We start from the raw sequence: 957,311 nt of genomic DNA, 5'->3' as shown, positions 1-957,311 counted from the left end.
TACACAAAGTCATGAAGCTAAGTTAGTCTATTTGATTTGAGATTAAAAATATAGTGTCTAAGCTATCAATTAAGTTGTAACTTTCTTCCTGGCTGGTGATCCTCATCTGATTGCAAATTGGAGTCTCGACTGGTACTTCGACCAGACATGAATGTAGGAATTAAACTCAGTGGGAGGTGCCTTTTAGGAAATGTAATTTTCAATGGATGAACCCATATCTTGGATTATCTTGCTGTACATATCTTGAATTATCTCGAGGGGTGAGGTAACCCCTCCCCCTCGATGGTCCAGCCCCCTCCCTCCGAAACAACAAAAAAACATTAAGGATGTTTTATTCCAAAGCTTATGAGAGCTGACCCTTGACCCTCCATGGCCTGTTCAAGACGCATACATAAAAACTGTTCGTGGCAGCAAACTGTAAGCAACAAGTGACAAGACTCAACATTAACCGAAGCTCTAAAAACCACAATGGGGTGGTGTGAATTTTACCCCTCAATACCTGCCTGATGTTTTCTCATGTCGGCTTATGACACTAATTTTGGTGGTGTGAATTTTGGCCCTCAATACCTGTCTGATGTTTTCTCATGTCGGCTTATGACACTAATTTTGACAAGGTACCTGGCTCTAGCTGCTAAACATTTTCTTACAGGCTATTTTACACATGTAACAACTTTGGCTGAGGTGAGAGAACAAGTACTCAAATATATCCCTGTATTGGCCAGGCCAATGGTTTTATATCAGAATCATCATCCAGTTGTATGGAGCCACGTCTATGCAGATTTGACGGTAAACTGCCCATATTCAAGCATGCCTTTAATACGCTACTTTTGTGTGTCCTCTTGACAAACTTGAGATTTAAACAACTTGATACTAAAACATCGTAAATACTAAAGTGGAAATCAAAATAATTTTTTGATGAGGGACTCAATTAAAAAAGACAAATCTTTCAATGCTCTTTGATTAAGGAAGTATATTTTTTTAAAGTTTCAGAAAAATATTTATAATTCTTTAGAATTTATAGATTTTCAGGTATCCTATGAGCATTAAGGCAGTGATTAGTAAATCACCTACAGCGCCTATTACACTGCTTTTCAAAATTGACCTACAGGATGTTTCTGTCTTATATTCATGTAGTTCATGAGATTCCATCAATTTGTTGAGAATGCTTTTGTTACCAAAAAGCGATCTCACTACTAAGGAATAATTACAACTGTAAGTTTAATAAGTTTTGTATTAAAGTTGCTAACAATCTAAAAAAAAGACTGCGGTTTAATCGTATCCGATGAAAGGATATATCCAACAGTGCTTAATGAAGCCTAGAAATTGTCTATCTAGATTTTGTTATCAAAGTGAAGCTTGATTTTATTCACCATAAAAGCTGACTTAAACTAAAATATTAATAAGACGAAAATTGAATGTGTTTGGAATTAAAGTTATTTTTTTAAAGCTTTGGTCAGACAGAGTTTCAGCCCATCAGTGATTCTTTTTTTTCCTTTCACTTTTATGATGAACGTCTTTTGAAAGCTGGTTCGTTTTAATTAAAAAAAAACCCCTGTTAAGGGATGCAAATCATTATAATAAAGTAGGTGTCAAACTTAACTTATATCTAAGACATAATCAAATAATAAAAATAATAAATTTCCACGGTTCTCTCCTAAGCAATAAGAACGAAAGTCACAGAAAAAATTAATCCCAAAACTCATTGTCCTTTATGTGTCTAATTTGTAACAGCCTGTATTTTCTAGAAATATCCTTTTAAATAATTACAGGATCTCCCGAAAAAAAAATTGTGTGGTCTCTATTAATATTTCTAATTTACCCACCCTTGTAGTTTCTTTTAAATATATTTTGTTGTGAGTTTTATACTAATAGCATGGTTCCCTTGACCAGGACCCCAAACTTTCTGATTGGCTATGGGAGCTCCGAGAACGAAGGCGCCAGAGAGACCGTACAACCAACTTTCGTCAGTTGCACAAAATACAGGCTGAAAACGGGAGCTACTATGTATATTTTGACCCCACTCAGGTAGAACGATTCTTGCAATACGGGCAATGGCAGTTAACACAGAGACAGCTTGATGTCATCGAAGCAAGCAAACGGAAAGTCAATACCGCCCTAGTTAGTTTAAATTTCGGAAAGCTAAATGGTGTATACTTTGTCGTACGATAAATAGACGTCACCAATCATGGCAAATCTTCATTCTGTCTCTTGGACAATTAGGGTTTTAAAATCATTGGTGCATCATACTAAGTTCTCCAACATTTTTTTCTGTTGAACCAATTAGTCATTTCATAGCACCTTTACCAGATTCGAAATAGCTTCATAATAAAACGGTCGTATTTTGCCGAGAGCTTGAAACATCTTTGGGTACTAGTCTATTATTCAGAACACATTCAATAAGTGAAGTTAGGTTCTTTCGTGAAATAAAATACGATGCAGGTGCATTTTTTGAGAAAATCCGGTTTCATAGCCACAAAGATAAAACTCAATTTAGTTTGCTACGCATAGTGATAGAAGATAGTGTCTGAGCACAGATTTGAAATGAAGATTTAGGATTTGCCAAAGACTGAAAAAGAGGTAATTATATTTTTCCAGGATAAGGGGTTGTTGTCCAGGATAAGGGGTGTTGTGCGTCAATGGACACAACATGACTTTATACGTATAGGCTAGGTTAGGTACCTAATTAAAAGGTACCTGCACCGTAGTTTGTTTCACGAAAGAACCCAACTTCACTTATTGAGTGTGTTCTGAATACTACACAAGTACCAATCTTTGGGCTCATTGATGCAGCAACATGTAGGCTAATGTAATTCTTATTTAAATATCTTGTTATTCTCTTAAAAGTAGAGTAACTATGGTACAGTTATCTCTTTGCTCTTCCGTTTTGAAAACGCAAATTTTTTAATGCTTGATTTATTCAATTGATACTAAAACCACAATGGTACTCTGCGCTTACCCGTTTCCTTTTTTGATGGACTGTTTTTCTTTAAATGGATTATTGCTACTAATTAATTTCTCTTTTTTCAAGAATTTAAGACTCCGTGTCATAAAGGAAAGTATAAATGTTCTAAATAATCGATAACTAAAAAATTGGGGACTCCTTTGAATTGCGTATGGAAAATCTGCATTCTAAATTTAAAAATCATACTGCTAGTTTTAAGACCCTGTCCAACACAAAATTTTCATGGAATTTTATTTATTAGTTGTTTTTTTTTTGTAATATCCAGTCAGCTTCGTTTTTATGCTTAGCCTTTCTTTGCAGTTTCTAAGACCTTCGTTTTCAAAATATATCGGACAAACTGCTAAGGTTTCCCATTAAAATTTCTAATATTGTTCATTAGCTTACCATTAAAATTTGTTATTAAAATATAGTATGTTATATTTTAGTATAACACGTTCTATACTCTCGGCGAAGAATAGACAGGGAAATTAGAAATCGTTATTCAATATATGTATACTCAATGTAGTAAATAATAGCAAGGGGTGACGAAACATTAGTAACAAGAAACCTTTAGTCTTTTAAAACCAGAGTCGTTTAACCAATGCTGACACAGATACAGTATTTCATTCCATCATTATTGTAGAATACTTTTTGCTAGTTTTAGTTTCCTGTAGTTGTTAATTTGTATAAAATGCAGTTCTAGGTCATTTTAAAAAGAATTAATTTATTTTACAGCTTTTAAATGGAATTAAGAAATTTCTTCTTATATAAGTAATTTCTATTTGAGATTGGATAAGTTTCGCTTTGCTGTAACCCTTAATGTATCTAAATTGACGTATTCTTATGTCATTTATGAAAACTTCCATTTTGGTGCTGTTAGAAAAAAAAAATCTATGGATGATTTCTTTAAATTATGTATTTCATAAGAAATACATAATTCAGACCGAATTTGATAGTTTCAGACCAAGGTTCAATGGTTTGTTGCTTGGTAAATGCCCGACTTTTAAAACTGTGAAGTCTCTTATTGCCACATTGGCAAAAGGCCAAAGGAATAGAACTTGTCGGGGAAATTCAACCCTTCTGTAGACCAATTTCTTCAGAAACTTTCTGCAGTAAAGAGGCTGCTCGAAAACATTATGCCTCAAAGTCATGTTCACTTGACTTAAATCCTTCCATAATTTTGACTGAAACCAAATGCACTATGTCTACATTTCAGATAAAATTGAGCGGTGGGGTGAGGGATTGGGAGCACTAAAGGGGTAACTGGCCCGTTTTTGTGCTTTATCCATATATATATATATATATATATATATATATATATATATATATATATAATATATATATATATAATATATATATATATATATATATATATATATATATATATATATATATATATATATATATATATATATATATATATACATTTAAAATAAAGAAAAAATCCTGAAAATCAAATATTGCATATTTGTCTGATTGTTGATACAGTCTTCTCAAATCCAACGAATAAAACATGATAATCATGTTTTTGCCTTTGCCCTAAAAAGTGCGATTAAAGATCAAAGGTATTTAATGAAGTTTGGAGGCACTAACATGAGAAAATAAGTGGTTATGGTGACTGGCCAAATTCATGAAATTAACATTTCACGATGTGAATCAAATCAATGTAAACAAATATTGATTTTAGAGCATAATAAAAAATAGGTCTAAAAACATAGCTTGTCTCGAAAAATAATTTAAAAAATTGTAAGCAAAAAGTAATATAACTATAAAATATAAAATAAATTATAAAACAGTCTCTGGTTTTGTTTTTGTTTTTCTGGATAATTTTTATGACAAAGCAGCTAAAATTTATATTCATGCTCATGAAGGACTCTGTAATGTACACAAATTTAGAAGGCTCTGCACTAAGAGTGTAAGGGGTATGAAACAGTCATAAATTCGACCTGGTGGAAGTCAGTTAATTATTTTCCCAATTTACGTTTGCCTGATCGTCCGTGCCATTAACTTCGTCTTAAAACCCAATTCATCACCATGTATTTAAAAAAAATTCCGGATGACAATGAAAGTTTTTGCCATGAAAGGTTGTCTATTATTCTGTGCATGAAATCTGGCATCAAGCAAATGCACAGAAGTTATGCACATATGTATTGTCTCGTCTAAGCGCACCGTCCGGTCTAAGTCTCGATTGTAACTGTCTCTTTTTATAGGATAGTATATTTTGAAGAAAGATATAATTTTTGAGTTTTTCTTGTCCACGTTTTGTGAATGTATGCTTTGTTTTTACCTTTGTATGTATCAGTGAATGTGAATGGTATCATGTGAGCAAGAGGTTTTTGTGAACCAGATATGTTTTAGATCAAATTTGATAGTTCTTATATGATATTATTTAAGGAAAATTGAGGGAATTGCTATATCGTAATAAATTAGCCGCCGTGTCGCATCTAGCTGAAATGGCGAATGTATGCCAAAGTCCCAAAAATTCTTCTATTTGCTTAAGCAAATACAATAACGACAGCAAATCTTTTCGTGGTAGGTTTCACCATTCCATAGGTCTCATGTGTATACAATTGGTTCCATTAACATATTTTATTAACTTTTCGTAGTGAAAGATGTATCTTTTCAAAAATATAACAAATATTAAAGGCAATATTCCACAAATAGAAGTTTATCTCCAAATGTGATAAAACATTTGTTTTTTTCTTCTGCCTGAAAAACAAATCTACATTTCTGTACTAAAAATGAAAGGGTAGGGCGGTCATAATGTATTTTTCAATAATTCGAGGACATTATTTACACCACCTACTTTAATGCTAGCTTAAGAGCCGCATCACCATAATTATCACGTAGTGCAAGTGAACACTCAATGTTCTCATTTTTAGTCTTAGATTGTTTAATAAAATCAGTTTATTTAAAATCAGTTTGTTTAAATCACGTTTGTTCAAAATCACATCCGAAAAAAAATTATGATGTTTTTGTTTACTATTTACATTTTGATAAGCTTTGCAATCAGATTTCACAATTTTTACTTACAATAATGATGAGCAATGATCATCTGATGCAATATAATCAAATAATAATCAATGAGCAATAATGATGAGCAAGATCATCTTGCTCATCAGATCAATCTTCAAATGGAAGTGTTCCTACAAAATATGGCTCAGGCTTATGCGCTATGCTCTCTACAGTTCACAAGTAAAGTAAATCTTAAAAAAATAAAAAAATATTAAAGAAATAGTTGTAGCACAAATTCAGTTCTTGCGAAATAACAGGAGAGCTTAGGGTTCCCCCAAGCTTTGGGGAACCCTGTTCTTAGGGATCCCAATCAAGATATTACTTTAGCTAGTGGAACTATAGACTAACATACTAGCAAACTAGTTTTATTTCAACTATTGATGCCATAAAAACCTTTTTATTGCTTTTGTTGCATGTGCATGTCTTACTGTGCTTTTTGAATGTAGAAAAAGAAGAAAAAGCTTGCTGAAAAAAAGCGCTTTGGAAGATCAATGGAGAGTATTGGTGAGCCATCAGCCCTTCCGCTCACAAGATTAAGCACTCTTAAGCTACTTCTTCAGAGACTGGAGGTTTGGCATTTTATTGATTTGTTAATTACTTTTTCTGAATATCTACTCCTTACCAGAATATCTTGAAAATAATGTGCAAGTGAGCTATTAACATTCATGCGTATTATACACAGAGGTGTGCTGTTGAAATTTCTGATTTCTATAGCCCGGCTTTTTCTCAAATGGTCAAATAGTAAATCTAGTATAATAAGCCTACATTAATTAGCAGTTGAACATCTGAAGTTCCTCTTTTATTCAATTTACATTTTAGACTTGTTGATTTTGCGAATTTATAAGTCCTCTTTAATTGGCCACATTCGTGAAACCTAAATCCAGCAGCAGTTTTGAATTTGAAAAAAATATTTGATGGAGTAGGAAGTTTTGAATTACTTTTGTGGGTCTAAGGTAACAAAATGTGCCTTAAGGTAAAGGATTTAAGGGGAAAGCTTTGATTTATCAATCATGGATATTCTTGTCTAATGTTGATTGATTGGTACCTTCATTGGGTTTTCTTACTTGTATTTTTTATCACGGGTTGGAAGCTAATTAGTGAAAATTCAAACATAATGAGTATTAGGGGACAGTATCGTTGCTGTTTTTGGCTAAAACAGATACGTTAAGAAACGACAATTAAAAAACTGAAAAGAAACAGAAACAAATGAAAATCAGTTTCTGTTTTTCCGATTTTTTACTAAAAATAGAATGATCTATTTTTACCAAAAAATGGGTGTTTAACGAATATTTCTGTTTTTTATAGTTTGTAAGATTTATGAAAATAAAGTTTATATTTACTAGTATAGATTAATAAAAATGTCAAATACAAAAAATACCAAATCTACAAATGACTGAATATACAAAAAGATTAAACATGCTCCAAGTCAAATCGTGCCAAAGTCAAATTTCCAGTGACTTTGCAGTCCATCGTGATTCACTCTTACTGGGTCCCAAAGTTGCTGGCATTGCAAGACGCAAGTATGTAATTTCACTTAACTCTGGGGTAACTGTAGAAGCAGTCAGTCCTTAATTCTATCTGACCAGATTTGTTTTCTTCTGATCTTTGTTTCTTGCTCGAGAAGACCGGAGCTCTTTCCTCATATGCCCAAAAAATGTTTGCTACTACGTGGGCAATGCTGATATTGTTAGCATTTTGATTTGAAGAGTTAATCAGTTAATAGCATTGTGACTTAAAGAGTTAATCCGAAGCCCTGCTGTGTCGAGAAACTTAGCAAACAAGTTATCATCTTGATCTGGAATCGGTAATACATTTTGGATGGTCCCTGCCATGGTAGAAGCGATGTCAAACGGGAATGATACAGAGTTCAAATGGATTTGCCTGAGTTCTTCTGTACTTTTCTGCTGAGAACTGAATTGTTGGAGAAGTAAGGAGATGGATTAACGAGCTGAATCTCTGTCTGTATCGTTAGTTTTCTTGTAAATTGCAGGGCCCAAGAAGCCCGCTTTTGTGATGAGAAGCATACCAAACTTAGGACCGGCTGAAAAAAGCCGGTATGCTAAGACAGAACTATTCCTTAGTTGGCAAATATGGCGAAAAAGTATTTTTAATACTTTACGTTATTTTTTTCAATATTTGAAAGTTAGAATGAAATTCTTAATGTTAATTTAAAAAAAAGCTAAGCAGCTTCCAATAAAAGTTTTCAGACGTAACTTAATTCATTTTCATTGTAGGTTGTAAATAAGTAGAGGTGCTGTGTCATATTTTGAAGTTGATTCCTTTACCTCTGAATGGGACTGTATCCCCTAAATTTATATAGAGTTATCTTGAATCTATCCTGGGGTTTTATCTTGAAATTATTGAGGATTAACGTAAAACTGTCAAGGTTTTAACTTGTAAAATTTAAGTTTGTCAGACTCCATTGCTAACTCACTTCAAGGTCTGACACCGTGTAACTTTCAATAATTGTAATTTCTGTATAAAGAAATAGACTTACAGACAAAACCAGCTTCTATTACAATGCGGATTTCTTTAACCTATGACCTTAACCTTTATAAAACCTATGATCTTTAAACCTACTATCTTAAAACGTATGAGGTTGCCATTTGAAGGTTTGCTCTTGAAAAGGGGGGGGGGAACAGGTGACCCAGAAGATAAAGTAATTTTCTTTCCCTTACAGCTAATAAACAGATGCTTTTATATTAAATCTAAAAAAGTTTGTCTTTGCAAGTATCATTGTCAAGAAGAAAAAAAGAAAACATACTTTACATATTAAATCAAATATTCCTAATTAAGTACGTATTTATTCTTGAACTATGAAGAAAAGAGAAAGAATAAATATCATGTTTTTAAATAATTTTTGTTCTAGCTATAGTGTATATTCAAGTTTAATGTAAATAGTGGGTTTAGGAGGTAAAACTTCCGTACATTTGCGTTAATTTTCTTTAATTTTAAGTTTTAAAATTGTTTATTAGCTTTCATGCATTGAAAATCTTTTTTCTTGCAAAATAAAATATAAAAAAATAATACCCTGGATTATTCAGTTTCTGAACAGAGGTTATCTGTTATGATAGTTCAAAACAGGGATCCCTCCTTCCAAGACTAAAGATAAAATAGGTAACAAAGAGAAAAATTTTCTTGCTGTTCGCTCAAATACTGAAATACTGGATTTAGTTAAGTGTGAAGCCGTGCACTTTGAGATCAAGGTGTTAGATCAATGAATACTTATGTAGTATCTGGCAAATTTTTATTCTTCCTTCTTTTTTCTACTATATTTAATATTAGTGGTAAGATTCATTTAGTTTCATTAGATGGGCTTTCTTAAAATTGTGTGATTTTAGTTAATAATAGGCCTGTTTACTATTATTTCTTATCGGTTTTAGCTTTTCTTACCGTAGCAATAATTTCTGACCTGGGATATCAATTTTTGATCAACAATCTGTTTTTAACTTTTTATAGTATTTTCTTTATTTTTTTGGGTTCCATTTTCTGGTCTGGACTGAATTTCTTCCTCACTTTAGCTTTTGAGTTTTGTTCATCTTTTGCATTTTACGTCATATTTTTGTTTCTAAACACCTTTATTATTAAACAGCTGACTACCTAGCTCTTCCTTTTTTAATTTAAAAATGAGCAGATAAATTTTTTATTATCTATATTTTAGATTTTTCTTTCGTTCATTTCTTGAGTTTAAATCTGTATGGTCAAAGTTTTGCTGACATATTGTTTGTCAGCTCACTCTTTTGCTCACTTGTTTGTTATGTAGAATGTTTTCTATGAATCATAATAACATTTCGATGTAGAATACTCATGCTAAATTAGTTATAATAAATATTATTTTACGTCTTGGAATAAAAAGAAAATGATATTTAACTTGTTAGGATTAAATAGAAAACTTTTTATACGCATTAACATTTTCGTCCGTTCGGTATTTAAAAAATGGAAAAGAGTTTAGAAATGGAAAATTGTATTATATTGTCCAAACCGTTTTCTGGATGCTTTTCTTTTATCAAAGATTACTTTTGGTTACAAAGTGTAAATTATACTATCTTTTCAACACATTGTATCTTTAACATTTGTGCCAGTAAATCCATAAAAATTCTCCACTAAGTACTCACAGGGGGCTTGTATTTTTTCATTTTTTTTCGAAGAGGAGTCTACTTATGATGATCATTTGATTTGGTGTGGTGTATTTTAATCTCCAGAGCACACCTTTAAAGGTCTAAAATTCTTATCTTATCAAGAGCACACTGTAGCTGGCAATATTGATATGTAACACCAGAAACCGTAAGAGTACTCAGAAATTGCACATCCTCATCCCTTATTGTGTCATGCAATCCCTTAGTTAGAGTATTTAACCCAGTCAGTGTAACCCTCAGCTTTTAGGTGTTTGAAGTGAACCAGTTGAGGTTCAACATATGTTCTAATTGACACTATTTCAGGGAAAAACGGCAAATTCAAATCCGAGATACAGGTTAATGACAACTTTGGCAACGCCAGTTTACGATAGAAGAAATTTTTCGGTAAGCAGCAGTTCAATTTATTGGCTACATCATAAATTAAATATTATGAGGAAAACTAACACAATCCTCTTGTTTTGTCGAGTCACTATTTAAACTGTAATGAAAAAGAAGATGCAGATAAAATACGATATTAACACGAAAAACAAATCACTATGCGTGCATTGATTTGAATTTTAGCCCTGGGGTAGTTAAGTTTTCTTAGTTCAGTTGAGACAAACACAAAGGAAACTTATTACACAACGTAAATTCCGTTACTCATCTGAGAGTTCATTTTGATAGAATTTAAACTCTCTTTCCATTGTCTTCTGAGTTGGGGATACTAAATTTTGAATAAAAAACTAAATATTTTTCATCTTAAACGCATAAACTGTCTACAAAATAGTAGGGAGGAATGTAATTATCAGAAACAATAGATACAACTGCTTAACTATTAACTATTTTTAAAGATTCTGTTTTTATTTTTTTGCTTGTAAGACAACACAAATTCGGTCTCTACTTTTCATATTGTTTCAATATAAATATAAATTCAATATATGGTTATACTCAATATGGTTATACTCAATATAAATAATGTAATGTGAAATTGAAATAAATAGTTGAAAAAACGACATCAAATCAGGTGATAAAGGATAAAAGGAATAATGACCTTAATAAAAGAGATTTGTTTGAATATTAAACTATATTTTCACTTAAACAAATCCAGACTACTGCCAACATAATGTATGTGAAAAAAATGATTTTATTGTGACATAAGAATCCCTTTTGTTTGCTGAACTCAAAACAGGGTTGTGAAGAAACTGATGATTTAATATTGTTTTACTTATTAACAGCTAATGCTAGAAGTTAGACAATAACTTAAAATAAAAGTATCGATAGAAGTTACTTGATGTCCTATTATCATAAAGCGTAAACATGTTAAAAATGGGTTTACAATGTATTCTTTTAAATCTCATAGCTTTTGTACCTTTACTAATTACTATTTTATATTTAGAATATCACGGAATACATTCTTGTGAACGATGCAGTTTGGGTTGAAAGGATCAAAACGGTAATATTCCAGTAGCTAGTTTAGTTGCTGCCGAGTTTGTAGATGGAATTAGTAGTTTGTAAGGTAGATGCCTAGATATGATTTAACCCAAAATTTTTCTCTGGTTATAGCTGTAGTTGTTTTGACAGTTGTGATTTTTTGCTTCATTTAAACTAACTTGTGCGTGTTTTTTTCAGTTTCTGGAAATTATCAAAAATGGTAAAACGTGTGTTGACATAGAAAGAAACATTTGAATTTCATGATATGTGATCCAACTAATAAAAGTTTCTTCTGTCAGCTCTCCTGTCAGAGAAAAAGAAAGTCTGCCAACCCTTCTACAGACAATTTCTCCAGAAACTTTCTGGAGTAAAGTGGACCGTAGAAGGTAGTGCTGGAGAGGCTGCTCAAAAACTTTATGCCTCAAGTCATGCTGACCTGACTCAAACCCTTCCATAATTTTGACTGAAACAAGACGCACCCTGCCTAAATATCAGATAAAATTGAACGGTGGGGTGAGGAATTGGGAGCACTGAAGGAGTAACTGGCCCATTTTTGTACTCTATCCATATATATATATATATATATATATATATATATATATATATATATATATATATATATATATATATATATATATATATATATATATATATATATATATATATATATATATATATATATATATATATATATATATATATATATTTATATATATATATATTTATATATGCATTTATATATATATATATATATGTATATATATATATATATATATATATATATATATATATATATATATATATATATATATATATATATATATATATATATATAATATGAAAAAACTTCGTTTTCTTAAAGAGTTAAAGAGGCTGCGTCCCAAAGTCGAACCTTAAAACGTACAGGAATTAGAAAAGGCAGTTGGGGGGCTGCCGCCCCCCAAACCCCCCACTTTTAAAGACTCTTTTGGACAGGTTTTTTTTGTGGGGGGACTTCATTGTTACTAATTACTAGTTTCGGCGCAATGGTTCTCCTGTCCTCTTGTGTTTAACATTTTTCGAAGTTATTCCATTATTCATTCATTTCAATTATTTTTTAATTAAAAGAGGGCCTTTCCGAAGCCAAGAGCGGGGGGTTAGCAAAAAAACAAAAAACCTGTACAAAAGAGTCTTTAAAAGCGGGGGGTTTGGGGGGCGGCAGCCCCCCAACTGCCTTTTCTAATTCCTGTACGTTTTAAGGTTCGACTTTGGGATGCAGCCTCTTTAACTCTTTAAGAAAACGAAGTTTTTTTCATATTATTTCTGTACGTTTTTCTACAATCCATGGTGGATGTAATTTAATAATTCCTGTACTCCTCGTACAGGAATTAGGAGAGGAACCCCCCCCGCTTTTAAATCATTGTATAAAATAGAAAAAAAATAGATAGAATGACCGAAATATTTCTTTTGCTCATAAGAAGCTAATATTCTGTTATCTCTCAAATGATAAGCTGTCCAGGTGTTATCAAAATTTTTTTGATGTTGTGAAAAAAAACCGCCCGTAAGGGACTTGAACCCTTGACCCGAGGATTAAAAGTCTCACGCTCTACCAACTGAGCTAATAACTTGCATGTGTGTAAATATAACTTCTTAATAGCTTTTAAAAATTTCAAATTAACATGGGCTCTTATGAAGAGAAATCCGTTAATTAAATAGCTAATGGGTGGTTTCTGGAAAACAGGGAAGGAGTTATCGGATCGAGCTGAAATTTCGCGGATAAGCTCCTGGGCCGTAGAGGACCTTAACTTGTGAATTTCAGCCCGATCGGACAACGTTAAAAGGGGTGGGGGGGGGGGGGGGGGTTGGAGGGTCGAAACTTTCGGGGGGTTAAGATTTTCCTACGAAACTTTCATGGGCACTTACTCGGAGAATTCCGCATCGAATGAGTCTTCGTACACCCAGATCCGATGTCGGATGTAACCTGTAGGCGTCTAGGAAAAAAAAGTAAATGAATTTTAAGTGGCTATGCGTGGTTTCTGGAAAACAGGGAAGGAGTTATCGGATCAAGCTGAAATTTCGCGGATAAGCTCCTGGGCCCTAGGGGACCTTAACTTGTGAATTTCAGCCCGATCGGACAACGTTAAAGGGGGGCTTGGGTTGACAGGTCGAAACTTTCGGCCAGATTTTCCCCATGAAGAAAAAGTTGGAGGGGGATGAAATTTTGCAGGTTTCTTAGTTGGAGCTCGGGCTACGAAATGCATCCCTCCCCATCCGTCTGCGACCACTGGAATCGAAGATCGCTTAACATTGTCGTGTGTCGCCTCTTTATAGAGGCACGAGTGTGCCTCCTTGATATATATATATATATATATATATATATATATATATATATATATATATATATATATATATGTATATATATATATATATATATACATATATATATATATATATATATATATATATATATATATATATATATATATATATATATATATATATATATATATAAGTAATTAAAATCATTGAGTGATTACATTTACTGTAAGGTGCAACATGACTACCTTACTGCTAGAAATTTAATGAGGGTCAGGTGTTTGACAGGCCATTAGCTTTCTTGGGCCCTCTGATCATATATATTGGGAATCCAATGATTTCAAAGCAAACATGGTGTAATACACTGAAGTTTCTGCTAAGAATATGGTCCTGGGACGAGGAATTGGGATATATAGCAGGGACTACTGGCCCATTTTGGTCGTTCAATCATGCAGATTAAAGGTCCATGCATATCACGGAATATATTTTTTTGAACGGTGGAGTTTGGGCTGATAAGAACAAAATGGTAATATTTCATTGGCTAGTTTAGTTGATGCAGAGTTTGTAGATGGAATTAGTAGTTTGTAAGGTAGAAATTTAGATATGATTTAACCCAAAATTTTATTCTGGTTATAGCTATAGTTGTTTTGACAGCTGTGTTTGTTTTTTGCTTCATTTAAACTAACTTATGCGTGTTTTTTCTCAGTTTCTGGAAATTTTCAAAAATGGTAAAAGGTGTGCTGACACATAAAGAATAATTTTCAATTTCATGACATGTGAGACTACTAATAAAAGTTTCTTCTGTCAGTTAGAGTGTTTTGTATTGCATTTGTGTTGCAATATGCAAATATCTGTTGCATACTGAGTGTAATATTCACCATTTTAACGGATAAACTTTTTTCAGTCTATGTTCCAAAAGAGGGAATAACAATTTTTCAAAAGATATCCTAATTTTGTCATCAGGGATAAAGGAAATTGTCTAGCATAAGTAATATCATATCTTATGTGAAATATCTTGAAATATGAAATATCATATCTTTGATGCAAAGAGCATTTTAATACATAAATTAACGGAGCCAAATTTTTTTCAATAGTGACCCCATTTAATCCAATTGGGTAGCATAACAATGTTTAAATCCTGTATTCTAATATTATATTTATGCGCCATTAAAGCTTTAATTCCCATTTGATTGGTTTAAAATACTTGTTAGCCATAATCCATAACTTATATTACCTTTTTAAGCCAGTATTTTTCCAGAAGCTTCTGAACTTCTTTTTTTGCTAATTAATTTTACTAATTAAGGACAAATGTATAGATGAAAATTGAAATGACAATTGATCTGCATCTTAAATTAGAGCTCCAGGGAGCATTTATAGTCTCCAAATTCATCCCCCTTCCTACCCATTAGGCTATAGAGATTCTGCCAAGAATGATCTTCCCGTCTTCACATTGAAAACAAAAAGTTGAAATCTTCTTGGAGCCTGCTTCTCTTCGATTTTAAGGTATTAAGAATGTCTTTAGTTACAAGCTCAGGCAAAATTTGGGAGATGCTCTGACAATATGGTTGTAACTGTTGTGTAAGCATAAACCCACATTACTCGAATCTTTCAAGCTTTCCAAATAGAGAAGGTCATAAAACACTAAACTGGGTCCTATTTTAGTAAGGAGAATCTTTTGCTAAAATTTTGTCGACTTAACATAAAATTCGTGAGAAATCATGGTTAAGGAGAGAAAAGGGGTATAATTATGGATTTGACAAATTTTCTCTGGAGGTAATTTTGGCTGTAGATCTATTTTTGAGTATTCCACTCACATAGCACCACAATTTTTTTAATAAGTGAAAAACCTTGCTATTTCACTTTTGCAGAAATCCTTTTATGCTCTTGATTAGTTCCAGAATAAACTAAAACAGGCGGAATTTTTGTAAGAATTTAGTAGAAAGTTTTAAAGTAGTGTATTTGATGATAGTTTTCTGGTTTTGTTACTAGATTCTGTTTTCCAAAAACTATTCAGCTGTTATTGTATCTTACTTTAATTAATGAGAGACTTACCATTTAATTTAGCTATTGTTAGCTTTCATTTCATAGTTTCAGGGTTTTACTAGTTGTACAATTAGAAGGTCCAGAGAAAAAAGTCTGTGTTGCGAATGAATTGTTTGATAGTTAGTGAAAAGAAATCTCTGTGAACCAAATATAAAAAATATTTTTGAGACGAGAGTATTACGTTGTGGAAACACGAAAAAAAAGAAGCTCGGAACGTTCTGGAAAAATGCTGGCATCAAAAGATAATATGAGTTTTGGACTATTGATGACAAGTATTTTGAACCAATTAAATGGGAAACATGGCACATAGTTTAATGATTCCTTATATCATTGACTTAAAATCAATGAAAACAAAAATAATAACTGTCATGTTTTATAATGTCCTAGAAAAAGGTTTTACCTGTGGTTTTACAGAGCAGGATTATTTTTTGCTTCTATATTAAACAAAAAACTTTGTAATTTCATCAGTTATATTTTATATACACAGCTACGGCATTTAATTTTCCTAATCGCTTGTAGTTTGAATGCGTGACTTTATTTAATTACTGATATTTTCACTTATAAGGAAACAAAAAAACTAGACTGAAGAAGACTGGAGTATTCATGACTGCAGACTACAGTCCATGTGATCTACACAAAAATAAAAACAAAATTTTATCCAGATTAAAGCGAACAGGTAGACTATAACTCAGAATTAACCGATATCACCGGGTACATGACAAATCGCCATCCTGCCCATAACTGGAGATATTTTAGAGCGCAAACAACCAGTCTGTGATTGCTAGTGTTTATTTACCGATGACTTTTCAGACTGTTTTAATTGAAAGTTGCCTCGTTTAAAGTAAATGTGGATAAGAAAAGCCCTTTCGTACACGAGTTATTGGATTTCTATCCACGCTTCTGTTGCATTCTTTTTTTAAGCATTCAAGAAGAGTCTATGTTCAGTCTCAAGCGTGAGGGGTTGAAAGAGGCGGTAGCCCTGTTAAATATGGGATATTTTCGTTTTGCGTTTTGTGTTTTGCTTTTTAACGGTCCTCTCTACTTTCATTTGAAGAAAAAACTTATTTTTCCAACTAATGTCCTGGTCGTTTTAATGTTATTTGGCTATCCTAATATATGGCGGCTACTGCATCACTCTTTATGAGCTTTAATTTTAATACAAGAATATTTTGTTAAAATAATATACTTATGTGTGTTTCTTTCCAAAATATAATAATTTTTACAAAACAAGAGGGAGACTGAACCATTGTTCTTTCACTTGGGTTCAATTTTTGCACAACAAGCTACGATGCTTAAAAATTATCATTTTCGCAAAAAGAGATTCATCTTTTTTTTAAGGGGTTTATATATACTTAGGGACAAATGCGCCATTGTGCATCAGTTTGACCTATGAAACTGGGATAATAAATTGACATTTCAATATTTCAATGGGATTCTTTATCTCATTTTTACTTGATAACATTATAGCCCTGTTTGTGCCAAAATCGGTGAAGCAGAAGTCGGCAGGTATTACACAGCGGTGTAGCCTCTTTTTAATTCTGAAGCATACTAGAACTCTCAATTACCGTTAAAATGAATCTGTCGATAATTTTTGACAAATAGTGGTTTGGTGCAATTACCCATGAAAAACCAAACAAATACAAATCCCTGACCATCCTTCTCTGGAAAACTACGAGATTTCATGTTTTTGCAGACATGGGTGTTTGGCCTCTACTCCAGGATTCTCAAACGTATTGAACTGGATTGTATAATTTTGGTCAATATCTCCACCTACTTCCTTTTTAAAATAATCCAATTTTTTTTCCCCAATCACCTTAAGCTATTGAAGAGGGGACTAAAACTCAAAGTTTCCACTGGAATGAACCCCTGCCCCCAAAATGTTACGTGTACTGGCTCCAAGCGATAACTCCTTGAGAAACTAAAGCTCAATTACACACTTGTAACATCCAAAATGCGAAGTTATGCATTTTTATGTTTAGAGGCATAAAATTTTGTTAGATGGCTCTTAGATATCCAGAATCTGAAGATGCAAGTTTCACAAGCTTTCCCTTACGAAACTTGACTCTGAGAAAATTGTCTGGAAAAACCTGCCGCCAAAATATCCCCCCTTGGATATACAAAAAGATTACTCCAAGAAAACCTCCCAATTCTTTTTTCTGTGTAAATATAAAAAAAAAACTTCGATATCAGTACTTGTTCTTTATATATATATATATATATATATATATATATATATATATATATATATATATATATATATATATATATATATATATATATATATATATATATACAAAAGCGCAAACTTAAAACATTAGGTCTGTATTATGGAAGCTGAGAAACTTAACAAAGTGAAATACTCAGCCTGATATAAACTTTTCAGAATGTGATCCTTTTTCATTTAATTTAAGCTCGGCAAAACTGATTGTTCTTTCTTTGAGTATTGACATTGTTAGAATCATAGAATATGTTTTCTTTCTCAGTGATTTTTTCTTATATTTTTCCAGGATAGTATTCCAACAAGATTAATAATCTTCTCTTTTTATTTGAAGATTGAAATTTTTCCAGGTGCGCACTGCGAATATCCTTGGAGTTGCTGGAACTGATGTACCAGTAAAAGACTTCCAGAAATTGATTCCAGCTTATAAGGTAGGCCCCTTTGGAAAGAATATTGACTAAAATATTGAATTAAGAATCTCTGATATTAAAAAGAGCCAAATTACTGTAAAAAGATGTGGATTACTGTAAAAGGTGAAATTGGCCTAGTAGTCATTTTTTAAGGAAGATTGTTTATACCAGGAAGTCCTGGTTGGACTTTATTGAAGCAGTAATTCTAGGACTGTTTTTCTTTTCCAGTTTTAGTTTTAAAGACTCCATTTATCGTAAATTTATTCTATTTATATACGTATCTTGCTGAGGACACTAGATGTAGAGCCGAAATATTCCTATGGTCTTAGGTGGATTCCTTGTTGTTTTTACTTGTTGTTGTTTTTGCAAATAATTATAAATATTTACATTTTGAATGCAAAACATATTTAAAAGTACGTATATCGTCGGATATTATTTCTTTAATTAGCTTTAAAGGTACTCTCCTAGTCCCCCCCCCCCCTATACAAAAAAAGGGAGCTCTTCTATGAAAGAGAATAGTCAAATCCCTCCAAATTAATGGGAGAAAATACATTAGAAGAAATATCTGATATAGACTTCATTTGATTGCAGTAAACAACTGCAAAAAACGTGTAGGCAACTAAACTAATCATGAAACAACAATAATAGTCTGTGCTCTCCCCCCCCGTACTGATCTTTGATACTTTTCTCCATTTTTTCAGATGCAATCATTTACATTTCTTGTGTGATTGCCGATCTTTCTGGTTTTTTCTTCCTCTGTTACTATTTTCAAATTGATTGGTTAGTACCTGGGTATTAAGAAAGCTGTTTTTAACCATCATGCGATTAGGAAACTATAGTAGACTTCCAATGCAACAATTATTTTGTGATGAAACTAAAGCTGATTCTTTTGTCGTTGTATTTCAGGCCCTCTATGCGAAAGAAGAATTCAATTTCACACTTCGCATAATGTTGCCTATTTGAAGCTGTACAAATATCATTGCTTTTATGCTTGAAAGTAGTTACTAACATCGTTTTGAAAATCACACTTTCAGATTTTAGACATCACAGTATAGACTCATTAACTAAAATTCATATTTGGATCAACCATTAACACTCTTGAGAGTTGTGCATATTTATTTTTATCGAAACTGCCTTTCTTCGTCTCCGCTGAGAGTCGCAACTATGTTTCTATTTTAATTTTGGAGCTTTCTTGAACATAGTAGTTTTCATGCATATGGGATATCGAGACCGTACTACTCTGTCTTTATTGTTTAATTTTGTTGACTTGCTGTTTGTTGACTTACTGTTAATCTTTACTGTTTAATTTTGTTGACTTACTGTTTTTTATTAATTTTGTTACATATTTACTGTTTAATTTTGTTGTTAATTTATCATTTTTTTTTCAGCTTGGTGTCAATGGTTATTCGTTCATAACTACGAACAACGGATATGTTCTTTTCCATCCTGATTATAGACCAATTGTAAGTCTCATTCATTAAAGTAAAAATTCTTGACTTTAACGGGGGGATTTTAACGTTTTGCCAGAAAATCATTCAAATTCAAGTGAGTTGATAAGTCCCAAAGTTTCTGTACCCAAAAAGTGTGTGCCTATGATTGACAAATTTTTTAACTTCGGTATTCACGTCGTCAGAGGATGTCTCCTCATCATTTTGTTTTTGGAGATGAGATATTTGAAATATGTCTTGTCTCTCAAGATTAAACCCAAAATTTGTGTCTACAAAAATTTACTATACACGGCTTTTACTATGTGGTGTGTAATTTGTGTTCAATTAGACTTTAGAAAAGTGCATAAAATGAAACACGTGAGAAAGAAAAAACTCTGCCTCGACATTGAAAAATGGTGTCGATAGAAGGTGTTAAATAACATTACTGTTTTTCCTAAGACCAAACTCCCTGCATTTTATTTAAGAAAAAAAAATTGCTATTAAAAGTCACAGACAGCATCCTTTCGTAGTAGATGGGAAAAACCAAATAGGTTTTTCCGATAGGATGGGAAGTAAATATAAATTTTAAGATAATATTTCGAAAGTCTTATATTTTCACCACCTTGCACCTAGTGTAAAAGTTTTCTCGATACTAGAATTGATTCTAATCCATGGATCGACACGGCTAGCAATTTCGACCATAGATAATATATCAATAATACTTGGTTCTTCAATTTTTCACTCTTTTTATGTAACTCACAAAACAATAAATTAATTAACTTACTATTCATCTCCACTAGTCTTAAAAGCTATTTTGCGATTTCAATGATTCTAACGTATTCAACCGTTAATCGTTTTTCTGGGTAAAAGACGTTCACTGCGGTACATTCGTAGAAAGTAGAAAAAGATGGAATAAAAATACAATAACAAAGAACTGAAGAAAAAACACATTAATTGAACTTACTTAATAGTGCCTATAAATTTCGCTTTCTCTTCACTTTTTTTTTAGCAGGATGAATAAACAAAGTTCTGTCTATCACAAAAAATGACTTTGCTGTAGGAATGAGGCTAACTTGAGATGTTTTCAAAAGAAGCCTAAGAGACCACATAAAAAAGGGTTTGAAGAAAAACATTTCTAGAAATCGGATTTTTCCTTAAAACTTCCCCAAAGATTCGGTTTCTATTCAAATATTTGGCAAAATCTGACAACCAGACTTTAGTTCCACCGTCGCTTTCAGAAATTCGTCAATGTTGACGATGAGAATATAGGTTAGGTTACGGTGCCAAGGATTAAAAGAAAGTATAAAACTGTATATTGAAAATTAGCTTCAACTTAAACGGTAAAATCTGAACTTTTTTAGTAATGCCAAACATCTTTCTATGAGCAATTTTTCAACTCAGCATTCTCTATTTTAGATTTTTTTTTTTTTTTTTTTTTTTTTTTTTTTAAGGATAGATGTCTGTGTAAAGAAAAATGTGTAAAGTATAAAAGCGGTCTAAAGAGGGTATTTTGGCATCTGAAAGTAATTCTCAGGTAAATATTTAGTCTAGCACTGCACATATATCTAGCAGGTGCCTTATGATCGAATAAGCTTCTTTTCTCTTTGTGATTTCACCGAAACTTGCTTAGCTTTCCTCGGGTGATGTTAAAATTGAATTCTACAGTTGTGAAACTCCACTGATAGTCTTACAGAACCAATTTAATTGCTTCTAAATTGTTTGAGATGGCAAATACGTTTGTTTTCTTCCATTAATTGCTTAACACCGCCAGTTATTTCACTATTTCTATTTGGAAATTTTTAATTGTGGAGATACGAATAGCTCGTCGTAATCTCGGTTATGCTCATTCCCTTACCGAAAACCTTGCAAATAGATATATTTATAAAATCTGGGACACAGTTGCCGCGCGAAACGGTGTTCCCAAAAGGCAAAATTTATACTATCTACCTTTTAAAATTATTAAGGCATTGGTGCATCTCTTGCATAGCAAATATATATTCTCAAAACAATACCATTATTCGTCATATGGAAGAAAATAGAAGTATGGTTCCGAAAACCGTAACTGGGTAGGAGGAATAATTTCAACCCAACTGTAAGGAACATGTTTGTACGCATAATAATTCTCCTTACTTGACTATCTGCTGTCTGCTGTGCCACTACTATGATTAGGAGAAACTAAAGTATTTCTGAAGCTTAATTTATAGCCGAATATAACCAATTACAGTATTTATTTGAATAAAAAGAGCGAAAACACTGTTTTTCTATTTTAGTACCAAGACATATTGAAGCCGAATTTTAATGCTGTTGACATGAGCGAAGTTGAATTAGTTGACACTGACGATGAGCCTCGAAATAACGATACTGTTCTTATGCAAGTAAGTTAAATTTGCCTTCCTCCACTGGATTGACAGCAACCTTTGAAGATGAATGTTTGATCCTGATACTGATTAAATAAAAAAAAACTAGTTTTTTTAACTGAAAGTAAGGAGCGACATTAAAACTTAAAACGAACAGAAATTACTCCGTATATGAAATGGGTTGTCCCCTCCGCAGTCCCTCGCTCTTTACGCTAAAGTTTTTAATTGTTTTAAAAAGTAGAATTGTGGCAAAGAGTCAAACTTTAGCGTAAAGAGCGAGGGACTGCGGAGGGGACAACCCATTTCATATACGGAGTAATTTCTGTTCGTTTTAAGTTTTAATGTCGCTCCTTACTTTCAGTTAAAAAAACTAGTTTTTTTTATTTAATTTCTGAACGTTTTTGAATTAATGCATGTTTGATTTTGGCTCTCCGCACATAAATTATTGAACTGAAATTAGTCTATTAATTTTTTTTGGCTAAAACGTCTGTACACTTCCCAATAACCATTACTATATGTAAACACTGGTCAAAGTTTGTAACTTGCAGCCCCTCCCCCAGGAATTGTGGGGGAGTAAGTCATTCCCAAAGACATAACTATTATGGTTTTCGACTATGCGGAACAAAATGGCTATCTTAAAATTTTAATCTGTTGACTTTTGGAAAAAAATTAGCGTGGGAGGGGGCCTATTTGCCCTCCAATTTTTTTATCACTGAAAAGGGCACTAGAACTTTTCATTTCCGTAAGAATGAGCCCTCTTGCGACACTCTAAGACCACCTTGTCGATACGATGACCCCTGGGGAAAAGAAAAAAACAACAACAAACAAACAAATAAACACGCACCCGTGATTTGTCTTCTGGCAAAAAATATGAAATTCCACATTTTTTTAGATAGGAGCTTGAAATTTTTGCTATAGAGTTCTCTGATATGCCGAATGCGATAGTGTGATTTTCGTTAAGATTCTATGACTTTTAGGGGATGTTTCCCCCTTTTTTCCAAAATAGGGCAAATTTTCTCAGGCTCGTAACTTTTGATGACAAAGACTAAATTAATTGGAACTTATATATTTAGAATCAGCGTGAAAATTCGATTCATATGATGTATCTTTTAGCATCAAAATTCCGTTTTTTAGAGTTCCGTTTACTATTGAGCCGGGTCGCCCCTTACTACAGTTCTTTACCACGAACTGTTTGAAAAGAAAATAATTCGGTATTTCGGGGCTTCTGACATTATTACTCCTTTGCGGAAGTTAGGCTCAAAATTGAAAAATGATTATATTTTTTCTCTGGGCCCCTTCCACCTCTTAGTTCGTTTATTTTCCCGTTAGTTTTCACCTGTTTTCACTTTATAGTTGTGTTATCTCTTAGCAGTTCTTTCGTTAGTTGAGTTATGGTTGTGGTATATATGTTTTATCGCTCGTATAGTTGTGTTATTTTCAAATTATACTCCATAATAGAGAGGCTCCGAACACCCAGCATTGTATATTAAGCTCTGAATTTGACGTTTTTTCTAACGTGACCAGATTCGTCCTGCGCCCTTTTCATTGAATTTTTTCCCCCATGGCATATTTCTCCAAGGAAAGATCCTCCCACATAGCCCCCTCCCTCAACCCTACCCCCAAAACCAAAAAAATCCCCCTGAAAACGTCTGTACACTTCCCAATAACCATTATTATATGTAAAAACTGGTTAAAGTTTGTAACTTGCAGCCCCTCCCCCAGGAACTGTGGGGGAGTAAGTCACCCCCAAATACATAGTTATTATGATTTTCGACTATGCTGAACAAAATGGCTATCTCAAAATTTTGATCTGTTGACTTTGGGAAAATAATGAGCGTGGGAGGGGGCCTAGATGCCCTCCAATTTTTTTGGTCACTTAAAAAGGGCACTAGAAATTTTCATTTCCGTTAGAATGAGACCTCTTGCGACATTCTAGGACCACTTGGTCGATACGATGACCCCTGGGAAAAAAAAAAAAAAAAACAAAAAACAAAAACAAATAAACACGCACCCGTGATTTGTCTTCTGGCAAAAAATGCAAAATTCCACATTTTTGTAGATAGGAGCTTGAAACTTCTACAGTAGGGTTCTCTGATACGCTGAATCTGATGGTGTCATTTTCGTTAAGATCCTACGACTTTTGGGGGGTGTTTCCCCCTATTTTCCTAAATAAGGCAAATTTTCCCAGGCTCGTAACTTTTGATGGGTAAGACTAAACTTGATGAAACGTATATATTTAAAATCAACATTAAAATGCGATTCTTTTGATGTAGCTATTGATATCAAAATTCATTTTTTTAGAGTTTTGGTTACTATTGAATCGGATCGCTCCTTACTACAGTTCGTTACCACGAACTGTTTGATTTATGCCCATTCCGGCTCTTATGTAGACCCCATTGGGCCTTAGGAAACGCTCTCCCATTCAAGTTTCTTCGTGTATAGGTCAAAAATTTAGCAGGTCTTCCAGCTTTGTGGTTGGGACTCGAGAACCGTGTTATCTTTTAGAGTTTTTCTCAACTTTTTTTCTTTTTTACTTAATAACGATACTGTTCTTATGCAAGTAAGTTAAATTTGCCTTCCTCCACTGGATTGACAGCAATCTTTGAAGATGAATGTTTGATCCTGATACTGATTTATACCCAAGCCGGCTCTTATGTAGACCCCATTGGGCCTTAGGAAACACTCTCCCATTCAAGTTTCTTCGTGTATAGGCCAAAAATTTAGTAGGTCTTCCAGCTTTGTGGTTGGGACTCGAGAACCGTGTTATCTTTTAGAGTTTTTCTCAACTTTTTTTTCTTTTTTACTTTTTACTGTGATCATTGAAGAAAGTCAATTTACAAAAAAAAAAATGTTTCCGGCCAAAAGAATTATTTGAAAGGAAAGTGAAGTGCCATATTGAAACCCAAGACGAGCACAAATTAATTTCTATAATTATTAAAACTTAAAATGGATAGAACTTACTGTCAATGAATAAATGACACAAAAACCAAAATAAAAATAATCATTTCCAACATAAATATACCCAATATGACTACAGATGAATAAATGAATCTTAAAATCAACCAAAATTAAAACGAGTAATCGATTCAAACTTGAACGAAAAGAAATTACCAGAACAGCGCTTGAACGGCCTCGGGGTCATTGGCGTTTTATTGAAAACGGTCGGTATCTTAAATAGTTTGGTGCTTATATGTCATATTTTAATAAAAAAAAGACCAAAATCAGAATAATTATCAAGATAATAGGATAGATGTAATAAGAGTAAATTGTTTGCTTGTAAGTATACTGATTGTTTACTGTATGTAACTAATTAAAAAAAAAAACTTTTTTCCACAAATAAGCTTTTCAAAGAAAAGTAAAGAGCTTTATTAAACCAAAAATGAGCAGAAATAATGTCAGATAGCTTTCCAAACATAAACACACCACAAATAACCGTCAATAAATAAATCAAACCCAAAACAAATGGAAATTACAATAAATAACCGAGTAAAATTCAAAACAAGCAAAAATTAATATGAGTAATGCTGACAACCCCCATGGCTTCTCAAGACCAAAACTTAATTTCTACTTTACTGTAAACAAAATATTCGTTAAATTTTTTCACTTTTTTTACTCTAATAAATAAAATATTCTTGAAACTTTCAGAAATAAATGTCAGTATACATACATATATTTTTGAAAAACTTATTTTGTGGAAATATCTTTTTCAATTAATTTCTGTTCTTTTTATTTTACTACTACTACTACTAGCAGCTCACCGCAGCACCAAGCCGCCTGTGGCCAACACAGCTACGCAGGCTCCCCTTCCATCCCAATCTATTGAAAGCCTCACTCTTTACAGCCTAAAAGAAAGTTCACATTTCCTTCAAATATTTTCTTATGACATTCTTCCACCCCAGACATATTTTCCAGTGCCATATTTGACCATTGCCATCACTGTATCTTCCAATATTCTAATCTTGGCAGGCAGACTTATCTTCCTATCCTTCTGATCTTTTGTTAACTGTGAAAAAAAACATCCGTCTTTACTAATAATACTACCAAGGTAACTGGAGCTGCCCACACGATCAATCTTTTCGTAGCCCAACGCCAACTTTTCATCTTCACTAATTCCTAGCCCTAGTGACTTAATCTTCTTAACATTAATTTTCAAATCTATTTTAGTACCTTGAACCCCCAAAAATCACTAAAAGTTCATTCAGTTTGTTCACACTTTCATCTAGGATGCTTAAATCATCAGCATAATCTAAGTCCAGGAGAATTTTTCTTGTCCATTTGGTTCCGTGGTCTCCCATTGCCTTTCCTGTGCTCCTTAAGACAAAGTCCATCCAAATGATCCATATAAATGGGAATTGAACACAACTCTGCTTAACTCCTGATTTAATACAAAAAAAGCTGCTAACACCTTGCCACATTTGTCCTCCTATAGAGGATCTTCCCACAATGGTTTTCTACGCCACCATGCAATTTAACCCATTACTGGGAGAAGGTTTGTAACTCATGGGACGTCTGGATATGCCGCTGTGTCCTGTTGAGTGTACATTTGAGAGGTCTACTTCCTCCTCCACCTGTGTCTATTGCCCTGGGTGAGGGTGCTCAAGTTTTTATTATAGACCCCCCCCAGGGGCAAGATCCCCCCTTGGACCGAGCCTCCTATGGAGGTACCCTATACGTCTGCAGGGCGTTCCCCTATCGTCACCTAGGGACATGCTGAGTATTTGGGAGATACTCCTAAATAGCAGTAGACTCATACAGCTTTTTTGGGGAGGGGCGGGGGGATAAAGAAAAATTGGATTAAATATCTTAGATTAAGTTTGGAAAAACCTTATGTGACGAATTCCTCTGCATTGTGTGGGGTTAAAATTACATATGAAAGAATGGGCTGTTAAAAATGACAAGTGATTTGACAAAAAAATATACCCATAAAATGGGAACCTGACGAAAGAAAAATTATTACGAAAAGAGACAATTTCAACAGTAGTATATATATAAAATAAGACAACACAGGTGACCAACAACTTTATAATGCACACGTGCGCTTAAAATTTTAGGTAGACATTCTTTTTATCTCAACATTTTCGATAGTACAAAATGTATCTGAGCTATTTTTTTTTAGTTTTTAGAATTTGGAATCTGCCGATGATCTAAAGATTTAGCAAATGCATGTTCCTGAGTGTGGAATTTTTCTTTATTCTTGTGGCTAATATGTTGTCACTCATTTACTAATGTCAACATAGGACTAGTAAAATAGCAAATTAGGAATTTACTATTTTGGTCATACAGATTATGTATTATCCAAAGTCCATAATTAGCTGTTCCTACCTGATTTAGTGACAATTGATCTAAAAGTAGATGCAAGTAGAATTTAAATATCCACCTGATGAAAACCCCCAAAAGCAAATAATTAGCCTCTGAAGGGTTAATGATTGATCTTCCCATCCCCTACAACTGGTCTTGGGTGTGGGAGTTAATAAGCAACCCCCTCAAAAAAATTGTCTAATCAATACTATTGTTATATAACGGCTATTATTATTGAAATTGCAGCGCACAATAGGAGAAAATGGGACATAACCATAAATGTTGGAACTGAAGTCGCAAGATGTATGTCTTTTTATGCTGGGCCTGTATTAGTTCCGTGTTACACAAAAAATTTTACCCATCTGTAGAAGGGTTTAGGGCTAATTTTTCAGTATTTTGATTAATTCTTAAAACAAGGTGACCTAATGATAAAAGCGAGAACTTACGACTCAATGCAATTGATGTGGTTTAATCAAACAAATGAAACTGAGTAAAAAAACAAAAATTATAACATGAAACATAGCTTACAAGAACTAAAAATTACATATGGGTGCATTGATGCGAATAGGATACAGGATTATTGCCTCAACCCCATCCTATATTTTGGAATTATTAAAAAAAAATGGAGTTTTTTCTGTTAGCTAAAGTGTATTTTATATATTTTATTTTTGTTCACTGCTTTATAGAAATTAAACCCGTTTTTTCTTCAATCTAATTTCGTAAATGAAAAAGCAGTGTGGTCTAAGAAATTATTTACGGAAATACCATTTATGGTAATTTCAATAAAATAATACCTTTGGAGAAAAGTAGAGAAACTTCAATATTCTTTCACTGAGAGATCTCATCATAATAAAGATCATAATAAAATCATAATAAGATCATCATCATAATAAGATCTCATCAAAGATCTTATCATAATAAATCCATGCAGTTGCACCTGTGGACTGTAGAACATCAACTTAGCATTCGATTTTGAATTGTATGGCAGATTTTTATCTTACTTCTACCATATATCAAGGGGAATTGGAATAAAAGAACTTTTATCTGTAATAATTAAATATTTTTAAATGTTTGTTCCCAGTCTACAGTTACAGCAGTTATTAAGGAAACCTTTCGATCACAGAAAAGAGCAACATTTAGTTCCTTAATATAAAGTCCCTCGTATAATCCCATATATAGCCCTAATGATATATTTCATTATTTTTGAACACTATTATATGTGAAAGCCTCTTTGTTCAAATGAGATTTATGTAGTTTTGGTGATGCATTTGATGATTGATGGTTGATGTAGTTTGATGATTGATTTGATGCATTGATTTGATGATTTGATTGCTTAATTAAATTTTGCACCTCTTAAAATTCACCTGAAAATTAAAATATAATGACACTATCAAAAAGTTATTTCTATGCTCTTTGACAACTTAGATACATTTATACTCTTTTGATTTATTTAAATTTTAAGAGCAAAAGCAGTAATAGCAGTAGCCCCGCAAGTTTCAACTTGATACTCCCATTCGATCTAGATATATTGCTTACGTTTCTCATTGGCAATCATACATTAGATTTAGTTGTAAAGCAACGTTTAGTTTTAAAGCATAATGGACAGATTACATAATTGTTGGGGGGTGACATACGCAATATCCCTAGAGACATAGTTACGGGACCGTTCTACTATGCTGGACAAAGTAACTGTCTAAAAATTATGACTGGATGTGTTTGGAAAATGAATGACTTTGGAGGAGGGCTGCTTGCCCTCCAGTCTCTTTTGAATCTTAAAAATGGCACTAAAACCTTTTGAATTAGTAACACCTCCGCCTAAAAATTTCTAGAAAGCTTACCCTTAATACTCTTAATAAAAAATAGTTGTAGCAGCATTAGTACTATGCGCATAGCACCTTTGGTTTCATTAACATCCCCTTCAACACACGCAGAAAGTTTAACCTTAATACCATGAACCCTTCCTCAAGTATTTTTGATACGTCCTCTAAACAACCTACCTGGGCATAGTGTGTTTGGATTTAGTTCCAAACAGGTTTAATGTTCCCCTAAATATTTCGCCTTAATACCCCTGGTTTTAGTAGCAGCAGTAGTAGTACTAAAATCAAAATTAATAGTAGTAGCCTTAGATTTAGTGGCAGTAGTCGTAGCAGAAGTGGCAATAATTGTAGCAGTCGCAGTAGTATCAGTGGAAGCAGAAAGAAGAGGATGCAAATATTTCCTTTTTGATTAGTTCAAAATCCCCCACAAGAAGTTCGTTTCAACTTCAAACACCAAAATGTTCCTAACATATTACAGTTACATCCTTTTGACAATCTACATATTGACGGCTTGTTATGATTAAATTCATCCCCCTCCACTAAAAAAAGATTCTCGAAATTTTCCCTTCAAACCCTTAGGCATAATTGTAATAGTAGTCGTAGCAGTAGTCTTTTTAATTAGCATTAATAGTAATAGCGTTAGTGCTAGTATTAGCAACATTATTACATGTAGTTGCAGAACTACAGGTAGTAGTAAAATACTTTACATGTATTTGCAATAAACGTAGTAGTTGAAGAAGTAGTGGTAGTGAATGTCGCACTGATAGAAGTATTAGTAGTGGCGTGTACCTATTGGCTTTTGGTCAGAACTTTTTCGTCAATTTTTGGTCAAGAAATTTTTCGAGAGAATTCTCAGTTAGAATAGGGGTGTCTGGGAGGCATTTTCTTTGCAGAGGGAGGGATATTTTCAGTGGTAATAAATTTTCATGGAGGGTTATTTTATGGAGGGAAGAAATTTTCCATGGAGGGGGAGCCGGATTTCTCATAATTATTTAAAAAGGATCAGAACTTAAATAAAAGCAACAATTTAATAAACTGAAAGTAAGGAGCAACCTCAAAACTTAAAACGAACAGAAATTATTACGTATAGGAGGGGAGATTCCCCTTCTCAATACCTCGCTCTTGACGCTAAAGTTTGAGTTTTTGCCCCAAGTCTTTTAGAAGGACTCCTGAAACATAAGGGCCGTTTAATTAGAATAAGAAGATCCCTCCCTCTTTCATGGAAATTCCCCCAGAAAATTCCATTCTAGCTTAAAATTACCCCTGTGAAAATTCTTGCGGACGATTCTGGGTGAAACATTATTCTTAGCGCACTTTTTTTTTTGGAAAAAACTGTAATGTCTGATTATTTTTAAAATCATGACAAAAATCGCTTCGCCGTGGAAAAGTTTTCGCACAGATATCGCGCCCCCTTGTAGAAAGTTGCTCCCACAGAATCTTTCCCCTGGAGAGTTTATCCCGTCAAAAACTCTCCCATAGAGAACTTCTCTCATTGAAAATCCCCCCTCCTACAGAAAGATAGTCTAGACAATTCCAAGCCGTTAAAATCTCTCCCCAGATAATCCCCTTTACATCTCTACATGTAAAACTGAGCCGACATAAAGAAAGTTAGGCAAATAAAAAGAATTTCGTATAAGAATTCTTGCAAATTCCCCCAGTGTAAAATTTTCCCTGAAAAGTTCACCCACTGGAACTTCCATCTTCACAGAAAATTCTCCCTGTTGAGAATCCCCCAAGAAGAAACTTCACCTCTCCCCTCGAAAAATGTCTGTATACTTCTCAGTAAGAAATACTATATATAAACAATGGGCAAATTTCATGAATTACAAACCTTTAACCGGGGATTGGGGGGGGGGGGGGTCAATTTGTCTCCACAGGCATAGTTACTGGACTTCTCAACTACTTTGAACAAAATGGATGTCTCAAAACTTTGTTCGGACGACTTTGAGGATAAGGGGGTGGGAGCTAGTTGCCCTCCAATCTTTTCAGTCGCTTAAAAAGGGTACTATCACTTTTAATTTCCTTTCAAAAGAGCCCTTTCGTTATATTTTAGGATTATTGGTTTGATGCGATCACCCATGGGGAAAACAAAGAACAAAGAAAAAAAAATAACCACCCATCCGTGAACTTTGTTGTGGCAAAAAAAAATACAAAAGTCCACATTTTTCCAGATGGGGCCTTAAAACCTACTGTAGAGTCTTCGGATACGCTGAATTTGATGATGTGGTTTTCATTAGGATTCCTTGATTTTTGAGGGGTGTTTTTCCAAACATTCTCAGGTTCTTAGCCTACGACGGATAACGCTAAACCTAAGGAATTTTACATTTGGAATAAGCATAATAAGAGGATTCTTTTGATATATATATTGATATCAAATTCTGTCTTTTAGAGTTTTGGTTACTATTGAAGTGCATCGCTCCTTATTCACAGTTTGTTACCAAGCACTGTTCGGTTTATGTTATTTTTTATTTCATTTATCGCGACCCTGAAGCTTGAGCATCAGGCGATCCCGACCCTGATGCTTTAGCAACCTTTGAATGTACACATTTTTAATCCACTATTTTATTGAAATAGTCTTTTTATGTTATGTTTTGTTGCAGTTTTTATTTATTTGTTTTAATGCGCGTCAACGTCTTTTATTAAAAAGAGTTATGCTTTATTCTTAATAAAAAAGAGATTCAGATATCAAGAATCAATACAACCAGGCTTGTTCCTTAACTGTTTATCTTAATTAGGGTTTCTTTGGTCCTGGAATTTTGATTGAATTTTCTACAAGATTTTAATGAATTTAGTGGGGCAAAAAAAAATAATTGGAAACGACATATTTTTAAATGGAAGCAAATAGATTGAAGTGGCTGATAATATTACAGAATTTTGTAGCAAGAAGAAATGGGAGCCGTCGAGACAAATATTTATGTTAATATTTACAAAGAATAGTTGAAAGACTTGGGATTGAGTTCAGTTTTCTTGTTTTTTTTTTGGGGGGGGGGGTTGCCTTTACCTTTGTAGTCTATTTCTGTAAGGATTAAAACTAAATATATAACATTATCTTCATGATTTCCAAAAAAGTTCCAGCTCTGGAAATGAGTGACTAAACTTAGACAAAGACTGTCATTCAATTATTATAGATTCTAAGCAAATAAAATATTCTGAATTTCAGATGCGTCGTGAAATGATTGAAAAAAGAGATGGTGAAATGAATATGAGGGTTAGAGTTCACATTGACTCCATGGTAAGTAAAATAAAATTATGATATTGTTTTCAATTTTTTTTCTATTGTTTTCTCTATTTTGGTGATCAAGTGGCAGCTAAGGTATCTAGAGGGCTTGGTCTGATTCGGTGTCTGAGAAATCAGTTACCTCGTTCTGCTCTTTTAGCTCTTTATCATTCTATTGCCATGCCTTAAATTTCTTATGATTGTGTGATATGGAGTAATGGATTTTATACAAAATTTAATTGTGTTCAGGTTTTACAAAATAAAGTTATTAGACTATTAGGAAATTATGTCCACGGTGAAAATGATACAGTTAATTGTTAAAGGGAACTCATGGTTCTGTTAGCCAACTTCATGATTATCAACTTTCTATTTTTGTATTTCATAGTATTTATGGTTTGTCCCCTAAAAGTTTTCGTCAAATTTTTACAAGGAGTTCTTCGTATTACAGTTATGAGACTAGAGATCTGGGTGATTTGGTATATGAGTGTCGCAGCTCTCGGAGAACAAGTTTTAGTCCCAGGTTTGCTGGACCAGTAGTATAGAATTCTACCAAGGAGTATAAGGTTATCAGAAAATGTTAGCCATACTGAAGAACCATCTTCTGGGAAGAGATTAAGTAAATAATATAAATGGGATGGCTTATTGTCTTGTTCTTTAAGTAGGATTTGTTCTTCTTCTTCTTCTTTCTCTCTCTCTCTCGCTCTCTCTCTCTCTTTCTCTCTCTCTCTCTCTCTCTTCTTTATTTTCCTTTTTTCCCACTTTTTGTCTCATTTCATTTATTTTTTTTTGTTAATGTTTTTGGTATTGTTGTTTATTCAATGTTTATCAGCCACTGCTAACAAGTCTTTAACTTTCTAAAGTGGCTGATGTGGTTCTTTTGTAAATTGATGATATGTATAATAAAAGTCGCTCTCTCTCTCTCTCTCTCTCTCTCCCCCCCCTCTCTCTCTCTCTTTTCTTTTTTCTCTTAGTTTTATTTATATTTGGGGCTTTAATTGTACTGTAAGACATCTGTGCAAACCGAAGACATAAAAAGAAATGAATTGGGTATTTTCCAAAATAAGGGAAGAAAGTTTTCTTTCTATTTAGCACTGCCTATAAATTAAGCGACTTATTGTCAACATTAAAGCATCTCGCTGTCGCTTGTCCTCTAACCGCAGACTTTTTTGTGCTTCATTTTCGTTTGCGATTCGTCCTGATTCTCGTTGTCGAATGTCTTTGAAGTGTTCGTGGGATTGAGATTTCTTCAATATCATCATAACCTCAGATTTGTTGCTTCAGTCATTTGGATTGATCTTGCCGCGTTGGAGGGTCCAGATTTTTGAATGAAATATCTTCTATTGGATTTTGTATATTGACATTGAATTTGAAATTGATTGCTCTGGAATTGTGTCACATCAAATTCTGGACAATTGATTATACAGGTTGTCGTTCTTCCACTCACGCATCATTTTCAACGATTGTGAATATCGGGTTTTTAGTTCATTCTGTTGGCATATTTGAATTTCACGCATTTAACACATTAATCAATCCAAAACTAATTACAAAGATGACAATTTTTCTTTCTATTTCTATTCATTTCAATTAATTGACGCCCTGTAGTTTAATCTAAATCGATTGACTGAAAAAAAAAAATCCTTTTCCACTTTCTATTAAGTTATCGTGATTTATGTAAATGAGGCATTTTTATTACTCCAGAGCCCTGTGAATTATGACGTCATCCAATGAAATAAGCCCTTTCCCCGTCTTATCCAATCATAGGTCCGGTAAGATTATCCTTGGAAAAAAAAATTAATTTTTTTCCTAAGGAAAAAAGAAAAAAGAAAAAAAGAAGAAAAGTTGTGAGCCATCTAGATCTTTTTTTTTCAGGCCGTAAAATGTAACTGTGCCGAATCTTCAAACCGCAAATTTTGTTGTCCTTCATTTTTTGCAATCCCTCATAATGCTCGTTGTTGCATGTCTTTAAAGTTTTTTTGGATTGATATTGACTAAGTTTCATCATTACCTTAGACATTTTTCCGATTGCTTTTGCTTTAGTTGTTCTGACTGGTCTTGCCGCGCTGGATGATCCAGGTCATTTAACAAATATCCCTTCTAGATTTACACTAAATTCTATATTGTTTGACCGGAAACTCTGTCCCATTGAATTCTGGACATTTGACTGTCCAGGTTGTTGTTCTTTCTACGACGCATAATTTTCAATAATTGTGAATTTATGTTTCTTGGGTCGTCTTCTACGTAAAATTCAAATCACACTTTCAACAGATGAAGCAATCGAAAAGTGACTACAATATCTATGGAGGTACATAGATAATGTTTAGGGAGTGCATAGAACTGTGTCAACCCTGTTACTAGGATCACAATTGTACATTTTTTGGAGGGGGGGGGGGGGTTAACTTAAACGCTTAACTTAAAAAAATTCTTTAGTATTTCCCTAGTTTTTTCTGATTTCTACAAATTAGCCATTTGTATCGGTACCAAACCCTGCAAAGAATAACGTAATTGGTTAAGATGAGCCCCTCTCCTGAACTTAGACTATAGGGTTGATACAATCAACCCTTGGAAAAAGCGAATTTTCTCTAAGTCGTGGACGTTTTTCAGAACGTTTTTCAAGCCCGAAATTGTTAGTATGCTAATTTAAAAAAAAAAAATTATGTTTTCACCAAAAAATAAGACTACACTAATTTAGTTAGAATTTTGAATATTAAGAAGAATAAGTAAATTTGGAACCACGAGAAAGAATCTAGGATATAAAATTAAAAAGATGTAATAAAAATAAAGAAACATGAATATGTGTCGTCTTGAAACAAATATGAGAGAGTCAAAACCCTTAGCACTGAGTAAATCAAGAACCCGTTGTTGAAGGCCAAAGGCACAGGCAACGGGAGAAACATGTGAAGAAGTGAAATATCTTTGAAAATATGGACCTAAAAATCAACTTTTTGAGTGCTTAGGTACTCTCCCTACTCCTTGTTTTCTTAAAAAAAATCCAATTACCTCCGTCATAGTAGCTGTATTTGTAATAATATTCTATTATTGTTAGTTTTATTAGATAAACGGTCGGCAATAATGGTTTGGGTTTTAAGGGTTAGATACATTTTATTTAAGACAGACTTGCCACAGCCTACCAGTATGTCTCTTAAGACTGAAATACTATACAAAATAGGCATCAATTATTATCTCCGAGCTTGAGCTTGATAACAATCCGGCCCTTTTTTGGCCTGCAATTATTGTTTTGTAGAGGAAAATAACAGAAAGCGGAACTTTGCTCTGATGTGTCTTTTATGTTACTTCAAAAGGAAACCATAAATTTTAGAGTTGAATTTTCTATTTTGGATATAATAGTTTTACTGTTCTCAGACATGTTCAATCTTATTGTATTGCTTTAATGAATGTTGCATACTTTTCTACAAAGTATGTTTAACCCTTTTTCTAAGATTATTTACATGTTTTATGGTAGAATCTTTACAAACAAACTAAATTTAATGACTTTTACATATTTATAATTAGCAAAATTTCAGACTCTGTTGATATATATATTGTATATTTTTTCTAAGTTTTAAAATCTAACGGTTTCAAAATTTTGTCTTTTAGAGCTCTGGATTCCAGTCGGAAGGCTCAATCTTTTTGTTGCAGTTCATTACCATGATCTGTTTGATGATAAAGGATAAATTAAATAAATTATAAATTTACCTTTTATCCATTATAATTTCATAAATGATTTTTAAAGTAATTTTAATTTATAACAAGCCTCATCTGATGTTTCTTAGCTTTGCTAAGTTCGTCTGACTCATACAAAATTAAGCTTTTGTTAAACTTGTTTTTTTTTCACAATTTAGTTTAAATCCCACCCCTTATCGAGTAAATCCCGAAATCACAATTGAATATCGTACCCTTTTTATCGTAGAGAAGAGCTTCTATTCGCCAGAACAGATATTTCTACAAAGGAATAAAAGAAACACCTTTTAGTTTAGCCATTGTTCAGCCTGAAGGATATGGGGCAGTACCGAGTTGAAGGTCAAAAAGAAATAAAACATTACAGACTTGGAAATGGTGCGTTTTGTTTTTCTTTATTTTCTTAATATCTTTCTCTTTTTAGTACTTGTAGTAAATCATTACTGAAGGCGTAATGCTGTAGGATACTGAAAGGAAATATAAAGGTTTGGGGTACTTCATAAATTTCTTCTCATAAATACAACAATGCAAGGTATTATCATAAGATGTGCAAGCTATTATCAGTGGGGTCATCTAAGACCTCCATCAACTTTAACGTCGATTGATACCCTGTGCTCTTTCCAGCAACTTTGACGTCGATGTTCTGGAGAATCTTCAGCTTTTTTTTTATTACTTAAAATCTTGTTAATTTGTTTCAACGATCTAAAAAATTCTTCAAGTATTATAAAAGAGTTTGGTGACGAACTGTAAGTAAGGAGCGACCCTTCTCAGCAGTAGCCACAACTCTAGAAAACGGAGTTTTGATACCATTAAATACATCAAAAGAATCGGATTTTTATGTTGATTTCAAATATATAAGTTTCATTAACTTTACCCGCGAAAGGTTAAGAGCCTGCAAGATTTTGCAAGATTCTCGAAAAAAGGAAGAAACACGCCCTAAAAGTCACAGAATTTTAATGAAAATCTCACCATAAGATTCAACGTACCAGAGAACCCTACTGTAGCGGTTTCAAGCTCATATATGTAAAAATGTGGAATTTTGTACTTTTTGCCTGAAGAAACATCACGGTCGCGTGTTTATTTCTTTGTTTTTTAGTTTGTTTTTTTTCCCTAGGAGTGATTGTATCGAACCATTTGTTCCAGAACGTTGGGAGAGGGATCATTCTAACCATAATTAAAAGTTAAAGTGCCCGTTTTTTAAGTGACAGAAAAATTAGAGGGAAACTAAGCCCCCCCCACGCAAATTTTTTTTCAAAATCGTCCGAAGAAAATTTTAGATATCCATTTTGTTCAGCATAGCTAAAAGGCCAAGTAACTATGTATTTTGAAATAGTAAGATCCCCATATTCCCTAGAAAAGGTCTTTAAGTTATAAAATTTCTCAATTTTATACGTATAGTGTTTGTTATTTGGAAGTAAGTATTGATACTATATGCATCCCTGATTCTACAACCTTATTTGGGCTCTAAAGACTGCTTATACTAAACTAGAGCCTAATTAAATTACTGTTGGCCTAATTACATTACTTACTACATTGGATCATTAGTATAATCCAGTCGACATGTCATTTAATATTCTTGTATGGGTATGATTAACAAGATAAATCCAATGGCAGTTATAAGAATAATTTTCTTATTTGGATTGTACGAAACCGGTTCACTTTTTTATAGGAATCCTGCATTAATTGAATATAAAGCGGGATTTTAAATGTATTACATTAAAAGGCATCGAGAAAAGAATTTTAATAACACTAAAATAAAAAAAAAATAAAAGAATAAAAATAAGCAAAAAAATGTCATTACAAACATTGTTTTTCAAAAACCAAAAAATTACGAGTAAAATATGTACACCATTTTCATTTTCTATTTCAAAAATATCACAATTGAATTTCTTTTGCTATTTGCTTGAAAAAATCCGCTTGTGACATTATATTTGAATGTGCACTTTCAAAAAATTTTTGTACTCTATTTTCCCCAAGGCTCGATGAAAATACATTTCTTAGAAACAAATGTGTGGTTCAAAATATTTTTGCTCTGTTTTGCACAAAACTCGATGAAGATACACCGCTTTGAATCAAATGTATGGTTTTGTACTCTGTAGGTTTTTTTCAATCAAATGTGTGGTTCAAAATGTTTTTTAAGCTATTTTGCACAAAGCTCGATGAACATACAATTCTTTGAATCAAATTTATTGTTCAAATTTGCTCTCTTTTGCACAAAGCTCGATGAAGATACGTTTACTTTTAATCAAATGTGGGATTCAAAATGTTTTGTTCTCTGTTTTGCCCAAAACTCGATGAAGATACGTTCCTTTGAATCAAATGTGTGGTTCAAAATGTTTTTTCAGCTGTTTTGCACAAAGCTCGATGAGCATACGTTTGTTTGAATCAAATTTATTGTTCAAAATATTTTGTTCTCTCTTTTGCACAAATCTCGATGAAAATACGTTTACTTTGAATCAAATGTGAGATTCAAAATTTTTCGTGCTTTGTTTCACCCAAAGGTCGATGAAGATAGGCTTCTTTGAATCAAATGTGCGGTTCAGAATTTTTTGTACTCAATTTTGCACAAAGCTCGACGAAGATACGCTTCTTTGAATCTAATATGAGAGAGAGACAAGAAAACAGCCGCTCAGACACACAGGCGCCGAGAGAGAGACAGGGATTAAAAACATTAACAAACAAACAGAGTCAGATATACAAACACACAAAGACAGACACGGATTCAGGCAAACACCCACTCAGACACAGAGACACAGTGAGAGAGGTAAGCAACAACAGCCAGTCAAACACACAGGCACAGAGAGAGAGAGAGAGAGAGAGAGAGAGAGAGAGAGAGAGAGAGAGAGAGAGAGAGAGAGAGAGAGAGAGAGAGAGAGAGAGAGAGAGAGAGAGAGAGAGAGGAGAGAGAGAGGAGAGAGAGAGAGAGAGAGAGAGAGAGAGAGAGAGAGAGAGAGAGAGAGAGAGAGAGAGAGAGAGAGAGAGAGAGAGAGAGAGAGAGAGAGAGGAGAGAGAGAGAGAGAGAGAGAGAAGAGAGAGAGAGAGAGAGAGAGAGAGAGAGAGAGAGAGAGAGAAGCATAGTCCTTCAAACACACATAGTCCGATACACAATTGCATTGTTCGACGTAAAAATTCCTTATATTCAGGGAAGCATTCGGAATACGCCATCGAAGAGATTCAATACATTGTCTAACTATCATATTGCATCCTACTCTCTTAAAAATTCTGTTTCGGCCAACCCCTCGTAATTTCAACAATTGCATTGAGTATATTTAAAACCGAATTAAAAAGTCTGATTTCTTTTATTTATTGCAGTATCTGAGCTATTTAAGAAGAAAAACTGGAAAGTGCATCCCGACTGGTAAGATATTCTCATCATTCTTTTTATTGTATTCTTCTCTATAGCTAAGCTCCCGTTCAGATTTAATTGCTCCAAAACGTTCGTTTTTGCTTACTTCCTAATGACATTTTGTCCATTGTCGCTTCTGTTTTGGACGAGTCTCATATCAAAATCATTTTATTTTTGGATACTTGTAATTTCGTAATTTGACAGCCAGTTTTATACCATGACTGCTGTCAATTTTAACGTTTGTATGAGCTTACACCAAGTGTAATGGGGTAAAAATTAAACACAACAAGATGGGAAGCTCAATGAATAAAAAAAAAACCTGGTCTACTAGCTACTGGCCTAAGATGAATTAGATGGTATTTAGCTTATACAAGGAAAAATCATTGTGAAATAAAGTAATGTTAAGATTGTGAAGTATGGAAATTACGAAATGATAGTTAAGAGTTATAGTGAATTGTGATGTTTAACAACTACACACTAATCACTAGCATTGCTAAAAGAGGTAGCAATAAGACCTATGAATCACTCAACTCTGTTATGTGGATTCGTATGTTTTGGCAGCCAGTAGGGTATTTAGTTTCTGGTTTCAGCATACACCGTTTTCCCATAAGGCATGGGCAAAGTTCAAAAAGAGAGGGTTTTCTAGGAAAATGCCGCACTTTTACCAAATTTTTTTTTTATTTGAACACTTTTATATTTTCGTTTTCATTTGATGAAAAATTATAAAATACTGCCCCCTCCCTCTCCTTCCTTGAGGGCTACCCATTAATTTACTACGTATTTTTTTCCATTTCCGTATTTTCTAGCTATTTAGCAGAATGGTTCGAGTAAATATCTCAGCTTCTCAGCCTGGTCAAAATGCATCACTCCAGTAAGCAGAATATGCTTGCCAGCCTCAGACATTAATCATATTGTCTACAAAAGAGCACAAGACTTCCTCCGACTGTGGGGTCGCCCAGGAGAAAAAAAAAATTAGAATTATACTGGCAGGGAATACGCGATTTTCTTATAATTAAGAAAATTGGAAATAATCAGTTTAGAGGGCTTCGAGCAATATATCAAACGGCTCTACTAGCAGCTGATTTTGCCATTGCCATTTAGGATTTCGACAAGATCGTGCACTTCTTCTTCTATATCTCTTATTGCACTATTTTGCAGTTTCTGCGATTTTTCCAATGCAAGCTACTTTTTATGAGCCCCTTTGTTCCAGATAAAAACTTTTGCTTCAGATACTACTGCTGCAACTTAAAACTCAAAGAGCAACAAGCTGCTTGAGGTAAACGCAGCTGCGTACACTCCTCCCCACTTCAGTATATTCAAAACTTTTCTTTCCCTCCTCTCATGAAGTTCCAATTTTCTATAAATCTTTCCTTGCGACTTCTTCTCGCTTCATTTTGGGACAACCTGCTTTTCATTTGGCCCTAGATGGATGGCCAAAAGGAGTGATGTTTGGCAGTCTTTCATCCTTTCTTCAAAAAACGTATCCTAGCTATTTTGACTTTTCTCTTATTATAGCCCTAAAAACTAGGATAAAACCACATTTTTCATACGGTTCGTGTCCTCTAATATTATCTGTCAGGAAATTCTTATAATCAGGATAAACGTTAAAATATCCTTTGATGTTAGGTCTTCTCTGTTTTTTTTTTTTTTTTGTTTTTTTTTTTTTTTCAGCTTTGAAAACTCACATGAGAATTTGCGTGCATTTTATAGCTTCTGTTTTTGCACTATCTTATAACAAAGCTCACATTAAAGTGTAATCTCTACTCTTTTTTTTCAGGATATATTGTCAGTACATGTATGATACCCCGGATCATGCCTTGCTCACGCCTGAGGCTGAAGTGTTTCACTTTATGGAACGCTCTCAAAGGCCCGCGTGGAAGTGGCGATCCAGGTACGGAGCCCAGTCTTCTAAAGATTCCAGTAAAGGTAGGCAGTTGACGAATAAAGCTCAATGGAGAAATTCTTGCTCATACTATGGCTTTTTACAAAAACCTTGCTTGTAAAAGCTAATAAAGTTCTAAATAGAAACATGGCCTCGAGCTTATTGATTGTTAAACTGTGAGTCAAACTACTTGAGCATCTTGCATGGTAGTTAAAATTTTAAAGAATATCTTTGTAGCAATATAATTCATCTAAAACAAAAATAGAGGCAACATTCAGATTTCTAACTCTTACAAACAACCAATTTTCTGCAATATAATATAATAAAAATAACAAGATGTATATGTCAATGGGAAAAAAACTTATGTAAACAAATTAATCAGTTCTCTCACTTCTGGCTTAAATAATTGACCAAACACTGAAAACAGTAAAAAGGTTAGCTTTAGTCAGAAAATCAAGTCAAGCAAACTTTTAAAATATTATTTTGAGCAATATGAATTAAGCTCAAGAAATAAGTTTGTTTTGGGGCTTTTTTAGGATTTTTTATGTATAAGGTTGACCACTGCACTAAATAAATTCCTTAAAATCACCAAATTTTTGATAAAACGGAACATCTACCAATACTAAATCGATATCTTCATACTAATTAGTATATTTAGTGGAATATATAATTTAGTGTTCTTATAGAGTTGGATTTAGCGTTCTTCTCAATAAGACGGCTATAATTAAAACTTGTAAAATAGTCTTTTATAAACCAAAAATTATCCGCCTATATTTGACGAGTGCCTACTTTTCTAAAACAATACAAGAATTTGAAAGAACCAATTAGCAGAGTAATACACTAATTGACCAGAAGATTAAATAGGAACAAGTTAATTTTTTGAATTTTCAGGTCCTATATGAAATGTTAAGATATACAAAAAATTAATTATGTTTTTCGCGACTATAATCTTGATGCCAGGAGGAGCTCCTCCTGGGAGCTCATTCGACATTAAATATTTCTAAAAGTAAATATTTTACGGTAACTTCCTGCAATTGCTTGTGCTTTTTTTCTATAACACTTTTTTTCCCTTCAAACTTTATTTTAACAAAAAACTGAAAATAGCGGGTAAGACTTGGCTATTAATTATTTTCTTATTCGGCTTCTTTTCCTTTTTTCAATTTAATGGCATAAATCTTTATTAAATTTTAAATTAAAGTTTAAAATGCTTAGATAGGGCCTATTGAAGCAACTAAGTAACGAGGAAATAAACACAAATAGGAAGAAGCATAGCTGAGAATACAAATATAAAAGAACATTAGTGACAATTTATGGGTTATAGTTCGATTCAAACCGTCACACACGTGGGCTATTTTTGGGGGGAGGGGGAGGGTTAGGAGGGCTATTATCTTTAGACAGTGAGACCAAAGAATTATAATCAGATGAAAGCCATGAGTAAAGTCCTAAAAAATGTTTTGAGGAGACATTGGCCTGGAAGTCCCTCATGTGTACGTGGATGACCTGTATGACGAAAGTAAAACAGTTCAAAATAGGGATGATACCTTTTTATTGACAGTGAAATATAAAATTATACTGCTGAGCAGTTTTACTGCTGATGATGAACACTGTATATGTGTTCGAAATATCCAGTTAAATAATTTTATATTTCACTGTCAATAAAAAAGGTATCATCCCTATTTTGAACTGTTTTACTTTCGTCATGGAAAGGCAGTGTGGTCTTCGAAGTTATCTACGACCTGTATGACATTCTAAAAATATGGTTTAGGAAGCTATGTACAGTTTTGAAGAGCAACAGACATATGTCATGCTAGCTAAAGTCAATTCCTAATAATTGTTACAACAAGTGCAAAGCTTTGCTAATCACTTTTGTTGTGAAATTTAATTAGAGAAAAATATTCATATTCACAGTAAAAACGTGTGTATTTAGTCACTCGTCAAACCAAATGAAACTGCTCATGCACGTCAAACTGTGTATTTTTACGTTGTATGGCTCTCATATGTTATACGAATTAAAAATTTGATTTCTTCTATTTCAGGTGGCATCTATTCAAAGCGGCAGAATAAGGATGACTATTTTTGTAAGTGCTTGTGCTTTTTTAAATTATATCCAAGACTAAAAAGATTAGCTTAGGGGGATAAAAAGAAAGAAACCCTGAAAGTTTGGGGCCAAACATAGATGTGACCAAGCATTACAAAGAGGCTTTCGAGATATATAAATACCGAAATTTAGATCCGGCTTTGAATAGAAATATTGGTAACATAAAAATAAGGGGATTCATATTTAAATTTTCTTTACAAATGATAGAATTTCATTCGTTGGTTTAACAACTGAAAGAATTTTACCAATCAGTCATTTCCTAGAATCGAACGAGAATTATGGATTTTACTAGTCGTAGGTATTGGTAAATGGCTCGCTCTTGGGACTCGGTTTTTGGGTTTTAAACTTAACTCTGCTAATGTTGGGTTTTATTTGCTTGTCGTTTCTGTTGATTTTCCGTGCTGTTTGGCTTTTAGGTTTTTATAATTATTCCAATTTTCGTCTTTGTTTATCTCTTCTGTTGGCTTTCCGCTTTTGTTTTGTTTTATCCGAGTTGCCTCGCTCATATTTTTTTTTCTTCAAATTACTCTGATAAATTTAAAGAAGAGAGACCGTTATCTCCTGAAATATTTGCGTTGTTCGTTTAGTATTTTCGTTGACTTAAGAAAACCTTATTCTCAATCTTTATTATATTATTTTTTTTACGCCAAGCCACTGTAGTTTACGAGATTACCTTATATTAATACAAGTTATTATTGAAAGATGCTTTAATACTGAAATTAATATATATATATATATATATATATATATATATATATATATATATATATATATATATATATATATATATAAACAAATTTGAAAAAAAACTAAATTATTCTCAAAAAATCCTGTATTGTCAGCGCTTCCAAATTCAGTTTCAAACTTTCTTCTAACCCACACTAAAAACCATCATTTTTGCTTTTTTGGCAATTATAAACAAAAAAAGACAATTCCTTCGTTACATCAGTTTTAACGGGAGAAGTCATTGACTTGCGGAGGGGGAGACTTTTTGATAACGTATGCACATCAGAATAAGACCATTATGTTTTTATTCTTTTACCTAAGATTGATATACATGTCAATTTTGCGAAAGATGGATTCAACAAATTTACATAAAAAAATAAGCTATTCTTTTTTTTCTAATTATAAAAAAGGAATTTAAAATAAGCCAAGTTAGAAAATACCTTGACCCAAGAAAAGTGCAAAAACAGAAGTCTTATGTTGCAAACTCAATAACTTTCACACACAGTAGAAACATGGGAAGAGTATTTTTTCTTTTCTCCTTTTCCTTAACCTAACCTAGAAAGGAAGGAAGAGCTTCTCCTTTTCTTCAGATCTTTGATCTTTTTTCACCTAGTCTTCAATTTAAGTCTATCTTTTCTGCAGGTGATAAGGATCTGTTCCAGTCCCTTGTTTTTGATGCGATTGCTACGCAACCATTTGACGAAAAAGGTTTGATAAAATACAGCAAAAGTGATGGGTAAGTTTTCCAAAAAGTTATCATGAACATAGGCTATGAAAACATATTAATACAGCAAGAAAGAAACTAAACTGAAACACTGGAAACGAAACTGGAAGATAGCATGTACGTGAGTACCATTGGCCCGGGAACCGCCTCCCCCCCAGCCAATAAAGACTACGCCCATTAGACGGAATCCTATAGACCCATTCAAAAGACGGAAGGATTGAACCACTCAAACTTAGCGGTTAAAGGGAGCTGATATATGTCTATTTTTGTGACGGCCAAAGAATTGAACCTTTCATTTAAGGATAGCAAGAGCTCAATTCTGTTTCGCCTTTGAAAAAGTGCAATATACCCACCCTTTCTGCTAATTTGTATTTATTAAATAGGCTAATTAATATTTTGGGATCCTTACCCCTAGAGGTATTTGGGTAATGTAATTCCTTACGGACATTTTTGGACCTTTCACACATGCTGATTCAAATGGTTACCTCAAAGTTTAATCCAATTCCATAACGGGGACTGGAGTTATAGGTACAAAATAAGGGCATAAAAGATAACTAGGAGTTACAATTTTCGATCAAATAAGCCCATTCTTCATTTTCTATCACAACCCCCTCTATGTGAAGCTGTCATTGAAAATGGAAGTCCTGGAAACGAGCTAAATCCAAGCTAAGGACTGAATTGGTGGATGTAAAATGGTGGGTATTTGGCACATTATTTGAACCGTGGCCATGAAAGGATTTTTGATCTGTGCTATTGTAATACAAAAATGGCCCAGAACCTCCCCACCCTCCACAATATTTTTGTAAAAGCGCACACCTTTTTGTGTCTGAACCAAACATAGACAAGAATTTTCAAAATACATTATCGGACAGTAATTGCTGGTCTGTGGCCTCTCCGGAAACCCCTCCCACCACCAAATTGACAGAAAAAAGACTCGGTAAGTTTTTTTTCGCCGATTGGCTCAAAACTTGTAACACAAGCATTTTGGTCCTTTCTCTGGCCTTTACGTGAAAGTGGTATGTGTCTGAAATTTTAGGAAAAATTTTGGGCATAAAGACACAGGGGAGGAAATATCATAGTCCTGGCTATCTTCCCCCTGAATGTACCCGGAACCGTAGACTAGCAAGTAGCTATAGTCAAGCAACCCATTCTCAAAAGAAGTTTTTACCACTGACTTTATTCGGTCAGGGCTCTAGAAGACTTCAAAATCTTAGAAGTTGAAGGCCCTCGAAAAAATGAAAGTTTGAAGTTAGATAGTGCCTGAACTGTAAGTTTCCGTGGCTTAAAAATTATTGGAGGCACTTTGCATATAGCAAGCTGAAAGAAATTTTAAGTTTTAGATTTCCTCCCTGGCAAGCTACCATAGAGATTACCAATCTCAAATGATATATCATAGACAAATTAGTCGTAGTAATGTTTAAGCCCAATCTCTTATCTACCATGATGTGGTTGCATTATAGTGTTCATTGGCTGGGCTGCTTCGCCGCCTCTATTCCTCAACCGAGTTTTAGCAAAGATTAATTCCCTTGGTTAATACACTTTAGTGATTTTAATCGAAGAATGCATCCTTAAAAAAAAAAAAAAAAAAAAAAAAAAAAAAAATCATAAACTTGATTTTGCTTAAAAACACCGATAAAAACTCGTGTAAGTGATCCTAAGCCGAGGGTCTTGAACCCCAAGAACCCCAAGAGGGTCATGCGAGGGAAGAGTTCACTAGTGAAATTGAATTCAGGGATAATTTTATCAAAGGCATTGCGCTGCCTAAGTAAAGAACGATGTTGGCACAATGTATTATTATTATTTTTATTTTTTTGTTTAGACCAGAGCACTTCGTATCGAAGAAGTTTTCTTGAAAACTTACAAAAGGGTTCATTCAATTAAAAATTGAAAAGGCTAATGCCTTTTTTAGTAGTTAAGAGCGGTTGGAGGGCAACTAACCCCCCTCCCACGCCCACCATTTCCCCTAACACACTCAATTAAAATTTTGAGATAGCCATTTTGTTCAATGTAGTTGAAAGCTCTGGATATTTTGTCTTTGAGGATGACAACCCTCCCCCACAGCCCTCAAAGCAAAGGTTTTAATTTATGCCATGGAGGCATATAAGGTTTTTATAGAAAACCCTGTCTTACAAACTTCAAAAAGGACTCATTCGATTGGAAATTGAGACCACTTGTTCTCTTATTAATAGTCTAAGGCAGGGCTTCTTAAACTATGGGTCGCGACCCCAAAATTTGGGGACGCGTAGCAAAATTATGGGGTCGCGAGTGATAAAAAAACAATTTAACAAAAAATGTTTTTTAGCTTGTAAAATTATTGTTATAAAGAAAAATAACAATCATCGTAGATAAATGTATCATAAAATCTTCTGGTTCGGAAAGACTGTTTAAACCAGCATTTCTCTTCCGATCATTATAATATCTTGTATAAATTTACTATGAATCAGAAGATGTTATAGAAATTTATAAAAAATGTCGATTTATTTTTGTCAATCTCTTAAAACCGAAATAATCCTGATAAATATTATGAACAAGATTTCTAAGTGTTATTTTGAAGAAACTATATAAACATTTGGTGTTATTTTCATTTAGCCATTGTATGATTGTGAACGAAGTGCATTTTATTTCGAATTAGTCAGTTTAATCCTTTCGCGACCGACGGGACCTTACAGTCCCGGCATATAAAGATCCTATGGGCGCTTCTTAATTGATTAATAGCACCAGAATTGAACGATGTGCTTCAGGATGCTGTTAAGGTCATAAATTTTGATTAAGAACCATGCCCTTAACAGTCGCTTATTTTCAAATCTCTGTAAGGATACGAATTCCAACTACACAACTTTGTTATTACATGCAGAAGTAAGATGGTTGTCAAGAGGTCAAAGTTTAAAAAGATTATTGTTATCGAAGGACGAGATCGAAATATTTTTAACTGAACGAAAATGTGAATTTGCTGCTTTTTTTCAAAATGACTTGTGGCTACCCAAGCTGTGTTATTGGTCAGATATTTTTGCGAAGTTAAACGATCTTAACTTGTCTCTTCAAGGAAAAAATTGCGATATATTTACTTCAAACGACAAAATTGAAAGTTTTATTAAAAAGATCAGCATTTGGATAAGTAGGGTCGAAAAATATTCGTTCGAAATGTTTTCCGGTGTCGACAATTTTGTAATTGAGAAAATTCATCGTAAAACTTTTATTGCAAAAACTATTGTAGATCACTTAAAAGCGCTAGAAATACAGTTCCGGACATATTTTATATTAAATATTGATTTACAAAAAATAGCTTGGATTCAAAAGCCGTTTTAGATTGGCTTAAGTGAGTTTGATCACCTGCCACTTAAAGCTCAAGAGGAATTTGCTGAGCTTTCGTGTGACTCAAACTTAAAACTACAATTCCAAAAAAAGCCCTTGACTGAATTCTGGATCTGAACTAGAACTGAATTTACCACAATCGCTGATATGGCGTTAAATATACTTCTGCCATTTAACACCACATATTTATGGGAAGTTACTTTCTCAGCTTTAACACACATTTAATCCCAATATCGTTCAGCGACAAAAATGTTGAAGAGGTCTTACATCCAGCAGTTTCAAATATTACACCAAGGTTTGATTTCTTATCCAATAAAAATATGCACATCCATCTCATTAAATTTTTAACGTAAACTTTAATTTAATATTTACCACGCAACTACTTGGATATATTCGAGAGAATTAAACAAACAAAAAACAAGTTTTTTTAAATGAAAATAAGGAGCGACATTAAAACTTAAAACGAACAGAAATTACTCCGTATTTGAAAGGGACTTCTCCTCCTCAACACCCCGCTCTTTACGCTAAAGTTTGACTCTTTTCCTTAACTCTACATTTTAAAACAGCAAAAAACTTTAGTGTAAAGAGCGGGGTGTTGAGGAGGAAAAGCCCCTCGGTTAGTTTGGTAGATTATTTTATTCTATTTTGCTCATTTTTGGTTTAATGGAGTTCTTTACTTTTGTTTGAAAAACTTATTTTGTTGCAATTTTTTAATTAAAAAGGGTCAATGTTTATTATTACTATTTATTTGCTGTGTTTCTCTTTTCGAATATTGTTTTCTATCTATTGACAGAACGTTTATGATCAAAGCTCCAAGTAACATTCAGCAACATGGAATAACAAAATAATTTACATGTTCAATGTATATCATTGAGAATATTCTCATCCCGTCCAGCCTGGACTTCTCATAAAAATATTGTTTTAAAAGGTTATACATAGCCACGGTTAATTATAAATTTGCGTTAAATATTCAACTTTTCCTTTAAATTTAAATTTTCATCCTTTATTCTATTAATTAAGCAGAAAAGCTTTAAAAAAATCTTATATACATCCCCAGATTCAACACACTGTAAAAATAAGTCAACTAACGAATGATTTTCTTTTCAAAAAAAAGTTTTTAAGAAGGTTAGAGTATTATTTGCTCGCTTTAGTAAACAAAATCTGTTTTGCAATCTTGTTTCATTCTAAAATTAAAACACTAAAGACTACTGAGACTTCCATGAATTCTTATTTTAGTATCAGTGGTTCCGAACCAATCAGTTTAATTTTATTGGCTTAATAAGCAACAGAATTTTTTCAATGTCTTCTTCCTTTTGAATCCATTTCTTTCAATTGCATTAGAATGCTTTCAAATGAATCATTTCTCAGACTGTTAAAGTTTTGTTTAGGCGTTAATTTTTTATACCCTTGAGTCCGAATAAAATTGTATTAAAAAATAGTTTTGATCATAAGTGTCACTTGAAATACCAATGCCTTTCAAATGCAAAGAAAATTCATTGTTGAATCATATATTGGTTTTTGATTTATATTACATATACATAATTCCAGTATCAGTATTTCTTAATCAATCAGTTATTTTCGATTGGTCTCATACACAACAAAATTTTTTCAATGTTCTCTTCCTCTTGAATCCATCTCTTTCAGACGCATTAGAATGTTTTCGAATGAATCATTTTGCAAGCTCTTAAAGTTTTCTTTATGGATTAATATTCCATACCCTTGAGTCCGACTAAAATGCGATCAAAAAGAATAGTTTCGATTATTATAGCTCTATAAGATATTTTTTTTTCCTGTAAACTGGACTATTATTTTGATTTTTGATTTGTATTACATATTTATAATTTTAGTATCAATATTTCTTAACCAATCGGCGTAATTCCATTGGTCTAATATGCAACAGAATTTTTTCAATGTTTTCTTCCTTTTGAACCCATCTCTTTCAAACGTATTAGAATACTTTCAAACGTATCATTTATCATACTCTTAAAGTTTTGTTTAGGCTTTAATTTTCTATACCCTTGAGTCCGACTAAAATGGGATAAAAAAGAATAGTTTCGATCATAGGTGTCATTTAAAATAACAATTCCTTTCGAACCCAAAGAAAATCCATTGTTGAATCATATTCTGATTCTCTTATAAGGGTTCAAAAATATTTATTTACTCATCCATTTTCTATGCTTCAAAAAGAAACGGAATGAAAAGGAACATATGTGAAATAGACGTCCTTTCAAATATTAAAATTGAATTGAAAGCCGTAAATACATTTATTATAAGAAATATTTCTTTCGTTCCTGTAAACTTAACTAGTATTTGAGTTTATTTTATAATAACACCTGTAAAAATAACTCTGTTTCCCAAAAACTGGGCCTGGAAAAAGGTCAATTTTTAAATATTTTTTCTATTTGAAAAAAGAGCAAACATTTTTGATTAGGCCGACAAAAGGAGGGAATATTTATGACACCCAAACATTTTGAAATCTATTTGGTCTTTGTTTGGACCAGTTATGACTGCAATGGGCCTTGCAGACGGAAATAAGGGAGGTTGCCTAATTGTTCTCTGATCCTTAGCAGCTCTTGAACTAGGAACTAGAACTTTCAGTTTCCATAAGAATTAGACCTTCTAGAAATTTAACCACAATCGGTTCAGTATGGAGCACATTTGGTACAAAAAAAAGAAGAAACAGAAAAAAAATTCTAACCTGTGACAGGAAAAGCATTAAAATTTGCAATTTTGAAGTAAGGGGCTTGAAAAACCATATTTTTACTCCCAAAATTTTTTAATACAGTTTTCACTCAGACAAGATTATTTTTTGAAGATATCCCCCCTCCCTTTTTCTGAGGATATACAAATATATACAGAAATATAAATTTTGATGGGTGGTTGCGAGGCTACTGAATTTTAGTTGGTTGGAATCAGCATATAATGGACACTCTTTTGGGCACATTTTAGACACTCATGGTGTATTTATTGTTATTCATTTTAGTTTCTGTTTGTTTTGGGGCTCTTCTATTTATTTATAGCATTTTCTATACAATATCTTTGACTGAGTTTAAAAGTGTGACTGAATTAGACTTGGAAAACTGACGGTATCAAAAGGTATTAACACACTCCCTAGAAAATCAATGAATGGCGAAAAACACGCTCTCCAAAATGCACATTGTTTTCACTAAAGCGCAAATGCCACTCTAGCCTTTGGGAGTTAAAGGGGTGGTAATCCCTATCTTGTTTGTGGTAATTTTTATTTGTTTTAATTTTGACTTGATTATTCAGTATAATTGTGTTCAATTCAGTTTAATTTATTCATTCTTGATAATTGTGTTTGAAACTTGTGTTTGTTTTCGGTTCCAGTTATTAATTCTTAGTGCTTATTCGTTTTTAGTTTGATCTTTTGATATGACTTATTTTGGTCTTTCATATTTCTACTCGCTTCAATTATGGCTCTTAAATTATGGCTCGTTTCTCTTATGGTTTAACTTAGTAACTCTAAAGAATAAGGTTTCCAGTACCTGAGAAGTGTAGGAGGGTTTTGAAAATTGCAAACCTCTCCGTTTAAAATTTTGAGACTTTAAGTTATGTTGAAATGCATACAGCTTTAATTAATTGAAAAATAAGGTCCTATATTGTAAATATAAAATTTAGATTGCAAATTCCCACAGAAAAAAAGAGATCATGCATTCGAGTCACCGATTTCATTGAACTTTGCTTACATTAAAACTTGACATTTTGTTGACATTTTTTTTTGCCAAAATAATATCTGCTCCGAGGTACAGCTTTTTCTTAAACCAGTTTCTCACATGCAGTTTTGGACAAAGGTTAAAACTGGTTCATCTGGGGAACGGTTCCTAATCTCTCTTTTTCTATCAGCTTCATATTAAGTTGCTAAAGCCGCATCTTTGTTTTATTGCGGATTTTATAGGTAAAGCTCTCAAAGTGACATCAAATAGTATATCAGGATGCGTCCAAACGGGGTACTGTTGTTTTCCCCCTGTCAAGCTGCGCAATAACTGACAGTCCCTGAAAAAGGCAAATGAAGATAGGGCGTCACCTTGCCTGAAAAAGGCAAATGAAGATAGGGTTTAAAGATATAATGCACCGTTCTAGGACTTTATGCCAAATTCCTTTTGCTCTTGCCTTCAGAAGTATTTTTCAAATGTTCAATTTATTTTCCTCAAAACAAGCAATCCCAAAAACCCTACTTTCTTTTGATCTATTATCATTATTTTATGATGCTACCCTATTTTAAAAAGACACATTTTGAAACGGAAGATGTTATTTTATGTCGAAAACTGTTGTCATAGGCATAAATTAAAATGTAAAAACCAAAAATCTGGAGCAGTTCCAGCGATAGAGTAGTTTCAATATTATTTCAAGATCATATGTGAGAAATGGTGCCTAAGGAGCGATTTTAACTGACTGTATCTTGAATTACAGCAAATATTTATCTCCTCTGAATTTGAGTGTGTTGTTGGTCCGAAGGCCAAACCTCCTGTGTGTATGCTCGAAATATAATTGCCGGGTATAAATAGTCACCATGTTAAACTGTGTTCTATAGCGAGTAACAAGACTTGTTTGAAGATATAAGGATTTGTTTTTGTTCTATAATAGTTTAGATTAATTTTCTACCTATTGGTCTTAATTTTTTTTTCTTGGCTTGATGGTTTCTGGACAACTATGTCGTGGTTGTTTTACGTTTCCTTTCTTATTATTTAGGGTATGTAACTAATAATTTTTTTTTCTAATCCATTTATCTTGCTGCTGGATATCTCAAATCCAACTAATTATCATTAATCAATTGTCTTCTTTTTTCTTAAGACCGCTAGGCTATCTCGTGGCTGTCATTCCAAGGTACAGTACCCAGAGTGATTGCAGTGACCCAATCTTTTTACCGAGTTTAGATGGGATCTCTCGTGTGCTTTTGCCTATGGCGTCAACTGTTATTTAGTTTTAAAAAAAGTGGAAATGAATGTCCATGTCAGACAAGTATGCTGTTGGATCTAATTTCATATGGGAATTTATTACATGCAATATGGGAATTTATAGTGATAGGTAGTCAACTACCTAAGAATTTTATAATGTTAAAAAGGATTGCTTTTTTTCTCTATCAATTTTCATCTTGCATTTCGATTGAGCTATTCGAACAAGAATAACCACTTTCGATGTCCAAAGTCTATAATTATGTTCAAACGGTAAATTCTGATTTACAGTTTCATGAAACAGGCATTTTGTTTTTGCAAACTCTTTCTGTTATAGATTGTCAGTTCTTTGTTTTTTGTTTTTTTTTTATATACAGCACTGTCATAAAGCTACTTAGCCTAATGAATTTCCAAATACCAGTTATGGTAATCAAATCTATTTTTAGATATTTTAATTAATAGTCAAATACGCTAATTAAGTAACTAGAAAACATTCACACGGTTTTCGGGCTCCAAGTCTCTTTGTTTTGTGTTATTTTTAACTGAATCTCTATGCAAGCTATTAAAACTTGGAAAAATAAAGTCACCACTCAATAATTTGGTCTACGAAAGAAAAGTAATAAATATGGTCTTCATTCACCGATAGTACCTTAAGAGCCTGTAAAAATGTATAACAAAACTCTGTTTTTGTTTGCTTGCAAATTTTCAGAAGAGCAGTTAAGAAACTACACATCAACTGGGGAAAAAATTCTTGACTCCAGAGTCGAGCAAGTCCATAGTCACGTTGCTCTATAAATGCCAAATTTCCTTTGTGCTAATTTGTTTTTGTTGGTAGTTTGTGTAGTATCCCTCAGAAGCTTGTTTTGACGGTCATATAATGAGTTTATTTGTGATTATATTATTTTCCTCAGAGACTCTAACGAAAATTTTACTGGTGAATAAAAAGACAAAAGTAAAATTAAAAAAAGACCCTAGTACCTACCTATACGAACCCTCAAAGATGTCAGAGACTCTGGGTCAAACGGTACTCCTAATTGTCGCACTAAAGAGATTTTTTATCATTGATATTTTTTCTACGATATGTGTATGATGTCTCTAAATATTGTATGGTATAGAGCCGAGAACTCAGTCTGGAGTCACATTTGATGCACCAGCCAATTGTTTTTGATCAGTGTTGACACATCTGCGAAACAGAACGGGAAAAAATATTTAAAATAAACTGTTATTTCAGCAAAAGATCCAAACAAATAAATTGGCCTACTAAAATTCCGTTTTTAGTGTGGAATAAATTCAAAAAGATACAAGGATCACATTTCACCAGTGAATATGATAATTCTGCTATGATAAACTTGTACAGAGAACTTACTTTCTCCAGTTTGTTTCTTCTTCCCTTTCGTTGTCATATCAAACGCTATGATTTACAGTTAATTGTCATAAATAACTGCATAATGGCATGCATATAGAGTAAGAGCACTTGTCGCAGCCTCAAACCCTGAACAATCATAACCATTCAATGATATTCCTATAGATATTCATAAATAACATATTATTCATGAATTCACCTGTTTTGCAATCTCAGGATCTTTACCCCACTTTCATACTTGCTCAAAGTTGTACCTGGTTTCCCTACGCTGAAAAAAACCTCCCAATTGTCCTTTTCAAAAATTAATTTCTATAAAAATATGAGACCTCAGCTCTTGGGCTCTCAAACACCTTGAATTGAATATTTTACCGTTCGCTCCAACCCTTTTCTTGATACCCCCTCTTCTTTGATTAAATTAAAAGGCTTAGAATCTGCTTTTTGCATTCCATTTCTGATGTTTAACCTTGACCTTCTGCTCTTTCCCCGAGCCACATAACCTTTACCCAAACCTTCTGCCCTAAAAACACATGTATATATAATCGATCTACTTACAATAAATGACCATCACAAAAATTTCAAATATAAGGCGTATTTTCAACCTTCCAGTCATTACCGACATCTTTCTTTTTAGCTTGGGAAAAATGAATGTTTACTAGCGAATAATCGTTACGACGATTCGTTGAAACGTGTGAATGGTCATATAGGTAAAAAAAAAAAAATCCAGTACTGCACACATAAATACTAATTTGAAAGAGTAAAAACAGTAAGGAAATGCAATACAAAATTCTTTGAACATAAAATTTGCCCACATTTTAATCTGATGAAATATACAAATCTCTTATCTAATATTCCAGCCTTTCATGAGCCCTGAAGTTGCAAAAGAGCACAAGTTACTTCAGATTTCATTGTTTCATTCATTTAATCATTTTATTTGCTGACTTTAAATTTCAAATTTTCAGAGGGTGCTACTTTCTTTTTATAGAAGGATGTGGTTTGTAGTTATCCACAGCTTTTCTTGGGCTTTTGATATCCCACAGAAGAAAAGCTATTCAAGGATTATTGGACTTTGTTTGTATCGCTACTATCCTTCTTCCATCTATTTTTTTTTTTTATATATAAACCTAATCTTAAGACTTCTTGAAATGTAAGATGTGGTGATATATCCGGCCCATCTCTGCAATAACTGATTAGGCTATTTGAGATGAATTGGCTATGTTGGTCCTCTTAAAAGTAAGGATCGGTCTATCCTTTTCTATCTATCCTACCAAGCAAACTAAACTGAACATTAATCCTTTAGGCTTGGAATTCTGAAGATGTTCGGAGTCTCTATTATTTTTGTGGCTACGAGATCTGGATTACTGAAATGGCATGACGAAGTCACTTTAGCAGAAAGGGAAGATGGGGTATATCACCCATATGGAGAAGGATATGAAAATAGGTAAAATAAATTCATTTAATTTTCTTAAATATTGCATGATCGTATGTAAGCAGTGGTATCACCGATAATGCTCCACGTTTTTAGTTTTCACCTGGTTCTTTAAATATATTGTACTTTTTTGCCCTTTCGAAGACCATTGACCGTAATTTCCCCTTGCATTAAATTTCAAGGTAGTTTAAAAATAGACTTTGACAACCCTCTGGGAAATATAGTCTTTGATATGATCTCAAATGGTATGATGAGGTATATTCCAACACAGGAGTCATATGTTTTAAGTTTTGCTAAAAGAACAACAAAGTGAAAACTTGAAAAAAAATCACAAAAACAATGAAACAACAACATCACCTATATTGCACAAATAATTATTTTTTTAGGCTTGTCTTTTCCTCATCCTACTGACCCTCATTTCTCCAAACAAATTTTGCGGTGCATGTACACTATATTTCCTATTATTTAGTTTACACTTACTCTTAACAACTTCACATCCATACCCTCACTCTAAATCTCTATTCCAATTTTTCAACTCCTTGCAGTTATACCCGCTGTCTCTAATTCCAAATCGTTTCTACTAATTGGACAACAATTTGGACCACTCTTTGACCTAAATTTCCCAAAATTTTGCTTCGTTCTTAAAGCGAAATAAAGCTACCCCTTACTGGATTTTTTCACCTTATGTCCTCTTAGTGGTCTCTCACCTCAGACAAAATTCCTCTCCCCATCGCAGTACGACCTCGATGCTTTACGTGGAGAGATACCGCAATGGTCCAACCTGTCTTATATACCTATATCTTCTCATCGTTCTGCGCTATCTTATTTCTCTAGCCACATACAGCACTTCTCCTCCCATCCGTATCAACTGATTCAAAACTGCTGGCATGCCACCGCTATTCAATATTTTCGTAGGTGTTTAGACCAAAAATGGTTTCTTATTATCATGTATCATCTCACAATAGTACATAAACAGTAACAATTGTAGATATTTACGTCTTTCCTCCAATTATAAGCTTGCTAGCTGCGAGAACAGCTTGCAAGAACTTGAGGAGATTTTATAGAGCAATTCAAAAAAAGTGCATTGCTCTTGGGGGTTGATTCTTTTTTAAAATGAACGTTCTAATATCTGTTCTACAGGCTGTTGGTAATTGAAGAGCTCCAATGTTTGGTTTGCCCAGGAGCAGCTTAATAACGCCTACTAATATTAAATTAAAATTTTGGGAAATCTATTTCAGTCGCAAATACAGAAAGGTCCATAAAATATTTTTCTATTGAGGACATACACATGCACCATGCACCCAAGATAGGGGTAGATCAACCATTTGGTCCTTCTTCTCTTGCAGAGTTTGGTTGAAAATGCAGACATTTTCCTTCATATTGTAACTGAGATAATGCGAAGAATACAGAGCTATCTGACTGCTGGTACAAATTGTTCCATGACGCTCGAAATGCACTTCCAACTTTTTATCATGAAGCTAGACATATTTCATCTTGCTTAAACCGGAATCATGCTGTTTTTAATAACACAAATTATCGAAAATATTAACTGAAAGATTTAGTTGACACGATCCCCCTTTTTTACGGAAATATTTCTGGATAGAGCAAGCTCAAAGTCAATCGAAAGAACGCACGTAGTTCACCTAGATCTTCTTTCACAAAAAAAGTAATTCCGTAGAAATTTCGAGCAATAGGCAGGAAATAAAAATATATTGGAAAGATGGGAGTAAACCATAAAGGGCTAGGCTTCGAACCTTCCTCTTGCGTTGCTGTGCTACTGAATGTGAGCTGACGAATAGCCAGTGTTTTCCCTGCCAAAAATTTTCCCTGGAAAATTCCCCTTGAAAATTCTCCCGGAAAATTCCCACTTCTTACCTCTGGTCACAGAGATTGAAAATCCTTATATGGATCATATTCAGACTAGGCGCCAGATAGTATCCTTCCTGATGAAACATTGGCGTTTTAGAGGCGTTTTACAGGATTTAAGTGATATTTGAAGGGCTATAGGCTTATGTGGCGCTGAAATCCTGTTGGTTTATAATCCTTGCATGATTTCATCTCAAACAAGATGCAAATTGCCTTCCCCTCTGCTAAAAATTTGACTTCGAGAGGGGGATTTGAGGAATGTTGGAGGGGCTACTGTGCAGAATCGTATGTCCAACCATAGAGATTTAAATTCCTTGTGATGTGTAGGAAGAGCTAATCTGCTCGCTTTGGCCCTCAAGTTCTGCTGATTGAAAATCCTTGCATGATTCCGGATCAAACAAAATACAGCATGCCTACCTTTTGCTAAAAATTGGCCATGAGACAAGAGTTTAGGAGATGTAAGAGGGGATGATGGCCCAAATTGGACGTATAATTATATAGGTTGAAATTCGTTGCATTGTATTTGAAGGGATATACGCTCACTTTGACCTTCAAATCCTCCTAATTTAAAAACACATGCATGACTCTGGATCAAACAAGGTGCAAAATGCCTTGCTTTGGCTAAAATTCAGGCATTGGATGGGGAACTTAAGGGATATACGAAGATTTGCTTGCCCAAAGTCGATCATACAATAACCTGGATTGAAATAAATTGCAGGACGAGGTTTTTAGCATGAAAGCTGAAGTGGCAAATGGCCCATCATCTGCCTCCAATCTCACAGCCTTAAAATCTGTACGTGATTCAGGTTTAATCAATCAATCATTTATTACTTCTACAAAAACAGCTACAGATGTAAAACAGTTACTTGGCCCAAGAGGCCACACAAAGAATAATAAGACACTGAACTTTTATAAAACACCAAAACATATGCTATAGTAAAAGAAATGAATAAGATAAGGGCTTTTAACAGATAGGAACGTTCTGAAAATGATTTTAAAATAAGAGAAGAGATACATATAAAGTGGGATAGAATTCAAAGTAACAATAATAGAAAAAAGAAGAGGGAGAAAAGTTACTGGACTTGAAAGACCCCCCGAAAAACTGCCTTTGCAAAGAGAGCTAGGACATTAGAAGGGATGGAGTTCCATTGTATGATGAATTGATAAATAGCAGACCTCTGAGCTGCTTTTGATAATCGCTTAGGTAAAGTAAATCTACGAGAAAAACTACGCCAAAAAAATGAGTATCTACCTGAGACTGTCCCTAAGAAAAGCCGCTGCAGAGATGGTGGAAGTATACCTAGAAAAGCAGAATGCGTTGAATAAAGATTACTTTTACCCACAATACGATCCAGCGGAGCTATTCCAGTGTTTCTATAAAGATTAGACGAAGGGTATTACCAAGGGAGAAGAGAAGTAGCCTTCACTGCCCTATTTTGGGCTCTTTGTAGTGAGTACAAAAGAGACTTGTTATTTCCACCCCAGACAGAGCAGCAACAAGAAAGGTAAGGAAAATTGAAAGCATAATAAACAGAAAGCATAACATCTCGGTGAAGAAATGAGTTAACCCAGCGCAACATTGAAGACTGGCGGAAGATGAGGGAACAGATGTGAGATATATTAAACTCACGTTATATTAAAATAAAGAAACAAGATTCTTACCAAGAAATTTCACCATAGTAGCTTGCGGAATAAAATTGTTCCAATAATTACCATCATTGCACCTTTCTGCAAAAGCTGGTAACGTGGGAGAATTATGTGAAGCTTGAACATAGCTACTTTTTACATCAAAAACTAAACTCGTTTTGCACAAAATAAAGACTTATCTTGTTGTTCACACATTTGCACTTAGTTTGTTTTTCACTGAATGAGAACCTAGCTGGTGTTTGCATCAATTCAGTCTGCAGCTTAGGCCTAGTTTGTTATTGCAGTGAGTCAAGACTTAGCTTCTTTTCTGCACCGAGTAAGGAATTTCCTCGTTAGTTTTACCAAGTCAGTTGATAGCAACACTGTGAAATTCTACAGATTTGACAGATTTCTTTTGCATCATATCAGTTTACAGTTTAGATTTTCTTTGTTTTAGCAACAGACTTCTATTGGCCACCATTTTTCCCTCCAATTATTGGAATGCAAATTCTTGCACCATTCTGGTTAGAGTAAGGCACAGAGCGCCCACGTTTCTGCGGAAATTTTGAAGTGACTTTGGGAGAGGGGGTAAGAGGGGATGAGTCCAATTTTGGCTAATCATGGAAATTTTAATGTCTTTCACAAGTCCAATTTTCACAGGATGAAACAAGCTCAAATTTTCTACTAAAATGCAACTGTGAATAATAGGTTATTTTAACCATTGGGTAATGAGCTATTAATACATGGTGTTAGAATTGTAAGTATTTTTCCTCCCTGAAGGCATGTTTTTAGACCCTTGGGCCATTCTGAGTTAAATGACCATTTTGAAACTTTGATTCCATACGACAAGGGCTACGCGGTGTCCAATGATAAGGAATATGTTAAAGGGGGGTGAATGAGTTTTGAATCTTAAACAGACATTGGAGCTAATAATTTGCAGCCAAACTATTGCAACAAACTTTCGATAATAAATTTTATTTAATGACATCTGGAGGAAAAGCAACTAAATATAGTAATACACGGAAGACGCTGGACTCTTTTCTGAGTCAACGCTATTGTGTTGCAGGTCCGCACGAGGAGGTCCTAATGTAGGAAACCATCATTGAATGTTCATTAAACATGTCCTACTGCACCACGCTATCATTTCTAGTATGAAAAACTCTGATTGTTTCAGAGATAAAAAAAAAAGAAGGAGAAAACACCTATTTAGTACATTTGGAGATTAAAATATCCTTAAATTACTCTTTATGTACTCTTTTGGGAATTTGATTAATATTCTAGGACATTAAAGTAAATATTTATATTTTCCTTCCATGTGATTTGTATTCATACTTGGTACTAACAAATCATACTGATAAAACTTCATGCCGGGATCATATCCCCTTCTATTTCCAGCACTCTCTCTTTCAACTATGTCTCTTCAAAACAGTAATGGATGCTTGTAAATGCAGTGTTTCCACTTCTACCAATTTTCGGCAGATCAGCCGAATTCCCAATCAATGTCTTGAAAAAAAGAGAAGATTCTGTATTTATTTTCAGTAGAAAATCGTTCGATTTCTCTCAGCCGGACAGCCATCTACCAATTTTCTACTGAAAGTTTCCAAGGTTTTGCAAACTGTTTAAAAACGAAATTCGAAAAAATGACTGTATGATCAAAGCCGCGCCCGGAAACGGATTTTCTATTTTTCCTAAAATTTGATCCTCTAAACAGGAGACTTCTCTTAAAAAAAGATCTCCCATATGTAATTTTGCTACGCTCTTCGTAAAATCAGCTTAAAAATGGTTTATATGTTAATGCCTTTAAATAGTAAAAAAAAAAGTAAACTAAGCAGTTAGTCAAATGTTATTAAGATAGTGATTAATATTTACAACCTGAAAATAGCCCTTTCAAAATAACCTAAACAAAAAATCAGTACGTTTTAAGAATTATTGTACTAATATGTCATTAAGTTTCTTTTTTTTATTTTATTAATACAAAATATATAGCCTAATCTTATTCTGTTATAATAGCACCCATTTATCTATTTTTAACCTGGAGTCTAAAGTAATCTTTCAGTGGAGATGAGTTGCAGATTTTTGGCCATGTTCCTTAGGGCTTAATGCCTTTAACCGCACAATTAAATTGCTTCATTGCAGACAAATTCGACGAGTCACTTAAAAGGAAGAAGATTTTATTTGAATTTGAGACTGATCGGATGTGTTAATTTCCGTGGGATGGTAAAAAAGAGTTTTACTTCTCAGTTTAGACGGCAATCCTTACAATATTTTTTCCCATTAATAATCAATTTGTTGAAGGTAGTAAAAATTTATCCTTGGTTGTTTGAATAATATCTGGTAACTTTCTTTCCGTTTTGTAACTAATTGACATTAATTGTAGTAAGCACTATTGAACGCGGACTTGGTTCATATTTATGCATAGTGTAGCTTTCTCAACCTTTTTCTGTATCTTAGTGATGTCATGTTTTATTGATGTTGCATGTGCATGCAGAAACCCTTACCGTAAACATCATGGCAAATCGAGGCACACGAGGTCACAGCGTTTCAAGGCCAGGCGAGGTTCACCATTTTTACGGCCCGTGAAAAGACGTCAAAGAAATTCAAGGTTTGTTTGTTTTTTGTTTTTTTCTTCAGAACAAATCTTTCCTCGAAAATAAGCAGAAACATCCCTCGAGAACTATACGCGAAAGTCCTAAACTCCATAAGAGATTTTTTTTATAATGAGTGCATAACAGTTTATACCATGAGTGTGTATTCCTTCAAATATCACTTGAATGATAGATGTCATTTAAAACGTTGTTGTTCCGACTATATAGGAGTATTGAATATAATACATATATACTAACTACTAACAACTCACCGCAGCACCAAGCCGCCTGAAGCCAACACAGCTACGCGCGCTTCCCCTCCATCCAAACCTATTCAGAACCTCCCTCTTAGGACTCTCCCAGAAAGTTCTCATTTCCTTGAAATCTCTCTTTATGACATTCTCCCACCTCGACCACGGACGATCTGCTATCTGTTTAACCCTAGATGGTTTGCCCAAAAGGACAATCTTTGGCAATCTATCATCCTTCATCCGCAGAAAGTGCCCTAGCCATCTCAACCCTTCTCTCATTATAGCCTTAGAAAGCAAGATTGAACCACACTTTTCACAAAGCCTACTGTTTGCATTACGGTTAGTCAGTTGGGTGTCCAGAACAATCCGTCAGCAATTTCTCCGGAAAACATCTAGCAAATCTTCATCTGCCTATCTATGCGCCCATGCTTCAGAGTCATTCTTGACAACTGTCATCACTGCAGCTTCCAGTATTCTAATCTTGGGTTGCACACTTATTTTCCTATTCTTCCAAACTATTTCTAAATATGAAAATAACACCCTGAGTCTTGGCTATTCTACTTTCAACATCTTCACTGCTCCCACCGTCTTTACTAATAATATTACCAAAGTTAGTGAATCTATCCACCTGATCAATCATTTCGCTGTCCATCTTTACCTTTTCATTTCTCTTATTTCCAACCTTAGTGACTTAGTTTTCCTTAAATGTTTTTTTAAACATGTTCTAGGTCCCTGAACTCGCAAAATTTCTATAAGTCCATTTATTTTGCTCACACTTTCATCTAGGATGATTTAATCGTCAGCATAATCTAAGTCCAGGAGATTTTTTCCTCAACATTTGATCCCGTGGTCTCCCATTGCCTTTCCTGTGCTTCCTAAGAAAAAATCCATCTAGAAGTTCCATATGAAGGACAATAAAACACAACTGTAATTAACTCCTGATTTAATAAGAAACCAGCTGCTCACCTCATTTCCTACCCTAACCACAGAAATGTTATTGTAATATATAGCACTAATCGCTTTAATGTAATTGTCTGGTATACCATACAAGTATAAAACCTTTGCTGTGGCTCTTCTATCTACAGAATCGAACGCTTGCTCATAATCTATAAACTGAGGACCAAAGGTGTTTGATAACTCAGGCACTTCTCAATTATTAACGTAAGAGTGAAAATTTAGTCGACACATCCTCTGCCTTTTCTAAAACCACACTGTTCTTCTATTAAAATTTTTGTCTGCAGCATCTCTCAGTCTAAAAAGTATCATATCACTAAGTAATTTGCTACCTACAGAGATCAGACTAATGCCTCTATAATTACCACACTCACTTTTATCACCTTTCTTATATAGTGGTTCAATTAACGTTTTTCTAATATCGGTAGGTACTTCCCGTTTTTAAAAGGCTATTCATAATCTTCAGTAACTTATTTCTAAACTCAGAGCCGCCATATTTAAGTAACTCATTTACCACACTATTAGCACCTGGAGCCTTATTATTTTTTAATCCTGTTAGTACTGTCACTAAATCTCACTAAAAAAAAAAAAAAAAAAAAAAAAAAAAAAAATTCCTTCACATCCATGGTATCACAAACGTTTTCATTTTCCTCTAGATTTTTTCCTGTAACTCTCTCTCGGTTAACACATTCTCAAAATGTTTTGCCTATCTCTCCTTATCCCTTTCCTTATCACTAATTGTGGCCCGTTCCTATATTTAACTGGGACAAGACCAGATGAGCTTTTGGAAAATTCAAGACTGTACTTTTCGATCTTGGGGCACAGAATATCTTTTATTTAATTTTTTTTAATTTGAGATGTTTGTAGTTGGATATAGCGCTCAAAAATATAGAAGTAAAAGAAATGTTCACCTAAGAAGGAATAGAAAAAGGGACAAAATATTTCCTGAACTGGTTGAAACTTACATCCACTGCTCCATGGGTTTTTTAGAACCTTAAATTTTGGCAGGCGAGGAAAAAACTTTAGGTTGCCCGAAAAATAACACAAAACTATGTATCGTTCTGATCGATCTAAAGCATTTCTATGAAAAATCAGAGGGTCAAGAGAACCCTAATACACAAATAAAATTAGATTAAAGGCATGATCCTTCAATAATGAGGCCGGAAAAAGAACCAAACACCATGTTTTTCTGATCGACTTCAAATCGGTATCAGTGAGTCCGTGAAGAAGGGAATTCCAAAGCAAAAACAAATTTGGTTCATCCAGAAATGGGGTCTAAAAGGGGTCAATTTTTTTCAAAGGTTTGAAATCTACATCAAAAAGTGCCTGGGCCATTGAGACCCCAATTTAAAACAAATTTTAATGTCGGGAGAATATTCCCTCCGTTCAAGAATAATGGGCCAAAAACTTTATTAGCTTGAAACTTTTATGTGTCTTTTCTTGGGCCAAAAAACCTCATGTTTTCATGGGAGAGGAAAGGTTTTCAAATATCCGAAAACAGACTGCTGCCTCAAACAATCACATCGTCTCTGATCAGTCGGAAACTTACATTTGTAAGTTTCAAGGTCAAGAGGAACCTCAACTGTAAAACATAGGTTGAGGGCACGGCCCTCTGAAAGTAACGTCCAAAAGGTCAAAACTTTTTGACGACAAGTTTGAAATTTGAATCTCTGAGTTCTTTGGCTAAAGGTACTCTAATGCACAACCAAGTAGAAAAGATAACTTCATATGAGTAGTGGTGCATAAATGGGTCCTCATATTACAGCCTGAGAATCTAAAGATACCCTAAAATTCATTAGCATATTACAGACGAAACATAATTTTCATACCTACATTTCAACAGACACATAACCAATTCGTGCCACTTAAGAGAGCGGATGATAAGAATTTTGAAATATACGTTCTATTGACATTCGCTAATCACTTTGGGTTTGTGTCCCAAAGAATTTTGGGAGGGGACGTGACCAATGCTGGCGAAATAGGTGCACAGAAAGACAGACAAAAAGATACACAGAGACAGATAAAAAATGGCTTGTTTTAAGGAAAAGTTTGGTGTTAAATGCTAGAAACAAACTTGAATCAAGGAATTTACCCTGAAAAACCTTAAAACATTTTTTCAGCAACAATGAAAACATCACTGCTATTACCAAGATCTTATATGAAGCTATCAAAATCATGTTACCTATTAACGTAATTTTACATAGTGCTGTTACAATCGTGTCTGCTATTCTCAAGATTATCAAAATCTTTTTCAAAATGTTACATAATATTATCAAAGTCTGGTATGATATAGCCGAATCCTAGCTAAATATTACAAAATCCGGTCTAGTATTACCAAAGTCTTGTGAGATATTATAAGAATTATTTTGGTCATTACTTAAATTTTGCAAGTAACTATCAAAAAGCTAGAATGGTTCTAGCAAAATAATGCCTGTTACCATCAAAGTATTGTAAGGTATTACCAAAATCCCACGGGAGTTTATCAAATCGGGTCTGATATTATCAAACATCTTGCACTACATTACAAAAATACCACCTAATATAACGACAATCCTTTATTGCATTATCAAAACCTGAAGTGGTATTATCAAAATCATGCAAGCTATTAACAAAATCTTACATGGTATTATCAAAATCTTACCTATCATTAACAAAACACTTTCAGCTACAATACCAAAATTAAATATGAGGCTATCGAAATCATTTTCACTATTGACAAAATTTAACATAGTGCTATGTGATTGTTTTGGTTGTAGCTGAAAACATTTTGTTAATGACAGGTAAGATTTGATATTACCTTGAAAGTTTTTGTTAATAACATGCAAGATTGTGATAATATAATTTAAAGTTTTGATAATACCCTAGAGAATCCTCATTATACAAGTCGTGATTTTGATAATGTTGTGCAAGATGCTTGATAAGATCAGGTAAGGATTTTGAAAGTACCAAACATAATTTTGGTAATGCTTGCCAAGATCTTGATAATCTTTACCAAAATCCAAAATCTTGCATTACCGAAATCTTGTGTGATATTTTAAAAACCTTGTCTGATATTATCAAACATCTTGTACAGTACTATCAAAATCTCGCATGATATAACAGACATTCTGTATTCCATTAGTACTATCAAAATCATGCAATTTATTAACAAAATCTTGCATAATGTCATCAAAATCATATCTTGCATTAACGCAATATTTTCCGGTACTATCAAAACGTGTCTGATTTTGTCCAAATCTAAAATGCTCTGATCAAAATCACGTCTGCTATTACCAGAATTTAACACAGTACTATGGAATCGTGTCTGCTGTTATCAAGATTATCCAAATCTTGCCAAGTATTACCAAAATGTTGTGTAGTATTATAAATATCCTATCTGATACTAGCAAACATCTTGCACTGTATTATCGACGTCTCGTTTGATATAATGCGTTTTATCAAAAGATCACATGATATCATCAAAATCTTGTAAGCTATTAACAAAATCATGCGTGGTATTATCAAAATCTTCAATGTCATTAACAAAACTTAACAAAAAAAGTTGCAACCTAGAAAGCAGCGAAACACGGACGGATTATAATCGAAAGGCACGAGATATGTTTTGAAAAACGAATTGTTTATGCTTCTTTATTTTATTTTTTTCAACACAAAAGTATAGTAAAGCCCCAAAAACTCATTGAGACACCCTGCGAAGTCTTACATTCTTTTTAGTGTTCGGCCCTCCTCGTGCATTTTTCAAGCACGAATTATAGTGTATGTGCAGTGAATAGTACTTTCAGACATAATATTGCACCTTTTTGAGTAAAATTGTCAAACCTGAAGACGGATTTCTTCTTTCTAGGCATTTCAGTGAATCAAACAATGGGGCCATCGACGAAATATGGTATAAAAGGGCTGTTGAGCAAAATAGTGTTGAGCCAGATTCTTTTGTTTATTCACTTCCCTTTGATGCAGGTGGGTATTATATTTTAACTTTAAAAGTAAAAACGCATAAACACAAAATAAAGTGATCTCAAATCATGCATCTCAAAATAAAGAAAAAAGTACCAACAGCTTTCCACATACAAAAATTGGGATAAGATATTGAAACCACCAGACCAAGATTTTTATTCAATAAACATAGGCTGTAATCTAGTTACCCTGCTAATATACAAACGAATTGTAGTGACGTACTCTTTAAAACGTCTCAAACAGCGTTGCTAAAATTTTGAAAAAAAAACTTTACCAGTTTTTTCACTAAAACTTTATCACAAGAGTAGTTTGCATCACCTGAACCGAAGGTTGAAAGTCTGCTGTAACAAAATAAAAACTTCGATGAACTAAAACTTGAACGAAGGTCTGAGTTAGAAAGGAGTAAGTAAAACCAAGATGAACAAGAAAATCTGTATTGTGCCAAAAATCTGCAAAATGTAACGCTTAGTACCAGGACCTCTAATTTGTACTAGAAAGGTGCGATTGCACTACGCTGTCACGGTTCATCAGACAGCTACAGCTCAATATTTAATACAAAAGGAAACAATGACAATGAGCCGTAAGAGTCCATAAAATTTGCCTGGTAGGAATAGGTGGACCAATGGCAGGAGTTTGTAAAAAGAAAAAAAGTTTTCAATGTTGAAAAGTCGAATAACATAAATGAAATACAATGCAATAGGTAATTTGAATTTTGTTTCGTTTGATTAGACAAAATGTCTGCTAAAAGGCTCATGCTTAAATTGAACCAACATAAATATTTAGATAGTCCTAATATTCCAGGTAATAGCTATTCCATTCATAATAAAACTTAGTTAATACTCAAGGAAATTAATAATTCCTGAGCCTATAGTTAAGGAATATCTATTAGAGTACGATTTGTCTTATCAACGAGATCACTCTCTTATTGCGGAAGGGCTGTAGCCAAGGGTGTTAATTAGAAGGATTCATCCAGCCCTCCCCTCCCCCATCATAGATTTTGGACTCTGCTATGAGTTTTGTCCCCTCCCACAAGACTCCAAAAAATACTTTTGATGTATGCTCTTTGAAAAATACATTTTTTTTTGGTTTTCATCGAAGAAACCAAAAAAGGAAAAAAAAACAACTATATTATACCCCTCAGTAGAAATTGAAAACATACTTTGTTCAGCCCCTAGATTTCCTTGAATTAGTACCACTGACTGTGGACCCTTTGAGTTAGTAACGGTTTTAGTTTATTTATTATTCCTACCATACGATCTGGAATAGATAGACTATATGGTGATAGTCTCAATTTTTGTAAGAAAAGGTCTGGATTCTTCCCTAGTTAAGCATTCTTACTTCTTCCTTAGTATCCAAGTTTTTTATGTAGTTCAGATGTTTACCTACATGCTCACTGACTAGATTAAATCTCGCTTGTCTGCAGATATCATCAGCAGTTAGCAGATTTATCAAGCTTAAAAATTTGTGTACATTACCGGAGTCATAAATTTTAATCTGAGTGATATTTCTGTTACCATGAATGTCCGCTTCCACGGTTACCGCAAAATCGGGTTAAAGTCGACATTCGCTGGTGAATGTCCAAAATTCTTTCTTCTCTACTTTGATTCAATTAGCTTTGCGAGTCAGCCTTTTCAGTCTTATGCAATCTATCATGGTAAAAATTAAAATTAGGTTAGGTAAGATTGTGATAGTTTAGGTTAGGTTAAATTTGGTTATAAATATCAGAAATAGGTTAATAATCTAAGCTAACAAAACCTAATCAAATCGAACCTAATCTAACATATTATCATCAAATCTTGCATTATATTGAAAAATTTTACTGACAACGCTGACTACATCCACAGTATTTCGGACATTCCTCGGGGAATTTCAATCCTCACGAATTTCAAACATTCACGGTAACATAGGCCTATCTATTTTGCAGACTTGGATGTAACTAGCTTCATGTAAGAGTGAGTAGTATCCCTTCTCTAAGTCCGATGACAGCCTTATCTCGGTGTACTATTGGAATTCCTAACCCCTAGTGTCCCGTCTTTCCGTCCGATGACAGCCCTATTTCAGTGTACTATTGGAGTCACCAAGCTCTCATATCCTCTTCAACGAATACAATGGTAGCCTTACCCAATGTACGCATATATGCACATACACATACATTCACACATAAGATAGAATATAAATTGAACATTTCCTACATTTTTATTGTAGGAGTTGGTCAATTCCTTGGGATTTACAAAAAATTATAGGGTTAAAAAATAACAAATCAATAATCTACAGTCGATAATGAATAATCGATAATCAATAATGAACAATTGATGATTAATAATCAATAATCATTATCGATAATCAACAATCAATAATAATCTATAATCGGTAATCAATATCGATGATCAATAATCAATAATCGATGATCTGTAATCGATAATCCATAATCAAATATCAATTATCAATTACAAATAATCAATATCGATAATCAATAATCAATTATCAGTTATCAATTATCAATGATCGATAATCTGTAATCAGTATTAGTTATCAATTTCAATGATCAAAAAATGTAAAATAATTCATGGATTGAATTCAATAGCTTAAGAATGGCTAGTAGGGAGGGATGATTATAAAACTAGAGGTAATATACATACAATTAGGTAACAAAAGTGGATTGTAAATGACGTTTGATAAAGCGAAATTGTATGGAGAAGAGTCCATGTCCAATAAACGTACAAGAAAAAATACACATAGATTACGAAATTCTTGTTTAATAGAGTCCTTGTTAGACTTGTTAGCGACATGGCGTTTTCAGGCATTTTCCTGAAAACATCCGTTCAAACTAAAATCGATCGTTGTAACTTAATAAAAAAATCCCCAGTAGCGTTTTCTCTGATGACCCCTGGTAACTGAGGCCGCTGTGGCACAATGTAACAAACAGGTGACTCCCTCTGATGCACATTATCATACCTAAGGGTTTTTCAACCTTCTCCCCACAAAAATAACTTTTTAAACTAAAATCAAAATTGTTGTTTTTATTTGAGCAGCAGAAACTTGCCATATCATTGTTAGATTGCGATTTCCTGGGGAAATTCCCAGTCTTTGTCACTCAATGGCTGACACACGGTGCCCTCTGGCAAGCATTTACACTCATATCGTATTATTCGGACATTTTCCTGCAAAAGAAAATCTGCCAAAAAAATACGCTACAATCGGCCGTTTAAATTAATAAAAAAACCAATAGTGTTTTTTGTAATGACTCTTAAAAATTGAGGTCAGCGTGGCATAATGCACCGGCCCGATGGCACCCTCTGGCGCACATTATCATACCTAAGGGTTTTTCAACCTTTTTCCCACAAAAATAACTTTATAAACTAGAACTAACAATGATTTTTATTTGAACAGCGGAACCGTGCTATTTCATTATAAGATTCAAGGGGGATCAGGAAATGTGACATAATTCTATATTTTGTTCATTTCTCGTTGGTATTATTGTCTGGTGATTCTCAGCCTGTGTGACTCAATTGCTGACAGACGGCCCCCGTGGCAAGAATAATCAGACATGTGATATTCTTCTGACATTTTCTTGCATGGAAATACTCGTTTCCACTAAAATTGAGCGTTAGTATTAAAGGAAAATCCCTTATAGGGTTTTTTCTGATGACACCTGGCCACCGTGACACAATGTACCAACCCGATGGTACAAACTATCACATCCAAGGGTTTTCAACTTTTTTTTCCATAATAATAGCCTTATAAACTAAGAATGCACATTGTTTTTATTTGAAAAGCAGAAACTTCCCACTTCACTGTTAGATTGCAGTGTTCCATGGCAATTCCAAGCCTGTGACACTAAATGACTGACACACAGCACCTTTTGACTAGCATTAAGACACATGTTACATATTTTGGGCATTTTCATACAAAATATCCATTTACACTAGAATCGATCGTTCAAACCTAATGAAAATCCCCAATAGCGTTTTTTTTTACTTCTGGCAATTGAGGCCAGTGTAGCACAATGGATCAGCCTAATAACACCTCCTGGTTTACATTATCACACATAAGCCTTTTTCAACCGTTTTCCTAAAGAAATAACTATAAACTAAAAATGACCATTGTTCTTATTTGAACAGCGGAAATTTACCATTTTATTGTTATATTGCAATTTCGCATGGCACATCACGGTACCTTGAAAATATTTGGGAGGCCGATGGGTCCCAGTGATGCATATTTTCATTCCTAAGGCATTTTGCCGTAACTTTCTTGATAAACAGTTTGCTTTAAATCCAATGGTTCGTTTTTTTTCTCATGCCACTCTTAGTGATACACCATGTCAGTCCATGCCAACGTGGCAAAATGTTCCTGCCACATGACATCCCTATGATACATATTATCATTCCTATGACATTCTCAGCCTTTCACTGATTTCAAGATTTTGCGTGCAGTGGCCCCATGGTAATCTATGACTGGTCGTCGACAATAGCTAGTTTATTTTATGTTTTTAGCAGTTTTATTTGTACCGTGGATGGAAAAACACTCTGAAGATGAAATATTACAAGAAAGCATGAGTACATAAAAATGCTATTGTAGCATTGAATGTTCATAAGAAGAATTATTTGAACTATGAAACAAGCATTAATAGGGATCTTATTGGAAATTTGTGCGTGCTTTGTCATGACAGTGAGGTGTCAAATTCCTTTAGAATACCGAAACACTTTATCATAGGTGATGGTGGATATGTGAGAATAACATTTCCAGAGATGATACTGCTCAAAAACAATTAAAGTATAAAACGTTTAGTTGATGGTGAAGGCAAACTTCTTGCTACTGTTGCTGGTAGCACATTAACCATTGAAAGATCCTGTCACTATCTTTCTGGCATTAGCATTCGGATGAAGACGTGAAGAATACATGTCTACTACAGCACCAAAGTCATAATGAACATCTTATCCAGGTGCCGAAACTGCAACTTATGTAAAAATAATGTTGTAATAGAAGGTAAGCCGCAAGTAAAATAAAATTGACATTGACAAACAACATCACCAAGGAATGAAAAGTTGAATTGAGGAAAACAAAGCACCGGCGTACGTTAATAGTACCATGAATGGGTTACCAGCAGACACACACCATGAACCCCATAATATCAGTGATAAAATGCATGACGAGGTTGTTAAAAGCTATGTATGATCCCAAAATGGAATATGTTACATCTCAAGAGAAAACATAATGAACTATTTTACGAGATGGATTCAAAGTTATTGTACTTATAATCATATTCAACATCCCATTATTTCAATAAAAATATTTTATTGTATTACTTCGTTATATTTGCATTATTTTTAAGATAGGCTATCATCTCCAGCGTTTAGAATGTATATTTAAAAGTCAGTGACGCAAGAAAAAGAAGTTTCAAAGACATAGGCACCAGTACCGGGCTCATAGGGGGTCTTCAAGAGTCTGAGATAGGTTAGCAGGTTTGTTACCGAGGTCAGAGACCTATTTTTTCCATAATATATATTCACACACATACACAAACACACACACACACATTTACTTTCATTTGACCTCCATTTATAGCTTCGTCCTTAGCATCTGGTCAAATGCTATAGTGTCACTCAATTTTTTACCTCTTACATGGGCTCTTGGATAATTTTTGCCCGATTTTGAAAGGTTAGATTCACTAAAGCCTTCGCTGCTTTTTTCTGTCTTTTTTGGTAGAAGGAGCAAAAGTTTAGGTCTTCAGGTTTCTAATGCATTTTTATTTATCTGATACCTTCTCAGGTACCCATTCTGAGAAACATCGAGCTTCATCTTCAGGATGATGAATTGAATTTTGGTATTTTTCACATTTGAAGTCCTCTAAGTTGAATAATAGAATGTGTTTATCAAATTTCACTAATAAGAGTTTTTCTGTTGGGACGTTACCCTTAACATACAGCCGCATATTTTTCGAAAATCCTCTTGTACTTTTTTTTTATTTCGCGACCTTTTTTATTACTTGGTCTTATGATTATATCTTAAAAGCCCGGCTTAGCAAACCATCCCTTTTTATTACTTTTAATCATATTCTTTTTGAGATTCCATTTATAACTATAAACTTCACAACATTGTTCATTTATCAATAGGAATACTACTCCAAAAATGACATCACACGAGGCAGACCGATATTATATGAGTCAATCCCACCAAACCTTACCATAACTGTTCAAAATAAAATCAATGTTGACAAACTGCGCTCTTTTTCAATACTGAGGCATGTGGATTGTAAGATCTGTCAAGTCACATGTCATTGACCTTCAAAACCTGATTTTGCTGGATTAGAAAAGTCCCCCCAGAACTAAAACAAGCCACTCGAGATTACGTTTTCTTGACACGTAAATATTGGACCAAGATCAATTTTACGCAACCGGGACTCTTAAGATTTATTAAGTCACGTGTTGTTTACCTTCGAAACCAGTTGACCTTCAACCTGATGGTATATACTTTCAACCTGATAACCGTTGACCTTCAAACCTGATAATATGTATCACAGGGATGCCACGGGGAAGGCACAAATTGACATGGTGGTGTGAATTGACAAGCTGTATCACAGATGGCTTGAGAAAACACGAACCAATGGATTTAAGGCATAATTTTTTATCAAGAAAACATCTGAGAATACCTTGGCAATGGTAATATATGTCACAGGAATGCTGTGGGCGAGCCACATATTGCCAGGGTGGCGTGAATTGACATGGAACATCCCAATCTAACAATAAAATGGTAAGTTTTCGCTGTTCAAATAAAAACGATGGTCATTTTTATTTTATAAATTTGTTTTTGTGGTAAAAAGGTTTAAAAAACCTTAGGTGTGATAATGAGCGCAAGAGGGTGTCATCAGGTTTGTATATTGTACCAAGCTTGTCTCAATTGCCAGGAGGCAACAGAAGCAACGCTATTGGAGATGTTTCATTAAGTTTAAACGATTGATTCTAGTGTAGACGGCTATTTTTTGCAAGATATTGCCAAAAAATGCCATATTTGTGATAATGCTTTTCAGAGGGGGCCGTGTGTCAGCTATTGAGTCATAGGCTGAGAATCTCCAGAAAACAATTCCAGCAACAAATTAACAAAATATAGAACTAAGCCACATGATCTGTGCCCCCTCGATCCTAACAGTGTAATGGCAAGTTTCTGTTGTTCAAACTGAAACAATTGTCATTTTTAGTTTATAACGTTTTTTCGTGGGGAAAAGGTTGAAAAAGCCTTAGGCGATTGGATGGAAGCTGTTGCTTTTGTGTTATAGGCTATTCAAGTGTTATAGATGTCTATATATATATATATATATATATATATATATATATATATATATATATATATATATATATATATATATATATATATATATATATATATATATATTTGTCTTTCTTTTTGTTCTTGTACTGTGAGATATAACTACTGTTGTATAAGTTGGAAATATAACCGTTCATCTATTTATTAAAATGTAAACTAATCAATATTTAATACATTTCAAGTTTATATTTTCAATTCCACATATTTCATTTTTGTATTAATTCGTGCTAATTTAAAAACTCGCTTCTAATAGACCACAAACTATTTCTTTCTTTGGCTTGTTTTTTTATGTTCAGGTAAGCAAATTAAAAGTGATACTCTTGAAATGGTTATCCCCAAAATACTAATTGCATATTTTTATAGGAATGAAAAACGACAGCTTAGTCACTGCATCACATGCTATTTTTGTCGATAAAGAAGGGCACAAGGCTCCAGCTGCAGTTGTTGGACTCCAGTTTAAGCATTCCCTTTTTGTTGAAACTTTTTTCAATATTACTCACACGGTATGTATACCCTTATCTTGAACTGTGATAGTGAATGTTAGTGCACTCTAATTTTCCATTTAGTCTCTAAAAGTAACATTAAGAAGTAAACCTAGAAAGTTCTTAAAACAAACCATGGAGGAAAGTCACAAATAAGATTAAGTACTGGCTTTGATCTAACGCACTATACAGGAGTTACAAAATAGGAATATCCATTTAGAAAATAAAAGCATAACACTATTAAATGGGAAAAACAGAAAAGTAAATAAGTGAGTAACTATATTCCTAACCCGTAATATTGCAAAAATGAATTCGGTGTAAAGAAAAAAGAATAAAAACACAACCTGCAAGGCATGCAAGCAAAGGCACAAAATAAGCGTTGCCATGTATACCCTATGTCCAAACGATGTCCAAATCAATAATTCGGAGAAAAATAACCAAGAGGATCACTGATATTTGTCTTTTTCAGAGCATCAGCCCTCAGATTTTAAAGCATATCATCAATCAGCACTAGTGGGCCGGTAGGTCCAAAACGAAAAATAAACTGTTGGGCTTCTCTACCATGTTTGTAGGTATAATAAAAATTTGCAGTATTTAAAATAACTTCTCCTTAACTGAAGAATATCTTTATTCCGCAAAGCCATGAAAAAACAGAATTGAGGGAGAGAAAACTTTTGTCAAATTTATACAGACATTGACGACTATAATTATCTTCCTCCGTTTGGCAAGATTTTATCGAACGAGATACGGATATACTCTAAAGCACTAGCAACCAGAGACGAGCATATAGACGAAAGAGTAACAGAAAAATTAATGCCATTTCATCCTTGAAATGTACTTGAATAGTGTTGTACCTACACGTAAAAGAGGATCAGGATTAAAAATATTAAAACAAACAAACTTGCAATTGGAAGCATTTACAGAAAGTCCAACGTTGTCCAGAGCATCAGCTAGAAGGTGAAGGTTCTTAGCGAGGTAAGACCTAATACGGCTAACTAATAAAACGTCACCAGCATAAGTATGTGGCAAACACCAGCATTTTAAAAAACATAGTAGGAGACAACTTTTGCAGACAATTAGCAAGCAAACTTTTAAAAATATATGGAGACAAACACCACCTTGCCTGACTCCCATGATTACTGTGATTGACTCACATATATCAGGTACCCTAAGAAACAAATTACAGAGCCAGGGTTGGAGAATTGAATTAGACATTGATCCTGCTTGAACTAGGCAATGAAGCTCTTGCAAATGTATGACATTGTCAATAGCGCCCGAAATGCCCACCTTGCAAAACTAGTGTGGTCTTTTATGCATTTTGCTGAAACCAACAAATGGCCAAGTATATGATGGGCTTGAGAACATTCAAAGCCTGCTGTGAACCCAAATTAATAATCAAAAATCAGGTGATAATCACCACCAGATAATGACAGTAAATGGGCTTTCTGAAGAGCTTGCTCAAATAATGGTTGTACGAGGGATGACTCATTCCAAAGAGTACCAGAGATGTAGTGCCTGTCATGCTACAAGTTGGTCATGGAAAACTTTGATAGTATTGTGTAGATTTAATGTCAGTCTATTGAAACGAAAAATAAAATATAAACATGCAAAAAAACGCAATTTTGTAAAAATCATTAAGCTTGCAAACTGGAAAACTGAAAAAAAAATATAGCCAACATAAAATAATTCGAGGATAAACAATAATTTGAGGATAAGTATCGTTTCTGACACAGCTTTTCGCTGCTGTTCAAGCAGCGATATATATATATATATATATATATATATATATATATATATATATATATATATATATATATATATATATATATATATATATATATATATATATATATATATACATATATATGCCCAGCATGGCACAAGGCAGGCTTCTATATATGGATTCTCATTGTCCCTTGTGTTCTATTGCAGTTTTTTCAAAGATATTTGATTATTAAAGCAAGTCCAATCTCAAACAATGATTCTTTTTTTTTTTTTTTTTTTTTTAGTTTCTTTTCTTTTTTTCTATTAGTTTTTTTAGTTGTTTACCTTTTTATAGTTTTTTTTATAGTTTTTTCTTCTTTTTTTCATTTATTCTTCCTCTTTATTTTTTCTTTTTTGACCGGAACGTGCCCCAGCGTGCCACACGTGTGCAAGGTGCTAACTTTTAACTGCTTAAAAATTGTGGATATACAACTGGTAATTCCTCTGATATACTCTGGTAATTGCTAGACACGCATTCTTTTTTTTACTTTCTCTTTCAGCCACAAGCCAGGTTTCGCGTTGCTCTTGTAATACATCGACACGATTTCTTTTGGTATTTCCCTCTGAGCCGGAAGCCTACAATCCCCCCCCGCTAAAGCAACACGTATGCAAGGTGCTAATTTTTAACTGCGTAAAACTTGTGGATACACAACATTCTTCGCAGTCCCATTGTCTGTGCATATAAATAGGTCGTCAGGTTTACTGACTCTAGAACATGCAACATATAATTGTCCATGGGAAACACAATCAAACAGTTCTTGGTAACGAACTTTAGTAAGGAACGACCCGGCTCAATAGTAACCAAAACTCCAACAGATGGAATTTTGATACCAATAGCTACATCAAAAGAATCGCATTTTTATGCTGATCTTAAACATAAAAAGTCATCAAGTTTAGTTTTACCCATCAAAAGTTACGAGCCTGAGAAAATTTGCGTTATTTTAGAAAATATGGGGAAACACCCCCTAAAAGTCATTACACCATCAGATTCAGCATATCAGAGAACCCTACTGTAGAAGTTTCAAGCTCCCATCTACAAAAATGTGGAATTTTGCATTTTTTGCCAGACGGCAGATCACGGATAGTGTTTATTTGTTTGTTTGTTTGTTTTTTCCAGGGGTGATCGTATAGACCCAGTTGTCCTAGAATGTTGCGAGAGGGCTCATTCTAACGGAAATGAAAAGTTCTAGTGCCCTTTTTAAGTGACCAAAAAAATCGGAGGGCACCTAGGCCCCCTCCCACGCTAATTATTTTCCCAAAGTCAACGGATCAAAATTCTGAGATAATCATTTTATTCAGCGTAGTCGTAAAACCTTATAGCTATGTCTTTGGGGACGACTTACTCCCCCACAGTCCCCGTGGGAGGGGCTACAAGTTACAAACTTTGACCAGTGCTTACATATAGTAATGGTTATTGGGAAGTGTACAGGCGTTTTCAGGAGGATTTTCTTGGTTGGGGCGAGGGGTTGAGAAGAGGGGGATATTCTTAAGGAACTTTCCATCGTGGAATTTGTCATGGGGGAAGAAAATTTCCATGAAGGGAGCGCAGGATTTACTAGCATTACTTAAAAAAACAATGAAAAAACAAATATGAAAAAGTTTTTTTCAGCTGGGAGTAAGGAGCAGCATTAAAACTTAAAACGAACAGAAATTATTACCCATATGAGGGGCTCACCTCCTCCTAATACCTCGCTCTTTATGCTAAAGTATTTTCAGTAATTTCAACTATTTTTTCTACGGCTTTTGTGATTCGGGGGCATTCTTAATGAATTGGGACAAAACTTAAGCTTTAGTGTAAAGAGCGAGGTACTGACGAGGGGGCAAACCCCCTCACATATGTAATAAAAACATGAGAATACAAAATTTCTTTACGTAAGCTAATTTATAAGTTACTTATATCTTTTACTAATAAAAAGATTCGTAAAAAATTAAAAGTTCTAGTTGCCTTTTTAATTAACCAAAAATCGGAGGGCAACTATGCTTTCTCCTCCGCTCTTTTTTTCTCAAAATCATTCGATCAAAATTATGAGAAAGCCATTTAGCAAAAAAAAAATGCAAATTTTGTTTTAATTATTCCTCTGCGGAGAGCCAAAGTCAAAACATGCATTGATTAAAAAACGTTTAGAAATTAAATAAAAAAAACAAGTTTTTGTTAACTGAAAGTAAGGAGCGACATTAAAACTTAAACGAACAGAAATTACTTCGTATATGAAAGGGGCTGCTTCCTCATCAACGCCCCGCTCTTTACGCTAAAGTTTTTTACTGTTTTAAAAAGAAGAGTTGAGAGAAAGAGTCAAACATGTTATATATATATATATATATATATATATATATATATACTAATATTACTCTATTGCTCGATACTAATATTACTATATTACAGTGTATGGCTGGCATGAAGTGTAACAGTACATGTGCTTCTGAAGAGTTAGAGTGCTATGTTTTGGACAACAATGGTTTTATTATTATATCGGAGAAGCGAGAGAATTCTGGAAAATTCTTCGGTGAAGTCGACGGAACAATAATGGACTCCCTAGTTCATTATGAAATTTATCAGAAAATTCGTATTTATGATTATCAATCGGTTTGCTTTGACAAAACGGAAAAGAAGAGTAGCGCGTCACTTTTGCTAACGGTAAGTTTACTTGGCCTAAACGTAGCGTAGGTATAAAAATAAATTGTTTACTGACAGCATACAAAAGATAACTAAGTGAACAAGTAAATTGCATAAAACAAAAATAAAGGGTAAAGGATAAGCTAAAGAATAAATAAACAAGGCATATACTAATATGCATTGGAAGTGTATACATTACAAGCAGCATTCAATTGCATGCGTGCAAGTATATGTTTCAGAGGCAACGATACAGTGTTGCCTATAGTAGAGGCCATAAGCCTCCGATGTCTTATTACTTTTTCCCAAAGGCATTTCATATGGAAGGGATGGTCACATAGACTTCAGAGGGGGCTCATTCAATTGGAAATCTTAAATTCTAGTGCTCTTTTTAAAAGTTAGAAGTAATCAGAGGTTAACTAGTGCCCCACGCCTTTTTTCCCCAAAATGCATCTGATAAAAATTTTGAGATAGCCATTTGGTTAAATATAGTTCAAAGATCAGATGACGAATACTTCAGGATCGACAGAACCTCCCAGGACCCAGGGGCAAGTGTCGTAAGTTATGCCTGGAGGCAAATATGGTTTTTATGGAAGGGATGATCGTATAAACTTCATAGGGGGTTTATCCAATTGCAAATCGCAATTTCTAGTGCCCTTTTTAAGAGTCAAAAGTGATTGGAGGGCAACTAGTCCTCCCCCTTTAAAGCCTTTTCCCCCTAAATGCATCCCATCAAAATTTTGAGATAGCCATTTTGTTCAAGATAGGTTAAAGATTAAATAACGAGAATTCAGAGGTCAACACGTCAACCTCCCCCCCCCCCAAGGCCGGTGGCAAGTATTGTAAGCTACACCCCGTGGATATATAAAGGTCTTATTTAATGCGCAGTGGTATAAACTTCTGAGAAGGCTCATTTGTTTGGAAATGGAAAGTTGTAGTTTGAAAAGAACTGAATTTCTTCAAATAAGAATTTCAAATTACGAATAATAAATAATAAAATATAAAAAAATAAAATAAAATAAATAAGAATAATTCGAATTAAAGAACTGAATTTCATTTCTTGAAAAGAAATGAAAAGACTGAAAGTGATTGATTGGCATATATTCGATCAAAATTGTTAAGATAGCCATTTTTTTAAAAAATCTGACGATCAGATAACAAAAAACTTTGGGATCAACTTACCCCCTTCCGGAGCCCGAAGGTATATAAGGTTTTTATGGAAAAAAGGGGACATAAACGTCTGAGGGTACTTAAATAATTAGAAATAGAAAGTTTTAGGTTTTTTTTTAGGATTCAAAAGTGGTCCGATGGCATCTAGGCCCCCCTCCGTCTTCCCTCTTTTCTCCATACGCATTCGATTCAATTTTGGAGATAATCATTTTGTTTAAATAGAAAAAAGATCATATAAAAAAATTCAGGGTTTACACAACCCCCATATCCCTGGGGTAAGTGTTTTTAAATTATTCTCCTAGGGCATGTAAGGTTTTCATGGAAGGGATGGTCGTGAAAACATTGAAGGGGGCCTATTCGATCGAAATTGTAAATTCTAGTTCCTTTTTTAAGAGTCAAAAGGAACTGGAGGGCAACTACCCCCTGGTCTTTTTTCCCAAATCCATCTGATCGAATTTTGAGATAGCCTATTTCTTAAAATAAGTCCGAAAACAGTATAACAAAAACTCTGGGGCCAACACAACACCCCAGAGCCCCGGGGAGAGTGTTGTATGTTATGCCTGGGGACATATAAGGTTCTTATGCGAGGGTTTTCAAAATAGCCGAAACATCAAATAAGCTAGACCCCACTCAAAAACAACTTATGAGAACTCACTCTTAAGAGTCAATGGTGATGGGAGGGCCACTACCCCCACACCCTTATTCCCAAATGCATATGACAAAAATTTTTAGATAGCCATTTTGTTAAAAATCGTTCATAAATCAAATAACAAAAGCTTTGGGGTCGGCCAAGTCTTCCAGGATCTGGGGAAAATGTTGTTAGTTGTGCCCTGGGGGGATATGTGGTTCTTGTAGAAGGGATGATCGTAAAAACTTCAGAGAGAGCTCATCCAATTGTCAATCGAAATTTCTTGTATCCTTTTTAAGAGTCAAAATAATTCCAAACAACATTTAGTAAGAGAAACAGTAAAATCATTGATTAATATGCAAAGTAAAACAGTACCTAAACAAATTTTTGGAGAAACACTAATTGTACTAAGAGGTGATGATATGGTACCATCCTCCATCGTTCATTTCAATCTATCTCATACAAGTCAGAAATTATATTAATACGTCTTAATCTTGTCAATAAAAAACGAGATAGGTAGCTTGTCGAGTAGTCAATGAATTTCTACACCTTATTCGCGCTATTGTTAGAAACCTGTTGTAACTCTCACAATCTAAGCCTTGCAAGATCTACATATTTTAGAAAGAGTGCTGTATAGGCCATATTTAAGTATGCTATAGACCAATACTAACGATGTTATCTTATGATTTTTTAAAAAGCAATCAGAACTAAGCAATAGTTAGAAAGCACTAGTTTTGAAGTAATTTTGCGTAGTGATATTGCTTTTGTGAAAATTTAAATTTGATAATTTGTATGATTTAATTTAACAGAAATAGTAATAGCGTTCGGTATTTATGTCTATGTATCTAGCAAACATAGCTTTGCATGACAGGCTACTCTTTTTGTCAAATCTTCAAGGTTGTGTCATATTGTATTCATTATATAGCACTAAATCTGTCAATTATGTAGACTCTATATTTTAAAAATCATAAAAGAATATCAAATTTCCTATGGTAATAAAAGTGAAGCGACATTTTTTACGAGTATAAGTTTTCTCCTTATTATATAGGCTCCCTAGTCCAAATGGAAATTACATTTGTCAATCAAACCCTCTCATTTTTAACTTAATCAGTTGCTCTCAATTTTGTCTGAATGGTGTTCGAGTAAATGGTAAATATAAACCGGGATTTCAAACCTAAAGTAAGAAATAAATTTAAACCAGAGCCGTGAGGCTTGAGAATTGACCGCAGTCAAAATTTTAAGGCTAACAAATCAAACAGATTATGTATACACTTTAATCAATGGTATCATTTTAGTCTGTTTCTTAAAAAAGTAACATCCTAAATATTTCATAGGTGGTTTATTTCAGTTTGAATGTTTTAAATTTTTTAATTTCCATTAATTTTTTAAATTCTAGCCATTGAAGACAATAAAATTGGCTGCTAGTTGGGCAGTTGGTCGTTTATCATGGCTAGTGCTGCAAACTCAGCTATCACAATTCTTAAGTGAAAGCTGGGTAGGGGCAATATCACAACTAGCAGAAGAAGTAAGAGAAGAGGTGGATGACTTTGGTAAGAGCTATTTTTAAGATTAATTTTTAATTTAAACAACTTTCTAAAGATTCAAAATTGTCAATAAAACAAAGAATTTTCAAACACCGTTTTATATAAGAAGATTTTCAAATTACAAAATTTGGAAACAAAAATCATGAATCTACAACTCAAGACACAGGAGTCAGCAAAATATCAATTCAAACCCTCAAAACCCGTTCCTTTTTTTTAGAAAAGTTGTCAATCCACGATCTAGATCATAAGCTAGTGATTCCAATTGACAGCTTTTGCATGTTCTAGATTGTTGGTGGTATAGTAACAATCCAGATAATGATTTTACAATCCTGTTTTTAGTGGGAAAGACCTTATATGCCAAGGTAGGTCTAGGCTATGTTCATTCTCGTTGGTTTTCCCAAGACTAACTATGAAGTAACTAATACAGAAGTTTGTGAAAGATGCTCAAACTTTAAGAATGTGTGATAATAAAAATTGTACAAGGAATGTTAAATAGGCATTATTAGTGCTATATACGAGGAAATTAATTTTATGGTAATCAAACATCTAACAATGGGGAGCATTAGTAACCCCTCCAAACTTTTCATCTCTCTTTTTCCTTTTCCTCCACCAGGTTTTTGTAGAAATTTGTCACGCTACACCTCGTTCAAACCGGAATAATTAAAAAGATTTTCCATCAGTGTGACTGAAGGTCTAAACGATGACCCCGTCAAACTTGGCACAAAAACGAAACAAGTCCGGACTACTTGACTTAAGAAGGTATGACCTAGCTTTGGTATGACTCGGTTCAAAAATGAAAAGTGTCCAAATTGTAAAATTTTACAGGCTCAGTGAAAAAACGGGTAAAGCCTAAGCTATAGTTTAACTTGGTGCAAAATCTTGATACACCCTAACTAGGTGCTAAAATGGGCTAACGCTTAGCTGGAGAATGCATCAATTCAAGCTCAAATTTAGTCAAAACCATTACATTTTGCAGAATATTTATAATTTAAGTCCTTGCGAAAAATTCATAAATTGGTGTGACAACAGACTTGACTGAATGCAAAACCATGCAAAGTTCTGACTTGATGTAGAGCTATCCAAAGTCTAAACTCAGTGTACCCAAGCCCTCAGTATCAGTTTAAAAATCGATACAAAATGACCACTCCAAGTTGAACTTGCTTCTCTCCCACTGTCAACTTCTTAGCAGTATGGTAGGCAAATAATCCTTAGTTTAAATCTGAAACATCTAACCGTTTTTGATCTCTATATTTTAGGACCATACTTGGACCGTGGTTCAGTCCAACCCCCAACCTCCTACCACCCCCACTAACACTATAGACTTTTTTTACAAGGTTGGAAAGTGGTACACTCTTTGAACAGAAATGAGAAACAGGTTTTCGATCTATATGATTGAGAGCCTCTCCTAAATAATGTAAGTGAATGGCCTCTCCTAAATTACACCCCATTGCTAGATTATTCGGCATTAATTGTGAAACTTATAGCCTCCCAACCTCTGGCCAAGGTGATAGAGGAAACGGATTATCAGGGACATACGCTACTTCCAAGACTCGCCGATATTCCGTAGGAAAGAGCATGGATCACTTGATGTTTTATGGGTAAATAATTAGAGACTTCCGTAAAAAAAAATAGAGGTCTCAGGCTCTTTTCAGTTTAGGTGCTAATAGGCTTAAAAAAAGAAAAGGACTTAAAATTAATGGGGCATCCTGAACTTTGAAAGTTTGAAGACTGATAGTGTCTGAATTTTACGGTTAAACGGTCTAATGTTCCTTAGAGGAGTTTCCTTGGTTAACTACTTATCAACTTCAAATGAATCTACGCACTTTTGGTTTGTAGGTTACTTCCTCTGTAATCTACTGTAGAGATTGTCGATACTAAGTTATCAGTCCCAGCTAAATCAATCAAAAATCTCTCAGTTCCCAAGATTTTCCATGCTACGCTATAGTCTACCACCCCAATCGCTGACTAATTTGCTTATTAGCCCAACGCTGTCCCAGGTTACTTGCGTGTATCCTTATGATTGGAACTTCTCGTGACTTCTCTGTATGACTGGAGACCGAAAAAGAGTCCTTTTTATCTCCCAACTTTCTTCCCTCCCCTACCAGCAAAAAAAAACAGTTCTTTGGTCGATTTGGAAGATTTTTTTTTAACGGTTAATGGGGTACTACAATATAATAAGAATAAGGCCTGGTCCATAGCGACTAAAACATAAAAAAATAATATTTTAGAAAGAAAACAACTACCTATTGAAAAAAATGCAATTGATACGGATGCAACAATGAAAAAAAAATTTGACCGAAATTTTGTTACGACAAAATTTTGAGTACTGGTAAAGCGAAATTAAAAGTGCATTATTGGAAGACAATGCAAGCCTAGAACCCATTATTAGGATGTTTACGGTCACTAATTTTGACATCCAAAGTAAATTATATTTACTTTTCCAAGGAACAATGTTCCTTGTTCCTTGTTTTTCTTCTTTATTTTGATAGCGCTTACGAGTTACTCTCGGCATCTAGTACCCTTATTAATCAAACAGTTATTGGTAACGAACCTGGGGGAGCGGCTCAGCCCAATAGTGACCAAAACTTTAAAAACAAAATTTTGATATCAACAGATAAATCAAAAGAATTGGAAATTTATGCTACCCATCAAAGGCTAAGAGCTCGAGAAAAAGTGTCTGATTGTCGAAAAGGCAGAAAGCAACCCCAAAAAGTCTAAGAACCTCAATGAATCTTAACTACACCATCAGATTCAGCATGTCAGAGAACACTACTGTACAGGTTTAAAGCTCTCATCAGTAAAAATGTGGAAATTTGTATTGTTTTGACAGAAGAAAGACTACGGATTTGTTTTTTCCCAGGGGTGGTCGTATCGAACCAACCGTCCAAGAAAGTCGAGAAAATGCACATTCGAACAAAATACAAAGTTATAGTGCTCTTTTTAAGTGGCTAATAAAATTGGAGGTCACTTAGCCCCCTCCCACGCCTCTTCCTCCAAACAAAGTCGTTTCATCAAATTTGTGAGATGGTCATTTTGTTCAGCCTAGTTGAAAATATGCCTTTTTTTTTTATCAAATAACTATGGCTTTGGTGGTAACATGACCTCTATCAGCCCTTAGGGAAAGGTCTGCAAGTTATGAAATTTGTCTATTGTTTACATACAATATTCGTTATTGGAAAGTATACAGACATTTTACGAAGGAGAATTTCTGCTGGGATTGGGTTTCAAAGATGGTAATTTTCCATATGAAGGAAAGTTTGTGGGGGGAGGGTGAACATTCCAGGAGTAATTTTACACTGGGTGATTTAACAAAATTTTTATGCGTAATTCTTTTTAGTTGTATTATTTTTATTTTTCCGACTCAATTTTGCATTTGGAGATGTTCCGGGGGAAATGTTTGAAGAAAGAGGAAATTTTCAGCGGGTTTGGAGTTGTCTGGATAATTTTTTAATGGTAGGAGGGAGGAGATTTTCCAGAGGACGAATTTTCCATAAGGAAATTTTCCAGATAAGCAACTTCCAAAGGATGGTGGATTTATGAGGAAAATTTTCCACAAAAGAGGGATTATGGAAGTAATTGGAAATTAAAGGGAGAATTTTGTGAGGGGGGGATTTTATATGGAAGGAACTTTTTACAGAAGAGTAGCCAGTAAGGTGAGGCAATTTTTATCGGAGAGGGAGCCAGATTTACCGGTATTATTTGAAGGACAATCAAAAATTAAATAAAAAAAAAGAGTTTTTTTATATGAAAGTAAGGAGTAGCATTAAAACTCAAAACGAACAGAAATTATTCCGTATATGAGAGGGTTGCCCTTCTCCTCGGTGTTCTGCGCTTTATGCTAAATTTTGACTGTTTGTCCTAGTTCGTTAAGAACAACTCCTGACACACAATAATCTTTTAATTAGAATATTTTTTTTTAAGCGCCGCAAAAATTGGCATGACGAGCAAGGTATTGAAAGGGGAGCGACCCCCTCATATACGGAATAAATTCACTTCGTTTTGAGTTTAATGTTGTCCCTTACTTTCAGTTGATAAAACTACCTTCTTATTATTAGCAAAAGAGATAATGCCACGATTAAAACTGTTTTTTCGCCATTTTGTGCTACTACTTTTGTTTTAACCCCTACTATTTGTGATAATTTTATTTGGTCCTCAAGTTTGACTTGATTATTCATCTTAATTTCTGCTTTTTTTTTTATTTACAATTATTATTTTACAACAGCACCATTTCAGTTTTTCTGGTTTCCTTTTTTCTTTTTTTCCCTTGTGCTTCTACTTAAACTTATTGTAAAAAAGTGGTAAGGGTCTAACCTCCGTGGTTCATGGAACTAAGACTTGACTGGTGAATAGAAAATAACACTTCAGAAAGCTGCTAATAAGTCTTATGTGGTACCAAAATAAATAGTGTTCGCTAGTCTTTCAGCCAAAGCCAAGAATGTGTGAGTTTTATAGTTTTAAAGTAAAGTTTTATAGTTTAGGCTGCAGAGGACTAACTGAGGTTATGCAACTAAGCTTTTATTTTATTAAAACATATTTTTGCTTTTGACTGGAAAAAATCGTTCTAGCAGTTAAGTGCCACTTTCAAATTTAAGTTGGACTAAAATCGAAAGGTACTTAAGATATGCAATGGTTATTTAGCCCAGTCTCCAAGGACACTGGAACTTTACCTTTGCTCCTTTCTAAACAGTGATTAGTAAGTTGGCTTGTGGCAAGAAGCTCTCTTTCCCTCGGAGTTCTGTTCTCTCAAATTTTAGGAGGCAGCCTTTCTTATGCTCGGACACAAATATTTATTGTAAAAAATAAAAGAAGCTTGTTTTAAACCAAATTTTACATGCCCCCCTCTAATTTCATTTGACCAATTGAAACACGCTGATGCTTGGAAGTTCACAGGAGATAATGATGGGCTCTCTCCTCCAAATCTTTTACTCACGAGTAACTTTCATCCTTATAGGTAAAATGTATTCAAACTGTATCTTTATGAACATTGATAACTTGGAATTTAGTCGGATTGCAATAGCTTTGAGCTCACAAGTAATTTGATTTGTGGAAGCTGTAAATCTCCATGACCCAATAAACAAAAGGAAAAATGCATTCGACAGAATTTGAGTTTCTTCAACGTAGCATTATCTTTAATTTTGTTTTCTACCTTTCTTCTTCGGCTGTTTATTTTGAAATTATAACTAGCTGGACATATAAAGAATTAGCCATTTTAATGCTACTTTTAAAAGCCATTTTTTGAGCGTCATTGACCATCTTCAGAAAGTTTTTGTCACTCCAATTTAGAAGGGCTTTCTATTCGTAAACCACCCTTTGCTGTGTGCTACTATTTTAGATAAAGTTGCCAGAAATATTGCTTAAATACCTTCGAAAACCGGTTAAGAATCGCAGCTTTTGTGCTTTCATGAATTTTATCCAAACTGCAGAAGAATCTCGTAATTACATAATGATATTTGTTGAATATAATTGATTGGATGTCTTTGCAGTTTCTCTGCAAAGTGGCATTAAAATCTCTAAACAACTAATCAATAACTCGGGCGAGTTTGACTAACTCAATCTTTTGTGAGACACCTTGGTTGGTTTCAAGTTTTTTCGTCATCAGGTCAACTTGTCCTAAAAAAAAAACGTAAAATAGTACTTTCGGCAACTCATCAACAAATTTGGCTATCTATTGCAAGTAATATAGGAGTCGGTAAAATGATGGCCTTTGAAAATATTAAAAAAAAATAGACCGCATAGTTTCTTGCACAATACCAGAGGGTATATAAGAAATTCAATAAGATTTTAGACTATACTGCTTTTAAGAATCCGCCAGTAAGTCTTTATTACGGGGTCTGCTCTGAAAAAAATCCATACACATCGTCACGGAAACCTAGGGGAGAACAAAATATATTTTTCATAGTCTAGGGAGAGGCAAACCCATCATTTTGTTAGTTTTTCCAATGAAAATTCGAAAAAAGGGCATTATTTTAGCGTAACTACCCCTCCCCCTTCATGCCTCAGCATGTAATGGGAGAAAAATGAATCTATGGGGCACCTGCCTTGCTCTGTCTCTTTTCCTCTAATTAATGCACTAAAGCTGATATTTGGACAAAAAAAAGTTTCAGTGGCTTTAACTCAAGGACTTTCTAGCTTAATTTTGTAAAGGTAGAAAGACAAACACTTAATCTTACAAACAACTTAGTCTGGTTATCCTAAGAAGAAGTCAATTAGGAAATCGCAATTGAAAATAAGTTGTTTTGAGCTCTGTATATCAATCTAGCATCAATTTCCTAGGGGGCTATTGTATCAAGGTCTTTGGGTGATTCCTTTAACTGAAGGTTTTGAAGGTTTATCAGCTATAGTGATTCAACTGTGTAAAGAACCGGCGTTATTTTCTAAGCCTAGTGTTTCCCTTATCAAGTGCATATATTTGACTCTTACGTAGAAAAAAACGAAAAGAGGAAGTATAGCATCAGTTGCAGCATAATCAATAAGAAGTTCATTTCTTATAACGTAATTATCAATTCTAGTGGAAGCTACGGATCCAAATCAAGATTTTCCTCCTGACCCAAAATATTCTGATCCTCCTGTTATAGAAGTTGGGAATCCTAACATTGAAGCGGCACGCATAAATAAAACACGGGTTCGGCCATGTGACAGAGAAGTAGACTTGTACGCTTTACAGCAAGAGAAACTGTATGATTCTGAAAAACAGCAAAACAAACCGCTTAAGGGCCGTCTAGCCAGCTGTAGTCAATCTACTTTTGGAAACCAGTGCGGAAGGTAAGAGTGACTGCCGAATTTCCTAGACTAATAAATTTTCTACTATTTATATTATTATTATAAATTTTGCCTGTTTCTAAAATATACCTAATCTTAACCTAACCTGTAACTGCGCTTATTTTTCATCTTGAAATTGCTACCCGTATTTCTTGCATGAATAATTTTTTTAAATGACATTTTACCTCACTTATTGCGTAACAATTTTTAGATGTAGCTATTACATTGTACTACTTGGTACGTTTTAATTATATTATTATTCTTGTGAGAATGAAAATAACAAGTCAATGGATCTAATTGGAGTTAGTTCTGGCACAAATCTAATTTTTAATACCTTTTAAAACACCTACGGTAACGAACGGTAAGTATACAGTTACCCTTAATAATGGTAACCACGACTACATAAAACAGTTGTCTGAAAACAATTTATACTGCTTCCAAATATGTAAAATTTATTAACTTTGCATGCAAAAAGTTATTAGCTTAAGAAAATTTGTATCAGTTTAAAAAGAAGGATATCACTCGCGTGAAGGGATGTCATCTTGGTGAAACAAATCCAGTTCTTCCAATTACAAAGAAGTTAATAAAATGAAAACAGTTTTGCTGGTTTTGATTGGGCAGACCAGGACTACCATCTAGATTTAAATGATATTCTAAATTCACTTCCAAAAGTTTTCAAGACTAAGAAAAAATCGAAGATATTAAATGTAAAAATAAGTACTGTTTTAGAGTTATGTTCAGTACACATACTTCTTCCGAGATTCCATCCTCTAGACTGAAATCCCAGGGTTTTGGGGAAAATCCCAGGAAGCGATGATCTTAGTGTAAATTAATGACAAAAAACTAGTTCATTTAAATTAGGAATAAACGAGTATGAAGTGGTGATATAAGGTAACGAAAAGATCAGCCAAGCTTCACTAAGTCTTGTTAAGGATGACAGAGGCCGTAAACATATAAAAAGCAGAATGGCCATGGTACAGGGTGTTTGTTTTCACTTGAAACGTTTTTGAAATAATAGGGAAATCAGTCATCAAGCTAAGATTAGGTTGCTAGAAGCCACTGTAATGAAAGTGGTCCATCATGGCCCCAAAACAATGGAGCTTGAAAAAGTTGAGGAATATACGCCAGACGTTTCCCACAGGATGTGTCTAAAGATATCTGTAGGCAGTCGTCTGAGATGTCACATACCAAACAGAAAGCTGTGCAAAAATGCGGTTCATTCCTACTTTCTAGTACTATTATGAGGGGAGACTTGAGAGGATCAGAATAGGTCTGAAGGAGGAATCATGAACGGTTACCAAAATTAGTGCTTCTTTAAATCTGTGTTATGCAAAATGAAAAGCAGGACATCCTCGAATAGAGTACAAGTTCACAAGAAAGGTTTTAAATGAAATTAGAGCTTTTGAGGAGGGAGCAACGAGAGAAGCCCTAAAAGGATTGGGGTGGACAAGGAGTTTGCTCAGATGTGTGGGTCACTTTTGGTGGTGTTCTGAGTTTTCCGTAGGAGTTGGAGCAGCTGTATAATGTAGTTAGGTAAAACAGTGTAAACCAATATAGAAAGGTTGCAAATGCTCTTCCAAAAATTTGCCACCAAACTGCAAAACTGCTAAACTGTTTTTATTTAAACACATGCTTCAGCATTGGCTGGTCATGTATCTTAAAAAAAACTAAGTATTATCTACTAACATGGGTAGGTCGTTGAATTCGTGTTCGAAGTGCTTTTCATGAAAACTGACATGATTGTCAGATAGAAAATAAGAGTTTTGTTTAAATTTTGATTGGATATACCCAGATCCATACCTAGGGGGTGACCAGGGCAGTTACCCTGGGCACTGTGGCTTGGGATGCCACAGCTGGAGCATTGCCTATTTTGATTCAATTTTTCACTTTGATTTTGCTTTTTTGCTTATATTTAAGTCGGGAGGGAGGCACTGTAATTAATTTTTTCCCCAGATACCATCAAACCTAGGAGCGGCTTTGCATACCGTGAAATAATCTATAAAATAATTTTAAGTTTACTAACGGAGCATATGTTACTATGTAGTTATAGTGGTACATTTACATGAATCCAGAGCTCTCCCTAGATCTATGGCTGAAGGTCATATCACCTTTTTTAGAACAATTTTTTTAGAAAATTATCACCTTTTTTCAGAAGAATTTGATCGTTGTTTCATTTTAGTTATTCGGTAGGAAACTGCTAGAAAGTAATCTCTAAGCTTGTACAACGTAATCTGCCTTTATCTAGTATATAATCTTTAATTAACAGTTAATATTTTTGATTTACTTATATTTTTTGCTTGATTTACTTTAAGTTAGTTATTCATTCGCTTTCTTTCAACTTTGTTTACTTGAATCAATACTTAGCTTGCTGTGAATAGCAACGGAATCATTGCCGATTTTATATAAAAAAAATGGAAATAGTTAGACTCTAACTTTTAAGCATAATTAGCTGTAAGAAACTTATCAATATTTTGATTATATATGAACAACAGCCATAATCAGTGGATATGCAACTATCAAAAGAATGTTGTTACATAATATTAAAATATATACAATTCTGGGCTAATTTTTTATTTGACAAACCCAAAGAAATTGAAGATCAGGCACTAAATTATAAACATTTCCAAATATTTAACTCTTTTAATGGTTTGGCTTCGTCACCACCAATGTTGATTATTGCCCGTACAATCAAAATATTTGGAATACTTTTTTTGTATCCACTGTCTTAGAAAGCTTAGCCTTTTGTTTGTTTCTTTCCTTTGTTAGCCTTTCCTCTATCCCAAGTAAAAATTAAATTAATTCGACCACATCTTTCAGATCTTTCACAGCTCATCGAATTCCACACTCAAACCTAATATTGGTGGTTGTTGATACTCTTTGTCCATGCGATTCTCGGAAAATGTCAATAGAACCGACGGAAGTTTATTATAATGAAACTGAGCGGTGTGACAGACTATCACAGCCTCTTTACAGGCAAAGACCCACTGAGTGTATTTCGTACCATCCAGAAGTAAGTGTTCTTTTCTTTCCTAAGAGACCTCTCACCAGAAAGGTTTTAATGACTGCATAGACGTCATGTAAAAATTTCAAAGCTGTACTGAAAATAGTTGAGAAGTGCCTAAAATTTTACTTTTAAATATCATAATCAGATAACTTTAAAGATCGAACATTCTTAGCTTATTTTTTATATTTCAATTTCCAGAAAATGAAATAAAAAAATAAAGAACCTAGGCTATATGCAGTTCTATATGTTGTACAATAAAATGAACTAAGTTTCAAAAAAGTGACATTTATTTGCTTTCTCAAAAAGTTGAAAATGAAGAGTTTAGTTGATTGAGTCCTCAAGAGTTTCGAAACTTTATTTATATAGACTTGTTATGTTAATGATCCTTAACGTGTTTCCTCCAAGGAAATTTCCTCCAATGTTGATGATACGGTGCTCGTGTTAAGCTTCTAAAGATCAACAATCCTCCTTCATGACATTTTCTTCAGATAACTGACTTGACTAACTCCTAAGAGATCACCTGTAATTGGGATCTAATCACAATTACATCATATTTTGGATCACAATGTGATCTAAAAGTGTAATCTAATCTCTGCCAAAAATAGAGTATCCGACTTTTTTTCATTGTCTCTCTTATTAGTGTAATCTCAAATGCACGAAGTTTCTGACCTAATACGGAATTTGGGCTTATTTTTATCTCATATTCTCATTTCTTATGTTGACAGATTCTTGGTGCCTTATTCTTGGTGCTCTGTTGTTTGCTATTTTACTTCTTGTAGGCTCAATCTTTAGCTGTAACTCAAACCAAAGAAACCAAAGAAAATCCAGTCCAAAGAAACCAAAGAAAATCCAGTCCAAAAAAAACTCGTTTGTTTTTTCAAGTCTTTTATCGTCTTCCGTAACAGTTTGAGGAATATCTGTTATAATACTTCGTTTCTTCTGCAATTACCTTTTTTGAGAGAGAAAGATGGGTTTATTAATATAAATAACAAAACAAAACAAGCAAATGGCCCGAAGCAAAGCTTGTTTGGGCTTAAAACCCCAATACACATACAAATAAAACAATATGTTAAAGAAGAAAAAATAAAAAGAAAAGAAAAGGAAAAGAAAAAAGAAAGAAAGAAGAAGAAAAAAAAATCAATTACCCTGCATTTCAATCGAAATGGATTTACACTTCAAAAGAGACAAAACAAAAAGAAACTAAAACCACTTTACCAGTATTGCCAAAATCAAAACCAACATCTTGGCTCCACTTGAGGTCCACTCAACTATCAAAACCATAAATATTAAGGCAAAATAGCTTTAATTCCCGCCGAAATTCAAGAAAACTATCCATGTTTCTCAAAGTCGTAGGTAAACGATTCCATGCATGGGGTCCTAGATGCCGAATAGAAAATTGAGATCTACGGGTAATAGCAAGCGGACGACGAATTATATCGGACTGTCTCGTAGAATGTGTATGAATATCACTTCCTAATTCAAACATACTTTTAAAACATATTGGTAAACAATTTTGAAAATATTTATATATAAACAGGCTTCGATAAAAAATAATAAGTCCTGCTAAAGGCAAGATTTTGCATTCTATATACCTCTTTTGTACCGAGTCTTTAAAACCTACACCACATAGCACTCGAAGCGCTTTATTCTGCAAAACTCGAACACGATCGAGATGAGTGGGAAATGTACTACCCCAAACATTGCAACAATATAGCAGATAAGGATGAATTAAGGAATAATACATTGTTCTTAAAATATCTCTTGGGAAAATATACTGCAACTTTCTTAAAATGCCAACATTCCTAGCGACTTTAAGACTAATATAATCTATATGGTCTCTAAAGCTGAGACATTCATCAATTAAAACTCCTAGATATTTTGTACAATTCATTCTTAAAATACCCATATCAGCAATATTAAGTCTGTCTATCTAAGGGTAATAATTTGAGCTCCTACCATACAATAAAAAGCAAGATTTACTTTAATTCAAATTTAACTTATTAAGCTTCATCCAATTTTGTACAAACTCCAGACGAGAACTAATACGAATCAACAGCTGAATTCCTGTTCGTGCAGCCACAGTTATATGAGTGTCATCCACAAAGCTGGGAACAATTACTTTTTCCCCGTCACATCCAATGTCAAGATCATACGAAATCATATTAAAAGCTCTACATAAATCATTTATAAAAATTAGAAATAACAGGGGACCAAGAACAGATCCTTGAGGTACTCCAAATTTAACACTACTGACTGAAGAAACATTATCTCCTAGTTGTACATATTGAGTTCTTTCTTTTAAAAACGAGGACAGTAATTCAAGAAATGGTCCTCTAAAACCGTAATTTTCTAATTTGGCAATGAGTATAAAATGGTCAACGCAGTCAAAAGCTTTTACAATATCAAGAAAAACAGAAGTGACTTTCATACCATTATCCAACGCATCATTCACAAAAGTTGTCAAAAATTAAACAGCATGCTCAGTAGATAAACCCTTCCGAAAACCAAATTGATTTGGATTAAAAAATGATTTACTCTCCAAAAATTCAACCATTCTTTTAACTATCAATTTCTCAAACAATCTAGATACTACTGGTAATAAAGAAATGGGCCTATAATTTCCTAGTACATTTTTATCTCCACCTTTATAGACAGGAATAACTTTTGCAATTTTAAAACAACTTGGAAACACTCCAGTCCTTAAACATTCATTAAATAAATATACTAAATGACCGGAAATAACAGGGTAAATATACTTTAAAGTTTTAACTGTTACAAAATCAGAGCCTGAAGCTCCAATTTTTAATTTTTTCAATGTTTCAGACAGCTCAGAAGCGTTGATTGGCTTCAAATATGCTGAAACATCACTTGCATTCGATAAATATTTCTAAAAACTACCTTCATGCTTTAGATGTAAGCATGTACCGAATTTGTCAAGAAAATAATGAACAAAATTATGTGTCTCTCCCCTCTTTCCAAATAATCTGATTTTATTAGGTACAATCAGTAATTTCTTGTGTTGCGTCTGAGCAAGAGGAATAAAATAGGTGAAACCAAATGAAATTTTATCCTGGAAGAAAATGAGAGTGCTCTATATGTCTACCATTCAAAAACCGTTATTTCTCAGCATATCCTTCCCAATTTCCGTCTAGTATCCTTTTAAAAGACTCACCTGCTTTTATTAACTAAATATTAAATAAAGTTTTAAAGTGTAAAAATCCTATTTATTAAATCGGGTATATTAATTGCATGTTAACAGAGGTTGCTGGAAGATAGCCAAGGTTAAAAAAAAAGTTTATACTCGACCATCTTGATGTCCCATTCCTTTGTTAGACGGGAACAGTAGAACGATCCTGCTCATTTTCCGCTAGTAAGGGATTTAAATAGCCACTGACTGGAGAGCTGATAGAGAATGCACAGGGAGGATTTCAAAATCTTATAATCTTTCAGATTTCTTAATTACAATTTCAAAAGACTTAGTATTTGGTACAAAGCCCAATATTTGTAACCAACGCCATAATGTTTGTTACCAAAAATATTAGATCACCAAAATTTACTATAAATATTGTAGAGAGCGAGAGAGAGAGAGAGAGAGAGAGAGAGAGAGAGAGAGAGAGAGAGAGAGAGAGAGAGAGAGAGAGAGAGAGAGAGAGAGAGAGAGAGAGAGAGAGAGAGAGAGAGAGAGAGAGAGAGAGAGAGAGAGAGAGAGAGAGAGAGAGAGAGAGAGAGAGAGAGAGAGAGAGAGAGAGAGAGAGAGAGAGAGAGAGACTTGTCAGATTAAAAAAAAAGTAAACAATCATCAACTAAGAAGCTGAGCCAATACAGCAAATTCACTGATTAATTTTATTTACAAATGGACGTAAAACTGCTTCTGTTCTGCATTGATATTGGCAACAAACGGAAAGGTGCTAGACTAATACATAAGAGCTAGTGAGAATTTATTAGAATTGGAAACCGAAGCCTCGTAGCCGCCAATGAGAAGTTTTCTAGCTAGATTTTTTAGTCCTTCACTCAATTTGTTAACCTCATTAGTTAAGAAATAAAACCTTCCATTCACTTGTTTTTGCCACTTTAATTAATAAATTGAGTATCAATAAATAGTAAATCCAGTATCAATAAGTGAGCCCACAAATGGCTCTTGCAGATAGTACAACATAATTCACTTGAAGTTTAAATTTCAATTTCAATGAGCCATTTATATTAAAGGGTTTGGGTTCTACGTTCTATTAGGTATTACGTTATATTATTTAGGTATTTTATTGATAATTATAGCATCTACATATTGCAATGATAACCATGAAATATTCTAGCATACATATATACTTTTTTCGTAAATCATTTGTGATGTAGCTTTTGTTTATTTCTTATTCAAGAAAACGAAAGATTTTAACGATCCTGATGTGACATAAAGTACTACCTATTCAACTATTTATTTTTCCAGGAAGAAGAAATAAAGATGTGTGGCACTTGTAGCAAGTCCAACTTTTCCCTGTTTGGGCTTCTTTTGCCATTGTATGTGATACTTCGAAGCATCTTATCATCTTGACAGTGCTGCCAAATAAGTACATTCAAATTTGAACATATTCAATAGCCAAAACTTGTGTCCAAATTTGTATTTCTATTACTTCAATGACAGACGAAAACTAGTTATTCATGTCTTGGGTTTAAGATACTACTAGCCATGAAGAATGAAGCTGTGATTAACTGATTTGTTTAATGACTATTTTATCTTGACTATGTTTTTCTACCTTTTTTTGTCGGTGTTTCCCTTTAATTACGATATGATACACCCACATAAGTATAATTATTTAAAGTCTAGTTTTTTAATATCTCATGGTTTCTTCCTCTGAATACCTCGTATGAGTTCCCACAATACCTATAAATAACACTAATTTATTTTAGTAGTGGGATTAGTGGTTTTTTTTATGGACAAACTTGCAAGGAAGCTGAAGCAAGCTCATAAGAAAACCATCGAAATTTTTGACAGTACTTGGAGAAATTTTGAAGAAAATCTCTTAAATACCTTCAAAAAGTTCATTTGTTTGGGACACTGAAATTAAGGCTTTACTTACAGGGTGACCCAAAAAGATCCGTACCCATATTTTATTTGATAAAAAATCCATTTTTTTTTTTACAAATATCCTTTCTGTTGCAGGACATGAAAGGTGAAACTTTGGATGATCGTTTGCAGCTATAGTTACCCCAAAAATGTCTTGGACCAATCAGCAGGAGATGTTCTCCCTGGAGATCTATTTTGCGACAAAATCATACCAGAGTGTACAAATTCAGTTTCGAAAACTTCCATTGTCGCAACTTTCCACCAAAATCGCGATTGTTATTTGGGTTACGAAATTCAGTGAGCATGGGACGGTAGTGGACTTATTTCTAAAGCCACAGGGGGAACTTATTCAGGCAGGAAAGAGAGTGCAAGGAAAGAAGAAAACATTGCTGTAGTGAGGGACTACACTGTCCAGTTAAATGTGAGAACACGCCACAGTGACTCCCTTGTCATTCCAAGTTCTTGGCTGTGTCTACGTACTGATTTTCTCGGGCTGCGTCCTACTGAGTCCTATACTGCAGCAATTTTTTCTTCTGTTCTTGCATTCCTTGCATGTCTTTGCACTCCTTTGTCATTCCGAGTTCTTGGCTGCGTCTATGCACTGATTTCCTAGGGTTGCATCCTAGTGAGTCCCTCACTGCAGCAATATTTTCCTCTTTTTCCAGCCTGAATAAGTTCCCCCTGTGGCTTTAGAACATAAGTCCACAACTATTTTGGAAAAATTCGTCCAAAATAGGTCGCAAAATAAGTTGCGACAATTGAAAATTTCTCGAAACTGAATTTGTACACTCTGGTATGATTTTGTCACAAAATAGGTCTCCAGGGAGAATATCTTCTGCTGATTGGTCCAAGACATGTTTGGGGCAACTATAGCTGCAAACGATCATCCAAAGGTTCACCTGTTATGTCCTGCAACAGAAAGGATATTTGTTAAAAAATGGATTTTTTATCGAATAAAATATGGGCACGAATCTTTTTGGGTCACCCTGTATCTAGAAATTGGGTATGTTATGGAAGTAGTGTCTAACTTGAATTATCACTACCATCCTCATTAGTCTTTCGTTAGTTATAATTATAAATAAAAGAACAAATAGCTCTGGTACAAAACCAGAGTTTGCATCAGACATCTTCTAAGAAAATCAACTACTTACTCTTAAATTCTCACTAGACGGTTTTATCATCGGGCATATTTTCAAAAAGTATATTTACTTCATAAAAGTTGGGGAAACCATCAATGACTTTGGCCTTGGCTGAATAGCTTGCAAGCCAAACTCACAAGCAAAGGCTCACTGACTCGACTTTCGATGGTGGCTATTGTTTGGTTCGAAGAGAGGGTTAATGGTGTTTCTGAGTAAAATAAGTCAAAATTTCACTCAGTTTCAAATGGATATATAGAGGGATCCAGGGGAAAACACGAGAAGCGTCGGATGATTTGCTCCCCACCAAATATTGCTCTACTGGAGGAGGCCAGAGCATCAGGGATCGACACTTCTACACAAACCTCGTTGGGATGCAAGCGAAAGTTTTTTATTTATTTATCACCCATTATTGACACGAAGGAAAGTGCCAGTGCCTGTAAATCAAGAACTTTCTTAAACAATCTTAGGCTCTTAAATAATCTTAAGTTATATATACAAAAATAGAAACGTATTATTCAGCTGCAGACTGTATTGTACAGTTTTTTTTTTACCATCAAAAAAGCGTATTTTGTTATTATTTTGTCTCTATAGTAAAACTATAAAACTCGAAAATGTACTCTTCTGTTTTTGGTACAATACGATTTGCTTCCTTAAGCCTTAAATTATTTCTGACGAAATTACAAGCAAGCTATTCATTTGTTTGTAAATAAGCTAAGCCATTGAAACTTGTTACTTGTGATCTTAAGATCAAACATGGGTTCTCTTTATTTTAAGAAAAAGTGGTGCTATAATTTTCTACTTTTAAGCAAGTTTAAGTGACTATACAATTTTTAAAATGAATTTTTCTTGTAAACTTTTATTTCAAACGCAGATAAACTGTAGATTATACCTAGAAATAACCACTGAGTTTATACATTTTTGAATGTTTATGTTCAAATATTGCGAATGACCGTAAAATTTACTTTAGCTTGTATTTTTGTGTTTTAGCTAGCTTCAAGCTTTTTTATTTTGTGGGTTTTAGTAGAGTACTTCAAGCTGTTGTATTTTACTTGTTTTCAACTACTTGAATGATTAAAGATATTTTTCCTTTTTTTTGCTTGGTGCTTTAAAAAAATTAATCAATGTCAAACATATCTTGCTACAGATAAGCACACCGACAAATTGTTCCATCAGATTGTTTCATCAAATTTCAGCATATATATATATATATATATATATATATATATATATATATATATATATATATATATATATATATATATATATTGAATAAGAGCTTCAAAAATTGATGCCTTGCCGACTTCTCGTAAACGGTAGCTCTTTTTCTTCTTTAAAGTTTACTAAAATTGTGTGCATTTTGCATCTAAATTCTATCAGAACTTTTACATTGGACGTTAAGGTCATAGCATATCAAACTTTTAGAAATTCTAGTATGCAGAATTTGTCTTTTCTTGGTTATATGAACAGAAATTAATTTTTTAATTTCTTTATTTTCTTGGACGTTTTTCCAAGATTTTTTTTTTCTTGGACGTATTTATGAAAGCTCATTGCTGTTGCTACGGTTTGCCTAGTGTGTGTGTATTTGTGACTCTGGTGTGCTTTTCATTTTTCTGCCGTTGTGCCAGAATCTGGTTTAAATCTTATTTACGTAAGTTGCTACTATTAATAAATATCATTGTTAAATTTTATTAGCGGTTGTTTGAGTTGTTTACTTTCATTGATAATTATCCTGCTCGCACTTAGTATTAGGAACTTTAAATGGTAATGGAGCAGATTGGTTTCCCTTTAGTGTACGGTGCAGAAACCCTAGCAATAGAATGAGGAAGAACTAACAAGTTATCAATCAATAACACTAAGAAGTTATTTGTTCTATGCCCTGCTCTACTGGACAGCATCTGCGCAACTTTCCAGTCTTATTGACGAAATAATGTACAGTAAGAAAAGAGTTAATTTATCAGGTGGAGCTAAGCTGCACCTTAATATTTCAAATTCTAGTATAAGATTTTTGTGCATAAGTTTTATTGTAATTGGGAGCTTCTAAAAAATTTAAGTTCCAAAATGATGTTTCATACATGTTCTTTTTTGCTCATTGCAATGGCAAGATGCCTTGAATTCTAAAGGCAATAAGTTCTTATTACAATAAAGATATCAATTAGAGAGGGTTCTCAAAAAATTTACCTCCTGATTGCCTACCTGTAGACTTTTCAGGGAAGTGTTGGATGTAATTTTTAGTAGTACTTCCGACTTAGCACAGGTATGCATTTTCGTCTAACAAATAGGAAGGTAAATATTATCATTTGAAAGTAGCCAAGCCTATAGCTCTCCGATAACTCCATACCGTAGGCTATCCAGAACCAGTTAAGAGGTGGGTATTTCTACTATACAATTCTATTATGTCCATATGGATAGAAATTCAAAATGACTTCTGATATTCTATCTGGCTGAACCCATCGAGACCCTTACAACAGGGTTCTCCAATATTTAAATACATTGTGCACATATGTTTAAATGCATTGAAACATTTTAAATAAATAGGATTTTTTTTTTTTTTACAGTTTACCATCTTCTGGGGACAGTCTCGCCTTGGCCAAACTCAAGTTTGGACGCACGTTCAACTCTGTAAATTAGACAGTGATGGTTCTGAAAGATGGTAATCGTAGATTTAATCTAGGCGTCATTCGCTTTCTTCGGAATCAATGTTTTAGATTATGGATTCAATTGGAGCTACCTACTGACAAAAGTTTGTTTCCGTTCCACGCACAGAACCTATTGCAGTCAAGTAAGGAGCTTGTCATGAAGCAGTTGCCTCTGCCGTCTTTTTCCATAAATTTGTACTTGATTCTCCAGATTTCTGTGTCTATCTTTGCTGATTCTATCTTCTGTTAACCCATCTTTGATATATTTTAAAGACATCATCCTGAGGCTTAGCCAAGGTCTGCAGTGGCTAACCGGAATTTTAGAGATCTTAGAAGTTAATTATCAGAAATTTTCGACTTTAAGTCAACTCTTGGAATTCCGATTTTGTTCTATTAATGGAAAATATTGGCTCCTGTGTTCGTATCATCACCTTTCGTGAACTTCTCGATCAGCTTAAACGATGAATTTCAGCGTTTAACGCTTCTAAAGGATGTAATCTAGCTGTCAATCGCATTTGAAGTTACCTCCTGACAAAGTTTAATTTCTTATTCAACGCTATTGACCTATTACATTCAAGAAATGAGCTCAATAATTATGTACTGATGCTTTGCAACTATGTTCATCTTTGCTGTGTTTGTCTTCTGTTAACCGGTCTTCGGCTTAATATACAGATGATATACTGAACCTTAGCCAAACTCTTCAGCGGATAACAGGAATTTGGAAGATCCTAAAAGCTGAATATTAGAAATTTTAGACTTCAACTCGATTCTGCGGAATTAGATATTGCTTTATTAATGGAAAAATAGACTCATGTAATCGTATCATCAAACATCGTTAACTTTTCGACCATCTTAAATGAAGAATAGCAGCGTCTCTTCTATACTATCGTACACACTCTGATTCAACCAGCCGCTTCTAGCAAGCCTGTGTGACTCTGTCGCTCTTCCCCACATACTACATACTGTAATGTTGTCTATTGAATAGGTTTATTGACCCAGGCTACCTACAAAAAAAACATAACATGAAACTTCCATACAACATAATATAAAAATACTACATCTTCCTTCTCATAATAAAAAAGCAACATACTAAACTTCCAAAACACTTTAACTTCAAGAGTGGTCCACTAAAGTCTTGGCTTGGTTCACTTCACTGAGTCCTTGGCCGCGTTAAGGCCGCAGCTTTTCATACTTCTTTTCACTTCACTCTTTTTTTTTTTACAGGTTTAGCTTCAGGGGTCCTCTTACTATTCGACCATAACGCGTGCGTAGCTGCAATGGTGTTTCGCTGGTACCCTGGGGCTGAGATACGGTGGCCGTCTCGTTGGGGCTCGGGCTGGCCTGCTGACCGTCCCGCAGTGGCAATGGGGACATGAACAGGTCTGGCTGTGAAGCTGAGGGTGGTGACTCAATAGCCGTTTCTGTTGTTGGTGGTGCTGCTTCACCGCTTGTCTCACTGACACGGCTCAAACCTTGCTGGCTTTGATGTGGACGGGCTGTGAGATGTTTACGGTTTCTCCTTAGCACGGAACCTTCGTTGGTACGCACCCGGTAGGATCGTGGCTGTCCTGCATGGGATAGCACAACAGCCTGACTCCATGGTCCGTCGGGTGTCTTCTGTACGTAAACTGCGTCTCCAGGGGTGAGTTGTTTCAGTGATCTAGCTGATTTGTCATGATACAGCTTTTGGCGTTTCTGCATTTCAGTTCTTCGTCGGGTAAACTGTGTGGTCGGAATGACTTTCTTCTTGAGGTGTTGTGCGGTGCACGGCAGGATGGATCTTAGCTGACGCGACATTAGGAGCTGGGCTGGGGACGCGAACCCGTCGACTGGTGTATTCCTATACTCTAGTATACCCAGGAAGGGGTCTTCTCCGTTTTCTGTCGCTTTCGTCATGATGTTTTTTGAGATTTGTACCGCCTTCTCGATCAGTCCGTTGGATTTTGGGTATCCTGGGCTGGACGTGGTTAGTGAGATTCCCCACGTCTTGGCAAAATCGGTGAATTCTCTCGATGTGAACTGAGGTCCGTTGTCTGACATTAGCTGAGACGGTATGCCGTGTCGGGCGAAATGGGCCTTGAGTTTCGTGATGACTGCACTGGATGAGGTCGTCGGAAGCTTGTCGATTTCGAAAAAACGGCTGTGGTAGTCGACGGTTACCAAGAAACTGGCGCTTTTCCATTCGAAGAGATCGGTCGCAACCTTTTGCCACGGCAGCGTCTCGATGTTGTGGTTTATCATCGGTTCCTTTGAATTGCTTGGCATGTTGTTGGCGCATGTTTGGCACTTCGTTATGTACCGCTCGACGTCTGCGTTGAGTCCTGGCCAATATACCAGCATTCTGGCTCGTTGTTTCGTTTTCTCGATTCCGAGATGGGCTGCGTGTAACTGCTGCAGTGTAGCTGCCTGCATATTCTTGGGGATGATCAGCCTTTCTCCTTTGAGTAGGATGCCTTTTTCGAAGGAGAGTTCATGCTGCAAGTTCCAGTATGCTAGGATGTTGGTTGGGCAGTCTTTTCTTGCACTCGGCCACCCCGCTTGGACCGTTTTGATCAGGGTACTCAGTTCTGAATCCTTTGTTGTTTCCACCCGGATCTCTTCAAGCTTCTGGTCACTGGCAGGTAGGTTTCGTACAACTTGGTGTACGTAGACATCTAGACTTTCTTCCAGTGTTGGATCTGCATCGCCCAGGTGTAGGCGGGATAGAGCATCGGCTACAGGAATTTCTGAGCCCGGTCGGAACTTCAGGCTAAGGTCATAAGGCTGGAGCTGGAGCATTAATCTCTGTACTCGGGGTGGGGCCTTGTGGATAGGGTTTGCCACCACCGTTTCGAGTGGGCGGTGGTCAGTAGTAACTTCGACATGCCGGCCATAGAGATAATGGTGGAAATGTTTGCAGCCAAATACGATGGCGTACAGCTCTTTTTCTAGCTGGGAATATTTCTGCTCTGTTTTGCTGAGCGATCTCGATGCATAAGCTGTGACTTTCCCCTCCGAGACAAGGTGTGCACCAAGTCCGTGGCTAGAGGCGTCAACTATGAGTTCCACGTTGTTACTCTTGTGGTTGAAGAACGGGGTGTTGGATACTATGGAGCTCTTCAAGTCTTCTAGGATCTGCGTGTGTTCCTCTTCCCAGATGAACGGGTCTGCTTTAGTCAGGTCACGGAGTTTTTTGTTCTTTGTTGAGAGACTTGGAATGTACTTGGCTAAGTAATTGATCATCCCAAGAAGTGTTTGGAGTTCTTCTCGGCATGATGGGCTTGGCATGTTGTTTATGGCACGGATCTTATCGGGGTCTGGCTGCATTCCTTCGGAGCTTATGACGTGTCCGAAGTACTTTACTCTGGATACTGAGAACTCGCACTTCTCTTCGTTGAATCGGATGCCCTTGACAAGGGCGCGTTCCAATATTGCTGCTAGACGTTCGTCGTGTTCTTCTTGGGTGTTGCCATACACGATCATGTCGTCAATGATGATTTCGAATCCTTCTAGGCCTTCGAAAGCGTCTTCCATTCGCCGCTGAAATTCATCTTGGGCTGAGATGATTCCGAAGGGCATTCGCTTGAAACGGTATCTCCCATAGATCGTGCTGAATGTCATGAGATAAGAAGAGTCGTCAGACAGCAGAATGGACCAGTAACCGGATCGGGCATCAAGTTTGGTGAATACTTTGGCTCCGTGTAGCTTCGAGGTGACATCGTCCAGAGTGGGAATCGGGTAGTGCGGTCGCTTGATGGACTTATTTAGATCAACTGGATCTATGCACAGTCTTATGGAGCCGTCCTTCTTTTCTACCATTACCATTGAGTTAACCCATTCGGTCGGGGTCACTACTTTTTCTATTATACCTAGGCTTTCTAGGCGACTGAGCTCTGTCTTGAGCTTATCCTGCATAGCGGCGGGGACTCGTCGGGCTGGGTAGACGGTTGGCGTAGCGTTATCCTTTAGGTGTATGTTGCATTCTCCGTCCAGCTTCCCAATTCCTCTGAATACTTCTTTGTACCTTTCCTTCAGGTGCGGTACTTGGGAGGTTGCTACGTCTATGTTTAGGACTAGCTTGATCAGGTCCAGGTTGAGGCTAGAACGGTAGCCAATGATTGGGGAGGATGAGGTCTCGACTACATAGAACTGCTGCGTGCTGCTCACGTTGTCTTTGTACCTACAGGATAGTTCACAGACTCCTGTTACTGGGATCCGTGCTCCACAATAGCTTGTGAGGTGCTTATTGGTGGGTTTCATGGTGGGCTTTGGCGTGATGAGGTCAAAATACTTCTTTGGGATGATATTCACCTGGGCTCCTGTGTCGATCTTAAATTGTACAGGGAACTGGTTGTTGATAGTCAGTGGAATAACTGCTTCGTCTTTGTTCTTACTTTGCTCGATGGAGTAAAGGAAAACAGTTTCGTCGCTGGGGTTTGTATCTGCAGCGTCTTCATCAACTGCACTGACTGTCTTACTTCGACAGCCCCTTGCAAAGTGGTTGGTCTTTTTGCATATGGAGCAGGTTTTCCCCTTTGCAGGACAGATGTGTGAGGGGGAGTATGTTCCGCCACAGAAGTAGCATGCTTTACTCTTGGAGCCGCTTGCTTCTGTTTGTTTGTTTCTACCACTGTTCCGGTTTTGGTAGCGGAATATAGCGTCGATCTCTTGTTTGATGGGGGCTGGTCTCGTTCCGTTGAATGTCTTGAGTTGAGCCTGGGTCGCTTCGTGGCTTCTGCACATAAAGGTTGCTTTATCCAGTGTGAGTTCATCACCTTCAGCCAAGAGCTATTCACGCATGTTTTGGTTTTGGATTCCACATACAATTCGGTCCCGAACCATTTCATCTGGGTCGTAGTAGGAGCATGGTTTCACTAATGTCTTTAGATCTGTGATGTATTTTTCCACAGTCTCTGTGTCGTTTTGGTCTCGCTTCTGGAACAGGTATCGTGCAAAAACTGTGTTCTTCTGAGGTGAAGCATATGCTTTGAATTTAGCGAGGTAAGGTTCAATTTTGTGCAGCTCTTCAGGCGCGATGCTGAAGGTGTTGAATATTTCCCTACCTTTTGCTCCAGCCCAGATGAGTAGGTAGGCACACTGTACTTTTTCTGTTTTGCCTGAAAGTGGCCCTGCAAACATCAGCTTAGCGTGTTCTTCAAAGCGGTCCCATTCTTCTGAAAGGGAGTTGACCTCCCAGTTTATTGATGGCTGAAGGACGTCCATTGTTATTTTGATCCCACTCCTGACACCATGTAATGTTGTCTATTGAATAGGTTTATTGACCCAGGCTACCTACAAAAAAAACATAACATGAAACTTCCATACAACATAATATAAAAATACTACACATACTACTCCCTTGTGGATACTTTCAACTAAAACTGACCAGAACAAAATTAGATCAATGTATCTTCGGTTTTTACTATATCAAGCTCATTTCATTCATATTCTTGTTTGTATAGAGAAGGAATCATTCTCTAATAAATTAAGAGAAGCTTTCCAAATTCTTTTTAGAAAGTTAACAATAATCATTTAATAAAACGGAGAAAGCAGGGATTGAACTAGAACGAGGCCTTCTTAATAAAAACCGGCATTAACATGAAGAACGAGAAGAATTGAAGTTTTAATCCTCTATGCAGTTTCAAAAAAGAGGCAAGGAAAAGGTATTCCAATCACTGTTGATCTATAGAAGTGCCCACCTCCAATCCTTCCCCCTCTAGAGGGCCCTGAAGTTCACCTACATTCCAGGTCTATTTCTATTGAAATTTTGACAAAACAACATTTTCATATCAGTCATATCAATGTTTTTTTTTCAAAATTTAGGAAATGTATTTGCATATCTTTAAAACCTTATAAATTGGGATTGAGCAAAGTTGTGAAGTGGAAAACAATTTTGTTGTACTTCATTCAAGCAGAAGATCTAGTTTGCAAGGTTTCACTTTTATAATACACATATTTTAAAGGTCAAGACCCTCTAGAGGGAGAGAGAGTAGAGGTAGGTACTTCAAAATACCTTTCTGTGACATACTTTAGCCTTTAGACCCATCCCTGAAAGTTTCATTTTCCTAATCTAACCTAACCCCTTTCCAAGATAGTCAAAAGTCACTAAACTAGAATTTTACCCCTCAAAGATAATAATCTCTGCTGCAAATTTTTCTAGAATTATTAAAATCTGTGTTGCAGCTACAAACATATATCTTTTGCACTTTGCTGGAAATTGTATTCCTATCATCTAATCCACCCAAATAGGAAAACTGCAAACACCTTTTTTCTGTCTGAGACCTGGGCATGCAATGGCCTGATCATGCCTAGCATTATATCATTGTTCAGATAGCAAGTCATGCCCTTTCTCTAGGTGTGTAAATATTTACAAGACAATTGATTCCATTCTCTCAGAATGTCCTTGTTTCACAGTTGAGAGAAATATTCTAATAAGAAACAATTAATCATTAGGCCTGAAGATGTCCAACCTTCTGGTTTTAGGTTTTACCCATGTTAGTAAAGATACAGAGATAGAAATAGTAGAGACATTGGGAGTTTTTGTGTCTTCAGCAAATATTTTCAATTGGTTGTAATTTTATTTATCAATAGGATGCTTGCTTTTTACCAGTCACAAGAGGGAAAGGGGTGAGAAGAGAAGAAGATTTGATTTGTATTCTAATTTAAATTTGTATTCTTTTTCTATTCTAATTTTATTTGATTTATAATAAGTGGATTTTTGATAATTGTTTAATTTTTGTTTTTTGACACAGAGGACAAAAGCCAAGCATATTTTCTCTACAACAACAGAAAAAATAACTAAGCCTACAGCTTATCATTAGAAGGTGAAGCTCTAATATTCTTATCTTCCTATTACTAGACTAGTTTTCATGTTGGTAACATCCTGGATGTTAGAGTTCATGTAAAGGAAACACTAATAACAAAAGAGCAGGCTTAGTAGTTCCATTCCCCAGAAAATACTTTCCATAGACAATATTTATGCACTAGTATAAAATACCTCTTTTCAGGAAAGACCTCTTTTCTTTTGCATTCTGAAAAAAATAGAGACAGGTTTTTGTACAGCTCCTATTTTACTACTCCATGACACAATGTGAGTATAGCAACAAGATCCTTGCCTTTTTGGTGAAATTTTCACAAATTTGCCATCATATATTCAAAATATAGTCTCTGTTTTGACAGCAGTTGAAAAGAAAAAGAAATATTCACACTATTTTAGAGTAGTATGACCCTTTTTTCTGCCAGTTGATTAGTGTTCACTGTAAATAATAAAGTAAAAAGAGTTGGTATTTTGAGAAATATAGCTAGATATATAAAGTGGACTATATATTTATCCATTATTAATGGTGATGCTAAATCTTTTGTAGTCCTGTGCAGTATCCATTTGCAAGGCCCCAATGATTATTTCTGAAAACTAGGAAATTGTAATGGAGGTAATACTTCAAGTTTTGTTTTTGTTCTCATGACAGATAGAAGTGTCTTAAATGTTATGCTTTATCCTAATGTTTGGCTATATTCATATTAGCTAACAACAAAGATCAAACTGAATTTTCTGTACTTGGGTCTATTTTATTTATGAGGTTCTAAATCTTTTTGAATAATGTGTCTTAAACTTGAAAAAAATTAAAGTCCTACTGACTAAAACCCTGTACTGACTTTCAAGCCCATGTGATCTCCCCAAGTAACCACATTATCAAGCATAGTTTGAGTTTTCTCTAGGTTCAAGGGGATTCTGATGTCATCAATGTATTCAAGGTCTCCAAGTGAAGGTTCTATCCAGTCTGAACTGCTGGATGAGAAGACAGTGCATTTTCAAGTCCAAATTCAGTGCAGAGACAGGACACATCCTTGTTTAAATCAAAACTCAACTGGGAATTCTCTAGTCTCTTCTCCATAACCTCAATATCAGCTGACTGATCCCTTGTAGTATGCTTTAAGCAGTTGAACAAATTTCAAGGGAATTCTGTCCTTTTCTAGAATTTTCAGAAGTTTTTGACAAGTGATTAATTCAAAGGCTGAAATGAAGTCCAGAAATATCAGAATCAGGGGCAAATTATACCTTTCAAATTGTTGCATAATGGGGTGGACTGCAAAGTATTGTCAGTGCAGTCTCTACCAGGATGGAATCCAGCTTGGTTTGTCATGGGTTTTCTTCTCACTTGCCCCTTGAAGTGGTCAAGGAGAACAATCCTAAGAAAAATTCACCACAATGTCAATTAGACTTATTCCCTGGTAGTTTTTGCACTCAATTGTATCAGCTTTCTTGCATATTGGGAGAGTAACTGATGTCTTCCAATCCCTTGGGAAAGTCATGGTCCTCCATAATTCTTCAAGGATCCCATGGAGCTGTTCTGAAGTGATCTGGGGGTACTGTTTGTATATTTTCGAAGAAAGATCATCTTGGCCTGGGGCTTTGTTGTTCTTCAGAGCCTTTATTGCCTTGAGTATTTCCAGTCTTGTTGGTGTGGCCAGCTTAACATTATAAGGTTTTTTTGAACACTCTTTGTTTTCCCTTGCTCTTTGACTATTGACAGGGTTCTGGTGGCAATTCAATCCTGTTGTTCCACTTTCGTTCAGTCTAGGATCTCTTCAGTGGTCTCTCTTATCATTGTTTTGAAGGTCTCCCATCATTGCTCAGGGTCATGGTTATCCTCCTCATTCAAGTTTAGGGCATTAAAATTGTTCCTTAGCTCCATGATTAGAGTTTATTATGTCCATATGAATAGAAATTCAAAATGACTTCTAATATTTTATCTGGCTGAACCCATCGAGACCCTTAGAACAGGGTTCTCCAATATTTAAATACATTGTGCACATATGTTTAAATGCATTGAAACATTTTAAATAAATAGGATTTTTTTTTTTACAGTTTACCATCTTCTGGGGACAGTCTCGCCTTGGCCAAACTCAAGTTTGGACGCGCGTTCAACTCTGTAAATTAGACAGTGATGGTTCTGAAAGATGGTAATCGTAGATTTAATCTAGGCGTCATTCGCTTTCTTCGGAATCAATGTTTTAGATTATGGATTCAATTGGAGCTACCTACTGACAAAAGTTTGTTTCCGTTCCACGCACAGAACCTATTGCAGTCAAGTAAGGAGCTTGTCATGAAGCAGTTGCCTCTGCTGTCTTTTTCCATAAATTTGTACTTGATTCTCCAGATTTCTGTGTCTATCTTTGCTGATTCTATCTTCTGTTAACCCATCTTTGATATATTTTAAAGACATCATCCTGAGGCTTAGCCAAGGTCTGCAGTGGCTAACCGGAATTTTAGAGATCTTAGAAGTTAATTATCAGAAATTTTCGACTTTAAGTCAACTCTTGGAATTCCGATTTTGTTCTATTATGGAAAATATTGGCTCCTGTGTTCGTATCATCACCTTTCGTGAACTTCTCGATCAGCTTAAACGATGAATTTCAGCGTTTAACGCTTCTAAAGGATGTAATCTAGCTGTCAATCGCATTTGAAGTTACCTCCTGACAAAGTTTAATTTCTTATTCAACGCTATTGACCTATTACATTCAAGAAATGAGCTCAATAATTATGTATTGATGCTTTGCAACTATGTTCATCTTTGGTGTGTTTGTCTTCTGTTAACCGGTATTCGGCTTAATATACAGATGATATACTGAACCTTAGCCAAACTCTTCAGCAGATAACAGGAATTTGGAAGATCCTAAAAGCTGAATATTAGAAATTTTAGACTTCAACTCGATTCTGCGGAATTAGATATTGCTTTATTAATGGAAAAATAGACTCATGTAATCGTATCATCAAACATCGTTAACTTTTCAACCATCTTAATTGAAGAATAGCAGCGTCTTTCTCTTCTATACTATCGTACACACTCTGATTCAACCAGCCGCTTCTAGCAAGCCTGTGTGACTCTGTCGCTCTTCCCCACATACTACATACTGTAATGTTGTCTATTGAATAGGTTTATTGACCCAGGCTACCTACAAAAAAAACATAACATGAAACTTCCATACAACATAATATAAAAATACTACATCTTCCTTCTCATAATAAAAAAGCAACATACTAAACTTCCAAAACACTTTAACTTCAAGAGTGGTCCACTAAAGTCTTGGCTTGGTTCACTTCACTGAGTCCTTGGCCGCGTTAAGGCCGCAGCTTTTCATACTTCTTTTCACTTCACTCTTTTTTTTTTTACAGGTTTAGCTTCAGGGGTCCTCTTACTATTCGACCATAACGCGTGCGTAGCTGCAATGGTGTTTCGCTGGTACCCTGGGGCTGAGATACGGTGGCCGTCTCGTTGGGGCTCGGGCTGGCCTGCTGACCGTCCCGCAGTGGCAATGGGGACATGAACAGGTCTGGCTGTGAAGCTGAGGGTGGTGACTCAATAGCCGTTTCTGTTGTTGGTGGTGCTGCTTCACCGCTTGTCTCACTGACACGGCTCAAACCTTGCTGGCTTTGATGTGGACGGGCTGTGAGATGTTTACGGTTTCTCCTTAGCACGGAACCTTCGTTGGTACGCACCCGGTAGGATCGTGGCTGTCCTGCATGGGATAGCACAACAGCCTGACTCCATGGTCCGTCGGGTGTCTTCTGTACGTAAACTGCGTCTCCAGGGGTGAGTTGTTTCAGTGATCTAGCTGATTTGTCATGATACAGCTTTTGGCGTTTCTGCATTTCAGTTCTTCGTCGGGTAAACTGTGTGGTCGGAATGACTTTCTTCTTGAGGTGTTGTGCGGTGCACGGCAGGATGGATCTTAGCTGACGCGACATTAGGAGCTGGGCTGGGGACGCGAACCCGTCGACTGGTGTATTCCTATACTCTAGTATACCCAGGAAGGGGTCTTCTCCGTTTTCTGTCGCTTTCGTCATGATGTTTTTTGAGATTTGTACCGCCTTCTCGATCAGTCCGTTGGATTTTGGGTATCCTGGGCTGGACGTGGTTAGTGAGATTCCCCACGTCTTGGCAAAATCGGTGAATTCTCTCGATGTGAACTGAGGTCCGTTGTCTGACATTAGCTGAGACGGTATGCCGTGTCGGGCGAAATGGGCCTTGAGTTTCGTGATGACTGCACTGGATGAGGTCGTCGGAAGCTTGTCGATTTCGAAAAAACGGCTGTGGTAGTCGACGGTTACCAAGAAACTGGCGCTTTTCCATTCGAAGAGATCGGTCGCAACCTTTTGCCACGGCAGCGTCTCGATGTTGTGGTTTATCATCGGTTCCTTTGAATTGCTTGGCATGTTGTTGGCGCATGTTTGGCACTTCGTTATGTACCGCTCGACGTCTGCGTTGAGTCCTGGCCAATATACCAGCATTCTGGCTCGTTGTTTCGTTTTCTCGATTCCGAGATGGGCTGCGTGTAACTGCTGCAGTGTAGCTGCCTGCATATTCTTGGGGATGATCAGCCTTTCTCCTTTGAGTAGGATGCCTTTTTCGAAGGAGAGTTCATGCTGCAAGTTCCAGTATGCTAGGATGTTGGTTGGGCAGTCTTTTCTTGCACTCGGCCACCCCGCTTGGACCGTTTTGATCAGGGTACTCAGTTCTGAATCCTTTGTTGTTTCCACCCGGATCTCTTCAAGCTTCTGGTCACTGGCAGGTAGGTTTCGTACAACTTGGTGTACGTAGACATCTAGACTTTCTTCCAGTGTTGGATCTGCATCGCCCAGGTGTAGGCGGGATAGAGCATCGGCTACAGGAATTTCTGAGCCCGGTCGGAACTTCAGGCTAAGGTCATAAGGCTGGAGCTGGAGCATTAATCTCTGTACTCGGGGTGGGGCCTTGTGGATAGGGTTTGCCACCACCGTTTCGAGTGGGCGGTGGTCAGTAGTAACTTCGACATGCCGGCCATAGAGATAATGGTGGAAATGTTTGCAGCCAAATACGATGGCGTACAGCTCTTTTTCTAGCTGGGAATATTTCTGCTCTGTTTTGCTGAGCGATCTCGATGCATAAGCTGTGACTTTCCCCTCCGAGACAAGGTGTGCACCAAGTCCGTGGCTAGAGGCGTCAACTATGAGTTCCACGTTGTTACTCTTGTGGTTGAAGAACGGGGTGTTGGATACTATGGAGCTCTTCAAGTCTTCTAGGATCTGCGTGTGTTCCTCTTCCCAGATGAACGGGTCTGCTTTAGTCAGGTCACGGAGTTTTTTGTTCTTTGTTGAGAGACTTGGAATGTACTTGGCTAAGTAATTGATCATCCCAAGAAGTGTTTGGAGTTCTTCTCGGCATGATGGGCTTGGCATGTTGTTTATGGCACGGATCTTATCGGGGTCTGGCTGCATTCCTTCGGAGCTTATGACGTGTCCGAAGTACTTTACTCTGGATACTGAGAACTCGCACTTCTCTTCGTTGAATCGGATGCCCTTGACAAGGGCGCGTTCCAATATTGCTGCTAGACGTTCGTCGTGTTCTTCTTGGGTGTTGCCATACACGATCATGTCGTCAATGATGATTTCGAATCCTTCTAGGCCTTCGAAAGCGTCTTCCATTCGCCGCTGAAATTCATCTTGGGCTGAGATGATTCCGAAGGGCATTCGCTTGAAACGGTATCTCCCATAGATCGTGCTGAATGTCATGAGATAAGAAGAGTCGTCAGACAGCAGAATGGACCAGTAACCGGATCGGGCATCAAGTTTGGTGAATACTTTGGCTCCGTGTAGCTTCGAGGTGACATCGTCCAGAGTGGGAATCGGGTAGTGCGGTCGCTTGATGGACTTATTTAGATCAACTGGATCTATGCACAGTCTTATGGAGCCGTCCTTCTTTTCTACCATTACCATTGAGTTAACCCATTCGGTCGGGGTCACTACTTTTTCTATTATACCTAGGCTTTCTAGGCGACTGAGCTCTGTCTTGAGCTTATCCTGCATAGCGGCGGGGACTCGTCGGGCTGGGTAGACGGTTGGCGTAGCGTTATCCTTTAGGTGTATGTTGCATTCTCCGTCCAGCTTCCCAATTCCTCTGAATACTTCTTTGTACCTTTCCTTCAGGTGCGGTACTTGGGAGGTTGCTACGTCTATGTTTAGGACTAGCTTGATCAGGTCCAGGTTGAGGCTAGAACGGTAGCCAATGATTGGGGAGGATGAGGTCTCGACTACATAGAACTGCTGCGTGCTGCTCACGTTGTCTTTGTACCTACAGGATAGTTCACAGACTCCTGTTACTGGGATCCGTGCTCCACAATAGCTTGTGAGGTGCTTATTGGTGGGTTTCATGGTGGGCTTTGGCGTGATGAGGTCAAAATACTTCTTTGGGATGATATTCACCTGGGCTCCTGTGTCGATCTTAAATTGTACAGGGAACTGGTTGTTGATAGTCAGTGGAATAACTGCTTCGTCTTTGTTCTTACTTTGCTCGATGGAGTAAAGGAAAACAGTTTCGTCGCTGGGGTTTGTATCTGCAGCGTCTTCATCAACTGCACTGACTGTCTTACTTCGACAGCCCCTTGCAAAGTGGTTGGTCTTTTTGCATATGGAGCAGGTTTTCCCCTTTGCAGGACAGATGTGTGAGGGGGAGTATGTTCCGCCACAGAAGTAGCATGCTTTACTCTTGGAGCCGCTTGCTTCTGTTTGTTTGTTTCTACCACTGTTCCGGTTTTGGTAGCGGAATATAGCGTCGATCTCTTGTTTGATGGGGGCTGGTCTCGTTCCGTTGAATGTCTTGAGTTGAGCCTGGGTCGCTTCGTGGCTTCTGCACATAAAGGTTGCTTTATCCAGTGTGAGTTCATCACCTTCAGCCAAGAGCTATTCACGCATGTTTTGGTTTTGGATTCCACATACAATTCGGTCCCGAACCATTTCATCTGGGTCGTAGTAGGAGCATGGTTTCACTAATGTCTTTAGATCTGTGATGTATTTTTCCACAGTCTCTGTGTCGTTTTGGTCTCGCTTCTGGAACAGGTATCGTGCAAAAACTGTGTTCTTCTGAGGTGAAGCATATGCTTTGAATTTAGCGAGGTAAGGTTCAATTTTGTGCAGCTCTTCAGGCGCGATGCTGAAGGTGTTGAATATTTCCCTACCTTTTGCTCCAGCCCAGATGAGTAGGTAGGCACACTGTACTTTTTCTGTTTTGCCTGAAAGTGGCCCTGCAAACATCAGCTTAGCGTGTTCTTCAAAGCGGTCCCATTCTTCTGAAAGGGAGTTGACCTCCCAGTTTATTGATGGCTGAAGGACGTCCATTGTTATTTTGATCCCACTCCTGACACCATGTAATGTTGTCTATTGAATAGGTTTATTGACCCAGGCTACCTACAAAAAAAACATAACATGAAACTTCCATACAACATAATATAAAAATACTACACATACTACTCCCTTGTGGATACTTTCAACTAAAACTGACCAGAACAAAATTAGATCAATGTATCTTCGGTTTTTACTATATCAAGCTCATTTCATTCATATTCTTGTTTGTATTGAGAAGGAATCATTCTCTAATAAATTAAGAGAAGCTTTCCAAATTCTTTTTAGTTAAAGAAAGTTAACAATAATCATTTAATAAAACGGAGAAAGCAGGGATTGAACTAGAACGAGGCCTTCTTAATAAAAACCGGCATTAACATGAAGAACGAGAAGAATTGAAGTTTTAATCCTCTATGCAGTTTCAAAAAAGAGGCAAGGAAAAGGTATTCCAATCACTGTTGATCTATAGAAGTGCCCACCTCCAATCCTTCCCCCTCTAGAGGGCCCTGAAGTTCACCTACATTCCAGGTCTATTTCTATTGAAATTTTGACAAAACAACATTTTCATATCAGTCATATCAATGTTTTTTTTTCAAAATTTAGGAAATGTATTTGCATATCTTTAAAACCTTATAAATTGGGATTGAGCAAAGTTGTGAAGTGGAAAACAATTTTGTTGTACTTCATTCAAGCAGAAGATCTAGTTTGCAAGGTTTCACTTTTATAATACACATATTTTAAAGGTCAAGACCCTCTAGAGGGAGAGAGAGTAGAGGTAGGTACTTCAAAATACCTTTCTGTGACATACTTTAGCCTTTAGACCCATCCCTGAAAGTTTCATTTTCCTAATCTAACCTAACCCCTTTCCAAGATAGTCAAAAGTCACTAAACTAGAATTTTACCCCTCAAAGATAATAATCTCTGCTGCAAATTTTTCTAGAATTATTAAAATCTGTGTTGCAGCTACAAACATATATCTTTTGCACTTTGCTGGAAATTGTATTCCTATCATCTAATCCACCCAAATAGGAAAACTGCAAACACCTTTTTTCTGTCTGAGACCTGGGCATGCAATGGCCTGATCATGCCTAGCATTATATCATTGTTCAGATAGCAAGTCATGCCCTTTCTCTAGGTGTGTAAATATTTACAAGACAATTGATTCCATTCTCTCAGAATGTCCTTGTTTCACAGTTGAGAAAAATATTCTAATAAGAAACAATTAATCATTAAGCCTGAAGATGTCCAACCTTCTGGTCATAGGTTTTACCCATGTTAGTAAAGATACAGAGATAGAAATAGTAGAGACATTGGGAGTTTTTGTGTCTTCAGCAAATATTTTCAATTGGTTGTAATTTTATTTATCAATAGGATGCTTGCTTTTTACCAGTCACAAGAGGGAGAGGGGTGAGAAGAGAAGAAGATTTGATTTGTATTCTAATTTAAATTTGTATTCTTTTTCTATTCTAATTTTATTTGATTTATAATAAGTGGATTTTTGATAATTGTTTAATTTTTGTTTTTTGACACAGAGGACAAAAGCCAAGCATATTTTCTCTACAACAACAGAAAAAATAACTAAGCCTACAGCTTATCATTAGAAGGTGAAGCTCTAATATTCTTATCTTCCTATTACTAGACTAGTTTTCATGTTGGTAACATCCTGGATGTTAGAGTTCATGTAAAGGAAACACTAATAACAAAAGAGCAGGCTTAGTAGTTCCATTCCCCAGAAAATACTTTCTATAGACAATATTTATGCACTAGTATAAAATACCTCTTTTCAGGAAAGACCTCTTTTCTTTTGCATTCTGAAAAAAATAGAGACAGGTTTTTGTACAGCTCCTATTTTACTACTCCATGACACAATGTGAGTATAGCAACAAGATCCTTGCCTTTTTGGTGAAATTTTCACAAATTTGCCATCATATATTCAAAATATAGTCTCTGTTTTGACAGCAGTTGAAAAGAAAAAGAAATATTCACACTATTTTAGAGTAGTATGACCTTTTTTTCTGCCAGTTGATTAGTGTTCACTGTAAATAATAAAGTAAAAAGAGTTGGTATTTTGAGAAATATAGCTAGATATATAAAGTGGACTATATATTTATCCATTATTAATGGTGATGCTAAATCTTTTGTAGTCCTGTGCAGTATCCATTTGCAAGGCCCCAATGATTATTTCTGAAAACTAGGAAATTGTAATGGAGGTAATACTTCAAGTTTTGTTTTTGTTCTCATGACAGATAGAAGTGTCTTAAATGTTATGCTTTATCCTAATGTTTGGCTATATTCATATTAGCTAACAACAAAGATCAAACTGAATTTTCTGTACTTGGGTCTATTTTATTTATGAGGTTCTAAATCTTTTTGAATAATGTGTCTTAAACTTGAAAAAAATTAAAGTCCTACTGACTAAAACCCTGTACTGACTTTCAAGCCCATGTGATCTCCCCAAGTAACCACATTATCAAGCATAGTTTGAGTTTTCTCTAGGTTCAAGGGGATTCTGATGTCATCAATGTATTCAAGGTCTCCAAGTGAAGGTTCTATCCAGTCTGAACTGCTGGATGAGAAGACAGTGCATTTTCAAGTCCAAATTCAGTGCAGAGACAGGACACATCCTTGTTTAAATCAAAACTCAACTGGGAATTCTCTAGTCTCTTCTCCATAACCTCAATATCAGCTGACTGATCCCTTGTAGTATGCTTTAAGCAGTTGAACAAATTTCAAGGGAATTCTGTCCTTTTCTAGAATTTTCAGAAGTTTTTGACAAGTGATTAATTCAAAGGCTCAAATGAAGTCCAGAAATATCAGAATCAGGGGCAAATTATACCTTTCAAATTGTTGCATAATGGGGTGGACTGCAAAGTATTGTCAGTGCAGTCTCTACCAGGATGGAATCCAGCTTGGTTTGTCATGGGTTTTCTTCTCACTTGCCCCTTGAAGTGGTCAAGGAGAACAATCCTAAGAAAAATTCACCACAATGTCAATTAGACTTATTCCCTGGTAGTTTTTGCACTCAATTGTATCAGCTTTCTTGCATATTGGGAGAGTAACTGATGTCTTCCAATCCCTTGGGAAAGTCATGGTCCTCCATAATTCTTCAAGGATCCCATGGAGCTGTTCTGAAGTGATCTGGGGGTACTGTTTGTATATTTTCGAAGAAAGATCATCTTGGCCTGGGGCTTTGTTGTTCTTCAGAGCCTTTATTGCCTTGAGTATTTCCAGTCTTGTTGGTGTGGCCAGCTTAACATTATAAGGTTTTTTTGAACACTCTTTGTTTTCCCTTGCTCTTTGACTATTGACAGGGTTCTGGTGGCAATTCAATCCTGTTGTTCTACTTTCGTTCAGTCTAGGATCTCTTCAGTGGTCTCTCTTATCATTGTTTTGAAGGTCTCCCATCATTGCTCAGGGTCATGGTTATCCTCCTCATTCAAGTTTAGGGCATTAAAATTGTTCCTTAGCTCCATGATTAGAGTTTATTATGTCCATATGAATAGAAATTCAAAATGACTTCTAATATTTTATCTGGCTGAACCCATCGAGACCCTTAGAACAGGGTTCTCCAATATTTAAATACATTGTGCACATATGTTTAAATGCATTGAAACATTTTAAATAAATAGGATTTTTTTTTTTACAGTTTACCATCTTCTGGGGACAGTCTCGCCTTGGCCAAACTCAAGTTTGGACGCGCGTTCAACTCTGTAAATTAGACAGTGATGGTTCTGAAAGATGGTAATCGTAGATTTAATCTAGGCGTCATTCGCTTTCTTCGGAATCAATGTTTTAGATTATGGATTCAATTGGAGCTACCTACTGACAAAAGTTTGTTTCCGTTCCACGCACAGAACCTATTGCAGTCAAGTAAGGAGCTTGTCATGAAGCAGTTGCCTCTGCTGTCTTTTTCCATAAATTTGTACTTGATTCTCCAGATTTCTGTGTCTATCTTTGCTGATTCTATCTTCTGTTAACCCATCTTTGATATATTTTAAAGACATCATCCTGAGGCTTAGCCAAGGTCTGCAGTGGCTAACCGGAATTTTAGAGATCTTAGAAGTTAATTATCAGAAATTTTCGACTTTAAGTCAACTCTTGGAATTCCGATTTTGTTCTATTAATGGAAAACATTGGCTCCTGTGTTTCGTATCATCACCTTTCGTGAACTTCTCGATCAGCTTAAACGATGAATTTCAGCGTTTAACGCTTCTAAAGGATGTAATCTAGCTGTCAATCGCATTTGAAGTTACCTCCTGACAAAGTTTAATTTCTTATTCAACGCTATTGACCTATTACATTCAAGAAATGAGCTCAATAATTATGTACTGATGCTTTGCAACTATGTTCATCTTTGCTGTGTTTGTCTTCTGTTAACCGGTCTTCGGCTTAATATACAGATGATATACTGAACCTTAGCCAAACTCTTCAGCGGATAACAGGAATTTGGAAGATCCTAAAAGCTGAATATTAGAAATTTTAGACTTCAACTCGATTCTGCGGAATTAGATATTGCTTTATTAATGGAAAAATAGACTCATGTAATCGTATCATCAAACATCGTTAACTTTTCAACCATCTTAATTGAAGAATAGCAGCGTCTTTCTCTTCTATACTATCGTACACACTCTGATTCAACCAGCCGCTTCTAGCAAGCCTGTGTGACTCTGTCGCTCTTCCCCACATACTACATACTGTAATGTTGTCTATTGAATAGGTTTATTGACCCAGGCTACCTACAAAAAAAACATAACATGAAACTTCCATACAACATAATATAAAAATACTACATCTTCCTTCTCATAATAAAAAAGCAACATACTAAACTTCCAAAACACTTTAACTTCAAGAGTGGTCCACTAAAGTCTTGGCTTGGTTCACTTCACTGAGTCCTTGGCCGCGTTAAGGCCGCAGCTTTTCATACTTCTTTTCACTTCACTCTTTTTTTTTTTACAGGTTTAGCTTCAGGGGTCCTCTTACTATTCGACCATAACGCGTGCGTAGCTGCAATGGTGTTTCGCTGGTACCCTGGGGCTGAGATACGGTGGCCGTCTCGTTGGGGCTCGGGCTGGCCTGCTGACCGTCCCGCAGTGGCAATGGGGACATGAACAGGTCTGGCTGTGAAGCTGAGGGTGGTGACTCAATAGCCGTTTCTGTTGTTGGTGGTGCTGCTTCACCGCTTGTCTCACTGACACGGCTCAAACCTTGCTGGCTTTGATGTGGACGGGCTGTGAGATGTTTACGGTTTCTCCTTAGCACGGAACCTTCGTTGGTACGCACCCGGTAGGATCGTGGCTGTCCTGCATGGGATAGCACAACAGCCTGACTCCATGGTCCGTCGGGTGTCTTCTGTACGTAAACTGCGTCTCCAGGGGTGAGTTGTTTCAGTGATCTAGCTGATTTGTCATGATACAGCTTTTGGCGTTTCTGCATTTCAGTTCTTCGTCGGGTAAACTGTGTGGTCGGAATGACTTTCTTCTTGAGGTGTTGTGCGGTGCACGGCAGGATGGATCTTAGCTGACGCGACATTAGGAGCTGGGCTGGGGACGCGAACCCGTCGACTGGTGTATTCCTATACTCTAGTATACCCAGGAAGGGGTCTTCTCCGTTTTCTGTCGCTTTCGTCATGATGTTTTTTGAGATTTGTACCGCCTTCTCGATCAGTCCGTTGGATTTTGGGTATCCTGGGCTGGACGTGGTTAGTGAGATTCCCCACGTCTTGGCAAAATCGGTGAATTCTCTCGATGTGAACTGAGGTCCGTTGTCTGACATTAGCTGAGACGGTATGCCGTGTCGGGCGAAATGGGCCTTGAGTTTCGTGATGACTGCACTGGATGAGGTCGTCGGAAGCTTGTCGATTTCGAAAAAACGGCTGTGGTAGTCGACGGTTACCAAGAAACTGGCGCTTTTCCATTCGAAGAGATCGGTCGCAACCTTTTGCCACGGCAGCGTCTCGATGTTGTGGTTTATCATCGGTTCCTTTGAATTGCTTGGCATGTTGTTGGCGCATGTTTGGCACTTCGTTATGTACCGCTCGACGTCTGCGTTGAGTCCTGGCCAATATACCAGCATTCTGGCTCGTTGTTTCGTTTTCTCGATTCCGAGATGGGCTGCGTGTAACTGCTGCAGTGTAGCTGCCTGCATATTCTTGGGGATGATCAGCCTTTCTCCTTTGAGTAGGATGCCTTTTTCGAAGGAGAGTTCATGCTGCAAGTTCCAGTATGCTAGGATGTTGGTTGGGCAGTCTTTTCTTGCACTCGGCCACCCCGCTTGGACCGTTTTGATCAGGGTACTCAGTTCTGAATCCTTTGTTGTTTCCACCCGGATCTCTTCAAGCTTCTGGTCACTGGCAGGTAGGTTTCGTACAACTTGGTGTACGTAGACATCTAGACTTTCTTCCAGTGTTGGATCTGCATCGCCCAGGTGTAGGCGGGATAGAGCATCGGCTACAGGAATTTCTGAGCCCGGTCGTAACTTCAGGCTAAGGTCATAAGGCTGGAGCTGGAGCATTAATCTCTGTACTCGGGGTGGGGCCTTGTGGATAGGGTTTGCCACCACCGTTTCGAGTGGGCGGTGGTCAGTAGTAACTTCGACATGCCGGCCATAGAGATAATGGTGGAAATGTTTGCAGCCAAATACGATGGCGTACAGCTCTTTTTCTAGCTGGGAATATTTCTGCTCTGTTTTGCTGAGCGATCTCGATGCATAAGCTGTGACTTTCCCCTCCGAGACAAGGTGTGCACCAAGTCCGTGGCTAGAGGCGTCAACTATGAGTTCCACGTTGTTACTCTTGTGGTTGAAGAACGGGGTGTTGGATACTATGGAGCTCTTCAAGTCTTCTAGGATCTGCGTGTGTTCCTCTTCCCAGATGAACGGGTCTGCTTTAGTCAGGTCACGGAGTTTTTTGTTCTTTGTTGAGAGACTTGGAATGTACTTGGCTAAGTAATTGATCATCCCAAGAAGTGTTTGGAGTTCTTCTCGGCATGATGGGCTTGGCATGTTGTTTATGGCACGGATCTTATCGGGGTCTGGCTGCATTCCTTCGGAGCTTATGACGTGTCCGAAGTACTTTACTCTGGATACTGAGAACTCGCACTTCTCTTCGTTGAATCGGATGCCCTTGACAAGGGCGCGTTCCAATATTGCTGCTAGACGTTCGTCGTGTTCTTCTTGGGTGTTGCCATACACGATCATGTCGTCAATGATGATTTCGAATCCTTCTAGGCCTTCGAAAGCGTCTTCCATTCGCCGCTGAAATTCATCTTGGGCTGAGATGATTCCGAAGGGCATTCGCTTGAAACGGTATCTCCCATAGATCGTGCTGAATGTCATGAGATAAGAAGAGTCGTCAGACAGCAGAATGGACCAGTAACCGGATCGGGCATCAAGTTTGGTGAATACTTTGGCTCCGTGTAGCTTCGAGGTGACATCGTCCAGAGTGGGAATCGGGTAGTGCGGTCGCTTGATGGACTTATTTAGATCAACTGGATCTATGCACAGTCTTATGGAGCCGTCCTTCTTTTCTACCATTACCATTGAGTTAACCCATTCGGTCGGGGTCACTACTTTTTCTATTATACCTAGGCTTTCTAGGCGACTGAGCTCTGTCTTGAGCTTATCCTGCATAGCGGCGGGGACTCGTCGGGCTGGGTAGACGGTTGGCGTAGCGTTATCCTTTAGGTGTATGTTGCATTCTCCGTCCAGCTTCCCAATTCCTCTGAATACTTCTTTGTACCTTTCCTTCAGGTGCGGTACTTGGGAGGTTGCTACGTCTATGTTTAGGACTAGCTTGATCAGGTCCAGGTTGAGGCTAGAACGGTAGCCAATGATTGGGGAGGATGAGGTCTCGACTACATAGAACTGCTGCGTGCTGCTCACGTTGTCTTTGTACCTACAGGATAGTTCACAGACTCCTGTTACTGGGATCCGTGCTCCACAATAGCTTGTGAGGTGCTTATTGGTGGGTTTCATGGTGGGCTTTGGCGTGATGAGGTCAAAATACTTCTTTGGGATGATATTCACCTGGGCTCCTGTGTCGATCTTAAATTGTACAGGGAACTGGTTGTTGATAGTCAGTGGAATAACTGCTTCGTCTTTGTTCTTACTTTGCTCGATGGAGTAAAGGAAAACAGTTTCGTCGCTGGGGTTTGTATCTGCAGCGTCTTCATCAACTGCACTGACTGTCTTACTTCGACAGACCCTGGCAAAGTGGTTGGTCTTTTTGCATATGGAGCAGGTTTTCCCCTTTGCAGGACAGATGTGTGAGGGGGAGTATGTTCCGCCACAGAAGTAGCATGCTTTACTCTTGGAGCCGCTTGCTTCTGTTTGTTTGTTTCTACCACTGTTCCGGTTTTGGTAGCGGAATATAGCGTCGATCTCTTGTTTGATGGGGGCTGGTCTCGTTCCGTTGAATGTCTTGAGTTGAGCCTGGGTCGCTTCGTGGCTTCTGCACATAAAGGTTGCTTTATCCAGTGTGAGTTCATCACCTTCAGCCAAGAGCTTTTCACGCATGTTTTGGTTTTGGATTCCACATACAATTCGGTCCCGAACCATTTCATCTGGGTCGTAGTAGGAGCATGGTTTCACTAATGTCTTTAGATCTGTGATGTATTTTTCCACAGTCTCTGTGTCGTTTTGGTCTCGCTTCTGGAACAGGTATCGTGCAAAAACTGTGTTCTTCTGAGGTGAAGCATATGCTTTGAATTTAGCGAGGTAAGGTTCAATTTTGTGCAGCTCTTCAGGCGCGATGCTGAAGGTGTTGAATATTTCCCGACCTTTTGCTCCAGCCCAGATGAGTAGGTAGGCACACTGTACTTTTTCTGTTTTGCCTGAAAGTGGCCCTGCAAACATCAGCTTAGCGTGTTCTTCAAAGCGGTCCCATTCTTCTGAAAGGGAGTTGACCTCCCAGTTTATTGATGGCTGAAGGACGTCCATTGTTATTTTGATCCCACTCCTGACACCATGTAATGTTGTCTATTGAATAGGTTTATTGACCCAGGCTACCTACAAAAAAAACATAACATGAAACTTCCATACAACATAATATAAAAATACTACACATACTACTCCCTTGTGGATACTTTCAACTAAAACTGACCAGAACAAAATTAGATCAATGTATCTTCGGTTTTTACTATATCAAGCTCATTTCATTCATATTCTTGTTTGTATAGAGAAGGAATCATTCTCTAATAAATTAAGAGAAGCTTTCCAAATTCTTTTTAGTTAAAGAAAGTTAACAATAATCATTTAATAAAACGGAGAAAGCAGGGATTGAACTAGAACGAGGCTTTCTTAATAAAAACCGGCATTAACATGAAGAACGAGAAGAATTGAAGTTTTAATCCTCTATGCAGTTTCAAAAAAGAGGCAAGGAAAAGTTATTCCAATCACTGTTGATCTATAGAAGTGCCCACCTCCAATCCTTCCCCCTCTAGAGGGCCCTGAAGTTCACCTACATTCCAGGTCTATTTCTATTGAAATTTTGACAAAACAACATTTTCATATCAGTCATATCAATGTTTTTTTTTCAAAATTTAGGAAATGTATTTGCATATCTTTAAAACCTTATAAATTGGGATTGAGCAAAGTTGTGAAGTGGAAAACAATTTTGTTGTACTTCATTCAAGCAGAAGATCTAGTTTGCAAGGTTTCACTTTTATAATACACATATTTTAAAGGTCAAGACCCTCTAGAGGGAGAGAGAGTAGAGGTAGGTACTTCAAAATACCTTTCTGTGACATACTTTAGCCTTTAGACCCATCCCTGAAAGTTTCATTTTCCTAATCTAACCTAACCCCTTTCCAAGATAGCCAAAAGTCACTAAACTAGAATTTTACCCCTCAAAGATAATAATCTCTGCTGCAAATTTTTCTAGAATTATTAAAATCTGTGTTGCAGCTACAAACATATATCTTTTGCACTTTGCTGGAAATTGTATTCCTATCATCTAATCCACCCAAATAGGAAAACTGCAAACACCTTTTTTCTGTCTGAGACCTGGGCATGCAATGGCCTGATCATGCCTAGCATTATATCATTGTTCAGATAGCAAGTCATGCCCTTTCTCTAGGTGTGTAAATATTTACAAGACAATTGATTCCATTCTCTCAGAATGTCCTTGTTTCACAGTTGAGAGAAATATTCTAATAAGAAACAATTAATCATTAGGCCTGAAGATGTCCAACCTTCTGGTCATAGGTTTTACCCATGTTAGTAAAGATACAGAGATAGAAATAGTAGAGACATTGGGAGTTTTTGTGTCTTCAGCAAATATTTTCAATTGGTTGTAATTTTATTTATCAATAGGATGCTTGCTTTTTACCAGTCACAAGAGGGAGAGGGGTGAGAAGAGAAGAAGATTTGATTTGTATTCTAATTTAAATTTGTATTCTTTTTCTATTCTAATTTTATTTGATTTATAATAAGTGGATTTTTGATAATTGTTTAATTTTTGTTTTTTGACACAGAGGACAAAAGCCAAGCATATTTTCTCTACAACAACAGAAAAAATAACTAAGCCTACAGCTTATCATTAGAAGGTGAAGCTCTAATATTCTTATCTTCCTATTACTAGACTAGTTTTCATGTTGGTAACATCCTGGATGTTAGAGTTCATGTAAAGGAAACACTAATAACAAAAGAGCAGGCTTAGTAGTTCCATTCCCCAGAAAATACTTTCCATAGACAATATTTATGTACTAGTATAAAATACCTCTTTTCAGGAAAGACCTCTTTTCTTTTGCATTCTGAAAAAAATAGAGACAGGTTTTTGTACAGCTCCTATTTTACTACTCCATGACACAATGTGAGTATAGCAACAAGATCCTTGCCTTTTTGGTGAAATTTTCACAAATTTGCCATCATATATTCAAAATATAGTCTCTGTTTTGACAGCAGTTGAAAAGAAAAAGAAATATTCACACTATTTTAGAGTAGTATGACCCTTTTTTCTGCCAGTTGATTAGTGTTCACTGTAAATAATAAAGTAAAAAGAGTTGGTATTTTGAGAAATATAGCTAGATATATAAAGCGGACTATATATTTATCCATTATTAATGGTGATGCTACATCTTTTGTAGTCCTGTGCAGTATCCATTTGCAAGGCCCTAATGATTATTTCTGAAAACTAGGAAATTTCAATGGAGGTAATACTTCAAGTTTTGTTTTTGTTCTCATGACAGATAGAAGTGTCTTAAATGTTATGCTTTATCCTAATGTTTGGCTATATTCATATTAGCTAACAACAAAGATCAAACTGAATTTTCTGTACTTGGGTCTATTTTATTTATGAGGTTCTAAATCTTTTTGAATAATGTGTCTTAAACTTGAAAAAAATTAAAGTCCTACTGACTAAAACCCTGTACTGACTTTCAAGCCCATGTGATCTCCCCAAGTAACCACATTATCAAGCATAGTTTGAGTTTTCTCTAGGTTCAAGGGGATTCTGATGTCATCAATGTATTCAAGGTCTCCAAGTGAAGGTTCTATCCAGTCTGAACTGCTGGATGAGAAGACAGTGCATTTTCAAGTCCAAATTCAGTGCAGAGACAGGACACATCCTTGTTTAAATCAAAACTCAACTGGGAATTCTCTAGTCTCTTCTCCATAACCTCAATATCAGCTGACTGATCCCTTGTAGTATGCTTTAAGCAGTTGAACAAATTTCAAGGGAATTCTGTCCTTTTCTAGAATTTTCAGAAGTTTTTGACAAGTGATTAATTCAAAGGCTGAAATGAAGTCCAGAAATATCAGAATCAGGGGCAAATTATACCTTTCAAATTGTTGCATAATGGGGTGGACTGCAAAGTATTGTCAGTGCAGTCTCTACCAGGATGGAATCCAGCTTGGTTTGTCATGGGTTTTCTTCTCACTTGCCCCTTGAAGTGGTCAAGGAGAACAATCCTAAGAAAAATTCACCACAATGTCAATTAGACTTATTCCCTGGTAGTTTTTGCACTCAATTGTATCAGCTTTCTTGCATATTGGGAGAGTAACTGATGTCTTCCAATCCCTTGGGAAAGTCATGGTCCTCCATAATTCTTCAAGGATCCCATGGAGCTGTTCTGAAGTGATCTGGGGGTACTGTTTGTATATTTTCGAAGAAAGATCATCTTGGCCTGGGGCTTTGTTGTTCTTCAGAGCCTTTATTGCCTTGAGTATTTCCAGTCTTGTTGGTGTGGCCAGCTTAACATTATAAGGTTTTTTTTGAACACTCTTTGTTTTCCCTTGCTCTTTGACTATTGACAGGGTTCTGGTGGCAATTCAATCCTGTTGTTCTACTTTCGTTCAGTCTAGGATCTCTTCAGTGGTCTCTCTTATCATTGTTTTGAAGGTCTCCCATCATTGCTCAGGGTCATGGTTATCCTCCTCATTCAAGTTTAGGGCATTAAAATTGTTCCTTAGCTCCATGATTAGAGTTAGCTGAAATTTTTTATTCTGCAGCTTATCATTGTCAATTCAGGCTTTTGGTTTATTCTGTCTCTGAGATGCAAGAAGAAATAGCATTTTTGCAAGGACTAACATGTGATCAAACCCTGATTGGGAGCCTATGTCTGTACTGTTATAAGAGTGCGAGTCTTTTAATAAACCTCTCCAACAATGGCAGAAGAGAATGAAGTCAATTTGGGCCTAGTAACAACGTCATTGGAATACCACGTCAGTAGAGGGGCTGGCTTGTGCTGAAATATGGTATTGATGACAACAAGATGATCTCTTAAGGTGCAGTTTACCAGTCTTTGCCCATTTTCACTCTTGTCCAAGTCCAAATTTTACAAGGACTTGGGTGGGGGTACCAGACAAACCAACTCTAGTGTTGAATTCCCCTATAGCAATCAGATAGTCTCATGCAGCAACTGAGGAAGACACTTGTTGCAATTCCGCATATAATTCATTCTTAGTGGTAACAGTTGCAAGACAAGTAGGGGTGTATGTGGATAGAAATGGACATATCCTTTAAGCCTAATCCTAGCCAGCAAGGGAGAAACAGGATCTCACTCAAGAAGTGCGTTTCTGGTTCTTTGGTTCATAATGAAACCAACACCATGGAGCTCTGATTTATCATTTACTTCAGAATAGAAAAAGTGAAAGTATTGTAACGTTTTGGGTTCTGTAATTATTGTACAGCCAGAATCAGAGATTGTGGTCTCAGAAACGCATAATATGTCAATCCTGTACTTCTCTGTCTAATGGACAAGGAGAGCCTGCATAGCTTATTGTTTAACAAATCTGACGTCCCAACAACCAATAGCTGTTCTTGATTCTGCTTATTTTATGACTGTTGTCGGTTTTCCTAAAGATAGGGCTTGTTGATTGTTTGACTTCGTCTCTGTATTTGAAGTTGCGTTGCCTGTTGAGAACACTGTGACATGATTGACTTGCTTACTTCTCGTACCCGCGCCAAGGGGGGTCGCATTGCTTGCTGGGTATGCTGTAGCTGTATTCATAACTTTTCTTGGTCTGAGGTCCTTTGATGTTTCTTGGGAATAGAGTTGACTGCAAGGTCCCCAGTCTCGCAGTTACCCCAACAGGGTTGAGCCAGCCCTTTGCAGAGGTCGATGTCCGTAGATCTGGATCTGATGCCCTGCTGTAGCTGTCCCCCTTTAAAGAATTCTCCCGCGATGGTGTTCTGTGTTACCATGTCCATTGCTGGAAGAAGGTTTGTAACTCATGGGACTTTTCCCAAGCTGCTGGACCCTGCTGAGTGTACTTTCAATAGGCATTCTTCCACCTCCGCCTGTATTTACGGCCCCTAGGCAAGGACTCACCCATTTCTGCATGGACCCTGAGGGACTAGCTTCCTCCTTGGTCTGCACCTCCTATGGAGGGTCCCTACATATCTGTAGAACGTTCCTCCATCCACCACCTGGGGACGCGCTGAGTGGCAAGGGGGAGGCCCCTACTGAGAAGATAACTCAGTAGTATGAATAGGCTACTATGAAGGATGTGATTAGTGCTTATTTTTTATAATTTAGGATTATTCCTCCTGGGGCTGGACGGGCTGAGTTGACCCCATAGGTGGAATTTCTAGACCTGTTGACTATTCTGAACAAAATTATTGTATCAAAATTTTGATCTGATTGGGAGCCTGGGGGAAATAGGAGAGAAGACTTGCTGCCCTCCAATCACTTTTGGCCTTTGAAAAGGGGACTAGAACTTTAAAACCCAATTGTAGAGCTCCCTTCCACGCTCCTTACTGAACTAAAGCTAGTGCATCGACTATGAAACATCTTCTGAGTGTTTGGACACCAAAATTCACAAAGATACAGATAAACTAGGCCAGAGTCACCTCTGAAAAAGGATAAAGTATGAATGGCATTGTTTTCACAAACAATAGCATTTAGTGTTTCATGATGTGACACTTCATTTTTTTCTATATAAGATTTAACAAGAGTTTAAAAACCTAGATGAATAATTCAAGTTTCCTCTGAAGCTTTATAAGGATGCCTTGTTATGTTTGGTAGTGTATTTACAAGTTACGTAACTTGAGAGTTCAATTTTCTTAAATAGGGTTTAACAAACCTAGAAGAACATTTGAGTTATTTCAAGTTTAACCAGTTCCTGGTAAAGTACTAACATTAGATGCTCGAAAACCTCCTCGTTTATTAACACAATGTTTTACTAGTCATTCGGTGCAAGTACAAATTGATTGTACAGATTAAATGAGTGTTGTCTGGTATAGTATACTGCTAATATTGTTTTACGTCATTATTTGGTGCTATAGGCCTAATCAATATATACATATTGCCTATGACGTTTTTGTCCAAAATGATTTTAAGTGGAACTTGTGCCAAAGGGGTAGCAAACCTTCAACCATTTTATCGTATAGACGACAAAGGTTTGAAAATATTTTTTTTTTCTTTAGTCAAAAAAGTCTAAAGTTTTCACTAAGCATTTTACAATTTGGCACTTAATGTTTGTTTTTGTCTTAAGCGGGGAAGGGGAAGGGGTACGTAAAGGTTAATTCTTCAAATTTTATTCTTTAAAAGATCTTAGAAATTTGTTTTTGACCTGGCTTAAAACTTTCGATTTTTTTTCAACTTCTAGGTACTTTTTATGGCACTTTTTATTAACCAAGTGACATATAGCAATCACAAATTCTGTTGGTCTGTCAGTCTGTCGATCTGTCTGCCTGTCGGTCCCGGTTTTGCTACTTTAGGCACTTCCAGGTAACCGGACCAGATTAAATTAGAAATAGTTGTTTTCCCGATTTGACCATCTGGGGGGGGGGAGTAAGGAGTCAGTTAATTTGGAAAAAATAGAAAAATGAAGTATTTTTAACTTATGAATGGTTGATCAGATCTTAATGAAATTTGATGTTTGGAAGGATATCGTGTCTCAGAGCTCTTTTTAAATCCCGACCGGATCTGGTGACATTGGGTAGGGGGGAGGGGGAAACCTAAAATCTTGGAAAACACTTATAGTGTAGGGATCGCGATGAAACTTGGTGGGGAAAATAAGCACAATTCCTAGATACATGATTGACATAACTGGAATGGATCCGCTCTCTTTGGGATAGTTGGGGGGGAGGGTCAATTCTGAAAAATTGGAAAAAACGAGGCATTTTTTATTTACGAACGGGTGATCGGATCTCAATGAAATTTGATATTTAGAAGGATATCGTGTCTCAAAGCTCTTATTTTAAATCCTGACCGGATCTGGTGACATTGGGGGGAGTTTGGGGGAGGAATCTAAAATAATGGAAAACGCTTAGAGTGGAGGGATCGGGATGAAACTTGGTGGGAAAAATAAGCAGAAGTCTTAGATACGTGATTGATATAATTGGAACGGATCCGCTCTATTTGGGGGAATGGGGGGGGGGAGAGAGGAGGGTTAATTCTGAAAGATTAGAAAAATGACGTATTTTTCACTTACGAAGGAGTGATCGGATCTTCATGAAACTTCATATTTAGAAGCACCTCGTAACTCAGATCTCTTATTTTAAATCTCAACCGGATCCAGCGTCATTGGGGGGGGGGGTGGAAATCTTAGAAAATACTTAAAGCGGAGAGATCAGGATGAAACTGGATGGGAAGAATAAAAACAAGTCTAAGATACGTGACTGACATAACCGGACCGGATCCGCTCTCTTTGCTGGGGCTGGGGGGGGGGGGGTAATTCGGAAAAATGAGGTATTTGTAACTTACGAACGGGTGATCAGATCTTGATGAAATTTGATATTTAGAAGGATCTTGTGCTTTAAAGCTCTTATTTTAAATTCCGACCAGATCCTGTGACATTGGGGGGAGTTGGAGGGGGAAACTGGAACTCTTGGAAAACGTGAAAATTGGGGTATTTTTATCTTACGAATAGGTGATCGGATCTTAATGAAGCTTTATATATAGAAGGATTTTGTGTCTCAGGTGATCCATTTTCGACTTGAATTCGATCCGGGGACATAGGGGGTTGGAGGAGGGAAACATAAATCTTGGAAAACGCTTAGAGTGGAGAGATCGGGATGAAACTTGATGGGAAGAATAAGCACAAGCTCTAGATATGTGATTGACATAATTGGAACGGATCCGTTCTCTTTGGAGGAGCTGGGGGGTGTTAATTTGAAAAAATTAGAAAAATTGAGGTATTTTGAACTTAAGAACGGGTGGTCGGATGTTAATAAAATTTGATATTTAGAAGGAATTCATTTCTCAGAGCTTTTATTTCAAATCTTGACCAAATCAGTTGACATCGGGGGGAGTTGGAAGGGGAATTCGGAAATCTTGGAAAACGCTTAGAGTGGAGGAATCGGGATGAAGCTTGGTAGATAGAATAAGCAAATGTCGTAGATACGTGATTGACGTAACCGTACTGGATTCACTCTCTTTGGGGGAATCGGGGGGAGGGTTTCAGTGCTTTGGCGAGTTTGGTGCTTATGGACGTGCTAGGACGATGAAAATTGGTAAGCGTGTCAGGGAGCTGCACAAATTGACTTGATAAAGTCGTTTTCCCAGATTCGACCATCTGGGGGGCTAAAGGTAGAGGAAAAATTAGAAAAAATGAGGTATTTAATACTTACGAGTGGGTGATCGGATCTTAATGAATTTTGATATTTAGAAGGACATCTTGACTCAAAGCTCTTATTTTAAATTCCGACCGGCACTAAGCCTCTGATTTTCCTTTCAAATCAATCTGTTGATTCTTAGAATTTTGTTAGAGCTCGTACCATATGAGCTCTTGGCTCTTAGCTCTTCTTGCCTCGTTACAAGTGCCATATGAGCTCTTAGCTCTTGTTTCTTTTGTTTTGATATTTTTTACATGCTACAAACTATTTGATGTACAGGCTATTTTTTATACCGGATAGAGGACGACCACAATATTTCTCTTGGGCACTTAAATTTAAGATTTCGTGGAACAGGATTTAGGTAAACCATTTGGAAATGACATCTATGTTTATTCACTGAAGACGAACTGCTTGTTATGCAGCAGCTCGGGAATTGCTGCAAAATTATCTGCAATTTTATCTAGACAATCCGTATTTCATCTTTTGACACTTGAAGTTACTTTTCGAGAAGATAAGATAAAATAAAAATTTATTCAAAGGGAATTTTACACAAAAAACAAACAATTTAGAACTAATTTTTAACCAATCTATGTGGAACTGCTGTTTAAAACTCATCCCACTTAATTTTGTATCTAAGGATTTCTTGGGCTGTTGAACACAGATATGAAGCTAATTTAGAAGTCCAAGATGAAAGAACATTGAATAGTTATTTCGTATATAATTTTCATTTTCACCTAACTGGTATTTCAAGATTTTCGAGGTTGCTGGTTGCAAGTATAAGGCTAGTGACACAATAGAGATGTTCAATATCAAATCAGGTTAATTGCATATTTCATAAATCATGTTTAACTTTCACCACAGTTTATTGATTGCTCCCAGGACAAAGGGCAAAGTTTGGATAACATGATTATTGCAGCCCAAAGGGAAAACTTTTATTTAATACAAATTGATTATTTAGAGCGAAATTTTCTTCGGTAGATTGAAGGAGGAAGGCTGATACTTTATGACGTGTTGAAACCAGAACCATTCGAATTTTCTAATCGGTGTCATGGAGGTTTTGATGTTGGTCTTTTATGTTTCCATATTCACTTTGCAATGAAGAAGCTCAGAAATCCTTTAAGCTAGATGTTCTGTTTTATTTTTGATCGCTCATATTACCATTTTAGTTCTCCTTTTGTAATAGGCGACTTCTTAATATTGATTTTAATAGTATAGCCTTAAATACTAACTGTAGTTGAAACCATCTGCCAATGTATTTATTTGCTAAGGTGGGGGAGAGTGGATTTCGCTTGAGCTTCCGGGTTTTGCTTTGGGTGGTGTGTTTATACTATCTAAATGAAAATCACGCCATCAGATTCAGCATATCGTATACCATAGAGGTTTCAAGCTCCTCTACAAAAATGGAGAATTTTGCATTTCTTTGCCAGAAGAAAAATCACGGGTGCGTTTACCTCCATTTTTTTTAGTTTCTTTTCCAGGGGAGATACAAGTGATCGTAAAAGATCGGAAGAGGACTCATTTGATCGGGAATCAGAAGTTCTAGTGCCCTTTTTAAGTGACCAAAAATATTGAAGGGCTGCTAGTCCCCCTCACACGCTAAATTTTTTCCCAAGTCACCCGATCAAAATTTTGAGGTAGCCATCTTGTTCAGCATAGTCGAAAAATCCGATAAAACAAGTTTCTTCAACTGAAAGTAAGGAACAACATTAAAACAAAACGAACTGAAATTATTACGTTTATGAGGGGGTCACCCCTCGTCAATACCTTTCTCTTTATGCTTAAATTAGAATTTTGTCCCAACTCTTTAAGAATGACTCCTGAATCAAAAAGGCCATTTAATTACAATAGATAGTTCTTTTAATAGAACTAAAAAACAGCGTAAAGAGCGAGGTATTGACGAGGGGGCGACCCCCCTTATAAATGTAATAATTTCTGTTCGTTTTAAGTTGTAATGTTGCTCCTTACTTTCAGTTAAAAAAATGTTTTTTTATTTCATCCAGCTTACCCTCCATCGAAAATTCCTTTCCCATATTAAAAAATTCTTCCATGGAAAGATCTTCCCACCTAACCCCTTCTTCCACCAGAAAAATCCCCGCTGAAAACAGTTGTATATTTCCCAATAACCAATAGTATATGTAGACAATGGGCAAAATTAATAACTTGCAGCCCTTCCCGGGGACTGTTGAGGGTTGAGTTATCCTCAAAGACAACAGAACTTCCAATTTCGCGTCAAAGGAGCCAGATCTGAAGTTTGTACGACAATTCACTCCATAAAAACCTTATATGCCATCAGGCCATGGCAGCCCTAGCCTCAGGGATTTGGGGGGGCCTGGTTCAACCCTAGAAGGACTGTTTATGTTCTTTGGACTATTTTGTTGTAAAATGGATTTATCACAGTTTCAGTCAGATATGTTTCATGAAAAATGGGGTAGTTTGGAGTTGACCTCCAGCACTTTCGACTCTTAAAGCAGAACATGAACCCATTTTCAAATAAATGAGCCACCACTAAATTTAAAAAAATAGGTATTTTTAACTTGCGAGGGGGGGTGATTGGATCTTAATGGGTTTTGATATTTAGAAGCACCTCGTGACTCAGAGCTCTTATTTAAATCCCGACCGGCCTTAAGCCTCGGATTTTCCTTTTAAAGCAATCTATTGATTCTTAGAATTTTGCTAGTGCTCATACCAAATGAGCCCTTGGCTCTTGGCTCTTCTGACCTCGTTACAAGTGCCATATGAGCTCTTAGCTCTTGTTATCAAACAGTTTGTGGTAACGAAGTAGTAAGGAGCGACCCGGCTCAATAGTAACCAAAACTCTAAAAGATGGAATTTTGATATCAATAGTTACATCGAAAGAATCAAATTTTAATGCTGATTATATAAGTTTCATCAGAATTAGTCTAACCCATCAAAAGTTACGAGCCTGAGAAAATGTGCCTCATTTTAGAAAATAGGGGGAAACACCCCCTAAAAGTCATACAATCTTAACGAAAATCACACCATCAGATTCAGCGTATCAGAGAACCCTGTTATAGAAGTTTCAAGCTCCTATCTACAAAAATGTGGAATTTCGCAATTTTTGCCAGAAGACAAATCACGGATGCGTCTTTATTTGTTCTTTTGTTGTTTTTTTTCCATGTGTGATTCTATCGACTTAGTGGTCCTATAATGTCGCAAGAGGGCTCATTCTAAGGGAAATTACAAGTTCTAGTCCCCTTTTTAAGTGACCGAGAAATTGGAGGGTACCTAGGCCCCCTCCCACGCTAATTTTTCCCCAAAGTCACCAGATCGAAATTCTGCGATTTACATTTTATTCACCATAGTCAAAAAACCTAATAACCATCTCTTTGGAGACGACTTACTCCCCCGCAGTCCCCGTGGGAGGCACTGCAAGTAACAAACTTTCACCTGTGTTTACATATAGCAATGGTTACTGGGAAATGTACAGACGTTTTCAGGGGGATTTTTTTTAGGGGGGGGGTTACGTTGGAGGATATTTCCGTGGAGAAACCTGTCATGGGAGAAGAGAATTTCAATGAAGGGGGCGCTGGATTTTCTATCATTATTTGAAAAAACAATTAAAAAATAAATATGAAAGGTTTTCTACTGAAAGTAAGGAGCAGCATTAAAACTGAAAACGAACAAAAATTATTACGCCTAAGAGGGGCTTACCTCCTCGTTATACCTCACTCTTTACGCTAAAGTAATTTCAACTATTTATTCTACGGCCTTTGTGATTCAGAGCTCATTCTTAATGAGCTCAATTTCAAGCCTCTGAACTCTTTCTCTTAACTCTATTTTTAAAACAGTAAGAAACTTTAGCATAAAGAGCGGGGCGTTGAGGAGGAAAAGCTCCTTTCATATACGGAGTAATTTCTGTTTGTTTTAAGTTTTAATGTTGCTCCTTACTTTTATTTAAAAAAGCTTGTTTTTTTATTTAATTTACAATACAAGGATAGGACCACCGCTTAAGGTTTTCTATCAGTTGAACCAAACGCTTGCTCATAATCTATAAAACTGAGGACTAAAGGGTTTTGAAGACTCAGACACTTCTCAATGATTAATCTAGGAGTGAAAATGTGGTCGACGCATCCTTTCCCCTTCCTAAAAACTCACTTTTATTTTCTAAAAACTACTTACGCCATCTCTAATTATAAAAAGTATCGTAATACTAAGTAAATTGCTTCCTTCAAAAACCTGCTAATGCCTCTATATTTATCACACTTACCTTAGAGGTGGGTGTAATCAGATTTTTCCTATAGTACCTGGGCTGTTATTATCTTTGAATTCTTTTAGTACTGTCACTGATTCTTCCTCGCGAAATAAATCTTCCCATCTATAAGTCTTGCCCATCCGTCGGTAACTCTTTCCATATCACTAATTGTTAACCCATTCCTGTCTTTCTCTGGGACAAGTTCTGATAGACGCTACTTACCCTCTGACCTTTATAGAGTTTTTGAGGGCAGCAGCCTCACTCTTATTTAAGGTAATTTCTATTCGTTTTAAGCTAAACTTGATTATTCATTTTAATTTCTATTCGTTTAGGTTTGGTTCGTTCATCCATTGTAATTATCTGTTATCTTTATTTTTGACGGGACTGTTCATTTTGTGTTCTGTTCTGTTTGGCTTGATTTGTTCACTCACGGTAATTATTGCTCGTTTCATTTTGTATTATTATATAACTTTATTTCAGCTCTTTTTAGGTTATAATATGGCTTCTTACTTTTCTTTGAAAAACTTTTGGAAAAGTTATTTTTTCAATATTTTTTTTTTTTGGAAAAAGTGTCACTGGTTGATCGACTGGCATCATTCACTTAACGAATTGATAGAGCATTCGACGAACTTTTCCATAATTTTTCAGCTTTTTTGCGTAGCTTCCTATATAATTTTCCTATGGCTTTCATGTAAGAAGATAGCCACATTTTAAGCTTTCCATATTACTTAGGAGATTTGTTTTCTTGTTTTTTGTTCTACTTTATAGCTTGTGGTGTTATATATTGTTTGTGTTATTGCTTTTATTGAGTTTGAAGTCATACAATTGATGAGTAAGGGAAAAGTGAGAGTTTGGAGGGTCTGACCCCTCCAGAAATGAAAAAAACGACAAATGCAATTTAATCTTTCTTTGTAAAATAGCTGTATAAGGACTTTTCTCGTAAATATAAGGACGGTCTTGACCCTCTACTCCTGTAACGCGTTGGACATCACCTGAATGGTATACTTGCTGTATCTTGACCCAAAAGGTCAAATTGAAAATATTTAACCCATAGAAACACACACTTGTAGCCAAACAAACAGACTCGGTATAGTTTAAGCTAAATTGTTCTTCACGGAAATTGTTTTTTGTTTCTATTCCTGGAAATTTAGCAATCAGATAAGCATGTCATGGTCTAGAACGGTAACTAATCATTCGCAGGCTATTCCATTTATCATATAAACAAATTGGAGCATGGTTTTCGTCAAATTATTGACTTATAGTGAGGCTGTTAAGCATAAGAATCGTAAACTTCTGGCAAAAAGCAACACAATTGGTGTAAGTATAAATAAATGCATGGGGAATCTAATGGTGACGGAAGGCACGTCGAGCGGGCACTCTAAAACGTCCGAACCTCTAAAGAATGCGCAAGTTTACGAGCATCTCTACGAAGCATCACAATCTCTCAGTATACATTTAAAATATGGCGTTTCCAATGTTGGCTATATAAAAGTAAATGATCGCTCTTAAGCGCGCAATAGAGTGCTAAAAAGGCGCGTAAAGCGCAAATTCGAAGCACCTATCCAATCTAATATCAAAACAGGCAAAAACATAGTTTAGGGTACTAGAAGTTCAAGGTTACAAGCAGCAGCTTGAGTCTGCGCGTCGAAGCGCAAATTTGCATGCTCAAAAGCGCAAAACTGATGGAAAGTTTGAAAAAACACAGGGAAAAGTGATGTTGTAGAAAAAAGTATGGGGAACCCAATAATCACAGGTAGAAAGTTGAGCGATGGCTTTATAGCACCTTTACAATCGCTTAAAAGTGCACTTAAAGCGCAAAACTCATCAGCTTATTACAGAGAGTTCAGATTTGGTAGAAACACGGTTTGAAATACCGTGAGTCGAAGAACGTTAACACGAAAATGAATATGAAAGGCAAGAATCTGGTCCTGGCATGTCTTACTGCCCACTTCAAGCGCGGAAATAGATAAATTTACGAAACATTATTTTTTTAAAACAAGCCAAAAAATTCGAAATGATATCGTACAGCCAATACGAAGCACGATTTAGAGCGTCCAGCAGAGCTCACGACACTTAATGACACAAAGAGAATGAAGGATTTCGAACAAACATAGAGACCTAAATGGCACTTTTTCGGAGACGCACAACCAAAAATACCATTTCCGTTTGATACTTTAGCTAACTTGCCTTGATTGTCATGTCATTGGAAAATGAAAAACAAGACAATAATTACCACATTATATGGTACTTCGCTGAGATATCAGATCAGATGTTGAAGAATTGAAATTCTAAGTTAGGCTTAAGCCTTAAAAGGGACCTCAAAATACATAATAAATAAAAATTCATTATAATTGGGATGACCCGTGGCAGAACTCACCTCGGTGCACTCAAGTAAGCGGCTCTTGCAGTTGCAGCGCCCAGAGTATTGCTCTTTGCAACTGCACCGTATAAGCTCTCGACAGGTGAAAGAAGCTCGGGGCTGGGTCGACCATTGAGGAGCCTAAATCCTATTCCTAGTATTTTCCTATCCGTAATCGTTGGGGTTCTATTCGGGAGCAAAGGCAAGATGAGAACTGGACAATACCTGGGCTTAAATGTAAGCGCGTCGAATGCGCTGGTTTAGCGCATCCTGGGTTGGCGGAAGTTTGTTCATGGATGATCCTTTATGTGGACAGATACTCCCCAACTTGTTTACCGACTCTTTCCCACTGGATTTGTCATATAAAAGCACAATGAACTTTTCAATTTTGTGCAGTCGTTTTCAGTGAGCTCTTGAAGAGGAGAAGACAGGCGGTTGAAGACCGGTGCTATGGCACTGGGGGCTTCCCATACTTTCCCAAACGCTCCTTTGACATGCCAAAGGAATGCGGACACAGTGTCGCAGCCACTTAGAGCGTAGAAAAAGCAGTGATTGCGCCTTTTCTTCGCCAAGTGCAGTTGTTATGTCGTGAACAGGAATGTACCAAAAACGTTTCTCTTGGAAGTAGGCCACGGTAAGTGCAGTTGATCAACACCAATAAGAAAGTACTTTGCGATGAGCAGAGCACCTACATCTGACTGTAGTCAGTGAAGGACTATCCTGCTTTCTCCCTCCTCATGGCTGCTAGGATTTATTTCGGCCAAGTCATTTGGAATCGCACTTCTTGCACTATCACCAGAAGTCACGACAATCAAATGGATTGGTAACAGTGTTGCATATCTTTTTTGCCATGAACTCGAATAGACATTTGACTAAAACCAAGTGGTTGCGAGCATCAAGCCATGGCTAATTGTAGAAATTGCCAAGACAATAGTCTGGATGAGAGACAAATCTGTCATAAGCCCTTTTTAGGATTGTATAGAAATGATGTCATTTCACTTGCTGTTAGATAAGTCTATCTATCATCCATCCGTCCATATATCATCCCTAGGGCAGGACTAAGGTAAATTGTCACAAAATTAAGGGATGAAAGATTGGATTGATTTAGGTTGACGCGTGACGGACAATGTCCGCTGGCCTTGTATGTAAATTGAGGGGCTGAATTTGCTTGGACTCACAGGTGAACAAGGGACCTAAGCTTAATAGGCCTGGCCACTTTTAGTCTCAGGCGGAATACCGTGTCGTAGGACTGACACATGACCAACAAGTGCTCTGGATTCACATGCGAACGGCGAGAGCTATAGTTTTCCAAGTGTTTGGTTAAATGGCAGGGTAAACGACGGGAGTTAGCAAGACTCTTATTGGACAAATGCCCAATTGACAAACTCAGATAGTTGATGGAACAAAAAATTAATTAAATATTGGTTTACCAACAAGTTACCTGGAATAGGCAACTTGTTCTTTATTTCCTTAAGTTTGTGTCAAAAACCACGATTACGCTGAATATTTACACATGCGTAGCTTCAGTCGCATTTAATTATGTCTTCCGGTAGTCGCGGAATCCTTATATATCACCGTATTTATAAAAGCCTTACATATCTCTTTGCTATTTATATCGGCAAAAAGCTTTTGTTTGAAACCTTTCCCTAGATGACACTTTTCACCGTATGGGCCGCTGAGTTCATGAAATGATATGAGGAATAACATGTATCTCAGTTCTGACCGCTACGGTGAGGTAATTAATTTACAGGTAGATTTTTGGCATTGTTATGTGCTAACTTGCAGTAAAATTGTCACTGTAACATTCATACTTCACTTTTTTCTTTTTATTAGCCTTTGGTTGCTTTATAGGGTGCTATAGTGCAATCGCTCGACTTTCTACCCATTACCATTGACGCTCTTTGACACGCATACTCGAGCTGCTTTTTGCAGTTGCCGGACTTCTAGTACTCTAAACTATATTTTCACCAGTTTTTGCATTCTATCGAATTTACAATTCCATTTTGCGCCTTACGAGCTTTCATTAGCGCTCTATCGCGCCCTTCAGAGCGATCCTTTGCTTTTTTAAAGCCATCATTGGAATCGCCATATCTTAAAATGAATTTTCAGAAGTTTCAATGCTTTTGTAGTGAAGCTGGTAAACTGATGCTGTTTTAGCGTTTCGGTTGCTTTATAGGGTGCTCTAGAGCAATCACTCGACTTCATATCGATCGCCATTGGTTTCTCCATATTTCATACTATATATGCACTCATTCCAGAGTTTCTCGAAGTGTTACAATAGTTTCGCGTTTTTTGCGAGCTTTTGAGCGCGCAAATACGCGCTTGGATTGACAAACTCGAGCTGCTTCTCGTAATAGTCAAAGTTCCAGTACTCTAAACTATGTTTTTGCCAGTTTTTGCATTCCATAGAATTAGGCACTTCCATTTTGCGCTTTACGTGCAATATAGTGCTCTTTTGCACGTTTCAAAGCAATCGTTTGCTTTTTATTTAGCCACCATTGAAATCTTGATATCTCAAAATGTTTTGTCTGAAGTTTTGACGCGTCTTTAGAGATACGGGTAAACTTGCGCTTTATTTTAGCGTTTTGGGTGCTCATAATGGTGCTTTCGAGCGTCTGCTCGACGTCTTTCTCGTCACCATTGGATTCCATGTGCTTTAATATATATCTTTACCAATTTCGGTGCTTTTTGCCAGAAGAGCGCAATTCTACTGATATTTTCCGTTTATTTACTATTAAAGAAAAGAAAAAACTGTGATGTCGATGGAATTACCGCAAGATGCTCAGTTTATCAAAAGACTGGTGACACAAAAGGAATTTATGCCATGGAATTATATTTCGAAATTGTAGAAGGCAAAGGAATAGGACGACAACTATACTTCGTTTTCAAGGAAGAAAGCTCTGTATGGATTCTCTATAAGCGGAATCTTCATATAGCGCGGATCTTCCTCGTATCTCTAACAAAGTACAATATGATTTTGTTTATAAACTGTATTTGTATATAATTTTAGCCTGTCTGTTTTTTCGATTATTTTTAGATTGTGAGATATTAACTTTTACTATATAGCTGAATTTTGAGCGCAAGTGGAGCTTCAGTCGATTTGATTACTCATGGTTAAAAGCGTGCCGGCTTTAACACAGACACAGTACCCAATAAGGCAACATGTAAAAAGTTGTGCCTACACCTCTGTTGCATAGTAGGGAGTTTCTCTACTGCCATCTGGGTCTGAATATTCACAATGTAGCTCAAACCATGCAATAGTATTTCCGCCTTTTTTGCTTAGAGACTGTACAAACCCCAAGAAGCACTAGAGTTTAACGCTGCACGAATATTAACGGTCTTGAAAAGCGAATGTTAACGGTCTTGAACCTTTTGATGATGCTTAGAAGAAGAAGACTCGTCTTAAGCTGTTCTTCATTAGTGTCGGTGATTCTTTCGCACTACGGCGTTTTCACGCTGACACAACTAAGACTTTTCCTTATTTAATCTTATGGGTATTTGTTAATTATTCAGAGCACACCCAAGAAGTGAAGTTGGGTTCATTCTAATGAAATATACCAAAATATGATGAAATATAATACTTTATTAACAAAATTATGGGAACTACAGCAGAAAATTGTGGAAAGCAGGCCGCCCAGAATGCGTTATATTAAATACCTAGCCCTACCTACCCTAACCCCTAGCTACCTTGTATATTAAATATTTAATTAAAATATGCATACATCGTAGTTTTTCTCACTCAAAATAAGCAAATCATAACCGATTGCAGAGAGGCAAACCGGTTTTTGTCAGATCTTACAGAGCGAAATTCTTGAGTCTGTTCTGAACAATTAACAAGTACCTCTTATGGAGCAAATTTTGCATGTAACGTGGGCAATGTTGAGTGGACTTGAGATTTACGTAAAATTCCACGTTACGTAAGTTTATGTCACGCTACGGAAAAGTCAGTACAACTGCAATTATATTCGATTTTTTAATGAGCAATTAATAAATTAAAAAAAAAGTTAATACAATTTTCTTAGAAAGCCAAAGCCTTTCCACTTGATCAGGTTATGGATTACTCTATATCTATATATATAAAAATAAGTTGTCTGTGGGTCTGTCGAGTGACGTCATGTCGTCATGTCGTCATGAAGTTAGTTGTCGTCATGTTTGTTATGACGATGACGTCATTAAAGGTATTTAAGAAAATTGTTCAAAGACAAATTTTTAATTGTAAGAAGATCGTGGACGGAAAATGTTTAATTGTAAAATGACTGAAGAACCTACAATGGCAACAGCCGAGGAAGCTGCTCAAAGAGTCTATGCCAAAAAACTTGCGGCTGATAGAGAAAGTAGGAAAAGAAAGCGTGCCGAGGAATCAAAAGAACGGCAAGAAAACAGGCTTGCGGCTGATAGAGAAAGTAAAAACAGAAAGCGTGCCGAGGAATCATAATATATATGTATGTATATATATATATATATATATATATATATATATATATATATATATATATATATATATATATATATATATATATATATATATATATATATATATATATATATATATATATATATATATATATATATATATATATATATATATATATATATATATATATATATATATATATATATATATATCTATATATATATAAAAATAAGTTGTTTGTGTCTTATGTCTGTCTGTCCGCATATGACGTCTGAATTAATCATTAGAATCATGAGGTATAACTAAAAAAAAAACTAAAAAAAAGGTAAAAAACTAAAAAAAAAGACCAATTCAAAAACGAATGTATATACAGACCGGGACATCGAGAGACAAATGACGACCGGGATACAGGGAATATAAATGACGACCGGGACACTCAAAGAGAAATTACAGACTGGGACACCGGGACACAAATGACGACCGGGACACAGGGAATATAAATGACATCACCATTAACAAAGCTCAAGGGCAATCATTAGAATCATGAGGTATAGATCTGAATACGGATTGTTTTCCCCATGGACAATTATATGTTGCATGTTCAAGAGTCGGTAAACCTGACAATCTATTTATATGCACAGACAATGGGACATCGAAGAATGTTGTATATTCGCAAGTTTTACGTAGTTAAAAACATATATATATATATATATATATATATATATATATATATATATATATATATATATATATATATATACTAGCTGTTGGGGTGGCGCTTCGCGCCCCCCCAAGCCCCCCCGCGCGCGTAAGTCGTTACGCGCCATTGTAGTTGTGTCCCTGTGTCCCACCTGTGAATATAGATAGATTTATATATGTGTTTCAAACTACGTAAAAATTGCGAATATACAACATTTTTGGCTTTCCCACTACTGGGAGCTTTCCGTTTCCAATTGCCAGCAATTGATCTGAAAATGTTTGACCAGAGTCATCGTTTTGCAATCGGACACGCATATTTGTAGTTAATTTTAATATTTTTACGTGTGCCCATAAATTAGAATTTTTCAGGCAAGCATTCATTTCGTCTGCAGGAGTTAAACTACGTAAAAATTGCGAATATACAACATTCTTGGCTTTCCCATTGTCTGTGCATATACAAAGCCGTATGTACTAATAATGACGTCATATGCAAACGCTCTTTTTACAAACAAACAAACATGCATACACACAACTCGTTTTTATATAGATAGATAGATAGATAGATACAATACAAATTAACTGCGTAAAACTTGCGAATATACAACATTCTTCGCTGTCCAATTGTCGCTGCATATAAATAGATTGTCAGGTTTACCGACCCTCGAACATGCAACGTACAATTGTCCATGGGAAAAACAATCAGTATTAAGATCTGTACCACATTTTACTAATGATTGACCTTGAGCTTTGTTAATGGTGATTGCAAATGCTAATCGAATTGTGAATTGCAATCTTTTAAATTGAAAAGGCAGATCCGTTGGAATCATGAGAATGCGAGGAATAAGAACAGCCTCACCATCAAAAGGCCCTGTCAAGATTGTGGCCTCTATTAGGTTTTCCATTGTTTTTTTTTACGGCAAGTCGCGTGCCATTGCAAAGCTTTGGTGGGTTGATATTTCTTAAAAGTATTATTGGTACGCCTATTTTTAGTTGTAGCACGTGTGGTGGAAACCCTGAAAGATCTATGGAATTTAAAAATTCAGATGGATAATTAACCGCTTCATTTGGTTCCAAAACTGTGTCGACTGACTTGTAAAGGACTGCCTGGTCTCGAATCTTGGTCAAAACAATATTGTTGATTTCTTGGACGTCTATATTTTTGGGTGCGAGAATCGCTCTTTCACTTAGCCATTTATTATTTTTATAATTTTTTAGAATATTCGGAAATACTTTTTCAATCAATTCATTTTTGGACGTCACTAAATTACAGAAATCAGCAGGTAGTTGTATACGTCCTGAAATTGAGTCTATCGTATCATAAATGTCTTTTTGTTCCGACGTTGACTTGGAAATGTTATTTTGTACATACGACAATAGATCACTCGTACTGTAACTTTGTTCACGATCCAATTCTACACATGTCGAAACAGCAGCGATACGGTTAGGTGAAGGCATTCCCAAATCCTGAAGAGGTTTGTTTGCCATACGTACGCACAAATCTTCTATAATAACTAAAGTGTAGTTATAAATTTCTGATGTAAAATCAAAAGTCATATCTGACGTCTCTAACTGTTTTCGATGGAGTATATCTTCGGACATTTTTGACTTATATTTTTCCCATAACTCTGTAGGAGCTGATGGAGAGCAAGTTGTTAAAATGATGCCAAACAATGCACGAATTTGACTTGGGGTTGACGTTTCGCACTCATGGGGAATATGGAACAACCCACTGGTTATTTACTTCGATGGTGGTACCGTTGCCATTGTGGGTTCTTCAGTCATTTTACAATTGGAAATTTCTCTTTCAACGGTCTTCTTACAATTAAAAATTTGTCTTTGAACGATATTCTTAAATACCTGTGTCCTGGTCGTCATTTATATTCCCTGTGTCCCGGTCGTCATTTGTGTCCCGGTATCCCAGTCTGTAATTTCTCTTTGAGTGTCCCGGTCGTTATTTATATTCCCTCTGTCCCGGTCGTCATTTGTGTCCCGGTCTGTAATTTCTCTTTGAGTGTTTTTTCTTTTTAGTATTTTTTCGTTTTTTACATTTTTTCTTTTTTCAGTTTTCTTTTTCTTCTTTATTTTTCAGCTTCACTATGAAATACATATCGCCGAACCTTTGTTTTTTTAACTAAAATCTGGTAGGCATTGATGACCTTATCCAAGTCAAAATCCCAAACCCAATCATCATCGCTATCATTTTCAGTTTTGATATGTTTTGACTCTCGCTGTCCAGGTGGATCTTCATCTAACTGCGCGGTTTTGCGTTCTTTAGCCTCAAGCCTGTTTCCTTGCTGTTCTTTTGATTCCTCGGCACGCTTTCTTTTCTGACTTTCTCTATCAGCAGCAAGTTTTTTGGCATAGACTCTTTGAGCATCTTCATCGGCTTTGGATCAGGTGACGTCATGTTTCTGTGTTGACTGACGTCATGAAGTTAGTTGTCGTCATTTTTGCTATGACGGTGACGTCATTAAAGATATTTAAGACATATATGTTCACGTAGAAATCTATTAATGTTTAAGTTTAAAATGACTGATGAACTTACAATGGCAAAAGCCGATGAAGATGCTCAAAGAGTCTATGCCAAAAAACTTGCTGCTGATAGAGAAAGTCAGAAAAGAAAGCGTGCCGAGGAATCAAAAGAACAGCAAGGAAACAGGCTTGAGGCTAAAGAACGCAAAACCGCGCAGTTAGATGAAGATCCACCTGGACAGCGAGAGTCAAAACATATCAAAACTGAAAATGATAGCGATGATGATTGGTTTTGGGATTTTGACTTGGATAAGGTCATCAATGCCTACCAGATTTTAATTAAAAAAACAAAGGTTCGGCGATATGTATTTCATAGTGAAGCTGAAAAATAAAGAAGAAAAAGAAAACTGAAAAAAGAAAAAATGTAAAAAACTAAAAAATACTAAAAAGAAAAAACACTCAAAGAGAAATTACAGACCGGGACACAAATGACGACCGGGACAGAGGGAATATAAATAACGACCGGGACACTCAAAGAGAAATTACAGACTGGGATACCGGGACACAAATGACGACCGGGAGACAGGGAATATAAATGACGACCAGGACACAGGTATTTAAGAATATCGTTCAAAGACAAATTTTTAATTGTAAGAAGACCGTTGAAAGAGAAATTTCTAATTGTAAAATGACTGAAGAACCTACAATGGCAACGGTACCACCATTGAAGTAGATAACCAGTGGGTTGTTCCATATTCCCCATTAGTGCGAAACGTCAACCCCAAGTCAAATTCGTGCATTGTTTGGCATCATTTTAACAACTTGCTCTCCATCAGCTCCTACAGAGTTATGGGAAAAATATAAGTCAAAAATGTCCGAAGATATACTCCATCGAAAACAGTTAGAGACGTCAGATATGACTTTTGATTTTACATCAGAAATTTATAACTACACTTTAGTTATTATAGAATATTTGTGCGTACGTATGGCAAACAAACCTCTTCAGGATTTGGGAATGCCTTCACCTAACCGTATCGCTGCTGTTTCGACATGTGTAGAATTGGATCGTGAAAAAAGTTACAGTACGAATGATCTATTGTCGTATGTACAAAATAACATTTCCAAGTTAACGTCGGAACAAAAAGACATTTATGATACGATAGACTCAATTTCAGGACGTATACAACTACCTGCTGATTTCTGTAATTTAGTGACGTCCAAAAATGAATTGATTGAAAAAGTATTTCCGAATATTCTAAAAAATTATAAAAATAATAAATGGCTAAGTGAAAGAGCGATTCTCGCACCCAAAAATATAGACGTCCACGAAATCAACAATATTGTTTTGACCAAGATTCGAGACCAGGCAGTCCTTTACAAGTCAGTCGACACAGTTTTGGAACCAAATGAAGCGGTTAATTATCCATCTGAATTTTTAAATTCCATAGATCTTTCAGGGTTTCCACCACACGTGCTACAACTAAAAATAGGCGTACCAATAATACTTTTAAGAAATATCAACCCACCAAAGCTTTGCAATGGCACGCGACTTGCCGTAAAAAAAACAATGGAAAACCTAATAGAGGCCACAATCTTGACAGGGCCTTTTGAGGGTGAGGCTGTTCTTATTCCTCGCATTCCCATGATTCCAACAGATCTGCCTTTTCAATTTAAAAGATTGCAATTCCCAATTCGATTAGCATTTGCAATCACCATTAACAAAGCTCAAGGTCAATCATTAGAAAAATGTGGTATAGATCTTAATACTGATTGTTTTTCCCATGGACAATTGTGCGTTGCATGTTCGAGGGTCGGTAAACCTGACAATCTGTTTATATGCAACGACAATTGGACAGCGAAAAATGTTGTATATTCGCAAGTTTTACGCAGTTAATTTGTATTGTATCTATCTATCTATCTATCTATATAAAAACGAGTTGTGTGTATGCATGTTTGTTTGTTTGTAAAAAGAGCGTTTGCATATGACGTCATTATTAGTACATACGGCTTTGTATATGCACAGACAATGGGAAAGCCAAGAATGTTGTATATTCGCAATTTTTACGTAGTTTAACTCCTACAGACGAAATGAATGCTTGCCTGAAAAATTCTAATTTATGGGCACACGTAAAAATATTAAAATTGACTACAAATATGCGTGTCCGATTGCAAAACGATGACTCTGGTCAAACATTTTCAGATCAATTGCTGGCAATTGGAAACGGAAAGCTCCCAGTAGTGGGAAAGCCAAAAATGTTGTATATTCGCAATTTTTACGTAGTTTAAAATACATATATAAATCTATCTATATTCACAGGTGGGACACAGGGACACAACTACAATGGCGCGTAACTAATATGGCGCGTAACGACTTACGCGCGCGGGGGGGCTTGGGGGGGCGCGAAGCGCCCCCCCCCAACTAGGTGTTGGGGTGGCGCGAAGCGCCACCCCATCAGCTAGTATATATATATATATATATATATATATATATATATATATATATATATATATACATATATACATATATATATATATATATATATATATATATATATATATATATATATATATATATATATATATATATATATATATATATATATCTATCAGTATTCACAGGTGGGACACAGGGACACAACTACAATGGCGCGTAACTAATATGGCGCGTAACGGCTTACGCGCTCGGGGAGGGGGGGGGGCGCGAAGCGCCCCCACCAACTAGGTGCTGGTTTGGCGCTTCTATATCATTATTTAATGCTTTGTCACTGAGCTAAGGCTATTAGTGAGCGAATAATCAGTTTTTCTGATAAATTATGAATGAATCGATGTATGTAATCAAATCATTTTTTAAATGAACTTGATTTTCTTTCCCACTAAAGAACGTGAAGGCATAATTTTTTAAAGAAAAAACTAACGGCAAAACAATCTTTTTTCTCTGCCTCTTTTCTTGGGTGTCTTTTCTAAATCCCCAGTCTTCAGCTATGCTTTTTTATTTTTTTCTCGTATGAAACTTCTTCGACTATTATTCATTTTATTTATTTTAGCTAGCAAGACTAAATAAGTAACAAATGGACATCAACTTATTTCTATAATTTAGGCGTAAATGAAGAAAATGTTAGAAAGAAAACCATCATCCAGTTTAACAGCAGAATTCCAGTCGACTGGGACAGTGGATACATCGAAAGGACTAGCACAGGAAGAAACTCGTGTTAAACTAAGGAGGACCAAAAGTGTTACTCGTGCTGAGGAAATCGTTCACGAAGAAGAAAAAGCCAGAAAATTGCAACCCGACAAACCGTGAGTAATTTATTTGTTTTTCATTAAAAAAATGACATCGGAATCACTGAATTACTCAAGAGTAACCCAAAGCTAAGCTTCGTCACAGTGTGTTAAGGTAGCAAGATAACACTTGCAGCAACAGATTGCTCTGATTATCCAAAATAAAAAAAAAACTCCCAGATACCCAGACTTAAAACAGTTTTGTTCAGCACCGCCAAAGATCTTATATTTCATTGCGTGTATATTTTCTAAGAGTAAAATAGATTTTAACCCAAAATTTGACTTTAAAACGACTTCAAGGGATGGTTGCCCTCCAATCATCTTTAGTCCTAAAAATACTTAAGGACATTCAATCTCCAGTCAAATGAGCCCCGTCAGTAGTTTTTACTATCACCCCCTCTGTATGAAGTGACCGGAAAAAAACACGGAGAAAAAATCGTTTGACTGGCGACCCGGCTCAATAGTAACCAAAACTCTAAAAAATGGAATTTTGATACCAATACCTACATCAAAAGAATCGCATTTTAATGCTGATTTTAAATATATAAGTTTCATCAAGTTTAGTCTTACCCATCAAAAGTTACGAGCCTGAGAAAATTTGCGTTATTTTAGAAAATAGGGGGAAACGTCCCCTAGAAGTCATAGAATCTTAACGAAAATCACACCATCAGATTCAGCGTATCAGAGAACCCTACTGTAGAAGTTTCAAGCTCCTATCTACAAAAATGTGGAATTTTGTATTTTTTGCCAGAAGGCAGATCACGGATGCGTGTTTATTTGTTTTTTTTTGTTTTGTTTTTTTTTTCCCAGGGGTGATCGTATCGACCCAGTTGTCCTAGAATGTTGCAAGAGGGCTCATTCTAACGGAAATGAAAAGTTCTAGTGCCCTTTTTAAGTGACCAAAAAAATTGGAGGGCACCTAGGCCCCCTCCCACGCTAATTATTTTACCAAAGTCAACGGATCAAAATTCTGAGATAGCCATTTTATTCAGCGTAGTCGAAAACCTTATAACTATGTCTTTGGGGACGACTTACTCCCCCACAGTCCCCATGGGAGGGGCAACAAGTTACAAACTTTGACCAATGCTTACATATAGTAATGGTTATTGGGAAGTGTACAGGCGTTTTCAGGAGGATTTTTTTGGTTGGGGGAGGGGTTGAGAAGAGGGGGATATGCTGGGGGAACTTTCCATCGATAATTTGTCATGGGGGAAGAAAATCTCCATGAAGGGAGCGCAGGATTTACTAGCATTATTTAAAAACAGAATGAAAAAATAAATATGAAAAAGTTCTTTCAGCTGGAAGTAAGGAACAGCATTAAAACTTAAAACAAACAGAAATTATTACCCATTTGAGGGGCTCACCTCCTCCTAATACCTCGCTCTTTACGTTAAAGTATTTTTAGTAATCTCAACTATTTATTATACGGCTTTTGTGATTCTTGGGTCATTCTTAATGAATTGGGAATTGGGACAAAATTTATGCTTTAGTGTAAAGAGCGAGGATCTGACAAGGGGGCGAACCCCCTCATATATGTAATAAAAATATGAGAATACAAAAGTTCTTTACGTAAGCTAATTTATAAGTTACGTAAATCTTTTACTAATAAAAATATTCGTAAAAATTAAAAGTTCTAGTTGCCTTTTTAATTGACCAAAAAATCGGAGGCCAACTAGGCTTCCTCCCCCGCTCTTTTTTTCTCAAAATAATTCGATCAAAATTATGAGAAAGCCATTTAGCCAAAAAAAAAATGCAAATTTTGTTTTAATTATTCCTCTGCGGAGAGCCAAAATCAAAACATGCATTGATTCAAAAACGTTCAGAAATTAAATAAAAAAAACAAGTTTTTTTTAACTGAAAGTAAGGAGTGACATTAAAACTTAAAACGAACAGAAATAACTTCGTATATGAAAGAGGCTGCATCCTCATCAACGCCCCGCTCTTTACGCTAAAGTTTTTTACTGTTTTAAAAAGAAGAATTGAGAGAAAGAGTCAAACTTTAGCGTAGAGAGTGGGGCGTTGATGAAGAAGCAGCCTCTTTCATATACGCAGTAATTTCTGTTCGTTTTAAGTTTTAATGTCGCTCCTTACTTTTGAGTTTGACTCTTTGCCACAATTCTACTTTTTAAAACAATTAAAAACTTTAGCGTAAAGACCGTGGGACTGCGGAGGGGACAACCCATTTCATATACGGAGTAATTTCTGTTCGTTTTAAGTTTTAATGTCGCTCCTTACTTTCAGTTAAAAAAACTAGTTTTTTTTATTTAATTTCTTAACGTTTTTGAATTAATGCATGTTTGATTTTGGCTCTCCGCACATAAATTATTGAAATGAAATTAGTATATTAATTTTTTTTTGGCTAAATGGCTTTCTCTTAGTTTTGATCAGACGATTTTGAGAAATAAGGGGTGGGGAAGGAGGCCTAGCTGCCCTCCAATTTTTCGGTTACTTAAAAAGGCTACTAGAACTTTTAATATTCAACGAACGTTTTTATTAGTAAAAAATATACGTAACTTAAGAATTAACTTACGTAAAAAACTTTTATATTCTTATATTTTTATTATGTGTACGAGGGGGTTTGTACCCTCGTTAATACCTCGCTCTTTACACTAAATCGTAAGTTTTGTCCCAATTCTTAAGAATGACCCCTGAATCAAAAAGGCCGTAAAATAGTTGAAATCACTAAAAATATTTTAGCATAAAGAGCGAGATATTTATATCCTCCTAAATACCTCGCTCTTTATGCTAAAGTATTTTTAGAACCCCTCATATGCGTAATAATCTCTGTTCGTTTTAAATTTCAATGCTATTCCTTACTTTCATTTGAAAAAACGTTTTCATGTTTATTTTTTCATTGTTTTTTTTTTTATAGTAATGCTAGAAAATCCTGCGCCCTTTTCATTGAATTTTTCTTCCCCCATGACATATTCCTCAAAGGAAAGATCCTCCCACAAAGCCCTCTCCCATCAACCCCACCCCCAAACCAAAAAATCCCCATGAAAACGTCTGTACACTTCCCAATAACCATTACTATATGTAAACACTGGTCAAAGTTTGTAACTTGCAGCCCCTCCCTCAGGGATTGTGGGGGAGTAAGTCATTCCCAAAGACATAGTTATTATGGTTTTCGACTATGCTGAACAAAATGGCTATCTTAAAATTTTAATCTGTTGACTTTTGGAAAAAAATGAGCATGGGAGGGGGCCTATTTGCCCTCCAATTTTTTTGGTCACTTAAAAAGGGCACTAGAACTTTTCATTTCCGTTAGAATGAGCCCTCGCGCGACATTCTAGGACCACTTGGTCGATAAGATGACCTCTGGGAAAAAAACAAAGAAACAAATAAACACGCACCCGTGATTTGTCTTCTGGCAAAAAATACAAAATTCCACATTTTTTAGATAGGAGCTTGAAATTTTTGCTATAGAGTTCTCTGATATACCGAATGCGATAGTGTGATTTTCGTTAAGATTCTATGACTTTTAGGGGATGTTTCCCCCTTTTTTCCAAAATAGGGCAAATTTTCTCAGGCTCGTAACTTTTGATGACAAAGACTAAATTAATTGAAACTTATATATTTAGAATCAGCGTACAAATTCGATTCTTTTGATGTATCTTTTAGCATCAAAATTCCGTTTTTTAGAGTTTCGTTTACTATTGAGCCGGGTTGCCCCTTACTACAGTTCCTTACCACGAACTGTTTGAAAAGAAAATAATTCGGTATTTCGGGGCTTCTGACATTATTACTCCTTTGCGGAAGTTAGGCTCAAAATTGAAAAAGGATTATATTTTTTCTCTGGGCCCCTTCCACCTCTTAGTTCGTTTATTTTCCTGTTAGTTTTCACCTGTTTTCGCTTTATAGTTGTGTTATCTCTTAGCAGTTCTTTCGTTAGTTGAGTTATGGTTGTGGTTTATATGTTTTATCGCTCGTATAGTTGTGTTATTTTCAAATTATACTCCATAATAGAGAGGCTCCGAACACCCAGCATTGTATATTAAGCTCTTAATTTGACGTTTTTTTTTAAAGTGACCAGATTCGTCCTGCGCCCTTTTCACTGAATTTTTTCCCCCATGGTATATTTCTCCAAGGAAAGATCCTCCCATATAGCCCCCTCCCTCAACCCTACCCCCAAAACCAAAAAAATCCCCCTGAAAACGTCTGTACACTTCCCAATAACCATTATTATATGTAAACACTGGTTGAAGTTTGTAACTTGCAACCCCTCCCCCAGGGACTGTGGGGGAGTAAGTCATCCTCAAAAACATAGTTATTATGATTTTTGACTATGCTCAACAAAATGGCTATCTCAAAATTTTGATCCGTTGACTTTGGGAAAAAATGAGCGTGGGAGGGGGCCTAGATGCCCTCCAATTTTTTTGGTCACTTAAAAAGGGCACTAGAACTTTTCATTTCTGTTAGAATGAGCCCTCTTGCAACATTCTAGGACAACTTGGTCGATACGATGACCCCTGGGAAAAAAAAAAAAAAATAAAAAAAAATAAACACGCACCCTGATTTGTCTTCTGGCAAAAAATGCAAAATTCCACATTTTTGTAGATAGGAGCTTGAAACTTATACAGTAGGGTTCTCTGATACGCTGAATCTGATGGTGTCATTTTCGTTAAGATCCTACGACTTTTAGGGGGTGTTTCCCCCTATTTTCCTAAATAAGGCAAATTTTCTCAGACTAACTTTTGATGGCTAAGACTAAACTTGATGAAACTTATATATTTAAAATCAGCATTAAAATGCGATTCTTTTGATGTAGCTATTGATATCAAAATTCAATTTTTTAGAGTTTTGGTTACTATTGAGCCGGATCGCTCCTTACTACAGTTCGTTACCACGAACTGTTTGATAACGCAACTGTGTGGACCATGGGAAAAAAGGGAAAAAAATACCACTGGAAGTAAAGTGCAGCGTCAAATCTTGAATCAAATCGAAGATTTCCTTTACATAAGGAGGTTGCTTTCCTCCTCATTCCCTTGCTCTTTACGCTATAGATTTGCTAGTGCTTTATCTGAAAGCAATTTATAATGTAGCAAATATGTTCAGTCTGAATTTGGTTACCATTTTCTATTTACCGATTATCAAAATTCGTAAAAATGCAATAAATATAGCCAGTTCTTAAGTCGCCATGACATTCTCACAGGGAGGGTGGAGGGGAAGTACTGCCAGGATCCTTTTAAAGTTATTTACTTGGATGTATACTCTCAATATATCTGCAAAATCTCAAACAGTAACACTTTTCAATAGTCCTGAACCATAGTAAACAGTCTGATAAAAGTTATGCTCTTGTTTTTCCATGCATCTATTTTTGATCAGCTTTTTTGCTCAACTGTTTGACCATTAATTGGTCACGAAATAAGTTGCTTATTGGTTTTGTTTTCATAGATGTCATTATCGTCGAGACTCCCTATTTTCCTGGACTTCTGGATTTGGTGACTTTCGTGGATTTATAAACCTTGCCTTTCTGCTACTTCTTCTTGGAGGAGCTCGCCTATTTTTGGAAAATGTGATGAAGTAAGCACTTTGTTATATCTTTTGGCATTTTCATTCTCTAAAACCCAACTGTTGTACATAAAACCATTAGCTGACTTGTTCAAATTGTATTGAAAACTATGATTTTAGATTGTTATCAGAAATTCTTTCAGGTATCGCCCGCATAAAGCCACTATTTCAATTAGAAGGCACAGTAGAAGTGAATAATAACTGACACGAATCTGAAAAAAAAAAAAACAACAGCGAATAAACGAAGAGATTTAGTGGTGGTTTAGATTCACCAATTGGTGGTCGGATTTTGCTCCAAATATAACTTATGCAAGGTTATGAAACCTGTTCCCAGAAGAGCTGAGAGGTGGGAGCTCCCTCGTGTCATTTAAAAGAAGAGTAAAAAATCATTTATTAGCATTGGAAAAGACTAGTTCAAATAATGGTTAATAAAACGATTTTTATATAAAGTATTAAATATAAATAGGTAGAAATAAACTGAAATATTTTAATTTTATCTTGGTATAATGACGAGGTGGTTTCCCCTGGGGCAAAGGGTAGGAGGATAATTGGTAATTTTGTTGGATAAATGCGAGTTAAGATTGTTTCTGAGCGTAGGAGTGGTGACCACACCGCGTATTATGTTTAAAAGGTAACGATTGAGGATCTCGGTGTTCAGGAATGGACTGAGTATTGTTGTTATGTGTAATTTATTTTTTGAATTCATAATAAATCCGTAGAATGATTGATTGATTGGTGAAGTTGGGACACTAGCTAAATATGGTGTATCCAAGTGCCCCTCCCTCCGTAAGCATGCTTATAGCTATAATTACATAAATTTTCACATATTTCGTCGGTAATCCCCCTCCCCTGGATATGCTCCCCAAAATAAATTCTTTCTCGTGTGCTTGGGTGCACCCCTAAAAAAAGTGAGAAGAAGGTTTAAAATTTGTTCCAAGTTTAGTCACACGATATGTCGAATAGTTGTTTCCTTTTTTAGTTTGAAGCTTAAGAGTGTAACATTTGAGTAATTCTACTTGAATTCGTTTCGCTAAAACCGAATTCTGTATATTTTTTCGTTTTTACTGCTTAATAATGCTTGTTTAAAAAATAGAAATAGGTAGAATAAGTATAGTTCTATTTAAGGATATCTCAATCCTTTTAATGGATTGGGATTAAGTTCCCTGTTTGTCGAGTGCGACAACTGTTGATTGCACAATTTTTTTTTAAGTTAAGTTTTGAAGTTTTTTTTAAGAATCATTTCTTTTTCGATTTCATTGTTTAAAGAAAATAAGTACCGTTGCTTTCTTTGATTCTGATGATGGAGAAGCAATGTCGTCCATGCAGTTATATACATCTTAAGATTGTATCATCAAAATTTTTCCCATCAAGTCTCCTGGACCTGTTTTAACGAATTTATGATTGCAAAACTACTCTCACCTGCTCTAACCTGGCAGGAATCATGTCGGAAGTTTCCCTTAGAATTGGTTAAAATATATAGTTACAGGAAACTAACGTAGGCACTACGTCCAAATGGCCTTAAAGAGACTAATTGGATTTTGTAAGATCATTAGATAAAAAAAAGTTTTTTTTTCTATCTGAAAGTAAGGATCGACATTGAAACTTCAAACGAACAGAAGCTATTACATATATGAAGGGGGCTGTCCCCTCCTCAACGCCCCGTTCTTTACATTTTTATTATTTTATAAAGTAGAGTTGTGAGAAAGAGTCAAACTTTAGCGTAAAGAGCAGGGTGTTGAGGAGGGTAAAGCCCGTTTCATATACGGAATAATTTCTGTTCGTTTTATGTTTTAGTGTCACTCCTTACTTTCAGTTAGAAAAACTTGTTTTTTATTTAATTTCTGAGTGTTTTTGAAATAACGCGGGTGAAAGAACTTGCATATTATTTTATTTTTTTTTGCTAAATAGCTTTCTCAAAGTTTTGATCGGACGATTCTGAGAAAAAAGGGAGGGGGGCTTGTTGCCCTCCAATCGTTTTGGTTACTTAAAAAGTGCACTAGAACTTATAATTTATTTACGAACGTTTTTATTAGTTATAAATATACATAACTTACGAATTAACTTACGTAACGAAGTTTTATATTCGTATATTTTTATTACGTATATGAGGGGCTTTGTCCCCACGTCAATACCTTACTCTTTACGCTGAAGTTCGAATTCTGTTCCAAATCTTTAAGAATAACCCCTGAGTCACGAAGGGTTTAATTAGAATAAATAGCTCTTATGAAGGTACTAAATAAACTTTAGCGTAAAGAGCGAGCTGTCCCCTCCTCAACGCCCCGCTTTTTACGCTAAAGTTTTATTGTTTAAAAAGTAGAGCTGTGAGAAAGAGTCAATTTTTGGTGTAAAGAGCGGGGCGTTGAGGAGGGGACAGCCCCTTTCATAAATAGAGTGATTTCTGTTCGTTTTAAGTTTAATATCACTCATTGCTGTCAGCTGAAAAAATTGTTATTTTATTTAATTTCTGAACGTTTTTGAATTAATTTAGGTTTTGAATTTGGCTCGCCGTACATGAATAATTAAAACTAAATTTGCATATTGATTTTACTTTGTTTTTTTTTATCTAATAATAACCTTATAATAACCTAAATTCGATTTTTGGTCCAGTTATTTAAGAATGACTCCTTAATCACAAAAGCTGTTTAATTAGAATAATAACCTCTTTTAAAAGTTAAAAGAAACTTTAGCGCAAGAGCGAGCTATTGAGGAGAGGCAACCCCCCTCAAATACGTAATATTTTCTGTTTGGATTAAGTTTATTGCAATGTATTAAACTGCTTGAGATGAAATTAAATGCTAAGATTGGCCGAAAAATAATACAAACAAATTGTAGTTTATATCGGCCATTATTTAACAAAATTCGAAATTAGCGTAAAGAGCGAGGTATTGACGATGGGGCGAACTCCATCATATACGTGATATGAGGGGGTTCGCTCTCTCGTCAATACCGTGCTCTTTACGCTAATGGTCGAATTTTGTTCAAATTCTTTCAGAATGACCCCTGATTCATAAAGGCCGTTTAATTAGAATAAATAGCTCTTTTGGATTACTGTAAAGCCTTTTGCGTAAAGAGCGAGGTACTGAGGAGGGGACGAACCCCTTCATACATGCAACAATTACTGTCCATTTTAAGTCTTAATGTTGCTCCTTGCTTTCAGTTGAAAAAACTTGTTTTTTTATTTAATTTAAACCACCCCCTTCGCGGAAATTCTTTTCCCCCATGAAAAGTCCTTCCTAGAAAGATCCTCCCGCGTAACCCCGTCCCACACCCCCCACCAGAAAAAAATCTCTCTTGAAAACGTCTGTATACTTCCCAATAACTAATGCTATACGTACGGGCAAAGTTCATAACTTGCAGCCCTTCCTCTAGGGACTGTGGAGATTAAGCCGTCCTCAAAGACATAGTTATTAGATTTTTCGACTATGCTGAACAATATGGGTATCTAAAGATTTTGATTCAGTTACTTTTGGAAAAAGAGCGTGGGTGGGGGCCTAGTTGCCCTCCAATTTTTTTTATTTACGTAAAAATGGGACTAGAACTTTTAATATCCTTTCGAATAAGCCCTCTCGCAACATCCTATGACCACTGGGTTGATACGATCACCCCTGGAAAAAGAAAAAAAAACCAAAAAAAACATGCATCCTTGATCTTTCTTCTGGCAAAAATACAAAATTCCAAAATACAAAAAGAGTTCTCTGATACGCTTAATCTGATGGTGTGATTTTTATTAAGATCACTTGATTTTTAGAGGGTGTTTCCCCCTTTTTTTCAGAAATAAGGCAAATTTTCTCAGGCTTGTAGCTTTTGATGGGTAGGACTAAACTTGATGAAACCTATATATTTTAAATCAGCATAAAAGTCCAATTCTTTTGGTGTAGCTACTGGCATCGAAATTCCGTTTTTTAGAGTTCAGTTCCTATTGAGCCGGGTCGCTCCTCACTTACAGTTCGTTACCTCGAATTGTCTGATCTACATTATGTCGTTGGTCGTTTTGCCGACACTCCAATTAAAGGAAATAGTGTTAAACAAAGTTAACAAAAAAATGTAATGGAATGGTGTTTGATAAAGTGAAACTTGAAAAAAACGTAGTGAAATTAAATGAAAAATCAAGAATAAATCACATTTACTTCGCTTTTCTAAAAAATAGTCAATAAACGGAGTAGTAACAAATTAAGACAAAAGAGCGAAAAAGGAAAGTCAAGTTCAACAGAATGCACCATAATTTACACCAATAAAAGGAAAGAAAAAGAAAACGTAAGGCTAAATAACTAGAACAAACAGGTTAAAACAAATGTATTACACATTAGGAAAATAACACCTAAAAATCATAATTTGGATCATAAATTTATTCCGCCTCTCAGCGGTGTCGATAAGAGAATCAATTGTTCCATATTTTGCTGTTGTTTTCGAATTGCTTGCCCAAGGTTAGAGATGAAGGAGGTAGAGATAATATTTATTTTTAATTAGAACGAGTGCTCTTTTATCCCGATCTGAAAGGATGAACCATAAGAGAGATAACGACAGAATTTTACGGGGTAATAATAACACGATAAAGGTGCGCAAATCACAAAGGGTGAATAACAGTTTACTGTCAACAGAGAGTCCGTAATTACGTCGGACGATTTTGCAACTGAACAAGACCCAAAGGCGTCGAATTGAGGTTACACGCAATTTGGAAGCCTAGATAAGTAGTACTTCTAGAAGCGACACAAACTCCATTCAGATTAAAGCCTTTATATACAGGAATCAATACAACCGCTTTATTAGTTGCAATTGACCGCTCGTGATTTTTTTTTTTACACTTTGAACTTACAGTAGGTTAGCCGTATTAATTTACCCAAAATCAGGCCGATAGTTATAGTATCTTATGAGGTATTTTATTGTCAAAAACGGATGTACACGGCAGAAATGTAATGAAAAGACGTAATGAATCCTGTTTGTAGAAAGGGATATTTTTATGTTTCATTCATTTGTGTTGGTTTTATGTATTTGTCTTTTCTCGTGATCAGTAGTGTGAAGATTAAGAGCAGCTAGATTCAAGAGAAGAAAATTCCAAACTTTAATGCGAGGTGAAGATACAGAGTAGAAAATGTCTTTTAAGTTTTGGAAAATTTCCGGCAGTTTTCCAGAATTTTGTTCCTGCCTAAATAAATGGAATAAAAAAAGAAAATGAATGAAAGCAAATTTCCTATTTCCGAAAGTAAGCTGCTTATAGATCGCGCATTGTTGTGCTCGTGCAGAACATGGAATTATCCATCGGGGATTAAGTCAAATTTCTCTGTTGATTCTGGATTTTAGGCAAAAATTAGGGAAAGATAAAATCTTGATACCAGATTTCTACTTCTCGTTTTTCTTTAAATTGTCAGTTCTGATCAGATTTTCTGAAGTTTCCCATGTATATCAAGCTTGTGCTCTAAACTAGACCCTACATTTATGTCATTAAAATATATATCCGATGATATCCTACTGATTTCAATCAAACATAGTTGGAACAAAATTTAGTTTCCTAGTTACGGGTTTCAACATTCCCAATCTGAACTTTGTGGGGGAGTGAGAGGGGCCCGTTCCAAAAGCTTATTAGAAAGTTAGAGCTAGTGTTCTAGCCTTTCCTTTTAGATTTGTAGTCATATTCTGACCTCTTCAGGGGGAGTGTAATGATCCCTAAATTTTCGCTATGAGGACATTTTTGCCAAAAGGGCAGTCGAATCTTTGCGAAATTTGGTGGAAAGTCAAAGTTGGGCACGAGTCTTAGGAAATATGACCCGGTCCAATCTTTTGGAGGAAAGCAAAGAAGACCTCTAAATTCTTGTCACGTTACATCACCAGGAGTGACGTCGAATGCCTATCCACACTTTGAAAGAAGCAGGAGCTAATATCGATGCAATAGGAGCCTATGTTGTCGGAGACGAGTCACGAAATTTCTTTCATCAATACATGAAGGAGTGGAACCAGAAGGAATAGTGGAAACTAACCAAATTTGGTGGAAAGTTAGAGTAAGGATTATTGTGTCTTTTGTTGGTCCATACCGGATCTGAAAGTCGTAAGGGGGGAGAGAAATAACTCAAACCTGGGGAAACTAAGTGCTAGTAGCTAAAGGTGCCTAAATTCTATTTATCAGGACATGTGGATGCTAGAAGGAGTTATTGAATTTTGGGCAATTTTATAAAAAAGTATCAGTTAAATGTGCTATTTTTGTTAATCTGTGATTGATTTGAACTCTTCATGGGAGGAGGACCGTGTTTTTTTCAATTCTTCTCATGTGGACAATCACCAAAGGGGGATGTATTGTCCCTACTAAACATGACCAAGTCGAGAAGCTCATAGTGTTGCATTTTGGAATTTGAACCGGATCCAATCTCTCTTTAGCAGCTTAAAAATAGTGTCTTATAATTGGCCTAATTACTGAACTTCAACTTCAACTTTTTCTTTATTCAACTTAAAAAAAATACAAAAACAGTATTATGCCCCAACAAAGAGCAGAGCTCTTAAGGCTGGGACAGCGCAAAAATATAGAAAAAACATCAACATCTCATCGTAATGATGATTCCAATATTTAACACGGCAAAAGACAAACAAAATAGAAAAAATATATCCCTCTGAAATGTATCCCTAGCTTTAACTGTTATAGCTGTACCATCTGCAAATAGAGTTGCATGGCTAATATTCTCATGCAAACCTCGTGGAAGATCATTAATATAAATCAAAAATAAAAGTGGACCTAATACTGAGCCTTGGGGGACACCAATATCAATAAGATTTTTTAAATTAGTCATTTTTCCACCGACATCCACTGTATTTTCCGTCCGCATAAGTATGATTTAATAATTTGTAATCCTTTCCCTCTTATGTCGGAATTTATCATTTTGTTAAGAAGAATTTCATGACTTAAAGTTTCAAATGCTTTTTTTATATCATAGAAAACAGTAGCCACGTGGAAATCATCATCTAAACAATCATTTATTTTTAATGAAAGAGCTGTAACTACGTGCTCTGTCGAACGGTTTGCACTAAATCCAAATTGATATTTGGTAAAGAAATTTATTTTATCCAAACAGCTAGAAATCCTTTCTTTAAATTTTTTTTTAATGTTAAAATAAAAGGTAACATACACAGAAACAACTAAGAAAAGAAAAAAGAAATGTCTTCATTCTAAGGCAATTTCTTTCAATATTCTACCGCTATTCATAAAGACCTCTATGTGCTTCAAAACAAGCAGTAAAAAAAAATAACTAAAGAGAAAGAATAGTAATAAATATATAGAGCAACAAAAATTAGTGAGAAGATAAATAAAAAACAGATAAATACGAGACAAAACATGATTAAACGCTTCCTACTTGTATATTTTAAAACATACTAACAGGGCGCTTTACTATTAGATGATATGATATTATTTCACTGAAACATCCCTTGGAAAACTATGATGTACGTGTCCTCGGACGTTCGGAAAGTCGTCAACCTCTGGTATGCTGTCACTAAATGAATATTTTGTAATTGAGCCGTCGGGTCTTTTCACAAACAAGTTTGTCTGAATCCCCTTTGATATCCATACCTCACATCTAGGAATCTTCCGCAACTTATCCCGTTTCACCAAAATCAACTTACGTATTTTACGAATTTCGGCTGTCACATCATCACTAATAAACCAGTTGCTATTATTTCCATGAAATGTCTTGTCCTTAAGCTTGCTGGCATTTTTTATAATAGAAAACTTGTCGTCTTTTTCATTTAGTGTCACCTTTAACAATTTACGATTTCTGTCATATTGCGAGATTGTAAAATTTACTTCAGGCAATTCTAATCCATGGCGAACAACTTCTGTGAATAAAGCTTTAGCGTTATCAATATCCTCGCAAACTGCATTCCATATGATGATATTATTTTCTAACTTGGCGGCTTCCAATTTCTCAATCCGACACATTGAATCTTCATTTTTTTCTTTTTAAGGCTAATGGTCTTTTTTGTTCCCGCCCAATTTCTGAAACAGATTCTAAGAATCTTAATAACGCCACTGCTAGTATCTATTCGATAGCAAACTCGTTTATGAGACTTGACAAAAACATAAACCAGTGGGAGAAAAAAACAAAAGATGTTTGTTTAGTAAAAGCACGTTAGATTCTACGGAGATTAATTTAGATGAACAGGTTATGTAAAAGAAAATATACCCACTGCTGAGCTAAAAATAGTGTTTTCTTTTGCACATCAATTTAAAGGGTAATCCTATATTTTTTCGCTCAGAGATTTTGATTCGATGTGCATTGAATGCAAATGGTAGAACTTGTACGAAAAGTAGACAAATCTTTTATTTTCGAGATGGGTGTCTGTTTTGAAATGTAAAGCGTGAACTCTCCCAAACCTCAACCGAGACCGAGTCCGTTTGGAAATGAAAATTGTTTGGCTATTGGGAGAACCCTTGGGTATTGAGAATTGCAAGCAGTTAGCCAGGTGGGTGAAACACCCACCTGGCTATTTTCTTTTAATCTCCAGTTCTCGAAGTCCACCAGTCCCCAAACTTAAACCTCGTCATGTTACTTCTGAATTCCTTTTTACAAATTGTGATGAAAATGAAATAATTATGAGTATGAAATAACAATCCTGTGGAGTAGATGAAGTATCGTTAAAAGTTGTTAAAGCAACAAAAACAATTGTTATTTCTATTTTGACTCATCTGATTAATTTATCACTTGAAGAGGGAACTTTTCCAGAAAGACTTAAATTAGCCCGAGTGCTACCCCTTCACAAAGGGAAGTCAAAAAATGAACCGAGTAATTACCGATCCATTTCTATTTGACCTTTTTTTTTCGAAGATTTACGAGAAAGTAGTCCATGAAAGAATGTATGATTACCTCCAGGAGTAGAATCTTCTGTGCGATACCCAACTTGGCTTTCGCAAAGGACTTTCTACGGATATGCACCAGCTATCTGGAATTCAATCCCCTTGGAAATCCGGAACTCAAATAGCCTTACTACCTTCAAGCGAGCAGTGAAGGGTCGTTACAGAAATACTGTTTGGATTTGAATATGCGGTCCTCCTCTTTTCGGTCTTTTCTTTTCTTTTTTTTTTTTCTTTTCTATCTCTTCGTCACTCCCCTTTTTTCTCTTTTTTTTTCTTTTTTGATAAATCCAGTTGATTCGTTGTTTCTGTTAGTTGATTGTTTAATTATTCTTTAGTGAAGTTTCTGCCCTAGTCAAGCACTTTTGTGCTTTCCTGGCAGATTATGTACATGTAATTATGTGTTTTTTGTTTAAATATATATGATTGAATTGAATTGAAGAATTCCTGCGAACAAAACTCTAGCACAGCTTGCATCAAACAATAAGTGCGTAATTGGTAATTTGATGTGTGTGTGTAGACTTGTTCCTGTGTTTGCGTACGTTTGTGTTTTTGTGCTCCTCAATCTCATCCTGCTAAATAACTAAGAAGACTAATCCGCCATTCCATCATAAATTTACTATGAAAAAGTAGCATATAAACAGAATTGATGGAAATAAAACTAATTTATTGGGAAGATAACAAGATGAAAAGTTTGTGTAAAACGAAAAACTCAATGCATACCCGTACTAATGAACTTATTTTGGAAGAAATATAGCCTCTCAGGCGCATACAGGTTAAAGCACATAAAAAATAATTTTTATTGAAATAGAATAAAAGCGATAAAAATAGAAGAAAAAGTTCGGGATTTCCCAAAAGGAATTTAAAAACCCTTGTCCATCGTATCTGCCCCCATTAAAATACAACAACGAAAACAAACAGTCCGCACATGCAAAAGTAAACTACCCAAAGAAAAAGGATGAATGTTTGAGAGGTTTTTCACTCTCAGAAATCATATACCTCAGGTGGCTAGTACCAAGCATGGCAGAAGTGTGCCAAGCATAGCGGAACTGTGAGAACAGTACTAAGAGTGAATGATCTGTGCCAAGCATGACATAAGTATCCCAAGCATGGCAGATGTCTGCTAAGTCTGATACAAGATCGTGATTTCATAGCAATCTGGGAATGTACATTATACAATTAGGCTAGTGAGTTAAGTAATCAAAAATTAAAGAGCCATTTGAAACAGACGGACAGAAAATAAAATCAATGATCTAAATGTGAAACGGTCAAACATTACTGTCTATGCATAATTGACTGAAAATGAAGAGAAATAAAAATAAATAATTATACCAAACATAAAAGAAATGGGTACTGCTATATACAAATAATTAAATCCTAAACGATTGAAAATTAAAATGAGTGCTAAAGTTAAACCAAAAAGGACACAAATTACTGCCCATAGGAGTTGGGCTAGAGTTCCCTTCTAATCGTAAAACAAAATAAAAAATTGTCGCTAAATAGAATCTGTAAACCTTAATTGTTGATGCTTCCTGTAATTAGTATATTAAACACTAAATAATTATACATTACACATTCAGTTCATTTTCAATATCTTTCCAGTCACCTTGATTTTTATAGGTTTTTTTTTTTTGTCATTTGTTTGGAATTAATAAGATGAAAGCTATTTTCCTTGTAATAAGATTAGGGCGTTAACGTTATTTTGTGTTAGGGCGAGATGCACAAGATTTCGGAAAAAAACTTAATGACGCTTTAATTAAATACCAAAAATGAACGAATTGTACAGAAAACGTAATAATTGTAGGAAAAACTATAAAAATCACAAATATTAAGCCCAAGTAACATACAAGAAATTTATAAAAAAAACTAAAATTGTTTGTATTAAATGTATTTAATATACTTCAGACCAGATAAGAAACTTCATTATTTTTGGACATTGACGAAGAATGAGACAGAAATTTATGGAGGAAAAAAGAATTTTCCTTGCCAATATTTTTTAACACATTTTTTTTATCAAACACGAAGATTTATCTATTCCAAATCAGACCAAATTATTTCTTCAAAATCACTGTTTTCATGCATTGAGTTCCTGGTAAATTCACTGTTCTCCCCCGATCCCTTCTGTGCGTTTTTTTTCTTGCTGTTCACTTCAACTCGACTCAACCTTCTTTTTTTTCCTCTTTTTATTTCTTGAGACAAGCTTGAGTCCTTCGGTTGGTGGGCTGTTGTACATTTTACAGACACAGGTTCTCTGATTTCCATATTCCTTGCAACCCTTGAGTCTAAAATTTCAGGAAGTAAGGATTCATTCCAGAAGGCTTCAAGCTTCGGAAATATTTTTTCCCAGTAGTCTTTCGATCGGTGAACTGTAATTATTTCCCAATCCTCAATAGAGTTATAAACTATTAAGTGGCGTACCATTTTATCCAGTATCCCGAGTTGGCCTTGTATCTGGGCGAAATACCTGTGATTTTTTTTAGCTGAAGACTTTCACTGGATAATTCAAGAAAAAATGCTTTAACTAAATTTTTTGACTGGGCCACATCATAAATGGTTTTGAACTCTGGTATATTATGCACCGTTTTTATCTCTATAGGTGTGCCATTAGGGAGCAGTCCATCTACAGATGCAGCAAGATACTGATACTGTGGATGCACACTGAGTCCTATTTGATCTCCCTTTACGACTTTTAAGTTGAATTTGTTTTCATATGCTTCTAGTGCCACTACTTCTAAATCTAAGCCCTTTTTCATTAGGGCAGAGCAGAATCTAGGTCCCAAGTTTCGAATTTGCTTAACAATTGGGGCAACTCTGGTGCTGTTTTTTCTGGTTGCAATTCTGTGGAAGTAACTACTAGTTATTCTCTTAGATCTTTCTTCAACCCAAGTGTCATTTTTGGATTGACCCTTGGTACTGTTGAACAAACAGCTTATACTGGCAAAATCCAATTTTAAATTCTCGTCAGTATATTTTTGTATAGCCAAATTCATTTCATCAGAAGTCATGTCTGGCTTATTGCAATTTGGTCCATAGTCACGATTACCAAAGTTATAGTTTCTATTTTTTAACTTAGCAACGTGTTTTCCTCCAAGAGCACTATAATAACTGGTCAAATTACGTTTAGATATTACACGGAGCTTAGCCGTTTTATTACAATATTTTTTTTGTTACGCTAGAAGGACTAAGCCCAAAAATATTTTTCCAAGCTAATTGATGCCATTTTGGACCTGAATTATAAGCAAGACTTGCTCCATGAACTCTTGCATGATATGAACCTCGTTTAGACCGGCTTATTTGCTTTTCTCCGATGAATTTAGCAACAACTGACATGTAGCTTTCAGCTAAGTTTGTAGTTGCGTCATTTCGAAGCTGCTCTGCTTTTCGACACACAATATCGACCTCTGTCATAACATCTTCAAACACCTGCAGGGGAAAATTATTCCACCGATCTTCTATTTTACTATTCACGGCCAATTCAGCAATCTTAGGACAGCCAGAATCACATTTTGTGTGGTTTCCGAAAACATGGTACGGACCTCTTTTTAACAAGATTTTCAATTCTTCTGCTGTTCCATTATTTTCAGAATTTATTTTTATCGCGCCCCTTAAATTTTTTGTCAGTTGCTGTATAATTCCTCGGGGAAGACATTTTGTGTACAAACCTTTTTTATTTTTGCACAAATTATATAGATGGGCGGTATAGTTTTTTGTGACGTGATTTGCACATTCATGTTTCCGTATGTTGGAACCGTAGGAAACACTTTGTTTTAGCTTATAAAAAACACTGGAATCACCGTCACCGATAAACTCTAAAAACTGTAATCCGTGCATCTCCTCACTGGAACGAAAGCCTTCAACTAGAATATCTGTTTCCATGCTCCTTGAATTTCCGTTATAATTCAGAAAGCAGAAATGATCTTTGGGAATTACTTTGGCGTTTGCAGAAGAAAAACATATATAACAGTATTTATTTTTTATGCCAACATATAACAGTTTTTTCGAAAATGCATCTATGATAACTGCAACACATCCTTTGGCCGAATAATCGTGTCCTTTGCTACGCTTATTCCAGCCTCCATCACATATCACTTTTGTCCAGTATGAGTCCTCCTTATACCTATCATCATGAATGGCTGATTTTAAGGCCTCTCGTCCATTTTCTAGCAAAATTTCCGATAAACTATTCATCCAAGCATTACCAAGCTGCCTTTCCATACGGGAATAAACTATTCGTGACATTGGTTTCACTCCAAGCACCCCGAAGAATTCACACAGTGTAGAATACCCTCCTCCACTACCCATGGCTCCCCAAACAGCCTTCGAATTCAAGCAGCCTTTAAGACTTGATTTTTTTTCGGAAAAAGCAACCTGTGTCTGGTCCGTAAAACTTGAAATATATTCTTTTACGCTTGTTGCTGGACATTCTGGTTCACCTTTAATCCTCTTTTCCCAGTTACACTTATTACACTTAACTTTCAGTTCAGTTTTCAGGCCTTTCTTTTCTAATTGCTTTATAATCAATTTTCCGTGATCGCAACTGATTTTGTGTCTGAATGCTGAAATTACTTCAGCAAGGAAATACCTTAGATTCACAATGCAGTTTCCATCTGGAATTCCAGATAAGTCTATCTCAGTATTCGTATCGGGGCAATCAACACCGTAAGAACCACTACCGTTTCCCAATTTATTTGAATCGTCTATGAGAGGATTTGCTGAAAATTCTTCTGAAATTTTTGATCCATTTGACAAATTATCTTTATCTTGTTCTCCAAGCAGCACCTTTCTAAAAAAAATGAAAAGAACCATAGAAAAAAAAAACAGCGACCCGGCTCAATAGTAAACGAAAGTCTAAAAAACGAAATTTTGATACTAATAAATACGTCAAAAGAATCGGATTTTAATTAAATTTAGTCCTACCCATCAAAAGATAAGAGCCTGAGAAAATTTGTCTTATTTTGGAAAAAAGGGGGAAACACGCCCTAAAAGTCATAGAATTGTTTTGCCAGAAGACTGATCAAGGGTGTGTGTTTATTTGTTTTTTGTTTTCTTTTTCCCAGGGGTGATCGTATCGACCCATTGGTCCTAGGGTGTCGCAAGAGGGCTCATTTTAATGAAAATGAAAAGTTCCAGTGCCCTTTTTAAGCGACCAAAAATTGGAGGGCATCTAGGCCCCCTCCCACTTTCATTTTTTTCTCAAAGTCAACAGATCAAAATTTTGAGATAGCCATTTTCTTGAGCATAGTCAAAAAACATATTAAGATGTCTTTGGGGACGACTTACTCCCCCATAGTTCCCGGGGGAGGGGCTACAAGTTATAAACTTTGACCAGTGTTTACCTTGACCTGATGCCCACTCAATTGGACAATCTGTCTTGGCTTTTTCTACAATTGGCCATGACTTGACTTTTCCCATAACTATTCCTTTTAATTAAAAGTCAACGGTTGAGGGGTTTTGGCTGAGGGGGGGGGGGTAGAGGGGAGGGAGCTACGTTGAAGGATCTTTACTTAGAGGAATTTGTCACGGGGGAAAGAAATTCAATGAAGGGGCATAGAATTTTCTAGCATTATTAAAAAAAAACACTGAAAAAATAATAATGAAGAAGTTTTTCAACTGAAAGTAAGGAGCAGCATTAAAACTTAAAACGAACAGAAATTATTACGCATATGAGGGGTTCATCTCCTCCTAAATACCTCGCTCTTTCCTCTTTCCGCTAAAGTAATTTCAACTATATATTCTACGGACTTGGTGATTCTAGGGTCATTCTTAAAGAACCGGGAGAAAATTTAAGCTTTAGTGTAAAGAGCGAGGTATTGACGAAAGGGCAAACCCCCTCATATATGTAATACAAATATACAAAGTTCTAGGTGCTTTTATAAGTTACGAAAAATTGGAGGGCAACTAGACTTCCTCCCCCACCCCATTTTCTTCAAAATCGTCAGAACAAAAATATGAGAAAGCCATTTAGACAAAAAAAGATATGCAAATTTCGTTGTGCGGTGAGCCAAATCAAAACATGCATTAATTTAAAAACGTTCAAAAATTACATAAAAAAAAAGGTTTTTTAACTTCAAGTAAGGAGCGACATTAAAACTTAAAACGAACAGAAATTATTCCGTATATGAAAGGGGTAGTCCCCTCCTCAACGCCTCGCTCTTTACGCTAAAGTTTCTTATTGTTTTAAAAAGTATAGTTGTGAGAAAGAGTCAAACTTTAGCGTAGAGAGCGGGACATTTAGGAGGGGACTACCCCCTTTCATAAACGGAATAATTTTTGTTCGTTTTAATGTCGCTCCTTACATGCAGTTAAAAAAAACTTGTTTTTTTATTTAATGGACAAGAGGGAATGAAACTTGTATATGTAATTTTTACTTACCGGTATTTTAAATTCAGCCACCTTTTGTTGATAATTTTCTTCCTCATAGCTCAAATGTCTTATTGACTTCAGTTGACAAGTCAACAGCTTTAATCAGAGACACAATGCCTTCTAGGCGTAATGTCTAAAATTGGATAAGAATCCCGCCTTTTTTTCTATTGGCTGATAAAGAACGCTATTAAGCCGGAAACAGGGGTAAAATAAGTAAAAAGTAAGCACATTTTGAAATTGTATTTTTCTGATTTTGCTTTCAAACTATTTATGATAGACATCAGAAATTTTCTGTAATGGTTGTAGATTATAAAATCTACATATGATCCAAAATTCTACCCTCTGGAGCCAACTTCATACCTTCTAGCAATAAAAATGTTGAAAATTAAAAATAATTTTTTGCACCGTTAAAAATAAAAATATAACAATTCTGCAACCAACATTTTTTTTTAAATACTGGCAGGATGAACTAAAAAAAAAATCTACTGTCATTTCCCATCCACTAAATTTTTATTCACCAAACCAAAATAACTTGATTTCTTTTTTTGCACAATAGGTAAAGCATATACAGAAAAAGTGAAACCAACATTTTTTTCCTTTTTAACTCGAGAGTCATCAAAAAAAAAAATCAGTTCAAAATCACCTAAATCGCAGAAGTTATTCATGATTTTCTATCATAGGAGAAATAGCATTGGACACAAATTAAGACCATTAGCCTTAACTTTGTTAATTCATCAGTACCAGTTTTTAATTATTGCAAATTGAGGCAGGACGTATCATCTTCAATTTTTCCAATTTTCAATTCACTATTAACCATCTTATTTTTAAGAAACGAATGTTCTTTATCCAGATTATCGACCCTTGTAGTAAGAGTACCTAATTGATTGCATAAGTTGTCTAATTTATTACCATTTTCTTTTACGATTTCAAGAATTTGGTTAAAATCTGCAGCTAGTATTGATATTTCCGGTTTCGAGCTAGAGCTATCATCTGAGGTGTGTAATGAAATATTCATACCTTCGCGTTTCGGATTTTTCCTTTTACGTCCCATTGTACATTGATATTGTACTAACATCCAAATATTCATACGTATTACTAAATATCCAACAGTTCTTGAAATAATGTTTTCAGCATTGAATGAGTATCCAAAAGTTCTTGAAATAATATTTTCACATAAATCCACACAGAGGTCTTAAATGCGTCTCACTAACGAGAGCATTGAATGAACTGAATGCGTTTTCTGAATTCGTTCAACCAAATCTGATCAACAGTTACAGTAATATTTATGCCTGTCTACGCTTGTGTTGATCTATGTGAGGAAAGACTATATGTCTGAAAGGTTTGTTTAATCGCTGGTAGTAGTAGCGGTTGCATTTATAGTAGTATTAAAGGTAGTGGTTGGTTTGATAATAAGTAGTAGGTCTGCTAATTTATTTTATGACCTTCACATAACAGCGTATTTTTATGTTTATGTGATCATCTCGCTAGTTTTCATTCTCATGTATATACGCGGTTTGCTGTTTTTTTTTTTTGGCTATGAAAAAACAGTACTGACTTAAGGAAAGATTCCTACAGATACTGTTTGGCTGCACATTATTTCTAGGCAAAGAGGAAAATGACTTTTATTTCTATTTAGATATGGAATAAGAGTGGATCCTGTTCAATGGCTCATTGTAATAAATGGAGGCTCATCCGAGGTGCAAAATGAATATCCTTCTATACTATTGTTTATTTGTAAGTTTTGTTCCTCTTTCTCCTAAATCTGTTTTCTATTTCTCTTCTTCACTGTCCTGCTCGTGCCTTAATGTTAATTTTTTATATTTCTAAGAAATATTTTATCTATTTGTCTCAAAGACAGCACATTAGTTAGTAGATTAGATTTTTGTCTTCTTTTGGCGTAACTCATATGTAGTTGTAGCGAAAGGCCATTTTAAAAGAATTTATACATAGTTTCAAAGTAATACAAAGAAACTATTTATTTTTTTAAAGAAAGAAAATTAAATTTTCAGGTAATGAGAAATGAAACAGTGATTTGTCTTGTACCAATACCTATATTTACACCTATACCAATATTTGTACCTATATTTACACCTAAAAGTAGCTCATAATATGTCCATGACAGTGCTATAACAGCAAGCAATTTAGATGGAATTAGTATATCCGTTTTATCACAATCATCGTCAGTTGTAAAATATTTTGAATCAAATTTTATATTTGAGAATAAATGATTTTAAAAAGTGAGATTGACGTAGTATGTTTCACATGTCGAATTCGTCTTGGGTTACATGAACCAATTGCAAAAAAAGTCTAACTGGTAGTGATGATGAGGAAAATTTGAGGACTCATAATAATAATTAATCCGCAAGCTGTTGTTGAACGGGAACACGGTAATGTCCTTGTGTCTAATAAATTTATTCAAAAAATTTGAGTACATTAAACCACGGCTAACTTGAACAAATCTTAAATAACTTATATATTATCGCTTTGTATGTGTTACTGAACTTAGTCAACTGGTTTATTTCCAAGTTTAATCTATATATATATATATATATATATATATATATATATATATATATATATATATATACAGCATTAGTATATATTTAATACATCTACGATATTTTTAAAAAGCGATGGTTTTATCAAGTCACAACTTATTTTCCCTACTTTTGAATCGTAATATTATTGATTTAAAAAAAAACTTCATTTTCTCAAATATAGCGAAAAATGTAGCAAAAATTAAAATTATAGCAAATATAGCAAAAATTAACGAAAAATAAACATTCCAATCAGAAACATAATCTATCAGATTCAGTGTATCATAACTGAGTAAGTTTAGAGACTTGTTTCCAGACACTTTAAGGATTATTTCGTATAGAATAAGATATTTCATAAAAATCTTTTTCTTTCTTTTCTCTATTGGGCTTATGGAAAACACATTTCGGCGATCTTGCAAATTTAAGTACCATACCAGAAAGGGACCTACCACGCTTCAACCAAAGATGATGCCAGAAACTCTGTCGGAGCTTTGCCTCAATAAACTGAGGAAGATCAGACCAGCCTCCTTTATAACGATGGAAGGTACAACACAAGGTCTGGCAGCTTTGAAACATCATACTATCTCATCAGATAACAAAGGAAATCAGTTGGTTTACTTCTAGACTGTGATGATAGCTTGACTTTCTTGACTTATTGCTCCTGCCAAAATGCTTCCGGCGTCGAGAGTGATGCCACATGGCGCCTCTATTTGGACCTGTCTCTTGCAAGGATCTGGGCATCCTCCTGAATATTTGCCATGGCTAAGAAGGCACCTACCGTGTCCTTCAATCTGGTTGGGGGACGAGTGATGATAGCAGTGGATATGACACCTTGATCTTTGTAAGAGGAGAATCAGGAACATAATGATATAAATCATTGTCCGTATTACTATAGCATTTATAAACAGTTTTTTATTTGTCAAAGAATCACTTGTCATAACATAAACGATGTGAAATGGTAATGGAATTTAAGCATTAAGGCAATCCCGAAGTGGAGCACTGTCAATATTAGGTTGCACATATTAAAAAAAGAAAATTGATTAAGATATTGATGAACGTGATATTTTTCTTTCAGATTTAAACGTCCCGATTTGGGTCGCACTAGGAATCGAAAGACTACTGGCCAAAGTAAGTACCTTCTTCGTTACAGTTTTTTTTTAATTCAACCACTTCAATTAAGAAAAGAAGTTTAATGATTTGAAAGTTGAACATTCAAAACCAAAGGTCTTCAATTGAATTGAGCTTTTATTTACCTACAAAAAAAACACACGAAATGTCCTTTCATAAACTCTTAAAGCTTTAGCTTGTCCTGAAAATCTATGGTAACCTAAAAGATACACGCGCAGTGTTTTATTATAAGTTGTTTTGTCAGACAAAGTAGCCGTCTTCTAGAGAATATTTATGCCACCTTGGGTGTTAACCACCCTCTTATCCGGGTAGCCATAGCGCATTGAGTTTAATATTTATTTATTTGTGTTGATGTTATATGTATTTGTATCTCTTTTCTTGCGTTACTCCACTTCATTTCCTGCATAGTGGGTTATAAATAAATATTATTTTCATAGTTGGCAATTTGTGTGTGTTTTTTATGACGTAAATACAGAATGAAGAAGAAGACATTGAAAAAACACCTCTTTGATCCCGTTTAACAAAGACTGGAAGAAAAACACTTTATAGAATATAGAATTGCAGTTTGAAAATTCATTATGAAAAAAAAATGCACTTTATTAATCATATTGACATATGCCCTTGAGTCGAATAACATAGGCATTAGTCTGTCGTTTGAGTTTTCAATACAGGTCTAGGGCCAAAGAGAAAAGATCCATGGAAGAAATATGATATTTCTATTAGATTTTCTTAACGTTCGGATTAGTACAAATAGGGATAGGCAGTGTCCCAGCCTAGACGAATTTGGGTTCTGGAAGGAAAACAGCAGGGTTAATAGATTGTTATAGTTTTGTAGGCACACTGACCAAGTAATTGAGTAATTGCAAATACGTCATTATGTAAACCTTATCTAGGTTAAACCTTATTAGGTTACCCTATTTTCGAAAAAGGGGAGTAATACCCCCCCCCCAAAAAAAAAAAAAAAATTCAAGAGATCTTATTGAAAGTGACACCATCGGTTTCAGTACATCAGAGAACACTGCTGTAGAGTTTTCAAGCTCCTGTCTACAAAAATGTGGAATTTTGTATATTTTTTTTGCCAGGAGAAAGATCACAAATGTTTTTTTTTTTTTGTTTTGGTTTCCAAGGGATGATCTTATTTAATCAGTGGCCCTAGGAGATCGGAAAGAGTTTCTTTGGAATGGAAATAAAGAATTCTAGTGCCCTTTTCAAGTAACCAAAAAGATTGGTGGGCTATTAGCTCCTCCCCGCCATTTTTCCCCCAAATACTTCTGATCAAAATTTTGAGATAGCCGTTTTATACAGCATAGTATACAGGACTAATAACTATGCCTTTGGGAATGACATAATCCCTCTTAATCCTTAGGGAAAGGGCCGCAAATTTCCCCAATTTGCCCATTGTTTAAATATAGTATTTGTTATTGGGGAATATACATAAATTGTTGTAAGTAATTTTCTGCGAAGTGGTGGGAGGGGAAATTTTCCACCGCGAAAAACTTCCACGGAGGGGAAAACTTTCAGGAAAAATTTTATATGGGGTGGGGAGTGAGGGAAGGATATTTCCTTGTATGACTTAAAAAACGGTCAGAAACTAAATATAAAAAAAGTTCAACCGAAAGTAAGAAGCAACATTAAAACCAAAATTAACAAAATCGTTTTAAAAATATTGCCAATTTAAATGAAAAATATTTTTGTAGAATGGTGGCAAACAAGCCAAACTTTAGCTTGAGGAGCTTAGCTTTGAACGAGGGTTGAGGAAGCGGAAGGACCGTCATATACAAAATGATTTCTGTTCATTTTAGGTTTCACTGTTGCTCCTTAATTTAGGAAAAAGACTGAAGAGGTCACATGGAAAAAAACATCATAATGCACTAACGAAGATGTATAAAAAAAATCAACACGTCTTTTTTATACATATCAATGAGAAAAAAATTAATACCTTGGAAAAATGCGCAATTGTCAATCCACAATCTGTACTTTTCTCTTGATATAAGTCATTCCAGGCTCAATTACCTGTTAGCCATTTAGCTTATTCTCTCTTATAACGCCAACATCAAAAGTATTTTTTTTGTAGGATTTGTTACGCTGGAAAGCTGCCAAAGTGATTTTGATTGTCAATTTAATTTCGATACTAGCGGTACCTATTGTCGCTATTAATTTGCGTGCTCAGAGTTTTGGGCTAAGTAAGTGACTTCTTTATTTAATCTGCATCTCTATTTCTTTCCCTCTTCTCTCGGTATTTAAATCTCTTCTATACTCTCTGTCTCTGTCCCTCTCTCTCTCTCTTTCTCTCTCTCTCTCTCTGTCACGCTCATACTGTGACCCTTCGTCTTTTACCTTTAGACATAAGAGGCAATAATAAAGCAATAATGATGTCTTTGAGCTTCAACTTCCTCCAATACCTCACCCTTATATTTCAAATTTTGCCATATAGACATTTTTTAACTCTGCTCGCTTTTGGTCTCTCAAAGATTTGAGAGACCTAAGTGAATAACTGCTAATAATCAAAAATTGCTTATATTGCAGTGACTTTCCTAAATCAAAACACATAAAAAGTTTCACATACGCCCATACATACACGTACTCGAGCATACACATGTAATACAAAATTTCCAAAATGTGTTTATATTCTACCAAAGCAGGTATTTCAGGATTTTTGAGGATCTTCATTGTAAATCTAGGCTTTTAATCTAGGCTTAATACTGCAATATAAAAGTCTAAAGTTAACATAAATTGAGTACATATTTAGAAAATTTTGTACTTACCTCAGTTGAAGTAAAAGGTATTGTGAGATTGTTTATTACAAGCATAGGGCTGATACTGCATAACATAAGTCAAAAATAGACATGAATAAATTAAAAAAAAATAAAGTTTTCTATGAACAATAAAACGTAAAACTCTAAACAGACAAATATATATGGACTGTACAGATAACAGTTCAATAGGGATAAATACTCTTATTAGACAGTGAAAACAATCACTAAATCTCCGAATATATCCGTCACACAAACAGTGACCGTCATCAACAGAAAATACCAACGATATATGGCCTGAGACTAAATTTTCGTGCCCTTCCCTTCTTCTCCCTTACCCGAGTTTAATTTTTAAGGTCTAATTACCCTCCATTCCCTTAAATTCCAACTGGATCTCCAAAACATTTCCCAAGATATCGCAGATACGCTGTTTTAATCACCTGGCAACATATATTCTCTGATGATTCAACTTGATGCTTAACTGTGAATCGATTATTAGGTCTTATAGAAGCTTATGCTTCAAAATTGTTTGATTGGACAAGATAATAAAGAGCTTTAGCCGTCTTACCCTCCCCTCTTCTTAATTCAAGGTTTCACGTCCAACTGTCCCATTTTCCACAACACTCATGAAGCTTCAACTTAATACCTCAAGCCATTCACGGGATATTTTAGACACGATGTTTTGATAAGCTGGTTTAACCATCTGCCTTTTGATTTAACTTGCTTTTTGGCCGTGAATAGATTCTAATTCCCATAGGACTTTTAGTACAAAAAGTTAAGTTTGATTGGAGGGCTAACATTTTAACTTCTCAATCTCTAATACAATAATTGAAGCCATCTCCCCCTAAACTACCATACAACTCGACATATATTCAGTTAAATCCCTGTTCAACTCAGCTGTCATTCAAGTAAAGCTGGTGTAGATCAAACCCGTTTAACTCAATTCCCATTCAAATCAACACTTGCTACTAATATCACACCAACTCAACACCCATTCAGTTCAACCCTATGCCACCTCAATCTGTTAAAATCAACCCTATCGATCTCAACCTTCATTCAACTCAACACCCATTCAGCTTAACTCTCGTTTAATTCCACCCCATTTAGCTCAACCTCATGTAATTCATTTCTATTCAATCCAGCTCCCCGGAAATCATTCCCGAGATTCAACTCAACCCTTCCGGGTATAACTCAACTAACATTAAAACTTATCATCCTTAACTCAAAACAAAATAATTGAAAAATTTTACGTAACCAATTTCGTCGGGAATGGTAAAAGTGTGACTGAATAACAGCAAACAAACTTGTTGACAGCATAAATGTTTATGCTACTTTAATGCAATACCACTGCCCCTCGTTTTTTAAGAAATAACTATGATTTATCCTTCTGTCTTATGTATTTGAAATTTGCAAAACTTGTCATGCCCTGGTCCTGACCCCTGTTGCGTTTTCAGCTCAGGGCCTGTCCGGTTTTTACGGCACTTGGTATTAACCAAGTGACATACAGCAATCGCAAATTCTTTCGGTCTGTCGGTCTTTCTGTCCCGGTTTTGCTACTTTAGTCACTTCTAGGTAAGATAGGACGATGAAATTTGGCAGGCGTATCAGGGACCGGATCAGATTAAATTAAAAATAGTCTTTTTCGCGATTTGACCATTTAGGGGAGAGTGGGGGGTCGGTTAATTCGGAAAAAATAGAAAAAAATGAAGTATTTTTCACTTACGAACGGGTGATGGGATCTTAATGAAATTTTATGTTTGGAAAGATACTATGTCTCAGAGGTCTTATTTTAAATCCCTACCAGATCCGATGAAGTTGGGGGGAACCTAAAATATTGGAAAATGCTTAGAATGAATGGATTGGGATGAAACTTGGTGGGAAAAATAAGCAAAAGTCCTAGATACGTGATTGACATAACCAGAACGGATCTGATCTGTTTGGGGGGGGGGGGGGTTAATTCTGAAAATTAGAAAAAATTAGGTATTTTTAACTTACGAAGGACTGATCGGTTCTGAATGAAATTTGAAGTTTGGAAGAATATCGTGTCTCAGAGCTCTTATTTTAAATCCTGATTGGATCCGGTGAAATTGGGGGGAATTGAGGAGGGGGAGCCTAAAATCTCGAAAAACGCTTAGAGTTGAGGGATCGGGATGAAACTTGGTGGGAAAAATAAGCGAAAGTCCTAGACACGTGATTGAAATAACCGGAACGGATCCACTCTTTGTGGAGTTGGAGGAGGAGGGTTATTTCTGAAAAATTAAAAAAAAATGAGGTATTTTTAACTTACCAAGGAGTGATCGGATCTTAATGAAATTTGATGTTTAGAAGGATATCGTGTCTCAGAGCTCTTATTTTAAATCCTGACCGGATCCGGTGAAGGGGAAGTTTGGGGGCGGAACCGAAAATCTTGAAAAAACGCTTAGAATGTAGGGATCGGGATGAAACTTGGTGGGAAAAATAAGCACAAGTCCTAGATACGGGATTGACATAACCTGAACGGATCTGCTCTCTTTGGAAGAGTTGGGGGGGGGGTTATTCTAGAAAATTAGAAAAAATGAGGTATTTTTGACTTACGAAAGAGTGATCGTATCTTAATGAAATTTCATATTTAGAAGGACCCCGAAACTCAGATCTCTTATTTTAAATCCCGACTGGATCCAGTGTCATTAGGGGGGGGGGCGGAAATCTTGGAAAACACTCAAAGCGGAGGGATCAGGATGAAACTTGGTGGAAAGAATAAGTACAAGTCCAAGATAGGTGACTGACAATACCGGACTGGATCCGCTCTCTTTGGTGGATTCGGGGGGGGGGGGGGGGAGTAATTCGTAAAAATTAGAAAAAATGAGGTATTTGTAACTTACGAACAGGTGATCAGATCTTAATGAAATTTGATATCTAGAAGGATCTTGTGCTTTAGAACTCTAATTTTAAAGCTCGCCAAAATCCGATGACATTGAAGGGAGTTGGAGGGGGAAACCGGAATTCTTAAAAATGTGAGACTCGAGGTATCTTACGAATGGGTGATCGAATCTTAATGAAACTTGATATATAGAAGAATCTTATGTCTCAGATGCTCCATTTTAAATTCGAATCGGATCCAGGGACATAGGGGGTTGGAGGGGGGGAACAGAAATCTTGGAAACCGGAAATCTTGGGAAACGCTTACAGTGGAGAGGTCGGGATGAAACTTGATGGGAAGAATAAGCACAAGTTATAGATACGAGATTGACATAATTTGTACGGATCCGTTCTCTTTGGGGGAGCTGGGGGTTGTTAATTTGGAAAAACTAGAAAAATTGAGGTATGTTTAACTAAAGAATGGGTGACCGGATCTTAATGAAATTTGATAATTAGAAGGAACTCATGTGTCAAAGCTCTTTTTTCAAATCCCGACTAGATATGTTGACATTGGGGGAGTTTGAGGGGGAAACCGGAAATCTTGGAAAACGCTTATAAATGTCGTAGATACGTAATTGACGTAACCGGACTGGATCCGCTCTCTTCTGGGGAGTTAGGTGGTGGGGTTCAGTGCTTTGGTGAGTTTAGTGCTTCTGGACGTCCTAAGACGATGAAATCGGTAGGCGTGTCAGGGAGCTGCACGAATTGATATGATAAAGTTGTTTTCCCCGATTTGACCATCTGGGGGGGCTGAAGGGAGTGGAAAAAATTAGAAAAATTGAGGTAACTTACGAGTGGGTGAGCGGATCTTAATGAATTTTGATATTTAGTAGGACCTCGTGACTCAGAGCTCTTATTTTAAATCCCGATCGGCATTAAGACTAAGATTTGCCTTTTAAAGCAATCTATTGATTCTAAGAATTTTGCTAGAGCTCATACCATATGAGCTCTTGGCTCTTGGCCCTTCTGACCTCGTCACAAGTGCCATATGAGCTCTTAGCTCTTGTTTTTCATGGGAGCTACGAAGGGAGGTGTTAACAAAAAGGCTTGAATGACCATGCAAAAGATAGTAATGTTTTCTAAATAAAAGCTTCTTTTTGTTATTGATTTAAAAAAAAGCGTTTCTCAGAAAGAAGTTTTTTAAAGTAAATTAAAGAGCACTTTCAAAACCTAAAACGAGCTGAAATAAGTCGCATAATTATTCAAATTTAAAACGAACAGATTTGGTGTGCAAATAAGTTCCTGTCATTTTAATAACTGTTTGTGTAGCTTGTTTATTATTCTATCGATCCACATTTTCAAACATTCATTAGAAAGTTGCTGTCGTCAGGCATAAATGTTAGCGTAAGTTTTTTAGTTGAAGTATAACTAACAATATTTTTCTTCATCGAATATGGCGAATTTGGTACCGATAATGTTTTCGTGGAGAATTTTGCTTCATAATTGAAGTCAAAGAGTTGATCGATTAGTGGGTAGCTGCCAAACTGGTTGAATCCATAAATTAGAGATTTAGAGTCGAATCCATAAATTTAGTATCCATAAACTGCCAGAGAGATGGGAAGAAGTTGCGGGTAGCGAGGGAGAATGCTTTCAATATTGGATTTCTAAACAATAAAGTTTCAATTTTCAAAAAAAGAAAAAAAGAACATCACGAGCTTATTTGGACACGTTAGAAATTGCCATGAATGAATAAATCAAACCCAACACGGAAATAAATTAAAATAAATAGTCACATCGGATATAAAGATAACAGAATATCACTTCTAGGCACGACAAGGTCAATCTTAAATTGAACAGAAATTCGAATGAATAATCAAGTTCAACTTAAAATGGATCGTAAATACAACAAATGAGAGCAAGGCTAACACCATTCTAAACGTTTTAAAGGCCAGAGCATCATTTGTGCTTCACTTACGACAATATATATTTTAATCAGTTACTCTTTTATCATTACAATATTGAATTTCATGGAGTATAATTAACATTTCATTATTAAAATTTTGTTTCAGGAATGACCCAAGTTTCATAAGTCTGACATGCAGTAGATTTTATCCTTACTTTTTTGATTCTTCCTTAAAAGGCCGTATCCTTGGCGAGGGGTTAGGGGGTTTGAGCCTCTTCTCTTAAATGTTTGTTCGACCCGTAAAAACATACCAAAAATACATATAAAAATTTTTGATGTGTTTTTAAAAGATTTTTTGTAAATCCCCCCACCAAGAAAAATCTTGGATGCGACTCTGCTTCTTTATTAGTCGGTTATTATATCCATTTTTATCAGTGCAATGATTTATATTTTGAGCCATGTGCATTTTGGTTATCAGGACATCAACAACATACCAATACAATAATATCGCAAGGCTAATCAAAGGTTTGCAAATAAGATCTGTTTCAAATAAGGATGGATCTAACCCCTTCATCAGAAAAAAAAACTGGGAATGTAAAGAGTGGGCAAGTAAAATTTTCTTACTTTATCCACATGTAAAATGTTTCTTTTTCAAGACAAAAATGAATGTCTAAAACTCAATGTGTCAGATAAGTCAGGTAAGATATTGCATTTTAATAACAACTTAACATTTTTCTAATTGTAAGTTTTAGGTATATCCTCTCACCTAAATCCTTTGCAAAAACTTGTTGTCTCTAGAACTTAAATAGTTTGATTTAACCTGAAGCTTAATATCTGTAAAATTAATAGCTTAAGATGTCAATATCTGTAAAATTATTAAAGCGAACTTATACGACCTTAACTTTAGGGCATTGCAATGTAAGATGGAAACTGCCAGCGAAGCGAAAAAAAATATCTCGAGCTTTTAATCATCACTGGTTAAAACTTATTCAAAGACCGACTATAGTTTTTTTTTTCAAACATTAAGTGTATTTTGCACAAAAATTGGTTATACAAAATTAAATTATGAGCTTAAGATGAATGAGGGTTAAGTTAAACGGTAGCTTAGTTGTATACGGTTGAGTTGAATGGAATTGAGCTGCATGAGGTTGGTGTGACCGAGGATTAGTTCAATGGAAGTTGGGTTGAAAAGGGATGAATTTAAAGGGAGACGAATTGAACGGAGGATAGACTAAATAGGGGTTAAGTTTTTTGTTTTGTGAGGGGAGGGAGAGGAATGGAGATTTGTATTGTGTTTCGAGGAATGGTTAAAATACAGATCTCCAATCGTTTGAACTTCTTGCACTAAAAACGTTTATGGGAATTAGAACCTATTCGCGTCTAAATTGCAAGATAAATTAAAAGATATTATGTCGTAACAAATGTGTAAAATTCACCGGAGAGTGATCCGTGCCAAAAGTAGTTGAAACGTGAATATAAAGTAGTCGAAACAGTAGTGTTTCTTGTTTAAACTTACTCTTCTAAAGTTGCTGGCATAAGAAATTAATGTAAATTAGAAAAAATCTTAGAGAAAAACTTGATAAAACCTTATAGTTGGATTAAACATATCTGAGAACACTGGAGTCAAGCTTTCAACCCCATATACTCAATCACGATAAATCGTATTTTTTTTGGAGAAAGGTCATGGATGCGTGTTTGTCTACTTTTGGTTTTACTTTTTTAACAAGCCTGTTTGCGGAAGGGGGGGGGGAGGAACCATCCCCTGGAAACAATATTCTTACAATTTATTTTTTCTTTATACTATTTGCTATTTTTTGTGTTGCCTGTTTTGTATAGCAAAAATTAATGATAAAGTTAAAATCTAAGCTGAAATGAGCAGTTTGTTTATCTCTTTTCATCTTTACTTTAATTTTCTTTCAGTTGGAGCTACTATGTCATGTTTTGTTTATACGATAACTTTCTTGAAACTCTGGTCATACATGCATGTTAACTATTGGTGTCGTTTGAGTCGTTCTGGGAAGTCCACGGCAAAACATGCTAGGACCCGCTCTTTTTCCTTTCATCAATCAGTTGGTAAGTTAGAATTGCTTAGATTCAAAAGTTGTTTATAAAATCGTTTATAAGTCCTCAGAGGTCTGGTAGTAAAGTCTTTGGAATCTGGTTATTATGAGGAGATAAGGTGAGGTATCTGACCAAAGTACAAATATTTTCCTGTGTCTGACCTTTTTCTTTGATATTCTTACTTAACTTCGCAAGCCGCTTGGAGAAAATTTGTACTTTACCAATCTGTCACCGTAAACAGGTTTTTATCATCTTATGTGTTTGCAAATTAATTTTCCTAGATTCACAAAGAGATCATCATAATTGGTTGCTCTTCTAAACCATGGTTGATTTATATCATAGCTGTAGGAAAGCGGTGTGTTGAACAAATTAAGTAACGAGCGACCTTATTAGTGGAAACTGAAAGTCTAAAAAAAGGATCTTGATAGCAGTATGTGTGTGTATCGAACAAACCCGATTTTTATGTTGATTCCAAATATATATGAGACAAAATTTGATAAATTCCGATTTACCCATAAAAATTAGCATTGTAAGTTTACAAGTTTAAAAAGAAGAGGAAGATACCCTCTTTGAGAAATAAAAATTAGCATTGTAAGTTTAGAAGTTTAAAAAGAAGAGGAAGATACCCTCTTTGAGAAATAAAAATTAGAATTGTAAGTTTACAAGTTTAAAAAGAAGAGGAAGATACCCTCTTTGAGAAATTCCATTATGAAATTCAACATATTTGAGAACCATATAGCAAAAGTTTCGAATTCTAGAATAAAAAAATGCGGAATATTTTTTTTCTGGAGATGGATGGTCACCGATACATTTTTATAAAACCGAGTCAGTGATCTTGGAAGATTAAGAGAGAGTTTATTTGAAAAGAATTGAAAATTTTAAGGGCCCTGTTTAAGGTAACAAAAGACACTGATTTTTTTGCCGTTTTACGCCCAGGTATGAACCCATAATGGGTTCAAAAACGGCAATTTTTAAAACCTTTATGGTTAAAGGGCTATCGAGCAAATATTCTGAGATAGTAAATTGGCTTAGTACCATCGAAAGAACATAAGGAAACCGTATTGCCACGGGTTGGTGCAATTTTTCTGTATACATATTGCACACACAGTCCCTGCTAAAGAGTAGGTAGTTATATGGACCGCCTATTTAGTAACAATAATCGTTATAGAGCAGTGTATAGTTGCATAGCCGATGTTAGGGATGGGACACCTCCCATCGTCCAGAGATCGAATTTTGTCGGGATGCCACAAAGGCGCAGATAGGACATTAGTTTGTTCTTCCCAGTAAGGTTGGTTGAGATCTGACAACTGTTTCCAATAGACATGCAAATGACAGCATTCCCGTTACGAGTCAGATCCCAGCTGGGCTTTTCCAGTCTTCTCGGCAGCAATTCTTTTCGGGAAATGGGTGAAAATTTGGCAAACTTCTGTGGAGGTTGTCTTCTCCGTTTCTTGATCTCTATATGGGAAAGATTATTTTAAAATTTACGCTTTACTGTTTCCAATCTACAAACTGAAAAAAATATATATGAAAACGGGATTGCTGACATGCAATTCAATTAATTGAAAATAAAGCGGAAAGAAAAAAAGATTGTAGTTTTTCGCTGCCATTATTATTTCCTTCCTGTTTGAATGTGTATTGTGCAGGTTCTTTTAGAAATATTGCAGTGAAAGAAAACTAAAATTATGAAATTTTAAAGAAGGATAACGAGCCTCAGCTTGGGGCCGTGACCTAATGTGGTTTCAATACAAATGCATTGTTACAATAAAAAAAAGTGGTCAAATGGTGCCAAACTTTAAATAGCTTAGCAAGGTACTTAATTTGGTTTTACATATAGGACACTATCTCATATGTTTCGTACTGAAAATCCCCGGGCTTTGAGTTCTCTTCCTCCTTAATTCTTGTCTCAAATAAGGTTCCCTGGTCCTGAAATTTCAAAAGAGGTATCTGTATGACCTGAAATTTAAGAGCAGATCAGCGTAAACAAACAAAATAAATTTTCCGCACCATCATTTTTCGAATTTCTCCTTCCCCTTTTATTTTTGACCTTTGAAGAATGACTCAGTTTGGGCTTTGTAAGATAAGAAACTTACTTTCTCTCTCTCTTCATAGGTGAGCCTACAGTGAACGGGAAGACAAAGCATTTGGAAAATTTCGTTTCGTATCCCGATAATCTAACTCTCAAAGATATTTATTTTTTTATGATTCTTCCGACGCTCTGTTATGAACTGAATTTTCCCATTAGTGGTCGTATTAGAAAGAGGTAAGCATGTGAATTTTAAAACTTCTTAGGCAATAATTCTATTTTACTGTGTTTAAGATTTAAGAAATTGATTTTTTTTTTCAAGCGAGAAATCTTTGTACAGTAACCAAAGAGCCTGTCGGACGACGGGTATAAACCTGACGTTTACCATTTTATAAAGACCCCAAAAAATTTATCCCTTTCTCCTAAAATTGAAATTCCTGTCACCCCCCACAAAAAACCGAAGTTTCCAACGCAATATCTGATCTGTGAGACAAAACAGGGTGTCCCTACAAAACTTCGTATAAAGATCGTCATCTTTTAATGAAACCTATTTACACATACTTACTTACTTGTACTTGGATCAGGACACAAGCTATGCAGCTCTTCCTGGGGACAGGATCAGGCAAACTGTTGAATTCTACAGGTTACGGTCTTGGGTTAGTGGGGCGACAATTTTGAGCCATTAAGGGTCCCATATGCGACCATGGAACCGGAATCTGCCTATCGACGCGATGTTAGGTTTGATCGTGTCGAGCCAATTTTTGGCTTGTCCTCCATGTCGTTTTGCTCCAATCAGGCGCTGGTTTGTGCGTAGTCTTTCATTTGTAAAAGTCTTGGCCGGTCTTCGGCAGACATGGCTAAACCAGGACAGGGGGTGGCGTCGAGTGATAGTTGTGGTGTACTTCTGGTCACATCTTTGACGGATGATCGTATTTGAGATTCGGTTACTGAGACGTAACCCCAATATGCTCCTCAGGTGTCTCTGTACCAAAGTGTTAAGGGCGTATGCTTCGGCGACTTTTAAGGGCCGTGTCTCGCAGCCGCACAGTATGACAGATCGGACTAGAGCATCCTAAATTCGAATTTTTGCTCTCTGGTGGATTTTCTTCCTTTTCCATTGTGGCTTCTACAGCTGTGCGAAGACAGCGGAAGCTGATGCAATGCGACACTGGATTTCTTCGCTACATCTGCCGTTGATGTAGTGTTCTGTTCATTCAGTGCTCTCGTCAGAGTAAGACGCATTCAGACCACTTTGTGTAAGTTAATGTGAAAATATTATCTCAAGGATAGTTAGATATATATCAAGTCTATTAGTTTATAATGGGACGTAGAAGGAAAAACCCTAGACAAGAAGGCATGAGTAATACATTAGAAACCTCAGAGGATAGCTCTAGCCCGAAACCAGAATTATCAATACTAATTGCAGACTTTAAGCAAATTCTCAATGTCGTAAAAGAAAATGGTAATAAGCTAGATAATATCAACGATCATTTGGGAGGTCTTACTGCAAGGGTTGATAATCTGGAAAAAGACCATTCGCTACCTAAAAATAAGACGAATAATGCTGAACTGAAAATTGGAAAGATTGAAAATGATACATCTTGCCTCAAATTAGAAATCAAAGCATGTTCCGTTGAAATAATGAAGTCAAGAAGAAAAAATGAAGATTGTATGGGTCGGATTGTAATAATGGAAGCCGCTAAATTACATTTTAATGTTATCATATGGAATGTGGTGTGTGCGAGGGCAATGTTAACGCTAAAGATTTATTCATTAAGGTAGTTCGCCGTGGATTTTAAATGCCGGATGTAAATTTCACGATCACGCAGTACGACAGAAATCGTAAATTTTTTAGGTAATACTAAATAAAATAGATGATAAGTTAGCTATGATAAAAAATGCTAGCAAGCTTAAGGGTAAGATATTCCATGGGAACAAATGCAACTTGTTTATTAGTGACGATGTTCCAGCCAAAATTCTTAAAATATGCGAGCTAATATTTATCGGTGAAATGTGAGAAATTAAGAAAAGTTCATAGATATGATTCATGGATATCCAAGGGCGTTCAGGCATATTGGTTTGCAAAAAGACCTGACAGCTCGACGACAAATTACTCGTTTAGTGATTGTATACCAGAGATTGGTGACTTTTCGAGGGTCAAAGGAGCAGCACATCAGTGGCATAAAATTATAACGTATGATAGTTGACGCGCTCTGTTGTTATTATTTAAATCATATAAGTCTGAAATATCTAATCTTGTTTTTGCATAGCCTATTTGTTTGCTTTTATTTATTGCTTATCTGGCTTCTTCTATATAATTTTTCTTTGTTTTTTATTTTTTGTTTTTTTTGATTATTTAGACCCGCACAGAGGTCTTTCCGATTAGCAGTATTGAAAGATATCAAATTGAAATAAAGTATGTCTGCTTTGACGGAACATATTGCGTTATTATATTTTGTTTGTATTTCCGTATCTTTCCTGTTTTCTCATCTGATTTTCACTGTCCCCGTTTCCGTCCTTATAGATTGATTAATTTAAATGGTAAGTGAAAGTTCTTAAGCCGAACTGTCCAGACATGACAACAAACAACAAAGAGAGATAAAACTCTACAAAAAAACCTCAAACGAGACTGCGGCCAGTAGAAAGAAAAGTCAGTTGCTTTGATGTTCTCATTTAAGTAACTAATAGCTTCTTTTCCCTACGTGGATCAGTAGCGACAATTGTATTTATTATTATTGGTGGTGGTTTTATTTGTTTTTAGTTTGGTGTTTCTTTGGTTTTTATCTTGTGAAGGGGACGCCTAGTTTGGATACAGGAGGAATATTCGCGTTAATTTAGTGTTTTCTCTACTGGCCGCAGTCTCGTTTGAAGTTTTTTTTTTTTAGTTTATCTCTATTTGCTGTTTGTTAAATGGTAAGTTTGTGTAGAGAAAGATTGGGTTTTCTTTAGAGTGAAACTATGAGACTATATAATATTCGGGGTGGGGTACTAAATAGAGATTTTTATGTTGGCGAATTGCATGGAGGTTAAGCTGATTCGCAGTACAAATTTTTGTATGGTTTAAGCAAAATTTCTATTTTCTGTTTAAATTGCCAGGGTCTTCGAAGTTCAAATGATTTTTTTTAATGAATTGTGTGTCCAGACAGCACCTCATTTACTAGTTTTAACAGAGACTTGGTTTCGGAATCATAATTCTTTGTTGTTGAAAATTGGTAATTATAAGGTACTAGCTGTTGGGGTGGCGCTTCGCGCCACCCCAACACCTAGTTGGTGGGGGCGCTTCGCGCCCCCCCCCCCCAAGCCCCCCCGCGCGCGTAAGTCGTTACGCGCCATATTAGTTACGCGCCATTGTAGTTGTGTCCCTATGTCCCACCTGTGAATAAAGAGATATATATATATATATATATATATATATATATATATATATATATATATATATATATATATATATATATATATGTTTTTAACTACGTAAAACTTGCGAATATACAACATTCTTTGCTGTCCCATTGTCTGTGCATATAAATAGATTGTCAGGTTTACCGACTCTTGAACATGCAACATATAATGGTCCATGGGAAAACAATCCGTATTCAGATCTATACCTCATGATTCTAATGATTGCCCTTGAGCTTTGTTGATGGTGATTCACCATAACGCTTTACCAACTCAGCTACTTCGGCTTGAATACATTCGTTTTGAGCAGCTTCCTCAGGTGTTGCCATTGTAGGTTCTTCAGTCATTTTACAATTAGAAATTTCTCTTTCAACGGTCTTCTTACAATTAAAAATTTGTCTTTGAACGATATTCTTAAATACCTGTGTCCTGGTCGTCATTTATATTCCCTGTGTCCCGGTCGTCATTTGTGTCCCGGTATCCCAGTCTGTAATTTCTCTTTGAGTGTCCCGGTCGTTATTTATATTCCCTCTGTCCCGGTCGTCATTTGTGTCCCGGTCTCTAATTTCTCTTTGAGTGATTTTTCTTTTTAGTATTTTTTAGTTTTTTACATTTTTTCTTTTTTCAGTTTTCTTTTTCTTCTTTATTTTTCAGCTTCACTATGAAATACATATCGCCGAACCTTTGTTTTTTTAACTAAAATCTGGTAGGCATTGATGATCTTATCCAAGTCAAAATCCCAAACCCAATCATCATCGCTATCATTTTCAGTTTTGATATGTTTTGACTCTCGCTGTCCAGGTGGATCTTCATCTAACTGCGCGGTTTTGCGTTCTTTAGCCTCAAGCCTGTTTCCTTGCTGTTCTTTTGATTCCTCGGCACGCTTTCTTTTCTGACTTTCTCTATCAGCAGCAAGTTTTTTGGCATAGACTCTTTGAGCATCTTCATCGGCTTTTGCCATTGTAAGTTCATCAGTCATTTTAAACTTAAACATTAATAGATTTCTACGTGAACATATATGTCTTAAATATCTTTAATGACGTCACCGTCATAGCAAAAATGACGACAACTAACTTCATGACGTCAGTCGACACAGAAACATTTTTTTGTAGTTTTTACCTTTTTTCGTTTTTTTCTTCTTTTGTATTAATGCTAAAGCCAAGGTTCAAACCTGGAGCCTCTCGGACCTAGAACCTGAAACATAACGCTTTACCAACTCAGCTACTTCGGCTTGAATACATTCGTTTTGAGCAGCTTTTCGGGTGTTGCCATTGTAGGTTCTTCAGTCATTTTACAATTAGAAATTTCTCTTTCAACGGTCTTCTTACAATTAAAAATTTGTCTTTGAACGATATTCTTAAATACCTGTGTCCTGGTCGTCATTTATATTCCCTGTGTCCCGGTGTCCCAGTCTGTAATTTCTCTTTGAGTGTCCCGGTCGTTATTTATATTCCCTCTGTCCCGGTCGTCATTTGTGTCCCGGTCTGTAATTTCTCTTTGAGTGTTTTTTCTTTTTAGTATTTTTTAGTTTTTTACATTTTTTCTTTTTTCAGTTTTCTTTTTCTTCTTTATTTTTCAGCTTCACTATGAAATACATATCGCCGAACCTTTGTTTTTTCTAACTAAAATCTGGTAGGTATTGATGACCTTATCCAAGTTAAAATCCCAAACCCAATCATCATCGCTATCATTTTCAGTTTTGATATGTTTTGACTCTCGCTGTCCAGGTGGATCTTCATCTAACTGCGCGGTTTTGTGTTCTTTAGCCTCAAGCCTGTTTCCTTGCTGTTCTTTTGATTCCTCGGCACGCTTTCTTTTCTGACTTTCTCTATCAGCAGCAAGTTTTTTGGCATAGACTCTTTGAGCATCTTCATCGGCTTTTGCCATTGTAAGTTCATCAGTCATTTTAAACTTAAATATTAATAGATTTCTACGTGAACATGTCTTAAATATCTTGAATGACGTCACCGTCGTAGCAAAAATGACGACAACTAACTTGATGACGTCAGTCAACACAGAAACATGACGTCACCTGACAGACAGACAGACACACAGACAGACAACTTTTTTTTATATATAGATATCTAAAAAATAGAGAAGATTATCTGCATTGAGGTTTAGCTGTTTATGTACGTAATTATTTTCAAGTTAAGGTAAGGAATGATATGAGAGTAAACCGTGAAATGGTATTCGAATGTATGGTGTAGAATTACAATATCGGAACTTCAAATATTTTGTATTTGTTGTATCTCGTAATATCCATAAGTTTGGCCTACTCTTTGATGAGCAACTGAATAAGTTACCAATTCCAACTAAGAGTTATATTTATTTGTGGTGAACTTAATTTGGATTTGAGAACAGTAAACATTAATAGCAAAGTCCGTGAGTATCTAAATACTATGCTAAGTTATGGGCCCAAGCCGACTATTAATATATGTATTTGGGGGACATGACTTTGACGGAACCTTTGAGGCTCCTTGCAGAGATCTTTCGTGCAACAGTCATTAGTGAAATCCCTCGGTAATTTTGTATCCATTGCGGCCGCCTTTCTTGAAGATTGGCATTATAGCTGAGTCTTGCCATTCTTAAGGAAACTGTTCCTGAGACCACATTGAGTAGAAGAGCTTCTGGAGTTTTTCAGTGAGGAAAGGATTAGTTCTGTAGACTTCGGCCGGGATTAAGTCAGTGTCTGGCGCCGTGTGATTCCTAACCTTCTTGATTACCTCTTTGATCCCTTTTATTGAGGGGGGGGGTCAACACTGACGTTGCTGTATGGGGCTTGTTGACTTGGTGGTACTGAGCTTGGGCTAGGGTTTTTTGGCTGGATTGCAGTGACGCTATTAGGGAGAGGCGTTTGAATAGAAGGGATGTTGTTACTGGGGTTCAACAGCATCTGTAAGTGGTACTACCATCTTGAAATTATGTTATCTTTTCTTGACAGAAGCGTTCCATCTTCTTCTCTCACCCCAGTTGAGATCTTTTAACTTTTCCCAGTTGATTCTTTTAGTAGTTAGTAAAGCTTTTTGGTATCTGAATGACTTGCAGCCTTCTGCATATATGTTGCCACGTGGTCCCAGTAGCTTTGTCAGTCGCGGTGGGTGGATTTATGGCATTCTTTTTGCAGTGTTTTGAACACTGTGGACTTGGTATTTCCGATCTGTTGTTTCTGGTTTAATAGCTTAGGGGTGTATTCAGGGATCCACTTTTTCCGCTTCCGTTTTAGCCTGCCAAGGACTGTTTTAGAGGCGTCTTTTATGGTGTCTTTGATCTTCTTCCACTCGTCTTCTATGTTGATGGTGGTTGGTTTGTTTTCGTCACATGCGGACAGGATGTCAAAATGGCTGGATAATTCCAAGCGGAACTCTTCTGCTACTGCTTTACCCTGAAGACGTGCTATATCGTATCTCGGAGAAGGTTAAGTCCTTTTCTGAAGGCAAGCCTTATGGTCAGGGAAGCTTTTAGCAGTATATGATCAGAGCAATTCTTTGCTCCATTTTCAGCTCCATGGTAGGCTCCACAGTTCTGTATAGAGCTTCACCATTGGGAGGATATCAGCAGTAATCAACCTGAGATTGGGCTCTTCCATCTCGAGAGCGGCAGATGATCCTTTTGCTGCTCTAGTACTGAGGAGGAGACCAAACCCCGCATTACCATAGCCATCGACTTTTGCGGAGTTGAAAAGTGAAATTTGTATTTTCACCAAGGGGGGAGGCTAGCTAATTTCCTAGATTTCCATTTAGCTGGGTTTTGGATACACATAGAATGTCTGTGCAATATCTTTCGCATTCGCCTGCTATGAAGGTCAGGATCGCTGGGCATTTTAATGAACATACATTCCAGCACCTCACACTTAGGGATTGTCGATGTTTCAACAGGTGGGCGGCTAGTTCATTTTCGTCGGGATCACTGGAGTCTCCAACGCATTGCTTGCCGAAAAATGCCGTAGCTAAAGTTGGTTTTCTAGTTCTTTCTGCCGTTTCCATCGATTTGGGGGGATATATTTAACTGACGGGTCCCCAATCCGACGGCACCCCTTGTGCATGTTTGCCGGTGCCCGCCAAGATTAGGTTGGCAGGGCCGTTGCCACCCTTCTGTCTCGGTGAGGTCACACAGCTGGATTTGTCTCAGAAGATGTAGGAACGGAGAAGATGCCTTTAGTGCACCCTAGAGACCCACAACCCTCTCTAACGGTGGAACAGCAACCTTTATCTACCCAACCTAATGTACAAGGAGCTTAGAAGGGTTCCCTGCAAATACTTTACGGTATGTGCGCTATACGCTACTTACACATATACTTTACGGTTTTAACCTGTTAAAAAAAACCGAAGTATTACAGTGTTTCGTGAGGACCAGAAATAAAAATTCCCAAATTATAAGTTCCCATATCCCCCCCCCACACTCGGAAAAGAGAAATTCTTCCTGAAAGTTTCAACTTGATCCCCGAGCCGTGAGTCGAAAAAAAAATCATAGTTACCAAACTACATATGATACTTGTCATTTTTAATCAAACCTTCGAAGCACATACAATCTCTACAATGAGATACAGTCGATTGTATATAGACAAAATGAAAGAAAACGAGTTTGAAGAATATATTCTCTAATAAGCATTAGATCGTATTTATAACTTCAAAGGAAATAAATCTTTCTTTAGATAAAACAATTAATTCAGCATGTTCAAACATAGATGAGATTTAGGTTTTATGGACGGTACTAGGTTTCATTGATGCATACAACCTATTTTACAAACCAAGGGAAAGTGCACTACTAACTCCAGCTTTAAAAACCTGGTGGGCCCTATAGAGACCAACATCTTTCAGAACAACGGATTGACTACCAACTTCAAATAAAATGTTTGAAAGGCTAATTGAAAATCGTCCACAATTGCATGCAAAATCAAAAAAAAAAAAAAAGAAAAGAATTCAGCAGAATCAGTTCTATACAGAATCACAGAAAACTACTGATAAAACGGGTTCTAGAAAATACTATCCTACTTCAAAGATAGTTTTAGGCCTTGTAAGAGAGATAAAAAACATCTTATTCGTTAATAGTACATCAATCTTTGATATACAGGGGACGAACGATGGTGTTAAGTACTATATTTTAGGCGAACGACTCTAACCTTGCTGGTTCAAACCCAAATTACAAAAACGATCTAAAGTATTTTATCTGGAAAAAACGTGTAACGGAAAGTAAACGGGAAGGTGTCTAAACCTAGATCAATTAATGAGTGGTCACAGTGTTCAACTGCACATTGCTCCACTAGCAGTAAGCAAATTGATAGTACCTGAAATACGAGTGCACGTCATTTCTATATGCGATTGTCTATGGGGGAACGATTAAACGCTCCGAGAAGCTATTGCAAAACTACCAAAAATGTAATCAAAATTACTGAACCTAATCGAACACATCAGTACTACTTCTTGCACAAACAAAATCTGCTATATTTCATTTCTATGGCAAAAGAAAAAAATTAAAATATATATACATAGCGTACAATAAGGGAAAATGTACCGTAAAATCAGTGAAATAGTTGAGCAATACTCATCGCCAAAAACTGACATTCAAGTAGCACATAGAAGTATCAGCACAAAAATGCTAGAGAAAAGGGATATTTATGACCAGATTAAGTAGGACCTGGATGGACTCTGGTAGGACCTGGATGGCTCTGATAAATATTATTGAGATTTTAAATTTGGCATATCAGACTAATGGTTAAATATGGCTGAAAGTTTAACATACGCATCATGTTCAGTACAGTTGCTACAACAAATAGAAACAGTAGAAAATAGTTCAATTCGTCTTGTAATGGGTGGATAACAACTACTATTACTCAATTACTGCTTCTACAATTTGTTTTACAAACAGTGGAAAAAAAAGTGCTTGGTACATTCCGAAACTGGAAATGATACCTCATGATAATCTGAACAATTTAGCCTGAGCAGCTGGACTAGCTGACGACAAACACTCGCTTTCTATACGTATCTTCACACGAACATATTAAAGTATTTATCCCACAAGAAACCATATCAATATCCTTGATCTTTGATAAATCGTGTGGTTGTCACTAGTTAAATATATTTCTTGTCATGAACAAAAACAATGTCAGACAACTGTCATTTTGTAATCAGAATACATTTTGGCAGTAAAATATATAAATAACAATCCCATCTTTTTAGTGTATGAACCACCAAAGAAGGATGTGGCAGTGTATGTTACTTTCAGTACCGTTATCTTTGGCCTTAAGAAAAGAAAAAGTACTGGAAACTGTACTGTTAGTGCGTGGATTACATCCATGAACCTATCTTAATTTATTCAGATCCAAAATCAGCTCTATACCTTTCAAAAAGACTCAAACCTGAAGAATTAGATGCCGATTTACACATAACCTAACTAAACATCTGCTCGAAATGCTTTCACAGCGAAATCACTGTCAAACTTCAATACATTCATGTTCTTTCAGGTATGAAAGGAAATGAAAAAGTTGACGAAATAGTTAAACAAGTGGTAACAAATCCAAGTTGAACTGCTGGCTCTCTTAAAATTAGGAAAATCGTACGACTAGGCCAGGCAAAAGTTTGAAAACCAGACCCAGCCAATTTTGGACTATTTAAGAAGAGAAAACGGAAAATATGTGTCTTAGAGTCTACTGTTGCAAAGTAAATGTCAACCACCATTTATGCTCTTATAATATGAAACAATCCAAGGCTGTGATACCTTATAGAGGTTGCATTGAAATGTAGAATCTGTAATCTTAATTCACTCGTTGTAAACAAATGCATCGAGTCAATCTGCAGACAAACAACGAAGAGCGGTTAAAGTATGCAGAGAACGCAATGTTAGAATAAACCTGGATGAAAAGAAAACACAAAGCAAAAGACTATATAAGCAAAACAAAGACTAAGCATCCTAACAATAAGTACTTACAGTTATGTTCAGTTTTTGGCAGGGTCAAGCTTAGACCACGACACATAAAAAACATTTAAATAAGAATCCAGACAGCCTTAACATAGTAAAAGTAAATGTCTCATGGGTATTAATGGTTTGTTGCGAAACCACGAAGCCTTTTTTTCCTTACACTTACAATGTTCATGCATGCTGATTAATTGAAACCCTCTATTTTTTAAGTCGGTTTTGATTATCCCGAAACAGAATAAAATAGATAGAAATTGCAGCCAAGAATGTTGAATTCGACACAAAATTGACTGTTTAATGGAAAAATCTTACTTTTTAAAATTCCTTCTTAAAATATAAGGAAAACTATTATTTAAGTACAATTTTTTTTTTAGATTCCTTTGCCTCGCGGAAAAAGTACAATTTCCAGGTCAAGTGATTGCATCGAAAAAGAAAGCAAAAAGTATGAACCAAGCACTGGTACATTTCTCATTTGTTTATTTTGCGAGGCTTATACTTGATAAAAGAGAAAAAAAAAGTTCAGTAGTGGAAAATGGGGTAGAGTTGAAAACCCTGTGATTTAGACCTTATATTGAAATGTAATTTGTAGAATATATACTGCTGTCATAGCAAAGCCGTACCACTATATAGTAAAAATATATTTAAAATTTAATACAGTTTGTGAAAGTAATATCAGTCGAGTAATATTTATAGTGTTTTTAGTTTTGTCATCGGAAAGTTTGTTTAGTTTTGTCATCGGTTGTTTGAATTTTACAGATTTTTGATAAAAAGAATTTTGGAGACGCTGATTGGCTCTCACGTTGTTTTGGCTTTATTTCAGCAATGGATCATACCAAGTGTTAAAAATTCATTAACGCCATTTTCGGTAAGTTTGCTTTTCATGTTTTCTTTTATTTTCATTTATTTAAGGGGAAAAAGCAGTACCTCTGACTTAGTATGAAAAAAAAAGAACTTTAAAGACACCTAGTAATCAATCTTGTTTTCTAAAAATTATAACTGGGTTCTATACCATTATTTTGTATATTTTCTAGAGTATAATGCAAAAAATATATGCTCAGAAGTTAAAATTTATCATAAAAATTGAAGCATAATGTATTAAGGTACACGCTCAGGAATTTACAGTCAGGGAAGGGGGAATAATAAGAATAATCTTGGGAGGAGGACTAGTATTAAAAAATTTAATTTTGGTTGATAAATTGGATAAAGAGTGTCTGGAAATTCAAGAAAACTTAGGATTTTGGGAGGGAAGTGTGGTCCTGATGCCCCCCTCCTCCTTTGTTTACGACCAGCTGGCACTTACCACTAGGAGTGGTGATGATACTTTGACATTCATATGAATGGATATGGCGCCACATGCTTTGGACCTGGCTAAGGGGAATGGGCAAATATGGAGTCTTCCAAAACAATTACTAATGTTTTAATTTTGTCGTTAAAAAACGCGATGAAACTCCAAAGTGTATTCTTGACTGCTAGATATAGGAGTCATTAATACTATTGTGAGGTGCGCCTGATGGGATGGCTAAAGGCACAAATGGATATGTATTTGAACCTAAACAAAACGTTATGAAATACTGTAAAATCTGTGAATTAACATATTTTAGGAATATCAAAAAGGCCTGGAAAATAAGGTGGGCATTCCAGTTAGGGTCAATAGTTTTCCCTTATTAATAAGTTAATTGGGCTTGTTTTCTGTCCGGTTAGGATCTTGGGACCCAGCATTAGTCATATGCACTTTCAGTGCGAAATCAGTTCGTTTTTTCTGTTGACTGAAATTTGTCTTTTATGTTTAAAATCAGAATGTTTTGAGGTTGTCGATTTTTCGGTCTTAATGCTCCACTCACCATTACACTAGTAAAAGAGAACGTTCGCAATTAATGATTCTAACCAGATCTCAGTGCGTTAGTTCATAACCTAAAGGAATCACTGAGCTCAAGAAAATGATCCCAATCGGGCTTCATAGATGAGTAGTCAGTATAGATAGGGTCCTAGTCCTTCCAGCACTTGTAGTAAAATATAAAAAGGAGAAGAGTAGGCTGTACGTAACATTTTTAGATCTAGAAAAAGCTTTCGACAGGATTGATTGCAGTTCTTATGCTTAAATTCTTAAAGATAGGCCTTCCGAAGCTTTACTTAGGATTATAGCTGATATATATTGGAAAACAATAAATGTATTGAAGATTTTAGGTAAAGGTCTATCGTCGCCATTTGGAATTTTGAAAGGGTGTTTCGCCATGGTCTGTTGCAGCTTATCTGAACCGGAATCATGCAGTGATTCTCAACTCTTCTTAGCAGAAAGATACCCATGCTATACCTTTGTTAAATCGAAAACGTGCAATGATTGTCTATTTATGTTATTTGAGAAACAAAATGGGCCATTGTCTCTCAAGTACCCTCCGTCCATCTCCTTGCAAACTCCTTAGCTGAAACGTCGGTATAGAGCACCTTGCTTGAAGCGCAATCATATAAAACCTTCGATGTGTATGAAGGAAGGAAAAGAGGGCTTGTGGCAACTCAAACACCCCTCCCCCTGCCAATTTTCAGTGCAAAGGTTGCCATGCTCTTTTTACCGATCAGCTTTAAATTTACAGGGGGAGTTCGTTGGGCGAATGGAAAATGGTAACGATAATTTCGGTCATACGCTCCTTTTCAAAGTTTTGAACATCCACTTCAAACTTTGGGGCAGTGATTTCGGCAAAGGAAACAGTGGGATTCTGTTCCTTCTTGTCGGTGGTTTTTCAACATCCAATGTATAACCTTTGATAGTGCACTATTCGTTCAGTGGCGTCAAAGGTTTTTTCTCCTTCTGATATTCCCCCCCCCCCCCGGCTAGATTTTCTTCCTGTATTTTCATTGAAAAATGATTTTTTTTTTTTTTTTTTTGGTATTTTCATTGAAGAACTAACAACACAGTATATTGTACCCTTCTAGATTTTGAAATATATACTCCCTAATTCCGTGTATCGACGAAATTGTTGCTACTCGTAGGAAGGAGAATAGACGGGCCCGGGCAGGTTCTATTCTCGTCTTCCCGATCACTATGTCCTCTAATTTCTGGTCCTTACCCCATTTCAAGAAAGAAAGATCTTAAGCAAATCGTTTCATTTGATTTAAGATATTTTCAGTTATTTACTTCCCCTCCACCCCTCCCCCCTGGCTTAGTAGTAGTAGAATAATTCATAAATTTGTTGTCCCATATGTAACAGCAAAGTTGACCGTACTCCACAAAAAGCTGTCAGTTCCAAAATTCTCCTGCTTTAAGCCACATCATAATTTAGTTGGTTTGTTTTACTTCCTTCTTCGTATGTTTATGAGGTCTGTGGATCAGTATGATGTCCATTCACCTCTTAGACATTACAGGAATGCCTTCATTGATTATTGAAAGCTTCTGGGAATATTCCTAGAAAAAAATCTGCCGGTTGACAACAAGCAACGTGCTGCTAGTAATAATGGCGTCTTTTCAGGATTGATATCATCAACCTACAAATAATAGCTTCTAATTCATATGACATGGGGCAATTGATGAGAGGATCAAAAGTTAAGGGGATTTTTAATTGACGGCAGTAACTCCTCAGTCTTCTGGAATTATTATCTCCTGGGATGCAATCAAATAGCACATGTTGAGCTTTTCCACCGTCTGACAGCATTTTCTACTTAGTGGGGTGTGGTGGATTCCCCATTTAAAAAGGTCAGCGTTAAGTAAAATCGTTCCAGTTTTTAACTTATAGTAGATCGTATTAAAATCCTTAGACTTGAAAGGAGGGTACAAAAATCGCTGGTAAGTAATATTTGTTCTAGCTCTAACAACATCTCTGTAATTCTTTGTTCCCAAATTTCTTGCCGAGGGATCTCAGTAGCCTTATTTTCCAAATTATCTGCCATTTCATTATATTTGATTTCTTTATGACTAGGAATGTGAAGGAATACAATACCACATCCCATCGAGAACAGATATCCAATCTTTTGGTGTATATTTTTCTGGTCATAATCATCAGCATGATAATTTATCTTTTTGAGGAGATGAATTGATGAAATGGAATCTGACAGGAACAAGACATTTCTTGAAGAGGTCCCAAGCTCACTTAAAGCATCTAATGCAAGTCGAACTGCAAATAATTTAGCCGAAAGTACTGATGAACTAATTGGAAGGGGGGCAAAGATATTCAGGTTTAGATCAGGGATACAGGCTGCTGCCCCAGCTTTAGAATCTTTAACAGAACCATCAGTGTAAGCATGCATATAATTGGGAAAATGGGTATTCACATAATTTTTAAAAATTATCTCGACTGAATAGCAGGATTTATTCTTTTTTAGCATACTCATGTAACACTCAATATGGGTCATCTCCCATGGTGGGGAATCCACAAAGGGAAAAGTATCCGTCCACTGAGAAGACCACTCTGGATACTCCTTTACAAAAAGATTCCAGGAAGATGACACCGAAATCATAGAGGGTGGGCTATGAAAGATTTTCTGGTATACATAATGTTGATTACCATATGCTTGTATTCTGGTGAAATATCTTCTTCTCTGTAGCAAAGCTCTTTCTTGCAAAGAGGTGATCCCCGACAGGTTTCTCATTTTAATTATTGGAGTATGCTTATGAAATCCCATAGCAATACGGGTTGCAGAATTTTGCAATGACTCCAGCATGTTAAAAATCTGTGGCGAGCTATTAGCAAAAAATTGAATATCATATTCCATTTTTGCTCTTATATAAACTTTATAAAAACCTATCATTGTTTTAGGTGATGAACCCCATTTCGAATTAGCAAGTCGTTTAAGTAGGGTCAGTTTACTTATCAAAGTATATTTTAGTTTCATTTTTTTACTCTAATACTTCGACAGTGTCATCTATTTCGTATATGTGTGTTCAAAATAAACTATTACTACTTTTTTAATAACCAAAATTACTCGATCTTGTTTTCATAATCTGCTATGAACTCAAAAATATGTTAGATCCAGCACTAGCAATTAAACACCAAGATGACCATATAAGAATTACGTTTTAGACACTTGTGAATCCTTCTCATTATTGCTCATTATGTCGTGTTCTTATAGCCAGAGAACGGCATTGAAACGACATTATAAAAGCAGAAGAAAGTTGCTTGTATCTGCTCCTTTGTCACTTTGTTCTTAATGCAGCATAGAATTTCTTGCCCTACCGCCTGATCTACCACCTGGTGCTTATTAGTCGTCCGAATTCTTAGCTTTGCTAATCTGGCGATGAGAAGGAGTGGAGAGGGGGTGAGGAGGTGGTAAATCCAAAGGGCTGTGCTAACTCGAAACCGAGCATAATAATTTTTAAAGGTGAGTGAAAGACTAAACACACGTTTTCCATTCCCAATTTTTTTTTTTAACAACCTCTTATTTGTAGTGGAAGTTTCTTGTTTATCTTAAGATTTATGAAAATCTATAAGGCAAGATACATTTTCATACCAAAAGTTTCGGTATAAACGATTTTGATATCCCAAATTTGTAATTATCTTGAGAACTGAATATGATGTAAGAAATCAGATCGCTTTAAATTATTTTGTTTAATAGAACGGGCTTAGAATATATATCAAATAAAAAATGTCACATGCCGCCTTATGGATCTCAGCAGCTAAATTGGCAAAAGTTCTGAAACAAGAACATAGAAGTCACTGACAGTCTTCAGTGACTTCCAAAGGACAGTGAAGTAATGATTCGCATCCAATATTGTTTGTTGGTTTTACCAAAGCTTATCTTGCCGCTTTAAAATATTATTTCTGGTATGATGCACTTATTTAAACACTGATCGGCCAGAGAATTCATAACTGTTAATTTTTTTTCTTTTGTACTTCTTTTGAAAATATTCAAGTGGGTATTGCTAATTCTGCTGATAGTGCATTATTTTTGTATTTGAAATAGGTAAGCATATCGATATACAAAATTCCATTAAATAGCTGACTGTCCACTCAATTTAAAAACTGCTATTTTTCCTCTTTTGAGCACACGATGCATAGAAATGATTTTGGGAAAAAGATTGACTTTGGTCTTGAAAAAAAATCAATCGTGAAAAAAAAATCTACCAGACTGTTTACATTTCCGGCTAAGCACAACCGAACCGAAAAATGTTTAATCGAGTCCTGTATTTTCAGCAAAATATCTACAAAACAAATGACCATTTTCTTTATTTCAGAACATGGACCTGCTTGCTGCCACAGAAAGACTTCTAAAGTTATCGGTAAGACTCTTGAAAATTTTATGAAGGTGAATTACTTTATTGTGTGTTTCTTTGTAATTCTAATAAAGCTCCAGTCAAATAGACCAAAGGAAATAGCAGTATATCATTATTTCTCGGAGCTCCGTTTTGGATCAAATCAAACATGTATTTTGTTTGCGATCTTCTTGTTAAGTTTGTTCAGATGTATGTCGTTTATAGCATATCTTTGAACTAAATAGAGGTTGAATTAGGTATTTGTTTTGCTTTCCAAGCTCTTATTTTTGGTATAATCTTTATGTCTAAATTTATCTTTTGGTTCATTCATAAATGTGCGTAGAGTTAGATGTCACTCATACACGTGATGGTCCGAGGGAAATAGAAGAGGGAATTGGCTCACCACATCTTCTCTCAAAATTCTTTGCAAATTTTAGTGCTGATTTAAAAAAGGAGAAAAAAGTAGTAAATCTTCATATTCCTGCAAAATAATCCTAGATTGCAGAAAACGGTAATCCAAGATTCGTTATCTTTTTTTTTGTATACAGCAACTTAAATAAACAGTAGCTTTGAAATTATTGATGCAATTTGGAATTTTTCTTTTGTCTTTGAATCTCATGTCTATTTGTAGAACAATGATTTGTAATCGGATATAACAGTAAACATACACACACACACATTTCCAAAAATCACTGAGTGCATTTAAGAATGCAAGTTTTTTTCCCGCTTTGGTTAGGCCTACTGTGTGTAATTCGTTCACAACATGTTTTTTTTTTCTTAGATTCCAAATCACTTGATATGGCTCATTTGGTTTTACCTTGTCTTTCATTCATATTTGAATATGGTCGCCGAAGTAACAAGATTTGCAGATCGTGAATTTTATCTTGATTGGTGGAATTCCAATAATATTGATGTTTTTTGGAGATCATGGAATATGCCTGCCCATCGATGGGCGTTAAGGTAAGATCCGGTTGTGATGAAAGATTTTATGCATCTGCACAAGATATAATACCATACTAAAACCACATGTAAAAATATTCCAGTGAGATAGATGGTAGTCTCTTATGATCCTTTCCACTATGGCTTGTTCCAAAAATTTGAGCTATGCCGGGGATTCAGAGAAAAATAATAATAGGTAATAACATAAATCCAAAATAATTATTTAAGTTTAAAAAAATAGATTTTTTGTTTGTTTGTTGGATTATTTCCTTTGTAGAAGTTCTATTACCTGTAAGCTTCTTCTTGAGAGTTCCCAACGTTTTAACTAAAAGTTGAAAATTGTAAAAAGATCTGCTAGGAATGTTGTCATTGTCAAGCTTTCAATTTCTTAGCTATGAAAGTTTTTTTTACGTGTTACGTGTTTTACGAAACTTTTTCCTCAAAACAAGTTTTTCAAAGAAAAGTAAAAAGCTCCATTAAGGCAAAAATGAGCAGAAAGAAAGTCAAGTAGTCTTCCAAGGGTAAAACTACCACAAATATATCAATAAGTAAATGAAACTTAAAACGAAAAAAACGAACTTAAACGAAAAAATACTTAAAGCGGTGAGATCAGGATGAAACTGGATGGGGGGTATAAAAACCTGTCTAAGATACGTGACTGACATAACCGGACCGGATATGCTCTCTTTGGTGGAGTTGGGGGGAGGGGGGTAATTTTGAAAATTGAGGTATATGTAACTTACGAAAGGGTGACCAGATCTTAATAAAATTTGATATTTAGAAGGATCGTGTTCTTTAAAGCTCTAATTTTAAATTCCGACCAGATCCTGTGATATTGGGGGAGTTGGGGGGGGGGGGGACCGGAATTCTTGGAAAACGTGAAAACTGGGGTATTTTTATCTTACGAAGAGGTGATCGGATCTTAATGAAATTTGATATTTAGATGGAATTCATGTCTCAGAGCTCTTATTTCAAATCCCGACCAGTTTTTTTTTTACATTGGGGGGAGTTGGAGGGGGAAATCTTGGGAAACACTTGGAGTGGAGGAATCGGGATGAAGCTTGGTGGATAGAATAATCAAATGTCCTTGATACGTGATTGACGGAACCGTACTGGATTCGCTCCCTTTGGGGGAGTTGGGGGGAGGGGTTCAGTGATTAGGCGAGTTTGGTGCTTCTGGACGTGCTAGAACGATGAAAATTGGTAGGCGTGTCAGGGAGCTTCACAAATTGACTTGATAAAGTCGTTTTCCCAGATTTGACCATCTGGGGGGGGGGGCTAAAGGGAGAGGAAAAACTAGAAAAAATTAGGTATCTATAACTTATGAGTGGTTGATCGGATCTTAATGAATTTTGATATTTAGAAGGACTTCGTGACTCAGAGCTCTTATTTTAAATCCTGACCGACATTAAGCCTCTTATTTTCCTTTTAAATCTATCTATTGGTTCATAGAATTTTGTTAGAGCTCATACCATATAATCTCTTGGCTCTTAGCTCTTCTTGCCTCGTCACAAGTGCCATATGAGCTCTTAGCTCTTGTTTGACTTAGTTCCATACGGTTTCAATAATTAGTAAGCTATTTGAATATGTACTGCTACCGGCCATTAACTCCAAGTGCAATTTTACGCCCTTCCAGCTTGGTTTTAGGAAAGGTATGGACTGTGTTCTATTGTTTCCGTGCTTAAGTATTGATATGCTAATTCTTCAGTTAGGGTGAAGTGGAATGGTATTGTAGGGGAGTATATTCCTGTTAAAAAAGGCGTTAGGCAAGGTGCCGTGTTGTCCCCGAGCATATTTAAGTGTGTTTTAGCGTCATGTCTTCGACGTCTTCAACCGTCAATTTTTTACAATGATAATTTAGGCATTAGTCACTTTTACATATGCTGATGATGTTCTGCTTCTTAGCCAGACAAAACATAGTCTAATTACCAACTTTGACCGGCTATCAGCCACACTTTCAGCCGCACAGTAGGCCTTTCAGTTAATGCCTCCAAATGTGAGTTTTTATATTTTGGGAGTCCTCCACCAGCATCACCTGTTTGCTTGGGTTCTTCAACTATACCATGTTCAGTAAGTATTAAATGGTTGGGTCTCTCTTTTTCCACGTCACTTTCGTCTACTTGCTCCGCTATTACGTCCAGCATGCTGAAAAGTATGCGAGTTGGTTACGGAAAAAATTCACCAAATCGTGGTCGGTATAACCGAAAAGGACTATACCGTCTTTTTTCTAGTTTTTTTACTCCTACTGTTTTTTATCTTTCTGGTTTTACTTTCCTCTTTCGCAAGAAGGATACAAAGAAAATAAGCTCAGGATATTTTAAGTATTGCAAGTATTTGCTGCGTCTGTCTCGGTGGTATCGGAATCGTAAAGTCGTTTCTAAATTTGACATTGTTGATGCGCCCTCGCGACTGAAACAATTATCTACAGATATATCTCTTAAAACTCAGAAAATGATTGGTGTTTTTGACCCTCTTTGGCCATTTTTTTGAATTGAGGTAATTTATTTATGTTGTATGTTGTTATGTTTTTTTCTTGTTTTTTTCTTTTTTTGTGTGTTTACTCCACTGCTTTATGTATTTTGTGGGTTATAAATAAATTATTGTTATTATTATATCCCAAATTTTCATCTGAGTACCTTTAGTTTTAATAGCAGTAGTAGTAGCAGTAGAATTAATAGTAGTAGCCTTAGCTTTAATAGCAGTAGTAGTAGTAGAAGTAGTAATAATAGTAGCTGTGGTAGTAGTATGAGCAGAAGCAGTATTTCTTTGGCTAGTTCAACATCTACCACAGCCAGCCTAGTTAGCTTCAGCTACAGAGACCAAACTAATCCTAGGATATTGTTGTTAAGCTCTTTTGACCACCTTCTTACTGGTGGCGTATTGTGATTCAGTTCACCTTCCCTCTTCATAATTCCTTGTAAATTTCACGCTCATATCCTTAGGCATAGTTGTAATAGTAGTCACAGTAGTAGTATTGATATTACTATTTAAAGTATTAAATGTAATAGCGATAGCACTAGTAACAGTAGCAGTACTAACATATTGCCTTTTGGACAGATGATGTTCCCCTTTAAGCATTCTCTGAAAGTTCCAACTTAACGCCCAAATCAATTCTTTAGATACGCTCTTCTGACAATGTGCATGCACATAGCATCTTTTGATTTAGTTCAAATTTTGATTTAGTGTTAGTTGTAGCAGTATTAGTAGCATAAAAACATTCCCTTTTATCATCGCCCTTATCATTTCCTGAAAGTTTCAAATTAATATACACAGTCATTCCTGAATTTCGGCCTTTATACAATTCGTATACACATAACGTTTTTTTATTTAGTTCAACACTCTCCTCAACATTCTCTGAAAGGCTCACCTGAATGCTCTTCGTCTTCTTGGAAAGTAAAGATCAAACATGCATACTTTTCTCAATAACATATACTATATGTAAATAACGCACGGATTTTTAATTTACAGCCCTTGTCCTGAGGAATCTGGGGAGGTTGACATCCCCAAAGACATAATTACTGGACCTTTCAAAAATGCTGAACAAAATAGCTGTTTTAGAATTTTGATCGGATGGGCTTTGGGGAATGACTGGCATGAGGGGGAGGGGGCTGATTACACTATATTCACTTTTGACTCTTAAAAAGGGCACTAAAGCTTTCAATCAAAGGAGCCACATCCGATCCAAAGTTTATACGACCACCTGTTCCATAAAAACCTCATATGAACCGGGGCATAACTTAAAACCCTTGCCCTTGGGTTCCAGAGGGTTCTGCCCATCCTGAAGACATTGTTGTATGTTCTTTGGACTTTTTGTAACAAAATAACCATTTCATAGTTTTGATCGAATGCGTTTGAGGAAAAGTGGATGTGAAGGAGGGAGGGATATTTTCCTTCCATAAGGTCTTAAAAGGGAACTAGAACTATACATTTCCAATCAAATGTGCCTTCCCTAAAGTTCACACGACCACCGCTTTCATAAAAATGTTATATACCCCCGAGGCATAACTTGCAACCCCTTTCCTCTGGCTCTGGGGGATTTAGTCAACGCCAAAGGCATTGTTATGTGATCTTTGGACTATTTTTGAACAAAATCGTTATCTCAAAATTTTGATTAGATGTGTTTGTGGAAACAATTAGCGTGGGGAAGAGCTGTTTGCCCTCCAATCGCTTTTTTTATTAAAAGTGCACTAGCCCTTTCAATTTTCTATTGAATGAGCCCTTTTCGAAGTGTCTATGACAACTCCTTCTATATGAAGTGCCCTGGTCTAAAACCAAAAAAAATATAATAATAATAATAATAATAAATTGTGCTCACATCGCTCTTTACTTAGGCAGCGCTATTGCACTGCCTAAGGTATTTATATTATTTTGATTACAGCGGAAAACATGATCTTTATTCAAGGCAGCTTTTTTGGGATAATGTACGTTATTATGCTGAGCCTGAAAAATGTATTTACATTGTTTTGACCACCATCATTTTTCGCGTAATGATGTTCGAAGTGTGTTTTTAGCTTAATTTTGGTTATAAAATTCAGGAAATTGTGTGGGAATGTTTTTGTTGTGTGTTTTTTATGGTTAGTTCAAGCTTAATAATAATTTTTTGGATAAAGAATATATTGTACCGATCTAAAAAATGGTTGATCATAAACTGACAAAATTTTAATACATCTGATAGGTATAAAGGTCAACCTAAGTAAAAAGATTTAAGAACGAAAGATTTTGGGATACATTCAATTACGTAGTTAACGGCCAATCGACACAGAAATGGCTAATTAATCTGGCATTATTATTCATTTGGGCGAGGGAGTATTTTATGGACAATGTTCTGAAATTTGTTCTTTTATTGTTTGGATTATTAATATATTCAAACAGAACTTTTAATTATCTTAATAGAACTTCATTCAAAAACCCGAACATTTGAAGTTTTCCTTAGCCATGGAATTTTAAAAATTATGACGCCAAACTGGAGACGATGGAAACATTCTGATTGTGTTTTTGAATGTAGTGTAAAAATCTCCATTAAAATGACATATGTGGGATCTTAAAAAAGACTAAATCATAAGAACAGTAGTTATTATTATTAGTTTCTTTCTTCATTTTTTCGAACCTTTAAGTGCCTTGGCTTTTTCATTACCACATCGCACCCTTCTTTGGAAGGGTTAAAATGGTAACTTCTACAGAAAGAGTTGATTTGAAAGATTTTAGTTGTTTTAAATGTTCATAGGCTATTTGGACCGTAGTTCGTTCTATGGGTGCGTAAAGAACTTAATATATTCAGTTATTATTTATGTTCTCCATTGCTTTTAATCTTATGAATGTAAAAGATAGGAAATTTTTGGGGTTTTTAGAAGAACTTCGTCTTGACATAGACAAAACTGAGCCAAAAACTTTCCATCAATGGAAAAAAGAACAAGAGTCATTTTATTGGAATATGAAAGCCGTAATGCGCTTTTAGCTGTAATGCCGCTACCGCTGCAACCCGATTGTATAGCTCATATGCTCGGTGTCGCATGTCTTCTAACCGAGTATGTCTTTTCTCTTCATTTTTATTTTTGACTCGCCACCACTTTTCTTCTAACCGCGTGTGTTTTTGCTATTCACTTTCATTTTTGGCTCGCTTACATGCTCGGTGTCGCATGTCTTCTAACCGCGTTTGTCTTTGCTCTTCATTTTTATTTTTGACACGCTCTAATTGACGTTTTTGCATAACTTCTAACCGCCCGTTTCTTTGCTCTCCATTTTTGACACATTTTTGGATTCTTATTACTTCACACAATTTAGCAATGACCTTTGCTTTAACTGCCCGTATTGGTGTTGTCGCAATTGATGGTCCAGGTTGCCGATTTTCACATCTTATCAGGTTTGATAGTTCAGGTGTTGGTTCCAAAGAATCACCATTTATAGTAACTGCAACTGTAAATTTTCGTTGTTTGGGCCTTCCAGCAGACATTATACCTTAAATTACCTTAAATTACAGCTTGGAGTGAAATAAGGACTTTTGATTCTGTTGAAATACTCCTTGTGATGACAGTTGCATACGTGGTTGATTAGATTAAAAAGAACTGTGTATATTGAATAGATAACTGATGTGTTGGAAACTAAACAATCTTAATTATTCTATGCATGATCTATCTATATATATAAAAATAAGTTGTCTGTGTGTCTGTGTGTCGAGTGACGTTATGTTTGTGTGTCGACTGACGTTATGTTTGTGTGTCGACTGACGTCATGTTTGTCGACTGACGAAATTACAGACCGGGACATCGGGACATAAATGACGACCGGGACATAGGGAATATAAATGACGACCGGGACACTCAAAGAGAAAGCGACCGGGACACAAGGAATGTTCGATTAGCAATCACCATCAACAAAGCACCGGGACACAAATGACGACCGGGACACAGGGAATATAAATGACGACCAGGACACTCAAATAGAAATTACAGACTGGGACACCGGAACACAAATGACGACCGGGACACCGGGACACAGGGAATATAAATGACGACCGCGACACTCAAAGAGAAATTACAGACTGGGACACCGGGACACAAATGACGACCAGGACACAGGGAAACAACAACAACGGGGACGCCGAGGGCCGGGACATAGGGAATATAAATGACGACCGGGACACTCAAAGAGAAAGCGACCGGGACACAAGGAATGTTCGATTAGCAATCACCATCAACAAAGCACCGGGGCACAAATGACGACCGGGACACAAGGAATATAAATGACGACCAGGACACTCAAAGAGAAATTACAGACCGGGACACCGGAACACAAATGACGACCGGGACAAAAATGACGACCGGGACACAGGGAATATAAATGACGACCGCGACACTCAAAGAGAAATTACAGACTGGGACATCGGGACACAAATGACGACCGGGACACAGGGAAACAACAACAAAGGGGACGCCGAGGGGCACAGGGGGATATATAAATGACGATGGGGACACAGGGAATGTTCGATTAGCAATCACCATCAACAAAGCTCAAGGGCAACCATTAGAATAATGAGGTATAGATCTGAATACAGATTGTTTTTCCCATGGACAATTATATGTTGCATGTTCAAGAGTCGGTAAACCTGACAATCTATTTATATGCACAGACAATGTGACAGCCAACAATGTTGTATATTCGCAAGTTTTACGTAGTATATATATATATATATATATATATATATATATATATATATATATATATATATATATATATATATATATATATATATATATATATATATATATATATATATATATATATATTCGCAGGTGGGACACAACTACAATGGCGCGTAACGACTTTCGCGCGCGGGGGGGCTTGGGGGGCGCGAAGTGCCCCCACCAACTAGGTGTTGGGGTGGCACGAAGCGCCACCCCAACAGCTAGTATATATATAAAAATAAGTTGTTTGTCTGTGTGTCTGTCTACTGACGTCATGTTTGTGTGTCGACTGACGTCATGTTTGTCAACTGACGTATCTATATCTATCTATATATATAAATATAAGTTGTCTGTGTGTCGAGTGACGTCATGTTTGTGTGTCGACTGACGTCATGTTTGTCGACTGACGAAATTACAGACCGGGACATCGGGACACAAATGACGACCGGGACACCGGGACATAGGAAATATAAATGACGACCGGGAAACTCAAAGAGAAAGCGACCGGGACACAAGGAATGTTCGATTAGCAATCATCATCAACAAAGCACCGGGACACAAATGACGACCGGGACACAGGGAATATAAATGACGACCAGGACACTCAAAGAGAAATTACAGACCGGGACACAAATGACGACTGGGACACAGGGAATATAAATGACGACCGCGACACTCAAAGAGAAATTACAGACTGGGACACCGGGACACAAATGACGACCGGGACACAGGGAAACAACAACAAAGGGGACGCCGGGGGGCACAGGGGGCCGGGACACAGGGAATATAAATGACGACCGCGACACTCAAAGAGAAATTACAGACTGGGACACCGGGACACAAATGACGACTTGGACACAGGGAAACAACAACAACGGGGACGCCGGGGGGCATAGGGGGATATATAAATGACGACGGGGACACAGGGAATGTTCGATTAGCAATCACCATCAACAAAGCTCAAGGGCAATAATTAAAATAATGAGGTATAGATCTGAATACAGATTGTTTTTCCCATGGACAATTATATGTTGCATGTTCAAGAGTCGGTAAACCTGACAATCTATTTATATGCACAGCCAAGAATGTTGTATATTCACAAGTTTTACGTAGTTAAAAATATATATATATATATATATATATATATATATATATATATATATATATATATATATATATATATATCTATATTCACAGGTGGGACACAGGGACACAACTACAATGGCGCGTAACTAATATGGCGCGTAACGACTTACGCGCGCGGGGGGGGGGGCTTGGGGGGGGGGCCCGAAGCGCCCCCACTAACTAGGTGTTGGGATGGCGCAAAGCGCCACCCCAACAGCTAGTATCATATAAGAAAATGCTTATATGATGTTATACGAAATGCTTATATTATGTACTAACATAGTACATGACGTTATTTGCAAAAACCAAGATTTAGGCTCTTAACGAATTTTTTCAGACCTTTGACATATAAATCAAGTACATCTTTATTCCTTTGAATAATAAAAATATTTTAACATTCGTATATATATATATATATATATATATATATATATATATATATATATATACATATATATATATATATATATATATATATATATATATATATATATATATATATATATGTATATATATATATATATATATATATATATATATATATATATATATATATATATATATATATATATGTATATATATATATATATATATATATATATATATATATATATATATATATATATATATATATATATATATATATATATATATATATATATATATATATATATATATATAAAATATATATGCGAAATATATATAAAATGCGAACTTTGGAAACTAAAAATGTTTTTAAAAGAACTTTTCTCTATTGTTTTGCATTGGTTTCTATAGATAGTAAAATTCTGCTTATCAGTACTACGAATAACTAACATATCTAAAAACGGTAGTTTGTTTTCAATTTGTAGGGTAAACCGCAAATTACTATCATAAGTATTAAGATGATGTAAAAAAAAAAAAAAACGAATTTCACTTTCCGCATAATTCCAAATTGAAATTCCGTTATCCATGTAGCAACCCCAATAGATATGTTAAAAAAATATGAACTTAATGCCTAATTTTCGAAATACTCGACAGAAATATTCGTCAGTTGTCCAGAGAAAGGTGTTCCCATTGGTAGCCCTTCTTTTTGCTGATAAAAGGAATCACGGAGCTGAAAATACGTTGGAAACTTATTACAAATTTTAACTAGGGTCATTAAAACTTAAGTGGTAATTTTCTTCTATTTTGTGTTTTAACAAGTGCTCGGAAATAGCCATTTATATATATATATATATATATATATATATATATATATATATATATATATATATTATATATATATATATATATATATATATATATATATATATATATATATATATATATATATATATATGTGTATATATGTATATATATATATATATATATATATATATATATATATATATATATGTATATATGTATATATGTATATATATATATATATATATATATATATATATATATATATATATATATATATATATATATATATATATATATATATATATATATATATATATATGCTCCTATAGATTTACGATTTTTCTATTTCCAGGCATCTATATATGCCTCTTGTAAGCAGAGGGTACAATAAATTTGTATCGGCTGTGGCTGTATTTATGCTTTCAGCCTTTTTTCACGAATATCTAGTCAATGTCCCATATATATATATATATATATATATATATATATATATATATATATATATATATATATATATATATATATATATATATATATATATATATATATATATATATATATATATATATATATATATATATATATATATATATATATATATATATATATATATATATATATATATATGCTCCTATAGATTTACGATTTTTCTATTTCCAGGCATCTATATATGCCTCTTGTAAGCAGAGGGTACAATAAATTTGTATCGGCTGTGGCTGTATTTATGCTTTCAGCCTTTTTTCACGAATATCTAGTCAGTGTCCCTCTTCGAATGTTTAAAGCATGGGCTTTTCTTGGTATGCTCTCTCAGGTAAGTGTGTACAAATATCAATGTTTCACTTCATCGTGTTTTTTTTCTTCTTTTTTTACTCAATGCTAGCATAGGGATTTACCTTTGATTTGTACTACTTTTTTAATAGCGAAAAATTAAATTAGATCCTCAGGGGAGCGAAATCTAGGATAAATTTTATGTAATAGATACGTGCGATTTTGTCTTTGTTAAACGTTTGTAAACTACCACTAAGAAAATTGACGGGGAATTCTAATATTTTAAAGTAGTTTTAAGTAAAGGCTACGTGCATATATATATAGCTTTCATATAAATAGCAATTGCTATATATATATATATATATATATATATATATATATATATATATATATATATATATATATATATATATATATATATATATATATATAAATAGCTTTTAGGCTGTTTCCCGCTGTGCTCAGGCAGAGGAGAAGCTACGATTTGTTAAGATAGTTTACATTAGGCGAATTAATTTCGTTTGTGAGGCCTATTTATTAGGTGTTGAAGAATTGTGGGGGGGGGATAAATAGGTGCAAAGATAAAACTCTAGAATCATCCTTTAGTTGTATGCTAGTTGTCTATTTTTTTTTTTTTTTTTTTTTTTGTCTGATAGAAATTTGGATTAGAATTTGTGAAAGGTAATTTTATAATGGTATAATGCCCAGAGTACTGGCACTAAATCAACATTTGACATGTACCACCTGAAAAAAAAAGATTTCTCATTTGACTAACGTTTTTTTCTAAGTTCGGTACCTGACTTTCGACAAAATATTGAAGCTATTATCTTAGAAAATGCTAGGCCTAATAGAACAAAAATTTTCCAGCTAAAAAAAAAAAAAAAAAAACTGGTTTATTCTCTATTTCTATTTTTAAACCTGATTCTTGGAAATTAATTGTTCTCATAAGCCAGAAAAGATGTGTGTTCTTTGTAATTATTATCTGTTATTTAGGATATTAGGTATTTTTATTTGGGTGGATTTCCTAGGTCTCAGGCCATAAAGCCTTTTGGGGGGAAGTAGATATAAGAGTTTTGTTTTGTCCAAGTGTTTATGTTAAGAATCTTGAATCTGATCCTTACCACTCTTGCTAACTTTGACTTAGGTGAATCAACGTAAAAATGAATAAAAAAAAGTAAACAAAAAAAGAATTGAAATAATAATGACAGAGAATGCTACATTTATCTGGATAAAATTATTGCTGAAATCACAAAATTTGCGACAGAAGCCTGCCTTGTCTCCAACGTGAGGATTGGAAATTTAGTTATTGTAATACATATCAAGCGGTTCGTGTTAGCGAACTGTAAGGTAAGGGCTCAGCTCAATTGTAACACAATCTTTAAAAGTAGGATTTATATAATAATAGATACATTAAAAGAATTAGCTTTTTATGCTGATTCTAAATTGATAAAGCTCATTGATTTTAATGCTACCTATCAAAAGCTGTAAGACTGAGAAAATTTCTCGATTTTTTTAAAAGGAGGAAACACCCCCGAAAAGTCAAGCAATTTTAAAGAAAATCATATTTTCAGATTCAGCGCATCTGAGAACAATATTTTATAGGTTTCAACCTCCTATCTACAAAAATGAGAAATTTTGCATTTTTGCTAGAAGAAAGATCATGGATGGGTGTTTATTTATTTTTTTTTCACAGAAGTAATTTTACCGAACCAGTGATCCTAGAAGATCGTGAGAGGGCTCATTTGATCAGAAATCAGAAGTTCTAGTGCACATTTTAAGTGACCAGAAAGATTGAGGGCAGCTAGCCCCCTCCCCATGCCCCTTTTTTCCCAAAGACATTTGATTAAAATTTTCAGATAGCTGTCTGATTCACCATAGTAAAAAGGTCCAATAACCATGCTTTGGGAATGACGTGACTCCCCTTAGCCTTTTGGGAAAGGGCTTTAAGTTACAGAATTTGCCAATTGTTTAAATATAGTATTTTTTATTGGGAAGTATACGGCCTTTTTTTGGGGGGGGGGTGAGTATTTTATGCAGGGGGATTTTCTAAGTTGGAATTTTTTGGGGGAGACGAGTTTTCGGGGGGATTTTTATAGGGGAAATTTGACACGGGGGGTGGGTGAATGCAATTTCATTGCTCGATATGAAACATGGTCAGAAATTAAATAAAATAAAAACAAGTCTTATTTTACTGAAAGAAAGGAGCAACATTAAAACAAACAGAAATTACTCCATATATGAGTGGGGCTGTCTATTCCCCAGCCCTCGTTCTTTGCGCTAAAGTTTGACTTTTTGTCACAATTCTGTGAGAAAGACGGCTCAAACACAAGGGCCGTAGAATTTGAATGAGATGTATTTTTAAAGAACTTTACGACTTCAGGGTAAGGAGCAAGGATTGAGGAAGCGTCAGCCCCCCTCATATAAAGAATAATTTCCGTTCGTTTTAAGTTTTTATGTTGCTCCTTACTTCTAGTTCGAAAAACTTTAATTGTTTTTTTATTTACTTGAATTAATGGTGGTACTTAAACTTTAAGTTTAAACTTTCCCTTTTCTCTCCTCGTTTTCTATGTTTCTAGTTTATTCCATAAACTACTACCACGATAGTATTTTTCTCTTATAAAAAAGGGAGAGGCAATAAAATTGTTAGCCAATAGGATCTAACATCAAACTTTCAAATTTTTTCGTCTATAAAATGTTGTGTGTTTGTAATCGTCCAAGAAAAGATTTATCTCTTAATTAAAGTTCTAAGTAGAAATGTTTTGAAAATGATCTGAGGTTTTAGGAAGCTTTATAAGCCTAAAAGTGGATGAAGTATTTGGTGAGTCAACAGTTCTTCGGGGAAAAAAGCTGTTTGGTTTTTTGCTTAAGGGCGTACATGTCCCCCTTAATTGGAGAACAGGAAGCAACATCTTCAAGATTGTTATTCCCCCTGTAGAAAGCTATAAGCATTACATAGCCTGAATTTTCTTTATGTATTCTGTTGTTCTGTTTTGCATTATATGTTTGGATTTATAGCTTTTTCCTTAGATTCATTGATTAGTTCATTTTTGTGTGAACCAGTACTGTGCAATTACCAGTTAATCCATTTCAAAAAAGGCGATTCAAATCGAATAAAGATAATTTAAAGAAATTGAAGTACATAGAACGAAACGGTTAACAAACGTGACGTAAGATGTAAGCAACAGCCTAATTTTGTCTTCTTTTTCGTTCTTGCTATTTTCATTCTATTATAAAACATCATGATTCTTTTCGCCTTTTTCCTTCATGCCATGACTTATCAGCTTATTTATGAGACGGCTTAATCATATAAACCTTATTTTTTGCAGAATTTTATTAATGCATGGACATCTAAATTTATATTGATAGACCAAGGTATTGTCTTGTTAGCAGTTGCTGGTACTTGATTACATTTTTTCGGACACCAAAGGATTTAAGTTAATGGACAGAAGTAATTGTTATAAAAGTAAAATTTACCCTTTGCCTCTTATGGATCACATGCTCTCAGCAAAAATAAACTACACAATGTCTTTTCTGTTGCATTATACTTGAATTTAATATATCTTTGGAATAAACTGAAGTAGTAGTTGTGCTATGGAAGAAACAGGCTTTGATTTTTACCGATTTTATTTTACTTTTAGATTCCAATGTCTATGGTATCGTTATGGATTGAAAGGAAGATTGGCCCTCGTATTGGTAATGTGTTCGTATGGTTGGGGATAATATTGGGTCAGCCCCTTTGTATTATGATGTATTACCATGACTATGTGATTGAACATTTTGGTAAAAATTTAATTCAGCAGTTTAGTACTGTGTAAACTGCTCTTTTCTTGATTCTACGCTTATATTTCCATTTGCACTCGGGAGTACAAGCTACATTTCCAGCGGATGACTAGTTTCTTTTTTAAGTTTCATTATTTGGTTTGTTATAATTCTATGTGCCTAAGATATTATTTATTCAATCTTCATTTTGTTTCACTTTTTTACCGAAGCCACAAAATGAGCCTGAAATCACTTTGAAGTGCTAAAGTTTTCAGGGATAGCGTACCTTATGATAGTGCAAGGTCGTATCACGTAAGAGAGTCTTGGGTAATCCCCTGTGGCAGAAGGCGACACCTTTATTATTTCTTGCTGTTTAATTAATATCACGCGATGAAACAGTTCTTTGAAATCGCTATAAAAAATACTTAATTAAAATCAACTTAAATTTGACTCGAGTATCTCAAGTCCGAAACAGATGCCTTGTTGCAGTCCAGCTATAGGGGATTTTTGCACATGTCTAGCTTTTAATGTTATTTTTTTTTTTTTGGATAGGAAATGCCTATTATTCGATTGCTCTTACTTTAAGAATCTATTTCGTTGGGTCTAGATTAGGCTAATGTTTAATTGTCTAATTGAAAACAAATTGTTTGTGAAACGAGTCAGGGTTGTATCCAGGATTTTTTTTTTGGATGGGAGGGGTTACGAAACGTGTTTTTTGGATAGGGGCTACAAAAAACTTCAAAAAACTCATCAAAAATCTATTTATATTCATTTTGTCACGTTTTTACGAGCCGGGCAAACATTTCGCGGGGAGGGTCAAACCTCCTAACCCCCCTGGTTGTGGCCTTGAAAGGAGTTCTTTATTCCTAATCCCTGCGCTTATAATTGAAGTTGATTGTGTACCCAATGATGCCTTGTACCGATATGGTGAACCCTGTACTTAAAAAAAAGTTGAAGTTACGTCTAAAAGCTACACTTAGACATTCATTCTAAATCTATTGTTAAACATCTTTTAAACTAATAGATTCTTTTTTGAAAGATCAATAACTTGTTCAAGAAAATGTTGAACTGGTCTGAATGGAAAGCAATTATAACGAATCATAAGGAAGAATACACCATGTTTTTTTAGGAGATATTTTTATTGGCTATGAGAATATTTTAGTGCAATTTCTTATAAACAGCTGTGGCCTTATAGGGGTTATATATAATCATTGTCGTCGTATATCTATATATCATCTACAAGAAGATAGAGAGGTTATATCTAATAAGTCTTACCTTTAGGCTGTGAATCATCCTACACTAATTTTGCGTCCCCTCGTTATCATTTTTATTTATTTCAAGGCTTGGCTGTGGAATACTTCCAAACTGCACCTTTTAAGGTTGCTGTTAAACTGTTTGGTGTCATGATATTGATATATCATGATCTTTGGGATTAATCTTCTCCCCTCTCTCCACAAGAATGTGCGACAAAGTTAGTCGGTTGTGAATACAGTGTTGTTGTTTTGTTTTTTTTTTTCAATCATACGTATATGTTGCATCGTTAATTCATCCCTAGGAGGTAGAAAGTCGACCATAAACATTAAAAAAGTGTCCCTTAACGTTTGCGTGAATGTATTCGATGGAAAAAGGCTTAACCTCTGGAAAGATCTGCCCTCTGGAAAAAGATTAGGTCCTTCACCATGACGACGTACCCACGGATTGCAAATTCTCTAACCAAAAATTTTTTGCAAATTCAACATTCCTGTGATTCCTTAACCTTCCTCTTTCCTTGAGCACTTGCTATTACTCTCAATAGCTTGAAGCGCATAGCTCTCTGGGACCTGTTGTTCAGTTACACTTAATATTTTTAGCACTTGAAAAACCTGAAGTAAAAGGTCTTAAAAGGAGAGATATTCCTTAGAAAGATTTATTAAGGATAATAACCTCTCTACCTGTTGCAGCAAACTCTGTGTGGAAACCGATGGGTTTTCTATTGGTGGAGTCTTTTTGGGTAGTATGGTACTTCTTGTTAGTGAAGTAATTATCTCTTGTTTGATGTGTGAGCCGCACTATAGTCACACTTTTAAGAAAATCAGACGTACTCACATCTACTGTGCAAATAAGTTATTCCCTAATAACTAATTTGGGCGGTTAACTTTCAAGTAAAATATCAACGATTAACCAATAAGAGCAAAGTTTGAAGACAAATTTATAAAAAAGATAGAAAATTGGAACTGCAGTTTTTCCAACTATATACTAAATCCGATAAAAGAAATAGTTTTAGTGCTTGCATACACCTCAACTGTCTCTAATTTCTTATATTTTGTTCTTGCTAATTAGATTGTCATCATATGTATTGCAAGGGTGACGTTGAAATCAACGAAGAGTAGGGAGCATTAGTTATTCTTCGCTAATTTTTTTTTAGAAGTGCGACTACAGTATGGCTAGGGTATAACGTTTATTTTTTCATTCTAAATGGCCTAGTTTTTTGTCTTGATTTTTATTGTTGGATGTCATGTTCTATTGTCGCCTTGAAAAATTTGTTATGAACGGTTTTTTTTTCTTGTCTTTTTCGTTAAATCGGTTTGTAGTTCGTGTTTCGTCATTCCTTTGTCTGGTTATACCGCAGCAGCTCAGAAGCTAAGACAGTTTTCTGAGGCCCTGATTAGATTTTTGCTTGGAATTGTGTTCTATTGGTAATTTCTGAGTAGCTTGCTCTGAAATTTTGTCAATATTTTGTGGGCAAAATAAATACTTGTTGTACTGACCTGAGTAAAAATGGAAGCAATTGATATTTGTCAAATACACACACTTGTTTTTAATAAATTAATATTTAAGACATTAATATTGTGCTATTATTTTTGTTTATTGGAGTGTTTTGACAACTTTTTATATATCAAGTAAGTTTTTTAGACAATGATGTCCCCATTTGAACCAAGCGTGGCTTAGCTCAAAACTACTCCTGATTTGACTGTTTCGGTTAAGAATATGAATTTTTTTTTAGAGAAAAACACATGTATGAAAAACGGCTCAAATCGTTTACATGAACAAAAAATTGACTTTGTAAACTACTTTAAAAAGTCTTGTAATTTGGCTTTAGTACAATTTCCTTTGTTTCCATTTTTTACTTTGCTCACGATTTTTTTCCAGTATGTGATGACAAGTGTAAAAAAAAGACACAACAGGAAAAATGGTATGCATTAAACGCTCCATAATTGATTTTTTTGCACAAAAAACGTTATGCATAATTTGTACGATTTTAACTCTTATTATCTGTTTATAAACAAATCATAAAGGAATAAACGGTTTTGCAAGAATTAGAAAATATTTTCCCTTGGGTGCTTTAGTTTTCTTGCAGATATGAAAGAAACTGCGTAAAATAAGACTACATACTAAAGGACAACTTTCTTTTTTTAAGTGCATTCACACATATTTTTTTTTCCAACATTAATTTCTCTTTTCATACGAAGAAATGACGACAAACAATATTTCCACAGGTTTGTCTGCTAAACTGCCACACTCGCACCTTCTGCATCTAATCCGTTATTTTTGTACTTCTAATACCTATGTGCCATGTTGAATACTTCTTGCCATTTGATTGTAGGTAACTTGACTGGAAAGTATGAGCAGATTAAAAAGAAATAGTTGATTTATTTGTCCACTTTGTTATGTTTGGTTTGTTTTCAGTGGAATATGAAACTCTGTATTGAATAAAGTGGGATGATTTCTATGACTCATTTTTATACATATTTAAGCGTTGTGCTTTTAAGACAAGGAGGTTAAAGAAAGTACTATTGAAATACTTTCGTGACCTTGAGAGAAGAGCAGTGTCAACAAGGTGCATTAAGCTTCTGTTTAGGACCTTCAGTGAGAATAAATCTGCAAGAATTACAGTTTATAACTTAATAACATTTCATATTGCTATTTAGTCTTGATGACCATAGAATTTGGAACTGATACTGGCATTTACTAAGTAATGTCACCCTCCACCTTCCCAATAATTTCAACACACAGGGTCATTTTTATTTGCAAAGCCTCCTAAAATATAGCCTACATGGTTGTTTTCTATCAAATTTCTTTCCTTGGTAGAAACCAATACGATGAGAAAAAAGAGTTAATGATAGCATAAGCTGAATTGTCAATTATTTGTGTGAATAAAAAAGATGTGCAAGTTAACAGCCGTAAAAATTGAGCTCCTCTTTAAGTATCTTGATTACACATGAACCAGATACTCTTTATTTTTTTTTGCTGATTCCAAATCAAGCACAAACACAGCAATTTACTCCCTGGGTTCCGTTCACTGCCCCAAAATTCAATGTTTTTGTGAACCTCCTAATAATTTCCTATATTGTATGGATGATTTCTATAGCATCCGCGTTTTGTTAGTAGTGTTTACGGATCCGCACCCCCTCCTCTATAATTTTTGTTCTATCCTCTTCTACTAAAATAAGTTCCCGCATTAGTGCCTGTAACATATTAACAGAATTCACCTCCAGTTCTTTTAAATCCAGCCAAGTCCTTTAAGTACTTCCTGAGGACTATCTGTCAGTGAGTAGTATTAGTCCAACCTATAAGAGAGCTTCTCACTTCTATCTAAAAATTTTTTTTCCCAGATGCTAAAAATTGCTCATATATTGGCGTTTGGTGAAGTTGTTAAAATACTTTAAAGTACATAAATTTATAGTAAAATGTAACTATTATCGTCAAAAAAGTGTGAAAAGTACAGGAAGTGGCATAGCCAGGGAAATAGCCGAGAGTGCGTTTTTATCTTCTGCCCATGATACGAACAATAGGTTTGTCAAAATGTCCAGTAAAGTATTATGGTAAAAAAAATCCAGGGGGACGGTTCTGGGAGGCTTCATTTAATCCTACCCAAAATATGAACACCTTATTTTTTCCCTTTATTTTATTTTTCCCCGCTGAAGCAAGGTTAGGCGACAAGCTTGCTACTTGTCCGTGTAAAAAAAAACTCAGCAACTGAAACGTTGACTCGACGCCCTATGCACCAGCAATGGCTCAGGAGGATCTTTATCCTTTTTATCCTAATCAGTCTTATCATATTTAACCACATCAAAACCTTTTTTTAATGTTAAATTTCTATAGCTAAGGTCCCTATTTGTGTCTTAGAATCATAGAAAATTAGTTGACGTAACTTCGGACTTCATTTAAACGGTGGAATGGTTGTTTTTGGTTTAGGGTTAGTTTGGAACTGAAAATATGCTTGATTTTCTCCAACACTGGCTTTCCTTCAAATTACGTAGAACAGCCAGAGTAAATGATAATATAAACTTGTGGGGCTGAAAAGGTGCCGCCAAAACTATCACGTAATATGTTTTGTTTTCCCCCTATCCTGAAGGTTTCGCCATTTTCCAACGTACAAGTGGTGCACGCGACGGCCCTGACAAAACAGCTGCGTTGGGTGGTGCTCGTAACCCAATCTCATAGAATAGGAAGAAAGGTTATATTCTTAGTTCTGGAAAGACTTATTATAACAGATCTATCAATCTTTGTTGTTTTTTTGTATAGTTATAAGGAATAACCTTCAGCAGTGACAGCCGCCTTACTGTCCCAAAACTAAAAATTTATTGTCATCATATTATTAAGGTTGTACTTCTCTGTGGATCACAAAATACGTTTTTAAAGCTTGCTTTATGAATAACGCGTTATTCCTCTGGGGTTGTTTGCATTTTCTCAGTCAATTAGGCTAAAATCCAGCCTGTTTTCTTCTCCTGTCTGAAAAGTCAGGCGTTTGGTAAGAATTTCAGGTCAAAGTTCTGATCGTTCTTTTTTCTCTGCTGGTTGGAGGATTCTTCTAATTTCGTCTTTCGTTAAGTGATTTCATCCCCAGATCTCTGAGAAACAAGCCCGGAACGCAAATAGGAAGTTGGAATTTTCATAGAGAGGTGAAACTCGAGTAATTTGACTAGTTGGAGATTTCAGCCCCACAATAAAAGTAGACGCTGAGGATGAGCAACAACTGCTCATTTGAACAATTACCAAGCATTTCAAAAGCTGTTGGGGACGAATTTTGTTTGGAAGAGACAACAGTCATGTGGAGCTAAAGGTCAATGATCAAGAGTTTGACCCTTTATGCAGAGCGTTTCTATTCCCACTGCAGCTAATGGTACAAACCATCCTCGAGAAACCGAGTGTTCCAATAGCCTATTTCGATATAAATTAAAAAAACTTTCCAAAGAAGAAGTTTTCTAAAAAAAAAAAAAATTTAAAAGGCTTATTAAAACCTATGGCAGACAGAAATGAACTCATGTAATCATTCAAAGTTAAAACGAACACAAATTTATATTGGTAAATAAATAAACCCAACACGACCAAAAGTCAAAACAAATAATCACATCAAATATGAAGATAAAACATACTGCTATAAGAAGATGAATCCTAAAACGAACAGAAATTAAAATTGATAATCAGGTTAAACTTAAAAAGAACAGAAATCACCTTAAACAGGAGCATGACTAAAGTCCCCTAAACCTTATTTCGTCCGGAGCCTCAGTTGTGCTTTAATGAAAACAATTTGTATGTCGAGCAGCGTTTTTTATATGTCATAACATCGACATCAACCCAATAAAAACATAATATCAAAAGGCTAAACAAGGCTTGTAAATAATATTGGTGCCCCCTCCCCTCCTCTCAAATGCTTTAAATGGCTCCACAAAAGGAAAAAAACGTAAAGAAGAGAAAACAAGGATAACATCTAAATGGCTCGATTGTCCTCTGTTTTTTATTAAAAACAATGTGTATTTTGAACAGTGGTTTTATTCGTCAAAACGTCCACACACAAAAAAATCGCCGTAATAATGAAGTTTATTGGAAAGAACTATTGAAAATAGACTGATTGTTCAATATATAATGATATTAATTCCTGGAAATGTCGGTAATTGTTTTGTTTTTCTATAATATAATTATAAAAAAGAAGATGCTTAGAATACGTTCTGTTTTCAGTAAAGAGGAAATGAAACTCTGGCCTTTATAAAATTCAGGGGGCTGTGGCTTTACTCTTTTTAGTAGTGCTTTTTGTTCTTTTTAGGTCTCACTGGATCATTAATATTAATCGTCCCCTGATAGCGGTTTTGTGGTATTTGCAACTTTTTCGGGAAGTGGAGTTAAGACTCTATCTAATGTGAAATTTTTCGCTCTATCCGATTCAGTCAGCCATTTTATTGTATCTCAACTAGAAGTGCCTCAATTTTAGATCTCTCGTTTATCGTATCTCACATTTTGCCGTTTTGTTAAGAGCGGTTTTGTCGTATCTCATATGGGAAATCACATGGGCATTTTTGTCGTAACTCCGTCGACGTACACTTTTGAAGAAGAAATGATTTGTTAAAAGTTTCACAATGAGTAAAAAACGGACATTATTTACATCTGCACAGGCTGCACGATGTTTATAGGAATCAAGTACCTCATTTCTGTGGAAATGACTAATATTTTTTTCCAAGAATATAATATATATATTATATATTGTACATATATAGAGTATAATTTAATATTATCAAATACCTGATTTGTTTGGTTTTTGTTGCGTATCAGTGGTCAGAATAAATCTTGGCTATGATCGTATTTTGGTAGTGCTTTCTTGTAACGCAGCAGCCTGTCGGTAAATTTTTCGCAGTTCGTATTATGGACTTACAAATAAACTGAACATACCATTCGATGCCTTTTTTTATGTTCTTTATTGATATAAGAATCGCAAATTCAAATTTAAGCACTTTTTGACCTCACCTAACTAACCCAGCATAACCTAACTAACCCAACCTAGTCTAACTATAAATAATTTTGGCGTTGAGAAAACGTAGTATTATTTTGTCAAAAACGACCGAAAACGAATACTTTAATTGAAAATTTGGCGTCAAGGAAGAAAAAACGGCAAAATAAATTTATTTATTCAACTTAATCGTTGAACATTGGTGCTTTTGGATTATATAACGTTAAAAAAATGTATTTATAATGAAACAGTAAGTTTCTCAAACAGTCTGAAACAGTAAGAAAATCAATGAGGTATACTGTTGCATTTCGTCCGAGTTTGAGGCTGGACGTGGAGCAAACGAAATAGCTATTGGACTAGTGGTCATACTAGAGCAAGTTCTTGATACTTACCCTGATATCTGTCAGTTAATTACTTGGTCGGACTCCTGCGTGTCCCTGAACCGAAACTAAATTATAAGATTCGCCATCCAAGATGTTCTAAGAACATTTACACGCTTAGTAAAAGTGGTTATGAAGTATTGTGAACCAAGTCATTTGACTATACAGGAGGTTGATGCTGTACATAACACTATTGAGTGGGGGCTAAATCACCTTGATTTGTTTTTCTCCACTAGATCTAGTGAGGAAGTTACTGAAAGTAAGAAAGACAAGTCCTTTGAATGGCCTGCAAGTGACCCAGTCAAAGTTCTATGACTTTCAAAAGCAGTACAAGTACTCGTTGGTACTCAAAGGTAGAACAACTTGAGTTCCGTCAGGATAACGCTAAGAGAGTTTGGTTCAAAACTTCCTTCTGTGGAGACTTGCAGATGGCTACTATATCACAAGAATGTACTTTGAACGTCTTGTTTTGCCGAAATTTTGTGGCAAAAATATTGATCTACCTTATGCGAAAACCAAAGATGTCAAGTATCTCCTGAAATTCATCCCCAACCAAGACCAGAAGTATTTTGAAACCAAGAGTGAACAGTACTACAAGGCCAAGGGGGATACTGAACGTTTAGAAGTCTCTCCGTCTGCGCGAGATCTATGTCCAGAGGAGGACTCCATTAAAGCAAAACGGCGGCCAGCAAAGAAACTCAACAAAAAATGAACGTTTCTGACGTTTTTTTTAATTTTTACACTTTTTTAAATAGTATTGCTGCATCAGAGCTCGTTTTTCGTATCTTCATGGTGAAAAGAATAGGCAGCCCACACCGTTTTGTCGTATCTAAGTTTACTAAACTTTCGGTAAGGTCGAGATCTGTATCTGTCGAGATTGTCGTATCTGTATTTCATTGCAAGTTTTGACAATGAAAACTTCACCTTTTCTGTCTCATATTCGGGAGACCCTCCTAGTTATTTTTCTCTTTTTTTTATGTATTTGCGAAGAAAATCGGTTGTACCGTGTAAGTTCCAGCAAAGGTGAAAATTTCAAAGTCGTTTTTCTCGGAATTTTGAAAACCTAAGTTACGACAAAACCGCTCTCAGGGGACGTAATGTCTATTCGTTTAGGATTCATCTATCTATCTACAACAATATATATTACCTTTGTTTGGTATGATTATTTATTATCTTTATGTCCTACTCGTTTTGGGTTTCAGTATTCATTGATAGCTGCTCGTCTCTTGGAAAATGTTTTTTTTTTAAATTCATTTCGGATTATTTTTAATTGACTTAGTTTTATAATTCGTTAATTCTGAGAACATATGTCAGTTTTTTTCAGTTTTAGGCCGTAGAAATTAAATTATTCAGTTGTAATAAAAATTTTGGGTAATATTTGAATATTCTTCTAAGAGCTTTGACCAACAGTAGTTTTGTTCCATAAATTTTAAAACATACTTTTACTGTAGAATTTTGGGTGGATGGAAAAGTGGATTGTCATTTGTATGAGTCGCAAATCTGCTTATCTTTTAGTCTTTTTAAGATTCTTTCTGTGTTATATTTTGTTTTAATTGTTCTTTTTTTGTTTATATAAATGCATTTTTGTTGTCTTAAAGAAGGACGTCACGAATCAAAACAACCAGATTTGTTTTCTTAACTTTTGGTCTTATTTGAGGTTCCCTTAGCCTACTCCTGAGATGTAATAGAGGTGTCTGCTTGACCTGAAAGTTTATGCAGAAATTTTATGAAATTTATTTCTCATAACTTCTGTCTTCATTAAAAGCAGTCTGTCTTCCTTTAAAAGCACGTCAGATCGAAAAAAAAAATAATTGAACTTAGGAAATCATGGTCGTAATTTCATGAGTTAATCAAAATAACAGCAGATTTTCTATCATTACTCTTTACTAGATTATACAAAGCAAAGCTAGGAGTAGGCTAAACCGAATTTATTATTCCAAAACTTAAAATTTAGCGCGAGTCCGGCTAGTTTAACAGCTAGTTTTAAGTTTTGCAGATTATGCCCTGTTTCTGCTCTGTTTCGAACTAAACGCTATGATAACAAGATTCTTGCTTCATTACATTCAGGAAATTTCTATCTGTTGGATTTCCTGAGTTGCTTCCAGTTTAACTGCAGTTCAGCCTTTCCCCCTAAGGCCTTGATGGAGTCCTGGGGGTGTACCAAAATTTGTCGATTTTATTGTTGTTGTTTTTTTTCGAACTGGCATTATGAGGCGATTGTTGACGAGAAATAGGCATTAAAAAAATGCAAACCAGCAAAGTAATCGAACTTTTGGGTATCGTTTAGGGATAAATCAAGTCACTAGGGCCTAAAATCAACAAAGTGAAAACGACTCTGAAAACCGAATAAACAGAAATTCTTTGAGTGTAATGAAACAAAATTTTAGTGATTTTCTTGTTTCAGAAAAGGCCGTATATAAACTGTTACCATTTTTCTTTTTCTGTGCCAGCACTGTTATTGCTGCCGTTTTGCTGTTGTTCAAAGCATCTCGAAGGTGACCCTTCTTGTAATACTTTGAGTTTTTAAATGGTACCAAAAGATATCTTTTGGCTGAAAAAGTGATGCTTTTGGCAAAAATATTGGGTTACCCTGTCTAGGATGTTAGCTAACTTCTTATTAAATTGACCAAAGCTGTCAAGTCAAATATTTGACACACAAAGGTTTTGACTTTAATACTATTTTATTGCTTTGCCTCGTTTTTCAAGAATCCCTGGTATATATATATATATATATATATATATATATATATATATATATATATATATATATATATATATATATTTATACCGCATAAAAAATTTTAAGACAGCCGAACCTACAAAATTTTTATCTGTTCTTTCAAGCTCCTATATATATTAGGTGAGATTTCAGTATTCTCCTAGTTAGCAAATCTATCCTTATCTATATCTAGTAATTTCATCTTAGCTACTCAGTTGACTTATTTAAGCTCCTGCTTATATAACAGTTTTTACATGTAGGCTATAGAACTAAGATAGCATCTTAGGTTTTAATAGACAGGTGGTTGCTGTGCTTGTTTATCATGGCTGGAAACTTAAATGCGGTATTTTTTGTCTTGCCTTCGCAGCTGCCAACTTATATTTCCGATACATCAGTTTGGGTTGTACCAATCATGCCGTGAAGTCAGTGTCAGAATTTTGTAAGCTGAAGGTAAGTTAAAGACAGCTTAATAAGTCGGCTAAGCATGAAGGGAAGGACCACAATTTTCTAGTGAAAAGCTGAGTTTAGTTAGAGAACAATTGAAAATCAACGAAATTATTAAGCAGAACCACTAAGCGCAGATTTGGCATTGCATTCCTCTGATATTCGTAATTAGCATGGTAGATATAGTCCTGAACTTCCCTTAGATCACTTCTCCCTTCAGATGGCTATCTTGTCACATTTTTAACTTTAACTCCTAGACCATATGTTTATTTTGAATGGGTTTGCACGATTAGATTTCATCATTTGCATTTAGCCTCTCATACATCATACTGAGTTTAGATCAATTTTGACTTTTTGCGTGAAGTTTCTCTTTGATAAGGGTTTTGTTTATGAAAATAGAAGTACCTTTTAAAGTTGATCTTTATCCCAAAATATCCACGGCTGTAGTTTTGTTGGCCATTCTGAATTGAATAGGGACACTATTGTTTACCTCTAGTACCTATATGACACAAAGGATATCAGTCTCAGAGTAAAAGGCTCCGAGACGATGATTAAGTATTTCAAGTACTTTGTTCTCTAAAACCTGAAGGTCCCGCCACGAATAATCAATTTTGTAAATAATGATCGAGCAGGAGAGAAGAAAGCGAAGAAAATCATCCATCTTTTCTTTCGTTGTGGCTAATCGATTACTTTGTTTGATTAACTGTTCTTCCGTGCAAATAATTTTATTTACAGTTCTTTAAAACTTAGCAGAATAATCCACACAGATGGCTTCATAAACCGCTTGTGTCGTAACTTCCAAGCCATTAATTACTTATTGAGGTGACTCATTGAGCTTGAGTTTGTCAAGCACTTGTAGAAATGAAGCTTTTTTATCATCATGAAGAGTTTCCTTTGTGTTCCTTATATCTACACTAAAATGAATCATGGAAGATATACGCTTATAATTGGACATGATCATAAAGCTTTTGGAACGAGAATCCCCTGGCTTTTTAGGTCTTTTGGGACTAACTTTCATGCCCTCGTTTAATTTGTCTTCAGAAAGCTAAACATTATTGTTACTAATAACATAGTGTTTTGTTGGTGATGGAGCACGAATCGTCGTAACTAGACCCAGCAGAATATTAACCTTACCATTAATCGTTGCTGGTCAAAGAAGATAGCGAGGTAATTTAAATAAAGCTTGTCATCCTTATTCTAAATTTTCACCTTGAAAACTAGTTCAAGGCTGATTAGGTTACTGACTAGACTGAGATTCTGAAATTGCAGTAGCGGGTGAAATTCTTTTAGAGGAATAGTTTAAACCTGGCACATGTATCTTAGAATGTAGCCGCCCTCAATCCTTCGTTCTTTTCCAAACAAATTTTAATGTTACGATTAGGGACATAGAGAGTACCTTTTATATAAACTAATTTCCGTTCATTTTAATGCTCTCCTTTACTTTTGTTTGGAATTTTTTTTTATAATAAAATTGAATTGAAATGTAATGAAAATTTTATAATAAGTCGATGCACGTTCTAAAACCTTTCAATTCTTATGGCTATTTCTGTGAGATAATAATTCCTCTAGGCTCTCAAATCATCTCAATCACTCGTTAAGTTTGACAGACCTGTGACAGAATTAATATTTTAGGCTTGTTGCTGAAATTGGTAAAGTACGAAGGTAAAATCCACCTCACTTTAATGGATACTAATCGTAGAAGCTAAACAAAGTATAGAATGCAATTTGAAATTCATATCTTCAACTGTAGCACAATCGTTCGTTTTGATAGCACCATAGTGGTTGAACGGCGTCCGCTTGGATTTTTCTGCCAACGAGTCTTTGCCTGTTAAGATGGAATCAATGATTAAGTCACTAAAAACAAATAAAAATGATTTGAAATAACTCGTTAAGGTATACTGCTAAAATAAAATATGGTCTTTTGCTTCTGTTAATTTTTTTAAGGAAAGTCAATCGAGCTTGAAACATTTCATCCTTAAAATGTTTAAACGGAAAGCAGGATCTGAAAAGTCAGTAATGAATTTTATGGTTATACTTTACGTTTCCCATGGGGAGATGCTCGTACAAATCTATTTATGAGATAAGTATCCCTCCCTCTTTTGTGCACGTGAGTGTGTTAAAGTAAACTATTATGTTATAACTTAAATGTTTGTGCAATAAGAGGGAAGCTTTCAAAACAAAGCATTAATTTTGCATGCTTACTCCAAAAATAATCCTCAGAATGAAGAAAGGCTAGAGGGGGTGAACACTTAGTCCTCTGTGGGTCAAAAATTTTAGATTCCGCAACAAAATGAAACTTTGATGTGACATGCTCTCTTCTGTTACTCAAAATATTTAGTTTTAATCCGAATGAGCCCTTTCCTCGTAATATATGTTCACTTGTTCAATTCCGTCATCCCTAATGATAAAAAAAAACAACAATAAAGACATATTCACAGCCACTCTTCTTGGGAAGGCTTGAAGACTCTCCTTGAGGGGGGCTTTGACCCCTCAAGAGTTTCTGCACTCCCCTCAGAATCTGAAAAATAATTTTTCTTGGTGTTTGTATTGAAAAATGGCTTTTTTCGGTACTTTCATTGCGAGAATTAAAAAAAAAAAACTGCAAAGCAGCTCCTTCTAGATCTTGGACGACCCCTCCTCTAGTTTCGTGAACTGGCGCCATTGGATATTTCTAGGGGATTCATAAGAATTGATCAAAGAAGACAGCATTGAGTAAGCTTGCGCAGGTTATCTACAACGAAGATTGAATCTCTTGGATTTGAATGCCAAGAAAACGAATAAAGTAACTTAGTTGAGGTGAGTAAACTAAAAGTAATTTACATCTACTCGCCCCACTAAAATTGTTGAAAGTTTAAGTAGTGGTTTACTAGCCATATCACGCCTAGATCTTAACAATCTACGTCCATTGCTTGTCAAAACTGGCCTTCTTTTCCTAGAGAAATAGACTTCGAAGAAAAATACTAATAGAAATGTTATAATGCAAATAATTTGATTCTGTTGTGGCCGGAAGCAAACAATAAATTATAGTTTTCATAACGAGCAGTAAATTATATCTAAAAAATACAATATCAGTTTTTGTAACGAGTTTTTATAACATGCTGTAAATCCTATCAAGAAAAAATATATAATATTAACTTTTGCTATAGCTGTGTCTTTTATATGCCACAAATATAAACTTTTTAATTTATACGTACCGATTGTGGACGAAACGAATTTCGGCTTCTTTCCATGTCGTTTTGGGGTCTGTCCAGTATCTTTCAGCTACGGACGCTAGCCTTGGAAAAAGTTTTCCCATGACTGTTGCTTCATCTACCTATAAAAGTGTAATCATTTATTAGGTAAGGAATGAAATAATTAAGGAAAACTATACCTCATGGGTGATTCAATGGAGAGGGGGGCAGACTGTTCATCCTCCATAGAGTTTGAAGGAAGTAAATATTCACTGTTATAAGTAAAAATTGCTTCATTTAAGTACCAACGGATTTAGACTACTTTAAATTGCAGATAAACAATATTGATAACCTGGCAACGTATAGTGTCTTTTACTTTGTCTCTATATTTAACCACATATAGTTTATAAGGGTAATATGAGTTTATAGTGCCAAAACCTTTTAGCAGACAAAAACAAAATTCATTATCCCGTTCTCCTTCCCCCGAAACAATATTTGAAGATGACCTTGATACACATGTTTTTTTTTAATTTACCTCTACCCCCTGCTGGAAGTCAAAAATTCATGGTATGCTTGTTCCCCTCCGCAGCAATCTTAAAAAATTACTAAAACCAATTCCTGAGATACTGTAAAATATTCGGAAACTCGGGTACATATATCGTCTTTTGATTTACCCAGGTATGCGCGTTTTTTTCCAGAGTATACCATTGTAAACTTTAGGAATTTCGACCTGGCATGTGATACCTAAAAGTTTCCACTTGATTGGACGACCAAAACCAAATGTAACTGCTTTTTAACTAAAACCTGCCTGTAAGACAATCGGCAATTTGCATTATTCAGGGCCATAGACCCTGGGGCTATGTGGTTGATGTCGACTCTGGAGCCCTACTTGTTAGACGTTCAGAGGAATCAGAACAAAATCACAGTCTCAGATTTCCGATTCAATGTCATGGGGTCTGGGTACTAAAAGAAGACGGGAAGGAGGCTGGCTATACCCCATTTACTTTCAGCCGTCGAAAAAAGGCTCTAGAACTTTCAATTTCTAAGAGAATGAGTAACTTTACAATTTTCTATGACCACTCCTTTCATATAGATTGGTCGACAAATAAAAGTTTATGTCCATTTCCGGCACTTTGATGAGGCCCATTTTGAACACAATTAGTTTTTTGTTATCGGGTTCCCATTAACCCTTTGATTTAAATATAAGATTCAAGCTAGTCGGTTTTCTCTCCTTTTTTGGCTATGTTTCATAAAGAGGGAGGGGTGAGCCAAAACAATATTTTGTACATTAAGTTCCTCCTCGCCCAACGAATTAAATTGCAAGTTCCAAACAAATGAGGAACAAATGTTTTGGGGCTTTTTTCTACCTCCCCTCCCCACAAGCACACATTTGATTCTACTGACCAGGAAAAGAACCCCTAAATATTTTGAGCTAATCGCGCACCCAAGAATAAACAAGCCCGCCCACTATTTGTCCATTATAAAACTCATTCGAAGACAATGGTGGATAATTGTATTATTTACAGCCCTTTTCCCAGAGCCTGTGGGAGATGGTAATGTCAACTCCCAAAGTCATAATTATTGGTTATGTTGACTATTCTGAACAATGTGGGTATTTTAAAATTTTGATCGGACGTCTTGGGATGTAAGGGGGAAGATTTGCGAAGAAGGGCCTAGGAGGGAGGCTGGTTGTCTTCCAGTTACTTTCGAATCTTAAAAGAACCCTAGAACTTTCAATTTCCAATTGAGTGAGAGCAATAGCGCTACCTAAGTACAGAGCGATATTGCTTCTGTTTTTTTTTTCATCAGGAAGCTTCGGAGAGGGGTTATTAAATTGTAAATACAAAGCTCTAGAGGTCTTTCTAAGAGTCAAAAGAGATTATAGGACAACCAGTACCTTAAGCCCTTTTTAGTTAGCCTCCCCACCCCCTCAACCTCCGAAGATAGCCAATCAAAATTTTGTAGTAGACATTTTGTTCAATGTGGTCTAAAGGTCCAGTAACTATGCCTCTGCGTATGTCATAACCCCCTACATCCCCTGGGGCAAGGGCTGTAAATTATACCAAATACAAGTTGACCTTAGCAAATGTATAGGATTCATCGTGGGGAATGGGGGTGTGCACGATCCTTCACTTCGAAAAAGGTTAATTGATTTTACTTGGGGCTAATAGCACAAAAATGGTTATGGATACGTTTTCGCCCTCATTCTTCGAATACAGCTTTTTGTTGTGGGGTATGTCAAAATGTATTTTCCCTGGTACTAGTCCATTATTCAGAAAACACTCAAGTTCATTCAATTTACAGGTACATGGGTTAAAACAACTAAGACACTTGGGAGCTAAATAGGATATATTACTTTGGGCTGTATATTTACACATTAGGGGGGATTAGGGGTTAAGTATAGCGGGTCTGTATGCAAAATATAACCTAAAATAACTAAAATACCAACTAAATATTTAATTAAAATATAGCTACAGTGTAGTTTTCCACAGAGCCGAAGCTAATTCTCTCCGAGTACAGATATTAATAAACTAGATATTGTCTGATGTTGCGGATTCAAGTTCTTAGTGTTTCTGAATAATGGACAGGTACCTTTTCCCTGGTCATCACAAATAAGTATACACTCGGTTTTTTTTTTTCAGAGGTATTCTGGTACCTGTCTATTATATAAAACACACTAGAGAAGTGAAGTTTGGTGACAATAAAATCTGATGAAAATAGATTACTTTATTAGCAAAACTGTGAATGCTATTTGTGAATTATTAAATTGGGAGCTTTGGCGTCGATTGACCGTCTCAAAGACAAAGAAAAGTTCATTATTAACGTGATTCTTAACCCAGTTCATTTTAGTTCATTATTAACACAATTGTTGAGGGTACCAGTTAGTTTGCTTTGACTAGTGATAGAATATAGTGTCTCGCCTTGGATGTTCAAATTAAGATTTGGGATTTCCCAAGGACCAAAGAACAGGCAATTATATTTTTCCAGGATAAGGGATTGCTAATAATCTTGCTAATAAAGTATTCTATTTTCATCATATTTTTTTTTCATTAGCATTAACCAAACTTCACTTCTCGAGTGTGCTTTATATAATAGACAAGTGCCGGCATTCTACCAAATACAATATGTTTTAACAAGATATTTCACGTTTAGATTAAAGTGCTTATTTTACTTGGCTGTTGTCCCGGAAGTATAAGAGGTCATAATAATAGCAATCGTCAGGTTATAGCAGTATAATTACCTCACATAAAGTCACTTTAGTTCCTGAGAAACAGGTCTTAAATCATAAAAAATAACATCCATTCATTTTCACACGCAACATACATTAAAACCAAGAGACATATTAAGGAAGTTTTACTGTTTCAATTCCGCATTTATCAACCATTTCCTGTTGCAATAGGCTATTAAGTATTACATACTGCAACCAAGTAACTTTGTAATGTTCAATATTTTTCATACCAAAATTCTGCAAATAACAAAGGAAGCGTACGTTTAGAGCGATTACAAATTACAAAGAATCATGAAAAAGGAAAACATTTCAGGTATTGGTTTATATCTACTTTGCTTTTTAAAAGACATAATGTTATTTCCAAACAGCGAGTGTCTTTTGTTTAACCAAGAAGGCTATTTGGGAAGCATTTGTACATTATTGAAAGTGAAGATCAACAATAAAATTAGAACGAACAAAAATTATTCCGTATATAATTGGGAGGGCTGCCACTTCCTCAACCCTTGCACTTTGCGCTAAAAACTTAAAGTTTTAAGAAGTAGGCCTACTTCTTATTCAACTTTAACGGGCCTGTTGTTTAAGCTGTCTTTCATATAAAAAAAAAAAAAAAAAATGTGACAAAAAATCGAACTCTAGCGTAAGAAATGCGGGTCGAGGAAGGGACAGCCCCCTCATACGGAATAATTCATGTTTGTCTTAAGTCTTAAAATTGCTCCTGACTTTCAGTCGAAAAAAACTTGTTCTTTAATTTAATTTCTGATGGTAATTGGCTTAAAGCCTCTGGAATCTGATAATGCGATTTTCATTAATAACACTTGACTTTTTTTAGAGGGGTTTTCCCCCTTTTTTGAAAAATGGGTGCTTGTTTTCTCAGGCTCGTAACTTTAGATGGGTGAGATGAGACTAAATTAACTTTTAACATTTTTAGTCAGCATAAAAATTCAATTCTTTTAATGTGTCAATTATTTTTAGGATTCCGCACTTTTTTAGTTAGCTTACTATGGAGCCGAGTCACTCCTTACTTACAGTTTGCTACCACGAAGTGTTTGATTTTTTCTTCGGTTACAAAATAAAGAAACAAAGCAATATATTATTGATCTAACTTTCTTGTCTAGTTATTTTCTGAAGTTATTACTGACATGATGATAGAAGTAAATTAAGAAAAAGCAAAATTGCAGACACATACTTATCACATGAAGGAGGGAATTTTAGGGCCAATGCGCTCTTTACAAAATATTAAGAAATATACCCTTTTATTTCTATAGCCTTCTTTGTTTTAATTCTGATATGCCTATCGATTTTCCTATGGTTGTGAATTAAGGCCCTGAAGCAAATTCCTGTGTAATTGTCTGCAGGTATTTGTTTTTAATGAAAGACTTGATGATACCCTTCTTTTTACAAAATATCCTATGAAAAAAAACAGCAATATTTAAAATTCAAACGAACAAAAAATAACTTAGGAGGCTGCCAATCTCTCAGCTGTTAGCTCTTCACGCTAAAATTTGACTATTGCTCACTGGCGGATCGAGAGGGGGGGGGTCAGGCCCCCCAGATCCTTATTCCTTGTTTTTTCCTGCTTTTCACTCTCTTCTTAAAACGAATTCGTCAATTTGGTTAATTATTGGCACCCTTGTCACATTGGCCACTCAAGATTTTGCTTATTGACGCTCTTGTCACATTGGCTCCTCCCAAGGTTTTGCACTAGATCCACCACTGGCAATGCTTAACGGGCAAAAAATATACAGTTCAGTGTAAGTAGCCAACTGGTGCCTGTTAATATTTATTGACTCATTGTCTTTCAAATTACCAAAAGTGAAAACTTGATTATTTAAAGCAAATGACAATGAATACAAATCTTTTTCATTCTCAAAGCAGCATGAGAAAAAACTACTATTTTTAAGCTTTTCGAGTCACTTTAGCGTACAGAGTGTCAAACGTCACTTTAGCGTGTAGAGTGAGACGTTGGGAACTTAACAGAGATAGTGACTTTGGGCAACCCTTTTCCTACAAAAACACCATCCGGAATTCCTGCTCCCTCAGGAGTTTGTGCGCAATAGTGAATAAAAATTAGTAATACTGCTTACCATGAACTGTTAGATCAATATTACGCCCTAGACGAAAGAGCCAGCTTCGCAGTCGTTTTGATGGCCCTAGTTTCCTTTGGGAAGGTGGTATATCCCTACACATTGCCCTCTCATAGAAGTAGATTTGGTATTATGGTTTCAGTAACGGCTTCAACTTAGTAAAGAGCAAACATCAACCCATAGTTGTGGAAAATTAAACCATGTGCCTTTAAATGAATTTGCAAATGCAAAAGAATCACCATTTACATTGCATCGGGAATGGTGAATAATAACTATATTAAGCTCAAAAGTAATGAAAAAAAAGTTTTCAAAATGAGCTTGAAATCCTCGAAAACGATGGCAAATTGAAACAAAAAGTAAACCTTGTAAAGTCTGTGCTGGAAATCTATCTGATGTGTATACTTTTTGCCGGTTTTATTTTTAGCAAATAATCATTAGAAACTGGCTCGTTTGATGCATATATATTTTTTTATATATAGAAAAATTTGTGTCATGGAGTTTCAATAACTATTGACAATGGTTACAAAACTTTGCTCAACAAATTGTCAGCTTCAATTATCAAAAAATTCCGCAAATTTTCTTATGCTAGTATCATTGATGAGCAAATGAATTTTGTATGATTAGAATCAGCATAAAAAGTAGATCACGGTGAAATATATATCAAAATTTAAACCGCATGTTCTGGAGACTGAGCTACTATTGACTAGGTTCACTCTTTTTATACAGCTCACTTCCACAGATTCTTTGCTTCAACGTATTCTCAAATGTAAGTAGGACTTTTAATAATTTAATTGTTATAATAGCAGCAAACCCCACCCCACACTTAACCCGTTTGCAGAGTTAAGTGTATCAATCAGATTTTATATTTTCCACTGAAAATTTTTCTGAAATAAGATGTTAGCTGTCACAAAATGGCACCTATTCTGCGTGCTTAATCCAAAATATATCTAATAATAAAGGGAAACAAGGAGATAAATTCAGCCTCGGCTTACAAATCCACAGGACACTGGAATTAAACCTGAAGCTTATGGTCATTTATTGAAAGGAGCTCTCATTAGAATTAAAAATAATAGGTTTAAGAGTTCATTTTTAAAGAGCTCAAACATCCACCTCCTCCATCCTTAAGGAAGATCTGCAGAACTTCCGCCTTAACAGCTGATGGCTTAGTAAATGCTATCAACACTAAATACTATCAAAATAAGACATTTCAGTCAAATGAAGTAAACAATATTTATATATGCCGGCTGTTCGTTTGCATGAACTGCATCTATCTTTGGGGAAATCCTCCACTATGTATTAGCATCAGTTAAATATCAGAGCTATATAAAAAGATTTCCATTTGATTTAAATCATGTGTTTGTGTGTGTGTGTGTGTGTGTGTGTGTGTGTGTGTGTGTGTGTGTGTGTGTGTGTGTGTGTGTGTGTGTGTGTGTGTGTGTGTGTGTGTGTGTGTGTGTGTGTGTGTGTGTGTGTGTGTGTGTGTGTGTGTGTGTGTGTGTGTGTGTGTGTGTGTGTGTGTGTGTGTGTGTGTGTGTGTGTGTGTGTGTGTGTGCGTGTTTGCACGTGTGTGTGTTTGTGTTTCACTTACCTGCTCAGACCAAAGAGCCGCTTCTCCTCCAAGTATCAAAGATCTGTTTGTGACCGTCGTACCTAGTGTCAAAAAAGTTCACATAAGCTGACTCAATAATCAGTGATATGTAGTAAATATGACAAAGACTAGCATAATTGAATTTAATCACAATACTTTTAAGATAAAGCGAAAGATTTGCATTTTGAATTCCATTTAGAGGCAAAGAACAGTGTCTTAAGGAAGTTTAGTACCAACAGAACAAAGTAGTTTTTTTTAACTAGTGTTTTTCTCTTTGCTTAATAGTAACTTTAATCTAATTAATGACATAGTGCTAAAAAAAATATTCCATCGTATCCTACTTTTTATTTCTTCGGATTCATCATTAAAAAGTTTTGATTTTTAACATGTCGTTATACAGAAACTTGTTTCTAGGGGATGAACAACTTGAAAAGAAATACTAACAGTCTGCAAAGTATATGGAAACACAGGAATAAACAATTTTTCTTTGTGAAAACTTCTACTAATACTAAACTAAAATCCAATGAAAAGCAAAGAGAAAATTGGCTGTGTCCAGAGCTGTAGGGAATGAAAATAAAAAACCTTTTCTTCGTTGCTGAGTTTCAACAATATGAGGAGAAATGTTTTTCTTCGTTAATTAAATTTGTCCCAGAGTGCACTCGTACCTTTGATTAAATTCTTATTTAGTATGTGCTTTTCTCGTCTTATAATTTCCTTGTTTGATTAGTGTGAAACTTTAGCCACTGAGCGAAAGCAATTTTTGGAAATATTGCCAGTGATAGGCTAATCCAGTCCTTTTATTTTGATGTACTATATTTGAGTTAAATTAGAGCAATAGTGTTACACCTGTGAAAATTGTCTTTAAGAAAGCTTGAGGAATAATAATTACGGAAAACTATCTTTTTCACCAATATTTAACTGAGGTGCTTCTCCTTGAAAAAAAAAGACAGTGACTGGATATACGGGTTTAAAACAGTACTGGTTTTTTAATTGTCAGATTCTCCGCCCTTGGACCGATGTTTTCACATTCCATCCCTGAAGTTATAAAGAAAAAAAATTCCTCTTTTGTTCTTATTCATAATTGTAGCCCTTTCTCTCCTTCTTCTATCTTAATAGTTATAAATAGTTGAGCCAGGGGTTGGGTTAAGATGCAGCAACATGAAGCACTTGTCAGGACTAGGTGCCTTTTTATTTCAGAAATGCCATTAAAAAAAATCATTCACTCTCCGATTCATTCTTCCCTACCGATTTGAACTCGGTCTCTCCCTACATGCAATCACGGCTACGGCAATACCACTTTTTTCTATTCATATGAATTTGTTCTTGGAATGTGATTTTTATAAAACACTTTAATTGATATTTAGATTGCTTTATCTAGTGTACATTCCAATTCAATAATCAATTTCATTGGTTACTGATAACTTGGCAATTGTATTTTTCTGGTTGCATAACATCGTGCTAGAAGTATTATCTTACCGATAGTGCTGGCCTAGGTGATAACACTGTGTTTTTAGCGATTAAGAATACTGTGCTAACAAAATAAACGGTACAGTCGTGTTTGTACTTAAATGACATTTGGAGTAAAAATAGCTTGATCGAAATGGAAAATAAGTTGTAAGAATTGCCATTGTTGAAAACCCTATACAGGATAATGGCGCCCCCCCCACCTTGAACAACAACGAGAATCGATTCTTTGCATGCGGATTTTTTCCCTTTTTTGCTTCACCGCTAGCGGGGCACTTGAACATCAGAGTGAGCTGTTTGAAGGCTAATTCAATTTATAAATTTGTCTTGATAGCACCGTCATTACGTGCCAAATGGTTCTCCAAAAGTGCAATTTTGGGCCATTTCTGGAATGGAAAGTCTGGGAAGAATGGAAAGGCCGAGAAGAATGAAAAGGGTACTATCGTTAAACTCCAAGGTTTAAAACCCTAATCCGAAGGTTTGAAATTCCCCCTCCTCTATATTCACCCCTCTCAGCCCCCTTAATATTTTCATAGCTAACAGACTAACAGAACCAGCAGGCTATGGTGGCATCATAGAGACTGTTTAAAATTTTATTTTAAATCTAATTTTTATATCTACAAGCCTTTTATAGTAACACCCGCCTGAAGTCCCATATAACCCTACTTCTTGGTTCCTTATTTAGAGTGGGAAGGCTAGGAATTTTGATAATGGTGCCGTCACAATTCCCTTGATCGAAAATTTAAATTTTCATCCATCGTGGGCTAACCAACACAAGTAGCAGGTTACTGCCATATCGCAGAAATGTTTAATGACTCTTTCTAAATCTCTTGATCATATTTATGGGCTCTTTGTAAATGTATTACAGTTACTTCATCATAAAATGCCGTATATAAAAATGCCACCAAAAATCATAAAGTGCCACCAAAAATGGTATTTTCCTGCAAGTTTTGGGGTAGACATGCTGGGAAGTATGAAAAAGATACCATGAAAATCTACATGGTCGAAAAGATGTAACCAAATGTTTATAACACCCTCTCTTTAATGCGACCCCTCACCGGCCTTTAACAACCAAGTACAGAGCAAAGCATAGTCCTTAGTAATCAAAAGTGTGAACAGGCGTTATATAAAAAAAAACAAAATGGTCTAGTGTGAAAAATTGCCGTTTGAGGCTGATTCAGAGATAGTAACCTAAATACTATTTTGATTGGTCTTAGTACTAAATGTTTACTATAATGGGAAATTATAGGAATTCCAAAAATGAGCCTGAAACCCCTCAAAAATGCTTTTACCTTGAGTGTTCGTAATTGTCTCCTTTTCTTTATCTCTGGAACAAAACAAACATTTACTCTGTTAGGATAAAAGTTTGAATCGATTTACTAGCGCAAATATAAGAGAGCTTTATATCTTCATTGAGTTCAATTCACTGTGGACTTGACTTTTCTGCTCGTGACTTAAGATCTTAAGTTGTAGCTTGCAGTTATTAAGTTTTTTACTTTTTTGATTACTTCTGCTTTGCGTTTCATTTTACATTCTTTACTACGCTTCTTTAGATCCTTCAGTTTTCTAAAGTCTATACATATTTCAAATTTCTAGATTTCTGGACGGAAATTTTAAGAGGGAGGTTATTTAACGAATATATTTTCATTGTGTCCTATTTTGACAATCTCTCGTGTGACTTCTTCTGTTCCATCACCTTGAAATAAAAATCATTGTGTTAGGCTTATAGTGTACTAGCTGTTGGGGTGGCGCCTCGCGCCACCCCAACACCTAGTTGGTGGGGGCGCTTCGCCCCCCAAGCCCCCCCGCGCGCGTAAGTCGTTACGCGCCATATTAGTTACGCGCCATTGTAGTTGTGTCCCTGTGTACCACCTATGAATATAGATAGATTTATATATGTGTTTTGAACTACGTAAAACTTGCGAATATACAACATTCTTGGCTTTCCCATTGTCTGTGCATATACAAAACCTTATGTACTAATAATGACGTCATATGCAAACGCTCTTTTTACAAACAAACAAACATGCATACACAAAACTCGTTTTTATATAGATAGATAGATAGATAGATACAATACAAATTAGCTGCGTAAAACTTGCGAATATACAACATTGTTTGCTGTCCAATTGTCGCTGCATATAAATAGATTGTCAGGTTTACCGACCCTTGAACATGCAACGTACAATTGTCCATGGGAAAAACAGTCAGTATTAAGATCTATACCACATTTTTCTAATGATTGACCTTGAGCTTTGTTGATGGTGATTGCAAATGCTAATCGAATTGGGAATTGCAATCTTTTAAATTAAAAAGGCAGATCCATTGGAATCATGGGAATGCGAGGAATAAGAACAGCCTTACCCTCAAAAGGCCCTGTCAAGATTGTGGCCTCTATTACGTTTTCCATTGTTTTTTTTTACGGCAAGTCGTGTGCCTTTGCAAACCTTTGGTGGGTTGATATTTCTTAACAGTATTATTGGTGCGCCCATTTCTAGTTGTAGCACGTGTGGTGGAAACCCTGAAAGATCCACGGAATTTAAAAATTCAGATGGATAATTAACCGCCTCATTTGGTTCCAAAACTGTGTCGACTGACTAGTAAAGGACTGCCTGGTCTTGAATCTTGGTCAAAACGATATTGTTGATTTCGTGGACGTCTATATTTTTGGGTGCAAGAATCGCCCTTTCACTTAGCCATTTATTATTTTTATAATTGTTTAGAATACTCGGAAATACTTTTTCAATCAATTCATTTTGGACGTCACTAAATTACAGAAGTCAGCAGGTAGTTGTATACGTCCTGAAATTGAGTCTACTGGGAGCTTTCCGTTTCCAATTGCCAGCAATTGATCTGAAAATGTTTGACCAGAGTCATCGTTTTGCAATGGGACACGGATATTGTAGTTAATTTTAATGTTTTTACGTGTGTCCATAAATTAGTATTTTTCAGGCAAGCATTCATTTCGTCTGCAGGGGTTGATGTAGGTATTATAGGTAATGTTTGCCTGAAATCTCCCGCAAGCAATATTAATGTGCTGCCAAAGGGTTTCGAATTCCCTCGCAAATCTTTCAAACATTGATCCAGAGCCTCGAGCGATTTTTTGTGTACCATTGTGCACTCGTCCCAAATAATAAGTTTGCATTGCTGCAATACTTTACCCATCCCAGATGATTTAGAAATATTGCACGTGGGAGTTTCTGTAGAATGCAAATTCAGAGACAATTTCAAAGCGGAATGAGCAGTTCTTCCACCAGGCAGCAACGTTGCGGCTATTCCGGACGACGCAATTGCCAACGCTATATAATTTTTTGATCGAATTGATGCCAGAATAAGTTTTATCACAAACGTTTTACCAGTACCTCCTGGCGCATCAAAAAAAAAAATTTCTCCAACGTTGTTATCGAAACAATGCATTATCGTATCATAAATGTCTTTTTGTTCCAAAGTTAACTTGGAAATGTTATTTTTTACATACGACAATAGATCACTCATACTGTAACTGTTCACGATCCAATTCTACACATGTCGAAACAGCAGCGGTACGATTAGGTGACGGCTTTCCCAAATCCTGAAGAGGTTTGTTTGCCATACATATGCAAAAATCTTCTATAATAACTAAAGTGTAGTTATAAATTTCTGATGTAAAATCAAAAGTCATATCTGACGTCTCTAACCGTTTTCGATAGAGTATATCTTCGGACATTTTTGATTTATATTTTTCCCATAACTCTGTAGGAGCTGATGGAGAGCAAGTTGTTAGTATGATGCCAAACAATGCACGAATTTGACTTGGAGTTGACGTTTCGCACGCGTCATTGATGCAGTTATCCCAGTGTTGGTCATTCTCCAATAAATTCAGAGCTTGGCATGCACTACGGTAAGTGTCATGTATAGTACCGTTTACAGTTCTCAAATACTCAAAGGACGTCGGACCGGGTACATTCACCAAAAGCAGGCGTAGAAATAAGCATTCATGTTGATTGGGGTGAACGGTGTAGAGTCTTCCTATCGTGGTATCTTTGAAGATGGTAGGTTGGCCGTCGACTGACTTACCCTGTTTTCGACGTCCAAATACTTTATTTTTAGTATTCCACGTGTATTACGAAGGCACTTCAGTATACAGCAGTTTTTTTTGCAAAAGAATCATTTTTGCATAGCGACAAGAAAGCAGTTAACTTTGTATCCGGTGGATTCAGGGCTCTTTGTTGCACGTTGGATTCCGAAAAATAAACACTAAGTGAACAACAGCTGGAATACGTTCATGTATCGGAAATGAAAGAATTCGCCAAACAGCTTCATTACTGCTTATGTATCTTCCAGCCTGATATTGTACGATTTCGTCGATATCTTTGATTTCGGACTGCAAGCCTAAAACTGCCATGTCACTGCCTTTGTTAACGTAATTCCATATGTATTCGATTGCCTCTACGGAGTTACAGTATTCAACGTTTATGTGTGCATTAAATGTTTTTGATAATAATGGGGAATATGGAACAACCCACTGGTTATCTACTTCGATGGTGGTATCGTTACGCCTCTTTATTATTGCTGTTTTACCGCCATCTTCAGTAGATCTTCTTCTATATTGTGGGTAACCATCATTCCCAGTAATTGTGTTGGATACTAAAAGTCGAGGATATTGCTTCGTGCACCTTCCTTTGGCCATGCATGGTGAATTTTCGTTCAGTGCACCGCAAGGTCCATGTATCATATTTTTTACAACAATATCATATAACCCCTTATCGACATTTTCATCAGGTATTTCAGCGGAAATCACATAATCAATTTCGTTAGAAGTAATTTTATTATGTAGCCAGATTAGTATATGTGCGTGTGGCAAACCTCGTTTTGCCATTCCACTGAGTACATCCAGCATCGCACTGACCCAAACACTTCAAGTTTTACTATGTAATTTATCAGTGATTTCAACTTTTGCCGGAAGACACGGGCCGTAATGTCATGTCTATGAACCGCCGATTCTCCTTGAAGTAAAAGCTGCTGTATCTCGTCTCAAGATTGATTACATGTAAATGTAATAAATAAATCTGGACGACCATAGAGACGAACATACGCAATAGCATCTTGAGCATGTTCATGCATATGACGGGGACTGCCAGCATGTGACGAAGGTAAAATCGTTAATCTTCCAACGTTTGTGGTATTACCGTCATTTGCAACTGCATCTCGCAAATGAATGTATTGTTCAGAGCCGAGCTTGGTCTGATTCAGACGGATATATAGCAAACGTTCTGATTCAATTTTTGCAGACATATCAACGACGTATTGGTGAAACAATTGACGGCATTTTAAAATATAATTGTCTTCATCCTGCCTAATCATTAGTCTATAGGAATAATAATGCATTGCACTGCATTTCTTATTCATTTCTTTGTTAGTGGCTGGATTCATCAATTTAATATTAAAGTGATAGCCGTCGGCTCCATCCCAAAAAATGATTGGATATTGTAGGGCATCGTAGCATCGATGAGTCTCAGCAATTCTTACCAACTGAGCGTTTCGCTTATGAAGAATAATATTTCGAAGTAAAAACTGATCACCGACCATAACGATTTCCACTTCGTCGATAGTTGAAGCATTGTATCTACGCACATGTTGGCCAGGAGGTGTTTTGTCAGCGGAAATAACAATTTTATGCGTATCAGTAGGCATCAAATCGATAGCTGTTTTGAACAGACGCACTAAATTATTATTTTCGTGGAAAAGATGTTGCAATTGGGAAACGATTGTCCTTTCAACGTTGGGAGAAATTTTGCAACGTGTATTCAATTCAGAATTTCTATCACTGATGAAGTACAATTGTAAAAATTTATGATTCTCGCCTGAGAATGGTAGAAGGGACCCGGCTCTATGATAAATTTTCCCTTTTACTTTGAGAGTAGGCATAAATTGAACTTGATTTTCGATTTGGGCACCAAACGACGTCATGTGGAAACATGAATTATATTTTCTGATGTTTGATAAAAAACGCTTAGATTCTGACGTAGTTCCAGTAAGCAAAGTCTTCAATGGCTCTCTGGGTGCAGCCAGTAGAGGAAGTTTAACTTTTCCTGAGGCGCAACACATTCCCATTGTTTCACCATTAAATTTCAAGGCCTTGCAGTAGGGACAAATTTTAGACATAGTTCCGATTTGAACACATCTACTATAACCATCGACTGGGCTGTACCTGAATGACATGCGATAATTTTCACGTTGCTCTTGTGATTCCTCGGCACGCTTTCTTTTGGCATTATCTCTTGAAGCCGCAAGCCTGTTTTCACATTGCTCTTGTGATTCCTTGACACGCCTTGTTTTTCACTTTCTCTTTTAGCAGCAACTCCGTTTTCGCGTTGCTCTGGTAGTTCCTCGACACGCCTTCGTTGACGTAAATTGCACATTCCTAGTCTAGCATTACCTCTTGAAGCCGCAAGCCTGTTTTCACGTTGCTCTTGTGATTCCTCGACACGCCTTCTTTTTTTACTTTCTCTTTCAGCAGCAAGTCTGGTTTCGCGTTGCTCTAGTAGTTCCTCGACACGCCTTCGTTGACGTAAATTGCACATTCCTAATCTGGCCCTTTCTCTTTGAACCGCAAGCCTGGTTTTGCTCTTTGGTAACATTCTATAACATTGACAGTTAGAAAAATCTTCACGTGCCAAGCTTGCTAAAGCTCAACAATTTATAATAAACCTCAAAATTTTAACTATCTTTTTTAAGGTTTTCAAATGACATTAATCTATTGTCAAAATATTTCGAAATATTTATGCAATTCCCAGTTTTTATATTTAAACCCTCAACACAAAAATACATACAAGTTATTTATATATATATATATATATATATATATATATATATATATATATATATATATATATATATATATATATATATATATATAGAAGATATAATCTGGTGTAACAGACAAAGTGTAACAGACATAACCCACAAACAATTTATTTTTATATATATAGATATCTTTACAACCCAGAGACAAAAAAAATTATTTAAAATAAGCAAGTTTATCCAAAAAAAAAATTAAAGAGCGAAAAAGATACTTACAACGAACAAAAAATTTTGCTTCGCAGTTTGTGCAACACTGCAATCTTGCAGTGTTGCAACAAATCTGCAATCTTGGTTTAATAAACTGACCTGGAACATTTCGCAAAATTTGTCGAATTTGAAAAACTAGCGCTTTACTGAAATTTATCTTCCTTGAGGTTTTGAAAGAATTAAAACCTTACACTATTGGTTTCATGACCCATAAAAGACTAATGAGAACCTCATGAATCAGATTTCTGTTTTCTACAGGATATTTTAGGATTGTTCTGCTCTCAATCGTGTTTTTGGCGTCGATGTTGTGTTTTCAGTAAAACGCTTGTTTTATTCCAAATTCAAAAAAATTAAAGAAATATTGTGAGTTGGACTATTCAGACCAATATGGCAGATATTGCATGCATAGTGTTGCACTAATTATTGTTTGTTTTGTTTTGTCTTTGCTCTTTACTTCCATCAGCAAACTTTTTCTATAACTATAAAATTATAGAAAATTATAGTTTCTTTTTAGAAAACTACAGATAGGTTTCAATTCTTATGGCTTCGGAATTATTCACTGAAAACTCAAGGTTCTAGCTTAAGTACGTACGCTGCAAATCACTGAACAGACACACGAACAAACATTTGAATTTGTATAATATTGCTGAATAAGTACTTGCCCACGAGGATATAAGGAGGCACCTCAAACGTTATGGTGTACTCGTTCGTTTAGTTTCAAACTAATTTTTTTCTAGCCTTAGGTTCTTTTACATCTTTGCTACTGTAACGTAATTTCTTTACTTTCAAATGAAAGCAAAGACAGACGGTGAAACATAAAGCGGCTATAAACTAGCAGAAATATGAAAAAGGGCACCATACCATCAGCTGAGCATTAAAGAAAAAAAGTACTGGTAAGATAAATCTTTATTAATACTAAATATTAATATTACTAATAATTAGCGTGTGTTTATAATTTGTACTGTTGTTTGATCTACTTGCTTGTTTGTTATTTATCTATACTTTGTGTGTATATGGCCCATGGGGTTTAGAAATACACTTATCTATCTATCTATCTATTAAATAATATTTTTTTCCTCAACTAAAAGTAAGGACCCATATCAAGACTTAAAACGAACAGAGACTATTGCGTATATGGAGGATGTTCTTCATAACTCGCTCTTCACGCTATAGTTTTCTAGTATTTAAAAAAATCTTATTGTTTTACATAAGCGACCCTTGTGTTTCAAGAGTCGTACTTGAAGGATTGGGACAAAAAGTAGAGCAATTGCGTAAAGAGCAAGGTATTCAGGAGGGGAAAACCTCCTCATATACGTAATAACTTCTGTTTGTTTTAAGTTTTTATATTCCTTGAGTTTTGAAAAATCTTGCTTATTTAATAAGTTTCTGATTATTTAAAAATAATCAAGGAAAATCTGACTCTCTCTTCATGGAAATTTTCTTCCCCCCACGGAAAATATCCCCATGGAAATTTCTTCTCACTTAAAACGCCCCTACCTCTGACAGCAAAATTCTTCCTAGACAATTCCATTCTAGCTGAAAATTGCACCCAGAAAATTTCTTGCAGATGAATTTGGATGAAAATTTTGTCTTAGTGCACTTTCATTTGCAATAGACTTTAATTTCTAATTATTTTTGAAATCATACAAGAAATCCTCTCCTCCGTGGAAAAGCGTAAATACCTCCTCCGCCTACTATTAGAAAGTTGCTCCTTCAGAAAATTTCCCCTGCAGAATTTATCCCGCGGATAACTCCCCTATCGAACATTTCTCTTGCGTAAAACCCTCCCTGTACAAAGAGATACTTTATACAATTTCAACCCGGTAAAATTTCCCCCGGACAATTCTATTAACATCTCCACATGAAAAAATTGAGTCGGCAAAGAGAAATTAAGATAAATAAAAAGATTTTAGTACATTAATTTTGACAAATTACTGTAGATAAAACTTCCCATGGGAAGTTCACCCACCAGAACTTCCTCCTCCTCCATGGACAATTCTCCCCGTTGAAAACCCCCCAGTATAAAATTAATACGCCACCCTCCCCCCCAAAGAAAAATGTCTGTATACTTCTCAGTAACAAATATTGTACGTAAACAATGGAAAATTTTCATGAATTACACACTTTTCCTCAGGGGCTTTTGGGGGGTCATGATATCCCAAAAGACATAATTACAAAACCTTTCAACTATGCTGAACAAAATGGCTATCTTAAATTTTTGATCGGATGACTTCGAATAAAAAAGGGGCGTTGGAAGGGGGCTAGTTGCTCTCTAATCTTTTTGGTTACCTAAAAGAGGATATCAGAGCTTTTAATTTCCGTTTGAATGGGTCCTCTTCGATATCCAAGGACTATTGGTTCGACTCGATCACCCCTGGAAAAAAGAACAAATAAACCCGCAACCGTGATCTTTCTTTTGACAGAAATAGAATAATACAAAGTTGCACATGTTTGGGCTTTTTCTATATTTTTGCAACTTCTACGATAGGGTTCCCTTATACGTTGAAGTTCAAAGTATTATTTTCAATAATGATTCCTTGACTTTTAGGGTCTTCTCCCCTTTCGAAAATCCGATGAATTTCCTCAGATACGTGGCTTTTGATGGATAATACAAAAACTAATGAATCATATATATTTGGATTCAGCATAATAATTTGATTCTTTTGATGTATTTATTGAAATCGACATTCTTTTTTTAAGAGTTTTGGTTACTATTCAGTCACGCCACTGCTTGTTTACTGCTCATTACCACGACCTGCTTGACGACTAGTTGCAACAATTTCAACTTTTATTTTTTTAACAATCTCAAATAGCTCAATAAAATAAACAGCACTGTTGCACAACCTTCGAGGGTTTCTGGTCGCGCGGAAGTCCACGTAACTACTGAACTATTGAAAATTAATTATTTAATTAAATTAAATAAAAACGACAATAATAATTAATATGCAAATTTTTAAAAATAAAAATAATAAGATAAAAATAACAATTAACTGATTCTTCATCGATCAACAATACTCATGCTTACTCATGCGCCTACTAATGCACAATATCATGCTTTACCACTCTCATCACTGTAAATTCGGATTTTTTTTATTCTTGATATCACACTACGAAGAAGTAACAAATCCAAAGTTCAATCTCACCCCCTCCCTCTTGGAAGACCAAAAGTATTTAAAAGTGCCGAATCTTGAAACTATTATTAAAAATGAAGCATTTATCTGACCAAATTTGTCTCTTTCAGACATTTTCCCTATTCATACTCGCAAAATTGATCGGTTTACTATGCTAAAGAAATATTTCTGTGGCCACCCATTCATTTAGCTTCTCTGTCACGGTTACAGTTTGCATCCTATAAACGCTTCAATCTCAGAAATTCCGTCGAGCTCGGGGTAAGCCTCATGAAACGTAAGCCTAATTCTAACAATGGAATGATAATTTCCCGCTGTTCAAATAAAGACAATGGTGGACTTAGATTATGTTGATGATTTAAGCATATTAGATGGAAGTGTGAGCAAAATGAATGAATTTTTAGAGGTTTTGTGAGTTCAGGGTGCTAAAATAGGTTTGAAAATTAATGTTAAGAAGACCAAGTCCCTAAGGTTAGGAATAAGTGAAGATGAAAAGGTGACATTGGGTAATGAAGAGATTGATTAGGTGGGCAGCTTCACTTATCTTGATAGTATTATTAGTAAAGACCTTTGGGAGCAGTGAAGATGGTAAAAGTAGAATAATAGCTAAGATTCGCGGTGTTTTTTCACAGTTAAAAAAAGTTTGGAAGAATAGGAAGATAAGTCTACAAGCCAAGATTAAAATACTGGAAGCTACAGTGATGACTGTGGTCAAATATGGCTCTGAAGTATGGGCGCTCCGAAACGCGGATGAAAATTTACTAGATGTTATCCAGAGAAATTGCCTACTGATTGTTCTGGGTATCGAAATGACTGACCGTATTCCAAACAGTAGGTTGTGCGAAAAATTTGCTTCAATTCCACTTTCTAGGGCTATAATGAAAGAAAGGTTGAGATGGCTAGGTCACCTTCTGCGGATGAAGGATGACAGATTGCCGAAGATTGTCCTTTTTGGTGAACCGTCTGGGGTTATACAGAAAGCAGGTGATCCTCGTTTGAGGTGGGAGGATGTCATAAATAAAGATTTAAAGGAAATGGAAACTTCCTCAGAGAATGTAAAGAGGGAGGCCTTGAATAGATTAGGTTGGAAGAGAAGGGTGCGTATCTGTGTTGGCCTCAGGCGGCTTAGTGCTGCAGTGAGTTATTATTATTATCACTAGTAGTAGTATTTTCGGTTTATGAGGTTATTTTTGTGAAAAATGATAATGTGCGCCAGAGGCTGCAATCGGGCAGGTAAATTACGCTACGCTGGCCTCAATTGCCTGGAGTCATCAGAAAAAAAACGCTATTGGGATTTTTCATTAAGTATAAACGATCAATTCTAGTGTAAAGGAAGTTTTCTGTCGGAAAAGGTTCAAATAATACTTTTATAAGTGATGATGCTTGCCAGAGGATGCTGCATGTCAGCCATTGAGTGTCACAGGAAGGAAATTGCCATGGAACATCGCAATCTAAAAATGAAATGGCAAGTTTCCGCTGTTCAAATAAAACCAAAGTTAATTGTTACTTTATAAAGTTTGTGTTTGTTGGAAAAGGGTTGAAAAATCCTTAAGTGTGATAATGTGCGCCAGAGGGAGTCATCGAGCTGATATATTGTGCCACGCATAACTCAAATACCAGGATTCATCAACAGAAACGCTAAAGCGAATTTTTCATTAAGTTTAAACGAATGATTCTGGTGTAACAAGATATTTTTGTAGGAAAATGTCCGAAAATGCTATACGTGTGATAATGGTTGCCAGAGGGTGCCAAGTATCAGCCATTGAGTGTCAAAGACTGGAAATTATCAAGGAGCAACGCTATCTAACAATGAAATTGCAAGTTTCCACTGTTCGAATAAAAACAATGGTCATTTCTAATTTACGAAGTGATTTTTGTGGGGAAAAGGCTGAAGACCCTTCAGGCATGATAATCTGCGTTAGTGAGTGTCATCAAGCTGGTACATTACGCCACGCTGGTACATTATGCCACGCTGTACTGGGCGTCAATTGCCCACAGTCATCAGAAGAAACGCTATTGAGGATTTTTCATTGAGCTTAGATAATCAGTTCTAGTGATAACGAATATTTTTGCGGGATAATACTCGAAAAATACCATATATAGGATAATGTTTGCCAGAGGGTAACATGTGTCAGTCACATCGTGTCACAGACTGGGAATTGCCAGAAAATAATACCGAGAAAAATGAAAATAAAAGCACACGTCCTGTACCAACCTGAATTTACTTCTAATTGATCACCCAATCCTTTCAATAGATCTAGTTTATGGTTTTAATGTAGTATTATATTTTTGATATCGTGGAAATACTTATGGTGAATTTTTCAGCATTTACGTTGATAATCCTCGGTTGAATATTTTTCTTGCTAAAAATATATCCCTCCTACCTGTATAATATTGATTTCAGTGTCCTATGAATAAAGTGTTTCAATAATGTTTGTAAATTTGTTTTTATTAATAAAACTTGTCGGTACAAAAAAGAAGAAAAAATTCCCTAGATTTCTTGTTCCAGGATAAAACTTCAATGTATTTCACTAATGTAATTTAAGCATCATGTATCCTATGTACATAGGTATGCTTGTTTAAGATAACCTCTACTGTAAGGGTAAAATTCAGTGTAGTAAAGAAAAAAAGATAGAATTTTGATCGTATACGAAGGTGTACAATATTCTTGCCATCATCATACTCTTGCTTTTATTTCACCTCCGATAGTGCATTCAAGCTTCAATAGAATAGAAGACTATTACTAAAAATGTGCTAAGAACAATCCCCGATATTATCTGATAATACACTTTAAACTATTACTTAACATCCTGCGTGTCAAACGTAATCAATTTTAAGTAATCGATTTTTTTCCCCGGCATGTCAATTAAATCATGGCATATCAACTAAGTCTTGATCCTTTTGTAAAAAAATCTTAAAGAAATTGAGATCTCGAAAAAACGCCTTGAAAGAAAAAAAAAGTCTTGAAAGGAAAATGAAATCTTTAAGAAAGAAAATCTTGGAGTATTCCGTAACACCCATGTCTGCATCGTCATTATGTAAAACCCCACATGTATGTCCTCCTCAGTTACAAGTGGGGATTCCTCACGGAGCCCTTAAGAAACAAGTAACGCGAGAATGCGTCATCCTTAAACCAGGTAGACATTTCCCATTATGTAAGAACCAAAGAAATCTTGAAGAAAATCGTCTTTAGAAAAATATTTTAAAAAGCGTTTTGAAATGTCTTGAAAAAATGGCTTGAAGAAAAATTTCTTTAAAAACGTCTTGAGATATTTTGAAACGTCTTGAAGAAAAATTTCTCAAAACGTCTTGAAACATCTGGAAGAAAAATGTATAAAAACGTCTTGAAATGTCTTGAAACGTCACGGAAAGCGTCTTGCTAAAAAATGTCTTAAAATCGTCTTGGAATGTATTGAAACGTCTTGAAAAATGCCTTGAAGAAAAATTTCTTAATAAACGTCTTCAAATGTCTTGAAACGTCTTGAAAAATGCCTTGAAGAAAAATGTCTTAATAAACATCTAGTAAACGCCTTGAAGAAAAATATCTTAAAAAAAATCTCGAAATGTCTTAAAGGAAGCATTTTATACGACGTAACAACCAAAGAAAATATGATTTGGTGGAGCCTTGAAGGTTTTCCCTGGTACTCATGGGTTTTCAACTTTATAATTGAAGAAAAACGCTCCCTATTACGTAATAAGCACCTGCTTCTTGAAGAAAATTAAAAGCAACTGCTTCTTGAAGAAAATTAAAAACACCTGCCTCTTGAAGGAATCGCTGTTAAATATCTTCATGGTATTAAATAATTTAGGAAGAAAAGAGTAGCGACTATGGGTCATTCTAAAGGTATTGAAGGGATACTAGTTAGGAGAAGTAGTTTTACGATATGATTTGAAAAACTATCGAAAATTAAATTAGAAAAACGAACAAGCTTTTTAACTGAAGAAAAGAAGCAGTGTTAAAACTTAAAACGAACAGAAATAATCCCGTATATAAGGGGAGTACCCTTCTTCAACCCTTGTTTTTCACACTACAGGTTGACTTTTTGGCCCAATTCCTTAAGAACGACTCCTGAAACGCAAAGTCATTTGATTTGAATAAGAAGCGTTATTAGAGCTCAGAACACTTTAATGTGCCGATCGAGGGTGGAACAGAAGGCATCCCTCCCTTATATAAGGAATAATTTCTGTTATATTTAAGCAATTTTTTTTTATCTAATACAAAGAGTAAAATTATCAACGGCATTAGTGATGGTATTGCAGATGGGAATAGGGAATATTTTCTGTTTGATAAGTCAAGGGTCAGACAGTAGGCATACCTTTCTCAATAACATTTGCTATATATAAAAAAAGGGTGGAAGGATTATCCAACTTACAGCCCTTGCCCTGACAACTATTGCGGGAATTCCAAAAAGTATAATTACTGGACCTGTATAAATGTTTGATTCATGTTTCTTCCGGCACAGAGGGGGAAAAGGCAGGGCATCTTGGGTTTTGGGGGATGGTTGGTAACAAGCACTACCAGGTGTTTGGCTTTCACTGATACAAAATTTTTAAATGTATTTGTGCCAACTCAAACAATATATTTAAACATCAGAGAACACTATTGTGGATGCTGGATGGCTTCAGCCAAGTAGAAGACCAACTCATGCAGAACTTCCATCCATATGAACAATAATACCCGTCTGTCCACGCAAATTTCATTAGTAAAATTATAATACAGAGCTTATTGAACAAAACTACTTTTCATCGAAAATTTTGACTGAAGAATCAAATTTTGTCCAAAATTTTACTTACAATTTAATATTTGAATTCTCAAGCACAGAACTGAAAAAGTGAGAGAAGCAACGTATTGGTACATACACTACAACTAAAACAAAAAAGTAGCTTTCAATTTCCATTTTAAGGAATATTTGGAATTATCAAGAGGGAGTATGGGTGGGAAATACCAAGGAGGGGATGGATATGCCGGCTCCTGTTTGTTATTACTGTGTGTTGGGTATAGATATACGTTTCTAAGCTGTTTTTGGCATTCAAATTTTCCTATTTAGGTTAGATCCATGTCGTATTTTCTACAAAATTACCTGGATTTCCTTTTATTTTCGTCTTTTATTTGCTTCTAGTTTTTGGCTAGTTATTCCCCTTCCTGTATATTCTTCACCAAAGGTTAATTTCTTAGAATAATTGTCCTAGGAAAACCCACAGGAAAACACACTTTCAAATTTGATATTTAGTGACAATTTATATTACTTGTTTATGTTTTTCTAGTTTTTCGACTAACCCCCTCCCTTCATGTTCATTTTAACATAATAAAACATTTCGTGGCAGCGAACCGTAAGTAAGGATTGAATCGGCTCGGTGGTAACCGAAACTCTTGAAGACGGAATGATAGCAATACATACATCAAAAGAATTGACATATTATACTGATTCCAAATATATAAAATTCATGGAGTTTAATGTTAACCAACGAAAGTAACAGGCCTGAGAAAGTTGGCTTTATTTTTCAAATCAAACACCCACTAAAAGTCTTCTAAAAAACCATCCAATTTAGAAGATCAGAAAACACTGTTGCAGATGTTTCAACCTCCTATATATTTTCCATTTTTCGCCAGATTAAAGATCACGGATGTATGTTTATTTGTTTGTTTGTTGTTTTTCATCTTGGGATGAGCGTATCAAAATAATTGTCCTAAAAGATAAAAAAGGGTCCATTCGAACGGAAATTAAAAGGTTTAGTGTTCTTGTTAGGTAACCAAAAGGATTGGAGGGCAACTAGCGCTCCTTCTACGATCCTCTTCCCCCAAATTTATCTGGTCAAAACTTTGAGAAAGTCATTTTGTTCAGCATAGTTGAAAGACCCAAAAACTGTCTGGTACTTATGTATTATAGTGATCCAATTCAAGTTGAATGAATGAAATTTATTTAGTTTGCGATATATAGTGATAGAGAATAGTGTCTGACCACTGAGGTTAAAATGAAGATCTGGGACTCGCCAAGGACTGATAAAGAGGCAATTAGACTTTTACAGGATAAGGGGATGTTCCCCAAAACAAAACAAAAAATGCGTCAATGGACACAACGTGACTTTATATTCTTTCGATAAAGCCTTTTTGGAAGTATAAAACTAGGCCAAGTAGGAAAAAATGTCGGATTAGGTCTTGGTCGCAATATCATTAGCTAGTAGAGTCACGTACAAAAGATTTTTTCGGGAGTGGAGGATAATACGAAAACAGATTTTATTATTTAACGTAGGTAAAAAGTGTCTGGCAGTTCGGAAGAATTTAGTAGTTGGGGTCCTCAGCTCCGAGTCCACCCCAGAGCCAACGTCTCTGAGCTAGCAATAAGAAATTTCAAACTCACTCTAGTGCTAAAAAAACATTGAACTTGTGAGCTGCAGATATCTTATTATTTCTGTATATAGAACGGAGAACTTCCAGTTATGACGCAAATTCTGAAGTTAATTTGTTTGCTAAGGCTAGTAAGACAGCTTCACTTTGGAAATGTCAACAAAATGACCATAAAAAATCTATTTTGGAACCGAAGAGAGTCATTCTTTGTACTGAGCTCAATTTGTCGAAGTCAAATCAAATCAAACAAATTTCAACCACATACAAACATTTTGAATAGATTTTTTTACACCGTCGAAAATATGCTTGATGTTTCTACTTGACAAATTAACATGCGGTTCAAGGTTTTCAGCAGAGCGCTAGTTATGGATAATCCTGCAAACATAGAGAGATATCATCAGTCGCTTTATTCAAACCTGTTTTATAGGTTATGTAGCCTAGGCTGCAAAGCAATAGTTTTCGTTCGTTTGAGTTTCAACTTAACTCTTACTTCCATTAGAAAGACTTTTTTTTAAAGTGATTTTTGCTTGTTTTTTTTTCCTTAGTCATATATATTTATTTTATCACTATTTGTAGCGGCTTTAGTGAAATAGGATGAACAATTTTCAAATATTTTACTACTCCTACTGAGACTTCAACTGGGTTTGTAACTTCTAGTGACTGCAACTGATTTTGACTACTACTATTTGCAGCTAAGACCACTGCTCCTTGATATACTACTTTCAGAAAACGTCACGAAAAATGTTGAAAAAAATCAAAACACATTTTGTGATTTCTGATTGTCCAAAGGGTGAGTCAGTAACATCTAAGAACAGGCTAAGAGTATTAATTTGAAACTTTCAGGGCACGTTGAAAAGTGCTGGGTGGGCAAAAGGCTCCCCTTATCCTTTTTAGATACCCCGCTCAACACTTGTCAAAAGTCTAAAATAGCAGCTTTATTCAAAATAATCAAAAGCTCTTATAACTATTCCAATGGGGATACAATGCCCCCAGAGCCCCCGAAAAGGAATTATAAAATATGCAATATGCCCTACTGTTTGCATACAGGATTTATCATTCAGAAAATGGATAATGTGTAATCCTGGATGCCTCAGAAAAGACTAAGAGTATTAAGCGAATGTTGAGTAGTCTTCTAAACTAAATCAAAAGACACTGTGTACATCCAGGTTATCAAAAGGGCATATCTGCAATATCACAGGAACGGCTAATGGTATTAACTTGAAACTTTCTGGACCACTATTGCTACTACTATTGTGGCTACAGTTGCAAATACTTACGACAGCAACTATTCGCAACTGAGACGACGATGTCTTATGAACGCTTGCAAGAGTGACTAATTGTAATTTTGATTTCAGCTACTTGCGACTGAGACTGCGACAATCTGAAATGGCTACTACGATTACTTGCAACTGCCACTGCAATTGCTTGTGATCGTGTCTACTTATGGCTTGGGCTCTGACTACTTGCGACTATGAATACTAGTGACCAAGACTACTTTTTTCTCTGATTACTTGCGACTGCGAACACTTGTGACTACGATAACTTGTTACCATGACTACTTGCAACTGTTACAACTTATGACTGCAACTGTATCTACTTGCAATTGCGAGTTTAACTGCTTACGACTGCAAGTGAAGCAACTTGGGACTTTATATGTGGAAACTTGTAACTGCAGCTTCTACCACTTGCGACTGAGACTGCTACTACTAGTAGTGATACTACTACTGCAATTACAACTGTGAATGCAAATCCTGCTGTAAATTTTATTATTACAACTAGAACTATTGACCTAAGTCAAAACTATTTAAAATATAGCATGATTGTCAAAATGACATTCTGCATCCAATTCGTCAAAAGTGGTTTTCTACAATGCCTCACGAATGGCTAAGGTCATTAAGTTGAAACTTTCAAGAAATCTCTGTAAAAAGTTATAATAAATAAAAAAATACCATATGCATCCTGGTTATCAAAACGGCATGTCTGCAATTTCTCAGAAATAGTTAAGGCTATTAAGTTGAACCTTCCAGAGGATGTTGATGGAGATATATAGCTTAATCGAAATACAACTATGTGTATACGGGCTGTCAAAAGAGCCTACCTAGAGCATCTTAGGATCGGTTAATAGTATTTAGTTAAAACTTCCAAGATATATTGAACTAAATCAAAAGATACTATGTACACTCAGCTTGTCAAATCAGTTTGTGCAATATCTTAGAAGCAGTTAAAGGTATTAAGTTGAAACTGTCAGATAATGTTGAGGGTGTTATACTAGAACAAATGACACAGTGTTCATCCTGATTATCCAAAGGGTGAATAGGCAATATCTCAGGAATGGCTAATGGTGTTCAGCTGAAACCTTTAGGGAATGATCGTGAAATAAATAAAAAGACACTGTTTGTGGTCCGGTTGTCAAAAGGGTGTATCTGCAATATTTCAGGATAGACCAATTGTACTTAGTTGAAACTATCAGGTGAAACTGAACTAAGTCGAAAGATACTCTGCACGTCCAGCTTCTTAAACTGGTGTTTGCAATGCATACCACAGGTATTGTTAAGCTTGTTAAGTTGCAACTTTCAGAGAATGTTGAGGGGGATGTTAGCGGGCCTGTGATACCTTAGGATAATTCATAAACTAATTGCATTAAATTTACTCGAAGTCAACGCTCATATCATCTTATGTAACTTAAGAAGTTAAATTAGAATTGGGTATTTTAATTCTTAAGCCGAAGACCTGAAGAACTGGAGAATTATTTATTATATTAAACAATAATAAGACTTCGACAATAAAAAACTGACGGAAATCACTCTTTTAAACTTCCCGAGAAAAAAGTTCTTCAGAGAAAAGTGAAGAGCCATGTAAAACTTTAGACCAGCAGATCTAAGTCGTATAATAATTCAAACTCAAAACAACCAGAAGTCAAAATCAAAGGATATAAAAACCCAAAACATTGAGAAATTAAAATAAATGATAATATCAAACGCAAAGACAACAGATACGGATATAAATGAATAAATCAATCTTTAAACAAGTAAAAATTAAATTGTATATTGAATTAAAACTTAAAACGAACGAAATTTACGAAAAATGAGACTTTGGCTACTGCCTCCTTCCTTTCCCCTGACTGAAAAAGTTCTTATGCCTATTGTGTCATTTACGCTTTACTAAAACAAAAAACATTTTAAACATTTTGCATATGTATCACAATGTAAAATAAAAAAATACAGTTAAGTAAAATGTTGAATTGCTGAGAGTATCAGTAACTTATGTTACTTGATTGTGTTATTTGATATTCAATTTATGTGCATTAGTTCTTTCTAATCATATTGAATATTATACTGATTTATACTTATATTTCGTCGGTATTATTAAAAATTAGAGCACATTGCTCAAATAAATATAATTCTCATAAAAACGCAAATTACGCAATGGGCTTTAGGACTTCTATGGTTAGGGAAGGGAAAAGGAGCAATAGTCTAACTCCTGCCTGTAGTAACTTCTGTTCGTTTTAGGTTCGACTTGGATTCAACCCAATTGTGTGCTTATTTTTAGTATGGCTTTTTTTTGTTGAAAAATTCTTAATCGGAAAGATTTTTTGTATTAACATAAAAAATAAGGCGAATTTATAGGCACAACTTGAATAAATAAAGCAGTTTTGGCTTCTCTTTGAAGAGTAGACAAGAAACTTCAGTTTCTCTTAGGAGATTCAGCATGATTCAATATTTTATCATAAAACTACTTTCGGTTAGAACAGCTTGAAGGAATACTAGTTCTTGAATTCATATATAAATCTGTCATTTACCCCTTTTCAGAATCAATATGTTAGCATTGATAAAGCAGAGATGGCTATTCATACAGAAGGGATGCCCGTAGAAACTTTGAAAGAGACCCAATCAATGATAAATTGGAAATTATAGTGCAGTTCTCTAGAACTAATAGCTAATGGAAAGCACCAAGCCCCCCTCCCTTTTTGTACGCTTTTGTTCTCCAGGTACTGTCGTAAGGGATAGAAATTTTAAGATAGCCATCTAATTCAGCATTATTAAAAAGTTGGAGAAATGCACCTACAGGAGGGCTATGATCCATTCAATTCCAAAGCAAGGTTTAACGGAAAAGGTGGGCTTCTTACAATTTATTAAAACTGGAATCTTGCAAATGATTCCAGTTCCCCCCTTTCACTACAATCTTTCTAGCGGAAAGGCAGTCATGCTGCTCCTTTTTTACGCTGAAAAATTCAAGAATTCTTTATTTCAGAAAAAAAAAAGTCAAGTACCTGCTAGGGATTAAATTGACGAAAAAAAAAAAACAAAAAAAAACACTTCAACTGTGATTCAGAGAAAAACCAACTGGACCTTGACTCGATGCAATAAGGAGCAGAGCTCTGAACCAGTGTAAAAACAAGTTCAGTCAAAGCTATGGAGTTTTGGTGATACTGTGCAAAAACAAGCAACTCCTTGAATATCCTCAAAAGCGACCCAAGTTCAAGCTAGAGACTCGGCTCATGTGCTGAATTAGTCAAATACTCACTCAGTCTAAAAATGAGCTTAGTCCTGACTCGGTACAAAAAGAAACCAGCTTGATACAGAATAATTGAACCGATATGCTGACTGATGTGCAGATACACATAACAGCCCCCTCAATATTCCCTTGAAACTTTTAGTTTTTCTGATGCATCCAGGATCATACATGGTATCCCCTTTCAGAATGGTAAATGTTGTATGCAAACAATAGGCAAACTGTATAATTTATCATTCTTTCCCCTGGGCTCTGAGGGCCTGGCGTCCCCAGAGGAACACTTGATAGACCTTTAACTATTTTAAAAAGACGGCTAATTTAGAGTTTTGACCAGTGTTGAGGGGGGCATCTAAAAAGACTAGGGGGAGCATCTCGCCCACCCAGCACTTTTCAACGTGCCTTGAAAAATTTCAATTCATAATCTCAGGCCTTTCTGGCATATTACTGATGCACCCTTGCGACAACCAGCAAGCACATCATGTGTTTTGATAACTTTTCAACATTCTTCGTAACATATTCGGAAAGTAGTATATCAAGGAGAATTGGCCGTAGTTGCAAGTAGTCATAATCAAAACCAGTTGCAATCACTAGAAATTAAATTCGTTACACCAGTTACAGTCTACTACCAGTTACAACCACGGTAGTAGTAGCAGTATCGGTCCTGAAAGTTTCAACTTAATACCCTTACCCAAGATACTACGCCTTTTTGACATCTTCAATGCACACAGCGTCTTTTGATTTAGTTTAGTGACCCCCTAAAATTCCCTGAAGTTTCAACTTAATACCCTTAGTGTTTTTGGACACACCGAGGATCAAACATTCCCCCTTTTTTAAACGATAAATCCTGTATCGTCCCAGAGATATTACTGACAAGCCCCTTTTACAACCAGCCTACAAATAATGTGGTTGGATTTTTATCAATATTCCCCTCAAGATTTTCTGAAAGTAGTTGCAATTAAATGTAGTCCAAGTTACATGTAGTTGCATTTATTATCACGATTAGTAGTAGTCCCAGTCGCAAGTTTTCGCAACCGTAGGTTATCATGGTCGAAGTGGCAAGTAGGCACAGTTGCAAGTAGTCACCATCACAAGTAATTGCAGTCACAGTCACAAGTAGTTACGCCAGTAGTTGTAGTGGCACTAAAAGTTTCAAGTTAATGCCCTTACCCATTCCTAAGATGTTGCAAATACGAATTTTGATAACCTGGATGCCCATAGGGTACTTTGAATTAGTTCGATATACCCCTCTACATTACTCAGAATTTCACTTCAATACCATTGGCCTTTTCAGACACACCCAGAATATATATATAAAAAAAAACAATCCTATTTTCCCAGTGATAAATCGTGCTCATAAAACGTTGACAGATTGCATAATTTATACTCCTTATCCCGGCCGCTATGGAGAAATGCCCACACCAGGTCCATAATTGTTAGAGCTTTTCACTATTGTGAGTAAAATGGTTTCCCAAAATTTCTGTTATTGTGGGGAGCATCTAAAAAGGACGATGGGTCTGGCTGTCCTCCAGTAACTCTTCATTATCCCCCTCAACATGCCCCGAAAGCTCAATTTAATACCCCAGGCCGTTTTTTATTTATTGATTAAATAAAAAAAACAAGTTTTTTTAAATGAAAGTAAGGAGCGACATTAAAACTTAAGACGAACAGAAATTACTCCGTATATGAAAGGGGCTTTTCTTCCTCAACGCCTCCCTCTGTACGCTAAAGTTTGACTCTTTCTCTTAGGTCTACTTTTTAAAAAAGGAAAAAACTTTAGTGTAAAGAGCGGGGCGTTGAGGAAGAAAAGCCCCTTTCATATACGGAGTAATTTCTGTTCGTTCTAAGTGTTAATGTCGCTCCTTACTTTCATTTAAAAAAGCTTGTTTTTTTATTTAATTTATGGACGTTTTTTAATTCATGCATGTTTTGATCTTGGCTCTCCGCAAATAAATAATTAAAACGAAATTTGCATATTAATTTTCTTATTGGCTAAATGGCTTTCTCATAGTTTTAATCGGAAGATTTTGAGAAAAAAGGAGAGAGGGAGGAAGCCTAGCTGCCCTCTAATTTTTTGATTACTTAAAAAGGCAACTAGAACTTTTAATTGTTTTACGAACATTTTCATTAGTAAAAAATATACGTAATTTACGAATTAACTTACGTAACGAACTTCTATATTCGTATATTTTTATTGCGTATATGAGGGAGTTCATCCCTCGTCGATACCTCGCTCTTTGCACTAAAGCTGAAATTCTGTCCCAATTCCTTAAGAGTGACCCTTGAATCACAAAGGCCGTAGAATAAATAGTTGAAATTACTAAAAATACTTTCGCGTAAAGAGCGAGATATTACGAGGAAGTAAACCCCTCATATGCGCAATATTTCTCCTCGTTTTAAGTTTTAATGCTGCTCCTTACCTTCAGTAGAAAAAACTTCTCATATTTATTTTCCTTGTTTTTTAAATAATGCAAAAAAATCCTGCGCCCCCTTCATTGAAAGTCTCTTCCCCCATGAGAAGTTATTCCATGGAAAGATCCTCCCGCGTAACCCCCCCACCTAAAATCTCCCTCCCAAATAAAAAAATCCCCCTGAAAACGTCCGTACACTTCCCAGTAACCATTACTAGATGTAAACACAGGTCAAAGTTTGTACCTTGCAACCCCTCCCGGGGAGACTGCGGGGTAGTAAGTCGTCCCGAAAGACATAGTTATTAGGTTTTTTGACTATGATGAATAAAATGGCTATCTCAGAATTTTGATCCGGTGACTTTTGGGAAAAATGAGCGTGGGAGGGGGCCTAGGTGCCCTCCAATTTTTTTGGTCACTTAAAAAGGGCACTAGAACTTTTAATTTCCGTTAGAATGAGCCCTCCCGCGACATTCTAGGACGACTGGGTCGATCCGATCACCCCTGGGGAAAAAAACAACAAATAAACACGCATCCGTGATTTGTCTTCTGGCAAAAAATGCGAAATTCCACATTTTTGTAGATAGGAGCTTGAAACTTGTATAATTTGGTTCTCTGATACGCTGAATCTGATGGTGTGATTTTTGTTAAGATTGTATGACTTTTAGGGGTGTTTTCCCCTATTTTCTAAAATGATGCAAATTTTCTCAGGCTCGTAACTTTTGATAGGTCAGACTAATCTTGATGAAAGTTATTAGAAAGTTATTAGAAAGTAGCTATTGGTATCAAAATTCCATTTTTTAGCGTTTTGGTTACTATTGAGCCGGGTCGCTCCTTACTACAGTTCGTTACCACGAACTGTTTGATGGTACGACCTTTTGACAGCCATCCTGCATATATTATGTTTTAAAATCGTAAAACACCCCCCTAAATATATCCTGTAAGTTTCATATTAATACTCAAAGCCTATTTAAAGACCAAAGATTGAACATGAACCCTTTTCCCAGTTACAACCATGTTATGCAAACAGTGGGCAACTTGCATAACTTATGACTCTTGCCACAGAGGTTGGGGGAGGGGGTACGTCATCTCCAGGGGGCATAGGTATTTCAGTTTTAGCCTATTTTAAACAAGATGGTTATTTCAATTTTTGAGTGGTTTTCTTTAAGGGGATAGAAGTTTAAAAGGCCTTCGACCACTTTTTCGCGTCCCATCAATATATCCTGAAAATTTCAACTTAATACCCTCAGCCGTTCCTAAGATAGTGCTCATACACCTTAAAAAAAAGCGGATGCACATACTGTTTTCGCTGTAGCTCAACATAACCATCAATATTCCTCGAAGTTTCACCTTAATACCCTTAGCCTTTTCAGACACAAGCAGAGCAAAACATTCCAGTTTTTACCAATGATAAATTTTGCATGCAAACAATAGAAAAAATGTATAGTTTTTAATCCTTGCCAAGGTGGTTGTGAGGGAATGGCATCCCCAAAGGATAAGCTCTTAAGCCTTTACACTATTTTGAAAAAAATTGCTTTTTAAAAATTCCGATCAGTATTGAGGGAAAGGGGTATATAAAAATAGCTGGATGGATGGCTGCCCTCCGACGAATCTTCAACATCTCCCTCAACAAACCGTGAAATTTTCAACTTAACACCCTTAGCCGTTCATCAGATATCGCTTATACGTCCTTTTGACAACCATCATGCTCAAAGTCTGTTTTGATTTTATTCTACATCCCTCTCAATACTTCCTGGAAGTTTCATCTTAAAACTCTAAGCCTTTTGGAGAACGAGGATCACACATGCACCCTTTCCCCAATAAAAAACCTTATGTCTAAACAGCAGGCAACTTGCACAACTTACAACCATTGCTACAGGGTCTATTTGCTTCTTGGGCATATTAACTGATTTACTTTTGTAATAGTTTTCTTTAGTATTAATAAATTGATTGATAATAAAATAATTGATTGAACGTGAGTAGCCATTTTAACCAAGGTTGCATGATTTTTTGGCATTTGGCCTATTTTGAACAAAATGGCTTTCTCAAGATTTTGATTGGATGTCTTTGGGGGAAAAGAGTGGAGAAGGGAGATTGATTTCCCTCCGATCACTTTTGACTCTTAAAAAAGACACTATAACTTTCAATTTCCAATCGAATGATCCACCTCTGAAGGTTATACCATCAAAACTACACTTGCATAAAAAGTGACTCTGGGGATAAAAATAAACAGAAATTAACACATTGAAGCCTTATGGATCTTTATCATAGGCAATGCTAGAGAGTTGGTTCTGATAAATGTAGTTCAACTTTATATTTTCTTTTGACCAGATGCTTGCCTATTGCTAATTGTTAGGTGCATCAATTACAGCATTAGAATACGATTTTTACTATTATTGTTTATGGAAACAGATTTTTAGCTTCGGTGAAAGATACTGTCAAAAGATCAAAGATCAGTAAGATTCAGTCAAAGATCAGTATAGATTTTGTCGTTGAACTGTGAGGGCATAAACTAGATTTAACTCTGAATCTAATTGGATTGCGGAACAAGTGAAAATCATTCATTTTGAGCATTAAAAGAGTGTAGACGTTAAGTGGTTTAATAAGACAATAACGTAACCCTAATTTGCAAGCAGGGGAGGGGCAGTTCCTCCGTCACAAGCGTCGTTGTACCTGCCAGGAGAGCATCCCTTAAACTGCTGGGGTACGGTGAACGGGGACGTAGGCTTCCCTTGTTTAGTGGAGTACATCCTATATCCGCTGGTATTCGGGCATTGATTGAGTAAATATCGAAGTCATCCCTGCCTCAAAGTGTAAAACCGATTTCAAGCACGGGAGAGACTATAATGCTAAATGCCGTGTTGAACTATATATCGCGATCAGTGGCTGTTAGAAAAAAGAAGGAAGTGTTTTTAATACGAGCTGTGAAATTTTCTAATAGAGACTCGATTTTAAAGGCAAAATAACTGTTGACTAAGGAGGCCAAAACTGGTGATCGATTTACAAAATGAGTGCAAGATGAGGATAATTTAGTGGATATTGCAAAGCTACTTGCACGATGCGCTAAAGAAAAGATAAAACTCCCCAAGTTCGTTATATTTGATCTCCAAGAAGTACCGCCCAATACAGCAAAAGTAGGCGCATGTGTTATATCGTTGATGAATGAAATGCGATGGCAGTTTTCGGGTTTTATCGAGCGTTACAACCAAGTTCCAATCCCATGGCCGCCCAGCAATCCTATAAGTGACGGAAGCGAACCTAAACACGCCAAAAGAACGAAAACAGTTTATTACAAGCATGCGCGGAGAAGACCTATCGGTCAATAATGTTGAATTAAAAAGGAAACCAATCTGAATGGCAGGTTGTTGTTAAAACAAAAGACAAGGCAAATAGCATTGCTTATTCTACCAGCCAGAAATCAAAAAGTGTAGAGGTTAAGGAGAAATCCCCAGTTTTTATAGGCGTGATCAAAAACATTCCAATCACATATGATACCGACACGATGAAAGCCTGCGTTTCATGTTGCGAAAGGCCAGAGCAGGGTGGTTCTCCTCGAGCCTCTAAGTTGTACTTTTCCTTCCGTTATCAGCTGGATCTGGCCATGAAAAGCCTGCCAAAACAAGGTTTTGAACACTTCACGATTGAGGAATTTGTGCATCTCCCAAAACGATGTGCTATAATTGCCAGAAATTTGGTCATGTTTCAGGGGCATACTCTGCTCCCCAGATCCGTCCACGTTGCAGTGTCCAAGGCCATACGTTGAGTGCTAGCACCCCATGCACGAAACCAACTGGATGTGAAGCATGACAAAAGAAACATGACAAAACATGAAGCATTGACAAAACAAACATGTCAGTTATTCCAATGCCCTGAGATGAAAAAGTAATCGGAAAACAAAAACGCTCCGATGAATGAACAGAACACTAGTATTGCTTCTTGGAATATGAATAGAGGTGTATCTCACAGAATCTCCATAATTAAAAAAACTCTGTCGGCGTAGCAATATTCTGTGCACCAAAAACATTTGCTAATAAATTAGTTCAGTTTCACATACAGACCATGTCACATGACACCAAACGTGAGTTGCACAGTGAGCGTGCTATTGGGAAGTCACTCCGCCGAAAACATCATTGAAACATGCGTTAATTTGTATATTACAAAGGCCAAAAGTACTTCACAGTGGCATGAAATAAAAGATTGGTCAAAGGCCGACTTCCCACTTTATCGGACAGTGCTTAGCAGGACGCTTCAGAAGATTAGCGTGCCAATTAGTCTACTACAAACCAACGTGTAAAGGAGTATCCAGGAAAGTAAAATACAGGTTAATACCTCGTGTGCTGAAAACATCCATACACTTCTAACCGCAGATAAGGCTGCTAATTCCGTTAGGAAAATTCGTAAAGATATTGAAATCCTGGGGTTCTCAAAGGATCAATAGCTAGTAAAAGCATGTCAGGATGCTAAGTTCTGGTTCTCAGTGTAAATGGAAAGTGGTCGTCCTAAAAGCAGTGTGTTGAATTGTCTCCTTGTACACACAAAACGTAAATTTTAGAAGCCCTCAAGGAGCATCGCACGAATGTGAAAAATGACTGTACAGAGAGAATAATCAATGATCGAAGTCGTTTATGAAAAGACCACATGAAAGATTGCCCAAATACGTCCATGCCTAGTCCATGCCTAGTGATCCAAAGGACCTGCGAGCTTACTTTAGAAGCGACTTTAGTGTATAGTTCGACCATATACCGAACAACTTGAATCTGTGCTATCAAAATCGAGTTATCCGGACTGGACCTATCTGTTTCAGATGTAGCTACAAATGCCTTTAGGCTGAAAAAGAAAAATCGCGCGGAGTTGACGATTTGTGTGCACTTCAGCTTGTGAATGGTACTTGTCTTTTGTATGAAATGTTAACATTATTGTACTAGATCATACTCGCAGTTGGTTTTGTACTCGATGTTTTCTGCACAGGGCAACTTACGCCCATTATGAAAAAAGGGAAGCCAGCTAACATATGCTGCTCGTAAGGCCCAATTACTCTGTCACCAGTTTTATGAAAGCTTATAGAAATGCTTTTATTGTCAAATGTAAGACACTGTTGCCAAATGCCAAACCGCTAGTTTGGTTTTGCGGTAGTGCTTGGTTGCGCTGATGCTCTGTTCACCCTTGCTGCTATTTTGTCTGATTCTGAGGCAACAGATGATCCATTAATTACTGGCTCTTTAGATGTGAGCCGGGCTTTTGACTCATCAGTGCATGCGCAGATCCTTTTAGAAGCGTGTAGACAAGGGCTAAATTTGTGTATTGTCAGAGTATTAAATTATATGTACAATAACCTTAGAGCGCAAATAAAAACACCCTCAAATCCGGTCGAATCCGCTGTTGTACCGGCTCGTAAAGGAGTCAGGCAAGGTTCGGTTATATCTCCAAGTTTGTACAACAATATTGTTCTGCCGGTGCTAACCTGAGTGGCTACGTCTCGTGTTTCAAAAGGGTTTGATGTTTCGTTGATGACGTAAGTTGATGACTTTCTTAATTTGAACAGGTCCGCTGCTCGACTATCGAAGAATTTTGATGTGTTGCATAGAGAAGACATTAACGTAGGTTTGTTGCTTAATGTGTCACAATCTGCCGTCTTGTTTTTCAATGTGGAGCACTGCAAAGAAGAAATGTCTTTGGGCGATTCAGTTGTAAAAACCATCTGAGGGTATTACTTACCTTGGTAAACCAATCAGTCGAAACCTCCACTCAATCGGGACGCTGCTTGTGTACTACATAGAAGTGTAAGTGCGGATTGCTAACCGGATTGTTAACCGTGGCTAGCCATCTTGTGCCAGTAATTTTGCTAATGTACATAATATGGAACTATGTTTGTTGATTTTCCCTAGTGTGACTTTTCTTTTCTTTTTCCTTTGTTATACTCCGTTTTGATTCCATTTGAAGTTTCGATCAATAAAATTACTTACTTCCTTACTGTCACATTTTCGATAAGTCACAGGTCAACCAATATGCTAATAAGGGATTTTGGGAGCGTTGAATAATCCCTGGCTACCAATTTTATACCTTGAGCACAGTAACAAGAAATTATTCATTCTGTTCTAGCCCTTCACTGCTGTCAAAGCAGCTACTTAGTTTATTTGTATTCTTTCTTCCAATTATGTTATTTATTTTCATTTTTCATCCTTGTATGCTTTACTTAATTTTGTATCTAACTAGTTTTGAACCTTTGATGACTAAATTAAACTTAAAAAATAACTTACCTCCTTGTTCAATTATTTTCACTGGGTCGTTGTCATACATAAGTTGCCACCCTTTATATGGCGAACACCAGTTGTTTCCTGCTCCAACCCATCCACTGAAGCCACAATCTAAGTAGAGTCCATCATAATTTGACATGATTATGCGATAGCCCTTATTATACAAGTGGGTTGAGATATTGGACTCCTTAGAACTGTCCCATACTTGGATAATGTAGCGACTGAAAAGTGGACAAAATTAAGCATAGGGTTAGCATGGAGGCTATTCGAGTCAAGGAACGAGATTTCGGCCCTCAGAGTAGAAAATGATGCTATAAAATACTCGATTGAATATCTTAAGGGATAGAATCGATTACTACAATATTTTGTGTTCAAAACCAGCTGACAATAAGATTGTGGCTTAGCAAAAGGTTTTTTAGCCATCATGAAGCTTTGATAATTTAAGACGTATTGTACCAATATTAATAAATACAATCGTTGCTACCGATCGACAGAGGGCAAAGAAGCTCTAAGAGTTATTTTTATGTTTTATTGCAACAGCTCTAATAGCTTCTTTTCCCCACACGGATCAGTCGTGACAATTGGTGGTGGTCTTATTAGTTTTTAGTTTAGCGTTTTCTTTTTGTTTTCATCTTTGTTTCTCTTTTACTGAGGACGCATAGTAAGCATAAAGGCGAAATATCCATGTTGTTTTAGTCTTTCATCTTTTCTCTCTACTGGCCGCAGTCTCATTTGTTGTCTTTTCATTGTGTTTTACCTCTCTTTGCGTTTTTTTTTGTCATGGCTAGCCAGTTTGGCTAAAGATCTTTTATTGGAGCTAAATTCAAGCAATATTCAGAGATATTTCTGGGAGTTTTTACTGAATATGATGTAGTGTTCGCGTCGGATTGAGTGAAGTCTATTTATTCAAAACCCAAGCACCTATAAAAAATAACAACAATAAGCTGGGGGTAAATAAACAATGCGCGCACACTAAGCAATTTGTAAGCAAGTATTACTGCATCTTCCTTCTTCTTTTGAAGATAGTGCTTGCGAGGTCACATGTCGGGTTGCGTTGTGGTCTTTACGACACGTCCGCTTCTGGTGCGTCGCGGTGTGAGATTGGTGGTCGGCGGCCGCGAGCATATGGTGCCACTGACAGGTGATGTGTCTACCGCGGTAGGCCCTACTGAGGTAGGCTTCGCTGACGTAAGCCCCACCGGGGACGATCCGGGGACTGTCGAAGGGGGTGGTAGAGCTGGGGTTTTCTCACTTTCGCTGGTGACGTTTTCTGTTATCTGCTCACTTTCAGCGTGGGGTGTTTGGGGATCATCGGCACAGTTGCCGGCCATGCCAGTAGTGTATGGGTGGCGGTGCGGGGTTGGTTGTCTGGATATGTGAATCCTGTTCCTTCTTTGTCTTGAGCCATCAATTGTTTCGACGATGTAGGGCCGCGGGTTGCTATGGCGGGCGGTTATCTTTCCCTTGGTCCATGCGTCATTCGGTTTTCGTTGGACGAAAACAGTGTCTGCAACCTCAAGTTCAGGAAGGGGTTTCGCAGATTTGTCATGATGGGATTTCTGGCGTCTCTGCATGACTTTTCGACTATAGAGGAAGTCCGACTTGGTGACGACCTTTGGTGAAGCCCATTTGCCTTGGGATATATTGGGCTTGAGGTCTTGAATTCAATTCTCCAAGTTTGAGCGAATTCGTTGAATTCGCGCGAGAAGAGTTGAGTGCCGTTGTCGGATGTCATCTACTTTGGTATCCCGAAGCGTGCGAAGCGAGTCTTGAGTTTGCCAATGATTGTCGCTGATGTTTGGTTCTGAAGTCGATCGAATTCAAAATTACGGCTGTAGTAGTCAACCGTGATAAGGAATTGGGCTTTTTCCCATTCCAATAAGTCTACTGCTACATGTTGCCATGGTAGTGATGGTATTTCTGTGTTGATGAGTGGTTCTCTCTGGTGGTTCAGGGCATGGCGGGCACATATGTCACATTGTTCGACGAAGGATTCGATGTCGGCGTTCATGCCTGGCCAGTATACCAGCATACTCGCGCGTTGCTTTGTTTTTTCAATGTCGAGGTGTGCTGCGTGTAGCTGGATAAGAGCTTCTCGTCTGAGGACCTGGGATATGATGATTCTCTGGCCTTTGAAAACTATTCCGTTGACTCCTGCCAGCTCGCTTGTTATGTTCCAGAATGCTGATGCATCAACGGGACATGTTTTTCGAGTCGATGGCAGCTCGCTTCTTATTTTCTAGAATACTGATGCATCAACGGGAAATGTTTTTTGAGTCGATGGCCAACCACGCTGTGTGACAGACTGAAGAGTGCTGAGTTGTTTATCATGTTCGGTCAGTTGACGGATTTTCCGGAGTTTGCTGTCGCTTACGGGCAGTGTCTTCATTACTGAGTGAACATAAGCTTCGATGTCTCTCTGCAGCTGGAAGTCGATGTCTGGGAGGTGTAGTTGCGACAGTGCGTCAGCTACGGGTATGTCGGAACCTGGGCTGTAGATAACTTCGAAGTCATATGACAGAGTTTGGATCTTCATTCTCTGCAGCCGTGTTGGCACTTGGTGTAGAGGTTTTGACAGGATGGTTTCCAGTGGTCTATGGTCGATGGTGACTGTTACCTTCTGCCCGTAGATGTAATGATGAAAGTTTTTCAATCCGTACTCAATTGCGTACATTTCTTTTTTGAGTTGCGAGTAGTTTTGTTCAGTCTTGCTGTGAGCTCTAGATGCGTAGCCACAAATTTTTCCATTGGTTGAGATCTCTCCCCTAGTCCGTGCTTAGAGGCGTCGACTTTCAAGTCAACTGTGCGGCTGCTGTGTTCAAAAAAGGCAAGATTGTCAGTGATTGACCGCTTGATGGCGCTGAAGCATTCTTCGCGATGTGGTTTCCACTCGAACTCTACTTCTTGTATGAGGTCTCGTAGGGTCTTGTTTCTGGATGCGAGACTGGGGATGTACCGGAATAGGAAGTTGAGCATGCCCAGAAGGATTTTTTTCGATGGCGTTAATTTTTTCGGGGACTGGTTTGATTCCTTCTTTGCTGATGGTGTGACAAAAGTATTTTACTTGTTCCATTCCGAATGTGCCTTTTTCCCGATCGAATCTCTCTCGTTTCTCCCTGGCGCGTTTAAGGACTGCACGGAGCCTGTTGTCGTGCTCTTCTTGACTTTCCATATATGAGGATGTCATCGATGAGGATGCGGATGCCTTCCAACCCTTCGAATATCTCGTCCATTTGACGCTGGAATTCATCCTGTGCTGACACAAGACTGAATGGGTATCTTTTCCATCTGTATCTTCCGAAGACGGTGCTAAACGTTGTGTAACGATGACAGTTAGGTTAGCGGCAGTATCCAGTAGCCCGACCGGACGTCAAGCTTGCTTACGGTTGATATTGCGTGTTAGTCCTCTGTTGCGTCTTCGAACGTGGGGATTGGGTAATGAGGTCGTCGGATTGCTTTGTTTAGATCAACAGGGTCTATACATAGGCGGACGCTCCCGTCCTTCTTTTCAACCATGACCATGGCGTTTACCCAGTCAGTCGGCTCGCTGACTTTTCCAATCATGTCTGGGATTCTAGTCTGTCCTGCTCGTCCTTAAGTTTCTGTTTCATTGCTAAAGGTACTTTTCTCGCAGGGTAAACAGTAGGGACAGCATTTTCTTTTAGGTGGATCTCGCATTTGTTTTCCAGGTTTCCAATTCCTTCGAAAGAGTCTTTGTACTCATTTACCAGTTTGGAGGAAGCACTAGTCGTCCTGTCTTCTTTTTGGATGTTTAATATCAGCTTGATCAGCTTCAGATCTTTGCAGGTTTTTAGACCCACGATTGGAGTTGTGTTGGACCTGACAATGTAGAATGCATGTGACTGTGTCTTTCCATCTTTGTATCGGTAGGTCAGGTGACTGATTCCCACATAGGGGGTAGCTGATCCACAGTAGCTTGTCAGTTTGTGGCTGCCTTTTATCAGGCCGGGTTTTATTGGCAATTTATTGTAATACTAGAGTGGTAGCACATTCACCTGTGCTACCACTCCATATATATATATATATATATATATATATATATATATATATATATATATATATATATATATATATATATATATATATATATATATATATATATATATTTATTGATTTTTGATATTTATTTTACTTGTTATTATAATAAGTGTATGTATGTGTATGCGTATGTGTATGTGTATATATTGAGTTATTTAGTTGAATTTATTGATATTGGTTGTCGTTGTCGTTCGTCCTGAGAGCTTTGTTTCTTCTTGAACGGTTATTTGTGAAAAGATTATTTTTTTTTTTTTTTTAGTCTAATCCAATCCAATACTAACAGCCTTAAAATTCTAAAAGCTGCCACAAAAGGTTTGGGTGTATCGTAAAGTCCATGCTCTGTCAGACCTTAGCACTTATTGTAATATAGCAACCCAATGGCTTCAGTTAAAGATATAATTTGCCACACATTTAAATAGTTATAAATAGGCATATCTTGACGGAACTTACACACACAAAAAGTCAACGACGGCTGATCACAATTTACAGCATTTTTATTTATTAAGCTCATAAAGCTTGTTGATTGAATAAAGTACCAGTAAAAATGCAACAGATATGATATCTTCTCAACAAATATTAATTTAAGCACAACTTTAAAAAATGAATTTTTTTTAGAGAATCAAGGAGCCATGTTAAACCTAGGATGGGCAGAAATGTTTGGAATTTAAAACGTACAGAAATTACTGTACATGAATAAATGAAACCAAAAATAAACAGATATTAAAATGAACAATGAACTCAACCTAAAAGCAAACATACATTATCACAAATAAGAGTAGGGCTAACGCCCAATAAACTTTCGAAAGGCCAGAGCGTAATTTGTGCTTCACTAAAATGATTTGTTTTTCGGGCAGTGTGTTTTTTGTTCGTCATAACATTTACAACAGCACAAATAAAAAAAAAAAAAAAATATCTTGAGGCTAATCAAGGCTTAGTAACAAAATTGACGCTACCTTACCCCATCCCTCACTCTTAAACCCTCTAAACAGCTAGAGTACAAAAGCCATATCTTCCTTTTATATAACCTGGAATTTTTAAAATCAGGGGTAAGCATATAAGAATTAAGTTTTAGAATTGTGATAGTCAAGATTCGTATGTCTATCTATCTGTGAACAAACTGCCATGCCAAGCGTGTAACCAGTAGTTCTAGAATCAATTACTTTGCATATTTTAATTATTTATACCTTCATCTTACAACTAAAGTGAAGTTTTTTTTTATCATTAACTTAAGGACTCACTAACTATGCTGCTTAGATGAAAAAAAAGAAAAAATTCTTTGGAAATTTATCTTTTAAAAGAATGTGCATTATAAATGCATTACCCTTTACATTTTTTATTGCACATTTAAATAAAAACAAGAGTTAAAATAAATGGTACAAAATAACAAATAGCTCAGCTCATATTAATAAGGTGCACGGGTTTAAGATTTCAATGGATTTCCGGTACCAAAATTTAGAGTTTCTACACAATTATGAACAAATAAGCTCTACGAGGCATATTCAGAGTTGAGACCACGTAAAGGTATGCTCTGAGGTTATATGAACTACCAGACTTATTTTATTGGAATATTAAATACCCAAAGATCTTACTTTTTGTCCAAGTATTTTTCCACGTGATTTTCAGCCGTTAAGTCAGATGTCCAAAGTACTACAGGCTTCTGTTCGCCTGTTACCGAATCTAAGAGACCAAGTGCTCTTTTTTGGAAGTAATCCCATAAATCAAGAAAGTCATCTTGTGTCCTGCAAGTTTAAAATGGCATAGTTATACTCAAAAAAGTAAAATAAGTCAACTAATAGATAGATGGATGCAGGGCCACAGCCATAATTTGATTCTGCTGGCTCTAGTTATTTTGGGTTTGAATATTTAAATCACCTTTTCATGCCTCTTTAAGTCATTATAAAGCAAAAAATTGAGAACTTCTTCAAACTTCAAAAAGCGGTTCAAATTTTGACCTGTATTCTCCTAGCTCTTTCATCGTTGAAAAACAAAATAATTCCAACAGATAAGGAGAGCAATAGGCAATTTTGTGTACTAGGAATAGTACAACTATTAGGCTGATAGCCATAAAAAAAAAAAAGAAAAAAAAAAAAAAAAAGCTTTGTGATTAAACAGGGAATCAATATTAAATAGGAATTAAAATGGATAAATTTTGACTCGTCACCTTGAACATCAATTTAACAGATAACGATGCTATAGAATCTTAAAGTAAAATATAGTTCCAAGCTCATACCTAAATACTATATCTTACGAAATAAGACGAAAAAAGACCTAGAATTTATTATTTTAGAGACAGTTTGAATAAGTTTTAGTTGCCTGATAGTCGTCTGGGATTGACTATCGGTATTGGATTTGATATTTCTAAAAAACGGCGGTTCTTCGATATGAATTCAATAGAAAAATAGAGGGGAAGAGAGAAACCAAAAAGGTTTTAATAGAGGCAGTGCTTCTTCGTCTTGAGTGCCAACTGTCAAGATGCAAAATCTCACTTGCCTTGTCTTACTCAGTCCATTTCTTCTTTTACTCATCAGCTATCCTGTCTTAGATAAATTTTACACAATGACACAGATGGCACAGGACCACAAAAAAAAAAAAATTATATTACTGTAGGCATGCAGATTCTAAGCCGATCTCCACGTTGACTTTTTCTCTAGGTATTAAATAAAATAAAACACTTTTTTTTAATTGAAAGTAAGGAGCAACATTAAAATTTAAAACGAACAGAAAGTATTCCAGTTTGAAAGGGACTGTCCCCTCCTCAACGCCCCACCCTTTACGCTAAAGTTCTTATTGTTTTAAAAAGTAGAGTTGTGAGGAAGAGTCAAACTTTAGCGTAAAGAGCGGGGCATATACGGAATAACTTCTGTTCATTTTAAGTCTTAATGTCACTCCTTACTTTCAGTAAAAAAACTTGTTTTTTTATTTAGTTTCTGAACGTTTTTGAATTAATACAGGTTTTGATTTTGGCTCACCATACTTGAATAATTGAACCGAAATTTGCTCACTAATTTTACCTTTTTTTGGCTAAATGGCTTTCTCAAAGTTTTGATCAGACAATTTGGAAAAAAGGGCAAGGAAGGGGGCCTAAGTGCCCTCCACTTTGTTTGTTACATAAAAGGGAGAAGGGAACTTTCAATTTTATTTACGAACGTCTTTATTGGTAATAAATACACATAACTTACAAATTAAATTACGCAACAAACTTCTATATTCGTATATTTTTATTTCGTATATGAAGGGGTTCGCCCCCTCGTAAATACCTCGCTCTTTACGCTAGAGTTCGAATTATATTCCAATTCTTTAAGAACGACCCCTGAATCACAAATACCGTTTAATTAGAATAAATAGCTCTTTTGAAATTACTAAGAATACTTTAGCTTAAAGAGCGAGGTATTGAGGAGAGGACAACCCCGTTATATGCTTAATAATTTCTGTTAGCTTTAAGTTTTAATGTTGCTCCATACTTTCAGTTGAAAAAACTCGTTTTTTTGTTTAATTTTTCATTGTTTTTTTTAAATAACGCTGGAAAATCCAGGGCCCCCTTAATGGAAATTCTCTTCCTCCATGATAAATTACTAAATAGAAAGATCCTCTCACGTAACCCCTGATCCCCTTACCACCAGAAAAAATTCCCCTGAAAACGTCAGTATACTTCCCAATAACCAGTATTATATGCAAATAATGGGCAAAGTTCATAACTTGCAGCCCTTCCATCAGGGACTATGGGGATTATGTCGTCCTCAAAAACACAGTTAATTAAATGTTTGACTATGCTGAGCAAAATGGCTATCTCAAAATTTTAATCCGGTGACTTTGGGAAAACATGAGCGTGGGAGGGGGTCTAGTTGCCCTCCAATTTTTTGGTCACTTAAAAAGGGCACTAGAACTTTTAATTTCGGTTAAAATGAGCCCTCTCGTGACATTCTAGGACCACTGGGTCGATACAATCACCCCTGGAAAAAAAAATAAACACGCATCCGTGATCTTTCTTCTGGGAAAAAAAATACAAAATCCCACATTTTTGCATATTTATTTTGAAACCTCTAAAGCAGGGCTCTCTGATACGCTGAATCTGATGGTATAATTTTCATTAGGATTCTATGACTTTTAGGGGGCGTTTCCCCTTCTTTCAAAAATAAGACACATTTTCTCAGGCTCGTAACTTTTGATAGGTAAGACTAAACTCGATGAAAATTATATGTCTAAAGTCAACATAAAATTTAATTCTTTAGATGTATATATTAGTATCAAAATTCCGTTTTTTTATATTCGGTTACTATTGACCGGGTCGCTCCTTACAAGAAAAAAAAATCCAAATAGAAGTAAACGATACAGAGTGTCATGATCTGTGAATTATTAAAATTTCACTGAAGAAAATTTAATATGTTGTGAGTTATCATTAAGATTTCGTTTGGAAGTGTGGAAACCCTTAATTCCTTTGAATGCAAAATTCCTCTAATTAAAAAAAAAATGCATCAAGTTAGTTGTACATTGTTTTAACGTTTAAGAATTATTCATTTTATCAAAATGCAGCCGGATTTTATTGTCATGGAGCTTTTTTTCTTCGTCAAGCCAAGTCTTATTACTTTCGGAAACAATCATTTATCTTTTTGAAGGGGAGGGGACCCCCTTCAAGAAATAGAAATACGAAACTGAAGAAACCCAAATTCGAGCGATTCTCATGTATATATTTCCTGTATTTTTAAGTTTCTGATTGGGGGGGGGTCCAAGAGTGTATCCAAGATTTTTGTTTGAGGGAAGGGGGAGGGGGTTACCCAAAAAGGAATCAGAAAATTTGTTTACATGCAATTTTGTTTACGTTTTTACAAGGGGGCGGTTCAAACCCCGTAGCCCCTAGATACAGCCTTGGGGGGGAGGCCTACTTGTCAACCTTAGCCCTCATGAGTCACATTGATTTTTATTAGCATATAATGTTCCAGTTTTGTTCCGCATGTAACGAAAGTCCATGCAATGTAAGAACTACCGAACCTGACAATTATTATTTACTAAGAATTCGTAAATAGGTAATATGTAAATAAAAGATTTCTTATTAGTTGATAGAAACCAATCTTATTTTTCTCAAAAACTGATTCATAAAGTCAAACAAATATCAGTTTCAAAGAGACAAGATAAATTTTAAAACTTACCATAAATACCGACAAACAATTTGGGATAATTTTAAAGAGCTATAACGGGTCATTAACTATTTTAATATCGAGGGATTTATTTTATCTTATTAGGTTGATCAGTTTCTTATTCGAAACAAATTACTGCCAGAAGACAGTGACGAAAATCAATATCCGGTCGAGAGCTATCCAGTATTAGAAATGGATCTAATTGCGTCGAGCGAAAAGTGTAGAAATGTGAAGAAAGCAAGAACGTGGGGGAAAATGAGCAAAAAATTATAAAAGACGGAAATATGCCGAAAAAACTAATTACAGATTGTACAGATGGATTATGGACAAAACATATACTGATAAGATGAAAAATACACTTGCAAATAGCGACAAAGTTTAAACAGTTCATGGGACATGATCATGGTTGCAGCAGCAGCTGCAACCTAAAATAGTGCGAACCACCGCACATAGTAACCAGAAGTTGAAAAAAGTGTATTGAAAAAAAAATGCCTAGTGAGAAAAAATTGTCATCTTACACTGATACAGGAATGGTAACTACTGTTTCGGTTAATCTTAAAAGTAAAAAGTTTATTGCGAAAAGAAATCAATCGTGATTTCTAAAGAGCATGAAACCCCTTGAAAATGGTGTCGAATCGAATTAAAAAGTTGCACCACTGGAATAAGCACGGTCAAAATCCTTGAGAAGGATAATTACAGTCGTACACCTTCATTAACAAGGACAATCACCTTTTTGCATGGGTAGCACTGATGCATCTCCTTTTCTCTTTTTTTTTCCACCAGGGCTAGCGAGTGATCAGAACGTCGTAGAGGGATGTTTAATGGCTTATTCGTACGAAAAGTAAATTTTATAGTGCCCCTTTTAACTGATCAAAAGATAGGAGGGCAGCTAGCCCCCTCCCAAAAAGGACCCCTCCCCCCAAAGTCACCCTATAAAGATTTTGAGATATCCATTCTGTTTTGTTTCCTGAATCAAGGTCCATTGACAAAGATATTACCGTCCATAGTCCCTGGGGAAGGGTTTTACATGGTATCGGTATCAAGTATATCGGTATCGCGCCTTTCGGTACCGGATGTATTGGTATCGCGCGTATTGGTATTACGTGTATCGTATCGGGCATATCGGCATCGGGTGTTTTTTAAGGTGGTTTTGTGCCTTCGATCATGGTTGCAGCAGTAGCTGTAACTTAGTAAAGAGCAAACCACAGACAATAGTAACCAAAAGTTGAAAAGCGGCTTTTGAAAAAAAAAACTGCCTAATGAGTAAAAAAAACACCGTCTGGCATAGATTCAGGAATGTTAACTATTATTTCGGTCAATCTTAAAAATAAAAGTTTACCGAGAAAACAAATTTTACCAGATTTTGAAAAAGAGCATGCAAACCCTCAAATGACCTCAGATCAAAATCGAAGTTCCACCATTGGAATCAGTATGGTCAAAAATCTTGTATAGGGTAAAAAGGTCCCCACCTTGAAAAACAAAACAAAAAATCTTTTTTTGCGTGGGTAGCACTGATTGTCCTTTTTTCCCTTTTCAAACCAGGGCTAACGAGTTACCAGAACAATATACAGAGATGTTTAACGACTCGTTCGAACGGACATGAAAATTGCTAGTGCCCTTTTTAAGCGACCAAAAAAATTGGAGGGCAGTCCCCCCTCCCAAAGCCCCTTCTCCTAAAGTCGTCCGATAAGAATTATGAGACAGCAATTTTTTCAGCATAGTTGAAAGGTCCAATAACCATACTGTTGTTGATGACCTGACACTCCATGGTCCCTGGGAAAAGGGCTGTAAGCTACGCAATTATGGTCCTACAAAACCCAATGGATGAAAGTAGATTAATAGAGTTCGTAGTTCATTCTTAACCAGTAATTCTTAACCAATGTTGTTCCAGTTCATCGTTTCTTTTGGTTCAGTTCATCGGTTCTTTCGGCTCACTTCAGTTAACCAGTAATTCTTAACCAATATTGTTTTTCCTACTGTGCCAAAAAATTACGAATAACCACCAAAATTTGAACGATGTTGAGCTTGATTTTTTTTCTGCTAATTTCTTGATGAAAAAAACTTCACCTTTATTTTTCATTTTCTTTTACAGAATTCTTCAGTTCATCGTTTCTTTTGGTTCCCAAAGCCTTCAAAGAAAGGGTTTCATATATAGGCTAGTATTTTTTATTGAGAAAGATTCAGACCTTTTCTAGAGTGGTATTTTTTATTGAGAAAGATTCAGACCTTTTCTAGAGTGGTATTTTTGTAGGGGGGTTTTCCACGGGAAGAGTTTTCTATAAATTTACCGAGAGAACTTTCCAGGAGAAAATTTACAAGGAGCATTTTTTCTACATTAAATAAAAAAGTCTACCTTGTGTAAAATTACCATCTGACATTGAATCAAGAATGGTGCCCCATAGCAAATTACGCCTCTGTTGCCACTAGGGGTTGAAGTTGTAAAGGTATGCGGTTCTGGAGCCAATCAAGGTTGTAAATTTATAGGACCACCCCTCCATAATAATTGACCAATGATTTATGAACCATATCACTTCAATTAAATAAAGGATTAAAATAAATACCAGAAGCAGTTTAGTGCAATAAAAAGGAAAGTGTCACCTTGCAACACCCTTGTGGACATTACCCATATTCTTCCACAGAAAAATCTTGCCAGACGAAATTTTTCTCTGGACAACTCCACCGTAATATTCTCTCCATTTGTCAGGGTGTTCATTCATAGAGGAAAAAAGACAAATGAAAAAAAGTTCTGTAGAAGAATTCAAGAAATTCTTCCCAAATTTTTTGAAATGAAAACAAACTCAGATTGTAATGCCATTTATCGTACCTACGCGAGAAATGATGTTTTGTTGGATATTTTGATTCATTTTAAGTAATGAGCAGCTTATTTATTTAGGGACAGTGCAAAATACTCCCTAAGCCTAAAGATACATTTTTCTCAAGCTAGCAAAATTCTACATAAGCATGTCGATATGCAAACCTGTCCGCTTCGTTAACCTTTTGTGTCGAAGCCAATAACCTGGAGCTATTTTGATAAGTGCTTCTAAATTCTTTTTTAGAAAAAAAAATTAGAAGAAAAAAACTAAAAAAAGAACTAAAAATAATAAAAAGAAAGAAACAAAAAAAAACTAAAAAACAAAAGAAAACAAAAACTGAAAAAAAGGAAAAAAATAAAAACTAAAAAAAAAGAAATAAATAACTTGCTGGCACCCCACGCATTGCTGTGACTGACATTTATAAGTCATTCGACACAGTTCTGGAATCAAATGAAGTGGTTAACTATCCATCAGAATTTTTAAGTTTGCTGGATCTCCCAGGTTTCCACCGTACCTGCTACAACTAAAAATAGGCGTACCTATAATCCTGTTGCGAAATATTAACGCACCAAAAACTTTGCAACAGCAAGCGACTGGCCGTAAAAAAAAAAAAATAATAATAATAATAATGGGACGCGTAATAGAGGCAACAATCTTGACAGGGCCTTTCGAGGGTGAGGCTGTTCTCATTCCTCGCATTTCCATTGTTCCAACGGATCTACCTTTTCAATTTAAAAGATTGCAATTCCCAATTCGACTATAAAACTAGCACATAATAAACCAACCAAATATGTTTCCCTCTGTTTCTAGGATTATAGAAAACTAGCGCTTTATTAAAAACACATAAGTCAAGCACAAAAAAAGGAATAGTGATATGGGAGTCAAAAGTGAGCATGTAGCATGACAAAATAGCTAATCTATAAAACCTTTCATAGTCAAACAGTTCGTGGTAACGAACTGTAGTAAGGAGCGACCCGGCTCAATAGTAACCAAAACTCTAAAAAATTGAATTTTGATATCAATAGCTACATCAAAAGAATCGCATTTTAATACTGATTTTAAATATATAAGTTTCAGCAAGTTTAGTCTTACCGATCAAAAGTTACGAGCCTGAGAAAATTTGCCTTATTTAGGAAGATAGGGGGAAACACCCCCTAAAAGTCGTAGGATCTTAACAAAAATGACACCATCAGATTCAGCGTATCAGAGAACCATACTGTAGAAGTTTCAAGCTCCTATCTACAAAAATGTGGAATTTTGTATTTTTTGCCAGAAGACAAATCATGGGTGCGGGTTTAATTGTTTGTTTGTTTTTTTTTTTTTTTTTTTTTCTTTTCCCCAGGGGTCATTGTATGGACCAAGTGGTCCTATAATGTCGCAAGAGGGCTCATTCTAACGGAAATGAAAAGTTCTAGTGCCCTTTTTAAGTGATCAAAAAAATTGGAGGGCATCTAGGCCCCCTCCCACGCTCATTTTTTTCCCAAAGTCAACGGATCAAAATTTTGAGATAGCCATTTTGTTCAGCATAGTCGAAAACCATAAGAACTATGTCTTTGGGGATGACTCACTCCCCCACAATCCCTGGGGGAGGGGCTGCAAGTTAAAAACTTTGACCATTGTTTACGTATAGTAATGGTTATTGGGAAGTGTACAGACGTTTTCAGGGGGATTTTATTTTGTTTGGGGGTGGGGCTGAGGAGAGGGGGCTATGTTGGAGGATCTTTCTTTGGAGGAATCTGTCTTGGGGGAAGAAAAATTCAATGACAAGGGCGCAGGATTATCTAGCATTACTATAAGAAAACAATGAAAAATAAACATGAAGACGTTTATTCAAATGAAAGGAAGAAGTAGCATTGAAACTTAAAACGAACAGAGATTATTACGCATATGAGGGGTTCTAAAAATACTTTAGCATAAAGAGCGAGGTATTTAGGAGGAGATAAATAGCTTGCTCTTTATGCTAAAGTATTTTTAGTAATTTCAACTATTCAGGTTGAAATTTCAACTATCAGGGGTCATTCTTAAAGAATTGGGACAAAACTTACGATTTAGTGTAAAGAGCGAGGTATTAACGAGGGTACAAACCCCCTCGTATACAAAATAAAAATATAAGGTTATGAAAGTTTGTTACGTAAGTTAATTCTTAAGTTACGTATATTTTTTACTAATAAAAACGTTCGTTAAAAATTAAAAGTTCTAGTTGCCTTTTTAAGTAACCGAAAAATTGGAGGGCAACTAGGCCTCCTTCTCCACCCCTTATTTCTCAAAATCGTCTGATCAAAACTAAGAGAAAGCCATTTAGCCAAAAAAAGAATTAATATACACATTTCATTTTAATAATTTATGTGCGGAGAGCCAAAACCAAACATGCATTAATTCAAAAACGTTCAGAAATTAAATTAAAAAAAAACTATTTTTTTTAGCTGAAAGTAAGGAGCGACATTAAAACTTAAAACGAACAGAAATTACTCCGTATATGAAATGAGTTGTCCCCTCCGCAATCCCTCGCTCTTTACGCTAAAGTTTGACTCTGCCACAATTCCACTTTTTAAAATAATTTAAAGCTTTAGCGTAAAGAGCGAGGGATTGCGGAGGGGACAACTCATTTCATATACGGAGTAATTTCTGTTCGTTTTAAGTTTTAATGTCGCTCCTTACTTTCAGCTAAAAAAATTGTTTTTTTTTTATTTAATCTTACACAAGTTGTGACATCAATAACTTTTAGTATACAATTAAAATTATCTTAACAACATAAGCATAACATTAAATATTGTTTTAATAATCGCAGTCATTGAAAAGCATACAGAAATATTGGACTGATCTATCAGGTAACATTTTGGTATCGCCAGCTATAATACAAATAGTGAGTTAAGCCTTTATTTCAGGATAGGAAACATCCGACCAGAAAAGATGTGGGTTTTTTTCGATGAGGAATGTAGGCAGAAAAGGGAAGAGGTGATTAAGGTTTTCCGGCTACTTAAAGCAACTGAACCTTTGAATCAGTAAACGAATTTGAGCAGCCTAGCTGAATATAAGAAAGTAAGGTCAGATTATAATAGGGTAAAAAGTGTTAAAAAGAGAGAGAGAGAAGCAGGTAAATATTAATGGGGAAATTAAGAGAGCTTATGGTGTGAATAACCCTAGAGAGTTCTAGTTGGTAGTTAGATGTTCAATCTAGGGCGATGTCCCACCAGTTGAAACGTGGCCAGTTTATTTTGAAAATAGGGAGTCAGAATATATTAAGGCGAATAAGTCGAATGGGTCAGAGGATATAGAGTTAGGTCTATGGAAGGCAACATATCCGCCTGTATCGCAACAAGAAATTTGGGAACAGTTGGAAAAGATGAATGGTAATTTGTGTCCGGGAATAGATGAGATATCTACAAAAGCCGTTAGGTTAGGAAGGACAACTTTAATACCCATGTTGGCTTTTAACGATTAAATAAAAAAAACAAGTTTTTTTAAATGAAAGTAAGAAGCGACATCAAAACTTAAAACGAACAGAAATTAATCCATATATAAAAGGGGGTTTTCCTCCTCAACGGCCCGCTCTTTACGCTAAAGTTTGACTCTTTCTCTTAACTCTACTTCTCAAAACGGTAAAAAACTTTAGCGTAAAGAGCGGGCCGTTGAGGAGGAAAACCCCCTTTCATATACGAAATTCCGTTTTTTAGAGTTTTGGTTACTATTGAGCCAGGTCGCTCCTTACTACAGTTCGTTACCACGAACTGTTTGAAAGGTAATAAGATGTTACACGAAAACTTTGGGTCTGTCTTTATGGGAAATATGGTAAGTAAATTGTTTTCTAAGGTAATGGAATTTAGGTTAAGAAATTGGTTAGATAAGGAGGAAATACTTAGCCCGATGCATGCGGGATTCAGAACAACATTCAGCACTGTTGACCATATTTTTACTTTGGGTATACTGAGAAGGAAATATGCTAGGGGAAAAATAGTCGGCTTTTCGTAGCCTTTTTAGACCTGAAAAGTGCGTTTGACTCGGTAAATAGGAGGTTGTTAACAGAAAGGCTGTTAGAAGTAGGTTTGCCGTCTTAATTGTAGCAATAATAGCAGATATGTGTCGTAGGGTGAAATTTCTTGTGAAAGTTTTGGGAAATTTTTCTAGACTGGTTACGTCTCAAGTGAATGTGAAAAAAGTATGTACTTTATCTCCCAAGCTTTTTTCCTTGTTTATCAATGATTTAGATAGTTTTATGAAAAATTATGGAGCCCCTTATGTATCATTGGATTGGTTTAGCCTATCATGTATGTTATTCGCGGATGACATACCTCTAGTGGCGGATAGTAGAAATAATCTCCAGAAACAATTAAATATAATGAAAAATTATTTTGAAAAGAAGAATTTAGAGTAGAAGATTAAGAAATGAGTAGTATTAATATTTAAGAGCAAAGGGGCTGTTGATTCATAGATTCAATTTAGTTTTGGAGGAATTAGGTTAGAGGTTAAAGAAGAATTTGTTTATTTGGGTTAAGGTTAGTGCATTAAGGGAGATGAATAGGCATATAAATGATTGTAATTTAAGATATAACAGGCTAATAAATATGATTTTGAGAAGTTATTTTGGTCGGCTTGATGACGTGAGGATCCAGAAAAGAGTTTTCCAGACAAAAGCAGCTTCTACTCTGCATTGGGGTTCTGATGTTTGGGGTTTTGCAAAAGGAGCTAAGCTAGAAGTAGTTCAGATAAGATATTTTAAGAGATACTTAGACTTGAATGATTTATTTAGTTCAGTGGTACTGAAAGGAGATTTAGAGTTTTTTTATCTTAAGGAGTGCTAGATTGGTTAGAATGGTAAAATCCTGGGAGAAAATAATTAGGCTACCTAGAGTTCGGCTTCTTAAGGCAGTTTATTTCGAGAGCTTTAAGGACGGTAGACGTGATTCGTGTCCAAATCAGGTCAAAAAAATACTGGACCTTTGTGGCCTTTCGGGGGTGTGGAATGAAGGAAAAGACCCAATGGGAAAACGAGTCAGTATGGAAGGAAGTCCAGCGAACCCTAAATGACCAAGAAATCCAAGAGTGGTAAGCCCATAAGGACCAATCCGTGTCTTTGAGGTTCTACTCCCGAGCTGAAGATTGCTGGGGGGAGGAGGTTTATTTCGAATCTGGGTTGGATAAAGAGGATTTGCAGACTTAATTATCGGTAAGAGGGGTAAGTTTGGATTTAGGTGAAAGCAAGAAATTTTGGGAAAGTTTAGGCCTGCTGCTGGACCCTATTTTTCCCCTATGCGTGGATGTGTGAATGAGAACTTACTTCATTTTGTATTCGAATGTGAAGAGCTGTCTGAGTTGCGGAAAGAATGTTTTGGACGAATGTTTGGGAGGGAATGTTGGCTAACTGAGCGGATGGCTGAGAGGAACGCATATGCTATTAAACAGTTGTGCAAGTTTCTTCGTTTAGGGATTAAACATAGGGAATCATGTTTGAGTGGATAGCCTGTTAGGTGTATTATTGTTGTACAGTTGTATTCTGTTCTTTTATTGTTCTTTTTGATTTATCAACAATTCGTGGTAACGAACTGTAGTAAGAAGCGACCCGGCTCAATAGTAACCGAAACTCTAAAAAATGGAATTTTGATACCAATAGTTACATAAAAAACAATTGCATTTTAATGCTGATTTGAAATATATAACTTTCACCAAGATTAGTCTTACCTATCAAAAGTTACGAGCCTGAGAAAATTTGCCTCATTTTAGAAAATAGGGAAAAACACCCCCTAAAAGTCATACAATCTTAACGAAAATCACATCATCAGATTCAGCGTCTCAGAGAATCTTATTGTAGAAGTTTCAAGCTCCTATCTACAAAAACGTGGAATTTCGCATTTTTTGCCAGAAGACAAATCACGGATGCGTGTTTATTTGTTGTTTTTTTTCCCAGGGGTGATCGTATCGACCCATTGGTCCTAGAATGTCACGAGAGGGTTCATTCTAACGGAAATTAAAAGTTCTAGTGCCCTTTTTAAGTGACCAAAATAAATTGGAGGGCGACTAGGCCCCCTCCCACGCTCATTTTTCCCCAAAGTCACCGGATCAAAATTCTGAGATAGCCATTGTATCACCATAGTCGAAAAATCTAATAACTATGTCTTTGGGGACGACTTACTCCCCCGCAGTGCCCGTGGGAGGGGTTGCAAGTTACAAACTTTGACCTGTGTTTACATATAGTAATGGCTACTGGGAAGTGTACAGACGTTTTCCGGGGGATTTTTTTGGTTTGGGAGGGAGAGTTGAGGTGGGAGGGGGTTACGTGGGAGGATCTTTCCATGGAAAAACTTATCATGGGGGAAGAGACTTTCAATGAAGGGGGCGCAGGATTTTTTAGCATTATTTAAAAAAAACAATGAAAAAATAAATACGAAAAGTTTTTTTTTCTACTGAAAGTGACGAGCAGCATTAAACCTTAAAGCGAGCAGAAATTATTGCTCATATGAGGGGTTTACCTCCTCGTAATACCTCGCTCTTTACGCTAAAGTATTTTTAGTAATTTCAACTATTTATTCTACGGCCTTTGTGATTCAAAAGGAATTGGGACAGAATTTAAGCTTTAGTGTAAAGGGCGAGGTAACGACGTGGGGTGAACTCCCTCATATACGCAATAAAAACATACGAATATAGAAGTTCGTTTCGTAAGTTAATTCGTAAATTACGTCTATTTTTTACTAATGAAAATGTTCGTAAAAAAATTAAAAGTTCTAGTTGCCTTTTTAAGTAATCAAAAAATTGGAGGGCAACTAGGCTTCCTTCCTCTCTCCTTTTTTCTCAAAATCTTCCGATTAAAACTATGAGAAAGCCATTTAGCCAAAAAAAAAATAATATGCAAATTTCGTTTTAATTATTTATGTGCGGAGAGCCAAGATCAAAACATGCATTAATTAAAAAGACGTCCAGAAATTAAATAAAAAACACATTTTTTAAAATGAAAGTAAGGAGCGATATTAAAACTTAAAACGAACAGAAATTACTCCGTTTATGAAAGGGGCTTTTCTTCCTCAACGCCCCGCTCTTTACGCTAAAGTTTTTTACTGTTTTAAGAAGTAGAGTTAATAGAAAGAGTCAAACTTTAGCGTAAAGAGCAGGGCGTTGAGGAGGAAAAGTCCTTTTCATATACGGAGTAATTTCTGTTCGTATTAAGTTTTAATGTCGCTCCTTACTTTCATTTAAAAAAAACTTTTTTTATTTAATATTATCTAAAGTTGTATTTTGTTCCTGAGTTTTGTTTGTAAACTGTATTATGTGTTGTTATGGCCCGCAGGCTATCTTATAAAATTTTAAATTGCAGGAAATACGCTTTACTTTTAATCGAAATGAAGATCAAAGAAGCCAAAATATGAACTCTGGAAATCCGGCTATTTCTCTCTATTCAACAGTGAATTTCAAGTTATGATGCAAATTCTTGAACTAGTCTATAGTCCTAATATTATCAGGATGGTTTTAATTCAAAATTATCTCCAAGCTAATCATGAGATGCCCTTTTCAGAACTAAAACTAATGCCAGTCATTGAACTGAGCCATTATGCAGAAGTGATTCCAAATTGAACGCAAAATAAAATAAAGCTACAATCTTGAAATTACCTTTTTTGTAGAAATGTCCTTAGTAGGTTTGCTTTTATTGTACCAAAACTCCTATATTATCGTGTGTTTTCAGTAAAAAGCTAGTTTTCTATAGTCCTACTAACATAATAAGTAGGTAAATAATTAGTAGTCTGTAAAGTAACAATTTTTGTCCGTTTTAAATTTCAAATTCACTCTTTACTTCCCTCGGGAAAACTTTGTATTTTTAAATTGATATTTTAAAAGATCATGGTCACAACATCAATAACGTTAATCTGAGGCAACGGCTTTGCTGTATTACTGTTGTATTTTTTTGAATTGGCGGTTTTTGCGACAATAACAGAGGGCCATAAATTCTGTTTGGGAGCGGTTCAACATTCATTGTCACATTTAAGTATGTTTAGCTATCAACAAAATACACACTTATGCAGTATTTTTATATTCTGGGGGGGGGAGCTGTAAACCAGAAACAAAGCACAGGTTTGGGCCAAAGGATACAACCTGTACCTTCCTCATTTGGTAGAAGTGAAAATACCATCCTTTTTAGCACTGTAATGTATCTTTAATATCGAATATTCAGATGGCCTGACAAATGCAAATGAGAGAATTTGCAGTGAATAATTTCGATACATATTCTAAAATTAATCAGATTGCAAGACCGTCATTTAACAGGTTTCAGTGACTTGAACTTTTAAGAGAGCAAGTTTAAATCCTGCCACAAATATGCTGATATAAATGCGGAGATAACAATCCTCAGAGGACGAAAACTTTAAATTAAAAAGAATAATTCGGACTGATTTGCAATTGCAATGACATTAAGAATTATATATTAGGAAACAGTTTATCATAATGGTTAGTATTAATAATAAACACAAACCATGAACATTCTTTTGCTGTTTTTTATCCCGATTGTTAAAATTGGAACTGGAGAAAATATTGATGGAGGTAACTAGTGTGAATGTTTAATTCGGATTAGCAGTGAGTGTCTTGTACAGGAGTAAGTTAACTCGTGAAAAATGTGATATGAACAGCGTATTATGTCTTGTCTAGACATTAGCAAGACAAAAGTTCTAATCAAATTCACAAAAAAATAAAAAAAAAATCTTAGAAAAGACACCTTTTGAATACTATTCATAAGAAAAGGTAAACTATTAGTTTATAATGTAAATTATGGATGAAACTTGAATATTCAGTCAGAATTCTCGTTCAGCCGTAGTTTTATGCAGTAGTAGGATTATTCCCCCCCCCCAGAAGATTCTAATCAGAAAATCCCCGCGGAAAATTCCACCCACACGGAAAATTGAACAGTTACACAGAGAGCAGGACAGATAAAAATAATTAAGAGAAGTGAAATGAAAGAGAAAAGAAATAATTTTTGAATACTCTCTCAATATTCCAAGATATAGGCAGAATATTTGCTAAAGAAGGTCTTATAGTATTTATTTTTATAATTTTTTAAATACTTCTTCCATGTTTCGGGGGGTCAAGTTTTCATATAAGGTCAAGATAGGGGCTTAACATAGGGTGTTTTGGGATCATATCAACCCAGAAGACAAACCTATTAGACATTTCAAAGTTTTGGAACAAAGCAGATATTTAAAAATTCTGATTCAATATTATATTGGTCAGAAGAGGGTTGAATAGAAGAAAAGAGCAAAGAGGGAGACTGATTGCCGTTCAGTAGTATTCGACCTTTAAAAACGACAAAAGATCTTTCGATTTTTGATTGAATGACTCATCTCAAGTCTCTAAAATAGCCCCTTCCATTTGAAGATGATAAGGAACAGTTTTTGGCACTTTTCTGGCCTGTTTTTGGGTTGCATTTTGAGGAGAAGTATTTTTTTTTGTTCTGCATTAAGTTCCTCTTAGTCCAGATTTTCATAGAATTTTAAAACCAATTATAAAAAGTAGTTTTTTTTACCCCCTTCGTTAGAGGAAGGACCAATTTTTGAATAAATTTTTATTTATTACTCCCCTTGATGCAACGACTTATGGCTGTAATTTTCAAATTGACCAGAAAAAACGTTCCAGTGGCTCATCTCCTTCCTAATTCCCTCCCCTTCCCACTGCAAAATTTTGATGACATTTTTGACCGAGAAAATAATCCCTGAAGGATTGATATTTTCAATTATTCTGAGCAAAATGCATACCTTGAAATGTTGTTGATCAGATATCCTAAGGGATTTCAAAAAGACCAGATGTAAGAAAAGGTTCAAGGACGGTGGCTGGTTACTCTTCAACTACTTTTTACTTAAAACAAAATGGCAACAGAACTCTTAATACACAGTCGAATTTGCACCCTACAGAAGTTTCTATTACGACAAGGGGTAGTGGTGAGAAGGGACAACCCCTCCTACATGGATTAAACTCTGCTCAGGAACGGTGTGCGAAAGCACAGGATGGCTGGCCCCCAACCCCACATTGCACTTTCTGGCTGAAGGGCCAAGAAACGGAGATCAGCACCGCTGGTACGGACTGTAAAGTCTAATGCAGTATCCTTTACCTTTTTTAAACTCTGCTCTTTTACGTTTTAATGCTACTATCTACTTTCATAATAAAGGCATAGACAAGAAATATTCCCGGAAATCGAGATGGATTAAATATCGATTATACCTCCCTCGCCATCCCTTAGAATATTTATCTGGAGGCTGAATGAGAGTTAGGATGCTTCGTTATTAAAATGCTCTTTGAGGTATTTAATCCCCCTGCCTTCACAATGACCCACCACTAAACCTCTAGAAAAGCTGATTCGCACTTACACATCAGTGTATGTAATATTATGAAATATGAAACAATTTAGTTTAGTTAGGTGAAGCTTTAAACTAAATTTCAGAAATATTTTCTGCAATAAGAAGGGAGATTTCACACTAAAGCATTCTTATTCAGGCTTAATCTAAACAAGAAGAGAAATGGGAGATTAATTCCCACCAAAAACAGAAAAAAAATAATATTAAAAAAAAAACTCGATTCAAAATCCAGTCCGAAGTTTATATTTCAGTTATTATTAGGTGCGGATGTTCAAATTCGATACCCTTTGGCCTTAGCATTTCTTCTAATTTCATCATTTTCCGACACTGCAAATTGGCCATGGGGAGAATCAAAGAAGGAGAGTCATAAACTAAAAATTGCTTCGTGTTCAAATATATTTATCACTGCTGTTACAATTGCGCCTCTGCCCTTCCCTCTAACGAGACAAACCATAGCCCTAGGTCATAAACTAAAGTTTTCTCTTTCTGTGAGTTTGTTTTTCGCGCTTGAAAATAATAAAAAAAAAATTCAAAACAAGAAGTTTTTCAAAGAAAAGTAAAAAACCATATTATACTTAGGCCCCAGCCCAAATTATTCTTGATATTCCCTTTTCACAACCAGCAAGGAAATAGTGTGTTTTGAGTGTCGGCATTCCTCTCAGCATTTCCCTCAAGTTTCACCTTAATACCCTAGGGCATTTCGGAGACTAAGGAACGAACTTGTGCACTTTCCAAATAAAAATCCTTATATGTTAACAGTGGCCATCTTGCATAACTTCTAACCCATGCCCCAGAGGCCGGGGAGGGGTTCCAACCCTGAAGGCATAGCTATTTGACTGTTAAAAAAGAAGATCTCAAATTTTTGATCTGATGCACTGGGAGAAAAAGGACGTGGGGGGATCGTCCTCCAACCATTTTTGACTCTTAAAGAGGGAACTATAACCTTCTATTTCCAATAAAATGAGCCTCTTACATGATTTATATGACCATCCCTTCCATAAAAATCTTACATGTTAACAATGCACAGCTTGAATATCTTCAGCCCTTACCCCGAAGGTTTGGGGGCGAGGAGTTTGTCAAACTTGCATGCAGTGTCTTATAAACTTTGGACTATTTTTAGCAAAAAGGCTATCTAAAAATTTTGATCGGATGTATTTGTGGAAAAAGACGTGGGGATATGGGGTCTGGTTACCTTTGATCACTATTTACTCTTAAAAAGAGAACTAGAACATACAATTTCCATTCGAATGAGAAGCCCTTCAGAGTTTATACGACCACTTTTTCATAAAAATCTTACATGATCGAATTTTAAATTCATTGATATGTCTTGTCTTAGTTTCAGCAAAAAACAATCGAAGTTAATCCCTTCAGCCAAAAATATACCAACAATGGTCAATGGAACAAAATGGGCAAATCATATTAAAAATGTAAAAAAAATAGTCGAAACAAATCAAGAGAGCTTTGCCTCTCACTCAGCCTATCTGTCTTGGCTTTGTCACCGATTGGCCAATGGCTTGATGTCAACTAGATTTTATTTCAATGGCAACTTGATTAAAATCAACTTGCCATCAAGCCATTGGCCAATTGGAGACAAAGTCAAGTAAAACTGTTGATATATATATGGAGGGAAAATGGCTTGAAGGTCCCAGCTATTGGGACCTTCTGCATATAGTTTAGCAGCATCTCAACACATATTTACATAAGGAAAAGCACATCATTTAGCTTTTCAAAACTCAAAGTTAGAGTAAATTAAGAGACCTAGCCACCGTTTAATTCTGACAAATGGATTCGTTTATATATATATGTGTGTGTGTTTGTTTGTATTTGTGTTTGCGTGTGTGTTATTTAGTTCTTAACCAAAAATGAGAATTTCGGAAGTAGTTCCTTTTGAATTCTTTTTTTTTTTTACAAAAAAGGTGCCGTAACGATTTTATGTTATCCAAGGGTTATGTCCGTCTACAGAGAAATTTTTGAAAGGGAGGGTAGAACATTCTGTTGAAGCCGACAGATATCGTGGATCTACAACCTTCGATATTTTTCTGACACTGTATTCACGCCTGTCTCTTCAGAAAAGAAAACAAATTTTGTCAGTGATGTGGCCAGTAGGAGAAACAGATATTCATAATTATTCTTCTAAGGCGAGAATTTTTCAAAGACATCAGTTTTACAACCCGTAGGAACTAATTTTTAACCCCTTTTGGATGGCTTGCCCGTGGAAAACAGCTCACAAATCAACATTTTTGGTAATGGTAAAAGTAAATAATAAAAAAAACAAAGTTTTTCTAAGCGAAGTAAAGAGCCAAATTGAAACTTAAAGCGAACAAAAATCATTGTTCCCCAGTTTTTAGCATACATTAATAAAAATACTTCAAATAAACTAACTGATAATATTTCTCTATCTTTTTATGATTATAGAAAACTAGCGCTTTACTGAAAACATAGAACAATATAGGAGTTTTGGTACAATAAAAGGAAACTGATTAAGGACACTATTTGAAAAGAAAAGAATTCTAGGATTATCACTAAATTCTTTTCGTTTAGTTTGTTGTCACTTCTGCAAAGTGAGCTCAGTCCAATGATTGGATCTCGTTTTGGTTCTGAAAAGTACATTTCAAGATTAGTTTGAAGAACCGAAGTGAAGCCATCTTGGTAGCGTTAGGACTATAGACTAGCTGAAATTACTAATATCACAGCTGGTGTGAGACTATAAGAAGCGTTAAAGATTAGTTTGTTGTTTTCAGGCTACGTACTCACTTTTGACTCCTAAATCAATATTCTTGCTTTTTATAACTAGAAACCTTTGGGAGTTTTCAGTAAAGCGCTAGTTCTTGTGGGTGTAGCTACTGCTTTCAATATGGGAGTTGTACCCACCCCAACACGACTTTTAGAAAATGCATTTGGCGTACGGTTTTTCAATTTTTGTTCATTCTAAGTTTCAGCTTCGCTCTTTACTTCCCTCAGAAAAACTTTTTTTTTTAATTAGTCTTCGCCTCCTTTCAATTTAAATTTAATGTAGAATCAACACTGCCATGATCCCTTTAATTTTCTTCTGGGGGCAGCCCCCCTCATATACAGAATAATTTCTATTCGTTTTAAGTTTTAATGTTGCTCCTTACTCCCACTTGAATTTTTTTATTTATTTTGTGACAGTTTTTCAACTAATGTCAGGAAATTCTCCTCACCTTTGTGTAAAATGTCTCCTGGAAAGTACCCCCCGAAAACAAAAGTGAAGCCAATTTTTTTTTTATCTAGAAATTACCTGAAGAAATATCGCTCAAATTTTGGCATCTGATCTTAGTTTTTTGGCATAATAGGAAAAAAACAATATTTGTTAGGAATTGCCGCAGTCAACTTTAAAAAAGACGGGTTCTCCCCATAAACCTATAGAAGGCACAAAACCCTGTAAAAAAAATGCCCGATAAGGACTTGAACGTTTGACATCATGACTCGAAGTCCATCCTCTACCGACCAAACTACGAACTCTATTGATTTAATTTTATTTATTGGGTTTTGTGGGACCATAATTGCGTAAACTATAGCCCCTTTCTAGAGACTATGGACGGTCAAGTCATCACCAAAAGTATAGTTAGTGGATCTTTCAACTATGCTAAAAAATGGCTATCTCAAAATTTTGGTTGGACGATTTTAGGGGAAGGGGGCCTTTTAAAGAGAGGTACTAGCTGCCCTCCATTATTTTTGGTCATTTATAACCCACTAGCTGTGGTACAAGTAAATGGGACATCAGTGGAACCAATGGAAAAAATGGCTTTCCTTGTTGTTCAAAGTGGGGGACTCTAATTACCATACACAAGTTTTTTGACCATATTCATTCCTATGGTAAAGTTTTGATTTTGGTCTGACGGGATTTTTGAGGGGTTTTAGGCTCTTTTTTCATACCACCATAAATTTGTTTTTGCAATAAACTTTTACTTTTGAGATTAACCAAAATAATAGTTACCATTCCTGAATCATTGTAACATGGCATTTTTTTCTCATTTGGTAGTTTTCTTTCAAAACGCGTTTTTAACTTTTGGTTATTATTGGTGATGATTTGCTCTTTACTAGGCTGCTGCATATTGCAGCTACTCCTGCAACTATGATAGAAGGTACAAAACCATGATTGAAAAAAACACCATATACCCTTAAGCCCGCTATTGATACGTTCAGAATTTTGATTGGATGACTTTGGGAGGAGGCGGCCATTTGTGGTAGGGGGCTAGCTGCCCTCTAATTTTTTGGTCACTTAAAGAGGGCACTAGCAAATTTAATTTCTGTTCGAATGAGCCATTAAACATCTCTCTATAATGTTCTGGTGACGCCCTAGGCCTGGTAGAAAAAAAAGGAAAAAAGGGATTATCAATGTTACCCATACAATAAAGCGATTTTCATTATTGTTCAAGGTTGCAGACTGTAATTTTCCTATATAAGGTTTTCTACCATGCTGATTCCAATGGCGTGCTTTTTGTTTCGATCCAACACCATTTCCGTGGGATTTCAGGCTCTTTTTTGAAATCATCATATGTTTGTTTTTGCAATAAACTTTTACTTTTAAATTCAACCGATACATCATTTACCATGCCTGATTCAATGTCAGATGGCAATTATTTCGCGTCATCTCATTCAAAACGTGTTTTTCAACTGTTTGTGTTACTATATGCTGTCGCTCGCGCTTTACTAGGTTGCAACTACCGCTGCAACCATGATCGATTTTTTGCAGAGCAAAAAAAAATGGAGTCAAATGGATCCTGAATCTTACTATAAAAAGTTCCTAATTCACTAAATACTGGGGAACTTACATCGTCACTGTCATGTCTAAAAGCGTCAGTATAAACCTGACGCCATACACTTCTGAGATAACTGCAAAACTGCTTACTAGAGCTGCTTTCAAGGGGAGGACAGCAATGTAAATTATAGCCAGAATACAAGGTCTGATTAAACACGATTAGTCCTGCTTATTCCCCTATGATGAACAGTTTAGAAAGCAGATTTTCATAATCATTACCGAATTTTCACAATTAGATATGAGCTTCATGGGTGACAGAAACAACACTACTACGTAAGAACTTTAGTTGGGTAACTAAGTATAAAACATTGTTTATCGTTACAAATAGCAAATAACTAAGTATTAAACTAATTTAGGAATCGCACCGATCAGAAATACAGAAAGGACTCCATGATTTAAAATCAAGAATCCAAGGAAAGCTGAGAGCATTGGGTATAGAAAATACGTATTTTATCATTTTTGAATATATTTTACATCCTAAGAAAGATAAACGATTTGCCCACCATTTATACTATGTTTAATATTCACAATTTACAGTACAGATGCCCAATTTTAAGCCCCTATTCGCACCACGTCATTTTGAAATGTTTTCTTACATTTCTGTCATTACGTATATTCTCAGACAAATTCACATTCTAATTTCAGATCCATATTTGCGACATGCTGTAACAGATATAGCCTATGTGTCGGGAAAAGATACTACTAACGATGATAGAAACCATTTACTCTGGGAATTTCCTGAAAACTATCCTCTTACCTCTAACCTTAATCAGCATGTTCACCTGGCAAGGACCATGACAGGGATTCTGAACAAAACAGAATTTCTGACGAATAGCAGAGGAGAAGGAATGGAACCAGTAATAGATGCTGCCTTTAACATACCCGTTCAAGATGTAGCGACAATTCATAAATCACCCGAAGTTCATTCTGTCTTTAAAAGACAAGCTGGAAATATTATTCCCTTAATACCCACTGAGTTTACTGGATGGTATTTAGCTATACTGGGTTTTCTTGTGGGTATAGCTACTGCTTTCAATATGGGAGTTGTACCCACCCCAACACGACTGTTAGAAAATGCATTCGGTGTGCCTCTTGATAGCTATGAGACTAAACATGGCGAATTTGATGATCTATTTGGTCTGAGGGACATCATTCAGGGTAAAGAATTGATGAAAAAAGAAAAAGACCCTTATTTTCCAGAAGAGCTTTTTGAGAAGTAGTGTCCTTGTTTGTGTGCGTAAAATAAGTTGATCTTAGATTATACTTATTTTTTATATTTATAAGAGTTTGTATTTTCTACGATTAAATGAATTATGTTCTAATCTCAAAGTCTATAGGCCCTAGGCATCAGCGTTAAAAATGAGCCCTATTTAGACTGTAGAGCTTTTTCCTCATATGTCATTATCAGGGCTTTGTCGCTGTGCCAAAGTGAAGCACCATAGCGAAACTCTTTTAGACTTATGCACGAGAGGGAAAGCATGGTTCTGGATCTTTTCATAGGGATAGTTCTTTATCTTATGATTTAGAAAAAAATTAAAGGGCTACATTTTTATAAGAATAATAGATAAATACAAGCTTTGGCTAACCCATAAAGTTCGAATGTGGCGCGAACTGTAAGCAACGAGGAGCTCATTCTAACGGGAACCGTAACTGTAAAAATGGAATTTACAAGGTTTTAAGATTTTTACAAAAAAATATAAACCTCAGAAAAGTGGCTTAATTTAAAAAAGATTGGTAAACACCCTTACGAAGGGAGGTAATCTGGGAGGAGAAATACATTAGAAAATTTAGCATACTAGAAAGCGTTAGTAAACATTTCAAGGCCCAGTAAAGAAAAATATATGATATTTGGTATTTTTTTTAGGGTGGGGGAGTGATGGTCATGAATGCGTGTTTATTTGTATGCTTTTTTTCTGAATTTGATGGTTCTGAGCCAGTAGCCCTATAATATAGGGAGAGGAAGTATTCGAACACAATTAAAATTTTTAGCCACCGATACCAGGCCACCGTAAAATAATTGCTTTTACCATTTTACAGCGGACAGTAGCAATTTCTGCCAAAATAAAATAGAGTTAAATTCCTTTGATAGTCAGCCGATTCGTAATTATCAAAAAACTATATATTCATCTTCCCAGCCTCAGTGGCTATTATGCCCTGGGGTGCCACAATTTTCCTAAAGGTGCATGAAGCCAATAAAAAATGAGCCATTAATATAGCCAACTATTTCTAAGCTTCGTTAGATTGTTTATTCAATAGATACTTCATAAAATTACGCGTAGTTACGTATCAGCTATTGAAGAGGAAGTTCACTGGATATTTCTGTGCGTGGATGAAGGTGCCTTAAGCATCATAAAGTGCATTTTCGCCAAAATTTTTAGTGTGCTTTCAGGTAAGTATCGAAGGGAATGGGTAGAAATTATCTCCCTAGTCTACCTTTCTTGATGGGATATTTTTAGGACTAAGCCTGTTATATGTGCCCTGCATGACACTACTTCTCTTGTTTCGGAACTATTTTGATCGTGATCTAAAATATCATGTTCTTACCCTTACCTGCTCAGAAGAGTAAGGAGTGGTGCCGCCTATGAAAATATTAATTGGATGAATTCTTCTTAGAAACCATGAAAATGACTCCACGGTTCATTTTGGATGTTTTAGGATTCCCTCTCCCACCTCCTAAGACATTCAAGGACCACATTTATCAAAACAATATGTTGTAAAAAAAATTAATCAAAAAACAATCCTTGTCAATAGAAACGAAATTTTTAAAAACTAAGCTTCGATTACAGTTTAAGCATCAACACAGTCTACTATTTACTTATTAGTTTTCATTTTGCTCGTCCAAACTTTTTTGTACGTGAAAATTTACATGATTTGAGAAAATAGTAGCAAAATTTCCGATAAGTCGTGTGATTGTGTTGACATTTATACAAGGAAATTCAACATGTATTTAGAATCCTAAAGTTGCTACTGACAAAAATGGAATATTGTTTAGTTTTAAAGAGAAGGATAGTCCCGCATTGTATTGTTGTCTTTGTCGTCTCGTTAGCTGTTTTTGTCAGGAGTGACCTTATTGAATTTTTCTCGAAACCATTGGAACGACAAGATTGTCAAAAAAGTTGGAACCATAATTCAAAAACATATTATGCTTTTCAAGTAATAAAGAGATAAAGTGACAAAGAGAGTAAGGAACCCATTTCCGGCATTCTGTCATGCAAATTAGTAATTTCGTCTCGAAAAGGGCCAAAATACTATGGGGCGAAAATTCTGAGAATTATTGAAAAAATAATTATTTGTGTAGCCCACAAGCAGAGAGGAGCGATTTATCGCTTATCCTTAAACATACGTGCAATATATAGAAAGTGTACTGTTATTCCAGACTGTTTGTCTAGTGAAACTAAAGGTTATAAAATATCACATAGCTACTTACCACCTATTACCGTGGATACCGTTGTATTCTTTTAAAGGGGGAAATATATAAGGCCTTAAGAAGGTGATTTTAGGCCCATATTTTTGAAATTTCGACGAGAGGTACTTCATGTGATCTAGATAAACATTCAGACGATCATAGACTCAACACCTGGATCCCTTACTTTGGAAAAATGAATAAATATAGTATGAAGCGTGCAGTGTGATTGCTGAGGGAATAAAAGCTATGTTAAAAAAAACTTTATTTAGGGAAATTCCATTTTGTTTTGAAAAGTATATAAACTAGATTTGCACTTTTCTCAGAATGTATCTTATACAAAATTAGAAATTTATGTGAATAGTGGCAGCTAATGAATAATGTGAATCATGATAATTATGTGAATATTGCGAACATTATGTGAATAACAGAATAATGTGGATAATAGGGGGGAGAACAGTGCTGGCAGCCCTTTTATATTTAGAAGAGCCCAGGACGTTTAATTAAAAATACCAGGACGTTTAATCTAAAAAAATGAAAATTACCCTGTACTTAAGCGGTATTCCCCCTTTTGCAGCACCCCATCTTTACGCTAAATATTTATTTATCTTTAAAGTCTGTCTTTAAATTTCAAAATTAGCCTGGAAAGGATAATTTAGCAGAAAGGCTAATTTGCAATGTCTGGAAAGGCTAGTGACAAAAAAAAAACTTCCAGTTGATAAATAGCTATTTTTCTTGCATTTAAAAATATTTTTCATAAAGCAACTGTAAAACTTTATACCAGTCTAGGACAAATTACCCTATCCAGGCTGTGTGTAAAAATCTGTTTTGCAGAAAAAAATATCTCAAAGGCTTTAGCTTCACAGCACATTTCTTTTTTTTTCTGTTTTTTTAGAAGAAACAATTTTCAATTTTAAATGACTAAAAAACGAGGTGTTCGAAAAAAAATTAGAATACAAAAAAAGAAGATTAGTTTAAATTGCAGAAATTGGAACCTTCGGCATCAAAAAAGGTTTGTGGGCATCATGATTCATCTCCATTTTCTAGGGGGTTCCAGTCTCTCTTTCAAAATTCCCATAAATGTAGTTTTAGTAACTATACCTGTAAAAGCATATTTATAAGTGCCTATTTTTCATTTTTTCAAAATACTTATTTTAGTGAGTAGTATCATAATTAAGGATTTTTATCGAAAAATAATGGTTGCCATAAAACAATAAAAGAACCTGATCATGCACTGTAAATACACAGAGCGACTAGTAATTTCAGAGCCAAATTGGAATCTTACACGCATTGCTGTTTAGATGACTCACCCCGGACCAACCCGTATTTTAGGTTTTGCGATTGGAGACGAAGGGATACAGCCTAGACTTGGATATATTGGCTACCTCCGAACAGAGTTTCAACAGAGCATATTACAAATTAAGCCTAACTATAATCTATAGAACTGCAGAGCTTACATTCTTCTTTTTAAATTCAAATGGATCAGCTTCAAATAGTTTTTTTAGAATCAACTTAGCCGATTGGCTTCAGACCAGACCTACCTGTTTTTGCCATTTTCTTCCAGCCAGTTGATTATCTCCTGTGTCTCGTTCCAGCATACCATTAGCACTTCATCACCACCCATATGAAATATGTCAGAATCAAACACATCATTGAAATCTTTATAAACTTCCTCTAGAATTCTGTACATATTTTCATTTACTGGGTTTAGCTGTCCACACGGTGGTTGTACACAATATTTCTAAGAAAAAAACTTTGATCATCGGTTTATTAATTAGATAGCATCATCTTAAAGAGAAAAACTAAGCAGTTTAACACCAGAAAAACATGGAAAAGATTCTGTATACTTTTGGTCATTTTGATCCATTTCAAGGCACCCAGATTGGGTCAGGTTTAAATAAATATAATTTTTTTTTTGTAAAAGCAAGCGTAAAAGAGCGTATTCGTTACATTAAGAATTTGATTATAATTCAAGTAGTTTATTCTGTGGACTCCAAATCTTCTACACCACATCATTGAACATCAACTTTGGTGAAGACTTTTCAGTGTTAATTAATTAATTTATTTATCACCCGTACGATACATAAAGTAAATATGGCGGAGTAAGAATATATAAGGAAACACTAAGAGAAAAACAAATAAACACACAAAATCATCGAAAAAAAAACGGATAAGACGGTGGTGAGAGGATAGGCGCATAGAAGCTGTACTGGAGAGTATTTTGTGCAGAATCTCTCACTTTAAAGTTCTATCAGGAACTAAAAATTAGCAAATAAGAATCTGTTTTTTTTTGTTCAAGGTGGAGGATACAGAAGATATTTGCAAAATTTGAAATAATTTATCGGGATTCGTTTTAAATTACCTTTCTTAAGAAGGGGGAAAAGGCCTGAAGCATAAAGGACAGAATGATCACAGAAAGTAAAATAAAGCTTGGTTAGAGCACGTCTATTATACTTCCCTATGTTTGCAACAATCTTTGCACAGCTAATCTGGATCTTTTTACTTATGTCACAAACAGTACGCTGACTTAAGCTCATAAGATTGTTAGTAATAGAGATACCAAGCCAACGAATACAATAAACAAGAGGGATAGTGGAGTTATTACAGTGAAGGGGAGCAGCAGCAGTACAGTTATAGGGAAGAAAGTCACATTTATCTATATTAAGTGAAAGGCCAGTGTCAGAAAAAAGCATCAGAAACTATAGAGACCATTTGAGAAAGACCCTTTTTGGAATGGCTAAACAGAAGCAAGTCTTCAGCATACGCAAGATAAGAAACATCCACAAGACCAGAAAGGTATGTACTTGATATATTAGCCAGCACGCAGGAAATGCAAATCTTAAAAAGCATAGGGGACAGAACACCACCCTGCCTAAATCCTCTTTGTACCCTTATAATAGTGTCTGGTGTAGATCTTAATTGAAAAAAAATTTGAATACCAAAATTTAAGCATTATAACAGAGAGATGGACTCCTGAATTATACAGAGAGAAAAAAAGAGCTGACTATGGACCACACTATCAAATGCTTTCGAAAGATCCAAAGCGCAAATATAAAAACCATTACCATTTCCAGATCCAAAGACCAAGGTGACCATTTCCAGATCCAAAGACTTCCCTTGGAAGAATTATCAACAAGTAAAGAAAACAGAACCTTATGCGCGTGGTGACCACACATCCCATGACGAAAACCAAATTGGTTCTCACCGTCATTAATATTTCTAGTCAGAAAAGGTAGTAGGACATACGCAAAAACATTGCTAATTTTAGAAGAACAGTGCCAACACAGAAAACTCGGGTACGCTTGAAGTACGTAGACACACTTGAAAAAGAAGCTAAAAATGAGATATAAGGGGGGCGCAATCAATCGGGATATGCATCTTAGAAATACCATCCTTATAAATTAAATCCAATTTTAAACTTTTTCACAGCATTAATTACGGAAGAAAAACATATGGGCACTATATGGCGTTGCGAAAGCGTTGTACTAAAGAGGGGGGAGGGTAGGAAGGCGAGTATATAGAGAATACACTGAATAGAGAATAATGAATAATGTTTATACCAAGCTGAAGGTGGAAGGCAGTTACTTGTCATAGTATCATCATTTAACTTGTCAGAATTGATCACTTTTCGCAAATCATTCCACTCACAGGGAAATCCATACCGCGATAAAGTGCCGACCTCACTTAACGCTTAAATTCGCTTTTAGTTTTACGTTTGAGATCAGCCACACACCCAAAACTTGACCGACCGCATTTATTCCATATATAGAGACGTTTCAATTTATATGTATGTATGTATGTATGGTATATATATATATATATATATATATATATATATATATATATATATATATATATATATATATATATATATATATATATATATATATATATATATATATATATATATATATATATATATATATATATATATATATATATATATATATATATATATATATATATATATATATATATATATATATATATATATATATATATATATATATATATATATATATATATACAAGCTGTTGGGGTGGCGCTTCGGACCACCCCAAACCCTAATTGGAGGGGGCGCTTCGCCCCCCCCCCCCAAGCCCCCCCGTGCGCATAAGTCGTTACGCGCCATATTAGTTACGCACCATTGTAGTTGTGTCCCTGTGTCCCACCTGTGATATATATATATATATATATATATATATATATATATATATATATATATATATATATATATATATATATATATAAATAAGTTGTCTGTCTGTGTGTCTGTCTGTCAGGTGACATCATGTTTCTGTGTCGACTGACCATGAAGTTAGTTGTCGTCATTTTTGCTCTGACGGTGACGTCATTAAAGATATTTAAGACATATATGTTCACGTAGAAATCTATTAATGTTTAAGTTTAAAATGACTGATGAACTTACAATGGCAAAAGCCGATGAAGATGCTCAAAGAGTCTATGCCAAATAACTTGCTGCTGATAGAGGAAGTCAGAAAAGAAAGCGTGCCGAGGAATCAAAACAACAGCAAGGAATCAGGCTTGAGGCTAAAGAACGTAAAACCGCGCAGTTAGATGAAGATCCACCTGGACAGCGAGAGTCAAAACATATCAAAACTGAAAATGATAGCGATGATGATTGGGTTTGGGATTTTGACTTGGATAAGGTCATCAATGCCTACCAGATTTTAGTTAAAAAAAACAATGGTTCGGCGATATGTATTTCATAGTGAAGCTGAAAAATAAAGAAGAAAAAGAAAACTGAAAAAAGCAAAAATGTAAAAAACTAAAAAATACTAAAAAGAAAAAACACTCAAAGAGAAATTACAGACCGGGACACAAATGACAACCGGGACAGAGGGAATATAAATAACGACCGGGACACTCAAAGAGAAATTACAGACTGGGATACCGGGACACAAATGACGACCGGGACACAGGGAATATAAATGACGACCAGGACACAGGTATTTAAGAATATCGTTCAAAGACAAATTTTTAATTGCAAGAAGACCGTTGAAAGAGAAATCTTCTAATTGTAAAATGACTGAAGAACCTACAATGGCAACACCCGAGGAAGCTGCTCAAAACGAATGTATTCAAGCCGAAGTAGGTGAGTTGGTAAAGCGTTATGTTTCAGGTTCTAGGTCCGAGAGGCTCCAGGTTTGAGCCTTGGCTTTAGCATTAATACTGTCTGTGTGTCTGTCAGGTGACGTCATGTTTCTGTGTCGAATGACGTCATGAAGTTAGTTGTCGTCATTTTTGCTATGACGGTGACGTCATTAAAGATATTTAAGACATATATGTTCACGTAGAAATCTAATAATGTTTAAGTTTAAAATGACTGATGAACTTATATGGCAAAAGCCGATGAAGATGCTCAAAGAGTCTATGCCAAAAAACTTGCTGCTGATAGAGAAAGTCAGAAAAGAAAGCGTGCCGAGGAATCAAAAGAACAGCAAGGAAACAGGCTTGAGGCTGATAGAGAAAGAAAGAACAGAAAGCGTTCCGAGGAACCACCAGAGCAACGCGAAAGCAGACTTGCTGCTAAAAGAGAAAGTGAAAAAAGAAGGCGTGCGTCAAACATTTTCAGATCAATTGCTGGCAATTGGAAACGGAAAGCTCCCAGTAGACTCAATTTCAGGACGTATACAACTACCTGCTGATTTCTGTAATTTAGTGACGTCCAAAAATGAATTGATTGAAAAAGTATTTCCGAATATTCTAAAAAATTATAAAAATAATAAATGGCTAAGTGAAAGAGCGATTCTCGCACCCAAAAATATAGACGTCCACGAAATCAACAATATTGTTTTGACCAAGATTCGAGACCACGCAGTCCTTTACAAGTCAGTCGACACAGTTTTGGAACCAAATGAAGCGGTTAATTATCCATCTGAATTTTTCAATTCCATAGATCCTTCAGGGTTTCCACCACACGTGCTACAACTAAAAATAGGCGTACCAATAATACTTTTAAGAAAAATCAACCCACCAAAGCTTTGCAATGGCACGCGACTTGCCGTAAAAAAAGCAATGGAAAACCTAATAGAGGCCACAATCTTGACAGGGCCTTTTGAGGGTGAGGCTGTTCTTATTCCTTGCATTCCCATGATTCCAACAGATCTGCCTTTTCAATTTAAAAGATTGCAATTCCCAATTCGATTAGCATTTGCAATCACCATTAACAAAGCTCGAGGTCAATCATTAGAAAAATTGGTATAGATCTTAATACTGATTGTTTTTCCCATGGACAATTGTACGTTGCATGTTCGAGGGTCGGTAAACCTGACAATCTATTTATATGCAGCGACAGTTGGACAGCGAAGAATGTTGTATATTCGCAAGTTTAACGCAGTTAATTTGTATTGTATCCATCTATCTATCTATCTATATAAAAACGAGTTGTGTGTATGCATGTTTGTTTGTGTGTAAAAAGAGCGTTTGCATATGACGTCATTATTAGTACATACGGCTTTGTATATGCACAGACAATAGGAAAGCCAAGAATGTTGTATATTCGCAATTTTTACGTAGTTTGAAAGACATATATAAATCTATCTATATTCACAGGTGGGACACAGGGATACAACTACAATGGCGCGTAACTAATATGGCGCGTAACGACACGCGCGCGGGGGGGCTTGGGGGGGCGCGAAGCACCCCACCAACTAGGTGTTGGGGTGGCGCGAAGCGCCACCCCAACAGCTAGTATATATATATATATATATATATATATATATATATATATATATATATATATATATATATATATATATATATATATATATATATATACATATATATGTTTTTAACTACGTAAAACTTGCGAATATACAACATTCTTTGCTGTCCCATTGTCTGTGCATATAAATAGATTGTCAGGTTTACAGACTCTTGAACATGCAACATATAATGGACCATGGGAAAACAATCCGTATTCAGATCTATACCTCAAGATTCTAATGATTGCCCTTGAGCTTTGTTGATGGTGATTGCTAATCGACCATTCCCTGTGTCGCCATCGTCATTTATATATACCCCTGTGCCCCCCGGCGTCCCCTTTGTAGTTTTGTCCCTGTGTCCCAATCGTCACAATCCAATTCTACACATGTCGAAACAGCAGCGATACGGCTAGGTGAAGGCATTCCCAAATCCTGAAGAGGTTTGTTTGCCATACGTACGCACAAATCTTCTATAATAACTAAAGTTTAGTTATAAATTTCTGATGTAAAATCAAAAAGTCATATCTGACGTCTCTAACTGTTTTCGATGGAGTATATCTTCGGACATTTTTGACTTATATTTTTTCCATAACTCTGTGGGAGCTGATGGAGAGCAAGTTGTTAAAATGATGCCAAACAATGCACGAATTTGAGTTTGAGTTGACGTTTCGCACGCGTCATTGATGCAGTTATCCCAGTGTTGGTCATTTTCCAATAAATTCAGAGCTTGGCATGCACTACGGTAAGTGTCATGTATAGTACCGTTTACAGTTCTCAAATACTCAAAGGATGTCCGACCGGGTACATTCACCAAAAGCAGGCGTAGAAAGAAGCATTCGTGTTGATTGGGGTGAACGGTGTAGAGTCTTCCTATCGTGGTATCTTTGAAGATGGTAGGTTGGCTTTCGACTGATTTAGCCTGTTTTCGACGATCAAATACTTTATTTTTAGTATTCCACGTGTAATACGAAGGCACTTCAGTATACAGCAGTTTTTTTGCAAAAGAATCATTTTTGCATAGCGAAAAGAAAGCTGTTAACTTTGTATCCGGTGGATTCAGGGCTCTTTGTTGCACGTTGGTTTCCGAGAAATAAACACGTTGACCATTCTGTAAATGTACCGCTAAGTAAACAACAGCTGGACTAGGTTCATGTATCGGAAATGAAAGAATTTGCAAAACAGCTTCATTACTGCTTATGTATCTTCCAGCCTGATATTGTACGATTTCGTCGATATCTTTGATTTCGGGCTGCAAGCCAAAAACTGTCATGTCACTGCCTTTGTTGACGTATTTACATATGTATTTGATTGCCTTTACGGAGTTACAGTATTCAACGTTTATGTGTGCATTAAATGTTTTTGACAATAATGGGGAATATGGAGCAACCCACTGGTTATCTACTTCGATGGTGGTACCGTTACGCTTCTTTATTATTGCTGTTTTACCGCCATCTTCAGTAGATCTTCTTCTATATTGTGGGTAACCATCATTGCCAGTAATTGTGTTGGATACTAGAAGTCTAGGATTGCTTTGTGCACCTTCCTTTGGCCATGCATGGTGAATTTTCGTTCAGTGCACCGCAAGGTCCATGTATCATATTTTTTACAATAATATCATGTAACCCCTTATCGACATTTTCATCAGGTATTTCAGCGGAAATCACATCATCAATTTCGTTCGAAGTAATTTTTTTATGTAGCCATATTAGTATATGTGCATGTGGCAAACCTCGTTTTTGCCATTCCACTGAGTACATCCAGCATCGCACTGACCCAAACACTTCAAGTTTTACTATGTAGTTTATCAGTGATTTCAACTTTTGCCGGAAGACACGGGCCTTCTTTTTTCACTTTCTCTTTTAGCAGCAAGTCTGGTTTCGCGTTGCTCTGGTAGTTCCTCGGCACGCTTTCTGTTCTTTCTTCCTCTATCAGCGTCAAGCCTGTTTTCTTGCTGTTCTTTTGATTCCTCGGCACGCTTTCTTTTCTTACTTTCTCTATCAGCAGCAAGTTTTTTGGCATAGACTCTGAGCATTTTCCTCGGCTGTTGCCATTGTAAGTTCATCAGTCATTTTATAGTTAAACATTAATAGATTTCTCCGTGAACGCATGTCTTAAATACCTTTAATGACGTCACCGTAATAACAAAAATGACGACAACTAACTTCATGACGTCAGTCAACACCCAAACATGACGTCACCCGACAGACCCACACACACATAGACAAATTATTTTTATATATATAGAAGACTAGCTGTTGGGGTGGCGCTTCTCGCCCACAGCAGCTTCCTATCTGTTTTTTTTTCTTTTTCATATTCTGTGCCCAGAGTACGTAAATATGAAAGTGAAAGGTCCCAACTAAGAACGTTGAAAAGACCTATGTGAAAACCTTGTCCCACCTAAAGGTCGGAAGTGGTAGTTACGACCTTTAGGTGGATCAGTTTTTGTCGGATCGTGTCAGTTACGTCTATTAGTAAGTTGCGACCTTTCCGTTACTGTCCACAGTTATGCTTGAAAAGGAGTTTTTTCAATAAATTCTGGGCTAGCAGAAAGAAATCCGAGGTAAGAGGGGCTATAGTATTTATTTTATCTTGAATAACCTAACTATGCAAACTCAGTTTTCAAGGAGGCACACTCGTGCCTCTTTAAAGAGGCGAACCACGAAAATGTTAGGCGATCTTCGGCTCCAGTGGTTGCAGAGGGATGGGGAGGGATGCATTTCGTAGCCCGAGCTCCAACTACGAAACCTGCCAAATTTCATCCCCGTCCGACTTTTCCTTCATGGGGAAAATCTGGCCGAAAAATTTCGACCCGTCAACCCCAACCCCAGACATCGGATCTGGGTGTACAAAGGCTCATTCGACGTGGAATTCTCCGAGTAATTGCCCTGGAAAGTTTCGTCGGAAAATCTTAACCCCCCGATTTTCTAGCTTAGAAAAACCCATTTCCCCATTGAAGGTAAAATTTTCTCTTGTAATAACATCACTTGTTTGAAAAATTCTTACACTAACAGTAGCTTGGCGCAGCGGAAGCGTGCTGGGCCCATAACCCAGAGGTCGGTGGATCGAAACCACTAGCTGCTAACTTTTTAAAATTTGTAAAATTAGGTAATTTTGTCAGTTTGAATTTATTGATACAGAAAGGGAGAAAACAAACATTGAAACATGTGATCAGAATTACATACTGGAATGTTCACAGGAATTTATACTGAAGCGGGGGTAAGGCTTGATGGAAGCAAGTTAAAAGAACCATTTAAATTGATTTCCTAATTGAAGCCGTTGTTGAAATTTTCTATTGTAATAACTTGTTTGATAACAAGCATAACAGCAGCTTGGCGCAGCAGAAGCACGCTGGGCCCATAAACCGGAGGCGGGTGGGTAAAAACCACAAGCTGCTAAATTTTTAATTAAGCTGCTAAACTATTAAAATTATCAAAATTAGATAATTTTGTCAGTTTGAATTTATTGATACAGAAAGCGAGAAAATAAACATGGAAAATTATTATTAAATTACATCCACCATGGATTGTAGAAAAACATACAGAAATAATATGAAAAAAACTTCGTTTTCTTAAAGAGTTAAAGAGGCTGCGTCCCAAAGTCGAACCTTAAAACGTACAGGAATTAGGAGAGGCAGTTGGGCCCAAACCCCCCGCTTTTAAAGACTCTTTTGTACAGGTTTTTTGTTGAGGGGGCTGCCGCCCCCCTAACCCCCCGCTCTTGGCTTCGGAAAGGCCCTCGTTTAATTAACAAAAAATTGAAATGAATGAATAATGGAATGACTTCGAAAAATATTAAACACAAGAGGACAGGAGAACCATTGCGCCGAAACTAGTAATTAGTAACAATGGGCCATGGGAAAACAATCCGTATTCAGATCTATACCTAATGATTCTAATGATTGCCCTTGAGCTTTGTTGATGGTGATTGCTAATCGACCATTCCCTGTGTTGCCGTCGTCATTTATATATCCCCCTGTGCCCCCCGGCGTCCCCGTTATAGTTGTGTCCCTGTGTCCCGGTCGTCATTTATATTCCCTGTGTCCCGGTCGTCATTTGTATCCCGGTGTCCCGGTCTGTATATACATTCGCTTTTGAAATGGTATATAATGAAATAAATTTTTGTATTTTTCCCCTTTTTTTCTTTTTAGTTTTTTTTTGGTTTTTACTTTTTTTTTAGTTTTTTTTTAGTTTTTTTTCTGTTTAGTTTTTTTATTTTTATTTTTTTTAGTTTTGTTTTTCTCCTTTATTTTTCATTTTTTTCCTTTTTTTCTTTTTTTTTCTTTTTTAGTTTTTTTAGTTTTTTAGCTTTTTTAGTTTTTTTATTAGTTTTTAGTTTTTTTTCCTTTTTAGTTTTTTTGTAGTTTTTACCTTTTTTAGTTTTTTTTTACTTATGTCCTGGTCGTCATTTATACTCCCTGTGTCCCGGTGCTTTGTTGATGGTGATTGCTACTCGAACATTCCTTGTGTCCCGGTCGCTTTCTCTTTGAGTGTCACGGTCGTCATTTATATTCCCTATGTGCCGGTATCCCGGTCGCCATTTGTGTCCCGATGTCCCGGTCTGTAATTTCGTCAGTCGAAAACATGACGTCAGTCGACACACAAACATGACGTCTATACCAGGTAAATTTTTTAAAGTGATTATTGCTATGTGCGAGTATAGCAGTGCTGCGGGTAAGGTAGGAATATGGGTTAATATTTGGTTTCATATCGAGTCTGCAGTTAAGCAGTAGTGCGTTCTATCCCCATCAACAGGGGTCATTTTGAAAAGCTTTGTCCTCAGGACCACGAGAAAGAGAATGGGAAAGCATGGAATCAAATGGGAAACTAAATTCATCTAGACCTAGATTAGGGTGATGAATTCATGTTAGGAAAACAAATAATTTTTTGGAGGTTTTGAGACCTCAAGGCTGCAGAAGTAGGTTTGAAAATAAGTGTTAAGAAGACTAAGTCACTAAGACTGGGAATAAGTGAAGATAAAGAGGTTATATTGAGTAGCAAGAAGATCAATCCTGTGGTTAGCTTATATTACCAAGGTAGTATTATCAAACAGTTCGTGGTAACGAACTGTAGTAAGGGCTCAATAGTAACCAAAACTCTAAAAAATGGAATTTTGATACCAATAGCTACATCAAAAGAATCGCATTTTAATGCTGGTTTTAAATATATAAGTTTCATCAAGTTTAGTCTTACCCATCAAAAGTTACGAGCCTGAGAAAATTTGCGCTATTTTAGAAAATAGGGGGAAACGCCCCTTAAAAGTCATAGAATCTTAACGAAAATCACACCATCAGATTCAGCGTATTAGAGAACCCTACTGTAGAAGTTTCGAGCTCCTATCTACAAAAATGTGGAATTTTGCATTTTTTGCCAGAAGGCAGATCACGGATGCGTGTTTATTTGTTTTTTTGTTTTTGTTTTTTTTCCCCCAGGGGTGATCGCATCGACCCAGTTGTCCTAGAATGTTGCAAGAGGGCTCATTCTAACGGGAATGAAAAGTTCTAGTGCCCTTTTTAAGTGACCAAAAAAATTGGAGGGCACCTAGGCCCCCTCCCACGCTAATTATTTTCCCAAAGTCAACGGAACAAAATTCTGAGATAGCCATTTTATTCAGCGTAGTCGAAAAACCTTATAACTATGTCTTTGGGGACGACTTACTCCCCCACAGTCCCCGTGAGAGGGGCAACAAGTTACAAACTTTGACCTGTGCTTACATATAGTAATGGTTATTGGGAAGTATACAGGCGTTTTCAGGAGGATTTTTTTGGTTTGGGGGAGGGGTTGAGAAGAGGGGGATATGCTGGGGGAACTTTCCTTCGAGAATTTGAAATGGGAGAAGAAAATTTCCATGAAGGGAGAGCAGGATTTACTAGCATTATTTAAAAAAAAACAATGAAAAAATAAAAGTGAAAAAGCTTTTTCAGCTGGAAGTAAGGAACAGCAATAAAACTTAAAACAAACAGAAATTATTACCCATTCGAGGGGCGCACCTCCTTCTAATACCTCGCTCTTTATGCTAAAGTATTTTCGGTAATTTCAACTACTTATTCTACGGCTTTTGTGATTCAGGGGGTCATTCTTAATGAATTGGGATAAAATTTAAGCTTTAGTGTAAAGAGCGAGGTACTGACGATGGGGCGAATCCCCTCATATATCTAATAAAAACATGAGAATACAAAAGTTCTTTACGTAAGCTAATTTATAAGTTACGTAAATCTTTTACCAATAAAATGATTTGTAAAAAATTAAAAGTTCTAGTTGCCTTTTTAATTAACCAAAAAATCGGGGGGCAACTAGGCTTCGTCCCCCGCTCTTTTTTCTCAAAATCATTCGATCAAAATTATGAGAAAGCCATTGAGCCAAAGAAAAAAAATATACAAATTTCGTTTTGATTATTCCTCTGCGGAGAGCCAAAATCAAAACATGCATTGATTCAAAAACGTTCAGAAATTAAATAAAAAAAACAAGTTTTTTCAACTGAAAGTAAGGAGTGACATCAAAACTTAAAACGCACAGAAATTACTGAAAGAGGCTGCTTCCTCATCAACGCCCCGCTCTTTACGCTAAAGTTTTTTACTGTTTTAGAAAGAAGAATTGAGAGAAATAGTCAAACTTTAGCGTAAAGAGCGGGGCGTTGATGAGGAAGCAGCCTCTTTCATATACGAAGTAATTTCTGTGCGTTTTAAGTTTTGATGTCACTCCTTACTTTCAGTTGAAAAAACTTGTTTTTTTTATTTAATTAGTTAAGAAGGTGGATGCAGTGAAGATGTTTAAAATAGAATAGCCAAGGCCCAGGAAGTTTTTTCACAACTGAAATTTTTTTTGTTAGAATGGGAAGATAAGTCTACCACTAATGGATACATGGGGCGCGAGGATAACCCCCTCCCCCCAGATTTCGTCCTGGTCCCGCTTTCCCAGTTTTTCTCTTTTTTTCACTCTTTTTTAGCAAAAGTTTGTCAATTTAGTCAATTATTGGCACCTTCGTCACATTGACCCCTCCAAGTTTTTCTCATTGGTACCCTTGTCCCATTGGGCTTCCCCGAAGATTTTGTTCTTGATCCGCCTTTGCTACGAACCCAGATTAGAATATTGGAAACTACACAGATGACAATGTTCAAGTATGGCTCTGAAATATGGGCATTCGGAAAGACAGTGGAGGATTTTATTAGATGTTTTCCAGAGGAACTGTTTACGCATTCTTTTAGGTACTTGTCTGACTTACTTGTTTCAGATAGTAACCTGTTCAAAAAATATATATAGATCTATCCTGCTTTCTAGTGCTATAATGAGGGAAAGCTTATGGTGGCTAGGACACGTTCTGCGGTTGAAGGAGGATAGATTGTTAAAGATCGTTCCTCTCGGCCAGCCATCTAGGGACAAACAAAAAGTAGGTCATCCCCTAACGGCCAAAGAGGAAGTCACAAGGAAAGATTTAAGGGAAGTTGAAACTTCATAGGAGGGTATAAAGAGAGAGGCCATGAATAAATAGGGATAGAGGAGGAGCGCGCGTAACTGTGTGGGCTCAGGCGGTTTGTTGCTACAGTGAGTTGTTAGTAGGTGTAGTAGTTTGCATTGTATAATGCTTATTATTGTTGTTACTTATTTATAAAGCTGGTAAGCTCTATATTCTAGCTTAAATCATTATGATAATAAAAACACGGTAGGTTAAATGATGACTCTCTTTCTCTCTCACTCTTTACCAATACTTTAGACATTGGTGCCAGTTGCGGGGGTGTGTGTGACCCCCTTGATTTCCCCTCCCCTATATTGTTAAAATGACCTCTTTTGGGGGTATATTCATCGAAAATACCGATTTTGTCTTTTCATTTGTAGAAACAGCAAATTTGCTCCCTCCTTATATTTGGAAAATTAAATCTCCCTACTGAATCTTTTTGAATGGACACCAAGATTTTGAAACTAACTTTGGCTTCTTAGAAGCGAAAAAAGTAGAGGATACAGGCACTACCACAACTCTATTTCTCTCAGATTCAGTATTTTAAAGTGTTGTAACATTGAATCTCGACTTAGTCTAGAGATTTTCTGCTCCACAACGTGGATGCGATTTTTTTTATTTATTTATTTTTTTTTTTTATAGAGGTATCATGAAAAAAGGTCTATGTATGGTGTTGCTATTTTTGTCAAGATGCTACCATTATTTTTTGCTTATCTACAAAATGCCTCCCTTTTCTAGTCACGAGATAAATATGTAGCAGAGGTTACAAGATGTATCTATACCTACTGTTGAGTAATGCTAACAAATGAATATAAATGAACTTTGAACATTACATTTTTCAGCTCCAAAAATACTATGCAGTGAAATATATCGTTTAGTCCACCCCCTGTAAATATTAGCACATAGCACAATATTTCCTAGGCTATAGTTTGGTCCCCATTGACATCCATTACCAACATACAAATATTTTAATTTGATCTTAGGCTACCTGCCAAGGCTCCTTATTTTCACATAGCACAAAAGTTCCGAGGTTATTGTCTGGTCCCCATTGCCATCCATTACCAAAATATAAACAATTTAATTCGATCTTTCTCGCCAAAGCTCCTTATTTGCAAATAGCACCATATTTCCTAGGTTATAGTTTGGTCCCCATTGCCATCCATTACCAACATATAAACATTTTAATTCGATTTTACTTGCCCAGGGGCCTTATTTGCACATAGCACCATATTTCCTGCGTTATAGTTTGGTCCCCATTGCCATCCATTACCAACATATAAACATTTTAATTCGATCTTACTTGCCAAGGCTCCTTATTTGCATATAACATCATATTTCTTATGTTATAGTTTGGTCCTCATTGCCATCTATTACCAAAATATAAACATTTAAATTCGATCTTTCTTGCCAAGGCTCCTTATCTACGCATAACACCATATTTCCTAGGTTATATTTTGTTCCCAATTGCCATCCTTTACTAACATATAAACATTTTAATTCGATCTTAATTGCCAAGGCTCCTTATTTGCACATAGCACCATATTTTCTTAGTTATAGTTTGGTCCCATTTCCATCAATTACCAAAATATAAACATTTTAATTCGATCTTACCTGCCAAGCCAACCTTATTTGCACATGGCACCAATTTTCCTAGGTTAAAGCTTGGTCCCCATTGCCATCCATTACTAACATATAAACATTACAATTTGATCTTACTTACCAAGCCCTCCTTATCTGCACATAATACCATATTTACTAGTTTATAGTTTGGTCCCAATTGCCATCCATTACCAAAATATAAACATTTCAATTCGACCTCACTTGCCAAGGCTCCTTATTTGCAGATAGCACCATATCTCCTAGGTTATAGTTTGTTCCCTATTGCCATCCATTACCAACATATTAACATTTTAATTCGATCTTACTTGCCAAAGCTCTTTATCAGCACATAACACCATATTTCCTAGGTTATATTTTGGTCCCCATTGCCGTCCATTACCATTATATAAACATTTTAAGTCGATCATACTTGCCAAGGCTTCTTATTTGCACCAAGCACCGTATATACCAGGTTATGGTTTGGTCCACATTGCGATACATTACAAAAATATAAATATTTTAATTCAATCTTACTTGCCAAGGCTCCTTATTTGCACATAGCACCATATTTCCTAGGTTATAGTTTGGTCCCCATTGCCATCCATTACCAACATGAGAAGGCGCGTCGAATTCTGGGAGAACTCTTACTCCCCTCGCCTGAGCGTATCTTACCAACTCCTAAAATTAGAATTCTTGTTAAATATAGACCTAGTTCAATAATATTTCTTCTCTGTGATTATTTCTAGGACAAACAATGTGAGTGCAGATTACCAATTTCTTGCTTAGTGGTTCCTGTCACTTTCACGTTCATTAAGTTGCTGGTCTTTGCAATAGCTTCCAAATTAAAAGAAAATTCTGGCTTTGTTTTCTCTTCATTCTTATTTAACAATTAAGAAAATATTCAAAAGAATGTTGTAACTGTTTAGATTAAAAATTTAATTTTCTGCAAAAAGTTACATTTCATCTTTTTATAGCAGCTATTTTCATTTCTACTTGTATTTGCTGCGTAAATGTGAATACTAACAATTTTAGCATCTCTATTGCTAGCTTCAACTTAAAATATACATAAAGGACTTATTTGCTTGAATTAATCTTTTTCAGAAGGGAATGTCTTACATAAATAAAGAAATAGATTTTAGTAATTTAATGTCGTTCGGGTTAGAGAAAATTGCCATGTTACCGCAAACTGACAAGACGCTTTTAATGATGATTATAGTCTCTACAATCCCTCGCATCGTTACTCAAGCAAACAAGGACAATTAAGCATCCTCAAATGGGCAAAAAATGTAGACAAGCAGGAAAATGTTCTTTCAGGATCCGTTATTAAATTAAGCCGTTGTTGACAGAGAACTGTTTCCATATTAGAATTTGTTCTTTGGCTATTTGAATTAGCAAGTCTAAAAATAAACAAGAGCTAAGAGCTCATATGGCACTTGTGACGGTCAGAAGAGTTAAGAGCCAAGAAGTCATATGGTATGAGCTCAAGCAAAATTTTAAGTTTCAATAGATTAATTTAAAAGAAAAATCAGAGGCTTAATGACGGTCGGGATTTAAAATAAGCTCTGAGACAGGAGTTCCTTCTAAATATCAGAATTCATTAAGATCTGATTACCCACTCGTATGTTAAAAATACCTCATTTTTTCTAAATTTTGCTCTCCCTTCCACCCCCTAAATAGTCGAATCGGAGAAAACGACTTTATCATGTCAATTTGTGCAGGTCCCTGACTCACCTACCAATTTTCATCGTCCTAGCACGTTCAGAAGCACCGAACTTGCCAAAGCACTGATCCCCCTAGCTCCCGCAAAGAGAGCCGATCCAGTCCGGTGACGTCAATCACATATCTACAACATTTGCTTATTCTACCCACCAAGTTGAATCCCGATCTCTCCAATTAAGAGCTTTGAGACATGAGTACCTTCTAAATATCAAATTTCACTAAGATCCAGTTACACGTTCGTAAGTTAAAAATACCTCAATTTTTCTAATATTTCCGAATTAGCATCCCCCCAAACCCCTCCAAAGAGAGCGGATTCAGTCCGATTATGTCAATCACATATGTAGGATTTGTGGTTATTCTTCCCACCAAGTTTCATCCCGATCTCTCCACTCTAAGCGTTTTCCAAAATTTTCCGTTTCCCCCTCCAACTCGCCGCAGTATCACCAGACATAGTCGAGATTTAAAATAAGAGCTCTGAGACATGAGGTTGTTCTTAATATCAAATTTCATGAAGATCCAATCGCCCATTTCTAAGTTAAAAATACCTCATTTTTTCAATTTTTTCTCTCCCTCCAGCCCTCCGATGGTCGAATCGGGGAAACGACTGTTATCAAGTCAATTTGTGCAGGTCCCTGACACGCCTACCAATTCTTATCCTACTAGTACGTCCAGAAGCACCGAACTCACCAAAGCACTGGAAATTCTCCAAAGAGAGCAGATCCAGTCCAGTTATGTCGATCTCGTATCTAGAACTTGTGCTTATTCTTCCCATCAAGTTTTTCCCGATCTCTCCACTCTAAAAGTTTTCTAAGATTGCCGGTTTCCAAGATATCTGTTTCCACCCTCCAACCCCCTATGTCCCCGGATCCGATTCGAATTGAAAATGGAGCACATGAGAGATAAGATCTTTCTGTATAGCAATTTTCATTAATATCCGATCGCCCATTCGTAAGATAAAAATACCCCAATTTTCCCGTTTTCCAAGATTTCCGGTTTCCCCCTTTAACTACCCCCAATGTCATCGGATCAGGTCAGGATTTAAAATAAAAGCTTTGTAGCACAAGATCCTTCTAAATTTCAATTTCATTCAGATCTGATCACCGTTCGTAAGTTACAAACTACCTCATTTTTTTTCTATTTTTTCGAATTAACCCCCCCCCTCAAACTCAACAAAAGAGAGCCAATCCGGTCTGTCTATGTCAATCACGTATCTAGGACTTATTCTTCCCACCAAATATCATCACGACCTCTCCACTCTAAGCGTTTTCCAAGATCTCCGGTTTCCTCTTCCAACTCCCCCATTGTCACCGAATCCGGTCAGGATTTAAAATATGAGCTTTGAGACACGGTCCTTCTAAATATCAAATTTCATTAGGATCCAATCACCCGTTCGCAAGTTAAAAATACCTCATTTTTTCTAATTTTCCGAATTAACGAATTATGTCCCCCCCCCCGAACTCCCCTAAAGAGAGAGGATCCGGCTCAGTTATGTCAATCAAGTATCTAGGACTTGTGATTATTCTTCCCAACAAGTTTCACCTATCTTTCCACTCTAAGCGTTTTCCAAGATTAACGACCCCCCCCAACTCCCTCCAAAGACATTGGATCCGGTCAGGATTTTAAACAAGAGATCCGAGTTACAAGGTCCTTCTAGTTATCAAATTTCATTAAGATCTGATCACTCCTTCATAAGTTAAAATACCTTGTTTTTTCTAATTTTTCGGAATTAATCCACCCCAAAATCCACCAACGAGAGCGGTTCCGTTCTGGTTATGTCAATCACGTAGCTTGGAATTGTGCTCATTTTTCAACCTATTTTTTTCCCGGTGCCTTCACTCTAAGCGTTTTCCAAGATTTCAGGTTTCCACCTCCAACTTTCCCCAATGTAACCGGATCCATTCGGGATTTAAAATAAGAGCTCTGAGATTAAATATCCTTCTAAAATCAATTTTCATTGAGATTCGATTACCCGTTCGTAAGTTAAAAATACCTAATTTTTCTAAGTTTTCCGAGTTAACCATCCCCCAACCCTCCCCCCAGATAGTCAAATCAGGAAAAAGACTATTTCTAATTTAATTTGGCCTAGTCCCTGGTACGCCTGCCAAATTTCATTGTCCTAGTTTATCTGGAAGCGCTCAAACTAGCAAAACCGGGACAGACAGACAGACCGACAGAAATTGCGATCGCTATAAGTCACTTGGTAAATACCAAGTTAATTTAAAAAGATAGGTTTCGAAATTCGACCGTGAAACTAGCATACAATCAATAGCAGATAAAAATGTTGTCACAAATTGTTCCTCCAAATAAATGCTTCTCCTCTTAGAGGCTATCTCGAAATTTTGTTCCGGCGACATTGGGAAAAATTGAGAGTGGGATGGGGCCTAATTGCCCTCCAATTTTTCGGGTCCCATAAAAAGGGCAGTAGAACTTCTAATTTTCGTTAAAATGAACCCTATTGTGACATTCTAAGACCACTGGGTTTATACAATCACCACTGGGAAAAGTAAGAAATAAAAAAAAGTAAACACGTAACACGTGATCTTTCTTCTGGCCAAAAAAATTCCACATTTTTGCAAATAGGAGCTTGAAACCCCTACAGTACGGTTCTCTGATACGCTGAATCTAATGGTGTGATTTTCATTAAGATTCTGTGACTTTTAGGTGGTGTTTCCCCTTTTTTTCGAAAATAACACAAATTTTCTCAGGCACATAGCTTTTTATGGGTATATATATATATATATATATATATATATATATATATATATATATATATATATATATATATATATATATATGCTGCTCCAGACTTTAAAGTCCCTAACACAATCCTTACCTCCGTTTCTTGGCCCTTCTGAAAAGAACTGCAATTTGGAGGGGAGGGCTGGGGTCCAGCCAGCGTATGCTCTTACAAAACCTTCCTGTTCATACTGGGCCCTATTTGAAGGTTAATTCCTAGTAAGAATAGTTGTCTTCTCCTTATCCTTTGAAGGTTAATCTTCTCCTAGGAGATTGGATTTACTGTTTGAAGCTCTAAACGCCCTTCCCTCCTTATATCCATGATTAAAAATCATTTAGCTTCTTTTGAAAGTTGATCTTCAATCATCAATCAAAAGTTGAGTTTCAATCATCATTAACAAGGAAATGTAATATAGGGTGACCAACTTTCAAATCATGTAAAAGCCTAAGTTTCTTTTAGCTTTCAATACCGTAAAGGAGTTAAATTTGCTACTGAAGCAAATTTACCATGTTTCTATTGACCAATTTACAAAATTTGAATTTAATTTCCCAATTAAATTTACCATGTTTCAATTTAGCACATTTACCATAATGCAAATGAAAATATTTCATTTTGAGATGTTAGTCATTCTTTTCCACTTGAAAGAACTGGTTTGTCCCGAAGAAATACCTGGATGACAAATTTCTTTATAAGAAATTAAAGAAATAAGAATTACTAAATGGAATTTCATAAATGATCCTTATCGGCTATTCTTTTCCTTAATCGAAAACACTACTAAAATTAGTGCAAGAGTCGGTAAAACCGCTCCATTTACCAACTGAGATTCAGATTTCGATATATATCATTTCAAAATTTTAATGCTGTTTATTTAACCCAAGGAACAATTGTGGCAGCATCTGTAAAATCACGGCGGGAGTCGGTAAAACTGCTGAGTTTACCGACCAAGTTCGAAATTTCTGTGTATGGCATGTCGGTATTTTCGTGGCGTTTACTGAACCAAAAAAAAGAATTTTAGTGGCGTTGGAAAAATCGTGGCACGAAGTTCCACGATTTCACCAACTTTTTTTTACCGTGTGACCAAAAACATTGGAGGGGCATCGCCAATGCTAGGGCGTGACGGCCCTGGTCATAGATACCGGGATGGATATTATACATGCGAGTTTGCCATATAAATTATCCACCTAGAGATCAGTTTTAGCTGGAATAAAAAAAAACAATGCTGCACAAGGAACCAAAAAATTTAAATATTTCACAATAATTCAGCTATAATCTTTTAGAAGACGTACACAGTCTTTTGCATATGTTTGCCTTATACTTTCCTAAGTATGTTTAACTTGGGAATTATCAAATTTGTTAATGAGAGACACAGACAGTATATTAATGCACTGACATTGATTCATAAAAATGTAAAGAAGAGGGGGGGGATTTAGCTATTTTTAATTTTTCAATGAGAGTACAAAAAAAAACAATTCAATGAAAATACCAAAAATATTCTTTTCAAAATCTTCAGGGGGGTGGGTCATGGGAATAAAATAATCCTCTCCTAAATTGATACCACTGAATAAAGTTATTGTATCTAGAAAAAATAAGTACTTTTAAAAACGAATATGGTTACCAAATGAAAAAAAGATGAACAATTATCAAGGATTTTATAGTCGTGAAGTGTATAGAAGTATATTACAAAGTATAAAAGCATTTTTATACGTATGAAGCATGTATCATACATTTTCCTCGGCTTTATTTTTGTATTTAATTTAGAAACAAGTATTTTTTCAAATTAAAGTTAGGGGCAATACTAAAATTTAAAACGAGCATGAATTGTTCCGTATATGAAAGTGACTGCTCCCTCCTCATTGCTCCTCTCTTCACGCTAAAGTTATAACTACTTTATAAAGCTCCTTATTCTAATTAGAAGACCCTTGTATTTCAGGAGTCGTTCTTAAATATTTGGGACAGAAAATCAAACTTTAGCATAAAGAGTAGGGTTTTGAAGAGGGGGCAGCTCCTCTCATATACGGAATAATTTCTATTCGTTTTAAGTTTTAACCTTGCTCCTTAATTTCATTTGCACTTGTTTTTTGTTTAATTTCTGATCGTTTTTCAAGCAATACCAAAAAATCCGCCTTCCCTAAATCCTGAAAAAATAAAATAAGATTCTTCAGCGGGTAGTTCCTTCCAGATAAGTTTGTCTCCATTTACAATTCTCACCTTAAAAATCTCCCTACGTGTCAAACTGAGAAGATGTAGAGAACGTACTCAAATGTTTTCCTTAATTATTTCCAAAATCCCACTCCCCCATAATGAATAGCTAATGAATGGATAATGTCTTAGCCGAATGAACCCTTCACAATTCCTCCTACTCCCTCTTAAAAATACTCAAAAAATCCTGGATTTCCTTTTGTACAAAAAAAATTTAAAACGCATAAAAATTTTTTCATATGCATTTGTGTTACGTTTAGACAAGTCAGACAGAAGTTTGGGGAGCGAGGAGGGGGTTCAAACCCCTGTCCCCTAGGCCATGGATAAGGCTTTGCCTATAAATAAAATTTGCCCTTGAAAAGACTATTGAATATGAAAATAGCATAAAAAAAGGAATCAAAAGGTGTTTTCAATTTGTTGTTAGTAAAATTATATAAATATGTATAAATATGCCTGCTAAAATATATCAGATGTTAGATTTAATTGTGTAGTGCTATATCTTATTTTTTAGATAGTTCCTTGGTTATATGAAATAAAAAAAATAAGTTTTTTTAACTGAAAGTAAGGAGCGACATTAAAACTTAAAACGACCAGAAATTACTTCGTATATGAAAGAGGCCGCTTCCTCATCAACGCCCCGCTCTTTACGCTAAAGTTTGACTCTTTCTCTCAATTCTTCTTTTTAAAACAGTAAAAAACTTTAGCGTAAAGAGCGGGGCGTTGATGAGGAAGCAGCCTCTTTCATATACGAAGTAATTTCTGGTCGTTTTAAGCTTTAATGTCGCTCCTTACTTTCAGTTAAAAAAACTTGTTTTTTTTTATTTCATACGTTTTTGAATCAATGCATATTTTGATTTTGGCTCTCCGCAGAGGAATAATTAAAACAAAATTTGCATTTTTTTTTTTTTTGGCTAAATGGCTTTCACATAATTTTGATCGAATGATTTTGAGAAAAAAAGAGCGGGGGAGGAAGCCTAGTTGCCCTCCGATTTTTTGGTTAATTAAAAAGGCAACTAGAATTTTTAATTTTTTACGAATATTTTTATTAGTAAAAGATTTACGTAACTTATAAATTAGCTTACGTAAAGAACTTTTGTATTCTCATATTTTTATTACATATATGAGGGGGTTCGCCCCCTTGTCAGATCCTCGCTCTTTAAACTAAAGCTTAAATTTTGTCCCAATTCATTAAGAATGACCCCAGAATCACAAAAGCCGTAGAATAAATAGTTGAAATTGCTAAAAATACTTTAGCGTAAAGAGCGAGGTATTAGGAGGAGGTGAACCCCTCAAATGGGTAATAATTTCTGTTTGTTTTAAGTTTTAATGCTGCTCCTTACTTCCAGCTGAAAGAACTTTTTCATATTAATTTTTTCATTGTTTTTTCTTAAATAATGCTAGTAAATCCTGCACTCCCTTCATGGAGATTTTCTTCCCCCACGACAAATTATCGATGGAAAGTTTCCCCAGCATATCCCCCTCTTCTCAACCCCTCCCCCAACCAAAAAAATCCTTCTGAAAACGCCTGTACACTTCCCAATAACCATTACTATATGTAAGCACTGGTCAAAGTTTGTAACTTGTTGCCCCTCCCACGGGGACTGTGGGGGAGTAAGTCGTCCCCAAAGACATAGTTATAAGGTTTTTCGACTACGCTGAATAAAATGGCTATCTCAGAATTTTGATCCGTTGACTTTGGTAAAATAATTAGCGTGGGAGGGGGCCTGGGTGCCCTCCAATTTTTTTGGTCACTTAAAAAGGGCACTAGAACTTTTCATTTCCGTTAGAATGAGCCCTCTTGCAACATTCTAGGACAACGGGGTCGATACGATCACCCCTGGGGAAAAAAACAAAACAAAAAAAAACAAATAAACACGCATCCGTGATCTGCCTTCTGGCAAAAAATACAAAATTCCACATTTTTGTAGATAGGAGCTTGAAACTTCTACAGTAGGGTTCTCTGATACGTTGAATCTGATGGTGTGATTTTCGTCAAGATTCTATGACTTCTAAGGGGCGTTTCCCCCTATTTTCTAAAATAACGCAAATTTTCTCAGGCTCGTAACTTTTAATGGGTAAGACTAAACTTGATGAAACTTATATATTTAACATCAGCATTAAAATGCGATTCTTTTGATGTAGGTATTGGTATCAAAATTCCATTTTTTAGAGTTTTGGTTACTATTGAGCCGGGTGGCTCCTTACTACAGTTCGTTACCACGAACTGTTTGATATGAGGAACAACGAGAGGGGATGCGCTGGCCAGAGAATTGATTACTATCATGGTTGCAGAGGTAACTGCAACCTAGTAAATTACAAATCTCTGCTAATAGTATATTTATAAAAAATTTAGAAAAATGATCCATGTACTTATTCAAGCTTATCCTATGTCAGTTACCGAATACATTGATCGTTATATCTAATAAAAACTATTAAAAGTTTAGAAACAAAAGTTACTTTAAATGCCCTCCTTTTATCTGTATTTGCAAAACTAAAAAAGAAATTGCAATTGATATTAGTAATTTTTTCTAAAGAAACTTTTAATATTTGACTAGAAATCCCTCCACCCCAAGACCTATAGGACGTATCAAATGATTATATTTTAAAATATATTTATTATATATGTATAATTAATATATTACAATATATTATATTTAGATATATTTTACAGTATTAAAGTATATGATGCATAAGAAGCACGTAGCATACTTTTTCCTCGCCTTACTTCTGAAAACCTTTAATTACTACCTCTACCTAACCTCTAGTAGTTCTTTAACACCGAATAAACCCAATGGGCTCAGTGTTGTCGATTGGGGGAGGGGGATAGATTATTTGTCCCCACGAAAGATTTTGAAAAATACTTGTTTGGTATATTTTCATTGGAAAATATAACAGACTTGTTTTCCATCGATTTTGAAAAAAACGGACCTTGCCTTTATGATTGATATTTTGTTAATTTATCTAGTTTTAAGTATGATTTATCTTGTTTAGTAATGGAATGATTCTCGAAGAAATCGTAAAAGAGGCACCATGTTAAATCCAACTTGTGGAATATTTTTGGATCAAATGCGTTTTGGTGGTGGAAAATTTAATTACCCTTATGTCGTCTGGAGAGTAAACATGGCTAGAGGTATATGCACCGTACAAAGTCAGCTGCGGAACTCGACTTGAAACCAAAGGATAAGCGTTTGTATCTGTGATGTGCCAGTGGAAAACGTTCAACTTGTTGTAAGAAAGTCCATCTATTATTCTTTTCAGAGCTGGTAGAGGAAGGTAGTTCCTTGAGGTATCCATGCTTAGACCTCGATGTGAGTAAACTGGACTGTCATTGATAAGAGCCTAGAAAAAAACTATTTTAGATTCAGACTCATTAATAAAAATTTTATCAAGTCAATAGATACTTTAGTCATGTAATGTTAAAAAAGTGGCTGACTATACTATTAAATTAAGAAGAAGGTCTATGTACTTACTCTTGGACTGCCTTGTGATTCTGATGTGGGATTTAACGTACATATTTTGAAAGTCGGAAAAGTAAATAAGACAACTTTTCCGGCCTGATCTAGGATTAACGAGAACATGTAACTCAAAGCAAAGGAAGTTTTCTTTGGGGGTAAGGTTAAATATTACAGTTGGTAAAGGAAAATTTCATCTGTACTAGATACTAAAAAACTCGTTCGAATCTTAGGAAGTATTCTGTCTATGTTTAGTTATTGTAAAAAAAAGTACGGAATTGTGAAATGCTGAAAATAGTTACCAACATTCTTTGTAATATTAGTGATTCTTTTCCTTGGGTTCATTGTATTTTGAATTAATAGAAAATAAAGTAAATAAAATGCTAGTACCAAAATCAAAATGTTGCATTTGCAGCAGTCGCCAAAGCAGGGCATCAGTGTTGCTACAGATTGTTTTATTTTCTTTTTTCTTATGAAACCAAGTGGTACGTTCATCATTTATCTAGTACCAAATAAAATACTAGTACCAAAATCGAAATGTTGCATTTGCAGCAGACGCCAAAGCAGGGCATCAGTGTTGCTACAGATTGTTTTATTTTCTTTTTTTGTGAAACCAAGTGGTACGTTCATCATTTATCTAGTACCAAATAAAATGCTAGTACCAAAATCGAAATGTTGCATTTGCAGCAGTCGCCAAAGCAGGGCATCAGTGTTGCTACAGATTGTTTTATTTTCTTTTTTTGTGAAACCAAGTGGTACGTTCATCATTTATCTAGTACCAAATAAAATGCTAGTAACAAAATCGAAATGTTGCATTTGCAGCAGTCGCCAAAGCAGGGCATCAGTGTTGCTACAGATTGTTTTATTTTCTTTTTTTGTGAAACCAAGTGGTACGTTCATCATTTATCTAGTACCAAATAAAATGCTAGTACCAAAATCGAAATGTTGCATTTGCAGCAGTCGCCAAAGCAGGGCATCAGTGTTGCTACAGATTGTTTTATTTTCTTTTTTTGTGAAACCAAGTGGTACGTTCATCATTTTCCTAGTCTATATATATAAAAATAAGTTGTCTGTGGGTTATGTCTGTTACACTATGTCTTTTATGCCAGATTATATCTTCTATATATATAAAAATAAGTTGTATGTATTTTTGTGTTGAGGGTTTGCATATGACGTCTAAAAAATAAAGAAGAAAAAGAAAACAAACTAAAATGAAAAAACTGGGAATTGCTTAGATATTTCGAAATATTTTGACAATAGATTACAGTAATTCGAAAACCTTAAAACAGATACTTAAATTTTGAGGTTTATTATAAATTGTTGAGCTTTAGCAAGCTTGGCACGTGAAGAGGAATTTTTAGTATAGATCTTAAAATGACAGAAGAAACAGCCGAGGAATATGCTAAAATAGTTAATTCAAAGAGAAATTTTAGTATAAATCCTACAATGGCAGAAGAAACAGCCGAGGAGTCTGCTCAAAGGGTTAATGCCAAAAGGCTTGCGGTTAAAGAACGCAAAACCGCGCAGTTAGATGAAAATCCACCTGGACAGCGAGAGTCAAAACGTATCAAAACTGAAAATGATAGCGATGATGATTGGGTTTGGGATTTTGACTTGGATAAGGTCATCAATGCCTACCAGATTTTAGTTAAAAAAAACAAAAGTTCGGCGATATGTATTTCATAGTGATGCTGAAAAATAAAGAAGAAAAAGAAAACTGAAAAAAGAAAAAAAGGTTAAAAACTAAAAAAAAACTAAAAAGAAAAAAACTGAAAAAAAAATAAAAGCTAAAAAACTAAAAAAGAGAAAAAACTAAAAAAAACTAGGAATTGCACAAATATTTCAATATATTTTGACAATAGATTAAAGTAATTCGAAAACCTTAAAACAAATACCCAAAATTTTGAGGTTTATTATAAATTGTTGGAGCTTTAGCATGCTTGGCACGTAAAGATTTTTCCAAGTGTCAATGTTAGAATGAACATTGACAAATTGAAGAAAACAAATCAATAAAAAGAAGAAACTAAAACAAAGAAAAACTAAGAAAAGAAAAAACTAAAAAAGAAAAAAATAACTAAATAAGAAACTGTATCTAGATATGTAAGAATAAGTTGTGTATATGCATGTTTGTTTGTTTGTGGGTTCATATTTGACGTCATTATAAGTATATAAGGCTTTGTATATGACGTCATTATAAGATGACGCTACAGACTGGGACACCGTAACAGAAATGACGACAGGGACGCAGGGAATATAAATGACGACCGGGACACTCAAAGAGAAATTACAGACTGGGATACCGGGACACAAATGACGACCGGGACACAGGGAATATAAATAACGACCAGAACACAGGGACACAACTATAGCGGGGACGCCGGGGGCACAGGGGGATATATAAATGACGACAGGGACACAGGGAATGTTTGATTAGCAATCACCATCAACAAAGCTCAAGGGCAATCGTTAGAAAAATGCTGCATAGATCTGAATACGGATTGTTTTCCCATGGACAATTATTATGTTGCATGTTCAAGAGTTGGTAAACCTGACAATCTATTTATATGGACAGACAATGGGACAGCAAAGAATGTTGTATATTCGCAAGTTTTACGTAGTTAAATATATATAAATATATATATATATATATATATATATATATATATATATATATATATATATATACATATATATATATATATTCATATATATATATATATATACTAGCTGTTGGGGTGGCGCTTCGCGCCACCCCAACACCTAGTTGGTGGGGGCGCTTCGCACCCCCCCAAGCCCCCCCGCGCGCGTAAGTCGTTACGCGCCATAATAGTTACGCGCCATTGTAGTTGTGTCCCTATGTCCCACCTGTGAATATAGATAGATATATATATATATATATATATATATATATATATATATATATATATATATATATATATATATATATATATATATATATATATATATATATATATATATATGGTTTTAACTACGTAAAACTTGCGAATATACAACATTCTTTGCTGTCCCATTGTCTTTGCATATAAATAGATTGTCAGGTTTACCGACTCTTGAACATGCAACATATAATGGTCCATGGGAAAACAATCTGTATTCAGATCTATACCTCATGATTCTAATGATTGCCCTTGAGCTTTGTTGATGGTGATTGCTAATCGACCATTCCCTGTCCCGGTGTCCCGGTCGTCATTTACATCCCCCTGTTTCCCCCGGTGTCCCCGTTGTAGTTGTGTCCCTGTGTCCCGGTCGTCATTTATATTCCCTGTGTCCCGGTCGTCATTTGTATCCCGGTGTCCCGGTCTGTATATACATTCGTTTTTTAGTTTTGTTTTTCTCCTTTATTTTTTTCCTTTTTTTTTCTTTTTTAGCTTATTTAGATTTCCCTGTGTCCCGGTCGTCATTTATATTCCCTGTGTCCCGGTCGTCATTTGTATCCCGGTGTACCGGTCTGTATATACATTCGTTTTTTAGTTTTGTTTTTCTCCTTTATTTTTTTCCTTTTTTTTTCTTTTTTAGTTTATTTAGATTTTTAGATTTTTTAGTTTTTTTAGTTTTTTTAGTTTTTTTAGTTTTTTAGCTTTTTTACTTTTTTTATTAGTTTTTAGTTTTTTTGTAGTTTTTGCCTTTTTTTAGTTTTTTCAGTTTTTTTTTTAGTTTTTTATTGGTTTTTACCTTTATTTTAGCTTATTTTTCAGTTTTTTCCTTTTTTTTAGTTTTTTTAGTTTTTAGTTTTTTTAGTTTTTTACTTTTTTTAGTTTTTTTAGTTTTTTTAGTTTTTTAGCTTTTTTATTTTTTTTATTAGTTTTTAGTTTTTTTGTAGTTTTTGCCTTTTTTTTAGTTTTTTTAGTTTTTTAGCTTTTTCATTAGTTTTTAGTTTTTTTTTGTAGTTTTTGCCTTTTTTTAGTTCTTTTAGTTTTTTAGCTTTTTTATTTTTTTTATTAGTTTTTAGTTTTTTTGTAGTTTTTGCCTTTTTTTAGTTTTTTCAGTTTTGACGTCACCTGATCCAGTTTTTTCAGGTGACGTCACCTGATCCACGATCCACAGATCCACAGACAACTTATTTTTATATATATAGATAGTTTTTTATTTTTACTTATGTCCTGGTCTTCTTTTAGTTTTTACCTTTTTTAGTTTTTTTTAGTTTTTTAGATGAAATTTTTTTTTAGTTTTTTCCTTTTTTTCTTTTTAGTTTTTTATTGGTTTTTACCTTTATTTTAGCTTATTTTTCAGTTTTTTCCTTTTTTTTATTTTTTTTTATTTTTTATTTTGTTTAGTTTTTTACCTTTTTTTAGTTTTTTTAGTTTTTTTAGTTTTTTAGCTTTTTTACTTTTTTTATTAGTTTTTAGTTTTTTTTTGTAGTTTTTGCCTTTTTTTAGTTTTTTCAGTTTTTTTTAGTTTTTTATTGGTTTTTACCTTTATTTTAGCTTATTTTTCAGTTTTTTCCTTTTTTTTAGTTTTTTTTTAGTTTTTAGTTTTTTTAGTTTTTCATCTTTTTTTAGTTTTTTTAGTTTTTTTAGTTTTTTAGCTTTTTTATTTTTTTTATTAGTTTTTAGTTTTTTTTGTAGTTTTTGCCTTTTTTTAGTTTTTTTAGTTTTTTAGCTTTTTTATTAGTTTTTAGTTTTTTTTGTAGTTTTTGCCTTTTTTTAGTTTTTTTAGTTTTTTAGCTTTTTTATTTTTTTTTATTAGTTTTTAGTTTTTTTTGTAGTTTTTGCCTTTTTTTAGTTTTTTCAGTTTTGACGTCACCTGATCCAGTTTTTTCAGGTGACGTCACCTGACCCATCCACAGACAGACAACTTATTTTTATATATATAGATAGATAGATATATATATATATGTTTTTAACTACGTAAAACTTGCGAATATACAACATTCTTTGCTGTACCATTGTCTGTGCATATAAATAGATTGTCAGGTTTACCGACTCTTGAACATGCAACATATAATGGTCAATGGGAAAACAATCCGTATTCAGATCTATACCTCATGATTCTAATGATTGCCCTTGAGCTTTGTTGATGGTGATTGCTAATCGACCATTCCCTGAGTCGCCATCGTCATTTATATATCCCCCTGTGCACCCCGGCGTCCCCTTTGTAGTTATGTCGTTTTTGAATTGGTATATGATGAAATAAATTTTTAATTTTTTCCCTTTTTTTCCTTTTAGTTTTTTTTATTGGTTTTGACCTTTTTTTTAGGTTTTTTAGTTTTTTTCTTTTTTCTTTTTAGTTTTTTTTTGAAGTTTTTATCTTTTTAGTTTTCTTTATTTTTATTTATATTTTTTTAGTTTTCTTTTTCTCCTTTATTTTTCAGTTTTTTTCTTTTTTTTAGTTTTTTTTTCTTCTTAGTTCTTTTAGTTTTTACCTTTTTTAGTTTTTTTAGTTTTTTAGATGAAATTTTTTTTTGTTTTATTCCTTTTTTTCTTTTCAGTTTTTTATTGGTTTTTACCTTTTTTTAGCTTTTTAAGTTTTTTTTAGTTTTTCTTTTTACTTTTTTTTTAGTTTTTATCTTTTTTATTTTTTTTTATTTTTATTCTTAATTTTTTTTTATTAGTTTTTAGTTTTTTTTGTAGTTTTTGCCTTTTTTAGTTTTTTCAGTTTTTTTTTTTAGTTTTTAGATTTTCACCTTTTTTAGCCTAACCAGGATTTGAACCTGGGACCTTCATTCTCCGTTCTGACACCCTCTCTCACCGAGTGACTACTCCAGCATGTTCATTTTGGTGTTTTAAATGGTATATTATTAACCAAATTAATGTGTTTTACAATATACTAAGCATCGTCGAAACAAAAATGACGACAACTAATTTCATGACGTCAGTCAACACAGAAATTAAGTTCTGAAATTAAGTCATGAAATTAGTTGCCGTCATTTTTGCTTTGACGGTGACGTCATTCAAGTTATATAAGACATATGTTCACGTAGAAATCTATTAATGTTTAAGTTTACAATGACTGATGAAGATGCTCAAAGAGTCTATGCCAAAAAACTTGCTGCTGATAGAGAAAGTCAGAAAAGAAAGCGTGCCGAGGAACTATCAGCAGCAAGTTTTTTGGCATAGACTCTTTGAGCATCTTCATCAGTCATTGTAAACTTAAACATTAATAGATTTCTACGTGAACATATGTCTTATATAACTTGAATGACATCACCGTCAAAGCAAAAATGACGACAACTAATTTCATGACGTCAGCCGACACAGAAACATGACGTCACCTGACAACTATTTTCATGACGTCAGCCGACACAGAAACATGACGTCACCTGATCCACAGACAGACAACTTATTTTTATATATATAGATATATATATATATATATATATATATATATATATATATATATATATATATATATATATATATCTAGATTCACAAGTAGGACACAGGGAAACAACTACAATGGCGCGTAACTAATATGGCGCGTAACGCCTTACGCGTGCGGGGGGGCTTGGGGGGCTGGAAGCGCCCCCACCAACTAGGTGTTGGTACCAAAATCGAAATGTTGCATTTGCAGCAGTCACCAAAGCAGGGCATCAGTGTTGCTACAAATTGTTTTATTTTCTTTTTTTGTGAAACCAAGTGGTACGTTCATCATTTATCTAGTACCAAATAAAATGCTAGTAACAAAATCGAAATGCTGCATTTGCAGCAGTTGCCAAGGCAGGGCATCAGTGTTGCTAAAAATTGTTTTATTTTCTTTTTTTGTGAAACCAAGTGTTACGTTCATCATTTATCTATTACCAAATAAAATGATAGTACCAAAATCAAAAGGTTGCATTTGCAGCAGTCACCAAAGCAGGGCATCGGTGTTGCTACAAATTGTTTTATTTTCTTTTTTTGTGAAACCAAGTGGTACGTCATCATTTATCTAGTACCAAATAAAATGATAGTACCAAAATCGAAATGTTGCATTTGCAGCAGTCACCAAAGCAGGGCATCAGTGTTGCTAAAAATTGTTTTATTTTCTTTTTTTGTGAAACCAAGTGGTACGTTCATCATTTATCTAGTACCAAATAAAATGCTAGTAACAAAATCGAAATGTTGCATTTGCAGCAGTCACCAAAGCAGGGCATCAGTGTTGCTACAAATTGTTTTATTTTCTTTTTTTGTGAAATCAAGTGGTACCTTTAGCATTTATTCTAGTACCAAATAAAATGCTAGTACCAAAATCGAAATGTTGCATTTGCAGCAGTCACCAAAGCAGGGCATCAGTGTTGCTACAAATTGTTTTATTTTCTTTTTTTGTGAAACCAAGTGGTACGTTCATCATTTATCTAGTACCAAATAAAATGCTAGTAACAGAACCGAAATGCTGCATTTGCAGCAGTCGCCAAAGCAGGGCATCAGTGTTGCTACAAATTGTTTTATTTTCTTTTTTTGTGAAACCAAGTGGTACGTTCATCATTTATCTAGTACCACATAAAATGCTAGTACCAAAATTGAAATGTTGCATTAGCAGCAGTCACCAAAGCAGGGCATCAGTGTTGCTACAAATTGTTTTATTTTCTTTTTTTGTGAAACCAAGTGGTACGTTCCTCATTTATCTAGTACCAAATAAAATACTAGTACCAAAATCGAAATGTTGCATTTGCAGCAGTCACCAAAGCAGGGCATCAGTGTTGTAACAAATTGTTTTATTTTCTCTTTTTGTGAAACCAAGTGGTACGTTCATCATTTATCTAGTACCAAATAAAATGCTAGTAACAAAATCGAAATGTTGCATTTGCAGCAGTCACCAAAGCAGGGCATCAGTGTTCCTACAAATTGTTTTATTTTCTTTTTTTGTGAAACCAAGTGGTACGTTCATCATTTATCTAGTACCAAATAAAATGCTAGTACCAAAATCGAAATGTTGCATTTGCAGCAGTCGCCAAAGCAGGGCATCAGTGTTGCTACAAATTGTTTTATTTTTTTTTTTGTGAAACCAAGTGGTACGTTCATCATTTACCTAGTACCAAATAAAATGCTAGTACCAAAATCGAAATGTTGTAGTTGCAGCGGTCACCAAAGGAAGGCATCAGTGTTGCTACAAATTGTTTTATTTTCTTTTTTGTGAAACCAAGTGGTACGTTCATCATTTATCTAGTACCAAATAAAATGCTAGTACCAAAATCGAAATGTTGCTTTGCAGCAGTCACCAAAGCAGGGCATCAGTGTTGCTACAAATTGTTTTATTTTCTTTTTTTGTGAAACCAAGTGGTACGTTCGTCATTCATCTAGTACCAAATAAAATGCTAGCAACAAAATCGAAATTTTGCATCTGCAGCAGTCACCAAAGCAGGGCATCAGTGTTGCTACAAATTGTTTTATTTTCTTTTTTTGTGAAACCAAGTGGTAGGTTCATCATTTATCTAGTACCAAATAAAATGCTAGTACCAAAATCGAAATGTTGCATTTACAGCAGTCACCAAAGCAGGGCATCAGTGTTGCTACAAATTGTTTTATTTTCTTTTTTTGGGAAACCAAGTGGTACGTTCATCATTTATCTAGTACAAAATAAAATGCTAGTAACAAAATCGAAATGCTGCATTTGCAGCAGTCACCATAGCAGGGCATCAGTGTTGCTACAAATTGTTTTATTTTCTTTTTTTGTGAAACCAAGTGGTACGTTCATCATTTATCTAGTACCAAATAAAATGCTAGTAACAAAATCGAAATGCTGCATTTGCAGCAGTCGCCAAAGCAGGGCATCAGTGTTGGTACAAATTGTTTTATTTTCTTTTTTTTGTGAAACCAAATGGTACGTTCATCATTTATCTAGTACCACATAAAATGCTAATACCAAAATCGATATGTTGCATTTGCAGCAGTCACCAAAGCAGGGCATAGGTGTTGCTACAAATTGTTTTATTTTCTTTTTTTGTGAAACCAAGTGGTACGTTCATCATTTATCTAGTACCAAATAAAATGCTAGTACCAAAATCTAAATGTTGCATTTGCAGCAGTCACCAAAGCAGGGCATCAGTGTTGCTACAAATTGTCTTATTTTCTTTTTTTGTGAAACCAAGTGGTACGTTCATCATTTATCTAGTACCAAATAAAATACTAGTACCAAAATCGAAATGTGGCATTTGCAGCAGTCACCAAAGCAGGGCATCAGCGTTGCTACAAATTGTTCTATTTTCTTTCTTTTAAACCAAGTGGTACGTTCATCATTTATCTAGTACCAAATAAAATGCTAGTAACAGAACCGAAATGCTGCATTTGCAGCAGTCGCCAAAGCAGGGCATCAGTGTTGCTACAAATTGTTTTATTTTCTTTTTTTGTGAAACCAAGTGGTACGTTCATCATTTATCTAGTACCAAATAAAATGCTAGTACCAAAATTGAAATGTTGCATTTGCAGCAGTCACCAAAGCAGGGCGTCAGTGTTGTAAATAATTGTTTTATTTTCTTTTTTTGTGAAACCAAGTGGTACGTTCATCATTTATCTAGTACCAAATAAAATGCTAGTAACAAAATCGAAATGCTGCATTTGCAGCAGTCGCCAAAGCAGGGCATCAGTGTTGCTACAAATTGTTTTATTTTCTTTTTTTTTGAAACCAAGTGGTACGTTCATCATTTATCTAGTACCAAATCAGTGTTGCTACAGATTGTTTTATTTTCTTTTTTTTTGTGAAACCAAGTGGTACGTTCATCATTTATCTAGTACCAAATAAAATGCTAGTAACAAAATCGAAATGCTGCATTTGCAGCAGTCAACAAAGCAGGGCATCAGTGTTGCTACAAATTGTTTTATTTTCTTTTTTTTGTGAAACCAAGTGGTACGTACATCATTTATCTAGTCGAAAATAAAATGCTAGTAACAAAATCGAAATGCTTCATTTGCAGCAGTCGCCAAAGCAGGGCATGAGTGCTGCTACAAATTGTTTTATTTTCTTTTTTTGTGAAACCAAGTGGTACGTTCATCATTTATCTAGTACCAAATAAAATGCTAGTAACAAAATCGAAATGCTGCATTTGCAGCAGTCGCCAAAGCAGGGCATCAGTGTTGCTACAAATTGTTTTATTTTCTTTTTTTTGTGAAACCAAGTGGTACGTTCATCATTTATCTAGTCGAAAATAAAATGCTAGTAACAAAATCGAAATGCTGCATTTGCAGCAGTCGCCAAAGCAGGGCATCAGTGTTGCTACAAATTGTTTTATTTTCTTTTTTTGTGAAACCAAGTGGTACGTTCATCATTTATCTAGTACCAAATGAAATGCTAGTACCAAAATCGAAATGTTGCATTTGCAGCAGTCACCAAAGCAGGGCATCAGTGTTGCTACAAATTGTTTTATTTTCTTTTTTTGTGAAACCAAGTGGTACGTTCATCATTTATCTAGTACCAAATAAAATGCTAGTACCAAAATCGAAATGTTGCATTTGCAGCAGTCACCAAAGCAGGGCATCAGTGTTGCTACAAATTGTTTTATTTTCTTTTTTTGTGAAACCAAGTGGTACGTTCATCATTTATCTAGTACCAAATAAAATGCTAGTACCAAAATCGAAATGTTGCATTTGCAGCAGTCACCAAAGCAGGGCATCAGTGTTCCTACAAATTGTTTTATTTTCTTTTTTTGTGAAACCAAGTGGTACGTTCATCATTTATCTAGTACCAAATAAAATGCTAGGACCAAAATCGAAATGTTGCATTTGCAGCAGTCGCCAAAGCAGGGCATCAGTGTTGCTACAAATTGTTTTATTTTCTTTTTTTGTGAAACCCAGTGGTACGTTCATCATTTATCTAGTACCACATAAAATGCTAGTACCAAAATCGATATGTTGCATTTGCAGCAGTCACCAAAGCAGGGCATCAGCGCTGGTACAAATTGTTTTAATTTCTTTTTTTTGTGAAACCAAGTGGTACGTTCATCATTTATCTAGTACCAAATAAAATGCTAGTAACAAAATCGAAATGTTGCATTTGCAGCAGTCACCAAAGCAGGGCATAGGTGTTGCTACAAATTGTTTTATTTTCTTTTTTTGTGAAACCAAGTGGTACGTTCATCATTTATCTAGTACCAAATATAATGCTAGTAACAAAATCTAAATGTAGCATTTGCAGCAGTCACCAAAGCAGGGCATCAGTGTTGCTACAAATTGTCTTATTTTTCTCTTTTTGTGAAACCAAGTGGTAGGTTCATCATTTATCTAGTACCAAATAAAATGCTAGTACCAAAATCGAAATGTGGCATTTGCAGCAGTCACCAAAGCAGGGCATCAGCGTTGCTACAAATTGTTTTATTTTCTTTTTTTTAAACCAAGTGGTACGTTCATCATTTATCTAGTACCAAATAAAATGCTAGTAACAAAATCGAAATGCTGCATTTGCAGCAGTCGCCAAAGCAGGGCATCAATGTTGCTACAAATTGTTTTATTTTCTTTTTTTTGTGAAACCAAGTGGTACGTTCATCATTTATCTAGTACCACATAAAATGCTAGTACCAAAATCGAAATGTTGCATTTGCAGCAGTCACCAAAGCAGGGCATCAGTGCTGCTACAAATTGTTTTATTTTCTTTTTTTATTAAACCAAGTGGTACGTTCATCATTTATCTAGTACCAAATAAAATGCTAGTAACAAAATCGAAATGCTGCATTTGCAGTAGTCGCCAAAGCAGGGCACCAGTGTTGCTATAAATTGTTTTATTTTCTTTTTTTGTGAAACCAAGTGGTAGGTTCATCATTTATCTAGTACCAAATAAAATGCTAGTAACAAAATCGAAATGCTGCATTCGCAGCAGTCGCCAAAGCAGGGCATCAGTGTTGCTACAAATTGTTTTATTTTCTTTTTTTGTGGAACCAAGTGGTACGTTCATCATTTATAGTACCAAATAAAATGCTAGTACCAAAATCGAAATGTTGCATTTGCAGCAGTCACCAAAGTAGGGCATCAGTGCTGCTACAAATTGTTTTTTCTTTTTGTGAAACCAAGTGGTACGTTCATCATTTATCTAGTACCAAATAAAATGCTAGTAACAAAATCGAAATGCTGCATATGCAGCAGTCGCCAAAGCAGGGCATCAGTGTTGCTACAAATTGTTTTATTTTCTTTTTTTGTGAAACCAAGTGGTACGTTCATCATTTATCTAGTACCAAATAAAATGCTAGTAACAAAATCGAAATGCTGCATTTGCAGCAGTCACCAAAGCAGGGCATCAGTGTTGCTACAAATTGTTTTATTTTCTTTTTTTGTGAAACCAAGTGGTACGTTCATCATTTATCTAGTACCAAATAAAATGCTAGTAACAAAATCGAAATGCTGCATTTGCAGCAGTCGCCAAAGCAGGGCATCAGTGTTGGTACAAATTGTTTTATTTTCTTTTTTTTTTGAAACCAAATGGTACGTTCATCATTTATCTAGTACCACATAAAATGCTAGTACCAAAATCGATATGTTGCATTTGCAGCAGTCACCAAAGCAGGGCATCAGCGCTGGTACAAATTGTATTAATTTCTTTTTTTGTGAAACCAAGTGGTACGTTCATCATTTATCTAGTACCAAATAAAATGCTAGTAACAAAATCGAAATGATGCATTTGCAGCAGTCACCAAAGCAGGGCATAGGTGTTGCTACAAATTGTTTTATTTTCTTTTTTTGTGAAACCAAGTGGTACGTTCATCATTTATCTAGTACCAAATAAAATGCTAGTACCAAAATCGAAATGTTGCATTTGCAGCAGTCACCAAAGCAGGGCATCAGTGTTGCTACAAGTTGTCTTATTTTCTTTTTTTGTGAAACCAAGTGGTACGTTCATCATTTATCTAGAACCAAATAAAATGCTAGTACCAAAATCGAAATGTGGCATTTGCAGCAGTCACCAAAGCAGGGCATCAGCGTTGCTACAAATTGTTTTATTTTCTTTTTTTTGAAACCAAGTGGTACGTTCATCATTTATCTAGTACCAAATAAAATGCTAGTAACAAAATCGAAATGCTGCATTTGCAGCAGTCGCCAAAGCAGGGCATCAATGTTGCTACAAATTGTTTTATTTTCTTTTTTTTGTGAAACCAAGTGGTACGTTCATCATTTATCTAGTACCACATAAAATGCTAGTACCAAAATCGAAATGTTGCATTTGCAGCAGTCACCAAAGCAGGGCATCAGTGCTGCTACAAATTGTTTTATTTTCTTTTTTTATGAAACCAAGTGGTACGTTCATCATTTATCTAGTACCAAATAAAATGCTAGTAACAAAATAGAAATGCTGCATTTGCAGTAGTCGCCAAAGCAGGGCACCAGTGTTGCTACAAATTGTTTTATTTTCTTTTTTTGTGAAACCAAGTGGTAGGTTCATCATTTATCTAGTACCAAATAAAATGCTAGTAACAAAATCGAAATGCTGCATTTGCAGCAGTCGCCAAAGCAGGGCATCAGTGTTGCTACAAATTGTTTTATTTTCTTTTTTTGTGGAACCAAGTGGTACGTTCATCATTTATAGTACCAAATAAAATGCTAGTACCAAAATCGAAATGTTGCATTTGCAGCAGTCACCAAAGTAGGGCATCAGTGCTGCTACAAATTGTTTTATTTTCTTTTTTTGTGAAACCAAGTGGTACATTCATCATTTATCTAGTACCAAATAAAATGCTAGTAACAAAATCGAAATGTTGCATTTGCAGCAGTCACCAAAGCAGGGCATCCGTGTTGCTACAAATTGTTTTATTTTCTTTTTTTGTGAAACCAAGTGGTACGTTCATCATTTATCTAGTACCAAATAAAATGCTAGTAACAAAATCGAAATGTTGCATTTGCAGCAGTCACCAAAGCAGGGCATCAGTGCTGCTACAAATTGTTTTATTTTCTTTTTTTTGTGAAACCAAGTCGTACATTCATCATTTATCTAGTACCAAATAAAATGCTAGTAACAAAATCGAAATGCTGCATTTGCAGTAGTCGCCAAAGCAGGGCATCAGTGTTACTACAAATTATTTTATTTTCTTTTTTGTGAAACCAAGTGGTACGTTCATCATTTATCTAGTACCAAATAAAATGCTAGTAACAAAATCGAAATGTTGCATTTGCAGCAGTCACCAAAGCAGGGCATCAGTGTTGCTACAAATTGTTTTATTTTCTTTTTTTGTGAAACCAAGTGGTACGTTCATCATTTATCTAGTACCAAATAAAATGCTAGTAACAAAATCGAAATGCTGCATTTGCAGCAGTCACCAAAGCAGGGCATCAGTGTTGCTACAAATTGTTTTATTTTCTTTTTTTGTGAAACCAAGTGGTACGTTCATCATTTATCTAGTACCAAATAAAATGCTAGTAACAAAATCGAAATGCTGCATTTGCAGCAGTCGCCAAAGCAGGGCATCAGTGTTGGTACAAATTGTTTTATTTTCTTTTTTTTGTGAAACCAAATGGTACGTTCATCATTTATCTAGTACCACATAAAATGCTAGTACCAAAATCGATATGTTGCATTTGCAGCAGTCACCAAAGCAGGGCATCAGCGCTGGTACAAATTGTTTTAATTTCTTTTTTTGTGAAACCAAGTGGTACGTTCATCATTTATCTAGTACCAAATAAAATGCTAGTAACAAAATCGAAATGATGCATTTGCAGCAGTCACCAAAGCAGGGCATAGGTGTTGCTACAAATTGTTTTATTTTCTTTTTTTATGAAACCAAGTGGTACGTTCATCATTTATCTAGTACCAAATAAAATGTTAGTACCAAAATCGAAATGTTGCATTTGCAGCAGTCACCAAAGCAGGGCATCAGTGTTGCTACAAATTGTCTTATTTTCTTTTTTTGTGAAACCAAGTGGTACGTTCATCATTTATCTAGAACCAAATAAAATGCTAGTACCAAAATCGAAATGTGGCATTTGCAGCAGTCACCAAAGCAGGGCATCAGCGTTGCTACAAATTGTTTTATTTTCTTTTTTTTGAAACCAAGTGGTACGTTCATCATTTATCTAGTACCAAATAAAATGCTAGTAACAAAATCGAAATGCTGCATTTGCAGCAGTCGCCAAAGCAGGACATCAACGTTGCTACAAATTGTTTTATTTTCTTTTTTTTGTGAAACCAAGTGGTACGTTCATCATTTATCTAGTACCACATAAAATGCTAGTACCAAAATCGAAATGTTGCATTTGCAGCAGTCACCAAAGCAGGGCATCAGTGCTGCTACAAATTGTTTTATTTTCTTTTTTTATGAAACCAAGTGGTACGTTCATCATTTATCTAGTACCAAATAAAATGCTAGTAACAAAATAGAAATGCTGCATTTGCAGTAGTCGCCAAAGCAGGGCACCAGTGTTGCTACAAATTGTTTTATTTTCTTTTTTTGTGAAACCAAGTGGTAGGTTCATCATTTATCTAGTACCAAATAAAATGCTAGTAACAAAATCGAAATGCTGCATTTGCAGCAGTCGCCAAAGCAGGGCATCAGTGTTGCTACAAATTGTTTTATTTTCTTTTTTTGTGGAACCAAGTGGTACGTTCATCATTTATAGTACCAAATAAAATGCTAGTACCAAAATCGAAATGTTGCATTTGCAGCAGTCGCCAAAGCAGGGCATCAGTGTTGCTACAAATTGTTTTATTTTCTTTTTTTTGTGAAACCAAGTGGTACGTTCATCATTTATCTAGTACCAAATAAAATGCTAGTAACAAAATCGAAATGCTGCATTTGCAGCAGTCGCCAAAGCAGGGCATGAGTGTTGCTACAAATTGTTTTATTTTCTTTTTTTTGTGAAACCAAGTGGTACGTTCATCATTTATCTAGTACCAAATAAAATGCTAGTAACAAAATCGAAATGCTGCATTTGCAGCAGTCGCCAAAGCAGGGCATGAGTGTTGCTACAAATTGTTTTATTTTCTTTTTTTGTGAAACCAAGTGGTACATTCATCATTTATCTAGTACCAAATAAAATGCTAGTAACAAAATCGAAATGCTGCATTTGCAGCAGTCGCCAAAGCAGGGCATGAGTGTTGCTACAAATTGTTTTATTTTCTTTTTTTTTGTGAAACCAAGTGGTACGTTCATCATTTATCTAGTACCAAATAAAATGCTAGTAACAAAATCGAAATGCTGCATTTGCAGTAGTCGCCAAAGCAGGGCACCAGTGTTGCTACAAATTGTTTTATTTTCTTTTTTTGTGAAACCAAGTGGTAGGTTCATCATTTATCTAGTACCAAATAAAATTTGTGAATTTTTTTTGTGAAACCAAGTGGTACGTTCATCATTTATCTAGTACCAAATAAAATGCTAGTAACAAAATCGAAATGCTGTATATGCAGCAGTCGCCAAAGCAGGGCATCAGTGTTACTACAAATTATTTTATTTTCTTTTTTGTGAAACCAAGTGGTACGTTCATCATTTATCTAGTACCAAATAAAATGCTAGTACCAAAATCGAAATGTTGCATTTGCAGCAGTCACCAAAGCAGGGCATCCGTGTTGCTACAAATTGTTTTATTTTCTTTTTTTGTGAAACCACTTTTTTGTGTACCAAATAAAATGCTAGTAACAAAATCGAAATGTTGCATTTGCAGCAGTCACCAAAGCAGGGCATCAGTGTTGCTACAAATTATTTTATTTTCTTTTTTGTGAAACCAAGTGGTACGTTCATCATTTATCTGTTCTACGTACAGGGCCCAATTCGTCTGCTTGTTGGCCCTAGGACTGTGAATTTCTACCTAAAACTTGTCTTTGGATTTCTTTACTTTTTTAAAGTTGACATGTTTTAACATAGAATGTATAAAACATTATACTTTCATGGCAGTAAGTTATGCAATACATATGCATTACTCAATTGGGTTTTTCGATTTTAATAATCACTTTTGATCTAATTCTACATCTAAACGAATTAGGCGGAAAAAGCTTAAAGAAGATATAATATCCATAGAATATAATATTATTTTACAAAACAGATGTTTTCACACCATAATTTACGGAATATATCTTTTTAACTTCAGTTTTAGCTTTCCAGTCAATTTGTTTTGAGAAATGTAATCTTAACAGTAAAATAATATTATTTTAACTAGTTTCTTTAGTTTAGAAGCTTCACAGTTACAGCAATGAAGAATGAGTCTATTCAACCAATCGGTAAATCCAGGTCTATGAATTCATATGCAAATGTACCATTTTGGCTGGATGATAAAGACTATGGCCTGATTCAAGCTTAAGATAGTGGATTTTTTTGGTCGCAATACGAAGAAAAATAAAACATCTTTAATAGGTGAAAATGTTAGTCTGTAACTTGCATTAATTCGTACTTTTTAGAGAATATCCTTGTCACTGCTTGAAGTTGAAAGTATATACAGTGGTTTCATAAAAAATGGTGGTTTCATAAAAAAATGGATCATAAAAATAAGTGGTTTTCATAAAGTGGTTTCATGAAAACCAAGCTTCTAAGAGTGGTTTCTTAAATCTTTCTTAAATCATACTTACGTTTATATTTAGTGTCTAAAAAGTTTGTAATCAATCAAAGAAATTTACCTGGGTAGTCACTAAAAATGCTGAAACCTCAGGATCATAGATTATAAGCTGAGAAAGAGTTTCTAGTCCATGTCTTGCTCCGTATACTGTCGGTGCAACGATGGCAACAACACTTTTATCTCCATTTGTTTCCAAAGACAGAGTATAAGACTCGTTTGTTTCACTCGTCTAAAATATAAATAGAATCAAAGATATTAAAAACAATTTTGCAACATTTTAAATCAGTATAGATTTGATGAGTTAAATACAATTTTATCAATTAGGTCTGCTATTAATTTTTTGGTAGCTACACGGCTTTTTCAGGTGGCAAAACTTGAGAACCATCAAGGAAACAACCGTTATTACTATGAACATATCACAGTCATATTTATGCGAAATGCGGTTTGAAGTCTATTAACTTAACTATAAACTACCTGCCACTTTAGCTATAGTTGTCACTTCAAAATTGCCTAATATCAAAAGCAAAATGTTCCAGACAAAGCATAAGCAGACTAAAACATACAAAAGAAACTGCATATAAAAGACAGATTATTTTATAACTGAAAACATACATAAGTAGTGATTGGAGTGGTAGCCGTTAATAAAGTCGCCCCCTCGTCAATACCTCACTCTTTGCGCTAAAGTTTGAATTTTGTCCCAACTCATTTAGAATGACCCTTGAATCACTAAGGCCGTTGAATAAATGGTTGAAATATTAAACATACTTTAGCGTAAAGAGCGATGTATTGTGGAGGAGACAATTCCCCTTATATATGTAATAATTTCTGTTCATTTTAGGTTTTAATGCTGCTCCTTACTTCCAGTTGAAAAAACTTTTTTTTTATTTATTTTCTCTTTTTTTTTAATAATGCTGGAAAATCCTGCGCCCCCTTCATGGAAATTCTCTTCCCTCATGATAAATTCTTCCATGAAAAGATCCTCCCACGTAACCTCCTCCCCTCGACCCCACTGCCTCAATGCGAAAAAGTCCCCTTGAAAACGTCAGTACACTTCCCAATAACCATTAATATATGAAAACAATGGTCAAAGTTCGTAGCTTGCAGCCCCTCCCCCGGGGACTGTGGGGGATTAAGTCACCCCGAAAGACATAATTATTAGGTTTTTCGACTATGCTGAACAAAATGGCTATCTCAAAATTTGATCCGATAACTTTGCGACAAATGAGCGTGGGAGCCCCCTCCCACGCTCGGCCTAGCGTGCCCTCCAGTTTTTTTGGTCACTTAAAACTGTCACTAGAACTTTAACTTAAATTACAATGAACCCTCTCGCGACATTCTAGGTCCACTAGGTTGATACGATCATCCCTGGAAAAAAAAATAATTAACACGCATCCGTGATCTGTCTTCTGACAAAAAATACAAAATTCCAAATTTTTGTAGATAGGAGCTTGAAACTTCAACAGTAGGGTTCTCTCATACGCTAAATTTGATGGCGTGATCTTCGTTAAGATTCAATGACTTTTAGGGGGTATTTCCTCCTATTTTCTAAGATAAGGCAAATTTTCTCAGGCTCGTAACTTTTGATGGGTAAGATTAAACTTGATGAAACTTATATATTTTAAATAAGAACGAAAACGCAATTCTATTGATGTAACTATTGGTATTAAAATTCCATTTTTTAGAGTTTCGGCTACTATTGAGCCGGGTCGCTCCTTACTACAGTTCGTTACCACGAACTGTTAGGCAGTAGTAATAGTAATAGATGAAAAAGCAGTAGTAATATCATGCATAGAGTGCCTTCTGGGTAGTTCAAAATGCATCCTAAATAATACCCAAAATTTTCAATATAATGCCCTTAGCCTTAGTAGCAATAGTCCTAGTAACAGTAGAAGTAGTAGCAGCAGTAGTAGTAGCAGTAGTATTAGTAGTAATAGAAGTAGTAGGAGCAGTAGCAGTATTAACAGTAAATGTAGTAGTAGTAGTAGTAGCAGTAGGAGTAGTAGTAGTAGTAGTATAAGTAGTAGTAGTAGTAATAGTAGTAAAAGTAGTAGTAGTAGTAGTAGTAGTAGTAGTAGTAATAGTAGTAGTATTAGCAGTAGTAGTAGTAGAAGTTGCAATAGTAGTAATTGCAGTAGTACTAGAATGGGGATGTATATATTGCCTTTTTGCAGTTAAACATTCCCAACATTATACGCTATAACTTTCAACTTACTAACCAAAGGGGTTTCCGGAGCTATTGTTGGTACGCGCTTTTAACAACTTGCATTTACATAGTGTCTTTAGTTTTGTAAAACTTCCCCTCAATAATTTCCGAAAACTTCACCTTAATATCATTATCCTTTGCAGTATTGGTCGTAGTAGTAATAAGAGCAGTAGCAGTCATAGTAACAGCGTGCACTTATTTCTTTTTGGTCGCTTAAACACTCCCCCATTAGGCCCTTAAAGTTTCAACTTAATACCCTAAACTGCTCCTGAGATATTACTGCTACGCCTTTTTGACAAGCTGCATGCACATATTGTATTTTGATTAAGTTCAACATCCGCTCTTCATCTTAGCATTCTTGCCTTAGTAGTCACAGTAGCAGTAGCAGAATTAGTAGCATGCACATTCTGCCTTTTGATCATTAGAACTTTCCCCTAATCATACTCTGAAAGTTTTTAATTAATTTTCTAAGCGTTCTTGCGTTATTGCTGATATTCTTTTGAAAATATGCCAGCACATTGGTTTTGGCTTAGCTGAACATCACAAAGCAGTAGTAGTTGAATTCACTCAGTACCTTGTGGTTAGCTGAATATCCATCTCAACCTGCTCTGCAAGGCTCAGCTTAATACTTCAAACCATACATGATATGTTTATGATACGCCTTTTTGATAAATACATGCATATAGTATGTTTAAATTTAGTCCAACCTCCCGCTCAACATTCCCTGAAAATTTAACCTTAATACTCTTATTAACAGCAGCAGCACCAGCATTAGTAGTAGAAGCAGTAGTAGTAGTAGTCGTAATAGCATAAGTAGTAGTAGGAATAGTAGCAGCAGTACTAGCAGTATTAATATTAGTAGTAGTAATAGTCTGCAAATATTGCCTTTTGGTCAATTGACCCCCCCCCATCATGGCCTGAAAGTTTCAACTTAATATTCTAAGCCGTTCCTAAATTGATTCATTCAGTTAAAGATTTGATTCAGTTAAACTTTCCCCTCAACATTCCCTAAATTTCAACCATAGTAACTGGGCGTCAGTAGAAGTAATAGTAGAAGTAGTAGTATTAGTAGCAGTAACAGTAGTAGTAATAGTAGTAGGAGTGGTTGCAGTAGTAATAATAGCAGCAGTAGAAGCAGTAATATTAGCAATAAGAATAATAGTAGCAGTGGAAGTAGTGCTAGTAAGATGCACAAAGGGTCTTTTGGTCATTATAACATACCCACTCAACATGCCCTGTAAGTTTTATCTTGGTACTGATATTGATGATACGCCCTTTTGACAACCTGCATGTTCATAGTGTGTTTTGATTTAGTTTAACTTTCCACTAAAGATTCCGTGAAATTTTCACCTTAATAGCAATAGTAGGTTAGTAGCAGTAGTAGTAGTAGTAGCAGCAGTAGTACTATTCCCAAAGCACTTGTTGGTTAATTCGACATCCCCTTCAACTTATCCTGCGAGTTTCAGCTTAATACCCTAAGATATCTATATATATATAAAAATAAGTTGTCTGTGTGTGTGTGGGTCTGTCTGTCGGGTGACGTCATGTTTGTGTGTCGACTGACCTCATGTTTTCAACTGACGAAATTACAGACCGGGACATCGGGACAAAAATGACGACCGGGACACCGGCGCATAGGGAATATAAATGACGACACTCAAAGAGAAAGCGACCGGGACAAAAGGAATGTTCGATTAGCAATCACCATCAACAAAGCACCGGGACACAAATGACGACCGGGACACAGGGAGTATAAATGACGACCAGGACATAAGTAAAAAAAACTAAAAAAAACTAAAAAAAAAGGTAAAAACTACAAAAAAACTAAAAAGAAAAAAACTAAAAACTAATAAAAAACTAAAAAACTAAAAAAACTAAAAAAGAAAAAAAGGAAAAAAATGAAAAATAAAGGAGAAAATCAAAACTAAAAAACGAATGTATATACAGACCGGGACACCGGGATACAAATGACGACCGGGACACAGGGAATATAAATGACGACCGGGACACAGGAACACAACTACGACGGGGACGCCAGGGGGCACAGGGGAATATAAATGACGACCGGGACATATATATATATATATATATATATATATATATATATATATATATATATATATATATATATATATATCTATATATATAAAAATAAGTTGTCTGTCTGTCTGTGGATGGATCAGGTGACGTCACCTGAAAAAACTGGATCAGGTGACGTCAAAACTGAAAAAACTAAAAAAAGGCAAAAACTACAAAAAAACTAAAAACTAATAAAAAAAAATAAAAAAGCTAAAAAACTAAAAAAACTAAAAAAAGGCAAAAACTACAAAAGAAACTAAAAACTAATAAAAAAGCTAAAAAACTAAAAAAACTAAAAAAAGGCAAAAACTACAAAAAAAACTAAAAACTAATAAAAAAAATAAAAAAGCTAAAAAACTAAAAAAACTAAAAAAACTAAAAAAAGGTAAAAAACTAAAAAAACTAAAAACTAAAAAAAACTAAAAAAAAGGAAAAAACTGAAAAATAAGCTAAAATAAAGGTAAAAACCAATAAAAAACTAAAAAAAAAACTGAAAAAACTAAAAAAAGGCAAAAACTACAAAAAAAACTAAAAACTAATAAAAAAAAGTAAAAAAGCTAAAAAACTAAAAAAACTAAAAAAACTAAAAAAAGGTAAAAAACTAAAAAAAATAAAAAATAAAAAAAAACTAAAAAAAAGGAAAAAACTGAAAAACAAGCTAAAATAAAGGTAAAAACCAATAAAAAACTAAAAAGAAAAAAAGGAAAAAACTAAAAAAAATTTTCATCTAAAAAACTAAAAAAAACTAAAAAAGGTAAAAACTAAAAGAACTAAAAAAGAAAAAAATAAATGACGAAACTCAAAGAGAAAGCGACCAGGACAAAAGGAATGTTCGATTAGCAATCAACAAAGCAAAAAGCTAAAAAACTAAAAAAACTAAAAAAAGGCAAAAACTACAAAAAAAACTAAAAACTAATAAAAAAAATAAAAAAGCTAAAACACTAAAAAAACTAAAAAAAGGTAAAAAACTAATTAGCAATCAACAAAGCACCGGGACACAGGGAGTATAAATGACGACCAGGACATAAGTAAAAAAAAAAAACTATCTATATATATAAAAATAAGTTGTCTGTGGATCTGTGGATCGTGGATCAGGTGACGTCACCTGAAAAAACTGGATCAGGTGACGTCAAAACTGAAAAAACTAAAAAAAGGCAAAAACTACAAAAAAAAACTAAAAACTAATAAAAAAAATAAAAAAGCTAAAAAACTAAAAAAACTAAAAAAAGGCAAAAACTACAAAAAAAACTAAAAACTAATAAAAAAGCTAAAAAACTAAAAAAACTAAAAAAAAGGCAAAAACTACAAAAAAAACTAAAAACTAATAAAAAAATTAAAAAAGCTAAAAAACTAAAGAAACTAAAAAAACTAAAAAAAGGTAAAAAACTAAAAAAACTAAAAACTAAAAAAAACTAAAAAAAAGGAAAAAACTGAAAAATAAGCTAAAATAAAGGTAAAAACCAATAAAAAACTAAAAAAAAAACTGAAAAAACTAAAAAAAAGGCAAAAACTACAAAAAAACTAAAAACTAATAAAAAAAGTAAAAAAGCTAAAAAACTAAAAAAACTAAAAAAACTAAAAAAACTAAAAAAAGGTAAAAAACTAAAAAAATAAAAAATAAAAAAAAACTAAAAAAAAAGGAAAAAACTGAAAAATAAGCTAACATAAAGGTAAAAACCAATAAAAAACTAAAAAGAAAAAAAGGAAAAAACTAAAAAAAATTTTCATCTAAAAAACTAAAAAACACTAAAAAAGGTAAAAACTAAAAGAACTAAAAAAGAAAAAAATAAATAAAATTTGTCCCGACCGGGACAAAAGGAATGTTCGATTAGCAATCAACAAAGCACCGGGACACAGGGAGTATAAATGACGACCAGGACATAAGTAAAAAAAAAAATTAACAAAACTAAAAAGAAGGTAAAAACTACAAAAAAACTAAAAAGAAAAAAAACTAAAAACTAATAAAAAAACTAAAAAATCTAAATAAACTAAAAAAGAAAAAAAGGAAAAAAATAAAGGAGAAAAACAAAACTAAAAAACGAATGTATATACAGACCGGTACACCGGGATACAAATGACGACCGGGACACAGGGAATATAAATGACGACCGGGACACAGGGACACAACTACAACGGGGACACCGGGGGAAACAGGGGGATATAAATGACGAACGGGACAAAAAAACTAAAAAGAAAAAAAAAATAAAAACTAATAAAAAAACTAAAAAATCTAAAAATCTAAATAAGCTAAAAAAGAAAAAAAAAGGAAAAAAATAAAGGAGAAAAACAAAACTAAAAAACGAATGTATATACAGACCGGGATACAAATGACGACCGGGACACAGGGAATATAAATGACGACCGGGACACAGGGACACAACTACAACGGGGACACCGGGGGAAACAGGGGGATGTAAATGACGACCGGGACACCGGGACAGGGAATGGTCGATTAGCAATCACCATCAACAAAGCTCAAGGGCAATCATTAGAATCATGAGGTATAGATCTGAATACAGATTGTTTTCCCATGGACCATTATATGTTGCATGTTCAAGAGTCGGTAAACCTGACAATCTATTTATATGCAAAGACAATGGGACAGCAAAGAATGTTGTATATTCGCAAGTTTTACGTAGTTAAAACCATATATATATATATATATATATATATATATATATATATATATATATATATATATATATATATATATATATATCTATATTCACAGGTGGGACATAGGGACACAACTACAATGGCGCGTAACTATTATGGCGCGTAACGACTTACGCGCGCGGGGGGGCTTGGGGGGGGCGCGAAGCGCCTTCACCAACTAGGTGTTGGGGTGGCGCGAAGCGCCACCCCAACAGCTAGTATATATATATATATATATATATATATATATATTCGCGCCCCCCAAAGCCCCCCCGCGCGCGTGTCGTTACGCGCCATTGTAGTTGTATCCCTGTGTCCCACCTGTGAATATAGATAGATTTATATATGTGTTTCAAACTACGTAAAAATTGCCAATATACAACATTCTTGGCTTTCCCGTTGTCTGTGCATATACAAAGCCGTATGTACTAATAATGACGTCATATGCAAACGCTCTTTTTACAAACAAACAAACAAACATGCATACACACAACTCGTTTTTATATAGATAGATTGATAGATGGAAACAATACAAATTAACTGCGTTAAACTTGCGAATATACAACATTCTTCGCTGTCCAACTGTCGCTGCATATAAATAGATTATCAGGTTTACCGACCCTCGAACATGCAACGTACAATTGTCCATGGGAAAAACAATCAGTATTAAGATCTATACCACATTTTTCTAATGATTGACCTTGAGCTTTGTTAATGGTGATTGCAAATGCTAATCGAATTGGGAATTGCAATCTTTTAAATTGAAAAGACAGATCTGTTGGAATCATGGGAATGCGAGGAATAAGAACAGCCTCACCCTCAAAAGGCCCTGTCAAGATTGTGGCCTCTATTAGGTTTTCCATTTTTTTTTTTTACGGCAAGTCGCGTGCCATTGCAAAGCTTTGGTGGGTTGATATTTCTTAAAAGTATTATTGGTACGCCTATTTTTAGTTTTAGCACGTGTGGTGGAAACCCTGAAGGATCTATGGAATTTAAAAATTCAGATGGATAATTAACCGCTTCATTTGGTTCCAAAACTGTGTCGACTGACTTGTAAAGGACTGCCTGGTCTCGAATCTTGGTCAAAACAATATTGTTGATTTCGTGGACGTCTATATTTTTGGGTGCGAGAATCGCTCTTTCACTTAGCCATTTATTATTTTTATAATTTTTTAGAATATTCGGAAATACTTTTTCAATCAATTCATTTTTGGACGTCACTAAATTACAGAAATCAGCAGGTAGTTGTATACGTCCTGGAATTGAGTCTACTGGGAGCTTTCCGTTTCCAATTGCCAGCAATTGATCTGAAAATGTTTGACCAGAGTCATCGTTTTGCAATTGGACACGCATATTTGTAGTTAATTTTAATATTTTTACGTGTGCCCATAAGTTAGAATTTTTCAGGCAAGCATTCATTTCGTCTGCAGGAGTTAAACTACGTAAAAATTGCGAATATACAACATTCTTGGCTTTCCCATTGTCTGTGCATATACAAAGCCGTATGTACTAATAATGACGTCATATGCAAACGCTCTTTTTACAAACAAACAAACATGCATACACACAACTTGTTTTTATATAGATAGATAGAAAGATAGATACAACACAAATTAACTGCGTAAAACTTGCGAATGTCCAACATTCTTCGCTGTCCAATTGTCGCTGCATATAAATAGATTGTCAGGTTTACCGACCCTCGAACATGCAACGTACAATTGTCCATGGGAAAAACAATCAGTATTAAGATCTATACCACATTTTTCTAATGATTGACCTTGAGCTTTGTTAATGGTGATTGCAAATGCTAATCGAATTTGGAATTGCAATCTTTTAAATTGAAAAGGCAGATCCGTTGGAATCATGGGAATGCGAGGAATAAGAACAGCCTCACCCTCAAAAGGCCCTGTTAAGATTGTGGCCTCTATTAGGTTTTCCATTGTTTTTTTTACGGAAAGTCGCGTGCTATTGCAAAGCTTTGGTGGGTTGATATTTCTTAAAAGTATCTTAAAAGTATTATTGGTACGCCTATTTTTAGTTGTAGCACGCGTGGTGGAAACCCTGAAAGATCTATGGAATTTAAAATTCAGATGGATAATCAACTGCTTCATTTGGTTCCAAAACTGTGTCGACTGACTTGTAAAGGACTGCCTGGTCTCGAATCTTGGTCAAAACAATATTGTTGATTTCGTGGACGTCTATATTTTTGGGTGCGAGAATCGCCCTTTCACTTAGCCATTTATTATTTTTATAATTTTTTAGAATATTCGGAAATACTTTTTCAATCAATTCATTTTTGGACGTCACAAAATTACAGAAATCAGCAGGTAGTTGTATACGTCCTGAAATTGAGTCTACTGGGAGCTTTCCGTTTCCAATTGCCAGCAATTGATCTGAAAATGTTTGACCACAGTCATCGTTTTGCAATCGGACACGCATATTTGTAGTTAATTTTAATATTTTTACGTATGCCCATAAATTAGAATTTTTCAGGCAAGCATTCATTTCGTCTGCAGGAGTTGATCTAGGTATTATAGGTAATGTTTGCCTGAAATCTCCCGCAAGCAATATTAATGTGCTGCCAAAGGGTTTCGACTTCCCTCTCAAATCTTTCAAGCATTGATCAAGAGCTTCGAGCGATTTTTTGTGTGCCGTTGTGCACTCATCCCAAATAATAAGTTTGCATTGCTGCAATACTTTACCCATTCCAGATGATTTGGAAATATTGAACGTGGGAGTTTCTGTAGAATGCAAATTCAGAGGCAATTTCAAAGCGGAATGAGCAGTTCTTCCACCAGGCAGCAACGTTGCGGCTATTCTGGACGACGCAATTGCCAACGCTATATCATTTTTTGATCGAATTGATGCCAGAATCAGTTTTATCACAAACGTTTAACCAGTACGTCCTGGCGCATCCAAAAAGACAATTTCTCCAACGTTGTTATCGACACAATGCATTATCGCATCATAAATGTCTTTTTGTTCCGACGTTAACTTTGAAATGTTATTTTGTACATACGACAATAGATAACTCGTACTGTAACTTTGTTTACGATCCAATTCTACACATGTCGAAACAAAAGCGATACGGTTAGGTGAAGGCATTCCCAAATCCTGAAGAGGTTTGTTTGCCATACGTATGCACAAGTCTTCTATAATAACTAAAGTTTAGTTATAAATTTCTGATGTAAAATCAAAAGTCATATCTGACGTCTCTAACTGTTTTCGATGGAGTATATCTTCGGACATTTTTGACTTATATTTTTTCCATAGCTCTGTAGGAGCTGATGGAGAGCAAGTTGTTAAAATGATGCCAAACAATGCACGAATTTGAATTGGGGTTGACGTTTCACATGCGTCATTGATGCAGTTATCCCAGTGTTGGTCATTCTCCAATAAATTCAGAGCTTGGCATGCACTACGGTAAGTGTCATGTATAGTACCGTTTACAGTTCTCAAATACTCAAAGGATGTCGGACCGGGTACATTCACCAAAAGCAGGCGTAGAAAGAAGCATTCATGTTGATTGGGGTGTACGGTGTAGATTCTTCCTATCGTCGTATCTTTGAAGATGGTAGGTTGGCCGTCGACTGACTTACCCTGTTTTCGACGTTCAAATACTTTATTTTTAGTATTCCACGTGTAATACGAAGGCACTTCAGTATACAGCAGTTTTTTTGCAAAAGAATCATTTTTGCAAAGCGAAAAAAAGCTGTTAATGTTGTATCCGGTGGATTCAGGGATCTTTGTTGCACGTTGGTTTCCGTGAAATAAACACGTTGACCATTCTGTAAATGTACCGCTAAGTGAACAACAGCTGGACTACGTTCATGTATCGGAAATGAAAGAATTCGCAAAACAGCTTCATTACTGCTTATGTATCTTCCAGCCTGATATTGTACGATTTCGTCGAAATCTTTGATTTCGGGCTGCAAGCCAAAAACTGCCATGTCACTGCCTTTGTTGACGTATTTACATATGTATTTGATTGCCTTTACGGAGTTACAGCATTCAACTCTTATGTGTGCATTAAACGTTTTTGATAATAGTGGGGAATATGGAACAACCCACTGGTTATCTACTTCGATGGTGGTACCGTTACGCTTCTTTATTATTGCTGTTTTACCACCATCTTCAGTAGATCTTCTACTATATTGTGGGTAACCATCATTGCCAGTAATTGTGTTTGATACTAAAAGTCGAGGATATTGCTTTGTGCACCTCCTTTGGCCATGCATGGTGAATTTTCGTTCAGTGCACCGCAAGGTCTATGTATCATATTTTTTACAATAGTATCATGTAACCCCTTATCGACATTTTTATCAGGTATTTCAGCAGAAATCACATCATCAATTTCGTTCGAAGTAATTTTTTTATGTAGCCATATTAGTATATGTGCGTGTGGCAAGCCTCGTTTTTGCCTTTCCACTGAGTACATCCAGCATCGCACTGACCCAAACACTTCAAGTTTTACTATGTAGTTTATCAGTGATTTCAACTTTTGCCGGAAGACACAGGCCGTAATGTCATGCCTATGAACCGCCGATTGTCCTTGAAGTAAAAGCTACAGTATTTCGTCCCAAGATTAATTACATGTAAATGTAATAAATAAATCTGGACGACCATAGAGACGAACATACGCAATAGCATCTTGAGCATATTCATGCATATGACGGGGACTGTCAGCATATGACGAAGGTAAAATTGTTAATCTTCCAACGTTTGTGGTATTACCGTCATTTATAACTGCATCTCGCAAATGAATGTATTGGTCAGAGCGGAGCTTGGTCTGATTCAGGCGGATATATAGCAAACGTTCTGATTCAATTTTAGCATGCATATCAACGACAAATTGGTGAAACAATTCACGGCATTTTAAAATATAATTCTCTTCATCCTGCCGAATCATTAGTCTATAGGAATAATAATACATTGCACTGCATTTCTTATTCATTTCTTTTTTAGTGGCTCGATTCATCAATTTGATATTAAAGTGATAGCCGTCGGCTCCATCCCAAAAATGATAGTATATTGTAGGGCATCGTAGCATCGATGAGTTTCAGCAATTCTTAACAACTGAGCGTTTCGCTTATGAAGAATAATATCTCGAGGTAAAAACTGATCACCGACCATAACGATTGCCACTTCGTCGATAGTTGGAGCATTGTATCTACGCACATGTTGGCCAGGAGGCGTTTTGTCAGCGGAAATAACAATTTTATGCGTATCAGTAGGCATCAAATCGATGGCTGTTTTGAACAGACGCACTAAATTATTATTTTCGTGGAAAAGATGTTGCAATTGGGAAACGATTGTCCTTTCAACGTTGGGAGAAATTTCGCAACGTGCATTCAATTCAGAATTTCTATCACTGATGAAGTACAATTGTAAAAATTTATGATTCTCGCCTGAGAATGGTAGAAGGGACCCTGCTCTATGATAAATTTGCCCTTTTACTTTGAAAGTAGACATAAATTGATCTGGATTTTCGATTTGGGCTACAAACGACGTCATTTGGAAACATGAGTTGTATTTTCTGATTTGTGACAAAAAACGCTTAGATTCTGACGTAGTTCCAGTAAGGAAAGTCTTCAATGGCTCTGGTGGTGCAGCCAATAGAGGAAGTTTAACTTTTCCTGAGGCGCAACACATTCCCATTGTTTCACCATTGAATTTCAAGGCCTTGCAATAGGGACAAATTTTAGACATTGTCCCGATTTGAACACATCTACTCAAGCTATAATCATCGACTGGGCTGTACCTGAATGCCAGGCGATAACTTTCAGGTTGCTCTGATTCCTCGGCACGCTTTCTTTTCTTACTTTCTCTAAAGTTCTAAATATATTGCTAGTTCTAAATATATATTTCGTTAAATATATTTCTAGTTAAATATATTTCGCTAGTTCTAAATATATTGCTGATACACCGTTTTGACAACCTGCATGCACATAGTGTCTCTTGATTTAGTTCAGTATTCCCTCAACATTCCAAGACGTTTTTTTCCTAATATTCCGAGTCTTAGTAGTATTGTAAAAACAGTAGAAAAAATAGCATACATGTAGCAATTTTTGGTTAGTTCAACATCTCCCTCATGATCCACTTTAAAATTCACTGATACACCCTTCCGATAAATTGCCAGCACATAGTGTGTTTTATTTAGTTCTAACCTCCTTTCAACATTCCCCGAAACATTCACCTTCATGCTCTTAGCATTGTTGAAGAACCAGGATCAAATATGCCCCTCTTTCTAAGTAATGGAATTTGTATGTAAATAAAGGGCAAATTGTGCAGCTTTAAGCCCTTGCTCAAAGGCCTGTGGAGGGTCTTGTCATCCCCGATAGCATAGATATAAGACCCTTCATCTATTTTGAACAGAAGGGCTATATCTAAATTTTGATCGGATTTTAATGGGGTGTGGGCATTGAAAAGGGGTGAGAGGAAGAGGGTTCCTTGCCCTCAAATGGCTTTGAATCTTAAAAGAGCAGTAGAACTTTCACTTTTCAATTGCACTAGTCCCCTCCAAACCTTCAAACGAGGTGGCTTGTTAAAAAAAATATACAGGACCCATTTTGCTCTTTACTTAGACAGTGCTAGTGCGCTGTCTATGACATGGTATAGAAGAAATAAAATAATAAAAGAAAGAAAAGCTCTTCCAAAGAAAAAAAATAAATAGTAGTCTTATATGCACATAATTTTTTGAAAGTTTTTAAATTTTCTTACCAGTGTATTTTCTTCTGTCGTGACTACAACATCTATAGAGACAATATGTCTTTGAAGCTTAAATGATGGCGTAGTATAACTTTCTTCATTGCATTTGGTGTCGCTTCCTGAGGTTCCTTGTGAATGAGTTCCAAGACCTTCATTGTAATTTTCCATCATATCAAGATACCCTCTAATAAAATGAATATGCGCATTAGCTCCCTTTATGTTTGGGTCTCAATAGAGGTACAAAGAAGCACAGGGATGTCAATTAAAACCGAGTTCCTACTTTTGATGAAATTCACTTTTGAATTTAGGTCACAAATGTAGGGAATTTTTAAAATAAGTAGTTCACAGTCCATGAACTAATAGTTAAATCGGAATTCACAAAACTTTAGATTTCTCCCGGTAATCCTTGGTCCCGTGCTTACGATGGCCTCAACTTAGCTTCATACCTTACTTAAGCTTAAGTCCAAAGTTGTCCATAAACGTCTTGAAGCGAATCAGTGTTTCTAGTAATCGTCTTTTGACTGCCTAGGGACACTTGGTCCTCAATAGAGAGGACCCGAAAGAAAGACAATTGGGAGCTTCCCTTTTTGCACTGCATAGGACTTCATAGGGGGTGGTGGGGGTAATTCCCACCTAAGTGATTTCAACGTTCAATAAAGCCATCCTTTTCTGATTATCCATAATTCTAAACAATCAAAATAATATCCATACATCTTACCCAATATTAAGGTTTAAAAATATGCTTCTATAGTTATTGCTTCTAGATTAACTGGATTATGATAATGGTTATTTAAACCGTTTCAACATTTGTTTGAAGCATTAACTATAAAAAATTAGTTTTCTAATCTAAATTTCAGGAAAGATACACGGATGGTATTTTGGTTATCTGGAATTATAGGAAATTAGAAACGGAATGCCTTTTGGAATATTTGAGTCATTTAGGGGGGGGGGGTTATTTTTTACATTAGAAAGCAGAAAAAAGAATAAGTTACCATTTTTGTATATACTGATTCATCGAGATAAAAATAAATTAGTTTTTTTATTTACCTTAGCCTATGAACAGTCAACGCTAAACGCTATTTATCTTTTATGTCAAACCATCCGATTCACGTCAAAATAGGAATAATTATTTCTGCAGTTGACAGGGCAATAGTTATTTTCTCATTGTTTTTTTTTTTCAAAAACCTGCACCTCCTTCATGGAGATTCTTTTCCCTCATGATAAATTCCTCCCGGGGAAAGATCCTCCCATATAACACCCTCCCCCCGACCCAACCCTACCCCAACGCGAAAGAGTCCCTCTGAAAACACCTGTACACCTCATAATAACCATTACTATATGTAAACAACAGTCAAAGTTTGTAACTTGCAGCCCCTCCCCCAGGGACTGTGGGGATTAAGTCGCCCCTAAAGACATATTTATTAGGTTGTCGACTAAGATGGACATATTGCTATCTCAAAATTTTTATCTGGCAATTTCGGGGAAAAACTGTGCGTGGGAGGGGGCCTAGGTGCCCTCCAATTTTTTTGGTCACTTAAAAAGGGCACTAGAAGTTTTAATTTCTGTTAGAATGAGTCCTCTTGCGACATTCTAGGACAACTGGGTCGATACAATCAGCCCTGGGAAAAAAAACAAACAAACAAATAAACACTCATCCGTGATCTGTCTTCTGGCAAAGAACACAAAATTCCGAATTTTTGTGGATAGGAGCTTGAAACTTCTACAGTGTGGTTTTCTGATTCACTAAATCTGATGGTGTTATTTTCATTAAGATTCTATGACTTTTAGGGGGTGTTTCCCCCTATTTTCTAAAAAAGGTGAATTTTCTTAGGCTCGTAACTTTTGATGGGTAAGGCTAAACTTGATGAAACTTATATATTTAAAATCAGCATTAAAATGCAATTCTTTTTATGTAATTATTGGTGTAAAAATTCCATTTTTTAGAGTTTTCGTTACTATTGAGCTGGGTCGCTCCTTACTACAGTTCGTCACCACGAACTTCGTCCCCCCCCCCCAAGCTCCCCCCGCGCGCGTAAGTCGTTACGCGCCATATTAGTTACGCGCCATTGTAGTTGTGTCCCTATGTCCCACCTGTGAAAAACATATATATATATATATATATATATATATATATATATACATATATATATATATATATATATATATATATATATATATATATATATATATATATATATATATATATATATATATATATATATATATATATGTTTTTAACTACGTAAAACTTGCGAATATACAACATTCTTTGCTGTCCCATCGTCTGTGCATATAAATAGAGTGTCAGGTTTACCGACTCTTGAACATGCAACGCATAATGGTCCATGGGAAAACAATCCGTATTCAGATCTATACCTCATGATTCTATTGATTGCCCTTGAGCTTTGTTGATGGTGATTGCTAATCGACCATTTCCTTTGTTGCCATCGTCATTTATATATCCCCTGTACCCTCCGGCGTCCCCGTTGTAGTTGTGTCCCTGTGTCCGGGTCGTCATTTATATTCCCTGTGTCCCCGTCGTCATTTGTGTCCCGGTGTCCCAGTCTTTGATTTCTATTTGAGTGTCCCGGGCGTCATTTATATTCGTCAGGATATTGTAGGGCACCGTAGCATCGATGAGTTTAAGCAATTCTTGTCAACTCATTGTTTCGCCTATAAAGAATATTATCTCGAGGTAAGAACTGATCACCGACCACAACGATTGCCACTTTGTTGATAGTTGCGTATCAGGAGGCATCAATTCGATTGCTATTTTTAAGCAGAAGCACTAAATTATTATTTTTGTGGAAAAGATGATATATATAAATATATATATATATTTTCTTTTTAGTTTTTTTTGAAGTTTTTACCTTTTTTAGTTTTTTTCTTCTTTTGTATTAATGCTAAAGCCAAGGTTCAAACCTGAAGCCTCTCGGACCTAGAACCTGAAACATAACTTTTTACCAACTCAGCTACTTCGGCGTGAATACATTCGTTTTGAGCAGCTTCCTTGGGTGTTGCCATTGTAGGTTCTTCAGTCATTTTACAATTAGAAATTTCTCTTTCAACGGTCTTCTTACAATTAAAAATTTGTCTTTGAACGATATTCTTAAATACCTGTGTCCTGGTCGTCATTTATATTGCCTGTGTCACGGTCGTCATTTGTGTCCCGGTATCCCAGTCTATAATTTCTCCTTGAGTATCCCGGTCGTTATTTGTATTCCCTCTGTCCCGGTTGTCATTTGTGTCCCGGTCTGTAATTTCTCTTTGAGTGTTTTTTCTTTTTAGTATTTTTTAGTTTTTTACATTTTTTCTTTTTTCAGTTTTCTTTTTCTTCTTTATTTTTCAGCTTCACTATGAAATACATATCGGCGAACCTTTGTTTTTTTTTAACTAAAATCTGGTAGGCATTGATGACCTTATCCAAGTCAAGATCCCAAACCCAATCATTATCGCTATCATTTTCAGTTTTGATATGTTTTGACTCTCGCTGTCCAGGTGGATCTTCATCTAACTGCGCGGTTTTGCGTTCTTTAGCCTCAAGCCTGTTTCCTTACTGTTCTTTTGATTCCTCGGCACGCTTTCTTTTCTAACTTTCTCTATCAGCAGCAAGATATTTGGCATAGACTCTTTGAGCATCTTCATCGGCTTTTGCCATTGTAAGTTCATCAGTCATTTTAAACTTAAACATTAATAGATTTCTACGTGAACATATATGTCTTAAATATCTTTAATGACGTCACCGTCATAGCAAAAATGACGACAACTAACTTCATGACGCCAGTCGACACAGAAACATGACGTCACCTGATCCACAGACAGACAACTTATTTTTATATATATAGATAGATATAATTCTAAAATTGTCAGGTAATTTTCTATTTTGAAATAAAAACTAAAAATTATTGCTCAGACAACATAAATATTTTTGATATTTACATAATAGCTTTAGTGGTTCTGGACTGAAAACTAAATATGCTAATCAAATTGGGAATTGCAATCTTTTAGGTTGAAAAGGCAGATCCATTGGAATCATGAGAATGCGTGGAATAAGAAAAGCCTCATCCTCAAAAGGCCCTGTCAAGATTGTTGCCTCTATTACGTTATAACAGGCATAACACGTCATTTGTGTCCCGGTGTCCCGGTCTGTAGTTTCGTTAGTCGACAAACATGACGTCAGACGACAAACAACTTCATGACGACATACAGCTCAATTCTTATAATGAAGTCAGTCGACAAACATGACGTCAGTATATATATATATATATATATATATATATATATATATATATATATATATATATATATATATATATATATATATATATATATATATTACATATTTATTATATATTATATATATATGTAATATATATTACATATATATTACATATATTTATATATATATATATTACGTGCCAAGTAAGCTAAAGCTCCAACAATTTATAATAAACCTCAAATTTTGGGTATCTGTTTTAAGGTTTTTGAATTACTTTAATCTATTGTCATAATATATTGAAATATTTGTGCAATTCCCAGTTTTTTTTATAGTTTTTCTTACTTTTTAGGTTTTTACCTTTTTTATTTTTTTACGTTTTTTCTTTTTAGGTTTTTTCTTTTTTTAATTTTTTAATTTTTCAGTTTTTTTAGTTTTTATTTTTAGTTTTTCTTAGTATTTTACCTTTTTTCTTTTTTCAGTTTTCTTTTTCTTCTTTATTTTTCAGCATCACTATGAAATACATATCGCCGAACCTTTGTTTTTTAACTAAAATCTGGTAGGCATTGATGACCTTATCCAAGTCAAAATCCCAAACCCTATCATCATCGCTATCATTTTCAGTTTTGATACGTTTTGACTCTCGCTGTCCAGGTGGATTCTCATCTAACTGCACGGTTTTGCGTTCTTTAGCCGCAAGCCTTTTGGCATTAACCCTTTGAGCAGATTCTTCGGCTGTTTCTTCTACCATTGTAGGATTTGTACTAAAATTTCTCTTTGAATTAACTATTTGAGCAGCTTCCTCGGCTGTTTCTTCTGTCATTTTGAGATCTATACTAAAAATTCCTCTTCACGTGCCAAGCTTGCTAAAGCTCAACAATTTATAAAAAACCTCAAAAATTTAAGTACCTGTTTTAAGGTTTTCGAATTACTTTAATCTATTGTCAAAATATTTCGAAATATTTATGCAATTCCAAGTTTTTACATTTTAGTTTGTTTTCTTATTCTTCTTTATTTTCAGACGTCATATGCAAACCCTCATCACAAAAATACATACAACTTATTTTTATACATATAGAAGATATAATCTGACGTAACAGACATAGTGTAACAGACATAACACACAGACAAATTATTTTTACATAGATAAATAGATATACATATATATATTGTGATTCCTCGGCACGCTTTCTGTTCTTTCTTTCTCTATCAGCCGCATGCCTGTTTTCTTGCTGTTCTTGTGATTCCTCGGCACGCTTTCTTTCCTTACTTTCTCTATCAGCCGCAAGTTTTTTGGCATAGACTCTTTGAGCAGCTTCCTCGGCTGTTGTCATTGTAGGTTCTTCAGTCATTTTACAATTAAACATTTTTCAGTCCACGATCTTCTTACAATTAAAATTTTTTCTTTAAGCAGCTTCCTCGAATGTTTCCATTGTAGGTTCTTCAGGCATTTTACAATTAAACGTTTTTCCGTCCACGATCTTCTTACAATTAAAAATTTGTCTTTAAACGATTTTCTTAAATACCTTTAATGGCGTCATCGTCATAACAAACATGACGACAACTATTTTCATGACGAAATGACGACATGACGTCACTCGAAAGACCCACAGACAACTTATTTATCTATATATATATATATATATATATATATATATATATATATATATATATATATATATATATAAATAAGTTGTTTGTCTGTCTGTCGACTGACGTCATGTTTGTGTGTCGACTGACGTCATGTTTGTCAACTGACGTCATTATAAGGATTGAGCTGTATGTCGTCATGAAGTTGTTTGTCGTCTGACGTCATGTTTGTCGACTAACGAAACTACAGACCGGGACACCGGGACACAAATGACGTGTTATGTCTGTTATAATGTAATAGAGGCAACAATCTTGACAGGACCTTTTGAGGGTGAGGCTTTTCTTATTCCACAGCATATTTAGTTTTCAATCCAGAACCACTAAAAATATTATGTAAATATCAAAAATATTTATGTTGTCTGAGCAATAATTTTTAGTTTTTATTTCAAAATAGAAAATTACCTGACAATTTTATAATTATATCTATCTATATATATAAAAATAAGTCGTCTGTCTGTGGATCAGGTGACGTCATGTTTCTGTGTCGACTGGCGTCATGAAGTTAGTTGTCGTCATTTTTGCTATGACGGTGACGTCATTAAAGATATTTAAGACATATATATTCACGTAGAAATCTATTAATGTTTAAGTTTAAAATGACTGATGAACTTACAATGGCAAAAGCCGATGAAGATACTCAAAGAGTCTATGCCAAAAAACTTGCTGCTGATAGAGAAAGTCAGAAAAGATAGCGTGTCGAGGAATCAAAAGAACAGCAAGGAAACAGGCTTGAGGCTAAAGAACGCAAAACCGCGCAGTTAGATGAAGATCCACCTGGACAGCGAGAGTCAAAACATATCAAAACTGAAAATGATAGCGATGATGATTGGGTTTGGGATCTTGACTTGGATAAGGTCATCAATGCCTACCAGATTTTAGTTAAAAAAACAAAGGTTCGGCGATATGTATTTCATAGTGAAGCTGAAAAATAAAGAAGAAAAAGAAAACTGAAAAAAGAAAAAATGTACAAACTAAAAAATACTAAAAAGAAAAAACACTCAAAGAGAAATTAGAGACCGGGACACAAATGACGACCGGGACAGAGGGAATATAAATAACGACCGGGACACTCAAGGAGAAATTACAGACTGGGATACCGGGACACAAATGACGACCGGGACACAGGCAATATAAATGACGACCAGGACAACAATGGCAACACCCGAGGAAGCTGCTCAAAACGAATGTATTCACGCCGAAGTAGCTGAGTTGGTAAAGCGTTATGTTTCAGGTTCTAGGTCCGAGAGGCTCCAGGTTTGAACCTTGGCTTTAGCATTAATACAAAAGAAGAAATAAAATAAAAAAGGTAAAAACTACAAAAAAACTAAAAAGAAAATATATATATATATATATATATATATATATATATATATATATATATATATATATATATATATATATATATATATATATATATATATATATATATGTATATATATATATATATATATTTATATATATTATCTTTTCCACAAAAATAATAATTTAGTGCTTCTGCTTAAAAACAGCAATCGAATTGATGCCTCCTGAAACGCAACTATCAACAAAGTGGCAATCGTTGTGGTCGGTGATCAGTTCTTACCTCGAGATAATATTCTTTATAGGCGAAACAATCAGTTGACAAGAATTGCTTAAACTCATCGATGCTACGATGCCCTACAATATCCTGACGAATATAAATGACGCCCGGGACACTCAAATAGAAATCACAGACTGGGACACCGGGACACAAATGACGACGGGGACATTATTCTAATGATTACCCTTGAGATTTGTTGATGGTGATTGCTAATCGAACCTTCCCTGTGTCCCGGTCGTCATTTATATATTCTCTCTGTGCCCCCGGCATCCCTGTTGTAGTTCCGTACCTTTGTCCCAGTCATCATTTATATTTCCCGTGTCCCGGTCGTTATTTGTGTCCCAGTGTCCTTATAATGACGTCAGTCGACACACAAACAAGACGTCAGTCGACAGACAAATAGACAAACAGACATAACTTATTTTTATATATATAGATAGATAGATAGATTTTTGAAGTTACCAGTTTTTTACCCTTTAAGAATTTCAATCTCTTTTCATACTGTTGTCTTTTCAAAGATATTTGATTATTCAAGCAAGCCGATTAACAGACAAAGTGTAACAGACATAACAGACAGACAACTTATTTTTATATATATAGACTAGCTGTTGGGGTGGCGCTTCGCGCCACCCCAACACCTAGTTAGTGGGGGCGCTTCGCGCCCCCCAAGACCCCCCGCGCGCGTAAGTCCTTACGTGCCATATTAGTTACGCGCCATTGTAGTTTTGTCCCTGTGTCCCACCTGTGAATATAGATATAGATATATATACACATATATTTTTAACTACGTAAAACTTGCGAATATACAACATTCTTGGCTGTCCCATTGTCTGTGTATATAAATAGATTACCAGGTTTACCGACTCTTGAACATGAAACATATAATTGTCTATGGGAAAAATAATCTGTATTTAGATCTATACCTCATTATTCTAATGATTGCCCTTGAACTTTGTTGATGGTGATTGCTAATCGAACATTCCCTGTGTCCCCGTCGTCATTTATATATCCCCCTGTGCCCCCGGCGTCCCCATTGTTGTTGTTTCCCTGTGTCCCGGTGTCCCAGTCTGTAATTTCTCTTTGAGCGTCCCGGTCGTCGTTTATATTCCCTGTGTCTTGGTGTCCCGGTCGTCATTTGTGTTCCGGTGTCCCGGTCTGTAATTTCTCTTTGAGTGTCCTGGTCGTCATTTATATCCCCCGTGTCCCGGTCGTCATTTGTGTCCCGGTACTTTGTTGATGGTGATTGCTAATCGAACATACCTTGTGTCCCGGTCGCTTTCTCTTTGAGTGTCCCGGTCGTCATTTATATTCCCTATGTCCCGGTCGTCATTTGCGTCCCGATGTCCCGGTCTGTAATTTCGTCAGTCGACAAACCTGACGTCAGTCGACACACAAACATGACGTCACACGACACACAGACAACTTATTTATATATATATACTAGCTGTTGGGGTGGCGCTTCGCGCCACCCCAACACCTAGTTGGTGGGGGCGTAAGTCGTTACGCGCCTTGTTAGTTACGCGCCATTGTAGTTGTGTCCCTGTGTCCCAGCTGTGAATATAGATATATATAGATATATATATATATATATATATATATATATATATATATATATATATATATATATATATATATATATATATATATATATATATATATATATATATATATATATATATATATATATATATATATATATATATGTTTTTAACTACGTAAAACTTGCGAATATACAACATTCTTTGCTGTCCCATTGTCTGTGCATATAAATAGATTGTCAGGTTTACCGACTCTTGAACATGCAACATATAATGGTCCATGGGAAAACAATCCGTATTCAGATCTATACCTCATGATTCTAATGATTGCCCTTGAGCTTTGTTGATGGTGATTGCTAATCGACCATTCCCTGAGTCGCCATCGTCATTTATATATCCCCCTGTGCACCCCGGCGTCCCCTTTGTAGTTATGTCCCTGTGTCCCGGTCGTCATTTATATTCCCTGTGTCCCGGTCGTCATTTGTGTCCCGGTGTCCCAGTCTGTGATTTCTCTTTGAGCGTCCCGGGCGTCATTTATATTCCTTGTGTCCCGGTGTCCCGGTCGTCATTTATATCCCCCTGTGCCCCCGGCGTCCCCGTTGTAGTTGTGTCATTTATATTCCCTGTGTCCCGGTCGTCATCCCGGTATACATTCGTTTTTGAATTGGTATATGATGAAATAAATTTTTAATTTTTTCCCTTTTTTTCCTTTTAGTTTTTTTTTATTGGTTATTACCTTTTTTTAGTATTTTTAGTTTCTTTCTTTTTCTTTTTAGTTTTTTTTTGAAGTTTCTATCTTTTTAGTTTTTTTACTTTTATTTATATTTTTTTAGTTTTCTTTCTCCTTTATTTTTCAGTTTTTTTCCTTTTTTTTTCTTTTTTAGTTCTTTTAGTTTTTACCTTTTTAGTTTTTTTGGTTTTTAGATTAAATTTTTTTTTAGTTTTTCACCTTTTTTCTTTTTAGTTTTTTATTGGTTTTTACCTTTTTTTAACTTTTTTATTTTTTTTTCGTTTTTTCTTTTTACTTTATTTTTAGTTTTTATCTTTTTTAATTTTTTTTATGTTTATTTTTAATTTTATTAGTTTTCTTTTTCTCTTCTATTTTTCAGTTTTTTTCCTTTTTTTTAGTTTTTTTTAGTTTTTAGTTTTTTAAGGTTTTTCCTTTTTTTAGTTTCTTTAGTTTTTTCTAGTTTTTCGGCTGTTTTATTTTTTTATTAGTTTTTATTTTTTTTTTGTAGTTTTTGCCTTTTTTTAGTTTTTTCAGTTTTTTTTTTAGTTTTTAGTTTTTTACCTTTTTTAGCCTAACCAGGATTTGAACCTGGGACCTTCATTCTCCGTTCTGACACCCTCTCTCACCGAGTGACTACTCCAGCATGTTCATTTTGGTGTTTTAAATGGTATATTATTAACCAAATTAATGTGTTTTACAATATACTAAGCATCGTCATAACAAAAATGACGACAACTAATTTCATGACGTCAGCCGACACAGAAACATGACGTCACCTGATCCACGATCCACAGATCCACAGACAACTTATTTTTATATATATAGATATAATATATATATATATATATATATATATATATATATATATATAGATATAGATATATATATATATTTAACTACGTAAAACTTGCGAATATACAACATTCTTTGCTGTCCTATTGTCTGTCCATATAAATAGATTCTCAGGTTTACTAACTCTTGAACATGCAACATAATAATTGTCCATGGGAAAATAATCCGTATTCATGTCTATACCGCATTTTTCTAACGATTGCCCTTGAGCTTTGTTGATGGTGGTTGCTAGTCGAACATTCCCTGTGTCCCTGTCGTCATTCATATATCCCCCTGTGCCCCCAGCGTCCCCTTTGTAGTTGTGTCCCTGTGTCCAGGTTGTCATTTATATTCCCTGTGTCCCGGTCGTCATTTGTGTCTCGGTATCCCAGTCTGTAATTTCTCTTTGAGTGTCCCGGTCGTCAATTATATAGATATATAGATACAGTTTCATTTCAGTTTTTTTTACTTTTTTAGTTTTTTCTTTTCTTAATTTTTTTTCGTTTTTAGTTTTTCTTTTTTAAGTTTCTTCTTTTTATTGATTTGTTTTCTTCAATTTGTCAATGTTCATTCTAACATTGACACTTGGAAAAAACTTTACGTGCCGAGCAAGCTAAAGCTCCAACAATTTATAATAAACCTCAATATTTGGGTATCTGTTTTAAGGTTTTCGAATTAACTTAATCTTTTGTTAAAATATATTGAAATATTTGTGCAATCCCCAGTTTTTTTTAGTTTTTCTTTTTTTAGTTGCTTAGCTTTTTTTAGTTTTTTTTCTTTTTAGTTTTTTACCTTTTTATTTTTTTATTTTTTTTTACATTTTTTCTTTTTAAGTTTTTTCTTTTTTTAATTTTTTTTATTTTTTAGTTTTTTTTTAGTTTTTTCTTTTTAGCTTTTTTTAGTTTTTACCATTTTTCTTTTTTTCAGTTTTCTTTTTCTTCTTTATTTTTCAGACGTCATATGCAAAACCTCAATACAAAAATACATACAACTTATTTTTATATAAAGATAAGATATAATCTGGCGTAACAGACATAGTGTAACAGACATAAACGACAGACAACTTATTTTTATATATAGATATATTTTTATATATATACTAGCTGTTGGGGTGGCGCTTCGCGCCACCCCAACACCTAGTTGGTAGGGCGCTTCGCGCCCCCCCAAGCCCCCCCCACGCGCGTAAGTCGTTACGCGCCATATTAGTTACGCGCCATTGTAGCAGTGTCCCTGTGTCCCACCTGTGAGTAGAGATAGATATAAATATATATTTTTAACTACGTAAAACATGCGAATATACAACATTCTTCGCTGTCCCATTGTCTGTGCATATAAATAGCATTTATATTCCCTGTGTCCCGGTCGTCGTTTGTGTCCTGGTGTCCCAGTTTGTATTTCCTCTTTGAGTGTCCCGGTCGTCATTTATATTCCCTGTGTCCCAGTGTCCCGGTCGTCATTTGTGTCCCGGTGTCCCGGTCTGTAATTTCTATTCAAACAATCCCTGTGTCTCAGTCGTCAATTATATATCCCACCTGTGCCCCCGGCATCCCCGTTGCAGTTGTGTCCCTGCGTCCCGGTCGTCATTTATATTCCCGGTCGTGATTTGTGTCCGGGTGTCCCAGTCTGTAATTTTTCTTTGAGGTTCCTGGTCGTCATTTATATTCCCTCTGTGTCGGTCGTCATTTATGTCCCGGTCTGTAATTTATCTTAGAGTGTTTTTTCTTTTTAGTTTTTTTTAGTTTTTTACATTTTTTCAGTTTTTTTTCTTCTTTATTTTTCAGCGTCACTATGAAGTACATATCGCCGAACCTTCAGTCATTTTACAATTAAACATTTTTCCGTGAACGCATGTCTTAAATACCATTAATGACGTCACCGTCAAAGCAAAATGACGACAACTAATTTCATGACGTCAGCTGACACAGAAACATGACATCACCTGATCCACAGACAGACAACTTATTTTTATATATATAGATAGATACAGTTTCTTCTTTAGTTTTTTTTCTTTTTTAGTTTTTTCTTTTTTTTAGTTTCTTCTTTTTATTGAATTGTTTTCTTCAATTTGTCAATGTTCATTCTAACATTGACACTTGGAAAAATCTTTGCGTGCCAAGCATGCGAAAGCTCCAACAATTTATATTAAACCTTAAAATTTGGGGTATCTGTTTTAAGGTTTTCGAATTACTTTAATCTATTGTCAAAATATATTGAAATATTTGTGCAATTCCCAGTTTTTTTTTAGTTTTTTTTTAGTTTTTTATCTTTTTTTTACGTTTTTCTGTTTAGGTTTTTTCTTTTTTTAATTTTTAATTTTTTTTTACCATTTTACCATTAGCAATCGCATAAATATTTCTATATATTTTTACAATAGATTAAAGTAATTCGAAAAAAATGGTAAAAAAAACTAAAAAAAACGTAAAAGAAAAAACTAAAAAAAAGAAAAAATTAAAAAAATTAAAAAAAGAAAAAACCTAAAAAGAAAAAACGTAAAAAAATAAAAAAGATAAAAAACAAAAAGAAAAAAAAACTAAAAAAAGCTAAGAAACTAAAAAAAACTGGGAATTGCACAAATATTTCAATATATTTTGACAATAGATTAAAATAATTCGAAAACCTTAAAACAGATACCCCAAATTTTAAGGTTTAATATAAATTGCTGGAGCTTTAGCATGCTTGGCACGTAAAGATTTTTCCAAGTGTCAATGTTAGAATGAACATTGACAAATTGAAGAAAACAAATCAATAAAAAGAACCCCAACACCTAGTTGGTGGGGGCGCTTCGCAACCCCCCCCCCCCCAAGCCCCCCCGCGCGCGTAAGTCGTTACGCGCCATAATAGTTACGCGCCATTGTAGTTGTGTCCCTATGTCCCACCTGTGAATATAGATAGATATATATATATATATATATATATATATATATATATATATATATATATATATATATATATATATATATATATATATATATATATATATATATATATATATGGTTTTAACTACGTAAAACTTGCGAATATACAACATTCTTTGCTGTCCCATTGTCTTTGCATATAAATAGATTGTCAGGTTTACCGACTCTTGAACATGCAACATATAATGGTCCATGGGAAAACAATCTGTATTCAGATCTATACATCATGATTCTAATGATTGCCCTTGAGCTTTGTTGATGGTGATTGCTAATCGACCATTCCCTGTCCCGGTGTCCCGGTCGTCATTTATATCCCCCTGTTTCCCCCGGTGTCCCCGTTGTAGTTGTGTCCCTGTGTCCCGGTCGTCATTTATATTCCCTGTGTCCCGGTCGTCATTTGTATCCCGGTGTCCCGGTCTGTATATACATTCGTTTTTTAGTTTTGTTTTTCTCCTTTATTTTTTTCCTTTTTTTTTCTTTTTTAGCTTATTTAGATTTTTAGATTTTTTAGTTTTTTTATTAGTTTTTAGTTTTTTTTTCTTTTTAGTTTTTTTGTCCCGGTCGTCATTTATATCCCCCTGTTTCCCCCGGTGTCCACGTTGTAGTTGTGTCCCTGTGTCCCGGTCGTCATTTATATTCCCTGTGTCCCGGTCGTCATTTGTATCCCGGTGTACCGGTCTGTATATACATTCGTTTTTTAGTTTTGTTTTTCTCCTTTATTTTTTTCCTTTTTTTTTTCTTTTTTAGTTTATTTAGATTTTTAGATTTTTTAGTTTTTTTATTAGTTTTTAGTTTTTTTTCTTTTTAGTTTTTTTGTAGTTTTTACCTTCTTTTTAGTTTTGTTAGTTTTTTTTTTTACTTATGTCCTGGTCGTCATTTATACTCCCTGTGTCCCGGTGCTTTGTTGATTGCTATTTTTTTAGTTTTTTAGCTTTTTTATTAGTTTTTAGTTTTTTTTGTAGTTTTTGCCTTTTTTTAGTTTTTTTTAGTTTTTTAGCTTTTTTATTTTTTTTATTAGTTTTTAGTTTTTTTTTGTAGTTTTTGCCTTTTTTTAGTTTTTTCAGTTTTGACGTCACCTGATCCAGTTTTTTCAGGTGACGTCACCTGATCCACGATCCACAGATCCACAGACAACTTATTTTTATATATATAGATAGTTTTTTTTTTACTTATGTCCTGGTCGTCATTTATACTCCCTGTGGTCCCGGTGCTTTGTTGATTGCTAATCGAACATTCCTTTTGTCCTGGTCGCTTTCTCTTTGAGTGTCGTCATTTATTTTTTTCTTTTTTAGTTCTTTTAGTTTTTACCTTTTTTAGTTTTTTTTAGTTTTTTAGATGAAATTTTTTTTTAGTTTTTTCCTTTTTTTCTTTTTAGTTTTTTATTGGTTTTTACCTTTATTTTAGCTTATTTTTCAGTTTTTTCCTTTTTTTTATTTTTTTTTATTTTTTATTTTTTTTAGTTTTTTACCTTTTTTAGTTTTTTAAGTTTTTTTAGTTTTTTAGCTTTTTTACTTTTTTTATTAGTTTTTAGTTTTTTTTTTGTAGTTTTTGCCTTTTTTTAGTTTTTTCAGTTTTTTTTTAGTTTTTTATTGGTTTTTACCTTTATTTTAGCTTATTTTTCAGTTTTTTCCTTTTTTTTTAGTTTTTTTTTAGTTTTTAGTTTTTTTAGTTTTTTACCTTTTTTTAGTTTTTTTAGTTTTTTTAGTTTTTTAGCTTTTTTATTTTTTTATTAGTTTTTAGTTTTTTTGTAGTTTTTGCCTTTTTTTAGTTTTTTTAGTTTTTTAGCTTTTTTATTAGTTTTTAGTTTTTTTTGTAGTTTTTGCCTTTTTTTAGTTTTTTTAGTTTTTTAGCTTTTTTATTTTTTTTTATTAGTTTTTAGTTTTTTTTGTAGTTTTTGCCTTTTTTTAGTTGTTTTCAGTTTTGACGTCACCTGATCCAGTTTTTTCAGGTGACGTCACCTGATCTATATATACATATGTATATATATATATATATATATATATATATATATATATATATATATATATATATATATATATATATATATATATATATATATATATATATATCTATACATCTATATATATAAAAATAAGTTGTCTGTCTGTGGATGTGTGGATCAGGTGACGTCACCTGAAAAAACTGGATCAGGTGACGTCAAAACTGAAAAAACTAAAAAAAGGCAAAAACTACAAAAAAAAACTAAAAACTAATAAAAAAAATAAAAAAGCTAAAAAACTAAAAAAAACTAAAAAAAGGCAAAAACTACAAAAAAAACTAAAAACTAATAAAAAAGCTAAAAAACTAAAAAAACTAAAAAAAGGCAAAAACTACAAAAAAAACTAAAAACTAATAAAAAAAATAAAAAAGCTAAAAAACTAAAAAAACTAAAAAAACTAAAAAAAGGTAAAAAACTAAAAAAATAAAAACTAAAAAAAACTAAAAAAAAGGAAAAAAACTGAAAAATAAGCTAAAACAAAGGCAAAAAACAATAAAAAACTAAAAAAAAAACTGAAAAAACTAAAAAAAGGGCAAAACTACAAAAAAAACTAAAAACTAATAAAAAAAGTAAAAAAGCTAAAAAACTAAAAAAACTAAAAAAACTAAAAAAAGGTAAAAAACTAAAAAAAAAATAAAAAATAAAAAAAAACTAAAAGAAAGGAAAAAACTGAAAAATAAGCTAAAATAAAGGTAAAAACCAATAAAAAACTAAAAAGAAAAAAAGGAAAAAAGAATAAAAAAAATAAAAAAGCTAAAAAACTAAAAAAAACTAAAAAAACTAAAAAAAGGTAAAAAACTAAAAAAACTAAAAACTAAAAAAAAATAAAAAAAAGGAAAAAACTGAAAAATAAGCTAAAATAAAGGTAAAAACCAATAAAAAACTAATAAAAAACTGAAAAAACTAAAAAAAGGCAAAAACTACAAAAAAAACTAAAAACTAATAAAAAAGTAAAAAAGCTAAAAAACTAAAAAAACTAAAAAAGGTAAAAAACTAAAAAAATGAAAAATAAAAATAAAACTAAAAATAAGGAAAAAACTGAAAAATAAGCTAAAATAAAGGTAAAAACCAATAAAAAACTAAAAAAAATTTTCATCTAAAAAACTAAAAAAAACTAAAAAAGGTAAAAACTAAAAGAACTAAAAAATAAAAAAATAAATGACGACACTCAAAGAGAAAGCGACCAGGACAAAAGGAATGTTCGATTAGCAATCAACAAAGCACCGGGACACAGGGAGTATAAATGACGACCAGGACATAAGTAAAAAAAAAAACTAACAAAACTAAAAAGAAGGTAAAAACTACAAAAAAACTAAAAAGAAAAAAAACTAAAAACTAATAAAAAAACTAAAAAATCTAAAAATCTAAATAAACTAAAAAAGAAAAAAAAAGGAAAAAAATAAAGGAGAAAAACAAAACTAAAAAACGAATGTATATACAGACCGGGACTCCGGGATACAAATGACGACCGGGACACAGGGAATATAAATGACGACCGGGACACAGGGACACAACTACAACGGGGACACCGGGGGAAACAGGGGGATATAAATGACGACCGGGACAGGGAATGGTCGATTAGCAATAACCATCAACAAAGCTCAAGGGCAATCATTAGAATCATGAGGTATAGATCTGAATACAGATTGTTTTCCCATGGACCATTATATGTTGCATGTTCAAGAGTCGGTAAACCTGACAATCTATTTATATGCAAAGACAATGGGACAGCAAAGAATGTTGTATATTCGCAAGTTTTACGTAGTTAAAACCATATATATATATATATATATATATATATATATATATATATATATATATATATATATATATATATATCTATATTCAAAGGTGGGACATAGGGACACAACTACACTGGCGCGTAACTATTATGGCGCGTAACGACTTACGCGCGCGGGGGGGCTTGGGGGGGGGCGCGAAGCGCCCCCACCAACTAGGTGTTGGGGTGGCGCGAAGCGCCCCCACCAACTAGGTGTTGGGGTGGCGCGAAGCGCCACCCTAACAGCTAGTATATATATATATATATAAGAGTCGGTAAACCTGATAATCTATCTATATTCACAGACAGTGGGACAGCGAAGAATGTTGTATATTCGCAAGTTTTACGTAGTTAAAAACATATATCTATCTATCTATATTCACAGGTGGTACACAGGGACACAACTACAATGGCACTTAACTAATATGGCGCGAAAAAAACTAAAAAAAGAAAGAACCTAAACAGAAAAAACTTTTAAAAAAGCAAAAAAATAAAACAGTATATATATATATATATATATATATATATATATATATATATATATATATATATATATATATATATATATATATATATATATATATATATATATATATATGTAAATAAGTTGTTTGTAGGCATGTTTGTTTGTTTCTGGGTTTGCATATGACGTCATTATAAGTATATAAGGCTTTGTATATGACTTCATTATAAGATGACACTACAGACCTGGACACCGGGACACAAATGACGACCGGGACACAGGGAATATATAACTACACCGGGGACGCCGGGGGGCACAAGGGGATATATAAATGACGACGGGGACACGTCCATCTATATTCACAGGTGGGACACGACTACAATGGCGCGTAACTAATATGGCGCGTACCGACTTACGCACGCGGGGGGTGGGGGTGGGGCTTTTTTGGGGGGGGGGGGGGGCGCGAAGCGCCACCCCAACAGCTATTTTTTATATATATAGAAGATATATTAAATATTTGGTTAATGTTTCAACACTAGATACCAAGAATGAAATTATGACTTTGCTTGAAAAATCGGTATACATTTATAACTAAACCCTAATCGACCAAGATACTTCAAGAAAAGCCTAATAAAAGGTCAAACTTAAACAAAACTGTTGATCAGTCCTTATGAAATTTAGAGCTGAAAAATTATGTTTGACATCTTTTCTACCTCCCCCTCTCATTTAACAGATTTCAGTTTTAATGCACAATTGTGGCTATTGAAAAGGACAAATGTAAAAAAAAAAAAAAAAAAAAACAAAAAAAAAAAAAAAAAAAAAAAAAAAAAACAACTCTTAATTCATAATATACAGACAAATTGTAGTCAACACATTTCAATGGCACCTACATTATATTTATTCCCCCAGTCGCTCTCTAATATGCAAATATATAGCCCAAATTACATATTCCCCATGCGCTTTCTGTTTCTTGGTTTCGTCGGCGTTGATTCAATTTACGTGTACTAACTTACAATAAGATTCGGCAAAATACATGGAAAGTATATGTTTCCGCAATAAGGGGGGAAAATTGGGGGTAAAGTACTGCGGAAGTACCCTCAAATATGTTAACTATAATTTTTCTATATATTATAAAGTGAGAACTGTCTTCTGAACATGTTTCCTTCTCAATCATCCCAATTCTGTATTTATACCCAGATTATGCTCGGATTTATGCACTTGTATTCGTGAGTGTTTCTATTTAAAGTTGTCACCATGAACAGGGCTGTGCCAAAGTTTTTTTCGAGCTGTTGGATTCAAAGCTTTTTTCTTTTTTTCATGTCAGATAGTTGCTTGAATGTGTTAATTGTTAATATCTTAGGTCCGTTATAACTTCTTAGTTTTCCATAAGGGGATCAAGGGATCTCAAGGGCTGACACTTTTATATTTGAAGTGTTTTTAAATACGCAATTATTTTACATTTTTCGTGTTCTTTTGAGTAAATTTTTTTTGTAATAATTATAATTTAAACACCTAACTCTTTACAGCCAAATTTCTATTTATTATTTTTCGGAGTTGTTTTCAGTCTCTGGACTTTACCCTTAGGTATTTAAATACTTAAAGAAGTTTGACCTTTGAGAATTTCTAATTCCTAGGCTGCGACTCCAGGGATTATGACCATTGACAGTGTAATCCCGAAACGACAGGAGGGACACGATAAAAACGTTATAGCTCTAGTAAATATGAGTACTTGTCGAGAATATTGATAATTTTTGTTTTGTTTTTTGTTTTTATCGAGAAGTATGAACCGTGAACATTGTTCTGCATAAATACTTGTGCCTCCTTTTGAATTTTATGTATGAGGCAATTTTCAGTTATGACAAATATGCTAACATTTATATCTAATCTATCATTCCCATGTTTTGGAATAATTCTTTACTTACCTAGTCCAATAATATTTTTGATTTCAGACAAACAGTATTGTAGTTCCAAAAGTAACTATGTAGGTGCGTCCATAACTTAAGCAAAAAAAAAGCCGTTCAAACTTCATTAAAAAAAATGACATTAGTCAAAAAAAAAAGAAAACCAAGCTATATCGTTTTACTTTTTAGTTTTGAGTCCCATCAATCACATTTTACCAACATATTAAACATTGACCGTGATCTCTTTATATATTGAATTAAAAAAACATTCTCCCAAAAATAATTTTTTTAAAGAAAAATAAACAGCAACGCTTCACCAAAAATGAGCAGAAACAAAGTAAAGTAATTTTCCAAACCTGAAACTACCAAAAATAACAATAAATAAATAAAGAATAAAAAAAAAAGATTGGAAGTTACAATAAATAAATGAGTCAAACTCAGAACGAGCAGGAACTAAGATGAGTGGTACTGGAGCCTCCCATGCTTTTTGAAGACCAGAACATAATTTGTACTTTGTTGAAAATAATCCTTATTTAAAGCTAATTGTTCCTATTTCTCATAATATCGAAAAAAATATCATAGCCAAGATTATTGAACATAAAACAAATGAATTTGGATTTGAAGTTCTCAATAAAATTCTCAGTAATTTTAAATTTATTAAAGTTAAAAATTAAAAACATTTAAAATATATTTTGTTTTCAGCTAAGTGCAAATTATGTTCTTGTCTCCAGGAGACATGAGGGGCGTCAATCCCATTCATCTTACTTTCTCCTCGTTTTTATTTTGACTCGGTTATTTGTTTTAATTTCTGTTCGTTTTGGATTTCATTTATTTATTGATGGTTATTTTTTTTCTGATTCTCTTGGAAAATTATTTGAAAGCTCTTTACTTATCTTTGGATAACATATTTCTTGGAAAAAGTTTCTTATATTAATCACTGTTCGTTTTTTACTGACATAGTCTTTTTCACTGGAAAAGAAGAGAACACTAAATATTTTTTTTTCTCTATAAGAGTATATAGTTTGGCTAACAATTTAGATGTCAGAGAAAATTTGTCAACAATTTTCAATAATGGAAGTCTTTCTGAAAATCTAGAAATAAATAGTTTTGTGTAAATTAGTCTTACACATCAAAATTTCTTGAAAAATAATAATTTCCATTCCCAGAAAACTGTATCTGCTATTTGAGGGCCTGAATGCACCTAACTATATTTTGATTTCATCCGACATCCCAGTCAACAGTTCCTGACAGTTTCACATTAATACCATAAGTCTAAGTAATATTAGTACTAACAGCATTAATACTACTAGCAGTACTACTAGTAGTAGTAATAGTATGCATATAGTGTGCATAGTGTAGCTCAACACACCGCTCAGTATTCTCAGAAAGGTTTAATCGAATTCTCTAACCTGTTAAAGACCTGCTGTTTATACAGCCATTTGACAGCCTGTATACATACAGCGCGTTTCAATTTAATTCAATTACCCTCCAACATTAGTACCTGAAAATTTCACCTTAATACCCTTAGCGGTAATAGTAGCATTAGTGTTAGAGGTAGAATTAGTTCGGGGGAAACACATACAGTACCATTTGGTTGGCGCAACATCCCCTTAGCATGCACAGGAGGTTTCAATTTATTGCTTGGCCTTTTAATAACCTGCATCCAAAAATAGTTTATTTCAATGTCGTTCACCATTTTCTTCAAAATTCCCTAAGATTTTCACTGTTTTATCCTTAGCTTCATTAGTGCTATTAAATGAAAAAAAAATTTTTAATGAAAGTAAGGAGCGACATTAAAACTTAAAACGAACAGAAATTACTCAGTATATGAAAGGGGCTTTTCTTCTTCAACGCCTCCCTCCGTACGCTAAAGTTTGACTCTTTCTCTTAGCTCTACTTTTTAAAGTAGTATTTATGGCTCTCCGCACATAAATAATTAAAACGAAATTTGCATATTAATTTTCTTTTTGGCTAAATGGCTTTCTCATAGTTTTAATAGGAAGATTTTGAGAAAAAAGGAGAGAGGGAGGAAGCCTAGCTGCCCTCTAATTTTTTGATTACTTAAAAAGGCAACTAGAACTTTTAATGGTTTTACTAACTTTTTCATTAGTAAAAAATATACGTAATTTACGAATTAACTTGCGTAACGAACTTCTATATTCGTATATTTTTATTGCGTAAATGAGGGAGTTCACCCCTCGTCGATACCTCACTCTTTACACTAAAGCTTAAATTCTGTCCCAATTCCTTAAGAATGACCCTTGAATCACAAAGGCCGTAGAATAAATAGTTAAAATTACTAAAAATACTTTTGCGTAAAGAGCGAGGTATTACGAGGAGGTAAACCCCTCATATGCGCAATAATTTCTCCTCGTTTTAAGTTTTAATGCTGCTCCTCACTTTCAGTAGAAAAAACTTCTCATATTTATTTTTTCCTTGTTTTTTTTTTAAATAATACAAAAAAATCCTGCGCCCTCTTCATTGAAAGTCTCTTCCCCAATGAGAAGTTTTTCCATGGAAACATCCTCCCACGTAACCCCTCCCCCCACCTCAACTCTCCCTCCCAAACCAAAAAAAATCCCCCTGGAAACGTCCGTACACTTCCCAGTAACCCTTACTATATGTTAACACAGGTCAAAGTTTGTAACTTGCAATCCCTCCCAGGGAGACTGCGGGGTAGTAAGTCGTCCTCAAAGACATAGTTATTAGGTTTTTTGACTATGGTGAATAAAATGGCTATCTCAGAATTTTGATCCGGCGACATTTGGGAAAAAATTAGCGTTGGAGGGGGCCTAGGTGCCCTCCAATTTTTTGGTCACTTAAAAAGGGCACTAGAACTTTTAATTTCCGTTAGAATGAGCCCTCCCGCGACATTCTAGGACGAATGGGTCGATACGGTCACCCCTGGAAAAAAAAACAAATAAACACGCATCCGTGATTTGTCTTCTGGCAAAAAAATGCGAAATTCCACATTTTTGTAGATAGGAGCTTAAAACTTCTACAATAAGGTTCTCTGATATGCTGAATCTGATGGTGTGATTTTCGTTAAGATTATATGACTTTTAGGGGGTGTTTTCCCCCATTTTCTAAAATAAGGCAAATTTTCTCAGGCTCGTAACTTTTGATAGGTCAGACATCTTGATGAAAGTTATATATTTGAAATCAACATTAAAATGTGATTTTTTTTTATTTAGCTATTTGTATCAAAATTCCATTTTTTAGAGTTTTGGTTACTATTGAGCCGGGTCGCTCCTTACTACAGTTCGTTACCACAAACTGTTTGATATTATCATCGTAGTAGTAGTTGTAGTAGACGCAGCCATAGTAGTAGTAGCAGTTGTAGTAGTAGTAGAAGTAGTAGTGTTAGTAGTTGTAGCAGAAACAACATTTTGAATTTTACTTAGTTCAACAGCCTCTTTAGCATGTCCTAAAGGCCCCAACTCAATACCCTAGACTATACCTGAGATACTGCTGATACGCTCTTTTGATAACCTGCTTGTGCAGAGTTTGTTTTTATTTTGTTTAACGTCCCTTAAAAACATTCCCAAAGTTTTAACTTCTGACCCTTACCCTTAGTATTAGTAGTCGTAGCAATAATAGCACCAGTAGCAGAAGTAGCAGCAGCCTGAGTAGTAGCAGTACACAAACAATGCTCCCTGAAAGCTTCATCTTAATATTCTTAACCTCAGTAGAAGAAGTAGTCGTAACAGTCATCATACTAGCAATAACGGCAACATACATGACATACATAAGTGGCTTTTGGTTAGTTCAACATCCCCTTAAACATGCCCTTCGCCGATAGACCTTCCCCCTCATCATTTCCATAAAGATCAAACTTAATGCCCTAAGTTGTTCTAGAGTTTCCCCCTTTCGACAACTAGTAATGCCAATAGCATGATTTGATTTGATTCAACTTTCCCCCCGTCATTCTTTGAAAGTTTCACTTGAAAATACATGGTCTTTCTGAAAACCAAAAGTAAAACTACCCCCTTTCCCAATAACCACCTACCATGTACGAGTATAAAAAAAACTATGTATATCAAATTTTATAACTTATAGCCCTCACTCTGAGAGCTATGGGAAGGGAAGGGGGTTGACATCTCCAGGGCTTAAGCTACTGACCTATCAACATTGCTAGGCAAAATGACTATCTCACAATTTTTATTGAACGTTTTTGAAGAGTTAATGGGCTTGGGATTGGGCTTGGGCATGTTTCCCCTCCAATTTCTTTTGATTCATAAGAAGGGAACTAGAACTATTGGTTTCCAATCAAATGGCCTCCTTAAAAACTTTCTATGATAGCGCTACACTACCTATGACATTGCTTATATACCCTATTGAAAGTCTGGACGCATAAATTTTTTTCGTTTAACTGACCCCCTTACCCAAAATGTTCGCTAAGAGTTTCAACTTAATATCCTTAGCCCCATTAGGCTACAAAAATAATAGCAGCATTAAAAGTACACCCATAGTATCTTTTGGCTAATTAAAAATCGGCCAAAACATGCCCTGAAAGAACCAACTTAGCAATGTAAGCCGTTCCAGAGATGTTAACGTTAAGCCATTTTGTAGGTCTAAATGCTAATAATTTTTTGATTTAGTTCAACATCCCTAAGCACTCTTTGAAAGCTTCAACCTAATACCCTTAGCTCAGCAGGAGTGATAGTTTTGGTAGAAGCAGTAGTATTAGTAGCAATATACACATAGCACCTTTGTTTTTTTCAACAGGCCCCTCAATGCACGCTAAAAATTTCAACTTAATGCCCTAAACCGTTCTCGAGGCATTGCTTATGCGTCCCCTCGACAACCTATGCGCCCAAAACGTGTTTTGATTTAGTTAAGCATTGTTTTCGTTCTACCAAATTTTTTCAGCTTACTACCTTTAGCTCGAGTAGCAGTAACACCAATAGTAATAGCAGTAGCAGTAGGATTAGTTGTAGCCTTAGCTTTAATAGCAGTACTAGTAGCGGTAGTAGAAGTAGTAGTAGGATGCAAATTTTGCCTCCTGGTATATCCATCATCTTCCCAGCAAGCTCTTTAGGTTTGTACTTCACACATCAGGTCTTTCCAAAAATATTGCTTATACATCCTATTGACAACCTGAATACAGATATCATCTTGTGACTTAAAGTTTTAATGTCAAAAATTTTCCGTTGATTTTTGAATTGAAAAGGGAATAGTTGTGAGAAAAGTCAAGTCATGGCCAATTGTAGAAAAAGCCAAGACAGATTGTCCAATTAAATGGGCATCAAGTTAAGGTTAATTTTACCCCTTTGATTGCCCTTGTTACTGTCTCCCACTTATGCTACACCTCTCATACATGTCACTACACAATGCCAAACTAGAGTCCCATTGCAATAGTTGTGAGAAAAGTCAAGTCATGACCAATTGTAGAAAAAGCCAAGACAGATTGTCCAATTAAATGGGCATCAAATTAAGGTTAATTTTACCCCTTTATTTGCCCTTGTTACTGTCTCCCACTTATGCTACACCTGTCATGCATGTCACTACACAATGCCGAACTAGAGTCAACCTTTGTTCGAGGGTCTCCCCGGGGAACACACGCTGGTTGACAATAGTTTACTTGAAAACTTTCAACTATACTTGAAATTTTTCCTCTCATGCATGTCACTCCACAATGCCGAACTAGAGTCAACCTGTTGAGGTTCTACCCTGCCTTTTATAAATTATACTAGAAAATTTTCAATTATAATTGAAATGCATGTTACTCCACAATTCCGAACTGGAGTCAACCTTGTTGAGGTTCTCTCATGCTAATTCACGATGGGGGAACCGATATATCGGCAAAACGTTGTTTAGCGATTGACTTTAAACATCCATACTTTAAGCAGCAGGCATAGGCTAGATGGGATGAGGGTCTGACTGTCTGGTATTTATTAGTTAATTTAAAGAATTTGCAAAACCTTAGTTGGTGTTTTGGGCATGGTTACCGCTAAAGCAACAGTCTAACCGTTCGCGGCTTTAAGCATCCGTGCTTTAAACAGAGAACATGGGCTATATGGTATCTCATGGAAAAAAAAAGCCCGAAATAGGCATTTGACATTCGAGGTACACTTTTCCGGAATTGTCTCCAAGAAATATAGAATAGACACGTAATTCTGTTGTTCTGTATTTAGAGAGGTAACTTGGACTAATTTTCTTCGATATTTCAGCATAAAATTCTTCGGAAAAAGTTTACTTTTCCAGCTTGGGTAGGTTTTTTAACACCACTTAGCCCACAACATGAGAAAAAAGAGAGCCTTATTCTTTTCCTGGAAAGCTACCAAGCATTTTTCAAACTTCACTGGGATTTTTCTGCCCGGTTTCAAAATTCGTGTAGGCTACCTAAAACATTTCGATTTTGTATCTTTTCCAACATAGGGGCTACAGAAGACTGGTCAAAAGGAAAAAAGGTGCAAAAGCAATAATGTTACTCTATAGCACAGTAACACCCTGGCAAAAATTTACATACGCATGAACAAAATGTAAAGATATCATAAACTACCTGAAAATAGGAACCATTTCATCAAGTATTGTTTTGCCACCTGGCGTAGGGGCTGTTACGGCATCAAATATAAAGCTCTCCTTAACAACCTCAACGTATGTATTGGCCAACTGAAAGTCTCCCGTGGGAAGAGGCCATAATGCTCCGTCGTCACGGCAAGTCAATTTGCAAGCTGCGAGAGTCATACCACCCGGACTTGTAAAACTATCGTACCGAACACATGTTTTACCGTCGGATTGGCTTTCACACTTCCAGTTATAAGTCGATGATAACCTGGAATTAAAAGTATTTTGGATTAAATTGGCTTATGAAAAGGGCATAAATTACGAGCAAAGATGATGGTTACTGTGAAGATTTCAAAAGAGAAATAAACAAGACGCAGGGTGTTATTTGTTGTTAAAAAGAGTTTCGAAAAATGGTAAGATAGATTTTTAGCAGTAAGACTAAAATAAAAAAGGCCAAAGTGATGACTTTAGCCAAGTATGGCTCTGAAAAGTGAAAAGCTTTAAAAAAAAAAATATGCTCGATGTATTCCAATGCTAGTCTAAGATTTGTTTTTGGTACTGGTTTAAACGACATGTTTCCATCAATTAGCTGTATCAAAAATTTGGTTCAAATACTATGTTTATAATATTATTGTAAATGAAAGATTAAGATAGATTAAGGTAGTTTCATGAGTTTTGCTCTTGGAAATCTCAAAGACATTTTTTCTCGGGGGGGGGGGGCAAAAACCGGAATAATAGTAATCTACTGCAAGTTTAAATTAAATCCCTCGGCTATTTGTCCAACATAATTATATTTTTATCATTATATTTTATTCTGGCATGGATATTTCTAACAAATCTATATGCTTAGATGTATCCTCCTTGATATGAAAAAATGAACACTTTTCTTCTATCCTCACTATAAAATATCTATCATCTTGCAACTTATGTGATACAATATCTCGTAGGTTGATCACATTTAATTTTCGGTTACATATTTTAAATACATGGTAGTATATGTTTAATAACACCATATGTATTATGAACACTGGTTGCTTTATCATAACATTTATAAAAATCTAAATAATAATTACATCTTTAGGAAAAACCAACTTTAAAAGATTTTATCTATGAAGACATATATGTTTGTAAAAATAAATTTTATTTTCTGTGCCTGTGTTTGTGACTGTCTGTTTGTATGACTGTGTGTTTGTGTACGTCTCGCTCTCTCTCTCTCTCTCTCTCTCTCTCTCTCTCTCTCTCTCTCTCTCTCTCTCTCTCTCCCTCTCCCTCTCTCCCTCTCTCTCTCTCTCTCTCTCTCTCTCTCTCTCTCTCTCTCTCTCTCTCTCTCTCTCTCTCTCTCTCTCTCTCTCTCTCTTTCTCTCTATCTCGCTATTGGTAATTGTATCTCTGAAAATTCCTTTTCTTAAATTTCCAACTTTTCATTAAATATCTAACTGTTGGAACTGCTAGCATACCCTATAATTTATTGAAACATAACACAGTATTGCAATGAAATATTTTTATTGAAATGACGTCATGTAGAATATCATCATAAAAAATACAAATGAATGCATTGAAATCATTCCATAAAATACGTCATTATGTTTTTTCTTGACATGGCACTTAATCCATTTTGGGGTCATATAAGAGTCCCCAAAAAAGTTGGAAAAATAATCGTAAGTTCAAAAAAGGGGCAAAAAGTCGAGGGAGTTATACGTATATTTAATGTCTTTTTAAGACATGAAAAAAAGTTGGAAAATTTTAAGTCCAAAAAAAAATGGAAAAAGTTTCTACTTTGAATTTTTTTTTCAAAGTTCAAAAATATGATTCTGTGATCAAAAACGGGAGCCCAAAAAGTTGGTAGAAGGGCATCGGGGCCCTTGAAGGTTGGACATGGATGACCATAAGTTCCCTCTAAAAAAAATGTCATTATAATTGATTCATTGGGGACAATAGTTCGTTGGTTTACTTTATCCAAGCGCGTCCCATAAGAAAAACGAGGTAGCAGACTTATCGGCTTTTGATTCATTAAAATTCTGTTCGTATTATAAAATGCGTTTAAAATCCTGCCAAAATATATTTACAAAACCGTTTTAAAATTTATTCATAGAATTGTCATGGGTTTATAGAATGTTAAATACGGCTGGAAAATGCAAATGATGTCTTCATAGGAATTTGCAAATGAGGTAAGCCGGCTGGATCCACCTTTAAGGCCTCAGGCTAGCCGGCAGGAGTGACCACCTCCAGAATCCCTATACTACTGGTACAGCGTACAAGTGCCTACTCAGTTTCCGATCGAATGAGCACCCTCCGAAATTTCTACGACCATAAAGGGATTATGGGGGTGAGGAAGTTTCAGCCCCCCCCCTGTACAGAATAAATTCTGTTCATTCTGGTGTTTCATATTAATCTTTATTTCATAATAACAGCGTAAATTATAAATATTACTGGGAATCACGAGGGACAATAAATCTACTTCTAACGAGCGATTTCTAGCAAGGTATTTGCGAGGGGGTACCCCTCATGTACATAATAATTTCTGTTCTTTTTAAGTTTTAATGGTGATTCTTACTTTCAGTCGAAAAATTTTACTTTTATTTTTTTAACAGTACACAAAAGCCATTTCGCTCGTTACTTAGGCAATATTACTACGTTGCCCACAGCACAAATTCCAAAACAGACTTCATATTCAGATAAAAATATTCCCAATCTATGGCCTATTGCCCCTTGGCTTTTACAATATGTCTAGACTTGGAAAGGAATTTTCCACAGTTGTGTATTGGAACTCCAAATAACCGACTTACCTGAAGAAATTTTTTGCATTTGTGACAAGCAAGCAACACAAGAAAGTAATCAGGATCTTCATAACTTCTCGTCGTATAGTCTTGCTCCTCTGTATTAACCTTAGATCCGATAAATTCTCTCGGGCGACGTCTTTCAAAAGTTTTTTGTGCTTCGTTGAACTGAATAAAAAATAAGTATTTAAATAAACGAATTAAACCAATAATATGTACCCTTGTATATCGCATTGCGTAGTCCGTAGCAGCATTGGACGATTTATTACTTTTACATACATTTCTTTTAATTGTGTAATTACCGCTGTGGCAATTGTAAATACGTTAAGCACTACTCGAACCTCCGAGATTTTTTTTTATACAATTTAATAGCATTTGAAAAAATAGTTTTTAAATTTGCATTCCTAAGAATGTCAATTTGGAGAGTGGGGTGAAACATCAAAAATTGATTATATAGTCATTAATTCCACAGTTTTCTAAGTTCTTCGAGAAAATATTTCCACAAAGATGTTCTCCCTGAACGCCAGAGGGGGAGGGAACATTTAACAATGAAACTAGACATGAAAATCCGGAATATTGTCATTTGAATCTTGGTGAAAACAAAACTCTTTTTGACCACTCCCCCCTTCAGGAAATTTTCTGGTGTCGCTCATAATACTCACCCCAGCCTTTCCTCTTTTGTACCCTCAGCTATGTAAATGCAATCTTTTATATTACCCAGAAAATATTGTCTGCACCATGAGGGGTGCAATCCTCCCCCATCGAACTACCCCCAAGGTTCTGCACAGTCGTTCACCTTTGTCTTAACTATATTACCGCATAAATTTACTTGAGAATACATATTCATATTTATACATTGTGTATTCACAGATATTTTTCAATTGGCACATAATTTTCATTTGGCTATTGATAGTGGCTATTGATAGTTACAAAAAATAAATAGTTACAACATGGAATTTTGGTTGTGAAATAAGGTTGTAAGTTTTTTTTTTATTGAATAGGTGTTACGAGGGTGGTTCTTTCTCCTAGGCATTATAATTACTGGGGTAAAGTTCCCTCTATTTATTTTAACTGACAAATCAGCTTTTCTAAAATTGTTCCTTTAGGTGTTTCCAAATTGTGAAACTTATAGAGCAGTATCACATTTTCATCGCTGTTATTCATCCACGAAAACTCAAATATTGAAAACTCACCTTTTAAGGTGTTTGGTGTCAAATATTTTTAGCAATCTTTTGCTTCATGATTCTTCACTCTATTTCCGCTTTATACGAATAATATAGGAGTTAAAGGGAAATTGTGCAGCTTTTGAAACCCCGAGGGAAAGCAAGTGAGAAGACTTATTCCTCCTGTATGTGTGCCTGGCCATCGGTGTGAATTCCGACAACTAAAATATCAAGAACGCGAAAAAAAACATTTTGCCCCTCGCCCCTCCGTCACGTCTTATCTCAGTTTGTATCTGAAAAACTCTACGTTTCTAAGATTTTTTCTTTTGGGTGTTCCCAAATCATAAAATTTCAGGCCACTATTACATTTTCGTCAGTGTTTGTAATCTTTAAAAATCAAGCAAGCATTAAAAACTTGTTGATTTCCAAAACACAAGTTGAACGTCCCAGAAATGTTAAACCTTATAAGCTATTTGGATATTTCTGGCTATTTCGTTTTCTGGTTCTTATCAAGAATAAGAACGTTTACTTTCTTGGCCCCCTGGTCCCGTAATCATGACGTACCATGAAAACCAAAATACCAAGCACATAAAAACAAAATTGTCCCCCTGGTTCAGTCATGCCTCTATTTATACCTGGAAACTGTGCAGTTCAAAAAAATTAAAAACTCAAACATTAACAGTTTATGGATTTCCAAAGACATATAGACCTTCGCAGAGAAATTTTGCTTTTTAAGCTGCTTGATGCCACATATTTTAACTATTTTTAGTTTTTGATTTTTCATTCGGTTTTGTGATTTATATGAACAATACAGGAATTTGTGAGGAATGGCATGTATCTTGATATTCCGGCGAGAAATAAGTCAGAAGAGTCATCCTGTCTTCGTGCCTGACAATCGGTATGTTCAGTGGATGCAAAAAAATTAAAATACCAAGTAAACTAAAATAAAAATATTTTTTTACCCCGTGGTTCCGTAATTACAATGAATCATTAAAACTGAAATACCAAGCAAATCAAAAAAAAAAAAAAATTGTTCCTGATCACGTCTTGTCTCTATATACCTGGAAACTGTGCTTTCTAAAAATTTTCTCTTGGCTATTTTTAAATTATTAAGTAGTGTACCTCCTTTGTTTTAGTTTTTATGTGTTTATTCTGCTGTGTTTTTTTTCTTTTTTGTGGTAGTTCCTTTTACTCTAGATGTGAAATAAGGAGTTTTATTTTAGCTCAAAAATAAAATATCTGCAATAAGAAGGAGAGGAGGGTGGGGAAGACCTGTTTACCTTGTGGATCACAATGAACGGCCAAACAGAAGAGCGTTTTGCAAATTGTAATCCTTTATCCAATAAAACTTGTCCTAGTCTTGACAAAATTTAATAGAAAAAAATAATCTTGAACTCGAAATAAGGAACTACATTAAAACTTAAAACGAACTAAAATTATTCCATAAATGAGGAATCTCTTCAATCTCTTGCGCTTCATGCAACAAGTTATTTAATAATTTGAAAGCCCCTAATTTCATTTACAGAATACTTTATGCACCTTTTGAGTTTTAATATTGCTCCTAGCTTTTAGTAGATCTTTTTAAAATCTAATTTCTGATTATTTTTCAAATATTGCCTTGCGATATATGTAAATCCCCCCCGTGAAAATTCATCGAACATAAAATTCCTCTTTCCAAATATTCCTCCGAATAATGCCTAAATTTCCACCGGCGTAAAACTTCCTCACAAAAATTCCCTCTCCCCAGAAATTTTTCTCCCACGGAATAATCCCCCCAGAAATGTTCGAATGTTCACTAATGACATATGCTACATATAATCAATGGGCAAATTGTATAGATTACATTCCCTTCTCCAGCGACCGTGGGGGGGGGGCAAATCATCTCCAGAAACACATTTATTGAACCTTTCAAGAATGCTGAAGAAATTGGCTCAGTCTAAATTTTTATCAAATGTCTTAGGGAAAAAAGGGCATGGGCGGGGGGCTCAGTTGCCATTAGTATCTCCATAACACTTCCGCGGGGTCAGCACCCCATTCGGATCCCGAACCCGACACTTTTTAAGCTTCTTTGGGCGCAGGTGCATAATTACGTCATAGGGAATGTTTTCTAAGAGATGCTGGTGTTTTTTTTACGTAATTTGAGTTGAGGGTTACTTTGTGTCACTTCAGTATTGAAAAAAAGTCCAGTCCGTCAACATCAAGTATATTATTCTTTAGTAATGGATGCTTTTATTCTATTGGATATTGAAGGCGGTAACAACAGGAACATGAAACCTAGAGTGACTAATGCTGCAGTAGAAATTACAAGGGGTTGGCGGCTAACCATAGAATGGGGCGAGATATTTGTGCGATATGCGATATCTCCTATAGAAAACAATAGGTAATGGTCATGCGTGCTTGCAAGAAATCCGTTTTTTTTCTACAGTCTTTTTCCGTAAATACCTAAGTCAATTAATTAAAGTACAGAAAATCGAACATTTTAATAGTTTCCCCTTGCTTAAACAGCGCTTTCCAGATGATGAAGTGTACGATTTATTAGCGTGTAAGGGCATAAAGCCGTATCAATACTACAACTGCACCTCGAGGCTATGTGATGAAAAATTGCCACCCATCGATGTGTTTTACGATTAAATAAAAAAAACAAGTTTTTTTTACCTGAAAGTAAGGAGCGACATTAAAACTTAAAACGACCAGAAATTACTTCGTATATAAAAGAGGCTGCTTCCTCATCAACGCCCCGCTCTTTACGCTAAAGTTTGACTCTTTCTCTCAATTCTTCTTTTTAAAACAGTAAACAACTTTAGCATAAAGAGCGGGGCGTTGATGAGGAAGCAGCCTCTTTCATATACGAAGTAATTTCTGGTCGTTTTAAGTTTTAATGTCGCTCCTTACTTTCAGTTAAAAAAAAAACTTGTTTTTTTTTATTTAATTTCTGAACGTTTTTGAATCAATGCATGTTTTGATTTTGGCTCTCCGCAGAGGAATAATTAAAACAAAATTTGCATTTTTTTTTGGCTAAATGGCTTTCTCATAATTTTGATCAAATGATTTTGAGAAAAAAGAGCGGGGGAGGAAGCCTAGTTACCCTCCGATTTTTTGGTTAATTAAAAAGGCAACTAGAATTTTTAATTTTTTACGAATATTTTTATTAGTAAAAGATTTACGTAACTTATAAATTGGCTTCCGTAAAGAATTTTTGTATTCTCATATTTTTATTACATATATGAGGGGGCTCGCCCCCTTGTCAGATCCTCGCTCTTTACACTAAAGCTTAAATTTTGTCCCAATTCATTAAGAATGACCCCAGAATCACAAAAGCCGTAGAATAAATAGTTGAAATCACTAAAAATACTTTAGCGTAAAGAGCGAGGTATTGGCAGGAGGTGAGCCCCTCAAATGGGAAATAATTTCTGTTCGTTTTAAGTTTTAATGCTGCTCCTTACTTCCAGCTGAAAGAACTTTTTCATATTTATTTTTTCATTGTTTTTTTTTTAAATAATGCTAGTAAATCCTGCGCTCCCTTCATGGAGATTTTCTTCCCCCATGACAAATTATCGATGGAAAGTTCCCCCAGCATATCCCCCTCTTCTCAACCCCTCCCCCAACCAAAAAAATCCTCCTGAAAACGCCTGTACACTTCCCAATAACCATTGCTATATGTAAGCACTGGTCAAAGTTTGTAACTTGTTGTCCCTCCCACGGGGACTGTGGGGGAGTAAGTCGTCCCCAAAGACATAGTTATAAGGTTTTTCGACTACGCTGAATAAAATGGCTATCTCAGAATTTTGATCCGTTGACTTTGGGAAAATAATTAGCGTGGGAGGGGGCCTAGATGCCCTCCAATTTTTTTGGTCACTTAAAAAGGGCACTAGAACTTTTCATTTCCGTTAGAATGAGCTCTCTTGCAACATTCTAGGACAACTGGGTCGATACGATCACCCCTGGGAAAAAAAAAGAAAACAAAAAAACAAATAAACACGCATCCGTGATCTGCCTTCTGGCAAAAAATACAAAATTCCACATTTTTGTAGATAGGAGCTTGAAACTTCTACAGTAGGGTTCTCTGATACGCTGAATCTGATGGTGTGATTTTCGTCAAGATTCTATGACTTCTAGGGGGCGTTTTCCCCCTATTTTCTAAAATAACGCAAATTTTCTCAGGCTCGTAACTTTTGATGGGTAAGACTAAACTTGATGAAACTTATATATTCAAAATCAGCATTAAAATGCGATTCTTTTGATTTAGGTATTGGTATCAAAATTCCATTTTTTAGAGTTTTGGTTACTATTGAGCCGGGTCGCTCCTTACTACAGTTCGTTACCACGAACTGTTTGATTCACTTCACGATCGCCAATGCACAACTGCCGACTATGAGTTTGCTACAGAAAGTTCGGGCAAAGAAAGGCTGCAAAAAAAGGAGGGGGAATATTGCAAAATGTACTTGACAAGTGATGTATTGACTCCTCATCTGGTGATTGATGAATTGTAAAAATCAGAAAAGAAGAAATAGGCCTGATTGCTGACATGGATCAGCATTTATTTGTAGAGGGATCAATGAGGGGAGGGAATGTTTTCCATGGGGATCATATCTTGGAAACTAATCTGACTGGACACCGCACCGGTGAAAAGTAGAATTCAGTTTTTCTGGATATAAATTCCCTTTATCCGTCACTAATGTTTCATTACTCTTTGCGTGTGGTGTGGTAATTACAAATCATTTGACAATCCTTGTGCTCAAAATTTCGCTGACATTGCCCCCGTTGATGAAAATGGACCACAAGGCTGGTTTTTGATATTGAAGGTGAAATACCTTTGGAACTTCATGACTCGGTAAAGAATTTAGTTTTCTCCGTGCATAAGCAGCCCGATGACTAAGGACTTTTTGAGTCCATATAGTTAATCTATCTTGGAGGATGGAAGTATGCACTGGACACCTTCAAGAAAAATTATTGCCGACCTTGACCTAAAACAGAACAACAGCCAACGGTTTCCGTGTCACAAAGATTCATAGAGCCCTCCAATTTGATCGAAAAGCATACATGAAAACGTTGATTGATACTTTTGTCAGTATATGTTCGGAAGCGAAACCGAAGGTTGTGAAAGAAATATAAACTCATTTTAGATTTAACCTTCGGTAAAATATGTGAGAGTGTGCGCAATAGAAGTCGATGTGACGTTGTAACCAACCCAACAGAATGTGCTCGAATCATAGCCGATCTCAACATGGTTCACTATTATAGAAATGCAAAAAAAAGAAATGTTTTTTTTTATTAAAAAAAAGAGCTATAATTTGAAATAATTGTTTTGCTACTGGTAGCTCAATTACAGAAATATCCAAGTAACTCATGTTGACATTCTTTTACAATGTTAGTGAGCTGAAATGGCCAAGGGAGGGGGAAGTTCAAGTGTATTTTGAAGACACTGGTTCACTCCTGTTAAAATAGAAAACGACGATTTATAAAATGATTTGGAAAATGGTAGGCACATTAGCTCTCGAATGGACTCTACCAACAGGGATGAGTCCATTTATTCGGAGCAAGAGAAGCGCCAAGTCCCAGATCAATTATTATTGCTAAAATTTGAGACGGGGAGTGGCTTGGTATCCCATTGTGTGCTTGCAAGTCCGAAGGTATATTGTGTTCAAACACACACTGAGGATATCAAACAAGTCTGTAAGGGGGAGCCTATACACTATGCTGAAAATAATTTCGATATGAGTGTTTATATTAACTGTCTGGAAAGTAGTTTAGTTCAAAGAGCAAAAGTCAAAACCATTCATTTTTTAAAATTTAAAAACTGCTCAGTTAGAGTAGAAAAAACGGCATGGTAGCCAAATCGAACAAAGTGTATGTACGTGAGGGTGGTGTTCAGGTACAACACCATGGGAACTGCCGTATTTCAGATCGAGTTGAATGCGTACCGTATAGAAAACATCTCAGTCTAGAGAAACTCACTTAGATTCAAATGGTAATACTAGGTCGGAGATGGGTAGTGCTAGTGGGAAGATTTTTTTTTTTATCAATATGTTCCTTGTGTTTGCAAGACAGATTTTTGTTGTTGTATTTTCAATGTACTTCTTATATATCTTTAAAATACAAAGCGTTTTTTGAAAATTGTTTTTAGCCCCGTTTTCAATAAATAACAAAAATAATAATAATAACAATAATTTCTTGACCGTCACATGCAAATCTATAAACGTGGAAGGCTAATCCAGACAATTCTATTCGTTACAAAAATGAAAATTTTCAGACAGTGGGAGCTTTAGGTAGAACTGTTCATAATTCCCCATCTCTCTCCGTCTCTCTCTCTCTCTCTTCTCTCTCTCTCTCTCCCTCTCTCTCTCTCTCTCTCTCTCTCTCTCTCTCTCTCTCTCTCTCTCTCTCTCTCTCTCTCTCTCTGTCTCTCTCTCTCTCTCTCTTTCTCTCGGTGCCTGTGGGCCTGACCGTTATTTCAAAAATGGCGCGGTTATAACAAGAGATATAAGAGAGAAAGAGAGAGAGAGAGAGAGAGAGAGAGGAGAGAGAGAGAGAGAGAGAGAGAGAAGAAGAGAGAGGGGGAGAGAGACGGAGAATTATGAACAATTCTACCTAAAGCTACCACTATCTGAAAATTTTCATTTTTGTAACGAAGAGAATTGTTTGGATTAGCCTTCCACGTTTATAGATTTGCATGTGGCGGTCAAGAAATTATTATTATTATTATTGTTATCTACTGAAAACCCGTTTTTGTACAAAAAGAAAAGGACTGAGCACTTCAAATAAAATAAAAAAGAATAAAAGCAAAATATCACTACACAACTATGACAAGATAAGTAAAGGTGAAGAAGACCGTATTTTCGTAACCCTGCTTGTAGTTATAGGAAAGTTTCATAAATCTTGTCCTAAGTTTGGCTGCTGTTAAAAATGTAATCAGAAAAAGTGACTAAGGAGATATTGAGGCCAGAAATAATGCAATACATCTTGCATTATCTGAATCTGAATCGTGGTTCATAGTTATTTAAAAGTTGATCAATCGACTCCAAGCTTCTGAAAACTGCTGATATAGTGGTACAGTATTTTTTGAGCACTCAAGACATTAACATAGTATGTACGAGACAGTGCGTTCAGAGTGCACTTTTGCCGAAATATTTAGAGAGAGCTTTACATTAATCTCACTAGCACTTTACACTTCCTCATCACATTATACAGTAAGTTAATTTGAAACCTACTGAGAAATCACCCCGAATGCAGTACTCTACTAGACCAGGCACCATGAATACCAACAAAATAATTCATACGTTTAACAGGCATTCGCGTGTGTCTAAATACAAAATTATCTTTAGTACCCTCAAATTTTTCGAACGCATTCAACGTGTTGTCAATCCTGTTTTAATTCTAAAAGTAGCACTTCGAATGGAAAGATCATTGGCTTTGTATTTTTAAACTAGGGATTGTGCAGAATTTTTTGATCCTTTCAGACCCCTTATACATTTAACAGTCTATATATCAATCCGCTTATTGAAAAAGAAATGTTCAGAAAAGCAAGAGGATGCCCTCTTATATAGCTAAGAGCTGCGGGCTCCATGAGCTATTTTATTTTATACTCCGCTGTAAAGACTATAAATACTATTAATTTCGTAATATTTATGCAGATATATATCGTTGGAATTTGTCGGCTCTAGGGGCTTAATGTTGGCTATATTATTTTTGAAGCAAAATGTCTCTGTTATGGTTAAACTCACACTTTAACTTTTTCTAATCAAAGATACTTCTGTGGAATGATGTATACAGCACAGTAGAACCCCACCCTTCTAACCAAGTAGCCACCATTCAACTAAATACATTTACTTAATGTTTGACATGCTGAAAGAATGGATTAATCTAAAAATTTAAGTACGCTACTATTCCTGGCGAAATCCCAGGCATAAAAACATAGAAGAAATGTGTAGATTATTTTCCTTTCGTCACAGATAACATTTGTGTTAAAATCGGGGTAAATATATAGTATCTGAAAATTCTTGTATGTCAAAAACTTAATATGTGATTAAAACAATTATGTATTGGCTCTTTACAAAGAGAGAAAGGAGGAGTAATCATGTGACATAATAAAGCCAATGAAAATACCTATCTGAAAAAGAAAAAAAATTTAAAGATACAAAATATTTTTATCCGAAATAGTAATAATATAATAGCAATTTTTTGAATCTTTTACAAAGGGGGCCAAAATTAATCATCTTCACTGTTCTTCAAAATAACATTAAAATATTCTTGTAACACCGTGCATAACTAGTTATTTGTATTAACATTTTCTAAAAATTGTATTCAAAACAGTAAATCACTGAGCTAAATGTATCCATTGGCCGAATTCTGTAGAGCCATGCAACTGTCCCACCTAAAACGGGCCCCAGTAATGAGAAAAACAATTTCCCTGATCACTTTGTATGGTGGGTTGGGTCGTAGATGCTTAGGAGCCATTCCATTGGAAACAAAATTTATACTATCTTTTTTAAGGACCAAAATGCTTTGAGGGTAGCCAGCCTCCCTGCTATGCCCCTTTCTGCTGTATTGAATCAACGATTTAGCAAAAATACTGCATAGTTCAGAAATGTCAAAAAGTCTAATAGACAAGTCTCTTAGGTCGAAATCACCTCGGCAGTTACGAGAAATTATCTGTAAACTCCATAAACTGCCAGTTGATCTCAAAGAAATTATAAGACCTCAAGATCTTGATCTTAAAGAGGATTTTCCCTTGTTTCGAATTATTGCGAGTTCTCTGGTGTCTGTTACGTCATTGGGAATGTTTGTTCTATGGTTGTTATGCTTAAAAAACCCAAATAGATCAGGGCTTCCTTACTCCGGGATTACCGTGGTTGTTACGTCACAGGGAATGTTTTCTAAGATATGCAGATGCATGTTACGTAATAGGGAATGTTTTCCAAGAGATGTAGATGTTAATTACGTAATAGGGAATGTTTACTTAGTTGATACACCACAGTAGCCCCACCCCTAGCCCAGTGGCCACCGTTCAACTAAATACATTTATTTAATGTTTAACATGTTGAAAGAATGGACTAATCTAAAAATCTAAGTACGCTTCTATTCCTGGCGAAATCCCAGGCATAAAAACATGGAAGACAGGTGTGGAATATTTTCCTTTCGACACAGACAACAAGAGTGTTAAAATCGGGATAAGTATATAGTGTCTGAAATTCTTGTATGTCAAAAACGGTTAAAGCAATTATCTATCGGCTCTTTACAGAGAGAGAAAGGAGGAGTAATCATGTGACATAATAAAGCCAATTAAAATACCTATCTGAAAAAGAAAATCTCTTAAAGATACAAAAAATATTTATTAGAAATAGTAATAAAATAATATAATTTTTTTGAATGTTTTACAGAAGGGCCCCAAATTAATTATTTTCAATGTACTTCAAAATAACATTAAAATTTTCTTGTACCACCGTGCCTAACTAGTTTTTTGCCTCGACATTAAAAAAAAAAATACCTTCAAAATAGTGTGTAACAGAGCTAAATGTATGTATTGGCCAAATTCTGCAGAGCCATGCAAGTGTCCCACCGAAAATGCGCCCCAGTAATGGGCAAAAAATTTTCCCTGATCACTTCGTATGGTGGGTTGGGTCATAGATACTTAGGAGCAATTCCATTGGAAACAAAAAATCATAATATCTTTTTCAAGAACCAAAAACGCTTTGAGGGTAGCCAGCCTCCCTGCTAAGCCCTTTTCTGCTCCTCCACAATTTCTAATGTATGGAATCAAACTTTTGAGAAAACTACTTAGTTCAGAAATGTCAAAAAGTCTAATAGGCAAGACTCTTGGGTCGACATCACCTCCACAGTTATGGGAAATTATCTGTACATTTTATAAATTGCCAATTGAGCTCCAAGAAATTTTAGAAGGAAAGATGGTGGCTTATGCTCTTGATTTTTGAATAGCCATGGAGTTCTTAGAGGTTTGCTAGACCATGATTCCACTTTCCAAAGAGTTACAAACACATACCTCAGTTTATGAAAACTGGCTATGTGCACCCAGATTTCAAATTTTCTGCAATATCTTGAGATTAGCATGGAACATCCAGTTGAAACTTTCTGGGGATGTTTGGGGTTCATGTTTACCATACATTTTGACTTGGAGAGGGTAGAGAAGTAGACTAAAAAAAACTGTGTTTATCGACGTCATGAAAACAACATATATGGAATATCTGTAGAATGGCTTGGGGAATTTCTAAAACCTGACAGCTAACAGTGAATTTCTAAGACCCCAAGATCTGAGCTTAAAGTAGATTTCCCTCCTTTCAAATTATTGCTGAGGAAATCCCAGAGCTACTCCACGGTGAGATTAAACCGGCTATCCTTAAACTCAGAATGTGTCTGGGTCAATGAGATGTGTATGTTCTTGACAAAGGATCAGTTTCCTTGAAAAAGCGAGATTCCTTATGCTTCGAAATTGATATTACTCTATTAACTTTCAAATTGTGCTACCACATTCTATGTCGTTAAGCCTAAAAGGCCTAAAAAATATTAAGTTGATGAACCCTATAATTACGCTGATAAACAGCTTCTGATTTTATTTAAATCCAGTGTTCTACTATGTATATGAAAACACTGCTAGTAGTAGGCCTGTTACTTATTGCCAATCGAAAATTTTATCAGAATTATATTTTGTATACAGTTTTTGAGCAAAAGTTTTTTATATCCTTAGAAAAATTTTGACGTTTTAGTATTAAAAACCTGATCGATTAGGTTGATTTTCCAATGTATGTACACATTCAAAACTCCAAAATGGAATTGATTTTCAGCTAACAATCTGAAACCAGAGCCCTTGAAGGTGTTTTCCAAGTTCCAATCCTCCAAACATCTCTCTTCTCTTCAATATACAAATTTTTTACGAATTTCAAAAGCTTGCGTAGGAATTAAAAAAAAAAAAAAATTGTTTTAGAAGGGGAGCTACATTCAAAATCGTGCTCCGAGAAAAATTTATCAATCTCTTTCTTCCACTCCTTCCTTACTTTTAAGGCTTAACAGGCTCTATAAGGTTAATTTTGACTTAGGGTTTAGTCGTAATTATGGGATTTTCTTAAGAAATCTAAAATAAGTTAGTAACAGCCTTCTACAATCTTTTCAGCTTTATTAGTACGGATCTATGATCCGTACAAATGGTAGAATCTATGGTAGAATCTATGAAATGGGTCCTCATTTAATACGTAAAACCATACCTGACAACGTATAGAAGCTTATACTACGACATGTTCAAGAATTCTCGAAAAGCACTCCAGAACTCAAAATAGCTGGAGCTGCTCGTCTCCACTTTTACTCTAAATTTCTTATATGATCCCTTCGCTTTTGTACTTTTGTTCCCATAACGGTAGCCCCAAATGAAGAATTCAGACCTTCATCCCTTACCTACAAAGAAAAACATCAAGTACCCGTGATTGGTCTTGCCGTACCTATCAAGCAATAATGTCTATCACTGTGGTACATACTTGATAATTCTTCTAAAAACCCCTCCTCCTGTATATTAAAATAATCCAAAAACACGCCTAGCTCCTTTTCGATCTTTTTCCCCTAAGACACCATTAGCGACTTCATAAACCATTTTCTAAAAATTATTTCATCCATTTTCTACATTGTCAAATTTTAAAATCAGCAGCCTACTATAAGACTGTTCCAAGAAAGTTTCTCTCGAAAGAAGACTTTTCCTATGAAGTATTACCTTATAAATCAAAATAATCCAAAGAGACGATAATCCAGAATCATACGTTTTGGCACAAAGTCTCGAAGTCAACTGTTGGCTGATTGATTTCACTTTATTAACTGATCATCCATAAAAATAGTTATTGCCTTATCTTAAGGCTTTAATTGAACTATTAATTGGTGATAAAATGCTTTTCTTGCACCGCTAAATTGGTCAAATCAATTTAAACATTGTTGGCTCACATGTAGGTAAACAAATAAAAATGTTTAACTTACCGGAACTCAAATATAATTATTTATAGCAGAAAATAAGACCACACTGTTTTTAAATATTTCATTTTATCTAGATTATGCAAGTATATTAAAGAAAAGTCAATTGGTTCAAGCTAACTTTGAAGCAAGGATTATTAATAAGAACAAAAATGTGCGGAACCTGAAGAAGAAATATTTTTTAATTTTTAAAGTTTCACTTAACTAAGTTAAGTTTTGAGCCTTGATAAAACTATATACAGAGATGCAAAACTATACACCAGTAGTTCAGTTCTGAACTAGCTTTCAAATTGAGAACATCTCAAATAATTGGATTATATTGATTCAGAGTTCAAGTAAAAGGATTTGGTTTGAATTGGATATTTATGAACTGTGAGTAAAACCGGTCTAATTTAGTGTGACTAAATTTATATAACTATTTGATCGGATTAGTGTATCTGATTTGATCTGAATTGAATAAATTCATTTCTCGCTCGACTATATTCTGTTAACGGGGGATAGTCACACACCCCTTTGGCTTTGAAGATCTGATTGTCCGTACCGCATAGACGTACTGTGTTGCAAGTTTAACCTGAAGGATTCTACTGAATTATTAAATAAAAGAAATCAAGTTTTTTTTAACTGAAAGTAAGGAGCAACATTAAAGCTTAAAACGAACAGAAATTACTTCGTATATAAAAGGGGCTGCTTCCTCATCAATGCCAAGCTCCTTACGCTAAAGTTTAACTCTTTCTTTCAACTCTTCTTTTTTAAACAGTAAAAAACTTCAGCGTAAAGAGCGGGGCGTTGATGAGGAAGCAGCCCCTTTCATATACGAAGTAATTTCTGTTCGTTTTAAGTTTTGATGTTGCTCCTTACTTTCAGTTAAGAAAACTTTTTTTTTATTTAATATCTGAACGTTTTTGAATCAATGCATGTTTTGATATTGGCTCCCCGCAGAGGAATAATTAAAACGAAATTTGCAATTTTTTTTTTGCTAAATGGCTTTTTTCATAATTTTGATCGGATGATTTGAGATAAATAGTCCGGGGGAGGAAGCCTAGTTGCCCTCCGATTTTTTGGCTAATTAAAAAGGCAACTAGGACTTTTAATCTTTTATGAATCTTTTTATTAGTAAAAGACATACATAACTTATAAATTAGCTTACGTAACGAACTTTTGTATCCTCATGTTTTTATTACATGTATGAGGGGGTTCGCCCCCTCGTCAGTACCTCGCTCTTTACACTAAAGCTTATTTTTTGTCCCAATTCATTAAGAATAACCCCTGAATCACAAAAGCCGTAGAATAAATAGTTTAAATTACTAAAAATACTTTAGCGTGAATAGCGAGGGATTAGGAGGAGGTGAGCCCCTCATATGGGTAATAATGCTGCTCCTTACTTCGTTTTTTTAAATAATGCTAGTAAGTCCTGCGCTCCCTTCATGGAAATTATCTTCCCCATGGCAAATTCCTCGATGTAAAGTTCCCCCAGCATATCCCCCTCTTCTCAACCCATCCCCCAACCAAAAAATCCTCCTGAAAACTTCTGTACACTTCCCAATAACCATTACTATATGTAAGCACTGGTCAAAGTTTGTAGCTTGTAGCCCCTCCCACGAGGATTGTGGGGGAGTAAGTCGTCCCTAAAGACATAGTTATAAGGTTTTTTGACTACGCTGAACAAAATGGTTATCTCAGAATTTTGATCCGTTGCCTTTGGGAAAATAATTAGCGTGGGAGGGGGCCTAGGTGCCCTCCAATTTTTTAATCACTTAAAAAGGCACTAGAACTTTTCATTTCCGTTAGAATGAGCCCCCTCGCAACATTCTAGAACAACTAGGTCGATACGATCACCCCTGGGGAAAAAAACAAAAAAAAAAACAAACAAACAAATAAACACGCATCCGTGATCTACCTTCTGGCAAAAAATATTAAATTCCACATTTTTGTAGATAGGAGCTTGAGACTTATACAGTAGGGATATCGGATACGCTGAATCTGATGGTGTGATTTTCGTTAAGATTCTATTACTTTTAGGGGGTGTTTTCCCCTATTTTCTAAAATAACTCAAATTTTCTCAGGCTTTTAACTTTTGATGGGTAAGACTAAACTTGATGAAACTTATATATTTAAAATCATTAAAATGCGATTCGTTTGATGTAGCTATTGGTATCAAAATTTCATTTTTTAGAGTTTTGGTTACTATTGAGCCGGGTCGCTCCTTACTACAGTTCGTTATCACGGACTGTTTGATAACCTTAATGAAACCGTAAAGGCCCTTTTTTTGTAACCGTCTTTCTTTTGGCCTTGCTTATTTAACACCAGACCTAAGGATTGAGAAATGTCAATATTTATTTGTCCTGGTTGTGGTCGATCTTGTGGCAAGGGGATCACCCTGCAATGCAAAAAATGTCTTGAGTTGTTTCACCCACAGTGTGCTGGCATTTCCCCAACTGAGCGTAAAGAACAACCGAATTGGATTTGCTTAATCTGTTCAAGTAACGATGAAGCTCATGAATCTTGCATCTCTAATAATAATCCCGGTATTGCCCCGATAATAAGGATTCAAAAATGCATTCTTGCTAATACCAATTTTGTAGCTGAAAATTCACGCAGCCGTAGCGTGGACCTGTCAGTTCAGTCTATTTCAAGACCAAATAATCATTCCACTCCTCTCGCGTCCTTTTTTACCCGAGGTTGTCCTATAATCTTTTTTTAGATTGTCATATTCTTCCAGAAAAGCTGAGAGGTCAAATAATCGAGCCTCTGGGAAAGACATGACACCCAACAGCCGCGGGAGAAAGGGTTGTAAGTTGTGATATTTGCACATTGTTTACATATAGGATTTGCTGTCGGGAGGTATACAGTCATTGTTCGGGTAGGGGAAAAGTTCTGCGGAGGGGAATTTTCTAATGGGAAAATTTTCTATGGGGGAGGGGAAGTTTCCGGGGATGAACTTTCTGGGCGAAATATTATATGAAGGAATTTGCCAGAATTCTGAAACAAATTCCTTTTATTTCTTTTACTTTCTCTTCAGCCACTCAATTTTTACTGTGAAGATATTGAGGGGATATTGTCTGGGGAAATTTTTGAAAGAGTTCAAGTTGTTTTGGAGATTTTTTTCGTGGGAGGGGGCGTTTTCTGCGGTAGAAATTTCCTCTTGATGAATTTTACGTGCCAGAAATTCTCTTTGGGGTAATTTTCTGCGAGAGAAACTTTCAATTGGAGGAAGGGATTTCCAAAAATAATTTCCTGCATAGTTTAAAAAACGATCAGAATTCAAATTAATTTTTTTTAAAATAAAAGTAGGCTAAGGAGAGTTTGGAGGTGGAATTGTTTCCACGAATTTTTTTTTTTGGGCGGAGGATATTCAGAGACGATGGAATTTTTTGTTGGAACTTTTTGGGGGATGGGTATACTGCGAGAAGGACTTTACTTGAAAGAATCTTTGTGGAAAAAATGTCCCATAGAGGGGACACATGGATTTTCCGTCATGATTTGAAAAGCGATCAGAAATTAGATTAAAAAAAAGAAGACTTTTCAGCCGAATGTCAGGAGCAACGTTAGAACTTCAGACAAACTTATGCCTAAGTTTGGTTTTTTGTCCCAATTCTTCAAGAACGGCTCCTGAAACACAAGCGGCGTTTAATTAGAACAAGAAGCTTTTTTAAAGTACGAAAAAACTTAAGCTCACATGCGAAACTCCTCACATGCGAAACTTTATTTGTTCCTTTTAAGTTTGAATTTTATTCCTTACTTTCTGTTTACAATCCCTGTTTTTTTAATTGAATACATAAAAAGTTACGTTTTTGCTCGATTGCCATTGTCTTTCTCACACGAGACTGCTCTCGAAACAGGCTTTGCATAGATTTTCAACATTTGCAGTGAAATTGCACAGATGCTGTAAGCTAATTGGTGACGGCGTTAGAAGTGTCAAGGTCATGTTTAGGTCCTGATGATTTTCAAATTAAATGAAAAGAGTTTGTTGAAATCCCAAGATTTCTGAAATCTCAAGTTGATAAAGGATAACCAAGAGACTAGCAGACCAGGGAACTTAGAATGAATATGTTTTTTTTATGTGAATTCCTGAGTAAGGCTAGGGCCTCCTTTTGAAACATCTCTTATCATCTTACTGCCTCTTTGGTGAAAATAAAACATTATACACAGATATGTCTAATTACAAAATAGATTTCATGGTTACAGCAGTAGCTGCAAATTAATCAAGAGTGAACCACGCCCCATAGTAGCCTAAATAAAAATACAATTTTCTAGGGAAACTGTCAAGTGAGAATAATTTCCATGTGACACTGCATTGGAAATAGCACCCCATAGTAGCCTAAATAAAAATACAATTTTCTAGGGAAACTGTCAAGTGAGAATAATTTACATGTGACACTGCATTGGAAATAGCAATTTTCATTCTGGATTGTCTGAAGAATAATTGAAATCGCAAGATTTTTTTTTATAATTTCAAATAGAATTTGAAACCTCATAAAAGTGACCTGGATCCATATTTTTGTGGAGCATAAAAATGACAAAAACTATTTTTACTTAACAAAATAGGTCTTGCCACAGAGAAGTACCGATGTTTGCTATTTTGTGCCGAAAAGCATCAACATTTTCAAAAGATTTTCAAAATAATAAGAAATAGACATCCAATCTATATATTTTATGGTTTAAATGCATTAAATGGAGTTTTACGGCTCCCAGTCTTGAAATCCGACGAAAATCACTTCTAATAACGGGTATTACAGTCAAGTCTTCTTCTTTCATTTACCAAAGGTGATGATACAACCAAGCCCAATCATTCTTAATGAATTATATAGAGACTAATAAGACTGAAACTAAAAGTTCCGCCGTCTTTTGTTTAAAAAGAAAAAGAAGCAATCACACCACATAAAATATGGCCAAAATATCAAGGTATAGAGATTGAAAGAAAGCGGATCTATAGGAAACCATTGAAAAGCCGTATATTGTTTTTTTGGTACTTGTGTATTATTCAGAACACAGTCAACAAGTGAAGTTAGGTTCTTTCGTGAAACAAACTACGATGCAGGTACATTTTAATTAAATATTTGGTACTTGTTCATTACTCAATTGATTCAATTCAGAACACACTCAAGAATTTTGCTGAGAAAATCCGGTTTCATAGCCACAAAGACAAAACTCAATTTAGTTTGTTAAGCATAGTGATTAGAAGAAAGTGTCTGAACATGGATTTTGAAATGAAGATTTAGGATTTGCTTAATACTGAAAAAGAGGCAATTATATTTTTCCAGGATAAGGGATTTTTGTCCACAACAAAACAATGCGTCATTGGACACAACATGACTTTATACTCTTACGAGAAGGAACATTTTTGGAAGTGTAATAATAGACCATGTTTGTAAAAAGTCAATTTGCATGTAAATACGTGGTTTGCTGACAGCAGAAAATCATTTTTAACTGCAGTTTTGGGTACATAATTCTAAGTTGTAATTGTACAATTTTCCTAATAAAGTATTATATTTTCATCATATTTTGTTTTATTTCATTAGCTTTATCAAAAGTTTGGGCTATAAACTTGCGCATTGGGAGTGGGAGTGCATTACATCAAATACATAACTTAACCTAACCACATCTATATATAAAATACTTCATTAAAATGTACCTGCATCGTAGTTTTTTTCACGTAAGACCCTAACTTCACTTATTGGCTCTGTTCTGAATAATACACTAGTACCGCTTTTTTAAGGGACAAGTACTTTACATACAGGGAAAGAGAGGTTTCTATTTCTCATTTACTGTTCGACAAATAGGACTTAGTAGCTCTTTTTGCAATTACCTCGTTTAATACTATATAGTGCTTCCCAGATTTTCATTGTTTACTTTCTATGTTCACAGTGGATTAATCTTATGACTGCTGCGCTTGGCTAAACAAACAGTATATCTATGTTTACCCTTGGAAAGGTACTGATTTTGAAGATTTTGTACAATCTTTCTGTTATAAAAGTGATATCCCGAAAAATAAATATACTGCTCAAAGTGTTCAGCACAAGTAAAGTGTTTTGTGCCTCATACCTTTTCTCAATCCTAATTTCTAAGGCTATTAGGTCTTGAGAATCGATTTCTTAAATTAAGAAAAATGCCTTGATATGGCATAAACTCTTGCTGAAAATATAGGAATTGAATTTTCAAGAACAAGAGTGCCTGAAAGAGATACATTAAAACCCAGAGTTAAGGTATTTTTTCTAGAATATAGATAGGCGCAAACCTGTCATCCATAAAAATTTTCTAAGCCATAGAGAAAGGAAGGAGTAAAAATAGTAGATTGATATAACTTTCCATGCATATACTTTAAAGCCGATACACACTAAGATTTTACCAATACCAATATTGAGCTAGCCCAAATTTGAACCAATTTGATTTCTCATAGAGTCTTCAGATTTCTTAAAAACTGTATGGAACTTTCAGATTGGTTCAAATAAGTGCTGGGTAAATCATGGTACACGCAGAATCTCATTGTGAATAGGCCTTTAAGACCTGAATACATTCCTTAAAGTTGCATCCACCTAACTAACCCACTTTCTAAGATAGCAAAAAGCCCCTCAACTTGAACCTAGAACTTTATCATTTTTTAGCATAAAAGCTATGCTGTCATCTAAGTGAGCTTACCTTATTATTTTTACATTACTTCATCTAAACATAAACCATATTCCTTGAGTTAGACAACAATAACCAACTATAAACACAAATTCATCGACTGAAAGACAGGTTTGGCAGGTTATACAACACAAATAAGATTTTAGTGGCTCAGACAAAAACTCCTAGGATTCTTTAACCTTTAGTTTTTTATTTTCTTGCTCTTGTAGAGAGTTGGGTGTGGATTTATTCTCGACCATTGGAGATATTTCAACTATATTTTTATTGTTGGTGACCAAGAACTTCCCCAATATATTTTGAGTCAACTGGTATAAAATTATCAACTCATTGCATTACTTGTCACTGAATTATATGCTATAACCTCCAAACGGGTCAGAACATTGAGATTTGTTAAAGCTTTGATGTAACGAGATCACTGTATTTGCAGTCAAAGTTCCCATCTGTTTCGCCAAAGTGCTGTTTTAGCGTTATTTCGTCATATCTAGCGCTGTAGCATTTGTTCAGGGTTGCTAAAATAGCACAGAAGTACTATTTTAGCACTATTTCAGTATTATTAATGTCAATTTTTTTTACTATAGCACTGAAAATCGCAGTGTAGCACGCAAATTTGATCAAGTTTAGCACTTTAAGAACTGACCGTGGTGGCAATTAACAAAAATTTACTATTAATAGTAAATAGTGATCGAGCAAAGTTAAAATTTAGTAAAAGCAGAAATTATCTTATATATTATAGGAACTGCTGAACCCTCAACCCCTCTTCGCCTCTTGACGTTAACTGTTTTGATAATTTTCCTTTAAGAGTATTTCCGAATGCCAAAAATTTACCAAGCTGATAATGTTTCGCCGGTTGGCAAATATAGCCAGTTGAAGAAATTGCCAGCTAAGTTGGACTTTTGTTCCCGCCAATGCCCTGCTAATTACGTTTAAATCTGAATAGTGCTTGACAAACGGGAATTAAAAAAAAGAAACAAATATGGCCCCTTGGTAATTAGCCTAAAAGCATTCAATTTGTTGATTGGCTTAAAGCTACTTTATAATTGAACGGCTGTTAAGATGAGGTCGAATCCTCGTTTACGCCCGGCTCTTTATTCTAAAGTTTGAATCATGCTTTGCAAAATTAACTTTATAAATAGAAAAAAATACGGCCTTTTGGTAATTTCGAATATTTTTAAAAAATCGTTGTCTTAGTAATTATGTAGAAAAGTACTACTGACCGTATTGTTTTCCAAGCTTACTATATTAAAGGCTTATCTTGTATTTATCAAACAGTTCCTGGTGACGAAGCATATCTAAAGAGTGAAAAGTATAAATATTAACATATACCTTATAAGCGGCGTTAATTTTGTAAAGCAGCCTACATTGAATTTAAAAGTAACCTTAAAAAATTACAAGCCTTAAAAACTTGAAAGATTTATATAAAGGGGAAAAGATATATTTTATAGATACGGTCTTGGATCCTGTGTTATATAATTTCAGACATTTTGCATTCGAGATTATATTTCCATTAAAATTGCTCCCTTTTTGGTGATGTTCTCCACTGTTTGATTCTCGTATGCTATTCTTGTCTTAAACTAATTGCTGTGGATGGAGAAAATTGACATTAATGACTTAAATGCTCGGACTGGTCACAGACCTTGCTAAGGATCAAAGCTCGATGGAAAGCTTAAAAATTTCTTGATGCGTCACAAAAGAGAAAGGTATAAACGAAACGTGGTGATTGATCATGGCAAAAAAAAAAACCCTCGTGTAGTAGGCTTTGCTTTGAAAGGCTAAATAAGTTTGACATTTAAATTAAATGCTTGTTTATCTAAAGTAGAAATAGCAGTTACTAAGGAAATAATTTAATAAGACTATATCTAAACAAAGTAGTATAATAATAATAATAATAATTTATTCCATAAAAAGCCCGTGGGCCATAGGAAATTTACATAACAAAAACAAACAACAAATCAACTAAAATATATTAATACTTTTTAATGAAAACGCTCACGATGTGCCGCTGCAATCCTGACAAACCTTGCTATCCTTTAAATATTCAGGAAACTTGTCTCTTTTATTCTATCTACCATCGATATCTCATTCAATTTTTCTTTACCATACATCTGTCGCCTCCATTCATTCAATTCGACACATTGACACAGAAAATGTATTAAACTTTCATTCTGAGATCCACACATAGGACAAGCAATAGATTCCACCTTCTCCCCTTTTCTTCCTTGATACTTTCTTTTCTCAGCAATAAGCCTTCAAATCCTCTTTACTTAACCCAACCTTCCAAAATACCTCCTCCTCCCAACTACCCTTTATTTATACAATTTTAACGACCCTGAACGATCCAGACTTTCCCACCATATCTGGATTTCTTGGTTCTTCAACCTCTCTTGTACCTCCCTTATTACTATTGCATCCATACCTATAATCCTCTTTCCTTCATTCCACCATTCCCCTAATCCACACTTATCTAAGATATCCTTAATCTCTGCCGGCCATCCTGTTTTACTTTTCTGTCTCAACGCCTCTAAGTATGCTGCCTTTGCTACAGTAAATCTCTGCATACCCAATATCCTAACCAGAGGCGCCATTTGGAGGGGTCAGGGGTGGGCACATGCCCACCCCAGATTTTCTGCATGCATTTGAAATTACTACACGCCTATTAACCAAAGAGCGTAATTACTCGACGACCCTTGGGGTAATTACGCTATTTGCTACTAATTATTGTAAACTTTGAAAGTAGGTAAGATACATAATAAAATCCTCGAGTTCTGTCAAATGCCCATTTCCTAGATGATTACGCGACACGAAGTGAGTCGGGGGGGGGGGGGCAAGATGGAGTTTATGCCCACCCCAAGATTTGGTCCAAATGGCGCCTCTGATCCTAACCCAATATCTCACCATGGTCACTAGCCACATAGATCGCAGTGATGCTGACCCTAAATTCTCCTTGATTACCAAATTACTAAACGAATCCCCTAGTCCGAACATCCTCTCATAATATCTCATCATAACAACCTCAAGTTTCGGACCTTTCCGATAGCCCCAGACTTCTGCTCCATAATGCATCGCCGGTACTATCTTACTTGCCCAAATCCTCTTATGTACTCTAATATCTCTAACCCATCTAAGACTACTCCTCGCTTTTTCACTGCTGATATACCTCCCCCTTGCATTCGTTAGATTCAGACGTCAACTGAATTTCCCATTACTAGTAAAATTTAATCCAAGATGAACAAATTCATTTTTCACTGGTATAGTTTCACATTTAAAGAAACATTCACATCTTCACTTTTTATGGCTTTACGACTAAATAACATCACCACTGTATTCGATGTGTTGGATTAACTTCTTCTCTTCCAAATAAACCTCCATAATCTCTGACAATTGTTGCAGTTTCTCCTTTGATTCAGCCAGTAATACGATGTCGTCAGCAAATAGTAGTAAGCACAGTAGTAAACGTAGTAGTAAGCACAGTAGTAATAGTAGTAAATAGTAGTAAGCACAGCAAATCTATCGATATCATTGGTGCATTGCTCTTAACGAGAAATTCATTGGCATCATTTAAATAAAGGCTTCCGTGACAGCACATATCCCTGCTTTTGTCCCAATAAAGATAGCACTGGAGTTGAGCACTTTCCCGCTACTCTCATTACTACCTTCACGTACTTATACATTTCGCACAGCAACAATACAAAATAGTGAGGCAGTCCTAAAGATAATAAAAAAAAAGTTTTTTAACTGAAAGTAAGGAGCGACGTTAAAACTTAAAACGAACAGAAATTACTTCGTATATGAAAGGGGCTGCTTCCTCATCAGCGCCCCTCTCTTTACGCTAAAGTTTGACTCTTTCTCTCAACTCTGCTTGTTAAAACAGTAAAAAACTTTAGCGTAAAGAGCGGGTCCTTACTTTCAGCTAAAAAAGACTCGTTTTTTTATTTAATTTCTGAACGTTTTTGAATCAATGCATGTTTTGATTTTGGTTCTCCAGAGAGGAATAATTAACATGAAATTTGCAAGTTTATTTTTTTTGGCTAAATGGCTTTCTCGTAATTTTGATCCAATGATTTTGAGAAAAAAGGAACGGTTGAGGAAGCCTAGTTGCCCTGTGATTTTTTTGGTTATTTAAAAAGGCAACTAGAACTTTTAATTTTTTAAGAATCTTTTTATTAGTAAAAGATAAACGTAACTTATAAATTAGCTTACGTAAAGAACTTTTGTAATCTCATGTTTTTAGTACATATATGAGGGGTTCATCCTCTCGTCAGTAGTTGAAATCACTAAAAATACTTTAATGTAAAGAGCGAGGTATTAGGAGGAGGTGAGCCCCTCATACGCGTAATAATTTCTGTTCGTTTTAAGTTTTAATGCTGCTCCTTACTTCCAGTTGAAAAAAACTTTTCATGTTTATTTTTCATTGTTTTTATTTAATAATGCTAGAAAATCCTGCGCTCCCTTCATGGAAATTTTCTTCCCCCATGACAAATTCCTCGATGGAAAGTTCCCCCAACATATCCCCCTCTTGTCAACCCCTCCCCCAACCAAAGAATCCCCCTGAAAACGTCTGTACACTTCCCAATTAGCATTACTATATGTAAGCACTGGTCAAAATTTGTAACTTGTAGCCCCTCCCACGGGGCTGTGGGAGAGTAAATCGTACCCAAAGACTAGTTATAAGGTTTTCCGACTCTGCTGAATAAAATGGCTATCTCAGAATTTTGATCCGTTGTTTTTGGGAAAATAAGAGCGTGGGAGGGGGCCTAGGTGCCCTCCAATTTTTTTGGTTATTTTAAAAGGGCACTAGAACTTTTCATTACCGTTAGAATGAACCCTTTCGCAAGATTCTAGGACCACTGGGTCGATACGATCACCCCTGGGGAAAAAAGAAAATAAACAAACAAATAAACACGCATCCGTGACCTGCCTTCTGGCAAAAAATACAAAATTCCACATTTTTGTAGATAGGAGCTTCAAACTTCTACAGTAGGATTTTCTGATACGCTGAATCTGATGGTGTGATTTTCGTTAAGATTCTCTGACTTTTAGGGGGTGTTTCCCCCTATTTTCTAAAATAAGGTGAATTTTCTCAGGCTCATAACTTTTGATGGGTAAGACTAAACTTGATGAAACTTATATACTTAAAATCAGCATTAAAATTACAACGAACTGTTTGACAGGTTTAACCTCAACAGGTGCCTATCCACATTATCATATGCTCCTTTCAGGTCTAAAAAAGCTGCAAATAACCTTCCCCCTTTTTAATTCCTATACTTCTCAACCAAAATTATCATAGTAAAAATATGATATATTGCACTATGGTTTTTTCTAAACCCTACCTGGAAAGGGGATAACAGTTCCTTTTTATCCAATCACCTCCCTAATCTTGATTCAATAACCTTGCAAAAAATCTTACTCATCACATTTCCTAAACTAATTATTCTATAATTACTATGATCCTGCCTGTTACCTTTTCTAAAAATTGGTATTCCTACTGACAAATTCCACTGATCAGGCCATTTCCCTTTTTCAGTCACAAAACTGAAAACGTCTGCTAAAACTGGTACTAGGACTGTTTTCACTATTTTCCAAATCTCTGCTGGTATTCCATCCACCCCTGGTGCCGAAGATCTCTTCATTCCTTTTAGGCTCGCACATACTTCCTTTCCCTTGATCGGTTCTAAGAGATATAATCCTCTTGTCTTAAGGGGAAACCATTCAACTCCCATAGCTCCTCTGCTAAACTCCCTGTACCGTCTCCATATTGCTCCCTTTTGCTAGTGTGGTGCTCCAGGTATGTTGTCCACGACTCAGCTGTTGGTATGTGTTGGTCATTGGTCTTGAATTCACACCTTACTTCACTCCAAAACTGTTTTGGGTCTTTTGACAAGTATTCCTAGCTGATCTTTGTGGCCCTAATCTCTTCTACTTGTTTTTTCTCTTTTTGATTAATCTCTTGTAGATTTTTCTCTTTGCTCGGTACTCCGATAAGTGTTTATTCATTTCCTGGTCATTTAGTGCTCCTTTTACTTTCCTGAGAAGTTGAACAAGGTTTACTTTCAGCCTCCTACAATCCTCATCAAAGAATTCGTTTGTATTTCTCACCATCTTCTTCTTATTTGATACTCCACTGCATTTCTGATATACTTCCTCTGCTTTTTCTTCCATGACTTCTTCTAATTTCCCTTCTCCCAGTATATATATGCATTCCTCCGCCATTTTCTGAATCTGTTCACTTTCTAACAATTCTTTCATACGGTTTTCATCCATACAATCTACCCGAATTTGCTGCTTCATTAGCTTTCTACCCTTATCTTCCACCTTTCCTTCATTCCTCCAACTATATCTCTCACCCTCTGTCTCATTCATCCATTTCTTCGCCTGTCCTGCCTTCAAAACTACCTCTATTGGCTGATGGTCTGATCCTACAATATCCATAACATAAAAATCCAAATAATTTTCCCATAGCCTTCTATCAACCATAATATAATCAATCACGCTAGGCTTCCCCGAACCAAAAGACATAAAATCTCCTTTCATGATCTTTTCCCACCCTTCCATTCAAAATTATCAACCGACCCTCACTACAAAAATTTATCATCTTATGGCCCCACCTATTTTTCCTCCTAGTTTCATCTTTGCTTGTCCTACCTTTCGGGCATCCATTTCTTCCATACCATTCAACCATACTCTCCATTCCTGATAAACAAGGGTTGCTAAGATCCACCTGTGTGGCTTCAACCTCCGTACTCGTACCCGTGTAGGCGTTTAAATCACCTGGTAATACAAAAAAAAATGGTCACCAAAAAGCTCAACATAATTAACATACTCCTCAATTAATATGTCCCATGTATATTCATTCATATAAGAACTACTAGCTGTTGGGGTGGCGCTTCAAGCCACCCCAACACCAAGTTGGTGGGGGCGCTTAGCGCGCGTAAGTCGTTACGCGCCATATTAGTTACGCGCCATTGTAGTTGTGTCCCAGTGTCCCACCTGTGATATATATATATATATATATATATATATATATATATATATATATATATATATATATATATATATATATATATATATATATATATATATATATATGTTTTTAACTACGTAAAACTTGCGAATATACAACATTCTTGGCTGTCCCATTGTCTGTGCATATAAATAGATTGTCAGGTTTACCGACTCTTGAACATGCAACATATAATTGTCCATGGGAAAAATCAGCTAGCGAAAACGCCTGCTAGGTCTTCTGGTAAGGATTTTTGAAACAGAGATCTTATTCACGTAAGGTGTTCTCGATCCAGGAAAGAATATGATTGAATTAGAAAGGAGAGGTTTGCAATCTCTTAGCAAACTCTACGACTTATCACTGACTCACCTGGTACGCAAAATGAACGCCCGTAGTTAAGATTTAAGTGTCAAGTACGTCTTTTTTGTTCATTATTTTCTCTTTTTTCCATTAAATTGTAATCAGGAAGAAATATGTCTATAAATTTATATTATTAATTTCAGTGGTTTTTTACCACTATCGAAAAATAAACTGCTTACAGGATTGTAAGGGGAACGTACACAAATCAACTGCACCCGAGACTCAAGAATTTCTATCACCACTAAAAACTAAGTGAACAAGCACAAAACGCAGCAGGCAGACTGAGTAAAAGAAAATGATCTTCTGCACATATGCCATGTAGATGTGTTTGTTACTGAAAGAGTTAAGAAAAAAGTAAAATTTGCTTTTAATTTGAAAAATTGTACATCGTGTATCGGATTAATTAAATTATGGTCAGCCATTCTATTAAGTACACTATTACAATGTTCACATTTTAAAGTAATTGCCGTTTGATCAATTATCCCTCACGATATCTTTTTCTCAATTTCCTTTTAATAGTTTCCAAAATTTAGGTTACATTTTGACGAAGAGATACATGCGCTGTAGCCAACAGCGCAAGAACCTGTTGATTGTATCCTGCGTCTTTTGTTCAGAGCAACAGATATTCCAGTACTAAGGAATCATTTACCACCAAAAGAGTACAAATCTCTTAGTTTCTTTGGAATATGTTACCTTCGGGTATTGTCTCCTATGTCAAAAAGGTAAATGAATGGTTTTATATAAATGTAATAAGAAAGTTCTCTACACATAGATTAACCATTTGTTTTTATATTTGAAGTGTTATAAAACCTAATCATGATAATTCAACAGTTTTCGGTAACGAACTGTAAGTAAGGAGCGATGTGGCTCAGTAGTATCCAAAGCACTAAAAAACAGAAAAGGATCGAAGTTTTGGCTGATTCCAAATTTGTTTGGAATCATTTAGTTTAATGATACCCCCAAAAAAGCTATGAGACTAAGAAAATTGGCCCAGTTTTCAAAAAAAGGAGGGAAAGCCCAGGAGGACTTAACAAAAATCACACCCCCAGATTCAGCATATCAGAGAATCCTACTGTAGAGGTTTCAAGCTTTTCTATACACGTAGAATTTGAATTTGTTTTTGCCAAAAGAAAGATAGAGTTAATTTTTTTTTCTTAGGGGTGATCGTATCGAACTGTCAATTCTAGAAGATTGAGAGATGGCTCGTTTGAATTTTGGATAGCAATTTCATCAGCGTAGTTGAAAGATACAATAAATACGTCTCTGGGTATAACATAACCCCCACAGCTCCTTGGGAATGTGCTCTAATTTACGAAATTTTGCCATGTTTACCTGTAGTAATTCCTATTGGAAAGTATAAACATATTTTGGGCACGGGGGAGGGGTGGTTCTACTCGAGGGGATTTTTGATTGTCAGAATTTTCCATGGAGACGAAAATTTCCAAAGATGGAGTTTCAAGCGAGAGTTATACACTGGTGGAATTCGCCAGAACACTTGTACAAAATTCTTTTATTTGTCTTACTTTGCCTTTGCCGACTCAATTTTACATGTGGGGATGCTTCAGGGAAATTTTCAGAGAAATTTTAATTACCTGGAGGATTTTTTGGAGTGGGGAAAGTTTTCCGTGAGAGAAGTTCTCCATGGGGAGCCTCACGGTAGAAATCTTCCATTAGGGAATTTTCCACGGGGCAAATTTCCACTGCGGGTGGGGGGTTTCCAGAAAAAATAATTTACCTAGGGGGACTGTCAGCATGATTTGAAGAACCATCAAAAATTGCAGTCTTTGTCAAGTAAAAGCATTCTAAAAAGAACTTTCCAGGTGAAGTTACTCGCAAGAAATTTTCTGGGGAAAATTTCAACAAGGATGGAACTGTCCTGGAAGAAACTTTCTAGGAGGAAGAATTTTACGTGGGGGTGGGGGGAATTTAATTGGAAAATTTTTCTGTGGAGAGAGGGAGTTTTACACAGAGGGAAGCAAAATTTCCCGGCATTATTTGAAAAACAATAAAAAATTAAATAATAACAAGTCTCTTCAACTGAAAGCTAAAAGTATCATTAAAACTTAAAAGAACAAAAATTATTTTCTATATGAGATGTGTTGCCCCCTCCTCAATATCTTACTCTTTACGTTACAGTTTGACGTTTTGTCCTAATTCTATAAGAACGACTCCTGAAGGACAAGGGTTGTTTAATTAGAACAAGAATCTTTTTTAAAAGTTAAAACAAACTTTAGCGTTAAGAGTGAGGTATTGAGAAGGGGGCATCCCCCCTCATATTTGGGAGAGCTTCTGTTCATAAACATTTTTAATGTTGCTACTTACTTACAGTTGAAAGAACTTGTATTTTATTTAATATTAGGAAAAGGTGTTACGCTTTTATTTTATGAAACTTTACTTTTCATCAAATACAATGAATTCTTGTCCGTTCTTGTCTTTGGCAGGCCAGGCTTTTACATATAAGCAAACTAGAAAGAACAACCCCCCCCCCCCAAGAAAAAAGTTCTTCAATGTAAGTAAAGAGCGATATTAAAGATTAAGGGAATATAAATAATTCTTGAAATAAGGTTTAAATAAGGGTTCTCTATTTTGCTGGTTATGTGCTGATATTCTGTAGGGCTTCATAAAATTCTCATTTACATTCAATGTCCCTCGAAGTAAAAGTAAAACCTTAGGACTAAAAATGGAGGGGATTTCTCCCTTCATTGACGTAAAAAAACGAGTAAATGTATATTTTCAATTTATTATATATATATATATATATATATATATATATATATATATATATATATATATATATGTATATATATATATATATATATATATATATATATATATATATATATATGTATGTATATATATATATATATATATATATATATATATATATATATATATATATATATATATATATATGTATATCCCTTAAATTCTTAATAATTTGTTATTTATTAAAGTTAAAAAAGTGAAACTTGAATTTATTTTTACTTATTGTTAGTTTAATGGAGCTCTTTACTCTTCTTTGAAAAGCTTAATTTTTGGAGAAAGTGTTTTAATTTAATTTCTGTTTCTTTTTTTTTATTAACTTGGTTTTTTAACCCTTTTATGAAAAAAGAAATCAATATTTTATATCCTTTACCTTTTTTCTATAAGAATCTTTAGTTTAGCTTGGTATTTGTAAGTTAAAGGAATTTTTTCAACAAATTTTAACAACTTAAATCCCTTTGAAAATCTTGACACACAAAGCATTGTTTAACTTAGTTTTATACCTCTTCAAGTTTCCAGAAAACAAAGGTTAATACCATTCCAAAAAATTCTACCTACTCCCTATGACAAAGTGGATACATTGACAATCGTTTGATTTATTAAACCTTTAAGGTCAGAAGTAAAAATAGTAGTAGCCCTGAAAGTTTAAAACTAATACCCTCAATCGTTCTTGGGATATTGCTGAGATTTCTTAAGGATAATCAGCATACACATTGCCTTTTAATTTACTGTTAAAGCAACATTTGGTTTGAAGACATAATTGGCATATTGCATAACAATGAGGAGTTGACATACCCATTTTCCCCAGCGACATAATTTCTGGACCTTTCAACTACGCTGAAAGAAAACAATGTCTCAAAATTTTGATTGAATGTGTTAGGAAAATTTATGCGCTGGAGGAGGGCTGCTTGTCCTCCAATGAATTCTGTCTCTTAGGAAGGGTGCTAGAATTTTTAATTTTCAATTGAATTAGCTTCTTCAAAACTTCAATGATATTGCCAGCTATGATAGAGCAGCGCTGCCTATAATATTGATTATATGCCTTTTTGAAAACGTGCTTGCGTGTAATTCTTTGGTTTCATCGAAACACCCTCTAAGTGTTCCCTAAAACTATCACCTTAATACACTTAATGTCATTGGTTACTCTAGCCGCAGTAATAGTATTAATATTATACACAAGGTACCTTCTGGTTAGTTCAAAATCCGCCACAACTTACCCTGAAAGGTCTAACTTAATAATATAAGCCATTCTTGAGATATTGCTTTGTCACCGTTTTGAAAATTTACATGTTCATAGTTTATTTTGATTTAGTTCGACATCCGCCCAAATATTCCTTGAAAGCTTTACATTAATACCCTTGGCTTGCGTTGTAGCAATAGTTTCAGTAGGAGTAGTTGCATTAGTCACAGTATGAACATAGCGCCTTTGGTTTTCTTCATCATCCCGTTCAACACACGATTACAGTTTCAACTTAATACTGCCAGCCATTTCTGAAGCATTGCTGATACGTCCTCATCACAACCTGTGTAGACAATGTGTGTTTTGATTTTGTTCAATACAGTTAAGCAATAGTCGCAATAGTAAGCAATAGAGTATTGTTCAATACCCTTAACTATAGTAGTAGCAATAGTAGTAGTAGTATGAGAAGAAGTTGCAGCATCAGGACAGAAATATTACCTTTTGGTTTGTTTAACGTCCCCCACAACAAGTCCTGTAAGTTTCAACTTCACACATAAAATTTTTTTAAGAGATATTGCTGATTCGTCATTTTGACAACCTGCATACAGGCTGCTTGTTGTGATTGAGTTCCCCTTCCCCCCGATATTTTCTGAAAATTTCATCTTTATATCCTTAGGCAAAGATGTAACAGTAGTGGCAATAGTAGCATTATAATTAGAAGTACTAGTAGTAGTATCACCCTTTGGTCAGTTCAACATCCCTTTCATCAAGTCCTGGAAGTTTCAACTTAATAAAAATAGTCGTTGCTATGACATGGCTAATATATCCTTCTGATAACCTCCATATTCATACGCTTCTTGAAATTTTCTTCTTAATACTCATAGACTTACAAGCAATTGCATTAGAACTAGTAGTTGGAGTAGTATTAGGAGTAGTAGTATTAGTAGTAGTAGCAGTAGTAGAAATAGTATTAATATAAGTATTAGCAGTAGTAAATGTAGTAATAGTAGTATTACATTTAGTAGCGTGCACATTGCCTTTTGATCAATTGATCTTGCCTTTTAAGCGTTTTCTAAATACTTGAGATTTTTGAAAATCTGCATGCACGAAGTGTCTTTGAATATGGTTTAAATTTCCTCTAAATATTCTCTAAATTTTCAATTTCATAGACTTAGCCTTAATATTAGTAGTATCATAGAAGTAGTGGGACTAGTAGGAGAAGTAGTTGCAGCAGCATTGTTTTATTAATGAAAGTAGTAGCAATACTGATAATAGTTGTTGTATGTACGTGTTGCCTTGTGGTTAATTGACCATCCCCCTCATGATGCTCGGAACTTTCACCTTGATGTGGTAAGCCGTTCGAAAACTTTTGCTAATGCGGCCTTTCAACCACCTTTTGACACTCTTTTCATCTCCCTGGCACGTAATTGCAATTAAAGTAGTTCTTGGAGTAGTTTAGTAGCAGCAGTAGTACTAACAGACATAGCAGTAAAAGAAGCAGTGGTAATAGTGTTAGTAGTAGCATGCACATATTACCTTTTGGTCAATAGATCCTCAACTTCATTCAATATCTAAAAGTTCCAACTTAATGCCCAAATCCATTCTTGAGATTCGCCTAATTGAAAATCTGCAGACACTTATTGTTTTTTGATTTTGTTAAATTCTCCTTCGATATTCTGTCAAATTTTCACCTTCATAAGCATAACCTTAATAGTGCTAGCACCATAGTAGTAGTGGTAGTAGTAGCATTAATAGTGTTGTATTAATAGTAGTAGTAATAGTAGTAGCAACAACACTAATAGCAGTAATAGCAAGTACATGTTGCCTTTTGGTCAGTTGAATATCCCATTCTTGATTCCCCCAAAGTTTATCTTGATACGGTGAGCCATTCCGAAAATATTGCTGATACTTCAGTGTCAGCAATCAGTGTGTACAGAGCATGTTTTGATTTATTTCAATTTTCCCCTCAATGTGGCCTCAAAAGTTCATTTCAACATCGTAACCCTTTGAAGGCTTGGGCACTGCTGCTACTCGCTATAGAAGCAGTGGCTTTAGTAGTATTAGTAGCAGTAGTAGCAGTAGTTGTAGTAGTAGTTGTAGTACTAATAGTAGTAGCAACAACACTAATAACAGTAATAGCAAGTACATGTTGCCTTTTGGTCAGTTGAATATCCCATTCTTGATTCCCCCAAAGTTTATCTTGATACGGTGAGCCATTCCGAAAATATTGCTGATACTTCAGTGTCAGCAATCAGTGTGTACAGAGCATGTTTTGATTTATTTCAATTTTCCCCTCAATGTGGCCTCAAAAGTTCATTTCAATATCGTAACCCTTTGAAGGCTTGGGCACTGCTGCTACTCGCTATAGAAGCAGTGGTTTTAGTAGTATTAGTAGCAATAGTAGTAGTAGTAGTAGTAGTTGTTGTTGTAGTAGTAGTAGTACTACTACTACTAGTAGTAGTAGTACTACTACTACTAGTAGTAGTAGTAGTAGCAGCAGTAGTAGCTGTAGTAGTAGTAGTAATAGTAGTAGTGGTAGTAGTAGTAGTAGTAGTAGTAGCAGTAGTAGTATTAACACTGGTAGAAGTAGTATTAAAGGCAGTTTTAGTAGTAGTGGTAGTGGCGTACAAAGTAATCAATTTTTAGTCAATTGATTATCTCCCTTATATTTTCTGAGCTTTTCTAATTAAAATGCTTAGTTTTTTCTGAGTTAAGCTCTTTCAAAAACTCGTATGCACATAACCTATTTTTATTTAGTTGAATTCTCCCTTAAAATTCTCTGAGCAGCTTACCTGAACTTCCTTCGTCCTTTTAGAAAGTAAAGGTCTAAAACGCATACCTTTCCCAATAATATTTACTATATGTAACCAATGAACGAATTGCCTAACTTAGAGCCCTTGCCCTCAAGGCTCTAGAGGGGTTTACATCAACAAAGGCATAACTGATAGACCTTTCAACAATGCTGAACAAATTACCAGTCTCAAAATTTTGATTGTGTGTGTTTTGGGAAACGATGAGCGTGGGGAGGGAGGCGGGCTGCCCTTCAGTCACTTTTGACTCTTAAAAAGGGCACTAGAACTTCCGAGCACTTCAAAAGATTGGACCAATCAAATAAGAACCATTCAAAACCACCCATTCCACAGAAACCTTAAATTCCCCGTGGCATAACTCAAAACCCTTGCCCTTGGGCTTTGGTGGTTTGTGTCAACCCAAGAGACATTGGTATACGTTTTTTGGAATATTTTGAACAAACTACTACTACTACTACTAATAATAATAATAAATCACTGCAGCACCAAGCCACCTGAGGCCAACACAGCTACGCACGCTCCTCCTCCAACCTACTATATTCAAGGCCTCCCTCTTTACACCTCCCAGGAAGTTCCCGTTTCCTTTAAATCTTTATTTATGACATCCTCCCAACCCAGGCATGGACGACCAGCTTTCCGTGTAGCCCCAGACGGTTGGCCAAAAAGGACAATCTTCAGCAATCTGTCATCCTTCATCCGCAGAACGTGGCCTAGCCATCTCAACCTTTCTTTCATTATATCTCTAGATAGCGGGATTGAACCACATTTTTTGTACAACCTGCTGTTTGAAATACGGTCAGTCAGCCGGGTACCCAGAACAATCAGTAGGCAATTTCTGTGGAAAAAATCTAGCAAAGTTTCATCTGCTTTTCGGAGTGCCCATGTTTCAGAGCCATAGGCTAATTGACCACTGTCATCACTGTAGCTTGCAATGTTCTAATCTTGGTTTGCAGACCTATCTTTCTATTCTTCCAAACTTTTTTTAACTGTGAAAAAACACCCTGAGCCTTAGCTATTCTACTTTTAACATCTTCACTGCTCCCACTGTCTTTACTAATCATACTACCAAGGTATGTGAAGCTCCCAACCTGATCAATCTTTTCGTTACGCAATGTTACCTTTTCATCTTCACTTATTCCTATCCTTAGTGACTTAGTCTTCTTCACAATAATTCTCAAGCCTATACTAGCACCCTGAACTCGCAAAACCTCTAAAATTCATTAATTTTGCTCACACTTTCATCTAATATACATAATTTAAGTCCAGGAGCGTTTTTCCTCCCCATTTGATTCCGTGGTCTCCAATTGCCTTTCCTGTACTCCTTAAGACGAAGTCCATCAAAATGATCCATATAAAGGGGAATAGAACACAACCCTGCTTAACTTCTGATTTAATACTAAACCAGTTGCTAACCTCATTTCCTACCTTAACCGCAGCAGTATTATTCTCGTACAAATCACTTTAATGTATTTTTCTGGTATACCATATAAGGATATGACCTTTGCTAACGCTCTTCTATCAACAGAACCAAAAGCTTGCTCATAATCGATAAAACTGACGACCAAAGGTGTTTGACAACGAAGGGACTTCTCAATTATAAATTATTGGTCGACAATTAATCTAAGAGTGAAAACTTGGTCGACACATCCTCTACCTTTTCAAAAACCGCACTGTTTTTCCCTTAAAACTTTGTCTACAGCATCTCTCAGTCTAAAAAGTATCATATGGTAATATGCTACCTACAGAGACCAGACTAATGCCTCGATATTTACGACACTCACTCTTGTCACCTTTCTTATACAGTGGTTTAATTAAGGTTTTCCTAAAATCATTAGGTACTTCCCCTTTTTCAAAAATCATATTCATAATCTTTCTTATTCCTAGCCTCAGAGCCACCATATTTAAGAAACTCATTTATCACACTATCAGCACCAGGAGTCTTATTATTTTTTAATCCTTTTAGTACTGTTGCTAATTCTTCCTCACTAAACAAATCTTCCTTCACATCCAAAGTATCACAAACTTCTTCATCTTCATCTATATCTTTTCCTGTAACTATATCTCGGTTTAATACATTCTCAAAATGTTTCGCCCATCTTTCTTTAACTTTTTCCTTATTACTTATTGTGGCCCCATTCCCATCTTTACCTGGAAAGCTTTTTCACTAATATTCCTAGTTGCAGTCTTAGCACTCTTCCCTAAGACACCATCAGCAACTTCACAAACTGTTTCTCTAAAATTCTTCCATCTATCTTCCACATTGTCAAATTTTAAACTCTCAAGTTTAGTGTTCAACTTTTCCTGGAAGGTTTTTCTCAAATTTTCATCCTGGAGTCTACCAACATCACAACTTTCCGGGAGGTAGTTATCCTTCCAAAATTTCAGCTTTAAATTAACCTAAGACACTACTAGATGGTGATCTTTACTTTTAACATCAACAACAGCACTCCTATACACCTTAGTATCTTTTATTGATCCTGCTAGTCTTCGGTTTACAATAACAGAATCAATAAGGTTTGCTGCCTTACCATCACGTGAATACCATGTCAACTTATAGGCCATTTTGTGACCAAACACCGTATTGGTTATAACTAGGTTGTTATACCTACAAAATTGCAAAAGTTACTGTTTTCTTTTCCTACACCAAATTTACCTAGGCTAGGATACCATCCATCCCTGTTTCTGCTGACATGGGTGTTAAAATTCCCTAGCAAAAACGCCATATGTCTACGTGGTACCCCGTCTATTTGCTCCTGTAACTGTAAGTAAATTGCATCTAAGTCACTAGTATCTCCGTCAGTTGGTTCAACAGGGGCATATACTACTATACCTGATACCCTGAACTTTTAGTCATAAAATGAGCAATTGGTATTTTATTATTAATACCTTCGCAGCCTAAACAAGACTTAGCAGCTTCCTTATTATCTTGAGCCCTACTTCCTGTCTATGTACCCCATCCTTCCTGCCTGAGTGAACAAATTCTATGTCACCTAATTTCATGCTTCCTACTCCTAGGATATGAGTTTCTGAAACTCCTAATAAGTCTGGACAAACTGGCTATCTCAAAATTTGTGTCGGACAAATTTGAGGAAAAGAGGACGTGAGGAGGGGGCTCAGTTTTGACTCTTTAAATAGTCACTAAAACTTCTGATTTCACATCGATTAAGCCCTCTCCCAACTTTGTATGATCAATCCTTTCATAAAAAACTTTGTATGTTAATAATGGATAACTAGTATAATTTATAAGCCGTGCCCTGAGGGCTAAGGGCTATTTAAAAATTTGGACCTGATGTGTTTGGGAAATGAAAGGCATTGGGAGGAGGATGATTGCCCCCCAATCACCTTATACTCTCGAAAAGAGCACTAGACCTTTCAATTTTCAATCCAATGAATCCCTTTTTGAACTTCCTGCGACAACTTTTATGTGAAGTGCCTTGGTCAAAAAAAGAAAAAAACAAAAAATAAATAATACACTGCGTCCGCATCGCTCTTTACTTATGCAGCACTATTGCACTGCCTGTGATAGATAATTCATGCTGCCGTCTTTTTTTTGCAAGGCACAACTTTAGGTGATTGGGCAAAAAAAAGTACTTTAGTAAAACTACTGATTTGTGAAAAAGGTGGAAATGTAAAATAAATAACATGATATTATTTTTTTCTTCAAATCTATTAAATATCTACAGCAGATTTTCGCACACAAAATAGAATAAAAAGTAATAGCTTTTATTACGAAAAATTGAAACAAATCCTAGTAATACTCTAACGAAACAAATTTAACCTATTCTGCAATAGTAGACAAAACTCTATTTTGCCATAGTAGAATAAATTTTTATCCATTTTTTTATGTTTTGAACCCTTGTGACTATCCAAAATAGAGGATCCCAAATTGTTCCATGGTATAAATAAATAATTCCCTTTTGTATCTGAAAATAGGCCCCCCGAATATAGACGTGGAACAAGAAAATCAAATAGAACAGTAAAATGCTCATTTCTACAAAATTTCACGTCAAGCTTACAAATAGTAAGAAGAAACATTAATAATCAAAAAAATACGCAATTTACTGAATAATAGGGGCAGCAGTAAAATGTTTCACGAAAAACTTACAAAATATTTTGTATGTACCAATTTTTAATATCTGTGCCAAGAAAACATTTCACACGTTATTAAGCTTTTTATGAGTTTGTTTCTTAATTGTCCGTGTGATGTCTTGTGTTTTTAATAATGCCGAGAATAAGTTATTCCTATTCTATTTCTAAGATTATATTTTCGATAGTTCAATGTTACATTATTTCACGAGTATTGATATTGGGTATTTACATTAGCATGTTATGCTTGGAAATCATTTCAATTTTCTTCCTAAACTCTCATGTCGGGTTGTGGAGTCCGCAAAACGGTCTATTAAACTTTTTATTGCTGTTTCTGCATCGCCATTTACTTAATATCCCATTTTTTGCAGAAATTCCTTAACTCTTAGTAGTGATTACATAAAAAAAACTAGTTTTTTTAACTGAAAGTAAGGAGCGACATTAAAACTTAAAACGAACAGAAATTACTCCGTATATGAAATGGGTTGTCCCCTCCGCAATCCCTCGCTCTTTACGCTAAAGCTTTTAATTGTATTAAAAAGCAGAATTGTGGCAAAGAGTCAAACTTTAGCGTAAAGAGCGAGGGATTGCGGAGGGGACAACCCATTTCATATACGGAGTAATTTCTGTTCGTTTTAAGTTTTAATGTCGCTCCTTACTTTCAGTTAAAAAAACTAGTTTTTTTATGTAATTTCTGAACGTTTTTGAATTAATGCATGTTTGATTTTGGCTCTCCACACATAAATTATTAAAATGAAATTTGCATATTAATTCCTTTTTTGGCTAAATGGCTTTCTCTTAGTTTTGATCAGACGATTTTGAGAAATAAGGGATGGGAAAGGAGGCCTAGTTGCCATGCAATTTTTCGGTTACATAAAAAGGCAACTATAAATTTTTATTTTTAACGAATTTTTCTATTAGTAAAAAATATACGTAACTTAAGAATTATCTTACGTAACAAACTTTTATATTCTTTAATTTTTATTATGTATATGAGAGGGTTTGTACCCTCGTTAATACCTTGTTCTTTACACTAAATCGCAAGTTTTGTCCCAATTCTTTAAGAATGACCCCTGAATCAGAAAGGCCGTAGAATGAATAGTTGAAATTACTAAAAATACTATAGCATAAAGAGCGAGGTATTTATCTCCTCCTAAATACCTCGCTCTTTATGCTAAAGTATTTTTAGAACCCCTCACATGCGTAATAATCTCTGTTCGTTTTAAGTTTCAATGCTACTCTTTACTTTCAATTGAAAAAAATTTTCCATGTTTACTTTTTCATTGTTTTTTTATAGTAATTTTAGAAAATCCTGCGCCCTTTTCATTGAATTTCTGTTCCCCCATGACACATTTCTCCATGGAAAGATCCTCCCACATAGCCCCCTCCCCTCAACCCACCCCCAAAACCAAAAAAAAATCTCCTGAAACCGACTGTACACTTCCCAATAACCATTATTATATGTAAACACTGGTCGAAGTTTGTAAGTTGCAGCCCCACCCCCAGGGACTTTGGGGGAGTAAGTCATTCCCAAAGACATAGTTATTATGGTATTTGACTATGCGGAACAAAATGGCTATCTCAAAATTTTGATCTGTTGACTTTGGAGAAAAAATGAGCGTGGGAGGGGGCCTAGGTGCCCTCCAATTTTTTTGGTCACTTAAAAAGGGCACTAGAACTTTTCATTTCCGTTAGAATGAGCCCTCTTGCGACATTCTAGGACCACTTGGTCGATACGATGACCCCTGGGGAAAAGAAAAAAAAACAAAAAAAAAAAACAAATAAACACGCACCCGTGATTTGTCTTCTGGCAAAAAATACAAAATTCCACATTTTTGTAGATAGGAGCTTGAAACTTCTACAGTAGGGTTCTCTGATACGCTGAATCTGATGGTGTCATTTTCGTTAAGATCCTACGACTTTTAGGGGGTGTTTCCCCCTATTTTCCTAAATAAGGCAAATTTTCTCAGGCTCGCAACTTTTGATGGGTAAGACTAAACTTGATGAAACTTATATATTTAAAATCAGCATTAAAATGCGATTCTTTTGATGTAGCTATTGATATCAAAATTCAATTTTTTAGAGTTTTGGTTACTATTGAGCCGGATCGCTCCTTACAGTTCGTTACCACGAACTGTTTGATTCTTCAACAAATACCAGAAGACACATTGCCATTACTACTTTCTTCCTTTAATGGTTTAAGTTCAACAGCGAACCCCTTAGGGCCAATTGCATGTTATGTCATAGGGAATGTTTTATAGGAGATACAGGAGATACAAGCGTCATAACAAAGGGCTTTGACTATTACGTAATAGGACGTGTAAGAGTCCACTAGTCAAGCAGGGAAAGTTTCTTAAGCCATTCTTTTTCAAGACGTTTATTCAAGACGTTTCAAGACATTCCAAGACTTTTATTAAGACATTTCTCTTCAAGACGCTTCGAGACATTTCAAGACAACCCAAGACGTTTTTTTAAGACATGTCTCTTCAAAACGTTTCAAGACATTTCAATACATCCTAAGACATTTTCTAAGACATTTTTCTTCGAGAACTTTTTCCAAGACGTTTCAAGACATCCTAAGACGTTTTTAAGAACTTTTTTCATCAGGGCATTTTTCTTCATGATTTCTATAGCTCTTACGTAATAGGAGAATGTTTACTTATGCTAAGGATAACGAAGTCACTCGTGACTTGTTTTTACAAGCCTCCGTGGGGGGCTCCTACTTGTAACTGGTAGGACGTATACGTGGGTATTACATAAGGAAGGTGCATAAATCGAATGTTGCATAATTTTCGAAGAGATTTCATTTTCCTTCAGTGTGTTTTTATCAGGAAACCTTTATATTTTAAGGATTTTTGCCCGCATTAGGATTCGAAAGAGCATTCTCATCCAATAGAATGGAGCCCTACACAGCTGGACCAGCAATATATTCTTATTATTTTAATTTAAGAAATAAATTCTACGAAATAAATAATTAAACCCATGGCGAAATCCATGTCCCGCTTACTAGTGTGATTAAGCTATCGCTTACGTGTTTATTATGAATGCAATAATTGAGATGAAGAGGGTAAAATCGATTACTTGAAATTGCTTACACTTTGTATGCACCCGCATGCCAAGTAATGAGTGTTATCAGACACTGTTATCAGAGATGAAGTAAAAGCGATAGTACCATTATGGCTAAAACACGATTCACCTTAATACATTGACCAAAAGTTTTTTTTCTTCTTTACTACACAGAGTTTTGCCCTTATATTAAGGGCGTTCTTGAATGAGCATACCTATGCACATAGGCTACAAGATGCTTAGATTTCATTAGTGCAATTGTAACCTGAAGCATACAAATCTTTGTGCATACAAATTTTATTAGTAAAAGCAAATTTAAAAAGCATTAGGAAAACACAGAAAATATAGTTCAAACTCACCAATGAAAAAAAAACGTAAAAAAACCTGACATAGGGTAAAATATAAAGAAAAGAACTATGAATTAAAAAAGGTCGTGATCCTAGCAACCGATTCCAGAGGGGAGGGTTGATTTTAATGGTAAATTTAAGCCTTATTAATAGCTACTTCTGTGAGATTTTAATGACAATGCCGTATTTATCTGAGCCAAGACTATGCATCCCCGGCTGACAAGCGCAAATTTGAATAATATTTTCTCTTAGACATAATCTTGTTCGAGATAAGTTTAAGCCACATGAAGTTATTTTCGAGGGTTTTTAAAGAAAATGCCTCTGTTTTGTTTGAGTGTTAAATTTATTCCCTCCAAATTTACTCCCTCTGAAAAAATTCTTTTAACGCTTCTCGGCTGAACTTTAAACTCTAGAAAATGCTAGTCTTAATAATCCACGCTACCGTGACAGTATGTGGCTAGTTCACCTTAGCAACCAATTCCAGAGGGGGAAGGATTGTTATTCGAGATAAATTAAAACCTTGCTTAGAGTTATTATTGACGGGTCATAATGAAAATCCCTGATTTCACTGACTGGGTGTTAGATTGCAGTCACCCCACCACCACAAAAATTCATAAAACACCTCTCACCTTAACTTTAAGCCTTAGAACATGTTAGTTCAATCAATTCAGGCCACCGTGGCAATATTTGGCTACCCCAAGGCACCCCTATGATACATATTATCAATCCTAAGATATTTTCCAGATGTTTTCATGATAAAAACATGGTTTAAAACCATTGATTCATGTTTTACGTAACCAAAACCCTCCTTGATGCACTATGTCAATTCACTCCACCAAATTACACTATGAATGGTCCCATGGTACCCATTCATTTTTCCCAAGACATTTTTAGAAATTTTTTGATAAAAATTTCTGCTTTCATTCAATTGGATCGTGTTTTCGTAAGCAAACCCCTTCGCTATGCCTACCCCCGAAAAAAAGCGTCACATCATTATGTGATTATGCGGCTTAGCCCTTGTGCCACCTTTTGGCACCCTTCATCATCACTTAAGCGTTTTCTGACATTTACCTGATAGATATGTTTTTATTATATTTGTTGATATTATTTTCTTGCAGTTGCTAATCTGCGCCACACTATGACTGGCCTGCTGGCACCCTTTACCACCACCTCATCATTCCTACGATGTTTTCCAGATATTTTCTTGTTAAAAATCATGAATTAATTCCATTGGGTCTTCTTTTCGCAACCCAATCCTTCGTGATACACCTTGTCAATTCCAACTACCATGTTACATTATTACTGTCCCTCTGGCACTCTCTAGCACCCTCTCATCATTGCTAAGATATTTTCAAGATATTTTCTGGTTATAAATCACTCATTAAATCCATTACTTTATGTTTTTCAACCCAACCCTCCTTGATCCGTCATGTCAATTCACACCACCGTGTTACGCTGTTACTGACCCGCCCGTACCCTATAACACACCATCATTATTCCCAATGAAATTCTCAAATATTTTATTGTTAATAGCAAGAATTAAATCCATTGCTTCTTTGTTTTACAATTCAAACCTCCGTGACACACCATGCCAATTCACACCAGCGTGCTACACTATTACTGATCTTCTGGTACCCTTTGGCACCCCACATCAGTCCTAGATTTCAAATCTAGACATTTCTAGGTTCAAATTGAAATATAAGTAGGTTAAATAGGTTCACTTAACGTGCCCTGCTATGCTAAGTGAGCCTAAATGAACCCAACTAGAATGTAATTATTTGAATCTTGATAGATTCCCACTTAAACTCTATTTCTCTAATTCTAAAAACTTGAGATAGTCAGAACGTGTCGTCATCTATGAGTGAAATTGAATGGATGGCAGCAGTAGGAATGTGACTTTTTGTAAGAACAATCGCTGATTTTGTAGAATGTATTTTTGTTTCGTAGGAATTATTTTTGGCTTTGTAAGTAGTATTTTTTTGTGTTGTAATATAGAATTTTCATTGTTTAGGATATTTTTTTGTTTTGTAGAAATTGTTTTTGTTTTGTAAGACGTATATTGTATTTTATAAGAAGAATTTGTGATCTATTTTTTAAGGAAAATTTTTGACCTTTTAGGAAGCATGCTTATTTTGTTAGGATTGTTTTTGTTTTGTAACAAGTATTTTTTATTTCTTAAAAATAGCTAGGGATTATTAGGATGTATTTCTATTTTGTAGAATTTTTTTCTGTTTCGTAAAAATTATTTTGTATTGTGTAGTAAGAATTTGTGATTTCTAGGGATGTTTTTTTGTTTTGTAAGAATAATTTTTTGCTTTGTCAGAAGTATTTTTTGTTTTGTAGGAAATATTTTGTATTTTGTAAGAAGAATCAACGATTTTTTTGGGATGTTTTTTTTCGTTTTGTAAGAATCATTTTATTGTTTCGTAAGAAGTGTTTTGTATCAAGTAAGACGAATTCGTGATTTCTCGGGATGTATTTTTATTTTGTAAGAATGATTATTTGCTTTGTAAGAATTATTTTTTTGTAACAAGTATTTTGTATTTTGTAAGAAGAATCACTGACATAAGTATTTTATTATTTTTTATTAGTATTTATTATTTTTTAATATTTTTTATTTCTTACGAAGTATTTTACCTGATGTGTGAAGAATTGTGATTTTTTAGGATATATTTTTGCTCTATAAGAATTATTTTTTGTTTTTTAAGAAGTGTATTGTATTTTGCAAGAAAGAATTTGCGATGTTTTGGGGTGTATTTTTATTTTGTAACAACCTTTTTCTTTCATAAGATGTATTTTGTATGATGTAAGAAAACTTTGTGATTTTGTAGGATATGTTTTTGTTTTGAAAAAATTATTTTTTGCTTGGTAAGAAATATTTGCTTTGTTTTGTAACAAGTACTTTTTTGTAAGAATTATTTTGTATTTTTTTAAGAACCATCTCTGATTTCTTAAAATTTAGTTTGTATATTTTAAGAACAGTTTGTGATTGTTTAGGATGTTTTTCGTTATTTAAAAATTAAATTTGCTTCGGAAGAAGATTTTGTGATTTCTTAAGGTGCATTTCTGTTTTGTAAGAAGTATTTTTGTTAAGCTAGTACCGGTGGGTCAGTAATAGTTCGGCACGGTGGTGTGAATTGAAATAGTGTGTCACGGAGGGTTGGGCTACCAAAAAATGAAAAATGGATTTGATGCGAGATTTTTAACAAGAAAATATTTTTAAAGTGTCTTGGGAATGATGAGAAGGTGCTAGATACCAGAAGGGCAGTAACAGTGGGGCGTAATGGTGTGAATTGAGACGGTGCATCAAGGAGGGCTAGGTTGCAAAAACATAAACCGATGGATTTAGTGTGTGATTTTAAACTAGAAAATATCTGGGATATGCCTTAGGAATGATGAGGTGGTTGTAGAGGGTGCCAGCGAGCCAGTCATAGTGTGGCAAAGATTAGGAATTGTCAGAAAATAATATAAATAAAACAAAAAATGTATCTATCGGGGTATTCAAACGTCAGAAAAAACTTAAATGGTGATGATGGGAGTTGAAGAATGGCAAAATGGGCAGCCGTATAATGCAATGGCCGTGTGAGGTGTGTTTAATTTTTTTTTTTTGGGGGGGGGGTATACCACGAAGGGGTTTTCTTAAGGAAAAACACGGACTAATGGAGTTAAAGCTCAATTTTGCATTAAAAAATGTCTGAAAGTGTCTTAGGAATGATGAGGGTTTTCAGAGGACCAGTCATAGTGTGCAACGATGGTTGTGAATCGACTTGGTCTAAAACGGATGGTTGGGTGGCAAAAAACATGAAGCAATAGATTTAATGCATGATTTAACAAGAATATATCTGGAAAATATGTTAGGAATGATGAAGGGGTGGTAGAAGGTGCCTGTGGTTCAGTAGTAGTTGGCATGGTGGTGTGAATTGAATGGTGTGTTACGGAAGTGAAAAAACTTGAAGCAACAGATTTAATGCGATATTTTTAACAAGGAAATATCTTGAAAATATTGGATTCCTGGATTCCGGATTCTGAAAAATCCGGAATGATGAAGGGGTACTAGGGGGTGCCAGAGGGGTAGTAACAATGTTGCGCGGTGGTTTGAATTGAAATGGTGTATCATGGAGGGTTGGATTGCGAGAACATGAACCAATGGATTTAATGCGTGATGTTTAACTAGAAAATGTCTGGGAAATGTCTTGGAAACGATTAGGCGGTTTTGGGGTGATGGCTTCACGAAGGAGTTTTCTTGCGGAAAAATACGAGCCAATAAAGGTAAATCATAATTTTTTATAAAAAAATGTCTGAAAATATTTTAGGAATAATTGGGAGGGGGGTTGGCTTTTCAGGGGACCAGTCATAGTGTGTGACGGGTGCGTGATTTGATCTGGCGTATCACGGAGGGTTGGCTTGCGAAAAACATAAATCAATTAATTTAAATCATACTTTTTTTTATTAAAATATCTGGAAAATGTCTTAGGAGCGATAATACTCACCTTAAAGGTGCCATGGGATAGCCACAATTTGCCACGGTGGCATGAACTAACATGCCTGGACTAACATGTTCTATACCTTAAGATAGATAATATGGAAGCTTTTAAAGGAATTTTTCAGCAGTTGGGTGACTGAAATCTAACACCCAGTCAATGAAATCAGGGATTTTGATTATGAACCCTCAAAAATAACAGTTAATAAGGTTTAAATTCATTTCTAATAGCAACCCCTCCCCGTCTGGAGTCACAGTAGTGGGAATTTTTGGGATGGACTTTTTCTAGAGTTTAAAGACAAGTTTAGAGGTATTAAAAGATTTTTTCCGAGGTGGAGTGAAGTTTAACGCTCAGTCAAAGAAACGCAGTGTTTTCATTAAAAGCCCTCAAAAATACCTTTGTGTGGCTTAAATTTACCTCTAACGGGAATACGTGAAATTTTAAGAGAAAATATTAATCAAATGTGGGCTTGTCAACAGGGGGTGCATAGTCTTGGCTCAGAGAAACAAGGTATTTCCATGAAGGCTGTCAAAAACACCTTACACCATTACGTAAAATTTGAAGAGAAAATATTATTATAAGAGAAAATATCTTAATATACCTTAAATTCGCTTATAACGAGATTCTGTGAAATTTGAAGAGAAAATATTATTCAAATGCGAGCTCTCAGAAATAGCTCTTAATAAGGCTTAAATTTACTTCTAACGAGATTATGTGACATTTAAGAAAAATTTTTATCCAAATGAGCGCTTTTGAACCAGGTTGCAAAGTCTTGGCTCAAAGAAAGACGGTATTTTCATTAAAAGCTCTCAGAAATATCTCTTAATATGGCTTAAATTTACTTCTAACGAGATTATATGAAATTTCAAGTGAAAATATTATTCATATGTTCGCTTGTCAACCAGGAATGCATTGTATTGGCTCAAAGAAACTATTTATTTTCAGTTATAGCCCTCAAAGACATCTTAATATGGCTTAAATTTACCTCTAGCGATATTATGTGAAATCTGTAGAGAAAAAAATCAAATATGGGCTTTTCAACCGGGAGCCCTCAAAAACATCTTAATATGGCTTAAATTTACCTCTAGCGATACTATGTGAAATCTGTAGAGTAAAAAAATCAAATATGCGCTTTTCAACCGGGGTAAAAAACGGTAACTTCATTAAAAGGTCTCAGAAATAGCTCTTAACAGGGCTCAAATTTACCTCTAATATCAACCCTCCTCTCTGAAATTGGTTGCAAAGAACCCCATCTCTCTTTAATTCATGGTTCTTTTGTTTGTATGTTATCCTATGTTCAGTTTTTTATGTATTGTTTTTTTCGTTCTTGAGCTTTAACAGCTTTTTCTGTGTTTCAATGATTTTTGTAAATTTGTTTTTATAAATACAATTTGTATGTACATAAGTTCGTAATCTTTAGATTTATTGATCCAGGATAAAACTTCAATATATTTCGCTAATGCAATTTAAGCATCGTGTGTCTTATGCACATAGGTATGATCATTCAAGATTCCCTTAATATAAGTTTAAAATTCTGTGTAGTAAAGGGCAAAAGGAAAACTTTTGATCATTTATGAAGGTGCACCATATTCTAGTCATAATGGTCCTCTCGCTTCTATTTCATCTTTGATAGCAATAATGTCTGATTTTCCTCCCAAAAGTATTACTTGACATGCAGGTGCATACCAAGTGTAAGCAAATTTCGTCTCTGCACCTCAATTATTGCAGTCATAGGAAACACGCAATCAATAGATTAATCATTCTAGTAAGCGGGACAGGGATTTCTCCATTGGTCATATTGGTTATCTCTTAGGATATATTTCCTGAATCAAAATAATAAGAATAGATTGTTGGTCCAGCCGTCTTGGGCTCCATTCCATTGGATAGAAATGCCCTTTTGAATCTTAATTGGGGCAAAAATCTTAAAATCTAAAGGTTCCCTGAAAAAAAACGCATTGAAAGACAATTAAATCTCTTAAAGTATTATGCAGCATCCCATGTGTGCACTGTCACGACGTAACATCTAGGTTTCTTTCCTCCGAGTTACAAGCGCGGGTACCCCACGGGGGCCTGAAGAAACAAGTCGTGTGTGAATGAGTCATGCTTAAGATAATCAAACAATCCGTTATTACGTAAGGAACTAAAGAAATCATAAAGAAACACGCCTTGAAGATCAAATGTCTTAATAAATGTCTTGGGATGTCTTGAAAAAAAAATCTTGAAGGAAAATGTTTTAGAAAACGTCTTAGGATGTCGTGAACGCAGTGTATTCATTAAAAGCCCTCAAAAATACCTTTGTGTGGCTTAAATTTACCTCTAACGGGAATACGTGAAATTTTATGAGAAAATATTAATCAAATGCTGACTTGTCAACAGGGGGTGCACAGTCTTGGCTCAGAGAAACAAGGTATTTCGATGAAGGCTGTCAAAAACACCTTACACCATTACGTAAAATTTGAAGAGAAAATATTATTAAAATATGCACTATTCAACCGGGGATGCGTACTCTCAGCACAAAGAAATCATGCATTTTAATTAAAAGCCCTCAAAAATATCTTAATATACCTTAAATTCGCTTATAACGAGATTCTGTGAAATTTGAAGAGAAAATATTATTCAAATGCGAGCTCTCAGAAATAGCTCTTAATAAGGCTTAAATTTACTTCTAACGAGATTATGTGACATTTAAGAAAAAATTCTATCCAAATGTGCGCTTTTGAACCAGGTTGCAAAGTCTTGGCTCAAAGAAAGACGGCATTTTCATTAAAAGCTCTCAGAAATATCTCTTAATATGGCTTAAATTTACTTCTAACGAGATTATATGAAATTTCAAGTGAAAATATTATTCATATGTTCGCTTGTCAACCAGGAATGCATTGTATTGGCTCAAAGAAACTATTTATTTTCAGTTATAGCCCTCAAAAACATCTTAATATGGCTTAAATTTACCTCTAGCGATATTATGTGAAATCTGTAGAGAAAAAAAATCAAATATGCGCTTTTCAACCGGGAGCCCTCAAAAACATCTTAATATGGCTTAAATTTACCTCTAGCGATATTATGTGAAATCTGTAGAGAAAAAAATCAAATATGCGCTTTTCAACCGGGGTAAAAAACGATAACTTCATTAAAAGGTCTCAGAAATAGCTCTTAACAGGGCTCAAATTTACCTTTAATATCAACCTTCCTCTCTGAAATTGGTTGCAAAGAAACCCACCTCTCTTTAATTCATGGTTCTTTTGTTTGTATGTTATCCTATGTTCAGTTTTTTATGTATCGTTTTTTTCGTTCTTGAGCTTTAACAGCTTTTTCTGTGTTTCAATGATTTTTGTAAATTTGTTTTTATAAATACAATTTGTATGTACATAAGTTCGTAATCTTTAGATTTATTGATAAAGGATAAAACTTCAATATATTTCGCTAGTGCAATTTAAGCATCGTGTGTCTTATGCACATAGGTATGATCATTCAAGAATTCCCTTAATATAAGTTTAAAATTCTGTGTAGTAAAGGGCAAAAGGAAAACTTTTGATCATTTATGAAGGTGCACCATATTCTAGTCATAAGTGTCCTCTCGCTTCTATTTCATCTTTGATAGCAATAATGTCTGATTTTCCTCCCAAAAGTATTACTTGACATCCAGGTGCATACCAAGTGTAAGCAAATTTCGTCTCTGCACCTCAATCATTGCAGTCATAGGAAACACGCAATCAATAGATTAATCATTCTAGTAAGCGGGACAGGGATTTCTCCATTGGTCATATTGGTTATCTCTTAAGATATATTTCCTGAATCAAAATAATAAGAATAGATTGTTGGTCCAGCCGTCTTGGGCTCCATTCCATTGGATAGAAATGCCCTTTTGAATCTTAATTGGGGCAAAAATCTTAAAATCTAAAGGTTCCCTGAAAATAAAACGCATTGAAAGACAATGAAATCTCTTAAAGTATTATGCAACATCCCATGTGTGCACTGTCACGACGTAACATCTAGGTTTCTTTCCTCCGAGTTACAAGCGCGGGTACCCCACGGGGGCCTGAAGAAACAAGTCGTGTGTGAATGAGTCATGCTTAAGATAATCAAACAATCTGTTATTACGTAAGGAACTAAAGAAATCATAAAGAAACACGCCTTGAAGATCAAATGTCTTAATAAATGTCTTGGGATGTCTTGAAAAAAAAAATCTTGAAGGAAAATGTTTTAGAAAACGTCTTAGGATGTCGTGAACGCAGTGTATTCATTAAAAGCCCTCAAAAATACCTTTGTGTGGCTTAAATTTACCTCTAACGGGAATACGTGAAATTTTAAGAGAAAATATTAATCAAATGTGGACTTGTCAACAGGGGGTGCATAGTCTTGGCTCAGAGAAACAAGGTATTTCCATGAAGGCTGTCAAAAACACCTTACACCATTACGTAAAATTTGAAGAGAAAATATTATTAAAATATGCACTATTCAACCGGGGATGCGTACTCTCAGCACAAAGAAATCATGCATTTTAATTAAAAGCCCTCAAAAATATCTTAATATACCTTAAATTCGCTTATAACGAGATTCTGTGAAATTTGAAGAGAAAATATTATTCAAATGCGAGCTCTCAGAAATAGCTCTTAATAAGGCTTAAATTTACTTCTAACGAGATTATGTGACATTTAAGAAAAAATTCTATCCAAATGTGCGCTTTTGAACCAGGTTGCAAAGTCTTGGCTCAAAGAAAGACGGCATTTTCATTAAAAGCTCTCAAAAATATCTCTTAATATGGCTTAAATTTACTTCTAACGAGATTATATAAAATTTCAAGTGAAAATATTATTCATATGATCGCTTGTCAACCAGGAATGCATTGTATTGGCTCAAAGAAACTATTTATTTTCAGTTATAGCCCTCAAAAACATCTTAATATGGCTTAAATTTACCTCTAGCGATATTATGTGAAATCTGTAGAGAAAAAAAAATCAAATATGCGCTTTTCAACCGGGATCCCTCAAAAACATCTTAATATGGCTTAAATTTACCTCTAGCGATATTATTTGTAATCTGTAGAGAAAAAAATCAAATATGTGCTTTTCAACCGGGGTAAAAAACGGTAACTTCATTAAAAGGTCTCAGAAATAGCTCTTAACAGGGCTCAAATTTACCTTTAATATCAACCTTCCTCTCTGAAATTGGTTGCAAAGAAACCCACCTCTCTTTAATTCATGGTTCTTTTGTTTGTATGTTATCCTATGTTCAGTTTTTTATGTATCGTTTTTTCGTTCTTGAGCTTTAACAGCTTTTTCTGTGTTTCAATGATTTTTGTAAATTTGTTTTTATAAATACAATTTGTATGTACATAAGTTCGTAATCTTTAGATTTATTGATCCAGGATAAAACTTCAATATATTTCGCTAGTGCAATTTAAGCATCGTGTGTCTTATGCACATAGGTATGATCATTCAAGAATTCCCTTAATATAAGTTTAAAATTCTGTGTAGTAAAGGGCAAAAGGAAAACTTTTGATCATTTATGAAGGTGCACCATATTCTAGTCATAAGTGTCCTCTCGCTTCTATTTCATCTTTGATAGCAATAATGTCTGATTTTCCTCCCAAAAGTATTACTTGACATGCAGGTGCATACCAAGTGTAAGCAAATTTCGTCTCTGCACCTCAATTATTGCAGTCATAGGAAACACGTAATCAATAGATTAATCATTCTAGTAAGCGGGACAGGGATTTCTCCATTGGTCATATTGGTTATCTCTTAGGATATATTTTCTGAATCAAAATAATAAGAATAGATTGCTGGTCCAGCCGTCTTGGGCTCCATTCCATTGGATAGAAATGCCCTTTTGAATCTTAATTGGGGCAAAAATCTTAAAATCTAAAGGTTCCCTGAAAAAAAACGCATTGAAAGACAATGAAATCTCTTAAAGTATTATGCAACATCCCATGTGTGCACTGTCACGACTTAACATCCAGGTTTCTTTCCTCCGAGTTACAAGCGCGGGTACCCCACGGGGGCCTGAAGAAACAAGTCGTATGTGAATGAGTCATGCTTAAGATAATCAAACAATCCGTTATTATGTAAGGAACTAAAGAAATCATAAAGAAACACGCCTTGAAGATCAAATGTCTTAATAAATGTCTTGGGATGTCTTGAAAAAAAAATCTTGAAGGAAAATGTTTTAGAAAACGTCTTAGGATGTCGTGAAACGTCTTGAACAGAAGTGTCTTAAAAACGTCTTGGGATGTCTTGAAATGTCTTGAAGAAAAATGTCTTTAAAAAAAGCCTTGGATTATCTTGAAACGCCTTGAAGAAAAATGTCTTAGAACTTTTTGGTATGTCTTAAAATGTCTTGTCAAGACGTTTTGGAATGAAACATCTTACAAAAATTTCCTGCTTGACTAGTGGAATCATCCTATTACGAAACAGTCAAAGCCCTTGTATATATATATATTAATCAAAAGTAAACAAACTTCAGTACATGACAATAAAAGTAAACTCTCTCTGCTACGCAAAAGACTCCTGCATCTCCTAAAAACATTCCTTATGATGTAACATATACCTTGTCCTGAGGAGGTCTTCGGGAAACTTAAATCTTTAAAGGAAGTAAGGAGAGTACTGGTTATGTGTCTTCTGGAATTTGTTGAAGTATCACTACTGGTCTTCTTTCATCCAGTCCAAAAAATATTATTTTCTCGAAGCGAAAGTGCGATCCACAGTTTTACTAATTCTAATTAGAAAAAAGAACTAATTTTTGCTTATTTTCAATCAATTTGTTAATTTGTATATGTGTTACGCTAATTGGTGTTTTTCAAAGAAAGTTGGTTTTTAAGGGCATTTGGTATCTACCTATGACATATAGCGATCACACATTTTGTCTGTCGGTCTGTCTGTCGGTCTATTGGTCCTGGTTTTACTAGTTCGGGAACTTTCAGATAAGCTAGGACGATGAAAGTCGGCTGGCGTATCAGAGACCAGACCAAATTAAATTAGAACTATCCATTTCCCCGATTTGACCATCTTGGGGGGGGGGGGTAGTGGAAGGACCGGATCTGCTCTCCTTAGGGAAGTTGTAGAGGGAGGGAGGCTAATTCGGAAAAATGAGAAAAATCAGGTATTTTTAGCTTAAGAACGGGTGATCAGAAGTTAATGAAATATGACATTTAGAAGGACTTCGTATCTCAGAGCTCTTATTTTAACTCCCGACCGCATCCGGCGAAAATAGGGGGAGTTGGAGGGGGAACCGGAAATCATGGACAGCGCTTAGAGTGAAGAGATCGGGATGAAACTTTGCAGGAAGAATAAGCACATGTCCTAGATACTTTATTGACTTAACCGGACTCGATCCGCTCTCTTAGTTGAGTTGGGGGGGGGTGGAATATAATTCAGTGGTTTGGAAAAATTAGGAAAAAACTTCTAATTTACGAAAAGGTGATCGGATCTTAATGAACTTTGATATTTTCAAGAGCCTCGTGTCTCAGAGCTCTTTTTTCAGATTCTGTCAGGATCCGGCGACATTAGGAGGAGTTTGGAGGGAAATCACAAATTTTGGAAAGCGCTTAGAGTGGAGAGATTTCGATGAAACTTCGTGTGAAGAATAAGCACGAGTCCTAGATACGTGATTAACATCACCGGACCGGATCCGCTCTCTTTGGGGGAGGTGGGAAGGCTGGGTAAATAAGTTAATTCAGAAAAATTTGAAAAAATCAGGTATTTTTAACTTACAAACGGCGATCATCTTAGTGGAATTAAATATTTAGTAGGACCTCGTATCTCAGAGCTCTTATTCTAAATCCTGAAAGGATCTGATGAAACTGGGGGGAGTTGGAGGGGGAAACTGGAAATCTTGGAAAATGCTTCGAGTGGGTAAATCGGGACGAAACTTGGGGAAAGAATAAGCACAAGTCCCAGATATGTGATTGACATAACCGGACCGTATCCGCTCTTTTTGGGTGATTTGGAGGGGGGTAGATTTCCTGTGTTTTGGTGAGTTCGGTGCTTCTGGACATGCTAGGACGTTGCAAATTGGTAAAGGTATCAGGGACCTGCAAAAATTGACTCGATAACAGTCGTTTTCCCGATTTGACCATCTAGGGGAATGGCTGGAGGGAGGGAAAATCGTGGAAATTGAGGAGTGTTTATCTTACGAGTGGGTGACCGGATCTTGAAACTTGATATAAAGAAATATTTAATGTCTCAAATGCTCCATTTTCAATTCGGATCAGATCTGGGGATATAGGGGGATCGAGGGAGGAAATGAAAAATATTGGAAACTGAAAATCTTGGAAAACGCTTAGAGTGGAGAGATCAGGATGAAACTAAGTGGGAAGAATAAACACAAGTTCTAGATATGTAATTGACATAACTGGGTCGGATCCACTCTCTTTGGGGGAGTTGGGGAGGGGAGCTGATTAAAGCGGTTAATCTGGAAAAATTAGGAAAAATGAGGTTCGCTCAAAACGCTTCGAGTGGAGAGATAGAGATGAAACTTGGGAGGAAGAATAAGTACAAGTACTAGATATATGATCGACATAACCGGCCCACATCCACTCTTCTTGGGAGATTGGGGGGGAGGTTTCGTGTGCTTTGTTGAGTTCGGTGCTTCTGAACGTTCTAGGACGATGCAAAATCGTAGGTATCAGGAATATGCACAAATTGGCTTGATAACAGTCGTTTCCCTGATTAGACTATCTGAGGGAAGGGCTGGAGGGAGGGGAAATCGTGAAAATTTAGGAATGTTTATCTTACGAATGGGTGATCGGACCTTAATGAAACTTGATATAAAGTAAGATATAATGTCTCAAATACTCCAATTCAATTCATATCAGGTCCGGGGATATAGGGGGTTGAAGGAGGAAACGAAAAATCTTGGAAACCAGAAATCTTGGAAAACACTTAGAGCGGAGAGATTGGGATGAAACTTGATGGAAAGATTAAGTACAAGTTTTAGATACCTGATAGACATAACCTTACCGGATCTGCTGTTTTCGGGGGAGTTGGGGGGATTTCTAGTGATTTGGCGTGTTGGAGAATAAGTACAAATTATAGATATGTGATTCACATAAGCAGACCGGATCTAACCTCTTTGGGGGAGTTGGAGGGATTTTTAGTGCTTCAGCAACTTTGGTGCTTCTTGACGTGCAAGGATGATGAAATCCATATCTCTAGTACCGAGTGTAATTTTAGGTGTCAACCTCGTCACAAGTGCCAAATGAGCTCTTGGCTGTTGTTCTACCTAGGGTCTCTTTGGACTAGTATAATATTATTTTAAACACAATTTGTTCACGCCTTATTTTCCCAGCTTTCATAAGCTGAAAAAGCAAATATATATTGATCATAAAAATGTATTGATCGAAAGAGTCTATGATTCTATTCTCGCTAGTTTCATCACTTTTCATAACATGATATTGACACACCTGTTTATTGAAGCTGTCGTCTATCCTTAATTCCATTTCTAGATTATATAGAGCTCCCATATACTTTATGAAAGAAATTGACTAAACAAGCCAAAACAAATCATAATTTCAAGTCCTTTCATCAACATTTATAAGTTTAGGGGCTGAATTGTTTTTGATCTGTTTGAGGAAGATCCGCGTGTATTATTATAAAGTTTGTTAGAAAAGTTGTGTTTCTCATTTTTAGACAGTGACCTTAATTACGAAAAAAGGAAAACAAGAATCAAATTAATTAGCGATCTGTAATTTTATAATGGTAAATTATCAAATAGCACGAAAGTTTTCCATGTTTGTGTCTACTTTACTAGTTGAGGATAAAAAATGTGCGTAAATTACTTTTGTTCATTTTCTGTTCAAGAATATTTAAGTAGCAGATAAACCTTATGCTAAATAAAAAGTAAAATCTTGGTCGGAAATGACCCTTGGTCGGAAATGACACTTTAAATCCCCAAGAATGGGGATTTAAAGTGAGTGTAGCAGAATGCTTCAATAATTGTTCATATGCCAAAAATTATAGTTTTTAAAATACAATTTAAGGTTTAGCTGGATATCAAAGAGTACAATGACATTATTTTGACACTTTGGAAAAACCGTTCCCTTTATGAAAGATATTGACTGGAATATGTGGTCATTTCTTATTTTGGTGAATATAATTATGATCTTTTTGAAGAAGTTGTTAGCTCAAATCTTGAGGAGAGCATGGTATTCACAGTACTAAATAACTAAACTTAAATTTACGTCATCCTGAATTGTTCATTTTTTTCTTTACTTAAATGTTTAAATCTTTGCTTAAGTGGTTTAAATTCTTCGTCTTTTTCTGTTAAGAAAAAAAAAATGTCAGAACAACAAATATCTTCTGGAGCTCAGAACTTTAAATTGTAGGCACCATCAAATCGACAAATCGAGCAGCCTATAATCTGTTTATTCATGTCATGTATTTCAGTCAAGCAGTGAATCAGTAAATGTTTCCCTTTTGCTTGAAAACACTGACTAATCATTACTCAATATTTTCTTTGTATACTTGAAGCGGTCGCCCTGGTCTTAGGAAATCGTATTAGATGCAGCCCAAGTTTCTTTCAATAATCATCATAATTCCATTGACGTTTTCTTTCAATTTTCTTTCTATTGTGCCTTTTCTTCTTAGAAACATGTTTGTAATTGTTTCCGGTAGGATCTTATTGTAATCTTCTAAATAATGATACTCGTAACTTATTGTCTGTTTTCTAGGTCGTTAGCAGCAAAGAAAAGGAATCTGATGTTGGTGCTCTTGCAAGATTTTTGAAACTCAAAGAGACATTTGCGTCAACATTGCAAAATTCACAGAATCTGGGTAAGTTAGACTTGAAAATACTAGCGATGAAAGAATTTCCAAAATCGTTAAAATTGATCAACTAATCAAACAGTTAATGGCAACGCACTATAAATAATCAATGTAATGAAAATAGCACCATCAAACTATCGAAGCCTAAGAAGCCCCTGACAATATTTTACAGCCTATAGCTATGAATTTAAAAATTTTGTTAATCTAGTGTCATGGACGGGTGTTCATTTTAACTTTTTTTTTCCAATTGGTAATTATATACTGTCTTTGTTCAGAGATCTTTAGAAGCGGTCCTGTTTGAATGAAACTCATGGATTATGTTTTTAAGTCTTAAAGGCGATCAAAGGGCTACTGTGACCAATTCTGTGCTATTTGTTGCCAAAGCGACCATATAGGATGAGCGTGGTATTGCATCGAGATTCATGGTAGATAATTTAATCAGATAGGTTCAAATAGAAACAAAATTTGTCTCCAAAGGTTAAAAGCTACCCCCAGGGCAAGGGCTCTAAGTTATGAGTAATTGCTCAATTTATTTTGAAGATTCAGAAATACAACTTTGAAGAAAAGAAAGGTTGTTACACATTTTTCAACCCCAGACCTAACGGATATTATGGTCAAGAGTACTTTAGGTTTCTTGAAGGATATTTTGAGGAAACTTCCTCTACTTATGAGCAAATACCTATTTTCAAACCAAAAGTTTATTAGCAAATTACACTAGAAAGGTGAATATGTTATAACTTAGGGAGAAAGAACGGCACATAATTTCTATCCAAAACAATTTTCGGATCCCAAGGACCATTCCTTTATTGATCCTAGGCCAAAGGGCAAATTGACAAAATTTAATAGAAAACTGAATATATTTTTGATAAACTTTGAAATGGCTGCTGATGTGGTCATAAAAGGTCAAGGGTTCTATGTACTTTTCCTCCTCCCTATATCCACCAAAAACTGTGATCATAAAGACTGCTTTGATAAAAAATAGTCATAGAATGTTATAAGAGGGCTCTTTCAAACATAAGCAGCAAGACCACCTGCCCTTTCACTTTCTTGCCTTTTTGGCCCTGGTGTCTTCGTGACAAAACAAGATGTGCAATTGAAAGATAAAATAGGAATTCTAATGAGAGCAAGTTAAAAATGTATATAAGCATTATATTTCCTATGAAAAACCGTTGATATATTTTTTAAAAATATCTAAAGAGTAACCGAAACTCTTAAAGTCGAAATTTTGATATTAGTAGATACAACAAAAGAAATAGCTTTTTATGTTGATTTGAAATATGTAATATTTATTAAGTATACGGTTACCAATGAAAGACTAAGAGCCTGAAAATTTTGCCTGAGTTTAGAAAACGGAGGGAAACACCCTCTAAAATTATAGGATTATTAAGGGAAATCACACCATCAGATTAATCGTGTCAGAAAGCGATGTTGTAGAGGTTACTAGCTGCGAAATTTAGAAGTGGGGAATTTTGTATTTTTGCCAGAAAAATGGTTGCGTTGGTGTTTTTTTTTACTTTTATTTTTACCGGGAGCGATCATGTCAAACTAATGGTCCTATATTATCGGAAGAGGGCTCGTTCGAACGAAAATAAAGAGTTCTATTGCCCTTTTTGAGTAACCAAAAAGATCGAAGGGTACCCAGCCCCATTTCAACGTCCGGTTTTCCCCAATCACGTCAGATCAAGTTTCCGAGATAGCCATTTTGTCCAACGTAGTTAAAAGGTCCAATAACCATGCCTTTAGAGATAAAATATCCCCTCCTCCCTGGGCAAAGGTCTTTAAGTATGAAATTCGCGCATTGTTTATATGTTGTTGGGAAGTATACGTACATGTCTTCGTTGATGGGGGGATGTTTGATTTTCTGTTAGAAGGATTTTTCATGGGGAGAATTTTTCATTGGGAGAAAAGTTTCTGGGAGGGGTGAACTTTTTAGATGAAATTCTACTGCTACTACTACTAATTACAGCTCAACGTAGCAACAAGCCGCCTGAAGCCAACACAGCTACACGCGCTCTTTCTCCATCTCAATTTATTCAAAGCTGCCCTTTTTACATCCTCCCAGGAAGTCCCCAATTCCTTTAAATCTTTCTATATGACATCCTCCCACACCAACCGTGGACGACCTGCTTTCCGTTTAGCCCTAGACGGCTTGCTGAAAAACTCTTTGGTAGCCTGTCTCCTTCATTTGCAAAAGTTGCTCTAGCCATTTTAGCCTTTCTCTTATATAGCCCTAGAAAGCGGGACTGAACCACACTTTTCGTGCAGCCTACTTTTTGAAATACGTTAAGTCAGCCGAGCCGAGTACCCAAAGCATTCTTAGGTAATTTCTCTGGAAAACATATAGCAAATCTTCATCCGCTTTTCGGAACACCCTTGCTTCAGAGTCATATTTGACCAGTGTTACCACTATAGCTTCCGAAATTCTATTCTTGATTTGCAGACTAATCTTCATATTCTTCTAAACTTTTTTTTACTGTAAAAAAAAACAACAACAAAACAACACCCTGGGCCCTAGCTATTCTATTTTAAACATCTTCACTGCTCCCACCATATTTATTTACCTGAACTCACAAAACCTCTAAGAGTTTGTTCATTTTGCTCACACTTTCACCTAGGATGCTTAAATCATCTGCATAATCGAAGTCCAGGAGAGTTTTTTCTCCCAATTTGATTCCGTGGTTTCCCATTGCCTTTCTTGCGCTCTTTAAGAGAAAATTCATCAAAATGATCTATATAAAAGGGGATACAACACAACCCTTTTTAACTCCTCATTTAATACGAAACCAGCTGCTAACCTCATTTTCTACCTTAACCATAGCAGTGTTATTCTCGTAAATAGTACTACTCACTGCTTGCTCATAATCTACAAACTGAGGACCAAAGCTGTTTGATAACTCAGGCACTTCTCAAAAATTAACCTAAGAGTAAAAATTTGATCGACACAGTCTCTACCTTATCATAAATTGCACTGTTCTGTTCGTATAACTATGTTGAAAGCATCTCTTAGTCTAAAAAGTGTCATTTTACAAGTAAATTTACTACCTTTGGAGACCAGACCAATGCCTCAGTAATTTTCACACTCGCTCTTAATACCTTTCTTATGCAGTGGTTTAATTAAAGTTTTCTGAAAATCGCTAAATACTTCCCCTTTTTCAAAACCATATACATAATTTTCAGTAGCTTATTTCTAACCTCGGAGTCACCCCTTACCCAGAAACTCATTAGCCATTCTATCACCATCTGGAGCCTTATTATTTTTTGATTCCTTTAGTACTGTCGCAAAGCCTGACAAATCTTCCTTCACGTCCAAGGTATCAAAGACTTTTTCATTTTCCTTTGTATATTTTCCTGCAACTCTATCTTGGTTTAGCACAATCTCAAAATATTCCGCCCATCTCTCTTTAACTCTTTCCTTATCATTAATTGTAGCCCTGTTCCCAAGTGGAAAAATTCCGGATTGAATACTCCTTCTCAATTTATTCACATGCTAGTAAAATATATTACTATTATGCCCTCTAGCTTTATCTTCCAGATCCTCGGCAATTTTTTCCATGGCTTGCACTTCACATCTTCTTAGTTTATATTTTAATGCTTTCTTCACTTTTTTACATTTCTTTTTATTTTCATATAATCAATCACTTAGATAATTCTTTTACAAGCCCCTTCTTTTATCTATTAAACATAAAGCTTTTTCACTGATACTCCTAGATGCACTCCTAACTTTCTTCCCTAAGACACCATCAGCAACTTCAAAAATTGTTTTCCTAAATTTATTTCATCCTTATTCCACATTGTAATATTTAAAATCTCCAGTTTAGTATCCCTTATGTTCCTGGAAAATTTCTTGCAAATTTTCATCTTGGGGTCTACCAACATCATAACTTCCTGGGAGGTAGTTACCCTTCCAGAATTTCAGCTTTAAATTAACCCTAGACATTACTGGATGGTGATCTTAATCTTAAAATCAATAACATCACTCCTATATACCCTAGAATCTTGTAATGATACCGCCAGTCTTCCGTTTACAATAATATAATTAATAACGTTTGCTGTCTTACCACCATGTGAATACCATGTTCACTTATAGGGTATTTTATGACCAAACACAGTATTGGTTATATCTAGATTGTTGTACCTAGAAAATTAGTTTGTAGCCATTACTGTTTTCTTTTCCTATACCAAATTCTAGGACCCTATGAATTTGCTCCTGTAACTGTAAGAAAAACTTACCTGAGTCACTAGTATATCGGTCAGTTGGTTCTAAAGCGGTATATACTACTTTAACTGATATCTAGAACTTTATGGTCATAAAATGAGCGGGTAGTAGTATATTATTAATACCTTCTCAGCCTAAATAAGTCTTACCAGCTTCCTTATTCATTATGAGACCTTCTCCCTGTCCATATAGCCCACCCTTCCTGCTGAGTAAATAAATTCTGTATCACCTAATTTCATCGTTTTTACCCCTGGGATATAATTTTCTGAAACTCCTAATAAGTCCAGTTCAAATCGTCTGAATTTGTCTGTCAAATGTCGATACGATAGTCATTTTTTAATGACGTGGCATTCCAAGTTCCAATTTTCATATTCTTTAGATCATTGAAATTATTTTGGCCTCAGGAAAAGTAATGGTCCTCTATACCATGCAGGACGGGGACCAACGCTTGTTCCCAAGTCTACACCGAAGCACTTAAGCCGGCTTAACCTGACAGCAAGAAGTCCCTTGGACCTCAAATATGAGTAGAGGCTTTGCGCAATCCTTGGCCTATCTTTGTCATAACATGGTTTTCAGCACTTGGAGGTGCTTTTCTATCAACAAGAGTTGGAATCCTGCACAGACAGTCTCAGTTCTATTATCTCTGACTCATTATATATTAATGAATACAGATATTATGCTACTATGGGGAGGCAATCGATAGTAGATAAACTTGTTAGGAAGAGGTTTTTCAGCCCGGAAACGCAGACCAAAATAAATCAAGCCCAAAAGAATTGTCCATTAATCAGAATCCCATGCAAATGTTGTTCGTTTTATAGGCTACAATGTCCACGAGGGGCATTACTGCTCAAGTGGGATGGATTTGACCGCAATGTTCTCAGTATTGCATATGCCCCGAAAGGGTCGAGGCAGTTCTTTGCAGAGGCCATTGTCCATAGATCTGGGTCTTACGCCCTGTCACTGTTGTCCTCCTATAAATAATCCTCCCACGATGGTGTTCAGCATCACCTTGCAATTTAACCCATTACTTGGAGAAGGTTTGTAACTCAAGGGTTGCGTGCCCACGTCGGTGAGCCCCTTTGAGCGTGTATTTGAGGGGCCTTCTTCCTTTTCCACCTGTACATATTCTCCAACGTGACCATATTCTCGCATCTACTATTTTCGCCAATTAGAATTTTCTAATATTTCCAGTTGCTTGCAATTTTATAGTGTACAAAACACTATAAAAACTGAATTTATTTATAAATTTTAGTAAGGTTGTAATTCCGATAATATCCACGGAAGGCACTAGAATGTTCATTAAATAAATGTTTTCTCAAAGTGCAGTACAAAAATACGAAAATTAGCTACATTTTCTATTATAGAACATTAGAAGACGGAGTGAGAAAGGAAGAGATTTAAAAATTACAGAATGAAAGAGTTGGTAAATGTAATTTTTGTTGTTGTCTGACTACTTTTATTAATGGCTCTACCATTAGTTTAAAAACTGTGTGCATCATCCAGCACACTTTTCCCTTGTGACCCCTATGCTCTGGTACTTAAAAGATAATATTAAATTAATATAATATCAAATTGTATCCTCATGTATCCATATCTCAATTTACATAAAACTATGAAATTTCTATGAAAGCAGTATCACCTATTTTCGTGTTTTACTAATATTGATAAACTTTGAAGGTCATAGCTACCTATAAATGAGGGTTTATAGTTAATTAAAGAAAATGTAGAGGGGAATGCATTGAGTTAATTATTGGGCTGGAAGTCTTCTGATAAATTCATAAAAAAAAATTACTCGTTGCAACTTGTTGCAACTAGTGCAACTTTTACAAATAATCGTTTCAAAGTGTAGGATGAAACATAAACGAAATACCTGCATCTTCTAAGATTATATATAGAAAGACATATTGTGCTGGCTAAGAGAAAGAGACTAATAAGGTGGCTACTTTTCTAATCTCGCTGCTTGAAAAATACGTTTCCCAAAAAAGCTGTGAAGCTCAAATAACTCCTTTTGTCATTTTGATTACATCTACAAACTTGCCTTGTCTCTGTTGGCTGCAGATAAAGGGTTATAATTGATTAAGCATATATTGGTGAAACCATTCTGAATATATGCTTATGGCGATAAAACAAGCTTTCCACCAAATGCACAAGCTGTATTATATGGAACTTTGGGCTCGCCCCTTTATCGTTCACAAAAACAAAAAGATAAATCTGAGGATATACATTAAGAAATTGAAATTTAATAATACCTACTGTTTAATTTAAACGAGGTACTGTTATAACTTCACAGTACATTCTTGGCGCTCTGATATTCATAAAGAGAGACATCATAATAGTTCAAGAGTAAATTGACACAGTTCTGTTAACCAGATGGGCTACCATAAGGCCTACTATAGCCAAATAAAATCGGTAAGAAACAAAGAAGAAAAAAATAATAAATGAAAAATAAAATCAAATAATTGAGAAAACCGAGGGTAGTGTCAGCCAGTGGAAAAATCTGAACTGATATTAAGCAGATATTTTGATGAGGACCACCGCCAAGTCGTCTTCGGTGCTCACAAAAGGTAAAAAACGAAAACAAAATAAAATCTAACCTTTTGAAGAAAACTTCTTTAGAAGACAAAAGACACTGAGTCCTATTTGATTTTATTTTAGATTTTTTTCTTTGTTTTATAGGTCATGTATATACCCTGTGGTCTTAGAGTGTGTAAAATCGGTCAGTATGGAGGTTTGTTTACTATACCGATATCAGTACGACACTCTTCAATGAAACCGTAAACATTGACTTCGTCGAGCTAAATGTTGATTTTCATCTTGCTTGCAATTCAAAAAAAAATCTTAAAGTGAGAATCCCATCCAGTTCTTGGATAGCAAGGTCAGGACACAAGGGAAGCAAATTTGTCTCCTTAATTTGAACAATATGCTTCAGGGCTAGGTTCCAAAAATCCCTATAGAGCTTGTCAACGAAGTAATACTATTGATTGGACGAGGCATGACATATCAAGTCAACTTCCCTTATATTTTATAGATTCATTTTTTTTAAAGCCAATAATTTTTGGAAAAAGGAAAAAGCGATACACCTGAACAAAGAAACTATAGTGAGGCATAAGATAATACAATTCATGTAGGGTTTTTGGATAGGAGGAGGGAAAATTTAGCAAGAAAGAAATAACAGTGGAACTACAGAAAAATTATTGCTAAACAATCTTAAATCAATGGATTTTTTTCAGGGGGCAGGGTAGTTCCAAGAACCCCCTTTGTGTCTCATTAAAATCCTAGTACAACTTGTGCAATAAAAACATTTATATCGCGAGATATACGACAAAAAAGAAGAGGCAGAGAGGCTTTGCATGCGCAGAGCTAATAATGATTACGCAATAGATATATGACAAGTAATCATCTTTATAGGAGGAACAAATTAGCGAACAAAGGAGTGAGGCAGAATCTAGGGAGGTGAAATAAGATATAGCAGAGATAGTATGATGAAACTAAAGAATTTGGTGAAACACACACGGTAGAGGAGAAGAGAGGAAACCACTGAAATATTAATGAAACATATTTAATAAATCTTTTAAGCAGGATCGACATATTATGTTCGATAAAAGTCGTGCAGCCATTAGTAAAATTTTGTCTAGGGATGTTACTTCACAACTGGAAAAAATAATTGGCAGGAAAGGGCGCTTTCTTCAATTAGTACTTACTTTATGTTTGTTTTGCAGTTCAAAAATTTGGGAACTCGGCTCCAAACCAAGAGAAAATCCCAAAATCACCATCGTACACATTTCTTTTAGAAGAATGCGAAGAGTCAAAGAAGTAAGTAAAGTTTTATTTAAATAAAAGTTTGTAACTAAAATCCATCTTTGCAATTTAAAAAATACCCTAAGCCAGAAAAACAAAAAAACTACTGATATGGTGTATGTTATTGTGTTTTCTCAGTTATTATGTATTATGTAATGTAATATTATGTATTATGTATTATGTAATCAGTTATGTATGTAAAATGTAATCGACCAGTTGTAATTTTCAGAGTGCGTATTATGTCATACAGTTCCTGCTCAGAATCTTATTCTGACTAAGGGTGCTAAGTTTTAAGGGTGCGTAAAGCGCACCCTTTAAACTTAAAAAAACATATATTATTAAGCAAGTGAGAAGAGATATCCCCTTCTCAACTCTTCGGTCTTTACGCCAAATTTTTATATTTTTTAAAGCTTTTTATTCTAATTTAATGATATTATGTTTTCGCAGTCATTTTTAAAATATTGACACAAAAGTCAAACATAGGTAATATACAATGCTTTCATGAACGTTATTTCTTGGTGAAATCGCTCATCCTTTTCATCACTGACTGTATCAAGATTTGTCAAGGAGTCACCAAATCAGCTTTAATTTTTTTTTTATTAATGATGATCATGTTGCTGCCAAATAGTACATAGGGTTTCAACGCTGAAGGACAGTTTTGGTGTTATTCAGTGCTCTTACATATCCAGAAAAGCAGAGACAAACCTTTGAATACCAAGACCCATGGTTTAAGGTTCTACCTACGTTGCTATGAAAAGTTCATATTTAAGACGGTACAAAGTCTATGGACCATCAAACACGTCGATTTATTTTTTTATTAAGCAAAAAAAAGCAATTTCTCTTAAAGAATTGGGACAAAAATCTAACTTTAGCCTAAATAGCGGGATATTAAGGAGGAGCGGGAAATAGCGGGATATATACGGAGTAATTTCTGTACGTTTTAAGTTTTACCCGTTATTTCTTAATTTGAGTTAAAAATATTTGCTGTTTTTAAATTTAATTTCTGATCGTCTTCCAGTTCATGCTGGAAAAACCACCTCCTTTTTAAGGAGATATTTACCCCTCCTCCACAAAAAATTCTTCCATGGAAAGCCCCAAGAAAATTCTATTCTTTCTATAAATCCCCCCCCACAAAAAATTCTTGATGACGATTCCACCTAAAAAATTCTCAAAAGCATATTTTTACAAAAAAAAAACTGTTTACATATTTTATTTCTGATGGTTTTTCAAGTCTGCCAGAAATTTTTATTTTCCCTGTAAATCTCTAGCCCCGCTGGAAAGTTTCTCCCGCGGAAACTTCCACACGTATAATTTCTCCTGTTTATAGTTCCTTCTTGGAGAACTTGTGCCATGGAATAGCCCCTCTCCTCTTTAAAGCAAATCCTCAAAAGAGTTCAAGCCCCACTGAAAGTTTCCCTAGGCAGTTCCCCCCAGCCTCTCCACACATAGATTTAAGTCACCAAAGAGAAAGAACTATAAATACAACGAGTTTCGTAGAAGATACTAAGAAATCCTCCCCGTATGGCATACCCCCTGAAAACCTTACCCCCGCAAACTCTCCCCACCAATAAATTCTCCCCGTAGCAAACCCCCCTAAAAATATCTGTATGTTTACCAATTACCAATAGGCTATTATATATAAACAATGGAGGAATTTCATAACTTGAAGTCCTTCCCCCGGGCATTGTGGGGGTGGGGGGTCGGGGGTCCTGCTGTTTCCAAAGGATATATATATATATATATATATATATATATATATATATATATATATATATATATATATATATATATATATGTATATTTATATTTTCATATAAATGAAAATACACATTTACTCTTTTTTTTATGTCAATGAAGGGAGAATTCCCCTCCATTTTTAGTCCTAAGGTTTTACTTGTAATTTGAGGGACATTTAATGTAAATTAGAATTTTATGAAGCCCTACAAAATATCAGAACATACCCAACAAAATAGAAAACCCTTATTTAAACCTTATTTAAAGAATTATTTATATTCCCTTGATCTTTAATATTGCTCTTTACTTTCATTAAAAAACTGTTGTTTTTTTGTTGTTTTTTTTTGTTTACTGCTCAATTTCAATATTATCTCCATTTTCTTAAATTGTAGTAAGAGTATGATATAATCAGATATACAGTTTTTTTTTGAAAAATCAAAATTGTTCTCAAAGCTTCAGTTTAGTTTCCCAAAGGCACATGGAGCTTAACATCCTATGATTATTATTAATCAGTTCATGAGTGATTGTCTTGACAAAGGAGACATTCCTGCAAGCCTGTTCATGGACTCAATTTCTTGTTTGATTTTATTTTCTAAGCTCAATAATTACAGGGTTTATAGTAAAGCATTAGATTTAATAAAATCATATCTTTATGAGAGAACACAAGTTACTGCAATTAATAATACTGATTATTCTTTCCTTCCGCTGTCGTCATTGGTTGGTGTCCCTCTGGTTTCAACTATGGACCCTCTTTTCTTTCTTAATATATATACATATATATAATATTAATAATAATAATTTATTTATCACCCACTTCACAAAATGGAGGTTAAGTGGAGTAAAATACAAAAGAAAAACAGCAAAAGTAATACAAAAGAAACAAATTTAATCACATACAGAAAAAATGACGGATAAGGCGATGAAAACATCCTAGCCTATAAAGCGCTTCAATAGCTAGCTTCGCAGATAATTTTTCGAAAGCACCACTAATATCTGTCGCACAATACTTTTTAACCAGTTTTGTGTCTCGGTAAGAACGAGGCAGATATAAAAGAAATTTGCAGTACCGGTAATAATTTATGCGAATACATTTTAGATCACCAGTCAACAGAAGTGGCCTAATACCCGAACAGAAGAGCACAGAATGATCACAAAAATTTGAGTAAAGCCGAGTTAGCGCTCTTCTCCTATAGTGTCCACGATTTGCTACAATCTTAGAGTAATCGAGCCTCAGCTTATTACTAATATCTTTGACAAGACGAGACCGGAGAGCATTCATAGAATCGCATACTGTTATACCAAGCCAACAAAACGATTTAACACGAGGAATACAAAAACCATCACAGTATAGTGATTCTGAACAATTATTACCGTTGAAAACAAGAAACTCGCACTTGTCAATATTTAGGTACAGGCCGATATCGCGGAAAGCAGAAGTAACTGACTTCACTGAACGAGCAAGACCAGACTCAGTTTGACTAATCAGAAGAAGGTCATCCGCATAAGCCAGATATGCGATATCAGATGGTCCTAGTAGGCACGTAGTCGATATTTTTGATGATACATTTTCAATACAAGCATTAAAAATATACGGCGAAAGAATTCCCCCTTGTCTTACACCGCAACGAACAGGGATATGACCAAAATAAGAATTATCTAATGACTTAAGGCGAAGGTAAGAATGGGAGTACCAAGAACGAAGCACGTGAATTACCGACGGATTTACTCCTCTCTGACATAATGCTGTCCATGCTTGAGTATGACAAATACTGTCAAATGCTTTAGACAAGTCTAGGGTTGCGAAATGAAGTACGCGACGAGTGCGCTGGGCATCTTTTAATACAGAAGTCAAAGCACGGTGAGCATGCTGACAGCCTAACCCAGATCTAAAACCAAACTGACTATCATCATTTAGAGCAAGTTTAGTGATATAAGGTAGTAGGAGGTGTTCAAAAAGCTTGCTAAGAGTACAAGCTACCGTCATCGGCCTATAAGAACTACAAGAAACTGGATCTTTTCCTTTTTTTAGAAGTGACGTAACGCTACCGCATAGCAACGAATCGGGCACACACGAACTACTCAAACACATTTGAAAAAACAGTTGGAGATGAGATACTAGTTCAAAAGAATTCGGAACAACATTCAAAACACTAATCCCATCAATATCCAAAGATTTTGATTTTAAACCCTTAATACCTTTAATAATAGCGCACTTTTCAACTGGAATCACATGTCTCTGACATAAACGTGACGGCACATTTTTTTCAAGCAAACACGAAAAACACTTATGCACTGCATAATTAACTTTCAAAAATATTTTTGAATAGTGTTCGATCCAAGATGGACGAGATATAATATCACTAGAACTTGCATCCGGAAACTTGGCAGAATTTATCACTTTTCGCCACTCACTATTACTTTTCGGAAAAGTTTCACCGGAGTATATCTATATATATAAAAAGGAGTTGTCTGTGTGTCTGTCAAGTGACGTCATGTTTGTGTGTCGACTGACGTCCTGTTTGTCGACTGACGAAATTACAGACCGGGACATCGGGACACAAATGACGACCGAGACACCGGGACATAGGGAATATAAATGACGACCGGGACACTCAAAGAAAAAGCGATCGGGACACAAGGAATGTTCGATTAGCAATCATCATCAACAAAGCACCGGGACACAAATGACGACCAGGACACTCAAAGAGAAATTACAGACCGGGACACCGGAACACAAATGGTGACCGGGACAAAAATGACGACCGGGATACCGGGAATATAAATGACGAACGCGACACTCAAAGAGAAATTACAGACTGGGACACCGGGACACAAATGACGACAGAGACAACAGGGAATGTTCGATTAGCAATCACCATCAACAAAGCTCAAGGGCAATCATTAGAATAATGAGGTATAGATCTGAATACAGATTGTTTTTCCCATGGACAATTATATGTTGCATGTTCAAGAATTGGTAAACCTGACAATCTATTTATATGCACAAAGCACCGGGACACAAATGACGCCCGGGACACAGGGAATATAAATGACAGGGAAACAACAACAACGGGGACGCCGGGGGGCACAGGGGGATATATAAATGACGACGGGGACACAGGGAATGTTCGATTAGCAATCACCATCATTTGCCGTCACGTTTATGTCAGAGACATGTGATTCCAGTTGAAAAGTGGGCTATTATTGAAGGTATTAAGGGTTTAAAATCAAAATCTTTGGATATTGATGGGATTAGTGTTTTGAATGTTGTTCCGAATTCTTTTGAACTGGTATCTCATCTCCAACTGTTTTTTCAAATGTGTTTGAGTAGTTCGTGTGTGCCCGATTCGTTTCTATGCGGTAGCGTTACGTCACTTCTAAAAAAAGGAAAAGATCCGGTTTCTTGTAGTTCTTATAGGCCTATAACGGTAGCTTGTACTCTTAGCAAGCTTTTTGAACACCTTCTACTACCTTATATCACTAAGCTTGCTCTAAATGATGATAATAAATTTGGTTTTAGATCTGGGTTAGGCTGTCAGCATGCTCACCGTGCTTTGACTTCTGTTTTAAAAGATGCCCATCGCACTCGTCGCGTACTTCATTTCGCAACCCTAGACTTGTCTAAAGCATTTGACAGTATTTTTCATACTCAAGCATGGACAGCATTATGTCAGAGAGGAGTAAATCCGTCGGTAATTCACGTGCTTCGTTCTTGGTACTCCCATTCTTGCCTTCGCCTTAAGTCATTAGATATTTCTTATTTTGGTCATATCCCTGTTCGTTGCGGTGTAAGACAAGGGGGAATTCTTTCGCCGTATATTTTTAATGCTTGTATTGAAAATGTATTATCAAAAATATCGACTACGTGCCTACTAGGACCATCTGATATCTCATATCTGGCATATGCGGATGACCTTCTTCTGATTAGTCAAACTGAGTCTGGTCTTGCCCGTTCAGTGAAGTCAGTTACTTCTGCTTTCCGCGATATCGGCCTGTACCTAAATATTGACAAGTGCGAGTTTCTTGTTTTCAACGGTAATAATTGTACAGAATCACTATACTGCGATGGTTTTAGTATTCCTCGTGTTAAATCGTTTCGTTGGCTTGGTATAACAGTATGCGATTCTATGAATGCTCTCCGGTCTCGTGCTGTCAAAGATATTAGTGATAAGCTGAGGCTCGATTACTCTAAGATTGTAGCAAATCGTGGACACTATAGGAGAAGAGTGCTAACTCGGCTTTATTCAAATTTTTGTGATCATTCTGTGCTCTTCTGTTCGGGTATTAGGCCACTTCTGTTGACTGGTGATCTAAAACGTATTCGCATAAATTATTACCGGTACTGCAAATTTCTTTTATATCTGCCTCGTTCTTACCGGAATACGAAACTGGTTAAAAAATATTGTGCGACAGATATTAGTGGTGCTTTCGAAAAATTATCTGCAAAGCTAGCTATTGAAGCGCTTTATAGGCTAGGATGTTTTCATCGCCTTATCCGTCTTTTTTTCTGTATGTGATTAAATTTGTTTCCATAAATATGGAAACAAATTTAAAATTCATAAATATGGATTTATGGGGTCCAATACCGATACCAATATATCGGTACCCTACCAGTACGATACCGATATAATTTTCCCATAAATGTTCCTCCGGACGAACCCTTACCTAGAGTTTAGACCCTACATTTTCTGCCATGAATTTACATTCATACTCACTTGTTTTTCCCTGATCTATTACATACCAAAGAACAGCCTCAATAATTCATTGTGGATTTCAAATAATGCAAAGAAGATTTAGAAAAAAACTAAAATAAATAAAGTTATAGTAGTGACAGTGCTTAATAATTCCAGCCCAATTGGAAAAAGTTGCAATGAAGAAAGCACAACTTTGCAGCCTTTTCTCCTTTCAAAGACTTTCGTTTTTCATCCTGTATGTCTTTAACCGTGCTAAGACTCTGTCGCTTGGTACAGAAGAATCGGACAGCAGAGATACATCAGAGCAGGCTGTGGCAGTCCCTTGAAACAACTGCTGTTATTTTGCTGTTATCTTCTAGCGGACAGTTTTTTTCCCTGTCAATGACAGTCTTACTCATGTACCTTTGCATCTCCAGATCAGTATTATCTCCTGATCAGTATTATTTTTTTCCCAGGGGTGATCTTATCGACCCAGTGGTCCTAGAGTGTTGTGAGAGGGCTCTTTCAGACGGGAATGAAAAGTTCTAGTGCCCTTTTTAAGTGACCAAAAAAATGGAGGGCACCTAGGCCCTTCCCAAGCTAATTATTTTCCAAAGTCATCAGATCAAAACTCCGAGATAGCCATTTTATTCAGCATACTCGAAAAACTTCAAAACTAGGTCTTTGGGGATGACTTACTCCCCCAAATCCCCATGGGAGGGTCTACAAGTTACAAACTTTGACCAGTGCTTACATATAGTAATGGTTATTGGGAAGTGTACAGAAGTTTTCAGGGGAGATTTTTTGGTTAGGGGAGGGGTTTTGAAGAAGAGGATATGCCAGGAGAACTTTTCATGGAGGAAATGTGTCATGGGGGAAGACAATTTGCATGAAGGGAGCGCAGGATTTTCTAACATTATTAATGAAAAAAAACAATAAAAAAATAAATATGATTTTTTTTCCAACAGATTCCGGGGTCATTCTTAAGGAGTTGGGACAAAATTTAAACTTTAGTGTAAAAAGCGAGGTACTGACAAGGGGGTGAACCCCCTCATATGAGTAATAAAATCACGCGAATACAGAAGTTCGTTACGTAATCTAATTTGTAAGTTACGAATATCTTTTACTAATGAAAACGTTCGTAAGAAATTAGAAGTTCTAGTTGCTTTTTTAAGTAACCAAAAAATTGGAGGGCAGCTAGGCCTCCTCCCCCGTTCTTTTTTTCTCAAAATCATTCGATCAAAACTATGAGAAAGCCATTTAGCCAAAAAAATAAATATACAAATTTCGTTTTAATTATTCATCTACGGAGAGCCAAAATCTAAAAATGCATTAATTCAAAAACGTTCAGTAATTAAATATTTTTTTTTGTTTTAAAAAGTAGAGTTGAGAGAAAGAGTCGAACTTTAGCATAAAGAGCGGGGCATTGAGGAGGGAGCAGCCTCTTTCATTAACGAAGTAATTTCTGTTCGTTTTAAGTTTTAAAGTCTTTTAAAATCATAAATCGTTTTAAGTTTTAAAATCATATCTTTATGAGAGAACACAAGTTACTGCAATTAATAATACTGATTATTCTTTCCGTCCACTGTCGTCATAGGTTGGTGTCCCTGTGGTTTCAACTATGGACCCTCTGTTTTTTCTTAATATATATATATATATATATATATATATATATATATATATATATATATATATATATATATAGTTTGCTGAAATACAGCTGCGTTATTTTGCAGTAAGTCTTTATATGAGCTTTAAATAAATATTTCCTAAGCATACAGTCGTATTTCGAAATGAGTTGATGACAGTAAACTTATGCTTATTAAGAAAAAACTAAGCTTAATTTATTTTAGAGTTATGTGCAAGCTTCCAAAACTAATTTCAGTTTGCATTATCCTTGAAGACAGTTTACCCTCAATTGAAAGAGTGATAAGTGATTGTTATCTAGGTGTTATTATCGACGATAATCATTTATGGAAGGATCACATCAATGTTGTTCTTGCAAAAGCATCACGGGTGTTGTTATTATGGACCGGTTGATAAACTTAGTTCCTTACTCTACAATTGAGTTCCATCAGTTTATTTTAGTCCAATCTCATTTTGATTATGCGGGATTGGTTCACCTAAATATGTTTAAGTCCGATCATATTCCACTTTAAAAGATACAGAATAAGGCTGCTGGTTTCCATAAGTAATTTCTATCTTTCCTTAAGTCATCTCCTTCCCTTTTGCCAAATAAATCAATTGAAGAACCACTATATAATATTGTGGATATTCTCCCAATGAGTCTTAGCGTCCAGTCTTCTATATTTTTCTTTAGAGTTAAATTCGACCTTAAATATTTGGAAGATTTTTATCAAATGAACCTGTGTCCTTTTGTCTCAAAATGTCTGTTTCTACTTGACTTGAATCTCATCTATCAATCCCTTTGAAAAAATAAGAAAGTTAAGGATTTACAATGCGGTATATGGTTCCATTGATTTGGTTGAGGTTTGTTGCTTCTATAGATGTAACGTTGTCACTTTCTGCCATTAGATGTGGGCTCCAAACGTTGCTCATTCAATGCTCTAAGAATTAACAAAAATTTTGGTGAAGGATGGTTTCTTGTATTTATTTTTCTGTGATGGTTTGGATATGATAGTTAGCCAAAAAAATAAATATACAAATTTCATTTTAATTTTTCATCTACGGAGAGCCAAAATCTAAACATGCATTAGTTCAAAAACGTTCAGAAATTAAATAATTTTTTTTTTGTTTTAACAAGTGGAGTTGAGAGAAAGAGTCGAACTTTAGCATAAAGAGCGGGGCATTGAGGAGGGAGCAGCCTCTTTCATTAACGAAGTAATTTCTGTTCGTTTTTAGTTTTAAAGTCGCTCCTTACTTTCAGTTAAAAAACTTTTTTTATCTAATCTAATAAAGAACTAAATGGTGTGTGGTATCGATTTGCCCCCTAGATAAAATACCCATTCACAAAAGAATACCCAGTAACAATTAAGTACACGCTCTCAGCTCTCAGAATTTGATATAGCGAAAAAAAAAACAAACAAACGAAACGAATCACAAATCCCTTTTACCAGCACCTAACCAAGCTAAATATTACAAAACAACTAAATTAACCTATAATCAGAAAAAAGAAAAAGAGAAAAAAGAAAAAGAAAAAAAACCATCTATTCATTTGAACTCACACTTAAGAAAAAATATAGCAAACACTAAATATCACATCTAATAGCACTACAATAGAGTAAAGAAAAATAAATAAATAACCAAATGATGATGCAAACAAAACAACCAACATTGTACACAAAATAATTCAATCGTCCTTGTACTTTTTTGCCATCACACATACTTTCACAATTTACAGGCTATTCTCGCATCCGCATATCTTTACTACTTATCATTATGTTTCTTAAAAAGTTATCTGGAATCTGTTCAGACATATACTTTTCCATGGGAGCGTTTACATAACACCGAATGCACAGAAGAGGTGGTACTGACTTTGAAACCCAAACGTCCAATTCACGGATTTGGCAGTCCATAATTTTCTTTCTAAGAGCCAGTAATTTCTGACGAGTCTCTAACAGAAAGTGGCATATCATCAGTCAAATAGATATTAGAAAAGTTCATTACAATTTTTCTAAATAATTTCTTAGCGTTTTTCAGCAATGCCAGTTGAATCTCTTCATTATGCATCTCAGCTTTGATATATATTTGTTTTCCTTTCCATATTCCAAAACTGAATAATTGCAAATATTTTCATAGTTTAACCCGGCTTCGATGACCTTTTTGAACATCACTTTTACTGATTCTGGGTCACTCGCCGAAACGTTCCATAAAATCATATTCTCACCCGTTTCTTTACTTTCTACTCGCTGGAGCTTTTACTTAACTGTAGACACTCTGTTGTTAACTTCAAATTTTCACTAGGCAAATCTGAAATTTGCAACTTCAGATTTGACGCTTCATCTTCTACGTCAGAAACCCGCAGCTTTAATTCAGATGTTTCTTTATTTGAATCCGTCACTGATTTTTCAACTTCCGTTAATCGATCTTCTACTGCTTTCATACTAACTGCTAGACCTTGTAAATCAGTTGAATTGCTCTTTACTGTTGCTAAAATTATAGCTATGCTGTCAGCTAATGATTTTCTTGACAATTTTCAACCGATGTGCCTCCCGAGACATTTGAAATGTTAGAACTATCAAGATCTTGTTGCTTCCTTCGTCCTTCTAAATGAAACTCCAATAAATTTAGAATAAATAATCAAAGAATACACTCTCCTAGATAGCTTATTTTTTTACCCACATGGAGCGGAACATGCAATTTTCTTTATAGGGCGTTAATTGAGCTACTGCGAGCAACTTAATCCACGAACCATCGGCCCATAATTTGCAACTTCTCCTCTCTAATAAAAGATTATCTTGACATTATTAACCGATTTTCTCATTTCTTTTCCCTCCTCATAAACACCTGGAAACACATAATAGCTAGGTTAGGATGCAAGCGAGGCTACCTGTTCTAATGTATTCAGGTAATTAATAACAATGTCACAGTTAAATGTTTAAAGTCTTGATAAAACCGGTCAGACAAGTTTTACACTAATCCGATTTACACTTTTTTAATGCGTATTGTTGTATTAAAAAAAAACCTTTCGTCCAGGAGAGGTTTGAAGTTTGAATCAGCACTGGTTTCGCACTGAAGTTTGAATCGTTACTGATTATTGAATTATATTATTAAACTTTATATTACAGTAAAGGTGTGCTTGGACCCCGAGTAGCACCTGGACCACCAGATCGACAGAAAACATGTCGTGTATGCGTGAGGAACTTGTTTTCGTCAGAAGATTCTGTGCCTTATTTTGTATGCAGCAAATGTGGTCTAAAAGTTTGTGATGATTGTGCCTCTTATTCTTCAAGAATATCTCATAATGATTTAGTAAGTATTTTCAATATATACCTTGAACTGAAAAATTTTGTTTTCTAATTTGTTTTCTATTCTCAAGCATGCCTATTGTGTTCAAGACTCTGGTCACAGATCTTAAATTTATTTCAGCTTGAAGCTCTTTAGTTTAGATGCATTTGCATTGCGTTTTCGACTGAGCTACGCAAGCTCTACAGATTTTGGGCAAAAAAGATAACACGACGCAAGAATCTATTTTTGCTTAGCTCTTTTCTTGTTTTATACTAGCGTGTAAACTTGATACTTTAATTTTTATTATTCATATTGAAGGTTTCGAAATAAAAATCGGCTAACTTAGCAAAAGAGTCGCTTGGACTCTTGGGTAAAAATCTCCCTGACTACCATAATAAAAGCAACACAGATAATGTAGAGGGTCAACCTGAGTAATTGGGTGCAGTCTGGCTATTGAAACGTCAAAAACACAAATGGCAAAAAATGCACTTTGTCATCATTAGTCGCAAGCCATGACCAGATGTTCTGAGTCTTATTAACGAACATGTTAAAGTGAAAGATACCCCCAGTCTCAAAAAGAATAGGCTGCGATCTTCATTAGCTAAGTTGTTTCGTGTTCGTATTCGTGACTAAATCTAGTTTTCTTAATGATACCTTGGATGACATACCAATAGGCTTATTGGAGAAGTTTTTTAGTTTTCTGTAATGCAACAACCGCTTGGATACTACCAAATTCCAAGATCAATTAGTAGAAAAGACAAGATTTGTTTTTTACTATTTAAGTGGGTTATGAATCGTCAAACAAGAGCCCCTCGATACCCTATTATCCAAATAAGTTTATTACTTTTTCAGCCTTTTTTCTAGCGTAAAAATTAAAAAGATAGTACCAAAACACACAATAAGCACAATATTCCCACAATAGTCTAATATCCAGACAAATTCATCACTTTTTTCGGCCCTTTTTTCTTACGTAAAAATTAAAAATTTAGTGCCAAAACACATAATGAGCACAAGATTCCCACGATACCCATTTATCCAGATAAATTTATTACTTTTATTCCTCCTCTTTTTTACATAAAAAATTAAAATCTTATTTACAAAACACATAATAAGCACAAGAATACTTCAAAACCGTGTTATCTGGACATGTTAATTGCTTTTTCAGCCTCCTGCTTTTAATAGAAATTAAAACGTTAGTACCAAAACTCATGATATACCGTAAACTTTTCAAGAAATATCGCTATCTATGATCTGTTACATAATTTCACTTACGATAGGATCGAAAATATTCGTATTGCAGTTAATAGTTGTCAGTGAAGTCCTTACAATTTCACCACCTTGTTTGGGGAGGGGAAAAGACCTCACATCTTCACCGCTTTGCAATGAAGCCACAGAAAGGACCGCATCATGGCTTTTTAGGGCAGAGGCTGTACCATCCTCACCTTGAGCCACGTCATCGCAGAGCTACGGCCTCTTGGCGGGAAGCACCCCTTGCTCAGGTTCTTTCTGAAATAGAAACGAAATTCAGTTTTCCAAATAAATCCTTTCCTTTGACTTCATACCCTTTGGGACTGCTTACTTTCTCCAATTCTCTATTTAATTGTCTAGTATTTAAAATTAAAAGCATTTCATGCGAAGCAGAGAGATGGAGTATCGACTTGACATAAGTATAACACTTCTAAATAGGGATGAAACCTTTTAATCGACACTGAACAGATATAAAAATTTTAATTGGATATTTCGAACACATATACAGTATTCATCAATAGCAGTAAAACTATAAGACACCAATAAGAACAAACAAAAATTATACCCAATAAACTAGTTACATTTAGTTCATTGCTCTTATTTTTTTCAATGCAACAGCAGAAGCGAATTTCCTTGACCTTTTCGGTTCCGGTTTTTTAGATTTATCTGACATATCAGCTGGACAGAGGTCATAGCTCTTAGGTGAAATGAGATTTACTTTATTTGACCTCAGTAAATTATTATAAATTGCATTCAAATTCACCTGCATTTCTTTTTATGGCATTATTCTTGAATATTTTCTTTTTGATTTTTATTGTTTCCCTGAAAATTTGCTATAAACCTTGGTCCCTAGAAATCAAAGAAACATTTTCAAACAAAATAAAGTAATTTGGATAATTATAGATATGTTCCGATAGAGCCGACATGAAATCTTCAAGGTTTTGAATTTTGCTTTAAGGATAATGAAATAGAATTATGATATTATATTTTTAAACTCTGGTTAGTATATCCCACATAAGAGCTTCGACAAGTGCGTGGGATTTTATAAACCCCACTTTGTTGCTCTACGGAAGTTTGATCCGTTCCAGAATTAAAAAAGTAGCTAAGGTATTGCTACCTCTTCAAGCTACCTTTAAACCATTATTTTGTAACATTCGTTTAAGTTTTTCGCTTAGCCCTGAAAAATATGTTAAAGAACAAAAAAATCTTTCTTTTCTATTGTTTCGGAATATCGTTAGAAAAATCTAGAAAGTTTTTCCTTCTTTTCGAAAAAGTCTGGTCAATTAACCAACCTGGATAATGGCTACTTATTAAAATTTCTTTTAACAACAAATAATTCATCCTCAATGAATTTTAGAGAACAAATACTAAGAATGCGAACAGTTAATGATATGATCAAACCAATTTTTACTTGTCGAGCATGACCGGAGAAGGACGATAAAAATCTATTGTTGTTAGTAGGTTTTCTGTAAATTATAAAATCCAGACTATTTTCGTTTTAAAAAAAAGAACATCCAGAAATGGAAGTTTCTTATCCTCTTCTAATTCTATTGTAAATTTTAAATCACCTCGCCAAAAATTAAGATGTTCTAAGAACCTTTTAGTTCCTCCTCCCCATAATTCCATACTGAAATTATGTAATCTCTTTATCTTCCCCGAAATTTGTGTCTAAAAAAATATGAATCTAACCCTATTGTTTCAATATTTTCTAAGAAAACAATTTACTAATAAAGGACTTAAAGAGGCCCCCATAGGTAAACCATTTACTTGTTCGAAAAAACCCCTCTGAATTGAAAAAAAATAAGAGAACATATTGCATAACCTAACTAAATTTATAATCACACCGGCTTCCAAAACTGTTTCACCACTAATTAAGTCCAAATTTGTAAATACCTTTCTTTCAAGAAGAATTTCTGCGTCTTTTACATCAATACTAGTATAAATTGATACTTTGTCGAAACTTGACATTATAGAATTTGAAGAAATTTCCATTTCTTTTAGTTGTTTTACTTTATGTAAGAAATTTGTGTCGACATGAGTGGTTTACACAATGACACTAACCACTTACTCAGAGCACTTTTTGGTGATTTTGTACTTGCAGCAATTGGTAGTAATGGCAGATTTGAAATGAGCGTAATGGAAAATGAAAATAGTCTGGATTTAAAAACTTACAGAATGCAAGCTACACAAGATGCGAGCTGCACAGATCTTCTACAGCACCGTTTAATTGCAATACATTTTGAAATAAATAAATTTTCAGTTTTGTCAATAGATTAAAGCTAGTTTCATCATATTTCCAAAGTGAAACTTGAGTTTAATAGCCTTTGCGTAGCCAAAAAATGTGGTATTGATAGGACATCAAAATGAGTGCATATTCTCCAAAGCTTTCATTATATAGGGGGAGGGGGACATACACTTTAATTCATTATTATACTAAAAAAACATTTATCCAATTTCCTACATGGAATCATATCTAAAAAAAACACCAAATTAAATAAAATCTCTTAATTTTAACGAAATTTAAATATGCACTTTTCCCTTAAAAAAAAGTTCTAATACTCAATGAACACATGCCCTGCTGATGGAATTTGGCTGAAATGTATCAATTTACCACACAAAGGATATATAAATGGGCTCGTGTATTATTGAGTAACGGCAGGGTGATCCTTGAATCTAGCGCATACAATGATTAAGCTTTAACCTATTTACCTGTTTATGAAATTTTGATGACATCTCTGCAGGATGCATGCACTTTCTGGCATGTTTCATATACCGACTGCATATGAAATTGCAATAATGTAATTTTTAAGTAAAAGCATATTTAAGGTGATTATTATACCCCTAATAAGTCTTTTCTTGGGGAGAGGGGTTAAGTTTTTACTTATTATTTTCATACAGAGAATTACATCAGTTCCAATTTAAGTAAACTTACCCTCCCCCTCTCCCTTTTTTGGCGAGATCCCTAGTGCATCAAAAACCTATCTGTTGGTGTTCTCAGATAATATCCTTTAAAAATTTTTCTTGCACTATCCATCTCGAACGCTAGACTGATGAATTTGCATGTTTGCATGCAGGCTTCTAGGTCTGATAGAACAATAAAAGTTATATAGTTATTATATACAATAGATGTCTAGAGTTACTAGCAGGACACCATTGTGTGATAGTAGCAATGAAAATAAAATTTGAGAATCAATAGATGTCTAGAAAAAATAACGGGACACCTTTATGTGTTCGCAGCAATGAAAATAGAATTTGAGGATCTAAACAAAGGCTTCTGTAAGCCTCTAGCAAAAAAAAAAATAATGTCGTCTACATAAGTCAAAACATTGAACTAAGTTCGATGTCGTTACAGCCGGGGGTTCTCCACCTTAGTAGCGGGCCCTGAGGGTTTTTTTGAGCCTGCCCCGTAGGTTTTTGAACTTTTTTGTACGTACACAATTACGTAACAGCCATAAGAAAATGTAGAGGAAAAACACTCCATAAAGTATTACGTAACAACCAGGTGCACATAATCAATTATACTGGCTAGTTGTTAGGGCGTACGGAGATCGCATTTATAGTGCCTGCACTACTCACACCCCGTATATGCATATACTTCACGAAGTTTTGTCTTAATGTTTTTAGTCTTACGAAAGTAGTAATAGTAGTAATAGTAGTAGTAGCAGTAGTAGTAATAGTATTAGTAGCAGTAGTAGTAGTATTAGTAGTAGTATTAATTTATTGACCAAAGGAAATAACACAGACAAAATCAATCGGTAGCACACCAAAAGCGTTGCTTGCGAGGGTGTGTTACTAACAAAAAGAACAAAAAATAGAAGAAAAAAAGAACAAAAACCGAAAAACAATGAGTTAATCTAAAATGAGCAGAAAGGTGAAACCGTGTACCGAGAAAAAAAAATTTATATAAATAATTCATACACAATCAAACAACATAATATCATGATCCCGAAGCAAAAAAAGAAAACAAAAGAAAAAAACATTAAACAATTATTTTCAATACTAAATCAATGAATCTCAATCTATTTCAAAGGTATACCTACCAAGAAACCCCACACGCAGCACGGCCTTAAATTGATTAATGGGCAATTCTTTAATACTTGGAACAAGCTTATTCCATAGCTTAGACCCTCTATAAATAACTGAAAAAGCAGTCCTACTTGAAACTAGGCGAGGAGCCTCAATATCTCCACTTGTTCGAGTTCTATGATCATGAATATTAGATCTATCCCGAAAAATTCATGTAAAACATTCTGGAACGCACCCATAATGGTACTTATACATAAAAACCAGTGTATAAAAATCACGCAATCCGGCTGCAGGCATTATATTTATCATACTATACATTGACCTGACCGAATCCCGGTTCCCTATTCCACAAAGTGATCTAATGGCATTATTCTACAGTACGCGGATTGGGCGAAGTATTGAGGGGAATGTCCCAAGCCATAAAGACGAGCAATACAAAATATACGGATGAATCAGAGAAAAATATAATAACCGTATAACATTTGAAGGAAATAAATGTTTTAGTTTACGGATAATCCCTAAATTCCGCGATAATATTCTACTTATAGCTTTTACATGGCACTTAAATGATAAAATTTCGTCAATAATAATCCCAAGGTACTTAACGGACTTTGACCGCTTAACAATTCCCTTCGGTGTAGCTATTTCCAAAATCCAAGGATAATAATTTGGGGACCGTGAAAAAATAACAAAATTTGACTTATTTATATTTAGGTCAAGGCGGTTTATCTTCAACCAAAGACATGTCATAGTCATTGCTGCATTAATTGTTGAGGTAAGTTGTTGTTCAGTTGAGGCAACACACATCAACGTCCGCATCATCAGCAAATAAGGGTGTAGTGATCCTGGTTCCCGAAGGTGCGGGATTCACTATATCCCCCATTCTAGAAGTAGTTGCAACAGCATTTGGCAGATCATTTATAAAAATCAAAAAAAGAGTAGGCCCTAACACAGAACCCTGGGGGATACCATATTTAACAAGACTCTTACTTGAAGAAAATCCATTAATGTGAACATAATGCTCTCTATTTCGGAGATAATCACAAATCAAAGCTAAAGTAGCCCCTCTTAGTCCATAAAATTCACATTTTCGAAGTAGTAATTGGTGGTCAACAGTGTCAAATGCCTTAACCAAATCAAGAAACAGACCCGCTACTCTAAGCTTATTATCAAGAGCTCCATTGATTATCGAAGTTATATATGATAATGCCATCTCTGTGGTTCTCCCTTTTCTGAAGCCAAATTGAATTGGATTTAACAGATTATGCAGTTCCAAATGATCATAAACTCTAGTGTTAATACACTTTTCTAGCAGTCGAGAAATAACAGGTAAGACTGAGATAGGCCGATAATTTCCTAGATCATTCTTATTACCGCCTTTAAAAACAGGGGTAATCTTAGCAATTTTCAAGCAATCAGGAAACGTTCCCCGTTTCAAGCACAAATTAATGAGAGAAGTAAGAATATCAGCAACATAAGGAAACGCTATTTTTAACACCAGAAGATTGAGTGAATCACTACCTGCCGATGTATTTTTCATCCCAAAGATAATTTTCTCTACTTCATCACGAGAGAAGGGTCTCATATACATAGAAATATCAATTGGAGTCTTCATAAAAAACTCCAAGGGAGGATCCTCATCAGAAGATACTATACGGGAAGATAAATCTACGCCAATATTAGCAAAATGTTTGGAAACAGCATTACATATCTCTTCGGGTTCCTTCGTTGGTAGGCCATTCTGCATTACTACTTCATCGGGAATAATAGAGTTCTCTGTCGATATCACACTTTTAATTATTTTCCATGTTTTTGGAGGGTTACCACAAGTCTCAGTGAATTTATTTACGAAATACTTTTTTTTGCATTTCTCAGTAATTAATTCAGGGCATTTCTATAATTTTTATAAATTCTTAAGCAGATCGGATCATTTCCATTATTTATGGAATTCTTATAAAGTTTATCTCTTTTATTAATACAGCGCAACAAGCTAGGCGACATCCATGGTTTCTTAGGATTATTTTTCCTTGATGACGAACGAACCATTATAAATGTTTTTGCCACTAACAAAATTAGTTTATCGTAAAATCTTTGAAAACTCGTATTTATATCATCCGTAAGGTCTATTAAATTATTCCAATCAACTTCTGCAATTGCCTGCTTAAATTTTTGAAGGTTACTCTGGCTAAATACGTGCATTGGACTCTTAGGAATTATTGTTGCTAACTTTTGGGGAATACAGAGATCAAATCTTGTTGAAATCCCAAAATGATCGGATACATCTGTAATAATAACTCTTGGAGCTGAAAAAAAATAAATTTGAAAAAATATTGTCAATTAGCTTTGATGATGAGGTGGTTACTCGTGTGCATATATTTATAGTTGGAAATAAACCATAGGACATACAAAGCCGCAAAAAATCCATAGAAACACTCGCATCAAGTTCACTTAGGTCAATATTAAAATCCCCGAGCATCATAAATGGATGTGAACTAGTTGCTCGTTTCTCCAGCTGCTTATCTAAAAGATCCATAAAGATTGGTATGGAGCCAGATGGCGGCATATACAATATAATAACAAATGCATCTTTAGGTTTCAGCCTAAGCTGAAGAATAAATGGTTCAAAAACCATTTCCTGGTATACTACTAAGTCATTTCTTACTAAAACCTCAATATCGCTTCGAATATATGCACCGTTTCCTCCATGTTGCCGAAACTGTCGATTCCTATTGTAGAAATTATATCCTGGTATATTTAAAAGAGCGGAGTTGTAGTCATTCAGCCAGGTTTCAGTAAGACCGATGACCTGGAAAACCGAAAGATCACATACTTCATTTAAAAAATTAAACGAAGAATTTAATCCTTGGCAATTAAGATGGAAAACATTGAGGCCTCTCGCATCTCCATACTCAGATTGGATTCCATCTTTAAACAAATATTTGTAACTAACAGATTTATAATGTCCTGCTACCCCAATGTCATAACTCCGATGTAGCTGCTCCGTAAATATACCCCCAAAATCTAAATTAGAAGCTTCCAAAGTATTAAGACGGATACTGCTCCGGGAATCACGATCATAATTATCCATTGTCATTAAAAACAAAATAAATCTCGGTACATGGTTTCAATAAACATAACAAACAGACACAAAAAAGAAAAACAAAAATGATCCACATAATAACACAAATAAGAAAAATAACAGGCCATGAAAATATTGCCTGTAACCCGTTCATATAAAGCTCAAGCTTCTAACACAACGGCTCACAACTTAATAATAAGCACACATCACAATATCGTAAGAATACTTAAAAACTAACTTAACAAGACTTCAATAAGACTTGATCACCAAAATACACACGTTACGGTATAAACAGATTCTTTGCATTGTACCAAAGCACTTTCGCTACAGTGTTATCTTTTTTTTACACAAATAACAGGGGGTAAGGTAGGGGGTACCCAGCATTCCACTCCTTTATCCACTAGACATTTACGGATGACCAGGAGTTCCTTGCGTACAATACGCACACGAGGCGTAACGTCATCACCAATAAAAATATTATTATAAGTGCTGAACTTTTTCCCTTTAAGTTTCTTCGCATTTTTCAAAAGAGAAAATCGAACTTGCGTATTATCCACTTTAATTTTAACGAACTTTTTAGAGCACTGGATAATACTAAACGACGGCAAATTTTCGCTATTTAATGATTATCCAATTACCATCACTTCTTTAATCAAAGACTCAGCATCCTCGAATGGTACTTCATTCAATCCCCAAAATAATACATTGCACTCATTACTGCGATTTTCCTCCACAAATGATTGGCTGACTACTGAATTTATTTCCTCTTTACATTTATTAATAATATCCGTTTGGCCCTCCACAATATTCTTCAAAATCCGAAGTTCCGATTTAACTGATACAAGTTCATTCTCCAGCATATTATTGTTATTTTCAATCGTTGTAACACGATTAGTCACTGCACTAATATCTGATTTTAACTCCAAGAAATTATGTTGGAGCGCCTCAATGTTTGTATTTATGGATTGGACCATTTCCAGTATTTTAATAATATTTTCAGCATTAGTTCTCTGACAGTCAGTGAGAACGCTACCATCGGAATTATTTGTCGAATTCATCACAGGGTCCGATAAGTCCGCTTCGGTTCTGTTACGTTTACCGCTGCCTTTCTTTCCCATAGTAACAGTATGAAAATAAGACTATTCGCCTAGTTTAAATGAACTATATTTACCCACACTAGTTCCTAGCGTGCAATGAACATATGCGTTAAAAAGGAACGTCTTACACCAAAAGGTATTTACAAAAATACCTTGCATAAAACAGAAATCGCTGGCCAAAAATTACAGCAAGAAACTCCTTCTTATCCAATAATCAATTAAAGTTATTTCATGCTATCACGAGTATTCACAGTGTCAAAACATTACATAACATTCGCTGTGTTAGTTTCAATGCAGTCAAACAAGTTCACTCATTGACTGCTGAATGAGAACTAAGTAGTAGTAGGAGTAGTGGTAACTGTAGAAATGGTAATAGTGTTAGTATTAACGTGCATATATTACCATTTGGTCAATTGATCTTCCCCTTTTAGCATCCTCTGAAAGTTCTAAAATAATACCCATATCTGTTTTTAAGAACATCTCTTTGACAGTCCACGTGCACACACTGTCTTTTAATTTAGTCTTTTTCTTTTAAATGTAGTCAAAATTTCCCTCAGTTTTCTGTTAATAGTGTTAGTTGTAGCTTGCACATATTGCCTTTTGGTCAATTGATCGTCCCATTGAATCATTCTCTGAAAGTTTAAAGTTAGTACCCAAATCCATTCTTAACACATGCCATTTTGACAATCTACATGAACATAATGTCTTTAGATTTGGTTAAAACTTCCCCTCAATTTTCTGTTAATACTGTTAACAGTAGCGTGAGCATTGGTCAGTTGATCTTTCCCTTTAAGCATTTTCTGAAATTTCCAACTTAAACACAAATCCATACAAAAGCACATATCGTCTTTATATTTAGTTAAAATTACCCCTCAATTTTCTGTCAAATTTTCACCTTCATACTCTCAGCCTGAATAGTACCAGTATTATGGTAGAAAAAGTAGCAGTTGTAGTGCGGTAATAGTAGTAATAGTAAAATTGGTAGCAAAACTATTAATAAAAGTAGTAGCACATACATATTCCCTTTTGATCAGTTGAATATCCACCGTATAATACTCCATAAGTTTCATCTTCAATTGGTAAGCCGCTCAAAAATTACTACTTATTTGCCCTTTTGATCCCCTTTGGAGGCTCTTTTCATCCTAACACACTATGCGCTACAAGTAGTTGCAATTGAAGTAGTAGTTAGAGTAGTTTAAAAGCAGTAGCAGTAGTAGTATCAGTAAAAGTAGCATTGGAAGTAGTTTCAGAAATACCATGCACATATCACCTTTTGGTCAATTGATCTTCTCTTTTCAGCATTCTCTAAGAGGGCATACTTAACACCTAGCATTGAGATGCATCATTTTAACAATCTACCTGCGCATAGTGTGTTTAGATTTTGTTCGAATTTTCCTCAATATCCTGTCAAATTTCAACTCTCATATACGCAGCTTTTATGGCACCGGTATCTTAGAAGTAGTGGTAGTAGTAGGAGCAGCAGTAGTAGTAGTAGCGTTGTATTAGTACTAGCAGTAACAGTAGTAGCGGCAGTATTAATAGAAAGTAAAACAGTTCAAAATAGGGATGAGACCTTTTAATTGACAGTGAATATATACAAAAATTATTTAACTGGATATTTCGAACACATATACAGTGTTCATCATCAGCAGTAAAATTGTTTTAGTGTGGTCTTCGAAGTTATCTAGTATTAATAGCAGTAGTAGCAGATATATGTTGTTCTTTGGTCAGTTGAACATCCCTATAATGATGCCCTCAAGTTTTATCTTAATGTACTAAGCCGCTCCGAAACTGTTACTATTATGCCTATATCAGCAATCTGTATGCACATAGTACGTTTGATTTAGTTCAGCTTACCTCTCAACGTTTCCTCAGATGTTCATGATGTTCTATTGATGCTCTATATCATGTTTTTAAATAGCTTAACATTCACCTCAACCTTCTCCGAAAAGCTCAGCTGAATGCCCTTCATCTTTTTTGAAAGTAAAGGTCAAACATGCCCACCTTTCTCAATAACATAAACCATATGTAAACAAAAAATCTGAATTCTAAGTGGTGGTGCATATATTGGCCCATGGATGTATCATTTACATAATCTGTTATTCCATCGCTATAACGTCTAAAAGTACTAATTGCAAACCTGAGGCTCTAAGGATTATAGCCTAAAGCTTATTGGATATACATGTCAGAACATACTTAATATGTACTAAACCTTAACTGTACAAAAGGAATGACCAATTAAATAAACACGTATTTTGTAATATAAACCGGAATTTAATGAATAAAAAAGTAACAAGTCTAATACCCCTATTTTCTTATAAAACGGGCTTGGGTAAAGTAAATCGGCCAACTTGATTATCCTCTGATCATTTGCTATGAAATTAATTTGTTTAGTTGGCCTCAGATGGCTTGGTGCTGCGATGAGTTGTTAGAAGTAGTGCTAGTAATAGTATGTTTTGGGTTTGAGGTCTTTGAGGCTAGTGTTGAGGTTTTATAAGGTGAGTAACTACTTTTGACACGTTCTTCGGGAAAGAAAACCAGAAGCATTGTATAATACGAACCAAATTTTAATAAACTATAAAACTACAAGTCTGCTACCCCTTTTTATTATGACACACACGTGGGTAAAGTATACCGGCGAACTTATATCTCCAGTAAATCAATAGCTATGGATCTTCATTTTTTTATTTGGTCTTAGGTGGCTCAGTGCTGAAGTGAGTTGTTAGCAGTAGTACTAACGGAATATGTTTTAGGTTTGAGGTCTTTGAGGTTAGTGTTAAGGTTCTATGAGGTGAGTAACCATTTTTCACACGCACTTGGGTAAAGTGTACCGGACGCATTTTATAATACAAACAGAATTCTAATGAATAAAAAACTGACAAGTCAGCTACCCCTTTTTTATTATGACACGTGCCTGGGTAAAGTAAACCGGAAAACTTGAATATTGAATGAATCAGTTGCTATGGCATTAATTTTTCTCTTGGCCTCATGTGGCTTGGTACTGCACTGAGTTGTTAGTACTAGTCCTTGTAATAGCAGGTTTTAGGTTTGAGGCCATTGAGGTTAGTGTTGAGGTTCTTTGAGATGTGTAATCATTTTCGACACGTGCTTGGGTAAAGTAAACCGGGCGGATTATTTTAAGACGAACCAAATTTTAAACTGGCGAAATTTTATCTCAAGTGAATCACTTGCTATGACATTTTTTAGAGGGAACTTTTGTGCATCCATGTTCCATCTACAAGGGACAAGTAGCGAGAGGGACAGATTCAGCTTTTATTTTCTATAAGTAATTCTTGAATTATTTCCAAAAGCACCAAAAAAGATGTTAATCGTTCAAAAATGAAATTTTGCAGGTAAGAAGCAAACATCAGGTCAGAAACAAAGGCACAGAGAGAGAGAGAGAGAGAGAGAAGAGAGAGAGAGAGAGAGAGAGAGAGAGAGAGAGAGAGAGAGAGAGAGAGAGAGAGAGAGAGAGGAGAGAGAGAGAGAGAGAGAGAGAGAGAGAGAGAGAGAGAGAGAGAGAGAGAGAGAGAGAGAGAGAGAGAGAGAGAGAAAGAGACAAAGAATGGGAGTGAGAAGCAATCAATCCCTCAGACACACAGGCACGAAGATAGAGAAACACACATACATAAAGACAGACACAGGGGCAACCAAACTCACAGTCAGACACAAATGCACACGACCCCTCAGACACAAACAACTCCGTAGACACACAGGCGCAGAGAGGGAGACATACACATAAACAAAGACAGCCACAGAAACAAGCAAACACCCTCCAGACACACAGGTAGAGGAAGGGACACATACAAACACCCTCTCAGACACAAAAACATAGAGAGACCGACAAGCAAACAACCACTCAGACGCACAGGCACAGAGGATAAGACAGAAACACATACAAACACACAGAGTCGGAAACAAAACTTTGACTGGCTTACATCTTGTATTGCTACTTGGCCCTTGGAGGTGGGACATGTTATATACCTTTAAGAACCTCAACACTAACCTCGAATACCTCAAACCTAAAACCTATTACTACTAGTACTACTACTAACAACTGACCACTGCATCAAGCCACCTGAGGCCAGCAAAAAATTGCCATAGCAATGGAATCCCCGGAAATACAAGTTCGCTGGTTGTTCTTTACCCAAGCGCGTGTCATAAGAAAAAATGAGTAGCAGACATGTTGCTTTTTGATTCAATAAAATTTGGGTTGCATTATAAATGTGTGTTTTACTTAACTTTTCATACCTCTTAGTCAGTGGAGGTTAAATATATATTAGTCATATCCTGAGGGGTATATGCAATGAGGCTTAGGCTATAATCTTTAAGGCCTCATGCGTGCAATCAGTATCTGCTGAGATTATAGTGATAGAATAACTGGTTATGCAAATGATGTATCCTTGGTCCCTATCTATTCACCACAACTATTATTAAGGGTCACACACTCTTTGAAAACCTTATATGCCTCCGGGACATTGCCTAAAACCATCGCTCCGGACACTGGTTGGTTTTATCAACCCTGGAGGCATTGTTTGATGTTCTTACTACTATTTGAACAAAATGGCTATCTCACAATTTCGATCACATTGGTTAGGAGGAAAGAGGTTGTCGTGGAGGGGAAGCTTAAATGCCCTCAAAATCAATTTTGACTTTGAGGAAATAGAACTTTCAGTTTTGATGAAATGAGCCTCCTCAAAAGTTTATAGGACGACCCCTTTCATAAAACTTTATATACCAACGGGGTATAGTTTACAATCCTTGCCCCCAGGCCTTGGGGTGTGTTAACTCCAAATGCCTTTTTGTATTATCTCAGTATCTCAAAATTTCTCTTAGATGCATTTGGGAAAAAAAGGACTTGAAAGGGGGCCTAGTTACCCACTGGTCAATTTTTCGCTCATAAAAAGGGCACCAGAATTGTTAATTTTCATTCAAATGATCCTCTCCGAAGTTTATACGACCACTTTTTCCACAAAAAAAAATAAACGTTAACGGGTATTAGAACTTTTTACTTCCAGTCGAATGAGCTCCTTTCGAAGTTTTTACGATGATTCCTTCTATACAAAGTTCTTTGTTCAGAAAAGATGCTTTGTGCTCCCATCGCTCTTTACTTCGGCAGTGCTATTGCGCTGCCTATGGTTTCTTGTTGTTTTGAGTTTTAATGATCATAGTAACTTAATTTGATAAATTTGTATCTGTATTTTTATTTGTTCCTTAGAATATTTTGAACAAAATGGCTATCTCATAATTTCAATCAGATATATTTGGGAAAAAGAGCTTGTCAGGAAGGGCGGGGTGCTGGCTGTCCTCCTCCCACTTTTGACTCTTAAAATGGAACTAGAACATTTAACTTCGAATTCAATTTTAAAGTTCATGTGACCACGTCTTCCATAAAAACCTTTCATAACTCCGAGACGTAACTCACAACCCTTAGTCCCAGGATCTGGGCAGTTTTGTCATCCCCGAAGGCAATGTTGTATCACCTTTTTACCATTTCAATTAGAATGGCTTCTTAAAACTGTAATCGAATGCATTTGGACACGAAAGAGTGCGTGGGAGAGCTATTTGCCTTCAGGTCACTTTTGACCCTTAAAAAAATCCACTTTTCAATGAAATAACTATTGAAGTTAACTCAGCCACTTCTTCAATAAAAATCTAGTTTGACCCCGAGGCGTAGCTGACAACCCCTGCCCCTGGGCTCTGGTATAGTGTATCAACTCCGAATGCACTGTATAATGTATCACTCCGAAACACTGACTATTTTGAATAAAATGGATATCTAAAAATTTCTATCGGATGAGTTTGGGGAAAAGATGGTATGGGGGGAGATCTAGTTGTTTTCTTATCGCTTTCGACTCCTAAAAAAAGCCACTAGAACGTCTGATTTTCAATCAAATCAACCTCTTCCAAAATTTACACGACCACCCTTTCCACAGAAACCTCATCTATTAATAATAGGCAACTATTATAACTTATGGCTCTTACCCTATGAAGTTTGGGGGGGGAGTTGCAGATTTCACACGGATGCATTTGGAGAACATAGGATATGTTGGGCTTAGTTGCCCTCTGATCACTTTGACTATTAAAAAGGGCTCTAGAACTTCTGATTTTCAATCAAATGAGCTCCCTCCAAGGTTTATATGACTACCCATAACAGACTGTGCCCACATCGCTCTTTATTTAGGCAGCGCTATTACGCTTCCTATGATAATCTTTGGCCTTTTTTAAACAAAATGGTCATCTCAGAATCTCGAAGTCAGAGTTCAGAGTTCAGATTTTTATTCACCAATAAATATAAAATGAAAATACAATACTCTTATACCCCCTTGAAAGGTTCCATGCCCAGGGATACAAGGGGGATACAAAAATACAATATAAGCAATAACCAAAAAAAAAACAATAGCCAAATAACGTCTAAGATGAAAAAGAGAACATACCTTAGGCCTGGGAGTCAAAGCGCAGAGAAGACAGCCATTCACCAAGTACAAACACTCAGTGGACATCCACTCCTCAGAGGAAAAGGAAAAGGAAAAACAAAAAAAGAGAAAAAAATAACGCAAATATAAAATGCTATTCTTTTTTATTCTTTACTAAATGACCATTAAGAATCCTTTCAAAAATCCTAAACGAGAAGTATCTCTGTACTGAAGAAGGTAGTGAATTCCAGACCTGTTGACAAGCAATGAGGGGATCGAAATCAGATCGAATATTAGGAGTATGCAGAATACAGATATTCTATGAAGAACGGAGGCTATACGGAGCTGAATCAGAAATGAACACAGGAGTTTTTTGAAGAGATTTTGGAAGATTGCCGTGAAGCGGATGAAAGAGAAAAGAAGCACAAGAAATAATGTAAATAGACTGTAGACTTAAGAGCGTTTTTGGTGAGGAACGGTTGGTGTCCATAACCAGATGCCATGCTTTATTATGCATGACAAAAAATGATTGCAGCTTAGACGAAAAATAGGACATCCATACAATGGGGCAATAAGATACGTATGACTAGAAAAGGCAGAAAAAAGAAGCTTCAGAATAGATCCTGGAAATGTCTGTCTAAGTTTTCAAACGATACCCAAACCCCTTGAGACCTTATCCCTAATCATGGCTATGTGGTTTCTAAATGAAAGGTTCTCATGAAGCAGGAAACAAAGAAACCGGACCACCCGACTCTCTGGTCTACACAAGGAGCCTTGTGACACTTGAAGGTGTGTAAGCTGTCGGAAAGCTAAACCAATTCGAGAAAAAATAAGAAAATGTGACTTACCAACATTCAAGGCTAAGTAGTTTGGATTAAACCATGAAATAGCTCTCTTGGATATTCGAATATTCTCGAATCAAGTTTAATGAATTTGTGGAAAATAGGGCATGGCTTGGAGCTAGTTGACATCCGAACTTTGACTCTGAGAAAGAGTGCTAGAGCTTCTGATTTTCAATCCAATGAGCCCCTTTTGAAGTTTAAACGACCATCCATTCCCTAAAAACCTTATATGGTAATAATGGGAAAACTAGTTCAACTTATAGCCCTTGCCCTGTGGGCCTTAGGTTGAGGGTATCCCCAAAGATAAAAAATTAATGGACTTTTCACTTTATGTTGAAGAAAAGGCTAATATCCAAATTTTGATTTTGAGGGTTCAGGGAAAATATGGGGGTCTTGGGAGGTTGGTTGCCCTCCCATCACTTTTGACTTTTAAAAAGCGCACTGCAACTTTAACCTTCCATTCGAATGAGCCCTTTTTGAAGTATCTTTGACAACTTTTTTATATGAAGAACCTTGGTCAGAAGAAAAACATTGTGCCTACATCACTCTTTACTTAGGGAGCACTATTTCGCTGCCTATGATTTCAAGAGCCTGTGAACAGACAAAAATTAATTTTTAAGAACCAGGTTATTCAATGGTAATAAAGAGCGAAATTATAAATTAAAACGAAGAGATTTATTGCCTCACAGTTAATGTAAAATATATTTTCTAGTACAGTGCAAATTAAATGACTCGCAAAATTTTTTTGCATTTGTAACATGCTGAAAATTTCACACTTTACTGGAGGCGCAAAAAATTAACGGAACAAAATAGGATTGGAGGCAAAAAATCCTCAAGATGCCTACAGAAAATAAATGACTAATCTATACATCTCTCAGTAATCTTTGACGGGCCATATATAGATACTTTACTTTGTGAGTAAAAAAAAATTCTTTGTCATATTTCTTTTCTGTATCAATTTAGTCTCTAAAAAAAATGAAAATCATCTTCATTATTGTCTTAAGTCCATTTCAACAAATGAATTTCAAAAAGGTTTGAGCTTGGGAATAAATAGTTTTTTTTGGAAATAAGTATTTTAGATGATCTAACTTTTTCTAATTTTAAAGATGCGATTTTAAATTAGAAATTTATGAAATTTATTAGTTCAAAATATGAAACATTGAACCTACGAAGTCTTATAACTAATAAAACTGACACTACTATCTATGAGACACTAGTACACTACACTACTAACCTACTACCAATACTTTCAATAAATGTTGAATAAAAGTGAATTGATTCTTAAAACAAACCCTCCGATTGCAATCGTTGTCCAGTAATCGTTAATTTATGTGTCTTAAATAAAAACAACACTTTTTTCCAAATAAAAAAAAAGACATACATTAAAATTTTACACAGGCGGAATTATCCTATATACAAGTAGGACCCCCCCCCTCTAATATCCATTCCTTACACTCAAGCTTTAAATTGGTCGGGAAAAATTCTGTTTGGCTATATTAGTAGGAAAAAGTCCTTTGGTTATTGTCTTAATTCATCTTACATATTACTCTTTCCTCACTCGCTTTCAATCTCTTTAGAACATTATCTTTATCATTGAATTTCGCTACAAGTCTTAAAAATAGCTTAATTGTGAAAGCTCTTTAATAAGCAATTGAAATGAAAAGGCATAAACATATCTTAAGTCAACAGCACAATCCAAGATGCCTTCCAGACTTGCCAATGAATGCAATGGGAAATATCTTATCTACAATAAATGCATATCCCATTTTTTCCTTTCAACTTGATGAGTCCACTGATACTAGATCCTGTTCCTAATTACTAGTTTTCGTGAGCTTTCTTCATTTCGAAGAAATCAAAGAAGAGTTTCTTCTCTTCCAAAGAATTATTTTCTAGTAGAAAACTAAAAACTACTATGACAGGTAGAGACGTTACAGAGATGATAAGTTAAATGTTTGCAAGTAATGGCTTGAAATGAAAAGATTCGCATGGACTGTATAATGATGAAGTACCAGCCGTTGTTGAATCGACGTCAGACTCATAAAACAAAGTTAAAGCCCTTACAGCGCAAGCAAGGAAATGCACTGCTTTGTTTATTATCTACTGCTTTGACCTTGCTGCTAAGATTCTTCCAGAAACTTTTCTGGAAGAAAGTTTCAAAAGTACTTGAGTCTTTGATGGCAATTGTCAACTACAAAAAGTCAAGCGGTCTGAATACTCGTCTGGTCATAGACCTAGGGTTTCCAAAGCATTACTGCCAATACGACTTCTTATCATATGTTCTGTTTTTCTGCAACGCTGATCATTGCTTATATAAAAAATTTACTGTTGGCCAAGTCCTTGAATTGTACAAATGAAATCGAACGGTTCTTAGAAATGAAATAAAAATATGAGTTTATGAGATACTTACATTTTGAGACTTGGAGTCTAAAAAGTAGCCTATATATCTGACATCATGGATCCGTCAAATTAGCTAAAATTGAAACTGAAAAGTAAAGAGATTTTCAAAATTCATTTCAAAGATAATATATAGCCATAAATTTGAGGATATAAAGCAGATTTTAGAACTTTGCCATATTTTAGCATCTTTCCACTGAAATAAAAGGAAAGGAAGAAGTAGATTTAAATCTAAAACTGCATTGAAAAGAAACTCACATAATTCATTTCAGATGTAATATCTTGGCTCTCATTATAGAAGAGATTATGCGTTTTCTTTATTTTATACTAGCCTTTCAATGGCTTTTCGAGCTATTGACATTTTGAAGACCTTCTATCAATTTTTACCAAAATTACTTTGGGAGTTCCGTGTGGTGTTGTGAAAATTGATTAACAAGAACCGAAACTTTTGTACAAGTCACTATGTGCACCTAATTTTTAAAATTATACACAATAACTCGATAATGGAATCTTAAGCCTAAATGGATCGAATCGAAACTTCAATGGATAAATGGGAAGGGGAGAGGGGGGTCAACTGGGGTTTAAATTTTGATTTAAGGAGCTGGAGAAATGTATATCGAAAGACAATATGTTTTTCTGACCGCCGAACTACATGTCGGCAATATCTTGGGAGCGTCTTGGGAGATGGACATTAAACTTTGGTAATTCTAATCTTGCGTTCACGGGAGAGGGTAGGGGCTATATAATCTGTGTCTACAATCTTAATAAAAAAAATTCTGGCTCTGTAAGTTTCTATAAAACTTATAGTTTATGCATGGTTAAGTAGCAATATAAATCAAAAGACACTATTTGCTCTGAGGTTATCAAAAGAAAGGCGTCTGCAATGTCTCATCAGCGGCTAAGGATATTAGGTTGAGAATTTCACAGAATATGTATGGAAATGATGAACCAGCTCAAAAGACGTTATGTGCATACATTTTATCAATTATCTTATCTGCAACATATCAGGAACGGCTAAGGGTATTAAGTTGAAACTGCCAGGGAATTTAAGGGGTATATTAAACTAAATGAAAAGAAATCATATTTGTCTAGGTTATCAAAATGCAGTATTTGCAGTCACCCTGGAATGGCTAAGGTGATGAAGCTGATGCTTTCAGGAATGCTGGGAGGGATGTTTAACTTGATCATAAGATCAAGATTGTCAAACCAGATTGCCATCAAGAAACTTGCATCCACATTGTCAAAGCGACGTAACTTTAAAATCTCAGGAATGGCACAGGGTTTTAAGTTGGAACTCTCGGGGAATTCTGTTGTTTGGGGATTGCTTATTTAACTAAATTAAAGATACTACTTACATCAAGATTATCAAAATGGAGAATCTGCAATATCTCAGGAGCAACTAAGGGTATGTAGTTGGAAATTTCAGGAGGGGATAACGAACAAAAATCCACAGACACTACATGCATTAAGGTTGTCAAAATGGATTATCTCTGACATGTCAGGAACGGTTAGGGGATCAAGTTGAAATGTTCAGGGATTGTTGAAGGAGGGGTGGTTTTGAATTAAATAAAAATATTCTATGTGCATCCAGTACTTCAAAAAGGTGTATCTGTAATATTTCAGATACAGCTAAGGGTATTCAGTTGAAACTTTCAAGGATTGGACTTAACAACTTAGTCTTCAGTTCAGATAAAAGTATCGTTTCCGCACTTAAAAGCCTTCTAGTACTTATAAGTCATGCACACTAAAGCAGCAAGGTAAATTAAAAGTAACTGTTTACTGCGAATTTATCAAATCGGTGCATTTGCGGTATCTCAGGAACGTGATCAAAAATTTTAGATTCTTACCTTATTCAAAATAAAAAAAAAGGCTCAACGAATTTACAATCTTGACTTGAAGAGGGGGAGAGTTATAAATGAATAAATGTATTGATTGAGAGCTTCTATACACTAAAAAAGAACAATGACGTAGAAAATAAGCAAAAATAGAAAAAAGAAAGGAAAGTCACTAGACAAAACGTGACAAAGCAGAGGAATCGACAAAAAAAGAAGGAAACGGATTACAATAAACACTACATAAGTTAAATGGATATTACATACATTATGATTCTTTAATTCAGTGCGTATACTTTACATAATATAAATAAAACAAATAACATTATATACAAATAAATTTTGCAACTAATATAAAAGGATTGTGTGATTACTGTAGAAGTAATTTTTTTGTGGTTATGAGCTTATGAGCTGTGATTCTGAACTTTGTGTAAAACTGCTTTATATATAATTAAAAAAAAATATTAAGACGGGGATAATTTTTAATAAGAAAGTTAAGAAATTACGATGTAAACTTTTCAAAAAATAATATAATGAATTTTTTTATTTATTCATACCCCGAAGCCTTTTCAACGAAAAAGTAGCCTAAAAACATACAATGAAAAGAAGAAAAGAACAGAAATGAAACGGAATGTAAAAAAATAAATAAAAAATAGCGAAAACGAAAAAAATCACAATTTGAAACAAATCCAATATGAAAAAAACTAAAGCCCAAGTATTAAGTGTTTTTTGCTTTGTTCCTCTGTTATATCGGAGTTTTTTAATTGATTTTCAGTGGGGGGGGGGTCATATTGGCCTCGAAGGAGGTTTTACTCGGCTGTTCAACTATTCTAGACAAAACAATTATCTCAGATAACTTTGAGAAATGGGGTAAGAGGGTGGAAAAGGGAGTATTTTCGTTCACTTCAAAAGGGACACTAGAACTTTCAATTTTACTCTAATGAGCACTTTCCCAATATTCTAGCACTATTGGTTTGATGCGACCACTCCTAGGAAAAAAACCAACAACAAATAAACACGCATTTGGTATCTTTGTTCAGGCAAAAATTCAGAACTCCACATTTTTACAGATGAGAGCTTGAAACTTCTACATTAAAGTTCTAGAATACATTAAATCTGATGGTTTAATTTCCATTAAGGCTCCTTGAAATTCAAGGGATGTTCCCTCCCTCATTTTCAAAGAATCAAGCACATTTTCTCTGATAGAAAATTTAGATCTATTGATAAAAAATTTCTGTTTTTTAAAGCTTTGGTTTCTATTCATCCCTGTGGCTCCTTACTAAAAGTTCAATACCATGAACTGCTTGATAGTACTGGTGTGTAGAAAAAAAACTGGTGCCTGGTCGTGAAAAAAATTTGGTGAAATTGAGCTTCAAAGAGCATGTAAGAAAATGGTGTAAATTTGAGGACCCTGTTTCACTAGAGTAGTGTCCCTAAAACGCTAGAGATAATTCTTTCGTACTCAAGCCTAACGATTTGGACAAGTAGTGCCCTCGCAAGCATGCCATATTGGCCGGGGGCTTGCCTAGTCGATTTTTGGCCTTCTGGGAAAGCCTTCTTCAAACCTTCTTCTGAGGCTGCCCTTTGGTTTGCCAGCCAGTCAAAATCAATGACGAGTAAAATTATTCACAAAATGATGAGAAAGCGTCTTGCTTGGCTAGAATAGGTTTCAGTTCTTTTGCTTTTGTGGCCATGAGTACTGACATAACGAAGTTTTATTCAATATGTCTTTTTCCTCAGCATTAATCAGGAATCATGAACCTTAACCATCGGAGTCATGTACCCATCCCCAACACAAAAAACAGTCACCATTATTTTGTCTAAGCGTGGTGGCTCACAGACAAATAAACCACATCATGGTTAAAAACTGTACAGGACGGCCAGTGGCTGGATGACAAGTATTACTACCTTTAAAGCCACTAAATAAAATTATTACTGCTGCTCCTGAGGGGGAAGGGTGTTGGACTACATCAAAAAGACATAATCTGCATCGATATTGTCAGAAAGATGTATCGACAGTATATTGGGAAATGCTAAGGATATTAAGCTGAAACTGTGAAAGATTGTGGATTGGGATGTTAAACTAAATCCATAGCCAATATGATCATCCAGGTCTCATGAACGGCTAAGGGTATTAGAATAAAAGTTTCAGCGAATGAAGGGCCGAATGTGGAAAAATCCTGGTAGCAAGGGTTATTCAATGGATAAAGGTGTGTATTCTTTTGCTTGCAGCTGAAGCTCATTAGCTTTCTTTTGAGAGTCTGACGTCAATTCCAGAATGGCTGGCTCCCTATCAGTACACACTCCACACGTATTTTTCCATTGCAAGCAACTAGTCTCAAATAATTAGCTTATAATTTCTGTAGCGTCTTTATCTTTCAAAGAAGTTTTTAGTTCTCTGCTAGAAAGTAGTTGGGAACAGAAACTAACATTAGTGTTCTCCTGAAGTTGAAGGAAAAAGATAGGATTTTTAGACATAAACATTGAGAGATAAACATTGAGACAGTAGTTCTTCTTGGAATATATCATGAGCTTTGGAATTACTTGCATGAATTCATCCCGTACTTCGTTGGAAATGTCAGGAATATCTGAAGATATATGAAAAGGGTATCGAGTAAAGAAACTTTTTGTTAAAGTAGTTTTGAATATAATACTTAATTTCAGACTCAAGGGTGTGATGGAGTTAGTAATTTCGCCCTTAGATAAATCCACGATTCTCTTTTCTGATTTCTTAGTTTCAATGGAAAGATTTTAAAACATTACAAATATTCTAAGGTTTACTTTATGGCTTTAATCTTTCTAATATAATATGAGAGCCTAGATATTATCTTTGCAAAAAAACTTTGAGTAAAAAGTTTGAGTTGATTTTCCGTGAATTCTTTAATTTAAATCTACAATTTCCTTTTCAATTTTCTAATTTCAGTAAAGAGAACCTCAAATATAGCAAATTTCCGAGATTTACTTTATTGTGTCAATTTTGAATCTGTAACATGAATGCTTATATAATATCTTTGAAACGAATAACACGAGTTAAATCTAACTAAAACGAGCGATAAGGAGCATAAACCAGTATCAGAGGACTCATCAAGTTGAAAGGGAAAGTTATGATTTATTTATTTCAGATAAGGTTTTTTTCCATCACGTTCATAAATAAGCAAGTCTGAAAGGCATCTCTGAATTGTGTTGTTGGCAAAAAAAACAGTTCTATAGTATGTTCATAGTTCTAGGTATGTTTCTGAGTTGTGTGATAATGTGAGTGAGATAAATATCGTAGAATTTTCTGAGACTTGGCTTAATAATCATAATTGTTTGCTACTTGATATTAATGGCTATACATTAAAAAAAAAATGAATGATAAATCACCATGGTGGGCTTACAGCGTATGAGGAGTCAATCATTGATTATAAGGTAACAGATGATTTGTTATTGTCTGCTGACATGGTATTTGAGGTATGGTTTTGCAGTTTGAAATGAATAAAGATACATCTTATATAGTAATTTTACATAGAACTCCTTTAAGTTCTTTACAACAATACATGGCTTATATGGATCCTAGCTGAGGGAACTAGCATCTTTGACCCATTGTTTTTTGATGGGTGATTTTGATATTGATACAAAGAATACGGATAATGGGGTTCGTAATAGTTTTTGAAATCTTGCGTTTAGTTTTAATCCTGACCCAGTTGTTTATGTGTGCACTCGTATTACTGAGAATCCTGAAACTTTAATCGATAGGATTTTTCGAGTGTTAAATATGATAGCCCAATTGTAATCCGAAATGACCTGTCTGATCTTTTTTTAATTTTGGTGTGCATAGATATTGCTAATGAAATCCATATGTTTCAGAGAATAGAAATAGGTAATATTCTTATTTTGATAAAACAAGTGTTAATAAAGTTAAAAAACGACATGAGGAGTATAATTGGAGATGTTTAAGAAAATGCATGTATCATGGTGACAAGTTTGCAACGTGGTACTAATAAGTCACAAATTTGATCGATGAAGTGTTTATCAAGATAACTTTGAAGAGAAAGAATGACAGAAGTGCAAAAAGTCACGAATATCCAGCATTCTTCTGACTACCATTATGAGAAAGCATGTATTGTATGAAATAAGTAAATCTAAAGGCCGAGAATTAGACCGAAGTATTTATAAGAATTATAATAATGCGTTAAACAAATTGTTAAGAAAAAAAGAATTATTGCTCAAAAATATTTAGTCGAGTAGTGGTAGATCTTTGAAGACTTGAATTCATTTGGTCCATAGGATGAGGAACTGATAAGGTCCGATGTGGAAGTGAACGACACCGGGCAAACTTTAATGAATAATTGGCTGACCATTTTTCTAAGGCTGGTAATGAAATTAGACAGTCCGTAAGTAAACATAAAAATTAAGGGTTGTTTCAACAGTATATTAGGCCAGCTAGTCAAATAAGTATTTGGCTTCAAAAGACGAATGAAAATGAAGTGTCAAAAGGGATTTCCGGAACGAAGAATATCTCAGCAGGGTCATATTTGTTATCCTTGCGTGTCTTGAAAGAAATATTCCCAGTTATTAAGGATAATCTTGTTGAACATATTGATGGACTTTTTAAAGATGGAAATTTTCCACAGCCGTTTAAAATTGCAAAATAATTGCCAATTTTTAAGTCAGGTGACCGAGAAGATCTTAGCAATTATAAAAAAAGTTAAAGGATACGGCATTAGACTTTACAGTCCGTACCGGCGGTGCTGATCTCCGTTTCTTGGCCCTTCAGCCAGGAAGTGCAATGGGGGGTTGGGGGCCAGCCATCCTGTGCTTTCGCACACCCTTCCTGTTTACCTTCCCCAGATTTCTCCAGGTACCCATTTTAGAGCTGGGTCGACTCTGGCTAAGCTTACAGAGTCACGCCACTGACCCCCGTCCCAAACTGAAGAATTGGGTACACTGGGATTCGAACCCGCGTCCTCTCAGACAAGAGATCCCGAATCCAGCGCACCAACCCACTCGGCCAGGACGGCTCTCTTAGGAATTATAGACAATTTTAAATTCTTCCGATTAAAGCTAGAATAATGGAGAAAACTTTATGCATAAGAATTAAGACACTTACATTGAAGAAGGGTTTTTTTCTTTAAGAATTAAATTGGCTTCAGAAAGAGAAATTCTACTAAGCATGCAGTTCAATTTCTAACACCGTTGGTTAATGATGACCTAAATAAACATCTGAAAGTTATAGCTGTATTTTTAGATATTATAAAGGCATTTGATAATGTCAACTCTGAAATTCTATTGTGTAAATTAGATAATACTGGTCTAAGAGGAAGAACTCTGAATCGGCTGAGGTCTTATCTAAGTGGTAGAAAATTATATTTGAAGAATGAAAGTTCTTTGTCAAATATAATTTGACGAATTATATTTCCTCAGTTGCTCTTTGATTCTCATTGAAGTAACCCAAATAGCTGCTTTTCCTTACGTGGATAAGTAGCGACAATTGTATTTATTATTATTGGTGGTGGTTTTTATTTGTTTTTAGATTAGTTGTCTTTTAATTTTCTATCTTTTGCTGAAGACGCCTTCTTTGGATATAGGCGAAATATCCGCGTTGTTTTAGCCTTTCACTTCTACTGGCCGTCGTGTCGTTTGAAGTTTTCTTTTTCTAGAGTTTTATCTCTCTTGGTTGTTTATTATATTTGAAAGATGGAAATCAAGTTACAAATTAATATGATGTTGGTTCTTGAGTCCCACAGAGATCTCCTCTTGGTTCACTATTTTTTGTTGTATATATTGATGATATTTGTGGAGTTTTATCTAATATTGTTGATTCGGTAAATAGTGAAGACCTAAATGTGATCCCTGTGAAAGCAATAGTTTTATCTTCAGATGAAACTAATCTGACGGTATGTTAGAGAATTGAAGAAAAGATAGTCTATGTAGTTGACTATTAATAACTTTAAAAAGTCTAATTTTGCGTTTTTTGCCCGCTCAATATCTAAATTTGCCAGTAATGTTGGAATTATTAGGAAGTGAAAGCACATTCGTCAAGAATTTGTCCTTAGACTTTTGTATTCTACACTTTTCCCATATTACCTTTTATAGTTTTGTTCATCATCGTCTTCAACTTTTCAATTCTATCTAAATAAAAACTTAGTTCCTTGCAGGGTTTTGCCATTAGGATTTAGCAACTTATGAACCTAGAAATTCAGTGAGGAATGGGTATTTGAAACTTAATATTCATCCTCTTGAAGATATTACTTTTTTATCGATCGATCTTAATGTTTTATTGTTGACCTTATCCTAGATTTTTTTTAAGGGTATGTTTATTACTGGTATGGATCTTAACAATTATAATCCGTGTTTTGTCGGCAAAAGCGTGAAAAACAGAGAAAAACAACAAAGAAAAAAAACTAAAAACTAATAAAAAAAATAAAAACTGAAAAAGACAAAAAACTAAAAAAGGAAAAAAAACTGAAAAATAAAGGAGAAAAATAAAACTAAAAAAAAATCAAAAAACCCTAAATAAGGTAAAAACTACAAAAAAAAAGAAAAAAGAAAAAAATAAAAATCTAAAAAATAGATAAAAACCAAAAAAAAACTAAAAAGGAAAAAAACAAAAAAAAATTATTTCATCATATACCAATTCAAAACGAATGTATATACAGACCGGGACACAGGGAATATAAATGACGACCGAGACACTCAAAGAGAAATTACAGACTGGGACACCGGGACACAAATGAAGACTGGGACGTGTGTGTCGACTGACGTCATGTTTTTGTGTTGACTGACGTCATGTTTGTCGACTATAAATGACGACTGGGACACAGGGACACAACTACAACGTGGATGCCGGGGGGCACAGGGGGATATATAAATGACGATGGGGACACAGGGAATGTTTGATTAGCAATCACCATCAACAAAGCTCAAGGGCAATCATTAGAATAATGAGGTATAGATCTGAATACGGATTGTTTTTCCCATGGACAATTATATGTTGCATGTTCCAGAGTCGGTAAACCTGACAATCTATTTATATGTACAGACAATGGGACAGCGAAGAATGTTGTTTATTCGCAAGTTTTACGTAGTTAAAAACATAAATATATATATCTATCTATATTCGCAGGTGGGACACAGGGACACAACTACAATGGCGCGTAACTAATATGGCACGTAACGACTTGCGCGCGCGGGGGCTTGGGAGGGGGGCGAAGCGCCCCCACCAACTAGGTGTTGGGGTTGCGCGAAGCGCCACCTCAACAGCTAGTATGATATAAGAATTAGTATTGATGATGTATTGTTGGCCTGTCAGCGGGGAATATTGTTTTTTATTTTTTTATTTGCATGGAAATATCTGGTAGAAGTTGGTGTTGGCCTAATAAGCCGTAAGGTTCTTTGGAACATAATTTGTTTAATTTGTTTGTAAATGAAACGATACTCCTAAAAAAGGGTTTTTTTAAATTAAAATTAATAGACAGTTGAACTCTATCTAGAAGTGCTAAGTTTCCGGAATATTTTGAGATATGAAAATGTATATTTTAGGTTTTGATTCTGCTCCTTACTTTCAAGTGAATGCCTTAGCTCAAAATAAATCTATAGATTTAATCTAACTTTCAGCCTCTCACCAATCACGGATATTTCCATCTTGATGAGTATATTCAAAAATGAAAATATCAACTATGCAAAGCTCTTAATGGATATATACTTGTTTGGCTCATGATAATCTAAATTTGGAAGTTCTTCTTCAGAATATGCTAATAAGTATATTGAGCCCTCTTATTGGATCTTTGAAAAATTTTAGTTTTAACATGTTTTTAGTTACTAAAATGTGTATTTTAAGTCTTGTATTGCTCCTTACTTGCAAGCTACTTTCAAATTTCAGAAAGTTTCATCTCGATGGGATCTAATCGATGCTTTGACATTAATTATTGATTATTTAAAACATATATGAACCTTTTTAACCTGGGGAGGGATAATGCTCTCCAAATTTTATGGCGTTGTAATTAATGAATGTTGGTTCAAGAAAGAGTTCGTTGACTTTCCAAATATCATTAACTCAGTAATAAAACAGCTTATTAAGTTTATTAGTAGTACCACACATTGAAATATATTGTTAAAAACAATATATACATATATATACCTTGAGCATATTCATGCATATGACGGGGACTGCCAGCATATGACGAAGGTAAAATAGTTAATCTTCCAACGTTTGTGGTATTACCGTCATTTACAACTGCATCTCGTAAATGAATGTATTGTTCAGAGCGGAGCTTTGTCTGATTCAGACGGATAAATAGCAAACATTCTGATTCAATGTTTGCCTACATATCAACGACGTATTGGTGAAACAATTGACGGCATTTTAAAATATAATTGTCTTCATCCTGCCGAATCTTTAGTCTATAGGAATAATAATGCATTGCACTGTATTTCTTATTCATTTCTTTGTTAGTGGCTGGATTTATCAATTTAATATTAAAGTGATAGCCGTCGTCTCCATCCCCAAAAATGATAGGATATTGTAGGGCATCGTAGCATCGATGAGTTTCAGCAATTCTTACCAACTGATCATTTCGCTTATGAAGAATAACATCTCGAGGTAAAAACTGATCACCGACCATAACGATTGCCACTTCGTCGATAGTTGGAGCATTGTATCTACGCACATGTTGGTCAGGAGGCGTTTTGTCAGCGGAAATAACAATTTATGCGTATTAGTAGGCATCAAATCGATGGCTATTTTGAACAGACGCACTAAATTATTATTTTCGTGGAAAAGATGTTGCAATTGGGAAACGATTGTCCTTTCAACGTCGGGAGAAATTTCGCAACTTGCATTCAATTCAGAATTTCTATCACTGATGAAGTACAATTGTAAAAATCTATAATTCTCGCCTGAGAATGGTAGTAGGGACATTGCTCTATGAAAAACTTGCCCTTTTACTTTGAAAGTAGGCATAAATTGATCTGGATTCTCGATTTGGGCACCAAACGACGTCATTTGGAAACATGAGTTATATTTTCTGATCTGTGATAAAAAAAACCGCTTAGACGTAGTTCCAGTAAGCAAAGTCTTCAATGGCTCTGGTGGTGCAGCCAGTAGAGGAAGTTTAACTTTTCCTGAGGCGCAACACATTCCCAATGTTTCACCATTAAATTTAAGCCTTTAAATTTAAATTTAATTTAAATTTAAGCCATTAAATTAAGGCCTTGCAATAGGGACAAATTTTAGACATAGTCCCGATTTGAACAGATCTACTCAAGCTATAATCATCGACTGGGCTGTACCTGAATGCTAGGCGAAAATTTTCAGGTTGCTCTTGTGATTCCTCGGCACGCCTTCTTTTCCTACTTTTTCTATCAGCCGCCAGCCTGTTTTCTTGCTGTTCTTGTGATTCCTCGGCAAGCCTTCTTTTTTCACTTTCTCTTTTAGCAGCAAGTCTGGTTTCGCGTTTCTCTGGTAGTTCCTCGGCACGCTTTCTGTTCTTACTTTCTCTATCAGCCGCAAGCCTGTTTTCTTGCTGTTCTTGTGATTCCTCGGCAAGCCTTCTTTTTTCACTTTCTCTTTTAGCAGCAAGTCTGGTTTCGCATTTTTCTGGTAGTTCCTCGGCACGTTTTCTGTTCTTACTTTCTCTATGAGCCGCAAGCCTGTTTTCTTGCTGTTCTTGTGATTCCTCGGCATGCTTTCTTTTCTTACTTTCTCTATCAGCACCAAGTTTTTTGGCTTAGACTCTTTGAGCAGCTTCCTCGGCTGTTGCGATTGTAAACCTGTAGACTGAGACATGCTGTAGACAAAGTTTTAAGGGAAGAACAATGCGGTTTTAGAAAAGGTAGAGGATGTGTCGACCATGTTTTCACTCTTAGGTTAATAATTGAGAAGTCCCTTCGATATCAAACATCTTTGGTCCTTAGTTTTATCGATTATGAGCAAGCTTTCAATTCTGTTGATAGAACAGCGTTAACAAAGGTCTTATCGTTATATGGTATACCAGAAAAATACATTAAAGTAATTTGCGCTATGTACGAGAATGATACTGCTGCGGTTAAGGTAGGAAATGAGGTTAGCAACTGGTTTTGTATTAAATCAGGAGTTAAGCTGGGAGGATGTCATAAATAAAGATTTAAAGGAAATGGGAACTTCCTGGGAGGGTGTAAAGAGAGAGGCTTTAAATAGATTAGGTTGGAGGAGAAGCGTGCGTAGCTTTGTTGGCCTCAGGCGGCTTGGTGCTGCAGTGAGTTATTAGTAGTAGTAGTAGTAGTAGTTTTTTCTTTTTAGTTGTTTTTTAGTTTTTTACCTTTTTTCTTTTTTCAGTTTTCTTTTTCTTCTTTATTTTTCAGCGTCACTATGAAATAAATGTCGCCGAACCTTTGTTTTTTTAACTAAAATGTGGTAGGCATTGATGACCTTATCCAAGTCAAAATCCCAAACCCAATCATCATCGCTATCATTTTCAGTTTTGATATGTTTTGACTCTCGCTGTCCAGGTGGATTTTCATCTAACTGCTCGGTTTTGCGTTCTTTAGCCGCAAGCCTGTTTTATTGCTGTTCTTGTGATTCCTCAGCACACTTTCTTTTCTTACTTTCTCTATCAGCCGCAAGTTTTTTGGCATAGACTCTTTGAGCAGCTTCCTCGACTGTTGCCATTGTAGGTTCTTCAGTCATTTTACAATTAAACATTTTTCCGTCCACGATCTTCTTACAATTAAAAATTTGTTTTTGAACGACTTTCTTAAATACTTTTAATGACGTTATCGTCATAAAAAACATGACGACAACTAACTTCATGACGACTTGATGACATGACGTCACTCGACAGACCCACAGACAAACAACTTATTTTTATATATCTTCTATCTATCTATCTATCTTCTATATATATAAAAATAAGTTGTCTGTGTGTGTGTGGGTTTGTCTGTCGGGTGACGTCATGTTTGTGTGTTCACTGACGTCATGAAGTTAGTTGTCGTCATTTTTGTTATAACGGTGACGTCATTAAAGATATTTAAGACATGCGTTAACGTAGAAATCTATTAATGTTTAACTGTAAAATGACTGATGAACTTACAATGGCAACAGCCGAGGAAGATGCTCAAAGAGTCTATGCCAAAAAACTTGCTGCTGATAGAGAAAGTAAGAAAAGAAAGCGTGCCGAGGAATCAAAAGAACAGCAAGGAAACAGGCTTGAGTCTGATAGAGAAAGTAAGAAAAGAAAGCGTGCCGAGGAATCAAAAGAACAGCAAGGAAACAGGCATGAGGCTGATAGGAAGGCCAACGGAAAGTGCACAAAGCAATATCCTCGACTTTTAGTATCCAACACAATTACTGGCAATGATGGTTACCCACAATATAGAAGAAGATCTACTGAAGATGGCGGTAAAACAGCAATAATAAAGAAGCGTAACGGTACCACCATCGAAGTAGATAACCAGTGGGTTGTTCCATATTCCCTCTTAGTATCAAAAATATTTAATGCACACATAAACGTTGAATGCTGTAACTCCGTAAAGGCAATCAAATACATATGTAAATACGTCAACAAAGGCAGTGACATGGCAGTTTTTGGATTGCAGCCCGAAAACAAAGATATCGACGAAATCGTATAATATCAGGCTGGAAGATACATAAGCAGTAATGAAGCTGTTTGGCGAATTCTTTCATTTCCGATACATGAACGTAGTCCAGCTGTTGTTCACTTAGCGGTACATTTACAGAACGGTCAACGTGTTTATTTCTCGGAAACCAACGTGCAACAAAGAGCCCTGAATCCACCGGATACAAAGTTAATCGGTTTCTTTTCGCTTTGCAAAAATGATTCTTTTGCCAAAAAACTGCTGTATACTGAAGTGCCTTCGTATTACACGTGGAATACTAAAAATAAAGTATTTGAACGTTGAAAACAGGGTAAGTCAGTCGACGACCAACCTACCATCTTCAAAGATACCACGATAGGAAGACTCTACACCGTTCACCCCAATCAACATCAATGCTTCTTTCTACGCCTGCTTTTGGTGAATGTACCCGGTCCGACCTCCTTTGAGTATTTGAGAACTGTAAACGGTACTATACATGACACTTACCGTAGTGCATGCCAAGCTCTGAATTTACTGGAGAATTTCTGGCATCAATTCGATCCAAAAATGATAAAGCGTTGGCAATTGCGTCGTCCAAATAGCCGCAACATTGCTGCCTGGTGGAAGAACTGCTCATTCCGCTTTGAAATTGCCTCTGAATTTGCATTCTACAGAAACTCCCACGTGCAATATTTCCAAATCATCTGGGATGGGTAAAGTATTGCAGCAAGGCAAACTTATTATTTGGGATGAGTGCACAATGGCACACAAAAATTCACTCGAGGCTCTGGATCAATGCTTGAAAGATTTGTGAGGGAAGTCGAAACCCTTTGGCAGCACATTAATATTGCTTGCGCGAGATTTCAGGCAAACATTACCTATAATACCTAGATTAACTAATGCAGACGAAATGAATGCCTGCCTGAAAAATTCTAATTTATGGGCAAACGTAAAAACATTAAAATTATTACCTGCTGATTTCTGTAATTTAGTGACGTCCAAAAATGAATTGATTGAAAAAGTATTTCCGAATATTCTAAACAATTATAAAAATAATAAATGGCTAAGTGAAAAAGCGATTCTTGCACCCAAAAATATAGACGTCCACGAAATCAACAATATTGTTTTGACCAAGATTCGAGACCAGGCAGTCCTTTACAAGTCAGTCGACACAGTTTTGGAACCAAATGAAGCGGTTAATTATCCATCTGAATTTTTAAATTCCGTGGATCTTTCAGGGTTTCCACCACACGTGCTACAAATAGCGTACCAATAATACTGTTAAGAAATATCAACCCACCAAAGCTTTGCAATGGCACGCGACTTGCCGTAAAAAAAAAAACAATGGAAAACGTAATAGAGGCCACAATCTTGACAGGGCCTTTTGAGGGTGAGGCTGTTCTTATTCCTCGCATTCCCATGATTCCAACGGATCTGCCTTTTCAATTTAAAAGATTGCAATTCCCAATTCGATTAGCATTTGCAATCACCATTAACAAAGCTAAAGGTCAATCATTAGAAAAATGTTGTATAGATCTTAATACTGATTGTTTTTCCAATGGACAATTGTACGTTGCATGTTCGAGGGTCGGTAAACCTGACAATCTATTTATATGCAGCGACAATTGGACAGCGAAGAATGTTGTATATTCGCAAGTTTTACGCAGATAATTTGTATTGTATCTATCTATATATCTATCTATATAAAAACGAGTTGTATGTATGCATGTTTGTTTGTTTGTAAAAAGAGCGTTTGCATATGACGTCATTATTAGTACATAAGGCTTTGTATATGCACAGACAATGGGAAAGCCAAGAATGTTGTATATTCGCAAGTTTTACGTAGTTTGAAACACATATATAAATCTATCTATATTCACAGGTGGGACACAGGGACACAACTACAATGGCGCGTAACTAATATGGCGCGTAACGACTTACGCGCACGGGGGGGCTTGGGGGCGCGAAGCGCAACACCAACTATATATATATATATATATATATATATATATATATATATATATATATATGTATTTTCTATATATATATATATATATATATATATATATATATATATATATATATATATATATATATATATATATATATATATATATATATATATATATATATATATATATATATATATATATATATATATATATATATATATATATACATATATATAGCGCCCCCAAGCCGCCCCCCGCGCGTAAGTCGTTGCGCGCCATTGCAGTTGTGTTCCTGTGTCCCACCTGTGAATATAGATAGATATATATATATGTTTTGCGAATATACAACGTTCTTCGCTGTCCCATTGTCTGTGCGTATAAATAGATTGTCAGGTTTACCGACTCTTGAACATGCAACATATAACTGTTCATGGCAAAAACAATCCGTATTCAGATCTATAGCCTACAGCATTTTTCTAATGATTCACCTTGAGCTTTGTTGATGGTGATTTTGTCATTTATATATCCCAACAGTGCCCCCCTCCCGGCGTCCCCGTTGTAGTTGTTCCCCTGTGTCCCGGTCATCATTTATGTTCCCTATGTCCCGGTGTCCCGGTCGTCATTTGTGTCCCGGTCTGTAATTTCCCTTTGAGTGTCCCGGTCGTCATTTGTATTCCCTTTGTCCCGGTGTCACGGTCGTCATTTGTGTCCCGGTCTGTAATATACTTATAATGACGTCATATGCAAACCTCTTTTTACAAAAAAACATGCATACAACTTATTTTTATATACATAGATTTTATCTTTTTTCTTTTTAGTTTTTTTTCCTTTTTTTTAGTTTTTTTATATCATGGACTAATAATTCATTAATTAACAAGTTTTTGTCTTTAGTGCCATTAATATTGAGAGAAGCAAAACTTAAAATAGTGGCTTGGTTCATTTTGGAGCAGAGTTCAGAGCGCGTTTGATCACTGGGCAATTCATATTATAGGAAACATGAGCTTCGCCGCAGTTGGCACATTTTGGAGCCTCTAGGCAAGGATTGTCTTTAGTATTGGAATGGCATCCAGAACATTTAGAGTACTTCATCTCATTCGGGGCACATGGGCATTGAGCTAACTAATGATGGATACTTTGGCATCTAAGACACCGTCTACACAATTCTTCGTATTCCGATACTTTAAAAGACTCGTAACCCAAGCACAGACCTGTAGCGATAGCAGATTTTAGTGCAGCGGAATCAAGGAACTCTAAACGGAATGTATGAGAAGAGCCGATCTGGCTTGCCTCAACAAGACCAGGAATAGCGGAGATGAGTATCCTACTAAAAACACTATCAGGAAGTCCCCTAATTACTCCTAGTGGTTTGCAATCAATCACTTTGGCAAGAATATTTGGATAGCTCGCAACAGCAGATGCGGCAAGAGAATTGGCGGAAACTTTATCCCGCGTAACTACAACCCATCTTTTCCTTACCGAATCGGACTTTACCGACACAATTCCGTCATGTCCGGCGAAAGAATCAAGCTTTTCCTTGCGAGAAACGGGGTCTTTTACTTCTGTAGGAGGATATTTAAGAACGACGGCGTACGAGAGTTTGCGATTGCTACCCTTACTATCTGAGACCAAAGAACTATTTATAGACGTTGCTGGACTATTGAGGTGAGCAAGCGATTTTAACTGATCAAGGCACTGGTTGACTTTGGCGGTAAGGATAGAATAAGCTTACGCCGGAATGCTAGGGACTTCAGAGGGGAATTTGATTACGAACTCTTGAATATCAATATTTTCTGCAGAGCAACGAGAAAGAGTAGCGATAATGTCCGACAATGAACTATTCTTAGCACTGGGTCCCAAACGACGAGGTATAGGCTCATCTGGGAACCAATTGCTATATAAAAGTTTCTTAGCGCCAAGAACATCTTCATACGGGGAAAAAATCACTAGCGTATTTCACAATCGACTGATGGTCCAACCCCTCATCGAGATTGTGCTGAGCAAAATTCAAAACTGGGCAATAATAAAGCGTACTGATATTCCGATTGTCCATGAAAGCAAATTTCACTCACGACTCGGCACCAGTCCAAAAACAATTAAGTGAAAAAGGTATATCCACAGAGAAGTTCTTAATAATCACAATTATGAAATTATTCACACTGACTATAGGAATGCAATGAGAATAAATAATAACTTATCGTTGTGTGGGGCAAGTATTCCAGTGATTTGCAAGTAATCTGAATGTTTCATTGCACGACTCAGATGATAGTAGTGCTGAATACTAACTCACAGCCACAATCCATAAATAATCCTTAAGCCGTAATCATGTACAAGCTTATACATTTATCTAACAAGTTTCAATTACAAGTTCAAAAGTATTTCACTTGTTATTTATTCCAAACATGTACATAGTTAATCCGGCTTAAATTCAATTAGTTGTTGACTGGTCAAATACCAAAAGAGAACTTGTACCTGAGAATGTTGTCAGTTTCATTTATATGGGATTCGAGGCGGATCTGAGCGAAGAACGTTCTAAGGATATCAACGGAAGAATGTCTAAATCTGAAGAAGCTATCGCTGGGCCATATATAAGTTTTTTCTAGGCCCATTGAGAAATTAGCTTGCGAACTGAAATTAGCATATATATAAGTCGACAGTGAAGGTAGTCCTACTTTATGGTGCTAAATAGTGGCACGTCAAAGCAGCTCATGGATGTGTTCAAGAGGTTTTTGAAAACCGCTGCCTATGTTAAATTTCACACTTCTAGAAGTCAGGTCAGACTTAAAACGATGATATCCACCAATGTTGTTTCAACACTTACAAAATCTTAAGCGCCATCAAGCTCTGCCAGCTCCGTGGGTTTGGGCATGTTATTCGTGACCCCAAATGAGCGTCTCATTAAACAGAAGCTGCTCACTGAACCCTTTTCGAAATGGCATAGAAAAAAAGGAGGGCAATTTGAAAATTGGTTGTCATTTGTTTGGTAAAATCTGAAGCCTACTGGGGGGAGGGGGCTCCATATATTCTGCTTCTCATATATAATGGCTTTCTCATAGTTTTGATCGGATGATTTTGATACAAAAAGAGGCTGGGGAAGGAGGTTTAGCTGCTCTCCAATTTTTGTTTACTTTAAAATGCAACAAGAGCTTTTATTTTTTTTTACGAATGTTTTATTAGTAAGAAATATACTTAACTTACGAAATAACGTACATAACGAACTTCTATATTTGTATATTTTTATTATGTATATGAGGTGGTTCGCCACCTCGTCAATACCTCGCTGTTTGCACTAAAGCTTGAATTTTGTCCCAATATTTTAAGAATGACCCTTGAATCACAAAGGCTGTAGAATAAATCGTTGAAATTACTAAAAATACTTTAGCGTACAGAGCGAGGTATTTAGGAGGAGACAAACGACCTTCCATACGCGATAATTTCTGTTAGTTTTAAGTTTTAACGCTGCTCCACACTTCCAGTCGAAAATATTATTTTTTATTTCTTTTCTCATATTTTGATTTTCAGATTTTCTCCTCAGACCCTCTCCAGATTTTCAGTAGAAAGTTTTTAGTTACAAGAGACACTGATCTAATCAAGTCGTAAAAGTGTCGTAATATGGGTATCAGAAATACCTATTTGAAGTAGTCATGAAATTAATGTTCATGCCCGCCACCAGTGAACCTTCTGAGAGAGGATTCAAATCCTGATCATTTAATCAAACAGTTGATGATACTGAACTGTAAGTAAGGAGCGACTCGGCCCAATAGCAATTGAGACTCTAGAGCACGGAATTTTGATAATATGAATACATCAAAAGGATTGGCTCTTTATGCAAGATTTTTAAGAAATAGTGGATACTAAAAGTCAATTAATCGTAATGAAAATTGCATCATGTGATTTAACATATCCGAAAACCTATTATTATGGTTTCTAGCTTCCATCTGCAAAAACTATTCGAACCTAAATTAAAGTTCCAGTTCCCCAATTTGTGACCAAAAAGATTTGAGGTAATTGAGGGTATCTCAAAATTTTGAGATAGCCATTTTAATTAATATAGTTGAAAAGTCTAATGACTAAGCCTCTCTTGAAACATGACCCTCCAAAGTCCTTGGAAAAGGATTGCAAGTTATTCAAATTCTAGTTTTTACAGATAGTATTTATTATCGGGATAAATAGACATTTTCAAAGAGAATATTTTGCGGGGAGGGTTTCCGGGGATTAACTTTAAAAAGGAAACTTTACACGAAGGATTTTACCAGAATTCCTATGCGAAATTTCTTTTATTTGACTTACTTTCTTTTTGCCACTTCAATTTTAAATTTGGATATATTCAGGAAAAATTCACTGGGGATAATTTTCAGAGGGGTTGAAATTTTGGGAAGATTTTTCCGTGGGGGGATTTTCCGTGGGGGAAATTCTCCATTGGGGAATTTTCCTCAGGAGAAACTTTCCATTGGGACACCGAAACGATAGAATTTTCCACAAGAGAAACTTTTTATTGGGGCAATGGAAGGGAAGAAATAAAAGGAAGAATTGTTCACAAGGGAGGATTTACGGCAAGGTTTGAAAAACGATCAGAAATTAAAAGAAAAGCAAGCTTTTTCTAAATGAAAGCAGGATAAAAAGAATTTATCAGGCGGAATTGTCTGCAAGAAATTTTTTGAAGGTAATTTTCAGCGAGGACGAAATTTCCCGGGGGAAGGGGGATCTCACGCAGGAGGAATTTTCCAATGAGAAATTTTTGTGGGTGTGGGATTTTCTCTGAAGGGAAGAGGCAGATTTGCCAGATTTGTTTGAAAAACGATCAGAAATTAAAAAAATTATTTTTCAGCTTAAATTAAAGAGCAACAATACAACTCCAAACGAGAAACAGCTATTACTTATATAAGGGAGGATGCCTTGTAGTCAAAACCTCTCTCCTTGCGCTAAATTTTGACTGTTTCTCCCAACTCTTCAAGAATTGTGTTTGTTATTGGGGAGAGCAACATTTGTCGGGGAGGGGGAATTTTCTGTGGGGGAGATTTTGAAAGGGGAGTATTTTCTACGGAGAGAGAAGTCTCCGGATGGGAACTTCTAAAGGGATGCTTTACACTAGGGGATTGATCCTAATTCCCTTACAGAATTCCTTTTATTTGACCTACTTTGTCTTTGTCGATTCAATTTCATCCTCGGAGACATTCTATAGAAATTGCCCGGGGAAAATTTTTTAAAGGGATTGAAATTATTTAGGGATTTTTCCGTGGGGGGATTTTCTGCAGGAGAAATTCTTCATAGGGTGTTTCACACTGGGGACACTTACCATTGGACATTTTGAGGGGAAATTTATAGGAAAAAAAAGTTCGACAGATAGAGGATTTCCAGTATGATTGGAAAAAACGACTAGAAATCTAAGAAAAAGTAAGTATTTTTATCAAATGAAAGTATGCTAAAAAGATTTTTCCAGGCGGTATATTCCGCAAGACATAATTTTGTGGGAATTTATAGCATGAATTGAATTATCTGGGGGATGAAGGATGTTGCGTGGGGGAATTTTCCAAAGAATAATATTCGTGGGGATGGGATTTTCCATTGAGGAACAGGACGATTTTCCTTTATTATTTGAAAAACGATCAGGAATTGAAAACAAATTTCAACTAAGTGTAAGGAGCAGCATTAAAACTTAGAACGAACAGAAATTCACCCATATATGAAGGGGGACGTCCCATCCTCAGTCCCTCAGTCTTTATGCTAATTTTTCACTTTTGTCCCAAATCTTTAAGAACAACTCCTGAAGAACAAGAACTGTTTATTGAGAGCAAGGACTTTTTTGAATACAAAAAGATTTGGCACGAATAGCAAAGTATTAAGGAGGGATTGCCCCCTCCTATACGGAATATACATGCTACTGATTTTTATAACCAGTAATAGCCAGTAGTTTTTTTCTTTATTCCAAGCCACAGTAATTCCAAATCTGGGTTTTTATAATATTGATTCATGTAGCCTAACCGCATTTTTTTTTTGCATTCCATTATAGTTTAGAAGAAAATTGTACAAAATACTCTTTAATTACAATTTTGTTACTGAACTTTGGCAAAACCAAGAGTTAATCTAAGCAAAAAACTGATCTGAAACATCTAAATCTATATATCGATTATCGAATATCGAAAGAAAAATATCGATATATCATTATATCGTTTAATCAAATTGTCACCCGACGCTACTACTTTCACCTCTATTGCCACTACCTGTAAGGCTAAGAGCATTGAACTGAAAATTTCAAGACGTATATGAACATTCAGGTTATAAACAGGACATTTCAGCACTGTCCTAGCAATGACTATTTGTATGAACTTGAAACTTCCAGAACTTGATGAGAGAGATGTTTTACTGACCAAAAGGCAATATTATAATGCTACTAATGCTCTTAGTGCTACCCCTTTTACTATTAATGCTATTAGGCTACTAGTAATATCAGTAACAGTATTGTGAATACTATTAAAGTTATGCTACTACTACTACTACTACTACTAGTAGTAGTAGTATTATTAGTAGTAGTAGTAGCAGTAGTAGCAGCAGCAGTAGAAATAGTAGTTGTAGTAGTGTTAATAGTGGTAGTAGTAGTAGTAGTAGTAGTAGTGGTAGCAGTAATAGTAGTAGTAGTAGTAGTAGTAGTAGTTGTATTAGTAGTGATAGCAGTAGTAGTAGCAGTAGAAGTAGAAGTAGTAGTAGTTTTAAAGTAGTAGTAGTAGTAGTAGTAGTAGTAGTAGTAGTAGTAGTAGTAGTAGTAGTAGTAGTAGTAGTAGTAGTAGTAGTAGTAGTAGTAGTAGTAGTAGTAGTAGTAGTAGTAGTAGTAGTAGTAGTAGTAGTAGTATTAGTAGTAGTAGAAATAGTAATAGTAGTAGCAGTAATTGGTAGTAGTAGTAGCAGTAGTAGTAGTAGTAGTAGTAGTAGTAGTAGTAGTAGTAGTAGTAGTAGTAGTAGTAGTAGTAGTAGTAGTAGTAGTAGTAGTAGTAGTAGTAGCAGTAGTAGTAGTAGTAGTAGTAGTAGTAGTACTAGTACTAGTAGTAATAGCAGTAGTAGTAGAAGTAGTAGTAGTAGCAGTAGTAGTAATAGTAGAGGTAGTAATAGCATTGGCAGTAGTGGTAGCAGTGTTAATAGTGGTAGTAGTACTAGTAGTAGCTGTTTTTTTGTAGTGGTAGCAGTAGTAGTAGTTATAGTCGTAGCAGTAGTAGTAGTAGTGGTAGTAGTAGCAGTAGTAGCAGTAGTAGTAGTAGTATTGGTAGTAGCTATAGTAGTAGTAATAGTGCCGTTATATATAGAAATATTAAAAATTAGGAATTTCCTAAAGGACTCTAAGGTTTCAGTTTTCCCAGTTTACGAAAAAAGTGAAAAAACAAAATGTGTCAACTAAAGAGGAACACTTCTCATAGGAATTGAAGCCAAATTATTTACCACTCTTCAACCAGCTCACGCATGTGTTCAATAGGTTTTTGACAACCGCTGCCTATGTTAAATTTCACACTTCCAAAAGTCAGGTCAGACTTAAAACAGAAGCAGCTCGCTGAGCCCTTTTCGACATGGCATAGAAAAAAAGGAGGGCAATTTGAAAATTGGTTGTCATATTCGTTAGGCAAAATCTGCAGCCTACTGGGAGGGGGGGGTCCATATATTCGGAGACAAGTGTGACAAGTAATAGCTATAGTTCGCCGAAAACGTGAGTTTTGTCACAGAGAAGTGTATTTTAAGTTCAGTTATTTCCTTTTTTTAATTGAACCGGATTGAACCTTGAAGAATTGGCACAAGACCAGTCATTATGCCGGATCTATGGATATGAAAGGAGATTCAGAAGCCATGTCTGGAAGCCAAGTAAGGCCGAAACACCTGACTCCGTAGTATTTGTAGTAGTAGTATTAATAGTAGTAATAGTGGTAGTAGTAGTAATAGTAGTAAGTGACAAGTAGTAGTAAAAAAAATTACCATGGAAGATCAGTTTAATTTACATAAACTGGTATTTATTTTTAAAGTTGTATTAATCTTTTATGTGTAAAATTGAACAAAGTGAAAACATTTAAAAGTAATTTTGTTTTAGTAAAGTGCAAATTATGTTCTGGTCCTGAGAAGGCATGCAGGTCATCAGCCCTACTCATTATAACTTCTGCTCGTCTTGAGTTTGACAAGGCTATTCAATATAATTTCTGCTCCTTTTGAGTTTCATCTATTCTTTGATAGTGATTCGTGGGGGGTTTCACGTTTTGAAGATAATTTTATTTTATTTCTGCTCTTTTTTGGCTTAATGGAACTCCATACTTTTCTTCAAAAAACTGCTTTTTTGTAGAAATATTTTTTTTAATAAATTTCCATTCTTTTTTATTTACATTGTCATTTTAATGATGAAATTTTTTTTATATCTTTCCGTTTTTCAAAGAGCTCGTGTAGTAAGGAGCGACCCGGCTCAATAGTAACCGGCTCAATAGTAAACTCTAAAAAATAGAATTTTGATACCAAACGTTACATCAAAAGAATCGTATTTTTATGCTGATATTAAATATATAAGTTTCGTCAAGTTTAGAGTTACCCATCGAAAGTTACGTGCCTGAGAACATCACTTATAAGTTATAGAATATTAACGGAAATCACACCATCAGATTCAACGAATCAGAAAACTCTACTGTAGAATTTTCAAGCTCCTATCTACAAAAATGTGTAATTTTGAATTTTTGCCAGAAGACAGATGACGGATGCGTGTTTTTTTTCCAGGGTTGATTGTGTCGATCCAATGGTCCTAGAATGTCGTGAGATGGCTCATTCCAACAGAAATCAGAAGTTCTAGTGCCCTTTCTTTAAGTGACCAAAAAATTGGAGGGCACTTAGGCCCCATAACACGCTCATATTTTTCCAAAGTCACTGGATCAAAGTTTTGATAGTCATTCTGTTCAACATAGTCGAACAACCTAATAACTATGTCTTTGGGGACGACTTAATCTGCAACTGTCCCCGGGGGAGGGGCTGCAAGTTACAAACTTTCACCATTGTTCACATATAGTAATGGTTATTGGGAAGCGTTTCAAAAAAGACTTTTCGCGTTGGAGGAGAGGTCGGGAGGAGAGAGTTACGTGGGAGGATCTTTCCATGGAGGAATTCATCATGAGGGAAGAGAATTTCCATGAAGGGGCCGCTGGATTGTTTTAGTATTATTTAGAAAAAATGAGAAAAGAAAAAAAAATTTTCAACTGGAAGTGTGGAGCAGCATTAAAACTTACAAAGAACAGAAATTATCGCGTATACAAGGACGTTTGTCTCCTCCTAAATACCTCGCTCTGTACGCTAAAGTATTTTTAGTAATTTTAACGATTTATTCTACGATCTTTGTGATTCAAGGGTCATTCTTAAAATATTGGGACAAAATTCAAGCTTTGTGCAAACAGCAAGGAAGGGATTGACGAGGTGGCGAACCACCTCATATACATAATAAAAATATACAAATATAGAAGTTAGTTATGTACGTTATTTCGTAATTTAAGTATATTTCTTACTAATAAAACATTCGTAAAAAAAGATAAAAGCTCTTGTTGCATTTTAAAGTAACCAAAAATTGGAGAGCAGCTAGAACTCCTCCCCTGCCTCTTTTTGTATCAAAATCATCCGATCAAAACTATGAGAAAGCCATTATATATGAGAAGCAGAATATATGGAGCTCCCTCCCCCCAGTAGGTTTCAGATTTTACCTAAGGAATGACAACCAATTTTCAAATTGCCCTCCTTTTTTTTATGCCATTTCGAAAAGGGTTCAGTGAGCAGCTTCTGTTTAATGAGACGCTCATTGGGGTCACGAATAACATGTGCAAACCCACGGAGCTGGCAGAGACTGGTGACGCTTGAGATTTTGTAAGTGTTGAAACAACATTGGTGGATATCGTCGTTTTAAGTCTGACCTGACTTCTGGAAGTGTGAAATTTAACATAGGCAGCGGTTGTCAAAAACCTCTTGAACAAATCCATGAGCTGCTTTGACGTGCTACTATTCAGCACCATAAAGTAGGACTGCCTTCACTGTCGACTTATATATGCTAATTTCAGTTCGCAAGCTAATTTCTCAATGGGCCTAGAAAAAACTTATATATGGCCCAGCGATAGCTTCTTCAGATTTAGACATTCCTCCGTTGATATCTTTAAAACGCTCTTCGCTCAGATCAACCTCGAATCCCAAATAAATGAAACTGACAACATTCTCAGGTGCAAGTTCTCTTTCGGTATTTGACCAGTCAACAACTAATTAAATTTAAGCCGGATTAAATCTGTACCTGTTTGGAATAAATAACGAGTGAAATACTTTTGAAATTGTAATTGAAACTCGTTAGATAAATTTATAAGCTTGTATATGATCACGGCTTAAGGATTATTTATGGGTTGTGGCTGTGAGTTAGTATTCAGCATTACTATCATCTGAGTTGTGCATTGAAATATTCGGATTACTTGCAAGTCACTGGATTACTTGCCCCACTCAAAGATAAGTTATTATTTATTCTCATTGCATTCATTTAGCCAATGTGGATCATTTTATAATTGTGCTTATTGAGAACTTCTCTTTGGATATACCTTTTTCACTTAATTGTTTTTGGATTGATGCCGAGTCATGAGTGAAATTTCCTTATCATGGGCAATTGGAATACCAGTACGCTTTATTATTGCCCAGTTTTGAATTTTGCTCAGCACAATCTCGGTGAGGGGTTGGACCATCTGTCGATTGTGAAATACGCTAGTGATTTTTTCCCGTATGAAGATGTTCTTGGCGCTAAGAAACGTTTATATAGCAATTGCTTCCCAGATGAGCCTATACCTCGTCGTTCGAGACCCAGTGCTAAGAATAGTTCGTTGTCGAACATTATCGCTACTCTTTCTCGCTGCTCTGCAGAAAATATTGATATTCCAGAGTTCGTGATCATATCCCCCTCTGAAGTCCCTAGCATTCCGTCCCTAGCGTCAGCTTATTCTATCCTTACAGCCTAAGTGCCTTGATCAGTTAAAATCGCTTGCTCACCTCAATAGTCCAGCAACGTCTATAATTAGTTCTTTGGTCTCAGATAGTAAAGGTAGCAATCGCAAACTCTCGTACGCCATCGTTCTTAAATATCCGCCTCCAGAACTAAAAGACCCCATTTCTCGCAAGGAAAAGCTTGATTCTTTCGCCGGACATGACAGAATTGTGTCGGTAAAGTCCGATCCGGTAAGGAAAAGATGGGTTGCTTCTCTCAATATCAACGGCACAAAAGACAAAGACTTGTTAATTAATGAATTATTAGTCCATGACATAATTGTGTTGCGAGAGCAGCACTTTGGTTTTGTCGTGGTTTTTTTTTTTTTTTTGTTCCTAGCACCCCGATTTCAGCTTATTCCTAGAAAGTGGTAAGGGTCTAACCTCTTCGGTTTTTACGGAAAGTGTGGACCTTAGGCCGGATTGATGAATATGACTTTACATTTTGGAAAGCTTCGTAGAACTCTTGCCTGGGGCCAAAAAGAATGGTTTTTGCTTGTCCTTGAGCCAGAGCCTATAGTGTGTGAAGTGAAGAGGAGTTGTATAGCCTATGTCAGAGAGGACTATCTGAAGTTATGCAGCCAAGCTTTCGTTTCATCAAACCATGTTTCTGCTTTCGAGTGGAAAGCTCCGTTCTAGCAGGCAAGCAGGCAGGCACCAGTTTCAAATTGAAGATGGACTAAAATCTATAAGTGTTAAATATATGCGACAGTTACCCTGCCCCACAGCCAATATATCTTCTTTGAGTGATAAATAGAAAAAAGTGCTGCCGTGATTTCGGCTGAGTTTATCATTCGGTTTTTCGCACTTGGGATTGCGGTAGAGAAATGGTATCAGATGTGCCTCTTAAACTTTAAAAGTTCTCTCATTGCTAAAGAAATTAGAGTTTATCCTTTGCTCCAAGTGATGACGTTAGAAAGTTGGCCTACGGCAAAAAAGTCAACTTTTGAACTAAGACAGATAAATTTTTTTTTCGACGGCAGTCGATAGCTTTTGATGAGCTGATCAAAGTATATGTCATCCATTTTATTGTACAAAAATTCCTTCATGAGATATACCAGTTTGAAAGTTTAAAGGGGTTGACAACTTCAGTAGTAAGGTACACACTGAAACCAAAAATAGGCCGATACCAATTGTGAGACATAGGGGAGTTGTAAGCAACAGTCGGCTGTTAGCTCATATTCATCCTCGGCAATGAGGGGTTCGCAACTCTTTCTAGTTGGTGTACCTATTTTTTGTTTCCGTTGTATTTGATGGTAAGACCAATTTGGTTCTAGTGGTAAGACATGTAGGGGACTTGTAAGTAATAATTGGCTGTAAGGCTACAATCATCTTTAGCAATGAGGAGTTTGCAACTTTTGCGAGTTGGTGTACCTAGTATGTATTTTAGCATCCTTACAGATTAACAACTTCAGCGTTTAGTCGCAGCGAGGAAACAAAACTAAAGTGTTGCTCTCGCAACACTTTACTCGGCGAAGCCGAGCAAAGGTTGCCGCAACACCTCACGTTGCCCATGCAACGTAGATCTAATGTTCTTGCAAGAACATCTTTTGACCAAATCAAACGTTTGTAGCCTGGAGGGATCTTCTGTCCACCACTTTTTTTTGCTAGAGGCCAAGAAAACTAGAGGCCGCCCTTCCGGTGGCCTAGCAATTTTCTTCCGTTCCCCATCAAAGCCCTCTGTGATTCATTGTGATGATAAAATGTTAGCGACTCAATGTGACAGTGCCGCCTTTATAAACGTTTACTTACCTTGCGATCGACGTTCTATAGCATCTTTTACATCTTTGGCTAAATGTTGCTCCAGTTTAAAGTTTCTACTCGAAAGTCTACGTTTGAAAGACCTAAATTGGATTTTAGCTGGTGACCTTAACTGTGACATTCTTGGTACCTCCGATAGGTCAATCCTCTTGCTAGAATCACTTCCTAGCATATATCACGTCGCAGTTAAGAGCCTTCCATTCACGTATATTCTTAACAGGGGCTGTTCAAAATCGAACCTAGATCACGTGATCTCTTCCAGTTCCAGCTTAATATAATCGATTTTCAGGGTGGACGAAGAGAAGATTGATGACGATCACCTTATTCTTAGGGGTAATTTGTACTGTGAGCTATCTGGCTCACATGACTTTTCACAGGAACCCCACGCCCATCATTTCCCGAAACATCTTTAGTCAAAACTTGGAAATAGTAATTTTTTTCATTGTTGTTGACCGGTACAAAAATTGTGTCTGCAAGGAAGACCACCCCCCACGGCTCTCAGGGCAAGAGTTGTAAGTTTTTCCCTAGGGGAATATAAGGTTTTTATAGAAGAGTGTTCGAATATACTTTGGAGGGGACACATTGGATTGGTAATCAGAAGCTCAGGTGCCTCTTTAAGATTAATAGTAATCAGAGCTCAGCTACTCCCCCCCACACACGTTGTATTTCCAGTGTTACATTTAATAGCAATTTTGAGATAGTCCTTTTATTCATAATAAGTCCAAAGATCATATAACAAGTCTTTTGGGGTTGATACAAACCACTAGAGCCTGGTGGTGAGGGTTGTAAGCTATGTCCCTGGGGTATTTTAGATTCTTATGGAAGCGACGTTCGCACAAACTTTAGATGTGTCTCATTTGGTTGAAATTGGAAGTTCTAGTTTCCTTTGATATTCAAAAGCGATGGGGGTCAACATGCCACCTATCTACCCCTCTTTTCACCTAACAACAATGATTGAAATTGTGTGATTGCTATTTCGTTTGTAATAGTCGCAAGAACATATATAATACCTCCAGGGTTGACACAGCCTCCATGGGCCCTGAGGAAACGGCCCTGGGGGCATATGAAGTTTCTATGGAATGGGTGGTCGCAGAAATTTCAGATGGGTCTCATTTGATTTGAAATTTGAAGTTTTAGTACCCTTTTCAAGAGTCAAAGTGATTTGAGAGCAACGTCAATTTCCCACGCTCATCATTTTCCAAAACAAACATCCAAACAAAATTTTGACACATAATTTTTTTTTCAGCATTGTCAAAGGGTTCAGTAATTATGCGTTTGGGGATGTCAGCCCCCCTCCCCTGCATTTTTTCTTTCTTATAAATAGTATATGCTATAAAGTCAAATGATACATGTTTGACTTCTACTTTCCCAAAATACGAAGGGAATTAAGGTGTGTCTTTTAGGGAATGTCGAGGGGAGTGTTGAACTAAATCAAAACCTGTTATCTGCATATAGGTAGTCAAAACGGTGAAACTCAGGAATGGCTGAGTATATTAATTTGGAAATTTTATGAAATGATGAGGGAGATGATCATTTGGGCAAAAAGGCTATATTTGCACGGTACTACTGCTTCATCTACTGCTATCTTTAAAGCTACCACAGCTACTATTATTACTACCGCTACTATCACTAAAATTACTACTTTTGTAGTGAAAACTGCTAAGGCTGAAGATACAAAAAATTATCTGAGGAAACGTTGAGTAAAAAGTAAAGTCAAACCATATTATTTTTATGCAGATTGCTGATACGGGCGTATCAACAATATTTTTGAAATGGCTTAAAGTATCGAAAGGATACTTCAGGGGCACCGTGAGAGGGATGTCCAGATGACCAAAAGGCATAATGTACCTTCTACTACTGCTATTAATACTACAGCTACAACTGTTAATGCTAATTACAATACACTATTATTGCTAGTTATGTCCTTACTACAACTACTATAATGATACTAGTACAATTAAGGCTACACATACAAAGGTGATAATAGAATATTGAGGGGGAATCGATTTTTGTTACTTTTTCACTTTTATACATTTAATAAATCAAGTATTATTAATATTTTAAGGAATAAATATCAGCATGCCGTGTTCACGCGTCAGATGAGTTACAAACCTTCTCCCAGTAATGGGTTAAATTGCATGGTGAAGCAGAACACCATCGTGGGAGGATCCTCTATAGGAGGACAACTGCGGCAGGGCGTAAGATCCAGATTTATGGACAACGGCCTCTGTAAAGGGCTGCCTCGACCCTTTCGGGGTACCTGCAAGACTGGGAAACTTGCGGTCAATTTTTCCCACTTGAGGAGTGGCGCCCCTCGAGGAAATTATAGCCTAGTAAACAACACAGCACTCGTACGGGATTCTGATTATTGGATAATTTTCTGGGCTTGGTTTGTTTTGATGGGCGTTTTCGGGCTGAAAAACCTCTTCCTAGCTAATTTATCTACTATGGGCTGCCTCCCCGTAGTAGCATAATATTTGTAGGCATGAATATATAATGAGTCGGAGGTAATAGGCTTGGGACTGTCTGTGCAGGATTTCGACTCTTGTTGATAGAAGAGCATCGCCAAGTGCTGAAAACCATGTTGTGACCAAGATGGGCCCAGGATTGCACAAAGCCTCCAACTTACTGGAGGTCCCAGGGACTTCTTGCTGTCCGGTTCTAAGCCGGCTTAAGCGCTTCGGTGTAGACTTGAGAAGATATGTTGGTCCCCATCCTGCACTGGTATCCGGGATCACTGCTTTTCTTGAGGCCAAAATAATTTCAAAGATTTAAAGAACATGAAAATTGGAACTTGGAATGTTACGACGTTAAAAAATGACTATCGCATCGACATTTTGACTGACGAATTCAGACGGTTTGAACTGGATTTATTAGGAGTTTCAGAAACTCATATCCCAGGGGTAGGAAGCATGAAATTAGGTGACATAGAATTTGTTTACTCAGGAAGGAAGGATGGGGTACATAGACAGGGAGTAGGGCTCATGATGAATAAGGAAGCTGCTAAGTCTTGTTTAGGCTGGGAAGGTATTAATAATAGAATACTAATTGCTCATTTTATGACTAAAAAGTTTAGGGTATCAGTTATAGTAGTATATGCCCCCATTGAACCAACTGATGGAGATACTAGTGACTCAGATGAATTTTACTTACAGTTACAGGAGCAAATAGACAGGGTACCAGGTAGAAATATGGTGTTTTTGCTAGGAGATTTTATTGCCCAGGTTGGTAGAAATAGGGATAGATGGTATCCTAGCCTAGGTAATTTTGGTGTAGGAAAAGAAAACAGTAATGGCTATAGGCTTTTGCAATTTTGTAGGTATAACAACCTAGTTATAACCAATACGGTGTTTGGTCACAAAATGGCCCATAAGTTGACATGGTATTCACGTGATGGTAAGACAGCAAACCTTATTGATTATGTTATTGTAAACAGAAGACTAGCAGGATCAATACAAGATACTAGGGTGTATAGGAGTGCCGTTATTGATGTTAAAAGTAAAGATCACCATCTAGTAGTGTCTAAGGTTAATTTAAAGCTGAAATTTCGGAAGAGTAACTCCCTCCCGGAAAGTTATGATGTTGGTAGACTTCAGGATGAAAATTTGAGAAAAAAATTCCAGGAACAGTTGAGTACTAAACTTGAGGGTTTAAAATTTGACAATGTGGAAGATGGATGGAATAATTTCAGAAAAACAATTTGTGAAGTTGCTGATGGTGTCCTAGGGAAGAGTGCTAAGACAGCAACTAGGAATATTAGTGAAAAAGCTTTAGGTTTAATAGAGAGTAGAAGGGGTTTGTATAAGAATTATCTGAGCGATAGGTCGTATGAAAACAAAAGGAATGTAAAGAAAGTGGAGAAAGCATTAAAATATGAACTAAGGAGATGTGAAATGGAGGCGATGGATAAAATTGCTGAGGATCTGGAAGATGCGGCTAGACGGCATAATAGTAAAATATTATACTGGCATGTTAATAAATTGAAAGGGAGTAGCCGATCCGGACTAGTCCCAGTTAAAGATAGAAATGGGGTCACAATTAGTGATAAGGAAAAAGTTAAAGAAAGATGGGTGGAACATTTTGAGAATGTGCTAAACCGAGATACAGTTGCAGGAAAAGATATAGATGAAAATGAAAAAGTTTGTGATACCTTGGATGTGAAGGAAGATTTGTTTAGTGAGGAAGAATTAGCGACAGTACTAGAAGGATTAAAAAATAATAAGGCCCCAGGTGCTGATAGTATGATTAATGAGTTCCTTAAATATGGTGGCTCTGAGGTTAGGAATAAGCTACTGAAGATTATGAACATGATTTTTGAAAAAGGGGAAGTACCCAATGATTTTAGGAAAACCTTAATTAAACCACTGTATAAGAAAGGTGACAAGAGTGAATGTCGGAATTATCGAGGCATTAGTCTGGTCTCTGTAGGTAGCAAATTACTGAGTAATATGATACTTTTTAGACTGAGACATGCTGTAGACAAAGTTTTAAGGGAAGAACAATGCGGTTTTAGAAAAGGTAGAGGATGTGTCGACCATGTTTTCACTCTTAGGTTAATAATTGAGAAGTCCCTTCGTTGTCAAACACCTTTGGTCCTTAGTTTTATCGATTATGAGCAAGCTTTCGATTCTGTTGATAGAACAGCGTTAACAAAGGTCTTATCGTTATATGGTATACCAGAAAAATACATTAAAGTGATTTGCGCTATGTACGAGAATAATACTGCTGCGGTTAAGGTAGGAAATGAGGTTAGCAACTGGTTTTGTATTAAATCAGGAGTTAAGCAGGGATGTGTTCTATCCCCCTTTATATGGATCATTTTGATGGACTTCGTCTTAAGGAGCACAGGAAAGGCAATTGGAGACCATGGAATCAAATGGGGAGGAAGAACGCTCCTGGACTTAGATTATGCTGATGATTTAAACATATTAGATGAAAGTGTGAGCAAAATGAATGAATTTTTAGAGGTTTTACGAGTTCAGGGTGCTAAAATAGGCTTGAAAATTAATGTTAAGAAGACTAAGTCACTAAGGTTAGGAATAAGTGAAGATGAACAGGTGACCTTAGGTAACGAAAAGATTGATCAGGTTGGGAGCTTCAGTTACCTTGGTAGTATTATTAGTAAAGATGGTGGGAGCAGTGAAGATGTTAAAAGTAGAATAGCTAAAGCTCAGGGTGTTTTTTCACAGTTAAAAAAAGTTTGGAAGAATAGAAAGATAAGCCTACAAACCAAGATTAGAATATTGGAAGCTACAGTGATGACAGTGGTCAAATATGGCTCTGAAGCATGGACACTCCGAAAAGCAGATGAAAATTTACTAGATGTTTTCCAGAGAAATTGCCTACGGATTGTTCTGGGTACCCGGCTGACTGACCGTATTTCAAACAGTAGGTTGTACGAAAAGTGTGGTTCAATCCCGCTTTCTGGGGCTATAATGAAAGAAAGGTTGAGATGGCTAGGCCACGTTCTACGGATGAAGGATGACAGATTACCGAAGATTGTCCTTTTTGGCCAACCGTCTGGGGCTACACGGAAAGCAGGTCGTCCTTGTCTGGGTTGGGAGGATGTCATAAATAAGGATTTAAAGGAAATGGGAACTTCCTGGGAGGGTGTAAAGAGGGAGGCTTTAAATAGATCAGGTTGGAGGAGGAGCGTGCGTAGCTGTGTTGGCCTCAGGCGGCTTGGTGCTGCAGTGAGTTATTAGTAGTAGTAGTAGTATGTGTATATAAAACTGAGAATGCACGTTCATTTGAATTTTTTTCAGTGAAGTTGCCAATTATGTTCTGGCCTTGGGAAGGCATATGGGTTTTGAGCCCTAATCATGTTAATCTCGGCTCGTTTTGAGTTTAACTTGGTTATTTATGTAATTTCTGTTCGCTCCGGGATTCTTTTATTTATCGATGCGGATTCGTGGCAGTTCTACACTTGGTAGATTATTATTTTTTTTATTGCTTATTTTTGGTTTAATTTACTTTTCTTTACTTTTCTTCGAAAAATTTATTTTGTGGAATCTTTTTTTTTAATATTTACAATAAATAACCAAGTAAAACTCAAAACAATCAAAAATTCCATTAGTAGGGCTCGCAACTCTCATACCGTCTCAAAACCAGAATTTAATTTCCACTTTACTGAAAAGAAAATGACCGTGGACTGTCAGTTTAATTTACATATACTGATATTTATTCCTTAAAGTTTTAATAGTATCTTATTCACTAAAGTCAAAACTTCTAAAACTCATTAGTTTCCATTAGAGTACTAAATCTGCTTTTGTCCTGAGATGGCATGAGGGAATCAGCCCTGCTCATGTTCGATTTTGCTGGTTTTGAAATTGACTCAGTATTCATTTTAATTTCTGTTAGTTTTTCGGTTCTTTCTATCGGAACCAATGGATTGGCTTGCTATTTGTATGTTGGAGGAACTTTTTCAAAAATTGTTAATTCGGACAAAAGTAGTTTTGTTAAATTAAATTTTAGTCCTTCTGAAGCTGAGTTCTAAAATAAAATCCAGTATCATTCCCAAGAAATCATATCTATGCTCTTTGACATTCTGGATACACCTACACTCTTTTGATTGATTTAAATTGTAAGAACAGAAGTAGTATTTCTAGTATCCCCCTAAAGTCGTTATCGATGTATTGCTGAAGTATCCTATCGGAAACCATATAAACTCAGTGCCTTTCAATTTAGTTTTAAAACAAAATTTAGTTTTAAAGAAAAATGGGTTCCTCCCCATCTGTTGTATGTTGGAGGAATTATGTTATTATGTTTTATATTATCCCTAGAGACATAGTTACTGTTCTACTATGCTGAACAAAACAGCAGTATCAAAATTTGGACTGGATGCGCTTAGAAATTGAATTTGCTCGGGAGGAGGGCTTCTTGCACTAAAATGTCTTTTTACTAAAACTTTCTTTTTTAAAGAGCACTAGATCCTTTTGAAAACCTGCATGTATATAATTTTTTTATTTAATTGAAACTCCTCCTAAATGTTTTGTTTTACCTTAACAGTTAATATTTTCACCTTAAATTTTCACGTTGACACCCTTTGCGTCATTAGTTACAGAAATATGGTGTTAGTATTAATATCGTAAATAGCAACGAAGACCACACTGCCTTTCAATATCAAACAAACAAAACTTTGAAACAATACGGAATACTACAAGGGAAATCGTCCAAGGGCCATCTTCAGCACAACAACAGAAATATATATATCTATATATATAAAAATAAGTTGTCTGTGTGTGGATCTGTGGATGGATCAGGTGACGTCATGTTTGTCCGCATATGACGTCTGAATTATTTCACACTAATACAAAAGAAGAAAAAAACTAAAAAAGGTAAAAACTAGAAAAAAAACTAAAAAGAAAAAAAAACTAAAAAAGCTAAAAAACTAAAAAAAACTAAAAAAAGGTAAAAATCTAATAACTAAAAAAAAACTGAAAAAAATAAAAAAAGGCAAAAACTACAAAAAATAAAAACTAATAAAAAAACTAAAAAAGCTAAAAAACTAAAAAAACTAAAAAAAACTAAAAAAAGGTAAAAAACTAAAAAAAACTAAAAACTAAAAAAGAAAAAAACTAAAAAAAACGAAAAAACTGAAAAATAAAAGAGAAAAAGAAAACTAAAAAAATATGAATAAATATATATAAAAATAAGTTGTTTGTGGGTTATGTCTGTCTGTCTGTCTGTCGAGTGACGTCGTGTTTGTCCGCATATGACGTCTGAATTATTTCACACTAATACAAAAGAAGAAAAAAAATAAAAAAGGTAAAAACTACAAAAAAAACTAAAAAAAAAAACTAAAAAAGCTAAAAAACTAAAAAAAACTAAAAAAAGGTAAAAAACTAAAAACTAAAAAAAACTGAAAAAACTAAAAAAAGGCAAAAACTAAAAAAAATAACTAAAAACTAATAAAAAAACTAAAAAAGCTAAAAAACTAAAAAAACTAAAAAAACTAAAAAAAGGTAAAAAACAAAAAAAACTAAAAACTAAAAAAGAAAAAACTAAAAAAAAGGAAAAAACTGAAAAATAAGAGAAAAAGAAAACTAAAAAAATATTAATAAATATAAAAAATATAAATATAAATATATCTATATATATAAAAATAAGTTGTCTGTGGATCTGTGGATCGTGGATCAGGTGACGTCATGTTTGTCCGCATATGACGTCTGAATTATTTCACACTAATACAAAAGAAGAAAAAAACTAAAAAAGGTAAAAACTACAAAAAAAACTAAAAAGAAAAAAAAACTAAAAAAGCTAAAAAACTAAAAAAAACTAAAAAAAGGTAAAAATCTAATAACTAAAAAAAACTGAAAAAAATTAAAAAAGGCAAAAACTACAAAAAAAAATAAAAACTAATGAAAAAACTTAAAAAGCTAAAAAACTAAAAAAACTAAAAAAAACTAAAAAAAGGTAAAAAACTAAAAAAAACTAAAAACTAAAAAAGAAAAAAACTAAAAAAGGAAAAAACTGAAAAATAAAAGAGAAAAAGAAAACTAAAAAAATATGAATAAATATATATAAAAATAAGTTGTTTGTGGGTTATGTCTGTCTGTCTGTCTGTCGAGTGACGTCGTGTTTGTCCGCATTTGACGTCTGAATTATTTCACACTAATACAAAAGAAGAAAAAAAACTAGAAAAGGTAAAAACTACAAAAAAAACTAAAAAGAAAAAAAACTAAAAAAGCTAAAAAACTAAAAAAAAACTAAAAAAAGGTAAAAAACTAAAAACTAAAAAAAAACTGAAAAAACTAAAAAAAGGCAAAAACTAAAAAAAATAACTAAAAACTAATAAAAAAACTAAAAAAGCTAAAAAACTAAAAAACTAAAAAAACTAAAAAAAGGTAAAAAACAAAAAAAACTAAAAACTAAAAAAGAAAAAACTAAAAAAAAGGAAAAAACTGAAAAATAAGAGAAAAAGAAAACTAAAAAAATATTAATAAATATAAAAAATATAAATATAAATATAATATAAATTAGCAATCAACAAAGCACCGAGACACAAATGACGACCGGGACACAGGGAGTATAAATGACGACCAGGACATAAGTAAAAAAAAAAACTAAAAAAACTAAAAAAATGGTAAAAACTACAAAAAAACTAAAAACTAATAAAAAAACTAAAAAATCTAAAAATCTAAATAAACTAAAAAAGAAAAAAAAGAAAAAAGGAAAAAAATAAAGGAGAAAAACAAAACTAAAAAACGAATGTATATACAGACCGGGACACCGGGATACAAATGACGACCGGGACACAGGGAATATAAATGACGACCGGGACACAGGGACACAACTACAATGGGGACGCCGGGGGGCAGAGGGGGATATAAATGACGACCGGGACACCGGGACACAAGGAATATAAATGACGCCCGGGACACTCAAAGAGAAATCACAGACTGGAACACAAATGACGACCGGGACACAGGGAATATAAATGACGACCAGGACACAGGGACATAACTACAAAGGGGACGCCAGGGTGCACAGGGGGATATATAAATGACAATGGCGACTCAGGGAATGGTCGATTAGCAATCACCATCAACAAAGCTCAAGGGCAATCATTAGAATCATGAGGTATAGATCTGAATACGGATTGTTTTCCCATGGACCATTATAGGTTGCATGTTCAAGAGTCGGTAAACCTGAAAATCTATTTATATGCACAGACAATGGGACAGCAAAGAATGTTGTATATTCGCAAGTTTTACGTAGTTAAAAACATATATATATATATATATATATATATATATATATATATATATATATATATATATATATATATATATATATATATATATCTATATTCACAGGTGGGACATAGGGACACAACTACAATGGCGCGTAACTAATATGGCGCGTAACGACTTACGCGCGCGGGGGGGCTTGGGAGGGGCGCGAAGCGCCCCCACCAACTAGGTGTTGGGGTGGCGCGAAGCGCCACCCCAACAGCTAGTATATATATATATATATATATATATATATATATATATATATATATATATATATATATATATATATATGTGTGTGTATATAAAAGAATTTATATCAAAATGTGACAATTGAAACAAAAATGTTTTTAAAATGTCCTGGTTAAACTTCGTTGTCATCTTTTTGAAATTTGACATGCTCATAGTTCGTCTGAATTTTGTTGAACATCCCCCTAAATATTCCTCAAAAACTTCCCTTTAATGCTCTTACCTTGTGTAGCAGCAATAGAGGTAGCAGCATTAGAAGCAGTATGCGCATTGCACCTTTTGTTTCTTCAAAATTCCCTGCAACACACGCTGAAACTTTCAACTTAATACCATCAAGGGCTTCTGGGACATTTCTGGTACATCCTCTTGATACCCTGTGTGATCATAGGGTGTTTTGACTTATCTTCGTACAATTTAAATATTTCTGAGATTTTATCGCCTTAGTACCCTTAGTTTTAGTGGCAGCAGTAGCAGTTGTAGCAGTAAAATTAATAGTAGTAGCCTTAGCTATTGCGGCAGTGGTAGTAATAGTCGAAGTGTAAGTAATAGTAGCAGCGGTAGTAGAAAAAGTAGAAGGAGAAGCGTTAAGATGCAAATATTTTCTTATGGTTAGTTCAACGTCCCCCAGAAAAAGCCCTGTTAGTTTCAACTTCATGCATCAAACTGACCCTAAGATACGGTGGTTACTACCTTATAGCAACCTACATACAGACTTCATGTTGTGATTCAGTTCACCTTTCCCTTCATAATTCCTTGAAAGTATCATAACCTTATGCACACACCCTTAGGCAATGCTGTAATAGCTAACCTTAGGCACAGTCGTAATAGCAGTCAAAGTATTAGTATTGTCATTACTATTAGTAGTATTCATTTGAACAGAGGTATTACTAGTAGCAGCAGTAGTAATAACATATTACCTTTTGATCAGTTGAGAATCCCTATTATCAGGTCCTGGGAGTTTTAACTTAATACAATTAGCTATTGCTCATAAAATCTAATGCGACATAGGTGATATTCCCTTTTAATCACCTGGATGTTCTTATGCTTCTTGAAATTTTCATCTCAATGCTCATAGCCTTAGAAGTAGTGGCAATAGAAGTAGTAGTTGAAGTATTAGTAGCAGTAGTATTAGTAAAGGCAGAGGTGATACTAGTATTAGTAGTAGCGTGCACATATTGCCTTTTGATCAGATGATTTTTCCGTTTAATCATTTCCTGAAAGTTTCAACTTAATAAACAAATCGATTTTTGAGACATACTTTTTTGACAATGTAGTTGCACATAGTGTCTTTTGATTTAGTTCAAACTTTCACCCGATATTGTAAATGGTGTAGTGTTGTAAAAGTAGTGGTAGCAGCCGCAGTAGTCTTTTTAGTTGTTATAGTTGTGGCAGCAAGCAAGTTTTGGCTTTTAGGTCATCTTCCTTATCATTTCTTGAAAGTTCCAAATTAATACACTAAGTCATTCCTGAGTTACGCCTTTTTGACAATCTGTATTCATATAATGTATTTTGATTTAATTCAACACTCCCCTCAAGATTCTTTTAAATGCTCACCGAACGCTTTTCATATTTTTGAAGAGTAAAGCTCAAATTTGGATACCTTCCTCAATAGCATATATACATATAAACAATGAGAATTGCTCAGATCCTGAGGCCTGTGGAGGTTGTTAATTTATTTACAGCCCTGGTACTGAGGACTATGGGGAGGTTGACATCCCCAAAAATATTTTTACTGGACCTTCAGAAAATGCTGAACAATGATCAATGCTGAACTTCAGATCTCCAACCGAATAAGCCCAATCCAAAACTTTTCCGAAACCGTTTCATTTTATTTTATACGCTCCGAGGCATAGCTTATAACCTTGGTGCTGTGCTCTGGAGGGTTGTGTCCACCATGAAGGTATTGTCATATGCTCTTTTGACTATTGTAAACAAAATGACTGTCTCACAATTTTGATCGGTTGCGTTTTTGGAAAAGGGGATGTCAGGGGGGTAGCAGTTGCCCTCCATCACTTTTGATTCTTAAAGGGAAACTGGAATTTCACATTTCCAGTTAAATGAGTCTCCTTTAAAGTTCACATGACCATGCCTTCCATAAAAAACCTTTAATGCCCCCGGTACATAGCTTACTACCCTTGCCCTCAGACTCTGGAGGGTTATGCCAACCCCAGTAGCCTGTTTTGTGGTCTTTGGACTATGTTCTGAACAAATGACATTATCAAAATAACTGTCAAATGCATTTGAGAAAAGAGGATGCCACGGGTAGGGAGGGGCCTAGTTGCCCTCTGATCACTTTGACTCTTAAAAAGGGTGTTAGAAGTTCTGGACTTCCAATCCAACAAGCCCCTTCCGAAGTTTATACGACCACTCTTTTGATAAGAACCTTATATGCCTCTGGGGAATAACTTTTATCTTCGCCCTGAAGGATTTGGGGGGGGGGTGTCATTCTCAAAGACATAATTACTGGACCTTTGAACTTCGCAAAACAAAATTTGACTGGATGTGTTTTGGGAAATGATGGGTGTGGGGGTTTAGACGGTTGCCCTCAAACGACTTTTGACTATTAAAAAGAGCTCTAGAACTTTCAGTTTCCAATCAAAGGAGCCTCATTTCAAAGCTGCTGCGACAACTCCTTCTATACGAAGAATCATTTCTAAAAAAAAAACAAAACAAATAAACAGCACATCATTTCCGCATTACTCTTTACATAGGCAGTGCTATTGTGCAGCCTATGTTAATATAGGGCGTATGGACAGAGATCTAGAGGGAGTTATGTTTAATTACCTTTTTATTAGCTTGAAAGGGGCTTTTTTATATGAAATATTAGTTAGAAGGGAACATAAGTAAAAGCTGCATTCAACCCAAGATCGCCTCTTTGATTTTGAAAATTTGTCAAATGAAAAAAAAAAAAAAAAAAAAATCAGCCTAGCTCTCACTTTAGGTCTAAAAAAGCAAACTAATAATAAAATAAGAATTGAATAATTGACAAGAACAAAGCTTAGGTCTAGTACATAAGGCTGGAGGGCCTTCTGAATTCACTTGCCCAGCCTGTCATCTCTCGATTGAAGAATTTGTTCTTAATGTAATCGTATCTTACATCTTCTATATAATTTGCCGGTCTTTTATTTTTGAATAGCGTTTTACTCTCCTTATAATACAACTTCTAAGTTGAAAATACTTTCTTTGCTTATATCTGATCAAGCGTGTAATGAAGGGGCCTTTGATTTGTTTCACTAAGGTTAAGAATACCTTCCAATTTAGATTCATCCCAGCCTTCTACCTTCCTAATGCCTAAACATTGCACTAGGCTATATACACAAGTTTGTTGGTTTGGTTGGTATGGATTATTTTTTTGAATTGTTTTTTTTTGTCAAAATTTCGTCCTTAAAACAGCATAATGCCAATTAGAAAAAAAAGACTAATGGTGTGTTCAGCCTATATTCAGACAGAAGTGTAAAAAAAGCAAAAACATATTTACTGAATCTAGTGAAACAATAATTTTGATCTTATAGTTTTTAGTTCAGAACGAAAAAATAACTGTACTATTTTTTTCAATGAACAATAGATACGGAATAGTAATGAAATATACTGTTTTTACGGTTTTAAATTATTTGACGAAGCCATAGGGTGGGAGGGGGTGTTAGAAGTGTTATTCTTTTCCATCTCCAGTCATAGCTCTCACTGACCCTGTATAAGTGAATACATGTATTTCAGGAGTTATAACGTATGTGATGCGTCCCACAGATAACCGACTGGACATTACGAATTTTTGAACCTATATTGTGGCTAAAACTATAAAAAAAAGGGACTGATAAGTTTTTTCAGTCAAAATGTAGAAACGAAATAATTCTCTTTAAAAGAATATAGTCCTTCTATGACATATGACATAATCCATTCTCAAGTCTGGAAATGGTTTATCCATTTCCAAGTGTGGAAATGTCAAGCTGCTGCCAGAGTGAAGCGGTGGTCATTTACAAGATTTGAAGACTTATACGTCTTCTGGTCTAGCCTGAGTGAATCAAGTGCCATAAAAAAAGCCTTTCATCGACATGGTCTCGTTATTCTTGTAAATTTTTTTTATTTTTGTTATAATTAGCTAATATAAAACATTAAATGCTTTTAAAGATGAAATAAGAGATAAAATTGATTAATCTTTGTTTGCAGAAATCATGGGAATGTAGCATTTGCCGTAGGCGAGGGCCAGGAAGCCCTAGACCAAATGATCGTCAGAGTTCTATGGAGAATCGCCGAAAGTCGAGAAACATTGAATATGATAGAGGTAGCAATGCAAGACTGGCAGATATTGTCCTTCAGGCAATAGGAAACATTGAAGACGACAGGAATAAAAATGAGGAGGGCGATTTCGAACAAAGACAGGCTTTCTATGGTGATGATGATCCACCCTTACGAACGTTTAAAAAGGGGTTTACCAAAGCTAACCTATGGTAAGTCATATGCACTAGAGGAAGACCCTTGAGTCAGTTTCGTCTGACACATACTAAAACCATTAAAATTTTATAAATGTATATCTAGGGATTTGTTTATGGAGGGGGAACAGATTCTCACCAACCACTGAAGAAAGGATATAAGGGCCCACTATGGGGGGAGGGAGTATCTTGCGAGATTGCTAAATATAGGTGCCCCATCTCAACATATGCTAAGTACTCACATAATGTACCCATCCCTAATCTAAACAGGTTAGGGATGAACCAAAAGTAGACTTAGACGAAATAAGCCACTTTTATTCAGAAGACTGTCACAGAGATCAAAGCTTGAACTTAAACTCAAATCTGAAGCTTCTAAGCAAACATATTAAAACAACACAAATAAACTCACCCCTTTCGTAGGCCACCAAGACGCCAACCAATCAGGGAAAAGTTGTATTGAATGGGTTCATTGGCACTGGGTAATGAAGAGCAGAGTATATTTCTCCATTAGATCCAAAGAAAAATTGATGCCTTTAAAGTGCGGATGAAAGCACCATATGCAATAGAAAACAGGGACATATATCCGAAATTTTGATAAAATCAGGACTAAATTTCAAGAAAGTATTTCTTTACATATGCAATTAATCCAATTTCTACAGATCTTTGATGAAATACTTTCGCTCCTTTTTGGCTATTCAATGGCACCGTTCTTTGTGCTGTTTCCTTTTGGCCGTTGAATTTAGTATTTCCTCTGTTCCTGTTACAATCTGACATTCCTCACTTTTTATTAATATTTGGTTTTTCCTCGGACACTGTTAAAATATGACATCCCTGTGCCTCTTTTAAATTAATCAATTTCTCCTGCCCCTCTCCGCTGAATTGTCACATTATTAAAATCAGCCATTTCCCTACCTGCTTTAAAGTTTATTTTTTCGTCCCATATTTCTTGTACTTTGTGTGTTACAAAGTTTGTTTAACTGAAAGTAAGGAGCGAAATTAAAACTTAAAACGAACAGAAATTACTCCGTATATGAAAGAGGCAGTTCCTTCTTCAACGCCCCGCTCTTTACGCTAAAGTTTGACTCTTCTTCTCAACTCTACATTTTAAAACAGAAACAAACTTTAGCGTATAGAGCGTGGCGTTGAGGAGGGAACAGCCTCTTCCATATACGGAGTAATTACTGTTCGTTTTAAGTTTTAATTTCGCTCCTTACTTTCAGTTAAAAAAACTTTTTTATTTAATTTCTGAACATTTTTGAATTAATGCATGTTTTGATTATGGCTCTCCGCAAATAAATAATTAAAACGAAATTTATATATTAATTTATTTTTATGGCTAAATGGCTTTCTCATATTTTTGAACGGACGATTTTAAGAAAAAAGAGTGGAGGAGTAGGCCTAATCATCCTCCAATTTTTCAGTTATTTAAAAAGGCAACTAGAACTTTAATTTTTTACGGACGCTTTTATTTGTAAAAATATACGTAACTTACGAATTAACTTGCGTAACGAACTTCTATATTCTTATGTTTTTATTACGTATAGCTGTTGGGGTGGCGCTTCGCACCACCCCAACACCTAGTTGGTTGGGGCGCTTCGTGCCCCCAAGCCCCCCCGCGCGCGTACGTCCTAACGCGCCATATTAGTTAAGCGCCATTGTAGTTGTGTCGCTATATATGTATATATATATATATATATATATATATATATATATATATATATATATATATATATATATATATATATATATATATATATATATATATATATATATATATATATATTTATATACTAGCTGTTGGGGCGCTTCATTTATATTCCCTGTGTCCCGGTTTTCATTTGTGTCCCGGTGTCCCGGTATGTAATTTCATCAGTTGACAAACATGACGTCAGTCAACAAACAACTTCATGACGCATACAGCTCAATCCTTATAATGACGTCAGTCGACAAACATGACGTCAGTCGACACACAAACATGATGTCAATCGACACACACACACACACACACACAGACAACTTATTTATATATATATATATATATATATATATATATATATATATATATCTATATATATAAAAATAAGTTGTCTGTCTGTGGATGGATCAGGTGACGTCACCTGAAAAAACTGGATCAGGTGACGTCAAAACTGAAAAAACTAAAAAAAGGCAAAAACTACAAAAAAAACTAAAAACTAATAAAAAAAATAAAAAAGCTAAAAAACTAAAAAAACTAAAAAAAGGCAAAAACTACAAAAAAAACTAAAAACTAATAAAAAAGCTAAAAAACTAAAAAAACTAAAAAAAAGGCAAAAACTACAAAAAACTAAAAACTAATAAAAAAAATAAAAAAGCTAAAAAACTAAAAAAAGGTAAAAAACTAAAAAAACTAAAAACTAAAAAAAACTAAAAAAAAGGAAAAAACTGAAAAATAAGCTAAAATAAAGGTAAAAACCAATAAAAAACTAAAAAAAAACTGAATAAACTAAAAAAAGGCAAAAACTACAAAAAAACTAAAAACTAATAAAAAAAGTAAAAAAGCTAAAAAACTAAAAAAACTAAAAAAAACTAAAAAAAAGGTAAAAAACTAAAAAAAAAAAAAAATAAAAAAAAACTAAAAAAAGGAAAAAACTGAAAAATAAGCTAAAATAAAGGTAAAAACCAATAAAAAACTAAAAAGAAAAAAAGGAAAAAACTAAAAAAAAATTTCATCTAAAAAACTAAAAAAAACTAAAAAAGGTAAAAACTAAAAGAACTAAAAAAGAAAAAAATAAATGACGACACTCAAAGAGAAAGCGACCAGGACAAAAGGAATGTTCGATTAGCAATCAACAAAGCACCGGGACACAGGGAGTATAAATGACGACCAGGACATAAGTAAAAAAAAAAACTAACAAAACTAAAAAGAAGGTAAAAACTACAAAAAAACTAAAAAGAAAAAAAAACTAAAAACTAATAAAAAAACTAAAAAATCTAAAAATCTAAATAAACTAAAAAAGAAAAAAAAAGAAAAAAATAAAGGAGAAAAACAAAACTAAAAAACGAATGTATATACAGACCGGGACACCGGGATACAAATGACGACCAGGACACAGGGAATATAAATGACGACCGGGACACAGGGACACAACTACAACGGGGACACCGGGGGAAACAGGGGGATATAAATGACGACCGGGACACCGGGACAGGGAATGGTCGATTAGCAATCACCATCAACAAAGCTCAAGGGCAATCATTAGAATCATGAGGTATAGATCTGAATACAGATTGTTTTCCCATGGACCATTATATGTTGCATGTTCAAGAGTCGGTAAACCTGACAATCTATTTATATGCAAAGACAATGGGACAGCAAAGAATGTTGTATATTCGCAAGTTTTACGTAGTTAAAACCATATATATATATATATATATATATATATATATATATATATATATATATATATATATATATATATATCTATATTCACAGGTGGGACATAGGGACACAACTACAATGGCGCGTAACTATTATGGCGCGTAACGACTTACGCGCGCGGGGGGGCTTGGGGGGGGCGTGAAGTGCCCCCACCAACTAGGTGTTGGGGTGGCGCGAAGCGCCACCCCAACAGCTAGTATATATATATATATATATATATATATATATATATATATATATATATATATATATATATATATATATATATATATATATATATATATATATATATATATATATATATATATATATATATATATATCTATATATATAAAAATAAGTTGTCTGTCTGTGGATGGATCAGGTGACGTCACCTGAAAAAACTGGATCAGGTGACGTCAAAACTGAAAAAACTAAAAAAGGCAAAAACTACAAAAAAAACTAAAAACTAATAAAAAAAATAAAAAAGCTAAAAAACTAAAAAAACTAAAAAAAGGCAAAAACTACAAAAAAAACTAAAAACTAATAAAAAAGCTAAAAAACTAAAAAAACTAAAAAAAGGCAAAAACTACAAAAAAAACTAAAAACTAATAAAAAAAATAAAAAAGCTAAAAAACTAAAAAAACTAAAAAAACTAAAAAAAGGTAAAAAACTAAAAAAACTAAAAACTAAAAAAAAAAGGAAAAAACTGAAAAATAAGCTAAAATAAAGGTAAAAACTAATAAAAAACTAAAAAAAAAACTGAAAAAACTAAAAAAAGGCAAAAACTACAAAAAAAACTAAAAACTAATAAAAAAAGTAAAAAAGCTAAAAAACTAAAAAAACTAAAAAAACTAAAAAAAGGTAAAAAACTAAAAAAAATAAAAAATAAAAAAAAACTAAAAAAAAGAAAAAACTGAAAAATAAGCTAAAATAAAGGTAAAAACCAATAAAAAACTAAAAAGAAAAAAAGGAAAAAACTAAAAAAAATTTTCATCTAAAAAACTAAAAAAAACTAAAAAAGGTAAAAACTAAAAGAACTAAAAAAGAAAAAAATAAATGACAACACTCAAAGAGAAAGCGACCAGGACAAAAGGAATGTTCGATTAGCAATCAACAAAGCACCGGGACACAGGGAGTATAAATGACAACCAGGACATAAGTAAAAAATAAAAACTATCTATATATATAAAAATAAGTTGTCTGTGGATCTGTGGATCGTGGATCAGGTGACGTCACCTGAAAAAACTGGATCAGGTGACGTCAAAACTGAAAAAACTAAAAAAAGGCAAAAACTACAAAAAAAACTAAAAACTAATAAAAAAAATAAAAAAGCTAAAAAACTAAAAAAACTAAAAAAAGGCAAAAACTACAAAAAAAACTAAAAACTAATAAAAAAGCTAAAAAACTAAAAAAACTAAAAAAAAGGCAAAAACTACAAAAAAAACTAAAAACTAATAAAAAAAATAAAAAAGCTAAAAAACTAAAAAAACTAAAAAAACTAAAAAAAGCTAAAAAACTAAAAAAACTAAAAACTAAAAAAAACTAAAAAAAAGGAAAAAACTGAAAAATAAGCTAAAATAAAGGTAAAAACCAATAAAAAACTAAAAAAAAAACTGAAAAAACTAAAAAAAGGCAAAAACTACAAAAAAACTAAAAACTAATAAAAAAAGTAAAAAAGCTAAAAAACTAAAAAAACTAAAAAAACTAAAAAAACTAAAAAAAGGTAAAAAACTAAAAAAAATAAAAAATAAAAAAAAACTAAAAAAAGGAAAAAACTGAAAAATAAGCTAACATAAAGGTAAAAACCAATAAAAAACTAAAAAGAAAAAAAGGAAAAAACTAAAAAAAATTTTCATCTAAAAAACTAAAAAAAACTAAAAAAGGTAAAAACTAAAAGAACTAAAAAAGAAAAAAATAAATGACGACACTCAAAGAGAAAGCGACCAGGACAAAAGGAATGTTCGATTAGCAATCAACAAAGCACCGGGACACAGGGAGTATAAATGACGACCAGGACATAAGTAAAAAAAAAAATTAACAAAACTAAAAAGAAGGTAAAAACTACAAAAAAACTAAAAAGAAAAAAAAAACTAAAAACTAATAAAAAAACTAAAAAATCTAAAAATCTAAATAAACTAAAAAAGAAAAAAAAGGAAAAAAATAAAGGAGAAAAACAAAACTAAAAAACGAATGTATATACAGACCGGGACACCGGGATACAAATGACGACCGGGACACAGGGAATATAAATGACGACCGGGACACAGGGACACAACTACAACGGGGACACCGGGGGAAACAGGGGGATGTAAATGACGACCGGGACACCGGGACAGGGAATGGTCGATTAGCAATCACCATCAACAAAGCTCAAGGGCAATCATTAGAATCATGAGGTATAGATCTGAATACAGATTGTTTTCCCATGGACCATTATATGTTGCATGTTCAAGAGTCGGTAAACCTGACAATTTATTTATATGCAAAGACAATGGGACAGCAAAGAATGTTGTATATTCGCAAGTTTTACGTAGTTAAAACCATATATATATATATATATATATATATATATATATATATATATATATATATATATATATATATATATATATATCTATCTATATTCACAGGTGGGACATAGGGACACAACTACAATGGCGCGTAACTATTATGGCGCGTAACGACTTACGCGCGCGGGGGGGCTTGGGGGGGGGGGGCGCGAAGCGCCCCCACCAACTAGGTGTTGGGGTGGCGCGAAGTGCCACCCCAACAGCTAGTATATATATATATAGAAGATAGATACGTCAGTTGACAAATATGACGTCAGTCGACACACAAACATGATGTCTGTAGACAGACACACGGACAAACAACTTACTTATATATATATATATATATATATATATATATATATATATATATATATATATATATATATATATATATATATATATATATATATATATATATATATATATATATATATATATATAGATATGAGGGGGTTCACCCCCTCGTCAATACCTCGCTTTTTATACTAAAGCTTAAATTGTGTCCCCATTCCTTAAGAATGATCCCCGAATCACAAAGGCCGTAGAAAATAGTTGGGATAAATAAATATTATTTTAGCGTAAAGAGCGAGTTATTAGGAGGAGGTGAACCCCTCATATGCGTAATAATTTTTGTTTGTTTTGAGTTTTAATGCTGCTTCTTACTTTCAATGAAAAAACTTTTTCATATTCATTTTTTAATTGTTCTTTTAAAAATGCTAAAAAATCCTACACCCCCTTCATGGAAATTCTCTTCCCCCACAACCACTTCCTCCATGGAAAGTTTTCCGGTATCCCCCTCCCCCCTCAACCCGTCCCCCAACCAAAAAATCCCCATGAAAGTGTCTGTACACTTCCTAATAACCATTATTATGTGTAAACACTGGTCAAAGTTGTAACTTGCAGGCCCTCCCACGGAGACTATGGAGGAATAAGTCGTCCCTAAAGACAAAGTTATTAGGTTTTAGACTATTCTAAATAAAATGGCTATCTCAGAATTTTGACTTGTTGACTTTGGTAAAAAAAAATGAGCGTGGGAGGAGTTTTAGGTGCCCTCCAATATTTTTGGTCAGTTAAAAAGGGCACTAGAAGTTTTAATTTCTGCTAGAATGAGTCCTCTTGCGACATTCTAGGACCACTGGGTCAATACAATCACCCCCGGGAAAAAAAGAAAGAAAGAAAAAAAAACAACAAATAAACACGGATCCGTGATCTGTCATGTGGCAAAAATGCAAAATCTCACATTTTTCAAACAGTTCGTGGTAACAAACTGTAGTAAGGAGCGACCCGGCTAAAAAGTAACCAAAACTCTAAAAAAATGGATCGCTACATCAAAAGAATCGCATTTTAATGCTGGTTTTAAATATATAAGTTTCATCAAGTTTAGTCTTACCCATCAAAAGTTACGAACCTGAGAAAATTTGCATTATTTAAGAAAATAAAGGGAAACACCCCCTAAAAGTCGTAGAATCTTAACGAAAATGGCACCATCAGATTCAACGTATCAGAGAACCCTACTGTAGAAGCTTCAAGCTCCTATCTACAAAAATGTGGAATTTCGTATTTTTTGCCAGAAGAAAAATCGCGGGTGCGTGTTTGTTTGTTTTTTTTTTTTTTTAGGGGTTATCGTATCGACCAAGTAGTCCTAGAATCTCGCAAGAGGGCTCATTCTAACGGAAAAAAAAAGTTCTAGTGCCCTTTTTAAGTGACCAAAAAAAATTGGAGGACATCTAGGCCCCCTCCCACGCTCATTTTTTCACAAAGTCAACAGATCAAAATTTTGAAATAGCCATTTTGTTCAGCATAGTCGAAAACCATAATAACTATGTCTTTGGGGATGACTTACTTCCCCACAATCCCTGGGGGAGGGGCTGCAAGTTACAAACTTTGACCAGTATTTACATATAGTAATGGTTATTGGGAGGTGTACAGACGTTTTCAGGGGGGATTTTATTTTGTTTGGGGGTGGGGCTGAGGGAAGGGGGCTATAATGGAGGATCTTTCCTTGGAGGAGTCTGTCATGGGGGAAGAAAAATTCAATGAAAAGGGCGCAGGATTTTCTAGCATCACTATAAGAAAACAATGAAAAATAAACATGGAAACGTTTTTTCAAATGAAAGGAAGGAGAAGCATTGAAACTTGAAACGAACAGAGATCATTACGCATATGGGGGGTTCTAAAAATACTTTAGCATAAAGAGCAAGGTATTTAGGAGGAGATAAATACCTCGCTCTTTATGCTAAAGTATTTTTAGTAATTTCAACTATTTATTCTACGGCCTTTCTGATTCAGGAGTCATTCTTAAAGAATTGGGACAAAACTTGCGATTTAGTGTAAAGAGCGAGGTATTAACGAGGGTACAAACCCCCTCGTATACATAATAAAAATATAAGATTATGAAAGTTTGTTACGTAAGTTAATTCCTAAGTTACGTATATTTTTTACTAATAAATCGTTAAAAATTAAAAGTTCTAATTGCGTTTTCAAGTAACCGAAAAATTGGAGGGCAACTAGACCTCCGTCTCCACCTCTTATTTCTCAAAATCGTCTGATCAAAACTAAGAGAAATCCATTTAGCCAAAAAAAGAATTAATATACAAATTTCATTTTAATAATTTATGTGCGTAGAGCCAAAACCAAACATGCATTAATTCAAAAACGCTCAGAAATTAAATAAAAAAAACTGATTTTTTTAGTTTGACTCTTTGCCACAATTCTACTTTTTAAGACAATTAAAAACCTTAGCGCAAAGAGCGAGGGATTGCGGAGGGGACAACCCATTTCATATACGGAGTAATTTCTGTTCGTTTAAAGTTTTAATGTCGCTCATTACTTTCAGCTAAAAAAATTAGTTTTTTTTTATTTAATATCTGTTCAGAGCCGTATATTAGAAAAGAATTATATTTTATTACAGACATACATTTTGGCAACGGATACCCAATTTTGCCTCATAAATACTGTTATTGCTCAAAGATTAAAGATGCATTCTTCTAAAGCCTTAAATCCCACACCAGAAAACGATACGAATAATCCCACAATCACGATTTACCTACCTTATATTCCGAATATTACTTCAAAACTGAAAAAAGTTTGTTTAAAAAACAATTTACGTGTTGTATTCACAAGTAACTTAAGCATAATGAATCTTCTCAATTCTGGTAAGGATAAAACCCCAGTTACTCGTCTAAGAGGGGAATATTAAATACCATGTAGTTGTGGAAATTATTACATTGGTCGAACCCACCAAAATTTAGGAACAAGATTACAGCAACACAAAGAAAGTTCTGAAAAAGCATTAAAATCTAGTAATAACTCCATATCTTTCGATTCAGCTTTAAGCAATCATATTTTTGAAAATCCAAACCATTATGTTCTATATGACGAAACAATCCAAATTAGCAATGACCTAGGAATCAAACAAACTGTCCGCGAGGCAATCGAAATCAAACGAAACTTAAATAATAATACATTCCTAAATAGAGACTTGGGTGAGTACACACTCAACCCTATGTACACAAAATTAATTACAGAGAATAATCTAATTCAAAATGAAACAAAATAGGAACGAATAAAAACAAGCCCAATCTCAAGAACTACAAGATTAGCTGCAGAGAAGACAAATATCACAATAAGAAATTATTCAAATTTTTAATAAATACAGTTAGTTCAATGAATGAACCATTTTAGCATGTAAAATGTTAGCTTTTATCACACAGTCTTGGCTGAACTTTTCGTTAAGATATAATGATGCCAAGACTATTTGAAAAAAAAGAAGAAAACGAATGGATTTTTAACTGAAGACGGCCCTTAGATATAGGGCCGAAATATTCAAATAGGTTTTGTTGGGTTACTGTCTTGGGAAAAAAAGTCCTCATTATTCTCTCTTCTGTAGTTGTATTATGGAAAGGCAGTGTGGTCTTCGTCATTATTTACATCAATCTTGCTGGTGTTGTAATTTTGATACACGGGCCTTAGGTCCCCGTATAGGGCCTTATGCAGTAGAATTTAATCTAGGGGCTATTTTATTTTCGTCCATAAGCCTGTTGAAAATTTGGATTTGTTTAGCCGATTATCATGACAAAAAAAAAACAAGAAAAAAACAACGCAGTTAATTTTGAGTAATTACGGTTTCAAGTTACCAGGCGAAGGTGACCAGGTTAAGATACTTACCAACTTACCAGGCTAAAATATCAGGGTGCTTATCTATGGGAATTCCTAAGTAGGGGGATTATAATCAAGAAGAGGTGCGTTTTTAATCCTAAAGTTGTAAATATTATGCGATCGTCTTTTCGACCAATCACAGGGAATTCCTCTGGCCTTCTTTGTTCTGGTAGATTTGTAAACGAGAGGAGGCTACACTATTGGCATTTTGTAATATTTATGAATCTGCTCATTCTTATTTCCTGTTTTCCCCAATCAATTCCAGCTGACGTGCTACTGTTAATCCATAGAGGTTAGACGGTTAACGGTGGTACGAATTGTAGAATAAAAACGCCCCTGATTTTTCGAAAGTCACCGTAGATGGTCCTGATGGTTGAGAAGGACTGATAACTGTCTATATATTGTAACTCAAAATTATGACAAATTAACAAAAACTACTTTGCTTTGATCCTTTAATATCAAACTTAAATATCAGACAGTGATTGGGTGGAAGTTACCGACATTACTAATTATGTAAAGCAAAATTTAAAATTGAACAAAAATTGATTACCTGCACGCTACAAACTCCAAGGTGAATGAATGAAGAACCCAAAGTAAACGAAAACCTAAAATCAGTGCCTTTCACTGGTCTAAAGCAGTGGCGGTTTCGGTCTCTCTTACACCCAGGGCAAAATGTTAATTAGCGCCCTCTTTCTGTCTCTCATAAAATGTTCAGGTCGGATTTTAACAAGAATGTTATTTATAAACCAAATTATTTTCTGTTTATTGATTAATTAATTAATGTGTTTATTATTATTTTTCAATTTATTATTCAAGTTATTTAATCATTATTCATTATTTTAACTTAATCATTTCAATTATTATTAAATTACTTTTTAATTTATTTTTACTTTATTAATTAGTTATTGTTTTATTAAATATTTTCATTGATTTAGTATGCTCTCTACTTTGTTTTAATAAAAATAAAATTTTACAAACTTACAAAATAATTATAACTGTTAGATTCTTCATTTAAAATTTTGCGCCACTAAATTTCTGAGCCTGGGGCAGGTGCCACCTCTGTCACTTCCCTAAAACCGCTTCCGGTCTAAAGACATTTTTCACGGCCACGGTCCTTATTTTATTATTTTTTTTTTCATGATTAATCAGTTTGCCTTTACGTTTATCATCCAATTAGCATAACAGTAATTGTAGAGGGCAGGGGGCTAAATGTCTATCAACCATTTATGGGGGGATTGAGAGGTGTAAGCGGAGTTATAAAATTCGATCAAGTCGCCCAAAAGGCCTCATATGTAGGTTTTTTCAGAGTTAAATCTCTAGTGAGAAACTAGCTTTTAAATCATATTTCGAGTAGCTTTTTCCAAAATTTGGCTCAATTTAGTTACGAAAAACCTATCTTTCAAGATTTATTGTTTTTTAAAGCCTCGCCTCTTTAAGTTAAAAATATCTTTTTTTAAGTCTTATATCTGTGTTTTATTGTTATTTTAATACTAATACATTGAAAAATATGTAAGGATTTTTTTTAATTTATTGAAAATGAAGTTAATATTTGCTTTTGTTTTATTCTTAATGTGGAAAAATTAGAAAAAAATGAGGTATTTATAACTTACGAGTGGGTGATCGGAACTTAATGAATTTTGACATTTAGAAGGACATCGTAACTCCGAGCTCTTATTTTAAATCCTAACCAAAATTAAATAAAAAAACTAGTTTTTTTAACTGAAAGTAAGGAGCGACATTAAAACTTAAAACGAACAGAAATTACTCCGTATATGAAATGGGTTGTCCCCTCCGCAACCCCTCGCTCTTTACGCTAAAGCTTTTAATTGTTTTAAAAAGTAGAATTGTGGCAAAGAGTCAAACTTTAGCGTAAAGAGCGAGGGATTGCAGAGCGAACAACCCATTTCATATAGTGAGTAATTTCTGTTCGTTTTAAGTTTTAATGTCGCTTCTTACTTTAAGTTAAAAAAACTAGTTTTTTAAATTTAATTGTAGATAGGAGCTTAAAACTTCTACTATAGGTTTATCTGATACGCTGAATTTGATGGTGTGATTTTTGTTGAAATTATACGACTTTTAAGGGATGTTTCCCCCTATTTTCTAAAATAAGGCAAATTTTCTCAGGCTCGTAGCTTTCGATGGGCAAGTCTAAACTTAATAAAAATTATATATTTAAAATCAGCATTAAAATGCAATTCTTTTGATGTAGCTAATGTTACAAAAATACCTTTTTTTAAGAGTTTCGGTTATTATTGAGCCGGGTCGCTCCTTACTACAGTTCGTTTCCACGAACTGTTTTATAGGTTCCTTATCGCATTGATGAAATTATTTTCATGTCCTTTACCTGCGTGATTGTCTAAAATTCTGTTTTCCTTTTAGGAAGGCTTTTTTTCTCAGAAAATTGTCACTTTTATTTTTCTTATCAAGTTTAACTTCTCGAATAACTATAGCCCCTTGAGTATGTATTTGTTGCCTATTCTTGCCTCATTCAGTACTTCCTTTCTTTCAAAAGTGGTGCTAGTCAACTCGTTTGTATTTTTCTTCGATGAATACCTAAGTAAATTCCTTATAATTTGTTTTTGGCATGAACCAGTACTCCTTCTTCATCTTGATCTGGAACCCTTCTAGGGTGCGTTCACCTTGGTACTCTCCAGCCTTATTTTATTCCTTTTTATACACCTTAATAGCAGGGAGGAATTGAATTTCGGTGTTTTCTAATTCATTGTAAATGGTATACATTTCGGCATCTATATATATATATATATAAATATGTTGTTTGTCGACTGACCACATGTTTATCCACTGACGTCATTATAAGAATTGAATATTATGACATCATGTATGTACTTTGTATATGTGTATATGACGTCAAAGGCTTTGTATTTGACGTCAAAGGCTTTGTGTATGACGTCATTATAAATATATAATAAGGCGTTTAAAAAAGAAATTTTTAGTATAGATCTTAAAATGACAGAAGAAACAGCCGAGGAAGCTGCTCTTATTTTAAATCCTAACCAACATTAAATAAAAAAACTAGTTTTTTTAACTGAAAGTAAGGAGCGACATTAAAACTTAAAACGAACAGAAATTACTCCGTATATGAAATGGGTTGTCCCCTCCGCAACCCCTCGCTCTTTACGCTAAAGCTTTTAATTGTTTTAAAAAGTAGAATTGTGGCAAAGAGTCAAACTTTAGCGTAAAGAGCGAGGGATTGCAGAGCGAACAACCCATTTCATATAGTGAGTAATTTCTGTTCGTTTTAAGTTTTAATGTCGCTTCTTACTTTAAGTTAAAAAAACTAGTTTTTTAAATTTAATTGTAGATAGGAGCTTAAAACTTCTACTATAGGTTTATCTGATACGCTGAATTTGATGGTGTGATTTTTGTTGAAATTATACGACTTTTAAGGGATGTTTCCCCCTATTTTCTAAAATAAGGCAAATTTTCTCAGGCTCGTAGCTTTCGATGGGCAAGTCTAAACTTAATAAAAATTATATATTTAAAATCAGCATTAAAATGCAATTCTTTTGATGTAGCTAATGTTACAAAAATACCTTTTTTTAAGAGTTTCGGTTATTATTGAGCCGGGTCGCTCCTTACTACAGTTCGTTTCCACGAACTGTTTTATAGGTTCCTTATCGCATTGATGAAATTATTTTCATGTCCTTTACCTGCGTGATTGTCTAAAATTCTGTTTTCCTTTTAGGAAGGCTTTTTTTCTCAGAAAATTGTCACTTTTATTTTTCTTATCAAGTTTAACTTCTCGAATAACTATAGCCCCTTGAGTATGTATTTGTTGCCTATTCTTGCCTCATTCAGTACTTCCTTTCTTTCAAAAGTGGTGCTAGTCAACTCGTTTGTATTTTTCTTCGATGAATACCTAAGTAAATTCCTTATAATTTGTTTTTGGCATGAACCAGTACTCCTTCTTCATCTTGATCTGGAACCCTTCTAAGTTGCGTTCACCTTGGTACTCTCCAGCCTTATTTTATTCCTTTTTATACACCTTAATAGCAGGGAGGAATTGAATTTCGGTGTTTTCTAATTCATTGTAAATGGTATACATTTCGGCATCTATATATATATATATATAAATATGTTGTTTGTCGACTGACCACATGTTTATCCACTGACGTCATTATAAGAATTGAATATTATGACATCATGTATGTACTTTGTATATGTGTATATGACGTCAAAGGCTTTGTATTTGACGTCAAAGGCTTTGTGTATGACGTCATTATAAATATATAATAAGGCGTTTCAAAAAGAAATTTTTAGTATAGATCTTAAAATGACAGAAGAAACAGCCGAGGAAGCTGCTCAAATAGTTAATGCCAAAAGGCTTGCGGCTAAAGAACGCAAACCGCGCAGTTAGATGAAAATCAACCTGGACAGCGAGAGTCAAAACGTATCAAAACTGAAAATGATAGCGATGATGGTTGTGTTTGGGATTTTGACTTGGATAAGGTCATCAATGCCTACCAGACTTTAGTTAAAAAAAAACAAAGGCTCGGCGATATGTATTTCATAGTGACGAAAGACAAGCCAAGGTAAAACAAACCAAACAACTTGAAAGTGATACCGATGGTAAAAAAAAAACGACGTTGAAAGGACTATCGTTTCCCAGTTGCAACATCTTGTCCAGAAAAATAATAATTTAGCGCTTAATAAAAATTATATATTTAAAATCAGCATTAAAATGCAATTCTTTTGATGTAGCTAATGTTACAAAAATACCTTTTTTTAAGAGTTTCGGTTATTATTGAGCCGGGTCGCTCCTTACTACAGTTCGTTTCCACGAACTGTTTTATAGGTTCCTTATCGCATTGGTGAAATTATTTTCATGTCCTTTACCTGCGTGATTGTTTAAAATTCTGTTTTCCTTTTAGGAAGGCTTTTTTTCTCAGAAAATTGTCACTTTTATTTTTCTTATCAAGTTTAACTTCTCGAATAACTATAGCCCCTTGAGTATCTATTTGTTGCCTATTCTTGCCTCATTCAGTACTTCCTTTCTTTCAAAAGTGGTGCTAGTCAACTCGTTTGTATTTTTCTTCGATGAATACCTAAGTAAATTCCTTATAATTTGTTTCTGGCATGAACCAGTACTCCTTCTTCATCTTGATCTGGAACCCTTCTAAGGTGCGTTCACGGAACCCTTCTAAGGTGCGATAAGGTCATCAATGCCTACCAGACTTTAGTTAAAAAAAAACAAAGGTTCGGCGATATGTATTTCATAGTGAAGAAAGACAAGCCAAGGTAAAACAAACCAAACAACTTGAAAGTGATACCGATGGTAAAAAAAAACGACGTTGAAAGGACTATCGTTTCCCAGTTGCAACATCTTGTCCAGAAAAATAATAATTTAGTGCTTCTGTTCAAAACAACAATCGAATTGATGCCTACTGATACGCAACTATCAATGAAGTGGTAATCGTTATGGTCGGTGATCAGTTCTTACCTCGAGATAATATTCTTTATAGGCGAGACAATCAGTTGACAAGAATTGCTTAAACTCATCGATGCTCCGATGCCCTACAATATCCTATCATTTTTTGGGATGGAGCCGATGGCTATCACTTTAATATTAAATTCATAAATCCAACCACTAACAAAGAAATGGATAAGAAATGCAGTGCAATGAAATATTCTGCCTATAGATTAATGATTCGTCATTTATTACATTTACATATAATCCATCTTGGGATTAGATACAACAGCTTTTACATCCTGGACAATCGCCGTTTCATAAACATGACATTACGGCCCGTTTCTTCCGGCAAAAGTTGCTCTCCTTTATCTCCTACAGAGCTATGGGAGAAATACAAATCGCAAATGGCCGAGAATATACTCCACCGAATACTGCTAGAAAGGTGAGATATGACCTTGGACTTTACAACAGAAATTTATAACTGCACTTTAGCCATGATTGAAGATTTGTGCTTATCTATTGCAAACAAACTTCTCAAGCATTTGGGAATGTCTTCACCTAATCGTGCTGCTTCTATTTCTGCATGTGGAGGATGGGATCGTGAACAAAGTTACAACACAATTGATCTATTTTCGTATGTTATAGACTGGGACACCGGGACACAAGGAATATAAATGACGACTGGGACACTCATAGAGAAATTACAGACCGAGACACCGGGACACAAATGACGACCGGGACACAGGGAATATAAATGACAACCGGGACACAGGGACACAACTACAATAATAATTTGACGCTACAGACCGGAACACCGGGACACAAACGACGACCGGGACACAGGGATTATAAATGACGACCGGGACACTCAAAGAGAAATTACAGACCGGTACACCAGGACACAAATGACGACTGGGACACTGGGACACAGGGAATATAAATGACGACCGAGACACTCAAAGAGAAATTACAGACTGGGACACCGGGACACAAATGACAACCGGGACACAGGGAATATAAATGACGTCCGGGACACGGGGACACCGGGGGCATAGGGGGATATATAAATGACGACGGGGACACAGGGAATTTTCGATTAGCAATCACCATCAACAAAGCTCAAGGGCAATCATTAGAAAAATGCGGTATAGATCTGAATACGGATTGTTTTTCCCATGGACAATTATATGTTGCATGTTCAAGAGTCGGTAAACCTGGCAATCTATTAATATGCACAGACAATGGGACGGCGAAGAATGTTGTATATTCGCAAGTTTTACGTAGTTAAAAACATGAAAACATATTAACATATTATATAAAACATAAAAACATATTAGTTACAGGCGCGTAACTAATATGGCGCTTAACGACTTACGCGCACGGGGGGGGGGCTTGGGGGCTCGAAGCGCCCCCATCAACTAGGTGTTGGTGTGGCGCGAAGCACAATACCAACAGCTAGTAAGAAATACTTTGGTTGTTTTTGTATTTCTCGGCAATGTATTCATAGATAGAGGTCTGTTGTTTTCCACGACATTGAGTGTAGGGTTCTTTAAGAACATCTTCATAGTCATCGAAAGGAAGCTTATAAAAATTCTCGGCTACTAGAGCCATCACAGTTCTATTATCACAATCTTCAGCAATTTCTTCAGACAATAGTTGAGAATTCATCTTATTATCAAGAAATGCTTGAAAGAAAGATTCATATTTTCCAGTGTAAGTCCGGGGTTTCAAATTTATATTTGATCATACCTTTTTCAAGTTTTATAGGTCTGATTGTAGGTATTCCAGCTTTCATTATTCTAAAAAATTCTCATAGCGTTTTTTGTTCTAAAAAAAACGCTGCGCCTTCAAGGAAAACCCCGTCACAGGTAATACAGTTTTTATTGGCTGACCATGCTCACCAGTTCACGGCAGTGGTTGTGCTTTGCCCCACCATCCTTCCACGTGCTAGGTTCTTGTTTTTCATCAACTTTGGCGTCAACGAATGATTTTATAATCTCTATGTATCAGCTTATTCCTGAGGCCATTGAATTGTCGATAGGTCTTCATTTCAGCCCCCCCCCCGTAGTCTGACCTAAATTCGGAGTGTAATAGTGTCTAGAGCATCCTCTGACAGCCAAGGCTTTTTGACCAGAACTTGCGAGCCAAGGATTGTTCTAGCTGCGTTGGTGACTTCAGTCTTAAGCGAAGCCAGCATGACTTCAATATTCGAAAGTGGCCTTCAAAACTTTTTTAATCTCAACTGCAGACCACTCTTTGATCAAAGGAGTATCAAGACTGCTGATATTTAGCGTTGTAAGTCGCTTCCCGACCTTCTAGAATTTCAGCTTCAGAAGAACTTTCAAACATACAAGTTTATGGAATTACGGGATATAAGTGTATTTCTAACTCTCATGAAAAACCAGAACAACACCAGCTCTCCTTGTGTTGTCGGAACCCGGCTAAATTAGACTTCAGTTGCTGCTATTTAATTAATCACCTTTTCTTGGCAAAGGCATTTCTGCAACATCAGCAATAGCAACAAAATACTGCTTTAGTTTATCAGCCAGAAGTAGCGACGCACCTGGAAAAACCCGAGTCAGAATGTTCCAAGTGGTGATTTTCATACCAGACTTTTCAAGGAGGCAGGGGCCTATCTGCAGCAGTTGTATTGGGGGAGGGGGGCAAGAAATCGTGCTATTGAACTAGGTAGTATGCAAGCGATAGTGAATAGAATTGTACATTTAACACAAACCATCTTGGTGATATTTAAATCATTACACAATACATTATGAACGATAGAAACACATTAAACGATAATAAATATAGGTACTCGTAGTCGGCTTTTACTAAAATTTACAATAAGCTGCTGCTGACGAAAGTAATAAAGCGTGTCTATCAAACAGTTCGTGGTAACGAACTGTAGTAAGGAGTGACCCGGCTCAATAGTAACCAAAACTCTAAAAAATTGAATTTTGATATCAATAGCTACATCAAAAGAATCGCATTTTAATGCTGATTTTAAATATATAAGTGTCATCAAGTTTATTCTTACCCATCAAAAGTTACGAGCATGAGAAAATTTGTATTATTTAAGAAAATAGGGGGAAACACCCCCTAAAAGTCGTAGAATCTTAACAAAAATGACACCATCAGATTCATCGTATCAGAGAACCCTACTGTAGAAGTTTCAAGCTCCTATCTACAAAAATGTGGAATTTTGTATTTTTCGCCAGAAGACAAATCACGGGTGCGTGTTTATTTGTTTGTTTGTTTTTTTTTGTTGTTTTTTTTCCCCAGGGGTCATCGTATCAACCAAGTGGTCCTAGAATGTCTCAAGAGGGCTCATTCTAACGGAAATGAAAAGTTCTAGTGCCTTTTTAAGTCAACAAAAAAACTGGAGGGCATCTAGGCCCCCTCCCACGCTTATTTTTTCCCCAAATTCAACGGATCAAAATTTTGAGATAGCCATTTTGTTCAACATAGACGAAAACCATAATAACTATGTCTTTGGGGATGACTTACTCCCCCACAATCCCTGGGGGAGGGGCTGCAAGTTACAAACTTTGACCAGTGTTTACATATAGTAATGGTTATTGGGAAGTGTACAGACGTTTTCAGGGGGATTTTATTTTGTTTGGTGGTGGGGCTGAGGGGAGGGAGCTATGTTGGAGGATCTTTCCTTGGAGGAATCTGTCATGAAAGAAGAAAAATTCAATAAAAAGGGCGCAAGATTTTCTAGCATTACTATAAGAAAACAATGAAAAATAAACATGAAAACGTTTTTTCAAATGAAAGGAAGGAGTAGCATTGAAACTTAAAACGAACAGAGATTATTACATATATGAGGGGTTCTAAAAACACTTTAGTATAAAGAGCGAGGTATTTAGGAGGAGATAAATACCTCGCGCTTTATGCTAAAGTATTTTCAGTAATTTCAATTATTTATTCTACGGCCTTTCTGATTCAAGGGTCATTCTTAAAGAATTTGGACAAAACTTACGATTTAGTGTAAAGAGTGAGGTATTAACGAGGGTACAAACCCCGTCGTATACATAATAAAAATATAAGATCATGAAAGTTTGTTACGTAAGTTAATTCTTAAGTTATGTATTTTTTTTACTAATAAAAACATTCGTTAAAAATTAAAAGTTCTAGTTGCCTTTTTAAGTAACCGAAAAATTGGAGGGCAACTAGACCTCCTTCTCCACCCCTTATTTGTCAAAATCGTCTGATCAAAACTAAGAGAAAGCCATTTAGCCAAAAAAAGAATTAATATACAAATTTCATTTTAATAATTTATGTGCGGAGAGCCAAAACCAAACATGCATTAATTCAAAAACGTTATGAAATTAAATAAAAAAAAAAATAATTTTTTTAGCTGAAAGTAAGGAGCGACATTAAAACTTAAAACGAACAGAAATTACTCCGTATATGAAATGGGTTGTCCCCTCCGCAATCCCTCGCTCTTTACGCTAAAGTTTGACCCTTTGCCACAATTCTACTTTTTAAAACAATTAAAAGCTTTAGCGTAAAGAGCGAGGGATTGCGGAGGGGACAACCCATTTCATATACGGAGTAATTTCTGTTCGTTTTAAGTTTTAATGTCGCTCCTTACTTTCAGCTAAAAAAATTAGTTTTTTTATATTTAATATAATATAAGTTTCAGTGGCTATAGTTGAAACCTTGTAAGGAACAAGTTACAGAGAAAAATCATTACAGTACTTATATTATGGTAAAGCAAATGATATAAGAAAAAAACTGCAAAACCTTGTAAACTGCAAAAGCATTTAGGTGTTTAAGTAAAATTTTCACTCTATGAAATGAAACTAGGTACATTCCAAAAATTTTTTTTTAATGGGTTTTACATAAAGGATCACTATAGTTCACCATAAATGGTGTTTGTCAAGTAGTTATTAAATTAAGTTTTGTTTAGGCTTTAACTTGAAAACTTTTTGAGAAAATTACAAAAAGAAAAAAAGCTATGGCTTCTTCTTATTTGGTATAGGAAGAGATGAACCTCAAAAATTCAGGCAGCTGACTTCCATTCAAAAGATGATTTTATTATCTTAACTTTTAGTTGCTATGTGCCGTGGTTTGTTCTTTATGAGGTTTTCAGCTATATCCGATGAAACTAGTCAACATTACAGCCCCATTTATAATGAACTGTATTGGGCCTTTAAGTAATAAAACAGAACAAAAATTTAATAAACTAAAACTTTTTGAAAGACAAACATTTGCCAGTGACACAAGGAATCTAACCGATCAACCATCAATTAGGGACACGGCGATATCTACTATGCTATCGCAAGGTATCTTCAGGGATGATTCTTCGTAAACACTATTCAATTACTTTTGACAATAATTAATGGCTGACTTGTAGCTGCTTTTTAGCGCAAGCTACAATACATGTGAAGATTTATCTAGCTAGGATTTTGGCTGACAAAACAATTTAGCTAGGATTAAAGTTAATACATTACCTTATGTCCTTTTTATTTTCTTCTATGATTTAATAATCGCTTCTTGAGTAAACTAAATGTTGAGCCCTTAATAGCGCTCCATAGCAACTAAAACATGAAAACGAAATAAAAAAAAACTATCTAACGAGGAAAGTTGCTATTCGTAAACAGAGTCAATTCTAGGGTTCGTGGCGGATATCACAGACCCCCTCCCGAGTCTAATATAAGCAAGTATATCAGATTCAAAATCAGTTTCTTATCAAAGTGGAAAGCTCCCAAGCCGCTGTGCCCTTTCTCGGCTGTTGCTTCCAGGCTAGCTGACCCAGTTGCCCCCTTCTCTTTGAACAGCTCTGTGTTAAGATGATCCAAGGATGGTAATTATTACCTTAATTGATGTCAATACTAAAAGCAAAGTCAATAATTTTGATCCTAGTGGAATGGCTCTTAGCCGTTGTAACCTTCCCTAGCCGTTGCGCCTAAGCCAGCTGACACAGTTGCCCCCATCCCCCTAGATTGGCTTTGTATCTAGATGATACAAGGATGTTAATTATTATGTTGTTTAGACTAAATATAAAAATATTATTGTTGAAACAATTTTGAAATCCTTAAAAAAGCCACAAGCCCTCAAAAAGACGTCAGTTTTTTCGATTTTGTTTAATGAAAAAAAAAACTAAAATACGACCACTTTTTTTGAAGATACAAATACCTTTTGAAACTTTGGAAAGAAGTCTTGTATTTTTTCTATATTTTGCTAAAAGGAAACTTCAGCAAATAGGTATTCTCTAACCATTTCTAGGGGAAACGATTGTTCACTGGCATCAATGACAGTTGTTTGAGTAAAATATTGCCTTCTTAAGTTGATTGTGTTAAATATGTTTGCAGTTCACTGACATGATTAATAATTTTGCTTCATAATTCAAGGCCTTTCATGTTTATAAATTCAGGCTCATTTCGCTTCAACAATCGATGGACTTTATCGACTTTATCGACACCACGAGTATTTCTCAGTGAGTTAACTTGTTTCGTGATTGCCCGTGATTGCCTTGGCCGGAAAAAAAGAATAAAGACAAATCATTGCCATCCATACTAAAAAGTGATTTTCCATCGTTGTCAAGTTGGGGGCCTAAAATCACCAGTTTAAACTGCTCGAACATTATTTAATAAAACAATAAAATGAATTCAATGAAACAAAATAAACTCAAACCATAATTCTTAACAAATTACCTCTTTGTTTTATTATTACTTTCGTTACTACCGATGTTTCGCTACTGCCTAGGATTAAACAAAACAGTTTCTTCAAATGAAAGTAAAGAGAAGATATAAAACCAAAAATATGTAATAAACAACAACTTTTTGAAAAAAATAACATTTCTTTGCGACACTTTGGATCAAACCGGTCAACCTTGAATTAAGGACGTGATGAAATCCACTGCGCTATCGCAAGTTATCTTAATGGATGATTCTTCTTTAACATTATTCAATTACTTTTGACAATAATTAATTATCTGAGTTACAGTTGATTTCTTGCGTGATGAATAAAGCAATTAAAAAATGGAATTAAGACCATTTTGAAGATATATTTTGTCTTATTATTATTATTATTTAAGAATTAACGACGCTTCTTGACTACTAAGGTCCTTGCGTCGGCCCTGCAGTGCATTCCTGCAGCGTGATTCGATCTTTGGGTCCCGTATTACCAAGCTAAGGTCAAATCCACTGCACCACCACAGGACTATATTTTGTCTTTTGAAGATATAAAACACTTTTTGAAATTCAGGGAAGAAGTCTTTTTCTTATAATTTGCTCAAAGGAAACTTTAACAAATAAGTCTTTTCTAAACTTTTCTAGGGGAAAATTGTTTACTAGCATCTATGCCAGCTGTTAAAGTAAAAAATTGCCTTCTGTTAAGTTGATTGTGTTCAATCTGTTCGTATTCCTCTGTTATTTTGCTTCAGAATTCCAGGTCTTTCATGTTCAAAATTTTAGGCTCAGATCGCTTCACCAGGCAGTGGACTTTATTAACTTACAGAAAAAAATGGATGAAATTTAGCTTTTTTCCCAACGCCATTAGTATTTCCCAGTGAGTTAATTTGTTAGTATTACCAGTGATTGCATTGGTGGGAAAAGAAAAATAAAGACAAATCACTGCTAGCCATACGAAAAAAGCGATTTTCCGTCTTTTTCAAGTTGAAGGCACAAAATAACCAGTTTGGAGGGTTCACTCATTATATAATAAAAATATAATGGATTCGATAAAATAAAATAAATCTTAATGTTAATGCTATACTACTGACCTATTTATTTTTCGTTACTTTCGTTAATGCCTATGCTTAAAAAGAAGAATTTTCTTCAAATTAAAGTCAAGAGAAGACTTCAAACGGAAAAAAATGTAATAAGCAACAACATTTTGTTAGACCAACATTTCCTTGCGACACGCTGAATCAAACCGATCAACCTTCAATTAGGGACACGGCGATATCCACTAGGCTCTCGAAAGGTATCTTAATGGATGATTCTTCTTTTTTTTTGTTAAAACCTCCCGAACATTACTGCATGTTAAATAACTATGTCCACATGTACTTATATTGGTAAAAATTCTCTGCATAAATATTGATTTTATTTTAAACTATAATAATGAACCATGTTGATCCTTTATGTTAAAAAAAGTTACAAATGCAAAAAAGCCTATGGCTTTTTTTGGCTTAGGCTTATTTGGCTTAGTAAGTGACGAACATCAAAAATTGGACAGATAATCTCCATTCAAATGATGATTTTATTATCTTAACTTTTAGTTACTATGTGCCGTAGTATGTTCTTTACTAGGTTTTCAGCTAATTCCGATGAAACTAGCATATAGTAAATATGCTATAATAATGCTAGTAAATATTCTAGCATAAAATAAAGTTTATCGGTCCTTTATGTAATTTTTTGATAATGCCTCAAAATGTGCATTCTTTCATAATATGCAAGCATTGGTGGCTCCGTCAGTTGAGTGTAAGTCTTGTTATCCTATGGTCTTGGGTTTGAACCTCAACCATGGCAGTTTTTTCTGTTAATTTAAAATTGATGATGCTGGTTTCAAGGAAAGTAAAGTTTTATTACGAACTTTTAGTCGCCTTGTAAAATTTAGTTGTTATAGGCTTTACTATTCGTTATTTACTTTAATCATATGTAACTTATATTCCATAAGTCTCTGATGATAGAATTGAAAGCATACCCAATTGTCACGCGGAAAACCAGGTTCAATTCCCCGTCAGGAAGAACTTTTAATGTATTGAACTTAAAGAATATCTTTGAAATCTAAAATTTAAAACAGCAACGAGGTTCAGTTTCTTTGGGCTTGAGTTCGCTCTTTACTATAATCCAATTTTTTGATGTATCTATTGGTATCAAAATTCCGTTTTTTAGAGTTTTGGTTACTATTGAGCCGGGTCGCCTCTTACTAGCAGTTCGTTACCACGAACTGTTTGATCCTGTATTGTTTTATTTAGAGATGCTACTTTCTAATCCTGCTTATATATGTTTTGGGCACTCAATTTGAGAACGTCCATTCATCAAGCTTGTACATAAAAATGCAGTTTAAAAAATATTTTTTAATTTAATTAAATTATATTTTTAATTAAAAAGGACGCTAGAACTTTTAATTTTCGTTGGAGTGAGCCTTCTCGGGACATTCTAGGACCACTGGTGTAGTACCATCACCCTGGGAAAAGAAACAAATAAACACAAATCCATTATCTTTATCCTGGCAGAAAATACAAAATTCCACATTTTTACTGATAGGAGCTCGAAACTTCCACAGTAAGGTTTTCCGACACGCTGAATCTGATGGTGTGATTATGATTAAGATTCTATGACTTCTAAAGGATGATATCTTTTTTTGAAAATAAGGCAAAATTTGCTAGGCTCATAACTTTTAATAGATTAGACTAAACTTGATTCAACTTATATATTTCATACCCGGATACAAACTTGATTGTTTTGATGTATCTATTGGTATCAAAATTCCTTTTTTTAGAGTTTACGTTACTATTCAGTCGGGTCACCCCTTACTTACAGTTTGTTAACACAAACTGCTTGATTTCTGTTTGTTTTAGGTTTCATTTATTTATTGATGTCGATTTGTGGTAGTTTTACGCTTGGTAGATTATTTGATTTTCTTTTTGCTCATTTGTGGTTTAGTAGAGTTTTTGACTTTTCCTTGAAAAACTTATTTTGCGGAAACATTTATTTAGTTAATCAAAATAAACAAAAGAAAATTAAAAACAGATATTTCTTTGGATCTTTTTTTATTTAAGAAACAATAAGAACAGGGCTTATTGAAATTTGTCAAGAGCGGGACGATATTTTCCATGAAAATGTAAAAAAAAGAATCATTTTCAAAGCTGTTGCTAGTGTCCAAGCTATTACACAGTACTTTCGGGTTATTTTTCTATTTCTTAGATGAAAACCTGGAAAAATTGCACAAAAGTTATACTTCTGTAAATAAAGGTATTCGGTGTACACATTTTTGGAGTTGGCGCGATGCAATGAATTTCATTTTATGTCTGAAATTCCTCTCACAAAGCGTTTGGTCTCCTAGTACTGCTTGTTATAACTGATAACCATAGAAAAAGAGTGTATGTTGATACTGCTCACATATGCGTATAGTTTTGGAGCCTTTCAACTATGCCGAACAAATGGCTATTTCAAAATTTTGGTCGAACGATATTTGAGAAAAAGGCGACGTTTGGGGGGGAGGGTGCTGAATGCACTCCAAATATTGTGTTCACATAGAAAAGGGCACTAGAAATTTTAATTAACGTTCAAATAAGCCCTCTCCTGATGTTCTATGATAAGGGCTTGATACAATCATCCCTGGGAAAAAACTCACAATTCTAATCTTTCCTCTGGCGGAAAAAAAAACATTCAATATTTTTGCAGATAAAAGCTTGAAGCCTCTATAGAATAAGAAGTTACTAGTGCTTATTCGGCAATTAAATTGCAAACAAGAGAATCTGGAGAATTATTAGAGCTTTTGGTTGGATATTAAAATTAAAAAATAAAACAGTTAAACGTTTACCGCAAGAAATACCACACCCCATTACTCCCTACCAGCTTCAGTGATAAAACTATAATCAATTGAACCAATCCAGTTATATTAAAAATCCTATTATGAAAAGTACCAGGTCCTATTCTCTTTTTCAATGACTTCGTTTCTGATCTGTTTGCAGATGTAGAGGGTGTATTCATATCCAATCCACTTTCAGAGGTTTTAATAGAAGAAAATCTAATTTGGAACTGAAAGATTATGGAGACTAAAAAGCCTTAAATATGAAGGAAAAATGACCTGAGCAAGTGTTGTAAAATAAGAAGAATAGAACATATTTGCAGTATTGCGATTAACTAGGTTCGACTATACTCTTGGCGATAACGGTCCGGGGTCTATATCTGATATAGTGAGAAATCAGAAGTTTCAAAGGCAGTATATTTGCATGAATGCTAAATTAGCACGTAATGATAAGTGTAATGGACCACTATTTTCGATTTTTTATTAATTAGCTTTCTGTATGGTTTATTTGATTGAATAATGAATCTATGTGCTATATAGTGGAAAATCACGAAATTTTCAGCGAAAAACCTATAAGCGAAAATATACAATAAAGCCTTTTGAAAAATGTTGTTTAGTATTTGGGTATACAAAAAGCCCAAATTAATAAAGTCGTATATATTTTAAGAAATGATAAAACAACCCTATTAGGGAAATGATACAATAAAAGATTTTAAAAAATTATAGTTTAGTATTTGGTATAGGCAAAAGGTTGAAATTAATAAAGTAATATGTATTTTAAATGATGATACGACAGCTCAATGAGGGAAATAATGCAATAGACCCTTTTGAAGATTATTGCCTAGTATTGGGGTATGCCTTCAGTTGAAATTTTTAAGGTCGTATATATTTTAAGCGATGAAACAACAGCACCATGAGGGAAAAAATACAATAAAGCCTTTTGAAAGTATTTCTTAGCTTAAGGGTATGCAAGAAGTAAAAATTATTGATGTTCTATATATTTTTGGCAATGATCCAACAGCCCTATGTGGGAAATAATACAATAAAGCCTTTTGATAAAAAAATTTTAGTACTTGGCATAAGGACAATGAAGTCGTGAATTAATGAATTAATGAAGTCGTATATATTTTAAGCGATGATATGACAGACCTATGGGGGAAATGATAGAATAAAGCCTATTGAAAAGTATTTGTTAGTATTAGGGTAAAACCACACCATGAAAGATCAAAAATTCTTCAAACCAAATACAAAATATTTCTTACAAACCAAAAAACAATTCACATAAAACAAAGAAAACATCTTAATAAATTACAAAGTCTTATTACAAAACAAAAGATACTTATTGCAAAATAAAAATCAATTCTTAGAAAACAAAAATACAACTAAAACCCAAGTTTCTTAAATGTTTTTTTTTTTTTTTAATAAAATCAGATGTCTCATAATCCTATATTATATTATTTCTGAAACCTAAAACCCAAGTTTCTTAAATGCTGAAAGCTATATATACAAAAATAAGTTGTATGTTTGTTTCTTTGTACGCATATGAAGTCATTATAAGTATATAAAAGGGCGATTCAAAGAGAAATTTTAGTATAAATCCTACAATGGCAAAATAAACAGCCGAGGAAACTGCTCAAAGAATTAATTCAAGGAGAACTTTTAATATAAACCTACAATGGCAGAAGAAACAGCCGATGAAGCGGCTCAAAGAGTTAATGCCAAAAGGCTTGCGGCTAAAAGAGAAAGTAATAAAAGAAAGCGTGCCAAGGAATCACAAGAACAACGTGAAAACAGGCTCGCGGCTCAAAGAGATAATACCAAAAGAAAGGTTGCCGAGGAATCACAAGAACAACGTGAAAACAGGCTTGCGGCTCAAAGAGATAATGCCAAAAGAAAGCGCGCCGAGGAATCACAAGAAAAACGTGAAAACAGGCTTGTGGCTCAAAGAGATAATGAGAAAAGAAAGCGTGTCGAGGAATCACAAGAGCAACGTCAAAATTATCGCCTAGCATTCATGTACAGCCCAGTCAAAGATTATAGCTTGAGTAGATGTGTTCAAATCAGGACTATGTCTAAAATTTGTCCCTATTGCAAGGGCTTAAAATTTAATGGTGAAACAGTGGGAATGGGTTTCGCCTCAGGAAAAGTTAAACTTCCTCAACTGGCTGCAGTACCAGAGCCATTGAAGACTTTATGACATTACAGATCTGGACACCGGGACGAAAGGAATATAAATGACGACCGGGACACTCAAAGAGAAATTGCTGACTGGGACACAAATGACGACGGGACACAAGGAATATAAGTGACGACCGGGACACTCAAAGAGAATTTACAGACCGAGACACCGGGACAAAAATGACGACCGAGACACAGGGAATATAAATGACGACCGGGTCACAGGGACACAACTACAACGGGGATGTCCGAAGGGCACAGAGGGATATATAAATGGGGGACACGGGGAATATTTGATTAGCAATCACCATCAACAAAGCTCAAGGGCAATCATTAGAAAATGCGGTATAGATGTGAATACGGGTTGTTTTCCCATGGACAATTATATGTTGCATGTTCAAGAGTCGGTAAACCTGACAATCTATTTATATGCACAGACAATGGGACAGCGAAGAATGTTGTATATTAATAAGTTTTAAGTAGTTAATAACATTTCATAATAACAAAATAATGTTAATAACAAAGTTAATCCCCCCCAAGCCTCCGCGCGCGCGTGAGTCGTTACGTGCCATATTACTTACGCGCCATTGTAGTTGTGTCCCTGTGTCCCACCTGTGGATATTCTTTTCAAAAGGCTTTATGCTATCATTTCCCATATGACTCTCATATCATCGGTTAAAATATATTGGACCTTATTAATATCAACTTTATTCTTACCCCAAGGCTTGATTCTATCATTTTCCACATAGGAATGTCATATCATTGCTTGAAATATTTATGACTTTATTATACCCAATACTGAGCGATGCTTTTCAGAAGGCTTTATTCTATTTTTCCCTCATAGGGCTGTTGTATGTTACTTGAAATACATACAACTTTATTAATTTCAACTTATTGCACACTGTAATACTAAATAAAACTCTTCAAAAGGCTTTATTGTATCATTTCCCTCATATGGCTGTCGTATCACCGCGTAAAATATGTATGACTGTATTAATTTTGACTTTACGCATACCTCAATGCTAAGCAATAATTTTCAAAAGGCTTTATTGTATCATTGCCCTCATAGGGCTTTCGTATCATCACTTAAAATACGTAAAACTTTACAAATTTAGACTTTATGCATATTCCCAATCCTAAGCAATGCTTTTCAATAGGCTTTATTCTATCATTTTCCTCATGTAGCTATCATATCATCGCTTAAAATATACGATATACGACTTTATTAATTTTGACTTTATTAATTTTGACGTATTTCAAAAATATCATAAGTGATTTTTTTTATTTTAAGAATATTCTTTGTCATTTAAGACATGTAAAAAAAGCCGAAAAAGTCTAAGTCTAAAAAAAATTAGTTCAAAAAATTAAAGTTCAAAGAAACGACCAAAGTTGAAAAAAAACTAAGTACAAAAACAGGGAGAAGTTGTGAGAGAAGCATTGGGCTCCTTGGAGGTTGGAAATGGATGAACATAAGCTCCCTATAATGCCTATGAAATTGATTCATTGGGGAACATAGCTTTGCCGGTTTACTATAATCAAGCGTGTGATGAGACCAGTTTCACTCAGTCGAAAGAATTTTTTTTATAAAATTAAATCATCAAAACACATATCTAAGATAATATTGTTCAGATGGGTATTTGAAAAGGAGAAGCCGGCTAGATTATGCTAGTGATTCAATGAGTTACGTAATGTAAGTAGGTCAATAACCAATATAAAGGCAATCCTTAGAGCCCAAATAAGGATGTATTCACTGGAGATATTAATGCTATACTCCTGATATATAAATATTATAAACTAATTTTTGTTCTTTTTTAATTAAAGAAGACTGGCCTCTATGAAGCATAACATGTTTCTTTACTCGTAATTATTAAAACTCACCTTTTCTTACTCAGTGTTGGAAGCGGGGAAGAAAAACCATTTTCACGGACCAAAAGCACAAACTACTCTAAGAAGATCAGCAAAGAAGATACAGAAGGGCACCTTTCTCTTTTCGCACCGTCCTCTCGTTACACATCAAGAAGTGTTGGCGACCTTACAAAAGAGAGATTGACAGAGAAAACGAACTATCAGTCCTCAATTATTAATAAACATCTTTCAAAAAGTAAGGTTAAAATTTTTCTAATGCTCAAATAAACGATTGGGATATGTCTGAATTATAGCCGGACAATTGGAATCATTTTGGTTTCCTCAAATTCTGAAAATTAATGTTAAAAGCAAATTTTGTGCAGAACCTTGAGCAAAGCTTCTATTAAGCTGGTGGTTCTGGAAAATTCTTGGTGTCTGGCTGATAGCCAGCTTTAGTGCCTTTTGCAGATTCATATGAGAGCTATTGGCTCCTCAGTGGCACATATGTCACCTTTTGCTTATTTTGTTACCCCTATACTTTTAATAGCTTAATTAATAGCCCTATAATGACTTGGAATGTTATAACGATAAAGGAAAACTACCGTATTGATTTTGTCATTGACAAGCTTAGGTTTTGAACCGGGCTTGTCAGTAGAACTGAAAACCCGTATTCAACAGACAGAAATCATGAAAATGTTTTATATGGAACTCTTTTATTAACATAAAAGGAGAGGATATACAAACCTTCCCAATCATTATGTATGAGAAAGCTTTTCAGTCATGTTTAGGTTAACAAGATATTAACAGTAATATTCTAGGTACACACTAAATAAAAACAACTCAACGTATCTATTGCTTACTTTTGCAAACCCTTTGTGATATTACTTTCTGTAAATCTGTTTTTTGCCAATTAAACTGTCATCAGTTCTAAACTAGTACTGGTAGCAAAAATCAAAAGTCCTGAGTAATGACAACCACACGTTCTAAAAGAGGAAAACTAGAATTTGCACTTTATCATTTATTTTTAAACACTCATTTGAGTCTCGTATCTTATTAAAAGTTTCGTTTCTAACGTATCATAATGCTCGAATGTTTAACAGGTACATAACTGATGAAGTAAGAAAGCTCAGCAGCAAAATCAGTTTTTACCCAAACAACAAACAACACAAATATGGTGGGCTAGCTGACGCAAATGTTAACTGCAGTGCTTTCAAGAGACGTCTTTATAACCTTGAACGGGGAACAATTGATTGTTGACCTAAGGTCAAAATGGAAAAGTACAAAGTTTCATTTTAATTTGGAAACATCAATGAAGGGAGCAAATAATCTATGTGTTTTTTTTCAAAACTACTCTGACATACAACTAAGACAACAGAAACCGGGAGACATCTTAGTATTTTAATCGGCAACCCTTTTAAGCTTGATTTCTGCGGAAGGTAAGTTGTTGCTAGGGTCTCGAAGAATGTTAAAACAAGCCCAAACAATGTGAATTAATGGGAACTATCCGGACAACCCCTAGCCTTTACTAGGTCCCTGCTGTAAATATAGTCTTCAAGAACTGTAGGGAGAGGACGATTAACTAGAAAAACATCAAGAAGTGCAAATAGACGACTGCTAGTTTTATGTACTTGGAAGTTTTTAATTGGCTCTTGTGCAAAATTCCATTGAAAGATAGCTCCATATAAACGTACCCTGTCAGAAGATCAACCCAGTCCTCAGATTAGGCTCAATTCAGATTGAGATTCAAGTGTCAAGTGTTTCTGGCAGAGGCCATACAACCTATCGCTAGCATGGTTAACTTATTCTAATAATATGTAAAGGTTTTTATTTGAAAAGCTCTCATAGACCTTACTAACACAAGGGTATAGGCTAATTGGCGTATATGGGTAGCAATGAGTAGGATAAATTTTGTAATTGGGATCAGGGATGATGTTGACCGAAAGTGCCAAGCCTTGTTCTGCATGTCTTGTAGGGTTTAGGTGATTTGGAGAAAAAAAAATGAATCAACGCCCTTAGCAGAAGTAAAATTTGTGGGCCAAAATCTAGATTTTATGGACTTTGCTCATTGATATTCTCAAATTAATTTTGTTTATTTTCTTTCTTGATCGAAACTAAATTAAAGCCTTCCTTCATTCCGTCATAACTTTTCGCCATCCTGAATAAATTATCCTCGTTAAACAGCTTAAGATTATAGGTTTAAGCTTTAGGTTTCCTAATTATTGTCAGAGAATACCGTGTATCAGCCATTGAGTGCCACAGTCTACGAATTGCTAAAAAATAGTACCAACAAAAATGGACAAAATATGGAACTAAGTTAAAAGTCTTCTGTTCCATTGAAATTACCTCTAATAAGTCACCCCATCCTCTCATTGGATCTAGATTTATTTATCAAAAGTAATGGCTTCCGTGCTGTTTTATATTTTTGATGTTGTGGATATACCTGTGGCAATTTTTCAGCACTTATGTTGTCTATCTTCGACTGAACGACTTTCTAGTTGAAAATACCCTTTCATAACTGTATCATATAATTTCAGTGGCCTAAGAAAAATGTTGTTCAATACTGTTTGTGAATTTGTTTTTTAATAAAAAGTGTATGTACAACAAAAATCTTTGTCTTACAAAGCCATATAAGAATCAAAACAAAGCATTGTCTAGGTCACGTTGGAACATTAATGCAATGTAGCATGTAGGTGCATCTAATAGAACAGTATTCAACAACAATTTTGGATATTTGGGCTCTCTCGATTAGAAAGGATTGGAAACATGCAATCAATAGCTTGTCGCGTAGAAACTTTTTCCCGGATAATAATAACATCAATTGCTTCTTGGTCAAGCTGTCCAAGGCACAGTTCAATTGGGAAAATCTGTGGTCTTACATTTGGTTCCAAAAGTGGGCAAATTCTTAAAGGGAACAACTCCTGGAAAGAAAATGAAATCTTGAAGAAAAATATCCCTTAAAGAATCTCGTAACATCCCACGTGTGCACCGTCATTATATGACAGTCACGTGTGTGCTGCCATTACGTGACAACCTTATGTATGCTAGCCTCAGTTACAAAAGGGATCCCCACGGGACCCTGAACTATAGCTTGTCACACGAGATTAGGTCATCTTCAATAAACCTAACAAGTCCTGTGAGATTGCGTAATTCTTATAAATAAACAAGTCACGTAAGATTATGATAATAAACAAGTCACGTAAGATTATGTAACAAACACCTAAATCTTGAAGAAAACATTCCCTGTTACGTAAGAAACACCTGCATCTTGAATAAAAATAATAACACCCGCGCCGTGAAGGACTCGCCGTTAAACTTCTTCGTAGCTCTTAAACCATTAAGGAAGAAAAGAGTAGTGGTTATGGGTGGTTTTAAAAGCCTTATGGCCATAAAACTTTAGTCATCAGACCTATCCCCTTCACCCATATATACAATGATACATGAGCATTATTTCATAATGCTGAAGCAGAATTATACACTACCGTACATAATTTTATCAGAGGTCAAGTGAATCAAACTAGTTAAATGAAGCTTTAAGAAAAATGTTGATTTTAACTGTTTATTTCCCCTGAACAATATGACTCTTTAGAATAGACTACGCCACCATACAACATTACTGTCCCTGGAATTTACATTTATTTTGTCGATAATTTTGGTTGGTCGTTTCATCGCTTTCATTCCTTAATAACTTGGTAATCTTTGGGGCACAATCGTAGTCTTGCATGATTTGAGGGCCAGAAACACCATTTTTATGTAGAATAATCTTTTTGGCGCCTTAAATGGACACTAGAGCTTTTAGCATATGTTTAAATGAGACATCCTACAATTTTATATGATATTTGGCTCAATACGATTATCCTTAGGGAAAAAATTAACGTAGATTTGTGATTCTGCTTCTCGAAGAAATTTCGAAATTCCACATTTTGGTAAATGGAGGCTTGGCACCTTTACAATAAGACTCTTTAATATGCTGAACATGAAGTGCTATTTGCATCAAGATCACTTGTCTTCTCTGGGGGTTTTCTCAATTCTTCAAATATTCGATAAAATTTCTCAGGCTCATATCTGCAAATGCATAACTTTCAACTAGATATTTCTAAAATTTAGAACCAACAAAAAAATCGATTCTTTGATGTATTTATTGCTATAAAAACCTTTTTTAGAATTTTAGTCACTAATAGCCTAGGCTGCTTCTTAGTTACAGTTCGAAACCATTTAGCTGTTTGCCTATTAAAATGAAAATTAATAGAAAACTCTGGGTTTTGTTAATTTCAGTTTCATTAATTTGGTTTAGCAAAGTAAGGAAATACTCAGGGTGAGCTACTTACTACTTTCTTCTTCTAATATATTTTGTGTCAATTAGGATGTAATCATAGCTACTATCACTAGGTTAGTGTAAAATTCATTTTATTTTCAGCTTTATCCGACGAAAGGCCAGGATTCCTGGAAAAGGAAAGCTCAGTCTACTCGAGGTAGGTGAAACTGCACTTAAACAACTTTTCCTATTTTGTAATGCCATATATGTAAAGTTTATAGGACCTCTGAAGCTATTAAAAAGTGTCACATTCAAAAGATGCTTCATGTTGCATTAGCATTGTTTTATCATCTTAAAGAAATGACAAAAAATTTTGCTCATTAAGTGGTATCAAGTGTAGACTAATATTTTGTTGTCAATATATGTGATGTCTCAAATTTATGATTTGCCATGTTTAGTTTGCTTATTCGTGGCTTTCTCTTTTAGGTTTCTTAAACTTTCTTAGGTGTTTATTGTCTGAAATTATGAATTGGTGTTTTTAGTTTGCTTTTTCGGGTCTTTCTGTGCTAGGTTTTTTAACCTTTCATATTTGTACGTTGTCTGAAACTTATCTTTTCATCATTTGTCTGAAACTTATGATTTTAGATAACTAGTTTGATTTTTTTTTTTGGTTCGACTTTTTGAAACTTACGATTTGTGATCTTACGATGTCTAATATATATTATTTTAGGTGTTTAGTATGCTAATGTTAGTTTTTGGAACCTGGTATCATAGCCTTTCGTAGGTGTATAGGGTTGGAAATTTATGATATGGGGTTTTTTGTTTGCTTTTTCGTTCCTATTCTACTAGTTTTCTTAGTCTTTCGTAGGTATTTGTTGCCTGAAACTTATGATTCGGGGAATTTATTTTGATTTTAAGTGCTTTTGCTGCTGGATATCTTGGTATTTGTTGGTACTTATTTGGGATGTATAGTTTTTTCTTGGTGGTTTGACTTGTTTGAAACCTACGATTATTTGGAACTTATAGCTTGCTAATTTGGACTTTTGTGAGCTTGGTTTCTAAAGCGTTCGTGTGTTGTCTGAAACTTATGATTTGGGACGTTTATTTTGGTATTTGAAGGCCTTCTTTATTAGGTTTCTCTATCTTTCTTAGGTCTTGCGTTGTCTGACACTTATGATTTGGCTGTTTAGTATGATTTTCGGGGCTTTTCTAAGCTAGATTTCCTGTCGTTCTTAGGCGTGAGTTGAATGAAAATGTTATTTCAGGTCTTTTTTCTGTATTAGGTTTCGTACACTTTTGTAGGTATGTTTTGTCTGAAATTTATGATTTGGGGTGTTTTCATTGCTATTTTGGGCCAATTTGGTTAGTTTGCTTAGCCCTTCATAGGAGTGTGTTATCTGAAACTAACTTTTTGGGATGATTAGTTTGATATTTTTAGGTATTTGTAGCCAGGTTTCTGAGCCTCATAGGTGAGTATTGCCAAAAACGTATGAATTTGGATGTTTTGTTTGCTATTTCAAAATTTCCTTTGCTAGATTTCTTAACCTTTTGTGGGTGAGTTTCGTCTGAAACTTATGATTTGGGAATTTATTATTCAAGCTTTTCTTAGCTAGGATTTCTAGCTTTTCATTGGTGTGTGTCGTATGAAACGCATAATTTGGGGTGTTTAGTTTTCAATTGTGCTGGGTTTCTTAGCTTTACGTTGATGTGTGTTGTCTGAAACCTATTTTTCACATTGTTAGCTTGCAATTTGGGATGTTTTGTTTGCTATGAGCTAAAGCTCTCAGCCTCTCACAAGTGGGTTTTGTCTTGAAGTAAATATGGGATTTTTATTCTGGTATTTTGTGATTTGATTTGTCTGAAATTCATGATTTTAGGACGCAAAGTTTGGTTTTTCTTCCTTTAACCTTTTTAAGATGTGTAATTTGGGATTTTCAGCTTGCTAATATGGACTTCCCTTAGCTAGGTTTCTTAGGTCTTTGTCTGTTTATTGTCTGAAACTTGAGATTTAGGTTTATTAGTTTGCAATTTTGAGCCTGCATCTGTCAGGTTTCTTAGCCTTTCATAATTGTGTGTGGTCTGGTATTTGTGATTTCAGCTATTTTGTTTGGTATTAGCTATTTTATTTAGCCTTTTTAAGTGTATATTATTTGAAATTTATGACTTGTGATGTTTATGTTGAAATTCCTAGTTTTTACTGCAAGATTTCCATAAGTGTGTCTGATTTGACTCTTACGGTTTGAGTGTTTTACACAAATGTATGATTTGGGGCGTTTATTTTACTATATAAGGTCTTTCTGTGCTAGTTTTCTTTTTCACCTTTCGTAGGTGTGTGTTTTCTTATAGGTTTGATTTTTATAGCTAGATTTCTTAGCCTTTGTCACGTTTTTGATGTCAGAAACTCATGGTTTGGGGTGTTATTTTTTAATTCAAGGTTGTCACTGCAAGGTTTTCTAGCATTTTGTTGGTGTTTGTTGTCAGAATCTTATGATATAGGATTTCTTGCTTGGTTTTTCATGGTTTTACTTGTTCGGAACTCAAAATTTGGGATAACTAATTTGCTAGTCTGGACTTTCATGAGCTCGGCTTCTTAAGCTTTCGTGGATACGTTTTCTGAAACTTATGATTTTGGATGTTTAGTTTACTATTTGTAGGGTTTCTATGCATCCAAGCTTTTTGTAGGTGTTTATTGCTTGTCACTTATGATTTGGGCTGTTTAGTTTGACTTTGGGGGCTTTTCTTTGCTAGATTTCGTAGCCTTTCTTAGGTGTGACTTTTCTAAATCTTATGGTATCTGTTGTTGGTGTGTGTTGTCTGAAACTTATGATCTGGGTGTTAATTTTTATATCGGAGGTTTTCACTGCTAGACTTCTTGGCCTGTTGCTTATGCTTATTGTCTGAAACTTATGGTTTTGGACGCTTAGTTTGGTTCTTCGTTTGATTAAATAAAAAAACAAGTTTTTTCAACTGAAAGTAAGGAGCGACATTAAAACTTAAAACAAACAGGAACTACTTCGTATATGAAAGGGGTTGCTTCCTCATCAACGCCCTGCTCTTTGCACTAAAGTTTGACTCTTTCTCTCAACTTTTCTTTTTAAAACAGTAAAAAACTTTAGCGTAAAGAGCGGGGCGTTGATGAGGAAGCAGCCCCTTTCATATACAAAGTAATTCCTGTTCGTTTTAAGTTTTAATGTCGCTCCTTACTTTCAGTTGAAAAAACTTGTTTTTTTATTTAATTTCTGAACGTTTTTGAATCAAGGCATGTTTTGATTTTGGCTCTCCGCAGAGGAATAATTAAAACGAAATTTGCATTTTTTTTTTTTTTTTTGGCTAAACGGCTTTCTGATAATTTTGATCGAATGATTTTGAGAAAAAAGAGCGGGGGAGGAAGCCTAGTTGCCCTCCAATTTTTTTGTCAATTAAAAAGGCAGCTAGAACTTCTAATTTTTTACGAATCTTTTTATTTGTAAAAGATATACGTAACTTATAAATTAACTTACGTAAAGAATTTTTTATTCTCATGTTTTTATTACACATATGAGAAGATTCGCTCCCTCGTCAGTACCTCGCTCTTTACACTAAATCTTAAATTTTGTCCCAATTCATTAAGAATGACCCCTGAATCACAAAACCCGTAGAATAAATAGTTGACATTACTAAAAATACTTTAGCGTAAAGAGCGAGGCATTAGGAGGAGGTGAGCCCCTCATAATAATTTCTGTTCGGTTTAAGTTTTAATGCTGCTCCTTACTTCCAGCTGAAAAAAACTCTTTCATATTTATTTTTTCATTTTTTTTTAAATAATGCTAGTAAATCCTGCGCTCCCTTCATGGAAATTTTCTTCCCCCATGACAAATTCCTCGATGGAAAGTTCCCCCAGTATATCCCCCTCTTCTCAACCCTTCCCCCTCAACCAAAAAATCCTCCTGAAAACGCCTGTATACTTCCCAATAACCATTACTAAATGTAAGCACTGGTCAAAGTTTGTAACTTGTAGCCCCTCCCACGGGGACTATGGAGGAGTAAGTCGTCTCCAAAGACATGGTTATAAGGTTTTTCGACTACACTGAATAAAATGGCTATCTCAGAGTTTTGATCCGTTGACCTTGGGAAAATAATTAGCGTGGGAGGGGGCCTAGGTGCCCTCCAATTTTTTTTGGTCACTTAAAAAGGGCACTAGAACTTTTCATTTCCGTTAGAATGAGCCCTCTCGCAACATTCTAGGACAACTGGGTCGATACGATCACCCCTGGGGAAAAGAAAAAAAAAAACAAAAAAAAAACAACAAATAAACACGCATCCGTGATCTGCCTTCTGGCAAAAAATACAAAATTCCACATTTTTGTAGATAAGAGCTTGAAGCTTCTACAATAGAGTTCTCTGATACGCTGAATCTGATGGTGTAATTTTCGTTAAGATTATATGACTTTTAGGGGGTGTTTCCCCCTATTTTCTAAAATAACGCAAATTTTCTCAGGCTCGTAACTTTTGATACGTAAGACTAAACTTGATGAAACTTATATATTTAAAATCAGCATTAAAATGTGATTCTTTTGATGTAGCTATTGGTATCAAAATTCCATTTTTTAGAGTTTTGGTTTCTATTGAGCCGGGTCGCTCCTTACTACAGTTCGTTACCACGAACTGTTTGACTTGTTTAAAACTTACAAATTGGGATCTTCATCTTGCTTTTTTGGATATTTTTTTTAGCTACATTTCTTGGGCTTTCGTATGTGTGTGTTGACTGCAATTTATAATTGGGTAGGTCTAGTCTCTTATTTAGAGGCTTTTTATTCTAGGTTTCTCAACCTGAAAAATCAATTTCACGTATATTACTTTCTATATATGTTGGACCATCCAATTCGGCATTGTCCACTCCTCTAAAAGTCGCTTCTAGGGTTAGCATATTCCTGATATCTTCAAAGTTCCCTCCTTTGAGATAATTTACCTTTGAGAAAATCTCCTTTGAGGTGTCTCTGCAAATTCTATTCTATCCCTAGCTGAAACACATGGGTGCCTAGTTCTATAATAACATAATGTTTTTATTATCGATTCGTAAGGTATAATTTACTATTAATACTTTGGCATTGATACAGAGGTTTGCCAGCACTGAAGGGGGTGCAAGTTGTGTTTTATCCCCAAAGGAAAATGTGATGAGATAGCTATATATTTATGTCTTTAGCACTCTTAAATGTTTGTTCAAGAAAAAGAAGGAAAGATGAAACCCTTTATCAAAATTGTTTAATCGTGACGTACACAAATGGATAAGATAGGGAGAGACTGACCGACATTTAATTGTATTTTTTTATCATTGTAAATAGAAATAGAGGCATATTGGACTTCCTCTAGTGTCATTGACTTCAGTGTCCGCCTTCTTCGACTGCATTTCTTTATTGTAATTAAATAAAAAAAAACAAGTTTTTTTTAAATGAAAGTAAGGAGCGACATTAAAACTTAAAACGAACAGAACTTACTCCGTATATGAAAGGGGCTTTTCCTCCTCGACACCCCGCTCCTTACGCTGAAGTTTTTTATTGTTTTAAAAAGTAGAGTTGCGAGAAAGAATCAAACTTTAGCGCAAGGAGCGGGGTGTCGAGGAGGAAAAGCCCCTTTCATATACGGAGTAATTTCTGTTCGTTTTAAGTTATAATGTCGCTCCTTACTTTCATTTAAAAAAAATGTTTTTTTTTTATTTAATTTCTGAAAGTTTTTGAATTAATGCATGTCTGATTTTGGCTCTCCGTACATAAATTACTAAAATGAAATTTGCATATTAATTCTTTTTTTGGCTAAATGGCTTTCTCTTAGTTTTGATCAGACGATTTTGAGAAATAAGGGGTGGGGAAGGAGGTCTAGTTGCCCTCCAATTTTTCGGTTACTCAAAAAGGCAACTAGATCTTTTAATTTTTAACGAACGTTTTCATTAGTAAAAAAAACGTAACTTAAGAATTAACTTACGTAACAAACGTACATAACTTACGTTACGTGTTATCCCAATTCTTTAAGAATGACCCCTGAATCAGAAAGGCCGTAGAATAAATAGTTGAAATTATTAAAAAAAATTTTAGCATAAAGAGCGAAGTATTTATCTCCTCCTAAATACCTCGCTCTTTATGCTAAAGTATTTCTAGAACCCTTCATATGCGTAATAATCTCTGTTCGTTTTAAGTTTTAATGCTTCTCCTTACTTTCATTTGAAAAAAACTTTTTCATGTTTATATTTTCATTGTTTTTTTTTATAGTGATGCTAGAAAGTCCAGCGCCCTTTTTATTGAATTTCTCTTCCCCCATGAAATACTCCTCCTCGGAAAGATCCTCCCATATAGCCCCCTCCCCTGAACCCCACACCCAAACCAAAAAAATCCCCCTGATAATGTCGGTACACTTCCCAGTAACCATTACTGTATGTAAACATTGGTCAAAGTTTGTAACTTGCAGCCCCTCCCCCAGGGACTGTGGGGGGTAAGTCGTCCCCAAAGACATAGTTATTATGGTTTTCGACTATGCAGAACAAAATGGCTATCTCAAAGTTTTGATCCGTTGACTTTGGGAAAAAATGAGCGTGGGAGGGGGCCTTGGTGCCCTCCAATTTTTTTGGTCACTTAAAAAGGGCACTAGAACTTTTCATTTCCGTTAGAATGAGCCCTCTTGCAAAACTCTAGGACCATTTGGTCGATACGATGACCCCTGGAAAAAAAAACAACAAAAATACAAATAAACACGCAGCCGTGATTTGTCTTCTGGCAAAAAATACGAAATTCCACATTTTTGTAGATTGGACCTTGGAATTTTTTCTATAGGGTTCTCTGATACGCTGAATGCGATGGTGTAATTTTCGTTAAGATTCTACGACCTTTAGGGGGTGTTTCCTCCTATTTTCTTAAATAATGCAAATTTTCTCAGGCTCGTAACTTTTGATGACAAAGACTAAATTTGATGAAACTTATATATTTAAAATCAGCATAAAAATTGGATTCTTTTGATATATCTTTTAGTATCGAAATTCCGTTTTTTAGAGTTTTGTTTGCTATTGTGCCGGGTCGCTCCTTACTACAGTTCGTTACCACGAACTGTTTGATCCTGTTTTATATTTCTTTCTCTGTCTTAGTTTTCTTTTCTTTTGCGTGGGATTAGACAAATCTTCACTAATTGAGAATTGAATATTTTAATTGTAATTTCACTTTGCATCTTTTTCCTTTCTTTTATTTGTCTTTATTTTTACAAAAGAAATAAGTAAAAGAACTAGGTAATTAAATAGGAATTGGAAAGCCACATTTGGTTTTTTGTATTTAACCAGAATTTTTCGAACTTTTTGTTGAAACGTGGGCAAGATAAATTTGTTTTCGTTTTTCTCAGGTATGATGAGCACGTTGTCTTGGTGCCTACTTTCGTTCCCTCATATTTGGTATAAGTGTTTGAAAGTTTTCTGTTTTCTAAAGTTTCCTGAAAATCAATTACACGCGTCTTTTTTTCTTTATAAGTTGGCCTATACACTTAGGCAAACTTTGCCGTTATAGAAGTTGCTTCAAGTGATAGTAGATTCTCGATATCTCCCAAGTCCCCTTCTATAAGATAATATACTACGAGAGTAAGTACTAATACTAGCTTCTATTTCTATGGTCTTTCTTTGCAGTTTCTATTCTATCCTAAGCTGAATAACATGGATGCTAATGTACATAGTAACATATTGTAACTATCTATCGTTATGGTAAATTTTACTATTCATACTTTGGAATCGAGACAGGGTATAACCCAGAACTTATGGGGGTATAAGTTGTCTTTTATCCCAAAAAAATACGCATTGTGATAGCGAAGCATTTTTTGTCTTTGGTAGTTTAAAATGTTTATTTTGGGAGAAGCAAATAAGAAGCCAATTATCAAAAATGTTTAATTGCGACCAACATAAATGGTCGAGATAGCCAGAAACCAATCGATGTTGAATTATATTTTTGTAATCATTTCAGATATAAATAGGGAGATCCTGGACTTTTTCTAACGTCTTTGATGGAAATAAAGGTCCATAACCATATACAGTGCAATAATTAAAACATGGGTACTCTCGTTGGTACTATCCTTTTTTAAATTTTCTATCACCAAAATCTGTAGTACTACAAACTTCCTAGTATTCTTGTTTTTTTTCAGGTCATATAATAGCAGCCGAGCTAAAAGAAGGTCAAAACTGCAGAGACAGCAAAGTAGAGAAGGTCTACCAACTGTAGTGAAGATCCACTCTCCACAAAATTCAAGAGACAATCGCAAAGCAAGTAAGTTTTCTTATTTGTACTGTTTTGTGGCAGCAAGAGTTCGGTTACGTCCTGGTTTTTTCCCTTAGCCAGTCTATTTTGATTCACTTCAGAGAAGGGGTGAATCTCTAATCTCCGTAGTTTTTCTTATAAGAAATGAACGCCGGGCAAAACTAATGAACATTACACATATAAAACAAATTGATGTATATATATATATATATACATCTCACCTCACCTTTAATATTGTCTCAACGGTTAGCAAAATTTTCGGAATGTATTAGGTGAAATCATCTGGTTGTCATTATGCTGTTGCCTCGTGGTTGTGAACAGTACAAAGTGGATTATTTTTTTTCATTTAAAAAATTCATTTTCCTCAATAGATTAATAAAATTGTACTGAAATTATATTTCCAGCGATTCAGACATACCATGATGAAACTCAACAGCTTGTGCTACAGCATACTAAAACCAGCGCCTCACAGAGAAGTCGCTCCAACGATAGCACCGACACTTCAGACGCAGAAACCCGATCAGATTCCTTGACACTCTTATCGGTGAGTCTCCTTTTTCTTCTATCATCACTGATATATATATATATATATATATATATATATATATATATATATATATATATATATATATATATATATATATATATATATATATAGACTTTGGTATTGATTACGCTCACCTGTTTGCTGTGTACTACTAAAAGGAGGTTGAAGTTGAAGTTGAAGATGACGTAATCTTGCTTGACTTGTTAAATTTAATGAAGATGACGTAATTTCGCATGGCTCGTTCTTTTAGAGCTCACTGGACGCTAGACAACTGGGAACCCTCGGTTGCAACTGAGGATGATGTATTGCACACACGCAGGTGTTATATAATACTTTAGAAGATGTTTTCTTTTCTTCAAGGTGTTTTTTCTTCTAAACTTTTATGGTTTGGAGATATTTCTTTTTCTTCAAGACATTTTATTCGAGATTTTTTTTTCTTCAATATGTTTTTTTTCCTCAATATGTTTTTTTTCCTCAATATTTTTCACCAAGGCACGATCTAAACCCCTAAAGAAACATGTGTTTTGATTCAGGGAGCCATTATAATCCATCATCAAAGTTTTTTGTCTCCTGTAGGAATTGAACGTAAGACCAGAGATTTTCCCAACGGAATGGTGCCTTAGACACTCAAACTAGCAAATCATTCCTTGTACTATGTTCCTGGAATTAGATTCAACGCAATGATTTATCTTCAAGCACACGCAATCATCCAACACTGCTAGTGATAATTAATCCACTAAGCACATGTGACTGCTATATCATTGTTTAGATGACATTATTGGAGTGGTAACATCATGGATATTACTCATGTTCTTAGTGTATTTTTAACAATGGATCCACTCACTCTATTGAAAGTTGAACGAACTATATGGGTGTAATGACACCAAGAGTAAGCTCATGGTTAGAATATGATGCATGTTCCTATACGGTCAATAGTCAGTCTTTTCCTCTTTGCTACATAGAACTTTACAGTTATATTAGAGACAACCTTGAGTGGGTTTACTTAATGACTACAGATGTACCTAGGTCACAAAACCCCTAAGATGCAATAGTTAACGATATTCAAGATTCATCTTGGAGCAAGGAATCTAAAAGATGAAGACAAGGCCTTTATATATACTTATAAGTTTGATTAAAAATAAATTTATAAACTCTATTAAGACATTTTTTCTTAGGGCACTGAAATCAATATAATACAGCCAAAAAAGGATATTTTCTGCTATGAAGTCATTCAATCGAGGATTGTCTATATCAATGCTGAAAAAATCGATGTAAGCATACCCACAGCATCAAAAATATAATACTGTATGAAAAACAAAGCATTTGATCGACAAATACAGAAATCTTGATAGGTGGGGGGACTTATTAGGGGTAAATTCAGGGGGACAGTAGACATATGACTTAATTCCATATTTTGTTCTTTTTTTTGTGGTATTATTTTCTGACTTTTCCTGATCTCTGCCACTCTGTGTCTGGCTCAGGGTACCTTCTGGGACTCTCTTACCATTCTTAGAGAATTTTCACATGCTGAAATACCCTGAAAAAGTTTTTAATTTGAGCACCGAGGCTTACCATTTATTCCTTAAGCATTTTCAGACACTTTCTTGCCACACATTATGTTTTAAATCCATTGTGTGTGTTTTTAGCGAACGGTTCCCTTTGTGGCACACCAAAATAGTTCACATCATAGTGGCTTTAGTGGACTGCCCATCGGCATCCCTGCTGTGCCCCTCATCATCACAATAGCCTTTTCACCATTTTTCGCTTAGAAATTACTCGATAAACTAAAATTGATCTTTGTTTGTATTTGAACAGCGGGACTTTCGATTTCATTGTAAGAATGTAAGGTTTTAAGGCAGTTCATTCGACTTTGGCTCTCTCTGGCTGACTCACGGCCCATATGGCAAACGCTCTCATTCCCAACGCATTTTCAACCCTTTTCCTAAGAAATAACCCTGAAAACTAAAATTGACTTATTTTTTACTTTAAGAGCTGGACTTTCCATTTCATTGTTGTTATGTAATAGTCCAAGCCAGTCAATGTTATCGTGGCACTCAAATCTAACATGCGGCACCTTTTGTCACACACTATTATTCCTTCAGCATTTTTAGTCGTTTTTCTACAAAAATAACCCTATAAACTAAAATTGACCATTGTTTTTATTTGAAGAGTGGGACTTTCTATTTTATTTTCAGAATATGATAATCCAAGGCAGTTTACGCCATCGTGGCACTCTATGGCTCCACTTTGTCACCTTCTCCCACAAAATATTATTCCTAATGTATTTTCCACCATTTTCGTACAAAAATAAATTTAAAAACTAAAATTGTCCATTGTTTTTATTTGAACAGTGGGACTTACCAGTTCATTGCTAGAGTTGATATCCAGGTCTGTTCACGGTGCCGTGGCACACTATGACTGTCCAGTGGCATCATCTTTCAAAAACTATAATTCCTTAAGAATTTTCAGTCATTTTCCTACAAAAATAACCTTTAAGTTTGAGTTCAGCAAGGGTACAGGCACGCTTTTAATGATTATTAACGATTTACAAATATAATCGTTAACTGAGTTTAAGTTAGGTTTGTTTGTGCTCACCAAGAGTACATGCATGCTTGCTGATCCCAAACAAACCTAGCTTAAAATCACTTAACGGTGATTTTTGTAGGAAAATGACTGAAAGTACTTTAGAAATGATACTGTGTGCCAGAAGGCACCGCGGGCCAGCAATGATGTGCCACGGGACCGTAAAATGCCTTGGATTATCAAATCCTAACAATGACCCACTGTTCAAATAAAAAATGGTTGATTTTAGTTCATAGGTTTATTTCTCTAGGAAAATGATTGAAAATGCTATGGGAATGATAGTGTGTCCAGAGGGTGCCACGGATCAGCCAAGGAGTGCAGCAGTAAAGTGAGCTACCTCGTAAAATCACATTCCAACAATGAAATGGAAAGTCTTGCTGTTCAAAAACAATGTTCAATTTTAGTTTATAAGGTTATTTTTGCAGAAAAATAACTGGAAAGGCTTTATGAATGATATTTTGTGCTAGAAGATTCCACTGACCAGCAATAGATTGCCACGGTGGCGTGAGCTGCCTTAGACTATCACAATTCACCGAAATGAATGGCCTTTTTTTATAGGGTTATTTATGTAGGAAAATTGGTGAAAATGTTTTAGTGATTATGACGGGTGCCTTAGGAATGCCACGGGGCATTCAAATAATGCCATGATGACGTAAACTGTCCTGGTGTATCACAAAGGGAATAGCTTGCGAAAAACCACAAAGCAATGGATTTAAAGCATGATTTATATAAAGAAAACGTCTGAAAATACTTTAGGAATTCGTAGTTCTATTTTATTTAAACTACGGTACACGCCCCGTTGTTCAAATAAAACATATCTGTCAAGATATTCAAACGTGTGAACATACCTCGGGAATGATAAGGTGTGACAGAGGGTAACAGAAGCCAAACACAGAGTGGTAGAGGATGGGAGTTGCCAGAAAATAATGTATATATATATATATATATATATATATATATATATATATATATACATATATATATATATATATATATATATATATATATATATATATATATATATATATATATATATATATATATATATATATATATATATATATATATATATATATATAGCTTCTCTCTTATTCTTGTATTGTGCTGAAGACGGCCCTTGGACATAGGGCCGAAATATCTACAGAAATAATTTCCACTGTCTTGAAAAGATTTTCCCTATTGTCTCTACTTTGTATTTGTTTCTTATGTATCTTTGGATTTACCTATAATAGCTCTTCCCCTTCCCCCCTTAACAGATCTAGATTTGTCGATCAAAAGCTGTGGTTGTCTTGCGATATTATATTTTTGATGTCAAGACATTTTAAGAAATTTTTAAAACTTTTCTTCAAGACCTTTATCATAACGTTTCAAGACATTCAAAGACGTTTTTAGACGTTTTGCTTCAAGACGTATTTTTTCAAGAGATTTAAAACACATTTTTCTTCACTACGGTATCCAAGATATTTCAAGAAGCTTTTAAGACATTTTTCTTCCAGATGTTTTTCTTCATGATTTCTTTAGTTCTTACGCAATAGGGAATGTTCACCAGTGTTAAGGATGACGCATTGACGCTTCAGGGCCCATAGTGGATCCCCAGCTTGTGACTGTGGAGGACACACACGTGGAATATGTGTGTTGTTACATAATACTTGAAGAGAATTTTTCCTTCAATGTGTTTTTTTTCAGGGGACTTTTATAATCTAAAGATTTTTGTTCGTGTTAGGATTCGAAAGAGATTTCCGTCCAATTGAGTAAAGTGCTAGACAGCTAGATTATGGACGCCTTTCAACTATTATTATTTTGATAATACTTTCCACGTTATAACCTATTCCACACTAGGAGAATCCCCTGTCCCACTTACTAGAATGATTTAATGGATCAAGTGCTTTCCTATGGCTGCAATAATTGACATGTAGGGGAGACGATTGATTACTATAATTTGGTTACATTTGATGTGTAACTACTTTTGAAGCAATGCTTTAGGGGGTATTATCAAACAATATTAGGGGTTGTTCTTAGAGCATTTTTTAGCGAATGTCTTTTACTCTATTGGAACATGGATGTTCTATCAGAGATGAAATAAGAGAGAGAGATAAGAGATAAAATCAAATTTATTTTCGAAAGACTATCTTAAGCTCAAAGAGCCGAATTCGCTTTATATGTTACATAAAAATAAAGGAAACAAATTTCAAGCTCGTACATTAAGTCAACTGGACACACTCAACATGTTACATTAAGTCGAATAAACGGTCAACACGTTAAAACCAAAAAGGTCTAAATTAAAAAGGCAAAATCATCAAAGGTAAAGGGTGAATCAAAAAGGTTGATAATTGCTGAAGGGGTGAAATTACAAAAACATTACAAATAAACAAAAATAAAACGGTAATAGATGAGACGGGGAATATTTTGTGGCGATACAACATCAACAGGAAGAGAGATGAAGGAGTTGATTTTGGTAAAGACACAATCACGAATGATTATTAAGGTGCTCCAGAATAAAGAGGATGAAACTTGTCTGTAATAGCATGGATCGGACAGTAAGTTGGGAGTGCCAGGGAGGCTGACCGGGGGAGTCGGGGTCTAATGAGATTGTGAAATTCAAGGAGTAAGTTCTTAGTACGGGGATTGGAAATTACCAAATGAATGTGGTACTGCGTGCAGCTTCAAGGAGGATGAAGTATAGATTTTTGCCCTCTTTGTAAATGATCCTTAGCCCACGCTTTCGGACCGACTCGGTTTTGTCACTTAATTCACTTGAAAGTTGCAAATGCCAGAACGGACATGCACATTCCAATAGCCGTCTGACGAAGGCTAAGTAAACACGGAGAGAGAATATCTTAGGACAACTAGATTTGTTTAGCAGCTTAAACATGGATAGTAAAACATTTCCTTATTTAACAATGTTGAAAACATGCGCGTTCCACTTAAGATCATTAGAAACTGTGATACTAATGAGTTTAACTTGTTTCACTGCCATTTCGGGAGGGATCGGGTCACAGAAAGCGGGAGTAGGTTTCAAGAAGTTGATTGTCATTATATGTGATTTAGTGGAATTTACTGTCATATTTAAATTCTTAGATTCATTCGAACATTGGGTTAGGATTTCAACGGGGTCACTTTTAATATTCCTATGACATAATTCAAGGATCGACAAGTCATCCATATATTTCCATCTTTGGGGAAATTCCTTGTCAATATCGTTAATCATGACGAGAAATCAGAGTGGTCCCAATAAGGTTCCTTGAGGGATTTCAAAGTAAATAGGGAAGGAGTTAGAGTAGATATTCTTGTATTTTACAACTTGTGATCTGATTGAAAGGAACAATACAAAAATATTTATTAATAGAATATCAATCTCAAAGTTATCCTTTAGCAAACGAACTAGGATATTGTGGTCAACTAAGTCAAACACTTTTTGGAAATCAGCTAAAACCAAGTTTAGCCAAACATTTGGTTTCTCTGGTTCACTTAGGATGGTAAGAACCAAGTGCACAAGGTAATGGGTGGCGGAGATTTTTCTTAAATTACCAAACTTTCAGACGTCAATGCTTGGATAAATTTTAGCTTTAAGCCAATCACAAAGGGACCCTTCATAAAGTTTTGAAAAAACTGGAGTGAGTGTGATAGGAAAAGCATGTTGATTATAGTCAGATTGACAAGTGGTAAAAAACCTAGTTTCCAAACTTGGGAATTTACCAGATTTTATAATTTGGTTGGAAATACCAGATCCAGTAATTGTGTCTGAAAAAGCTTTAATCAAGTCAATTGGGTTGTATAAGGGGCAAGAACTTGATTTTTTGAGCTTTTGGATTTTATTTATAGCATCAGACGGAGAAATTTCGGGGGAAAGAGGTGGAGGGTGGAAAAGTTTGACATGAGCCAGTGAAATGGGAGAGACATTGTACAATGAAAGCAAGATGTGGGTTCAGATCGTTGGCTGTCTTATAAGGGGGATCAGAAGGACGAAAATTCAGTTCAACATGGTTTTTGCCGAAAATCTCTTTAATTTTCCAATACCATTGCTTGGGCTTGTTTCAATACAGATCCCTAGCTTTACTATTGTAAATCTCATTGGCTTCCTTTCTCAATTTCCTTTCAGGAACTTTCTTAAAATGTTAAACTGTGTGACATATCCTTGCTTAAACAAATTGATTTTTTTTTCCTTCTAAGTCTTTTTTAAAAGTCACAGTAATGTAAGGTTTATTTGTAGAACATATTTTTTTTTCACTAGAAAATAGGCTTTATAGTTACTCCTCAATAAATTTTTAGAGGGACAAAGCCTTGTAGTCAACATCGTTTGTTTGGTACACAGGGGACCAATTTTCACTAGTGATCCAAGAACCAAAATTGTAGAGTCCTAAGTCAATTAGAGGTCTAAAGACGATTTCAGTAATAGTAAAGGATTGTTTAAATGTAGCCAGTGGAGATAGGAGTAGGCTAAAGAGGTAACTGCCCCACGGAGGGGACAGAATAGTGATGGTTCTGTAGAAATTTGAAATATTGGCGCATATTAAACCAAGAGTAAAGTTGCCTTTGGTAGTTGGGACCTTTACAATTTGTTTAGACTAAAAGTAGTACATGCAGATTCAAGTTTTAATTCATTTGCATCACCTAGCAAGAAAATTCCAGCATTTGAGGATTTTGATAGTACATAGTCAGCACTAGCATGTGATTTTTCAATAAAACTAATTTTGTCAGCCGTTCTCTGCCCAAGAGAGTAATAAAGACAACACAGGACAATCAAATTGAAAGGCTGCGGTAAGACTTTAGGTCGAACACACACCCACAAAATTTCTTCAAAGGGAGCTAAAAAAGAAACAGATATTTCAAAAGGTTAATAGCCATTACGGACAAAGAAAAGAATCCCCCAATATCTTACCCAGAGGGTGGGTTTTGCGTCTGAGTTTGAAAAACCGAGAGAAATTGTTTATTTGCAACATATGTAAATTTTGAGCATGTACTTAAGTAGAAGTGATTATGTCTGATCTGTATATTTCAAAAAAAGAAGTCTAATTCATTCAATTTTTCAAAGTTAAGACTTTTAGCAATGCTTAACAAAAGTGTGGGGAATTTAAAACGACTTGTAAAGGTAGAATCTTTACAATTAACTTTATTTAAATCACCAATGTATAAATCACAAGGGTCTGAGGGAGCACATTTGACTCTACTGGGATAATTATTTGAGTCAACATCGATAGAAGAATTATTCATATTTGTCCGATTGTTCACATTTTGTAATTGGGAGTAAGAGGAGCATGGGTCTGGGGAAGTAGAGCACTCTTTTTTAACGCGGATATTGTTAGCTTGGCTGGAGATTGCACTGGAATAGAGATGATCTATTAAACGGCTGTTGCCTGGTAATTGCCATGATGGAAATGGTGATTCATGTCCGTCAGCAAATTGCTGGTTTGCAGCAGAGTAGGGAGGGTGTAGTGTAGTACACTGTAAGGTGGGAGGAAATAGGACTTCTGTATGTGGGGAAGAAGAGGAGGTAACAAAGGGTATGGGAGGAGAGTTCATAATCTGGAAGGGTTTATTAATTGTTTAGCTGTGTCTGACGAACGTCGATGAGAGATTTTCGCTTGGGTGCAGTGCAATAAAAAAGGACGGCGGAAGGGAGATGAGTGGCTCACACAATTTTTATCTTTGGACAGAGACCCTGGAATAGAGTTTAAGGGAGAACACTTAACCTCAACTGCTGGTGATACATGAACAAAACTACAACATTCTTCAATGCAAGCTAAAACTGGACAAAGGTACACATGATCAAAACTGCACTTAACGGAAATACAACTATCTGAAATAAAATTACGACAAATATGCAAAAGCTTGCAGTGCTGACGAAATTTAAAGCGAATATGATTGAAATGCTTACATATCACATTTTCCTTGCAGGAGCTCGGTTGAAGCATGAATGTATTTCGGTTTATAAGCAGAAGAGGCAGTCGTATTACCAAGGTTATTCATATTGCTAATGTTGCTTGAATCACGCAATGACGTAAACTTGCTTGGATAACGGTCGTTCCTAAAAGTGCAGTCATCTCTTATTTTGCACAAACCAGTGAAAATCATATTTGCACATTAACTTATGTTAGACAACGGGACTACATTATTCGTCAGGTTATTCACTTCACTTTCTTCTAAACTCTGACAAGTAGAAATATAATTGTCCAGAGGTGATACAAGGCTAGAGGGATTAGCCAACTCGCGAATAATTGATGAATCTTCAGTGTTTTTAATCTGAGAGATCCGGTCACTAACAATATTTTCTCTATTTTTCACCTCTACTTGATTTGTGTCATTATTTTTTGGATTTGTCTTCGTCTTACTGAGTTGACAGAAAGAAGATTTAAAAACATCCAGCTGGGGAAGAACATTATATTGTACTGTAGACAGGGGGATGAGAAATAACTATTAAAATTTGTTTTAAAGCCTCTTCTAGCTTGCTTTCTAGTTCAAACAACGCAAACTCTGATTTAAGGCGGTCAGCTGTCATAAAGCACATTTTCTGTTTGACACTCAGCGTCTATAACAAGGGGATTTTGATGCGTTGATTTATCGCTTGGGAGACCGGAGAAAGGTTCGGTCTGTACTGGTACCTCATGTGAGCAGGGCTGCAAGTTACTAAGGGTGGTACAAAGAATAGAAGAAGAGGCAACAAAAAGAGTAGTGCTGTCCTCCAGTCTGACTGGCGGCTTCCATAGGGAAAATGCATTTTCATGACGTAGGCATAGGGAAGTTGGGATCTTCATTTGTGACAGGAGGGGTAACGGTGATTCATTATTAAGATCTTTGACGATATTGAACATCCTAGCTCTTGAACTGGGAGAACAGGGGGTACGAGGAGAAGGTAAAACAGGTGGATCCAAACAATTTACTTGCAAGATTGAAGTATTCTTTGAAGAAACAAAAAGGACAAAATCATCTATCAGTCGAATTACCTGCATCAATTTCTGCACACTTTTCAGTTCCTGCATGAAATGAACAATTCCACCATCCTCATTTAACTGAGTTTGGAAACACTTTCAGTCTGCATTCAGGACATACTAGTATTTGTCTAACCATTACCATTTCTTGTAATTTTTTCTCCTTCAAGAGGTTAAAAGCCCGAAAGATAAATCTCGAGGTGTTCACAGACCGAATTCTAAATGAGACTTCATATGTGAACCAGAGTCCTTCGTTTCCTCTTCACTGCACGAACTTTTACAATTATATTAGAGGCAATGTTGAACGAGCATACACATGTACATAGGCTACAAAATGCTTAAATTGCACAAGTGATATATATTTTAAGACTAGTCCTGGAATAAGAAATCTAAGGAATGAAAGCTTTTTTTGTACATAAAAGTTTTACTAATAAAAAAAATTATTATATCACAAAATAATTCAAAACTCAACAAACGGAAAAAAAACATGAAATTACTTGACATAGTATAAAATATAAGCAATATGAAGTATGAATTAAAGAAAGGTGGAAACCCTAGTAACCAATTTCAGGGGGGATTGTTATTAGAGGTAAATTCAAGCTCTAGTAAGACATATTTCTGGGAGGTCTTAATGGAAATTGCCCCGTTTCTTTGTCTGAGTGTTAGATTTCCCCCCACCCTTCCATCAAAAATTTCTTTCACAGTCCCCAGCTTAACTTGAAGCTTTAGAACATATTAACCCAAGACAATTCACGCCACCGTATAAAACTATGGATAGCACACTCCTACCAAGCAATCCCAACGAGGAAGGGGGGAGGGTTGTTATTAAAGCTAAATTTAAGTAAAACTCAGTTATATTTCTGAGAGGTCCTAATGAAAATGCATCGTTTCTATTGGTCAATTAGATTCACAAGCCTGCTACACTAAATCAATTTAAGTCTTGATACTACAAAAATAACGCTTTGAAAAAAGAAATACATAAACACTGAAAAAAGAAAAATATTTTTGCATTCGGTTATTTCTGATAGCTTTTAATGAAAATACCGCGTTCATTTGAGCCAAGACCCTGCATATTCTTGCCACCGTGACAATATGTGGCTGGTCCAACCTAGAAAAACATTGCAAAGTTTTCCCGTCTGAAGTACTTTTTAAGGGAATTTTTAAAGTAATTCATAACTTGCGGAAAATCTACGTTATCTGGCTTTTGTGTCCCCTTGCTTGATCATGAGATTACACTATTTTGTCTGTTTGGGCGTCTTGATTCCTCTTTTGATTAATTTCATCTCATTTTTTTCTCTGAATCTGTGCATCGCAGATTCCTCTTGCGAAGATTCTTCAGGCAGATTCATCTGACAATGAATTTGTTCCCGTTTTCACTTAGTTTTATCGACTAATGTTTCTTTATTTTGGTTATCCATTGATTTTGACCTACACATATTCACAATACCCCAGCTTACTACCAAGGTGTATCACAACTCGATCGTACCTTCACTAATTCCCATTGTTTCCGTCCTATTAGACTGTTATATTTCAGGGGAAAACTCCCTTTGATTTGGGGGTTTAAATTGGTCTACCCTCCCTTTTTATATTTCAAACCTAACAGTTCATAAACTTGACAAGAAGATCACACCTACGAATCTGTCATTTTATTTGCTGATTCAGATTTGGAATCGTCAAACAGTGACGTAAATTCTGCACTTTTTAGGGTGTTTTAAACAGCTGTAAATCTTAGGCAGATTTGAACTTTGTCGGTATTGAGGAAAGCAACCACCCCGTCGAGTCTATCGTCAGCCTGTAATTCTCTGTATTTGGCCTTGTCTACACAGTTCATATATTTGGATCGTTTTATTGCTGGCAGTCAGTCTCCAATCAACTTGTAATATTTATAATGGTTAATAATTATCGGAAACATCGGCACTGATGTATTGAATTACAGTAAAATTTCTCTGCACGAATTTCCGACCGCAAAAATAACAAAATCGTATTGTCTCAATTTCCACGATATGGCTATTGTACTATTCCAAAAACAAACAAAATTTATTTTGCCATAGATGTCAATTCTTCAGCCTTATTAAAATATTTTTTGGCAAAAACCTCTTTCTTTGAGAACTTATCCTTCCTTCCTCAAGCATTTAGGTAATCTTCCATCTGGTAGAATACAATCAAAGAATAGGTCTCCCTATATTTATCTCCCTTCTCATGGCAAATTCTAATAAATTAGCCCCAAGAATTTTTATCATAATTTTTGCCTTCAATTATTGGGTATTATTCTGTTTTACCTCGCAGTCAATCTGTTTGCTACTGTATTATCTAATAATTTTACTTTTTTCTTAGTCTGTTTCTAACTTTGCTTTTGAACAATAATATCATCGCTGTTATAATAAGTATTTCAGATGTAAAACCTAGCATAACAAAAAAGACGGTATTTAATTCCGTATCTAATTTTGCAATCTAAATAGGCTATTATTATAGGCAAAATTATCTCTGACTTCGAGAAACACGTTCAAACCACTGCCACATCTGGCAGCATCACCAGTCTTCTGTCAACATCAATTGTAACACTAAGCCATATTGTCACCCGTGTCTTATCTTTGACGGGCCAGGGGCTCTATGAGTACTATTCCTAAAAGCGTTTACACTGTGGCGGTGCCTCAGCTACTACCTGTACCGCGGCTACAAGTGCACTATGTGTATGGAGTAAGTGCCAAATTATTTGACCCACGGTTTCATAGGTTGTTGTTTCTTTATCGCTTGAGGAGGGATACTGAAAGTCCATCCGTGCAATCTAGGTGAAACAACTTAGATACTTTACGCCTTTAGTGGTTATTTCTCTAACCCAATAATTCTCTCTAATTCTCGCTTCGCTACAAATCCCCAATGCAAAAGGGTGGAGTGGAAATTTCTCCAGCTCAACCAACCGACTTTCTTATTCTACAAAGTGACTCAGTCTCTGGATCATTCTCTTCAAAATTTTACCTTTTCTTAGGAAGATCTCAGTAATATCTCGTTACAAGGCTCTGCTGTATTAATCTTCCTTATCAGCACTTTGAGACCATACGTAGGTGAAAATGTTAAACTATTGGAGAAAGGTAAAAGTTTTTACTACTGTCTAGTCAACAACCATGCAAGAACTCTACTGAACAAAACTTACCATAAAGCACACTTCAAAGATGAACCACTTGCATGGAGGTGTGTAACTCTACCCAACTAGTGATTAAGACGGGTCAACGACCCAATGAATGAAGATACAAAATTTACTCTTGGATTTTCAAGTTATTTTTGTTTCCTGTAAAAGTCATCAGCAGCTAGCAGTTTTCAGATGCTAGCCAAATTGCAGATATTTTAAAGATGTCTCGTAACCTCTTAACCAAAAAAGAATATTAACAGGGCAAAAATATAAATACTGAATTTCTAGGGCCAGGGATAAAGCCAGAAATTTAAATAAGGGATGATATTAAGCATATGAAAAGGAAATTTATCTAATTATTAGTGCCAAGAGTGACTTTTCAGGAGGAAATGCGCGGCCTTTACCACGAACTGTTAGACAAATTGGTAAAAAAAATTTTTAGACTATCGATAACTATTGGCCTGATTATCTCCTGTCTTCGTCTTCCTGAGTTGTTTTATCCTAAGCCATATTAAACAAAAAAAATTAACTGAAAGTAAAGAGTGACATTGAAACATAAAACGAACAGAAATTATTCTGTATATGAAAGGGGCTGCCAGCTCCTGAACATCTCGCTCTTTAAGCTGAGCCCTTTTCACAAACGGAGTAATTTATTTTCGTTTTAAGTTTTAATGTTGCTCTTTACTTTCAGTTAAAAGACAACTTGTTTTTTTATTTAATTTCTAAGAGTTTTTCAACTAATGTAGGTTCTAATTTAACCCATCATACATGGAAAATTAAAAGAGAATTTGCATATCAATTTTGGCAAAGTTTCCCAGTGTAAAATTTCCTTTGGAAAACTTACCTCCAGAAACTACCCTCCCAGAGTGAAAATTTCCCCGCATAAAATAGCAGCTCCCACACCAAAAAATACGTCCCTCGAAAAAAATATCTGTATGCTTCCAAATAATCAATGAATTATGTAATGTTTTGCGGAAACATATTGTAGACAATTCCAAACCAGTAGATATTTCTTCTGGACAATTCCCCCTAATATCTCCGCATGTAAACTTCAACGGGAAAATAACATGTTCGACAAATAAAAAGAATTTTGTTTATGAATCTTGCCAATTTCCCCAGTGGAAAATTTCCCTTGGAAAGCTCACCGCCGGTAACTTGCCTCCTCAAGGAAAATTATCCCCGTAGAAAATCACCCAAGCTGAAAATTACCCCCTACTTCCCCGAAAATTGTCTTCCCAATAATAAATACTATACTTAAACAATGAACAAATTTCCTGATTTACAAACCTTTCCTCGGGGGCTGTGGGGGGGGGGACATACTATCCTCAAAGATATAGTTACTAGACTTTTCAACTATGCTGAAAAAAATAGCTATTTCAGAACTTTGATCGGATGAATTTTGAGAAGAAGGTGGGTGGGGGGGGAGTTGCCCTTCATTTTGTTCATTTAAAAATAACACTAGAACCTTTAATTTTTTGTTCGAGTGAGCCCTTTGTCAAAATTCTAGGACTATTGTTTCGATGTGATCACCACTCAGAGAGAGAGAAAAAAAAAATAATAAATAAATACACACGCATCCGTGATTTTTTTTCTGGCAAAAAAAAAACCACTCCACATTTTTAGACGGAAGCTTGAAATTTCAACATCTGGGCTCTAAGAATACGCTGAATTTGTTGGTGCAATTGTCATTCAGATTCCTTGATTTCTACGGGGTGTTTGCCCCATTTTTCAAAAATCAGGGAAACTATAGCAGGCTCGTAGCTTTTTATACGTAACACCAAACTTAATGAATTTTAAATATTTGGAGTCTGCATGATAAGCCAATTCTATGGATATATTTATCGTTATCAAACTCCGATTTTTAGAGTTTTGATTGCTATTGAGCCGCAAGGCTCCTTACTTGCAGTTCGTTACCACTAATCGTTTAATATTTCATATGTATTTTGGAATATAGTTGGAATATTCTAGAATCGTTTTTTGTGTCATTTTTTTATTTGTCTTAAGTTTGACTGTAAAATTTTACATGTGGGGAGAAATTTCAAGGGAAGGATTGCTGCGAGAGGATTTTTCGTGAGGGAGATTTTCCTAGAGGGATCTTCTTGGGGTGAATTATCTTTTCGGTTGATTTTCTGCGGGGTTAATTTTCTACGGGAATATTTTCTGGAGGGAATTCCCATGGAGGGAAGTTTCGGGAGAAACTTTCCGGGCTAATACGCCAGACCCCGTTCAGATTTGCCATTTTAACAAGGGGGCATTTCAGGAGTCAATCAGACTTCATAATATAGAAGCCAAATCCTAGTCAAATATTTTTCAAAACGACTAGCAAAATAGTTTAGAATTTCAAATTATTCAGGGAATAATTGAATAAAATATTGATTACCATATTCTAGGTTGACTTGAGAAAACCCTTTTTCTTATTGAAAGGGAGGGTCAAAATTTGTTAACGGATATTCAAGATACTTAGCCAAAATGTCCTTTTTCTTTCCATAATTGCTGTAAAAATGGCATCAATTTAAATATAGTTTTTAAAACTTCCAGTCCTCTCGTGATGTTGAAGGATCTCGCAGTTCATTTCGAAGACGATCTTGTTTCAGAGCAGCTTGGAAAAAACAGACTTTAATGGATGGTGAAGAAGCTGGTTATGAAGCTGATATTCAGTCAGGTAACTACAATTTATTGCATTCTCCATACTTTCCATGGAAAATTGGTGTTCTCCGTGGTCAAACTAGCATACAGAAAAACAGTCATACTAGGGACATTTCATGAACATAAACAACAACAAAAATGAAATGGGAATAATCAGGCCTTTGAATGGCTAACAAGGTTTGTGTTTATTTCATAATGGATGACGACTTGTAGCTGTTTAACAGGCAAATAATAAATATATAAGGAAAACTCGTTTCAAAATAAACTAAAATTTAGAATATTTTTATTATAAAGAAGTATGAACATAACCAAAAAGGGGGGGGGGGATAAAACGAAGTGGTCTTTACATAAAATAGAGATTAAATTTAATTACCTTATAAATGTATAGTGGAATAAATAATCGGTAAATTGAGGAAAACGAGTTAAAAGATCCAGTTATATTCAGCCCAATCAGTACTAATCATTTCTGTAAAGAAAATCGTGTACTGGAATGACTCGAAGTCTACATGAATGTAAGCTTTCCCTGTGCTAATGTGAATCAGACATTTTTGATGACTTACAGTACAGTGGGTTCTCCTGTTAATTTAAATGGCCTGGTTACACTATATGGTAAGCCTGTTCAGCAGGTTCGTAAAGTGTGTTACCTATGATTCATAATGGATTGTCATATGTCGTGGAGAAATCATATCGAAGCTATTTCTGCTAAGATTGTCCGTGGCGTAGGCATACTTCGACGTTTCAAAAATTTCCTGCCACAGAAGATTCTTCTTATACTTTACTATTCATTAATTTACCCGTATATAGCTTATGGTTGTTTTATATTGAGTAGCTTGTTTTACTAATTATAAGCGAGTGCAAGTTCTTCAGAATAAAGCGATTAGGATTATTGGCAAATATGCTAAAGAGGTCCATGAAACTAGTGCTTTTTATAAATCCCTAAATCTGCTAAATGTTGGACAAATTAGAGATTTTTAAGCTTAGATACTTCTAAGTCAGTTTATGAATGGTCTAGTCCTTGCAATTTTTAAGAAGTTTTATTGTTTGAATAGCCAAGTGCATGATTACGAAACGAGAAATAGTGATGATATAGCAATTGGATAAAGAGGTACAGTTAGATCAGCATTTACGGTAAGATATTCTTCTTAATTTAAATTATCTTAGGTGTTTTCCATAAGGTGAGGCTTGTGAGGTGTTTCTAGTTGGCCAAACTAGCTATTTAGGTCTATTTCTGTGTTACTAGTATTGTTTGTAAAAAGTATTCTTCTTAATTTGAAATTCTCCAGGGTGTATTCTATGAGGTGTTTCAAGTAGGCCAAACTAGCTATATCAGTCTACTTCTGTATTACTAGTATTTTTTGTGATAAGTAAGTTAGTTAATTATTAGTTAATCATGCCAGGTTTTGGTAGAGGACAACAGATAGAGGAACACCCTTCAGATCCATAGGAGGCTGGGACCAAGAGGGACCTTATCCCTTGGGGTCCATAATAGAAAATAGTTCACCCTGGCTCGGGGCCTTAAATAAGGGGGAGGTAGAATAAAGCTCCTCCAATGTACACTCAACAGGGCCCAACGGCGTTTCCAATCGTCCCATGAGTTACAAACTTCCCCCAGGAATGGGCTAAATTGTATGGTGATGCAGAACACCATCGTGGGAGGATCCTCTGTATGATGACAACTGCAGTAGGGCGTAAGATCCAAATCTATGGACAGCAGCCACTGCAAAGGGCTAACTCGACCCGTTCGGGGTACTTTCAAGAATGGGGAACTTACGGTGAATTTTTCCCACTTGAGGAGTGGCGCCCCTTGAGTTAAATATAGCAACAACACATCATTCACACGGGATTCTGATTATTGCATAATATTTGTAGACATGAATAAATAATAAGTCGGAGGTAATAGGATTGGGACTGTCTGTCCAGGATTTCGACTCTTGTTGACAAAAGAGCATCGGCAAGAATATACTGGAGGTCCCAGGAACTTCTAAATGTCTGGTTCTAAGCCAGCTTAAGCACTTCCGTGTAGACTTGAGAAAATATGTTGGTCCCCGTCCTGCACTGGTATCCAGGATCATTGCTTTTCCTGAGGACAAAATAATTTCAATTATTTAAAGAACATGAAAATAGTAACGTGGAATATTACGACGTTAAAAAATGACTATCTTATCCAAATTTTGACTGACGAATTCAGACAATTTGAACTGGGTTTATTAGGAGTTTCATAAACTCATAATCCCAGGGGTAGGAAGCTTGAAATTACGTGATATAGAATTTGTTGCTTCAGGTAGGAAGGATGGGGTACATAGGCAAAGAGTAGGGCTTATGATAAATAAGAAAGCAGTTAAGTCTTGTTTAGGCTGGAAAGGTATCATTAATAGAATATTAATTGCTCATTTTATGACTAAAAAGTTAAGGGTATCAGTTATAGAAGTATATGCACCTTTTGAGCCTACTAACGCAGAAACTAGTGACTCAGATGAATATTACTTACAGTTACAGGAGCGAAAAGACAGAGTACTAGGTAGAAATATGGTGTTTTTACTAGGAGATTTTAACGCCCAGGTAGGTGGAAATAGGGATAGATGGTATCCTAGCCTAGGTAAATTTGGTGTAGGAAAAGAAAACAGTAATGGCAACGGACATTTGGAATATCAATCGAATTATAACAAATATGATGTCTGATCATAAAATGGCCGATAAGTTGGCATGATAATCTCTTGATGGTAAAACAACAAACCTTATTGATTTCGTTTTAGTAAACCGAAGATTGGGAGGATCAATACAAGATACTAGGGTATATAGGAGTGCTGATATTGATGTTAAAAGTAAAGATCACCATCTAGTAGTGTCTAGGGTTAATTTAAAGCTGAAATATCGGAAGAGTAACCACTTCCCTGGAAGATGTCATGTTAGTAGACTCCAGGATCAAAATTTGCGAGAAACTTTCCAGGAACAGTTGAATACTAAACTTGAGAGTTTAAAATTGTACAATGTGGAAGATGGATGGAATAATTTTATAAAAACAATTTGTATAGTTGCTGATGGTGTCTTAGGGAAGACAATTAAAACTGCTGCTAGAAATATTAGTGAAAAAGTTGTATGTTTAATAGAAAGTAGAAGGGACTTGTACAAGGGACTAATACAATTATCTGAAGGATTGAACATTTGAAAACAAAAGAAATGTAAAGAAAGTGGAGAAAGCATTAAAATATGAACTAAGGAGGGGTGAAGCGGAGGCCATGGATTAAATTACCGAGGATCTTGAAGATGCAGCTAGACGGCGTAATAGTAAGTTTATACTGGCATGTTAATAAATTGACAGGGAGTAGTCAGTCCAGAATAGTCCGAGTTAAAGATAGGAATGGAGCCACAATTAGTGATAAGGAAAGAATTAAAAGGAAATGGGTGGTACATTTTGAGAATGTGCTAAACCGAGATACAGTTGCAGGAAAAGATACAGATGAAAATGAAAATGTTTGTGATACCCTGGATTTGAAGGAAGATTTGATTTGTGAGGAAGAATTAGTGACAGTACTAGAAGGAATAAACGATAATGAGGATCAAGTGCTGATATTGGGTAAATGAGTTTCTTAAATTTGGTGGCTCTGAGGTTAGAAATAAGCTACTGAAGATTATGAATATGATTTTTGAAACAGGGGAAGTACCAAATAATTTTAGAAAAACTTTAATTAAACCACTGTTTAAGAAAGGTGATAAGAGTGAGTGTCTTAATTATCGAGGCATTATTCTGGTCTCTGTAGGCAGCAAATTACTTAGTAATATGATACTTTTTAGACTAAGAGATGCTTTAGACAAAGTTTTTAGATAAGAACAGGGCGGTTTTAGAAAAGGTAGAGGATGTGTCGACGAAATTTTCACTCTTAGGTTAATAATTGGGAAGTGCCTTAGTTGTTAAACACCTTTCGTACTCAGATTTATAGATTATGAGCAAGTGTTGGGTTCTGTTTATAGAAGAGCTTTAAAAAAGTCTAATCCTTAAATGGTGTGCCATTCAAATATATTAAAGTGATCATTGCTATGTAAGAGAAAAATTCTGCTTCGGTTAAGGTAGGAAATGAGGTTAGCAGCTGGTTTTTCATTAAATCAGGAGTTAAGCAGTGTTGTGTTTCTTCCCCCTTTATATAGATTATTTTGATGGACTTTCTCTTAAAGAGTATAGGAAATGTAATGGGAGACCACGGAATCAAATGGGGAGGAAAAACTCTCTTGGACTTAGATTATGCTGAAGATTGAAGCATATTAGATGAAAGTGTGAGCAAAATGAATGAAATTTTAGAGGTTTTGTGAGTTCAGGGTGCTAGAATAGGTTTGAAAATTATTTTTAAGAAGACTAAGTCACTAAGACTAAGAATAAATGAAGACGAAAAGGTGACATTGGGTAACGAAAAGATTGATCAGGTAGGCAGCTTCACTTACCTTGGTAGTATTATTAGTAAGGACGGTGGGAATAGTGAAGATGTTAAAAGTAGAATATCCAAGGCTCAGCGTCTTTTTTCACAGCTAAAAAAAGCTTGGAGGAATAGGAGAATAAGTCTGCAAACCAAGATTAAAATATTGGAAGCCACAGTGATGAGAATGGTCAGATTGTTCTGAAGCATGGGTGCTCCGAAAAGTGGATGAAGACTAACTAGATGTTTTCCAGAAAAATTGCCTACGGATTGTTCTGGGTACCCGGCTGACTGACCGTATTTCAAATAGTAGGCTCAACGAAAAATGTACGATTTCACTTTCTAGGGCTATAATGAAAGAAAGGTTGAGATGGCTAGGCCACGTTCTACTGATGAAAGATGACAGATTGCCGAAGATTGTCCATTTCAGTCAACTTTTTGGGGCTAAACGGAAAGCAGGTCACCCTCGTTAGGGGTGCGAGGGTGCCATAAAAAAGATTTAAAAGTAATGGGAACTTCCTGGGAGGGTGTAAAGAGGAAGGCTTTGAATAGATTGGATTAGAGGAGGAGCGTACGTAGCTGTGCTGTCCTCAGGTGGGTTGGTGCTGCAGTTATTAGTAGTTGTAGCAGTATGTCCAGCCCAATTTCTTTTCCCTCGCTCTTTTTCATTAATATTCAAAGATTCTCGAAAAAAAATTATTTTCTTCATTTCAGTTAGTTCCGAAAATGAATTTTTAATTTTTTTTTCATGCTTACTATTATTGACTTTTTACTCTTCTCTTAGGCAAAAAGTTGTCTTTACAAAGTCTTAAACCTAAGGTACTACTGCTAGAGACAATTATTCATACAGCTGCACTATCGGTCTTTTTTTTCTTTTTTTTTTTAAGAAGGATACAAGAGGTGGCAAATTGATGTTTTGTATATGTACGGTCCTTGAAATTGCACAAACTGATAAGATTTGGAATTAACTGAAATTTCAGAAGCGGTGAAAAAATGACTGAAGTATACAAAAATCATTCGATACAAAAATCATTCGACTAAAGTTCGAACAAATTGGTGAGCTGAGAAAAGAAAAAGTTAAAAGAGAAATCTAAATTATCCGAATCTAGATTATCTAAATAAGGACCTCTATGTTTTGAAAATAGGTAGTTGTGGGATATTAAACACTGTATGCTTTGGACTGTATTCGCGATTGAAGCTACAGCTGCAACCTGCTAAAGGGCAAACCTTAGCCCACAGTAACCGTGAGTTTAAAAACACATTTTAGAAAAAAAAAATTATATATCTTTCGAGGTTTATTCGGCTACGGTAACTATTATCTCTTTATATTAATAATAAAAGTTTCATGCAAAAAAAAAAATCCAAGGGATTTTAAGGAAGAGTTTGAAACCTCTCTGAAATGGTGTAAGATCAAAATGAGAATCCCAATATTGGATTTAACATGACGAAAACTTCGTCCAAGAAAATTACAATCACCAACCCTGAACGACACTGGATATTACATTTTTCCCGAATAGCACTGATGACTCCTTTTTACCATTTTTTTATCAGCTCAGGAAGACTGTCACAGTATCCTGAAAATTTGTTTAATGGCTCACTTAAAATATATTGTTCATTTTAAAGTTTTTTTTTTTACTACTTTGTGCCATAAGGCTTTAAATGCCATAAGGCCTAAAATAAAACCTCTTTGACGCCAATCCTTGATAAAAAGATGAGAAACATAAAAATGTACCACTATAATCTCCATGTTTCAGATAGAATAAGCATTTTCCAGGGTCAAACTACTATACAAAAACAGTCATAGTAGTAAACATTTTCTGAACATTAGCAACAAATAGATTAAACGGGAAAATTCGGAACTTTTAAGATATAATAAGGTTAAAGTTGACTACATAATGCATAAATGCTTGCAGCAGTTTGAGGGTCAAAATTTAAGTAAAATAAAAATGGTAAAATTGATTCAAGCTTTATTAAGATTTATTAAAAAATGAAATATGTATTCAATATATTGAAATTACTGAGAATGTATGAATATAAGTGAAAATTAACCACACAAAACGGGTTGGGCTTTATATAACATAGATATAAATTGATCAAAATTGTAAATGTCTAAGCGAAAAAAGTCAGCAAATTTAGAAGACCAGCTAAAAAGATCAAGTTTCCTAGGACGTTTTAGAGGTAACCAGAAATGGAATTTTTTAACCAGTGATATTAAGGTTATTGGAGAACCCCCATATATTTAGAAGAACCATTAAAGAACTAATTTTTTGTAGAATATGAGTTTCGATTGATTTATTTATTTATTGTGGGGAATATGTTGATATAATGTTCCCGGAGGAAATGTAGATTGTTTTTCTTTTTACATATATTATTTACCGTAATGGTATTAACGGCATCGGTGGCCAAGTGTTCCTGTTGTTTTCAGGATTTGTTTTTTCCGCCTTCCCCATGGACTAGATTTACTTTTTATGGTAGGTACCAATAACTTTTTGTTTATAAGTTATGTCAATGTATCCTTATTTCCCTCTAAAATTTGGGACGAATCTTCAGGATACTGTTGAAGAGATGAATGTTTAACTAAATCCTCAGATTATTTTGAGTTTAAACATGTGAATGATATTCACTTTAATGCAAGGTTCGAAATAATCAGTATTCTTTCAAGATCAAAGACAAATGTTGGTTCGGATTTTCAATCCGTACTAAAAGGAGCTCCTGGTATACCAAAATATTAAAAACGTAACTATATTTCAAACAAGTAATCCTTAAAATTCTTTTTTTTTCCCATTTGCGATACTCTAGTAACTTGACTGGTCAGCTACTGACTACTCTGTAAGAAATGACAGAACGGTAGAGACAATACTTCACTGGCTTTCAATGCCAGCTCATGTCATACCGGATACGCGTCTCTTTACTCCTTATATATATTCGGGTACAATTCACTAAGATGGAGTTGAAACTGCTGTTCAGTCCCTTAGAAATGAAGAAGCAGCTGGCAACGAAGGAATCCAACCTGAACTACTTAAATATGGCAAAAAGACTATGAAAACACCACTTTTTAAATCAATTATGGATATGTGGAATGCTAAGGCTATTCTACCAGAACGGAAAAAAAACATGATTATGAAACTTTTCAAGAAACTAAAAAAAAGTCGGAGCGTCATAACTCGAAAGAAATAACATTCCAAAAGATTTAAAGCAAGGTTTTCTACTAAATAATATCAAACAGAAATTAAGGACAAAAAGTTTTTGCGCTAAGATATGACAAACATGGCTTTTGGTAAATTCGGTTGTGTTATGATCTTATCTTAACTTTTTGGGTGCTTCTTGAAGAATCTAAGGAATGATAGACACAGATAATATCAGTTTTTATAGACTTTCTGGAAACTTTCGATTAAGTCTAGCATGGAGCATTGTGAAAAATTCCTTAGTTATATGTAATTCCTCAAAAATTATAAAGATGATCAGAGCCCTTTACAAGGAGCAGTTTTGTGCAGTACAGACTTGAAATGGAAAGACGGAATGTTTTCCCTTTTAAGAAGGGGTGAGGTAAGGATGTTTCTTCTTACCAATCCTATGTGCCATAATCATCATCTTCGTTCTGCTATCTAGTAGCTTCGGTGGTGCGGTAGAATTGAATCCTGAAATACAACTATACGACTGTGACTGTGCTGGTGACTTAGTTCCTGCTACTCACAGCTATTCCACAGCCATTCTGCTATTTCACAGCCAACATGGAACAAAAAATTTAGAAGCTATCTTAAAGTCTTCCAAATAGGCCTGCATATTAATTTGTAGATTGCTGGTTGGAGATCTAGTAAAGTATTATCTTAATTTGAAACCGTGTCTGTTTAACAGCAACGTTTTCTTTATATTAATATATGATTGTGAATTCCGGAGGCTGTCTAGAAATTTAGAGAAAGATTACCTGGATTTGAGAATAATTATTTGGAAGAATACCTGGGAATTATTGGGCCGATAGAGTACCCAACACCAAGATCAGGTTTCTCACCAAGCAGCCTCAAATAAGTGGAATATTTGACCTCAAAGGTGGCGACACTGGAAAAATATGTCTCGATTGAGGCAGGGGCAACTTCCCTATAACCATTGGTACTGGATTCCTCCGGCCTTCGAATGTTTGTTTGACTGCGAAATTCCATTGGTCGTTCCCTTGAAGTTGAGGCAAGAACAGTAGGATCATCCCTAAATGAGCTGTTGTCTCTGGGTCACGATTTTGTAACGTGTAGATCAGCCATTGTTGCCTTAAACGCCGCTAGACGTCAGAGGATCTAATTCTAATATAGTAAGTCTATTAACTGGTTTTCATAATCATAAAGTCAAATAATTATGTCCAATTAAGCAGGATTAGACACGACTAAACGCAAATAATAACAATCGGGTAAAATTCAGCATGCCCAAAGTTTTCCGGTTTATTAAGCTCAATAAGAAGGTCTCAGGGAGACTAAATTAGAATAGTAATGCTGGTTTAGATGTTATTTTTGTATGTTTAAGGAGCTTTATATGAAATATTGGAGTGAAGTAAACTTTACTATTTTTCCCTACCATGCTTGAGAATATCCATGATTATCCTTTTAGCAAATCAAAGTAGTTGGTAGCACTCAAATAAGATGTCAAATACATGTCAAATAAGAGTGCATTAAGCACATCCAGATACTGCTTCTATACTACTGCTACCACTACTACTAATACAACTACTACTCCAACTACTACTACTACTACTCATACTAATATTACTACTATTATTACTGTTGCTACTACTATTACTGATATTGCTACTACAACTACTATTACTGCTACTGCTAGCATTTGTAGTAGTAATAGTGGTCGCAGTAGTAAAAGCAGTAGTAGTAGCAGTAGTAGTAGCTAGTTGAATCATAGTAGAAGTTAAATTATCCATAGAAAAAATTAAATAAGGAACCAAATCGAAACATTTTAGACTCCATTATATAGGCTACTATGAGCTAATTCTATTTAAAAAAATCATGTCAAATATATAAACAGATGTCAAAAATTTTGCCCATAAGGCTATTCCATTCATGGTTAATTATGTATTTTTACGCTAAGTAGCTTACGTTTTGGAAAAACAATTTGAGTCAGCTATGAGCTGATTCAGGTGGAAATATGGATAATGTAACTTATAATTGACAATAAAAACAAGATTAAGATTTTATGACTATTAAAAAAAGGAATTAACTATTTTTTGTTGCTCGGATTCTTTTGGGGAATTTGGGACGTAGTATTATACCTCAGTGGCTGGCACGACTTTTGTGCCTTCCTGCGTTAATTGACGATAAGAGACAAAGAAAACCAGTGATATTAGTAAAAATTAAATTACCATAAGAGGCATGAAAACGAACATCCGCCGTTTCTTTCACTAATTTTTGGATGATGGATGAGAGATCCGGCCCTTCATTTTGACTAAACTAAGTAGTAACAGACACAAATCAAACAGTTCGTGGTAACGAACTGTAGTAAGGAGCGACCCGGCTCAATAGTAACCGAAACTCTAGAAAATGGAAGTTTGGTACCAATAGTTACATCAAAATAATGACATTTTAATGCTGATTTTAAATATATAAGTTTCATCAAGATTAGTTTTACACATCAAAAGTTACGAGCCTGAGAAAATTTGCCTCATTTTAGAAAATAGGGGGAATACCCCCTAAAAGTCATACGATATTAACGAAAATCACACCATCAGATTCAGCATATCAGAGAACTTTATTGTAGAAGTTTCAAGTCCCTATCTACAAAAATATGGAATTTCGTATTTTTCACCAGAAGACAAATCACGGATGCGTGTTCATATATTTTTTGTTTGTTTTTTTTTTTTTCCCAGGGGTGATCGTATCGACTCAGTGGTCCTAGAATGTCGCAAAAGGGTGCATTTTAACTGAAATTAAAAGTTCTAGTGACCTTTTTAAGTGACCAAAAAAATTGTAGGGCACCTAGGCCCCCTCCCACGCTCATTTCCCCCCAAAGTCACCGGATCGAAATTCTGAGATAGCCCTTTTATTCAACATAGTCGAAAAACCTAATAACTATATCTTTAGGGACGACTTACTCCCCCGCAGTCCCCGTGGGAAGGGCTGCAAGTTACAAACTTTGACCTGTGTTTACATATAGCAATGGTTACTGGGAAGTGTACAGACTTTTTCAGGGGTATTTTTTGGTTTGAGGGGGGAGAGTTACCGGGGAATATCTTTCCATGGAGTAAATTTTCATAGGGGAAGAGACTTTCAATGGAGGGGGCGGCGCAGGATTTTCTAGCATTATTCAAAAAAATAATGAAAAAAATAAATATGAAAATTTTTTCTACTGAAAGTGAGAAGCAGCATTAAAACTTAAAACGAACAGAAATTATTACGCATATGAGGGGTTTACCTCCTCGTAATACATCGCTCTTTACGCCAAAGCATTTTTAGTAATTTCAACTATTTATTCTACGGCCTTTGTGATTCAGGGGTCATTCTTATGGAATTGGGACAAAATTTAAGCTTGAATGTAAAGAGTGAGGCATCGACGAGGGGTGAGCCCCCTCGTCGATGCAATACGCAATAAAAACGGACGAATATAGAAGTTCGCTACGTAATTTAATTTGTAAGTTACGTATATTTTTTACTTATGAAAACGTTCGTAAGAAATTATAAGTTATAGTTGCCTTTATAAGTAATTAAAAACTGGAGGGCAACTAGGCCTCCTCCCACGCTCCTTTTTTCTCAAAATCTTCCGATTAAAACTACGAAAAAGCCATTCAGCCCCAAAAAGTTAATATGCAAATTTCGTTTTAATTATTTATGTGCGGAGAGCCAAGATCAAATTATGCATCAATTCAAAAACGTCCAGAAATTAAACAAAAAAACAAGTTTTTTTAAATGAAAGTAAGGAGCGAAATTAAAACTTAAAACGAACAGAAATTACTCCGTATATGAAAGGGGCTTTTCCTCCTCAACGCCCCGCTCTTTATGCTATAGTTTTTTTTACTGTTTTGAAAGGTAGACTTAAGAGAAAGAGTTAAACTTTAGCGTACAGAGCGGGGCGTCGAGGAGGAAAAGCCCCTTTCATATACGGAGTAATTTCTGTTCGTTCTAAGTTTTAATGTCGCTCCTTACTTTCATTTTAAAAAACTTGTTTTTTTTGTTTATTCTTTTTAAGAGTGTAAGTATTGAAAGAGAGAAAAGTGTTCATTGATCCACGTAAAGTGAAGAGAGAGGATGATAAAACAAGATTGTGGTCAAAGCAATCCTCATTAAACGCTTGAAATAAAGTTACAGTCCAAATATTTTCAGAGACTTGTGGGAAGTTTGCAGGTGATATAAAAAAATTTAATTGTTACTTTCATTTCAAATCTAGCACAGTTGTCAAATATAGATGTTTAAAGCTGTCGTACTAACTTGCCTTGCATATTCGATTTGAAGATAGAATTTTGGTTATCTTGCCTCCTTTGTCATTATTGAATTTAAAAATAATTAAATAAAAAAAAACAAGTTTTTTTTTAACTGAAATTAAGCAGCAAAATTAAAACTTAAAACGAACAGAAATTACTTCGTATATGAAAGGGGCTACTTCCTCACCAACATCCCGCTCTTGACGCTAAAGTTTGACTCTTTCTTTCAACTCTTCTTTTTAAAACAGTAAAAAACTTTAGCGTAAAGAGCGGAACGTTGGTGAGGAAGCAGCCCCTTTCATATACGAAGTAATTTCTGTTCGTTTTAAGTTTTAATTTTGCTCCTTACTTTCAGTTAAAAAAAACTTGTTTTTTTTTTATTTAATTTCTGAACGTTTTTCAATCAATGCATGTTTTGATTTTGGCTCTCCGCAGAGGAATAATTAAAACGAAATTTGCATATTCATTATTTTTTTTTTGCTAAATGACTTTCTCATAATTTTGATTGAATGATTTTCAGAAAAAAGAGCGGGGGAGGAAGCCTAGTTGTCCTCTGATTTTTTTGTTAATTAAGATAAAGGCAACTAGAACTTTTAATTTTTTACGAATCTTTTTTTAGTAAAAGATATACGTAACTTATAAATTTGCTTACGTAAAGAAGTTTTGTATTCTCATGTGTTTGTTACATATATGAGGGGGTTCGCCCCCTCGTCAGTACCTCGCTCTTTACACTAAAGCTTAGATTTTGTCCCAATTCATTAAGAATGACCCCTGAATCACCAAAGCCGTAAAATAAATAGTTGAAATTACTAAAAATACTTTAGCGTAAAGATCGGGGTATTAGGAGGAGGTGAGCTCCTCATATGGGTAATAATTTTCGTTCGTTTTAAGTTTTAATGCTGCTCTTTACTTCCAGCTGAAAAAACTTTTTCATATTTCTTTTTTCATTGTTTTTTTTTAATAATACTAGTAAATCCTGCACTCCCTTCATGGGAATTTTCTTCTACCATGACAAATTCCTCCATGGAAAGCTCCCCCAGCCTATCCCCCTATTCTCAACCCCTCCCTCAACCAAACAATCCTACTGAAAACGCCTACACACTTCCCAATAACCATTACTATATGTAAGCACTGGTCAAATTTTGTAAATTGTAGCCCCTCCCCCAGGGACTGTGGGGGATTAAGTCATCCCAAAGACATAGTTTTTATGGTTTTTTACTATGTTGAACAAAATGGCTATCTCAAAATTTTGATCCGTTGACTTTAGGAAAAAATGAGCGTGGGAGGGGGCCTAGATGCCCTCCAATTTTTTTGGTCACTTAAAAAGGGCACTAGAACTTTTCATTTCCGTTAGAATGAGCCCTATTGCGACATTCTAGGACCACTTGGTCGATACGATGACCCCTGGGAAAAAAAAAACAAAAAAAAAACAAACAAATAAACACGCACCCGTGATTTGTCTTCTGACAAAAAATACAAAATTCCACATTTTTATAGATAGGAGCTTGAAACTTCTACAGTAGGGTTCTCTGAGACGTTGAATCTGATGGTGTCATTTTTGTTAAGATCCTACGACTTTTAGGGGGTGTTTCCCCCTATTTTCCTAAATAAGGCAAATTTTCTCAGGCTCGTAACTCTTGATGGGTAAGACTAAACTTGATGAAACTTATATATTTAAAATCAGCATTAAAATGCGATTCTTTTGATGTAGCTATTGATATCAAAATTCAATTTTTTAGAGTTTTGGTTACTATTGAGCCGGATCGCTCCTTACTACAGTTCGTTACCACGAACTGTTTGATACTGACCTTTTTTCAAGTGAAAATAAAGTTCAAAATCAAAACTTTAAATAAGGAGAAATTATTCCCTAAATAAGAGGGCTGTCCCTGACTCAATCCTAAGCTCTTTAACCTCTTCGTGCTAAAGTTTTATTGGGGTTTGAGATTATTTCTTATTTCAGTTCAAAAGCCCTTGTATTTAAAACAAAAAATCTAACTTCAAAGTAAAGAGTGTGGGGATAAGAATAGAAGTCTCCCTCCCTGTCTCAATCCTAAGCTCTTTAACCTCTTCGTGCTAAAGTTCAAAGTCAACGTGCTAAAGTTCAATCTAGCACAGTTGTCAAATTTAGATGTTTAAAGCTGTCGTACTAACTTACCTTGCATATTCGATTTGAAGATAGAGTTTTGGTTATCTTGCCGCCTTTGTCATTATTGAATTTAAAAATAATACTGATATTTTTTCAAGTGAAAATAAAGTTCAAAATCAAAAATTTAAATAAGGAGAAATTATTCCCTAAATAAGAGGGCTGTCCCTGTCTCAATCCTAAGCTCTTTAACCTCTTCGTGCTAAAGTTTTATAGGGGTTTGAGATTGTTTCTTATTTCAGTTCAAAAGCCCTTGTATTTAAAACAAAAAATCAAACTTCAAAGTAAAGAGTGTGGGGTTAAGAATAGAAGTCCCCCTCCCGACGTAAAATAATTTTAGTTCATTATAAGCTTTAATATTACTCTTCATTTTCACTTTGAAAGGCCTGTTTATTTTATTTGATGTTTGTGTATTTTTGTAAGATTCATAGGTTTAACTTAAATGCAAAGGCCCCCCCCCTTATCGCCCCCTTAAGCCCGATTCCTTTAAACAAAATTTGAATTTTCCAATGAAGTGCTCCAATAAAAAGAAAGTGAATGAGAAATTTCCATTTTGTAAATAGTTTCTTTTAGGCTAGTAGAAACCCTTTGGTTATTTCCGATGAGAAATTGCTTTTCAGCAGATGCCATTCTTTTTTGGTACGTCATTTCCGGACTTTTTTGGCTATCCAGCAGGTGCAATCTCTTTTTTGATATGCCTCCATACGAGGAATTTCACTTCCAGATGGAATCTCGGAAAATTGTATTTCCATCTCTTAGAGTTAGAGGGGGTATGAAAAGTGAATAAACAAGAAGAATTCACTCGGGAATATATTACTTTTAAAAGAAAAACAAATATTGTTGAGGTAGTAAAAAATTTTATTGAATAAAGTAAAAAATTACATTAAACACAGTAAAAAAAGATTTTACTGGTCCATTAAGTGAAAATAGTCATGTATTGGTAATATGGGAGGAATTTCTGTTTGAAATATGGAAAAATTTTCCCAATGAAGACAGTATCTGGTTCACTCACATTTGATGACACACTTCCTGTAAATTCAATTTCTTCAGGTGTTGGGGGGGGGATGATACCCCTTTATAAACTTTATACCATCATATTCAGTACTGTATGAAGACAAACTTGCTATAATATCAATTTTTCTTATCTGGGGTGGGGTGATATTCTTCAACAAACTGTATAACATCATGTTAAATCATATTTGGTGGACCATTTCTTATAAATTTACTATTGTCTCCAGAGGTTGGCTCTATCATATATATATATATATATATATATATATATATATATATATATATATATATATATATATATATATATATATATATATATATATATATATATATATATATATATATATATATATACATATATACATATATACATATATATATATATATATATATATATATATATATATATATATATATATATATATATATATATATATATATATATATATATATATATATATATATATATATTAGATTTTTGAATACTGGTGAAGAGATTCATTTCTTTGCTTGTTTAAACTTCACACATCATACTAAGACTATTGAAGCGAATGGGGAAAATGGATAAACCTCTGTTTATTATCAGCTGGTTTTCACTCTCTTTAGGTGAAATAAAATTAGTCCATCGTGGTTCTTTTGAGTTCTCTATATTAGAATGTTTGGGAGGTCTTTTTTTGTAAAAGCATTCTACCAGGTTGAAAATATCATAAATGACATCTTTGAAAACCTTCTCTATAGTACATTGTAATTGTGAGAGGTGCCACTTATGCTCCAACGCAATATAGTGAGAACTAGAATCCTTGAAATTGGCTGATTGTGAAGTCCCTCCTTAGGTCTAAAAACTACCAAAGAAAAACTGAAATTGCTTAAAGAAAATGTATATTTAGATTTGCATCATTATTGTGTCACTCCAGTGTATAAAAACCGTTGAGACATTGTTAGTAAGCTATAGACAAAACAGGAATAGGATGTAAGATACAAGAAAGAACAGACTTGTTTTGCGGTTCAAAAGGTCGTAGAGAAGGCTCTCTGTAGGTCTGGAAATGTCAATGAAAAGTCGTGAACTGTTTGAGAAAATTATAAAATTAAACATCTTTTATCAACATGCTATCATGCTCATCATGCATATCATCACTGTAAAATTTAAACTAGTAAAATAAAACTTTAACCCAAAAATTAATAACATTACTATCAAACAGTTCGTGGTGACGAACTGTAGTAAGGAGCGACCCGGATGAACAGTAACCAAAACTCTAAAAAATGGAATTTTGATACCAATAGCTACATCAAAAGGATCGAATTTTAATTCTAATTCTAAATATATAAGTTTCATCAAGTTTAGTCTTACCCATCAAAAGTTACAAGCCTGAGAAAATTTGCCGTATTTTAGAAAATAGGGGGATACACCACCTAAAAGTCATAGAATCTTAACAAAATAACACCATCAGATTCAGCTTATCAGAGAACCCTATTGTAGAAGTTTCAAGCTCCCATCTACAAAAATGTGGAATTTTTTATTTTTTGCCAGAAGACAAGTCTTAAACTTGCACTTGTTTGTTTTGTTGTTCTTTTTTTCCCAGGGTTGATTGTATCGACCCAGTGGTCCTAGAATGTTGCAAGAAGACTCATTCCAATGGAAATAAAAGGTTCTAGTGCACTTTTTCAGTGACCGTCAAAATTGGAGGGCACCTAGGCCCCCTCCCACTTTAATTATTTTCCCAAAGTCAACGGATCAAAATTCTGAGATAGCTGTTTTGTCCATTGTAGTCGAAAAACCTTATAATTATGTCTTGGGGGACGACTTACTCCTCCACAATCCCCGTGGGAGGGGCTACAAGTTACAAACTTTGACCAGTGCTTACATATAGTAATGGTTCTTGGGAAGTATTTAGACTTTTGCAGGGGAATTTTTTGGTTAGGGAGAGGGGTTAAGAGTAGGAGATATGTTGGGTAAACTTTCTATGGAGGAATTTGTCATGGTGGAAGAAAATTGCCATGAATGAAGCTCAGGATTTTCTAGCATTTCTAAAAAAAAAACAATGAAAAAATAAATATGAAAAAGTTTTTTCAACTGGAAAAAAGGAGCAGCATTAAAACTTAAAAAGAACAGAAACTATTACGCATATGAGGGTCTCGCCTCATCCTAATACCTCACTCTTTACGCTAAAGTATTTTTAGTAATTTCAGCTATTTATTCTACGTCTTTTGTGATTCAGGGGTCATTCTTAATGAATTGAAACAAAATTTAAGCTTTAGTGAAAAAAGCGAGGTACTGACGAGGGGGTGAACTCCCTCATATATGTAATAAAAACATGAGAAAACAAAAGCTAGTTACGTAAGCTAATTTATAAGTTACGTATATCTTTTACTAATAAAAACATTCGTAAATAATAAGAAGTTCTACTTGCCTTTTTTTGTAAGTAACAAAAAAATCGGAGGGCAACTAGGCTTCCTCTCTCGTTCATTTTTTTCTCAACATCATTCGATGAAAACTATGAGAAAGCAATTTAGCCAAAAAATAAATATGCAAATTTCGTTTCAATTATTCCTCTGCGGAGAGCCAAAATCAAAACATGCATGGATTCAAAAACGTTCAGAAATTAAATAAAAAAACGATTTTTTTAACTGAAAGTGAGGAGCGACATTAAAACTTAAAACGAACAGAAATTACTTCGTACATGAAAGGGACTGCTTCCTCATCAACGCCCCGCTCTTTACGCTAAATTTTTTTACTGTTTTAAAAAGTAGAGTTGAGAGAAAGAGTTAAGCTCTTCTGTGGATCTTTAAGTATTAATTTTAAAAATTGAATAAATGAACTTCACCGTTTGGGTGGTGATATGGATAAAATTTAAACTGGAAAATAAAATATAGATTGTAGATGTCAGGCCCGTGGCATCATCAGGTAGAAAGATAAAATGCGGTGTTCTCCAAAGTTCTATCCTAGGGTTAATACTTCTTCTGATATACGGTTCTGAAAAAAAACTAATGTTTATGTAATTGCATATTAATAAAGTATGCTGATGACACAGCTATTCTGTTCAAGTCGTATACGGTAGATGGTTCCTTTGCTACAATGGAAACCCCATCGGCACAACTGTATAGCTATTCGTGAATGAATTATATATCAATAAATATTATGAAAACAAAATTTACAACATTAAAAAAAAATACTTTCAATTAAAACTGTAGAGATTGAAAGGGTAACTAATTTCAAGTATTTGGGTATACTTATTGATGAAATAACTACGTAGATATAAAATAAATACTCGAAGTGTGATCTAATCCATCAGGCAATATTTTACGAAAGATACCTATGATCCAAGTCACGAGTTGTTTTTTTTTAATAGTGCATATATTCATTAGCACAGCCTAGACCAAGGTAAATTAATATTGTTCATATGGCTAAGGAGTATCATTTATATCCAACAACCTCATCCAAAAATAATTTAGTTCTCAGAAATACCCCACAGCCAAAGAGGTGAAATTTCGTTACGACATTTTGGTTTAGCGGTTGTTGAATACGTTGCCCAGCTGTATTAAAGAAGTTTAGTCCAAATAAAATAAATAAAATGAAAATATCTTTTGGATTAAATTGAAGTATAGTTTATTTGTATAGTTTTTGTCTCGTTAATTGTTTAATTTCGAATATATTTTTTTTTGCTTAAGTTTAACTAGTAAAAGTCTGGCAAGAAATCTAGGCTACTGAAGAAACTACAACATTTTTATTCCTACATTTTTTGTTTTTCTCTAATACATCCATATGTGCTCTATTGTTGAATTATATGGCTCTCCACTTTTTAATTTAACCTAAAACAGATAAGACTCAACTTAAGGCTCCTGCTGTTGGTCCACCGTAGATATAGACATGACTCTTTGCCTCCATTCCCAACGGTCTTGTGCAAGCGTGACTTTTACCTGGAGATCACTACCAATCATGAAGAGGTACTGAGTGAGGCTGTCCCTTCTACTGAACAGGGGTCTTCCGCGGGAGCGCTTCCAGCCAAGTTCAAGGGGACCAAAATGGAAAAGTGTGCTGGTGGGTGCTTCTGCTGGCATACAAATTAAGTGGCTAAGCCACCGTAGGGTTCTTACGGCGAGCTGACGAGAGTCGTGGGTGATCCGCTAGTGTTAGCAGTCGGGTGTTTCAGACGAATCGAAGGGATCACTTGATCCCTTCAATTTGTCTTAAGAAGTTAATTTGTGCCTCATCTATGGCGACACGAACAGAACCAGGAACTGGCCAAGTTTTGGTACCATGGAGAAGGACTTGCGTTACAGTGGTGTTGTAAATCTGCAGTTTTGTTTTTTGGCTGATTTTTGGCATGACCGAATGGAACGGCATAAACTAGCCATAATAGACGTGGGCTTAGGGATGTGTGACTGGACTTCCATTTCAATTGAGCTGTTATCCGGGACAGCAGATCCAAGGTAAGTAAAAGACTTGACAACTTCAACAATGTGACCTAATACGTTGAGTGCTGGTGAGTTGGCAGAATTACCTGCCGGATCGATGATCATTATTTTTGTTGTCTGCCAGATAATGTGTAGTCCCACTTTCAGGGCTTCTTCTGGCAGTGTGTTGAGGGCTGCCTCGAGTTCAGCTACAGAAATGCAGCTGACTTTTTATAACAGCTTAAATTCTGTTTTTGAGATTTCTAGACCTACAGGAGCCCTCTAGCATGTCTTTTGGGGAATTTACATTTTTGGAATTCAGGGGCTTGAACTTTCTACACTACAGCCAGCCTTTCCTTCCCTCTATTTCAGATAATTTTTAAAGTTCAAGTCTCAAAAGTTTTTAGTTTTATAGTTATAATTTTGATAAATTTTTTTCTCTAAGAGTTTGCCGTTTTTGTTTTCGATATTCTATCGAAAACAATTTTCGATAGAATAATTTTCAATAGGAAATTGGGTTTGTGGATCTCGAAAGATCCACAAACCCAAAAACTTGCAGCTATTTTGAATCCAAAATCTAAAATTTTGTTAATCTTTATAATAAAAGGGTATGCAACATGTGTAGTGAAATGGCATTTTCGGATTTCTACTGCCTAGAGGACAAAATTAGTTACTGTAATCAGAAACTGGTTTCTCTCACAGATAACTTTCTCTTTATGCACGCTAGGAGATACTAAAACTTATTGCAAATGTCTCAAACCTGAATGCATAGCTCTGTATTTCTTTTCCTCCTTGACAAATGAAACAAATGTGTTCATTTGTTTGTTTGTTTTTTTCCCCAGGCATGGTTTATCGAACTATTTTTTTGCAGATTGCAAGAGAAGACTTATTCAAACAGAAATTTAAAGTTCTAGTAAAATATGCAAATATATCGCCCAAATCACATATATACCATGAATTTTGCCATGAATTATTCTTGTTTCAACCCCTGTACCCTTGGTTTTAATCGACTGTGACACAAACCAAAAACGGAAATACATATAGGAAATATATAATTTTAGCTCCATATTTGCACATTAGGGAGGGGGGGGGGTAAAGAACGTTGGAATTACTGTCAAAATAGGTTAACTACAATTATTCTGCATATTATGCAGTTAGAATTATTTCTTAACATCTTTACTTGTCATTAGCTCCAATTCCAGGTGTATACCAAAATAAAGCGTGTAAATGACTAAGGCTCAATTTTTTAAAAAAACGACTTAATTCTTGACTCAATGAAAACACGCCATGTCAAAACTAAATTCAAAGTCAAGCTAGGTCCAGGGTACGAAGTTTTCGTGACTCAGTCCAAAAAGAACTAAGCCCTGACTCGGTGTATCTGTGGTCAAAATTTTTATTGACAAAGGTCAAATTATATGTTTATGATTCATTTAAGCTTCGATTTTCATCAGCAAAAATACAAAGGGACTAGAGGTGTATATATGATAAAGAGTCTGATTGTTTTTACATTATTTTTTTAGGAAGTAACCTCGATTCTACACCTAGCCCTGCCTCTCCAGATGTGCCTCCATCGCCTGTTTTTCCATATGTTGCTGCTGTAGTCAGTAAGTTTTCTCATTTTTCCTGTTCTTGATCTTATTTTAAGATTAAAAAAAAAAACAACAACTAAGTTTTTAATAATAGTAGAGAGCAGAGTATGACTTGAGCAGAAAAAATAATAACAAATATACCAGGGGGGTAATAGTATGTGTGGATGAATTTAATGAAGGGGAAATCGTATGGGGGAAAGTTTAGCGGAGAAAATCTTCCAAGGGACACTACCAGGGGAAAGATTTTGGTATCCCACTTACACACGGAAAAACATTAATTGTAAAATGTTGGAAGAAATTAATTCTATGAAAACTAGCAGTTTTCTTGAAAGTTTTTTTTTACCCTATTCTTATGATAATACTTGGGCACTTGTAAAATAAAATAAAAAATGGTTTAAAATACCTACACTTAAATGCAAAAAATTGATCCAGTTTGTTATCTGAAGCGATCCAAGTTAAAAGTTGTTCTACTTTCATCTCTTAGTGACAATTAAATAAAAAAAACAAATTTTTTTAACTGAAAGTAAGGAGCGACATTAAAACTTAAAACGAACAGAAATTACTTCGTATATGAAAGAGGCTGCTTCCTCATCAACGCCCCGCTCTTTACGCTAAAGTTTTTACTGTTTTAAAAAGAAGAATTGAGAGACAGAGTCAAACTTTAGCGTAAAGAGCGGGGCGTTGATGAGGAAGCAGCCTCTTTCATATACGAAGTAATTTCTGTTCGTTTTAAGTTTTAATGTCGCTCCTTACTTTCAGTTAAAAAAACTGATTTTTTTATTTAATTTCTGAACGTTTTTGAATCAATGCATGTTTTGATTTTGGCTCTCTGAAGAGGAATAATTAAGACAAAATTTGCATTTTTTTTTTTTGGCTAAATGGCTTTCTCATAATTTTGATCGAATGATTTTGAGAAAAAAAGAGCAGGGGAGGAAGCCTAGTTGCCCTCCGATTTTTTGGTCAATTAAAAAGGCAACTAGAACTTTTAATTTTTTACGAATATTTTTATTTGTAAAAGATTTACGTAACTTATAAATTAGCTTACGTAAAGAACTTTTGTATTCTCATATTTTTATTACACATATGAGAGGGTTTGCCCCCTTGTCAGATCCTCGCTCTTTACACTAAAGCTTAAATTTTGTCCCAATTCATTAAGAATGACCCCAGAATCACAAAAGCCGTAGAATAAATAGTTGAAATTACTAAAAATACTTTAACATAAAGAGCGAGGTATTAGGAGGAGGTGAGCCCCTCAAATGGGTAATAATTTCTGTTTGTTTTAAGTTTTAATGCTGTTCCTTACTTCCAGCTGAAAGAACTTTTTTATATTTATTTTTTCATTGTGTTTTTAAATAATGCTAGTAAATCCTGCGCTCCCTTCATGGAGATTTTCTTCCCCCATGACAAATTATCGATGGAAAGTTCCCCCAGCATATCCCCCTCTTCTCAACCCCTCCCCCAACCAAAAAAATCCTCCTGAAAACGCCTGTACACTTCCCAATAACCATTACTATATGTAAGCATTGGTCAAAGTTTGTTAATTGTTGCCCCTCCCATGGGGACTGTGGGGGAGTAAGTCGTCCCCAAAGACATAGTTATAAGGTTTTTCGACTACGCTGAATAAAATGGCTATCTCAGAATTTTGATCCGTTGAATTTGGTAAAATAATTAGCGTGGGAGGGGGCCTAGGTGCCCTCCAATTTTTTTGGTCACTTAAAAAGGGCACTAGAACTTTTCATTTCCGTTAGAATGAGCCCTCTTGCAACATTCTAGGACAACTGGGTCGATACGATCACCCCTGGGGAAAAAAAAACAAAAAAACAAATAAACACGCATCCGGGATCTGCCTTCTGGCAAAAAATACAAAATTCCACATTTCTCTAGATAGGAGCTTGAAACTTCTATAGTAGGGTTCTCTGATACGCTGAATCTGATGGTGTGATTTTCGTTAAGATTCTATGACTTCCAGGGGGCGTTTCCCCCTATTTTCTAAAATAACGCAAATTTTTTCAGGCTCGTAACTTTTGATGGGTAAGACTTAACTTGATGAAACTTATATATTTAAAATCAGCATTAAAATGCGATTCTTTTGATGTAGGTATTGGTATCAAAATTCCATTTTTAGAGTTTTGGTTACTATTGAGCCGGGTCGCTCCTTACTACAGTTCGTTACCACGAACTGTTTGATTGAATAAAAACAAGTTTTTTTTGAACTAAAAGTAAGGAGCGAGATTAAAACTTAAAACGAACAGAAATTACTTCGTATATGAAGGCGAGAAAACCCCGCTCTTTACGCTAAAGTTTGACACTTTCACTCAACTCTGCTTTTTAAAACAGTAAAAACCTTTAGCGTAAAGAGCGGGGCGTTGGGGAGGGAGCAGCCCCTTTCATATACGAAGTAATTTCTGTTCGTTTTAAGTTTCTATGTCGCTCCTTACTTTTAATTAAAAAAACTTGTTTTTTTTATTTAATTTCTGAATGTTTTTTGAACTAATGCATGTTTTGAATTTGGCTCTCCGCAGATAATATTAAAACGAAATTTGCTTTTTTTTGCTAAATGGCTTTCTTATAGTTTGATCGAATGACTTTGAGAAAAAAAGTGTGGGGAAAGAGGCCTAGTTGCCTCCTCAGTTTTTTGGCTACTTAAAAAGGCAACTGGAACTTTTAATTTTTTACGAACGTTTTTATTAGTAAAAGACATACGTAACTTACGAATTAGCTTACGCAACGAACTTCTGTATTTGTATATTTGTATGTTTTACGTATATGAGGGGGCTTACTCCCTCGTCAGTACCTCGCTCTTTCCACTAAAGCTTAATTGTCCCAATTCCTTATGAATGACCGTTGAATCACAAAGGCAGTAGAATAAATAGTTGAAATTACTAAAAATACTTTAGCGTTAAGAGCGAGGTATTAGGAGGAGGTGAACCCGTCATAAGTGTAATAATTTCTGTACGTTTTAAGTTTTAATGCTGGTCCTTACTTTCAGTTGAAAAAAATTCTTCAATTTATTTTTTTCATTGTTTTTTTAATAATGCTAGAAAATCCTGCGTTCCCTTCATGGAAATCTTCTTCCTCCATGACAAATTCCTCCACAGAAAAGTTACTCTAACATATCTCCCTCTTCTCAACAACCCACCCCCCCCCAACCAAAAACATCCCCCTGAAAACGTAATAACCATTACTATATACAAGCTCTGATCAAAGTTTGTAATTCGCAGCCCCTCCCACGAGAACTGTGGGAGAGTAAGTCGTCCCCAAAGACATAGTTATAAGGTTTTAAACTATGCTGAATTAAATGGCTATCTTAGAATTTTGAATCGGTGACTTTGGGAAAAAATTGGCGTGAGAGGGGCCCAAGGTGCCCTCCATTTTTATTTGTTCACTCAAAAAGGGCTTTAGAATATTTCATACCCGTTAGAATGAACCCTCTCGCTACATTCTAGGACCACTGGATCAATACGATCACCCCTGGGAAAAAAAACACGCATCCGTGATCTACCTTCTGGCAAAAAATTCAAAATTGCACATTTTTGTAGATAGGAGCTTGAACGTTCTACAGTATAGTTCTCTGATACTCTGAATGTGATGGTGTGATTTTCGACAAATGTGATGGTGTGATTTTTGTAACTTTTAGGGGGTGTTTTCCCCTATTTTCTAAAATAAGGCCAATTTTCTCAGCATCCTAACTTTTGATGGGTATAAGTAAACTCGATGAAACTTATATATTTAAAATCAGTATTAAAGTGCAATTCTTTTGATGTAGCTATTGGTATCAAAATTCCATTTTCTTAGAGTTTTGGTTACTATTGAGCCGGGTCGCTCCTTACTACAGTTCATTACCACGAACTGTTTGACTAAATATTAACTGGTTACTTGATTTCTTTTCTGGAAAGTGATTCATGTAGAACATATAACAGCTTTCAGAATCCCACAGTTAAGCCTGAAAATTAAATTTCCATTCAAATGGCAGTTTCCTATATAACAGACACTCCTAATCAGTAGAAGCCTCTCCCAGGTCACTCAGCGTGTCACCAGTTTGCAGATAGGGAAACATTCTACCAATATGTAGGGTACTGCCATTGAATAGGAGGCACAAACAATTGGGGCGGGGGACCAAGTCCCCGGGGGCCTATAATAGAATCTGGGGTACCCCACTCAGGGGTCATAAATACAAATGGAGGAGGAAAGAGTCCCCTCTGGTTTACAATCACCAGGGCCCACTGGTATATGGACACGAGTTAGACCGAGAGCTAAAAACCTTCCCAGCAACGAGTTAAATTTTATTGGGAAGCAAAACATCATAGCTGGAATATATTCTAAAGGAGGACAGCTGTGGCAGGATTTAGCTGCTCCTTGAATTGGCGTGCCTGCTATGACGTCCCAAGTTAAAAGCGACGCGATCCCGCTACCTAAAAAGTGGTGAGATCGAAAAGTGAGAGAGATTTTTCTGTGAAGTAAATTTACAGAAGAATGAATTTCCAGTCTATAGCTGGGCTATGAGATTCATAAAGCGAAAATCAAGAAGGCTAGTGACGGCTATGGAAACGAATTGCTACTAAGCAATCAAGCTTACTTTTTTTGACTGTCAAACCTAAGACGGAAAGTAGTGTTGGAAAAAACCATAGCAGTTCTTGATTCCAAAAATCTTGTACTTATTTCTCAACTCTGTTGCATGTGATGGATCTGACAGCCATTGGGTCTAGATTGACTTCCATGCACAAAGACCACTTCTTGCATGGGATTTAACACACTTCTGAATTAACAGACTACGACTTAAGGGAAGACCATCCAACATCTCTATCATTGCTATCTACGCACCAACGAAAGTGGCAACGGATACTCATAAGGGCTCTTTCAATGATCTGAGGATTACAATGCAAGATGCCCCGAATATGACTTTCTGATTTAAGCAGGTGATTGTAACTCCGGTTTTTGGCCCAGCAGACCCCAATGTTCGTGATATTAACAGTCCGTTCACTTAAGGCTAGCGGTCATCCATTGGTCAAAGACTACTCCGGTTCACAAAATCTCATGACCCTACCATTATCTTCACTATGTTCCTGCTCAGAGCCCTATGAAAAGATAACCTGTCGTCCAAACGATGGCTCCACAGCTAAACAGACTGACAATACATTAATCAGTCAGCATTGGTTCTCCTCAGACATAGATTCTTGACCTTACAGAGAAGCGTGCTTGAGACCTAAATCTGGAAGTGATCATAAGCCTGTAGGTACAAAGCTATTCCTAAGGCTGAGCATGAGGAAGAGAGAGCCCTGAAAATTAAAGTTAGAATTGAAAAAACTGAAAAACTCAATCTGTGAAAGGAGACTTCTGCCTGAAGCTACAGAACCAGTTCGGAAGCCTGTCAGACTGTGATGAAGATCCCACCATCTTATGGAAACAATTACAGGAAACCACTCAAAAGGTAGCTGCTGAAGCTATCGGCTAGGCTTCTGCAAAGCTGAGATAAATTGTGTCTCGGAGAAACCTGTAAAGCTAGTTGAGGTGACACGACAGGCATAACACGTGTCAAAATTATCAAGTAAGAAAATCATTATGTGTTAACGTAACTATTTTTTTTCGTTTTGTATTTAGACCAGCTTACGTCAGGACCGCCAGCAATTTTGGGATAAGGTTGCTTTAGATGCAGAAATATTAGCCATAACCAATGGCACGATAAGGTAGTATAGATCAATGAAGTAACCGGAAAAACTTCACCTAGGCTATTTCTGGTCCCTTAGAATACAATTAAGGTAACACGATTTCTTACGCGCAAAGTAAACTTGATCACTTGAAAATCACTTTAAAGCCTACTTAATCCAAACACAGGTGGGCAGCATGTGGATATAATTCTACTATCAACAGCTGAAAAATCACCAGATGAAATTGACATGGCAACACCTTCAACTTCAGAAACACTAAACGTGATCAAACAGTAAAAAACTAATAAGTTACCTGGTGAAGATGGTTTTCCTCCTAAGATCTACAAGACCTCATGACATCTCGTAGTGGAACAGCTAGAGCCCTTCTTTAGTATGATATGGGAAAAGATGACCTTCCCGTCAGGTTGGAAGGTGAGAGTAATGATCAAAGTATTTAAAAAGGTGAAAAAATGTGAGAGCCTTAACTACCGAGAGATATCACTCATGGATATGGCCACCGAAGCATTTGTGATATTTTTCTCAAAATGTTTGTGGGAGAGAGAAATGAGCGGACACGTTAAAATCCGTGAAGATGTCGCAGAATTAGAAGGTGTACTGACCGATTCTGCACTCTTTCTCTTATTCTACACCAGTGCAAATACTATAACCTCCCTATAATTATAATTTTTTGGGCTTCGTTGCTGTTTTCGACTCTGTAACCCCTGAAAAATTTTTCAAATGACGTTAGAAGATGGTATAGGGGTTGAATTAATAGAGCTGCTGAAAGCCTAACATGAGTATTGCAACTTGAATGTAAGAGTGCTGGGTGAAGACACTAAGTCCTTCAATGTGGATACCGGTGTGAGACATGGGTTTTAATTGCCACCCGTTTTGTTTTGCTTCTTCATAGATTCGATTCTAGGAAGAACACTCTCGATTTTTGATGGTATCCTTATGGGATCGGGTATTAGCGTGTATTAACTGGACAACGCGGACAACATCAGTGCATATTCTGCTGATCCAGCGACTGCTCAAAAAACGCTAAATTGAATAGCATTTTTCTCTCAGTTATTTGGCATGAAGATGAATAAGGTCAAACATAAGGTCATGGAACTAAATATAAATTCAGATTATAACCTTGTGTCTTACTGAAAGAAATAGGAAGAGGTATATAGCTTCCCTTAATTTGGCTCGCTAATGGACTCTTGTGAAGGCTGTTACCTTTACTTTAAAAACAGAATAATATAGCCAAAGCCATATTCTCTCACTTCCACCACTATTTTTGGAACTAATGGGAGATCAGTTCAAAGACACAATTTGTTTTAGAAAGCGGCTGTTAGATCTGTTCTATTCTATGCAGTTGAGACTTGGCCACAAAAGGTGATTCAACTCAATGGTGTGGAATTTTTTAACCACCGCTTTTTGTAAAAATTCTGAGGATTCGATAATCAGAGAGAATCTCAAATTCTGATGAGCGTCACTACTACTGTAAAATCTATCCCACAGCCACGATTGTCAAAAAAAAAATTATTGGCTTAGCCATGTCCTGAGAAGACTGATTGACTGCATCATCAAGCAAACGCTTCCAGCTACTCCTCCGTCACATTGGTGAGATGTCCTTTCGGTCAATTAAAGAACTGGAGGGCAATTGTAAAAATGTCATCGACACCATTTGACTTCAGAAGCCTGGCAGAAAGTGGGAAAGCTGCTGGCTCAGGTTTGCTGCTAAACTGGTACAAAATCGTGACACTTGTAAGTCAAGCATATGTAGTCTTCTAGATGTCGGTGAGGCATTCACATCTGGTCCTGTTGCAAGTACAAGTAAATAGGTAGGTAATGAATGAATGAATGAATGAACTTTATTACCCGTAAAAGTATATAAAACACAAAGTATGGAGTATTATCAATAAACAAAACGATAAACAGCGAAGAAAAAAAAAATAAAAACTAACAAAAGACAACATGGACTAAGTAACCAGTATCAATATGGAAAAAAGGCTGCAGAGGGTCATAAACGTGAATAAGGTTGATAGTCTTCGAGCAATTATAATCGAGCAATTATTTTTTTCTCGGTGCCATCTAGGAAGCCGGAGGAGAAATTTGCAATATCTGAAATAAGCCTTACGTAGAGTATGTCGATCTTTCTTACGAAACAGATGAGCCATGCCTGATAAAAACAAAAGCACCGGGGCACAATAAGCGTCATAAATCATGCACAAACCGTTGCGGTTTTAATGGCTTTTGTTTGGGGATATTTTTCCGTAAGCGACGCGTAGGTTTTTCACGGCTTGATTCACTAGGGATGAACAGGTAAAGTGTTGGGCCGAAAAACAGACCAAGCCAACTAACTAAAGAAAAACATGGTAGAACTGCAGTCCCAGCAACGAATGGAGCGACCGCATAAGGGCTATTAAAACAAATAAATTCGCATTTAGACGCATTAACTATCAATCCAATCTTAGATAGTTCATTGGTTAATATAGTAAAATTAGAAAGCAATCCACGGCTAGTCCGGGAAACAAGAAGAACATCATCTGCATATGCAATAGAAGACAAACCAATATTACCGTAAAAAAACAGAACTTCTAAATGGACGCAGGCACGATGCAAGCACGCATTTGAATTTACTAGGAGACAATGCGGCACCTTGCCGAACTCCCTGATTAATTTTTACTGGGTCTGATATTTGGCCATTCCAGGTAACCTGAATTTTAGAGCCTGAGAGTGCACGATATTGTCGAAAGCTCCAGAACAATCAACAGTAAGACAGTATAAAAACATTTTACTTTTTACGGCATCTTTCATGAGTCGGCTTAAAATATAATGTGCATGGGAGCAACCGAAACTTTTCCGAAAACCAAATTGAAAAGGCGTAAAATCACAATTCGACTCAATTTCTGGTAGTAGCAAATGTTCAAGCAACTTACTTAAAAAAAACACAATACTGTAATGGGACGATAATTTACACATGACGTGGGGTCCTTGCCTCGCTTTTGAATAGACATTACACGGCCGCAAAGAAAACTATCAGGAAAAATCGACTGCGCTAAGCAAGACAGAAAAATATTTGTAGATGGTTAAGTAGAGCAGGACAATCATAAGCAAAAAATCGGTTAGAAAGGCCGTCACCATCAAGGCTATTTGAACGCTTAATTTTTCCTAAAGCCCGGCGAATTTCAGATATTGCTACAGGCTGGACGTGAGTTTGCAGGAGACGGTATGGTAAAAGCGGTTTAAGCAACTTATAATAAAAAAGACTGAAGAAAACTATTAAATACACTGAACACACGCTTATAATAATCAACAAAATTGGCTAGCTGGAGACAAGATAGGGTAGATGGGGAATATTTCTCGCTATTAATACCCTTATTACAGGAGGCCTTATCGGTGGGGACTGGCCATGCATTCAAGCGTGCTCACTTCAAACTGGCCTTATATTCAAGTTTACACTTTTGTTTCACAAAGAAAACAGCTCCAGACGATGGTCGGTCAGACGATGGTACGATATCCACATACGTAGCCAAAATTTGGCTTTTTTCTTAGCTCGTTTTACTTCAGGATCAACGTTCCAGTTAGGCTTTCTTGTACCAATCCAAACTTTATCCACAGGCACCGCAGCTTTGGAAGCTGATTTAAGGCAATGGAGAATTTGATAATAATAGCAATTTAAGCCAACTCTACTTGAAAGCGAGGAAACTGACGTTTGCAGCAAGCGATATGGCACTTTTATGGTCGACAGTAAAGCATTTAGCGTAGCAAGGTATAGTGGCCATTAGCACGATCCCAGTTCAACCTCGTATGTCACTTCGGCTGAGCCGAAAGTGTTTTGCAGATAGCTCACAGGACAAATTATAGCTAAGAATACGGTGATCGTCATCAATCTTCTCTCCATCCACCCTGACAATCGATAATATTAAGTTGGAACTGAAAGAGATCACATGATCCAGGTTCGATTTTTAACAGCCTCTGTTATGAATATATGTGAATGGGAAGCTCTTAACTGCGATGTGATATATGCTAGGAAGTGATTGTAGCAAGAGGATTGACCTATCGGAGGTACCAAGAATGTCACAGTTAAGGTCACCAGCTAAAACCCAATTTAGGTCTTTCAAACGTAGACTTTCGAGTAGAGTTTTTAAACTGGAGCAACATTTAGCGAAAGATGTGAACGATGCTATAGAACGTCGCAAGGTAAGTAAACATTTATAAAGGCGGTACTGTCACATTGAATCGCTAAGATATTATCATCGCAATGAATCACAGATGGCTTTGGTAGGGAACGGAAGAAAATTGCTAGGCCACCGGAAGGGCGGCCTCTAGTTTTCTTGGCCTCTTGCGAAAAAAATGGTGGACAAAAGATCGCTTCAGACTAGAGTTTAATTTGGTCTAAAGATGTTCTTGCAAGAACACTATGTCATGGACTAATAATTCATTAATTAACAAGTCTTTGTCTTTTGTACCGTTAATATTGAGAGAAGCAAGACCTAAAATAGTGGCTTGGTTCATTTTGGAGCAGAGTTCAGAGCGCGTTTGAGCACTGGGCAATTCACACTATAGGAAACATGAGCTTTGCCACAGTTGGCATATTTAGGAGTTTCTAAGCAAGAATTGTCTTTAGTATTGGAATGGCATCTAGAACATTTAGAGCAATTCATATCATTCGAGGTACATGGGCAGTGAGCTAACGAATGATGAATACTTTGGCATCTAAGACACCGTCTGGGCAGTTTTTTGTATTCCGGTATTTTAAAAGACTCGTAACCCAAGCGCAGACCTGTAGTAATGGCAGATTTTAGTACAGTGGAATCAAGGAACTCTAAACGGAATGTATGAGAAGAGCCGATCTGGCTGGCCTCAACAAGACCAGAAATAGCGGAGATGAGTATACTGCTAGAAAGACTATCCGGAAGTCTCCTAGTTACTCCAAGAGGTTTGGATCAATCACTTTAGCAAGAATATTTGGATAGCTCACAACAGCAGATGTGGCAAGAGAATTGGAGGAAACTTTATCCGGCGTAACAACAACCCATCTTTTCTTTGCCGGATAGGACTTTACCGACATAATTCCTTCATATCCGGCGAAAGAATCAAGCTTTTTCTTGCGGGAAACGGGGTCTCTTAGTTCTGGAGGCAGATATTTAAGAACGACGGCGTACGAGGTTTTGCGATTGATACCCTTACTATCTGAGACCGAAGAACTATTTATAGAAGTTGCTGGACTATTGAGGTCAGCAAGCGATTTTAGCTGATCAAGGCACTGGTTAACTTTGGCGGTAAGGAAATAATAAGCCGACGCCGGAATGCTAGGGACTTCAGAGGGGATTTGATCACGAACTCTGGAATATCAATATTTTCTGCAGAGCAGCGAGAAAGAGTAGCGATAATGTCCAACAATGAACTATTCTTAGCACTGGGTCCCGAACGACGAGGTATAGGCTCATCTGGGAAGAAATTGCTATATAAAAGTTTCTTAGCCCCAAGAAAATCTTCCTACGGGAAAAAATCACTAGCGTATTTCTCAATCGACTGATGGTCCAACCCCTCGTCGAGATTGTGCTGAGCAAAATTCAAAACTGGGCAATAATAAAGCGTACTGGTATTCCAATTGTCCATGATAAGCAAATTTCACTCACGACTCGGCATCAGACCAAACACAATTAAGCGAAAAAGGTATATCCACAGAGAAGTTCTCAATAAGCACAATTATGAAATGATCCACACTGGCTAAATGATTTCAATTAGAATTAATAATAACTTATCTTTGAGTGGGGCAAGTAATCCAGTGATTTGCAAGTAATCCGAATATTTCAATGCACGACTCAGATGATAGTAGTGCTTAATACTAACTCACAGCCACAATCCATAAATAATCCTTAAGCCGTAATCATATACAAGTTTATAAATTTATCTAACAAGTTTCAATTACAAGTTCAAAAGTATTTCACTCGTTATTTATTCCAAACAGGTACAGAGTTAATCCGACTTAAATTCAATTAGTTGTTGACTGGTCAAATACCAAAAGATAATAACTGATTCAACTGGTATTCTTTACTCTATTTTTTTTATTTATTATGAAGTGAGCTATTGAAGAGAATATTGTAGAAAAAATTAAACTATAATGGAATCCTTGCTATGTTTTAGATTCTACTTTTATTCAGAAAAGCAATCCCAGTATCAATTGTTTGATATTTAGTTGTGGGGACAAGAATAAAGTGTTTTTTTTCGACATGAATTATCCAAGTGTGTAATTGCAGCACTCTTAGTGACATTTTGACTTTCAACATTTAGGTTTTAGTTTTTAACACTTATGTAGGAAGACGAAGCCCATCGACAAAAAATTAAAACAGAGGAGATATTGTTTTTTATTGTTATTAAATAAAAAGAAACACGATTTTTTAACTGAAAGTAAGGAGTGACAATAAAACTTAAAAATTGATAAGAAAAAACTTAAGCGCAATGTGCAGGGCGTTTAGGAGGGGAAAGCCATTTATATGTATGGAACGATTTTAGTTCGTTTTAAGTTTTAATGTCCCTCCTTGCTTCTAGTTAAAAAGTTATTTGTTTTATTTCTGAACGTTTTCAACTAATGCAGGCTCAAAATTAGCTAACTGTGCATGAATAATTATGACATAATTTGCATATTGATTTTGGCAAAATTTCCCCCGTGTAAAATTTTCTCTAGAAAGTTCACCTCCAGAAACTATCCTTTCAATTTCAAAATCTCAACGCAAAAAAAAACTAAATTATTTCTTATGTGTATGAGGGGGCTGTCCCCTCATATAATACCAAGAAAACTGGCTCCGTCTCCATGGAAAATTCTTTTCTCTAAGGGAAAATCTTTCATTGTAAAGTTCTCTCCACATAAAATCTCCTCTCCCATTAAGAAATGCCACCCCAGAAAATTCCATTCCAGCTGAAAATTACCCCCGGAAAATGTCTTGTGGACGATTTCGGTTGAAAAATTTTTCTTAACCAGCTTTTATTTGAAAAATAATTTAATTTCTGATTTTGTTTACAATCATGTCGGAAATTCCTCTCCCTGAAAAATTCTTCTCACAAATAGCCCCAGCCCCCTAGCAGAAATATGCTTCCCTAGTAGAAATGTGCTTCCCTAGAAAAATTTCTTCTGAATAATTCATCCTGTTGTAAACTCCCCAATGGAGAATGTCTCCCGTGGAAAATCCCTCCCCCTACGGAAAGATACTCTTGTAATTCCAACCCAGTAAATGTTTCTCTTGGACTTATCCCCTTAATATCTCCACAAGTAAAATTGAGTCGGCAAAGAGATAGTAAGACAAAAAAGAATTTTGTATAGGAATTTAGACAAACTCCCCCTAATGCAGAATTTTCCTTTGGAATTTCATCCCCCCACCGATAAATTCCCTCCTCCCAAAAAATTATCCCTATTTAAAATCTCCAAACAGAGAATTCTTCACCTCCCCTAAAAATTTATGTATAATTCTCAATAAGAAATACGAAACGTAAGCAAAAGACACATTTTGTGACTTAAAAACTTTCCCTAGGGTCTGTGGAGGGTTATTTTATCCTCAAAGACATAGATACTGTGCTTTTCAACTATGCTGAACAAAAAGGCTACCTCAGAATTTTGGTCTGATGACTTTTAGGGAAAAGGTGGATGGGAGGGGGCCAGTTTCCCTCCAATCTATTTAATCACTCAAATAGGGCACTAGAAATATTAATTTCCGTTCAAATGAGCTCCTCTCGATATTCTGGGACTGTTGGTTTGATGTGTTCACCACTGAAAAAAAAAATAAATAAACACGCATGACCTTTCTTATGGCCAAAAATATGAAATACAATAGTGTTGCAAATTTGCAACTTCTGCATCAGGGTCTTTGAATACACTTAATCTGATGGTTTGATTTGCATTAAGATTTTACGACTTTTAGCGGGTATTTCCACCTTTCCTGAAAATCAAACGAATTTTCTCTGGCTCTTAGATTTTTATGAGTAACACTAAACTTAATGAATCTCACTTATTTGGTGGAACCAGTAGAAAAAACGCTGGTGAAGAAAGAAGTCAAATAGTTATTGTAAACTTGAAGTTCAGTGTTTATGTTCGTAAGGGTGGACCAGCGTAACACATGGGTGGTCATTTATCTTATTAGATGAAATGCTGGGATTCCACCCTTGTTTCTATTCTGTTTTCAGATAAATGACCTGGTTTTCTGTACGTAATTACATTTGCTTAAATTTGCTTATAATATAATTTTCAATGATAAGTTAAAGGTCTCGTTGCTAAGCTACTGGTTTCGCCATAAGTAAGCTTTCAAGCTATAGACTATTTTTGTTTTCCTTGAATTGGCCATTGATAGTTATTGATATTCAAAATGCCTTTGACTTTGCAGCTTTCATTTATAGGATTGGCCTGGGTTAATCAAGGGTCCAACCCCACAAAAAGTTCAATGTACAGAAGTAGGGATTTTATTTTTAGTCAATTTTCAGAGTTTGAGTTGAAAGTTCAGTTTTGGAGTTGATAGTGAAAAAAAAATCACCAGTGCAATTGCGCAAAAACAGAAACAAACGCATACCATAAAACTATATATAAAAAATATGAACTACAAATAATAATAATAAATAATAAAAATTAAGTAATAAATAATATATAATAGATGATACATAAAATATAATGAATAATAAATAATGAATAATAAACAATTGATAATATATACACAAATATTGTATACATAAAAAAAAGCAAGTCAGAAGGAGAACGGAAGACTGTTTTCCTAATTTAGTAATTTATATAGATAAGTACTTGAACGAGGCCTTAACCCTGCTCATCCATCTAATTACAAAGATCAAACAGCTTAACCATACACAATGAACCGCAAAGACTAATCCATGTACATGCAGCCATGTCGTAAGTAAGTATAAGTCGTCATTTACCGAATATTAAAACAATAAATAAGATAAATATTTCAATGACGACCACCCAACACAGGGGCTCATCAGGAGAATACACGCTTGCCTATAGAGTTTCAGCGCTTTAAATTCCCTGACCAGGCAAGTAATATGCCTAATATTAGTTCCCTCTGGTATTTCTATGCTAGGTATCGCCCTCAAAAAGCCTCTTAAAAAGATATTGAAGGGAGTTCGGAGGTCAACCTATCCCCTTGCTCTTTTAGTTGTGCTCTCTCATCAACACTAACCGAACTTTGGATTGTTATTCCCCACCATAGTTCCAGGAATACAATACCCCACCAGAGCCCTGTGCAGGTGTTGTAAAATATGCAATTTGACCATTGATTGCATGCAGAGTTTATCACTAGTAAAAGAAATGTATTTGGTTTTGGTTGTATCTGAAAAAATTAGGGGCATTAAGGTGAAACTTTTTAAAATATAGAGTGACATTTGCACTAAATCGAAAGATTTAGAATGCATTAAATAAAAAAAAACAAGTTTTTTTAAATGAAAGTAAGGAGCGACATTAAAACTCAAAACGAACAGAAATTGCTCCGTATATGAAAGGGGCTTTTCCTCCTCGACACCCCGCTCCTTACGCTAAAGTTTTTTATTGTTTTAAAAAGTAGAGTTGCGAGAAAGAATCAAACTTTAGCGCAAGGAGCGGGGTGTCGAGGAGGAAAAGCCCCTTTCATATACGGAGTAATTTCTGTTCGTTTTAAGTTTTAATGTCGCTCCTTACTTTCATTTAAAAAAACTTGTTTTTTTTTATTTAATTTCTGAAAGTTTTTGAATTAATGCATGTCTGATTTTGGCTCTCCGTACATAAATTACTAAAATGAAATTTGCATATTAATTCTTTTTTTTTGGCTAAATGGCTTTCTCTTAGTTTTGATCAGACGATTTTGAGAAATAAGGGGTGGGGAAGGAGGTCTAGTTGCCTTCCAATTTTTCGGTTACTCAAAAAGGCAACTAGATCTTTTAATTTTTAACGAACGTTTTTATTAGTAAAAAAAAACGTAACTTAAGAATTAACTTACGTAACAAACGTACATAACTTACGTAACTTACGTTACGTTTTATCCCAATTCTTTAAGAACGACCCCTGAATCAGAAAGGCCGTAGAATAAATAGTTGAAATTATTTAAAAAAATTTTAGCATAAAGAGCGAAGTATTTATCTCCTTCTAAATACCTCGCTCTTTATGCTGAAGCATTTTTAGAACCCTCCATATGCGTAATAATCTCAGTTCGTTTTAAGTTTTAATGCTTCTCCTTACTTTCAATTGAAAAAACTTTTTCATGTTTATGTTTTCATTGTTTTTTTTTTTTATAGTAATGCTAGAAAGTCCTGCGCCCTTTTCATTGAATTTCTCTTCCCCCATGAAATACTCCTCCAAGGAAAGATCCTCCCATATAGCCACCTCCCCTGAACCCCCCACCCAAACCAAAAAAATCCCCCTGATAACATCAGTACACTTCCCAGTAACCATTACTGTATGTAAACATTGGTCAAAGTTTGTAACTTGCAGCCCCTCCCCCAGGGACTGTGGGCGGTAAGTCATCCCCAAAGACATAGTTATTATGGTTTTCGACTATGCGGAACAAAATGGCTATCTCAAAATTTTGATCCGTTGACTTTGGGAAAAAAATGAGCGTGGGAGGGGGCCCAGGTGCCCTCCAATTTTTTTGGTCACTTAAAAAGGGCACTAGAACTTTTCATTTCCGTTAGAATGAGCCCTCTTGCAAAACTCTAGGACCACTTGGTCGATACGATGACCCCTGGGGAAAAAAAACAAAAAAAAAACAAAAAAACAAATAAACACGCACCCGTGATTTGTCTTCTGGCAAAAAATACGAAATTCCACATTTTTGTAGATTGAACCTTGGAATTTTTTCTATAGGGTTCTCTGATACGCTGAATGCGATGGTGTAATTTTCGTTAAAATCCTATGACTTTTAGGGGGTGTTACTCCCTATTTTCCAAAATAAGGCAAATTTTCTCAGGCTCGTAACTTTTGGTGACAAAGACTAAATTTGATGAAACTTATATATTTAAAATCAGCATAAAAATCCGATTCTTTTGATATATCTTTTATTATCGAAATTCCGTTTTTTAGAGTTTCGTTTACTATTGAGCCGGGTCGCTCCTTACTACAGTTCGTTACCACGAACTGTTTGACTATGTGCATTCAGTTTATCGAAATATCAAAATAGAGGATCTTCAGAATATTAACAACGGCTGAAGTTAGTAAGTTGAAACTTTCAAGGCATTATAAACAAGAGTTTGGCAACTGTCCCCTCCTCTCTCTCCTATCCGTTACCGTCTATTGTCTACTGGATCAAGGTAGATCCCTAGCAATCAAGGCTAATACATAGAAATCAACACCAAACCATAGAAATCAAGAACTAAATTTAGAAATCATAAACAGTGCATAGAAATATAGATCAAACCGTAAAACCAAGACTAACTGAAGAAATCAAGGTCAAACGCTAAAATCAAGACCAATCCGAAGAAATCAAGGGAAACATCTAAAAATCAAGTTTAATACATTAAAATCTTGACCAGACCCTAGAAATCCAGACGAGTTCATATAAATCAAGGACAAACCGAAGCAATTAAGTGGTCAATATATAGAAATTTAGAGCAGCTCCGTAGAAATTATGACCATCTCATGGGAATCCAGACAAAATCACAAAAATTAAGAGATCAATATAAATATATATATGTATATATATATATATATATATATATATATATATATATATATATATATATATATATATATATATATATATATATATATATATATATATATATATATATATATATAAATATATATATATATATATATATATATATATATATATATATATATATATATATATATATATATATATATATATATATATATATATATATATATATGTTGATCAAAAGATCAACATATAGAAATCCAGAAAAATCCTTAGAAATCGTGACCAGCACATAAAAATCCAGACCAAACCGTAAAAACCAAAACCAAACTCTAGAAATCATGATCAGCCTTTAAAAATCAAAACCCATCCAAATAAATCAAGTGCTACATCTAAAAATCTGGATCAATGTATACTTGTCATAAACAGACCCTAGAAATTCACACAAATTAAAATCAAATTGAAGAAACCAGGGCCATTCTCTAAAAATAAAGACCAACCTGAAGAAATCAAGAGATAAAAAGGCACACCTCTAAAAATATAGACCAACTCAAAGAATTCAAGAGTTTAATATATAGAAATCGGCAGCAACCCTATAGAATTCATAACCAGTGTATAAAAATTCAGACCGTAAAAACCAAGACCAAACTCTAGAAATCAAGGTCAACCTCTAAAATCAAGACCAATCCGAAGAAATTAAGAGTACCATCTAAAAATAAAACATATAAATAATTACCAGATCCTACAAATCCAAACGAATTCATAAAAAGTAACGCCAAACCGAAGAAATCAAGGCCAACCTCTAAAATTCAAAAACAGTCAACCCTAGAAATCCAGTTCAAACCATAGACATCAAGACCAATCCGAGGATATCAAGAGATAATTATATCAAAACCAAGAACAATCCCTAAGAATCACGGCCAGTGCATAGAAATCCATCTATGCAACTGAGAGTAAACTATAGAAATCTAGGTCAACCTCTAAAATTATGATAAATCTGAAGAAATGAAGGGATCATTTTGCAAGAATCCAGGCCAAATCACAGAAATCTAGAACAAACCATAGAAATAAAAAAACCAAACCGTAGAAATCAAGACTACCCCCCAAAATCAAGAGATCAACATGTAGAACAATCCTCTAGAAATCATAACCAATAAATAGAAATCCTGACAAATTCTTAGAAATCATAAGCAATAAATACGAATTCACACAAATTCCTAAAAACCAGGGTCAGCACTAAAAATCCAGACTAAACATTGGCATCAAGACCAAGCTGTAAAATTGAAGAGATCAACATTTAGAAATCCCGAAAAACCTCTAGAAATCATGAAAAGCACATAGAAATTGAGACCAAACCATAGAAACCGAGAACAGTCTCTAGAATTCACGGTCAACCCCCTAAGGATCAAGACCAGTTCAAAAAAATCAACGGCAACATCTAAAAATCAAGACCAATGCATACAAGTCATAACAAGCCTCTAAAAATCCAGATGAATTCATGAAAATCAAGAACAAACTCAAGAAATCAAGAGATCGATATGTAGAAATCTAGAACCCCACATAAATAACAACCAGCTCATAGAAATCCAGACCGACCGATACCCACAACCATTTTTAAACAGCTAGAAATACAATGTGGTTCAAAGAGGTATGTCATGCAAACTCTCACTGTTTGTAAGGGTTCAGCCTTTCTCTTGCATTCCAAAAATTTAATTGTAGGTTCCACCACGCTTGGCACATTACCCAACCCTTACCAACCTACTAGCACGTAAGGGAAAGGCTGAATCCTGTATAAAGGTTCCGAGTTTGCATGGCATACCCATATGAACCACATTGTTTTTTAGCTGTTTAAACAGGTCGGCTGCAGGTACCTGGGGGAGATGCGTTGGTCTGCGTATCTATGAATTGGTCCTAATTTCAATGGGGTTATTCTAGATTTCTAAATATTGATCTCCTGATTTCTTCGGATTGGGTATTTTGTATAGATTAGTCTGGATTTTTGCATGTTGATCTCTTGATTTTTGCGAGCTTGTCTGAATTTCAATGCATTGGTTATAATTTCTGTGAAGTTGATCTAGATTTCTATATATTTACCTCTTGACTTCTTTGGATTGGTCTTGGATTTAAAGGTTGGCCTTGATTTCTACAGTTTCGTCTTAATTTTTGTAAACTCCTTAGGATCTCTGTGTATCGGTTATGAGTTTTAGAGGTCGGCCATGATTTCTACAGTTTTTACTTGATTTCTATGGTTTTATCTTGAATTATGAGTATTAGTCCCAATTTCTGCAGTTTGATCTTGATTTCTAGACTTTGGTTTCAATTTCTATGTACTGGTATTGATTTCTAGGGATTTTACTAGACTTCTACACATTGATCTTTTGATTTTTGAAAGTTGATCTGGATTTGTATGGTTCGGACCAGATTTCTATGCATCCATCTCTTTATTTCGATGGGTTAGTCTGGATTTCTATAGTATCTTCTAGATTTATACATATTGATATCCTGATTTCTTCAGGCTTGTCATAATATTTAGAGGTTGACCCTGATTTCTAGAGTTTAGCCTTGATATTTTTGGTTCGGTGTGGGTTTCTCTGCACTAGTCATGATTTCTAGGGATTGTTCTGAATTTTTACATATTGATCACTTGATTTCTTATTGTTGGTCTTGATTTCTATGATTTGGCCTAGATTTCTAGGGTTGACCCTGATTTTATGAAATCGTCTGGATTACTGTGCATTGGTTATGATTTTTAGGAATTCCCCTGGTATTCTATTCCATGTTTATGATTTTAATGAGGTTTTTCTGCATTTCTATGAACCAGAGTTGATTGCTACAGTTTGTTCTTGATTTATGGGGTTTTGTTCTGATTTCTATTCATTGGTCTTGATTTCTAAGGATTGCTCTAGATATCTACATAATAACCTCTGGATTTAATTTTTTCTGGATTTCTATGAGTTGGTCATAATTTCTATGGGATTGCTCTAGATTTTTATATATTGATCAATTCATTTCACCGGTTTGGTCTTGAATTTAGACTTTTGGTCTTGATTATAATTTTTAGAATTTGGTATTGGTTTTTATGGTTTGGTTTCGGTCACTATGCACTTGTTATTATTTCTACAATTTAGTCTATGTTTCTATTTACTTGGTATGATTTCAAAGGATTGTTTTATATTTTTACATATTGATCTCTTGATTACTCAGATTGGTCTCCATCTAAATAGTTTGGTCCGAATTTCTACGGCAATCGCTGGTTATCATGAATCTTTGTCAAATTCTATGCATTCATGATGATTTCTATATATTGGGTCCTGATTAAGAGATTGCCCTCGATTTCTTCAGTTTGGTCATGATTTTTATTAGTTTGTCTAGATTTTTGTGGCTAAGTCTTGATATCTACGGTTTGGTCTGGATTTCTACAGGCTGTGTGAATAAGGAGAATCCTTATCTAGGAAGAAATTTTAAATTCTATGTCCCTTTAAAAATAATGGGGATTTTTCATACAAAATCACTGAAAATAAGGAGAAGGGGTTGTGAAATGTCAAGAGACATGTCAATCCAACTATGAAATAGAAAGTTGTCGCTGTTAAGCTAAACACAATGGTCAAACTTAGTCTGTAAGCTTATTTTTGTGGGAAAAGGTTGAGATATCACATTATCATTAGGTGAGATAATGTGTGGTCAAGCGTATCATCGGGTGGGTACATTGTGGTAAGTAGGAGTCAATTACCAGGATTCATCAGAAGAAAGGCTGTTGGGGGATTTTCAATAAATTAAAAAGATCGATTCTAGTGTAAATGCATTTTTTTTGGAGGACAGTGTCAAAAATATGTCACAAGTGTGATAATAGTTTCCAGAGAGTGCCGCGTGTCAGCCTTTGAGCGTCACAGGCTGGGAATTTCCCTGGAACATCGTAGTCTAACTATGAAATGGCATGTTTCTGCTGTTCAAGTAAAAAATAAGGCCATTTTCAGTTTATAAATTTATTTTCGTGGGAAAAAGGTTCAAAATCCTTAGGTGTGATAGTTTGCGCCAAAGGGTTTGATCGGGCTGGTAGATTGTTCCACGCTGGGTCGTCAATTGCCACGAGTCGTCAGAAAAATGTTATTGGGTATTTTCATTAAGTTTAAGCAATCAATTCTAGTGTAAAAGAATGTTTTTGGAGGAAATGTCCGAAAAATGCCATATGTGTGAAAATGGTTGCCAGAGAAAGCCGTGTGTCAACCATTGGGTGTCATGGTTTTGTGAATAGACATGTGTCAGGTGGGGATGGTCTGCAAAAACATGAATCAATGGATTTAATGCATGATTTATAACAAGAAAATATCTAGAAAATGTCTTAGGAGTGATGATGGGGTGCCATAAGGTGCCTGAGGGCCAGTAACAGTTCAACATGGTGGCGTGAATTGAGGCAGTGTAAAAAGATGAAGTAGGCTTGCAAAAACACGAGCCATTGGGTTTGAATGGTGATTTTCATCATGAAAATGCCTGGAGAATGCTTTAGGAATGATTAGGGGTGCCAGAGGGTGCCACTCGTAGTGTGATATGGTGGTGTGAATTGCATGGAATAACATGTTTTACAGCTTTAAGTTAAGATGGGGTGTGTTAATAGAATTTTTCAACGGTTGTTGGACAGAAATCTAACATCCAGTCAAATAAATGAGGTATTTTGATCGAAACCTCTCAGGAATACCGAATGCAGAAATAGGTTTCTTTTTTAGGGTGTGTCTAATAGAACAATAGAAAACACTGCATTTTCATTGTGACATCTCAGAAATAGCTCTTAATATGAGTATGATTGGCCTCTTATAACAGCCCTCTATCCCTCCCCGTGGAATTGCTTGCTATGCCCCAATCTCTTGCCTTTATGTAAGTCATGGTTTTGTCTACCTTTATTTTATCCTTTATAAGGCTTTTTCACATTTTGGTTCTACCATTTTTTGAGTTTATTTGCTTTTTTCTGTCTTCCAATAATGCTGGTAAATTTGTTTTTATTTATAGGACTTGTGTTTACAATAAAAAGCTTTTCTTCTTTAGATTCCTTATTTCAGGATAAAACTTCAATACTTAATTACTTAAGCAATTTAAGTATATTTTAGTCTATGTACATAGGTGTACCCGTTCAAGATTGCCTCTAATATAAGGGTTAGATTTCTTTTAGTGAAGTGGAAAAGAAAGCTTTGATCATATATGAAGTTTCTCAATGTTTTAGCCGCTATGATACTCTTCTTTTATTTCATCTGCAGTAGCTCAGTCAAGCTCCAATGGAGTAAAGGACTCTATTAGTAAAAATGTGTTAAGAGCAACCCCCCATATTATCTGGTAATACCCTCTAAAATCAATACTTAACAACCAGGTGCACTTCAAGTATAATCAATTTCTACTAATCAGTTTTTCCTGCATGCCAGATATTACAGTCATAGGAAAAAACATGACCCATTTAATAATTCTAGTATGCACGACAGGGGATTCTCCGTGCCGTAAAATAGGTTATAACGTAGAAAGCGTTTAGTCATAGTTCAGTTGTCTAGGGCACCGTTCCAATGGTTGGAAGTATCTTTCGGATTCTAATGTGGATAAAAATGCTTATATTATGAAAGGTCCCTGAAAAAAATTGAATGAAAATGAAATATGGACAAAAAAATGCATTCGAAGAAAAAACAACTTTGAAAGAAAAACGAAATCGTGAAGAAAGGACAAATCTCTTAAAGCATTAGGTAACATCTACGTGCACACTGTCATTATGTAGCAGCCACGTGTGTACTAATACTGTATAACATGTCACGTGTACGCCACGATTATGTGACACCCTTTTCTGCGTCGTCATTACCTAACACCCAACTTGTGCATTATTATTACGGCATTCCCAATAAATCTATCAAGTCACTAAAGATTTCGTCAAATCCCATATATGCACTGTCATTACATAAAAGACACGTGTGTCTCCCCTTCAGTTACAACCAGTGATTCTCACCTTTACTAGCGGACTCTAATAAGTCCTATTACGTAAAAAACAAAGAAAAAACACTCTCTTTTAGGTAACAAGCATCAGCATATCTTAGAATACATTCCTTAACACATAAGTGTACTATATCGTTACAAGGTCGCTATGGTATCGCGTAAAACCAATGTGTTCGTACTAACGTCTTGAGAGGATAGCAGCTCCATTTGTATACCCCCTTTCTGTGACCCCGAATCTACAGGGTGGTCACTACTAAGGCTAGCTGTTTTACCGTCCTGTAAATATCATGTAAAGTTACGTATCATTTTATGACCAAATAATCTATTGAATATAACTAAATTGCTATACCTACAAAATTGCAATAGTGTGTAGCCATTACTTCCTATTACTTCCTATGTAACATTAGGTTCTTTTCCTAAGCCACATATACCTAAGCTAGGACGCTTATTTGTATTTATACTGATCAGGGCGTTTAAATCTCCTAATACAAACACCATTTTTTAATTAGAGCCCTCTCTATTTTTTCCTGTAACTGTAAGTAAAATTCATCTGAGTCACTATTATCCCCATCAGCCAGTTCTACAAAAGCATATGCTACTATGATTGATACCCTGCACTTTTTAGTCTCTAAATGAGCGATTAGTATCCTATTGTTAATACCTTCCAGGCCTACACAAGAGTTAGCGCCTTCCTTATTCATCATTAGCTCTACTCACTGTTTATGTACCCCATCCATGTTTCCTATCTATGGGATATGAGCTTCTTAAACTCCTAATAGGTCCAGTTCAAAGCGTCTGAATTCTTCAATCGAAATGTCCAAACGATAGGTATGTTTTATTGGAGTTTTATATTCTTTAAATCATTGGAAATATTTTGGCCTCTGGTCTCAAAAACCAGTGCAGAACGGGGACCAACCCATCTTATCAAGCCTGCACCAAAGCGCTTAACCCTGCTCAGAGACAGACAGCAAGAAGAACCTGGGAACTTCAGTATGAATTAAGGTTATTTGCAAGTTTAAGGTTAGTTAGGTTAGTTAGGTTAATTATTAAGGTCAGTTAGTCATAATATGGTTTTCAGCACTTAGCGATGCTCTTCTATAGCATAAGAGTCGAAATCCTACACAGACAATCTCAAGCCTATTACCCCTGACTCGTTATATATTCATGCCTGAAAATATTTGACTACTATGGGATGCAATCCACATTAGACAAGTTAGCTGGAAAGAAGTTTTAGCCCGAAAACGCCTGCCAAAACAGACCAAGCCCAGAAGAATTATCCATTCATCAGAGTCCTGCGTGAATAAAGTGTCGTTTACTAGGCTATAATTTCCCGGAGGGGTGCCACTCCTCAATTGTGGATAAATTTGACCACAGGGTCCACAGTTTTGCGGGTAACCAGTTAGGGTCGAAACAGTACTTTGCTGTACTCGCAATTCATAAATCTGGATTCAATGGTCTTTTGCATTTGTCTTCCTATAGAGGATCCTCCCACGATATTATTCTGTATTACCATGTGATTTAACCTATTACTTTGAGAAGATTTGTAGCTCACAAGCCGTGTGCATACACCAATGGCCCTGCTGATTGAATATATCAGGGGCCTTCTTCCTCTCCTACTTGTATTTACGGTCTCAAGCGAGGGAGCCCAAGTTTACCTTATGGACCCCCAGGGACAAAATACGATATTTTTTCTGCAGCTTTTTCTCATCGTTTCGCCGAAAGGTGCACCGTTTTCTTAGACAATTTGCTAAGCACTATTTTGCAGAAGTTAAACATGCCTGTAGTAACAAACAGCTAGTTGAGAGTGAACCGTATGATAAGGGTGATGTGCATCTTTATTGAGTGCATTTGTTTCCCGTTGGTGGTTTTCTCAAGTTGTTTTTAACCAATTGTTAATCTGTAAACCAGTGACTGTAGAGTTCAGCCAGAGGCATCATTACATTAGGAATTCCGAGCTTGGGCATGAACAGCCAAAAGCAAAAGGAGGGAAACTGAAGCTTAATCGTTTTTTGCTCAAAGGGTCAGTCCTATCAGACTTTGTCAAATTTTCCAAACCGTTTTAATTACAGAGGTCTAAGCATAAAAAGCAACCTCCAAAGAGATAATGACCCATGCCGCTTCCCGGGCAAGGGGCCAGCTTAGAAATAATCATCCATTTCATATAAAACGCCACTAAGTCATTTGAGCAAAGGCAGGCTTTAAATACGCAATTGAAATCGGGATCTTCCAGATATTATGGTATTTGGCATTTCTCACAGAACTTTTTGGGAAATAGCTTCAAGTGCAAAAGCTCATCTTTGAACTGAATTAGAAAGGTGAAGATGTTTAACTTGTTGGGATTTTGATTGCACAGAATATTTAATTGAAACATTTTTTTCGCTCGCGAGGACAATTTTTTTGTTTGTACAGTTGAACTAATCATGTCAAAGCTGTAGCGTAGCTAAAATAGTGTAATGATAAAGTTATCAAAAAGCGATTAGCCTGTAAAGTTCCAAGTTGAGCATTAAAATTAGATACAGACCTATATGAATAGAGATTTTTTGTCTTCTTCCTAAATTATGACAGCGAGCTCTAGTCAAATCAAACTGATGGCTACAAAGTATTGTAAGAGGTTATTTCGAACGAAAATTTCAATTTCTTAAGTGTTTTCAACGAATTGGACAAGATAAGACTTTAACAAGGTCCCATTGTTCGATGGCCAGTGATTCTAAAATTAAAAGCTAAAAAACAGTTATTTCTAAGGAAAGTTTAGAGATATATTAAAATTCAATGTCAGCCAAACTTATTCTACATACAAGGGGGATAAAAAATCCCCACCCTGCTCCCTTTATAAGAGAGGATGAAACTTAATATTTTTAACACAGGAAATAAGGCAGGCAAATGGAAATATATTGAATTTTTCAGGCAAGAAAAACTAATAAAAAGCCGGTTTGTATCTATCCTTATTCGCAACACTCCATTTCATTTTCGCTGGAAAATAGTTTCAATTTTAGAAAAGCTTTTCTTTATTGCTTTATTTTTTTAGAATCCCTCTCCAAGGACCTGAATACTAAACATGGATCAAACAAAACGAACGTTGGTAATAAGAATGAAATGTTTGAGGAAACCTTAAAATATTTTCTTAACGACTGTGAAAAAACGTAGTCGAATCTAAAGAGATGAAATCAAAATGTAAAAGAAAATTAAGACAAGTGCAAACCCACTCTTTCAAACCCACGACTTTTTATGCTGAAGTTAAGTTTATCCTTCAATGAAAACTATAATGTTTCCAAATATTAAATATGAAAGTGAAGAGCAACATTAAAACTTAGAACGAATAGAATCTATTGTATATAGCCTAATTAATTTTTTTTATTGGCCTTATATGAATTCTTGAATCAATTATTAATGAAGAATAAAATCAATAAAAGTAATTGAATCACACAAAATCAACAAGCTTTTGCATATAGGAAGAGGCTCTAGCTAGTTATTTAGGCTTTGGATTTTGATGTCTTTACAATGACAGTAATTATTATTTTGGGGTAAAGCATTAAGTGGGAACCAAATAGTATATGTGCTGTTTTCGATCTAATTTAGATCCTACAACCGAAATTAGACAGTGATTGTCTACCTAATTATCGAACCAAACAACTTTAAATATTTACCAGCTAAAAATGTCAATAAAATTTTCAGAAGTGACTCATCTGAAAGAATTTTGCCTATTCTATCCTAATATACCGTAATACTTAGACCTTCCTACTCAGAGCCTCCAAAATCCAAATCACTAAATAGACAGTCAAAATTAGCATCAGAGCCAACGCTAGCGTTGCCTACAGTAAATAAACCATAAAGCTTCAATGTGTTATTATTTGTAATTTTGTTGGCATTATTTTTTCTATCAGAGGCACTTCAAATGGGAGGGATGATTGTAGAAACTTCGGAAGGGGCTCATACAATTAGAAATCAGAAGTTGTACTGCCTTTTTCAAGGGTAAAAGTAATCAGAGGACAAGTAGCCCACCCACGCCATTTTTCCTCAAATATTTCCAACCAAAATTTTAAGGGAGCCGTTTTGCTCAAAATAGTTAAAAGGTCAAATAACTGTGCCTCTGGCTTAACCTATATCCCTCCCCCCGAAAGCCCCTGGGGCAAGAGCTATAAGCAGTTCAGGTTGCCCATCGTTAACAGGTGCTGTTCTTATGTTAGGGATGGTCGTTTGAACTTTAGAATGGAATCATAAGCTTTGGAAGGGGCAAATTCCTAGTGCCCCTTTTTAGAGTCAAAAGGGATTTAAGGGCAACCAACCACTAACATTTTTATCCAAATACTCACGACCAAAATTATGAGATGGCCATTTTGTTCAAAAAAAGCTAAAGGTTAAATGACTATGCCTCCGGGATTGACAACTTCCAGCCCCTTGGGCAAGGGCCGTAAGTTATTCAAGTTCCCCATTGTAAGCACATAAGGATTTCTTTCGGAAAAGAGGTGATGTATGATCCATGTCTATAAAAAATGCTTAGGGTATGAAGTTGAAACCTCAAGGAAATGTTGGCAGGGATTCCGAACACAATCAAAAGCTTGCTGTTTGTGAAAAGGAAATAACAGAAATATTTAAAGAAGGACAGAAGGAGTTAATTTGAAACTTTCAAGGTAAGGGGAAGATATTGAGGAGAGACTGGAGGGAAAACAGCCCTCCTCCTTGGCTTTTTTAGGTGCCCACTTTTCAACACTGATCAAAAATTTTGAAATTCCAATTTTTTTAAACTATCAGCAGGATTCACCATTAAAAAGTGAAATATTTGTGACAACTGCAAAAATTTGTAACTTTTACTATGACTCAGGGAATGTTGAGCGAGATTATGGACACCAGCAGAGGGTGGGGGATGGGAGGAATGGTCCTTGGAGATCGGAGACTATAAAGTAATTAAAAGGAAGCCAGAGAAAAGATATCAAACTAGGAAAAAACATGGGAAAATGTTTGTTGGCCCATGGTTGGCTGCATCCCAATAGGCTTTGACCCTTAATAGGAGCATTATTGACTCTTAATAGGAGGGCTCTAATTTACAACTTAACAATCCTTTTCCAGTTTCCCAGAAAATATTTTCCATATGATCTGTTTGTAGTAAAAAGAAACAAGCTCTTATTAGTAATGAATGATACATATTCTTCATTCGCGATCCTTATCAGTCCAGATATTTGGATTACCAATTTTGATTGGCCCAATTTTGATTTATCTAGCGATTCAGATTTATCTGTTTAATTAATTATAGTAGTAGGGGAAAATGGTCCATACCGGACATAGGTGCCCAGTGGGTCATTTATCTTAGTTCCTGATATGCCTGATCTATGTAATATTGTTTGTAACATGGTTAACTTCCTTACTCAGTTTTGAAGGTAATTGACAACGTTAGGTTTTTGCTATTTCTCTTTAAAGTTTTTGCTATGCCTTAGAAAAATATTCATGTCCGTAATTTTCCATTTATATCTATTTTGATAAACACTGGAAAAGTTTTTTTTTTTTCTTGGCTTGTTAAAATCATTAATGATCAGATTGTAAGCAATGTCATCTTTTATCTCTTTTAGTACACCAGTTGCATCTACTATTATTTTTGGTCCCTAGGGAGTGGTTGGTGCATAGTGTGCAACTATAAGCTGTACTGCCACTGACTCACTATGTATTATAGAATTTTTAACCTCTAATAATACATTGTTATCTTTTGTACATCACACAATTCTTTATAAAAATGTGTGAAAAACAGGAAAAACAAACGAAGCAAGGGTACAAAAAAAACCTAAGTTTATAAGCAGCTCGAACTTTTATAACATTCCCAGTCTTTACCATCAGCCGTTCACAAGATGAGGTGGACGTGTAATTTGAAGACCGGAATGCATGCAATATCTTTTGATTTAACTCTGTCTCTTTCCATATCTATGTTTAAGGTCAACTGGGACTCTCTATCACTCTCTCTCTCTCTCTCTCTCTCTCTCTCTCTCTCTCTCTCTCTCTCTCTCTCTCTCTCTCTCTCTCTCTCTCTCTCTCTCTCTCTCTCTCTCTCTTCCGAAAGCAAACTGGCGTTATAATGACTACAAATATTTAAGTTATTATCTGAAGCTTTTAGCCTGTTAAGAGCTTACCTGTTTTGAAAACACATCTTCGTCAACGCTTTTTCCCTTAATGAAAATCCAAGTTAGTAATTTACTTGATTCAAGCTTCCAACATGTGCTATGATTTGACTGAATCAAGAAAAATTGCTTATCAGTACACTTCGTGAAACAGAAACAAGAGCTAAGAGCTCATATGGCACTTGTTACGAGGCAAGAAGAGCTAAGAGCCAAAAGATCATATGGCATGAGCTCTAGCAAAATTCTATGAATCAATAGATTGATTTAAAAGGAAAATAAGAGGCTTAATGCCGGTCAGGATTTAAAATAAAAGCTCTGAGTCACGACGTCCCTCTAAATATCAAAATTCATTAAGATCCGATCACCCACTCGTATGTTATAAATGTCTATTTTTTTCAAATTTTTCCTCTCCCTTTAGCCCCCCCCCCAGATGGTCGATTCTGGGAAAACGACTTTAACAAGTCAATTTTAACAAGTCAATAATGCTCCTATTAAGGGTCAAAGCCTATTGGGATGCAGCCAACCATGGGCCAACAAACATTTTCCCATGTTTTTTCCTAGTTTGATATCTTTTCTCTGGCATCCTTTTAATTAATTTATAGTCTCCGATCTCCAAGGACCATTCCTTCCATCCCCCACCCTCTGCTGGTGTCCATAATCTCTCTCAACATTCCCTGAGTCGAAGTCAAAGTTACAAATTTTTGCAGTTGTCACAAATATTTCGCTTTTTAATGGTGAATCCTGCTGATAAACAATCGGTAAGTTGCATAATTCACAATCCTTGCCCCAGGATTATGAGAGGCATAGCCTTCCTAGATGTATAGCCATTGCACCTTTCGACTAGTTTAAAAAAATTGAAATTTCAAAATTTTGATCAGTGTTGAAAAGTGGGCAACTAAAAAAGCCAAGGAGGAGGGCTGTTTTCCCTCCAGTCTCTCCTCAATATCTTCCCCTTACCTTGAAAGTTTCAAATTAACTCCTTCTGTCCTTCTTTAAATATTTCTATTATTTCCTTTTCACAAACAGCAAGCTTTTGATTTTGTTCGGCATCCCTGCCAACATTTCCTTGAGGTTTCAACTTCATACCCTAAGCATTTTTTATAGACATGGATCATACATCACCTCTTTTCCGAAAGAAATCCTTATGTGCTTATGTGGAGGAGACCAATCCCCTTGTATACGTGATATTTTATGTTCATTTAAGTTTTTTTTTTGAATTTTTTTGTGATTATTGGGGTTATATCATCCACGGAGGTATATTTATTGGACACTTTTTTAACGATTGTGAGCAAAATGGATATCTTATCAATTTCATAAGGTATCTTTAGGGGTAAAAAAAGGGGGGCTGAAAAGGCGTAGGAGGGAGCTGGTTGCCCTCAATCAAATTTCAATCCATAAAAATGGCGGTTGCACTACTTTACCAATCAAGTGAGCACCCTTCGAAGTTTCTACGACCTGAAAAAAGAGTAATACATGGTATTACTTTTTTACTACTCATTATTACATGGTATTACTACTCATTATGTAATACTTATTCCATGGTATTGCTGCTCATTACTTCCAGGTGAAATTCTTTTTTTATTTATTTTTTCATTCTTCTTTTTTAAATAATGCTAGAAAATCCTGCGCCCCCTTCATGGAAATTACTCTTCCCTCATGATAAATTACTACACGGAAATATCCTCCCATGTAACCCCCTCTTCCGACCCAATCCCACGCTAACGCGAAAAATTCCCCTGGAAACGGCTGTACATTTCATAATAACCATTACTATATGTAAACAATGGTCAAAGTTTGTAACTTGCAGCACCTCCTCCGGGGACTTTGAAGGATGGAGTCGTCCTAAAATACAACATTATTAAGTTTTTGAATAATTGAAACAGACTGGCTGTCTCAAAATTTTGATCCGGCGACTTTGGGGAAAAATGTGCGTGGGAGGGGGCCTAGGTGCCCTCGAATTTTTTTGGTCACTTAAAAAGGGCACAAGAAATTTTACTTTGCGTTAGAATGAGCCCTCTCGCAATATTCTAGGACAACTGGGTCGATACGATCACCCCTGGGGAAAAGAAAAAAAAAAAAAAAAAAACAAATAAACACACATTCGTGATCTGTCTTCTGGCAAAAAATACAAAAGTCCACATTTTTGCAGATAGGAGCTTGAAGCTTTTACTGTTGTGTTCTCTAATGCGCTGAATCTGATGGTGTGATGATCGTTAAGATTCTGTGACTTTTAGGAGTGTTTCCCCCAGTTCTCTAAAATAAGGCAAATTTTCTCAGGCCCGTAAAATTTGATGGGCAAGACTAAACTTGACGAAACTTATATATTGAAAATCAGCATTAAAATTTGATTCTTTTGATGTAACTATTGGTATCAAAGTTCCGTTTTTTAGAGTCTCGGTTACTATTGAGCCGGGTCACTCCTTATTACAGTTCGTTACAAGGAACTGTTTGATTAGGTCTTTTCGTTAATATCTATATTTCATTCTTTCTTTCATTTTTTCCAATTTTTCTTTGAAACAAGCCACACTGGTCAAAATACTTACTGCTTCCACGAACTGCACTTAAGTCGGTTAAAGGATTTAACAGGGAGGAGGTAGCACCATTCTTAGAACCATTCTTGACTGGTCCTGTGCTATCACTTTCTGTTGTGTTGTTGCTGATTTTATGATATTTAAAAAAAAAAAAACATTCCTTAAAATACATTGAATGAAGTAAATATATGCTCTGGCCTTAAGACGCTTTAGGAGGCGGTAGCCCTGTTTTTGTTTGTGGTAATTCCTGTTAGTCTTCGCATTCGTTTATTCATCTATGCTCTTATCTTTTGTTTTTGTATTCTATTTCATTATTTATTTGGTTTCCGTTTGTTATTGGTTTGATTCATCCGTTGATAGTAATTTCTGTTTATTTTGATATTGGATTATTATATAAATTTATTTTTGATTGTCTTAGGATTTAATATGGTTCTTTACTTTTTTTCAAAAAAAACTTCTGTTTTGTGGTATTTTTTTTAATTAATTCCAAAAACATTTGTTCTTTTCATAGCAGCCTCAAGATATTTATGTCTCAGGAAGTTTCTAATTTTCAAATTCTAATTTCACAGAAATATGGAGCCCAACAGATTAATTATTCTCATACAAAAGACTGAGACTTAAAATATCTATGCTGGAAACGCTTTTAACAAGCTTCAGAATCCAAACTAATCAGGACACCTTCAAACAAGTTATATACGGCAATAATGAGAAATATTTCTTATAGATTACAACAATCTTCTTAGAAATCACCTCCACTAGTCGACAACAAAAGGAAAGTGAAGTGCATAGTACATAATGGAATTCTTTGATATTTCGTTTCTAATAGGATGAAAAAGACAGAGAACTAACTGTTTAACTCCATAGGAAGAAGATAATAAAATTTGTTGTAAGAAAGCTAGAAAACCGTATCTTTTTTTCGATTTCTCTTGTGACATAATATGAACTAGTTCCAATTTCACTGTTATATGCATAAATATCTAAAGTAATTTCAAAAATGAGGAGAGTTCAATATTGGGGAAATATAAGTGATAAAAATAATCAAAATGCTTGAAACTCTAATTATAGTGACCGGAAGCTAAATATTCAAATGAAATCCTTTGGATCTTGGATCATGAAAAACATTGATTTAGCTTAAATATTACTTCAAAATAAACTTTAATATCGAAGCTGTGGAGTGTTAAATCAACCTTGAAGGTCAAATTATCAGACATTTCGACGTTTTTGAACAAAACAGATGCCTAAAAATTTGACTCGCCATCACAGGTGTCAGAAGAGAGCCAGATAGCAGAAAAAGAACGGAGAGGGAGATTGTTGCCCTCTAGTGTCTTTTTTTTTAAAGGACATGAAAAATTTTAATTAATTAATCTTCCCAGGTTTTTAAACCAACCCTTCGATTTGAAGTGAATGGACAAAAAGTTTTTAGCACTTTACTGGCCCTATTTTGGGCCATATTTTGAGGGGAAGCAGCATTTTTTCCTCTTTTGTGTTGGGGTTCCTTTAGCGAATATGTCATATGAGTTTCTGGCATGCAGATAAAATTCAAGATTTTTTTTAAAATCCTTTTGTTAGATCAGAGGCGAATTTTAAAGTGAACAATCCTTTTAATAGTTGTTTCTACATTAGTCTCCTTGACCTAAGGATGTACGGCACTAAATTTAAAATTATCAGAAAAAACTTTTGGTGGCTGATTTTTAGACCCCTGAACCCTTCCCAAAGCAAAGTGTTAATGATTTTGTAACTAAGAAAATAATTTTGGACGTTTCACGCCACTGGACTCCCGAGGTAAGAAAAATCCACTCCCCTTTCCACAAGTGTAACATTTCGCATAACTTACGAACTTTACAAGGGGCTCTGAGGGTTATGTTTTTGTTGAATACAAAACAACGGAGAGACGCAAGAACCCTCAATTCCTCATATAAAGAGCATCCCCAGAAGCTTCAACGACCATGGCCTCTCAGTTTTAAATTTGGAAAATTTTCCCAGGGATTGTCCGTGGAGGGAGTTTTGCGTGTGGGGGAATTTCTCAAGGTTGGGGAGTTTTCTTGAGGAGTTTTCCATGGAGAAATTTCTGGTGGGGAATTTTCCGGGAAACAATAAGTGATGCCTCAAGGTTTAGCTATTTAGTATCCGTTTAGAAAAGCGCTTGTATTACATGACCTTTAATGGCATTTTTCTATATTTCTCCATTTCCATCTATCTCTTTTCATCTCTCTTCCTTTTCCCTTTTCTTTCTTTCGTTCGTCCCGATTAAAAAGCTATCTACAGAATCTAATCTGATTCCTTGTTAGGTTATCTAAAAAAAAAAGTCTGAAAGAGGCATAGGGTGCCCTTTCATCAATTTCCTCAGTTATCGAGGGTACTTGAACTCCATGTTTTCGATCGACTAGTGCGTCCCCAAGATTCTGAGCTCTTTCGTTTCATAATAGAGGGCATGGGAGAAAAAACAAATAACGAACTAATCTATGGCAATAAAATGAAAGTAATATAAGCACCAATAGGCATTGAAAATGTAGATACCAAATTTGGTGACAATGAACATATGACAAGAATCTCCATTTTATGATTATTCAAAATATGCAAAACTCATCAAATTTAAAAATACCCGTAAAGAGTCATAAGCCAGAGAAATTTTTGGTAATTTAAACAGGGAATCTCAAAGGATGAGACTTTGATCGAAGTTATACTATCATGTTTACCTTGTTAAAAAACCCAATTGCGGAGTTTTTCAGTTCATAGAACAGAACCACGAAATTTACATTTTTTTTTTTTTTGTAAAACGTTTTGAAACCAAAGTTTATTTTGGTTCGAAAATTCTTCGTTGTTTCATCATTGTTTTATTGTATAATGCATTTTACTTCTGAGAAATTCCAGGGTAACAAGGCTGTTTTTAAAATACACCATACCAGTTTCGATCTTTTAGTCCTTTAGCTTAAAGAAAATGACCCCTGAACAACTAGTTTGAGAAGCCTGAACAATAGTGTTCGATTCAAGTCGTTTATAACAAATTTTGTAAAAATAAAAAAACATTTTTAATTTTCTCTATCAGTTCTTTATATGTTTCAACTTTGCCTTTCGTCTTTCATAATAAAAGCGTGGATTTTTATAGATTTTAAATAAAAAAGCTTTCTGAAAAAGAAGTCTTTTAAAGAAAATGTTAAATTTAAATTTATGTTAATTTTAAAACCAGCAGAAATAAATTCCTATCATATATCATAAATCAGAAATAAATTTACTATGAACCTTAAATGAGTGAAAATCTTAAAAGAAGACTCGGCCAAATAGTAACTGAAAATCTAGAAAGTAGAGTTTCGGTAACAACCTATAAAGCTCATCAAGTGTAATGACACTCATCAAAGCGACGAGCCCGATAATATTTTCCAAATTATCGAAAAAGGAGGAAACAACCCTAAATAATCTAGCGATCTTAGCATAAATCAAACCATCAGGTTCTGCATATCAGCGGACTATACTGTAGAGGTTCAAGTTCCTATTTGCAACATTCTCTGAAGGTATTTACAATGGATATAGTAGCAGTTTCAAGCAGCTACAATCACGATCACAGTTGCAAGTTGTCACAGTTGGAAGTAGTCATGGTTCCAGTTGCAACCAGTTTCATTTGCATTTGCAATTGTAGTAGGATTAGTAATAGCCCTGAGAATTTCAAGCTAATAGCCTTACCCATTCCTGAGATATAGCAAATGCGTCTTTTATGCAACTTAGATGCAGATAGTTTCTTTTGATTCAGCTCAACAGAACCATCAAGATTTTCCAAAATTTTACCTCAATACCCTTAGCCTTTTCAGACAACACCCGGATCAAACATACCGCCTTTCCTAATGATAAATCCTGTATGTAAAAAATAGACAAATTTTATAATTTTCATTCCTTGCACCGGAAGGGGGGGTGTAAGGGGTAAAAGGTTGCAACCAAGATGGAAGTTGTGCGATCCTGTTCAGCAGGTTCAAAATCCCAGTTGCGGGGTTTTTCTGTTCATAAAACTAAAACCACGAAATTTATAATTTTTTTCGCAAGAATGTTTTGAGACCAAACTGGTTACTTTTGCTTCTTAATTATTTGTCTTCGTTTCATCACAATTTTATAGTATAATACACTTAGTTTTCTACTTAGTTTCAAATGTGCAAACGTGGTGAACCGATCTCAAGGCCTTTTCTAAGAATTAAGCCCACCAATTTCAACTATTTGGACCTTAAGCCCAAGAAAAATGACGCCTGAATAACTTGTTTTAGAGAGTTTGCCACTAGCTCCTTGATAACAAGTCTCGTGACCACAAAAAAGGCGTGGATATTAATATATATTAAACAAGAGAGAAAAAATAATTTCAAAAAATAAATTTAGAAAAGTAAAGAGCCTCATTAAGTTTAAGACCAGGAGAAATAAATTCCTATTATAATTCAAACTCAGAACAACCAGAAATATCTATCAAAGAATAAGTAAAACACATAACGAATGGAAATTAAATTAATTATCACAGTAAACTTAAGCACAATAGGTAGCGGAGGATGGTCCATATTGAGCAGTTTTTTCTTATAAATTGACTTTACTTGCAACTATTTACGTTTTTTGTAGCGTTCTTTATACGAAACTGTTGCATTTACTGAATAGTTCTTATGAATACATTTAGGACTTTTAATCGTTACCCTAGCTGCTTAAAACTTTTCATGGTCTACTTTGTGCCAACAGGCCAGGGATTATTTATATTGAGCCATTCTGTGGTCCAAACTTGGCTACTCAAGGACGTATAAAGGCGAAATTAGAGTAATCGCTTCTTTGGCAGCAAAACATAAGTACAAATGTTACCAATCTCAAAAATGAAGAAATGATCTTGAGACTATCCTTCTTGCAGGGACTGGGTTCAAATCTTCTCCAAAATATCCTTGCAACGATAGACTATGGAACCTTTTATTTCAAGCCCTTTCTATTTGCGTATTCGTGCCCTGCTTAGTGCGCTTATTTTAGCCGAGTCTCGGTTTTATGCTTGAACAACACCAAGAAAATATTCTCCTTTATGCATCACATAATCTTTTTCTGCAATAGTGTCATATAGTTCTTCCTCTGCAGACTGATCATTTTCTTCTTGTCCTAGGTAAAAAGAGTCATCACTGTCAATATTCAGCGGAAAAATATGATCACTTTGCCCATAATTTTGAAGTATTTATTTCATCTCTCTTTGCTGGACCACTTTTGGCCTTGCCGCTTTGCTTCTTTTCCCCGTTTTTGCTTTCTTCTAAGCTTCAATTTGTTATATAAGTGGAGTATAGTTAATATTTTTGATTGGACCGCACTGCCATCCCTTACAAGATGGTTTTCTTAGGAATTGCTTAAAAAAAACAAAAAAAACTGACCTGCTCTGGAGTGACAGTGTGACGTGAAGGTTGTAATGGGGACTGTGGTACACTGTAAGTAAAGCTCTGACACCCCCTTTCAGGCATACACTCTTGTGTAGTCATTGACGCTCGTCATTGTCATTTTTAAATGCCATACTATCACACGACATGTTTTGTCTGTCACTTACATATGAGGACAAAAAAATTTCCTCAACAATATCATCAGGTTTGAAAGGCCAAATACTTGGTTTGTCATACAAAATCCAGATATTGGAGGGAATGAATACACGCAAGCAGGACATACCATCCATTTCTGCAACATTGTAAATGGTAATTGTTTTTCCTAGATTGCTTGGGATCTGATTAGGAGGGATCTGATGAAGTGAGCTGTGAACTGGGAATAAAAAACTGATCTCTAATGGTTGCAGCCTGTAACTTCTTTGAGGCAGAAGGGTAGAAGGGACAAGGCCCGTTTCCTTGGCACTGTTCATAGCACTTGAAAAAATAAGTTTTTCTTATGTCTTGAGAATCAGTAGTTTTTCGCTCAGTTGAGGCAAAGGAACAATCGTAGAATAGTTCTTGTGATATCTAGCCAAATGGGTTTGATCCAGCAGCTCACTCATTTGGACTCCCATAAAGCATTTGGAGCTGGCACTTTTTTCTAAGCGGTGGGAAGCTTGTATTAGCAAGTAAATGTTCCGATTATTGTAAATGAGTACCTCTTCCAGCAGAAGTAATTTTGCTGACTATTTTCCTAACTTTTCCTTCAAAGATTTTAAGGGCTCTTTACACGGATGTAACACCCTTTTCATCAGGTTTATAGATGTTAGGTGCAGGAACAGTGTTCTTCTCAAGGACAGAGCGCAAGTTTTGAAAAAAATTGTTCACATTTTACGAGTTGAAACGTGTTGCCTGGCTGAGGCTTTTTGGCTCTGGTTTCCTTAGTGATAATTTCGGGTTTTACGAATGAAAGTTATGCTTCCGTTCTTCCCCTGCCTTTTTATTTTCGATCCATGCCTGAGGTACTTTTAATGGCACTTTTTATTAACCAAGTGACATATAGCATCGTAATCGGTCTGTCGGTTTGTCGGCCTGTCGGTCCCGGCTACTTTAGGCACTTCCAGGTAAGCTAGGACGATGAAATTTAACAGGCGTATCAGGAACAAGACCTGGTTAAATTAGAAATAGAATTTAGAATCGTTTTTCCGATTTGACCATCTGGGGGGGGGGCCGTTAATTCTGAAAAATTAGAAAAATTGAAGTATTTTTAACTTACGAACGGTTGATCAGATCTCAATGAAATTAGATGTTTGGAAGGATATCGTGTCTCAGAGCTGTTATTTTAAATCCCAACCGGATCTGGTGAAACTGGGGGGTGGGGGTGGGAAGGGGAAACCTAAAATCTTGGAAAACACTTAGAGTGGACGGATCGGAATGAAACTTGGTGGGAAAAACAAGCACAAGTCCTAAATACATGACTGAAATAACCGGAACGGATCCGCTCTCTTTGTGGTAGTTGGGGGGGGGGGGGGTCAATTCTGAAAAATTAGAAAAATGAGGTATTTTTAACTTACGAACGGGTGATCGAATCTTAATGAAATTTGATATTTAGAAGGATATCGTGTCTCAGAGCTCTTATATAAAATCTTGAACAGATCTGATGACATTGGGGGGAGTTGGGAGGGGGAAACCTAAAACTTGGAAAACACTTAGAGTGGAGGGATAGGGATGAAACTTGGTGGGACAAATAAGCACAAGTTCTAGATACATGATTGACATAACCGGAACAGATCTGCTCTCTTTGGGGTAGTTGGGGGGGGGGGGTTTATTCTGAAAAATTAGAAAAAATGAGGTATTTTTAACTTACGAACGGGTCATCGGATCTCAATGAAATTTGATATTTAGAAGGATATCGTGTCTCAAAGCTCTTATTTTAAGTCCCGACCGGATCTGGTGACATTGGGGGGAGTTTGGGTTGGGGGAAACTAAAATCATGGAAAATGCTTAGATTGGAGGGATCGGCATGAAACTTGGTGGTAAAAATAAGCAGAAGTCTAGATACGTGATTTACATAATTGGAATGGATCCGCTCTATTGGGGGGGGATAATTCTGAAAAATTTGAAAAAATGACGTATTTTTAACTTACGAAGGAGTGATTGGATCTTCATGAAATTTCATATTTAGAAGGACCTCGTGATTCAGATCTCTTATGTTAAATTTCAACCAGATCCAGCGTAATTGGGGGGGGGCAGTTGAGGGGAACCGGAAATCTTAGAAAATACTTAAAACGGTGAGATCAGGATGAGACTGGATGGGAAGAATAAAAACCTGTCTAAAACACGTGACTGACAAAATTGGACCAGATCTGCTCTCTTTGGTGGAGTTAGGGGGGGGGGTAATTTTGAAAATTGAGGTATTTGTAACTTACGAAACGGTGACCAGATCTTAATGAAATTTGATATTTAGAAAGGTCTTGCGCTTTGAAGCTCTAATTTTAAATAGCGACCAGATAAATAGCGACCAGATAAATAGCGACCGGAATTCTTGGAAAACATGAAAATTGGGGTATTTTTATGTTACGAATAGGTGATCGGATCTTAATGAAATTTGATATTTAGAAGGAATTCATGTCTCAGAGCTCTTATTTCAAATCCCGACCAGATATTTTGACATTGGGGGAGTTGGAGGGGGAAATCTTGGAAAACACTTGGAGTGGAGGAATCGGGATGAAGCTTGGTGGATAGAATAAGCAAATGTCCTTGATACGTGATTGACGGAACCGTACCGGATTCGCTCTCTTTGGTTGAGTTGGGGGGAGGGGCTCAGTGATTTGGCGAGTTTGGTGCTTCTGGACGTGCTAGGACGATGAAAATTGATAGGCGTGTCAGGGAGCTGCACAAATTGACTTTAGAGTTTCTAAAAGATTTAGGAAAAAAGAATCAAAGAGCAACTGAGGAAAATTTATGAAAATTGAAACTTAGTTAATTATTCTGTTGCGAAATAATCCTTTTGTAAGCTAACATTGAAGCAACTCTTTTTGGTCTAGTGGGTAATCTTGTCCCTGGTGATAACCCCCCCCCCCCCAACTACCACAAAGAGAGCGGATCCGTTCCGGTTATTTCAGTCATGTATCTAGGACTTGTGCTTATTTTTCCCACCAAGTTTCATTCCGATCCGTCCACTCTAAGTGTTTTCCAAGATTTTAGGTTTCCCCTTCCCAACCCCTCCCCCCCCAATGTCACTAGATCCGGTCGGGATTTAAAATAACAGCTCTGAGACACGATATCCTTCCAAACATCAAATTTCATTGAGATCTGATCAACCGTTCGTAAGTTAAAATACTTCAATTTTTCTAATTTTTCAGAATTAACGGCTCCCCCTCCCCCCAGATGGTCAAATCGGAAAAACGACTATTTCTAATTTAACCAGGTCTGGTTCCTGATACGCCTGTTAAATTTCATCGTCCTAGCTTACCTGGAAGTGCCTAAAGTAGCCGGGACTGACAGGCCGACAGACCGACAGACCGATTACGATTGCTATATGTCACTTGGCTGATAAAAAGTGCCATAAAAAGTACCTCAGGCATGGATCGAAAATAAAAAGGCAGGGGAAGAACGGATGCATAACTTTCATTCGTAAAACCCGGAATTATCACTAAGGAAACCAGAGCCAAAAAGCCTCAGCCAGGCAACACGTTTCAACTCGTAAAATGTACAAATTTTTTTCAAAACTTGCGCTCTGTCCTTGAGAAGAACACCGTTACTGCACCTAACATCTATAAACCTGATGAAAAGGGTTTTACAGCCGTGTAAAGAGCCCTTAAAATCTTTGAAGGAAAAGTTAGGAAAATAGTCAGCAAAATTACTTCTGCTGGAAGAGGTACTCATTTACAATAATCGGAACATTTACTTGCTAATACAAGCTTCCCACCGCTTAGAAAAAAGTGCCAGCTCCAAATGTTTTATGGGAGTCCAAATGAGTGAGCTGCTGGATCAAACCCATTTGGCTAGATATCACAAGAACTATTCTACGATTATTCCTTTGCCTCAACTGAGTGAAAAACTACTGATTCTCAAGACATAAGAAAAACTTATTTTTTCAAGTGCTATGAACAGTGCCAAGGAAACGGGCCTTGTCCCTTCTACCCTTCTGCCTCAAAGAAGTTACAGGCTGCAACCATTAGAGATCAGTTTTTTATTCCCAGTTCACAGCTCACTTCATCAGATCCCTCCTAATCAGATCCCAAGCAATCTAGGAAAAACAATTACCATTTACAATGTTGCAGAAATGGATGGTATGTCCTGCTTGCGTGTATTCATTCCCTCCAATATCTGGATTGTGTATGACAAACCAAGTATTTGGCCTTTCAAACCTGACGATATTGTTGAGGAAATTTCTTTGTCCTCATATGTAAGTGACAGACAAAACATGTCGTGTGATAGTATGGCATTTAAAAATGATAATGACGAACGTCAATGACTACACAAGAGTGTATGCCTGAAAGGGGGTGTCAGAGCTTTACTTACAGTGTACCACAGTCCCCATTACAACCTTCACGTCACAGTGTCACTCCAGAGCAGGTCAGTTTTTTTTTGTTTTTTTTAAGCAATTCCTAAGAAAACCATCTTGTAAGGGATGGCAGTGCGGTCCAATCAAAAATATTAACTATACTCCACTTATATAACAAATTGAAGCTTAGAAGAAAGCAAAAACGGGGAAAAGAAGCAAAGCGGCAAGGCCAAAAGTGGTCCAGCAAATAGAGATGAAATAAATACTTCAAAATTATGGGCAAAGTGATCATATTTTTCCGCTGAATATTGACAGTGATGACTCTTTTTACCTAGGACAAGAAGAAAATGATCAATCTGCAGAGGAAGAACTATTTGACACTATTGCAGAAAAAGATTATGTGGTGCATAAAGGAGAATATTTTCCTGGTGTTGTTCAAGCATAAAACCGAGACCGCTAAAATAAGCGCACTAAGCAGGGCACGAATACGCAAATAGAAAGGGCTTGAAATAAAAGGTTCCATAGTCTATCGTTGCAAGGATATTTTGGAGAAGATTTGAACCCAGTCCCTGCAAGAAGGATAGTCCCAAGATCATTTCTTCATTTTTGAGATTGGTAACATTTGTACTTATGTTTTGCTGCCAAAGAAGCGATTACTCTAATTTCGCCTTTATACGTCCTTGAGTAGCCAAGTTTGGACCACAGAATGGCTCAATATAAATAATCCCTGGCCTGTTGGCACAAAGTAGACCATAAAAAGTTTTAAGCAGCTAGGGTTACGATTAAAAGTCCTAAATGTATTCATAAGAACTATTCAGTAAATGCAACAGTTTCGTATAAAGAACGCTACAAAAAACGTAAATAGTTGCAAGTAAAGTCAATTTCTAAAAAAAAAACTGCTCAATATGGACCATCCTCCGCTACCTATTGTGTGTAAGTTTACTGTGATAGTTAATTTAATTTCCATTCGTTATGTGTTTCACTTATTCTTTGATAGATATTTCTGGTTGTTCTGAGTTTGAATTATAATAGGAATTTATTTCTCCTGGTCTTAAACTTAATGAGGCTCTTTACTTTTCTAAATTTATTTTTTGAAATTATTTTTTCTCTCTTGTTTAATATATATTAATACCCACGCCTTTATTGTGGTCACGAGACTTGTTATCAAGGAGCTAGTGGCAAACTCTCTAAAACAAGTTATTCAGGCGTCATTTTTCTTGGGCTTAAGGTCCAAATAGTTGAAATTGGTGGGCTTAATTCTTAGAAAAGGCCTTGAGATCGGTTCACCATGTTTGCACATTTGAAACTAAGTAGAAAACTAAGTGTATTATACTATAAAATTGTGATGAAACGAAGACAAATAATTAAGAAGCAAAAGTAACCAGTTTGGTCTCAAAACATTCTTGCGAAAAAAATTATAAATTTCGTGGTTTTAGTTTTATGAACAGAAAAACCCCGCAACTGGGATTTTGAACATGCTGAACAGGATCGCACAACTTCCATCTTGGTTGCAACCTTTTACCCCTTAAACCCCCCCCCTTCCGGTGCAAGGAATGAAAATTATAAAATTTGTCTATTTTTTTACATACAGGATTTATCATTAGGAAAGGCGGTATGATTGATCCGGGTGTTGTCTGAAAAGGCTAAGGGTATTGAGGTAAAATTTTGGAAAATCTTGATGATTCTGTTGAGCTGAATCAAAAGAAACTATCTGCATCTAAGTTGCATAAAAGACGCATTTGCTATATCTCAGGAATGGGTAAGGCTATTAGCTTGAAATTCTCAGGGCTATTACTAATCCTACTACAATTGCAAATGCAAATGAAACTGGTTGCAACTGGAACCATGACTACTTCCAACTGTGACAACTTGCAACTGTGATCGTGATTGTAGCTGCTTGAAACTGCTACTATATCCATTGTAAATACCTTCAGAGAATGTTGCAAATAGGAACTCCGCTGATATGCAGAACCTGATGGTTTGATTTATGCTAAGATCGCTAGATTATTTAGGGTTGTTTCCTCCTTTTTCGATAATTTGGAAAATATTATCGGGCTCGTCGCTTTGATGAGTGTCATTACACTTGATGAGCTTTATAGGTTGTTACCGAAACTCCATTTTCTAGATTTTCTGTTACTATTTGGCCGAGGTTTCTTTTAAGATTTTCACTCATTTAAGGTTCATAGTAAATTTATTTCTGATTTATGATATATGATAGGAATTTATTTCTGCTGGTTTTAAAATTAACATAAATTCAAATTTAACATTTTCTTTAAAAGACTTCTTTTTCAGAAAGCTTTTTCATTTAAAATCTATAAAAATCCACGCTTTTATTATGAAAGACGAAAGGCAAAATTGAAACATATATAGAACTGATAGAGAAAATTAAAAATGGTTTTTTATTTTTACAAAATTTGTTATAAACGACTTGAATCGAACACTATTGTTCAGGTTTCTCAAACTAGTTGTTCAGGGGTCATTTTCTTTAAGCTAAAGGACTAAAAGATCGAAACTGGTATGGTGTATTTTAAAAACAGCCTTGTTACCCTGGAATTTCTCATAAGAAAAATGCATTATACAATAAAACAATGATGAAACAACGACAAATTTACGAACCAAAATAAACTTTGGTTTCAAAACGTTTAAAAAAAAAAAATGTAAATTTCGTGGTTCTGTTCTATGAACTGAAAAACTCCGCAATTGGGTTTTTTAACAAGGTAAACATGATAGTATAACTTCGATCAAAGTCTCATCCTTTGAGATTCCCTGTTTAAATTACCAAAAATTTCTCTGGCTTATGACTCTTTACGGGTATTTTTAAATTTGATGAGTTTTGCATATTTTGAATAATCATAAAATGGAGATTCTTGTCATATGTTCATTGTCACCAAATTTGGTATCTACATTTTCAGTGCCTATTGGTGCTTATATTACTTTCATTTTATTGCCATAGATTAGTTCGTTATTTGTTTTTTCTCCCATGCCCTCTATTATGAAACGAAAGAGCTCAGAATCTTGGGGACGCACTAGTCGATCGAAAACATGGAGTTCAAGTACCCTCGATAACTGAGGAAATTGATGAAAGGGCACCCTATGCCTCTTTCAGACTTTTTTTTGGATCACCTAACAAGGAATCAGATTAGATTCTGTAGATAGCTTTTTAATCGGGACGAACGAAAGAGAGAAGAGGGAAAAGGAAGAGAGAGGAAAAGAGATAGATGGAAATGGAGAAATAGAGAAAAATGCCATTAAAGGTCATGTAATACAAGCGCTTTTCTAAACGGATACTAAATAGCTAAACCTTGAGGCATCACTTATTGTTTCCCGGAAAATTCCCCACCAGAAATTTCTCCATGGAAAACTCCTCAAGAAAACTCCCCAACCTTGAGAAATTCCCCCACACGCAAAACTCCCTCCACGGATAATCCCTGGGAAAATTTTCCAAATTTAAAACTGAGAGGCCATGGTCGTTGAAGCTTCTGGGGATGCTCTTTATATTAGGAATTGAGGGTTCTTGCGTCTCTCCGTTGTTTTGTATTTAACAGAAACATAACCCTCAGAGCCCCTTTGATAAGGTTTGTAAGTTATGCGAAATGTTACAGTGGTGGAAAGGGGAGTGGATTTTTCTTACCTCGGGAGTACAGTGGCGTGAAATGTTCAAAACTATTTTTTTATTTGCAAAATCATAAACGCTTTGCTTTGGGAAGCGGTGAGGGGTCTAAAAATCAGCCACCAAAACTTTTTTCTGATAATTTTAAATTTAGTGCCGTACATCCTTAGGTCAAGGAGACTAATGTAGAAACAACTATTAAAAGGATTGTTCACTTTAAAATTCACCTCTCATCTAACAAAGAGATTTTAAAAAAAACCCTGAATTTTATCTGCATGCCAGAAATTCGATGACATATTGGCTAAGGGAGCCCCAACACAGAAAAGGAAAAAATGCTGCTTTCCCTCGAAATATGGCCCAAAATAGGGCCAGTAAAGTGCTAAAAACTGTTTGTCCATTCACTTCAAATCGAAGGGGTGGTTTTAAAAACCTGGGAAGGATTAATTAATTAAAAGTTTTCATGTCCTTTTTAAAGAAAAAAGACGGTAGAGGGCAGCAATCTCCCTCTCTGTTCTTTTTCTGCTATATGGCTTTCTTCTGACCACTGTGATGTCGAGTCAAATTTTTAGGTATCTGTTTTGTTCAAAAACGTCGAAATGTCTGACGATTTGACCTTCAAGGTTGATTTAACACTCCACAGCCACGATATAAAAGTTTATTTGAAGTAATTTTTAAGCTATATCAATGTTTTTCAGGATCCAAGATCCAAAGGATTTCATTTGAATATTTAGCTTCCGGTCACTATAATTAGAGTTTCAAGCATTTTGATTATTTTTATCACTTATATTTCCCCAATATTGAACTCCCCTCATCTTTGAAATTACTTTAGATATTTATGCATGTAACAGTGAAATTGGAACTAGTTCATATGGTTATATTATGTCACAAGAGAAATCCAAAAAAAAAGATACGGTTTTCTAGTTTTCTTACAACAAATTTTATTATCTTCTTCTTATGGAGTTAAACAGTCAGTTCTCCGTCTTTTTCATCCTATAAGAAACGGAATATCAAAGAATTCCATTATGTACTATCCACTTCACTTTCCTTTGTTGTCGACTAGTGGAGGTGATTTCTAAAAAGATTGTTGTAATCTATAAGAAATATTTCTCATTATTGCCGCATATAACTTGTTTGAAAGTCTCCTGATTAGTTTGGATTCTGAAGCTTGTTAAAAGCGTTTCCAGCATAGATATTTTAAGTCTCAGTCTTTTGTATGAGAATAATTAATCTGTTGGGCTCCATGTTTCTGTGAAATTAGAATTTGAAAATTAGAAACTTCCTGAGACATATACTTGAGGCTGTTATGAAAAGAACAAATGTTTTTGGAATTAATTAAAAAAACAAACAAACCACAAAACAGAAGTTTTTTTTGAAAAAAAGTAAAGAACCATATTAAATCCTAAGACGATCAAAAATGAATTTATATAATAATGCAATGTCAAAAAAAAACAGAAATTACTATCAACGAATGAATTAAACCAATAACAAACGGAAACCAAAATGAATAATGAAATAGAATACAAAAACAAAGGATAAGAGTATACATGAGTAAACGAATGCGAAGACTAACAGGAATTACCACAAACAAAAGCAGGGCTACCGCCTCCTAAGGCTTCTTAAGGCCAGAGCATATATTTACTTCATTCAATGTCTTTTAAGGACTGTTTTTTATTTTTAAATATCATAAAATCAGCAACAACACAACAAAAAGTGATAGCACAGGACCAGTCAAGGTTCAATTCTAAGAATGGTGCTACCTCCGCCCTGTTAAATCCTTTAAGCGACTTAAGTGTAGTTCGTGGAAGCAGTAAGTATTTTGACCAGTGTGGCTTGTTTCTAAGAAAAATTGAAAAAAATGAAAGAAAGAATGAAATATAGATATTAACGAAAAGACCTAATCAAACAGTTCCTTGTAACGAACTGTAGTAAGGAGCGACCCGGTTCAATAGTAACCGAAACTCTAAAAAACGGAACTTTGATACCAATAGTTACATCAAAAGAATCAAATTTTAATGCTGATTTTCAATATATAAGTTTCGTCAAGTTTAGTCTTACCCATCAAAATTTACGGGCCTGAGAAAATTTGCCTTATTTTAGAGAACTGGGGGAAACACTCCTAAAAGTCACAGAATCTTAACGATCATCACACCATCAGATTCAGCGTATTAGAGAACACAACAGTAAAAGTTTCAAGCTCCTATCTGCAAAAATGTGGAATTTTGTATTTTTTGCCAGAAGACAGATCACGAATGTGTGTTATTTTTTTTCTTTTTTTTTCTATTTATTTTTTTTTTCCCAGGGGTGATCGTATCGACCCAGTTGTCCTAGAATATTGCGAGAGGGCTCATTCTAACGGAAAGTGAAATTTCTTGTGCCCTTTTTAAGTGACCAAGAAAATTCGAGGGCACCTAGGCCCCCTCCCACGCACATTTTTCCCCAAAGTCGCCGGATCAAAATTTTGAGACAGCCATTCTGTTTAGATTATTCAAAAACTTAATAATGTTGTATTTTGGGACGACTCCATCCCTCAAAGTCCCCGGAGGAGCGGCTGCAAGTTACAAACTTTGACCATTATTTACATATAGTAATGGTTATTATGAAATGTACAGCCGTTTCCAGGGGGATTTTTCGCGGTAGCGTGGGATTGGGTCGGAAGAGGGGGTTACATGGGAGGATATTTCCGTGTAGGAATTTATCATGAGGGAAGAGAAATTTCCATGAAGGGGGTGCAGGATTTTCTAGCATTATTTAAAAAAGAAGAATGACAAAATAAATAAAAAAAAAATTCACCTGGAAGTAATGAGCAGTAATACCATGGAATAAGTATTACATAATTAGTAGTAATACCATGTAATAATGAGTAGTAAAAAAGTAATACCATGTATTGCTCTTTTTTCAGGTCGTAGAAACTTCGAAGGGTGCTCACTTGATTGGTAAAGTAGTGCAACCGCCATTTTTATGGATTGAAATTTGATTGAGGGCAACCAGCTCCCTCCTACGCCTTTTCAGCCCCCCTTTTTTTACCCCTAAAGATACCTTATGAAATTGATAAGATATCCATTTTGCTCACAATCGTTAAAAAAAATGTCCAATAAATATACCACCGTGGATGATATAACCCCAATAATCACAAAAAAATTCAAAAAAAAACTTAAATGAACATAAAATATTACGTATACAAGAAGATTGGTCTCCTCCACAATACCTTGCTCTTTACACTAAGGTATTTTTAGCAATTTCAACTATTTATTCTTAAGTCCTTTGTGATTCAGGGGTCATTCTTAAAGATTTGGGATAAAATTCAAGCTTTAGTGTAAAGAGCGAGGTATTGAAGAGGGGGCAAACCCCCTCATATACGTAATAAAAATACACAAATATAGAAGTTCGTTACGTAATTTAATTCGTAAGGTACGCATGTTTATTACGACAAAAACGTTCGTACAAAAAATTAAAAAATCTAGTTGCATTTTTAAGTAATTAAAAATTGGAGGGTAGATAGGCCTCCTCCCCTAACCCTTTCTATTAAAATCATCCGGTCAAAATTATGAAAAAGCCATTTATAAAAAAATACTTACTATGCAAATTTCGGTTTAATTGTTCATATGCGGTGAGCCAAAATCAAAGCATGCATTAATTCAAAAACGTTCAGAAATTAAATAAAAAACAAGCTTTTTGTTAACTGCAAATAAGGAGCGACATTAAAACTTAAAACGAACAGAAATTACTCCGTATATGAAAGAGGTTGTCCCCTCCACAACGCCTCGCTCCTTACGCTAAAGTTGTTTTATTGTTTTAAAAAGTAGAGCTGTGACAGAGTCAAACTTTGGCGTAAATTACGAGGCGCTGTTGAGCGGTTCATATGCGGAGTAATTTCTGTTCGTTTTAAGTTTTAATGTCGCTCCTTACTTGCAGTTAAAAAAAAGCTTGTTTTTTTTTATTTAATATAAAAAAATACATTTAACACATAACAATGTTAACTCTCTAAAATCTCGGCAAATTTTGATAATACAACGTATTATCAGCAGCGCAATAGCGCTGTTTAAAGTATTGAGTGAAAGGGATTCCATGTATTGCTTTTTTTCAGGTCACTTTGTATGAAAGGAAGGGTCGTAGAAACTTCGAAGGGTGCTCACTTGATTGGTAAAATAGTGCAAGCGCCATTTTTATGGATTGAAATTTGATCGAGGGCAACCAGCTCCCTCCTACGCCTTTTCAGCCACCCGTTTCTTTTACCCCTAAAGATACCTTATGAAATTGATAAGATATCCATTTTGCTCACAAATATATCTCCGTGGATGATATAACCCCAATAATCACAAAAAATTACAAAAAAAATCACAAAAAAATAATAAAGTCAAGCATTTATTTAATAATGGGATCCTGACCCCCATTATGTTAAAATATAAACCAATTTCGATTGACCATTTCAATATCATATTTTTGTAGATTACATTTGGTTTTAACTACTTGTTTATTTAAATAAATTAAGTTCAGCTTATTCATTAAGAAAAATTTCGAATTGTTTTTTTTTAATGAAACTTTAATGCAGCCGTGTTATTCTCTGGCTAATGACCACTGGTTAAGAATTTTCGTAATATATTAAGAGGGATGTTGATCTAGACAAAATTCAAATATTCATACTACTACATCTACTAACACTATTACTGCTACTTCAAAAACTACTACTACAACGACTACTACTAGTACTACTGAAGCTAAAAATATTACGGTGAAACTTAAAGGAAACGTTGAAGAGAATAGTGAACTAAATTGAAACGCACTATGTGGATACAGGCTATTATAAGCCTCTAACAGCTTTATCTCAAATACAGCTTAGAATATGAAGCTAAGACTTGAAGCGCATGTTTAGGGGGATGTTGAACCAACGAAATGGTTACATATACATATACTAACAATACCTACTAACAATACAACATAATCAATAATGTTGTGGTGTATGTCAAATTAAATTAAAACACGCTGTATGTATATGGGCTGTCAATTGGCCGTATCAGCATTTTATAAATACCAGCTTAAGGTTTTTGTTTGAAACTCCCATAGCATGCTTGGGGTATGTTGAGCTTATAAAAAAGACTATGCATACTATTACTACTAGCGGTAATACTACTAATGTTTGTTGTAAAAAAAAATTACAAGGGATTAAGCGAGTCCTAACTGTCTTAGCCAAGTGGTTAGTGCTCTGGACTTAAAATCCTGAGGTTAGAGGTTCGAATCCTGGTGTTGGTGGTTATTTGTTTTGGGATGGGGGTCAAAGGTGTGACTTCTTAGGCTCATCTAGAGTCTACCCAGCACTAAATGGGTACCTGGAGAAATATGAGGGGAAAACACAGGAAGCTTCGGATGATTTGCCACCAACCACGCATTGCGTTCCCGGCTGAATGCATCGAATCAGGAGATCATGCATGCGCAACGCAAACAATTGGTCAAAATGCCAAAATTTATGTTTTTTTATTGTGTTAGTGTAAAACTTTTAGACACCGTTGACGCGGATGTTGGACTAAATCAAAACATTGTGCAAGTGCATCCAGGTAGTCAAAAGCCTAGATAAAATTTTTAATTTTTTTAGGGAAACATCATGATGTTCAAAACTCAACTAAATTAATTTCTTAAAAACTCCATTTTTGGTCGGTTTTCAAACAGTTGGTGGTAACGAACTGTAGTAAGGAGCGACCCGGCTCAATAGTAACCAAAACTCTAAAAAACGGAATGTTGATATCAACAGTTACATCAAAAGAATCACATTTTAATGCTGATTTCAAACATATAAGTTTCATCAAGTTTAGTCCTACCCATCAGAAGTTACGAGTCTGAGAAAATTTGCCCTATTTTAGAAAATAGGGGAAAACCCCCCTAAAGGTCATAGAATCTTAACGGAAATCACACCATCAGATTCAGCGTATCAGAGAACCCTACTGTACAAGTTCCAAGCTCTTATCTACAAAAATGTGGAATTTTGTATTTTTTGCCAGAAGACAAATCAGGGATGCGTGTTTATTTGTTTGTTGTTTTTTTTTTCTTTCTTTTTCCCAGGAGTGATCTTATCGACCTAATGGTCCTAGAATTATGCGATAGGGCTCATTCGAACGGAAATGAAAAGTTCTAGTGCCCATTTTAAGTGACCAAAAAAATTGGAGGGCACCTAGGCCCCCTCCAACGCTCATTTTTTCCCCAAAGTTGTCGGATCAAAATTCTGAGATAGCCATTTTATTCAACATAGTCGAAAAACCTTATAACTATGTCTTTGGGGACGACTTACCCCCCACAGTCCCTGTGGGAGGGGCTGCAAGTTACAAATTTTGACCAGTGTTTGCATATAGTAATGGTTTTTGGGGAGTGTACAGACGTTTTCAGGGGAATTTTTTGGTTGGGAGGGGATTTGAGAAGAGGGAGTTATATGGGGGAGACTTTCCATGGAGGAATTTGTCATGGGGGAAGAAGAATTCCATAAAGGGGGCGCAGCATTTTCTAGCATTATTTAAAAAACAATGAAAAAATAAATATGTAAAAGTTTTTTCAACTGAAAGTAAGGAGTAGCATTAAAAATTAGAACGAACAGAAAATATTACGCATGTAAGGGGTTCACCTCCTCCTAATACCACAGTCTTTACGCTAAAGCATGTTTAGTAATTTCAACTATTTATTCTACGGCCTTTGTGATTCAGGGGACAAAATTTAAGCTTTAGTGTAAAAAGCGAGGTATTGACGAGTGGGTGTAATCCCTTCAAACAGGTGTAATCCCTTTGAGAGCTAGTTCAATACTGCAGCGTATCAGTATACTGCAGGCATCTTTTTTGAATTAAATTCATTTTTTTTGGTAATCTCGGTTATAACGTAGAAGATGCCTGCAGTATACTGATATTTTGCAGTAATGAACTAGCTCAATACTGTTCAATACTGCATTGATTACACCTGTTTGAACTTTTGAATTGTTTGAACTTGATTCCTTAGCCATGAATTAATTCAGTGACTACAGAAATTGTGCAATCTGATACTTGAATTTATCACACAATCAGATTTTTGGCGTTTTGAATTGAGAAAATTAGATACGATAGCCAAGTGTGGTGTGTAGAGAAAATTGGATATAATTTGCCTGCGCGTTAATTACAATTTTTAGTGTAGAGAAGGATTAGCAGTTGGGCCGACCTCCCACAGCTTGGACTGATTGTTCACTAGGATACATTAGTGAGGCTGGGCCCTCACGGAAAGATAAGTTTCTTTCACTTTGTAATCTTTCATTTACTAGGCATGAATCCTGCGAACATTAAAATCCGTGATTTATTCCTAGCCAAATTTGCGGGCTATCCCCTCTGGCCAATTTGAATCCTAGAGGTAATGACGACGAATACCGGAGACTGCAAATTTGCTGGTTTTTTTCTACGGCAAAAAACACGTTTTTGCTACGGCAAAAAAAGGGGCAGTTCGCTCTTCAACGCCCTGCTCTTTGCGCTAAAGTTTGACTCTTTCTCTCAACTCTAGTTTTTAAAATAATCAAAACTTTATCGTAAAGAGCAGGGCGTTGAAGAGGGAACAGCCCCTTTCATATACGGGGTAATTTCTGTTCGTTTTAAGTTTTAATGTTGCTCCTTACTTTCAGTTAAAAAACTTGTTTTTTTATTAATTCTTTATATAACTAAACTACACAAAAGCATCTGTTTTCAGATTTTAAAAAATGTTTCTAAAAATTGTTGAAAAACTCTTTCTGACACATTCATAGTGAGCCACACTATAGATTCTATAAAAAATTTAAATTATTCTTTTCTTTTTCAATCGGAAAGCCTGTGTCAAAAATACGAATAAAAATTAATTTGAAATCTTTGTTGATGATGTAAGTTCTCAGAGAAAAGTAAAGAGCTTCATTAAACCACCAACTGACAGATACAAAGTCAAATAATTTTCCGAGCGTAAGACTACCACAAAATAAACATCAATAAATCATCGAGATCAATAAAATACAGAAATTAATAGAAATAATCGAGCTAAACTCAAAACGAACAGAAATAAAGATGTTTGGGACTTAAAATAAACCTGGTAGAAGCGATGAGTAGCTTGAAAGCCATGGTTAATTGTAGCCAAGCCAAAAGAGATAGTCTCAATGAGCGGCAAAGGTGGCAAAACCCTTTTTATAAATTGTATAAAAATGATGGCATTTCACTTGTTGATAGATAGTCTGTCATCGATCGTAGGGCAGAACTAAGGTAGATTTTCATGGAGTAAGGATATTTAATTCTGAGGACTAGAGCACAGTTGGCACTACACTGAAAACTAGATGCATTTAAATGGTTTTACTTTTTAACTTTAATAAATCCAAAATTGTTGGAGCATCAGCATATCGAAACCAAACTGTCAATCTACATCCATTTTTGTTTAGGGGACTCATTTAGAAAGTTAGCTCAAAAAGGGTTAGTTTCTGAGCGTTTGAGTTTAACTTGGTTGTTTCAGCTGTTCGTTTTGGGTTTTCATTTATTTTTTGATTGCCTTTTGAAGACTAAAGCATAATTTTGTTGCAAGAGGAACACTTAGGTTTTGTGATTTTTTTTTTCTAGCAACCTGATTTCACCTTATTCCTAGAAAGTGGTGAAAGCCTAACCTTTGCGGTTTTTTTGGAAAGTGTAGACCTTAGGTCGGATTGGTGAATATGACTTTGCATTTTGGAGAACGTCGTAGGACTCTTGCCTGGAGTCAAAAAGGATGGTTTTTGCTTGTCCTTGAGCCAGAGCCTAAAGTTTGTAAAGTGAAGCGGAGTTTTTTAGCCCATATTAGAGAGAATTATCTGAAGTTATGTATTCAAGCTTTCGTTTTATCAAACTATGTTTCTGCTTTCGAGTGGAAAGCTCCGTTCTACCAGGCAAGCAGGCAGGCACCAGTTTCAAATTGAAGATGGACTTAAATGAATAAGTGTTAAAATTTTGCTTTAAACCACGGTCCCTAAAAAAAAAAATTAAAGAGCTAAATAAAATGGTCTGAAAAAAAAAAATATGTTCTGAAAGGGCTGAAGTGAAATATTCTGGCTTAGAATTTTGCTTTAAAGCCGATGAAATAGAGTCTTTATGCTGTAGTAATCCCATTTCAAAATTCTGGTTAGAACGTCACACATATGAGCATATTAATAGCAATGAAACATAATTTCACTATGGAAATATGTGGATGAGGAACTAAAAGAATTTTTGGAACATTTTAATTGTTTGGGGATTTATTTAAAATCTACTGTTGAATTAGAAAAGGATGGGAAACTTCCCTGTCTTCAAATTCTTCTTTTAGAAAATGAAAACAGTCTGGATTTTAAAATTTACAGAAAACCGACTAATAAAAATAGATTCTTATCGTTTAGCTCTGGTCACGCTCGCCAAGTTAAAAAAAAATGCTTTGATCATTTCTTTAACTGACCGGACCTTTAGTATTTGCTTTTTAAAAATTCTGTGAGGAGGAGTTGTCTTTTCTAAGGAAAATACTAACATGTAAAATCTATCCAGAGTGGTTAATCAACCGGACTTTTTCCAAAAGAAAAAAAGTTTCCATAGATTTTAAGGAAGCCTTGTAGACAACTCAGGAGAAGGACGTTTTTTGTTCCTTACCATATGTACCCGGACTAAGCAAAAACTTGAAAGAATTTTACATAGTAATGTTCTAAAGGTAGCTTTAAAGAGTAGCAATATTTTCGGTAGTTTTACATATTCTAGGAAGGATGTAACTTCGTTGGGGCAAGAAAGTGGGGTCCATCAGATCCAATGTACTTATGGAACCCCATATGTGGGACGTCCTAACCAGAATTTGGAAATAGATTACTACAGCGTAAGGACTCTCTTTCATCGGCTTTTAAGCACAATTTTAAGCCTGGAGATTTCACTTCAGCCACTTCGGAAAATATTTTTAATTTTCCTGGCCGTTTTATTTTGTTCTATAATCTCTTTTTGTTTTCTAGGGACCGGGGTTTAAAGCAAATTTTCACGAAACTATTGAAATCAAAAAAAAAAAATATTCAATAATATGGCTTTGAATAGAGACAAGGGTGAATTTAGTTTGAACTCTATTAACGATAATTCATTAAAATCCGATAAACTAAAATTCAATTCATCCAATGCGATTAACCTCTGCTTAGTGTTAGTTTATTCAATTTTAACGAACCGGATCCAAGAAGATCAAAGAGACTTGCTTCCATTTCTGCTTTGGAAAGATTATTGAACAATAAGTTGTTTATTTTTTTATATAAATTATTGTTTTTAATTGTTTTAGTTTAGCTTTATTACTGATGACGGTCACTACATATGTGACCGAAATTCCTAGTATTTTCTTAAAATTTATCACTATCTATTAAAAGGATTTCATCTCTATTTAAACTTTTATTTATCGTTATGAAAAGACATTAAATTGCTTAAACAGAAAGACACTGATAATTACAAACATATTTGTTTAAATTCAAAAACTTTAAAAAAGAAAACCAAAGGCTTGAAGCTTAGTAGAAATCGTTGTCAGAAATTGGATTTGCTTGAATAATTAAATATCTTTGAAAAGATTTTAGTATGAAAACATCTTAAATTGCGTAAATAGCAAAGAACTCTTAATTGCAAAAATATTTGTATACATTTTAACAAGGCATTACCACAATTCGAAAACCTTAAAAAAAGAAAGTCAAAAGTTTGAAAAGTAGTAAAAGATTCAAATGTAGATATCGCTGTTAGAAACCGGACTTGCTTTAATAATCAACTATCTTTGTAGACGACAACAGTATTAAAAGACAGCAAATTGTCACAAAATATCTGCGTTTAGAAGACAAGCGGATATATATATATATATATATATATATATATATATATATATATATATATATATATAGATATATATATATATATATATATATATATATATATATATATATATATATATATATATATATATATATATATATATATATATATATATATATATATATATATATATATATATAGGCTGATACAAAATACATATCACTATATGGATACTAAACTCTCAGTCCACATTAATTCATTTTTTAAATAATTTTATTTATGATTTTTTGTCATATAATGAAATGTGGGAGCATTCAGCTCAAAATAAGAATTATTTTCAGTAAAGTACAAGTTGTGTTATGGTTTTCAGAAGGTATTGGGGGAGTCAACCCAATAATCTTAGTTTCTGGTCGTTTTTAATTTGACTCGATGTTTTATTGTAATTTCTGTCCGTTTTGGGTTTCATTTATCCATTGATGATTACTTTTTGTAGTTTCACGCTAGGAAAGTCATTTAGCTTTATTTCTGCTCATTTTTGACTTAATGTAGCTCATTACTTTTCCTTGAAAAAATTATCAAGTGGAGAATTCTTTGTAAATTAATTTAGAAAAAGATATAGGCTACTTATAGATAAATCAGAATATTCTCATATGTTTTACATTTTTATTTTCGTTCATTTTGTTTTTTTAGGTCGGTCAAGATCTTCTGCGTTTCTTGGGCAGTGTGGAGAAGAAAAGGCAAGAAAATCTAGAAAAGGCCCTCCGTTGTAAGTAGTCAAAAAAATTAATTGTAGTGAATTTATAATCAAACAGTTCGTGGTAACAAACTGTAGTAAGGAGCGACCCGGCTCAATAGTAACCAAAACTCTAAAAAATTGAATTTTGATATCAATAGCTACATCAAAAGAATCGCATTTTAATGGTGATTTTAAATATATAAGTTTCATCAAGTTTAGTCTTACCCATCAAAAGTTACGAGCCTTAGAAAAATTGCCTTGTTTAGGAAAATAGAGGGAAACACCCCCTAAAAGTCGTAGGATCTTAACGAACCATCAGATGACACCATCAGATTCAGCATATCAGAGAATCCTAATGTAGAAGTTTGAAGCTCCTATCTAAAAAAATGTGGAATTTTGTATTTTTTGCCAGAAGACAAATCACGGGTACGTGTTTATTTGTTTGTTTGTTTTTTTTTTTCTTTTCTTTTCCCCAGGGGTCATCGTATCGACCAAGTGGTCCTAGAATGTCGCAAGAGGGCTCATTCTAACGGAAATGAAAAGTTCTAGTACCCTTTTTAAGTGACCAAAAAAATTGGAGGGCATCTAGGCCCCCTCCCACGCTCTTTTTTCCCAAAGTCAACGGATCAAAATTTTGAGATAGCCATTTTGTTCAACATAGTCGAAAACCATAATAACTATGTCTTTGGGGATGACTTACTCCCCCACAATCCCCGGGGGAGGGGCTGCAAGTTACAAACTTTGACCAGTGTTTACATATAGTAATGGTTATTAGGAAGTGTGCAGACGTTTTCAGGGGGATTTTATTTTGTTTGGGGGTGGAGCTGAGGAGAGGGGGCTATGTTGGAGGATCTTTCCTTGGAGGAATCTGTCATGGGGGAAGAAAAATTCAATGACAAGGGCGCAGGATTCTCTAGCATTACTATAAGAAAGCAATGAAAAATAAACATGAAAACGTTTTTTCAAATGAAAGGAAGAAGTAGCATTGAAACTTAAAACGAACAGAGATTATTTCGCATATGAGGGGTTCTAAAATTACTTTAGCATAAAGAGCGAGGTATTTAGGAGGAGATAAATACCTTGCTCTTTATGCTAAAGTATTTTTAGTAATTTCAACTATTTATTCTACGGCCTTTCTGATTCAGGTGTCATTCTTAAAGAATTGGGAAAAAACTTACGATTTAGTGTAAAGAGCGAGGTATTAACGAGGGTACAAACCCCCTCGTATACATAATAAAAATATAAGGTTATGAAAGTTTGTTACGTAAGTTAATTCTTAAATTACGTATATTTTTTACTAATAAAAATGTTCGTTAAAAATTAAAAGTTCTAGTTGCCTTTTTAAGTAACCGAAAAATTGGAGGGCAACTAGGCCTCCTTCTCCACCCCTTATTTCTCAAAATCGTCTGATCAAAACTAAGAGAAAGCCATTTAGCCAAAAAAAGAATTAATATACAAATTTCATTTTAATAATTTATATGCGGAGAGCCAAAACCAAACAGGCATTAATTCAAAAACGTTCAGAAATTAAATAAAAAAAAACTAATTTTTTTAGCTGAAAGTAAGTAGCGACATTAAAACTTAAAACGAACAGAAATTACTCCGTATATGAAATGAGTTGTCCCCTCCGCAATCCCTCGCTCTTTACGCTAAAGTTTGACTCTTTGCCACAATTCTACTTTTTAAAACAATTAAAAACTTTAGCGTAAAGAGCGAGGGATTGCGGAGGGGACAACTCATTTCATATACGGAGTAATTTCTGTTCGTTTTAAGTTTTAATGTCGCTACTTACTTTCAGCTAAAAAAAATTTGTTTTTTTTTTATTTAATTTTTTTCTTTAAAAAACGGTAAGACTTGGCATTATAACTCAACAGTGCCGATTAGCATTATTGGAATTCGTAAAATAGAGAAATCATAGCTTATCATGGTACTAATAAGCCTAATTGCTAGTTGCTTATTACCCCAAATGCTCTTTGAAAATCAATTTTATTATTAAGTGAACTTCCATGCCATTTCGCTCTCGAAGCTACATTTTCAATTAAGGTAAAAATGACAGGTGGTGAAACATGGATTCAGTAAGGCTGAAAAAGCGACACTTACAGCAGTAGATACCTGAAACTACCGTAGCTACACATTTCTCAAGCAAATCGAAAGCTTCAAACAAACATTCAAGACCTTTAAAGCTACTATAAGTATTTTCAAGACCATAAAAGTGAATTACAAATATATTTATGCAGCTGTAAATAATCATTGATACTTACCGGTGAAATTTTGTGACGTCTAAAAAAGCTATACAAAACGGAACAAGGGGCATCCTAGCTTTTGCAATGGTTCTCATCAACTGGGCCGCATATTTTCTGTATGGCTTCTCGGTCAATTTGTATGAAGTGTTTTCCAAAACTCGCCATATACCAAACTCAACAAAACACACCAAACTTATCACTTATGACATACATACTTTTCTTTTCTAAATTCAAGAAATGGCTTGGTGCTAGTGCATTACATAATCACAACTCAAGTTTAAGCTGTGTAAAAATCGAGAACAAATTTTTCCAAAATAGCCTAATTTTTAATCTTAAGTATTTTATTTTAATCATGTTTTGGTATTTTTCATTAGGATTAACCTAACTTAATTTTTTGATTGTTGGCGGTATAATTCGAATTCAATTCCTCCTTCTCGTTAATGCATTAAAGAATCATCCATTTTATAATATTTGTTACAACGAGGATCAGAACGAATGAAAAATGAAAGTGTAGAACCAAGGAATAGGCCTATGTGGCTAGATGATATACGACAGCAAGAATCAATACGGGTCAACAACAAAAGCGAAGAACGCGGTTAGAAAATAAGTGGCAGCAAGAATTACTACGACTCAAAATGAAAGTGAAGAAAAAAATAAACGCGGTTTCAAGGCATGTGCCAAAGAGGATCAGAACGAGTCAAAACGAAACTGAGGAACAAAGAAATATTCGGTTGTACAACTATACAACAAGATATACAACTAAGACAGTTACAATTAATAAAAATGAAAGTAACACCTAGTGACTTAAGAAAAACATATAACGTGATGATTATCCTAACGCGTAATTAGAGCAGTGAGGCCATAGGAACTTAGTCGACGCCAATAAGGAGTATACCTAAAGTTGCTAGCCCCTCAAGGCGCAGGTATTATTGACTATTGATCTATTCGTATGAAATACCTAAGGGGATGTTTGTTCTTCGAGATTTCTTTTTTCAAGATATTTTTCCGTCAGGGCCGCTAATCAAATGGAGAGCCCCCGGATGTAACTTATTCAAGACGTTTTTCTTCGATATTTTTTTTTTGAGAGAGAGAGAGAGAGAGAGAGAGAGAGGGGGGGGGGGAAAGAGAGATGGAGAGACAGAGAGAGAGAGAAAGAGAGAGAGAGAGAGAGGAAGAGAGAGAGAGAGAGAGGGAGGGAGACAGAGAAACAGAAGCACAAAAAAAATTGTTATGTTTTATTTCTTCGAATATTTTTTCGTTCAAGATTTAATTTTTCTTCGAGACGTTTATTTCCCTTGAGAACTATGGGTCACGTGTTTTTATTCCCGGAAAATAATTCACACGGAAGGGAGAAATTTAGAAAATCCAATCACTTCACCCTGGCAACAAGCAAGTGCCATCTATTATTCACCTATTACCCACACGTGGTTTTGTGGTAATAGTTAAGGGAAATTCTTGTTTACTTATACAGAGCAACCAGATCCCTTTAATTCGCCCTAACAACCAGCAAGGCTCACTGTCTATAGATCTATGTTTTGAGGAAAACCCTGCATTGATTTGCATTTTTTCATTGATTTTCGAAAAAGAACATTTTTCGAAGCAGAAAGTTGAATAAATTCGTCATGTTTTTACTTTCAAGAAACTTTGAAGAAGACATTTACTTGTTTTAATTGTGTTTTCAAGAATCAATACATTTTTAAAGCACACATTTATATAATTTCTTCTTCTTGCGATCAAAAAAAAAATTTTAGACCACAAATATTCTCATTGTAGGCTCTTTCCAGCAGGAATTCACTTTTGAAGCATATATTTCCATATGTTCATCTTTTGTTGAGGAAAAACACAATTTTAAGGACACATCTGCATTTTTTTTTTCATTGTATTTCAAGCAAAAAGGTATTTTAAAGGACATAGGCCTATGCATCGTATTTCAAGCAAGAATACATTTTTTTTTTGTCAAACACATCTATATTTTAAGCAAATGCAACTCATTTTGAAGCATGCATTTGATCATTTTCATCTTGTTTCAAGCAAAGCCATAATTTTAACCGTTGGTTTGCATATTTTCTTCGATTTTCAAATTTAAAAACATTTAGACTTATTCGCAGTTTAAAATACTTGCTTTTTTATTTAATTTCTCAACATCTTGGAATTGATGCAGATTTCAATTTTTGCTCACCATACATGAAGAATTTTTCCTTATTCCTTATGAAAAGCCCCTGAATCGCAAATGCCGTAGAATAAATAGTTGAAGTTATTATAAAATGCTTTAGCGTAAGGAGCGAGGTATTAAGGAGGAAAAAAAACCTTATATACTTAATTATTTCTGTTCGCTTTAAGTTTTAATGGTACACCTTACTTCCAGTTGAATTTTTTTTTAATTTATTTTATCATTGTTTTTTTTTAATTAACGCTAGAAAATCCTGCGCCCCTTTCATGAAAATTCTCTTCCCTCATGATAAATTGCGCAGTGGAAAGATCCTGCCACGTAACCCTTCCCCGAACCCCCCCCCCCTTCCAAAGTGAAAAAGTCCCCCTGAAAACGCCTGAACCGTTCCCAATAACCATTACTATATGTAAACAATGGTCAAAGTTTGTAACTTGCAGCCCCTCCCCGGGTAACCGTGGGGGATTAAGTCGTCCCCAAAGACATAGTTATTAGATTTTTCGACTATGATGAACAAATTGTCTATCTCATTTTTTGATCCGCTGACTTTGGGAAAAAATGAGTGTTTGAGAGGGCAAATGTGCCCTCTAGTTGTTTGGTCACTTAAAAAGGGCACTAAGACTTTTAATTTCTGTTAGATTGAGCCCTCTTGTGACATTCTAAGACCAATGGGTCGGTGCGATCACCCTTTTAAAAAAATAAAATAAACACACATCCGTGATATGCGTTCGTTCCCAAAGACAGTTATTTTGTTTTTCGACTATGATGAACAAATTTGCTATCCCAAAATTTTGATCCGGTGACTCTGGGAAAAATGAGCGTGGGAGAAGGCCTAGGTGACCTTCAATTTTTTAGTCACTTAAAAAGTGCACTAGATCCTTTAGTTTCCGTTAGAATGAGCCCTTTCGCGACATTCTAGGACCACTTAATCGCTACGTCTACCCCTGAAAAAAAAACACTACCCGTTATCGGTCTTCTGGCAAAATATACAAAATTCCACAACTTTGTAGATAAGAGCTTGAAACTTCAACAATAGGGTTCTCTGATATGCTGAATATGATGGTGTGATTTTCGATAGTGTTATTCTATTACTCTTATTGGCGGGGGGGGGGGGGGTGTTTCCCCCTATTTTCCAAAATAAGACACATTTTCTCAGCCTCGTAGCTTTTGATGAATAAGACTAAACCTGATGAAACTTATATATTTAAAATCAGCATAAAAATACAATTTTTTATGTAACTATTTGTATCAAAATTTCTTTTTTTAGAGTTGTGGTTACTATTGAGCCGGGTCGCTCCTTACTACAGTTTGTTACCACGAACTGTTTGATAAGTAAGCTTCGAACCTAAATTCTATTTGGTCGTCCTGATCTAAGCCATTGAAAGATAATATTTTGCGCCAAGCCAATGTTTTGAACTCTTATTTATTAGATTGGTCCTTGCCATTCTTGGGTCAACCCCAACTTACCCGAGTCTTAGATTAGAGTCTATCTTTCGACTTAAGAGTCTTTGTTTGTCAATAGAACTTATAAGGGAGTTATTTTCTACAACTGTATGAGATTTTTCTCCGAACCCCGGTGGGGTAGGAAAAGAGTTTTCGAGAAGTACTGTCATTACAAATTTAGCAGGGGGATCTGTTAACCCTTCAAAGAGATAGCTAGATATATTGACCCAATTCTGGCACCCATGGCTGAGATCGGCCGTTACACCGTTCGATCACGTTACCATACTCTGGAACAGGGTATACCGTAATAGGGTATTAACATACTCTATATTTACGGTACAGTAGTGGTGACCACGAGGCATTCCGTTCCAATATTTGGCGCCAGCGAGGCTTTCCCCTCAAGTAAGGGGTGTCGCACCCTTTCCACATCAATATCTGGTTGCATCCGTTGTTACTATTACAATAACCCTTTTTATGACACATTTTCAGTCTTCCCATTTTCTTCTGTCATAAGCTAGTTTGAAGGGACTTTCATGCTGGTCTTTTTGAAGGATTTCAGGGTTTCCATTATCAGGCTCACTTGATTTTTGCGTTACAAGCTTTCGTATAATTTACAGGAAGCTTTTTCTGGGGGCTTGAATCCAAGACCAAAGTTATCGTGAAACTTTTTTTGTATTGAAAACAGTAAATAAAAAAAGTAAGTAAGAAAAAAGTAAGTAATAAAAAAGTAAGTAAGTAATAAAAAGTAAGTAATAAAAAATAAATTTTTCTGCTCTCCTCTTCACTCTTTGCCTTGTACATACCAAATATTTTCTTAGTGTTCAGATTTGCAGACTTGAACTTTCTAAATGTATGAACCCTCGAATAATTGAACCCAAAAGCAGGGAAAGGTCTGACGTTGTCCTAAATAAATTCCAAATCGATTTAAATTAGACATATTATGGGCTAGTCTCTCTGGAGTTAAATGGGTTGTCTGAACTATACCAAACTTAGTTATCTTTGAAACCACAGCTCGTTGATCTTTTAATGTAGACTCATAAGGTTGCAATAAAACACGTCTCACAGACAGTCTCTGCATCCTCAGCCATATTCTTGAGAAACTGGCAAAATCTAGAAGAAGCTGGACCTAGGTCCTTTTGAAAAAATCTTTTTTACGAATTTGAACTTAGCCTGCACCCTTTTGAGAAAAATTGTAGTTGGGTCAGAGTTTAAGATAGGCCCAGTTTGAATATGAAAATTCATAGATTTCTCCGAGCTTTTTCAAAACTTTTATTTAACTCATTCTTGGAAAAATGTGGACTAAAGCCTTTATTTCAAAACAAAACGGATTTAGGTTGGCGCATTAACTTTGTACTGAAGTATTCATTCTTGAAGTATATATATAAAAAGGGTAAATTCAACGTAAAGAATTGGAGAGTGGTTTGAAGCCTTCCTCAAATCCAAATTCTATTTATTTCATTGAATGCATAATTAATAGACAATATTCCAAATGGGCCCGTGGCTCGTTGTTGTGGATACAACTAAAAATACCTCTTCAGCAATTATTGTAAACATATTCACGCTAATCTATGCCTTAAAAAAATAAACAGGGAACAAGAAATAACTTTTATGACTTATAACCCTTGCTAAAGGGATGAGAGGGATCACGTCATTCCACACTTATTAGACCTTAAGACTATTTTGAAGCAAATAGCTATTTTAAATTTTGATCACACATGTTTAGAGAAGGAAAGCAAAAAGAACATGGGGTGAGGCTTGTTGTCCTCGGGTTATATTTAACTCATAATAAGGCACTAGAACTGTCAATTATCAATCAAATAAGCCCTCTCTAAAGCTTGTATGACCACCCCTTCCATACGAAATGACTTGGGGGGGAAGAATAAATAACACATTGAGGCCCTACGGTCATTTATTAAAGCCAACAACAAAAACAATAATTATTATGTTGAATAAGCTTCATGCTAAGTGATGTCACTTCTAAGGTGGTATCATTACAAAACATGTGGGTTTATTGGACTATTTAAATGAATTGTATTTTTAGAAGTAATAAAAGAGAAAGTTTTACACCACCAGTATCTCCAAGAGGATCAAGAGATTCTTCTCTTAGTTACGGCTCATCTTGCGGAAAAGGTAAGTCTTGAAGCATTTTATAGCTTGAGATGCAATTTATTTTAGAGTTACTTTGTAGATTAAACGGTTACTGTATAGGACAGAGTCTGTTAATTCTGAACCATACTAAAGACTGTCTATTATTTGTCAATTTCTGAAAATTAAATGAAGACAACCCAAAAAAGACTTTAATAGAATTAGCATACTTTGTCATACATATATTTTATAGCATTCCTAACAAAAAGATTTTGTTTTGTTTTTTTATTAGTCATGCTAATACATGCATATTGAAAGCTATTGCCGGCTATGCGCAAGGTTGCCATAAATAAGAAACTTGTCAAAAAATTGTTTTTGTTTTTTCCTTAGAAGCTTTTTAGGTGATTCCCTCAAATAAAGTTATTTTTAGATATTTTTCTTCAAAAATTGTCGGATATATTTTGTTCAGACTAATGCTTTTATTTCCTTGGATCTTGTTTATTCCAACTTTGAGTGTCTCAAAATAATAATATTTTGGTTGCAAAGCATCTTTGTTGAAATGTCTAAACTATCTCTCTGTCGTATCTCACTTCAAAGGTGTTTTAGTGACATTTACATCTGGTTTTGTGGCATTTTTTTTTATGTAATGTAAAAATGTTTTATTCGTAATCTAAAAGATTACATTTATGTAACTACCGACACAAAAGGGGGACGTTTGGGAGGGAATATTTTTAGTACTCTTAGCGAGTTTTACAGGAGGTGGAGTCAAGTGTCACTATTGACTTTATCTTATTGCGTTTATTCTGGGTTTTATGCAAATTCTTATCCCTTAATCAATTTTTGTAATATTTCCAGATTTAGTTTTTTAAGCGAGGAAGGAAGGTTCTTGGAATATTATATTCTCATATAAGGTTCTAAGACTCCTTTATTTTTGCCTAATTAATGCACACCTCCAATATTGCTCAGCTATATTTTCGCTGACTTTTAAATCACATATTAAACCACTACAAACCCTACAAAACACAGCTATTTGAATTCTAGATAAGTTTTTACAACACCCGAGGAGTACAGATATCCACTCTGAAACACGTACTTCTTACCTATTTCTAGACATAATGACTCTTACACAGAAATCTCATCTGCTATTATCCAGTTGGTTTTTTAAGATTCAGCATGTACATAAATTTTTTTACCAGAATTTACTGTCCATGTCTAAACACTAACATTCACTGATAACTAGATGTGTTAACACGTATAAACTACCTCTGGTGAAAAATGAAAGATCCCGTTTGAACCTCTGGTATATGATCCCACCAATAGCCAACAAATATTCATTAAATAAATTTGTTGAGTAACCAAAAGGATCTTTCAAGAGACGATTAAAAAGCTATATAATGGAATCTGCTTGCAAGAACAATTGGCAAAACTTTTTATTTTATATTTTATTTGACCTCACTCCATTAAGTCCACCTGAAATACTCTCATTAAAGATAACGTTTTTTTTATTTTTTATTTTTTTTTTTTTTTATTTTAATGCTGAAATGGTGGTTCATATTTTGTTTGTTCTGTATCAATGGGGATTGTTAATTTTTGTTTAAATGTTTTACTTAGTAGTCCAGCTTGTCTCTCCATTTGGGCAAGTCGAAGATTTTGATGAATATGAATTTTTAAATAAATGAATCTGAACCTGAAGGTAATTTTTAAACTCCATGTGTCAATTTTTCTTTCTGATTAGAATCCCTGGCAGGTTTTATTTAATGCAAGGTTTCTGCCTCAATGCTATTATTAACAATAATAATAACTCATTGCAGCACCAAGCTGCCTGAGGCATACACAGTTACGGACGCTCCTCCTCCAACCTAATCTATTCAAGGCCTCCCTCTTTACACCCTCTCAGGTTTCCATTTACTTTAAATCTCTATTTATGACATCCTGCCACCCAAAACGAGGACGACCTGCTTACCGTGCAGCTCCAGACAGTTGACCAAAAAGGTCAATTTTCGGCAATCTTTCATCCTTCATCCACAGAACGTGACCTAGCCATCTCAATCTTTCTTTCATTATAGCTCTAAAAAGCGGGAGTTAACCATATTTTTCGTACAACCTACTGTTTGAAATACGGTCAGTCAGCCGGGTATCGAAAACAATCCATACGCAATTTCTCTGGAAAACATCTAGTAAATTTTCGTCCGCTTTTCGGAGCGCTCATGCTTCAGAGCCATATTTGACCACTGTCATCACTGTAGCTTCCAATATTCTAATCTTGGTTTGCAGACTTATCTTCCTATTCTTCCAAACTTCAACTGTGAAATTACACCCTGAGCCTTAGCTATTCTACTTTTAACATCTGCACTGCTCCCACCGTCTTTACTAATAATACTACCAAAGTAAGTGAAGCTGCCCACCTGATCTATCATTTCGTTACCCAACGTCACCTTTTCATCTTCACTTATTCATAGCCTTAGTGACTTAGTCTTCTTAACATTAGTTTTCAAACCTATTGTAGCACCTTGAACTCGCAAAACCTCTAAAAATTCTTTCTTTTTGCTCACTCTTTCCTCTAATATGCTTAAATCATCAGCATAATCTAAGTCCAGAAGTGTTTCCTCCCCAATTTACTCTGTGGTCTCCGATTGCCTTTGCTTTGCTCCTTAAGACGAAGTCCATCAAAATAATCCATATAAAATGGGATAGAACACAACCCTGCTTAACTCCCTATTTAATACAAAACCAGTTGCTAACCTCATTTCCTACCTCAACCGCAGCAGTATTATTCTCGTACATAGAACAAATCACTTTAGAGTATTTGTCTGGTATACCATATAAGGAAAAGACCTTTGCTAAAGCTCTTCTATCAACAGAATAACACGCTTGCTCATAATCGATAAAACTGAGAACAAAGGTCTTTGACAACGAAGGGACTTCTCAATTATTAATCTAAGAGTGAAAACTTTGTCGACACATCCTCTACTTTTTCAAAAACCGAACTGTTCTTCTCTTAAAACTTTGTCTACAGCATCTCTCAGTCTAAAAAGTATCATATTACTAAGAAATTTACTACCTAGAGAGACAAGACTAATGTCTTGATAATTACTATACCCACTCTTGTCACCTTTCTAATTAAGTGGTTTAATTAAGGTTTTCCTGAAATCTTTAGGTACTTCCCCTTTTTGTAAAATCATATTCATAATCTTCAGTGGCTTATTTCTAACCTCAGAGCCACTGTATTTCAGAAACTCATTTATCACACTATCAGCACCTGGAGCCTTATTATTTTTAATCCTTTTAGTATGTCACTAATTCTTCCTCACAAAACAAATCTTCATTCACATTCAAGGTATCACAAACTTTTTCATTTTCATCTATATCTTTTCTTGCAACTGTATCTCAGTTTAGCACATTCTCAAAATGTACCGCCCATCTCTCTTTAACTATTTCCTTATCACTAATTGTGGCCCAATTCCTATCTTTAATTGTGACAAGTCCTTATTGACTACTCCCTCTCCATTTATAAACATGCCAGTATAATATTTTACTATTATGTCGTCTAGCTGCATCTTCCGGACCTCAAAAATCTTATCCATGACCTCCACTTCGAATTTTCATCCTGGAGTCTAACAACATCGTAACTATCCGGGAGGTAGTTACCCTTCCTGAATTTCTGCTTTAAATGAATCTTAGAAGCTACTAGATGGTGATCTGCACTTTTAACATCAATAACAGCACTTCTATATACCCTAGTATCTTGCATTGATCCCGCTAGTCTTCGGTTTACAATAAAGTAATCAATAAGGTTTGCTGTCTTACCATCACGTGAATACCATTTCACTCATAGGACATTTTATGACCAAACACCGTATTGGTTATAACTAGGTTGCTATGCCTACAAAATTGCAAAAGTCTGTAGCCATTACTGTTTTCTTTTCCTGCACCAGATTTATCTAAGCTAGGATACCATCTATCCCCATTTCTACCAAACTTGACGTAAAAATCTCCCAGTAAATCACCATATTTCTACCTGGTACCCTGTCTATTTGCCCCTGTAACTGTAAGTAAAATTCATCCGAGTCACTAGTATCTCCATCAGTTGGTTCAACAGGGGCATATACTACTATAACTGATACCCTGAACTTTTAGTCATAAAATGAGCAACTAGTGTAATATTGTTAATACCTTACCAGGCTAAACAAGACTTAGCAGCTTCCTTATTCACCATGAGCCCTACTACCTGCCCTTGGGGACTCCCTGCCTCAAGACGGGGACAAATATATCTTCTCAATTCGACACCGAAGCGCTTAAGCCGGCTTAGAGCCAGATAGCGAAAAGTCCTTGGGACGTCCAGTAAGTTGGAGGCTTTGTGCGATCCTGGGCCCATTTTGGTCACAACAGGGTTTTCAGCACTTGGCGATGCTCTTCTATCAACAAGAGTCGAAATCCTGCACAGACAATCCCAAGTGTATTACCTCCGACTCATTCCATATTCATAGCTACAAATATTATGCAACTACAGGGAGGCAGCCCATAGTAGATAACTGCCTCAATGCTGCCAAAATTTTCAGATTTTCTATATTTTATTTTTCAAACAACGGCCGATTGGTAAGTTATTAGTTTATTTATCGAATGCTTTTGAACTAAAAATACAGTGGTTATTTCAAATGTTTCGAAATTTTCTAAGGGGAATTTTTCTTGGAGGAAAATTTCCGCAGAAGCGAGGAGAATTTTCTAGGGAATTTTGTACGCTGAGTTTTTTCAGTAGACAAAGCTCTTTTTTATATTTTCATTTCAAACAAAATGGGAAGCAGCTCAAAGCACAATTTTTAGGTGCTATATGCCACTTTATGATTGCCTTATTAAATCGAATTAAAAAAAGTGATTAAATATAAAAAATAATTTATAAATAAGCCCATAATTAGTAAGGCATGATAAGATATATGAATTAGCTTTCAAAAATGTCCTTAAACAGCTCTCTATGATGTTCCAGTGCCCCAATAGAGACGAAGGAAAAAATGAGAAAAAGAGAACATATTAGTGCTGCTCACGCAACAAAAGGGGAGTCACCTTCTTTTTCAAGGTTTGGGGTTGTAATTTTCTTGTACTAGGTTTTGAGAATTGCAATTCAAAGGGTAAACTTTTTGATTTGCTAAGATGCCATTTTCAAATTGTACGCAATTGTCTTATGTCAATAATGTCGTATGTAATATAATGAAACTATGTCGAATTGAATAACAGTGGCAGAGTTAGTAGAACGCATATAATGCCTTTTATTTAATTCAAAATGCGTTTCATTATACCCTGAAAGTTTGAACTTGATTCTACAAGCTGCCCCTGAGATATTGATTTTACATTTTTATAATAATATAGGCTATATTCTCATGCCGTATTTTGATTTAGTTCAACATCATCCTATGCATTTCCTGCAGTTTTGAGCTTAATACCCTTATTTTCAGCCGTATCGATAGCAGCACTAGTAGAAGTCGCATCATAGCAATATGCAAATATGTTCTTAGCATCTTGATTTTCTTAATCTGTCTTTTTTTCAACATACCTCTCATTAAACGTTGAAAATTTCAGCTTTATACCATAAATACCTCTTGGGTCACTGCTGATACGTTCTTTTGACATTGTTGCGTATTCATATTTCACTCTGCTGAACAAAACAGCTATCTCAAAATTTTGATTGGTTGTGTTCAGGGAACTAATGGGCTTGGAAAAGGAGCTGGCCCTCCAATCACTTTTAAATCTCAAAATTGTGCATTAGAGCTTCCGATTTCCAATCTAATTAACTCTAGTATGTGAAGTGTGTCCGTGGAAAAAAATATTGTGCCCATATCGGTCTTTATTTAGGCAGCGTTATTTCAACATTCTTTAGAAATTTAAGCCTGATACCCTTATCTTATCTTGAGATGTTCTAGACATGTATTTTAACAACCTAGAAGTCCGTAATATTTTTTAAATCTTGTTTCACACTCTTACACATTCACCGAAAGTTTCAACTAAGCACTTATTGCTTTTCTTGAAATATTGCAGATTTTTCCGTTTGATAAAAAAAAAAATATGTGTGTCTTTTGATTTATTCTATTGTCCCCTGAACAGAAGTTTATGCTTTCACTTCAATATTCATAGCTACTTTTGAAATTTTGGAGATCAGCCATTTGACAACCCGGTAGCATATTGTGCCTTTGAACCCATTACATCTTTGTTAAGTAACTACAGCCACAAACTACAGTCGGTAAATGTGTCGAAGTTAAACTAATCCTTTAAAGAAATTAAAGTAGGCTTTGAATGTGACATCGAAGTGGAAAATTAGCCACCTCCAATGCCAAACCTTTGACAAATACTAAACACGAATATTTTCACATGGGCATTCTATTGTCAATGAAATACACAGTTGGAAGCTTTGACAGGATGTCTGAATCAATAATTTTCAGCTAAAAAATCTTTCCCTTTTATACTTAGATATACAAATAACTTTGTTCTTCATAGGTTGTGAAGAAAAGTATTGGCCGTTTGCTGCTTAGTTAATTACAATGAAGAAAAATGAAAAATACATGCATTATTATTTGTGATTTTACGTAGTTAAATTTTCTTCTTTTCTAGATCCCGGAAGACAAGACTCGGCCGTATCTAACGATGGAGAAGGAATACGGATTATCATCGACGATGTGGATTCGTCTAGAAATCGCGAAGGTTTGTAGTCTTTTTTTTTTAATTGGTTACCAGAACTTAGGTAGAAAATATATTAGAGAAATATTTTGACGGAAATAAAAATAACAGCTATTACTAGAGCAATTTGAATAAAGAAAATTTTCTTTCTGGAAACCATCTATTTCCATGAAATGAATAATTCAATCGTGAATTAAACAGAAGATTTACCATGCTCTCTTTCTTATCTTGAACATTTCCTGACAGACTTTTTGACCGACGTAGGAAAAAGTTTTTGGGTAGTCTCAAGTTTATCAAGTGTTGTCACTATGTTATTTTAAAGTCAAACAACTGTTAGGTGTATTTTTTTTCACCTTACAATTAAGAATCATCGTTTAGGCAATAAGAGTGTTCACAGCCTCAACACTTGTAACGTAAACTTTATCCCGTATACACATGTTACCAAGAAAAACTGAATCGTACAATATAGATTTTAACTGGTGAGTAGGTAGGTAGCTAACTTTTTATTTAAAACCTTTACATCATATACATATCAATTAGTCGCAAAACATACCAAATACGGTGGTGAAAGATTGAACATCACGTTCCATTCTTGTGCATTCAAGTCTTCATCGGTGCAAGTTCACCACCACACATATGACCTTTGATGGAAGTCACGTCAGGGAGGGGAGCCTCGATAGTTGAGATGGTTATTACAGTTGACCCTTGTGCTCAATTTACCGGAAACACTGTATAACACGAAGAAATATGTCAAAGTTCTTCTGTGGTCATGGTTGACGGTGAAGCAATAAGAGGCAGACTATAATCTTTTTCCCCAAGCCATCAAATTGTCAATATTAAAACTGAAGAACAACTTACACTAAACAACTGCAAAACGTTTTGAAAACAAAACCAGTAAAAGAAACTATAAATGGTTTTGAATAACAATTCAAGCTGGTTTCCTGCCAAAAACCCTTTTGCAAAGAAAAATATATTTAGGAGGATCTGCAATCCACTATTATCATTCTACTGTGTATGTCTTTTTAAGCATAAACCCTTGAATCCCACCTTAGCTGCGTAATCTCTGTCTTTTAGGCCATTGCCCAGATTAGATGCGTATTGAGCTGATGCTACTAGCATAGGCCTCGACCGAGTTGGTATATAGTTGGCCTCGACCGAGTCCGTTGATTTTTGAATTAAAAAAAAGGGAATGGTTGTGAGAAAAGTCAAAGTCATGGCCAATTGTAAAAAAAAAAGCCAAGACAGATTATTCAATTAAGTTGGCATCCCAGTCAAGGTTAATTTGACCCCTTTGATTGCCGTTTTTACCGTCTCCCATTTGTGCTACACCTCTCTGGGCATGCATGTCACTCCACAATGCCAAACTAGAGTCAACCTGTTGGAGTTTCTCCCTGGGGAACACACGCGGGTTGACCACGGGTTGACTTACTTGAAAATTTTCCTCTCATGCATGTCACTCTACAATGCTGAACTAGAGTCAACCCTCTCATGCTAATTCACGGTGGGATTAACCTGTTTCAGGTTCTCCCTGGGGAACACACGCGGGTTGACTACGGATTGACTTACTTGAAAATTTTCCTCTCATGTATGTCACTCCACAATGCTGAACTAGAGTTGACCCTCCCATGCTAATTCACGGTGGGGTCAACCTGTTGGAGGTTCTACCTTGCCTTTTTCGCAATTATAATTGCCAAATTGACAATTGTTGGTGCGGTATAAGATTTTTCATGGAGGATAAGCCAGATAACCGGTATAATTTGAAGGACGGCCAGAAATTAAATATTAAAAACAGGTTTTTTCATCTGAAAGTAAGCAGAGACATTGAAATTCAAAACGAATAGAAATTATTCCGAATGTTAAGAGGTTATCTTCCTCTTCAATATCCTGTATTTTTACAGGCTTTACGGCTCCATCACAGATGACAATTTTCCGCTAGTCCTGGCAATTACATCATTTCCTAACCCTGAAATTTTTGTCATACCTCGTCCTGAACGCGTCAAGGGAAAAATTTTCCGTGATTACCTCTGCCGGCGATTTTATTCTATGTGGCAACCGATCATCAGGCAAAACTCGTTTACAGATATTCTTGGCGGGGAGTACCCTGCTCAAGGTAGTCCTGACGAGCTGTACTTCTGCAAGTTGATGACAAGGGCTTTGTTCTATCAAGAACGAGCTTCGATAACTCATCTGATGGAGGTTTTACACGTACTTGTAGAAAACGTACATGGACGTCACGTTGAGGCGTTCCTGGATCACCTGTGGGGTTTTAGTTTCCGTGTTGCCAGAAGATGCTGCACGAATTGCTCTACTTCGACTTTGTTAGAGTTGAGCGATGTGGCTTTTTAGGTGCACCAGTGAAGAGAGGATACGCATATTTCATGAAAGGTCTGATGCACGAAATGAAAAGTGGCTAAATAGACTCACCAGGGAGAAGACTTTTGTATATAACTCCTAGCATCTTGGAGCAAGAGGATCTGATTTTACTGAGATTATCACTCCATGAGAGATCCAAAGAGAAATTAACTCCAAGTAGGTGCAGTGTATCTACTCATGTTATTGCCTCTCTTTTGTACACGCAATCATGATGAGTGCCCTCATATTATGCGCCTTATAAACTAAGAACTCTTCCGTTTTCAATGCGTTAAAACTTACAAGCCGTGCATCTGCCCACACCTCAATTCTCTAGAGGTCAGCCTGGGGCTCCTTGTGGGGTTCACTGGGAACTTCCTCTTTTGCAATTGATGTTTTGTTGTCGTGTCATCAGCAAAGTGGTGAGGTTTCTTCACAAGTTTGTCTTCTGGGTCGCTTATGAGTACCAAGAAAATATTTGGTCCAAGAATACTTCCTTGGGTACTCCTGAGAAGACTGGGTGTTTTTTGATATGAAGCCATCGAGGACAACTTGCAATGATCGGCGATTAAGAAAGTCAGCAAGCACCTCAAATAGTCGACCATCAATTCCATAGGTTTTCCGTTTGCAAAGAAGTCTCCTGTAGCATACACGATCAAAGGCTTTTATGATGTCAACGAGAAGGCGAATATCGTGTCCCTAAGAAAGGAACTCAACCCACTCTTGATACTATGCAATCAGACAGTCCAATGTAGATCGTTTTCTGTGAAAACCGTATTGCGTGACTGCCAACAACGGATGTGACTCAGGGTATTGGTAAGGGGTCTTATTAAAATCACGTTCATAAACTTTACCTGCGCAGGACAGCAGAATTATTGGACGATGCGATCCTACATTAGTAAGGTCGAACTCTGCCTTTGGGACAGGGACCAAGTAAGCATTCTTCCAAGCTTTCAGAAATGATCCCACTGCAAAGTATTTTCTATACACTGAGGCGAAAGGACCAGCAAGCTTAGGGGCACATCTTTTAACGATGAGATTGGGAATGATGTCAAGTCCTGAAGCTTTGGTAACATTCACCTGGCTTAGCGTTCTGAGTACCTTACTAAGAGTTATTTTAATACTGGTGATTTTTTGCATCGGTTAGTTGCGGAAAGAAGGGAACGGAAACTCCGTCTTCATCAGTTTGAGAGACCTTTGAAAAGGCTTTTGCAAGAGCATCTATCTTTTCTTGGATTGACTGGATCATTGTCCCTTCAACATGAAGCGAGGGAATTGATGTAGATTTAGATGACAATCGAGCTTCTTTGACGACCTTTCACCAACACTTTGAAGACGCAATTTTAAGTTTGTATTCAAATTTGAGTTTGTAACCGACTCTAGCTTGACGTTCAGTTTTAACAGACTCGTCTGGAGAACCAATAAAAGCAGCCCGGTCCTTATTAAAATCAATCGAATGCCATCTCTTGTGAGCCTTTTTTCTGGCCCTGGTTGCCTCTCTAAAACCAGCATAGAACCAAGACTTGTCTCGAGAATTTTACTGTTTTTGATGGGACGAATTGTTCAATGGCTTCTGTGATTGCTCATTTGTAAAACGCTCCTGCTTTATCTGAGGCTTCTTTTAAAGATTTACTCCACGGCTTTGGCGATAAGTATTTTCACAGACTTCCCAGTCTGTATGGTGGTACTGTCTGATGATATACTCGTGCTTTACAGGTTGAGGTATTTTGATATTTCCACGACTCATAACTGCCACATGGGGATAACTTTCAACACTAAGGAAATGTGAATGATCAGTTAAGAAAACATTAAGCCAGGATGATCCATGAGGCCCAAAATAAATGTCAAATTCAACAAGCTCCAGGCCATAAGCATGACTCAGGTCTAGCAGAGCTACGCCTTTTGCATCAGTCGTACGGCTTTTAAGCCAGTGTCCATGTTGAATATTGAAGTCTGCTTGTATTATTATACCTGATTTAGGAAACGTTTGCTTCAAAAATTCCAAGCAATCTTCCAGATGATGGGTGATTTTCATCTTTGGTGGCTTATAGACTGTACCAATAACAAACAATTTGTTTGTTAGGTTTAGTTTCAACCATAGGATTTCCTTATCTCTAGGAATCGGAAGCGCCATAAAAGGGATTTTAGTTTCAAAATACATAGTAAAACCACCTCCACCAAAAGTCTAGCTTCTCGGCTTTTTGCGATTAAGCCTTAGCAGAGTATAGCCAGGAATGTTGATCTCACTATCAATGAAGCCAGTATTCAGGTTGGTCTCGGATACACACATGACAGAAGGGGAGACCTCATTTATCAGGTGATCCAACTTGGACCAAAGACGATGTACATTGCAGGCAGTAACAGTAAATGTACCCGTAAGAATTGTCTTGGTACGTGCCATTGGTCGTCTACTGGAAGGAAGTCCTATCCGAGGCTGTTTTTTCCGTTTGAAAACTTGAAAAATAGCAGCTGAATGCGTAGTTGGTCCAAAGAGTGAACAAAAGAAATCACAAGACAGACATTGTCTCATAAGATTAGGAGCGGTCATAAGACCTCATACTTAACCTCAGCAAGGGTGGTAGTGACCCCAATAGGGGCAGGAGTCGGCACCTTATGGTACCTACCACTCTCAAGCTCTGCAAGCACGGATGCCAGCCCCTGAATGGTTTGCCAGAGTATACCCCCTCATAACCAACATGCAAAGGCCATCATCAAAACCTGGATCTTTCACCCTATTCCACAGTTTTCCTTCTTTAGAGGATCCTCCCACGATGGTATCCTGCATTACGATACAATTTAACCCATTGAAGGAAGAAAGTTTACAACTAATAGGACGTGTCCACACGCCGGTGGGCCCTGCTCAGTGTGCATCAGGGGGACCTTCTTCCTCTTCCACTCGTAGTCATGGCCACGAGGAAAGAGTACCCCAGTTTCAATTTATGGAACCTCCCCCCAGGGGCTAGATCTCCCTTGGTCTGCACCTCCCTTTATGGAAGTTACCCTACATATCTCTAGGACGTTCCCCTATCTGCCACATGTTGACGCGCTGAGTTGCCTGGAGAGGGCCCCTACTGAGAAGGGGACTCAGTAGGTACTCGGTAACCTTGCTTCCTACGCTAAAATTTGACTGTTTGTCCCGATTTTTAAGAACGACTCATGAAACACAAGGGCCATTTAAGTAGAATACAAAATTGTTTTAAAAGTACTGAAGACTGTAAAGAGCAAGGCATGAGTAGGGGGCAACCGTAGTGTATACGGAGTAATTTCTGTTCATATTGAGCTTTAATGTCTTTTGTTACTTTCAGTTGAAAAACATTGTCTTTTATTTATTTAATTGCTGGTAGAAGGTAAAAAAAATTCAAATTTCTGACGTGTTCAATATTCACTATTAGCGGATGATGAATGCCGCCTTTGTTTGTGCTCGCCAAAAGTAAAGTGTTTAGTAAATATTCCCAACATAACCATGTAATTAAGTGAATCCTGACATTAATCACATTTTCCGTTAACCAAGCATTCTCACAAACAAAGCTAAGTCAGAGGATAAGCTCAACTTGAGCTGAATATTGATTATATTCCTCTGAGGCTTATTTTGTTGAGTAAATGCCAAAGTTAACTACCGTCGTGCTATCCCTTTTTTTTACTTAAAAAGGGCATTGCATCCTCAGAATGGTGTCCAAATGAGTCCTTTATCAATAATCTAGGACCGACTTTCTTTTTGCTCTCTTTCATACCTTTTGAACATTTGTCCAAATTTCCTTATATTAAACCCTTACCGTAAAATTTAAAATTAATCATATTTGGTATCACTATAAAAAAAAAAACAAAAAAAACGTTGATTGTAAGGTTTGGTGTAAATTCTGTGGTATAAATATGAAAAAACGAGTTTTTTCAACAGAAAGTAAGGAGCAACATTAAAGCTTAAAACGAACAGAAATCATTAGTACATGAGGGGGTTCAACCCATCCTCAATACCTCGCTCTTTGCATTAAAGTTCGAATTTTGTTCCAGTTCTTTAAGACTGCCTCCTGAATCACAAAGGCCGTTTAATTAGAATAGAAATCTCTTTTGAAAGCACTAAAGTAAACTTAAGCGTAAAGAATGAGGTATTGACGAAAAGGTGAAGTCCCTTCATATATGTAATAGTTTTTGTTTGTTTTAAGTTTTAATGCTGCAAATTATTATGTATATGGAGGGGTTTACCACCTTGTCAATACTTCTTCAAAAAACTCCTTTCTTTTATTTAACTTCTCAACGTTTTTCAAATAATACTGGGAAATCCAGAACGCCCAATTTTCCACGAAAAATTCCTGTATGGTAACCCTCCTCCCTCTGTGTAAAAATTACCTCTGGAAAGTTCACCTTCAGAAACTACCCTCTCAGTGTGAAAGTCTCCCCGTATAAAACCATAATTATTTATTATGTCTGTAAGGGGGCTATCCTTTTGTCAAATGTCCATTTGACAGGGAGGAAATGCAAGGATTTGTTATCCAGGTTAACCCAGGTCAAATTAATATTGTGGTGCCCAGGCAGAAGGCTACCACATCAAGTTTTCCAGGTGTGCTGGTGTGCCTTTGGTTCACCATCAGCTATGATTCTAGCTTCAAGTAGTTGTAACCAACCAGCATTCTTACTTGTGGTGCCCAGGCACAAGGCTACAACACCAAGTTTTCCGGGTCTGCTGGTGTGCCTTTGGTTCACTATCAGCTATGATTCTAGCTTCAAGTGTATGTAAAAAATCAGCATTCGTATTTCAATTCACTTAACACATTGTTCACATAAAAGATGGATTCAGTATTTAGTGTATACTCCCGCATGGTCTTAAAAGTAAATACAAATTCCCTTTCCTATTTTTGAAAATTATTATCAAAAATAAATTTTGCTATGAAGTAATTAAATTGAAACTAGAAGCAGGAGAATATTTCTGATCTTTTATTCTTTAATGCAATAGATGTATTTTCCTTAAGTATTATTTAGTTCAAAAAATCGATAAAACAACGTTAAGACCACTTTATAATATATTAGCTGTATATTAGAAGAACAGCAAAAGTCTTGCCTGAATTGTCCATTGTTTATTTACCCATCAATTTTACATTTGAATCATCGTAGATGCACTATGTACCCTCCAACGTTCGCCTATGAACCTAATAGCGTCCAGAATTAAAATTAATACATCTATGAACAACGATGGCGAGAATAATGAGGACTTTTTCTTTCCCAACACAGTGAATGCACAAAACCTATTTGAATATTTTGGCCTTATATCTAACGGCCGTCTTCAGCAAAGAAAATCATAGACAATAGCACACTTACCATAAAAGTTCTTGGTTAAAAATCCATTTTTTAAAATAGCCTAGGCATCATTACTTCTTAACTAAAAGTTCAGCCAAGTCTGTGTGACAAAACCTAACATTTTACAAGCTTTTATACAAGCATTTTTAACTGCACGAGAACATCAATGTTCTCATGATCAGCTATTGCTGATTCTTCGATTAGATGATAATTGTTTTCCAATTTATTTTGTAATAATTGCTCAGATATTGGAACATCAATACTAGTATGCATAGAAACTATGTCAAAGCTGCTTAATATGGAATTTTCAGAAATGTCTATCTGTTCCAAAAATCTTACATAAAAAATTCAGTTCATCTTGTAGAAAAATTGAAACAGATAGACATTTCCAAAAATTCCGGTAATATCTCTTGCCGATAGAGTACTTAATATCTGTTCAGAGCCGTATACTAAAAAACAATTAAATTTTATTACAGACTTACTTTTTGGCAACGGGTACCCAGTTTCTCTTATAAATACTGTTATTGCTCAAAGATTAAAGATACATTCTTCTAAAGCCTTAAACCCCACACCAGTAAACGATTCGAATAAACACACAAGCACGATTTATCTACCTTATATTCCAAAAATTACTTCAAAACTTAAAAAAGTTTGTTTAAAAAATAATTTACATGTTGTCTTCACAAGTAATTTAAGTATAATGAATCTTCTCAATTCTGGTAAGGATGAAACCCCAGCTACTCGTCTAAGATGGGTGTATCAAACACCATGTAGTTGTAGAAATTATTAGATTGGTCAAACCCACCAAAATTAAGGAACAAGATCACGGCAACACACGAAAGTATTGAAAAAGTATTAAAATCTAAAAATAGTTCCATATCTTTCGATTCAGCTTTAAGTTATATTTTATATAACTTTTATATAAAGTTATAAATATTTTTGAAAATCCAAACCATTATGTTTTATTTTACGAAATATTTCTAATTAGCAATGACCTAGGAATCAAACAAACTGTCCACGAGGCAAGCGAAACCAAACAAAACTTAAATAATAATGAATCCCTAAATAGAGACTTGGGTGGTATACACACTCAAAATATGTACACAAAAATAATTATAGAAAATAGTGTATTTCAAAATAAAACAAAATTAGGCACCAATAAAGACAAACCCAATCCCAAAAGAACAATACGAATAGCTGCAGAGAAACCAAACATTGCAATAAGAAATTATTCCGATTTCTAATAAATACTGTTAGTGAAATGAATGAACCTTTTTAGCTTGTAAAATGTTAGCTTTCACACAGTCTTGGCTGAACTTTTTGTTATGAAGTAATGATGCCTACGTTATTTTAAAAAATGGATTTTTAACCAAGACTTTTTATTTTAAGTGCGCTATAGTTTATTATTTTCTTTGCTGAGGATGTCTCTTAGGAATAGGGCCCAAATATTAAAAGAGGTTTTGTGCATTCACTATCTTGGGAAAAAAAAGTTCTCTTCTGTATTTGTATGATAGCAATTGTTCTATATCGCTCTAGGGATACCACGATGTCATTGTAGCTAACGTTTGATATGACCTCGTTCATTGATCTTTTCAGTAAAAGTTGATCTATATCAAAACCAATTCTTCTCCTTAAGTGCAAACTGTGCCCTGGTCTTTTGAAAGCATCGAGAAGTCAGCCTTACTCATCTTAATTTCTGCTTGTCATAAGTTTGACTCGGTTATATATTTTAGTCTCTCTTTGCTTTAGTTTTCATTGATTTGAGGACGGTGATTTGTGGTATTTTTTTTTATTATTTGACAACGTTTCTGTTCATTTGTGGTTTAAGGTAGCTCTTTGCCTTTCTTTGAAAAACCAAATTTGGTGAAAGAGATTTTACCATTAATTTCCAAAAATGACCTCTGAAAAACTTCAGTTTTCAAAAACTGAAAAACCTGTCATTGACCTAAATAGCTATCCCGCTCCTTTCTATAACCACAATACTACCGAAGTAACCATGGTGTATACCAGATAGTAACTGAATCAAAACTAAACATTCCTTGCTGTTGACAAAAATAGTAAATTTATCCAGTATTTTAGCATATTAAAGCCAATATTAGATTTATGGGATCAAAAGTTAGAGTCTCCTCTTTTGAAAATTGGAATTAATTACAAAAAAAAACTGGCCAGGTCTCAAATATTCTAAATATTTTGATTTTACATCTTAAATAGTTTTTTTTCGGTAGTCTAACTTTTATATTTTCAATTTTACACACATTTTATTATTGTGCACAAGGAGGAACATTAACAGTAGTTATCTTGTACTATTTCATTTTTGATTCAAATTGATTCAGAATTAAGTTTTTAGAAGAAAATGGCAGACACACTAATTTATTTAAAGTAGTGCTTTCTTTCAAAAATCCAGGTTTTCAGACTAAATTAAGAAATTCTAAATACTAGAGATGTAACTTTGGATTTTATGGAAACTGCAATGGTGTAAATATATTGATAGTTTTCAGTTCTCAATTTAATAGTTCTAACGATCTGTCTATCCCACAAATATCCAACCCTCGTTTTTACAGGGAATATTGACTTTTGTTCCAAATTTAAAAGCCTGTCAGATTGTGTTCACTTTGTTTGCACCTCACGAAGGCTTTCCAATACCGTTTTTAGTTGCTGAGAAGAAAATTTTCCGGAAAAGAACAAGGCAAAAACTATGTACAGCCTGGGAATGAGATAGCAAGTGAGTTCCTAGAGCGGTAAAGTCTATTCTTTCTCTCTTTTTATTTCAGGAAAAGAGGGAAAATCCTGTAAAGCTACCCTAAAGAGGCAAAGAATTGGCCAAAACAGCCGAGAAGGTAACTTATTTTAATTGAGTAAACGAAATTAAGAAAAATTTTGAGTTGGATATCATTGTGTGGGCATATGCATTTGTATTTTGGATCATGCTGAGATATAATCACATTATTTGGAGAAACATTTATTAACTGGAAATAGAATTTTGGAGAATAATATTTAGATTAAAACGTGTTTATCTGAAGTACCCAATGATGGTTAAAGGAAGACATTATTCTTAGGAATAACTTCGTGACTCAAATAAAAGACAAATATAAAAAGAAATAATAATCTTAAGATTTATGAATATCCAGTTCTTTTTTAAAAGTATGAAAACTTTTATTAAATAGACTTTTTTGACTGCAAATATACCTTCACTAAGGATTCAGTTGAAGCTTGAAGATATGGACTGAAAAGGACTTAAAATTAATGTAATCAACACGATTCAGTCCTTAGAAGTATGAACTCTCGCATTAATATTTACGAAAAGAAACGTAAACACGTTTTAAATAAAGTAGACGACTTGAATAATATCCCGAATGTTCTCTTAGAATAATCTCCCTGAGGAAAATATTGTTAAACAGACATATCTTCACTGAAAAAAAATCACTATTACCGTATCTAACAGGGTTTATACAACCTACAAATAGCAGGGCTTCTCATGAATGGGAAACAAAACCAGGGAATATTGCTCAGAATGTGGAATTTATTGTTATAAGAGCTATGCATGGGCAGGGTTAACCCACCTTTTTATTTAACTATTAGTTTTAGTGATAAGTAATCGTCTAAGCGTATCCCCCTACCCAGAATAGTTTTATTTTGCAGGATTTTTAGGCTTTGAAAAATTTTCTTAAACAATTTTCAATGTTAACTGATTATCTAGTATATATTACTTGAGTTTATTTTGCTGGTTTGCTTTTTTTTTAACACTTACTTCTTTTCCAGTTTTCTTTTTTGATTTTATAGTATTTGATTTCAGTATCAGATTTTGGTTTACAAGTTTCATTTCAACAGCATGATGACTACGATATCGCCATTGTAGAGAAAGTTTATAGCTCAAGCTCAGCGGCAACTGCTGGTCTGAAAATTGGCTACAGGGTAAGTGAAATAAAATTGTTCAAATGCTGATTATTCTGACCAGAATATTATTATTTTTAAAATGCGGTTTCGTCTTGCGTTTTTCAGAGAAATTAAGAAAAAACTAGAAGAGACTAGCATCAAAAAACTTGAATTTTTGCCTTTTATAATTGGGAAAAATTTCAACTACAACTCACCTCAAATTCTCCTTTGGGTGTTTTAACAGTCATCATTTTTTAGTAATACCGAATTTTTACGGATAAATCGTGATGGAGAAAGGGTAAACAAAACATTTCATGCGTATAATTCGCCATAAGCATTATATTTTTAAAAGAGTTTGTTTTTTAGTTGTTAAATGTAATGGTTGCCTTAAAAATAAGTTGGTTTATTTTGTTGCCAACATACAACTAGTTCAGCATTAGAGGTCTCAATTCAGGGCAGGAAGTGCGTATTTTGTGGTGGCTGCATCGTGATGTGCGAGAATTATGTGAAAAGAATTTGGTTTTAAGAACAAAATTGATAACCTTTATCTTAAGACTGATTAACTACTTCCACCATAGGTTCGTGAGTTAAACCATATTTTTTTTGGCTGTCTGGGATGAAGGAGTTATGGTTTCTTTTGTGGGTTATCATAGTTGCACTGATTGCTACAATAGTCCAGGTGCCAGTATACGAACAGACTCTTATTTTCATGTCGCCATGACACATCTGTTTCGCGCAATCTCTAAGCAGTTTCTTGTCTTATCGAACCCGCTGATTACGATTATATCCAGGAATAGGTACCTCCGAGGGATTTTTAACCCTTAAAAATGACTTGAAAGATTAAAAACTATTTCAAAAGTTTTATTTTTTTTTTTTTTTTTAAGTTTGCACCTCTACCTTTTACAACACTTCTGCAAGGCGTGCAATTTAAATGGCGCAGTAGATAATTATGTAAGAGGGAATTCTAGTGCTTATTTATACCAATAGGTGAAACGTTCTTTTTCAAACCCTGGAGAAGGTACGGAAGTGGTTAAAAAAAAGTTCTGTTAAATGCTGGTAAAATACAGGGTCAACAACCAACATCCTAAAAAAAACTTCAGTATGAGCTCCTCTATTATTCCCCGGCATTATTTGAAGCACAGTCTGACGTATTCAGATTCGTCTGAAAAATTCAGATCTGGAAAGACATCTGATTTGATAAATTTCTAGTTTTTGATGTCAATTCGAAGTTTTGATTTATTCTAGACTTTACGCCTCTCTTATGGGCTTGAAAAGAATTATTTTTTAGTATCCATGATGACATACGAAATGGTACAAGAAGAAACTATGCGTATGTGGATTCATACTCTCGAAAATGGTTCCATTGTTTTTTTCTGAAAATTGGCACACTTGGATTTTCTGACCTGAAATGAAGATCTGTATAGATCACGAGTTTGAAAAAATTGATGCCTTAGCTTTAAAACCACGTTTTTAATTTAAATAATGTTATATTAATATTTTTAAATTGCAACTACAGTAAAAGGCATGAAACATTTGACAGCGAAAATTGCATTGAGTTGCAAACGAAAACGTTGCAGAACGAAATTTGCGGTTAAAAGACAATCCACGTGGCTAAAAAAGCGCATGGAAAAAATCTTCGTTACGATATTCATTGGAAATGAATCACAATGAGACTTGCGGCTAGGCGACCACAAGCATCAAAACAAATAAAAAATGAAAATGTTGTATAACAAAATTTGCAGTTAGCAATTTTTTCATTCATTTGAAAATGCTTGTTTGTCACCCTATGACTTGACAGGCATGGAAAAAGCAACAGCTAGAATCACACTAAATTGCAAAAGAAAATATTAAATTATGGTTAGAAGAGAAATCAAAATTCGACAGATTGTAAAAAAAAAGTTTCGTTATAGCATCTGTGAAGCATAAGTGGGAAGGAGGAACCTCTTAGTTCAGTGGAAATTGTAGATTACCCACTATATGATTTAAAAATAGGGAGCAACACGATAGTTACGCTAATCCACAGTTTAGATTTAGATATTTCAGAGAGTATATACAATGAAACGTGCTTGGTTGTTACTGAGTTATATAACAACTTTATTAAAGAAAAACATAATTACTGGAGAAAATCTGGAAAAGAAGTTTTTTGGTCTTTATGACGTTATGAAAAATTATACAAGAAGCTGATGGTCCAAAACACCTAAACCAAAAGGCAAAGAAAAATATAGGAGGCATGATGAACAAAAATGATGCACCCTTCCTCCTTTTGTTTTGTATGAATGGAGAGGGGATAGGTTGCAACTGGAGTAAAGTGTTGTGAAAATGTCGTTTATAGGCTAAATTCAGTAGATGATCAAATCGTTCTTCTATTGTCGTAGACCAAAGAGTCATTATTTATCAATTTGATCTCGCAAAATATTTATTTTTTCCCAAGCTACCTTGGAATGGCAGTTCTTTGCCATCTGGAATACTTCCTATTTTCTAGCGGAGGGCATTTCACTATTGCTCCTGCAAAATCGTTTTCAAATGTTTTAAAAAGAAGCCCCAGTTCTGTACCGCAGCTGGAAACAGAATCTGGGCTGTAGCTTAAAATATGTAAGAAAAACTTCAAGTGGCAAAAAATTGTCATCTGTTCTGATTCAAGAATGGTAACAGTTATTTACATTGATTGTACTAGTAGATTTCATTTTGGAAACAAATTGTTGGGAATTTCGAAAAAAAGCCTAAAAAACCTCGGAAATGGCGTCAGACAAAAAAGAAAGTACGCCATTGGAAGTTTCAAAAACTCATGCAGGTTAACTATAGCTCTTCACCCTGAACAGCAAGCGAAATCTCATACTGAAGTTCTCATACGAAATCTCAAGTATGAGTACTGAAGCATACGGAGGATGCTGCAAAACAATTTTGGCAAAGTTGAAAACTCTTTAAAATATGGTAATAAAGTTAGCCGTTTGCTTTCATAGCCATACCCCAAGTCATAAAGTCTGCACACTAAGTGGTACGTCATCAGTGCAAGAAAATAGGAACATGCTGGTAATCAAATACTCCACAAAAATCCAAGCAATTCGCCAATTGTATGTTTTATTTTCAAAAATCTTTGGCAATAATTGTTCTTTGTATAACCGCTGAAATACCCCGTCTTGTTTTTGTTTTTTTCATTGAACTAGTTTTCAAATGGAATAATGATGCAGTGAGCTGCACATTACATCTTCAGTTTCTAATTTGGAAGTTTAATCCTATTCAAGTATGCACTGAATTTATTTCGGATAAGAACTAAAGTATTCTTCCCACTCAGATTAAGGTAACTGATAGACACTCAGACATTAAGTTTTAACTGATTACCCTCATTTCCTACAAATCTATACGGATGGGTTGATAAAAGAGTCCAAAGCTGCTTAAATCGGTACGATCCTAAGTTACACTTTGAATATTTGTACCAGGCTGCCAAATTAATCTTACCTCCTGACTGCTGAGATCAATTTAGGCTGTAGCTGTAATTTAGGCACGCAAAACCTCCACTATCGAAAAAGTGCATTGTCTTCTCAGGCTCAAAGTCAGCTTTACAGTTGGTTTCTAAAGTGCGCATATCTGAACCCGAGTCAGATCTGCACTTCCTTCGGAGCTTCTTCTTTAACCTACAAGAGAGGAATATTATCACCCAGTTGCAACACATTCTAAGTCATCAGGATATACACTATAATAAAATTTCTGATTTGTTGGCAAATTCTACAGTGGACGCCCCCCATTTCTGCAAATGCCAGGCTACTCAATCCACGTGACGCAAAACGACAGAGAACACATCAGGAACGGATCTTACCTACTCTTCTCAGATTCCTCTTACGGGAAAGTAATGTTCTTTGTTTCAGAATTAAGAAGAACTTTGATTTTAGGAAAAGAAAAAATAGAATGGAATAAAAGGGACTACCATTACTGCAGAATTTGTTTAAAAGTACCTGAGACTTTCTAACACTATTTTTTAATGCTACAGCACAGTTTACCTGGCAGGAACAATTAACCGTAAATTTGAAAGACTAAAAATAGATAAAGATATAGAAAAACTATTTAACTCCAATTACAATGCAGCAGATGAAAGATTGCTGCACAAAAGCACAATTGATTTTTTAGTGGATAATGATATTGTTTGAGTCAGTTTTCCCATAGAGTTCTACAGTGCAGATGTGAGTGAGAATGAGTAGGATTAGCCGTGTAGGTACTAGCCGTTCTATGGGCCTTAAATTGCTGTGAACGGGCAGGTCAAGTACTCGTATTCTCTACAAGGAATTCAATTCCATCATTTCTTGTTTCCGGCTTGTCCTGTATTATAGTGCCTGTTGCACAAAAAGGATTTGTAGTTTGGGTCGCTGCGTAGCAGTAAATTGAATCAAACTAAGAATATTCTTGAAGGGGCCTGGAGATTCATATTTGCAAAATTTTTGCCATTTTCAACTTAATAAAATCCAATCCCCTATCCTCCCTCAGTAACGCCTGGATAGTTATATGTCAATCAAGAGTACTATATTCCTTGAATTTTGTATAACAAAACAAAAACGAAAAAAGAAAAAGAAAAAATAAAAAAAGAAAAGAGAGATAAAAATGTAATGATTGTGTCAATGTTGAAGGTAAAAATAAATAAATATAGAGCTTTTTTCTTTATATGATAATTACACTGATTTTTTAAGTTTTAATTGTGTATCTAACAAAAACCTCCTAGAAGCCAAAAAGAGTGTATTTTGGGTTCCAGGTGCTGTTTTTCAAAAGAAAATGAAAAGAGTTTGAAGAAAATCCACTTTTCTACGAAAAAACGTCCTCGGTTCTTCTCTATCTGCCATTTAAACCAACCTTAAATCGTTTTTAATTTTTAATGGAAACGTACAAATTTGAGCTTTTTCTATCTATTTCTTATTTCCAGATAATAAGGTGGGATGGTGTCCCGCTACAAATGAGAACATCAGACGAAATTCAAGCAATACTAGAAGACAGTGGTGATGTAGTTGAAGTCGAATACAAAATAATGGACGAAGAGTAAGTTCATTAAAACAAGGACTAATTGTCTTGGTTTATATCATTTTTTATGGTCCCATTTATTCAGGAAAAAAACGTAATCCCTTTTTTAGTAGCCATGACTTATTTTGGCACAAAAGAGAGAAGACCAGGTAAAAACAGTTTAAGTTGTCCCATGAATCAAAGAGTTCATTGTAATGAGCTGAAAGAAGAAATGGATACGTAGAACATGATAATTATACCCAATTTTGAAAACTATATCCAGAAAGAACGCAATCTTATTGTTAATTTCAACTTTTTTTTTCCAAGACAAATAATTATGCTTTATCATTTTTTTTTCCAAGGGATAACTGTGGCGAATCAATTATCCTAGAATGTTGAGAGGGGTCCGTTTAGTACGCACTGAAATTTTGAAAACATTTTTTGTGGTCTTTTGAAAGGTTTCACCACAACACAGTGGCTCTTTCTGCCACACTGTGGCGTAAAATCAAAACTATGATCCAATTAGCGGCCCAAATTTTGGCTATATTTGAACAATTGAATCACCTTCTGGGCGTAAACTCTCAAAAAGAACATTTTATACTAAGATTTATTAGATTTTGATAAAGCCTCAGATAAACATTGAAGAAAGTGTGAGTATAATCTAATCGTTTATCTTCTTTCATTCTCAGGATTATTCTAAAACTAAGCCTGTTATTTCAGTACAATAAGGTGATACCTAGCTTATTGTAGAATGAATAGAATGAAAGTGTAAAATCAAAGATATGCTTATTAGCTAAAAGGAGGAAGATGCTTAGGGGGGTGGGCATCCCTTTAAAAAGTATTGTTTCGAAGAGCAGTTTTGAAAACTGTAAAAAAAAAAAAAATAGCCAAAAGCATTATATTTGATATGCCAGACACTATTCCTTTCCCTCTTCAGAAATATTTAAAATGTTACATTTTGTCACGCATGTTTATTATTCTCAGCAGAATTTTAGTACGAACATAAAACTTGAATGTAAAAAACACCAGCTAAAGTAAGAAGTGATAAACCCCTTCCCATATGTGAGAGTTTTAAATACAACATTTTGTTGCAACAAACCTTAAATACAAAGTGACTCCTATCAATATGAAACGAAGCGTGAAAAAATGAATGTTTTTTGTTTTTTTTTACCAAGTATCAAACAACAAAATTCATTATTTATGCTGATGCAGAATATGCAAAATTTGATAATTTCAAAATGACTTTTCCCAAGCTATTAGCAGATAAAAATTCGCATGGTTTAGAATTGAGATTACACTATCACAAAAGGGGTTGAGAGGAAAATTATATAATGAAATTGAAAATGTATGAAAACCGTGAATAAACTGTCAATAAAATATGAAATATATCATAATTCTAAAGAAGAAGTGTAACGTGGAGATTCATTTCTTTCTGCTGAGATGTTTGTCCCGAGCCAGTGGTTGTATATTTCTGAAAAACAGGTGTGTTAGAATGGAAATTGAAAGACTTATTACACTTGTTCTGTAACGAAAGACACCCTAATTACTTAGAATTAGGTCCTCACACGCCTGAGGGCACATAAGGCAGCAACAGTGGTTCACCACAACGACCTGTCCTGAGCCCTCGACCATAGCTCCTCGATTGAAGACCCCGCCAACTTCGCCTCCTTCTCTAACATCCTGCTAATGGTCATTTTGGGTCTCCCTGACTTGCAGAGGCCAGTGGGTGTCCAACACCATATGTCGTGAGGCAGCCTTCCATCACCCATTCGCACCATTTGCCCCAATACATCCAACGTCGCTTTTTAATGACATCTAGGATGGGGGTGTGATTTGTCATACTATAAATATCATCATTTCTTGTTCTCTACGCCCAATGTATATTCAAAATAGATCTTAAGCATTTATTATCGAGTGCCCGTAGTCCAGGGCTTCTTAAGCTTTTGTATTTCCCGAACCCATTTATGATTGCGAGTTTCTTAACGACCCCAACAAATATAAAAGAAAAATAGACTAATATTTTTTGATGATATACTTATTAGGTAGCAATATACATGTGCATATGAAAATAAATAATTTTACAATTCGTTTTGAAACATATAAAATGTAAAATTGAAATTTGAAAAAAATGTTATAGAAATGTTTTTATTAGTTTCAAAAACAAAAGTGGATTCTGACCGTCTTAATTCTCTCGAATTTATCCAAGTAGTTGTGTGGTAAATATTAAATTAAAGTTTACGCTAAAAATTTAATGATATGGATGTGCCTGTTTTATATTGCATAACAAATCAAATCTTGGTGTAATGTTTGAAACTGCTGGACGTAAGACCTCTTCAACAATTTTTTTATCGATGAACGATATTGGGATTTAATATGTGTTAAAGCTGAGAAAGTAACTTTACATAGATATGTGGTGTTGAATGGTAGAAGTACATTTAACACCATATCGGCGATTATAGGAAATTCAGTTCTAGTTCTGATCTAGAATTCAATCAAGAGCTTTTTTTGGAATTGCAGTTTTAAGTTTGAGTCACACGAAAGCTCAGCAAATTCCTCTTGAGCTTTGAGTGGCAGACGATCAAACTCACTTAAGCCAATCCAATACGGCTTTTGAATCTAAGCTGCTTTTTGTAAATCAATATCTAATATAAAATATGTCCGGAACTGTATTTCTAGCGTTTTTAAGTGATCAACAATAGTTTTTGCAATAAAAGTCTTACGATGAATTTTCTCAATTACAAAATTGTCGACACCGGAAAACATTTCGAACGAATTTTTTTCGACCCCACTTTTCCAAATGCTGATCTTTTTAATAATTAAATAAAAAAAACTAATTTTTTTAGCTGAAAGTAAGGAGCGACATTAAAACTTAACGGAACAGAAATTACTCCGACATTAAAACTTACGAACAGAAATTACTCCGTATATAAAATGGGTTGTCCCCACCGCAATCCCTCGCTCTTTACGCTAAAGCTTTTAATTGTTTTAAAAAGTAGAATTGTGGCAAAGAATCAAACTTTAGCGTAAAGAGCGAGGGATTGCGGAGGGGACAACCCATTTTATATACGGAGTAATTTCTGTTCGTTTTAAGTTTTAATGTCACTCCTTACTTTCAGCTGAAAAAATTAGTTTTTTTTTATTTAATTTCTGAACGTTTTTGAATTAATGCATGTTTGGTTTTGGCTCTCCGCACATAAACTATTAAAATGAAATTTGTTTATTAATTCTTTTTTTGCTAAATGGCTTTCTCTTAGTTTTGATCAGACAATTTTGAGAAATAAGGGGTGGAGAAGGAAGCCTAGTTGCCCTCCAATTTTTCGGTTACTTAAAAAGGCAACTAGAACTTTTAATTTTTAACGAACGTTTTTATTAGTAAAAAATATAGGTAACTTAAGAATTAACTTACGTAACAAACTTTCATAACTTTATATTTTTATTATGTATACGAGGGGGTTTGTACCCTCGTTAATACCTCGCTCTTTACACTAAATCGTAAGTTTTGTCCCAATTCTTTAAGAATGATCCCTGAATCAGAAAGGCCGTAAAATAAATAGTTGAAATTACTAAAAATACTTTAGCATAAAGAGCAAGGTATTTATCTCCTCCTAAATACCTCGCTCTTTATGCTAAAGTATTTTTAGAACCTCTCATATGCGTTATAATCTCTGTTCGTTTTAAGTTTCAATGCTACTTCTTCCTTTCATTTGAAAAACCGTTTTCATGTCTATTTTTCATTGTTTTCTTATAGCAATGCAAGAGAATCCTGCGCCCTTTTCATTGAATTTTTCTTCCCCCGTGACAGATTCCACCAAGGAAAGATCCTCCAACATAGCCCCCTCTCCTCAGCCCCACCCCCAAACAAAATAAAATCCCCCTGAAACGTCTGTACACTTCCGAATAACCATTATTAAATGTAAACACTGGTCAAAGTTTGTAACTTATAGCCCCTCCCCCAGTGATTGTGGGGGAGTAAGTCATCCCCAAAGACATAGTTATTATGGTTTTTGACTATGCTGAACAAAATGGCTATCTCAAAATTTTGATCCGTTGACTTTGGGAAAAAAATTAGCGTGGGAGGGGGCCTAGATGTCCTCCAATTTTTTTGGTCACTAAAAAAGGGCACTAGAACTTTCCATTCCTTTAGAATGAGCCTTCTTGTGACATTCTAGGACCACTTGGTCGATACGATGACCCCTGGGGAAAAGAAAAAAAAACAAACAAACAAATAAACACGCACCCGTGATTTGTCTTCTGGCAAAAAATACAAAATTCCACGTTTTTGTAAATAGGAGCTTGAAACTTCTACAGTAGGGTTCTCTGATACGCTGAAACTGAAGGTGTCATTTTCGTTAAGATCCTACGTTTTTTAGGGGGTGTTTCCCCCCACTTTCCTAAATAAGGCAAATTTTCTCAGGCCCGTAACTTTTGATGGGTAAGACTAAACTTGATAAAACTTATATATTTAAAATCAGCATTTAAATGCAATTCTTTTGATGTAGCTATTGATATCAAAATTCAATTTTTTAGAGTTTTGGTTACTATTGAGCCGGGTCGCTCCTTACTACAGTTCGTTACCACGAACTGTTTGAAACTTTCAATTTTACCGTTTGAACTAATACATCGCAATTTTTTCCTTGAAGAGACAAGTTAAGATCGTTTAACTTCGCAAAAATATCTGACAAATAACACAGCTTGGATAGCCACAAGTCATTTTGAAAAAAAAAACAGCAAATTCACATTTTTGTTCAGTTCAAAATATTTCGATCTCGTCCTTTAATAACAATAATCTTTTTAAACTTTGACCTCTTGACAACCATCTTGCTTCTGCATGTAATAACAAAGTTGTGTAGTTGGAATCCGTATCCTTGCAGAGATTTGAAAATAAGCGACTGTTAAGGACATGGCTGTTAATAATAAAATTAAATATAAAAAAACGAGTTTTTATAACTGAAAGTAAGGAGCGACATTAAAACTTAAAACGAACAGAAATTACTTCGTATATGAAAGGGGCTGCTTTCTCATCAACGCCTCGCTCTTTACGCTAAAGTTTGACTCTTTCTCTCAACTTTTCTTTTTTAAACAGTAAAAAATTTTAGTGTAAAGAGCGGGGCGTTGATGAAGAAGCAGCCCCTTTCATATACGAAGTAATTTCTGTTCTTTTTAAGTTTTAATGTCGCTCCTTAATTTCCGTTAAAAAACTTTTTTTAAATTAATTTCTCAACGTTTTTGAATCAATGCATGTTTTTATTTTGGCTCTCCGCAGATGAATAATTAAAACGAAATTTGCATATTTATTTTTTTGGCTAAATGGCTTTCTCATAATTTTAATCGAATGATTTTGAGAAAAAAGAGCGGGGGAGGTAGCCTAGTTGCCCTCCGATTTTTGGGTTACTTAAAAAGGCAACAAGAACTTCTAATTTTTTATGAATGTTTTATTAGTAAAAGATATACGTAACTTATAAACTAGCCAACGTAACAAACTTTTGTATTCTCATGTTTTTATTACATATATGAGGGGTTCACCCCCTAGTCAGTACCTCGCTCTTTACACTAAAGCTTAAATTTTGTCCAAATTCATTAAGAATGATCCCTGAATCACAAAAGCCGGAGAATAAATAGTTAAAATTACTAAAAATACTTTAGCGTAAAGAGCGATATATTAGTAGGAGGTGATCTCCTCATAGGCGTAATAATTTCTGTTCGTTTTAAGTTTTAATGCCGCTCTTTACTTCCAGTTGAAAAAACTTTTTTATACTTATTTTTTCAGTTTTTTTAAATAATGCTAGAAAATCCTGCGCTCCCTTCACGGAAATTTTCTTCCCCCATGGCAAATTCCTCGAATGAAAGTTCCCCCAACGTATCCCCCTATTCTCAGCCCCTCCACCCAACCAAAATCCCCCTGAAAACTTCTGTAAACTTCCCAATAACCATTACTATTTGTAAGCACTGGTCAAAGCTTGTAACTTGTAGCCCCTCCCAGGGGGACTGTGGGGGAGTAAGTCGTCCCCAAAGACACAGTTATAAGGTTTTTCTACTACATTGAATAAAATGGCTATCTCAGAATTTTGATCCGTTGACTTTGGGAGAATAATTAGCGAGGGAGGAGGCCTAGGTTCCCTCCAATTTTTTTGGTCACTTAAAAAGGGCACTAGAAATTTTAATTTCCGTTAGAATGAGCCCTCTCGCAACATTCTAGGACCACTGGGTCGATACGATCACCCCTGGAAAAAAACATAAAAAAAAAACAAATAAACACGCATCCGTGATCTGCCTTCTGTAAAAAAAAAAAAAAAAAAAAAAAACAAACAAAATTCCACATTTTTGTAGATAGGAGCTTGAAACTTCTACGATAGGATTCTCTTATACGCTGAATCTGAATGTATGACTTTCATTAATATTCTGTGACTTTTAGGGGGTGTTCCCCCTATTTTCTAAAATAAGGCAAATTTTCTCAGGCTTGTAACTTTCGATGGGTAAGACTAAACTTGATGAAACTTATAAATTAAAACTCAGCAATAAAATGCGATTCTTTTGATGTAGCTATAGGCATCAAAATTCCATTTTTTAGAGTTTTGGTTACTTTTGAGCCGGGTCGCTCGTTGCTACAGTTCGTTACCACGAACTGTTTGATTTATGACCTTAACACCATCTTGAAGCACATCGTTCAATTCTGGTGCTATCAATCAATTAAGAAACGCCCAAAGGTTTTTTACATGCCGGTACTGTAAGGTCCCGTCGGTCTCGAAAGGGTTAAACTGACTAACTCGGAATAACATGCACTTCGTTCACAATCATACAATGGCTAAGTGACAATAACACGGAATGTTTATATAGTTTCTTCGAAATAACACTTAGAAATTTTGTTGATAATGTTTGTGAGGATTATTTCGGTTTTAAGAGATTGGCAAATATAAATCTACATTATTTATAAATTTCTATAACATCTCCTGATTCATAGTAAATTTATACTAGATATTATAATGATTGGAATAGAAATGCTAATATCGTCTAGTATTGTCTGGCAGAGCCAGACGATACTATTTGGCACAGAACTTCTCTTTCAGGATTGGCATCTTGCGTAAGAATGCTGCCGAGATATTTGAACTTTCTCACTACTTCAACATCCTTATTGTTGACCAAGAGTCCTTCAGCTAAGTCAGGAAGAGTCCTTCAAGAGTCCTTACCGCATTTGACATTGATTTAGTCTTGTAAACGTTTATGGAGAGTCCAACAGCATTTGCCACGCACCCAAGTTCATTTATATTGCGTTGTATAGCTTCTGATTCGTGAGCGAAGAGTGCAATATCGTCCGGTATAGCAAGGATAATGCCCAAAAAAGGGCCGAATTGCAATCGAGTTAGAATTTGGAGAATCATCAAAAAGTTATTTATCTAGATTTTCGTTTTCAGTGACCATGCTTTTCAGCAGTTTGCTTTTCATGCCTAAACATATATCCAGTTCAAATGGTTTGAAAAATTAAGCTTGGATGCTGCTGCCTCAGGGGAAAATTTTTGCACAAGAAAATATAGGTTTTGGGCACATGGATCTAAAAACATAGACAATTCCTTTTTTCTTCTTTTTTTGTTGAAATTTATGTCTAAAAGTCCCAAAAAGTATAGAAAATAATCCCTAAAAAAGGCTTAAAATTGTTATGCTGAACGGCTCGAAACATCATCCAAAATTCCTGGTGAATTGGATCCTAATGTATAAGAAACATTTTATTAAAAGAGTACAAACCCTTCTCTTAATTGCAACGCAAATATTGTTTCAATTGACTTAAAACTTGTAAGAATCATTGCTTGGTCTAAAGTACCACAAACTTCTGTTTAAAAGAAGAATGGTGTTAAAGAGACTGAAAACAGTTCAAAGCCATATTATTCCTGATAAGTTTTAACCTGCAGTCTCAATCCCCTGGGCCAAGAAAACATATATTTCTTACTTACAAACACACTATAATTAGTGTGTTTCTGGGCCAAGAAAGATGTATTTTGGAAATTTATTCCGCCAAGAAACGGGACCCAGAAGGGTTAAATCGCACAAAAACTTTTCTTTTCTGATAGGCACGATAGTAACTGATAAGAATTGTTGCTTAGGCTAAGAGGACTAAACATTGTATTAAGACAGAGAAGGATGTCAGGGGGCCCCAAAATGGGCCGAATAATATATTTTCCTTCATTAATTTGGAATTTAAAGGCATGTTCCTATGGTATGGGGAACCTATAAATAACCAGTATGAGAATACAATCCTTCCTAAAATAAAAAAAAAAAACTATCTATCTGATCAATACAAAGCTTATTACACTCAATTAATTTGTCTCAATTAATCCATGGAAAATTAATGCCATCTTTTTATCCTCACTTAATTGAACTATCTGTCTTGGCTTTTTGTACAATTAGCCATGACTTGACTTTGCCACAACTTTTCCATTTTTAATTCAAAGAAGACACCAATGCCCAAGAAAAAAAGAAGTCTCTCCCTCTCCCCAAAAAGGGCAAAATTTTCTCCAAACTATTTTCAACTTGCGCTAATTTTTTTTTCAGAGCCAAGAGTACATTGACGTGTGAAACAACTTATGAAGATCCTTAGAAAAAACCAAATTAACTTTAATCTTTTACAATAAGTTTAATAACTCTAGCTTAATCAGATAGATTAGGTTGTATGGGGTGACATCAAAAAAATTTTCTGCGTCCTTGTTATAGTCTATATCCAACAGAGTATATAACCTCTATGGTCAAATGTTATTCTTTGGGGGAAATTTTTTTTTTATTAGCTTTAGTTAAAAGAAAGCTGCGAAATTTTTTGTGGGTACAAAAAAATAACGAAATTTCAAGCTGCAGTAACTTAAAATATTTAGCAATGGAAAGCAAAACTTACTCCTAACGCCAAATATCAACTCTTAAATACAAGAAGCAATGCGGGAAGTGCTTCAGACAAAACCATATTACAAGAAAGAAAACATAGTTCGAGAATTGAAGAATTCAAAACAAATCTTGGCTATTTCTATTTGTGAAAATGAGAGTAAGAAACGTCGGCTTGAAAATGGGTCAATTTTTTTCTTTTTCGATAGGCCTGGAAGTTACATACACTCTAGGAAACTATTAACCACCTTTATATGGCCAAATGTACTTTTTAACTCCCAAATGAAACTGTTGACGGACACTTTGTACATCTTTTAAATTGTGGGGCCTCTTGTAGCTTAATGAATTTGTTGGAAGAATTACTACAAGGCGCAAACAACTATCCCCAAGATTATCTGACGATGGGAGAAGTAGAGGATGATTTAAATCAACATGCTGCTTCAGTGGGACAACATCCTTTAGACTTACAGTTCATTTTCAGCGTACCAAATGCTGAGGATTGTAGATGGCTGAGCCCTCCTACATGTAATGAAGCATGCAGTGTTATCACTCTTAATGCTCAGTAGAATTTTTTGTCCAATGAAATGGTTGTAAAATAACGTGGCAAAATGTTGCCAGTTTAAAAAATACCATCCATCTTGTGGAGCCCTTCTCGTACCCATTGTTTAATCAAGCTGGAACATTAGGATAGATCGTGGTTATGTCACACCAAACCTTTTATGCAAGTCGTCCATATCTAAAACGGCATGAATTAGTGCATTATCTTAACGCTTTTTCAACTAAACACGCCAAAAGCCTCTCTCAGCGAGGTCTAACACCACCCGACCTGAGTTGGTTAGATTTAAATGCTCTCAATTTCGGTCGACAACGTTGCCAACAATATATTGTCACTATTTAGATTCGTGTTGAACATGAGTTCATCTAATGGACAAAATTTAACGATAAAATTATTATTGCCGAAAACAACTTAGCTGTTCCATAACTTATAAACGACTTAGCTACGAAACAGATTGTAGTCGTTGGCGAATTAGTAAAGCTAGAAAAATTATTCACCGGATCAACACGCTACTATGCGGATCAATGCTTTAATTTCATTGCTATTTTTTGGCCTTGGAACCACAATTTTTTTTTTTTATAACTATGACTTGGAATCCTGTTGTGCCAGAGATAAAAGAAGCAGAACGTATTATGTCTGACGATAATGAATATATAGAGCAGTCCACTGAAGATCACCGCAACCTCGTTGCTCAAATTGCAAAACTAAAACTTCATGAAATAATCAGTGAACCTGATAAATTAGAGATATTTGGGAAAGTCGCATATGTGAACACAATTGAATCTAAAAAATCTGGACCATCGCATTTTTGTTTGCTTTTGATCACGTTTTCTTGCAATCGAATCCTTAACCCTTAAAAACTGATTATCTAATTTCAGATGGAATTACAAATACCAATGATCCTGTAATAAGAGAATTAGTGTTAAAGTGAATGGTTCAAAATACGTGTTAAGAGTGCTTTATTCTATCTTCGCTGAATAAAGAAGTTAGTGAAATAAATGCGAGAATTTTCGATCACTCTACGAAGAATACAAATCTTGCAAAATATAATATAAAATATAATTTCAAAATCTGTGAAAATAAACAGGATGGAGAAAGAGAATTCACCACAGAGCATTTCATTTTACTTAAGACTCTATATTTGCCACCCCATGACTTTAAAATGAATAAAAATACAATAGCTATGCTTATGCATAGCTAAGATATTTCAAAAGCAACATAAAATGGGACCTGCCCAGTTTTTAATAGATTATGTAACAGCATGATTAAGGTAAATGTAATTAGTGGGGAGCTATCAGGAAAATAATTTCATATTCTTCGAGTTGAGTTTTATTGTAGTAAAGGTCGATTTGTGTTAAAGTTCAATGACATCAATTTCCACTTCTACCAGCGCAGCCGTTTTCAAACAGTTCGTGGTAACGAACTGTAGCAACGAGCGACCCGGCTCAAAAGTAACCAAAACTCTAAAAAATGGAATTTTGATGCCTATAGCTACATCAAAAGAATCGCATTTTATTGCTGAGTTTTAATATATAAGTTTCATCAAGTTTAGTCTTACCCATCGAAAGTTACAAGCCTGAGAAAATTTGCCTTATTTTAGAAAATAGGGGAAACACCCCCTAAAAGTCATAGAATCTTAACGAAAATCACACCGTCAGATTCAGAGTATCAGAGAATCCTACTGTAGAAGTTTCAAGCTCCTATCTGCGAAAATGTGGAATTTTATATTTTCTGTCAGAAGGCAGATCACGGATGCGTATTTATTTGTTTTTTTTTCCCAGGGGTGATCGTATCGACCCAGTTGTCCTAGAATGCTGCAAGAGGGCTCAATCTAACGGAAATGAAAAGTTCTAGTGCCCTTTTAAGTGACCAAAAAATTGGAGGGCACCTAGGCCCCCTCCCATGCTATTTATTTTCCTAAAGTCAACCAAAATTCTGAGATAGCCATTTTACTCAGCGTAGTCAAAAAACCTTATACTATGTCTTTGGGGACGACTTACTCCCCCACAGTCCCCGTGGGAGGGCTTACAAGTTCAAAACTTTGACCAGTGCTTACATATAGTAATGGTTATTGGGAAGTGTACAGGCGTTTTCAGGAGGATTTTTTGGTTGGAGGCAGTGGTTTAGAAGAGGGGAATATGCTGGGGGAACTCTCCATCGAGGATTTTGTCATGGGGGAAGAAAATTTCCATGAAGGGAGCGCAGGATTTACTAGCATTACTTAAAAAAAAACAATGAAAAAGTTTTTTTCAGCTGGAAGTAAGCGGCAGTATTAAAACTTAAAACGAACAGAATTTATTACCCATATGAGGGGCTCACCTCCTCCTAATACCTCGCTCTTTATGCCAAAGTATTTTTAGTAATTTCGACTATTTATTCTGCGGCTTTTGTGATTCAGGTATGTGTATTCCTCATATATGTAATAAAAACATAAGAATACAAAAGTTCTTTACGTAAGCTGATTTATAAGTTACGTATATCTTTTACTTATAAAAAGATTCGTAAAAAATTAAAAGTTCTAGTTGCCTTTTTAATTAACCGAAAATCGGAGGGCAACTAGGCTTCCTCCCCCGCTCTTTTTTTCTCAAAACCATTCGATCAAAATTATGAGAAAGCCATTTAGCCAAAAAAAAATATACAAATTTCCTTTTAATTATTCCTCTGCGGAGAGCCAAAATCAAAACATTCATTGATTCAAAAACGTTCAGAAATTAAATTAAAAAAACTAAAGTTTTTTAAATGAAACTAAGGAGTAACATTAAAATTTAAAACGAACAGAAATTATTCCGTATATGAAAGGGACTTTTCCTTCTCAACGCTAAAGTTTTTACTGTTTTAAAATGTAGAGTTAAGGGAAAGAGTCAAACTTTAGCGTAAAGAGCGGGGCGTTGAGAAGGAAAAGCCCCTTTCATATACGGAGTAATTTCTGTTCGTTTTAAGTTTTAATGTCGCTCCTTGCTTTCATTTAAAAAACTTGTTTTTTTTTATTTAATTTGAGGAAGAGACGTATATCCAAAAACACAGTTTCGAGAAAACTGGGTTCAAAAATTCCAGAAACCTCACTTCACTGGAGAGCAAATAAGCCTGTAGTAAAGATTTTTAAACTTAATTTGGGGTTTTCGATACTGCACAAGTCGATAGCCGGCTTTTCAAGTATATCCGAACTTGGGAAGTTGTCCATTTGGTCCTTACGTCTCTTGCACTAGGAACTTGAAAAACATACACCCTTCTGAACAAACGAAAATTGGACATACATCTCTTTAGTTTTCTGGTCAGTTGGATATAAGTCTTTTACTTATATGATGAGTTGGATATACGTCTGTTCACGCGAGTAATGGCAAGGCCTGATATACATCAAGTTACTGAAGAGCTAAGTGATGGAAAATGTATTTATTTCAAGTAAAAAAGATATAAAAAATAAAGAAAGTAAACACTAGTTGATTGACCCCAATAAGTCTTCACTCCCTGTTGACGTTGGCATATTTTGCCAAAAATTGCGGTTGACTCAATTTGCCATCAAGGGAACTAGCTTCTCAAGTATGACGGCAAGTTTTCACTCTGTACGCCTCTTGGCTTTGACATCATCGAGGGGAAAAGTTGACAATCGAACCTTCACTCTAGGAAATTCCATTCTTGAGGAGGTTTGTCCAAGTCAGTTTTCACGGACATGGTTTGTTTGCCTCTGACAAAAACCTGCACATTATCAGTTAAATTACATGGCATTTTTTTCGTGTTTCTTCCTGACATCCTCAATCTGAATCTCCAAAGCACATTTTTCAGGATTTCATTTTTTCCCCGGGCTTGAAAATCAGCATGTTTAGGCTCTGAAAAGGGCATGCGACTTTGGTGTGACGAATCTTTGACTCGATGTTGGCATGGACTGTGTCCGCACTCATGTGACTATGACCTTTTTTCAGGTAACGAAGATCAATTCGGTTGATTGTGCTTTCTGAGGCGTTGACAATGTGAACCAAACCAGTGTGTAGTGTCTAATTTTGTTTTGGGCGGTACAGTTTTCACAGTACAGCATGATGTGTTCCACTCAATGAGCAGCCTGAACTTCAATGAATTTGTGAAGAGCACTTGCAATGTTCTTCGCATTTCTTTCAGAAATTTCTTCGTGCCAAGTCACAAAGTACGAGCGACAATTCGAGTTCCTTGTCCCAACTGATGCAAAGGTCTCGTTGAAGGTAAGGAGATGACTGATGAAAAAAGCGTCTTTTGAAGACGGCATCGTGGGCAGAAGAAGGATCTTCCACAAGTTGAAGCTTTAAACCCTTTCGGTGCTTTTTAATACACGATCGGCGTCAGTAGCGTAAAGGTTGCTCACTTTTTTACTTTTCTTGATGCTTTTCCAGCTTTGTTACCTCAATTTCAGAGGCTGATCCGATACTGATTTTGGTTGATACGTGTGAGCAGGTATCACATTCATCAATAGAAGGCATTTTCAAGGAGACATGTTATTTCTTCAGTTCTTCTCGATACATATTCAGACCAATCTCCACTCCAAGATTTTTTCTTTAAAATCTTTTACTAAGAAAGTAATAGTAATTTCCCTTGAGAGATATTTCATGTTAGGACAGTGCTCGCGCCTATAGTGTGTCATAGAAGGCTCAAATGTCATGATGTGTCGTCTAACGAGCATTCTTTGTGCTTCTCTATAAATCTGTGTATGCTCTGTCGCAGCCTTTCCTCATTTGTTCACCATTCCACAGAGTTTGAGAGGATCTTCTGCGTACTTGCGAAGAACATGCTGAATGATTTTGTTGGATTTTTTTTGGGGGGGGGGGTAGCTCAGGATTGCCAAAAATGTCTGTTTGCAGACCTGCTTCAGTTCAGAATCAACTGGGAGATAAAACATTGTAGATCTGTTCGTTATAATGGAAGAATTTTCTGCAATTTAGACTCGCCTTCGCTTTGGCTTGCTGGCTGTGATGTACGGCTTAAGCGACTTGAGTTTCTGCTCAAATTCAAACGACCAGAAGGATTGATTTAGCCTTTCTCGCAGCTACTCGGTAATAAGTGAGTACTAAAGCTTATCACACTTAAGCTAAATCACACTAAGAGAGAGTGGGTCTTCCTTTGATCAAAAACACTTCGTTGTCAATCTCAATAACTGGTTCTGCAGCTGACTGAATACGCAAACTTTTTGAACGAGTAGATGGACTAAGCTCATTTTCACTGATAAGTGACCTGGACTGGCCGACTTCAGTGTCAAATAGTCCCTGTGCTAATGGCAGAACATCCTCAGTAGCATGTAGCCAAGTAGTAAAACTAGCTCAGTAGCAGAGTAGCAAAATAGCTCAGTAGCAAAGTGTTTTTCATCGAGAGAGTCTGATCTTCTTGAATGTCACTTGATAATGCTAATACTGCAAGATTCAATGCTAATGGCAGGATATCTTCAGCAACGTCAACTGAGACAACTCGAATAGAAGAAAAAGTGAAAGTTGCATTCATCGAGAGAGTCTGATCTTCTTAGATGTCACTTGATAATGCTGCTGATACTGCAAGACTGAAGCAGTCTAAATTGTCTCGCAAAGTATGAATAAGAAGGGGTGAAAAGCTCATATTTGTTTCAGCAAGAATATATTTTAGCCTGGAAATGTCCATATCTTCTACTTCTCGGATGGATACCAGAAGCTCTGGATACATGTAAAAAGCAAAGGTTTCTTGATGTTTCGGCTGCAGCTCATACTCCGAGTTCATCTCAGTTCTCCCGATGAGAATGTATGTTTTAGTTAATCGAGATTTGTTCGTGTCACCAATCTCTTTATCATGCGAAATTTTTGCTTCGCAATGTTCTGCAATGATTCTAGTACCGTTTATTTCTTGAATTGTTGACTGGCTGAAACTTTACAGATCCGGCATTTCAATCTTTGCCCTAAAAAAAAGATAATTCCAACTCAGGAAATCGCTACCGAACAGTTGCTATTTATAGCATTTTTGCTTGCCAATCACTTCCAATTTTGCTTGCCGATTACTTCCAAACAACTAACAGCAAACAGCCTGGAAGCAAAATTTACAAAGCATTTTGCCTATCTTCCAAGCCACTTAACGTCTTGTAAAACAGATAAGGCATATGTATTAAGAACTACATAATATTTTAGTCAAAAGGACCGTCAACCCGATTACCACTTGTCTTATAGTAGAAGGGAAGTAAACCAAGCGAAATAGTAAAACCAATAAATCCAACAGCATTGCAAAAGTAAGACAACAAGACTGGAGTGAATTAAGTGTTAATCGAGCAATCCTAAAGTTTAACTGAAAAGCCAACTTATATTTGTATAACTCAACTAAATATACTTTATTATGCTTGTTTCGTTAAGGGATTTTTTTACTGTTTGCCCTAATATAATATTCAGAATACCTAAAGTCGCCCTCACAGCACAAAATCCTACTATCAAGCGGGAGAGTCGATTCTCAGCACAAACGCTTCTTTTTTGTGATGAGTGGTCAGCTCCAGGAAGTTTGGCACACTGCGTGAACAGTCGTTTTTCGTGAATTGTTTTCGTGAACTTTGGAATAGTTGTTTTTCGTGATACAACACAGACAAAAGCAGATAGAGCTTTCACAGACCACAGTGAAATTCCACTATTTGAAAATTGGTGATTCATGAATAGCTGAAGAGAAAAGTAACACATTTGCATCGGGTCTTCAAGCATCTTCAAGTTAATAAGTCATGGGTACCTAAATTCCCAATCACATTCCTTTTCAGTTAAACTTTACAAAGACAAATCAGACTTCTCTTTACCTTTTGGCAGCTATGTCATGAGCCCTTTGGACCATGGTCCGAGCTCTCTGAGGCATGTTCCTTCGCACAGTTTTGGATGAACTCAGACAAGTTCACTAAAACCTGAATAGTTTTGAATTAGCTCTACAATTGAAGAGCTTCTAAAGACGAACGGTGCTCTAGTATCCGACTGAGAGAGATGTATATCAACCAACGTTTATAATACGATCATTTGAAACAGACGTAAGTGCATTTTCTTAGTAAGAGACTAAGACGTATATCCAGCCACGTGACAAAGGAATCAGCTTTGATTGGTTTTAGGATATACGTCTTTTTCAAAAAGAAAAGTTGGTAAAAGCAAGAGAATTTGTGGATATACGTTTGTTCACCTTCTAAACCGTTTAACTTAGACAAACATAGATTGGACTAATAGAAAGAACTCGAAAATTTACTGTAGGAAGTGCTAATATCTCAATTTCTTCAAAATGGCGTTTACGTCTGTTTCACAAAAAACGGCTGAGCGTTTGTGATGACAATACATAAAGTGCAAGAGCAAAATTTTGAATTTATTGATGTTAACTTCCATTCACCTGTTTTTGGTCACAGTATGTTGTACGTTCTTTTTCTCGTGATAGATGACAGCTTGGCTTTGCTAACACCTGAAGATGAACGAAGAACATACCAACGAAATTTAAGCATTTAATACTACCAACAAAACTTATTTTTATTGGAATTATATGGTTCTGTTTAATTAAATGAACGAGCGATAAGTCTGTACATATGCGTTTATTTTTTCTCGATTTCGGCTAAATAGTTTTTTTTCTGAAAACAGGCATGTTGACATTCCTGGTCTCAAAAACCATCTAGATAGGTCAGAACTTTAAGTAAGAACTTTTAATTATCCAAGGGTGAATGGTTCAAAGCTGTGATATCACTACAATATCAAGATATTTTCACATTATCTGCGGCTAGAAGACAAGTGACAGCGAGAATCAAATATATATAAGCCTACCATGTGCCATATGCCTGAGCCCGGACGAAGCCTTAGTACTATTTAAAAAATTCACAGTTGCTCGTTTAAAGAGATTAGGGTAGATATACGCTGGCCGAAGAGAATCTAACAATACATTTTACTTGAAAAATTGGGTGGCACTGACACCCCAAATTGGACCAATTATTTGTTGTCTGATCACGAAATCTTAAGGAGAATTTACAGGACAAAACGATTAATTCTTGGATAATTAGTTTACTAGACAATAAGGACAACGAATTTTGTAAGAAAACTTTGGTTGTATCAATTCTTAGCGCAAAAAACTACATTTTATGTTTTTTATGAATCTGATTTAACGTTTTAGATCATGTAAGCAGGGCTATAAGATTTTCATCACGACGAAAGCTTTTTGGGAACAAATCTAGCTATATTGATCTTTGACGCTCATTTTATTAAGACAACAAAACAGAACGTTTCTCATTAATAACTTGATATGAAAACAGTTACCAAAAAATGACTATGATAGGATACTTTTGTTAAAATAGTCTATTGAGATATGTGTGTATTCAAGGTATCTACAAGAAAATAGTCAGAATGGCCCCTTTGAAAACACAGAAATTATAAATACTTTCAGTCCATAAGGAAAAATATCGTCTGTCTTTCTCAAAAATTTTGAAAAATTATTAAGGGATTATCGCACAAAGCTATGACCAATTGATTATTGTGACTGAATATATGCAGGTCTTTTCGTGAAAAATCCATTTTATTGACAGATGTCCTTGCTATGTTAGGCGACTACATTTGTATTTCTTTTTTTGTGACGTAAGACCAAATGTCTGCTTCTTTCCTGGTATCCCTAGCCATTTTAGTAATTCACTTGGACACTTGGAAAAAAAGATGCTTGGTAGCTTGAGGTGAAGGCACAAGAGAAACAAGGCTAAGTATATTAAATAATACATCCGAGGTGCTAAGTTTGGTTTTCTAAAAAATGCAAAAATATTTGGTTCAACATAATTCATCAAAAAGGAGGCATAGTCCTCGTTACATTTCACTGGATTTTCAATATCCGACACTGCTAAGTACTAGCACTTCTTCGGAAGAGAAGAAATTGCACTCAAATGTTGCCTACATTTATGCTATCTTTACTTCTTCTTAAAAGCGAAATTTTCCTCTTACAGATTTTTCTGAAAAGAGGGTTTAACATCCGTAAATTCTTAAAAAGAACCCAAGATGTATATTTTAAATTGTTATGAAAAACAGTTTTTCTTTCTGACATAAAATCTACAAATTTTAAATTTCCGTTGTATGGGGTTTAAGTTTCCTTCGTAAGGTGCCCCTCTATACAAAGGTTATACGATTTTTTTGTTTCAGTTAAAAACAAGAAATATAAATACTAAAGTATTATTCAAAATAAACATGTGAACGAAATAGTCTAACGACTGTATTCCCAATTTTTGTGTCAACCGGTAATACTTATCTCTATAGCCACTAATTAGATCCATCCTTCTAAGTGACCATCTTGTTTTAGACAGTTCTTAAGGAGACACCGACGTGAATCTTTTAGAGGGAAAGAACAATTTCCAATTCCCGCTAGTCTATCAAGACGGAGACTCCCTCGAGCGCCAAGAAGTGAAACACCTGAATCCCTACCGGATATTCTAATCGACGTTCGTCAAAATAGCTGGGAAAGTGGGATCAACTTAATAGGTTTGTGATATATTGTTTGGTGTTCTTGCTTTGCATGGATTATATATAGATTATGTAAATGTTCTAAAAATATTTCGAAACGTTTTTACATTTTAGATTATGAAAATCCGGAGATGTTCTACGAGAATTATTCATGCCATCCTAGGTTGGACTATATATAATCTTCTTGAGATTTTTTTTTTTTTTGTTAAATTTAAAAAGCGGGATCACAGTATTAAATGGCTTGCTAAAACTGGAAACGGTGTATGTTCTGAATTCATACCATTTCTTCTGAAAATCTAGATTCTGTGTATTCCTTTCCTACTGGAATTAGAATACTAGACCAGTTTGTATGAGTCATGCATAACACAAAACATATCTAAAAGTCAAGTTTAAAGATGAAAAATAAATATCTGCAAAATTGCATGCTCTATTTCTATTGTTAATTTAAAAAAAATAACCGCAAAAGAAGTTTTCCAAAGAAAAGCTAAGAGTCATTTTATTATTTAAGACGAGCAGAAATAAAGGTTATAATAATCAACACTTAAAATAGCCAGAAATTTCTAACAAAAAATAAAAGAAATTAAAAACCAAAAGAAATTAAAATAAAAAAGTACATAAAATATAAAGATGATAGATACTGGTATAGATCAACAAACAAATCGTAAATAAAACAACATAAACAAAATGACAAAATAAACTGAATGCTTAATCCAAAATTTAAACGAAGAGAAATTACTAAATATAGAGGTAGGCTACTGCCCACCCCTTCCGTACGTAAGCTTTCTAAATACTGTTGTTTTGTTTGCTTTTTATTCATTGCCACACGTATTTTGAACAATGTGATAGATTTTTCAAACATCAACGGAAAATAAAAATAAAAGGATATCAAGGAGCGTAAAAGAATTTAAGTTGAAATTTACCTAGAATCTTTAATTGTGGGGGGAGCTTGAATAAATCAAAAGTAATTATTCAAATCTGATTTTTCAAGAGCATATCTTTTCCCCACCACACCCAGTATACCCTCACGTCAAAGTCAATACTAAAAGAGTGGAAAGAGTCAGATGTAAAGTGAGCTGACTCTGTGTCTTATATATACGGCTTTTAAAACAGTTCGTGATAACAAACTGCAAATAAGAAACGATATGGCTCAACAGTAATCAAAACGCTAAGTCTTGATAAAAATGGATACATCAAAAGAATAATATTTTGATGCTTATTCAAAATATGTCAAATTAACCAAATTTAATGGTACCCATCAAAAGTTACGAGCCTGAGAAAAATTGCCCAACTTTCTTAAAAAGAGGGGGATCCCCAAAACACCAAGTATTCTTAATGAAAACTAAACCATCAGATTCAGCATTTCAGAAAACCCTACTGTACAGGTTTCAAGCTCCTATGTACAAAAATGTGGAATTTCGCACTTTTTGTCAGAATGTGTAATCATGGATGCGTGTTTATTTGTTTCATTATTATTTTTTTCTTTTTTTTCAAGGATAATCGTATTGTACCAGTGATCAGTAGAAAAGAAGATTTTGGACCTTTTTCCAGTGTTTCAATTTTCTGCGGCTTCACGTTTTAGGAAAGAGGTTATCAATAGCAGGTCCAGGAGTTAATCTTGGAGAATAAATACGGTTTCTTATTGAAGGTTCATTTCTTAAGCTGTCCAATAAAACAGTTCGTGGTAACGAACTGTAGTAATGAAAGTAAAACAGTTCAAAATAGGGATGAAACCTTTTAATTGACAGTGAATATATATAAAAACTATTTAACTGGATATTTGGAACATATATTCATCCCTCAAAATAGGGATGAAACCTTTTAATTGACAGTTAATATATATATAAATTATTTAACTGGATATTTGGAACACATATACAGTGTTCATCATCAGCAGTAAAACTAACTAAGCAGTAACTAAGCAGTGAGCAGTAACTAACTGTTTTAGTTTTACTGCTGATGATGAACACTGTCTATGTGTTCCAAATATCCAGTTAAATAATTTTTATATATATTAACTATCAATTAAAAGGTTTCATCCCTATTTTGAACTGTTTTACTTTCGTCATGGAAAGGCAGTGTGGTCTTCGAAGTTACGAACTGTAGTAAGGAGCGACCCGGCTCAATAGTAGCCGAAACTCTAAAAAATGGAATTTTGGTACCAATAGTTACATAAAAAAAATGCATTTTAATGCTATTCTGAATATATTGGTTTCATCAAGTTTAGTCTTACCCATCAAAAGATACGAGCCCAAGAAAATTTGCCTTGTTTCATAAAATAGGGGTAAACACACCCTAAAAGTTATACAATCTTAATGAAAATCACACCATCAGATTCAGCATATCAGAGAACTCGAATGTAGAAGTTTGAAGCTCTTATCTACAAAAATATGGAATTTCTGTTCGTTTTAAGTTTTAATGTCGCTCCTTACTCTCAGTTATAAAAAACTTGTTGTTTTTTTTTTTATTTTTTTAAGATTCGTTCCTTGGACAAGCAAAAATCGTGACTAAACAAATTCCACTCTTATGTAACAACTTGAGAAAAATCAACAGTGGACAGCTCAGCAAAACGTTTCCAAAGATTTTCTCTCTGAAGAAATTATTCTTCAGTACAAGAAAATAAATTCTCTGTACACGAGAAACTCAATTCTCTGTACACGAAGAAAAGAAAGATATTTTTTAATCTGAGCTTTGTCTTCATAATTTGGCTAATGGATGCCTTGTCAGTAGTGTTAGTAATATTGATACAAAAGATACAGCCATATTTGAGCGCTAAAGCCAACATATACCACAGATTTCACACATTATTTGGATAATAAAGCGTGCCTATACTAACCTAGAGCATTTATTTACATGCATTTCAGCTGCCAAGACAGGTATCGAACACTTTTTGGTAATCGATCTAGATATTCCCGTCAGGACATGATTAGCAAATATTAGATCTTCATTGAATAAAAGCAATGTACAGTTATTATTATACTTAACATTCAAGTCGTGACAAAAATATATAAATAAATGTTTTTTGTTTTGAAAGTGTTGTTTACTATTGGAATATGCATAAAGTTGAATATATTTTAAGCAATAATATGACAGCCCTTGGTAATCGATGTCCCAACCTCCACAGCCCCTAATGTACTTCCCCCACTTTTGCCCACAACTTTTTTTGGACTTAGAATTCTTGGAACTCAGAATGTTTGGCCTCTTTGTGGACTTTTGAATATTTTGAATATCTGCTATGTCAAGAAAAAACACAATGGAGAATTTGATAGAAAGGGTTCAAAGCATTCACTTGTAGTTTCATGACGATATTCTACATGTCGCCATTTCAATAAAAATATTTTATGCATTAGTTTGTTATGCTTCCATTATTTTTAAGGTTCGCTGGCATTTGGAGCGTTTAGAATGTCTATTAAACAGTCAGAAATTTAAAGAAAAAATTTCAGAGACATAGATACTACTAGTGGGTTCATAAGAAATTAATTAGAATCTGAAATAGGTTAACAGGGCTTTTACCGAAGTTATAAACACAGAGTAAGTCATACAAACACGAAAAGACGGGCACGAATAGAGAGAGAGAAACGAAGAGAGAGAGAGAGAGAAAGAGAGAGAGAGAAGCAAACAGTTGCAACTACTCAGACACGCGGGCATAGTGAAAGTGAGAGACAAAAGACCTAAAAACACACAGAGTCAGGTTAATACAAAGGTAAAAATGGATTCAAACTCGCAGAAATTAACATTAGTAGAGCTCAAAACTCCGTATGCCTTCCCAAGACCAGAACATTGACCCATATGGGGGCAAGGGAAATCACAGCCTCCCTCTCTGAATTTTTCACTAGCATGTAATTTATAAATATTGGGGTGGAGGTTTAAAGTGTTACGGGGACCCCTTTTGAAGGTTAACGCATGAGTGGCCTTTGGGTTGGTTTGGGAAGGATCACAAGTTCCTTCTCAAAATCCCATTTTAAATGATTTATCAGGTGCAGTGTTCGCTACCATGAAACTCATTGATATGTTGAAGCTCTATGGAGGGACAACATTGGGCACTTTCGAATGTTTGTCAGATTAGAGGATTTGTGATTCTAGACTAGCTCTCTAGGATTAATTCTTGAGGAGCAATTTTTGCAAATAATATTGGGCACGGTTTGGCTGGTATCTATATGTCACTATAAGAAAATAACTAGCGTCAAATGTAAAACCATTGATCTGATTAAAAATCCAGGATAAAGGTTAAAATCCGATGGATTACAAAATAAACTCATCAATTTTTGTCCTGTTCTCAAAAACTCTCTGTGCTTGGATGAGATTTGCTTCAAAGGGATATTTACACAGAAAATTTGTATCAGGTCTTAAGTTTGAAATAAAATGAAAATTACGAAATAATGGTCACTTTAAAAGTGTTGTCTCCATCAAAAGTGCCATGGAGTGCACAGAGTGCCATGGAGTCATAAAGAATCTGTTGTCCATGGATGGTAATTGATTTTTTTTTTATCTCAACGAGTGGTTTCATCATTTTCGTCAATGGGGCCACAGAAAATTTGCACTAGGTTTGCGTTCTTAATCAAATAAAAATTAGGAATTGAATGGTCATCTTATGCTATCACTTTAAAAAAAAATCGTTGACAGGTTTCACAAATAATCATAGTACGTTTCCATGGTTCCCTTTAATTTCTAAATTACCTTTGGGCAATAGACCGATTAAATGACAGCATCTATTTTTAACCATCATTCTCATTTAGATTTACATAACTATGGTGCAACACCCATATTTTCGTCAAATATAAAACAGTAGGATCTCCTTGCGGAAACCTATTTCGAGTAATTGAATTCTCCCTTCCTTGGGAATTATTTCATGAGATAAAAAGACACAATCCATACCTTACAGAGAAGGGAAAGAGGGGGGAATTTCTCATTAAGATCAATAAGCCTATTACATAGAATATATTTTTAAGAACATAAAGATAACGACGAATTGTGGGCTCACTTAAATAACGCGTCTTTTTAGTGAAAATATCTGGTCTTACGTTTGATTACTACACCTGACAAAAACTTTTAATGATGATTTATATGGGTTCCAGAATAAAAACACATCTTGGGTAAGCAGTTTTGAGAATGCCTTGATGAATCATCTCGAGAAAAAAATAAACCTCCAAAAGATTTTTTCCAAGAAAAAAACCTCTTGAAAAAAAGTCACAAAAGAAAAGAAGTCTAGAAGTAAAACAAACGTCTCGAGAAAAAAATGTCACGTAGGAAAAAATCCGGGGGTTCCCCATTTGACTAGCACCCCTGAATGGAAAAGATCTTGAAGAAAAAGAAAACTCTATGAAAAAATTATCCCTAAAGTACCAATTAACAACCACGTGTGCACAATAGATCAATAATCAATAGCACCTGTGTTTTGAGGGGCTAGTGACCTTAGATGTACCCTCTATGGGTGTTTTTAAAGTTTTATCCTCTTCACTATTATTCAAAAGGGGGATCCTGTACTAAGTCGAATTTCTATGTGGATTCAGGTTATGAAAAGGGCACAACAGTTTTTCCCTAGGAACTGCTTATAGTTTGAAGTGGAAACTCCGAGTGCTTGTTCAGGGGGATTTTAAACCAACCAAAAGTAACATATCGCTACACTGGAATGAAACAATCCTACCTCCAAATGGGCGTCGATTAAAACTATCCTACGTCCAAAACCGCTACTTTTCAGGAGATCTATTTGAAGTTTTTAAGATTATTTTTCCAGTACTTCAAAAAGAGGTTATAGGGGAACAACCGAACTGTAGAGTTTCTTTTGTATTGGCTATGTATTAGTGAAGATATTTTTGACCTACTTAGGTCAGAACGTCAAAAAAACTGGATATAGGATGGTAGTCATATTATCTATATCAGAACGAGACAATCCTAAGTCCAATTTTTGGACATAGAATAGTTACAGATCTGAGAAGCCATGCTGAAGGAAGGCACAGTCCATCCTATGTCCATATTATATAAAATATTTCACCATATATTATTTTAATTCATATTCAAAGTATGACAAAATAAAAAATTACTATTCGAAGTATCAAAAGAGAAAAATAAAACAAAGTTAATCAGAATCATCCGACTCCGCAGAACCTTCTTTTAAACAGTCGAACGGAAGGTCTCAGAAAAACTGGTGGTAAGCTTCAGGAATCAATTTTTCTTTTTTACAAAGATCTTGAATATCGCGTTACACTCTTTCGCGAATTGGAACTGGACCAGAATACAGCTTTTGTAAATCGTACGACCCAGCTGACTTCTTCGCTGAAGCTTTCCCCTTCTTGACATCCTGATTGTTTCAATCATCTTGATGTCTTCAGCTGCCCAGCTGGTCCGAACACTAATCATGTCAGGCAATGTGTAATAACTTTCAACACTCAGATTTCTGTGAAGTTCACTTTAACCCCGTTGATATCGACGTTAAAATTATCACTGGTCTCTCTACATAGCTTATCAAGATCATAGAAATCAGAGATTCCCATTTCCTTTACTTTGTAAGGACTCTTCAATCATGCACTTTTTGCAATCTGGAACCACTGAGAAGGCATATACACTGTTTGGTTCTTAGCAAATCTCTCGATGACAGCATGGACCGAATCGTTTTGATTTTGCTTGTGCCCGGTTTCAAGATATAAGTGAGTAATTACTATCTTAAATTTACTGGCCCAGTGTAAATAAAGGGAAACAAGGTTCTTGTTCTTGTTTTGTCCTCCGCAATTGTCACTTATGAAAACGAATTCTTTTGCTCCTTTCTCTACCATACTCACAATAAAGCTGTAAGCACAACTCCCGATTTCTGACGAACCTCTTTTAGCAGTGCCTGCATGCCACATGTAGCAGTTTCCTTCCCGAGTATTGCAGTTATAAATACTGAGATTGTAACAGTGAAGTTTCGACTTATAGTAATAAGAAGAAACTTCTCCACGCGCACACTATTGGACCTTTTGCAAGTCAAAGCACGCTATGATAATCCTTTCAAGGTCCATCTTTCCTCTCTCTTGTTCCTCTGCCATAGACTTTCTACTTTCTTCCGTATTTCTGATGTGCTCACTGTGCTGTATAGTCAACTGTTCTTTCATCTGAGGGCTAGCATTTTCCATCGCAACACACTTGTCACATTGGTCTTTTTTGGGACGGAAAAAGCTGAGATTGAACTCATGCTGAAAAATTTCTCTGTATTTCTCGGATCTTGCAACTTGTCTATTGTTTTCCAGGCACAAGTCTCGATATAGTCAATAAAGGTGAGCATGACTTTTGATCCCATCTTCCAAATACTGAGATTTAGATCTATCTCTGCAGTAATGACTTGGGGCTTTTTTCAAAAGTTTTATATGCTCCCTGCATGATTTAAGTTCTCTCGTATCGGTGAATCTGCGGGATTCCTCTTTTCGACCTCTTTCATCCCTTTTCGCAGCTCCCGTACCATGCACTTTTTTCTTCAACGCAGTTTTCACCATATGTTCAGAAATTCCTAACGTATTTACGAAAAACAGTCGACAGACTTTCACCGGTTCCTCATTAATGCACAAGGAATACGCTACTGAAAACACCCTCCTCTCTGCTTTTTCAGTTTCATTGTTATTTCCCTCTGTTCCTTCTTCATGATTATCATTATCGCTCTCACGTATCCTAGAACGTTTTTTTTTCTTGGCTTGACTAACTTGCTAATGTATGTAGTTTCTTTGTCTATTAATATTACCCAATTCCCAGTAAGACCTGAAAATGTTTATTCGAGTCTCTTCCGGAATTCTTTCATAACACATCACCTTGCACTTACAAGGCCCTTTCATAGTCCTTTCTGGCACAGTCTTACCTTTGCTACTAATGTGTTTGATGCCAGCATTCAACTTCTTCTTTTCTATCTATCTTTTCCAGCTGGAAGGTCTTCTCTTCCTCTTCTTCCCCTGGGCAGTAGGACTTTCTTCTGTTACAGTAAGTTCACCAGCAGACGCACTGTCATTTTCCTCTATTCCACTAAGTTTGTTAGCAGAGGTATTTCCATTCTCTTTTACTCCACTAAGTTCATTAGCAGAGGTATCCCAGTCTCTTCTATTCCACTACGTTCATTAGCAGAGGCATTCCCATTCTCTTTTATTCCTTTAAGTTCAAAAGCAGATGCAGCACCAGTAATGCCTAGCTCACAAAAGTTCTCGGATTCATCCTGAATGGTAGCTTCGCTTGCACCTAAGTCAGAATCGTTATGCACAGAAACATCTGCACTAGAGCCTTGCTCATTAGTTTGAAAGCGCACGTCAAGATTCAGAATAGGAGTGTGTGACACATGAGGAGCGTCAGAAATGCACTGCATCATTCCCAGATCAAGACTAGTCTCTACTGTCAAATGCGAATCTGCACGGGTTTCATTCATTTCAATCGAGCTGCCAGCTTCTGTGGTCATGGCCCATAGCATTCCCCCCAACTCTCCTGAGTAAATTCCTGAGGTTTTTGGGTGACTCAAATAATTAGTGTTAGAGTTGCAGTCAGATTTGTTGCCAGTAGTTGTTGTCACAGCCGAACCTGGAAAAAAAAATTGTTACAGCAATGTCATACATAAGTACTGTTTTTTTAGGGCAGTCAAATCTTATGTTGAAACCCCAATAACTGCAGCAACAGTGAGTTAAATAAAATAAGCTTTTTATGTTGTTTAAGTTGTTGCCAGATTTAAAGGTTGCCTCGTTAGATGTTTAGAGAAAATCTGATGTCACTGAATTACAGGTGTTGACAATACTGTATTTCTTTATGTTTACTATTTATATGCTGCAAATATTCAGCCTATTCAGTTCAGTTCACTTAATACTACCAAACTCTATAAAACAAACGGGCAGTATCCAGGAAGTCTAGAAGACTTGTATCCAGGAATTCTAGAATACTTGTAAACTACTAATGGACTTGTAAACCTATAAATCCTACTCTAAAAAATATTTAGACTGAAGTTGTTAGAGCTACAAGCTACAATCTCACTCTTTTTTACAACATCCGAGCAATCATGGCTTATTTGAACCTATTAACGCCACTGTCCACCAGAAATACAGGTTGTCCGGTACATTTTAGTAGTCACATCGACCATTTCATATTCCCCACTGTAGAGCTAGTGAACAGGCAGAAGGGACGATGTAAAGTTTGACCTAAGAGATTGTGTCTGAGCAGTAAAACCTTATCAGTATTAGTGGAAAGGTCAAATAATACTTTAATAGTAGATCAGATATTGTAAAATAGAATCCCTCAGTTACAGTGGGCACAGTGCCAGTGGTGGGGATAGCTCAGGGATGGCAGCTACCAAACATTTAGGTACTCTACTCCAGTCTGCCACAAATCCCTGATTTTCGGATACTCTTTGCAGAACGTTGGATATATCCAGCATTTGGTATAGATACCATATGCCAAACGCTGGCCTATTCCTAACGCTGGATACCCTGTTCCAAACGCTGGATACTTGTTGCCAATAAAGTATTGATGATTTATTGATGAGTACTGAAGCTCAAAAATAAACCAATCAGATTTCACCCATAGTGAGATAGGTCAGGGTTAGAGTGCCAACAGGTATCCAACGTTTGGCATAGTGTATCCGGCGCTAGGAATAGGCTATGCCTCTGCTTAGATGATACGGCGTTAGATGATAGATATATCAAACGTTTGGCTTAGGGTATCCAAAATTCAGGGTTTGTGGTTAACTGCTCTACCCAGGAATGAGCTGACGTGACTGGCCAGAGTGCACCAGAGGGGACCTGAAGAAATCCACAATATATAAGGAAAGCACAATACCTCAATGGTCTACTGTCTAATGTTATAGTAACATTGAAAAGACAAAAAAGGAACAAGAATAAGAATCGGATAATTTTCTCTTACCTTTCCTGGCTTTCTCTCTAGCTAGTTCCATTAGTATTCTTCCTCTATTCATTTTGCAACTTCACCCTTCCTTCATAATTGCAAATTTTTACTATAAATATTGATGGTGGTGAAGGCAAACGTTGCCATCAAATTATCCCATGTCCAAAAAGACCTATCGATACTTTAGAATGGCAATATCCTAAGTCCAGGCAAACTATCCTATGCCCTGCAACTTATCAAAATTTACTGCTTGAAACTAGCCCAAGTCCAAATAAGGACATAAAATAGTTTCACGGTGTGAGAAAAGCAAATTTGCAACATCGGATAAGAAAGAAAAAGGCTTTCTAGCGGCGTGGGGCCAATTCGGACTGCAAATTTGGATTCAGCACATAATTTAGCACAAGATAGACTAATAATCGATTTTTTCCATTTTTGGACATGGGATAGTTTGATTCGTAGCACATTTGGAGGTAAGATAGTTTCATTCTAGTGTAGCGATATGCTTGCTAGTGCTGCTACTTTTTCTGCTACAACTGATGCATTTCTGCTGTTAATGGCTAATGAACTAAATATAAATAGTTTAAGGGTATCCAAGTTGTAAAATTGGCAAAGATAAGATATCTCAACACTGAAATAAGCCATAAAGTAGAAAATTCTAGGAAAAGTTCCTGCTGCTTCCGAACTAAATCATAAGGTGCTCTCTATCTGTTTGTTTCTAGTAAGTATTTTCAGGAATAGCTCAAGGACAGATGAGTGTATCAACTTAAAATTTCCGAACTAAATCACAAGGTACAATGCTTGTTTCCGAAATGTTGTTTCAGCAATAGCCATTTTGACTCTGTTAGAGTAGAGTCCAGGTTGTCAAGATAGATAGACATAATGTCTTAGGAATAGATTAGGGCATTAAGTTTCATTTTTATGGATAGTTGACGTAATATAAAACTAAATAGAATGATACTCTGTATACCAGATTATTGAAAGGGTAAATTCACAAATCACTGTAACATCTGGAGCCGTTACGTTGGAATTTTCCAAGCATGTTTCTTAAAAAATGTTGAACTAAATCAAAATTCATAATGTTAATCCAAATTTGTTATAAGCTGTATTTGCAATGTCTTAAGAGCCGATAAAGGCAATAATGTATAGCTTTCACAAAATGTTGAGGGGAATTTTTAGTTAAATATAGATATTAAAAGGGCACATCTGCAACATATCCCGGAATGACTATGGGAATTAAGATGAAACTTTCCGAAGATATTGGGGTGTATGTTAAACCAAATCAAAGCGCAATATATACAAGAAGGTTGTCAAAAGGGTGTGTCAGCACCATCACAGGATCAACTGAGGGCATTATATTGAATCTTTCAGGGATACAACAACTGCTGTTAGAACTTTTACCAATATTATTAATTCAACTCTAACTGCCGCTTATACTGCTTGTATGCAACTGCTGCTTGTATTTGTGACTACTTGTGACTACGAAAATTTGCGACTGTGACTTCAATTATTTGTTACTGCGACTACTTGGAACTGCAATTACAACCCTGACGCTGAACTTCTTAAGATATGCATCACAAAGCCAGGTGGCGATGTAAAATCAAGGACCATCTGGTATGTGCAAGACGAACATGAGGAACAAAATGTTTGGACATTACCTTTGCCTCCAATATCACTGCTGGTACGCTTTCTGCATATTACATCTTTTCTTTTTATTTTGCCAACTTTTCTATTACATAACTGGACTTGTCTTGGTTTTTGAAAAAGTTAAATTTCGCTATCAATTCCACTAGAGATAAGGCCAATGGTCGAAATAAAATGTGAAAAATTTGTATTATGATCCCAAATGGATAACGAACGAGATTCGCTCAGCGAGGAAATTCCGTAACTGCAGGATCTGATTACCATGCCTAACAGAATAAGCAGAAATTAAAAGCTTAAACAATCATAATTATCCACCAATTAGAGTGGGTGTACCATGATCTCACGCCGTGAAGGGCTCATGTAAAATTTCAGCTTAGTTAAAAACATTTTTTGTGTCAAATTGTGTATTTTTCATTATCATAGCATTAGAAGAAAAAAACATAACAATAGGCCAATGAAGGCAACAAAGAGCATAATAGCTTCTTAGAATTACTACATTCTTGAACTTCAAGTTAATTGTAGCGTTTTCGTGGGATATCTTCTGCCAATTTTCTGATATATACATATTCTGATCTATTTGAATATTGTGTCTTTTCATTCTTGTTCTAACTTATTTAAAAATAATGAAAATCTATACCGAAATCAAGCCTTTGGAATATTATTAAGTGTTTTTTGAGGGAAGCTATTTGTCAGGTGAAAGGATATTTTGCCCTAACCAATCAAGAAATATTCTGCCTTTGGGTTTTCTGCATAATTAAAACAAATTATGCAGAAGAAAGAAACCATCAATGAATATACTTTATCTTTTGAATGTGAAATAGTCAGAACACCAAATGCAAAGTCATGGCAGCTTACAAAATTTTCTGGTTCTCACACGTGTGTTTTTACCTTACATTTCTTGTTTTCCGTTGAGTCAAGATTTTTTAACTTTCTTTTTTTGATTTTTTTTTTTTAATTTGTCTATTTGTGTTGTTATTTTTTTTTTCAATTTTAACTTCCACTTTGACAGATTTAGAATAGCTCTGAATACATACAAGAAATGTCATGCCAAAAAACGAACACGCACAATTCATTAGATATATAGCCTCCCTCTTCGTTTTGTAAACCTTTCATTCTGTTCGCTCGTTATAGTAGTTAGCTAAGGCATCCCGAAATTTAATATGACGTTTAGAAAATTTCTTTGAACGTTCTACGTCCATCATTGAACAATCAGAACTAGAAACTGTTTGGTTTTGTTCAGATTATTTCTTTTCAGGAAACAAAAAGTATTAAATCTAGAGCAACATGTTAATTTTTGGATGCTCTAAGGTATGTCTAGATTCATTATCTGTGATGAAGTATCTTTTGTTTTTTAATTATAAAATTAAGAGTAGAAATGTTGTGAAGCTGTGGGCTAGTGAAATCCAAGCCACTTTATTGAAATATAACTTCATAATAATAATAAAAACTTTTCTTGTAACGTGGAAGCAAGGTGTCAAAATTTTGTTTTTATAGGAAGTGGAAAAACATTTAACTCTCAAGATATAGAAATCAGAATTGATGGAGCTGCAACTTTGACAAGGTCATCCTCCATAGAGCAAGTTCTGCTAAAACCTTGGATGGACAGCTTTTATCACGGTAGGGTGTACTAATAGCAATTGGTTCAGAAATGTTTTATTGCAGAGAACCTCACAAATGTATATAGTGTTCCAAATGATTACCCTGATAGAAATCTTTTCAGACTATACGGGTTTATTATTCAATGTGTTTTTCAGTACTGAATAAGCGTTAGATGATGAAATAAGGCATAACTAATTGCTATTTGTTTTAGTTTGTTTAAATAGCAATCACAAGACTCGAAAATAAGCCCTTAATTAAGCTACTTTCACGGTTAATAACGGACGCAAGAAAGGGTCACTTGTCAAATGCACTAACGGAATAGGACGCAAAGGAATTTGCAAGATTTCGTTTTGTTTTGACGTTGGGTTGTTTGACTGTTCGTTTTGATGCCTGATAGGTCTGCTGATCGGTAGAGATGCTGGGAGAAAACATTGGCGTTTCTTGTTTTTTAATATTGGTTTTCCAAACTTCACTATCACATCATCTAAATAGGAGATATAGATAACATAATGATAACAATAGGAGATATAGTGTCCGATTATTTTTAATACATTTAACTGTCTACCAAAATCGCTTGACACTCAAGTTAAAACACAAAGAAGTAAGGATTTACGTAATTTTTCGATTCTATAACCAACATTTCATTGAGAAGATGAATTTTTCTTGCTTACCCGTAAAAGCTCATTTCCGTCTGATAGTTAGAATGCTTAAAAATTTTAGGGAAAATATTACCTACAAAGCAGGTTCATTTGTGGTATTATTGAAACATGGAATAGCATAGAATAGAATAGTACTTTATGAACAAGAAAACTGTCACAACTTAAAAAAATGCCGAACTTGTTGCTTTCTGTCAGCTAGCCTACATTGTACATAAAAAAAACATAAGCACAAAAGTACAATATATAAACATAGCCTACAGCAATGAGCCCAACTTGCTTGTCAAATAAAATGAGTACGATGAATAAAATGAATAAAAATAAGTACATAAGTACACAAACATAAGTGCGTGAGTAAAAAGTAAGTCAAATAAGGCTTGTAAAATGAAATGAGTACAATGAATAAAAAGAATAAAAATAAATACATAGGTACACAAAAATAAGTACGTGAGAAAAAAGTAAGTAACATAAGTAAAATGAATAAAAATGATTATACGATAAAAATGAAGAATGTCAGATAAAGATTTTATGTCAGATAAAAATGGAACATCAAAACTAACACATTAACGATATAAATGACACATTAACATGATGCATTACAAATTTCATTTATTTATGATTTCAACAAACACTGGTACAAGCTTAAAAAGATGATTGATTTCATGAATGCATTAGCTAATGTAAATACGTCTGCCTTAAGATACAACGATGATAAATCCCATAAATTTTTACAGTCAAATTTTGCCAGAACTCTTTTTGTAAAATCACATTCATTGTGAGACATTTGCTCTGAACCTGGATCATTATAAGAAGCCTGCTTTTTTGGTTGTATTTTTCCCTCAAACCTTTCAAAACCGTATAAACAAGTATGCAAATATAATTTTATCAGTAAGCAGGAAAGGCTCAACTTCTAAAGGAAATTTTTGCCATAGGTTTGAAAAATTATTAGAATTTTCGATTCATTGTTTTTGAACTAGGGAGTCAAAATATTTTGGTATAAAACTAAATGTATCAAAAAATCCGACGCTTTCTTTTCTATTGTTATGATTATTCCACGAGAAATTTAGTGAAATATATATAATAGGGTGGAGTGGAAGTCATGCCATGTCCGTGACTAAATTTCGTGTCTGTAAATTTGCAAATAGATTCTCATGTATTTAAGTTTTATTTGTCGTTCCCCATTTAAGGAGGAATGCAATTTCACAAACGATCCCAGAAAAAATGAATTTATATTTTTCTTGGAATGGAAAAAGAGCTGCTGCAGCTGCAATATCATTTCTAGGGAAAACTTGTCATTTTTCTCTAAATATTAAGGCTGTGTTTTCAGAAATTATAATGAAAGATCGAAAATTTAAATATTTCGTCACTTGTGATAATTCACTTAAATGTGTTATAATGTCATGCAAACGAACATACAGTATGTACTAACATAAACGAATAAATAAATCTTAAAGCAAACTAAATTTAAACTGAATATGAAATTCAAGCATGAAATGACCAAAAATCCCTACAAACAAGATTCGGGCTTTGTAAAAATCAATACAATCAAGAGTTAGGTTTTGCCTACTTCTCACACTGTGAAAGCCTAAAACCTTTTGCGTCACTAGCGTTTTCTGTTTCTTTTCTGTTATTCTAGGTTTTTGTTTCCTCTTATCTTAAGTTTGATATGACCTTTACTTTTCTTTTAAAAACTTCTCTTACGGAAAGTTTTTTAAAATTAATTCTATTAAAAATGTATGTCTCCTGATCTGTGATCAACTCTATTATATTGGACTCCATCATTTTTAGTACTTTGTCATATGAGAGAGAGGGGGTTTTTAGGCAGCATTTGGTTTAGCCTTATAATGATCAAGGATAGTAACACTAAACTTCATAAATGCATCAGCTAATGTAAGTGTGTCTGCCTTGAGATGCAATGATGATGAATCCCATACATTTTACAGGTAAATTTGGTACTTGTGTATTATTCAGAACACACTCAATAAGTGAAGTAATGTTCTTTAGAGAATACTCCCAAATGTCTGTATTTTATTAGTCTCATTTGGATCTTCTACTCTTAGAGTCAGAATCCTTACACTACAATTATTTGGGCCGGGGGTAGCGAACTATTATCTCTCCTGTCAGTCATAACAAAAAAATAAATGAAATACCAATAGGCTAGAAACAAACAGCTGAAACAGAAAAGTCTGGCAAATAGTTTAAAGACAACCAGAGGGGGAGACCCTCAGTCAGTAGTAGGCTATCCTATATAAAGCAAGAAAAGCAGATTCGAAGCAGGCACAGGCACTGCTCTAAGCTTGTAAGCAGGATATAAATGGGTTGATAAGCACTCAAGCAAGCTGAGTCAAACCAATTTAAGCCAAAATTGAATCACACACCAAGTGTACTGGTGTTAGGGACCCCAAGGAGAGAACCCATTGTAATTTTAATCAATAAGCCGTGTTCACGAGCTACCCCAACTAGGAAAAAGCAACATTAAATTTACTTGATATATATGAAATTCAATTCGTCTTTTTCATTCAGTGGTATTAATAGCGCAAAAAAACTTCGATTTCTTCAACATCGCTTTCATTACACGCTGACAGTTTCAGCTTAATACCATGAAACGTTCCTGAAACATTTCTGATAAGTCCTCTTGAGAACCTTTGTGGGTGTAGTGTGTTTCGATTTAGTTTTATATAGTTTCTATATATCCAAATTTTGTCTCCTTAATACCCTTACCTTCTATTGCGGTAATAGTAGCAGTAGCCTCTGCTTTAGTAGCAGTAGTTGTAGTTGAAGCAGTAGCATTAGAATGTAAATATTTGCTTTTGGTTAGTTCAACATCTCCCCAAGTCATATCTGATTGAAATTCACACACCAAACTGCTCCTAAGATATAGCTGTTACATCCTTAAGACAACCTACATTCAAAGGGCGTATTATGATTCAGTTTACCTTCTCCCCTCATAAATATTTTGAAAATTTCACCTGCTTACCCTTAGGAATATATGTAACAGCATTCTCAGCAGTGCTATACGTATTGCTAGAAAAAGTATTAAAAATAATAGTGGTAGTGCTAGTACCAGCAGTAGGCCTAGAATCAACGTATTGCCTTTTGCCAGCCAAATATCCCTCTCATCAACTCTTGGGCGTTTAAGCTTAATACAATTAGCCATTGCTATAACAATGCTTAAATGTCCCTTTGATAACCTGTTTTTTCATATACTTCTTGAATTTTTCATCTTCGTACTTTTAGCCTTACAGGCAGTGGCAATAGAGTTAAGAGTTGAAGGAGTAGTTGCAGTAGAAATCAAAGTAAACAAGTTAAAAACAACGATAACCAACTTGCAGAACTTACAGCCATCACCGCGTAGATATAATTTTCCCATAAATGAGTATATCCAAGTATAAAAGTAAAAAAATGTTATAATAATCAGCTTGCTTCGCTCACAGCCTTTTCCTGGGGCTTGGAATAGAGTTCAATTTCAGAAGCATAACCTATTGGAATTTGGACTATTTGGAAAAAAAATGGCTATCTCGAAATTTTGATTGGATGCAATTGGGGAAAAGAGCGGTGAGAAACGGGACAAGCGGGAAGTGGACTGGCTGCTCTTAGAATACTTTAAGAAATTAAACTTTCAACTTCCAATCAAATGAGCCCCCCTCCGAAGTTAATACGAACATCCCTTCCACAAAAACCTTACGTACTAACAATGGGAAAATTACATAAGTTACATACCTTGCCCATGAGCTTTGGCAGTTATTTGGATTTTTGACTATTTTAAAAAAATAGTAATTTCAAAATTTGGATCTAACACACTTAATTAAAAAAGCATGCCAGGAGAGGGAGGTGGTTACCCTCTGGTCACTTTCGACTCTTAAAAAGGGCAAAGGAAATTTTATTTTCCACTCGACTGTACTTCCTCCGAAGTGTATACGACCACACCTTCAATAAGGACTCCATATGTTAACTAGGTATAACAAGCATAACTTATAGCCCTTTGCACGAGGACTGGAGGAGGGCTTCAAACCTGGTTCTCTGATAACTTGATAACTCCTGTCTATTAAAAAGCATCCAAAACTTTTAGTTTTTCATCAAATAAAATTCTTCCAAGGTTTATATGACCACCACCTTCATAAAACATGATATGTCCCAGAGCAACCCTTCCCCCTGCTCTGAGGATCGTGTCAACCCTGAAGGCATTATTATATGAACTTTGTACTGTTTTGAACAAAATGGCCTCCTGGTCAAATTTCGTTTTGGCCAAAATGGCCTCCTAGATCAGATGTATTTGGGGAAAGGACGGTGTGGGCGGGGTCTTTTGACTCTTCAAAAAGGAAATAAAACTTTAGATTTCCCATAAAATTAGCCTCCTTCAAATTTCATACGACGAAAGCATCAAAGGAATTTGGGGAGAGAAGGGTGTCAATTTCAATTTCAAATTTTTTAAAACGCTTGCACTAGACTTCGGGGAGATCTGTTGACCCCAAAGTTTTTGTTATCTGCTCTTTGGGCAATTTTCAACAAAATACTTTTTTTCAAAATTTTGATCGGAATCATTTGAGAAAAGGAGGGCAAAGGGGCTTAGATGCCCTCTGATCACTTTATTCTCTTTAAAAAAGTAAAACTTTCAACTTCCAATCAAATGAGCCACATCCGAAATTTTTTGTGACTATGGCTGTCCTATTTCAGTTTTTGTGTTTGTTTTAAGGCTTGATTTTCTATATCTTTCTGAGGTTAGATTTTTATCGATATTTTTCATTACTCTACATTGAGGACGGTCAAGCCGAGGTCTTGATAAAATATTTGCATTGTAATCTGCGTTATTTTTTCATAGCTGTTCTATCAAACAGTTTGTGGCAACGGACTGTTGAATAGTAATCAAAACTCTAAAAAACGTAAATGGATACCGATAGATCTATCAAAATAATCGATATCAAAATCATCAACTTGTGATGTATCCATCGGATGTGAATTCATTTTATCCAGCGGTAATCGTACCGGCCCAGTGGCCCCCCTAGAATACTGGAAAAGGGCTCATTCAAACGGAAATTGAAACTTCTATTGCCCTTTTTAAGTAACCCAAAAGATTGAAGGGTAACTAGGCACCTTTCACGCCCTTTTTGCCTAAATTTTTCGGTAAAATTTTTTTAAGTCTTTTGATAGCTATTTGTTCATCATAGTTGAAAGGCCCAATAACTGTGCCTTTGGATATGACATGAACCCCACAGCCCCAGGGGAAAAGTGTTCAAGCTATTAAATTGGCCCATTGCTTACGCATTGTATTTATTATTGGGAATAAATGTATATAGTATGTAAAAATAGTATGTATTTGTCGGGTGGGGGAGCACTTTGTGGTTTTTCCATTTAGAGAGTTTCCAGAGGGTGAACTTGTAAGGGGAATTTTACTTTTGGGGATTTTGCAAGAATTTCTATACAAAATTATTTTTATATGTCTTCCTTTCTCTTTTCTGTCTCAATTTTACGCGTAGGGTTGTTACGAGTAGTTGTCCAGGGTAAATTTTCACTGGGATTGAATTTTCTAGAAGATATTTCCGTGAAGATGGGGATATTTCCTTGGTGGTAGGGCTAGATTTCCTGACACTATCTAAAAAACGAACAAAAATTTAATAAAAATAGGGTTTTTCAATAATAAAAATAAAATAACAAACATAATAAAAATAACACCAATGAAGATTCAAAGATAATATAAAAATCATACCTTAAAACAGACACAAAAACTAAAATAGGAAGACCCACTTGAAATAACGATGAGAGGGTAACTGAATGAAAATACATTATTTAATGGCAATTCAATCTTTCAGTTTATGTAGAGCATTGAATGAAAAAAAAACAAGCTTTTTTCAACTGAAAGTAAGTAGCAACATCCAAACATAAAGCGAAAAGAATCTATTGCATATATGAATGGGGTTGCCCCCTACTCAACACTTCTCTATTCGTGTTAAAGTTTGAATTTCGTTCCAATTCTTTAAGAATGAATCCACAAACACAAAACTCAAGTGTAAAGAGCGAGCTGTTGAAGAGGTACAATTATTCGTTTCAATTTCTATTTTTCATTGAGAGTAACTTTTATTCGTTTTAAGTTTGAAGTATTATAGTAAAAATTATTTCTTATCACTTGGTGTTTTAATATGTTTTTTTACTTTTCTTTACAAAAAATAATGTTTGAAAAGGATTGCTATAAATTAATAGCTCTAATAAGTTCACTAGCCAAGACTGTTCTATCTTGCCTAGACAGAACATAATAAGATGCTCTGTCTTGGCTAATAAGAGAGTCAGTTGTAGGAATTTGATGAAATAACTTACATCATAATTTTAGTTGAATCGGATTTCTAATAAACTAGTTCCTCACTGAAAAATTACCCCTGACTAAAATATTTATGAAAAAATACAACTTAGAAGCGTAAATTTGTAAAGTGTTAAACCAGTTTTTAACCAAAAACTCCAGTTGCTTTTTTCTATTTAAGCTTTAAAGGGGGGACAGGGCTAATCTCATATTCATACCCAAACGTATAAAAATATTGATAATCTAGTTATCACAATAATAGGAAAATATATTTTTCTTGTTTTATTATCTTTCATAAGGACAAATTGTTTAAAAGTACCAAGTTTAAGCATGTTCTATAAAAAACACTTGTTCTATTATCATTTTATGATTATATTGATTTCGCTAGGTGGATCGTCTGCACCCGCATCATTGATGCCATCTAGAAGAGGGTCAAGAGCGTATGCTGAACTGGGGCCTCCCTCCTCCCTACCAGTATCTCGTCGCTCTTCTTTTGTTGGAGAAGTTGAAGAAGTTTTTATAAACAGTATGTAATCATAGTTTAAACTTAGTAAAGAGAGAAGTCTCTCCTGTGCATTATTTGTTACTGGCGCTTCATATTTGATGGATCATCATAAAAAGTGGGGGGGGGGGTCCCATTTGACCGCAAATTAAAAGTGTTAAAACAAAATTTGTAGCTGAGACTGACTCACACAGAGCGAGATTATGCATTGCTTCCAAAAGCTTAATAAGGCATTTTATTTTGGAATGTGGGCAAGATTTAAAGGATAAACGAACAAACTGTTCAATTTCAGGCATGCCTTTATCCTAAAGTAATAACTTCAAACACACTTCACATCTTTATAACATGATTTTTTGGAATTAAAACTTTTAATTGGTAGGCTATATAAAACTAAAAAAAATTACGATTCTTTTTTCTTTTTTATTTTAGGAGTTAGAGAAAAAAAAACTGCAACCAAACCAACCCTTCTTTCCGTAATTGATATTAACAGTTTGAATCTATTTATCGAGATGAAACTTTCTGAGGTTTTTAAGAGGGCAAACGTTCAATTAAGTCAATAGATTTTTTGAGTTTAGGCATTCACTTCAAAGTAAAGAGCACACCAAAACTTGAGATATGTATTTTAGTATCTCAAAGGAAATAATAAACTGAACATTTCTGTCGGCACGAGGGTTAAACCCCACTCTAAATTTTACATTTTTATCAAAGCTATTTAAATATTTATGGAAAAGCTCTAAGGACTCTAAACTGTGTTTCCAAATACAGACCAAAATAAAGAGAATATTCGTTATGTAAAAGGTTCAATGTATAGGTTAATGGTTTCTGACAAACAGCTAAGATATTTAGATTGCTATGTACTAAACCATGAAATATCCAATCTTCGATATTTACTGGAAAATAAAGAGCAATATCAAAACATAAAATATGCTTTTAATTTCTCTAAAGATGTTATAGACTGAACATTTCTAATGATACTATAAGATAGTTCAGTATACAGATTAGCAGATTCTGACCAAATAAATCCAAATTTGGATTATAATGAGCTAGGCCTAGATATATCCATGACCAAATCAGACTTGTCAATCACATTTTTCGATAATTGAGATGACCTAACTGTGGCATTAGATTGAATCATAGGACATACTTACCTTAGACCTTAGTTCCTCCAGAGCCATCGGCAGCGCATAAGGCGTCGACAAAGCCTTTCCATTCGTGTCGCATTGGTGCTGCAGCGATGATGTCTTCCCATTCAGGTATTAGTGAGGTGCCGGCCGTCCTCAGAGCTCGGTCATATGTTCGTCTCAGTGTATTTTTGGGGTGGCCTCTCTTTCTTCAACCGTCTGGCTTCCATTCATATGTTGTTCGACGAAGGCAGCTCTCTTCCATACGAAGAACGTGTCCCAGGTATGTCCATCGCCTTTTTTTCAACAGCTTAGTGACTGGAGGTTGACCTGTTTTTCTGCGTATTTCTGCATTTGTAATTTTTTGCCAGCTTGTATTCAACATTCTTCTGAGGTTCATATTTTCAAAAGAAAGGATCCTTTTTTCAAGCTGGGTGTTTATTTTCCAACATTCACTTGCGTAAAGGAAGACTGAGAGTACATAACTGTTGAAGAGTCGAAGCTTCAGTCGCATTGAATATTTATTACTTCTCCAAATAGGCTTCAATCTATTGAAGGCATCTGTAGCTTGTCCATTTCTACGTTTAATCTTGGTCGAGATATTTCCATCACAATCAATCCAGCTACCCAGGTACTTGAACTCCTGGACTTGCTCTAGATCCTTGTTTTTGCAATGGAGAACAAGTGGCGAGGTGGTGATGGCCATGCTCTTCGATTTGTCAATGTTTGTCTTAAGCCCAACATTCTCTGCATTGTCGGTAATAGTCTCAAGTAGCTGCTGCAACCGTTCTTTAGACTCTTCGAGAAGGACAACGTCGTCCGCAAAGTTCAGATCGAACAGTTGCTTGTTGCTTACTTTTACCCCGTAGCCTGATGCGAATCTCAGGGCATAATCCTTTATAATTATAAAGAGCATGGGGGAAAGTACACATCCTTGACGAACACCAGACATGATCTTGAAAATCTGGTTGTACCGTTTTCGGTCTTTAAACAACATTCCGATTCTTCATAAAGCGCCATAATCATACCTACTATTTTCTCAGGAATTCCGTAGTATTTCAAAACTCTCCACAAGCAATCTCTGTCAACTGAATCAAATGCCTTTTTCAAAGTCAATGAATAGGAGGTAGAGCTTCTTGTTCCATTACTTTGATTCTTCGACAAGCATTCTCAGTATAAATATTAGATCAGAACAGGATCTCCCAGTTCTGAAACCATGCTGTTCTTGTCGTAGAGTTGCCTCTAGTGCTTTCCGCAGACGATGCAAAATGACGGAGGCTAATAGTTTGGATGAGACAGGGAGAAGATTGATGCCTAGAACAGTTATGGCAGTTCATCAAGTCTCCCTTTTTGAAGAGTTTGACTATAATGCCTTTGCTCCAATCTCTTGGGAACTTCCCTAAGGTCCCAAGCCAAATGAATATGCAGGTACTAATTGAGTACTTCAGTATTTCTGCTGAAATGCCATCAATACCCGGGACTCGTCCATTTTTTAACTTCTTTGCTGTATGCATGATCTCCTAAGCACTCGAAGGATCTGTATTGATGTCTAAATACATAAAAGGGATATCAGGTATGTTTTCTTGATCACAAGTTCTCGGTTTATTCAAAAGTTTTTCGAAATGAGAAGCCCATCTCTCGTCAATTTTTTCTGGATCAGATATAATTGATCCATTTTCGTCCTTGACAAGGGTGATTCGGCTGCTTCGTTTTCCTACCATCTCTTTTGTCAATTGGTAGACAGTCTTGGAGTCACCCTTCCTAGCAGCTTCTTCAGCTAAAGCTGCTCTCTTTTCAAGGAGCTGTCTCTTGTCCTGTCTTGCACTCTCTTTTACCTCTTTGTCTTTTTTTTTGTATAATTGTTTTGTTGCCAGCTCTGAACACCTTGTAGTATCTATGAGCATGGTTTGCTTGAGTGCCTTTCGTTCGTCAATCAGTTTCCATGTTACGTCAGAGATCCACCTTTCCTTTGGTTTCTTTAGGAAACCTAGTTTTTCTTCGGCAATCGTCGTGCATGTACTTTTTATTTTCTCCCATTTCTCTTCGACGCTTTCTGAGTCATTTGCCTCATCAGCCAAGGCATCAAATTTGTTCCATATAGATATACATAAATCTCTACGTGTTTTTCGATCCTGTAGCTTGTCCGTGTCGTACAGTTTCTTCAGATCTTGCTGTGTCTTCTTTTGGGCACGTAGTTTGATCTGTATGTGGGTGATCATGATCATGTGATCCGACTGGGCATCTGCTCCTCTATACCCAAGCACGTCTAACAGGCTTGTACGCCACCCTCTGGCAATCAGGAAATGGTCAATCTGGTTTCATGTTGAACCGTTTGGAGATGCCCATGTGTACTTGTGCACATTTTTATGCTCGAAGATTGTCCCACCAACGACAAGGTAAATACTTAGCGCGAAGTCTACCAGTAATGCACCATTTTTGTTAATCTGGCCAAGTCCATGCGGTCCTAGGACTTCCGGAGAGTACATGCAATCGGCTCCTACTTTGGTATTCAGATCACCAACAACACATAGAACATCATGTTTGGGGACGTCTTTTGTAACAGCTTGCAAGGTTTCATAGAAGCTATCTTTGACATCATCATCCGCCTCACTGGTGGGAGCGTAGCACACAATGACAGAAAGCTTAGTGGGTGTTGTAGCTAATCGTGCAAACAAGATCCTTTCGTTTATTGGAGTCCATTTGAGCATTGTTCGGTATGCTGCAGGGGACATCATAGGTCCTAAGCCTGCCTGATGATGGTTGTCTTCTCCGCTATACAACAGTACATATCCATGATCCAGTATTTCTTGGCCTACACCTTTCCAACGTATTTCGCTTAGGGCCAGTATGTCAATATTATATTGCTTCATCTTTCTGAGAACTTGCTCAGTTTTTGATAGCTGACTCATAGTTCTCCCGTTCCAGAAACCGATTTTTATTGGTTGTTTCGCAGTCAATAATCGTGCCCGGGGGCGTGCGTTTTTTCGGGGGGGAGATAATTCATCCGAGGCATTAATCGACGTTTCCGTTGCTAGGGCAATTTTACAGGGACAGATAGCAAACCTGTCGCCCAAACCTCCTCCTTCATCCTAGCTTGGGGCAGGCTTACATTTTGTTGTTTGAGACAACACATAATCAAATTCATTGAGTTGAAATTACAATAAAACCATTAATTAAATTAAACAAATCTGTTTTGCCCTCATTTGCAATTTATTAGATCGTTTAAGAAGCTTATATCTCAATTTTGACAATAAAGGTAACTCCATACACAATACGTAAGCTTTGGATCATATTCATGGCCCTCATTTTATTATATCAAACTTGTCAATCACTATTTTTAAGTATTTTGAGATGACGCATTTGTCACAGTAGAGTGATTTAGTCCAAACCAGGAGTTATATTATGTAAATACAGGGAATCTATTTTATTAGCCAAATTGACACATTTTCAGATTGCAAACACAGTATTAAGCATATTACACTTTTTTCATATATAAAACAGTCAACAACACAAACAAACAGTATTTACTTTATCTTTGACCATTGAAGATGCACATGACACGAAATCAACACTTCAAATGAAGACATTTTTTTAAATAGGTTTAGAAAAAAGTTTTCAAATCAAAGACACAGGAGAAAGTGTCCTCAGCAACGGTTCATCGAGAAGAAAATGTAATTCCGTTTGAAATTTATTCAAATATGAGATTCACAACAAAGGATTTTCTCACAAAACAAATATATATATATATATATATATATATATATATATATATATATATATATATATATATATATATATATATATATATATATTAAGATCATATTAGTGTAAGATGTTTACTGTAGTGTTTTTGTTCCAAATTTTAAAATGAATTTACGCATTCAAGAGTTCATTTTTAATACTGTTTATACAAATGCACGAATATTTTGACGATTCAAACGTAATTAATAGTATATCAAATTAAGAAAATTGAATCATTTAATGTCAAATCTTCAAACACTTCAAACGAAAAAGACACTTCCAATGAAATTTTCTAAACTAGATTTAGATTACTTATGTAGAAGCCAATGTATGACCTGACCACTATCATATGTCTACTACAAATCAAAGAACCCGGAGAAAAAATCCTTAACACTGAGAAATCATTGAGAATAAAATATGATTCTGTTTGAAATTTTATTCGAACGCAAGATTTACAACAAAGAAGTTTCTCATAAAACAAATGTAACTGTACACATGACAGTTCATACTGGAGAAAAACCATGTAAATGTAAGATGTAAACTGGAACATTTTTTTCCGGTTTGTACACCCATTCGAGGGTACATGCAGGGTAAAAACCTTATAACTGCAAGATCTGTACATATTACATATTACAAGGAATATGATGTTTCGTTCAAGGGACAAGACCAAGAACCTTTGGATGACGAATTCTAAGCACTGGCCAAGTTTACAGAATAACCACTTTGTTTAAGAGCAAAAAGTGCTTCAAATTGCCAAGCAAGAGTGAAATGATGTTCTATTATAAGTTAAAATATTAAAGTATATTGTTTGTTCTTAAACATTTGTTTTTACTTAATCTTGAACAAAATATGATGATTGGTCCCACTTACATCATTGATTATCTCACTTTTATAGATTTCTGGCGGAAATAACATGGAAAGTAACAGGAACCCCTTAAATAGGATGATGTAATAAAACGGATGGGACAAAAATTTATCTATCATAAAACGATACTTAGTGTAGCGATTATAAAATGACGGTTAAGAACGATCAAAGAATTCAATTAGAAAAATTCTTTATGTGTAAGTGTAATGCATGCAATGGGTATGTATTCATACTTTTATTTATTCAATGAATAACCAAGGTGAATTGAAGCCCTACAGGAGCACTGGAAATTCTGAGGATGGAATAGATTCAACACAAAAGACAAGACATGTAAATACTTCTGATTTATGCAAAAATTAAATGAACCGATTTTCCGAAGTCAAGTGAAAATGATAAAGTAAAAAATAAATAAAATAAAAAAATCACGTTTTTTAACTGAAAGTAAGGAGTGGCATTAAAACTTAACACGAACAGAAATTATTCCGTGTATGAAAGGTGCTGTCCCTTCCTCAATACCTCGCTATTAACGCTAAAAGTTTTTCATTGTTTTACAAAATAGAGAAAGTTGAGAAAGAGTAAAACTGAGTCAAATGATCCACCAAACAGTTCGTGGTACCGAACTGTCGTAAGAAGCGACCCGGCTCAATAGAAACCAAAACTCTAGAAAACGGAATTTTGATACCAATAGTTACATCAAAAGAATCGAATTTTAATGATGATTTTAAATATATAAATTACATCAAGTTTAGTCTTACCTATCAAAAGTCACGAGCATGAGAAAAATGTGCCTTATTTCAGAAAATAGGAGGAAACACCCCCTCAAAGTCATAGAATGTTAATGAAAATAACACCACCAGTCAAGGTTAATTTTATCCCTTTGATTGCCGTTGTTACTGTCTCCCATTTATGCTACACCTTTCCGTGCATGTGTGTCCCTTCACAAATGCCGAACTAGAGTCGTACCTGTTGGAGGTTCTCGCTGGGGAACACACGCAGGTTGACTACGGGTTGACTTACTTGAAAATTTTCCTCTCATGGCTATCACTCGACAATGCTGAACTAGAGTCAACCCTCTCATGCTAATTCACGGTGGGTTGGGTTCAACCTGTTGGTTAGGTTCTCTCTCAGGTTAATTCACGGTCGAGGAAGGGGGAAGCAGTATATTGACAAATTCCTAACTATAGGAATATTGACAATATTCCAAGCTCCTATCTACACAAATGAGGAATTTTGTTTTTTTGCCAGAAAACGGATCTCGGATGTGTGTTTATTCGTTTTTGTGTTTTATTTCCGAGGGGTGGTCGACCCAGTTGTCCTAGAACCTCGCGAGACGTCTCATTCAAACGGAAATTAAAAGTTATAGTGCCCTTTATAAGTAACCAAAAAATTGGAGGGCATCTAGGCTCTCTCCCACGTACATTTTCCCCTAAAGTTACTGGATCAAAATTTGAGATACCCACTCTGTTCAGCCTAGTCAAAAACCTAATAACTATGTCTTTGGGGACGAGTTAATCCACAAGAGTCCTCGGGGGAGGGGCTGCAAGTTACAAACTTTGACCATTGTTTACATATAGTAATGGTTATTATGAAGTGTACAGACGTTTTCAGGGGCACTTTTTTGCAATGGGGTGGGGTGGTTTGGGGTAGGGTGTTACTTGGGTGGATCTATCCATGGAGGAATTTATCATGACGGAAGAGAATTTCCATGAAGGAGGTGCAGGATTTTCTAGCATTATTTAAAAAACAATGAGAAAATAAATATATTTTTTTTACTTGGAAGTAATGAACAGCATTCAAACTTATGACGAGCATAAAATATTACGTATATAAGAGGGTTCATCTCCTCCACAATACCCTGCTCTTTCCGCTAAAGTATTTTTAGTAATTTCAACTATTTATTCTACGACCTTTGTGATTTTGGGGTCATTCTTAAATTTAAAAAAAAACTAGTTTTTTAACTGCAAGTAAGGAGCGACATTAAAACTTAAAACGAACAGTTATTATTCCTTATATGAAAGGGGTTATCCCCTCCTCGACGCCTCGCTCTTTACGCTAAAGTGTTTTTATTGTTTTAAAAAGAAGAGTTGTGACAAAGGGTCAAACTTTAGCGTAAAGAGTGGGGCGTTCAGGAGAGGACAACCCCTTTCATATACGGAATAACTTCTGTTCGTCTTAAGTTTTAATGTCACTCCTTACTTACAGTCCTTACTTACTTGTTTTTTTATTGAAAGTACCCAAGTCCAAGATATACTAAAGAAAACTGATCTGTTTCTGTAACATATCTTTTCAATTATATATATGTATGTTAGTTTTGACAATATCTCTGCAGATGCTAAATTTTAGCTTGGGGGGGGGGTGAATTGAGATCTGGGGGTAGTGTCACGTTCCCCCAAGCCTAATAGCAAGGTAGGCACCTGCTATTGAGGCCGTGATGGCTTCGGCCACGTAAAAAATCAAAAGTCACGAAGTATTTCCATCCCTGTGAGCAATAATGCCCCTTTTCGTCCACCTTAAATTGTGTAGTAAAAATATTATTCAGATCGTATTCACCTAGACTTTTGCTAATCCAAATTTTGGCTGAATATACAAATTTGTTCCATATTTTATTAGAATTCAACATTTTGATTCTTAAGCTGAAAAACGCAAAATTTGGACGCTAAAAAGCGATTTACAATTACTAATTAGAACAATCTAACTGCAAGAAACCGGGGCTTTATGGGATGGGTCACCAAAAAAAACCCCGATTTAATTTAGAGACCTATTGAAACCCAACTAAAGTCAGGGGGTCAATAAGACTTGATGTTTGAGGTAAAACAAAACCTGAAAAAAAAGACAACAGAATGTAAAAAGAATTAAAAACGGAAGAAATTTACTCGTGTAAAAATGCTATAAATCGGACAATTTATTTTTCTTGTTCATTAGACTCTCCAAGAAGAGCTACAGCAGAGACTGCTGAATCACTTTCACTGTCACTATTTGCTGGTGGCATGTTTCGTAAATTTGAAATTTCATTAACCGATGATTGTGATCATTGTCTATGTTAATATAGAACTTACGTTACTGAAAATAGCATTCCAAGTAAAAAGGAAAATTTTGAACGGAAATAAGCAAAAGAGCCGTAACATAAAACGTAACATTAACCATAACGTAATGATGGCTTAAAGATGGTTTTAGTAACCCTAGAATCATTTAGCAACATAAAACATTAAAGGTCGTTTTATAAAGCAGAACATTGATCTAACTACAGAACTATAAGTAGCTTTTATAGATATTTTAATTATTAAAATACCCTTTAGTACTTTTCATGGACTAGTTAAGATTTTTAATTAATTATCAATAAGTTTCTTTATGAGAGCCCACTCTTTTAAGAGTGTTCTTTTTAATTATCCAAGTTAAAAAAAAAAGAGAAAAAAATACTGCGCCATTTCCAATTAACTTTCGACTGAATTTGTGTAAAAGGTAATTTTGGCACTTCACCTGCTCATGATTATGGATGGCTCAGAAACGTTCAGCACTAACTCCCAAAAGTCAGGAAATTGAGGCTGTTAAGCAGTAAATAACGATTGAAATCCTTTTTTCAATCACTTCTAAACTTTTTTGTTCTAATTGGTGATTATTAAGCTTTTGCTTAATGTTCAACCATTTAAAATTAATTTTCTCAAAATTAAACTATCTAGCTGTTACTCATAGTTCATTGCGCATAGTTCAAAATTCATTTTTCAGCTCAGCAAGACTTTCTACCAGCACCAAGACCGAGAACAAGGAGCTTTCGTACGACTGAAAATCAAAACAAGCTTCAACAAGGAGGGCACTTAACAAGAACAAGGAGTTTGAGGGAATGAGTATATTTCAAGTCTCAAGAATTTCAGGGAGTGTTGAAAACTTTTCAAGTTTAAAAGAATAAATACTTCTCCAAAAAAAAAAAACTTATCAGCTGCATTAGGTGGTTTTTACATTGTTCTGAATTTATGCTACTACTGGTACATCCTATATATTTTTTGTTATAATCAAACTGTCAATCTTTGAAAATGTTTCTTCTTTGAAGTGTTTTCGAGTGTTCCTTAATATCCGATGCTTTATTTAGCTAATATCAGATACCATATCAATTGTGTAAATACTTTTGTACTTTATCTTTTATTGTCTTTATATTAGATGTAGTTTTATTGATGAAAAGGAATGTGCTTTTAAATGTTGCTTATCCTTTTGTCGCTTTAAATTTACCTGCAAATTTGAAAGCTGAATATTTGCATTTCAAAACGTGGCAATATGTCACAGAAGAGTTGGCAGGTTACGTCGGTAGAACCCATCAGAATCTAATAGAACATCTGCAAAAGCATTGAGGTGACATAACCAAGGCTCTAAGTTTTAGTAGCACTCTAAATTCTTTTAAGTCTGCTCTAAACGGCCATGTTTTTGATAACCCCAGCCAAACAATTCTTTTCAAACATTTCTTCCTAATTATAATTGATGTCCGTGTGTGGAACAGTTTGCTCCTTAGTCAATAGAAATTAAATTCAAGGTAAAGAATGATATTTCTTTAAACGGGGATAGGGGGGAGTTTTCACTCAATACTTTACACACAAATTTAATTAAAAATCACTTAAGAGATTATATTAAAAAACCATTAGTCGATGTCAGTAAGTTTGTCACTACTAAACCTTTGAGTTTAAGTGCCAAAAAGGCAAGAATAGCATTAAAAACATATTTGAACTTTTATTTCACCTGAATGAATTGCCTTGTTTTGTTTTCTTTCATCAATCAGTCCCAGTTGAACTTCGGTGAAGTAAGGATTCTGGTACTCCTTGAATTTAAATTCTAGATTTAAAAACAACATTTTACTGTTTATTTCGTTTTATTACAAATATTAATGGTTTTCTAAGGATAGCCCTTGAATATAGGGTTGAAATATTTATTTGGGGTTTCACTCTTTTAGAATTTCCCTATTGTTATACCTGATATTTTTTTAATTAGGAAGTAGTTTTTAAAGCATCGTGCCGATAAAAAGGAAATAATAAATATTGTGTCTAAGATGGGTATTCACCTGCTATAAATTATTTCAATTTATTGATATTATTGTTATGTTGTCATTTCTAATCCTTGATTGAAATAATTAATACTATGTTTCAGCATTTACGACTGAATTCTTCTTTTTCTTATAACAGGGAGGGATCGTTATAATGCTTAGACAGGTAGATTTTTTTTTATTCCTATATTCACGGCGCGGGGTACGTAAAGGTATCTGATATGCCGCTAATCCTGTACGATGCTCCAAAACTTGTCAATTTTAAACGTCTGTTGAACCTTGTTTTGAAGGAGTCAACTAAGAGATCTCTTGTCCATTCAGTTTCACCTGTGGTTTGAAAGCAGCCAGGTTATGCAGTTTGTGAACAAAACACTAAGTGACTTATGGGTTGAGAAACCATATTATTACTATTTGCCCATATTGATAGTGTATCTACAGCTTTTTGGGAGGCTGACTGTAAGCATAAAGGGTCTCTCCCCACAACTACAACAGCAATATCGTCAGCATACAGAAACAGCTCTGCTCCAAGGACATTTTCCAGGCTCATATCATGACAATACACCGAGAAGAAAAGTGGGCTTAGAACAGATCCTTGAGGGAGTCCAATGTTATAAGCTTTTCTCTTAAACTCTGAGTAGGAGCCACCCAAGGAAGCCTGAACCTCCCGACCCATCAAGAATTGGTGGATCCAATTTACCAGTATATTTGGTAAACCCATTATAGGTAGCCTTCTGATTAGTTGCCCCACATCAACTCTATCAAATGCTGAATCCATGTCTAGAAATATTACATGGACAGCTTTTCCTTTTTTGAAACTAAGTTTTATTAGATGCTCTAGTCTAACTAGGCATCTGTGGTGCTTCTTCCAGGTAAAAAGCCAAGCTGTTCGATTTGGATGGGGTCTGATAAAGGGGTTAAAATTCTTTGTTTTATTACCCTCTTAATTAGTTTTGCAACACAAGAAGTGAGAGATATGGGGTGGAAAGGAACAGAGGCGCCATTTGGGAGGGGGTCAGGGGTGGGCAAATGCCCACCCCAGATTTTTCAGGGGGGTCCAAGCTTCCACCACAAAGGGCCCTTTGCCGGCCATAATAATCCATTAAGTCCAATATAATCCATTCTGTCCAATTAATTTGAAATTACTGCACGCCTATTTCTTTCACCGACGTATTGTTTACTTAAATAAGAAAGTTTCTCGCTGAGGAGATCCAGCCTTTAGTCGGGTTGAATTTTCCACTTTCGGTTTAATCACTTAACCTCGTTGATTATGATCTTTGATGTTATAATTAATCTTGAGGTCAGTGTGGCTGAGTTCCGCATTGGGTTACAGTACATTTCCATGTAACACACGGGATTTTTACTGAGAAAATGAGTTTTTACTTCGAATATTCGATCAATGTGCTGCCAAAACTCGCATTTTTTCTTGAGTGAAAGTTGGGGGGGGCCAAAATGGAGTTCATGCCCACCCCAAGATTTGGCACAAATGGCGCCTCTGGGTAGGAATCAACCAGCATAGGGTCATTGCCTGCCTTGAGAAGTGGGATCACTATTGCCTTATTCCATTCGGATGGTATTGCTGACTCTATGACAGATCTGTTGAATAGCTCTGTCAGCAGCTCAACAAATGAATCTGGCAAATTTTTCAGCATCAAATAGTGAATTCCATCAGGGCCAGTTGCACCAGGCTGGAACTTTGAAATGCTGTCTTTAACTTCCAGGGAGCTAAAAAGGGGAAAGGGGGCAGTACTATTTTTGGGACTAGGTTGGTGGGGTGTGGACTGTAATGGAGTAACTACATTCAGAAACTTTTCTAAGAAGAGATTAAGTTTACCATTGGTTGAAGATTCTGTGGACCTACCCATCTGTATTTCTGCAGAGATGGGGTTCCTTCTTTTTTTTGCCTGAAAAAAATCTGGAAGTTTCTCCATAGCTCCTGAATAGGAGTGTTGTGGCTAAATTTGTCTTCAATGAGCCTTCTCCATCCATCTTGTGTCTCAGCTTTCAGTGTCTTTTTGAATTCTGCTGTCTTTTGCTTAAAAACTATTTTATTCTCAATTGAGGGGTATCTAGAGAAATTATTTTTTGCTTTTTTCTTCTCTAGATAGGCTTTCTGGCATTTACTGTTCCATCCTGGAGTAGAATTTTGTCTTTTTGGATGAGGTTGTTTGCAGCCAAATATTCTTTCTGAGGAGGCTATGATAGCTGAAGTAATCTTATTAGACAGTGATTCCACTGACTCATCACTTGTCTTAATTTCCAAAGCCTTTTGGTCTAAGTTGTGTGTCCAAGAGTCCCAGAGTTTTCTTGGAACTTCCACAATTTCACTGGTTGGTACCCTGCCCTTACTGGGTTAATCTCCAGTTTCAATGATATAATCTCATGATCTGAGTAAAAGTCACAGGGTTTCTGGATTTCTACACTATTTGCCGTATCTGTTGATGTGAAAGTGAGGTCAATGGTTGAGTACTTGCCTGTCTGTGGGTTCAGCCGTGTATTTAGGTCTGTGGGTGTGACAAGGGACAACTTATTGTGGGGCTCCAGGATGTAATTGGTTAAAGAGGTAGCAATTGATACATTTGATGCAATTGATACTCTTGATACATTGCAAGTCCAATTTGATCTATTAGAGAGTGTGCATGCGATTAGCATTGCTAGTAATGGTTGGGTTAGGACAATAAGTAAATTTGGAATGTAGGGATAAAGAAACCATTAACAAAATTCACCAAGTATTGGATAAAGTAGGTGAAAATACGCACATTGTCAGTAAGGCAATGAAAAGGGAAGAGGATGAAGTTAATCTTGGTTAGTCAACTGATGGAAACCAAATTAAAAACAATAATAAATGAAAAGGACGAAGAGCAGATGGTAAATATGCTTTTTTTATATAGTTTAGCTAGGATTCCTTGTTGTCTTTTATTATGCTCTTTCAAAATTGAACCATTCCATCCGTGGTAAATTACATTTTGACCCTTTGAAGTATAAAAAAGAAACTGGCTATTGAGAAAAATTGCCAATCGTAGCTGATTCAGGAATATCAATTATCATTTTCAGTGGCCTTAAGAGTAAAATGCTATTATGAACACAAATTTGCAGAATTTTTTGAAAAGAGCCAGAAACCTTTTAAAAATGACATCAGTTTTCCAGTAATGTCGTTTTCGAGGGGTTCAGACTGTTTTTTTAGAGCCTTTTAAAAAATTGCTTTTTTCTAGCCTTTTTAAAAGCTCAAAATGTGATTTTCCCAAGAAGCGACTATTTAGTTACAAAAGAGAATATTTAGTGAAAAAAAGGCATATAGTGATGTGTTCAGTTTCATCCTTGCTTAATTTTGGGAAAAATAGCGTATTTACCGAGCAGATCAAAGAAAATATCAATAATACAATTCAATTCAGACCAACAGACAAAATTAACCTGGATCACACCACAACTACAAATTTTGGCCGATGTTGTTATAACTTCTATTGCTTTAAACCATAATAATATTTTCAAAAGTATGGAATATATATAGCCTAAAGTGACAAAATTTCTTCTACACTTCGCTGTGGATCTGTCCAACTCAGTAATGGCCATTTTGAGAAAAATGGTATAAAAGAATTAAAAACACTCTTAGAAAAGATTAAGAAAAATATCCTTGCCATAACTAAATATATTTATTTGAATTTGATAGAACTAATTTTCCTTGTTAAGTCACCACTAAATTTTCAAATAGGGTAATGGAAGTTCAGCCTCCCACGCTCGGGAACTATTTTTAAAACCTCTAAAAAAAACTTCGACAAATAGAAAAACGTGCAATTAAAACCATCATAGCCGAGTAAACAATGATAACATCAGCCACTTGACAGAAAAGAAGCGAAAACGGCAAAAGCAAATATTTTGGCAAGGACCTCCACCAAGCTCTCTTCAGTGCTCCAAAAAAAGAGAAAAAAATCATAACTTTTGATACGGAAAGCTAAACTTCTGATGTTATGTTTAAATTTTTCTTAGTTTTGTTTTTCTATTTTTTGAGCACTGAGGATGGCTAAGTATTTCCTTTTAAATTGGCTTTCCTTTTTAAATATTTCCTTTCTTTTTAATATTCCTTTCTTTTTAACTTTCCTTTCCTTTTAAATATTTCCTTTTTAAATTTTAAATTGGATGGCTAAATATTTCCTTTTAAAATATTTCCTTTTGCCATTATTGTTTCTTTTCTGTCGAGTGGCTAAAATTACCATCTTTGTTGGTAACTTTTGATGGGTATGAAAGTTAAACATTTGAAATCATTCGATTCTTTTTATGTATATATTGGTATTCAAATTTTGTTTTTTAGAGTTTCGGTTACTATTGAGCTGGGTCGCTCTTACTACAGTTCATTACCACGAACTGTTTGATTAAGCAAGAATGAAAGTTAACACATCACTAGATGCCTAGACTCTTTCGAAGCTAAACAATTGCTTCTGGGAAAATCACATTTTGAGCTTTTATAATGACTATAAATAACTTAGTTTTTTTTAAAGGGTTTTAGAAAAAAAGCCTTGAACCTGTCAAAATAGAAATCACAAGAAAACTGACGTTATTTCTGAAGGGTTTCTGACTCTTTTAAAACTTTTCCGCAAATTTGTTTTCATAATAGCAAACTACCCTTAAGGCTACTGAATATGGTAATTACTATTCCTGAATTAGCTACAATTGGCAGCTTTTTCTCAACACCCAGTTTCTTTTTATAACTTTAAAGGCTCGAGATGTAATTTACCCCAGAAGCGACAGTTGAATTTTGAATGAGCATAATAAAATGCATCCATAGATTTTCATCCTAGCTGAACTAAATGAAAAATTGCATATTTACCCTCTGTTCTTGGTCATTGTCATTAATTATGCCTCTTAATTTGACATCCATCAGTTGTCTGACCAAGGGCATCTTTATCCCCTTCCACCTTTATTTCTTCACTGACAATGTGCGCATTTTCACCTATCTTACTCAATATCTGGTTAATATTTTTTTTCGTCCCTACATCTCAAATTTGCTTACGTCCTGACCCAACAAATTACTAGCACTGCTCTTTGCATGGACATTCTCCAATAGTTCTAATTGGATTTGCATTGTATCAAGAAAATAAGCGAACATAAACACATAAATCTTCACAGGAATGAACCTAAAGGGAAAGAGGCAAGAGGGTCAGCCTACTCTGGGCGCTGGATTGTAGGAGGCACTAGCTCGTAAGTCAATATTCGCTTTCATTAAATAAAATTAAAACCCTAATTCTCCAGTTCGAGAACAAACCAGCGCTTAGGAATAGTGGATAGGCATGGCATTGCTTTGGGAGCGATAGATATAAAAGAGGGGAAAGGACCCCCTAAGAAATGTTTATATGTAATCATACTCGTAGGAAATTTTTTTCAATTAGCTTAATACTCTTCCAATATGTTTGGACAGGAGGAGGTGGCCTAATCTGAGAAACTTCAAAAGTTAGTTCCAATTTTATGACAACACCAGTGGAAAGCGCATTTCTTAGCTTTGAACTCTATAAGCAGTACGTGTTTGCAGGATTATAAAGCGTTGTAGTTGGGACTTTTATATTTAGTAAAACATATCAGTAGTATAGCCACATGGCTTTCCATGACATACCTATCCGCCTATGACAAGACATCCCTATCCCTAGATTTAAACTCATGCCTATTTTGTCATTCTGAAAAAATCCAACAGGTATGTCTTACGTCACCAGGAGTGTTTGCTTTTGCTTTGTTATGTAATAGGGAATATTTTCAAAGTAACGCAGGTCTATGTTGCATCAAAAGGAATGTTTACTTTTGTGTGTTATGTCATAGGGTTTGCTTGATATGTAATAGGGAATTTTTGAAAAATAGATCATGGTCTAATATTTACAGGCAAAGGTGACGTAATCGTGCGTGAGTTACTTCAGTATTAAAAAAGAGTCTAGTGTGTCACCATCAAGGATATTAGTCTCTAGTAATGGATACTTTTATTCTCTTTGGACATTGAAGGCACAAACGATGACGAAATAAAACCTAGAGTGCCTAATGCTGCAGTGGAAATTACAAGGAGTTGTCGGCTAAACCTAGAATGGGACGAGATGTTTATGCGAAATATTATATTATAAAGCAAATTCAAGTTGGAACAACAGTCCTGCTTTGCAGCAAAAGTGAAAATAATGCAAATAAAAAATTACAATATGTATTAAATGCATTGGCGAAACATAATGAAGACAATGATCTGAATCAATCTATAAAAAAGGAGTAAGTTTGGTTATCAATGAGGTTCTTTGTTAAGCTATAATTGATAATGAGATTGAAAGGATTAAAAATGACTGGACTTGAGAATCAAAAAACATGCGGAGTCTGGTGACATTGGAAAAATGTTTCATTCTAGATGATGATTTTCTAAACTTATTTATATAAAGTAAAATATTTTCTCAAAGAATACTTAACGATGTAATCGAAAATGAGTCTCCGCCTTTGGACTATTGCATGATACCCTTACATTATGGTCCAGATGTATTACTCAATTTATGGATACGTTAATTGAAACAAAACAAAATGATATTGTAAGTTTGCTTTTAGCCACTACCTAGACGGCTATTTTACAAAACAACAAGAAATAAGTTGAATAAGTTTTGTGACGTAACTACTCCTCCTAGAATACATTCATTTTATAGATCGATAGTCAATTTTCTCCTGGAGGTGAGACAGTCCACAATGTGAAATAATTTACACATGTTCATTATATTTGTATGCATCGAGAATCTGGTCTTCTTGTGAGAATTGCACTTTTGTTGATGAATGTAATGAAAATTGTAGATTATGCAATCAAAATAAATTGCACAGAGAATATGAAATGTAAATTAAAGAGCGTAATTAAATGATATGTGTAAATAATAAATGTGATCAATTGCAAAATACTTACCCTGACATGATTACAAAAAACCCTAAACGGGATTTTGATTTATTTCCTTGAGACTGATATCATCATTGTTTTCAATTGCTTTTGGAAGAAGAACCTAGTCTATCCTTCAATTGCTGGAATAATCAGAGACTGTGGTTTTTTACGACATCGCTGTCAAGATACTGGGTACTAGGATTATAAACCTCCTGGCTTTTATTTGGCTGTTACAGAAAGTGATTCTTCATAAAAGAATATCGTGTGCAAATTTGCTTCAAATAAGCAAATTGAAATATATGAATTGTATAATATGAATCATAATATTATTAATGATTTTAAAGAGAGATATAACTAAAATGAAGTTAAAATATATTATAGAAAATGTGACCTTGACTTTACATGCCAAAATGAATAAAAGCTGAATCCTGACGAGCAGCCACCGCTTATCATTAACGATGGTTACCTATACATGGTAGAGTAAATCTAAAGGACACAGAGTTTTGTACATAAAAAGTTTACTAATAAACAAATACACCAATATTTTTAAAGCATTCCATTCTTAGGGTCATTGGAATGTATATTATACAGGTAGGACAGAGTATTTTCAACTAGAAAGTTATTCAATTGAGGATTTTCACCTTAAATGATATGAAAATCACTGTAGTTATATCTGCAACGTAAAAAAAATAAAATGTAATAGTGGATAAAAATCACCACTTTTGGTTGATAAATCTTGTGCTCACTTCCAATTTTGAATAAGGATTTCCTACTTTGCTCAAAAATGTTTTTAATGTGAGGTATATAGAGTGTTTATGGTAGGTAAAATAAAACAAAAAATTATTATGTTTCGCTGTTTGAAAGATGCCTCGCCAATGTCTTGTCTTTACAGTTGATGGGCTTATAAGGGTATTATTAGTTTTTGAGAGAGAGACACTTTTATTATACATATCATCAATATACAAAACAAACCACATCAGCCACTTTAGAAAGTCAGAGACTTGTTAGTAGTGGCTGATAAACATTAATGAGCACCAATACCAACAACATTAACAAAAAAAAAAAAAAAAAAAAAAAATAAACAAAATGAAACAAAAAAATTGGGAAAAAAAAAAAAAAAAAAAAAAAAAAAAAAAAAAAAAAAAAAAAAAAAAAAAAAAAAATCAATAAGCCATCCAATTTAAATTATTTATTTATTTTCTACTCAGAAGGTGATTCTTCAGTCTACTCTTAAACTGGCTAATATTTTCAGATAACCTTATACTCATTGGTAAAGAATTCCACACTACTGGTCCAGCAAACTTGGGACCAAAACTTCCCCTCTGAGAGCTGCGACACTCATATACCAAATCATCCATATTTCTAGTCTCATAACTGTGGTATGAAGAATTCCTTATAAACATTTGACGAAAAATTTCAGGGGACAAACCATAAATACTCTGAAATACAAATATAGCAAGTTGATAATCATGAAGTTGGCTAACATTAAAGATCATAAGTTTCCTATAGCAATTAACTGTATCATTTTCACCATGGACATAATTTCCTAGTAGTCTAATAACTTTATTTTGTAAAACCTGAACACGTTTAAAATTTGTATAAAATCCACCAGCCCATATCACACAACCATAAGAAATATAAGGCATGACAATAGAATGATAAAGAGTTAAAAGGGCAGAATGAGGTAACTGATTTCTCAGACGCCGAATCAATCCAAGCCCTCTAGATACCCTAGCTGCCACCTGATCACCATGTGCTTTCCAATTCAGATTTTGATCAAGCTGGAAACCAAGGTATCTCACCACAGCTACTTGTTTCAATGGCCTATTACAAAGAAATATTTTTCCATTTAAATCAACTGGACTTCCTTTCCTACTAAATAATATAAAATGAGTTTTTAAAACATTCACTGATAAACGGCTAATCTTTGTAAAAATTAAAAGATGACTTAAAGCTTGATTAATTTTCTCCACAAGATCATCAGCATTTCTTGCAGCAGCTGAAAATACCGTGTCATCAGCGAAAGAAGTATTAACAACACCCGGAACATAAAACCGCATAGTATCTACATATACAAGATATAGTAAGGGACCCAAAACAGAACCTTGCGGAACACCACAACTTATAAAAAATTTATTAGATATAACATCATCAAAACATACACGTATCGACCTCCCTATCAAATAAGATTCAAACCACTTTAAAATACTACCTGTGACTCCAAGTGACCTTAGCCTATCAATTAAAATTTTAAAATCAACCGTGTCAAACGCTTTTTTAAAATCTATAAAAACCGATAAAGTCATTTCACCATTCTCCATTGATGTATTCAGAAAATCAAGAAAATGCTGCATAGCATGAACAGTAGAATGTCCTTTCCTGAATCCGAACTGACTATCACTTAAAAAACCATGTTTTGTTAAATGTGCATAAAGCTTTTTATGCATAACTTTTTCATACATTTTCGAGAACACCGACAGTAGAGAAATCGGTCTCCAGTTAGTCAGATCAGTCTTTGAGCCACTTTTGTGAAGAGGAATCACTCGCGCCTCTTTAAGCTTTTGCGGGAATTCTCCCGATTTCAGTGATAAATTAATCATGTAAACAAGGCATGGTAGGAGATAAACCATAATAAGCTTGAATGTCTTAAGGCTTATACCGTCACTACCTATTTGGACATGTAAGGTTCGAAATTGAATACTTTGATTATTTGATTTGTGTTCATGGTGCTAAGTCTAATAGGTCACTACCATCGGGGGTAATATATCAATGCGTGTCAAATTAATTTACTAAGAGTAATGCAATACTCTCCTCCAATGGATCTACAAAGGTACGCTCGAAATGTACTATACCAGATCAGACAATAGTCATATCTTGAGTACTGGACGAATCCAACACAATCTTAAAATGAGTTTGTACAAACATTTCTTCTGTCATACCATTTTAAAATGATTGTGAATCTTGCTCTATGGATTGCATTGTCAAGTCCTATTAGGTCCAAGGATTAATCAAAATATAAATTGCAGAGAGGGAATTCCATTTACTTTACATACAAGAGCTGAAAGATCAAACAAATAAAAATTATGTGGAGAAATCCAACAGAACTGGCACTTTCTACAGGACCCAAAGCAAGTTTTGAAGCAATTTCACCGTTGATAAATGAAGAATCACTGTAGGTACATGTGCCCGTAGCAACATGTCGCTGTTTCGTAATTGTATGAGAAAGGAGCAATTTCATTATTTTTTTTCACTAGCGCTTAATTTCTCAATTGCCAAAGCAATATAATTCATAGCTTGTTTTTTTCGTAAACGAAGTATTGCTGAGATAAGAGAGACTGTTACACATGGTGCAGTGCTAACTAATTTTCGCAAAGTAAAATTCGACGGTGAAAGTTCTAGGTTTACATCAATCTTTACATTGGGTGGCAACCATGGAGGTATATTAAATATATCATGATTTATTTTCTCATTTTTTGTATATTACTAGTGTAAATGTCCGTTTGATATTTTCATCCAATAGCCATACCTCTCAATAGCCTATAGAACATTGGAGTCATTAACATGGATAATATATAACTTGCATAATTCGAAAAAAAGCTGCCTGCGCTAACCAATGTTCCATTTATGTAGACAATGATTTCACGGAAGTCATTGACAGTAAGCTATATGTTAATATAAAATATCATCAGAATTTCCAAAAAAAAGTTAAAACATGTTTCGATGAAAAACAAAAATGTAAAGTGCGAGTAACGCATACAAAAGTTAATGAACGAGAACCTGGTAAACTATTACTCCATAAAAGACAGGTGACTAAGATTGAAAAATATAAAAATGAGAGTAAAAAATGTTATAATGATTTTTCCTGTAAACGTTTACTTCAAAATCGATCAAGATTACCGTTCTTATCTCTACTCGATAAATTTGAAATGAATAAACAAGCTAACTCTATTGAATACACAATTCAATAAGTGAATAATTGAATAACAATCTCCTCTTCGAAAAGTAAAACTAAACAGATGATTTAAGGTAAAAGAAAATTTCCAAATTCAAATAGAAAATATTATTGTTGGTAAAAAAACCTGTTAAACTATTACTTTAAAAAAATTAAACAAATTGAGCAAAGAATTATAAAGAATAAAAAGGTCAATATAATTATATTTTATTAAAAAATGATTCAAAAATTTGGCTTACTTCAATTTTCAATAACATTAGCCACTGCAGTAGGTGAAACTGCTCTAACTAGTGGTGCTGCTGCATTAGGTATATATGCTAGAAAGAAAAACGTCAATAAAATTACTGATTCTTCAAACACTAAAGCGTGTAACATTGCCGTGGACTTTACGGAAAGGTCTAGGTTTAAAATTATCTGATACACACAAAAATGTTGGATCTGGATCAAGAATTGGTTGTTGAAGCTACCAAAAAGCAAGGTAGATCCAAAAAAATACAAGTAGAAGTGGTTAAAGTGCGTAATACGTGTGGAAGACCCAGAAAAGTTGTTGAAGCTGAGATTTCACAATTCAAAGAGTGCTCACTTCCAAAACACGGGAAACATCAGAAAAAATAAAAAATTGCATGATACAGCTGAAATATATTGATATGCTGAATGAATTGGGTTATATTCCTTATTTTAAAGTCTTTTTCTCAAAATCACTAAACTAGGTAAAATAAAGAAAAAATTTAGGGCAATCAAACATGTCTGCATGGGATAGCCTGGGAAGCATTGGACTTGTTATTTCAACGATCTTAAGTACTCAATTGTAGAATTTTATGATTCTTTTGGAATCCAACCTTGAGATGAAATTGTCAACTACTATAAAACTTCAAAAAAAATCAAATAGTCTATCATTCTACTCAAGTCAAACATTTTAACGACATGAATTTTGGTCATTTGGGTGTTGATTATATGAAAAGAAGATGAAAGGGAATAGATCCACATACATTTATTTATAAAGTTTATTTTCAAATATAAATGGAAGAGGATTTAGAAAAAAGATTACTTGTTTATTCTAGAAGTTTTAAATACCATGAATAATTTAACAATTGTTTCTTAATATCCAAACTAATATTAGCGCTTCAGGTTTATCTGATTTCGCTATGCTTATTACTTCTATAAGATTGTGGACAGTTCTTATTGAAATATTTGAAAAATATTTAAGCCCAGCAGAAAGAAAGGCTTAGTATGAAACTCCTTATTCATTCTATTTAGAATTTGTTGTTATGTATAAATCGGATGAATTGACTAATGAAAAAGCATTAAACGATAAAATTAATTAAGTAAAATGTTACCGTGTTTCCCTCATGAAAAACATTTGAAACAGGTAAAATTAAATGGTTATAAATATTGCGTCAAGTCTGTTAATTCCAAAAATAATATTTAGAAATAATAGAAGAAATTTTGAAATTTTTGCAAACCCCTTTCCCAGGCTGTTATCCATTTTGAGAGAGACAGAAGGATGGGTTTATTCATATACATAAACAAAACAAAACAAGCGAATGGCCCAAAGTAAAGCTTGTTTGGGCATTATTATTTTTTATTTCTTATATGGTGTTTGTTTCCTCACATCAGCCTGGGTTCTGAGAAAAATCTGCAGGGTTTTTTGTTTGGAGGGAAGCTGGCTACTTCTAACTCCTTCATCTTGGGCGAGATCAACCGTAACACGAGGTAAAAGTGAGCGTCGAATTGTTAAATCCTAACCGATAATCAGTCAATCGTTAACCAACTTGGCAATACCTTCTCATAAGGAGAGTTTAAACCATCTTTTTGTGTTTTACTAGACTCATAGAATCACTAAAACAGTTACATGCTTCCAAAATTGAACCTGAGATTTTTCCCATCCGAGTCAAGCGCTCTATCCATTTGAGCTATCAGAGACTTGTTAGAAGTTAGAGGGAAATCATATTGTTAGATACATTATTTCCAATTCAGATTATTTGTTTAATAAAATCATCAAATACTAAATAAAGAAAATTTTTAGTGACATTAAAATGGAAAATAAATATAACAGAATTATTAAGAAAGAAGATTTAGGCATTGGAAGGGAATGTGATTAAAGCAATGAAATGTGTTAAAACTAAATATCGAAATAAACTTGTTATTGTTATTAACTTTAAAAATATAGTGTTTTGACATCTTTGCATCAAAACGATTTGATTGTACAGCAGCTGATTTTGAAAAGAAATTAAAAAAATTAATTAAAAGTATGACTTAAAGGCTATTGAAAGTAAAGGGTAAGATAATAATCATTATATAGATATTGCTTCGAACTATCCATAGAATATACTATCATATTAAACTACTAAATTTTATCAGTTGTATATATCAAAAGATAAATAAAAGTTAAATATATATCTATATCTTATTTCACAAGACCAATTTTGATCTTGAAGCTTATGACGGGAAATTGTAAAATGTCGGAAATTCTCATTAAAAATGGTGTAAATTCGATCGAAAATGGGGTAAATTGAAATGATTAATAAGCTTGCCCAGAACCCGTGTGTTATGTGCTACTGATATGCCCTTGGGGCATATAAGGCGTTTTAGAAGGGATAGTCATATAAACTTCGGAGAGGGCTCATTGGATTGGAAAGAAGTTTTAATGCCATATAGAAGAGTCAAAGAGATCGGAGGGCAGCTAACCCCCCCTCCCCCTACCTAAAAACACAATTATTTTCCAATATTGATCCAACATAAATTTTGGAATAGTCATTTTATTCAAAATGCTCCAACGATCACATAACAAGGCTTTTGGGGTGGGAACAAGCCCCAGATCCCGGGGGCAAGAGTCTTATTTTATGCCCCGTGGGAACTTTGAGTTCTTTTATGGAAGGGATGACGGTAGTTAGAGGAAACTCATATGGTTGAAAATTAGAAGTTGTAGCTCCCTTTTAAGATTCAAAGATGATGGAGAGCAATATTGTTCACCGTAGTATAAAGGTCCGAAAATCACGTCTTAGAGGATGACAACCTTCTATGACCCTCAGAGCAAGAGTTGTAAGTTATGGCTTTGGGGTATATAAAATTCTTATAGAAAAGGTTGTCATGTATACTATGGAGGGGGCTCATTGAATTAATATTCAGAAGTTTTAGTTCCCTTTTTGAGTGTGAAAGTGATCACAGGACAGCTTCCCCCTTGCACGTTGTGTTTTTCCGAAATGCATCCAATAGAAACTTTGATCTAGCCATTTCACTCAAAATAGCCAAAGATCATATAAAAAGGCTTTTTGGGGGGATATAAAACCAACAGATTTTGTGGGCAATGGTTTTAAAATTATGTCCCGAAGGCATTTGAGGTGTTTCTGGAAGTGATCGGCTGCACAAAATTTAGAGGTGGTTCATTTGGCTGAAAATTAGAAGTTTTGCTTCCATTTTACGAGCAAAAGTGCATGGAGAGCAAATAGCCCCCTGGAAATAGGGAAATAGTTATTTTGTTTAAAATAGTCCAAAAACATATAACAATGTCTTTGGTGTTGACACAATGCTCCAAGAGCCCTAGGGCAAGGGCTGTAACTTAATCCTGAGGGCATCAAATGTTTTTAAGGAATATCGTATGGGGTCATTTGTTTTGAATTGGTAAGTTATATTGCCCTTTTTAAGAGCTGAAAATTGTTTAAGAGCAACCAGCCCGACCCTCTACTCCAATCATTTTCCAAAACCAATATCTAAACGAAGTTTTGAGACATCTATTTTAATCAGCATTGTTGAAAGGCTCAGTAATAATGCGTTTGCGGACAGCCACCCCTCCCAGGCCTTTTGTCAAGGGCTGTAAGTTAGGCAATTTGTTCATTGTTTACATAAAGTAAGTGTTGTGGAGAACAGGCATCCATGTTTGACTTCTAATTTCCCAAAGTGTGAAGGGCCTCAAGGCGACCCTTCCAGGGATTGTAAAGAGGAGTTATGAGCTAAATCAGAACATTTAAATATGTATATAGGTAGTCAAAAGGGTCTCATTCAGGAATGGCAGAGTAAATTAACTTAAAACTTTCAAGAAATAATAGAGGAGATGGTCAATTGACCAAAAAGGTGATATTTGCATACAACTACTACTGGGACTATCACTGTTTCTACTGTTACCACAACTACAACTACTACAACTAAGACTAAAACCACTACTTCTGTTACGAGCTCTTCTAAGACATAAGATATTGAGATAAACATAGGATAAAACGTTAAGGGGAAAGTGGAACGAAATCAAAACATATTATGTGCATACAAATTGCTGATACAGGCGTATCAGGAATATTTGTGGAAAGGCTTATTGTATCAACACGAAACCTTATGGGCATTATGAATGAGATGTTCAGTAGACGAAAAGGCAAAACACAGCAGCTACTACTGCTATTAATACTGCTGCTAATATTGTTGCTACCACTTCCTACAACTGCAACAACTAATGTGACACTAGTACAAATAAGGCTACACGTAGGAAGGTGAAAATTCAACAAAATATTGAGGGGAATCGGAACTAAATGAAAACACACTAAGTGCCAGCAGGTTGGCAAAAGGACGTATCTGAAGAATGTATTTTGGGCATTAATTTGGAACTTTCAAAAAATATTTAAAGGGGAAGCAATCTAACACATTTATTTCACTACTAACACTACAGCCACTGCTACTTTTACTAATAAAGCTATCGCTACCAAGTTGCTCCAACTACTTTTTCGATTGTAACAAATTGCAAGGCTTAGAACATTAAGATAAAAAAGGGTTCAAAAGTACACATCAACAAAAATTTTGGAACGGCTTTCTGTTTCAACCGTTTCAAGGGTAAACTTTCTAAGCATCTTGAAAAGTATGTGCAATTGACCAAAAGGAAAGATGTTCATGCTACTACCGCTATTATTGCTGCCGCTACTATTTGTACCACTAAGAAAAAAGGTAAGGTAAAAAATATGACACCAAACCAGGTAAGGAAGAATATGGCACTGGGTTTGACCTTTGTTTAAAGATGATAGCCCTTTCTGAAAGATTTATCCAGTGGTTTGATGTAAATTAACTTGTCGTAAATGTAGTAAAGTCATGTTTTCTAATTTTCTCCAGAGTCTCAAAGGCTTGCGCTGACTTGAATCATATACGCGCATCAAGAGGTTCTCTAAATAGACTTAGAGATCGTTGTATTCATATCATAGGCATCATGCTTGATAATAATCTGTCCTTTAAGCATATATATTGACCTGATTAACATAGATGTTTCCAGGAATCCTTAGAAAGCTCAAACACATATTTCAAGGTCGATTCTTAGAATCTTATTCTGCAGCCTAGCTCAGTCTTATATTTCATATTGTTCTGTTATTTGGATCTCAACTTTTCCCTAGTCTCTGAGTCCACTTTCAAAAATTTATGATATGGCAAGGACTCTTCTTTCAGATACTAGTCGATCTTCACTCAAACGCTTGCTTGATTTGAAATCTTTCTATTTTCTTTTTCTTATTCTTATTTCATTTTTCTACAGTTAAACGGCCATCTTCCTGCTGCCCATTTTAATAATACATCTTTAGTTTCTGATCAATTGACTTATCATCTCCGCACTTCCAATAATTTACAAATTCTTGACACTCCATTAGTGAGTTCTGACTTCAAACCTCTAACAGCTCGCAACATGATCTAGAACACGCTCCCAGAGGTTGCACGAAATTTCCACTCCAATGGGCAAGCCAATATAGGGTAAAATATAAGGGCAAGTCCACAAAATAAAAGTTAGTTTGAATTTGGGGCAGAGCATTGTCTAGGCCATTTTTGGCTAGTTTGGCAAAGCCTATGGCCTGCTTTTTGTTCTGAATCAGGCAGCAATGTATGCGTTTTTAATAGATGGCTGTGAATCTTAATGCTTTTAAATAAAATTAACGAGATAGTCTCAACTCACGTAACGGATGAGTAAACTTTATGGAGCTTGAGACAAAGAACTGGCAAGTAGAAGATACCAAGTTTATCTGTTGACTCTCTACATAAAATATTTATTGTCAATACGTTTTTGGACATATGCAACAAGATTTATTCTGTGAAGTAAAAAATAGCCCTATAGACTAAGAACAACTGTCTTGTATCACTTCATTCACCTATTTGTAAATAAAAAGTGGTTTTACCTTCCAAAATAAACACTACAATATTCTGGAAACTGCTTTAAAATTATGTGAAATTCTTATTTCATTTCTAAATGTGCTTCGCTCTACTTTAGCCCCCCCCCCCACTTGTAAGATTGACCAATATATAGCCTAGCCCAAATTATATATAGAATAATCATTGTATTTTTCAATAGAGTGGCTATTCTTCTTATTAATTATACAGAAAATAAGCTACAGGAAGAAAGGAGTTACACTATTGAAAACACAATGAGCATTCATGCCCTAATTTGGGCTGTAGAGTAACACCCTTAGTGCTCAGACTGTGCCTTATCTGTAAGATTTCCAGATGTAAAAAATATCTTTTCTAAACAGAAACAATAGGACAATCTTAGACATATATATATATATATATATATATATATATATATATATATATATATATATATATATATAATTGTTGGAAAGGGAACATGTAAAAAAATAATTCTTACTTCACAATAACAGTTTTGGAACCAAATGAAGCGGTTAATTATCCATCTGAATTTTTAAATTCCATAGATCTTTCAGGGTTTCCACCACATGTGCTACAACTAAAAATAGGTGTACCAATAATACTTTTAAGAAATATAAACCCACCAAAGCTTTGCAATGGCACTCGACTTGCCGTAAAAAAAACAATGGAAAACTTAATAGAGGCCACAATCTTGACAGGGCCTTTTGAGAGTGAGGCTGTTCTTATTCCTTGCATTCCCATGATTCCAACGGATCTGCCTTTTCAATTTAAAAGATTGCAATTCCCAATTCGATTAGCATTTGCAATCACCATTAACAAAGCTCAAGGTCAATCATTAGAAAAATGTGGTATAGATCTTAATACTGATTGTTTTTCCCATGGACAATTGTACATTGCATGTTCGAGGGTCGGTAAACCTGGCAATCTATTTATATGCAGTGACAATTGGACAGCGAAGAATGTTGTATATTTGCAAGTTTTATGCAGTTAATTTGTATTTTGGAACCAAATGAAGCGGTTAATTATCCATCTGAATTTTTAAATTCCATAGATCCTTCAGGGTTTCCACCACACGTGCTACAACTAAAAATAGGCGTACCAATAATACTTTTAAGAAATATCAACCCACCAAAGCTTTGCAATGGCACGCGACTTGCCGTAAAAAAAACAATGGAAAACCTAATAGAGGCCACAATCTTGACAGGGCCTTATGAGGGTGAGGCTGTTCTTATTCCTTGCATTCCCATGATTCCAATGGATCTGCTTTTTCAATTTAAAAGATTGCAATTCCCAATTCAATTAGCATTTGCAACCACCATCAACAAAGCTCAAGGGCAATCCCTAGAAAAATGTGGTATAGATCTTAATACAGATTGCTTTACCAATGTACAATTGTATGTTGCATCTTTGAGGGTCAGTAAACCTGACAATCTATTTATACGCACAGACAATAGGACAGCAAAGACTGTTGTATATTCACAAGTTTTACGTAGTTAATTTGTATTGTATCTATCTATCTATCTATCTATATAAAAACGAGTTGTGTGTATGCATGTTTGTTTGTTTGTAAAAAGAGCGTTTGCATATGACATCATTATTAGTACATACGGCTTTGTATATGGACAGACAATGGGAAAGCCAAGAATGTTGTATATTCGCAATTTTTACGTAGTTTGAAACACATATATAAATCTATCTATATTCACAGGTGGGACACAGGGACACAACTACAATGGCGCGTAACTAATATGGCGCGTAACGACTTACGCGCGGGGGGGGGCTTGGGGGGCTTGGGGGGCGCGAATCGCCCCACCAACTAGGTGTTGGGGTGGCGCGAAGCACCACCCCAACAGGTAGTATATATATATATATATATATATATATATATATATATATATATATATATATATATATATATGTATATATACATAATTGTTGGAAAGGGAACATGTAAAAAAATAATTCTTACTTCACAATAATGCTTGCCAGCAATAAGAACAAATCCAGTAGACACTGGTCAATGATGATGAGGACTCAGCTCATTGGGCACATCCCAAACTGTATAACATAGCTTGCTACACCAATCTCAGCCAACAACCAACTTAAGGGCTTCAGTACTAAGGGACATGACATGTATTCTGGTAAAGGGATTTCCATAGGCCAGCCAAATGGTTAGAGAAAACTTGTCTTGCAGCCTAAAATTAGCATGTTTTTGGTAAAACTTTAGGGGGTGTCCTCTTGTTCTTGATAAACTTCCTATTTGGAATAGGTATGATATCATGGTTACAGATAAATTTATATGCCAAAGGTGATTTACTGCAGAATGCTCTCTTTATTACACCAAAAGTTTGGTTGGCTTAGGCTACAACAACCTGCATATGTAAATTCAGTTTCAGCTTGTCATCAATCAAGACTCCCAGATTTTTTTGCAGTGACTGGTTTCAAGTGGCTGGTTGAACCATCATTTAAGTCTATAAAATATTGGCTCTGAGGGTTATTAGCTCCAAAGTGTATGATGCTACATTTCTAAATTTTAAATTCTAGTTGCCAGGTTTTTGCCCAAACAAAATCTGCTTGGATGTCTTTGGTACTTTTAAGGTCATAAATTGAACCAATCATTTTGAATCATTCAAATGCAAGCAAATTTTATTCCTTATGATTGAAGAGGCATTAAATATGTAAATATTTAAGTAAAGTTGGGCCCAAAACTATGCCTTCAGGCACCCATCTTTTTACATCTGCTGGTTTAGAGAGGAAAATTGATCCACCATCCCCAAATAGGATACTTTTACCACTTGTTTCCCATTGGTAAGAAATTGTACTGTCCAATTTACAACTTTGTTGCAGAGACCTATTGCATGGTTTTTAAAATTTAGTCTCTTATTAAATATTTTATCAAATACTTTTGTTAAATCTAATTGAAGAGAATAGAATATGATTTATTGGCTAAAATAGCACACAAGCTAGCATAAGCATGTCAGAACAATTACAATGATAAAACAAATGTTAAGGGATATACATAATTACAAAGTTAAATCAATTATTAAAATGCAAAACAAAATAGGAAACAAAAGAGTTTTGGGGACACAAGTCAAGTTGGGTATTTGGAGCTCTATGAGCATTGAGTCTTGTATTAGGAAGGATTGGGGATTTTCTTTGAAGGGAGGAAGAAGACATCAATGATAGTCAGAACTAAGGCACTTGTGCCCAAAGTTCATGGTAAGGAAGTGATGTCATGATTCTAATGTAGTAAGTTCAAGTCTAGCCAAACCTTCATTGTAAGCAGTATAGGACATCCTCAGTATAATTTTTATAGCTCTTTTTTGAATGCTTTCAATTTTAGAACATTGGGTATTGGTCAACCCAGTTGGTCAACCACTCTTTTTGTCAATCTAGGTTGAGCTTTGTTGAAGTAAGGATGCTTGGGCTGTTTTAGAAAGGAATTTTAAAAAAACACTATTAGTTTTAATTCTTGCATTTTAATGTAAGTTTATTTATATATACATATTTTTTTCTCTTTCTCATATTGTGCTGAAGACAGCCCTTGGACACAGGGCCAAAATATTCACAGAGTTGATTTCCACTATCTTGAAAAGATTTTCCCTATTGTTTCAAATTTGTATATGTTTGGTCAACCCAGGGTGCCAGACAGGGCAAGCATATTCAAGAAAAGGTCTTATATAAGAACAATAAATTATTTATGGTTTGTCCTGTGATGGCGCAGTGGATTTGACCTTAGCTTGGTAATGCGGGACCCAGAGATCAAATCACACTGCAGGAATGCACTGCATGGCCAATGCAGGGACCTTAATAGTCAAGAAGCATCATTAATTCTTAAATAATAATAATAACAATAAATTATTTTAAGGTTCTGGATTGATATGGAGAACCATTTGAGAAGCAAGAAAGATTTAAGGAGAAATTTACCTGATTTAAATAAATAAAAAGAGTGAGACTTCCATTTAAGGTCATTATCCAAGTGCACACCAAGCAGCTTAACCATATTTAAATTTGGTATGCAAAGGTAATTATTGATTGGGGGTACATTTTTAAAATGGAGAATAGCATTAAACTGCTTTTTGGTATGCTTAGGTTGAGTTAACATTGTCAAGATCATTCTTTAAGTTGTTAATGAGTGAGTCAAGTTTAACAACCAAAGTATTTGAGGTTTGACAAAGGTTAAGTAATGTCAAATCATCTGCAAATTTAAAAGTGTTGTCAAAATTTGGTAAAACATTGCTAAAAACAATTAAAAGTGCTAAAGGACCCGATTTAGTCCCTGAAATAATATCATATTGACTGGAGATTCCATGTCCATGAGATTCACGACATGCTCGTAAGCATAAATGGAGTTTGTATCACCTGATTGACTAGGATGGAAGCCATGTTGGCTAGGTGATAGCAGCTTATTCACACTTAGATGTTCCATGATGGCTGAGTTTTACTATGCCTTGAAGGAGTTTCCCTACTCCCGAAGTGAGACTAACTGGTTGATAGCTGCTGTCTTCATCCCTGCTGCTTCCTTTACGAATAGGTATAATGTAAGCATCGTTCCAATCTTGTGGCATATTGTATTTAGGGATTTTTGGAATAGTAGGGTGAAAGGATGAGATAGGATCCCTCCTTTGAAAGCCAGGAGGGTACTTCATTTGTTCCTATTTATTTATTAGGGTTAATCTTCTTTAGTCAAGTCTCTACATCTACTGTGGTAATATTAATTGTTTGCATACTTTTTAGAATTGCATACATTGGGGGCTCTGGAAATAGAGCATTATTTGCAACTGTGAATACTGAGAACTGCTTATGCACTAGCTATCTCCATTTGGTTTTGGATTTTTGAACCATCTTGTACAAGTGATTTGAGGCAATTTAAGATAATAATATCCAGAATAATTACTTACTTGCTTAAAGTTATTCAGCACCACCCAGCAGTTGACCTGCCTGTTTGATGCCCTCTGTTTGCTTGATGGGTTTGTAGTCAATTGATCTTTAAGTTATGTGGACCACTCAGCAAATGGGTTGAATTTGTTGTTGTATTTCTCTCAGGAATTGTCAACTCTGTTTTTGAAGCTATTGATGTTTGATGCTTGGATGGCATCTTCAAACAGGTTATTCCATGTGTTGACTGCTTGCACAGAGAAAGTTGCACAGGCACGTTTTCTGGCTTGTACACCTTTTCTGAGTGGCCTCTGGTTTTGTTTATGGCTGTTTTCCTGAAGAACTTTTTGAAGGGCAGATTTTTTATTTTGGCTTTCATCTTAAACATCTGGATGGTGTCTCCTTGCTTACGTTTGTACAACAGGCTTAGCAGCTTGAGAGTTTTTAAGCGGTCTTTGTATGGCTTTTAGGCCTGGCATCATTTTGGTTGCTCTATGTTGAACCTTTTCTATGGCTGTGCAGTCCCCAATGTAGGATTGCCCCCAGGCTATGTTTCCATGCTCAATGTTTGGCTGGACCGGAGCTTTGTACAGCTGGCTGTGCGTGTTCCTACTGAAGTACTTAAAAGATCAGTGGATCATGGACAGTACCCCATTAGCTTTGTTGGTTTGGAGGTGAAATTTTAGCTCATTGTCAATGATGATGCCAAAGTCTTTTTCCTTATCTTGGACTGGCATAGTATGTGTTTTGCCCAGCTTGTCTCGAATCGTTAGATGAGGGGGGCAGCTGTCTTTCAGTCTTCCAATCCACATTACTTTACACCTCATGATGTTGAGTTTGAGGTGGAGATTTGAAAGGTTTGAAGGGAAAATGTTGATGTCTCTTTGCAGTGGGTCTACATTGTCTTGGCTTTTGTACGTATGGTAGATCTTTGTGTTGTCTGCACAGATTTTGTGGGGGCTATATTGTAGTTTTATATTGGGGGTAAACTGTAGTTAATAAGTTTTGACTGTAGCTTTACAATACCCTGACATGTTTCCTAGTGGAAATAAATTTCCTGATGCTCTGTCATCCTGTGTCATCCTGATGCTCAGTCGTGTTCCAATACTACTTTTAACAAAGATTTGCTTGTTGCTTTTGCTGTTGATACCACTCTTGGGACCATTAGGAGGACGGAATGAGATATCAAGTCTGATCTTGTGGCATTATTCGAGAGAGTTATTTCATGGTCTAATGCGAATTACTTGGTCTTGAATGTTGATAAGTCGCATTTTCTAATTTTTCCTTGAATTGGTATAGTTTTCCCTCAGCTTACACACATTCAGGTGTCACAAGGCTTCTTGTTAAGACCAGAGAATCGGGTAGTCCGGTTTCTTGGTATCCTACTTGACGAGAATCTTTCCTTCAGAAACCATATAGCCATGATCAGGATTAAGGTCTCACGGAGTTTGGGTATCATTCGAAAACTTAGACACACATTTCTTGGATCTATTCTGAAACTTCTCTTTTTCTGTCTTGTCCTGTCATATGTTTCTTATTGCCCATTGTATGGATGTCTACTTTTCCGTCAACACTGCGGTCACTTTCCATCATGTATAATAAAGCACGGCATCTGATTATGGACACCAACCATTCCTCACCAACACCACTCTTAAGTCTACGGTCTATTTACATTATTTCTTGTGCTTCTTTTGTCTTTCATCAGCTTCACGGCAATCTTCCAAAATCTTTTCGGAAAACTGCTATGTTTATTTCTGATTTAGCTCCATATAGCCTAAATTCTTCAAATGATCTACATTCCGCCTATCCCTACTATTCGATCAGATTTCAATCCCCTCCTTGCTTGGCAACAGGTCTGGAATTCACTACCTTCTTCAGTACAGAGATGCCACTCGTTTAAGACTTTTAAAAGGCTTCTTAAGGATCATTTGATAAAGAATAAAATTGAATAACATTTTTTTTCCTCTGATTAGTTGATGTGTCCTATGTTCTGTTCGTGGTGTGTGGTTGTCTTCTCTGCACTGGACTCCCAGGCCTCAGGTATGTTCTCTATGTTTTTTAGTTTTTTTTCTAGTTGTTGCTTATATTGTATCCACCTTATATATATTGCTTATATTGTAGTTGTTGCTTGTATTTTTTTTATCCCCCCTGTATCCCTGGCCATAGAGCCTTTCGAGGGGAATTAAGTGTGTTGTAATGAGTGTATTGTATTTCAATTTTGAATTGTATTTTGTATTGTCTTGCATTTAATAATAAACTTCTCTCTCTCTTCTCTCTATTTCTCTCATGCTATATAAACTGGATTGTTAATATTAATTTATTTATTATTCTTTCAGAGAATGAATCTTGGAGAAGTCATTGCAATTAACAAAGGGTGTTTTTCCTCCTGTTATGTGGCTGTTTTAGTATTATTTATCATCCTGAGCCCATGGAAATCGAATAAAGTCTAATTCTCTGAAGCTTTAGTTAAAAAAAAAAAGGTTGGAAAAAATAATAAGAAAGAACAAGCCACCAATGCAAGCAACAAGAAGAAACTATCTTGAGAATCCGTTTTTATTTTACCACATCCGCTCTACATAAACTAAATTGCTAATATTAATCTATTTATTATTCTTTCAGGCAATGAATCTCGGAGGAGTCGTTGCAATTAACAAAAGGGCATTTGCCCTCCTGTTATGCGGCTGTTTTAGTGTTGTCATTGTTTATAACCTCTTAAAATATGAAGATGCAAAAATACGTGAGGAGCTAGTGGAAGAAGCGGAAGAGAAATTTCACATTGGGATCCACAAGCCTCTCACTTCATCAGATTTAAGTACTGTAGTCAGCCTTAAAGATCTTCTAAAACTAGCAGTTGAAGCTGTGATAAAGGGTGGTGAGCAGGTGAAAAATGTGAAAGAAAAATCAGATCTGGAAGTTATCGTTAAAGGGAAGACCAAAGAAGGAGTTATAGACCCTAAAACTCAAGCAGACATGCTGTCTCATCAGGTTATGACAAGTGTTTTTCAGGAAAAAGCTCCAGGCGTAAAGGTATGTATGATAAAGTTAACTTTTGATCAGGATTTAAACCCGAGTAACTTGCAAACGTTCCAGAAGCCTAGCATTAACTCGATAGATACGAGCTAAAAATTCGTAGAAACTTGAAGGTTTTACAAATCATTTAACTCTCCTATGTGGGAAAACATTTCATCGCAAGTGGCTGTTAGAGTTTTATATGTTAAATAGACCACATAAATTGAAAGGGCAGATTAATAAATTACAGTAGCCTAATAAGGAAGCAAAATCTAAGAAACAGATTTCCTTTGTTTACTCCTTTTTACTATATTCGGCTTTCAAATCTTGATTGTTCATTTCTAATAATTTTTAGAAGAAAATAAGTGCACAAATATTGAACATGTTACACTCATAACTTAAAATCAATTAGGCATGTCAAACATTAATAGAGGCGGCACACCATGAAATACAGGCTTGGAAAAGTAAGTATTTACATCAAGGACACTGTTTAACGCTTTAAAGAGGATAAACAGGATGACTCATTTCAGGCACATTTGTAACTAGCTGCCTTTCTACACTTTTGTCTACATTCAGTGAACATGGCGAATATTAATCTTAGATTGTTTCAAATAAGGGGTGGCTAGGTGAGTATTTTTGTTACGAAATAAAAGAATGCACATTTTATCAAATGAAAGTAAAAACCGATGTTGAAACTTTAAAAGGACAGAGATTGTCATATATATGAGGGGCTGACACTCCCTTGAAACACCACTCATTGGTATTATAAGAGGAATATGGATTCTAATAGCTAGGAAGCTTAAGAAAAGATTGCAGCGAGTAGGTTGCGCCTTATCTTAATTAGATTAAAAACAGTTTTTTTTTTAATGAAAGCAAAGAGCAATATTCAAACTTAAAACGAATAGAAAATATTTCATATATCAGGGGGGGGGGTGCTCTTTATGATAAAGTATGAAAATTCTGTCTAAATTCTTTCCTTTTTCAATCCCAAGGAGTATTGGACTGGAATAAGAAGTACTTACAAAGGACTTCAAAGCTTTAGCAGAAAGAGCAGGGAGCTCAGGAGTATGTAGCCCTTCTCATTTAAGGAGTGATTTCAATTTGTTTCGAGTTTTAGTGTCGCTCTTTTCTTTCATTCGAAAAACCCTTTTTTTTATTTCTATTCATTTGAATGGCACATCCAGGGCTACATCTATAGTGAAGAGAGCTAATGATCCCTTAAACATGACTCTTTGACTCATAATTTGACTTTTGCACAGCAATACTTCGAGAAAAATAGGCGATTTCGTGCGTTTGCTCTTAGAAATGAAGTTTAATTTTTCAAAACAAGCAATCATTTCCAAAGTATAAGTACGTAATTATCGAACAAAACCTATGAGTGCATAGGCTTCGTTCGTAATTATCTGAATATTCACTTATTTCATAAGAAAAATAATTCACATTTTATAGATATGACCTTAAAGACCCTCATACATTTTGAATTTCATTTGCTGAATTTCCATCGATATCACGCCCTTTTTGGGAGATGCTGATTCCTATTTCTACAATTAGCCTATGCAACTGTTCATGTGATAATAGATTTGGATGACAACTTTAAAAGTAATACACCTTGCATTGTAAGGATTAACTTGAATCACCGCGTGGCGTGTAGTGTAATCAAAGCTTTGTTTTAGCCTGTAGAATTTCGGTTTTTCATGCAAGGGTCGAGCTTTACTTACGGTTTGTCAATACGAATTCCTTGCCCACTTAACATGGAAAAATAATATAATAAAAAGTAATATATAAGAGGCATATATACATCTTTTCGTATAAAACTACCTATTGTGGTAATTAGGTCCCTAGAAGCAGTTTCAAAATACCTGGGGGCAGTGGTATATTCCCCTCGGATTTATTCTTTTCTTGAATTCACTAAACTTAGGTGATTGCTCAGAAAATCTTCCAGTCCCACCACTTACTCCTCACAAAAGGGGCAAGCACGCCTAACTCCCGAGCCATACTTGTCATATGGCTCCGATGAAAATTTTTAAAGCGATGCTAGAGTTTTGTCTCTGATCAATTTTGCGTTTTACTGAAAACGATTTGGATCTCAAGCGGTGACTTTTCTTTTTGTAATAATACCAAGAATAACACTACTCACAAAGAACTACGTAAGAAATCACAAGCTACAAAAAGATTGTAAATGAGAGAGGATACAAATAAGAGTGAGTTTTAATAAAGTTATATTTTGACGAGTTTTAGTAATTACATTCCTTTTATGTGCATGTGGCCCCTTTTTTTGTGGCTCGTGACCCAACCTAGGTTTTTATTCATTAGAATCCACTGGCCCAAGAACTTGCATGTATAATTTTGATGTGTATAAGAGAAAATGTTTGCTTTTTGTACCTATTTTGGCCCTTTTTTCGGGTGAACCATTTTTTATTGTGCAATAGGTTCCAATGGCTCTAGGACTTAAGAATAGAAATCTCATAAAACAAAACTGAAGTCCTGGTTTTGGGACAGGTTTGCTTGCAGGTTACGATCGACCTAGCCCAGGTACTTACGGGTATGATTTTCAAACAAGCGGAAGTCAAAACGCGTTTGGTCCACTGTCGGTCCCACCAACTCCCCCCTCCTTCCAAAGAATCTCAATCCTTTTTGGCCAGAGGATGACCGCTGAAAGTTCCTTGCTAACTCGAAAGCATTATCTTCTGACTTATTTTGAGGCTCTTGCCTCGAGCCTAAAAAGTATCAAACAGTTCGTGGTAACGAACTGTAGTAAGGAGCGACCCGGCTCAATAGTAAATGAGATTCTAAAAATCGGAATTTTGATGCTCATCAAATTTAGTCTTTGTCGTCAAAAGTTACGAGCCTGACAAAATTTACCTTATTTTGGAAAATAGGGGGAAGCACCCCCGAAAATCACACCATCGCATCCAGCGTATCAGAGAACCCTGTAGCAAAAATTTCAAGCTCCTATCTACAAAAATGTGGAATTTCGTATTTTTTGCCAGAAGACAGATCACGGGTGCGTGTTTATTTATTTATTTTTTTTCTACTCCCAGGGGTCGTCGTATCGACCAAGTGGTACTAGAATGTCGCAAGAGGGCTGATTCTAATGGAAACGAAAGGTTCTAGTGCCCTTTTTAAGTGACCAAAAAATTGGAGGGCACCTAGGCCCCCTCCCACGCTCATTTTCCCCCAAAGTCAACGGATCAAAATTTTGAGATACCTATTTTGTTCCTCATAGTCGAAAACCATAATAACTATGTCTTTGGGGATGACTTACTCCCCCACAGTCCCTAGGGGAGGGGCTGCAAGTTACAAACTTTGACCAGTGTTTACATACAGTAATGGTTATTGGGAAGTGTACAGACGTTTTCATGGGGATTTTTTTTTTGTTTGGGGGGTGAGGCTGAGTGGAGGAGGCTATGTGGGAGGGTCTTTCCTTGGAGGAATATGGTATTGGGGACGAAAAATTCAATGAAAATGGCGCAGGATTTTCTAGCATTACTATAAAAAAACAATAAAAAATAAATATGAAAAAGTTTTTTCAATTGAAAGTGAGGAGTAGCATTAAAACTTAAAAAAACAGAGATTATTAAGCATATGAGGGGTTCTAAAATACTTTAGCATAAAGAGCGAGGTATTTAGGAGGAGATAAATACCTCGCTCTTTATGCTAAAGTATTGTTAGTAATTTCAACTATTTATTCTACGGCCTTTCTGATTCAGGGGTCATTCTTAAAGAATTGGGACAAAACTTAACATTTAGTGTAAAGAGCGAGATATTAACGAGGGGACAAACCCTCTCATATACATAATAAAAATATAAGAATATAAAAGTTCGTTACGTAAGTTAATTATTAAGTTACGTATATTTTTTACTAATAAAAACGTTCGTTAAAAATTAAAAGTTCTGGTTGCCTTTTTAAGTAACCGAAAAATTGGAGGGCAACTACGCCTCCTTCCCCACCCCTTATTTCTCAAAATTGTCTGATCAAAACTAAGAGAAAGCCATTTAGTAAAAAAAAGGAATTAATATGCAAATTTCATTTTAATAATTTATGTGCAAAGAGCCAAAATCAAACATGCATTAATTTAAAAACGTTCAGAAATTAAATAAAAAAAACTTCTCTTTTTAACTGAAAGTAAGTAGCGACATTAAAACTTAAAACGAACGCAAATTACTCCGCATATGAAATGGGTTGTCTCCTCCGCAATCTCTCGCTCTTTACGCTAAAATTTGACTCTTTGCCACAATTCTACTTTTTAAAACAATTAAAAACTTTAGCATAAAGAGCAAGGGATTGCGGAGGGGACAACCCATTTCATATGCGGGGATTTTTCTGGTGGAGGGATTAGGAGCTGGGGAGGGGGATATGTGGGGGATTTTTCTATGGAGGAATTTATCATCGGAGAAGCGAATTTCCATGAAGGCGGTGCTGGATTTTCCAGCACTATTTAAAAAACAATGAAAAATTAAATAAAAATAAAGAAATTTTTTAACTGAAAGTAAGGAGCAACATTGAAACTTAAAACTAGAAGAAATTATTACGTATATGTTCGTCCCCTCCTCAATACCTTGTTCTTTACGCTAAAATATTTTTAGTACTTTCAAAAGAACTATTTATTCTAATTAAACGGCCTTTGTGATTCAGGGGTCATCCTTAAAGAATTGAAATAAAATTCGAATTTTAACGTAAAGAGCGAGGTATTGATGAGGGGGCGAACCCTCTCATATACACAATAAAAATATAGGAGTATAAGAGTTTGTTACGCATGTTAATTCGTAAATTACTTATATTTATTACTATTAACAACGTTCGTAAATAAAATTAAAAGTTCTAATGACCTCTTTTAAGTATACAAAAAAATTGGAGGACGACTAGGCCCCCTCCGCCGCCCCTTTTTTCTCACATTGATCACAATTTTGAGAAAGCCATTTAGCCAAAAGAAGCAAAATTAATATGCAAATTTTGTTATAATTTTTCATTTGGAGTGAGCCAAAATCAAAACCTGCATTAATTCAAAAATGTTCAGAAATTAAATAAAACAATTTTTTTTTAACTGAAAGTAAGGAGCTACATTAAAGCTTAAAACAAACCGAAGTTACTACGTATATTAAAGGGGTTTTTCCCTCCTCAACGCCTTGTTCTTTACGCTAAAGTTTTTTATTGTTTTAAAAAGTAAAGTTGTGAGAAAGAGCTAAACTTTAGCTTAAAGAGCGAGGCGTTGAGGAAAGGACAGCCCCTTTCATATACGGAATAATTTCTGTTCATTTTGATTTTTAATGTCGCTCCTTACTTTCAGTTAAAAAAAACTTTTTTTTATTTAGTTGACCAAAAAGGCGATATTTGCACGCCATTACTACTTTTACTGCAACTACTGCATCTGTAACAAGTACTACCATGGCTTAAGGTATTGAGGTGAAAATCTAAGGAAATGCTGAGGGGAAAGTTGAACTCAATGAAAACATAATATGTGCATACAGTTCGTCAAAAGGGAATATCAGCAATATTTTTTGTACGGCTTACCGCACCGAATTGAAATTTCCAGGACATCACAAGAGGATGTTCAACTGCCCAAAAGGCAATATATATCTACTACTACTGCTACAAGTACTGCTGCTACTACTGTAATACAACACTACTACTGCTCCTACATCTACCACTACTACTATGATACTAGTACTAGTAAGACTAAGAGTATGAAGGTGAAAATTTGAGAAGATATAAAATATATAAAATTATATAAAAATAAAATTTGACAAGAAAATATAGAAGGGAAATTTGAACTAAGTCAAAACGCACAATGTGCACGCAGATTGTCGCTAGGGCATATCTCAGGATCTGATTTGGGTATTAAGTTGGAACTTCCAGGGAATACTTAAAGGCGAAGATCAGTTGACTAAAAAGCAATATGTGCACAATATTACTAATACTACTGGTACTACAACTATAGCTACTACTTTTATTGCAACTACTACTAACGCCAAGAGTATGAGACAAAAATATCAGGAAATGTTTAGGAGGAAGTTGAACTAAATTAAAACACACCATGGATATACAGGTTATCAAAAGGGCGCATTGGCAATATCATAGTTGGAACCTGCTGGGCTTGATGAAGGCAATGTTCAACTGACCAACAGAAAATGTTGTAATTCTAATGCTAGTGCTATAACTGTTAATACTACTACTAGTCCTGCAACAACTACTACTAGTACCCCTGCTACTACTACGGTGACTACAATTACAACTGTGGTTAAGTGTATGAAATCAAAGTTTTCATTGAATATTTAGGGGGAAGTTTAAGTGAATCGCAACACGCCGTCTGTGTTCAGGTTGTCAAAAGGGAGCATCAGCAATCTCTTAGCACCGATTGGGTCTGTGAGGTTGATACATAAAGGGGTTGTTGTGGGGGATGTTCGACCAACCAAAAAGAAATATTTGCTTCCTGGTATTACTTGTTCTACTACTACTACTGCTACTGCCATTACTACTGCTGCTGCTATTTTTACTACAGCTACTAAAGCTAAAGCTACTACTATTTCTACTGATACCAATATCACTAGTGGTTCTACTAGTATGAAAGCTAAAGGTATTGAGGCAAAAATTTTTAGGGAATGCTAAAACATTTTGTTGAGCTAAATGAAAACACACAATGCGTATACAGGTTGTCAAGAGGGTGCATCAGCAATGCCTCGGGATCGGTTTATGGCATTAAGTTGAAACTTTCAGCGTGTATTGAAGGGCTTGTTCAAAGAAAAACCAAAGGTTCTATGTTTATACTGCTACTAATGCTACTGCGACTGCTACTTCTTTAGGGAAAGCTTTTAAGGAGTGGTTTGGTAGGTGTTGAACTAAATCTAGAACTAAATTTAAAACTATGAGCACGTAGACTGTCAAAAGGGTGTTACTGCAATATCTCAGGAGCGGCTCATATTATTATGCTGGAACTTTCAAGGTATATTGTGGTGGGTTTTATAATCACGAAACGTCAATACGCGTATACTAATACTGCTACTACGATTGCTGTAACTAATGAGACTAAGGGTACTAAGGTGATTCTCTTAGAGAATGTTTCGGGGGGGGGGTCAGTTAAACGAAAGATTATATGGATTCAGGTTTTTAAAAGGGCATATAAGTAATATCATAGTCAGCGCAGTACTATCGTAGAATCTCTTGAAAGGAACTCATTTGACTGGACATGAAAAACTCTAGTGCCATTTTTAAGAGGCAAAACTAATTAGGAAGGCAAGCTGAAGCAGCACCCCTCCAAGCCAATTAATTGCCCAAACGCATTCAATAAACATCTTGAGATCGCTAGTTTGTTCAGCACAGTCGAAACGTCTTGTAAATTTTGTCTCTGGAAATGTTGTGATTGTCAAGCCCCTACAGTTCTCAGAGCAAGGGCTGAAGTTATGCAGTTTGCCCATTGTTTACATATAGTAGGTAGGGTGAACTTGGGAAGTCAAGCTCCTTATCGATTTTTTTCAGGTTAATTTGGTCTTAATTGTTTTAGAGTAACTGGTACTATAACAACTATTTGGCGTTGCTCTTGGTCATGCTAGTAATACTCTGTTTGCAAGTTTTGTTGTTTCCGTGAGTTACTGTGCCAAAGTTACCCATCTCAGGGAGGTCAAATTTACCCCATAGTCTGAAGTAAATCTGACACCCCCATGTATATCCTAGACTTGCAGATATAAGAATTATGTCACCCTAAGATATGATAGAGGATACTTTTATTTACAGAAATACTATGCAAAACAAAAAATATAATTAATAGTTTTCATGTGCCACAGCAGAACACAGGGTTTCTGCTTACCATGCGGTAAATACGACAGTGTCGGTCTTACCCTGTACATAGAAAAAGTAAATGAGAATGGTATTTTATTCAAATTTTAATGTAAATATGAAAAAGGTAACACCACACTTCAAATAATAGGGGGAGAATTATAATTTTCAATTGGAAAATTTCAATTGGTAACAGAGAAAAAGAGTTGTTTTTATTTTAGTTGAAAAATGGGGATTTTTATCCAAAAAAGCAATTTCAATTAGAATCGGAGAGAGAGTCGAGAAAGCAAACTGTTGATTACTCTCTGGCACTAGTGTGCGTCTTGTACAGGCTGATGACTTGCTTGCCGAATTTGGAATGATGACCATCATCCCTTCACTCTACCATGGTAGAGTGAAGAGACCAGCTCCAGAGAGCTCTAATGGTCCGGCAAAGATGTATTCTTGAACTTCGTCAATTTCATCGTAGTGGGACCAGTCAGGCTAGGCTCATGGTTTCATTTCACTGCTGCTATCACCTTCAATTTTTAACATAGTAAAAGAACTCATATCCATTATTAAAGATTTATTAAGAACAGAAATCAATATTCACAATGATGACGATCTGAACTTTTTTTCAATACGGAGGTAAGTGAACCAAAACAAATCTTGCGTAAGCTCTATCAAAATAAGTCTTGTTGACACCAGAAATTACGTCATCCTCAATAGATTTGCATAAGTAAACAATAATATCTCCTAAAATCTCCTAAACCTATTACGCAACAACCACGTGTGCACAATAGTTCAATAATCTATAACACCCGCATCTTGAGAGGCTATGATCTTCAGGCATAACTCCTATGGGCCTCACGGAAGGCACTATGCCTCCACTACTGAAACTCTTTTTATTTGTCTTACTTTCTTTTTGCCTAATTAATTTTACATGTTGAAATATTCCGGGGGAAATTTTTAGCTGGTTTGAATTTCCGAAAAACAATTTCCATGGAAAGAAGGATTTCCGGAGTAATCGGAAAAACGATGGGAACTTAAATTCTTTTTGAAATGAAAGTACTCCAAGGGGAATTTTTCAGGCTGAATTTTTGCAAGAAATTTTACGGAGGGAGGGAATTTTCAGCCAAGATGGAATTTTCCGGAAAGAATTTACGGGAGGGGGGCATCTTAGGTGAGAGAAACTTTCTACGTGTGTTTCAGATTTTCACGTGTGTTTCCGTGTTTCCCGACAGGGGAGGCAATTTTTCATGGAAGGTGAGCCAGATTTACCGGCATCATTTCAAAAACGATCAGAAATTAAATGAAAACAAGTTTTTTCAACTGAAAGTAATGAATAGCATTAAATCTTAAAACGAACAGAAATTATTACGTATATGAAGGGGTTGTCCCCCTCCTCAATACCATGCTCCTTACGTTAAAGTTTGACTGTTTGTCCCAGTTTTTCAAGAACGACTCCTGAAACACAAGGGCCGTTTAATTCGAATAGAAAAGCTTTTTTTAAAGTTGCTAAAAACTCTAGCTTGAGGATTAAGGTATTGAGGGGAACCCCTCCATATGCGAAATAATTTCTGTTCATTTTGAATTTTAATGTTGCTCTTTGCTTTCTGTTGAAGAAACTTCTTTTTTTTTTATTAAATTGCTTAAAAAGAGCAGTATAACAAACCTAGGAATTGAGATTTTTGCTCATATAGCCCTCTCTCGAAATTTTCACGTCAACTGGCTGACCTAATAACCTCTTATATAAGCAAAAAAAGCGAAATCAAAATAACAAATGTATATGCCTCTATAACCACTCTTCTGGGTAAAAATTTGAAATTTGTTTTTTGTGGCGTAAGGGCTAAAAACCTTCGTTACTTGGTATTCGAAAACGCAATTTTCGTGGCCACCCTTTTTTACGAGATGATTTTTCCCTTTTTTTAAAAACATATTTGCATGTTTTGCTGTGCTGATAAATTTTGAAGAGTAAGTTTAAACTTAATTAATACTACATATTTGGAACCAAAATTAAAAGTAGATTCTTTTAATGCATTGTCAAACTTCTGTTACATTTTATTGTTGTATATAATACAACTGTATTGTTTTAAAACTTCAGTTATTTTTTTTGTAGTTGCCCCCTTGCTCCCACAGCAAAGAATTTTTCCTCATTTACTATTAATGACTATGAATAGTTTAATGCTTCGAAAGGATCATTTTTATGAGGTGAAAAAATTGCATACAGAATTATACATTTGAAGTAAAACTATGAAGGGAAATATCAGTAAATCCTACTATTTGGTGGAGGGGTTCCAAAACTGTGAGATACACTTCCACGTGGTAGTGCGTTTTATTTTCGATTTTGCTCTTACATTCTGCTTGAATATGTCACAAAATGAATATATTCTTTAAAAAATTCACGGATTTGATCTTTTGGACTTTTAAGAAGTTTTCAGATCAGAAGGTGGGGTATTACTTTTATCTGATATTTTAACACATTATCAGGCTTTTAAGTAAAGCTAGTGATTTTTATAGATAATTGAAAGATCTCAGTAATTGATTTATGCACTTACATACATCTACAGTTGTTGGTTGTCAATAGCATTTATTTTTACAGGATTTAGATTATTCTAACTTACATAAAAATCTTTTAAGGTTGTATCAGAGGAACATGCTGATGAAATTCTAGAGGTGAAGGCTAAGGAAGTAAACCTTGATTCTCTGTTTGAAAATGATTCCCAGCCTGGTGGATTAAACAATATCATTAACGAATTAGTCTCTGCAAAAGATGTATCCGTATGGATTGATCCTTTAGATGCTACCAAAGAATATACAGGTACAGAAATAATTCTATTTTTTCTATTAATAAATATAAATTTTCCCCAAAAACATATTCAAAGAATTGTAAAGATTAAAACAAGCAGACATAAAGCCATATAGCCTAATAAGTAAATCTAATATGCACAAAAACGAAAATGAATGATTGAGTTTAGTTTTAATCGAACGGAAATTGCCGGAAACAAGAGTGGTATTTGCGATTTATTTAATACGGAATATGTTTTGAACAGTAAGTTTTTTGTTTGTTTGTCTTAACAAAAGAAAAAAAGTTCGAAATATTAATCAGTTTTACAGTTAAGAAAAAAACTCTATAGATAAATTTGTGATTTTCAATTAATTTTTTTAATTTTAAAAGAATACTATCTCGCTGGTTTCGTTCGTCTTGATTCTAATTAATTTGGAAACAGAGGAAATTGTCCCTAAATTAAACTTTAGAACATTAATTGATTATTTTTCATGCTGTGTATTGAATTTGCTGCAACATCGGTGAATCAATAATTGATTTGCCAGTTGACTTGCTATACCTCTGAAAGGATTGGAATAAAAAAGGGTGAAAACAATTTGAGCGTTTACTCTATTTTATTCTATTGAAACTGAATTGATTCAATAAAATGTAATGATAAAAAAAAAGTATTCCTGGAAGTTTGCGTACTATTTAATTTGGTCATAAGAAGGTCCAATCATAAAGATGCCGAAACTACCAAGGAACAGCTTTAGTCCTAGTTAAGAGGTAGCGAAGTTGTCGAAACAACAGGTGGTGATTATTGCAGGGTAGACAAAACAGGGAATCGAAGCTTATTTTCGGTTTGCCTGGGATTGATAACCTAAAGTTAGTAAGTTCGTTAGTACCTTGCTGAGGAATTGACCTAAATTTTGAATGGCTGAGATTCGCTTAATTTTGGTAGGCAGAGTCTTTTAGTCTCTGAAATTTCTCTTAAAAATGTTAAACCATTAACCTTGATAGACCAGGTGCTAGAATTCCTTTTAAAATTTCATACTCCGAAGAATTTTGTTCCTTAAAACTTTGAAGCCTCGACGGACTCGAAGCACCTCGACGGACAGAGAAATAGTTGGACCCAGAGCATTTGCATTTTTACACCCGCAGTCGGGCACTTTCACGCAAAAGAGGCGTGTACCAATGAGATTCAGAAATTAGAAATTTCATGAAGGTATGCGAGGAAGTGCACACCTTAAAAATATTCGTTCTTATGTCCTATTGGGTATAGTCATGACCGAAGAAAAAAACCTAGCAATCTTTTTCTTATGAATTTGCGGTGAAGGGAGTGTTGTAGGATTGACTGGCGTACTTTTTTCCTCCAATCATATCAAAGTCTAAATCCAGTTGAAATAAGACCATACGATAATTCAAACTTATAACAAACGAAAATTACCATCAATAATTGATGGTAACCATCTATGAATGATGGCTTGTTCTTGATGAAGTCAAGAACGAACAGAAATTGAAAACGAACAATCTCATCAAACATGAAGATAACAGATAATAGGGGCACAAAAGAATCTTATAACGAACAGAAACTAAAGCGAATAATCGGGTTCCATTTGAGACAAATAGAGATTACCACAACAAGGTGCTTCTGCCTCCTAAACCTTCTAACGACAAGAGTGTCAAATGCAGCAAAGACGTCCAGTTGCCAATTCAACATCTGCGTCTCACAGTGATGTAAATAATGGAAGTGGTAAAGCAATTATGTGAAGCAACATTTTGAATTGGTGAATCCAAAAATAACAAGAGCTAAGACCTCATATGGCACTTGTGATGAGGTCGGAAGAGCCAATAGCTAATATGGTATTAGCTCTAGCAAAATTCTAAGAATCAATTGATTACTTTAAAAAGAAAATCAGAGGCTTAATGCCGGTCGGGATTTAAAATGAGAGCTTTGAGTCACGAGGTCATTCTAAATATCAAAATTCGTTAAGATCCACTCACCCACTCGTAAGTCAAAAATACCTCAATTTTTCTAATTTTTCCTCTCCCTTCAGCCACCCGGATGGTCGAATCGGGAAACGACTTTATCAAGTCAATTTGTACAGCTCCCTGACACCTCTACCAATTTTCATCGTCCTTACAAGTCCAAGAGCTTCAAACTCGTCAAAGAACTGAACCCCACCACCTAACTCCCCCAAAGAGAGCGGATCCAGTCCGGTTACGTCAATCACGTATCTACAACATTTATAAGCGTTTTCCAAGATTTCCGGTTTCCCCCTCCAACTCCCCCCAGTGTCAACAGATCTGGTCGGAATTTGATATAAGAACTCTGAGACAGGAGTTCCTTCTAAATATCAAATTTCATTAAGATCCGGTCACCCGTTCTTAAGTTAAAAATACCTCAATTTTTCTAATTTTTCCAAATTAACAACCCCCAGCTCCCCCAAAGAGAACAGCCTCGTACCAATTACGTCAATCTTGTATCTATAACTTGTGCTTATTCTTCACTTCAAGTTTCATCCCGATTTCTTCCCTAAAAGCGTTTTCCAAGATTTCCGGTTTCCCAAGATTTCTGTTTGCCCCCTCCAACCCTCTGTGTCCCATGATCCGATTCGAATTGAAAATGGAGCATCTGAGACATAAGATTCTTTTATATATCAAGTTAGATCCAATCACCATTCGCAAGACACCTCGATTCTCACGTTTTCTAAGAATTCCGGTATCCCCCTCCAACTCCCTTCAATGTCACCGGATCTGGTCGTAAAGTGAGAGTTCTAAAGCACAAGATCCTTCTAGATATCAAATTTTATTAAGATCCGATCACCCATTCGTAAGTTACAAATACCTCTTTTTCTAATTTGACCGAACTACTCCCCCCCCCCCCAACTCCACCAAAAAGAGCGGATCCGGTCTGGTTATGTCAGTCACCTGTCTTGGACTTGTGCTTATTTTTTCCACCAGGTTTCATCCTGATCTCTCCGCTTTAAGCGTTTTCCAAGATTTCCGGTCCCCCCTCCTAATGACACTGTATCCAGTCGGGATTTAAAATAAGAGATCTGGGTTTCGAGGTTCTTCTAAATAAGAAATTTCATTAAGATACGATCACTCTATTTTGTAAGTTAAATTACCTTTTTTATAATTTTCTAGAATTAACCCTCCCCTCCCCCCTAACTCCCCCAAAGTGAGCAGATCTGTTTCGGTTATGTCAATCCCGTATCTAGGAATTGTGCTCATTTTTCAAACCAAGTTTCATTCCGATCCCTCCACTCTAAGCATTTTCCAAGATTTTACGTTTTGCCATCCCCCCCTACTTCCCCTTCACCGATCAAGTCGGGGCTGGGAAAGTCATGCTTTAAACGTTCGGGCATGATCCCATCAAAACACACAGACTTACCAAATTTCAGAAGTCGTACCCGGTTTTCAATATCAGAAGGTGAAACTGTAATAAAATTCCTATTGGGATTTAAATCACGAAAATGCGTTAATAGTTTAGATTTAAAGATATTATCTTGAGTAGAAGAGTCAGTTTCCAAAACTTTAGAAAAATGTTTCATTCAATCGTCCATTGAAATAACATCTGGAAAAGGGGTTGTAAAGGATGTCAATTTAGACACGTAGTGCCAGAAGTGGGAAGGTATATTACTGAAATTGGATAATAGCTCATTGATGGGATTTTTTTTTTCACGAATGGACAAGCTTAAGGAATTTATTCTTTGTATACTTAAAATGAAAAAGGACACCAGAGCGTGACTTATCAGCCTCAATCCACACATTGCGCCAACGAAATTGACGTTCTTTTGTGTCTGTAAGGCCAGGATACGTAGACCAGTTTATTTTGCTGGTGCCCCTCCTTGTTCTTTTAAGAGGAACGGGAGCAGTGGTTCCGATTTTTAAGTCATGGACTATCTAGGCCAGATAAAGCTCAAGGTCTAGGAGATCAGATAAACGGAGAAGTAGCTAGAAAACGGAAGGGAGTGTTAATTTTATCTAGTAGAGAACTTAGACGAAGCTGATAATAACGTAGATTTATAGACTAAACTGCTTAAACTGTTAAGCGAGGATAACTCAACTCTTATTTCTAAACCTTTATCAACCTTGCTGTTCTTTGTTTGTTCTTTTTTTGTGCTTTTGTGTGTGTTAATGTTTTGTTGATGTATGGCAGACAGAATTCACTCTGCTTTAAATAAAGATCGTTTTCAATCAAGCACAAATGTCACTCTAACCCTTAGAGGGCTAAGGATCAGGGCGGTAGTAGCTGGTCTTTTAGGTTCATATTTATTTTATTGATGATAATGTCTATTCTTTTAAACTTGATTTATAATATGACATTAGTTTTGCTAGTCTTAGGATTCAATATGACTTCATACTTCGTTTGAAAAAGCAGTTTTTTGGATTTTTTTATACTGAAAATCAGCTCTAAAGAAGTTCTGTATCTTTAAAGGGCATTAGAGCAGTTATATTTTTGATTACGTTATTTTGTAAGGAATTAGTTGTTTGTTTTTTTCCTGCTAAAAAAGTGTAATGGTGTTTTTGCAAATGAGTTCAAGGTAAGTCCCTTGGATCCATGTCTCTATTCTCCATTTCCAATTTTTGGGGGTGGGGTGTTAGTATATCAAAAAGGGCACCAAAAATTTCAGAGCTTACTGATGATCTAAAGGTGTTATACAGATATCCGACCTAAAATGTGTTTCACTGTTGTCTCCTATTTTATTTGGTTTTTTCAGCATTGTGGAATCAATGTTCAGTTTCTTTTCATATGTTCATTATTTGTTTGTTTTTGTCTTTGCTTTTTGTTCTTCCTCTATATGTTCTCGGTAGATTCTGATTTCAATTCTTTGGTAACTCCGTAGATTGATCATTTTCTTGACAACAATCTTGTTTTGCTTCAAGTTTATGTGCATATCGTCAGATTTATTTTGGCACTCTCTTGCAGAAAACCTAACCTCGTATGTGACAACGATGGCTTGCATAGCAGTTAAAGGGAAGCCCGTCATAGGTGCTATTCATTATCCTTTTGAGGGAATAACTTATTGGGGATGGAATGGAAAAGGTGTTTCTTCAAAGCTAAAAGTGGCACAGGTGAATTTAAACTTGAAATCCTTTCTGCTTTGTGTTGTGCAAATAAAATTACAAAAGTGCAGTCATCTTTATGCTTACAAGGTATATTCATGATCTTCTTTTCTTGCTTTAACACACCCATGCATTCGTACACCTTTTGCCACGCAACAAATACTACAGGAATTAAATTTTGGAACTAAATTTAATGCCGAAAAAAAATCATTGAAAAAAGTTATTGAAAAAAGTTTTGGATAGATTTATGCATTAGTCTGGCCAACTGTGGTTTTTTTTTTTTTTTTTTTTTTTTTTTTTTTTTTTTTTTTTTGATGTCCCAAGATCATTATCTGTAGAGTTTAATTTATTTCATTATGTCCTACTCTCCCCATATTTCAGAAAAAGTTGCAGAAGTCTTATCTTTCTCACATGAAGGCACTTTCCATGCAAATGCAGGTTTTATATGTGGTCACGCCTATTTGTCCTCAGGATATATAAAAGATAGGTATGCTCAAGAACCTTCATTGCATTTTATTTAGTTTCTCCACCAACTAAGTTTTACATTCGTAAAGAAGGATGGTCTGAACCAAAGCCAGGTAGTTTGGGACTTAAGTGCGTATGGTATGCTGAGGGAAGCAAAGACCGTCTGTACTTTCTGCAATGGATAATGGTGTATGAAGATCCATCAATACAATGCGAGGAGCCAATGTATGAGAAGCTATCGACCTGATCCAACTTCACTTTGTTTAGAGTTTGTGAAAAAGGATCAGCGTGGTTTATTACCATAAATTTTTTCTTTCCTGTACTGACTTTCAGGCCAATGCGATTTGCCCATGTAACCACATCGTTGAACATAGTTTTGGCTTTCTCTGGGTCGGAGAGGATTCCAATATAATCAAGGTAATCAACGTCTTAAAGTGAATGATGTTGTCCAATCTGAATCCTGAATAGAAGAATATGGTTTTGTTAAGCACCCAATCAACACAGTAGTTGAACAGAGTCGGAGACAGGACACGCTCTTGTTTTACTCCTAACTCAATCGAGAATTCTTTGTTTCTCCTCCGTAACCTCGAACTCGGCTCACTGATTCCTCATAGAAGTGCCTTAAGCAGCTTGGCAATTTTTAAGGGCATTCTGTCATTCTGTATAATTTTCCAAAGCTGTTGGCGAGGGATCGAGTCGAAGAAATATCAGAATCAGGGGCAAGTTGCTTTCAAACTGCTGGATAATAAGGCGATAGTCTCTATCCGGACGGAAGCTCGTTCCGTTTTCATGGGTTCTTTTCTACCTTACCTTCTTGAAGCGGTTAAGAAGAATCTCAAATGTGTTTATTGCAATGTCAATCAGATTTATTCCATAGTAATTTTTGTACTCAATTTTATCAGCTTTCTTATACAATGGAAGAATGACTGATATCTTCCAATCCTTTGGGAAAATGTCAGTCTTTCCCATTCTTCTTCTAGTATCTTGTGTTCCTGACTGCATACCTCTCTGTGAAGGGCAGGTGAAAGGTAATAGGCCATGAAACACAGTTAGGATTCAGTAGTCTATTTTTTATCTCACGGTAAAGAAGAAAACCTGTCAGTGTCCTGATAGAGAACCTGCTGGAATGTGGTGTGTTTGACACTAATGAGATAGCTAAAAAAAACATACCGTCAATGTAAAATTCAATGCTGTATCCAAATGTACCGATCATATTCTTCAAAAATTCCATATACAGTAACTTACACTGGGAGGATTCTGTACTTCGAGTAGATGGGGAGTTTTGGACTTGTTGGGGAGTTCTAGTTTTGGGGACACAAAAGGATTCACGACAGGGCACTAGATTCTGGGTGAGGCGGACCCCGAGCCCTAATCAAGCTTGAAACTAAACCGAAACTAGGTTTTTCAAGTTAAAATAAATGGATATTTAAAATTACGCTTTTTGTTTATCTTAACTTACACTTTTAAAAGTTGGAAGATCAATTTTACCTCAGTCAGGTTTTCAAGTTCGGCAGTATTTCAAGCGAGAAAAGCATGAAGTCAAGAGAAGATGTGCTGCCAGAATTATGGGTGTACGTGAATCTAAGCTCATTTCCTAGTGGGACAAGCTGTGGGCACATCATGCAAAGACTATTTGCTCTAAAACTGAAGTCATCAAACGGATTACAGTTCAAGTCGCTGGCTAACATGACAGTCAGATTACTCGATTTACAGTCAGCGGCAAGAGTGCTAAGAGTTCGGGACGCTTTATCAAACAGCATATCGGAACTAGAATTGCGATTCTCATCGGGAGAGTAAACTGAGGCAAGAAAGCAAATTTGTATATTGACTGCCGCAAAATACTCTGAGTTCCGGAAGGACTCTGGTAATATTTCATTTCGTAAGAGAATTTTAGTGCCCCTGCTTGATCGACCCACATAATAGGGTTTAGCAGCATGGGGTCCAGTAACTGTATAAGTTTCGATGTTTAGTATCTTAAGACGGTCCGTAGTTAGTAGGTTCTCTCGCAGACATATCATGTCATTCACTGCGCATAGTGTTCGTATCCACGGGTAGTTCAGAGTGACACCTCCGTTTGTATTCCACGAAGTTATTCTGAGTCCGGCATTCATTTTGAGGAACGCAATTTCTCTTGGGCTACAGTACATTTATAACTGTAACATGGATGATCAGTTTGGGAGTACAGAGGGCACATGACACTGTTCTGGTAAGGGGCGTTGCGGCTACTTAAATTATTCTTTTGTCCACAGTGGGAGCAGCCAACGGTAGCTTTACAGGCACCAGATATATGTCAATAAGCCTGACAATTAAAGCACCGAGGAGGCAAGGGTACATATTCATCAATTATAATCCGTTCATATTCGATTAAAACTGGACCCAAGATAGAAGTAGTCAGGTCACCACGATGCGAGTACTCCAACTTATACGACATGGTTTTTCCGATGCAGAAGGCTCTCACATAACCTGACATTAAGCTCTTCAGATCATCGTTGGAGATAGGATCTGGGACAAAATGAGCAATACTGTGGTGCAAAGGGATTTAAACCGAGACTTTAAGGATTCGTTTTTGGCCTCATTAGCATCCGCTAGTTGCTACGGAATGGTCACTGATAACGACTCGTCACGAATCTTTACTGGGCTTTAGTTGACTAATTGCCGTTTCAGAGTTACCACAAAGACAATCTATGTAATCCTTCTGCTCCTTAGGGTCATTCAATTGCTTAGACGGATTTTTCAAAGCAATTGAGTAAGAAGGCTTCAAGGCAGGCACTGGGACAGATAAAGAGGACGGTGATGGGGCTGCGATGAGTCTGAACGAAATTGTAAATGTCAGGCACAGTTCGTCGACTTTACAGGACACTATGGCACTCACTTCCCCCGCTATAAAGAGCACTTCGTCTGGTTCATGAATCATAAACCATGGTAGAACTATCCGTGGTTACTATATAATCAATCGAAAAAATAGTACGTTGGATTTATTTACTCTTACTTTGTATGTGTACGACAACATACCAAATGAAACAGCAAGATAGATTCTTGTATAAGTTGTTTGATAATATTTCAAAGTTAATTGGAAATACGGCATCATGAACTCTTTTGGTAACTTTTGCATAAAAATATCTTTTTTCATGGGTAGTAAATGTGTCTGGTCCTGGTTACTTTGTATTTTATTTTGTTATATCTTTTTTTAACAACAGTGACAAATAATTTATTGCGGAATATCAAAATAAATAATCGCAATATATAAAACTATAAATTAAAATGAGTGGTGAAATATTGTCGGAATGATTTCCTGTATCGCTGTGTTGCTCCGGGGTTGTATGGCTGTAGCTTGTTGTGGTGCCGAGTGTCGTGCTTGTTTTGTGTAATATTCGGTGGTAGGATGTCGCGATGCTTCTGTGATGACAGAAGGCCATGTCCGAAGCCCATTAGAAGTTCGTGCCTCCTTGTTTCAAGCGTTTTTAGACCTGGCAGAACAAGACATTCTTCATAAGGTAACAGTGTATCCCCCAAAATCACTCGCAATGCACGCTTTTGTATTTCCTCAAGTTTGTTAGTTTGATCTTTTGTAAAACCAACATGCCAGACAGGGCAGGCATATTCTGGAATTGGTCTCATGTGAGTTTTGTAGTAAGTAAGCATTGCATCTTTGTTTAGATTAAACCGGCGTAATTTTGCCAAAGACATTAGTAGAGGGACAATTTGGGAAATTAAATGATTTATATGGTCGTCCAATGTCAATCTATCGTTAAAAATGGCACCCAGAATTCTCATTTTCTGAACTACTGGTATACCCACTTCAGGTAAATCTGGTACCCTATGTTTTAAAAATGAAATTCTCATTATTTGGGATTTCGTTCTATTTATGGCGAATTTTTTTGCTGAAAAATCTCGCTCCAGTCTCGTTACCATTTCATGTAGGTCTAGGATATTCATTCTGCTTCTGTAGTACTATCATTGTTAAGTCGTCTGCAAACTTTGCGTGATCTTTGTCCCACGTAGCTATCATATTGCAAAGCAACAAGAATAGGGTAGGGCCTAGCTTAACCAAAAACATCTTGACCAAAAAGTGCTTGGTATTAGTCATAGTGGTATTTGCCCCTGTATGACCGACTGGTGGAGACAAGAGTGACCCAAGTGAATTTTTCATACAGCTGCAGGTTTGTTGTTGGTATAATTAAATGGAGCTTCCAGAGTATCTTCTCTATGCATTGCTAGTCGATTGCCACAGTTTTTTAAGGTACAATGATCCAGTTATATTCGATATGGTACTTTGTCATAATATGGCCCATACGTTTAACGTGGTTTAGGGTATATAAGAGTGCTTATATACGTTAAGGGGTAAAGTAGTAATTCAAGGCTAAAACTAAGGAAGAATAACTTTCTTCCGGTTAGTAATAACTTTTATCTGCATAAAGATATGAACTTGAAAAGAGCTTTCCAAGAACAGTTGAATAAGAAACTGAAGTTTTTTAAATTAAACACTAGAAAAGATGGCTAGAACAATTTTAGGAAAACAGTTTGCTAAGTAAAAGAACATGTCTTTGGTAGGAAAGCTTAGGAACTCAGTTAGGAATATTTGCACAAAGACGTATTGAACCTGGTAGAAGAGAGAAGGGGTTTTTACGAGAAGTGTCTGTGTGATAAATCTTACGAGAAGAAGAGGAAAATAAGGGAATTAGAGAAGGCAGTGAAGTATGAATTAAGAAAATGTTAATCTAGTCCACGGATAAAATGCCCAAGATCTGGAAGATGCAGCCACACGGCGTAATAGTAAGATATTTTATTTACATGGTAAGAAATTGAAAGAAAATAGTCAGTCTGGACGTATCCTTTGACAATTTAGAAGTGAAGGAATTTTTTTTTTATTTTTTGAGGAGTAGTTAGAGACAGTCTAAAGGTACTGAAAAATTAAAAGAACTTAAGATTCTGTTCTGTGCGGTAAATGGCTCTTTAAAAAATTATGGTTGTGAAATTATAAGCTACTGAAAACCATGCATATAGCTTTTGAAAAAGAGGAATTACCAAACCATTTTAGAAAAGCTCAAACTTAAAGTCTATAGAACAGCGGTATCATAGGAAGCGCAATAGGGCTGCCTAAGTAAAGAGCGATGTCGGCACAATGTTTTTTTTAATACTATTTCTTTTTTTTGGACCAGGGAGTTGTCGTAGAATCTTCGAAAAGGGCTCATTGGATTGGAAATTGAAAGGGCTAGTGTTTTTTTTAACAGTCAAAGCGATTTGAGGACAACTAACCCCCCTCCCATAACCACCATTTTCCCAAACACATTCAATCAAAATTTGAGATAGCCATTATGTTCAACGTGGTCGAAAGAACCGGAAATTATGTCTTTGGGGATGAAACCTCCCTCCCTCACAACCCTCAGGACAAGGGTTGCAAGCTATTGCCTGGGGATATTTAAAGTTTATATAGAAAAGGTGATCGTATAAACGTTGTAGGTGGCTGATTTGATTGCTAGTCAGAAGTCTAAATGCCCTTTTTGAGATTCAGAGTGATCGGATGGTGGATACCCCCCCCCCCACACCTCGTTTTTTTCCCGAAATGCGTCTGATAAAAATTTTAGATCGTCATTTGTTGTCGTAGAAACTTCGAAAACAACTCATTCAATGGAAAATTGAAAGGTCCAGTGCCCTTTTTAATAGGCAAAAGTGACTGGAGGGCAACTAACCCCTCTCCTACGTCCATTATTTTCCCGAACACATCCAATAAATTTTTTTTGAGATAGCCAGTTTGTTCAACTTTATTGAAAGGTTCGGAAATTGTGTCTATGAGAATGAAAACCCCGCACAGCTCTCAGGGCAAGAGTTTTAAGTTACGCCCTTGGGACACAATAGGTATATATAGAAAGAGTGATCGTATAAACTTTGGTGGGCAGCTCATCAAATTTGGAATCAGAAGCTCTAGTGCACTTTTTAAGATTCAGAGTGATAAGAGTGTGGAAAATCCCCCCTCACGCACACACACACACCTTGTTTTTTCGCGAAATACATCTGATAGAAATTTTGAGATGGCCATTTGTTATTGTAGAAACTTCAAAAATAGCTCATTCGATTGGAAATTGAAAGGACTAGTGCCCTTTTTAATAGTCAAAAGCGATTGGAAGGCAACTAGCCCCCCTTCCACGTCCACCATTTCCCAAAACACATCCAATCAATATTTTGAGATAGCCATTTTTTTTCAACGTAATTGAAACGACCGGAAATTATGTCAATGAGGATGACTCCCCCCCCTGCACAGTCCTGAGGGCAGGGTAAGTTATGCCCTTGGGACATGATATATATATATATATATATATATATATATATATATATATATATATATATATATATATATATATATATAAGGTGTATGTTTTTGACAACCCCCATACCGGAACATAATTTGAACTTTACTGAAAAAAATGGCTTTGGTTTGTCAGTTAAGTATGCATATACTAATATAAATTCCCCTAAGTTTTAATAATTTCTTATTTATTAAAGTGTAAAAAGTTGAAGTATTTTAAATGTATTTTGTTTGTTTAAAGCATACAATAAATAACCGAGTCAAACTCAAAATGAGCAAAAATTAACATGAGTAGGGTTGACAACCCTCCATGCTTTCTCAAGACTAGAACATAATTTTCACTTTACTGAAAACAAAATACTTTTAAATTGTTTCCACTTTGTTTTTACTTATTTAAAATGTTTTTACTAGATATATGAAGAGGTAAGTCCTGTCTCTTGCACTCCAATTACAGCATAAGTGCCTGGTGTCTGTTTGAAGAGCAACAAGAGACTGAAGGGCAAGAAGCCCTTCCCTCAAGCTCATTCGTTTTCCAAACTCATCCGGTCAAAATTTTGAGATTTCAAAATTTTTAATTTTGAGATTTTATTGAGCATAGCAGAACGGTCAAGCAACTATGTTTTTAGGGATATTAGGCATATCAACCTTCCATAATTATGTAATTGACCCATTATGCTTTATAATAAATCATAAAGCATTGTGCTTTTGATTGCCAATAAGACACCTCAGCAATATATCGAGAACGACTGGGGGTATTAAGTTGAGACTTTTGGAGATAATACTGTTACTACTTCTGCTCTTACAATTAAAATAAATAAAAAGAGTGTGAGTGTATCCAGGTTGTCGAAGGACATACATAGAATCTTTTGGGAATGTTATTAAGTTTTATTCTTCAGGTCATTTTCAGAAGTTATAAAATTAAATGAAAAAATACTGTTTGTGTCAGGATTAAATATTGTTGAAAAGGTTCTCTGACATACAAATAGCAACCCATACTACGAATTCTTATTGAAGAAAATTGAAAAGATATTTACAATATTATGTTTTCCATGAAAAAGACTATGTCAATAAAAAACAAACAGAAATTAATTAAAAAACAATTAAACTAATTAAGAACAATTTAAATAAATAAAAAGAGTGTGAGTGTATCCAGGTTGTCGAAGAACATAGATAGAATCTTTTTGGAATGATATTAAGTTTTATTCTTCAGGTCATTTTCAGAAGTTATAAAATTAAATGAAAAAATACTGTTTGTGTCAGGATTAAATATTGGTGAAAATTTTCTCTGACATACAAATAGCAACCCATACTACGGATTCTTATTGAAGAAAATAGAGAAGATATACAATATTATTTTTTCCATGAAAAAGACTATGTCAATAAAAAAACAAACAGAAATTAATTAAAAAAAAAAATTTCCACAAGACAAGTTTTTAAAAGAAATGTAAAGAGCTTCATTAAGCCAAGAATGAGCAAAAATAAAGTCAAATAATCTTCCACGCGTAAACTATCCCAAATCACTATCAATAAATAAATGAAACTCAAAACGAACAGAAATTGAAATAAATAGCCGAGTCAAACTTAAAACGAACAAAAATTAACATGAGTAGGATTAATTAACATGAGAAGGTAAGATTCCTAGGTCACGGTTTATGGATTAAGAATCAAAGTTTCCCAAAGATTGCACTTTAGGCCATTCACCTGGAACGAAACGAAAAGCAGGCCTTTCCTGAAAGGGGTAAGAAGAGGTTACAAGAAAGAGTTTAAAGTAAATTGGAACAGTTTTGAATAAGTTGAGTTGGATGAAGAGTGTGTGCAGCTGTCTTAGCTTCAGGCGACCTGATGCATTGGTGCGACTCAGTTGCTATCATTGGTATTAGTATGAAATTGATATCTTGTATTGAAATATTGTTGTCGTAAATTTAAGAAGGTGGCGGTTTGAACAGAAAGTGTTCATGAATAAAATTATATTTGTTTTATAGGAAGTTCCTTCGAAAACGACTATTATTGTTAGTATATCCCACGCTGGGAACGTTTCGAAGATTATCCAGAAGGCTTTCAGGGATTCGGAAATTGTTAAGGCTGCTGGTGCAGGTATAACACCTTCCTTCCTTATCAATTGTTTATGTTGTCCAATAATGTCCTAACTTTAGTGTCTTGCAGAAATCGATAGCTCTAAGAAATTAAGAAGTAAAGGAGAAAATAAGGTTCCTATATTCCAAAGGACATAGGAAAGTTCAAATTTCCTCTTTTGCTTGGAGGTTGTCCAAAATTATCACGTACTTTTTGTAAATGGTATGTACTATTATTGTAGAAAAATCATTTCATAAATGTTTTTGTATTTTTGATAGACTGAGCCCAAGGCAAGGCTTTTTTTTGTTAAAACTGTATGAATGCTGTGAAGAAAGTTGAAAACTCTCCTTCCAACTATTGTGGCATGTGGTTTAATTTAAATTCTCCCTAAGTTATAAAAGCGAGCATACAATATATTTTCGGTTTTCTTGTTTCTTATACAGAAATAGTTTTTTCTCAATACTTTGTTATTCAGTCACATCACTAAATGTTTATAAAAGCTGAGAATTTTAAGCGTTAGATTTTAATTAAAAACCTTTAGAAGTAAAGATCAAAAATAAATATAAATGTCAAGCTTAAATTCAGATAAATTACTAAAATTCAAAACCAGATCTAAAACTAACATAATTTGCAACCCACATTAAATCCAAACTTGAGAAGGATCTAAAGAAACAAAAATTATGTTTTTTTCTGTGCTGTCAAAATGTTTACGACTATCAACTCGCCGCCACGTGTGAAGTTCGATTATTGATATGGTTTTTGTCAGCAACCAGCCTGTCTGCTGCAGAAATTCGCCGACAGACTTGCGAAGTGTTCACTGATTCTGCTATGAGTGAAAGCAAAGTGGGTACAAAGATGGCCGTGACAACATCCATAATGAAGACCGCTCTGGTCGCCCTGCTTTGGTTACAGACAGCGAGGATTCTTGAGAAGTGCTTCCAGAAAAGTGCTTTACGAAATTTTTTATTAATACCTATTTAGATAAGTGTGCTCACGTTGGGCACAAAACTCCTAACAAATGACAATAAAAATGAAAGATTTGGGTGTGATATGAAGTTCTTAGCTCAAAGTAACGAAGATGGTGACGGCTTTTTGAGTCATGTTGTACTTTGGGTGAAACATGGGCTTTGGATATCACGCCCGAATCGAAGCAACAGAGCATGGAATGGAGACATACCCTCGCATTTAAAGGTGAAGGCCAATCAGAATGTTTCAGCCCAAATTATAGGGTTTTTTCAAAACGAGGTCGAGGCCGATGGCTTCTACCGAGTCCGTTGATTTTGAATTAAAATCGTATGGTTGTGGGTATCAAGCCATGGCTAATTGTAGAGATAGCCAAGACAAATAGTACGATTGAGTGAGAGGCAATTTTAGCATTAATCCACTGAATAGACTGACAGACAAAAGACAGACAAGGCTATCTGTAAAAGAACATAATGTAATAAGGAAATATTAAAATTTTTAAGAAGATTCAATGACACGAAGGCTTGGATCACTTACATCTTTGTCAGTTCTGGCTGATACTTTGTGAGGTAACGAAGGCGAGACTATGTTGAAATTTGTAAATGATTTTTTATTTTTGTAAGTCAGTTTCTCATTGGTTTCATTGTTTTACATTTTTATTCCTCTGAAGACAGTTATTAGAAATATAGGCGAAATATTCAGTTAGGTAATGTATAATATGCTTTTTAGTGTGTTCAATATTCCCCCGTATGAACTTGTATAAAAGCTGAAAACTTCGGCGGATGTGGGTATTTGCCCACATTTCTTACTTTCACAGAAAATGTAAGTTCAGTTGAGGAAAATCGTTTGAAGAATAATTTTGATTCCCCTCTGCAACTGCAACTAAAATTTTAAAACCTATTCTTTTTTAGAAAAATAATCTATAATATTAGAACATAATATATGAGATGTGGAAAAAAAGATATCTTTGTTTACCAAGATTAGAAGCGTTATGGCCTTTTGTATGAAAATGATATGGAAGATTTAGATTTAAACCAAAACAAAGGTTTTTTAATTCTATCGTATTTACTAATTCCTTTTTCTTATAATTCTGTAAATCTAAAGGTAAGAACCATTTTTTTAGGATATAAGATGATGAAGGTGGCAAAAAGGGAAGTTACTGCCTATATACACGTGACAGATATCAAGAAATGGGATACTTGCGCTGGACATGCAATTGTATTGGCGGCTGGAGGTCAAGTAACAACTTTAATGGGAGGAGCTATAAATTATCACCATGATTCAGAGAAACTTATTGCTGATGGATTGTTGGCAACACTGACTGGGCACAGCGAAATTTTTGAAAAACTGAAGAAAGTTTGTCCGAAAGGAATCCGGAAATGCTGAATCAAAAATTTTAGTTTATCTATTTTTGTGGTCTTGGTTTTTTTATCTTCTTTTTTTAAGGAACTGATTTTGAATGAATATGTGAGTTGATTTTTACAATATTCACTTATTTCAGTAACTCAATCCCGTTGGTTACTCAATCCCTCAAGCCTTAAATGTGATTCATGCCCATGGTCAAAATCTCTTGTTATAAGTTCCAGATTTTTTTTTCAAGGGGACCTGACATGAAAGAAGCTACTAAGGCCAAAATATTCATGCATGTATATGTATCTTACTGTAAGTTTCATTGTTCGGCTCCGCGTTGGTGGGAAGTTTCGCCATGCCTTAACAAGCTAAATTTCCAAAGAGGAGAATTTCAAATTTCCAAACTAGATGGAATTTCCTGATAGGATTTTAACGGGAGGGAATGCCCTCTAGCTTGCATTACAAAGTTAAGTAAACAAAGAGGTTCATGGAAGTGGTTCATCCCCAGGGGCCCCTCTGGCTGGCAGTGGGAGGAGGAGGGTGAGTCAAATTTCTGAAAATATTCAAATACTTTGTGATATGGCAAAAATCTTTCCATGAAAAAACAATTCATCCATTTACGGATATGACAAGATTTGGGGAACGGAGTGATGTGGAAATTTCAAAGTATTTTCGAAAAATTGGCCGGAGTATCACATGAAAATAAAATACATCCAATTTTCAGCATGTCATATTCTTCGTTGAATTTAAATAAAATGTTAAGGAGACTTCTCATTTTTTTTTCTATAATAGCCTCTTAAAATGATGGCGAATGTTTCTAAAGATGAGATTATCAAGTCAGAAAGGTCATGGCATATACCATGGCATTCTGTCAATCACATAGGCAATATTCAAAAGGCCGGTTTCGCCGCTGTTGGTTAGTAAACCCCAGCTCTCGTTGGTTACTCAATCCCTCAAGCCTCACAAATGGCTATCCGATTCATTGATTGTGTGGGCAACCCTGTTTATTTGTTATTCGCCAACGGTTTATGTTATGATGACCGTAGATATTATCGGGACGTGTCAAACCCACCTTAGCTGATGACTGTTGAATTGAAGGAAGATAATTTGGTACGTTTGAAGAGTCTCAGAAGACTTTGACGAAGTACGACTAACGTATTGGTTATATTGGCCAAGTTCAGGATATGTTACATATGCTAGAGATCATTGGCATTTTATCCTTTCAGGGCTACAAAATTTCTCGGTCTTTTGCACCTATATATCCTTACCTGCGTGAGGCGGAAGCTATTGGTTGTTAATTTTCCTTGCCCTCTTAACTTAAATTCACTTTTCGGTAGCTTTCCAGGCAATCCTAGCACCGTCTTTGGCTATAGCTACTTACAGTGTTACATATACAGAGAAATTTCAAAACATGAGAGACTACAACCTTGGATAACGCCATTATGCTAAGAGCATATCTGAAAATCCCTCGTTGTAGAATTATTTTTGCTCTGCACTTGAAGTACCTTTCAATTAGTTGATAAGTGGAGAAAATTAGCTCTATGGTCGAATGGGCAATTCATTCTCTCTGAGATATGAGACAATATTAGTATTCAATCAGTATTTGAAAAAATGGCTAGTTTCCGTGACAGTTGTGGTAACTCAAGATTAGAATGTAATCATTCTTCTGGGTCGAATTTCTGCAGCCTTACTCGAACATTGTCAGAGCAAAAATTTCATTTGACTTTTCGTATTTTATTTACACTGTAACCGGAAGACGACGTACACTGTACACTGTAACCAAGTTTATCCAAGATAAACTTGGATGTTAAGCATGAAAAGAAGTTTTTGTGGTAACATCACCGAAGCACTTTTTACATATGGTAAATTACATTTTTTTTTTGTTTTTATTATATTTACCAGAAACTCACATTTTTAAACACGCCCCTTTTATTTTCAAATCGAAAAGTTTACGCCACATTATAGCTTTACAGAATATGAAACAGATAGGCGCTAGAAAAGAGATTCTACTACTGATAGCAGACTTCCTGGGACATCTATATAAGTGCGTCTATAAGCTTTTTCCAGGGGATTTGGACTCTTGAGTGGGTGGTAATAAGATGAGATGCCCCACCAGATGCTAAATTTGCTATTCTTTTGGTTTTAGCCGTCATTAACTATATTTTATGTGACAACACTGATGAAAGATTTAAATTTATCTGCGATTTGTCAGCCCTGCTGAAATACAATCTCATTGAGAGGTTTCAAGTAATCCCCCAGTTCGATAGTGACCTAAAAGACAAATTCAAAGGTCACTGCAGTTCAAATGGGCTTCAGATTGACGTCTATAAGACCAAAGTGATGCGCTCCAATCTTCTGAAAAGAGTTGTTTCTTGTCATGACCACAGGTGCCGTACGCAAGAAATTTACATGTGTCGTCTTTTTTTCTTTTTTTTCTGCTTCTATTTTTTCTTTTTCTTCTGCTTCTTTTTTTTTCTTTGTGACTAATGGAGCCCTGAAACATCATAGACAGCTGTTTAAGGGCTTATTTAAAAGTAAATTTTTATATCGAACCGGTTTTTATAAAGTTGACCTACTAAGGCCAGTAAAAATTAAAGTTGTTAGCACTTTTTAAAAAAAAGCTTCCTATTGTAATTAAAAAGAGATTTTGGCGTTCTTAAAAGATTTGGGCAAACAGTCAAATTTCAGCGTAAAGAGCAAGGTATTAAGGAGGGGGACACCCTTTATATATGGAGGAGACAACCCTCCTCCTCGCGGAAATCTCCTTCGTTGAAATTTTATATAATTGAATTCCCTCCGGACAGTTCCATCTTCGCTGAGAATCCCCCCTCCCTGCAAAATTGCTTGCAGACGATTCAGCCTGAAGCATTCTTAGCATTCTTTCAGTTGAATAAGACTTCAATCTCGAATCTGTTTTTCTATCACTCCAGAAATGCCCCCGTCCGTAGATATTATTGAAAAATTGGCAGAAACCGTAATACTTCCGAGCTGGCACGGATTTTTTCGATAATTTAGTATTTGTTATTGGTATTTATAATATTCAATGGTATTGCTACTACTACTAACAACTCGCCGCAGCTCCAAACCGCCTGAGGCCAACCCAGATACGCACGCTCCTCCTCCATCCCAAACTATTCAAAGCCTCCCTCTGTTCACCCTCCCAAGAAGCTCCCGTTTCCTTTAAATCTTTGTTTATGACATGGTCCCACCCCAACTGGGGACGACCTACTTTCTATTTAACTCTAGCCGGTTGGCCGAAAAGGACAATCTTTGGCAATCTGTCATCCTTCGTCCGTAGAACGTGTCCTAGCCATCTCAAGCTTTCTCTCATTATAGCCCTAGAAAGCGGAGTTGAACCACATTTTTCGTACAGCTTACTGTTTGAAATACGATCAGTCCGCCGGGTACCCAGAACAATCCGTAGTTAATCTCTGAAAAACATATAGCAAATCTTCATCCGCTTTTTGGAGCGTCCATTCTTTCGAGCCATATTTGACCACTGTCATCCCTGTAGCTTCCAATATTCTAATCTTGGTTTGCAGACTTATCTTCCCATTCTTACAAAAAAAAATTTTACTTTGAAAAAACACCCTGAGCCTTGGCAATTCTACTTTTAACATCTTCACTGCTCCTATCGGGCTTTACTAATAATGCTACCAAGGTAAGTGCAGCTGTCAGTCTGATCAATCTTTTCGTTATCCAACGTCACCTTTTCATCTTCACTTATTCCTAGTCTTAGCCTTCTTAACATTTATTTTCAAACTTGCCCTAGCACCATGAATTCGCAAAACCTCTAACAGTTCATTCATTTTGCTCACATTTTGATCGAGGATGCTTAAATTATCAGCATAATCTAAGTCCAGGAGACTTTTTCCTCCCCATTAGATTGCATGGTCGCCCATTGCCTTATCTGTGCTTCTTAAGACAAATCCATTAAAATGATGCATATAATGGGGGATACCAATACAATGGGAAAAACATTTACTAAAGCTCTTCTATCAACAGAGTCAAACGTTTTCTCATAATATGTGAAACTGAGGACTAAAGGTGTTCGATAACTCGGGTACTTCTCAATTATTAACCTAAGAGTGAAAATTTGGTCTAAACATCCTCTACTCTTTTCTAAAACCACACTGTTCTTCTTTTAAAACTTTGTCTACAGCATCTCAGTCTAAAATGTATCTTATTACTAAGTAATTTGCTACCTACAGAGACCAGACTAATGCCTCGATAATTACCACACTCACTCTTATCACCTTTTTTATATAGTGGTTTAATTTCCTGGAGTCGCTAGGTACTTTCCCTTTTACAAAAATCATATTCATGATCTTCAGTAGCTTATTTCTAACCTCAGAGCCGCCATATTTAAGAAATACATTTACCACAATATGAGCAGTTGGAGCCTGATTGTTTTTTTTTATCCTTTTAGTACTGTCGCTAATTCTTCCTCAAAAAACAAATCTTCCTTCACATCTAAGGTATCACAGACTTTTTCATTTTCTTGGATATCGTTTCCTGCAACATTATCTCGGTTTAGCACATTCTCAAAATGTTGTCCCTATCTCCCTTTAGCTCTTTCTTATCTCTAACTGTGGCCCCGTTCTTATCTTTAACTGGACAGGTCCAGATTGACTACTCTCTCTTAATTTATTAACCCACCAGTAAAATATTTTACTAATATGCCGTATATCTGCATCTTCCTGATCCTCAGCAATTTTATCCATGGTCTTTACTTCAAACCTCCTTACTTCATATTTTAATGCTTTCTCTACTTTCTTTACATTCTTTTTGTTTTCATATGATCTATCTCTCAGATAATTCTTATACAAGCCCCTTCTCCTCACTATTAAATATACAGCTTTTTCACTAATATTCCTAACAGCTTAACTTTTTTCCCTATGACACCATTAGCAACTTCAAAATTGTCTTTCTAAAATAATTCCATCCATCTTCCGAATTGTCAAATTTTAAACTCTCCAGTTTAGTATTCAACTCTTCCTGAAAACTTTCTGTCAAATTCTGTTCTTAGAGTCTACTAATATTAAAACTTCTCGGGAGTTAGTTACTCTTCCGAGATCTCAACTTTAAACTAACCCTAAACACTACCAGATGGTGATGTTTACTTTTAACATCATAACAGCACTCCTATATGCCCTAGTATCTTGTATTGATCCTGCTTGTCTCCGGTTTACAATAATATAATCAATAGTTTGCTGTCTTAACATCACGTGAATACCACGTTAACTGAAGGGCTATTTCATAACCAAACACCGTGTGGGTTAAAACTAGATTGTTATGCCTAAAAAGTCGTAACAGTATGTAGCCATTGCTGTTTTCTTTTCCTACACCAAATTTATCTAGGCTAGGATACCGTCTATCCTTATTTCTAACGACCTAGGCGTTAAAACCTAATAAAAACTGCCTGTGATCCTGTATTTTTGCTTCTGTAACTGTAAGTAAAATTCATCTGAATCTCTAGTATCTCCGTCAGTCAGCTCTACAGAGGCATATACTGCTATAAATAATACCCTGAACTTTTTAGTCATAAAATAAGTGATTAGTATTCACAGTATTAATACCTTCCCATCCTAAACAAGACTTAGCAGCTTCCTTATTCATCCTGAGCCCTACTCCCTGTCTATGTACCCCATCCTTTCTGCCTGAGTAAACAAATTCTCTATCACCTAATGTCTTTCTTTCTATCCCTGGGATATGAGTTTCTGAAACTCCTAATAAGTCCAGTTTAAATTGTCTCAATTCGTCGGTCAAAACGTCGATACGATACTTACTTTTTACGCCAAAACATTCGAAGTTCCAGTTTTTATGTTCTTTGAATCATAGAATATATTTGGTCTCAGAAAAAGTAATGGTCCTGGATACCAATGCAGGACGGGGACTAACGCATCTTTTCAAGTCTTCACCAAAGCGCATATGCCGGCTTAAAAAAGGACTGCAGAAAGATCCTGGGACCTCCAGTACGAGGGGAGGCTTTGTGCTGTGCTGGGCCTATTTTTTTGTCACAACATGGTTTTCAGTACTTGACGATCCTCTTGTATCAACAAGAGTCGAAATCCTGCACAGACAGTCTCAAGCCTATTACTTCCTAGTCATTATATATCCATGCCTACAAATGTGTTGGTACCATAGAGAGGCAACCCATAGTAGAAAATTAGCTAGGAAGAGATTTTTCAGCCTGAAAACACCCACCAAAACAGACAAAGCCCAGAAGAATTATCCATTAATCACAATCCTGTGTTAACGAACTGTCGTCTATTTCAATACAGTAACCTTTTTGTGAAATTAAATAGAAAAAGTCTTCAGCTAAAAGTAAGGACCTGCACTAAAACCTTGAATAAACGAAATTTTCCAATATATGAGGGGGCTTCTCCCTCTTTAATCTCTCTCTCTCTTTACGCTAAAGTTTGAATTTTTTTTCCCAATTCCTAAAGAAAGACTTCTTAAACATAAAGGCCGTTAATTAGAATAAAAAGCTTTATCAAAGCAATAGAGACGTTAGTTTAATGAGCAACGGATTTAGGAGGGTGCAGCCCCACTCATGTTCGGACTAATATCTGTCTTTTTCAATGTTCCTCTGTACTTTAAGTTGAAAAAACTTGTTTTTTTAAATTTTTATTTCTTTCTATTAATTAGATCATGCCAAAAAATCCGGCTCCCTCAAGGTTGTTTCAGACACCATTCCCTCTCCCCACTCTACACCCACTGAGACCGTTTCATAGCAGGTGGTTGCAAATTAAAACAAGAGCTAAGAGCTCATATGGCACTTGTGACGAGGTCGGAAGAGCCGAGAGCTCATATGGTACGAGGTCGGAAGAGCCAAGAGCTCATTTGGACGAGGTCGGAAGAGCCGAGAGCTCATATGGTACGAGGTCGGAAGAGCCAAGAGCCAAGAGCTCATTTGGCACTTGTGAGAAGGTCAGAACCTAAAGTTAAACTTTATAGCACAAGATCCTTCTAAATATCAAATTTCATTAAGATCTGGTCACCCTTTCGTAAGTTACAAATACCTCAATTTTCAAAATTACCTCCCCCCTCCCAATTCCACCAAAGAGAGCAGATCCGGTCCAGTTATGTCAGTCACGTATCTTAGACAGGTTTCTATTCTTCCCATCCAGTTTCATCCTGATCTCACCGCTTTAAGTATTTTCTAAGATTTCCGGTCCCCCCAACTGCCCCCCCCCAATTACGTTTGATCCGGTTGAGATTTAAAATAAGATATCAGAGTTACGAGGTCCTTCTAAATATGAAGTTTCATGAAGATCTGATCACTCCTTCGTAAGTTAAAAATACGTTATTTTTCTTATTTTTCAGAATTACCCCCCCCCCCCCCGCAATTGAGCGGATCCGTTCCAATTATGTAAATTACGTATGCAAGACTTTTGCTTATTTTTCCAACCAAGTTTCATCCCAATCCCTCCAATCTAAGCGTTTCCCATCATTTTAGGTCTCCCCACCCCAAACTTCCCCCAATGTCACCAGATCCGGTCAGGATTTAAAATAAGAGCTTTGAGCCACGATATCCTTCTAAAAATCAAATTTCATGGAGATCCAATCACCCGTTCGTAAGTTAAAAATACCTCATTTTTTCTAATTTTTCAGAATTAACCCCCCCCCCCCAACTACCCAAAAGAGAGCGGATCCGTTCCGTTTATGTCAATCATCTATCTAGGACTTGTGTTTATTTTTCCTACCATGTTTCATCCCGATCCCTCCACTCTAAGTGTTTTCCAAGTTTTAGGTTCCCCCTCCCAACTCCCCGCCCCCATCACAAGATCTGGTCGGGATTTAAAATAAGAGCTCTAAGACACGATATCCTTCTAAACATCAAATTTCATTGAGATCCGATCACCCGTTCGCAAGTTGAAAATACCTCATTTTTCTAATTTTTAAGACTTACTCCCCCCCCCCAACTACCCCAAAGAGAACAAATAAGTTCCGATTATGTCAATCATGTATCTAGGACTTGCGCTTATTTTTCCCATCAAGTTTCATCCCGATCCCTCTACTCTAAGTGTTTTCCAAGATTTTAGGTTTCCCCCCTCCAACTCCCCCCAATGTCATCAGACCCAGTCGGGATTTAAAATAAGAGCTCTGAGACACAATATCATTCCAAACATCAAATTTCATTAAGATCCAATCACCCGCTCATAAGTTAAAAATACTTCATTTTTTCTATTTTTCCGAATTAACCGGCCCCTACTCCCCCCCCAGATGGTCAAATCGGGAAAACGACTATTTCTAATTTAATCTAGTCCGGTCCCTGATACGCTTGCCAAATTTCATCGTCCTAGCTTACCTGGAAGTGCCTAAAGTAGCAAAACCGGGACTTTAGGTTTTCCCCCTCCGACTCCCCCCAATGTCATCAGACCCAGTCGGGATTTAAAATAAGAGCTCTGAGACACAATATCATTCCAAACATCAAATTTCATTAAGATCCAATCACCCGCTCATAAGTTAAAAATACTTCATTTTTTCTATTTTTTGCGAATTAACCGGGCCCCCACTCTCCCCCAGATGGTCAAATCGGGAAAACGACTAGTTCTAATTTAATCTGGTCCGGTCCCTGATACGCTTGCCAAATTTCATCGTCCTAGCTTACCTGGAAGTGCCTAAAGTAGCAAAACCGGGACCGACAGACCGACAGACAGACCGACAGAATTGGCGACTGCTATATGTCACTTGGTTAATACCAAGTGCCATAAAAAAAAAAGCTTACTATTCTTGGTAAACGGCCATCGTGTTTCAGGAGTCGTTTCTATTGGGACAAAAGTCAAAACTTTAGCTTAAAGAGCAAGGTCTTGAGGAGGGGAAACCTCTCTTGTATACGTAACGATTTCTGTCTGTTTTGTGTTGATGTTGCTCCTTACTTCAGCTGAAGAGGTTTTTTTATAATTTAATTTCTGATCATTTTTAATAACCCGGAGAAATCCGGCTCCCCCTCCGTGAAAAATTCCTTCATCCACAGAAAAATCTACCATGGAAAGTGGACTACGTTTTCGCGTAAAAATGACCTCTCCCCTTTCCAGGGAAATTCCCGAAGACAATTCCATTCTAGCTGAAAATTCCACCCAGAAAATGTCTTGCAGATGATCTGGGGTGAAAAATCTTTCTTAGCGCACTTTCATTTGAAAAAAGACTTTAATTTCTGATAGTTTTTAAAATCGTACTGATAAGCCCCTTTTCGGTGAAAAAGTTTTCCAGCAAAAAGGCAGCAAAAAGGCGTTTTCCAGCAAAGTTTTTTTAGGGGAAAGGGAGGGGTACAAAAAAAAAACTTTTTAAAAATGCATCAAAAATGTATAAATTGATATCTACTCCCTTACGATATCTGGGAATATTTCTTGTCTACGCTGTTATTATGAAAGTAAAGAATAATACTTACCCCAAAATGAGCAGAATTTATTCCGTAGTGGAGGAGGACCTTCCCTCATCCCCAACTCCACCTCAAGGTCGCAGGTTCTCACTGGATCAGAAATTGAGAGTTCCAGTCCTTTGCCTGGGGTGGAATTTTCTGGGGGGATTCGTGGAGGGCTATTTTCTGGGCTTTGTCTACGGGGGGGGGGAATTTTCCAGGGGGTTTAACGCTGGCTACCAAAAAGTACAAGCAAAGATAAAAAAAAAACACAAATTTTAATTAAAAAAAATACGCGTCAAACGAGGCATGTTCAATACTGATAAAACCATAAAGAACAGAAACGTCAAAAAATGAGAAAAGGGGAATGCGACTAATCAAATGAAGAAGAGTAGGTGAAAATCAGAATTGTTCGTCATTAAAACTAAAAGTAATTAAAATCTAGCCTATATTAGGCTGGACTCTTATTATCTGGATTTGGTTGGAGTAGCTTAAATAAATTTGGTTTGTTTGTTTTTGTGCCGGGGGGGGGGTCAATTGCTTTTGGTTTTCCTTTAAAAAAGTATTGTTTCTATTTTTATTATCTCTTCTTGCACTATTCTTTTTGTTCCAGTCTTCTGGTTTCGTATTGTTTTTGTGTTTTATTCTTTGGTTGCATTAATATAAATGAATAAATAAATCTTAAAACGAGTACAAACGAGATATTTTACTGTTGTAATAAATGAAATAAATATTAAATGAAACCAAAAACGAACAGAAACTAAATAAACAATCGTAGAGAACAGACATAGAACATGTACTAATATAAATGAATAAATAAACCTTAAAATGAATAAAGCTGTAATTGAATATGCGGATCAAAACTGAAACGAACGAAAATCAATTCAAAGAAGAGTAAGGGTACGGCTTCCCTCCTTATCTGTAAATGTCTGAAACCTATTCCGTCATTGGCGGTTTACTGAAAACGGCGCTATAGCGCTATATTACAAATATTTTCTTACGTACTTATTACAACATTGAAAAAAAAATTGAAATTACAGTAAAGTCAAATTTTGAACTGTTGGGTTTTTCAGCAATTGATACTATTATATGTCAAATATTTAGTTTAACTTTATTTCTTCCCAAGACCGTTTATTACCGTTTAAGATTTAAGGTTTAAGACCGTTTAAGGTTTAGAATTAAACCTTTATCCTCCTTATAATATATCAAACACCAAATGCATATTAAGTGAGCTCAATGCCCTTTGGTAATTAAATGTTTTTCCTTCTACTATAAAAATATTACATTCAGATGCCTACTGGTACAGAAATTTTATCCCATTACGCCACTGCGCGTTAGGGCGGTTCTGACAGACAACAAGCTGAACGTAACGGATGAAATCAGGTTCCAATCTGGATTGTTAGTCTGTTATTAAAATAGGTTTTGACCATAACTGATTTGTAGAATTCTGAAAAACTAGCGCTTATCTGATACTCAACTATTTTAAGTTTTTAGAGTTCTAATCGTGTCATGAAATATATTGATTTCATGACTGGTAAAAAACCTTTGACAGCCTTATGATTGACACTTTTATTTTCTGCCGGCCACTTAGGGATTTTTCTGTTTATACTCCTTTTGTGTTGCGTCGGTTTTATGTTTTCGGTTAAGCATTAGTTTTTTGGAATTCTACAAAATTGGCTGATATCACGAGTCAGTTTGTTTCAAGCGGTCTTGTTAAAAATACGTTGCATGAACTACAAGCAGTAACTTATGTCCGTTTTAAGTTTCAACTTCGTTTTCATAGGCTGAAGTTCTATGGTCACTTGGTAGAAACAAAATACAGAAGAGCAGCAACAAGATCATACTGAAGAAAAACGGACATGGAAGTATTTGGGTGATAAAGACCCCGGACTATCCAAATAATAGGAAAGCCAAAAGGTTGAAAACATATACAAAGGAGATAAACTGACTATTAAGTTTACTGCCAGTTTTATTTGAGGAATCTTATGAAAGTAAATTAAAGCTGTCTGTATTTTTACTGCGTAGACTTTATGTTAAATTTTTATAGTTCTCATTGATTAAATTACTGGAGGAGCCGTTAACCATACTTTTTTATATTAAAAAGATGTGCATTTTTCTTAATTTCCTTCTTAGTATTTTTACATAAAATATTAGCGCAAGAAAAATGTTCTTGTTTTAAACGGCTAATTTTATGTCTTGGTAACTTTTTCAAAGAGTCATAGATATACCTCTTGTCATGAGAATGGACTTTCTTTTTCTTCTTTAGAAAATGGTTTAAATAAACCCTTAATAGTAGATCTACGCTGCATGGGCAACGTAAGGTGTTGCGGCAACGTTTGTTCGACTTCGCCGAGCAATGTGTTGCGAGAGCAACACTTTGGTTTTGTTTCCTCGCTTCGATTAAACGCTGAAGTTGTTAATCTGTAGCAATCATGAACTATACAAGTCCTCTAAATGTCTTACCACTGGAACCAAATTGGTCTTACCATCAAATACTCTGGAAGCCAATAATTGGTACACCGACTACCAAAAGTTGCGAGCCCCTCATTGCCGAAGATGATTAGGAGCTAACAGCCGACTGTTGCTTAAAACTCCCCTATATGTCTCACAATTGGTATCGGCCTATTTTTGGTTTCAGTGTGTACCTTACTACTGAAGTTGTCAACCCCTTTAAACTTTCAAACTGGTACATCTCATGAGGGAATTTTTCTACCAAAAAATGTATGACATATACTTTGATCAGCTCATCAATAGCTATCAAGTGCCGTTACAAAAAAGAACTATCTGTCTTAGTTCAAAAGTTGACTTTTTGCCGCAGGCTAAATTTCTAACGTCATCACTTAGAAAGGAGCAAAGGATAAACTCTAATTTCTCTAGCAATGAGAGAACTTTTAAAGTTTAAGAGGTACATCTGATACCATTTCTCTACCGCAATCCCAAGTGCAAAAAACCAAATGATAAACTCAGCTGAAATCACAAACAGAAATGGGCAAAAACAATAGATGGCAGCACTTTCGAATTCCTGGGGAAAATGCCACTTTTTTGTTCTTGTAAATTTTTCTATTTCACTCAAAAACAGATGTATTGGCTGTGGGGCCGGGTAACTACCGCCTCTATTTAACACTGATAGATTTTAGTCCATCTTCAATTTGAAACTGGTGCCTGCCTGCTTGCCTGCTAGAACGGAGCTTTCCATTCGAAAGCAGAAACATGATTTGATGGAACAAAAGCTTGACTGCATAACTTCAGATAGTTCTCTCTGACATAGGCTATAAAACTCCACTTTACTTCACACACTATAGGCTCTGGCTCAAGGACAAGCAAAGACCATCCTTGTTGGCCCCAGGCAAGAGTTCTACGAAGTTTTCCAAAATGCAAAGTCATATTCATCAATCTGGCTTAATGTCCACACTTTCCATAAAAATTGCAGAGGTTAGACCCTTACCACTTTCAATGAATAAGCTGAAATTGGGGTGCTAGGAACAAAAAAAAAAAAAAAACACGACAAAACAAAAGTGTTGCTCTCGCAGCACAATAAAATTTTTGAACAGGGACTCTATTTTGTCATCATTGTTATATTGTGAAAACCCTAGAAAATTGAAAATCTTTACTTACTTAGAATCATCCGTAATAAGGTAAAGTGGTCAGCAAGAAGGTATCATTTTAAATTCTTTTTTAAATAAGCTTTGTTGCAGTTTGAGGCTGTCCAGTGCTGCCAACAGTGGTACAATTGTACCATTCTGGTACATTTCACCTCTAAAGGTACATTCTGGTACAATCACAAATTTCCTGGTACATTTTACAAAATGATGTACAGTAAGATTTGACTGGATGTCAGGACGTAGCGAACAAAGAGAATTGTTTTCTCTTCTAGAGTTTTAAATGTTCCTTTACACATTTATTTAAGTGCCTGTTGTTGGCCTCTTGCGGTCATAATATAGCGTGAAGCAGCACAGCCATCTCTACGGTAAGTATAAAATAGGCGAAAGGCGTAAAAAGACCCCAAGTTCAAGACTCGAAGGAAACGTGACATTGACGGTTAACCGCACGTTGTTTATCTAATCAATGGAAGCCACTGAGCCTAGATAATTGAGCAAGATATGCATGCAACAAAACAAAATACATGGACTTCATGCCAGCATGCGCTAGAGTAAATTATTTTCATTTGAATGATCAGTAGGCTTAGTCATACACAAATCCTCAGGGCTCAAATTGTGGGAACTACGGGTTTCCTAGAAAAACTTGTTGGAATGAGAATCTCAAACTGTAAATATTTGTTTTTCAATCAAATTTTACCATTCCCTTGAAACGTGACATGGTGCCCCAACATTATAAATTTGAGCGTAATATTATGGTACCTCAATATTGTTGGGTGGCAATATCTAAAAACGAGAGTTTGTGTATGTCTGGATAGGTTAAAAAAATCGAATGCAAAGCACAAAGCCTTGGCATAAGCACATTTTTTTTTATTCAAAGTAGTTCTTATGTCTCTAGATTTTGTTTCTTGACAATTAAGAAATTTCCTTCTAACACTTATGAAGCCCGACATTGTTGTGTATGTTTGAGGTTGAATCCTGTCCAGTAAGTTCAATCAGTCATCACATAACTTTTTGTGGAGATTTTGTGAAAGGGGCCATACCATATACTTGACATAGCAGTAGAAGTAGTACGTAAGCTAGACAAATCAGGATTACGGGAGAAACACAGGGTCAAAACCAGGTGCCAGTTCTAGTTCATCCGAGGAATTCATTTGCACTCTCAAAGTCTCAAAAATGATTTGTAGTGCACTCAGGATGAAGCAAGATTTGGCTAATTTTTACTTTTGCCCATGAACTGGTTGGGTGCAGTATGAAAACCTTGACCCATTTATGATCACTAAGCTGAAGAGGTATGTTATTTTTGCATTGGGTGTGATTATAAAAGATATGTTAAACTCTCTTTGGTATTGGGGAGTTCACTGTTATAAAACAACAGTATCAAAGGGCTGATTAAAAATGTGGAACCCTTCGACTCTGTAGATCTACTAGAGTCTATAAAATACATTGAAGGAATTACACTTACATGGTAATAAAAGAACATTGTTGCTCTTTATTTATTTTTTTTTTTTTAGATAGCACCAATCAAATTCTCTTTTGGGAGTATTCCAGGCAACCACTAACCCTGATTTTTGGATCCCCTATGTCAAACTTTATGTATATCCAGCGTTTCACATGGCCTATACATAAAGCTGGATACCCAATGCCAGGTTAACAAACCAGCGTTAACAAACATTCTGCTTAAAGAAATTGCAGTGCCGAAGGAGAATTTGATCGGTTTTGCATCAGACAATGCATCTGTCATGATGGGAGGGCAAGGGGGTGTGCAAGCAAAGCTTTCGCTTGACTTACCGAACCTATCCGTCCTCGGGTGCGTATGCCATTCAATCCATTTGTATGATAGTGCAGCAAGTCATAAGCTACTTGAAGACATCAAAGAAATCTTCCAGGACATCTATAATTACATTAGCAGAAGCCTCAAAAGCGTTGGAGAATCCACCGAAATGCAGAAATTCAAGAAGCTTGACGGGCATAGGATTCTGCGCCTTGTCACAACTAGGTGGCTTTCCCGACTCTCAGTAGTTCTGCACTATCTCAAGCAATGGGAACGCTTGTATCTTTTCTTTCAGAGTGAAAGCTTTAAAAAAGGAAATAAGCCAGGCAAAGCCACAGCTATTCTAGAGAAATTGCTGTCACCGATCTTTGAAGCCTATTTTTCTTGCCTAGCATACATGCTACCGGGTTCAAATCCCAGTGTACCCAATTCTTCAGTTTGGGACGGGGGTCAGTGGCGTGACTCTGTAAGCTTAGCCAGAGTCGACCCAGCTCTAAATGGGTACCTGGAGAAATCTGGGGAAGGTAAACAGGAAGGGTGTGCGAAAGCACAGGATGGCTGGCCCCCAGCCCCCCATTGCACTTCCTTGCTGAAGGGACAAGAAACGGAGATCAGCACCGCCGGTACGGACTGTAAAGTCTAATGCCGTATCCTTTACCTTTACCATACATGTTACCATTTGACACAGACCTGAATAGACAATTCCAGTCAGAGGAGACACAAATCCACGTTCTCTACAATCAGGTTAGTGAGCTGTACAAAGCAACTGTTAGTAATTTTTTGAAGCCATTGTACGTGGAGAAAACCACTGCATCTCTGAACCCACAGCTTTTCCAGATATGAAAGAAGTCGATAATGGCATTCGTTAAGAGGTCCTATTTTTCAAGGAAAAGTTTTCGTTATCAGCTACAACTACTTACAATACATCATCCACAAAATTCTTTTTTTCTGTTCGAAAGGTTTTTCAGTTTGAAGTATTCGCCAACTTAGAACCTGGACAGACTAGACCCAAAGATAGCAATGTCTCCCGACCATGGGAACTTCATTATTGTCCCACTACTCGCCCAGTTTCCAATTTCGCAAAGGAAAGTGATGTAAAAAATTTTGCCAAGGAATGGAATCGTTTGCCATTTTGCTCTGATCTCAAGAAATATGCGGACCGGACTCTAACCCAGTTTATTTCTGGTGTAAAGAAGTTGAACGGTATGATACTCCTCAAATAAAAAGTTTTCCATTCTTGGGTGAATTCATGATGAAAATGCTGATCATACCTCATTCTTCTGCTTGTACTGAGAGGACTTTCTGCAGTCAATCTCAACAAGACCAAGTTGAGAAAAAACTTGGCTTTACTGCCCTGAAAACTCTTCTGAGTGCTAAGAGAGTTGTTACAAATGACTGGAAGGCCCCAATGAGCATGGTGACACACACTAGCTAGAGAAGTACTGAAAGAGGATATAAGAAATTTGCTTCTCCAAGTGACGTTACGGCTTCTGACTTGAATCATGACCTATAGTACCATATAGGCTTTCGAATGCAGTTTATGTCCGCCCGTGAGTCTCCTTAAAGTTCCTTAAATGTACTTAATAATAATGTACCAATCACCCTGACTTTTGGGAACAATATTATACCACAAGCTACTATGGTGAAATTTCTTGGTGTGTATCTTGACTGTTTTCTTTCTTCTAAACCGCATATAACTCACACCCGTTCCTTAATCCTCCACCAGTATTCAATGTTGCACCGGGTTAACTCATTTCTTCCTCCTGATGTTATTACATATACATTTGTCACATGTAAAATAGCCTATATTATTGCTTTAATGCTATGTGAAGTTCTGACAAGGAAGAGGCTGGGGCTTCGGGCCTGTTTCTAATTTTACAGGCAAATAAACCTTCAGCAATTATTTGAGAGCTGGGTAGCCTAATATAATTTGTGTGGCCAGAAGTTTAATTGTAAGATTGCAATTTGCGGTTGTCATTTGCCTTTTTTAGTCATTCCATTCAAGATGCTTTGGATATTTTTTATTGTGATAAATTGTCTTAATGCTCTGAAGAGGGAAAAATATTTCAATTGCATAGGATAGAAAAATTTCAGTAGGCTAATCAATTTAAAGTCCTAAATTAGCCAGGGAAGTGTGTTTTTCAAAAAAAAAATCACCACCTTCTTTAAACTCCAATTATATAGCCCTATTTTTGGCCCTTGTAGTGATTATGATTGCTTTGCTTTGCTTGCTAGTGCTTGTGTTTATTCTTGCTGTGTGTGCTATGCTTGCTTTTATTGCTTTTTCTTTATAGGAGCTTGGGTTAAATAAATGCATTAATCACAATCGTTGCATGGTACCAGAAGTGGGATCTTGGCATTGAAATCTAACAGCACTATGGAAGTCCAACAACCATCCATCAACTGGGATGCCACCTCCTTGGCAGATGAATGGAATCGATTTGAACAGCATGCCCGGTTGATGCTTATAGGACCGCTGGCAGAAAAGACAGAAAAATCTCAGTGTGCCTACCTGCTTATCTGGATGGGAGAAAAGGGACAAGAGATCTTCAATACTTTCGAAATGGAAAAGAGTGAAGCCAACAAAATTGGACCCCTTATCAAAAACTTTAAAGACGATGCAAGCCCAAAGAAAAACACTGTGTTTGCAAGATACATCTTCCAGAAGAAGGACCAGTTAGAAAACGAAAGTATTGAAAGGTACATCACAGAATTAAAAACATTGGCCAAACCATGTCTGTACACAGAACAAGATGAAATGATTCGTGACCAAATTGTCTGTGGAATTAGAAACCAAGCTGTTCGAGAGAAACTGTTAGCGGAAGGTGACCCATTAACTCTTGAGAGTGCAGTGTCAAGATGTAGAACCTACAAAACAACCCACGCTCAGCTAAAATCTTTCAGTGGTAGTAAACCAATATCTATCAAGCAGGAAGTTAATGCAATCACACGTGGTCCAAGCCGGAATAGCTTCCGAAATCAGAAAGCTTCTGTTAATAACCACACCAAGGGTAGAGAATACTATTTTTGTGGTGGATCTTACTCGACCAATCATGCATGTCCAGCGAAGGAGAAAATATGTACACAGTGCAAGAAGCCAAACCACCTCGCAAGGGTCTGTCGCAGCAACAAAAACGTAAACACCATTGATGAAGAAACTGAGTCATTCAGAGAGGCAGTCGATGATCAAGAAACAATTTTCTTGTATGCCATTGACAAAAGTAGTGGCAAAGATGAAGCGCTTGTCGCACTGACCTTAAACAACCAGCTTTCAGTCAACTTCAAAATTGACACAGGAGCCCAAGCAAATGTCATTCCCAAAAACATTTTCGACAAGATCCAGATTCGAAAAGATCCAGCCATGGCTTGGGAGCAAACCTCTGTAGTGATGGAGAGGTAGTAGCATATGCGTCCCGTGCACTTAGGAAAATCGAGCAATACACGTCTATTTCTGTCGCTAGTTTCTTGTCGATATCCGGAAGGTGGAGACGAGAAAGAGCGTCGGCGATTGGTATTTCTGAACCTGGCTGGAATTGCAGATGAAGATCGTATGGTTGGAGTTGTAGCATTAGTCTCTGTACCCTTGGAGGGGCCTTGTGGATAGGGTTTCTGACTATTGTCTCAAGCGGGCGGTGATCAGTGATTACGTTGACGCGTCTCCCATAAAGGTAGTGGTGAATGTGCTTGCATCCATAGACAATAGCATACAGCTCCTTTTCAAGTTGGGAGTACTTTTGCTCGGTTTTGCTAAGTGAACGGGGCGCATATGCTACTACCTCTCCATCACTACAATGGTTTGCTCCCAAGCCATGGCTGGACGCGTCGACTTTCAGCTCCACATTCAAGCTCTTGTAGTTGAAGAAGGAGATGCCTGACACGATTGACTGCTTGAGCTCTACCAGCGTCTGGTCATTTCGGGACTCCAAGAGAATGGCTCACATTTGAGTATGTCTCGAAGGCTTTTATTTCTAGTAGACAGGTCGGGAAAGTATTTTGCGAGGTAGTTCAACATTCCAAGGAGGGTAAGCAGCTCTTCGCGACTCTGAGGTCTGGGCATCTCTTCAATGGCTCTCAGTTTTTCTGGGTCTGGTTTCATGCCATCGGCTCTAATTACGTGCCCAAAATAGCGTACGCTGCTTGCACTGAAGCTGCATTTATCCTTGTTGAATTTAACACTTTTTTCTAGTGCTCTTTCCATAACGGCTTGGAGTCTTTCATCATGCTCTTCTTGGTTTGCTCCATACACTAGAATATCATCAATAATGATGGCTACTCCTTCCAGCCCTTCAAATGCTTCTTCCATACGGCGCTGGAACTCATCTTGTGCTGAAAGTAAGCCAAAGGGCATTCTTAGGAATCGATAACGCCCGTATATAGTGCTGAATGTTGTCATCTCAGATGCAGTTGCAGAAAGGACTAATGACCAGTACCCTGACCGAGCATTCATTTGGCTGAACACCTTTGCACCATGCAGCTTGGCTGTAACATCTTCTAAGGTAGGTATGGGATAGTAAGGGCGCTTTATGCATTTGTTGTGGTCTAATGGATCTATGCATAGCCTTACAGTTCCGTTCTTCTTTTCGATCATCACCATTGAATTTACCCATTCTTTGGGCTCTGTGACTTTTTCAATGATTCTGTCTCTTTCCATTCTGTTAAGTTCGTCCTGGAGTTTGTCTTTTAGTGTCTCTACCCTTCTGGCCGGATAGACGGTTGGTATGGACCCATCTTTTAGATGGATGTTGCATTCCCCTTCAAGTCGGCCAATGCCTTCAAAGAGGCTTTTGTACTTCTCGTCTAAGCTGGTTTGTTCCGCATTAACTATGTATACCAGTTTGATGAGGTTCAAGTCTATGCTGAATCGATATCTCATTATTGGGGTTGATGCTGATTCGACTACAAAGAATCTGTGAGCACCCCTAGGATACTGTTTGTGGCTACAGGTAAGGTCACAAGTGCCAATGACAGGGATCCTAGCACCACAGTAGCTGGTCAGTCGCTAATTAGTTGATTGCAGATTCGGTTTTGGGTCAAGCTTGTCGAAAATGTTTTTTGGGATGACATTTGCTTGGGCTCCTGTGTCAATTTTGAAGTTGACTGAAAGCTGGTTGTTTAAGGTCAGTGGGACAAGGGCTTCATCTTTGCCACTACCTTTGTCAATGGCATACAGGAAAATTGTTTCTTGATCATTGACTGCCTCTCTGAATGACTCAGTTTCTTCATGAATGGTGTTTACGTTTTTGTTGCTGCGACAGACCCTTGTCTTTTAACGATTTCACATGTTTATCCCTTTAAAAAAATATGTAACATTGACGTCACTTGTCCTCAATAATTTTATTTTTCGGGATTAGAAAGTGCAAGCACACGGACAAGTAATCCTGAGCGTTTGAGGGATAATCCGAGTAGCCTCTGACGTCATGTGTGTCTCATAAAACGCTTGGATTAGTCAGACAAGTAATCGGACAAGTAAAAGAACACAGGATGTGCTTTTATGCTTATTCAGATAGAAAAAAAAAATCAGGATCAAGATTCTGATAAATAGTAGGCATAAGTCCTTGTAAATATTTTTGGTAAAGCCACTGACTAGTAGAGGAAAATTTTAGTATATTTTAGAATTGATGCTGAAGTAAAAAAATTTAGACATACCTTAGGGCTATAGGATATTCTAGTTAGCCTACATGTTTAAACTTGTTGGGCTTGGTTATAGTTTGAAGAACCTAACCTCTTGCCAAGAGAGTAAAAATTAGCTAAACTAGAATTCTACTGCAAATTTGCTTCTGTACATTGTTTCCTGATTGATTAAGCTGGCCTAACCTATATTTTAAATTCTACCTAGGCTATTTGTAAAATTGAACTAATTTGTTCACTAAAAGAAGAGCAGGACATTATATAGATAACCTAATAATAGATTCATTATGTAAAGGTATTAACTTAGCAATAACCTTTGTGTGCTAACCTAGATTTGATTTATTATAAATTTCCTGTTTCCATATTGGTTTTGGTAAAGCTTTAGTTTTGTCACAAGCTGTCTAAACTGGAAACTATGCTGCAAAGTAGCATAGTTTCCATACTATAGCGCTTAAAAATGCTAATTCTCAAAGCAAATCCATTTCTGGCTGACCCTCCTCCTCCATGGGGCAAACTAAAAATGCATAAGATGGGCAGTGTTTTGAAGCTGAGAGAAAAGTTGAGGTTGTACAAATTACATTTTAAATACTAATTCCAGTTATCACTGGTAATTTCTGTATAGTAGGAATTTGAAAGAGTTAAAATTCTTGTTTTGTGACTTTTGGGTATTTTGGAAGGGTTAGGTTAGGAAAATGAAACTTTTGGAAATGGGTCTACAGGCTAAAGTACATCCTGGGAAGGTATATTTCTAAAGGTCATCAAAGGTCATGACCTCCTTTATATTTGCACATTAGGGAAGCATAGGGGTAAAGTTCATTTCCAAGCAAACAAATGTTGAATTTGGATTCAGGATAAAATTCTGATTGCATAAAGGTATGTCTATTTCTTAGCTATCTCATTAGTGAGTTGTTTGAAAAAGTACTTAAATCATAGTCTATGTTGTACATGTAGTCCATTATGTTTCATTACTTGATTCTGTCAACATTGCTTCTTTGCCAATAAATCTCTATGTTTGCATATGAGGGGAAGGGGTGGGGGGAGAGTAAGGGAAAGTAAATTGTGATAGGAATGATTGAAGTATATATTTGATAATTTTTTTTCAGGATTTTATTGTGTTCCCTTCTGAGGAGGAGTAGTCGTTTCAATTTTATGCCACCACTGCTTCCTACTATCCTAGAAAGTAATTTAGTTAGGTAAACAAAACTTTCAGAATCCAGACCTAAACTATATCTTATGAGGGCATTGCCAAGCTACTATCTCTACCCTTTTCTTACTTCTAGGGTTCAGAAGATTGGATGCATGACAGGTCCCTAATTTTTGACAATTAATATTTTACTTTAATTTTCAGTTTCCAATCTCTTTTTCAGTGGCTTTAGTTTCAAAAAATGGAAGCCCTTTTATTTTGCTGAAATTTTTGGCCATATCAAGGGTATTTTCTTAAATTTAAGAATCATATTTACAAATATTCAAAACCTTGTAAATCCAGATTAAGCAACATTTAAAGCTCAAGATACTTTTTTGCACCTTATTTGAGTAAAAGATCTATTTTGCAAGGTTTAACTAGCATAACACAAACATTTTAAAAGTTCATTAAACTTCAGTGCCCTTTAGATAGAGGAGTGGATACAGCATATGCACTTCAAAAAACCCCCTCTACAAATATTTAAGGTGTTGATCCATTTCTGTAAGTTTTATTCTAATAACTTAGCTACTTTCCAAGGTCCTCAAAAGTCCTTAATGTTGGTATCTTGGTATGTATTTATGATTGAGAAAAAACAGTTTTGGTGCAATAATCCTTTCCTAAACTAAACTCTTTAGGCTAGACCCAGCCTGTGCTACTAAAGTGTAGGATTCCATGAGTTTTGGTGTTATGATGCATTAGGAGCATTTAGGCTAGTCTGCTTATAAAGAGTATGGATTGATGCATTAAGTAGCATGTTCACTTTGATGATAGATAAGTAATATAAAGTGTTCAGTATTAACACAAAAGAGTAGTAGCTTATCCTTTTGTTCCTAAGTAGATAATTATTCCAAACTTAGCCTAATATCTGCTTCTCTTACAATGTACTCCAGCCTCTCCCCCTAATGGCTTAATATATTGTCCTAAATTATATATTTGTCCCTTATTTTTCATTACTTGATGCATTGTATCTGTTTTTTATGGTACTGGGTATTTGTTATGGTATCTGGGTACTTAAAATGCCAGCATCATTATCTTATTGCAGAAAAATCAAGATCATTTACTATTACTGCTACTAGTAATTACAACTCACTGCATCACCATGCTGCTTGATGCCAATAAAGCTGTACATGCTCCTCCTCAGTCCCAATAGGGTTATATTCAAAGGTTTCCCTCTTTACATCCTCCCAAGAATTCCCAATTGCCTTTAAATCCTTTTTCTAACCTCTTTTCACTTTATTTGGGGACACTGCTTCTTTTTCCCCTAGATGGCTTGCCAAAAAGGACCATCTTTAACAACCTGTCATCCTACAGCTGAATTACCTGTCCTAGCAATTTTTACCTTGCTCTCATTATAGCCCCGGAAAGTGAAACAGAACCACTTTTTTTGTACCTCACTGTTTGAATATGGTCAGTCAGATTGGTATCCAAAAGGATCCATAGACAGTTCTTGTGGAAAACACCTAACAAACACTCTTCTGTCTTTTGAAATGCCCACATGTCAGAACCATACTTGACCACTGTCATCACTCTAGCTTCCAAAATTTTATTCTTAGTTTGCAGACTTATCTTCTTATTCTTTCAAACTTTTTTTCAATCGTAAAACGACACCCTGGGCCTTGCCTATTCTATTTTTAATGCTTTCACTGTATCCACCAGCTTTACTAACAATACTTTTCAGGTACAAAAGCTATCCATTTCATCAGTCTTCTTGTTATCCAATATCACCTCTTCACCTTCATTTATCCCCATTCTAAGTTACTCTGTCTTCTCACCATTAAACAAAGTAAGAATTTCTTTGTTTTAGTGTTTTATTTTATTCTTGTATATAGTCTAGGGCTATGTCTGGGAATGTTAAAGGGGAGGGGGAATCACTCTCAGAGTAACAAATATTGTGTTTAGAAAGGCTAATGGTATGAAGGTAAAACTTTTAGAAAATGTTCAGATGGATGTCAAATAAAATCAAAACAAACTGTGTGCAGGAGGATTGTCAAAAGGACACAAAAGCAATATCTAAGAAACAGCTATGGGTATTAAGTTGCAACTTCAAAGACTTGCGGTGTGGGATGTTAAAAAAGGAAAGGAAAGCAATCCCCCCCCCTCCGTCTTACTCTTTCAGACACCCTTTCATCACTGATAGAAATCTTAAAAGCCATTTTTGTTAAAAATGGTCTCCAACATCTAACAGATATACCTCTGGAGATGCCGTGGCCTCACCACCCCCAGGACAAGCAATGTAAATTATGGAATTGTTCGTTTTTACGTGCAGGATTTATCATTGGGGAAGGAAGGATGTTTGGTCCTGAGTATGTTCAAAAAGGCTAAGGATATTGAGGCGAAATTTGGGAAATGTCAAGGCTTGTTTTAAGCTAAATCAAAAGAAACTAGCTGCATCCAAGTTATCACAAGAGCCACTCTTGCATGCTGTCATTTCAGCTGCTATCAAAAAGGCGCATGCGCAATATCTTACAAACAGTTAAGGGTATTAACTTGAAACTTTCAGGACCAGCACTGCTAGTACTATTGTGGCTGCAAATGTCACTGCGATCGTGACTACTACTGACTGTGACAACTTGCAAATGTAACTGCAATTGCTTGTAACTGCTTCTACATCTAGTTGTCACTACTTTCAGAGAATGTTGAACGGGTTGTTGAACAAAATCAAAACGCACTATGTGCATACTGATTGTCAAAAGCGTCCATCAGCAACATTTCAGGAACGAAGGGAATGTTTGATCCTGAGTTTATCAAAAAAGGTTGAGGATATTAAGGTAAAACGTCAGAGAAAGACAAGAGGTTGGTGTACTAAATCAAAAGACACTACCAGTATATGCATAAAAGTTATCAAATTGATGTATTTTCAATATCTTAGGAGTGGATAAGGGTATTAAATTTACATTTTAAGAACCACTATTTCTATTACTACCATATGAATTATAATTTCAAATATTCCAAGTTCAACTCTTTTTCTTCTTCAGTCGCCTCTTTAAGGTATGCTTTTTGAGTCTGGAATTACTCTGAAATTTTGTTTAATGTGTTTTAATGGTCTTTGGGCTCCAACCCCCTATTGCCTTTTTTCAGAATTTCAGAGTTCTTACATCAACAATTCGTGATTTTAATCAATTTTGTATTTTCTTCCTTCTAACATTCTCATTTAAATAGCTAAGGTCAGAGCTGTTCTTAGGTTTGGTGGTACCCAAATAAAATTAATTAAAGCGTGCCCACCTGTCTGAAATACCAAACAGTTTGTGGTAACAAACTATAAGTATGGAGCAATGCGGCTCAACAGTAACCAAAATTAAGAAACATAGTCTTGATGATAATAGACACATCAAAAGAATCGAATTTTAATGCTTATCCAGAATATATAAAATCCATGAAGATTAATACTACCCATCAAAAGTTACGAGCCAGAGAAATTTTGTCTAATTTTTGAAAAAGGAGAAAACCCCCCTAAGAAATCAAGTAATCTTAATCAAAATCAAACCATGGAATTCAGAATGTTAAAGAACTCTACTGTAGAGGTTTCGAGATCCTCTAACAAAAATGTGGAATTTTAAGTAATCACAAATATTAGAGGACAACTAGCCTCCCTCCCACCCCTCTTTTATACAAAATTGTCCGATCAAAATTTTGAGAAATCAACTTTCTTCAGCATTCTCGAAAGACTAAACTATGTCTTTGAGGATGACTTTACCCCCCCCCCCCAAAGACCCCAGGGGAAAGGGCTGCAAGTTATGAACTTTGTCTGTTGCATAAATATAGTATTGGCTATAGGGAGATATAAAGATTTTTTTTGAAGGAGGAGGGATTTTCTGGTGGGAATGTCTACACGGTAGGATCTTTCCATGGAGTAGTTTTCGGGGGGGGGGAAGGGAAGTTGGATTTCCCAGCATTAATTAATAAACTATCAGAAATTACATAAAATTAATTTTTTCAACTGAAAGTAAGGAGTAAAATTAAAACTTAAAACGAACAGAAATCATTAAATAAATGAGAGGTTGGAATGAAAAGTCAAACTGGAGCCTAAAGAGTAACGTACTCAGGAGGGGACAACCCCTCAGATATGTAATAATTTCTGTTCGTTTCAACTTACTGTTGCTTCTTACTTTCAGTTGAAAAAAACTTGTTTTTGTTTTGTTTAATAAGCAAAAAAGACAAATCAAAGTGAAAAATTAGATCTAATTGGGCAATTCCCCAGCCTCCACAACTTCCCTTGTTGCCCCCCCCCCCTTCCTAGGAATGGCTCTGGCTAGGGCCTTTAAATGTCAAGAATATAATTTTTTTTGCGATTTCAGAGATCTTATGTCAAGCTTTATAAGAAGTAAACCTTCTAAATTAATAGAGTTCCAACGTCAACTTTTAAAAACAATAACCTTTCCAATTCTTGATGTTATAAAATTTCGCCTTTATTTGAAACATTCCCAATGATAACAGGACCAAAGGAGCCGAAAACAGCAGATACACCCTTACCACACTTTTCAAAACTTTAGCTTTTTACCACAACCTAGCCATTCAAAAAACTTAAAACTGGAAAATCCTATAACTCAAGGGATAAATTAATCTGTAAACGTATTATTGGGACTTCAACCCTCTTAGCTCAAATTACAAAACTCGATTAGAGAAAGCCAGCATGCTTGTACGAACGCACTAGATCTATTAATATTTATCGTGCCACATACTTACTTACTTAAGTCCCGACCATCCTCGTTGGAAGTTTTTGGGCCACATCTCCTGCTAGCGCATGAGTAAGGGCTAGGTACATTATTATATCAGGTGTGTTATGTGATAACTGGGATAAGTTGACATTGTCGAAATCGAAGTTATCTATCCATCGATTTCCTGGTCTTCCTCGTGGACGAAGGCCATGCAAACATCCATGAAGTGCGACTTTTGGGAGGGGGCTCTACTCGCCTAGCTTGACTTAACCAGCGAAATTGCTGTTTCTTGACCTCACTCGATACAACAGAGGCATCTCATCTTGAAAGCTAGAAGTTTTGTTTCGTCTTTGGTTTTCAGTGTCCATGTTTCGCATCAGTACCTGACTATGGGCACTATTAAACTGTTAAATAGGAAAATTTTGAGTTTGTTGAATAGATGGTTATTTTCAAGAGCTTTGCTAGTCATTGGAAGTTAGGACTAGTAAATGTAAGTCGACGTTTCATGTCAGAGCTATGGCAGTTATTTGAGGAGAGTAGGCTACCAAGTTACAAGAAGTGATTAACTGTTTGAACCTGTCTCCCTCCTTAACGGTTGGGTTGTCTAGTTCTTGTCTCGTTGTCATCATGACCGGTTTTGCTGATATTGATCTCCATTCCGAATGGAGTTGCGGTATCTTAGACTGTATTAGCTTGTGCTTGCATTTCATTTGAAGAGTTGGCTGGTACATCGATATCTTTTGCGAAGGCACTGATATGTGTGGCTTTTTTTCTGACTACTCGCGCACTATTCTGAGAACTGCTCTGCTGTTCCCCCTTTTCAACTGTGCTTTGCAGTCATCGCATTTCTTTCACAGACGGTTACGTAGCGCCTTTCTAATCTCTCCCTCTACTTTTCTCTTGAGGAGCTTATGAGTATCTCGGCTATTGCAGTCGGATTTATTTCTAAATAATCGGTTATGCTCGCATAGCGGAATGAGCTCATTTGTGATCCATGGCCTTGATTTCTTCAGCTCTCGACAACTTGAGATCCGCTCCGGTCATGGAGCCTGGGTGGCCCTTCTGCCTCTGTTTTCGATGTTTTCTTCCGGTCTTTTTGAAGAGTTTTTCACTCGGTGTGAAGTTTTTTCAGCTTAGTTGTTTCATCTTGCCCATGTTTAGTTGGAATTCGAGCTTTTTCTCAAAAAATGAATAGTTCTCATATGGCAAGTTCTGTTGATTCTCTTATATTTCACAGCACTTAAATCATAAAATAAACACACAAAACATAATCGTTAGAGGGTAGTTTACAACCGGTGATCTGGTTAATGGAATAGCTCATAAGAAATATTTTATCCGTCGTCTGGATTTTTGCACCTGATGTGGATGCCATTTCAGGGTCCAGTAGGTAAAGATCAGTTATAGGATGAAGTAAAATCACTAATCACGATCCCTAAAATAGAAACTAGATATCAGCCTCCTTTGTACCTGTCAAACGGGTCTTTCTTTAGTAAACTATTCATGTCACCCCCATATAATAAAATATTAAATATAAAAAAGGCACTGCGTTTCAAAATTGAGTTCCAAAAGACTTATTATAAAACAAAACGTTAATTCCGAGACACATTTTGTATAAACCCGTTAAAATTCTTAGAATACTCCCAAACTGGCTCCTAATGGTACTAGGTCATGTTTTTGGAGCTAAAGACTGTTGTAACACTGTTTGACTTTTATAAGGTTTTTTGTTTTTATAAAAATAACAAAAATTATGTTTAGAATATAAATTTTGAAGAACAATATTAGCTTTCTATTGAGATATAAAGCGTGTTTTATTATTTACTGCTCTGGAGTTATGACTCCATGTCACCTTTTTGTCCACAAATATGGATTTTTTTTCGAACTTAAGCGACGAGCGGCACGTGTTAACGTCGTATGGTCGAGCTCAAATTTCGACTATCTCAATATCTTGAAAGGGGAATCATTTTGTGGGTCTAGACGAACAAAGTTCCGACATCAATTTTTTGCGGTCACCCTAATCTACACATATGTATAACTAATATACTAGTAAAGATTCAATTTACTTGACGAAATCTTAAAAAGACGAATTTACGTGAAAAGGTTGGGTTAAGTTAAGAAAATATTACTTACATTATCTTAGCTTTAATTTGAGTTAATTTAGGCTAGGTTCACATGTTCACATTATCTAATTTAACCTTAATTAAATTTAAGGTAGTGTAAGTAAGGTTTATCTAACTTAACTTAGCTCAACTTCTTCTTATAAATTCGTCTTTCGAAGATTTGTTCATTGAGGATAATTTCTGTGTTTTACAAGTTTAAATCTGTTTTAGATAGATAGATAGATTTATTTCCATCTAACAGCACAATAATTACACAACTTTTCTTGTCGGTTATCTTAGGAATAGCAAGGGTTACCATCTCTTTTGGTACTTTTCGACTTTTAAAAAACGTAAACACAGCCTTCATCATTGCTTGCTGCAAACCGCTTTTGTGCTTGGGAAAGTCTTTATTGTTAAATTGTACTCGCTCAGTTCATCAAGGCAATGGTCCTTGCTCATGCTAGGGGGTATTTTCGGTTTGAATGTTGGTTGGAACCTTTGGAAAATTTGACAACGCTAGGAAGATCAAATTTCTCTGAGAGTAGGAACTTCCAGGATACTAGATAACCAGGACAGTAGGACTTGCGAAAAAGACAGATGGGGAACTTTAAATATTTTTCACTGAAAGTCTCGAAAATGGATGTAGTATGTACATATATCTTAGTGGAAGCTCACTTGCGAACTTGGCGATAAAAAAAAGCCTTGAATAATTAATTTTGAAAGTTTTAGTACGGTAAATGTATTAGAAACATCTGGATAAAACAGGTACAGAAGGCAAAATCGTTCTTGAGGTTCCACTGGAATAATAAAACAGTGGCCAGAAAGTTTACTTTTTCCATTTTGATCTTCCACCTCCTGTCTTTAAAGAGTCAGGGCCTTATGAAGCTGTGTATTATAACATCGACTGGAATGTTTAGAGTGCTTTTTAGGTTTAAGCTTAGTGAGTGTTACTGCAGTTTTTTTTCGTGTAAAATCTTCAGGCATCTTAAATATTCACTAGTTCCCCTAAATGTACACTGTGACTAATAAAATTTATTAAAGGCAATGGATATTGAGCTGGATGCAATGTTCAGAAGAATTGAAAGGCTGGAAGCTCTTATAGTTGACAGCGGTCCTGAAGAATTAAACGCTACAGTATTGGATAATTTGCTCAAATTTAATGCAGACATGGTTAATGCGACTAATGGCAGAGAACGAATTCAAACTGTATTCAGGAAAGGTGATAATTTTTTCTCTGCTTTTAAATTGTAGTCGCACAAAAAAGGTATATGACACAGACGATCAGCCATTTTTTTTTGAAACCATTAAATGGGTGCTCCTACTCGTCTGTCACCATTTTTTTTTTTCCGAAAATGTGTTCACGAATGTTGCCTAGTACAAGCAAGTTTATTAACAACATTTGATCTTATCCAAAGAATTTCAAGAGAATGAAAAATAAATTATGAAATCATCTTGAAGTTTCATGTAGGCCTAGTTACTTATAAGTCATAATGTGACTTGATCGCTTGAATAAATTGATCGTTTGTTAAACATGGCAACACCTCCTTTTGACATACAGTAGCCAACCAATATCACAAGGCCCATCTTTTACTTGACCTCTGTTTTCAGCACTGTGGGATAAACCAGTTGGGCTAGTACATTGCATGTACTTTTATATATTTTTGTAGGCCAGTTAAAGAAAATTTTCAAATACTCGTGTGACGGTTGGGCGAAAAAAAAACAATTCACTGGGAAAGTCTATGAAATATTTAGGAATCACGTACAGTCAAGATATTAGAAGTTCCCACTTACTGGTTATCGAGAAAGTTACCAAGAGCATTTGATTAAGTTACAGTAAGCTTGTTTCCCTCAAGTTTTGCCTGAACCGTAAAATCCTTGCTGAGTTTTGCTTAGCAGTAGCTCTCCCTCACCCCTACTGGTTTACCCAAATTGATAGACTTAAACTAAGATCAGTAATGTGCAAATAGCTCAAGTTTTTACTTCGTCATCCAATTTGAGAGACATACTTACGTTCTGAAGACCCAGAATATGGTAGACATAATTGACATTGTGCCATTATCTTAGTGAACGGCCAAGAAAAGGGCATTAGAAAAATTGTATGACCTTCTACCACTAGAATTTCAAGTTCTTTATTATTCTTTAACTATACATATTTAACTGACTCGAAAGCCGGGCGACAATACAAACAGCATAAACAAACAAACCCAGAAGGAACGGATGTCATCACACTTCTCACTCTATCTCACACCAAAAAATAAATGCCAAAAAACATTTATTAAAATTATTGTCAATATTTATCCGATAGCTGAAGGGCCGGGAGCTACTCACAAATTAATATTTACTAATTAGCAGAGCTTTGATTTTAGTTTTTAATGTTAATAGCGATAGACTCTGATCAAAAAAAGGTTCATATGTGTTCCAATAATTTGTAATAACATTTTTAGGCGAAAATCTAGACCGTTCGGAAACAATAAAAGGCACAGGAAGCTTACTTAAAGGACAACGAGTATTATATGGTCGGAGTGAGGGATGGCCTGGAAAAAATTATTTAAAACAATCTGGTTGCAGATCCTTTAGATAACGGACACGGAAAAGTATACATTGAAAAGCTAAAATTTGTCTAACAGGAATGATATTAAAATAACTGTAAAGACTCTTAGTTGGATATTTACCAGGAAGAGAAACTGGGGAATAAAATAACATCTTAAGGATTCTCATTGTTTTTTTTATAACTTCACAATAGGAGAAATATGTGACTGAAACGTACTCAAATAAATAATCGAACAATAATTAATATACGAATGAACAAGAGACAAATAAATTGATTTTAAAGCATAAAAAGGAAGGAAAAATTTAAGACGATGTATTACACCTACGTTGCTTCCTAACTTAAGCCTTAGTCTAGTGATATGAGCTTTCCAGCTTAAATTCTGATCAACAGTGACTCCAAGATACCGAGTTGTTTGCACTCGATTTATTTTTATTAATTGACCTCCAAATGTGACTACAGCCTCTTGTAACGCTGGTACTGCAGTAGAAGTTCTTGAAAAAACCATAAAGAGTCTTTGAAGTGTTGACAACCAATTTGTTCCAATGGAACCAGTGAAACAAATTTCTCAGTGATAATTCAAGATTTGATTTTAGAGATTGAGGATCTATGTCGCAGGTAGAGTTGGCTGTATCATCAGCAAACAGTAAACTGAGATCCATATCAGTCCTATGGCAGGTTGGGCTTAGAGGGAGATCGTTCACATAGATAAGAAATAACAGTGGTCCAAGTATGGACCCCTGAGGAACCCCCATAGTATATACTTTAGCTACGAGTGCGATTGAAAAAGATATTGTTTAATTAAATGTTTTTTTCAGTTTTTTTTAGTGTTCATGTTTCTTGTTCGTCTTTTGAACTACTCCGCTTTTCTTTTTTTTTATATGAGCAGTCACCAATTAGATTATTACTATTATTTTTTTTAAATTCTTGTGCCAACCACTTCTTGCCTAAAAATTATAGTGCCCCAGAGATTTGACGGAGCGCTTAACCTTTTCTCTACTAACTAGACCCCTAACTTCGAGATATAGGGCTAAACTTCGCCTTATAGGGGTATAGTGATAATTAAATTCAACTTATCTACTGAACTTCCAGCTATAGAGATAATTTTCCGGCTACTTCGACTTACAGAGGTAAAATATAACCGCAAAATTATTTCTATTTATGCATAGCCTTTTCTCCGACTTTGACAGGTTTTTCCAAATGGATTGAAAATAATTTGAGACGTCGAGGATTTCGAGTTGTTGAGGTTAGAATAACCGTGAGTCGACTATCACTAATGAAGATTTTTTTGCGAGGTTCACTTGTCGTATGTATATCATACTTGCAATCTTATGGTAGCTACGTCACTGTGCTTGGGCCAGAAATTTAAAGTGCCCAAACTTATTAAAACTATAAGCCCTATTTAGTGGCGATTAATTAGGAATAAATTATTTTATTTCAGGCGCTTTTATTTTTCAATTTATGATGGCTTAATTTATTGTTTATATTCATTTTATAAACACTAATTCTTTGCCCATATGTGTTTTTAGTCGATGAAATTGATCGGTTTTTGGATCCAGTTTGGTTGGATACGAAGCAAAGTCAATCTCAAATAGAAAAGGCCGAAGTTATTCTTTCGGAGGAAGCCAATATCATTAAAATGGTCGAAGATCTGAACGAGCTTGATAAGCTAAGGCCCGTTTTGGAAAGCAATGCAATTGAAGGTAATAGTAATACAGAAGTTGCTCCATATGTAATCAGAAGCGAAATAAAAAAAAAAAAAAGGGCTCAGTTCTATTTTTAGAATACAGATTTTATCCATTCCGAGCTTTATAAATCACACTCTTTATTTTGCTAAAATACACATACAAATTGTAGTAGAAGGCATACAAGTTAATAGAAACCTATGGATTATGATGTAAAAAAATTTGTATCAAAGTTAACATCTTCAAATTTAAAGATATGGATTGCATGGCAGTATCAGTAAGTTCTGCTGAATGTCAGCTCATTAGATACAGCAGAAATTATCAATATTTCAATAAAATCGAATATTTAGCATTTAAGTTCACTGCATTCACTCGTCGTTAATGTTTCCTCGTACGCGTTGAGATATTTCAACACTCGAACCTAGTATTGTGATTAGAGGGTAAATTATCAAAAGTAGTAGGTTAGATATAAGTTAGATGCATTTTGTTGGCCGGGTTTCATGCTGAACTGGCTTGTGAATGCTTATTGGTGTTAGCTCCTTCAATTAACTAAAATGCAGAAAGTCACAGGGGAAGTACCGGGATATATATTTTTGACACTGCTGCTAGTTCAGAATTCTTCTCATTTACTATGTAGTGTTTCTAACGTGTCAAAGGGGTTTTTAAAAGTAATTAGACTTCACTATGAGATTCGTTTTGATCTAGAGAAAAAGGATATTCAAGGTGTATTTTTTTCAAAGAAAGGAAGTAGAAAGGTATGTTTTGTTCCAGCTTTATGTTAATTTGCATTAATTTTTACCTATTAAGAGATATGATTTGTGCTTTTAGTCTATGCCTTTTTTATTCATTTTAATATTTTGATTCTATTTCATTTATCGTTACTTGCTTCTGTATACACATTTGTCAATACCCTTATTTGTTTTAGATGCTCCAAACTTGTCATCGAAGCTTGGCACAATTAGAGCATGTCAGAACAACCTTACTTCGCAAGTAGAAGCAATCATTAAGGAATCCAGGAATTGCTTAACCGAGCAAACTCTCATGGTTAGATTCATCTATTTCTAATTTATATGTTTCTGAACGAAGTTCAACCTGGGCTCATTCAACTGTTGAAGTAAGGATGCTAGGGCTGTTTTAAAAAGTAAAAAAAACCTATTTGTTTTAATTCTCACATTTTAATGTAAGTTTATTTATATATACATATTTTTTTCTCTTTCTTGTATTGTGCTGAAGACGGCCCTTGGACATAGGGCAGAAATATTCACAGAATTGATTTCAACTGTCTTGAAAAGATTATCCCTATTGTTTCTACTTTGTATTTGTATGTTATGGAAAGGTAGTGTGGTATTCGTCGCTCTTTTTACATTTTCTTGGGACTGCCATTTTGAAAGATTAAAGGACTTGGAATGGCGAAGAAACAAAATAAAAGTGTTAATCCTGAAACATCTTTGCCAGTTAATCCGACCAAAGATTGCTACAATGCTTCACGTTGCCTAATTGTAATTGGTAACTCGGAAGCTAATAAAAATCAAATATCTAGAACATCAAGGAATCAGGACACTGACGAACTTTCCTTATGTGCAGATATACTGTTGAACTGATTTTGAGTTCTTACTATAAACGAAAAAAAAAATTCTCTGGCTTATGGTATGGTATTCTCACTTTTTTTTTATCTTTAAAATGTCATTTTCGTTATTTTTAAGTTAACAATTCTATTTGCTTAATTGAATGTACTATTTACCTTTTTTTTCTAGATGAATAATTTGAATCAACTGTTTTTGAATTGGGATGATACCATGGCAACCTTGGAAAAAGCGAAGACGCAGAGAAATCTACCAATAGACTGAAGGCTTGAATTAAATGAGCTATGTATCTCAATCGCGAAACTTTTATTCCGTTTATCTTGTTTTATTTGGTTCGAATTAAATAAAGGATCAGCTGGCATATATATATATATATATATATATATATATATATATATATATATATATATATATATATATATATATATATATATATATATATATATATATATATATATGTATATGTATATTACACAGTTCATATATTACACAAGATATTGAGACTCCCAGTTTTAGAGGCGATAATATTCGCGCAGAGGCGTATTCGATCGTAAAGGGTTGCACAATCAATGTAAAACAAATGGTTTGTACCGAAATGGATAGCTTGACTAACTTCTTTAAGTAGCCAAAAGGCTGTTCCAAGCAAATTGGTAGCTTTTGTCATTTCGTGGCGTGAAACAACAATTTCAGCCAAAAAGCCATTGACTGAAAAGTGGGCGAAGCTGGGCTTCCGGTATAATATATATAAACCCAAAATAAATAGAAACTAAAATAAACGATCATAGAAAACATACAGATAGCAAGTACTTATGTAGATGATTAATAATCTTAAAACGAGTAAAAATTAAATTGAACATTCAAGTCAAACTTGAACGTTCAAAATATCTATATATTTTTGTATACGGTTTTGATTGAATTGTAGTTCCTTGTGGATTTTTACGACTTAAAACCCGTTAATGTCCATTCACTTTAAGAGTAAATGATTTTCAACAATGGTTTGTTTGGGCAATAGACTACTAATGAGTTTTTACTTTGAAGTTCAACTTGGAGGTTCTACTTAGAATCGAACCTCCACCAGGCAACAATAATAAGGGCTCAAAGATTTCCGTTTCATTGGTCTGTTAATCTTACCGTGAATAATGTAATTTAACTTTGATTTAGGTGTCCTAAAAACAACAACTCACGGATATATTATAGGTCCCTACCGGTATATCGTCCGACCGATATTATCGGGCCGATATAAGGGTCAGTGTTATTATCATATATCGGAGAAAAATATCGGTTATCGGCCGATGTATATATATATATATATATATATATATATATATATATATATATATATATATATATATATATATATATATATATATATATATATATATATATATATATATATATATATATATATATATATATATATTTGCGCAACTTTTCCAGAAGATGGCAGCAGATTTCCTCATGTAATTTTTGCTTGCCCAGTCCTTGAGGGCGGAGCCGCCAGCTAAGTCTGACCATGGTGGAGAGAGCAGCACAGGTGAGTCAAAGCAAGTGAAAGTATATTTATTGTCAATGCTTGTCAGTACACACCCAGTGCCGCAATGTTCTAAATGTATGGTTGCTTCAAGAAGATAACAACTAAAAAGAATACAATAAACCAAACATTTTTGTGTAATGAATGTTCACTTGCGTGGGCCAAAGATCCAAGATTCAATCGGTTAAAACTATGCTATCCAGTCAGGGCCGCAGCTAAGGAGGAGAGGGGGTGCTTTAAAGTAGCGAGAAGGACCTCCAAGGTGCTGTCGCCGTGTGTTAACACCTTGGAAAATTTATCTTGGATATTTAGCTTGTCTTTCCGAATTTGTCGGCATACTGGACGATTTTGTCGATACATTCTTTAAATCCCTCCTCAAAACTTAAACTTTAGCTGCACCCCTGATTTCTAATGTGTGTAGCTTGGACTCGTTGGAAAGAGACCATATCGTACGAATGTAAAATTTTCTCATTAACATGTGAATGATTAAAATTTAAATTCCCGCTGTTGAAATTTGGGTTTTGAATAATCATTTTCAATAAATATCTTAGGCTTTTTTAAATGAGATTTTCATGTATTAGTATTTATTTAACTAAACCGGCTTGTTGATTGCCTTTTTTGGCACTTAGTATCTACCAAGTGACATATAGCGATCGTAATTTCTGTCTGTCTGTTTGTCCCGGTTTTGCAAGTTCGGGCACTTCCAGATAAGCTAGGACGACGAAAGTTGGCAGGCGTATCAGGGACCAGATCAGATTAAATTAAAAATACCCGTTTCCCAGATTCGACCATCTTGGGGGGATGGTTAATTCGGAAAAATAAGAAAAAATAAAATCTTAATGAAATTCGATATTTAGAAGGAACTTGTAATTCAGAGCTTTTATTCTAAATTCCGACCGGATCCGGTGAGATTGGGGGAGTTGGAGGTTAAAACCGGAAATCTTGAAAACGCTTAGAGTGGAGAGATCGGGATGAAATTTGGTGGGAAGAATAAGCACAAGTCCTAGATACGTGATTGTCATAACAGGACCGAATCTGTTCTCTTTGGGGGAGTTGGAAGGGAGGAAGGTTAATTCGGAAAAATTAAAAAAAATGAGGCATTTTTAACTTACGAACGGGTGATCGGATTTAACGAAATTTGATATTTAGAAGGACCTCTTGTCTCAGAGGTCACGTTTTAAATCTTGACTGGATCCAGTGACATTGGGGGAAGTTGGAGGGGGAGATCGGAAATCTTGGAAATACGCTTAGAGTGCAGATATCGGGATGAAACTTGGTTGAAAGAATAAACACAAGTCCTAGGTACGTGATTGACATAACTGGACCGGATCCGCTCTCTTTGGGGGAGTTGGTGGTGTGGGGTAGTTCTTTTAATTCGGAAAAATTAGAAAAAATGAGGTATTTTTAACTTACGAAAGGGTGATCGGATCTTATTGAAATTTTATATTTAGAAGGACCTCAAGTCCCAGGGCTCTTATTTTAAATCCAGACTGGATTTGGTGATATTGGGAGGAGTCGGAAAACGCCCTTGGAAATCTTGGAAAACGCTTAGAGTGGAGAGATCGGAATGAAACTTGGTGAGAAAAATAAGCACAAGTTCTAGATACGTAACTGACATATGGACCGGATACGCTCTCTTTGGGGGAGTCAGCTGGGGGAGGGGATTTCGGTGCTTTGGAGAGTACAGTGCTTCTAGACGTGCCAGGACGATGAAAATTGATAGGCGTGTCAGGGACCTGCACAAATAGACTTGATAACAGTCATTTTGGTGATTCGAACATCTGGGGGGGCTGGAGGAAGGGGAAATCGTGAAAATGGAGGTAGGTTTATCTTACGAATCGGTGATCGGATCTAATCGAGCATCGGTGATGCTCGATTTTCAATTCAGATCGGATCCGGGGACATAGGGGGCTGGAGGGAGGAAACGGAAATCGGAAATCTTGGAAAACTCTTAGAGTGGAGAGATCGGGATAAAACTTGATGGGAATATTAAGTACAAGTTCTAGATACGTGATTGACATAACCGGACCGGATTCGCTCTCTTTGGGGGAGCTGGGGGGATTTCTAGTACTTTGGTGAGTTCGAGAATAAGTATAAGTTATAGATACGTGATTGACATAAGCGGGTCGGATCCGATCTCTTTGGGGGAGTTGAAGGGATTTCTAGTGCTTTGGCGAGTTCAGTGCTTCTTGACGTGCTAGGACGATGAGATCGATAACTCTAGTACCGAGTCTAATTTTAAGTTCCGACCTCGTCACAAGTGCCATATGAGCTCTTGGCTCTTGTTTTCTTATTTGTCACTTCCGCAAATATCCGCTATTTCGTTTGTGTGCTCAGAAGCTGCTGATCAGAAAGGGCATAGAAAATCAGACAATTCTTGTAAATGGCCTTATTTTTGGAATCCACTGACCACAGTGAATTATTGAGATTGTTCTTTGGTTTGTAATAAACCAGGAAGAAACATGTGAGCATGAAAAGGGCAAAGAATGAGGGGTATAACTTTAGGTAAGGTTTGTTTCCGGACGGGAATTTATCGGCAAACTCTGTCGGTATCTTATCAGTCCGCTATCGATATATCAGTATATTACCCCAAAATTCCTTATTGGCCGGGCCCTAATCTATTGTCCTCAACACTGGCATTGTTGGGCGGGAATTCAGTGGAAGAGGCGTCATTTAACCATTTATAGTTACCGACAGGAGGGAAATCATTGACAGAGGAGTCATTTAGCCATTTATAGTTACCGCCGGATGGAGAATAATGTGACATTACTGATGGATAACAGACAATTCATGTCCAGGAAAACAGTAAGTGACTGTTCGTTTGTTGGTCTCTCCCCCCCCCCCCCACTAGAATTATTTTCAAGAGTATGGTCTTCATGAAACACATAACCTACCCTTATGGAATGCTCAAGAAACAAATATTGATCCATGTCCTCTGTCAGACTTGTTTCTTCTTAACCTTTATTCTGTATTAGTCCATGACTAAGTTAGAGGTGGTGAAATGATTGCCCAAATCCAATTTAAATTAATTGCAAATCTTATTCATATTTCTGCATGCGGTGTGTGACAGTATCTTAACACTCGACAAATAAAGTTTGCAATGGTCTAGCCTGTTTTTACACGTATCCTTGGCCCACACTTTTTTCTTAGAAAAAATACATTCTTTGGCTATGCATTAACCACTGTGAAATGACTCATGGAATGATTTAATGGGTAGGATATTTTAGACATTCAGTCTCGACAGGGAGCAACGATAATCATATGGGTAAACAACTTTAAAGGTCATGAGGTTGTACATTTCGACATTCGGGCAGTATTACTTGAGAAAGGGAAAGCTGTCGGAATCATCCACATCTTGCACCTGAACAAGGTCAGCCAAAGACTTGGGGAAAAACTATATCAGTGGTTCTCAACCTTTTTTTCCCCATGGACCCCTTTTCCCTTCTTTTTATCTTGGTGGACCCCTTCATAGCTATTGGACATAAGAACAATTTTTTATTCTTCACTAGTATAAATTTTAGGGTTTTAATTATCAAACAAATAGCATACGATTAAGCTTCATTTTTAAATGAAAACTAATTTAATACAAATAAATATTCTAATATAATAATAATAATAATTATTATTATTATTATCATTGTGATAATAACTACAATTTACAAGTTACAGTTTACAATATTACAAGTTTCTTCGATTGGCAAGCAACTAAAGCTCATCAGCTTTAGTTGCTGAGTAGAGTAGAGTTTAGTTACTTTAGGAGAGTAGAGCTCATCAGGCTGTTTAATTCACTCCAACATTATTTATGTAAACTGGATAAAAAAAAAGCAGTTGAAATTAAGTGTGTGATTAAAAAAAGGAAAAGGCGTGTTTATTCAATGTGATCCCTGTGGTTGATGCTTCTCGACGAGTTTCTTTATATTTGGTTCTATCGATGTTAACGATTGTCGAAGATCACCCCTTTTCACAATGTCAAGTCTATTGTGAGCTTTTGATAAAATTTGAGAAACACGACTAAATCCCGCTTCAACAAGATAAGATGTAGGAAAAGCAATAACGCAGAACTGCACTTTATCCCAGAGCAAAGGGTACTTTGTAGCAACATCATTTGTTTTCCATATATTGTACTTTCCATCTTTGAATTTTGCACGCATTATTTCATCACTTTGTAATTCGATGAGGGGCTCTTGCAAAGATAATTCTATTTCGGCAACATTAACTTCGAAAGGAATTGAAACCCATAACTGGTATATCCATTCCGAGTAGGTCACTAAACGATTCAAAATAATGTAAATTACAGTAGAAATTGAATTCTTAAAAATAAAGAGCGGTCTGAGCTGGTTTTCTTCATGGATCCCAAAAATATCGTTGTGGACCCCCAATCTGTTGAATTTTGCCTGTGGACCCCCGGAAGTATTACATGGACCCTTAGGGACCATGTGAACCCCGGTTGAGAACCACTGAGCTATATGAATAAAAAAAAAATTGTACTCAAAAATGCTTCTCATTTTCATTGGTACGCCATGTAAAGGCGAACCGCCAGTCGTATTTTTCCTAGAGTGGTTCCATCAAACCTGTGGCAACTACATCAAGAAGAGGGTCGCATCGTCTGCGGTCAAAAGACAAGTGACAATGAGAATGGGTATATACAAACTCGCCACGTATTAAGATATATGGAATTCTCCATCCATCAATCTAAATTATTGATTAAGAACAGAGCACTTCAAAACAATCCTTTTGCAAACCCTGTGACTCGTCACTGACTCAACTGTTTCTATGAATGAAAAACCCGCATTTTAGTTTTAATGTCAAACTTGTTTTTTTTTTCTTTGCATTAAACTTGTTTGCCATTTTTTCGTTGCAAGCGGGCACTATATATACAGAGGAGAATAGACGGAGTTTTCGAACCCTGTCAAATTATATGCATACAGACTGTCAAAAGGACACATTAGGTTTTAGGATAGGGGGCCTAGTGGATTCCTTTTATAGTGATGGCACCTAATGTTTCGATTTTTTTTTTCTTTGGCACTAAACTTGTTTGCCGTTTTTTCGTTGCGAGCGGGCATATATATATATATATATATATATATATATATATATATATATATATATATATATATATATATATACATACATATATATATATATATATATATATATATATATATATATATATATATATATAGAGAGAGAGAGAGAGAGAGAGAGAGAGGAGCATAGATGGAGGTTTCGAACGCATTCAAATCACATTATATGCATACAGGCTGTCAAAAGAACGCATCAGGCTTTAAGGTGACCTAGTCGATTCCTATTATAGTGATGGCACCTAAGTTTTCGAAAAAAAAATTCATTACCTAGTCAAACAGTTCGTGGTAACGAATTTTAAGTAAGAAGCGACCCGGCTCAATAGTAACCAAAACTGTAAAAAACGAAATACCAATATTGATACCAATAGTTACATCAAAAGAATCGAATTTTTATGCAGATTTTAAATATATAAGTTTCGTCAAGTTTAGTCTTACCCATCAAATGTTATGAGCCTGAGAAAATTTGCCTTATTTTAGAAAATAGGGGGAAACACCCCCTAAAAGGCATACAACATTAACGAAAATCACACCATCAGACTCGACGTATCGGGAAACCGTACAGTAGAAATTTCAAGCTCCTATCTACAAAAATGTGGAATTTTGTATTTTTTGCCAGAAGACAGATCATAGATGCGAGTTTATTTGTTTGTTTTTTTCCCCTGGGGTGATCGTATCGACCCAGTTGTCCTAGAATGTCGCGAGAGGGCCTATTTTAACGGAAATTAAAAGTTTTAGTGCCCTTTTTAAGTGACCCGAAAATCAGAGGGCGCCTAGACCCCCTCCCACGCTCGTTTTTCCCAAAGTCGTCGGATCAAAATTCTGAGACAGCCATTTTATTCAGCATAGCCGAAAAATCTAGTTGTCTTTGGGGACGACTTACTCCCCTACAGTCCCCGTGAGAGGGGCTGCAAGTTACAAACTTTGACCAGTGTCTACATAAAGTAATGGTTATTGGGAAATGTACAGATGTTTTCAGTTTTTTTCGGTTGGGGGGGGTTGAGGGGAGGGAGTTACGTGGTAGGATCTTTTGAAGGAGGAACTTGTCATGGGGGAAGAGAATTTCCATGAAGGGGGCGCAGGATTTTCTAGCATTATAAAACAATGAAAAAAATATGAAAAAGTTTTTTCAACTGAAAGTAGGGAGCAGCATTAAAACTTAAAACGAACAGAAATTGTTACGAATATGAAGGGTTCGCCTCCTCCTAATATCTCGCTCTTTACGCTAAAGTATTTTTAGTATTTTTAACTAATTATTCTACGGCCTTTGTGATGCAGGGGTCATTCTCAAGGAATTGGGACAAAATTTAAGCTTTAGTGTAAAGAGTGAGGTATTGACGAGGGGGCGAACCCCCTCATATACGTAATAAAAACATACGAATATAGAAGTTCGTTACGTAAGTTAATTCGTAAGTTACGTATATTTTTTACTAATAAAAACGTTCGTAAAAATTAAAAGTTCTAGTTGCCTTTTTAAGTAACCAAAAGTTGGAGGGCAACTAGGCATTCTCCCCTGCTCTGTTTTTCCTATAAATCATCCGGTAAAAACTATGAGGAAGCCATTTAGCCAAAAAAAATTAATACGCTATTTTCGTTTTAATTATTCTTGTGCCGATAGCCAAAATTAAGACCTGCATTAATTTAAAAACGTTCAGAAATTGATTTAAAAAACAAGTTTTTTTTAACTGAAAGTATGGAGCAACATTAAAACTTAAAACGAACAGAAATTACTCCGTATATGAAAAGGGCTGTTCCCTCCTCAGCGTCCTGCTCTTTACGGTAAAGTTTTTTAACTGTTTTAAAAAGTAGAGTTGAGAGGAGTCTAAGTTTAGCGTAAAGAGCAGGGCGCTTAGGAGGGAGCAGCCCTTTTCATATACGGAGTAATTTCTGTTTTTTAAGTTTTAATGTCGCTCCTTACTTTCAGTTAAAAAACTTGTTTTTTTTTGTATATGAGTAGAAGTCAAATCGTGATCTGAAGATGCCCAAAATAGATTGCAATAAGAAAACAATATTTTCTTAGAAATGGTTCTATCGAACTTTAAACCCGTCGCTACAGTGCGAGTGTTTTCCATGGGAAGTCCAAAAACCTTGGCAAGCGTTCGATAAGAATATTATCTGGCTGTCATTTCTCATGTGTATTTCAAAAGCAACGTTGCTCATTAAAAATTTATTTCACACTTTCGGATTGCATTGGGCATAGCTTAACAGGTCTGCTTTATAATTTTTTTTGTTTTTATTTTATTCTTTTGTAATATATGTTTTCAACCAAACACTTCGTGATAGCGAACGACAAGTAAGGATTTACTTGTGATAATAATAACCGAAACAAATAAAAAGTGTTTTGATAACAATAGAAATATTGACAGAATTCGTTTTTTATGGTGGTCCTAGATGTGTCGAATTCATAATGTTTCAAGTTAAAAACCAAAATTTTCTAACCTAATAAAATTTCCCTGAATTTCCAAAAACAGGAAAAACACCTTTAAAAGGGCGAGTAATTTTGAGATGTAAACCATAGCATCAAATTTAAAATATCAGAGAACCCCGTTGCGGAAGTTTTAAGAACCGATCTTGAAAAATATGAAATTTATAATTTTTTTTTCCAAGATGGGTGATCACGGATGAGTTACGTGTTTCCTGCTCTTTTCCTGAGATGATTATATCGAACTAATGATCCTAGAATAGCGGGAGATGGCTCATTCGAACAGAAACCAAAAGTTGTTGTGCCCAAATTAAGTAGCAAACTAATACTGTCAGAGCAAAGTGGCGTTTTTTTTCCAATTTACGGCGGAAAAAACAATTTTGCTCCAAGAGGGCCAAACTACTATGGAGTGAAAATTTTTATATATTACGAATAAATTTAAAATTATCGGAAAAATGAATATTGAGCTTCCGAGTTGTTTTTTTTCAATTTATAAACAATGTTTAATGTTTTCTTTTTATTGGGAGAATCGGTCATTACCCCTTTGGCCCCCCAAGGGAATGTAAAAATGATTTTTTTTCAAAAAAAATTATCTGGAAAACTGTAAAAATATTGACCACATAATTAATTTTGATGTTTCAACAACCCCTCCTTAGCCGCTCTTTATAAATGTTTTAGAGTAGCGCAAATTTTCAGGCCCGAACTTGAACACGAAAAAACGGCTATTGAAGGACGGAGTGGTAGCCTTTGTCACATGTAAAGTAACTTTGGATAAAACAGTTCGCAGTAAAGAGTACTGCACAGTTGTGCATTGTCTCTTAGAGTCTTGGCCTATGAATTCTCTACTTGGGAGGGTCTTCGCCACCGGACCCCAGCACGGCACGCGGCAGGCTTCTATATATGGATTCTCATTGTCCCTTGTGTTCTATTGCAGTTATTTTCAAAGATATTTGATTATTAAAGCAAGTCCAATTTCTAACAATGATATCTACTAAGCTTCAAAGTTCTAGTTTTCTTTTTTAAGGTTTTTGAATTCTTGTAATCCCTAGTTTTTTAATTTTAATTTTAATTTCTTTTTCTTGTTTATTTTTTTTTCTTTTTTTTTAGTTTTTTTGTAGTTTTCTTATTTTTTTTCTTTTTAGTTTTTTTAGTTGTTTACCTTTTTTAGTTTTTTTATAGTTTTTTCTTCTTTCTATATTTATTTTTCTTCTTTATTTTGAAGTTTTTTCCGAAACGTGCCCCAGCAACACGTGTGCAAGGTGCTAATTTTTAACTGCGTAAAACTTGCGGATATACAACTGATAATTCCTCTAATATACTCTGGCAATTCATCTTTTTTTACTTTCTCTTTCAGCCGCAAGCCAGGTTTCGCGTTGCTCTTGTAATGCATCGACACGCTTTCTTTTGGGAATGTCTCTTTGAGCCGCAAGCCTACCCCCCCCCCTAAAGAAACATGTATGCAAGGTGCTAATTTTTAACTGCGTAAAACTTGTGAATATACAACATTCTTCGCAGTCCCATTGTCTGTGCATATAAATAGATCGTCCAGTTTACCGACTCTAGAACATGCAAAATATAATTGTCCATTGGAAAAACGATCCGTATTAAGATCTATACCGCATTTTTCTAATGATTGCCCTTGAGCTTCGTTGACGGTGATTGCAAATGCTAATCGAATTGGGAATTGTATTCTTTTAAATTGAAAAGGTAGATCCGTTGGAATCATGGGAATGCAAGGAGTAAGAACAGCTTCACCCTCGGAAGGCCTTGTCAAGATTGTTGCCTCTATTACGTTTTCCATTGTTTTTTTACGGCCAGTCGCGTGCCGTTGCAAAGCTTTAGTTGGTTAATATTTCGCAACAGTATTATTGGTACGCCTAGAGCTCCCCTGGAGATCCAGGGAATTTAAAAATTCTGATGGATAGTTAACCGCTTCATTTGATTCCAGAACTGTGTCGACTGACTTGTAAATGACTGCCTGGTCTCGAATCTTGGTCAGAATAATATTGTTGGTTTCGTGGACGTCTTTGTTCTTGGCTGCCAGAATCGCTCGTTCACTTAGCCATGACGTCAATTGACGTCACTAAATTACAGAATTCAGGAGGCAGTTGTATACGTCCTGAAATTGAGTCAACTGGGAGTTTTCTGTTTCCAATTGCCAGCAATTCATCTGAAAATATTTCAGCAGAGTGATCGTTTCGCAGTCGGACACGCCTGAAATCCCCCGCAAGCAATATTAATGTGCTGCCAAAGGGTTTGGAATTTCCTCGCAAATCTTGAAATGATCGGTCAAGAGCCTCGAGCAATTTTTTGTGTGCCATTGTACACTCGTCCCAAACAATAAGTTTGCATTGCTGCAATACTTTACCCATTTCAGATGATTTGGAAATTTTGCTCGTGGGAGTTTCTGTAGACTGTATATTCAGAGGCAATTTCAAAGCGGAATGAGCAGTTATTTCACCAAGCAGCAACGTTGCGGGTATTCCGGACGACGCAAGGGCCAACGCTATGTCATTTTCGGATTGAATTGATGACGTAAATTGGACATTCCTCATCTGGCCCTTCCTCTTTGAGCCGCAAGCCTCGTTTTGCGTTTGCTCTATATATATATATATATATATATATATATATATATATATATATATATATATATATATATATATATATATATATATATATATATATATATATATATATATATATATATATATATATATATATATATATACTAGCTGTTGGTGTTATATACTACCTAGTTGGTGGGGGCGCTTCGCGCCCCCCCAAGCCCCCCCGCGCGCGTAAGTCGTTACGCGCCATAATAGTTACGCGCCATTGTAGTTGTGTCCCTATGTCCCACCTGTGAATATAGATAGATATATATATATATATATATATATATATATATATATATATATATATATATATATATATATATATATATATATATATATATATATATATATATATATATATATATGGTTTTAACTACGTAAAACTTGCGAATATACAACATTCTTTGCTGTCCCATTGTCTTTGCATATAAATAGATTGTCAGGTTTACCGACTCTTGAACATGCAACATATAATGGTTCATGGGAAAACAATCTGTATTCAGATCTATACCTCATGATTCTAATGATTGCCCTTGAGCTTTGTTGATGGTGATTGCTAATCGACCATTCCCTGTCCCGGTGTCCCGGTCGTCATTTATATCCCCCTGTTTCCCCCGGTGTCCCCGTTGTAGTTGTGTCCCTGTGTCCCGGTCGTCATTTATATTCCCTGTGTCCCGGTCGTCATTTGTATCCCGGTGTCCCGGTCTGTATATACATTCGTTTTTTAGTTTTGTTTTTCTCCTTTATTTTTTTCCTTTTTTTTTCTTTTTTAGTTTATTTAGATTTTTAGATTTTTTAGTTTTTTTTTTTTTTATTAGTTTTTAGTGTTTTATTGGTTTTTACCTTTATTTTAGCTTATTTTTCAGTTTTTTCCTTTTTTTTATTTTTTTTTTATTTTTTATTTTTTTTAGTTTTTTACCTTTTTTTAGTTTTTTTAGTTTTTTTAGTTTTTTTAGTTTTTTAGCTTTTTTACTTTTTTTATTAGTTTTTAGTTTTTTTGTAGTTTTTGCCTTTTTTTAGTTTTTTCAGTTTTTTTTTTTAGTTTTTTATTGGTTTTTACCTTTATTTTAGCTTATTTTTCAGTTTTTTAGTTTTTTTTAGTTTTTTTTAGTTTTTAGTTTTTTTAGTTTTTTACCTTTTTTTAGTTTTTTTAGTTTTTTTAGTTTTTTAGCTTTTTTATTTTTTTTATTAGTTTTTAGATTTTTTTGTAGTTTTTGCCTTTTTTATAGTTTTTTTAGTTTTTTAGCTTTTTTATTAGTTTTTAGTTTTTTTTGTAGTTTTTGCCTTTTTTTAGTTTTTTTTAGTTTTTTAGCTTTTTTATTTTTTTTATTAGTTTTTAGTTTTTTTTGTAGTTTTTGCCCTTTTTTAGTTTTTTTCAGTTTTGACGTCACCTGATCCAGTTTTTTCAGGTGACGTCACCTGATCCACGATCCACAGATCCACAGACAACTTATTTTTATATATATAGATAGTTTTTTTTTTTACTTATGTCCTGGTCGTCATTTATACTCCCTGTGTCCCGGTGCTTTGTTGATTGCTAATCGAACATTCCTTTTGTCCTGGTCGCTTTCTCTTTGAGTGTCGTCATTTATTTTTTTCTTTTTTAGTTCTTTTAGTTTTTACCTTTTTTAGTTTTTTTTAGTTTTTTAGATGAAAATTTTTTTTAGTTTTTTTTTTTTTTCTTTTTAGTTTTTTATTGGTTTTTACCTTTATTTTAGCTTATTTTTCAGTTTTTTCCTTTTTTTTAGTTTTTTTTTATTTTTTTTTTTTAGTTTTTACCTTTTTTTAGTTTTTTTAGTTTTTTAGTTTTTTAGCTTTTTTACTTTTTTTATTAGTTTTTAGTTTTTTTTGTAGTTTTTGCCTTTTTTAGTTTTTTCAGTTTTTTTTTTAGTTTTTTATTGGTTTTTACCTTTATTTTAGCTTATTTTTCAGTTTTTTCCTTTTTTTTAGTTTTTTTTTAGTTTTTAGTTTTTTTTAGTTTTTTACCTTTTTTTAGTTTTTTTAGTTTTTTTTAGTTTTTTAGCTTTTTTATTAGTTTTTAGTTTTTTTGTAGTTTTTGCCTTTTTTTAATTTTTTTAGTTTTTTAGCTTTTTTATTTTTTTTATTAGTTTTTAGTTTTTTTTGTAGTTTTTGCCTTTTTTTAGTTTTTTCAGTTTTGACGTCACCTGATCCAGTTTTTTCAGGTGACGTCACCTGATCCATCCACAGATCCACACACAGACAACTTATTTATATATATATATATAGATATAATCTGGCGTAACGGACAGACAACTTATTTTTATATGTTTTTTCCTTTTTTTAGTTTTTTTTTATTTTTTATTTTTTTTAGTTTTTTACCTTTTTTTAGTTTTTTTAGTTTTTTAGTTTTTTAGCTTTTTTACTTTTTTTATTAGTTTTTAGTTTTTTTTGTAGTTTTTGCCTTTTTTTAGTTTTTTCAGTTTTTTTTTTAGTTTTTTATTGGTTTTTACCTTTATTTTAGCTTATTTTTCAGTTTTTTCCTTTTTTTTAGTTTTTTTTAGTTTTTAGTTTTTTTTTAGTTTTTCACCTTTTTTTCGTTTTTTTAGTTTTTTTAGTTTTTTATTTTTTTTGTAGTTTTTGCCTTTTTTTAGTTTTTTTAGTTTTTTAGCTTTTTTATTTTTTTTATTAGTTTTTAGTTTTTTTTGTAGTTTTTGCCTTTTTTTAGTTTTTTCAGTTTTGACGTCACCTGATCCAGTTTTTTCAGGTGACGTCACCTGATCCATCCACAGATCCACACACAGACAACTTATTTTTATATATATAGATATAATCTGGCGTAACGGACAGACAACTTATTTTTATATAGATAGATATATATATATATATATATATATATATATATATATATATATATATATATATATATATATATATATATATATATATATATATATATATATATATATATATATATATTATGAAAAGAGAAATCACGAATGCAACAGCACAAACACAAAAAAAAGACCGAAGGAGAAAAGGAAGACTGTTTCCCTAAATTAGTGATTAATATAGACCAGCACTTGAATGAGGCCTTAACCCTACTCATCCATACAATCACATAGGTCAAACAGCATAGCCAATCAAATATCTTTGAATAGCCTTAGTATGAAACAACAATTGAATAGCCTTCAGAAGGAATACAACAATTCAATAATCTTAAAAAAGAAAACCAATAGTTTGCTGAATTATATCATTCCCCCCCCCCTCCCACCACATAAGTGAATGTGTCGTTTTTATATTTATGACGCATACAACATTGCAAATGGAAAGTAATTAAGAAATGAAAAAAAGTTAAAAATTTCTTGAAATTCAGTTCAGAATCGCTAATTTATTATGGAAACTGCAAAAATATTTATGGTGTGTGAGAAATAATTTTAGTCTTTTAATTCAAACTAGTAAAATACTTGACAATTTTGAAGCCATTTTAATTAGCTGAAAATGGCTATTAGCCATATATAAAAATATTCGTTTAGTTTGTATTTTGATCACTGTCTTCAGAAAACCCCCTATTAAATTCTTATATTTTGAATAGTGGGGGCAGGCACTTTAGGAAAAATATAAAATCCAAAATACAGATAATAAGGAAACTAAGAGGTCTGACATCCTCCTTAAATTGTTTTATTTCTACTGGTTGTATAATTGCAATATACTATCAAACATCTAACTTTGCTCATTTTGTCACGTAATTCCAACATTCCTGATACAAACTATGCCATTATGGCATTTTAAAGTATAGGAAAAACTGAGCCAAAGAGGTTTTTCTCACCTTATCAGTTACTGAAGTTGGTTTTAATTAATTCAAGCCACCTTAGGATAGCTATCGAGAAAGGGAATTTGCACCCCCCCCCCCACCATCCAAGTATTTTCTGAAGTTAAACTGCTGTCCCTTAAGGATTTTGTGTTTCTTAGAAGTACGGCCTTAGTTGTTTGTTCTCTCCATCTCCTTTCCTCTGTCTTACGGTTAATTGTATATCCTGTCAATTATAGTCTAATCCTTTTTTCTACATTCACAAGTAGTTAATACTTTTAAGGTAATACCTGCCTGGAAATATAATACTCCACATCCCTGTATTTATTTCAGGTACAGAATACTATAGATCCGGGGCAACGTCAAACGGATTACCGACTTCAAATGGATCACATCCTCACCTGGACACAAGTATTGTACGGTCTTTCTGTTGTAACTGAAACAAAATCTAAAAGAACAGAAAGTTATTAAAAATAGGTGTTTATTCTGTTTCTTTCTCATTGAACTTGGTTCTAAAAAACCTTGCTCCGATATATATTACAACAAGATGATTCTTTTGTGCATTCCAACTTTAATATTCATCTTTTTCTTGGACATCACATATGTGCGGTGCTCAAGTGGTGATTATCAAGAGGCGTTTTTTAACGGTGCTACTTCGGATGAAAGCGAGGAAGAAATACAAGACACCGACCTCTTCCTACAAGTAAGTAAATTTGTGTCAATGGTAAAAATTAAAACATAAAAACTGTTATGTTTTACATTTTTTAACAATGTTTTTTTAGTCTAATATCAACTGCAAATTTGCTTGGGGTAGCATTCCCGCCAACAACAAAAATAATATTTCAAATATGCAAGTTAATACTCCCAAACATCGCCATGACGCTGTTTTTTTTTGTGTTTTAATGCTCATGAATAAAAACCAGGGAATTCCTTGCAAAAATGTTTATTTTAACTTTCTTTAACTAATATTTGCTTAACTACTACATCTCACCGTAGCAACTAGTATAACCTAATGTGATTCTCAAGATACTCTTTTGTAGCAGATTTTCTGCTACAATAGAATTCTGGATTTACACCCTCACGTCCGTTGAAACAGCGTCGTTCTTATGGAGCAATAGGCACCAAGAAAGCCAGTGTACTAAGACTGCGTATGCTCGCTTAAGATTAGTTATGACATAATAGATAGCTTAAACCCCCAAAACTTCATGGGATGCCGGACACCACAAGTCCATTGGGGCTCCACGCTAAGACTACTCCGCATTGACGGTATGTTTTGGCATTCCTGTTCATTTTCATGGATTGTATTCGTGCTTAGAACTTTCTCGTATCGATTACTGACTAGTAATATTCTTCCTTAGCAGCCTAAAATTCGCTATTGATTATCACTTATAATGTTCATGGTTCATGCATAGTATTCAGTATTCTGTGTTTTAAATTGTATTCTAACATATCCTTTTATAGAAGATAGTAGTTAAATTTGTGCTTAAGGTGACTCTGACAAAGATTTACTACTAATACTCTTAGTGAAAGAAAATGAAGAGAGAGAAAGGGATGAGAGAGTCTTAGATACCAGAATGAGTAGAAAGTGACAAAGCAGAAAAAGAACTATTTTGAAAAAGTGGTTTAAGACTGAACCGAAAGTAAACTGGACCGTTTCGGATAACGAAAAGGTTTTTGTTCTTCTAATATACATTGCCCACTTTGTGCAAACTCGGCTTTCTTAAAAAACCGTTAATACCTTTTGAATTTTGTATAGATATTCTAATAAATCATTGTCCTTAAATCATTGTCCATTGTCCTAATAAAACATGCAGTATTTAAAATTCTTACATTTTACTCGCGCAAAATTTAAGCCAGTAAAAGCAAAGCTATTCCAAACTCAATCCAAGCACAATTTAATCCATCAAGTGCCAGTGTAGAAAAAAGTTGGCTCATGCAAAGAACAGCTCGAGAAATCAACCCACACCAACCTTAACCTACAAAATTACACCTAGTGATACTAATTCTACACAACATTAATACAATCAAAATTGGTCACGATAATATTCATCCGGAACCCAGACTTAGTCGTTAAAAACTTAAAGCGAGTGAAGCTCTTTCAATGTAAAATGGAGGCTCAACCGAGTGTATCCTAACCCTTTCAAGGCTAAGTATAACAAAGACTTACGTTTTGTAATTAGTAAAAGCAAGATGATTGGTATCTCAATTTTGTATGCTAAATTTGTGATGAATTTGGCTCTGTTTGAGATTTATCGGATGAATTGAGCTTTTTTTAATGAATTCCATGTTGAATTTTACTCTGTTAAGTTTATATGGAACCCCAGTAAATAACGAAATTTTTTGTTAATACTCAACAACACACAATTTTGTACTCCCTGTTACATAATAGCACCGTATTTCCTACCAAAATTGAAAAGAGTTATATTATACCGCTAATTTTATTTTATTAGAGGTCTAGTATATATATATATATATATATATATATATATATATATATATATATATATATATATATATATATATATATATATATACTAGCTGTTGGGGTGGCGCTTCGACCCCCCCCCCCCCCCCAAGCCCCCCCGCGCGCGTAAGTCGTTACGCGCCATATTAGTTACGCGCCATTGTAGTTGTGTCCCTATGTCCCACCTGTGAATATAGATATATATATATATATATATATATATATATATATATATATATATATATATATATATATATATATATGTTTTTAACTACGTAAAACTTGCGAATATACAACATTCTTTGCTGTCCCATTGTCTGTGCATATAAATAGATTGTCAGGTTTACCTACTCTTGAACATGCAACATATAATGGTCCATGGGAAAACAATCCGTATTCAGATCTATACCTCATGATTCTAATGATTGCCCTTGAGCTTTGTTGATGGTGATTGATTTCTAATCGAACATTCCCTGTGTCCCCGTCGTCATTTATATATCCCCCTGTGCCCCCCGGCGTCCCCGTTGTAGTTGTGTCCCCGTGTCCCGGTCGTCATTTATATTCCCTGTGTCTCGGTCGTCATTTGTATCCCGGTGTCCCGGTCTGTATATGCATTCGTTTTGAAATGGTATATGATGAAATAAATTTTTGTATTTTTCCCCTTTTTTTCTTTTTAGTTTTTTTTCTTTTTATTTTTTTTAGTTTTGTTTTTCTCCTTTATTTTTCATTTTTTTTTCTTTTTTTTTCTTTTTTAGTTTTTTTAGTTTTTTAGCTTTTTTAGTTTTTTTATTAGTTTTTAGTTTTTTTGTAGTTTTTACCTTTTTTTAGTTTTTCTAGTTTTTTTTTTACTTATTTCCTGGTCGTCATTTATACTCCCTGTGTCCCGGTCGTCATTTGTGTCCCGGTGCTTCGTTGATGGTGATTGCTAATCGAACATTCCTTGTGTCCCGGTCGCTTTCTCTTTGAGTGTCCCGGTCGTCATTTATATTCCCTATGTGACGGTGTCCCGGTCGTCATTTGTGTCCCGATGTCCCGGTCATTAATTTCGTCAGTCGAAAACATGACGTCAGTCGACACACAAACATGACGTCACTCGACAGACACACACACACACACACACAGACAACTTATATTTGTGTCCCGGTCTGTAATTTCGTCAGTCGACAAACATGACGTGAGTCGACAAACAACTTCATGACGGTATAATGCTCAATCCTTATAATGACGTCAGTCGAAAATCAGGCATGCCGTCAGTAAACACACAAACAAACAACTTATATATATATATATATATATATATATATATATATATATATATATATATATATATATATATATATATATATTATATATATATATATATATATATATATATATATATATATATATATATATATATATATATATATATATATACCTCTAATATCCTGCATAATATTCAGACATGATATCTGTAAAACAAGCTAGATCCAAACATCCATTCAACGTGTGATCTTTTGTTATAACTGCTTCTTTTATAACTCTTCTATGGCCTTATACTTGTTGGAAATTTTTATCAAAGACTAGTAACCGTTACTGAATGAGAAACCTCTACCCATCAAACCAAAGCTCTCCTTTATAAATTTAATAGTAAAATATATATTTAAATGGATTTTTAGGGGATCATGAAATCTTATTTTGAATCAAGGGATTCACCTAGTCGGACATTTTGTGCTGCTGTAAGAACCAAGAGCAGCAGTTGTTGACCTAGAATATTATCTAATTTGTATACGCAGTGCTAGCATTAAATTATCTTTTAAAATTAAAGTAAAACAAAACAGAGAATATGTGAAAAACTGTAAATAGAGGAACGATTCCAGTAAGATTAGATTTTTCTGTGAATTAATTTAAAAAACATTTTTTTCACAAAATAAGTTTTTCAAAGAAAAGTAAAGAGCTACATTAAACCAAAAATGAGGAGAAATAAAGTAAATTATTTTTTAAGCGTAAAACTAATATGAATCACCATTAATAAATAAACAAAACCCAAAACTAACAGAAATTACAATTGAAAAGATTCTGACTCCTGAGTTTTTGTTATTTGATCCTTAAAGTATTGTGAACAAAATTGACATATAAAAATTTTTATCAGATGCATAGGCAAAAAAAGGGCCTTGGGAGGCTAATTGCCCTCCAATCGCTTTTGACTATTAAGAAGCTCATTAGAAATTCCTATTTACAATCGAATAAGCCCTCTTTGAATTTTATACTACCATCCCTTCCATAAAAACTTTATGTGTCATGAGGTATAATTTACAACACTTGTTCCCAAGTTTTGGTGGGCTATGTTATCCCTGGAGTCTTTGTTGTATGATTTTTGGTCTGTTTTAATCAAAATGGCAACATTAAAAATTCAATCTGACCTATTTGGGGAAAAGAAGGCTGGCGGGTGGGGGGGGGGGCTAGTTGCAGTCAGATCACTTGTGAAATTATAAAGTGAAATAGAACTTTCAATATCCAATCAAATAAGCCCTCTGTGATGTTTATACAAGCATCCCTTCTATAATAACCATATATGCCCCCAGGACATAACTATCGACGGCTGCCAGGCCCTGGGGGTTTTTGTCGACCCTGGGGGCTTTCGTCGACCCTCGATTTTTTGTTATATGAAATCTCCTCCGAGGTTTGTACGACCACTTCTTCCATAAAAGCTAAAAATACCCCAAGGCCATAAGTTACAGCCCTTCCTCCGAGCTTTAGGGGGGGGGGCTTATTTTGACCCTGAAGTTTTTGATATCTGATATTTTGACTATTTCAAACAAACTGGCAATCTTAAAAATTTGATCGGATGCATTTGGGGCAAAGAGGGTGTGTGTGTGCGTGTGTGTGTGGTGCGGGGGGGGGGGGGGGGGGGTATATACCCTCCAATCTCTTTTGACTCATAAAAAGGTTACTATAACTTTCAATTTCCATTGAAATGAGTCACCTCTGAAGTTTATACGACCTCTGCTTACATACAAACCTAACATGCCTTCGGGGCATAACTTAAAACACTTACCCCTAGGCTCTGGGGATTTGAGTTGACTCTGGAGTTTGTATTATCTGATTTTGAACTAATTTTAACAATGGCTATCTAAAAAAAATTATTGGATGGGTTTGGGGGAAAAGGACTTGAATCGGAGGGGGCTAGTTGCCCTTCGTTCTCTTTTTACTCTTTAAAAGTGAAGTAGAACTTTCACCTTCCAATCAAAAGAGCCCTCTCTAATGTTTATACTAGCATTTCTTCTATAAGAACCATATACGTCCCCTGGTCATAACTTATAACGCCTCTTCCCGGGCTCGAGGGGTTGTGTCGACCCTTGAGTTTTATTATCTTATTTTTGGACTATTTTTAACAAAATGGCTGCCTCAAAATTTATATGGAAGGATTTGGGAAAGAAAGGGTTTGGGGGGGGATAGGATAGTTGCCCTCTGATCTCTTCTGACTCTTAAAAAGTAAACTAGAAGTTTCAATTTCCAATCAAATGACCACTTTCTGAAGTTTATTCAACAATCCCTTCTATAAGACCCATTTATGTCCCCGGGCCTAATTTACAACGGCTGCTCCCGGCCCCTGGAGGGTTAAATCGACCTCGTAGTTTTATTATATAATCTTTGAACTACATTTAATAAAATAGCTATCTCAAAATTTCTATCGGATGGATTTGGGAAACAGGGCGTGGAGGGGGGCTAGTTGTCCTCTGATCTCTTTTGAATCTTAAAAAGTGAACTAGAAGTTTCAATTTCCAATCAAATGAGTCCTCTCTAAAGTTTATACGTGCATCCTTTCTATAAGAACCATATATGCCCCCAGGATATAACTTACAACGCCTGCCCCCGAGTCCTGGGGGATTGTATCGACCCAAAAAATTTTGTTATATGATTTTTGAACTATTTTTAACAAAATGGCTATCTCAAAATCTTTATCAGATGTTTTTGGGAAAAAAAGGCATGGTAGGAGGGCTAGTTGTCCTCTGATCTCTTTTGACTCTTAAAAAGTGAACTAGAACTCTCGATAGCAGATCAAATGAGTCATCTCCGAAGTTTATACGAACATCCCTTCTATAAAAACCATATATGCTCCAAGGGCATAACTTACAACGTCTGCCCCTAGACCCTGGGGTTTTTTTCAACCTTTACCTTTGACTTCATATTTATTTATAGGATGAAATTCCTCAAACAATATTCAGTCTTGAAGGACTGGTTCTAAAAATGGTTCGGGAGTACGGATATGAGGCTTGTACATCTCCGCTAGGACAGGCTGCAAGGAAATCAAGCTGGAGAAGAAGTCTCGACAATACGCCAGAAGAACTGGTATCTATTTTATTCATTTTACATGGCTGTAATAAAAAAAAAAGGAAAACTCCAATGTTTTTGCTCAATAGCCCATTTATGATGAAACTGTTTACTGCTCTGTTCACAGTGGTTATCTTCACTGACGGTTATTATTAACGCCCTATGTATTCACCTTACTAGTCAGCATCCAGATTCCGTTATCGTGAAGATTAGTAAACTGCAAAAAAAAAAATTCTTGCCAGATTTATTTTTCTTTGGTTGTCATGTCGTAAAGTAAAAGAGCAAAACGAATTGTTTTTATGCAAGTAATGAGCTATTGGAACTTTAAACAAACGAAAATTACCATACACCAAAGGGGAGCTTCTGGTTCCATCAGCTCTCCGCTAAGCGTCGTCCGATATACCTTGCCCCCTACATAAGAAACTCAAATACAAAAATAATAGTAAATAAAGCCAGGCTGATTTGACCTATGGATTCAAAATTTACCTCATATACGCCCTAAATCTTCGTTAGATTTTAAATAAGAGAAAAAAACAAAAACAATTAAAGACAACACATTTTACGGTTTAAGGTGAACAAACTACAACATGTTTTTCCAATAAAACATTCAGAAGAATCTGAAGAATAACATAGCCGACTAAGAATCTGCAGAAATTTGAAACTGACAAATGCCCCAGAATCGCTCCTAAAATCTCAAATTTAACCATAAAAATGAAAATAAATACTTTAGCTTTGAATGGTTTCTAGCTGTCTTTTATTATGTATGTTGACCTGAATATCAGCTTTAGTTACTCTAGACATTAGTTTTCCCATATATTACATAAAAGCCCAATTTCACCAAAAACAGCCCGAAAATTTACTTGTGTTCAAAACGTTTTTGAGTGTCATTCTATACCTCATCTTTCCATCTTCCAGTTGAATTACACAAATTCGGGTAAGAAAGATCTTACCAACTCAAATTAACGAAGTCACGTCCTCTTAAAAAGGCCAAAAATTGAGTCCTAATCAGAAAATATATTTTCTTTAAAAAAAGGACAATCGTTTCCAGCTAATTTAGACGTATGAGATAATGAAATTAAGAGCAGAATGTTGTCCTTTGTGCTCTAAATCAAATAACCAGCCTTTTGTTCTTTGCGAAAAGTCGCAATGTTATTGACAAGTCAGAGTGCATCGCAGCCCATGGCCCAAGGTTCTTCTGAACATTTTGGTTTAGGAAAGCATTTGTGTTGCAACTTTTTTCCAGGTTTTACCGTTATTCCAAGTTGACTGACAAGCTCATGTGCCATGGGCCTGCCATGAGCTCGTACCATATACGTTCAATATCAAAGGTGAACGACAACTTCATTCTGATGTATGTCAGCTTGTGCATGTCTGAAGTTTTAATCGAATTCACTTTGTTATTTGGTATAATTTCTGTGTATGTTTTTATTTAAATACAAAAAGTTTGTATTGGCGTATTTCAACTATATGCTAACGAATGTGTTGTATTGATTCAGGATTCTTCACTCCCCCAGAAAATTTCCGTTGAAACATAAATCTGAATCTCCTGAACACATAAATCTGAATCTCTTGAAATATACAGTCGATTTCCTGAACTTTCTATTTGCTTTCTATATTTTTCATGTGATCATTTTCTGTGTTTTTTAGGGTATTCCCCCATCACCGAATATAGCTTGTCCAAAATGATCCCTACAAGGAGAATAAATGGATGCCCCACTCTACATTCTAAACATGGTATTTGGCTGACCTACGGAAGCATCCTGTCAATTATAAAGTTTTGAAAAGTTTTATTTTTGATACCGAATGAAATAAATGTTCTCCTTTGGATAGGGAGGATGGGGTAGTTTAAGGCGTTTGCAAGTAAAAATGGAAATGAGCTCACCCTTAAAAAAAATTTTAAATCAGGGTGGGGTAGATGGGGAGGTCTTGTAACGATTTCCTTTCCTAAATGGGGACAGGTGTTAAGTTCCCTTCTTTGTCCCTTTTATGCACAGTTAAAGTTAAATAATTTTATATCCTACCTCAAAAACTCAAATGAAGATTTCAAATTTCAACTTATCATTTTCAAGGGTTATTTATAAATACCGTAGGACATTACCTGCCACCATTTGATAACATGTTACTTATACTTTTTGTATACGTTGTTTATGGGTTTTTGATAGTTTTAAATTGAATGATTATTTCGTAGTTTTCTCCTCAGTTCAGTTTAGCTCCTTCATGGCCAATATTATCGTTCTACGGCACAAAATAGTGTAAAGCATCACTCTGCTTTTGCCTGAACACGTTTTTTGCAAAAATATGTCTCTCCCTCTCCTACTTTTTTGTACTAAATCAAGCAGGTGTTTGATTCAAATAGCTTTTTTGCGTAGCTTTTTCTTAGTAAAAGTTATATCTTTGACAACTGTGGATAAGTATAATATGACAATAAATTTCCCTTCAATATTCGTTTTCAATTCAATTTCTAGCAAGGCACGAGTGGTTCTTTACTATAGTTACAGAACTAAATATTTGAAAAATGGCAATAAAGAGTGAACTTCTGCCCCTCTATGCTTTAAGAGCAAATTATCAAAACAAGGGTAATATGGACCGAATAAAAAATATTTTTTGCTAAAGAATGAAGTCCTTTATTGATATGAAATTGCCAGTAGTACCCCCTAAATCTATTTAAGCGGGGCCTTATACCTAGTTTTGAACGTTGCCCTGATTTAAACAAAGCCCTGCTTTTTAAGGACATTCCCTACCCCTGGATTCAAGCAGAGCCCGTCATTCCATGAGAGGCAGCAGGTGTGCGTCATAGGGAATGTTTACTTTTGCATATTACACAGTAGAGAACATTTAGGATTTCTTCGAATATTACTTAATAGGGTTGGGGGGGGGGTGTTCGATAATAGAACATGATAGAGTCCACGAGTCAAGCGGGGGAGTTTTAGTAAGACATTTTTCTCCAAGAGGTTTTTCAAAGAAGTTTTTTAAGATATATTTTTCTTCTAGGCATTTTTATTAATAATTTCTTTTGTTTTTACGAAATAAGGGAATGTTTACTTAAGTTAAGGATGACGCAATCTTGCGTAACAATGCTAGACTTAGGGGCCCAACGGGAAATCCCGCTTGTAACGGAGGAGGGTGCACACGTGGGTGTTGCGTGATGACGTTGCACATGTGGGTTTTATGTAATGATGGGGAGCACACCTAGGTGCTACGTAACGACGAGGGGAGCAAGTAGGTATTAGGTAATGACAGCGCACATGTGAGATGTCACGTAGTCGCAGTGCAAGGGTGGAGTGTTACGTAATTACAGCGCAAACGTGGGATGCGATGCAATCTTACACTTGGGATGTTACGGACAGCGCACACGTGGAATGTTACGTAATGCCGACGTACACGTGGGGTGTTATATAATATCTTAAGAGATTTCATTTTCCTTTATTTTCAAGATCTTTTTCCTTTCAAGGTGTTTTTTCTTTCAAGGCGTTTTTTCTTCAGGATTTGATTTTCTTTCAAAACTCTTTTTCCTTTCAAGGTGTTTTTCAGGGAGCCTTTATGTTCCAATGATGTTTGTCCCCATTATGATTCGAAAGGGTCATTTCTATTCCACGGAATAGTGCCCCAGACAGCTGGACTTCGAAAACCTTCCTAATATTATGTCTCCGCAAATAGATTCTACAAAATAACCTATTGCACACAAGGAGAATTCCCTGTTCGCTTAGACCAGAATCATTAAATGAATTACGAGCTCCCTAAAACTGCAATAAATGACATGCAGGGGGGGAATTGATTACTGGACTTCGGTTATATCTGAAGTGCACCTGTTCGCTAAGTAATGCTTTAGAAGGGTATTATAAACCCAGACAAAGCGATTCTACACTTTTTAGCGATATAATCCTAGCATTTTGGAGGGTCTTTTTTAAAAAATTTTTAAAGATATTCTCTTAGAGAATGATATAAACTTTTTCAAAACATAGGAAAATACCCCTTCTTAGAGAATATTTAGAGATGTTTTCAAAGAGAATGATCTAAGTTAACTCAAAATATAGGAAAATGGGGGCAAAAGACATGAAACTTAATTCTCTCAATTCACAACCTCTGACACTCAATGACTGGCCCACACCCTAGCAACCAATTCCAGGGGCGACACTTTTTGTTCGTATTCATTTATTAATAAAAAAAAAATACAAAATATTATTACACAAAGAAAAACACTTAAAACTCAACAAACGAAAAAACAAAACGTGAAAAAAACCTGACATAGAATAAAATATATGCAAAAATAATCATGAATTAAAGAACAGTGAGGGGGGTCCTAGCAACCGACTATAGAGGGGAGTTGTTATTAGAGATAAATTTAAGCCCTATTAAGAGCTATTTCTGAGAGCTTTTAATGAAAATTCCAGGTTTCTTTGAACCAAGACACATTCACGCTACCACGACAATATGCGGCTAACCCACCCTAGCAACCATTACAAAGGGGAGGGATGTTACTAGACACGAACTTAATCTATACTAAGAGCTATATATTAGAACTTTTAATGAACATTCCACGCTCCATTGAGCCAAGGCTATGCACATTCACATCACCATGACAATAGGTGGTTCACCCACCCTAGCAAGCAATTCCAGAGGGAGGGAGGGCTGCTATTAGAGATAAATTTAAGCAATATTTCTTTAAGAAATTTAAGAGGTATTTCTGAGAGTGCATAATGAAAATCCCTCATTTCTTTGAACTAAGTTTTAGATTTCAGTCCCCCCACCACCACTTATAATTTCATTTAACCCTTTCACCTTAACTTTAAGGCGTAGAACTTGTTAGTTCAAGCGATTCATGCTACCATGGCAATATGTGGCTACCCCACGGGCTCCCAATGATGCATATTATCATTCCTAAAACATTTTCACCAGAAATTCACACGATGAAAATAAGATTTAAATCCAACAATTCATCCAACCCCTTCTTGCACAAACATTATCAAACCTAAGGCTTTTTTCAAGCATTTTCCTTTCAAAAACGAATTTATAAGCTAAAAATTAAAATTGTTTTGTTTGATCTTGTTGGGTGCTGAGTTTTCTTTGTGAAACTCCTTGCATATTGATTTTCCTCTCCTTGAAACTTTTACAGTATTATTTTTCAATGTTAAACTTGTTTTGTTCATGGAACTTGCTGCGTGTTAATTTTTCTTCTTGGAACTTGTTGCGTGTTGACTTTTATTCGTGAAACTTGTTACTTGTTGATTTTAGTTCCTGAAACTTGTTGCATGTCTATTTTTCTCCTCATTAAACTGATTTTTTTCATGGAACTTATAGCGTCTTGATTTTTTGTTCATGGAACCTTTTGCATGCTGATTTTGGAACATGAAAGTTTTCCATGTTGATTTTTCTCTTCGTGAAACTTGTACATTAATTTTTCTCATCGGGAAACCGACTTTGTTCATGGAACTTGTTGTGTGCTGATTTTTCTTCGTGGAACTTATTGCACGCTGCTTTTTTTGTTCGTGAAATTTGTTGCATATTGATTTTTCTCTTTGTGAAACTTTTTCATTGGTTTTTCCTCTTTGTGAAACTCCTTGTTCACGGAGCTTGTTGCGAACTGATTTTTGTCCGAAGAACTTTTTGCATGCTGTTTTTCGTAAAAATTGCTGCATGTTGATTCTTCTAATTGTGAAACTTTTAAATTGATTTTTACCCTCGTGAAACTTTTTTGTTCAAGGAACTTGTTGCGTGCATCATGAAACCTGTTGCATGTTAATTTTCTCATCGTGAAACTTGTACATTGATCGTTTCTCTTTGTGAAACTTAATTTTCTCACGAAACTTGTTGTATGCTGATTCATCATTTTTGGAACTTGTTTTGTGCTGAGTTTTGTTTGCGAAACTTGTTGCGTGTTGATTTTTCTCTTCGTGAAACGTGTACATTGATTTTTTCCCCGTGAAATTGATTTTGCTTATGGAACTCGTTGCTTGATGATTCTTGTTCACTGAACTTTTTGTGCTGTTCAGTGTTCACTGAAATCTTTTCTTATTTTAAATCCTGACCGGATCTGGTGACAATGAGGGGAGTTTGGGGGGAACCTAAAATCATGGAAAACGCTTAGAGTGGAGGGATCGGGATGAAACTTGGTGGAAAAAATTAGCAGAAGTCTTAGATACGTGATTGACACAATTGGAATGGATCCGCTTTATTTTGGGGAATTGGGGGGGGGGGTAATTCTGAAAAAATTGAAAAAATGACGTATTTTTAACTTGCGAAAGAGTTATCGCATCTTCATGAAACTTCATATTTAGAAGGACCTCGTAGCTCTCTTATCTTAAATCTCTTATTTTAAATCTCAACCGGATCCAGCGTCATAGTGAGGGGGAATTTGGGGGGGCGGAAATCTTAGAAAATGCTTAAAGCGGAGAGATCAGGATGAAACTGGATGGAAAGAATAAAAACAAGTCTAAGCTACGTGACTGACATAACCGGACCGGATCCACTCTCTCTCTGGTGGAGTTTGGGGGGGGGTTAAATCGGAAAAATGAGGTATTTGTAACTTACGAACGGGTGGATCTTAATGAAATTTGATATTTAGAAGGATCTTGTGCTTTAAAGCTCTTATTTTAAATCCCGACCAGATCCTGTGACATTGGGGGGAGTTGGAGGGAGAAACCGGAATTTTTGAAAACGTGAAAATTGGGGTATTTTTTTGTTACGAATTGGTGACCAGATCTTAATGAAACTTGATATATAGAAGGATCTTATGTTTCAGATGTTCCATTTTCGACTCGAATCGGATCCGGGGACATAGGGGGCTGGAGGAGGGAAACAAAAATCTTGGAAAACGCTTAGAGTGGAGAGATCGGGATGAAACTTTATGGCAAGAATAAGCACAAGTTCTAGATACGTGATTAACATAATTGGAATGGGTCCGCTCTCTATGGAGGAGCTGGGGGGTGTTAATTTGGAAAAATTAGAAAAACTGAGGTATTTTTAACTTAGGAACGAGTGACCGGATCTTAATGAAATTCGATATTTAGAAGGAATTCATGTCTCAGGGCTCTTTTTTCAAATCCCGACGAGATCTGTTTACATTAGAGGAGTTGGAGGGGAAATCGGAAATCTATGGAAAACGCTTAGAGTGGAGGAATCGGGATGAAGTCTGGTGGATAGAATAAGGAAATGTCATAGATACGTGATTGACGTAACCGTACTGGATTCGCTCTCTTCGGGGGAGTTGGGGGGAGGGGTTCATTGATTTGGTGAGTTTGGTGCTTCTGGATGTGCTAGGACGATGAAAATTGGTAGGCGTGTCAGGTAGCTGCACAAATTGACTTGATAAAGTCGTTTTCCAATATTCGACCATCTGGGGGGCTAAAAGGAGAGGAAAAATTAGAAAAAATTAGGTATTTTTGACTTACGAGTGGGTGATCGGATCTTAATGAATTTTGATATTTAGAAGGACATTGTGACTCAGAGCTCTTATTTTAAATCCCGACCGGCATTAACACTCTAATTTTCATTTTAAATTAATCTCTTGATTCTAAGAATTTTGTTAGAGCTCATAGCATATGAGCTCTTGGCTCGTAGCTCTTCTGGCCTCGTCACAAGTGCCATATGAGTTCCTAGCTCTTGTTTTATAATCTTACAAACATAGAGCAATATTATCAGTTGGTTTATTGACACTAGTTTTATCGATTATATGTTAGATAGGCCGTAAAGCAATAATATTTGTTCGTTTTAAGTTTCAACTTCACTCTTTAATTCCCTCAAAAAAAACTTCTTTTGTTTTATTTGTCTTCAAGAGCTGCTTTTTGTTCCATCGTGGGAATCTCCGAATTACCTTTGCAAACGCTTTCTCTTACTGTAAGTAATCTTAACAGTGGTTAGTGACGGCTGGATCGGGACAGATTACCGATTTTAAATATCGTTACCTATTTTGGATTTGGAAAGACCCTCCAATGTGTATGTCATCTATATGATCATCTTGGTTATCTTTGAAAGTCTTGAATCGCTCAAAAAAAGGGTATATCATAAATATTTATTCCTATATACTTCCTTTAACAATAAATAGGTTTCAGTAGTGGTTATCTTGGTGTGTATTAAGTTTCATGACCATTTGCTACACTAATAAGAAACTCTTCATGTTTTCGGCAGAAAAAAGAAACACAATATGTCATGCAAACGAATCCATGGTCTGCGGATAGACAAATAACATCATGGTTACAGCATAGCTGCAACCAAGTGAATGAGTAGGCAACGCTCTAGCGTTGACTATAGTTAAGGGCCATAAGGCTTCAATGTATTACTTTTTTTCCCAGAGGCACTTCATTTGGAAGGGTGGTAGTGGAAACTTTGGGGTGGACTCATTCAGTCGGAAACTGAAAGTTCTAGTGGCCTTTTTAAGAGTCAAAACTGATTGGGGTGCAACCAGCCCTACCACGTCTTTTTTCCAAATATGTCCGATCAAAATGTTGAGATATGCATTTTGTTTCAGATTTTCCAAAGGTTAACTACGCCTCCGGAGTTGACAGAACCCCCATAGCCCCCGGAGCAAGGGCTTTAAGTTATGCAAACTGTACATTTTTAACATTTAAGGTTTTAATTGAAGGGGTGTTTGAATTAATTTTAAAGGGCCTCCCTCTACTGAAAATCAACAGTCCTATTGTTCCTTTTAAGACTAAAAAGCGATTGGAAGGCAACCAGCACCCCAACCCAACCACACTTTTTTTTTGCAAAATGCATCTGATAAAAATTTTTAGATCGCCATTTCACATTCAAATAGTCCAAAGGTCAAATAACAATTCCTCCAGAGTTGACAGCCCCCTAAGCTCCGGGCTGTAAGTTGTGCAAGTGGTCCACTGCTAACAAACTATACTTTTTTGGAAAGGGCATGTTTATCCCTGGTTCTAAAAAAAACTTAAAGCATTAAAGGGTAACTATAAGAAAATTCTGATAAGGATACCGACCAGAAATAGAACACATTATGTGCTTGCTTGTTGTGAAAAGAGAATATCAGTAATATCTAAGGAACGGTTGAGGGTAGTATGTTGAAACTTTCAAAGTATATTGAGGAGATCTCAGAGAGAGGCTGGAGGATATACAGCTCCGATCCTTATATTTTGTAGTTGCCGCCTGCTCAACACTGATTGCAGTTTTTAATGTGATCTGACGTCGTTTTTGAGGAGTTATAGAATCTTTTTCAAAATAATTGTTTTCTTTATAAACTTTTACTTGTAAGATTTCCCGAAAACATAGTTACTATTTCTAAATCAATGTCAGACGATAATATTTTCTCATAAGGCAGTATTTTTTTAATGCGTTTTTCAGGTTTTGGTTACAACGGTTTGTGGTTCGCTCTTTACTAGGTTGCAGCTACTGCTGTAACCATTATTTGTAATAGTGGTTCAATCATTCTTTGAATCTAGTCTAGAATTTTGGTAAGAATAAAAAAAATTTGGTGGATCTTGGGTTTCCATTTTTAATCCTGAAATTACGATTCAAACTTTGCCAAAAGCTAAAAGCACTAGAATTAGCAAGTCAAAACTCAAAATGGTGAGAATTGTTTTCTTTGTTGGCGATGCATTTGGTGGCTTAACCTTTTTCCAGAAGGTCAAGATATTAGCAACAATTAGTACCGTGAGGGCGTGAAGAGAAAATATTTTTCTTCCCAGGACATAGTACAAGCTCACACTGCATTATCTTTCAAGACGTTTCTGGAAAAGCATGACAAACAATAGGGACAATTTGTCTTACTCATCTGATTGTTAATCGTTAGATTTTTACCGCTTCTCCAAGGTCGAACTTGAATTTAGAGAACCATTACTTGACATGTTAGAAGGGGCTCGTCATGAAGGAGCTTACAGAAGACGAATTCCAATGTTTTTTTGAATAATGGAGAACTTGCCTGAAGGATTGTAAAAACAGATACAAGTTTTGACACTGAAGATGATTATACTTGAATATTTTTGTGTATTATTGAAACGAAACGTTATAATTTACTGACACGAAACAGCTTTCTACTAAGTACGTTCTCTGAATTAAGTGAGTATTGTTAATTCCACATTAGTAACTTCGATAGTGCTAACTTATCTCAGAAATTATTAAGAGATGATAAAGAATAAACTAATAAAGAGTCATGAAAGTTGTTTATAAATTTTTTCTATTTTAGGAGGAAAGAAACACGCTTATTCAAACTTGCAACCAGTTAGAAGAACTGGAAAAAATCCTCGACGATAAATCCAAGAAAACTAATGTGCCTCAGGATCACCAGCTGCAAAGTTTTGAGGTCCCTTTGCCGCCAGCCCGTCCTGGCCCACCGAAGGATTTTGAGGCACCTACTCAAGTGGGGCCTCCAGGCCCCTCTCATCATGGAGGTATAGCTTATTTGAATGTTTTGAGACTTCAAAGATTTATTTACTGTATTAGTCCCACAAAAAAGTCACTTACTTGAATTGATAGTTAATTATTTAATTTTACAAGTATTGTTTAAATTCATCATATGAATTTAACACATTGAAGACAAGAGCTTCTGTAGGACTTTTTATGCTTATACCGTAAAATATAGGTTTTTGGTTCATTCTTTACGCAATTGTTACTCGAGCAGACTAACCAGTGGATTAGGTCTAGCATAGATAAGGGATAAGTTCTAAGAAAAAATCAATGTATAAACTGAGCAGATGATAAAGATATATGGACTCGCAGGCACATAAGTCACCTTTGACAATCTACTTTTTGAATTAAGGTAATGTAAATCTTTATTTATACAAATATTTACAACAATAAAAATTTCAACTATGGCTAGTTATAAGACAGAGCAGAGAGAAAAAAGCAGAGGCCATCTCAGTGCGAGGATAAATCAATCCAAAATTACAACTAAATTTATCATTCGTAAATCCCCAGACCCCGAGAAGGGATAATCTTCAAAACACTTTTTTCATTGATGAATGAAATTTGGAATTATTTCAGCCAGATCTGTTTATTAACAACATAAAGGATCTGTTACATTAATAAAACTCTGTCCCTTTCTGAATTAAGTTGAGGAAGACGAAGCGTTTTGAAGCAAAATGGACAAAAGAAACGGTGATCTGGGTGATAGCCTTATCATGTAAACAGATTGTTGCAGATTTATTGTCATTGCATAAAATTGCTGTTCATAATTCTTTTAGTTGCTTGAAAGGGGGCAAGAACTCGGATAAGTACTCATAATATCATTGAACGGATGTAACAACCGAAAATTTGAGAGGGGTTTCATCCTCCTTCATAAGACTAAAAATGCTCGTTCGTGCTATATATCCATTGAATTTTTTTGCTGGGGGGAGGGGGGTTGATGATAGCGTACACCTGTAGTTGAACCGATGGGACTGAATGAGTTGTGATTAGTTGTATCCAACTAATTACACTTCTCTCCTCAATTTAAATTCTAGGTTTTATGCATTTTGCACTCGGGAACTGAAACTCCAGTTTTGCTCAGTAGCAGGTTCTGTTTGAGCATTTCTTCTTGTTTTTATACAACGTTTTTTTTTTCAAGGTCCATTGTTATTCGACAGTTTTGGAGGAATACTTCCGCAGCCTTTGAGACGCAAGCCGCCTCCTCCTGGAGATCCTTATGGTGGAGCAAGAGACAATACAAGGGTATGGGATGTGCTAGCAAAGCCCTCACCAAATGTATCAGCCCGGAATTTTAGAAGTAAGCTGTTTTCTATCATGAAAAGCAATTAAGATTAGAAAATCCCGCTGATCCCAGAGTGAAAAGTTATCTGTGCCATCTAGGGTCTCTCGGTAAAGCTTAAAACAAATTGATTAAACATATAGAAGAATATCAATTGAACTAAATATCGTATTAAATATAGGACTGATGGATTTGAAGGGGATGGCGTGAATTTTTTGTAAACTGAACAGAGAATCGTGTTCGTGTGAAGTTCAAATTTTGAAATAAAGCCAATATGACATGTCCTTTCTCACAATGCTTTCGTTAAATCTTTTCTGCATGGGATGAATGCTACTCCTACAACAACAAAATCTACACTCCTACAGTTACAAAATCTTAAAAATGGTTACACTGGTCAAATTGACATTTGAAAGAATGATGCATTTTAAATAAAATTCAAGCAGTATAATAAATTTTTATCTTCTGATAATTTAATAAAAATTTGGAAAGCTAAGGTTATCTTGTATGGCTGCATCTCAACTTAGTTTCTTGATCATGCTGTGCTCTGCGTGGTACAATAAGCTTGAAACTCCCGGAAAAGCCGTTTTAAAGCCACGAAGTTGGGAATATTTCTAGTTTATCTCTATTATTCTTCTAATATTTTTTTATTACATTACTTTTGCTATTATTATATTATTTCCGTTATTCTGATTAATTTTAGGCTGACCTTTCAGTGTATTGCAAACAAAAAGCTACTTAAATACCCTTCCAATTTTAAGAGGCCACATTGGTGCTCGGTGGTGTATTCTTTCCTAAGCACATAGGTAAACCATAAAAAACTAACCGTTATTATATATCACTTACCAAGTAAACTTAATGTTTATGTAGTATTGTAACTTTGTGCACCATTTATTTGGGCAAAAGTTTGTTGATCTTTTTGTGGGAGTAGGGGCACCTAATGAATTAAAATTATATTTCTGGGCAGTACTTGCCAGTTTCACATGGAAGGTGATTCACAAAAACATATAACGAGGACTTAATCGTCAACCTGTATTTCTCTGGAGTAATATATTTATACTTGAACCAAGCATGCCGTATGGGGTGACTAAACGATAAATTTCCTCTCATTGCAAAATGGTAGTTTATGGCAGAAAAGCTAGTCTAAAATATCAAAGGATTGCAATAGAAATTTACAATTGATTGTTAAAAGTGCGGGCGGTGGGATTCATATCGCAACCTCTCTTTCAATCTGAAATATTTGACTTATCTTGAAAAACATAATACTCTTAAGTAAGTCCGTTCCTCGAAAGATCGTTCTATACAAGTTAGCTTTATGTACAGGCCGGAATGGCCTTTTTGTGACTAATTGATATGTACATGATATAAAGGTTTTAAATAAAAATCTATCTACCTACCTTAAAAAAATTGGACAGGGAGAGGGATTCTCTTATTTTAGGTAAATCTGCCTATTATGCAGAAAACAAATATGAGACTAAAAAACAAGTTCATTAATGTACTATTAAAACACTAGTTTTTCCAAATAAAATAAAGACCAATATTTAAACTTGAAATGGGAAGAAATTAAGGACTGCTGCACCTTCACTTGATGGTCTTTGCAATAATACTTTTGATATTTCCCCAGTGAAACCAACTTCTATAACACAAAAGCAGTATGATAAAAGTTTTTTTCCACGAAAAAGCCAGAAGAAAATGGCTTGTTTATTCAACTTTTGGCTACTCTGGACAAAAAAAAAATGAAGTGCAACGGTTTTGTAAGGCAATAGGTTAAAAAAAAAACGACTTCAATTTGAACTTCATGTATTCGTTGCACTTTAGCACAGAGAGCATAGGGTTGAAAGAGTGGTAGCTCCTATTTTTAGTCGTTAGATAATTTTTAGTCGTTTTTAAGTTTTAACGTTGCCCTGTCTTTCTATTTGATTTGATTTTTTTTTTTTTTTTTGGCAGGTCGAGATGACTCTACAGTTGATTTCATGTCGCCAACGGATGAAGAAAAGGCCGAAATTAATGCTATACTAAGAAATAAGGACACTGACTGTAAACCAGGACAGGTTAGCTAGAAAAAAAATTCCATTGCTACCTCTATCAGACGCTTTTCATCCCATTTTTTTTTCAAATATTTAGTTAAGAATAATATATGGAAAATCAGAACTTTGGGGCATTCATATTATAGAAGCACAGCCTTGGTTTTCTCGCTTTTTTACGGCCTTTATGGTGCTAGGACAAAAAAGTAAAATTAGAATCTGATATGTAACTATTCAGCTTATTTTTTACCTAGGGTTTTTCCAAGGTTTTGTTTTTTGACCTTTCCTTTTAAACATTCAACAGCTAGGGTTCTCAGGAATATTTCCCTCGCAAAAACTGCTCACGCGCAAGTGCAGAGTCTAAAAAAGTGGTTCCTATAGTTTCAAGTGATTATTTATCATCGCTTGCATTTTAGATTAAAAGATAAAATCCCGACTATATCCACCTGCCCCACAGATTTCTCTGTTCTAATAAAAATTCCCGTACTTAAGATATAGTTTGATATTAAATAATTGTGACGCTTCAGGCTGAGTAGCTTGACTGTTAATTTAGACTGTTAATCGTTTAGTCCATATATTTATTAATTCTACTAATACGAGTAGCAATAATTCCACAACCTGTACCTGTTGTGATATATATCCCAAAAACAAAATTTTTAGGTATCTGGAGCATTTTTCTGTTGCTATGAAAACGTTTTATAATTAATTTGCCTAAAATTAATTTTATAAAATTAGTTGTAAGTAATAAGCAGTTATTGAATACAGAAAGAGTGTTGAAAGGTATATTCAACTCTCAGGTGTAAACTAATCCCCAATTAGAATATTTATCTGTTTTTGTACAGTCTTGGAAAATAATTTTGTAAGTCTGATCAAGCTATCAGGAGTTTATCGTAAGCCAACTTCTAAGAAATGTTATTATTTTGTTTATGCCACGACAAATAAAACACTCCGTTCAAATACCGTATCCTTTCGAGCAAGTTTTGATTAAACTTTTAACCTTTTTGAGATTTTGGGAGGGGCTGCATCACTCTTATTTGTGGTTTTATCCGTACGTTCAACTTTAAGATATTTTCAGAAATTAATATCTGAGCAAATTTCTGAAAACTTCGTCGACTTGGTTATATTACTTTTTATAAAACATATAAGGAAGTTTGTCTGATAAGCCATTGTTCAAATGAAGAACTAGGACTGTTGGGATCGAGACAATTTTTTTTTAAGGTGTTTTCGTAGACTATGCCAGTTTTTGCTAGCGATACTTTCTGCGCAGTTTCTCCTGAGCCTATGCACTAAATGATTAACCATTATACTTCATAAGAACTAGACCCTAATTAAAGCAGGATATTAAATAACGAATTGAATTTTTTACCTCCTCCTTCTCAAGCTGAACGGTGATAATTTACTCCTCGGGATTCTTGCACTTATTTTTTGGAAAAGTTTCAGAGAGCTAGGATCTAAAATCTGTATTTAATACATTAATTTAAAAAACTGGCTCGGAGATATCGAAGGTACACCCTTTTGAGAACCTTGATTGCACATAGTGTCTTTAGATTTAGTTCCACTTTCTACTTGATATACCCTGACAACTTTAACTTAATACTTAATAAATAGCCCAGAAATATTTAGCTTAATACCCTCTGGTGTTGCTAGGATACTCCTAAAATACTCTTTGAAAACTCACATGTACAAAGTACTTTTTTGATTAAGTTTGAATTACCTCAACATGTCCTAAAAGTCTCAACTTAATATCATTAGCCTTAGCAATACCAGCAGTCGAAATAGCTGTAGCAGCAGTAGAAGCAATGGGAGTAGTAGTGGTAGTGGGGTATAGTAGTAGTAGTAATACTGGTAGCCCAAAAAGTTTATACAAGTTTTAAAGCCCTACAAGGGTATATCTGCGGTGATATGTCAGGAATGGCTAAAAGTATTAGGTTAAAATCGTTAGGCCTTATCAAGCAAGAAAAAAGAAAAAAATCTGGTCACCCTCATCAAAAATCAGCGAAATTACAAGCAAGGTCAGGAAGTAGCACATTATTTCAACCCAAACAACCAATAAAACTGAAACAATCTAAAACTGAATAAAGCTGAAATAATTGAAATGATTATCTAACAAACATCCAGACCCAATCCAGAGGTATCAACTCTTGGAAAGACTATAAAATGAATTAAATAAGTCTTATTGAGTGGAAAATTTCTGACATGTAATACTGGTAGCCCAAAAAGTTTATACAAGTTTTAAAGCCCTACAAGGGTATATCTGCGGTGATATGTCAGGAATGGCTAAAAGTATTAGGTTAAAATCGTTAGGCCTTATCAAGCAAGAAAAAAGAAAAAAATCTGGTCACCCTCATCAAAAATCAGCGAAATTACAAGCAAGGTCAGGAAGTAGCACATTATTTCAACCCAAACAACCAATAAAACTGAAACAATCTAAAACTGAATAAAGCTGAAATAATTGAAATGATTATCTAACAAACATCCAGACCCAATCCAGAGGTATCAACTCTTGGAAAGACTATAAAATGAATTAAATAAGTCTTATTGAGTGGAAAATTTCTGACATGCTTTTCAAGGATACCAAAGTAGCTTCTTGTGGACTGTGAAAGTGTGTTCAAGAACATATTACAAGCTATCAGGAGATTGAAGTCAATGCAAAATGGTGAAGTGTTAGGAATCTGTAAATTTTTATCATAACATGGGTGATGAAAAAGACAAGACATGTTCTTATATATGGTTGTAGGATGGTGGTCATGTCATTGTAGAAAAACCCAAAGCAGATAACGATAGAAGAATAACTTAAGGGTTGAAATGAAGAACGTTTAGTTTCCTGAATAAAATTTCTTGCTTGATCATAAAAATTCCGTGAAGTGGTTTCACGGACGAGAGAAAACTTGACACCGAAATAACATGAAAGTATAAGCATAAGATTGGACAAGGCTGTAAAAAAAATACTCTAAGAACTGACTCTGGAAATATGGGTTTTAGCTTTATAAGGATTTCAAGACTCGTGGAGACTCCCCATTGCTAAATATTCATAAAAATGGAGCCTAACAATCTTTAGCTCTTGCATATATTACACTAAAGTCAGAACAGTCTTTTGAGATTCTTAAAAAAATGAGAAAGAAGGACTTTACACCATTTAAAGCAAGATAATTCACATGGAACAACTGGGTAACTCTTTCGTAACTCTTAAGAAAGGTTATCATCTTAAAAAAAGACCAGACTGATTTATACTGGCTGTGCTAAGAGTGTATCTGGAAAAGACGAGTTCATGCCACAGTTAGTAATAGATGGTGGTTGACAAAAACGATAGAAGGTCGTAGGTTTTAAATTTTTAACTGCATTCAAAAGCCATTAATTTAAATCAAAAAGAGTATTGACCTAATAAAAGATGATTGCTGAACAATTAACTGTATTTGAATCAATCAATCGAGAGCAGATCAGTTAAGATGACTCGATCAAGAAATAGAGCAGCAGGTATCAAACTAGAATAAAGAACTGAATTCAAATAATGTATGAGAGTTTAACATGCAAGCTTAGTATAATGCTTTGTCCTAAAACGAAACTAAAAACTAGGAAAAATTATGAAAACTATGAAAATGTTTAGAGTTAAGAAAATCTAGAAGTCAAGAATGCAAAGTCTTTTAAGAAATTTTACTAAACTCTGATAAAACAGATGTGGGACGTTAATTTGCAGAATCTTTATATAACCCAGGTTAAAAAGAATTATAACACGAGCAAACTTTAAAGGACCCTGGAATGCATCATTATAAACCGAGAGATTGAGTCTTACTGGGACGGGAATGATGACAGAAAGAATAAACTAGACCACCTGTAGAGGACTAAGGTCTGGGGCAGAAGATGAACGAATCCCTCAAATTATAGGTAATTTTAACAATTTCACCTTCGGAGACAGCTTCTAACGCCAATAATTTAAGATACTTAGGCTTAGGGTGACACCTAAAATCAAAAACCATTACCGCACTCAGAGAATGTTCGAAAATAAAAGCTGGTTTAGCCTGAAATAATCGGATTACTGTTACTTTTTGTTTTTGTGAAACTAAAATAGGGTATTTCTGTATATCCTAAGCTAATGTTTCATAATGTGAATGTATCCTGTGGCTTGATTTAATGTTAATATCCCCGTTTGATCAAATGTTAAAGCTCGCTCAAAACTTTTTGAAAAATTTCTCAGAAAAAAATAACATGTGAGGCGAATATGAAAGAGTATGAATTGCTTTGAGATTCTTTAAATCAGGCTTGGCCTATCAGGAGAGTCAAAATATATCTTCCAAGCAGTAGTTTAATCAGTGAAAGCAGTTGTGCTCTTAGTTAAAACCCTTTTGTGTTGTTGTAATGATGTGCAGTCTACATTATGTTTCACCTTTTGCAGACTTCTGTTCCTGTTCCACATGATCCTGATCCTGGGATTCAATTTTTTCCTAAATGTCTCATAGCTAATAGATGTGGTGGTTGCTGCAGTCATGAGGCTTTGCAATGTAGTCCTACTACGGATGGGGTTGAGGTGGTTACACGAAAGGTCTTTATTTAAAAATATTTTCTACAATTCATAGGGAGAGAGAGACAGAGAGAGACTTTTATTATAAATATCATCAATATACGAGAGAACCACATCAGCCACTTTAGAAAGTCAAAGACTTTTTAGTAGTGGCTGATAAACATTCCATGAGCAACAATGCCTACAACATTAACAAAAAAAAGAAATGAAATAAAACAAAAAAGTGGGGAAAATAAAACAAAAGGAAAACAAAGCATAAGAAGAGAGAGGATCTTTATTTATGAGCTATCCCATTTAAATTATTTACTTAATCTCTTCCAAGAAGGTGGTTCTTCAGTCTACTCTTAAACTGGCTAACATTTTCAGATAACCTTATGCTCATCGGTAAAGAATTCCACACTACTGGTCCAGCAAACCTGGGACTAAAACTTCCCTCTGAGAGCTGCGACACACACACACCAAATCATCTATATTTCTAGTCTTATACTTATTGTATGAAAAATTCCTTAAAAATATCGGACGAAACATTTCAGGGGACAAATCATAAATACTCTGAAATACAAAAATAGCAAGTCGATAATCATGAAGTTGGCTAACATTAAGAATCATGAGTTTCCTATAACAATTAACTGTATCATTTTCACCATGGACATAATTTTCTAATAGTCTAATAACTTTGTTTTGAAAAACCTGTATTTTCTCATAGGCTAAAAAGTTCTTTATAAATAATGTACTTCAGTGAGTCATTTGAGTCATTGTTGACTTCTTTATAAATAATGTACTTCAGTGAGTCATTTGAGTCATTGTTGACTTTGGTTCAATAGTGATCCCAGGATGGAACTAGTTTTTATATGGTGCTAGTTGACACATTCAATAAAACTATCAAAAGCACTGAAAACAATTTATTACTTACGAGTTTTTCGATAGCAGTAGAATTCAGAATCTAGAATAATAAGCTGGCTGTAAAAATCAGTCCTTTGCTTAAAATACTATAGATTGATTCTATGTCAATTTATAGATTATAGTAGATAATCAAAGGTAACTCCCGATGGTAAAACCTAGGGTGATATCACTCTTGGAGCGCCTTCACTTTTTGAGGGAGTTCATACGACGGGATTTCCTATATTGAGATATAGCGGGTGACTCACAAGAGAGCGAAGGGACATTGAGAACGCCTCGCAACATCTAATAAGGACATAGTGTGACTCACATCATTATTTTCTTAACGTATTTAGGAGCCCCTAAAACGGAACAATATTTCCACTTTCCGTAACCCCTCTACAGAGTAGCCTTTAAATAAATAAGTCTTTGACTTTCTAAAGTGGCTGATGCGGTTGTTTTGAATATTGATGATAAGCATAATAAACGGGTCTCTCTCTCTCTCTCTCTCTCTCTTCTCTCTCTCTCTCTCTCTCTCTCTCTCTCTCTCTCTCTCTCTCTCTCTCCTCTCTCTCTCTCTCTCTCTCTCTCTCTCTCTCTCTCTCTCTCTCTCTCTCTCTCTCTCTCTCTCTCTCTCTCTATCTCTCTCTCTCTCTCTAAAAAAAAAAAAAAAAAAAAAAAAAAATATTCCCCTTCACTTTCTGAAAATACCGTTAACTTCAAAACTATATTTATACACTCAGTAGAAGAAAAAAAACAACATGAACTTTCCATACGCTTATAAATATATTGAAAATAACTTCAAAACTATATTTATACACTCTCAATAGAACAAAAAACAAAACGAACTTTCCATACGCTTATAAATGTATTTAAAATAACTTCAAAACTATATTTATACACTCTTAATAGAACAAAAAACAGTACGAACTCTCCAATGAGACTGTTTGAGACGGCATTTGTTGTTTACACCAGACAAAAGTGATATTTAAGTTTTAAATTCTCCCTGTGGGATAGTTCTAGGCAATAACGCAGGTTTAAGGAACAGTATGTTATATTATTAATATAAGATAGTTTGCGCCATTCGATAAAAATCTTTGCTTATTTCACATATACGGTTCTTTCTTTGATTTTATAAGAAACTGGCTAATTCTTGATCCTTTAAACTAGCTTTTTACCTTGCATTTTGTGGAATAACTTAAGCTTATTGTACATTTTAAAGTATATTCCAAAGTTTTAAATTTTACAGCTTTGTGGTCGATACTACATTTCTGAAATGTCTTAGTCATAATCAAAACTTTTCTGTTTATATATCTTTTTTTTTAAGCTTTAAGTTAATTGTAAGGAACATGGTACTGAACTTTACAGTCCCTGATGCTGATCTGCCATTCATAGTTCTTCAGCCCGGAAGTGCAAAGGGGGCTTGAGGCTTTAAATACATTTCTTCTTCTAACTCGTAGTTTTATTAACAAGTTAATTTTCACAGTCTTTTTTTGTAAAAATAGCTTTCTTTTATGTTTCAGCTCTAAAAAAGGAGTCAACTTTCCAAAGCACCCCCCCCTCTTCTTTTTTGAGATTTTTTTTTGTCTGAGATTTCCACTGACCTACTTTAATTTTTGTTGATATATTTTTATTTCAATTATTCTACCGGGTCTAATGACATGTCAATTTTCGGCATATTTTTTGTAAAATGGCTTTTTTACAATTTACACCTCTCATACTCTGTAGTTATCTTAAATTTGAGGTGATTACTTTGCTAATATTTGCATTGACTTAATTGTAATGGTTAATTTTATTAATCTATATATATAAAAATTAGTTGTCTGTCTGTCTGTCTATCTGTCGAGTGACGTCATGTCATCATGTCGTCATGAAGTTAGTTGTCGTCATGTTTGGTATGATGACGACGTCATTAAAAGTATTTAAGAAAATCGTTCAAAGACAAATTTTTAATTGTAAGAAGATCGTGGACGGAAAAACGTTTAATTGTAAAATGAATGAAGAACCTACAATGGCAACAGCCGATTAAGCTGCTCAAAGAGTCTATGCCAAAAAACTTGCGGCTGATAGAGAAAGTAAGAAAAGAAAGCGTGCCGAGGAATCACAAGAACAGCAAGAAAACAGGCTTGTGGCTGATAGAGAAAGTAAAAAAAGAAAGTGTGCCGAGGAATCACAAGAACAGCAAGAAAACAGGTTTGTGGCTAAAGAACTCAAAACCGCGCAGTTAGATGAAAATCCACTTGGACAGCACGAGTCAAAACATATCAAAACTGAAAATGATAGCGATGATGATTGTGTTTGGGATACTGACTTGGATAAAGTCATCAATGCCTACCAGATTTTAGTTAAAAAAACAAAGGTTCGGCGATATGTATTTCATAGTGACGCTGAAAACTAAAGAAGAAAAAGAAAACTGAAAAAAGAAAAAAGGTAAAAAACTAAAAAAAAAAAAGAAAAAACCCTCAAAGAGAAATTATAGACCGGGACACAAATGACGACCGGGACAGAGGAAATATAAATGACGACCGGGACACTCAAAGAGAAATTACAGACTGGGATACCGGGACACAAATGACGACCGGGATACAGGGAATGTAAATGACGACCAGGACACAGGTATTTAAGAAAATCGTTCAAAGACAAATTTTTAATTGTAAGAAGATCGTTGAAATAGAAATTTTTAATTGTAAAATGACTGAAGAACCTACAATGGCAACAGCCAAGGAAGCTGCTCAAAGAGTCTATGCCAAAAGACTTGCGGCTGATAGAGAAAGTAAGAAAAGAAAGCGTGCTGAGGAATCACAAGAACAGCATGAAAACAGGCTTGCGGCTGGTAGAGAAAGTAAGAAAAGAAAGCGTGCCGAGGAATCACAAGAACAGCATGAAAACAGCCTTGCGGCTAAAGAACGTAAAACCGCGCAGTTAGATGAAAATCCACCTGGACAGCGAGAGTCAAAACATATCAAAACTGAAAATGATAGCGATGATGATTGGGTTTGGGATTTTGACTTGGATAAGGTCACCAATGCTTACCAGATTTCAAATGACGACCGGGACACAGGGAATATAAATGCCGACCAGGACACAACTACAACGGGGACGCCGGGGGTACAGGGGGATATATAAATGACGACGGGGACACAGGGAATGTTCGATTGGCAGTCACCATTAACAAAGCTCGAGGGCAATCGTTAGGAAAATGCGGTATAGGTCTGAATACGGATTGTTTTCCCATGGACAATTATTATATTGCATGTTCAAGAGTTGGTAAACCTGACAATCTATTTGTATGGACAGAAAATGTGACAGCAAAGAATGTTGTATGTTCGCAAGTTTTACGTAGTATATAAATATATATATATATATATATATATATATATATATATATATATATATATATATATATATATATATATATATATATATATATATATATATATATATATATACTAGCTGTTGGGGTGGCGCTTCGCGCCACCCCAACACCTAGTTGGTGGGGGCGCTTCGCGCCCCCCCCCAAGCCCCCCCGCGCGCGTAAGTCGTTACGCGCCATAATAGTTACGCGCCATTGTAGTTGTGTCCCTATGTCCCACCTGTGAATATAGATAGATATATATATATATATATATATATATATATATATATATATATATATATATATATATATATATATATATATATATATATATATATATGGTTTTAACTACGTAAAACTTGCGAATATATAACATTCTTTGCTGTCCCATTGTCTTTGCATATAAATAGATTGTCAGGTTTACCGACTCTTGAACATGCAACATATAATGGTCCATGGGAAAACAATCTGTATTCAGATCTATACCTCATGATTCTAATGATTGCCCTTGAGCTTTGTTGATGGTGATTGCTAATCGACCATTCCCTGTCCCGGTGTCCCGGTCGTCATTTACATCCCCCTGTTTCCCCCGGTGTCCCCGTTGTAGTTGTGTCCCTGTGTCCCGGTCGTCATTTATATTCCCTGTGTCCCGGTCGTCATTTGTATCCCGGTGTCCCGGTCTGTATATACATTCGTTTTTTAGTTTTGTTTTTCTCCTTTATTTTTTTCCTTTTTTTTCTTTTTTAGCTTATTTAGATTTTTAGATTTTTTAGTTTTTTTATTAGTTTTTAGTTTTTTTTTCTTTTTAGTTTTTTTGTCCCGGTTGTCATTTATATCCCCCTGTTTCCCCCGGTGTCCCCGTTGTAGTTGTGTCCCTGTGTCCCGGTCGTCATTTATATTCCCTGTGTCCCGGTCGTCATTTGTATCCCGGTGTACCGGTCTGTATATACATTCGTTTTTTAGTTTTGTTTTTCTCCTTTATTTTTTTCCTTTTTTTTTCTTTTTTAGTTTATTTAGATTTTTAGATTTTTTAGTTTTTTTATTAGTTTTTAGTTTTTTTTTCTTTTTAGTTTTTTTGTAGTTTTCACCTTCTTTTTAGTTTTGTTAATTTTTTTTTTACTTATGTCCTGGTCGTCATTTATACTCCCTGTGTCCCGGTGCTTTGTTGATTGCTAATCGAACATTCCTTTTGTCCTGGTCGCTTTCTCTTTGAGTGTCGTCATTTATTTTAGCTTATTTTTCAGTTTTTTCCTTTTTTTTAGTTTTTTTTTATTTTTTATTGTTTTTAGTTTTTTACCTTTTTTTAGTTTTTTTAGTTTTTTAGCTTTTTTATTTTTTTTATTAGTTTTTAGTTTTTTTTGTAGTTTTTGCCTTTTTTTAGTTTTTTCAGTTTTGACGTCACCTGATCCAGTTTTTTCAGGTGACGTCACCTGACACATCCATCCATCCATCCACAGACAGACAACTTATTTTTATATATATAGAAGATAGATAGATATATATATATACATATATATATATATATATATATATATATATATATATATATATATATATATATATATATATACATATATATATATATATATATATATATATATATATATATATATATATATATATATATATATTATATATATATATATATATATATATATATATATATATATATATTTTTAACTACGTAAATATATATATTTACGTGATATATTTTGTGAATATATATATATATTCACAGGTGGGACACAGGGACACAACTACAATGGCACGTTACTAATATGGCGCGTAACGTCTTACGCGCGCGGGGGGGGGCTGGGGGGTGCTTGAAGCGCCAGTCGACAACGTCGTCAGGCGACTGACGTTGCGTTTGTCCATATGACGTCTGAATTATTTCATCATATACTAATTCAAAAACGAAAGTATTCAAGCCGAAGTAGCTGAGTTTGCGTTATGTTCCAGGTTCTAGGTCCGAGAGGTTCCAGGTTCGAACCTTGGCTTTAGCATTAATACAAAAGAAGAAAAAAAAACTAAAAAAGGTAAAAACTACAAAAAAAAACTAAAAAGAAAATACTAAAAAAAACTAAAAAAAACTAAAAAAAAGGTAAAAACTACAAAAAAAACTAAAAAGAATAAAAACTAAAAACTAATAAAAAAAACTAAAAACTGAAATAAAAACTAAAAAGGAAAAAAACTGAAAAATAAAGGAGAAAAAGAAAACTAAAAATAAAAATAAAAAAACTAAAAAAGGTAAAAACTACAAAAAAACTAAAAATAAAAAAGAAAAAAACTAAAAAAGCTAAAAAAAAAGGTAAAAACCAATAAAAAAACTAAAAAGGAAAAAAACAAAAAATTATTTCATCGTATACCAATTCAAAAATTTATATACAGACCGGGACACAGGGAATATAAATGACGACCGGGACACTCAAAGAGAAACTACAGACTGGGACACCGGGACACAAATGACGACTGGGACGTGTGTGTCAACTGACGTCATGTTTGTCGACTGACGTCATTATAAGGATTGAGTTGTATGTCGTCATGAAGTTGTTTTTCGACTGACGAAATTACAGACTGGGACACAAATGACGACCGGGACACGGAATATAAATGACGACCAGGACACTCAAAGAGATATTACAGACTGGGACACCGGGACACAAATAACGACCGGGACACAGGGAATATAAGTGACGACTGGGACACAGGGACACAACTACAACGGGGACGCCGGGGGGCATAGGGGGGATATATAAATGACAATGGGGACACAGGGAATGTTTGATTAGCAATCACCGTCAACAAAGCTCAGGGGCAATCATTAGAATAATAAGGTATAGATATGAATATGGATTGTTTTTCCCGTGGACTATTATATGTTGCATGTTCAAGAGTCGGTAAACCTGACAATCTATTTATATTTACAGATAATGGGACAGCGAAGAATGTTGTATATTCGCAAGTTTTACGTAGTTAAAAACATATATATATATATATATATATATATATATATATATATATATATATATATATATATATATATATATATATATATATATATATATATATATATATATATATATGTATGTATATATATTCACAGGTGGGACAGAGGGACACAACTACAATGGCGCGTAAATAATATGGCGCGTAACGACTTACGCGCGCGGGGGGGCTTGGGGGGTGGCGCGAAGCGCCCCCACCAACTAGGTGTTGGGGTGGCGCTAAGCGCCACCCCTACAGCTAGTATATTATAGCTTTTATTAGCATGTTTCTTTGCTATGATTGTTTGATCAATTTCTTTTCGTTTTGGGTTTCATTTATTCTTTAATATAATTTCTTGTCGTTTCTAGTTTAATATAGCCTTTACTTTTCTTCGAAAAACTTCTTTTTCGGATTTTTTTTTTTAATTCATAAAATTATATTTTTGATTTCTGTTCGTTTTGGGTTTCATTTATTTTTTAATAGTGATTTCTTGTAATCTATTAATTTATATTAGTACTTGTTGTATTGTTTTTGCCATGATTGTGTATTTGGTTTCTGTTCGTTTAGGTTTTCATTTATTCTTTAATAATAATTTCTTGTCATTTCTAGTTTGAATTTTAACAGGTATTTGTATCTGCTGATCTGATGTTTAATATGGCCTTTACTTTTCTTTGAAAAACTTCTTTTTCGTAAAGTTTTTTAAATTAATTTTGTAAGTTTTTGATTGCAAAAAGTTTCAAGCTTTTTGGAAAATGGAAAATGCCTTACTTCGAATTTTTTTTTTCGACATCAAACTTTCATCAAAGTAACAAAACTAGCAACAAAGTACAAAAGTATCCAAGTAAGGAAAGCATCTAAGTAAACAAGGTATCAAGGTAAACAAAGTATCAAAGTGACAATAAAAAAAGTTCCGTAACTCAGAGCCATTCCCCCTGGGCTGTGGGAGGGTCAAAACCGGAAACATAATTATTTATGTCTGTGAACTATTTTGAACAAAATCTCTATCTCGAATTTTGACCGGATGCTCTTTTGGAAAGTAGATCGTGGGCCTGTTGTCCATTGATCACTTTTGACTATTAGAAAAAAACTAAAAGTTTCAGTTCTCGATCAAATGAGTCCCCACGACCACCCCTTCCACAAAAAACTTATATTCTAATACGCAACTGACATAAGTTACAGTCCTTTCCCTGGGGGCTATGGAGGATTGATCAACCCCTAGGTTATATAATTTAATTTAGAACCCTTTCGAACAGAATGGCTATTTCAAAAATTTTATAAGATGCATTTTGGGGGGGGAAGCATAAGGGGGGAGGGGCTTGTTATTTTTTTTATCATTTTCTATTCTTAAAACAGGCACAATAAATCTCGATTTACAATCGAATGAACTTCCTCTAAAGTTTATACAACCACGCCTTCCATAGAAGCTTTATATGTTAACGATGGGCTGCTAGTTTAACTTACAGCCCTTTCCCCTAGGGTTTGGGGGGGTTCAAACCCGCAACCATAGCTATTTGACATTTGAACGATTTTGAACAAAATGGCTAACTAAAAATTTTGATCTAAAGCATTTAGATGAAAAAGGCAAGGGGTAGGATGGCCTGCTGTCTGATTACTCCTGACTTAAAAATTCAGCTAAAACTTTCAATTTAGATCAAGTGAGGCTTTTCCGAAGTCTATACGATTATTCCTTTGATAGAAACCTTATATATGAACAATGGACAGCTTGCATAACTTACATCCCTTGCCCTTGGAGCAGTGGGAGGTTTTGTCAACCCCCATCTCAAAATTTTGATTGGATTCGTTTGGGGAAAAGAGGGCACGGAAAGGAAGAGGGCCTGATGGGGGATCCATTACTTGATGGAGGCTTGATCCCCGAGGGCCATGGACGATTGCTCAACTCCTAAGTCATATATTTAATTTAGGACCCTTTTGAACAAAATGGCTATTTCAAAATTTTTGTAAGATTCATTTGGGGGGAAAAGCACAAAGGGGGGAGGGGTTTGTTACTTTTTGATCATTTTCGATTCTAGTCATTTTGTTCAAGATAGACCAAAGATCATATAACAAAGACTCCAGGGATAACACACCCACAAAAAACTGGGCGCAAGAGTTGTAAATTAAGCCCTGGGGGCATATAAGATTTTTATGGAAGCAATGGCAGTATAAACTTGGAAGGAGGCGGGCTCATTCGATTGTAACTCGGAACTTTTCGTGTTCCCTTTAAGATTCAAAAGTTTGGGGAAAAGAGGGCACGGAAAGGAGGAGGGCTTGATGCCTCCTGTCACGTTTGACTCTTAAAAAGGCCACTAGAAATTATTATTTCCAATTGAATGAGCCCCCTCCAAGCTTAATAACACCAACCCTTGCATATGAAGTGTATCTTGAGAAAAAAATTTGAGCCTTGTGGCCTCGGGGTGGTCTGGTGGGGGAAGCCTAGTGGCCACCAGATCACTTTTGCCTCATAAAAGAGAACTAGAACTTTTAGTTTCAAATCATTTGAGTCCCCTCTAAAGATTATACGACTATCTTTTCCGTGAAAACCTTATATTTTCCCGGGCACAGGTTACAACCCTTTTCTCGCGTTTTTTTTTTGGGGGGGGGATGTGGCCCCAAAAGTTTTGTCATCTGATTGTTGGAATATTTGAAACAAAATGGCTATCTCAAAATTTTGATCAGATACATTTGGGGAAAAGAGGGGGGTGTATTTGCCTGGCGATCACTTTTGAGGACTCTTAAAAAGGTAAATATAAAATTTCAATTTCCAATCAAATGAGTCACCTCTGATGTTTATACGACCACCCCTTACAAAAAGCTGGTCTGCTCCAGAGGCTTACAACACTTTCTATGTTGACCCCTGAGTTTTTTTTTTTATTTGACCTTAAAAGTATTTTGTACAAAACGGCTATCTCAAATTTTTTATTAGATGCATTTGCGGAAAAGGGATATTGGGGGGAGGGCTAGTTCCCGTCCGGTTACTTTTGAATCTTAGAGAGAACACGAAAAGTTCCGAGTTACAATCGAATGAGCCCACCTCCTTCCAAGTTTATACTGTCATTTCTTCCATAAAAATCTTATATGCCCCAGGGCTTAATTTACAACACCTGCCCCCAGTTTTTGGTGGGTGTTTTATCCCTGGAGTGTTTGTTTTATGATCTTTAGTCTATATTGAACAAAATGGCTATACAAAAAATTAAGCCACATTTGGGGAAAATAAGGGGGTGGGGGGGCTAGTTGCAATCGGATCACTTTGAATCTTAAAAAGAGATTAAGAACTTTCAATTTATAGTCATTTGAGTTCCTTCCGAGATTTATACGACCGCTTCTTCCATAAGAGCTTCATATGCCCCAGGGGATAAGTTAAAACCAAATGTTTTATTTGTTAATGGGAAGTATCCATATATTTTTCGGGTGGGGAGAGGAGGATCAATTTTCTGCTGCGAGGATTTTGCACGGGGAGAATGTTCCATAGAGAGGGAAATTTCCAGAGGGTGAACTTTTCAAGGGAAGTTTTACACTGGGTGAATCTGCTAGAATTACTATACGAAATTAGTTTATGTGTCTTGCTTTCTCTTAATAGATTCAATTTTAGGCGTAGAGATGCTAAGGGTAATTGGGCAGCGTAGATTTTCACCTGGATTGAATTGCCCAGCGAATATTTCTTTGGGAAGGGGGATTTTTCAATGGAAGTGGAGCAACGTATTTTGGAGTTATTGAAAAAACGATGAGAAATTAAATTTTTAAAAACAAGCTTTTTCAACAAAGAGCATCATTAAAACTTAAAACGAACAGAAATTATTCCGTATATGAATGGGGCTCTCCTCTCCTCAAAGCCTCGCTCTTTAAACTAAAGTTTGATTCTTTGTCACAGCTCTATTTTTAGAACAGTAATAAACTTTCGCGTAAAGAGCGAGGCGTTGGGGAGGGGACAGCCCCTTTCATATATGGAATAATTTCTGTTCGTTTTAAGTTTTAATGTTCCTCCTTATTTTCAGTAGAACAAACTTTTTTTTTTTATTTAATGTGAACTGAAGGTCATATTTACCCATTCAAGACTTGCGTGCACTATCTAAACCTTTTTTTTTAAAGATAAGCAGCGCTATACAACGTTTGTCGAGATTTTTGTCCCCTGATTTTCGCCTCCCTTTCCATGAATTTTCAGCATAGTTGAGGCCTCATCCGGGGCTTTAATTTACTGTCCCTTGTATATCATCAAACTGTTATTTGAAAAAGACACGACCTTTTTTTGAAGTTTATCCGACGTTGTTATGATCTGAGGATAAAAGTGAGACGACCAGTGCCTTCAGTCGCATTTTTACCCATTTCAAGACTTTTTGGCTATTAAGTTCGTAAGTTTATTAATCCACATTGACAAACAAATAAATAAATTGAACAACTCTTTCATGCTGGAGAAAACCTATGAATGTTTGCGGTCGCACAAAAGTCCACGTAACTACTTATCTATTAATTCGACTATTTACTTAAACCGCAACTATTTATTTAAAACTATTATAAATAAACCAAAAATAAGGAAACTATAACCCATTTACATTTAAAAATAGATAAATAAATAAATAACTGAATTAAAAATAATAATAGATAAATAAAAATATAAAAGAAATATTAGAATAACAAATTCAGTTTCCATCACTTCTCAATGGGTAATTCACCCACCTTCCCCCAACCCGCCCCCAATCCTACCCTAGCCCCTGCCCATACTTACCTTCCCAGTCCACGATTACCTCTCCAGTTCCTCTTCCTCCTCTACCCAGCCTACCACCCATATTAAAACCCGATCTGAATTTTTCCTACGATTTGCAACGTTATACGACGTTTTGACGATATTTTAGCGACCAATTTTTGCCTCCAGTTCCGGGATTGTTCAGCGTGGTCGAAAGGACATGTCCACCAACTTATATGCTTTTTTCAAAACTGGACTTCCAACTTTACTTAGCTGTCCCATTATAAGTAAAAAAATCTGACATCTGCTAAAGAATTCGTGGGTTTCTAACCTTTTCAAGTTTATGTTAAAGTTTTCGCTTTTATATCTCCTTAACCTAGGCAAATCAAAGATTTTAATTTAAAAAAATTATTGGAAGATTTTAGCACAAAAAAGATATTATTTATTCACTTTCCCAGAATTGAGTTGAATAAACAATTTTCAGGGGTCTATATTTTCTCTTTTTGCTTATTATGACAGATTCCACATGACGCTTCGTATGACTCTTAGAATGAAACTTTCTGATAAAATCATTTGATACAGAACATGCAAGTCCAATGCTTTTCTCCGGTTTGAAATCTCAAGTTTGGGCATAAATTAGAAGTTTGAGAAAATGATTTCTTACATAAGTTGCATGTATATGGTTTTTCTCCTGTATTAAATAAAAAAAAATAATTTTCTTAGCTGAAAGTCAGGAGCGATATTAAAACTTAAAACGAACAGAAATTACTCCGTATATGAAATGAGTTGTCCCCTCCGCAATCCCTCGCTCTTTACGCTAAAGCTTTTAATTTTTTTAAAAAGTAGAATTGTGGCAAAGAGTCAAACTTTAGCGTAAAGAGCGAGGGATTGCGGAGGGGACAACTCATTTCATATACGGAGTAATTTCTGTTCGTTTTAAGTTTTAATGTCGCTCCTTACTTTCAGCTAAAAAAATTAGTTTTTTTTTTATTTAATTTCTGAACGTTTTTGAATTAATGCATGTTTGGTTGTGGCTCTCCGCACATAAATTATTAAAATGAAATTTGTATATTAATTCTTTTTTCTTTGCTAAATGGCTTTCTCTTAGTTTTGATCAGACGATTTTTAGAAATAAGGGGTGGAGAAGGAGGCCTAGTTGCCCTCCAATTTTTCGGTTACTTAAAAAGGCAACTAGAACTTTTAATTTTTAACGAGCGTTTTTATTAGTTAAAAATATACGTAACTTAAGAATTAACTTACGTAACAAACTTTCATAACCTTATATTTTTAATATGTATACGAGGGGGTTTGTACCCTCGTTAATACCTCGCTCTTTGCACTACATCGTAAGTTTTGTCCCAATTCTTTAAGAATGACCCCTGAATCAGAAAGGCCGTAGAATAAATAGTTTAAATTACTAAAAAATACTTTAGCATAAAGAGCAAGGTATTTATCTCCTCCTAAATACCTCGCTCTTTATACTAAAGTATTTTTAGAACCCCTCATATGCGTAATAATCTCTGTTCGTTTTAAGTTTCAATGCTACTTCTTCCTTTCATTTGAAAAAACGTTTTCATGTTTATTTTTCATTGTTTTCTTATAGTAATGCTAGAGAATCCTGCGCCCTTTTCATTGAATTTTTCTTCCCCCATGACAGATTCCTCCAAGGAAAGATCTTCCAACATAGCCCCCTCTCCTCAGCCCCACCCCCAAACAAAATAAAATCCCCCTGAAAACGTCTGTACACTTCCCAATAACCATTACTATATATAAACACTGGTCAAAGTTTGTAACTTGCAGCCCCTCCCCCAGGGATTGTGGGGGAGTAAGTCATCCCCAAAGACATAGTTTTTATGGCTTTCGACTATGTTGAACAAAATGGCTATCTCAAAATTTTGATCCGTTGACTTTGGGAAAAAATGAGCGTGGGAGGGGGCCTAGATGCCCTCCAATTTTTTTGGTCACTTAAAAAGGGCACTAGAACTTTTCATTTCCGTTAGAATGAGCCCTCTTGCAACATTCTAGGACCACTTGGTCGATACGATGACCCCTGGGGAAAAGAAAAAAAAAAAAAAAAAAATAAACACGCACCCGTGATTTGTCTTCTGGCAAAAAATACAAAATTCCACATTTTTGTAGATAAGAGCTTGAAACTTCTACAGTAGGGTTCTCTGATACGCTGAATCTGATGGTGTCATTTTCGTTAAGATCCTACGACTTTTAGGGGGTGTTTCCCCCTATTTTCCTAAATAAGGCAAATTTTCTCAGGCTCGTAACTTTTGATTGGTAAGACTAAACTTGATGAAACTTATATATTTAAAATCAGCATTAAAATGCGATTCTTTTGATGTAGCTATTGATATCAAAATTCAATTTTTTAGAGTTTTGGTTACTATTGAGCCGGGTCGCTCCTTACTACAGTTCGTTACCACGAACTGTTTGATGAACTTTCAGATGCTTGGAACTTTCATCAGCAAAGATGTCGACCCTGCTCGGAATATAGAACCCCTAATGCTGCTTCAAGTCTGCCTCGATATGTTTTCTTTTTAATTAGATACATTTTTGTTGCATTTCAATTCAATACATTTTTTAGGTGGTGGCAATTCAGGCATCGAGAATGTTTTTAAGAAGCATCGTCTTAGAAGAGCATAGTCGGTGTAAATGTGAGTGCCGCGTGAAGGCAAAGGATTGTTCTTCAAAACAAAAATATGATAGCAAAAGCTGTGCCTGCAGGTGCAAGAAGGTGATCTTAGAAACTGTTTTACGCCTGTTTTTAGGCATATGTGTATTGGGGACTTTTTTCCTTGCATCGTCCCCCTCCCCACCCTGAAATCTAACGTTTATGGTTTTCCAAGAAATATTCAATATTTGTTGAATGGTTTTCCTGCCTCCAACCCTACTCTAGAATAATTATTACATACGTACCTTCCTCATATAGTTAATATGATTTTAGTTTTAAAAGGTTTCAATTAACTGCGTATTTGACAATGGCATGAATTCACAGAAATGGGGATGGGGGAGGGCAAAATACACTTTTTAAAATTCATCTCTGTGACAATTTTGTTGTTTTTGAATTTTCAATGAACATACCAGAAAAAAAGGCATTTTTTTAGAATTTAGAAAGGCAAAAAATCTTGCAGGAGGGTAACTGCCCCTCCTATCGGTATCTCAGTTCATTTTTTTTTAATATCTTCTATTAATAATCCAAAGCCGTATAGCAGATTCTTTTTTTTATGGGGGTTATAAAGATACGAACTCTAGGGATGATCTTTTTTTTATTTTTTGTTAATAATCTAGAAGATATAAGGAAACTTATTTTTACTCTAATTAATTGATTTAAAAAATATGTTTAATAAGTTTTTCAAACAAAAGTAAAGAGCTATATTAAAGTGAAGAGCAGAAACAAAGTCAAATAACTTTCCAAGCGTAAAACTACCAAAAATAACCATCAATAAATAAATGAAACCCAAAACGAACAGAAATTACTATAGTATAGCCCATCACCTCAACCCCATGTCTTGGCAGCAACCTAAGTTATATAGATAATATTTTATATTATTAGCATTACGACAGTTACGTCATTCGAGAGAAATCTTTGCTTATCTCTCATCAACTGTTTTTTTTTTAATCTCTTGAGAAATTAATTTTTTAGCTGATTTTTAATTCTTTAAACTAGCTTTTTACCTTGTATTTTTTAGAATAACCAAGGCTTATATGAGTAGTAGTAGTTAGAGTTGTGGTAGCACTAGTGTTGTATTAGTAGTAGTGTTATATTAGTAGTAGTAGCAACAATAGTAGAAGTAGAATTATTCGTATTAATAGTACACACATTTTGTCCATTTTTCAATTTAACATGCGCCTCATCAAGCCCTAGAAATTTCAACTTGAAACGCTAAGCCGTTCCCAAGATATTAATTATATGCACTTTTGACATTTTATACGCACGTAGTGTTTTGATTTAGTTCAACTTTCCACTTAACGTTTCCTCATATTTTGACCTCAGTGCCTGTATTACTTCTGATAAGGCTAAGGGAATCAAGGTTAATATTTAAGAAATATTGAGAGGAAAGTTAAACTCAATCAAAGCACACCATGTTCAATCAGCCTGTCGGCTGGCAAATTTTATCTCATTACACATATCATGGCGAATCGTTCCCACACGCAGATGAAAAAGATTCGCCAAAACCTTCAATTTATGGATTGAACAATCCTTCTTCCCTCCCCATCAACAAATGTATTAATTTTTAACGCTCATTCAAATGAACGTGACTGGACTTTTCTTTAAATTAAAAAAAAATTTGCCCGCGAAATAAATTTTTCAACGAAAAGTAAAGAACTCCATTAAACCAAAATGAGTAAAAATATAATCAAATAATCTATCAAGCGTAGAACTTCCACAAATCAGTATCAATAAATAAATGAAACCCAAAACGAATAGAAACTACATAATTAACCGAGTCATGCTCAAAAGGGACAGCAGTATTAGGATGCATAGATTGTCTTTTGGTTTGATCAATATTCCCATCAACAAGCTCTGTAAGTTATAAATTCAAGCACCAATTCTATCCCCAAGATATCGATGATACACTCTTTTGACAACCTGCGTATATACGACATTTTGTAATTCACCACTCATTCCATAAAATCCTTACATACCGCCAGGGATAACTTACACCCCTTGTCCGAAGGATCCGAAAAGTTTAGTCAATACTGGAGGCATTGCTATTTGTTTTTTTTACTATTTTGAACAAAATGGCTATCTCACAATTGCAATCAGATTCATTTGGTGAAAAGAGGGGTAGTCGCCTCCATTACTTTTGACTCTTAAAAGGGAAATTCAACTTTCAGTATTCAACCAAATGAGCCCTCTCCAAAATTTATACCACTATCTCTTCCAGAAAAACTTTAAATGCCCCCAGAGCATAACTTACAACCTTTGCCCCTGGGCTCTAATGGTTTGTATTAGCCCTAAAAGCCTTGTTATATTACCTTTGGACTATTTGGACTATATATGCCCCTAGGGCATAAATTTCAACCCTTACCCTGATGACTGTAGGGTTTGTCATCCTCAAAGACATAATTTCTGGACCCTTCAACTACGTTGAACAAAATTGCTATCTAAAATTTTGATTGGATGTTTTTGGGAAATGATGGACGTGGGGGGGGGCTCACTCCTCTAAAACCCATTTAACTCTTAGAAGGACAATATAATTCCCAGTTTCAACTCAAATGAGCCCCATCTGAAGTTCATACGGCCATCGTTTCTATAAACACCTTTTATGCCACCAGGGTATAACTTAAAACCCTTGCGCTAAGGGCCATAGGGGGGCTGTTATCCTCAAAGAGATAATTTCCGCATCTGTCGACTACTATGAACAAAATGGCTATCTCAAAATTTTGTTTGTATTTGGGAAAATGATTGGCGTGGGGGGCTAGTTACCCTCCAATCAGGCTTGACTATTAAAATGGGCACCATTCTTCTCAGTTTATAACCAAATGAGCTCCTTTCGAAATTTCTACGACAACTTATCTGTACGAAGTGCCCTGGTCTAAAAAAAAATATATATATATTGTGCCAACATCGGTTTTTACTTCGGCAGCGCAATCGCGTTGTCTATGATTTAAAAAGTGGATTGCCTTCAATCATCACCTGATGCTATTAAAAAAAAAACAAGTTTTTTTAACGGAAAGTGAGGAGCGATAATAAAACTTAAAACGAACAGAAATTACTTCGTATATGAAAGGGGCTGCTTCCTCATCAACGCCCCGCTCTTTACGCTAAAGTTTGACTCTTTCTCTTAACTGTACTTTTTAAAACAGTAAAAACTTTAGCGTAAAGAGCGGGGCGTTGATGAGGAAGCAGCCCCTTTCATATACGAAGTATTTTCTGTTCGTTTTTAAGTTTTAATGTCGCTCCTTACTTTCCGTTAAAAAAACTTGTTTTTTTTTTATTTAATTTCCGAACGTTTTTGAATCAATGCATGTTTTGATTTTGGCTCTCCGTAGATGAATAATTAAAACAAAATTTGCATATTTATTTTTTTTGGCTAATTGGCTTTCTCATAGTTTTGATCGAATGGTTATGAGAAAAAAAAGGAGCGGGGGAAGAGACCTAGTTGCCCTCCGATTTTTTGGTTACTTAAAAAGGCAACTAGAACTTTTAGTTTTTTACGATTGTTTTTATTAGTAAAAGATATACGTAATTTACAAATTAGCTTACGTAACGAACTTCTGTATTCTCATGTTTTATTAGGTATACGAAGGGGTCCACCCCCTCGTCAGTACCTCGCTCTTTAGACTAAAGCTTAAATTTTGTCCCAATTTCTCAAGAATGGCCCCTAAATCACAAAATCCGTAGAATAAATAATTGAAATTACTAAAAATAACCATTACTATATGTAAGCACTGCTCAAAGTTTGTAACTTGTGGCCCCTCCCACGGGGACTGTGCGGGAGTAAGTCTTTTCCAAAGACATAGTTATAAGGTTTTTTGTATACGCTGAATAAAATGGCTATCTCAGAATTTTGATCCGGTGACTTTAGGAAAATAATTAGCGTGGCAGGGGGTCTAGGTGCCATCCAATATTTTCGGTCACTTAAAAAGGCACTAGAACTTTTCATTTCCGTTAGAATGAGTCTTCTCGCAAGATTCTAGGACCACTGGGTCGATACGATCATCCCTGGGAAAAAAACAAACAAACAAATAAACACGCATGCGTGATCTGCCTTCTGGCAAAAAATACAAAATTCTACATTTTTGTAGATAGGAGCTTGAAACTTCTGCAATAGGGTTCTCTGGTACGCTGAATCTGATGGTGTGTTTTTCGTTAAGATTCTATGACTTTTAGGGGTTGTTTTCCCCTATTTTCCAAAATTAGACAAATCTCCTCAGGCTCGTAACTTTTGATAGGTATGATTAAACTTAGTGAAACTTATATATTTAAAATCAGCATTAAAATACGATTTTTTTGATGCAGCTATTGGTATAAATATTCCGGTTTTTAGAGTTTTGGTTACTATTGAGCCGGGTCGCCCCTTACTACAGTTCGTTACCTCGAACTGTTTGACATATTGAAATCTCTGTATATTTCATATGAATATCAAAACAGAATATGGTTTATCTCTGGTTAATTGTATAGAATACATAATAATAAAGGAGTAACCTGAGAGTAATTTGCCTTTGCTTAGCTATTTCTTGATTATTCTGATAATTACTTAGTTATTACTTATTTCCGCTTTTAGGTTATGGGGTGTCTCAAAACTTTTATTGGATATGTTTGGAAAATTATTTAACTTGGCAGGAGAGCTGCTTGCCCTCCAATATCGCTTCTGACTCATAAAAAGGAAACTAGAACTTTTAATGTCCAATCGAATAGGCTCATTTAAAAGTTTCCATGATATTGGTATATATGCTAGTGCCACGCTGTCTGTGATATTGCTTATATGCCCTTTTGAAAACCAGCAGGCATATAGTTGTTGCGTTTAATTGGAGCTCCCCTTACACATTCCCTAAAAGTTTCACGTTAATACCCTTAGCGTCATTTGTTACAGCAATCGTAGTAGTAGTATTAATAATATAAAGAGTGCCTTCTGGTTCAGTTCTAAATCCACCATGACTTACCTTGAAAGGTCCAACTTAATAATGTTAGCCATTCTTGATATATTGCTGTGTCACCCTTTTGACAATCTACATACTCATATTTCGGTTTGATTTAGTTCAATATCTGCCTCAATATTCCGCAATTTTTCACCTTCATACGCTTAGCCTTAATATTAATAGCAGCTTAGTAGTAATGGTAGCAGTAGAAGTAGTAGCGTTGCGTCAGAAGTATTAGAAGTAACAGTAGTATCAGAAATAGTACTAGCAGTAGTAGCATGTACATGTTGCCTTTTAGTCAGTTGAGCATCCCCGTCATGATGCCCCAGAAATTTCATTTTGATACGGAAAGCCATTCCAAAATTGTGCTGGCTATAAAGAAGTTTATACGACCATCCCTTCCAAAAACCCATACACATCCCCTAGGCATAACTTATAACTCTTCGCCCTGTGCTCTGGGGAGGATTGTGTCAATCCTGGAGGCATTGTTATGTGATCTTTGGACTATTTTGAACAAAATGGCTGTATCTAAATTTCGACTGGGTGCATTTAGTAAAATGAGGGCATAGAGGGTGCTTGTTGACCTCCGGCCACTATTGACTCTTAAAATTGGGAACTACAATTCCAATTTCCAATCAACTTAGCCTTTTCCAAAGTTTATGCGACCTTCCCTTCCATAAAAAATCGTACATACCCTCAGGGCATACCTTAAAACCCTTGCCCTCAGGCTCTGGGGGGTTTTGTCGACCCCAGAGGCTTTGTTATGTGATCTTTAGACCATTAACAAAATTTTAAACAAAATACAAATCCAAAAATTTTGATCAGATGCATTTGTGGAAAAGAGGGCCTTAGGAGGGGGTTTGCTAGTTTTTCTTCGATTACTTTTGACTCTTAAAAAGGGAACTAGAAATCTCGATTTCAAATCAAATGAACCTTGTCCAAAGTTTATACAACCACCCTTTTCATAAAAATCTCATATGCCTCCAGGGCATATCTTGCAACCCCCTCTCCGTATGTTTTTGAGGGTTTTGTCAAACCCGGAGACATTGTTATATCATCTTTGGACTATCTTGAACAAAATTGCTGCCCCAACATTTCAATAGAAAGCATTTAGGGAAAAAGAGCATGGGGAGGTTAGTTGCCCTCTGTTCACTTTTAGCTCTTAAAAAGGGCGCTAGAATTTCCGATTTCCAATCGAATGAGGCCCCTCCGAATACGAACACCTCTTCCATAAGAGCATTATATACTAAGAATCGGCAACTAGCATAAGTCATACCCTTACCATGATGGATGTTAGGGGAGGGGCTGGATTGACATCCCAAATATATAATTATTGGACCTTTCAACTATGCTGAACAAAATGTCTATCTCAAATTTTTGATTGGATGTATCTTCGGAAACACTGGACTATCAAAAATGATTGCCCTCTAGTCACTTTTGAGTTTTAAAAAGGACACTAGGACTTTCAACTCGCAGTTGAATGAGCTCCTTCCGAAGTTTTTATGACAACTCATTTTATACCAAGTGGCTTTGTCAGCAAAAAAAAGCTAAAATAAATAATTAATACATTTTGCCCACTTTGCTCTTTACTTAGGTAGCAGCACTATTGCATTGCCGATGATAAATAAAGGTATGAAGGTGAAAATTTAAGTGAATATAAAGGGGAAAGTTGAACTCAATCATAGCACACCATGTGCATCCATGTTGTCTGCTGGCGAATTATATCTCGCTGTACATATCACTGCGAATTGTTCCTACACGTTTGTGAAAAAAATTTTCACCTAAGCCAAAGCCTCCAATTTATGGGTTGGACAATCCTTCTCCTCTCTACAACCCTCTTAAATTTTAATACCTAATCAAATGGACATGACTGGACTTAATCTTTGAGTTTCAAAAAGCAGATTGCCTTCAATCATCACCTGATGCCCCACACTGAAACCTTTGTTTTTGATGATTTCATATCAATATAAGAACAGAAAAGGGTTCATATCTGGTTAACTGAAAACGATACATATGAATAAAAGAGTAATCTGAGAGCGATGTTTTCTTTCACGCAGCCACAGCTTAATCATTCTGATTCCGTTACTACTTGTTTTCCCTTTTAGGTTATGAGGTGTCCCAAACCTCAAGATTGGGTAGAAAGACTTTGTCAGTGCAATTGTCCCGAAAGACTGATGAAAAACTGTGCAACTGGCATGTACTATGACACAAAGAAGTGCAAGTAAGTGAAACCAAACCTTTTTTCTAAGTTATTTTCAAAATTCCTCTAGCATTTTCTTTCCAAATTTGGGGAAGATTATTGGATCGGACTGATTATGGATTCTTTACATATAGTAATCTTATTTTAGCCTTTTAGCGATATCTGAAACGTTTTTTCTTTTAAAACTTAATATTTATAAAGATTTTCGGAAAGAGTTTTGATTTGAACATACTATGCATCCTTCATGTATATATGTCTTATTCAACTTTTCACATGTAGTAATATGTGAAAAGAAGAAAGTTTCATTTTTGAAGGGGCGAGAAGGCCTCTTTGAAATGTGTGGCCAGTGATTAAAAAAAAACGCAGATCCCTATAGCTTGTAATCTAGATTTCGGTTACTAAAAAGTTTAGTAAAAATGACCTCCTAGTCAGTAAAAAAAAAAAAAGTCCTTTACCCGCTCTAGCATTTTAGCTAGTTTAGAAACTCAAATGGATATGTGCACACTCAAATATGTGCTCAGTTCAATTGAATAATAATTTTTCAGTCATGATACATTAATAAAGAAAGGTATCTAGTACCTAGAAATCTAAGTAATCCCGAGTTATAAATATTATAATGCATTAATAATTTGAAAAAGAAAATATTCCTTCCATAGTCTACAAAGCAGACAAAGACGATTTACCTTATACCAGCCTGTTGTTCAAAATAACCTCACAATCTTCTGATGTTCTTTTGACCCTGTCAAGGTCCCCAGAAGGTTGGTGAACTTGTGGTTAATTTTATTCTCGAGAAACATCGATGGATATCAAACTAAGAAAAGTTATGAATACGGCTACGGTGCTCCCGCCAAGTTATGCAACGCTCTTGGTGTGGATCTAGAGAAGTGAGCACACCAACCATGCTATGGCGTACCTGACAGGTGACGTGACTTCAAATATGGTGACGAATTCCAAAAATTCTTAAGTTTTATCTTTGGGAAAACCAACAGCAGTCATAAAACAAAGCAAAAACAAGACCAACTATTGGCCGTTGGAACGTCAGATCTGTCAAACAGGAAGCTAAACAAGCTCTCCTTATCCATTAGATGGAGAAATACAGGATTCATTTATTATGCTTTTCCGAGACCAGAATCTCCGTTCTGGCTCTGCAGTTATTATAGCACCCGAAAGGCTACAACAGTTCTTTTTTTTCTACTCTAAGACGATAACTCAGGACTCCGTGGCATTGCTTTGACTATGAACCAAAAGGATCAGAAACGCACTTCTTGAGTGGGAACCTGTTTCTCCCAGACTGGTCAGGACTAGAACTTAGGGAAACCTTGAAAATGTGCCGATTCTCTTCGTATACGTATAGACTTATACCTTCTATAACTTTATACGGATTTCCAATAAATATTTCCCTCTATTGCTAAGCAAGACTACCTGGTTGGGATTGGGAACTTTGACGCAAGAGTTAGTCCGTCTGATCAGACTGCCACCTAAGTTCTAGGAAAGTTTGGAATGGGACACAGATGTACAATTGGAAAAGACGTGTAAACTACGCATTGATTAATCATCTTATTGTCGCCAAAAGCACATTTAAGTACAAATCAGGCCATATTTTGACATGGGACTCCAATGACGGTGTTACTAAGTCCCAAATTGACTTCATTTTCGTCTGCTCACACTGGAAAAGCTAAACATAGGACTTGGGTTGTTATAACGGTACGGATACAGCCTCAACATTGATCTAGGGCTTGTTCTTGCAAACTGACTAATCCAATCTAAGGCTGATGCTTGGAAAGATCCTGCTGCAACTTCAGAGGAAAGATAAACCAATAGCTGAAATCGAAATTGGTTAGTTGCAAGATAAAGTTGCAAGTTCGTTAAAGACTGAACAGGGTGCTGACGAACCGTTTCTGAGTTTGAATAAGGAGGAAAACTGCAATCCTGAGCTAAGATGGGAGACCTTTGAAACAGTCAAGAGAGGGACCATCAAAGGTATCCTGTGCCGAACGAAAGTGAAACATCATTGGGTTACAACCAGAGTCCTGTCAATAGTTGGAGAACGACAGAAAAAGATAAGCAACCCTAAATGCGTTACTAAAGGGTTGCACAGACAGTTCGAACATTCTGCTCACCTAGACCACCGCAAAATATTTAAAGAGAGACTTATTTATCATTAGAGAAGGCAATACCCGCAAGTAAAACCCTCAAGATTTTACCAAATTCTCAAGGAATCAAATGGTAAGAAAGTTTTACTGTCCGAAGTAGTCAAAGAAAAATCAGAAAAAGCCATTGGCTGTCTGAAGAAACGTTTGGCCGGGTAGAAAAATCACTTTCAATCCCTATTAAACGCATCCTATCATCAATTAGTAGTGGTTTCCCCTCTAGTGTTCAAAAATAAAATGTTACTGTTGAGCTGGTCACCCAAGCAAGAGTAGAAATTCTTAAAGTGATTAAGAACATGAAGAACTACAAAGCACCAGGTCAAGATGGTTCCCCCCCCCAAAAAAAAAGCTATACAAACAGTGCCACAAGATCACTGTGAAACAGCTCAACACCTTTTATTGTCCCAAAATGCATCTGATAGAAATTCTGAGATGGCCATTTTTGTCGTAGAAATTTCGAAAAGAGCTCATTCGATAAAAAATTGAAAGAGCTAGTGCCCCTTTTAATATTCAAAAGATATTGACGGGCAACTAACCCCTCCTCCCACATTCACCACTCCCTCAAACACAGCCAATCAATATTTTGAGATAGCCATTGCGTTTAATGTAATTGAAAGGTCCGGAAATTATATTTTTAAGGATAACATCCCCCCCCCACAGCCTTCAGAGCAAGGGTTCTAAGTTATGCCCTAGGGCATATAAGGTATATATAAAAAGGGTGATCCATTACGTTTCAGAGGAGGCTGATTAGTTTGGTCATCAGAAGTTCTAGTGTCCCTTTTAAGGTTGAGAGTGTTCAGAGGGTGGATACCCCCCCCCACACATCTCTTACTCTCCTGAAATGCATCTGATAGAAATTCCGAGATGGCCATTAGTTGTCATAGAAACTTCGAAAAGAGCTCATTCGATTGAAAAATGAAAGGGCTAGTGCCTTTTTTAATAGTCGAAAGTATTGAGAGGACAACTAACCCGCTCCCACGCCCAGCGTTTCCCCAAACACATCAACTAAACATTTTGAGATAGCCATTTTATTCAACATAATTGAAATATCCATAAATAATGTCTTTGAGGATGAAAACCCCCTCCCCCTACATCCCTCAGGGCAAGGGTTTTAAGTTACGATCTGGGGGCATATAAAGGCATATATAGAAAGGGTGATCGTATAAACATCGGAGGAGGCTTATTGGATTGGTAATCAGAACTTCTAGTGTCCTTTTTAAGATTAAGAGTGATCGAAGAGTGGATACCCCCCCCCTACATCCTCGTATTTTCACGACCATAATCGTATTTTCAAGGGTTGCAAGTTCTGCCCTGGGGGCATACAAGGCTTATATAGAAAGGGTGATCGTAAAAACTTCGGAGGGAAAATTGGGGGGAAATGATTGGAAATTTTTAGTTCTACTTCCCTTTTAAGAGTCAAAAGTGATGAAGGATAACGAGCTCCCCCCCCCCTTTCGTAACAACTTCTTTTTCCTAAACGCAACCGATCGAAATTTTGAGATACCCATTTTTTTCAGAGTAGTCTAGAAAACATACAACAATGCTTTCAGGGTAGACACAACCCCACAGAGCCCAGAACAAGAGTTGTAAGGTATTCCCCTGGGCATATAAGATTTTCATGGAACGAGTGGTCTTAAAAATTTTGGATCGGAAGGGGCTCATTTGATGGGAAGTTGGAAGTTTTAGTGCCCTATTTAAGAGTCAAAAGTGAATGGACTGCAGCCAGACCTCCTCCACTAGACTATCATTTCCCAAAACGCACCCGATCAAAGCAATCTTAGAGCAATCTTAGAGAGCAATCTTATTCAGCATTGTTAATTATGTGTTTGGGATGTCAACCTCCCCGCAGTCTTCAGGGCTAGGGCTATAAGTTAGGCAATTCGTTCATTGTTTACATATAGTTATGCACGCTCAAACTTTACATTTTCCAAAAAGACAGAATCAATCAGGTGAGCCTTTCAGAGAATATTGAGGGGAATATTGAACTAAACTAAAATAATTTATGTGTATATGGATTGTAAAAGGAGCATAACTTAGGAATGACTGGATATGTCAATTTGGAACTTTCAGGGAATGATAACAAAGATGATCAAAAAGGTAATATTTTCATGCAATCACTACTACTACAACTACCACCACTACAACTGTTACCACCACTACTACTACTACTACCAAACTACTCTATTTACAATACTGAGGGGAAATCTAAACTAAATCAAAGACACTATGTTCATGTACATTGTCGAAAGAGCGTATCCCAAGAACTGATTTGTGTATTAAATTGGAACTTTCAGAGAATGCTAAAAGGGGAAGATCATCTGACCAAAAGGAAATATGTGCACGCTATTACTAATACTTCTGTCACTGCTACATTTACTACTACTTCTATTGAAACTACTTGTAAAGGCAATGCGTTAATACTACTGCTGCTACTAGTACTACCGCTATCACTATTAATTTTACTACTAGTATTACCAATACTACCACCGTGACTACTATTCAAACTATACCTAAGGGTATGAAGGATATATTTTCAAGGAATTCCGGGGGGGGTGATGTTAATCACAACACACCGTCTGTATGCATGTTGTCAAAAGGGCGTAACAGCAATATTTTTGTAGCAGTTTCGTGTGTTCAGTTGAAAATCATAGGGCTTGTTGTCGGGGATGTTGAACCAACCAAAGAAAATATTTGCATCCTAATGCTACTGCTTAAACTCATACCAATTCTGCTAGTATTATTGCTACTTCTACTACTACTAGTACGACCACTAAGGCTAAGGCTTCAACGATTAATTCTACTGCTACTACTAGAACTTAAGATATTAAGGTGAATTTTTTGGGAAGTATTGAAACTCTAGGGAATTAAATTGAAATACACTATGCCCATACAGGTTTACAAGAGGACGTGTCAAAAATGCTTGGGGAATGGTTGATGGTATCAATTTTAAACTTTCAACGTGTTGAAGGGTATGTTGAAGAAACCAAAGGTGCTATTGCGCATACCGCTACTAATACTACTACAACCATTTCTACTATGCAAACTAATAGTATTAAGTTGAAGCTTTCAAGAAATAATTAGGCGGATGTTGAACTAAATCAAAAAGTTCTAGTGTTGAGTCATAAGAGACTGAAGGGCAAGCAGCCCTCTTCCCAAGTCCATTCATTTTCCAAACATATCCAGTCAAAATTTTGAAACATCCATTTCGTTCAGCATAGTAGAACGGTCCAGTAACTATGTCTCTGGGGATATTTGTTATATCAGTTCCCCACAATTATGTAACTGGCCCATTATGCTTTAAAACCAAATGTTTAAAAGCATAAAACATATGCTTCAAAACCAGATCAAAAGGTACTGTGTTTATGGTTGCCAATAAGACGTCGCATTAATATGTCGAGAACGACTGGGGGTATTAAGCTTAAATTTTTGGGGCTACTACTATTACTGCTTCTGCTCTTACAGTTTAACTAAATCAAAAGTTTTTAATTATATCCAAGTTGTCAAAAAGCATAGATAGAATTTTTCAGGAATGATATTACGTTTTATTTTTCAGGTAAACTTGAGGAATTTTACAATTAGATTAAACAATACTTTTTTAGTCGGAATTAACATTGGTGGGAAAGTTTTTCCAATATGCATACAACAAGCCAAACTATGGATTCGTATAGAAAAAAAAAACGAAAAAATATCAAACATTATTCTTTCCCATGAAAAAGACTATGTCAATAAAAACAAAGAGGAATTGATTGATTAAACAAAACCCACTTTACTGAAGAAAAAACAAACCATTATTGATTGTCAGTTCGATATATTTATTCCTTAATTTTTCAATATTTTTTTTTTAATTTATTAAAATGTATCAAATTACACATTTAAAATATATCAAATTATGTTCTGGTCTTGAGAAGGCATGGGGTTGTCACCCCTAGTCATAATGATTTTTGCTAATTTTGAGTTTGAATCGGTCGTATATTGTACTTTCTGTTCGTTTTTGGTTTCATCTATTTATTGATAGCGATTTGTGGTAATTTTACCCTTGGAAGATTATTTGACCATATTTAGGCTCATTTTTAGTTTAATGGAGCTCTTTACTTTTCGTTGAAAAACTTTTGTGGGAAAAGTTGTTTAAATTATGGAATGCCTTTGAAGTTTATCGAACTGACTAAGGATTACTAGAATGTGTGAGTAGGCCAAGTTCGAGATTATGGAGAAAAGACTGAAGAATTCTCTATTGAATTCCGGTTTAAAACAGGACTGCTTCCTATTCCCGCTTTTGTTAAACTGCTGAATTGATTAGGTGCTTGAAAATGTCGTGTCTTCTCTTAAATAAGTTTAGATTGGACAGAACCTTTCACTTGGAGACCTTGACTACGCTGATTATGTCCAAATCCTCTCAGAACTAGAGGAAGCCCAGACTATGCTCAATGATGTGGGGACATTGGCCAGAAAGTCAGTATAGGAAAGACAAAATTTAGGGATCATTGCAATAAATCATGCCGATTCTTTTTCACTAATTGTAAATCCAGTACAGTTGGAACAGATCGACAGCTTCTCATACCTGGGCTCTCAGCTTTGTATTGATGGATATTCAGGTGCCGATATCAAACAGCCTTTGCAGAAAGCAGAGACAGTCTTTGCATCCCTCATTCTGAACAAAAGAGAGTTTATGAAATGGTAAAATTAGTCTCTAAAGAAAGCACCCAACATTCTTACTCTAATGGTACCACTGTCGATCTTGATAGCAATTAAATAAAAAAAACTAATTTTTTTAGCTGAAAGTAAGGAGCGACATTAAAACTTAAAACGAACAGAAATTACTCCGTATATGAAATGGGTTGTCCCCTCCGCAACCCCTCGCTCTTTACGCTAAAGCTTTTAATTGTTTTAAAAAGTAGAATTTTGGCAAAGAGTCAAACTTTAGCGTAAAGAGCGAGGGATTGCGGAGGGGACAACCCATTTCATATACGGAGTAATTTCTGTTCGTTTTAAGTTTTAATGTCGCTCCTTACTTTCAGCTAAAAAAAAAGTTTTTTTTTATTTAATTTCTGAACGTTTTTGAATTAATGCATGTTTGGTTTTGGCTCTCCGCGCATAAACTATTAGAATGAAATTTGTATATTAATTCTTTTTTTGGCTAAATGGCTTTCTCTTAGCTTGGGTCAGACGATTTTGAGAAATAAGGGGTGGAGAAGGAGGCCTAGTTGCCCTCCAATTTTTCGGTTACTTAAAAAGGCAACTAGAACTTTTAATTTTTAACGAACGTTTTTATTAGTAAAAAATATACGTAACTTAAGAATTAACTTACGTAACAAACTTTCATAATATTATATTTTTATTATGTATACGAGGGGGTTTGTACCCTCGTTAATACCTCGCTCTTTACACTAAATCGTAAGTTTTGTCCCAATTCTTTAAGAATGACCCCTGAATCAGAAAGGCCGTAGAATAAATAGTTGAAATTACTAAAAATACTTTAGCATAAAGAGCAAGGTGTTTATCTCCTCCTAAATACCTCGCTCTTTATGCTAAAGTATTTTTAGAACCCCTCATATGCGTAATAATCTCTGTTCGTTTTAAGTTTCAATGCTACTTCTTCCTTTCATTTGAAAAAACGTTTTCATGTTTATTTTTCATTGTTTTCTTATAGTAACGCTAGAGAATCCTGCGCCCTTTTCATTGAATTTTTCTTCCCCCATGACAGATTCCTCCAAGGAAAGATCCTCCAACATAGCTCCCTCTCCTCAGCCCCACCCCCAAACAAAATAAAATCCCCCTGAAAACCTCTGTACACTTCCCAATAACCATTACTATATATAAACACTGGTCAAAGTTTGTAACTTGCAGCCCCTCCCCCAGGGATTGTGGGGGACTAAGTCATCCCCAAAGACATAGTTATTATGGTTTTCGACTATGCTGACCGAAATGGCTATCTCAAAATTTTGATCCGTTGACTTTGGGAAAAAATGAGCGTGGGAGGGGGCCTAGATGCCCTCCAATTTTTTTGGTCACTTAAAAAGCGCACTAGAACTTTTCATTTCCATTAGAATGAGCCCTCTTGCGACATTCTAGGACTACTTGGTCGATACGTGATTTGTCTTCTGGCAAAAAATACAAAATTCCTCATTTTTGTAGATAGGAGCTTGAAACTTCAACAATAGGGTTCTCTGATACGCTGAATCTGATGGTGTCATTTTTGTTAAGATCCTACGACTTTTAGGGGGTGTTACCCCCTATTTTCCTAAATAAGGCAAATTTTCTCAGGCTCGGAACTTTTGATGGGTAAGACTAAACTTGATGAAACTTATATATTTAAAATCAGCATTAAAATGCGATTCCTTTGATGTAGCTATTGATATCAAAATTCAATTTTTTAGAGTTTTGGTTACTATTGAGCCGGGTCGCTCCTTACTACCGTTCGTTACCACGAACTGTTTGATAATATAAGTAAAGCAGCCGAGGGTATCACACGAACTCCGACAAGCCACAGATTCTACAAGTTCTGCCATCACCGGTATTCGTTCTGCAGGGTTACCACACTCACGACCAGTATGGCTACTACAAGTATACTACTTGCAGAGAATAAGTGCTCTCTCTTCCCAACTCTATCAGGATTCGGGGAAAATAATCAATAAGAATCGTAGAAATATAACTCACTTTTATTTATCAATGTGTCAAATCCAACACTCTGTTTAAATCAACTCCGAACATGGACAAACTAAAAAACGTAAATATACAAAGCAGTTTAGGCTGCCTCTTTTTTGCCTCTTCGCGGGGGAAAATCAAGCCGATGGAACCACAACTTAGAGATGACTAAAATAGGATTTTAATAAAGAGCTATTTTATTCATTTCTTGCAAAATTAATAAATTTTATCTTCCATTGAAAATAGGCTGGCCTCTATGAGAGTTTACATTGCAAATAAACTCATCTTATAGGTAAAATATAAAAAAAAACAAGTGTTTTTAGCTGAAAGTAAGTAAGAGTGACAGTAAAACTTAAAACGAACAGAAATTATTCCATATATAAAAGGGGCTTTTCCTCCTCAACACCCTGCTCTTTACGCTAAAGTTTAACTCTTTCTCTTCACTCCACTTTTTAAAACAGTAAAAAACTTTAGCGTAAAGAGCGGGGCGTTGGTGAGGAAAAGCCCCTTTCATATACGGAGTAATTTCTGTTCATTTTATGTTTTAATGTAACTCCTTACTTCCAGCTACAACAACTTGTTTTTTTATTTAATTTCTGAACGTTTTTGAATTAATGCATGTTTTGATTTTGGCTCTCCGCACATAAATAATTAAAACACAATTTGTATATTAGCTTTTTTGGCTAAATCGCTTTCTCATAGTTTTAATCAGAAAATTTTGAGAAAAAAGGAGCGGGGGAGGAGGCCTAGCTGCCCTCCAATTTTTATATTACTTAAAAAGGCTACTAGAACTTTTAATTTTCACGAACGTTTTCGTTAGTAAAAAATATACGTAACTTACGAATTAACTTACGTAACTAACTTCTATATTCGTATGTTTTTATTACGTATATGAGAGGGTTCACCCCTCGTCAATACCTCGCTCTTTACACTAAAGCTTAAATATTTCCCCAATTCCTAGAGAATGACCCAATCACAAAGGCCATAGAATAAGTAGTTGAAATTACTACAAATGCTTTAGCGTAAAGAGCGAGGTATTACGAAGAGGTGAGCCCCCCCCCCCCATATGCGTAGTAATTTCTGTTCATTTTAAGTTTTAATGCTGCTCCTTACTTTTAGTTGAAAAAACGTTTCATATTTATTTTTTCATTGGTTTTTTAAATAATGCTAGAAAATTCTGCGCCCCCTTCAGTGAAATTCTCTTCCCCCATGATAAATTCCTCCATGGAAGGATACTCCCGCGTATCCCCCCTACCCAGAAAAAAGAAGAAGAAAATCTCCCTGAAAACGCCTGTATACTTCCCAATAACCATTACTATGTGTAAACACTGGTCAAAGTTTGTAACTTGCAGCCCCTCCCACGAGGACTAGAACTTCTAATTTCTTTTAGAAGGAATCCTCTCGTGACATTCCTTGGACCACTGAATCGATACGATCACCCCTGGGAAAAAAAAGAAAAAAAAGAACAACGAATAAACACACATCCCTAATCTGTCTTCTGGCAAAAAATGTGAAATTCCACATTTTTGCATATAGAAGCTCGAATCTTCTACTATAGGATTCTCTGATACTCTGAATCTGATGGTGTCTTTAAATAACGCTCCCTTAATGGAATTTCTCTTCCCCCATGACAAATTACTCAAAGTAAAGATCCTTCTGCGTAGCTCTCTCCCCTCAACCCCCCCTCAACCGAAAAATCCCCCTAAAACGTCTGTACACTTCCCAATAACCATAACTATGTGTAAACAATGGTCAAAGTTTTTAACTTGCAGCCCCTCCCCCGGAGACTATGGAGACTATCATCCCCAAAGATATTTTGTTATGTTTTTTGACTATGCTGAACAAAATGGCAATCTCAAAATTTTGATCCGTTAACCTTGGGGGAAAATGAGCGTGGGAGGGGTCTTGGTGCCCTCCTATTTTTGGATCACTTAAAAAGGGCACTAGAACTTTTCATTTCCGTTAGAATGAGCTCTCTTGCGACATTCTAGGACCAATGGGTTGATACGATCACCCCTGGAAAAAAATAAATAAAAATAGACACGCACACCGTGATCTGTCTTCTGGCAAAAAATACGAATTCCACATTTTTGTAGATAGGAGCTTGAAATTTTACAAGGGGGTTCTCTGATGCGCTGAATACGATGGTGTGATTTTTGTTAAAATTATACGACTTTTAGGGGGTGCTTCTCCCTATTTTCCAAAATAAGGCAAATTTTCTCAGGCTCTTATCTTTTGATGGGTAAGACTAAATTTGATAAACTTATATATTTAAAACCAGCATAAAACCGATTCTTTTGATGTATTTATTAGCATCAACATTCCGTTTTTTAGACTTCCGTTTACTATTGAGCCGGGTCGCTCCTTACTACTCCTTACTGGTCGTTACCACGAACTGTTTGATATTTAGGCGGATGCTGAACTAAGTGAAGAAGTTCTGGCGTCATTTTTAGAAGTAAAAAATGGAAGGACAAGCAGTCCCCCTCCCAAGCCCATTCATTTTTCAAACACTTCCTCAAAATTTTCAAAAAGTCTTTTTGTTCAGCCTTGTAGAACGGTCCAGTAACTATGTCTCTAGGGGTATTGGGTATGTTTATCCCCCACAATTAGTTAATTGGTCTATTATGCTTTAAAACTAAATCTAAATGCATTGATGGTTTCCAACAAGACAACTCAGCAGTATATCCAGAACGACTGGGGGTATTATGTTGAAATTTTTAGTGCTACTACTACTACTACTTCTGCTCTTAAAATGTAATTAAATCAAAAGTATGTAAGTATATCCAAGTTTTCAAGGAGCATAGAAAAACTTTTTCGGGAATGATATTATGTTTTATTTTCCAGCTCAACTTGAGGAGGTATAAAGTTAAATTAAACAATATTATTTGAGTCAAGATTAAACATCGGCGAAAAAGTTTAATATACAAATAGCAAGCCAAAATATTTGTTCTTCCAGGAAAAAACGTTGTGAATAAAAAAAAAACTAAAAAAAAACAAACAGCAATTGATCTGAATTTCTTTCCAGAAGACAAGTTTTTCAGAGAAAAATAAAGAGCTTCTCTATATCAAAAATGAGCATAAACCAAGTCAAATAATATTCCAAGCGTAAGACTACCACATATCACCATCAAAAAATAAATTAAACCAAAAACGAATAAAAATTGCAACAAATGACCGAGTCAAACTCAAAACGAATAAAAATTAACATCAGTAGTGCTGACAACCCCCATGCCTTCTCAAGACCAGAATATAATTTGCAGTGTCCCGGAAACAAAATACATTTTAAAAATTTTCACATTTTTGACTTTAATAAATAAAAAATTCTTCGGAATTGAAGGATTAAATATCAGTATGTGTAGCCCATATTACACTGACAATTCTCGGTCTTTTTTTTATGTTCTGGTCCTGTAGAGGCACGAGGCTCGTCAGGACTACTCAGGTTAATTTTTGTTTGTTTTGAGTTTGACTCGGTTATTCATTGTAATTTCTGCTAGTTTCGTGTATCATTTATTCATTGCTTATGATTTGTGGTAGTTTTGTACTTGGAAGATTATTAGACTTTATTTCTGCTTATTTTTGACTTAATGGAGCTCTTTACTTTTCTTTGAAAAATTTATATCTGCAAATGCTTTGTTTTTAAATTAGTGTAAATCATTCAATTAGAAATTGAAAGGTATAATGCCCTTTCTAATAGTTGGAAGTGATTGGAGGGCTACCAGCCCCCTCCAAACCCATCATTTCCCCAAAGACATCCAGTAAAAATTTTGAAAATGTTATTTTGTTCATCGTAGTTTATAGGTAAAGAAAATGATGTCTTTGTCAAGTAACTGTAGGGTTGTCAACCTCCCCACAGTCCTCAGGGCATGGGCTGTGCGTTAGGCAGTTCGTTCATTGCTTAGTATATGTTATTGAGACAGTTATGCTTGTTTGAACTTCACTTTCCAAGAAGACGAAGGGCATTCATGCGAGCCTTTCAGAGAATGCTGATGGGGGTTTTTAACCAAATCAAAAAACGTTATGTGTATACGAATTGTATAAAGGACGTAACTCAAGAATGACTGAGTATAGTATTTTGGAACTTTCAGAAAATGATGAGGGAGATAATCAAAAATGCAATATTTGCAGACTACCACTGCTACTACAACTACCATCACTACTACTACCACACTACTCCATTTACAATATTAAATGGAAATTTAAACTAAATCAAAAGACACTATGTGCATGCACATTGTCAAAAAAGCGTATCTCAAGAATTGATTTGGGTATTAAGTTGGAACTTTCAGAGGATGTTTAAAGAGGAACAGCATCTGACCACAGGGCAATGTATGCAAATTACTGCTAATACTAATATCACTGCTACATTTACAACTACTACTACCACTACTTCTATTGCAACTACTTGTAAGGCTAAGAGCATTGAGATGAAAATTTAAGAAGTATATGAACATACAGGCTATCAAAAACACATATAACTAAAGTCATAGCAATGGCTAATTGTATTAAGTTGAAACTTCCAGGACTTGGTGAGAGGGATGTTCTACTGACCAAAAGGCAATGTGTTAATACAACTACCGTTAATAGTACTAGCGCTATTACTATTTATACTTTTACTAGTAATATCAATACTATTACTGTGACTGCTAATGAAACTATGCCTAAGGGTACTAAGGTGGAATTTTCAAGGAATTTGAGGGGGAAGGTGAAGTGAATCAACACCCACAGTCTGTATACAGGTTATCAAACAGCAATATCTTAGAAACAGTTTGGTGTCTGAGGTTGAAACTAACGGGGCTTGTTGTGCGGGATGTTTAACAAGCCAAAAGTTGCGTTCTAATGTTAATGCTTATACTCGTATTACTACTACTGCTACTATAATTACTACTTCTTACTGCTGCTACTGCTACTAATATCTCCTTATGCACTAAATGGGGAGATTCAAGAAAATAATCAGCAAACTATTTGGTGTATCTATTTAAAGCGGTTTTACCGATTTTTTTGCTCTTATTTTGGGATGCATTCTTGTTTTTACCGGTAACTAATTTCTTGCCCTGAATTACTATTTACACATTATGTGTTCGTTTATGGGTAATTTAAACTTTGCTGCGTATGCAGAATATCATGCTTTCACATGAATTCTAAATTATTTGACATTTTAAGAAGAACGGTTCATATTGCTCTTTTTTGGATCCTGTCTTTTTAACCTGCAGCTTACTCTTTATTGATCTCAGTTTCTATGAATGGAGATTGACCATTGAGATGATTAAATATTTGTTAAATATAAGTGAATGTTTTTTATGACAGTTAATTTTCTAGATGTCTTTTAGGTGTGTCTCTCCTGATCAAATCACTGGACCGAAATTACCTGTCAAAAGACCAAAGCCAAAAAGAACTCTTTTAAATTTATCTTGGATGAGGCTTCACCCCAAAACTTGACTATTCTGGTTATTTTACGTATTTTTTTTAAATAAATATTTTTCTTTCAGACATTACTAATGCTGTTTGAATTCTATGGATTTTACTATATTAGCATTTTTCCTGAATGAAAAACCTGTTTTTTTTTTTTTTCAGCTCTGAAGTCGATTGTTTTCAAAAAAGTTCGATTGCCCAAATACATGATTATCCATTTATTGTCCAAACCATAATGAACTATCGTTTCTGAAAGGAGAATGTTTTAAAAACCACATTTTTGAACACACAATTTTATAAAATTCAACCAATTTTCTTTGGAAATTTCTGCAAGACAAGATTGCAAGGAGTGTCGACTTCGTCAATTTTAGTTGAACATCTTTTAAAAGAAAAACAATCTAATTATCATAAATAAGCAACAAATTATGCGATCCTGCTTATAGCTTGGTAGCTTTCTTAAATAGGTGATTGCATGTGATAAGGCCACCATTTAAATCTTTGAAACTTTCGTTCTAGAAAACAGCTAGAAAACAAACTTTAAGTGTCTGCAACAAAAATGCATTAAAATTTAAGTTTAGCCCAAAAGCGGGGAGAAATTTACATCCATAAGTTCCAAGACATAAGAAACAGATTGATGGCCCAAGCTCTTTGAAAATGAGCCAAAATTTTTATATTTCAGGCAGCAGAATATCATAAAATAAACGTAAATATCATAAATAAACGTATATAGATAGAGCTTTATATTTTAAGACTTAAACACATTAATCCCGCAGAACTGCCTTTAAGATACCCAACCAGAATTGGATATGAAGTCTTTCAGTAATATTGAGCATTAGGTACCATAAGGTCAAAGCGCTGTAAGCATACTTTTAAGGATACTAGCAAAATAGGACCTATCTACAAAGATTCAACAAATATTAAAAGCCAAAATTGTTTTCCGAGTCGTAATTGAAGAATTTCTTCAAGGATTGCTTGAAAATTCCCACCAGAACGCTTTCTGTGAGGTCGCTATCCACTCAACATGCACTATCATATTGTATGCTACGTGCATTTATTAATGTATGCTTATATTAAAAGAGTGAACTATGGTTAAGTAAAAATATAATAAAATTAACAATTTGGCACAATTTATAGTTTGAAATCACACACAGTTCTGTTGCCTTCATACGCAAAGAAAAATAGAATAGAAGAGCACATAAAAATGAGCGTAATGTCCAATCCTCTAACTGTGATACCCCCGAAAATCCCATCAGTGAGTTTTTAAGCCACAGATTAATTTTTTACGGCTATATGTGGCAAAAATCGACCCAAAACTTTTGAAAATGAATATGACATGTCGATTCCAGCGCAATGACTTAGAAAATTTTTATATGACTGGGGAAATGTGCATGAATATGTGTTATCACGTAAAAAAAAAAGTGTTTAAAAAAATGTAATTTGGCTTATTTCACTTGTATCTTGGTAGGGATCAGAAATAGCGGCAAATTGAAAAAAAAATGAAAATTATCTTGACAGAAACTAAGAAACAAGCTAGTTTAATTTAGAAACCTTGTGAAAATGTTAGTCTTTTGTTCTAGGAAGATGAAAAAACACACCAATAACCCAATAACTTGTTTCAGTCTGAGCTGATTCAACTTGTTGAAACGATTGCGTCCTGACTTATTGAAAAAAGCTTTTAGCCCATTTTCAGTAAACCTAAAACAATTTTTTTTCAAGTTTTCCAGTTCATTGGGACCACCCTTGACCCAAAGACGAACATAAATGTAAGATCAGTCTGGTGTTCCAAAAATATGGCCTTTTTCATTTCCTATTTGTTTCATGTCAAACCTATTAGTTTTTATTTGTCAAGTTCTATTTTGTATTTTGAGGTTCTCTTGGCCGAAGACTTGCAGATATGCGTTTAATCTGACCGAAACATAAAATTTTCATTTTATCCGTATTTATCCATTTTGTATTTGTGTCCCAATCCAAACTTTCCAAAGATTTGGGCAGTGGTCTGATTAGACAAACCAACTCTTGCGTTGAAGTCCCCAATCCCAACCAAGTAGTCTCGCTTAGCAATTGAAGAAAACCCTTGTTGCAAATCCTCATAGAATTCATCCTCAACGGCAACAGTTGTATCACGAAATACGGGTATGTGAAGAGAATCTAAGGTGAAAGTCCCTAAATTCATTGCAATGTTAATTTTCCTTTGCTAAGAAAAGAGATCTTGCTCCCTGATCCGACATATCAGCAAAATGAACTTTTGCACAAGTTATCTTTGAAAAAGGATCTAAAAATTTGGCCGTTTTTTTTTATTTTTTTTTATTCAATTACCAGGATATAGAAATAAAAAATCTAAAGTGAAACCTGGTAGCTTTTTTTGAAAAAGGTCAGGAGCGTGAAAAATAGAAAATTTGAAAAAAACATCGATCAAGTGGACAGCTTTCCATTGGTAGTATTATAAGTAAAGACGATGGGAGCAGTGAAGATGTTATAAATAGAATAGCCATGGCTCAGAGTGATTTTTTTTCACAGTTGAAAAAAGTTTGGAAGAATAGGAAGAGTAATCTGCAAACCAGGATTAGAATATTGGAGGCCACACAGATAATAGAAGTTAAATACGGTTGTAAAGCATGGTCACTCTGAAAACAGAGGAAGATTTGCTAAAGGTTTTTTTTCTATAGAAATTGTCTATGGATTGTTTTGGTTACCGGGCTGATAAACCTCATTTTAAACAGTAGGCTGCACGACAAATGTGGTTCAATCCCACTTTCTAGAACAATGATGAGGAAAAGGGTGAGATGCCTAGGGTACGTCTTGCGGATGAAAAATGACAGATTGTCGAAGATTGTCCTTTTTGTCCAACCATCTAGGGCTAAACTCTAAGCAGGTCGTCCACGGTTGAAATGGGAGGATGTCGTATATAAATATTTAGGGGATACGAACTTCCTGCGACAAAATAAGAGGGAGGATGGATTAGGATGGAGGAAGGATTAGAATAGGAAGAATTTACTTAGCTGTTTTGGCCTCAGGTGCCTTGCTGCTGAGGTGAACTGTTAGTAGCAGCGGTAGTAGTAATACTAAAACAAACCATGTGCATACAGATTGAAATTTCCAGGGCTTGATTAGGTGAATGTTCAACAGACCAATGGGCGATACTTGCACACTACTAGTGCGTATAATCCTTCTTCTGCTATTGTTACCGCTACTACTAATGCAACGCTACTCCTACTACAACTCTTATTGCTACCACTCATATAAGCTTGGATCATTATGAAAAATACTAGATAAAAAGCTAGTTTAAAGAATTAATAATCAGGCTAAATTAATAAGCAGAGATTTAACTCGAATTAAGCAACTATTGTAAGGCAAATGTAACATATTATTTCTATATCTTGGCTGTTGAATAGACATGGGGTTTAGAGGATGGGCTAGGCTACTACAGTAATTTTGTTCATTTTGAGTGTCATCTATTTATTGTGGCATTGATGGCACTGTACCAAGTACACTGACAGAACTGGAGAACTTACATACAAGTTTTCAATGGCTTGAGGGTTCCTTGCTATTGTTCATCAGTATCATCAGAATAGTGATAACAAAAAAAAGGACCGCTATTTTGATGTCGGAAGCCTTCCGAAGCTTGAATCCCGAAATCTACAATTTTATTTCGCATAACAAACTAAATATTAGAAACGCTGCTTGATTTTCAAATCTTCCGATTTTCTGTCATTGGAGTCATTTCAACTCTTACTATTTTTGTTATAAACCGATTTCTTATTTACTAATCTAAATATGTCTTGTTCCCAGCTTCTATGCTGACGTAAGTTATACAGACTAGGCCTTGCCTTTTGTATCAGTTTTTAATAATCTGTAGCCTAATCCTTCTGGATTAATTTGCTAGCTAAAAGATACTAATTTTTTCATACCAAGTCTGTGGTAATTTTTTTTCCAAATATAATAATCACTGTTCTGGTAAAGTTACTGTATCCCTCTCCAATGGGGCTAGATGTGTCCATAGGCAATAATATTTAAAATATTGTTTTTTTTTTCAAATTGGCCAAAGGATGTTGCATTATGAACTAACTGCTTATAGGATATATGCTTAAGAAATTATATAAATAGAGTGGCAAGCTCATTATTTCACAAGCATTGTGCCAATGCAAGTCTCTTGTTTCAACCAATTTACCTATAAGTTGAATCAACTCTGACAAAACAAGAACTGGTAAAACAACAGTGGCGGGTGGTAGAATATATTGGAAATAAATGGTAAAATTCTAGACAAGCTACTTATTTGCTATCTTTAAAAATGATTTAAGTTAGGAAAAATGAAACTTTTGGTAATGATTCCAGGGCTGAAACATACCCTAGGAAGGCATTACCAAGCTAATATGTTGACCCTCTTCTGGCCTCTAAGTCTGAGAACAGGTCTATACCCTACCTAGTCCATATCTGTTGGAATTTTGACCAAACAGCATTATACCTTGATTTTCTGTTTCTAGTTTATTGTGTTGCAATAGCAACACTTTGGTTTTGTCATGTTTTTTTTTGTTTTCTAGCACCCTGATTTCAGCTCATTCCTAGAATGTGGTAAGGGTTTAACCTCTACAGTTTTAACCAAAAGTGTGGATCTTAGGCTGGATTGATGAATATGACTTTGCATTTGGAAAGCTTTGTAGAACTCTTGCCTAGGGCCAAAAAAATATTGTTTCTACCCATTTCTGTTTGTGATTTCAGCTCAGTTTATCATTTGGTTTTTTGCACTTGCGATTGCAATAGAGAAATGGTATCAGATATGCCTCTTAAACTTTAAAAGTTCTCTCATTGCTAAAGAAATTAGAGTTTATCCTTTACTCAGTGATGATGTCAGACACTTGGCCTACAGCAAAAAAATCAACTTTTGAACAAAGACAGATAGATTTTTTTTTTCAATGGCATTCAATAGCTCTTGATGAGCTGATCAAAGTATATGTCATCCATTTTTTGGTATAAAAATTCCTTCATGAGATATATCAGTTTGAAAGTTTAAAGGGGTTGACAACTTCAGTAGTAAGGTATACACTGAATACAAAAACAGTCCAATGCAAAAATCTTTTCAGATGTGCCTTTTAAACTTTAAAAGTTCTCTCATTGCTAAAGAAATTAGAGTTTACCCTTTGCTCAATGATGATGTCAGAAACTTGGCCTACAGCAAAAAAAAATCAACTTTTGAACAAAGACAGATAGATTTTTTTTTTCAATGGCATTCAATAGCTCTTGATGAGCTGATCAATGTATATGTCATCCATTTTCATGGTATAAAAATTCCTTCATGAGATATATCAGTTTGAATGTTTGAAGGGGTTGACAACTTCAGTAGTAAGGTATGCACTGAAACCAAAAATAGTCCAATGCAGAAATCTTTTCAGATACACCTCTTAAACTTTAAAAGTTCTCTCATTGCTAAAGAAATTAGAGTTTATCTGTTGCTCCTTTCTAAGTGGTGATGTTATAAACTTGGCCTACTGCAAAAAAGTCAACTTTTGAACTAAGACAAATAGATTTTTTTTTCAATGGCAATTAATAGCTCTTGATGAGCTGATCAAAGTATATGTCATCCATTTTTTGGTTGAAAAATTCCTTCATGAGATATACCAGTTTACTACAACTTCAGTAGTAAGGTACACACTGAAACCAAAATAGGCCAATACCAATTGTGAAACATATAAGGGAGTTTTGAGCAACAGTTGGCTGTTAGCTCATAATCGTTTTCAGCAATAAGGGGTTTACAACTTTTGCTAGTTGGTGTACCTATTATTTGTTTCTGGTGTGTTTGATGGTAAGACCTGTTTGCAATGTATTTATTTGAAGCTCTGACATAGATGAAAACAAAAATGAGAGAGAAATAAAGAGAAAGCTTTATTATAAGCAGTGCTTACAATGGGTTCATAAGGGTTTAAATAGGTCAACTCCACAGAACACATGATGTCTGTATCACAAGATGAAAAAATATATTATTTAGGGCTATATCTAGGACCATCAGGGGCAGGGACAATGAGGTGCATTGTCAGAAAAACAACCAAAATGTTTGAAAAGCATATAAAATAAGAACAATAATTGTACTATTTCAATTTTATTCAAGTGTTCACTTTAGAAGTGGTCAACCACTTATTTCTCATTGGCAGTTGGTTTCTAGTGTCAAGTATAGCCAATTTGAAGAAAAAACAGTAAACTATTGTTTATAGCCTAGGTCTTTATCTGACCCCATTAGGAGGGGGACGCAATCATGATGGCAGGTATTTATTTTATTTAGAAAGAGCATTAAATGTGGACACAAACAGTATTTTCATTTTTTTTCTATCTAGAAATATCCTGTATGTAACTTCAATCCACTAAGCATAGCCTACTTTGTTTTTATGTTTTATATTGTTCTGTTGTAATTAATAAAGCAGATAGGTATAAAGGATACACACCTTTTAAGGCATAAGTTGTAACTTGTACAAAAGTTTGCTGATTTTCTTGGTTTGTGTTTTTTTTAAAGCTACTTACTTTATTAGAGACATGTTATAAGGCAGAAATCAGATAGAAAAACAAAGAAAATGCTATTCAATTCTCTTACCAAATCTTGCAATCACTGCTGTTACAATTGTTTTCAAGCCCACCTTCCTCTAGTGGGGCTGCTCATGCCATGTTCAAAAGTTCTGTGATTGTGCTGTTTTTTTTTTTTTAATTGACTTAGTTTGGCATTTTGAAGATTTAAGCACAAAAATACCCCAAACCCTGAAAATCAGCATTATTTTGTACTTTTCTGGGGCTCCATTGTAAAGGTGTTACATATCCAGCCCCATTTGAAAATCAACAAACTTTTGTATACAGCCTAGGGTCACATCCAGGTCTTAAGCTAGGAGATGGAGAAGCTGGGATGCCATTAGAATGGTAGTAACTTTTATATTCTGAAACACTGCTGCTTAGCAAGTCAAATGATTGATGTATTGTTTGTTTTTTTTTTTTTGCTATCTAGTTTTGTATTACAACAGAGTATTATTCTAATATCCTCTAAAATTTAAATTTTAGAAGAACTAATATAAATAAATCAGTCTAAAAATGACTAAAGCTTAAGTTGAAAATGTAAATCAAGCATAAAATGAACAAAATTATTTTCTTATTGAAGCATATATGAAGCTTAAAACAGACAGAAATTAAATAAACAATGATAACAAAATAATAAATAATAGTCACTAATATAAATGAGTAAATAAATCTGAAAACACATCAAACTTGAATTGAATATGCAAATCCAGCTCAAGACAAACAAAAATCTCTACAAAGAAGAATTTTGGCTTTGCCTTCTTCTTTCACTGTACCTAAAACCTACTGCATCATTGGCACTAATAACACAAATTACAATTCTTGCCTGGGTGCTATGGAGGATATCTCAACCCCCTAATTTATATTAATTTGAGTTTTGAACTATTTTGTACAAAAAGGCATGGGGGAGTAGATACCCTCTGGTCACTTTTGATTACTCTTAAAAAGATAACTAGAACTTTGAATTCCCAATCAAACAAGGCACCTCTGAAGTTTATACAGCAACCCCTTGCATAAAACCTCATATGGCATTGGGGCATAGCTTACAACACTTGCCCCTGGGCTCTGGGGGGATATGTAGACCCCTGAGTTTTTTATTTGATCAGGTGTTTTTTACTTGCTCCCAGATTTGGGACTGGTGGAATGTTTATCCCTAGAGTTTTTGTTATATAATATTTGGTCTATTCTGAACAAAATGGCTGTATAGAAAATTTGATTGGACACATTTGGGGAAAAAAGGTTGGAAGGAGAGGGGCTCGTGACCATAGGATAATTTTTGACTTATGAAAGGTGAATTGAAACTTTCAGTTTCTAAGCATTTGAGTCCCCTCCAAAGCTATATGACCACCTCTTCCTTGAGAACCTTATATGCCCCTGCAGCATAAGTGTCAACCATTCCCCTGGCTCTGGGGGGGGAGGGGGGAGTATGTTGACAATGGAATTTTTTTTATCTTATTTTTGTACTATTTCAAACAAACTGGCTATCTTAGTATTTTTATTTGATGCATTTGGGGAAGAGAGGGTGTTTGTGTCTGGGGGAGTATATGCCCTCTGTTAAATTTTGACTCATAAAAATGTAACTAGAACTTCCAATTTCTAATCAAATGAGCCACCTTCATAGTTTATATGACCACCCCTTATGTAAAAACCTTATATGCCTCTTGGGCATAACTTAAAACACTTGCCACTGGGCTATGAGGGGTTCTGTCGACCCTGGAGTTTTTTTATCTGATGTTTGAACTATTCTAAAAAAATGGCTGTCTCAAAATTTATATTGGGTGAATTTGGGGGAAAAATAGCTGCGTGGGGGGGGGGGCTAGTTGTGCTCGGATCCCTTTTGACTCTTATAAAGTGAACTAGAACTTTTAATTTCTAATCAAATGAGCCACCTTTGAAGTTTACACAACCACCCCTTACATAAAAACCTCATATGCCTCAAGGGCTCAACTTAAAATACTTGCCCCTGGAATCTGGGGGGTTATGTTGACCCCAGAGTTTTTGTAATCTGATATTAGAACTATTTAAAAAAAAAATGGCTATCTCAAAATTTATGTCAAGGGGGGGGAGCTAGTTTCCCTCAGATCTCTTTTGACTCTTAAAAAGTGAACTAGAACTTTCAGTTCCCAGTCAAATGAACGCTCTCTGAAGTTTATAGCCTACAAGCATCCCATCTGTAAGAACCATATATTCCCCAACATCATAACTTACAACACCAGCCTGGGGGTGTGTGTGTGTGTTGACACCAGTCTTTCATATCTGACATTTGTGCTATTTTTAACAAAATGACTATCTCAAACTTTTCATTACATGGGCTTGGGGAAAAAAGGGCGTGGAGGGGCTAGTTGCCCTTGGATCTCTTTTGACTCTTAAAAAGTGAACTAGAACTTTCAGTTTCCAATCAAATGAGCCCCCTCTCCTTTCATAAGATCCATATATGCTCCATGGACATAAACTTGCAATGTCTGCCCCTGGCCCTGGGGGGTTGTTTTGACACCCAGAGTTTTTTTTTTTTTTATCTGAGCTTTGAACTATTTTTGAAACAAACGGCTATCTCAAAATTTGAATCAGATGGGTTTGTGAGAAAAGGCTGCGGAGGGGGTACTAGTTGCCCTCCAATCTCTTTTAACTATTAAAAAGTGAACAAAAATTTTCAATTTCCATTCAAATGAGCCCTCTTTGAAGTTTACACAAGCATCCCTTCCATAAGAACCTAATACGCCCCAGTGCATAACTTACAATGCCTGCCCCCAGGCCATGGGGAATAGTGTTGACACTGGAGTTTTTCTTATCTGACCTTTGAATTATTTTTATGAAAGGGGCTATCTCAAAATTTTCATTGGACAGGTTTGGGGGAAAATGGACAGAGGGGAGGGGGCTAGTTGCCATTGGATCAACTAGAGTCAACTAAAAAAAAGTCAACTAGAATTTTCAATTTCTAATCAAATCAGCTCTCTGAAGTTTATACGAGCATCCATTCCATAAGAACCATATATGTCCCCAGGGCATAACTTACAACGCCTGCTTTTGGGCCCTAGGGGGATGTATTGACATTGTAGTTATTGTTATCTGACCTTTGAACTATTTTTAACAAAATGGCTGTCTCAAAATTTTTAGCAGATAGATTTGGGGAAAAGGGGCGTGGGGGGGTTGCTCTCTGATCTCTTTTCACTTTTAAAAACTGAACTAGAGCTTTAAATTCCCAATCAAAGGAGCCCTCTTTGAAGTTTATACAAGCATACCATCATGACAACTATGTATGCCCACAGGGCAGGACTTACAATGCCTGCCCTGGACCCTGAGGGATTGTGTAGACACCGGAGTTTTCTGTTGTCTAACTTTTGAACCATTAAAAAAAATGGCTATCTCAAAATTTGTATTGGATGGGTTTGGGGAAAGAGGGCGTTAGGGGGCCAGTAACCTTCTGATCTTTTTCGACTCTTAAGAAGTGAACTGGAACTTTTAATATCTAATCAAATGAGGCCTCTATGAAGTTTATGTGAATATTCCTTTCATAAGAACCTTATGTGCTCCCAGGGCATAACTTAGAACGCCTGCCCCTGGGCCATGGGGGGTTGTATTGACACCGGAGTTTTTCTTATCTCGCCTTTGAACTATTTTTAATAAAACGGCTATCTCAAAATTCTTATTGGATGGGTTTGAGGAAAAAAAGGTGCGGGAGAGCTAGTTGCCCTTGCTTCTCTTTTGACTAAAAAAAGTGAACTAGAACTTTCAATTTCTAATCGAATAAGCCTTCTCTGAAGTTTATACAAGCATCCCTTTTATAAGAAAAATGTATGCACCCAGGGCATAACTTAGAACGCCTGCTCACAAACCCTGGGGGATTGTTATCTCATGTTTAAACTATTTTTTACAAAATGGCTATCTCAAAATGTTTATTGGATGCATTTGGGGAAAAAGGGGTGTTGGGGGGAATTGTTGCCCTCGGATCTCTTTTTACTCTGACAAATGAACTAGAACTTTCAACTTCCTGTCAAATTAGCTCTCTCTGAAGTTTTTATGAGCACTCTTTCCATAAAAATCCATATATGCCCACAGGGCATAACTTACAACACCTGCCCCTAGACTCTGGGGAATTGTGTCGACACTGGAGTTTTGTTACATGATCTTTGAACTTTTTTTTAACATTTGGCCATATCAAATTTTATCGGATGTATTTGGGAAAAAAGGGTGTGAGGGACAAGTTGCTCTCTGTTCACTTTTTTCTTGTAAAAAGGGCTCCAGAACTTCTTATTTCCAATCGAATTAGCCCCCTCCGAAGTTTGTGCGACGACCCATTCTATATTTGGCCTCTGGAAAAAACAATAATAATAAATAATAAAACATTGGAGCTGTATGGCCTTTATTATAGGAAACACTCTAGCGTTGCCTCTGGTGACATTTTTGTTGTCTTACAATATGGTTAAGTTGCTGAAATTATTGCTCTTGTTTCTAAGTAGTCTCTTAAAATCCTGAATATCTGTTCTTCATGCCAAAAAAAATTATTAAACGGTTAAGATTCCAGATGAGGGGTTTTTGGTTATCTTAGACGCTAAATGAATTTGAAGAATGAAATTTTCAGGAATAGATCCAAAACTTAGATAATGACCTGGGGAAGTCTTTTGTAACATCTTTCCCTACTTTATCCCTTTCTAAAGGATACTGACCCATATGAATTTTGGCAAACTTAGCATTTAAAAGTGAAACTTTAAAAAATAGAGTCACTGCAGAAATTTGGCCCATACAAAGTGTTTGCAGCCTCATAACTTGGGTAAATCCTGAAGTGTAAGATTTTAAAGGATATGGAATTATGTGTCTTAAATAGAAAAAAATCCCAATATGGCTTAAAATCCTAGTCAAGTCACTGGAGACTCTCAAAAAAGTAAAAGCAAATTAAATTTAAGGGAAAAGATGTTTGTTTTCAAAGTTACAAAAACTCTTCTATGTCCTTTTAAAGCCCTTGAAACAGGAAAGTTATAGAGGTTGAAACTTAAACTGCCTTTCTAGGGTATATCTTATAGGCTCTATATATAGGCTCTGAATTCACCCCTGAAATTCACTTTTTTCTAAGTCACCCACTTTCCATGCTAACCAAATGCCTAATTTTACCCATTTTTTTTTATAGTTCTCACCTTTGGCCAATATATTTGCCTAATCAAATGTTCTTTTTGATCGTATTTGCATAAATTATATAGACCTGAGAAAGAGTGTCAAAATCATTGGAATGGTAAAGGTAAAGGATACGGCATTAGACTTTACAGTCCCTACCGACGGTGCTGATCTCCGTTTCTTGGCCCTTCAGCCAGGAAGTGCAATAGGGGTTGGGGGGCCAATCATTGGAATAATTTAATCCAATTGCAATTATGTAAAAAAACTTATTGGGGTGCAATTGCTTTGCCTTTTAAATTAAACAAGATTATGTGTCTTTTCTGTTACCGTTATTACACCTTTCACCACCACCTTCTTATTGATGTACTTTCTACTTTCCAAACCCTTAATTTTTCTTAGCATTTCTAATCAAAATGCTAAATTATCAGTGTCTGAAATCTTACATATCAGTTGAAGTCAATTCTGTCAGTATAGTGAAGAACATAGGATTCATGAGAATTTCTGGAAATCGTTGGAGAAACCATGAGATTCTTTTTAGTATGGTTATCATCTTGACCTCCTCTCTCTCCAATCCCTTAGAGAATATACTTATTGTATTGTCTCAGCATTTTAGATGGACAAAGTGTTGCTTAAGTATGCAAAGCATTCACCTCAACAACATCCTCGGGGGGGGGGGGGGGAGGGGGTGAGGGGGGAGTTGGCTTCAGCGATTCTAGGGAATATTCAGAAAAAAAGGTTTTCTTGAAATAAGCCTAGGGTAACTTTGTTGTGGATGATCAGATTTTACAGAATTTGGTCTTTTGCAGTGAGAAGATTTGGCCTTTGATTCTGTGTCATACTGCTAGGCATATCCCTCCTCCCAGAAAAATATCCGTGTGGAAAGTCTCCCCCTCCTGTCGGACCCCCTCCCCTGTGGAAAATTCCATGCCCGAAGAAATTTCCCACATGGAGAATCCTTTCCCCTTTCTCAATGAAAAATTCCCCGTACAAGCAGAATTGAGCAGTCAAAGAGAAAGAAAAGAAGGAATCGTGGGATATCATATGTAAATGGAAAAGTTTGTGGTAACGAACTGTAAGTAAGGAGCAACACAGCTCAGAAGCAATGGAAATTCTAAAAATGAAATTTGGATATCAATAGATATATCAAAAGAATTGATTTGTTATGCTGATTCCAAATATATAAAATTCATCAAAAGCTGTGCATCTGAGAAAATTTTCCTGGTTTTCAAAAATGGGGGAAAACCTCCTAAAGGTTAAATCATCTTAATGAAATTCGCATGATCAGATTCAGTTTATCCGTAGAAGTTTCAAGCTCCAATCTGTAAAAATATGGAATTTTTTATTTTTTGTTAGAAGAAAGATCAAGGAATTTTGTTTGTTTATTCCGAACGCAAATTGAAAGTTCTAGTGTCTTTTTTAGCTGACCAAAAACTTAGAGGGCAACTAGACCCCCTTTCACCCCTCTTTTTTCCTCAAAGTTGTCCAATCAAAATTTCGAGACCATTTTGTTCGGCATAATTCTTTAAAATTGGATTTTAGAAATTTTGAGAAGTAGGCGTTACTTAAATATAAATAATATTGGAAAGTTCGTCTGGGCAGGTATGAGGTATTGTGATGATTTTCTTAAATAATTAGTTTTAGTTTTTTTTTCAGTCTAAGTTTTGTTGCTGTAATTTTTTCGCTTGTTTTGTGTATGTCACAATGGCCCAATTGGGCTTTCGTGTAAATAAATCCATCTATCTATATATCATTGCTGAAAAGTTCAATAACAATACGCCTTTGGAGATAACTTGATTATTTGGAAGTATGCATGCATTTTTCGGGTAGAGGGGGTGAATTTTCTCCTGGGAGGATTCTCCACGGGGAGAATTTGTCTTGGGGAAGGAAGTTTCCGGGGTTGAACTTTAGAGGGGAAGTTTTACACTGAGGAAAATTGGCCAGAATTCCTATATGAATTTCTTTTTATTCTCTTTGCCGACTCTATTTTACGCGTGGAGATCTTAAGGGGAATTGTCTGGGGGGAAATTTTTACTGGGTTGGAGTTATCTAGAGTAGCTTAGAGTAGGGGGTGGGATTTTTCATGGAAGAAATTCGCCATGGGGGAATTTTCCACGGAATAAATTCTCCGGGAGGAATTTTCTGCGGGGGTAACTTTCTACTAGGGGACGGGGTATTTGCGGGAAAATTTTTTCATGGAGGAGGGGATTTCTGGAATGATTTTAAAAAGAATCCTTACAAATGAAAATCTTTAACAAATGAAAGTGTGCTAAGAAAAATTTTTCACATGGAACAATCCGCAAAAAAATTTTCAGAGTAAATTTTCAGCTAAAATAGGATTGTCTGGGAGAAATTTTCCTGGCGGGAGGCTGGGATTTTACGTAGAATAACTTTTCATTGAGGGATTGTCCTGGGGGGAAGGGGGCGGATTTCCAGGTACTATTTAAAAACGATCAAAAATTAAATGAAAGAAAAATTCAACTGAAAGTAAGGAGTAACATCAAAACTTAAGATTAACAAAAATTGTTAATTACATTAGAAGGGCTGCTCCTTCTCAATATTTTGCTCTTAACGTGAAAGTTTGACTTTTGTCCCAATTCTTTAAGAATGACTCCTGAAACACAAGGGCCGTTTAATTAAAATAATAAGCTTTTTTTATCAGTTCAGAAAAACTTTAGCATAAAGACCGAAGCATTGAGAATGGGGCACCCCCCTCATATAAATAATAATTTTTGTTCGTTTAAGTTTTGATCAGTTGAAATAAACATTTTTTTTTTCTTATTTACTTCCAAAATAAAGACAGACTGTATGGTAGTTATCAAAACAGGGTAAGATAAAGGTCAAAGAAAGTAATTTAAAAATATAAAACCAGTTACAACCTTCGAAATATTGTCCTATTATGGAAGTGCACAGAGAAAATAGGCTGGGAATACGAAGTATAGTCAATTCCCCTGAACGTGGTCTGGTACTGAGCAGAGGCACCACTAGCTGAAATGTTTGGGGTGGGTTTAATGGATTTTACTAACTAGCTAGCCATTTTTACTGATTGATTTTGTTGATAGTGCTATAAAAATTACTTTATTTTTTGTTCTTTATCGATCGAAACTGATCTTATTTTATTAAATTTCGTCATATATTCTGATCAGTCCATTTGCCCTAATGAAAAAAATTGAGCCAGTAAAATAGTTATTTTACCAGCCCATTTTTTTATCTGGCTGAAAACATTGAAGTTGGGGCGTCCCTTTTCTCCCCATACATGACGCCACTGCGAACAACTATAGTACATGATACTAGTTCGCCCCTTTGTGGTCACGTCCACTGTGCATTCGTCAGAAGATTTTTCTGTCTAAAGTAGCTTTGAGGTGTAGTTTTTTTTTTTTTCTAATTTAATTAAATAACAAGGACTGATACTCCAAGTAAGAACCAACTAAATGCAAAAATTGACAGAATTTTTTTTTATTCTAAATAAGCAATTAATAGCTTAAGTAAGAGGAGTTGTAAAAAATGAACAAGCCCTGTTGACAAAAGATTGTTGAGCATATTCCACTAGGCATACATCAGAAGGTTTTCCCACCTGAAGTACTTTCGCTTTTTATGGACTACGTGACTTTTCAGGAGCGAATGTGAAATTGTGTGGCATTGCTTCCTCTGCAAATGCGAAGCTCAATATATAGTTTTTCGATATTTTTAAATCGATTGGCTATCTCGGAATTTTTAATTGATATCAACTTGGGACTCCAAACTGAATTTCTATGTGTGTGAGTCCCCTGCCTGACTATCGATTTGATATGAGATCACCCTAGGAAAAGAGACAAAAACAGAACAAATAAACAGGCATCCGTTTCTGGAAAAAAGCCAAATTCCACATTTATATAGATTGAAGATTGAAACTTCCACAGTTGGGTCCTCTAATATGCTGAATCTAAAAGTGCGATTTTCTTTAAGATAACTTGTCTCTTTTGGGATGTTATTCCCTTCTCTTTTTTTTTTAATCATGCGAATTTTCACAGGCCCTTAGCGTTCGACATGTAAAATTAATCTTAATAAACTGTATATGTCTGGAACCATTATAAAAAAGACAGTTGTTTTAATATATTAATTGTAGTGAAAATTCTCTTTTTCCGGTTTTTGTTTCTAACGGATCAAATTGCTCTTTCCTTACTGTTAGTTACCACGAACTGTTTGATTCTACGCCACATACTCTACGTGTATTTTGGGATACAGGTAGAATATCCAGGAATCCCTTCTTCTTTTCATTAGTCTTATTTGTCTTTTCCCATTGGCGGCTCAATTTTGCATTCGGGGAGGAATTTCCAGGGGGAATTTTAAGGGCAACATTTTCCGTGAAGGAATAGGCTGAGCCCCCTTGTGTCATACATAAAACTCTTTCTTTGTCACCTGTTATTACCCTATTCTAGAACTATGGGTCCTTTTCAGATGATTGAAAAATTCTTGGGATTCTTCAAGTCAGTATTTTTTCTGCTTGTCTGAATGTAATTTTGGAATGAAACCATGCACGTTCTGAACACGTTCAGATAATTATTTACAATTTATTGTCCTTGTAGAAACTTAAATTGAGGCCTTCAGCCATCTTTCTGATTGTAAGTCTACTGTCCAAACAATCAAATTACAAGCTTTTACACTTGTTCATTGGTTTTGATTGGCAAAACTGCCATGAATGGTGGTCATCCTTGACTAACTTGCAATCATCTCTAATGTCAGATTAAAATGTTTGATCAGGCCAGTTTATTAGCTCTAAAAACTGTTTAAAAAATTCTGCGTGCCCATAGCAGGTCTACCAGTTAAAAAAAAAAAAAAAAAAAAAAAAAACTTCACTCAAACATATTGCCTTAATTTTTCATCTGTTTTGCACAGCTTCTAAATTCCGTGAAACACAGACTCACACTCAATAGGTTGTCATGCTGATAGGTTGACAATCCCCCCGCTCCTGGGACAAGGGTTGCAAGTTATGCAAGTCGCTCTTTGTTAACATATAATATGAAAAAAACTTCGTTTTCTTAAAGAGTTAAAGAGGCTGCGTCCCAAAGTCGAACCTTAAAACGTACAGGAATTAGAAGAGGCAGTTGGGGGGCTGCCGCCCCCCAAACCCCCAGCTTTTAAAGACTCTTTTGTACAGGTTTTTTTTTGGGGGGGGGGACTTCATTGTTACTAATTACTAGTTTCGGCGCAATGGTTCTCCTGTCCTCTTGTGTTTAACATTTTTCGAAGTTATTCCATTATTCATTCATTTCAATTTTTTGTTAATTAAAAGAGGGCCTTTCCGAAGCCAAGAGCTGGGGGTTAGCAAAAAAACAAAAAACCTGTACAAAAGAGTCTTTAAAATCTGGGGGTTTGGGGGGCGGCAGCCCCCCAACTGCCTCTTCTAATTCCTGTACGTTTTAAGGTTCGACTTTGGGACGCAGCCTCTTTAACTCTTTAAGAAAACGAAGTTTTTTTCATATTATTTCTGTACGTTTTTCTACAATCCATGGTGGATGTAATTTAATAATTCCTGTACTCCTCGTCTCTCAAATGATAAGCTGTCCAGGTGTTATCAAAATTTTTTTGATGTTGTGAAAAAAAACCGCCCGTAAGGGACTTGAACCCTTGACCTGAGGATTAAAAGTCTCACGCTCTACCAACTGAGCTAATAACTTGCATGTGTGTAAATATAACTTCTCAATAGCTTTTAAAAATTTCAAATTAACATGGGCTCTTATGGAGAGAAATCCGTTAATTAAATAGCTAATGGGTGGTTTCTGGAAAACAGGGAAGGAGTTATCGGATCAAGCTGAAATTTCGCGGATAAGCTCCTGGGCCGTAGGGGACCTTAACTTGTGAATTTCAGCCCGATCGGACAACGTTAAAAGGGGTGGGGGGGGGGGGGGGGGGTTGGAGGGTCAAAACTTTCGGGGGGTTAAGATTTTCCTACGAAACTTTCATGGGCACTTACTCGGAGAATTCCGCATCGAATGAGTCTTCGTACACCCAGATCCGATGTCGGATGTGACCTATAAACGTCTAGGAAAAAAAAGTAAATGAATTTTAAGTGGCTATGCGTGGTTTCTGGAAAACAGGGAAGGAGTTATCGGATCAAGCTGAAATTTCGCGGATAAGCTCCTGGGCCCTAGGGGACCTTAACTTGTGAATTTCAGCCCGATCGGACAACGTTAAAGGGGGGCTTGGGTTGACAGGTCGAAACTTTCGGCCAGATTTTCCCCATGAAGAAAAAGTTGGAGGGGGATGAAATTTTGCAGGTTTCTTAGTTGGAGCTCGGGCTACGAAATGCATCCCTCCCCATCCGTCTGCGACCACTGGAACCGAAGATCGCTTAACATTGTCGTGTGTCGCCTTTTTATAGAGGCACGAGTGTGCCTCCTTGATAATGTTTCTAGGGTAGGTGTGGTCGTATAAACTTTGGAAGGGGCTCTTTCCATTGGAAATTGAAATTTTTAAAATGGCTTAGGGTATTAAGGTGAAATTTTAAGGAAATGTTGAGAGGGATGCCAAACACAATCAAAACGCACTGCATGCTTGCTGGTTGTAAAAAGAGAATATCGGAAATATCGAAAGAACAACTGAGGGTATCAAGTTGAAAATTTGAACGTGGGTCTATGTTAAGGAGATGTTGAAGCAAGATTGCAAGGCAACCAGTCTCTCTCCCCTCCTTGCTCTTTGTCGTTGCCCCCTCAACTGAACAGAGATCGAAATTATGAAATTGTCATCGTGGTCAAGGTAGTCGAAAGTTCTAATTACTACACTTCAAAGGGACATCATCCCCGCATAGCTTCGCAGCAAGGATTGTAAATTATACAATTTATCTATTGCTTACACGCAGTGAGATTGTTGAGGAGTATGGTATACTAAAGTAAAAAACACTATATGCACCCAGTTTATCAAAAAGGGGGATCTACAATATTTTAAGAACGCCTGAGGTTATTAAGTTAAAATTTTCAGGACGTTTCGCGGGGATTTTAAAAAGTGGCGTGACGGCTGCCATCCTCCTCCCATGCCTTTTTTAGTTGCTGCTCCTTCAAAAAGATTCGACCAAAATTTTGAAATGGACATCTTGTGCGAAATAGTCTAAATCTCACGTAACTACGCCTTTGGGGATGACATAACCCCTCCCCACAGTTTTGGAAAGGGATGGTAAAAGCAATAAATTTTGAAATAGCCATCTTGTTCAAAATAGTTGAAACATCAAATAACTATTCGTATTCATATAATGACATGACCCCCCCATAGTTCCTGGTGTAAGTAATATAAGTGCTACAAGTTGTCCATTGTTTATATACAATGTTTGTTATTGAGAAAAGGGAGCTAGGGCCACTACTACTTCAGAGTCACTACTACTACTATTACTACTTTTGCGGCTATCAAATTGAGTGGGCTGTGACTGCAACTGTGACTACTTCAACTGCGACGACTTGTAACTATGACGGCGACTGCTCACAAGGGCTACTAAATCTAATTGTGACTACTTTCAGGGAATTTTGAGGGAAATGTGGAACTTTGAAACTTTGAAGCTGAAAAAAAAACATTATTTCGATGTCGAAACAAAATTCTTACGCTGAAATAGGCGATGTTGAAAAACTTGAAACTTTGACGAACAAAAAGCAACAGAAATTAATTTAAAAAAAGCGTTGTGGAAAAAATTTTTTTTAAGAAAAGTAAAGAGCCATATTAAACTAATGAAAAGCAGAAACACATTTCTATAATATAATTTTAGCTCAAAAAGACCAGAAATTACTATAAAGGAATAAATGAAACTCAAAACGAATAGAAATCAAATAAACAATCATAGAAAACACATAAATAACAGTCACTAATATAAATGAATCAAATAAATCTCAAAACGAGTAAAATTTAAATGATTGCTCAAGTCAAACTTAAAACAGACAAAATCAGTTCAAAGAGAAGTTTGAGTAACGCCCCCATTCCATTCCCCTAGCCATAAAAGTCTAAGGCCTACTGTGTTATTGGCGCTTTACTGAAAACGAACTAAAATTTAAATATTTGTTTATGTTTACAACACTGAAAATAAGTGAAAATTACAATGTAATAAAATTTTGAACTGTTCCTGTTTGTAGTGGTTTCTGTGCGTTTTAAGTTGGACTTGAGTATTTAATTCTATTTTTACTCTTTTTGAGATTTATCTAATCATTTATATTAGTACTTGTCATTTATGTGTTTGCTATGATTGTTTATTGAATTCTTTGTGTTTTGGGTTTCAGTTATGCTTTAATTGTGATTTCCGGTCGTTTTTAGTTTGAATTCTGATAGAAATTAATTTCTGCTTGTTATACTTTTCTTTTCAGCTCTTTACTTTTCTTTGAAAAACTGCTTTTTCCGCAATTGCACTTTTAATTATGATTGTCAATAGCCAATTTGATTGTTAAGTGCAATGTATTTCGCCTTTTCTTTGTTAATGCCTAAAATTCTACAGGCTGTTCTTATGTGTCCAATGGACTGAAACACCAACCTAACAATGATTTTCGACTTTGAAAGTGAGTATTTGTACAAGCTGCAAGAAGACATTAAAGCAAATGGCTTTGAAACCATCAGATTTGCATCATACCGAACTGGAGCTAAACTTCGATTTGTTCAAAAGAAGACACATTGTAAGTGTTGTACTCTGATTTGTACTTCTAAATACGTTTAAATTCTCAATTAAGGCAGGATTTGAATGATTTCGCTTTTATATTAATTCTTCCTTAAAATTTCTAACTTCATTTTTCTATGAGCTAATTAATCTATTCAACATACTCACGATAAGCTATGGTATTTTATATTTTAATAAATAACTTCGAAGACCACACTGCCTTTCCATGTCGAAAGTAAAAACGGTTCAAAATAGGGATGAAACCTTTTTATTGACAGTGAATAGATTTAAAAATAATTTAACTGGATATTTCGAACACATATACAGTGTTCATCATCAGCAGTAAAACTAAAAACTAAAAAACGTTTTAGTTTTACTGCTGATGATGAACACTGTATATGTGTTCGAAATGTCCAGTTAAATAATTTTTATATCTATTCACTGTCAATAAAAAGGTTTCATCCCTATTTTGAACTGTTTTACTTTCGTTATTTTAATAAAAGTAAATTTACTTCCTCCTAGACTCAATTTATATTTACCATAGTTATGCTCTGGTTCTCAATCAAGTCGATCGACTGATTAGCAATATTTCTTGACTACAAAGGTCTTTACATCAGTGCAGTTGGATCTTTCTACGAAGTGTTGCATCAGTGGCAGGAGAAACCTCGTTTCATTGATGTACCTCCTTCTTTTGCTGCGTCTTCCCTCCTCTCTCTCACTCTTTTCCCTTTCTATCTGTACATCTCTTCTAGCTTTCCCTTGTCTCTGTATCTCTCACAACTATATATATATATATATATATATATATATATATATATATATATATATATATATATATATATATATATATATATATATCTTCTATATATATAAAAATAAGTTGTCTGTCTGTCTGTGGATGGATGGATCAGGTGACGTCACCTGAAAAAACTGGATCAGGTGACGTCAAAACTGAAAAAACTAAAAAAAGGCAAAAACTACAAAAAAAACTAAAAACTAATAAAAAAAATAAAAAAGCTAAAAAACTAAAAAAACTAAAAAAAGGCAAAAACTACAAAAAAAACTAAAAACTAATAAAAAAGCTAAAAAACTAAAAAAACTAAAAAAAGGCAAAAACTACAAAAAAAACTAAAAACTAATAAAAAAAATTAAAAAAGCTAAAAAACTAAAAAAACTAAAAAAACTAAAAAAAGGTAAAAAACTAAAAAAACTAAAAACTAAAAAAAACTAAAAAAAAAGGAAAAAACTGAAAAATAAGCTAAAATAAAGGTAAAAACCAATAAAAAACTAAAAAAAAAACTGAAAAAACTAAAAAAAGGCAAAAACTACAAAAAAAAACTAAAAACTAATAAAAAAAGTAAAAAAGCTAAAAAACTAAAAAAACTAAAAAAAACTAAAAAAAGGTAAAAAACTAAAAAAAATAAAAAATAAAAAAAAACTAAAAAAAAGGAAAAAACTGAAAAATAAGCTAAAATAAAGGTAAAAACCAATAAAAAACTAAAAAGAAAAAAAGGAAAAAACTAAAAAAAATTTTCATCTAAAAAACTAAAAAAGGTAAAAACTAAAAGAACTAAAAAAGAAAAAAATAAATGACGAAACTCAAAGAGAAAGCGACCAGGACAAAAGGAATGTTCGATTAGCAATCAACAAAGCACCGGGACACAGGGAGTATAAATGACGACCAGGACATAAGTAAAAAAAAAACTATCTATATATATAAAAATAAGTTGTCTGTGGATCTGTGGATCGTGGATCAGGTGACGTCACCTGAAAAAACTGGATCAGGTGACGTCAAAACTGAAAAAACTAAAAAAAGGCAAAAACTACAAAAAAAACTAAAAACTAATAAAAAAAATAAAAAAGCTAAAAAACTAAAAAAACTAAAAAAAGGCAAAAACTACAAAAAAAACTAAAAACTAACAAAAAAGCTAAAAAACTAAAAAAACTAAAAAAAGGCAAAAACTACAAAAAAAACTAAAAACTAATAAAAAAAATTAAAAAAGCTAAAAAACTAAAAAAACTAAAAAAAGGTAAAAAACTAAAAAAACTAAAAACTAAAAAAAAACTAAAAAAAAAGGAAAAAACTGAAAAATAAGCTAAAATAAAGGTAAAAACCAATAAAAAACTAAAAAAAAAACTGAAAAAACTTAAAAAAGGCAAAAACTACAAAAAAAAACTAAAAACTAATAAAAAAAGTAAAAAGGCTAAAAAACTAAAAAAACTAAAAAAAACTAAAAAAAGGTAAAAAACTATAAAAAATAAAAAAAAACTAAAAAAAAGGAAAAAACTGAAAAATAAGCTAAAATAAAGGTAAAAACCAATAAAAAACTAAAAAGAAAAAAAGGAAAAAACTAAAAAAAATTTTCATCTAAAAAACTAAAAAAGGTAAAAACTAAAAGAACTAAAAAAGAAAAAAATAAATGACGAAACTCAAAGAGAAAGCGACCAGGACAAAAGGAATGTTCGATTAGCAATCAACAAAGCACCGGGACACAGGGAGTATAAATGACGACCAGGACATAAGTAAAAAAAAAAACTATCTATATATATAAAAATAAGTTGTCTGTGGATCTGTGGATCGTGGATCAGGTGACGTCACCTGAAAAAACTGGATCAGGTGACGTCAAAACTGAAAAAACTAAAAAAAGGCAAAAACTACAAAAAAAACTAAAAACTAATAAAAAAAATAAAAAAGCTAAAAAACTAAAAAAACTAAAAAAAAGGCAAAAACTACAAAAAAAACTAAAAACTAATAAAAAAGCTAAAAAACTAAAAAAAAGGCAAAAACTACAAAAAAAACTAAAAACTAATAAAAAAAATAAAAAAATAAAAAACTAAAAAAACTAAAAAAAGGTAAAAAACTAAAAAAACTAAAAACTAAAAAAAACTAAAAAAAAGGAAAAAACTGAAAAATAAGCTAAAATAAAGGTAAAAACCAATAAAAAACTAAAAAAAAACTGAAAAAACTAAAAAAAGGCAAAAACTACAAAAAAACTAAAAACTAATAAAAAAAGTAAAAAACTAAAAAAACTAAAAAAACTAAAAAAACTAAAAAAAGGTAAAAAAATAAAAAAAATAAAAAATAAAAAAAAACTAAAAAAAAAGGAAAAAACTGAAAAATAAGCTAACATAAAGGTAAAAACCAATAAAAAACTAAAAAGAAAAAAAGGAAAAAACTAAAAAAAAATTTCATCTAAAAAACTAAAAAAAACTAAAAAAGGTAAAAACTAAAAGAACTAAAAAAGAAAAAAATAAATGACGACACTCAAAGAGAAAGCGACCAGGACAAAAGGAATGTTCGATTAGCAATCAACAAAGCACCGGGACACAGGGAGTATAAATGACGACCAGGACATAAGTAAAAAAAAAAATTAACAAAACTAAAAAGAAGGTAAAAACTACAAAAAAACTAAAAAGAAAAAAAAACTAAAAACTAATAAAAAAACTAAAAAATCTAAAAATCTAAATAAACTAAAAAAGAAAAAAAAAGGAAAAAAATAAAGGAGAAAAACAAAACTAAAAACGAATGTATATACAGACCGGTACACCGGGATACAAATGACGACCGGGACACAGGGAATATAAATGACGACCGGGACACAGGGACACAACTACAACGGGGACACCGGGGGAAACAGGGGGATATAAATGACGACCGGGACAAAAAAACTAAAAAGAAAAAAAAACTAAAAACTAATAAAAAAACTAAAAAATCTAAAAATCTAAATAAGCTAAAAAAGAAAAAAAAAGGAAAAAAATAAAGGAGAAAAACAAAACTAAAAAACGAATGTATATACAGACCGGGACACCGGGATACAAATGACGACCGGGACACAGGGAATATAAATGACGACCGGGACACAGGGAATATAAATGACGACCGGGACACAGGGACACAACTACAACGGGGACACCGGGGGAAACAGGGGGATGTAAATGACAACCGGGACACCGGGACAGGGAATGGTCGATTAGCAATCACCATCAACAAAGCTCAAGGGCAATCATTAGAATCATGAGGTATAGATCTGAATACAGATTGTTTTCCCATGGACCATTATATGTTGCATATTCAAGAGTCGGTAAACCTGACATTCTATTTATATACAAAGACAATGGGACAGCAAAGAATGTTGTATATTCGCAAGTTTTACGTAGTTAAAACTATATATATATATATATATATATATATATATATATATATATATATATATATATATATATATATATATATATATATATATATATATATATATATATATCTATCTATATTCACAGGTGGGACATAGGGACACAACTACAATGGCGCGTAACTATTATGGCGCGTAACGACTTACGCGCGCGGGGGGGGGGGGCTTGGGGGGGGCGCGAAGCGCCCCCACCAACTAGGTGTTGGGGTGGCGCGAAGCGCCACCCCAACAGCTAGTATATATATATATATATATATATATATATATATATATATATATATATATATATATATATATATATACTAGCTGTTGGGGTGGCGCTTCGCGCCACCCCAACACCTAGTTGGTGGGGGCGCTTCGCGCCCCCCCCAAGCCCCCCCCGCGCGCGTAAGTCGTTACGCGCCATATTAGTTACGCGCCACTGTAGTTGTGTCCCTATGTCCCACCTGTGAATATAGATAGATATATTATATATATGTTTTTAACTACGTAAAACTTGCGAATATACAACATTCTTTGCTGTCCCATTGTCTGTGCATATAAATAGATTGTCAGGTTTACCGACTCTTGAACATGCAACATATAATGGTCCATGGGAAAACAATCCGTATTCAGATCTATACCTCATGATTCTAATGATTGCCCTTGAGCTTTGTTGATGGTGATTGCTAATCGACCATTCCCTGTCCCGGTGTCCCGGTCGTCATTTATATCCCCCTGTGCCCCCCGGCGTCCCCGTTGTAGTTGTGTCCCTGTGTCCCGGTCGTCATTTATATTTTTTACTTATGTCCTGGTCATTATGGCTTATGTATGGTCATTTATATTCCCTGTGTCCCGGTCGTCATTTTTATCCCGGTGTCCCGGTCTGTATATACATTCGTTTTTTAGTTTTGTTTATCTCCTTTATTTTTTTCCTTTTTTATTTTTTTTCTTTTTTAGTTTATTTAGATTTTTAGATTTTTTAGTTTTTTTATTAGTTTTTAGTTTTTTTTTCTTTTTAGTTTTTTTGTAGTTTTTACCTTCTTTTTAGTTTTTTTTAGTTTTTTTTTTTTACTTATGTCCTGGTCGTCATTTATACTCCCTGTGTCCCGGTGCTTTGTTGATTGCTAATCGAACATTCCTTTTGTCCCAGTCGCTTTCTCTTTGAGTGTCGTCATTTATTTTTTTCTTTTTTAGTTCTTACCTTTTTTAGTTTTTTTTAGTTTTTTAGATGAAAATTTTTTTAGTTTTTTTCCTTTTTTTCTTTTTAGTTTTTTATTGGTTTTTACCTTTTTTTTAGCTTTTTTAGTTTTTTTTCGTTTTTTCTTTTTACTTTTTTTTTTAGTTTTTATCTTTTTTATTTTTTTTTATTTTTATTCTGAATTTTATTAGTTTTCTTTTTCTCTTCTATTTTTCAGTTTTTTCCTTTTTTTTATTTTTTTTTTTAGTTTTTAGTTTTTTTAGTTTTTTACCTTTTTTTAGTTTTTTTAGTTTTTTAGCCTTTTTATTTTTTTTATTAGTTTTTAGTTTTTTTTTGTAGTTTTTGCCTTTTTTTAGTTTTTTCAGGTTTTTTTTTAGTTTTTAGTTTTTTACCTTTTTTAGCCTAACCAGGATTTGAACCTGGGACCTTCATTCTCCGTTCTGACACCCTCTCTCACCGAGTGACTACTCCAGCATGTTCATTATGGTGTTTTAAATGGTATATTATTAACCAAATAATTTCATGACGTCAGTCAACACAGAAACATGACGTCACCTGATCCACAGATCCACAGACAGACAACTTATTTTTATATAGATAGATATAACATGTATAACATATATATATATATATATATATATATATATATATATATATATATATATAACAATATATATATAAAACAGTCTTCCTTTTCTCCTTCTGTCTTTTTTTTTTTTTTTTTTTTTTTTTTTTTTTTTTTTTTTTTTTTTTTTTTTTTTTTTTTGTGTTTGTGCTGTTGCATTGGTGATTTCTCTTTTCATGATATATATATATATATATATATATATATATATATATATATATATATATATATATATATATATATATATATATATATATATATATATATATATATATATATATATATATATATCTTGTCAACCTGACTGGCAAAATATTGTTTTCATTAATTTGTTTACATTTCTGGGTAATATTGAAATGATTGATATTTAGCATTTGATTTAGTGAATAACGTGGATATATGGAATTTTGTGGAGGCTTTGAAGGAGGCTTGTTTGTCTGGAAATGATCATGATGCTCTGATTTCGTCATCTGAATTGCTCCAGTTATTTACTTCCCTCTATCAGTCGATGAATAAACGATTGCCTCCCTCTCAGCACGTTCGTGTCAACAATGCTGCAACGACATTAGTCCATTGGTTACTTGCTGTTTACAAAAGGTAGAATTTAACTTTTTTTTGAGAAGATGTATTTATTTTCTTCTCGTTTTCATGTGTTTAAATTAAGATTATATTCATGAGCTTTGTTATTTTATCCATTTTTTCTATCAAGTCGATTTAATTTCTTAGTCCATCTTGTCCTTTCTGTACTATTTCAGATTATTTTAATTACAATTTTTACCCATTTAAAGAATTGTGTTAGGTGTTCACATTTTTTTTTTTTTTACTTTGCTATGAAAGTTTCCATTTAATCTCCTTGTGAATTTATCCCTTTTTGTTGTCTGTCATTTTACAAGTTTTTTTTTAAGAAACATATAATGAATGTTTTCCGTTGATTTTGTTTATTAGACAGGTCTGAAGCTGATCATCCAGTATTCATCCCAACATAATTTATTGATCAATAGTGCTCTAATTTAATGAGACATGGATCCGTCAATGAATTAAACTCATTCTTGTCTGTGTCCCTACAAGCTATTGACAGTATGACAGTATGAGATTTTCATTTCCTGATGGAGTTTGTGTATAGGATGAACACAAGAATGTTTTATAAAGATATAAGATTATTTTACTTTCGAAATTTGTTCGCTACCCATGGGACGGAACGTTTTACCTTTATGACACAAAATTAATTTCGAAGTGCGCATATAATAATTTTAACAACTTTTTATCCCTCTATGTAGTTACTTTGCTTCACTGCAATCGTCATTTAAGAACCAAATGCGAGGAGATACATAGCTTCGACTAATCATTCAGCGGAATATTTTGGAGGAGGGAACGGCTTTAGTTAGGCAAATTAGATGGAGACTTTGAGATGTCTGCAAAATAAAAGATTAAGAACAGTTAGATAACAAGAACTTTTCCTTGATCCATTTAAAATTTGACAAAAAAAAAACAAAAAAAAACCACCCCTAAGTGGTGGTTTCACTTAGGCTCTTTGTATGACCAAAGACCGACTCTGTATAATCGTTCTCGTTTGGGTATGGCCGGTAGCTTGGGGCTTCACAGAGCATAATCATGTCGCTATATCAAGTTGAGTTGTTTCTTTCATGCTATTCATTTATATCGAGACATTCTTTTGCAAAATGACATATGCTGAGTATGTAATTTTTATCAAACGAGTCTTTGTCTTCAAATCATGAAAAGACGCTCCCTTTTGATCTGCTATTATCCAGTCCAATTTTCTGCAAGTTTCACTATCTAATAGTCCTTGCAATCCTTCTTCTTTAATTTATTTTTCTATCTGTATCCTAACTAACTTCTGGACTTTTTTCAATTTTGTTTATAAGACGAAATGAAGCTCATTTGTTATATTCTGTCTAAAGTTTTAGTTACTTTCATTTCTTTACAATGTTATTAATAGTTTTTGTACTCGTTCCTTATAAGCCGGCTCATTCTCAACTTTCATTTCGAGGGGGGCTTGCACCATTGAATTAAAGCCATTCTTGCGGGGCCTTACTGTTCGCAGGTCGTAATAACCAACCACCAGAGATGAGTTGTAATTTAAACCCACCAGATCTCACTTATTGGAATCTTCTGCTGGTCAAACTAAAAACGAGTAATTATACGCCTACTAAGATATATGGTCCTTTCTTTCAATATCTTCACAGGACTTTAAAAAGAAAAATTTAAGCAACTCTATAGTTATAACCTCCTACACGTCTAGATTTAAAAAAAATGTTACAGTGGGTTGTAAATATTTTTTTTTTTCCAATGGAAAATAAAGATGTCTGAAATAGTTAACAAAATCCTACTTTTTATAAATATTTCAAGTGTTGTACAGTATTAAAAAAGAAAATCAAGAAAACAATCTTAAAAAGTAGAATCAAATCACCAAGAAATACCACCGTCTTCAATATAGCTTATTGTAATCGACTGCAATGGGTTTTCCTTACTGACAATCAATAAACATGATTCCCTTTGCAAAGGGGCTGATAAAAGATTGAACGCGGGGTTAAGGCTAATCCAAAGCCATCTATTTGTAATTGCATCTAAAACGTCTATTTGTGGATTTGAACACTTTGCAATCTGCTTCGGGAAAGTAACTATCAAGACACGTGTATACCCTTTGCAAAGGGGCTAATAAAAGCTTGAACGCGGGGCTAAGGTTCCCAAAGCCATCTATTTTTAATTGTTTCCAAAACGTCTATTTGTGGTTTTGAACACTTCGCAATCTGCTTCGGGAAAGTGACTAGCAAGACAGATGTATACCCTTTGCAAAGGGGCTAATAAAAGCTTGAACGCGGGGTTAAGCTTAACCCAAAGCCGTCTATTTTTAATTGTTTCCAAAACGTCTATTTGTGGATTTGAACACTTTGCCATCTCCTTCGGGAAAGTGACTAGCAAGACAGGTTTATACAATAAAATGATAAAGATCTTCCAGAGCCATTGCTGGCGCTTGGGGTAGTGGTAGTATATTTCATTGTGCTACCAAAAGGTTAGCAAGACCGGTGTCATGCAGGAAAATAAGGATTACTGAAGATAACTGATAAGACTTCCAAAAGTCCTTTGAATATATTGCTTAGTAGGAGTAGAGATTTGACAATATGTTGCAGTTCTTTGAGAAGGAGTCACGATTAGAACAAGTCCAGACACAACGCTATGGTTGTGAATTCTATTTTAATTGTTGACCAATGTTACACTTTTTAAAGTCAAAAATGGAAAGTACTAGACGATCATAATTAATAAATAAATAAAAACAAATGGGCAATCACTCAAAACCGGAGACGTTGTTAGCCTTTGTTTGCATAAATCGTTTCTTTTTCTTTTCTTATTGTATTGTGAAAAAAGAAACAAAATACATCATAATCTTCATCTTTCCAAAACCATTTCTAGTGGCAAATCCGTCTTTATACTCACGGTTTTTCATACCCTATACTTTATTTATGTATATTTAATTATACCTTTTGTCATTTTCAGTCGACCCGGAAAGAGTCTGCGCTTATTTTCGGTGAAAGTCGCTTTGGCAACAATGGCAGCTGGCAAAATAATGGACAAGCTGAGATGTGAGTTTAATTTGCTCTCTTGGTAAATAAAAAGAGTAGTTGAAAAAAAGTAGAAACTCGAATACTGTATTGAGAATAAAACACAGTTAACTATTTAATATCTAAGATTAACTGGACCAGTTGAGAATGAAGAAAGGATGGATCTATTAATTTTGCATTGGCTTCAATAAAGTATAACACATGAATTGGGCTTCTAAAGCTCTGTTTCGGGATAGAAAATATTTTGCAGGAAATTTCATCAGTTTTTGTTCCAAGCTTATACCGTCATTACGGTATACGGCCATTACGGTATACCTTCTGTGTTGTAACATTTTAATTGAGACTTGTGAAAAAAAAGTACATTTATTATAATATATGCTGCTACGTCACATCTCTGTTTGTGTTTTAAAGGATGTATTGGCCCTACATGGCTTGAGTAACTTGTCAGTTTCGCTGTATCCGTTTTAAGCGAGCCGTTTTGCATCAAAAATTAAGTTATGTGAACTTAAGCACAATTACTGTTTGACTGCTTGAGGTATAAAGGGATAGAAAATTAGAAGTTCTGATATTCCTAGAGGTTTAGGTAAAACACAATTGAGCTATAGGAATAGGTATAGTTTTTTGTCAAACCAAAGGATTTCCTCAGTTGACACTAAATTCATATTTATGATTTGCCAAAACCCACTTGTGTTTAAAGAGACAACATTGAGTTCCAAAGCATGTGAAGAAACAAGTAGTCTTGTCAAGTGATTCACATGGACGGACAGTCTATTATCGATATCATATGAGGGTAATGTGTATATATTTTTTGGCCAGGGGTATGCCTCTTCTGTGACAAGCGAAAACCGCATATAAACTTTTTCTGGAGGTGAAAAACCCATTAACTTCTTTCTTTAGTAGTTACGCTTTTGAAACCTTTACATTAGATAGCCTACTTTTTACGTCGGATTTCGTGGGAAAAGCAGAAACAACTCCATTGAAGCAGTTCTGACAGAAAAGCCAATATTTGGTTTTCCCTTGACAAAATCTCTAATAGCCTTATGGTAGACTGTCAAGCGAAAAACACGTATCATGGCAAACCAAGCTATTCAGGTAAAGTGTTTTTATCCTTAACTCGAATTCAAAAAGTACATATTGCATATCACTCAGCCATTGACTATTCCTCAGACTATTCACCTTTTTTCTGCTTCTTCGTCTTTACCCATCTCAAGAAGAACCTATTTCATGCCCTTCGAAGTTTTCAAACTTTCGTATTCACGATGGAAGTGCTGTTCAATCAAATTATTCTTGCAAAGAGCTACAAGATCTCTTTTGTTCACTTCTCAAGCTTTTTCTTTTATAAAAAAAAAAACTTCCCAAGGGATTTTTGCACCGTAAGCTGCCTTTAGCACTTTTTTTCTGTGGCTAAACTTAGCCTGTCTTTCATCTATTTTCGCGAAATCAGTACAAAACTTTGCAATTTCATGAGTCTCCTACACTTTACTAGCCTCAGTTTACTCACAGAACCTTACGTTTGGTTGTGTCCTACACGGCAGATGGGATTATAGCATCCTATGCTGCCTTCCAGTCCAAAATGCGTTTTAACGTCTGTACTTCCACAATGTAGGGAGCGAGGTTTTTCAGTTTCGAGTCAAGTCATCTATTGCCTTGACACGTACGCTATGATTCATCTTAGATTGTATTCAATCGCTGAATGGGTGCTGTCTAAGGTCAATAGCGAATGACCTGAAAGAAAGAAAGTTAGCTCAACTATCTGAATGCTTTTACATTGTTGAATCCACCGCCAAAAAAGTTGTTTTTTCGTTTGCCCCTGGGTTTCAGTTCTTCTGTTCCCAGAATATTCAATATTCATTCTTAGTCACATTCTCCTAAACTGTAAAATCATAGCAAGCCTAATTCAAGAAAATCCACTCAACATTCCCCCGCCATCTAATGTACTAAGTCTTTTCCAGTTCGAAGCACACATCAACGTGACACTGGTCACGTGACATGGGTAGCACATGGATGAGTGGTTTCTATGTAGTGCCTGGTTGCTGTTTTTCTATTGTCGGGTCTGTGCAGGCCACCTTTTCACGAGCACGCACTGATACTTCCTTGGATTGTGTAAGCTAAAGTCAAACTCGTTAAGGATGTTCATGGAGGACCCCCGCAAAAGGGTGAGCTTAAAAAAAATTTCTGTAGTGTTCATTGTACAGATTGTACTTCCTGGTTGTTGAAGGGTGGTGTTAATGGGATTACACAGTAGGCAAGTGTTTTACCCAGCTTCTTTCATGCTTACAGTCATCCGTTTGTATTTTATTGGGTAGATCTGATTTTTTAGTGCTTCATTTCAGAAAATCTGTGCCCATTGTTCTCGGTTCTATTTGATATAACAAACTCTCTGAGATCTAAAGTTGTGCTACCGAATTTCAGACAAACTTTCTGCTTGTTTAGATCCTCATGGGACATAAAATATCTAGCAGTGTTCTTTCTTCCTGTATCTGCTTTCAGAATTGCTCCCTGAAATAGTTTATCAACGAGAGAGGACAGATAGAAAATCTTTTTCTCAGATTGTATTGCGAAGCTTCCAATGCTTCACAACGATCTTTTTTCTTTGTTTATCTGATGAGGTTTTGCAAAACTTACACCTTGATTTGTCCGAAAGACATGAGTTAGGCCTGGTTCCTCTTGCAATAATTTTAGCTCCGCCTTTTCTCAACTCTCTTTCATACTCTTTTTCCTAAGGGGTCAAGATTTTATCCCCTTGCTTTTATTGACACACTTTTCCTAAGTGGAGGATCTCCCTCCCTTTCTAAAGCAGATTCAGACGCTTAGTCTGGAACGGCAGCTTGTTTCATGTCTGAGGTTGCCTCTCCAGATTCTTTTGCACCAGTTGCGCCTGCTTTCCTTATCCTCTAAGACAAAGGCTTCATTGCTGGTATCTTTGACACTTGAAAGACTAGCTTCAGGCGGATTTAAAACTGATTGCTGAGGTAAGTCGTTCAAAATGGACTGAACAGCCTTGTATTTTGGTTCAGATTTAGCTTGCTGGGAATGTAGTCGAATCCTGAAGAATTATTCCTCTAATCCTTGGAGCTGCTGTCTGTCTCCATCAGAGTCTTCAGCCTTATCTTAGTTTCATAGGGTTTGCTTCTTCTTGGCAGCATGGCTACTGAAGGAATTTTTTTTTTACAATTTTTTGAATTAATTTGAAAACTTTCTTCACGAGACAAGAAAAGTAAAGAACTCCATTAAGCCAAGAATAAGCAAAAAAAAAGTCAAATAATCTTCCAAGCATAAAACTACCGCATGTCACTATCAATAAATAAATGAAACCCAAAACGAACAGAAATTACAATAAATAGCCGAGTCAAGCAGAAACGAACAAAAATTAGCATGAGTAGGGCTGATAAACCCTATGTGTTCTCAAGATAAGAGCACTATTTGCGCTTTAGTGAAAAAAAAAAAAAAGAAATGACCCTAGATTGTCAGTTAAAGTAGTAGACATATACTCACATCTCTTCATTAAGGTTTTGATAATTTTTCATTTATGAAATTAAGAAAGGTGAAAACATTACAGACGTATTTTGTTTTCAGATACGTTGTCTCCGCTTGACACCTAGACTTTAGAAAGACATAATGTAATTACCTTATATGGTACATCAATAAAATAGCATTTCAGGGGAAATCCTGTTCTAAAGAGAGTGTAATGTTGTGCTATAGATTTGATATATAAATGCATCTGGAAAATGGGGACAGCTCCTAGTTTAAGGAGACCCAGTTCTTACGTTTGCTTTGAAGTCCATTTTTAGTCTTACCTATCCTTGTACGGTATTTAACTAAGCAAATGTACTTTTCGAATTAAATTAAGAAGTGATATTGCAACTGAAAACGAGTCTTTTAAACAGGTGAGGGATGCCACCCCTTCATCCCCCCTTCCCTCAAATTATGTCAAAGTTTTGATTAGTGTTTTTATTGAAAGCATTTAGAGTGCAATGTATGCCCACTTGATAATTCTAAGTGTGCTATTTAAAGATAATGCTTTAAGAAATTTTATTTAAAAATTGAATTGTTTGACGCCAATGCAGATAAATAAATATTTTCATTCATTGGAGCACATTAATTAGAAAAGAAAGACAACTTTCCGAACTTTTTGCTCTTGTGTGAAGGTATTTTTTCCTGAAGCTTTGATAAAAAAAAAAATCACATTTTAGCCTAAAGATAGGGGGTTAAGGCAGGCGGCCTCTACCCTTATTCACAGGATCGTTTTTATTTTCAGTTTTAGTCTCGCTTTTTTTTTGTTTCATTTGGAAAAAACTATTTTTTCAGTTTATTTTGTTTTAAAGTCATATTGAGTAATTTAGAGACATTTGCCTCCAAGCATATAATTCTTATATGTATCAATTTTACAATTAGGATAACCATTTTGGATTTCAATCTCACTTCTCGTTTCGCCTCAGTGGGCCAAGGGATCTTTTCCAATATTCTTTGATTTTCGATTTGTACAACCCCCGAGACTGTACTTTAGAGGGGAAATAAGGAGAAGGGTGTCAGAGAGTCCTTCAATCATGTGGGGCTATATCTACCATCAATGTCCATTTAAAAATGCTACAGTAGGCTTTCCTTCATACTTAACTTGATCAATTAGCCATTGGGTCTAGAATGTGGTATTTACATAATTCTTGGTTATTTGGAGCCTACAATCCCTTGCCAAAATTTATATATAATCCTAATTTAAAAAAGATATAATATTCTCATCTATGTAATGTATTCTGTTAATCAATTTTTTTCCTTTAAATTTGCAGAAGTTTGGGTAGTCTCCCCGAAGTTACTTTAAGAAGATTTAAGATTTTCTTGACCAAAGGAGCCGTATGCTCCCAAGTTGAAAAACAAAAGTCTACTTTTCTTCGAGGATTTATCTAAAAATCTCCGTATATGTAATGATCAACTCTTCACAATTTTTGGCCCCTGCCCCGGGGGCTGGACTATCTTTGAAAATGTATTTTTGTTACATTTTGCTGTTTCTTCTTAACGTGCCTACCTTGAGAATTAACGCTTCGACATTTGTGGCCAAAATAGGTCATGGGAAAGAAAAACGGCAGGGGGGGCGGTGTGCTTTGGTGTGGACTTTTGATGTGCTAAACAGCACTGCAACCCGTGATTTCAATTTGAGTGGGACCTCTTACAAAATTCTGCAACTATTGTTTTGATGGGATTATCTCGTATTAAAATAATGAAAAAAAGAAGAAAAGAACAACTAATAATAAGGTGCTCATGACAAAAAATACGAAATGTTGCATTTTTATTGTTGGGGGCTTGAAACACTGTTATGAGACTATCAGGGATCTAGAATTTGATGATACAGTTTTATCAAGATTAAATGACTGCGCATTTAGAATCAGCGTAAAATATAGATTCTCTTCATGTTTGTTATGAAATATCCCCTCTTTTTAGGGTTTTGGTTATTATTGGTACATGTCGCTCTTTATTTTCATTTTGTTACCGGGAACTGTTTGATCACATTAAAGAGATAATTGCTCTGTGAGAATGATATTGGTGTCGTCGTTGTAGAATGCGTGGTTAGTACTTGGCTCGGTGTGGAATCAGGATTTAAGCAGGGTCGTGTCAGAACCCACTTTTATATCCTTTTGGCCTTAGTCTGAAGGAATATAGCAAAGGTAGTGCTAGAACATGGTATGAATTGAAACTCTTCTAAACTTAGATTAGGAGAGTCTTAGATTATGTAATCGATTACGGTTTAGGTGTCCTAGATAATATTGCTCGCAAATTGAACGAGTTTTCGCCAGTTTTAGTAGTTCAGGCTGCTAGAATGGGTTTATAAATTACCGCCAAGCTAAATCTACTTAAACTAGGAATTAGTTAGAAACAAGAGGTGATGCTAGGAAACTTGAAGTTTGACCAACTGGACAGTATCGCTTATGAAAAGGCCTATGAAGATGGTTAGCAGCTTTTTCAAAGGTTTTGTCTAAGGCACTTAGGTAATCCCTTCGACCGACTGTATATCAAATAATAAGTGGTGCGAGAAATGTACTTCAACCCCACTTTCTTAAACTGCAATGAAAGAAAGGATAAAATGGTTTGGACACGTTTTGTGGATGGAAAATCGTAGGTTGCCAAAATATTGCTTTTCGGCCATTACTAACAATGCCCCATTTAATAAAAAAAAAGGATTGTTTACTAATTAATGCTATAGATTCGAAGGTTTAGCCCTTCTCTACCTCAATCAAATCTTTGAAATTATCTTTTTGTTATTGAAATGAAGTTTTAGTTTTGTTTTAATGCTTTTTTCAGAGTAAATTCCTTCGTTTGCGTACAAAAGTCAACTCTTTTTAGGTATTTCCTGGAATTTAAATGTAGAAGTTAAAAAAAGAAGATTGATAGACTGATCATTAAGTTAAAATTTTGTTGGTTGCTTTATTGATTTATGCGTATCGATGTTCTTATGATAAAATATTCCTGTGTTAACGAATTGAAATTTTCATTGATCTTTATGCTGATATTCCGAATGACTTTTTTTTTTTTTTTTTTTTTCTTTTTTTTGCTGTTGAAATAAAAAATGAAGTTCAGAAGATCTTCCTTTGGAAGTCTGTTTTGAATAAAAGCAGGCTTTTGAATAATATTGACTATTCAAGACATCAACTGTTAATTCAGTTGTAACCGATTAAATTGGCAGGGGTCGTTAGCGCCAAGTAATTGAGATCTCAGGCCTAGAAACAGGAACTTTTCCAGGTTGTACCAATTACTTCCTGATATCTTCAACGTTCTTCCCAGCCAAAAGTATAGATCTGAATTGATGTGCTAGGATTACTGGATAATCCAAGTGAGAAATAATTTATGTATCTGTGATTTCAAAAAGTTTTTATAATTAAGAATGGATGCGGAAATTGATGGTAAGGAATGAGGCCAGAGTGGTGAAACCTATGTAAAACTAAGGCGGTGTTTATGCATCCGGGGTTAATATATATTCTTATAGTCAACTCACCGCTTCCTCTTATGGCGTTTTTTTCTAACCCTGTGAATCATCCATTTCTTTGTCTCTTTTGTCTATCCTCTATCAGGTCAAAAGAATGTTAGTTGGTGTTTACTTGTCTTTGAATATTTGGTAATTTTTCAGATTTGTTTTCGTTGCTTTGCGATTCAAACGGAAAAATGTTGCCTGATCGCTTTCATAATTTTCTGGAAGATATTCTTGCGATTCCCTCAGTTATGTGCGAATCTCCCACATTTTCATTCAAAGAAGAATTACTGGATCAGGTGTTTTCTGATGTAAGCTTTTGTTTCTTCTCCTGTGTAATTATTGTTATTTTATTCACCTTTGAAAAGTAATAATTCGGCAGCAACCCTTTGCTCCAAATGTTATACGTCTATGCGATCTATCTTTAAAAGAATTTTGATTTGTAGAAACTATCCAAGTAACAAAAATAAAACTTGAATTATCATTATACGTTTTTATTATATTTTCCTAAATTACTCTGGTTTCTTGCTTGTTAATTTACCTGGAAACAAGTAATGACAGCCGAAGTAAAAGGCTATACAGAACGATGACGGCGATAAATGTCTTAGCGTTAATTAATATAGTCCCAGATAAGAGACAGTTTAAATTTTACCATAATAAAAGTGAATTACTTGTTGAAATTCCTTTTCATTGGATTTTATTCTTTTTTCTAAAATGAGCCTTTGGTAAAATAAATCTGAAAATTTTGTTTTGAGGTGGTAATATTCGATTTTAATTTCACAATGAGATCTTTTTAAAATTCATGTTCGAAGTAAAATTACTTTATTCAACTGAACAGTCAGCTACCACTTTTGAATTTCTAGAATACATTTTTGATAACAATTTATTCAGCCCGATTGTTTTCAAGGTGGTTTTTTTAAAGGTGTGGAAATTAGCAAGCTCAATTAAGTGACTCAGAAAGCTTGGAAACTGGCTAATGGGTTTACTCAGGCCCTTAAAAATGGGAAAATCCTGATACTACTTATATCACTAACTTCAAAGTGAGGTCTAGCCGACTTGGAAACTGGCTAGTGGGTTTACTCAGACCCTAAAAAACGGGAAAATACTGATACTAATAATATCACAGACTTCAAAGTGAGGCCTAGCCGACTGTAGTGTAAATAACTTGGTTATTTTTGTTTCTCACTCTGGGTTTGTAGCGTTTTATTTATATTAAACATTCTCGAGTTATTTTTGTGGGGCGAATTCCCCTGAGATGAAGATTTGATTAGAAGGTTCGACATCAATAATTTAAGGTTTATAGCGTTTACTAGTAATTCGGATCGCTTTAACCTCTCTTAACTCAGAGGAAAAATTTTAATCGATCACTCCCCAATAATGTTGTTTTTACTTACAATATGGAACGGGAAGATTCCATATGAGTTAGATATTCCATGTGAGTTAGCCTCTGGTCTCTATAATCTCAGAACAAGATTTATTTACTGCGCTCAAAATCTGTGAAATGGAACCCAACCAATCCTTTATAGACCTGTGTATGGTTTCCTAATTTACTCATTTCTTTGAAGATGTCTATATCCATTGTCTCCCTCATATCACTAATATCTGCCTGCAAAGTCAAAGAAGAATAGAAATGACTCGCTGTGATTTACAAAGCTTCTGTATTTTCAACCGTCATCCAGAAACATACAGATACAAACAAGCCCTTAGGCGTTAAGAGGGGAGGTATCGAAGGAATTTTTTGAATTTGGGGACGGCGTAAATACAAACATGGCTTTTTTATGCTGCAGTTTTCTAGAACAGTGACTATTTCGACCGATCTGAAGAAGCTGCCTTCCCTACATTATGTACTGGTCTGCAAAAGGGTAAACAATCTGAATAGTTTGCGAACTGGCCCTTGTCATTTAGGTTCAAAAAAAGCTATAGGGCCTTTATCGAATGAACATAATATCTGAAGGAGAAGGGGGAACAATTTGATAATGCAAGTGGAAAAATCCCTTCAGTCACCTCTGTGCTTCTTTTTAAATACAGAATCAAATATTATTTCAGTTTTATAAATGAGGCTTTTGCTCTAGAAAATCGGAGCCCTCTGTCTTCTTAAGAGAAATTGTAAATATAATTGCTTTTCTGCTGCTTCTATGTGTCTTTGGGCTCTCAAAAATTGTAGCAAGCGCTTAAAAAAAAACTAAGAATTTGAAAATTTGAAGTTTTTGTGTTATTTAATGTTGCTGTATGTTTAGCGAATTGACAACAATCCCTTTTCATCTCTTATTTTTAGCCTAAAGAAGTGACTATCACCGTTTTTATTGACCTTATTATGTCGGATCCTATACCGGACTGTTTGGTTTGGTTGCCCTTGCTGCATCGAATTTCAACTGCTGAAAACGGTATGTTTTCATATTATGATGTTCTAATTCTTACCAGTTGTTTGCCTTTTTTGGTCGTTACGATAAGCGTTCATGGGGAATAAAACTGTTGGAAAGATGATGCAAATCCATTGGTCGTAAATACAATTTTTGTTAATATCCCAAACCAGATACCTTAATTTTCGAGCATTGAATTTTTACCAAATGATAAAAGAATTAGGAGGAGAAAAAATAGCAGAGAAACAGAGGGGCTGGAGGTTGAGATACAGAGGGAGAGATAATAAATTGTAAATTACGAATTGTTACATTCCTGTTGTTCCTATATATTTTATTCGTTGTTTATTCAATCTTGGATTATTCAACTTTAATATGTTTTTTCAAAACTCTTTTAGGAACGACAACTTCTAGTTGTCGTTCTTGAGTTTATTATGGCACAGTTTCCACTTGTATACCACAAACTATCCAACTACCTCGTAAGAATTAGTAGCTTCCTAAAGTAGAGTAACCAAGTTGTTGTATGGCAATCCTAAAGTCACCACCAACCCGGTACAACTAGGTCCAAACTCTAAATGTATCAATTCAATATCCTTCAGTATTATTGAATTTCTAGTTTTTGCATAGAGCCGGGAAACAACTAATAAGAATGAGCAAGGAATTACATCTCCTCCGAAAAAATATTCAAAACAATTTTGTTTTCCACCGAAACTTATCGCCCATTATAAAAACGTGAAGACAAATCCAAGATCGTTGTTAATCTTTGCGTTAAGCATTGAAGGACTTAATTTTTACTAATTAAAGTCTATGATTGCTAGGAAGGAGAAATAATAGTGGCTGCAACAGTAGCTGCAACTTAGTGAAGGACGAACATCGACTAATAGTAACCCAAAATTCATTATTTGGAAACAAAATCAGACCGAAATAAAAAGAATACCGTTAGAATTTCAATGGCCAAAAACCCTGTTTAGGAAACCTTCAGTCCCCTGGCCTGAACAACAATGGAAATATTTTTTTTCTTGTATGTTTAAGTAAAAGCCAGTCTTGTAAAATGGTGGGTCACAGGAGCGCCAGTTCAAGAAAATGTAGGGTTGGCGTTAGGTTTTTTTTCAATTTATTTTATATTAAAGATACAAAAAAAGTTGTCAGTTGAAATTTGAAATTTTTGTGAATTCTTGTTTTTTATTAATAAAATGATAAAGCCCCCCAGTGAGCAATATTTTCAAAAACTGAACTCGAACTTTTTTTTTTAAATCTATCTCCTTTAAGGAATTGCCTGTCAAGATTTCAAACAATTTGTTGCAGATTGAATTCTGAATCTCCTGAATTTTTCTCAAGTGAACTCCTTTGGATAATATTGTAGTTACAAAATGCTTTAGCTGGTGATACAGTACCTGACGACGTTTTATTAAACTAGATTTGAGCCTATCAATTGCCTGTGAATTTATTCTACTTTTTATGCTTATTTCTATTTTTGAGTAGTGGCTCAGGCAAAAAATTCCAAAAATTTTTTTTATTAGAAGGTCATTTGACAAAATTTGCAAATTTGTCAAATATCAAAATTTGAAAAAATATCAGAGGCGTCTTCTACAAATGACTGATACAATAAAATCAAAACTAGCAATTATTATGAAACGAATCAGTCCGATCTGTGATCAAACTATTTATCACTGAATGTCTTTTATACGGCTATCAAACTGAATATTAATTGGGATAAATAATTTAAGGCACTGCTTAATTGAAGAATTTATGAGATACTCCAGCAACTGAAGAGAAATCTTTTGTTCATAGGTTTAGTCATTTTCTTTGTTAATCCTAGGCCTTAGAGCTTGGACTGACTCAGGGACATTACACTGGTACCAAATGTTAAGTCTCTGTAGCAAGATTTCTCTTCTGTTGGTTGTTGATAACTTTGTAATGCTTTGAATATTCCATTAACTGTAAATAGGTTAAAAGGTTCGTTAGTAAAGGGAAGTCTGGATTCATCGAAAGGTATTGAGTCAGCAAAAGACTAGGTAACCCAACAGTCTAAGTTTTACAGTTCAATCAGGCATTTTGGCTATTATTTTTCAATTTGATACTTAATTCCTACCATTTTCTTTCCGTTTGATCTTGACTTAAAATTTTCAAGAAGCATGCTTCTTGAGAGCCTGCTTTCCTCAGCTAACAAGCAGCTCTATCTAACAAGGTCTTCGTTCTAATTGGTGAAATGTCTGCTGATGGTCAGTGGGAAAACATCGCTAAAACCCTAAAAGAGGATGTACAAGAACTTTTGATTATAATTAGAAGAGGAAATATCGATGAATATCTGAAACTACGTGGAATGTCATTGACTAGAAGGTAGAAGTGAAAGTTTTGTTGATAAGTATGAGAATCATATGACTTCTCTCTAAACTAATCTTCATTTCTTATACTCTCCAGTATATAGTCATAAGATGCCTGGTAAAAGAGAGTATACAAATAGTATAGACATCTGCATAAGCTTTCCAAAATATTAACTAGAGATGATGCTTAGATCATTCAGTTACACGCACACCACATAGATGCCGTCGGGTGATAGATTCCATCTTATTGCAGAAGTAAAATTTAAAGTAAAAGATCACAATCATATGTTCACCGGCAGAAAAAGCGGAGAGGTTTGCACCGAGATTTAAATAGGAATTTTTGTCATTTTTTTGTTTGAACATATTTTTTGATGTCTCCTTGTTTCTAGGGGGGAGGGTATTATCTCTCACATTCCCTGTCTGTGTTCATGAGGGAAATGGGGCTAAAATAGATTTGATCAAAGAAATCATCTCGAAAAATATAGGAATGCTGACTTAATAATTTATTTTTCAGATTTTATTTCCCGTCCCTGATAATTATTGTACTGGTGGACTTTTACAGGGATAATGGTTATTATGGATGTATTGTTATACGAACATTCAACTGAAATGCAAAGAAAAGGGGGTTAAAGGAGGGAGTAGTAGACTTCCTCCTTGATATTTAAGAAAGTTTTTGACCAAAAGGCTGATAAAAATAAATTGTAAGTAGGGTGACCCTTGTCAATAGAAACTGAAACTCTAAAAACAAAGTATTTATTACACAATATATTACGATAAAATGTATTATTGATACTGATTTTGAATGAAAGAAAGGTATTAGTTTTAAAGATGCTCATCATTGCTATCAACATTTGAAAATTCGTATTATTTTAGAAATGGAAATTAAGTCCCCCAAAAGGGCGCAATGTTAATGTAAATTATATAATGAAATTACCGTAGGAACATGCAGTATTCTAACATTTTGGCCTGAATAGGGTCAAATTTTTTTCGTGGAAAAATTTTGAAATGTATTGGAAGGGTATTTTTATAGCGTCCCAGTCTCATAGACTATGCTGGCATGAAGTTTAATATTCGTTTCTAAACATAAATGCAGTCCATACGGTTGTTTTAAATTTTTTAGGAGGAGTGCTTCAGACGACTTAAATGAATATTCAAATGGATGTATACTTAAGCTTGATCTCACCTTATTAGTTTAATTTGGATGATTATACCTCATTTCAAAAAGCAAATTCACTAGTTTAGTTGCTTTCCTTGAAGCATTGTTTGCAAAACATTAACTTTGATTTAAAAAGCCTGGTTTGATATGACTGGTAGCCCTCTTCAGGGCATAAATTGAACACAGGTAAAAGACAGTTTTATTCAAAAGGAAACTAAAAGGCTTCCTTAAAACTTAAAACGAAAATAAATCATCTGGTGCAGGCTTTCTTCTCCTTAACCCCTCGCTCCTTACGCTAAAGTTTTATTGTTTATTCCTAACGCTTTGAGGACGATACTAAAGTAAATGGTGATTGTAATTGGGTAAAGAAAAATTTTACAATCTTTCAAGGACAGAAAAGCTTATTAATATGTATTTGCTGTCAATAAAAGAATTTTCAGTTTAAATGTGTTAAGAAACAAATATTTGATCATTAAAAAACGTTAAAAAATGTTCGATGAAATTAAAGAGTGACATTAAAATAAAGCCAACAGAAATTATATCGTGCATTAGAGAAGGGTGTCCTCTCTTTCGCATCCTTCCCTCTTCCAGCCAAAGTTCTGATCTGTGTTTCCAATGTTTTGGGAACGATTTACTCAAGCACAAGGGTGATTGGAGGTGGCTGAAAACTTTTTTTCACAGTATTTTTATAATAGAAAGAGTTTATTAATCTTTTTTTGCTTTTAATGATAGGGTTTTCAGTTCAAACGCTTTTAAGAGGCAATTAGTAAATACGAATTTGCAATTACTTTAACTATATTTGTTGCACTCATAAATGGTTTTAGTATAATGCTATAAAAATTTAGCCTAAAGTGCAGTGTTGCTGATTAAGGGGGGGGGGCAGTCCCCGTCCCCTTATGTACGAAAAAAATTACGTTCGTCGTAAGTTATAATGTCACTCTTTGCTTTCATTTGGAAAAATAACGTTTCTTTTTTTTTATTAAGTATATTCGTGACCATGCGGCAAATGTTAGACAGAATTGATGGCTCACCAATTGACGATAAATTGCCATTCGTCGTACATAATACTCTTTCATACTTCTGATCCATCCCTTTCTGAGAATCATTGAAAAATGCATTCGTGGATAAATTGTATATTACAATGCTTTCCTTTCCTTAAAGAAAAAACAAATATACCTAAAATAAATGCAGCACAAAACTCAATTGAACTGAAGATACAAAAGTCTAAGATGCAATAATCACGTTGATCAATAAGTTATTGCCTCGAACAATTTCTTTCAGTTATACACGATGTGCCGTGTAGTTCATGTCCACGTGAAAGCTACATTGGTTTTCGCTATAACTGTCAACGCTGTCCTGATTTCAATCAATGCCAGGATTGTTTTTGGCTAGGACGAGTTTCGCAAAACCATTCTACCGACCACGAAATGAAAGAAATAGTGGACGAGCATAAAAAAGTAAGTTTGTGTTAATTGTCTTTGATCAAAACTGAGGATAAGTTTCAAAGTCTAATAGCAAGAGAAACAATTGGGAACAATCGATAACCGAAAAAAGGCTCGTGTAAAAATTTAAAATACAAAATTGCGCTTAAAAAAATGGTCAGAACAAATTATACGCTTGTATTACTCACCACTCTCTGTAGGATATGTATTCCAAAATGAAGATGATTACATTAACTTTTTTATTCAACATCTTTTGTATTTTTATAACTTATTATGAGCCATCTTAATAGAATGCAAAGGTGCCTTCTATTAAGGTTCCAGCTCGATCGAATGCGACAGATATAAAATCTGAAGCATTAAGAATGTGACCCAGTGTAATGTTTTCCTATGTTTTAATTATCCGTAGCGGAAACCAGAACTTGCTCCATTCTGCCAAACTCCAGCCGATGGATGAATGACCTTCAACGTCCACAGTTTTAATCTGCATCTGCTCTTCCTGCAGGAGAAGCAGAGGCTGTTTCTGTACCGAAGCAAGTGTTTGCCACAGGAAGTCTTTACTCAGCAATTGGAACGTATGGTTGAGGTTGAGCATTCTGGTTGTAAATCCGGCAACTTAGAAAATAAACTAGTTTCTTCCTTTAATCCGAACCAAAAAATTTCTAAATGAGAGATTTAGTGAATCAATATATTCAAGTATGGATTAATCAGATAGATGGATAAGATTTTGTTGCAAAAGCCCATGGCTATAGTAACACACAAAATAAAACTACAACAAAGCCCGAAGTACAAAACACCACTTCAAATAATACAAACCAAGAATAAAAAAAAACAACAACATGGTCAACATTTTTAACCGAGAAGCAAAGACCATAATGAAATTCAACTCCTAAGAAGCTTAACAAACTATCCCCTCAAACATTCCATGTGATTAACCCCTATACAAAGAACTGTCTAGGAGCACGCGTGTTCCTCTCACACATCCGCTCAATTAACCAACGCTCACTCCCTACCATTTCCAAAACATTCATTCCACAACTCAGACAGCTCTACATATTCCCATAAAAAATGAAAGAGATCCTTATTCATTCATACACAAATCGGGCAAAAGTAGGAGCCGGCCGACTGCCGAAACTTTTCCAAAAATTTTCTTCTGTCCTAAATCGAAACTATTTCCCCTCATCAACAACAAATTCTTCTACTCCTCTCTATTCAACCGAGATTAAAAATCAACCTTCTTTCCCAAACATCCTTTAGCTCAGGAGTAAAACCTCAAAGACGTACGGCTTCCCACTCTTGGATTTTTTTTATCATTTAGGTTTCGCTTTACTTTCCTCCATGCTGACATGCTCTCACCCATCGGGCCTTTTCCATCATTCCACATCTCAAACGGGTCACAAAGGTATAGTATTTCCTTTATCTGATTTGAAACTATTTTGATATCGAAACTATTTCCCCTCATCAACAACAAATTCTTCTAATCCTCTCTATTCAACCGAGATTAAAAATCAACCTTCTTCCCCAAACATTCTTTAGCTCAGAAGTAAAACTTCAAAGACGTACGGCTTCCCACTCTTGGATTTCTTGGTCATTTAAGGTTCGCTGTACTCCCTCCATGCTGACATGCTCTCACCCATCGGGCCTTTTCCTTCATTCCACATCTCCAACGGGTCATAAGGTCTAGTATTTCCTGTATGTGATTTGACCACGAATCACGTCTACCGTCCTACAACCTCTTTAGATACGCTGACTTAAGAAGCCAAACTATTTTTAACCTGATTAATTTTTCCCAAAATTTCCCCATTCAAATGAGTCTAGCACTCCTTAAATTAAAAAGTCCCAAACCTACTTTGAGTACCACTCAACTAAACAAATGCTTCAAGCTTAAGTTTGTCTTAAAGAATCTTAGTTGAACTACTTCTAACATGGCTGCTTTAGCGAAAGTTTTGACCCATAATGCTGACTAGAAGCTACTTTTGTCCGGAACACTTTTCTGAATCCTCATGTCAGCTAGCTGACATAAATTACTTTTCAATAGCATATTTATTAACCTACTTCTCCTTAAATTACAATCTTCTATATGCCTAGAGATCCCTTTTACTGCCTTGATTTAACACCCAAATAAACGAATTCCTCTTTAACCTATAACACTGTTTCTCCAAAATTAAATTTAACCCAAGATTCAACCTTCTCCTTGACTCCTAAATACTAATAATACTGATTTCTTAGTATTTAACACAGAGTCCTTCTTTTCTAAATAATTGTTCATTACATCTTAATCCATCTGAATATTACCTCCACTACCCGCCACTAGGGCTATGTCATCCGCGAAAATATAAATGAGACCCCATACCATTTCAAAGATGCATCCGTTATTTCTAACAAAACTATCTAGATCAATAATAAACAGGGAGAAAAGCTTAAGAGATAAATTATATCCCTGTTTCACCTCAACACGAGACTTAACCAACCGAGAAAACTTTCACATAACCTTCACAACAAACTTTACCCTTAGATGCATATCTGCTATTATCCCTACAAAACAATGACAAGCTTATTTCTATCAGATTTTCTATTTACAACCTCCTATTTACCGAGTCAAAAGCACTTATAAGGTCTAAAAATGCTACAAATAGCTAGCCATTTTTCCCTCTAGCATATTTCCTTGTCTGTATCCCCAAAGTAAAGGTATAACCAACAATGCTGAACGCCGATTTGAATATTGCTTGCGACGGGATAAGTATTTCCTCATTTTGTAACTAACCTAAGTTAAAGGTCCTCACAAAAAATAACTTGGCACATTTTCCTTAAAGGTAGAGTTAAAATTTCCATTCAATTTCTTACCACGTTTCTTAAGTCTTTTTAACCTTCCGTTTTCAAATGACACCGACTATCTCAAAGCGGTTTAAATTCATTCTGCGTGGACATTTTGGGTTGAAAGCAAAATTCTGCAATAGATTATGACTCCAGCTATCAAACAAGTCAAATATGTTTTGGTTATTCGTAAACATCCAGTTAGGTGTGAATTAAAAGTAGAAAAGGTCTTGACAATTAAAGTTACGTAATTCTAGTAAAAAAAAGGATCAATAGTTTTGGTTTTCAGCAATCAAATGAAAGTGACGAAAATCGACTCAGATTAAATAGGTCTAAGAAGCCGACGAAGTTACTTTTTATTTGCCATAGAACACCGCCAGAAATTTTTTCAGATACATCCTTGTCAATTGATAATTTCAAGCTGGAAAGGGGTCTATTGCATTTCTGTTAATTGTTTGTTAATATTTCTATTGTGATTTATGGCGTAAATTTCTCTCTCTCTCTCTCTCTCTCTCTCTCTCTCTCTCTCTCTCTCTCTCTCTCCTATCTCTCCCTCTTTAAAAACTGAGTTCCAAGAAGATGTTGATGAACCTGAGAGTCATGACGACAAATCGCCGGTTTTGACAATTCGAAAAAATTGGTATGCTCACTTCCAAGGAAAACTCAGTGATACCTTCACTGCAAGGGGGGGGGGGTTCATACCGCGGAATTAAAGTTGGTGAACTAACATTTGCTTACGTCAGTAAAAACCCATGATAAGATAGACTGACTCTCCTTAAGTACTCGGAGTAGTATTTGTCAAAGTTCTATTTTTGATTTTGCTGCTGAGAAAATTGATCACTATCATTGGGCAACTTAAAACAAAAGTCTCATCAGCAATGGTAAGAACCTTGAGGAAGACATAGGACACACGGTGGCTATCTTTATGTGGATGGGATGAAACGGGTTACCGCAGGTGAGATTGTACTGAATAGGAAGACTGCAGTTTCTCTCATTTTTCATTACTATGTCCTGCGACATATGGCAGAGGCTACAGAATAACTAACATTTCACCATCGAGGAAGACAAAATCGAGCTCGATTCGCTATGGAAATTGAAAGTTATTATTGAAGCTGTTCAACGACTTTTTAGAGTATGGACCTCGAGAAAAATTTAGTTGGTACCATACAAAGTAATCTTATTGCAAATGCTCCACTTCTTGAAGAAAAGGTCTTGAATAAAAAAGGCAGAGGAACATCTGATGAAATTATTGAATGAAACAAAACTATTTTCTTTTTCGTTGGTATGACAAGAGGACAGTTACAGTTGCTACAAACTTTGTGGAATTGGAGATTCCAAGGAAGTGAAACGATAGGACAAAGAAAAAAAGAAAAAACTTACATTTTCGTGCTCAGGCCGGAAGCGTTAGCACATTACAATTTGCATATGAGGGATGTTGATAAAATCAGTCTGCTCATATCCTTGCATCGAATTGAAACCAAGACGAAAAAATAGGCTGTCAAGATTTTTTTCCCATATTGTTGATATTGATAGTTTAAAATTATTGTCTTGAATACTGCAGATTTGATAAGTCACATGACCCATAGGCAAAACTAGCACCTTTGTTCGAGCTCCAAAACGAACTACCAGAAACTCTACTTCCTCAGGAGACCCCCTGGTAACTAGGTCTTCCCAGGATAAACGACAAGGACTAACAAGCTATTGAAGTGCCCAAATCAAGGCCAATCCCTGTGGCTTGGGTTAATGAGAGGATACGCTATGATACTGTGAATCACTATCCACACAATGTCAACGGACGGGAATATTGCTGCACGCTTGAAGTTTATAAATAATGTAGATCATGGGCTGCTTGTCGAAAATGTGGTGTTTCTTTCTGTATTAACAAGAATTGAAACGAAATTCCACGTTTGCTAAAATGAGGTGTGACTGTTTTTGTAACACTTATCTTGAAAATAAACGTGTTAAATAATTAGTACTTTTTAGTACCGTGCTACAGGCTGTTGTCAAATGACAACGTTTTAGATTTCCGTGTTCCGCCTGGGATAAATTCTTAAAAAGAGACAAAGTAGATCTTGAGGTCACAGAACTCCAGCGAATCAATCGTTTTAAAGTTCTATTGCCGACAAAAACTTGGGTCGCAAAGGGTTAAAAAGAGGCATCGGTACCGAAGTGTCCCGTGAGTGAGGTTAACAAGCTTTCTCCACTATGAACGAGAAAATTGAGGCCAGTATGGGAATTAAAATTGTCCTTCCTAACCTTTCGGTCTTTGCAGATATACTGTCTGCTTTTAGACCCGGAATACCCGCCATCTTTTTCAATTGATCCTAATTTTTCTGTTGAAATGTAGAACTGGTTAAATCTCAGTCATTCTGTCTTGAAGAATATGACACCGTCCCTAGGCGCAAATCTCTAACCACTGAATTATTTACCTTGACAGATCCTAATTCCCTATTTTAAAAATAATCTGGCTACGTCGAAACTGGCGGGACATCTGCCCTTATTTCCGGGTCTTGGATCGAACATTTAAGTACTGACCACAACTCTCTGGAACTATGTAAGCTCTTACAATTTCTTAATTAACCTCCATCTGCTTCTCTTTCTTTTTAATTCTTTTAATCGTATCATATCTGACATTACTGCCCTATGTTCAACTAGCCTACGCGAATCCAATCCTTGATCCAATGGGTCTGCTTCTTCAAGTAGCCTAAAGCCATATTTACCTCTTCCTTTTCTATAGACACTCCCCATTTAAAAAAACCCTTATCTTTTCTAGTTGGTAGTTTCTTACCCTGATAAAAAAGACTGATGCTCTCATAAATTTGTATCTTTAATTACCAAAACAGCTTAATCTATTCCAGCTGATTCTGAAAACTCCAAAATCAGATGGCAATTATTCTGGACTTCCTGACTTTCTAGTTTGTTTTTATCCCCTTCTTCTTCCTCCTTAGCTATCCAAACTGGTTTACGGATCCCTTCCTTGCACTTAGATCGATCTGGCACTACGTTTGCACATTCTGGTCTAGAAAAGATTGGTACTGTTCGGGACCGCTAAACGAAAACTTCACTTGAACGTGAGGCGTCCCACGATTAACTCTCAAACAAAAATGTCCTTGATATCACGATGAACTATCCCGAGGTTTGGAATTCTTCTCATGGAATTTTTCTGTTGTGGAAATTTTTACTATGCATGTTTTGGAATGATGGGTATATTGCCATGTTTTAAGACACTGAGAATGAACTGGCTATGAATAACCGAGCATCGAAAGACTTATTCTTATGACGACCAACAGCAAGTAACCTTTCTTTGATCTATCGCACCCATTAAGGACATTACGAATAAAAGGATGGGCATAGACTCAACTAGTAAACTTTTAAAAATCAAACTACGAATTTGGGATAAAACAAGCTATAGACGTGTTATTATTGTTAGTACCATAATCTGTAGCAACCAAATATTTTATTTAGCGTATCAATTGCACCACCGCATTGAACGTTTATTCGAATGCCCTTATTCTCAGGCAAACACATTGTTTAAATAAAGTAAATCGTTTAATTAACATTAAATATGAATTGGTCCTAAATATTTTTGTTTTGTTTTATTTTAGGGACTATTATTGATAGCCTACAAGATAAAAAAGAGAATTCGGGTATAAATTAAAGTAAGAGCGTGGTAGGGGGAATCAGCATAAAAATCATGGGTAAACTTTAGCTTATTGATGCATTTTTTTACGATTAAAAAACGCAGCGCATGTCATCATCTGACGTGAAAAAGTTGGTGTCGACATCATTTGGAACGAAGGAATGAAACAATGAAAGAAATCTGATTGTATTTTTATGAAGTGGCGGCAGAACAGGTAAAAATAAATTCCCAAGCATTTCAAATACATCAATGACATATTTTGAAGTGGTTTTAGTTCTTATGAGCTGTTATTCCATATTACCCTCTGATAATGACTACCCATGAAATTTTCAGAAAGTCTTTCAAGAAGCCTGTGTGAACAAATGGGCCATGAACCCTCCCTGTAGTTCTAACGTACATACATTATATTAAAGAAATGTAAATTTTCTTTAGAATGAAGTAAAAATAGTGGTTCATTCCCCCTTCCTCTCCCCTAGTTTCTTCTTGAGGTTTGCTTGAATCTCCATTCCACAATTCTATTTTTGAACTGGTTCCGGATAATGATTGTGATGATTTTTGATGAAAGTCATGATGGTTTTATAGATTTTAGCATTAGAATAGAGTGAAATTACTTGTTTTATTGTGAAAGGCTGCACTTAACGTAACGCAATTTAACAGTTAGCTTAGAAAATTACGTACGTAGTGTGAAAATCGCTTAATGCCTTGTTAATTACTAAGGAAAAATGTTTTACTGGTGACTTAGTTGCGCATGTTAGATAATGCTGACGAATATTTTGAGGCGTGGCATAGAATTAATTTTCACATCCTGGATTGCAGCTTTATCATAAATATTTCTTTTTAGAAGAGTAGTAGAAGACATCATCGAAGTGCTTCGCCTTACAAAACAGAAGAAAAAAGGCAAGTTGTTTTTAATAATCTTGTGGGCCTTCAGATAAACCTAGTTTGTTTTTGTTTCATAAACCCTTATCTCAAGTATCCCTTGCCATAAGCTTCACTCCATACAGTTCAATTAAATTTTTAGAGCAGTAAACTACATTTTTGACGTTATTGCAACAAATATGTAATTTTGGAATTGTAACTCAGTCAATGTGTGAAATATTTTGGTTTCTACCCTATCAAATTTATATTTGCTGAGGATATGTCAATATTTCGATGCAGTATTCCCTACGCTCCTTTAAGCAAAAATTTACACATAGGTATGATGGCCCAAGCTCTTCAATTTGTTTAGAACAAAACAAATAGATTTAAAGAAAAATAGGTTTATGTCAGTGTCACGAAATTTTTGCGTATATATAGAAACTAACGCAATATTTTAAGTACTAGAACTCGAATGGCTATGTAGAATGAGTACCATCCCCCACCCCCTAATTCTTATCTTCCGACATTTTTTGCATGGAAGAGGTATGTATTTCGTTTTTTTTCGTACCGCAATTTGATAAAAATAGGTATACTAAAAAGATTGTAAATAAGTATTCATCCTCAACTCACCAGTTTATACTCTTGCTGGACATTTTAGTGCGGAGGTTGGGTAGTCCTGTAACAGAAAACCTAACAGTGTTAAGATGGTAAAAAAAAATTCAATCGGTGGCTTATAGAAAATTTTCAAAAGAAATTATTCTTGGGCTTTAAAAATGGGAGATTAGCCCCCTTCAGCTTCTTTTTGTCTATTAATTGTCTCAAATACTGTTACGTTAATAAGTTCAAGCCGTTTTAGCAAAATGGCTGTTCTATATTTCCAAAATCGCAGATCAGATTTCATCCAGCTTTGAGATAACTTGACAATCTTTTACCAGAAGGTAAAGTTTAACCTAAAACAATTTCAGGCAAGTAAATGAATTGGATTCATAGACGTTGAATGGATGGATACTCTTGAAGATGTAGGGCGTTGAAAAGAAGCGATAGTGAAACACACACTAAGCAGATCTTTGTCAAAACTTTATAAAGTAACGTCCCGATAGGGAGATTTCGCAAAGTTCTTATATTTTCCAAGAGTTGTCTTTAAGGCTACTATGATTGATTTCTTTGATTGACATGCTTACTGGCTAAGCATAATGCGATCGGGTATAATGCATAATGCGAGTGAGGAGCTTCACTGAGAGAAGTTTCGCAATTGATCTACTGGGATGTATCCTGCTTGTCCGTGTGTATAAGTGTTTATTAATTAACTCAATTATGATTTTTAGTACAATCAACAAAACAGGCTACAATAGAGATATTTTTCCAAGAATACGGAATAAAGACTTGGTTGTCTGAGAGGATATTTAGTAATCTCAGTAATAAATAAAAAACCGAGCAAAAAAAGAAACAAATCAGAAACTACCAAAGAACTCATCTAATTATTCCCCTCAGGTACTCCATAAAGAAAATCATCGTCTTTAATTTTAACAAATGAAGCATTAAAATCGTATCTATTGTGTCTTCTCGACTTATACTCCACTGCATTCCTGGTATTTTCATTACTTGAGTTCTTTTCTGTCCCCTAACCTCTAAGCGAAAATTTTTGCATCTTTAATTGTTCTGGTTTCCCAATTGCAGAGACGCTGAAGAGTCAGATATCGCCAATGAATTACCAAAAGGCTAAATCTCCCATAGAGCTGTTCAAGATTAAGAATAAAATAAAACATAAAGATAGTTCTAAAATTCTAAGCATATAGGCTTGGTTTTCCAATCACAGAGACGCTGAAGAGTCAGCTATCGCCAATGAATTACAGAAAAGCTAAATCTCAAATAGAGGGGATTGAGAATAACATAAGACATACAAATAGTTCTAAAATTCTAAGCACATAGGCTTTATTTCAAAATATTGGATATGTCCACTGGCGCTGTTAGACGGATATTTATGTCCAAGTGCTAATCAGTGCTAATTCTCACTGTTTCCGAACAAAAAATAAAAGAAAATAAAAAATCATAAAACTAATGAGCAAGTAGGTTTTTGCAGCATTAGCACGATGAATTTCACCAAAGAGAGCTGGCATGTCCAACGTACATTTGCTCAATATAACTTTAATTGAAGCTTTCGTAAGATTAAATTTAAACAGAAAACTTAACAATCATAAAACAATCGAAATTTTCAATTTACAAATTACAGGGTACTCAGATGAATGAAGATATTATGTGGCTTTTTTTGCTCTTTGATGTTGAAATTTTCTTTGCAAAGGCTTAGAATTATTTCCCTTCCTTTTTCACATGTATTTTAGCATGGCTTTTTCATGAAAATTCACCAAAAATGGCTTCTTTCTGCTGTGACTGGTTTTTACTATATTGTGTATCTTGTTCAAATGTTAAAACTTGAAAAGTCTGGAGTGGGAAAAATACGAAACAGCATTTCCTGATTTACCTGCATTACTTTTTTTCCTGACTCTCCCTTAAAGTACTAAGTTTCTTCTTTTAAGAATAGTAGTTGCTTTTTTGAATAATTTTAAATTTAAAATTTATAGATTTTTCCCTACAAAACTTGACCACAGAATGTCAAGTTTTTACTCTTTCCAGAATATGTTGCATTTTATAAACTCGTATTTTCCTAACATGAGGATTTGTATATTGTTTTATATACATCTACCCCTTTGGTGTAGATTGTTTGGGTTTGCCTTAGTTCTTTTAATCATCAACTGACGTGCTTCTTAATTGATACATATTTGCAGTTCGAAAGAGCCTATTGAGGAAGAACATCGAATTATTGCCAGCTATACCAACCCAATTGGCATCGAAAGGCAACGTCAAATCCCTACCTATGGTAAGTATTTACACAATTTCTGTGCTTCCAAATAAATAAATAAATAACTCATTGCAATGCAAATCTACCTGAGGCCAACACACCAGCATAAA

The 957,311-nt window shown here is 35.3% G+C and overlaps 11 protein-coding genes and 1 long non-coding RNA gene across 26 annotated transcripts in view; 9 read left to right on the top strand and 3 right to left on the bottom strand.

Annotated features, from left to right (window-relative positions):
- Positions 1 to 100,453, top strand: part of LOC136032588 (voltage-dependent calcium channel subunit alpha-2/delta-3-like) — a 195,981-nt gene extending 95,528 nt beyond the window's left edge. Inside the window, 25 exon segments of the mRNA XM_065712857.1 lie at positions 650 to 786; positions 1,891 to 2,025; positions 6,403 to 6,525; positions 10,396 to 10,476; positions 11,468 to 11,524; positions 18,409 to 18,489; positions 19,857 to 19,931; positions 22,166 to 22,270; positions 32,528 to 32,599; positions 36,492 to 36,587; positions 36,589 to 36,637; positions 39,572 to 39,617; positions 41,383 to 41,531; positions 43,524 to 43,565; positions 44,954 to 45,047; positions 53,160 to 53,192; positions 55,921 to 56,061; positions 62,030 to 62,143; positions 67,173 to 67,285; positions 74,969 to 75,108; positions 79,235 to 79,486; positions 82,657 to 82,810; positions 89,314 to 89,566; positions 92,381 to 92,573; positions 97,009 to 100,453. Of these exon segments, the coding sequence (XP_065568929.1) occupies positions 650 to 786; positions 1,891 to 2,025; positions 6,403 to 6,525; positions 10,396 to 10,476; positions 11,468 to 11,524; positions 18,409 to 18,489; positions 19,857 to 19,931; positions 22,166 to 22,270; positions 32,528 to 32,599; positions 36,492 to 36,587; positions 36,589 to 36,637; positions 39,572 to 39,617; positions 41,383 to 41,531; positions 43,524 to 43,565; positions 44,954 to 45,047; positions 53,160 to 53,192; positions 55,921 to 56,061; positions 62,030 to 62,143; positions 67,173 to 67,285; positions 74,969 to 75,108; positions 79,235 to 79,486; positions 82,657 to 82,810; positions 89,314 to 89,566; positions 92,381 to 92,573; positions 97,009 to 97,113 (2,840 nt within the window). The 3' untranslated portion in view covers positions 97,114 to 100,453.
- Positions 100,454 to 124,782: 24,329 nt separating this feature from the next.
- LOC136033058 (diacylglycerol O-acyltransferase 1-like) lies at positions 124,783 to 221,057 on the top strand. 2 transcript variants are annotated; one of them, XM_065713646.1, is made up of 14 exons: positions 124,867 to 124,904; positions 137,077 to 137,176; positions 149,786 to 149,985; positions 155,362 to 155,490; positions 172,308 to 172,405; positions 174,284 to 174,336; positions 176,411 to 176,519; positions 183,751 to 183,903; positions 186,004 to 186,154; positions 196,982 to 197,090; positions 202,386 to 202,430; positions 203,185 to 203,363; positions 213,479 to 213,629; positions 217,225 to 221,057. In XM_065713646.1, the coding sequence occupies exons 3-14, from the start codon at positions 149,792 to 149,794 to the stop codon at positions 217,399 to 217,401; spliced, it is 1,548 nt and encodes a 515-aa protein (XP_065569718.1). In that variant the 5' UTR covers positions 124,867 to 124,904; positions 137,077 to 137,176; positions 149,786 to 149,791; the 3' UTR covers positions 217,402 to 221,057. The 2 variants fall into 2 exon arrangements, with proteins under 2 accessions (XP_065569717.1, XP_065569718.1); XM_065713645.1 differs by lacking the exon at positions 137,077 to 137,176 and having other exon boundaries at positions 124,783 to 124,904.
- On the bottom strand, positions 161,811 to 171,386 carry LOC136033057 (uncharacterized). The gene is made up of 2 exons (XM_065713644.1): positions 170,681 to 171,386; positions 161,811 to 169,091 (listed from the first exon to the last, which is right to left on the bottom strand). Exons 1-2 carry the CDS (start codon positions 170,725 to 170,727, stop codon positions 167,459 to 167,461), a joined length of 1,680 nt encoding a protein of 559 aa, XP_065569716.1. The 5' UTR covers positions 170,728 to 171,386; the 3' UTR covers positions 161,811 to 167,458.
- Positions 221,058 to 230,253: 9,196 nt separating the features above from the next.
- LOC136033053 (chitooligosaccharidolytic beta-N-acetylglucosaminidase-like) lies at positions 230,254 to 406,337 on the bottom strand. Of its 3 annotated transcripts, none has more exons than XM_065713641.1 (13): positions 406,224 to 406,337; positions 386,149 to 386,307; positions 383,358 to 383,630; positions 357,263 to 357,434; positions 343,667 to 343,834; positions 325,860 to 326,102; positions 316,643 to 316,786; positions 301,874 to 302,073; positions 275,469 to 275,618; positions 269,824 to 270,041; positions 238,662 to 238,723; positions 231,785 to 231,903; positions 230,254 to 230,415 (listed from the first exon to the last, which is right to left on the bottom strand). In XM_065713641.1, exons 2-13 carry the CDS (start codon positions 386,208 to 386,210, stop codon positions 230,331 to 230,333), a joined length of 1,896 nt encoding a protein of 631 aa, XP_065569713.1. In that variant the 5' UTR covers positions 386,211 to 386,307; positions 406,224 to 406,337; the 3' UTR covers positions 230,254 to 230,330. The 3 variants fall into 3 exon arrangements, with proteins under 3 accessions (XP_065569713.1, XP_065569711.1, XP_065569712.1); XM_065713639.1 differs by lacking the exon at positions 406,224 to 406,337 and adding an exon at positions 405,900 to 406,189; XM_065713640.1 differs by lacking the exon at positions 406,224 to 406,337 and adding an exon at positions 399,013 to 399,134.
- On the top strand, positions 235,101 to 298,251 carry LOC136033054 (uncharacterized). 2 transcript variants are annotated; one of them, XM_065713643.1, is made up of 2 exons: positions 235,101 to 235,302; positions 297,575 to 298,251. In XM_065713643.1, exons 1-2 carry the CDS (start codon positions 235,281 to 235,283, stop codon positions 298,147 to 298,149), a joined length of 597 nt encoding a protein of 198 aa, XP_065569715.1. In that variant the 5' UTR covers positions 235,101 to 235,280; the 3' UTR covers positions 298,150 to 298,251. The 2 variants fall into 2 exon arrangements, with proteins under 2 accessions (XP_065569715.1, XP_065569714.1); XM_065713642.1 differs by lacking the exon at positions 235,101 to 235,302 and adding an exon at positions 290,219 to 290,344.
- On the top strand, positions 399,543 to 741,753 carry LOC136033052 (uncharacterized). Of its 8 annotated transcripts, XR_010618843.1 has the most exons (24): positions 399,543 to 399,635; positions 413,778 to 413,966; positions 442,644 to 442,746; positions 450,673 to 450,766; positions 461,907 to 462,090; positions 504,270 to 504,344; positions 523,418 to 523,698; positions 553,780 to 553,988; positions 558,147 to 558,201; positions 566,127 to 566,248; positions 566,644 to 566,783; positions 581,961 to 582,084; positions 602,946 to 603,029; positions 659,792 to 659,867; positions 667,732 to 667,820; positions 674,373 to 674,462; positions 684,848 to 684,913; positions 685,870 to 685,988; positions 690,856 to 690,968; positions 709,594 to 709,772; positions 720,957 to 721,266; positions 722,724 to 722,846; positions 730,162 to 730,299; positions 739,726 to 739,764. XR_010618843.1 is itself a non-coding variant. In XM_065713632.1 (23 exons), exons 2-23 carry the CDS (start codon positions 413,931 to 413,933, stop codon positions 739,842 to 739,844), a joined length of 2,619 nt encoding a protein of 872 aa, XP_065569704.1. In that variant the 5' UTR covers positions 399,543 to 399,635; positions 413,778 to 413,930; the 3' UTR covers positions 739,845 to 741,752. The 8 variants fall into 8 exon arrangements, 6 of the variants coding, with proteins under 6 accessions (XP_065569704.1, XP_065569705.1, XP_065569706.1 ...); XR_010618844.1 differs by lacking the exon at positions 504,270 to 504,344; XM_065713632.1 differs by lacking the exon at positions 720,957 to 721,266 and having other exon boundaries at positions 739,726 to 741,752.
- Positions 583,904 to 726,033, bottom strand: LOC136033055 (uncharacterized). Its single transcript, XR_010618845.1, has 3 exons — positions 725,970 to 726,033; positions 689,406 to 689,581; positions 583,904 to 584,148 (listed from the first exon to the last, which is right to left on the bottom strand). It is a non-coding gene; the product is annotated as an uncharacterized LOC136033055 (long non-coding RNA).
- A 15,935-nt stretch (positions 741,754 to 757,688) lies between the features above and the next one.
- LOC136033051 (inositol monophosphatase 3-like) lies at positions 757,689 to 792,714 on the top strand. Its single transcript, XM_065713631.1, has 6 exons — positions 757,689 to 757,799; positions 765,466 to 765,873; positions 776,246 to 776,426; positions 781,309 to 781,454; positions 790,197 to 790,308; positions 792,374 to 792,714. The coding sequence occupies exons 2-6, from the start codon at positions 765,469 to 765,471 to the stop codon at positions 792,634 to 792,636; spliced, it is 1,107 nt and encodes a 368-aa protein (XP_065569703.1). The 5' UTR covers positions 757,689 to 757,799; positions 765,466 to 765,468; the 3' UTR covers positions 792,637 to 792,714.
- Positions 792,715 to 809,714: 17,000 nt separating this feature from the next.
- On the top strand, positions 809,715 to 810,737 carry LOC136032586 (uncharacterized). The gene has a single exon (XM_065712856.1). It carries the CDS (start codon positions 809,715 to 809,717, stop codon positions 810,735 to 810,737), a length of 1,023 nt encoding a protein of 340 aa, XP_065568928.1.
- A 2,052-nt stretch (positions 810,738 to 812,789) lies between these two features.
- LOC136033050 (uncharacterized) lies at positions 812,790 to 827,076 on the top strand. 3 transcript variants are annotated; one of them, XM_065713628.1, is made up of 5 exons: positions 812,790 to 812,878; positions 821,941 to 822,118; positions 824,977 to 825,150; positions 826,058 to 826,176; positions 826,887 to 827,076. In XM_065713628.1, exons 2-5 carry the CDS (start codon positions 821,944 to 821,946, stop codon positions 826,977 to 826,979), a joined length of 561 nt encoding a protein of 186 aa, XP_065569700.1. In that variant the 5' UTR covers positions 812,790 to 812,878; positions 821,941 to 821,943; the 3' UTR covers positions 826,980 to 827,076. The 3 variants fall into 3 exon arrangements, with proteins under 3 accessions (XP_065569700.1, XP_065569702.1, XP_065569701.1); XM_065713630.1 differs by having other exon boundaries at positions 812,834 to 812,894; XM_065713629.1 differs by having other exon boundaries at positions 812,842 to 812,907.
- Positions 827,077 to 835,400: 8,324 nt separating this feature from the next.
- Positions 835,401 to 903,060, top strand: LOC136033049 (uncharacterized). Of its 2 annotated transcripts, none has more exons than XM_065713625.1 (10): positions 835,401 to 835,535; positions 842,464 to 842,833; positions 848,777 to 848,926; positions 859,047 to 859,251; positions 860,406 to 860,564; positions 862,491 to 862,594; positions 866,958 to 867,104; positions 881,574 to 881,723; positions 888,682 to 888,797; positions 902,896 to 903,060. In XM_065713625.1, the coding sequence occupies exons 2-10, from the start codon at positions 842,678 to 842,680 to the stop codon at positions 903,002 to 903,004; spliced, it is 1,296 nt and encodes a 431-aa protein (XP_065569697.1). In that variant the 5' UTR covers positions 835,401 to 835,535; positions 842,464 to 842,677; the 3' UTR covers positions 903,005 to 903,060. The 2 variants fall into 2 exon arrangements, with proteins under 2 accessions (XP_065569697.1, XP_065569698.1); XM_065713626.1 differs by having other exon boundaries at positions 902,885 to 903,060.
- A 3,567-nt stretch (positions 903,061 to 906,627) lies between these two features.
- LOC136033048 (dystrobrevin-1-like) lies at positions 906,628 to 957,219 on the top strand (the record flags this gene model as incomplete). Its single annotated transcript, XM_065713624.1, is given in 9 exon segments — positions 906,628 to 906,779; positions 923,073 to 923,247; positions 929,607 to 929,820; positions 932,737 to 932,822; positions 939,916 to 940,067; positions 942,032 to 942,140; positions 946,875 to 947,050; positions 954,328 to 954,383; positions 957,128 to 957,219. Coding segments are annotated over 8 exon segments (1,018 nt in total), but the record flags the coding sequence as incomplete, so codon positions are not given.
- Positions 957,220 to 957,311: the final 92 nt, after the last annotated feature.

Source organism: Artemia franciscana, chromosome 11 (genome assembly GCF_032884065.1).
Source record: "Artemia franciscana chromosome 11, ASM3288406v1, whole genome shotgun sequence".
Classification (NCBI taxonomy): domain Eukaryota; kingdom Metazoa; phylum Arthropoda; class Branchiopoda; order Anostraca; family Artemiidae; genus Artemia; species Artemia franciscana.
Note: the sequence above shows the minus strand (reverse complement) of the source record. Positions and strands in the feature narration are given on the sequence as shown.

What these genes read in the sequence shown, in the direction of transcription:
- LOC136033050 (XM_065713628.1), top strand. Translation starts at nt 821,944, where the DNA reads ATGGATATTGAGCTGGATGCAATGTTCAGAAGAATTGAAAGGCTGGAA. An exon ending in TCAAACTGTATTCAGGAAAG is followed by an intron (nt 822,119 to 824,976) that starts GTGATAATTTTT and finishes ATGTGTTTTTAG; the next exon opens with TCGATGAAATTGATCGGTTT. An exon ending in TAACCGAGCAAACTCTCATG is followed by an intron (nt 826,177 to 826,886) that starts GTTAGATTCATC and finishes TTTTTTTTCTAG; the next exon opens with ATGAATAATTTGAATCAACT.
- LOC136033054 (XM_065713642.1), top strand. Translation starts at nt 290,278, where the DNA reads ATGAACATTCTTTTGCTGTTTTTTATCCCGATTGTTAAAATTGGAACT. An exon ending in TGGAGAAAATATTGATGGAG is followed by an intron (nt 290,345 to 297,574) that starts GTAACTAGTGTG and finishes TTCTAATTTCAG; the next exon opens with ATCCATATTTGCGACATGCT.
- LOC136032586 (XM_065712856.1), top strand. Translation starts at nt 809,715, where the DNA reads ATGGAAGTCCAACAACCATCCATCAACTGGGATGCCACCTCCTTGGCA.
- LOC136033057 (XM_065713644.1), bottom strand. Translation starts at nt 170,727, where the DNA reads ATGAGGAAGAAAATTATCAACAAAAGGTGGCTGAATTTAAAATACCG. An exon ending in TGGCTGAATTTAAAATACCG is followed by an intron (nt 169,092 to 170,680) that starts GTAAGTAAAAAT and finishes CATTTTTTTTAG; the next exon opens with AAAGGTGCTGCTTGGAGAAC.
- LOC136033051 (XM_065713631.1), top strand. Translation starts at nt 765,469, where the DNA reads ATGAATCTCGGAGGAGTCGTTGCAATTAACAAAAGGGCATTTGCCCTC. An exon ending in CAAAGCTAAAAGTGGCACAG is followed by an intron (nt 781,455 to 790,196) that starts GTGAATTTAAAC and finishes TTTGTTTTATAG; the next exon opens with GAAGTTCCTTCGAAAACGAC. An exon ending in TGTTAAGGCTGCTGGTGCAG is followed by an intron (nt 790,309 to 792,373) that starts GTATAACACCTT and finishes CCATTTTTTTAG; the next exon opens with GATATAAGATGATGAAGGTG.
- LOC136033049 (XM_065713625.1), top strand. Translation starts at nt 842,678, where the DNA reads ATGATTCTTTTGTGCATTCCAACTTTAATATTCATCTTTTTCTTGGAC. An exon ending in ACACCGACCTCTTCCTACAA is followed by an intron (nt 842,834 to 848,776) that starts GTAAGTAAATTT and finishes ATTTATTTATAG; the next exon opens with GATGAAATTCCTCAAACAAT. An exon ending in TTGAGGTGGTTACACGAAAG is followed by an intron (nt 867,105 to 881,573) that starts GTCTTTATTTAA and finishes TACATTTTTTAG; the next exon opens with GTGGTGGCAATTCAGGCATC.
- LOC136033052 (XM_065713632.1), top strand. Translation starts at nt 413,931, where the DNA reads ATGTTACCTTCGGGTATTGTCTCCTATGTCAAAAAG. An exon ending in TGAAGCTGATATTCAGTCAG is followed by an intron (nt 582,085 to 602,945) that starts GTAACTACAATT and finishes TTATTTTTTTAG; the next exon opens with GAAGTAACCTCGATTCTACA. An exon ending in TGAAGAAGTTTTTATAAACA is followed by an intron (nt 730,300 to 739,725) that starts GTATGTAATCAT and finishes TTCATTTTTCAG; the next exon opens with CTCAGCAAGACTTTCTACCA.
- LOC136033058 (XM_065713645.1), top strand. Translation starts at nt 149,792, where the DNA reads ATGAAGAAAATGTTAGAAAGAAAACCATCATCCAGTTTAACAGCAGAA. An exon ending in AGTGGTCGTATTAGAAAGAG is followed by an intron (nt 186,155 to 196,981) that starts GTAAGCATGTGA and finishes TGAATTTTACAG; the next exon opens with ATTTTTGATAAAAAGAATTT. An exon ending in TTCTTGGTATGCTCTCTCAG is followed by an intron (nt 213,630 to 217,224) that starts GTAAGTGTGTAC and finishes TTTTACTTTTAG; the next exon opens with ATTCCAATGTCTATGGTATC.
- LOC136033053 (XM_065713641.1), bottom strand. Translation starts at nt 386,210, where the DNA reads ATGAAGATCCTGATTACTTTCTTGTGTTGCTTGCTTGTCACAAATGCA. An exon ending in GAAATGGTTCCTATTTTCAG is followed by an intron (nt 357,435 to 383,357) that starts GTAGTTTATGAT and finishes TCATTTTATTAG; the next exon opens with AGGGTATCTTGATATGATGG. An exon ending in GAAGAAAATGGCAAAAACAG is followed by an intron (nt 275,619 to 301,873) that starts GTAGGTCTGGTC and finishes TTAAACTTGCAG; the next exon opens with GACACAAGATGACTTTCTTG.